This window comes from Marmota flaviventris, chromosome 3 (assembly GCF_047511675.1).
Source record: "Marmota flaviventris isolate mMarFla1 chromosome 3, mMarFla1.hap1, whole genome shotgun sequence".
Taxonomy (NCBI): domain Eukaryota; kingdom Metazoa; phylum Chordata; class Mammalia; order Rodentia; family Sciuridae; genus Marmota; species Marmota flaviventris.
In genome coordinates, this window is record NC_092500.1 from 13,022,865 (window position 1) to 14,017,624 (window position 994,760).

The window sequence follows — 994,760 nt, forward strand, 5'->3', positions numbered from 1 at the left end:
CGATGTATGCTATATCAAAGAGTGTAAATGTATTCTATTGTCATGTATAACTAATTAAAACAAATTTTAAAAATTAATTAAAAAAACACATGTGATATCACCTCACAACTCTTAGGATGGCCATTATCCAAAAAGGGGTGTGTGGGGGGGGGCTTGAAAGAAAGAACAGAAACAATATAACAAGCATTGAGAAAGATAGGGAGAAATTAGAACCCTCCTCTAGTGTTAGGAGAATATTACAGCTGCTATGGAAAACAACATGAAGTTTTCTCAAAAACTTAAAAATAGAACCATCATATGATCCAGCAATCCCACTTCTGAGTATTTATTCAGAAGGACTGGTAAATGCTGGATGTATTGATAAACTCAAAATGCTAGATTTTGAGGACATGAAGTCCTCAAAGAGATATCTGCACTGCCACATTCATTGCAGCCTTATTCCCCATAGCCAAGGTGTGGTAACAACCTAAATACCCACTGATGGATGAATGTATGAAAATGATGTGGCTTATACATCAAATGGAACATTGTTCAGCCAAATCTTGCAATGTGCAATAACATGGCTAAACCTTGAAGACATTATGCAAAAGGAAATAAACCAGTGTGGAAGGACAAGTGTTGTATGATTCCATTTATATGAGATCCCCAAAATAGCTAAACTCATAGAAGCAGAAAGAAGAATGGGGGAAAGCAGGGTCTGAGAACAGAAGGAAATAAAGAGTTGCTATCAACAGACATAAGGTTCCAGTTACATAAGATGAGTAAGTCCTAGAGATCCGCTATGTAACATCTTGTCCATAGTTAATAGAATTATATTATATACTTAAAAATTTGTTAAAAGAGTAAATGCTTATTAACTGTCACTACAGCAAAGAAAATGAAACAGAAGAGGTGCGTATCAGTACTTGGGTTCCCTTAAAACAAGAGAGGGAGAAAGAGTGATTGAATATTGGAGGAATACATGGTAAGTAATTAGATTCCTTCAATCCTAACTAGGAATAAATAGTATGATGAGAAGTCAAACTGCGTATTGATCTCCATTAACTTTTGTGACCTCAGGCCTTCAGACCAGGTTGTAGAGTGAGCTGGTGGAACATGCAGTAGGATTTCTCAGGCTGTCTGTATGTCTCTGCATTTGGTGAAGATGAGCATCCAGCCCCAGGGTGGGGGGTGCTCCTGTCCGTATAACCACTTGGCCACAGTGGGCTCCCCAATGAGGTACTTGATGCAGGTAAATTTGCTCCATGGAAGGGGTAAGCAGGGCATTGGATTTTTGAAAAACAGAGACCAGACATGTCATGGTCAAAGCACTTTTGATTGCAAGTGACAGAATCCAACTGAAGCCAGCTTGGGTGGGGGGTTGTGGCTCAGTGGTAGAGTACTTGCCTAGCATGCATGAGGCACTGGGTTCCATCCTCAGCACCACATAAAAATAAAGATGCTGTGTCCACCTAAAACTAAACAATAAATATATATAAAAAAGAGGTTGGGGGAGGTGCTGTGGCTCATTTGCAGGGACAGTTGTGCATTGAGACTTAAGAAGGGTCAATCCAGTTGATTGGATGGTGCTGGTACATAGCAGTCTTCCTCTGTCCCTCAACTCTGCTTCCCACTGTAATTGTCTCTGTCTTTGTCCAGGTCTGTGTCACACTATTGGACACAGCAGGGGTGGAGACAGCAGCTCCCACAAGTGCCAGGCTCACATGGTCCTAGCTTCAAGGCAAGTAGAACAGGGCTTCTCATTTCTAGAAGTCATAGCAATAGTGCTATCACTGCATCTAGTTGACTCCCCAAGTGGGTTCCATGCCCATTCTGAGCCAGTCACTATGGAGAAAGGAAGTTCCCACTATGTACAACCAAGCTTGGGCACTCTTGTGTACTCTTCCCCCTAGGGAGAACTCAGCTCTGCCTGAGCCACATTGACTGATGGGCTGGGAGTCTCCCAAGAGACGGCCAGACAGACAGATCCATGGCAGGAAACAAAGCAGGTGTCTTCTGCAGGTAAGGAGCTACCATCAACTAAGCATGTGCTATGAGGTCAAGGAAGCTATGTGCATTGTCTGTTAATCTACATCACGCACAAAGGTGGACAGCATTCTGCCTATTTTAAGAGAGAAGAAACAGACCTGGAGCATTAGGAACTTAGGCCAGCATCACAAAACCAGTAAGTAGAACTCTGGGAACTCTAACACACATATGTCCTATCCCGAAGTGTGTGCTCTCTATTGTTCTTCTCATAAACCTACCAGTGTAGCAAGCAAATTCCTTCTTGGTCCGTGGTGGAAGCAAACTTAGTACTCATCTTCTGTGTGCTTGGATGGGGCCAGCAGGTGATTTCAAAGCTAAGCCTAGAATTTAATCAGAGTTTGAAGTGGGGGCAGCGGTAATCAAGGGATCACTAAAGACAAAATTGTAAGTAATTAATTTTCTCAATCTGTCAAAAATTGTAACAAAGGAGAAAAAAGAGACTAGAATCATATCTAAAATGGTCGACAGTAAATGCTTCAGGGAGTTAAGATTTAAGGAATTGTTTTCTTCTTTATACTTTTCTGATTTTTCCAAATATTCTGCCATGAGAATGATTTATTTTTAATCAGGGAGAAAAAAATCTATGTAAAAGAATCCTGGAAGTATAGGGTGAGAAAAGGTAAAAATAACCTGTGAGATATTGAGTCAGCTTGAAAAGGTGGAAAACACTAAAAATCTTGTCAGGTTTCTGTGAATTTTTTTTTTTAAATAAAGCATTGGCGTCAATAGCAAATTCTCTGCATGAACAGAAGTTAATATTTCCGTGCCCTCTGGCACCGAGAGGCCAGCAGCACACAGCACATGTATATATATATTAACAACCTGGACACGGGTCTGAATACCAAGGTTGGAAATTTGCTGAGTCAGTCACACTCCCCGGACTGGTGGAGATAAACAGCACGAACTCTGAGAACTCTTCTTCGAAAGATCAGGAAGTTCCATGACCCTGGGCAGCAGGAAAGGTAACCAAGGGATTAGGGAAAGAAAATGAAATAGATTCTTCCCTAGGAGAGGGCCCTGGGCAGCTCTTGACAGTAGGTAAGGGCTCTCTCCTAGTTCCCTAGTCCTCACCTGTGTTAGGGTCCTCCAAGATACACACACACACACACACACACACATACCCCAAAAAGGTAGAAAAGGGAGGATTCTCTTTCTCTCTCTTTCTCTCTCCCTGTCTCTCTGTCTCTCACAGAGATTGCCAACGGTGATGATTCCTGAGCAAGTCTGTAGTCCTGAGAACCAGGAGTGCTGAGGGAAGAGAGAGAGAGAGAGAGAGAGAGAGAGAGAGAGAGAGAGCGCAATCCCTACCAATTTAAATTCTAATCTCTTCCAAAAACATCCTTATGGACATTGTCAGAAATCAAGTCCAGTGAGCTACTGGTTGTCCGTCAGAAGTCACGTTGACACATAAACCATCATACCACCTGAAATCCCTTTCTTCATCTGCTGAAATTCAAGAAAATGACTCATGTCACACTCCGAGCTCTTTGACTCTATCCCTCACTGGTCTGCAGACACTTTCTCATTAGCCATCTCATTTGAGTCTCACCACCCATCTCCTCTTTGGGTAAGCAGAGCTAGAAGAGAAAACACCATGAAATTTTGTCAGGATTATCTGACATCAGAAAAAAAAGAGAATAGCAAGCTTCAAGCTACGTTTTATTTAAGTTATGGACTAGAAGTAGCGTTTTAAGAAAGCCAACATGACCTTGGGATTATTAGCAACAGCTAGTTGCTAAAGTGTGTGCAATTCTGCTGTTGCTGTGAGTTGTAATAAGAAAAACGGTGGACTTGAGCCATTCAGGAAGGTCCCCCACTACTAATGGGACCTGACAAGTTCACATGCCTCCCAATGTGGCATTCTGGGGTAGAACCTCCCTTCTAGGGTGCTCCTGCCTCCAAATCACAGCTGAGTCCATGAGGAAGTATCTGAGCAACTCAACTTGAGGCCTGTGTTCTTCAATGATAACATCACTATGAACAACATAGAGAGGACATCTAGTCCAGATTCAAAGACACCGAAAAGACAGGCCCAGCTTAAAGCATCACATGATTCTAGATGGAATTCCAGGCCTGAAAAAAGTCTTGCCATCTTCTCCCCAGGTAAGCAGAGCTGGAGGAGCAAATACCCTAGGGCATGATGGAGCCTAATGACAGCTGGGAAACCATGTGCATAGAGTAGTCAAACACTTCTCTCTGCTCTTCCTGCCATTTGATGTAAGCTTTAAACTACTTCAGAATTAGAAGTTTAAAAAGAGGGAAAAATAAATAAACCCTCATTTCTTATAGGGCAAATTTGAGAAGGAAGAGAAGTGAAAGCAAGTTCTCATCTGGTTCTGATAGACAAGGCAAGAAGACAAGTGTTTGATTATGATCACAGGTGAGTCTGATGAGGTGTATATTTTGCTTATTTTCAAAATGAGCGGGGCCTGATTTGACTCTATTCATTTCCCTCCACAAACCACTGCCTCAATCACCATAGTCACAGGACCCTCCCATCTCTAGGGAGACACTAACCCATGAGAATATCATGCCCCAGAACTGTAGTGAGAATCATCTACTGATGATTCTCTAACAAGTAGACCTTAGTCTTAAGAATGTGAGTGTCAAAAATTCTCATTTCAACGGGTGCATGTGGGCGGGTTGTCATGGATTGTAATAAGCTGTTGTTAGATCTGAAACAATGTGTCTTGACCAGGATCCAGCCACCATGTTTAACACTTTGGCTGCAGCAAGATGGCCCAAGAGACCTAAGATGATGCTGTCTTCAGCTCAGACGAAACGGACAGACCACAGACACCCTACCTCCTGCAAAGATGACAGCGTGGTGCACCAGTGTAGGACACCCAGTGTAGGACAGCATCTCAGGAGACTGACAGGAAGGCTTCTTGAATAACTAGTGCAATTTGTTCAGCTTCTCAGTGGGCTGTCCATACCACCTGGCCCTGGATGGAGCTGCATATCCCCAACTCAGGGTGGGGCCTGCTGCTTATTATTCTAGCCAATCCAAGGTATATTTGGAACAATAGGTAACATTGCCACCTCGAGGATGAAGGGTACAGAGATGTTAAATGGCTTGACAGCAGACAAGCAGGACAGGAACATAGACCAGGAAATGAGCACATTTTGTATCCTTCTACTTACACATATTGACCTGAGTCACCTTAGAGTTTGTGACTTTCCACATTATATTTCCTCCTCTCATGTCTGAGTCTACTAGACAAAAACATTTTATGAACAAGATCTTTGTAGATTCGGTTTTGAATCCCACTCCCCAAGCCCCAGCCCACAGCAATGGAGTTAGTTTGTTTGGATGAGTTCATCTGATGGACAGGCAATGGAGGGTGATCCCTGAGCCCAGTGCTTCTCAATCTTGGCTCTAAGTTAGATTCATCTGGGGAGGTCTTTTAAAATCTTCAGTGCCCAGAATCTGCCTTAGACTGACTCAATCTAAAGACCCTGCTGGGCAGGGCAGGCTCTGTATTTCTTGAAGTTCTCCAAGTGATTCTAAAATGTAGCTCGGGTTGAAAACACACATGGAACCAGAGCCTCTTTCAGATGTGGAACCGAGGAATGTGAAAAGGGGACATGAATTACTCGGGGCTTTTACATAATTAAATGGCACCACAGCCCCCATCGTCCCATTCTGACTCTCTGTTCTAGAACCTCATGCTGCTTTGTGTTCAGTCATGTTGTTGGGAATGGAATGGATGGGATTGAATAAAAGAACAGAAAATGATAAAAGAGGAACAGGATGGGAGCGGAAGGAGTGGAAAGCCCAGGCAAGGACAAGATGGCAGGGAATGTAGAGCCATGGAGAAGAGTGGAATGGGTGGGATGGGGTTGCATGCGTGGGGTATGGTGGGGTGAGGTGGGGTGGAAGGGACAGGGTAGGATGAGGTAGGGTGGGATGGGTGGAATGGGGTGGATGGAGAGGGGTAGTATACAGGTGAAGGCATGGGCAAGCTGCCACACAACGTGATACAATTTACAACATGGTGCCACATACTGTGACAGAATTACATAGTGAGAGAGGCGCTGTGGAGCAGGAAACAGAATGTAGTTGACAGCATCTGATATCCATGTTTGGAAAAAAAAAAAAAAGCTTGCACCTGGACAGTACTCTCCATATACGAAATTCTGGGTGATTTAGTTCGATGCGCTTCTTCCATATTTTCTTCTCAGCTAAAGAAAGAAACCCATATTATAAGCATTAAACTTTCCCATCAGAAAGACCTAGGTTTTCTAAAACTCGGTTTTATAATTTGCCAGCTGGACAACTTTGAGAAATTCATTCACATCACTAAATTCCAAACCCTCAGATGAGGAAAACATTGTTGCCCCTCTAGACAATAAGCTGAGAGCATGCAGGAATTGTATCTTTCTCCTCTGTGTTTCCATAGTGGCTCAAATAGTGTCTGCAGCCATGGCAAATGGAACTTCATGTGTGTTGAATATATGAATGGATGAATGGATGGATGGATGGATGGATGGATGGATGGATGGGTGGGTGGATGGATGGATGGGTGGATGGATGGAACGAGCTTCTCAGAGGTTCCTTGGAATATTCTTCATCTTTTCTTTGGATTGCATCCATATAAATTCCACTTGTCTATTTACCTCAAAACATTATCCATGGAGACTTTCTAATCTTGCCCAACCTCAGTTCACTGAGACTCATCCTGGGGAGAATCTCCTCCACCTCTTGGATGTAGCCAACTTGGAAGACATTCCCATGTCCTGAATCTCAAAAGAGGAAGATGAGGCTTCACTGATTGGACCTGGGTATGTCCTGCAGTGGTGCTGGCTCTCCAGAGGCAAGGCCATCAGCCTTGCATGTCCAGGCTACACAGCAGGCAGTGGGAGACCAAGGTACTAAAGAAGACCTGGGCAGGAACAGTGTGTGCCAAAGCCCACCTGGACAAGAGTTAAGTAGGACATGTCTCTGTGTCCTGACTGAGACAGGTTCAGAAGGAAAAATTGTGCACTCTGGAGTTAGAGCACCTGAGTTTGGGACCCTAGATTTACCAGGTGAATGCTCTGTGACTGTGGGGAAGGTTCCCAGGTTATGTGTGTCTCAGTGTCGCCTTCTTCCAAATGGACTGGGAAGATAGAATATAGTTCACAGGGTTGCTGTGAGCCATGAGCAAGGAACAGGGAGGAAGTTAGAAAAGAACCAGGTCTGTAGCAAACATTCGATCCTTGCTCATTTTATGGCTACTGAGTAAAGGAATGAGCAGGTGCTAACAAGAGAAGTAAAAAGATCCTCCAGGAGACATCGGCGTTGTCTTCAGTGGACAGAGTGCTGCAGGGGCAGGATGCACTTCAAGGCCAGCACCACACCTGCTGGACCATGTTGGAGCCATCTTCAGGTAACAGAGGCTTGGGATGGAGACCACAGTAGATTGAACACCCAGAGTGCAGCTGATTAGGCAAAAGCACAGTGTTTGTTCTGCCTAAATTCAGGGTTGGCTCCATTCTGCCACATCACAGGCTTCCGAAAAGACCAACTCAAAACTCCTATCAACATCTAAATTTCAGGATGTGATTAAGCCTCAGAGAAGATTAATTACCGACTCTTAGATGTCAGGCCCCCTCCCCACTCATTCATGTTCCCTACCCCCCACGAAGCCTCTGAAAGAATCTAGCATCATAAACAAGGATCTAATTAGCAACTTGGATTCATGCTGAAGATCTTTTGTGAAGGTTTGGTCACAGATGCTGCTTTAATCTCTGAGGATTATTCTCTAGCATCCAGAGAGACTTCAGTTACTTTCCTGGGCCTTTGAGGAATTTTATCTCATTTGAATAACTGCTGCCAGTTCCAAGGGACTGCTGAGGAGTGGACCCAAGATTAGTCCTCTGAAAGGACTAAAAGGAACTCCTTTTTAGTGTTAGATTTCTTTCCTGTTCTCTTTACATTTTCAGAGGATGCTAACATTCCCCTCTTGAGTTTCTTGCAGTTGAGATGACAGGGGAGTTAAGGATCTTCAAATATTAGCTTCAAGTCGGGAGAGAGGGACAGCTGAGCTTTGGTTCCCTTGCCAATGAAAAGGGCTTTGTCAGTGCACCCCCCCACCCCATGTGGCCTCTGGTCTTGTGTTCCTCCTCACTCCAAGTCCCACTGCCCATACCTCTTGCATGGCTCACCATCTGTCCCCACTTGTCTGTCCTGTAGAGTGTCTTCACTCCTATACAGCGTTTGCACTGTAGACAGGTTAAGGCAGCTTTGACCCCACCACTGTGTTCAAAGAAAACCTTTAGTGGCACCTGACTGCCCAGTAAATGACCCCCAGAATCCTTCCTGGGACATTCAAGAGCCTCTCTGTCATGGCTAGAAACCCCCATATCCCTCCCCCATGCCCCTTCCCCACTTACATAGCTCTGTTCAAGATCTCGAAGCTGCAGCAACAGCTCATCAGGAGGTACTGAAATCAACTGAGTACCCGATGACCAGCACTTTAAATGAAATTCACAGCAAAAGAGCTGACACTCACATCCAAACACACCACCATGTTTTAGCCATCTTCACAGGCTTCTCGCTCTGTCTCCAGGATTTCCATCATCATCCCTGTTTTACAGGTGAGGACACTGGGACCCAGTGAGGTTAATCTGCTGGAGGTGGTTAAAGCCCAGGTATCCTGATGTCAGAGGTCACACTCTTGACCACTCTGCATACTGCCTCCCTGTAGTATAGAACCATGTGGAATAGAGAGGAAAACCCGTGGTGCACAGCATGCCTAGGAAATGTCTCATGAAGCTCTGTGGCCAATGAGTACAAATGTATGTGCACATGAGTATAGAAAATGTGTCTGACAGGGAGTCCCCAGGGTAAAATGCTTTATCTCACTGTGGTTTATGATCAAAATGTGATAAACTCACTTTTTAGGCAAAAACAAAGGTCCTACCCATGGCCTCTCATGTTGCTTGTCGTCCACATCTCCACTTTGACCTTAGATCTTGAACACACCTGTGAACACACCTTGGCCTCCTCAGTCCAAACCTCATCTCACCCACCAAGCCTTTGTTAATTCTCTCTGCTCTGCTTCTAATTCATATGCTTTTTGAGGTCTTGAGTGCATACATTTCCCAAGAGGGCTTTGCTCCTTACCAAGCTCCCAGGAGACTCTGACTCTGTCCTATGTTCATTCCCCATTGGTTCGATGGGTTTTTGTATGTAGCTTCCTTCTTTGTTACTTTGGGGTAGTGTGGTCTCAAGAACAACAACTTCAGCACCACCCAGGAGGATGAAGGTAATCTAGGAACTTGTTAGAGATGCAAACCATCAGGCCCCACCCCAGACCTAATGACTCCGAAATTCTGAGGGTGAACAATAGCAGTTTGAGCCATAACAAGCTCTCTGGGTCATTCTGATGCTTGCTCAAGTTTGAGAAACACTAAGTTAAGGAAAAGTCATTCTTATTCACTACTAAAGAGGGGCTTTTCACTTGAATCGGGGTCAGTTGGCTCTGCAACATCTTAAGGTCGAGGTCATGGGATCAACTTCATGTATTTGAGTCAGTGATACTGCACCCCGTATACTGGGTTCCCTAAACCCATCTTTTCTGTAGTTGCAGACTGTATAGTTCTAAGAGAATTACGGATGTCCCATGTAAATCTGTTCCCTGCTCAAGGCTCATTCACAGCCCTAAGTGACTGCTGAGCTGGTGCTCATTCATGGAGTCAGACTCAGAGCCACGAGCTATCCAGTACCCTGAATGGAGCAGCAGAACCAGGAATGGACAAGGAGACTGTTAGAGGCTCAGAGAACGTGGGCAGAAAACCAGTCTGTAAGGCAAAAACATTTGAGGAGAGCTAAGCACGGCAGATTGCAAATGATTACAAAAAGCAGTGGAAATCCGAGGGGATTTAGGCTGGGAATCAAAATTTCAAAGGAAATCCAAAGTCACAGAAATAGCAAACCAAGAAGTCCCAGGGGCCAGCTCTTAATGGATCCCCAAACATTTCCATAGACACTTTATATTTGAAGAAATTCAAGTGGATATTTCAAGAAGTTGAGAAAAAAGATCACACAATGAGGAGGCAGGAGAGCAGGAATGCAAATCCAGTTTTGCTGTGCCTGAGCCTCTTCTGAAGGGCTGCCTGCCCTCAAGGACCTGCCTGCCTTCTAAGGGCCCTCCTCTCACGTTGCCGTTGCTCTTCATGCTCCCACCACACTGGCCCCAAGGGCCAGCATGTCTGCCCCAGGGCTCAGGATTTGATATTTTTTTTTTCTTTCAGTATTCTTCCTCCGTGAGTTCTCACACCTGTCTCTTCCTCATCCTTGAGGTCTCAACTGAAATGCTGCTTCCTCCTGACCACCCCGCCTACCCCTATGCCCTGCATTTACTTCCCAGGGCTGAGAAAAACAAATGACCACAAACTGATGGCTTAAAACCACAGAAATCTGTTCTCTCACCAGCCTGAGATCCAGAATCAAGGTGTCTATGGGAGCAAGTCCCTCTGAAGGTACCGGTGAGCCATGCTTCTCTTGCTGATGTTGGGTGATGGCTGCAATTCTTGGTGTTCCTTGGCTTGTAGACACATGGCTCCAATCTCTGTCTCCATCACTATGGGCTCCTCTGTATGTGCCTTCACATAGTACTGTCCCCTCTGTGTCCTTGTCCAAATTCACCTCATAAGGGCACCACTGGTTGGATAGGATCCACCTTGATAGAAGATGACCTCATCGTAACATGATGCATCTGCCAAGAACTTCTTTCTAAATAAAGTCACATTCCTAGGTACCAAGGATTAGGGCTTAGACAGATCTTTTTGGGGGGAGGTTGAACAATTCCACCCTCACACAACACCACCATGCACTTCCTACTACAGTACCCTACTTAATCTTCTTTAGAGCACTTCTCAGTATTCAAGGTCATCCTACTTATTTACAAACGTACATGCCCATCCCCTGCCCAACTCCATCCTCAACTAGACGCTTTGCTCCTGACCCTTATCTGTCCCTCTGCTTGCCCACAGCTGGATCTCCAGCATCTGAAGTGGGTGCATGTTATGGTTTGGATGTGAGGCATCCTCTAAAAGCTCACATGGGAGACAGTGCAAGAAGGTTCAGAGGAGAAATGATTGGATTGTGAGACCCTTAACCCAGTCCGTGAATTAACCTCTTGATGGGATTAATTGAGTGGTGGCTGAAGGCAGGTGGGCTGTGGCTGGAGGGCATGGTCATTGGGGGTGTGGCTTTGAGGAATATGTTTTACATCCGGCCAGCGGAGTCTTCCTCTCTGCTTCCTGATCTTCACGTGAGCTGCTTCCCTCTGCCACACTCTTCCGCCATGATGTCCTGCCTCACCTTGAGCCCTGGGGAATGAAGCCTGCTGTCTATGGATGGAGACCTCTGAATCCATAAGCCTCAAAATAAACTTCTCTTCTACAGTTGTGGTGGTTGGGTGCTTTAGTCACAGCAGTGAAAAAGCTGACATAAACAGTGCACAAGCCAGTGTTTGGCACAGACTTACTGAATAACCAGTTGCCTCTCTGGTCTTTAATTACGTGAGCCTAAGTCCTTGACCACAGGGATGAAGGCATGAACACTGGGGCTCAGAACTGGAGTGTCCCCCAAGCTGTTAAAGGTTGCTGTGGTGCTATAAGGAGATGGTAGAATATTTCCAAGGTGGGGTACATTGGAAGGAACTTAAGTCATTGGATATGTGCCCTTGAAGGGGACATTTGGGACCCCAGCCCCTCCCTGCCCCTTTTTCTTTCTCTTGAGCTGAACAGGCCCAAAAGCAGCAGAGCCAACTCACCCTGGACTAAAACCTCTGATACCGAGAGACAAAATGAGCCTTTCTTCTTTAAGCGGTTTATCTCAGGCATTCTGTCACAGCGATAGAAAGCCGATGGATACCATAACTACGCTGACCCCTCAGAAAAATTTTAAGGGTAGACTCTATGAGAGAGGGAGGCTGATGTCACAGGGTTGCCAGAGACAACACAGAATGCCTGACACAATTTTTATAAGTAAATCCTATATGGTATTTGGGACATGCTACACGTATCATTTGGGACATACACTAAAAGAAGGTATTAGTTATTTATCTGAAATTCAATCAGACTTGGCCTCCTTTATTTTTATGTGCTAAATCTGACAACTCTGGGGTGTCAGTCTCCAACTGCCAGCAGTCTTGTCGTCATGGAGAAAGCCTTCCTAAGAATGAAGTGTTTGTACAGAAAATCAAGTCAAAAGACAAAGACTGATTTCTGGGGTTATTTCCCAAGTCTCTGGATCCACCCTAGCCTCAATGTTCCCTTCATCATGGGGATTATCCAGTCATTTGGGTCAATAAATTCCTCCCTCCCCCAACTTTGGAAATTGCAAATGAAGTAATGGTGAATTACTGGTGAATGCAAGCCACCTTCCTCTCAGGGCTGATTCTTGTTTTCATGATCACACGAAACCCCACAATCTCTTCCTCCCGCCTGCCTGGTTTTTCTACCATCCTCCCCAGAGGTCCCCATTTCATCCTGATATGTGTTCAGGCCATAAAGATCAGTCCCAACTACCACCCTCTAATCTGCACCATCATCCCACATTCAATCAAATGCAGCACACAGACCAACAAGGTGCAGAGCCCCTGTCCAGCTGATGTTGACCTTCCAGAGCATGATTTCAGGCCTGTAGCATGCTAAGCTGTCCTTTCTCAATCAAGAGTGAAGAATAAGAATAATAATAAAGAAGGTGAAGAAGAAGAAGAAGAAGGTGTAGAATCCCATTCCACCACAGCACCAGAGCAGAGCTTCACCTATTGGGCCCCATGACTAGGTCTGGGTGTAGCAGCAGGCCTTCCTTTCTCTCTTCCTTTTTCAGTCCCACTGCAGTGGCTTCCGGACAGATGCAGTTAACCACAAGAAGTGACAGTAAGAGAGAAGTTACACAGAGAACGGAGAGCACCCTAGATGGCATCAGCTGCAGGTGACTGGGGCAATGTCCCTGCTGCTAAATGCACCTTTTGATCCTACGTAATACATCTCCCCTTGTTGAAGCAAAGGCTGAGATTGCTACTTTTAGTTTGGGCAGGTCCTGATTTGATAAAGATCAACCCTTTCATTCTTAGGCAGATGAGAAAAAAACAGGCCAAATACTAAGGTGCTCATCCCTTAGCATCTGGGCAGGAGAGAAGATCATTTGCCAAAAGATCATTCAAATGGTAGGGACACTGACCTCATCCGGATTAAATACTCAGCCTTCTGAGCCCAGTGTTTGCCAAGCACACACTGCAGAAGTTAAGACAGCATTTATTCATACAGAAAATATTTATTAAGATTGGACAATATTCAAACACTGGACTAGGCACTTGGGAAAAAAATCGTAAGCAAATATAAACATGATCCGCTATGGTTTGAATGTTTCTGTCCCCTCCAAAATGTATGTTGAAACTTAATCCCCAGTTCTGTTAGTCTGCTTTCCATTGCTATGGCAACATACCTGAGAAAATCAACTTCGAAGAGCAAAGATTTATTTGGGCTCATTGTTTCAGAGGTTTCACTCCGTGGTTGGTTGACTCCTCAGCTTTGGGCCTGAGGTCAGGAAGAACATCATGGCAGAAGGTCTTGGCAGAGCAAAAGTATTCACCTCCTGGCAGCCAGGAAATAGAAAGGAAGGGGCTGGTGAGAAGATACTGTCCCCAAGGACACACCTCCAAGGACCCTTTGACTATGTCTAACCTATAGTTTCTATCACCTCCCAATGGTCCATTCAACTATGAATCCATCAATGCTTAATACATCAATGATCACCTCACCTCCCCAAAGCCCCACCTCTGAACATTGCTGAATTTGGGACCAAGTCTTCAACACATGAGCCATTTGGGATCATTCCAGAACTAAACTGTAATACCAACGCAGCCATATTAGGAGGTAGGCGCCATAGGAGGTGATTAGGCCATGACAGTTCCACCCTCATGAATGGGATTAGGGATCATCCAAAAGGACTGGAAAGAAGAGTAGGCCTTTTTACCCTTCTCTTTCTTCCATCATTGAGGACACCATTCATCCCCTCCAGAGGACACAGCATAAGGCACCAGTAGAGACTGGGTCCTCACCAAACACCAAATTGCCAGAGCAGTCTTCTTGGAATTCTCATTTCTTTTTACATTTACAAGTGACCCAGTCTCAGACATTTTGTTATAGCAGTGGCAATGGACTGAGATATTGCTCCTTTACCTTTGCAGCTTCTCTAGTTGGAAAGACAGGCATTGATCAAATAAATACTTCAGCAAATGAAATCATTACTGCATTAAGTGCCACCAAAGAGAGAAATGTGTATTATGGGAAGAAATAAGAGAGGTTCAACAGACCACATTCAAAATTCAACCAAGTATTTACTGCACACCAGTGCACGCCAGACACTGGTGTGGATACGGGGGATACTGTATTCATCCCAAGTTTGAATCTACTTGTTAATTGGAATTATTTTACCCACGGATGCAGAAGCTCATCTCAGTCTCAGCTTGTACAATGCATGCTCCTCCCATCCAGTGCTGGCATACTGTTTACCTCCAGCCCCAAAATATACACTTGCAATACCTATTAGTTTAAGCCTATGGAAATCTGGAGTCTGCAATCAGTCACCAGGGGCTCTTGGGAAAGCAGGGCACAGGCAAATGAGGACTGGAATTAGAACAGGGCAGGTTGTTATTTTATTTCGAACCCCATCTGTGAAACTGGTAGAATCCAGAGAACTACAGAGTAGAATGAATTAACGTAGTACCCGACTGGTTAGCATTAAGGAGCACTACACTTTGCTGATGATTCATGAGGTGGGAAGTTTGAGATTTTAACTTTGCATTTTTGAAAAATTATTCCTAGCTGTTCCTGGCTTCTCTCCAAGTCTGATGGTCCCTATGATAGTTTGGCTTCAGACTTGCCCACTACAGTCAGCCCAGCGGTTGTTTCCTGGTCATGAAAGTCTCCTTGCTCTCAACCCATAGAGCCTTCTGGCTGTTTGCCCAGACTCTAAATTCTCAGAAATTTGTAAACTTAGAAAGCGTTCTCCAGCTGCTGTAGACCTCAGCATCTCAAAGCTTAGTCGAGAATCTATTGAGTACAGGTAAAAATGACCCACTTTAAATGAGCGCAAGCTGCAAAACTTGAAAAGATAAATTTATTGGGAGGGTATCTGAGGGTCTCACAGAACCCAAGGGAGTAGAGCACCACAGAGCCACATCCAGGTCTGGAACTAGAAACTGGGAAGCCAACCAGAAACTGAGATGGTCACAATTCAGCCTCTTCTGGGTCCCTGAGTCTCCTTATCTCTGCCAAGCTCCCATTATCTAGGTCATTCTTTTCTTCCTGTTGGACAGCTGTTCCTACTCTTTGCATGAGACAGAAGATAGCTACAGAGTCCCTACGTTTCCATTCCCTCACTTAAAGCCACACCACCATTGAAGAGATGTCATTTTTCTCTGACATTCTAAAATTTCACACATATTCATTTAACTGCACTTACGAATTGCCTACTATGTGCCAGATCCTGTTCTAAAGCTGCCCAAATATTCACTCCCTGAATTGGGCCCCTCAAAAGATCCCACTCATCATTATGAGGGTCTCATGGTGAGGTCCAACAAATGAGGTACCTTTCCCACAGCTGAATACTAAATAATTTGAAACACGAGAGTGTCAGCCCCAAATATTACTTTTGTTAATAAAAAAAGACTAGGATGGAAGGAATGGATTCTAGGTTTGGACAAGTGAGTCCTGTAACGCAGAACCCAGAATTTTAGAGATGTACCCTCTCAGACACAGGCAACCCTGCCAGCCTATGTCTACTGTCTCTGTCCCCAGGATGCTTATAGTACATTCACCCCAAGGGCAGCTCACTCTTGAGGAGAGACAGGAAGAGCTAAGGTGAGTCTGATCCCTTTACTTCTCTTGGAGACAGATCACTTCCCCTTCCCAACGGCAAGTGCCCAAAGAGGCAGCGAGACCAGAAGTGGTACAGTAAGAGCTCCTTCCACATGGGAGGACTTATTAAGACTGGGAAAAGCAATACCCATCCCTAATCAAATTTAATATTATTCTCTTAATTCAGTGCCTTAGCACTGAGCTGCACTCTGTTTCTAATCACTGGATTTTTTTTTAATCTTTCATTTAGAAGTCTGATTTCCTTTTATTCTCTTTTTAATTGTGTGGGTCCATTTTCCTGCTGGTGTTTCAGAAGGGCTGATTTGTCGCTGTCCTGGGGATGGTCTTCGTAGCCAACCCTCCCTTTCATACTGACTCTTCTGTTCTCCAGACAGTGTCGACTCCCTACCAAGAACTGGGGTCGCCCTTCCTTCCACTTCCTCTTCCTTCCGTTACTACCCAACTTCAGTTGGTCATTATATTTTTTTAATATATCTGTTCCATGAGTTATCAGCCCTGCCTGAGACCTGTGACTGACTGAGCCTGACCAGAGAGACTAGGAGGGCAGCCCATTCCATGGGGTTTCCCACCTGGGGCTCCTCCTGGCTCTTCTTGACCGTGTCACTTCTGCACTGTGACAGTTTATAGGGTTTTTTTTTTCCTGCAATCATAATCCCCAGGTTTATTTTCATCTTAGTCTCACAGTTAGATGGATTCTAAACTCACTCTTCTCCATGCTTCCTCCTCCGTCCTCAATTCATTGCCCAGCGGCTTCTCCATGGCTCTTGGGAAAAACATCATGAGTTTCCGCAAATTTCAAGAACAGCAGTCCTTGGCCTTCACACACAACTCTGCCCTTCAACCACGCGAAAGTATTCTCTTGTCACATTTTTCTTCTTAGAGATTTTACAAGCAATGGAGAAAATTAAAACCTTTCAAAGGATGTTTTACTCTTTCCTGGAGGCTTAAAGAATTTGTTCTTACCGTTGAAGTTCAGTAAACCTAACCAATACATATCTCAGGGTCAATCACTCAAGGCCACAGTTTCCTGGGTGACTCCTTTTAAAACATGGATGGATGGATGGATGGATAGATGATAGATAGATAGATGGATATTTAATTTATGGAAACTTTTACTGAATTACATATTGTTAATTTTTCTGTTCTATTTTTAAAAAATATATTGCATCCCTATGTTTGAAAAAAGTAGAAGAATCTATAATGTGCATGTTTTCTCCTTGGTCCTCCTTCAATGGCTGCCACTTTATTTCTAATCCATTTCAATCCTCCATCCTTGGCCATTTTATTTAAGTGACTCTTCCTGGTTTTCTCCTCCATTCCACTGATTCTGCTCTCAGCCATGCCTGTCTGTCTGCGGTGCTGGGGAAGGAACCCAGGGCCTGGTGTAGGCTAGACAGCGCCCTACCACTGAGCTGCACCCCAGCCCCATGCCTTCTTCACTGGTGTGTCTCTTCCAATAGGAAACCTTCATTCCTCTGACGGTTTTATTTTCACTTCCCGCCCCCTGCGTACGTTCTACCAGCTGACATTTAAACTCCTTTTGTTATTTTCCCATATTGCCTAGGATCCATTATGTGTCAACTTTAAGCTCTCAATTTACAAAGGTGATTGTTTCATTAAGGTTTTTTTAAAATAAGTACTGATAAAAGATGGCTTTCAATTATATGTTTCATGGTAACACTTGGTGATAGAATGACAGAGCCAGGAGCCTTGCTTAATCTTGAAAAGATCAACCTGACAACCAGCAAATCCCTCTACACACATGTATTCACAAACTCCCTGGCAGACTCACAGGAAATGCCCCCAAGTTCACCACCACAAATGACCTCAGAAATCCACACCCTCTCATATTTCTATTTATGTCAGACAGAAGTTTAGACTCTGCATATCATCACCCATCATCTGGATTCTCGTTTCCACGTGGCAAAGGAGAGTCTTCAATCTCACCACCACCTATCTTTCTACATTTATGGAAAGCTCTCTTCTCTGTCCTCTGGAACTCAATAGTCCATTATCAGCAAAATCCCTTATATTCTCAACCTTTTCTCTAAATTTCCCCTTTACCCTCCTCCTCTAAGTGAAATTTGGCCCTGCCTCAGGACAGTTTCCTTTCAAAGGAGGCCGATCTTTTCTGCATTCTCCTGTATCATAGGACCTGGAGGTGGGATAGCTCTCCTTATTCATCACTGCTTTCTTCAAACTATTTTTATTCCTTTCTCCCCATAAAACCTTGGCTTTGAAGCTCCTACCATCAGTTTATATCACTCACTACCTCTCCTTGTTGCAGCCATCTACATAAATCTGGGCCAACACCCTTCCCTCCCTCAAAGATCTTAGCATCTGGGTCCTTGTAACTCCTTCCAGCATTATTAGGAAAGGTATCCATATCCACATGTCCATACCCTGGTTTCTATATTCCCTGTGTCTACTATGTCAAAATCCCATTCTGCCCCAATCTAGCCCCTCATTTTTAATAATCCTATGTGGAGCTTATCATTACTACTAATTCCATGCACCCCCGATCCAGTGTCAGGCATCTTCTGTTCTGCCTCCCTTGAACTTTCCAGCTCATTCTTTCTGTAATTCCAACACCAATAAATTATTTATTCCAAAAAGGGCTTTGGGTGCACACAGGAAACGGCTGTTTTCCTGTCTGTACTGCATGTACCTGCCTCCCTCTTACCCAGCTCAGATTCCAAGCACATTCATGCATGCATTCCTTTCTCTTTTGTCCCTTTATTTAAACTTGGTTAAATACAACTTTCTTCTTACCTGGACAAGCAGATGTGTTGAGAAAATACCATGTGCATACAGACACACAACAGCCCACGCACACACCAGCCCAAGCTGCTTGGGCTGGCCTTACACCCATGATCGCTGATTCCCATCAGCCTTTCAGGAACACTTCACTATCCCTAGCACTTCTATTCCCTCACCCCGCACTCAGACAGGGACTTTGCATTTTCTCCCTTCTCTGTTCTTCCATAACACCTTCCTATTTCATTCTCAGCTGATAATATTGCTTGTTTCTTTGAAAAAATGGAAGGAATAAGAAGAGAATTTCAGTATGCCCCATCCACCACATATGCACCTACCCCAGGTACTCTAAGACTTTCCTGCTGTTGCCAATAGGAACTCTACATGCTTCCATCAAAACTCAAATCCAAAGGGGGAGGAAAACAACCAAAAAGTAAAAACTAGCCAAACTAAAATAAATAAATAAATAAATAAACATGACTGGAAGTACAAATCATATTTAAATTGTAACCTTAAATGTTAATGGACTAAACTCACCAATCAAGAGACACAGGCTAGTAACCTGGATCAAAAAAACAAATCCAACAATATGCTGCCTTCAGGAGACTCATATGATAGGAAAAGACGTACACAGGCTGAAGGTGAAAGGTTGGGAAAAATCATACCACTCACATGGCCCTCGGAAGCAAGCAGGAGTGGCCATACTCATATCGAATAAAATCAACTTCAAACCTAAGTTAATCAAAAGGGATAAAGAAGGACACTATATCCTGTTAAAAGGAACTATCCACCAACAAGACATAACAATTATCAATTCATATGCACCAAATAATGGTGCAGCAATGTTCATAAAACAAACTCTCCTCAAGTTCAAGAGTCAAATTGACCACAACACAATAATTATGGGTGACTTCAACACACCGCTCTCGCCATTAGACAGATCCTCCAGACAAAAGCTGAATAAAGAAACTATAGAACTCAATGACACAATCAATAACCTAGACTTAACCGACATATATAGAATATATCAACCATCATCAAGTGGATACACATTCTTCTCAGCAGCACATGGATCTTACTCAAAGATAGATCATATATTATGCCATAGGGCAACTCTTAGTAAATATAAAGGAGTGGAGATAATACCATGCACCATATCATCAAAATGGCGATATTACCCAAAGTTCTCTACAGGTTCAACGCAATGCCAATCAAAATCCCAACGGCATTTCTGGTAGAAATAGATAAAGCTATCATGAAATTCATATGGAAAAACAAAAGACCCAGAATAGCAAAAGCAATTCTAAGCAGGAAGCGTGAATCGGGAGGTATAGCGATACCAGATTTCAAACTGTATTACAAAGCAATAGTAACAAAAACAGCATGGTACTGGTACCAAAACAGGCAGGTGGACCAATGGTACAGAATAGAGGACACAGAGACCAATCCACAAAATTACAACTTTCTTATATTTGATAAAGGCGCTAAAAGCATGGAATGGAGGAAGGATAGCATCTTCAACAAATGGTGCTGGGAAAACTGGAAATCCATATGCAACAAAATGAAACTGAACCCCTTTCTCTCACCATGCACAAAAGTTAATTCAAAATGGATCAAGGAGCTAGATATCAAATCAGAGACTCTGCACCTGATAGAAGAAAAAGTTGGCTCCGATCTACATATTGTGGGGTCGGGCTCCAAATTCCTTAATAGGACGCCCATAGCCCAAGAGTTAAATACAAGAATAAACAAATGGGACTTACTTAAACTAAAAAGTTTTTTCTCAACAAGAGAAACAATAAGAGAGGTAAATAGGGAACCTACATCCTGGGAACAAATTTTTACTCCTCACACTTCAGATAGAGCCCTAATATCCAGAATATACAAAGAACTCAAAAAATTAAACAATAAGATAACAAACAACCCTATCAACAAATGGGCCAAGGACCTGAACAGACACTTCTCAGAGGAGGACATACAATCAATCAATAAGTACATGAAAAAATGCTCACCATCTCTAGCAGTCAGAGAAATGCAAATCAAAACCACCCTAAGATACCATCTCACTCCAGTAAGATTGGCAGCCATTATGAAGTCAAGCAACAATAAGTGCTGGCGAGGATGTGGGGAAAAGGGTGCACTTGTACATTGCTGGTGGAACTGCAAATTGGTGCGGCCAATATGGAAAGCAGTATGGAGATTCCTGGGAAAGCTCGGAATGGAACCACCATTTGACCCAGCTATCGCCCTTCTCGGTCTATTCCCTGAGGACCTTAAAAGAGCATACTATAGGGATACTGCCACATCAATGATCATAGCAGCACAATTCACAATAGCTAGACTTTGGAATCAACCTAGATGCCCTTCAATAGATGAATGGATTAAAAAACTGTGGCATTTATACACAATGGAGTATTACGCAGCACTAAAAAACGACAAAATCATGGATTTTGCAGGGAAATGGATGGCATTAGAGCAGATTATGCTAAGTGAAGCTAGCCAATCCTTAAAAAATAAATGCCAAATGTCTTCTTTTATATAAAGAGAGCAACTAAGATCAGAACAGGGAAGAAGAGCATGAGGAAAAGATTAACATTAAACAGAGACGAGTTGGGGGAGAGAAAGGGAGAGAAAAGGGAAACTGTATGGAAATGGAAGGAGACCCTCATTGTTACACAAAATTACATATAAGAGTTTGTGAGGGGAAAGGGGAAAAAAAAACAAGGGAGAGAATTAAACAACAGCAGATGGGGTAGAGAGGGAAGATGAGAGGGAAGGGGAGGGGGGATAGTAGGGGATAGGAAAGGTAGCAGAATACAACAGTCATTAATATGGTATTATGTAAAAATGTGGATGTGTAACTGATGTGATTCTGCAACTTGTATTTGGGTAAAAAATGGGAGTTCATAACCCACTTGAATCAAATGTATGGAAGATGATATGTCATGAGCTTTGTAATGTTTTGAACAACCAATAAAAAAAAAGAAGCAAAAAAAAAAAACTCAAATCCTTCTCCCATGATCCTATGTGCCCTCACATCTGTCTCTCCCTTTTCTGATTGGCATCTACCAATTGGCACTATCTCCATCATAGCACCCACCCTGTAGGTAATTACCATGAGCATTCTGACACTCACACCCCCCAATCACGCTGTCCTATAGCCATCACCCTATGACTCTGCTCCCCTTTAGAGCAAAACCCATGGAGCACCCCCTCACCACCCATCCTCTCTTGGCCTCATACCACTGGTTTTCATGCCCACCAGTTTTGCATCTTCTAGTAAGTACCATTCCACCCTTCAGCAGGCACAGGCAAAATCCCTGGGCTATGTGCTAATAAGCTACCCCCCCGAAGCCTGTTTTCTGCATTTATGATTTGTTCGGGTGAATTTTTCATCTAGTCCTGCTTTCTCCCACCTCTCCTCCAGGCCAACCTGGGCCCAGAGAAGCTCCTGACATCCTCCCCATGCTAATTCCCATTGCACCAAATGAGGACTTTCGGGGTTTCCCTCCAGACGAGCCATCTACCTTGGAGAAACGTGCTCGGCCACGTCATTCCAAGTTCCGCGGCTGTGAGCATCCTGTGCCCGCATCTTTTCTTTTCCTGTTTGATCTTCACTGCACTTGGCAGCTCACCCCATACACAGCAGTTTAGATTACAGATGTCTCCTGGTTTCATCGCAGATGGAGCTTTTATTTCTTTCCACATAACTTTTGTTGCCTTGAGAGAGATCTCCAAGACAAGAAAGAAGAAATACTATCTCTCTGCCATTTTAAAACTGGAATTCACGAGAAATATATTTGTAACTTACTTTTAACAAGATAAATCTGACTACAGTATGGAGCAAGAGGCGGAGTGTATTTGGCTTCTCCAGAAAAACATAATTAATTGAATGTATGGATGTTCTCAGACCCGCCCCCTCCCCAGGCTTACCATGGGGAGATGTCCTGATAAACCATCATTAATGGAAAACATCATAAGTCAAAAAAGGCACTTAATACACCTAACTTACTGAACATCATAGCTTCTCCTAGCACACCTTGAGTGAGCATTCAACCACAGTTGAGCACAATCATACAATACAGCACTTACTTTATAATAAAGTGTCAGGTAATTTATTAAGTATTGCTGGCAACACAGTCGATGATATATTATCAGCTGTTTACCTCGAGAGCGTGGGGCTGGCTGGGAGCTTCACCTGCATGCATATCACTTTTTCAGTAGCAGAAAGTCAAAAAATCATAAGTTAGGAACCATCTGGAGAGAGAGAAAGAGGAGAGAGAGAGAGAGAAAGGGATTTAAGGCATTAGCTCATGTGATTCAGAGGTTAAATCCCATAATCTGCCATGGGAAAGCAAGAGATCCAGGGCGGCCTGTGGTGTGGTTCAGAGGTCTGGGAGCTTGAGGCCAGTGGTATACATTTCTGTCTAGGTGTGAAGGCCTGAGAACCAGTCGTCTGAAGAGCTTGGGAAGACAGATGATGGCCCGGCTCAGTGAGGTGAAGCCAACCTCACTCCACCACTCTGATCTACTCAGGCCCCCGTGGATTGGACCATGCCCAGCCACATAGAGGAGGGTGACCTCCTTTGCCCAGTCCACCAATTCAAATGCTAATATCCTCTATAAACACCCCCACCCCCCACCCCCAGAAGTCATGTTTACCAGTTACCTAGACATTCCTTGGCCCAGTCAAGTTGAGAACAAAAATGAACCATTATACAGGCAAACTGTTTGGTAATTAATGCCTGAAGGTGCAAAGCATCTAGAGAGCTGTTGGAAGTTAGAGCCTAAAAGAGGTCAGAGAAGGACTAAGCCGGTGGCGGTTGCAGTGTCCCTATGAACATGGCCCCTCAGGCGCTCTTCAGGGCTCCATGAATAGGAAAGCCTGCCTTAACTCTTTTGCTTTTGTAAAAGGGTGTGTGAGGCAAGGAGACAGGAGCTTACTAAGTCAGTAGAAGGACTAGAGAAGTCAGTTCTGGGTAGGGAGTGCCTAGTAATAACTGTGGACAAGCACCCCTTGCTCTCCAAGGAAGCTATGAAGCCACAGAACTGTTAAGGAATCAGGAAGCCAGAGCTCCATCTACTGCTTCCAGGGTCATATCACATGAGCCATCCAGGGGTCGGCAGCCCAAAGTTCCAACTGTTGGATTCAAGAACGATTCACCCCAAGGGCCATTTGAGGGTCAGCATACCTCCATGAGAATGTTGACCCCTAGGTCCAGAGTAAGTCCAGACCAAAGAAAGGAAGAAAGAAAGACAGACAGGCTTGGTGTGTGCTGCCCCTCCCACTCCCCTTGGTTCTGAATTCAAGTCTTACACATGTCAAGTTGTGAGAATCTTATGTCAGAAACTGCCCTTCAACTGAGAAAGCAGTTGTTAGATTCCTAAGCCGTGAAGTACAGAAAGGCCTCCAAGAAAACCAGAGCAGAGGGTGAGCAGACCAGCCAGTGTTCACCATCTTTCTTCCCTCCCGGCTGAGCCCACTTCAAGGATCCTTTAGCTGCTGAGGACGCGGGTTCCCTCAATCCCTTTTCTTCACCCATAGTTCTCTCCCACAAAGACCTTTGTTACTCTAGATCACATTTTCAAATTGGTCTGTTAAGTCAGCCACAGGTATTATTAACCCCCATTTTGTTGACAAGGACTCTGAGGTCCCAAAAGGTGAAATAATGTGTTCAAGGTCAACTAGTCAATACTCGATAGAATTGAGACTCAGCCTCATGATCCGGCTCTAAATACCATTGTCTTTCTTCTGCCTGCAAAATCGATGAGCTTCTTGGACTCTGTCTCCTTCGGAACTGAGAAGGGCACCAGTCTCTCCAGGGCGAATAATATAAATAGGTTCTTCATTATACGCTCTCGGAGGCCAGTTTATCCTGCCCCCCTCTCTGCTGCGTGTCCAGATGGTTAATGATGCTGCCAGCCTGGCTGAGGCCTGCGCAGAACATTTCCCTGATCTTCGGGGGCTGCCATCTTATTAGCTGCTACATTGTATTTTTCCCATATGAATCATCAGCCAAGTTTTCCCTCACTGGTAAAAGTTATGGATGGTTACGCTCCTGGATGTCTACCCTCTGGTCTCTCCAAGACACAGGCCTTATTCAGTCAGCAAACATTGACTGGGGCCTTCTCTGGTCCCAGCCCTTCCTGATAATCATAACTTTCTTCCATGAAATCTGCTCAAGTGAAACTTCTCATTATTCCAGGACATACCCCTGCTTTATGCCTTTGTTTTTAATATTCTCTCATCCTGGATTTTCCTTCTCTTTCCCAATGCTTGGGCATGCAATTCCTAATCCATATTTCAAGATTCATCCCAATCACTTCTTTTTTCCACAATATGCCCTTAAACTCTCAACCAGCTACAAGTGAGTTTTTGGTTTTTTTTTTAAATGATTTGGACACTTTTATCTATATCCCTTGGCTTGCTACTCAGCATTAAGTAAACATGGCACAGGTTGAGGTACCTGCCACGCATATTTACTCCACCATAGAGATGTTGTATATCCACACTCTTGGCATCGCCATGAGTGCTTGGCTTTGGTTTCAGACGTGTGGCTTGCTTTGGCCAATAGGATTGTCGGAGACTGGGATATAAGGAAAGGCTGGAAGTGTGACAAGTTGGGCCTTTTGCATTTCTGCCTTTCTCAAGAAGAATGTTCTAAGGGTAAATATTGGTCCAAGGAGGATGAGAAACACATGGAGAAAATTTGTGCCCAAACTGCATCTTGAAACCAAGCCCAGCCAAACCTACATCAGCCAAGGTTCAGCCAATTCGACATATGCCTGAGCAAAAAGTACAGGCTCGCTGTGCAGACCACGGTGATTTTGGTAGTATTTTTATGTAGTAGCAAGTGATTAAAGCACCCATTGATGCAATTCCATCTCCTGTATTAGAGTGTGCACACCTAGAAGGCAAACTTTCTGACTTGTTCCTTATAAGCTTGCTGTCAACAGTAACAACAGCATCAAAGGATGCTTACTACGTACCACGTGATAAAGCCAAGGCCCAGCAAGGTATCATAAGTTACCTAAACGTACACACCAGTGTAGAGGTGGAGATGGGATACAAATCCATGCAGTCTGGGTCCTAGAGGGTTCATGTAGTAGGTCAGTCACCATAATAGATATTCAAGAAGATATTTAAGTATGGGAAAGTGAAAGAAAGGGAGAGAAGAAATAGAGAAGAGCTATTTGATTTTTCTTGAAATGTTTAAAATACTTCTAAATTTTCTGCTGAGTTTTCAAAATCATAACTGTCATTTTTGAAGAGCTATTTATCATCTGGCTTCCTACAAGTCATTCCTTTCATAAAAGCACCTGAATACCTATTGGGGAGTACCTCTACCCATGCATCTTGGGGACACCCACGCCCTGGCTGGACTGTCCCACTGGAGAATCCTTTCTGCTATAGGATCTCCTTCATCCTGTCATGGGACAGCCAGGGAGTGGCCTTGTGACCCACCAAATGACCAATTGGCTGCTCTCTGCAGGACTCAGGAGAGTACTGGAAAGAGACAGTGTAGTCAGTCATCCCAGGGAGGGTGTGCGTTCCAGACCTCCTCCAGGGTCCAGCCAGGAGCGCCCCTGAGCCTCTCTACTGCTCCAATTCCTTGCGCAGTCCTCCATCCTGCCTTAGATCTGTGAGTTCCCACCGCCTTCCATAAACACCCCTGCACTTCAGCAGTCCAGTGTGGGTTTCTGTTGTTTACAACTCACGATCCTGATGGATTCGATTTTTCCCAAATAAATAGTTACCATGGTTATAGAACAGGAAGCTTTATTGGCCCGAGTTCAAGAAAAGACCACGAGAAAGATTGAACACATGAAAATAAACCATTTCCTAAGAGCAGGAGTGACTTGTTCAGGGTTGAACAACGGAGTAGCAGAACTGAGAGTGGGACGTGGGCCTCCCGGTTCCCAGGGCTTCTCCCCCCGCACACCTGCTGTCCATCCACCAGAACCTTTTGTTCTCAAATAAACATAGCAAGTAGTTTAGGGGTCTGAGAATCTTGTTTATGGAACAGACCATGAGCTCATATCTAAGCTCAACCACTGACTGACTCTCTGATCCTGGGAGAATTGGCCTGTCTGCACTTGAGTTTGTAAATCTGTAAAATGGGGATAATGACAGTATGTATCCCAAAAGATTGGTATGAGGAACAAATGTTACAAATATCTTAGCTTTGTACTGGGCATATACGACAATTGTTTACTATGAGAAATCATTATGACTATTCATAAAGGAAGTGATCCTGAATATCAATTATTACTTATTTTAGCAAGGAGGAAATAAGATACAGAGATAAAGAGACCCGTCCAAGGTCATGAACCTTGAAAGGGACCAAAGACACCCTGTTCCAAAAACCATGTGTTATAGGTCAGGTTTGCATCCTCCCCACTCCCCAATTCATATGTTGAAACCTAATCTGCAGGGTGATCATAATTAGGTCACAAGGATGGAGCCTCCATAAGTGAAGTTAGTGTCCTCATAAAAGAGACCCCAGGAGCTCCCTTACTGCCTCCACTGTGTGAGGACAGGGAGTAGGTCAGCTGGGTAAGGACCAGGGAGTGGACCCTCGCCAGACACCGATTGTGCGAGCACTGCTATCTTGGCCTCTGCCGTCTCTGGAATGTGAGGAATACAGTTCCGCTGCTTATGAACCACCCAGTCTATGGCATTTTGTTTAAGCAGCCTGAACACCGTGCAGTGCATGTTCCATCTGACAGGCCATTTTCAGTATCAATTGACAGGAAATCCCAATCTCATGAGAACTTATTGACTCATGTAACTGAAAAGGATACCTCCTGGCTTCTGTCCTGTGGGGGCCAGCTGCTTAAATAATGGCCTCTCTCTCTTCTTCCTTTCCCACCCCGATCTTATTTCTTGGTCTTGCTTCTCACTGAATTGACATCACCATTAAATAAACCTGCCCCACCCCGGAGACTTGCACCTCCAAGCTTAAATCACCTTTACAGGTAACCATCCCTGCAGAAGAGGAACTGCGGTTTCCTAATTCTTCCTGCAAACATTCTGGAATTCAGGCCCCACAGGCCAATCAGAGTCCAGGGTTCAAGCCTGAACCAATCGCTTTGGCCAGGAGTGCTTGAATGGTGGCCAGGCCTGGCTCACGTGCTCATTGCTGGCTCTAGGTAGCAGGGAGCCATTCCCACTTAGGTCACATCAGTGGGATGTGGGAAGGGCTGCTGACACCGGGAGAAGGTGGAGACGGGAACAGGCAAAGGTGACCAGCAGCAGGGGCCCTCCTGTCCACTCTGCTTCATTAGGTGAGGACCCCAGAGGGCACTTTCGCTTTTGCTTCTCTTCCCTCCAGCTCTCTCCATTCCACCCACCTCCTCCATTGGACCTGAATATTCTTAACTCCTCCGTAGTCTCCTCAGGGATTTCAGCCCCGCATCTGAGCTGCAGCCACCGAGTACAGCTACCTGCACCCAACACAGAAATGCAGCCACTCAGGCACAGTTACCTTTGAAGCACGTCTGGAGACTCTTGAATGAGAGGGTGACCTGCTTCTCTTCTTCAGCACCTCAGAGCCCCCCTGGGTCACTGGCCTCCTCCCTAAGCAGCTGGATCCTCTAAAGAGAAAACAGCAAGTGCTTGGATTTGTGAGGAGCCAGCAGGGCTTTGAACTCTGTGAGAGAAAGTCAGTCATTCTCTCCCACCGAGTGGAGCATTTCTGTTCCCCCTCCACCATTTTTTGTAGAATTCTTTATTTATATATTTTAAGTTCATATTAATTATACAGAATAGTGAGTTTTGCTGTTATAGTTGTTGATTTGTAAAACATAGTTTGATTATTTCCACGCCCTCATTACCCACCCTCCCCCTCCCCTGCCCCCATCCCCTTCTTCTTTACTAATAGCCTTCCTTCTGCCTCTATGTCAGCTGTTTTCTTTTCTTTTTCTAGATTCTACATATGAGAGAAAAGTTGGGATGTTCATCATTTTTAATCTGGCCTAGAGGTGCCTCAGAAAACTAAAAATGGAACTTCCATATGATCCAGCTATGGCACTCCCTGCCACACGGCTGAGAGGGTTAAAGCCAGCAGAGGACAGAGATACCTGCACACTCGGGTTTATCATGCCACAATTCACAATAGCCACGTTACGGAACCAGCCTAGGTGCCCATCAGCAGATGAAAAAATAAAGGAAATGTGGTAAATGTACTCAGCAGACTATTACTTAGAGTAAAGAAGAGTAGAATCATGTCAGTTTCAGGGAAATGCACAGAATGCGTTTTGAGATCATATATAATATGTATGTTGGTCTCTAGGGGGCGCTCCACTTGACTTGGTCTCTGTTCCCACTTTGCCTACATTTCTGTCCTTTGAAGGTTAGTTATGATCGAGGACAAATATCTCCACCCTCCCCAAAAGGAGAAGTGCCAAGTTGGGTGAATTGGATTCCAAGACATGAATTCGACTAGACATTCTAAGGTTCAGAGGCACCAGGTCCCCGCTCCTCTTCCTCTTCCTCTTCAGTGAGAGCTAGGTCTGCCTCTGAATTTGAAAAGGTCCAGTTGCTTCTCTCTCCCCTCCACTCTCCCACACCACCCACAATTCTCTCCCTGTTGTGGGGATTGGTCCATATTAAGAAAGCTTAGAGCAGGTAGCCCCAGGCTTCGGGGCCAGCAGTCTCATCTCTCTGGGTCCCTAATGGCATACCCTCTGGGGCTGGCGGGGAGTCTCATCGCATTGCAGTGGCCTCTTCTGAAGCTCTGGTCTGAGCCTAAGAGGCAACAGCGTGGTGCTGCTCCAGTTGGGTGCTAAGCTGTCTGCCCAGGAAAGAAACAGAAGTTTCTGATTCAAGGGTCGGTGTCTCAGTCTCAGCCAATTCAAGTCCAACACATTGTTTTGTAAATAAAGTTTTATTGGAACACTGCCACACCCACTCATCTCCATATCTTTCATGCCTGCTTTTGTCTTCCAGCTGCAGAGTTGAGTCTTGGCAAGAGAGATCACATGGGCTGCAAAGCATCAAGTATTTTCAGTAAAGTCTCTTGCTCTACTGAAAACGGTTGCTGAACCCTGACCTATAAGACCCAGCCCACCTTAGTAGACTTCAACTTCGAGGTTTAGTACCAAAGCCCCTTCAAATAATGGTCACTTCTTAAATTTCTTTGGTCATATCACACCCCCTTAGAAGATTACCTAATCATCTTGGACAAGATTTGGCCTCACCCAGGTCTCCAGGACATAAGGTCCAAAACTATAACCACTTTCAACAACATTATTACGCTGGTGACTTAAAGTATTTTCAGGTAAATTGACTATTAAGATGATCTTCATTCGTGAGTTTATGGAGCTGGGGCAGGAACGAGGGCTCTCCTGGCATTGATGCAGCCCCGTGGACAGTGTGCAGAGGATCTGGTGGCCGAGGTTGGTTTGTGGCAGCTCTTCCTCTTGTCAGCTCTGCCGCCTTGGGCAACACTATCCTTTCTTGGCCTCAGTGTCCCCTTCCATAAAACAGAGATGAATAAAACTGGGCTTCTGTCACTGTGATGACACCAAGATCCCAGAGGTGATGCCATCATCACAGTGCTTGGGACAATGTGAGTCCTAATTGTCAATCATTCGCCCTGTGCTCTCACCCCCCTTCTAAATAGGATGGCATCTACCTTTCGTGGTCTTGGATCTCCAGCCCTGTTCCATCAGGTGGCCACCAGCAGACAGACGTGCTGTCCCAACCGTGCCCAGCACCCTAGGCCTTCCTCTTGCTCCTCTGTCGCAATGCGCTTGCTAATGGCCTGTCTTTCAAGTGCTCTGCTCCTGTACATCAGCCAAAAAAATCCTCGGAGAGGCTTTTTACTGAGGAGAAAAGAAAGAGATGACTTCTCTCTTCTTTATTTTCTCAATTTTTCATCCAGAACATATTTGCTGGATAGCAACCAGACACAAGAGTCAAAAGTAAGTTTGAAAAATTCTCTACCAGAAGATTCTGCAAATAAAATAAATTAAAATGTGTTTCAGAACAGAAATCTCTCTCTTCACGTGGCTTCTGGCCCATATTAAGACAGATTAGAGCTGGTGGTCCCAGGTTTCGGACCTCGTGCTTCCTCATCTGTCTCCCCAACTCAATAGCCATGCATCTATTTTTGTTTTAATTATTTGACACGTTGGCTATTTTTTCTGTGCTAGAACTTGTGGGCCATCACATGATGATACATTGATACAGTGACATGCCACCTTTCAGGAGTTTTACCTCCTAATCAGAGATGGACATGTGTGTGTCCCAAATAATACCCCGTATTTACATGGGTTTATAACAGAAGAATCATTGAAAACTTCCAACATTCTGATAATAAGGAAATACTTTGGCTTCTCTTCAGATTGTATAAGTCTTTTACCTTTTACTATTAATAAGAAAAGCATTATTATTCCCAAATAACAAAAAGAAATAGGTTCACGGAAGAGCAGTAATGTGCTCCAAATCACGCTGCTGGTACTTAGCCAAATCAAGACTGTATGTCAAATATTCCAAGCAGTTGTTCTGATCACAGGCTCTGAACAAGCACTCCCTGGGTTTGGATTCCAGGACTGCCACTTATTAACTGTGACCTTGGGCTGGTTAATTAACACCTTAAAAATTTCAGTCTCTTCACATAACAAGCAAGAATAATTATAACTACTTCATAGAGTTTCTGTGAGAATTCTATCAGTAAAAGTATAGATAAGCCCCCAGAACAGTAGAGGCATACAGCATTATTAGTTCCCCCAAAAGATCTGTGAACCTCACTCACCCCTGGCATCTGCGAAGGCAATTTGATTTGGAACCAGGGTCTCTGCAGATGCAGTCAAGTTGAGAAATAATTAGCATGAAACCTAATCTAATATTCCTGATGTCCTCATAATAAGAGGAAGCGTGTTAGTCAGGGTTTTGTTGGTTGGTTGGTTCTTTTTTGCTGCTGTTACTAAAAAGACCTGACAAGAACAATTAGACGAGAAAAAGATTATTTGGGGGTTCATGGTTTCAGACTCTCTGTCCATAGATGTCAGACTCCATTCTTCGGGGCCCAAGATGAGGCAGAACATTGTGGCAGAAGAGTGTGGTAGAGGAAAGTGGCTGGGGACATCATACCAGGAAGCGTTGACACACATGCACTTTGTGGGGACACCTCATATCTAAACCGTAACAGGAAACTTGGACACAATGCCCACAGAGGTGAGCGCCTGGAGACTCCTCTAGGACTGGGCCCCAGAGTCCAACGATTGCCACGAGGCCAGGAGCTAGGAAGGGCAAGGATGGGCTTTTCTTTCTAGCCTCCATACAGAGCGTGGCCCAGCCAACACCTTGATTTGGAGGTCTAGCCCCCTGAACTGGAAGACAATAGATTTCTGCTGTTTTAAGCCACCCAATTTGTAGTACTTAGAAAACTAAGACAATTGGCTGTCATTATTACTTTTTAGTTAAAATGCTAATTGAATACAAGAATGCATTCACAGGCTTCTTATGGGGCATCATGGCAATGGTTAATTTGAATTGTCAGCTTGATTGGATGAAGAGATGCCAAGGATTCAGAGGATTATGGGTGTGTCAGTGAGGGTGTCTAGGAGTGATTGGCATGTGGGAGAGCCAACTGAAATGGGGACCCTCCCTAAGTGTAGGTAGCAACCAATAGGATGATAGCTTGGGTGAAATAAAAGTTGGAAGAACAAGGAAACAGCAGCAGATGCAAACTCCATTCTTCTTGAACAGGTTATTGATTGCTGCTGGGATCATGTGAGGGTGTCAGATTCTCGCTTCTTCAGTCTTCCAAAGTGGATTCTCCAGAAGTCTTTGGTTTCAGACTAAGGTAGACAAGATCCCTCTTGTTCTGGGGTTTCAGCCTCTTGGACGTGCAGCTACTGGTTCTTCCAGCTCTCCAGCTTGCAGATGGCCACTGTGGACTATCCAGCTTCTGGTCATGTAAGCCAACCTGATAAATCCCCTTTTTATAATGATACTTCCTGTTGATTCTGTTTCTCTAGAGAACCCTGGCCAATACCCACCGTCTTTAGGTTTCTGGGATCCTTGGAATACAAAGAATTCAGAAAGCCAACCGGTTTTCAGAATCTTAGATTTTATTTAACCCCTTCTTCCCATGGTGTCATCAAAACAAGGCTCTGGACATCCCCAGCCTGGTTCACCGGGTGGAATTTAACTGAAGCTTGTGTAAGTCATAAAGGTAAGTTCCTGCTGTACAGCCTCCTGCAGCTCCCCACCCCCACTCCCCCACCGCGACAGCCTCATCCCATGATAGGCAACCAGCATGTCCTATGGAGAGAAGGGAAGAGCCAGCCAGGCAGTGAGGCCTCTGACCCACTTCAGGAGCACCTGTCATCAAGGTCACAGCCCAGCTGGTTTACTGCCTGCACTTGTTGCCAGGATTCTGAAAGAGTTCCATGTGGAATCCAGCTCCTGTTAATCTTAGCACCCGGCATTTGGCCTACTGACCTCCTCCACGACTAAGGTCATTTCTCCATCAGACTTCATCAAACTCCATCAAACTCCTGGTGGTCATATCAGTTGGAAGCTGTGTGTCTTTGTGGGCTGATGAAGACCCAGGTGAACACCGTTGGTGGTCTGCCCAGTGTCCACTCTTCCGGGTTCCTCCCTAACTGAGCAGGAATTGTGTTAGGGGCTCAGCCCTCCTCTCCAAGCTCTGATGCATCTCAGGAAACCCAGCCTCTTGAGATCAGAAATGGATCTAATAGGTCTGGGTACAGTTCCACTTCCTTGGTCAGGCATCAATTCAGGAATGGGCCCTTCTCAATTCAGGTCTATGCCATACGAAGGGAATTCTGCAGGTGGGCCAGTCAGAAAAATCTCCTCACTCATTTGGCTAGGAGACGAGACAGAGGGAGGGAATAAGAGAGATGGGAGGGGGAGAAATTTAGGCGGGAGGCCAAGGTGGGGGTCTCTGTGGGCCACAGTGGTCTACACAGGATATTCATCACCTAAGGATGAGGGCAGCTCTGAGGGCAGAAGAAGAATTTAGAAGGAAACTGGATCCTTGATTTAAAAAAAAAAAATGTTGGCCTGCTTAATCAAATAATTTTGAAGTCTGACATGTTTTTAGATATTTTATCCTATAGGAGCCTATAAATTTTCTTTATTATCTGATCCAGTTTGAGTAGCATCTGTTCCTAGCAAAACAAAAGCATTCTAGTAAGATATCACAGTTTTAAAATAATATTGATAACATCGAAATATAAAGTTCGTTATTTTGCTTTTTCACTAACCACTTTTCATGTCACTAGATAATCTTTATGAATTTAATTTTGTATGTACATTACCATATTTTGAAAATGCATCCTAATTTACTTATCTGCTTACATATTTTTGGTAATTAGATTATTTCCATTCTTCGCTATTATAAATAACACTGAGGGCAACATCTATAAACAATCCTACTTAGTTCCTTCAGAAAAAGATGTTGGCTTTAAAAAAAAAACTTTTTGGAGGCTCTTGATGTTGCTAAATTGCTTTCTAGAAGGATTAAATCAATTTATATTCCCAATAGTGTGGTATGAGAGAACGCATCTCGCCACAGTGTAAATCATAGGCAATTTACTACAAAGAATGGTATTCCTGTCCTCGCTGAAATGCTTTGATTACCAGTGACGCTATTATTATGTTCCCTTCATTTACTAGTCACATATATTTTTCTTGAACAAATTACTCATGTTCTTACTAATTTTTTAATTGAAGCTTTTATATTTCCCTGCAGATTTGAAGATTCTAGGATTAATATTTGCCTAATTGGTACAATAAACCATAAGTTCATAATTTATTTAGTCCTCCAAAATATTTTTTTTAGGCAGGTTTGGTTAAACCCATCTTACAAGAGGGTGAAGGCTCGGAGGCTAGGTAACTCTGTAGTAGTCACTGAGGTGTCTCGAGTCCACATACAGGTGCCCACACAAACAGTAGTTTGGCCTTTCCATTGAGTGGCCCAAATGTCACCTGGGCTGTGCTCGTTTTCCTGTAGGTCGACCTTTATATCTGGGGAATCATCTTCATGCAAAAGAGATATTGCTACTTCAGTTTAGAAAAAGATGAGATGTATGTTTTCTGCTAGATATGTTTCTTAAGCTCTTGGTGACACACAGTGTCAGCTCCCTGAGAGAGTGCTCCATTCCCACCAACAGAGACTCCCACCCCATGTGGCAACTGCCACAGTAAAACCAGATGTACCTATGTAGGAAAGCAGGCCAATACCTGCACCACCTGCTTCTTGCTCATTAGCAATCACAGGGTTAATTACATCCAAAGTTGGGATTAATCACTGACAGAAGCAGTAACAGGACACTCTGAACTCTCATTTTCTAGAAATTCTGAAAGTAACCCAAAGGAGGAAAGTCGAGGCGTTCATCAGTGCTGCTAACTACAGATCAGTGGTTTGGGAGCTTCACGGAAGAACCACCCCCATGCAATTTTCAAAACCCCATCCTCAGCCCATCCCCAAAACCAACTGAACCAGGATCTCTGAGGGTGGCATCGGGTGTTAGCACTGTTTTAAACTCTCTAGGCAATTCCATGTGCAACCAAGTGTGAGCACTAGTGCTGTAGACTCCCACTGCCAGTTTCTTCCCTTGAAAAGGAAACCCTGTGCCCTGAGACTCAGGAGCTCGCCAGGAGAAAGAGAAAACAAGAAGAGCTGGGAAGCCTGGTGAGCTGGCAAGACCGGCAAGGCTGCGCCAGGACTGTATCTCCACCACCCGCCTCCATCGGAGGATGCTTTCCATAGAAGAGGTGCCTGTGTGCTCGCAGTCACTGCAGCAGTATTCACAGTAGCCAAGGTATAGAAGCCACCAGAATGTCCAGCCACAGACAAAAGGATCGTGCGTGTGTACACACACACACACACACACACACACAGTGAAATGTTATTCCACCTTTAAAAAGAAGGAAATCTTGCTATCTGTAACAACATGAATGAATCTGAAGGCTATTAAGTGAAATAAGCCAGGCCCAGAAAGACAAAGACTGCATGATCTCACTTATATGTGGAATATAAGAAGGAGGGGGGGCAGGGAAATGGAGTTGCTGAATTTGTGGGAGCATGGAATGGTGGTTACCTGAGTGGTAGGGAGCAGAAAGGTGAGATATTGATCCGAGGGCACAAACCTTCAGCTGAGAGGCATAACTTCCAGAGAACTGCATGTATTATATACTTGAAATTTGCTAACAGTAAATTTCAAGTGTTCTCAAAACAGATGCACACACACACACATATACACACACAGGCAACTGAGGTGATGGGCATGTTAACTAACTGGATTGTGGTAATCATTTCACAACATGGAGATATATATAAAAATTTATTTAATTACATATTTATATATATTCATATATATTTACATATATTTACATATATACATATGTATATGGGCATATACACACATCCTCTTCTAAATGCTAAATATGTGTGATTTTGGTCAATTATGCCTCGATACAACCGGGAAAAATAAAAACAAAAATAAAGACATAAGCATTTTTTTAAAATTAGACTTCCCCTATTGTTTGGATGGTAGATGTTGAGACTATCCCCTTGGCCTTTGAGCAATCATATGCACCAGAAAATCAGCTCATTATCTCCCAAAAGGCATGGGCCAAATATTGAGGAGGGTCCTTGGGTTAGGAACTGCATAGTAGTTGGGAGATGACTTACACGTGTTGTTGGCAATCTTTCTTGGGCCATGAATCAATAGAGGCTTGAACGTGAGTGTGTCCCAGGACCTTCTTCTCGGAGCATGAGGGAACTATAGGCATGTTTCAAAATGCAGTCTGGCCACGTCCTTCTGAGGCACCAGAGGCTGAGAAAAACCACAAGAGACCACTTGCTCTTCCCCAGCCAACAAGCCACAGAGAAAAGTGCAGAGAACTGAATTAACTGCATCCTCCTCTCGACACAGCCATCTCTCCCTGTGTGGTTCCTATTGTCCTCCACAGTGACCCTTCCCCTGCTGCTACTTAAATGGAGGCTGTTATACACAAATAAATTGACCATTTCTGTTATTGAAGAAAAATTTTTCTCCCCCATGACCACAAATCAAACAACTATTTTATCTTCCAATAAGCTCTTTCTCTATAGCCAGGCTTTCCTACCATCTTTCCCATGATGCTGAGCAACACCTCTAAAACAGCTCGGATGCAGAAGGGGAGCTATGCCTCCTGATGTGCATATGGAGCTGTCACGAAGTAGCCCTAGGGCCCCCAACGCTTCTCAGGGGATGAGCTGAGACACCTCAAGACACAGCTGTGGGCAGAGAGACAGACAGTAACTCAGAGACAATTAGAAAACAGAGAGTTGCTCCAAGATCCAAAGAAAGATGAGACATGGAGATTGGGGTGGGGGTGGGGGTGCAGGGCACAGAGACAGAGAGGCACAGCATAAAAAGATTTAGAACATGGGTTGAAAGAGAACTTCCTTGTGTTGATATCAGAGTAAAGAACCTGGAGGCAGGTGTGGGCATCAAAACCCACTGATGGGGTCATTTCCGCCTCTGTTTCCCCCGGTGCAATGGCAGGGTCTAGATCAGACATGACAAATGAGTTTCATTTTGGGTGCCAACTCTAATCAGTCAGTAGTCACTTAGGTACTGTATTGACAAAGATTTGAGGCTACACCTGGGCTCTTAGAAAAAGTCTACAGTGACAGATTGGCAATGTCTACCATGGATGTGGGCGAGGAGAATTATAGCCAGATGTTCTCCATCTCTAAAGTAGATTGCCTCTAAATTCAAATCTCAGCTCCAATACTCTATAATTCCATGCAACCATGACAAAAAAAAATGCAAGATCTTTTCACTAGATCACATTTGTCTCCAAAATTGTGGTTATTACCTGCCATCATTGGATATGAGGGGGGAAAATATGATAGGAGGAATATTTAAAGAGGGAACACTTGTAGTTTTTCTTCCATTCTCCCAAAGCTTCTAGACATATGAACATTTTAGAGAGCTAGAAGCTGCTATTTGCATCCCTTGGAGAGATGGAAGGAGGGAGACAGCTGGAAAAATTTAGGACAGTTGTAAATTATTTAGGACCCTTTGCTTTACTTGTACTTTACAAAAGAACACGGGCACTGAGATTTTCCACTGCATGCACCCTCCTCGCTCAATAAGAAATATGGAAGCTTAGCCTGTGAGATTGGAATCGCCGCAGGATGGGCTCAGAAGCATCTCAAAGCTGGAGTTCAGTGATTTGTGTTCTACAGTACAGCAATCTGTCTTTCAGGAACTGAAAGCTATGAGGGTCTAGGGAGAGTTGGCAAGGAGTGCGACCGAGGTGTTCAGAGGAAGGTAAACTTTGGCAACAGAATTCTCTAGCCTGGGGTTTGGTAGAAGCCCTTGGACTCAGCCCTCGTATGGCCAGACAGCAGAAGCAACTCTATTGTGAGGTGCTGCAGGCTGGACAGTTCTGAAATCTGTTTCTTTCTGCCTCTCTCATTGCTGTAAGAGAACTTCCAGACTAGACTTGTACTCAGGTCTGGTCTCACCTTACCTCTTATCCGATCATCTGGTCTACCTGCAACCCGGCCTAGACAGATCTGTTCAAAATGTCTCCCTGGTTTACTTCTAATTTAAACTACTCAAGAACTTTGTTTCACCTTTAGATAAAATCTAAAGTCCTTAAAACTTTCCCAGATATCTGACCCCTACCCAAGGCTTCACACCTCATTCTCATTGTCCTCATCTCCAATCTCTGTCATCTGCACACGTACCCTAAAAACCTTTGTTGAGGGAAATGAGTAAAGGAATGCGTGAATAAGTGCCTGCCTTCTGCAAGGTTCCTATTCGTCAACAAATTTACCCAGAGGAAGTAGCAGAGTTATCTTAGGGACTAAATCAAAGTCAACTAGAAAGTTGGAATGCACCACTCCGATAGCCTACCGGCTCCTTGCCTAGCTTACCTTCTTATTCTGAATTATTGGAAGGCTAATAACTCGAGCTCTCACTGATAATCATGTTTTTACTGGAAGGGAGGGGAAAAGCATAGCAGGAGAAACATGAACTGAGTCACCAAAAAATGATAGTCCCTTAGTCCCTGTGTCCTATCTGCAAATTTCTATTCTTATCCAGATTTCTTCATTCTTTTTATTTCTTGAATATCATTTAGCTTCTCTGTGTATATATAGGTTAGAGATGAGACTGAAATCCTCTTGTTTCCCTTTTGGCAAAGAAAATATTAATATTTCACTATGTAAAAGAAATCATATGCTTGTATTAAGTTGATAAATGGATTTATCTGGTTTCAAAGGCTTCTGGAAATTTTTTTTCCCCGTGATTCTTGACACGTCTCTGTTCCAGAAGGAATTCCCACTTAGTCTAATTAGGCTCTCTCTTCTTTCCTAGGTCTTCATCACTCATTAGTTTCCAACTGGGTGATGCCTTGCAAAGGGTTTTCTAATTACCTTTCCTTCCCAGGCATCCTTACCTGTAGGTGGCCAATAAATGCTTACCCAAGCCAGACTGGCCACTGACCTAGCATCTCCCATCTGCTGGCTCTCTCCCTTGCACTATTAGGAAAAAAGAACAGAGACCTGCAGCACACCATGCAACTGATATCACCAAGCGTCCGTTTCTTAGGGGAGCCGCATACTGGAAGTGAAGATGTTGAGATTCACTTTTGGATTGACTGTTGTCAAAGCCTAGGGTTATTTAGCACGAGAGCTCTCAACCAAATCATCCTGGCCTGCCGGCCGCCTTTTATCCTCTACCTTCTGAAACTTCCAGCTGGTTGCCACCAACTGCCACGCTCTTGAACACATCAGCAGCTTGTGGGCATTTTCAATAACTAGAGAGAGTGCAGAGTATCAACCCAAAGAGGATGCTTTTGGAATTCTGATTACACTGGGAAAATGACCATGAAGTGGAGCCGTCTTGATCAATAGCCCTAACGATAACTGACTCACTCATAGTTATATTCCTTCTCTTAACCCTCACCCATGGTGCTCGAGTCCCAGTCAGTAGGCTTTGTGACTAATCTCCCAGACCTTTGGGTTCTCACTGTTGCTCACGACAGCTCAAGTATCCCTTATCTGAAATGTTTGGGAGCACAGGTGTTTCAGATTTGGGTTTTTCCCCCCATATTTTGGAATATTTGTGTGTATAGATATATATCTTGGGAATGGGACCAAAGTCTAAACATGAAATTCATTTGTTTCATATACATCTTATACATATAAAACTCTGTACAGGAAACAAAGATTCCTGATGTGGAGATTTTCCACTGGTCGGGTCATGTTAGCACAGAAAGCGTTTTAGACTTAGGAACATTTCAGATTTCAGATTTTCAGATTGGAGATGTTCAGCCTCTATGGGCTTCCACTGTATTTCAAATTCCCAGAACCCAGAGGTTTATTTTATATCAGTCTTCATGTCCCCCCCCCCAAGACTGTGTGGTTAGATGGTGGGGAACTGGGTCTTATGTCCCTAGCACTTAGCACTGGTCTCAGTATACAGTCGGTAGCTAATCGATGCTGTGCTTGCACTTGAATGGAGAGAACCTACCAAGTAATACAGCTCAGCAGTGACCCAGTAAAGACCTTTGGGTCATGGTGATAAAGATGATGGAAATTTACGCTGGGCACGGTGGAGCATACCTGTACCCAGTAGCTCAGGAGGCTGAGGCAGGAGGACCGCAAGTTCAAAGCCAGCCTCAGCAACTTAGCAAGACCCTGTCTCTAAATAAAAAATAAAAGGATAAGGGATGTGGCTCAGTGGTAAAATGCTACTTACATTAAGGATTGCCCCTGGGTTCAAGCCCTGGTACCAAAGGAAAAAAAAAAAAGATAAAAATTCACTCATTCATCCATTCACTCAATTTTCCAGTAGTTTAAATAAGCTTTTACCAAACGCCTATCATAACCCACCCCGATGTATCAAACTAAGGGGCATCTTGGTGTCTGTAACCTTCTTTCACATTTATGTAAAATATGTACATTCTCTTCAAAAGTGCATCAGCTGGTACCTGGGGATCCTGTGCCTTTTCATTCTTAAATTTTCATCCTCCTTTTGCTGTTTATACTGCCAAAACAAAATGCCTATTTTCTAGCTGGGAAGGTCGAATTTTTTTTTTTAACCGGGTCAGTGAATTTTGATCCCAATACACCACAATGGGATAATATGATAGATTAAGCTTAGACAGTCACAATTAATTCCTAAACAGACTTAATTTAATTTCCCTTCTCCAATAAACTCAATTTACCTCCGTGGAGGTGCAACACGTTTGATTAGACACCGCGATGCTGAGAGCAGCCAGCCTTACCGAGAGGGCCGCGTGTGTGTAGGGCGATAAGGGATCAAAGCCGAGGAGAAGGCTCGCAGCCGGCCAGCTGTGATTCTGCAGAAACTCGGTTCAGTTGTCTCTGGTAGTTCTTTAATTGGAGAGATAATTCCTCCGGGAGGAGTGGGGACGGGGAACCAGGGTCAACCCACACTTAGCCTTGGAATTGCAAAGAGAAGAGACTCTTGCTGAAGGAAGTAATCTTTACCACTCCTGAACACTAACTGCAGTCCATCCGAGGGGTCAGAATCCAGCTCCTCCGAGTCCTCAGAGACCTGCAGCATCTCCAAGATGACCATGTTTCTCAAGAGCATTCAGAGATGCTGGTTTTTAAGTCACTATTTATGCAAATTACTTTTTAATTAAACTAGTGTTATTTAGGTGCCTTTATAACTCTTGGGGCACAGAGTGTTTAACCACGGTTTTGCCCTGCTCTGGATGTTGAAAATAGAGAAACTATAAAACATGCTAATTCTTTGATAAGTTCTCAAAAACTTTGGAGGTTGAGGGTCACAGGCTGAGGATCCCCCCCCCCATCATTAATCACTGGTTAATTTCTCTCAAAAGCCTTCCAATATTTGAACGTGCATCCTTCATGAGTGTGTTTTCATCCAGCTACCCTTCATTCCTTTAGTGTTTCCTCTGATGACATGATGAAGACAGCTGATGCTGTATTTTAATTATTTCTATCTACTCTGACAAGCTGGGTGACCTGAGGCAAACTACCTAACCTCTCTGAGCCTCTGTTCCATCTCAGAATGAACGAGGAGGATCATGAAACCTGGCAAAGGGACAGCCAATGAGGTCACTCACGAAAAGTGTCACTTGGTTTGGTCCTAATAGAACACAGTGCATTTTTCTTTTCTGGGCATAGCTATGGGGACCACTGCCAGATCTTCATACACTGCTCCTAGAATATGTCATTCAATGTCCAGACTTAAGCAAGGAAGCATCACCACCAAGAGGCCCTAAATGGACAGCAGGAGAAAGGAAGATGAAACCACCTCTTAACTGTGACTCTTTTCAAGAGAACTGAATTTTAATTAAGCAACATGATGGGAGACGCCATGTGTTTCCGGGCAATTATGGAGCACCATAGGGGTGCTGTAAAGCAGAAGGCTGCAGCTGAGCGCCTTCAGAAATTCAGGGGAGCCCAGGACGAAGCTTTGCTGCTGGGAGCAATATCTGTCAATGACAATAAGGGAGAGCTCTGCCGGCAAGAGCAAGAGGGTCATGGGAGGGAAAGGTTGGATTTCTTTTTTCTCTGGTTTGATCAGAAAGATCCAGAACCCTTCCATCAAGTGCCGAGCGCACGCTCAACAGTCCCAGGGCTGAGGACGGCTGTCAGCGCAGCTGCACTCGCTCTACCCGTGCCGGCCCCTGGCAGCCAGGAGCAAAGTGGGATGCCAGACCCGGGAGACCCGGGACACAGGATCCGCAGGGCAGCAGGAAGCAGCAGAGAAACAAGCTGATCCAGAACATGTCCAGAATCTGGTGGGCGGAGGCCAGTCAGGAATCCAGCCCTAAATCTCGAGTGGGAACGCGGATTGTGTTTCAGTGTCCGTCCACCTCCTCTGAGCGAGGTCTTTCAGGCCCTAGGAAGGTGCTTTACTGAAACACAGTGAAGGGTGGCTCATGGTACCCACGTCGTAGGAAGCCTAAGAAAGGGAGGGTCAGAGACAGCACAAGGTGAGAGTCCACGAACTGTCCCAAAGGTGAGCAGCTAGTAGGCAAGGATCTCAACCTGAGTGTCCGATTCGAGACCCATGCTCACGAGCTCTGTGAAGTTCTAACAGGTGTTAAGAGGCTGCCTTTGCTGAAAGCACGGGCTCTTCACCTGGGCCCGCAGATCCCTGACGGGTAACTAAAAGCAGGATGAGGCTGGGCATCTCTGCCTTTGTTACCTTCAACTTCGGATCAGATTCCAGCTCAGGTCTGCAGAGAGTCATGTTAATCACTCAAGGTATATCTTCTAAAATCTGTTGAATTTACCTAACCTGTCTTGTCCCCCTTCAGGGCTAAAGGCACTGAGAACTAAGAGTCACTAAGTTCTTTTCAAGATTTGCATGGGGCTGGGCGCAGTGACGCACACCTGTCATCCCAGCAGCTCAGGAGGCTGAGGCAGGAGGATCGTGAGTTCAAAGCCAGCCTCAGCAAAAGTGAGGCACTAAGCAACTCAGTGAGACCCTGTCTCTAAGTAAAATACAAAATAAGACTGGGGATGTGGCTCAGTGGTAGAGTGTCCCTGAGTTCAATCCCCAGTGCCCCCTTTCAAAAAAAAAACAAAGATTTGCATGGGTATCACAATCAACAGATTACCAACTGTCAGCTTTTACAGACGCCCAGAGTGGCACCTAGAAGTCTCCAGTCATTGCCCTAAACCTGCCAGGAACAAGGCGCCCTGCAGGCAGATTACCCCATGATGAGACTGCCCTCCTCAATGAGAGCAAAGACCCCGTAACAGGAACTGAGGCTGCCCCCTTAAGCAGAAGCAATCATTTCACCAGGGAACCAGGTTACAACCTCAAGCGATAATGACTTCTCTAGAGCTGACTCCTTGCAGAGCCAGTCCTGAAATGATGACCAACCAGACCGCAGTTCCAACTAGAGTACTTCTGCTGTGGTTTGGACACGAGTTGTCCCCAGAAGCTCCTGTGTGAATGCAGGAATATTCCGAGGTGAAATGATCACATTATGAGTGCTGTGACCTCACCCGTCCATGCTAGTTTGAATGGACCAACTGGGTGGTGACTGCAGGCAGGTGGCCTGTGGCTGCAGGAGGTAGGTCACTGGGGGTGTGACCTGGGAGGGTGCATCTTCTCTGCACCCCCTGCCCCCGGCTTCCCTGCCACCTTGGGCTGAGATGTTTTCCTCTGATGCTCTCCACCATGATGTTCTGCCTCACCTCAGGCCTAGAGCGAGGCCGTCAGCCAAGCACAGACTGAACCTTGAAACCATGAGCCCAATCTCATGGTTTTCCTCCTCTCAGGTGTTCTTATCAGATGTCTTGGCCACAGTGGTAAAAAGCTGACTGATTATGCACACCTCTCACCCCCTGCCCCAGCTCTCCCCGTGCTGACACTTGAAGCTCATGTCAGACCTGCTGAGGACAGGGTTGAGGACAGCAGTCCCCTTGTCTTCCTGGGACAGCCATAGTGAACACTAAAATTCCTTTCCTACTTCACCCTTACTTTTTTCATTTGATGTTTGGGGAGAGGGTCCAAACCTGTTGGGACTCCCAAAGTCAAATCCCTTCTCTGGCCCAGGGTGCCAGCTACAATATTAGGACATATGACTAATGCATTCCACTGAATTCAAAATTCAGAAGAAGACGGTTTCGAGAGGGAGACACGCTGAGGTCAGAGGACGTACAAAGAGTGAGAATCCAGCTGCAGCTTTGGCGGGAATCCAAAACTTCAGCAAGGATGTTGAAGAGTTGATTAAATGACAATGTAAGGTCAAGGCAGGCAGATGGTTCAGGATGAGGAAGCCGGCCTGAGTCACAGGAGTTCAGCTAGGAGACCAAACCGCCCGGGGGAACTGCTCACTGTGTCAGCCTGCGGTCGGTCGCTGCAGGGAGCTTTGCACACTTCAGGTTCCTAAGCATTCCCTCTCTGCCTGCAGCATCCCTGGGGCTCTCAAGGCAGGGGTGGAAACTAAAACCCACAGCATCCCGCCATGAGTTGCTTTAGCCAGCACAGTGTCCTGGGAAAGGTCACCTCCCAATGCCTTTGGAGAGGACAGGTGTTCTTCAGTTGTGTGGGGCTTTTCTCCTGCTGTCCTGTATTCGATTGCTTTAAATATTTATGTTGCCCGTTGGCCTGAGGCAGTCTGCCTGACCTTATCAGGTGCCCAGATGCCCAGGACCACATGCTCCCCCGTGGGAATCCCTGGCACATCTAGGTTTTCCTTCCCCTTGAGCCCAGCCACTTCCCGAGGACTCAGCCTAATCTGCAACAGGGAAGGGACTCAGTGAAGGCTTGGTCAGCGGATGAGACTGGGGTCTCACAGACCTCTGTGCCAAAGCGCGAGGTGTGAGGCCATCCGGGAACTTGCTGTCCTTAGCTTCCTCTCTCAGAGTGTGCATTAGTTGGTAGGCTGCAAAAACACACACAGACTGGTGGCAAAAACAACAGAAATTCATTTTCTTACAGTTCTGGGAGCTGTGAGTCCAAGACCCGGGCATCGTCACGGTGGGATTCTTCTGTCCTCTCCTGAGCTCGCAAGTAGCGCTGTCTTTCCCGGCCCCCCCTTCTGCATGTGGATGTCTGTGCCCAGACTTCCTCTCCTCACAGGGACACTAGTCAAATGCAGTAGAGCTCACCTTCAAGACTTCACCTTAACTTAATGACCTCCTTAAAGACCTTTTCTTCAAGTAGAGTTGCGTGGTGAAGTGACTGAGAGTTAGGGTACCAACTTATAAAGTTGAGGAGGACATAAGCCAGCCCATAACAAAATGTGTATGTTGGTGGCACTCAGCTTACAGGAACCCCGGGGGGCAGGTACCCAGCTGCACCTTGTGCACCTATGTGTGCGCACACCTCTACACACACACACACACACACACATACACACAGGACTCTGTAGACATCAAAAGGCCATCTAGCAACTGTCGACATACATGACCCAGTGGCACCCATAAGAAGATGGAGTGAACAAGAACCCTGGGCTGCTGACCAGGAAGCTGGGGTTGTGCCCAGCTGTGACTTTAATACCCTTGGGGACTTAGACACATTGATAAGCCTGCACGGGATACAGGGGAGGGCGATGGGGGATGGCTGCAGGGGACATAAAGTCCAATCACACTGGTATCAATAAAAAGAGAGTCCTCCTGGCCCACCTGCCAGAGGAAACAGGTCAGTTGGTGTGGCTGGACACAGGTCCCTGTGGGATGTCATCAGAAGTATTTCTTCATCTTCCGACTCTGCTTTCCTCTGTGGTGACTGTATTCTCAGAAGGATTCTGTTCAATGGGTGGACCCCCAGGACCCCAAAGCCCAGCCAATAAGAGAACATCGTACTCCCAGCAACCCGGGAAGTTGCGAGGTTACCTCTGGCAGAGGCTCATGCTACGTGACCAGCGGCAGCCAGAGGTGTAGCCGGCTCGTCTTGTACTCCACCGAGCGTCTCCAGGCCTGTCGTCTTCAGCCCCCAATTCTCCATCTATATTTCCTCCCTTGATGATTTCATCTGTCCCATATCTTCACACGTCCTCTGTATGCACCTGACTGCAAACACACACCTGTAGTCTGATCTCTCCTGAACTCGCCTCATGGCCCCAACAGCCTCCTTCACACGTTTATGCTTACCTGTCTATTATTCATCTCAAATTTAAAGACTGGAAGAGAATTGTTGATTTTCTACCCCCATCTTGCTCTTTCTTCCCATTTCATTGGATGGGACCACTGTCCACCAGATCGCTTGGGACAGAATCTGTATGGTTCTGCTCCTGCCATCACCTCTCTTTGTCTCATCCCACCCACCCTTGCACACTCTCCTTCAGCAACACAGATAATCCTGCTAATTCTTGAAAATGCCAAGCCAGTGGCCACCACAGGGCCTTTGCCCTTGCTTTTCCCTCTACCTAAAACATCCATTCCTCAACTACTGAGGGGCTTGCTTCTCCACTATGTTCAGTCTCTGTATCATTGAACTTCCTCAAAGAAAACTCCTCAACTCATTCTCCTCTTCTCCCACCTGCCCCAAAATCTATACTTTACCTATCTTAATTTTCTGGTTAACTTTTATGTCTTCCACAAATTATTTGTTTGTCCCCTGTCTTCTCCAGGAATCCTCTCTGTCTGGCTTACCACAGGATCTCCTGTAACTGTACCAAGTCCATGGCAAAGGATCTGTGAAGCCTTTTGTTAAAGGCAAGAATGAAGTGAGAGCCAGACCGATAGTGACTTTACTAGATAAGGGGCCGGCCACAATCTATCTGATCATCAGGTCAGCCTACTTTCTGAGACTTCCCAGGAACTAAGAGGTACCATACACAGTGACCCACGAGAGTCCAGCTGATTCCTAGCTCACTCAAAAATACTAGGCCTATTCAATAACCCAAGTTCAAGAACGATGGTTCAGGCTGATTGAGGCTAAGGCCCAGGACCCTCGAATCCTGGCTAAGAAATTTGGAAGTGAACTAGAAGTTTGCAGAGGAGGAAACAGGAGTTTCCAAAGCAAAAACTGGAGTGTGCTATGCTAGATGTGCTTCATTTTAGCATCAGAACACTTTGATTATTTTCTCTTTTTTTTTTCTCCTTTTTTACATAAGAGGAATTACTGTAGGGTGGTTTATTTATTTATTTTTTATTGGTTCTTCAAAACATTACAAAACTCTTGACATAAGACGGTAGAGAATCTACCATTACGGGGGGGGGGGGTGCGATTTGACTTCATACATAAAAGTTGAACTTCTTAGGCTACGTGAGCTAGATCATTCCCTTCCTATAAACACAGACATCAGCCGAGTCTACTTTCGGATCACGTGAAAGTGATCTTTTGCCTTCTCTGCCTCCTGAAGGCTGCATTACGAGTCTGATATCAGAGCAGGTGATCAGCAGTGTGGCCTTGCTCGCAATGACAGGCTGAATTTTTTTCTTTTTTTTTTTTTTTTTTTTTTGCCTGTTTTCTTTTGCTGTCTTTCAATCAATTGCCTTGAGATTTTAGAAATAGTTTCATTGATTCTTAAAATCTCTCTATTCACCCTCTGTCAATACCAAGTTCAAGGTAACCGGAGGTACCATTTGTCTTATTGATGTAAGTCCTTCTTTTTTTTTTTTTCCATTGGCCTGGGTTGGATCAATTTTATTAATAATACAACTGATATCTTTGTACGCCCTCCCCCTTCCCCAGCCCCCAACCATATTTCAACATTAGCCTCCCTCTTAAAATCTCTCTCTTTTTTTTTTGTGCTAGGGGTGGGGGTACTGGGGATTAAACTCAGTAGCACTCAACCACTGAGCCCCATCTCCATCCCTTTTTTGTGTTATTTAGAGACAGGGTCTCACTGAGTTGCTCAGTTCCTTGCCATTACTGAGTCTGGCTTCGAACACTCGATCCTCCTGCCTCAGCCTCCCGAGCTGCTGGGATGACAGGCGTGCACCACAGCGTCTGGCAAAATCTCTCACTCTTGCTCAGAACATTCTGAGAAAACTGCACTCTCAAGAACGCACCCTCCCTGTCTGAGGGCTTGTGCCCTTTAGTGAATATTTCTAAACTGGTCCAAGTTTAAGGAGCCTCTATTTCCAGCGCTCACGCATTCTTTTCGTCTTGTTGCACACAGGTCTGACGCCCTCTCTGCCTGTATTCACCTCTGTTCTGTGAGCCAGCATGATTTTTATGTATTTCAAATCCCTTTTGCTACTGCAAGCTGCTTGAAGGTAGATACTCTGCTTGGGCCTCTTTTGAATCTCACGGGGCTTAGCTAAGAGCTGGTACCAAGAAGGCTCTTGACTGTTGGGAGAATGAGAGAGTCCATGAATTGTTCAGGCCTCCACAGGGATGTATGTTGCTTTCCTACAGAATTCTAGAAGGAGAACTCCAGATGAGGGTGTTCGTCAGCTTTTCATCCCTGGGACCAAATGCCTGAGGTAATCAACTTATAAGGAAGGGAGACTCATTTTAGCTCACAGTTCCAGAGGTTTCTGACCGCGGTCATTTGGTCCTGTGGCTTTGGGGCCGGGGGGAGGCAGTGCACCTTGGGGGCTACCTGGAGAGGCAAAGCTGCTGCTTCAGGGCAGCTGGGAAACAGAGAAGAGGGAGGACCAGGGTCACAATTTCCCCTTCAGAGTCACACCCCCAGGGACCCCACCTCTTTCTCAGGGAGATGGGGACAGCGGCTTACTGTCCACCCTGGATGAGAGATGCCAGCACATTCCATTCCCGACAACCAGCCATGGGCCTCCAGTGGGAGACCATTCCTTCAAAACTCAGCCCGTCTCGCGCACAGCCCCAGGCCTCAGAGAGATCTGCCTCCCCTGACCTTCGCGGTGGAGCCCAGGACTGTTCCCTGGAGAGGCCAGGGCTTTGTAAAAGTCCACCCTGACTTCCCCTAGGGAGGCTAGACGTTTAAAATAGCTATGACATCTTCCCATGAGTCTCTTTTCCAAGCTGCATCTATCGTTTGTGTACCCCCTTACAGGTGATAAAATGATGAACAGTTTGACGTTGACCCCCCACCCCATCTCACAGGGTGGGAGTATTCTATTTTCTCATCTTGTAGAAGAAGGAACAGTTTTTGTGGACCGTAAGAGATCTTAGAAGACAGTTTGGGATTCAAACCCACGAATTCTGAATGCATCTTCCATGTTTGAAAGAGGCAGATGAAAAAATAAGAGGCAGAGATGCTTCACATTAGGAAACACTTGTCCAAAATATTCATTCTCCCCATCTTCTATAGCACCAAGGCTTTCAAACTTTAGCTAGGCTCCTGGTCACTCAAGAAAAAAAAATATTCCTACCTCCCTTAGATGTTAAATATAGCATAGGATTAAGTTCCAACAAGGAGAGCTAAGCAGAAAGTTGTGTCCTAGATCTAGAATAAATCCATTTCTTAAAAAAACTGTGCATCCTCCTCTCTGTCCTTGTCCTGGCTGGAATGCTGATGTGTTGGCAAGACCTGAGCAGCCATTAGGGATCATTCAGTAGATGCAGGGTTGAAATGATGGATTAACTAACTGGGAGGAACTGGGTCCCCAGTGATCATGGAACTGTAGAGTCTGCCTTGGCTCATCGATATTTACACGATGGAAAAGGAGCTTCTATCCATTTTGTTTGAATGATTTTCATCTCTCAAGGTTTTTGTTATTTTTGACCAATCCTAATTTCAATGAATATAGTTTCTAAACTTAACAAAAGACCAAATGGTTTGAATTCTTTAGTTTAAAAGTTACAGGTGGCTTACCAGAGTCTTATGAATCAACACAAAATGCTTTGCCTGTCCAAAAACTGTAAAATGAGGGAACTTAAAAATGATCAGAGTTGTACTAAGCTATGGCATGGTTATGAAGTCGGGATTTTCTTATGAAAGCATTAGTTGCATTGATACTGAGGCATTCCCTTTCCTTTGGGCTTTGCTATAAGCTTAATTATTACGTATCATAGAGAATGGTTACCTAATTGGGCTTTGAGTCGTCATGAGATTTTATCTCTTTTTTGCTAAAAATTTTATTGAGATATAAGTCACATACTGTTCGATTCACCCATTTAAAGTGTGTAAGCCAATGCTTTTCAGTACCATTTACAGAACTGTAGCAACCACCACCACAACTGAATTTATAAAATATTTATCCTCTCCAAAACACCCCATGCCCTCTAGCATTCTCTCCTCACTCCCCCAGCACCCCTCATCTCTAAACCATCACTGACCTGCTTTCTGTGGCCATGGGTCTGTGTAGTCTGGACATCCAACATAAACGGAGTCTTCCAATGTGAACATTGACTTCTTTCACTCAATGATTCGGAGGTTCATCCACGTTGTAGCTAATTTTAGTTCTTCTTTTTTATTGACCAATAATATTCCTTTGTCTATTGATCCAGTCACCAATTGGATACCATAGCCTATTGATCCAGTGGTCGATTGATGAACATTTGGGTGGATTCCAGTTTGGGAATGTGGTGGACAGTTTTGCCGTGAACATTCCTGTCTGAGTTCCATCTTTGTGGAGTTCAGGCTCTCCCCAAGCTCTCACTCATTGTAAACTAGCTTCTAGCATTGTCTAAGTTACGACTCTGGTCCTCCTTCCATTCCCTGATAATTATTTGGCTGGTCATTCATCCGCTGGGGTTCTCACGAGCAGAGTAGAATTGTGGTCACACGGCGTCATGGAGGAAAAGCACCCTGCGGTGTCAGAGGAGGACAGCAGCAACCCAGACACCAGTCAACAGGGATAAGAGCCACCGGGGGTTGAGAGCCCCCTCTGTGGGATTGCTCACCATGACTCAGTGGGTGCTCCTTAATTTATTTAAAAATTCTCTAATGCTGGTGAATATTCATAATTCTCATTTTGTAAACTGGCAATTAATACTCAACAACTATTTTCATGCAAAGTGTTTTTCCTCTAGAATTATTTTCTCAGGATAAATTCTCAATTGTGGTAAGAGAAGATAAACCCTTTAATGGGTCTTGAGGCTTAATTGCAATATTGATTGCTAAATTCATTGAGAAATATTAATCTTAGCACACTTCACCAGCAGTGGGTGCTAACTTTTAAAATGTTTACAAATTCTATCAGTGAAAAACACAAACTCCTCCATAATGCCTTCATTTGCATATCTTTGATTACTGGTGAGATCAAACCTTTTTTGTTGTTCTGTCAAAGACTAGAGCTGAGTTTCCTAATGGAGTCTTTGTGAAAAAATTGAATTTAAATGAACACAAACTTAAACCCCATATCCTCAGGAACAACTGACCAAAGGAGTGAGAACATGTTAGATTTAAAGATTGACGACTAGGAATCAGAGGGAGCCTGGGTGGAATTTCCCAGATATGTCTCCAAAGCTTGGCTCCATTGAACATTTTATCTTCATTAATGATTTGGGGGGAAAAAAAGCAAACAGCACAGAAATTAACTTCACAGATGGCTCTAAATTGAGAGGACCGTAAATAGCAATGAATAATGAGAATTACACAGAGACCAGAAAGGTGAGAACTAGCAATATATAAAAACCAATCCATCTTGGAAAACCAGGCTGTGGCTCAGGGAAACTGAAGCAGGCATCCTGTACAGAAGGAAGAGGTGGGACACTCTCAGCCAGACCTCAGCTGGCCCGGGGCAAGTACCAGAGACCATGCCCCACGCGCGTACACCACATCCCCACCCACCGACCACTCACCTGCTGGTCCCCTTGCCTGAACATCTCCCTGTCCTTTAGTTAACCAACGACTCCCTCTAGGCAACCTTCTGTTACCCTCAAATCACCCACTATCTCTGCTTCTTCTGAACTGGGGGGGGGGGGTGGCCTGGGGCTACAAAGCCATGGTAGTCCTTTTAAAACCACATTTGGTAGCCCCAGAAAGATGCTCCTGAGATGCAATTAATTAATCCCCTCCCAGAAAAAAACATGCAGAGCAGTTAAGCTGGCAGACCCAAGTTCCACCAAGAAAACACAGGACAAAAGCCGGTGACAAGACATCATGCAAAACCAAAACAGACCCAGGGGAGACCATCCATGGCCACTCTTGCTGTGTGGCAGGAGCTGTGTGCAAGGCAGGAGGGATCAGTGGGGTATCTGGCAGACTGTGATTCTAAGAACCCCCCAATAGCCTCACAGATTGATTAAGAAGTGCAAGAGATCAGCTCAGCAGCAGCAATGGATTCTGGAGGAGTTTGCCACCATCATTTGCAAGGGAACAGGAGGGAGTTCGCAGGGGCCCCAGAGGCCTGAGGAGTCTGTGCCCCAGGAACACCCAAAGCTAACCAGCCACGTACCACCCTCTTTCAAGCCAAGTCTCACACGGCGGAGGTTTCCTGGGAATGGCCAAGATCAAGAGCAGGGCAGAGGCAACTAGGGCAAAGAACACCCAAGTCCAAATAGGAATGAAGGAAGGAGAAGCAGGGGTGGGGTGGAGGGGTGGAGGGGTGGAGGGGTGGGGGAGGTCAGGGGTCTCTAAGTCACTGACATCTTGATGCTTTTCAAAAACAACAGAAAAGAGAACCCCAGACCTTTAAGGCAGGAAAATCTATCCTTACCCATCCTCCCTCCAAACAGTGCAGGAAAATTAATATCATCAGAAAGAGATTATGCTTAACTGTGTCATGATCAATACAAGATCAGTGAATTCAGAGCAGAATAATTTTCTAACATATAAAGCACAACAAAAAGCTTTTTAAAGAAATAGGTGAAAGAAACTTTATAACAATATTCCAAAATGAACGAAAGAAATTCAAAGGAATAATAGAAAGTATGAGAGAATCACATCGATCGGAATACAACATCCTCAAAAATGGGATAAAACTCCACAATAATAAGAAACGAAAGAATAAGTGCTTTTCAGAATTAAAGACTGAACTAGAAGGTACAGAAGAGAGTAAATAAAAAAACAGGTGATAGCATAAAAGAAAGAGAAGACAAAATGGGGAAAAAAACTTAAATCAAAAGAAATAAAGAGTTTAAGAAAGTGAGAAATGGAGAAGATGATAAAAGAGAATCCAATATAATTAGAATGGTAGAAGAAGACAGAGAAAAAGAACAAACAATTGAGGCAATCTAGCCTAAAATATGCTTTTAAAATTTGAAGCCGTATCTAAAAAGGTGGGAGGAAAGTATAAAGAATCTCATAGTTTCTTGACTTAAAAGAAATAAAATATCTTGGGATGTCCAAATACAAAGACCAATCACTTATAAGGGGAAGAATAGCAAACGGTCATCCAACTTTCTGATCGTATATTAGGACAAAAGACTACAGCTAACAGCTTCAAAATAATCAGAGGAAGAAAATGTGAGCACGGATTTTGTACCTTGCCCCGTGGGCTTCTGGGTGTGAAAGGGCACCTACCGTTCCCATCAGTAAAACACTAGGGGAATATTCTCTCCTGAGTGGGCTCACTTGTGTGCAGGCCCTGGCTGGCCAAAATCACTATAAAGAGAGCAACAGGAAGACCAGAGGAGAACACCACACACACACACACACACACACACACACACACACACGCTTGACTGTTAAGGGAGCGTGCACAGTACAGACTACTACATGCTCTGACATTGATACAGCTTAGCTCTCAAGAGCAGGTAGGAAAAGGGGAAAATGAAAATTAAATTAAGCTAGTGATTGTAATTATTAAGTGAGAGTAAAAGTATATTTATTTGGGGAGGTAGAGAGGAGAAAAAGAAATTATTTACTAATATCAATATTACTCAGAGCAAAGAACCAATAGCCAACAGATCATATCTAAAACTGAGGGGCCTGGGGGTACTCAATATGGCTATTATATATAACTGAAAAGGATAAGTGAAGAATATACTATTATGGAGAGAACCCTAAGATATATGTTTAAAGGGAAATAAGAAAGTTTAGAAAACTATATGTCATACGTTCCTTTCTTTTTTGATCCTAGGCACTTAACCACTGAGCCACAGCCCTTTTATTATTTTGGGATAGGGCCTCACTAAGTTGCTTAGGGCCTTGCTAAGTTGCTGAGGCTGGCCTCGAACTTGTGATCCTCCTGCCTCAGCCTCCTGAGCTTCTGGGATTACAAACGTGCACCACTACAATCAGTCTATAATATGTTCCTGTTTATTAAAAAAAAAAAGAAGCTGAGTATAAACACATGTTTTCTTCAATTTTTAAAACTGAAAGATAAACCATACATTTTATAAAACTCTACAAGGGAGGGAAGAGATGGGATGACAGGTACAGAGACAGAAGCTAGAGTCGTGTGAATGTATCTAGTTTTGTAGATTTGACCACTTACCTGCTGGTCTCCTCGCCTGAATATCTCTCTGTCCTTTAGTTAGTCAACGACTAACATGAACTACTTTATGTAATTATAAAATTATGAACTACTTTATGTAAATAAAATAAAACAAATGACTAAAAATTGAAAATACATTTAAATAATCAATTAAACCATAACAAAAAAAGCACTAAGAATGAATTGAAATGGTAGTGGACTCACCCCAGAGAGGAATTATTTTAAACAATTTTAAAATACAACAATATCAACTGTAAATTCCTAGTGGATTAGACACCAAGGATTCCCAAAATACAAAATAAAATGTAATTATTTTCAGTAATCACAAATTTGGCAGCAGCAGCGTTATTGTGATTCTGTGGTGTGTGGAATGATAAAGCAAACTTCTGCAGTACTCTATTTTTCTCAGTTTTCATGAGACCAAGCATCTCTGGGTAGAAGAAAGGAAATCAGATGTAATATAGAAAAGATTAAGGACAAACCCCTGCAAGACTGACACTGGATTAGAGATATCCGTAAAAAGTCATGGTGTTATTTTATCTCTTAAAAAAAAATGTCTTAGCACCATTGACTGAAGCAGGCCTAGGATAATGAAGACTCTGACAGCAGCGATCCTTCCCAGAGCACAGACTGTAGTCTTGAAATACCATTTCCCAGGAAAAGAAATCAGGGCTCCTGAGAAGAATGACTAATTCCAGGCCTGGGACAGTGTGAACCTAACACTGTTCTACCAGATTCCCAGAACACTAGGAGACGACCGGAGCCGTGTCAAAGAAATTTAGCACCAGAGACTCCCATTTACCAAAAATGGAACATCAGTGGAAAATCACTCCATTGGATTGAAATACGTCCATTCATTCACACCCACCAGGGCATAACGATGCCTGAAGTTTTCAAAGTAACTGGTCACTACTGGAAGTTATTAGGGAACTCAATTTACTGTTTTAAAATACCTGATTTCCCTTGCTCTAGCTGGACAAAAGTGAGAACTTGATTTTTCTAGAATCGAAAATTTTGTATTGAATCAATTACATAATAAATCAAGTAACAACAGGATTACAGGGTTGCCATTTCGTAAGCCCCGACTAATGAACAAATTTAGAAATTGACCATGGTGACCAATGGCCTAAAAATGACAGCCAGTTTTTGCATTCCTCTTTTGGAAAGGTCATGCAAAAAAAAAAAAAAAAAAAATTGAACCTGAATTTGACCACATCTTGAATCCAACTACCAATATATAGAAAATACATATATATAAAGAAAAATATTTTAAAGTGTAACACACGGACATAATCACTCAAATCCAAACTATAGGAAGCTTTAAAATATAAAAGATATAGTTGCAGGGGGTGAAAAAGAGGCAAGACAAAGGAGGAAAATATACATTAGATTTAGAGCCTTCATATACATGTCTACCAATCATAAGGTATGGATCTTATTCAAACAAATGATTTTAAAAAGTGACATTTATGGAAAAATGCAAATTTGAGTATGACCTTAACATTTGATGGCCTTGAAGAATTGCTAACTTTTTAAGGTATGGCAGTCATAGCACTATTTTTTAGATTCCTTGTTTTTTAAATATATCTATACATACATAATAAGTGTGTGTATACATATATGTGTGTGTGTGTGTGTGTATATATATATATATATACTGTAATAATTTGAAGGAGATTATATTATTTTTCATATTTGCTTCAAAATAAAATAGATACAATAAATACACACATACATACACATTCACAAGTTAGTATAAGAATACAGTTAAAATAGAATAAATCGGAACAAGACTGGTGAACTGAATTAACATTAATATTCTAGTTGTGATGTGAATATGGCTTTTCAAGAAACTAGCATTGGGAGAAACTAAGTGAAGGATACATAAATCTCTGTATCATACCTTACAACATCATGTAAATCTACAATCATATCAATAAAAATTCCATTTAAAGGCCAACAACACAGAAGATACTTGAGGAGGTGTAGACAAAGGTTGGTGCTTTGGAAATGAATCAATAATGGCTGAAGCTGGTGGATGGTTCGAGGGAGTTTGTTGTATTCTCTTATGTATAGTATGTGTTCGAATTTTCCTATAATATAGCTTTTAAAGCCCTTTTTTAAAACTTCTCTCTTTTTTATAAACTTTTCAAGGACAGGATTTGCATCTTATATGTCCCAGTTATTTGCACAGACATTGGATGAAAATATGTTGGTTGGATAAACTATGGAAAGTGGAGCTGTGAAGTGCAGCTACGGAAAGTGCAGCATAAATAAATGGAAAAGAACACACACTGGTGATTTTTATCTCAGACCTGAGGCAAAAGCCCTGTGGCCTGTAGATAATAGGAGAATAAAAGAACATCACCATCCAACTGCTGACGGACATCTGGCTTCCCTCCTTCATGCAGGATCTTGATTCTGAATCTCACTGACATCGGGTTTGGCAAAAGACTTGCTTCCGTTGATAAAGTATGATGAAAAGTTGTTTCTGTTTCTTCCAGGAAAATCTTTTCTAAAAAAGTTCACCACATTCCCTCTCTTTGTCTTGGACAGAAGGACCATCCTCTTCCCGAAAGGGCTGTCTCCATTGCAGGGCACAGGTCCAGAATAACCCGAGAAACGGCTGACCAGCAGTGTATATTGGTCCATTTGAGAAATAAATGTCATGTGATATGGCAAAACTCAACCAGTGGAGGGAGCCTCTTGGGGTTCCCTTTGCTTTATTTTAGCAGGAGTGAGACGAGGAGAGGCCAGTCTTGCAGCCACCTCAAGATCTGATGAGAACAGGAAAGAAGCCAGAGGCAGTGGAGGGCGATGGAGTTCAGAGATGTTGTGGAGGCAAAATCCTCAAAACTACAAGAGAGTGTGGGATCAGGGAGAGAAAGATTCAAGGAAACAGCCCTTTCTGGATGTCTATGTGATCAGAGCTGCTAGACTGAGAAATGGAGCCCAAGGCTGCTATGGAAGGGGAAGCTGATGGGTTAGAGCAAGTGGGACCGGAAATGCACTTTGTATGCACCTTCCAGATGCACAGTAAGCAAACTAGAATCTCCTTACGGACTGTGGGTATCAGAAGAGTGGAGAGGTGAGCAAAGATCCATCCCAAGGTCATGTATCTAGCCCTGGCCTCCCAACTGAGCTGGGCCTGCAAAATCCCTGACAGATGGGTACATTCTGGCTTATCAACCTTTGCCAGGAAACCTCTCCAGGCACCTAGCAATGTCTACCAAGCCAGTAGTCAGCAGGTTTTCCCCCTTAGTAAGCAGGCAGCATTAGCCCCTGGGGTGGGCAGAGCGTTAATCAATAATCGCTCTTACCAAGGCTTTCGAGAATTGACTTTGGAGGTAGGCACTCCTGGATTTCTGGAGTCTTTCTGAGCTTCAACCTTGAACAGGCCAAAAGTCTCTCTCTGGTCAAAAGCAAAACACGCCATGAAGATCTAAGGAATGCTAATTTGCTTGGGAGCTTCCTCTGGTCGTCATCGTTCACTGCTGGTAGAAATAATAAAGGACAAGAATAAAAGTCACTACACATTTAGCCGTTTGTCATGTGCCAGATATTATGCAGAGTGTCCTGCATACGTTGCCTCCTTCATTCATAAAGCTTTCACATCAATGGTTTAAAGTTATTAAAAAAAAGAATATCATAGAAAATACACATATTCCTGAGAAACACAGATTCTGGTGGCTACAGGGTTTTCCATCTGATGAGCAGGGTGATGTTTGCAGGGATGTAAGGTCGGAGAAATCAGAATTAAAATTATTCTGCAACATCAGTCCAGAGGGAATGAGGGAGAGTGATGGAAATGGGAGGAAGAAGATTAAGGAACTAGAAAGTGAGACCCAGAAGTCAGAGCCAGTCCTGAGTGGGGAAAGGGAAAGAGAAGACTCACACATGTACACACACATCCTCATTCCCTCTCTCTCTCTCTCTCTCTCTCTCTCTCTCTCTCTCTCTCTCTCAAACATATACACACACTCTCTCTCTCTTATTCTCTTTTTCTCCCTCTCTCTCTCTTACACACACACACACACACGAATTGGTGGAGTATCTGAAAATACCCAACAAATCAGTGTTTGATATACCATGTAAATCTCTTTTGAATTCTCTCTACAACATCCTTAACAAAATAGACATTGCTCACTAGTGGTTTGAGAAGAGGAGTATGCGTGTGTGTGTGTGTGTGTGTGTGTTTTGCAGGGACTTTACAAAGAGCTACTGAGTGCTGCTTCAAGGTTTGGGCATGACAAAAATAAGGATGCCGGTGAGGTCTTCACAATCATAGCAGCAACATTTTTATTGGGTAGGAAAAAAAAAAATCCAAAGTTCTAAATAGATAGATAAACCACAGCGCGTCCGCACACTAGAATGCTACGGGTAATAAAAAAATAACAAACTGTGGATTCAACAGCAATACTGATATGTCTTAAATGTATTTTGCTAAGTGCAAGAAGTGCACCCCTAACACGGTCATAGTGTATGATTCCATTTATGTGACATAATGAAGACAAAGCGACAGGAACAGGAAACAGATCAATAGTTGCCAGGGGCTGGCAGGAAGGGAGCTGATGGCAGAGGCCACATGGGGGTAGTTTTAGGGTGGTGGACTGTTCTTCGTGGCTCTGAGGTGGTGGATACATAACTCCAGGCGTTTTTTCAAAATTCTTAGAGAGTAAACTTTATTGTCCAAAAAAACACTAAAACCTGCTTTAAAAGGAGCTAGGATGTCCAGAGATCCCAGAATGGAACACAGAGCGTGAAAAATAAATCTAGCTGCATTACAAATACATCACCCAGCCTCCCTGCTGGGAGTAAGGGAAAAAAAGAATTGACCTAATTAGCTTTGCAAAAATGCCATTTTGATAGTATACCAAGGTTAAACAAGTAAGTAAATAAATCGTAGATAATGGGAATGAGATTTCTTACTGTCAGGGAAGGATGTTAAAAATAAGCAGAGGGAAAACTAGACTAAGCCCTTGAGCAGGGCCCGGGCTTCCTGACTCATTTCCAACAAATAAATTATAGAAAGGGGGAATTGCCGCCCCTCTGGTGGAGAACACTGGCAGGTTCCGCCTTCTCCAGGAGGTGAAGGTTAGCGTCAGCTGAGTCACGCGGATGTCATCTGCCCTGATCCAGAGCAATAGGAAAGACACTTGGGCTCCGTAGTTTTCTCCCTCAAATCCCACAATCCCAGTTTAATAATGAGGAAAGCACCAGAAAAACTGAAATTGAGGGACATCCTATAAACTCTCTGACCGATTCTCTTCAAAAGTGACAAAGTCATGAAAAACAAGGAAAGAATGAGCAAGTTATCCCAGAGGCAGGACACTGAGGAGACATGGGAACAACACGCCACGTGTGGCATCCTGGCTTGGATTCTGGCACATATGAAATGACATCAGTGGAAACCAGGCCCGGGGCTCAGTGAAGTCTGTGCCTATGGTATTAAATGTGTGGAGGTTCATGTCGTAGTTTTTTCCAGGCCCACCACTGCGCAAGCTGCTGACATCGGGAAGCCGGGTGAAGGGTGTGTGGGAACTGTCTAGGTGATCTTTGTAGCTTTTCTGTAAGTGAAAAATCATTCCAAAATATTGGCCAGGCCTGGGAATACATGACATCACTGCATACCATTGGCTGGAACTCAGACATGTGTCCTGGACCTACCTGTAGTGAGAGTGGATGCTTTAACCCGCCTGCACACACAGGAAGAGGGACAGAAAGCAAGATTTGGTGACTCTTGGTATTGCCCCTATTGATGCAAAGGTCCAACCCCACAAATTCAAGCAGAATTATTCCCAGCATGAACTGCCTTACACCCTAGCGTTTACCTACCCACCAAGCAGCCAGAAACATTTTGGGAATAGAGTCAGGACTTAGCCACAACTGGGTGCTGTGGGAGAACTTTGTGCCGTGGTGGTGGAAAGTAACTCTTGAGCACCTGAATTGCTTTATCCTTTTAAATGTGTTGTGCCGTAGTACTCTTACACCCGCTTGCCAGTTCTAGAGATGGGGAACCCAAGGATAGAGAGGGCTGGGGTCTTCCCCTTATGAACCTACTCAAAATTAATTATGGATGTTCAGGTTATGCTTGAAAAAGAAACTGAAAATCTACTAGCTCTCTGTCATGGGCTAAGTTGTATTTCTCTCCAACTCCATAATTTATATTTTGAAGTTCTAACCCACAACATCTCAGCTTGACTGTATTTGAAGACAGGAGTTTTAAAGAGGTCATTACAATAAATGAAGTTGTTAGGTTGGGGACCAATCCATCATGCTTTGTGTCTGTTGTGGTTGGATATGAGGTGTCAGCTCCTGTCAGAGGCACTGCAAGAACTTCAGAGGTGAAATGATTATGAAAGCTGAATCCTAATCAGTGGATTAAACTATCTTGTTGATTATCCATATTGGCCATTTCATAGATTAATAATTTAAATGGATTAGAGGGTCTTAACTTTAGGCAGGTAGGGTGTGGCTAGAGGAAGTAGGTCACTGGGAGGGTGATCTTGGGGATTGTTTTATCCCTGGCTCCTAGCATTCAAGTTCTCTGTGCTTCCTGGTTGTCATGAACTGACCTCCATTCCCGCCCGCCATGATGTTTTTCTTCACCTCGGGCCCAGAGCTCTGGAGTCGGCCAACCATGGACTAAACCTCTAAAACTGAATCCTTTCCTCCTCTCAGTTGTTCTTGTCAGGTGTATTGATCACAGTGATGCAAAGCTAACACTGTGTCTTTATAAGAAGATGCAATTTGGACGCAGTCATGAAGACATGAGGATTATGGAAGACACAGGAAGAAGGCAACCTTCTGCAAACCAAGCAGAGAGGCCTCAGAAGAAACCACCCTGCAGACACCTTGGTCTTAGTCACCTAGTTTCCAGAACTGTGAGAAACTTAATTTCTGTTGTCTGAGCCTTCTAGTCTGTGGGACTTAGTTATGGGAGTCTGGAAAAGTAATGCCCTTGCTCTGCAGGTAAGCCTCAGGCCGCTGAGTCCAGGAAGAAGGAGTGGAGAGTGTTTCTAGTCTCAGCTGACTTTCTCCAAGTGCAGAATCCAGCTTCACAGAGGCAAGGCGCTACCCACTGGCTCACCCCCTGAAGGAACGGGAGCTCCATCCTGTCAGCCCCACTACTGACCTCAGTGGTCTCCATAGAGAGGCAGTGTAGAGGGACAGGCCTGGGCTATTATACTTACGAGCAGACTCGCCAATACCAGAGAAATGTCAGTAGCTGTCCAGCAAGGCACATGTCCAGCTAAATGATTCCAATGTTTGAGAAAGCCCCAAATATCACACCTGGTACGCATCCAGTTAACACATGGGCATAGCATCCCCATTGCCACAACCTGGGGACTTGGGATTCTTGTGAGGTCTTGGCCAAGAGTCAAGGGTTATAAGTCAGATGCACGCTGAAGCACGTCCTTCGGTCATCATCAGGTGACCTTGGTGAGGTCAGTCCTCTGAACTCTGCTCATCTGTCCAATGGGAAGAGTAACAACGGCTCCCTCTCAGGACTCTTCTCAGGCCCCCATGAGATCATGTGGCTAATGACAGCAGAGGGTGGCCCATCAGACATGTTCCTGCAGAACTTATAATGGCTTTGGGGGAACAGCTACCACTTTACACACCTTTATTTTGAGTTCTCTCTTCCTTAAAAGAACAAAAAATATACAGGGAAGGAGGATTTTATTCTTGTTCCCAGACCTTGTTCTGGCAAAGGGACAGAAAGTTCTCCCAACAGGTTGGCATCAATACGACTCTATATTCCAGAGTGTGGTCTGCGTTTGTGAATTCTTTACTAGCTGGTCATTAGGAGCATAATCGCTGATTGGAATCAGTGCACCGGAAGGGATTTGCCTGCTGTTCGCTTTTGTATCTTAATTGTAAGGCAGATGGGAAAAGTTTGCTCACTGACCTGGGAACGGCCTGAAGACACTTTTCAATGGAGTCAAAAACAAACAAACCAGGCCACAGGCAGCTTGGCTTAGAAGAGCAACCTGGAAGGCGCTTCAGGCCAGGAGGCTGGACAGACCCCCTGGGGCATTCACAAGGGCACTCCATGTTTGTCTCCAGGAAGGACAGAGGCTGACTGTGCTGCTTAAATAGGTTCAACAAGTTTGTACAGACGCCCCCTAGTAAGCGACCCATGCTGATCACTCCAGCACATACCAATCACAGAAACCCGGGGAAGCGCCTTACGCTCCCTGCGTCTCTGTAGAATGAGAATAATAATGCTTGTTTAGTAGAATTGCTGTGAGATTTAATGAGCTAATGTTTAGCACATGGTAATTGTTCTTTATGAATGATAATTATAGGTCATATTTATTAAGCTATTACTATATGCCAAGTGCTTTATATGGGTTATCTTATTTAATACAGGTTTATCTATAGGTACTATTGTTGTTATGTTAAAGGAAAAAAAAATGACTTGGAAGAAGTTAAATAACTCTCCTTGGTCCCAGAGCCAGTACTTTTCGCCTAGAACCAGGCTTTAATCTCAAGTCATTTGATTCTTAAAGCTTCTGGTATGGTAATCAGCAGCAGAAGCAGAGCCCCTGGACTCGCCCGGGACTGAGCCACAGTTCTAGACCCAGATAGCTTGCAGACTCATGGAGGAGCCAGACATGTAAACACATAAGTGACCAGTGAGCCAAGTACCGAGATGCAGTCACAGACAAAATGCCCAGGACATACAGAGGAGCCGATGTTCCCGCCTGGGGAGTTAGGAAAGGACTGGGGAGAAGAGCAGGCGGCATTGAAAGGCACAGGTAGGCTGCAGAATAAGCTCTGGGAGGGCAGGGACAAAGTGACAAAGCATAAAAGGCCTGCTTTGTCCAGGCTGATGAAAAGCCCAGGGGCCTTGGAGGCCCAGAGCAGGAGTGGGGAGAACCGTGAGAATTCTCCCTGGAAGGGGTCACGGGGTCACGCCAGGTCTTATGCACGGCTCGGATGAGGTTTATCCTGCAGAAACCAAGGGGTTAACGGAAGTTTAAACAGGGCGAGCAACTTATCCAAACTCCGTCTTTTGGGAAAGTTCCTCTGGCTGCAGTTTGGTGGGTTGGAGGCAGTCCTTGAAAAGGTGGAAAGGACTTTGAAGATTGGAGAAGAGATGGTAAGCAGCTGACAACTTGGGGCGATGGTGTCAACCAACCGCAGCTTGCAAACCAGGCGGGATGAGCTCTCTGACCTGAGCATAACATGTATGTCCCAGACACAGGGAATTATGTCCACTTGGAGGTCAGAGTCAACTATGCAGGTCCCTTTCAATTGAGAAATGAAGGAGGAGAGAAAGCCCGGATAAAACCTCTTGCCTGAGAGAAACACACACGCATTTGGACACTCAACCGATTTTTACTAACCATTTATTAAACTGTAGGCACTGAGGGGTACAAAGATGGACAGATCACCATAGCTCCTGACCTCAAGGAGCACATGGCCTATGCATATGAAATTCAATGAGTGAAAGAGGTTTCCAGGGTCAAACGGGAGAACTTTGAACAACATGCCTGGGAATCTCTCCACCTCCCTACAGAACCACTCGGGTGATAAGCAGCGTGGCCAAAGGGTCGTCACCCAGGGAGGCAACGCATTCCCAGTGACTCTGGGAAATGGGATTTCGTGATGGACATTCAGGGCCTCACAAAGTATTCTTTTTCTTTTCAAAATACAAAAGGATGCAGATTCCACAGAACAAAACCGGGTGCTCTGAGTGACAGTGGAGACTAGCATTTTGTATTCAACGTTAGACAGACTGCTTTATCCAAAAAGCTTGGGACCAGAAAGGTTTCAGATTTCAGACATTTTTCCAGATTCTGGAATATTTGCATATACATAATGAGATAGCTTGGGGATGGGACCCAAGTTTGACCAAAAATTTGATTCATGTTGCATAGACCTTTTATTCATATAGCCCGAAGCTAATTTTATTCAATATTTTTAATAATTTTGTACCTAAAACAGAGTTCGGTGGTGTGCAACTTTCCATTTGTGGCACTGTATCATTACTCAAAAATTTTGAGTTTGAATTTTGGAGCATTTTGGATTTTCAGGTGGGGGGTGCTCATTAGCAGTAAGACGGAGCAGCCTGCCGCCTTCCTGGGGACACTTCAGATGTTCGCCACTTGAGGTTCCCTTGGCCTGAGTGGTCTGGAGTTATTTTCTTCATCTCTCTCCCACCTCTGCAGCCGCTTCACCTGACAAATGTGGACAATGATACCTTCCGCCTACAATTGCGGGGAGGTCCTTCCCCAGGGGGGCAAAAGGAAGCCACATTGCCCTTTAGGACCAAGCCTTGGGAGTTACATGGTCCCATTTCTGCTGTTTTCGTAGTCCTGCCCAAATGTAATGAGGAGGAACATAGACCCGCCATCTCCTGACCCAGAAGTGTCCACATCAGATCAGGAAGGGAGCCTGTGGAATCAGAGGTACGTTGGTGCAGGCAACTTTGGAAAAGATAATCTGCCCATGGAGAGAGGTGGACCGTCAGGCCAGGTTCTAGAGGACTGGACGGTGACCCTTGATGGGGGCGTGGGAGGGTTTAGGAAAAGCAAGCAGCCCTGGTCCAGTGGAAGCTGTCACCACCCTCAGGTGGTGAGAGCCACAGACTGTGAGAGCCACAGACTCCGTGAAGGGAGGTGGCCGACCAGTGGCCCCAGCTGGAGAGCACTGAGGGAAGGGTACCTCCCGTTACTCTTATCCTGCCTTCCAGCTCCTTCTAGATCACCCCAGTCTGAAACCAGAGGAGTTGGGTGGCCTGGTCATGCCCTTTAGCATGCAGCTGAGGACAGAGACGTGTAGAAAGAGGAGCCGGAGTGGCCACTGGACGTCATCAGGCACCAAGTTCACGTTGGCGTCTCTGGGGTTAGGAGGGATCGGGAAATGCTCACCCACCCTGCCTCCTGGGGAGGAGGGGCTCACTGGGAGGAGGAGGAGAGACCCCACCAGTCCCCTTTGCAACAAAGAGTGAACTGCCCAGAGAGAACAGTGGCTGGGTGACCCGCCCCACCACACTGAAGGCAGGAGGCGGGAAGGTGGGAAAGGGCCCTTGAGAGTCACCGTCAACAGGACTCAGTCACCTCTTCTTCCTGGCTGCCTGTCCCCTGTCTTCCGTGGAAGGGCTGAGCAAGTGGAGTGCCGAGAACAGACAGAGGTCTTTGCCTGTATTAAGCCAGCAGCCTGATCCATCACTTTCAGGCGCATCAAAGAGACCACTTTAAAACAAAAGACTTCTCATCGGATTTCTGCATTTGCCATGTACACAGATAATACAAGAGGAGCCAAGCCGAGCCTGGGCGTCTCAATCTCACTCCTTGCAGATCCTAACAGAACCTGACATTCTTCAGGGTAACTTTTCAAATAAACAGCCAGGAATGGACAGGAGGCGAATGCTCTGTGCAAACACCAATGATTCTCATTCCACCTCTTACACATTGACATGTGCTGGCTGTCATCTTTTTTTATTTTAATCCATTCTCCTTTGGGAGAAGATGATGAGGCTCACAAAGCAATTTCAAGGACAGAGGAAGGAGGGTAGCCCGAAGATGCCGGCCTGGTGGTGGCCTCTTCTGGAGCCCGCCCAGCCCTCCCCTGCACGGTGACCACCTCCCCTTTGTGCACTCCCCCAAACCATGGCCTCTACAACTCACGGATGGCATTTGTTTGTGTGCAAATATTCACTCCTCCACTATCCTTCCAGACAACACCTCATGCTCTCACTCTGAAGAGCTTAATCCTGGCTCATTAAACCTGAGATGAAATAGCATGGAGTGAACCTATCAGCTGTGGCCAGAGCTATGGAGATCCTTGTATTCCTCTTCCTTTCCCCACTTTTAAAGCTCAAATAAATGACATGTGTGAAATGACTCTACAAATTGTAATGCCTGCACCCAACTAGTCTAAGTACCAAGCGGATGTGGCAGTCAAGACTTGGGGTCTCCATGACCAGACTAGTACAGATTAGTTCAATCCAGCCAGATGGCACAGGGAGTAAGAGAAACACTGCCTCACTTCAAATCCCAGCTCCACCTATTAATAATTGTGTGATTTTGATTGAGTTGCTTACCCTCTCTGTACTGTAGTTTTATCATGTGTAAAATTGGAAGCATAATGGAATCTACCCCCAGAGAGTGGTTTGAGAATCAAAAGGGTCAAAAAATAAAGCTTTTTGAATAGCACCTAGCATTCAGCAGACACTGTTTTATAATTAGCTACTATTAATAAGCATTATTGTTTTCATTTTAACATTAATAATTTGTATCTGGCTCCTGCATAGTCTCCTACAACCTTAGAAGTAGAACAAATCTTGGACATCCTGCATTCCAGCTTCCTGCCTCTGCACCCCTAATAGGCAAGTAGCCGGCCACAAAGGGAACTGACATTTCTCAAAGACCTAATAGGTGCCAAGGCAAGTGCTAGGTGCTTAGTACACATCCCCAGACTTTTGTCTCAATAAAATTCAGTGAGGTGCATGTTATTATACCCCTGCTCTCCAGATGAGGGAAGTAAAATATAAAGAGCAACTTGCCTCAGGCCACAAAGCCAGGCAATGTTGGAGTGCACACTCAGGCTGAGGTCTGCAAAGTATCATCCCTTAACCAGCGCGTCACCTGCGCCTGTGAGCTAGCTTCTCCTTTCAGTCACCTCTGGCTGCCCAGTCCCCTTCACTCACCCTCACTTCCTAAGTCTAAAAATACTTCTCTGCTTCACTTATTCATAATTTTCTGAACACCCACCATGTACGCCAATCACTAGCTTGTGTGCTGTGGCTACCAAAATGAGTGTCACATCACCTCTGCCCACAGAGTCTGGGGAACTCTGTTTCTCTGGCCAGGTGAATGTCACTAAGCCACTTAATTGATTTAGATAGAGGAAAAGAGACCCACAGTAAATGTCTTGGACTGAGCTCCCCCAGGAAAGCAAAACCTGAGTCAAAGTCTTCTGTGCGGGTAGTTTGTTTTGCAAAGTGAACCCAGGAACAGGAGGGGAGGGTGTGGATAGGGACTCATGGAACAAGGGCATGAGGCAGGATATCGAGCTGGTGGCCACAGCGGACCGCTGGGCACAATTCCCCTGGACCTTCAGAGACCTTCAGGATGCATCTTAGAATTGTACACCAACATTGGATCACCAGCTCACATCCCTTGTGATTCTGATTGTCATGCCTGGGGTATGTCCACTCCCAGGTAGCACATCTTTGAGCGCCAAGCGGGTTCCCTACAAGTATCCTAAACTGCAAATCCAGAGATGCCCCAGGACAAATATATAAACATGGCTCAGCCCACTTCCCCGGGGAAGGAAATGCTGCACTAATGAGGACCAGCAGGACCAGTATCACCAGAGAACTTGCTAGAAACACAAATTCCCATGATTCACCCCAGACCTCTGGTCCAGACATCCCGGAGGTGGGCTCCGCGAACTGCTTTCATGAGTCCTCTGGGTGATTCTGACCCAGACTCAAATGTGACAGCCCTGACCTAAAGAGCTTTAGGATGGGACAAAGGCAGTGTCTGAAACACCTAGCTCCTCTTTATCCACAATTCAAATGACAGAAAATTCAAAGAGCTTCAGAGCCTAAGCTAGAAATCTGAGAGTCACCCTCAATTCTCCCTTTTTCTTTAAGTCCCAAAGCCAATGCAGCCTCTCCATTCCTATTCTTCTGTCTATGGAAACTGTCACACAACAGAGACCCCCACGGCCCACACACCTAAAATATTACTACACAGCACTTCAAGAAAAACTTGGCCAACCCCTGTAATAATCCAGAAATTGACCCACAAATATATGGCCAATTACTTTTGACAACATTGCAAAAACAATTCAAAATGATAACATTTCAGCACATGGTGTTAGAATAGACAGCCACGTGTAAGAGTAAACATGGACCTACATCTTGCACCTTGGGAAACATTAATTCAAAATAGAAGATACATATAAATGGAAAAAATAATCATATAAAACTTGGAAGAAGGGCTGGGGATATAGCTCAGTTGGTAAAGTGCTTGCCTTGCATGCACAAGGCCCTGGGTTCAATCCCCAGCACCACCAAAAAAAAAAAAAAAACTTGAAAGAAAACATGAGAGAAATCCATGTCTGTGTTCTTTGGTTAGGTAAAAAGGTCTTGTATTTGACAGCAAATGCAGCGTCCACAAAATAATAAGCTGAAAATTTTCATTAAAATTAAAAAAAAATTCGCTCTGTAAAAAAAGCAATGTGAAGAGAATGGACAGATTAGCTGGAAACCAGTAGAAAACATTTAGAAACCATTCATCTAACAGAACATGTATTTAAAATACATCACAAAGTGGACCAAAGATTCGAAATAGCTTCTTCACCAAAGGAAAGAGATGGATGGCAAATAAGCCCAGGAAAAGATGAGCGCCATTGTTAATCATCAAGAAAATGCAAATTAAAACCCCTGAGGTGTCCATGAACCCCTGTCAGAATGTCTAAGTGGATATCCTTTTGAATCTGACAGTAGTAAGTGTTGGCGAGGATGCACAACATCTGGGTCATTTCTGGTGGGGATGTAAAATGAGACCGCTACTCCAGAAACAGCTAGGAGCTTCTTATGACATTGTAAGCTACACAACAAAAGTAAAAAAATAAATAAAACTCCTTATATTTAAATGGAGGAATAAAAACATGTTTGCCCAAAATTCTGTACGTGGGTATTATTTAGTCAGCTTTTTCACTGCTGTGACTAAAGGACCCACTCAGAACAATTGTAGAGAAGGAAAAGTTTATTTGGGGGCTCAGGGTTTCAGAGGTCTTAGTCTATAGAGGACCAGCTCCATTCCTCGGGCTCGAGGTGAGGCTGAACATCACGGCGGGAGAGTGTGGGAGAGGGATGCAGCTCACGTGGTGATCAGAAAGCAGAGAAAGAGGTCTCCACTTGCCAGATACAAATATGTACTCCATAGCCACACCTCCACTGACCCACCTCCTCCAGCCACACCCCACCCACCTCCAGCCACCACCCAGTTAATCCCATCAGGGACTAATTCACCGATTAGGTTAAGGCTGTAACCCAATCACTTCTCCTCCAGACCCTCACACATTGTCTCCCATGTGAGATTTAGGGGGACACCACATCTAAACTATAACAGGTACTTGTAGATTTTATTAAAAATTCCCCCAGGTTGGAGACAACAAAAATGTTCTCCTTCAGCAGGTGAGTGAATACAGACCACGGTTCCATCCCAAGATAGAATACCAGTCGGCAGGGAAAAGGAGCCAACCCCTGAATGAACCTGGGAGGCCAATCTGGAAAGGTCACAGACAGTGTCACTGATCCCATTCACAAGGCATTATGGAAAAGACCAACTGATAGTGGGGGCCAAGAGCTGGGCATCAGAGAGCAGCGGTTACAAAGGAGAGCATGAGAGATGGGGTACCTCTGTATTATCATTGTGAAAAGATTCACACAAATCTGTGTGTGTGTATGTTGAAACCCATGGATCTGGACACCAAAACATTTTTACCCTATGTAAATTGAAGGAGGAAGAGGAAGAGAGAGGAAAGGGGAAGAAAAGTAGAATGTAGACTCTGGGTCTTTGCCTGTATTTGGTTCCCAGCTGAAACTCTTAACTGGCTGTGTGAATTGAGGATGTCACTTAGACATTTCCTTGCCTTAGTTTCCCAATTTATAAAATAGGAAGGCTTCCTACCTTGTAGACTTTTGTAAGGATTCATTGAGTATATCCAGTAAAACACCGAGATGGGGCTTGATATGCAACATAAATGTAATAATAATCACAAATGTTTATCCTCATTATTTAGTCCAGTTGTCAAATGGAATGGTTTTTATTTTGTTATTTAAAAACTCATCTCTTACTGGGAATGGAACTCTGTAGGAGAGTGCTTGCCAAGCATGCATAAGGCCCTAGGTTTTGTCATTTGCAAAAAACTCCTCCCTCAAAAAACCCTGTGGGTCCCTTTAGAAGGACCACGTGGCCATTTTCAATTAATTTAGAATAGCCCATTTCTCATAGTTCCTTTTTCATCTGAATTGGATTGAAAAGGACATCATGAATTTTGTAAATTGCCCTTGTATGACCATGAAATCACATGTGCATGTTGAGCTATCTCTCACATTTTAAAGATTTTTTTTAGATCTGAGAATTTAAAGGAGTTTATGGGATGATGTCAGAACCCCGAGTCAGAGCCTAGAAATGCAGTGGCGCTGTCTGTCCTAACGCTGCACGGCCTGAACTCCCCCCATCTCTTCTTGAATACCATCACTTTGATGGAATGAACTGTAATTCTTGACACATCACAACGGATACCTCATGGGCTGTCTTCGACCATGGAATTTACCCAGTTATTCATTTCTTTCCTGCCCTGTGATTCTTGAAAAAATCTCTCTTTTATATTATTTCCATCCCCAAAGCCCTCCACCCTTTCCCACCAACCCTATACTCTAAGAGACGATGGCCTTCCATGTGCCATTTTGGTCTTCAAAGGACCATGTCTCTGCTCCCCTCCACCAATCATCATTAGCTTTCTTTAGCACATTTTCCACTGGAGATAATTGTTGTGACATGTCCTCATTTCTTTCTATGGAAAGTGGAGCGTAACCCAAGGCTTTTCAGAATTCGAACAAAAGGATTTCATTCTCAGTCACACATAACAGAGCTCTCGCCAGCTGTCAGTTCAATGGCTTAACAGATGTAGATTGGACATCATTTGTGTCATGTATGATAGGTACAAACATGACTAAGACACGGCCCTGCAGAGCCACAGGGATCCTCACACGCTGCCGGAGAGTGTAAATTGAAACAACACTTGAGAAAACAGCCCGCCGTCATCATTAAAGCTGAAGGTACACCCAGGCCCCAGCCACGCCACTCGTTTCCTGGAGAAAGTGGGGCTCATGTGCTCCAACGGAAATGCATAGAAATGTTTCCCAAGCATTGCTCCTGACAGCCCCCAACTAGAACCAACCCCAAAGCCCATCAACATTTGAATGAATGAACACGCTGCTGGGTTTACCCAATGAAGGAGAAATGAAAACTGATGAGTGGCATCTGCACCCAAGGTTGATAAATGTCAGCTGGAAACCGAGAGGCCAGGCCTAAATGAATGCATCAAGTGCGATTCAACTTATATGAAGTGCAAAAGGTGTAGCTCAACCACATCAAACGGTGGTGTGGGTGGAAAGAAAAAGACAAGTCAGGAGACTGGTCACTTCCAACAGGGAGGAAGGGAGTTGTCACCGAGGCTGTGTGGAAGCCAGTCAGGTGGCCCTTCTAAGCCCGAGAGGTCGTTTCCCAGGTGTCCATTCATACGCTTCTACTACAGATTTACATCTTATGCACTTTTCTTATGTACACTTCATAATAAAAGTTTAAAAAATATCAGACAAAAAAAGAATGGAGATAACACACACCCCCTCCCTCCCCCACCTAATACAGACCTAATGCAGAATGTCGTCGGTGCAGCTAGTTAAGCATTTTTAAAAATTAAATCATGGCAAGTGGATTGGAGAAGAGTGGAATTCCAGCTACAAAACCAGCTAGTCGAGCATTGCCTTCTCCCCGTGTCCCCAGGCTGAAAGCAGTGTGCTTGAAAGTGAGAAGTGGGCATTGAAAAGAACAGAGAGCCATCCAGAACCCACCTGCTGGTCCTGCTCCAGGAGAGGAGAGGAAAGTGCTCGCCCCCATTTTTCCCTCTTCTTTCTGTCCTCTCACACCCAGTCCCCAAGCAGTCCCACCGTGGTGTTGACAGAGGTCCCTTTAGGAGGCCACCAGAGCCAAGCTTCTGAGAGAGGACACCTGGCTTTTGGATCCATGCACCTGTGACCCTAAGGAGAGGCAACAGCGTGTGTGTGTGTGTGTGTGTGTGTGTGTGTGTGTGTGTGTGTGTGTTTTAGAACAGTTTTACACTTACAGAAAAATTATGAAGATAGTGTAGAGTTCCCATATAGCCACCACCTGGTATTCTGCATCCCTTTCTCTGCCTCCCACCCCTGTAGTAGGGCCCAGGATACAGGCACAGCAAGGTCACTTAAGCCCCAGCTTTCCAGCCAAAGGAGGAAAATGGGGAACCCCTTGCACATATACAGTGCCAGGGGTGTAAGGGAGACAAGCTCCGGAAAGTGATTGCAGGCCAGGGAGGGGGACACTCCAGAATTACTGTGCTTACACCCACCCTGGTCCTGCATGGAACTGATCTGATCAGCATAACTAATATACTCAGCACTGAACTAACAGCCTGTGTCCTTACACTGACCACTGGGTGGAGCAAACATCTGATCTATCTTAATAGCACTGTGAAGCTTTTTAGAACTGACCACTGGAACTAGAGTCCTCAGAAGGAGGTTTGGAACTTGCCATCTGAACCTAATGAGATTGATTGCCTGCTAAAACAAAAATACTAACATTTCTCATAGAAATTAAATGAGGCCCAGAGTCACAGAGCATACTATTTAAAAGGTGCAGAATTGAATTCAAAATCACCCAGCCTACCAACAACCAGTAAACTCTTAATTCCCATGAGGAAACACAATCAGCAGATGTCAAAGTACAGGTGACACAGATCTTGTCATTATCTGACAAAGACTTCAAAGCAGTCATTATAGAAATGTTCCAACTAACAACCATAAACAACCTTGTAACAAAAGGAAAAACAGAAGTCTCATGAAAGAACCAGAAGATATATAAAAGAATGAAATAGAAATTAAAAATTGCAATAACTGAAATATTTTTTTAAAAAAAATCTCCCTGCATGGGCTTAATTGCATATTGAAGATGACAGAGGAAATATTCGGTGGAATTATGCTGTATTGACCAATCTAAAGAACAGAAAGAAAAAAAATAACCCTAATAAATAAACAAAATAAACAGACCCCAGACGCTGCAGAACTATAACAAAACATCTCATATTCATGTCATTAGAGTCCAAAAGGCAGAGGAGAAAGAGCACGAAGCTGAAAAAATATTTGAAGAAATAAAGGGTGAAAACTTCCTAAGTTTAACAAAAGCTATCAATCTAAAAATTAAAGATGCTCAGTAGACCTCAACAGGACCCACTTAAAGAAGTCCACATGCAAAGACAGATCATGCTCAAACTGCGAAACTCAAGACAAGGGGAAAAGAAATCTTGAAAGTAGACAGAGAAAAATATTACCAAAAGAGGAATAGATGAGAGTTCAAATGCCTGAGTTGCTCTTCAGAAATCATGAAGTCTAGAACTATATTGTCACAGTGTTAGTGCTATGATATTAAGCCCTGTGATTTTAGTAATAAACAAAAACATCAACATTATTATTATATTACTATAATGTTTTTAAATACAAAAGATAAATTTTATAATTTAATATTTTGTGATCTGTATCAGAAATGTACTTAAAATAAAAGCATTCTGGGATAAAGACAAAGAGATTCTTTACAGCACAGCATGAAAACAAACTATGTAAAGGAATTTCCAAAAGAAGTTTCTAATCTTAGAATATTAAGAATAAAGGTGACAACTTGTTGAGATGATAGATATTTTAGATTGATTTAGTCTTTCTATACTATCTATATAGATCAAAATCCCACTGTACCTCATAAAAATACATAATTTTTCTTTGTCAATTAAAAAACAAATAAAAAAACAATAAAATAAATAGAAAATGTTAGGGTAATACAAATGATGATTCTTTCCTCTTGAGTTTTTAAGACAAAATTTCATAGTTGAAAATTAAAAAAAATATCATTTTCTAGTGATATTTTTAATGAATTTGTTGTAATATCTCAGACAAAATAAAAGTTGGAAGGGTAAAGGGGGCTGTATGGCAGTAATAGTCCTGCAATCCACTCAAGAGGATGAAGAATTGATAATAAATAGGTTAAATGCATATAATATAATCCCCTCTTTGAATACTAAAATCACTATACATAGAGGTGTGGTCAAAATCTAAAGAGATAAAGTAAAATAGAATATTAAAAACATTCACATAATATAAAATAAGGCAGAAAAGATGAAGTAGAGGAACAAAATCTAAAGAAACAAAAAACTAAAAATAAAAAGATACATCTAAATTAAAACATACGAATGATTACATTCAATGTAAATGATCTAAATACACTAAATAAAAGATAGAGATTTTCAGTATTAATGAATAAGATCACCTGGCCCCACTATATGCTACATATAAGAAACTCATTTTAAATATAATGGTTATAAGTTTTTTAAAAAATAGAAAATTGATATATTATACAAACATTAATAAAGGGAGTCCTGGAGTGGCTATACTAAGTGGACTTCAGAGCAAAGACAGTTTTCAGGAGTAAAAGGGGACAATACATGAAAAAAAGGATCAATTTAACAAAAAGTAACAGTCCACACAAACTAGCAGTTTTCAAAATACATGAAGTAAAACTCAAAGAACTGAAAAGAGAAATAGACAAATCTACAACTGATGTTTGAGCTTTTAAACTCCTTTCCATAATAAATAGACATGATAGGCAAAAAAAAAAAATCAATAAAGACAGAACAACATCATCACTGACGGGTCTGATAGATATTTATAGAATATTTCACCTGAAAACACTAGAATGCACGTGCTTTCAAGTGCAAATGAAATACTCACCAAGTTAGACCATGTTCTAACCTAAGACAAACTTTTCACAAGCTAAAAAAAATAAATTGAAATTATACATAGGTTATTTCTTGACTACCATGAAGTTAAACGATAATGAAAAGTCTGGGAAATCCCAATTCTCTTGCATATGATTAGCATTTCCAAGTAATCAATGGAACAAAGAGAAAGTCTCAAGAGACATTGTAAGATGCATTGAACTGAATAAAAACTTAACATACTAATTGTTTTGGTCAGCTTTCTCATTTCGGTGACCAAAGACCCCACAAGAACAATGGTAGAGCAGGAAAAGTTTGATGCTTGTCGTTTCAGAGGTCTCCGTCCATTGGCAGCTGGCTCCTTTGCTCTGGGCTGAAGGTGAGGCAGAACACTCAAGGTGGAGGGTGTGGCAGAGGAAAGCAGCTTAGGAGGTGGCACCAGGAAGTAGAGAGAGACTCAGCCTGGCCCCCCCAGGAACAAGATATATACCCCAAAGCCACACCCCCAATGACCAACCTCCTCCAGCCACACCCTCTCAGGGGATTGATGCACTGATTAGGTTAATGCTCTTCTAACCAATCATCCCACCCCAGAATCTTCTAGTATTGTCTCACACATGAGTTTTTGGGAGACATCATATCAAAATCACAGCCCCAAATTGATGAGCTGCACCTAAAACAACACTTAGAGGAAAAATCATAGTGCCGAATGTTTGTATTGAAAAATTAGAAAAGTCTCAAATCAATAATCTACATTTCCCCTTTAAGAAACTAGAAAAAAAAAATATTTTTAGGCAAAATAAACCCAAAGCAGACAGAAGAAAGGAAGTTGAGAAGAGCAGAAATTGATAAGATTCAAAAGACAAAATCAATAAAACCAAAAAATATTTTATTAAAAGGTAAAAAAAAGATCTAGACACAAATTGCCAATATTATAAGTAAAAGAGAATGTCATTGTGTACTCTATAGATGAAAGGATAAAATAGGAATATTATGAACCACTCTACTTGCATTACTGACCAATGTCAAGAAATGGATCAATTCCTTGCAAAATTCACTCAAAAAGAAATAGATAAACAAAACAGCCCCAAAACTATGAAAGATATTGAATTCAGAATTTAAGTCTTCCAAAAAAAAGGAATCTTCACACCCACGTGGTTTTACTCTCAAATTCTCCCAGACACCGAAGGAATAAATACTGTCAGTTCAACACAATCTCTTACAGAAAACATAGCCAGGTGGACTCGTTACCAATTTGCCCTGTGAGGTCAGCATTACCCTGACTTGAAGGAGCATTCGGGCAGGCAGCAAGGGTTGGGAGTTAGTCGTGCATTAACAGTAATGCATGTGAAATGCATGCAATTAGCTAAGATTGTCCAAGGAGAGTATGCCTAATAAAAAGGACTGTGAGCTGTAAGAGAATTCTAGTGTCTTGGCTTATTTGTGCCCATAACAAAAAAACACAAATGAAGTAATTTACAATGAATGGAAATTTAATCTGGCTTATGATTCCGAGGCAGGGAAGTCTAAAATCAAGAGGTTGCATCTGGCAAGACCTTCTTGCTGTGCCCCAACGTGGCAGCATGTACCACAAGTCAAGAGAGCATGACAGAGAAGGCAAGAGGGGCTCAACTCACTTTTAGAGCCAATCCATTCCTGCGATGGCAGCTCTAATCCATCCTTGGGGGCAGAGTCCTAAACATTTCCCATTAGGCCTCCTCTCCCAGCACTGTTGCCTTGGGGGGAACGTTTCAATGCATGAATTTTGGGGGACATAATTAAATCACAGTGACTTGGAAGCCACTAGGGGCTGGCAGCAAGAAGGGGACCCTTGAAAGGGATTAAGAAGTGGTCAGAGTTGACACCCAAAGCATCGGTAGCTTCAAGAAGAAATAAGAGGTCACTTGTGTCACGTGAAGGGAGTGGTTCCCTTCCAGACATGAAGAAAGGTGCCTGAAATCATTGATCCTCTCTGAGTGTCAACTAAGTCCATCTCAGCGGGCACAAGGGCTGGCTTCACTACCTCAGTTCACCTCCTGGTGCCTCAGTTTCCGCCTCTGGGGCTGATGACGTTCCCTACTCCAGTGGCTACTCTGAAAGAGAAATGAGCTAATGGAAGGAAAGTACTTGGCACAGTGACCTGGCACACAGAAAGTTTTCCATAAATATTAGCTGCAAATATTACAGTGCCCTTTCTGCCAACTTCCCTGGCTGGAATCAGACCTAAGATATGAAGGAGCAAAAGAGAAGAAGTCAGCGACCGTCCCCTGACCTCGGCTCATCTCATTGCTAACACATGATTCTTGCCCTCACAATGAAGTCTGCCAGATACGATTTAATAGCAGCATGGTGTTTGTAGAGAATCGGTAATATAGACTTCCAAAGATGGTGCTTCTAGCCCTTGATTCTGCCACCAATGAGCTATGTGAACCCAGGCTCCTCATCTTGTCATCTCATAGAGTAGCTGTGACGGCTTCCTCAAGGAGGGTGTCACTGGACATTCCAAGAATCGCAATGATGTGGCTCTGTCCAAAGGTGTCAGCTGGAGTCCTACCTGGGAGATTCTGGAAATCAGCCAGGTGTCCCGTCCCCACCCAGCTGTGCGAGGGCAGAGGGACGGGTTGCTGGGAGACCAAAGAAGACAGGGAGATGTCCTATGAGACAGAGGTTTATTGAAAATTGCTTTTGGAGAAGACCCAGTAGCAACAGGCTGGACAGTGCACCTCCACGCCCCATGGTGCCATGTCCGGATGGATGAACACCTGTCCTCCCCACGTGCTCTGCTTCCTATAGTTACTGCAGGGAGAGGGGCTTTACGGGTTAAACTACAGAAGCAGTGACATCACGAGCTTCCTTTCTACCTTTGCATGCCCAGTGATCCAAGGAACAGTTGTCTTGGTCTATGAGCAAGAAGCCATTTCCACAGATGACACCCTTGCCCCAGGTCTCAGTGCATGAGAGAGGGAGAATCAGTGTCCATTAAGATCATATTCATCTGGACATTCTGGTCTGGCTCACTCTCATTGTGCTCCTGACTTGATTCAGTTCCTTGGGAAGGGAAATGGGTGTTTCAGGGACATGGTGGCGCACTCTCCTCCTTTCTTTCAAGGCTACTGTGGCAGGCCAGTTGTGGGTGACCAATAGGGTCATTGTTTTATTCCACAGAATTCCAAAAACATCTTTAAAATGTCTTCCCAGTGGCCCAGAGGCCATCCAGCCTCTGTCTCCACACTACTCACCAAGTCTAAAACCCCACCCCCACCCCACACTGGAACACCTCTCACCATCACAAAGTCCCATTCATTCTGTGCAAGCAGAAGAAGGGTCAGCCCCAGAGTCAGGGGACCTGGGGGCCAAGTCAGCTCTCCATACTCATCCACTGTGAGATCCTGAGCGAGATGCTCCCTGTGGGCCTCCGTTTTCCCATGTGTAAAAGGAGAGCATCAGCCTGGCTCATGGCAAGTTCACTTCAGTCTCCTGAGGTTTTCATCCTAAAATCAAAGGATGAAGTCGGTTGTCCTGAATGTCAGTGAGAGAAAGTTTTTGAATAGATCACCCAAGAATGAAAAGCACTACAATGCCAACCCACCAGTTTTCTAGAGTCTGTGGGAGTCACCCAGGACGCTAACTAAAAGCAAAAACATCTCCAACCAAAATTATTATTTCTTCTAAACAACAGATTTGTCTGTACCCTATCATGTCTCTTTGGTTGGATTTGAATGTGCGTGGGAACATAGATGTTCGGTTAACCATGGCACAGATGCCAGACGACAGAGATGCGATGACCTTCTCCTAGCTGCAACCTTCAGAGGCACAGAGCAAACCAACCCGCTGTCATAGCCCAATCATTTTTCTTCCAGAAATTCATGAAGACTTTCTCAATCATAATCGATACATTAAAATCCTTCTGTTTTATAAAACAATTCATCAATATTTTATGGGTTTAATAATTTATGTTTTATTACAGAAGCAGATGGAACCCAGCAGAGTCTCTGATCTCCAGAGCTGACAGTGAGTTGCAGATTCTGGACTTGAATAATAAGCCTGTCTGGGCTCCTGCCTCCCGTCTGGATTCTTGAAGGGGTGCTGGTGGACTTGGGGACAAGCCACCTAATTATAAACTTCATGAGGGGAAGGAGCAGTTCTGATTATTTCTTGATGGTCTACCACGTATTGGGCCCTTGGGTTCATCCACAGGCACCACCTAACTGAATTCCCCCAAGAACCACGGGAGAAGGGTTCGCTGTCCCCATAGCACAGACGAAGAAACGGACTCAGAGTTAAGGAGTCTGGTAGCCAAGGCCAGGAAATGGTGGCTCTGGGACTCAAGTTAGAGGACATCTCTCTCTAGCACCCCGACTATTAATAACTCTGCCCTCACCATGGGTGACATTCCTTCTTTTAGACATATTTATTTATCAAGCATCAGTTTTTCTAAGCACCATAAATGCAGAGGTGAACTACATGGGCAGGGACCCGACCTCGCGAGGCTGACATCCAAATGGGGTCAGTCATAGGCAGGTAGGGGTTTCCTCAGATCAAGAGAGCTCAGAACTCCCACCACATTCTCCAATTCCCCCTTGCAACAAGGCTCCTGCAGCCCAAAGTTCAGGACATGGCATGACTTGGCCATCTCGTTGGGTTTATGCAACCAAAACTGAAGACTTAGATAGGCAAGAGTCTTGGTGACTATTTCCCCTGGGACTGTGTTTTCCCAAAGCACGGAAGAATGTTATCCTGGGTGTTCAAGTGTGCCAGTGGCTCCTGGAGGAATTGTTTTATACTCTAGGCCCTGGGACAGAATCCCCTTTTATAAGCACTCGTAGGAACTTCAAGTAGCCTGTGTCTCAGCCTCCCTTGTGTTAAAGGAAGCATACAATAGCGTCCACCTCATAGAGCTCTTACAAGGAGTGAGCTAATGTGACACTTTTCACACGACACAGCACACACACAGAATAAACCTGGTTCCCTGGTTTTCACAGTAGGAATACAGTCAAAGGCCATTTTCCTGATGAATACGATTTTCCTGTGCATATTTTCCCAGTGGGTATTTATCCCACTTGGGATATTTTTCTGCAGAAGTTTTCATACTAGGTGTGATTTTTTCCCAGTAGGTGATTTTTCCCTGTGCATTATTTCCCATATTTATTGGTACATCATAATTATACAGAACAGTGGGATTCATTGATACACATCCCTGGGCATATGTTGTGAGTGGTAGTTTAATCTCTTAGTGAAAATTTTCCTGGAAGACATTTTTCTTTGAAAAGTTCTTCAAAGGATCACACTCCTCTACCCCTTTCTTTTTGTAATTATTTCCCCCCAATGGAAATTTCTGCTACATATTTTCATGGTGAGCATTTTATAATGGATATTTTTTTTTCCAGAGGATATTTTTCCTAGGGAGGATTTGTAGTGATAATTCTTCCTGATGTGCATTTTTTTCACAGTAAATTTTTGCTAAATATGTTTCTATGGGATATTTTCTAGAATGAAATTGGTTTCCAGTAGCCCTTTTCCCAAGGATTCTTCCTGTAAGTTCCATGTGTTTCCTCCAAGGAACACCATTCCTAAAGTGAGCCAAATTGGGTCTCCCCAAAATCAAAATTGAAGTTTTAACCTATTACAATGTAACTACATTTGGAAATGGAGGCTTTGTAGATAATTAAGGTTACATGAGGTCCTGGGGATGGAACTGGGATCCAATATGGCTGGTGCTTTATGAGGAAAGACGCCAGGAGGGCCTGAGCACAGAGAAAGGCTACATGTGGAGTCATTGAGAATGTGAAGGAGGCCTCAGGAGTACACAACCCTTGATCTTGGACTTCTAACCTCTAGAAAGTTGAGAAAATAAACAGCAGTTGCTTAAGCCAACCTGTCTGCCATTTTGTTACAGCAGCCTAAACAAACTAATACCTCGCCCCGTACTACCTGCTGCGGCTGGAGCTGAAGCAGGGCTGCTCTCCATTAGGCCTCTTTCTGTTGGAGGCCCACAGGTTTCCCCGGCTCTCCCACATTGGAGAACTCATGTCTAACTCAACAGAAGCAGAAACTCCATACTCACTTATGACTTCTTTTTTTTTTTGTGCTGATGAAAGAATACCTGTCCTTAATCCAATTTCATCTCCAGCCTGCAGCTCTCTATAACTCTAGCCTTGCAAAACCAGCTCAAATGTGTGTGCCATTTCCATTGATGCAGCCCTGAGGTTGTGCCCCAAAGGATGGCAGACACAACAAGATCCTGATGAGTCAGGAGACGTTGTCTGGGTCTCTTTGTTGGCTAATCATGTAATCATATGCAGGAGCGGGGCACCCTTAAGAGTCCTCTCCTGCCCATCCTTTCCAATCTGGAGATGGTTCCAGCGACACCATGTATGTTTGAAATTACTAGACCCTCTCCACTAGAGGGCTTCCAATGGGGACAGGCTTAGCAGTTGAGAAGAGACACTGTATGCATTCAGATGCTAGGCTCTGGATCAGTGTACATTTATTCTATGCAAGCACAGGGAGAAATGCTGGTGGAGACAGCCCAGAAAATCCAGGATTGACACCGGGCAGGTAGAGACCATATTTGAAGGAGATAATCATCTATAGGTCCCAGAACTACATTCTGAAAAGCTCCTTCTTCTAGCTACTGACCCCAACCAAACCCACCCCCACACTGATGGATTCTACTCCTTCCTGCACAGTAAAGCACCAAACATCTTTTTTTCCTACTTTCTTATCTTCATTAAATTTCTTCCTGATAACAAAAAATAAATAAAAATAAAAAACTTATTTATACCAAAGTCCAAATGAATATTAGTAACTAATAATGCAACTTCTTCCCCAGATCCCCATTTCTTTCTCACATTCTTTAAAATAAAAAAAAGACTTAAATTAAAGGAAATACAGATATTGCCATATAGAATTTCCAGGATTATCTAACTAGTAGAGGGATTATTGGCAGGTGGCCAGACATCAGCTGTGTACCTCTCTCTCCCTTCCTGCCCTAGGAAGCTAGAGGAACCAAGTTGTCTCTCATGGTGCTGAACTGATACCCAGTGGAGGTTCTGCAGATTCCAAACAAGGCACAAGATGTTCTTCCCCCTACCCAATTCACTGCAGGGCGTTTAACAGAGTCAGAGCTTCCTGATCAACAGATTCACCATGTGTAATAGAAAGAATAAAGGCCCCCAAGGTGGATGCACCCTAGTCCCCAGGTCTGTGAACATTACCCTACATGGCAAAAGGGACTTCACAGAGGTGAGATTGCCCTGGATGATGCAGGTGGGCCCATCGTGGGAGGAAGGCAGGAGGGCCAAGGTCAAAGGACTGCACTTCCATGCTGCTGGCTCTGAGGCTAGATCATGAACCAAGGGATCCAGGTGGTTCCCAGCAGCGGGACAGGGCAAAGGACAGGATTCCTCACTAGAGCGCCAAGGAAGGCAGCCTGCTGACGCTGAATGCCAGCCAGCGAAACCCAGTTCAGACTTCTGATCTCAGGAATTGAGTGTGTTGTTTAAGCCACTGTTTGCTACAACTGTGATAGCAGCCACAGCAAGCACCACAGCCAGGCCACTGCCCTGTAGTCCACAGAATGTTCAATTGGCCCATCATGACCCTCAGATCTTCCATTACAGTGAAGAGCCACCTCACCAGCAGCCTTCTCCGCCTCTCTGGCAGGAAGTCCTCTTTCTCTCCTCTGGGCATCTCTTGACCAAAGAGGACCAACGTGCGTGGGGTACCATCACATGCCATAGCAGCCTCTTCAGGAATACTTACACCCTCCCGCGCCATCCCTGGAGGATCTCACTGACCCACGTTAAGGTGGGAATGAGCTCAGAGAGGCCAACCAGGCCCCGTCACATGGCTGGTGCAGGACACGGCTGGAATCCAACCATTCTCTCCGCTGCTGGCTCCCTGCTGCTGCCCAGGGAGCACTCTGGCCACACGTGTGGCAGGTATCCGTCCTGCCCATGTTCTAAGTCCTTCTCTTCTGCCTGTTTCACTTTTAAACTGTACCAACGGGCCCTCGGGGTCCATGTTTCCTTCAACTTGAGTCTCCCCACAACCCTGTCATCTGTAGATGGTCACCACACTTCAGTGAAAGGAGAGAGGGGTGGACAGAAAGAGAGGTGAGGGGGAGAGCCCGGTCAGCATGGCAGCACACGCACAGAGGCCTGTGGCATTGCCCCTGCTCTGTGTTGCTGCCTGACCCCACATCTGCATGACTGATGTCCATCAATGTCCATGTTTTTTTCTTCCAGGGCACACAGCTAGACAGTGTTGTCTAGTTGTGACCATGACACTGAGTGCTGTCCAGGGGGAATGTGAGAAATGATATGCACCACCTCTAGGTCCACCTTGTCAAAACCTCCTGGGCACCATCCTCAGAGTCTTTAAAGCAGCCATCTCCAAGGACCTGTGGGATGGAGGCACCAAAAAAAAAAATAATAATGGAAAGCACTTGGGTTCCTGAAGGACCCTGTGGACCAGAGCCACACCTACCTACTCTGGTCTGTGACATGAGAGAAAAGCCTCTCGAATTGGGGGACGAGTGTCCCCAATTAGTAATTAGCTGGCCATGGGCAATTCACTGGTCCTCCGTGAGCATCAGGTTTTGAGTTAGTCAAAGGAGGTGACGGTGCAATATCTAAGACGACTTGTCATTTAAAGTTCTGCAGGTCTCTGATTTTCTCCAGAATTCAGTCCAGGTCTTAGCTGTTTTTTTTTCTTTAAATGCATTCATCCACCAAGTGGGCTGTTAAGGCTATATATGCTGCTCTCTGACAGATCCATTTCTTTTAATAATAGAACAGCAAACCCATCCCTAACCGGCTCATTCCTAAACAGGGAATTAATTGACTGGGTCTCAGACCATACAAGTCCCTTAGCATGAAACCAGTCAGCAATTGGCTAAATCAAACTAACGTCCACCTGGGGAAATCGTGAGATATTTCCTAATTTAAACACCCTTTCTTGCCCTCCCCACCAGTTGCACACCTCAGAAGGATGGATCTGCATCTTCCCCGTGAGCACACTCTCTGTGGGGAATCCACCTGCAAGGAGTAAGCACACATGGAGTGTCCTCTGGCTGCGAAGTTCAGGGCACACTAGAGGGCATGTGATCGTCTCCAGGGCCAACTCCATCCCAGTGACTGTAGGGGAGACCCACCAGGGCTAGAGAGGGTGATGACTAATGTCATTCTCCCTACACTTTATTCTCTCTAGGAGTCAGTGCGATCCTTTTGAAACACAAGTGGGATCATATCACTCCTCTGCTCATAGAATTCCAAAGAATTCTTTCTCCAAGTAAAAGCTAAAGTTCTTACAAAGGCCCAAGAGGTCATGCATTTTTTTTGGTTGGAACAATTTCCACCTCATCGTTCAGAGCTCCGTTACAGCCACAGCTACTTCCTATCCATGTCTTGCCGGCCTGCTGCCTCAGGGCCTTTGAACTTGCCATTGCTCCTCCTGAGATATTCTTTCCCAGATATCTTTACATCCTCCCTCATTTCCTTAAGCTCTTTATATCAGTGGGGAAGTCTTCCCTATAATTCCTTTTATAACCACAAACTCCCCATCTTCAAATGCTGCCTATTCTCTTTCTCCCTAACTTTACTTTTCTCTGTATCCTTGTTGCCTTACCATGAAGAGTTCAGCCAGCAGAACCAGTTTTATTGTATTGCCTGCCCAGCTTCTCGGCTCCTCCTAAATAGAAACTCCATGAAAACGTGCTCTTATTCTTAGCTGCCATAACCCCAGCTCCCAATAGGTTGGCTGGTATATCGTAAATGCTCAGTGAATACTTTGTGAGTTGAACAGAAGCTGTGTTCTGCCCTTGTGTTTATCGAGACATTATAGGCTCCTTGTATTTACCATAGACCTTATGTGCCTTCACAGGTGCAGAATCTCAAACCCTACCCCAGACCAACAGAAGCAGAACCAGCATCTATAAGATCTCCAGGGGGTGTCTGTGCATTCAGGCTGCAATAACAAAAATGCCTTAGATCTGGGGCCTAAATAACATTTATTTCTCAGTTCTAGACGCTGGGGAATCTAAGACCAAGGTGCCATCAGATTTGGTGTCTGGCAAGGACTTGTTTCCTAATTCATGACCATGCCCTCACACAGTGGTAGGAACAAGCAAGCTTTTCAGAGCCTCTTTTAGGAGGGCACTAATCCCACTCATGTGGGTTGTATGTCACCTACACCACCTCCTGAAGGACCCACCTCCTAATTCCATCCCATAAAGGGGTAAGAATGCAATGTAGGGAGCCAGGGCAAATATTCAGTCCGTTACACCTGGTGATTGTGTGCCTACTAAAGCTTCAGAAGAGCTGTTCTGACATTGACATGATCTAGGAAAAACCCTTATCAGAATAGGATTCAGGAAACCTGGATGCTTTATGTAGTTCGGCCACTAAATAGCTAGGCTAGATTGCCAGATATTTTCCCTTCTAATCTTCTGCTTTTAATTTTCTCACTTCTTGCAAAAATAAATAGAGAAGGAAAATTATGATCCAGTGTCTGTTCCCACCACGCTGCGTACCGATCCATATCCAAGCATGTGGCACAGAACATTGTAACCATTAAATGTTTATATCCCCCAGCATCCCGGAGGAGGGGACAGCTTTACTCACTCACAGAGAGATATCTGCTGAGTCCCTTCCGTGTGACAGTCACCATGCAATGTTCTGGGTTGATTACCTGTGTCTGCCCCAGCGCCGTACTAGTGTTTGGTAAATGTTTTCGAACAAATGATTTAATTCCAAGGTTCCTTCAGAGACTAATTAACACGTTGCATGTACACCGTAAGGTGATTTGAAATGATTATTATGAGGATTATCTCTTTAGAGATTCCTCTTTAGTTCTAACAGTCTATGAATCTGGGAGTGAGGCACTCATCTGAAGGGTTAGGACGGCCCGTGTCTTCTGAGACTCACAGGAGCTCACAGGATCTTCTCCCTGCAGAGAGGCCATGGCAGGTCATTCTGACCCTCTCCTAGAGACCTTCTTAGAGACAAGGGTCAGTAGATAATTCACCTGCCTGAAAAAAACAGGTACTAACTTCTACTTCATGGCTGGGGGGTGGGGGTGGGGGGGGCAGAAATAAAAGCATCTGTTTCCATAACAACAGAAATGCACAATTTAAAGAACATAGTGTCTTGCTTAAATCTATTTATAAAGAATGTGTAGGAAATACAATTAAGGAAACGAACAGCAGATGAAGTACTTGGGCTCCAGCTTAATTTTCTGTCTCCATCATTTAGCACTCAAGAAAAATTGGGTTGCGTGAGGGTCAAGGGTCAGCAGCAGAGGAGAATGTACAAAGAGGGACACGTCGTTTTCCCACCTCACTGCAGAAAGCTAAGTCCCCCAGAGTCCCTGCCTTCCCAGCCCCCCAGCCTAGCCCTGTGCAGACTTCAAGGCTGGCTGGCGATGTGACCATCACCTCGGAGACCTGATGGCAATGTCCCCTGGGGCTCCCTACTGAACTTTCCTTCCTGAAAGGCCAAAGCTGCATTTATAACCCCTGCTTCAGTATCGAAGCCCAACGTCATCCTGGTACCCCACGGGAACCCCGGCTCTACACATTGGCAGTCAGCTCCTCTTCCTGGCCAGATCCCTTCTGTCCCATCACCTTCTGGAGCCAAGATGGACACCTGTCACATCTCCAATCTTGTCCATTTGGTTTTTTTCTTTCCCTCCATTGTTTCTTGCAATTTTCAATCTTCAAGACCCAACGCAGCAGGGTTGGTCCAGAGGCGGTGCTCTGAGGGACAGTTCTGGGCTCCTTTCCTGGGCCACGTCACCTCTCCCACTACACACCCGGTCCTCACCTCGGGACCCTGGGGGCATCCAGCTGTCTAAGTCTGTTCTACTAAAGGCCAGACCTGGACCGCCTGCTTCCCAAACTGCTGGGCCACCTCTCGCCCCAGGTTTCCATGCTGGAGCAGCCACGTGTTGATGGAGTGACCTGGACAGCATCACCTGGTGGGTTCCAGTGTGTGCTGATGGATCCTGCAGGAGCCCAGGTTCTGCACCCACCTGAGCAACCACACCTGCATCCTGCACCAGGCCTGCCCACAAGGGGCTCTCGGCGGTCAGCGGTGGCATCGCACCTCTGCCCTTCACTCTCTCATGCTCCACCGCAACACGGACACTTGCTCAACCTGGAGTAAGGAAAAGGTCACCCCAGAATGTCCTTGCCTCTCTCTAATGAGGTATCCCTGTAGGACCACGGCAATCACGGAATGAAGCACGACTTCCCTGTCATGTGACATTGTGGTTTGAAAGTCACCTCCAAAACGCATGTTGGGATTCCATGGCTGTGGGGATGGCAGTCAGAGCTGGGACCTTCATCGGGTCATGAAGGCTCTGCCCCCAGGAACGGGTTATGCCTTTATCCCTGGAGTGTGTCAGCTCTCGTGGGAGTGGACTCCCGATGAAAGGAATTCTCTCTCTCTCTCTCTCTCACTAGGTGATGCTTTCCACTATGTTACAACGATGTAGCAAGAGGGTCCTCACCAGACATGGCCTCTGGATCTTAGATTCCCAGTCCCGAACCATGAACCAAACAAATGACTACTTTTTATAAATCAGCCAGTCTGGATCATTCTTTTATAGCCACAAAAAATAGACAAAGACCCATGGCCTGACCTTGACCCAACATTGAAAAATAAGTCCAGAATGAGCTTTCTTTCCTGCAATGTCAAACCTCGTGGCCACAGGTGGTCCTGGGGGAATGTCACCCTGAGGCCACCTTCCTCCACCTGTGCGAGCTCTCCCCCTGTTCTGGCCACAGCCCTCCTCTGCTTCCTCCTCAGACAAGCCAAGTACCTTCCCTCTGGACTCTTGCTGCTGCTCCCTGGGCCTCCTGGCCCCAAATCATTGCTTGCTTGGTTCTTCCCACTGACAGTGGCCCTCCTGGACCACTTGTCCGTCATCTTCTACTTGTTCTATTGCTCCCTGGCCTATCCTCTGCCTGCACTCCTTATTTTACTTACGTTACCACTGGCTTAATTTCCCCCACCAGCATATAAATTGGAACTCCTCACCTGTCTGTATTGCTGGGCTTCAAACAAGGCCTGGCAGAGAGTGGAAGGTTGGTAAGGACACACGGCATGATGAAGACCGGCAGGAATGGATGGTTTGGTAACGCAGTCTAAAGGTTAAATCCACCGGCTTCGGAGATGGACATCATCCTTGAATATGGACCCTGGATTGAACATTCCGTAGTTACCAGGCCACCAGCACGTTGGTGGTTAACGGTCCCAGTCTCCTTTTCTTCTTTTGCAGAAGAGGGTGAAATACAGCATTTGTCTTACATTGTAAGACGACTGTGAGAAGTCAGTGAGATTACATAGGCCAAGCCCTGAGTACAGTGTCTGGCACCTAACCTCAGCAAATGGAAATTATAATTATCTTTTTTATTTTCTCCTATTCCGTAATGCTCTTCCTGATACTGCCAATTAGTGGAATTTATGATTCTTTTTCTATCTTTCATACAGAAAGTTGGGAAGACCCTGGGCTAGTGTGATCCACCTTGAAGTCCCATCTCCTGACAAATTGCTGTAAAGAAAGAACAGAATGGGTACTTAATGAGCATCTACTATGCTCAGGCATTTGACATAAATCATCTCTTTCATCCTTATGGGTGCAAAGGTGGGGACATAAATGATTTTGTAGCAATATCCATTCTACTTTCTTTTTTTAGTGATGGAACTCTAATTATTAAGGGAAAGGGAGCAATTGGCAGTGAGTTCTGTTCATGAGACTAAGCTGTGACCAATCAGTTAAAAACAGAAATTCATCAGGGACACAGACCTGTCTTTACCCACCTTCGCTGCGCCCTCACATACACACACAATTCCTGAAGTCTTGAATGTTGAAATGACTTTGGGGGCTCCCTAAAGCTCGCTTGAGTGGAGGGAATTTCACAGGGACCGGGCCTCTTTATCACCTTGCTACATTTATAGAAGAAAATTTTAAAAAGTCTCCATTTCATTCAAGTCAGTGGTATCTGAACTTTTCTGTAATAATAGCAAAACCTAATCCTTACCTTTATAATAGGCATTATAAGCCCACACTATTAATAAAGAATATGAACCTCAGGGAGAGTGGGTAATATGTCCAGGATTATGGCTAGAAAGTCACCAATCCGGTATTTAAATGTCAATGGACTTAATTCCAATATACAAGCGTCCTCCATTAATCTGCAAGGTATTTCTCAGCTCAGGGCAGAAGAGGTCTCAGAAGGCTGACCCCAAGCCCTCAGTCAACAGGAAATCTTTCCTAGGGACACACCTGAAGGTGGGCCACCCACCCTCAATCCTGATCCAGCCAGGGGACAGCAAGCTCCTGACTCACTGTTCAAGCCTCTGTTTTTAAGAAGGTTCTTTGCTGCGATGGCTGAAATTCACCTTTTGTAACATCTGCATCTTACCCTCATGATCCCGCTTCCATACACGTCTCCCGCTTCAGATTTTCCCCTTCCCCCAACCCAAATCCCACACTCTGACCCCCAGTTTTAGCAAACAACTCACCTCCCAAGATTCCGCCTGCTTTGCCGACTCCACATCCTTCCTCTTCTTTCTGGTCCCTCTTGGGTGAAATAAAACCCCCCCAGTCACACGTTCAGTCCGTGGGTTTCCATAGCTCAGTGTGAACTGTTGCTAAAACCTTGTAGTGTGGCCCCAGGTCACTCTGTGTGTGTCTTGTGTCTGTCCACTCAGGGAGGGCAGTGATCACGTCTCACCTCTGTGGGTGCATGACCTACGTGCATCCTGCACACAATAAAGAGGCTAATCAGGGGTGATTAGGCATCAGTGAGCTCCCTAATGTGTCTGGTACAATCTGGGTGACTTCATATACTGTTCCCCTGACAACCATGAGAGACTCTTGAGGTCAGAGAGTGAGGCAAAATAACACGCTTAATGCATAGCACTTATTGAGCACTTACTATGTGACTGATGTCAAAGTAAAAACTTGCACTGAGTCACGTGAAGCAGCCGGGAAGCCTTCATTCAAGGTTATAACAATAGGAGAGAGAGGCTAGAACCCAGCCGGAGCTCCACTGCCCTGAAACGAAGGGTGAGGGAGCACTGGGGACTGACACAGCAAATTATGCTCCATGCATGTATGATTGTGTCACAAGGAACCCTGCTGTTATGTTAACTATAGCACGCCAATAAAGACATCTGGGGGGGGGGGGGCTGGGGGGGGGGGGAACTGGTGGGTCCTAGGCCACTGAGCCACATCCCCAGCCCTGATTTATTTAGAGACAGGGTCTCACTGGGTTGCTTAGCACCTTGCTGTTGCTGAGGCTGGCTTTGAATGTGCAATCCTCCTGCCTCAGCCTCCCGAGCTACTGGGATTACAGGCATGTGCCACTGCACCCAGCCTAATAAAAACATTTTTTGAAAAATAAATAAGACAAGGGGGTGGGGTGGTGGCTCAGTGGTAAAGTGCTTGCCTAGCATATGTGAGGCACTGGGTGCCATTCTCAGCACCACATAAAAATAAATAAATAAAAAGAGATATGTAAAAATATATATCTAAAAAATTTGGAAAAATAAAATAAATGCATAAGACGAAACATGGGAAAGCTTGTAAGACCTGGGAAGGGTGTTTTAGGCCACCTGTGCTTGCTAATTGGCCTTCCCCAAAGGGAACGCAAGGCTAACTGCATCTTCACCCGGGGCAACTTCCCACCGCAGAGCAAGACTCACCCACCCACCCCCGAACTCGGGCTCCCACCCTCCCACAGAGACTGAGAGACAACAGGGAGCCCTCTCCCATGACAGCTACACTTCCAAGGGCCAGCTCCCAGGCCCTCCGGAAAGACATTCTTGGGTTATAAACTGGCAGGAGGCTTTTTAAGAGATTTACATCTCAAAGGGGCAGGGAAAGAATTTGATATTACAAATTTTTTAAAGTAAATGGTTTTAAGAGGGAAGGGCAACCCAAGGTCAAGAAGAAGCCTGTGGAGTCTTCCGTCCAGCTTTGGGGGGAGCTCGGGCCATCTGGGTCACAGCATCGTGCCAAGCACTTTGTATGAACTTCTTATTTACTGATCCTCACCTGATCCCTCTGAGGAAGACATTTCAGCAAAACCCCGGGACTGATTCTCATTGGCCTAAACTGGATCATTAATCTGATCTGAAACTATCCGCTTGATTCTGATGGATGGGATGTGAGCCTGGGCTGAGGTCACCTACACAGCCTCATGGCTGGAGAGGAGGGGGATGAGTGGTTCCCCAAGGGAAATCAAGGAGCTGTTGCCAGTGGGAGGAGGAGCAGATGCAAAATTTGAGGGGTAAAAATTAGACTTCTGTATAAATCTGATGTCCCGTGCTGGTCCTGGTGGAGCCAATTTGAAATGGAATGGTTCTACGGTTTTGCAGTTCACTTCTAACATTTCCTAATATTTTATTATTTTCTAATATTCTAATATTTTCACAGTGGACTTTTCCTTTTCCTTTTTTTAATAATTTTTTAATAATTGTTGTTCAGAACATATGAGGTACTTCTGCTCATTATTTGAATTTTTTTACATTCTGATACTGTACTTTTGAATGTGACCTTTAAAAATCCTGAGCTCAATAGTGATCTTCCAAAGGGTTTTATATATTTATATTTCATGTATATATAATATAATTATATTATATATATATTATATTATATATATATATTTTTTTCATTGTTTTCCTTCCATTTTTTTTCCTATTGTAGAACTGAAAACATTCTAGGCAAGTCCTCCACAACCAAGTTACACTCTCGACCCTTTCTTCAATTTTTAAAAAGAATTTATAACACTTTCTTTCAGCCACTATCAACTGAGGATCTACTCATTAAACAACAGTGAGCAAAATACTATTCTAGACCGTGATACTACCCCAATTAACAGAAGAGATGCTATCACACCCCTCCCAGAATCTGTTTTTCCCTGGATTGGGGCTACATATTAGATATTTTTTAAATGCTGCCTTGACCCACTTTCAAAGCCCTGGCTAGGTTTGGAGAACATAATAGTCTACACTCCAACCAGCTCCTTCACCAGGCTCACTCTCTGAGCCACAGTCTATCTGTAAATCTATTGTCAGGTACCAGACAATCAAGGACAGCCTCTATAACAGGCCCCAGAACCCACTGGCCCTGTCTTGCCTGCTCCTCCCAGAAAAACACAACGGAGGCCCCTGCTCCATTGACCTTTCTCTCTCTGCCTATGACCACCCTGCGGCTTCTCCCAGGGACCCAGGGAACTGTGACTAATAAAACATTTTCCAGTTTTCTCTCCCAATCTGTTTTTGGTCTCATCACATCTCACCCCAATCCTATATGGTTAAATAGCAAGGCTGTTGAATCCCTAGTTCTTGATGTGTAGATATGATTCCCTGAAATTCCACCTGTCATGGCCTAGAGAAGTCCCCAAATACCATGAAATTTCTGCTAATTCCTTGTGGTTTGGATTCCTGCATCCTCTCACGGTATCATTATTTCAAACCCAAATCTCCTTGGTAAACAGCCCACCTTCCTCTATTTGCAAAAGAAATCCACTCACAACTAGAATTTGCATTGAGGACTTAGTGAGGTGTTGGGCAGACATGAGAAGGTAGTGAATTCACAGGAAACCTAGAATGGCACAGAGCTCTAACATTTCCAGACAGAGAAAGATAAGGCAGGAAAGAAGACCCAGGCAGAGCCTCCAGGGAGGTGGGAGACAGCGGAGGAGAGCGTGCCCAAAAGCCATCAGTGCTGAAAACTACTGTGAGATAAAGCAACAGGAATGTTGAAAGGGATTGTAGGAGGCAGCGACGTGCAGATCTTTGGAGACCTTCTTGAGATATTTCAGTGGAGGGGTGAAGACGGTTAAGAGTTAGATCAGGGCTATGTGGGAGGCGAGAAATCAAATGCACGTATCTCCTTTGAGAAGTTTGGCGAAGACTGAAAGAGAAATGTGGTAGGAGATGCTTCAGCTGCTACACATTCCAGCCTTCAGCTCAGTGTCCTGTTCAAGTGGCATAGAGACAAAGGTGCCAATGTGGCTATGGGAGTGGATGGATGAGGAGAGGGAGGGGAATGTGCTGGGCCCCCAAGGACTGCACCTGTGGCCAAGGGACCAGAAATACCCACATGCTCCAGTGAGGGGACACCAAGGTGCCAAGGGAACCCGCAGAGCAGCAGAAGTCCATGCATGGAGTAGAGCAACCACGGAAACCAACAGCCAATGATAACCCATAAGGAACAGAGGACCCCAAAACTAGAGCAGAAGCCCAGTCCACATTGATGGGCGCATACCCAAAAGGATACAGCAGTCAACTGAAAGAGCTCCTAATGCCAAGGCTGGGGAAATATGAGCAATATCTATAAAGTAATGTCAGACTGTAGGCCAATGTAGAAAATAAATATCCTGAGTCCATACTGATATAATAAATAAATGAATGGATAAATTAATGGGAGAGGCATAAATCCTCAGTGCATAGATATTCTACCTTCAAGGTGAAGGATCACTCCCCACTGTGAGTGTGAGTTATACAGAGTGCTTCCTTCCAAAGAGAACAATATGGAAAGAGGGAATAACTCTTCAGTGGAGAAATCTGACAAACACCACCTCAAGCCAGGTCACCGAGACCCACCAAGACCAAAATCGAGGGGCTGCTTTAGTCAACTTCTATGTCACTGTGACCAAAAGTGACCTCCTTAAGCTCACATAAGACTTACAAGAACAACTTAAGGAGAAAAAAATTTACTCTGGCTCACAATTTCAGAGGTTCAGTCTATGGTCAGCCAATTCCATAACTCTGAGCCCAAGATGGCAGACGGGCGTGGTGGAGGAAGCAGCTCAGGTTAGGACAGCCAGGAAACAGAGAGAGCTCTGCTCTTTAGGGACAAAAATATAGACCTTGGTGTCATGTCTCCAGTGATCCACCTCTTCCAGCCATACCCTACCTACCTAGTTACCACCCAGTTAATCCATATCAGTGGATTAACCCACTGATTAGGTAACAACTCTCATAATCTAATCATTTCACCTCTGAACATTTTGTACTTTCTCACACACACAAGCTTTGGTGGGATACCTCATATCTAAATCATAATAGGAACTTTCTCAAAAACAACTGCCCAGCACTCCAAACTGCTAAGTTCATCACAAACAGAAGAATTTGGGGAAAACGTCATAACCTAGAGGTATCTATGGATACCCGATGAATAAACATAGTAGGGCATGCTGGGTGGGATCCTGAAACAGGAACAGGAAATTTAGGGGAAAACTTAAGAAATCTAAATAAAGCATTGTTGTTGGTAATAATGTTATCAATATTGGTTCATTGATCGTGACAAATATACCATACTAGTAAGATATCAATAATGAAGGAAACTTGAGTGTTCTCTGTATGGGAACTTTGTGTATCATCTTTGCAATAATTCTGCAGAACAAAACTGTTCTAAAATGGAAAATGGAACATTCATTAAAAACACAAAGCAGATGGCATCTGATGAAGTCTGTTTCGGGTCTGCACATTTATGGAGATCCTTTGACCAGTCACTCTGTATCAGCTGACAGGAGCCCAAGGATTTGAGATGAGTTCAAAGACCCTGCCTCCGTCTTCCCTACCACCTCCTTAGCTCACATAAGACACCCTTCTCCCTTTCACTTAGATTCTAACTTGTAGGGAAACAGGAGAAAAGCCACTCTCTGAAAATTAATTAATGAGTTCTAAAAGCTAAAGGACAAACTGAAAGCCCTGGAAGGGTCCACCAATGGAAAATTGCAACAGTATTGGAGAAAGAAAGAAGTGCCATTTGTGGTGCCTAACGCAGTACAGTGCGACTGCATGTGCACGTCCTTTGTCCTTGAGGCCATGGGGTCCAGAATGCTTAAAATGCCCCCACAGCCCAGGTACAACTCCCAAACCTGTAAGAAAGTCACATCATCCCCAGGGTGCTGTCACAATGCCAGGACACAAGTGACATGCAGAAGCCTCATGCAAGGGAGTCCACAGAAGGAATAGAGGGCCCCCGGAGGAAAGTCCTTATTGGGTGGAGTCCCCTGCCATGCATGGTTGTCTCCCTGCTGAAAGTCACGCTGGTCCTCAGGTGGATGGTCATACATGCCTGAGGCAGACTGCACTTCAGCACCTGGAAGTCACTGTCTTTTCTCTTTATTTTTCTGTGTTTAGGTGAAAACTAGACCGCACATTGTTCTCTTCTTGGAAAAAGACAGGGGGTGGGGGGTAAGGAGGTACTGCAGGCTTGGAGCACATTACTTAACCTGTAGCTAATTTTAGAAAAAAAAAGATCTCCCAGATCAACTAACCAGTGCTGCATGGCAATAATTAATGCTTGAAGAAGGAAGCGTATAATAGCAGACCACTGCAGCCGGGCCAGCAAGAAGGGGGCTAGGGATTGCCAGGGAATGCTGGGTAACAAAATACAGCCAGAGGCAGGAAAGCCACTCCACTGCTCGTGAAGTTTGACACTCTGCCTTAAGTTCCAAGTGCAGAGGGAAAGTGGACCAGGAGCGTCTCACAAATTCACCCAGAGCTCAAAGTCCATCCTTCTCCACCACGTAGCCCCTGACTCTGAATCACCAGATCTGGGGCAGGACCCATGAATCTGTATGTCTAACAAATTTCTAAGTGATGCTCAGTGCTGGGCTGTGGACCATAGTTTTTGAGCACTGGCATTAGAAAAAAACGTAACTGCCATTCTGTATTCTCCTTCCCAAGAGATTGTTTCCCCTGGTCCGAGTCGGGGTCCAGGTATAATGGTTCTCTGTAGGAGATCCCAGGTGACCCTAAAATATAAGAATCACAGGGTTGAAATTCACTGCTGTGGTCATGGAGAACTTGGTGGACACACAGTTAGAGATGTAAAGCAGAAGGTCCAGGGCTCTGAAGGAGGCTGACCAAACAAGAGTGAGAAACCATCCAAGGAGAAGCTGAGTACCACCACTCCTAGTTCCCTAGTAGACCAGGAGGATGACAAAGGCTCTTGGGAGTTGTGGGTTAGTGATGGGGCTGTGCCTTACATTGAGGGGTTCCAGAAGTTCAGCCCTTAAATGGCCCCTTTGAACCCTGTGGTGCAGAGAAAGTGCAGAGAGCACACCTGGAAGAATCCAGAAGAAAAGTAGGACCATGGGCTCTAATGTAGAATTGGGGGAGCAAGTAGTTAGCCCCAAGAAAGGAGGTGGACGTTCACTGGGTGTTTAGGTTCACATACTAACCACACTTACTGAAGGCCATCCACAATTTCCAGGCTGAAGAAATAGGGTTCAGCAGCAACCTTCCTGAATTAAAAAAAGAAAGAAAGAAAGGATTCAGCACGTTGATTAAAATGTCAGGGTATTACTAACAGATGTAAGACTATTTTCCTGCTCCTGTCCTTCCTAGGAGGTCAGTGAGCTGGCAAGCCCTAAAATATTTTTTAAATAATTTAAAAATTAAAAAAAAATGACTTTCATGGGATCTGGAGTATAAAGTGACATTCATGATCTGTTCTGGTAACAATCATGTAAGGAGTAGATAATCACCTTCATCTATTATGCATTTCTTCTAAAAATAATTGCTTGTCACTTTCTTCTGTTAAGTCACTTGCTGAACTTTTACTATAGACTCTATATATTGGAGTTAGAGACAAAGGACAAGCTCCACCCTCAAGTGGCTCACAATCAAATAAGAAAGACAAATAAATCAGCGGCAGTGGCACCATTGACCTGGGCTACAACAGGAGGGATTTGCAGAGAGGAGGCTCACCCCATGATCAGGGAATTGGGAAAGGTAATGCAGTGGGCCAAATTGTGTGCTCCCCAAATTCATAGGTAGAGTCTCTAACTCCCAAAGTGACGGGAATCAGAGATGGGGCCTTGGGAGGTAATTAGAGTTAGAAGCAGCATAAGGGTGGGGCCCTTGCCAGGCAGGTTAGTAGTTTTGCATAAAGGAGAAAGAGAGGTCAGTCTCCAGAAGGATGAGAAATAATGCCAATCTCAGAGCAGAACAATAGTCTAATAACCAAGGGAGGGAGAGGAATTCTCTGCAGCAGAAGCAGCAGAGCTGATGAAGGAGCATTCAGGCAGCAGGCGCAGCAGCAGAGCCCCGAGAGATGAGAAGGGCACCCTGTTCTGGGGCTTGTGAGCACTGCTGCCGGTCTGAATAACAGGGTTCCCTTATCAAAGGTCCTACAAGGGAGATGACAATGACCATGAGAATGAGAAGTTACAGACAACAGATATTCATGAGCTAAATCATGCACCAGCTAAATTATTTAACCTGTGCATTCAAGGAAGGGCAAGTTCAGTGAGCACCCAGGACAAGGGCAGGGGACAGGGGGTTACCTCCAAGGAGGTGTGGCCACAGAGGAGGCCCCTGGCCCAAGACCCAGGACAGAATCCAGTCCATTCCCCCTGTGCCTTCCATTGTAAATTGAGCGTGGCCTGCTGCTCTCCTCTCACCGCCTCTGCAAAGTGTACTTTCCAGGAAGCTGTTTAGGGACAGGCATTGGCTGGAGGTGTCTTGGAGAGGTCGTGGCATGGTAAATGTGCACAGAGCTCATTCAAATAGGATGGGTCAAAGTCCGTTCTGGCAAGAGGACTTTCAAAAGCCTTTTCCAGGCGGGGTAGACAGAGGTGACTTAACCCATTAAGTGATGTGTGCCGGGCTGTACATCTACACTGACTTTTAGGGCACTCACCCAACATCAGAGGAAAAACCGTGCCCCGATGATGTGAACAGACAAGGTGTGGAGAAACAACGGCCCCTCCATTAAATGACTTTGAACCCCAGCTTCCCGGCTACTCTGGTTCAGAGAGATGGTCTTTTCAAAGGGTGGTGTTTAAAAAACTTGTTCTAAGCATCTACAGAAATAGTCTTTTCTAACAATTAAGAAAAAATTTCAGATACTTTGCTGTGGTGGAGTATTTTAGACACATTTGTGTCTTTTAGCACCAGATTCTCCAGCCTACTTACTGCAGAGGTATTCAAAGGGACATTCTACTTGGAAAAAAATGAATTACGTCTAGACCCCTTTCTGCAGTGCTGGTGTTATGGGCCAGGCTACATGGGCAATGACCAAACAGACTCCATTTCACCCCGAGATTCCATATCATGTAAGAAATGCTCCTCCCGTGGGAAAGCCCCGCCTATGTACCCATTAATAGTTACTTAGCATAACATACTTGGAAACTCAAAATAGCAATTGTTATACCATGTAAAACTGTTCTCTTTGGTTTCCATTTTTCTTGGGCAATCACCTTGTCAGAGATTGTCTAGACATTAGTGACATTCCCTGACTGGTACTGAACTAGGGTCATTTTGACCACTTCCCTTCTGCTTGCTCGCTGCTGTGCCAACCTGGAAAGTCCCTTGGGAAATACCAATGTGCCCATTGCGTTGTCTCGCTAACTGCCCAGTCCAGCTCCTGTCCCTGCTTGCTTGCAGCTACGTCAACCCAGATGTGGTTTTTGCCTTTAAATATCCTAAAAGGATCAGGGTGAGGGCTGTTCCTTGCAGAGACAGTTACGGGTCCTGTGGGGAGCAGTCTCCGGCTGGCCGGCTAAATAAAGACTCTTCAATTTGTATAAAACTGGGACTTGGTGGGTTTTCTGAGTGACCTGCCCCACAACAGTGGTTCAGCAGAGGGTTTTTTTTCAAATTTCTTCACATTTTTCTAAAATACCCATCCTGGAGGCCTTAGGGGCCCTTGAGGACCTAGAGGACTCGCTCCCCACCCACCTCTCTATTCTCTTCTCTTGAAGCTTGTTAGGTGACCTGCTGCTTTCAATAGCTGAAACTTTTTTTTTTTTTTTTTGGTACCAGGGATTGAGCCCAGGGGCACTTAATCACTGAGCAACATCATTCCCTCAGTCCTTTTTTATATTCTCTTTTACAGACAGGGTCTTGCTAAGTTGCTTAGGGCCTAAGTTGTTGAGTCTGGCTTTGAATTTGCAATCCTCCTGCCTCAGCCTCCTGAGCCACTGGAATTACAGGCTTGCTTTACTGCACCTGTTTGTTCAAATACTGTCAAAAGGTCAATAATTAACTGTGCATTCTGTGGTATTGGGCACCTTTGATTCTATGCTGTTCCCTCTGTCTAGAATGAATTTTCACTACTGCTCACCATGCAATCTGCTTTCTGCACCCCTGGAATAAACAGAGTTCCTCCAAGCACCACCCACTCCAAGGGGCTTTCATTCCTGCCTTCAGCCACACCACCTTGGGGTTTGGCCCCACCCTCGGCCATTTGGAAAGAATGATTGAGCTTCCACCCCTTTTCTCCGCGTCTTACAAAGACAGTGAGAAACAACCTCAGAACATGACCTTTTGCTCCCCTCCCACCCAGACACCCACCTTCCCTGGCTGCCCTGTGCTCAGACTCAGCAGGTAGGTTCCCTATGTGGGAAGCCTTGATCCTGGGCATGGCCTCCTGATGGACACATAGGTTCAGCAAAGCCCAATGACACCTGTCAGCTTCCAAGCGCTTTGTGCAAGGAGCCTGTCTAAGTGCGTCTGGTGTCTTAACCAGTGGACTTTTCTGGCTCTCAATCTTTATATTCCTGGGTCTCCAGGGACAGGGCAAACCAAGGGAGCAGCCTCACATTGGGCAACTGGTCAAGAGTAAGGCTGGATCTCTAGACCTGCTGACGAGCAGTAATCAGAGTTTGGAATAAAGTCCTATGTAAAATAGGATGGAGTTGCTGGTCCTGCCTGGGGACAAATGGCTTCACAAAGGAAGTACCCTGAGCAGTCTTTAGATCTATGGCAATGTAACCCATCAGTAGTGGGTTTATTTGCAATATTTGATAGTCCATGGATAAACATTTACATTTTTTTTAAAATGTGTCAGTTTAAAGATAATAGGTAGTATGGATGGACTGTGGACTTGGCAAACACTTAGAACGACTCAGGTTTATTACCTACCATTCTACTATGTTCTGGGTCTCACATCTACATAGCTTCAGATATTAATTCACCTGATCCTCAATAATGACTCTGTCAGGTAGGTAGGTGCTATACCACTTTTAGGCCCATAGGACAGAGAAATAAGGCAGAGAAATATTAAGTCACCTGCACAAATTATTGAGCTGCTAGCTAAGTAACTAGCAGTGGGAGGATTTGAACCCCTGCACTTAGACGCTATGACATGCTGCCTGGTAGGCAAGGGTGAGAGAAAACCATAAGCTTAAGGGAACTCGGCTCCCAGCTCAGCTCTCTCCTCCACTGTACCAGCCCTCGCCTTTCAGCATGGTGAATAATAAGCACTAAATATAAAACATTTTTGAATAAATGGATGACAGATAGCAAAAGAACATTTCTCTGGGCACATGGATCAAACTATCATATATAACTGTCCACTAATCTGTCTTGCCTTCAGACTATGAGCCTTTTTTATTGGTGGGTGCATTATAATGATTCACAATAGTGGGCTTCATCGTGGCATATTTGCACATGGACAGACATAATTTGATCAATCCTCACTTGATCTGCTTACTCTAGTCCACGGATCTCCCATCTATTGTTGCTACTTTAATTAGTGTGTTATAACCCTATGTATGATTTATTGTGGGATATGCATAGATGGATATAGCAAAATTTGGTAAATTTCACTCCCCAGTGCTTCCCCATGTTCTCCCCTTCCCCCTACCTCTCAATCTCCTTCCTTTATTGTTCTCTCTTGTATTTTTTGTGCGATCCTCCATTCCTTTCCCTCTCCCCCTGACGCCCCCCTTCCCCTTACTCTTTCATATGAGAGGAAACATTCAACTCTTGACTTTCTGAGTCTGACTTATCTGACTTAGAATGGTGTCCTCCAGTTCCGTCCATTTACCTGCAAGTGACATAACTTCATTCTTTATGGCCAAGCAAAACTCCCATTGGGTATATATACCACATTTTCTTTATCCATTCATCTGTTGACAGATGCCCTAAGATGGTTCCATAACCTGGCTATGGTGAATTGTGCTGCTATAAATATATCGCTACCGTATGCTGATTTCAGTTCTTCTGGATAAATATCAAGGAGTGGAATAGCTGGGTCACATAAACAAGATACATTCCCAATCTTTTGAGGGATTTCCACACTGCTTTCCAAAGTCATTGCTCTATTTTTCAGTCCCATCAAAAACCTAAGTGTACCTTTTCCCCTACATCCTCGTCAGCAATTACTGTTATTGGTATTATTGATGACTACCATTCTAACTGGAGTGAGATGAAATCTCACTATGGTTTTGATGGGCATCTCCCTGATTGCTAATGACGTTGAACATTTTGTCACATATTTATTGACCATTTGTATTTCTTTGGGGATATATCTGTTCAGATTTTTTGCCCACTTATTGATGGGGCTATTAGTATTTTGGGTGTTAACTTTTTTGAGTTCTTTATGTATTCTGGATATTAATCCCTTGTCAGAAGAGTAGCTGGTAAAGATTTTTTCCCATTCTGAAAGCCCTCTCTTCATACTCTTTTTTTAATATTTATTTTTTAGCTTTAGGTGGGTACAGTATCTTATTTTATTTTTACGTGTTGCTGAGGATTAAACCCAGTGCTTCATGCATGCTAGGTGAGCATTCTATCACTGAGCCACAACCCTTCTTAATTGCTTTCTTTATTGGGCAGAAGCTTTTTAATTTGATGCCATCCCACTTATTGATTCTTGGTTTTACTTCTTAAGCTTTTGGAGTCTTGTTTAAAAAGTTGGTACCTTCTCCCATATGCTGAAACGTTGCCTCTATATTTTCTTCAGGCAGTTTTAGCATTTCTGATCTAATTCCTGGGTCTTTGATCCACTTACAGATGATCTTTGTGCAGGGTGAGAGGGATCTAGTTTCTTTCTTCTACTACGTGTGGGTATCCAGTTTTCCCAGGACCATTAGTTAAAGAGGCTCTCTTTCTCCACTGTCTGTCTCTGGCACTTTTGTCAAGAATCCGCTGACTGTATCTATGTGGATTTGTCTCAGTGTCTTCAATTCCACTGCAGACCTTGAAACCCTTAAACCCAAGAACTGGATCTTATTTATCTCAGAATAATCTCACATCCAACTCAGTCCTGTCCCAGTATTTGCTCTTAAATTCATTCATTTATTTAGTGTCTTAAATGCCTCAAAACTTGGCATCACATAATAGACAATGACCCACGGATGGTGCTATGGTGATGCTGCTACAGATTGAAGAAGGATTTGCTTTTAAATCAAAGATGGTTCTGTTTGTACTGCAGATGGCCACACATCACCACAGCAGGGGAGTTTCCCTTTAAGAAAGCCAGATTTTTTTCCTTAAAGAGAAAGTTGACGGAGCAGCCATATTACATGTGTTACAAGGGCATACAATAAGTTTCCTCCTTTATATTGACTGAATACTTTAGGGTCCTGCCTTTACATGGATTCCCCAGAAAATTTACCTAAAGATATTCTGTTTTCCAAGCTAACTCACACCAGCTTTTTAAAGGCTCTCTCAGTGATGTCAAGTGAGTGTATCCATCCATCAATCAGTATGAATGATGACATATATCTCATACTGGTACCCATAAGAAAAGGCCCAGAGATTTCTCACGAGATAGTTCATATTCCTTTTGACAATATTACATGATGGCTACCCTCTCTGTTATAATTAGTGACATTATCCAATGTAGCACAGTGGAAAGGGGGGAAAAAGGAGTTCAAATTCCAATTGGCCACTTCTAATTTTGTGCCCTTGAATATGTAATTTTATCTTTCTTTTCTCACCTGAAAATAAATGATGTCCATCTGCACAGAAAATTTCATCATAATGGATGTTAAGCACCAGATGCATAGAGCTTTGAAAATAAAAGGATTTTTCTTTTATCTATTTCACACAATTCTCTTTGTTCATTTAAAAAAAATCACTTACATGTTCTCGTAGGAAACACCCACAATGACTTGCAATGCCTTGACCCCCTGAGTCAATCAAACATGAAGTCTGGCTGCCCAGGAGAAAGCCAAGAGGGAACAGCAGTTGACATCCACTGAGAGGAGCTACCCTGCTGCATGGCCTTTGTGGCTCATTTAGTGTCTTCTTTGAACACTTAACCAGGGGATTCCCATGACACAGTTTTTTGGAGGGGTTGGTGCATTCTCCAGCAAACTATATAGAATATGCATCTATGCAGATACTATCAAGGCATCATCCTCAAAGGTGCACGCTAGAGCCAGGCTGTTTAAACTTAATACCAAGACCTCAACATATATTAGTTATGCATCCTTAGGAAGTGGGTCAAATGTCTTTATCACTAAACTTTGTCATTTGTAAAGGATGATAATGCCTACTTTGTTGAAGAACTGAATGAAATAATGCACGTAGACCCCACAGAACGGTGCCTAACATTCAGGAAGTGACCCATAAACTCAATAAATTATATACATCCACAAGCATGAGCCCTGTCAGCCGGCTTCCTCTTACTTGCAGCCGTATGCATGCCTAGGACTGTATGTTTACATGAAGCAAAAAATTAGGAACAACCTGGAGAGAACCATCTACAGGCAATTGCCTCAATTTTTTTTTATTTGCTCACCATTCATTTTACAAGTATTAATTATGTAATCACACTGTGCCACACATGGACTAGACAAAGAAGGTCGTTCAAGGGTGAATTGGCCTCAGCCCATGGAGCTCAATATCCAGTGGGCACGGGCAGCTTGTCTTAGTCTACACAGGCGGATAGAGCAAAACTCCACAGACTGGGTGACCTAACCTATGGGGGTTTGTTCCTCATGGTTCTGAAACTGGGAAGTCCAGGAGCAAGGTAGCAGCCATTTCAGTGTCTGGCGCGGATCCTCTTCCTGGCCTGCACCTGGCTTTCTTCCTCCTGCACCCTCATGTGGCGGGAAGAGAGTAAGTCCTGGTCTCTTCCTCTTCTTCTTCTAAGGACAGTGGACCCCTCCTGGGGGTGCTCTATCCTCATGACCTCATCTAGTCCCAATTACTTCCCCAAGTCCCACCTCCCAAGCCATCTCTCTGGCTTCCACATATGAATTGGGTAGGATGGTGGGGGGAAGAGCGCAGACCTTCAACCTGTGACACCGTCCTTCTTAGACCAAGAGGGGAAAGAGAACTGGCTTAAAGGACCAGGTGTTGTGAAGGGGCTGCTTTCAGGCACAGCCCCAATGACAATCTCATGCCAGGCAGGGTAACAAAATAAACCTGTACACAGACCTCTGGCTGGTTGCTGAGAACCCAGAGCGGGTGCACAGATGTCAAGGACGGAGTGTCCCCAGGGTAGCCCCCAGGCTTTATTGAGAACCTATTTTCATCTGGCTGCTCTCTGGAGGGCCTGGCGCTCATGTCACCACTTCCTTGTACCATCCAATTTGACAGCATAATTGATGGTTCTCTCCTCTCAGATCCTCCCCCAGCCTGAGGAAATGGAGATAAGCAGAGTGGATGTCCAGGGAGAGAATTTAGGGAGACTGGGGAGTCTGGAGGAAGATGCTGGCTGCACATCACTCCGCCTTACGGAGATGAGCAGGAAGCTGGTCCCTCATCTCGGGCCATGTTTCCTCCCTCTAATCTCTCCCGCCATGCTCTTTCTGCCTGCTCTGGGAGAGACGGGAGTTTGCTCAGCAGACTCAGAGAGCTGAGCAAATTAGAAGAGAACCAGGTGTGTGCCAGGGACTTGTTTCCTCTTGGGATTTCTCAGAGTGGACAGTGGGCAGGTGCCACCAAGAGCACAAAGAGTTTCTTCCACAAAGAGCCCTCTTTTCCTCTCCCACGGCCCCCTCCACTTACTCAAAGAGAAAGCTCCTCTTCACCATCGTCCTTCACGCCACACTTGCCTGAGACGGCGGAGGCTGGGCATGTTTAACACAGGGAATACCCCGAAGGCCCCACATCAAGTTCAAAGACACAGACTGCAACCAGCAAAGCCATAGGGCTGGAGACATACAAGCCCTTTGAAGAGAACATCATGGTGCCCTGTGCTTCAGATGCCGAGAACCTGGAGCTATAGGACTTGTTTGTCCAGATGGATTTTGGTCTTGCTTTGGTCCCATCCATTATTTCTCTGCCCCTATTTCCTCTTTTTAGAATGGAAATGTTTTCTCTGTGCCTTTATATATTGGATATATGTAACTTGCTTTTGATATTTACAAGGGCTGGTGTTGAGAGTTTGCCTAGAGTCTCCGAGGAGACATTGGACTTGGACTTTCACGCAATGCTAAATCTGTTAGGACTATGGGAACTCTTAAAAATGGACTGTTTATTTTTGCATTGTGAAGTGGGCATGAGCTTTTGGGGGCCGGGTGGAATGTTATGGTTTAAGATATGAGGTGTCCCCAAGAAGCTCTGTGTGAGATGTGAGTTAGCTAGGACCAAAACCAGGTCCCCCTTGACTTAGAGCTAAGGCCTTCCTGCCTCGGAACCCCTAGAACACTGACCCATGCCATGCAAAATTTTTGGACAGGTGGTGCTCATTATGGTAGTTATTGATGTATTCACAGATAATCTACTTTTCCTCCTCCCAGACGCCTTCTTACTCCCTGATGGATCTATGGAGAGGAGACAGACTGATCTGAATGGTGGTAATATGAAATTAAGGGAATAATTCTGTATGATGGCCCACTGTGCTGACCCCAAATGCTTTCATTTCCAAGAAGCAACTTACTTGCAGCCCTGCCTGGCTTCAGCAGACATGTTATGTCACACTCCTTAGCAAACTTTCTGATATCTGCAGGAGAAAGCGGGCCCAAAATAATGTTGATAAGAGGAATCCAAGTTATCCTGAAGGGAGAGAATTTTGTGACCCTTGAGATCCTGAAACCCAAGGAAAAAAAGAATAACTCCTCCTAACCATAAAATCTATAAAAATTTATGGTGAAAATCCAATTAGAACCAGTCAGCATGGGTCAAAGTGACCTAGAGTTGTCATGGCAGTGGGGACTCGAAAGTCTTATGTCATCTGCTGTCAGTCTAAAGTCAGGAAGTGGATCTGAGTGGGACTCTCTGGAAACTTCTCTGGGATCCCCAATAAAAATAGAGTGCAAGAGAAACACATTGGCCTTCTCCTCTCTGAGAGCACCCCTTCTCTCCCTTGAGAGTGTCCCCTTTTCCCCTTTCCTGTCCTTTCTAATAAACTCATGTCTGTTACTCTGAGTAACATCTGAAATCTTTCTCATTTAATCAATCAGGGTTTGAAGGGCAGCCTTCACACTGCCTCGGTTTTTCAGGGCATCCCAACCCTGTACCAACATGTAATCTATTACTTGCATCAGCTAAAGACCTCTAAACAGATTTGTCATGTGTCACTCCCAGAAAGAAGTTTTTGAAGAAACATACAAATTGTCACATATTTCCCTGTGCCACCATTTGTCAAAAGGAGCCTCCTTCTAGCCCCGTCAGACCTACAATGTCACCAGAAGGAAGCATGTGTTCAGATATTACAATTTTGTGGTTATGATTGCAGCAAAACCTATGCCATCCTGGCTAATACAGAAATTAACACTTGAAAATTGAGGGCTGTCATTACAAAACTCTAAACTATGTCACCCTGACCTAACAGTTGGACCACAGGTGGCTTGGGATATCTGGGCTGAGTTTGGTAGAATGTGTAGGCCCTGGGAAGGCAGGGATTTGTCTGTCTTGTTCTCTGTGTGTCCCTAGAACTTCACTAGGGACCGGTGAACAGATGTCCTAGAGACACTTGTAGAATAAACAAATCGTGGCTTTCAGAAATATGGTGTAAAGGGTATTTTAGGCAGAGGCAAGAGCATATGCCAGGCAGAGTTTGAACTGACAGTCTAAGAATTTCCACCTACCTGGGTAATGTGTTCCTGGGGTACGAATGCTGAGGGGGGAGGGTAACAAAGGGAAGGGGTGGGTGACCCTGCAGAAGTAACCTGGGACTATGTTTTGCAGGACCTGGCCGGCCACACTGTGTGCAGCGATTGACTTGGAGAGCACCCTACTCAAAGACAAATGCTTCAAGGGAGGAGGCAGAAAGGTAGGTGGTGAAGTGATGGGTCACTAAGATATGAACTGGTGGACACTTGTGCAACTTGAGGATGACCTGGACGTCTGCTCCGAGGGCTTTCCATCTTGGATGTTTATGAACATTGTAACAGCCCCACATGATGTGTGTGTGGACCAGGGAACAGGGGCAAGGCACCCTTTCCCAAACTCTGCTGAAAGAGACCATCAGAAGCCAAAGGAAGTTTCAAGAAAGAAAGTACAAGCCCACAATCCATTATCCACACTCTTGGAATTCTAAAAACTGACAACGGGAGGTTTTTTCACGAGTTTGGCACAAAGTCATTTGGCAGCCAACACTGACTGAGCTGCTAGGAGGCTATTCACGGTCTTGATTCATCCCTCCTCGTGTGAATATTCATCCATTTTGCTTTTCTGTGTTTGAGAACGGGGTGCTTCTCCAGAGCTCGCTGCTAGACCTATGTAATATGCTGTGTCTGCCTTTTCTAAAACCCAAAAGATGCTGAATTTTTAAAACACTCCAAAGTTTTAGATAAAGGAACAGGAACCTCTAGGATTCAAAAGCTTTAAGGGGGAACATTCTGTCAGCAACATTAATGATAAACTGCAGGAAGGAGAAAAGAAAGGTAGAGAAGAAGGTAGAGAAGCACTGGGAAATGCTCAGAGTGGTGCCAAGATGGAGATGCTGGAGAGGAGGATTCTGGGAGACGTTTCCCAGACAGATCAACATGACTTGGTGCCTGATTGAAGGTGGGAGGCAAGAGAGGAAGCAATCCAGAATGAGTCTCATGCTCCTAGCTGGGAAGAGTGGACAGATGGTGAGCCATCCCCCATGACAGGAAATCAAGGATGATTATAATTAAGAAGATACATTTTAAATGCCAGTTCGGCCACGTGCATGTGAGGTTCTTCTATGTCCTGTGGCTGGAGACATGTGGTAGCAAGTTGAACATATGGGTCTAGATCCCAGGACAGAAGCTGGCGACATAGGTACAGATTTGGGAGGTATAGTGGATTGCGTAGTGTCTCCTGGAAGATACTCTCAAGTCCTAACCCTCCGTGTCTGAAAATGTGACCTCATTTAGATGTAAGGTCTTTGCAGATAATACTTTCAAAGGTCTTGAAATGAGATAGTCCTGGACTTAGGGTAGGTCATAAATCCAATGATTGTTGTTTTAATAAGAGAGATTTGAATTCATGCAATGAACTTTCCTCTTAGAACTGCTTTCATAATGTCCCAGAGATTTTGGTATGTTGTATCTGTGTTCTCATTCATCTCTAAAAATTTTAATCTCCTCCTTGATGTCTTCTGCAACCCATTGTTCATTCAGTATCATATTATTTAGTCTCCAGGTGTTGGAGTGGCTTTTATTTCTTATTTTATCATTGATTTCTAATTTCACTCCATTATGATCTGAGAGAATGCAGGGTAGTATCTCTACTTTTTTATATTTGCTAAGAGTTGCTTTGTATATGGCATAGTATATGGTCTATTTTAGAGAAGGATCCATGTGCTGCTGAGAAGAAAGTGTATTTTTTCGTTGAAGGATGAAATATTCTATATATGTCAGTTAAGTGTAAGTTAGATACCCTTCAATACATGAATGGATTAAAAAATGTGGCATATATACACAATGGAATATTACTCAGCAATAAAAGAGAATAAAATCATGGCATTTGCAGGTAAATGGATGGAATTAGAGAAGATAATACTAAATGAAGTTAGCCAATTCCAAAAAAACCAAATGCCAAATGTTTTCTCTGACATAAGGTGGCTGATTCATAGTGGGGTAGGGAGGGGGAGCATGGGAGGAATAGACAAACTCTAGATAGGGCAGAGGGGTGGGAGGGGAAGGGAGGGGGCATGGGGTTAGAAATGATAGTGGAATGGGATGGACATTATTATCCAAAGTACATTTATGAAGACACGAATTGGTGTGAATAACTTTGTATACAACCAGAGATATGAAAAATTGTGCTCTGTATGTGTAACAAGAATTGTAATACATTCTGCTGTCAACATATAAAGAGAGAGAGAGAGACTTGAGACACAGAGACAGAGGGAAAAGCATATGAAGACAGGCAGAGATTATAATGATCTCCAAGTCAAGGAACGCCAAGGATCCCTGGAGCCACCAGAACCAACCCAGGAGAGAGACATGGAACAGATTCTCCCTCACGTCCTCCGAGGATCCAACCCGACTTACATCTGGATTTGGGACCTCCGACCTCTAGAATGATGAAAGAATTAGTTGTAGTTATGTTAAGCCGTCCGGTCTGTGGCACTGGTCATGGTAGCCCTGGGAAACTAAGAGGGCTTCAGTCATAGAAGGCATTCGTCACCTCAGAGCATGACAGAGGAGGGAAGAGGCAGATCCAAGGACAGAAGCCAGTTGATGTCAACATTGGTAGAAAATAGAATAGAGACAGAGAAAAGGTAAGATGAGATCTGGAAAAGCAGCCCTCGGGAAGACCGGAGCTCCACGCGGGAGGAGGCACTCCTCAGTGTCAAATTTTTGCAGAAAAGACGTTAGAATTAGAGCCAAGGAGAGAATGTATTAATATCAGATTTAGTTAGAAGGTGATTGGTGACCTTTAAAGGGGGACAGTTTCAGTAAGCTAAGAAATAAATACTCTGTAGAAAAGTGAACTTCGTGGAGAATTCTTTGGAGAAGTTTTGCAATGGGGAGAGAAGAGTGGGATCACATCCGTGTAGTGCAAAGGCTTAGGGAAGACGAAAGGGTCTGTAGGTGGGAAAGCAAGAGGGTCCCTACGGGCCACTTGTAGGCACTGGTTCTGGGCTAAGTTGTTAACATAGAGATAAGGAGAGGAAAATGAGAGCTGGACAATCCAACATAGTCCGACATCCATCAACATCTGGAGCGTAGAGAGCAGAGTATTTCTTAGCGCAGGGCTCCTGTGGGGAGCAGTTAACCAGTGAGAACAGCATTTCCCAGCCTCTGCCGCTGTGTGAGGACATGCGATCCATTCTCACTAATGGGATGGAGTGCAGGTACTGATGATGTTCTTCTCTGAGCCAAGGTGGAGGAGAAGTGGGCATGCCTGTTCCACCCTTTTTCTCCCCATCTACTAACTGGCAGCAGCAGGAGTCATAGTCCTTAGGGATGGCAATGCCACAAAACTGAAGGAGCCCGAGTTCCTGAATCACCACTTGGAGGAAAATCTCCCATTAATAGGACAATCTGCAGTGAGCTGTTGTGAGTCAGAAGTAAAGATGGTCTTAGTCATCAAAATATGGGGGTTTATTTGTTTTAGCAGCTAGTGTTACTCTAATACAGTCTGCATAATGTATGTGCCTGGATCTCAAACTGCTGGTTTCCTGCCACCTGCCAGACAGCTCAACTCGTATCTGATTAACTAATGAGCAGCTGCCTGCGAGCACCAGGCGTCTCCCATCCTGAATGAAATTTCTCATTCCTTGGACACAAATGTATTAATACCTGCTGTGGGTAATGCACTGGGTAGGAGATGAGGGTACAGTCATGCACACAGTGGATCCCTGCTTTACGTAGCATATATTCTAATGGGACAGACAGTAAAAAGAAAAACACATAAACATAGAGCTTCATGCCAGGTAGGAATATGTGATACACCAGGAAGAGAAAACCCAGCAGAATCAATGGATAGAAAGTGATGGGAGGAATGTGCTTCCATCTTAAAGAGGTTGGTCCAGGCAGGCCACCTTGAGGAGGTGACATAGTGACAAATGAAGAGCCACTAGATAAGCAAAGAAAAAGGTAGGGAAAGGCAGGATGCAGGGAGCAGCATGTGCAAAGGCCCAGAAGGGAACAGGTGGCTGGCGTCTTTGGAGAGCAGTGTGGCGGGCAGGGATAAGAGGGGAGTCTGAGAGAGAGAAGGAGCCAGATCAGAGAAGGCTGTGGGAAATAGGAAGCCAGGCTCTGTTCAGCCTCCCAGCACTTCTCAAAAGCCTGCTCCTTCCTCCCAGCACCCAGCAGCACCTGTCTGTCTGTCTGTCTGAGCTGCCCATGGGCGCTTCCTGGGCCAGACTGCAGGGTGCAAGGTCAAGGACAAGCAAGGTGAAGGAGGTGGCTTTTTCACGGAGAGAGGCGACTTCTCTGCTAAGAACATAAAGCTCCTGGGCTTACGAGGGGAGCAGCAGCACCCAGGAGGTGGGGGAGCACGAAGTCTATATTTGAGCTGAAAAGTACGCAGCCAGTCGGGCGGGAGCCCAAACACAACTGCTTCTGCCTTATGTGATCGCGAGTGAGTGACTTTGCCTCCTGGAGTTTCAGGAAGTTCCTCCAGCTCTGAAACGGAGCCATCCTCCTACTAGAAGGCTGCGGAGATGCACCCAGGGCTTTGGGACCTCCACAGATGGAGCGCGTTTAGCAGTCACGATAACTCACATTTGCAAACTGCACTCCATCTGGGACACCGCAGCCTAGCATCCATCCAGGAGGGGGATTGGCCAGTTTTATTTTAAACATGAGGATATTCTGGCTCAGAGAGATGAAATGATATGCCTAAGGCCACAGAGCTGGTGTTTGGCTTATCTTTGTAAACAGGATCATTAATTCTCCTGCTTGAAACTGTCCATGGGTATTTAAAATGCAAACCCCTTCTCACAGCCACACCCACTCATTTGCATACCACCTATTCCATGATGAGGCCAAGCCCACCTTGCCTTTCTCTCTTCTGCTTTCTCTCCCTCCCAGTCACTCTTTTATAGGTCTTCCTTCTTTCCCCCAAACACAACAAGCATTTCCTGCCTCAGGACCTTTGAACTTGCCATTTCCTGTCCGAAACATTTTTCTTTGTAATTTTTGCTTGCTGGTTTCCACATTTCAGGTCACAGAGCAAATACTGACTTTCTGGAAGGTTTTCCATGACCTCCCTGGCTAATGGGACCTGAGTTCTCTCTCAAATTAGCTCTTTCACTTTTTTTGTTTTAGTTTTGGTGGCATAGATCACCTTATTGTAATTATCTTATTTACGTAGGTACTTATGGTCAGAGTATGCCAGTAGAATACCCTCTCCCTGGGAACAGATGCCCCCACTGTCTTAGTCACAGCTGAACTCCTAACATGTGCAGTAGTGCTTGATATATACTGAACCCCTCCTAGCCGAGTGCTAAATGAATGAGCACATCGAATAATGCATGAATGAATCATAACTAACTCTAATGTACACCAGGGTTCCCAACCTTGGCACTGTGGATGTCTGAGGCTGGGACATTCTGTCGCATGGGGCTCCCCTGTGCGTTATAGAACATTGGGCAGCATCCCCAGCACCACCTGCTAGATGCTAAGAGCAGCCCTGAAAGCCCACATTGAACTGTAACAACCAACAATGTCTCCAAATGTTACAGAGGGACCCCTTTCAGGAGGCCATGGGCCCCAGTGGAGAAACACTGGGCTCCGTGGTTGAAAATCACCTTTGGAGCCTACAACAATAGCAAGCTTTTACCCAGGCCACGATCATTCCGGATTTCAAATTAATTGTAATCGTATCTGTAGGCGACCTCTGTCTTGGGTTCGGTCCCTGATAAGTTGATGAAATTGCTCCTTGAAGGAAGCATCCTCAGGGTCTTAGAAACACAAGTCCCAAGTTAGAAACCGCTTTAGCGTCTTCACTGGGGAGTGATTCATCATGGAGGGGGGGATGGGCAAATGCAGAGAACTCCCAGTTATGGCTGCCCTGGGAACTGACCTCCACCTCCAGGGATGATGCTGTGCCAGGCTGCAGGTGGGGGAGGGGTAGGGCATGGGGACAGAGGGCCAAGGGGATCTCTGGGGGGACTGGGCCATTAGCAGGGATCAGGATTATTAACGTGAGTGTTTTGTTAAGTCTTTTTCCATGACAAGAAGAAGAAGGGACAGCAAGAGAGGACACATGAACTGGCATGGGCTGCCCGTGATCTCTGGGGGGACCAGATGAGGGCAGGATGTGGAAGTCACTTAGTGATCCTGTTTCCTAGGAGGAAAGTGCTGAGCGCTGGGAGCCTGCGTGGCTGCAGCCGGGCTCCTGCCGCCGCGGCTGAGGAGGGGCTGGCGGTGGACTCCACTCTGTTCCTGGGATGGATTCTATTTTCATAGCCCCGGCCCCAGGGGCATCGCTTAATGTGCCACCCAACGGAAGCAGCCACCTCCCGGAGAAGGATGGTTGTGCTCTGGCAGATGACCCAGGAGGAGGCACTCAGGTCAGGACAGGCTGCCCTGGGCCGCACATGGCGTGGCCTGAGGACGGGGAGAAGGGGGGGACAGACGAGGGGACAGTCGGTGGCCAGGAGCCGCACCTGTTGACGGGAGTGACTTCCTCCCAGGCCCGTGCCCCCTGCGGCCTCGTCCTCTCTGCAGCCTCTAGAGACCAATTCTGCCTCCTGCTCCTCGGCGCAGCTCTGGGCTCTCTCCATCTCTCAGACTTTGCCTCCCTCCAAAGACTGGTCCTGGTTGGGCCGAGACCTGGCTCGCGATTCCCACTGCAGAAAGCACAGTTTTCATTCCTCAGGTCTGCGGCCCGGAAGTTGATGGTGGACGAAGATGGCACAGGAAGGGAGGTGCCTGCCCGGGGACCTGCTGGTTTCCGTCCTGGCCATCCATCGGCCCTTCTGATCCCGCGGCTCACAGCCTGGGGAGATCCACCGCCCGTAACCCTCAGTCCTTGAGATCTGGGCCATGGTAGCTCGGCCCTGCCCCTCCCAGGGTAGATACCTGGCCCAGACCTGCTCCAGTCACCCTGTTCCCTCCGCTTGATGGCAGCAGGGTCAGAGAGGGGCGAATGGCCCTGCTCATCTCCTTCATCATTCATTTGAGGACCTTTGCTGAAGCGCTTAGGAAAGAGGGGCGCTCCTCCAACTCTACTGAGGAGAGAACAGGATGGCATGGGGTCACTGCAGCCCCTGACAGCAGATCCCACGGGGAACAGCAGGACTGTGACACTGCAGCATGGTGACCACTGCAGCCTCAGCGCTGTGTCTGGAGCCACGCCTCCTTCCAGACAGGTGGGTTACACGAGCCTTAAATACATATTAAAGGATCTTACTTTTTTTTCTCAAGCACGTTAGAGTTGGGTTTTGTATCTCTTGCAACAACAACAACAAAATGTTCATATCTTAACGGAGAAGGTGCCCAGAGTCAGATTCTCAGAGAGACGGTCTTTGGTGGACATGCGCTTCCTTCCCTCCCTGTGTCTCCGAAGCTCTCTTCCTGTAGACAGTGGTGGGCAATTGCCCCTGAGGGGGCTCCCTCTTCACCCCATCATCAGCAGGGAGCGGATGAGGACATATCTGCCAAGATCCAGATGTGTTCAAGGCACCATGCCTGGTTCTCTATCCAGGCTGTTTGCTTCATTTAACTTGAATTGTAAGAATACATCGTAGATGGTCTTTAATCAGGGGTGAGACTAACAAACTGAGATGCCGGCGGTAAGCACTGAAGCCCATACAGCTAATAGCAACGTAAGATGGAGACGCAGCTCCCCTCCCCTGGTCAGATGGGTTCCTCTCCCATCGAGGCTGGAGTCACACTCAGGACAGCAACAGTCACTACAGCTTGAATGTTCAGCCTCACCTACACCCAAGCCCTGGGCTGTGAACATTTCCTGCAAGATTTCTAATACTCACACAAAACTGCAAGATGGAGATTATTTTCTTATCATCGACTCTATTTTATGAATGAAAATACTAAAGCTGAAAACTGTTAACTTGCCCAGGGTTGTACAGTTAGGTCAAGAAGCGATGGAACACAAAACCACAGAGACTCCAAAATATTCTTTCAGGTAGGTGAAATTCCCCCCCGCCCCCAAGTCCCAAGTGGGAAATCAACATCTTGCGAGCTTTGCTTTCTCTCACCCTCCTGTCTCCCTGATCCATAAAGAAAACTCTTCTTAGGAAATTCTGTCAAATGCCATCCACCTTAATACTTTATGTAGGAAAAACTTGACTTCCCAGTTAAAATAAGAGTCTTCTAGGCTGGGTCCACAGTGAATGTGTCCTGCAAACCCAAACACTGCAGGTGGGTGACTGAAGAAATAAGGACGTGTGAGCTATTTCCATACAATGGAAGCCTCTTTCCAGACCTTGACCCCACATGCAGCCCATGGAGATTTCCCTGGGAATCCTGATAAAATGCAAATACCCAGAAATAAGCCCAGGTCCACTGAGTTAGAACATATGGAGATGAAGCATCAGAATCTACTTGTTACCAAGCACACAGGTGACAGTTGATGTGCATCAAAGTGTCTACCCTGCAAGATAGCAGGCACCCAGAGGGACAAGGCTACACTTCATGCTCCCTTTAACAAGTTTCCCAAGTGTCTCCTGTACAAATTGTGTCCTGCTAACTATGGAGAATAGCAATAGTAAGAGCAGTACCATGAATACACAAAACTTAAAATCAGGAGACAGAGCAAAGAGAGAATATAGAAGTCATGACAAAAACTGTCCGTTACCTACAGTTGTGCCAGGTTTTGTTGGAACATATAATGGGAGGGTTCAACCTTGTCTTCAATGTGTGTGTGTGTGTGTGTTGTGAGGGAGGGGTCATTGTAGACCTTGGGGACCAAGTGACATTCATGTTCGACTCGGAAGGTTGGGAAGGAATTTTGAAAACATAAGAAACAGCATGTGCAAAGGCCCTGAGATGGAAAGGTATAAAGGGGCCTAGAGACTGAAGGAAAGAGAGGACCACTGCATGGAAAGAGAGGGTAACACTTGGCATTACCACGCCCAGGTAGCAAATCATGGACAGGTTTGTGCACTGTGATCGGATCTGCACTTTAAAAATTATCTGCCTGGCTGCTTCAGTAAAGAAGAGCCAGGACAAGAGAGAAGGCAGGAAAATCAGTGGGGAGGCTGTTGTTCTCCAAGCCTGAAAAGAAGGTGATGACACTGTGGACGACAGACAGAAGCAATACATGCTGGAGGAATAAGAATGAGTGAAACAGGTGGTATTGCTTTACCAGACCTTAAATTATACTACAGAGCAATAGTAACAAAAACAGCATGGTACTGGCACCAAAACAGGCTGGTAGACCAATGGTACAGAATAAGGACACAGAGACTAACCCAGAAAATTACAACTACCTTATATTAGACAAAGGTGCTAAAAGTATGCAATGGAGAAAGGATGGCATCTTTAACAAATGCTGCTGGGAGAACTGGAAATCCATATGCAACAAAATGAAATTGAATCCCTTTCTCTCACCATGCACAAAAGTCAACTCAAAATGGATCAAGGATCTAGGAATCAAACCAGAGACTCTGCGTCTAATAGAAGAAAAAGTAGGCCCTAATCTCCATCACGAGGCTAGGCCACAACTTCCTTAATAAGATTCCTATAGCACAAGAATTAAAACCAAGAATCAACAAATGGGATGAATTCAAACTAAAAAGTTTTTTCTCAGCAAGAGAAATAATATGTGAGATGAATAGGGAGCCTACATCCTGGGAACAAATTTTCACCCCTCACACATCAGAGCTCTAATCTCTAGGATGAAAAAAAAAACAAAACAATCAATCAGTAAATGGGCCAAGGACCTGAACAGACACTTCTCAGAAGAGGACATACAATCAATCAACAAATACACGAAAAAATGCTCATCATCTCTAGCAATCAGAGAAATGTAAATTAAAGGTACTCTAATATACCATCTCACTCCAGTAACAATGGCAGCCATTATGAAGTCAAACAACAATAAGTGTTGGTGAGGATGTGGGGAAAATGACACACTCATACATTGCTGGTGGAACTGCAAATTGGTGCAGCCAATTTGGAAAGCAGTATGGAGATTCCTTGGAAAGCTGGGAATGGAACCACCATTTGACCCACTATCCCTCTTCTTGGTCTATACCCAAAGGACCTAAAAACAGCATACTACAGGGACACAGCCACATCAATGTTTATAGCAGCACAATTTACATAGCTAGACTGTGGAGCCAACCCAGATGCCCTTCAATGGACGAATGGATTAAAAAATGTGGCATTTATACACAATGGAATATTACTCAGCACTAAAAAATAACAAGATCATGGCATTTTCAGGGAAATGGATGGCATTAGAGCAGATTATGCTAAGTGAAGTTAGCCAATCCCTAAAAAACAAATGCCAAATGTCTTCTCTGATATAAGAGGGTGACTCAAAATGGGGTAGGGAGGAAGAGCATGGGAAGAAGATTACCTCTAGATAGGGAAGAGAGGTGGGAGGGAAAGGGAGGGGGAAGTGGAATTGCATGGATGGTGGAAGGAGACCCTCATTGTTATACAAAATACATGTATGAAGATGTGAGGGGGGAAAAAGTGTAGCATTACCTTAGGTCAGCTAGAGAGAAGTAATGGGAGGGGAGGGGAGGGCATGGGGGATAGGAAGGACAGTAGAATGAAACAGACATTATTACTGCTGTGAGTATATACGTGACTGCATGACCAATGTGATTCTGCAACCTGTACACTCAGAAAAATGAGAAATTATATCCCATCTCATTCAAATGTATGATACGTCAAGGTCATTGTAGTGTCATGTGTAACTAATTAAAACAAATAAAAAAATTTTTAAAAAAGAATGACAAATCTTGGTGAAGGATCAGATACAACAGTGAAGGGGGAAACACAGAATCGTAAAAAGTAGGTTGGAAACACCAGCAGGGCACCAGCTGAGTTCTGTGAGGGGCTACGGCCAGCCTGGTTTTGAAAAGGTGGACTTTAATCCCACATCCTCTCAGGCAAGGTTTAATTGCAAGCGATAGAAACCGCTCTACCTGTTTTAAGCAGTAATGGATTTAATTTCCAAAATTAAATGTTCTCTCGGTTATCTCTCAGTGCATACCAAACCACTGCAAAGCTCCGTGGCTTATGAAGAGAGCCCTGTACTCTGCACAGAGTTATATGGGCTGGTGACCTGGGCTGGGCTTAGCTGGGCACTTCTGGTCTCGGCTGGGTCCGCCCTTGTCTGTGGTCACTTGTGCATTGGCCAAGCAGCTCTGCTTCTGGCTGTTGGTTCAGGATGTTGGAGGCCCCTGGGCTCCATATTTTCCAATATTTAGCAGGCTGGCTTGGGCTATTGCATGGCTGCTGGGAGGGTACAAAAGAGAAAATTCATCCAAGGCCTCTGAGGGCATATACTCTGAGTGAGCATGATGCTCCCTTTCCCCATCCTGTTGGTTAGAACAAGTCTCAAACCCAGCCCAAGTTAGTGGAAAAACAGATTCCACTTTTTGATGAGGAGCTGCAGTCTCTTTGCCAAGAAATGTGGATGTAGGGATGACTGGGGCATGGTCGCCATTTCGGGAAACGATCTAGCCCGGCACTTACAAAAGCATTGCAAGGACCCGAGGACCTGCTCCCTGCTCGGCCTCTAGGACTGAGTCTGGAGCCTGCCCACCGGGGGGACTTCCTCCTCCGTCACCATCAGGAAACGGGCCAACCTGGACCACGACCAGCACCACTCGCCCATGATACAGCATCATCATTGTGCTCCCAGGACGAAGAGGCCGCTCTGCTGGGCCTCAGCAGCCCCTGCCCTGCCACATCCAGGAAGGCAGCCACTGGAGCCTGGAGCCCCGCAGAAGGGAACTCCACCCTCTCAGCTGCAGAAGTGAGGAAGGGACCAGGCCTTCAGCTGCCACATGCAGGTGCATAAAATTGGGGGAAACCTGATGTCGTTGCAGTTTCAGCTGCAAGGGAGTCGGGCACATGAGGAGGTACTGCAGAAGGAGTTTGGAGTGGAAGCTGAAGATGGACCCTGACACGTCGTTCCGGGGCAGAAATGGTACAGAAGCAACCGGAGGGCGGTGACTAACTCGGGGAGAGTCTGAGGTCTGGGCCATGATCTGAGAAGTCATGAGTTCATGTTGGCACCCACACCAGGGCCAGATGGCCCCATGGTTCTGTAATGTGGCCAGCGTCCTCCCCCACCCTCACTGCCCTGTGCTGCTTGCTTCTGTAGAGATCACACCAGAGCTTGAACTCATGACTCGGTGGCTCTGGGACTCCCACCCTCCTCCTCTCCCCATGGTCTTGTTTTTCCCCCAGGGCAGTATGGTGAGTAGGATGGTCACAGTCCCTTTGAGCCATAGAATCTACAAATGTTCCTGCATCCCTTGCATGGGTACCACTTACCCGCCTCCTCTGGAATCTCTATGGTACACACAGTTCTCAGCAGATGGAGGGGTTTATTCGCTGGACACCTGCACTTCCATCCAGGGAGCTGCCCCAGCTGCCCGACAGGTGTCCTGTTCCTCACTGCTGCTGAGAAGCTGCTGTGTCCATCCGGGGGACCCTCCTCCTCTTGCCCACACCCCACTCTTACATACCTGCCCCGTCCAGCCCCGGTCTGGACCTGACTGTCATAGCAAGGCCGTTTGATGGCTGAGATCTCAGTGAACCAACAAGCCCACCCATTAGAGAGACTCGGTGGACGCTCAGAGACCAGCAGGATGGTTGGTAACAATGTCTGGGGACCACAGAGCTTTGTCCCGTGAGTTTATCCAGTGGAACTGTAGGGTCCCCGAGAGCAGGAAATAAAGGTGGAAAAGAAACATCTAGCAGTTAGAAGTCTCACCCCTGTCTGACCACGAAGATGAGACTTCAGTCAGGCCGTGCCCGGATGGAAACAAGATCAGCCCCACCTACCTGCTTGGACCCAGCAGCAGGGCTGCCATCCAGGGGTCAGGGACAACCCCAGGCCCCAGATTGCTTCTTACTCCAGAAACCAACCGACACAAGGCTTCCCCTTCCCTCCTCCTGCTCCAGATCTCAGTGCTGATTGTCTCATGTCCTGCCCCCTCACCATCCCCGCAGGACCCTGACCCACAGCCATGGGAGGTTGTGCTGAAATGTCAGCAGGACACATCTTTGTCCTCCTCTGCCTTGACCATGAAGCTCTCTGGGCTCTGACCTCTGCTGCCCCTCCAGCCTGGTCTCCTGCTCTGGCCCCTTTGTTTTGTTTTTGTTGTTGTTGTTGTTGTTGTGTGTGTGTGTGTGTGTGTGTTTAATTTCTTTATGATTCTTAGCTTTATTTTTTTATTTGTTCTTTTTAGATATTTGTGACAGTAGCATGTGTTTTGACATGTCAAACATACATGGAGTCTAACTTCCCATTCTTGTGGTGGTACACGAGGTGGAGCTACACCGTTCGTGTGTTCATGTATGAACATGGGAACGTGACGACCCATTCATTCTTCTGTCTTTCCTATTCCCATCCCCGAGCCCTTCACTTCATTCTCTTTGTCTAATCCAGTGAACTTCCATTCTTCTCCCTGCCTTCCCTTGTTGTGGGTTAGCATCCACATATCAAAGAGAACATTCAGCCTTTAGATTTCTGGAGACTGGCTTATTTTACTTAGCATAATATTCTTTACTCCCATCCATTTACCCGCAAACATCATAATTTCATTCTTCTTTAAGGCCATTGTGTATATACACCACATTTTCTTTATCCATTCATCTGCTGAAGAGCACCTAGGTTGGGTCCAAAGTTTAACTCTTGTGAATTGTGCTGCTCTAAACATTGATGTGGCTGTGTCACTATAGTATGCTGATTTTAATTCCTTTAGGTATATGCTGAGGAATGGAATAGCTGGTCAAATGGTGGTCCCATTCCAAGTTTTCTGCGGAATCTCCATACTGCCTTCCAGGGTGGTTACACCAATCAGCAGTCTCACCAGCAATGTATGAGTGTACTTTTTCCTTTATTTCTACGAATAAACAACATTTATTGTTATTGTATTCTTGAAAATTGCCATTCTGACTGGGGCAAGATGGAATCTTGGTGTAGTTTTAACTTGCATTTCTCTAATTGCTAGAGATGTTGAGCATTTTTTTAAAATATGTTTGTTGACCATTCTAATTTTTCTTCAGTTCCTTTGCCCATTTATTGATTGGGTTATTTGTTCTTTTGGTGTTAAGTTTTTGAGTTCTTTATATATCCTGGAGGTTAATGGTGGCAAAGATTTTCTCCCATTCCGTGGGCTCCCTCTTCACGTTCTTGATTGTATTGTGACTCCTTTCTTAAGGCCACCCCAGGCCTGCTGGACACCTTGAAGTTTCCTAGAAAGGTCACACCCTGCCGTCTCCTGTTCCTCTGCACGTGCCGCTCCCTGGACCTGGAACACCCTGCGCCCACCTCTGTCCGGCTTTTTGCAGCTCCTGCCTTGGAGCTCATCCAACTTCCCCCACTGTTTCCCCAAAGCCCTCTCTAGAGCGGGTTCCCAGGTGACAACCAGGCTTCCCCTGTCCCCTTCCTGGAGTGGGCGCTCACAATCCTGGATACTGCCTCATTAGTTGGCAATATCTGGCCCCAAAGAGCTACCGAGTCAAGGTTCAGGTTTTAAAAAGAAAAGGTTATATTTAAAAGGAAAAAATGTAACAAAACAAGGAGTTTGAGAATAAACGATTTTTGAATGTATGAAATCTTTTACTGAGTACCTCAGTGGGTTGACTATGGCATAAATGAGCACAAGATTATAAGACAAGGCTTTGGATTCAGTTCACGGATGTTCCCAGTCACACTGCTGTGTGTCCTGGCCAGGGATGAGGTTCCGAACCTCCACACTAACTCCGTGTTCAGTCACCAGGGGTACCCAGAGACGAGAGTGCAAACAGAGCAGCCCAATCAATTCTCCAAAAGGGTCAATTAAAAAAAAAAAAGCATCCTGGCATCGAGCATCATTCTAGGTGGTAGAGATTCGAGGGTGAGTATGTTCCACAAAAGGTCTGCTTTGCCGGGTTTGCATTCTAGACAGGAGGCAATCAGTAGCAAATGAGCATGTCAACAAACAAGGGATCCGGAGCCAGTGTTAAGCACTGTGACGAAACTAAACCTGACCATGGTGTGTGGAGTGACTGAGAAGGTGACTCCAAGGTCAACATGTCATGAAGGAAGTGCTATCTGAGCAGAATCCTGAATGCTGAGGAGCATTGGAAAGGCAAAATGATGAGCACCTCAGGATCTAAGAAGACAGGACAGCAGGTGCAAAGGCCCTGAGAATGACATATGCAGAGCATTAAGGACGGGTAGGTGGCCCATGTAGTCGGAATTCGGTGAGTGAAAGCGGGGGGTCAGGAAGAACTGAAGTCAGAGAGGAATGGTGGATACGGAATTTTACAGGCTATCCAAGGTGGGAATTTTATTCTAAGAGCAATGAAAGGTGAAGATAAGTGTTTATGCACCGTAATGGCATAATCTAAGTGAAAGATCACTCTGGCTGCTATGTAAACAGTAAGTAATGGGGGCAATAGGAGGAAAAGAGGAGTCAGTTGGAGTCTATTGCAGCAAGTCAGGTAGCAGTGATAGGGAGGTGACAGAGTCTCAGCAGAGGAAGTGGCACTGGAGATGGTCAGCAGTGGTCAGAAGGAAGGGAGGTTATCTAACAGGACCCCATTGCGGGGGTTAAATTCCCTTAACCTGAGAATAAAGAAACCGAGAATGACTTCTAGTTGTTTCAGCTTGAGCTACTGAGTGGTTGAGACTGGGATATCTAGGGGCATGACAGACCTGGATAATCATAAATGTGATAATGGCCCACATTACACCTGGCATGTCCCTAAGATTGCTGATTTGGACATGTGAAATGGACAGGTTGGTATGGGAACCCAGAGCAGATGAAGGTCAGGATCGGAGACCATAATAATTCTGGCATTATCACCAAAAACATGTTTACAGAGGCCAGGACCGGGTGAGATCACTCAAGAAAAAAGTACAAATAAGAAGAGAAACTTGGACTGAGCCCAGGGGCACGCCATTATTTGGAAGCCCAGCAGAAGATAAGAACTCAGCAAAGGACGATGACAAAGCTAGGAAGGTAGAAGTAAAATCAGGAGAGTCTGGATCCTGCAGGACCTGAGTGGATGAAGGAAGGAGAACCCTGATCAATCAATCACCCCCTGGAGGACGTTCGATCAGTGATATCATCACTGCAGAGAAGGGGAAGTACTCACAGAGGAAATGGTGTTGGGCAAAGAATGATGTGGTGATCAATAACCGTATTGGGCAGAAGGAAACGTTGGTTCCAACAGTAATCACAAGCTAAACCCGCAGATGATGATTGAATTAATTTTGAGAGCTTCATCTGGAAATCTTCACGGACAAAAATACGCAGAGACCAGCTGGACTTCTGTCTTATCCTGGGGGGACTCAACTCCCCCCTTTGGATAATGTCCTCAAAGCACCCACTAATTTAAAAGAAAAAAGTCTTAATGAGTAACTAATAATTGCTTTGCAATGCTCTTGACTGTAGCTCATCAGTGGGAAATTCAAAGTGAAAGGGGACACTTCTGCAGAAGGCAGAAGAGCAGCAGAGAGGGAGATGATTGATCTGAACGTTCTAGAAGCAGGGCTTCTGCACCTGGACTTTTGGGGGCTCCGGGTTGAATTCAGGGGTGTATGAATTTGGATGGCAAATATATATATATATATTTTTATTTTCACTAACCTCTGATGCTTGGCATTTCTTTCAGTTCTTTTGACTCTACCATCAAGAGAAATCACAAGTATTTTTATGTCATAGTACAGTTGTTACAGGTCTCTGGAAATACTGTTTACAGACATCTACTTGAAAGGAGAGCTGCCTTGAGATCTTACTATTTCATGTATTGATGAAAGCACATACATTACTATATCACTCTTGGTTGGTTTGTTTTATAAGCATTTTTGATGACTAAATTTCAAATTGATTCTTTGATACCCTTTGGGGTTTTATTTTGTGCATGTAAGAGGCTTATTCTGAAAAGCAGTTCAGAGACTTCACCAGACTGTCAAAGGAATCCCTGACACAAAAACACAAAGAGACAGGGGTCCAGAGAGACATGTGACCTCAGCTGAAGAGAAAAGCTTCAGAAACAACAGAGGAGAGTGGGCTGGGGTTGGGGCTCAGGGGCAGAGCCCTTGCCAAGCACGTGGGAGGCACTGGGTTCGATCCTCAGCACTCCATAAAAATAAATAAATAAAGATATTGTGTCTATCTACAACTAATATATATATATATATATATATATATATATATATATTTTAAAAAGAAAAGAACAGAGGAGAGGGTGACATGAGAATCCAGCCTGGTCCAGAGAGGGGCTCAAGAAGAAAGATGGCTTAAATGAGGAGAACAGCTAATTAGAAACTGTACCTCGCTAAGTCCAGACAATCTCAAGCAGGAGAACTCTACACAGTACAGCTCTCAGTACCCACAGGGCAGCCAGAAACAAGTCCCACATTTCTTTGGGAATAGATGGAAGCAGAAAAGCCCCAAGCACTGATTTCACAGTAAAGATTTGAAAAGACGATCTTGGAAGTGAGAAATTATTAATGATCTCCAACAGGGATGGATGATTTAGCAAATAAATATATAGAATGACTAGTTATTTTGCTGTCCAGATAAACAAGAATAGCGTTTAGAATAAGAATGCCCCGAGTATTGTGTGGAATAGGCTTCTATTACAAAATTGACAAAAACAATTTTTAGTATAAGTGTGTCCCAAATATTCCAAGGGATATACTTATACTACAAATACATGTTCTGCATTTATCTGAAATTCAAATTTAATTGTTGTCCTGCACCTTACCAGGCAGCCCTACCAGTGAGTCACGTCTCCCAGTAGCTACACTTTTTCATGCCCCCCCCCCATATTGCCTCTGACCTGTGACTTGCTTTGGCAATGAGATATCAGTAAATGTAACTCGGGCAGGAACTTGATAAAAGCATGTGCAGAGAAGCAGAGGCCAACCCCCTTGGAATGCTGCTGTCACTGTGGAGGATGATTGGCTTAGCCTCTGAGAATGAAGGACACCATAAAGAGAGGATCTCAAGGGCCCAGATGACCCTCCAGCTGACTACAGCCACACAAGGGGTGCTAATGAGCCCAGCTAAACCACCCAGATTGCCAACTCATGGAACAAATAAAAACAAATTGAGGCTCTGTCACCTGTTACCTGGCTTGCCTTAATAGTCTCCTAATCAATTCTTATCCTCCTCTCATTCCCAATACCTACTCTTTATATAGCATCCAGACTGATCTTTCAATTAGATCATGCCATTTCTAAGCTTAAAACCCTCCAACTGAGTGGGGGGGGGGGTTGTTATCTGGCAATCGATAAATGGTACCGTACACCTTATGATTATTCACTTAAAGAAGGTTTCTGGGGCTGGGGATGTAGCTCAAGGGGTAGTGTGCTTGCCTAGCATGTGTGAGGCATGGGGTTCAATTCTCAGCACCACATAAAAATAAAAAGATATTGTGTCCACCTAAAACTAAAAAATAAATATTTAAAAAAATAAGGTTTCTGGGGGGTCTCTCATGTGCAGGCAATGAAAATAGGTAGATGAACTGTGACTCCCAGAGTCCTGGGATCCATCCACATTAGAATCACCCAGATTATTTATTAAAAATCCCTATTCATCATCAGTCCTACTCAATCAGAACTATGGAGGCAGGAATGAGTAATGCACATTCTTAACACACCTCTCTGGAGTTTGAGGATTCCTGAACGAGAGAGACACAAAAATCTGTAGACAATGCTGTGCCTACAAGCTCTGCAAGCCAGTAAAGGAGACGGAGGCATTCGCAGGTGCCTATAATACAGGACAGAAAAAATAATTGGGGAAAAAATAGCAAAAGAAAACTCTAGGAGCCAAGAAGAAAGGGGGGATTCGCTCTGAGGGAGGACTGTGGGAAGTAAACCTGCAAGAGCGACTGCTCATCAACTCAGGATGATGGAAAGCAGCCGCGGTCAGAGCTGGGCTTTCTGGGTTCAGGTCTCAGTTGATGACACCCACCGTTCATTGAGCGCCCCTGTCTTTAAGGGAAGGATCGAGGCTCTTTCTTTAGAATCTTCACAATCATCACCACAGGATAGGTTTTGTGATCTCATTTGTTAAGGAGAGAGGTTTGGATGGTAGCCATCGCCCCAGGACACAGAGCCAGGAGCTGGCAAAGTGGGGTGTAGCAGCTGTCAGTCAGACTCTATCACCAGGTAACTTTCAACATACTGCTCCATCAAAGAACCAGCGCACACTTCGAGGCCTCTATTTTCCTCCTTTCTGAGATGGGAGAGAGGGCACAACATGATTTCTGAGGCCTTGTTGTTCAGGCCAAATCAACTCTACTCTACAGATAATTATACGTGTTGGGGGTGGGGTGGGTCATTGGAGAAATGAACCTCAACTTTTCAAGATTGGTTTCTATGTACCAGGAAACATCAGTTCTGAGCCACCTACTGTAATCTTGGGTAACTGTAGGTCTAAAGACTTTCTCTCTTGCTGGAGCAAAAGGATGGAGGGAGGGAGAGGATGGAGGGAGGGGAAGGAGTAAATGCATAGTGAACACTCGAAGGCATCATTGAAAGGTTAGAGAAAGCAATGAGTGGATACCAGGGAAACAGATGGCTGAGGAATTGATAAAATGGCTTTCAATTGCTCAAATTAAGAGGAAAGGTCTCTGCTGGTGAGTGGGAAGAACGATTGGAAAGGTACACTTGAGCGACAAGAAGAACTAGTGAGCACTGACTAAGGGAACCAGTAAGACAGGTGTGCATGGGTGGCGAGACCCGCACAGGTGCAGAAAGAAGATTGGGAAAAGGTGGGAGGGCAGAGAAGACCCAGCAGAAGGTGGAAAGAGCACCTGAGCCCTGGAGCAGTAATGGCAGCTCCAGATCAGCAGCCGTGGAAAGAAGGCTGCTTGGAGAGCAGGTGCCACTCTCTGCACTAAGTTCTGCCCAAGTGGTGAGAAGCCACTAATTGATGATGACATAAACAGGGAGAGTTCCCTGCTGGGGAGGACATTAAGATGCCTGGGTAGGGAAGGGTTGGGATCATTAGATTCAGAGGCAGTGCAGGTTAATGTGAGGGTCAAGGGTATCAGCCCATGCTGAATGCCCTTAATTTTGTACCAAATTAAGTCAATTCAGATCATTAAGTTAACTATGTTCTGAGGTTTTTCTCACTTTTGAAGAGAGAGAGAGAGAGAGAGAAAGAGAGAGAGAGAGAGAGAAAACCCTTCCATTTCATTCTGATTTCTGAGAAAATTAGACTGTTCGTGTAAGCACTTTGAAAACTACAAAGTGTTTTTAAAATGCAAGAGATTTGCTGTTGTTCGCTAAGGAAATCTAGAAGAGGAGAAAAGAATCAACACTCATAAGCCAAGCACCAGGCACTTTACAAACATCACATCATGCAATCCGCACAACCACCCTTACAGACGTCTGGTCTTCACCTTACGAACAGGGAAACTGAGCCCAAAGGTCTTCAGCCAATAAGAAGCAGAGCCCCAGAACAAGCTTGCCTCTGGGCCTGTGAATCGGGTGCCACGGCTCGACTTTCCCTTTCAGGGTGAAATCCAGAGCGTTCATCTCTTCAAATATTTGCCACACTCAAGCTCCTTCTGCATGGCCCAAAGCCATCCTATTATTTGAATTCAATTAATAGGAGCCAATTAACAGGGATCCAATCTGGGATCTGACTTTTCCAGAATGTTTAATACTCTTGCTTCCTCTAGGTAAAATGTAAAAGTAAGAATTGGAAAGGCGTGCACCATCCGAATATGCCCCTCATTGAGGCCCTTTCTTCCACTGGTGGTAATGACATATTATGTCACATAGGACATGATCATGCATAAAATTCGAGGTATCACATGATGAATTTTGCATGTTCAAACATGAAGTTTTGATTTCCCTCTGAGCACTTCCCCACTCTTGGGTCCCCCTCATCCAGTGCAGACCCTGGCATCCATCCTATGGCTCAGGCCAGGTGTTTAGGAGCTGGGTTTCCCCTTTCCCTCCCTCTCCCCCTGTTTCCTACCCAATCTTGGGTCCCTAGAGCATTCATTTTCTCCACCCTCATTGCCAGCACGCCTCTCCACCCTCACTTAATTCCCATATTTCTAACTGGTCCCCATTTCCACTTTTACCTTGCTCTTTTGCATTCTACACTGTAGCCCAGGATATTTTCTTAATGCACAAAATAAAGCAAGTCATCCCCTGTTGAGGACCCTCGGATGACCTGAAGATGAGCTCACAGCTTTGTTCTCACGCTAATGTGTAGGTCCCGAGAAGTGCGCCGTGGTTAAGTAACATGTTAACACCCGAGGAAGCAGGGCAAATGGTGTAGGGGAAATTCTCTGCTCTGTTTCTACAACTCTTCTATAAGTCTAAAATTATTTCAAAATTGTTAAAAATCGTTTTTAAACCACCAAAGACTTCTCTTTGACTTGGACTGAGATTCCAGCCCCATCCCACAGCCTGCCCACCTCTTGCATATCCATTATGCCCTCTGAACTCTCTATCCAGTGGCTTCCTCTCCGTCCCCAAGAGATGCCAAGCTTCAAAACCCTTTCACACCTTGGGATCTTTTCACGTTGACTTTTCTTCTTGGTAACTTCTTCATCGACTTTTCTTGTTGCTCTCTTGCTTCTTGGGTCTCTGTTTAAAAATGGACCCTCCTGCTGAAAGTGGTTTTCCCGCATCCCTGCAGATGTAACTGTTTCATGTGGTCACCCCATTTCTGTGTCCTGCACCTGATGGTGGCCTCCACAAGAACGGAGCCTGCCTGTCGGCCTCATGGCCCCTCATCTCCATCCCCTGGAGCATTGTCTGGTATATGGAAGACACCCAGCGGGTCTCCTCTCTCCTCCCCATCTCACAGTCAGGCAATTCCAAGAGTCTGGTGTCTTGGATGTTTTCCATCTCCAACACCAGGATTGCCTTCACAGGAAGCCAGCCCTTAGGGACCAAGGGAAACTGGTCTTCAGCTATGGAAATAAATTGCACAATTGACATGTCCAGCCTAAATTTTAGAAAATAAATATTTTGAACGTTTAATTTTAGAAAACAAAGAAACTCTTCCTGTACATGGTCTGATTCTGGGATCATTTTAGCCCTTCTTCAATGCAGCCTATAAAAAGGATAAGGAAAACACAGTATTGACAGAGAGACAGAGAGAGAGAGAGAGAGAGAGAGAGAGAGAGAGAGATCAGCCTGCCACTGGAATCTCTATCCCTAATTCAGATAAGTGCATCTCAGGAGACATCTTCTGTCATCTCCTTGAAAGCTTTTGATTTCCATGACCCTTACAGATCATCATTTTGGAGTTTGGATTTCTCCCTTTGCCCCACATTCTAGTTCATTGGGTCAGGGAAATATTGGAATTAGAGATTCTACCTAGTACCCAAGGGAAAAGGACAGCTTGCGAAACAGAGTGCATGTCATGGTTCTGCTTAGTGAATAAGAAAATGTAATTCAAATAACTGTCACTTACTGCACATTCTGCAGCATGGCAGGCCCACAGTGAAGTTCTGCCTTAAAGCTCCACATTTGACTCTTGTCTGACTCAGTGATGTCACCCAAATGCTTCAGACAGGCACACTGCAGGTACTCAACACACTTCACTTATTAATGAGCGAAGAATCCTCTACAGCTATCGTTAACATCTCTAGATGAGGATCCTGAGCCTTAAAGGAACCAAGGAATTGTGCAACAGGACACAAGCCGAAGGATCTAGATTGAGCCCACACCTGGTCTGGGACCCCGTGCTTTCTAGTTGGAGTGGCCAATCATCCCGGCCCTCCCTTCCAATTTCGAAACTCATTTTGGATACAGGCTCCTAACATTCCCTAATCCTGAAGCACAAAGGCTTAATACTTGCCCAAATCTAAGAACTGTCATCCTCATACCCCAGACTTCCCTATTGACTTTCCAGATGATTGGAGAAGCATGCTGTTCTGAATGAAAGAATAACCTCATAAAGAGACCTTTATTCGAAATAGCACTTGCCCTTTAAAATTGAAAGTCATCTGACACTGTATTTGCTCCATTAGTTCAGGGCTGCTGAATTTCCACTTACTTTTTCAGCTGGGAGATGTACAGGGAATACTCACAGGTTACAAAGTCCAGATTAGTTTTTTCTGAGTAACCCAAGGGTGGAGATTGTGTTATGATTGGAGCTTTCACTAGGCTACTGGTCAGGACACATAAGAGTAGAGTCAAATAGCTCTACCAAGTGGGGAACAAGAAGCCATGAGGGGTTGGGAACCCTGGGCAAGATTGAAAATGGAAGTAGGAAATATTGCTTAGAAAATGGGAAGAACGATAAAGAGCACTATTTGTTGAATAAGGCAATTATGTATATACAATGGGAAGGGTCCCCTGGAGTTATACAATATGGCAGACCCACATGTGCCAGCAACGGTACCAAGTGACTTACAAGCATTCTCTCAATGAATTCGCACAACAAACCTGTGTATGAACAGTATTTATCATGTGCAATTTCCAATGAAGTAAGCGAGGCTCAGAGAGATTTAGTATATTACTCAAAGTCTCACAGCTACTACCTCAGAGAAGAATCTTAACAACTTCATGAAAGTGGTCAGAATATAGAGTGCTATGTACAGATGAAATGGACTAGGATTTAGTCCTGAATCTGCTACTCATTTGATGTGGGTTCATAGGCTAATCCAACCCCTGCTCCAGAGCCTCAGTTTCCTCATCTGTAAGAGATAAATTTGAACCATATTTGCCCAATTCTGTGGAGGTTTACTATACAGTTGGTGTTTAGAAAACTGTAACCAGTACAGATAGAAATGGAAGACAGACATGGAGGGGTCACAGGAGGGGACATTTGACTTGGGATTTGGAAAAAAGGTAGGAGTTTGTTGAACCCGAGGAACAAGAGTTGTGGGGAGATGAGGATTTCAGGTGCAAGGAAAATCATATTCAAAGGACAAAGCTAGCCAGCATAATGACAAAGAGCACTGGTGGCTAAGTCAAAATGGCTGAGCTGCAAACGCAGCTGGATAGTTACTTAGTTAACTAGTTCTCTGCATCCCTTCATTTGTAGGAGGGGGGGAAAGCATAGAACATACTTTATGATTATTGAGAAGATTAAATGAGATGATCCACCTGGTTCTTGGCCTCACATAGCACCCAACATTAGCGAGCTTCTTTTATTAGAACCGCGATTGTTATTAATAATATTATTATTGATACTTAAAATTAATAATTAGAACTTCTATTATTATTATTCCCTCGAGCAAATGATATGTTCAGAGAAGGGCAAAGTGGGTTGCGGTGGCTGTGCCTTCAGCAAATACTTATGATAGCACAGATGGATCAGGACGGGTGCTAAATTGATTGGAAGAGGTAGGAATGGGGTGAGTGCAAGGCAATGAACGAGTCAGGTGGGGAGATTGTGTAGAGCCTGCTGGGCTAAAAAGAGGAATGAGCCTCATCTTGGAATTGCAGTGAAGTCCAGAAGGATTCCCAGCAAGGTAATGCCACGATCACCCTTGGAGGACAGCCAGACTGGAGGCTTGGAGGTGCATTAGGATGTGGTAGATGGTCAGAGGAAAGGGGAGGCTGCCCCAACCTGGGGCAGGGTTGGGGACTGTGGGGCAGGCAATGGTGACAGAGTAAAGTAGATGTAAAAAGATACCAAAGAAGTGACAAGTGAAATTGGAACCTGGTAATTGGTTGGATGTGGAAGGGGGAGGGAAAGGAAGGAGATGGATGGATGGATGGATGGATGGATGGATGGATGGATGGATGATAGGTTTAGATATAAAGGAGCTCAGCTGCTTTAGACAGTTATAACTCGTGCTTTTTCCTCAGATCCTATGAAGAGGCATATGTCAACTCCTCGATACTCCCTCATGTGAGTGACCCCGGTTTTATAGCCAATAATGTTTGTCTATGCATATCCTAAAATATGTTGAGCTTTATAATTATGCTTACGTTGTTTGTCTGTTGATCTATGGAAACCCTGTGGGTTGCACTGTGAGTCAAAGAGGGTCTGCTGCCCTGGGAGACAGGTGGCCTCCACTTCTGCCTCTTATTAACTGGATTGGGGATCGGGGGACTCGGGTGGATCACTTCTCTTTTCTACCTCCCAGTTCTTTTTTTAATACATGAAATGAGGTAATTAAATTAGGTGCTCTCTGGGTTTCTAGCCAGCTCCAACATTTCTTATGGAGAATTAGTCTCTGTGTTGTTACCTGGAACACTAGAAAGCATGTTGTATTAAACTTTTTATAATAATGGATAAGTCGACCATTTATCTAATTAGGATAATAATCTAATTAGGATAATACCTGAATGCTAGAGTCCCTGGACTTGAACCCAGCCCTTCCCACTACCAGCTGTGGAAGCTTGGACCTGTAGCATAGCCTTACTCTGATTCTATCACTTTTCAGAAGATATTTGAGAGGATGAACAAATAGACCTCTATGAAAGATGATCAAATGGGAAAGTTACTAGATTGGGCTCCGGTTCCTTCCAATTCTTTCTACAGCCTGTTCTCCTGCTCCTAGAGCCTGGAAGATTTGGTCTTAGTTACATTAGTGAAACCAGATAAAAAGAAAGTCTTTATGTTCCTAACACTAACTTCCCATTGGGAAGCCAGGGTTGGGGAGATAATGGAGATCCAGCAGGCCCTAGTCATGTCCATCTCACCCCACACACACATCACACTTCAGTACCCTTGGAACTGTTACCTACCCAACCTAAACCAATTGCCACCACTTATTTTACCAACATAGCCATTACAGCACAAAGTTGATCTAGTAGAACAATTTTCAATCACCATAGATGGCAGAGTCCAATCTTGAACCTTTATTTTTTCTTTTCCCCATTTTTTATTACATCATTACAAAATTAGCGCATTTTAAATATAGATATTGGGCTGGGATTGTGGCTCAGCGGTAGAGCACTCGCCTAGCGCGGGTGGGAACCGGCTCAATTCTCAGCACCACATAAAAATAAAGGCATTGTGTTGTGTCCATCTGCAAAAAAGATTCATTCATTCTCTCTCTCTCTCTCTCTCTCTCTCTCTCTCTATCTATCTCTCTCTCTCTAAAAAAAATAATAAAAATACAGATAAAGGTGAAATTTACTGTGGTCTATGCATATATGTACATAGGAGAGTTTGTCGATTTCATTTCACCATTTCTCCCTTTTCCTTTCCCCCTTCCCTCTCCCTCAATCCATCTTCCTGTTTCACAGATCTCTCTTCTATTTTCATGGGATCCCCCCTTTTTTCCTCCTTATTTTGGCCCAGCTTCTGTATATGAAAGGAAAACATTTGACCCTTGATTTTCTAGGTCTGGTTTTTTTCACTTAGCATGATATTCTCTAGTTCTATCCATTTACCAATGCCATAATTTTATTCTTTTTATGGCTGAGGAAAACTCCATTGTATGTGTGTATGTATTTGTGTATATGTAGATACACACACACACACACACACACATATGCCCCATTTTATTTATCCATTCATCTGTCGATGGGCACCTGGGCTGGTTCCATAGCATGTTTATTGTGAATTATGCTGCTATAAATATTGATGAGGCTGCACTGACATATGCTGAGTTTAGATCTTTTGGATATATACCAAGGAGTGGGTTAGTTGAATCATATGGGTGGTTCCATTTCTAGTTTTTTGAGGAATCTCCATACTGCCTTTCACAGTGGTTGTACTAATTTGCAGTCCTACCAAAGTATGAGTGTACCTCTCTCCCACATCCTCACTGGAATTTATTATTTGTATTCTTGATCACTGCCATTCTGATTGGAATGAGATGAAATCTCAACGTAGTTTTGATTTGCATTTCCCATATTGCTAGAGATATTGAATGTTTTTTATCTATTTCTTGGCCACTTGTATTTCTTCTTTTGAGAAGTGTCTGTCAACCTTTTTTTAAACAAATGAAGTGACTATAATACCTTCTTCCTGACATGTTATAATCATCATTTTAAACAAGCTTTCCTATAAATCTGACCCTAAAATTTTTAACAGCTAATTCCTGATCATTTTCTGAATCCACAAGAATGACAGACAGACACAAGGATGAACCTTATAACAAATGGGTCAAGCACAGGAGAGAACCAATAAAAGATAATTCCTACTATGGTACAGTCTTCCCAGGGGTTCAGACCAGGTTGAGAAGTGCAGAGAATTGTGTACATGGACGTGAACTTCTAAGAGTTCTACTCTTCAGAACTTACATGACTGCAGAAATATAACATCAAATGGACACAATAGTTAAAGTATTCAAAGGCCTAAAGAATAAGAATGTGGAACTGACTGCAAATCGAGCTCATTTTTGGTTTGTTTTCTTATGGTTTCCAATTTCCAAGGAAATATAGTAGCCAAAATATGACATCAACAATATGTTAAGCATATCACCAAATGCATCGACATAGAGTAGCAAATAGAAGCTCTTCCTGATCACTTTCTACAAGCTTTGATTCAACAGACCACAAAAGAAACATGAGTTTTTTTGAGAAACCCACCTAGGCTGTGGCATTCACCCTCTGAGTTCTCGAAACTCCAGAAACACACAGGTAGGGTGCATTGGCTAGAAGCACTAGCTTGACTAGGAGCAATCCTCACATAGGAAATTCTATTTTTCTCCAGTGTGTGGCAAATTAAATTCAAGACAGCTTTGGAAGGCTCCAGAACACATACATATTTCCTACAGTAAGGAATAGGTTCTACCTCATAGGTTGAAGAACACTGAGATTCATCTGAATGGTTCATTATATGGATTTGGGAGGATGCGGAGAGTTTGAAGGATGCAAGATTCTGATTGATCAGGACTGGATTCTGTCAGTGAAGAATTCTGACTCCATTTCTGTGACTGCACCCTGTGAATCATCTGGTGGGTCTCTGCTCTGCCTCAGAGCCCTCTTCAGCTTTCACACTCTCCTCCCAAACCTGGCTCCATGGGAAATTCAACAGCAGAATGTACTGGAACGGCTGCTGAAGTTTCTGAAAACGTATTCCAACAGGCAGAAACTGGGACTTCAGAGGGAAGATCATGTTGGCCTTGACCGTCTGGGTCTGGGTTCATGGTTAGGAATTCTATCCAGTTGACCAAATTATTCGACCTTTCAGAGACTTGTTTTCCTCGAGTATAGAACTGAAGTCAGAGTTTGCTCACCCTGATGCAAATCAAAACTATGTTGAGACTTCCCTTGGAACCAGGTTTACAGGTGCCTGGAATGTTCTAGGTGAACCACAATGGGATAGTACTATTCCAAGTGAATGGTCAGGAACAGAAATAGAGGAAAGTAGTACCAGCCCTGTGGGTCCTCTGGACTGTGGACACCTACCCAGTGTGAAGGGGAGAGAGTGAGGGTGGGTTTCTACTTGAACTACTAGCATGGCACATGGAAAATGCTCAGTGGAAAATTCACAGTCAAGTGAAGTTAAAACCATGGCAATGAACATGTGTACACAAAATGCCAGCACATCCAGCAGCAAGCACTTTAAATAGATTAATTCATTTAATCCTCCCATGAGCTCTGTGAGGAATGTCCTGTGATTATGCTTATCTTAGAGAAGATGAAACTGAGACACAGAGGTGGATATTAATCTTCCCAAGGTCACACAGATAGCAAATAGCAAGCTGGCATGTAAATCTAAATGTATCACGTACTTTAAAAAGAGAAATTTGCTAATTTTTTTTAAAGTAACACATGAGCTGAGGGTGTAGCTTAGAGGTTGTGCATGTGAGGTCCTGGGCTCTAACTCCAGTGCTACAAAAATAGATAAGTAAATAAATAATAAAAATAATTTGTGCTGATTTGGGGAAAATGTTATAAGGTCCAGAATGTTCAACTCTGGGGTTACATCCTTCTAGGATTTTTCTTTTTTGGTACTGGAGATTGACACACAGGAGCACTTTATAGTCCTTTTTATTTTATTTTATTTTTGAGACAGGGTCTCACTAAGGTGCTAAGACTCTGGCTAAACACTGACTCTAGACTAAAACTTGTGATCCTCTTGCCTTAGCCTCCCAAGTTTCTGGGCTTACAGGAGTGTGCCCAGCTATTTTTCTATCTTTATTTAGGTAAAAAAAAAAAAAAAGATAGCTTCCAAACAAATCTATATCCTGCTTTAAAGGAACTGGTGACATAATGTAAGTCATTTTGTAAAGAATTTTCACAAAGTGAAGATAAAAACTACCTATATTACTTGCTGGTCAAGGTGTCCAACCCCAAAGGAGGAGTCCTTTTTGGCCCTTTGGTCATAGAGACCCGCAGCTTTTCTTCTAGGATTTGAATCTGGAATGTGGTGGCCGACATGTCTCCTTGTACCCACACCTGGATTTCATAGACGCAGGAATGTTCCAGCATCTCCAGTCTCTGCACAACTGAGCCATCCACAACCCACTCGGTCCTCCTTCCTCGTCTCCCTTCCCATTGCCCAGGCAGGGGTCCATTTGGACCACTACTGCTGAGCATCACAGGGGGAAAAGTATTTGCTTCTCCCTGAGAGTCCTTGTTAGTTTCTCCGTCTGGGGCCTGTGAGCTACAATCTACAGAGAACAGAGTCTGTTTTTCAAGAGCAGTTCATAAAGTGCTTCAGCTGAACCTTGTGCAGCTTCTGCCCATTGATGTTGTCCAAACATTACATTTATTAAGCCTAACTGCATGGTGAGAAGAAGACTAGGGCCCTAAGTTGTAGCCATAATATCCAAATAAGTCCCCTTATTCTCCACATTACTTCACCAAGGAATATATGGGCCAAGGCAGTGATTCCCAGTTGAGCTGATTGCTAGCGCCCCTGGATACTCTGATTTAAACACAGATTCCTAGTCTTTCTCCATCCCTAGTGAAGTGAACATTCCAAGGGGAGGGCCCAGAATGTTTGAAAATCTTCCCTAGGCATTCTCATATGTTGAAAATCTTCCCTTTTATAGCTGATGGCCAGTCATGTCGGGAGCCACTGACCTATGGCAAGAAAGAGTCAAAGACACTGGGCACGTTTGCATCAATTGAAATGTAAGCTTTTTACACCATAAATATAAATCAAGCCATAGCTCAATAAATAAAGACAAATAATTCCATTTGAAATGAGCAAAGAATCTAAATAGACATATCTCCAAAGAAGAGACAATAAACATGTGAAAAGGTCTCAACATCCTTAACAATCAAGGAATTACAAGTTAAACCACAATAAGATACCACTTCATACCCATTTGGATGGCTCTAACCAGGGCTAGATGATCACAGGGGTTGATGAGGATGTGGAGAAAGTAGAAGACACTGATGTAGGCATAAAAAAAAAAATGGTGCATCCATCATGGAAAATGGCCTGACAGTTCTTCAAAACGTTAAACATAGAGTTATTATATGACTGAACGATTCCATTCCTAGGTATATATACACAAAAGAAATGAAAACATGGGGACACACAAAAACTTGCACAGAAATGGTCACAGCAGCATTAGTCAGAAGAGCCAAAAAGTAGAAACAACCCAAACATCCACCAATCCGTGAATGGATAAATAGAACAATAATTACTCATATAGGCTACAACATGGATAAACCTTTAAAAAACATGTGAGGTGAAAGAAGCCAGTTACAAAAGACCATGTATCACATGATTCCCTTCATGTGCTGTTTCAGAACGGGCAGATAGAGAGAGAACAGAGATGAGTGGCTTCTCAGAGCTGCAGGGAGGTGCAACAGGACACAGGAAGTGGTGACTTCAGGATATGAGGTTTCTTTGGGGAGCTATAAAATGTTCTAAACTTGATGGTAGTGATGCCTGAAAACCCTGACTATGTTAAAAAAAACAGATAATTTGTAGGGTACATGAGTTATATTTCAATAAAACTATTTAAAAATAAAAATAGTCAAGACCATCAGCTGGCTCAGAAGCTTTCTTGGTTCTATTATGAAGATGATCAGATACTCTAATCAGACAATTTCAATCCAGCCAACCAGCCTTTTCACATTTTTTTTCAGTTTTCCAGAAATTTGTTTATTTTTTTCTTATTCAAAATTTCACTAAGTTTTACTGTTTGGGAAAATTTCATCAATGCAGGCTATGCTGCTCTTGATGATGGAATTATTATAACTATAAACTTATATCAGCCTATAGTTTAAGGTTTTAAGTTTTCACAACTGCTTTTTGTCTTTTTAAATTTTGTTCTTTCTAGATATACGTGACAGTAGAGTGTTTTTTGACATATTATACATGCATAGCATAACTTGTTCCAATTAGGATCACATTATCATGGTCATGTATTCATATATAAGGAGAGGAAAGATGTGTCTAATCCATTCTACTGTCTTTCCTACTCCCCTCTCCCTTCCCTTCCCTTCATTCCCCTTTGTCTAATCCAATGAGCTTCTAACAAGGGAGGAGGAGATTAGAAGTTCATTGGACCAGTCTTTTCCATTATCTAAATATGTTCTAAAATTCAACATCTCACAATGTCAAATATTTGTTGAGCTAATGAATCTGAGTCCACAAGCTGGTGTGTCTGGGCTGGGTTGCACTGAGGTTGTTGGATATTGGCTAGGCATTCTCGCATGTCTATGGTCAGCTGGCTAGTTTGCTGGGCATCCACTATTCCAGGATGGTCTCAGCTAGGGTGATTCATTTCTGCCTTGCATGATCTTTCTTTCAAAAGGGCTAGTCTGGCTTTGTTCACATGGAGACAGTAGGGTTCTCAGGGAACCAGTGGAAGCCTGCCAGACGGCTGAGCCCTAGGCTAAAATAGGAAATCAGTCCACAGTCACTTCCACCAGGCCAAAGCAGGTCCTAAAGCCCAGCCAAGATTCAAGGTCACGGGATGGGAGATTGCTGAGAGATTACATGGCAAAGGGCAAGGATATAGGAAGGCATAAAGAATTGAAGCAATTTTTATAACCAACCCATCACTAGCCTTTGGGGCAATAAGTCTAGCTTTTAATTTCATATTCGTCATCTTGTAGGTAGCTTTGGGCACATTTATTGCTTCTTCTTGCAGAAGAGATAAGGCACACTTGACCTTCAATCAGATTTCTCAGTTGAAATTAGATTGAAATCTTCTTTAGGCTACTTATTTTGAAAAAATAATTTGAGGTTAAATACAAAAAGAGTACTCCATATTTATCAGCAGCAAGCATTTTATGATCCATGGATATAAATAAGATGGAGTTTAAACTACCACATACTGAAGAGGTCAGAAATTTCTGAGATTTAAAAACCTATTTAGGGAATACCCGCCTTGCAATAAAAGCAGAGCACAGAAAATTCTCACAGATCCTGTGTGATCTACCCATTCAACTGATCGTAGCCCTGAGTAAGACCTGGGGGATACAAGGAGGAGTGAGACCTAATCGTTCCTTCTAGGACCAGGTTGAGATGAGAGTGGGCAAAGAAAGCTACTCGTAGAAATTTAGAATATGAGAGAATTTCAAGAAGCACAGGTAATTTTCCCAGAGCTAGTGCCTCTAAGAAGAGATGGTTCAATGGAAGGATCCACTGGATTTGGCAGAGCTCATTCATTCTACGAACGTTAGTCGAGAAGTCCCAACATGTGAGACCCCCCTGTTGGTTTCCGGAACACAGAATAAAGCTCCCTGACCTCAAAGAGCAAGTCGTCTAGTGGGAGAGAGCAGACATCAAAAAATAACCGCAGTTAGGGAGAGAGCCAACACTCTTATATTTTTCTTTCTTAAAAAAATAAAATGTAAAAAAAATATTTTGCTGGAAGCTATTGTTCTCCTCATGTCCTAGGCTTTCAGGGGAAAGAAGGCAAATGCAAGACTGCTGCAGATCGGGTGCTGGGAGAGAGATAAAGATGACCCACAGCTGTTGAGGGAAAAAAAAATCAGGAAGCAGCTTGAGGAAAGGTCACCCTCCAGAAAAGGTTTGATTTCTTTTGGTTTCTGTTTTCTTCGTTGTTTTTTTTTCTTGGTATGGAGATCACCAAAGTATGTTTGGAGGCTAATGGAAGAAGCCAGCAGACAAAAAGCTTGAAAATAGAGGAAAGCAAAGACTGATATTGTCTCCTGAGGGAAAGGGAATCCAGAACATGAGGCTGGTTTAATTTGGGAAGGAGTGGGGACTGGTTCTTCCTCCGAGGCAGGAGAGAAAACCATAAACCTGGGCAAACGCCCATATTTTAGAACCAAATATCAGAACACATAACAGTTTGTTCAACTTGGGGTCCAAAAGAGGCAACCTAGAGAGATTTATATATATGTGCATTCCCAGGGACATAGAAGGGGAATTCCAGGAATTTCTACTGGGGAAACAGACAGAATAATTAAGACCGGAAATTTCCAGAAAAGCTATGACATGTGCTTGCTTCACATATTTTTGGAGATAGACTTGGAAGAAATTGTATGAAATCATGCCTGTGGGTCTCCATTTTCTGGTAGAACTGGAGAAAGGTTATCTGCTGGGACTAATTAGGATAGGGTGAAGTGCAAGACCTCACGGAGAGTTTGAACAACTGACGTGAACACGGGAAAGGGCACCAACCAGGGGTCAGTCCCCCCATTATTCAGAGCGACTGCAGAGGGATTTATGTATTGTGGGAGAGATGCCTGAAGAGGTCATGCTGGTTTACGGGCAGCCTAATTAGGAAAGTTAATCAGATGCAAAATTATCCCGATGAATTCCAAGCGTTCCCAAGCTCGGCAGTCGTGATCTGAGGATTGCCTACTGTGTCGGATCTCGGTGCTGCCAACGCTCCTCTTATTACTGCAGATGACTGTGTCGGCTCCACAGAGTGTCTCTATATATAAATGTGCAGGGCGTGTCACACTTATCCAGAGTGCCACTTGTCTCTAGGCCAGCTCTTTGCTTTTAAAACAGTCATCGTACTTGAGATGGTGCCTGGAAGGAGGACAGCTCTGTCAGACATGAAGCTCACCAGAGCCTGTGACAGTACATGAGTGACAAATTGTGCCATCCTGAATCCTAAAAGTGTCTGCTCTCCCACCCCAAAACACCCACTCTGACACCTCTTATTAAAACTTGCTTTCTTATTTTGCAGGAGCACAAACAGGTTAGGGAGAGAGCCAACACTTTTATATTTTTCTTTCTTAAAACAGTGAAATTTTAAATGACTGTACCATAAAAGAATTAGGACTATATTTAATTATAATCTTGATGTAGTAAAAAAAAAATTCAGTTCAGGTTTTGGAGTCAGACGGTTCTAGACTGGAAAACCAGTTTTATTATTTGTGTTTCATTGAGTTCTCTGAACCTCAGGGGGTTTTCTCTGTATGATTGGGCTAGCTATGTCTAACGTGTGTGTGTGTGTGAATGGGCAATAGTGAGACAGATGATGGATAGAGAAAGATCGGCAGACAGACAGATGAATAATAGGGATGATGATGATGATGATAGAAAGATTTTAAAAGCTAGGAGTAAAGAAGGAGATAGGGAGAAATGCAGGCAAGAAGGACGAGCAGGAGGAGAGGAAGAAAAGTGCACTTGTGGTTCAAGGTGTGCTGGTTAAGAGCCCAGATTCTGGAGTTAGACAGCTTAAATGAAATCCAAGCTGCTCCGTCACTGGCTATGGGATAAAGTTCTGCCTCATAGGATGGTCGTGGGGATTAAGTTTCATAATCCTATAACACCCCGGCATGAACTATATTAATTACCCTAGTTGTTGCATATCCACTCTGCCTTAGCTACCCAGCTAAGCAATTTATGTGCACTGACCACTTTAACATGGCCGTGAGGAAGATACTGTCCCCATATTCAGCCAAAACAATGAGACTCCAGTTACCCAGGAGGCCCATGCATTGTCCAGCCCTGGGGTTGCATTTCCCAGAGGCTTTGTGAAAATTAAGTAACACGCCCATGGTTATATGGGAAGTAAAAAGTAAAACAATTGCTTAAATCCGGGTACACCTGTCACCAAAATAAGTATGTGCTTTGAATCCCTAAACAGCTTCTATTGAAAGTGCCTATTATAGTGTTACCCAAATAATGCTAGTTGAAAAATCAGGTTAGTGTGCAGAGGATAGAGAAGAAAAAAAAACATTAAGAAGAAGATCTCAACGCATCACTGTTTCTTCTCTGTCCTCTCCATCTCAGGCACTGCACAAATTCCATTAGCAACCCTGCAAAGCCAGCTTACACCAGATTTAAAACTCCTTTGCACTTAAGCTCTGGTATTCCCTACACTGAGTTTTCAGGGTACCTCTTCTCCTTTGCTAATCCACCCGCAAATGCCCCTTGTTTTTCAATCAGGGTGCCACTGGCCACACTCTTGCCTCTCTGTTCTTTAGTTTGCTGAGGAAACAAAAGCCAATTTAAATCTGAGCCCTAGAAAATCTTAATTAGGAAGCTGGTGTGCCATTCTTTGCTCTGACAAAGTCCACTTCTGAAGGCCTGGCCTCAACACAAAGCCAGGAGTGTGGACACACCTGTCAGCCGTCACATGACCTTGCCTGGAATCGACACTAAAGGTGCCATGTGAGGGTTCCAGCTCAGTCACGCATGGCCAGTCACCCACAAGTGACTCCAGCTCACTGTTTTCCCCTTCTTCCTGCCAGTCTCAGATTGGGCTGAAATCCAGCATGTAAGAAAACCAGGACTGTAATAATACTTTGCACATGCAGGGGTTGGGGTGGGGGCTCTGTCCATGGTTCTGAAAATTTACTGTGCCGCATCCTCCTCCCTTTCTTTAATTCCAGTGATGTGACGCCTGTCTGGCCAAGGTGAGGAATGCAAAACCAAGTGAAGGAACGATATCTCAGGGAGGCAGAGACAGAACTATAAAGAGGCAGAGAGACAGAGACAGGAGCTGCTAGGCAGGAGGAAAGAATCAGGCCACAGCCATTGAAGAGTATAAGTTGTCAGGGGAAAAAAAGACTGAAACACTTTAAAATAACTTCATTTCTAAGAAATATTCTCCATTGCCAGATGTTGGGGGATAATTTAGGGAATATGATTTGTAATCTCTCTCTCTCTCTCTCTCTCTCTCTCTCTCTCTCTCTCTCTCACACACACACAACAACAACAACAACAACGCCCTTCTCACTGCACTGAGGCCATGAATCCTTTGGAGTTGACTAGTACTGTCATATTCCTTCCCCATTCCAATAGCTGAAGTCTCAAAGCAGCCCTGAAAGGTCCGAAGCATACAGGTGAGGTCCATTCACGTGTGAGCAGAGGTCCTCCATATACCATTTCATAAGCCTTTTGAATGTCTGTTCTTTGTCTTTCTTCTCCCAAGACCTAATTGATTACTCAGCATACATTAGAAATTCAACACATTTTTGCCAGTAAAAAAAAATGAGAACAAGGTCAGTAAAATAAGTAACTATAAAACAATGAAAAAATGCTTTAATTGAACATACAAGACAAAGATAAAGGAAGAGACTACTTGGGACAGTAGGTCACTGATCCGATAGTGGTTAGGCTGATAGGTGATGGATGAGTTGGGCGGGTCCACTAATAATGGCAGGTCTTCAGAGAAGCATGCACAGGAGAGGTAGTGATGTAGGAAAGCATGATTCTCTCTCCTGAGAGAACTGCGAGTGGTGGGATTCTGGTGGAGGTTTACATACAAGGGGAAGAGTAGAGGAGGATATCAGGCAGAATGGCAGTGACCCATGGAGCATCTGAGTGGACTCTTAAACAATTTGACTACATGGATTCAGAGATCTGGTCTGAAGACATCAGTTTGAGAATTATCAGCAAATACAGAAAATGCATGAATTTATCAAAGGAAATTCTGTACCATGAAGAGTTGCCTATCATGGATGGAGTCCTGGGTCATGCCAGAATTTAAGGATAAGATGCCAGGTGAGGATGCCAGAAAGAACATAGCCCCACGCATTTTCAGAGAGATGTGGTCTTCAAAGTCGGGTGCATGTGGCTCTGATGATGAGGTCTTTGCAAGGACTATTTGGACATGCATAGTTTTCAAGGAATCCATGTCCTGATACTCAACTTCTAAATGTGTTCTTTCTTCAAACTGATATGTGTGTGAGAAGCTCCCTGCAGAGGAGCTTGGGGTGTATCTCAGTGGTAGAGCGTGTGGTTTGCATGCACAAGGTCCTGTGTTCAATCCCCAGTGGAAGAAAAGGAGGAATAAAAAAGGAAAGGGATTCTCTTTTTCTACCTTCTCTTTCAATAATGCCTTCTTTCACTTTAAAAGAAAGACATGCTCCTCACTCACCTTGAACCCTACCCATGCTGCCTTGCTCAGGAATAGAAAAACTTCCAGGCATCAAAGGGTGTAGGTGCAATGCAGGAGTCCAGCAAGCCACATTAAACCACAGGGTTCCTGAGGCCTGCCTGGTTTTGCCTGTCCTCTAAACATCCCTAATTAGGGCAAAGCTTAGCATTAGAAGTGCGATATTTTGACCCAAACCTGAAAATATTTATGTAAAATATATCTAGTTATTGAAAAATAAATTATTCTTATACATTTTTAATATGTGATGGTGAGTTTCTAATTATCAGATTTTAATGGATACATTTAATCACGATGTGACAGGTTTATTTTAAAAGGTCAATATTTATAATTCACTGCACATTACATCCTTGGCAATTATTTAAACATAAGATGATAATTTTAGATGTCAATTCAAATGCTGTCAAGGGGGCATGTTATTTTTTAAAACTATCCTCTGATGCAGTGAGTAAAAATTTGCAGAGTCTATCATTAAACCAGAGGAGAGAGAGACGATAGAGGAAAAGATATGACACAGGTGTGAAACTTTTGAAGTCTGCCTTGGTTGTGAGCACTTCTTTCGTGCTCACTGTGATGGAAAACTTGTTCCTTGCCTGGGGAATCACCCAGGAAAGCAGCAGAGGTGGAGGACGCGCTTCAGAAGTCCACCAAGAAGGACAGGGGCATAGGCGGGATGGTGTCCCGTGGACCTTCTTCCACTTGAAACTGCAGGCTTCACTTCCTCCCTCTGACTCATTCTTCCAAGTCTTCTCTTCCAGCCTCCAATGGATGCCGCCCTGTGAGGCAGGAAACTCAAGGAGGCAGTGGTTCCGAGAGTCTCAGTCACTCGATCACTAATTAAAACACCCTCATCAACAATCTCTATTCCACGCATGTCCTAAGTGGGGGAGATGAGCTGAGGCTAAATGACTCCAAGGAACTAGTGATGGGACCACCCAGAACAGGGCATTCTAGACAGTGTGGACAGAAAGAGCAAAGGAAACAGAGTTAGCTTTAACCACTTGGAGAGGAGAGAGAAGAGCAGCGTGCCCAAAGTGAATGAATGGAAAGAGGCACAAAAACTGGTTAGGAATGTAGGCAGGTGCCAGATCCTGCATCCTCGTTGCAGGGAATGTGCGTTAATTCTAAGTATTAAGAGAGGCCAGGCCCAGTGGCATGCTCCTGTAATCCCAGCAGCTTGGGAGGCTGGGGCAGGAGGATCATGAGTTCAAAACCAGCCTCAGCAATGGTGAGGTGCTAAGCAACTCAGGAGACCCTGTCTCTAAATTAAATACAAAATAGGGCTGGGGATGTGGCTCAGTGGTTCAGTGCTCCTGAGTTTAAACCCCAGTATGAGAGAGAGCGCCATTTGAGGGTGTTTATCAGGGGGTTCAGTCTTTGTGTTTTTAAAAGATCATTCCTCTCCCTATGTGAAGATTATGTTGTAAGGACCCTGAGTAAAGCCATGGGTTACATGCACCTACACACACACACACACACACACACACACACACACGCATACACAGCTATTTTCTCTGCCTTTTGGAGCTCCACTAAAATTATAGTTAAGATTTTTTTTTTTGTTTAAAGACATACACCCAAAACAACAGGAAGAGCAAGAGAATAACAAAAATTGTGAAAGTTGGAAGTCATATGGAACAGGTGATAAAGGACCTAGCAAATTCTTCTGCTGGAGATGGGAAATACCTGAAAATGATTTGACATAGATAATAGGATCCCCCAAAGACTCAGAAATTGGAGGTCTTTTCATTACAAATGAAAAAATCAAAGTAACAAAGACTGGAAAATCTGTTTAAGTTTTCCGATGTACAGATGTACCTTCCTCACACCACAAAACCCTCCACTTTTAAAAAAGACAAGAATTTTGTTTCTTTGCAAAAAATAAAGGGATTCTGATCTTAGAGAGACATCAGGTCCATTCAAGGGCAGGGTTACTAAACTAGCATCTGAAGATTATGTGAAGACATATGGTTAGATGCTGAACAGCACAGGCCTCTGCCTCCACTCAAATTCTAGAATGTTAGCATTCACATCCTCTGGAAGGAGCTTTTCAGAGGAAAGTAGGAATAAGGTATGAAAATCTGTAAAATATTGAAGTACCATCCCTGAAGTTCCCACATCCACATAATAGTAATTCCTGATTAAACAACATGTTCCTGAACAACCAACGAGCCTAAGAAGAAATCAAAAAGGAAATATGGAAGTATTTTGATGCAAACTGAAATGGAAATACAACATACCACAACCTTTAAGGTGAAAAGCAGCTCTAAGAGGGAAGTTTATAGCAATATACAGCCACATTAACAAAGAAAAAAGATCTCAAGTCAGCCACTTGCTGTTACACCTCAAAGAACTAGAAAAAGCAGAACAAAATAAATCCAAAGGTCATGGAAAGGAAAAATAAGAAAAGATTAAAGCTGAAATAAATCAACTATAGAATAGAAAAATGACTTTTAAAAAATCAACAAAATTAAGAGTTGGCTTTTGAAAAATTAAACAGAAAATTTCAACTAGACTAACAAAAAGAGACAGAAGATTTATGAAATAGAAATAAAAATGGAGACATTACAACAGAGGTATCAGAAATAAAAAAAGATCATAAGCGACTATCATGAATAACCATATGCTAATATACCAAATAATCTTGAGGAAATAAATAACTTCCTAAAAATATACAACTTATCCAGTTTGACTCAGGAAGAAATAGATAGCCTAATTAGACCAATAACTAATACATATTGAAGTAGGAATTATCCTTTAATGATAAGAGGAAAGTATTTTATGTATAATGAAAAATAATTTGTTATTCATCTTTTAAAGGAGTCTTGCCATTTCAGACTATATGGATGAACTTAGGGAAAATTATGGTAAATGAAGTGAGTCAAACAGAAAGACAAACACTTCATAGAAAAAGACCCTTAAATACATCCAACTAGAGAGTAGAGTGGTGATTATTAGAGGTGGGGGATGGAGGTATGAAATGACAGATGTAAGTCAAAGGGTAAAAATTTGCACGTATGGAGGATGAATAAATCTAGAGATATATTAAATTATGTGCCTATAGAAGTCATTTTACTATGTATTTGTATGTCAAAATATTATGTTTTACTCTTTAAATTTAGACATAGAAAATGAAGATTTTTAAAATCATGAATGTTATCAAAGTCATGATTATATCACAATCTGTACATATTGCATGGTGATACCATTTATTTGTTTTAAATTCTGGGGCAAAAAAAAAAAACAGAAAAAAAAAACAATTAAAGGGAGGCATCAAAAATAACTTAAGAAAAGTAACATCATTTTTCCAGATTTGAAAGTTTACCAAACTCCCAGGACACTGGATGAAAACAAGTACAAATTAAGTGAAATAATCATGTGATTTTAGAACATAAAGAGATTCTTTAAACTCTCAAAAAAAGGAGCAAAGAAAAAAAAGGACACAGGCAAAAGATAAACAATTAAAAAGACTTTTCTTAATAGCAATACCAGGCATGTCAGATACTAGCAGGCAGTGAGGCTGAGAACACCTTTAAAATCAAAAGGGTATTAATTTCCAAGCTAGAATTCCATACCTAGCTAAACTATCAATCAAAAATCAATGTAGTTAATCATTTTTCAAATATGCAAAATCTCTTTTCAAAAAATCCTATGACTCCTTTCCCAGAAAACTACTAGAGAAGATGAACCACAAGAAAGAAAGAGTAATCAAAAAAGAAAACATGGGATATTAGAAATCAGAAATTATTCCCAGGAGAGTGGTAAAAAGAATACCCAGAATGAGATCTGTGCTCCAAGAATTAAAAGTTTTGGAATACAAGATGAATCCAACCTTCAGATCAGAATATGAATCACAAATATTAGACAGATATAAAATATCTAAAACATGCATATTTGAGGCAGGAGGAAGAAAATTTAGACAAATGAAAAAGACTCTGGGTTGAATCACCCATAAGAACAGAGAAATATGAACAAAACGAAAACTCAGTAATAGTTCTAGGGAAAACAAAGTTGTACATAAAAGTAGATGTAATTAGTACATAAAGGAAGAAGTAAATAGTATCACATTGCTTAGCCATGAATATATTTACCTAGTTGTGATAATGTAAATTGACCTAACCAGAATTGAGATAGTTAAGAAACTTCAAAGGTTGAGAGGATGATAGGAATATACATGGGAGCCAATTCTTAGATAATGTGTAAAACTGAAAAAATCAAAACAGGTAGCAATATAGCTGGTTACATAAATATAGACAAATAAATATCAAAATTACCAATTAAAAATTAAAATCATTACTTTTGGAAAAGGAAAGCTGGATAAGAGGGACAGAAAACTTGTGTTATGTAACACAATAATGTGCATAATAATAATAAATGTAATGCACCTGTGTTGAGGCAGGCATTGTTCTAAGCAGTCTACGTGCATTATACTCATTGAATTTTCCTAGCAGCTCTAAAAGTTTTGCCCTATTATTGTTTTCATTTTGCAAGTGAGTCAAGTGAGGCTCAGAGAGGTTATATAGTTACTGTGTGATTTCAGGACATGTAAGCATCAGACTGGAATGCAATCCTGCAAAGTGGCTCTAGAGTGGCCATTTCTCAATACTTACAATATTATAATCTTGTTACACAAGGTTTCTTAAGCTTTTCTAAACCATTGACTCCTTTGGCATTCTAGTAGAGCATAGGAGCCCCTACTTTCAAAAGGCTTAACATAAGAAGCATGGAAGTTGAAAAAACAATCACATCTAAACAGTTATCAAAATATTTTAAAACGTGATATAACAACATCTGCGCTTCTTTGCTATTGCATTACTTAGCAAAAATCCCACAATGGGTCTAATGTCTACCATGATTCCGAAGCAACTGATAACACTAATGGAACATAAAAATATCAATTCCTATTGTTGGCAGCGTCTTTTGGGTACTGATAATACAACCATGGTTTCTTGCCCAGGTTCATGAGTGAAAAGGTAAATTTGGGGAAGAAATTCATGAAAAGAAATGTGTAGTACTTTCTCCTCCTAGTTTGTGGATCCTGTAAATTCCATACATGAACCCCCCAAGAGTATACATTCAGCTGTACTACTACCTCTCAACTTTGTTGAAGATATAACCTTAATTTAAAAAATTCAAACTCTCGGGGAAACAAAAAATAATACTTAATATATTGTAACATTTGCCTTATTATATTAATGCAAAAAGGGAAACAGGGAGACCCCTTAAGGAGAAATGCCACAGCAAAGGGGCATGAAAACTCTCTTTTCTAGACTCCACAACTACCCTTTTCCTACACTGAACACAGTTATTGGGTATACCAATTATTTACAGCCACAATGACATATTACACACAACTGCAAACTTTCAGCAGCACACCAAAATGGCACTTACTATTCATACATCTGGAGTGTTCAGCTAGGTAGTAGCTCTTCTAATTCTGGCTGGGCTCAGCTGTGTGGCTCTTCTGGCCTCAGCTAGACTTACCCCTGCCTGTGAGGTCTGCATACTTGTCACTCATCTTAGATGATCCTGGTTGGAACGCATGAGCAACCTATTTCTCTCATTCTCCCACAGGCTAACCCAAGAAGTCTCTCAGAGTGAAAGCCAAAGAGGTGCAAAAGCAATTCAATCACAACAACATTTTTTAAAATTTCATCCTGAGTTATGTTAATTAACATCCCATTGGCCAGAAAAAGCCCCACAGTTAACTCCAGCATCAGAGTTGGAGTGAGAGATACTACAAAGTGACACGGGTATCACGTGGGTACAGGGAGTTGCAGAGAATTGGGACCACTGATGCAATCATCTACCGCACGAGGTCTTCTCATATGTTTTGCTTCTTTGAATTCTCCCTCTGGGCTTCCACTGAGCTGCCCCATCGCTTACTGTTTTAGTTAGCTTTTTCGCTGGCTGCTGTGACTTAAAGAATCTGACCAGAACAACTATAAGAAGGAAAAGCTTATTTGAGGGCTTAAGGTTTCAGAGGTCTTAGTCCACAGAAGGCCAACTCCATTCCTTAGAGCTCGAGGTGAAACTGAACATCATGGTGGACTGTGTGGCCGAGGGAAACAGTTCACATCACAGAGAACACAAAGCAGAGAAAGAGACACCAGCTCCAGATACAAAATATATACCCCATAGCCACGCCCCCAATTAACCACTTCCTCCAGCCACACCCCACCTGCCTCTAGTCACCACTCAGTTAATCCCATTGGGGATTAATTCACTGATTGGGTTAAGACTCTCACAATCCACTCATTTCTCCTCTGAAGCTTCTTGCATTGTCTCACAGGTGAGCTTTTGGGGAACACCTCATATCCAAACCATAACACTTACCCAATAACATCAAAGAGCTTGTGTGGTCTTCAGAGCCCACCCCCCTCAATGCCTTCTTGAGGTCTTCTTGCAACAGTCGAAGAGGGGCTGGGTTGAACAAGGTTGAGGATATCCATTCCCAAGCCCTCTGAGCTGCTGCCAATCACCCCAGTGGTCAATTGAAGAAACTTTCCCATCTAGACTTCCCATTTGGTAGTTTGCAGTATCAACATGGAGAGTTCAAACCAACTTCTGTTTATTTTTCTCCACCAAGACTGGAGACTCTTCAGCACAAAATAGAAGATGGACATTGTACTCTCTTCCATAAGCAACCCACAGAGAAGCCAAAAATAATCTTTATTTTGAATTATAAGAATTTATTATGCATCTGTTTCTCTACTACTTCTTCCTACCGCTTTCTAACTGAAAATGATTCGAAAGAAATTATTAGCAAGCCAAGGTACTGTGCTGATATAAATTATATAAGGAAGTACCTTAACCTAATCTCAGTGGACTACAGTTCAATTGCAAAACTAGGTTCTCTCCACCCAAATGTCATGTCATATTGATTGTATTAACCTGCTCAAATTCTTTCATGGCTCTTGACTGCCTAGCAAAACACAACGTAGCCTCAACCAGCAGTTCTAACAAGACTTCCTAATACTTCTCCATCTCATCTATACCCTCTAGCTCCCAGGCTCACCTGCACAGATCCCACTTTCCCATTAAGGTCAAGATCAAATACCACTTCCGTTTGTTCAATAAGCAGTTATGGAAGGACTCCTCATTTTCAGACGCTCTCTAGAAAAAGTTCACATAAGATATCTCATGTAACTTCCATGAGTGTGTCTGTAGATCAGCTAGGAGGGAGTCAAACAACGGGGGATAACAAGGAGGGACAGAGAAGCGTGTCCCAGGAAGAAGGAGCAGGGTGTGCAGAGACAGAGGGATGAGAGCAGCAGGACCTGCTCAGAGGGCATGAGATGGTCAATGTTGTTACAGCAGCGCGTCTTCCCTTCTCCTAACATCTTTCTAATGGCCTTTCCTCACGCCTTTATCCACTGCATCCCAGGGGAGATGGAGTGATTTATCTGGAAAGCTTGGAAAGAATAAAATAGACTTCCCCTCATTTTCCCGGGATGCAAGAAGCAAGGGTTCTGTGAGTGTTCCTGTTGTGCATTCCATGCCTGCTGGTTTAAGACTCCCGGGCCTGCAGCACCTGGGCCTGTCTGGGCAGCTGGCCCAGTTCAAGGGATTCTAGGTACTAGGCCTGTGACATTCCTACAAGCTGTCATCAGCCTGAGAGGTGGCATTTCAGTTTTCTGACTCCTTTGGGTTGACTTCCTCAATTTATTCAAAACCCAGAAGAGGAAAGATAATACTGTTTGGGCTCCTCAGAGACTCTGAAAAACCACAGCAGGATCTTAGGTAACAAGTGGGAGGCACAGGCAGATATAAAACTGGGATGGGAGAAGGGGGAGCCATGGGGGAAGTGCTGTTTCCTGCCATGGAGTTCTGGCTTTCTTCTGGAGCAACGGAAAGCCACCAGAGGACCTTAGAGTAGGGGTGAAACTCAGCCAGGTTCACATCTCAGAAAAAGTGGTTCTGACAGAGAATGGGTTGGAGTCAGGCAAGATGGCATGAGGACTAGGAAAGGTAGATGAGCTAGAATACGCTATTGTGGCCTGTCTAGAAGTCAGGTGGAGGAAGAGTGTGTGTGTGTGTGTGTGTGTGTGAGAGAGAGAGAGAGAGAGAGAGAGAGAGAGAGAGAAATGGAAAGTGCCCAACCCAAAATTCATGCAGAAACCTGCCCCTCAGTGTGATAGGATTTGGGGGAGAGCCTTAGGGAAGTGTCAGGTCAAGAGAGCAGACCCCCCCTTAATACTACCACATTGGGGATCTCACTCCAATATATCAGTTTTGGAAAACACATTCAGGACACAGCAGTATCAATTTTAGAGATACTGGAGGAAGTTCTTTTTGTGATCCGACTACCCGCCCATCCCATCCCAACTCCAGGCTAGAAACAATCTAGTAAGAATGTCATTTTCTTTCATCCCTTACTGTGAACTTCATCATTGTCACCATTTGTTAGCTATCTGTCTTCCATGTTTTCCCTTCCCAACCAGAAGCTGCTTCTCAGTTGCTGGGACATTGAATCTCCCTGTCCCCCCTCCTCACTGACCCTGGAGTTAGACATAAATAAGTAAATTAATAGGCAGAGTTGATCTGTCTAAGAAAAAGGTGAATGTAATGAAACGTAAAACCTGAAAAGAGGGATGTAGCAGTTAGCTATTGCTGCATAACAAGCTACTCCCAAAACTTTGTGACTTAAAACAGCAACTATTTCTTATTGCTTAAAAAGGCACAGGTAAGAGGAGTGGTTCTGCTGACCTGGGCCAGGTACTGTCAGGATCAGCTGGCTTATTTCATGCATCAGTCCTCATTTGACCACAGTGACCTCCTGCTCAGCTCATTGTAGCTGATGACTCACCAACAAGGGTAAGGAGGACCCCTGACCCACATCTCTCATCATCCAGCAGGCTAGCCGGACTTGTTCTTCTGTGGCCAGACAAGTTGCCAAGAAGGCCAATAGAAGCATGAAAGCTACTTGAGATCTCAACTCAGAACGGGAACGAGGTCACTTCTGTCTTCTATTAGTCAAAGAAAGTTATGAAGCCAGTCCATGTTCAAGAGATAGGTAAACAGAACCCACTTAATGGGAGTGATGGTAAAGTAACACTGTTAAGGGTCCAGAAATAGGGAGGTGTGGAGAATTGGGGTCACCTCTCTACTCAATCATGGGGAAATTTTGGACACCAATTTGGCTTGGGTCCTAACTAGCAAGGACCAAGAGAGAATTGATTGACAATGACAGAATATGACAATGTTATAGATAACAATTATTGCAAGCCAACTGTATACTCTCCACAATGAATCTAATGTAGTTAATGCTGTAATCCCCTTTGTACAGACACAGAAATTTAATCTTCAAGTGGAGATGTGCCTTATTCAAGGTTATCCAGCTCCTAAGGTAAAAAAAGCTACATAACTAAAAACACACATTCACAGTCACCACTTGGAACGCTGGACAGCTGGCTTGGGCTCCATCTGCAGAGAAAATTTGCAAGAGGTTCCTCTACTTGGCTGAAGGAAAACCTCATCTTTTCTTTTTTTCCCCCCTATGCATCTTCTTTCTCTTTTCATCCCTCTTGATCATCCCTCTTCCTGTGAAGTCTATTTTTCAGATTTAGTCCACAGTGTTTTATAATAAAAGGCTTCTTTCCCTGCTTTAGAGAGACATGGGGAGGATTAACAGTTAATTTAATGTTTGCAAAAATGCCTTAAGCATCTTGGAATTAGACACGTCACGTGCAAATAAATAAAGAAAGGCTTTGGAGTATAGAGACATCACATGCTCAGAGGGTCTAAATGCATGCATGCACACAGCCAGCTGAAAATCTACTGATCCCACCAGACCGGCACCAAACGACCTTAGGATTCACATTTTCACATGTGGTATTAGAAGAAAGAGATGAAAGACAAAATTCCATCAGCCACCACGTTTGCTCTCTCCGTATGGAGATGAGATGTTTTACAAACACCTTCCTTACTGTTTCATAATCCAAGCCTGCCCTGCCCCTGGCACACCCACCCCTTTCCTGGCCTTTCCAATCCCTTCCCTTCCTGTTCCCACCATCTCCCCCTAAGCTACTCTACTTCTCTAGGGTACACCTCTCTGGTGACAGAGCAGTGAGAACAGGAGACAAGGTTCCGTTGTAAAAGAGGGTGAGCAAGATAGCAAGAAATCCATGAAGCTAGGTTCTAATTTCTTACCCCATTTTTAGGTTGGAAACTGGTTGATCAGGGTGATCATCTCTGGGTCCTGCTGATAGAGCCTCCACCCTCGCTACAGAGTCTTCACATCTGAATCGTCGGAGAAGTAACCCCTAAGAATTCAGCATTCGTGGAAGCCTGGGATTCAGGAAACCTCCAAAACTCATAATTTGGCTGAAATTTCATGTTGATTTAATGCGTCTTTGGGGGTTGCCAAAGACACATTAAAACATCCTTTCTCCCAGGGACCTGGTGACAGAAGCAAGAGGACCACAAGTCTGACGCCTACCTGGACAACTTAGTGATACCGTGCCTCAAAATGAGATAAAAACAGCTGGGGACACTTATTAGCATGCAGGTAAGTCCCCACCACCACCCCCAAATAAAATTCTTTCTTTAGGAAAAGTCACTGTAAGAACTAAACAACTGATATATGACTGCATTTCTAGGGTAAAACGTACAGTGGTCAAGGTAATGTGGGTTTATGATCAGAGAGGAAGAGTCTCCAATTTCCAGGCCTGTCTCCCTCCCCTTGTGGTATATTTTGTTTCCTCTGGAGGCCGTCTTGATTTTCATTTTAACCAGACTGGAGGAGCTGGCAGGAGACTACCTCACGTGAGTGTCCCCAGCTCCAACAGCTTTAGAAGAAACAGCAGATGGAAGATGGACAAGGAAACTAATGTGTCCTCAGTGGCTCTGGACACTGGTTGCACTTCGCTTCTCTGCATTATCTCATTTACCACCCGTCCCCTTTAAGGGTGTGAGAGCAGAATATAGAAATGCTGTTATCTGCAATTTGCTTTGCAAGTCAGAGGTTGGCTGACTCGTTCTGGATGGTTCACAGAGCCGAAGTGAGCTAGCTCCCTGAGGAGAAGGCAGTACCCCAGTCACCTTTGTACCTCGCCTAGGACCTGGCAGAAGACAGGAAGTTAGGACATACACTGAAGGCAAATTAAGAAAGTACAGAAGGAGAATTGACATCCTTTTTTGTCAGTCTCCAAAATGTGTGCATCTTTCTACAGAATCAAATTCTGCATGTGTGTGCGCACATATATGCACATACAGAATTTTTACCCTGGCTTGGGAAATGCACAAAACTCAACACGTATTGTTTGTTCACAGTCTCCTTCCTGAAAATGAAATATTGTTGGGAATGTGCATTCTTTGGCAGTACAGGTATTTTTTTACTTGTCCCATACACACGTATTCTCATTTTCTTTTTCTACTTTCAGAGAGGAGTTCTGAATCAGAGCTATGGCCAATAGACTCATTCAGGTCTCTACTGGAAAAAATTCTTGCAAAGTACCTAATTCGTTTTGAGAATTTCAAAAATTTGAGATGGAAAATTCTTATTTTATTGCTTTAGAGCTTTGGGCCCAACCTACACACTTCAATGTGATCTTGTCTTGAGGCATCACCCAACCCCAATTCCCCACCTGTCTTCCTTAGTCAGTGGGCTCCAGTCACCAGGGCTGGTACATAGACTCAGAAGGCTCCTCCCACAGGGCCTTTGCACTTGCTGTTACAGCTGCCTGGACCTCTCTTCCTGTATAAACTACATTTTATATCGTTATATCCTTATATCCTTCAAGTTACAGTTTAAATGTCGCCTTATCAAAATGTAGTTCCTGAGCTACAGTCTTCTCACCTTGGCTTCTGTAGGCTCTTAGCTTACTTGTTTTCCTTATGGCCTCAATACCTGGCATTTTAGATGGATGTGTTTATTGTCTCTCTTCCCCCCGGGGATATGAGCTCTTTATTTGTCTTACTGTTCTAGCTTCAGTCCCTAAAGCAGTCCCTGAAACGTAATGGAAACTCAGTGTTTTCTGATTGAATCAATGAATGGCAAACCAGGTGCCTCCACTCCTCCCTTCGACGTCCATTTCCAGCCTCCCTGACTGACCACAGTGACCTCCTGCTCAGCCCAGATGGAGGCTCAGAATCCTCTGCACACAGAAGCCCAGCAGCCACTGCTGGCACTTGCAGGAACCTATTTGTCTTGCTGTGGCCGATGCACCTTCTGCCCTGATGAACAGGGCTGGGCTGCACGTCAGGAAGGAGGACCTTCCTTTTCCCCTCTGGCTCAAGGCCAAGATAGACCTCAGCCAAGTGGCCTGTTCCTTTACGTCTTGTTCCCACTGGGATCACAGATGGATCCTCTCACTTGCTGAGATGCGTAAGACTGGCTTGATTGACAGCAGATTGCGTGTCTCTCTCCCCTAGTCTGCATTCAGCACCTCCATGTGGGTAGCTTGGAAGCCATCAGGGGTGGGAGTGTTTACACCATGGGAACTGGCAAGAAGTCAGCGCCCGCCCCACCCCAAGAGCTGGTTATTCAACCAGCATACCATGTCCTTGAGCCTCTAAATTCCAGTAACTAGAAGAAATACAGAAAAACACGCCCAAGGGGAATGTTTCTTTCCTCGCCAGAAACAAAATAGGCCCAGGAGACTTTTTCCCATCCCATTTGGCCTTGGAAGGATAAAGAAGAGACTCCTAAATAAGAAGCAGTGCAGGGTACAGAACAGAGACGTTTGTCACGTGCAAGGACAGGGTTTTAGCCTCTTGGTTCCTGCCAGGAAATCTCCAGTGTGCTTAGCAGCTGTGAGCATCAGGAGTCTTTATTTGCAAGCGAAGTGGAGATAGTGGGGACTGGCCTGGAGAGACGTTCTTTTGATACTTTCTGCAGCAGAATTCCCCAAGATGTTTCTTAAAATTTTCATTTTCCTGGCACCAACCAACCTGTGCTGATAAACTCAGAAAACAGGACTTAGAAAAACGCACTTCAATGAGCAGAACAGAGTGGCTCTCAGGAGCGCAGTGAGTCCTGGACTGGCTAAAAGAAACCCGCCAACTCTGAGGAACTCGCCCACAAAGCACGGGCTGGGTACCCTAGCAAGAGGTTCTGGGCGGAGGTCCAGGATGGAGCCTTGAACTCTATGGTGTAGTAGAGCATTTGAGGATATCTTGATGATAGTCCAAGGTAAACATCGTGCTCCACCCATATGTCCCCCACGACCCCTGGCACCCCCAAGACAAGTTCTTTTGACATTCCTGACTTCTTTGCAATGACAGGCCTCGCCTGTGGTCGAAAATCTGCTTACTTTCCTCGGATAAATACCGCTAGACACACTTTGAACGCTTAATATGAGTAGGCATTACGCTGAGCCCTTTGCTTGGATTATTTCATTTAACCCACAAAATAAGCCCCAGAGCAGAAGCTCTCAGTGGTGGGTGCGTGGCGATCCCTCCCAATGTACAAATGAGGAAGCCAAAGCTCGGAGAAGTCAAGTCATCTGTGCAAAGCCTAAAAGCTAGTGTGATTTAAAGCCAAAATTCATACCCGAGCATTTTGATACGAAAACTCACACTTCCATCATTAAGCTCATTGCTTCCCCAAGATTTTCAGAGATCAGAAGATAATAATTTAATTTAAATATCACACGGAGCCAAAGATACTTTTTTTTTTCAAACTAATTCAGAGCATTTCTCGAAAATGTCAAAATCTACTTTTCTGGGTTTTCCTCATATAGAAGTCTGGACTGGTTAGGACAGATTTATGTGGTTGGAATGCAATCAGAGTAATTGGTTTGGGTAGAGCAAAGTAACCAATAAATTAGCTTGAACATGACCTTTCAGAGGCAGCCCTTCTCTTCTGTTCCCATTCTCTGGCCTTGAATTGTCGCTCGTTAATTGGTAGTTTGTTCTCTGGTCCGGCTGCCTGTTTCTGACACTGGGCAATGCATTATGAGATAATCTACTTTCTGTGACTTCACGTGGTTCCCATGGCAACCGTCAATGCCACTTCCCTGCAGACGGGCTGCTGCGTTTGTTCCCAGTGCGTTGCAGAAATGTAAACATCTTCGATAAAAATGTCCAGTAAAATGACAGTCCCAGCAAAGGATGACATTTATATAATTACAAGAGGGAAACAGTCTATCATGACTCCAACTCCTCCTTTCCCAAGAATAAAAAAGGAAGGTGGAGGGTTTGGGGAGGTTTGGTTTTTTTCATTGTTTTTTTGTTTTTAGTGTTTTACCTTTTGGGATTTGGAGAAAGAAACTAAGGGAAACGGTTTGCTGAACAAGATGTAACTGAAGAGACACAGTGTTTCTGCGAGGATACCTTGTTCATTAAGGATCTGGTTCATTAGCATCAAGGTGGCCACTTTTCTGGAAGGAAGCAACCATTTTTATCCACCCAACCACCATAGTTACAAGGCAAGTGCTCACCTGGAACATCTCCTCAGGTGACTCAACCATCCTGACATTCAAAACTAATAATCCAAGATTCTCCTGGCCGATGGAAAGAGGGCTTTACTTTGAACACTTTTTTTTTTTGGAGGCACACCAGTGATTGAACTCGGGGGTACTCAGCCACTGAGCCACATCCCCAGCCCTATTTTGTATTTTATTTAGAGACAGGGTCTCCCTGAGTTGCTTAGCACCTCAATAAGTTGCTGAGGCTGGCTTTGAATTAGAGATCCTTCTGCTTCAGCCTCCCAAGCCGCTGGGACGACAGGTGTGCATCACCGTGGCTGGCTAACTTTGAATTCTTGAATCTGGATCTGGACAGCATCTATACCACATTCTCTCTCACTTCTCCTCCTATGCTGTTCCCTCTGCCTGGCATGCTCTTCCCATCTCCTGGGGCAGCTCTTGTCACTGGTCATTTACAGTGAAGTTCAACTATCACCTCCTTGAGCAGCTATGGAATTCTGAGTTGGATCCACCTTGCATGATCTCACCTCTCCAGCGTGGGTGGTACCTATGAATACAACGCAACATCTCTCCTGGGGGTACATTTATCCTAATGGAATTTCTTCGGAGTGGTCCGAACCTCATCAGATGAGCTCTTTTTTGATTTTCTTTCTTGTGCTAGGGAATGAACCAGAGCCTCATTCACGGAGGTTCTGAACTACATCCCCAGCCCCACATAAGCTTGTAAAAGAAGTTAAAACAGGGCTCCCAGTTTCAGCTTAGACACATTAAGAACTTGGAAACTATCACTCCCATTATTATATTAAGAAAAAAAACTAAAATATATCTAAATATTCATAAATTTATTGGACCATGGCAGAGGTAAAGAGGTAAGAGAAACTATTCCTCTGAAATCTGGCTAGACAGTCTTATCCAGAGAAACACAGCTGAGCTCTGCTGCTTACCTGGTAATATTGACATATGGTGGGAGACTGAGTGTGGACCACCATCAGAGTAAGGAACTCCTGGGGGCCAGTCTTAAGGGGACCTCCAACATTCTGTGGTCTTAAACTTCACGATCTCTACCAGATTTGCCTGGCGACATTCCAAGAAAGATCCCTATAACTCTAGTAGCAAGGAGGGAAGAGTAATCTTTTGGAAATATACCCAGAGTCTGTTCCATAGCAGACATCTACACTTCAGAACCTTCCAGATAGGGGGAAAAATTCTTCCCACTCCAAGCCTCTGTAACATTCCTATCTCACCTAAGGGGAAGAAGAACATTCCACATGAGTCAGGTCTCCAAGGGAACAGGAAACACTGAAGACAGGAGGAAAAAAAGGGTCAAATCACTGCAGAAATGCAGTCTTTTGGTACCTGCAGGAGATAGGTTCTAGGGCCCCAGAGATGCTAGGATCCACAGATGCTCTAGTCCCTCACACATAAAAGCAAGTACTTGCATATCGCCAATGCACGTCATCATGTCCAGATTATTTATGAGACCTAATGCAATGTAAGTTCCAAGTAAATAATTGTATTATTTGGGGAATATTGACAATATTGTCCACATGTTCAGTACAAATTCAGGTTTTTTTTTCAAAATTTTTTTTGACGTGATGTTGGTTGAATCCACAGATGTGGCACTTGCAAATGTTGAAGGTTTGTGAAAGTCACAGCCCCAGGACACAAGACCAGTAACAGACTGAGACTTCATTGGAAGGTTGTGAAATGTTCCATCTTCCTCATACCTTACCACCACACCTACCCAGCTCAGTAAAGTAACAGTAGCTCACAGCTGCGAGAGCCACCAGAGGAGGAGTCTCTGAGGAGAAATACTTAATCAAAAGTCAAAGAGGGAGACAAGCAAAGTCCCTAGAGACACCGGAGATATTTGAAGCCCTCATACCTGTAGGAGCAGCAAACACTAAACACAGCCCAAATGCCATCCAGATTGTGCACACCTTAGACTGCAGGCGTATTTACCCCAGCTTCTAATCACTCCGTTCAACACGTCTGGCCTCCAGGAAGAAAATGACAGGGCAGAGCCACAGGCAGGGAGGAGAAAGGTCTGGAGAAGACAGCAATCCTCAGGGACAGACTCAGATCCTAACTCAAGTGTCAGAATTATCTGCTGGAGAATTAAAGGAGGTATGTTTGATATACTAAGGGATATCTAACTGGAAAAAGGACAAAATATTCCAGGACAGTTGAGTGATGTCATCAGAGACTCTAAGAAACAACCAAATTAATGCAAAAAGAAGCAAGACAGTAACCAGGATGAAGAGTGCCTTCAAGGGCCCATTAGTAGGAACACAGCCACAGAATCAGTGAGCTAGGAGATCAGCCATAGAGACTGCCCCAAATGTAAAGAGAAAAAAAAATAATAAAAGCCAAGACAGAGCATCCCAGAACTGTGGGACGACATCCACAGGGGAAATATATGCATAACTGGAACACCATAGGAAGGAGGAGAGAGAGCAGAAGAAATGTTTGAAGTGATCATGACTGAGGACTTTCCAAAACTAATAATGGCACCAAACCACATATCCAGAGAATAAAAACAAGGCTAACCACATGGAAGATGAAAATATCTACATATCACACGTTCAGATTGGAGGAGACCAAAGGCAAACACATTGGTAGACATCAGAGGAAAACTGCACTTCACCTGTGGAAGAACAATCGTGGGGATTATAGAGAACTTTGCACCAGAAATCACACATGCAAGAAGAGAGTGGAGTGAAACATTGAAAAGGTAAAAAAGAAAAAAAAAAACCACTCTGTACTATTGTAGAAATTTATGTCCAGGAAATGAGTCCTTTAAAATTGGAGTTTAAACAAAGGCTTTCTCAGACCAAAATAATAATAATAATAATAACAACTGGGGAGAGAGCATGACCAAGAGGCCTTTCCTACAATAAAATTTAAAGGATATTTTTAGGCAGATGAAAAATTAGGTAGAGCAAACTCCTGGATGCACATAAAGGAAAGGAAAAGAAAGAATAGAGAAATAGTAGTCAGGACGTGCCGGGAGATGACATCCCATGAACAGGTGAAACAGATGACAGCAATGTGAGCTGGAGGGAGGGCGGGCTTGGGGACGCTTGGATGTGAGGTACACGCACCATCTGTGCAGTGGCCTGGTGCTACGTGAAAGTGGAATTCGGTCACCCTAAGGGTAGATTGCAAACTATGAAAGCAATGTGGTGTCCTGCCTGGATAGGAACTTGGAACAGGAAAGGATTTTAGGGGAAAACACACACACACACACACACACACACACAGCTCTGTATTGAGATGATTATGGAGATGGGCTTTGTCTAGGTGCCCAGAGCCCCAATCCTACCACCACCACAAGCCACTGAATTCTACCAAAACCCAACATGAGCTTGGAGGAGGACTCCAAGGTCTAGGAGAGAGCCAGTATGGCCAATGCCTTCATGGTAGCCATTCTTAACCCACAACAACTGAGACCAATGTACGCTGCTTCAAGTTTCTCTGGTTTTGGTGATCAGTTATGCTGGAATAGAACACTGACACACTAACCTTCCTGACTGTTCTAACCCAGATGCATGTATTTCCCATGGGACTGTCATGTCATCTATCCATTCATCCAACCTACACAGAGTAGGACCTATTTCGCCCATTTCTCCACTGATGGACGCTTAGGTTGCTGCCATCTCTTGACTATTATGAATAGTGCCACAATGGACACGGGAGGCAGAAGTCTTCAACACCCTGGTTTCATTCCCTTTGGGTATATATCCTTAGTGAAATTGCTAGACCCATGTTCAGCTTTTTGAGAAAGCTCCTCACAGCTTTCCAGAAGGGCTGTACTAAATCACATTTCCACCCACAGTGTATGAGTTCCCCTTTCACCGCATGCTCGCCAGCATTTCTTTTTTTTTTTTTTTTTGTCCTTTTGATGATAATCATTTTAACCGGAGTCAAGTGACATCTCACTGTGGCTTTGACAATAAATCGTTGCTCATCCTTAAAGGGAGGAAATCCTGTCATTTGCGAGAACATGGAGGAGCCTGGGAGTGTTAAGACAAACACCACACAATCTCGTGCATATGTGAACCCACAGAAGTTAAGAGTGGAAGAGTGGATACCGGAGGCTCAGGGGATATGCGTGAGGTGGGCATGGTAGAGCTTGGCCAAGGCTTACCATGTAATGGTCACACCGAGAGAATAAGTTCCAGTGTATATTTTACAGCAGCAGGTGACCCGCCCTTAACCCTAATGCATTTCAAAATAGCTAGAAGAGATTTTTGAATTTTCTCACCACAAAAGTGTGATACATTTTTAAAGTGTTAGATATGCTAATTATCCCAATTGGATCATTACCAAATGTATCCATGAATTAACACATCACACGCTTCAGGAACAATTATGTGTCCCTCAGAAGGAGAATTCATGTGGAAATTTGTTAAGAGTGAAGAAAAGGTCCCACACATTCCTTCCACTAGGAGAGACACCGAGTTTAGGGCAGGGGACAGAATACAGTCCTTGTCATCTTGAAGCTTAGAGTGTGGGAAATAAAATATAATATAGATGCTTAATTTGTAAACCATGGTAAGTTCTGTAAAGGGGAAAATAGGATGTGATAGGAGAAGACATTTTTCAATACAGAAGGATCAGGAAAGTCCTGGAGGAGGAAATCAGAATTAAGCTGAGACTTGAAATAAGCATGAACTGGCCGGACAGCAAAGGGGAGCAGAGTGGACACCATGTGCTAAAGTCCTGAGAAGCACCGAGCTGGAAGGTTTTGAAGACCGGAAGCTCCCTACTAGGAGTTGGTATATAGTATAATGGAAAACCAAAGACAAGGAGAAGATCTAGCAAGAGGCCAGAGAAGACGGACAGCACCGTTGCCATGAGTGAACGTGGAGAGAGAGCAGGAGGTGGATGGCAGGAGGAGCTTGTCCCAGCAGGGTCCCGGAGGCCATGGTACAGTGCACACTGAGGACTGTGGGGACCCGTCGTGGTCTGGGAAGTAGAGTTCCCACCATGCAGCGTGGGAAAGTTCACTCTGGATGACGGAGCTCAGACAGGAGGAGGCAGCCCAGAGCTGAGCAGAACAGTTAGGAGACTATTCCAGAAGCCCATGCAGGAGAGCCATCAGGCAAGAATCCAGCCATAGACGTGGGAAGGAGGGCAAGTCCTCGGGAGAGAGGAAGGCTGGATATTCAATGGGCTGAAGAGGATCATGAAGGTCGAGTGATGCCAAGGACCCCCAGGCATCCAGCATCCTGGATAAAAGCCCATCTGCCATGGTGAGGAGCACTGGGGAGGTGCAGGCTGCCCACTTCCAGGAGACCACCTCTGTACTGCTCTGCCCTCAGCCCCCCATCCTCTCCAGCCCTCTTGGCCCAGCCAACTCCTGCTCTACCTCCAGAATCCAGCTCAGCCGTCACTTCTTCTGGAGAGCATTCCCTGAACTGTGTGTTGTCCCCTTCTCCTCTTGTCCCCAAGCACCTGAATGTCCCTCTTCATACCACAGAGTGCTCTGTGGCATAAATACCCACGTGCTGCTTTGTCCCACAGAATCAGGAGCCCCTGGCACTGAACACCAAAGCTTTTCAACTAGAACATAGTCACAGGAAAGGTTTGTCACGTGAGCAGATAGAGTAACAATATAAGAAAGATCCAATATTGGAACCGCGACCCCCAGCCTCTGACCCTTGGCAGCAAATGCCTCTGAGCGTGGGCAGTAGAGCCCAGACCCTGCTCCCCAAGGACGACACGGCCAAAGGAGAGTTAGGGAACCTCAGACAAAATCTCAAGGCATTTGACTCACCTGCTTTCTCAATCTAAGAAGAGGTGAAATTTAAAGGAGTTGCCTCCTAACAGAACAGGAAAATAAAATGCACTCGAATGTTGAAATTGGGGCATCTCGCTGCAAGAAAAACAGTGAGTGGGCGCCGACTGCGGATTTCGACCCAAGGTCACTGCACCGGTGGCCAAGTGCACTGCGCTGTCTAGCACAAGGTCCTTCACACTTCCCAACAGGTGTCTGAGAAAAGGAGACGCTCGCTTGCAGGAAGGATAGATTTAAAATTCAAGGCGAAAAGAGGAGGACGGTACAGAGACCAGAGCAGAGGGATGAGGCAGAGGCGCACAGAGGTCTTCAGAGGTGCAGGCGGTGATGGTCCGGGGTCACGCCCAGCTTACTGTTTTAATATTACAACTATGTTCTAAATATTTATTTTCATGGGTGAATTTATACCATCAGAAAAACTTAAGCACAGCATTTGCCCAGGGTTACAGAATTAATCTGTAATTAATTTAGACTTTGCAATTCTAAATCTGGTGTCCCTACCATTACTTCTTATTGTCCTTGTTGCATAGCAAATGCCACCATGAGTCACATCCTGCACATCCAAACCAGCATCTGCATCCGACAGGGTATCCAGACAGGAAAGGAGCCTCATCCTTGGTTAATAATAGTAAGGATGCCCTTGTTGTTGTTATTAAGACTCTTTGTAATGCACCCTTGCACAATGCTGTGTGACCTTGAACATTTGAGATCACTCAGACACAACACCACTGTCCTGCGAGACGAGTTCCATTGTTCTCATTATACAGAAAAGGAGACTCAGATTGAGTGACCCACAGACCACATGGAATTGAACCTATTGCTGACGCCATTGTTCTTTGATGTATTAGCCTCTCCTTAGGAAGTAGGTCCCCACCTGCAGTCCTTTAATCGTGTTTGCCAGGGGTGAGCAGGACAGATTGCTCAGACCCTGAGTGGGCAGCTGCCCCCTCCCACTCACATGGAACAATTATAAATGGCTGTCAAGGTTGCATTTCATCCAGGTCTTCCCAGGAGTGACTGCATCATTGCAGAGCTCAGGGGACATGGGGCTCAGGAGGGAGACCTAAGTATCCTACTGTCTTCTAACTCTTGTGATGACTATTCAGGGGCAGGCATGCAGCAAGACAGACAGACAGACAGAAAGACAATCACCCCCTCAGGAGGGACCCTGAGCCCACCTGCCCACACAGCCACCTGGGTAGGGGTTGGGTCCTATGTTTTAGATGTGGTTAAGAAGCGTGGTCCTCAGGGTGGCAATGCTGAGGGATGGTGGAACCCTTAAGAGCCAGAGCAGAGCACAATGCAAGGTGGCAAGATCTTGGAAGCAGCAACCTGGGAAGGGATGGCTGCTGGTACCAAGGAGTGAGCTAGTTCCCACAAGATGGAGTTGTCAGAAAAAGCAAGCCTGGTGCCCGACTCTCTCTGGCTTCCTGTTTTGCCATATGCACTCACTCTTCCCACCTCCCCTCATGCTGCTTCCCGCATGCCATACATTAATTGTGATACAGCCAAAGGGTACCTCACTAGAGGCCAAACCAATGAAGCTGCCTGCCCCATTTTGGATTTTTTAGCCTTCACAACTATGCACTAAACAAACCTTTTTGCTCTGTGAAATACCTAGTTTTGGGTATTTTGTTATAGTAACAGAAAACAAACTAAGGCAGGGTAGATGTTGGGACTCATGCCCTCGTCCTCAAGTAAACTTGCTTTCATAGAAAAGCATAGCCTGGTGAATGCTCTGGAACTCAACCAATGGGACGAGTAACTCCATGTCGTTTTTCTATCTTTGTGACTATGCAGTTTCTGAAATGTGCTGCTGGAGAAGACAGGGTTCTTATGCAAGAGCCAAATGGTGCTTTCTGTCCCTCCCAACACCAGCCTCACTGGCTGCAGCACACACTGGCCTCCGTCAGCCCCACACCAAGCTCATGCAGCTATTCCCAGGGAATTTAGGTTCCAGCTTCTGTGTCACAAATGCAAGTGAAGAATCCTTTCCTCCCCCTCCTCCATGTCTGGGCGGCTGGCTCCCTCCTGGTGCGTTCCATCACCCTGGGCACAGTGACATGAGCACCACACTTAGGCCTCTCCCTAGGACCCTGTGACGTCCCTGCAGGTACTCCTTCGCCTCGCCACATCACTAACTAGAAGAGCTTGGCCCTTTGCATCCCTGGGAGTACAACTGCAAAGAGCAACGGGGGAAGTACTCAAGAGTTCAAGATCCTGTGAAAATCCTGCACATCGAGTGTCTCCCTCTAGCAAACGAGGGACTGTCATCAATTCTGAACATTAAACTTGTTCCCAGTCCATAAAATACCCCCGACCCACCCCATGCCACCAGTGATTTTTATAACACACGCTTCATGTGGAATACACCTCTGTACTGTCGACCGCCGCCGACTTCTTCCCTTCCCTCTCCTTCCGTCATGTCCTGTTGATTACCCACTCCTGCATCCAGGGTCTCCCTTCCCCACCCACCACTGAAGCCTGAGCGCACGAGGCCAGGGCTGCCTGCTTCATACATCAGCGCTGTGTCTCCCATGTTCCCAGCAGACTGGCACATAGCTGTGGCTCAGTAAAAATTTGTCAAATAATTGATGAATGAATGAATGAATATAAGAAGAAAATATTTTTGAAGTTTCAAATGGACCTGAACATTTGGAAGTCCCCCTCCCAAAAAAATATATATGCTCCAGAATACAGAGTCCTCTCATATTGTAGTCCTTACAAACTTTCTGAATGAAGCTGCTCACTGTTTTTCCCAGCATCATTATTTCACATCTGCTAAGGTTAGGGGCCATTCTAGGCAAAGCATACCCGAAGCTAGACTTACCCTTAAACTTCCCATTTGGCCTAAGCCAACCTGAGTTCAGTTTCTGCCCCTTGGAACCGAGATTGTTGAGCAACACAGTAGGGGGTGGGAACTGACCCTGTTCAACAAAGACTCCTGGCAACAAAATAATATAAACAATGTGAGCACTGCATTGCTGTGAGCCAGCAAAGCTCTCCATGTGCTTTGCATATAGCTACCCTCCGTGCCCACATGCTCTGCATTTGTGGATTCAACCAAGATTCAACTAAAAAAAAAAAAAAATCTTGCATCCATACCAACTTGTAAAGACATTTTTCTTGTCATTGTTCCCCAGATAATACAGTGTAACAGCTATTTACATAGCATTTGCATTATATTAATTATAAGAAATCTAGAGGTGATTTCATGTGGAAGACACCTCTGCCCTCTGATTTAGGAAGGTCGTACTCAAATACTACATCATTTTATATGAGAAACTTGAGCAGCCACAGATTTTGATATGCTCAATGGTCCGGGAACCAGTCTGTCTCTGACACCGGGGATGACTGGGTATTAACTCATTTAATTCTCACAACAGTTTTATAGGTAAGGACTATTATTTATGCCCTTTTCATGAAGGACCACCAGGTTCATGACCTGCCTGAACCACACAATTAGAAGAATCAGGGTCCAAACACCAACAGGCCTGGCTCCAAAGGCCACACTGGGCTTTACTGTGTTGAGCAAGTTTAAGTCCTTGAGTGGGAATCAGAGGAATTATTAGAAAAGCCAATTAGAGTTGTCTTTTTCCATGTCCTATGAGACATTTGGAGACATGAGGAGGTGCACAGGAGGAGAACCCCGAAAGGAAACAGCCTCTCACCTGCGGATATGTGGCCCAGGTGTGCACTCTAGCTCCCATTGGTGGACTTCAGGCAGCCCAGCAGGCTGGACCCTGACCTTGTGATGTCCCCTGCCAGCTAATCCCCAAGGATCATACCAGCTGGCTTTGGCTTCCATCACAAAATGTTTTTCCTAATTGAGATTATGGCCTTTTTGGCAGCTCCCAAAAGGAAAAGGATTAGAGCTTGAGAAAAGTTCTTGCTGAAATGGAGAGTAGACCCTTGGACTTGCACCAAGAGCAGGGTGGGCAATGCAAGGAAGGTAGGTTCCTGTAGGCGAGACCCAGAGCTGCAGGGGATAGAAACCAGGAAAGCCCGGTGAATTTTATAGAAAGGAAAAGCATAATTATGTTCGTTCCCTACCTTAGAGCAGTGGATTAGAGTCAAGGAGCAACGATCTACCCTGCAGTGTGCATGGCTTTTGAGATCCGTACAGAGCAAAATGCAAATCCAGGAGCTGTTGCCAGCTGCCCGATGTTGGGCAGGGTACTTAACCACACCACAGCTGCGGTGAAATGGATTTCCCCAGCACGGCAGGGACCAGGAGCTTCCTGATGGGCTTCCCCTTTCCTCTTGCCATCAGTGTCCTCTGGGGCATAGCGGTCACCTCGTCCACGCTGTGTCCTGCTCCTCCTGACCTGAGGCTTCTCAGCAGCTGCTTACACTACACCTGTTCTGCATCCTCCAGCATGCTGCTGAACCCCCGTCAAGGATAACCACTCAGGGCGAGGATGCCGCAGGGAATGAGGTGACGAAACAGTCACTAGACAGGTGACTCGGTGACACCATGCAAGCTCTAAAGAAAAAGGGTTAAAAGACAGAGTAAAGCTAAAGACATCAATCCAGAAGAGTCTAATCCTAATTTCCACCATTACTGATGGGTAGCCTTATCGAAATCACTCAGCGTGTCTATGCCCCCCGTTTTCTTGTAAAATGAGCACATAGGAACTAGTCAGTTTTATAAAATGTTTAAAGCCACAAGCTTTTTCCTCTGAGTATTGTTTTAGTGACATCTCACAAATTTAGAGATGCCGGGGTTTTTGTTTTGTTTTGTTTTTTTCCATTTAATTCAAAACATTCTCTGTTTTTTTCCATGATTTCCTTATGGCCCATCCATTATTTAGAAGTGAATTGAGTACCTTTCCAAGCATTTGGGTCAGATGTCTTTGTGCTATTGATTTCTCACTTAATTCTTTGTCGTCAGAGAGCATACTGAACTTAATTCCTGCCGATTTTGTTTAATGTTCCGTGTGCACTTGAAAAAATGCATTTTTTGTTATTGATGGAGAAACCGTTTTATAAATGCAATAAAGCCAGGTTGACCGAGAGCATTGTTCAGGTCTACTATATCCTTACTGAACTTTTGTATTCTCTCAGTTACTGATAGAGGAATGCTGAAGTCTCTGATTAAAATCATGGATTTGTGCATATTTCTCTTTTTTGGTTTCATTATGCTTTGCTTCATGCATTTTAAGCTGGAATAAGAATCTTAATGTCTTCTTGATGGATTTATTCTTTTGCCATTGTGCCATATGCCTCTATGTTCTTTATAATATACTCTTTCACTTTTAACCCATCTCTGAATTTATATTTAAAGTGAATTTCTTCTAGATAGCATAGATTTGGATCTTACTCTTTTCATTCATTCTGCAAACTCTGCGTTTTGATTGGCACATCTAGATCATTTATATTTAATATAATCATCAATACAGCTGGTTTTTCATCTATCACCTTACTATTTGTTTTGTGTTTTTCTCTTCTGCATTTTGTTCTTATTTTTTTTCTCTTTTTCTATCTTCTTTTGGATTGGGTATTTTGTAGTATTCTGTTTTATATTCACTGTTGATTATTATATATAATTTCTCAATTCTATTTCTAATTCTTTCTCGGGTTTTACAACATGAATTGTCAAAGTATTCTAATGAAACTTCAAATAATATTACACTGCTTCAGATATAACACAAAACTTAAAATAGTACACTTCCATTTATTCCTCCCATTTTGTATTAATTATCAAACATTTTATTTTATTTCTATATATATAAGTCCCAGAACATATTTCTTTTTTTCATGACTTCATAATGACTTTAATTTTTTAAATTTATATATGACAGCAGAATGCATTACAATTCTTATTACACATATAGAGCACACTTTTTCATCTCTCTGGTTGCAAAGTATTTTCACACCAATTCATGTACTTTGGATAATGATGTCCATCACATTCCACCATCATTTCTAACCCCCTGCCCCCTCCCTTCCCCTCCCACCCCTCTGCCCTATCTAGAGTTTGTCTATTCCTCCCATGCTCCCCCTCCCTACCCCACTATGAATCAGCCTCCTTATATCAGAGAAAAGATTTGGAATTTGCTTTTTTAGGATTGGCTAACTTCACTTAGCATTATCTTCTCCAATTCCATACATTTACCTGCAAATGCCATGTTTTATTCTCTTTTATTGCTGAGTAATGTTCCATTGTGTATATATGCCACAATTTATCTTCTATTTATCTAGGTTGGTTCCACAGTTTAGCAATTGTGAATTGTGCTGCTATAAACATTGATGTGGCTGTGACCCTGTAGTATGCTGTTTTTAAGTCCTTTGGGTAGACAGCGAGGAAAGGGATAGCTGGGTCAAATGGTGGTTCTATTCTCAGTTTTCCAAGGAATCTCCATACTGCTTTCCATATTGGCTGTACCAATTTGCAGTCCCACCAGCCGTGTATGAGAGTATCTTTTCTACCACATCCTCGCCAACACTTATTGTTGTTTATCTTCATAATAGCTGACATTCTGACTGGAGTGAATGAAATCTTAGAGTAGTTTTGATTTACATTTCTCTAATTGCTAACAATGGTGAACATTTTTTCATATATTTGTTGATTGATTGTATATCCTCTTCTGAGACGTGTCTGTGCATGTCCTTGGCCCATTTATTAATTGGGTTATTTGTTTTTTGGGTGCTTAGTTTTTTGAGTTCTTTATGTACCCTAGAGATTAGTGCTGTATCTGATGTGCGAGGAGTAAATATTTGCTCCCAAGATGTAGGCTCTCTATTCACGTCACAGATTGTTTCTTTTGCTGAGAAGAAACTTTTTAGTTTGAGACCATCCCATTTATTGATTCTTGATTCTAATTCTTGCACCAAAGGAGTCTTACTAAGGAAGTTGAGCCTATCTCTCACCATGCACAAAACTCAACTCAAAGTGGATCAAGGATCTAGGAATAAAATCAGAGACCCTGTGTCTAATAGAAGAAAAAGTAGGCCCTAATCCCCAGAACATACTTTGATTAATTTTGCTTGAAATTATTATTATTATTATTATTATTATTATTATTATTATTATTATTTTAGTTGGGGACCAAACCCATAGCCTTGAGCTGTGAGACAAGTTATCCCCAGCCCACTTTTTATTTTGAGACTTCACTTGGTTGACCAGGCTGGTTTTGAACTTGCCATCCTCCAGGGTCAGCCTCCTAGAGAGCTGGAATTTCAGGCATGCACCACCAGGCCAGTTCTGAAGATAGTTCATAAGAGGAGGGAGAAAGTCATTTCTATTCTCTGTCGTACTTTGCATTTCTGGAGTTAGTTATCACTTTGTGTAGCGTGCATCTGTCATTATTTCTCCTCAGCCTGAGTGACTTGGGGTAAACCACATAGTGCACGTTTACTGATGATACATTCTCTCAGTTCTCTTGTTCATCTGAAAATATCTTTGTTTTCCTATTTGAATAACATTTTCACTGGGTATGGAATTTGTTGACAAAGACTGAGTTCTGATAGGCATACTAGTCTTCTTGGGCTGCACAGCTTAGCCAACAGAGATTTATTTTCTCCAAGTTCTGGAAGCTAGAAGCCCAAGATCAAGGTGGACTATTATCAGTTTCTGGAGAAGTTTCCCTTCAGGCTTATAAATATTCATCTTGGTGTGTCCCCCAGTGGGTTGAGAGAAAGTGATTTCTCTTCCTATGAGGCCACTAATTCTATCAATTCAGAGCCCTACCCTGTGACCTCATAGAGCACTGATTACTTTCTTCCTCCCAATGTAGCCAAGGGGTTTAGAACTTCAGCATATGAATTTGAGGTAGAAGGTGGAAGGACCTTGCTTTGGTCTGGATCCTGCAGCCAATTCTTTCTTATCCTTAATCTCTGCTCATCACATGTCCTTTCTTGTGCCTGGTCTCCAGACTTGCTCTCGTCACTGGTTTTTCCGCAGTCTGATTAGGATATACCTTGTGTGGTTTTCTCTGTGTTTGTACTGCTTGGGGTTGGTTGAGCCTCTTGGACCTATGGGTTTGTCGTTTTTAAGAAATCTGAAAAAGTTTCAATCATTATTTCTTCAAGTCTTTTTCTTTCCCTGTTTCTGTCCTCTAGCCCTTTGCTGAAATCAGGCTCTTCCACTTCATGTTGCTTCACGGCATCAAGAGCTGTTGTTGGAGAATCCACATTATTTTTTAAATATTTTTTTTTAGCTGTAGATGCACTCAATACCTATTTTATTTATTGTTTTATGTGGTGCTGAGGATCAGACCCAGTGCCTCACACACCAGGCAAGGGCTCTACCACTGAGCCCCAGCCCCAGTCTGAGACTCTGCATTATTTTTTCAGTCTGTTTTTTCTTTCTTTCTTTTGATTCAGGTTGACTCCTTTACATTGCCGAGTCTTTAGGTGCGGCTGGTGTTTTCCAGAACCCAATCTGCCGTTAATCCCGCCCAGCCCATTTTTCACTCCAGATATTGCGTTTTTCATTCCCATAAGTTTCATTTGGTTCATTTTAATATCTTACTCTTCTTCCTATCTCCATAGTTGCTTTTAAATCCATGAGCATATTGAGAACAGCTCTTTCCATGTCCTTGTCTGATAATTCCTTCATCTCAGTCATTTGTAATTCTGTTCCTGTTGCCTGACTTTTCTCCCGGTCACATCTTTTCTGTTTCTTTGTCATTTTTCTAATTGAATTATATTTTATTTTCTGCCCTCAAAGACTGTCGTATCTTTTCTGCAGGTAGATACCTGACTTCTAGCTTAGGCTCCTGCTTTTGAGGCTCTATTCTAAACTGTTCAGCACAGATAGGGAGTAGCCACGTCCCCAGGGCGACTTGAGCCTCACTAGTAAGCCACGTCGCCTCTGGATCTCAGCAGAACATCCTGGGTATCACTGAGCTCTTGGAGTCTTTCATTCTTTGCCCAGCCGCATGGAATTCCATGCTTTGCATGCAGCTTAGCGGTTAGCCACCAACTTGCACGATCCCTAGGTACATGCCTGGAGTGCTCCACATTCCCTCCTCCTCCCAGGCTCTGCCTACCACACTGCCACCTGCAGGGCCTCCCAGAATTACAGTCCTTCTCCATCTCTGCAAGGCCACCAGGCAACACCCCCAGGTCAGCACCTCCAAGCAGACAGCGAGGTGCATGGTGAGGCTCATGCCTTTGTTTTATTCCTCTTGGGGTCACAGTCCTAAGCTGTCTGCTAGCCAGTGTCTGAGAACAGCTCAGGAATTTTTGTCCCATTTCCTAGTATTTTATAGTGAGAAGGTAAGTCCAGACCAGATTGTTCCATCTTCATCAGAAATAGGATTCTGGTGCATTTTGAAACTATTTTGAGGAACAAAATTCTCTTTTTGAATGAAACCAGTCCAATAAATACAATATAGCAGAGGCGCAAATATGAGACTGAATTTAAATCCATATTGTTGGAAATGATTCTTTCACCATTTTTTTTTTTTTAACATTAGGGATTGACCTGGGGTGCTTTACCATTGAGCCCGTTCTTTTAATTTTTTTAATTTACTTTTTAAAATTTATTATCATTATTATTATTATTTTAGTTATACATGGGCACAATCTTTGTTTATTTATTTTTTTGTGGTGCTGAGGATTGAACCCAGGGTCTCACACACGTGAGAGACAAATATTCTACTGCTGAGCCACAACCCCAGCCCCTAATTTTTTTTTTTTAATTTCTCACTAAGTTGCTGAGACTGGCCTTGAACTTGTAATCCTCCTGCCACCGCCTCCTAGTTCCTGGATTTACAGACATGAGCCACCAGGTCTGGTTTCTTTCACTGTTTGTGGCAACTTTATGATTGCCCCATAGACGTCAAGTTTAAAAATCATAACCTAGATTAGTCTCCATGTCTCCAGACCAGAGAAGGGGCAAATAGCCCTTAGGGGTGCTAGAAATAGATACCTAACCTCATATTCATTTTCAACTCATTTTTCAATTTCTCCTTCGGGTAGATGCTTTAAGATAAGAAAATAGAACAGTGTCATATATAAATGTTTCATAAATAGAACAAATATACATATGTAGGTTAAAGGATGCATGCTTTTTGGCTCCTAAAAAGGGTGCATATTCATAATGACATGAAGATCTCCAGACTAGGACAGAGGCAAGCAGACCTTTCCTGTAAAAAGCCACAGAGTAAAGATTTTAGGGTTTGTGGTCCTATGATCTCTGTTAAAACTACTCAACTTGGCTTTTGTAGCAGGAAAACAAGCGTCTTCCAGTAAAATTTTATGGGTAAAACTGCAAGTTGGAGGTGGCCCAGAAATCCAGAGCTTGTCAAACTCCGGGTGAGTTCTGAAGAGCCATTCAGTAAGGGGATCTTTCGTTCCACCTCTTCCTACAAACTGAAGAGGGGAAGCCGGAGTATCCTCCTTAGTGATAGCTTCCATCTGTTCTTAACAGGTCCATATAATGTAGACCACTTAATCTGAACCTTCCCCCCACATACACACACCCCGTATTAACAGAAATCAAATATATAATGAAATCTCAAAGAGCAAAGTGCTAAAACTCAGACACTGGAATCAAATGGAGGTTAAAATCCTAGCTCCGCTGCACAGAGCTGGGCTCTTTTATTACTTCTATGGTCCTCCCCATCTACCATGTAGCAAACAGGAACTCCAATAGCTACTAAGCACTGAATTTGATACATAGTATATGCTCAGTAAATGCTAAATTCTTCTTCTGGTCTCCACTCTGGACCAATTTTGCTTTCCAAAGCAAAAAATAACAACAAAACTAACCAGGAGAATGGAAGAACAGAGTTGGCATCCCTTCGTCCTTCTCCCCAAGTATTTTGATTCTAGTACTTAGAAAGAAGGAAAGAGACAAGCTGCTCTGTAACCTTTTATGCCTTTGCCACATGCCAAGATGGCCCTCTGAGGATGTGGGACAGAGCAGGAAGGTAGGTGATGGCCAGCAGAATCTCTAGTATCCTTCCAGTTTGCAGCCTTCAAAGCAGTGTCTGTACAAGAGGTTTTACTAAATGAGCCGTGGAGGCACAGGGAGAAACTCCTAAGACTTCTATTCACATTGATTTTTCACCTCATCCAGTGTAAAATATCCATTTTTGACATGCCTCCTCACATGAAATATATAATCTTACAATACATGCAGGTCATGTGTCGATATTTATACATATATTAAAGAATATGCTCAAAAAAATTGTTCCCGATCGTGGCTCATGATTAAGGAGATTAACAAGTCAGGCCACCTCTGCCCTAAGTCTGCACTTTTCCCCAAGGGTATACAAGCACATTGATGGCCAGGCAGATGGTTGCAGGCCTGTAATCCCAGCGGCTCAGGAGGCTGAGGCAGGAGGATCGAGGGTTCAAAGCCAGCCTCAGCAACTTAGTGAGGCTCCGTGGTTAAGTACCCCTGGGTTCAATCTCCAGTACCAAATCAAGGAAAAGACAAAAAAAAAAAAAAAAAAAGCACATTGATGTTTTGGGGGATTTCAGAAGCAACAGAATCAATTTGGTGTCTGCTTCGAGTATTGGAGTATCCATTTTGTTGGAAGATTTTTTCCAAGAGAGGAAAAATATTATCCCTAAAACAAACACATGTATTTTGGAGTTTAATGCTGAGTTCGCATGATTTATTTCAAGTTCGCGGTTCAGCATCCGATTTGGATGACATTTTTAAGCAGTGACAGGTCCCTCCAGATAGCCCATGGGCCTCTCTGCATCTTGTGTTTACACTCTTCTGTGTGGAAAACCAGAGGCCGGAGCCACAGTGTTACTGACAAAGACCCACCTGAGCCAAGTCTCTGCATCCAACTATAGACAGTCCCAGAATCAGGACGGTCTGGCTTCTGATTTTGCAGGCTTATGCCATTTGCAAAAGCCATGTACATTCAGCAGGAGCTGTGCTCCTAATTTTGAATGTTGGCCTTTCCCCTGCTCATGATAGATGCTATAATCATCTTTGAAGGGCTCCTAGCAGCCCCCTGACCACCAGTATAAAAACCGCGTCTCCCCCTTGTCCTGTTGCTGAGCACAAACCTGGCCTCCATGTCTTGCTCTGCCCCTCTCTACAGCAGATTTCCAGAGCGACACTAATGGTAGCAATAGCTAGGGTTTTATTGAGTGCCTACTATGTGCCAGGCACAATGCTCAGCCCCACATATAACAATTGCAATCACCAATTCTCACAAGCCTGAAAGATACAGTAAGATTTGTATTTTATCGCTGAGGACCTGGAGCTCGGAAGAGATAAGCAACTTGCCCAGTATCACCCAGATGAATAAGGGGGAGCTGAGATTTCACTCCAGGTCTGTTTAACTCCTTAAACTGAACACTGAGATTAAATTACAAAATTAGGTTAATAAGCACACTTCCCCCAGGGTTTCATGGAATAATAAAAGTGATAATGTCTATAATGTGTCTGGTCAGGAATAAGGCTCAGGATAGATCCATTTCTCTATGGAAGCCATCATTAGGCTGCAGCAATCTCGGCAGGCTTCCTGTCAGAGGTGTGGCCAGGAACCGTTGGAGCAGACTCAGGCCACTTTGAGTTTAAAGCCTTCTGGGCTGCCTCCAGCCTCACTCTGAATCCATGGCGCTGGGCACCATGCAGAAGTGAGAACCTCTGCCTGCTTGAATACGGCAGGAGGCAGTGCCCCCTCCTCCTTCCCCAGGCTACTCCAGGCAAAAAGAAACGTGTGGCTTCAGCTGTGGGTACCAATGCACAGTGCCTGGCATACCCCGGGGTACCCTGTCTCCTCTGCTTGGCAGAACTGCTTCATAAAGAGGCAACGGTGGTTTTCTGGAAAAGTTATAAGCTCTTTGAATTGACAGAGAAATATTTATCCAGGGTTGCAAAAATTCCTCCAGGAGGGCATTACATTTAAAAAAAGAGAGAAAATTCCTGCTGTATTGGAGAAGCGGTGCCCCCCTTTTGACATTTCATAAGGCATAAATTTGATAGCAACAGAAGCCCCAGAGACACACTGTTAGCTAAACTGCAGGCGAAGGCATATTGCAGAGGAGCCAGGGAGCCCTGTGTCCTTGTCCCCGGCTTTGTTATCCTGAGCACACTCTTGTCGAGGTAGCTCTGGATGCTCTTCTTTCCCAGGGTTCCCTCCCCAGGGACTGTGACACATTCTTAAAAATGCCTGTTTTAATCCCTGCCCCAGGCTCCCTGCAGAACCCGTCCTAACAGGGATCTGAACCCAAGAAATTGGGCAGGACTCTCCCTGGTATTTCTGGCTGGCTTTTCAAAGTCACCACCTTGCTCTTCCGGGAGAGGGAGAGAACCACCATCAGGGTGGTCAGACCCGGGGTGGGCGACGGGGACCCACTGTGGGTTCAGTGCTAAGTGCTCAGCTGATGGTGGGTTTCAGTGAGGCGTTTGCTGCTGCAGCTTATTACAGCAAAATTTTTTAATAATGATTGCACCGAGTTCAGAATGTGATAATCTCTAAGATGAATTTAAGGATCTCCATAGTTAGAGAGGAAGCTGGCATGAAATGGCTTTCAAATTTTTGTGGACCTCCCAGTTGACCTGCTTGCTCTTTGTATTAAAAATGTAGGTTCTTTGCTCCCAACCATGAAAGTCAGATTCTATCAAGGGACCCCTGACTCTGCATTTAACAAGGCCTAGGTGTGATCTGGATGTAAATGGCCAGGGAGTCCACTTCGGGAAACTGATGAAATGAAAAAAGAAAGGACCCAAGTCAGGCAGCAGCAGCTGGTTCTGTTTCAAACCCCCACTGGGTCCTCTCCTTGCTGTGTGACTTTGGCCATGTGACTTAACCTCTCTGGTCTTAGTTTCCTTATCTGGAAGCAAACCTCAGTCTCAGAAGTGCTCATCATTAGGAACCCTAATTTACTGGATGTTTGGAAGGGGAGAAGGAGGAGGCAGAAACCAACATTTCCTTGAGCCTCCTGCTGTCCAGCACATGACTGCAGATCCCTGGTATTTTCTTTGCTAATTATTCCTCCTTCTGAAGTTGAAGAGTAGATAGATAACCGTCTGTGCTGCTCAAAAATGTCCTCAGAGCCCTGGCTTCAGACCCATGTTCTGACACAAAGTAGAGGCAGTAGGTTAATATTAACAACGCATTAGTTGTTTGCGAAAGGAAGGTTGGTGTGTCAAAGTTATTTAATGCAATTCTATTCGTTTGTTCAGCAAGTTTTTATTGAATTTTATTGAATTTCTACTGTGTTCTGGGTCTTTTGGGAGATGCTGGATCCCACAGCGAGCAGGTCAAGCCAGGACACTGGCGTCCTTCACTGGCCCATGGGGTGAGTTAATCGGAAGGGACTGGGGCAGGCCCCACGAGGCTCAGCCAAGGTTGGTCAAGGAAGAGGGGAAGCTGGGAACCAGCCATCCTGGGAGCCAGGCTGAGCCGAGCCACAGCTTGACAGCTCTCAAATGAGAGAACTGGGCCAGGTGAATTCCAAACACCTGCCTCAGATAAATAGCAAAACAATGATAATGTGATATTTAAACACTGGCTCCCAGACTTCTTATCAGCTGTGCCGGCTTGTAGGGAGAAGGCCAAAACCACGGAAAGGCCTTTAGACGGGAATCTGGAGACTTGGACAGCCAGGTTTTCTCTACCTCTGGTCCCCAGGCTACTACTGGCCACATAGCCACCCGGGGAGCTTATTCAGGTTCCTGCTCCCCGCCATCCCAAATATACAGAGTGAGAACCCTATGAAGCATATAGAGGAGGTTTCTCTTCTACTCCCCCCCAGAGAGCCTGCTCCATCCGAGGATCACTGCAACTTGGTATTTGCACTCCATATAGCTTTTGTGATAGAAGTGGTAATAAAATTAATAAGGGATAATAAAAGCAATCACTCCAAGTGGGGTCCTGGACCAACAGTATCAACATCCACGGGGGCACTGTTAAAACCTGGGATTCTGAGCCCCCATCCAAGACCTACTACATATGTGAGACCCACCGGTGATTTAATTTTTTTATGAGAGCATTATAATCACATATATTAGTTGGGTTCATTTTGACAGAAGTCATGCAGGGGATTGCAGTCTGCATGCCCCCTGCTCCTCTACCCCCTCCCCCTCACCATTCCCCTGCCTCTACTCTACCTTCAGGTGACGCCCATGGGAGCACGGGCTATAGAAGCTGGCTCATGATGGAGGGATGTCACACAGGGAATGCAAACAGTGGACACGGGAACAAAATATCAGAACTTCCATTTATGTTTATTTTAAATCCCCTTTTCGAATGTCTGGCATTTGCTATGCTTTATTTACCGTGGATGTAGCTGACGTTGTACGGAGGACACACACATCTCTGCAGTTCGTAGGTGCACATCATTCTGAATGAGGAGGGGTCTCAGAGTCCCAGTCCTCTGGTGACCCTGCCCCTTTCTGGCCTGCAGTGCTCTGCACACTGGCTTCCAGCTCTGTTGTTTGGGAAGAGAACGTCCCCCTGGCCACTCCTGCGGTTCCAACCTGGGTCCTCCCTGGGTGGGGAGGGGGGATGTCCACACTTGGGGAATTGGTGACCCAACCTTTTCTCCTCCACCTCCTGGGGCTGCCGGGTGCCCGGATGGGGCTGGCAAAACCACCCAGCTGAATCCGTCTTCCTAGAATCCCGGGCCTGAGCCTCGGGGACCCTCCTGCCTCGGCCCCCCACTCCACTCCCACTGGGCCAGACCCCTTCTCCGGGGAGCCCCCTCCTCCGCCTCCCCACCCTCAGCCTGACACCTTTGTTGCATGCTTGAGTTTTTGAGAAGACGCTGTTTTTTCGCCAGGGCTCCTCTGGCCCGGATTTCTATTGGGATATTTCCGTCCCCTGGCATCACACCAGATCCTCTCTAATTTCGTGCTCTTTCCGGCACGCACGGCACCACTGACTGGCTCCTTATCAACGTTCAATCCAAACACCGCGTTTTTAGAAACTGCCCTTTTCCCAAGCACCTTATTAATCCTCAAAGCATCTGTGAGCTTTTTTTAAAAAAAATTTTTTTGTGTGAGCGACGGACGTGTGACACGTGAGACCAGCCGACGCGCTCGCTCCCCGTTTTCCAAACCGGGAAAATGGGACAGTCGGCCAAGTTCCCGATCTGGCATCACAGGACCCGGTCCAGTCCGAGTGAGACTGCATTGTTCCCGCCCTCAAACCCTCTGCCTCTTTGGGACAAAAGGGAATCAAAAGATGCAAAACACAAAGGCTTTTCCCCAGCCCCCCAGAATGATCTGAATAATGTAGCTGGGGAGGCCATCTGCAAATGGGGCTGTTTCAAGGCCCAGATGGATGGATGGATGGAGCAGGAGCACTGGAGAGAGGTCAGTGATTTTACCCATGGAGACCTTTCAAAATAACAAAAAATGACTCAGATCTGGGCTGGCTGCTAAAGGCTTTCAGTTCCTCTAGAGGTTCTCCAATGCCAGCCATGGTGAGCAGGAATCGCAGAAGCCTAGTGAAAATACACATATATCTAGGCCCTAAGCTAGACCTTCTGAATCGGCATCTTCACGGCTGGACCTGAAACTTTTTTTTTTTTTTTTTTTTTTGGACAATGCTTCTGATATCTGGTCAGGCTGAGGAACCCTGGATTCCTTGTCATTATGAATCTATTTAAATTCTAAAGTGGCCATGTGGGCAGGGGCTTAGGGATAATTGAGTCTAACCCCTCATTGCACAGAGAAGCAGAGTCTCAGAGAGCAGATGTGACCTGTCCAAGTTCCCAGACCCAGGAGTTGTTCACTGTGGTCCATTTAACTTTGAATTACAGTCCCAAATCAAATTTCAGGATCGAATTTGCACCACTGAAATTCACTTGAATATTAACTTTTTTTTTTAATGGCTAGAAAGTAGAGTCACGTTTCTCATTTAGATTCTTCTATCCCATAAGGCAAGTAATCTAAGTCAAAGAATAGGCATCCTTTACACCCGAGGCACTCAAATAAGGTGATTTCCATCTTGAACAGGAAAGGAGGGGGTGTGTGTCCTGTGGACCCCATTGTGTTTCTGCACTGATCTTTGGATACAGGGCAGAGTGGGTGCCGAAATTGAGTCTCAGCTCCCATCTCTCAGTGTCCCACTGTGTGGTGTTCCTGTATCTGACTTGAGTCTTCCAAACTCTGAATGGTCAGGTGACCTCCACTCACCTGCAACAAACAGAAGGTTCCTGCATTTTGCACTCGCCCCACTCTCTGTAGCAGGTTTACAAACAGACTGTGCATACTGGTGACAGCTTAATAAAAACCGCAAAATGCACACACTCCTGGGTCTGGAAGCAGGGTCACTGACAAGAGAATAAACATGCTACCTCAGTGGGTGTGAGCATTGGGAGGGCGGCCCCAGCCATTGCTACCTGGAAGTCACTGGCCAGGTCTCTACAGCCTTTGCTTGAGTTTCTGAGCCCTGGCTTGTTTCTACCACTGACAGTAAGTTGGACGCTTCCCCAGACTGACCCAGTCCCCTGGAGCCTTGGCACCTGGGCACCCACACAAATACTTGTTGAATCTTCGGACTGAACTAACCCTGATATCCGTGTTTCTTGGGCAACTTCCAACCCCATAGCTGATGTTGATATGGATTCGATTGACTTTTCCTTCAGCAAGCACTCAATGCCTGCGGTAGTTGTGTTAAGATCAGTGAAACAGAGGCCCTCCTCATTGAGCCCGCCACCCCGGGGGGAAATGCACAGTTGTCACCTTCTTGACATTAGGCAGCACACGTAGGTGTGCAGCGGCAGACTGCACCCTGGGAAGGTCCCCTCTGGACTTACTCCTTTACATTGTTTTTTTTTCCAAAGCATCTTCCAATCCACTGCACAGATGGTCAAGTTCCCCAGGGTAAGGACCTTTGTTTCTGCTCATGGATCTTCCTAAGTAACTAAAGACGTTCACAGCACAGAGTAGGCGATTCATTTCTGAATGATTTTGGATTTGCCTGGGATCTGAATTCCAGCCCTCTTTCTGCTGCCTATTAAGTATACGACTTAAGATGACTGTGTTTTGAGCTTCAATTTCCTCCTCAATGAATCCAGAATAATGATAGTTGTTATAAGAAATAAAGTTTATAAAACAAATGGTTCTCAACAGATGGTATTCATCTTATTGTGGTCAGCTTTTTATCTTTGTGTTAATATTTTTTAAAAAGGAAGAGTATCTTGAGAGAAAAAGGCTAGTAATTATAACTGGCACACCGATTCTATCTTTCTAGTATCCATGAGGTTGCTTTCAGCCACAAGTAACACAAAAACCAATTCTAAGGGGCTGAGATGAATTGAGATTTATTCTTTCCCACGTAAGTAGAAGTCAGGAAGTGGCCACCAGAGTCTAAGCTGGCATCTCTGCAGTTCTGTGGATCAGAGGATAGCAATCTATGACAGCTGTGGTTTGCACATGGTTTCATGTGTCCTCTAAAGGTTCATCTGTTGAAGGCTTTATCCTCAGTGTGGTGACGGGTGCTGGTGAACTTAAAGAGGTGGAGCCTGGTGAGAAGTCCTAGGTCCCCTGGGGGCATGCCTTAAGAAGAGACTATAGGACCTCAGTCTCCCTGGCTTCCTGTTTTGAGGTATGATCTTTTCTTCCAGTACTTTCTTCAGCTATTATGATGCCACTGCCCATCTGCTATGAGGTCCTCACTGGAGTCAAGCCAATGGTGATACCTTGCCCTTGACTCTCTGGAACTGTGAACTCAGTGAACCTCTTTTTCCTTAAAAATTGGGCTGCCTCAGGTCTTTTCTGATAGTAACGAAGAATGGACTAATACAATGGCCCACAGAGCAAATCTGACTCCCCCACTGTTTTTGCAAATAAGCATTTATCAGAACACAGCCAAGCACACTTGTTTTCTTATTGTCTTGGGCTGTTTTTACACTATGATAGCAAAGTCAAGTACTTGAAAATGAGACCATGTGACCTGCAAACCTAAAAATATCTACTATTTGCCCTTTATAGAAAGTTTTTCATCCCCTGCCCTTGAACATTGCCTAATGGCACATCTGCTTTTAAGGCAAGATGAAAGGGGTGGCACAAAGGGTGGCATTAAGTCCCTTTAATCAGGAAAGTGAAAGCTCCTACAGAAAGCCCCAGCCAAATTCCCTTTTTACCTTGTTGGTCAGAACTGGGTCCCTGTGGCCAGACCCTTGTTGAAAGGGAGTCTGGGAAAGTAGGAAATGGATCACTCACCCAGTTAGAACTAAACTGGCCAAAAAGGGAGCCACTAGCTATGGTTGGCTACTAAGATCTTGAAGCGTAGTTAGTCCAGAGAGAGATGCAAAGTATAAGATATACAGATTTCAAAGACTTAATACAAAAAAGAACATAAAATATCACATATTTTGGATATACTGAGTTAAGTATACTATACTATCCAATATTTTGGATTTATTAAGTAAAATATACTAAATAAAATATACTATCCATATATAATACTAACATTTTAGACGCATCAAGTTAAATAAGATATACTATCAAATAAATATAATATCACAATCAGTTTCAACTGTTCCTTTCTACTTTTTTTTAACTATTATTTATTTATTATTTTTATGTGGTGCTGAGGATGGAGCCCAGGGCCTTGCACGGGTGAGGTAAGCCCTCTACTGCTGAGCCATAATCCAGCCCCCCTTTCTAGTTTTTAAATGTAGCAACTAGAAAGTTTTCATTGACAACCATGTCTCACATCTGTGGCTCTTGTTATATTTCTGTTGGGCAGCATCATGATCTGTTGCCTGGAACTGATACATTGCTACCTTAAACTACAGGGCCATTCCTTTCGTAAGAAGAAAGGGGAGCAGGTATTAGATAGGAACAAAACCGTTTTAGCATATTTCATTTATTGAAGAATATGGAGTAAAATGAACAAAAGAATAAAAATGGCATGCACTAGGCCAGACACTTGGAATGTAACAGTGAGCAAACAGACTGGGTCCCCATCCCAGTGAATTTTTTTTTTTAAAGAGAGAGAGAGGAGAGAGAGGAGAGAGGAGAGAGGAGAGAGAGAGAGAGAGAAAATTTTTTAGTATTTATTTTTCGGTTTTTGGTGGATACATCTTTATTTTTATATGGTGCTGAGGATCGAACCCAGTGCCCCGCGCATGACAGGAGAGGTGCTACCGCTTGAGCCACATCCCCAGCCACCCCCCACCCCAGTGAAATTTTAAGTCTTTTTGGAAACAATGATGCTGGGACTTGTCGGATGGGCTTTGATGGGCAGGCCTGGGTGAGTGGGAATGGAGGGCAGCCCAGGCTGAGGGAGGAGACAGTAAAGATGTTGGGATGGGGGTGAAGAGGAAGGTCCCACCAGGCCCAATGCCACTTCTTCCCATTACACCCTGATCCAGCCAAAGTCATCTCTCCATCTCCCAAACATACCACCTACCATCGCCAACTCTCCTAGCTGGCGACCTCATGCTGGGCTCACAAAATCTGACTGTCCCAATAGCTTAAGAAAATGACCAAGAAAGCACACAAACACACAGAAGTAACTTCAAAATCCATGACGGCCCTCTGATCTTAAGGGTCTGTGGAAAGAGAGCACTGGAATTCTTTATTCTTATTATGGGACACATAAAGGAGGTTCCCTGGAACATTCTATCCCAAAAAGGGCAAAGGGGTGGGATTACCAAGGAACAGGTGAGGGTAACTCAACCCCAGTGGGTGACGCCTGCTCATGGAGCCACACCTTGTTATGGGAGCTGGGGTAATGCCCAAGTTACTGCGACGTGGCACTGCCATGCCAGACGGAAGGCAGTGATTGTTCAGAACCCAGTGCGCCAGGACTGAAAGGCGTCTGCACCCAGGGCAGCTCCCGACAATCTACATTCCCTCTTTGAGACTGCTGATGCCTCTCCCGTAACCAGGATTATCTTCCTCTAGCTCCTCTTTCTTGGCTTAGAGTAAGACCATGAGACTTGGAGACTCAGTGCAAGCATTTATCCAGGAAAACTTCCCGGACCCTCTATCTCATGCATAGAATTCAGACTAAAAAAAAAAAAAAAAAAAAGAGGGGTGGGGGTGGGGGGTAGGAAAGGTAACCCATGCTTTGAAAACACCTTGCTAATCTTTGAATAAATAGGTGAGCAATGACTCTGGATTTGCAAGTTTGTAAACATTTAGTAGAAAAAGGTTAAAACTAATATGTATATATATATATATATATATATATATATATATATATATTTAAAACGTATTTTATTTTATAATCTGAACAAAACCATGATAGTTTTAAAGTAGTAACAGTATGAACAGCGGCTGAGAACTTACAACATATCCGACACCAGGCTTATGTAGAGATTATCTGAGTTTATGATCATCTTATTAAGTAAAGTTTTTATCTTATTCCATATAGCCCAGGCTAAGATTGAACACTAAGAAAATACAGGAGACTGTGAGGCAGATTCAGAGTGGGGGGGAAAAAGACACCGTGAGATGAGGGACAGAGAAAGCCACCAGCTTCACCGAAGCAGATCAGTCTCCAGCAACAGAAGCAGATGGACAGGTGAGATCCAGGGAAAGAGGAGGAAGGAGAAGCAAGTCAAGTCAGGAAGGTCCCGATGTTACAGAGACACGTGGATTTCACTGTGCAGACATTTGGGAGCCATAGAAAGATTGGATACAGACAAGGTATCAGTAAATTCACATGTCGGAGACAGGAGAACATTTACTTAGAAGGTGACTCTATCCATCCAGGAAAAAGATGATGAGCTCCGGTCACAGATCGTGAGAGCCGAGGAGTAGTGTGAGGGGCTGGTGAGCAGTGAGACCTGGGGGTGAGACACTGCTTCCAAGGAAACTGCATCGCTCATCTCATTTAACCCCTCATTTAAACCCCGCTTTACCCTTCAAGTTTGGTGTGAGCATCCTTGTCCTTCATGAGGACGCCGAGTCCCAGACAGGTGCATAGTCTGATCGAGATCACAACAAGTATCTGATGCACCGAAGCAGACAGAACATCTGTCTGGCCTTTCTGAAGTCCAGGAACCCTACAACTTCCTCTCACCCTGAGCCGGGAGCGACTCACTGTCCTCAGCCCTCCTCGTCTGTCAGACATTAAACATGGGATGACTCACTGATATATAAAGAATTTAAATTCTTCACCAATCTGCAAAGCATTTTGCAGTCTGAGCTCCTCACTTGACTTTCATGTTATTCCCTTTTGGGTAAATACCAAGTTGCAGATGGCTAATAGTATCTACATTTTAAATGCACTCATGCCTTAAATGGTAAGCAAAAGTTCCTTGTCCCCGACCTTGAGCCCCATTTCCACTCCACCCAGCCTCCCTCTATTCATCTGCCAGAGCTTTGGTCAGCTCAGATGGAACCCCTCCAGAAGGCCACAGAAGATTCTGTAAAGCAGAAGGGATTGGGGAAAATGATGCTTGGACTCTACTTTGGGCCAGAGTAAAATTCGATTTTTAAAAATAAGAATAGATTAAAAGAATATTACCTCCTTCGTACCCCCTCCCCCACCAGAAAAAAAAAAAAACTGAAATCAATTCTAGCACTGATCACCTGCTAACTGGCTTTGGAGTCTGTTGAAAAATGTGGTCCCTCCCCAGACATTGTGAATGCTTTGTGTCCAGGGTCTGAGTCTCACATTGGTGACCCCAAAGCTGGCCTCACACAGTGCTCAAACACAGAGCCTTGGATAGGCATGTCATTTTGGGCAAGTTATTTCTGTCACCTGAGGTCCACTTTTCTCAAAATGGAATAGTAATGTTCACCCAGCCAGGTTGATGTCATCAAGTGCGATAAGCACGTGCCCAGCAGTTAGGGGCTTCTTGGTGAATTTTAATTTACTTGATTCTCAAAGGAAGGTTGGAAAAACTTACACGATAAAGATAGTTTGATATTTAAATAAGTTGTTTTTCCTGCGCTTTGTGCAAGACTAGATTTTTTTTTTCTTTTGTGAAGGCATTTCATACTTCTGCTTGATTTTGTTTATGAGAATCACTTCGCATCTATGACAATCTGATCACAGTGCTAATTATTACTGGGGGAAGGGAGGAATGAAGAGGAAGGAAAGAACATACTAGAAGGAAAAGAGGAGGCAGAACTTAGGTACTAACTGTCAGAGGTGGTTGGGAGCTGAATTGTGTCCCCACCTCTCTTTCTGTCCTCAAGTCCTGACCCCCAGAATCTTAGAATGTGACTAGAGTGGCCAGAGTGAACTTCAAAAGGCAATTAAGGTAAAAATGAGGTCGGATGTTGGGTCCCCATCCAACATGACTGGTGTCCTTATAAAAAGAGATTAGGACTCCGACGTGCAGAGAGGTAGAGAATGTAAAGACACAAGGAGAAGACGGCCATTGATAAGCCAAGGCAAGAAGCTACGAAGAGACCTCCCTGGAACACCTTAACCTTGAACTTCCAGCCTCCAGAATGGTGGGGCAGTCCCTTTTTGTTGCTTAAGCCCAGTCGGAGATACTTGGTTAAGGAAGCCAGAGCAAACTGGTACAGCCACCATCTCGATGCTTTATATATCCATTGGTTTCCACAGTGGCTCTACAGTATAGGCCTCATCCAAGTGTCAGGTGTGGTCTCTGCCTTCCCGGAACCCCCACCCAGTGCATGCACTTCCACCACACTTCACCTTGAATGGTAAACAACTACTGCAGTCATCTCCATGGTAAAAACGAAGAGGGCCTAAAAGACCAAGTGGGTGGTGTGATACATAATATCATAAGGTCCAGAGGCACTCGGAGGGATTCCAGCAGGCTCAGTATCGGAATGGGCCAGGTCCATTGAATGAATGTAGCAGTGGAATTTCCAAAGCAACAACAGGACAGGTCATAGAAGGGCCCCTACTAACTAGGAAGTAGAGGAGAGGACAAGATTCACCCTACCCGCCTCAGGAAAGGGACCCCAGCAAGGCACTGACAAGAGTTAGGCAGATGAGCCCACATCAAGACCATGTCTTCTGTGCCATTGCACAAAATCTGTGTCTGCATCCACTTGGTTTGTGAGTGGACAGGTGTGGGGTCTCTGGAGCCACCCAGGTCAGGATGCATCCTGGATAAGTCTGTGGGACATTTTTTAACTTGTCTAGTGGAGACATTACACACCCTTCACTATCTCCTTACCAAATTATGACGAAAATGGCAAAAGCCACAATACGATTGACTTCGGCATGGGAGTCGGTGAAGGATCCACCTTGGTAGAAAGATAAGCTCAAAGTCAGGGCAAAGCCAGGCCCTGCGGTTGAAGGCACAGCTGGTGTCTGAGTTAGAGATGAGGAGCTGCCGTTTCTTTCTATCAAACACCTCACGCAGGTGTGGGATCCTTGCACAGATTATCACATTTAACATTTGCAACACTCCACAAGGCAAGTACTATCACCCTCTGCGTTTTGCAGCCGAAGAAATTCAAAGCCAAAGAAGTTCATTCAGCTGCTCAAAATTCCACAGTCAGTAACAGGCGGGACTTGTTCTAAACTCATGTGTATCTAATTGCACGTTCTTGCCCTCCACAACCACCATCTTCAATTTCCCAGATGAAGGGATCCCCCATGCGCTATCAAGAGGAGATGCCAGGGAAGAACCAGCCCAACTTATAACCCCCGTTATTCTTCCTCCCAACTATCAGATACTCTTCTGTTGAGGTCATTTTTTTAGAAAATTGGAACAGGAGCCAAAAATCAACTATACAGCCCTATATAATGCTCTCAACACAAACCCCTACATCTGATAGATTTGAAAAAGTCTGTATCTGTAGCAGGGATTAAAAAACCAACAAAGGACAAGCGAAACAGGAAGAGCTGAAAGGAGCAAATAGGATTGGATGGATGGAGGAAAACTTGGCCTAACACACCTACAGGACTGACTCCAGGTTCTGGGGAGGGTCCAGGGTTTGAGGTGACACACCGAAGACACAGGAAACAGCCCCAGAGCAAATACGGAGGTGATTACGGAGGTAACCCATGTTTTCAGCACCAAAAATCTCTCCTTTCTTATCTTTTTATTCCAAGTAGGGGCAGTGGTGTTTCCTCCCCCAAGACCACATGAGTTAGAATTAATGTTGCTGTTTTGCCTGAAGAACCAATAACCTAGGTAACACCACAGGTTAAAGAAGTGTTTAAAGTCCTTCTCTGAATCACATCCCCTTCTTCTCTACAGCCATTAGAGACAGGTGGTAACAAACAGGAGGTAGGTAGGGAATTTTGAATACAAAAATAGGCATCTTGCCTAAAGTCACTGAGCAACAGAGAAAAGCAACACCTTCAGAGAAGCACTGGATTGTAAGGTGTCCACCAAAAGGCATATGGAAGTCCTCATCCCTGGCCTGTGTGAATGTGAGCTTAATTGGAAATAGAGTCTTAGCAGCTAAAGTCAAGATAGGATTAAGTCATGTGGGATTAGGGCAGACCCTAATCCAATGACTAGAGTCCTTACAAGAGAGGGAATTTGGATCCAGAGACACAAAGTAGAAAATGAGGGGGACAAATGCCACTGGGAGATTTAGGCATGATTGGAGAGATGTGACCAGAAGCCCAAGAACATCAAGGTGGTCCAGCAACCACCAGAAGCCGGAAAGAGGTGAGCAAGGATTCTTCCTACAATTGCACAATGGTAAAATGCTTGGTAACAAATTAAGCAAGAGGCTAAAGATGGTCCCTGAAAACTACAAAGCACTGTGGAAAGAAAATGAAACTAAGTATTAAGACAGATCATATTCATGTATTGGGATACATGAATAATGTTAAAACATCCATCCTCACAGAGATACAGACCAAATGCTATCCCTATAAAAATACCAGGCACTTTTTTTTTTTTCAAAATAGAAAAACAATTCTAAAATTCACACAAAATAGACAATTCTAAAATTCACAAAGCTACAAATGAGCTTGACTATCCTGAACAATCTTAAGAACAAAGCTGCAAGTCTCACGCTTCCTGTCCTCAAGACACATTGAGATGATATAGGCAGCCTACAAAACGGGGGAAATATTTGCCAACCATCCATCCTATAGGGAGTTTAATATCTGAAATACATGAAGAACTCCTTCAGTATCAAAATAAAGAATAAATAAATGATTACAAAAAAAAGGCAAAGGACTTACATAGACTTTTTTTTTTTTTTTTTTTTTTTTTTTTTGGTGGTCAACTTTTTTGCTTCTGTGACTAAAAGACCCAGCCAGAACAACTGCAGAGGAGGAAAAGTTCAAGGACTTATGGTTTTAGGGGTCTCAGTCCATAGAAAGTCAGTTCCATTCCTTGGGGCTCAAGGTGGGGCAAAACTTCATGGAGGGAGGGTGTGGCAGAGAGAATCAGCTCACATGATGATCAGAGAGCAGAGAGAGAGAGAGACTCCACTGGCCAGAAAGACTATATAACCCAAAGCCACGCCCCCAATGACCCGCCTCCTCCAGCCACACCCCTCCTGCCTCCTGTTACCACTCAGTCAATCCCATCAGGGATTAATTCACTGATTGGGCTAAGGGTCTCGTAACCCAATCATTTCTTCTCTGAACCTTCTTGCATTGTCTCACGAGTGAGCTTTTGGGGGACACCTCACATCCAAACCATAACACATTTCTCCAAAGAAAACATGCAGATAGCCAACAGGCATGTACAAGGATGCCCTCCATCATCAATCATCAAGGAAATGCAAATCAAAACCACAATGAGATGTCACCTTCTATAAAACAAAGAAGAGACTGAACCCTCATGCAGTGTCGGTGGGGATACAAACGGCATAACCACTGTGGAAAGAAAGCAGCATGAAGTTTTCTCCAAAAATTAAACATAGAAGTACAATATTTTCTATCAAACCCATTTCTGGGTATTTATCCAGAAAAATTGATTTCAGGATCTCAAAGAGATATTGGCTGTCCCAAGTCCATTGCAGCAATATTCAGTAAGAGAGAGAACAAAACCAAATGCCCATTGACAGGGAATGGATGAAAAAAGCGTGGTACCTACATGCCATGGAGCCCTGTTCAGTGCTAAGAAGGAAATCCTGTCGTATCCTGCAACGTGGGTGAAACTCAAAACCTTATGCTAATGACAGAAGCCAGTCAGAGAAGGGCATGTGATGCATGATGCCACGAACGTGAGGGATCTAAAGTATCAAACTCATAAAAGCAAAAAGGAGAACGGTGGTCACTAGGGTCAGAGAGGCAGGGAAATGAGGGGTTGTTCCACAGGTGCCGGTTTCAGTTGTGCAAGATGAAAACGTTCCAGAGATCTGATGAGCAACAACTTTGGCAGTAGGCACTTTAAATTTGGTAGATTTCTTGTTTGGCAGGATTTTTTTCCCTACTATATTAAATTTTAAAAAAAGGAAAGGATTTTTTCCTAGAGCCTTAAGTGGGGGCACTTGGCCTTGTCGACACCTTCATTGCAGACACTTAGGCTCCTGAACTGCAAAAGAATAAATTTCTGTGGTTTTAAGCATCCCAATTTGTGGTCATTTGTTACAAACCATCCCAGGAAGTGGATATAAAAAGAAACTCCACCTCAAACCCATGAAGGACCAATGCCAGGGGGGCACAAGAAGTCCAAAGACAACAATAACAAAAGTACAAAGTCTTTGAAAGAAAGAAAAATAAATATTTCACAGGGATGAAGGCAAATAGCCACAAAATAAAAACAGGTGCTTAAGGAATCGGGGCAATTAGCCCTGGTGGAGATGTGATCCTGGATCACAACACAACTGAGAGTTTACACATGAGGAGGGGGACGATGTGGGGAACTGACAGACGGACCCCAGGAACCCTCCCAGGAAGCTGCAAAGGGAGGAAGTAAGAAAAGGACCAGGATGCAGAAATAACTACAGAGCCCAAACCTCTCCAAGCGGGAACTCTAGAGGAAAGGGTGGAGAAAACCTAGGAGAAATGATAGTAAAGTGAATAAGAACACATTTACCGCAGCTTAGGGAAGATTCAAAGACACAAGAATGCAGAGCAGTCTGAATGAGAAAGATGGCATTTTAGCTTTATGAATTTGGGGGCCTCATACACAATGTCCTCAGAGGCACCACCATTCCCTTAACATCTACTGCTAGGCACCTCCCTCTCGGGGGTCGACCTCTCCCCTCTCATCTTCATTGATACTTCTCTTTTTTTTCTGATATGCAACCAAAGCGTCCTTTCAGAATTTATCTCTTATTCTGAGCCAGTATTTGTGGTGTATGGAATTGGAAGTGCCCATTTCAGAGGAGGCCTATGGTCTAATTAGAGTTTATTAGTCTCAGTAGTGTGTGTTCATCAGCAGTTCAACAGTTTGACATAGTTTTGGAGTATGTCAGGCTAAAGCTTTAATCCCTGCCAAGTTAGAGGGAAAATTAGATAAGGCACCATCTCGAGGTTTTTGATTATTGCACATAAAAACACACACAATACTAAAAAATTCTCATGTAGCAATCTGTTTGTATAAATATTATGGAGATGTTGACATTTAAGCAGAATATTACTGTTCAGAAAATGAAGCGGGATATGGATTGTTAAGAATCTCTGAACAGATAGCAAAAATAAAGAGCCACAGAAACCAGTCAATTTTTTAAAAAATTAAAACAACATTAATCTGCAATGAGAAATATCAGTTTCATAAGCACGATTCTGAGCTGATGTTTGGTGGAGTCCAGTGTCTCTTGAGGAATGAATGGCTTGTAGGATGATTTTGTTCACCAACTCTTAGCAGAAGGATTTGAACAAAAACGTTTCACTTAGTAAACGAAACATATTTAATTTGGTGTCTCATACCATGTCGGATTGCCCATTAAAGGAACTCATATCCAGACTTATAACAACAGCTTTCCATCAATAATCGTTTGACAGTTACTATGCTACTGAATGCACCTTTCAATTTTATAATTAGGAGGACTTGGCAGATGGGATGTAGAGATCAATAACATAGTCAATTTTGTATTATGGAAATAAATTGATATTTCCACTGTAAAAAACATTTCTTTCAGTAACTCAGAACAACACTGTTTATTTCTAGCAAGAAAGTAACTAAGAGGAGGTTCAAATGTTAGATAAATTATAGTAGCGCTTTCCAATTCTTTCAACTCTACTCCATTTTCAATATCCCTAGGAGATGTTAGTCTTGCTTAGCAGCTTTCTCACAGGAGATTTATTCCCAGAATTCTGCATTGGGTGAGCAGAACTGGCTCCGGTGATTCTCGTGTTTGACATCCAACCAGATCTGACATTACTTGAGATGATGTCAGCATGGGTGGGAGGTATACAGAGGTATAATATAATAGAAACAGCATCAACTTAGGAATCAGACAGATCTGGGTATACATTTTGGCCCTGAACTTGCAGACCTTGCTATCTATCTCTGAATCTTAGCTTCTTTGCCTATAAGTTGGAATTAGCTATGTCTAAATTTGAATCCTTGCCCTTCTACTTACTAGCTAAGTTCATTTAAAATAGGTTACTGAACCCCTTTTGGTTTTGCTTCCCCCAACGATCTGTTGTAAGAGTGGAATGAAATAATTTATAGAAATGTCCCAGCACCAAGGGCATGAGTAACCATTCCTTTCCTCTTCCCTCTCCCTTCCCCCATGACCTGTGGACAATGCACAAACATTGCACCAAGGTAGAGAAATTTAAGATGCACTTGTGCACAGAGCCCCATCATTTTAGATGTAATTTCCTCAAAGAAGGTAAAGTTACACCCTTATATGGGAAATCATATTAATGTACCAGCTTCCTCCATCAATTGTACGTGGCATCTGTATGATCAGATCAATCTCATATTCTTAATTGCCGACAAGCAATTATACACCAAGCATGAGAGTGGATGATAAGAAGACCGTGTCATGACCACCAACCTCAAGGAAATTAAATCTAGGTGGGAAGTCTCTGCTCATTCAGGAACAAGCAGATACATGACGATGATAGTGATGTCTCCTAGTGTCGGGGAGCCCAGACTGCCAGGCTCTCAGGAATTCTCTCTAGTTTTTAACTGCTGCTGAAATATATCAGAGAATATTGTGTCTTGTGAAGTCTCCTTTTCCTCCTGGGAGTCCAACCTTCTTGAAGAACGGAAAGTGGTCAGTACTGCTTTATTTACTGTTGGAAATGGTAGGATGAAGGAGAATCAAGGCTTCTGTTTTGAAAATATTAAACTTTACATCTCTAGCATCCACTTGATAATGTCTAGTAGATTTTTTTTTTTTTTTTGGCACCAGGGATTGAACTCGGGGGCATTCAACCACTGAGCTACATCCCCATCCCTATTTTGTATTTTATTTAGACACAGGATCTCACTGGGTTGCTCAGCACATCGCCGTTGCTGAGGCTGGCTTTGAACTGGCTTTGAACTTTGTCTCAGCCTCCCGAGCTGCTGGGGTTACCAGCGTGCACCACCATGCCCGGATAGTAAAATTTTTGATGGGCAAGAAAGACTCAAAGGAGATATCTGAAAGGATGAACCAATGTTCTAAGTTGGAGAATCACAATTACGCCAAGGCAAGTAGACACATGGAATTACCATTTCCCAAGAGTGTAGAGACAGAAAAGATACTAACCCAGGGGAAATCCTCCTAGAGAGATTGAATGAAAGAATCAATAAGATTTAGTGGGACCAAAAGAAAGGAATGCCCTCAGGGAAGCTCAGCACATGAGCAAAAATTCAGGGAAAATATTATTTCTTTTTTGGAGCTAGTGAAGATGTTAGTTAACTGGATTGTCCATCCGTGACCCAACCCCAGGATTCCCCAGACTCTTTAGGGGTTGCCCCTTGGTGTCCAAAGGAAGACCAGCCCCCTGTGACTCTCTAATCTCTCACCCCTGCTTTGACCACAACAATTCCTTTCTAGTATATTTTATCATGTAATATTTTTTTTGTAAAGAAGGAACTATAATGCTTTTTTTAAAAGTTGGCTTAGTGGCAAGATCACAGGACCTAGGCTTTGTCACTTTGTCATTTTTTTTTTGAGAGAATTAAATAAGAAAAAATCTCTAAAAGCAACGGAGTGTCCAGCACATAGTAGGTCCTTTCTTTTTTTGAAAGGGTGCTAATCTAGGAGAATTTATTCCAGGCACAGCACACTAGGATTTTCTAGCACTACTAGCCAGAAGCCAATGCCTTTTCATCTCCTTGGGGTTTGTCTTTGCCCACTCTCTGATCCTGCAACTTGCACAAGCACAAGCACACACACACGCATATGCACACACACACAATTTTAATTTCTTCCAGTTGCCAACAATGATGAGGTATTTCAGCTCACCTGTTCAGGCTTTCTGTGAGTTCCGTTAATTCTCCCATGTTAGCCTTGCTGGATTAAGGTCCCCCAAGGATCCAGTGGGCTCCCCAGGTCCCTTTGGGAACCTGATGCAGGGAAGAACATGTCTGATGGACCTGCTCTTCCTGAGGTTAGGCTTTGATGGGAGGTCGTGAGAGGTCATGAGCTCACTTCACCCCAATGAGGATGCCTTGAGAGGAAGTGAGGGAATTGAAAGAGAGACTTTAAAGGGTTGAAGGAAAAGCTATAGATGGCTTCTTTCTTCCCCATGCCAGTCAGTATTTTCCAAAGATGGCGGCACCAACAACTTCCATTTGACATGCTCCTCTCCAGGGTGACACTGATACTCCTCCATCTAGGGATAGGGCCTAATTATCCTCCTCCTGATGAGATGCATCAAGAGTAACTCTGACTTCCAAGTCTGGTTCAGAAAGGGCCAGGAAGCTCGCTCCCACCTGCTTCTATGGAATGTTTAGCCCAGGGACAATTCCTCTCATAAATGAGCCACCAGGCTGTGAGAAGTCCCTGCCTTAGGAGAGGCCACATATAGGGGCTGTGTGGACAGGCCCAGCTGGACACAGCTTTCGAGTCATCCCAACCCTGTGACCAGGTGGATAAAGAAGTCTCCAAGGGATTCCAGCTTCCAGGTGTCTGAGTTATCACTGATCATTCGAGGTCCCTCCAGATAATGTGGAGCAGAGTCAAGCCATCCCCTTTGATTCCCACCTAAACTCCTGACCCACCTTCTGTAATCCATGACTTAACAAAATAATCCTTGTTTTATACCACTCAGCATGGGGTGGTTTGTTTGCAGCATTAGTGACAGTGGCACTCTCCAACACATATAACAAGTAAGCGTGTGTGTGTGCGCGCACACACACATGCACACACATACTCACTCGTGATTGTAAAGGGGACAAATTTTAAACAAGAAAGATCAACTCACTGACTCTATACCCAGTTTGCCCCTCTATCAGGGCGTAGGAAGTGAGCGCCTGCTCCCAAAGACCCTTTCAGATCTACCATTCTGCCTCTGAGATCTTTCCTCCATTCCCTCCAGTTAGAGTCTGGTCTGAAACCTCTCGTTTTCTCTGAGATATACATCACTGACAACTTCCCAGGACTGGTTGCACTTTGGACAGCATCCAAGCCTAAAGGAAAAGGAATAAAGCTTTGATTGGGGGAATTTCAGAGCCACTGGGTTATGTCTTACCAGGGATGGGAGAGAAGTGGTTACCTTGGGTCTTGAAATTAATAATAATAATATTATCATATAAGTGAATTCTATTATGCACCATAATTATCATTATATGTTGATGCTCACTTTGAGCTAAGCATTCTTCTGGGCACTGTAACACATTATCCTATTAATTCTCATAGCAAAAATTGCCCTACCCCAACTCCATGTTAGGGAACATAAAGAAGACTGTCTCATGGGGATGAGAATATACCTAAAAACTCTACACTGTATGTTGATTGGAGGCCTCGGTGCAATGAAATGCAATTTATACTCTGAATGGAGATGCCTCCTAATAAAGTTGAATAATGTTAATTTCTAATTTTCTATACCAGAGGAAATCTGGTATTGCAGAGGATTTGCAATTTTCCTCCCATAATTTTTGTGCAAAACATTGATGTTCATTACCACCTGATGGCTAAGAGAATCGGTTCTAATTCAGAGGAGAGGCAGACATTGGAGCAATAATGAGAATGAGGCCTGCTGTGGGACCATGGGAAAGTCACCTGACTCTTCTAGGACTTCATCCTGTCCTCTGTGGGAAATTAGGGTTTGTCCTCACAGGGTTGTGTTAGGATTGAAGGAGATTATGCATTCAGTGCTGTGCCTAACACACACAAAATGTTAATAAAAGTTTGCTGCTTTTATTAATAATCCATTCCTATGTCATTTTCAGGCAAATTCAAGACAAAAGACAATCTTCAAGGTGATTTTAACCTGCAAGCAAAAGTCTAAGGGGAAAGGCAGCTGTGTATGTACGTGCATGAGCATCTAAGCTTTGCAAATGAGATCCCTTCTTACAATAATGTTTTCAGATTAGTTGTTTAACTTTCCACTTTTCTCTTCTGATATAAAAATACCCTAGAGAAAAGTAATACACTGATCAGGAAAAGTAGCGGAACAAAAATGGATCCTAATCCTGGATAAGTTACTTATCTTCTTTGAAACTTAGTGCAGATACACTAAGTGCTCAATAAATACTTGTGGAATAAAATTCTCAAAACTCTTATACTAATATTTACACTTTTCTTTGGGGGATTAAATGAGATATAAAGGGAAAGTGCCTAGCTCACAGTTGCTAGTTGTCAAATGTTAGTTTTCTTTATCTGAGCACTTTCTAAAATGCCTGGTATTTTTTTTTTCTATTAAGAAATTCCAAATTTGATCAGTTCTTTTCATTCTGATAAATTTTAATCCTTCTTCTTATCATGTGGATGACAGCGCTTTAGCTCCTGAGCTGGTTTTAGTAAACATTCTCCCTCTGCCTTAGGTTTTCTGACAATATCATGTTCTATGGATGCAGCAATGGTGCTTCTTGCAGAAGAACCATCAAGCTGCACAGAAATTACCCCTGTGCATAAAGTTGGATGCCCATTATTTTTCATTAACTTAAGAAGTAGCTGGGCTGAGTTTGGTTTGATCACACATATGTACATACACATTCCCATATGCACACCCTTTCAATATGGTGTCTCATAACCATGAATTCTGAGATAGTCAGGAAATCATTTGACTCCCTTTAACTGGAGATAAATTTAGATATATGTTAGCTCCCTGAAAGGAAATCATTTGTTTAATCTTTAAAATTAAGGAATGGAGGGGAAGTAGCGGTGGCTCTTTTTATAATGCTCAGCAATTTCTACTCTCCCACTTAGAAGCAACTAAATTCACATCACACTTACCTTCCTGACTTAAATCTGGCGATCAATCTAAAAGCCCCCATCTGCCAGCCATTTCCTAGGTAACCAACCCCAGGTGACTTTCACGGGCAGTTCACAACAGACAGAAACCAGCAAGAGAAAGGAAAAACCTATCGTTTTGTACTTTTCCCCCAATATGTTTAAATAATTAAAAACACCATCAAGAAACAAATCCATAGATCAAACGATATGTAAAATATGATTGCATAGTGCTTTCCTACCTTCATTGATTAATTCTGGAGGGAAAAGAACCGTTTACTCAAGGCTTGACTTGACCTAAAAGAAATTTCTTTCACATCAAGTTAGAGTCATTGGGCCAGCTCAACAGAGTGAGCTACAAACCGGCAGGAGCTAACTATTGACAACAGTGATGTCCTTCGAATTTCCTTTTAACCTGAAAATATCGTAAAAGTGGTTCTTCTTGAAATGCACAAAATTTGGGATCAAATTGAGTAATTCATGGAAGTCTAAAAGTTCAGGCATCTATTGAAGAGTCAGTCCTCAGTAAATCCTGGGCCCAACACATACCCACTGCATGACCTTTGGAAAGTATAGTCTTTCTGAGTCCCCATTTATTCATCTATCAAATGATAATAAAAATTAGTTGTATCTCATGGGCTTGTCACATAATAAACATGTCATAAAGTTTAGAAATAAATGAACAAAAGAATAATCACTTTCTCAAACCAGAAGTTTGAGGCTAATCTAGATTCTCAGCTTCTATGGGTGGTTGAGTCTGTGTAAACTGCAAGCCTCTAAAGTCCTGAAAGCCCAGAAGCTCATTTTAGTGTGAGCAGCTAATCACTGCAGGGGATGCCTACCAGGGTCAGCTCCAAGGTCACAGCCAGCCAAGCCAAAGTGTTCTCCACTACCTTTGAGTGGCATGTTGCAGTCTCAGGTTGTAGCTCTAAATGGTGGGCTGTGCCCTCATCTCCAACCTCCTTCCAGGTTCAAAGGCAAGAGTGAAAGGAGGAGGAGACCATATAGCAGGTTGCCACTCCAGTGTGCTTGTGTAGGAGTTTATATACCACTTGAGTCAAGGCTGTGGGTCCAAATCTATGCTAATCCGGGTTTGGAAAAGCACCAACAATATCCTTTAGCCCTGCAATCTCCATTTGGGTCTGCTTCACTTCCATTTTCTCATGATCCTTGGGAAGTAGGAGGTGGAGGTCATCTGATCCTGGACGTTGGACCTTATGTGGAGCAGATCTCCACACCCAGCCCTGGCAGGCTGCTGTGGTGTGACAGGTCCCTGACTTGCCTCTGCTTTAGCTTGTGGGGCCTCAGCCTTGCTCCAGCTGCTGGGGCTGCTCCTGTGCCACTCTGGGACAAGGACTTGGCTTCATGAGCACTTACTGAACTTCACCAGACCAAAGTATTTATACTTATTTAAAAAATGACCGAGGCAATAAGGAGTTCAGTGGCTCCTGAATTAAAAGAAAGAAAACCATTAACTCTGAAATATCAGCCATAGCATTAAATATCAGCCACAGCAAAGTTACCGAGCAGTCTCTATGTTCAAGAGAGGGTGGTGGGTGGAGAGAGCCCAGGCTTTACAATAAGACAGACTGCAATAAAGCCTCGTTTCTCTGTTGGGAGCTGTGTGCCCTTGAACAAGCAGCCCACCCTCTCATCTTCCAAATGGGGAAGTCCCTCAAGGCTCATGATTGCAATCAACATAAATGGAATCAGCAAACTCAGTCAAAATAGCAATTCATTAGAAGCACTTGGGACACTTAACAGTCAACAAAAAAACTGGAAGACCAGTTTAGAAAACTAGCAGAGGTTTGGGAAGATTCCAAAAGTCTAGGTGAAGGGAACCTCAAAAATATGGCGCAGTGGCAAAGCTCTGGTTAGAGGCCATCAATGCTGCTGGCATAGATGTGACATCTAACTGGTCACCTCAAAATCCCACAATCTTATGTCATTTGGTCACTGGTGCAAGATTCAAAGTCCACAATTGTGACTACCTCTGGGTCTGCCGGGATAAAAGAGGTCTCTTTGGCCTCCATCATTGGAGGTGGACACTGCCTTTGTCACAATCATGAATACTCAGCTCTTCTAGAAAAGGGTGGTTGGGTCCCCAACAGACAACACCCACTCTGGTAGAAATAAGGATGCAAAATTTACCGAGTTTGTTTTGAGAAGGGAGAAACTAAGATCTTCAAACTGTGTGTCACTATGTCCCACATATTAGCTGGTCCTCAGAGACTAGAAGCTATTAGCCTTTGTTGTTCAAAGCGTTGTCCCTGGAACAGAACAAATTTTAACTGACCACCTATTCTGTGCCTGGCCCCAGGCGAGGCTGCAGATGCACTATGATTACATAGGTTAATATGGTATTACATCTGTTCATAGTGAGATTACAGCGTAATGGGGAAGGCAGAGAAGTGAGGAGTGATTATAATAATTTGAAAGAGTGGTAATAAGGACCTTGCTCTGGATCAAAGTAAAGTGCTCTGACTGAGAGGGGAGGGAGCTGTCCGTTCTGTCTTTGATGGCTGGGGGAAGCAGGAAGAAGGAATTCCTCACTGAAATGGTGGCACTTGTTCCTGGAAAACATACTCCTCTCCACTGACCTGACTCTGCACATTACCCAGGTGCTGCATTTAAGAATCCACTTTGCTTCTTCATCTGAAATGCAGATGCCAGGATCTGAAGAGAAAAAATTACAAACAGAACACTTTGGATGGACCCGAGGTTACCCCTGAAAGGGATTCTGAAGCCCATTATTTCTTCATTATTTTCTATTGCCATCCCTACCCCACACCCAAGGGGACACTCTTTCTCAGTAATTAATGTTGGCGCTCAAAGGACACGTTGTTCTCTCCTTTACCTAGGTATTATTTCAATAGATGGCCAACGTCTATGGAAGAGGTGACTCAGGCAGTGCTACTCCTCAGGGGTACTCACCAGAATCCAGCAGAAGGTATCCAGACCTTTCCTTTGCTCTGACTCTCCAGGTAACCTTAGGCCTCTCGTGGACACTGCTTGGCCCTCTGAAGACCAGGGCTGAACGTAACAAGCACGATGCAGAGCCGCTGTGATGGCATATGTGTGTGCCTGTGCAGGGCTACGGCTGCCCAGCAAGTGGTCACTGTGCTAGCTCCCTAGGTGCCAGGTGGGAGAAAGTGCCCTCCGTCAGCAAGGAGAAGATGGGCTGCCATTTACGCAAACTTTTGTGAAGTGTGAGCAGAGGCAGAAAGGAAGTAAAGAAATTTCAAGTTGTGTTTTTATATATGTCACAATTCTGTATAATTGAGATGGACTAATTTAGAAGGAGGAGGAGGGGGGGAAGAAAGAAAGAAAGAAAGAAAGAAGGAAGGAAGGAAGGAAGGAAGGAAGGAAGGAAGGAAGGAAGGAAGGAAGGAAGGAAGGAAGGAAGGAAAGAAAGAAAGAGCTGGTCATGATAGCACTCACCTATAATTCCAGTGACTCAGGTGGCTGAGGCAGGAGGATCCTAAGTTCAAAGCCAACTTCAACAATTTAGTGAGGCCCTAAGCAACTTAGTAAGACCCTGTCACAAAATTTCAAAAAATACAAAAAGGGATGGAGGTGTAGCTCAGTGGTTAAGTGCCCTTGGGTTCAATCCCCAATACCAAAAAAAAGGAGGGGGGACTCCTGAGCAGAATCATCTAAATCTCCTAGATAAGCCACTTGCAGGTGTCTGAACCTCAGAAGTACTAGGAGCTAATAAACATAGTTTTCAGCTGCAAAGAAAGACACACTAGAGTCACAACATTTTGACATGATCCAGGGCAGTTTCTGAATTTTTATGACTAGCCTGTTCCATTTCATTATTTCTTCAGGACCTAAAAAAGTGACCTGCACCAGGAAGGGGAAGATTTAATTAATAGTACTCATTTAACCAGCCAGTGAGGGTATCCCAGGACCATCACCGTGGACGACTCCAGGAGATAACAGTGGTGGATATGTATATATGGAATTTTGTATTTCTATCACTGATATATGACATACACTGATGGCAACACTGGGCTCAGGGTGGGGGTTCTCGAACACAGTTGGACTTTAGAATCACCTGAAAACCATTCAAGAACTCCTGGATGACTGCGTCTCACCCCTAGAGATTCCCCTCCACCCAGAGATGTGGCCTGGGCATCACATTTTCTAAGCTCCTAGGTGGTCACCTCATATAGCAGTTTGAGAACCAATTCTTCATGGGGCCATTATATTCTGGGTGGGTTTTAAGCCTTGGATTGTGGAACAGAGTGGTCCACATAGCTCAAGTCCATGTCCCCTAAAATAGACAGAGAATGGGAGACATGGGTGTGCCTGCCAAAGGGGGAGGTTTGTTGTGGTGAAAGTGTGGAGAGCTGAGCTTGGGCAGACCTGGCTGGAAGTCGGTGCAAGTCTATTACTAAATCACGGAACCTTGGGAACTTACTTTGAGGGTTTCAGAATTCAGTGAGCGCCTGCTAGGAGTCAGCCCTGAAAGGAAAGAGTGGTTGCATATAAACCTGCCCTGACTGTTTGAGAATAATCACTCATTACCTTCTCTCACATGGAGTCTAAAGCAGGACATGGCCAAGTTCAGCCTGTGGATCAAAGCCAGCTGGTCACCTGCTTTTGTAAATAAAGCTTTATTGGAACATGGCCCTGCTCCTGTTATCCATGAACCCTGCTGTCATGGCTGTGGGCATTCTACAGCATTAGCACTGAGGGTCTACCACAGACAGGATAAGGCCTGTGAAACTTAAAATATTCAGATGGGTCTGTGCCCTCATCGACAACCGCAAACTACAATTCACAGAATGTGGTTTCCCAGTGTTGTGTCCTCCAAAATCTCACGTGTGAGACAATGCAAAAAGTGTTGATAAAGCCTTAACCCAATCAGTGAATTAATCACCGGAGGGCATCAACTGAGTGGTAGCTGAAGACTGGTGGGGTGAGGCTGGAGGAGGTGGGGCATTGGGGGCAGAGCTTTGGGGTATTTATTTGTATCTAGTAAATGGACTCTCTCTCTCTCTCTCTCTCTCTCTCTCTCTCTCTCTCTCTCTCTCCTTCCTGCTCATCATGTGAGCTGCTTCCCTCTGTCACACTTTTTCACCATGATGTTCTGCCTCACCTTGTGCCCCGAGGAATGAAGCCCGCTGTCTATGGACTGAGACCTCTGAAACTGTGAGCTCCCAAATAAGCTTTTCTTCCCTAAAATTGTTCTGCTCATGTCTTTTAGTTATAGCAGCAAAAAGAAAGTCTGACTTTTTTTTTCCCTGTGAGGCTTTAGGTGGAAAAGTGAGACTTAGACTCATGAGCAAAGGGAAGAACATGTTTCCAACTTGTCTCGAGACTAAAAAATTCTGCAACATGACTCCTTTGCAGAAAAAGTTGGTTGGCCTGGGTCTAAACACCAATTAACTGTGTTTTGTGCTGCCTATGATAATGGCAACCTATTATCATTGCAAATCTCCTTCCCCACATTAAGAGTTTAGGTTCTTTACATGAAGAGAAAGAGCCTACAGAATGGGAGAAAATGTTTGCCACCTGCACCTCAGAGAGAGCATTAATCTCCAGAATATATAAAGAACTCAAGAAACTGAACCTCCCCCAAAACCAAATAACCCAATCCATAAATGGGCAAAGGAACTGAACAGACACTTCACACAAGAAGACATATGAATGGTCAACAAATATATGAAAAAAATGTTCAATCACTAGCAATTAAGAGAAATGCAGATTAAAACTACATTGAGATTCCATCTCACTCCAGTCAGAATGGCCATTATCAAGAATACAAGTGACAATAAATATTGGCAAGGATGTGGGGGGAAATATACACTTATATATTGCTGGTGGGAGTGCAAATTGGTGCAACCACACTAGAGAGCAGTATGGAGATTCCTCAGAAAACTCGGAATGGAAACACCACTTGACCCAGTTACCCTACTCCTCAGCATATACACAAAGGACTTAAAATCAGCATACTACAGCGATGAAGTCACATAAATCACAATAGCTAAGCTATGAAACCAGTCTAGGTGTCCTTCAATAGATGAACAGATAAAGAAAATGTGGTACATATACATAATGGAATACTATTCAGCCATAAAGAAGAATGAAATTATGACATTTGCTGATAAATGGGTGAAACTAGAGACTATTATGGTAAGTAAAATAAGCCCATCCACAAAAAAAACAAAGACTGGATATTCTCTCTGATATGTGGATGCTGACTCACAATAGGTAGGGGGTGAGGAGGGAGGAAGGAGTGGAGGTTCACCAGATTGAACCCAGGAATGGGGGAAGGGAGGGGGAATAGAATGAATCGGATGTAACTTTGCCGTGTTCACATATAAATCCATGACCAGAGTAACTCCACATCATGTACCACCACATGGGAAGTTATGTATGTATGATATGTCAAAATACATTCTGCCGTCATGTATAACTAAAAAGAACAAATTATAAAAATGAAAAAAAGGGTTTATGTTTTTCAAAGCTGGACCACCTCGTGTAGTTTTTTTTTTCCTACTAATATGATTTCACATTCCCTTTCTGCTTTCCAAGGAACTTTGATGTGTGAGCTGCCATTTCCCACAGAGTGCAGGATGGTACTGAGCAAACAGAAGGCACTCAAAAAAAGTATTTGACTGGTTGATTGCAATTCTCTGATTTATTTCCAGCTCTATGCAATTGGGCAGATCGTTTTTTTGTGTGTGGCTGATGTGAAGGGTCACGAAGACCAGCGCTAATCCCCATATCAAATGGCGACAGACTATTTCAAACTATTGTGGGAAAATGGCTTTTTGTGACATTTCTGGTTGTCACTAGTTCCCATCCAAATCCTTTATAAGCATCATGTCATTCTTCCCACAAGGGACAATGCAGCCGCTGCTGCAGAAAAGAACAATGTTTAGAGTCAGACTAGAGTTAAAATCCCAGCCGGGCCACCTCCTAGCTTTGAGGTCTCAGCCATATGGCTCCTGTTTCAGGATCCTTTGGAATCTAGACAAGTCAGAAACGCGGTCTTCCCTTTGCGCGTGTCTAAATCTCACTTTCGTACCTACAGCTCCCCAGGTACTATGGTTTGGAATTTGCCAGTTCCTGAAAACTTGTATCTAATATATATAAATTGCCATTTTACAGAGTAAATGAGGGCATCTAAAGTCGACAAAACTGCTAAGAAAAAAAAATGGAAAGTGCACAATGGAGATTCACACGTGTGTCTGTGACGCCCGGGAGAGAAGGGGCATTTCTTCTGTATAATAAGTGGTGGAGCACTCCATATTGTTCAATACTCTATTTTGGAACAATCTATAGCTAATTTAAATGATTCTTTCTAGTTATTTCGTGGTTATTATCACGTGAACCAGGAGGACGTCTTTTCTTTGTTATTTAATAATTGGGTTTACCAGGGAGATTTTATTGCAAATTCAAGCCGAACATGAGCCCACTCTTCAATGTTGTTGAGAAAGGTAAAACAATGCTGAGATTTTTAAATAGGAGATTTACGAATGTAATTATTTTGAGTTAGTTCTATCTTTATTCCAGGCACTGGATTGCTTCTTTGTTGAACTCTTGTATTTATTTTGTACTCCATCTTGTTAAAAATGTAGATGATTCACAAAAGAGCCCCTGAAAGGGATTATGTAGCTGGAAAACAAGCCCGAGTGTGAAATTAAAGACAAGGAGTTGGAAAAGATGATTTTCAACTACGCAAGAAGGTGGTGTAGTTATCAACCGCTGTGCACGCTAGTGCAGGCAACCAAAGACAGGAATTCTCTTCCCTCATACATACATCTGGCAGCACAAGCGCATTTTTATATTTATATTTGAATACGGAAGGATCTCATATGAGAGGAATTGACTTCAAATTAGATAATGAACAGGAAGACTTAAACTTGGGTTCTCTTCAGAACCTTGGAAAAGAAAAGGCTGGCTAATGGATAACAACAACCTCTCCATGGCACCTACCTCATGTCATTTGACCCTCACAATAATTCTATAGGTAGGTGTGGGGCAGATGTTAGAATTTATATTTTATGGAGAAGTACATTGAACTTCAGAGAGAGCAAGGGCTTGCCCCATGCCTACAGCTGGTCTAAAGTCCATGTCTGACTCCAAGCCTTTGGAGTTTCCAACCCCTTCCTGTGTAAGCATCCCCTGCTCCCCAGAGGAGGTGCACTGCCCACCCTAGCAGTTTTCTCCTTCTGCCTTCCTGCGCCGTTCCAGAGCCTCCAGCTGCTGACCTGTCCCTTGGTCTGGTCTCCCAGCTCTAATGGGCACCCTTCCCTCAGGAATCATTGCATTTACTTTTCTCTTTGTGGCAGGATTCTTTGTTCCTTCCTCATCCTATCGGCCCCTGTTCCTCTCCACCGCAGCAGATACTCCCTGCTCTAACAGGGTATTTTATCTGGTAAAGAAACTGCATTTCATCTACTTTGGAGCTTCTTTTAGAGATCAGTGGTGGAGATGAGAGGTCTTGCTGGGGTTGGGGACAAGAGAGGAATTAATGACTACGAAGCAAGCGTTTTCCATCTGGCTGCTAAGGGAGTTGGTTGTGGTCCCAATGGCTAGAGGACTATAGGAAAAACACCATTTTTTTTTTCTCTCATGGAAGCTTTATGAGATGGAACAAAACCAAAATTGCTTTGGGGCTTCCTATCATCATTCTTTTAACAAATATTTAATGGGTAATGCCTGTGTGCCACTTTTAATAAGAGACACTGAAGATATATCAGGAAATGAAATAGGAAAAATCTATGGAGATATGCGGACAACAAACATACAAATAAAAATATGTAAGTTTGAAGGTTCCAGTTCTTGCATTTGATATGTTTGCTTCCTTGTATTTGCTTATTTTTATCCCTTAGCAATGTTTTACAATATCCAGTATATACATTTTGACTTTTGTTAACTCTATTTTTAAGTATTATATGTTTTTAAAGCTATTTTAAAGAATTTAATTTTTTTTAATTTAAAATATTCTCGGGTTGCTGCTAATATATAAAAGCAGTTGAATTTTCTATATTAACTGTATAGCATGCAACCTTGTTAAATTCACTTGTTAGTTCTAGGAGCTGTTTTGGGGGATTCCTTTGGCTTTTCTATATTAATAATTTTGGTATTCTCAAGTGCAAAAATAATGACTTTTTTCTTTCTGATCTTTATGCCCTTTATTTCTTTAGCTTGCCTTATTGCAAAGGCTGACATACAGTAGAATATTAAATAGAGTGGTGACTGTGAAGTCCTGATCTTAAGGAAAAAAAGCATTCAATATTTCACTGTTAACTAGGATGTTCAGGGTAAGTTCTTTACAGATAGATGCCTTTTAACAGATTGAGGAAGTTCCCTTCTATTGCTAGTTTACAATGTTGATCATTGATTTTTTTGCCAAATGTATTTTAACATCTTTTAGTCTGTATGTGCTGTTATAACAAAAAAAGTTACAGACTGGATAATTTATAAGCAATAGAAATCCATTGTTCATGGTTGTGGAGGTTGAGATGTAGATAGGATTGTGGTCTGGTGAGGGCTACTATCTGCTTTTCAGGTGATACCTGGCTGCTGCATCCTCAGAAGCGGAAGACACTATATCTCACATGACAGAAGAGACTGAAAGTCAACAGCATTCCCCTCAACATTGAGCCCTCTTACAAAAGTGCCAACTCCATTCATAAGGGCAAAGCCCTCAATGATTAATCACCTCTCCAAGGCCACACCCCTTAATACCGTTGCTTTGGGAATTAAGTCTCAACATAAATTTGGGGAAGGACGCCATCATTCAAACCATCACATAGAACTTTTCTTGTTCAGTCTGTCATATGAATTACACTGGATTTTTAATCATAGGCATATAAAAATTGCATAGCACAATGCTATAAGAAAAAAACAGACTAAAAGAAATAAGAATAATGAGATGTGCTATTTCAAACACAGTGGGCAAGAAAGGTCTTTCTGAAGAGATGACATTTGAGCACAGACCTAAATGAAGTGCAGGAGCAGGCTATGCAAAACCATAAAAGAAATGTCATTGGAAACACCAAATGGGAGGAGATGGGTCCCAAGAGATACCCAGGAGCTGATCACATAAGCCTCTGGGGCCATGGTAAGGAATTCGGTATTTTATTCTGAGTGCTATGGGAATTCATTGGAAAGTTTAAAGCAAAAGAGCACCATGAGCTGATTTGTGGTTTTAAAAATTTATCCAAGCTGTCGTGTTGAGAATTGAATGCAGGTGGCAAGAGTGGCAGGGGGGACATAAACCTGGGGACTATTTTGTTATGCCACACATTGCAGTTGCATGCTGGGTTAGAAAGGCAATGAGAATGACCCATGTGGTGCCAATTTTAAATGTAAGTCAGTAGGGCTTGCTGTGGATTGAACCTGGGGGTTAAGGAAAGGGAAGATGCAGGGAGAAATTTCTAGAATCCGGAGCCTGAGCCACCATGTACCTGAGGGTGCCATTGCAGATGAAGGAAAAGAGGATTGAAAGAGATAAACAAAAGATCTGCTTTTGAAGTTTAGATGAACCCCTTTAGGTGAACCTAAAATAGAAAGGCAATCTAAAATCGATGGTTGGATATATAATTCTGGGGCTCAGGGGAGAGCTGAGAATAGGGGGGAAAACTGAGGAGTCACAAATTCAATCCCATATGTCCAGATAAGTTCCCAGAAACACATCTAGAGTCAGGAGCAGCAGGACAAGCTGGTTAAGGACGGTTCAAAGTGGAGGTGGCTCAGAAGCCAAGGAGGAAAAGGTTTGGAGAAGACGGGAGTGACCCACTGTGTCCAGTGTTCTGGAGAGGTCCCGTGAGACGGAGATGAAAAGTTGGCTGTGGAACTTGAATGGAAGTCGCTGGTAACCTTGAAAAGAGCAATGTCCATACAGGTAAGGGAGGTGGGGAGGCAGATGGGGTCCACAGAAGAAGGGAGGAATGGAGTGGCTGGGTTGAAAGGATGGCAGCAAGTGTAGAAAATGATTTTTGCAAGTTTTAATTTAAAGGGAAGCAAAAAAATTAAATAAGTAAATACTTAAGCCTGAAATGGGACATGAAGCTTTAGGATCATTTGTTTGATTTTGTGTAAATATGTCAGTATTTCCCACGTGTACCTGTGCATGGAAATGAGTCCTTAAAGAGGGACGTTGATGATGGAAGAGAGAGAGGGGGGATAAAGGGAGCAACCACATCGGCAGCGGGTGGAGCAGGGTGAGGGTCAGTGCCCAGCCACACCTGGCCTGGGCAGGAGCTGGGCCAGCTGACCCTGTCTCAGCAGGAGAGGCAGAGGATGGGAAGATGTGAAGACTGGTGGGTAGGTGGGCAAGAGGCAAGGGGAGGTGGCTTTGCTGTCTTCACAATAATTGAAGGGAAAGACTGCCTGCTTTTTACGGTGGTAGCTTCAGAATGAAGGTTCTGAGCGTGCGTATCTGGCCATCTAGCCTGGTGATCCTTAGTGGGGAGAGAGTAGCAACTTGCTCTTGGGAGACCTGCCAGAGAGAAGGTGCTCCCGGGGGAGTCCACCAGTAAAGGGAAGAGGTGACAGCAGTGAAACTTGTGTATGTATACATCATATGGCAGACAGGGGACAGAAGAGAAGGGACTGGTGAAGGGGGAATGAAATGGGGCCAAGTGGGTGGGTACATGTGACAGTTCTGGGATGTGTCTAGGGGACCAGGGATGGCCGGGGGGCTTGGGAGTGAGGTGACTGAGGCAGCCAGAGGTGGAAGGTACAATGGATGGCATCAGTGCTGGGGCCTTGTAAGGAACAGGTGAGGTGTGACTTCACTGTGACTCCCTTTAGGGGTTGACCCGGTGGACAGTCAGTGGCAGGGAAGGAGTTGGTGATGGTCCTTCCAGGAGCTCGGGGATTTCTGGGGGCCTCTTAAATAGTGCAGTAGGTTACATCACAGAGTGAGTATGGAGATAAGGGGCGGAGAGCTTCTGATTGCACTGGATGTTGCAATATCTAGTCTCTTTGCAAAATCTCTCTCTCTGTAAATCATTTCCTGCTTCCCTAGAGTGGAGGGGTTCTTAAGCATTGAGATGTGAGAGGATACCCCCATTTTCAGAGCTGCCTAGAGTAGAGATGTCAAGGTAGGTTAGAGAGTGAAGACACCGGGCTTTCCCGTACAAGCGGTACTGGTGATTCTGCACATGGGCAACCCGACCGAGGATCACCCTTCACAGATTTGATCAAAGATGCTGTATGGGCCAATGGCAGCTTGGAGTCAAAACACTTGAAAGCAAAATCAGAGCAAATGTGGAAGAGGAGAGAGGGTGCCCTTCGTCCGCATAAACTGGTAGGATGTGGATCTCATTTACGGGAAGAGAGGTACAAGTTAAAAGCAGAGGAAACAGATCAGTTATTTGAATGGTTCTCAGGGGTCTTAGAGAACAGCCTTTTTAGTCTGTCTTTCAAAAGCAGTTTATGATATTTCATCTTCAGTCCTGTCTGGAATAGAGGGTCTCTTGAGGTCTTTTCTAGCCCTAGTAATGTATTTGCTTTGGCTTCTCCCTTCCTATTCTGAGGGTCAGGATCCTAGATTCATCTTTGCACTCCCAGGACTTGGCCAAGAGCAGACACTCAGAATATGTTTGTTGAAGTAAACTACAAAATGCTGTATGTAATGATGTGAAGTTTCAGCTTTAAGATGCTCTGAGCTCCAAATTTTAATACTGCAAAATCAGAATAGATCCTGAGCGTAACTGATTTTTATTGAAAATTCTGTATAAAAGTGTATTATTTAATCCTCACAGCACAGTTCCTAATGTATATACTGTCATTACCTCCCTTTCACAAATAATGGTGACAACACATAGTGCCAGTCACTGTTGTGAGTCCTATTCATGTTAACCAAGTTAATCCTCCTTACAGTCCTTTCAGGTTGTCCAAAGAATAATATTTTTCTAAACTCTGAACCCCAAAGACTGTGTTCCTAGGAGACAGGAGAATAAGAGGAAATGGAAAAGTGAGTCTACGAATGTGTTCAAGCCCTATGAAGCACGGATTGGAGGGGAAAAAAAAATCCAAGAGTTTAGAAATGTCATTTCAGAGTCTGAACACGCCCTGTCAGTGATCTGTCACACCACCCTCACAGTCAGTGGTTGGAGTATAGATTTCCTATTTGGTCATTAACACCCATTATCTCACTCCCCCTAGAGACTTGCCAAATTTACTTTCAACCACTCTCAGCACTGAGACAGGAGGGGGCAGGATAATGAGTCTCCACAATGTATAATTATTATAAATGAGCAGAGATAAACTACACCTGTCAAAATAAATGATCAGCATCCTAAATCGCTGGTTTCTCCATTTACTGTTTTGTAAACTCGAGTTATTCACCCTTGCTAATCTCTCCCACTGCTGTTCCCAAGATCCCCCCACCCCCACCCCATCTGAGCTCCTAGAGTTAGCTCAGAAGGTGCTTGTCACCTCCAAATTCTTCAGAGGATGAGAAAAAAGCTGAAAGCAAATTGTTCCTGCAGGAAATGAATTACTAAATAACTAGAGTTCCCTGAAGGGATGTCAGACATGGGCTGGCTCATTGTGGCTCAGTCGATCAACGCTCAGCCTTTCAGTAATAACCCCTTTTTGTTCTTTTCTTAAGGTTCTGCCAACTGACAAAGAGAAATGGCAACATAGCATAGAAATCAAGCTTATTTTAAGTGTAACTGTGCTTAAGAAGTGTTCCACCAACAGTGTTTTGGATGCAGGAATACTTATTTCCATAGTCTGTGAAGTTCAAGTCCAACAAACCCAATTATTGACTGGTTCCATGTCTCTGGGTCTCACAAGTAGGAAAGCAGGTGTGTGTGCATTTTTTAATGATAGCATACTTGGGCATTTCCCCAGCAGATTTGTTTTTCTTCCCATCTGGGCATATTGGTCAGAATTCTTGGGATGTGAGCAACAGAAATGAGGAAAGGACTTTAAGTCCAAGATGGAGCAGAACAATCAGTCAGGACTGAGTAACTCCACACACCACTCTCATAGAGGATTCAACCAGACAAATCTAAGCATCATCTACTCCTTTGAGAGAAAATCTGATTGAGTTCGATAAGAGTCTTATGTCCAACTACAGGGTGAGGGATCGGGATACTGGGAAAGCCAGCCTGTAGCCCCAGGAGAGGTAGTTCAGACATTACTGAGTCCACGGATCTGCTGCTGGCTGTGCTGGTCTGCACTCGGAATAAGACAAGCAAACTCTCTATATCTGGCCTTTGTTTACCAAATCCTCTCATATGTCTCTTACTTCAAAATCTCTCTCACATACTCTCTATTGGTGACCCTGTGGTTGGTTTTACCCCGGGGAGAATGAAATGCATCCACCTGCTCTGCACAGAATAGGTCAAGCCTTTGCAGCTGAGATACCAGAAACTACCTTTAATTGCTAGATCATGGAAAGTCCAAAGGTTCTAGGGGAGAGGCTGGGGTGGCCAGGTTATTGGCAGAAGCACTCAAGGTGCTCAACATAATAGCTGTTTACCAACGAGTACAGAAGATTTCAGTTTTTAAACCATCAGAATAGCTATAGTGGTGTGATTCTGAATAACAGCTCAGCATGTAGCCCCTGGAAGATTTAAGCCTGTTAATCTCTGAGTTTTCTCAGACGAATAAAATTCTGTTTAAGAGCAACCTTAGTTATTGGAAGTTTTGATGGAAGAGAAAGAAACAGGAGATTCAAAAATAAGAATGAGGAGAAGGAGAAGAGAAAAGAAGAAAAGGAGGAGGTGGAGGAGAAGGTGGCAGAGGAGGAGAAGGAGGTGGAAGAGAAAGAGAAAGAGAAGGAGGAGGAGGAGGAGGAGGAGGAGGAGGAGGAGGAGGAGGAAGACAGAGGAGGACAGGTAAATTCCAGCACAAACCAGAGGCTTTCTCTTCATCCCAGGTGAGGGTTTCCTTCAGTCTTGGGGACCCGTAGCTGCAACATCTTGATGGCCCACACAGCTCAGTTTTCTGGAACATTCTGGAGCTCTAGTCTAGGACTTGGCATCCAGTCCGTCTGCAGCACATGGGATCTGATGGGTTTCTCCAGCTGGGTAGCTGGGCTTCAGCCTTATTTTTGAGCTTTTGTCTATACTGAGTAAGCTGATATAGACACTGAGGCCATCCTTTGTCCCCTGTAACTGGCTTTTGTTCCAATAATCTGTCTAGTATTTTATTCTCATCCTGTGGCTAGGTCTGACTTACTCTGTTTCATTCTCCCCCAGTCACCCATGGGTCTATTCATAAACACCCCGTGGAGATTCCAAGATTCATAAAACACAATCTCTTACCCTGAGGAACCACAAATCCTATTCTTAAGTCTCACCTTATACTTGGGACTGACCACCTGCTTATGGACCTTTTTGAGAGCAACAGCCCACTTAGATATATGGGTATCACCAGCTTGGACACTCCTGAGGCTGTATTACACCCATCTGTTGGGAAACCCTAGTACTGACATGTTCAAAGAAAGCTGGAACATTTGGGTATTAGAACTCGGTATCCTTTTTAATACTGAGAGATGCTTTATTCCCCCCAGGTGGGATTATTTTAGCCCTCAAACCCCTCTCCTGCCTTCTTGGTCTTGCTAAGTATCCAGCTCATATGGCCATGTCCTCACACAGAGCAACTCAAGTTCCTCCTAAATACCTGTTCCATCTTCATCATGGGTCTTCCTGTGTGTTTCCTGTTCTGTGGGAACTTCAAAGTCAAGGGATGTATTGGTCTATGCTAAATGTGAGTGTCCAGCTTTCCCTAAATCCTCTACTTTTAAAGTATGATGCAAGCTTAGAAAGATCATATAAATAATCTCATCACCAAGAATAGTTTATCAGTTGAAAAGATGCCTAATTTGGAGATATCCTGTTTTGTTAATCTAAATTCCAGCCACTACAATGTCCAATTGTGGCTCCCATATGCTATCAGAGTGGTTAGAGGATACAGAGGATTGCAAGGATTAATGGAAACATTTTTGTGGGTTTATTTGTACTTGAGGAAGAAAATGACCTCCAAAAGGCAAAATGTCACCTGTTGGTATCAGACAAATTTCTGCTTTATTCTCAAGGCAACCGGGACTATGACCAGTAACAACTGATCGGGCACCATATTGCCTTCCTCTGCTGGTTTCATATTGACGTGAAACCTGCAAAGACAAGTGGGAAAGGTTGAGTTGGCTGCATGAAATCCTCTTGTTGATGTCTCTCGATGTGAAGAACAAACACTTGTAGCTACAAAAGGCCATTGACACCAAACCCTGCAAGAATCTGTCTCTCTGATGTATCCACCTGAAACTGAAACACCCATTGTCACGAGGCCTGAACCTCTTTCCCAGGCCCACTCAGCACATTGTATTGGAGCCTGGTCCTGATTCCCAGGCTTCCAGCCCCATTACCCCTTTTCTAGTTCATGATCATGATCTACCTTGAAGGCCTAATGTTCAGTTCCCCTTATTAAGCTATGACCTTGACTGATGTTCAGGAATTCTCTACCGAGACTCTGCCTCCGGATGCTCTTAGTAAATAGCTTTCCCAGTTTCATATGACCACTAAATACTAGCATGATGCCTTCATCAAATAAAAACTAAAAAATAAAGAGGATTAATAGCAAAGCATAGTTATACTCCAGAACAAGCTAACGTTGGTCTTTTCCACCAAGATTGGCAATGACATGAGCCCATTCCCTTCAAAAGAAGCTGTGAAATCTATTGCCTTTGTTTCTATTTTGGATTTTATGAGGTTTAGTGGAAAAAAAAAATCCTGATTTGCTGCCTAAGTGGTGAATTTGGAAGTTCTGTGGACTTGGTGGGTTGCCTTTGGTTTGAGCAGCAGGACCTCCCAGCTGGCTCTTCTTGGCCCAGCTCTTGACTATTGAAACCGTTTCTACAAAGGATCCTCATCACTTTTGGCTATTTGATACATTGCAATAATTAGTTGGCAGCTTATGTGATAGATAACAGAGCTTTTTAAAACAGAATTTTTTTCCAGCCCCCTTGTCAAAATTTCAGGGCTTAATTATTCTTTCAGAGTATTATGGGGAGAGTTGGAAAAATGTGGAAACCAAAACAAAACTGAAGCCTGTGAGAGATTTTCTGAAAATGTTCCATCAGGCACCTGCTTGATGGGCAATGAAATTCGTTTAGAAGAATGTCGAAAGGAGAAGTGACTCTGAGACTCAATGTTCTCCTGGATTTAGTTATTTTTAAAAGACATGAAGCAAAAGAATTTTGTTGTTGTTGTTCTGTTCTTTAGAAAATGCAAAAAAAAAAAATTATCACCTTAGTCTCTTTCTCAATCAAACTAAATTGTAGTAGAAAGAATTCTGGCCTCTGATTCTGCCTCCAACACATCACATGTCCTAGAACATATGTCCATTCATTTGTTCATTTGCAAATATTTGTTTAGTATCTATAATGTGCCAGAAACTAGGCTGGACACCAAGATTCCTTAAGTAAGTAGAGTCTAAGATGTCGTCTACATCCCTGCTGTTAAGAGATGGTGTAAAAGGAGATTTGGATCCAGCAGGATGGGGGTTGCTGTTGACCTTGGCAAGAGCTACTTTCCAGGAAGTAGTAGAATCAGATTTACTGAAGTAGGTAGAAGAGTGACTGGCAGGAGAAGAATTGGAGATAACAAGGGCCAACAAGTGTTTCTGAAGGTCTCAGGTAGGAAAACATACCCAAATTGCTCACTCTTAGAGAAGATGTGAGATTTGCTGCCTCCGTGGTGATTGGGTGTGTAGGTCAAGTCCTCCTCCCCAGGTATAGTCCACGGACAGTGCCCAAAGTGACCACTCCATGGGAGATTTCTTCCAATGGAATTTAATTTGAGAACCATTTGGATTCTATTGTGCTGATACAGAATGATTACCATCTTGGCAAGTCTGAATAAAGATTTCATCTTCCATGTCTGCTCTTTTGCCCTCAGATACCACTGATTCTTCATTATGGTTTTGCAACATTAACATGAATTCAGCCTAAGGACGGAGTTTTTTTTTTTATAGAACACAATCTTCCTTGGAGTAGACGAGTCAAGGGCTGGGGACTAATATATCCTTAAGTTTTGTAGATGTGGTGCTGGTTTGGGGACATCAAATTAATACTATTGAAGAAACCCTTCTCTGACCCTCAAACCATTGCTCTCCTTCTCTCTGAAGCAGCAAACCTTCTCAAAACACATGACCCAAAGAACTTGGAATAGTTCCTGGAACATTTGTATCTATTTGTCATTTTTTATGACTAAATCCCCCCCATCTCCAGTTAGGACTTTGGTCATGGGTATTCCGCATATCACTGGTGATTGTTGTGTGCAAGAGAGGTGAACACTTTTATACATAGAAGGTTTTGGAAACCGTGAATTTAATCATTACAGTTCCACACTGAGGGCTCTGGGTAAACGGCATTTAAGATTGGGATGCATTCAGTTGCAAGTAACAGAAAGCATTGACTCACCCAAGGTAACCATTAAGGAGATTTTATATCACAAATTGCAAACATCTTGAAATCAGGTGACTTCAGAGTTGATGAATTCAGGATTCACCGACATCATCATTTCTCCAAATTTACAACTGCTCCATGGTGTTGGCTTTATAGACTTTGTCCTCGGTGAACTTATGATCACAGAATGACTGCTGCCACAAAGCTTCGGCATATTTCTCCCATCTCACTGGCCAGAACTGTATTGTCCTTTTTCTAAAACAATTTCTAACATGAGGCATGTGCCTCAAAGGTAGATTTAGAGTGATGAGACTGGTCTCTGCAGCTGGAGACTTTGCTGACAAGGATGAAGGGTGAATGGTTTTGGCAGTAGGCAGTGGGCCCCAGGTATGGGGTGCAGTTACCTCCTGGCCAGCCTGTGAGCAGCTTGCAGACACAATGCTTGTTTTAGAGAGCAGAGAATAATCAGGCCTCCCAGAAGTAGAGTAGGAGTGTTTAATTTAAAAAAAGAAAATCATGGAGACTTGGTGGCCTGGGCTGGGGGTGATCAGGAAGAAGTTTTGGGAACACGGCCTGCGGCTATTTCTGGCTGGCTCTTTACATTTATGGCAATTGGCCAGAAATTTTCCATGGACGATGGACATGCCAAACTCCCCTTAAAACCCTCTGCTGGGCCTTCTGTGTCGCTCTGGGCCTGGGATTCTAGTAGTGGAAATGCTGTGTCTCTGTGAGTTATTAAAGGACCCCCAACAGCTGCTCCTGCACAGGAATCTCCGCCACAGGCCCAGGCGGGACCACTGGCATCAGTACCCGCGTAGCACCCCTGGCCACCACCCACACACAGAACCTCCAGCTGCCACTCCTGTGTGGACCCCATCTACCAATGTGGGGCTCCCCTGGTTTCCCCTACCCTGGAACACTGCAATGACTGCTATAGTACCCTACACCCAGTAACCTACACTTGGGGACAAAGGAGAGGGTCTGGAGACATCCACCAGCCACAACACTGCACACCACGGAATTGCATCTCTGAACACGCCGCCCAACGCCACCACCCGGCCCAACCCAACTGACACCCCATCTCTGAAAGCAGCTGCCTCTACCTTGGGACACCTTTGTCACCATTGAGGTTGGGGAAACGCCCAGCTTGGGACACCAGCTGGGGCCTAGAAGCAATATCAACATACCTGTAGTCCCCCAAATCCCCCCTCTTCCCCATAGCCACTAACCCAGCACAGTGCTTGCAGCTTCGTGGCTGGTCCATAGCTTACAAAGCCTGGCCCTGAACTGCCCAATACAAAACAGCTCTCTGAGGCAGGTGCACAGCCCCCAGAGCACAGCCCACAAGACCTCCAGAGAGGTTCCTGACTGGGAAGTAGAAAGGGAGGGGAGAGTAGATGCAGTTGAGAGACTAAATTAGAGACCAGGGATTGTGAGGTCCACAGGCGATAGAAGGAGATAAGACCAGGTGCCCACATCACATGAGCGGGCCCCAAAGGAGATCCTTGGGGTGCAGTCTCCCATCGGGACTGGGAAGTGCTATACCCCACTTCCAGGAGCTTCACCCCCAAGATCAACCTTCCCACCCTAATAACCTTCACCATCCAAGGAGGGTGAAGATACCAGCAAACAACAGACAACTCCACCTATTGGAGAAGCAGGAAAGATACTGAACTCCAACAGAAACAATCCTTGTATTTTCCTTCAATATTTTTTTTTCAATTTTTTTCCTTCTTTTCTCTCTCTCTTTTCTGCCACCCTCACATCTACAACATTAGTGAAACCAACTACTTTTAATGAATAAGGCTACTGAGGATTGGATGTCTGAATAGTATATCACAGTTGTATATTATCTCCTATTTTTACAATTTTTATTTTTCTTAATTTTTATTTGTTTGTTGTACCCTTTCTATTGTCTTCCCACTTACTTGTCTCCCCAAAATCACTTTCTCTCTTTTCTCCTACTAACCCAACTCCTTTTGATTCCTCTTACATGCTTCCTAAGATCTAATAACTCTATATCCTCACCTCCTACCTCCTTAACATCTCATCCTACAGCCCACCCCTGGTTCTCTGTCTACCATCAGAAACTTTTGCAAACCTACTATTTTTATTGTGGATAATAATTAAACTCACCATTTTTGTATATTAAAGGAGAGGTATTGGATCCCTTCAGGGACACTATAAGCATATAGGGTAAAAACTGTAACACCTCAGATCCACAGTGCTAGAAGCGAAGACACATGAACAACATGAAAAACAAGAGACGAAACTGTCCCAAACAATCCAAGAATTAAATTATTAGAAGCCATGACCAGCACAGCAAAAGAAATGACAGAGAAGGAGTTCGAGATGTACATAATTATAATGTTCTGTGAATTAAAGGATGATATAAGAAAGCAAATACAGACAGCAAAATATCATTTCAGTAAAGAGCTACATAAGCAAATACATGAAGCAAAAGATTAATAAAGAAATAGAGATTGTGAAAAAAACAGAAATCCTTGAAATGAAGGAAACAATAAACCAGATTAAAAATTCAATAGAAAGCATCACCAATAGATTAGATCACTTGGAAGACAGAATCTCTGACAATGAGGACAACATATACAATCTTGAAAATAAAGTTGACCACACAGTGAAGATGGTAAGAAACCATGAGCAGAACATTCAAGAATTATGGGATAACATTAAAAGACCAAATTTAAGAATTATTGGGATAGAGGAAGGCATAGAATTACAAGCCAAAAGAAAGCACAATCTATTTAATGAAATAATATCACAAAATTTTCTAAACATGAGGGATGAATTGGAAAAATCAAATACAAGAAACAGGACACCAAATATACAAAAATCACAACATATTTATACCAAGGCACATTATAATAAAAATGCCAACCAAACAGAACAAGGAGAGAATTTTAAAAGCCACAAGAGAAAGAAATCAGATCACATATAGTGGGAGACTTGTAAGGATCTCTGCAGATTTTTCAACTCAGACCCTGAAAGCTAGAAGATCCTGGAGCAACATATACCAAACTCTGAAAGAAAATGGATGCCAACCCAGAATCTTATATCCAGCAAAATTAAGCTTTAGATTTGATGATGAAATAAAAACCTTTCATGATAAATAAAAGTTAAAAGAATTTACAACTTAACTACAGAACATTCTCAGCAAAATATTCCATGAGGAGGAAATGAAAAACAACAATGAAAATCAAAAAAGGGAGGTAGTAAACTAAAGGAAAAACCAATCAAAGAAGAAACCAAGTCAAGTTAAATACCAAAAATGACCAGGAATACAAAGCATGTCTCACTAATAACCCTGAATGTTAATGGCCTGAACTCACCAATCAAAGAACATAGACAGGCAAATTGGATTTTTTTTTAAAAAGGCCCCAAAATATGCTGCCTTCAAGAGACTCATCTCATAGGAAAAGACATCCAAAGACTGAAGGTGAAAGATTGGGAAAAATATACCACTCACATAGAATGCAGAAACAAGCAGGAGTTTCAATCTTCATACCAAATAAAGTAGACTTCAAGACAAAGTTTATTAAAAGGGATAAAGAAGGGCATTTCATACTGCCTAAGGGAACCATACATCAACAAGACATAACAATTATAAATATATATGCCCCAAACAATGGAGCATCTACATTCATCAAACAAACTCTTCTCAAGTTCAAGAATCAAATAGACCAAAACACAATAATTCTGGGTCACTCTAACACCCCTCTTTCACCACTGGATAGATCTTCAAGACAAAAGCTGAACAAAGAAACTATAGAACTCAATAATACAATCAATAACTTAGGCTTATTAGACGTATATAGAATATTTCATTCATCAACAAGTGAACACACTTTCTTCTCAGCAGCACATAGGTCCTTCTCTAAAATAGACCATCTATTTTCCACAATGCAACTCTTAGCAAATACAAAAAACAGAGATTCTACCCTGCATTCTATCAGATCATAATGGAATGAAATTAGAAATCAATGATAAAATAAAAGATAAAAACTACTCCAACACCTGGAGACTAAATAATATACTATTGAATGAACAATGGATTACAGAAGACATTAAAAAAGAGATTAACACTGATACAACATCAAAATCTCTGGGACACTCTGAAGGCAGTACTAAGAGGGAAGTTCATTGTATGGAGTTCATTCTTTAAAAGAAAAAAAAGTCAACAAATAAATGACCTAGGCCCTAGAAAAAGAATAAATTAACACAAAAGCAGTAGAAGACAGGAAATAATTAAAATCAGAGCTGAAATCAATGAAATTTAAACAAATAAAATTGACAAAACAAAAAGTTGGTTCTTTGAAATAATAAATAAAACTGATAAACTTTTAACTATGCTAATTAAGAGAAGGAGAGAGAAAACTCAAATTACTAACATCTGTGATGAAAAAGGAAATATCACAATGGACACTAAAAAAAACAGAATATAATTAGAAATTATTTTGAAAATTAGTATTCTAATAAAACAGAAAATATCAAAGGCATTGGCAAATTTCTAGAGTCTTATGCTTTGCCCAAACTGAATCAGGATGATATACACAAGTTAAACAGATCGATTTCAAACAAGGAAACAGAAGACATCATCAGAAGCCTACCAACCAAGAAAAGCCAAGGACTGGATGGATACACAGCCAAGTTCTACAGGACCTTCAAAGAAGAACTATTACCAATACTCCTTCAATTATTCCATGAAATAGAAAAAGAAGGAACACTTCCAAACTCATTTGATGAGGCTGATATCACCCTGATCCCAAAACCAGACAAAGACACATTGAAGAAAGGAAACTTCAGACCAATATCTCTTATAAATCTAGATGCAAAAATTCTCAATAAATTTCTGGCAATTGAATACAAAAACATATGAAAAAGATAGTGCACCACAATCAAGTGGGGTTCATCCCAGGGATGAAGATCGATTCAACATACAGAAATCAATAAATACAATTCATCACATCAGTAGACTTAAAGATAACAATCATATGATCATATCAACAGATGCAGAAAAAACATTCACCAAAATACAGCACCCCTTCATGTTCAAAACACTAGAAAAATTAGGGATAACAGGAACATAAGGAGTATCGGTATTAGTTCAACGTTGTAAAAGCTGTCTATGCTAAGCCCAAGGCCAACATCATTCTAAATAGAGAAAAATTGAAAGGATTCCCTCTAAAAACTGAAACAAGACAGGGATGCCCTCTTTCACCACTTCTATTTAACATAGTTCTTGAAACTCTCACCAGAGCAATTAGACGAAAGAAATTAAAGGGATATGGAGAGGAAAAGAAAAGAAGAACTCGAACTATCGCTATTTGCCAATGACAAGATACTATACCTAGAGGATCCAAAAAATTCCACCAGACAACTTCTAGAATTAATAAATGAATTCAGCAAAGTAGAAGGATTTAAAATCAACACCCTTATAGCAAAAGCATTTCTGTACATTAGTGACAAATCCTCTGAAAGAGAAACTAGAAAAACCAACCCATTCACAATAGCCTCAAAAAAATACTTGAGAATCAATCCAACAAAAGAGGTGAAAGACCTCTACAGTGAAAACTACAGAACACTAAAGAAAGAAATCAAAGAAAACCTTAGAAGATGGAAAGATTGCCCTTGTTCTGGGAGAGGCAGAATTAATATTGTCAAAATGACCACACTACCAGTAGAATTACACAGATTTAATGCAATTCCAATCAAAATCCCAATGGCATTCCTCATAGAAATAGAAAAAGCAATCATGAAATTCATCTGGAAAAATAAGAGACACAGAAGAGCCAAAGCAATCCTCAGCAAGAAGAGTGAAGCAGGTGGCATCACAATACCAGACTTTAAACCATACTACAGAGCTATAGTAACAAAAATGACTTGGTATTGACACCAAAATAGACTTGTAGACAAATGTTGCAGAATAGAGGACCAGAGACAAAAATACATAAATACAGTTATCTCATACTAGTCAAAGGCACCAAAAACATATATTAGAGAAAAGATAGCCTCTTCAACAAATGGTGCTGGGAAAACTGGAAATCCAATTGCAGCAAAATGAAATTAAGCCCCTGTCTTTCATGAAGCACAAAACTCAACTCAAAGTGGTTCAAGGATCTAGGAATTATACCAGAGACCCTGTGCCTAATAGAAGAAAATGTGGGCCCAAATCTTCATGTTGTTAGATTAGGCCCTGGATTCCTTAATAAGACTCTGGTAGCACAATAAATAAAATCAAGAATCAATAAATGGGATGGATTTGAAATGAAAAGCTTCTTCTCAGCAAAAGAAACAGTCACTGAGGTGATTAGAAAGCCCAGAGAATAGGAGCAAATTTTTACCACACACACATCAGATAGAGCACTAATCTCTAGGATATAGAAAGAACTCAAAAATCTTAACACCCCAAAAACAAATAATCCAATCAGTAAATAGGCCAAGGAACTGAACAGACACTTCTCAGAAGAGGATATACAATCAATCAACAAATATATGAAAAAATGTTCAACATCTCTAGCAATTAGAGAAATGCAAGTCAAAACTACTCTAAGATTTCATCTCACTCCAGAATGGCAGCTACTAAGAATACAAACAACAATAAGTGTTGGTGAGGATGTGAGAAAAAAGGCATACTCATACATTGCTGGTGGGACTGCAAATTGGTGCAACCAATATGGAAAACAGTATGGAGATTTCTTGGAAAACTTGGAATGGAACCACCATTTGACTCAGCTATCCCACTCCTCAGTTTATACCCAAAGGACTTAAAAACAGCATACTACAGGGACACAGCCACATCAATGTTTATAGCAGCACAATTCACAATAGCTAAATTGTGGAACTAACCCAGATGCCCTTCAGTAGATGAATGAATAAAGAAGCTGTGGTATAGATACACAATAGAATGCTACTCAGCATTTAAAGAGAATAAAATCATGAATTTTGCAGGCAAAATGGATGGAGTTGGAGAATATTATGCAAAGTGAAGTAAGCCAATCCCAAAAAACCAAAGGCTGGATATTTTCTCTGACATGTGGATGCTGATACATAATGGAGGTGGGGGAGGGGGAGCATGGGAGGAATGGAGAAACTTTAGATAGGGCAAAGGGGAGGGAGGGGAAGGGAGGGGGCAGGGTGGTAGGAAATATGGTGGGATGAGATGGACATCATTACCTTAAGTACATGTATGAAGACATAAATGGTGTGACTCTACTTTGTGTACAACCAGAGACATAAAAAATTGTGCTCTATATGTGTACTATGAATTGAAATGCATTCTGCCGTCATGTATAACAAATTAGAATAAATGAATACATTACAAAAAATGAATCCTATTGTTATGTATAACTTTAAAAGCCCAATAAAATATTAAAAGTCAAAACAAAACAAAACAAAAGACCGTGTAGTTCATTGTTGAGAGCCACAGCCGAAGGGGCCCCAGCAAACTTTCAGCTGCCGGCTGATGATTGGCTCACAGCGGCCCCAGCAACATCTAGCTGATTGGCTCCTCGGCCCCAGCAACATCTAGCTGATTGGCTCCTCTGCGGTGATGCTCATTGGACTGTTTCCCTGCCCTTTCAGACCACGGAGCTGCTCATTGGGGGACTTTTTTGGCTCCGCCCACGTGACCCAGCCAATCGGCCTCAAGAGCAGGAGGATTGGGGGAGGTGAAAAGAAGCTTGTGTGGGGAGAGACAGGCTTGTGGAAAGCCGGTGGTGGCAGTTGAGGCTCTGAGGGTTTTTCCCGAGAGGCTGTTTTGTTTGGCGTGTTTGGTTCTAAAAATAAAGTTAGTTTCTTTTGACAAGTGGCTTCTGATTGTGCCCAGCCAGACTGCGGCATTTGGTGGCTCGCACGGGGAGCGACTGAGGGTAAGTGAACTGCTCGCCCCTGAGGGCAGGGCGAGAGGATGGGTAGCCATTTTAAGATTCTTCTTTTGTTATTTTGTTTCACTTTTGTTTTAAGTTGCCTGTCCCTGGAGATGTGTAAGATGGAAGAAAAACCGCTCATATCTGAGGAACAGATAGGGAGAAAGGACGGATGGACATTTCAGGAGGCTATTATAATGATTTTGTGTTGTTTCAATTTTGTTTCACTCTGTTTCAGTTTTGTTAGGCGTCATCTTGTTGGGTTGTATTATAGTAGAAATACAGGATCAGAAATTAGTAAAAAACAAACTGAAAGAGTGTTAAGTAAATTGTTAGAGGAAGGAGGCATCCCAGTAAAATCAATAGCAGTCAGGGCATACGTTGATACAATACAAAAATGTAGCCCATGGCTTTTTAAGGAGGAGTTGTTAAATATATCACAATGGAACCATCATGGTGAAGATTTTAAAAGAATAGAAAAGAAAAGCCCAGGGACTCTGCCAGTTGGCACATTGCCATTGTGGACGTTCATATCTTGTTTGCTTAGTCCAAAGCCTTCAATTCAGACAATGGTAGAGGAAGGAGAAGACATATTGATTCAAGTAAAAGAGAAGGTCTCTCAAGTTAGTCAGAAAGAGGAAAAGATTCAAGTAAAAGAGAAGGCCTCTCAAGCTAGTCAGACAGAGAAAGAAAGTGTAAAACAGAAAAAGCCATCAGGGGGAAAGTTACAACAGGAGACTGCTACTAACACCTTTCTATCACCAGAGGACGTAAGTGTCCAACTAACAAGGCCACCTCCATATGCTGGGAGGTCCCCAACCCCCGCAGTTGATAGTTGGGATCCTGAGACAAGATCTCAAATATTAACATGCCCTGTATTTGAGGCAGGAGGGCAGCGATTTTACCAAGTTTTAAATTTCAAAACAGTGAAGCAGCTAAAAGAGGCTGTAACAACCTATGGTCCTCAAGCACCCTTCACTGTAAGCATGGTCGAATCCATTAACAACTTGAACATGACGCCAGCAGATTGGGCTAATATGTGTAAAGCTGTGCTAAATGGAGGACAATACCTGTTATGGAAGGTTGCCAATGAGGAATTTTGCAAGGAGACGGCTAGGCGAAATGCAGCAGCTGGTTATCCTCAGAGAAATCTAGATATGTTGTTAGGAAAGGGACCTTATGAGGATCAGCAGCAACAAATTGCATATGATCCTGGCGTATACGCACAAATTGCTGCAGATGCAATTAAGGCATGGAAGACTTTACAAGGACATGGAGGTTTACAAGGTCAATTATCTAAGGTAATACAAGGAGCTAATGAACCTTATGCTGAATTTGTAGATAGGCTTATTCAAACAGCTACCAGAGTTTTTGGGAATACAGAACAAGCAATGCCATTACTAAAACACCTGGCTTATGAGCAAGCGAATCGTTGGTGCAGAGATATCATTAGACCATGGAAACATGAAGATTTAAACACATATATTAAATTATGTAGAGACATTAATGAACAAGAGCAAGTCGTGGCAGCTGCAGTAAAACAGGCTTTAGATGCCAGAGACATTAATGAACAAGGGCAAATTGTGGCAGCTGCAGTAAAACAGGCTTTAGATGCCAGGCCAAGAACATGCTACAATTGTGAACAAACAGGACATTTTAAAAGGAATTGCCCCATTGGAGGAGGGTTTAACAAAACTAGGTATCAAAGGAGTAGAATACCAGGTATTTGCCCACGATGCCGTAGAGGGAGACATTGGGCTAATGAATGCCGTTCTCAAACCACCATAGAGGGTACTCCATTATCAAAAAACGAACAAGGACCAGGTGTTTATCCACAATATCGTGGAGAAAGGCATTGGGCTCCATTGCCAAAAAATGGACAGGGGGGCCCAATGCTCCGGGGCCCAAAACCACAAATATACGGAGCACTGGAGGAACCCAGCAACCCCATCAGGGTAGTGCCCAGGACACATTGTCCATCAGATCCCTCATCAGACAAACCAGAGGGAGCGCAGGGTTGGACATCTGCGCCTCCGCCAGAGCAGTACTAACTCCAGAGATGGGAGTTCAAATCATTCCCACAGGGGTGAAAGGACCTCTTCCCAAAGGAACAGTAGGCTTATTATTGGGACGCAGCTCTTCTACTCTAAAAGGACTTATGATAAGTCCTGGGGTAATTGATCCCGATTATGAAGGTGAAATAAAAATTATAGCCAGTTCTCCAAAGGGTATATCAGTAATTTCACCAGGAGATAGAATAGCACAGTTACTAATAATACCCAGCCTACATGATAAATTTTCCAGTCGTACTGTAGAAAGAGGTTCCAAGGGATTAGGCTCCACAGGTGTAGACTGGGCTATGCTTTCTTTAAATTTAGATTCTCGCCCCATGCTAAAACTAAATATTCAAGGACATGAATTTAATGGGCTACTGGATACAGGTGCAGACCTTAGCATCATCTCTCGTCAAGAATGGCCAAAACATTGGCCATTACAACAAGCCACTCAAACGCTTCGAGGCCTAGGAGTGGCAACTAATCCCCATAGAAGTGCAATGGTATTAGATTGGAAGGATCCTGAAGGATGTGAAGGAACTATACAGCCATATGTATTGGATCATCTTCCCGTAAATTTATGGGGACGAGATGTCCTAGATCAATTAGGTTTGACATTAACAAATAACATCAACCAAAATGCACCCACTATTATGACTAGACAAGGTTATAGGAAAGGAAAAAGATTAGAAAAACAAGAACAAGGCATAGCAGCACCAATACAAATAGATCAAGGAACAGAAAGACATGGGTTGGATTTTCAGAAAGGGCCACTGAGACAATAAAAATTACTTGGAAATCAGAAAGACCAGTATGGGTTCCTCAGTGGCCCTTGACTAAAGAAAAGATACAAGCAGCCCATGACCTGGTCAAACAACAATTAGCAGAAGGACATATACAACCTTCTGTATCTCCCCATAATACTCCCATTTTTGTCATCAAAAAGAAATCTGGTAAATGGAGATTATTGCAAGATTTAAGAGCCATTAATAATGAGATGGTTATTATGGGACCTGCTCAATCAGGGATTCCTCAGTTGTCTGCTTTGCCAAAAACCTGGTATGTTTTAGTTATAGATATTAAAGATTGTTTTTTTTCAATTCCAATTCATCCTGAGGATAGTCCACGTTTTGCATTTACTATCCCTGCACTGAATCATGAAGGTCCTGATCAGAGATATGAATGGAAAGTACTCCCTCAAGGGATGGCTAACAGCCCAACTATGTGTCAAATTTATGTTAACAAAGTAATCCAGCCACTTAGAAATCAAAATCCTGAACTACAAATATTTCACTATATGGATGATGTATTATTAGCACACAAAGATAAAAACACATTGCTAGAATGTTATGCCACACTTACAAACTTATTAAAAAATTGTAATCTAGAGATAGCAATAGATAAAGTACAATTAAATTTTCCAATTAATTATTTAGGAGTTCTATTATCCTCAACCATGGTCCGTCCACCAAAAATTCAAATACGAGTAGATCAACTCAAATCACTTAATGACTTTCAAAAGTTATTAGGAGACATAAATTGGATAAGGCCTTATTTATGTATACCAACAGGAGAGTTGGGACCTTTATTTGATATCCTAAAAGGTCCATCAGATCCAAATTCACCCCGAATGTTAACGCCTGAAGCAAGAAAGGCATTAAAAATCATTGAAACATATATGGAAAACATGCATTTGGATAGAATTGATATAAGTTTGCCTTTATTATTTATTGTACTACCAACAAAAAATATTCCTACAGGCGTATTTTGGCAAGAAGGTCCATTATTATGGATACATTTATCTTATTCTCCTAACACTATTCTTACTAGGTATCCTGAGGCTGTAGGACAATTAATACTCAAAGGAATAAAAGCAGCAAAGGGAGTGTTTGGAATTTCTCCCAATAAAATTATTACTCCATATACTATGAATCAAATTGATGAGTTAGCTAATGTGTTAAATACTTGGGCAATAATCATGTGAAAATCTAATGTTTCATTTGATAACCACTTACCATCTAATCCTTTATTGTCTTTTTGGTCATTGCATCCTGTAATTTTTCCAAAAATGACAAGAAAAACACCTATCATGAATTCTCCAAATATATTCACTGATGGGTCAAATAATGGTACAGCAGCAGTAGTTACCCCTGATCAAACTTTTACATTTTTAGTACCCAAACAATCAGCTCAAAAGGTAGAGCTTAATGCAGTTTTACAAGCTTTTGTGATGTTTAAAGATTCCGTATTTAATTTATTTTCTGATAGTCAGTATGTAGTTAATGCTATAGTATCTCTTGAAGATGCTGGTAGGATTTCCCCTTCTTCTACTGTTTTCTCTTTGCTTTCCACTATACAAAGTCTAATCTGGGACAGAAAAGATCCATTCTTTATAGGACATATCAGGGCACATACAGGATTGCCTGGAGCCCTTAGTTTGGGCAATGATTTAGCAGATAAAACTACACATGACATACATATTTTCTCTACACTAGAAGAAGCTATAAATTTTCATAAAAAGTTCCATGTCAATGCTAATACTTTACAAAAGCATTTTAAAATAACTAAGGAACAAGCTAGACAAATAATAAAACAATGTCAAAATTGTGTGACCTTTTTACCACAAGTTAATCTTGGAGTCAATCCTAGAGGATTGATACCTAACCATATTTGGCAGATGGACGTCACACACTTGCCAGAATTTGGAAAATTAAAATATTTGCATGTTACAGTTGATACTTCTTCTGGATTTTTGATGGGCTCCCTTCATGCCGGAGAAAAAACTAAAGATGTTATAGCTCATTGCTTACAAAATTTTGCCACTGTGGGTGTTCCAAAACAGTTAAAAACAGATAATGCCCCTGGTTATACTTCTACCTCTTTTAAACAATTTTGCTCAACATTTGGCATTACTCATATAACAGGAATCCCATACAATCCACAGGGACAAGGCATAGTTGAAAGAGCTCATCAAACTATTAAAATGTACTTATTAAAGCAAAAAGAAGGAATTGGGAAGGGGTATATATTCCCCAAAGATAAACTTAAAATAACCCTTTTTACTCTAAACTTTTTAAATTTGGATTCATCAGGACTTAGTGCTGCGGAAAGGCATATGTGTCCAAAAAATGTACATAAGCCCAAGGTACTTTGGAAGGATATTCTAACAGGACAATGGAAAGGTCCTGACCCAGTAATTGTCTGGAGTCGGGGGTCTGTTTGTGTGTTTCCACAGGGAGAACAGCAGCCGATTTGGATTCCAGAGAGATTAACCAAGGTCCTGACCCAGTGATTGTCTGGAGTCGGGGGTCTGTTTATGTGTTTCCACAGGGAGAACAGCAGCCGATTTGGATTCCAGAGAGATTAACCAAGGTCCTGACCCAGCGATTTCTACAGACCAAAAAGAAGATGATTTGGCTCAAATCCATAACAACTGATATCCAAAACTCCAGTTTGGCTATTCTTACATCTGCAACAGAACCAGGATGCTTTTTTCAATATCTATTTTATTATTGCCCTTTGCCATATCATGAAGTTCTATTTTGTTTTTTGAGCTCATACAGACCTAGGTTAATGTTTTGCTGATCAGTTCTATTTTTTGACTATAGAGTTTTTAAACATTGCAATGGAGATTTCACCTGTAAAAAGTTATAAGGCCTTTACTATAATGTTATGTGTTGTATGTATTATGTTATGTGTGCACACTTGTGTTTTGTGTTATATGTTTGAATGTACGTATGTCCATATATCATATATGATGAGCACTCATGATAAAATGGATCCAAATATTTTTTTTCACGTGATTTATATGGTTTAATTTAAATTGGGTAAACAACTGTTGAGGATTGTTTTAATATGTAAACAAAAAAGAAGGTTAACAGATCTGTTTGTTTACTTTCACCTTTCCTTTTCATTATATTTAATAATTCTCTTAAAGATAATGTAAATTGTTAAGAAAATTGTTTTCTTTTAGTGCCTTCTGTAATGTTACATAATTTTTTCTTTAGCCATTATTGCCAGAATTCCTATCTTCATCCCAGTGCCAGTGAAGACAATGTAAATTGTTAAGAAAATTGTTACATAATTTTTTCTTTAGCCATTATTGCTAGAATTCCTATCTTCATCCCAGTGCTGGTGAAGTCAAAGATAAAACCAATCTACAGCTTCTACAATAGCCATCACTGAACTGCTTGCAGAACTTGCCTGGACACATTGTGAGCTCACCTGTATGCATTGTGAACTATCTGTTGGTGCAGCGACTTGTGGTAGTGTTGGGGTATTTTTGCTGATGATGTCACCGGTGGTACAATTTTTCAAAGGAGCCCTCAATTGGCTTAATGTCATGGCATTTTGCATCCTCCTCTACTAGTGATGGTCTAAAATTTGGGGGCCAACAGAGGTGAGGCAAAGAACCTCACCCCCCCACTGGTGCAAAGGCCTATCCACAAGTATAGCTGTATGCTGGACCGGTAGTCAGTGACGGGTATGATCCAATTGCAGTGGTACCAACCTAAGACAGGAGGCTGACGCCTAGAGGTCAGTTCATCCGATGACGGGTAAGGACCATATGTTGAATTGGACTGCCTAACAGGTCCCTAAGCCACATGTTTGTTGTTTAAACAGAGAGGGGGAGATGTTGAGAGCCACAGCCGAAGGGGCCCCAGCAAACTTTCAGCTGCCGGCTGATGATTGGCTCACAGCGGCCCCAGCAACATCTAGCTGATTGGCTCCTCGGCCCCAGCAACATCTAGCTGATTGGCTCCTCTGCGGTGATGCTCATTGGACTGTTTCCCTGCCCTTTCAGACCACGGAGCTGCTCATTGGGGGACTTTTTTGGCTCCGCCCACGTGACCCAGCCAATCGGCCTCAAGAGCAGGAGGATTGGGGGAGGTGAAAAGAAGCTTGTGTGGGGAGAGACAGGCTTGTGGAAAGCCGGTGGTGGCAGTTGAGGCTCTGAGGGTTTTTCCTGAGAGGCTGTTTTGTTTGGCGTGTTTGGTTCTAAAAATAAAGTTAGTTTCTTTTGACAAGTGGCTTCTGATTGTGCCCAGCCAGACTGCGGCAGTTCATTACAAATTTAATGAGGCTGGACTGTAAACATTTAAGTCCTTCAGAATAAAAACGTCAAACAAATAAAGAAATCCCAACAAAAAAGCCACACTGTACTCCTCTAATTCCCTGGAAAGTGCTGTAGGAAGAGGTTAAGTGAAAAGGAGGCCGGATAAATAATTAAGACCTTCCCAAGGTGCAGGAAGGGCTAGCAAAGAGAATTTCATAGATGCACACTCACCGCAGAAAATCTGCATCTTACCCTTTAAAACTCCAAGAGAGAATGCCTTCCCTAGCTGGGAAACCCTCTGTAATATGCAATAGCAGTATGTCTTCAGCAATTAGACTTTAGTTTTTTAGGGGGGGTTATCATTGTTTTAGGCACTTGGCTCAACAAAAGTGAAAATAATTTATCTTTTACTAATGAATTTTTTTTCTCTTTTTGTCCCTGTTAATTGACACGTGATAATTGTTTATATTTATGGGGTACAGTGGGATGATCCAATTCCTCTATACAACATGTAATAATCAAATCAAGGTAATTAGCATTTCCATCTCCTTAAACATTTATTGTTTCCTTGTGTTGGGAAACTTTGAAAGAATACTGGAACTTATTTCTTCTATCTTACTGTACTTTGGTACCCATTATCCAACCTTCCCCTACTCCTCCTCCCATACCCTTCTTGGCTCCTAATAATCACTATTCCTCTCACTCTTTCTATGGGATCTCACAAATAAGTAAGAACGTGCAGTATTTGTTTTCTTGTGCTTGGTTTAACATAATGTCCTCCGGTTCCATGCATGTTGCTACAAATAATGGGATTGCATTATTTTTTTATGGCTGAATAATACCCTGTTGTTTCTATGGACCACATTTTATTGATCCATTCATCTGTGGATAGACACCTAGGTTGAATCCATATCTTGGCTATTCTGCATAGTGATGCAGTAGACATGAAAGTACAGGTATCTCATGATTCCATGATGTCATTTCCTTTGCAAATTGACTAAGTCAGCTTTGTGTCACTGTGACAAACACCTGTCAAAAACAACTTAAGAAGAGAAGAGGTTTATTTTGGCTCATCGTTTCAGAAGTTTCAGTCCATGGTTGACTGGCTCCATTGCCTGAGGTGAGGCAGATCATTCTGGTGGAAGGGAACCAGAGAAGGGGAGAGAAAAGAGATAAGGAGAGAGGGGAGGGGATGGTTGGGAAGGGGCTGAGGACACCCAAGTGACACATAAGATTTTAGGAGAGGCATTCCAGATCCAACCATAACACCAATGATACTTTGAACTTTTAGACCCATCACGACTCTTCAGTTATCATAAATTAACTAAGTAACTAAGTAGATAGTCTTAACAGAGAAAATAAAGCATAATGTGAAACTAAAAATATATGATTCCCCTTCAAAGTCTTAATCAAAATGACTTTTAAAATCTGTAAGTAGAATTTCTGGATGTTAGAGCTAAAGGTTGATCAGATTACACCACCCAGCCAAAATCTGTAGCCCAAAATATCAAAGCTATCCATTGCTATTTCTGGTTAGTTTGGAAACCTCCAATTTTGTTAGTATCACAAATTGACAGAGAAAAGCGTGTACGCTTCTACGGAGAGTCAACCAGAATGACTAAGTAGATGGAAGCGATCATTCCAGAATGAATTAAAAATAATCATGCTCGGAGAAAGAGACTTTTTTGAACAGTTAATAGAATCATAAATGTAATAAGAAAAACAAGCCACTAGTGTTTGTTGGTTGTCTTTTGTGTGACAAGCTACAGTGAGTACTTCTATGGTCTACGGGACAAGGTTGAAGATCACAAGCAACAGCCACCATCTGGTGGAAGCTCAGAAGGAAAGGACCTTTGGGGAGGGAAATGCTGGTGAACCCCAAGCTAAAAACGGGGGACCATCGGGGACTTAGAGAGGTGAGACCATGGGCCAGAACTTCCATAGAGTCAATGTGATCGGGAGACCCCCACATCTGAGCAACTCTGCCTGTCTGCCATGGATTGTGCAGCTTTCAATCAGTCAACCTCCACCAAGTGGCCACGTCTGAGATGCCATCTGCCCCTGTCAGTTCCTCAGTGGAGGTGGACCTACCCCCTGCCAAGGTCCTTAGAGCAGGGAGTTCCATCATAATAGGAAGCAGATGCTGGATAGTCTAATTAACTAAGTAAATGGTCCTGGAAGTCTACCTCTTTAGACATTCAGTCATCTTATAACCCTTCTTCCTTCATTTGAAAAAAATAAAAGACTGCTCCCCACTAATAGAATATCCATTGAATTATTTCTTTTACCACGGAAAATGGGCTACAAAATGTTCTCAAAACACTTTCCCTGTGCAGTTGTCCTCCTACAATGTCCTATGACATGGCCCATGACTGCCACCACGCAGGAGAGTCTTGGCTTATGCACACCGTGTAACTCACTTACATCAAACCCAAGATGTTTCTTCTTGTGTCTCTGGAAATTTCCATGAAGTCATGGGAGTGGAATGAGAAGAGGGCAGCAAAGTAGAATTGAGTCTCCGAGTTTGAGCAAAGTAATGATACAATTTATTTGTGCCTTCAAGACCATTTGGGAACATCCCTTGTGTGTCTGTATATGTGTGTATATATTTTGGTGAGCCAATCATGCCATCAGTTAGAAATACAGTTTTTGAGCTAGATGCTTAATCCGACTCCAGTATTTGTACCCATATCAAAATTATCTTTTGACCAACCCTTTCCACTAAAGGTAGCATTTTTAACTGGACTCTAGCTCAGAGCATGCTAGCATAGACATCTATTTATAAGGAGCTGCCTTCAAACCAGAAAACAAAATGGCCTCATCAAACAGGAGGATGAGGGCTGCTAGACTTAATTCCTTATGGAAGAACTGCTGAGAGCTGGGAGTTCCCAGTGCTCCAAGTCTCACATATCCTCATTCAAAGCTTTGGGGGCTCCATATTTTAACAATAACCCTGTTAATACAAAGGACACTTGGTGATGCTCTGAATTTAACAGACATTGCTTTGGCAATCCACAGGATCAAACGTTGCCTTTGGTTCTCAGCTTCGATAGATAAAAGCAGATCATCTAACTGCAGTCATTCAAGGCCCATGATTTTTGAGTTTTGAGCCCAGCTGTTAGAGATTTAAAGATGTCATTCATTGTGTGTCTTTGCATCATCACCCACAGTCTGTGAATTCCTCGTGCTCTTGTAGATACGAAATATGGCATGTCCTTGTGACCAACAGATTTCTTGGTCCCTTCGAAGAAGAGAGACCTTAAAGGATTCCTCTTTTGTTTGCGTTTTCAGATCCAATAATGAAAGTGAATCTGCGTATCAAGGACATAAGCTTTATTCTGTGGCCTAAGCGTGGAAGCAGGACCTCAGCTCACAGACCAACTTCTCAGCTCAGGGTTGAGGTCTTAGATACTAAGAGTAACAAACGAGAGAGGGAATAAGCTAACAATGGGGAAGAATACTCATGCCTTTTCCTGGAAGGTTCAGAGACTTCTGAGAACTCAGATGCCAACTCTTAAGGTCTGGTGTTTCCTGATGGCTGGTGGGTGTCATTTAGACAACAAAAGCAGTTGCCTGTGGTCCCTCCAGCAGCCATCTTTGATTTAATGGTTTGGCTGGCCCACCATGAAGAGGAGCTTCTGGCCTTCAGACATGCTGTCCTCAGAGAAAAGCAAGATCAGGGACGGGTAGACAGACCAGGGACGGGTAGACAGACAGCACATGAGGCAACATTCTTACAATTGCCGGCGTTTTCTTTTGGCTTCTTTCCCCCGTGGTAAGTTTTAAGTTTCTCAGCTTGTTTTTCTCCCCTTTGCTGCAAACTGATGTGATCTCATGGCTTAAGGGTGAAGCTGTGGGACCTTCTAAGTTCTGATGAAAGAGAACTGTAAAAGAAATAAGGAGATAAATGTCCAGTCTTTTCCCGTAGCTGTAGAAAAGAAGACACAGTGTTGTGTGATGATGCTGTACATGTAAACATGTTCTTCCAACAAAGGGATCATGCAAAACTCAGCCGCCTAAGAAAATCACCTTTGACCTCTAAAATACCTGCCATTGTCTTACTGTTGATGGCTTTCTGCCTGAATATAATATGCTGAGTGACACTCTCAGTTAAGCTACAAATACTTGTGAAGTTTCTTTAGCAAACCAGAAAGGTTTCAGTAGCACTTCCCTCTTTATCTGACACGAGTGAAGGTGAAATAATCCAATAAAATTTTGGCTCTTATTTGGTGTTGGATTTCTTATTTAAACTGAGTCATCCCAGACTATTGCAATAATTCCTTCCAGAATTATGGACGGGAACCCTCATTGCACCTTTGATGAGCGCCGCATTTGAGGTAACCTGAGTCTACTAGGTACTCACAGCTCCGGTTGCAGATTATTCCAGAAACAATCACATATTATTATCTTCCCTATTTTTTAACTGTTCCCAAAAACCTACCTGCTAGCTCAAATGTCTGTACCAACAAGTGTTCTTGGTTGCAAATATGAGACAAAAAAATATGTTACTGGAAGGTTACTGCACAGTTCACAAGATATATGGAAAGGGTAGACGATTGGTCTTTAAAATATAGACTTTAGAGGAAGGTAAGGAGGTAAGACCACCATCAAGGTCATGGTTGTCAGAGATTCAGGTTAGGATGCTGTGGGTACTCTCATCCCTGAGGTCACTGCTGTTGCTCCAGATTTTAAACCGCACCACGGCCTTCAGGAAATAACCTCTCAATGATGCTCTACGTTTTCTTTGTTCTCTCACATGCCAAAATCTTGATGAAACATCTGATGAGCTCAGCCTAGATCAGACGCTCGTGCATGAACTCCCAGAGTGTGCAGAGAGGGAATATCTACCCTGTAATAGAAATCTGGGTGTTTGCTGCATCTGCGTCATCCACTCTGCAGAGGTCCACCATCCTGAGCTTGAGGTCTGAATTGTCCTTTCTCCAAGCTGCTCTTCAGCCTGGGCTCAGACAGGTGGCCTGAGCTTCACCCACTGAAGGGGACAGGGGACAACACCAGGAAGCAGGCTCTGTGTGATGCACCCAATCTGCTGGGGTCACTAGACGCAAGGTCGAGTTCCTCATGCAGACGTGTCATCTGAGTTACTGCAAAAAGTTGAAATCCATGCGGGGGTGTCAGCCCTAGAATCCGGTGCCCAGATGGCAGCACAGCAGCTTCCCTGTCAGGCCAGCCCCCAGCATGGTTTTGGCCATTGTTCCTAATCTCTGGAGCCCATGGCTTCAGCCCTCCCAGTGATTTAGTAAATGAGTCCTCTTCTGCTCAATCATCCAGAGTCAATTTGTCTTGGTCATAATCAAGAGCCTTTGCTGAATATATATCCTGCTATGCTTCCCACATTAGAAGCTGGGACCCTACCTCCCATAAAGAGTAAAATAATGGGGGATCTCCCCCAACAGATAGGATATTCAGACTTTGAATGGGGGGGTGAGGGAGAGAGAGAGAGAGGGAGAGACTAACACTACAATGATACTTTCTTTCTTATATATTATCTGCAATACTCACGGCAATTCCCAAATTTACTGTTCTCTCCATTTTAACAATTACACTAATCAAGGCTCAAAGAGTTAAAGCTACAAACTTGAAGTCACGTAAGCAAACACTCTACAGAGCTGGTATAAAACCCACCAATTCCTGACGCCCAGCCAGCACTCCGAGCCAAGCCTACTTCCTGATTTTCTCTATGGCACATATTTTCATTAACTGAATGTAAAGATGCAGCACAGAACAAAACAAAAACCCAATATTAACAATGACCAACCCTTCCTCCAAGAAAACATGTTATTGTCTTTGTCAATCAGCTTTTTCATCATCAAGATCAAAAGATCTGACAAAAATAAATTTGAGAGAAGGGGAAATTTATTTGGTGCTCATGTTCCAGAGTCTCAGTCCTTAGATGGTCAACTTCACTGCTGTGGGCCTGGGGTGAGGCAGAACAGCATGGCGGGAGAGCACGGAGGAGGAAAGCAGCTCAGGACATCCCAATCAGGAAGCAGAGAGAGACTCAGCCTGGCTCCCCAGGGACAAGACATAAACCCTAACGGCCTACCCCCAGTGACCCACCTCCTCCAGCAGCACCCTACCTGCCCACAGTTACCACCCAGTTAATCCACGTGGTGGATAATGCACTGATTAGGTTATAACTCTCAAAACCCAATCATTTCACCTCTAAACTTTCTTGCATGGTTTTACACACTGAGCTTTGGGGGGACACCTCAAATGTAAATCATAACATTGTCAGTAACAGATTTCGAAACTTTTCTAAAAAGGCCGTCGTTCGGGAACATTCCACAGTATGACAGGAAATGTCCTCATGACCCGAACACAGGAGGAACACAGGTGAGATCTATCCACACGGTTCTTGGGCAGCACAGAGGACTGGAGAGGAGGACAGCCCTGGCACTGGAACCCTGGCATCTGCAGCAAATCCCTTCACCTCTCAGTTTTGCTTTACTCATCCAAACAGCAAGGACAATAATAGAACCATCTTTTGTCACGAGGGTTGAAAGGTGAAATGCATATAAAAGCACTTAGGGAACCCAGTGTCTGAAAGATGTTAAATGTCCACGAAAGGTCGGCTATTCTTATCCTTGGATGACCTTTGGTAAAGGCTAAGACTTCCGGAGAAGTGAGCCAGCCAGGTGCTTGGGGGAGACTTAGTAAGGTGGGTGCAGCCTCATGATGGTCCAGCTGGATCCCAGAGGGAATCAAGGCTGAGTTTCATTTTATTTTATTTTTTCCCCAGAGAGGAAATAGCATCCATCCTCCTTAATTCACAGAGTCATTAAGTAGACAAAATAAGATAATGTATGTGCAAAGAAGGCACTGGGGAAAAAAAAAGTTCAGTGCCACAAAGTGGCAAGGTTATTGTTGTCCTTGAGACAGTTATTGTTTTTGGAAAGATTTTACCCTGGTAAATAATAAGACTCACCACTGTGAGCCCTTTAAGTATGTGGGGTTTAAATATGCGACCTAAAGAAGAAAAGGTTTCAGGGATTTAAATTAGTCTGGCAAAAAGAGGCCGAACAGGGTGATTTAATTATTTTCTGTAACTTGAATATTGCCTCCACAGGGAGGGTTGTGGCCAAATCATCTGTTTTCTACCAAGGGCTAAACAATAGGAAATTAGTTTCAAGTGCAACTATAAGAGATTAGGTGGCTCTAAGAAACACCTCCAGACGTTCTTTAGGAGGATTGAAGATGTCATATGCAGATGCTGTCAGCTTCCCGGTTGAGGCCTTCCAGAACGAGAAATCCGGGTGGATGCTTTGGACACAAAAAGGGCAAATGGTTTATCAACTAAGACCAGGGCTTTTATTCTAAAGGTGAGCTGGGATGGGCTGTGGGTTTCTCCAAATCGAGGCTCAGCAGATTGGAGGTGGTTCCAGAAAGTCCACAATTATTGAAAGGCTATCTCATCCCCACGGGGAGGGAGATGGAGGAGGACCAAGGCCTGAGAGAATATCCCAGACCAACTCCGTTGAGAGTAAAAATGTACGGGCAGCGTTCACATCACCCACCCGGTGCAGGACAGGGCAGCCTGGGACTGTGGTTTGAGATACCTGATGAGGTTAAGTAGGTCTCTCAGCAAGGATTACAGAAATGCAGAGTTGGGGGACCAGATGGACCATTTCAAAAGGTTAAGCTGGGTCTCCTGCACCTCCTTAACAGAGGCACAAATGAAAGACAAACAGAGTGATAGAATATTGTTGGAGAAAATCCCAGAACTGTGCTGACTCGGATCAGCATTAATTCATGCTAAGTTCAATGGGACCACGCTGCTAGTTGGCAATCCATTTATTCATCTCTTGTTGATTCCCCTAAATACCCCAAACAGCTGTTCATGTCCTATTCTTCTCTTCAAGACTCTCTGTCCCGCTCGGTAATCTCCAGCCATGCTGGCCTTCGTTTAGATGCTTGGTCACGCCGACTCCTCCTGCCTCGCAGCTTTGCACAGGCTGCTCCTTCCGGCTGCAGTAGCCCCTGTCCTCGCAAGTTGCCTGAACAGCTCCTGCTTTATACCTCAGTCCCCGTGGCTCTCCTTCACAGTCTGACCTGCGCTCTGGCATGGAGCCTCTCCCACGGGCCTCCATTTCTATTGTAGCATTTCCCCCCATTAACAGTCAAGCACGTATTTTGGGTTTGTTTGCTCAGTGTTTCTCTCTTCAACCAGTTGACCCTCCCCACCCCAGGAGAGAAAGCGCTTGTCTTTCTGTTCATTATTGACACCAGTCTGGAAGGGCAGGCCCTCAGTGAATCCTACTTGAATTAATTCATGTTAGACTAAATTCTAGTGTCTTCACTGGAGGCCCTTTGCACTAGCTTTCAGTGTGGACTTGTGTTGGGCAGAACAGAGTTAACTCATCGCCATATTCCTCTCTCTGGGGATAATGATTCTGCCAGGCTAATCTGCTGGCTTTGGTGGTCCCCTAAGGAAGTCGGCCTTCCTGTGCTCTGTTAAAGTGGACAACTGTCCCTGCAGCTGCTGAGTTCCCATACCCCGTCCAGCCCCAGCCTGCTTCTGTGCAGAAGTTGGAGTAGGACTTTTCACTATAATGATCCGATCAAGCACACCCTTCAGAAGCCATTGCCCATTGGTGACGGCCCTAGAACCACGGCATAAGAGAACAATAAGCTGAAACCTTTGGCCAACCACATGCTGCCTTTCACGGCTTCCTGCTACAATGTGCACCTGATCACATGAAGAGAAGCTGCACAGCATAGTGACATGCAGAGTGGGCTGTCACCTGAGTTATGATTTCCACCATCTGCACAGTGGCTAGTGGGGCTGGAGAGGCTCACGGCCACAGGCTACCTTTATTGGGTCAGGAGAAGCCTCAAGAACGTAAAATTCAAGGGTAAATTCGTGGACACCTGCCTTCTGTGGCAGAAGCTCGAGGTCCTGGCCCAGCAGAGGTGGGAAGGTATAGTTCCCACAGGGGGGAAGCTCAGGGAGAGGAAGACTGGGGGTACTGGGTTCTGCACACCTCAATGTTCAGAGCGTCAGAGAGCCAGGGGACGGGAAAGGAAGTCTCACGTTCAAGTGGGGGTGGGGGTGCTTTGGGCCAGGAGCTATTTGTGCAGATCAACCTTCTGTGCAGCTGTAGAAAAAAACAGTCCAAAAACACCACTCTAAGAACCAGGCTAAGGGAAGTTCATCAGCCTCATGAATTTGGATTTGATCTTATTTGAGGATAAAGGAGAGGAAATAAGCCAGTCAATAAGAAATACAGAAGAATAAGGGAAAGGGAAGAATATCCTCAAGACCCCAAGCAAGAAGAACACCCTGAAAATGATTTCCTAGAGGGAAAAAGTAATATTTTAAAATCTTCTGGATACAGATAAAACCGGAGCAGAAAGGCCAAGATTTCAAGACAAAAGAAAATGAAATTAAAAGGGAAATGAATGGTATAAATGAGGATTGGAAGGAAGAGAATTAAAAATTAAGTAGAAACAGAAAAATTAAACCCTATAATGAAGCGGTCAGCAGCAGAATTGAACACAGGGAAAGTTGGATCCGTGATACAGAAAGGAACGGGCAGCCCTCCTACGAGACATTCATCAATGACTAGGGTAAAAATAATGAGATGGTGACCGATATACACATCAGATGCATAGGGACAATAATACCAATTAGCCCTCATCTTTATCCACTCCCTCTCCAACCACCAGCCCAATCAAGGTTGTAAACCACCTTTACAAAGTCCTCACAGCTTTGCTCTAGGGACTCATGGGTGCATCTCCAAAGCCACCTCCTACGCTTCTCCTTCATTTGTTCTGGGATCACCCTTTACAGGGGCAACATGGCACGGTGACTAAGCACAGATTCTAGACTTCAGAGGCTCACGTTTGGACTCCAGTCCTGCCGTTCCCAACTGTGTAACCTTCGGTAAGATCTCTGACTGCTTTCAGTAAGTTTCTACAGAATGATTAAGTGAGCTACTGTGTCATGACAAGCCCACGGTAGGTCACGACTCAGGCATGCTGCGTTGTCCCCACTCTCTTCCTCTCTACCCCATCCCTACCCTTTGGGGTTGAAAACTCATTTGCTTTCTGGATTCTATGGAGAAATCCTATCCTGGATGCTTTGTCATGTGTCATCTTCTAGACACTCTGCAAACACTAGTCTGGGGCCAATGTCCCAGATTCCCCACATAGGACAGCCAAACTGGAATCATATATATATATATATATATATATATATATATATATATATATATATATATATGAAAAGAAGTAGAATAAATGAGAAAGAACTAAGCAGAAGTTAATAAGAAAAATGCTCGCATTTGCTTTGTGGAAACAATTTGGTTAGCACTTAAAAATGAGAAAAGGTGAGTGTCAGGAGGCTGCAGATGGGCAGACTGGTTGAAAACATCATGGGTGAGAGATAAGGGTCTGAGCTAAGCTAAAGCAGTAACAATCTGGACAGAGCAGAAGCAGTGGGTTTAAAAGATATTTTGAGGGTGGGATGGACAGGGATTGATAATTGAGAAATAACTGTGACTAAAGCCCATCAATCATGAAGATTTTTCTAGTCTATTTGAGTATGAGCCATTAAAGAATAAGGACTGTATTTTTATTAAACTCCTCAATGACTAGCATAGTAACTGACACACAGTAGGAATCTAGACACTGTTTGTCAAATAATTTTAGACTTCACTTAGCTTTCTAGTCTCAGATCTCTTAAACACTTCACCTTAGCCAGTAGCATCTCCTGCTTCACATCTTCCTGAGCCTGGAACTCCTCCCCTTCACCTATGGCCAAATCTTGATAAATCTTTGAAACACAAGCCCCCTCCCTTTTAAAGGCTTCCGGGAACAAGATGGGCTGTGGTAATCTCTCTCTTCCAGTTCCATAGCTGCATTGTTCAAGAATCCTCAACGACTAACGGTTCTTGTTAGTTAGTTACCTAATTTTGCAAAGCCATTCAACTCATCAAAGTCAATGCTTTGTTTCTAGAGTTGGATCTGCAGACCCTCCAGTGTTGGAACTCCCTTTGAATCTCTGTCCACCCTCTCTGCTAAGCCCACCCCACGCAATGCATAGCATTCTAACATGGGAATCGTAGTTACTCAAGAAACCATGGGCCACATGACTCTAAAAGCTGAGGTTATGTTTTTTAATCTTCTCAACTGGGCAAATCAAAAAATATATGTTGTTTAAGATGAGACTTCTCTGATTTTCTGGCCGGGCTGGGGAAAACACTGTGGCTACAGCCCCTCCCTGGTTTCTAGGCCTGCTCTTGCCTCCCAGGAGAGAGGAGACCAATTCAAGACTCTGGGTTTCAGATTTTAACTTGGACCCAGTGATCCACCTCCTCCACATAGACATCATCTGTCCAGATCCCAGTTCTGTGAGCACAGGGTACTCAGGTCCAAACATTCAGGAATCAAAGTCAAGGTGCACTGCCATGGTGGAGAGGGAACGGTTACGGGAACTCTGAGCCTTCAGCAGTTTCCAGGTCAGGTTCTTGTCAGAAAGTAGATCTACCAAGGCTGAAGCCAGGGTTCTGGAAGCAGGGTCCAGCTCCTCCACTGGGTAGTGGCGGGGGTGACTGAAGAAGCAGCCAAAGGAGCGGGGACTCGGATTCAGCAGGGAGCTGAGTAAACAGGCCCTTGGGCAGAGGAAAGGGGCAGCCTGGCAGAACAGCCTGGAGGAGTGCTGCAGAAGGGGGAGGGGTCGCCGAAGACCCCAGGTGGTCATGCCAGGCAAACGGTAGCCACTCTTGGAAGGACAGGGAGCCCCCGTGCCCTTTCAGGACTGGCCTTTGTTTCATCCAGGAATGTGGAGAACAAGCATCGCTGAGTCTGAAGTTTTGGGGCAGCAGGCTTTTGTTTCTATTGGTCAGGGTGTTTCTGAATGCAAACAAGAGGAAACCCGGCCCAAATGGATATGAGGATGCGTACACTGACAGGCTTTCTATCAATGAGGAGTTCACGGTCAGGGCAAGTTTCAGGGTTTGCTGTATTCAGTGACTCCATGATGTCATCAAGGGGTCTAGAGCAGGAACTGTTAGTACCCAAGAGCCACTTCTCCTCCTCTACTAGCAGAACCCCCAAATGCTCCATCTCTAGAAGACGACCCATGACTAGCTCGTCAATCATAAGGACAGTACGTTCATAAAACAGAAGCCTCTTTCTCCCTGTTTTTTTTTTTTTTTTTATCCTGTCTGCTTGGTTTTTTAAAAAAATCATTTCATAATAGTTATATGAAACATTAGGATTCATTTGGACATAATTATAAATGCATGGAATATAATGTGCTCCAATTCAGTCCCCAGGACTCACCCTTGCCCCCCTTCCTGCCTCACCCCTTCTCTTTCCTCTACTCTACTCATCTATTTATTTACATTTTCTTTTTTAAAAGTTAGTATCCTGTGGCTATACACAGCGGTGAGATTCTCTGTAGTGTTCATATGTGTACCTTGAAACGTTAGGTCAGATCCCGTGCTGCTTCCCTCCCCCTCCAGCCTCTCCTTCTACTCCCCTAATATCTTTCTCTTATTTCGACAGAATCTTCCCTCCCTGTTTCTTCTCTCTGTCTCTTCTTCCTGTCCCTTTCTCCCTTCCTCTTTTTTCTATCTCTCTCTTTCCCTCCTTATATTAGGCTAGTTTCCTCATATCAAAGAAAATATTCAACCTTTGACTTTCTGGGTCTGACTTATTTTACTTAACCTTACAGTTTCCAGTTCCATCTATTAACCAGCAAATGACATAATTTTGTTCTTTCTCATGGCTGAGTAATACTCCGTTGTGTATATATACCACATTTTATGTATCCATTCATCTTTTGAAGGGCAGCTAGGTTTGCTCCACAGTCTGGCTATTGTGAATTGTGCTGCTATAAATATTTTGGTGGCTATGTATAGTATACTGATTTTAGATCTTTAGGAAATATACCAAGAAATGGGATATGGTGGATCATACAGTGGTCCCAGTTCTTTTGAGGAATTGCCATTCTACCTTCCAGAGGGGTTGCACTAGTTTTCAGTCCCACTAACAACGTATGAGTGTACCTTTCCCCCCACATCCTCACCAACACTTATTATTTGTATTCTTGATAATTGCCATTCTGACTAAAGTGAGATGAAATACCAATGTGCTTTTGATTTGTATTTCCCTGATAGCTGGAGATGTTGAACAATTTTTTTTCCATATATTTGTTGAGCATCTGTATTTCTTCTTTGGAGAAGTTTCTGTTTCGTTCTTCGGCCCAATTATTAATTGGATCATTTAATTTTCTGGCGTTAAGCTTTTTGAGTTCTCTGTGTATTCTGGATATTAACTACTTACCTGAGGAGCAGGTGGCACACATCTTCTCCCATTCTGTAGGCTCTCTCTTCATGCTCTTTGTGGTCTCCTTTGCTGTGCAGAAGCTTTTTACTTTGATGGTGTCCTGACTGCTGCTTTTATTTCTTGCACTTTCAGGTCTTGTTAAGGAAGTTGTTTCCTGTGCTAATATGTTGGAGTGTTGGGCCTACATATTCTTCTAACAGTTGCAGAGTTTCTGGTCTAATTCCTAAGTCTTTTAATTTCCTTTGAATTGACTTTTGTGCAGAGTGAGAGATAAGGGTCCAGCTTCATTCTTCTACATATGGATTTCCAGTTTTCCCAGTGCATACTATCCGCTTTGATGCCAGTTTGAGAACATGATGTTTGGAGCCACAGCAGCCATCTTGTGGCCATGAGAAAACATGAAATGCAATACGCTGAGGGGAACACAGACTAAAAAGGTTTTGGGTCCTTGATGAAAATTCAGCTGTTCAGCTGCTGTATTGAACCTGGACTTCCTCCCTTGAGATTTCTTATCCTGTGAGATAATTATTACCTAAGGTTAGCCAGGAGTTCTGCTATTTGCAACTCAGCTCCAAGGATTCCTAAGTGATATAGATTGTGCTTTCTGTCTTTCTGTGTCCTTTTAGGTCTCAGTGCCAGCTTTATCTGTTTCCATCGCAAAATGGCTGCAGCAGTACTAGGCTTTGTATCTGTATTCCACATGGTCCTGAAGGTGAAGGGGCACTTCGAGTAGCATTTCTGAGATCTACCTTGACTGAACCAGCCTCAGTTATGTCCTGAGCCTTAAACCAATGCTAGCGGTCGGAGACATGGAACGCATTGACCAGTATTATGCTGTTCAGGATCGCTTCCGGTAACTGAAGATAGATTAGGTTCAAATGAGACCAGAATTCTTTTAGCAAATGGACTCAGTACCTCGTCCACTCTCCTAGGATTCCCCATGGTGATGACTTCCACCTTTGTGGACAGGTTCTAATCATGGAGAAGTCTTCCTGCCTTAAGAACCTGCAGCTCTCTGCTAAAACTATTCTCTGGCTACAGAAGCACAGCGTACAAGGTGTGTCAGCCAGTTCTCAGGAGCAACCGTCAACAAATGAAGGGAATTGGTGGATAAACACTCCTCTAGGTTTCCCGACACGGTGGGGATAGTTCTGACTCATCTTGTACGTCTTCAGTGCCCAACACAGTAGCCACTAGCTGTATGTGGCTATTTCGATTTAAATCAATTTTACAAAGATACAATTGAATACATTCAGCTACAATAGCTTCATTTCCAATACAGGACAGTCCCATGTGGGCGAGTGGCTACCGTATTGGACAGCACACGTACAGAACATGTCCACTGCATGGAAAGTTCTTTTGGAGAGTGCTATTCTGCATCTCCCAGAACTGGCTTGTATTGACGGCTGACTCACTGGCCCCTTAGCCCTTCAGCCTGCCTCCCTTCCCGACTTCATTTCCTTACTTTCTCTCCCTGTGTCTCAGTTCATCTATGACGCTGTTACAAAATATCTTAGGAGAGGTCATTTATAAAGACAGGAATTTATGTTTTACATTTCTGGAGGCTGGGAAGTCCAAGATCAAGGTGCTGCTGGATGATTCGGTGTCTGGTGAGGGCCTTCTTGCTGTTCTTTGCTGGGCAGAAGGGTGCACATTGCTTCCTCACACTGCAGAAGGCCAGAAAGGGGGCATACGCTGTGTCCTCACATAGCAGAAGAGCAGAAGAAAGTGAGCCCTGCCCATGAACCATTTGGAAGGACATGCATCCCATCCGCGTGGCTCCTTTCTCATGACTTGGTCACCTTCTCAAAGGTTCCACTTCTGAACTCTGTGGCATTGGGGATTTAGTGTGAACACGTGAAGGTTGGGGGGGACATTCAAATCATTACACTCTACTTTCTGCAATCACCTCCCAAATAAGCTTCCTGTTCCCAAATCCTTGTCTCTTAGGCATAGGGAAGTGGGGGAAAGGAAGCCAATACCAACAAACGTCTTCCACACCCTACTCAAGGTGTGGCCCACGGGCAGGAGCTTGTTAGAAAAGCAGAAACTCAGGTCCCACCTCAGACCTCCGCAGTCAGTAGGTCTGCATTTCAACAGGGTCCCCAGCTGATCTGTGGGCCCAGAAGGTTCCACATGTCCGACGCTCTAGTTCTCTTAAAGAGAAGACTTAAGAGCTCTAAAAGGAATACACTATCATTTTTGTTTCTTTCAAAATGCTGTCATCTTATATTTAAGGGGTTTTCATGTTTAAATTAGTTTTTTTTTTTCACTTTTGTAAACAATGGATCTTACCTAGCAGCTGGAGGTGCCACTATCCTCCATGAGGACCAGGACCTGAGGAGAAAAGCAGCTCCTTCTATGTTGACCTCTTCAGCACCGAGACTCCCTTTCTGTCCCCACAGGGGCTTTGCCTCCCCTGCTCAGCATTTTATCATAAGGAGATTTGGGAGATATATACCTGACAAGGCTGTCCTTGTCCTTTCATAGCAGTGAGTGGACAAACCTCCCTCCTAAAGACAATGGGATCCTCCACCTAGAGCCAAATCTGTTCTAATTAGCTGGATCTCAGCTTTGCAGTGGGCAAGTCTTCTGGAAGTTAATAACGGTATTTTGAGAGTACCTGTCTCTAGCCTGCTTAATGGACATGACGATGTGAACATAAAATATTTTTCATTCCACAAAGAAAGTCTTTATTCTCATCCCGTTTCATGTCTCAATCCTGGCTTTGCTTTGTTTTCAGTTAAATTATGTTCAAATCACACTTCCATTAGTGTTAATTTGGTGGCTTTTGCAATGTTCTTTAATTCCTCAGCTAGCAAGTGGCTTCTTCCCTGCTTAGCACTGATGGAGGCATTTTGTTTAGCTCAGGAATCTCTTTTGATTATTGGCTTGAATGACAGAGGACTATTTCATGCCCGGTGCTTAAATTTCCACTTGATATTCGAGAGAGAATATCCTTTGCAGATACTTCTCCAGGATCAGTTGAAGGGAAATTAGGCTTCTGCCTGTGTTACCTGAGTGCTGTTTGATTCTTGACCCTTATAAAGGACATCTTGACCTTACTTACTGGTAAGACATGGAAAAGGTATTATATTACTGCTAAGGATTGCGAAGCCCTGAAAAATTGATTGCTAGATATTGAAGCCTACAAAATCATTTTGAGCAGGTTTCTGAGGGATCCCATGTGTGATTTAGTTGTTCTGACAAACACAAGATTGCTGTAAAGTAATTGTAATCCTTCCACACTTGCTGGTGAGTGGCCCCTGAATAGCTCCCCACTCAGCTCTTCTCACTATACCCTATGTCACTAGCTGTCTCTGCTCTTCCTCCCAATACCACCACCATCTCACCAGAACTGACCATCAAGGAATGGACGCCTGGTCTAGCAGGGTCCCAGTGGACTCCGTTTTAATGCTTGTGCTGACTTGACTTCACTGAAGTTGGAAGATGGCTGTCCACCTATACTGGTTGTTAAACATCCCCCGTGAGGATTCAGTCATCTAATTATCTTGCTCTTGAAGAATGTGCAAGATGTTTATAAAAATACACCCAACTCTTAGAAAAGTAGGTCCTATAATTTGGGTGGGCTTTAAGATGGCAAGAGAATTAGATCATTTTCTTGTCCTTTCAATGGAGGCAATCTTCTTTTGTTGTTGTGTGTTTTGTTTTAATTTTCATCTTCTTGCTTTTTTTTGGAGGTGAAAAAATTAGGAAATGCAATTCTTCACTCATAAGTCATGCTTGACTTTTAATGTCTTTTAATACATAGAATCTGATTTGTCTCCATACCATGTTTCTAACTTGTTTTAAGATCCCAGTTCCATTAGGTACACAGAAAATGAAATGATGGGGGTGGGGGGTGGGGGGAGAGAGAGGTGAGAACATTTCTCTTGCTTCCTCTTAGAGATGACTTTAGGGCCCCCTAGTGGCTGTTTTTTAAGACCTCGGGTTTCTTAGGATTAGGTCTCCTTGACCCTAAGAAAAAGAGACCTTTCAGAATCTCTTCTGGGACTGGTAGAATAACTGTGTAGGCAGAAATAAATAATGATTGATTTAAAGGATGAAATATTTTTTAATTTCTCAATTCTTAGCAAAACCTTTAGAAACAACAGAGACATCACCTTACATCTTTTATTCTGCATTCCTCATACTATATTATGCCATAGCCAAAATTCTTTTAAGACATTTATACCTTGGTTTGTGTGAAAGGGCAGTAATTTCTAGGCAATCACATCCAACCTTAGTTGCTTGGACTGGGGAGTTTAGAAGCTTCACAATTTTCCAAAGGAATTTTTAATAGGGTTTGGGTGGGGCTTGACAGATATGAACTTACCAAAGGATTCCGATTGTGGAATATTTCACTCCGACAGAATTCTTACGATTTAGAGCATTAGTTATGCCACTGACTTCAACATTGCAACCTTGAATTGATAGAGAAAAGCATTTCCACATTCAAGGTGCTTATTGATGAATGAAACTAAGTTTTGTGAAATCCTCTGATAATGAATTATGTTCCTAGTGTACTTCACTGCATATGGCTCCCTCCCCCACGATGGTCATATATTTTTTTTTCTTTCCAAGATCTAGATTATGTACTACACTTGGGTAACTATAATGGAGATTTTTTTCCCCCACATGTTTATCTTTTAGTTTCTGATGCAATTCAATTATTTCTTTTTTCTTGTAAATTTCAAGTCTCTCTCTTCTTCCCCTTATTAATATGCTAATGTCTTGTAATAATGCATTTTATGACATTAATGAAGTGAAGCAAGACAATAAATAAAAAGAAAGCACAAATTCTTGCTTTAACTTTACCGGGTTCCGGGGCGGGGGTTGGGGTGGGGGAGGAGGAAAGGGGGAGGAAGGACATTCGGCCCCGCAAAAAATAAAAATGATCCCCTTGTTTTCTGCGCGTTCTAGAACAGAGCTGCACGTCAGAGGAAGAACCGAGCTGCCTTCGAGCTACAAGGCTTGGCATTAAACTTTGACACTTTAATGGTCTCTAGGATATTAGATGATATTTTATCATATAACGTTCTTCTCCGACACGGTAATGGCATCAAAAACATACGATCTCTGATGCCTGCAACGTGCACGGTGAGCTCCATCCCCGCAGAGATAAGACAGCAGGACCCCAGCTTCGCAGTTAACTTATCTCGAAGCTCCAAAGCAAAGGCTTTTTACTTCTTCGCCAGGGACGCTGCTGGGGAAACCGCTACCTTCTTTTCGCCTGCTCCTCGGCTGGGTCTGGCCGGGTCTGCCGCTGAGACTAGGTAAACAGCGCTCGCGAGCCGGGGAAGCGCCGGCGCCGGCGGTGGTGGGGGTCGTGGTTTAACGAGGCTGGAGAGAGGCGGGGATGGGGGAAGGGTCCCGGCTGGGTCGAGCTAAGGGCTCGTGTGTTTACCCAGGCGGGAGCCGGGTCTGAGCCGAGCGGTGGCCGGACCTCGGAGGACCTCGGCCCCCAGCCCGACCTCAGGGAGAGTGGTCAGCGCGGCAGCGCGGGCTCGGCGGCCTTTTCTCGCGCGCCCCTCTCCGCCCCGTTCTTCTCCTGCTCCTTCCAAGAACTCGGGTGGGCTTCCCGCTGCCTAGATCGAGGTGTGGAGCGAAGAGACAAGCGCCCAGGTCGGAGGCAGAGACCCGCGGCCCGCGGGGCTCAGGAAAGGTGGGGAACCTGGGGGAAGGGGACCCCAGAAGCCCTGGGACCGAGCTGAGGAAAAAACCGGGAGCTGGATCGCGCGCCCGGAGGAGCTCCGTCTCTGAGTCCGAGTTGTCCACCCCTGTGGCGTCCTCTTTCTCTCCCTGCCTCGGCTTTCGACTCCTTCGGATTTCTGGAGAGGGAGTCCCCCTCCTTCCATCCACTCTCACACCCTCTCCCCTTCACCCCAACCAATTCCACCCACCCCTTCCGTGGCTCCGTGAGACTCGGCACTCCATCCTCGTCCTTAGGACTCGGAGGCTAGAGTTCCATTCAGTGGGATGTTGCGTTCTTGTATCAGGAGGGAAAGATCAAGAATAAAATCAGAACGGGGAGGGCAGTGAGTGTGTGTCTGTGTGTGTGTGTGTGTGTGTGTGTGTGTGTGTCGGGGGAGCACAGATGTGCAGTTTTCCCTAAAGAATAGGGAGCCTCGGGCAGGATTCTTGGGTACAGGGCCCAAAAGGATGCTGTCAAAGCCCTTCAGCAGGGTCCCTCGCAGCGTCTCTCAGACTGCCCCATACCCTGCCCACCTCCGAGAGAACGCGGCCCCGGTAGAAGGTGGAGGGGGGAACTTCCTACTTTCCACGACGGCTGTTTCGTAAACCGGGGTGGGCAGGCTGCACGGCCCGGCCAGCCTGTGAGCGTCTCTAGAGCGGCAGCTGCGGACCCGCTGCGCTTCCCTTCCCCCTCTTTCCGTGAGGCACGCCAAGCCCGAGGCGGCCGGGAGCGGCCCGGGTGGGGGGAGAAGGGCGGGGAGCTCCCAGCCAGCACCCTTTCATCGCGATCCGGCCCGGGATCCCAGCTCCGGGTGTTGCTTCCGCCTGCTGGCCAGCCAGCAGAAGAAGTGGGAGGGAGGAGCCTCATCGGGGGGCGGAGCCTAGGTGAGGGCGGGCTCTGGGTCCCTAGGCAGCGGCGCTGTCCATTGGTCGGCCGCGAGGTCACGGGGTTGGGGGCGGGCACCGAGGCGGGCTCCGGCCCCGCCCCCACTCGGAACCCGGCCGGGCTCGCGGTCCCCCCCAGCTGCACAGACATGACACAGACACACAGTCACTGCAGCTGCTGAGCGAGCCCGGCGCTCAGGGCACGCGGCGGCGGCGGGGCCAGCCCGGAGCCCGGACCCCAGAGCCCGCCAGCGCGCCCCCCCGCCGGCCCCCGCGCGGTGACCCCAGCCTGCCGGGCGCAGGAGGGAGGCGGGGATCGCGGATCGCGGATCGCGCGCCGGCTCCGGCCAGCGGCGCCCGGCTGCCGCCGGCGGCTGCAGCGGCCGCTCAGCTCCGAGTGCCGGGCGCTCCGGGAAGCCGGCGTTCCTCGGAGGCAGCCGCGGCCGAGGCCGGCGAGCGCTCCTGGCGGCGGGGCCGCCCTCCCCGGCTCCCCGCACCCACCGTGCCGCGCTCCGCTCGCCGCGCCTCCGCTCCTGTGACCTTCCCGGAGCGCCACCCCCGGCCCCGCGCCCCCGGCCCCGCGCCCCAGGCCGGGGCGAGGCCCTCTCCAGCGCCTTCTCGTGAAGCCGCGGGCGGGCGGCGCAGGCCCGGGGGGAGGAGGCGCCGCGGTCGGCTGCAGCACCCCCCCCAACCCCCGCCGCCGCGCTCGGCGCCCGGCCCGGCCCGGCTGCGTCTGCCCCGCCGCTGCGCTGGAGCCGGGGCGGCCGAAGCTGGGGGCGCGGCTGCGCTCGCCTCACCCGGTCGGCTGCGGGCAGGCCCTGCCCTGAAGGGGCGAAGCGGGGCGAGCGAGAGGTGGAGCCCGCCCCGGCAGCGGACCCAGGCCCCAGCTCATGCGGGGCGCCCCTGGCTTGGAAGAGTCCTCCGGGCAGAAAGCAGCTCCAGGCAGCGGCCCGGGAGGAAGAGGAAGGGACAGTGCTCAGCCTGGGCAATCCGGACCTTTCCTGTCGCGTTTGGAGCCCAGGGCTGTCCCGAAGTCGGCTCTTGGCGCCGCTGCTGGGACTCGGGCAGCACCTGCCTGGACCCGGACTTGGACTCCCTGCTCCTCGTAGGCGGCAGCATCTCCACGCCACCCAGCTCTTCCGCGGTCTCCCTCTGCTTGGGGGCAGTCACGGCCAAGGTAAGAGCTCTGGGAGGCTAGTGAGCCGCCTCGGGGGCGCTCTGGTGAGCAACGCTGGACAAGTTCTCTGAACCTGTGGCTGGTACCCACTGTGCTTGGGATGCCAGCGGAGAGGAAGGCGGGCCGTCAAACCCTCTGTGGCTTGGGCTGGGAGCAATGGAGAGGCTGGAGGTGGAAGACCCTAGTCTCTGATGTCCTGGACTCCCTCAGGGCCTGCCAGGCTCCCAGGCAAACAGACTGCTGATGGGGAGCAAGCCAGGAAGTTTCCCTTTAACAGCGTGAGGTGATGTGGCCCTGTGGCCCCCTGCCTGGGCTTGTTGGTTGAGCACCTGTGCTTTGGGGAGCCTGTTGTGTTTGGACAGGTCCCACTTTGTGCTCCTCACCTATCTTTCCTGGTGTGATGCTATAAACTTTTGTTTGCTTCTTGTTGCAGAGAGGCCAATTTGGTGGTGAGCAGTCACAGCTTGCAAGTCCCTTTTTAGGATAGAGTGTGTGGTTGGCAACAGCATCTGTAGGCGAAAACTCAAGGAGCTTTGTCAGTTGTGCTAGACAAAGCTTCTTGTAAGGAGTGATCAATGTATACTGGCCCAGGCATTCTTGGAAATGTCACTGCTTGAAGGTTGGAGTGAGGATTCCAAAGTTTGTGCATCCTTCAGTTATTTTGTTCATTGCATTATTATCTTCTTTTAAATGTTCCTTTTAAAGGACCTGGTTTTACAAGCCTGTCCTTGCCTGTTTCAAATTTATTAAACCTATGCGCTTCCCAAGGAACCATCAGATTTTAAATGGGTCACTTCGGAAGGAACAGATTGTCTCTCACACACTCAATTCATCCCCCGGGTGACCCTGTTTAATGGGGATGGATTTTTTCCTGTCCCTGTGCTGATGTACTTCGGTTGAGCAGGTTTCTGCTGAATTCCGAATCCGTGAATTTTGTCACTCAGTCCATTAAAATGATCTCCTGAGGGAGCAAAATAGCGGCTTACATTTTCTGTGAATGTCACAGGAAGTTTTACAGGGTCTTACATAAGTGCCCCAAGAGAGAGAACCCGGGCTCCTGCTTCCTTCAAGGGGATTCATGGTGGGGGCAGGTGGGGGCGTCCTTCTGCATCACCTAAATGCAGATCCTCCTCTCTCTGATACAGGTGGAGACCCAAAGTGCTTATTCACTCGTGGAGGCAGTCACCCCAGGCTAATTTTCCTCCTCACCTCTCCTGTCTTCCCACCTCAGGATCAGCTTTGATAGACTGAAGATAAGGGCAGGTTCTAAATTAGGGAAAGAACAGTGGTGGTTTCTTTTTCATCTCTCACAAATGGGTGACATGAATGAATTACTCTCTGGCATGCCTGGGCCTCACTGGGTGTTGGGGGGGAGCTAAAGAAACCTGCTTTAGGTTTTCACACATCTCTTAAGTACCTCTAGTTTTCAAGAGTGCTCTACTTTAGTGAAAATTGCTTGAGGAGAACACGTATTTATCAAGCCTGGCCCTGTTAATTCCATTCCAGGAAGGAAGCAAACCATTTAGATCTTTGTGGCAACAAATCCCCCTAGTAGAATAGAGAGGTTTCTAAGGATCCTACGGATCTAGGGTGAGCAGTAGCTGCCAGTGAGTGTAGGTCCTCTTTGCTGAAAGAATGGGCTCCTTTTTGGACAAGGTTTTGATGCAAGCAAATGCAGATTCCTTTCACTTTCAACTACAACTGGAAGGGTCTTAGAAATGAAATGAAGGGTTTTTTTTGTTGTTGTTGTTTTGTTTTTTAATATCATCGTTTTGGAAGTGTTTCTGTCTCTTGGGAAGGTTGTCAAGGGTTCCCTTGGTTTTCGATTCCTGAAGTTGATATGGAAGGCAGGAGGGCGGGTCCTGTAGTGTCTCCATCCTTCAGCCACCTACAGGACACTAGAGGGGACTAGTTTTCTATTCCACGGCCAATGAAGAAAGCACAAGGCCTGGTGTTACAAAGCACTGTAGCTTATCTTTTAGAGCTCATGAACCCGACTTTTCGGTACCCAACAGGTGGTTGCACTAATGAATGGATTCCGAATGCTTCAACAATAGGCCTCTCACATCTAAAGTGTCATTTGTACAACTTAGAACTAGTTAACTGCAAAGTGTTTTGTGAAATTCTGAAAGACTCATTTATTGCTTCTAAGTATATAAGGGCTATGCGTTTTGGGAAGATGGATGCTCCTGCAAACTCTACCCTTTGGACATTTAACCATGCCAATTTTAAATTTCCTATTTGTAATCAGAAGTTCCCCTTACAGGTTTTTGACCGCATACCCCACACAGTCTTCATAAAATCACACTATTTCAAAACATCCCTAAAATTAACTCTATCACACTTAAAACTTTTTTGTTGTCCTGTTTTTATAAGTACGCATCTTATGCAGGTGTTAACATTTGATGGTGCGGTTGCACTTTTCTCTGAGATGTGTTCTGTACTTTTAACAGTATTAAATCATTAGTGTCTGATTCTTACAGCAGAATTAGAAGATAATTGGTTCCCTGAAGAACAAAGCCCTCTTGCCCCCGCCTACCCACAATAACTGCGTTTTATCAAAGCTGACCCCAGAGGTGGGAAGACATGAAAGGTAAGAGGTAGAATCTAGAAATAACTGCTCATTTCAGAATACTGACATAAAAAAGGCAAATGCCATCAAGACTTCGGTCTTACAGCATTCTAAAAGGTCCAACTCAACATGTATAAGTAGACTGTGTGGGGCCTGCAAACCTGCATGAGTTATTTCATTTCCTTGAACTCTGAAATCTGTTAGACTGTGTTTGTGACCCTTTGCTCATCTGTATAGCACATAGGTAGTTTAAGGGGAGCTATTATCGTGGTGTAGGAAAAATGGTCAGCATGAAGCTTTATTTCTACTATTAGGCTTTGTAGGTTGATTCTCGTAGGTGCAGTATAGCCAAGGGGTAAGAGATTGGAATGGGAAAATACCAATGCATTTGCCATTGAGCCCTGACTAGTGAAGATTGATCCTGGAGGCATATTTACTGTGGTCTAAGGCATGACTGAAGTCTTGTGAATTTGAGACAGGAGAGGCTGCAGAGGTACAGAAATGGCGAGACAACATGCTGGCTTTTCTTGGGGTCCATGATCAAGGTGAAGGTATCTTTGTGGCCAGAGATTCTCTGAGAAGAGGGAGCAATACAGGCTTTTGGGCATGTGACCCAAGGGACTGAAAGCTCAAGGCACCTGCCGTTGATGCACCTTGGGGATACAGCTACCTCACAGAATCTGCTAGTGTTGATGAGGTCTCCCTGCTCCACTCTGGAGTATTTGACATTGAGAGGTACTCAGCATCTCTTTGTGACATTGACATTTGATGAGTGAGTGATAGGCCGAAGCCAGTTTGTTACATATATTTTAGAAGACATTTCTCCTTTTAATTTAACATTAAGTGAACATTTACACTGTGGCAGGTGCCATGTGCTATACTGTGGTCATAGAGGTTCTGCATTTAGCTTCTAGTCTTTTAGGGGAGGCAGACAGTTAGCTATTGCTGTAAGCTAAGTACTAGCATGCAGGTTTGTTCAAAGGATGACTTTGAGCTTGCAGGGATAGTTGGAAGGAAGTGAGTCCCAGGTAGACAGGCAGCATAAGAACTTCAATGTGTCTGGTGTATATGGAGAGTACTCAGTAGTCAGTGTGACTAAAAGGTGAAATGTTCCAGAAAAGGCAAGCTTGGTGCTAGAAGGGCAATACTTTGATAGAATTCTCTGCTAAGCACTGTGTTACAGCTTCATGCTCTATGGATTCAAATGGTGGCAAAAATGGTTGCTGGATAAGATCCCAGAATACTAGTTGATTATCCCACATTGTTATTAAATACAGAAAAAGATTTTTCTATTTCTTTCCTTTTGGGAGGGGGGGTCCATTGTCCTTCTACATATAGCATTTTGCCTGTTCTTTCAAAAACTATTAGCAATGCAGACAAGGGGTCCCCATCAACCCTAAGTCTGCCCTCTTGTGTACATGAATTACATGTGGGATTTTCATTATGTGATTAAGCAGCAGTGGGAAAAATGACAATGTAACTTGACAAATGATATAGTATGAAAAGAACAAATTCCATTTTGTCAAATTTGTTTCTGGATGGAGTTGTGGTTGCATTTAACACTTGAACAGATTCTTGTGTTATAATCATTTCATTTCTGGCCTAAAGTTTCTTTGCTGTTGGAAAGGAAGAGATTTATAATATTGAGAATAGAAGTGTGTATGTGTGCGTGTTTTGTGGGATGGGGAACTATAGTCATCCATCCCTTAGCCTTAGCATCTGTAGGGTTTGCTTCTAGGATGCCCCTGCAGATGCTAAGATCCACATATGGCCAGGTTGCTTTTTTAATGTCATAGTATTTGCACCTAATCTTTGCAGTTCTCCCATATACTTTAAATCATCTCTAGATTTCTTAAAATACCTAATACAATGTAAATGCTATGTAAATAGTTGTTATAATGTGTTGTTTAGGCAACAATGACAAGAAAAAAAAAGTCAACATGTTCTGTATAGATAAAGTTCTTTTCCTGAATGATTTTCCATCTGAGGTAGTTGGATCCTGAGATGCAGAACCCCAGAACCCAGTAATCTAGAGGGCTGACCATATATGGTGAGGAATATAGGCAATGCTGTAATTTCCTGGAGTATATTAGAGGTAATGGAAAATCGTAGTTACAGTGGTGGTCTCCAGGATCAAGTATATTTTCAGAAACAAGAGCCAGAGGACAGAGGTGGTAAAAGTTGAAAGTGCTCTTGCTCTCATGCTTGCCTTTGCCCCTTTGCAGAGTAGAAGACAGGGTGGTTTAAGTAAAATCAGGAGATCTGGGGACTGGTCTTGCTTCATCCTATGCTAACTTGCTCTGTGGCCTTAGAATGCTTCTTGACATCTCTGGATTTTTCAGGCACTGTCTCAATAAGTAAAGCATTATTTATCTACTAACTAGGAATTTAGACGCCAAGTGAGGGAAAGGGCTCACCTGAGCCAGTTAGTGACCAAGCTCAGACTACTCCTTAGGGTTTTAGCTTACTGGCTGTGAAATGGGAAGAGGCCTGGCCAGTTCAAAGATGTACTTTATCTTGAAATATAAAACATGGCCAGAAGGCACCGCCAATGAACAGAACTGCAGTCTTTGCTGTGTTGGCCTTAGACTCTGCATAGTGCAGACTGCATTGCAACCCCTCCCATACAGGAGGCATTTCCACCTACACTGCTAGCCCTGCCTGCTTACCTCATACTGTGGAAACCTGTTGATCCTGGAATGTTGCACTGTTCCTAAGTTGCCACTTGAAAACCAAGTGCTTTAGAAGTTGACCCGTTTCTATTGTTTCAAAATTAAGTGGATACAAACTGAGTTGATCCTTCAAGATTTTGCTGAAGCCTGGACGGCAACTTGGAAAGGGAATCCCTTCCTTTTGACCTTGTAGGGGAGCTGTTGGGTAAATATGAAGGCAGAGATCTTATGAAGAAAAATAGAGCAGAAGAACAATTGTGACCAAGGACAGTCAGGAAAAGTGCAAATGGCTTGTTTCTGAGCCTCCAAATTTGTGAGTTGCTTCTAAGAGGCTCTTGACCACCACTGGTCTCCTGGGGGTGGAGGGCATTGTCCATTAGGAGGAGGAGATCTGGAATAAGTACAATGTAAATGTTAGGTGTGTTGCATTATTATTTCAATATTGAAGCTAAGTGAGCGAGTTCTCTATTTTAAGAGAATTGGCATATGAAATCTGATTTTAAAACCAAGTAATTTAAGAGAAGTAATTATTTGAGGACAAAAGGATTTTTGTTTTACAAAAGGGATTTATTGCAAGCCTCCTTTTAATAGCTAGTTCCTTTATTGTATTTGAAATTATTTGATTAACATAATCATGATGGACACTTTGGGGAGCCTCACCTGTTTGTTACAACCAAGGACTTTTTAGACATAAACTGAAATCTTTTTTTTTTTTTTTTTTAAGATATAACCCAATACATTCATCTACTGATGAGAACTTTTATAGGAAGAAGTACAGGAAATATAAACAGTCACAACTGCTAAACTGTCACATGGAGTCACTTATTCTTGGTGGATTGATTATTTAACTGTATTCTTCCTGGAGGGAAAAATCATAACTCCCTATGTACAGGAGTCCCTCACCCACTGTCACATTTATACTTCTAAGAATATTTCAAAAATAGAAACAGTTTAAAAGTAAATTAGGTAAGAATTTCCAGGATTCAGAGTCTTCATAACAATGAAGACATGGAAATCATTTTGTTTCAGCTAAAGTAGTGAGGGCGTGGATGAGACATGTAAAAATAAAATAGCATTCATGAGTGTCCACTGGTTCTTCTCTCACTTAATGGAACTGTCTAGGGCTTATAAAACTTTATTATTATTATTATTATTATTATTATTATTATTATTATTTTGGTTCCTTATCTCTTATGGAAATCCCCCCCCCCCCCCCAAAAAAAAAAAAAAAAAAAAAAAGAATTTGGTCTAGAAATGGAATAAGATGGAGGCGTTTAAGGCTCCAGAGGTAATTTTGGGCAATCTGGAGTTGTAGGTAATCACAGGCTGGTGCTGGAATTGAAAGTGCAATCTTACCTATAATTTGAGCCTCTCTTGTCACATTATGGACTGTGCTTAGGACAGGCAGTAGACACAGATGGAAATGGAGCCCTCACTACTAGGAGAGCTTTGCTCTTAACACAGTCCTTTTCTGAATTATGAAGGCCAATTGGGAAGAAGGGGCCCGGCTGATCTTCCCAGCTTTCCACCATAGCATTAGAATTTAGGAGGATTTATAGCAGAATATGGGCATGTGGAGATTTCTTTCTTCTTTTTTTGAAATTTATATTTAACAGGGAATCCTGGACTCCTGAGTGTTCATTCTGTGGTTAGGAATTGCTTCAGCTGCCTTGGATACACGAGACACATATTTATTATTATTGAGTAAGGTTGACATTATTGTAACTAACTGGAAACCATCCATTACCCCTTTTAGTTTCCAGAAAATTGTGCAGGTTGTAATAAACCAGCACTATTTGCATCCCAGCCTGGTTGACAGACATCAGTTTCATCTGAAAATGGCATTTTTTTTTAATTTTTTTTTTTTTTGAGAGAGAGAGAGAGAGAGAATGAATATTTTAATATTTATTTTTTAGCTTTTGGCGGACACAACATCTTTGTTTGTATGTGGTGCTGAGGATCGAACCCGGGCCGCACGCATGCCAGGCGAGCGTGCTACCGCTTGAGCCACATCCCCAGCCCTGAAAATGGCATTTAATGGTTGCTTCAGGAACCACAGGAGGAGCAGGCAGAGTGACAGGTGGGGTGCTGCCCGGTGCTTAGTAGGTCTGCATTAAATAGGTAATTGTGTCCGCTCTGAATGGTGTGTTGAAGGAGTGAATAGTGGCTTTTTCACAAAGACAGTAGGGTGAGGGAGAGGTGGGCGAATTACAGAATGACAGTAGATTTAAGTGGTGATATCAGCGTAGACTTGGACTCCTTGAGGCCACTCCAGGAAGCTTGCATTTTAAAAATAGGAAGGACATTTCATATCCACAAACTGAATTCTGTGAGTGACCATTGTTGCTGTTCTAACATGGACGGCTTTGTGGGAGAAAGCAAGCAAAGTACAATAGCAAAACAATCCCGAGTTTTCTCTCCTCCGGGTTGGGAGGGATCCTGGCTTGTCTGGAATGAGAAGAGTGGGCATGCTCTGGAGCCTGTACATGCCACGATGTCTTGGAAAGGCCTTGGGAAGCATTTGCAGAGCCACAGGCCTCAGGTGACTGCGGAAGGTGGTCTTTTCAGTGCTGGCAATGATGCATGTGGCGGGTGCGGTGGTCCCTTCCTGCTGGTCTCTGTGTGAGGAGGGTGGGGTGGGCCTGGGAATGGAGCGAGGGCAGAGCCCTTCTCTGCCACGTTGGTTTTTTCACCCCCTTCTCTGTTCTGCCCCCACCTGGGTTTCCGGTCCCCCACCTGGGTTTCCGGTCCCCCACCTGGGTTTCAGGTGTCGCCAGCTCTCGCGGATGGCTCTGCTGTGCTGAGATACCACCAAGCCCCGAGGAGAACTCTGAGCCCTTCAGACCAACCCCTGCATTTTACAGCGGTGGACACTAAGGCCAGGGCCGTAAAGAGAATTATCCCGAGGCCAGTGGCCCAGGCTCCCTACCGAGGCTTCCACAAGGCACCCTTACCTTCCAGGCGTGTCCTCAGCCCCTCCCCTCCTCTTCCACACATTCATCTGTTCTACAGGCAAAAGCGCCTTCTTGGGTGCTTGCTTTGTGTCGGGCAATGCCTCCATTTGATCACTTAAAGTCATCTCATCCTTACAGAATCCCTGTGAGCTGAGGATCTTACTTTCCTACTTCCCAGGTGTGGAAGCTGAGGCTTGCCCCAGGCTTGCGCCTGTGAGTATGAAGCAAGGAGAAGGACTCTGACTTCCCCTGTTCTGCACGTCTCAGAGCTGACCCCGCCCCTGACTTCTCCACTCCTAGCCTATTGGCTGTGGTCTAGTATCTCAGGGCTGACCACGCCCTTGATTTCTACACTTCTAGCCTATTGGCTGTGGTCTAGTATCTCAGGGATGACCCCGCCCCAGGCTTATTGGCTGTTGCCTAGCAAAGCCCCTTGCCTTCCCGCTTTAGTGACCTTGATGCTGTCCTGCCTTTGCTGGAGCAAGCCCACTATCCTCTCGCTCATCCCTGTCTGGTTGTAGTCTTTCCTTTCTGACCATAGGCTCTGTGACACTGTATCTTTATGGTGTTCTCTCACTGGCCAAGCCAATGTTTACCAAGCCCTTGCAATATGCAGGTTCCTACTGCAAAGCAGGAATAGAGGTGTGGAGCTCCCTCATTCATCCAGTAGTCCGGGTTTCTGTTAGCAGATGAACTTGGGAGTCTAGGTTAGGGCTGTGGGAATTGGAAAGGTAGAGTAACTTTTGATCAGGGTGAGGGTGTATTGAAAGCTGTCTTATAGGAAGATGAAGGACAGTGCTGGGGACAGATTGGAGTAGGGAGAGATGGAGGCTGAGATGCCACTGGACGGGACTTTGCACCAGTTCATTGATGTCTTAGTCTGTGTTCTGCTGCTATAAGGAAATACCCAAGATTGGATAACTTATAAGAAGAGGTTTATTTTGACTTAGAGTTCTGGAGTTTGGGAAATTCAAAAGCATATGCACCATCATCTGCTTGGCTTCTGGTGAGGGCCTTGTGCTGCTTCAGTGGATGGTGGAAGGCAGAGGTTTAGCAGGAGTTTGTAGAAAGAGAAGAGGGAGGTCAAACCCCAGTTCTGTGAAAGTCTGAACTCACTTGCATGAGAAAAGTATTAATCCACTCAGGAGCACACCCACCATGATCCAGACGCTGCCTGCCTCCTGACATTGGTACACTGAAGAATTAAGGTTCCAATGTATGAGCTTTTGGAGGGGCCCTACTCAGACCATAGCAATATATGACATTATCAGGGCTTCTGGGCTATAACTGTTGCATAGGACACAGTGGACAGAATCCCCTGAATTTTTTCCTCCATATAAATCATAGGCTCATGAGCATCTGAAGTCTGAGATGATTTTCATTGTGCACTGAAAAGTGACCTCATTGGAATAAAGTCCACTTGTGACCTAACCAGGAGTTCTTAAAATAGCACTTTCTCCTCTGGCTGGGCTGGGGATGGGGCTTTGGTGAAGTACACTCTCTTCCTGGGGAGGCGGGGGTTGTCGAAATGTGCCCAGAGTTTTGTACAACAACCGTTTCCCTAATCTTGGATGATACCCAATATGGGATGTAAGAGTGAAAATTTGCCTTTTCCTCATGAGTGGCTCCCAACACAACTGTGGAGAGCTTTGAGCAAAATGCTCAGAGCTCTCATATCTGGGCTCACCTTAGAAATGGGGTCTGTGCCTTGGCCCCGAGACTGCCAGTGCTTCTCTGCCGCTCGTTGCCAGATGATAGTACAGGCTTTGGAAATGGTAGTCAGTCATTCTGGATAACAAGAGCTTTCAAACAGGATGGTCCAATCACTTAGAGAGAGAGAGTCATCATTTCTCATCTTTAAGGAAAGAGTGTTTTTGAAGACAGTTCTGTGTACTTACCCTTATTCCCTCACAATCAGCCACTGGAACACATCCACCTTTCTCATCAGGATGCGCAAAGCTTGTTCTCAATCCGCCCCTGCCTTAGCCTCCTTGTCACCCCTCCACCACCCCCATCTCAGGCACCACCAATCCCTAAATCCTTAGTTTTCTCCCTTACTGGATTTCTTGCCCTTGAACCCTTCGAGCTATGCACATACCTCTCATCCTGCTCGCTCACCCTTTCCTTATTTCTCTGGCTGGGACATTCCTGTTTTCCCTTCAGAACCAGCTCAGGCCGTAGACAGTCCTTCCTCCGGGCATTTCCTGCTACTGGGTACTGGGTGGCTGGGTCCCTTACCCTGACTCCTGCTGCTGCCCTGGCTGTGCTGTCTGCCGACATCTTTGACTTGGCTACATCTTGCCTTTCAGGAAAGATGTCAGAACTCAGCATCTTCAGGTGCGCCCTGTACCTGGGATGTGCTCTTTCTTTTAAGAGCAGCAATGGTGGTTGCTTTGGATTTCGTAGTCGTTATGGGCCAGGTGTATTGTAACCTTTTCTGGCTTAGTGTCGGGGATGCTGTAGGTGAGGTGGCGGGAATTTGCTTCTCAAGGTATTCCTGAATCTAAAGAATGATTTCCTCCCTTGCCCCGCCACCAAGAACTGGAGTGGCTATTGCTTCTCCTGGCCTGCATTGATGCTCTCCGGAAACCTGGTGGTGGTGATGGAGCTGAGGTGGGGACACGGTCCTGCCATACCTGGGTGTGTCTTCACACAAACCCTTCAGGGCAGTGTGCTGACGTGAGGGGGAGGGTGACTAGAAGATCATTGGTACCTTTCCTTCCTCTTCCCTCCCTCAAGCATTTGACTCTGGCTTGATCCTTGGGTGCTGATGGATGCTTTGACCAGGGCTTCTGTTTAGTACATTTAATACCATTTGACATTTCTTAAAGAACCAGATACAGGATGCCAGTTATAATTGATTGAGAAATATCAGACGGTTCTGGGGAGTGGCTCTGAAGGATTGGGTGAATTTGTGTAGAAGCTTAGCAGCAGCGTCCAAACACTCCATGCACAAACACACACATACTTATGTCAGAATATTTAGTACTGCCTCTGATATTTCTGAGGTCCATTTGGGTTTTTATTGCACTGCCCTTGTAAGCCAGGCATGGGTACTGCATGAATAAGTTTGCTCAGCAAATCACAGAGCTGTGGCAGAGGAGTCCTGTGCCTGTTGGAGGGTTTGTGTGACCCAGGCACTGACAGAACTTTATCAGCTTGCCGTGGCATGAGGCGTTGCTTGTGTGGGTCATGACACCCCACTGCTTCTCCAGAGGTGGTCCAGGGGAAGCAGGAGATGCTTTCTCTGGTTATAGCTTTTGCCATTTTGTTTTCCCTTCTGCTTGAGTTTGTCCATGAATCCTGTGGAAACATAGCCCTTTTGATCTCATTAAATCTGTTAATGTGTGTGTACTGTTGAAGACACACTCAGTAGTGTTCGCTGTTGTAGTTGCTGTTATTTAGAGCTTTGTCACCATGTCTGACCCCTTATTGTATAAAATAAGGAGGCAAATGGCATGCTTGCCCATTAGTCACCTGAGACCATTTTCCAGGAGTCTTATGTCCACTTGCTCTTTTCTCTCATAGGAAGTTTGGGCTCTGACAGGTAAAGAGATGAGAAACTATGAAAGGTAGGAAATGGCTCTGCCTTAGCAAGCTGCTAGGAATACCGAGTGATCCTGGTAGTAATTACAGCTACCATTTGTAGAATGCTACTTATGTGCTTGTGGGACGTCCTTTACATGCATGATGCCTTCTGGTCCTCACTACAACCCCCTGAACTGAGCACTTTGATTTTAGAGGTAACGAAGGAAACTGAGGGTTGGAGAGATTGTTATTTGCTGAAATGATAAAGCTGGAGACCCTAACCCAATTCTGTCTCCAGGTTATTGGCTTTTCATCTTTGTCCTGTTATTTTCTAACCCAGGTATCTTGATTTTGAAATATGGTGATTCTTGACGTTGGACCAGGGAATACACAGGTATGAAAACTTTTAAGGAAATCAACTTCTAGATCTTCAGCCTCACATGCATGCCCATCCTGACATGGACCATCCTGAGACCACCCCCTATCTACTCCGTGGTTCTTCTCCTAGTTTCCTTTCCTAATTTATAAAGGTACATCACTTGCCTCAAACTAATCTTACATTGGTGTGTTGTTCTAGGTATAAAAATTATCAAGAAGGGTGCCAAAGAAAGGGACTATTGAAATTGCAATACGAGAACCTTCTCTTCCACAGGGCTGCTCCTTCCCCTGTTTCTTTTACCTGCTGAACTAGGTGCTACAAACAGGGAATTTGGGTCCCTTTCTCATGATAAGAAGTACTATAAATTTTTGAATACTTAAAAAATAACTTGCGTTTGAATTTTTAAAGTGAATGATGGATATCAGATTGCTAGATTCCATTTAAAAATATGATGTGGGAGTTTTATTTTAAAATGTTAATGTTTACCATGTGCTCAAAATTATATCCTTAGAAATTATTTAGTGTTTGATGAAAACTTTAGATGTTAGCCTAAGAACAGGCAAGATGGTACAAGTTTTTCAAATTTCAGAATAAAAAAAGCTTGAAGACCAATATCCTATATACTTTCCCCAACATACTGAAGTAAAATTACCAAGTAGTTTTAAGTTGTTTTTGTCCTAGACCTTTATTTGCCTAAAGATTTGTTTCCATAGAATTTCAGAGACATCAGTCTCTCCTACAGCTCACAGATTGCATTCCTGATTAAGGATCCTTCAAATTATATGGGGATTCAGGAAAATGAGAACACACTTTAAATTTTGGTGAAACTTTACACATATATTTAGACGTGTGATTGTGTATACCAGAGTATTTACAAACTCATTAAGAACTGTCTGAGGCATAAATGATAGGAACTTAATTCATACTCATGTTGAGTAACATCAATAACAAGTCATCTTTATCTGCTCAAGTAACTGAAAATAGAGGGAAGCATCAGGCAGGGTTGAATCCAGGTTCCCGGTACTGCTCCCTCCCTTGGCTCTGCCTTCTGTGTTAGGTTCAAGATCCTATGTCACATCCCTGGAGTGGGTTGGATAAGGGGGTGAGTCCTCCGTGCATTATGGGTAGAGTGGGACAGGGTATTTAGGCACAGAGTTCCAACATGTTCAACAGGAAGATTAAGATGTTGAAGTCCTGTCAATCAGACCCAGGCTCTCTTCTCTAGCCCTGTGTTCTGGCTCACCCACCACCGCCACACCAGCCTGTGTGCCGACTGCTGTTGTTCAGTTTGAATCAGAGCTTATTGTTTGGGAACACCTTTTCCTTTAATAGGAGTGTCAAGAAGTCAAGGTACGGTGACAGGAACTGGTTGTAGGTTTTGCCAAAAATGCTTGGGATCAGATAGTGAGAATCTGAACCTTCTTCTTTAGGCTCTGTGCTACCACGTTGGAATTGTGGCATTGCCACTGCAGGTCGCAGCCTCCTTGATAAACTGGGAGAGTGGACTTTGGTTTCAGAACGGGTTCCATGACTTTTGGGGGGAGTGCGGTGAAGGCTGCCCCATGATGGGACTTCGACATTGATTTGAACAGCACGTGTTAAGCTGGTCCCCTTTACTCTTTCCATGGAGCATGGAGAGAGGATTAGGTGGCCAGTGGTTCTCTAGGGCTTTCGTGGTGCCATATTGCTGAGTGTGAGACACCCCTGTCTTCCTGTTTATGTGTCTCAGGGAACAGATTTTGCAAGGGCAGGGTTTCGTGAGTGCGTGAACCCGGTCACGAAAGGCCACTGTTGTGTCGGAATGACTTCCCTTCTCACCCTGAGCACACCCCCTTCCAGGCTGTGCCGATGACAAACCTGTCCATTATTCTACCTCGTCAAGAAGTTGTCATCGTTCTCGCTCCTGCATTAATTATTGTTTTAACATGCCTTGTGTGCTCATTGTCTGGTCTGTGTTTGTAATGGAACATCACAGCTGAAAAGATGTGCGGAGTAGGTTGCTGCTTGTCAAATTGTAGTCTTTTCATGTCAAAAACCCATAATCACCCATTTAACTTTTGCTTACCTGCAATCCAAAAATTTCCAACGGTAAGGCTTTGGAAAAGCTAATTGCTACAAGATGTGATTAAAGTGTACATGTGTTAATATGGGATGAGGATGAAGGCCCGAGAGATCCATATGTGTGTTACCATCCATCCCCTCCTGTGCCAGTGCGGATCGGGTTGGTTGGGGATTGTGTTCTTGGAAAGCCATCGAGTCCTTGAGAGAATAGGATCCAGGGTCCGGAGGTTTTGACAGAAACTGGTTTTTTATTATTATCTCTGTGTTGAAGTTTGCTAACTCATCTTGGGTAAAGGACTCAACTTCTTTGTGTTAGTTTCCCATGACTGCCATTACCAAGTACCACCCTCTGGTTGGTTTAAATCAATAGGAAATTATTGTCTCACAGATCTGGAGTCCAGAAATTTAAAATCAAGGTGTCTCAGGGTTGTCAGTGCCTTCAGGTGAGAATCCTTCCTTGCTTCTTCTAGCTTCTGGTGTTGGCCAGCAGTTCTGGTCATGCCTTTGCTTGTGGACACCTCCCTCCTGTCCCCTGGCCATCTATCTGTACATCTCTGTGTTTACATTTCTCCTTTTTATACAAAGACCAGTAACATTGAATCAGGGCCCACCCTAATGACCTCATTTTGACTTGATTACATCCGTAAAGACCTATTTCCAGAAAATGTCACATTCTACAGAGGTGCTGGGAGTGGGGGGCACAGTTTAACTGGCTATAGTCTCAGAGCTGGTTTTCCTCTGTGAAGCACAGTTTGTCAGCTGTTCCCACCTTCAGTGTAAACATCAAACACAATCTAGAAAGTGTCCTGGAACACACCTGGTCTCCGACTCGCAAGGTCTCTGACTTATGATGGTTTAATAGGAGTTTTTGATTTGAGGATGCTGTGAAAGTTGTATGCATTCATTAGAAATCACACTTTGAATGTGGCATTTGGATCTTTGCCCAGTTGGTGTGGGGTCGCCCCTTCTCTTGAGATGCTGGACAGCAGCATAGAGCCGTGGCTTCCAATTATCGGGCTCCCTCAGAGGGGTCAACAGCTGTACTGTACAGCTGTGTTGCTGAGCTGCGGTGGTTGATTGGTTAGGAGTATTATTGTCCATGCATTTTTGACATATGATATTTTCACCCACATTGGGTTTATCATGAAGATAACCCTGTCATAGGTTGAAGGTCACCTGTCTAATTCCTCTCATGAAGGCTGGAGACCCCATGAGATGTTAGATGCTCTTCATTCCAGATATGTGATATGAAATAAGCATTTGGGTTTGACACATGATAAGTTCTGTGAGTTTTTTCGATTAAAAGTCCTCTGGGATGTCTGAATGTCTGATTTGAGCTGCCTGATCTGGGGCAACTAGGAGCCCATCGGTACCAGAAAGGAAGGGGAGCCCATCCAGAGGTGGAGCTCTGCCCCTTAGAGTCTGGGACTGCTGGGTCACCTGCCTCATCCTGGTTTGATGGCCACTCACTGCTGCCCTGTGGTGTCATTTGGGCATAAATCCTGAGAAGTCTGTCCCAACTCTTGAATCTTTCATGGAGAGCGTGGGAATGTATTTTGGTTTTATCGGTTTGTTTTCAGGAGCTGTGTTTTGATATTCAAAAGAGGTTCACTCAGGGGCAGAGGCTAAGAATGTTTTCTGATGGTGTTTCTCTTTTGCTTCTTCCTAATCACTTGCAATTGTAAGGGGAAAAAAAGGTACAAAACAAACACAACAACCCTCCAGACCCTCCCAGTGACATTGAAAGGACCTGGTTCTCTGCCTTCCTTTTACATGCAGCGTGGTAGAGTAGAGTAGATTGCTGTCTGAATTTGTTTGTTTTTTTTTTTTTGGAGATGCCTAAAGTGCTACAGAAAGCCCACTTCTCCATTAAACAGGTCTTAGCATATTCTCGTCACTGGATCAGGATTTCTGAGGGTTGCAGAGGCCAGGGTCAGTTTGCTCAGATTCTTTCCTCCGCTCCCTCATTCAGTGAACGCAGAGCACTGGCCATCGGTGATGTGCCAGGCGCTGTGCTGGGCACTGGGGTGAGGAGAAGAATGAGACCATGTCCCTGCTTGCGTGCCGTGTTCTTCTGGGAGGGTCAGTTCCCCGTGACCCGGCTGGGTTGTCCCGTAGCCCTCATGTTTCCAGGCAATAATACCTCTTTTGCCACTTGCCACCTGCAGTTCTGAGCTAAAAGCGACCATATATCTAACTCCACTTGGTATTTATTGGGTTGTTACACCAAATTTTGCAAAGCCAGAGGCACCGCTTGGTTGGAAGGAATCTTCTGTATTCCACCCCCAAGAGGCTGCTCAACGGGCTTTGATGATCCGTAAAACCCAGCTCCACTTCTAGCACGGGAGAGCTTGTAACTTTTTTTTGCCTTTTCTGAATTTGAGGCCTTTATAGAGGATTTTGAGAGTGGGGCGCTGTCAGGCGGGTTTTATGTCATTGCCTCTCACACGGGCGATGAAGTTCCGGGATCAATTTCGCTGCACGGCAGCCCCGCGCTCTGCTGCACTTGGAAGCGTTACATTGCGGGAAGTGCTCTTTTCGTGGCGAGATTCAGATGTGGTAATTGAAATGGGGATGCCTGAAAGGACTGTAGATGTCCCCACGCCTGCACTGCCTTCTTGCAGAAGAGCCGAGGGGATTTGTTCCCTTGTTCACTTCTGAGGGGGAGGAGCCTAACGGACAGTCCTGCCAGTGGCCCCCCACAGTCTGTCCTTCAGGACCTGTCCCCCATTCTCTTCCTGATGGATAACACTGGAGGAGGTCTTGACAGAATTTACAACGAGCTGTCTTGGAAGACAACATGTCAGGGGCTGAGGGGGCGGAAAGGAAGGTTTCTACATGGATCCCAGAAGGAACTGGTGGGACGTGTCTTGGACGGTTGCATAATTCTATCTTAAAATGAATGTAGCAGGAATCCATTTGGGAGAGGAGGAATACAAGTATTATTATTAAAGTGCTTCACACTCCTCTGCATCTTGTCTAAAGGTAGGATCCTTAGGGCTCTTAAAAGGCATGAGGCCTGATTGGCATATTTTGTGGATGAAAATCAGGGGACTTGTCCAAGGTTACCCCAGCATCATGGCAAAACCCAGACCTCCTGACTCCCAGCCCCTTGCCACCTCCCTCCAGCCTGCGCTGCCTCCCACATGAATCAGTGGCTCTTTGAAGCAAGACTAAAGCTGTCCTTGGGCACGTCACCCTCCAAAGAGACTCTGTGGCCCTCCTGGTGATGGTTGGGTGGCCGCCGCTGTGCTCATGTTGACTCAGGAGGAATGGCAGGACCCGGTCTTGTTTTTTAAGCAGGGTCTCATTGCCGCGATTATTGAATGTATCTTTTAAAGATGAATATAAAACAGCTACCCTCCCAAGGAAATCATAAAACAAATTACGCCCTTGCCACCCAGAACTACAGAGAAACAGCAGGCTGTTGGCGGCGTAGAGAGTAATGGTTGCAATATTAAAACAATGAGGGGGAAACCGGGATCCAATAGCTGAGCGCAGGCAGGAGAACAACCCTGTAATCCCCCAGGGATAATGGGTCTCGACGACAGGCCCCTGTGATTTATTGTGCTTAATGTACTTATTTTTATTTGTGCCCTTCAACATGGAGCTTTGTCACTGAAGAGATTTGATAATGGCCTGTTTGCAGTCACTTAGGCTCTGTAATAAAGCTCCACACTTGGGCTGTCTGTAGGGCTCATTGGCATTCCCCTCCCAACTCCCTTCATGGGCTGAGATGGGATGGGGGAGATGGGGACTTCTCCCCTTTCTGAGCTTCCCCACCAGGCTACCCATCCTGGCGTCTGTGCCCGCCCAGGCCCCGCCTGCCCCTCTGGTTTGCGCTGCCCCAGGACAGGGACAGCCAAGTGCAGCATCGCACAGCCCTGGGAGGTCAGGAAGTGCCGAGATGGATGTTGGTGCGGGTTGCACAATGATGCAAATGTACTCAGTTCCACCCAACTGCACCCCTCAAAACGGTTGAGGGAGGAACCCCCCCATCCTGCCTATCATAATAGATGCCTGGGACTTCGTCTTCATGCATCACCAGTGTGAGTTTACTGCTTACAGCTTTGGGGGTAAGTAAAAATAGCAGCGGAGGAGTGGCTATGTAAGGTTTCCCAAAAGAATGGGCTTGATTTAAACGCTGTCTTGCGCTCTGATGGTGGCAGCGGCAGCAGCTGGTTTGCAAAGACGGGTGTGTCTCATCGACAGTTGTGAGTCAACCTGAGGTTTTCATTTCAGCTTTTTCCTGGGCTTTTGGGAAAGGGAAGCGGAAATTCTTCCGAGACTCCTCAAAGCACCGACCTCCTTTGGGCAGCACCGTCCGTAACCTGCTGAGGTTCGGGCAGAGAACTCCAGGGTGGCAGCTGGGAAGTGCCTCGAAGTGCCTTTTCCCCCCTCCGGTCAGTCCAGTCAGTAGGGAAGGTGCTGTGCTCTGTTGGGTCTCCCACTTGACTTCCATGGCATGGCCGGGGAGAGTGTTGGCTTCATTCTGCTGGCCACGTAGCAGAGAAGGGCTCCTTTAAAGGGTAGAACCAGCAAAAAAAGTCAGGAGTGAGCCCAGGTGGGTGTTGCAGTTGAGGGGATCGGTGTCCTAGGCTGCAGCAGGGTGGCAGCCCCACTGGGAGAGAGCTGCGCTCAGGTGACGCTGCTCTCAGCCACTCCGGCACCCTTTACCCTCCTTGTGCCTCATCAAAAGTTTCTAATATGCTCCCAGGCCATTCTGCTCCAGTCCAGACATATTCTGGCCTCAGCTGAGTCCCTGGCACTCTGGTCCAGTGACCAGTTTTGGTTATATACCCCAAAGAACTAAAATCAGGGACTTGAGTGTACTTTATTTGTACACATGTGTTCGTAACAGCATCATTCACAAAAGCCCCAAAGTGGGATTGACCTAAGTGTCTATCAGAGGTCAGATGGATGAACAGGAGGAGATAAATACACACAATGGAATATTATTCAGCCCTAAGCAGGAAGGAAACCCTGTCACATGCCAAATTTGGGGACATTACACTGGGTGAAGTAAGCCAGTCACTGAAGGACACACAGTTATGATTCCATTTAAAGGAGGTTTCAAGAGTAGGTAAATTTATAGAGAGAGAAAGCAGAACTGTGGTGGCTAGGGCCTGGGGCAGGAGTTGGCAGCGTGCAGTGGACAACAGAGTTTCAGGTTGGGAAGATGAAAGTGTCCTGGCTGAGGGTCGTAGGGATGGTTGCAAATGACGTGAACTGACTTCTACTGAACCCTCCAGTGGTTAAAGTGGTCACTTTTACGTTGTGTGTATTTTGCCACCGTGAAAAGAAAGACTTGGCAAGCAGACTCTGAGGGTGCCTGGGATCCCCACCTCCTGGTGTTCACACCCTTGTGTCATCCCACTGTATGTGCCAGGGACCTGTGACCTTTTGTAACCACCAGACGGCAGCAGAGGTGGTGGGTGCCACTTCTGGGATCACATCCTGTTGGCGTTTGTAAGACCCACGTCTTGCAGGCAGGGTCCCTGAGGGCTCTTGTTGCTGCCTTGATGAGGTTATCATGTGGGGGGAGCCCACTCAGCAAAGAACTGGGGGTGGCTTCAGCAATCCAGCCATCGGCTAGCAAGAAGGCCCTGCATTCAGACACAGGGAACAGGATTCTTACGGCACCGTGAGCTTACAGGTGGACTCTCCCTCGAGCTTCCACCTGGTGACACTTTGTAGCCTTATGAGACTCTGACCCACTTAGCCGTGCCCAGACTTATGCCAGAGCTACAGAAACGGAGAGCACAGATGTCTGCTGTTGCAGGCTGCCAACTCGAGGGTAATTTGTTACACGGCAATAGATGACAGATACATGGCCTCCCAGGAGACTCGCCGGAATGGATTCCATCCTGGTTCTCTACCCTGATCACCGGAGGCCTATGTCGTCTTTTCTTGTCTTCTGGAAGGGAGCAGAAGAATGAATGGCCTCTTTTTTCTGTCTTCTAGTTACACTCAAATACATTCATGGTGAGAGCCCATTGACCTTCTTGGTTCCTTCCCGTGCTCTTCTGGCCTCAGGTTCGCCTGTCCCACCCGGAGGCTCGGGATACCAGTTCCCCCCACCTACCTGTGCAGGTGAGCTCTCTCCCCACCCCTGTCTGCATCTCTCCTGCTCCAGTGCTGTGACCCTGTGTCTTGCCTGTGCATGAACACAGAGGGTTGAGTGAGCAGATTTGGGGGGTGGACTTGATTTCAAATATTCTGTCCCATTTGTTGCCCCCATAAACTGCTAAACGGCCCTAGAAATTCCACTGTGGTATGTAAGCTGTCCTTGACCGACTCCCACATAATAAATTAAAAAGATCTGCTGCCACTTTTTGAGCACTGCCATATGTCATCCACTTGATTAATGATTCTCATTGTGTTTGCTCAACAGTCCTGAGGAGGTGGGTGCCGTGGGGCTCCATCTACATAAGACACAGTGAGGTGTCTTTTCTTGTGACCCAGAGTTCATATCTGGCCAAAGCAGGCTTAGAACGCCATGCTGTGCTCCTGCGTGCCTGAGCTCAATGCCTTGGAAGATCATGGAGAGATTTCTACAGGTCCTACCTTCTAGTTTTGCCTGGAAGATAGAGTGGCTGCAACAGAGGCCACCAGGGTTTCTGAACATTCACTCCTGTGAGCCATGTGGGGTGTGGTGGAGTGGAGGCCCACGGAAATAAGAAGGGGAGAAGAAGCGGTAAGAATGGGGTTTCCTGGGCTGGGGTTGTGGCTCAGTGGTAGAGGGCTTGCCTAGGATGTGTGAGGCCCTGGGTTGGATTCTCAGCACTGCATAGAAATAAATGAATAAAATAAAGGTCCATCAACATCTTAAAAAATAAACCAAAAAGAATGGGGTTTCTTACTGGAGCGGGCTGCCCTGGTGGGGAGAGTGAGGGGCCACCGTGGTCTCACCTTGGCTGAATTTTGGAATCCTTGGGGAAGCTTCAATGTATACCAACGTAGTGCCTGCACTCTACACCACAAATGTTGGTTTGTGTGCATCTTGTGCACAAAGATCAAAAACTCCAGGTGATGAGGGTTCGTGGCCAGATTCAGAACACTGGGGCATAGGGTCTCTGTATGGTGGACCTTGAACAGAGAAGGTGGAGCATCAGGGTGAGGGCATGGTCCCACCACCAACCCAGCTCCTCTCCACTGGGCAGCAGACCCTGTGAGCTTAGAGACTGGCACTGGCAGAGGGGGCTGTAGGATGGGCTTCCGGGAGCTCATGCTTTTGCTTTGGAACTGACAGGTCCCAGCATATCAGTATCTTCAGCTCACTCCCTACTCTGCACACAATACAGGGTGCAGGGGGTTCCCGGGGACGGGGCATATACATCCAACAGGCCTTAGTGAGGCGCTGTCTGTGCTGCGTGGATTACCTTTGGCCTTGCCTAGGGTTCGCGGTTACTCTGGGTGTCTGGTTTTGCAGGCTCCCCAGGTACCTCTTGGTGAGGAGGATTAGATCGCAGGGAGTAGGCAGGGACCCCGTGATTGTGTCTGCTGGGATGAATGGCGAGCTGATGAACCTGCTGTGGGTGTCCCGTGCAACTTAGTTTAGTGGTCAACTTCAGCACCGTTGAGAGGACGAGCACAGGGAACCTAAGGCAGCTTGAAGTAAGTAAAGGGTTGGGCAATTTTTCACCCTATTTTAGTATTTTCTGGTAAGTCCCCCCTCTCCTTCCCTTCTTTAGCCTGCTTGGTTTCTTCCTGTAAGAGAGGACGATGTTTTTTAATGTGCTGTGGAGTCCATTTGAACGTGAGCTGTTGATGGAAGAGTTTGTCTTCAGTGTGTATTTGTTGGGGGGGATGAGTAAACTGCAGGCCTTACTGGGGTCAGGGAATGCAGAGGGCTCCGGCTTGTGTTTGGTTTTCCTCCCCCATTGGAGCAGGTGTCTTCTTTCACAATTAGAATGCTTTTCTTTTTTCTTTTTTTTTTTTGCTCTACCTTGTCATGGGAGATGACACTTCTGCAGACTTTAGTCTTTTATGTGTTCTAAACCGGGCCCTTTCCCCTGCTGTGGCTTCAATAATGCATCATTTCATAAGTTCATGGAATTTAATGTGCCTCTGCTCAGCCTCCAGTCTCGGCTAGGTAGTTAAATGAAAATTAACCACTGTAGGTTGGGCTCAAAGTCACCTCTTCGCCTTCTCCTTTTGGATCCCCTCCCCTCTCTGCTGCCCCGTGTGTGCAAAACAACGTCCCTTTTTCTTTCCTTGGTGTGGCGTGTGCAGGACGCTCCCCTGGGTGAGTGGGAATATTGATTTATTTCATAATCCGAGATCCATGAAAAAAAATAACAGTGTGAACGTACAAGTTTTTGAACTGCCGCCTCTCCAGCTGAAGTACAGTGGAGTCTAGGGACCTGTAGCAAACTAATATTTAACGAGAGTGCTACTGTTGTGCCGCATTTTGGATTCGCGGTGGCTGCCGGTGAAATTGGCATGTGTCCTGACAGGGCTCTGAAGTGGGCTCCGTCTTCATTCCCTTCATTCACTTGTTCACTTATTCAGTGCCTAATGATCATTTTATATGTATGAGGCACCCGGGTGGTGGATGTGATAGGCTATTTGCATTAATGGCTTCCATTCTTCACAGTTTTCTGAATTCCTGCCTGCTCTCCTTGACTTGGCTTTGGACTCGACCACGTGACTTGCTTTGACCTGTAGGATGAAGTGGAGGTGATGGGGTGGGAGTTTGGAGCCTGTACCAGACAAGATCTGAAGCATTTCTGTTTTTTTTTTTTTTTTTTTTGATGTATCTTTGCATTTGCCGCAAAAAGAAAGCATGCCCTGGATGCTTGGAAAACAGCCTCCAGCCAACCTGAGAGCCTTCAGTGAGAAACCAAGCCTCCTGGAGATCCCCCGAGTCCCAGCCAACTTGCAGATGCTGAGCAGAAAGAAATGATTGTTGCCTTAAGACTCTGGTTCCTCAGGCAGCATTGTTATGCAACCGATGACGGACACAATGGATATTGATAGGATTCCGTCATGGGTCCCCTTGGAGAGAAGTCTTAGAGTTGGGTGATGTTGGTTGGCAGGTCAGGACGAGATCATGAAGGGCCAAACAAGATACAGTTCCAAGTGGCCTGTGAGAGGACTCAGTCAAGAGAGTCTGCAGGAAGATTGATCCGAGACCTCATGGGGGGGTGGCCTTTGAGACGGTGTTATTGAAGTCCTGAATAGGGGAATGTTGACCAGGATTCTGGATTAATATATGGTATTTCAAAGTTGATTCCCCATTGAAGCCAATGCATTGGTACATATTTCCCATTAAATATCGAATGACTTTGCTTTCATTAAACCAAAAATTATAGCTAAGTTGATGTCAGGGAGCCACATTCCCCTCTGGGAATAGCCAGAATTTGCACTGCTTATCACACAGGGTCACCCAGCATAGATCTGATGTACCTACTGTGTGCCAGGGGTGGGTTGCTAAGCATTTTATATTTGTAATCTTATGAAATCATCATCATTGTGTGGATGGTCATAAATGCTAATAATGTTATTTCCATTTTCCAGGTAAATTAGCTAAGGCTGAAGGGGAAGGTCACTTGCTGAAGTTATGCAGGCACATCAGAGTCTCATTCCACTCCCTGCCCCTGTCCCTGTCACGATTGACATCCTCACAATTCGTTTTTGAATCACATAGCACAGTGTCTTGCACACAGCAGGTGCTCAAAATATAACTGCTTTGCAGAATGGAATAGATCTAAGAAGAGGGAAAAGTGGCTTTCACCCATGTCTGTGTGGCTGTCGTAACCTAGGAAGGAGGTGAATTCCTGAAGCAAATCCACTGGCACAGATATGGAAAGCACTTCGGGTGTCAGGGAGACCCAGAGAAGGGACCCTTCATATAGTTCTGGAAAGATGACGTCTCTGGGAGGGGCCAGCTCTGAGGCAGTGTGAACAAGGAGTCTGAATTGGCCGTGGGAGGAGGAAGGGCTTGCTGTGTGCTTCCCTGGTGCCCCAGGTGTCTTCTGGGTCAGAGCAGATGCTCCGAGCTGTTGCTTGAGGGAGGTGGGGGCAGTGAGTCTTCAGAGCAGCTGCGATAATAAACTTCCCAACACGTGAGCCTCTGCAATCTCAAACCCTCTTTTTTCCAGCATTAGGGAAACTGAGGCAGCACCCCAAAAGGAATTACGGCCCATTTTGTCCTGAACAACCCGGAGAACCATTGCCTGAGAAGATGGGCTTATCACCAATATAAAGATGCCTTGAACGGACCTGGGAATGCTGCAGATATAAAATAAATATGAAATAGCCCATAATAGTCCAAACACCATAGAGTGATTCCCTGTGGCTTTTGGTTTTTGCAATGATTTACTGATGACTCTCAACTCGACCCAGGCCTGGATCTGCATTTCAACTCCAACATGCCCCTGTGAGATGCTGGTGACATTCTTTTATATTCTCTGAGCCTCGGTTTCTTCAAAGAAATACGAAAAAGAAAACATGGAATAGGCATAAAATCTGTATCACAGGGTTGTGCAGGCAGGTTAGTTTTTTAAAAAGCTAATAGTTTTTTTTTTTTTTAGGACCAACTGTGTAACTGTGTGCTACCCATTTTCTTTTTTGCTTCTGTGTGAATCAGTTCACTTGACACTTTTAATCCTCACATCACACTCTGAGATGGAATAAACATGGTGGTGGCCTCCACTTTGGCACCGCGGAGTTCGGTAGCTTCCCATGGCTACTGGGCCAGCTGTGGGGGAGACCCTGGGATCTGAACTGCAGAGTGACGCGCTCGGCCCTCAGCCTTGCTAACTCCGGGCCTGGAAATGGGCAGGTGCATGTGGATTGCTAGTTCCCCATCCACTTCTTTTTAGAGCTGGCCTCTGCTCTTCTCTCCCAGTCCTGAGAAACTGTCGGTCAGCTGGGCGGGGAGGGCTGGATAGCACGGTTCCCAGGGTAGGGGGCAGAGACCAGTGTCCTGCCTGCAGCACCGACATGCTGGTAATTCATTTGCCATCATGTTCTCATCTGCCCACCACGAGATCGCACAGTGCACAGGGCGGGGACGGTGTCCGCTTTCTTGGACCACGGTGCAGCCCCGACTCCCAACTGCATTCCGAGCACTCAGGAAACAGCAGATGAACGAAGACTCTTGCACACGCCTCTCCTGCCCCTCTGTGCTGGTCCTTCCAGACCACTCTTCATTCCAGCCCCAGTTCACATGGTCCCATCTCCATGTAGCAAAAGCCCCAGCTTGAGTCTGTCTCACTGTGAAGTGTATAGAGTGGACGTGGAGGCTGGGAATGGAGGCCCCTGTGAGTGCTGTGCAGTCTTCTTTCTTTCCTCCCTGCCCATGAGCCCTGTGGGACACCAAGCCCAGGGCTGGCCTCCCGGTGTCATGTCCCCTCAGAAAATGGCCTTGACATGAGTGGACCCAACAGAGGCCCTCTCTGGGAAGTGTGACTCAAACCTCTGCTGGAACCTCACAGGACCCAGAAAGAGAGGTTTATTGAAAGAAACCATTTCTCGGAATTTTCCAATACAAATTATTCCAGCTCCAAAATCTCAGACTTAGCGATGGGTGGACTTCAAGGGATATGCTTTCTTTTCTCCCCATGAAAAAGATGTCACAGTGGAACCGAGGAGAGCTGTCAGAGCACAAAAGTCCGTGGAGCCCAGGAGGGAGCTCGTTCCTGGACCTTTGCCAGGGAAATCGTCAGGACGGCTGCGCTTGCCAACCTGACAGCTCTACCAGGGGACGAGCCGGGAGTGCCCAGCTGCCTCATTCATGTTGAGTGGTGGGAGGGAGGCGGGGCTTGGGGGAAGGCCCAGAGTGCAAAGGAGAGCTGAGACGTTCTGAAGGGAGCTCTGGAAGCATTGGAGGGGCAGGTGGCACGTGGCACCTGTGGTTGATCAGGGTTGGACGCGTACGGTTTTCTTTTGGGAAAGTGAGGAGGGTCCTGGAGGAAGCTAGGCTATAGGACCGGGCTCCACCCTTATGACCTGGCTGGCCAGAATCCTCTGACGCCATACCACATTGGGGGTGTGTTTCATCTTATTCTGGGGGGACACAGATATTCAGGCCACAGCAGATCTCATTTGATATTTGCCGACGGTTGATTCCCTTCCTGTGGACTTCTGCCTCCTCCAAGCCTGGAGAACCCTGCTGTCTGTCACCCAGGTTCCGAATCCGCCTTCCCCACCACCTTGCCCAGATCAGCACTTGCCCTCTCTGGGCTGTGTGTACAGACCTGCCAGGAGGTGTTCTCAGTGGATTTTTAAGGCTTTTGGGAAACGGTTTGGTGAACTTCTTCCTCCCCTGCTGCACTGGAAGCCTCCTGTGGGCAGGAGGTGTCTGCACCTGTTCTATTCTGAAGCACCCAGCACAGTGCCTGACTTAGTGTTCAATACCTATTTGGTATTTAAGTTTTTATTTTTTTTTTTAATTTTAATATTTTTCCATATTACTGTTGAAATAAAAAGAAGTCAAAACTAGGGTTCCTTTTCTCTAAAAGTGACCCCTTCTCACTCAAGGTGGAGGAACTTTCTGTAGGAGGGATGGGCTGCCCTTGGGGCAGTGTCTGAGTCCTGAGGGCCAAGAGAGGGAAAGCAGGAAGTGGATCTGTTTGGCTCTTTGCTGAACACCAGGGCACAGGTCCATTCTGGGCCAGCTTCCATGGGATGCAGGAAAAGTGACACAGCCTGCACCTCGACCTGGCCACTCACCTGAGATGTTCAGCTGGAGGGACCTTGCACTTCAGGGCGGACCTCTGGATTTCATGTCTTTTTATGGTATCAAGAGACTCAGGCTCCAGGGGGAGGTGGCTAGGAGGTCGTGCTTAGGCATCGACCTGGAGGGAGCCTTTGGGTGGACTCAGCCATCTGTTCCGTCATAGTCACACCTTTTGTTGCATGGCCTTTGCAGGTTGCAGAGCACACCAGCCCTGTGTTGCCGTCTCCGTATCACAGGGCCCTCAGTGGGCACCTTGCGGAGTTGCTGTGCCGTAGCCATTCCTGGTTTGCAAGATAAACAGCCTGAAGAGTGCATGTGAACTTGGGACTTGGGAATTCACCAGGCCCTTGGCCACCCCAAAGTCAGTGTCTGCCACCCCGTGCTCCTGGGCTCAAGTCAGCCTGCGTTTGCAGGGTCCCCGCCACAGAGGGTCAGTTAGGATTCCAGCTTGACATAAGGTGCCTCGGATCTGTCTGTTGGTCCCGAGGAGCGCAGCGTCTCTGTGGAAGGCGGCCCTCACGCCATGCACACCGGGGTGGCGGGCAGGGGCCGCTTTAGACTTTCTGATCCGAGGGGACGACTTCTCACCTGAGCCTGGGTCTCTGCCTGGGTGAAATGGGGATCAATGAGTTTTATCAGATGATGAATATCATTCCAAACCCGCCCAGCTCAGCCTTCACACACATCCCAGTTAGCACCTGGGCCTCCAAAGGTCTTCCCTGCCTTTCTGTTGAAGCCCCCCCCACACACCTTTTTCTTTCCTGTGGAAGGCCTCTGTGTTGTCAGTGCCATCCCAGGCCTGGGTGACACTGTCCCTGTGCTTGGCCGCATCTCAGAAGCTGCAGTGATCCCAGCTTCAGGGCAGGGGGAGGAGGATTTGAGCAGTCGGGAAACTCAGGGTTGGGCTTGCCATTGTCCCTTGGAGAGGGAGGTTGTCTTTGGGAGCACGTGCACAGGTAGGGCAGGCCGGGTCACACAGGAGGTGGGAGGCCCTGCCCCGCCCCGCCCTGCCCTCCCCTCCCTGGGCAGGTGGATTCCGGTGGGTTGCCGCCCTCAGCACGTAAGCAGTGACCTCGAGCATCTGGCAGCTCTGCAGATCAAGGCATCTGGCCTCCCCGGGCCTCCCCAGTCTGGCCTCCCCGGGCCTCCCCAGTCTGGCCTCCCCGGGCCTCCCCAGTCTGGCCTCCCTGGGCCTCCCCAGTCTGGCCTCCCCGGGCCTCCCCAGTCTGGCCTTGCTCGGGCCTCCCCACTGTCCCCAGCATAGTTGTGACATTCCAGCCAAACTCTGGGTTCCTGGCGGTGGCACGAGTCTCCCCACGGCAGGCCCTTGCTTGGCAGGCACCGTGTGAGGCTGTGGAGGGGATGTGGAGCTTGACACGTGGGCAGCTTCTCCAGCTGCCTCATCCCCTCGAGAGCCATGTGAAGCGCACACTCAGAGGAAAGGGGTGTGACATAGGGCCACCCAGGTGACCTTTGCAAATGTAGAATGACTTTGCAGTCCTGTGTTCCCAGCAGCCTGGAGAGAGAGTTCAGGGGTGCCGGGGAGCCCGTGTTGGCTGGGGCTGACCCTGGCTCCCTCCCTGAGCCAGCAGCCTCCTCCTTGGGGTAGGGTGGCCAGCGGGGACCAACTCTGGTGGACTGGCCTCCACACCTTCGTTTGCTCAGTGAGCAGATTGAGAGGCTGTTGGTAAATGCAGTGATAGGAGTCTCTCCCTCCGGTAGCTTTTCAGCTACGTGAAGGGAGCAGATGAACAAGCTGCACAAAGAGAACATTTGTCCTCCTCTGATGACAAGTACCCTGGCCGGGGGGAGGGGTGTGGGGTAGGCTTGCTGTTTTTAGAAGGTTGGTCAACAGGGAGTTGTGCATGTGGTTTGAACTCATACCTGAAGAATAAGAAGGAATGAGTCATGGAGCTATCTGGGGAAAGAGCTGAGGCTGAGGTAAGCGCAAAGGCCCTGAGGTCACTTCTCAATTGCTCAGTCAGAGACCACAAGGGGGTCATATGCCTGGGAGAGAGAGAATCCCCAGAAAAGTAGTGGTAGATGATGTCAGAGAGGAGGTGAGGCCCATTTGTGCAGGGGCTCATGGGCATTGGAGGGGAGGCAGGAGCCGGCTCGTATTTATCAGGATTGCTTGGCTACTCCTGTGTTGCTGATTGTCTGTAGATAGCAAAATATAAGCAAAGAGACTACAGAGGAGGGGCTTGCTGTCATTGAGACAGAAGATGAGGGTGTTTTGGGCCAGGATGGGTTATTAAGGGATCGACAAAGAGTTGAGCCCGAGTCTCTGTTGCTTACCTTCTCTCTAATCCTGGGGTGAGTTGCTTCAGCTCATTGACTTTGATTTTCTCAGCTCTACAATGGAGATGATGATGCTGGAACGTCCCAGCACGGTTGCACGGTAGCCAAGTGTTGCACGGTAGCCAAGTGTTGCACGGTAGCCAAGTGTCGCCTAGGAGCAGAGGGCCACTTCCCTTACTTACCTCCTGGTGCTGGAGGTTGTTGCGCTGCCCCTGCCATCGCGTCATGCTGAAAGGTGCATTGCTGCTGAGGCTGAAGCAGATCCCAGCCGCTGCCTGCTGGACAGGCGCCTCCAGAGTTGGAGGCCGGGAGTTTGAAGGTTCTGGTCCAGCCTGCCCCTGTTTCTGATTTGGAATCCGGGCCCAGCGGGAGGGAGGAGTTTTCCCATTTCCAGCGTAATTCGCCCTGTGGATTTGAGGAGGGGCAGGAGGGATTTGGGATCCAGTGTGAGAAAAATTGGATTGCAGACTGATACATTAGGAGCGCTCCGCCTGCCTGTCAACCCCTGTAATTTGGGTGATTAGAACAGAGAAGGGGGAGGCGCAGCAGGAGTCATGGAAGTCCTGGTCCGGATGTGAGCAGGGCCCCACCTGCCCCCCCCATCCCATCTCACGGGCTCCTAGGGGGGTTCACGTGGGGTTATCAGGTGCGTTTTGCTACTCTGTGGAAAGCATGAAACTTTCACTTGCAAAGTACCTTATTTCCAGCCCCAGTCACCCTTTATATGTCGAGATCAGGATTGCGGGTCAGGCTTTATGAGTGACAGAGCCATTGCTGCCCTGCTGAATTTTATCTTTGCGTTTTTCCTGAGCTTTGACGACCCCTGCTGCCCAGAGTCTGCCCGCTGCCCTGGGCTTCCTCTCCCCAGCCCCCCGGAGGGCAGAGGTGGGAGCTGTGGGGCATGATTTGGATACAGCCAGACTGGCCTTCAACATAGGCCTCTCCTGGGTCCAAGGTCCCTGGCCTTTTTCACTGAGTAGAAGGACAGAGAGAATTGAAGGGGGCCCTTTCGTTGGGGAGGAAGGGGCGTGGATCGCTACCCACTCTACCGAGGTTCTGTCGGAGGAGGCTTTCAATCCACGGCGTTTGTCTGTACTGGGTGCAGGGTCACCTGAGGACATGTGTAGTGTCCACCTGCTACCAGGGATACAAGTCCTCTGTACCACTGTGTGTCCGTTCCTACCAGGAAGGTGGTCACCCCACTCTGGGGCGCCTGTTCCTTTAGCAGCCTCTTGAACCCTTGTTGTGATACCGTGAAGCCCGTTTCCTGAACACCCCAGGATTAAAAGGGTGGAACACTGTAGTGGGGTCTCTCCCCGAGTGCAATCCCTGGATCTCGATTCTGCGTGTCCTAGGAGAGAGCGCTGCTAATTCAACAGAACTAATTAAATTGGGCATTTATGTTTTGATGACATTAAAAAAAATTGCCCTGATTAATTTGCCATTGAAAACATATTTTCATAAAATAAGACTTGTGCTTTTCAGCCAGGCTCCCCTCCGTCTTTAAAAGGATCTGTTTATTCCCTGCGTTTGAGAAACGCCACTGTAGTGCTTAGTGCTGGTGCTTTTTTACCCCCGGCTTCTCAGAGTCCTCTTGGTGGGGAGGTGTAGACCCGCCCTCCCTCCAGATGCTCCAATTTCTTTTGAGTTTTCCACCTGCTCCTTTGGAGAGCTGGAAGTGACTTCACCTGGTGACCCCGTGCAGGGACCTCCCGGGCCCGGGCCTGCTGCGGGCTCTGAGCAGTTTGCTCATTAAGCCAGACAGTAAGCCGGGCCGCGTGTCTGTGTGTGATGCTCCTTTTCCGGCCCCAGGGGGCTCATAACTGTGCTTCTGGAAACCTGGTACACAGGAAGGCATCTGGAACATTCGAGCTTCCATATGGGAGCCTGTCAGGGAATGTCATCGTGCTTTGGCCTGGCAGCCTCCGTGGCATCTTTATTGAAAGTTGGAAAAAAAAGAAAAGCTACTTGGAAAGTGGAAGGGGACCGTTTGGAAGGATGACATTGATTCTTTGCAATAGATGACCCGAGCACATCACCTTAGAGATAAATACAAAAGTGCATTAAGCATGCAGCAGTCCTTCAAATAAAAAGTATCGTGACACATGGAATGCATCCTTCCTTTTCTTCTATCCCTCTGCTGCTGTGCTCCCAATGCATAGCGTGACACATAGTGGGGCAGGTGGGAGGTGGAGCGGTGCAGTCACACCAAGAGCGTCTGTGTCACAAGCAAGAGAAGCAGAGTGACCATGTCCACATGGACAATTTTTCTAGGATTTAAGGCAAGATCTGTATCAGCTGATGGTGGGCACTTCTGGTCCTTCATCGTGGGATGGGCTGTGACTTGTGCACTGATCAGGAACGGTCCTGATCTCCCGTGTCTTCCAACTTTGGGGTCTGTGGAAGTATCTAGTACATTTCTCAATCCAGCCTCAGTTTCCTTGTCTGAAAGCGGGACTGAGGACATCAGCTCATGGGACCATCACTGGCCGAGGAGACGTCACACCTTAGGTTATATCCCCTCTGCTCTTGACCCCATGGAACATGTAGATAGATTAGATTTTGATCAAGACCTTCTACCCGGCCTTTCCTGGGCTCAAATATTCTGGAAAATATGACAGTCGTACTGGGCCCTAAAGGCTGCAGGACTCTTTTTTTTTTTTTTTTTGCTTCAGCTTAAACCTGTTTTCTTGGCCACCGCAGAAATAAGAGCATGTTATCGTGGGTGGACACAATGTGAAGTGCTTGATTAACCCAGCAATTAATAAAAACGAAGAGGTGACAATTGGTGTTACCAGGCTACCATCAAAAGCAATGCACTTGGCCTCCCTCCAGGCAAACAGATGGGTGGAAACGCCACCCGTGGGGAGGAACATCGGAATTCGGAGGAGGGAAGCTGGTTGGGAAAGGGACTCGGCGAGGAGCAGGGTATCAGAGGGGTGGGTCGGCCGACCGTCTCATTCATCTAATCCACAGATGGCGCTGGGTGATTCCCAACACAGTGTGACACTGTGCCAGGGGTCCAGGAGGCCTGTGGGGTCAGGCGTAGCCTCCTGTGAAGAGGTGCACACTGTTGGGGGCTACGGAGGGGGAAGCAAGGGACTCTAGTGCATCATGGTCAGTGCAGGGTGGACGGTGTCTTAATTCGTGGGTGACTGAAGGAAGGGACAGCTGGATTCATGAGAAGGGAGAGAGCGACACGGAGTTTATGGAGAAGTCAGCTTGAGCTCCAAGATGCAGGTCTTGCCCTGTAAGACACAGCCACCATCAGTGAGCCTGGTGGCAAGTGATGACACACGGGCTCTTTGTCTTTTCCTGGGGCAGCGACCTGCAGAGGTGCTGGTTCAACAAGCGGATGCAAAGCATTAGGTGATTTAGTGCTGGGGAAGGAAATTAGGCCCTGCATCTGGTTACATCCAGGTGAGTGGTGGCTGCCCCTGCTTCAGCCACATGACCTCAGTCAAGCCCCGCCACCCCTCCCAGGACGAGTTTTGACTTCCACAAATTGAAATTTATGTATCTACCTACTGAGACATGACGTTTTCTCTTGTGAGCTACAAGGAAAGTTCTTTGAGGGAAGAAAGTGCCTTGAATAGAAAGCCATTTTGAGAAGGGACTGTAGCCACACGTGTGATGTGAAATTTACCAGTAGCAAAATTAAAAAAAAAAAAAAAGAAAAAAGATGAAATTAATTTTAAGACTATGTTGGATGTAATGCAGTATAACCACAATATCTCCAAACTCAAGACTTTGCATTCTTTTTTTTAATAACAGTTTGAAATCTGGTGTATATTTTAATTCGCAGCAAAGCTCCATTCAGACGAATTGTATTTCAGTCTTCCAGTAGCTGCAAGGGCTTCTGGCCGCCATGTTGGACAGGGTGGCTCCTGGTGGGCACCAGTGACACAGATAAGGTGACTCTGCAGGGCGGGTGACTTCTTTGCTCCGTTCTCCCCTATCCTTTCCAATCCCTTTCTCCATCCGTCGCTCTTCTGCAGCTCCTCCTGTGAGGAACAGAGAGATAAATGGCCAGTGGAGACCACAGTGAATGCTTTGTGTAACTGGATTTTTACCGGAAAAGGAGGCTGGGATGAGTTTCCTGGAAAGGCACAGAGGAGGAGGGGAATCCCTGGGAAGTCATAGAAGTCTTGAGAATAGTAGTAGCAGCTCAAGTGTATTAAGCATTTATTTTATGTCAGGCACTGTTTTCCACATCGTACTGGACCATTTTATTTAATCCTTCCAGAACCCTAGGAAGTAATCATCTCTCCCATTTTGAAAACGGGATCACTGAGGCAAGAGAGGTTAAGATACTTTCTCCGAGTCACACAGTAAGGTTGGGACTCACATTGAGAGTGCTGTGGTGCCATTACCTCAAGAAATCCTCAGGGAAAAAAAACATGGAGGAGGCTTTGGGCTTCCGTTTGGCCGGGACTTGGTAGCTTACTCCAGAGAGGCTGGAGCTCGAAGGTCCAAAGGAACCTCCGCCCTCAGCTGAACCTTGCAGTGTTGTTAAGAGTAAGTTTTATGGCAGTTGTACCACCTGGGCACTCGGTCCCTTCCCTTTAGGCCCACAAAATGAACTTTTTTAAAAGAAGTTAGCCTTGTTCGCGTCTAGATCAGTGGCTGGCACACAGGAGAGGCTCAGAGGGGTCGATGGAAGTCAGTGAGCAGCTCTGGAGGCCTTGGAGGGGAGGAGCTGAGTCGGCCAGGAACCCCCAGAGGCCTTCGTGACTTTGGGGTTGGCTTTATAGATGTGGCCCAGGGGAAGGGGCTCAGGAGGAGACATGACCTGCCTGTTTAGATGCAGAGTTCCTGCTGAGCTGAGGACAGTCATAAAGGCCAGCGGATATGTCCCCTGGCAAAGCCTTTTTCCTGTCGATTTTTTAAATTGAAAAGCAGCATGGTACCTAGGAGAGTGCAGAAAGAACAGGTCAGGGGTGGGGCATCCCCAGGGCCCCATAGATGGCTTCATGGGCCCACAGTGTCGATGGCTGGGACTGCCATGGGGACTGGGTGGGGTCCAGGTGTTCACTCCTGTGCTCCTGATGGTCTCCAGGGCTTCTGACCTGGTTCCAGGGGCGTGGAACACATGAGAAACTCAGGCTCCCGGAGGTTCTGTGACTTACCCAGGACTCGAGGCCGGAGGTGAGAGCTGTGTGCTCCAACAGCTGCCTTCTCGACCATCCCATACATTGTTTTCTATGACCTTTTATCTAAAATCCCAAGATTGGGACCTTCACGTTGAGCTGGGGGTACCTGGCTTGGGGCTGTGGAGGAACCAGCCCAGGTGCAGGGGCACGCCCAGGCCCAGGGGGACTGAAGCCCGCTTCTCACCTGCCAGAGTGACGTGGCTGGCAGGGTCCATCCTGGATGGGGCTGCAGGAGGTCTCAGGCCAGGGAGCATGTGGGTTCCTCTACTTCTGACCCCCACTTGCTGGGGACAAGGGCTCTCAGGCACTGGCCAGGGCAGCTCCCAATCAAACAAGTCAAACAGCTCATTCCCGCTAAAGTGCTCCGTGTCCGAGTGCCAGTAAACTCACTCCCCGCTGCAGGGCATGGCGGGGTCTGCTGCCTGGGGTTCAGCATGAGTCAGTCTCAGGGGATGCCGCAGGCGTGACCCGCTGAGGAGGGCAGCCCTGCCCGGCCTGGAGTCCCCCTGGAATGCTCCAGGATGGCATATGTGTTTTAGGCAGAGGAGCTTTGCTCTCTGGCGTGGCTCTCTGCCCCCACGGTTCCCTGATCAGGAGGGACAGGTGGTGGCTGTCATTCTGCAGTTGGCCTTGGCCTAAGAGAACTTGGCCCATGTTCTGGAATGGAGCTCCCTCCTGCCCCTCCTCCCCCCAGCTCCTTTGGCCTGGAGACTGCCGCTTGACCCGAATAGCCACGGGCAGCCAGTTCCCCCAGCCTGCCTCATCCCGCAGTCCTGGGGTGGGGAGCGGGCGGAAATGTACGCCACTGTGCTAGGTTCCATGTCCCGGGGACTGAAATTTAATTCAGAAAGACAATAAAATCACCCTTCTGGAGGCAGTGGGAATCCTCCTGAGTGAACCAAGAGTCCACGCTTACCCTCTGCTGGCCACTGGGCCAACATAACATCATAGATTGTGTGGTGTCACTCTGGAGCTGGGAGGCCTGGGGTGAAGTCCACATCCTTTGCTTAGCTGTGTGACCTTAGATGAGTTGCTTGACTTCTCTGACCCTCTATAAAATGGGGATCCCTACCTCCTGAAGTTGTAAAAATATAATTAGTCCATGTGAAGCACTTAGAGTACTGCCCAGCAGGTTGATGGGCCCATGATCATTCATAGACTGGGATGGATGGTTACAGTCTTCTGAGCATTTAGATGTAGTGGGTAGTGTGTCAGTCCCTGTTTCCAGACATGGAGACTGAGGCACAGACAGGCTAAGTTCCTGGCCCAGCATTTCACAGCAGCTGAGCAGCTGAGCTGGAATTCAAACCAGAGATGCTGGACCCTCTGGCTCCCCAGGGAATGAGGGCAGAGCCATCAGAGGCTTGGTTGAGTTTCCACCTGAGGGTGACATTTATTTCAAGATACCTGTGTCCCTAAAATACTTTCAGGAAAACAGGGCAAATACTCTTATTTCATGATCCATTTAAAATAATAAGCATAGCTGGTGCTTACTGAGCAAATTGTTCCATTTCTGCTGTCGCATTGACATGGTTTAATTGTTTGGGTCAGGCCCTGAGGCCTTGGTGGGAAAAGTTTTGAGAACAGGTCACCCTCGCACCCCATCTCCTCTGCGTGGCTGAAGACGGGTGCCCCTGACATGGGAGGACAGTCACCATGGCGCCTTCCAGAGGCCAACACCCAGGCTTTGATCTTTGCACCTGTGGCCGGGGCCAGATGCCTGGTCCCCCAAACCCTCAAGTTTGACAAAGCTAAGAAGACAAAGCACAGCCTGTTTCAAGAGTGTACCATTTCCTGGATCAGAGGACAGGAATGGAGGAGGAGGGAGAGAGAACTGTCAGGGAGGGCAGAGGAGGGAGCTGTCAGGGCTGGGAGGTGAGGAGGAGCAGCAGCCGGAGGAGGGAGGTGAAATGGGTGACTTGAACTTGGCTCTTCCTGCTTTCAGAGGGTGGGGCAGGACCAGAGGTGGGAGGCAGATCCTAGGCCTGATGCAGAGAGGAGCACCAGGAGGAGAGGGGAGTCGCAGGCAGGCAGGCTGGGGACGGTGAAGAAGGGCGCGTGAATGTGCGAACTAGAACAGCGGAGGCATCCTTTGGTGCCTGAGCTGAGTGTAGGCTACCCATGGAGCCCTGCTGGTGGGCTCGCTGAGGCCCCCTGTTGGCCGACAGTGGCTCCGCAGCAGCTTCCCGGTGCTGGTCCGGGGCTCCCAGGCGGGTGCAGGGGAGAGGCTCATCATTGGGCCTGCTGAGCGCCATCTGCGCAGGGATTCCGTGGGGGTCTGGAGGTCAGAACCCCAGCCCATGCCCAACTTTTGTTGTCCCCCAGCCTCCCAGCAGGGTCCCCATGAGGGATTCCGGCCTTCCGTGCCCAGCCTGGAGCGGGGTGCTCCCCTGGACACTGTTCAAAACAGGCTACACAAATAGCCTCCACGGTGCGTCTCATGAGTCCGGGAACAGCTCAAGCCAGCGGCGTGCCTGTCTCCAGCGCTGCTCATGCCAGGGGGGTTAAAAAAAGAACGAGGCACGCCCGATCCAAAGGCTTTTGTGGGTAGGGCAGAAATAATCAAGCCAAACACAAAAGTCAGACCGTCAGGAGCCAGGTTGTGCGCTCTCATGGGGACAGGGTCTCCCCACTGGAAATCATCTCTTCGCAGCTGGGACAGGCAGCCCAGTCCCTGCCCTCCTCAAGGACCCTCCTTTTGCTGGCGGCGGCCCGGGCAGAGGTGAGTGGCACATTGTCTGTTAAAAGGGTTCAGTTTTAATGTCAAAGGCTTTCCAGTCTGTTTTCCCAGCGAGGTCAGTTCCAGACTCTGCGCCCTGCCCGTCGTAGGACCAGCTACTGGCACAGCTGGGTCGGGCCTCCCGTTGGGTCCTTAAATTCCATGGGAACTTGTGACATAGATATGGAAACTCAGGTTCCAGGACATGAGGACTTGCCAGTGATTGTTGCCCAGCTGTGGCTGCCACTGACCGTGGTGGTGAGGGTGGTGGGGGTGGGGGAGGATGAGCTGCCGTGTTTGTTCCCAGGCAGGGCACTACATTCTTTGATGGAGAGGACTAGGTTAATAGTCATTGTGGGTGGCATTTATTGTGTGTCTTCCCTGTGCCAGGCAAGGTTCTGGGTGCTCTGTTCACTTGATCTGGTGATGCTAAGGCACCCACACTCCTGTGCCCACCTGATGTGGTAATTGATGGAGACAGAGGCAGGGTCCAGTCAAAGCCTGCGTTCTGCAAAGCCACGGGGTCCCATAAGGGTCAGTATTTCAGGGAAAAGTTGCAGAGAGAAGGAAAAGCAGGAGAGAGGGAGAAAGGAAGAGACAGGTGGGAGGGTGGTGGTGTTCAGCCTCAGAAGGAGAAACTTTCTGGGTGTGGAGTGGCCTCCCCTGTGGGTGGGCGAGTGGCTGGCTGATGGGGGACAGGATGCCTTCCATTCTAGATCCCTCTCCGTCAGCCCTCTGGAGCATCCCCCACCCCCATGCCCACCTCTGTCCCCCAGAACTTTCCCCTGTGCAGTTTTCTTTTGTTGATTTAGAAACAGACCCAATTTCCTGGAGCTGGGATAGTTGAGCTAAATTATCACATTACCACTAGCAACTGTTGTTAACTTTAGTTCTTTCAGGCTCTAACCTGAATTTTTGTTTTCTAAAGGCCATCAACCAACCACATTTCCTTCATTAGCAATGAGTAGTCATGAAGATTTGGTGTTGTTGATGGTAGGATTCATGCAGAGAGAAAAAAATCAGTATTTCAGGGAAAAGTTGCAGAGAGAAGGAAAAGCAGGAGAGAGGGAGAAAGGAAGAGACAGGTGGGAGGGTGGTGGTGTTCAGCCTCAGAAGGAGAAACTTTCTTGACAGCATTGGCATACAATAGGTGCTCATTAAATGTTTATGCAAATGACTTGGTATTATAGTAGGCAAGAGCACAGATTCTGGGTTTGGGTTTGAATTCAAATTCCACCACATACAAGCTGTATGAGTTTGGGTCATTTTCTTAACTTCCCTGTGCCTAAGCTTCCTCTCCTTTAAAATGGGCCAGCCTCAGGCACTGGCTGTGGGGGACAGCGGAGTTCTGTTTGTTGCTGATGAGGCTTCAGGGTCATCCTGTGAGCTCCCACCGGTGCCCAAGTCTATGTCACACAGCTGTGATGAGGACTGAGTTGTTTTCCCAGGGCGGCTGTGAGAGGGCCACAAATGGGCAGGCATTTATTCTCGTGGTCCTGGAGGCCAGAAGTCTGAGATCCGGTGTGTTGGCAGGGCCTGCTCCCTCTGAGCCTGTGGGGGACCCTCCCTTGCCTCTTCCTGGGGTCTGGTGTTTGCCCTTGCCACTGGGCTCCTTGGCCTGTGGGAGTGTCACACTTTGGCTTTGTGTGTGGCCTCCCCGTGGGTCTCTCTCCCATGGCTATCTCCTTATAGCTGGAGATATATGCTGGAGATTATATGCTGGGCTGAGGGCCACCCGATTCCAGGATGACCTCATCTCAGTCACATCCTGGCGTCTCTCAGGATGCTGTTCCAGATAGGGTCACACCCTCATTAAGGGGGTGGGGGCTAGGACCTCGACCTTTCAGCCCATAACTGGGATGGAGTGAGTGGACCCCCAGCACCGAGTGCAGGACCTAGGACAGAATGGTGCCCTTTGGCAGGAGCAGTGCCCGTGGCTGCGGTAGCCCACCCTCACCTGCCTGCCCTTTTGCTGGGCCCGTGGATGGCCCTCTGAAGCTCTCTGAAGCTCGGCCTCCCACCTGTTCACCTGACGTGGCCTGGCATCCTGGGCCAGTGAATTGTTGGGTCGTCCTTATTTGAGCGGCCTCTTCTGAAGTGGGGAGGAAGGACACCGCCTCCCTAAGGACACCTTCCCAGGGCAAAGCAAGAGCCACAGCCTGGACACACAGTGCCCTCCCAGGCTGCCGCCCCTCCTTTCCCGTCCTGCCCGGTGCTTTGTGGTCCAGGAGGGCAGATGGCCACTGCCTACGTAGATGGGAGGAGGCTCCTCTTTCCCTTCCCCAGGGGCCAGGAGGCGCCTGCAGACAGGAGCAGCCTTGGCTTTTCCAGACCCTTGGGTTACTTTGCAGCGAGAATGGAAACGTGTGTGTGTGTGTGTGTGTGTGTGTGTGTGTGTGTTGTTTCCAGTTGGAGCCAAACAGATTTGCTTCAGAGAAGTCTAGATATCTATGGAAACAGTACTAATTTTAGTCTTGCCACACTAATGCCAACTCCGATAGTGCTGTTTTGGGTCAGGGCTCAGGGAGCGGGGAAGGCGAACAGGCCGAAGGGTCATGTCAAGCCCCGAGTAGCCAGTGGCGGGGGAAATCGGGCGGGTGCAGCAGAAATCTTAGGTGGCTCCGCAGGGTTGGCTCCAGGGGGAGCCTGGTCCTGAGAGCGGGGCTGGAGTGGAGCCTCAGTCAGGGCTGTGTCTGAATGAAGGGAGCCCCCCCTTCACTCTCCCTGGCTAAACTCTGCTCGTTTTTCTCCAGCCCGGCTCACGACCCTGCTTTCTGCGTCCTCCTCTCTGGAGTCCTCACTGCTGCCCTGAATTCCTGGCGTCTCTCATGTTCCTGTTGAAGTCCTGCGTTAGCCTATTTAGCTCTGTGCTTCACTCCTCTGCCTTGAAGTCCTGCCATTTATTTTCAAGCCTCTCAAAGTCAGCCAGGGTCACTGTCATATCTGTATGACGAGCCTGCTGTGCAGGGGACGCGCGGGACCCACACAGTGAGTGGAATTTGACATGACTGGTGATTTCTGGTTGATTAAACCAGGGGCTGGGCAGCCACGAGAAAGGGACGGGAAATAAGAGAGTCTAAAATAAAGTCTGCAGAAACACTTTTCAGTGGGCAGCGTTCACTTGGGGGGAAGGCAGTGGCCCGCAGTTCTATTAAGGACATGCTGAGGGAGGACCACGGGCGAGAGGAGGCTCGTGGGGTGGGTGCTGGGGGCAGTGGGGAGGAGACGGATGGAGATCATTCTAGGGCGTGGGGGGCATCGTCCTTCCTGCCCTGTCCTCCCACCTCCCAGCTGGAATCCTTGCAGAGTATTAGGCACCGGAGGACCTTAGATGGGGTCTTGTGTGTTTTGAAGTCGGATATTCAGGACTGATGTTCCTGCATCAATGCTTGGTCATCTGTTTTGGTGTGTATTTCTGAATCCTGCATAACCCATCATGTCCCAGGTGCTCCTGCTCAGTTGTGGTTGGAACCAAGGCTTGTGCCCAGGGGAGGGGCCACTGGTGTGAATTACTGCAGAGAATTTCCACATGCTTCATATTCCATTCAGCAGACAAAGAGCAACGTAGTCATGGTGAAATTGGGGAGATGACGGACAGGAGAGCAGCACAGAGTGGGACTGATCCATATAACCTTGGGAGCTGGGCAGGGCACAGGTAGGATGCCCTGGTAGATGCCACCACACTCAGGATTTGACCCGGGTCCCCTCCTCCTGTCTCCCTGCTCAGCATGCATAGAATGCGTGTGAGCTCCAAATTCTTGGGCACTACTATGGCTTGGATATGGCGTGAGCCTGTCCCCAAGTGTTCATGTTAGAAGCTTGGTCCTCATGTGGTGATGTGAGTGGGCCCTAAGTGGAAGGTGACTATGTCCTTGGGGACATTATCCTCTGAAAGGATGGTCTTGTGCAGTAAGCTAGCCTCTTAAGAGTAGTTTGTTATATAAAAGCAAGACTGGCCCTTGAATCTCTCTGGCTTTCTGTCTTGCGATGTGATCTCTGCATCTCCTGGGTGATTCTGCCATGGTGCTGTCTGTCATATGTGATGTAACCAGAAGTCCCTCACGGAGCCAGCAGATGTGGTTGCCATGCTCTGGGACCTCTAAAACTAAGCTGAATCAACTTCTTTATAAAGTACTCAGCCTCAGGTGTTTTGGTATAGTGACGCAATCGAGACTAACAGAAACACTTTATCTTGTTTAACCCAACTACTAATGTGGTCGAGCAAAATGAAGTTTTCCTTCATAAACAAAAGGGGAAATTGAGGCTGGGGGGCTGGAAGTGACTTGTGGAGGCCCACCCCCCTGGTAAGAAGTAGATGCCGTGGTCCACTGTGGCCGCATTCTGATTTAGGGAGCCAAGACCCACTGACGAGAGCGTTTAGATTTTGGAAATAGAAGCGCACGCAGGGGTGTGGTGCCACTTGTCTGCCCCTGGCAAAGCTCCTCCTGGTGCGTAACAGCACCAGCACCAGCACGCAGCTGCTCAGGCCACAGGCAAGCCCAGGGGCTGGGCGGGAGCTTTCTGGGCAGTGGGACGCCTCGGTCTTGGGTGGCTCAGTTTGTCCAGAGCTGGTGAAAGGCAGTTTGGTCCTTGAGCTGAGGGAGCAGACCCAGCTGACAGGGTGAGTCAGAGCAGAGCCCAGAATAGAAGGCAGAGGGCATGTGTGCAAAGGCCACCTCCATCCCATCATCTGGGCTTTAGGATGCCTGTTCAGATGATTAGGCTTTTCTACATAACACTGTTTGCAGACTGCTTCATGATCATTTATTAGTGTCGCCTGGCAACGGCTCCCCAGATTAGCCGCATGCATTCAGCCGAGGGTGCTTAATGCTGGATCCACCCAGAGCCCCGTTCACTGCGAGGGCCTTATCAGGCCCCCTCCAGCACCCTGCTCATCCGCCTCCCTTGCCCTCCGTGCTCCATGCACCAGAGCCCTTCCCTGGCACCTCCCTGTGGGCAGCTTTGGTTTGGATGCTTTTTTTCATTGCTGGGACTGTTTAGTGGTGGTGAAGATGGTCACGTTGGCATTCCTGTTGGCACCAACAGTAATAGCACCTCATTTGAGACCCTGAGCTCCAGGAAGGCAAAGCTTTTGTTCTTCATTTATGAATCTCTGGTGCCTGAAAGAGTCCCTAGCACACAGTAGGTACTTTGTGAATGTTTGGTGATAAGACTGTCTGCTATGTGTTGGACTCTGCTTTTTCTTAAGTCTTTAATTTTCCCATGACCCTTCCTCCTCCCTAGTAGATTGACATTTAGTGTATTGACTGTCGCTGTATGGATAAGCACTTGCATACAGATAATTCTCATCATGATTGAATTATAGCAGAGAGGGTAAGAAACTTGCTCAAGGTCACACAGATGTATCCAATTCAAGCCCTTGGTTTACCTCCATACCAGTGTTATCAGTAGAACGTTCTGTGTGATGGAAATGCTCCCTGTTTCTACTGACCGGTATAGGAGCCACTAACCATAGACGGTTAAAGAAGACTTACAATGTAGCTAGTGCCCCTGAGTAACTGTATTTTTTTTTCATTTCAGTTATTTTAATTAACTTAAACAGCCGCATGTGGCTAGTCCTCCCACACTGGATGCCACAGCTCTCTACTATGCCACGTCTGAATAATAATGACAGCTCACCTTAATTGAGTGCTTACTACACGCTGAGCAGTTTCCAGATGCCTTCCAGAGTGAATGAGTTCAGTCCATCCTCTCAACCCCAGGTGGATGTACAGGGGTCAGGGCAGCTTCTCTACTTTAAAGATTTTACAGCAAGAACCTGGTGTAGCTAGATTCTCCCCCAGAGAGAAAGCTGCTTGACCCCAGAGTTTGAAACTACATATTTCTCTCTGTTTTCCATGTATACAGCAGTGGACATGGCCATGAAAAATAAGAGCCCAGTGTTCTACGGACTTGTCCCCAGAGATGGTGCTGCCCACTACACATCCTGAGGAAGGGGACAGCCCATTTGCCTTCACTGTTCCCGTCAAATGGCTCAGGTAGATGGAAAGCTTTTATTTACATGAGATGAAGCCATGTAAGTGTCACTTTGAAAAAAAAATGCCAATATTCCTTACCAGGATGCTCTGTCATGCCACACAACAAATGAAACAAAACCCACTTTGTGTAACGGTGAAAATATTTCAAGGTCAGGGTGGGAAGGAGAGAAGGCCAAACTGAAATGATCCCCAGTCTGGCTGGCTGGCACCAACGGTTGCAAGGTCGTGGGTCTGGTGACGTTTCCCTGTTCCCAGCCGTGCCTTCCTTCCTGAGGCTGGCTCAGTGAGAGGGTCTCTTTTAACTCTTGGGGTGATGGGAAGGGACAGCTGATGGAGGGTTGTGCAGCATGGGTGTGGAGCGGAGGTCACAGCTCTGTCCACCATGGAGGTCCGCCATGGAGGGCTGTGGTGGTCATTCTAATGTGCTCTGCGTGCTGAGTGGAGCTGACATCCATGCCGTGGCGTGTTCAGAAACTGTGAACCAACCTGGCAGAGGGGCCAGGAACCTGGGCTAGGAGCAGACCTGGGCTAGCGGTGTCCAGGAGAGATACGTGGAGAAACAGCTAGAGAGATGGTCCCAAAGGATGAGGCCTCATTGGGAGCACTGTATAAATCGAGGCAGCGACTGTGCCGCTCAGGGCCTGTGGATGAGGACTGCTTTGTGTTCTGAGGAAAGGAACAGGGAGACATGGCCACGGACTGCTGGGGAAAGCCTGTTCCGAGGTCTTCAGTCGACTAGTTAAGTCCACATTCCTCCCACTGCTGACTCAAGGTAGTCATGCAGCTTCCAAAGCGAGCCCTTGGTCTGTTCTTCCATCCAGTTTTCCATCCATCCATTCAGACTTCATTCATCCATCCACCCATCATCCATTCATCCATCCACCCATCTACCCATCCATTCATCCATCCATCTACCCATCCATTCATTCACCCATTGATCCATCTGTCCATCCATCTACCCACCCATCCATCCACCCACCCATCCATCCACCCACCCATCCATCTACCCATCTATCCCTCCATCCATCTACCCATTCATTCATCAATCCACCCATCCATCTATCCATCCATCCATCCACCCATCCATTTATCCAGTTTTCCATCCATCCATCCATCCATCTACCCATACGTCCATCCATTCACCCACCCATCCATCAACCCACCCACCCATCCATCTATCCATCCATCCATCATCCGGGTTTGAGTCTCTCTGTCTGGTCCCGGGGGTAGCGTGATGAACAGGGCAGCAAGGGAAGGCTTGGAGGCTCAATACAAGGCTGACTACCCCTCACCTATATAGCTTCCCCCAGCAAAGCTGTTTTCCCTACTTCCCCTCTTGTTTTTATCATACGTGGACTTTTTAATCTGCACTGTGCTTGGAGTACTTGATTGTATTGAGCACAGTTCTTTATTGTAACCCTCCTAAGAACAGGGGCCCCATATCCTCCCTGGGCTAATTGTGGGCACCGGTGGGGACTCCAGCATTATCGAGGTAAATAGGAGCTGCTGCCACCTGCAAGGGCCTGAACAGATATCAGTGATCTGAAGGGTCTCCTTGATGTTCTCTGCCTCCCATCTCCCTCCTCTGCCTCTTTCTCAGCAATGACCCTCAGAGAAGATTCCATCACAGGCCATCGCCAGGCAGTGGAAGAAAAATGGGGAGTGGCGTCCTCCGGAAGGCGGGGTTCCCGTTTGCCTGGAAATATGGGAGGCTTTCATCTTGCTGGATTGACAGATGTGAGATGTCACATATTTACTTGGTCTTCAAGCAAACCTGTCATCTAATTCGAGCCTGCTAGACAATGCATTTGGCTACCTCAGCTCCCCAGGTTGCTTTTGGTGTATTAAGCTCAGGAACTCTGACTTACAGTGTTTCAAAAATAAAAGTATTCCTATCACCCTTTTATTCCTAGTGAAGTTCCCCAGGGCTCAGAAGCCCTTCTGAAACGGGGATGCACTGTCTGGGCGTGACCAGCCTCCGTGGGGCGCAGGTGGGCAGGCTGGAGAGAGCAGGAAAGAAAGACACCAGCGTGACCGAGAGCCTTCTCTGTGACAGGTGCTTCCTCATCGTATTTTAATGGTCTCCGTGACCCAGTGAGGCTGAATTCATAAATGAGGAAGTGAGACTGAAGGAATGACTTGCCCATGGTCAAGCAGCCATGGGATGGCAGAGCTGGGACTTGGATCCTAATTAGTTGGATCCTGGGTTCCCTTTGGCCACAGTGCCACAGGTGAACTGGGCACAATGAGTTTCCTGCCCGTCTGAACGTGGGCAACTTAATAGATTTATGCCTTAGTTTTCACATCTGTAAAATAGGACAATAATAAGTAGGAGTAATGAGGGTTAAAGGAGGTTATTCTGGAAAAGCCTGTGTGTGGGAAGCACTCGGTGCATGTGATGTGGAATAGGTATTTGCTATAAGAGGAACTTTAATCATCAACCTTGTTTTGATTATCTTTTTATTTTTGGTAATATTGGCCACAGACTGCCCCCCTCTTTGTCAATAGAGTTGCTATTTTAATAGAAACACAACTGTCTCAAAAACAGCCTATATTTTGTAACATTGAGCCTAGGTGCAATGTCATGGTGGCCCCTGAAGACACACAACAGAGCTGGGGTCTAAACCCAGGCCTGTGTGGCCTCTGTGCCCACACTGCCTCGTCTGGGGTCCGGGTGTCCAGCTGGCACTCAGCCTTGTGGTCACGTGGTTCTGATGGCCCTGCTATGGCAGCCACTGCATCAGGAAGAACCACGATCTAGTTGGGGGGGAGCCCAGGCCTCAGCCCTGGAAAGGTGAGATGACGGCATGGGGTTGCCGTGTCGCTGGAGGCGGGGCACCTTGGGCAGCTGCGGTGACTGCTGTAAACGCCCTCCCCTGGCAAGGTGCTCCCTGTTGTTCCCGGGCAGTTTAGAGGCCATCTCCCTAGGGTGGCCTTCCCTGATGACTGTCCCCCTGCAGCGCAGGCTCCAGGCAGAGTGAGAGGCGTCTTCCTTTGCCCTGTGGCCTGTTGTCCAGCCCCTCCTGCATCCTTCTCCACGATGTCGTCTTCTTGAGCTGTGTGGCTTCTCTCTTCCGCTCGCTGCTGGGGACAGAGGCTGTGCCTGTGTGAGAAACACCCCCTCCTCCCCCACATCTCTCCTTCCAGCCACACAGGAGGTTGCCCTTGCCCCCTCTTCCCAATCAGGCAGGACCAGGTGTCTCATTCTGGCTGAGGGGTGGTGGGCAGGTGGGGCCCAACTCCAGCTGCAGCATTTATTTGCTGGTGCCAGAGCCAGGGGAGGGGACAGGACTTGGGAGTGGCAGGACCTTCTGGTCACTGATGCTCACAGCAGCACTGGGAGGCTGGGGTGTGGGTGATCCTGTTCTTCAGGTGAGACTCCTGAGGTGTGGTGAGGGTAGTTGCTTGTCTGAGGTTCCACATCTGGGATGCAGGTCCAGGTCTCACTTGTTCTATGACAACTTGCTGCCGTTTGCCCATCTTGATTTCTTGTGTCGTTGCGGTTAAATGTCCACTAGGGGTGTGTAGGTGGGTGTGGAGTGGGCATGGGGGAACAGCCGGCAGAGGGGCGGGGCTGGGTTTCCTTTGCAGAGTGAGTGATGGAAAAGGTTGGCATCCTGAGCCCGGCGGGTGGCTGCACTGGGCTACCAGGTTAACGGAGGGAGAAATGAGTTGGCAGTCATCTCTGTGCAGATGTCAGATTCCCTTTAATGTGCAGCTTGGCTGAGATTGCCAAGATGGGGCTGTGCTTACTGACCTTTTGCGCTCTGTGCATATGGGAATAGGCACGTAGAAGAAAAGGGGAGAGAGGAAAGGCATCCCAGATGGCAGCTGCCTGGGCCCTGCTGTTTCCTTACAGGCTCACAGATTTGGAGCCTTCGGAGCTTCACCCTGAGCTTCTGGGATGAAGGCTCAGAGGGAGCATCCAGAAGTGTGGGTCTCATGCCCCAGGGTCCTTGCTGAGGGCGTGAGGGTATGCAGGCGTGGGCAGCTGGCCTGCAGAGAGGCCTCGGGCTGGCAGGGCTCTGTAGTCCTCGCAGGTGGATGCACCAGTTGGTGGGAGCAGCTGGGGTGGTGGGCTGGCCTAGGAGGGTCAGGGCAGTGGCCTGGTGATCTGGATGTCCTGGTTTTGTCTCCACTTTGCCCTGGTAATGCCATTGAGTTCAGGCAAGTATGTGCCAGGCGTTCTCCTGTGCCCTTGACACACTTTCATCCTGAGAACGGTCCCCTCTGAGTCCTGGAGGATTCTGCTGCCTGCATCACAGGATGCTGAGTCTCAGAGAGGCCTGGTGACTTTCCTTAGCCTGCCCTAGCTGTCAAGTAGAGAGACCTGTGCTGGGTCAGGATGTGATTCCAGAGTTCCTGACTGTCAGGACCACTCCTCTAAATACTTCACTTCTCTGAGCCAAAGTTTCTTATTTTGAAGATAAAGATGGTAAGAGATACACACATTTATCTGAACCTCTGTTATGTGTGGGTGCTTTGTTTAGATCACCTTCATTATGTTCCTAAATCTTTTTTTTTCAAACCCTGGTGTTAGGCATCGTTGTGTTGATTTAAGACATGTTCTTAAAAAAAAAGAATTGTTAAAAGTTTACACGTCACCCAAAATGTACCATCTTATTAATTTTAAGTGTACAGTTTAAAAGTGTGAAGTACATTCATGTTGTACTTTTGATCTTGCATGATTGAAACTCTGTACCCATTCAACATTGTCCCTTCTCCCCAGACCTTGCAACTACCATCACCTAGATTTGACTGTTCCAGGTATCTCATATGAGTGACATCATGTGGCATTTTCCTTCTCTGATTGGCTTATACCCCTTAGCATAATGTCCTCAGGTTCATCTGTGTTGTAGCATGCGTCAGGATTTCCTTCCTTGGACAGTTCCAGTGTATACAAGCCACACTGTTTGTTTATCTTTTATCTGTTGCTGGCCCTTCTGGACGGTTCATCTGTGATGGATTGCTTCTGCCTTTTAGCTGCATCTGGTTGATTGTTTTAATCAGTGGAGACCAAGGCCACATGGCTGGATTTGGACCCCAGCTTCTATTTGATTTGACACTGAACTCTGACTCCCTTTTTGTTTTCATCTAACTGTAGGAGTTGAAAAGAATTTTGAGATACAAAGTAATGAGTGCTTTTGTAAAGGGTCCATTGGAAGAAGTTCTAGAAATGTTGGCCGAGGATCTTCAAGGTTCTTCCTGACACATGGCGCCAGGGTGCTGGGTTCTGAGTTTCTTCAGTGGCTTCACAGCTGGTTCTGAGCTGGACCTGGGGAGGTCTAAGTGTACTGGAAGAGACTTAGAACAGAATGAGCAGAGAAGGCATGTCACACGAGAAGTGTCCCCTTTGACACATATGTGTGTTAGTCAGCTTTCCATTCCCTATGACAAAATAGCTGAGCTAAGCAACTTAGAGGAGGAAAGGTTTATTTGGCCTCACAATTTCAGAGTTTCCAGTCCATGTATGGCTGGCCTGTTTTTGGGCCTGTAGTGAGGCAGCACATCATGAGGTGTGAGCCATGGGGTAGAGCAGAACTGTTCACTCCATGGCAGCCAGAGACAGGAAGAGGCCAGAATCCCAAAACCCACTTCAGGGGCACATTCTGGTGACCTAACTTCCTCTCACTAGGTCTCACCTCTTAAAAGGTTCCACCACTTCCTAATAGCATCACAGGCTGAAGACCAAGCCGATACCATGTTGGGCCTCAGGGGGACATTTAAGATTCCAGCCATAGCAGGTGTCTCTCTGTAAGCCTGTGCTGGGGTCGGGCCCACTTCTTCCACGTCCCTGCTTGGATAGCACTTTTCCCCGAGGTCTGGTGCGGACCTAGTCTTTCCACCAGAGGCTGTGAAGTGTGAGCTGATGGTCTTTGGTTTATATTTTCTTCCTGCCCAGTATTTCCCCAAAGTGTTTTTTTTCCTTCTGCTGAAGGTACTGCCAGTTTGTTGGTGTCTATAAGCTCTAGCCTTTGTTTACGCATTTTAAAGATGGCCATCTTGAGGGGCTATGCTGGAGTTAGCCAGCCCAGGAGCCCGGCAGTCCTGTCCTGGCTCTGACGTGGGTTTACACTGAGAGCTCCCTGGAGGCCCTGGTTCTCCTCAGGCCCAGGGCCCACAGTGAAGTGGTTTATGTGTCAAAGGGGACACTTCTCGTGTGACATGCCAGAGTTTCTGTCTGACCCAATCGATCATCATTTTCTATTTAAAACGAGGATTTTGTTTGTCTGGTAGAGCATTAATTCCTAGTTGGTCACATTACCCCTAACAAACCACCAGAGCTATTTGCATGAGTTTCCTTAGCTCTCTCCCAGGGAAATCACTGCAGGCGACGTTCATTTAGTTCTGTGTTTTTTACTGGCCTCATCACCTTGCAGGGCTGTGCGTCCATAGGGGATAGTTATTGCTCACATCTATTATTCCAGCCTTTTGGGGTTCCCTTGACAGTTTTGGGTATCAAAAGCTCATAATGGATTTTCTCCTGCCCTTGAGGTGCAGCCGCAACTTTGGACTGTCAGCTTTGAATAAAGGCAGCGTGTGAGCAGCGGGGTGAGCTCCCAGGGGCCTCCGAGTCTGTCTGCCCCCTGAACCTGACTTTAAGATATTCATCTTTGCTTTTTCTGCTCACTCTTGGTAAAACAAAAAATTGTGGGGGTGGAGGGAAAAAAGATGATAAGACAGGTTCCTCTGACACTAGATTTAAAGGAGCCTTGTCTATTTCCCAGAACCAACATTCAGAAATAAATTCCATGGTTTCAGCCATTTGTGGAGAACTTGGGTACCAGGTAAGGTGTGCAGCGTTTTCAAAGTTGTTTTATGAAGTCTGCACAGAAGCCCTTGCAAGTCACCCCTTGGAATCTTCTCCGTGGAGATCTGGCAGGGCATGCTCTTCCTCTGTGGGAAGAACGTGCCTGTTATCATAGGCCAGCATTGGGAGCAGCAGGCTGGGGAGTGTGCTGTCCTCCGGGCTTTGTCCTGGTCTCTCTCAAACAAGAGAATGGCTTCCTCACAGGGACTCAGAATCACATCCCGTTTGCTCTTCCAGTGGGATTTTCTCTGTGCCTTGTTCTCTTTGCTCATGATCTATTACCCACGTCTTGCAGCTAGAAATACCACTGGGCTGCATTTTAGCCTCTTAATTGGAACCTCCCTGAAGCCCGAAGAGTAAGGTGACTATTTGTTCCACTGGGAATGACTCTGCCCCTTTCCATGGAGGGGTGAGTGGCTGTCTGGGTGAGGACATATCCAGAAGAGCATGGCCACCCAGGGGCTCTTCCAGGTATAGCCAGGCCTACACTCTGGCTGGATTCTGCACACGGGGCATTCTGGAATCTTCTCTGTGGAAATCTGGCATGGCATGCTCTTCCTCTGCCAGTCACCCCTTTCTAAGGGAGGAGGGCATTCCTTATGCACTCTTCACACAGTTGCCAGTGCAGGGCTGGGTGCCCAGGAGGCCTCAGTAAGTCCTGCTGATGCGAAGGTGCCTCTTGGAATGCCAAGGCTCCGTCTCGCCACCATCCTGGGTTATTTGTATCCTCTTAACCTTTTGTACTTCAGCGTCCTCATCTCAAAAAGGCAGGGGCGGGGTGCAGGGAAGTGATGTTCAGTTATTACGAGGACTCAGTGAGCAAACCGTGCAATGATGGCATGGACTTTGTTTTATTCATTATTGTATCCTGAGGTCGGTGCTCAGTAAATATTCATTGAATGACTGAAGAGATAGGAAATCCTCTCTTCTGCCCCAGTTTGAAATATGAGATCATGGTGTGACCCTGTGGTTCTTAGGGGGCACTGCCTGCTGGAGACGCCTTGGAGGCTGAAGTAGTCGGGGTCCTCCAGAGAAATGGAAGCAATAGAGTGTGCATCTGTAAGGGAGGATTTATCAGAGGATTGGCTTGCACAGCCACAGAGACCATGATTTCCTGCCTACCCCAGCTGCCCCTGACCTGTTCAACACAGAAGGAGGTTACAGAAGAAGGTTCCGGGATGGCTGTCTGCAAGCCGGAGAGCCTGTGGCTGGCTCAGTTCAGGAAGCCAGAAGCTTCAGCTGCAACCCTCAGAACCAAGGGCCACAGAGGACAAACAGGGCAAGTCCCAGAGTCCCCAGGCAAGGAAGCTAGAGTCTGATACTCAGGGTAGCAAAAAACACACCTGCTCCACAGGAAGAGCCTGAGAATTTCCCCCTTTCCTCATTTCCTGGTCCATCCTGGCTCTCTGCTGATGGCTGGTGCAACCCACACTGAGGGTGATTCTTCCCCCTTCATTTCACTGACCTCCATGTTCATCTTTCTTGGAAACATCGTCCCAGAGATGTCCAGAAGTAAGTACCAGTTATCTAGATATCTCTCAATATGGCCAAGTTGATACCCCAAATTAACCATCATAGGGCCTTTCCCAAAAGCTCACAACCAAACCCTACTCCTGAGATTCCGATTCATTACTTCTTGGATGGAGCTTGGTGCATGCATTTGGAAAACAGGGTCTCAGCTGATCACTGGTACGCAGCCCTGGTGGATAATGGGCTCTCTGGCCTCCAAATTATATATATATATATATCTTGTCCACCACTGATTTTGTGTTAGGGCACTTGGGGTAGCCAGGAAATCATTAGGTTCCTCTGAATGTTGTACTCCACCCCTTCCTCCTTCAAGGTCAACTGAAGTAATTAATAGTCACTTCAGTAGCACCTTCTCCAGAAAGACTCCTGAGCCTCCTTGCCTGGAAGCACTCCCTCTCTGTGTAATGCCCCATGGTCCTGCTTCTCAGCTTCTGTACTACCAGGGTCAGCCATAAGCTTATTTCAGTATGTCACCACTCAATTTATGAATGACTTTGAAGGCTAAGTTTTTTGCTTTTATATGTATGAATAACACTGTGTCCCCCAAGATTCCTTCTGTTCCTTTTCAGGCCAGTAACACAGGGTGTTCTTATTAAATTTCTCTCTCTCTCTCTCTCTCTCTCTCTCTCTCTCTCTCTCTCTCTCTCTCTCTCTCTCTCTCTCAATAAACCAGAGATACTTGAGGGGGAAAAAAGCAATTCATTTTTCCTTTGTAATTAGCCTTGATGATTAGACGATCTTTTCCATTATGTTTTATTTTTACTTCCCTGGAATATATCAAGTGGCCTCTTTTCTGTGAAGGTTACCCTTCAAGTAAGCAAGGGAGCTTGATTAGAGCACTGGGGGATTTACTTTGTATTTTTTAAACAGTAAGACTCATGATGGAGCGGGCTGATGTGAGCAGACGGGGAAAGGTCAGCCCTGGAGCCATAACGTGGCTCTGCACCCAGACGCTGAGACCTATAAACCTATGCTCCAAGGACAAGATTTTCTTTTTCTTTTTCTTTTTTTTGTACTCAGCTGCTTAAGTAATTAATAGTCACTTTTACTTTAGAATTCATTTTATATTGAACAAAGCTTCCTGGCCAATCCCTGGTGACTTGTCTTCTGTGCCCAGGGTCTTTTTTTTTTTTTTTCAAAGAAGCTTTGAAACAGCTTTAATATTAATAATTGCATTCATCAGCTCTGACTGGGTGGCATGTTAGTTATTTGAATGTGACACACGGTTTATTATATTTTGCTACCTAGATGGATTTGGGGGTGATTTCTAGAATGGCCTGGTAGACTTCTTAATCCCAAAGAGTCAGTTTAGCCTTCTTGCTGAGCATGTGAACAAAGGGTCCCAGGAGGCTGCTCTGGGCATCTGGCTGGCTGCCTGCCCACGGGGAGGGAGTTAGCGGGGACCCGCGCTGGGAGCAGTTTCACTTTCACACTTGCTTCCTCTTGTCCACCACTGACCTGAGAGATGTTCCTGGGGATCCCTAGAGTGTTGAGGGCCAAGTGCAAAAGGAAGAGCTTGCATTTGCCCAGCCAGCCGCCAGCCAGCGGATATCCTGACTCGGGGCAGATTCGGAGGATACAGACCAAGTCAGTGTCCACATAGACTCGCTCCTGACACCTTGCTCTTTCCAACTCAGCATGTATGGGAATGGAACGGGTAGTTTTTCATGTCCTTGCTATCTGGGACATAAGTAGGCATACTTATTTAAGCCTTCTCACCATCTGTGATATAGGTATTATCGGGGTTTCAGTACACACCCCCATTTCTGTGAACATCATACTGGTGTGCGGTGTTTTGCATAACAGGGCTGTGGAATTTCGCAGCCTGGCTTTGAGAATTAATTCTGTCTCTTATTGTGATGTGGAACAAGGGATTTATAGGTCCATAGCCTCATGCTCCTGTCCACTTGGTCCAGTCAGGCTACAGGTTGGACCTCCTGAGGTCACTGAGTAGGTCACACTCATTAGGTTGGTTGGATTCACAAACGTCTTTGCAGACCTGCGTGGAGGGCGGGAGGCAGAGGCTCTTCCTGGTGCAGTGTCCCTGTGTCCCTATGGATGGCTCTGGAGTCGCCCTGCACAGGAACCACCTTGAGTGCTGTCCATTCCTGGAGAGGCCGCTCCTGCTAGGGAATGTGGAGACCCAGAGTGCTTCCTCCTGGTTCTACCTTGGCGTTGGGTGGTCATAGACGAGTTCCTTGACCTCTCTTGCTCTTAGTTTTCTCACTTCTGAACTGAGACAGCGGTGGCAGTTTTCTCTGGGTGGCTTTCTTTTGGCTTCTCTTCCTCAAGGACTGTTCAGATTTCCCATGACGGAGGCCTCCTAGGCTGCCCTATGCGTCACTGCCACCCTCCCCTGGGACCCTCTAGCCTGCTCTGCTTTTCCCCTGTCTCCGGGTAGCACTTATCACCTTCTCACATTCGCTGTGCTTTGCTGTTTATTTGTTTACTTTTTAGAAACATAAAACGAAGGTGACCTTCACTGGAGTGTAGCCTCATACGGTGGCCTTTCTGTTTATCCTGCACCTAGACCCTCTTGAAACTGCCTGACACAAGCAATTATTGTGAATGTTTGGACAGGTTATTGAGAAAAAGAAGAGCCCAGCCTCCTTGGACTGCCTGCCGTCAGCATGGTGCTGGCCTGGCTCCAGTACCTGGCCCCTGGTGTGTTGAGAGCCACAGCCCAAAGCGTCTGGCAATGAGCAGCTCCATGGTCTGAAAGGGCGGGGAAACAGCCCAATGAGCATCACCGCAGAGGAGCCAATCAGCTGGCATCTGGAAGTTGCTGGGGCCACGGTGAGCCAATCAGCTGGAAGTTTGCTGGGGCCCCTTCGGCTGTGGCTCTCAACACTGGTGGTCTCCTGTTGAATGCAGAGAGTTTCACAGAACACTGACAGGTGACAGGGTCAGCAGTGTTTATGATAGAACAAGACAACAGCAAGACCACTCCATAATCAACACCGACCACAGACAACAAGCATGAGTGTTGCAACCCACCAAAACGACCAAACATTCCCCTCTCTCAGCTCCCAGAAGTCACTGCGGCCTCTTTCCCAATTATAGCGTTAGCTCTACTCTGCCCGTCTTGCCTCTTATTTAAAAATTATTGAGCCAGGTGCAGTGATATACCTATAATCCCGGTGCCTCTGGAGGCTGAGGCAGGAGGATCGTGAGTTTCAATCCAGCAATTTTCAATCAGCAAAAGCAGGGTGCTAAGCAACTTAGGGAGACCCTGTCTTTAAAGAAAAAAAAAATCCAAAATAGGACTAGGGATGTGGCTTAGTGGTTGAGTGCCCCTAAGTACAATCCTTGTCATCCCCTTGTCCCCCCCCCCCCCAAATTACTGAGATCCCTGGCCGTGGATTCTTGTTTTATGACAGTACCTGATCCAGAACAAACCTGTGCTTCTTCAAACTCCTGCCTACATCATGGAGTACAGTCCAAACTGCAGATGCTTCTACTGAGACACTCACGATTCTCCATGGCTCCATGTCTTCCTGTTGCAATGGGCCAATAAGCCTGGTTTTATTTGGATGTAGGTGTACTCCTGGTGACATTTGGAGCCTGGAGTGCTATCTCATGGTGATGAAGCTTTGTAACAGGCAGTGCTAGAGAAATGTGTACGCCGTTAGTGCACACTGAGAAATCCTGCACAGGTGAGTTATCCTCTGGGTCTAAATTTCTGAAGTGTAAAATGAGGGGGCTCACCAGATGATTCACTAGGTTTCCTTCAGTTTTCACATTCCGTAGTTCCTGAGTGTTCCTAAGCACTTACTGTGTGTTATACACAGTGGGCGCTGAACAGAAGAGGCAAGTGGTGACACGCGAATCCCTTCTTAGGCTGTAGCACTTACTTCCAGTTTGACCCTGGGGAAGACACAGCCTTGATCTTCAGTTTTATTTAAGTCTTAATCTCAGTGTTGTAGTGAACCCAGATGGCGGTAGCGATGATGACTCGCTAAATAATATTATTGATAATAATAGCATAAAACTTCCAGGTGCTTACTGTGTGTTATATAAATCACACTCTCACAAATTCCCACAGTAACCCCTATGAAGTAAGTGAGGCTACTTCATTAAACAAGGGTAAATGAAAACACAGAGAGGGTAAGTGACTTTCCAAAGGTCACAAAGCTGAAGGGTGGTAGCACTAGGATCTAAGGTAGGCCTTTGCAACCTCCCAGCTCTAACTCTTAATCCTAGCACTTGAGTGAATAAAAATGGTTGCCATTTAGGAGACGCTTCAAAGAACTCAGTTGTAGAGCTAAGATGAGCGCTCACTCGGTGGAGGTTGAGACAGACCCGAGTGTGAAGAGGACAGGAAGGCAATGGGGTTGGGGTGTACATGCCTGCAGGCATGGAGGTTGAGAGGAGGAGGAAGCCTGGTGGGTCGGGGTGACGGAGAGAAGGCAGGGCTCCAAGAGGCAGTGAGGTCTTGCGAACAGCGTTGCTCTGCAGTCAAGAGACCAGCGTCCTCTCTGGATTTTTTACCTGTGAATCTTAACTCCTGTTGTTGGGTTTTGGGTTTGTAAAAACTGAGCTCAGTCACCTCCCTCCTTACCTCGGGTGGTAGTTAGCCTGTGAGGAAGCTCAGAACTGGTCATGTGTACAGAAGCGTAAGGCCTTGCTGTAATTAGAGGAAAAAAAATCTGCAGTTTCAAGGCATTGAACTACAAGGCAGGTGCTCAGTGGTCCCTGTCTGTTTCCTTCTACCCAAACTTCAGGACCCAGGGTTGCCATGGGAACCTCGTCGTTGTCATTCAGCAGTTGTGGTCTTGCTCAGGTGGAGTATTTTTAAAGACTCTTTAGGTTATCTATAGAGTCTCAGGGACAGAAGTCTCGGGGACATGGTGAGAGGGCATCCTGGAGGCTGGGGTGGAATTATGCTAAGGACGGGAGCCGGCAAGACAACTCTCTAAAGGTGGGGGACCCAGGCTCCAGCTGCTCCCTGACACCACCTCCTCGGGTCTCCTTCACAGAGTCATTCTTAGGTATTCCAGGATTTAAATGGGAAAATGTACTAGTCAGATTATCCTCCCAAATAAGGCTATGTAATTTATACCTGCACTTATGGGGGAAGATTTCCTTCTATGGACATTTCACATGGTGATGATGATAATAATAGTGATAAGAATAATAATACCACGACCATCTGTCATCTGTTGGGTATCTGGCGTGTGCCAAACACTGCGTTCAGCATTTGTGTGTGGTACTTGCAATAAGTTCATCATTATCACTTTGCAAATGAGAAAACCCAGGCCCAGAGAGGCTACATAACCCACCCACAGTCACTGCCAGCAGGTCTCACAGCCTGGATTTGCACTACCTTGAAATGCCAAAGTCTTGAGACCTTTTTCCAAGTTTCTGTGCAGATAATCTGAGGATATGAGAGCTATTACACGTGGCAGCCATCTGTTAGAAAAGGTGAAGCTCCTGCTAGAGGACCGTGCTGCCAGGGGCCTGGGCCTGGGTCTCCTTATCCGCAGTCCAGAGAGCCACCATGGAGATTCTTTTGGGGGGTTCAAATATGTGTGGCTAGTATGGGTTTCTCTGTTCCCTTTTTACCATCAGCTGGGAAGGACTTCAGGCTCCAGAGCCAGACAGCTGGGCTTCCATCCAGCCTCCACCCGCTACTAGTCACGTGACTCTGGACTTAGTATTTCATCTCTTTGTGGCTTTATGTTTCCTCGTGTGTAAAATTGGGATAACAATCATCTCTTCACCATAGGGCTCAATAAGAGCTAAAGAAGTGAATGTATTTAAAACTCCTATGCTGGTGCCTTGTCCATAGGAAGTCATCAGTAAGAGCTGTCCTTTAACAAGGTGATCTATCTCTTGTCTGAAGGGTGTAGTTTCAGACTGAGTCAGTTCTAGTCCTCGCCCCCAGGACCCATCTCCTCCAGGATTCCTGGATGTCATTGAGGATACAGCGGATGGGGTGTGGGAAGTTGGCACTGACTTAAGAGAAAATGGTGCTTACTTACCATGTAAGAAGTCAGTCCAGCCAGGTGGCTTGGGTGTTTGTGAAGGGGACCTGTGTGTGTCTGCTAGGCTTGGAGTTGCAGGGACAGATTTACCTGAAAGTAGCATCCAATCCTAGGGTGACTCAGGAAGGAAGTGACATCACCTAGCAGTGAGACTCCGTTGCCTCTAGTTCAGAAATGGCACAAGGACATAATGGCATCCTCTGCCTGTCTGTGTGCTGTCCCACGGGCAGCAGCCTGCTGAGTGGATGGGCCTGCGCCTGTCCTCGGTGACCTGTTGAGGGGAAGTAGGTGGGTAAGAGCTGGAAGCAGAGGGGGTGAAAGTGAATGAGGAGAACAGAATTCACATTCACTGGGGAGTTGGACTCTTTCATCCTTTCGGAAGCCTGAGGCTGTGCTCCTCCGGTTTTCAGACCAGAAGAGGTGCCTGGGAGAAGTTATCTGCCTGGCTGGGGGAGGATCAAGGACCTGGACCCAGATCCCTGGGCCACCACATTCTTCTGAGATAGATCAAAGGGCTGTGTCTTGAAGAAGTAACGGAATCCCAGTTTATTCAGAATGCAGGGTCTTTAATTGGGGGTAGGCCTGCTTTGGGTGAAACCGCTGAGACTTCTTAGGTTCTCCATACCTGGAATTGTGCAGAGAGCCTGGGGCATCTGTGTCTCATTTGGCTTCAGGACCAGCCCCCTCCTTCCTGGTTGGGTTCTCCTGGGCCTCCTCCTGCTCTTCATTGATGCTGGGGGGTGGGTTTGAGTGAGTCAGTGAGCCTGGGTGGGGAAGGCAGGTGCCCTCTCTCGCCCTGCTGCCTCCGTGGGCCTGTGAGCCTGCTTTCAAAACCACCGGGCCACTGTGCTTGTGTCAGGGGCACCTCAGATGTAAATATGTTGGTGATGAAAAATATTGGGGAGGCTGAGAAAGATAGGTAAGATATTTTCTGTTAGTCTTTCCTGATATCTTACCTATTTGATTATATTCTGAGCTTTTAGAATAGAAGACCTCATTGTTGTAATTAAAAAAACACTGATAGAGGACTTACAAAAAAACCCAAAAAACCTGAAGACTCTCTTATCTGATTTACCTCTGATTGCTCATGTCCCTGATTTGTTTTTCATGGAACTGTTAATGGGCTATGAGGAGTGACTGCTTTTCTCACAATCGGTTCCTCCACATGAAGCGAGACCGTGACATTGATTACTTTGGGGTCTTTAATCATCTGGCTGCATTGAAACAGGTTGTCAGTTTTGAAACCACTAGTTAGCATTAGTGTGGGAGGCAGGAATGATCACTTTGATTATTGATCGGGCTGGGGCTTATACTTAAGCTATTTGGAGGGAGGAAAGAAAACAGATGAATAAGGTACGAAAAGATGGAGTCACACTGGGTGTGTTTTTAGGCTAGTGTTTTATTAAAAAAACCAAATGTGAAATGATGCAAAACAGGAATTGGGTTTTCCTGTTTTATAATCTGAGAAGGATGGTTGGTGGTTTCCAGAAGTCTTGATTCTACCACATGCTATGTCCATCGGCGGAGTCCTCGAACACGTCTGTTCATGGTGTAGCTTACTTCCCAATTGAACAGCGTGGGCTCTTCCTTCAGCAATTATTAATCGTTTACCTCATCTGCATGAAGTCCTGCTTTGGACAAATGTCTTCTGTCATTATACAATTTAAATTGTATTCAGTATTGTCAACACTCGGAACGTATTTTATAGAATTCTGATTTTTAAAAAATTAGTAGTCCCAGGTTATTAAGAAGTTTCAGAACAATATTAGAATTTGATGCAATTTGAGTAGAACTAGGAAGCTATCCCTGTGTATATGCACAAAACATTTTGGAAGATGGGCAGGAAGCTGAGCAGTAATCAGTGTAATAAAGAAAATGGAAGTTGATGGCTGCCGGCTTCACAAAGAGAAACAGCCAGATGTTACCCTGTCTCTTGGTGGAACTTGGATTGATCAGGATTCTTGGTCTAGCTCTGAAATGTTAGGCAATATCAAGAGCAGAGGCACCTGAAAGTGACAGAGAACCGGTCAACGAAAATTCAGGCAGTGGAAGACTCTGGAAATGCACTAGCTCTTCATCAAGTAAATTGGAAGAGGGGGAAGTGAGGGGGCTGGTGGCCTGTGGGTGTCAGGTGATGAGAAATTAATGGTATTTTTATTTCTTACCGGGATCGTGGAATTGAAATTTCATTTTTGCCTGAAAGGTAAAGCTTTTGACCGTGGTGATGGTGTGTTAGAGATTTGCTCCAAAATAAGCTCCAGGGGGAGGAGAGAGTGAGGGAATGGGTAGAGCAGAGAAGAAGGAAGATTGGCCATTACTTGGTAATTGTGGATGCTGGGTCAGAGTATATATGTAACGACTCTCCCTCCTTTTTTAAAACTGTTTGACTTTTTTTTTATAATAAGAGTTCCAAATGAATAATAATCTAGCCTATTTCTGTCTGAGTTACCCATGAGTAGCATCTTGAACTGTTCCACCTGGTGTGATGGTAAAGGATGACCTAATTTCCTAAATTGTTCCTTGAGCTTCTAGGCTCCTGGGCTTCCTACGGCTGGGGGACGTGACAGTGTAGGTCAGCAGACTTCCAAGTGCACAGATGCAGTCCAATCACAGCTCTTTACCTGTATGCTTTGTACCTTATATTTCCCCATCAGATTTTGTTTGGAACAAAAAGAGGGTTTGCTGTTTTAAAAATTAAAAAAAAAAAAAAAAATTAAACCATCCTGTAACTAAACCGAGAAAATTGAAGCCCAGAGAGGGACGGTGATATACCCAGGTCACGTGGCAGGCAAAAGGCCCATCCCCAGGCCCGTGGAGGTCACTCTCCTATACACTTCCCAGTGTTGCTGTTGGCTTAACTCTTCCTTTTTAAACCTTTTGCACAGGGCCCCTGCTTTCTGGTCTCCAGTGCTGCCTTATCCCCCTAGTGAAAGCTGAGGCAAAGTCCTTCTGTGTGTGCAGAGCGCCAAGGGCAGGGCCTGCCTGAGATAGTTTGCTGTGTGTTGCAAGCTTCTGGCTTGCTCTTTCACTCAAGCCCTAGCGAGCGCCTGTGCCTGAGAGCTCTGCAGCAGGAGGAAGACACTGAATTTGGAAACAAACAACCTCAGTGGGACTCTGCATGGCTAGAGAGGCTGTATATTGAATACTTCATCATTTCTAATGCTAGTTTCACCTGTTGCTTATCTTTTTAATGTTTTTACCTTCAATAAAACCAAGGAGCCTCGGAGGACCTCAAGAAATCTCCTGTCCTTCAGCACAGGGGACACCTGTAGAGCAGGGCCATCATCCCAGGTCGCAGGGCTGTTCCTGTCAACTGGAAGGTTCTCCACCCAGCAGAGGAGGGGGAAGGGTAAAGTGGAGTGAGGGGAAGGGGCAGGAACAGATGGCTGAGTCTGAGTGCTCAGGCTTCCTCCTACGCTAATGTTAGACCGGTGGCCCTTAAACTTATTTTATTGCACCAAACCCTGCATGATAAGGCTTTTTTCTATCAGTCACATTTTGGTAGAAGGTATGTAGGTTTGGGGAAGATCTGGGGCTGCAGTGGGACAAACGGTGAGGGTGATGGTAGCGGTGAGTTTGGGTACAGTGGGAATAAGCCCCGTGGAAGCCTGTGACCTCAATGCCCTTCCCCTGCTCACCTCAGTTGAGATCCCTGTTTCATTTCGTAGCTTGACCTTTAGACCATTCAGCGTTATGGAGAATACTCAGACCTGAGCTTGGGCCTGGCCTGCATCCAGCGGAGGCATCATTAATCATTTTAATCTTTAATGAGTACCACATTCTGGTTTATAGGGATGGCTGAGATCTAGTCCATACTCAAAGGTACACTGTCTAATAACGTAATGAAAAATAGCACAAAAGAGATCAATTTTATTGAGTCTTTGCCCCTTGCCAGGCCTCTGGCTAATGCTTTGCCTGTGCTTGGTCATTTGTTAAGACCTTGCAACAACTAGAAAGGGGAGTGGCAACTAATAGCCCCATTGTACAGATGAGGCATCGTGTTAGCTTTTCGTCCTTGTGACAGATACCTGAGCTAAACAACTAGGAGGAGGGAAGCTTTCTTTGGACTCATGGTGGAGGTTCGCTCTGTGCTTGGTGGCTTCATTGCTTTAAGCCTGAGGTGAGGCAGAACATCATGGAGGAAGGGTGTGGTGGAGGAAATCTTCTCAGCTCACCGCAGCTGGGAAGTAAAGAGAGTGGAAGGGCCTGAGGACAAGCAGTCCCTTCCAGACATGCTCCCAGCATCTGATTCCTCCAACCATGCCCTCCCTGGAGCCCATTCAGCTACCAGCGGATTAACCCATCCATGAAGGAAGACCTCTCGGAAGCCAGTGACTTCCCCAAAGCCCCACCTCTGGACCTAATTGCATTGGGAACCAAGATTGCAACACATGAGATTTTGGGGGGTACATTTCAGATCCAAACCATAGCCAGTGCTGAGGCTTGGAGAGACCATGTAACTTGCACAGGGCGATAGACATAGCACTAAATGCTTAGAGACAGGATTTAAGGCCTGGCAGCTGTCTCCAGAAATCTCCTCCTTACCACAGCCCTCTTCCGCCTTCCACTGTGGAAGGGATACGTCCATGGGCCACTGCAGCAGTGAACACAGCCATAGAAATGCACACACTGCCCCGTGGAGATGGATAGTTGAGCCACCTGGACCTGGAGAGGTCGAGAGGAAAATCAGGTGAGGTGCCACGGAGTTGGTGAAGCCTTTGAGGATGAAAAGCATCTACCATGTAGACCAGGAGCATGGGTAGCAGGGACCAAAGGGGCAGCTTGTGCAGGAGCCCAGGGGCACAACCTCATGCCTCTTTGGAGAACTGCAGATGATATGTTCATGCTGGGACAGGAAATGAGAGCAATTAAGAGTCCAGACATGCTGGAGAGACTCAGTGGTCATTCAGAGCTCTTCTCCAATTCAGTAGCCACCAGACATATGTGGTTACTTCAAATGAATTGAAATTAAATAAAAATTTCCATTCCTCAGGCTCAGTAGTTACCCGCAGCGATTGGTCACCATATTGGAGGGCACAGGTGTGGACCACACAGCATCCAGAAGGTTCTGTGGGTCAGTGCTGCCAGAAGCGTTTCCTGATCTGGCACAGGTCTGCCAGCTCCACCTGTGTGCATGGTGCCTTTGGAGGGTGTCATGTGTCACGGTTGGTTTTTTTTGGGAGGAGGCTCATGTGCTGGCTGCCTGGCCCACAGTAGAGGGCTAGGCCTGCTGGTGTGTGGGGAGAGTGGTGCACAATTGTTGGAGAGATGAGTGCTAGAGACTTTTCTATTTTCAACTCTGCTCAGGTCAATATATAAAAATCTCAAGAAATATGTCATTTTCCCTCTAAGCCAGCAGAGATACTGGTTTCATTAAAAAGGCAATGGCAAATCTATTTTTAATTTTATTTTTTATTAAAAAATGCCTTACTGCTTGAGATTCTAATCTCTAACTGAATAATAGGTGTCATTTTCGAGTTGCAAATAGCCTGCACCGTGGTATGCAGTGAAGGTGCTTAATAAATAGGATTCGATGCTTTACATTATTGTGGGGACAAAAATAGGTCAAAAGCTTTTCCTTTTTCCTTTTGAGTACAATGTTCTGACTTTCCAGATGGTGAGGAACCATTTAGAACTATAAAGGGGTTTTGATTTAGATAATGCTAACCTTGTTTAATTTTACAAATTTTCTATTTTGTAAAAGGAACGTGGGTTTTCTTTGAAGCCCTGTAGGCAGTTGTTAAATATTTTAGACTTTGCGACCAAGAGAGTCCGTTGGGAAGACTTTTTGTGATTTCTCTCTATATTTTTAAAATAATGTGCCACTCTTGGTACTTGGTCTCAGAAGGGTTGTGCTTCAGTCCTGATTTTGTCTCTTAGTATTTGTGTGATTTGGGGCAAGTGACTTAGATAGACTGTCCTGGGTATCTCTTGGTCTTCTAACTTAGCATTTTGTCATTCTTCTCATTTTCCTCTATACCCACTCTTTAACCTATGCATTTTGGTGAAGATGATGTTTTGCAGGATTTCCAGGTGAGGCTTGTGACTCAGATTATCCCTGATCATTAAGATGTGGTGAGTCTTTTGTAGGAACTATTGAGAGGCACCTCTGTCCTTTTCCACTGGCCTTGAACCTCAGAGAATACAGCTGTTCACCTCCTGTCTAGATAGATCCTTTCTAGCGTCCACCTTGCCACCTGGGCATCTGAGAGTGAAATGAACAAGAGCAGACCTGGAGAGGGGGCCGGGGAGTGGCCAGGAAGTGCTGGACCCAGATCAAGTCTTGTCTGAAGGGACTTTACAGATTGTAAACCATTACATCCTTATTTTTCTTAGTTTAATTAGAATTTTTTTTCTGTCCCTTCAGTTGGAAATCCCCCTTAGAAATCCCATGAAACCTTTGAATATTCATAAGATGAAAAAAAAAATTGGGGTGTGGGAGAAAATAATAATGCTTGTCTATTACCTGGTCTGTTGTAAGGATAAAGGAAGGTAAATATCCAAAAGCATACTAAAAGTGGTAAAATATTAAATATTAGCAAGGGCAGAAATGCTAGAATCTTAATTTAGACCACATTTGGACTCTTCTTCTAAGAAAGGGCCCAACAATTTGGTTTCCTTGATCGAAGCTAATGGGGAAGATTCAACTATATTACATCATTCAGTATTTTGCCAAATAAGCTGATTTCCAAAAACAATTTTAAATGAACACATGTGTCAAGTTCTTAAAGACTGGACATAAAAGTGCAACAGGATTCTTCATTTTTAGGACCTTTTTTGTTGTTGTTGCGTTTTGTTTCTGGAACTAGAAGCTTCTTTTGTGTGGCTTCTATTAATGTTCCTAGATTTTGCAGGGTGGGGAATCCACATGGTGGGTTCAGATGCCCATTTCTGTCACTCTAGCCAATGTGGATGTGTGTTCCACATACTCATTTTTCTGGGTTTGGTTGGCATCATTTCTAACTGTCTTCAGTTCAGAGACTTTTTAGAGTTTCTCTAATGATCTGGTCCATAGACCATTCCATAGTTATTTTATAATCCTTATGTGATTTTACAGAATGAGCAGTGTTATATCTTTTTGTTGGTGGTGGTTGTTTGTTTTATTTTGTTTTGGTACTGGGGACTGAACCCAGGGGTGTTAAACCACTGAGCCACATCCTCAGTCCTTTTTATGTTTTATTTAGAGACAGAATCTCTTTGAGTTGCTTAGGGCCTTGCTAAGCTGCAGAGGCTGGCTTTGAACTTCCTTCTGCCTCAGCTTCCTAAGCTGCGGGAACTACAGGTGTGCACCTCTGTGCCCGGCCAGTGTTATGTCTTATGCAACAGAAAGGACCTGAACTCCCAAGTTTGAATGGGCTGGGTTTGAAAGCCTGAGTCCCCCACTGCCCCTGGGTCTGATGACCCACATGAGGACCTGGATCAGTGAGGGTCTTGGTGCACTGCAGTGGGTTAAGTGAGGCCGGGTGTGCAGGTACCTTCCACCTGCGAGGCATCAGTAAGCACTTTTCTTCTTCTTATTTTTTTTTTCATTCATGTAAATTTGTTATTTTAAGGCAGTCAGTCTGGCTCTAGGGAAATTAAGAATTTTATTGAAGGCTCTGTCGGCCCCCATAGCATTCAGACTTTAATTCTTGAGGCTACTAAATCTTGTTCTTACTGGATGCTCTGTTTTTGTGATCTCTGCAAGTTCTGGTAGATTAAGAACATTCTGTTGATATGCTAAAATATGGTCATTTATTCATTCATTTATTTATTTGTTCAACATATGTAATATGAGAACCCTTTCTGAAAGGTATGGAGGAGTTTTTTTTCCCCCCCAGTAATGGCATTGGAACCAAGGTATTCTACCACTGAACTCCAGCTCTTTAATTGTTTTATCTGAGATAGGGGCTTGCTACATTGCCTAGGTTGGCCTTGAACTTGGGATCATCCTGCCTCAGCCTCCAGAGTGTCTGGGATGGCAGGTGTGCACCACTGTGCCTGGTCAGGAGTTATCATTTTTCCCTTCTGAAGTTATTTATTGTCTCCGGGTGTTTTCCACCTGAGGTTTCAGTGACTGCCTCCCTTGTGTGGGTTTTTCCAACACGGGTGTAGGCCATTCCTTTCATTCTTTTTCGCTTCTGACGCAAGTAAAACAAAACAAAACAAAACCCGGGAGGATAGAAGGGATTGATTTCTGCACTTCCCATGGGGAGACCCAGGAGTCTTTGGGGGAGGGATGGGGGCACCTCAGAAGAGCTTGGAGCAGCTGGACAGGCTGTTCAGAGGGCGGCTGGGTTCTGCCGACAGAGGTGTTTCACAGGAGGCCCCAGGACCATTTTTCAAAAAAGCATTTTTTGAGATCCGAGTTCTATGACTCTGAAGATACAGGAAAAGAGATTCCAGCATCCAGCGTCCCAGGATAGAATGTCAGGTGAGCCTGGGCATTTGGACCAGGTGTTTCAGAGGGAGCAGTGGGTAATGGAGGAGAGAGCTCAGGGGTCTGCAAGTTTGTATCAGTGTGTCTTCACACAGCCCATGAGCTGAGAATGCCTTCTACATTTTTAAATGTTCCAAAAAAAAAAAAAATTAAAAGAAGAATACTATTTTATGGCATGTGGCAGTTACATGAAATTTAAGCTTCACTGCCGTCAATAAGCTTTGGTCTGCAGGATCCTATCCTCTGTGGTGGTGTCCCACTCCCAAGGCGCGTGGGAGTAGCTGCAGCCGAGACTTTGGCATGCAGATGGCGTGCAGAGCTTAAAAGATTCTCTCTCTGACCTTTTACATAGAAAGTTTGCAGACTCCTGTTCCAACATAGAGTTTCCTCAACCTTCCCACCCTGAAGCTTCGTGGGAAATGGCAGCATTTGTTGAGCCCACTGGGATCAATGGAAGAGCCTGCCGGCCGGGCCCAGCACTCTGGAACTCACTGTGCCCCAGCCTCTGTGAGTTTCCTCCCATCCCACCTTGGTGCGTTGGACACTTTCACCTGGGTTCACTCTTCTCTGGGGGATTCTTGAAGATACCTCATGGACTCAGGTGGTTTTAACAGTTTACAAATCCCAGTTGCTTAGCTGCTCTTTTTCTCTTTGTTCTTAGTCACTCTTTTTATCTTTCGTAGTTCATTTGGTCTTGGTCTCTCCGTCCGAGTTAGCCTTTCTTGAAAATACTATAGGCAGGTATGAAGATGGTGGCTGTTAAAAATTCAATAAACTTACATGTGGAATAGAAAGTATTACAAAGTGGCTCTGCCTTTGAAGTGACAGTCATGACATTGGCCACATCTCTAACACCTACTGATAGAAATGGCCTTCCTGGGAATCCCTGCTCCTGGGCTCCAGGGTGGGGGACTGACACACTGTGGCCATTGAAGGACTCAGGACGGCCTCCTTTGTATTGGGCGACCTCTAAACCTGACTGAGTCAGTGTGACAGCAGAGATCCCTTGCTTGTTGACAAGAAACAGAAACAGCTACTTAGTAGCTGGAAAAGAAGCAGATAGAGGAATGCGTTCATTTAGCAAATAGCTCTGGTGAGCCTTCTGTGCATGAGGCGCTCATTTAGGGAAATGGAGTTCTTCTAGAGTAATGGAGTTGGCTTCTCAGATATTCTATTCCATAATAAAAGAATATAGAAAGTTTTATGTTTTATTGTTTATATTTTTTTTGCGGGGGTGGGGGTTCTAGGGATTAAGTCCAGGCTTTTCTGCATATTAAGCACACTCTACCCCTGAACTTCATTGCCAGCACTAGAAAATGGTTGTTATAAAATAGATATAAGTGCTACGAAACAAATAATCCCGATTAATGGGATAGAGAGTAGATGGTAGAAGGTAAAGTCTGGGTAGTTAGGAAAGGCCTTCCAGGGCAGGGGGATACCTCAAGCTGTGCAAGGATTGTACATTACAGATTGTACATTATAGGCACGGAGCACAGCAAGTGTAAAGGTCCTGAGGGTCAGGGGACAGGGAGACACCATTGTGGCTGGGATATTGAGGTGGGATATGAGACTGAAGCAAAGCCAGGCACTGTAGACACATGGAGCTGCTCGGTCAGTGAGTGCAGAGCTCACAGTCCCCACCGAGGTTTCTTGTGCTGCCTGGGGTTAGTGTCAGGGTCTCTGTTGCTCAGTTTCATCACACTTGCCCTTCTGGGGTTTGTAGGAGGGAGTGCCCCTTCCTTTCTCACTGTCCTCCATGCATTCCAGTGAGCTGGCTCCCTGGAGTCTGTTTCGGGTGATCAGGCCACCATAGCCAGTACCTGCAATGTCCCAGGCCTTGTCCTCACTCTGTTTTATGGATTCACTGAGTTTTTGCTGATGAGGAGGGTGATGATGCTTATCCCCATTTGAACCCTCTGCCTCTCGGGTTCTGTACCACTTCTGCAGGAAGCAGGCTGAGCTGGACTCCACACGGGTCACTCTGAACCTTTCCTGCTCATGGATCCCTTCAGGAGGCTGTTGGAATGTGGCCACTCCCGCAAAGCACTCATTTGTACACAAGCACAAACACAGAATAGAGTTTTATGTGCGAAGTCAAGGGCTTCACTGAATCCCCTCTAAGGGTCCAGAGTCTTGTTTTTGACCTTGCAGGCTCTGGCTGGGCCTGGAACTGACCCAGTTGGGAGGAGAAAGAACTGAGTGATTGCTGACCACTGGTCTCATCTGGGATCTTTCTCCCCATTAAGCAGAGGTGATTCATCCAGAAGCCAGCCGCCTACCTGGCGTGCCTGATGTGCATCAGGTCTGGGCCAAGAGCTCACGTGCTTGCTTTCCTTTCCATGCCCCTAGAACCCCCTGCTGTGGGTACTGGAATTTTCCCCATTTAAGGATGGCGGAACAAAGCTTAGGGTTGGAGGGATGCCTGTGAGCCAGGTGAGCTGCAGACGTGGCATCTTGCTCATATCTAAGTTAACCACAGTGACTCTCAAAGTAGTCGGGCTGCCCAGTGCCAGCATGTTTGCAGTATGAGTACCTGAAGGCTTGCAGATATTGCTCGGCCTCGACTGTCATTTCCCACTCCCTTGGTTGGGCTTGCCTGGGGAGTGCCTGCGCATGTCTGGTTTTCTCTTGAAAGCCCACTGGTGCATTAGTTAACTGTGACTGTGAAAGCACCTGGCACTCCAGGAGGTTCCAGCTGAAGTTCTAGCAGCTTCTCATGCCTGCAACAGTGCAACCATCCCTGTTGAGAGAGCACCGCGCCGGCCGTCCAGGGGGTGGGAAGTCATAGGAGGTTTGCAGGGACTTTCTTGCCATTGCAACCCCAGGGTGCAGCATTGTAAAGGAAAAGATGCCGCGGGTCGCACAAATGCTTCTGTGCACTAAGATATTATGCCAACGCCAAGCCCTGGTAAACACCTGATAGTAACGCACGGCCCCAGCTCTAAGTGACTCAGCCTCATTCAGTTTTGTGGGAATTCTCCCTGATGGAGAGCGCTCACCATTGTGTGGATTCTCATCTGGGTGAAGACAAACGAAATCCATTTCCCTGAGCCTGGTGATTCTTTGAAATAGCTTTGGCCTCCAACTCGAGAAGGAGTGATTTCTATCATTTCTTTGTTGCAGTGGCAAATTAACGTGATGGAAACTTCCTCGGGGCTTCTGACTTGTCCCTGCCTGATATTTTCGTACACTTAACAGAGAGTGAAATGAGCGAGTGATTCCCCAGTACTTTTCCCCCAAATAGCCACTTTTATGGTTTGACTCATTCTTGAAAGAAAGCTTTGTTCGGCTTAAATATTTATAGTAAAAACTATAGGATGGAGTGAAAAAAGAGGAATCGCTCATATTCCCACCACTTTCCAGTTCTTTCTGAAGGCAAATATATTTATGGGATGAGATGGTTCTTTTGTCTTCCCCATTTATCTGAAAGCTCCATTAGGGAGGGGACTTTGTCTCTTTTGGTCACGGTTGTAACCTTAGCACCTTAAAAAGAGCTTAAAAAGAGTAGATGCTAAATAAGTACTTACACTCATGGCGGGTTTTTAGAAAGTGGTGGGTAGAACCAGGCCACCCCCTGGGATCCAGCTTTACTACTTAGTGGCCGAGAGCCTCCCCTCACAGGTCACTCACCTTCTTGGAATCCAGATGTTCTCCTGGTGAAATGATAATAATCATGTACCAAGACTGAGCTTGCCTGGCTTATTAGTTTTCTAGACTGGCCATAAAAAAGTGTCACAGACCAGGGGCTTAAACATATTTATTTTCTCATGATCCCAGAGGCTAGAAGAGTGAGAACGAGGTGTCAGCAAGCAGGGTTGGTTTCCTCCCTAGTCCCTCTCCTGGGCTTGGAGGACCCCATCAGGTGGGGTTAGGCCACCGTAATTCCCTCCTTTTCCCTTTACCTCTTTAATGGCCCTCTCCCTAAATGCAATCGTATTGTATTCTTACTTACCAAAGGTTAGGACTTCAAAGTCTGAATTTTAGGGAGACACTTCTCAGCCTGCAATTCACGGTTACTGATATGACACACCTTGTAATTGATAGGTGATACTGAGGGGTTTAAAATCTAATTGAGGAGATAGTATAATTAAAGGTTAACAGAAGAGTCAGCTGCCTCTCCAGGCTGATCACAATCTCCTTGATGAGCCTGGTGCTTTTGGGGTGTGGAGTTGACCTCACCCTACCCTGGCAGTGGGGAGTGTGGTGGTATTGTCCAGAACATGTTTTCCTGTTGAAGGTGATGGACACTCTGGGGACTTATGAAATCCCTGTGGCCTCTACTTACCACCTGAGGGCAGGTGTCCTCCCTCAGACATGTGGTGAGGCCCACCTGCTGGGAGGTCTGCCTCCGGGCTGGCTGGCTCAGTTCACCAGCAGTGATCTGATAACACTTGGCACCTGTGGAGCCATCGCTGTTTGCCCAGAGCATACCATGCCTCCTTCAGGACTTTCAGTGACTCCCCCAGGGTCACACAGGGATTCAGTCCAGGGGTCTGCTTCAGGGACCTCGCTGGGGCCCAGGGAAAGTGTCCTCCTGGTGGCCATTAGAAGCCTCTGCCAGTGGAAGGTCTGGAGCTGCAAATTACCTGCCTATTCCCAGTCCTCTAGGGTTGCACCATCTTGACTGGCCCTGGCTGACTTCCGTCCTGCTGAGTTCTACGACGGAGGAGCTGGGCCACAGCCCTGAGGCCAGGAGACTGGGTCCTGGCTTCCATGGTTACTGACCCCATGTGGCTAAGACCCATTCTTCCATTTGAGTTTCTAACCTCTGGACACCAGACCCTGGGTTATGTTCCTGGTTCTTCCTGTCCCTTAGGAGGGCTCACTTGAGGTGCATCAGGCTTGGACTTTGCTGTCTGGGGCTGTCCTCTGCCTCCATGTGTGAGAGTAGAAGCATGATGGGTGCCTTCTGTGATTCTGGGGCTCAGCTAAGCCAGCTCTGCATGCCCGGGAGGCCTGGAGCCTGGCCATGATGGTAGGTGCTGGGACTCAGGGTCCTACTGGGTGTAGGAAGCACCTCAGCAGGGAGCACACAGTATTATGGGAGCCCAGAAGTAGGGCCACTTCATAATGGCTTTGGAGGTGTTTGATTCCACAATGCTGAGGGCTGAGTTGGAGTCAGATGAAAGAAAAGAGGGAGAGCCTGGTGAACCGTAGGCTCTGCAGGATGGACAGGGAGGAATTTCCGAGGGGTGACCTGGTTCTCCCCTGCCCTGAAGCCTGAGGTTTGCAAAGGTGAAGGGGCTGCCTGAAGATTACACCTGGCCAGGTTAGGAGACGCTTCGTGTGCAAATCCAGACAGCTTGAATGTCACCCTCATTGAGATCCAGTCTCTGGGCACGTGCATGTGTGTGTGGGTGTGTTTGCTTGCTTGGTGCATGCACCTGTATATGGGGTTCATCTTCCAGCTCGCCAAGCCTGGGCTCGCTGTTTCCAGATGTGTGGAGGAATAGTGTGTTACTCAGCTTTTCAACACCATGACCAAAATATCCAAGAACATAGAGGAGGAAAAGTTTATTTTGGCTCATGGTTTGAGAGGTTTAGCCCTTGGTCAGCCGAGTCTGTTGCTCTGGGCCCAAGGTGCAGCAGAACCTCATGGTGGAAGGGTGTGGTGGTGGAGGAGACTTGCCCTTCTCATGCTGCTGGGAAGCAGAGACGGGGGGCAAGGACCACAGGGAAGATGCTCCCTTCCAAGGCATGCCCCCGGGGACTCCCTCCTCCAGCCATGCCACCTGCCACAGTTACCACCAAGCCAGTCCATTCAAGGTAGAGCTTGACTGGGTTACGGTTCTCACGACCCAGTCATTTCACCTTCGACCATTCCTGCATGAACACAGGAGCTTCTGGGGGACACGTCACACCCAAACCAGGAAATGAGAGGCAGAGGAAGGGTGCTCCTATGACCCCAACATTATATAACACAGCATCTGTGAGAAACTCTCCGTGAGTCGTGTGACCTTTTGCTCAGAGTCCTGGCCATCACATGAGCAATATCATCGCCACCACCATCCTTATCAGCAGAACTGTGGACTGAATGTTTACACCCCCCCCAAAAAATTCATCTGTTGAAAACTAGTCCCCAGTGTGATGGTATTAGGAGGTGAGGCCTTTGGGGTTTGATTGGTTTATAAGGGTGATGTTGTCGTAAATGGAATTAGTGCCTTTCTTATAAAGAGACCCCAGAGAGCTGCCTTGCTCTTCTGTTATTGAGGACAATGCTACAAAGTACCATCTGCGGAGCAGACGCTAAATCTGCTGGGCCGTGACCTTGGACTTCCCGACCCCCAGAACCACGAGGAGCAAGTTTCTGTTTCAGATAAGCCACCTAGCGTGTGTGTTCTGTGAAAGCAGCCTGAATGGACAGAGAACCATCGTCACCGCCACGGTCGGCGTCATCGTCATCTCCTGCTTCTGTAATGCTTTCGAAGACTGGCACTTGTTCCTTATGCTTAATTGTCACATTAACTGTGGGAGTTGATTTTTTTTTTTATTGCAGTCCTCATTCTACCTTTGGGTAAACTGAGGTATGGAGAGGCTGAATAAGTTATCCAAGGTCACGCGGCTGAGGAGTGGCAGAGCCGGAATTCAGAGCTGGGCCATCTGGGCCTGCTGTCTGCTTTGAACCATTTCCTGCTTCTCACAGCAGAAACGTGTCCCTGACAATTTCCACACCTGGGAGCTGGAAGGAGGGAAGCGTTGACAGAGCCGCTCCCCGTGTCTCGGCAGCTGTGCAGTGCTCTCTTCTCCCCGGACTCCCCCGTGCCTCATGTTGTAATCAGACGTGGTCAGTACTTGCTCCGGGAGATGGATGACGCTGGACAGCCTCTTTCTGTAAATGTCCAAAGTGGAGTGTCCCTTGAAGACGAGCCGGCCGTGGATCCAGGGCTGGAGTGTCAGGGTGGGGGCCCGCGGTGTCTCTTTAATAACTGAAATGAAAGCAGGTTGGCTCCTGGCCCGAAGGACCTTGCTGAATGCTGGACAAATGGTATGTTCCACCGTCATGGCCACAGAATTCCTCATCTCCTCACAGCCGTTATTTTGCCAAAGCACTTTTGCAAGGAGATTCTCCATGTCGTCTCCTTGGACAAGGTGTCTATGATCTCAAGCAGGGACCTTGCCCGCCTCAGGCCTTCCCCTTGCAGGGGAAGGTGGTTTCTCCTCAAGACATCTGGAGGCTCCTTGGCTGGGAATGGGTTAAGTCCACCCAGGCTGCCTGCTGAGAACCTGTCCCCCTGGATCACTGTTGACTTTTATCTTCATTATCTTGAATGACAATGCTGTCAGCACCCGGGAGGGGTCCTTGAACAGCCAGATGGTGGCTGGATTTTTTCTGCCACTCATCAGTTTCCATCTGATTGTGGCACAGGTGCAAGGGGGAGGAGTTCTTCTGTATTCCTTGAACCTTCCACTGTTCAAGCACGTTCCTCCAGGAACCTTTAACAGGACTATTAAGGCTGGGAGAATTCCAGAGAGGTAAGGTCGTGGATTCATCCACTTAATAAATACTTATTGAGCACCTACTATGTACCAAGAACAATATTAGGCACTGAAGTACATGAATGAGCAAAGTCCCTGTTCCAGGGGACCTGATTTTCTAGCAGACTAGTAGGTATGGAGTGTGTCAGTTGGCGCGAGTGCTGAGGAGGAAAACTAAAGCAGGTTAATGTTCCAAGGCACCAGAGACTGGCTGGCCCCTGTGATAGGTTAGATGATGATGTTCTAGGAAAAGATTATTTAAGGTCTTTCTGAGAAGATAGTTCTTGATCTCCCTCTGAATGCAGTGAGGGAGCAACCACTCAGATAAGTGGGAAAGAGCCTTCCAGAGAGAGGGGCCAGCCTTACAAGGGCGTTGAGTGATAAGCTTGATTAACAAGGAACTTAAGGGTGGCTAAGGGTGGGAAGGGTCACACAGTCATTCTACAGGCACAGAATGATTCTCCCTGTCTCTCTCTGTAGTAGGATTACATCTTCTCATCCATTCAGTAGTCCTTACTGAGGCTGCCTTCATATCAGGCACTACTACTCAGGGAGTGGAAACAGACAAAAGTGTGTTCTTAGGGGAAGCCCCCGGGACACCGGGTGCTGTCCTTGATGGTACCTCCGGAGTTGTCTTTCTTGACATCACTTTGTTCTCCTTTCTCCTCATTACCAAGCTTCAAAGAAGAGCCCACAGCTAAAGTTTCCACCTTCTTAGCTTGGCCATCAGAGCCTGGCTTCTGTCCCTCTGGCTGCCGTTTGTGCTGTTGGTGACCTCACTGTGGGAGCTGAGCCCTTTCCCTCCGTGCTCCTTTCTGAACTCTGTGGTGGACTCCTGTTCTTGACCATCTCCTTCCTCAGAGCCTCCCTCTGCACTTCCTGTGAGAGGTCTCCTGGGGACCTGCCTTCTCTGTGAGCACTTATCCCCAATCACCCGCGTCACCACCCTCCTTCCCTCCAGTGACAGGTCACCTCCAGGCTCTGTGGCTTCTTCCTGTGACTGAACTCATCCCTCTGTTGTGAATACTCTTGCCCACCTGCCGGCCGTCACCTTCAGACGTACCGTCTCACATGCAGAATGGTCCTCTTCCTCCTCGTAATGACCTGCCTTAACCCCCCACCTCATGTCCTCTTCTGCCATCTCCTGGATTCTCCAGGACTGTCTCTAGCACCCATCCTCTTTGTCCCCTTTCTGCACCCTTCCACCACCAGGTCCTCACTATGCTTTGTCTTTGGAATGTCCCCGAAGCTCATGTAGAGGCAGTGCAGCCGTGTTCAGAGGTGGAATGCTCGGCTCTTGAAGGCTCTGAATTCATCAGTGGATTAGTCCAGCAATAGCCAAGAGTACTCCTGGGAGATGGGACCTTTTCAGAAGAAGCAGATCTGCAGGGTGATGCCTTGGAAGGGTTTATCTTGTCCCTGGTCCATCCGTCCGCCCCTCCCTCCCTCCCTCCCTCCCTCTCTCTCTCTCTCTCTCTTTCTCTCTTTCCCATTTGCCATGAACTGAGCACCTTTCATTCACTATGCCCTCCTACCATGATGTTTCTGCTTTGGAGTAGGCCAGCCACAATTTGTAGGGATGGCCCCTACAAAATTGTGGACAAAAAGAGATGTTTTCTTCTCTAAGTTGTGCTTGTTAGATATTTGATCATAGTGATGCAAAGTTAGCACAAAAATGGATACTAACTGTGGGGTTATTGCTGTGCCTGTACCCAACAATGTGGTTAAAAGCCTTTGGGACTGACTTGTGGGATGAGTTTGGAAGTGTCTGGAGATACGGGCTAAAGAAGCCTTAGAATGTTGTAAGCTGAGCTTAATGGACAGTTCTGGTGGGCACTCCAAAGACCCAAATGCTGATAGGAAGTAGACAGTAAAGATTGTGCTCAGGAGGTTTCAGATAGGAATGAGGACTTTTTTGGGAATTGGTCTAGAGGTCACACTTGTTAAACTCTGGGCAAAAATTTTATCTACAGATTGCCTATGTCCTGAAACTTTGTGTGGGGCTGAATTTAAAGGTGAGTGATAAGTTAATCTGGCAGAGGAAATTTCAGGGTAGCACAATATTCACACAATGGTATAGATGGCATAGATTCCTGGCTGCTTTTAGAGAATTGGGGGCAAGAGGAAAACCGGAAACATTTGAAAAATCCACAGAAGCTTGTTTAAAATTGGGGCCAAGGAAGTTGTGGTTGCTGAAGAAAGAGATCACTGCCACTAAAGAGAGGCCAAGTACTTTGCACAGTAACGATAGAAAATATGCTTTGAAGGCATCTTAGGAACCAACAGGACCACAGCCATTGCAGGCTCCAGAGTATAAAAATGAAAACTTGTTTTAAAGACTTTGCTTTAAGAGGAGAGCTTGCATGTATGGAGTAGCCATCCCCTTTGGGGCTCATATTTCACCACCATGTGCCTTAGATACTGGACATGAAGCTACAGAACTTAGTATTTGCCCAACTGGGTTTCAGTCTTGCTTTTATACCACTCAGTTTATGCCTCTTTTTCTCCCTTTTGGAATGGGAATGTTCACTCGGCCATTGGTTGTGGCATGTATGTAAGTTGCTTCTATTTTCCCCCCTAGGGCTCAGAACTTAGAGTTTGCCTGAGTCTCAGGGGAGACTTTGAACTTGGTTTTTTGAGCAATGCTGGAATTGTTAAGACTATGGGGACATTTGGAGATAGACTGAATGTGTTTTGCACTGTGATATGGGCAAGAGCTTTTAAGGGCCATGGGTGATATGTTAGGTTTGGATCCGGGATGACCCCCACAAGGTCATGTGTTGGGCATACAGCAGTGTTCAGAGGTGAAATGATGTGTGCATTAGGGCTCTGACTTTATTAGTGGGTGAATCCATTTGGTCAGTGAATTAATTAATTTGATGCATTTGGTAGCTGAAGGCACTGCTGGGAGGTGGGATCTATTGGGAGAAAGAGGGTTCCTGGGGCTGTGTCCCCAGCCCTTTTCTCTTTCTCTCTCCTCCCTTGCTGCCGTGGGCTGAGCACCTTTCCCCCACAGCCCTCTGCTGTGGTGCTTCTTGCTCGGAGCCAGCTGACCATGAGCTGAACTCTCTGAAACTGTGAACCAACATAAGTCTCTTTCCTTCTTAGTTATTTTTGTCAGGTATTTTGGTCACAGTGATGCAAAGCTGAATATCACAGTCCTCCTTAGGACAGTGGCTTTTCAAGTATGTCCTCACACCAGCAGCCTTACCATGACCTGGGACCATGTGAGTGATTGCCATCCCTGACCCCCATCCAGACCTACAGAAGGTGCTGCTAGGGCAGGCTGGCGGTCTGTGTTTAGTGAGCCTTCCACCGGGTTGTGATGCACCTCATAAGGCAAGAACCACCGAGCTGGCTGCGGACCCCCTTTCTTCCCTGTCTCTGTCCTCATGCTCCCTGCTCCAATCCGCCACACACTGTGAGGTCCTCCTCCTTTGTCTAAAGAACAGCCCTGTGCACACTCTCACCCTCATTCCATTCCTTTGGGGATGCCTGCCCAGGCCCCAGTGAGACGCGTGTGAACTCACATTGTTCAGGAGAGAACCAGGCCAGAACCCTTGAACCTCTTATTTCCATCTACTCACTCAGAAGTGTCCCCCCCCCGCGCCCCCCGTAAACTACATCCCTTTGTAGAGATGTGGCTCATTTATGCAGTCACTGTGCCAAAAATTTAGACATGGTGGGTACCTTGGGGACAGGGAAAGATGTGGATAACAATATTCTTTTCAATGAACTCTTTTCAACGTCCTGAGAGGAGCCGTGGATTACAGTCGCTTTTCTTTGTTAGGCTGGGTCTTCTGGGTAATCCTGGGCAAATCACTTTCTTCCTAGGCATTTTTTTTTAGTTGGAGGCAGCTGGGATTAGCTGATTTCTAAGGCTACTTCCAGTGTGGGCATTCTAGGTTCGTGTCTCTCATTCATCTGTTTTGAAAGATTAAATTGTGTGCGTGCATGCATATGTGATTGTGTATCTCATATATAATATATACATATACATGTTATATATATAATTTTTTTTTCTTAAAACGAGGTAAGACGATAACTGTAGTAGGATAAACAGAACAGGTCCTAGTGCCATCCCCTGTACATGTTACCTTATTTGGAAATAGGGACAGATCCTTTTTGATGTGATTTAGTCAGTGGTCTTTAGATCAGGAGAGAACCATGGGTTGTGATCTACGTGGACCCTAGAGGCCCCCCCCCCCCCCAATACATCCTTGTAATAGGGATGTCAAGGGAACAGGGACACAGAGAAGGTGAAAGGGACATGTGACTCTGAGGCAGAGATTGCACCTGAAGTTGGAAGAGGCCAGAGGCCGGTTCTGTCTCCTGGGGAAGGAGCGCAGCCCTAGTTTGGGGCTTTGGGCGCCAGAGCCATGAGAGAATGTGTTTTCAGCCACTGCGTCTGTGATACGGAAGATACAGGGGATTTTATCACAATCAAAAAACACTGCTCAAAGAAGCAGAAGAGAGAGAGGAGGGGACGCTGCGGTTGACGTGTGTCCTGGGTGGCCGGATGCTCTGCCTGGGCATCAAGGTGCATGGTGGGACCATCCCTCCCTAGCCCTGCTGGGACGGCTCCCTCCACCTCAGCCTCTGCTTTCCTCCACCCAGGCCGCAGCCTCTGTCTCGAGTTCTGGCTCCTCCCATCATGCTGCTGGCCCACAGCCACACCTGCCGCTGGGCTCTCTGTCCTTGCAGCTGGGGAGGTCAGCAGCTTCAGTGTCGGTTGGAGTCGGGATTGATGGGTGGTGGGGAAACCACCCTGAGCTCTGTCTCCCTCTTTCTGTGACTGGTCCATACTTGGGGGTTTGATAGCCACATGTGTCCTGAAATGGACAAACTGGCACGTTTCAAAGTGGCATGCCACTTCCTTCACAGTGGCAGTCATTTGAGGTCCCTCCATAGTGACGCTACTCTCTGCAGAATAGACTTGGGGGCTGTTGGGAGTCTTCGTCTCTGTGTTGCTCATTTACTGATCAGTGGCTAAAACCACAGATGGCCTTTGAAGGGTGGTTCCTGGAGATGACTCAGTCCATTTTCCTCATCTGACATCCCTTATCTCTGGGACGTGCTACAGAAGAATGGGACATTAGACTTGGTCCTTGCTACCCACCCACCTCTCTCCCCTCTCTTCCAAAACTCTGCTAAAATGTGTCAGTGAACAATAGCTGTCAGTATATCCAATTTTATAAACAACTAACATTTATTGAGGCCATACTGTGTGCCAGATACTGCTAATAACACTTTTCCTATATTGAGTCATTTAATTCTCATTACAACACGATGAAGCAGAGGCTGCTATTAGAAGTGTTTAGACTTTATAATTGGACAGACCTTTAAATTCCGTAGCCATCATTAGCTAGTTAAATTTAAACCTGATGTGTGAAATGGGGATAATGTGGCCTCACAGAGGCCCTCGGTGGATGTTTATGGGTGAGAGGAATAAATAAGTGAATGGATAAGTCAGGGATTCAGGGAAATAGATGTAATTAAGAAATGTTGGTCAGTAAAATGATCGCTGAACCCGAGGGCCTAACTTGTGGTTAACTTGGGCATGTCGCACCAAACTTTTAGTTCTATCATTTTCTCATCTGCAAATCAAGGATGGAACTGTCTACTTAAAGGGTTGCTCTCAGGGTCAGGTGAGATAATAGAAAGTGCTGCTGGGGTTTGGGTGTATTTTGACTGTGTCCATGAAGCACCATGTTTTGGGAGCTTGGTCTCTAGTGGTATGATGCGGAGAGGTGAGGGGCCTTTAAGAGGTGGAGTTTAGAGGGAGGAGTTTGGGTCACTTAAATGCATGCCCTTGGAAGCTGTTAAGGCAGTTCTTGTGGGACCCCTGAGATCTTTGGCTTCTCATTCAGCAGTGTGATATTTCCTTGTACATTCTCCTGCCATCTGCCCTGAGGTCCCTGCCAGAGTCAAGTGGATGTTGGCACCTTGCCGTTCAATTTCTTGGACAGTGAACTAAATGAACCTGTTTTCTTTATACAGTTAATCTGCCTCGGGTATTTCATTATGGTAACGAAAAGCAGACTAATATAAGTACTTGACCCAGTGCTCCAAATGATGCCTGTAGGTTAGGGAACATTCACTATGTGCCAGCAATGATTTCTTAGCTGGTATTTATTTAACAGGCAGGGCACAGGAGGAATGGACTGTCAATAGGTGAGTGGGTGCTCATGGGTACCTCTGAAGATCTGTCCTTAAAACAGGACAGCACAGTGGCATGAAGTACAGATGACTCAATTTGAACAAGAATATCTTGCCCCCAGAGGGCAGCAGAAAGCTCTGCCCACAAACAAGTCAAGCTGGAAAATTCCTTACTACGGAGAAAGCACAGTGGGCAGAAGGAGCCATTGACTGCAGTCAGCCGTGTATGGCCCCTGTCCACAGTCAGCTGTGTATGGGGATGAGTCAGTGCTGTCCTCAGGTGTGGAGGTCAAGGCCAGAGAACACATCCTGGCACTGGGCCTCTGACGGGGTGGCTGAGGCTCCCTCTGGGAGGGTGGTTGCGCCTCCTTTCCCTTCCTAGTTGTAGGTTCCATGAGAACATGGCCAACTGTTGTAATCATTTTTTTCCTTACTATATACAGCAAATGGTTAACTGGAGGAATATTTATTGATCTGTACCCTGTACCAGGCTCAATGTTAGTTCTAGGAGACATTAGGAAAACACGTGGTGTCTGTCCTTGGGTAGTTTACAATTCCTAGTAGACGTGGGCAAGGAAGCCAGCAATGACAGGTGTCCCTGGGTGCTGTGAGGGTGTTACGCACACGCGTGTGCATGTGTAGCCTTTAGACTGTCGAGGTGTGAGTTGTGCTCTCAGGATAAGCTTATGAATTTTTCTTGACTTCTTGACTCCTGAGTCGAGAACTTGTTCTCTCTCCGTATACCACCTTTGTTTGTCAGGATGGATTAGGTCATGCTGACATATGATCAACCCCAGTATCACTGTGGTTTAAATAATAAAGAAGTATTTCTTAGCTGTGCAACACACTCATCTGAAGATGGATGGTAGGCATGTGTGTGGTGGGGGATATTCTGTTCCATGTCACTCAGGTTCTGGGACCCAGGAGGCTCCCACTCTGGAATGCCATGGGAGTCTCATTCTAGGTCCTTTAAACATTTTGCTCACTCCATTGCCCAAAGCAAGTGACAAGGGCCACTGTTTATATCCTGGAGTCTAGGAAGATCACTCTGACCTGTGACCGGAAAGATCTGGATCAGAGAGTTCTTGACAGCTTTAATGACTTCCAGGTCATTCTGACAAGCTCTGCCTGGGCCACATACCACCCCCCTCATTCTTCGCAGCCTGTGCATTCTGTGGAGTGCAGGATGAGCGTCTTGAATAATCGCGCACTCTGGGGTCTGTTCAGCCCGCTCTAACTGACGCGCCGTGCTTCCTGTCTAATGATGGTTGTGATGAGTAAATAATGAAAATTCGCAAAATACCCATTCTAGGACCTGGCAGAGGGCCTGCAGCATCATAGGCATTTAATTTTTTCTCCCTTTATTTTCTCCTGTAGCATTTTGTCCCACCTCTTTAAAATGATAATGTATCAGGGATCAGCTTCCCTACATATTTAACCATGCTTTATCCTCATTCATCCTTAATTGTGATTAGCAGTTGTCAGTGGGCAGCGTTCATATGTCAAACATAGAACGCTTTCTGGCAGGGTTTTCTGTCATCTTTACAGTAACCCTATGAGGTAGGTACCATTAGTCTTCCCATGTTATGGGTATATCTAAGGCTCCAAGGGGTTGGATGTTCTAGCCAAGGTCAAGACACCAATAAATGTCAACAGGGCTTGATCCAGGGTGGATACTCAAGCTGTTCCAACTAGGACCGTCTTTTCTCCCAAACCTGATCCTTCTCCTGGCCATCGCCACACCTTGTTGCCCAAGCCGGGGATGTGTGGATCCAGCCAGGTCCCTCCCTCTCCTTCACTGTCTGTCCTGCACCCCGACACCAAGCACACACGTCCACTGTGGAATCCAGCCTGCTCCCCTCACACTGGCCCTCAGGTCCTTCTCCACGCTGCTGCTTGAGATTCACGCTGTCCAGCAGTCCCCGAGGCTCCTCTGCACCCCACTGGGGCCCTCCGCTCAGGGCTCCTGACCCCCTGCATGGACAGGGCCGATTTCCTGGTCTGTTTCACAGCCCTAGACTGTACGTTCCCTGAGGGCAGGAGCCTGTCCTCATCGTCACTGTGTCCACACCAGGTCTTTATCATCACCAGGAATTCAGTTGTAAAAAAGACAAGTAATGTCTGTCTTCCTGGGATCCTGCTCTGGTTAGGAATCTCTTACTGATGGGGTTGCCTCACAGGTACTGTGGCCAAGGCTGAGACCGGAGTTCAGAGAACCTTGGTTTTGTACACAAATGCCCTCATTCACTGAGTAAGCATATTATTGTTCGCTATCTTCCAGTCTCAATGACTTTATCATAAATAAATAAATAAATACTTGCATGCATCCTGGCAGGGAGGGCTACTGTAGGCCTGGGTGAGCTGACAGATAAAGCCCAGATCAGTGCCTGGCACTAGGTGGACAGTTGTGATGGCTTCCTATCTGTGGCTTCAGCAGCCACAAGCCACAGGTTCAACCAACAGGGGATGAAAGCTCCTCTATAACAAAAAAGATGGCATCATCTGTACTAAGTATGTACAGTCTTGTCATTATCTCTAAACACCGCCGCATAGTGACAATCTACACAGCGCGTTGGCCCTGTGCTAGGTAGGACAGGAAGCTTAGAGAGGATGGTGCAAGTGTGAAATTCTAGACCATTCTGAGACTTATATCCATGGGGGTCCAGGACCAAGTCCTCAAAGACATTAAGGGACAACTGTATTCCTTCTCCATCCCAAATTTAGCTCTGGGGGTCCAGGGTCCATGCCCTACACGTCTCTTCCTTTCCCTACTGTGCCTTGGGACAAAAGCCAGATCTGATGAATGTTCCACTAGGAAGTGAAGACCCACGGGAAAGTGGACCAAAGGCATTTAAGAAGCTTTCTTTCCAAACACCTGCATGAAGACAGTCCAGGGGCGTGTGCAGAAGGGGCAGGGAGCAGGGGAGACAGGCAGGACTGCCGCGGAGGGTGCCGCGTGCCCCTCCAGTGTCCCATAGTTGGTGAAGCCTGTATTCCTCCTGGCAGGGAGGAGCAGGTGTTGATATATGTGCATATCAGAGCTCACTTTTCAATACACCTCTGGAAATTTTCAACACTCATGAGCATGATGGACAAGGAAAATAAATAAATAAGAGGAGAGGCATTGGACTGAAGTCTGCCCAAATGATCCGGCACTTTAAAAGGGTATGTGAGAGAGAAGGGAAGCGACAGACAGCAGTGCCCCAATGACCTGTGAGTTCCCTGTGAGTGAATTCTTTTTAGGGAACCAAAGCCCTCCTGTTCCTTTTACTAAAATGTTGAGTTTTAACTCAGTGCGAAGCCACTCCCCTGATCTCATGATTCATGTAATAAACAGTCCACATTTTTCCTAGTGATCCTGGTGAATTATGCAGCCCCGATGCTGGTGTGGTGTCTGCCACACACACTGTGTGGCTCCACCTTTTCCGAGGCTTCAACCGTGGTGTGCAGAGGCTCTAGTCTGAGATGGTCTGAGCTCTGACAGCTTTCTTGTTAGTTCCCCATTGGTCAGACTGTCATCTTCATCCGCCTTTCTGGCCACTTTCCACAGCCCCCTTTCAAATGCGCTAGTTGTTGATCTTTATAGTTCAGAAATTCATGCATGGTGTCCTCCACCTGTGACACCTGTGATTTCTCACCTGTATACACTGATATCTAGCTAGCCGTGGGCAAGAGCGGGCAGCAGGGGAGGACCCACATCATGGCTGCTGCCTCCCGCTGGCTAGAACAGTCACAGGGCTGTCCTCACTGCTTGGAGGCTGGGTGTCATTTTGCCCAGCACCCAGGGGTAGGGACCAGCTTGCCCTCTATAAGAACCTGGTGTCCAGGGGGAGAAAGTGAGTTTCCCAGCAACGAATACACTTCCTTAAGGCCACGGGGATCACACGTGGGGTAAACAAGATCCACATTCAGGCCGTTCTTTCCCCCATGGGTCCTGTGCTGGTGTGGGTGGGGAGGTGTGGACTTAAGGAAGTGGATTTAACACAATTAGGTAATTACTACAGGAAATTAAGTAGTTAAAAGGGGTGTTTGAGTGCAAGATAACTGACGTGGACTCTTAGTGATGGGAAGGGTTAGGGTTAGGGTTAGGGTTGGTACTGGAAGGCTTGGCCACAGGGCCCTGGCATCGGGAAGACCAGGGACTTGGCAAGCCGGAGGTGTGGGTGAGTAGTGCTGGACGGAGGTCAGGTGGAAGTGGGGGGTGCCTGAGATCTGCTGGAGGATGGCGAGGGTGCCGTTTGAGGTACAGTCTGCAGTTCACAGTTACTCAGGGCGTTCCTTCATGGACTTGGAAAGCCTCATCTTCGAGCCCTGCCTTTAATGTGGAATATCACGCTGATGGACAGCTTCGCCCTCACCTGGCCTGGGAGGTGAAGTGACAGGTGACCAAGGCAGGGGCAGAATTTGGCTGTCGTGGTCAGTGCTCTCAGATTACAGAGAGAGCAGGAGCTCAGTGAACTTGGAGGTGCTTGACAGCTGGGGTCATGCCGCAGGGGAGATTTCTGGCCCCGTTCTCTTCAGTTGGGTGGGTTTTCCGGTTGTTTTTGAGCATAGGGATGAACCAGAATCAGGCTCCCAGTGAGTATTTATTGAGCACATACCTTGTGCCCAAGTAATTAGGGCCCTGGTCCTGGGATGGTGGCGTGCAACAGGAGTGAGGTGTGACCTGCAGCCTGAGCCACAGCCTAGTTGCGGAGGCACTAAAGGGGCCTGTGCCACTCGGTGGGGGTGGGGCATAGTGCACTGAGTTCCCACAGGGAGGGAGACCTGGATTCTCCTCTTGCTGAGACCTGTGGTCCTTGGGCTGGTCCTTGAGCCCCTGATCCTTGGGTGTCTCATCTGTTCAAAACTCAACACAAGGCACAGGCGAGGATGCTTTGTTCTCATTATTTAGTACATATTTGCTGTGTCCCATCTGTTGGGGTCCATGGGGCACAAAGGGTAGGACACAGAGCCACTGCCCTGAGGAAGTGGGCGGAAGGAGAATGGCACCTGCAGGGGAGAGGTGGGCTTCCCAGGCTGCCAGCAGGTATGAGGCAGCACCTCCCGTGTGCCAGGGGTGTGCTGGTGCGCAGCCTGCCCGCACGTCAGGTCCCATCGGGGGCACTGCCTGAGTGGACCCTGTCCTCTCCTCTCCTTTATCAACTCAGAAGGTGTTTGTCACACAGCCCCGTTCATCAGGCTCTGGGGAGGCAACAGTGAGTTGGCAGGATCCTTGTCCCCGGGGACTGTGCTTCTCCTGGGAGCAACAGAGTATAAAAAGTAAGCGAAAACGATGATTCTGGTGGTGGAGAACTCCTGGGAGACCAGCTGCCTGGCAAGGTCGGAGTCCTGTGGAGGGTACAGGAGCCACCAAGTGCCTGGTAATACAAGGTGGAGATGAGAGCCATCTCCTTTTCCATTAGCTGAGAAGCTCAGGCCCAGAACTTGTGTCCAGAGCACTTGATTTTGGAGTTGGGGTCTCTGCTGGGGGGCTTTTCTGCAAAGACCCGTCTTCCTCTGAGCGGAGCGGCCTTCAGCGCCACGCTGCCCTGCTCCCCGCCTCCCTTGCTCTCTCCCTCCTTCAGCTTCTCCATCTGTCATAAGTGGATAATGATTTTGTCCTACCTCACTGCTGACCCCCTCGATAATATTGACCTAGCGAGGAAGTTGTAAGGCATAACTAATAAAAATGACAGTGAGGCATTTGCCAAGGGAAGGTGTGCTGCTGCATGCTAATACCCGGGGAGCCCATCTGGGATGCGAGGGCAGATTGATTAGGCAGCTGTTTAGCCAGCGTGATTCTTCTGCCCCCAGCTTGACAGGGCGGCCGGGCCCAGTTCCAGCAGGTCTGTCCTCTGGACTTCTGCTCTGTTCCCTTTCTGTGGTCCCTGCTTATGTGGATTTGGTGACCCTGTGACAATCCAAAAGCCCTTTTGCCTCGTGAATTGGGGTTGGCAGTCAGAGGATTGGTGGGGTGTGCACTAAAGTCCTTCTGGTCCAGAGAGACAGGTGAGTGACAGGTGCGGCCAGCAGCAGAATCACCTGAGACCGACACCCCGCATAAGCAGCTCCTTGGCTCCAGTGGAAGGAGAGGAGGGGGGTGCTCTGGGAGGGTCCATACCCAGTGACACCAGGCCCTCTTCCAGAGATGTCCAATGCAAGGTTCAAGGGTTTGAACTCTAGAGCCCAGCTGCTCTTTCCACCTCTTAGACCTTGGACAAGGTAATTCTTACCTGTCTGTGGTTATAAATTGGGGTGGAAACACTGTCTACCAGTTAGGACTGTTCAGAGCATTAAATGAATTTATATTTGCCAAGGGCTTGGGACAGTATCATCTCTAAGTGGAGGCGTCAGTACCCACATCGGCCTTTAGAGGGAGTGCACTTTCCATGGGGCCCAGGTGGGATAAGAGGCTGCAGCCAAGTGCCGGGCTGTGAAGAAACTGGGGTGGCCGGCAAAGGAGAAACTCCGGAGAGCCCCTGACCCTGCAGTGCATTTATTTGACTAGATACACGCACATGTATGCACACAATACATAAGCCCACATTTACATATGTGTGCACACATACTGTCACATGTGTGTGCACATCACTCACACAGTGTGGGGGCTCTTGGGACAGAGTGTGTTGGGTGAGGTCAGGTTGAAGTGAGTAACTTGAGTGATAGAGGCCCTTGGAGGAGGTTGGCTGTCCATCAATCTAGCCTTTCCTGGAGAGCATTCTGGAGCAAGAGAGGATCCAGTATGAGACAGTGCTGTGTCTTGGAAATGATACTAATTTTGGAGGCCTGGCTTAGACTCTTGGCCCTGACATTGGCCTATCTGCCTGCTGCGAATGTTTGTGTCCCCCAAAATTCATATGTTAAAATCCTAACCCCCACGTGGTGGTATTGGGGAAGGGTCTTTGGGAGATGCTCAGGTCATGAGGGCAGAGCCATCAGGAATGGGATTAGTACCCTTATAAAACAGACCCCAGGGAGCTCTCACACCCTGCCATCACGTGAAGACCGTGGCCATCTGTGAACCAGGAAACAGGTCCTCATCAGACATCGAATCTGTTCTTGCTCCTCCCAGCCTTCAGGACTGTGAGCAAGGAATTTCTGTGGTTTATAATTCCCTCCGTTGATGGTATTTTGTTATAGCATCTCAGATGGACTGAGATAGTATAGAAGTGTCTGTTACGAGGCCGCAGCAGCTCCTGGGCTTGAAACCAGGCCTGGACACCCAGACACTCAGAAGGTCCTTTCGCTCCTCATTTCTTCCTCAACAGACCACAGGGGCGCTTGCTTAGCCAGGCCTTGAGCTCCCATTACTTAGACCCATCCTGCTTATAGGAACATTGCATGCATCCAAACACCAGGCCAGCGTTTATGTGCTCATTTAATGAGAAAATTGATTGTAAAAGAGGAAAGTTTGGAGATAATTGGGCTCCTGAGGGTTGCCTGGTTTGGGCAGGTGATGAGCAGTCGATAATTTCATAAGAAGTGCTTATGAGGATCTGCGAATGGCCTCTCCACCGAGTCCCTGTCTTGCAGAGCACCCTCCCTCGGCATTCCTCCACCACTGACCTTCCCGGTGCTCTGCAAGGCCCAGCGTGGGCATCCGCCTGGGTGTGAACACGCACCCTCCTGTGCTGCCTGGTGCCCCATCTCCCAGGGAGACCAAGAGTCGGTCTCTTGCTCCAGCTCTGTTTTGAGCTTTTCCTTTCTCATGATCCTCCGGTCCTTTATGACTGCAGGCCTGGGTGTGAATCCCTGGGCCGGTGACAGAGTCCCTACACTGTGCGCGCTGAGGTTCCCAAGGATAGGTCTTGGATAAATCCCTGATTTCCAGGGTGGAAGCCACTGTCAAGGCCAGTCCCTCCCCGACTTGTGGTAGAGCAGGCGAAGGCATCACCGGGCATTTTCTCCTATGGCAGATTCTCCCGGCATGAGGAAAGGAACATAATTGGAAAATGGGCGATATCCACCGAGCAATTACTGAGCCTGTTAATGAGGTTTTACGTGGAGGCTTCCAGTGAATTAACGAGAACAATGATTTTGGCGGCCATGTGGAACAGCTGGATGGCGTGATAAGGGAGCAGCCTGCTAGAGCCCTTGGCTTAGACAAGGTGAGGAGGACCCATGGAAAATCTAGCCCCTGCTGACCCCTTCTTCTGCTCTCCCTGGTCTCCCTGCTGTCCTGGAGAAGTTGAATGTGCTCGACTCCGAGACTGACTCCCCCCACAGAGAGCAGGAGGAGCCAGTTTGGCTAAGACATGGACTTGTGTCTTCCTTGGACTGTGTCTCGGAATGTACCCAGTGGTCAATCATTAAGTCTCTTCTTTGGATAGTCTCATTAGGGACATGGTGTCTTGGGTGGGGGTGGGTAGCATGTTTTGGAGAAAGCAGCCTATCATTTTGAATCCAAAGGTCTGTGTGTAAATTATGGCCCTGTCATTTCGTACCTGTGTGCTCCTTGGAAATGTTATTCATCTGCGGGGTCTACAGTTTCTATCAGCAAACTGTTGAGGATCCAATGGAGTAGTTACATGGAATTACATCATGCATTTGTTGGATGTATTTTTATGGGTCTCCAGAAAACAGAGACAATAGGATCTCCCTCTGTCTCTCTGTCTCTCTGTCTCTCTGTCTCTCTCTGTCTCTCTCTCTCTCTCTCTCTCACACACACACACACACACACACACACACTCACAGAAGCTTTAAGGAATTGGCTCATGATTGCAGGGTCTGGCAGGTCTGCAAACTGTAGGACATTTGGCAGGGTGTAAACTCAGGCATGAGTGAAGGCAGGATTTCCTCTTCAGGAAACGTCTATCTTTGCTCTTAAGCCCTTCAACTGATTGCATGAGGCCTACTAGATTTAGGGTAATCTCCTTCACTTTAAAGTCACTGATTATAGATGTGAAAATCTACAAAATGATTCCGCAGCAACACCTGCACTAGTGTCTCATTCCCTAACCAGGGTCTCTAATGACTCAGGTTGGCAGGTTGAACCAGCCACCACAGTCATCACCGTTGCTGTTGCTGTGTCAGGAACCACATAATATATTTGGTCCTGTTGGGCACTGCTGGGAGCATGTCCTTTGCCGGCCTGACATGCACTCAGTGTCTTAGCTCTAGGAACAGATGGTTTTGGGAGAGTCCAGGGTGACAGCAGTGTCTTGAGTGATAGAGTCTTTTAGAAAAGCAGGTTGACAGACCATCGGACCAGTCTTCCTCAGAGAACGTTCTGGAAAGTGAAATGATGGATTGAGGTGTGCAAGGGATATTAATTGTGGCGGTCAGACCGACTTGACTTAGGATCTTGGCTCAGCTCGTCTGGCTCTTCTTACCCCCTTAACCTCAGTGATGCTCTTTCCTCACATTTTCCTTTACATCCAGAAGACAAATACTTATCTTAGGCTTGTGGAAGAATGGGCCAATTGAAACCTGCAGTCATTATTTCCCTCCCTCTGTGTTACAAGTGAGTTGTTGTAATGTGACGTTGGTTCTGATCTAGGGACTCTCCCGTAAGGGGTTTGAAGTGGAGGCTCAGAGTCTTGCAGATTGCAGGAGAGTTCTGTGTCGGGACAGGGAAGAGGATGGAGTTCAAGGGCACGTGGGATTTCTGTGTTCACCGTGAGCATGCATTTCACCTTGAGATCTCAGTGAGTAGGAAAGATGGAGTATCCTGAAGTGGTGCTTTGCTGTCACCATGAGTGCTGGAGTGGGACAGAGCGGTGTCCCATGTGGGTCACCGTGGGAATGTCAGGGTTCTACCTTTCCTTAAGACCAGTGGTCCATAGGATCAATCTCCTTTGATGTGTCCCATTGTCTGTTGGATGGGGAACGGGTTCCAAATGCCAGGGACATGTGTCTTCCCCCAGGATGTTTGCATGAGAAGTGTCTGGTACCCCTGTTCTGTTTCTGGTCCTGGGGTGCTTCCCAGTAGAGATGAGCAGAAGAAGCCTCTGATTCTGGCAGATTCCTGGAAACCTCTTTGGCCTGGGCTTGTCAGCCTTACCTGGAGAAAGTCATTGCTTCTTAGAATGGCCCTTCCTCATGCAGTAGCTATGGGTAATGACACCTCTAAGTCGGCGCTAGAGAAGAGTCGGCCTGGTGTGCCCACTTGGTACCACCTAACGGGGGAAAGCCAGAAAGCCAGCGCAGCCCCTTGCATTCAACAGGGATTATTTGTCTTTTTCGTCCATCATCTCCTTGAGGAGGCTGTGAGCTCCTTGAAGCACAGATGGTTTTCTTCTCATTGCTGTGCCTCACTGCCTAGCACAGGGCCTGGTACGCTGTCAGGCCGTGGTACGTGTTTGTTGGATGAATGAAGAAACTGTGAAGGAATGTCCTGATCCATGTCGCGCTCTGGCCTGGGCAGCTGGTGAGGCCTGGCCTTGCTTACTATATGAAATACTCCACACAAGGGAGACTCGGGCATGGGCCAGCACCTCTGGGGATCACCCCAGGAGGTCTGATGGATTGACAAGCTGGCCCGGAGAGCCCCACGCCATCTGTGCCTCCAACCTAGGGATCAGAGATGAATGTGTGATGGAGTGAGGTCTTACCAGTGACTATGCGCCCTGGCTGCAGGGCGCGTCCGGAGGCTCTGGTTTGAATCTGCTTTCCCTGGAGGCTTGAACAGGGAGAAGCAGCACCATGATGTGGAGATAGGCAGCGGCTAGGGCTTGTGCGCAGAAGATACTGCGGGCCAGAGAGCACCTCCACTAGAATAAGACCAAGAGACTGTCACACAGCGAACATGGGGGAGATGCTGCGTCAGAACCGCAAGTAGGCAGAGGAGACCGGGCCCATTCTCAGTGTGTTCCAGGGCTTGGGTGGAACTTGGCCCAGCCTTAACCTCGAGACCCAGCCTCCTGGGGTTTTGCTCCTGGAGCATTGGCTGTGAAGAGCAGGAAGAGGAAGGAATTTTTCAGTGTCCAGGTGCACATGCTGTTAATGGTTCTCTATGTTGGCTCTTCCAGTTCAACCTATGAAATTAGTTTCCAAAAGTCTCTTAATGACGTTCTTATGTCCCCAAGGTCAAAATCTCAGTCCTCTTTAGAAATGGGCGGCAGGGTCTCCCTTCTCCTCGCCCCTCTCTTCCTGAAGTCATCCGGCGGAGACCCAGTCCCAGTTAGTCCATTTCCTCCCCATGTCTCCCGCTGGGTTTCCCTTCTCCATCTGTCACAGTTCTGGGCTGGGCTCCTACCACCCCCGGCCTGGAGGATGGCACTGACTGTTGGCCTGGTCTCCTCCTTGGTGCCTCCTCATCCATCTTTCATGCTGCCAGAGTGGTTTTCCTCAAGCTCGGATCTGCGCCTGGCTTTGCTGTGTAAGCCTTCTGGATCACTTCTCATTGCCTCTGGAAAAAAACCCGAACCACCCACGTGACCTAATAGAGCTGGTCCTGGCTGAGCTCCAGCCTCCCTTCCCAGCCTCCGGCCCCACCTCTATATTCCCAAACACAATTTTTCCACCATCCCCCGAGTCCATCCAACATGTTCTTCCGTGTTGCCAAGGTGTGAGCATTCCTTTGTTCCCTGGGAAGCCTGTTACCTTTTTCCTCAAGAATGGTCTTGTGGGTGGAACTGACTCCTGTGGAACTATGAAGAAGAGGTGCGGAGCCCGGGCAGCCTTCTTGGGAGCGCAAGGCTTTAGGGTGGTGGGGATTCTCTTAGCTGGAGCCATGAGAACCCCACAAGGGAGCCTCGTTGGTTCCTGCCTCTTCTCGCTTTGCTAAATTGTGTTTTATTAATGTGTGTGATTGTCCTGATGCTCAGGCTACTGTGCTAATGACTGATAATTGCCTTAATGAGCTATTTGTAAGAAATACAGTAATACCAGTCAGAATGCAACCAGGCCCCGGCGCAGCTGGTGGTCTCATAGCCCTCTCACTGATTTCCGGGGAAGCAGCCTGCAGGATGCCTGCAGTTAACAGAAGGCAGAGCTCACAGTCGCCCACTTCCCGCCAAGGCCAAGTCTCCCCATCCCCGCTTGCGCGGTCGGCCTGCGGAGACCACCACTGCGGCTAGGGCTGCTGCAGTAACAAGTCGCAGGGACAGTCATAAACGCTCTTTCCCCCATCACAGGTCATCTGCGGCCCTTCTCCACCTGGGCTTCACTCAGGGACCTGGGATTGTGAGGCAGCCTCTCTCCAGGGCCATCGCTGGTCACTCTGAGAGAGAAAGGGGGACACAGGGGTTCTCCAAGGTCTCCTGCAGCTGCTCAGGCTCTTATTTCATTGGTCAGAATAGGTCACATGGCCACCACTGGGCAGAGGAGTCCTGTGTGACGCTCAGAGCTGGAGAACAGATGTGCGTGAGCAGCTGGACGTGGGTGGCCCCGAATCATTGGGTTCTAGGGAGTTAATAGGAAGATGCCGTTGCCTCCATTGCAGGCTCAGGATGTGCTAAGGTGAGGCCCTGGGAGTCCCCCAGCCCCCACCCAGTTCAACCCGGACACTGCTCGCTGGTCAACTCTGAGCTCTTCATCTGCTCCATGCAAACAGCAGTACCCATCCCCAGGACTGTGGAGCATTCCATGAGACGGTGGGTGGAAAGGGTCGTGATTTGTCACAGCGGCTGTTGCTCTGCTTTCCTCCTCCCTCTGTGCCGGGCCTCGCTTAGAGTGAGCCGTGTCCTGTCTGGTGTGTGCAGCCTGTCTCCTGGGTACCTGTGCCCTGTGGCGTAGCCACGCCCACACACCTGCCCAGTGCATGCGATGTGGCCAGGGGGGCTATTGATGGGCCGACCACCAGGCTTCACTTAGTCCTCAACATTTTTACTTCCTGTGACTTTTTAATTGGCAGATGACGCTGTGAGTTTTATGTCACGTACAGCAGGATGTTTTGAGGTATCTATTAAACATGGAACGCTTACATCCAGCTAATTAGCAAACACGGTGCTTCTCACACTTGTTTTCCTGGTGAGAGGGCATCACCTTCACTTTGTTCACACTTTTCAAGAATATCACGTATCATTAACTGCTGTCACCTTGCTGGACCACAGGGCGTTTGCAGGTTGTCCGTCCTGTTTAACTGTATTGTGTAAGCCTCTGACTCGCTGCCCACGCTCTGCCCCACCTAGTTGTGGAGCCTCTACTGTTCTACTCTGTCTTTGTGATGCCAACTTTTTAGATTCCACATAAGAGGGAAATCACACAATATCTGCTTTCTGGGCCAGGCTGATTCACTTCCTATGCCTTCTGGGTTCTTCCATGTTGTCACAAAAGGCAGGATTTCGTTTTTTATGGCTGAGCAGTATTCCATTGTGCTTACATACCACATTTTCTTAATTCATTCATCTGCTGGTGGGCCCTTAGGTTGATTCTGTATCTTGGCTTTGGGCATAGTGCTACAGTAAGTATGTGAATGCAGATGTCTTTTCAACATACCGATTTCATTTCCTTTGGATGCATATCCAGTAGTGGGATTATTATTTATTATTATTATTATTATTTTATATTTAAGACTGGAGCAATGTAAAATATTTTTTCTTTAAAAACAAGTTTATGGCTTTGAGTGATCTCCATTTTACTTTAATTTTTGAAAATTTAGCATATGAATGGAGATGTACTGTGAGTATGAAATATATCTGATCTTGTGTATTTAGAATGAAAAACAGAATGTAAAATATCCCATTAGTTATTTTTATACTAATGTCATGATGAAATGATAATAATTTGATATATTGGGCACTATAAGGCAATTGTACTTATTTAAAATGTGGGTACAAGAAAATGTAAAATCACACCTGGCTAGCACTGTGTTTCTGTGGGGCAGTGAGGGTTTAGAAATAGAGCAGGCTCGTGCTTCCCTGGGGTCTCAGCCTGGCTGCCAGGGGTCCAGCTGTCCTCTGATGTATGTTTATGGAGTGTGGGTTGGGGCTGGGCCAAGCTCCTGGGGACCAGTGCTGACCACAGTCTCTGAGCTCGCTGCTCGGTGGGGTGTGCAGGTTGACTGTGCCATCACACGAGTCTGCCGCTTCCGCTGTGGGCCACTTGCAGAGGGACCCGATCTTTTTAATACCCGGGGTGGGTGGGCAGGGTTGGGGAAGGATGCGCTGAGATCCAGAGGAGGAACGGACTGGGGGACGCTGTCTGGGATTCAGAGAGGACACCTGTGGGCAGAAGGAAGAGCCTGTGGAGTTTCTGAAGCTTTGGGGGAAACCACTGGGGAACCCCTCCATCTAGTCCTTTCAAAAGTCACAGTTTGTTTTTACCTGACCATGGTGGATGGTCTCTGGAAAAATAGGCAAAACACCGGATCTTTCTTCTAAAAAATGGAACCACAGGGTGCACTTCTGTCCCCCCATGGACCACCATCAACTTCCTCATGCTCGTCACCCCGAGGTGTGCAAAGTGCCTCAGGGTTTGTAAAGTGAAAATGCCGGAGTGATTGCATGGTCCTGGAGAAGACTCGTCACCTGGATGCTCCCACTCACTGTGCCAGGCTCCTCAGCAGTGGGGGGTCCCACACCTCCCAGCACCTTGGGAAAGATTCATCCCTCTTTTTCCAGATAAGGAGGTGGAGGAACTTCGTAAGGCCTGAACTCAAGAAGAAAACAGCCAGAGACCCTAACTGGCTCCGCATTAAAGAAGACATACAGGTGACAAATAAGTGCATTTGTCAAGATGCTCTGCATTGTGTGTCATCAGGAAAATGCAAATCAAAACATCCAGACACCACTGTACACCTGAGGGTAAGGCTGAGACCTGGAGCAATAATGCCAAACACTGGCTCCTGTCCTTGTGGGACAGCAGAACTGCACGGCCACTCTGAAGGCATCTTATCAGATGATCCAGAATCATGCAGTTCTGTGTTGACCCAGAGGAGCTGAAAATCTACATCCACACTAAAAGGTGCACATGGATGTTTGTAGCAGCTTTTTCCTGTAGTGGCCCAAATTTGAAGTGATGAAGATGCCTGTCAGTAGGTGAGTGCATACAGATGGTACCTGGAAAAAATGGACTGTTATTCAATGCTAAAGAGAAATGAGTAATCAGGCCATGAAATGGCACAGAAGGAACTTAAATGCACATTAGCAAGTGACAGAGCCAATCAGTCGGAAGATGGTACTTATAATATTCTAACTATGGTATTCTGGGAAAGGCAACACTTTGGACACAATGGTTGCCAGAATCAGGGGAGGGAGGGGTTAAGCAGAATATAGAGGGTTCTTAGGTCAGTGAAACTACTCTCTCTGATGCTACAGTGATGGACACATGTCACTGTACAATTGTCACAATCAATAGAATGTACATCAAAAATGTACCCTGACGGAAGTGGATTTTGTGTGACAATTATGTGTTAATATAGGTTCCCCAGTTATAATAAATGTACTACTCTGGTGGGGTACGTTGCTAACGGGTGAGACTATGCATGTATGGGGACAAGGAGTATATGGAAAATGTATGCACCTTCCCAACATTACTGTGAAGCTAAAATTGGTAAAAAGTAAAGTTCACTAAGAAAGAAAGACCTGATTACAAAAGCAAATGCTTGTTGAATACTTAATGAAAGTTGAGCCCAGACAAGTTAAGAAACGTACTCAGAGTCACACAGCTTGAAAGGTGCAGATCTGGGATTTGGACTCAGCATTCTGTCTCCAGGGCTATTAATGACTGGCTGCAGTTTTACCTCCTACAGCACCTGCTTATCAAGGTGAAGGAGTTGAAGTCAGCTCTGAGTCTCATTGAGCCCTGCGAGCAGCATAGCCTGCATCATTAAGAACCTTCTAAGGCATGGGCATGGCTCCGGGTGCTGGGCTTTAAAGATAAATAAGCCCTCATCTCGTTTCTGAAGGGCTTATGGCAGGGGAGATGTTACATTACAGGTAATTTTGATATAATGATACAGTCATGTTCCTGGAAAGTGTTCAAGGAGCTATTTGTCCTCTTCCCGTAGGTGATTATGTGAAGAAGTGTTTCTGCCGAAGGTCCTATAAGCACTGCATCTAGAAAATGTGCCAGGTTCGCTTGGAGGGCTCAGGCTGACCTGGACGTCAGCTCTCAGACTGAACATGCCTTTGTCTGTCTCCACCCCCTCACCGAGCTGCAGACACTCTGCTGATGTTTTCTGTGTCTGATCCCGCCTCCACCCCAGTGAAACTTGCATAAGTTGCCTTTTGTTTCCCTTCTCTTTCCTTCCTCTGTAAAATGTATTGCCCTTTTACTCATTCATCTATCCATGCACCCACCCACCCACGCAGTCATCCATCCATCCCTATAATTATCCAAGTATCCATGCATGCATCCATCCAACTATCCATCATCACACACCCACCCATCTATTCAGTCATCCATCTATCCATCCATCCATCTATTCATCTATCCTTCACCCATCTATTCATCCATCCATTCACCCCCTCAACCCACCTACCTAGTCATCCATCCATCCAACACATGTTTATTTTTATTTACATTTTTTTTTCAGGAGCTATTTCTAGGCACTAGAATTTTGATGGTGAACGAAACAAATATTTTTTCATCAGCTGAGATTGTAGCAAGGGGCAGTAAAAGCGGTTAGACTCAGAAGGCCAGATACTATTTGATCCAATTTATAAGATATCCAATGTGGGTAAACCTATAGAGTGAAGCACAGGTTGGTGAATCCCAGGGGCTGGGAGGAGGGGGGATGGGCTGAACCGCCGTGACGTCCCACGGGAATGCTGTGCAGGGCGCTGCACTGTTCAGAAGAGTTTATTCCTTGTGAATCTCACCCTAATACACTTCTTAAGTGTTCAGGCCCCTTGTGCAGGACACAGTGCACACCCGTCTGGTGACGCTGCCAAGAGCAGAGGGAGGGACATCCTGGATGGGGAACCCAACAGAGGAGGGAGACACTTTGGCTTGCTTTTCAGAAAGATCCCTTTGGCTACCAATTTGAGAGGGAATTAGGGACAAGGGCAGAAGCAGGGACACCCATTAGGAAACAAGGTCAACAGCTCAGCCAGGAGATGCCGGTGGCTTTGGACCCATTGATTTCAGTGGCAGAAGTGGGGGAGTCACAGAATCCCAGTGTGTTTTTGAGGTAAATCCAGGAGGATTTGCTGACACGTTGGATGTGGAGATTGACGGGAGGAGAAGGGTCGGAGGGGGTCTGGTTTCTCCTCGGAGCCACTAGACGCGTGTGTGTCTGCGTGGGTGTTCCATTTGCTCTAATGGGGAGGATTGAGAGAGGAACCCACTTGAGACAGGACATCAGGGGTTTGGTTTCAGTCTTATTGAATTAGCGGTGCTCCTTGGACATATCCAAGGGAACATATTGGGTTGGGAGGTTGGAGGTGAGCCAAGAGTTTTGGAGCAAGACTCGGGGGGAAGATATAGATTGAGGGTTGCCAGAATTTAAATGGCATTTAAGACCATGAGCCTGGATGAGATCAGCTCAGCATTTTGTGCAGGTGGGGAGACGGACCTCAACTGTGCTCTGGACTCCGGAGACGGGGGTCCTGGGCTGCACTGGGAACAGTGGGGGCTGGTTTATTCACTTTGAAAAGCAGATTTTAAAGAACTTCAGCATAGAGTTGCAGTTTTACTCCCAGGAGAAAATAAAAATAGGCTACTCAAAAGCATAGGTAGGGACCGCGCTTCGTGGGGAGGGGTGCCAGGGGTGTGCGTGGTGTTTGAGCAGTGGTGAGCTGGGCTGTGGCTTCCTGCAGCCCTCTCTTCCAGGGCTTAGATAAGTGTTTCCCAAAGGTCTGTGTGTGAAGGACTTGTTGCCCAGCCTGTGTCCAGGCTGGAAGGTGGTAGAGTCTTTGAAAGGTGGGGCCTTGTGGGAGGAAGTTAGGTCATTGAGGGTCATGGTTCTTGAAAGGGACTGTGAGGTTCTTTTCATCTTCCTCTCTCCACTTCCTGCCATCGTGAAATGAGGTGCATGTGGTACCTTGCCACAAGCCCCACAGCGTAGGGCTAATCAGGCGTTGACTAAAATCTCCAAAACTGTGAGCCAACATGACCCTTTCCCCCATTTAGGTTGATTATATCAGGTATTTTGTTATAGGAACAGAAAGCTGACTAACACACAAGCAAGGGACTACAAATTATCTGATATTCAGAAAGTGCCAAATTCATGTCTATGGAATGAATGGATGAATAGAAGCACCCTGTGGGCCTGAAGATCAAGGTAGGAAGAGGCAGTCGTATTACTCTGTTACTGATTCGTAGTTTGAATTCAAGAGGCTAATGTCTAGACCCTGTTAGTTCAGATACAGTCCACTCCCGGGGCTTGGAGATTTACCATATTTGTATGGATGGAGGGTTCTTCAGTCAGCTCCTAAAGAGAAATCTAGAACAAAGTCAGGTTTATTGGAATTTGACAGTGACGTCCCACTAGGCTGTTCTGGACTGATTCCCTTTCAGTGTCTCCCCTGTGCAAGAGAGTTAGCAGAGTAAGGCCCATGTGCAAGGTCAGCTGGCTGTCATCTGGGAGCCTGGACTTTAGGAGGGCTCCCACCATTCCCAGAGCTCATGAGACTGGCTCTAAACTTTGGGCAAATTGTAGGGTTAATGCCGAACACCTGCTTTCCGTATGGAAGTCTATAGCTTTGGTCTACATTGGGTTAGGACTGCCTACTGACCGGTCCCCCTCAAAACCTGGGCACTGAACTGCTCATGTGACATTTGTCACAGTTCATTGCTAGAGGAAGTAAGCCTGTGTGTGTGACTCGTGGGGAGAGGCCTCCTGAAGCTGAGCTGGTTTCCCGCCGACTTCACCCCATGCACCGGTTCCCTTTGCTGATTTTGCTTCCTGTCCCGTCACTGGGGTAAGTCATAGCCGTCAGCACGTCTATAGGCGAAGTCTGAGTCCCTAGTGAATCATCAAACCTGGAGCTGAGCACGGGGACTTCTGACACCCCCTTCCTTTTTTGGCTGTGTGCTTTGTTAAACCATCAGTCAGGTCCCCTGTAGACCTGTGAATCCCGTTAACATTTACTGGATCGTGAGTATACACAGCACACCTGTAAAATGACCAGAGCACCGAGAGTCTGCCTTAGGAACTGAGTGACACTACCAGCTGCTCCCAGGGATGACATTCTCAAAGCGGGCACCCTGGAAGCTACAGAGATGACCGAGACCCAGACCAGTATAGTCTTGGTTCTAGAGAGAAAATGGAAATTGTAAGGAAACAAAATCCCTAGAACTTTGGGTGAAATGGAGCACCTCACGGTATCCATGATATAATAGTAGCTGTTTGAAGGGGAGGGTTAGACATCTGTGTCAGAAGTTGAGAGTGACTTTGAGGCATCCATAGGCCCTGCTCTTCCCTGGCATTTTTGCTTTTCTTTAGATTTTATCCATCTGTGCATCCATCTACCCATCTTCCCATTTACCCCGTCATCCATGTGTCTACCCAGGCCTGCCTAACCCCACTCGGCATTGCCAGGAAGCTTCCTATATTAATGAGCTTTGATTGTGTGCTAGGAGATGTTCCAGGCTCTGGAGTACTGGGATTAATTGAGGGGGATCCCTTCCCTTCTGGGATTATGGCCGACAGAGAAGCAAAGATATTTAGTTGCAGGTGGAAAGCGATATGCATGTCCTCTGGGTCAAGCAGGTGTGCGAGCTCACTCATTACCATATGTCCAAGGAGAGTTACCCACATATGGGGACCAGGGCAGGGGATGTCCTCACAGCCTGTCTTAATTTCCACTTAAGTAGAGGAAAGGGAAGAAAGCCTCCTCCTGTGGGAGTTTCCCAAAGGTTAGCTTAAAATATTCTTCTCATTTAGCTTTGTGATGACTCAGCGCTACCTTTAGTGGACAGTTGGGGACATAACCACCCCCAAAGGCAAGTGACAATTACCCTCACTCACCTGCCTGTGGTAATCAAAGGAAGACAGCCACCCTGAGAGCTCCCGGACCTTCCACCAGGCCTGAGGACGGCACTGAAGCCCCTCCGGGCCTCCCTCCCTCCCAAGCCCTCGCAGCAGGGCCGGTGGCTGTGGAGTTGCCAGTTGACAGAGTCAGGTCATCACTCTTAGTTTTGATTTTACGTGGGGCCATGATTTTTATGGTTTCTGATTTAATTTTTTTTTTCATAAATTGGGCATGACTCCTGTGAGCCAAGGATTCTTCAGTCACCCCCCCACCCCCAACCAAATCATTCCTTCCCACATTATGCTCCCAAGCCCTCAGCATTTCCAAGGTTAATTGAATGCCAGGCACTTTCCTCTTAGGAATTTCATAAGGTAGTCTGAGCAAAATAAGATAAAATAATAACAGCACCAAACACTATGTATTAGGCACTGTTTAAGTGCTTTACCTGGTGTGACTCTCTTAATTCTTATAACAACAGGTGCTGTAATTATTTTCCCATTTTATATCTGACACTGAGACAAGGGCATTTCGTAATTTGCCCAAGTACCTCTACTAATCTTGGTGCTTTTTCTAAAGACTGGGACACCAGAAGCACAATTCATAAACAAAACAAAATAGATAAATTGGACTCAATCAAAGTCATTATGTGGCTTTGATTCTGCTAAAAGGATGAAAAGAGAAGCCAGTGGCTGAAGAGAATTATGTAAATCCCAAAATGGATGGAAAACTTGTATCTGGGTGTGTAAAAATCTCTCCAAACTCAACAGGAGGAAACCAGACAATGCAACTAAAAAACAGGCAAATGACACGTCACCAAAGCCAGCATGCCGGTGGCACAGGAGCAAGTGGAAAGCTCTCAGCCCCACCAGGGAAGTACAGCATCAACCTGTGAAGAGCTGTGATTGCACCCTTGCAGAACCACTGAAGTAAAATGCACTGGCAGGAAATACCGAATGCTGGTGAGGACCCAGAGAAAGCGCATCTCTCGGGGGAAGGTGAAAGGGTGAGGCCATTCTGGAAATCTCATGATAATTTCTTGAGAAACTAAATATATATTTACTATATGATCCCAGTGGTCACACTGCTCGGCACTTGTCCTAGAAAAATAAAACCTGTGTTGACAAAAAAAAAAGTCTTTAGGAGCATTATCCATAATAGCTCAAAACTGGAGGCAACCCAGATGTCCTTCAATGGGTGAATGATGAAACAAAATCACATCAAGTTCATTGCTTTTCCTCAACAAGTAGTATTCAGCTGTCAGGATGTGTGCAGGTGTGGAGATGGGTTTTGAATGGGAGAAACCAATCCCAAGGTTCCATAATGTATGATTTCAGTTATATAATGACAAAATCATGGAGCATAGAATAGATCTGTACATGTCAATAGAAATAGATCAGTAGATGTTAGTAGAAATAGATCAGTAGATGTTAGTAGAAATAGATCAGTTGATGTCAATAGAAGTAGATCTGTAGGTGTCAATAGAAGTAGATTAGTAGGTGTCATTAGAGATAAATCAGTAGGTGTCAACAGATCAGTAAGAGACAACAGAGATAGATGAGTAGATGTCAATAGAAGTAGATCATTAGGAGCCAATAGAGATAGATGAGTAGGTGTCATTGAAGTAGATAAGTAGATCATCAATATATATAGGTCAGCAAATGTCAGGGGCTCGAGCGGCTAGGGGTGCGTGGAATGGAGTATCATGGAAGTATTTCTTTTTCTACCACCGAGCTTCATCTCTCGCTCCTGCATGGCAGTATTTTTCTTCGGTGTGATGGTGTTTACACAGTTCTATAAAATGTGATAAAATTTCATAGCATTCTGCAAAGCAGAGGGGAAAAAAAAAACCTCAAGTTCATGCAAAAACCAGTAAAACGTGAGTAAAGTCTGTGGTCTGATTCTTGGTCATATGCTGATGTTAATTTAGGGTTCTGAGAATGACCGTCACTATATAAGATGTCACTGGGGAAAACCAGGTGAAGGTACACAGGGCCTCTCTGTATTATTTTTTCAACTTCTTGTGAATCTGTAATTATTCCAAGATAAAAATAAATATGAGGTTCATCACACACACACACACACTCACACACTCACACACACTCACACTCACACACGGAGATATCTAGCAGCTGGAGCATTTGATATAATCCTTGCCTGCAAAAGGCTTCTGATTGAACTGACGGGTGTGGCGTCCTCACCTGAAAAGAGCGTGTGGGTCAGCCCCGGCTCCAGGTGTCTTAAGAATGAGATCTGGCAGAGAGCAGCTGGGGAAGTGGGTGATTTTTCCTCCTTACTCCTGGCTAAGTGTCGTGGGGCCACACACACCTGGGAGCACAAACGCTCAGCGAACTCTCGTCCCTGCTTCACATCCCAGCTCCTGGGTGACCCGGAAAGCTCTCTGTTTTCCTTTTCCCTGAACTGAGCACTTCCCTGTTCCAGCACACAGGTCCCAGGCTCTGGGTCTCCAGGCCCCACTTTCACTCACTCCCTTCTGTGTTGCTAACCACTAATTGTCCCTTGTCTGTGTCCTACTAAAACCAGCATTCACTTTTTTGGTGGTCACTTGTCCAATCATCTGTCTCTGTGGTGTGAGTTAGGCGGCAGCACCTGACCACTGTGGTGCTGCAGAAATGTTCCTGGAGTGAACAGACGTAGGCAGTGGGCTGCTCTCCTCCTGGGTGCAGCCAGACTTCCTGTTGGTCGGCTTCCATTCCACCCGTGGGACTGCAGCTTCCTGTCTGGTGTGTCTTCTACCACCAAGGACGTTCTGCAAGGAACCAGGAGTGTCACTGGCTCCTCATCCTGGTGTGCATCAAGTTGCTCTCTGTGGTTTCCCTGGAGAAAAAGAAAATTCCAGGAACTTGGAGGAATAATACCAGATGAAGGTGTCCCACCACCCGTGCAGACCAGAAGCCACGATTCCCTGCTGTGGACGGCTGTGGGCCAGTGTTGCTGTTTTTAACTGAATGCAGTAGTGTTGGGTTGGAAGTCGAGATGCCCAACCTTGAGGTTCCTTCCTTACGCAGAGTGTTTACAAGCACGTGTCCCACTTTGGAGCAGTGTGGTGAACCCACGTGGCGAAGTCTGAGGATGGGTGCTATGGCTTTTGCATTTGTGGCTGCATCTTGGACCCAGTGAAGCGGGCCAGCTGCCAGTTTTTCTTGGTGCGTCTTCCTGTAGTGCACAAGCAGCTTGGGGTGGTAGGAGTCTGACTGTGACGTCATCCCCTCCAGGTCGGACCTTTGAGAGATATGTCAAGGTCCCGCGTCCGGTGTGTTGAGCAGCAGTGCCAGCGTGGACCATTCCTGATGCAACAAACCTGTGCGTGCTCCTTGGGAACAGAGAAGAGGAGGGAGATTGTCATGGACTGAGCATTTTTAGGGCTTGTTCCTTCCATAAGTTCTCGTTTCCAACTGTGGGATGGCTTCAGGATTTCACTGAATTCCTTTTCAAATATACTTTTTTATTATGGCATATGCATGTTCATTTTTAGACATACCTGCAGTGTGTGTGTACGTGTGTATATTGTAACAGTGTCCTCACATTTCAGACATTGCAAAGTCCTTTTAACATTTATTATATAATTCGTGCAACACTCCTAGGCATTAGGCTTTTGATCCCTCTTTTATAGGTTGACAGAATCAAATGGAATAGGGTGGGGAGGGGTGGGTAGGTCACTTTCCTAGGGTCACAGTTGTAAATGGCAAAGTGAGAATAAGATTCAAATAAGTTTAGCTTTGGAGCCATTTTACAAATAAAGGGAGGGGGATCCCAGAATTCAAGAGTCCTGGTATTAATTATAATAGCTTTGGTTGTGAGGTGTGGGATCCACAAACTGGCTTCAGCACTTGGGAACATACTGAGCATTTGCTGTCATCGACTATTGCAGAGGCAGAGCTGGCACCAGGTGAGGTTGGCCCCGTGCTCCCTTGTCTGCTGGGCTTCCTAAACTTACCCTCTTCCCTGTGCTTCCTGTCCTCCAGCCACCGTCAGCTGGATGGACATAACCCCATAATTGGAAGCCCTCATATACTGGGCTTTGATTACGCGGTGGTGTAGGTAAACTGGAACCATCCGTAGAATTTGGGGTGGTGGAACTCCTGAAACCCAGACTTCTGGGTACCTGGGGTCCTCTTGGAAGAGGAGAACGTTTCCATAGATAAGAACAGATGCAATGTCCCTTCACCCAATGCCACTGCAGCAGGGATAGGTGGAGCTGTCGGGGCTTGATCAGAAGGTGAAGGGGGCCCCAGAATGATGGAGGTACAGGCTGAGGACAATGGAGATAGCCTGGCTGGAGGGGACCCATTTGCTCATCTTTTCCTCTGCCTGCTTCTTCTGGGTTGGCATTCGACCCGGCCACGACTGGACCATCCACCCCACCTGATGTTCTGGTGTTCTCTGGAGATATCCGCTGTCATTCATCATCACCTTTTAGATGAGCCCAAGTCTTACCATATCACCATACAGTGCAAGTGTCCCCTCCTCTGCCACCTCTGTTTCTGCATTTTCCAGAGTCTTCCACAAGAGGGATTTTGCTATGTTCTTTCTCCAGTTTCCTTTATTGTGTCTTTTGGCATGATAATTTTACTTGAAAACATACTGATCCATTCTCCCAGTCTTTGTTCTTGCTTTGATTTACTATTTTACAGGTTTATTTTGCTCCTCACCCCACCCGAGACTTTGATTAAGAAGTGACTCAAAATCTCTCAGTTTCTTTAGTCTGTCTGTCTGGTGTCCTCCCAGTCAGAAGGGCTGCGGTTAGTGGGAGGTTCTGCCTTACTCTCAGTTCTGTCTTATTTTTTCGGTGTTCAGGATCCCTAGCTCTCCATGTTCCAGTCCTCTTTGAAACCAACTCTTAGAAAATGTTAAGCCCCCTGGGCTAGGGCTGGGGCTGGGGGTCAGTGGTAGAGCACTTGCCTTGCATGTGTGAGGCACTGGGTTCGATTCTCAGCACCACATATGAATAAATAAATAAAACAAACAATGGTCCATCAACTAAAAAAAAATATTTAAAAAAAGAAAACGTTAAGTTAAATTACCTAATTTGAGTGGAGATGTGTATGAATGTGCAGTGACTAATATTTGGACACAGTATGTTTTAATTGTTATACACAGACTAAATTAGTTAAACATCATAGGACCCCTAAGCAGTATGTATAATTATCATATTTTACAGAGTAAAAAACTGAGACCCAGAGATGTCAATTGATTGTACATTCACACAGCCTAGAAAGGGCAGAGGCGGGATTTGAACCTAGGTGGTCTCTGGCTCTGGACTCTGTAGTAGGAAACCTCATGTCTGCCATGTTCCCTCTCTTTCTCTCTCTCCTAAGACATATATTCATTAGTGCGCATGTTGTCATGGTTCTGCAAGGAGCAAATTGGTCACATCTATGTAAACACAAGCGTCAGTAAGTAGAGTGATAATTGCTGTGGCTGATGCTTAATGCAGTACTTACTGTGCGGCAGGCTTTGTGCTCAGTACTTCAATGAGCCCATGCGGAGCTTCCAACAGCCCCACGACTCTCTGTACAACTGTCACCCCTACTTTTTACATGAAAACTTTAAGGTTTAAGATTTAATCATTTCTACCAGATTACATGGGTTTGCCAAGATCGAGCCTGAACTCAAATCTCTTAAAAGACCAATCTTCTTTAAATAGGATCGGCAACAACTCTTGCTGTTCACTGGGCCCTGACATGCTAAAGCCTGAGGAAAACCCTGCTTCCCTTCAGCCATCCCCTGAGCCATCCCAACCTCATTTTATATGAGCAGCACTTCCTCTGCTCTGGGCTGTCCCCTGTTGGGCACTTGAGTCTGTGGTTGCTGCATAGATGAGGTGACTGAGGTTAGAGAATTGGTGCAGGTCACGCTGGGTCCCACTGCAGTAAGAGGGTGGCCTGGGCTTTCAACTCTGAGCCATTCATTCCCCAGGAGAGGCCTGGCTGTCAACTGTTACAGGTCCCAGTCTTCTCCAGGCTTTGCTGCTCCTTGTTTCTCCTAAGAGCAGCTCTGGATGGACAAAGATCAGTGGTCAGAGTGCTCCAGGCCCCATCCTTAGACCGGGGGCCCAGCCACACGGTAGTCTCAATTCCAGCCTCGGTCAACATTTTCATATTGCTCGCAGATGATGTGCACAGCCATGTGGACCCCTGCCACATGCTTTGGGACCTGAGTGTGAGTCCCAGGGAACTTCTGGATCAGCAGGTGTAGGGTGCCTCCCACCACCCATACACTTATTTTTTCAAACTCGCAGACTTAAAATATTCAAGCCTGTTTTTCATCAGCATTAATCAACTTGATTTTTTCCCTGGCGTGGTAGGAGAGAGACCCTATGGAAAACGTGGAAACTGAAATATCTTCCTTTGCAAAAGGAAAAGGGAAAAGCCACCTCTCTCCATCCCCTATTAGTTTTTTTTATTTAATTTTTAAATTTTTAGATCCATTTGCATGAAAGCCAGTGATTCTCACATCATTGCTCCTCTTTTGATCCTGACAGAGTGGCTATAAGAGGACAGATCATCAGGAAGGGGGGATCTCACCTGGTTTAGGGAAGCAGAGCCCTGCCCTGATGGGGAGTGAATACAAATGTGCCTCTAGATTAGGAGAAGTGCTGGGAAGGCTTCTATTCAGGGAGCAGGACTTTCCTCTGTGTGCTTGGGGGAGGCAGGAGACACGCTGAGAGTGACAGTGGCCATCCATAACCTGGAGTTAGAGTTGCTCCCTGGAAATAAGTAGTAACCCCCCATCCTGCGTGATTCAGGATTGCATGGGAATCAGGCAGTTGAGCCTTTTTATACCCTACAGTGTTATTGTAATAAAGAAAATGAAATTCAAGATGCAATGGGATAAATGGGGGAGCTGGCGGGAGTCTTTGCTCCCTGTTGGAGGCTTTCTGCCCTTCAGTCCTGGTGGGCATCCTATATGCCCGGCGTGGGCTCCGCTGCCCGCATCTTTCCTCATGGAAGCCTGGGAGAGTCTGGTTTCCTTGATCAGACTCAGGACATTTGTCTGTTTCCTCTCCTCCTCCAGCCCCGATGTTTTCACACTTGACAGCCCTGCAGTGCTCTTGCGTGATGAGAGCGAGCAGGCAGACTGACGTTTTAAAGTTTCAGCGCATGTTTTCCACCTCGGCCCCGATTGCTAGCATGAATGATAATGCCGCCCTGAGCCTTCTCTCCGAGGTGCCTTGGTAAACATCTCATAAATCTTTGCAGCTCCACTGGCGATAGCACAGCCAGGGTCTCGACCCCCCTGCCTCAGTCTCCTCCTCTGGGCACACAGCGCCGTGGGTCTTCAGGTGCAGAGCGGTCGGTGGATATCAAGAAGGTTGCATTTGACCCAGGCCAGGCGCTCGGTGTCCCTGTCTTCTCCTAGCCCTTCCCTGGTCCCACCACTTCCTTTCTCCTTTTTCTGGGTAGGGTTTTGGGGTAGTTGCTGAAACCAGAAGGTAAAGGAAGTGTGTATTCTCCTGGAAGTTGGAAAATGCTGGCTTGGGGAGGGAAAGAGAGGGTGGTGGGTGGTGGTGGCACAGGGGGTGGCAATGCTTCTGTGTCACATGAAGCAAGAGGCTTGGAACTTAGGCCTTGGCCAGCGGTTTTTGTTTTTCTCCTGGTTTGTCATGTTACCTTTAGGGAATGGAAGATGCTGTCTTAGCCCATTCTCTGCTGTTGTCACCGAGGGCCACAGATTAGGTAAATTAGAAATAATAGTAGTTTGTTTGGCTCAGGGTTCTGGAGGCAGAGGAGGCCGAGGTGGAGGGGCTCTGTCTGGGGGGACCTTCTGCTGTACCATAGCACAGTGGAAAGGCAGGCTTCCAGGTTTGGGGAGGGGGGAAGGGCAGACCCCGCCCCTCCTTTCCATCAGGCTCCCACTCCTGTGATTATGGCAAGAGTCCCTTCAAGAGGGCAGGGCCCCCACGTCCTAACCCCCAGGTCCCACCGTTTAGTGTTATGACAATGGCAATTATATGTCAGCAAGTGTTTTGGAGGGGACATTCAGAACCTAGCAGGTGTCTCTAGTCCTGCCCTCTCCGTGGGCTCCTTAATGCCAGATCTTCCTGTCGTGCCTCTTGGCCTCTCACATGGCTAATCCTGGGCTGTCTGCAGCCACAGTGTCTTGTCCTACAGAGTGACAAGAACCCTGGCTTAGCAGGAGATGCCTCTGCGTCTGCATTGCAGCCTGACAGGGACTAGCAGGGGACCCGGGACACTGCACATAGCCTTTCTAAGGTGAGACTGAAACACAATTTGTACCTATAGACACTGATCCACAATGCCCTCTGACCTGAGAAGGCATTGTTAGTAGTAAGATGTTCCTTACGGATCTAAATTTTCAGATCAAAAGACACTTTTCCCCTTAAGAAGCAACTGAAGACAAAATAAAACCAAAGATGTGTAATCATTTTTATGGAAGATTTAGAAACATATTTTTCCCTCCTTCAGCAGAAAAGACTGAGTAGTACTTACATTTTTCCTAATGTGACTCAGTTTCCCTCTACGCTGTACTGGACTTCATGGGAGTTACTGGGCCATGGAGAAAAGTTCACCCCTGGGGTCCTTGGCCCGAGCAGTTGTTTTGTGGCTCTCATCCTTTCTGGGGCCATGTTGGTGTCTCATGTCCCCCACACACCTAAATTGCTGGAGGATTTGACCGTGGCCACAACCTTTTTGATGCACATCACATGTAGAGTTTCACTACTGATCTCATCATTGAAGAGCTTTCCTCTTCTGAAAAAGTTTCGTTTCCTCATTGAAAGTCTTAACATTAGAACTAGTACAAGTTATGACACTGGGCTTCTCTCCCTTATGTTCTGTTAAGGGTGTGTGTGTGTGTGTGTGTGTGTGTGTGTATGTGTGCGTGTGTGTTATATAAAAAGAAAAAAAAGTTACTTCACTTATTTTTTGATAGAGTTTACCTTGTGTTCACCTTGAAGGGACATGTGCCTGTGAGCATTTTAAAGCTAAATAAATAAAGAAAGAAAGAAGCACACAAATGAAATATAGAGTGTTGAAAGTTCTGAAGTTATTTAAATAAGTATTCCGGGTATGTGTTGCTATGAAAACAAAATTCAAAACAGCTTTTGGAAAGAGCTGTCAGTTCTCTGTTACCCCTGGCTCAACTTGGGAAGGTGGCCTGTCACATCAGCAGGTGCTCTGCGGGTGGGGTTTCCGTCTTGGAGGCAGGCAGGATAAGCTCACCCTTTGGTCCACTTCCAGAGCGCCATACCCTGGTCTTTCATCATATTTTTGAAGGCAAAAAGATAGATGGAAATCTCTAGGTGGTAATGAATTCTAAGTATTTCGGTTGAGTTACAAATTCCTGAAGGAAAAGAACTTGGTTCTCTTTTTTATTCACTTAACAGATATCTATTGTCTTTTGAAGCCGTTCAGTGCAGGGCCTGGAGCTGGGACTGCCTTGGAGGTGGAGTGGAAAGACGCAGTTTAAATTCCTGTGGTGGCCTCGCAGGAGCCCGTGGCAGTCGGTTTCCCTTCAGGAACAGTTGCCCAGTGGCTGCTGGGTGCCAGGTGCTGTGGCAGGTGTGTTTCCAGGTGCTCTGGCAGGTGCAATGCACAGGGCCAAGGACCAGCTGGACACATAGTCCCCGGCCTCCTGGACAGCACAGCTTGGCAGAGCTTCGTCATCTCTGTCACCTCCATTTTCCCTTTCAGCGTTGGCCTCATCTTTTAAGACCTTATTATTTGCTTAAATATATTTCCTGTAATAAGAATTCTACCCTCCTCTCCACAAACGGCAGTTACCAAAGGGACTAAAACCCTGATGACCTCCAGCTAGAGGCTGCTGCTAGCGGAAAGCCCTCCTGGGACGCTCTGGTTTCCTCCGCAGGGTGGAGGGCTGCGGGGACCCACTACCCCACATGGAGGCTCTCCTGAAAACCATGTGGAGGGCTGAAAAGGGAGGAAGGAACCTTCCCATTATGTCCTTTGAACTGAGATATGAAGGTTTTTTAAAAACTGAATTAAATGAGATATGCATTTTTTTTTTTTTTAAACTGAATCAAGTGCTTGATTTTCTCATTCCAATGGAGCTGAGCTGGGGATCATGGGGAAGGCTTTGTGGAGCAAGCTTCATTGAGTAGCATCTGGAAGAACAATTAGGAGTTGAGCTGGAAGATAACTTGGAGGAGAGGCTTTTGAAAATTTGCTCTTACTTGGCTTTGAAATGCACATTATTTTATATCTGGTGTCAAAAGTGGAAATCGGACATTCTAGAAATTAAAAGCTATTTCAGTAATGGGTGAGATGTCCCCATGAGGATGGGTCTTTAGGAGAAGCATGAGGACAGCACTGGTCAGTGCCCTGGAAGAAAGCATCACCGCTGGGGTCAAGGTCACCTGTCTAGCCGTACGGTACCCCTTGTTCTCTGAGACCTGCCTCTGCAGGGCTTCTCTCAAGAGTGGGGTTAACCTGCAAAGCAGAGCTGTCGACGTTCTTTCTCGTTGCTGTTTAAAATTGGGCTGAAGACATCAGCAAGTGCAAGAAGGAAAGTGTCCTTCACTTCTTCGCTTAGACGGAAGCGAGGCCCTGTCCCCTGGCGCTCACCCTGTGGCAGGAGGGAAGGCCATGGTGAGGAGCCAGGAAGGATCTAGAAGGCGTAGAGAGCAGTGGTACCCTCAGCCTCCCCCAAGGGTGCCTCTTTATGAGGTCAGAATATTGCATTCCATTTCCTCCCTCCCCAAGAAGCATCCACCCTCTCCAGGGAACCTCTCCAGGGAACCTCTGCCAGCTCTGGAGAGTCCCCCTTGGAGTTCCAAGGGTGTGACTATGACCAGATGTAACTAATTTCTCAAGAAAGAGGTGCCCTTTGGCAATATATCAGCAATACTGAATCTCACCTTGATAGGGGCCTTGGTGCCATTTGGATGGAAATATATTGGGGGCTGCTTTATTATTCCAATTACTATACTTGAACCTCAGTATTCCTTTGCATTACGAACTCAATGTAATAGTGAAAAATTAGAGTGTCTCTCTCCCAGCAAGGGCCTGGCTAGGGCTTGGAAGTCACCTTCCCTAACTGGTGCCTTGCTGTTCCTGGGTGGGAGACTGGGGCTTCTTGAAGAATTCCTCCTTTCTTAATGATCCTGAGCTTTATAATTTAAAAACATGTTTTTTTGCTACCTACATAATTAAAAAATAAAAATTAAAAAGAATCTGTCAGACTTGGCCTCCAGGCGATTTATTGCTGCCGATGGCTTCCAGCTGGGTCCGTTTTTAAACAGCCCTGCCACTGCTCCATGTTTTCAGTTTCTTTCACCACCCTGCCCTGGTCCTGGCGACTTAATACAGCGTGTCTGTAAACATCCACTCCTTGTTTTCAGGGAAACAGTGCACAAATTGGATCAAATAGCATTTCCTTTCTCTCATGACAGCTTGGATTTTTTTCTTTTTAAGTGGCTTTGACAAGAGTCAGGGCCAAATTATTAAATCACCAGGTGACTCTCTCTGTTCATCAGCTGCTAATGAACTTGGAAAATTGAGATCTCATCTGGCAGACAAACTCATTTCGTTTGACAAAGGATCCAAAAGTATTTGTAAACAAGAACACATTGTTTTTGTTCTTTTTTCTTTTCCCCAATTGGCCCTGTAGTCAGTACACACGGCTTTAGAGTTTTTTTCCTTCGCCACTGCCCAGTGCTAGCCAGAGGTTTATGGCACTGGGTGTCCTGGTTACTTCCACAGTATGAGTTGAATTGATGGCTATGCAGCGGGCTGGCCTGGGTTTCAGGTACAGTGTGACCTGGTACAGGCTGAGTGTCTCTTATCTGAGATGCTTGGGGTGGGAATTTTAATGGCATGAATTGTCCACTGTGGCATCATGTTGGCACTTAAAAAGTCAGACTTTGGAGCATTTGGGATATGGATGCTCATTCTGTGCTCATCTAGTGTCTTTATAAGTTCTTTATCATCTGTGACTCTCCGCTTCCTAATTCATGAAATGGGTGGCTAACATATGAAATGATGTGTGGTTTTACACACATATACACATACACACACAAGTGTGTATGTGTGTGCATATATATATATATATATATATATGCACACACATTACTTATATTCATACATACACATCATGTGTATACACTCATGTATAGTATAGATACTGCATTTATATATATTGTATGAAAACATATAGTATATGGTTCATGTGTAATATGAGCAATGTGCATGTTTTTACCATAAAGATTCATTTTGTTTTGTTAGTACTTGAAAGCAGCTGGACTTCTTGGAGGACAGAATGGCACATTCCTTTGAACCTTTCAATATATTATTTAATGTTGCACTGGAATACCTAAATTCTGAAGTGATATAAAAGAAATAACTTAGGACTTTAAAGATCTTTATCTCTGATATCTGCTCCCTCAAATCAATGCAACAATTTAGCAATTCTTCAGTTAAAGGCCAGAGGTCCTCTCCCTTTCAGCAGACCATATGATGAAGTAGACATTCTGCAGTCAGACTGCTGGGTTTGAATTCTTCTTCTATCTCTTACTGGCTGTGTGAGTTGGCAAATTGCTCGATTTGTCTATACAGTGGGCACAGCACCACCTAATCTGCAGGATTGGGCTTCAGTGAGATAATGTACATAAAGCACTTACAATGCAGGCTTGGCCCAAAAGTACTGCCCAGCAAAGATCCAACATATGACTGCTAATAATGCCATTGTTTTACTCATCAGCAATGAAGCAATTGTTAAGCAAAACTAGTTGGAAGCTGTCTCCCTCCAGAGTCTGTGGGGTGGGGCATTCACCCAAAAGGTGGTCCCTGAGGCTGGGCTGGAGGTCATTTGACTCCAATTGACTCCCTCATGCATGGAAGGGGACATAAAGGAGGAGGAAAGTGAAAGATTGTCTCCGTGATTCGGTATCCATTGGTTTGACCAGTTTCAAAGTTCCTTTGGACTACATAGCCCTCTGTTTGATCCATAAGGACAGACTCTAATCCCTTCCACCACTCTGTTTCTGCCCACTTCCTCCAGCAGAGCCTGGTGACCAGTCACCTCCAGGGGAGCAGAAGCCACTTCTCAGGCAGGATCAGGCAGTGGCAGGAGCCCTTCACCAGGTCCTCTGACCCCAGCCAGGCAGCGAGCAGGGTTTCTCCTGGATTGGGACAAAATCCCTCCTGCCTGGAGTCAGCCTAGCACACACCTTTTTCCTTTCGTGGATACTCTCAGTTTTCCCATATCTCATCCTTCTTTCCCTTTCCCGTGATGAGCTGCTCCAAGAAGCTTCTGGTACATCTGCACTTCCAACATTGTTCTTTCTTGAGGAAACAGTCTCCACTTAAAGGGACCCGCTCTCTGCTGGAAGATCTGGATTTAGTGAATGAAAATGCACTTTGTGCAGTGCTGTGATAGACCTAGAGGACAGGCCTTGACCCCTTACACAATCCCTTGAGGGAATCTCCTGGCTTCTTGGAGAATTGGCATTTTCACCTACAAACTGGGGACCATAGCATTTATGTCACCTGATTATTGCGAACTTTACACCAGGCCGCAGCACCTTAGAAACAGCTTCAGAGAACATGAGGGTGACTAGTAGACTCCTTGAAAACTATTCCTTCATTCATTCTAATTTGTTATAAAGACAGCAAAATGCATTTCTATTCATAATACACATATAGAGCACTGCTTTTCATGTCTCTGGTTCACAAAGTAGAGTCACACTATTTGTGTCTTCATACATGTACTTAGGATAATGATGTCCATCTCATTCCACCATCTTTCCTGCCCCCATGCCCCTTCTTCCCTCCACCATCCCCATTATGGATCAGCATCCACACATCAGAGAAAACATTTGGCCTTTGTTTTTTTGGGGGGATTGGCTTACTTCACTTAGCATGATATTCTCCAACTCCATCCAATTATCTGCAAATGCATGATTTTATTCTCTTTTAATGCTGAGTAATATTTTATTGGGTATATATACCAGTTTCTTTATCCATTTATTTACTGAAGGGCGTCTACATTGGTTCCACAGTTTAGCTATTGTGAATTGTGCTGCTATAAACATTGATTTGGCTGTGTCCCTGTAGTATGCTGTTTTTAAGTCCTTTGGGTGTAAACTGGGGAGTGGGATAGCTGGGTCAAATGGTGGTTCCCTTCCAAGTTTTCCAAGAAATTTCCATACTGCTTTCCATATGGCTGCCCCAATTTGCAGTCCCACCAGCAATGTATGAGTGTGGCTTTTTCCCCACATCTTCGCCAACACTTATTGTTGTTTGTATTCTTAGTAGCTGCCATTCTGACTGGAGTGAGATGAAATCTTAGAGTAGTTTTGATTTCCATTTCTCTAATTGCTAGATATATTGAACATTTTTTCATATGTTTGTTGATATATCCTCTGATTGTATATCCTCTTCTGAGAAGTGTCTGTTCAGTTCCTTGGCCCATTTAAAGATTGGGTTTATTTGATTTTTTCGGTGTTAAGTTTCTTGAGTTCTTTCTAGTTTTTTTCGGCGGACACAACATCTTTGTATGTGGTGCTGAGGATTGAACCGGGCCACACGCATGCCAGGCGAGCGCGCTACCGCTTGAGCCACATCCCCAGCCCCTGAGTTCTTTCTATATCCTAGAGATTAGTGCTCTGTCTGATGTGCATGTGGTTAAAGTTTGCTCCCATTCTGTAGGCTCTCTATTCACCTCACCGATTATTTCTTTTGCTGAGAAGAAGATTTTCAGTTCAATTCCATCCCATTTATTGATTCTTATTTTATTTCTTATGCTATAGGAGTCTTATTAAGGAAGTCAGGGCCTAATCTGACATGATGAAGACTTGGGCCTACTTTTTCTTTTATTAGATGCAGGGCTTCTGGTCTAATTCCTAGGTCCTTGATCTACTTTGAGTTCAGTTTTGTGCATGGGGAGAGAGAGGAGCTTTATTTCATTTTGCTGCATATGGATTTCCAGTTTTCCCAGCACTATTTGTTGAAGAGGCTATCTTTTCCTCAATATATGTTTTTGATGCCTTTGACTAGTATGAGATAACTGTATTCATGTGGGTTTGTCTCTTTGTCCTTTGTTCTGCACCATTGGTCTACAAGTTTATTTTGGTGCCAACACCATGCTGTTTTTGTTACTGTTGCTCTGTAGTATAGTTTAAGGTCTAGTGTTGTTATGCCACCTGCTTTACTTTTCTTGATGAGGATTGCTTGGCTATTCTGGGTCTTAGTTTTCCAGATGAATTTCATGATTGCTTTTTCTATTTCTATGAGGAATTTCATTGGGATTTTGATTGGAATTGCATTAAATCTGTATAGTGCTTTTGGTAGTATGGTCATTTTGACAATATTAATTCTGCTTATCCAAGAGCAAGGTAGATCTTTCCATCTCCTAAGATCTACTTTAATTTTTTTCTTTGGCATTTTGTAGTTTTCATTGTAGAGGTCTTTTACTTCTTTCATTAAGATGATTCCCAAGTATTTTATTTTTTTAATGAGGCTATTATAGATGGGTTGGTTTTCCTAGTTTCTCTTTCAGAGGATTTGTCACTAATGTACAGAAATGCCTTTGACTTATGAGGGTTCATTTTCTATCCTGCTACTTTGCTGAATTCATTTATTAGTTCTAGAAGTTGTCTGGTGGAATTTTTTGTCACTTAGGTATAGAATCATGTCATTGGCAAATAGTGGTAATTTGAATTGTTCTTTTCCTATCTGTGTCCCTTTAATTTCTTTTGTCTGTCTAATTGTTCTGGCTAGAGTTTCAAGAATTATGTTAAATGGAAGTGGTGAAAGAGGGCATCACTGTCTTGTTCTAGTTTTTAGAGGGAATCCTTTCAATTTTTCTCTGTTTAGAATGATGCTGGTCTTGGGCTTAGCATAGACAGCTTTTACAATGTTGAGATATGTTCCTGTTATCCCTAGTTTTTCTAGTGTTTTGAACATGAAGGGGTGCTGTATTTTGTCAAATGCTTTCTCTGCATCTATTGAGATAATCATATGACTCTCATGTTTAAGTCTATTCATATGATGAATTACATTTATTGATTTCCATATGTTGAATCGATCTTCATCCCTGGGATGAACCCCACTTGATTGTGGAACTATCTTTTTGATATGTTTTTGTATTCGATTTGCCAGAATTTTATTGAGAATTTTTGCATCTATGTTTGTTTGAGATATTGGTCTGATGTTTTCTTTCTTTGATTTTTGTCTTTGTCTGGTTTTGGAATCGGAATGATATTGGCCTCATAGAATGAGTTTGGAAGTCTTCCCTCCTTTTCTATTTCATGGCATAATTAGAGGAGTGTTGGTATTAGTTCTTCTTGGAAGGTCTTGTAGAACTCAGCTGTGTATCCATCTGGTCCTGGACTTTTCTTGATTGGTATTCTTCTGGTGGCATCTTCTATTTCATGGCTTGAAAATGATCTGTTTAACTTGTGCATATCATCCTGATTTAGTATGGACAAATTTTACGACTCTAGGAATTTGTTGATGCCTTCGATATTTTCTATTTAATTGAAGTACAAATTTTCAAAATAATTTCTAATTATCTTCTGTATTTTTGTAGTGTCCGTTGTGATATTTCCTTTTTCATCTTAGATGTTAGTAATTTGAGTTTTGTCTCTCCTTCTCTTCATTAGCATGGTTAAGGGTTTATCAATTGATTTATTTTTTCAAAGAACCAACTTTTTGATTTGTCAGTTTTTAAATTGCTTTTTGTATTGTGTGTGTGTGTGTTGTGTGTGTGAATTTCATTGATTTCAGCTTTGATTTTAATTATTTCCTGTCTTCTACTGCTTTTGGTGTAGATTTGTTCTTCTTTTTCTAGGACTTTGAGATGTAATCTTATGTCATTTATTTGTTGACTTTTTCTTCTTTTAAGGAATTAATTCCATGCAATGAACTTCCCTCTTAGTACTGCCTTCAGAGTGTCCCAGAGAGTTTGATGTGTTGTATCAGCATTCTCATTTACCTTTAAGAATTTTTTAATCTTTTTTTTAATGTCTCTTGTAATCCATTATTCATTCAATAGCATTTATTTAGTCTCCAGATATTGGAATAGCTTCTATTTTTTTATTTTATCGTTAATTTCTAATTTTATTCCATTATGATCGACAGAATGCAGGGTAGTATCTGTGCTTTTCTGTGTTTGGTAAGAGTTGCTTTGTGGCAAATAGATGGTCTGTTTTAGAGAAGGATCCATGTGCTGCTGAGAAGAAACTGTATTCACTCATTATGGATGAAATATTCTATATATGTCAGTTAAGTCTAAGTTATTGATTGTATTATTGAGTTCTATAGTTTCTTTGTTTAGCTTTTGTTTTGAAGTTCTATCCTGTGGTGAAAGAGTTGTGTTAAAGTCACTGAGAATTATTGTGTTGTGGTCTATTTGACTCTTGAAGTTGAGAAGAGTTTGTTTGATGAATGTAGATGCTCCATTGTTTGGGGCATATATATTTATAATTGTTAAGTCTTGTTGATGTATGGTTCCCTTAAGCAGTATTAAATGCCTTTATTTATCCCTTTTGTTAAACTTTGGCTTGAAGTCTACTTTATTTCATATGAGGATGGTAAGTGGTATGTTTTTTCCAATCTTTCACCTTCAGTCTTTGGATGTCTTTTCCTATGAGATGAATCTCTTGAAGGCAGCATATTGTTGGGTCGGTCTCTCTCTCTCTCTCTCTCTCTCTCTTTTATTCAATCCAATCTGTCTGTCTATGTCTTTTGATTGGTGAGTTTAGGCCATTCACATTCAGGTTATTATTGAGACATGATTTGTATTCCTGGTAATTTTTGTTTATTTTTGGTATTTAACTTGACTTGGTTTCTCTTTGATTGGTTTTTCCTTTAGTGTAATACCTCCCTTTGCTGATTTTCATTTTCTCCTCATGGAATATTTTGCCAAGAATGATCTGTAGTGCAGGCTTTCTAGTTGTAAATTCTTTTAATTCTTGTTTATCATGGAAGTTTTTTTTTTATTTCCTCATCAAATCTAAAACTTAATTTTGCTGGATATTCTTGGTTGGCCTTCATTTCTTTCAGGGCTTGGTATATGTTGTTCCAGGATCTTCTATCTTTCAGGGTCTGGGTTGAAAAATGTGCAGAGGTCCTAATTGGGTTTCTCCTTATGTGCAGTCTGATTCCTTTCTCTTGTGGCTTTTAAAATTCTATCCTTATTCTGTATGTTATGCATTTTCATTATAATATATCTTGGTGTAGATCTGTTGTAACTTTGTACATTTGGCATCCTGTAAACCACTTGTATTTGATCTTACTCTTTTTGGGGTAATTTTTTGATATTATTTCATTGAAAAGATTGTGCATTCCTTTGGTTTGAATCTCTGTGTCTTCCTTTATTCCAATAAATCTTAAATTTGGTCTTTTGATGTTATCCCATAATTCTTGGATATTTTGTTCATGGTTTCCTACCCTCTTCATTATGTGGTCAACTTTATTTTCCAGATTGTATATTTTTGTTTTCATTATCTGACGTTCTGTCTTCCAATTGACCTAGTCACTTGGTGATGCTTTCTTGAAGTAGTCTTTTGATACCTGTATTTGTTCCCTTATCTCTTTGTTGGAGTGATCAATGGTTGCCTTTATTCGCTCTTATCTCTTTGTTGAAGTGGTCAATTTTTGACTGTATTTGCTCACTTAGGTCATTCTTTAATTTGCAGTTCATTTAATTATGTACATTCTGAAATCCTTCTCTTACATTTCATCAACTGCACTGTCCATGGATTCTATTATTATAGTATCTTGGTTTGTTTGGGGTCACTTTCCTCCCTTGTTTTTTTCATGTTGTCTATGTGTCTTCATTTCTTGCAGTGCAGATCTGAGGTATTACAGTTTCTACCTTATAATCTTATAGTGTCCCTGCAGATTACCTGTACCTCACCTTGGTGTTGGGCTTCTAGATCCCAACTGGTGTCCCACGATAAACGCTACTGAAACTAAAGGAGGTGGTGGCAGTAGTGGAGATAACTCAGGATAGCAGTGGGGGTGTCCCTTTCAGAGATGGGGGTCAAAGGGTGGAGTGCCTATTCGGAGATGCAGCTGCTTCCAGACCCTATCTGTTGTCCCAAGGTGGTGGCTCCTGTGTGGCGAGGGCTGTGGTGATGGTTGCAGTGTCCTAAGATGCAGATGGGGTAGGCCCGGGTTCCAGTGTAGGTCTGCCAATCAGTGGGGGCGGTCCTAGGCTGGGGCTTAGGTTCCAGCATGGGTGTGCTGGTCAGCTGGGTAGTCCTGAAACTTGCCTTGGCTCCGGTGTGGATAGGCAGAGAGGTCCTAGACCTGACACAGAGGCACCCAGAGAGAATGCCACATGAAGATAGAGGAGGTCCTAGGCCTGGGCCTGGGCTCCAGGGTCTGCTGGTCAACGGGGCAGGGGCCTGGGCCTCGGCTCCCCCACAGGGCGACATGGCAGGCCTTGGTTTATGAACAAATTAATAAAAAAACCCTGAATATTTTGGTGACACCTAATCCGTGTTATGGAGCATAGATGCTTTATTGTTCCAGCATCCTTGATTTTTTTTATAACTGAGGAACATTTCACCCCTTTAAAAGTCTGCAGTTCAGTGTGGTTAATCCATTCCCAGGGTTGTATTATGATTGTTACCCCTAATTCCAGGGCATTTTCCTCACCCTCAAAAGGAACCCCAAGCTCAATAGCAGTGGCCCCCTTCCTCCTCTACCCCTAGGTTCCAATAACTTCAGGACTGGAGATGCTTGGCAGGTTTATCCCTTCACGTCTTGAATGCTTTTGGACTGTGAATCTTCTCGTATTTTGGCCTTGAACACTTTTGTTTCTAAATGAGTTGATTTGATGGTGATATTGAAGATAAAAACTGAAGTAGCAAACAAAGAAGTCAAGAGCTGAGATCGTAGACTGCCTTCTGGTCCTTTGCTCCCTAGGTGACTGTGGACAGGCCATGGCTGTGTCGGAGCCTGTTCCCCCTCCAGGCCTTGTCTTGGAGCAGGGCCTCCCGCCCATGCTCTCTCTAGGTGTGAACGCAGGGACCTTGAGTCTGTGCGTGTACATCATCTGCATCCAGCATGTGCAGGTTCTTTAAGCCCCTGCTGCTTTCTCCTGTCCACAAAGCTTGTGTTTCAGTGCTCCGTGTGCGCATGGCAGTGGATATGTTGTGTGTATTTATGTGTGTGTGTGTGCTCGTGGGATACAGGGACACATTTCCAAGCAGCTATCCCAGAAAGACTGATGAGCAGTTCTTGTGAGTCATAGAGCACAGGGTCTGGCACATGGAAAGTGCTAGATAAATACTCTCTGCTGGGTGGATGACGGCTGGCCCTGGGTAGATCAGCGGATGTTGCTCCTGTGTGATCTGCTCAATGAGTTGTCCCAAATGCTCCCAGTTGGCTGTTCCCTGGGTCTTTGGATGGGGCCTCTGACGTCTATTTCGTTTCTTGGTTTATGGAATCCCATCAGTGTGAAAGGATAGATTTAGAAAACAAATGCTGTGTGAGCAACAGTTGACCTTATCCTGTCCTCTTCAAGTGGCCCAGGAAATGAAAAAAATGTCCAAATGAAGACAAATTTATTGGATAGCCAAATCACCAGGCTATTGATTCTTAAAGCCAGACAGCCAGGTTATGAATCGGGTGATAAAAATGGAAAGCATTTAGCTTGACTTCCAAGTCGGGGGCAGGTTTGTGTGTGATCACAGCTATTGGGTTCTGCTGAGACTCCCACAACTAATGAACTAGCACTTATTAACTCCACTGTTTACTTTATGTGCCGCATCTGTTTGATGTGTGATGTGAGTGAGATAAATCTGAACAATTTGATTTTTATGGAAGCCTGGGTGCCAGGACTTAATCTCTGACTTTGAAGGTGGCAAGGATGTGGCAGTTCAGAGTTCTGTCCCAGAGCGAGGAAAACGAGAGATTGTTCAGAGCCAGGAAAGGTTCTGCACTGTTGCACATGAGGGATGTGTATCACTGACAGACCCTGGAATGCACGAGCAGATCCTGCGATTCAGGTGCTGCAGATGAGTTTATTGAGCGCATGCTTACTTCACTTAGGATGCTGAACCCCGGAGAAGGTGAGTGTCCAGCCAGGGTAGAGAGTGTGTTTCTGGTGTAGAGTTTCTGAAGCCCAGCTTCATGTTCTTTCACATCCTTTAGAAAGTTAAAGGAGATCTAGAAAAATTTCTGGGCCATCCTGTCCAACCTGCAGCTGCCTAGAGTCAGTCCTGCCTGTCTTTTTCAGGCGATCTGTAGGGACTGCCTCTCTCTAACGCATGGAACTGAAATGCCTCTTCCTGACTCCAGTTTTCTTTGTTGCCTTTTGCATGATGGTGCAGGTAACTGTTACAGGTTGGATTGTGCCCCACCCTCTCCCCACTGCACCCTGCAAGGCCCCCACATTTATCTGTTGAAGTCCTACTTGAAGTCCTAACCCTCTGCTCTCAGAGTGTGACTTTATTCTGAAACGGTTTTTTTGCAGATGTTAATAGTTAACATGAGGTCATTGTGGATCTGGTCAGGCCCTTGGTCTAATCAGACCTGGTATCCTTACACTGGGACATAGATGCATACAGAGAGAATGCCATATGAAGATAGGTTTGTGCTGGCAGAAGCCCAGAAACTGCCAGAAGCTAGGAAGGAGGCCTGCCCCTCATACCTGCAGAGAAAGCACGCCTTAGTCACATGCCATGATCTTGAGCTTCTAGCATCCAGAACCATGAGACCAACTTCTGCTATTTAAGCCACCCAGTTTGTGGTCCTTTGTTAAAGCAGTGCTAGCAAACTAATACAGTCACCCAAGGAGCATTTATTACTATCGGGGATTATTAGTCGTGAGAGAGGGAAGAAGTAAACTACCACTGAGTACTTGACTAACTAATTAATACTGCATTCCAGATAACATGCTAGGCGATTTCTACCTTGTTTTAAAAAATCCTGGTTCCATCCCATATTATGTGTGTTACATGTGGGGTGCTGTTATTCACCCCCTAGTGATCCATGGTTTTCTGATCTCTCCTGTGGAATGATGATACACAAACACTCAAGTCCTGGGAAGATTAAATGAAATATAAATGTTGTTAAGCTCCCAGAGTCAGACCTATAACAGGTGCTAAATGGCCACGGTTCCTTGAGCTCCTTATATAACAGATTCTACAAGTTTAAAGTCATCATCCAGAGTGACAAAGATAAAGTCTGTGTGTGTAGCCCAAAGAATTTAGAGAACCTGGAGAAAACTTTTCTTCTCAATCAGGTAGTTGTGCAGTGTTCCTGGTGGCACTGAAGACCTCAACCAAAAGGTGGCAACATGCCAGGTATAGCCTCACCTGATGGATGATCAGACAAAAGGAACACTATGCTTATCCACACTAGAACATGGCACCCCCAAACATCAGCTGTGTGAAAGAAGCCAGGCACAAGAAATCACATATTGTATCCTTGCACTCATGAAATACCCAGAGTTAGTAAATCCAGAGACAGAGCAGGGTAGCTGGAGGTTTCCAGGGAGGAGAGCTAGGGAAGCCGGGAGTGGCTAAGGGGTTTTTCTTGGTGTGATAAAGTTTTTTTGGAACTAAAGATGTTGATTGCATAACATCGTGTGTAGCCTGCATGCTGCTGAATTGTACGTTGAAGTGATTAATTGTATGTTCTATGAATTTCACCAGAACTGTGAGACCAACTTCTATGATAAGAAGAGAGCCACTCTCAATCACAAGGCCACAAGGATGTGTAAGTGGCCCAAATCAGGGGAAGACTGACGTGGTTAAAGGGTGTGTCTGTTGGAGGCCACACCAGAATTAATTGAAGATCCTCGAAAGCAGGGCGCCCTTGGCCGTGATGTGTGCATTGCCCTTAGACTTTTTCTGTGACCTAAACAAAGAAGAGCTCTATTGGAACAGGAAACTGCTTTCCTGACTCTCTTTCCTGTGGGTTTAGAGACTGATGACTTTTCCTTTCACAGTTTGTGACCAGAACTGGGTCTCAGGTCAACCCCAAGCCAATGCCCAGCAAAAGTGGACAGTATTGCTTTAACACACCTAGATTCCTGCAGGTAGAGGTCCCGTCCCTCAGCACAGTGCTGCCTATAGATGGACCGGATCCTCTTTGACAGGGACTGTCCCCAAACTAGGGCACGGCTCTCGGGAGGGCCCCACCAGAAGCCTTCAGAGCGGCCTCTGGGCCTGTGTTTTCTCTTCTGCCTGATTCAGTGCTCACATCACTGTCAGTTTTCTTAAACACAGACACTTTCATTCCTGATCCAGAACATTCCAGAGCTGCCCAGGGACCCTGAACCAAGTTCAAGTTCTTAGCATTTAAGGCCCATCTGGTTTTCTTGCACCTGTCCTCCTTGCCGTCTGAAGGCAGGTTCTCTGCACCCTCTCTCTGGGCAGGAGTGGTCAGCTGCTGCCCGCCGTGTGGGCTCGTCCTTGGGCTTTCCCTCCACTTTCCTCTTCCAGTGACCACTTCTCTCTCAACCTTTTGAAGTTGTGTCACACACTTTGGCTCAGAAAACTCAGATGTTTTCTTCAGAGAGCCGTGTCTCCCCTGACCCTGACTTGTGTATGTGTCTGTCTGTCTGTCCCTTACATTCTGTTGAGGTTCCTGAGAGTCAGAGGCCCTGCCACATCGGTCTCTCGATCCCCAGGAATGGAGGATGCCCAGTGGATGTGGACCCTGTGGACTAAGATGAGTGGCAGGGGGTAGAGTCACTGGGCAGAAGCTGCTGCCTTCTCTGCACCCTTTGACACCCGAGATGTTTACGTCAAATCTGTGTAGGCCTTGGAGCCCGGAGGAGCAAAGGGCTCTGCAAGTCAGACACCTGGAGACCCTTTGACAGTCCCCGGTGCTGGTGCTGAAGTGCCTTCTCAGCAGTGGCCGTTGTGAGGCTTGAGTGTTTACAGAGGCAGAATGAGAACGTGAGCGCATATGTTTCACCATCCCCTCCTGGAATCAGAGTCGCGAACCTGGAGACTAAAACACCCCACAGGTGGCTCCATGGGGAGCTTTGCAGATACGACTGAGGACTGACGTAACATTCGGGAAAAAAACAAACATAAAAATAAGCTCTCCTGGAGCCATAGTCTGACCCCAGGAAGTATATGTCCTTAGGAAAGATCCCTTAGGCTTAGAGGTCAGTTTGCCAATGCACTGTTAAAGGAGGTGAATATCAGAAGGGGAGGTGTTGGATTTCCTCTCCATTCTTCCCCCTCCCTGTGCTCCTCCACCTGTGCACCTCTATACCTGGGCCACCCAGGGGGAGCTCTGGTCAGGAGAAACATTTACACCACCCGTCTCCCCACAGCACTATGAAATGGCCCCTGGGAAACAGAATCCAGGTTATGCGGAGAAGTGCAAAGGGCAGAAATTAAGGAAACTGGCTGGGGTGCAGATCAGTGTCCTTCACTTCCTCGGGGCAGAGAGGGGGAAAAGGTGACTGTCATTAATTTGCAGGTCTCCTGAGCACGTGCTCTGTTCACACATCCTTTGAGCCCTGCAGTGAGGGAGGGGCAGAAATGGTGCCCTGGACTGTGGATTCTCAACCTCAGTCCTTTTCACATTTCAGTCTGGATCACTTTCGTGTGCCTTGTAAGATGTTTCCTTGTCCCCCTGGGGGAGGGATGGAAATCTCCCGGGTTGAGAACCACCAGGTGGAGCAATAGACTTGGCAAAGTCAGACGCCCGGAGACCTTTTGACTGTCCCCAGTGCTGAAGTGCCTTCTGCAGTACCAGCCATTGTTGCAGAGTGGCGTTGGTGTGGAGGAAGCCGAGCAATTAGATGAGCCAGCAGGTGGAAAGGTGGGGTCATGTGGCATCCTTCATCCACGTGGTGCTCCTGGGTTGAGAGGTGTGATCTAGGCCACGCTGGGATGTGAGGCTGGAAAGAAGAGGTCAGCGGGGGCCAGGCCTTAGAGGCCTTTGTTACCATACGGAGGAAAGCACATGGATTGAAGTCAGAAGTCTTGGGGTTTTTCCCAGTTCCGTCCTTTTGAGCCGTGTGACTTGTCACTTAACCTCTTTGAGCCTCTGTGCCCTTTGGTGTCCAGTGGAGTCTCACGGATGAGTTGTACAAACTGAGTGAATCAAGCCACGGGAAAGTGTCAGAAGGCACGGGGTATCCTGAAAACCCAGTGTTTTCCTCTTTTCTGAGCACTCTCCCATCCAGTTAAATCCAGTGCTCTGGCCCTGCCCTTGCTGTTTATCCACCCTGCATTACTGCAGAGCCTCCTGGGTCCTCTGCCTCAACCAATTTGTCAACCCTAGAGTTGAACTTCCATCCCTGAACAGTACGATATGGAGTCTTGAAATATTTAAACCTGCACTGTCCAACAGTGAAGCCACCAGACATAGCAGTTGGACACTTGAAACAGGGCTAGTTACAAGATGTGCTGTCAGTTAAGGGACACTTGTATATCAATGACTAGGTGTGGGAAAAAGATTGTATTAATTATATGTTAAAATGCTAATATTTCGGACACACTAGGTGTAGTAAAATATATGATTGAAATTAATTTCTCTTTATTTTCACCCTTTTTAAAGATGACTATGGGGAACCAAATGGGTTTTATCAAATTAGCTATTGTCTTGTCTAAGAAATATTGGTTTTTCGTGAGAGAATCATTTCCTGGTATTCGTTGTTCCACCTAGTCTGCATGGAATACATGTGGAGACCTTCAGTGGATGCCTGAAACCATGGGTAATACCAAACCTTACATAATATTATTTTTTCCTACATACATGTAATAATGATGACATTTAATTTATAAATAAGACATAGTAATAGATTAATAATAATAACAAATAATAACAGAAACATTATAGCAATATACTATAACAAAAGTGAAGTGAATGGGGACTCTCTGGATCTCAAAATATTTTCTGGTGCTGGAATCACCCTTACTGTGATGATGTGAGATGATACAGTGACAACATTATGAGATGAAGAGAGGTGAATGACATAGGCATTGTGATTTGGCTACTACTTAAGGGTTTCTTGAACTTAAGTACTGTAATATTCTGACAGTCCATTTGGTAACTGAGATGGCTATTAAGTGACCAATAGATGGGTAGCATATACTACATGGATACTCTGGGAAAATGGGTGATTCACACATATCTTGGGCATGGTAGAATGAGACAGCATGAGATTTATCACCCCACTCAGAATGGTGTACAATTTAAATTTAGGAATTTTTTATTTGTGAAATTTTCCTCTTCATACTTTAGACCATGGTTTTAGTTACCTCTGGAAAGCAAAAGTGCGGGTAAGGGAACATTACTGTGTGTAAGTATTTTTTCATAGAATATCTTTTTTTTTTTAAAGGATAGAAATGGTCCATTCATAAAGAGCAGTACCATACTGAATGATGTGTTCAGAAGAGGTTCCACTCATGCTTCCCAGATGTAAGACCAAAGCTCTTTCCTTTTTAGTAGTTCTCCCTTTATCAAGATACATGGCCTTGAAGCAGGACCAGGGCACACCCCTATTTGTTAGTTCCCTTGCCTCTTCTTCCTGATTTGTGGATGTCAATGCAAGGAGCCAATCATGTCAGTCCTATCCCTAGAATTTGATTGGAGGAGCAGCTAAAATTCAATCCCTTCATTTTCATTTTTAATCCTACAGCCTCTCACATGGTTCTTATTTAATCACATTTTGGATTTTATTTGATCTCCCTTGATCCTTGGGACAGCACTTTAATGTCACAGTGGGCTGTCACACCAAGCTGATAAGGGGCTCCTGGGTACTGAACCACTTGCCGGGCTCCTGCAGCCATGGTGTGGAGAACTGATAACTGGAACCAGGTCTCCTGACTCCCTGTGCTTTGGAAATGCTGTGAGGCCCATGCTAAATGCAAAGCAGGCCTTGGAGTTGCTTTTCATGAGAGGAGACAGGCAGAACTCTAGGTGATAAGCAACCTGTGTCACCACGGATTTGAGTGAAAATGGGTGGAGGAAGATCGTGTTGGAGGCCCTGGTGAGCTTACTGCCCTTGATCTGTGACATCACAGTGACTTTGAGACCAAAAGGACACGTTTTCCTGAAGCTAGAGAATTGGACTTCACAGCAGGATAAAGATACACCGAGTTGGCAGCCGTGGACCTGATGGCTGTTACAACACAATGAACTCCCAAGTTTTCAATGTCCATCCCCGGGCATGTTGAATGTGGCTTTTACTCTTTGGGCCCACATGATCAATTTTTAAACAGTGCCTCCAAGGCCAAGTGCCATTCTCCAAATGAAAAAAGCAATCGGGTGTGCCAGGTTGACAGGCCAAGGACTGTCAGAGGAGGGAGAGGCATGTGGCCTAACGTGCTGAGACGCAGTGGCAGGCATCAGATGCTTCCAGCATGTTCTCCCCGATGGAGCAGGGCAAGGAGGGAAAGTTACCAAAAGTGAACCTTAGGGGTGACTTCAAACGCACCCGAGGGTGTCTGAAGGGAACACCATGCCTCAGGGGCCTCTTGATGCACTGAGCAGATTTCCTCTCTCCTGTTCCACATGGTAGACAGTCAGGCAGCTGGTTGGCACGCTTTCCTTTAAAAAAGGTTTATTGAAACAATACCAGAGTGACTGCAAGGGACCCGAAGGCACATTCATTTGTCTGTTTATTCAAAAGATATGCAGTGACTGCTGTCTGTGTGCCTGGGTATGCGATGAGTAAAACTGTCATGGTCTGTGCCCAAGTGGAGATTAAAATCTAGCGGGCGCGGCAGCCATCAAGCGCGTAATCAATCAAATAATTGTATAATTTTGGAATTTGAGGGAAACGTTCATAGCTTAGTGACAGGCACAAAGGGAGGTGGCTCCTCAGGCACACAGTTGCCTGAGAAGAGTTCTTTGAGCAGTTAGCATTCGAGATGCAGGCTTCAAGGATGAGAAGCATCCCATCAAGCAGAGATTAGGGGAAGAAGCATTCCAGAATCCAGAAAAACATTTGTGAAGACTCCGAGCGAGGCATGTTCCAGAAGCTAATGGGTCAGTGTGAATGGAGTAAGGCAGATTGAAAGGGACAGTGGCCAGAGGTGATGTTGGAGAGATCTCCGACATCAAGCCAGGCAGACCCTTGGAGACAAGGCAGGGTTTGGGATTTGTTTTAAGAGCTGATGAGAAATTCTGAATACTTTTAATTGGGACTTGAATGAGGTCACTGATGCAGTAGGCATACACATGAGATGATGGTGGCTTCAGTCCCTGCGGTGGCCACAGAAATGGAGAGAAGTAGATACATCAGAGGCATATTTCAGAGGTAAAAATGTTTGGGTTTGAGGGTGTGCAGATTGGAAAAGGTGGAAAGGGTGAGCAAGCAGTTGAGACTGACTCCCAAGTGTCTCGCCTAAGCAGCAGAGGAAGTGGTGTTGCCCTCTATGGGGTAGAAATATTAGGCAGAGCATGTTTGGAAGGGGAAATGAGAAGTTTAGGTCTGAGGTGCATGAGGATCTATCCAGTGGGCATTGGAAGGAGACCTCTGTGTATATGTATCTGGAACTCTATTAGAGCAGCCAGGCTAGAAAAATAAATATGGGAGTCCTCAGCAGGAAGGGTGATTTGCAAGACTTTGGCATGGGGAGTCTTCCCTAGGGACAAGGAAGGCGTGGCCCTCCTACCTGATCCTGGAACATTCTTGGAATTTACAAGATGTATGAAATAAACATCTCAGAGGTCAGAAACTCAGATACCACAGAAAGATAGTGCATGTCTGAGCAGTTGACTATTCCTTTGAAATCAGAAGTGGCTCAAAGGGACAGATCTGCCCGCCCTGTGGTGAGATGGCCCACCTGATTTGGCTTCCAAGGTAAAGCCATGGGGAACAAGCATGGTTGCATTCTTCTGAAGCTTTGGATTTTTCCAGGAAAGGAGGAGGGCTGAGCCTGAGAACCTACAGAGGGAGGCTGTGGCTCACTCATAATGAGCTGTGGCTTCTAAGCTGAAGGAGAGAGAGTAAAGAAAATCTAGACCTGGCTGGAGAGTGCTGAAGAAACCCAGTGGATTGGGGCTCCCAATGGCCATGAAACGTGTGTGCGATGGCAGCCTTGGGGTGAGAGGGGGCTGGGGGCATGGCATTTGAAAATTTTGATGTTCTGCTGCGTTTGTTGATCACACGTTCTCAAATGTGGGTTTGTTCATGGGAAGTGGTGAATCTTTTGAATAGGGCAGTTTTACAGTGGAATTGGGATGGGGGGAAGAAAGCTCTGAGAATGTGAGGTGGAAACTAAAGTCTTCACGAAGGAGAGAATGGCCAGGAGTGACCAAATGACCATGACAAGGACAGGGAAGGACCCTGAATCACTAAGGAGTGGGGACTTTGAAGTCCATCTGGCCAATAACTGTTCACTGATCGCTCCTGCAAGCCAGACTCTGTGCCAGTAACACACAAAACAGCAATGTGTGAAATGGAAGGGCCCTGCCCGATGGTGTTCAGGTCCCACTGGAGAGATGGGGTGGTACAACAGGTATCCTGTGCCAAAGAAGCCGTTTTGGGTTTGTACAGAAAACAGTACTAGAATCTGAGTCCCGGCATTCCAGGTATCTCGCTCAGTGCCCTGTGCTTGGAAGCCTCTGCGGGGGGTCTTGGTGCTCTTCTCTCATGGTTCAAACATCAGAGGAGATTTTGATGGGAAGCTGCCATGTGAGTCGTCAGAGTCACTGCTAGTCCAAGGGACGCTTTTGTTCGTTAAGAAAATGGTACTTTTTCTTTTAGGAACTCTGCTTCCACTTGCCGGAAAGCCATTGTGATAAATGTAGTGAACACAGTCTAGGACTAGAGAGCTCTAGCTTAGCTTCAGTCCCTGCACTGGGAGAAGGGGGCGCTCAGGAGCCCTGGAGGTAACCAGTTAGCTGCTAAGGGCTTTAGCACAGGGTTCTCCCACATCCGTGTGTACAGGAAGCACCTGGGCCTCTTAGCAGTGCAGATTCTGATTCAGCAGGGCGGGAGTGCGGCCTGAGGTTCTGCATTTCCTGCAAGATCCCAGCCATGCTGGTGCTGTTGGTTCAACAGGTGGGCAAGTGTGAACCTTCCTGGGAGTTAGAGGCTGGGCTTAGGGAGGGGCTTCAACACCAACACTGAAGACCTGCATCCTTTGCATTTAAGGGATTGTAGTCTAAGGAAGGGAGTTCAGCTACTGCACAGGAAAGGGGTGGATGGCAATAAAGTGATCTGGGATGTGCTACTGACTCCAGATAGAGTCTAGACTCCCAGGGAAGCAGAGCCTCCAGGACTGGCCTCCTCAGAGAGGAGGAGCAAGGACTTGAAAGTTGTCCCCAGCCCCAGGCGAGAAAGGAAGGTATTCAAGACAGGGCCAGGGTTGAGGGGATAGCCAGGGGAAAGGCATGATGTCATGATAGTTACAATGCAAACAACGATAATTAAGAAACTAATAGCTGTTGGGGGTTTGCTGCTGTAGGACCCATTTCCTTATAACCTCAGTGAGGTCCAGCTGGCTTTAGGCAATGTTACAGTACCTTCTAGAAGGAATGGGTGACATGGTGTGAGTGTCAATATTCATCAGATCTTCAGTAGGAATAAGTGGCCCTCATCCTTCAATTACTGTGTGCAGCTAGGATGGGTTTGGGATCCTAAGTGATTCTGAAGTGTTTGGGCCATTTCATTTCTTAGATTTATTTTTTTTCCACCGACATTTGCAACCTCTTCAGGTGCAGCATGTCTAGACAACGCACCCGTGAAAAAGTCATTTCTAACATCCATGATGCTAATTAAAAGACAGCCTCTGGTGTTGATGGGAAGTAGCTGGAGCAGACACTTGGAATGTGGGTTTCTGACTGGAGTCTTTCAAATGGTAAACTGCACCCCCAGAGGGTGTGTTCCGAATTAGGATACTACAGATGTTGACTCCCTGCACCTAGGTGGAAACTAAGGCTCATCCCAGATAGACCTCAGGGTCTGCACCGAGGTATTTTGAGTTGCAGGCCGTATAACAAGACATAGTGATTTAAGTTTTTATGTAGTTCTAAATTATAAAAGCAATGCATGCTTCTTGTATAAAACTTGGGAAATGTATATTCATATACTATGAAATTATTCAAAATCTATATCCAGTGATAACTTTCAATATGTAAATCCTTTTTTTTGGTATGTATAAATATGTAGCTATTAGCCCATCTGTATAGTATTACTTTGGACTGAGGGGTACATGTGATTGTCAGTCACTGAGCTTCAAATCCTGCTCTTGTGGCTTAACAGATCCGTGGTTCCTCCACTGTTCTTCATACATGTGTTTTCCATTGGTGAAGGCAGAGGGGAGAAGACAGATGGGGTAGATTTTTCTAACTGACCATGCTGGGCAGGGAGTTGGATGTTGGAGTTGAGGCAGGAATGCTTCGTGAGGCCTCTGGGACACCTGGGATAGCAGGTGGGGGATCTCCTGTCCACTTGGAAGCAATGGAGGTAGCTGGTTGGAGGCTGGCCTTCCTCCTATCCACCTTTGCACTTTTGGGGATGGAATTCAGCTGACCTCCTGGTCCTTCCTTCTTCTTGAGTGGATTCCCGTGTTGACTTCCTGGAATAGTGTCTGATATCAGTTGAGATTTTCCTTAAAACCTATTTTTAGTACACAGAGGTGTCACTGGAAAGTCAAATCCACGAAGGAAGATTTTTCGCCTGCTGGGTTTAATTGGAGATCCCAGTGTTATCGCAAAAGGCCAACCTCCGAAGACTCTGTTTCAAAACTCTGTACAAATCGTGCAATTTGAAATTAACTTCAGCAGATGGAGAAAGCGGGGAAACGAGTATCTTAGAGGGTTATTTTTTAAAAATGTTATTTAAGTATTAATAACATTCTGTGTTATGAACTCAGTGGAGTTCGGTTCCCATGCTGCATTCCCCCAAAGCCTAAATTCATCTATAGCTCTGCTTCAGTTGATAGAGGAATAAAATGAAGGCCACCGGAGCCAGCCAGTGGAGCCAGTAGCTGGACTTGAACTTCTCTGTCTGAGGGCACTGCCCTCTCCCCGCTGCCCCCCCCCACTTCCTCTGCCCACAGTCTTGGAGCTTGGTGGCCCTTATTCTCTGTGACTTGTGGAGTGTGTGGGCAAGGTCTGTTGTCGTCCCCAGCTCCAGTCCCCTGGGGGGACTTGTCTCCAGTCAACATTCTTGGTTCAAGAGGATTTTGCTTTTTGAGTTTCCCTTTCTAGTTCACCCCCTCCAGCCCTGGGGTCTTTCATCTGTTTCAAAAGAAGGACGTTTAGAAAATTCCGTTCCGTTGACTGCAGAAGAAAGCCCGGGGTGGACGGGCGAGATGGGCCCCGTTAGGTGTTTACCGCTTGCGACACGCTGAACGCAAGCTCCTGACGCTTCAGAGCGTCGCCCTGGTTAGAATCTGATTCCGTTTTCCCTTTAACAGACGAGTATCGGGCGTCTGCAGGCGACAGGCTGTCTGCTTGAGTCTTAAGGGGCAAGGAGGATCAGATGGGGTGGGGAAAATCCAGAGCTCTTTTGGAAACTCCGAGGCTGGTGGGGAAAGGAGGCAGTGCCTCTAGACCACCGCAGGGGAGCCCAGAGGTGGTGGCAGAGAGGAGGGTACCCGTAGGAATACAGGAGCAGACACCCAAAGCGGCGATTTCACACACAGCAGTTCTTTGGGAGTTGGGAGTATTCTGTAACTGTCCTCAGTGGGTGGTTCTCCTCTGTCAGGGAGTCCAAATGGGTGCATGCGCCAGCTGTAGACATGTGACACCTCTGTTAGGGATTGGTGGAGATGAGACCTTGTGGCCTGCGGGTTCCATTTCCATGTCATACACATGGTTTTATGATCAGATATTCAGGTGGAAGATCACGGCTCTCTGCTCCATGTGACTTGACTTCCTCTCTTGTTTTAAAACATCATGGCCAGATTTCTGCCCTGGTCTAAGGACAGGCTGGATAGAGATTATCTGTTTGTTCCTGTCTGTGCTCTGCACATTCTAGTCATTGCCATACTTCTATGGATATAGCTCTTCTTCCCTTATCAAAGGTAGAAGCTATGAAGGCCGTCCCCCCTGACTGGTGTTTAGATTTTCAGCGCTGATTGGGGTTCAGGTGCATGCAGGTGGATGCTGTGGCCCAGCTGATCTCCTTTTCTTTGCATGTGCTCCTGTGCTGCTTCAGGGGCCTTTGACAGTCCCTCTGACTGGCGACAGGGACCATCTGCCATCTTGATCACACAAGAATCCATCAGTACCTGCACCTGCTCTTCATAGTGGTCTGTGAAATTCTTGATTGTCACATTCTCGGAGCTCCCATGTCTTTTGTTGGTCTGTCTCCTTAGGTTACGCTCTTTGACGTTCACCTGTGTTCTAGTCTGTGAAAACATAGCACCTGGCTGGTATTTGGTAGGTAACAGGTGCCAACTAAATTCTCCTTTAACCTGTGTTAGAAGCACCTGTGCATATGCATGCTACCCTTATTTATGTATTTAACTGTCTCCGTTTGGATAGACTGCAGCCACCTCTGTCATCTCTTGTGACAGAGATGAGCAGGAAGTCATCCACCAGAGAACTCTTTAATCCAGGATCTGTGGGACGGTTCTCCTCTGCTGATTGCGTCCAGGTACCATGCCAAGGACTCAGCCTTCCCTCTCTGCTCTTCCTTTCAGAAAGTATTATGAGGGAGACCGAGGACTTCATGCTCCGGACAGAGACACGGCGCTGGGATTAGGGATTGCCACTTCTGAGAGGATGCTGGGGATCTGCAGAGGGAGACGGAAATTCCTGGCTGCCTCTTTGACTCTGCTCTGTATCCCGGCCATCACCTGGATTTACTTGTTTGCTGGGAGCTTCGAAGGTAAGAAGGGAAGACAAAGAGAGAGGGAAGGAGGGAAGGAAGGGAAGACTGGCTGTCAGAGGGTCCTAGAAAGGGCCTCAGGGCCATCTGATGGCAAGGTCGCGTTTGGTAGAAGGTCAGAATGGATGCCTGGTCCCAGGAAAGGACCTGGCTGAGGCTGCACAGGTGGCTGGGAGACAGTCACCAATGTGAGGTCAGATGGTGGGCACACCGAGTCCAGCACCCTTGGGTCGGACGGCTCACTGCTTGATGGTGGGGGAGGTTGAACCGTGGAGAATAACCAGGTCTTTGGGGAGACAGTGTCCCACTCTCCCATCCACCTGCTCATTCATTTCTTCACACATTCAGCCTTTTGGTGTTATCTGATGTCCGCATTCAACCTTGCGCTGAGATGGATGGGGAGATACCAGTGCTGGACACCCCGGGGCTGCTGGAGGAGAAGGGAGCTTAACAAATGGTTCCCACACACAGCGGTGCATGTTCTGCTAGAGGAAGCGGGGCTGCCGTGGGAGAGGTCTGTTGGAGTGTCAGGCCCGGACTGGGGAGGGAAGATGATCCATCATCCCCAGAAGCCCAGCACAGGATGCAAGAAAGAGTGGCCCTCCTCAAAGAGATAAATATAAATGACCATCCCTGGCACTCTCCAGAGGTCCACAGGAAAGACTGGACGCGCCGTTTGTCCAGATAGCTATCTCAAATGCAGGGCAGTGTTTTGGGTTTCCAAGATGGCGCCCCAGCATTGGGGAGAAGGAATGGCGATGTTGAGGTGCAGATTTTCTTTATATTTCTCTCCCCCATACTTGAATTATAAGGGAAAAAACACTCAAAGGAAAATATGTCTCAAGGAAGTCACTTCCATGTTTTAAAACATTTCTTTTATGCATATTTTTATTGACAGCTCAAGGCTACCTTTTAATTAGGAGCTCCTCTTCCCTTCCTGAGATGGGCCTTGAGTTCGCCAGAGTGAATGGGAGCAAGGTGGAGGGAGCTAGCTGTGTGCTAGCACAGCAGGGAGGGTCAGGATTCCCAGCCCAGTGCTGGGGCCCAGTGTCACACCCCTGTTACGGCTCCAGTCCCTTAGCTACATCCCTGGACTGGTCATCTGAGCTGCCAGATGGAGTAGGGTATGCCCAGGCATTGAATGGTGAACTTCTGCAAAGGGATCAGAGGAAGGGCACCTGGCTGTTGATCTACTTAGAAGAGACAGGAGGAAGCATGCTCCCCAAGAGGGCGAGGAGGAGGCCTTACAACAGAGCACTGAGGCCACTGGGCTCCTGTCGGTGTAATGAGAGGAGACACCGCCGCTCTGCAGGGTAACCAAACTGGTTTTCATTATAGTCACCGAACAATAATGGTGGCGGTGCCGATGCCACAGTGTGAACAGCGAGTATTGTGAGCTCTTCTTAGGGCCAGGCCTTGTGAGGACTGAATACCCCAGTCTTTCTTCACAATGACCCTACACAGATCCTAGTTAATATCCCTGTTTTACAGATGGCATCTAGGTTTTGGTGATCTGCCCAAGGCCTCCAAGCCAGTCACAAGGGAGCCCCCGTTAGACTCAAGAGTCTAAGATTTTTCTATAGATTGGGCTTCACTCAGGTGTTCGATTTGGGAAAGGGGTGTGACAAGAGTGTCACATGTTTTTCTGTAGGAAAGTTGTTGAATTTTGATTTGTGCTCCGATATCAGGTAGGGTTGGATCCAGGGGCTCAAAAGATGTTTTGGTAGCCAGGTCTTTCTGTATCCCTATTGGTTTCTCTCAGGGTGAATTTTCCTACATAGAGCCAGTTTGTGGTTTGCATATTATCTTCACCAATTCCAAGAGAAAAGGACACCTTCTTCCTCCTTGCCCAATATTGCTTCTCATTGGTTGGCCTGAGTTATAGTACTGAAACCAGCCCCTGTGGCTGGTGGAGACTGATGAGGGAACCCTGAGCCCTGTCACAATTTTCCAGGTTATAGGGTGACGGGGGGTTGCCTGAAACCTGAAGGGAGGCTGAGGGAGGGTGGCCACCTGTGGCCGATGGTGTGGGTTCCCAGAGAGCAGAGACGGGAGGTGGAGCCAGGAACTCATGGTTTGTGTTCATGGTTTGACATTAAAGACCCGGGGATGTCATGCTCCAGGCCCAGCCCTGGGTGCTGGAGTGACGGTGGTCACTGGCTTAGTGTGATTCGCCAGATTGGCAGATAATTAAGGGAAACTGGGAGCATTGAGGAAATACTGCAGGTGACACACACAGATTGGATTATACCTTCCACAGGACACTGAAGACTAAACCCATGCTAGGGGCGTCACAGACTGCATGATGCAGGCGTTGGGCGTGTGGGCACCTTAATAGAAGTGTCCAGCTACAGGCCTCTGAACCCGGCAGTTAGTCCACAGATGGGCTGCTGCGTTTCTTTCTGGGCTCCATGCTGTTAAAACGATCTAGACAAGTCGGCCCGCTCAGGTGCATGGCAGTGCCCTCCAAACCTGGTCACACACGGAACAGCAGAAAGAACCAGGGCTGCTGATGCCGGAGCGGCCGAGGCCCAGGGTGTACCTGGTCAGCCTCAGCCAATAGTCAGAGGCTGTCACCTGAAAGAGCTGAGGATCGCTCTGGTGGCCCCCAAGTCTGTGGAGGGATGTGCAGGGAGCCCGATGTCAAGGTCCTCATAATGAAGATCATCTGTCCAAAATTGGAACAAGTTGCCCAGGAGGGAGAGAAACGCTGTGAAAAATACACTAAAGGTGTCCTGCGTCGAGGGAGGGAGTCCAGCAAGGGGGCAAGTGCACAGGTTGGCCCTTGTGACCTGACTGGGGACCCCAGAAGAGGCTGAGGAGTTACCCAAAGGCTGTCCTCCACAGAGTACCTGCTGATGGCCAGGACACCTGGGCCTGCAGAGAGGCTCCTCTTGGGAACTGGGCATCACCGTGGCCTTGTGGTCTCTTTATTGACACCCTGGAGTTTTGACTTTGTGGCAGGTGAAACCACAAATAAGGGCCGAGCGGCTGCCTGGATTCATAACCATATGACTCTCACCGTGTGGGGGTTCACTTTTTTTTTTTCCAAGCCTGTTTAATTTCAAGGTCTCCTGAGAGCAGAGCCAGGCGTTCCCTCTGGGATGCAGCTGCTTCCAGCTCTGAGGTTAAGGGTTGGATTACCTGGAGCAGCACAGTAGGAGGGGAGGGAGCTGATGGGGTCAGGCCAGGCAGGCTGGGGGACAGGTCAGCTAGGTTAGCTGAGTGACTTGGGCACAGTGGTGCCACTTGTCTCCTTCAGTGTGGAATGAAGTTGTCCACATGAAGCCCGTGTGTGGGGCTGCCAACCTCTACAGACAGGGCTGGGATTCTGAGCGGCTGATGTAATTGGAATAACTAGACACTTTCTCCACTTGCGGGGGGGATGACAGGAGAGGAAGTGGGCGGAGATTTGTCCTAAGCGTGGTACCAAGGTCAATGCATAAGACTGATGGGGAAGCAGACATGGCCCTCAGGTGAGAAGGCCCTTCCTAATAGATCTCCGGCAAGTGGGGAGGAGGTGAGATCCTGGCTCCCGGGGCCATTTGTCAATGGCCAAGTGACTGAAGTGGCACTCCCTTTCTCCACAGAAAAGTCTTAACTGGGCTTCTCCAGAAATCTTCACCATGGCTGATTTTAGGACTGTCAGCAAAAGAGTCTTTGCAAGAGTCCAATGTAGATAAACTTCCTATTTTTATGTCACCCTGTTTACTTGGCCACTGGCCAAGAAGATACCAGCACTCCAGACTCCAGGTGCTGGACACCCCTTACAGGTTTATCACAAACATGTATCCAATATAGTACTTTGTAGAACTGTGCAAACAAGGTCTCTGGCCTTGAGCTGGGCTTCACAGAGATGTCTACATTTTTAAGATAAGTTAATAACTGTGTTCCATGGTAACAGCGGGCAGGGGGAGGAAAGAAAGGGGAGAAGAAGCTTTCCCCTTCTCAGGTGTTGTCCTTGAAGAGTTAACTTGCCCAGAACAGTGAAAGAAAAAGCTGCTTTTTTGTGAACTTCTGCAGACTGTGAACTTCTGAGCCCCTCCCCTTACACGCTGAATATAAAACTCCGAAACTCCCTGAACTCAGGGTTCAGGGGATTGATTGATTACAGCAAAACCTGTGCCCTCTGAACCTGGCTGCAGCCAAATAAAACTGTTTCCTGCTGTCTTGGGTGCCCTGCCTCGGCTGTCCCTACAACATGACTGCAGGTGAAGGATGCTAATCGGGTGGTGTTTTTGTTGGACCTTAACCCCAAGTTCCTAGACCCACCTTCCCCACTTCTCCCCACTACCCGCCGTCCCCCTCCTCTATCTCAGTGACCGCCCAGCCACGGAGACTTCCACTCTGCACTTTGAAGTGTTGTCCTCCTGCTTCTCCCTCCTCCCGCCATCCCTGGGATGCCCCTTCCTGCTGCCTCCGGTCCTGGTCTCTGGCAGCTGCTGTTGACTGGTGGCTCCTAGTGCTGCTGTGCTCTCCTGATGTCCCTCCATTGTCTGCCCTGCCACACTAACTCCTTCAGGGCCCACATTCCCTGTCATTACTCCCTAATATCAGCCTCATGTGGAAGCCAGCATTCATCATTGATGGGGTGTGATGTCCACTCGCCGGGGACTTTCTTGTGATAAGTGTCAGTTTTGGCCATTCCATCTCCAGCGCCCCCCGCCCTCACCGTTCACCCCGAGTGGGTCCTTGCTAAACGCTGGCTGGAAAGGATTCTTCCTTCCAAACACCACCTGGAGGGACACTTCCCTTGCTTAAGGGGAACAAGCACCACTGGGCTCCCAGAGCCATGAGCATCTGTGATTTTGAGACCTGGGGACGTGGCCCTCAGAACCTCTCCTTCCTTTGGGCTGTGATGTGAATTCTTGGACTTGAGTAATCCCACCCATGATCAGTTCCATTTGGATTCAGATCTGCCTGCTCCTTTCCACCAGAATCACCTTTCCTGGTGGGATGGTAGGTTTTATTTGTGGGGTAAGGTCCTTTCAAGGGGAGGAGTTCAGCTATCACTGAGGTAGCATGTGGGGGCTTCAAAGCCATTGGTAACATTGTTCACACCTGCTGCCCCCCCCCCCCCCCCCCCCCCCCCCGATAACTCAAACAGCTGGTGAGAAGCCTCCCATGGTAGGGGTAGCAGGTCAGGGAGGGTGGTGCATTATTTGAAAGCGGATGTCTTCAGAGCCTGCAGTGCTGAACATTTAAAGCCAGCTTCAGGAGCAAATGTAGAGTATTCATTTTGAACACTGTGTCTTTCCAACTCAAACTGCTCTTGGAATGAACGTGTTTGAGAGTCATCACAATAAATTTCAAAAGAAAGGAAGGGGGTCCTGCCGTCTGACTGTGTTGCAGAGTTGGATTGAGGACCAACGAGTTCTAAGCTAAAGCTTTTTATTTACATTATTATTCTGAGAGTCTCAGGGCACAGGTGCAGAGTAGGGGAGAAGGAATGCATTTCATCCAAGGTGGGCTTGTCCCAGGTTTGTGTGCACTGCCCCCATTCCTCAGCCCAGAGAATGTGCTGGAAGCTTTGTGAACTCAGACTATAGAGGCAAGAGTGAATAATTTGCTGGGGCTTCAGTATCCCCAGAGGCTAGGCCACGTGGCAGCTGTGATGGCAGCAGAGCCCATTTCTGCCTTCCTGCCAATGGTCTGGATGTATCACTTAATAAGGATATTATGGGGTATAAGAACCCAAGATGCTAAATGCAAAATGAAATGCAAAGTGTAATATAAAAGTTGTATTGATTTTTTTTAATGGATCAAAAATGAAGAGCTCTTCTAGCTAGTGCTTAATAGCTGTTAGTGCTGAACTTGAGCAAATTTTACAGAGAATGCAAATGTGAAGCTGAGAGTCAGTGGCATCATGGCTCCAGGGCCACAGCGCACAGTGGGGCAGCGATTACTATAGTGTTCCTGAAAGAACCAAGAAAGAGTCTCATGGAAGTCTTGGCATCCAAAAGGACAGTGGAGCGCCTCAGTTTTGTTGGTTGTGAGGGGGTTGCTGCGATGACCTCTGTTTTTCTTGTACCCAACCTTCAATCTTAAGATAATATTGGCCCTTCTGCAGAGTGGAGAAAATGACCAGTGGATCACTTGGCTGAATCTTCTAGAAGAGCTTATAACAAGATCTTGGACCAGGAATCAGGGAACCTGTTTTTTTGTTTTGTTTTAAATTCTAGTTCCTAGCTCAAATAGTAGTGCCCCCTTTTACCCAGTTAAGTTACTCATAGACAACTGTAGCCTGTCATGTAGCCTGGCAATATTAAATGGAAAATCGTAGAAATAAAGAATTTACAAATTTTTTTTTGGGTCTTGTTCTTTTGTTTTGTTTTGTTTTGTTTTTTGGTGCTGGGAATTTAACCCTGAGGAGATTTACCACTGAACCCCACATCGCCATCCTTTTTATTGTATTGTATTTTTTTTTTTTTGAGATAGGCCCTCACTAATTTGCTTAGGATCTTGCTAAGTTGCTTAGACTGGCGTTGAATTTCTGATCTATCCTCCCAAGCTGTTGACATTACAGCTGTGCAGCAGTACCCCCAGCTAACAATTTATAAGTTGCACACCCTTCTGAGTAGTATGGTGAAATCTCACTCAGTTTGCTGTTTTGTCCAGGACACAAATTATTCTTTTGTCCAGTGGATCCGCCTTGTATATGTTACCCACCCATTAGCCACTTTGTCTCTGTCTCAATTATCAGATTGACTGTTTCAGTGTCATATTACTTGCACTTAAGTGACTTTTATTTTATTTAATAACGGCCCCAAAGTACAAAATTAGTGGTGATTTCAGTTTGCACAGGCCAAAAAAATCCATGAAGTACTTTAAGTGAAAGGGTGAAAAGTCTCTACTAAGAAAAAAATAAAGTCGAATGCTGACATTGCTAATATCTGCAGTAAGAATGAATCTTCTCTCTGTAAAATTGTACAGAAATAAGAAGAAATGTATGCTCGTTTTGCTGTCACACCTCAGACTGCAAAAGTTATGACCACAGAGCCTGATACGTGCTTCATTCAAATAGAAAAGGCATTAAATTGGTGTCTGTGTGTGCAGGAAAATCATAGTATCCCCAGGGCTCTGCACTCCCTGCAGGTCTAGGCATCCCTTGGGGGTCTGGGAACATGTCCCCCTCAGATAAGGAGAAATTCTCTTTTAGTTTCCTATGGTTATTGTAATAAATCACCATAAGCTTAGTATCTTAAAAAATACCCACATTCCTTTCAGTGGTAAGAAGTCCAAAACTGTTCTCCCTGGGCTCAAGTCAGGATGTCCTGGGGCTGGTTTCTTCTGGAGTCTCAGGGAAAACTCCAGCTTCTGACCTGTATTAGCTTCTCAGGTTGCCCACAGCCCTTGCCCAGGGCTCCTTCCCATCTCCAGGGCCCAGAGTAGCATCTTGCCCTCACTTGGGTCTCTGCTTCTATCCACACTTCCCCCTCTTTGATTGTGACTCACCTGTCTGCTGCTTCTTCTTCTTCTTCTTCTTCTTCTTCTTCTTTTTTTTTTTTTCTTTTTTGGTACCAGGGATGGAATTCAGGGGCACTTGACCAGTGAGCCACATCCCCAGCCCTATTTTGTATTTTATTTAGAGACAGGGTCTCACTGAGTTGCTTAGGGCCTCGCCATTGCTAAGGCTGGCTTTGAACTCATGATCCTCCTGCCTCAGCCTCCCAAGCTGCCGGGATTACAGGTGTGCACATCCGTGCCTGGCTGCTCAGCCTTCTTCTTGTAAGGACCCTGTGGTTATGTGGGGCTCACCCAGATTATCCAGGATAATCATATTGTCGTGAAATCCTGGGTTGAAATGTACCTGCAGAGTCCCTTTGCCATATGAGGTGACATTCACAGGTTATAGTGATCAGGACACCTTCTCCTGCATCCTTTCCATTCTTTTGTCCTTTAGGGGACAAAGTGAAGGACATTGTACCAACCACTTCTTATGTGAATATCTTATCCTTCCTGGAGTTTACAGAGCTTTGATCTTAATTTGATATTTAAATATCCAACAAAGTTCCCATCCCCTGAAAAAAGCGTCATGTTCAGATGTATCATTGTGAATTGACTATAGAATTTGGCGTCATAATAATATGTGTGTCACAGGCATTTAATCAGTAACCAATGGTGGGTTAAGGATTTCTAAAAAGGAAGGTCTGGAAGTCCTGGTGGTGATTTCATTTATTTTGGTTTTGGGGGACCAATTTGACAAAAGAAGGATGCTTGATTCAGGGAGACCTTTTGATGATTAAGTAAGTGGGTTAATGTTAACTAAAAGATGGCCATTGGTATAGCTGCCTTGGGAAGCTCTGTGGCTTGATCAAGTAAAGCCAAGCATGCCCCTTGACACATCCGTTCTCTCCCCAGCAATGCAGCACACAGGAGTGAGTGTACTTGTGCACAAAGGACTCGTCCTGAAGGTTCACGTCGGCATTACTTATGGTAGTGCACAAACTGGAAACTAGAGAGTGTCCATGAGTAGTAAGGTACATGAATAGTTTCGTATTTATGTAGTGCAGTGGTGTGAAGCAGGAAAATGAAGATACAGTGTTGAGCAATGAAGAAGACACAAGCTAATAAAGATCGAGTGATTCCAACTCCATTAAGTTCATTATCTGCTCAGGTTCTGAGCCTGCTGGAGGTCCCTACCAGTCCACATGGTGGACCGCCCTGGGGCAGCAGGAAGACTTCAGGCTGCTGTTAATAACTTCCTTTTTAACCTGTGAGATGACTGTACAGGTGTGTCACTTTCTGGTAACTCACCAGGTAGTTCACTTATGATGGGCTGACTTTTCAGGGTACGTGATTCTGTTTTTTAAGCCTATGCAAATCCAGGTAGTTAAGTAAGTAGCTAAATCTGAAGTGATTTGGTAGGTTTTGCAGTCTTTTTAGATGAGAGGAATTTTACTCACCTTTGGGATTTATGAATTGATGTTGCTATTTAACTTTGAAATTCAAATGCTTCTTAAGCATGAAACTTTTCTTTGGGGATTGATGTTCAATGCTTCGGCATAACTGCACGCCCTCTTTTCCTTCCTGATATACTTCACTGTTTGGACAGATATTCACTGTAGGAGAGTTTGATCAGAACATTGACCTCAAGATCTGAAATTCGTTCATCAAATCCTTCTGAATGAGTGTTTTCATCCACAGCAGCATTCCTACCAGGACGGTGGCAATATCATAGCTCCAGTTAATATTAAGATGCTGTTATTATTGCTTAACATGCACCCTGAGCCACAGTAGATATGGCTGTTTCCAGCTGCATCAGTCAATAAACATGTATCTGCATAAGATCCTTGTGCTTGGAAAAAAGATAGAAAACTGTTTTGTGGAAGATTTGGGAACTGTAAAGAAAATGCACTGTTGAAGCTACAACCAGACTGGAAAAGGGAAGAGCTGTTTCCACTGATGGCCTGTGAAACAGATTTGGCTGCATCTCGCCAGCAGTTGTGTTGAACATGGCCTGCCCATGGTTTTTACCATTTATTAATTCCTTGCTAACAGTTAAATATTGGGAGATTGCCAATAAAAACCAGGATTTTTCCTTTCCTTAAAAAAAGGTGGGGGGGGGAGGTCTAGAAAAACCAGACATTTGTTTCATTGCAACAGCCATCAGCTGGAACTTGGTGACAGCCATTCCTTTGCTTGAAGGTGCCAGTTGCTCCATCCTTCCTTGCCTGTTCCTGGGTCACCCCCACATTGAGGTTGTACATCAAGAATGGAGAAGACAGGCCTTCTGGCGTCTGATTGTGTTGCTTGTTGACCTTGCCTGGCTCCATTTTGAGTTGACTCCTTTTGGCTTTCCCTGCCTGCTGCTGGGTTAGCGATTTGCACGTAGTCACTTATTTATTCTGCCAGACAACTTCACACTTGTCTCATTTCATCGGTGGGGACACTGAGTCTCTGGGATGTTAAGCAGTTTGACTAAAGCCCCCCGTCTGGTCAGTAGGGAGCTGGCCTTGTCTGAAAAGGTGCACTGCAGACTCCCAGGAACTTGCGGATGTAGAAACAGCTGGGGGATGTCACTTGAAAGTCAAGTCGCTCCAGTTTTAGACAAGGACAAGGCCAACCCTGAGATGAGAGACAGGGGGCTGCTGTCTTGGATGGAAAGGCTGACCGTGTTCTGTGGCTAGCCGGATTATTCTAAGCCAATCGGAACAGAAAATTTGATTAGTCCTTTAATGCAATTTGCATTTTGTTTCTGCCGTAGACTCATACAATTAAGAGCGGGGACGGACAGTCAGAATCAGCCAGCAGGCTCAGAACCTGAGCAGATAAAACCTTGAGCACCACACAAGGACTTTATATAGGGCAGAGTGATGGTGAGGTGACCATGTCCCCTAAGGACGAGCAGGCCCGAGTTTAAATTTTAGCCACACCATTTAAATCACAGGGTGACAATAGACAGGTTACTCATCCTTGTGGGTCGTTTTTTCTCCATTAGAAGGGCGCATCGCGTGTGGCCCATCCAGCCAACTAAACCACCTGCTGTACCGCGTGGTGGTCCAGTAATTCTGCATTTTCCTTCCTTCTTGTATTTTCCCAGAATCCAGGGACATCTCCTGGAAGGGTGCAAAAGGTCGCTCACTTGGTCCAAAAGCCCTTTGCTTTTTAGCCGAGGAGACTGAGACCCGGAGACGGCAAGGTCACTCTGCATGCACCCTTAGCAGTCCGGGTGGCAGAATTGGGCCATGAATTGGCCCATGGGGTGTGTTGGCACTCGGTTCCCTTCTCCTTTGTCACTGAGTAAGAACCAGAGCTGAAAGACAGGGACAGGCCACCCTCGTTCATTGGTATCCATGTGTATTTGCAGGCGTTTGTAGCCCTCCCTTGGCCTTAGAAAGGGACAGAGGAGATGCTGGGACACAGAAATGCTCCCCCAGAGAATGGTGAATGCATGGCCAGGTTTGGAGACAGGTAAATGACCAGTTGTGAGCACTTTGAAGAGTGACAGTGTAGAAAGGACCATCCCTGTTGTAAAGTTTAGTCACTTCCCTGACAGATTTGCCAGTGAGAGTCTTCACTGGATCGGCACATCTGGTTCTAGCGCCCAGACATTCCTTTACATGCTCTGTGTCCGCAGCGGAGTCACTTTTCCTCTCTCATCCCAAACTGCGTCCTCCAAAATCAAGGATGCTGCTACCTTTGTGGCAGGTTTTTATGAAGACAAAAAGGAACCCCTCGTGCCTCGCCGAGGGGAGGAGCAGGGTGGTCTTGTGCTTTGGATCTTCTGACTGCACTCTCAGAAGCAAAAGCCTGCTCAAGCAAAGGAGTGGAGGGTGTAGATTAGCACTGGGAGGAGGAGCCCTGGCCAGTGGTGGGACCTTTAGATAATGGCTATTTGGCTTTTTTGCTCCAGCAGAGGGCACTCTATGTCCCATTTCCCCTGAGTCTGGATTCCCTGGAGGGAGCCCAGCCAAGGTGGGGATTGAAGCTTGGGAGGAAGCCCCAGCCATGAAGCCTCTTCCCTGCACCCAACAGCATTTACAGTGGGGCGCCCTGGAACGTGAGCCTTTAACAGACAGCCAGGCACTGTCATGGGCCCCGGGGGTGAAGCACTGACCACATGAATGGACCCTACTATCAGTGGGTGCAGGGAGATGAGTAACAAATGCACGCTCTGCTGACTGGGGTGAGGGCTGCCAAGAGAAATGAACCAGGGTGACATGGCAACACAAGTGGCCGGGTGATGGGCTTGGGCGCGTGAGAGGGGGAAGCGCTCTTTCCCTGGGGTGGACTGGGCAGGCCTCTCTGATGGGTGGGAGGGAAAGCACTTCAGGCAGAGGGAATGGCAGGAGGCCGAGGGTGCCTGGTGCCTTTCCTGGCCTGCTGGTGGCTGGAGAGAGAAGGAGGAGTGTGGTGGGTGAAGGGGCGTGGCTCAGGATGGGTGGCAGAGCCCTCACAGGCACTGGGAGTAGGATGGGAGCCCTGGGCTCTGGCGTCTGCCTCCTTGTCTGCACCCCTCCTGGGAAGCTTATGCCTTCCCATCTGATCTTGCTTCATCTGCTGTTTAAAGTTAAGAGGAACTTGAGAGAGAGACCCTCCCCCTGCCTACAAGGAGTCTCCTAGAGCTGCGGTTCCCACATTCGCCAGCTGCTGAGAGTCACCCGGGGCATTGTTTAAAATGTAGAGTCCCCACCTGGGACACCTATGACGAATGGAGAGGCAGTGTCCTGCTCAGATCTGCTAAATGGGGTGCATTGCCACTAGGAGGGGCTTGGGGACCTGGGTTTTAAATGAGTGTCTCAAGGTGATGTTTATTTTCTTGCTAAATTAGAATGTTTGACCAAGATGGCATGAAGCCTCTAGGTAGCTGATTTTAGCTACTCTCTGGGGCTTCTGGACCTTTCTGCATAGAAATAATTGCACTAATGTGCTGGGCATGGTGGCTCATGCCTATAATCCCAGAGGCTGGGGAGGCTGAGGCAGGAGGATTGCAAGTTCAAAGCCAGCCTCAGCAAAAGCAAGGTGCTAAGCAACTCAGTGAGACCTTGTCTCTAAATCAAATACAAAATAGGGCTGGGGATGTGGCCCGGTGGTCAAGTGCCCTTGAGTTCAATCCCTGGAACAACAACAACAAAAAAAAAGCACTAATTGAGTGCCTACTGTTTATTCTGCTTCTGCGTTCTGCTAAGCTGTGCTGACTGACTGAAGAGGGATCTGGGGCAGTTTGTGCTACTGGACTCTTCAAATCCCCAGTCCAGAAACAAACATGGGCACATCTGGGTTTTGTCAGAGTGCACACAGGAGCTTGTTTCATGGCCATGGGGACTGGTTTGGGAGAGACAGCATCTCACCCGTGGCTTAATTTCATGTTTAGGGTAAACACTCAGAGGTGAGTGGCATGAAGGGGCAGATTAGGATCTCAGGGAGAGAGTATTTTCAGAACTTTTACATCTCTCTCTATTCAGAGGGCTCTGATGAACAGAGAGGAGACTGTTTTCCCTGTGGTCCACCTCTCTGCCCCAGTCTCCACATGGCTCTCCAGGTACTTCAACGGCAGGTAGTAATCAGAAAGAGACCCTTGAATTTTGTAGCTTCTTCGTTTTTTCTCCTGTTCCGTCCCAGGTGAGCGTGTTAGACTCCTTCGGGCTTTGAGGCAATTCCTTCCCTCTGTCCTTGGCACAGGGTAATAGGAGCTCACCCTCACCAGTCTTCACCACGAGGGCTGTTGTAAGCACTCGCCTCCTTTCTAAAACACATCTCTGGGGGAGGTGCCGGCATTAACCCCTTTTATAGATAAAGTACAGGGTGTCGGGGAGCTTGCTCCTCGGGGAGCCCGTTCTTACCCACCGTGTGCTCGGCCTCTTACTTCCCCTCCCTCCCACTCCTCTGTCCCTTCCTTCACGATCAAGAGCCAATGCAAGTCTCTGCCTATGCTGAGCCCTGGTCCCGTCAGCAGAGAATAGAGATGACTAAGATCTTTGTCCTGGGGCTGCGGATGGCATAGCTCTCCAAAAGTACGTCTGTGCCGCTGGTGCCAAGAGAACACAGTACACAAGGTACCGTGGGGGCCTAAATGGCCAGAGGGCAGAAGAGGGCATCATGGTGAAGGTGGTCATTGAGCCACTAAGAGCATGCTGAGGTTCTGCAGAGCATGATGTCACTTAGGAAGACAGGAGGGAGATTGGTAGGGGTCCTGTGAGCACCGAGCATCTCCTTCCCAGTGCCCATCACTGAGGAGTGTCTTCCTCATGGGAGAGAGGTCAGCAGGAGTGGAAGGGACACGGGCTTTGCAGTCAGGGGGCTCTTGCCGCTTGTGTGACCACAGGCTTATCTTGTCCCTGCTCTCAGCTTTCTCATGGGTGAGCGGAAGCAGCGATGCCCTCTGTGCAGATGAAGCATTCCAGAACGTGGCGAGGGAGACGACTGGCACACACTTGGCTTTCAGTAAATTGCTGCAACTTGTTTTATGACTTTCACTTCTGATGAGGTCACTTAGCAATAAACTTCAGTTCTGTAATTGCAAATAAAATACAGTGTTAGAAATCTGTTTTTGGCACATAGTTGTTGCTCAATAAATATGAAGCAAAGACTTCATTGGCATGCAGTTGGCGTGGACTGGTGGCTGGCAGGGCATGATGGAAAAACACCAAACGAGAAGACGTGGTTCCGCGCATGGCCCAGGGCTCCCCAGCCAGGCAGGGCTGGGACTCGTGTCGTCACTGGGTCTCGGCAGCCGCTCTGCGAGTCAAGCTGGGATAATGTCATCTTTCTCTCAGAGAGAAAATTAAGGCAGGGGATGCTGAATAGCTTGACTATTAAGTTGCTGGCTTCTCGAATGGACTTCATCACCAAATAGCCACTAGATAAGTCAAGGACATCGTTTCCTCACCTGCCGTGCCTGCCCTGAGCACCTCTGAGGGTTGTGTTGAGTAGAGAATGATCAACGGGGGCCAGGGGTTTAGGCCCAGCTGGCACCCAGGTAGCTACAGTCCAGGTGAGCTGAACTTAGATGGTGGCCGAGGCAGCAGGGAGAGAGGGCCGAGTGGCAGATTTGGAGCTGGAGGCTTCACGCTGGAGAGCTGTTTGGAGCTGGGAGGTGAGAGAAGAATAGCAACTGGGAGGACCCCAGGGGTCGGCCTCAGGGAATGTGGGCCTGGGGGACAGATGTTTGATAGGCAATGGATGGCCGCTTTAGGACACATCCAGAGCAGAACAGAGGCCTGACTGTGAGCACCCCAGCCTGCTGGGAGTTGGAGCCCTTGATTCCCAAAGCTGGGTGGAGCGAGAAGCCATCTTTGTGGGGTGCTGGGGGAGACATTATTCATGAGAAACATCAGGTGCCAGTGTCCATTTCTGGTGTGGAGTAGGCACTACTCCCCCAAAATCAAAAGAAAGAGGTGGTTGAAGTAGAGCTGATGTGGCCTTGTCATGTGATTCTCGCACCAGGTGCCCGGCAGGACATGCCTGGGTTCTTGCCTCAGAAGCCCTGGGTTCTGGGTCTGGTTCTACAGTGGCCTTCATGTGCCCCTCCTGTGCATGTTCTGAACCTCAGTTCATGGTCCATGCAAGGGGGCTCGGAGTCCTGGCCTGGGGTGGTTGTGATGAGTGAGCAGATACAGGACAGGGGCCTCACACACACAGTGCCCCATGTGAGGCACCTCCTCTAAGGGAACAAGGTGGGAAGGACAACAGGGTGAAGGCATGAGCTATTTAGACTCCTGCAGCTCGAGAAGTGAAATCATGAATCAACAAATGGGAGGGAATCAAACTAAAAAGCTTCTTCACAGCAAAGGAAACAGTCAAGAGTGTGAAGAGAGCCTCCAGAATGAGAGAGAATCTTTGCCACCTGCACCTCAGATGCAGCATTGGTCTCCAGGTTATGTAAAGAATCAAAATTAACAGCCTAAAAACAAATAACCCAACCCATCAATGGGCAAAGGAGCTGAACAGGCACTTCCCAGAAGAAGTATGATCAGTCCACAAATATATGAAAAAATGTTCAACATCTCTAGTGGTTAGAGAAGTGCAAATTAAAACTACACTGAGATTTCATCTCACTCAGTCAGAATTGCAGTTATCAAGAATACAAAGATCAATAAATGTTGGTGAGGATGCGGGAAAATTGATAGTGGGATGCAAACTGGTGCATCCACTCTGGAAAGCAGTATGGAGATTCCTTAGAAACTTAGAATGGAACCACCAGTTAACCTAGTTATCCCACTCCTTGGTATGTGTTCAAAGGACTTAAAATCAGCATACTATAGTAAAGATGCCATATCAATGTTTATAGCCACTCCCTTCATAATAGTTAAACTATGGAACCAGCCTTGGTGCCCTTCAACAAATGAATGGATAAAGAAACTGTGGTACATATACACAATGGAATATTACTCATCCATAAAGAGAAATGAAATTATGGCATGTGCTGGTAAATGGATGGAAATGTAGACTGTCATGCTAAGTGAAATAAGCTGGTCCCTAAAAACCAAAGGATGAAGGTTCTCACTTATATGTGGATGCTAAATCACAATAAGGGAGGGGGTAGGGAAAAATAAAAGTACTTTGGGTTAGTTAAAGGGGAATGAAAGTAAGGGAGGGGCATTGGGAGTAGGAAGGCTGGTAGAATGAACTGGACATGACTTTTCTATGTTCATATATGAAAACATGACCAATGCGCATCATGTACAACCAGAAGAATGGGAAGTCTACTCCATATAGGTATATGTGTCAAAATACGTTCTACTGTCATGTATTAAAAAGAAAAGAAGGAGCCTGCTGCAGGCCAGTGCTGTTCTCTGTGATTTACACAGATTGACTTACTCAGTCCTCTCAGCCACCTGTGGAGTTGGTCCTGTTGTTCCACTCACCTGCTTACAGGTGAGAAAGCTGAGGCTCAGAGAGCTTGAATACCCACCGAGGTCAACCAGCTAGGCACCAGAGGTGGTGGTACCGGGGTGCCTGCAGGGCCATGCCCGTGCTCATGGGCTGTTATCTCAGCATATAGAGATAGAAGGCATTGCCATCTTACAGATTGGGAAACTGAGGCACCAAGAGGTAAAATGCCCTGGAAACCCACGGCAAGCCAGTGGAAAACACACGTTTCTCATTTGTGGGTGGTTGGAAGTGGGGTCTCTGAAGAGCTGGGGCAGGTTCTGCTGGACTCTCAGCCAAGGAGGAGATCTTTGTCCCCAACAGGGTTTCTTCGGGAGGAAGGGCAGGCCAATGGCCTGGATTCCCTTTCTTCTCTTGCGCGCCCCTGCTGGCCGTGGTTTGGAAGGTGGGGTTCAGGTGGGGCTGTGGCAGGCCAGGCTACTCCAGCTCCCGGCCACCTGTAGTTCCAGGTGCTCTGTTGCCCTCCTGGGTGCCTCGGCTCCTCTGCGGCCCTCTCAGGGGATCTTTGCATCCTGTCTGTGGTTTAAGGAAACACTAGTCAAGGGTGTGTGCAGGGCACGCTGGTGCCTCGGCAGAAGCTCTCAGACTCCAGCCCAGCAGGGTTGGGTGCCGTTGCTGGTGTGGCGTCCTGCGTGTGCCTGAAGCACCCTTGGGTGTTGACAAGAGTCTCAGCTCCACTGGGTCGTTGACAGCCAATCCCGGTGACTAACAATTGATCTTTCTGTCGTGGGTGTTCCTGAAAGTGCCTTGACATTCAGACTGGCTCTTGGTCCTCCAAGCCCCCTCTGTGCGGGCTGTGGTGGGGATGAACTCAGGCGTGGAGCAGTGGTTCCATTTCGGACACTTTTGATTTGCCTTCCTCACCGACCTGCGGGGGCACATTATTCACAACCTGGGCGACTGTCCTCCAGTTAAAAGCAGGCCCAGCACCCCTTCTGCTCTTTTTTATGATGTGCCTTTGGGAGATCCAGAATGGATCTCAGGTGAGGAGGGGCTGCAGGGTCTCATGATCACCTACGTCTTGGCACTTTCTTCTTGGGTGCTGAGGTCTCCCTTGGGCATCCAGCTAATTTTTTGTGCCTCCATTCATTTCTACCCCCTTTTCCCCTCTTAGGCCATTGAGCACATATTAATAAAGCACTGGGGACCTGTTTGATCCTGGCCCAGAGCCTGAGGAAAACAGATCTGATTAAAACACGGTCCTCGCCCTCGAGAGAATTGGTCTTTTGCTGATCTAGGTGGCAATGACCTTTCTCCGCAGGGCCATTCCCTGAGGGTGATGGGTCTTTGTAGGAAACCTGGAGATGAGGGGATGGGACACTGGTTCATGGGTAAGGGGGGTCCCGGGATGATGGGAGACCACAGTGGAGGCTGAGAGCAGCCGACTCCTTTGCAGGGAGCGCTCACGATCACCACAGTCGAAGATACTTGCTGTCATAAAAGATAAATGTACATACGCTGGTGTTTGGGAACCAGGAGGGACACTTCATTGGCTGGGGACTTCAAAGAAAGGAGGACAGTGTCTCTTGGGAAACATGACAAGGTAGGATGAGACATGGGCCAGGGAGCGAGGAGTCCGAGGCCGTAGCTGAGCTCTGTCATTGGATGAGCTGCTGAGGATGACACTGGATGGTGACAGTCGAGATCCATGTCTGCTGAAATCGTGGCACAATAGCTAGTGTGGCCTTTGAGACCAGCATGTTTAACCAAGCCCGTCACGTGACTTCATTTATTTGTTTGTTTGTTTGTTGTGCAGGGGCGCTTTACCACTGAGCTACATCCTATGCCCGTTTTTTTTTTTTTTTTTTTTTCTTCCTTTCTTATTTTTTGTTTTGAGATGGGGCCTCACTTGGTTTCTTTGGGCCTCACTTGGTTGCTGAGGCTGCTTCCCCAGTGGCTGGAGTTACAGGCGTGTGCCCCTGTGCTCCGCAGTCACATGATTTTAGAATGACAAGCACAGAAGCCAGCCCAGAGCACTGTGTGGTACCCTGCCGTGTCTCAGCCAGCAGCCTCCGCAGTCACTTTGGAGCCTTCCAGAAATCCACTGTGTCTTCAAACGTTCGGGGTCTCCCTTTCAACTTCTGCACCCACACCCTGGAGACCCCTCACCACCTTCCATTCCCGGCAGGCCCCATCTTTGACTCTCATTGATTCTGTATTAATAGCAGTGATTAAGTCACCTCATCACATTGGGGAGGAGACATTAATCTTCATCAGGCCCAGCGAGGAGCTCCATTTTTTTCTGTCCTTCTCCCCTCCCTCTCAGCCCCCATCCAGCTCAGGGACGGTGCAGTGCACCCCTGTCTGGAGCACGCTGGGTCACCTGCTTCTGCAGATGCAGTTTGCTTCTCTAGCACCCTTCCTAGCCTCCCTGCACCCAGAGCTGAGCTGCTGCTGTTGTCATGAACACCACAGCCAGGAGCAGGAATGGGGGAGCGGGAGAGGGACTCCTCCCTCAAACAGGAACCCAGGGCCTCCTTGTCTTCTGTTGCCTCTTAGACGTGGCAGTGCCACAGCTCGGAGCTGTGGGCTTTGGGTTTCTACTCAGCCTTGGGAGAAGAACTCCAGGACCCGCAGGCCTTTCTGATCTGTGAGGAGTTGAGAACTGAGAATGTTGGATGCAAGTGGTAGAGGCAAGAGGCAGGGAGGCCCACGGTAGTCAGGATCGGGGCAGGAAGGAGATATTCTGGAAGCCTGGCATCCTGGACTCCTAATGTTTAAACCAACTGTCGATAATAACCTCCCTCAAGTTTCTACCTATGCCCAGCGTTGTGCAGTGGAGCAGATTCTACACCGGATCCTGTTTAGTCCTCACACATCACCTTGCCAGATACATTCTGTTGTCCCATTTTTCAGTTGTGGAAACTGAGATCTGGAGGTGAAGTGTGTCTACTGCGTGGCTTGCAGCAGGGACCCCATTATTCCCTGTATTCTTTGACTCTCTCACACTCTGCCCTTGCAGCTAGGGTGACTGTACCATTCGTTGTCCGAACTGGAGTCCTTTTAAGAATGCAAGATGTCCTAAATAAGTACACTGTGCAGCAGGTGTGAAGGAGTGGTCCAGAATGATAGACAAGTGTGGTCCCTTACTCCTGCCACAGCCGGGGACAGAAGGATGCTTCATGCTCCTTTGCAGTAGAGCTTGGTCCCCTCCTCCTCAGTGCCCTACCCACCTCTCCTCCCACCTGAGTGGTCCGAGGCCTGCCCTGCCCTTCTGGCTCTTCAGCTGCCTGGTGCTGGAGCATCTGATTAGCTCATTTTCACCAGGTAAAGTATCAAGGAACAGCGCCCCTCCGCTTAGGAAGCAGCCCTCACCCCCACCCCACCCAGGGCGGGTTTAACTCCCCAGGCTCCGCAGGGCTGGCCATGGCTCACCCTCTCGGCACACCTGGTTTGCTTCTTGAGCTCAGAATGTGCTCCATTTACATTCCAGCAGCAATCTTCTTACTCGGAGGGATTCCTGGGACATCAAATTAGCAGAAAATGACATTAGCGCTAAGAACCAAATTCGATTACCTGAAATACAAGTATGATGGTGAGGCATGAAGCAGCCTCCTCTCCACCTCCCACCCCCAGACCAGACCCTCCCACTGAATATGTTCATGCTGCTTGCCTTTGAGTTGGTGGCATTTTTTTAATTTCTTTTTTTGGCAGATGGTCTCAAAGGCACAGAGGATGTATTGCTCTTCCAAGGCAGGTGTCTGGGTGGTTCTCCCAGGTCCTGGCTGGCACTTCTGCCTGTGGGTGTGAATCTGACATCGGCCTGTGCCCCATCCCTGTCTCCTCGGAACCAGACGCCTCCTGCTCACTTATCCCCTCACTCGGCCGCTGCCTTTATGCTCTGATCTTTGCCTGCCTCTGCTTTTCCCAGGGGAAGAAATTCCATCATGAAAGCTCTACCACATTTCCCTGGTTCTTAACGTCTCTCCACTCCCGTGGCTTTGGCTCCTGCTGTCCTCCCTGCTTGGCCTCTGCAGGGTGGAGAGGGCTTTGCCCTGCAGTGTGTCTGACGTGTCCTGAACGGCGGGACAGGGCTGCTGCTACCTGCAAAGCTTAAGCAGGGTTAAGTCAGACACTTAATCCCAAAGCAGAGCCAGGCACGTGGGGATTAATATCAGCAGTTAGGCATATAGAGCAGGTGGTGAAATGCTGTATGGAGTGTGTGTCGCCTCTACTCCAACAATAGCTCCTCCAGGGTAGCAATGTGCCATTTTAGCCAATTTTGTATCTCTAGGACCAACCACAGGGCACGTAGTAAGTTCTCAATGAATTCACTTGAGTGAACTAGATGAAGTAAAAGCCCAAATAGGGAAGCGGAGTTAAGGAAGCCACTCAATTCCCCCAAACATCTGGGTAGGCTGAGGGGCAAGGTTTAAGACCTGAGATGAATTAGAAACAGTCTGGGACCAAATAGCAGATGAGGCAGGGTTGCTCTGAGCCACTGCCCCTCTGAACCCAGTGTTTACATGGGGGTACCACAGCTGCCCATGGGAGAGGGGAGCACCCCTTCTCATCTGCACGGCATCTGGACTGAGTGCATGTGGGGTGCTCTGGCCAAGCTTCTGCCGGCAGGAGGCAGAAAGCCTGCATCTGAGGCCAGCCATGTCTCAGACTCATGGGTGCCATGGGAATTTATTCCTCCTCACTACAGTCTGTAAAATAAGGCGGACTGGGCATGCTCAAAAACTTGTATGGATTTCTTCCCTCGGTCAAGGATCAAAATGAAAATCAAGTCAAAGTGGATCATAGATCTAAATGTCCAAGCTAAAACGCTAGGATCTTAGGAGGAGTAAATCCCTATGACTTTGTACTGGGCAATGGACACCAAAAGCACAAGCAAGAGAGAGGAAAGTACATACATTGGACTTCAGAACAAAAATCTTTTGTGTCTCAAAGGGTACCACCGAGAAAGTGAAAAAACACAAAACAGAGAAAATGTTTGCAGTTATATGTATCAAATTAGGGGCTTGTATCTAGAAGAGCTGAAGAACTCTCAAAACTCAATGGTGAAGAGACAAATAACCCAATTTAAAAATGAGCAAAGGATTGGATGAACATTTCTGCAGAGAAGAAATACAAATGGCCAAAGACACATGAAAAGATGCTTGATATCATTAGTCACGGAGGAAATGCAATCAAAACCGCAATGCGATACCAATTCACACCAACTGAGGCGGCTGTTATCAAGACTGGAAAAAAACAAGTCTCACGGGAGATGTGGAGCAATTGGAACCCTTCTGTCTTGCAGTAGGATGATAAAATGGAAAATATTTCGGCAGTGCCTCAAAAAAAAAATTGAATGGAGAGTTAGCATAGGACCCAGCAATTCTACTCCTAGGTGTGTGCCCAGAAGAACTTGAAAACAGGCACTCAAATAAAAATTGAGCAACAATTTCACTGTGGCAACATTTGTAATAACCAAAAAGAGGATACGGCACAAATGTCCATCCGTTGGGTGATCAATGGATAAACACAGCCTGCAGTGGCGTATTATTCAGATATTAAGATGCGTGTAGTCCTGACACATGCTATGACATGACTGAGGCCAGACACACAAGTCCATGTGACGTGTGATTCTGGTTCATATGAAATATCAGAATTGTCCAATCCAGAGAGCCATCAGTGGGGTCCAGGGGTTGGGGGAGAGGATCATGGAGATAGACTGCAAATGAGTACAAGGTTTCTTATTTGGGTGATGAAAGTGCTCTGGGACCAGATGGCAATGAGGGCTGTACAGTTCTGTGACTGCTCTAATCACCACTGAAATGACACATTACAAACAGTCCATTTTGTCACATGCCTGTGACAGTTCGCGCCCTTTCACTTACAGGGTGTGCAGACAGTTTCTGTTTTGATATATCCGAATTGACGTCATTACTACTTGTTCTGGTTTGGATGCACGGCTTCCCCCAGAAGGCAGGAGTGTTCCGAGGTGCAATGGTTGGGATACGGGAGCTGGCGCCTCATCCGTCCACCCTAGTTTGAATGGACCACCTCTGTGGTGGCCGTAGGCAGGTGGGGCATGGCTTTATTGACTGCGCTTCAGTAAAGGCATTTCTTTAAAAAAGACAAAAAATAGAGACCCTCACTCACGTTCAAACAGGACCAGGGGAGTCGGGTTGCGCACCTGTCCTTTCTGTTGGCAGCTCCCCACCCCATGGTGTTCCTTGAGACCTTTGTAGAGGAGAAAAAGCAATTTCCCCTCTACCCATAGTTCTGAGTGGGGACAGATCCCTGGAGCAAAAGACAGAGTAGGAAGAGACAAACACACCGAAGTCCAGTGACATGTTCTTCGTATATTCACAGGAGAAACCCAGGGGATGAGTAATGCTCGACAAGGGGGCTTACGTGATTGTCCCCACTCCCCACTCATAGTTTCTCTCTCTAGGGTTTCAGTCCCCTGAGGTCAACCTCAGTCTGAAAATATTTATGGAAAGTTCTGGAAATGAACTGTTCGCGTTTTAAGTCTCTGCTGTTCTGAGTAGCATTCTGAAGTCTCGCACTGCCCCACCCTGTCCAGCCCAGGGTGTGAGTCGTCCCCTTGTCCAGCCTTTCCACCCTCTGACCCTGCTTCCTGGGAGCCCTCAGCCATCCTGGTCAGGAGACCAGGTGAGGCCGTGCTGCAGAGCTGGTGTTCACGAAAGCCCCGTTCTACTTAATAACGACCCCAAAGCTCAAGCGCGGTGTGTTGTCAGCTCTGCATTGCTGTGACCCACAGGCACAGTGTAGGGGAGAGAATCCTTATTTTGGCTCCTGTTGACCCACTCCATTGCCTTGGACCCCAGGGGAGGCAAAACATGGAGCAGGGGTGTGGAGGAGGAAACCGCCCAACTCCTGACAGCTGGCAGCAGAGATCAAGGAGCCAGGACGAAACAGAGACCCCCAAAGGCACCCCCCACCACGGACCTAGTTCTTCCAGCCACGACCCACCTGCCTGGTGAGCACCCAGTCCCTCCACTTAAACAGATGCACTACTTAGGCTCCAGCTCTCATGGTCCGGTCATTTCCCCTCTGAGCACCCCTGCCTCAACACGGGAGCTCTCGGGGGACGCCTCACATCCAGACCATCACAAGTAGTGATGCCGTCAGTCTGGATGTATCAGAGAGGCGCTGTAAGCACACCCTGGAAGTGAAAGGCTGGGAGCCTATCACAGGTGTGTACGTGTAGGAGGAAAAGGGTTCAGTGCATGCAGGGTTCAGTGGTCTCCAGGGTTTCAGGAGCCCACAGAGCATCTTGCAGCATATCTTTCACGGATAAAGGGGATTACTATACAACATCTTTAACCAAGAGCAGTAAATATTTAGAGACTTAAGGGGACCAAGGGAAAAGACTGCGTCCCCAGGGACACCCACCTGTGGGCAGGCAGACACCAGGTGTGTGCTGTGGAGCTTCCTCTGGTGCCTTCTCCAAGCCAAGGAAGGTCTCAAGTGTCTTTGGTGAAGGACCTTTGTTCTTCCTAGTGGAGAGAGGAGGGGGAACACCTTTACCTTTGTGAATTTATTTCCTAACGTAGGCAAAGAGATTTTCTTTTATGAATTGCTTTCCAACTGCCTTCAGCTCAAAGTACTCTTTATGCCAAAATACCATAATTCAGGGTGTCATATTCTGTCTCCCACACCTTTGGGATTCCTGTGGACACTGCTAAGAGGACCTGTGTGGGTGGGCTTGGGTATCCCCAGTTGACCCACTCCATTCTAGGGACAGGAAGTGAGGCTTCACTGGCAGCATGAGGGCATGGATGGTGTCCCCTGGGCACGTGTCCTCCTCTCCCAGGTGGCTGATGGGCATGGCCGCCCCGTCTCTCAGACTGAACAGAAGTGTGAGAAGGACACTGTGATGACTTGTCATTTATTTTTCGGGCCAATCCAGGCCTAGGTTATTAGGAAAGAGAAACACGAACCACACACTCTCCTCCCTCATTGGAGTATGAAGGTTGAATGTGACACCCACAATCTCTCTAGGGTCAAAAGGAAAGAAATAAAAGAACAAAATAAAGAAGATATCTTGCAGATGTCAAGAGTCCTTCAAAGCCCAGTGCTCTTGCATGATTCCTGGAATCCAATTCCTTCAGTGGCTTCTTGTCACAAACAGGCTCAACTCGAGCACTGTGGCCTCTTCCAGCTGCACCGGCTGGCCCGCTAGCCCCGAGGACTCCGTTCTCCACTCCTTTGACGGCATCATTGCTATTTGCTGTCACCTGCTGACACATTCATATTTGTCTTTCAGATCTGGCTTTTGCCATGTTCAGGATGTAGGGCAGCAAGTCCTAATCCCTGGTGCCCAGGAACGTGCCCTTACTTGGAAATTGAGTCTTTGCAGATGATGGTCTTAAGGTGAGATCATCAGGGTGGCCCTAAATCCAGCTTCACCGTGTCGATATGAAGAGGGCCACGTGAACACAGGCGCTGACAGGTACAGATGCGGTATGATGGGAACAAGGCCATTCCCAGCAAGGAACACCGGAGGTCACAGGAAGCTAAGAGGCCAAGTCTCCCTCCCAGCCTTCCAAGGAACCCACCTTGCCAGCTGCGTGATCTGGGACTTCCAGCCTCCCAAACTGTGGGAGGACACAGTTCTGACTTCTAAGCCACCCAGTTTGTGGTACTTGGCTATGGCAGTCCTAGGAAACTAATATACACCCTCTCCAAGAATACGGTGGCCTTTCAACCTCGCCGCATCAAACCATTCACTTCTTCCTGTGTCTCCTGGACCCTTGTAATTTGATGATCATGTTGGATTTACTACATTGTTGCCAATTCTGTTTGTCTCTAAATAGACCGTGGTGGGTAAGGCTTATCCCTGTGCATTCCTTAGACCTAGTGATGTAACCATCATTTAGAAAGGGTGAAGGGGTGGATGGGTGGGTGGATGGATGGATGGATGAACAGATCCGTGTATAGATGGTAGATGGACGGATAAGCAGATGGTTGGATGGGTAGATGGATGAATGGGTCAAAAAAAAATCAGTCAATCCCTCTTGATTTCCTTGTTTCAAAAGAGAAAAGACAACTTGCATCAAAGCTCAAGGTTTAAAAAGCAAATTAACATTTGAAAGATATATGTGTCCTCTCTGTTTGAGTCCCTCTTTGGCAAGCAATCTCAGGCGTGCATTTCCCAGTGTAAATAACGTAGAACGTGTTAAAAAGTTCACCAGTGTTTAAGTTCATTAAATTAATGTTGTCATTCTGAGCCGCAGAGTGTGTTGCTGGTTGTAAGCTATTCATCACATTTCTGTAATTCTGGAGTAGTGTCATCTTCAGGAATGTGGTATGTATTAAAAATAGAATAGTTCCTTTATATCAAAGATTCCAGGACCAGGAACGAAATTTCCAGAGTCTGCCACTCACTGCTGTGTGACTTTTATTGATTTAACACTTCAGGCATTCAGTTAACATCTGAGTGCCAGCTTCGTGCCCTGACCTCTGTTGCGTGTGAGGGGTGCCTAGGTCAAAGCAATCAGCTCCTGCCCTGGCAGGTGTCCATAGTTTGGGAGGTGATATGAGGGATGAGTGAATCAAATTTAAATGCAGAATCATAAATGATATGATGGGAGTTAGCACAGGGTGCTCTGGGCCTTAGAACAGGACCCCCCATGCTCCAGAGCTGGTCATGAGGAAAGGCTTGGTACAGGAGGTGACATCCACACAGGCCATGATTTGTCTGGATGGCGGATGGTGTTCTAGACATAGAGAAAAGCATGTGCAAAGGCCCTTAGGCCCATGCAGGGCTTGACGGGCAGATCCCTGGGAAAGAGGCTGCAGTGAATGGCAGCTGTGGCATCCAAGGAGGGGCACTCAGTGGCCTCTGATGAGAACTTGAGGGTGGCCACAGCCTTTGACTAGAAAGACTGTAAAGCACATCTTACTAATGCAGCCACACCCATTATTTTGTTGAGCTTTGCAAAAGATCTGTACCCTCCATCTTCCTTTGCTCCCTGACCCCTGGGACACGTGCCTGTGCCATGCATTATGGACACCTGTCAATGACCAGCAAGCCTCCAGGAGCTCCTGGGGAGGCTGCCTCGTGTTCTGAGCTGATGCTCCAGGCCCCTTCTCTTTACTCCTGGACGTTGGTCAATTTGTCCTTAATCCTCGGGGACTTTACCCTGCATGCTGGAAGTGTCCTGTTCTTTCCAGATCTTTTCCCCTTCTCGGCCCTGTTCTGTGGTGTCAGCCTGACAGGTTTGGTGGGTATCCGCAGCCTTTCTGGCCCACTGTTGGGAAGATCCAGGCAGGAGATGAGCAGAAGGGAAAAGAGGGAGGCTGAGGGTCTCTCCAGGGGCCTCTCAGCTGCTGCAGCGGTCCGTCTGTGTGCACCACTTCTCGCACATTCCTAGCCTCCTTCTGGGGCTATTTCAGGCATGTGGCATGGTCCCTGCCATTACTAACTTTGGACTATGGAAACCTTTGATTTCCCCCAATCCTGCTTCTTTTCTTATTGCTTCTTTTCTTCCCTCTGTGATGAATTCAGTGATTTGTAGATAAGGTAATTTCAGAGGACACCATATAGCTGGACAGAAACAAAGCAGTTGACATGCATAAGCATTATTCACCCGTAGTCAAAGGTCAGCTGTGGTAAGGATGTTTAAGTAGATCGCTTAATGTTCCAATGACGACATCTAAAGCTGCCTTGTTGGTTTCTTTTTCAAACTACTTTATGGAAGTGTGATTGACATGCAAAAAAATGTCATATGTAATGATGTGAGTTGATGAGTTCAGACATGAGCGGACCTCCATGGAGCCACAGTCTCATCCATCGCCTTCCAAGTTTCCTTGTGCTTCTTTGTTGTTGTTGTTGTTGATGATGATGATGATGATGATTTTGTGATAAGAAGACTTAACACAAAATCTACCCTGCTGTATGCTTAGCTCTAGTTGGTGTGCCGTGCGGTAATCTCGAGGACTCACTGTGTTGCATAGCTTGCAACTCTGTACCTTAAATGAATCCCTCCCTGTTCTTCTCCCCTATCCCTGGCAGCTACCATTCTACTCTTTTGTGACATTGCCCTCAAATTCCTCATTGTACCATCTCTTTGCTGCCAAAATTCTGACGAATGCACCTGGCTATTTCCATTCCTGAAGTTTTTTTCTTAGATATCCAAGTTTTGCTCAAATTCTGTCATCTCAGCAAGTCCCCTCTGATCACTCCATCTAAACACACAAACCTCCTGCGTGGCTCATCACTCATGCCCACTTTATTTTTCCCCTTACTACCTGCTACTTTTTAGAATTTATTCTAGTGGAATATGATTTCTCATTCTTCTGGTTACACATGATATAGAATCTCACTGGTCATGTCGTCATATATGTATATAGGATAATAATGTAATATTATATGTAATCATATATTTATTTAGGGTAATAATGTCTGATTCACTCTCTTCTTCTTCCTCCCCCACATCCTCTCCCCTTCCTTCACTCCCCTCTGTCTAGTCCAAAGCACCTCTATTCTCCCCCTCCAACCCCTGCTTATTGTGAATTAGCACCTGCTTATCAGAGAAAACATTTAACCTTTGGTTTTTTGAGATTGGCTTATTTTCCTTTAGCATGGTATTCTCCAGCTCCATCCATTTACCAGCAAATGCCATAATTTCATTCTTCTTTAAGGCTGAGTAATACTCCATTGTGTATATATACCACATTTTCTTTATCCATTCATCTGTTGAAGGGGACCTAGGTTGGTTCCATAGTTTAGCTATTGAGTTGAGTTTCCATGAACGTTGATGTCACTGTAGTATGCTTATTTTAAGTCCTCTGGGTATAAACCAAGGAGTGGGTAGCTAGGTCAAATGGTGGTTCCATTCCAAGTTTTTTGATGAATACATCTCTGTCAACACAAAAACCCTTTCTCATACACACATGCACACCTGCTTGCACACAAACATACTTCATGAGGATAGGGATTTGTCAGCTGCTCATTATTAAATGCATCTATGAGAATTGTGCCTGGCATTGACTGGGTCCTCCGTGAATACTTGCTGGAGCAGTGAGAATACAGGCAGTGGGGTCTCCGCAGCCGTGTTGGCCTCCTGCACACCAGCTCCTGGTTAACAGCTCCCGCGAAAGCAGAGAGAATGATATTGAAACTGGGAATCAGTCCTAGGGAAGGGCCTGCCACGTCCATCCTGCTTTCCCTGTGGATCTTCACGGCTGTCCTCAACTTCCTTTGCAGCCTGGGGCTGGACCTGGAAGGCCAATCTAAACGGCACTCGGGGTATTGGCCTTTTTAGCGGTAGTAAATGGAAAGTTTCCTATCTGGACTACTGTGAAGCAGACAGATGTAGAAAACCTGAAGGGCCACGCTATAATTTATCATATCATTAGCACATTTTTCTCCCACGATGTTGAGCAGAGAAAGCATATTTGATCCATCGTCTGTTGGAATGCATTGGTGATGGTTTATGTCCCCTGAAGAGCTGGCACCTGACCTGTTTTTCATGGTGGTGTTCAATGGCCCTTCTGTCCCGGGCCTGCTGTGGCTGCAATCAGTATCATTTGCTGTGATGTCATCTAATTATTTTCTTCCTCACTTCTTACCTCATTATTGAGTCTCCTCTTCCTTAACCACACTTTGGAGTTTCATATACATATAATTTTAATTGCAAGTCAGTTCATTTGGGGGAGGGCAGAAATTAAGGTTTATATTATAAATGAAGTGAGAATTCTTATCAGTATACCTGGATTAGTTTATCTTCAGTATGCGTCATTTTATGGTGACACTAAATAAATTGGTTTCTATCCTGAAATATAGGTTTATTCCAAAAATTACTTGTTTCTATGACAGTTAATAACCTTGAACTCCTGTATTTTTTTAAAACAGGTATTACCAGACAAAGAAATATGGTTAATATTCCTTTGCAACATTGAAAACTGAGGCCAGCTGTCGACCAAGAATAACTCGCTTAACTCTGTATTGTGTCCTTCCTTCGTCCTTAATCTTCTATTAGTAGGATATTGTCTGTCCGTCTGTCTGTCTATCTATCTATTTATTTTTGGGTACCAGGGATTGAACTCAGGGGCTCTCAACCACTAAGCCACATCCTCGGCCCTATTTTGTATTTTATTTAGAGACAGGGTCTCACTGAGTTGCTTAGTGCCTCGCTATTGCTGAGGCTGGCTCTGAACTTATGATCCTCCTGCCTCAGCCTCCCAAGCCGCTGGGATTACAGGTATGCACCACTGTGCCTGGCTAGTAGGATATTTATTGAGTGTCTGTCTCGTGCCAGGATTTGCCCATGTAGACCCATGGGTTTTGCCTGGTCATGAAGCCAGGCAGCGCAGGCCAGTCCAAGCTGGCATCCTATCTGTTGGGTGGAGCGTGGCCACTTGGGAGTGGATCCATCCTGGAGCTCTAAGGACAACTTCTCACAGATGCTCTACCTGGAATAAGTCCCAGAGAAATGTGTTGCATTGCAGGATAGAGAGTATCCAGGCTGGAAGAGCAACCTGTGTGCCTACAGGAGTGCCAGCAGTGAGCTGGGAGATGATGAGAGGAGTTGGGGCTGCTCAGGTAGGCAGGGGCCTGAGCACAGAAGTGGGTGTTGAGCTGATGGAGAACCCTTTGAAGGACTTTGTGCTGGTCCCTTCTGGCTCAGACTTGGGTGTGAACGCGGTTTCCATGGACCCTGGGCACGTGTTGCCAGTGATGTCAGCCACGCCCATTGCCTGGCTCTCGAAGGCCCTTACAGTCCCTGGGCCTTTGCTCCTATCCCTCATCCCCAGCTGTTGCTTTGATGGCTCTGCTCTGGCTCAGATCTCCCCTCCCCTCCTCTAGAAAGCTTACCCTGACCTTGCCCAGCCTCAGGCATTCTCCTTTCCCTCTTCACTGACCTTGACCTTCATTTCCCAAGCTAGTACTTTAGGGAGTGGACCTGGTACCAGCCGCCTTAGGGTTTTGGGTGATCCTGGATATGTCTTGGGAATCTTCTGTGCCTTCCTTTCTTCATCTGTGCAACACACCTGATAGTAACACTTCCCAAAGAAGGTAAGCGCCATATGTTTGCATACTTCCTCAAACGCAAGGGAATATAGGCTTAATTTTGTTCCCATTAAATGTCACCCATCATGTACTTTGAAGGCACAGGGCTTTCTCTTCGTCTTCTGTTGCCCAGCTCCATACACATTCCTGCAGGGTAGTGGGGTGCACAGAGCCTAAGGCACAGTTGGATGTGAATGCCTGTTCTTTCTCTTGCTTTACTTGGTTTAGCAACAGAGTTGGCCCCTTTATTGCCTTGGGTCCCACTTGCAGTATGTGTGTGCTGGTGATATCTACTGCTTCATTTAATGGAGGATTGAGTCAATGGTGAATGGGTCACCCCAAGTTCAAGGTGCAGCACAGAGTGGGGTGCTAATTGAACAGCCTAATCAAACCAGGCCAAGTTCCATTATTTGATATAATCCCCTAAATGTCAGATTGACAGTTTTTGATTTTTATCGACAGCAGTGTCACAATATTGCTGTAAGAAGTAGAAAACACCATTCTTTTTGAGGACCAATTCAGGGCACCCCATAGCCATCTGCTGATACCCCATGGCCTCTCCTGTCACCTTGACCTTTGGGTGGCCTCTTTCCCCTGCCAGCATTTCCTGTCAATGCGGGCGCTGGCAAACTGATTCTCTCCACACTGCTTTTCTGAATCTACTCACATCTCCTCTCAAAAACTCTCTTCCCTTTGCCCATATTGCCTTAATTTTCCGTTCCTTTGCCATTAAGTAGGTATTGATTTCTATTAAGATGAACATCAGGATTTATTGACCAGAGAGGTAAATATTGACAGAGGCTGGGAGGCATGTCCCAAGTGAGAAGAGAATTCTTCCCACCTCCTGCCCCCATCTGCTGCTGCTCAGAGAATGAATCAAGCAGAGACCCTGCATGTTACCCCCATCGGCATGGGAGGGGACTCTCCGCCTTCTAACCTCTTGTGTTAGAAGATTTACATTCCTGATGCATGGCTGGGCATGGGGTAAATGTCTGTGGTCATTTTTGGAAAGAAGGGAGAAGTTTATGGTCAGGCACTGGGTTCCTCCCACCTTCGCTGAGGAAAAGGGACAGGATATGGGATGGTAAATATCACTGTGCATCTCCAAGTAATTATGCAAAGCTAATGTTTTAGGTGCAGGAGAAAAGTGGCCCTAAATGTGTTAAAGCTGGACATGGCCCATCTACCCTGCCTGTGGTTTTAGTCTGGAGCTTGGAGACTTAGAGTGGGGACGGGCAGGGCCACCTGTCGTCTCTGCAGAGCTCGTTAGTGCTGCCCTCATCGGTCCTGTCCCCTTCTGCCCTCCTCTGTTTTCCCCTTGTCGCCTCAGCCAGTCTATGTGTATTTGCCGATTGCCATCCTGCCTCGCTGTCGTCTTGCAGTTTAGAAGACCCTCGCTGTGTTCTCTTGGGCAAGTTAATATCCCAGGCCCCAGTCTCCTCATGTGGTAAAAATAGCAGATAGTGAGGATGAAATGATCAGGGTTTCTCAACCCTGGCACTGGACACTTTAGGCTGGTGGAACATTCCTTGCTGTGGGCGGCTGTCTTGTGCCTTGCCCGATGCTTTCCTGCTCTCCTGCCAACCAGCCGCACCTCTCCCCAACATGGTGACACCAGAAATGTCTCCAGACACTGGCAGATTGCCGCTGGCTGAGAACTCCTGGCGTCGGGTGGCCAGTCACTAAGTATTGTGAAAAACACTCTTACTGTAATTATTGTTTAGTGTTTGTTTACCCAACAAGTTTTTTTTTTTTTTAAGGGCTCCCTGTGTCCGTGGCATGGCACTGAGCCCTGAGGGACAACTGTCACCTGGTCCTGCAGTTCTTGCCTTCCTAGAGATTGTGACGAGGTTTGACAATCACACACCTGTGCCTGGCGTCCAGGGTGGCTTTGAGTGTTATGTTGTGACCTAAATATAACACAAGGGCAATGGCTCGGCCGACTGGGGAGGATCCGTATCCATGCTCAGGCCTGCTCCCTGGGTTGACACCCCCTCCCTGGGTACCAGTGAACGCAGCAGTGTGGAGACATAATGGCTTTACGTGCTGGGCTGGTCCTCTGGGTCCTCTGGGTCCTCTGGGTCCATAAGCACTGTCTGGGGGAGACTGTCCCTGAGTCAGAGCATGTGTCTGAGTGAAGCGGCAGGCCCCTCCCTTGGTGCTGCTGACCTGTGATGCGGTACTGTCAGAGTCCAGTGGCAGGTCACCACCCCCTCGCCCCCTGCTGCTGCCTTTAGAACTGCCTCCCTGCTTCTCCCACATGATGGCAGAAGGGTACTCACAACAATTGGTCCAGTCACAAAGTACCTCTGCCAGATGTCCTCCATCCCATGTCCTCCATCAGGCCTGACCTTGTTGGCCTCCCAGAGCTCCGGGACCCACCGCTCCTCTGCCCCGCCCCTCTGCTCACTCTACTCCTGCCGCAGCTGTTCTGTGTGCTGTGCCCACTGCTCCGCCCCTTCTGGGGACGCTCTCCCCACGGACCCCCGATGACTCACACCTTCACTTGCTGTGGGTCTTTGTTCACACTTCATCCTGCCAGAGAAGCCACCTCAGCGCCTGTGGGAAGTAGAGCCCATTCCCCCACCCACCGCCCCTCACTTTATTGATTTCCCAGCTCTGCTCACCGCCCAGCATGTGTTCTGTTTCTCCGGGTGTTGGTGGACCACGTTGTCCCCTAGAACCTGAGAGCAGTGAGTTGCTGGTCTGAGGAGGACCCGAGGAGAGCCTGACCTGCCAGTAATAGGCACATGAATGAAAGGGTGAATCAGTGAGCCAAGAAAGGAAGAGGAGTTTGGGGCTCTGTCACTATGCAGCTGCCGGTGTGTGCAGAAGCTCTGCCCCGTTTCCCGGAAGGGAGGGATGGTCCTCCAGGGCCTGACCCAGGTGCATGATCAGGCGATAGCTGTGTGACATCAACCCTTCCCTGCCTCTCTCGAGGTAGTTCTGTCTTGGCCTCTGAGCCCACCCTGGCATGTGGATGAGGACATGAAGGGTCACCCACGTAGAACTCTAGCTGAGAGCCATCAATTCACAGGAGTGCCTCAGACCCCATAGCATCCAGCGTCAGGAAAGACGGTGCCGAGATTCTTCCTGCTGCCTCTGCTCTGCGATTCTTCCCATGATCTCTCTCCTCACTCTTCCCCGGGGAGATGTTGAAACGTTGGGAAGAGAGGGAAAAAGGTTCACCGTTGGCAGACCTCTGATGGGTTGTCTTCCGCCCAGCCTCACATGCCCGGTCCACCTGTCACTCTGGCATGCTCCAGCGCCCACGTTCCCCACCCTGACACACAACTTGCTCTGCTGTTCTGACACTGTCCTTTGTCATCCCAGCTGTCCTGCCACCTGCTGTTCATCTCTAATGGCTCTTCCTGTCCTTCCTCAGCTCCAGGGCTTCCCACGGCTCCTCCTCTTTCATACCTGGCAGACCTTCCTTAGGGCTTCTTTCTGGATTTGAGGCGGGGAGCTGCTCTGGTCTGCTGTAGGTCCAGGCTGGTCCTTATGGTATTCCAACTCCCTCATTCTCTCCCCAGTTTGGGCTGTGACCAAAGGCTGGGCTCCGTGACCATTCCCATTTGGATTGGTAGCCTGCCTTGCTTCCCCCAAACGTGGGGTTAGGAGCTGTGCTCGTGACTGTGGTCCCCCAGGGAGACCTTCAGATAAGTGGCTCACAGTGTCCACCTAGATGCAGGCCAGCACAAACCCTGTGTTCCCAACACAGTCTTGGTCATTCTCTGAATTCCACGTCCCTTCCTCCTTCCCGTGACTCCTTGACTAGCCCTCCTGTGCCCCTTCCCAGATCCACCAGGCACTGAGCTATTTCTGTGGAAGGACTTGGGACCTCCGAGCCCCTTCGTTCTTGTTTCCACCTCAGCTCTTCACGGGGCCCCGCGGGGTGCAGTGAGATTTCCAAAAGCAGCTGTCGACAGGACCTGGCTGTGGAGCCTCTTTGCAGCTCACCCATATCCTCAAGTGACTCCTTGGAACATCTGGAGGGCGCATGCCTCCCTCTCTGCCTGGGCCTCGGAGGCTGTGCTTTCACCATGGACCCAACCCTTGCCTTGCTTTGCAGCCCACCTGGAAATTGGTCAGCGCATCTCCCCCTTGAAAGAACTTCATAAAGTTCTTTGGAATTCGAAAAATTTCTCTCCTGCTCCTAATGGCTGTCTTGATAGCTCTTATCTAATCCCCTGGACTTTTCCTTCTGCCTCAGTTCGCACTGAGAGTTGGTTCCCAGGTGCTGATAGCTTTTCAAGTCCCTTGGCATCGTCACCCATGTAGGGCCAGCTCCGTCCTCCTAGGCCCGCTCATCTTTTCTGTAGTATCCATCTTGATGGTTTGCTCTGTTCTGTTCTGTTCTCTCTGGTTTGACCACCACAGACCCCTGCGTGGTGGGCTTACTAAGGCCTGCCTTCTGCAATGGCTATACATTAACTGTCCGTGCAGTTTTGGGGGCAGGAATGGTGTCACCCCACAGTATCCACCTTGATGCCATGTGTGTTGGGAGCGCTCAGGACATTTTTATTCAGGAGAAGAGCTGTCTTTATTGTCACTCGTGGCTTTAATAGCATCATCGTGACTTAGAATTAACCAAGTAATGTCTTCTCTGGGATCATCCTGGATAGTGCTGACCACCTTTCAGAACACAGTGTGTGCAAACACAGAAGTAAAGGGTCCAAAACTCTAGGGATTGCACATAAGTCTTCCTTGTTCCTGATTAGGAACCGAGGAAAAGATAGTGCTCAGAACGAAGGGTCAGTCGCCTTCTCTGCACAGGAGACAGGAAGTCCAGAGCTTGTGGGAGAAGAGAAATCTGCCTTCATATGTCACTTATAGTCTTTCTGTTACACCTGGACGTGCACTGACCAATTAGCTTAAAAACATCACACACATTTCTTGTGTGGCTCCTCTGCTTCTTTATCTGACAAACATGTTTCTGCCCTTCAGTTGGGACCACGGATTTGGCGTGCCTGATGGTCTTCAGAGACACTTCCTGAAATGTTCCCAAATGTGCTTCCTCTTTGTGCTTACAGATGTGTGTACTTCTTTGTTCTTTATCCTTCTCATGACTTTTAAGGTAGGAGGGTGAATTTCTGAGATGCATGCATCTCTATCTATCCCCTGTTGCTATCAAGCATTTATGCCTATAAGCAACTTGCACACAGGGCTGGGTGGGTGACTCAGGGGTAGGGTGCTTGCCTAGCACTTGTGCAGCCTGGGTTCAGTTCCCCAAACCAAGAAAATAAAAGAAAAAGAAAAAGGACTTGCAGGTTCATGTTCTCCCTCAATCCTCATAATAAACCTGTGGAATTAGGAATTTTGCTGACCTTCCACAGGAGAGTCAATTGCAATTAAGAAGAAATGCATGTTTTGCTGTGGATAAGTGACATGTCTGAGGTCACACAGCTGGATGGCCAAGACATCCCTGAAGACCCAGCAATTCCAAGTCGAGTTTTCCTGAAGAACCCGCCCCCATCATACCGTGGTAATAAATCATGAAATCTGCTCCCTCGTCTGGTTGACACCAGATTGCTGAGTTCCACATTCTTTTGCCCCATATATGTTTTCCAAGAAGAAGCTTTGGTTTACTGTAATGCTCTGAGTTTCTGGTTTCCTTTCCCTCCCATAGGTACTAAGGAAATCCACAGAAACTAAGGACCCTGAATGTCCTCCCACCCTGGCCCTCTGACCCTGCCTGAGATGGTGTTCTGGGAACGGACTGCTGTCCAGGGGCCTCCACTCTTCTGAGCAGCCCCCCTCTGCTGTGCCATGCAGACCATCCATCTTTCCTCTCACTCGACACCTCCGGTGGCTTAGGATGGTCTGAACTTCTGGAGACCTGCAAGGGTCTGTGCAGTGTGGCCCCGTCCACCTTTCAGCCTGTTCCTTCCCTGACATTTTGTTAGCACAAATCATGTTCTTTAGCTCTGGTCTTGGGCCTGCAGGTGTGTATGGGATTAGTATCATGAGTCGCACAAAAGACAAAATCAAAACAAAACAAACAAACCAAAAACCTAAGAGAGAACGTACAGTACTTCTGTAGTGTTGCCTATTTCTGTGGCCATAGGTTCCCCGGCCCATACGAGGCAGTGCCAGCACAGCCCAGGACCCGGGCTGCTGGGACCCCCGTCTTTGCTGAGTTGGTACTTGGTTGTTGGGATGTGGATCAAGTGTTGCTTCTTCCAGGTGATTTATTGCCCAGTGCCCTTCCCAGATAGTGGAAGCTGAGTGCTGTCCCATGCCTTCCTGGCTAACGTGGGTCCTAAGTAGAACTAACTGGACCCTGTTAGGACAGCATGTGTGCTTGGACATCTCCCTTCCGCCTTCTGTGCCCTGTGGCTGTGCAGGAGCATGTTTTATTTGTCTCATTCACACTGTACTCGGTCAGAGATGGGGGTGTGCGCCACAAACGAGTGGTCAGCAAAGGCTTTTTTTTTTTTCATTAGTTGAAAATGACAGTGACCTTTGTACTTAGCTGAGGAAGAGGGGTGTCTATGCAAGGGCGTCCATTCAAAGAGTCACAAGGCATGGGAGTCGGGTCAAGTGTGAAAAGCGGGGTGTAGTGCTACTTATAAGAAGCAGGTGCTGCCTGAAAACACAAACGGGAAAAGCAGCCCAAAGCCATGTCCTCCAGGATGAGTGTCGGCCTGTCTGCGCCTCTGTCTCCTTGTGTCTCTCTCCCTCCTCTTTCTCGGTGTTCCTCTGCCTGTCTTCCCCTCTCTTGCTCCCCAGCCCTATCCACTCTCCCACCCTGTCTCTCTTTGGTTACCAGCTGTGTTCTCTTTCCTTGATTCTGTCCCCTGCCCTTCCTTCTCCTGCACCACTCGGTGTGATCTTCCCAGCCCAACTCTGTGACCTGCCAGCTTAGGCACTAACACCCACTAGAACTTGGCTTTACATGCACCTCTTTTAAAATTTCCACGAGAAGTGACATCGGCTCAGCACTGCTGGTCAAAACCCCCAGCCCCCACGCTGGATCGGGATGCCGGGTTGCTATGATCAGTGGTGAGGACGGAGGCTTCAGGGTGAGACAGGAGGCTTTGGTGGGCTGCTTGGAAATCCAGAGATGATTCCTTCTGCGGTGCCCTCCCGGGCAGATTCGAAGCTAAACATGATGGTGTTAAGACTGGGGCAGGGGAGCCTCTTTACTCTCAGTAAAATAATCGTGGGTCAGGATGGACCCAGCTGAGCCCACTGACCATGTGGCCAGCCAGCTCTTTGTTAGCTCTTGTTATTTTCTACCCAATGAGAACTTAAGTCTATTTAAAAATAATTGTGGCTTCAGCTTCTGTGACTACCTCTGGGAGTCCGTTCAACACATTAATTAATTATCCTCAGTGTGAACAGATTTCCTCTAAACAGCCTCCTGTCTGTTTGTTTTCTCAGCCTCATTCTGCGCCTTCCAGTTTGTCCAATGGCGTTCCTCTTGTAAATTGGTCACTGTCTTAGATTCTCCCCAGCATCTGGCTGGACTGTGCGCAGCATGGTCTGCGCTGAGCTAGCTGTGGTCGTGCTGGGCCACACTTACCAAGGCGTCCTCAGAGCAGGAGGCTGGGCCTCTGCTTTGCTCTGCCTGTTGGCGGGCATTTGCTGTCTGGACACAGTTAGCCAATGTGCTAACAAGGGACCTTGAGCTGAGGAGAAATGACAGCACATTTGGCATGGGGTGTAGGGAAAGAACAGACAATGGCCAGAATTTTCTGCAATCAAACGGCACAGATTGTCTTCCCTCTAGTATAATGATTGAGCCTCTGTTCCAGTGGCTTGTCTGGAAAAGTCTAGCAGGACCCCAAAGATTAGGAAGGGAAACCTTTATTGCTGAGATGGAAGGAATAAAAATAGAGTGATGTCCAGAAAGGGGAAAGTCATGGCGGCAGGGCTGGACAGGCCTGTCACAGGAGGGCTGGAATGGGGTGGGCACCTGCCTCCTAACAAAGGGTTGATGTTGGATATGCTTGAAATGAAATTTCAGGACCTGGTTGGGTAAGCAGCTCTGTGTATGTTTTCAGTAATCTTCATCTTTGATGGCGTTAAGGTTTTTTTTTTTTTTTTGCATCAGAAAAACAGGTGCAAGTAGACTCATTTGGACAGTTATGAGTGCTTGGTCTTGCACGCAAAAGAAGCATCTGTTAGGTCAGAAGCCTTCCCAGCCCTGCCGCTCAGAGCACTCTGGTCCCCTTATGGGGAGTAGAGTGTCCTGGAGTGGATTCACAGATCCTAAAAGGATCTTCTGTGGTTTTCTTGGATTTCTGCAGGTCTAACTCCAGGGACGTACTGAGTAGCTGAGGAGAAGAACTGGGTCAGGAGAGAGTCTGAATCTTATCAACAGTATAAACAAAACAGCTCTCAGTCTGTGGTCACAGCTGAGAGGAAGCTTTAGGAAACACTCTTGCAGAAGAGGCCCTGGATGGAAAACACTGGTGACTGACCAGGGACTGAGTCAGGGGTACTAACTGGGGTGTCTCTAGAACTTTGTGGCATTGGCTGTTACAACAGAGAGAGGATGGGATGTATGGATGGGTGGATGGGTGGGTGGATGGATGGGTGAGTGGATGGATGGATGGATGATGAGTGAGTGAGTAAATGAGTAAATAAATAAAGAAGCAAGAGAAGAAAGAAGAGACCCTCTAGCATGGCACCCAGACAGAAATAACTGGGAGAGACAAAATATAACATGCAAGGTTAGGAGGAATCTTCTTTGAGAATCACTTGAGAATCATCTGAGTACTAGTAACAGGAGACCCTCATAAGGGCTTAAATGAGCAAGAGCTGGTGTGTCCTATTTCAGTGATGGCTTGGAGGTAGGAGGGGGCTGGTACTGGTTGCTGGTGCACTCCCATTGTGGCTCTGCACAGGCATTTCTGCAGGTGTTCTGTCTTCTCCTCATATTTGCAAGGTAGCTGCAGGTACTCTTCCAAAGCCATTGTTAAACATTTGCCAACACATTGCTGCCCATATCTTCTATTTCCAGCCAGTAACACACAGTGGAGACTCCATACATAAATAAAGAAGCAAGAGAAGAGTGAACAGATGTAGTTGGGTTTTCAGATAAATTACAGGCCTCTCTCTTAAATTTGAATTTCAGATAAAGAACTGATCATTTTTTTAAAATGTAAGTCAATCTGAAGAATGTGAACATGATTATACTAGAATTATATTAGTTTTTTTTCATCTGAAATCCACATCTAACTGGACTTTCTATATTTTTATTTCCTAAATCTGGCAACCCTAGGATGTAGGGGCTCACTCTTTAGCAAAGTATTTGAAGATGTATCTCTATTTCATAAAGTGAGGGCTACTAACTTTAATCCTCTGTAAGTGTATGTGGTGAGGTGGGAATGTGAGTGTGAGTTGTGCAGAGCATTGGAACAATTTATCTTGAGTTAGTAATGGAGAATTAACTCAAAATTAGATGAACTTGTGATGGTTTGTAACTCCTTAGAGATTTCTTGGTGCCAGTTTCAGAACAATGAAGGGGAAGCCCATCATCAGCAGGGACCCACAGCGTGTCAGTGCAGGTCCAGTGCTCAGTGACATCTGCTCCTGTGACCACTCGAGAGACCTGAGCCTTGTCCTCAGAGTCTCAATTTTACCCCAGCATGTCAGATGCCACAGAATTGCAAAGAGGGGCCCCTCTGGTCTGTATCCTTGCCACATGTTGTTACATGGCGAGAGAAAATTTGTGTACTGAAAACTTGTTTGAAATACGGTAACTGTTTGGGTCCTCCTGTGGACCTACAGGAGCAGATGCTCTGGGACAGGGGACCCAGTCTTCCAGTTAAGCCAGTCTTCCAGGAGGCTGTGATGCCCTCTAAGTTTTGGGGGCCACTGTTGTAGACTGGAGAGCTGGAAGCATGTTTGCTTTGCAGGTAGAAGGGTGCCTGTATCCCTTACATGGGAACAAGAACCCAACCTGTGGGGAGACCCCTGGAGAAATCACCCTGGAGGCTTTTCCAGTGTCCAGTGACAAACCTTCCCTTAGGTGTCAAAGAATGTTACCTCAGAAGTGGGGTCTGATTTACCTCCAAGGAGCCTTGGGAGGGCTCGGTTGTTCAGAAGACCCTGCAGGTGGTTCCGTGGACTCAGGAGCACCCACTCTAAGACTGGGCAGAGTCCTGGCTGATGGGCAGGTACCCCAGGTTCCAGTCCAAGACTGCCCAGTAGCTTGCTGGGTGACCTCCTGCTGTGCCTGGTCTTCTCTGGGCTTCCTTGTCTGATGGTGTAAGTTGAGGATCTGGAAGGAACAGCCCAACATCGGATTCTCTCTAGTCCGCCTTTCCCCTGGGAAGGCTGAAGATGGCGGCCGTTCCTGTGAGTTGGGCGTGGGGTTCAGGTCTTCCTGCTTCCCCGCCACTCCCTACCTTCCCCTTCCCCATCTCTCTTCATCATCGCTGGCTGACAAGTCCTCGAGGTGGTGAGTCTCCAAGGGTGTGAAGAATATGGACTTCGAATCCCAGAGGACACCAGGCCTGAGGCCTGAGTTCAGTGCCCACGAGGCATTACCCTGTGTCTCCCCGTGGCCCAGGTGGGGATCCAGGTGTGGTGGAGCCCAGGGGAGGCTGAAGTCATCGGAGACCGCCTGTCGGTGTTCTTCCCTAGGGCATCCGTGGCCTGTGTGGAAACCAGCGGAACAGCAGTGGAGGACACTGTCCTGCTCACATTTTCCTGGACAGGACACATTACTCCACAGATTTCTTAGATTTTCCCTCTCTTTAATTGATTTGGTCCTAAAGTAAATTTATTTTCTTGAGTGTTTGTATAATTTCGTCATTTATTACTTCTTGTCTTCCCCAGTGGATTGGGGGTATCTTTTATCTCAATTCTGACTTTGCTCGGTTGGTGCTAGGAGGCGGGTCTCAAATTACAGATGCGGCTGGAGGCTGAGTGGAGTCAGGGCCGTGTAGTGCTTCACAGCCCAGGAGCCGGGATTGGAGCCTGCGCTGCCCGGCTCTGGAGCGGGGCTTGGGGTCCTATCCGCTTCACATGCAAGTCCACTCTGAACACTGGGGTGCTCCTGTTTCCAGGCAGACTGACTGTTGAATTTTTTTTTTTGGAGATGTGTGATCCTGTGTGGGATAGAAGGGGCACCGTTTCCGTCAGTCACTGCAGTGGGAGGATGGGGGGACTTCTAGGGTAGGTAGGAGGCGCCTTGGTAGAGGGGGAAGCAAGTCCCCATGGGCCAGTTTTCAATATCAGCTAATAGGGGCTCCTTTTCAAAAATATAACTGATGCACATGGATTGTAAATATCAAGTGGAGTGTGACATTTGACATAGATGTATACCACATAAATGATCAGATTAACGTTTATCATTACATTGTCCTGGGAACATACAAAATCCTCCCTTCTATTTTAAAATATTGGATTAACTCTTGCCAACCATAGTTACACAACTGGGCTGTAGAATGTAAGAAATCATGTCTTCCACCAAATTGCACCCCTGTGCTCATAAGCCAACCTCTCTCCATTGCCCATCCTCTTCCCAGGCTCTGGTAACCACTATTCCAGTTTCTGCATCTATGAGATAAACTTTTGAGTTTCTCCATAAAGGTGAAAACATGTGGCATTCATCTTTTGGTGCTTGACTTATTGCCACTTAACATAATGTTCATCAGTTTCATCCATCTTAATGCCTATGAGAAAGTTTGAGATTCTTTTTTATGGCTGAATAATGTTCCAGTGTGTGTGCGTGTGTACAGACATGTGTATATGTACGTTTTTATGTATTCGTTCATCAGGGGATACCTAGGTTGAGTCCATGTCTTGTGGAAGGCGCTGCGGTGAGCACAGGAGTGCAGATCTCTCTCGGAAATACTGATTTCATTTCCTTTCGATATGCACCTGGTAGTAGGATGGCTGGATCATACCGCAGATCTATTTCTAGTTTTTTGAGGAGCCTCTGTATTGTACTGTTTCCCGTAATGACTGTACTAATTTAGATCCCCCCCAACAGTGTAAGGAGACTGCTGAATGTCAAGGACAAAGAGTAAACAAATACGTGGATGGTCCATTTATGGATTAAGAACTTTTAACCTGAAAAAAACAAAAGGCTAACTAGAACCCTGGATAGATAACTAAGGGCTTCAACCTGGCTTGCTGTGTCCAGCTGTGTGCCGGCCTGTATGGCTGCACATAAACCACTGACAGCCGCGGGGTGAGCGACGCCCACTGTAACCCATGTGCTTCCCAGGCTTCCCAGGCGCCCTGCATCTGTATTCCAGAGGACGAGCAGGGGAGGGGGCTCTTCCAGCCAAAGACTGTCCAGAGCATGTTTCAACATGGTTCCAGAAGGGTCAGGAAATAGCCCCCTTGTTTTTCTTTATCCAATTTGGAGGAATCGGGGAGCTGGTGTTTTTTGAGCACCAGTTCCATCCATTTCCTTAATGAGCTTCTGAACAGCCAAACCTTCTGGGGCTCTTTTGTATCATCATTCCCTAAGCCATCACCATTTCCGCTGGTCTGTAGATATATCTATCCCCTTCCTCCTTTTAAAACAAAACTGATTAATTATAAGAAAACAGATAAGTAATGAAACTCGGGGCTTCCTAGCAAATCTCAGCCCTCAAGTGGTGTGCCTTCGCTCTCAAAGATGGAGAGTTCCATAAAAGGCTGATTTTGAGGACAAACACAAAACAAATTAGCCACAGGGATAGGCAATTTAGGTGCCTTTAAATGAGTAGCTGTCATTGTCACCATCAACAAATATTTATGATACCCCGCTCCTGCAAGTACAGCAGCAATGAAAGACACGTTTCTAAAGACAGTAGGGCCACTGCAGAGTGCTGGGCAGGCAACGGGCTCTTCTGCCCCTTGCTCTTATCTCTACTTCCCAAGTGGTCTGGAGGCCAGTGTGTAAGTAGCTCTTCTCCCTGGCCTCGGCAGGGTGCATGCTACCCCTGTGAAGACCTGCTCTCTGAATTGCTGTGACTCAGACCCCCTTCAGGTTCTCCCACCTCTCCACCTGTTCCTTCCTGGGTTTTGACCCCATTTGGAGCCACAGCAGGGCTTCCTGATGACCCTTCATTGATGATGGAGTGGAAAATCTTGCTCATGTCCTTGCTGCGCTGAACCTCACTACCACTGGCCTCCTGGCCTCAGTGAAGTCTCCCCAAGTGATTTTTTTTTTCCACGTGAAGGGGCTCCTGTGACCCATCTGTTCCTGACTGCCCTCACTGACGGGATCCTCAGGGAGGGGCCATTTGTCCAGCAGAGGCTGACATCCTCCCTGGTTCAAGGACATTCACAACTTCAGCTGCCCCATCAAGAAGCAGCCACCACTGAGCTCTCCACGCTGCAGGTTGCGCTGGATAGCACAGAGGTATCCCAACAACCTGGGGCCGGATCCTGGCATTGACCTCCGCTGGGTGGGTGATCTGGACTTGTCCCTCTGCTTCCCTGTCTTCAGTTTCCTCATCTATAAAATGGCCCACAGAGATCTGCAGCAGAACCTGGAGAAGCAACTTCTACCTAAAGGCCAGATTTCTCCTTTCTTTCCCTTACTCTGTGCTCTTCTCTGTCTGGTCTCAAGGTGTTGCTGCTCTTGTCACTTGACTGTGGGAAGCACAGTTTTCCTGAACACCATCATACGGGTAAATTCATTGTGGGCGGCTCACCTCTCTTCTCTTAGCCCCTTTCCTGGTTTCTATAGGGTCCTGCAGACCTTTTTCTATTCATTATATTAGGACATATTTAAATGAAAGCATGCAGAATTCAGGTTGAGAAGGAGCATAGAGCTTGGGAATGCAGAGGTTGGCACCTGTGGGAGAGATGGAGTCTAGTCTTGGGGTCTTGGTTCTGCCCTTTCTCCTCTCTGCTGTGTCCCCACATGAATCTTTGATTTCAGCAGTTTGTAAACTGAGAGCCGTTTGGACACCCCTTGCTCACCTGCAGAAACTGCCACATCTCCGTGGGATTAAGCCGAGTTGGATGTTTCCTGCCCCTGTGTATCTTCTCCCGTAAGGGCTGGTGTGCCCATGTGGGCTTGGCATCTATCACAGGGCATCCTAGAGAGTAGGCGCATGATGGGTGATGACCCACTGCAGTGCTAAAGATAAAGGTTTGGACAAATTTGCTATGAAAGGTCTTCTCCAACTCTGTTGCTTTGGAAATTTCTGACGATTTTTTTTTTTTTTTTTAAGAAGAACATCATGCCCCCTTGCACTCTCACTCCACTTGTCCCGACAGTGATCTCCTGCTGAAATGTGCCCCTTTTAAGGAACTTTTGCATCCTTCCCCAGTACATAGGAACCCCCTCTATGCCCAGGTTATCCTGGCCCACTATGCGAACCTTCCTCAGGCCTTTCTCCTCCGGTCAAAGCAGTGATGCTGGGGACAGAAACTTGTGCATATTTTATTCCCTGATGAGGAAATAGAGGGGTTTCTAGTGCCCACTGGGTCTAAGTACTTCAGCTTAGGGGATGCGCCCTGGTCCTGCAGGAACGCCCTGGGCCCTGCTCTTTGATGTCAGCTCGCGTCATTCTTCCTGCTCCAGTAGCTCAGTGTCTTGGTGTCCTTCTCCCCTTACATGATATGTATTCTGGGTCTTTGATTTATGTCACTGCCACTCCCAACTTGCTCTGCACCAGGGCCCAGTTCACATCCAAGGTCATCTGTGATGCAGACCTAGCCATTTTCTAGGGCCATGGATACCAGTTTTAGTTTTTGTTTGATTTCTTGATTCACCCAAATTTATAGTCTCTTCTGAGAAGCCTTTATTCTTTAAAATCCTTTCCCTAGACTGATTACTGGCTATTCTTCAAAGGCTTAACACTTATTAATACAATTTGTACTACATTATTCTGCATTCTTGAGTATTTTTTATCTCCTTGAATTGCTTGTAAATGCTTTGCTGTCAGGAACTATTGTATTCTGCTTCTGTGGAAACTGCCCAGAGTAGTTCTCTGCCTGTGCAGCTACTCAGTCAGACATTTGTTGAATGACAATGGCATTTCCCAAGTAGAAACAGAGACAACGGGGACAGTGGAGTTCGAGAGTGATGGAAAAGTTTTCCTTCTTATTTTCCTCCTAGCAAGGGGCTGGTGAGAGAGCGTAGTGCACTGAGGAAGTGGTGGCGTTACTCGGGGAGAGGTTAATTGGTTTCAGGGACTTTCCATCCTTCTGCAATGGGCAAAATCCCGTTATTCTCATGGGCAGACCTTATCATGGCATTGTTCAGTTGGTGAAGCTGCCTTTGTGTGCTGCCTGGAAGACCCACTGGAGAGAAGAAAGGTACTGGTTCAGGTCTGATGAGTCCTTGGCCTTGAAACAACAGTTTTACTGTGTCATCCTCAAGAGCAGAATCATGGAACTTCAAGCTGGGAAATGCGTTTTAAGGCTACAGTGATGCCTCTATTCACCCAAACACCCATCTATCCATCCATCCATCCATCCATCCATGTCTGCATTCAGCAAGCATTTATTAGGAAACAGCTCTGTGCAAGTTTTTATACTAAGTACTACCACAGGCCTTGAGCAAACATAAAATACAATCTGGAGAACAGGCGTCTGTCAATCAGGACTCGCTGAAAGATGTTGTGATCCCACAGTTGAATGGCCTTTTTAAATGAAAAAAAAATTAAATACCTCTCTTAAAATTGGTGAATACTAAGAAATGTATTTCAGAATCAAAATGAAGAATGCAAGTCTGCAGAACTGTAGTGTCCAGACCACTCTGGACAGAGGAGAATGTGGAGTGGAGCCGTTTACACTCAAGGGCAGCCCTGGAACATGCCACACAAATGACTGGTTGGGGCAAAGCTATGCAGACCCTGGATGTGAGTCCCAGCATCACTCTTCTTAGGTCTGTGACCCTCCAGCAAGTTACTTAACCTTCCTGATCCTGGACTCCCTCATCTGGAAAATAAGCTAGACATCAGCAACCTCATGGGTCCACGGCAGCTTCATGGAGCGGCAGGACCATGGTTTCAGGGTCTTGGAGGTCTCGGGATTTGAATCCTGTTACTGCCACAGAGTTGTGGTGTGTGTGGCTTTTGAGGATTTTTTTCATTTCTCTGTGTCTCACTTCCTCAGGAGCACAGAGATGTGGTGACTGGGGCTTAATCATGTCCTCCCTCCAGTAGTCTCATCCACATCCATGCGTGGAAGCTCTAATGACTAACAGCTCAGAATGTGACCATATTTGGAGGTAAGGCTGTTAAAGAGGCAACTCAGTTACACCAAGGTAACTAAGATGGGCTCTGACCCAATAGAACTGTATCCTCATGAGACAAGGAGATTACGGCATGGACAGATACTAGCAGAGGATGATTTGCAAACACCAGGAGAAGGTGGCCATCTCCAACCTCAGGACAGAGGTCTCTGCAGAAGCAGTCCTGCCCCATCCTTGACCTGAGACCTCCAGCCTCCAGAACTGTGAGATGCTGGATTTCTGTTGCCAAAGCCCCCAGCCTGTGGTATTGTGCATGATGGCCCTAGCTGACCAATGCAGTTGGGGTCACCTGAGAGATGAACTGGCATAAGAAGGCCCGCAGTCTCTGTCATGGTGTGGCATGTGGTGAGGTCCTGGGGAGGCCATGCAGAGCAGGTGCAGGCCAGAGTCTCCACCCATCTCTCCATTTGGGTCTCCATCTGGGTCTCCCTCGGGGTCTTTATCCAGGTGTCTGTACTTATCCACCATCAACGTCCGCGGTGCGCTTTGCTGCTTGCTGTCTCGCTGCCTGGTAGGCCCTCATGTTCACTAGAATTTCCATATTTTTAAGTGGCATCTCTGCTGGTTGTCAGCAATGCCTCTTCAGCCTGAAGAGGCCAGACATACCGCTGAGCTAGGCTCCATTGACAGCCTGCTTTTCTCCAGGACTTGGGTTGGTGTGGTCCTGAGCCTGCCATCCACACGATGGCCAAGGGAAAATTTTCTAAGGGTTCTCCTAGGTGCTCTCTAGGGCCACATCATTCTCTGTGCCTCAGACCTTCATCAGCCTGGTTAGTGTCACTGCCTCTTTAAGACCCTGGCTCCTTCCAGCCAGCTGGTGAGCACAAATGCCCACCTGATGAGTCTCCCCTGGTGACTCTGTGGACATTCCCCAAGCCAAGTGCACTGTGGTCCCCAGCTTTCTCAGAAGTGCTTACTGTTGCAGATTTTTATGGGGGCACTCGCCCCCAGGGCCCTCCCGGTACTACTAAAATCACAATAGTGACATCAGCCACTTGAGTGTGTGGGTCGCCAGTGGGAGGCGGCTCCATCTGGAAACTAAAAAGGGAATCAAAAATCCTCTTACTCCCCTGGGATTTAGCTGTATTTTTGCAGGTAGACAGGGCCAAGTAGGGAATTTACAAATTGCCACTTTTCTTTTCTATAGCAGCTTGATATTTTTATAAGTTCCTTTGATTCCAAAGAACTAGGAGCTGGGAGCAAGCTGGAAGAAGTCAGAGCAAGTAGAGACTGAGAGGGCATGAGGCCAGCATGCCTGGGAAGTCCTGGATGTGCCCCCCAGCCAGAGGAACCCCATGGCACCCCCAGCTGCTCACACCTGGGGATCTTCTCAGTTGCGGTGAAAGAGGCCTCTTAGCAAGCCAAAGTGGATTTTATGGATTTTTTTTTTTTTTTTTTTACATGTGGCTTGAGTGCTTTTGCTACCCACCTGGGCATTCCCTGGATTTTCCTGTTGTACACACAGTAAGATGATTATGAAGCTGTGTGTGCCAGAGGTCAGGTGTAGTCCCCAGAATTGTTCCATGAGCAGTTGGTAGACACAGCTGGTGCCAGGCAGTGAGGGAGGGGTGCCAGGGTGCTTCCCCCTTCTCCCTCCCATTCCTGTTGGCCATGGCGTTGTTCAGTTGGGACAGCTCTCCTGTGCCACTTTTGCATCCACCAGCCATGACAGGATTCCTGATGGTGGGGATAATGGTATCATTTTCAGGTGACTTTCATCGTGCAGCCCTGCCAGCCTGTGACCTGCCGCAGGACTAGGAAGAATCAGGGCTGCAAGCTTCCCTGGGGCAGAAAAGGGCTGGTCCTGGAATTAAAGTCTGTGCATTTTGAGAAAGAGAACTTCAAAGAGGGTGGGCTCCTTAAGCAGAGGATCCTGGGTACAGGTATCTTTGCTCCTCATTTGCTGAATCATTTCCTTTCTTGAAAGCTATGCAGTTTTTTTTTGCAGCAGGGAATCTGCCATGACATCAAGTCATTTAATAATGTTCCTCCTTCTCCTGGGGGAGATTGACTTGCCCCAGGTCATTATGGGCAGAGGTGGAACTTGGACCTGAGCCTGTGCTGAGGGCTCTTCCTTTCCTACCCTGAGGCTCTTCCCCTTCCACCAGCTACTTCTGCTGCTTTCTAGGAGCACTTGCACCACAGATGGTGCCCTCGGAGGGAGCTTTCCCTGCAGGCTCAAGCTGGTGAGAAGGCCCCTCCTAGCCACTGGAGGCGGTGGCATGCTGGAAGCCTGTGCTGTGATGTGGGCAGAGCCATGTTAGCTATAATGGGAAGCAGCCCTGAGAAGAGAAGGGAATGCATTTGCATGCATCCAGCCTGATGGGGTTGAAATAAGCGCTGCCCCATCAAACTCCACCCCACCAGCAGGTTGCCGAGAAGACAGACCAAAACAGAATGCTGATTCCCCCCCCCACCCCCGTGGACTTTGGAAACTTTCTTTCTTGCCACCCACATGGTGCTGTTAATGGCAGCCCTGGGTTCACATGTATTTATTGATGCATGTTTTTCTTCTTTTTTCAATGATCCATGGGGCCCCTGGGGAAGTCCCCGTGGATTGAGTTCCAGTTCTCTCTGTAAGTGGGGCAGGATGATGCAGGCGCGTGAATTTTTAGTGTTGAAATTGTGTATGGATGTAAAGCGCTTTGCAGGGCACCTCGCGCTCGTTACGTGCAGCAGCAGGTAGGTGCCCTTCACAGCACGGGCTGCCTCATGGGCCTGGGTGGATGCCACGGTGCGTGTAATGAATGCCAGGTCTAGAACCCAGCCTGCAGTCATCCGTCATGAATGAGAGATGCTGCAGGAGCAGGGATCACTCAAACAGCTGAAGGACGGAGCGGTCATGGTAGAACTGGACGTGTCCAGGACTTCCATTCTGCTCCCAGCACAGTGACCGTGTGGCCTCGGTGAGCCACTTTCCATTCCACGGCCTCCTTTTCCTCATCTGTCTGAGGGGGCTCGCTGAGCATGGCGGGAAGTTGAAGAAAGGCACCAGAAGGCCCTGCCCTTAGTGCTGGGATGCAGTCGGTCACAGTCAGAGGCTGCTGGGTGTGATTTGCTTGTGGCACCAACATTGGTCAACTTGGGGGGTGGATGGGTGGGTTCTTTGTCTCACAGATCCCAAGAATGAGATGTATGATCACACGGGTGAGAGCAAAGTAACAGGGTTTATTAGAGTAATAGAAAGCAGAGCTCCCAAGGAGGGCAGGCTCCCAAGAGAGGGACGCTGGCCTGTCTGTTGTCTAGGGTTTTTTCGGGGCTCCATCTGTCCCTGTAGGTGATGGGTGGGATATAGGATTTAGAAGGAGGACCAATCAACTCTATTTTTGCCTTCTTCAGCAAATTTGGGGGAAAGTGATTTCTAAGCCTTAATCAGCACTAGAGTGGGAATGAGGGTCTGTTGTTGCAAGAAGAAGTACCTTTTGGGGTTGGTTGCGTCTAGTTGCTGGTAAGGAACTTTCCTGTGGGTAGGAATAGTGGAGGTCAGAAGTTTATTTCCCAATCCTCTCTTCCTCCTTTTCTTCTCTGAGGCCCTTTCCCTGACTGTCCATGGGTGGTCTGTCTTTTTGTCTCAGTTCTTTCTGGGGAGTCACCTGCCAGTTTATCAAGAGCACTTTAAACTGTGCTCATCCTTTAACTCTGGGATACACCCATCAACTCAGTGATGCTTGTCTTTAGGAAAGTAATGTTTCCAAATATAGATTCTAAAAGAAAAGGTGGCAGGGGGTGGAGTAGCCCTGGAGGCGTGGCTCCTGACAGCTCTGTTTAAAATTATCACAGACTCAGAGCTCCACCCAGGGCCCATGCTGTCATGCTGTCATGGAGCTTGCAGGGGGTGGGGGGGTGCGGGGGTCCGGCTCCCTGGAAAGCGTCCACGGCTTCCAGTTGCTCCATTTGTCCCACCTGGGTGGAGTAGAACATCTGTGAAGGTGCCATCCCCCTGTTCTGATGGAAGCGAGGTTTTGCGCTATCACATGTCAGACCGAGGCTCCCAGCTCAGCTTTCCCCTCTGGTGGGCACTGCTCTCTGTTCTGTGGGTGCCCTGCTTTGGTGACAGCCAACACACTTCCTTGGAACATTTGTTATTCTCACCTCTGACCTCAGGGGTCTAGTGGCAGTGCCAAGAAGTCCCAGCTTGCTCAGATCCGGGCTGCTTAGGTGCCACTTAGCGATTCCTTTGGCATAAAGGACGTTTCAGCCAAGAGCTGAGCTGGTGGAGGCCCTGGAGTTGTGCTTGTTGGGCAGAAAGTGATGCAGATGGTGGGCAAGGAAAGAAAGGGGGCTGCTGCCATTTCACCCTGAGTGGCCTTTCTTTGTGTAGACTGACAGCAGGCAGAGGCCCGGGTGTCCACAGGTGGGTGAATTGTCCTCCGTAGGCTTCACCTGCAGGCCTTCCCGCAGAAGCATGGGAAGAATCCGGGTCCATCACAGATGGCTTGGGCCTCCCAGCAGCTGTGAGTACTGAGACAAAGGAGGGCTGGAGGTCTCCATGAGGAAGTGGAGACCATAGACAAAACTCTGATCCCCAGAGCACACTCAATAAGTCCTGGCTTTGCCTTCTCCTTCAGTCTGGTCAGGGTTTGGGGGGAATTCCCAGTTTCCTGCTGCACACACAGGCTCCTACCGTAGGATCCCAGCTCCGCAGATGCAGAGGTGTATCCCGAGGGTTAGAATCTGGAGGGATGAAGGAGAGTCACATATTCCACCAGCTGTTCCTTCTCTCCATGAAGTCGTGATAGTCTATGATCAAAGAAATGAGTCTGTAAAATGGAGAATTACACATGCGGTAATTACTAAGAATTTAAAGATGTAAAAATGTGACCCTTCAGAGCTTTAGTGTGGGCAGTCATATTACAGGATCATGCTGCTAATGCCATCCCCCGGCAGCTCCTTTCCTCAGTGAGGGTGAACGGGACCCAGCCCCGAGTACCTGTGCTCCCGTGATTTGGCCTGTGTCTGCCCCTTTGATTGATTTCATTTTTCTAACATTTTCCTTTAACATTCCTATGGCACCTGAAGCTGTGTCTATGTGTTCGTTTACTGTTGTTGCTATAGAAAATTAGTGGCTTAAAATGATACGCATTTGGGGCTGGGATTGTGGCTCAGTGGTAGAGCGCTCGCCTAGCATGTACGAGGCCCTGGGTTTGATCTTCAGCACCACATAAAAATAAATAAATAAAATAAATACATATTTTAAAAAATGAGATGCATTTGCTCTTTGATGTTCCTGGAGATCAGAAGTCCAGAATCACCATCAGGAAGGCAGCATGCCAGCTAGACTGGTTCTTTCTGGAAGCTCTAAATTGGACAGTCTGTTTCCTCATGGTGGGTAGCAGCCTCTCTGTCTGCCTGCCTCCCTTGGCTTGTGGCCCCTTCCTCTAGCCTCACAGTGTATCCCTCCTGTCCCTGCTCCTGCCGTCACACGGCCACAGTGTGTACTCTGACTCTTCCCGCATCTCTCTACATGGTCCTTTGTGATTCCATCAGGCTCTGCCAGATAACTCAGGGTATTCTCCCCATCTCAGGGTCTTCCATCAGGCCTGCAGAGTCCCTTTCACCATGTAATCCAGCGCCCACCCCTTCTAGAAGTTATCACGTGGACATCCTTGCAGGGGAGGAGGTTATTTAACCTGCCACACTATACTCAGCTCCTATCTTGGTGTTGGGTGTCCTCTTTGCTGGGACACTTTGCACTGCCTTTTTTGCACTAGGCTACCTCCTGTTCAATCTTCAGAACCCAGCCTCAGGGTCCGCTCTGTAAGACGGACTTTCCTTCTCCTGCCCACAGACTTGGTAGCATGCCTCTCTTCTGTGCTCACTTAACATCTGGAGCCTATAGCTTAGTAACATTTATCACCCACCGTATTGTAATGGCAGGCTCATTTGTCTGCCTGTCTGGACAGGGGCCTCAGGTGAACCCACCCTCTACTCCTACTACTCAGACCCGTGGCTGCACAGGGCAGTACCATTGGATGGATACCAAGGAAAACAGGAACCAAGGCAGGAGCCCTGCCTCTTGCCAGGGACCATCCCATGGAGAGCCCTTGGTCCTGATTTCCACATTGTCTGTTGGCCTGGGATTGCGTTTCCTCCTGGGAAGGACTGCAGTGTGTCAAGGTCCCCTATTTTCTCCTTCCTTCAGCTCTCTAATTCCCTCTTTGTTGGACTGCAGTAGATTAGCCTAAGTGAAAGCGAATAGACAATTCCCTATTAACATTTATATTGCTTTGCTTTTCTATTTCTTGGCGAGGCTCTGCAGACTGGGATGGCTTCGGAAAATGTTCTTTTATTTATATCATGTCCCTGTTGGGGGCTGGGTTTGGGCTTTTTGCTGGACTCTGGAGAAGACTGGGTGTGGTCGACTCATGAACCCAGGAAAATAAGGCTCAGAGGTGGGAACAGAAACTGCAAGTTGGATTCAGTCAGCACACACTGAGAGCCCATGGTGTCTTCTCCCGTGCTAGGTCTTGGTGTACAGAATTAATGTGTAGCACTTAAGGGGCCATTATACAGAGCATTGTTCCAAAGGCTTTAGTTTTATTACTTCTTTGACTTCTTCGCACAACCCTGTGAAGAGTAGGCATCAGAATTCTTTTGAGTTTTACTGATGAAGACATTGAGGCAGAGAGAAGGTGACATAACAGTTCAAAGTCTCATTCTCCTTCATGGAACAGGATGCACAGATGGCCTGGAGGGTGAGTTGGAGACCTACAGGTGGTCAGAGGTCTAGAGGGGATTTCAGGCAGAAGGGATAGTAAAAACCAAAACAAGAAGGTATAAAGGTAACTCACTGTTTTGTTCAGGGAAGGTAGAGTAGCAATATGGTCTGGTGTAGGTTCCTTTTAAGGTTGTAGGAAAAGTTGACAAGGAACCTAGAATCCTATTGAAGAAGCCAGATCAAGAGCCTGGGAGGACAGAAGAGTAGCTGGAGAATGGATTTCCATATCTGCAGCCAGAGATGAAGACGAGGAGGGCAGAGCTGTGTTGCTCAAACCAGAAGGGCACACACACTCCCTGGGATCTTGCTAAAACGCATGCTCTGATTCCTGGATGTGTTCACTGTTCTGACAGGTGATGCTGATGCTCTTGGTGCCTGGCTTACACTTGGCATCAAGAGGAAGGGACGGGTGCTTTGGTGGGGGTGCCTTTACATTACTGTCAGGCCCCACAGTTGAGTGGGCTCCTGATCGCTCTCCAGAAGAATGGTAGTATGTGGCAAAGGGAATGGGTAATTGGGATGAGCAGGGTGTAGGAAGGGCTGGAAGTGTGGCTCAGTGGTGCTTGCCTAGCGTGTGCAAATCAGTCCCCAGCACTTGTGGGGGAAAGTGTTTGAAGAAGTGGAGTTGTGCAGATTAGGATTGAATGGAGAATGGCATATCCATTACAGTTAGGCCCAATAGCTTGATGACAAGTCCCCCCAAATGGTGGCTTAAACCACAGTGACGTTTGTTTCTCTACCACAACCAAGAAGCCAGGAGATTGGTTACATAGGTGGAGTGGTGGTTTAATGGTGTCTGGTGTCTTCGGGGCCCTCCCCAGGGACCTCCTGTCTAGGCTGAGGTACCTCAATGTCCAGAATGGCATCAGAACATCAATACCTTGTCCCTTGTCGGGAGCCGAGGAGAAGCAGTCCCCACCCGTCTCCTGTAGGGTAGAGTGACTTGCGGTGGCTTTCCTTGAGGTCCCAGACATGCCCAGGTGCCCTGCAGGCTGGGAGAAACAGTCTTTCCCCTGGTTGCTTTGCTCTCCTGATTGTAGGCATCCTTCTTGTCCTAAGCAGAAAAGGGAGGATGGATGTAGAGTGAGTGGCACCATGCTGGCCCCTGCTGCCAGAGGAACTGCAGTGAGACATTACACTGGGACCCAGTGGGTGGGGTTAACCAGGTTCTCACAGGATGCAGACTCAGGGCCTGTGTGCTCATGAGCCTCTGAACCCGCTTGTGTCCTTTGCTTTTGCTCGTGTGTGTGTGTGTGTGTGTGTAAGTGTGTGTGGCCTCCTTTGTCTTAGAAAACCTGTCATTGTTCTATAACATCCACTTCCATTGCCACTTCTTCAGACTGGTCCGCCGGGATTCGTGAATCAGAATCAGTCCTGCGTCCCCTGAACAGAACATGGCATGGGCACTGGCATCAGCGCCCAGACATTCTGTTTTGTATTTGATCAGGCAGTTGCATGGGCACCTCTGCTCTGGACTGAGAGGAAGCATTTGGCCCCAGCACAGCCTGGTGCATGGTCTCTTCCCAGGGAGTCTCAGTGAAGCCCCAGGGCACGTTGCCACTTGAGTGCCACCATGGAGTGTGGCTCAGGTGTTTTTCCTAGAGCAGTGGCTCTTAGTGTCACCTGGAGGGCTTGCAGCTTCTGGCTCTGTGGCTCCTGGGTGGGCTTGAGAAGGTGCCTGTCTAACAGGTTCCTGTGCTGCTGGTGGTCCTGGGACCAACACTTTGAGACACCCTGTGATTGAGAAGTACAGAATTTTTATTGTCCCCCAGGGGACTCTGCAGTGTAGGTCAGGCTTGGAAATGGATCTGGAAATTAAACAGAGAGGAATTAAGTCGGTGGATGAAGCAGAAGAGAAATATTTGTAGTCAAGGGTGGTTGGAGTCTTGTTAATAATTTTTTTTTTTTTTTTGGAAACAAATTTCCAGTTCTGACTAATCTTCAATGCAGCTGATTCTAAAGCACACTGTTATTTTATGTAAAGACAAGGAATTAAAAAAGACTTTTAATTAAGGCAGAACACAATGCCTTCTCAGCTCTTTGAATCTTTCTTTTATACTTATTGAAGGAGCCTTTTTGACTTAATTAGATGAGTTTTTATCCTGTTTTACTGGAAACAAGGACAGAGATGTGGGTTCAGGGGTTCCCAAACTTCTTCACTCTTTGGCTTCTTTTCCACCCAGGGTCAGCCACTCCACACATCTCTGCCTTGTGCTGACCTCTGTGTCCTTAAGAGAGCCACACGACTTACAAGGAGGCTGCTGGGCCGCTCGGGGCTGGCTGTCTCCTGGCTCGTCTTTCAGGAACATAGCTAATCACCTGGTTCTTCATCTCCCTGCCCTTTCCCACATCTGTCTGGGTTATAGCAGTTAAAAATGGACCCTCCTCTCAGGGCTGTGGATGCCCCTCTATGAGTTCTATGCATGCCCCTCCCACCCCCCCCAGCTCCAACTGCATCTCGGCTGCTGTGAGGTCTGCAGTTCTCGGAAGACGATTCTCGACTTCAGACATTGAAGAGTGTGAAAAACTCTTTGTCTTAGAGTAAACTTTTAAAAATACCCACCGTGCATTAAAAGCACACGTTGTCACAGCCATGGTTGCATATAACTGGTTTCAGATAGTGTTTTCCACAGTTGTCCAGGGTCAGCATTGGGAGCCTGGTTAAATAGACGAGGTCTCTGAGTCTGCACGAGACCTGCAGGTGGCCATTGGTCACTTCTCAAATATTCAGGGACTGCCTACTATTCTAGCACTGGGAATACTGAGGAGAGATGGTCAGTGAACACATAGGAATAAAAGACTGAATCACACAAATGCCTTGGGAAAAGAGTAAGTGAGGGTGTGTGGAATAGATATAAGAGTGGCATTAGGATGCATATAGGAAGAATATCAAAAGCATGCAGATCCAATCGAGGGGGCATTGCAGGACGCACCTCATCTTGTTTGCAGAGCAGCAAGGAAAGCCAGTTGGGCCACATGAGTGGAAATTCAAGAAGGGCTTGATGAGTGGCCCTAGCTGGGATGCGGCTGAGCTGAAATTTCTAGATCTTTAAGTTCTAAGTTGAGGGTTTGTCTGTGAAATGCCAATGCAGATCCTGTCCTTCTGTTTACTAGAGTGAATTTAATCTTTTAAGAAACAAGTGTCATGAGTAATTCAGCTCCAGCCGCGAGCCTCAGCAGAAAAATATGCTCATCGCTGACAGCATTGTGCTGTCGAACAAGGACCCGCGGCGTCTGATTCCTGAGCAGCAGTTGAACCAACCTGGGAGAGGCAGCCGCACAGGTGGGGTGAGGAGGAGGCGACAACGGAATACAAACATTTCATTCCCTGTGCATGTTCTCAAAATAGAATGTGGGGCTTTCAACTGTTTCTTCTTTGAAGAACATCGTTAAGAGAGGGACTCTGGCAGCACACTGCAGAAGAAAGCGCCGAGATCTGGGTTTTGGTCCCCACTCTGCTAGTAATTAGCCGCAGGACTGTGTCCCCGAGAGTTCAGTCCAGATGACAGAATGTAGGAGTTTGCACAGAAAAGAATTTATCACCATTAGCAGGAGGCTTGCCTAATTCTGTGAGGGGCGGTGGAGGCCGAGCTGTGCTGCTAGGGACACCGTTGAGAGCCACACAGAACCCGGGAAAAGGGCCAGAAGCCATGGGGCTCCTCCTCATTTAAGGATCATGCATCCTCCACCAAGATCTGTGTCAGAGGGTGGATGCCTTTCTTTTTGGTCCCATAGAAGTTTGGGAGTAGATGTGTGGGGGGAAGGGTCTAACTGCATCTTCTCCAAAAGGAAAGCCCTCCCTTGCTCCAGCTAGCCAGGGGACAGCAGAGGGGAGCAAGGGGTGGTCTCCACCTCTCTCATCTCAGGCTGGTGTCTGCTGGGTGGCAATTAAGATTTACAGTAGAGTCCAAGATGTAGAGGAGTTTGGCAAGTGTGTAATACGGCTCTCAGTGCAGGCAGGGGATATTCAAGGTAGTCCTGCTGTGAGAGGGAATGGGGGAAGGATGTGATGGGAGCTACGTGCTGTGCACCTCACACAAGTGGGGTGATGGATGGCCCTGGCAGAGAATGAGCAAGTCTGCATCGGTAATGCAGCACAGGGAGCCAAGGCTCAAAAAGGTATCTTTGGAGATGCACGGAAAAGCACCAGAGGTAAATGGAATTCTAACATATGTTCGGGTGCCCCATACCCCACGAGAAGTCAGGAAAGAGCAAAGCAAGACCCACTATGAACCCACTATATGGTCTAAAATTTAAAATGACAGCAGCTACAACAAAAGTGGAAAGTGTCACCAGTTGGCAAGGAAACCGTGCATCTGGAACTGATGTGATCTTGGTGGGAGTACAAAGTGCTCCAACCCTTCTGCTGAGACATCTGGTGGTCTCTTACAGAACCTGATCTGCACCCACTCTCCAAGCCTTTGGGTTCACTTGCAGTTATCCCCAAACTATAAATAGCCCAGGTGTTCAATACTGAGAAAATGGATCAGTGACTTGTGTTATGACCACAGCGTACCACTCGCTGACCCATAAATACAAAACGGACAGCCAGCGTGTCCAACGTGGATAATTTGAAGAAAGCAAGCCAGCCGGCTCCGCAGAGCAAACCCTCCAGGATTCTTAATAGATGGAGCCGGGAACAGGAGAACCAGTCTAGAATGAAGCTCCATTAGGGAAGTGGTGGGAGCAGAGATGACTGGGAGGAGGCTTGAGGGAACCTCAGAGTCACCCCAAGTGACATGTGGCCCGAGAGGGGTGTTGGTGGTGCAGGTATGTGCATCTGTCCAAACTCACCCTTTGCTCTGCGTCTCACTGGTTGTTACCTTTTACCTGAAAAGAAGAAAATATCCTGTAAACAAGCTACAGAAGAACCTTAGGCCACGGCGTAAGTAATGCTGTACATACTGAAATGCCTGGGAAGAGGTGTGCAGATCACTAACGTACTGTTTGAAATGCATTGACTTCGAAAAAAAATAAAAGAAAGATGGTTTGGTGGAAGGAAAGAAGGGGAGACAGCTGTGATAAATCAGCTCTGTTAAGACGTTCGTGCTCTGGTGTAGGCATGTGTATATTTATGTTCATTATAAAATTCCTCCAGCTTTACTACATGCTTGAGATTTTTCATAATAAAATGTTAAGGGAAATAGTTCTCAAAGAATCATAGGCTGTATGGTCTCTTGCTCTTGTGCATCAACTGGCAATTGGTTGTTTACCCAGAATAAATAAATAAATAAAGTCTTCCCAGCTCTCTGCTAGTCACTTATAGAATGAGGGGATTCTTAATCAGCTGCACAGAGAACATGGATCTCAAAAGGGATATAGTCTAGATACAGGACCCTTCCACGGAAGAGGCCCCACAAGCACTTAATGTGCTTCTCTTACTTTGTAAAGATAGGTCCAAACTCTGATTTCTCTAATCTCCCTGTCCTTGAAATCAGCACCTACCATACAAAGGTAACTGTGAGCCATTTCTTAGATAAAATCTGATGTAAGCCTCTATAGCTGAAAGGGAGCTGGGAGCACCCCCACACTCACACACACACTACTGTTCATCCATCAATTTGGATCATGTTTCGCTCCACTTGTCTGTAATAGTTGTAACCAAAAAGTTTGAGGTAGAAGAGCCTTTCCACATATGTGGAAAATAAAATTTCTTCAACTAGATTCTGCTCCACGAAGAGGTGTTTATTAAACAGTCTTTCATTGGTAGGGCCAAAAGGATTCAGGCTGTTTTAAAAGCATCTGTGGGGTCTCTGTCCACTGCCCTCTCAGTTGCCCTGACACCATCTTGCAGAAGGCATCACCGGGAGCAGGCATAGCATTGTCTCCAGGACCACTGCAGTCACCTCAGTACTTAGCATCAGGCAAACAGAATTCCTCCCCAGGAGTGGCTGGGGACAGGGCAGCTTTGGCAACACCCCTGAGACACCATCCCTAAGGACACCAGTGTCAGCCTCTCTCAGCATCTGTTCCATGTTATGAAAAGCTTTTTCACCTGTCCACCTTCTTAAAACACCCTCTCACTGGTGAGGGCTCCTGTTTCTCACACCCAACATGCCATCCAACAATGCTGATGTCACCAAGAAAAAAACATTCCCCAGCTCCCAAGATCAAGACAATGGTGACCAAAGGAGTCCCCTTGGGAGTGTAACCTGTCTGAAATGCTTTGAATGGTGTGGACCCCTGAATAAAATGTCACTAGGGCAAGGGACTTGGCTCAGGGGTAGAGGTTTTGCCTGGCACGTGTGAGGCCCTGGTTTCCATCCCCAGCAGCAGAAACAAACAAATAAACGATGTGGGCTCTGCCTATCCCTGGCCTGGAGACAGGCACACAATTCTGCAGTGTGTGCCCATAGCACAAGGCCCTGGAGACGTGGACCTCTGGGTTGAGATTTCCTAGTGGAATGGCTCCTTTGTTTGTTTACATAAGGTGTACATGATGTAAACGTCTCTGTCGCACCCATTTCTAAGCATGTGCTGTGGTCACCATGAGGACATTCACAGCTTTGCAACCGATACCTCCGAGCACCGCCAGTGGTGTTCACCACCTGGGACCTAAGCTCTGTCAATCAAACAGTAACTGCCCTTGCCTCCACTCTTCCCTCCCTGGAACCCTTGTCTGTGGTCATGAACTTGACTACTCTGGATCCCTCACAGACCTGGAATCACAAATTTGTCCTTTTGTGTCTGGTTTGTGGTGTTCAGTGTTGTATCTTTCAGATTATCCAGGTTGTATGTGTCAGAATCTTCTTTTTTTAAGGCTGACTAATATTCCAGTGGTGTGTGTGTGTGTGTGTGTGTGTGTGTGTGTGTGAGAGAGAGAGAGAGAGAGAGAGAGAGAGAGAGAGAGAGAGAGAGACTTTTTTTTTTTATCCATCCATCTGTGGATGAATATTAGGGTTTTTCCACTGTTTGGCCATGGTTAGTAATGATGCCGCTGACTTTTTTTTAAATACTCAACTTTTCAAAATGTGCATACCTCAATACCACACTTTTGGGGTGATTTTAATAGGGAAATTTTACATTTCATTTGCAAAAATTAATATAGTACTTTCAGTGAGTTCCAAGTTCTAGGCAGTGGATACAGTTGCAGTTAGGAGAACAGCAGAATCGCATATGGACATTTTGAAAAACTCCAAGCATCCAGGAGAGCAGAGTGACAGGCCAATATGTGATTGGTGCTGAGAAAAACTCCCTACGCGCACGGCCTGCGGGCTGGCAGCCAAGTGAAGGGCTCTGTGATCCGGAAGCAGTGCCTTAACCATTTCACAACTAACAGGAGAAGTTGTGGTTTACATACAAGAGTTTTATGATGTCCTCTTTTTATCTTTGGATATTCCCAGGAAGGAGGGAGTTAGCTTAACGTGATACATTGTAATGTTTTCTCATAATTCATAATTATGATTTTTACTCCTTAAAATAGGAGGGGATTGGTTCTGTGTTGTTGCTTGGTGCATTTTCTTTTCAGAAACCAATGATTGCAACAAGAAGGACAGTGTTTATCTTCTGAAGTGTGTTACAGAAGCTGTAAAGCTCCTAACTTGGAAGGTGATCCCAGAGGGAGGGAGGGAGGGGCTGCTGCCCTGGGAAAGGACCGGGCTCCCCTTCTCGGCCATGACTCTTCCTCTTTCTTTGTGGGTCATTTTTGTCTTCATGTCAGAAGCTTTAGAGGACCTGCCTCAGACAGGAGGAGGAGGCAATTGTGAAGAGACCTCATGGCCTTTGCAAATGCTTACTAGAGACCCGAAGTGATGGGCTGGTCCTGCATGGAACCTAGGAGAGGTGTCTGGGGCTCCATGTAGTAGTATGTGGGAATCTGATTGGAGATGGGGGGACCTATGCAGATAGGCATGCGTCTTGCATGCTGCTGACCTGGGTCTTCCTGCCTTGGGATGATCCAGTGCCCGTCTTGGGTTCACAGGGTTTCCTATTACACAGCCCATGTTGCTGGTGATCAGTGAGCCCCTGGGGGCCACTGTGCCCAATACCCAGCCATGCTTGTTTCCCCTGGGATCGATGTCCTGTGCTTGGAGTGCAGTGTGAGGGTGACAACAAATCTATTTTTAATTCCTTCCTCCCTCCCATTTTTTAGAAAAGGGCGAAACCACTCTTCCTGACCAGCAAAGCTCTCTCCTCCTCCTCCCTCCAAATGTCAAGTGGATTAACCTTTAGCCGTTGTGGCTGCTCCACGTCTGCTCACAGGACATGGCTGGGCAGCTGCATGGCGCATGTTTGGGGCTCTGTATTTTCTTTCAGTGCTGTCCATAGTGGCTCTGCATTGCTTTGAAATTCCAGGATGACTGGGTACAGCGGCCAGGGCCACTTGTCCCTCAGGGGCCAGGGCTCTTGCTGCCTGTTTCCCCAGTTCTCCTGCAGGTTCTGCAACCAGGAAGGAGTTGTCGACTTGTCGAGGTTCCAAGATGGGGTCCACCTGAGTGCTTGCTCTGTGCAGTGGCCATGGCTCTGCAGCCCTGGAGGAGTCCAGAGAGTGTTGGGTGGGTGCAGACGGGTGGGCACTGGGTGGGAGGAAGAGCTGGGGAGACACTGGAGGGGACCCTGTGGGGTTTCCAGTGCTGGCCCATGATGCCAGGTGGAGGTGGCCCTAAGGACCGCCTTTCCCTTGGCTGCCTTTGTCAAGAAAGCTTCAGGGTCCTCTTTCCCTCCTATTCCTGTCTTCCTCTCTTCTCTGGTTTCTGTGCTTTCCCCTTGTCTCTGGATGGGGACTGTCCTCCTTCCTGTCTTCCCACTTTTCATGCTTTTTTACTTCCTTCCCTCCCTGGATCTTTGATGCAAGGAGCCTGCAGCTTCTTTGCCTCCTGCCTCCTGAGGGCTTGTGTGAACGCGGGGCACCTTCTTCAAGGGTTACCTGGGACTGCAGATGCCTACTTCTGGGCTTGGTGGTAGGTCTAAATAATCACAGGGCCACTTCATTCCAGAGCCCTCAAGTTTCCATAGCACTTATTAGTGTCCACCTGTATGCTCTGCGAGGCCTCAGTTCAGCCCAGAGGTGCAGACTGCTGTCCTCAGTGGGCAAGTGAGGAGACCCTCACACAGCTGTTCAGGGAGGAGCTGTGCGGAACCGGGGCTGCCTGGCTCCAGACCCCTGCTGTTGCCAGGGTTATCCCTGGGTGCCCCCAGCACAAGGGAAACGAGGAGCCACAGTTGATTGGACTCTGTGGCTGAGAGTTCTTGCCTGTGCTTTGTGATAGATGCACTTGTGGCAAGCACTAACAGGGGCCATCACCCATATTGTTTTTCTCTCCCTTTTTTCTCTTTCTTCTTTTACACTTCAAGCCGTCGTTGTTTTTGGAAGGGGGGATTTCACCCAATTCTTCTTTTCGTCTTTCCTACTTTTTGGTTCCCCCAATATGTTCCCTCTTCTCTGAACCATTTCCTCTTCATGCCTTCTGACCTCTCCTCCCTCACTCTGTTCACGCCTGTTATTTTTCCTCCCTTTGCTCATCTCGCTCCATTTTTCTCTCTCTCAATATGCAGTCCCAGAACTCCTGCAGGGAGGAAGTTGTCCCCTGACACAGGGTGGCAGGAGCACAGGGGACCTTGCTGGCCTGGCCTCCCTGGAGGAGGGAGAACTCTTGCACCCCTGGGGTGAGGTCTGGAGTAGGCCTGCAGGGGGCGTCACTGATGCAGACCTGCTGCTGGGAACCTGACCTCCCAAAGTCAGGGAAGTTCCAGGGTAGAATTTCTGTACTCGTCAACGGAGCAACTTAGCCAGCCTGACACACACATGCACACACACAGACTTGCATGCACATTAAGGCAGTAAATCTGTCAGCCCGTACAGTGACACACAGTTCCAAACATGGGCTCAGGAGGAAGAGAGATGGTTACTGTGAGAACCATAATTTTCAACTTAGTGGCTTGAAGCTCTGAACCAGGGCTCTGTGCTTAATGTCATGTTTTTACATTTGGATGTCTGCTCAGGAAAGGCATAAAATTGTGAAGTTAGGACCAGTGCTAAATTGGGGGAATCACCAAGGGGGGTTCAGGCGTGGTTGACCAATTAGGGAGTGGAAGGAGGCCTGTGGGTCCATCCATGTTCCCTAAGCCTTGAGTGGACAAGTGCTAGAGGACCCAGGTGGCCGGAATGGGAGTCTTTATGACCAGCAAGGCTACCCCTGCTCTTGCAGAGAAGGAGACCAAGATCCAGAGAGGGTGACATTGCTAGGAAGAAGGTTAAAGGTCACGGCTTTGTGGGTCCAAGTCTGGATTCAAATGACACAACGTAGGGGACTTGAGCTCTGAAAGCCTGGCTTGGAAGGATGCTAGGTGCCCCTACTATGTGCCAGCCGTTGTTCCCAGCTCTGGGTATACATGAATGACTGGGATGGATACACTACACTCTTTGCCTTTCTATACTTTAATTTTCAGTGAGGGAAATAGGTACAAACTGCATTCTATCAGCTGGTTATGAGTGTTATTTTTAAAAAAAGGTAGTTAAAGAGATGGAGACTAGGGCTGAGAGGAGAGGGGGGCTGTTAGCAGGTCAGGGAGGACTTCTTTGAAGAGACCTCAATGAAGCCCCGGGAGGATCCAAGCAAGCACCTGAGGGAAGAATCTTCAGTTGGAAGAACAGCAGGTCCTAGATCCCCAGGCCAGACAAGATTGGATGCTCAAAGGGCAGCAAAGAGGAAGAGATCGGGTATAAGGCTTCACAGATTCTCGTAAAGGGACTGAGTTTTGGTCCATGTGGCAGTAGAGAGCCCTAGTCAACAGGCAAAATAAGGACGGCCAGTTAAATTTGAATTTCAAATAAACTGTGGGTTATTTTGGATGGAACAGGGCATCCTGTGTTTTATTTGTTAAATCTGGCAACTTGCATTGCTGGGGTCAGATCAGGGACCCCCCCGTGTGTAGAGAGGGTTGGCCGGAAGGCAGAGTGCTTCCAGGCTGGGAAAGGAGGCCTCTCTGGTCCCCAGGACAGAGGCAGAGCTTCTCCAGCCCATGGGGGTTCAAGCAGAGGTGGGGAGAAGTGTCTGGCTCTGGATATATTGCAGTGCTTCTGGGACATGGTAAGGGACTGGGCATGCCAGGGAAGGACAGCAGTCAGGGCTGAGCCGAGGCTTTAGTGCACTGCGGGAAACTTGAGTCTCAGGACCTGTCGTGGCTTCACCAAGTTGCCAGCTGAACCCAATCCATATACCTCTTCGTGGGTTAGAGATTCAGGTTCCCACAAGGAAGGAGAGCTACTGACTTAATTTGTCAGGTTTTGCTGTATTTTATTTTTCCACTTACTGCGTGTGTGTGCACCCTAGGTAGAGAGATGATCGGTACCATTCTAGATGCATCTGTCATCTTTTGAACACTTGTCCTATGCCAGGTCCTCTGCTAATTGCTGTCTGTCTCTTGCTTGAGCCTGACACAGCAGGTGGCGTTGTGCTGTGATCTGTTACATTTTACAGCTGAGGACATCGAGGCATGAGTACTCTTTGCTTTATGGTATCGTTTTCCTCCTTGAAGATTTTTGGGCATAGGAGTCTACCAGACCCACAGGTACCTTTAACAGGTGCACTGTTTAGATGAGGGGATTTGTTTGTTGGTTTGTTTTGTGGCACTGGGGTTGGAACCACTGAGCTATATCCCCCAGCCCTTTTTATTTTTATTTTGCCCAGGCTGGTCTTGAAATTGCCATCCTCCTGCCTCAGCCTCCTGAGTCACTGGGATTACAGCTCAGCAAGGGCATCTCTCATAAAATTGCTCTGAGCCTAGATGCCAAAATAAGAACCCAGCCCTGTCTGATTCCAGAACTTTACACAGCAGTGTTTTTAGAGTGTAGTGGGAATGAGCCACTGAGAGACTTGGTTACCAATGCACAGTGCTGAGCCACATGCCTGGGACTCTGATTCACCTAGACCAAGGGCATAGGTCAGTGCTAGAAGCTTAGCACTAATGTAATGGTGCTGGAAGGTTGTGGGACCTTTAAGGGGTGGGGCCTAGTGAGGAGTGATTGGGTCAGCCCTACCCTCATGATGGGATTTATACTGGATTCACCTGAATGAGCTAGTTCCCCAAAGAGCAAATAGGTCTAAACACATAAACCTGCTCTCTGTGATCTCTCGCCTCCTATCTCTGTGAGCTCTCTCGCATAGGTTCTTGCCATGATGCCTTTGCCACATTGTGATACACAGAGGTCAAACAGATGGGGACAATGCTCTTGCTTTTTTCTTGTGTGTGTGTGTGTGTGTGTGTGTGTGTGTGTGTGTGTGTGTTGCTGGGGATTGAACCCAGGGCCTTGTGCATGTAAGGCAAGCACTCTACCAACTCAGCTATATCCGCAGCCCACTTCCTTGGGTTTTTAACCTCCAAAACTGTGAACTAAATAAACCTCTTTTCTATGTAAAGTAACTAGCCTCTGATATTCTGTTATAGCGATGCACAACAGACCAAGAAAAGCCAGAATCTTCATTTTCACAAAACCACAATTGATTCAGATGCCACCATTCCTGTACCTGCTTTGGAAATGCTGCACGACTTTGCCTTCATTATGCCAAACATGGAAAACCCCTGTCCTTCGAATGCCCCCACTGGGCCCTGCCTGGATTTTGTAATCCGGGTATCAGGAATGCAAGTTTGAATGCTGTTTGCCAGCAGGTGTTACTCATTCGTATTTTTAGGAATTTCTAGATGCTCTGATAGGTGTCTCCAGGAGGAGTTACTTCCAGCATTTCAGGCAGAACTGCCTTGGAGGTCTTCTGCATATTGATATCCCCTCACATTTGCCCAGCATATCACCAAGTATCCGGGGGTTCCCATCCCTGGAACCTGTGCCAGCTGTCTTACCCTCTCATGCTGTGTACATCTCAGGACAGGTTCTAACTGACTAGGTTTCAGTCCCTTGTTGCTCCAAGGGAAGTCTGGGGCGTTGGGAGTTTTGAGCAGTGGGAGGGGTCTGGCATTCCACCCCAGACACCTTAAAATGAAAGGTCTAGGAGTTCTGCCAGCATTGCCCAGCACCTTAAAGAAACAAAGCAAGAATGTCAGACTCTTGGCTGATAAAGTGGGGGAGAGGGATGAACATCACTTGGGAAAGCATGTGGGTTGGGTGGGGCCTATCTGCATACCCAAGGGTCCCTGGAGTAGAGGGGTTGAGATTCATGCCTGATGGGATTCTTAGCTGCAGCTAAGCTGGGTTGGCAACACTTTCCTTGCTCTTTGGATGTACTAATGAGGAAGTGTCACCTTGTGCTTGGTTGCCCTTAATGAGCTGGTTCCTGAAATTCCACAGTCCTTCACTGTCCCTAAGTGGGCCACCCCTCGGTCATCAGCAGTACTGCTCAGGAAGCACCAGAAGGGATCTCAGGGTGTCCACCGTGGGATTTTCTCCTCTGTCAGGTTTGTTAGCTGAGGGCAGACGGTGGGTACCAGGGGCATGGAGGTATAGAACACGTGGCAGCCCTGATCTAGGCCCCGTGCCCTCACTGGCCTTGATGACTGCATACTGGTTCTCTTAGGTTCCCTCTAAACTGGTTAATCGAGGTGTTGGAGGTGGGGAGCTTGTGCAGGGCAGGGAGAGGACACAGAGAGGCGGAAGTCTGGGGAGAGGTGGTCTCCAATGGCTCCTCTCCCCAGACACAGCCACTTCCTCTGGAGCACAACCCGCCGTGATTAGATGTTGCTGACTGAGGGCAACCCGCTCAGGCCTGCGGCTGGCTAACCTTGGTAAGGGCTGTTCCCTACAGCGAGGTCAGGCTAGCATCCTGGACGGACTGCCTGCAGCACCTCTGCCTGCGGGCTCCCATGTCTGAGGATGGCCTTCAGGCCTAGCGGCTTCCTGTCATCCTACCATACTGCCCTGCTAGTTGTGGTGAGAGTGACCGCCACTGGACTCTGTTGGTCCTCTGCCGGTGGTAAACCCCCAGGGCCATTCTAGGATTTCTGAACCCACGAGGGGGCTCCAGAGAGGGTCCCCTGTCACCAGGATGACATATGGTTAGCCTGTGGGTCAAGAAAGGAAAGGCCACAAGACAGGGTTCAGATACTGTGTCCCCCCATTTAGTAACCATGACTTTGGGCTCATTTTGTTCCACAATTTCCCTCACCTCTTAGAATAAAGGTGCACTAGTCAGGGTTCTCTGGAAAAAAAATCTATTTTACCTATCTATCTATCTATCTATCTATCATCTATCTATCTATCTATCTATCTATCTATCATCTATCTATCATCTATCTATCTACTGTCTATCTACTATCTATCTATCTATCGTCTATCTATCTGTCTATCTATATTCTTTCCACCCATCCATCCTCTTGATTCTATTATATATAACATATAAAGGGACATTTTATAAGGAATTGGCTCTTATGCTTTTGGAGACTAAGACTTAGGCTCAAGATCTCTAGTGGAGAGGATGGGCATGGAGTTCAGTAGTAGGGTGCTTGCCTGGCATGCATAAGGCCCTGGGTTCAATACCAGGCATAGCAAAACACACACACACACACATACGATCTGGATGGGGCCCAGGACCAGATCATGGTCATTTGGACTATATGTCTTCGATTTTGGTGTTATGCCATCCCTTTTCCCATGCACATAATGGGAAAATCGTTACTCCTGTGTTGACACAAATTATTTTCATTATAATGTTATTTAAATATGCAATTTGGTATAGCTTGAAGGAACTGTGAGAATATAATAGGTTTCTATCATAAGTTCTAATAAAACCCCCAAAATAGCAGAGTTTGAATTATTAGCATTTCAGTGTGTGGGGCTGCAATGTCAAGCCCCTAGCATGCCTTCCCACATGGTTCTTGGAAAGCCCATCTGCCATGCAGAGGCTTGGCTTCCTGGCCACTCTCCTCTACCCTAACCAAAGAGCACCTGGCCTCTCTGCACCAGGCCCTTGACCTTGGTGGGTGTGACCGCATCACAGATGTATCCAGTCTTGCTCTCTTGTCTTCTACTTATCCCAGGTTGGTTAAGGGACCTGACCATCAACAGAGGTGTGTAAAAGTGAGAGTGGCATTGGACTCCACCAAAAGATCTTGGTCCAGTTGACCCTGAATGGGCTTCTGCAAATGTCTTCAAGGATTATGATGGAAGATTATTATCAAAATCATTATTGATTTCAAATTAGCAAACAGTTTTAGAAAACAAAGCCCCATGCATTTACATTTGAGAAATAGCAATGATCAAGGAAAATTTAGGGGCGATCTGGTCAACCCTATTGTGCTAACAGAGAGTGAAGTATTGACAATTATTGGCATCGTACAAAGGATGGTAATTGTTAATGTTCTAGGAAATGCTCATTCTATCAATTGCTCAAATTGAATCTCTGTATGCTAGGCACTGCTCTGAGAGTTTTATACATGTTATCAGATTGAATCTTCAGGACACCCCTACGTGGTGGGTATTGTTATTCTTCCCATTTAACAAAAAAGCAACACGGGGCCAAAAATGTCTGTCAGGGGCCTAAGACCTGTGGTCTGAACTCTGGCAATCTGGCCCTGAGCCCTTGCTTCGATGTGCTGGGGGTGTGAATTTACATTTCAACTCGAGCTTTCATAACTTCCTACACAAATAACTAGTGACCCATTCACATTCGTCCTTGCCCGTGTTTTGGGGATGACAACTTATTAAAACTTAATATTCAGAGCAGCGCTGCCACAGCTCCGTGACAGTTTCAGATATAAATCTACCTTAAAGATGTACAAGTACAAATTATGCAATTTGATTTTTAAGTGCTTTTCCAGCAATATAAATAATGAAGTGTGTTGGAACTGGCAGGTATAGTATATTAAATTGAGTGCAATTAAAACACTGTGATATTTTTAAATTAACAAGAAAAAAAAATAGGTGACAACATCAAGAAATCTGAACCTGCAGCCTCCTCCAGCTGGTAGCTGGATGGGTGATTGCAAAGGGTATTAGGAACATTGACACTCTGGGTTTCAAGTGCCATGATAGTCACATTTAGCACAAAGAGCACTTTGATTTCACTTCTGCTTAACAGACAGATGACATTTCCAACAACATCATCTTTACAGTTATTTTTTTTTTCTTTTCTTTTTGGGAAAGCAGATGACAAGGGGGGTATATTCTGAGAAGACATCTGAGTTGAAATAATGATATGCCTTCTGGGTAATGTCTCAACGAGACATCTGAACGTTCAGGATTCTCTTTGCGAGACACAGGGACAATCTGCAGCTTTCACACTCATGCGCGGCTTCACCCTTTCCAAAAGCCAGCAGTCTGTCTGTTCATGGGAGACCAGGAGAATGGCAGGACTGTTGGGGTGGTTTTGATGACCTTTCTGAAAGTTTGATGTGGATGGAGTGAGATCTGCTCTTTGCCAGTAGTCATTGTACAAGTAGAGCCTTACGGATGTGTGCATCGAAGGTCTCCCGTGCCCTCCCATCTCAGTTCTGGAATTGGGAAGGTCCAGGAAAGACATCACAGATGGGCTGTGGTGTAAACACACCTGCACCTCTGCATTCATCTGAGCACGATCTCTGGAATTGTCCATCTCACTTACCTCTCCACTTACTACCAGCATTTGCTGCACTGTATCCATCTTCCGGGACTCCATGTGGACTCAACTTTTAAGACTGGGTGTTGGGCCTGCAGGTATATTGCTTTGGGTGACCCAAATCAGAATAAAGAACAGCTTTCGAATTTCCTCAATTTGAAGCCCCATATATTGGTTTTCTGCAACTCTCACAACAGAGTACCACAGACTGTTCTCAACAATAAAAATTCATTGTCTTCAGGAGGGTGGAAGTCCAAAATCTAGGTATTGGCAAAGCCATGCTCCCTCCAAGAAGACCTTGTTTCCAGGCTTCCCTCCTGACTTCTGACTGACCATTCCTCAGCACACAAGTGCCGTCTGCACATGGTCTTCTTTTATGACTGTGTCTGTCTCTCCATCCAAGTTTCCTCTTTGTGTAAGAACCTCAGTTACATTGGAGTAGGGCCCACCGTGCTCCTGTTTCTTAATTACATCTACCACAATGCTGTTTCCAAATCAGGCCACCACTTCCAAGGTACTGGGGGTTGGGACTTCATCATGTAACTTTTGGGGTACACGTTTGACCCATGCACCCTGTGTCTTATAGCGTGACTGTATATTTGAGTGCTTTGTCAGGTACTGTTGTGGATTCCAGAAATACGGCCGACATTGAGCAAAGTTGCCTTGTTCTCAGACTTCATTTGAAAGAGGGAGACCAATATGAAGTTAAAAAGTATAATACAGAGAAATGGGTCATGGTGTGTGGTAGGCTGCGTGGTAAGAGACGGTGTGGCAGAACAGGTGATATTGGGGCAAAAACCTTTGTGGAATTGATACTTAACGATGTGAGGCCTTAAGAAACAAGTGTTCTAGATAGAGGTGAATGCCCACTTGTATGCTAAGGAAATGCTTCCAGATTGTTTGAAAAGTTACTTTAGCAAAGGAGTTTATTTTTAAAACATCCTAGAAGTATTTGGAGAACAAAGAGAACAAATTCCTTTTTTTCTTTTTAATTTGTTGTTGTTTGTTCATTTCTATTTTTGAGGCTGGTTTCAGACTCCTGGGCTGATCCTCCTGCCTCAGCCTCCCAGGTGCTAGTACAACAGGTACCCAATGTGGCTTGTGAATTCTGATAACTAAGAGATAGGTAAGCACATCAGGCTACCACCTATAAGGGAAAGCACATAGTAGAACTCTCGGAATCTTGTGTCACATTTCCTATGAACATTGTCCTGAATTTTTTTTCCCCATAAGAGGGTTTAGGTGGGATTCACCATTCAAAGCCTCAGGGAATTCTATTTTTCAATTTTAGAATTTTTTTATGGACTCAAAGAAACTCGGAGTCCTTTTAGTTTTCCCTGCACCTAATACCAGAACAAAGCTCCACTTCCAACCTCCTAGTGGGCTCCGAATGCAGCCCCCTCCTCCTGATCTTGGGATATCATGCGTCACCTGCTCCTATGTAACATAGTCTACTTCTTGCAGTGCATAGGGTTCCAAACTTAGATCATTGGCCCATGGAGACCCCTGCCCCCCTGCTTCTTCTCCTTGCCAGGGGTGCCTGTCTATCCTTGCTGGGGGTTTCACCCTAAACCAGTGGTTCTTAACACGGACTATATGAAAGAACCAACTGAATAGTTCTGTATATGGCTGATTCTGGGGTCCCCACCCAAATGCACCGAGTTCACTTAGTTGGGGTTTTGAAATTAGGGACCTGGAAAGCTTTTTTTTTTTGTTATTGTTTGTTTGTTTTTTATTCCAAGTGCTGAGGATAATTCTGCTGTGTACTCAGGGTTCAGAATTGCTGCTCTGAAGTATTCGTGCTGTTCTTGTAGTGACACACTCTTGTTGGAAGAACATCGAGAAAAACATTTGGGAGGGGATGTCACCTCTGTTCCCTCAAGGATGTTTTGACCACTGGGAGGTAAAACCATCACACAGGTGCTTCTTTCTCACAGTAGCATGGGAGGGTCTATTTTCTAGTGCCCTGGGCTCAGATTTGTGGAGAATGTATCACAATAACCACCCTCTCCTCAGATCTCAGCATGCCATTAGGAGACGCAGAGAGATCTGGGTCAACTTGGAGACACAGCCAAGAGAATGAACTGGTTTTAGTGCTGGTGCTAAAAATAGAACTTGAACGCAGATTCATCTTCTCATCTCTTACGGATCTTTGGGACCAAGGAATCAAGACAATGATGAAGTCTCCTGCATCTCCATAGTGAAAATCGTATCTAAAGTGAAGATGTCTTTGTGATATCAGTCACCCCTCGATCTCCAGATGTCTTATGTACTTGTTGGGGTGATGACTTATATTGCATTACCCATGTTGATTCATGCATTTTATCGTACCCACTAGCAGCTCCCATTGGAACTTATGATCAACTTTAAGTCACACAGAAGGCCCCTGCTTCTCACACTTTGCCTCCAAGAGAAACAAAAAGTAGCTTTTGACAACCATTCAAGCAGTATCCTTTTTTTTATAAAATAAGAAGACCCCCCCACCATTGTATTTTTAAAATTTAGCACATTGCGATCCTCATCCATATGGTTATTTTTATCATCTGATTTGGTCTCACTCCCAGTCCTCCAGATTCTCCCTGAATTGTGTAAACACATCTCACTTCTTCAAAGTGGATTTTTGCAGTGCGTTCTGGATTCCGGCTGGCTGTGTGCTCCTCTGATCTGTCTATGGTAGCCCTCAGATGATAGAAGCCAAAACTGATTTCCCTGTTTTGATATTAGACATGGTGATGTGCATGCCTGCCTCTCTACACACTATTTTGTTTGTGGCATCTCAGTGTGCTTGGTGCCACAGGACCCTTCCCTCTTTTGTCATTGCTGTGTGGTGTGGGACTGCCCCTGTGACCCATGCTTAGAGGTTCCCTGTGCAGGCCTGTGACAAACTAGATTCTTCACTGCTACAATTTAGACAGAGACACAGAGCAAAGCTGTGGGTCCAGAGCAGGAGGGGCTCACTCAGGGTAGAGGTACAACTCTGCAGGTGTCCTTGTTCTCATGTGAACTAGAGACCTAATGCAGGTCCCTGGAGTGGAGAAGATGGCAGATGACAGGAAAGGGAGGATTCTGCAGACAAGGGGGGAGGATTCTGCAGACTAGCTGGAAGGGGGCGGCTAGGGGTGGACAGACACCTGCCTTGACTTCTCTGGGATTTCCATTTCCTACAAGAATCAAAGTGCTCTTTTACTGTAGTCTCTGGCATCTGCAGTGAACTGTGCTTTTGGGGGGGACCAGTTTGAGCCTCTGTTCTTTGCTTCCATAAGATACAGCCTGAGCTGCATTTGGACCTCTTACATCTTGAGAGTCACCCCATCATGTTCGCCCATCTTCTCACAGAGGGCTCTCTCTCTACCCTTATGCAGCTAGGCCCGTGGTATGGGGAGAGCACTTGATATGAAACGCTTAGCGCCCCAGGATTTGAATTCTGGCTTTGCCACTTGTAAGCTTTGGGGCCCTGACAAATGTTCATACTTCCTGAGCCTCAGTTTCTTCTTTTGTAAAAGTAGGATAAATAAGATTTGTTTTATAGAGTACAGGTTTGTGAAAATTAAATAAGACTGAACAAAACAGTTTTAAAATTTCCTCAATGTGTCCTCTGCAAGTTCTAGTTTAAGGCTTGAAGGATATGAGAAGACTTGTTCTTGACCTTTAAAGACAGGTTGGCAAATGCTGGCCTGTGGGTCCAATCTGGCTCTCCATGTAAAGTTTTATTAGCATACAGCTGTCCCCCTTGTTTATGTATCGTCTGAGGCTTCTGTCAAGGTACGGAGTCATTGCAACAGAGAATACGTGGCCCACAAAGTCTAAAATATTTAGTGTTTGGACATTTTTGAAAAAGTTTATAATCCCCTGTTCAAGGGGAATTACAGTCTTGATGGGAATTAATAAAATGGCCTTCCAGTATTCATGTCTCATAGTATTGCAGACTTTATCTTCTAATTTTGTGATCTTTGATAATGCATTTCGACTTGGTCTTTGATAACGTATTTTTGACTTTCCACATAACCTTGTGATGTAAGCCATTCTTAAATCTCTTTCATGGCTGTTATAAAACCTTTTTACCTTGCTATTTCTTTTCCTCACGTTGAATCAACAACGTAGGGATTATCAGTTTAACCTGCTGGACGCACCCCTCATGTGCAGAGGAATTTGGGTGGCTGTTGATGTCCTTCAGAGGGTTCTCTCACCTGTGACTGACTGGTGGCCTCCTGTTTTCCCAGGTCCATCTCCAGAACCTACCCTTCAGGGGAAGCTCTGGAGCAGGGATCCACATCTTGGCAGCAGCCCCCTTGGTGAGCCGTGAATCCGCATCAGCCACTTTGTGATGTTTTGTGCAAAAATATCCTTTGTTACCAAAATATCACCCTACAACTTGTACTGCTAGTATCTGTGCCGCATAAAAACATAGAACTGTCTTTTGGAACAAAAATCTAAATATACATTTAAAAAAAATCTTCAAGCTTAAACAAGAGTCACAGTTTGGTGAAAATACAGATTTGGGGGACAGGTCTTTGTCCAAACCCTTTGACTTATCTGCTGAATGGCTGTGGGTCAATTATTTAACTTAACTTTAATATGATGTTCACGACATTGGGAGGAATGTCCACTACAGAGAGTGACTGAGCAAATTGAGGTGGTGCAGATAAAGGAAGGGTCATTTGCTCCTTGCCTGAGGAAGTGGTCTTAGAATGCTGTGTAGAGGCAATTCTTCTGATAGGTCCCTCCAAGGTAAGATAGAACTTGCGTGGATGAGATGTTGGCCATGGCCAATAGGTCCAGTTCCCCTCCCTCTTCGCTCTGCTCCATGCGCATCGGCCTTTGTTTGGTTTTGTGTCATTGTTGTTCATTTGTTTTCCGGTTTTTTGAATCACATCAAAGCCTTCCTTTCCCCAGGGATTTTAGGTGCTAGCCCTCCTGTCTGAGGGAGATTGTGTCCCTCCCTTTTTACCCTCCACTAAGAGATTTGGCATTCTGTGTTTGCCCTTAACCAACAAAGGGGACGTGTCGGGGACATTGGGGAAGAGTTCCCTGAGTTTGAGGGCCATGGTCCCTTATCTGCTTATCTGAAGTCTGAATAGGACTGAATCAGGCAGAGATTATGGAAGCCCTGGGCCCTAAGTCTTGTCTCTGTGATAAATTCAAGCCACCGAGGTACTTCCCATGGAGGGCACCGTGGTGAGATGGGTATTTGGGACAGGGTCCACTGCGTCAAGAATGGCTTGGGGACAAGGGTGATGTAGGTTGAGACAGAATGTGGAATAGTGGTCACCAGGAGCTGGGGAAGAGGAGCTGGGGAGTGGCTTAATGGGTTCCTAGTTTTCTGGAGGTGGATGGTGGTGATGGCTGTACAACAGCATGAAGGTGCTTAATGTCACCAAGTGCACTTAACCAACGCTTACCATTTATGTGTATTTTGTCACAATTAAGGAAAAAAATTAAAAATCAGATGAAGGAGAGTTGGATCAGTAGAGGGGAAACCAGGTTGGAGCTGGGAGTGTGGGAATGCTGGTGGGGGTGGAGAGGATCCATCTGCTCTGGGAGGTGAGGAGGGGAGTGAAATATCTGGGACTTGGCAATGAACTAGCTGGGGTGCAGTTTTGGAGCACGGGAGGCTGTGTAGTAAGGGATGGTCCCCCTGTCTCGGGCTGACCCACCTGGTAGGGCCATTTACTAAGTCAGAAGATCTCAATACATCTCTCCCGGGACTCCATACTCGTCCCACTTGTAGCTAAACCCTTGACCTGACAATTGAGGGTCCTCCTGATGGACTATGAATGGCATGTAAGCAGAGGCTGACTGTTGTCTTCACCAGGTGTCCCCAGGTGTCACCTCTCATAGTACCTTGCACATGATGCCTGTCCCAGCGATACTCATGGACAGCCCGTGGTCTGTGATTTGTGGAAATTACTTCTCCACTAAGTGACTTGGTGCTTAAGCTTCTTTCTACCACTGAAATTTTTAGGATCAATATGTAATATCTCTCTCTTCCATGGCTGTAGGGGAAACGGGTTGAGAGACACATGCAGGGACAGAGCAGAAAGAGATCAAAATACACTTATGTTCAAAGCATTTGGAGAATGTGTCTCAAACAGGTAGCTGTATTTCCTCACCCAAATTAGACTTAGCAGCATATTGAATGAGACCATGTCCTCTCCCTGGGGCATGTGGGACATGCTGTCTCTAGGCAGGCAGACCTGAAAGAATAGGAAAGCAGGGCCTGCTGAGCCTTCCTGGGTCCTTGACACAGACCTGCCAATCAGATGTACCAGTCCTCTTCTTAGAGAAGACGGAGTGGCATAGAGAAGCTATCCTGTGTATTTCTCCAGGAAAACCCACTCCTCATGGACATGTGAGGAATGGAGTGAACCCTTCATGTAAGGCCTGACTTTACTTGCTGCAGTTTTTGGAGCTGTAGGTATTTTAGGGAGAAATCTTAGGACTGATCCCCTGATTGTTTTCTGTCCAATAAAAGAGAACAAGCCTGGAGATACAAGTGAGCACATTTCTCCTCCTTTTAGCTCTTCTTCTGAGATGTAATGATTTGCAGTGATCTAATACACAGCTGGTTTTTGTTTTGTTTTGTTTTCACTTTTTTGAAACTACCAGATAAATCAGGTGATGTCTTAGTTTGCTTTCAGTTGCTATAACAAAATACCTGAGTCTGGTTACTTTTGGCTCACTTCTTGGAGGCAGAGAAATTCAAGAGGATGGTGCCAGCCTCAGCTTAGTTTGTGGTGAGGGCTCATGGCTGTTCATCTGAAGGTGGAAAGGCAGTTCTCCAACAGGGTGAAGGCTGGCACATGACAAAGAACATGGATGAGAGGACACACACACACAGACAGAGACAGATGGAATGAGAGAGAGTCACAGGGTAAGAGAGGAAGCAAGACGGCAGCTGAGATAACCAAACCCACTTTATAGTGACCCTTTCTCATGGAAACCAGTCCAGACCAAGACACCAAATCAACTCCCGTAAGATGTGCATTGATTTTTTCCAGGGGTGGTGACCCCAATGGCCCCATCACCTCCCATCGGGCTCTACCTGGTAAGGCTCCACCGTCCTTCCAGACTGTTACATCGGGCCCACTAAACCACATTGAATGATGGAATCAGTGCAACTGTAGATGGATAAAAGCTTTTCTGTGCTGAGTAAGAAATTCCTCTTCAACATAGCGTATTTACAGGGAAAACACATTCATGTAAATAAAATACTTGAAGAACTATGTTTTCAGGTTTCTTTTTAATTTTTATTATTGTCGCATATACACAGAAAAGACCGGTCAGTATTCTCAGAAGTCTTAATGCCTGAATGGATTAGCTAAGTCATTCCTGCAGGCTGAGTGAATCCCCCATATCAGGAGGCGACATAGTTCAGATGTCGCGAGATACCACTCTCTCTTCATTTCCAAAAGTGGTTCTGAGGATTTAAGACTGAGCTTGCCCAGAAAGCGCTGCCTGGAAGGAGCTTTGGCGATGATGTGGAAAGGAGGCATGAGCAGCCTGCCGGGCCATGGTGAAGGTGGGGCCTATTCTGGCTGTAGGATGACAGGTGGGAACGTGACACGTATGTCCATGCTGGATCACGGTGACCGGAATTTATGAAGTAGAGCATTTTGCATTTTACACTTTACGGTGCTTTTCCATGGGTTTGTAGGATTGGGTGCAGTCGCAGGCCATTCCCCAGAGATCTTACAAGGCCTGCGTCTACCTCGGTGTGGTATCCATGGGGGGTTGGGAGACCCAGGGGCTCTGAGATGGCAGAAGGTGCAGTGGAAGTCAGGTGACGCTGCTCTTCCTGCAGCAGGGGACTTTAATCCCTCCATGGCTCCTGCTGGCCTCAGGGTGAAGCCCAGATCCTTGACTGTGCTCTGGCTCTCTCGATGTGATTCACCTCTTTCCAGCATTTTCTTTCCCTGGTCCCCCGCCTCTCGGTCACGCATATCAACGTGTTTTGTGTCACCCTAAACACTACATCCTCTGGTCTCCGGCCAAGGGTCCTGCATTTTCTCACTTCTTGGTACCCTTGACATCTTAGTAATATTTTTATGGACCCTGGAGGCCAGATGGAATTCCTGACCTTTCTACTTATAAAATCTTTATGTCCTGACGCCTTAGTGGTTGTGATGCCGGTGATGAGAATCAATCAGGGTCGAGTTCCATGTCCCCAGATGTGAAGATTGAACTCCAGAGAAATGTCGAGGCAGGTGTAGTAAACAAGTTTAGTTTGAAGGATAGAACAGAGATAGACTTCTCCACAGAGAAGGGGTCCCAGAACTGCATGTCTGAAAGAGTGGGGTGTCTTGCCCCTTTTACACATTTTAGATTTCCTATGTTCTTAGGCCTTCCTTTCTCCCCTTATCAGGGACCAACCAAAAGGTGGGAAAGAAGCCTTTCAGGGGTGTCTCTCAGTGTTTGCCCAAACTGGCAGGAAAGGAGCTGCCCAGAGGAACTTCATTAACAACTTATTGGAGGAAACAATTCCCTGTAGGTAGGTAACCTTGGCAACAGGTGGATGAGGAGGGGGAAGGGCTCTGGAGGTATTAGCATTTGATTTCCTCTCCTTTGGAACCAGCCTCCATCTCCCTGATGGGACCTGATTATTTATTATTTACACTGACTTTTTTTTTTTGTCCCCTGACCTCAGTTGTTTGAAAACACACACATACACACACACATACACACACACACACACTCACACATATTGAAAGAAAAATTTATTGTTATTTCACTTTTTTGGGGGGGGGAACTGGGGATTGAATCCAAGGGTGCTTTACCACTGACCACCCCAGTCCTGTTTCATTTTTTATTTTGAGACATTGTCTTAGACCCTACTCTTATCTCTTTGCACTGCAGTTTACTTATCTTTTTCTCCACTGGGTCTTAGGTTCTTTAAGGGAAAAGTAGAGTATAGTGACTGTCACATTGTGAATGCTTCACAAATAGATGGATGAATGACTATTACTGGACCTTGTTGAATGAGCCTCTCAACTGCTAAAAATCTGAACAGCTATACCAGTCAGGTTGGTGAGCACAGGGCTCCTTGTATTTGTAGGAGGATATCTTTTGTAAAAGAGTGACCCTAGAGACACACATGTATCTAGGGCCCTGTGACCTCATCTGTCCTTGGCTACATGTAGCAGCCCTCACTGGTTATAGGCCCCATGCCCCATGGATTGTAACACAAATAACCATGGAGGTCAATTCAATCCTTTTGCATTTATTCATGTTCTGAGACATTGACCCATATGCATATCTCTTTGGTTCAGAAATTGCAGGTATAACTTCCTTCAGATGTGTTTGTTCTTTCCTTTGGAGGAAATATATTAAGCTGCCTGATGGCTTAAACTGCCAGCATACTGTAGCATGAGAGAGGATATACAGTTGTGTGTCAGTGATTGAATCTAGAGGAGTTAGAGGGTTGGGGACTGTGGCGCAGCTCTGCTCAGAGGGAACAGAACCTGCGTTTTATACCACAGTCGGTGGGAAAGGTCTCTCCAGGTCTCAGCTAGTGGATGGTGGCCACTCAGGTCCTCTGAGTGGTCCTGGGTATTTCTGGTGTCTGTTCCTGGGACTAATGTCACCTCAGGAGCCTTCTGATATAATGGATGCCAAGGAAGAGGGGTGACCGTGTTCTCCACCAGGCTAAAATAACTCAAATGGCTTTTCTGAGCTCTGTAGAGATTGCTTTGCTCCAGTTTTGCTTTATCCTCATAACGAAGACGATAATGCCGTAATCTACCACAGATGGCTGTTTTTATTACTGAATTAAATAACGGGGTATGTGAACTTTGGCTAATAGTAACAGTAATAGTAGTTTAATCCCAATGAAGGCCTGCTAATCTTCACTTAGAACATCGTGTTCCACTCTTGTAAGGTTTCCTATTTTACCTAGGCCTTTCCCACAGCTCTTGTAAAACAGGCAGAAAAGTCTGTTCCCAATTCATTGAGGCCCAGAGGTGTGAAGTCACTTACTCAAGGTCCACACAGCTGAGAACCTTTTTGCAGCTGCTTCCCAACAGTTCAGGTGTTGCAAGGGGACTCTGTTCACCTGTGCTGTACCTGTATGCACCTGGAAGCCATCAGTAAGGTAGATTATGGCCCCAGGACTGCAGGTGGGCTGAAATGTCTCATTGGAGGGACAGAGGTCTGCTGAAGGATCTTGGCAGCTGCTTCAAACCTGTTCTCTCTTGACTACTCGTTCACAAGGGAAGATCTGTTCCTGTGGATCCCTTCACTCTGTTAACCACATATACTACTCCAGTTTGAAAGATGATTAGCAGCAATAGAACATCCTAGGAGCAGTTTCAGGAACAGGCAGTAGCATGGGGATGGGGGTTGATTCTTTGGGGTTCTGCTCCCAATATTCCCAAGACCTCAGGGAAGTGCCTGTGGGTCTCTGGGCCTCACTTGCCCTGTATAACGTGGGTACAACCCAGGCCCTTCTCTTTCTGCACCAACTGACTGAGAGATCAGTGCAATCACTCCTTAGCCCCACATGCTACAGAATGATCTCGTAGTGTTCTGCCAGGCAAAGGGTATTACTTTTGCACAGGGGCACATATTTCATAACCAGGACGCAGGGTTTACACAAAAAATGTCTTGAACAATCCAGAAAGATAAACACTCATAACAACTTTTGCCAAGTCCTTAATTCATCCCTAGTTTGGGAAGCTCAGTGCCTCCTGTGCATTATCTCATTTGTGCCAATAATACCAGGGGGGATGTGCTCAGTAGAAGATTCTTAACTCCCCTCCCCTTGAGAACACAATAATCCCAGCTACTCAGGAGGCTGAGGCAGGGGTATTTCAAGTTCAAGACTAACCTCTGCAACTTAGTGAGACCATCAGCAACTTAGCAAGACCCTGTCTCAAAACAAAAAATAAAAATGGCCAGGGATGTAGCTCAGTGTTAAAGTGACTGTGGGTTTAATCCCTGGTACCCCAAACAACCAACCAACCAACCACATGCAATAAGCAGGGACACTTCCGTACCTCTGTCAAAGTACTGTTCAGTCGGTGGGATATCCCAACTCATAGTCTGCTTTCTAGCGCCAGTTGGTATTGCCGATCCCACCAGTGAAATTGTGTGCTCAGCAAAAGACATTTTAGTATACTCTCCACGCCTGGTGTGCTATATCTTTACCATGTAATTAAGTAATATAATTTCATTATTACTTAGAGCAGTGAAATATGAGTACAGGAAGAAACATTTCTATAAAAAACCAAGTTGTATATTTTGGAACAACAGCCAAAAGGCAAATTGCCTTAAAAACAGCTGTCAAATGAAAATGTAAGCAAGACAACTGAAAAAAAAAATGGGGGAAGAGATAAAAATACGAAAGGGATTCTGTTCCCTGATTAGTTCAAAAATGTCTTTTGAGTTTATTCTCCACTTTAAAGAAACTGAAGCTGAATATGTTGGGCGATTTCTTTGTGGTTTATGCAAGGAAAGCGATTTCAAATTTTAGACCTTTGGCACATCCTTATAGAAGGGACCTGTGCCCACATCAAAAGACTGTCAAATGAATGCATGTTCAGATGCTATCAACTGGGATAAAGTGTGCAGAGCTTGCACATACCCTGGTGTAGTGTATAAGGGAGCTCTTTTTTGCCCCCTTTTACCTGTGAGCACCAGGAGGCACAGGGAGAATCAAATACTCGGCCAAGGATAAAGAGACCCAGCTTTCACAATTTAAATTATTATTTCATTTTATTGTCTGTTTCTGTCTTCAGCATGTCATGGGCTTAATTTTAGACACCGCTTTGAGGCTTTCTTATCACCCTTAGCCTGAAGGGCCTGCCTCTGATGTTGGTCTAGTCTGATTTTTCTAGCCATGTTGAGGACAGTATCCTCCGATCCTCCCGGAAATGAAGGTTTTTCTCTGCCATGGCATCCTTTCCCATGCAAGGAAGAGAGACAGGCTGTTCAGAGCCTTTGCTGTTCACTAGCCAAGATAAATGTCAAAACAGAGACAGGTCATCAGATACTTGGAACTGAATGCTCTTGGTGTGTCTTTCTCACTTGTTCTTTGGGACTGAAGCATCTTCATTGACAGGTGCAAAGATTAAAAAGGGTGAGGAATATGTGAGGGGTTAGCAGGCGTCTTTCTGGAGCAACCCATAGCTATTCCATCAGGCAGTGAAACACGCCAGGTGTGTGTGTAGGCAGGTGTGTGTGCGTGTTTGTGCCCAACATGGCGCCAGGCTAGGTAATCATAACCCTTATGGATGTTTATCAGATCTGGAGAGAGGTCTCTTATGTGAGCTCTGGATTTTGACAAATGGCATATTTTGGGATGTGGGGTTTATTTCAGCTGAATATCTGGCTTGATTAGCATGAAGAAGCACATGCAAATCAGGCTGGAGCCCCACCCCACCCAAACCTCCCCAGTTCTGTACAATCAGGAAGTGCATTCTCCCTCCCATTGTGGCTTTGGAGGGAAGTGGGCTTTACATATGCAAATGCAAGCCCCAAGTTTCACTTAATAATTATCAGCTGGAGATTCTATTGATGAGCAGCTGAAGCTACTCAGGGGGAGTAAAACTGAGTTAACCATTTGCAGGCCCCCCTGGAGACTGCAGTGATTGCAGATATGGATTTCTGGTTCCACCCCCCGCCCCCCCCAATTCTGTACTTCTTCTGTCTGGCCAGAATCTGGCAGCTGGGTCTCCCTGACCCCTCTGATTTTCTCCTGTGCCTCTCCCCCCTGCCCCGCCTCCTTTCTCTTTTGTGGACCACAGAAGGCACAAGTGATCCATCTCTCTTTGCAGGAGCAAGACTGCATACAGCTCCAGAAATGATGGTCTCTTTTACTCAGCTTCCTTCTGCAAAACCACTAAGGCCAGGATGGAGTCTTCTTAAAAGGACACAGTGGGACTCCCAGGCAGGGTGCCCAGGATAGCCCAATCAAGATGTCAGGCACTTGTATCCTTAAGTCTTCTCCTTTTCATCCTCTGCATCTATGCTCCCCTGTGGGACATCTCATAGAGTACCAGGTCCTGTTGTCAGCTCCCTGCTTCTGACTGAGCCTGGGTAGAGTTCAGTGGGCTATGGTATGTTTTGTGGAGGTTCTTTTGGTGTTCATCATTTTATAAGAAGCTCCTTACTGTCCTGATTCTGCTTGATGCTCTTCTGCTTCCTGTCTGTCTTGTGGTGCCCACTTGGTTATATGGGGCTGCAACCTTCTTTTCCTGGAAGGAGCTATTTAGAGGCCTAGGGTGGTACCTCATAAGCTACTCTGAGGTATTTGGATTTTGCTTTCAGTTTGATGGACAGCCCTAGGAGGGGAGGCCTAGGCAGGAAAGTGGTGTGGTGTGATATGATGTGATGTGATAACCACTGTTAGATATCATCAGGCTGTGCATGGCAAGTAGATCTGAAGCCCAGTGACACATCAGGTCACTGTTGAGTGATTCTGGGTAAGAAGTGGTCAAGCTAGAAGTGGGGTGGTAGTGGTGGAAAGTGTTTGTATTCAGGGTATACTTTGAAGGTTGGGCCACCATTCAATAAATTCCTAATGCACTGCATTTAAGACATGAGAAAAGGAATTCAAAAGCGAGCCCATGTCTTTGACCTGTACATGTTGGGAAAAGTATAAACGGCAGCCATACCCCAGAAAAAAAAACCCAACATGGCGCCTAAGCACCTCTTCTTCCTACCTTCTTCTTTTCTGCAGTGGCGCGAAAAGTTCCCGCCCATGTGAACTCTCCCGCCGGCGCCAATTTCAAATCTCGCTGGCGGGGAACCTTAGCCCCAATGAGAACTAATTCCTGGGCTCCGGAGCTGATATCTGAAAGAACTTGCCAATAAACGGGTTGCCTGCCATTTATCTAAGCCCTACCATCTCCCCCTTAGTTCTATATAAGCACACAGCTTTTTGCAATAAAATTGGAATTCTCCCGGCAAAGTGTCTTTGCGTGGGGAATTCTTTCAGTACACAGTGATACCATTTGCTGAACATGGTCATGGCCTTCACTGGTGCAGTGAACACCCAATGTTACCGCTGTTGACTGGTGATGAGTCCTTGCTTCCCCAATGTTGAAGAATAACACCAAAGGAGCACGCTGAGGCAAGGTCAGAGTAGAAATTAGAAGTTTATTAAAGGACAGCAGAAAAGACTTCTCCCGGAGGAAGAAGGGGACCCAAGAGGTGGAATCCCTGGAAGTGCGGTTGTTTCCCCTTTTTATAGTTTTGGTGATGGAATGTAGGTTGGAAGGCCCGAGGGGTGGGACACAGGTGGGCCAAAGAAGTAATCTGGTCCGGAAGGACTTCTGAGTCAGCACCTTTTTGCTGGGGGCTGTTCATTAACATTTCTTTGAGGTGGACTTTGGCCTAGGGCCTTTTTGGGACTTCATTAACATTCCATGAGTTGTCCTGTGTTTTCCCTGAGTCATTCTCCGCATGGCCTCCATTTTAGATTTCACTCGGTATTAGACCCGATTTACCTAACTACACTGACTACCTAACTTTAAATCTGGCTTCATCAACAGATGTCCAGTTAATATGTGTTGAGGAGATAGTCACCATGTGTGGCAAGCTCCAGAAATAGCCATTGCATATGTAGTAAGAGCCACCACCTTAACCTGGACTGTGGAAATCCAGGGACAGTGAGAGGAATGCAGGAGCCCCCTCACTCTGGGCAGGTTGGGAAAGAATTCCTAGGAGCAATTCTTGAGCTGGTATTGGCACTGGTAGTTCACCAAGTGGCCAAACTACAAAGGAAATAGCTCAGATACTCAATGCTCATTCCAGCTGGCAGGGAGTTAGTGTGGGGCTTGTATGGGCATAAGCTCCAGAAGACATTAATGGTGAAGGTCCTTGGTTCCCCCAGGTCTCTTCAGAGCCTGAAGACAGAATCATGAAGTGCCAGGGATTTCCCCAGCAATTCCAAGAAGTCCAGGGGGTTTTGAGCCAGGACTTCCTTTTGCAAATCTACCCATTCATTCACATCCCCACCCTGTCTCTGTGCTCAGGTGAGTCTCTGCCCTGCAAGGCCTCTTCTCTTTGGGACCAGAATTGAGATCCTGTACCGGAGGTTTCACCATCAAAGGCTTCTCTCTGGTGCCCTGTGTCTGGCAGAGCTTCCCCACCTAAGCCCAGGGCTCCTCTCACTTCCAGAGGAGACCCAGCTTCACCTCACAGCTGAGCTGAGTCAAGGCCCCTTAGTTGATTCTTGCTTTTGTAAGACTTTTGAAAGCAAAGTCATAAAAAAAAAAAAAATCCCCAAAGTAGGACTTGGAAGAAAATAACAATCTGTTGAAAGTGGAGATGGCAAGTTTTGAGCTTAATAGGTATTAGCACAGCATTTTACCCAAACATCTATCTTGCTCTGGGTAATGTGTTATCTTTGCCAAGTGCCCATCCTGATAAAGCATTATTTTTGTGGAACTGAACTCCTGATAAAATCTTCTATCCTCTTTCCCCTGAAGTCTATTCTAGTAAAACCACATTCTTCATTTCTTATTTCCTCCTAAGGGGTAGTTTGGATTTGTGGGGGAGGATTTTTTTTTAATTCCCCTTCTTTCTTTTTTTATTTCCAATGTAGATACTTGTGGGAATTGGAAAAGAGCTTAATGTAAGTCAGACTGATAAAGGGCTGGGGACTGTGAGGAGGGAATGAAGACTTGAAAAAGGAGGACAGTCATTTACAGAGGCAATGGCATGTCCCTGCAGGCTTTTGCTTGTTTTCCCTTGTTGTTAATTCACAATTGAGCTAGGCATGATGACATTGATTTAGGGGACAGGGTAGTCTGGAGCAGGAGGATGCTATGGAAGGAATGGGACACATTTACCAAAATGCTTGTTTCCGTTTCTTTTTGAAATGGGTATGAATACATGTGTTGCAGCTACACAGGCCTCTCCATTGCTAATGGCAAGAAATGCCCATAAAGAGCCCTCCTTGTCTTTGACAACTGGCTCTTTCTGTCAGTCTCCTGGCCAGCCCCTTTCTTTGAGTATCTCAGGGGCTAACCCCATAGTGAACACTGCAGGTCACAGTCGGACCCTCCTGGTGAAAGGTGTCCTGCAAACATGGCGTCCACAGAAGGCCAAGAAAGAAATGGGAGTTTGTGTGACCTTGTCTAAAAGCCATTTGACTGTAGAGGAGATACAACGTGGCAGAGGGCCCCAGGAAGATGGAACACATAAAATCAGCCCTCACAAAAACCTAAACTCCTAGAAGGACCACAGACTGTTTCAGGGGCACTTTGATTAATGGCAAATAAAATTGAAAACCATGGCCGGGTGTGGTGGTTCTCACCTATCATCCCAGCAACTCTGGAGGCTGAGACAGGAAGATCAGAAGTTTAAGACCAGCCTCAGCAACTTAGGGAGAACTTACCCAAAATTAAAATGAAGAAAAATAAAAAGATCTGGGGATACATACAGCTCAGTGGTAGAGTATCCCTGGATCCAATCCCTAGTACTGCAACAATAAATAAACAAATAAGTAAGTAAGTAAAACCTGCCTCAAGCATCAGCCCATGTGGCTATCTTAATTTGTGCAAGATTTTAGCTACAAAAAAAAAAAAAAGAAACAAAAAACCCCCAAACCCTATTATACATTTTTATTGTAAAATAGGACTCTCTGCAGCACATCTGATTTGCCTCTCTTGGAACATAGTATTGTGATTTTAAAATGAATATTTCATAGAAAATAACACATTTATTGCAGAGACTTAAAAATTAGTAGAAAAATGCTTATGAAATCTTTCCTATTCAATGCTGCTCCAAAGAAAATGTAGCAGAAAGTCTAAACTATGTCTGTGTCTATTTCTGTAGTCCTGCACCATGCTGACCACTCAGGTGAGGATGCCTAACATCACACTTGGACACTTTGCAAAGTCTTGTTTAGTATTTATTTTTTGATGACCTGTTCACTAAAGGAACTGTGTCCGATTTTTGCATATATATGAAACAGCGTTCAAAAAGGTATTGTGTCAAGGCTGGGGTGGTGGCTCAGTGGTAGAGCACTCTCCTAGTGTGTGTGAGGCACTGCATTCAATCCTCAGCACCGCATATAAATAAATGAATAAAATAAAGGCCCATCAATGTCTAAAAAAATATTTAAAACAAAAGGAAAAAAAGGTATAGTGTCCATCTACAACTAAAAATATTAAAGCAAACAAACAAAAACCCTGTGGCTGGAGAAAGCTGTTTCCTCACCCAAGCCTTGGTGACCACTGCTCATGCTGGAGGAGTCTGTGAGGCTGGGTCACAAGGGATGGACATAAATGGGCTCATTGGAGGCGGAGGGCAACCAGAGATGATGGGGATGTGAATTTATGGTCTACTCCCTAGTCGGTCTTTGGGATTGGGGATGAATGGCTGCTTCCTGCTTCCAGGCTGCCTGCCCCCTTCTCACTACCTCCCAATAACTGTTTCCCAAACCACCTGCTGCCTAAGGAAGTCCTGACACAGCTGTCCCAGGAGAACCAGAGCGCTGCATTCCCCCATCTTGGCCTTGTTTGGCAGTGATCTGAGTACTAATATAACTAACAGAAAGTCCGTTACTTCACACTCCTTAGACATCCATAAGAAAGATCATTTAGATTTAAAAACAGGTTCAGAAACTGAAAGACTTCTGCTTGCCTCACTGTGAGAAGAAGTTCAAAGAACAACTGTCTCGGACTTCCAGAACTTAGCGTATTGGATAAAAAATATTTAAAGCTTTGGACTCTTTGAACCAGAAGTTTCAGGGGCAAAACTGACATCATTGCTCATTAGGAAACACTTTAAGCATTTGTAACTGAAACCCAGCTATGAACACAGCAAATTTGTGCTAAAAATGTCTTCATTTTCCCCACTTAATGAAGCTCTTTATAAGAGAAAAGGTTCTTGAAAATAATTTCACAGAGGAAAAAAAAAATCCCAGCCATCACAGTGAAATGAATCCAGGCTTCAGTCTGGATTGCAAATTCTTTTTGGAACCTTGAGAGGAACTCTTTTTTTTTTTTTTTAGAGCCATTCTGTCCTTGCCAAAAGGTCTCCAAGGCCCTTGCTGGAACTGAAGTTCACTTTGGTTGCCAAAGATAACTTCCAGAAAATGGCTTCAGGGAATCTTTGGGTGAAACATTCCCTGTTCACCCCACAACAGTGTCTGTCTTCATCCTTGACATTTCCCTCCCACAGCAACTCTGAGGCCACATGACTGGAACTTGAGAGAATGGCTCAGTCTAGACCTGTGTCTTGTTCTGACTTATAAACTGTTGAGAACGTAATAGCTGGTGACATGCCGGAACATTCCTGTGGACAGCCATTGATCACATTAAAAAAAAAAAAAGAAAGAAAGAAAGACATTAAATGTGAAACTTTTTAAGATCAAAGTGAGTTTTCTAAACTTCTTTAAAATGACTTAGGCTGTGATACTTAATAGATTTTGAAGTGTCTAATGGCATTGGCAAAGGGTGCGAAATTTTTATGTTAATTAAAGGAGGGTATTGCACTGAAAATACAAAATAGTTCATGAACACAGCTTCAGGGGCAATTGGAAATTGGAAAATACAGTGGAATGTAGTGACCAATGGCTGGTCAAGGGAGGGAGCTTGGGACCAGGGGCCACTGGATGGTCAGACACCTGGAGGAGTAGAGCCTTTCTTTTGAAAGAGATGCTCATCCAGGAAAGAGGAAGATTGGGAGGTGCTGGAGTCGGAGCAAAAAGTCCCTAAGCCTGGAGGAACTAGGATACTGGGAAATCCGGAAGGTCCTGGGCCACACAGCTAGCTGGTAGCTGCTCTCAGAAGGTAACTGCTCTAAGAAGGGGTGGCAAAGGAACTGGGACCCAGGGTGAGCGCAGCACAGTAGTTTGGTATGTCAGTGTTCAGACCTCCTTTGCATCTAAGCTGGAAACTCTGCAGATTTGCCACACTTGAGTTTTTCAGGCTCGATCACACAGGAGAATCTTATGGCAGTAGCTGCTTTAAAAAATGTTGATAATTAGACCCCCTCCTCCGAGATTTTGGGATCACTTATCTGGGGTGGGACCTGTGCATGTCAGTATTTTTTAAGTTTCCCATGCAATTGCAAGGTAGTCAGGATTGAGAATCCCTGGCTGAAGGAATTAGCCATGTCCATCTGTTAGGTATTTTTGTGGTTGCTTTCAGGCTACTGGGGCTGGGTCGAGTCCTTGCAAACAAGGCACGAAGGACCACCACCATAAATTCAACTGGACTCTTTTGGAGAGGGGTGATGAATAGATTTTCTAGTTTGATACGGAAAGAGCCATTGATGTGGAGCCAAGGAGCCTGGGTCCGAGACTTTCTGGCTGCTGTTTGCTACTGGGATGACATAACCAAGTTAAATTGTGTTTCCATTTCTCTGTCTCTGTCTCCCCCACACCCCTTCTCTCTCTCTGTTTTTCATTAGACCAATAGGAGTACTTAAAACAACCACCTTGTTATAGTGCTGCATGAATTAAAATGAGGACTGGGCATGTACTCAATAGGAACAGACCAAGTGTCTGTTGACTTGAAGTAAATGGGGTCGCTTCTGTGTATTCTCAAGCTGCAAATGTGGTAAAACCAGGATTGCAGAACATTATCTCACCTGTGAGTGAGGCTGATTGGGACAGGGGAGATTGGAGCAGGGATGGCTAATCAAGGAGACCAGAGTCATGTTCTAAGACAAATGTGAAACTTTAGGTCCCACCAACTGGGACCACACACTCTGTCCAAATCTGGCCCACTACTTGTTTTTATAAATAAAGTTTTATTGCAAAACAGCCAAGCCTGTTTTTTAGGTATTTCTGTGGTTGCTTTCAGCCCACCGTGGTGGAGTTCTTGTGAGAAGGATGATGTAGCCTGCAGCACAAGAAGTAAAACATACTTTTTCACTGGGTATTTACAGGAAAAAGTTTGACAACCCCTGTGTGAGGCTTGGCATGGGAATGAAATGTTTGAAATAAAATGAGAAGAGCAAATGCTTTGAGCATCAGGAAGGGAGAATTGGCAGGACTCACTGACAGATTGTACGTAGGGAGATTTTGCCATATAAAGGTTAGGGATGTAGTGTCTTTATCACCCACAGAATGATGCAGGAGGACAGCTCTCTTGGAGTTTGCCCGTGAGTGTGGGATTCTGGCTTCCTCCACTAGAGAGGTCTGGTTGGCTCAGCACAAAGGACCCAAGACCCCTGGGTATTAAGTCTATCCAAGTCTAGCCGATGCCTCCTTGAATGAACCCCATAATACTATCCACTTGCAAATGGTGGATCCCACACAGTGCTGAACACTAACTAGCCCTCTAGAGAGATTCAGAGGGGGTCAACACACACAAATTGATTGAGATAATTACTTAGGACATTTCGGATGTCAACTCCCTAATCTCTGTCATGGTAGTGCATGGCTGTTGATTTTCAATTTACCTTCTCTGCCCCGAATCTTAGCTGTTTTGATTCTTAATTCAGAGCATTCATCTCAAGTGGCCTCAGAGATTGAAATTCTGCCATAAACTCGTGTTTGTCAGGAAGTTCTAGAAGGAGGAGAAAGATGTTGTCAACTGAGGTTTTGAATAATGTCTTGTTTGACATTTTCAACTCAAAGTGGGCTGGACTGCGGAACAACACATGATACATGTTATTGGATCGCAAGATGTGCCACGTGTATGCGTGTGTATATCTACCAAATAGAAGCCTGGGGAAGAGGGGACAGGGAAGCCAAGGCCAAGGGACCTGCCCTACTGTTGCCTGCACTCATCTGCTCCCGGGGTTATGTGGGTGAGGCTGGAGAAAGGGTAGAGAAAGAAACTTGAGCCTGATGCTGGGTAATGTGACCATACCTAAAGTCACACCCCAGGTACCTCATGTTACCTATGGAGACACCGAGTCCCTGGAAAGTGAAAGCTTAGGCCAAGGTTCTTCCTGAGTAGATGGAAGAACCACAACTGAGACTAGCCTTTCTTGTTCTGAATGCTGTCGGGGACTTGCCTGCTTTCCTGATTGTCTCTTCCTCTCCCCTGGCTCTTAATATTGCACCGAGATGTCCCTTTAAATAACTGAGAGGTAAAAAACGTGTCATACTTTTCATGCCATTTTTAAGGTCTAGGTTTCAGTTCTTCCCATGATTCCCTTCTTCAGACATTAAGTACAGGAATGGCACCAGGCCCTGGGATAAAGTGACTGGGTATCAGGCATTGCCACGGTGCAAGGTCTGCACCACAGACAGTTGTGTCTCTGAATCAGGTTCTCCAGAGAAGCAGGACCAATAGGTGTGTGTGTGTGTGTGTGTGTGTGTGTGCATGTGCGCGCGCGCATGTTTACACAAATGCTTGTTAAAAGCAATGAGTTTCCATGGCCATGCAGGCTGACCCCTGTGTGTTCTGAGCCTGAAGGCCTCAGAAGGAGGAGAGCAATGGTGTGAGTCCAGTCCACATTCCGGGAAGCTGGAGACCTAGGAAGAAGGACTGTTTCAGCCAGGCAGGAGGACTGTTCTCCTTGGGCACGATCAGCCTTTTTGTTCTAGTGAGGCCTTCAGCTGATTGGGTGAGGCCCAGCCACATGGGAGAAGGGTTTCTCAGTCTACTCAGATAAATTTTTATTTCATCCAAAAATACCTTCACTGAAGCACCCAAAGATCTGGGCACCCCACAGCCCTGTCAATTGGCACATAAAATTAACCATCACCATCCCCAAACTGTTCCTGGTTTGCAACAAGATACATATGGAGCTTGATAGTAGGCATTTAGAAACTTCTAGAGCAACTGGATTTTTTGGTATTATCAAGGATGTGATAAGTAGATTGTTCCTGATGGACAACTGTATGCCAGTTTGTTGAGTTCAAGAGGTGATTTCTACGTGGGGCAAGCTCTATACTAACCACATGCGTTAAGGCCAACCTTTGCCCAGTATAGATTGGGAGAGGAAATGGATTTTACACCACTAATAGTTTGAAAAACGTTGATGTGGACACAGTCCTGCCCAGTGTGATGAGTTTTCAAATGTGGTTCACACAGAAACCATAGGAAGGTGCCTGGGAGTGACCAAGCCCACCGGCCTGACAGAGAAGTGGAGACCACATCTCGGGGGACCCGCCTTTCACTGACTTAACTCTCCCCGTTCCCACACCCCAAGAGCCAGGAGATGCCACAAGAAAAGGACTCAGAAGCTAGAAGTGAGTGACCCAGGAGCAAAAGCAAGAGTCTGAATAAATAAAGCTAGAACGAGCTAGGAATGTGACAGGCAGCAGGGTCCGCTCATGATGTTGGGATGCCACAGCTGCGTTAGACAGGCAGGTCCACCTGGACCAGGAGGCCACAGAAAGTTAGAGCTGAGAGGGGCCCCTGGTCTACTTCCGCTTCCCTCAGAAGGAGATATGGGCCGAGCAAGAGGCAGGGGCCGGGGCAGGATGATCTATCCTGCAGGGAAGCAAAGGAAACAAGCTAGAATTGTGATTGTGCTGTTCACGGGGCACTGCCTCCATGGTGGCTCCTGGGCACAGAGTAAGGGCTGCCTGTGGCAACACTGGTCCCTCGAGTTGAGTCCTGTGAGTTATTACTTGGAGTGTCTTCAGGGCTGGCAAAGCATGGAGTTCTAAAAGTGGAAAACACCTGCCAGTCTTTGGGCACTGAGTCTGGCTAAAGCCATTTGGGATCTAAAGAGGGATAGGAAGGAAGTGGACCCAGGAGGTTAAAATCAATTCCCAGGAGCACATAGTCAAAGAATCACCATTTACGTAAAATTGTAAAATGTGGCCCTTGTGGGAGGGGCCCTGGGGTGCGAGCAGGCCCTTGGTGGAGCCTGCTTCTCCTCCATGGTGATTGTGAGTGGACACTGATGTGGCGCAGGCTGACAGCAGGAGACAGGGCTGCCCCATATCCAAGGATCTATCCAAGGAAGCCAAGGCTCGGGGCCCCCTGTTCCTAGACACGGCTTCTTCAATGGCCCTATGTTCCGAGAACACGCAGCTTTCAACCTTAAGTTACAACCTCAACTCATCTTACCCATATCTTCCATGCCCCCCACCCTCATTGGGAGGAGCTTGGAGGTGCTCATTCATTGAAGGAGTCCTTTTTGACAGGGCTTCTTGTATTTTGGCCTCTCTTTTTAAGCCTCCTATAACTCTTGTGAGACTCGTGTTTATGTTCTGATATCACAAAAGGGAAAACTGCAGCTCAGAGCATTGAGGTTGTCCTTCCAAAGAACAAGCCATCTAGATTACCTTTGTTGGCAATTTTCTAGGGTCTCCAGGACACTGAGTTTGCAGAACATCCTGGGTTTCTGACTCAATGCCCATGCGAAGGAAGCTCCTCTCAGGCCCCAGAGCCTCTGTGCCTTTAATTAAGCACAATAATGCAGAAGACTGGCCTGTTGCAAAGTGATAGAGAGCTTGCTTCCCAAGGGCGCTGCAGCATGATCAGCACACAGTTTAAACTTTTAGAGTCTCAGTTTCCTCGTCTGTAATGGGGACTACTCCTACCTGTGTTGTGACAACTTCTGACAACATGAATGCCCCCTGCAGATCTTAGCAGGCACTACACAGAGCCTCACTGTCTGCCTTCCCTTGGAAAAAGATGCTCTTCTTTCCCCACCCTACCTGATAGGTCCATGTGAGTTGGGAAAATACAACTGCTATTAGCAGCCTATTCTTTTTCATTCTCTTGATGGAACTAATTTGGCTTTAACCCAACAGGGAGACAGGTTTCAAAAGCTTGGGTAGGAGCTTGTAATCGGCCAGCTCTCTAACAATGCAGCCTAGTCAACCTGTGATTTCACAGCCCCCACGGATTCTTCCCCCACCTTTGATTTGTGGTTCCAGGCAGTGGAATTCAGTGAGTCATATTCGTTCCATTGACAGGAGAGAATCAGGAGCTTAGGTGTTTAACCCTGAGGTGATTAGGAGGGGGGAGGAAAGGAGCCCTATTTGTTAAGGCCCAAAGAAACATCAAACAGTCCTGGGCAGAGGCAGGCACAGCACAGGCTGTGCAGGTGAGACATGCCGGGTGTCATTCATCACAGTCTTTGATCTTCAAGTTTTGTGAGTCAAAGAGACTCTCTGGGACAGTTTGGAAGCTCAGTGGGTTCTGGACAGGAAAAGGAAAAATCACAAAGTATGGAAAATGAGGAGTGCTTTTTAGCAGGCAAGTGAATGAGGGTCATTTTGTAGAGATGTGACTCTTTTGCTGGGCAGCCTCCGAGGCAGCCACCAGTGTGGCTGGATACTGGGATTGCTTAAGAGTGGGAATAGAAAGAAGTGATGGCTTTGGGTATGTCTTCGGACATTGCGACTCCTCAACAGCATGCTTTAAGCAACTAGTATATACCAGGTGATATGCTAAGTAGCTTGGGGAAATGGTGGTTTATATTGTTCAAATAAAAAAAAAATCTTTGACTATCTGAATGGTCTTTGACAAAAATTCACTTAAATGGTTAGTGCATGGGCTCAGACATAAGAGAGACCTGGGTTTGAGTTTTGAAACCACCCTCTGGTTGTGAGACTCTGAGGGACCTACTTATCTGTGTGTCCTAGGTTTCTGTTGGAGGGTTGGATGATTGTCACATGCAGTGTTGCTGTGCTGGTGGTAATTTTTTTTTTCTGAGAAAACTGGGAGATCAGTCATGTTCCTACTTTCTTCTTCTTTGTTGCTCTTAATTATTTTGCTCTTGGCATTGATACATGCATCTTCCCTTCCAGCATGACAGATACATGTTTTCATAATGCTATGTACAAATTGCTTGTGCTGTGTACAAATTGCTGCTGGAATATACTGAAGGACATTTTGCCTGCATTGAATGTTATCCCTGAGAGGTGATGGTTTTAAAACCAGGTTTTGAAGGATGAATAGGAGTTCACATAAGAATACCTCAATACACTTAGTCCTATTATTATTTTCTTTTTCTTCCTTCTTTTCCTCTTTTGCTCTTTTCCACTTCCTCATACTATTCCCTTCCAGTCTCTTCCTTCCCTCTCTCCATATTCACCATGCTTTGGGGTTAAGATTGTCTACCTGGAAACATGTACATAGAGGAGGTCCTAATGATTGCATTATGATTGTGATCTTTAAACAGCATGTTAAGTTTTTATTACCATAATAAGTCATTCTGCTCTCAACTCTGTTCTTACTTTACTCTGGATGTATTTATACATAATTTTTGTTGCATTTGCTTTTCCCAAAACTGAGAAATTATATCCCATCTATGCACGATATATCAAAGTGCATAAATGTATTCTACTGTCATGTATAACTAATTAAAAAAAATTTAAAAAAATTAAAAAAACTAAGGAGTCTGAATAAAGCATGGACTTTAGTTAATAGTAATGTATCAATATTGCTTCATTGGCTGAAATGTAGTGCTGTAAGATATGTAAGATTATATATGGCTATATATTAGATAACAATTAATGCATGTAATGTATAATATAACAGTAGGATCCAGGCATAGAATATATAAGAACCCTATCTTCTTCACAGCATTTTGTAAATCTAACACTATTAAAAACTTAAAAGTTTATTTTAAATTTTCCTTTATCTTAATAAATATCTCCAAAAAGAAATGCAATGGGGAAGGAGCCTATATAGATAGCAGTGGGTGTCAGGGGAGCTGCGGTTACTTCTGATTCAAACTTTCCCTGGTGTCTCTGCAGATGGGAAGCCCGTGTCCCTGTCACCGCTGGAGTCCCAGGCTCACAGTCCCCGCTATGCAGCCTCCAGCCAGCGTGAGCGCGAGAGCCTGGAGGTGCGCATGCGCGAGGTCGAGGCCGAGAACCGCGCGCTGCGCAGGCAGCTCAGCCTGGCCCAGGGCCGCGGCCCCACGCACCGTCGAGGCAACCACTCCAGGACCTACTCCATGGAGGAGGGCACTGGGGACAGCGAGAACCTGCGGGCTGGCATCGTGGCAGGCAACAGCTCCGAATGTGGGCAGCAGCCGGTGGTGGAGAAGTGTGAGGTAAAGAGCACCTAGGGCCCCGGGATGGGGGTGGCACATACAGCCCCAGGTGCCCCATTTCTTACAGATGCCAGCTGGAAGCACATCCAGGTCCTGGAAAGAGTTGGCATTCTTGACTCAGACCTGGATGCGAAGTGACTTGAACCCTGGCTTGGGTGATAGGTCTGGCAAGTCATTGAAGCTCACTGAGACTCAGTTTCCTGCTGGGAAAATGGGAATACAAAGACCTAGTCCACAGAGATTTAAGGGGCGCTATCTGATGGGCGCTGCCACCTGGTTCCTTTGCACATGCTCAGGAATTCTATACCTAGTTATCATCTTGGGGGTCCGCTGTCACTTAGACTATAGTGTGAATGGTGGAGTTTGGAGCCTATTAGTTCTCTTAGCCTCATTCTCCATTGAGGGCATGAGGCCTCTGCTGTTCAGAATCAGACTTGTTGCTCAGCTACAGCGGTCATTTGAGATTTTCTAGTTTCATATCTTTTCCTCCCTTTTAGAGTACACCTTCTTTCCTAATAACACATTGGAAACTTGGAAGACTTTCCCATAAGTGCAGACTGCCCCTGCCACCCTGGAACTCCTGCATCCGTGCTGATTTCTACAATGAAGATACATACACACACACACACACACACACACACAGTCATTCACACACTTCCTATTGCTTCTTGCCTGTCAATCTCAAGGCCTTTTGAGACACAGACAAGATGGACAAGAGTGAGTTCAGAGCAGAGCTTTGATGGTTTTTGCTATGAGCCCTTGAGCAAGTTACCCAGCCTCTCTGAACCTGAGACATGTTGTCAGTACTCTTCAGAGAAAAATCTTGCTTCATGGCATCTGTGTGAGAATAAAATGGAATAGCCATTTAAAAGCCATGAACACTGCCTGCTATGTAGTACATTTTCAAATGTGCGTAATTTGTATTAGTTTCAGTTAAATGCAGATATCACCTGCTGTTACTTTATTCTGTTTTCTGGACTCAAGAATGTTAGACTCTGACCTCCCTGAAGAGGTAGCACATTGAGCCACAGCCTCTGACCATCAGAATGGGTCATTAGCAATATCTGTGGTCCTGTTCAGTATGTTGTAGGGAATGCAGGTTTTTTTTCAGTGATGAAGAGTGAGTTTTAAGGAAATTCAGCTGTGAGGGAAGAAGCTCTCGACTGAAGCAGACCACGAGAGTCTCTGAGGATAGTTGCAGCCTGGTTTAACTGTAGATTGGCAGAGAGGTGGAGAAAGGTGGTAGAAGATGTGTGAGGAGGACTGTCACGGAGTAGGAAAGATGAGGAATTCAGGACCTGGCACTGCTCATGCAGCCAAGCCCAGAGACCTGGGAGGGGATCCGTCAACATTCAGTCCTCCATTCAGCACCTCTAGGGCACCCGCTTGGGGATCTCACACCATCTCTTGTGCTGCGAATAGCAGTGAATAAAGAAGATGAAACTCCCTTTCTTCTGCTTCTTATATTCTGCACTGGGAGGCGGCAGGAAGTGGCAGGAAGCAGATGATAAACAAATAAAGAAGTATCAATGTCAGCAAGTGATGCATGTGGTACATTTTTCAGCCCCAACCACCCTGCAGGCCCATTCCTTCCATCCTGGAAAAGCATTGCTAGTCTCTTCTGTAGCTTAATGTCTACATTTTACACCTCTGCAAATGGGGGACAGAACAGTGGTAACACATCCCCTTGACCTAGGGGGCTCTTAACTTTGGCAGGACCCTAACTTCTTTGGGAACCTCTAACCTTGGAAGAGTGAAGACTCAAGTGATTTTTCACAGGTTCTCTGCTATCAGTCACAGCCATGGTGTTAGTTTTGAGTGGATGAGTTTAGATGGAAACCTGCTGACAAGGTTGGTTTGGCCTAGAATGTGAACCGTTAACGTTTTTATGATTCAGTCCTGCCAGAGAACTAAGAATCAAGGAGATAAGAAAATAGAAAAGGAAAAGTCTGGGGCATGGGAGGGGACACAGTGTAACAGAAGGCCACATGAGTGTAGCTTGCTGGGAGCATTCTCTTCCTGCTGTGTCTGCCTAGCCAGGGTGTCCCTCCCCAGCTCAGCTTGTGAGAACTATTTTGGAAGTGGGTCTCTGTCCTGAGTCCCCTGCAAAATAGTGTAGGCAAAACAGCACTGGCTTTGAAGGTAGGGTCACGAGTCTAAATCCTGGTCTCCTTCCTTGCTAACTAGCTTTATTGCTTTGAGCATGGAATATCTCTTTCCTGCATCTCATTTTCCTCATTTGCAAATTGTGGATTTATATCAAGTTCCTGCCTCACGTTATTTTAGTGGTGACTATGGATATTAGGATTGGAGAGGGACTTTAAGATAGCTAGTTGTGTTAGCAATACATTTCCCTGCAAATAACCAAAAAATTCCATCTAACAACGGCTTAAGCAAGATTTGCGCCTTATTTCTCTTTGTGGTTAAGATGACTGGAGGAGAGTGATGTGGGGATGTAAATATCCATATTCTGAATTATTTGATATTTTACCCCATGTTGCTGACTGGGCATTGCCATGGTTTATCTCATGGTGAGTAATGAGTATCAGAGCTTCAGTATGGTGTCCATATTCCAGAGGGCAGGAGAGAGGTGTTAAGATGGGACTTGTGCCTCCTTTAAGAATATACCCTACCGATTTTACACCTGTGTTCCTTTCAGACCCTGTGAGCAAAGCAGAAGGCTGCCCTTAACTGCCACCTAGATACAAGGCTGGAAAAGAGATTTTATTCGGGGAAGCCATACTTTTCACTACCATTTGAGAGTTCCACAACTATGGTCACAAGGAACATTCTCGGTCACTCATGTGGGTGACTCCCAAACTGGGTGTGCATTAAAATTGCTACGGATTAGATATGCTGATACCTGGGGCCCAGTGCATACCTACAGACTGACAAGCTGTGGGAGTAGGGCCCAGCAAAATTAGTATTAAAAAAACAAGTCTAACCAGGTGATTCTGAGATAGTGAAAAATATTTGGAACCCACTGCTTCAAGGAACAAGAAAAACGAAAGATGTAGTTCTCTATTTCTATGCTCTTTGAAGATAGAGTAGCAATGTAGGAATTTAGACTTTGAAATTCTTAGCTCTTACCTTCACTTACTCTCTGGACTTTTGATTTGCACCTGAGGGTTAGCTTGTATTTGCTCATTTTTCTTTTCTTTCTCAGTATTTCTTGATCAAGTTTCTGCTTATACCCTAAAACCATCCTTCTCTGGTAGAATTCTTGCATATGGAGCCTGGTCCTATTCAGAGCTTCGGTGCATGCGTTTGAAAACTCTCTAGAGGCAAAGCAGCTTTCAGCCATGTGCATTTACACAGAGGCACTGGCTTCATACCCATTACCAGTACACCCCTGTCCCTGTCACTCGACGGAACATTTTCGTGAAAAAGCCAAAGAGGCAAACGAGAAATGTCAGTCATTGTGCTCGAAGCAGAAGCTTCTCTTCCTCCTGGCACTTTCCCACTACGAGTGTTGCTGCTGTTCTTGACGTCTCATCAGAGTGCAGGGCCACGAGCCGAGGACGTCACAGTCATCTGTGACTGAGCTGAAACTTCTCCTGGCTCTGACAAGTATTTCTGAAAACTCTACTGTAATGACATCCAAGCTGTCAGCTGAGATGTCTGGTGATGGAAACCATGGGCCTCGCCAGACCTGTGCCCTCTCGTCATTTCCTAATTATGTGGCCTTCAAACACTGCCCATTTTATTCTTGCATATTCCGTTGCCCGCCAGTGCTGCTGTGGGGAAGGCCTGGTGTCTCTCTGCCTGGGAGCCTGGAGCATAATGCTGCCCTCTTGACCTTCACTCCAGCCTATATGCGTTTCCATGTGTGTATTTTTTTTTTTTGTCTTTGTGGTCTGTTCTACTCTGAGAGTTGACAGTGGTACAACAGAAAAAGTCACTGCAACTGGAGTCACAATTCCCAAACAGGAGACTTGCCAATTTCACTCACTTGTCATGTGACCTTTGGCAATCCACTTACCCCCTGGGGGTCTGCAGCATTATCAAGTGAGAATAATAGCATTTTCTTCCCAGTGCAATTATTAGGATGAAATGAGGGAGTTGGTGGGAACCTAACTCTGAGGGACTTCTGCACCCGTTATGGACATTATTTTTCCCTTATGCTGTGCAACAAGTCACCTAACACTTAATGACATAAAAGGGCACCACTCCTTGTATTTGCTCTCAGGGCTTCTGTGGGTCAGGGATTTGAGGAGAGACTGGCTGAGTGGTTCTGGTTTGGTTTTCCTTGTATTATTGGTGTTATTCTATGGCTAGAAACTAGAACTAGGCAGGGCTGGAGCAGTGGACACTGGCCCAGAATCTCGTGGATTTGGGGCCTCTTCATGTGGTGTTTCTGCCCAGGCCACTTTGGGCTTCCTCACAATATGGCGGCTCTAGGCAGTAGGTGCTTAACTGACACCCGAAGGTTTTACGTACAAGTGTCCTAGTGAGCAAAACACATCGTGTATCTTTTTCCAGTGGCTCTTACTGTTCGTTGAAATGATCACAGAAGCCCACTTGCTTTGAATGGTGAGTAGAACTCAACCCATCTCCCAGTGGGAGGAAGGTCGAAGAATTTATGAATAACTCTTTGAAACTGGGTAGAGTTTTTAATGGACACTCTGTGTACTCACAGTGGTGTCAGGCATCCCCCTGAGGAGTTATCTGTCCTCCCCTCTGCCTGTTGTACTGAGCTTCATTCCTCCATAGTAATATGATAGTAATAAAAGCTGACCTTGACCTCTCCCTTGAAGTGGACAAGACATCATGCTGAAAACATATACAAAATATCTCCTTTATCCCACACAACATACTTTCTTCATCTGTAGATCAGTTAACTACTGTAAGTAAAGATTACACAATTAGTCCAAGATCCCAGGAAGAGGAGAAGCTTGGATTTGAACCTCCCTAAGTGCCGGGCCCTGGAATGAGGGGATGCAATGGCTGGAAGATGGTGGTGGGTTGTCTGGGCTGGTGATTTCCAGGGAGCTTGGATTTTGAACCTGGCCTTTGCTTCCAGAATCTGTGTTGCTGGCCACTGTGCAGAACCTCTATGACCTCGGGCTTTAGGAACCCACACTTCAAGCTGCTGAGCCCCAGGCTTTAGGGTGCACTGACAGGGGCCTGCCTCAGAAGGCTTCAGGGTGACCAGTCATGATTTGGAAGTCACCTTCCACTTTGGGGTCTCTTCAGCCCCAGGAGGTGAGTCAGGGTTCCTAACCAAGGACTGACTGACTGTTCTTTTAAAAGGACTTGGATTATTCTCAATTTCCTCCAGATTGAGCTATATTTGTTAGCTCCTGAGGGTTTGGCATTTTGTTGAAGTCATTGCTTTTTATGAAACCTGACATCTCTCACATCTTCTGGCCCCCCAGTATTTTGATCTATTTTAATTTGTTTTTTAACTTCATCTTTAAGGATTTTATTTATTTATTTATTTATTTATTTATTTTAAAGGAAAAAAAACATTTTATTCTTAAATCATATACTGTAAATTGCTGCTGTTAACATTTGGCATATATATTCTTTCAGACTTTAAATATAATGAAGTTTTGTATAAAATGTTACACATAATTATCTATAAACAAGCATCACATATTTACAAAACTGGATTGTACTATGCACAACATTTTGTAGATCTTCAATATTCTTTTTAATGACCACAAGTTATTACAGTACATTAATATATTTATGTTTATTTAACAAATCCTTATCTTTGAACACTTATTGTAGGAATTACTGAGATAACACTTATCTGATTCTTTTCTTTTTTTTTTAATTGATTTTATTTTTTTTTAAAATACACCAGAGTGGAATGCATGACAATTCTTATTACACATATAGAGCACACTAACTCACCATGGAGGGGCCTGCCAGCCCTCTTCCCCGTCCCATGTTGCTGTTGGAAGTTATCATTATGGTGTTTGGACTCAAGTTTTATTAGCTCCATGTGTCTTCTTTGGGGCCTCTATAAGGACATAAATCTGTGGAAATATCCTCGCTAAATGCCAGGCCCTGGAATTAGGGGATGTTGTGTCCATAAGACTAGTGGGTTGTCTGGGACTGTGATTTCCAGGGAGTCTGGAAACCATGGTGGTGTCCTATGGCACTCCCTGTGTGTATTAGTGACCTATTGTACCATAGCAAGAAACCTGAAACCTTAGACCTTCAAACATTGAGCACCTGTTACCTCCTACATTTTCTGAAAGCAGCTTGGTAGCCACTGAGACTCTGCATCTTAATGAGATTGCAGATGAGATGTCCCCAGGGGCTGTGATCTGAGCTAGCTCAGTGGCATTGCTAGCGGCCTCCCTTCCTAGGACTGCTAGAGAGTGAGTTCTCCTGACCTAGAAGCTGACTTGCCCCAGGGTAAGTGATGTAAACAGATGTGCAAAACAGCATGATGACTTTTATAACCCAGCCCTGGAGGTGCCCACCATTCCTCTGCTGAACTTCCTTGGTCACACAGCCTAATGCTGAGGCACTCACTGCAGGAGCGGCGTGAACACCATGTGGAGAAGCTCTTTGGGGTTGGTCTTAGTGCCATATTTCTGGCAGCCTTCTATCTAGACTTAATCCCCAGGACCCGTGCCTTGATCTGCCTATTGATTGTGCTCTGTTTTAATTGTTTTTTTTTTTTTAAATATGTCATTCAGAACAATAGCAACAAATAAAGATACAACCCTCTCATTTTAAAGATGATGAAACTGAAGCATAGAAAAGTGAAGGGTCCTGCCTCAGGTTACAAAGTTGCTGCCTCAGCCCATATGAGGATTGTAGTGTCTCATCTCCTCATTCCTGTGTCCATTTTCCCTCTGATATGGGAAGAGAAGAACTGGGACATCAGCAGTTTACAAAGCAGAGGAAATGAGAAATCTCCCTCTGAAAACTCTCCCTTCAGGATGTGAGGAATACCATCCTAGCCTGACCCTGGGGTGGAGTGGGGAGTTAAATGTGATACTTTCCTGTGAGGACATTGAAGGGCCAACCTTGACAAGCCATGGTGCGTATGGTCAGCTCTCTTCATGGTGACAATCAATATGGTTATTAATAATGGCGATTGCTGATGTGTATACAGTAGTTACCAAATGCCAAGCTCTAAGCTCTTTTGAATCATTTTAGACAATCTGAATATGAGTGACACCTTCATTATCCGCTTAATACACAACGGGAGACTGAGGCCCAGGAGTAGAGTTATGTCTTGAAACACGAGGCAGAGTTGGGTCAGTGAGGGGAAGCCTCAGGTGTTCCAGATCAAGGGCACATCAGGGACACAGAAGGCTTGGGCCTCAGCCATTGTGATCATTAGAGGGCCACTTGAAAGCAGGGTCAGGGCTGCTGACCGTATATGCCGGTCACGTCTGCCCCCACAGTGTGGGCTTTACACTGACATACATGAGCCTATTTTTACAGACAGGGAAGCTCAGGCTCAGCCAGGCCATGTAGCTAGAAAGCGCTGATAACAAGGCTGAGTCTTAGGGCTGGGGACATGGCTCCCTAGTAGACATGTGCCTACCATGCCCATGGTCGGCCCTGGGTTCAACTCCCAGTACTACAAAAATAAAACAGCTACAGGCTTTAACTCTGTTTATGGTAATGTTCAGTTGTGGTTTACAGAAACCCACATGGCATGAAATTTGCCATCTTACCCATTTTTAAGTACACATTTGGTAGTGTTTAGTATATTCACGTGGCAATGTCCTGGATCTCCAGAACTTTTATATCTTGCAAAATTGTGATTCTGTACTCATCAAATGATGGGACGGGGACACTCATTTCCCACTCCCCCAGCCCCTAGCCACCAGCATTCTGCTTTCTGTCCTGATGTATCTGACTACTTTTGATGGCTGATGGAAGCATTTGTCTTCCCTGAGTGGCTCATTACACTTTGTGGTGTCCTCAAGGCTCATCTGCGTGTCTCACTCTTAGGATTTTCTTCCTTTTTGAGGCTGAGTAACGTCCCATTGTGTGCATATGCCACATTTTGTTTAGCCATCCGTCCCTGGGCGGACGCATGCCCTGTTCCCATAATGAATCACGCGACTGTGAACACAGGTGTGCCCCTGTTGTGATGGTCCATGCTCCTCTCTTTTGCAATTGTTCCTTCACGTGGTGGTTCCGTTTTTAATTTTTTAAGGAGTCACTGTCGGGCTTTCCATGGCAGCTGGACCAGCAGTGCGTCCTCTCCGCGGTCCAGGCCACATTCTGCTTCCTCATTGGGAGGAGCTTACTGTGCGAATGGCTCACTAAGGACTTTGAACCAGTAATCACCTGGCCATGTCTCCCAGGAAAAGCCATTTCTTTACAGATGCCCAGGACCCCCAGAGGGCCTGCCCTAGGTCCCCTGCTGGCCTCTCTCCCAGCTGTTGGCTAGATGCCTCTTTTCCAGACAACCTCCCTCTTCCTCCAGCTCCCCGATCCCGAGGCTTCTCTCCTCTCTCTAGAATGCTCTTGTCTGGACTTCAGAGGTTCAGAGGTGGCCAAGAGGCGTGTGGGTGTGTGGCCAAGAGGCTTTTAGGTGTGTGCTCCAGGGTCACCTCTTAGAAGACAGTTTACCAGACTATCTGGTATTAACACACTAACCTACCCCCTCACAGCAGTTTCCCTGCCTAATTGTCTTCCTGGACAGTATCTAGTGGTTCATATTTAGCCATATAGAGGCCTCCCTCCGCATCCACCAGGAACTGACCCCCTCAGGTGCCCACATCTGCAGCCGCTCTAGTCCTGTGTGTGAAGGTGCAGTTCTTGTGCATGGCCTGCACACATCGTCTCGACACTTTAGACATTGTCAAGGTCACATACAGTACTTACCACACTGGTTATATTGTCTTCCTTAGGGAATAATGATAAGGAAAAAACATCTCCCTGTTCAGTCCAGACACAGAGTCGGGTTGTGGAGTGAGGATGCAGGAGGTGGCGGCCTGCGTGCACATTTGCTTGTCTCATTATTTAAGCTGTGCCTACTGTGGGCTTGCATTGGCCGTGCTCATGGCGGTATCCTCAGCCCCACAATTGAGTCTGGCACATAGTAGGCACTCAGCATTTGTTGAGTGGATGAGGGTCTGGATAATGTGTGTGGACATTTGGGATCAGTCCTGTCATTTAGAAGCCACACTCACCAGGATGGATCAGTGTCAGGCTGTTCAGACAACCCGCCTGCCCTGCACGGGCTCCTGTTGAGCCACCTCTTGTCACTCATTGGGTTTCTGATTTCTGGGGTTGCTCTTTTCCTTATACCAGGAACATCAGTCCTAAGGCAGCCCAGGGCTGTGGCGAGGACAGGAATAAAGCAGACTATGTGGAAGGTGGATGCCTCCTTCTTCCTCCCCTCCCCCATTCACCGGGCCTTGGGACTTCCTGTTGTCCACTGTGCCCTATAAACCAGTGACTCCACTTGTCCCTCTCGCCAAGCCCCTGAAAACTTGGCTTCCAAAGTCAGAAGACGTCTACTTCTGCTTTCTCAGGCTTGAAATGATCTTGCTTTCGAATCTGTGGTTTAGTATTTAGAAAAATAAACAGATCAGTGGTTTCCCAGAGAGTAGAGGTGGCCAAGAGGCTTGTGGGGGATTTTAGATGGCACGTTAGCAGTAGGGGTTTTCTGTCTTGATAATCACTGTGTGTGTTTCATTATGGCAGGGTGCTGTGATTCACTGCAGTTTGTGAGTTCGGCCCCTGTCTCTGCCACTGACTAGTTGAGCCATGTCACCTCAGTCTTATTACTCACCTGTTCCCTGCACTTTATGCATCTTGAATTTCAGAGCATCTTGGGGGTTCTGGAAAACTGTTCCCCGGTGTCCAAAGGCCTAGGGGCACAGGGTGGTGGCTGAATGAACTGCCTTTCCTTGGCTGATAGGAGTCAAGGGAAATGGTTCTTCCTAGTTGAAAGGAATTGGGAATCGATCTCTTGGATCCCTTGACCACTCCTCACACTGTCAAAATAATCCCAGTGGCCTCTGGTGTTTTTACTGCAGATGCTCTTCAGAGGGCTTCAGATGGAGCATTGACTTCCCAGGTATGGTCACTGGGCCAGCAGTAGCAGTGGCCTGTGGGTACAGAATTGTTCTCAGCCTCCACCCAATCCTCCTGAATCAGAAGTGGGAAAGGGACCAGCTGCTCTCTTGACAAGCCCTCTTGTGCACGGGGGATGTGAGAGCCATTTATTGGGTAAATTAGTCCGCTTTCTGTCACTGTAACAAAATGCCTGAGATAATCAACTTCTAGGGAACAAAGTTTCATGTTGGCTCATGGTTGTAGAAGTTGCAGTCCATGGTCACTGGCCCCACTGCTTTGGGCCTGTGCTGAGGCAGAACATCATGGTGAGAGTGTGTGGCAGAGCACAGCTGCTCATCTCATGGAGGCTAGAAAGCAAAATAAAAGAGAGGGGAACTGGCCAGGGATAAAATATACCCTCCAAGGGCACATCCCCAGTGACCTAGTGCCTCCATCCTCCAGTCCTAACACACCCCCTGAGGTTCCACCACCGCCCGTTGCTCATTAAGTTTTGAATCCACAGGTGAGGTTGGAGCCCTCGGGATCCAGTCACTTTCCAAAGCCCCCACCTCTGGAAACTGCTGCATTGGAGACCAAGCCTTCAACTCATGAGCCTTTGCAGGACATTCCAGATTCAAATCATGTCCCTGGGTCCCCTCACCCCTCCACCTCAAGTATCATGCCCCCCCCCCGGTTTTCAGATGAGGAAGTTAAACAGGAGGATGCTGTGTGCTTCTTGTTGGGTTTATTCTTTCAGTCAAGGGCAGAGAGCCTGCTTTCTCTGGGCAGCCTTCTTCCATTCCCCCACCTAGTCCTCACCATAGCTGGGGGCGGCTCTTTGTCTTCATCTTGCAGATGAGTACGGGAGCACGTGGGGGGTCATGTCAGAGTGAGCGCTCATGGTTTACGGGACCAGTGCCTAGACTAGTCTACTCAAATAATTCAAAGAACATGATCCTAGCCATTATCTCTTATCCAAGCCTAGGGAGCTAAATGCCCCTGTGGGTTACCTCCTTCATCATCCCCTAGGAGTCGCCAGCTGTGGTTCACCATCTGCAGAGAGTCTCCTTCCATAGCCCCTCTGATGCCACATTCACGAAGGTTTCCCTGGCTTCCTGGCTTTGCTGTAGCCTCCCTGATCGGAGATGCTTAGGGGAAGTGTGCCTCTGGGCCCAGTGCCTGGAGGGGAGCCAGAGCCCTGGGGTGCTGCTAATGCTGGCGTTGGTCTGAATTTCCAGAGGATGGGGACGAGTTTACCTTTATATGCTCTGAGCCCAGCACTGTGCTGGCACATCAGAGACCCCGAAAACATTCATGCCCTGAATCCTTCCTGCAGATTCTAAAATGAAGGTCTTCACTTGACTCCAGGTGTCAGCAATGAAACCTGGTTCACAGCTCTGCCCGCACCTCACCTGTGTCTTCAGGTGCAGCTTGCAGAGGTTCAAGGTGTGCTGAGCAGCATGTGGTGAACTAAAGGAAGTGAGCGGAAACCTTCAGGGTTTCCTTGGAAAGAGGCTTTGTGTGTGTTAGTCTGAGAACTTCGTGAAACTCCTTAAAGTTATGAACAAAATTTATAAGTCTCGGCTTTACGCTAGTGCCCCGCCCTTTAGAGATCAGCAAATATCCCTGAACACCTTAAAGTCCTCTGCTTTCCTTCCAGCCTCAAGGGTAGATACTGTGCTGGCGAGGTCCTGCTATTGGTCAGGACTGGCAGGACACAGATTGCACACTCAGGGGCGAAAGGGTTCAGGGGCAAGATAAAAGTGTGGGTAAATTAAGGGCAACCTGCCAGGGAGGTTATGCTTTCTGGAAGGTGTTGCTACACCCCCAGGGGCTGAAGGAGAAGTGGGAGGGGTAATGGCACTGGGAATTCCCAAGGACCCTGAGGGGAACTGGGGAAGATCTGACTTTTCAGGCTCCCTGGGTGCCTCTCATTGATCAAACTCAACCAGAAACAGAGCAAAAAGAAGCCTGGTTAGTTTAGCCTATTAAGGCTGGGCTCCGAGGGTTCAGGATAAGCTGGGAGGTAGAGGAAGGAGAGGAAATGAAAACATCATCCCATCCTCCATCCACACTTTGTGGGAAGTAAAGATGAGTGTGGTGAGCCTGAGACCTACCATCACAAGGCCCGAGAGGAAGGCTGAGCCAGAGGAGACCCCATCACAGAATGTGACATTTAGACCCCACCCTTCTAGAGGAAGAATGGAAGGTCTTGGTCTTTAGGATCATCTGTCATCCACTGTACCAAGAAACTTACAACCTAGACTTCACAGCTGCAAAACCTGATGTTAACATGATGATGATTCTGCCTACAGGAAGCTTCATCCCTGTTCCCTGTTCTGTCCATTCCAGCCCCTACCCTGACCCTCTCTCATTGTTCACCTGGGCACCTGCAACATTTTAGGCCACCCCAAATCCTTCCAAGAGTATATTTGATGATGCTGTAATTTTCTCCTTTCCTAGGTAGCAGGGCCCTGCTGCTAGAGCTCCAGATGATGAATTTATTCATAGTGGCAGGTGTACTGGATGAAACTAAAGAGATTGGAAAATTATGTAAAATGTTTGAGAATGTGCACACTAGCGCTTACATTTAATGGGCCCATTTGAAATAGTCCCTGAACCCTGAAGCCAAGACAAAGTTTGATATCTGGGAGGCAATGTGTTTAAATATTTGTGATTCAGAAGAGCCTGATTCTGCATGTTTTCCTGATCCTCAACCCCTTCCTGGGTCTGTCTCCGGGGTGCAGGCTTCTTCCTATTCATTTCCTTCATGATTTACATGGGGGCAGTTGCATCTGCATTATAATCCTTCATCCTGAGTCTATTGGAGATATTATCCTGAGATAAGTAATGACGCCTTCATTGTACAGGTGGGGAAATTCAGATGTGCATGATTAGACTGAGCAAAGGCAGCAGTAGAATCCAGAAGGATCTGAACTCCTCCCCACCCCTTGTTTTCCTCCCCCTTTCTTCCTAAAAAAGGGGTAACTTGACGTTTTGGGGAGGAAAAATCTTTGTTGGGGGGCATTTTTGTGCACTGAAGAATGTTTAGTCGCATCTGAGGTCTCTACCCAATAAATTCTAGTTGGACATGGTGGTGCAGGCCTGTAATCCCAGAGGCTTGGGAGGCTGAGACCACGCCCTTCTCCAGCACTTGTTGACACCCTAGAAGGTCTCAAGGCATCCTGGAATGTCAAGACCTAGGACCAGGGAGGAGACAGCCTCCTGCCGAGAGGCACTGCCTTCCTGTCCACCATGTGAACATCCAGACTCTCAGGTGGTTGGATTAAGTAGCACTAAAGACACAGGATATATTTTAAAATCTTTTATATTATTTCTGATGTATCAGCAGGGTTAGGGATTCCATTCCAGAGTTCAAGTTCCAATTCTCTCAGCCTATTTCCTGAGAGCCTAAGGAATGTCCTTCTGCAGTCCTGCAGGAGGGGGCATGACTGGGGTGGCAGTCTGGACAGATTTCCACAGGGAAGGCTGCTTCCCAGCAGGACAGAATCTAGGCATGCACTGTCTGTTCTTCAGGAGGCCAGATGACATCCTGTGCAGCTTGCCGTAGAGCAGGGCTTTGTCAAGCCAAGCCACACATCAAAAAGGATGATTATCAGAAGCAGGAGGTGAACAGGAATGCTGCTGGCAGCAGGGCTAGCTGGCTGGAAGTCCCCAGTCCAGCCAGGAAGCTTTGAGCGTCTGCAGAGTCTTTGCCTTAATAATCCAATCACAGCACTCCCGGACACCCAGGTGCCCCACCTGGGCACTCAAGAAGGCATTTTTGGTATGATTGGAGCTCAGTGTGCTGAGCAAGGTGTTCTGCTCTTGACACCTGTTCTTCCCTCACTCCAAGCAGTCGCCTGTAAGACCTGGGTTATGCCCCTTCCTTGCGGTCAGTCAGCTGACTCTGGTGGCTTCCCTGGGTCCGAGGACAGGGCGGATGGTACATCCGAAGCCTGTGCTCCTATCATTTTAGAGTTGCTGAACTGTAGGTTTTTCTTCAATTCCTCCAGTCTTGATTTTCTTTGAATGATCATCCAGTGGGGACCTGGAGATTTTGGCCCCTTTGTCTCTGATGTCACTGTTTCGTTGACTCTAACCTAAGAGAGATTCAGAGACTCACAAACTGTGTGAGCCATGGCCTCTCCTCTGGACCCAGATGGTTGATTCATCCTTTCAGGGTGTATTTCTTCCTCCTCTGTTTTACCAGTCATCTTTGTCTTTGTGCTTGGGGGCAGGGGACACAGTGTTTGCCTATTTGAACCAATCACCATTTCTCTCGTCCCCAAAATGTAATTGAAAAGAGTCTTAATGGCTTCCAAATGATGATAGCTCCATAAACCGATTAAAAAGGCTTTAATAAAACTGTCTTGTGATCCTCTCGCAGAGGCAGATGGTGCCCTTTGTTGTCTAATGATCCCAACTTTAAAAGAAGGGCTTTTGCTTCCTTGCGGGGCTGCAACTCTGGAAAGGCCATCCCCCTCCTGTCTCAGTGTTCATCCTGTGTTCTTCTCCTCCTCCCAGACAATCCACGTCGCCATCGTCTGTGCCGGATACAATGCCAGCCGGGACGTCGTCACCTTGGTCAAGTCCGTCCTCTTTCACAGGTAGGAGCATCCTTTACATTCTGTGGGCTGGGGTATCTCCCTGGCTGCCTGGGGGAGGGTTAAATAAGAGTGACATTTCACCCTTCTTTCTTGCTGCCATGAAAACACAATTTTTCTCCCCAATCCTGGGAAGGTTATTGTGGTCATAATGTTTCCTGGCAACAGTTAGGTGCTACCTTGCCATGGTGAGAGTTGTAGCTCTCAGATGTCGAGGGACCTTCCAAGTCACCCCAGATTAGGTGCTTCAGTTGTACCTAAGCTGTAGGCAGCTTCCCCTGCTGCCATTCACCAGATCTCTCTTTTTATATACCCCCCTTGGAAGGTTATGTCTTGTGTCTCCCCAAAATTCATATCTCAAAGCCCTAAACCTGGTACCTCAAAATTCCACTGTTTGCTGATAAGAACTTAAAAGAAGTGTATAAATTAAATAGATCTATTTGGGTGGGCCCTAATATAATATGACAGGTCTTTTAGGAAAAAGGAGATCAAGACATAGACCCTTAGAGAGGGAGACCATGTGAACACACAGAAGACAGCCCTCTACACACCAGGAGGGGTGGCCTGAAGAGATCTCCGATTTCTAACCTGCAAAACTGCAGAAAAATAACCTTCTGTCATTTCAGCCAGCTATTTGGGGCATTTTGTTATGGCAGCCCTCCTAAACTAATACACATTACTTTCTCTGGCCCATCTGTGGGCATTTGTGACTGTTGAGAAGTCCTGCTTTATATTAAACTGAAATCTACACGTGCCCATAGCTGATATTTGTTGCCCCTGGTGGATTCAGTTATGGAACCAGTTTAAGAATTGGTTTCTCATCCACCTGGAAGCAGAGGTGCCTCTCGAGAGTCTTCCCGAAGTTAAACTTTCACCATTTACTTGCTCTCTCATGGGACGTTTCTTCTGTCCTCTCACCATTTTGGTTGACATCTAGACATACTCACGTCCAGAATCATGTCTGCATTTCCAGCTGGTGTCCTCGGCTCTGTGCTAACTTCTTACCAAGAGTTCAGAGGAAGCTCATCCACAATAAATAGTGCAGGGTATATCAGATGATCAAGGCCGGCTCCAGAAGGTTCTCGTCAGAAGCAGAGTCTTGAGAAGCTCTCAGAGTTCAGGGTAAAGCTTTACACCTGAATCCCAACATGTGGCCCAACATGTGGCCCAACTAGGGATGGGTGACACCAAGACATGCCAACCCTGCGAGACCCTGGGGTTCCACCTTCTCCCTCAGTCCCCCCACCAGGCTGTCTGTCATCATGCCTTGCGATTCTCCGTAGATGTCCCTCAGGTCCACCCCTTCCTCTGCATCCCACTGTGGCTGTCACAGCCTAGGTATACCTGTTCTCTGACTCTCAGATGTCTTCCTGCCCTTCAGACCCACCTCTTCTGACACCAGCATTGTATTTCAGACAGGTGGCTGTGATCTCTTACAATCTTTCAATGGCTTTTCCTTATCAAGGGGAAAGAATTGAACCTCTTTGCCGTGACACGATGACAGTGGGGGGCTCTGAGATCATTCTCCATATCCCTGTCCCTCCTCTCCTTGCTTTGGCTTCATGCCCTGCAGCTCTGAGCTGCTCGTAGCTCCCTGGCCTCTCCTGGGGTTCCACTGGCTGATCTTCCTGGCAGGCCATCTCAACACTTCATCCCTATTCTTCTTCTGCCACACCCACAGTGGCAGCTCCCCCCACTGTTGGTTTTGTGTTGCTGTGACAAAATACCTGAGATCAATGACTTAGAGAAAGAGAGACTGATTTTGGCTCACAGTTTCAGAGGTTTCGGTCCATTGTTGGCTGGCTTCATTTTGGGGGGGCTTTTGGTGAGGCAGAGCATCATGGTGGAAGGGCATGGTGAAGCGACATTGTTCCCGGCATCTGGGGCCAAGAAAGAAAGTGACAGAGACAGAGGGGACCGACTGAGAGAGAGGAAGGGGTAGGATATACCCTTCTCTTCTTATTATTTTTTATGTTTTAGTTGTAGATGGACACGACACCTTTATTTTGTTTATTTATTTTTATGTAGTGCTGATGATCAAACCCAGTACCTCAAATTGCAAGGCAAGAGCTCTCCTGCTGAGCCACAACCCCAGCCCCAGGATGTACCATTTAGGGGACATCCCCAGGGGTCTTCTTCCCCCAACTGGACCCCACCTCCTACAGTTTCTTCCACCTTCCATTAAAGGCATCAAATTACTAATGCATCAATGGATTAATCCACTGAGAAGATGAGAGCCCTTATGATTCAATCACTTCCTCACAGCCCCGCCTCTGCACATGGCTGCATTGGTGACCAAGCTTTCAACACATGAGCCTTTGGTGACATTCCAGATACAAATCATAATAACCTCTTACCATGGAAGACTTCACAGGTATCCCTTTAACGGAGAGCCCTTCTGTGCCCCTCACCTGGGGTGTTGGCCACTCTTCCACCAGATGGCAGTACCCTGTGCATCTTTCTGTTGTATTTCCTACGTTGTTCTCTATGTATCCATCCAAAGTATGTTTTCTGTGGCAGAATGTAGGCTTCACTATACCTTATTTTTCTGTATCCTCCGTTATCTTAGCAAATATCTGTCTTAGCGAATATCTTGATGCTTGGTGAATGTGACTCTGGGCCCTCGGGTAGTGAAGAACCTGGAGATACATTCATTCAATCAACCAGCTGACAGGCCCAGCCTAGACTTAGTTCAGTTTCCAATTTTATTCAGAATTGCCACCGCACAGCTGAGTGACTTTCAGCGGGTCACTTAAACTCTTTAGTTCCTATATCACTTAGCTTTTGCTCTGAAGCCGTTCACTTTAGCTTTCTTGGTTTACATCATGTACCTCTTCCTACGCTCACCTTGGTGTTTCTTTTGCACCGCCCCCCGCCACACACACAGGTGGCTGTATTTAGCTGCAGGTTAGCCAAACATCAACTTGGCTGTCCTATTGCAGTGGGGACCTGGTGGAAGAAGGGAGCAGGAAACCTACATAATAGTGTCAGTTAGAGAAGGGGTCTCCCACCTCTTCTTCCTCCTCTGTCCACTTGGGACTATGATTTCAGTTGCCCACTGGAGGAAGAAAGAGGACTATCAGGGAAGGAATGGCCAATGGGGCTCAACCCCGTGGTCTTCCGGTTCCAGGGGGGATGTGCGTCCCACACGGCCCAGGCTGCTGTGCTGTGTTTGAGCCTCCTGTGGTTCTGCAGCCTTCGCCGGCTGCTTGAAACCAGGGGCCGTGTTAGCTGAGCCCTGAGTCAGATGAGATGAGTGAGTCTCTGCTTGTGTTTGTTGCCTGTCTCCCTGATAGAAAGAGCCCACTGTTCTGAAAAAAGGTATTTGCATGATTATAGATATTCAATTATGCTATTTCTCAATTATGACTAATTTTAAGGTCACAGGATCTTCCTAGGTTATTGTCGAGTATAAATTTTATTCCTGTTGCTTTTGCTACAGATCACATCATCCAGTAGTTGTTGAAATTGTGAAAACCCTGTTGAGTATAAATTTTCACTCCTACAGTCACCATGCAGCACAAAGAGGTTAAAATTAAAAATAGCAGTTTTATTGTCAGCAGCTGCTGGCAGGACTCCCTTCCATGCGGGCCCAGGGCTTGGGGAATAAAGGCAGTTTAATGTTTGTAATGAATATTCTGCCACTCTGTGAATGGCTGCTTGATCTTCCTGGACCAAATACCACTGAAGCCCACCCCAGTCTCTGAAATCCTAGGAATAAGAAGGATTGTGTGAACTGAAGTGCTGGTGATAATGAGTTGGGACATCAAGACAAAAGGACATTGAACAGACTTTCAGCTCAGAAAGTCCAGCTATAAATAGCTTCATTGCCTCCCAAACATGTATGGAGATTTACTAAGACATGATTATGAAATATGTTGACAAATGAAGAGCCTTCCTAATGTTAATAATATAATAATAGTGACACACAGTGCTTCTTTTGGCTTTCACTGTTAATTACAGTCATTATATTTATTTTCCGTGCAGGATTTTCAGCAAATTTTCACTTAAGTGTGGCTTCGTTATGTCAGTTTTCCTTCTGCAGTGGTGACAGTGGGCATTCTACATTTTAAAAGGTGGTAAGAGAGTTTTGTGAGCACTCTTGTCCACCAATACTCGTGGAGAAAATTTGTTGCTGTAAAGTTTTGGAAACAAATTTCATTATATATGCCAAAGGCCTTGTCCTTGTCCTTGTAGGATGACCCAAGCTAGAGATAAACCTTTTCAAAAATATTGAATCTATTTTAAAACAATAAGAATAATTGAATATCTTCTTATAATAAACCGTGCACTCAGCTTTAGAAAATACGTCATCACACAGAGCAATGCAGATGATCTAAAATGAGCAAAAGTAAAATTCAAAATGGAATGCGTCACCTGAACTCCAGTGTCCAGACAGGCATGCACGCACGTACAGGGTCAAAATACAGGGATGAGAAAATAGCAGAAAATATATGAAAATGTCACTTTTGCAAATTGTGTTTGGGTGAACTTTGTTTATATTTTCTCCGTTTCATATATTTTTGGGTCCCATCATTATGCAGCCTCTATGTTGATAAAAAAAAAAAGGTGGATGAGAAAAAAAGATACAAGGTGTATGTGATGATGTTTTAGTATTAGTAGAAAATAGCATAATACACACCCATGTCACCTCCGCAGAAGAATATTCAGTGAAAAGTTTGGAGAATGCCAGGAACACCAATCCCGATGGTAAATCAACTGGGAAATATTGCTGCTCTTGAAGAAAACCCAGCACTTAGCAGGCAGAGAAAATAAATATTTATTTAGTAACTAAGCGTTTACCTCCTGGGCAAGAGGGTGGATGGCTTGTAAAATTTTAATGTTTTTTTGCCATGATGATCTACTGGCTCGCTCAGTCTGCATTCCTGTTGGCAGGGAGAAAATAGTTATTACCCTTACTTTGCATATCAAGCAGTTTTTCTTCTTACTGTTTTTAAAAACTTCCCTGATGCCCCTGGAGATCGGGGAGGGTAAAAGCGTGTCTGTGGCCAGCGTGTGCCTGTGGTTGTCTCATTGCTGATTCCAGGACACTCCTGCAGAAGCATCTTTCAGGTTGTCAAGGAGGGCTTGAGACTTGACTGTGAACAGGAAGCCCACCGAGGTGCTACTTTCCTCCTGGCAGGAGCTGGTGACCTAGGCAAGTCACTGCGCTTTGGCTCATTCCCCACCTGCCAGAGAGCTCCCTCTGCATCAGGTTCTGTTCTAAGTGCTGAATCCCCTATGCCTCCTTCATTACGTCATTTTCCAGACAGTGAAACTCAGGACCAAGAATGTGAGGTCATGACCTAAGGTGACTCCAAGAGGGTGGTCCAGGCCAGCTTAGAGCCCCCTCAATCTAGCTTCCGAGTCTGAGCTCTTTACCAGAGCAAAGATACTATCTTTAGTATCTTTATTTTTGTTTCTAGTTTTAGTCATCAATTTGGGTGGTAGTACAGACATCCTGCTCATTATTGTGATCTTCATAATTATCTTTCTCCTTCTCAGACTTGTGTTTTTGAGGTGCTGAGTGTAGATGCATAGAGCTTTTAAAGGCTGGGCTTCTGGCATCTGGACAGACTGAAGACGATAGCATGAGTGAGGAGCATCTGTGACCAAAGAGGAGCTCTGTGCTCTTTGGCCATGCTGCAAATGTGAGTCCAAAGAGAACTCACCTGACAGGTGAGCTGCCGAGCTCCACGTGGGCTATTGCATTTGAACTTCTCAGCCTGATACAGTAGATGCTGCTAGTCCAGCAAATGGGTGGGAAACCAAGGGCTTGAGATGGGAAGATGCTTGTTCCCTCCCAGGTGCTGATCCAAAGATCCCCCCGTAGCTGTGCTAAGTCCCACCTCCATGCTGTTGCTGCATCACTGGGCCTTTTGATTTTTCTAGAAAGCTCCTCTGTTCTTCTCCCGTGGAGAGCATTACTGACTTGTCCTTGAATCTTCCCTTATCATCAAGGCCACTTGACCTGCCTCAGACCAAGGACTCACGCTGAAAACCCTCACCCCAGCTGCGGTGATTTTCTGAAATGAGTTCTATTAAATCTCCTAAGTGTCACAGATTCACTGAGCATTCGCAGTGCTGTCACAGGCTCTTTCTTCTCCTAAAATTGCCATCGCATCGTAACTTAATAATTAGAGATGATCTCAGCTCCTAAGGCCTTCTTGTGTATGTTAATATCAACAGACCCCAGATGGCCTGGCGGGGGCTGCAGTTCATTCCCCACAGCATAAGAAAGGGAAAGCAGGAGAAAAACGTCACTTTGGCTCCTTTGTCACCCTGTGTCTGTTGCATCCAGACCTGGAACAGGGGAGCCTCTTAGGAAACAGAGGAAGCAGGAGCACTGCTCATTAGGAGAGAAGTTGCAGGCCCCCCTGAAGGCACTGTGCTTACTTCCCTCTGCACCTCGAGGACTGTTGGAGGAGAACGGCTGATGTCTGTAGCCGCCTCTGGGATGCTGTAAGCCAGGCCAGCAAGGTGGGGCCACCTGTCCCCAGACACCTCTTGTTATGGGTCTAAAGCAGTGCTCCCCCAAATGCATGTACAATTAGTGACTGGCGTAAGGGACTATTTAGGTGTTTCACAGGTATAAAGCTCCATAGCCTTGAATCATTTATTGAGAAAATCATTCCTTTGGAAGGAGCTTCTATTAACTTCAGTTGGTAAAATTCACTTTGGAGTAAATATGTCCTTAATACTTGTCTAACTGGTGCTAATCATTCTTTGAAGGAGAGAATAGGCTCTAGGTTCACAGCCTGTAGCTGATGTTGGAACGTGCAGGCCTCTGCCATCACAGGGTTGGGGAATCAACCCTCCTGAATTATGAAATGAACATGAAATAAGACTCAGAAATCACACAAACGGAGAATGAAGTAATCTTGACTGCTGTCAGTCAGAAGTTATGAGCTGCTCTGTCATATGTGAATCATCTGTCTCGCATGTCCCTGTGAATTGGACTTAGCCTCCCATACTTCCCAGCGAAGGGACCAGCCTGGACTCCTCCTGGGCCTCCCACCTGGCCACCTCACTTACTGCAGGAAAACATGGCTCAGCCTGGAACTGCACCATGGTCAGGCACTTTGTAAGCACTGGGGAGAGAGAGTGATCAAGAGAATAAATACTGCATCAAACGGAGAAGCTCCACGCTGGCAGCTCACAGTCTAGAGGAGGGGAGGAGGTAGACCTAAGCTGAGTTTGGAGGTCCACAGCATTGGCAAGTGCTAGGAAGAAACCAAACAGGGCCTTGGCAAGGATAGTGGTGAGGGATGCGGTACCTTGGGTGGGGTAGCTCTGGAAAGCCTCCCCGAGGAGGTGCCCTTGGGGTTTGTTCTGCAGGAGGAGCAGGAGCTGGTCACATGCAGAACTGGATACACACGTGGCTGGAGTGTGGGCTTGGAGGAAGAAGAGGGAAGACATGAACTTTGAGAGGCAGAGAGGGTGAGATCCTCGAAGGTCAGCTCCTTGCAGGAGGCCAGACCCTATGCCTTGAATGATGGCCAAAGGTTCTGTGATCATTTTGGAGACTGTACTGATGAGATGGAAGATGGGATGAAGGGAGAATAAGAGTGACTGTGTTCATGAGGTGGCGCCAGATGGGAGATGGGAGAAGGATGATGACGTTTACCAAGTCCTTACCACCTGCCGGTCTCTGTCCTAAGCACCTCAGATATTCAGCCAATCTGACTGATCTGGTGAGGCTGAGGGAATCAAGCACTTTGGATTGGCAGGAAATGCTGGAGGAAGAAATTGTAAGGGACCAAGGAAGGGCAAAGGGATTTCTGTTTGGGGAATCAACTGAGCTGTTCATTGATGCAGTCATTCAGAATACACTCGAGTCCCCACTCAATATGCCAGCTGGTTCTGGGGACTGCTATGGTACAGTATGAGTGACATACCACGTCTCTGTCCCCTGGAGTTTGAATTCTAGAGCAGAGGCAAGTTATACACAAACACTCCACAAATAATCAGAAGCTTGGTGTGTTTGCAGCATTGTAATTGGGGCCTTCTTGATTCCAAGGATCCCACGGGTCTGTGGGGCCATCTGGCTGGCAGTAGGATTTGCAAGTTCATGCTCAGGGGAGACATTCTGGCTTACCCAGGGGCTCTGCGAAATATAGTCTAGACAATGTTTTCAGATACTTTCACTGCGTGCGGCATGGTGCACCTTAGAAAGGCCACCGTGAAGTGCTGTTTACAGGGACCACAGTCTCATTTGGAGATGGGTTACAGTTCTCTTGATGTCCCCCAAAGTGGAACATGAGTAGACCCCTCTGAGTATTCCTCTTGACGGGCATGACACACAGCTGCTGCTGGTTGGCCAGCCTTTGATGCCAGGAAGCTGACAGGGCTAGTGTCACTGGGTGGGGGCCATATGTCCTCCAAATAAGCACTTTCTTATCCTTCTACTGAGGGAGGCTGGACAAGAACACAAGCCCCTTTCATGGTACAGACACCTAGGCCTGGCCTATAGGCGAGGAGCGTTTCTTTTCCCATTTACTCTTGCTCCTGAGAGAGACTTTACACAGTGCAGAGGAACACAGACGGGAAGCCCTGTGGATGGTTGGCAGCGTCCTCCTTGAGAGCCTGCTCCCTTCTCCTTGGCTCTGCAACCAGCTCATCACCTCCCAGGACCGCGGCTTTGATCAGCTGCCTGCTGAGCCTCTGGTTCTTTTGCTGTTGGATAATCTGAAGTTTGTAGTTCTTGGGAATTCACATCCTCAGGCCCTGTCGACCCTTAAGTCTTTGTCTCTCTTTCGTCTTTTGTCCTCCTTGTTCCTGGCATACAGGAGCTATCTAGGGTATGCTGTCTGATCCAGCCAGGCGGGACTGTCCCCTTTCCTCTGCAGGCTCTGTCCTTCCCACCTGCTCTTTCCCTTGTTCTGTTGTCTACTGCAGGATGCCCCCTCCAGCCTTCTCCTGCACCCTCCCAGAGCCCCTGTTTAATTGCCATATCGTCCATGAAAGCTTTCGACATTCTCCACCACCGAGAAGTGGTCTCTTGTCCTCTGCTTCCTGCAGAGGTCTGTATAGCTCAAGTTGTGGATCACCACTGTAGGAGCGCCTTCCCATTATTGTCCAAGTTGGCCTATGAGGATGTAGGCATTCTGTTCACAAGCTATGTGGCTCCGTGAGACAGCCCAGCCGAATGGCACATGTTCTAAAGATCTTGTAGTTCCCTCTACCAGATTGTTAGCTCCCGAAGAGAGAGAGAGCTCTTAGCTCGTTCCAGCTGTATCCCAAACGTACCTTGTGTGTGGTTAAGGCTTCATAGTGATTTGTTGAGCATTTATTCACACATCCCACCACATACACACACACCATTTTTTTTTGTCTATGTATAGGTGAACTAATTGAAAATATTTTATTAAAAATGGATCAATCAGCACTAGAAATGGTGATGCAAAAGTAGTAAAGTAATATTGTAAAGTAATATCTTGTAAAGTAATATTGGTGATAGTCAGCATTTATTAGAATCTTATTATGTACCAGGTACTTTACTGAGCACTTTATATACATATTATCTCACTTTATCCTCACAATTACCCACTGTGATATTACTCACCAATATCATTTCTGTTTTGAAGAGGAGATAGAGAGGTCTAGAGAGGTGAAGTAACTTGACAGTGCTGAAGCCAGTGTTCCAACCCTGGAATTCTGGATCAGGTTGCAGTTTGTTCTTAGTTAGTAATCATTTTCAGGCATAGACTCTGAACTGTCGTGTGGAGGGTATCGTGTACTGGTTTTAATTTTTAGCATGGTGTTTTCGCTGCCACAGGAGGGTCACTGTTGTTTCCTCCTGTTGAACATGTTTATTGCGGACTAATAATTTGCCAGGCTCTTTCCTGGTCACTGTGGATGGGAATGAAAAGATGGCCCTGTCTTCAGGAGCCTTGTGGTAGACTGGGAGTAGGTATCCCAAGGCCCCATGCAGATGGGCGATTGACTCTTCAAACAAGTTTGCAGGAGAAAGATATAAGGAAGGGTTTCAAGAAGGTGGCCCAGAGGAGAGTTCTTACAAGGAGAATTTTGAAGGATGGGCAGGGGTCATCAAGTAGGGAGAGGGTCTCCTCTGCAGAGGAAAGAACACCAGCAGATGAGCAGAGAGCATTGACGGTGGAGCAGCTGGACGTAGCTTGGCCCATTTAGTATTGCCACCTCATGGCTCAATTAGCTGACAATCGTGTGGGCTTACAGGTATTCACTCTCCGTGAGTGAGACACTGCTGTGGCTAGTACGACACTGGGAGGTGGTTGTGCCAACATTGAGGGATAAATGGACCATCCCTCATGGCTGTGGCTTTGTCTACCTGCCTTTGCCTTGGCCTTCGGGTAGCTCACTGGCCACTGAGCAAACTCATGTTCTCTTGGGCCACAATCACCACTAAGGCAGCTTCCGAAAGGGGAGCTTCTCATGGGGCTCCCCTTCCCTTAGAGGGTTTAATGGGAGAATTTGCAGGATTCTGCAGTGGTTCCCTTGGGGCAGTTTGCTGAGCCACTTGTCTCTTTAATTCATCTACTCAGTTTGTCACTCTTAGGCAGTTTATACAGGTGTGGCAGTTTGTTCTTGGTTAGTAATCATTTTCAGACATAGATTCATCTATACAGGAGCAGCAACTGGCCTTGCCAACCCCTTCTTAAACTTGTGCTCAGTCACCAACCCAGGAACTGCTCTCTTGCCTTTGGCTTCTTCTGTTCCATTTTTGTCCCATTTGTAAGATCTTTTCTCCTAAAATTCCTCTAGATTCAACTTCCTGTTGCTCTTCTTTAGACTTTGTGTCTGTATTTTGTGCTACTATAACATAATGCCAGAGAATAATGTTTAAAGGACAAAAATTTATTGAGTGAAGAATTTGGAGGCTGAGAGGTCCCATATCAAGATGCCAGCATTTGGCAAAGTTCTTCTTGCTGTGTCATCACATGGGAAAAGGCAGAAGGGCAAGAAAGAGCAAGGGTCTAATTCAGCCTTTAATAAGGAAACCACTCCCACAATAACAGTATTAATCTATTTGAGAGGGAGCACCCCATGACCCAAATACCTCTCTTCCATGAGGACAAGGCTCTAGATGACTCCATCATGAAAGCCTATTTTCTTTTGGAGAAGAACAAGCAGGAAACTCAACTTACCCTGTGCCTGGGGAGAGGTGTCTGGCCAGCTGTCCACAGCTGACCTGACGACGTGGCCCCTCTGTCAGTGTGTGTCCGCACTAATGCCCGTATGTCCAGCTGGTAGACATAATGTTTGGCCACATCCTTACCTACACCCTCCCTGAGACTTCTACAAACACACATCCTCTGGTAACAGAGGATTGTCTTGGGTGGCCCGTTGATACCTTCTGTGGTGTGTGCCAGTCACCTCTCTGAAACACCAAGGTTCGGAGAAATGACCTCCTTCCTTTCACTGCTGTGTCCTCACCACAAAGCACCCTTGGGTTACCAGCCGTAATTACTTTCCAAGTGCTGTTGGCAAGTGGGAGCTCGGGAGGGATGTGCCTGATGCTGGAACTCCCGGGCCTAACTCTCCCTGGCCTTCTCCTGTCCCCTGCAGACGGAACCCTCTGCACTTCCACCTCATCGCTGACTCCATCGCCGAGCAGATCCTGGCCACGCTCTTCCAGACCTGGATGGTGCCCGCTGTGCGCGTGGACTTCTACAATGCAGATGAGCTCAAGGTACGGGAGGGAGGAAGCCCGAGGCCTCCCTGGCCTGTCCCCATGGGGAGCTTTTCTCTGCCCCTTTAAATTGACTCACAGTGCCAGACGTCAGGGCTCCTCTGGATAATGTCCAGGATATGACAGAGGTTGGCATTATTACTGAGAGCACTAAGGCAACCAATCCATTAACACAGAATCCATGCCAGTCCCTCAGTGCGGGAGGCCATATCTGAAAGTGTTCCATGGTAGGATTGGAGAGGATTTTGTTCCCCAGTGAGGTAAATCCTGAACTCAGTCTGAGTGACCTGGGTTGGAATTTGTGTATTGTCATTGACTGGTCTTAAGATGCAAGGTGAGTCACCTTCCTCTGGCCCTGTTTTCTCAATGGTAGGAAGGTGGTTAAAATTTCAACTCACTGTGTAACTAAGAGGCTCAAATGAGCAAATATATGTGCAGATGTTTTAAAAACACTATGCTGAATAATTATGTGTCAGACCGGAGGGATTCAACCAAATGAGATCCTTGCTTAAAGTCCTTCCGTAGTGCCACCTGGCTTGCATGGAGACTGAGATCACATTCTGATTCGAAGCCCTGTCTTTCTGCCTCTTGCCTCTTCTAATAGCACCATCTCTTGTAATTTTTGCAGAATTTCCCCCATTCCCAGCTCTGATTAATAGAGGAGTCCTCCAGTTCTCTTTGCTGTCTTTTCTGTGTTTGAGTCTTTGTTTATACTTATCCTTCTGTCCCATGTGCCCTTCCCACCTACCTTGTCACAATTCCTATCCACTATTAGGACCCAGTTGCATTACCACCTCCTCTTGGCACCGTCCCCAACCTCCCCAGGGAATAGGAAGGCATTTTCTATTCTCGTTTATCTACTGCAACATTCTTAATGGGGTATGGGGAAAAGAAGCACACCTTATTCTTTTCAGTATTTCTGGTGCAAAATAGGCGCCCTGTAATGCTTGCGGATTTAGCAAATTGTTATTATTAGAGGAACACAGAACGTTGCAGAAACGCATTGATGCTTTGTCTCCAGTCACCTTGGGAAGGACTCAACACCTAGGCAAGAGGCTGATTCTGGTAAATTGCTTGTTTCAAACCTTATAAAGCCATTATCTTTTCATTTTAGAGCCATAACATTTTAAATAGATCACAGAGATGCCAGCCGGAGTTTCTGATTTTTCACGTGTTTCAGGCTCTGAGGTTGATCGAGATGTTCAGAATTTAGCATTTGGGGATTGTCGCGGTAATTTGTGTGCCATTCCAATCTATTCTGAGCTAAAATTGATTAACACTCTTAAAAGGGGAAAAACAAAATTTAGCAAATTGCCGCACTAATTAAGGTGAAAGCAAGCCACTCTGTCTCCCAGGGTCTTAGCGCCAACACCATGGGGAGAAGCAACGGGAGAGGAGGAGCAGCAGCTGTCGCGGGTGGAGGCCTCTGCCTCCTGCTCCCTGTTCACCCTTCTCTGTGCTGTGGCCCTTGCAAACCTGTACTCTGTGCTTATCAAGAAAACACAGCAGATTGAAAGAAAGCCCCAGTTCAAATCCCAGTTTCCCACTGAAGAACCATCTAAGTGGTTCTGATGGTTGGTTCTCTCGCTGTTGAGTGAGTAGGGACAGCCTCAATGGCCCAGGTGAAGGGCCACCAGTGCCCACAACCAGGCAGTTCTCAATGCTAACTCCTCAGTCAGGGTAGTGTGCACCTGTAGTAGTCCTAGCTACTTGGGAGGCGGAGGCAGGAGGATCGCTTGAGCCCAGGAGTTTGAGGAAGCCTGGGCCACTTAGCAAGGTGATGCTTGCTTAAAAAAAAAAAAAAAAATCCTCTGCTTCATGGCTATATGCTACTTAAAGTGCTTTCTTGTGCTCATGTGGCCTTTTATGAAGTCCTTTGGTAGTTGGGAGGCAGAAGTGTGAGGCAGCCTGGGCTGAGCTCTTCTCCTGGGAGCCCAGGGCTTCTCAGAGGTCTCAGATGCTCTAACTCCTGTGCCCATGTCCATACAGGTAGACCAGTTGTCCACTGTTTTACATATATAATTCTTATCCATTGGGAATTGAAGCTCCCCTGGCTTAAAAAATAATAATCTTAACAATATGAAGGGTTCAAAAGGACAGTCTCCAGAGTCTTGTTCTCCCCCCAGCCTCTACCACTGACAACCCAAGAGAAGAGTCCTAACACCTGCATAGTTCTCTACCAATTGGTCACCCCTCTGTTGCATTCCTGAGCCCCATGAGACTTGTCAGAACCCAGTAGGACACTGAGAATGAAAGATTTTTAGAGAACTTACTTTTTCCACCATAATAATGACAACGGTAGTAATAATTTACACAGAATCCAGCTCAACACAGCCACAGCCATCATCTGCCCATTCCCCCTGCCCAGCCCCCTCATCCCATGACACTGTCATCTACACAGCTGCTCATCCAGATCTGGGAATTCCTCTCTTTCTCTTGCCCTGCCTCCAACCATCACATGTGCTAGCTTGATCCTGCTATTCCTGTAATCCTCCTCCTTCTCTTCCCAACTCATGTGATCTTCCCCAGCACAATGGCAACTTTTTTTTTTTTTTTAATACAGGCTTGTCTCCACCCTTCTCTTCCACTCACCTTTTCCCTCCCAAATTGCTATTCATGGGCAAGAGTCAGCTTTCCATAAAGCAAGGCCACCTGACCTACCCCTTTCCTCTGGTAAAACCACCATGGCTTCCCAGTCCTCGTAAGACAGCAACCACTTTCGAGCGGACTGTTTCTACTGGCAGTTCAGCTGTTCCCCAGCCTCCTTTCTCCACCCCACTGGTAGTTAATCCAGGTTCTTTGGCTGAAGCAATGTTCACAGAGGAAAACCTACCCTGCCTTCCTCCTCTCACAGAGGTTCTTTTGTTACATGTTCTTGTAGGATCACATACATTTCTCCTGGACACTCATTAGAGTGGATTTTTTTCGTGCTGTTGTGTGATGAGCTGGTAAATGTCTCTGTCTCCCCTAGACCACAGACTGCAGAATGACCAGGTCCTGTCTGGTTTTTACCACCCTCGTATGCCTCATGCCTTGTGTGATAACTGTGTGAGTGATACACAGTGAGTTCAAAGCTGGGTCCTTGAGAATGACAAAGCCACAGATTCCTTTGTCCCCACCACAGGTCTTCATTCTTGAGGCCTCTTGTGCCTTGGGCTTAGGTGGGCAGCTAGGTGTTTGCCTACCTGTGACCACACAGTGGCATAAATCAGGCAGCTCCATCTGTACCAGCCCAAGTCCCCAGAGCAGCCCTGTGACAGCTGAGTGAGTGCTTTCCCATGACAGTTACAAGGAAGGGCACATGTGGAAACATCCTGTAGATGACATCAGAGAATGAGTTGGAACAGGAGAGAAGCAGGCTCAGGCTGTGTTCCGCAGTTGTGTTAGATAAGCGTGTCAGACGGCACCTTGCGGGCACAGAGGATGGCCTCCCTTGATACAGCTCCAAGAAATCACTTCGTGTAGCTGTTGGAAATGGCGTTTCTAAGAAATGCTCCTGTGGGCCCCTTATTATATCTGCTTGTGCTGGAGATTGAGTAATAGGGAATAGGATCTTTATGAAGGATCGGTGCATGATTAAAAATGAACTGTGGGAAATTCGCGATGGACCGGTACGCGTCTCCATAATGACCAATTAGTGTGGATTTGCAAATAGCGATCGCTCAGCCTGCCCATCTCTGTGGTGTGTGGAATGCTCATTGGTCTTCCTGATATTTACATGGCCCATTTATTTTCAGCCTCCAAGTCCCCATATCAACAGGCTACCAGGACTGGCCACATTTCTGTTCTCTGATCTCTGCTCAAAGCATGTAGCTCTGAACATCCGCAGAGGAGGAAGAAGAGGAGGACTCCTTTGGTGTAGAGCTTTGTAGATGGTGGCATGCTGACACTCGGGGAAGTTCTGTGCAGTGGAGAGAAAAGTTTGTTTACCTCCATTCACAGATAATTCGTAAACTGGAATACAGAGTTGAAAAATAGTTGCCTAAAATCAGGCAGCTAAGAAACGCCAAGGCTGATATTTGAGTTTTCCCTTTGAAAACGAAATGGTATCACATACAGGATTATGTAATCCACTGGACAGGAAGGAAAGGATAGAGCTACGTGAACTTGGGCTCAGGATTCCTTCTGTCGTGTGTCCATGGCTACACGGACTGTGTCTAACCTCCCGTACTGATGGACCATTTACTTCATTTCTGTATTTTTCGTGCTTCTCTCCTGGAACTCTTCACCCAACTCTATGGAATAGGTTCAATTGTCCCCATTCTACAGGTAAGGCAGCCCAGGCTTAGGGAGGCTAAATAACTCCAGAGCATGTGGCTGTTGTGCCAGATCCGGGATTAAAATCCAGAACTCAGTCCACAGCTGCCAATCTTTCTCCTGTGTTACATCTCCCTCTCTGTGGCTTGCCTAAGCTGAAATATCAACTTTAATTCTAGCTAGACAAGGGTCCTCTAAGCTCTCTCCTTTTCTGGCTGTTCCTGAAGAACAAATGAATAAAGCGTGAACCCTGGATTTAGAAACCCGCTAAGAATGGTGCTTCCTGCTGTGGATAAAAGGGACCCATTCCAAGGTGGTTTGGGATGGCTCTGTCTCTGCCATCCTGGGATCAGGTTCTAAACTAGGCGGCCATCATTCTAGAGGGTTTGCTTTAAATCAGCAAAACATCCCTTGCCAGTTTTCAGACAAGGCCCTGCAGGTCTCCCAGCCTTTCATCTTGCCCCATTTGGCCCAGAAAGTCACCCTCTTGCCCCCGCCCAGGGGCAGATGATCCTGAGCTCATGAAGGGAAGCAGCTGAGCCAGTGGCTGTTTCATGATCCGCCTGTCCAGCGGGGAGCCCTAATTTATCTCCTTTTCTCTTAGACCTGATGCCTGCTCGTTACCCACATCAGAAAGCTCATGAAGTGGGATTCAGGACTGTGGTTACAGAAAATATTGATGGTTGACTCTGAAAATTGGCTTCCTACTCCTCCTTAATTGCCTTTGTGGAGTGTGGAGGCTGTTCAGGTGGCTGTGATCGCTCAGCCCCCTGCAGTCTTCTGGGAGGCAGCTTCCATTGTTCTTCTCCCTGGAGGGGTGGTCAACTGCCCCTCGCCTGTCTAGGTCCTGGGAAGGCATACTTCCTGAAATTGGGCATTTTCAGCTGGGAGGCCATGAAGAGAACACAACCACGGTGTCTCTGAGTAGGAAGGGAGCCCAGTACCCATAGCTTTTTTTGAACAAATGGGTCCTCGAGGGGAAGATGAGCTGCCTGAGATCTCTTAAATGATTCTTCCTGGCATAGACCTTTTCCCAGAGCCGGGTCTGTGTTTGATGATGCCAGGCCTTGGAATACAGTTCAAAGGTTCCACATTCGGTGATGGTTGGGCTTCAAGTGCTGTGACCAGATATCCCCATGGGGCTGGAGCATTTCCAGGGAGACCTGGGCACATCTCAGGGATGTCCTGATCTGCTGCTCTAGGATGCCCTGCCCAGGAATGGTAGTGCAGTGGGTGTGAGGCCTTCTGATCAGATGGACACCCAGAATGACGTCCGGAGCTTAGTAGCCTGTGAACTCAGAAGCTCGGATCCCCTTTTATTGGTGATGATTAGGAGCAGTTAAAGCCTTATCATGCACTCAGTGAATTCTGTTTCCTTCCCCTTCCCTCAGTTGTCTGCCTTTTGTATAGAAAGTCCCCAACTCATGGTGGTTCGACTTCACAATTTCTCAGTTTTACAGTGGTAACAATGTGCTATGCATTCAGTGGAACCTGTTCTGTGGATTTTGAATTTGAGTCTTTCCTGGCTATAGGTACATGGTAGGTGCATCCACTCTTGTTATGCTGGGCAGTAGCAGCAGCAGCAGCAAGGAGCTGTAGCCCCAGCCAGCCCTGCAATCAAAGAGTAAATAATCAGTACTCTACAGCGTTCTGTGGTGCTCAGCTATGATTTTCGGGAGGTTAGGTGCATTAAGTGCATTTTTGAATTGTAATGATTGCAACTCAAAATAGGTTTATTGGAATATAGTCCCATTGTAAGCACCTGTATTTGAAGATAGCTGGAATTTACATTTTTGGTTTTTGGGTTTTTTTTTTTTTTGTACCAGAGATTGAACCCAGGGGTGCTTAACCCCTAAACCACATCCCCAGCCCTTTATTTTTTTTTAATTTATTTATTTTTATTTTGAGACAGGGTCTCACTGAGTTGCTTAGGGCCTTGCTGAGGCTGGTTTTGAACTCATGATCCTCCTGCACACTTTCTCCCAAGCCACTGGGATTACAGGCATGCACCACTATACCTGGTTCCTCTTTCATTTTTTAAATAATAATTACCATATCACAGAACAGTAGATACCATGTGGCATCTCCCTGCATGCATATCACATAATTTGGTCGGTTTTCCTCCCCAGAATTTTCCCTCGCCTCCTCTCTGCCCTCCCACTTCTCTCCTGCCTCCCAGTGGTCTCTCTTCTATTTTCATGATGTCTCTTTTACATTTTCCCTTCAACTTCTACATATGAGAGAAACCATATGACATTTGTCTTTCTGAATCTGGCTGGTTTCATTTAACATGATGTTCTCCAGATCCATCCATTTTCCTACAGATGATTTAATTTTGTTCTTTATGGCTGAACAAAACTCCTGTGTGTATATGTGACACTTTTTCTTAATCCATCTGTCTGGTGACAGACACCTAGGCTGGCTCCATAGAGTAATTATTGTCTTACACCTTCTTTTGTCCAGTCCCACATGTCATCACCTCCCCTTCTCCCACAGTGACTGCTGGCCTCTCACGAGGCCATACATTGTGGCTTTGCTTTTATAATAGTGGATGGGTTTATGCTGTTGTTCCTCCTGTTCTTCTTGGTCTCATGGTACAAAGAAGATCTGGCAGAGGATGAGTGTATGCAGGTGTGCAAAAATTTCCACGCATCCATTTTCTTTATTGCTTTTCGGTTCCCGGGGTATCCATGTGGTTTGCGAGTATGGAGCTGGTTCTCTGAAACCCACAGGGCACCTCTGGCCCTTTGCAGAAGCTGATCTCTCAGATAGTGAGGGCAAGGTCACAGAAAGGACATGGATGGGTAAGTGTAACTTGTTTGAATACACACTTTTATATATTTAGAAGACTGGTCTTTGGCTATTAAATTTGGAACCTTAAAAATGTAGACAACTGGCCGGGGTAGTGGCTCAGTGGTACGGTACTTGCCTAGCATGGGTGAGGCACTGGGTTCGATCCCTGGAACCATGTAAAATTAAAAAACAAAGGTTTTATGTCCATCTACAACAAAAAAATATTTTTTAAAATTTTTATTAAAAAATTTAGGCAACCATCTGAAATGTTAATCTGCGTTTAAGAAAAACCTTTTTATGTCTGTTAAATTCACTTGAGATGCCAGCAAATTTTTTCTTTCCATAAGTGAGAGTTCTCTTGACTGGTCCTTGTCACTTTTTGAGAACAGTAGAATCTTCCTTAGGAAGGAATATTTGGTGGTCATCTGGCATAACCTTCTACTTGTTTTTAATAACTTTCTATACAAACAGTCTTCTGTTTTTGAACACGTCCAGAGATAAGTGGTCATTACTTCCCACAGTACCTTGCTCCATATTTAGAAATTCTAGTAGAAATATTTACCTTGGGCTGTACTGAAACCTTCATCTTTTTGAACTTTCCCATTGGTCCTGAGCATTAATAAAAACCAAGGGCAATCATGTATGCCCTTCATCAGCCAGCGTAGCCTGTCTGCCTTCCCTACTAGGCTGTGAGAACCTGGAGGGCAAGGGATATAACTTTCATCTCTGGGCCCAGCTCTTAGTACAAAACCTGGCCAATGGTGGCCCCCAAACAAATGCGTGGGTTCTGTGCACTGGGGCTGGGCAGAGTTGGGTCAGTTGGTGGCTCGAAGACCTGGAGTATCCACTGAGTCCTCTCTCCTCCTTAATGGCCACTTCATTTCTACAGGCATGTCTCAAGTGACAGTGCTCAGAGCCTTGATGACACTTGGGTGTCTTCTGCCCTGCATGTTGGTAAATGGTCTCCAGGTGGCTGTCTTGCATGGACATCTTCCATTTTATCTCTACCTCATATCTTTATCATTTTCTGAGCTTTTAAAATCACTGCATTTTTTTTTTCAAGATTCACTTACATGATATTTCCCAACTGGACCTCTAATTGGTCTGAGCTCAAAGACTTATCAAACTTACTGAAAACAATTAAGTGCCCTGGACTAGCCCTGTTCCTATTGTGTGCATAATTTTTTCTCGTTTTGCTGATTTGCTGTGGTTTTCCTTCTATAGCTCATTGACCTTGAAGAAGGCGGTGCTTCTGCATACCTGATGTCATCAGGTCCCATCAAGAACTCCATGTGATACATGGGGCACATGTTTATTTTATTAGTAAGGAATTTGCCAAATGGATGATCAGAATGCTACTGACCAGAGGTGGAACTGATGGTAGCGTCTAATTCTTCTGACCTCCTCTGCTTGCTGTTCTCTTGTACCATAATCTTGCCAATCAGAAATTGGGTTAAAAACAACTTCTTCAAGAGTGTGGTTGTTACAATGGAATTTATAATTAAGCTGGATCAAACAAAAATGGGAAGCAAGGGAGGGCGGGAGGAAATTTTTGCAATCGGAACAGTCTTGGTCCACATGATAGAAATGTTAAACATCTAATTTGGGGGAGTGAAATGTTAAAGCTTTAGAATCTTACGTGAGCTCCTCCTTGTATTGTTTGGGGCCTGTTAGCCTGGGATGGAGTAGCTAAGACAGTATGGTGTAAAAACAGTGAAAATCAGGGGCTCTTGGTACTGCCAGGGCCAGAGTACTGGATGGTTTACCCTTGGGATCATGGCATTCAAGAAATCTTGTCAAGAGCTGAAAAGATTTGTATGCATGTCAGTCAAGAGGGGCCTCTGCAGCACAGGTAAATCAGTGACAAGCTGCCCTCATTATTTACACCCTGAAAAAAAACATTTGAATTGAAAGTATTGAAACAAAACCCTTCCTTTAAAAGTAATGGTTCTAGGGTGGGGAATATAGCTCAGCAGAGCACTTGCCTAGCACACGCACAGCTCTAGCACTATTTTGGACATGCCGCATTCCTGGTGCTTATAAGCCACATAGGGTCGATGGCTATGTACAAGGTACAGTACTTGACTTCTAACACCACACTGTGATGCAAGCATAAAGGGGGAAGAGAAACATTAGCTTGAAAGAATAAAGGCCCTGCTTCAGCTCTTCTATGGTGATAATTTGTCCAGAGAAAATGTTTGCAGAGTTTTGTGCAAAACAGGCAGAGATCCAAGAATACTAACCAAGTGCTGTTGTGTAAGGCAATAGAAACCAATATGCTATGTAGGAGCTCCAAAAATACACACAAGTGTTTTTTTTTTTTCTTTTTTTGTCTGTTTGCTTACCTGGGTTTAAACCCAGGGAGCACCCTGCCACTGAGCTGCCTCCCCAGCCCTTTGTTTTTATTTTTCAATTTTAGACAGGGTCTCCCTAAGTTGCTCAGGCTGGCCTCAAAATTGCAATCCTCCTGCCTCAGCCTCCTGAGTCACTGAGATTGCCATCGTATACTGTTTGAAGAAACTATCCTAGATCATTTGCTAGCAATGCAGAGAAAGTAATTGAATGAATACCCAAGAATGAAAAGGCCTTGTTCTCAAGGGGCAGGCAGTGGGTGCTCAGAGGAGTTACACGTGGAATGATCTATAGATAATTGTTTTAGGTCAAGTGCAAAGCCAAACACAAATGGCACATATTTGTTTTGAAAACATATACACATAACCAGCTGGTCACAGTCATTTTACAACACCCTGGGGAGTCCACCTCGGGTTTAGAAACATCTACATTTATTACATTTTGTGGGGTAACTCAGGGGAATCCTTTAACCCTTTGCCTTGATTATCCTAGGGATAAAAAAGTGTGTTTGCAAAGCTCAAATGTAACGACTGAAGTAATTATGAATACAACCAGAGCAAGTTATTGGAAAGATGGTGGCAAATGAAATGAAGTCTATGCAAAATAGATAGGAAACAAAGAAAGTAGGGAAGAAACAGTGACTCTGGAACATTAGGTATTCATATGAAGGAAATAAATAAGCCTTGACTCTCACTTTTTTTTAATTTCCTCTTTTATTTTTTATTTATTTTAAAAATTGCTTTTATTTTTTAAATACATGACAGCAGAATGCATCACAATTCTTATTGCACATATACAGCACAATTTTTCATATCTCTGTATATAAAGTATGTTGACACCAATTCGTGTCTTCATACATATACTTTGGATAATGATGTCCATCACATTCCACCATCCCATTATCTTCTCCAACTGCATCCATTTTTTCTGCAAATGCTAGATTTTATTCTTTTATTGTTGAGTAATATTCCATTGTGTATATATGCCACATTTTAAAAATCCATTCATCTACTAAAGGGCATCTAGGTTGGCTCCACAGTTTAGCTATTGTGAATTGTGCAGCTATAAACATTGATTTATTCCACATACCTTTCTGTCAAGAGGAGAGCTTCCAAATATACAAAAGCATAAGTGAAAGACATACAGACTTTGTTAGGAAAAATCTCAGTCCCTGAGAAGGATATAGTGTACTGTGCAAACAAAAACAAGTGTCATAATATAATTAGTATCAATAGGTATCAAACTTTACATCCATCAAATGGAATAAAAATTGATTTCTGAACGCTCTCAAAAAATTGCATGCTAGGCCACAACAAAACATCATTAAATTCTACACCAGAGACATGTCATAGGCCCCACTCTTGACCACAGCACAGTGAATCTTCCTATCAGAAAGCAGCTTTCAAATGGTAGGTTCAAAATACTTGGAAATTAGATGAAGACAAAGCATTTTGCTGAAATGTTTATTTAATCCAAAAGGAAATAAAAACTAAAATTGCAGCTTATTTTGCAACCAGCAAGGGGGGAATATTTCACACTAAAGTTTATGGAATGTGCCCAAAGCTGTCACTGGAGATATTTTAACAGCCTTCAATCCTTTTATTATTCAAAAACAAAGATGATGAAAAAAAATCTACATTTCATTCTGTAATTGAAATAGGAACAATCACGTGATCCTAAGTAATGCAGAAGGGAAATGGAGTTAATAGCAGAGACCAGGAAATAAGAAAATAAAAACCAGGAAACTAAAAATATTAACTCTGAAAGCTAGTTCCATTTATAAGAAAATGATAAATCTGATAAATATAGTAATAAAGAATATTAATATGCAAAACAGTAAATCAGGTGACACATAAGAATACGCATAGAAGAATTGTAATAAAATAACAATAATAATCAGCACTTATTTTGCTCGTATATGTAAACAATTAATGTGGCGTATCTTTGAGAGGGTGCTGTTAGGATTCTGTTTTGCAGATGAGGAACTTGGGAATAAAGACAGCTTGGCCAAGACTTCTTTCTTAGCTAGGAAGTGGAGGAAATTGCACCGGAGCCCTTCAGCCGGGGCTTTACCCCTTCCTGCAATGCTATGTAAAGCTCCATGCTGACTTACATAAGCTGTGAGTTGTAATGTTGTGTTTACCTGGAAGAATATTTGCATTTATTGCTGCCAGTTGCCTGAGGAAGTAACAGTCCTAATTGCTTAGAATTAAATTCTCCACTTGGGACAGCTGGTGACACTGTGCTGTGGTACACATGAGAGTTTGAGTTCCTAGGGAGGCTCCCCTAGCTGCCGCCCTTGTTGCCCTAAAGGGAAGGACTGGGGTCTTTCCTGCTGCGTATTGGGATTTGCTTCTAGATCACTTCTCTACCTGGAGTGCAGGATTTGGGGGCACAGTATTATTCAGTGTCCTCTCTTTGCCACCTTATTACTTAGCCAGGCCATGGGCCGTACCGCTCTGGGCTGCAACCCCATATCACTACAGCAGAAGTTCAAGAGAGGCCTGCCTCGGGGCTGTACTTGGTATCAGGAAACACAATCAAATTATCCTTCTTGGACCTCCTTTTAAATTTGCAATTTTGCTTTCAGGCTGAATCAAGTCATACACATGGAAATGCATACACACAGTGCAAAGTGTGCAACACATACACATATACACACATATACATTTATGTTTTTTTTTAACTTTTATAAAATTTTTCACTGAGAGGATTTTTCTGCTTATCTAGTTAATTAAGTCACCTAAAATAGAGGTCTTCCCTTCCTCCTTCCCACCTGGTCTCCTGTTTAGAGCTTGGTTTAAATCTTGAGGAGACTGTTTTGACCCACCATTTCATAAGCAGTGGGTCCCCCTGCTGTGGGTTATCGTGCCCCCTGGGCTTTCCTCTGTAGATGCTGTCATCAGGTACTGACTTGAATGACCTCTGGTATGTGAATATTGCTTATGTGCCTGATTTGCCTACTATAAGGTGAAGTCCACTGGAGGGACCCTGCTGCCCTTCTTACCTCTGCATTCTGTTCCTAGCCTGTGCTTGCTCAGAATGAACTCGAAGGAAACAGTCAAAGGAAGAAGCTTTGGGAGGGATTCAGAGACTTTTCTTGACTCAGCAGGAGAGAGTCCCTGTTACTTTTATCTGTGGTGAATATGAAAAGGGAAAAATTATGTTCTGGCTGTCAATCATCCCTTGCTCAGGGAAAAAATTCCAACCTTTAGATAATGAATGAATTACTCAGAAGAGGCATTTTGTAAAGGTGGAGCATTTGGGAACAGATGGGATAAGATATTACCAAACATAAAAATATATTTTTGGCTAGGGAAGTGGCTTAATGGTAGAGCATTTGCCTAGCATGTACAAGGCCCTGGGTTCAATCCATAGCACTACAAAGAGAAAAATAAATACAATTTGTATTAATTGAAGACTTATTAACATTATGATCTTTAAAAAAATCTGGAAAAAATATGAAAAGGTTTCTTGAAGGGCAATGGATTTTTGTGTATATGCTCAAGATAAATGAAAAAAATTCTAAAGGAAAACTAATAGGTTTGAAACAGATGTAGCATATAATATACAAAGAGCTATTACAAATAAAGAGAAAAAATTGACCAATGGAAAAATGGGTAAAGGAAAGGTACAAAGCAATTCACAAAGTAAATGCAATTAGTAAAAACATATGTATAGTAATATAACAGTGTAATAAATATTCATAGAAATAAAAAGTAAAATTTTTGTATCTAAATAGGAAAGACTAAAAATTTTTATTATCTATTATTAGCAACTAAGTAGGCACCAGGATTAATATTCATGAAAGTGTTTGTTGTAAGTGAACATCAGAATAACCTTTCTTTTAGTTGTCTAGCAACATCTGTCAAAATTCTTATAAAATATTCACTTTGTGTGATGTAGAAAATTTTGGCCCCAAGGGATTAAAGATGGAGTCAAGGAGTTGTTCATTTGCAGTGAACCTTAACTCTAATTACAGGGTGGATAGAGTATGGTGCATCCTCACAAGGGGATATTAGAAGCTTTGCAGAATTATTTTTAATAAGACTTTTATTGATTTAATAATAAAGTAGAATTTTGTTTGAATAAATGGGAAAATAAAAATACCTGGAACGTAATATTAAGTTTTTTTTAAAAAATCACAAAACCATCTTACTTCAAAATTTGAAGGTGTCTGTATAGTTTTCCAATCATTTAAGAGTCTGGCAGTATTTGATAAGGTACCCTAAGTAGAGGAATTTCAGTGTTTTTGTTTTTCTTTGATTATAGTTTATGAGGTTGTTGTTGTTTTGGGATTGATTTGTTTGTTTGTTTTTCAGTAGTATATTTTTTTAAATGTATTTTTCTTTAGACTTTGAAAAAAACAGAGGGAGGAAAGGAATAAGAAGAGACAGGTAACTGGAGGAGAAGCCTCACTGTTCTCTCTTCATGGGCGCAGCCCCGTGTGTTCAGGAGGCTCTGGGGTCACCCCTTAGCTGTCAAGACTGCCACCATTTCTGTAGGAGGGGCTCATCCAGTAAAGATGTGGCTGGAACTGTGCCCTTGAACTTCTTCACTCTGTGCACTAGAGAGCCACTTCTTTAGTTACATCATATTTGAGGTTTCTTAATGGGACACATTAAGGCTCATCATGGGAGAGGGCACTGGGGAGTCATTTCACAGCCTTCTCAACAGTTACCATGGCCCCTTTCTGGAAAAAATAAATAAATAACCAAAGTAAAAATGACTTGAGCAATTTCTTCATTTTCTCATTTAGCAGAAGCCCTGAGATTGTCAGTGCCAAGAAGGGTGGGTGCTGTCCTGAGAAATCTTTTGGTCTCCTCGTGATCACAGATGGCCACAGCAAATCAGCAGTCAGCTCAGCAACTTAGAGCACAGCAAGGAAGAAGAGAGACTTATTCTCATATTCTCTCTCTCTCTCCCCCCTTCCCCACCCCCCCCTTCTCTGTAAGGGAATTATCTCCTCTGCCTCTCAGGTGACTTCTCCTCAGGTGTGTGGGAATGGTCTTATCCTCATGCTTTGTCTGTGAAGACTCAGAAAGTAACTGTGTGTGTGTGTGTGTGTGATTTCAGGAGAGAATTGGAAGTGTAGGTCTGGGAAAGCAACCAAGAGTCTCACGTTTGCTTTGTAGGTTTGTTGTGAGAACAGAATGCCTACTTAGGAAGCAGAGATGATCAATAAATGCAAGTTTCACCCTCCTCTCGCTTCTTTGGAATCTGACTTTTCAGTACTCAGGTTGAAGTCTGGGTTGGGTAACTCTGTCAGGATTCTCTGTGTGCATGGGGAAGGTGGCAGCCCCTCCAAGATCAAGGTGGGCAGACTACCTGCAGTTTCCATTTTCTCAGTGGCGCAGGGAAACAGGCTGGCTTGGGAAACCTGATGCTTGCTCTAATTAATAGGTAGCTGAGTCCCCAGCTGATTGGGAGGAAGCAGCTCAGTTCTGTACTGTGCTGCAAATCGATGAGTAGATAGGGAATGCGCAGTCTGCTGAGCGCACACTCTGCCTGGAGAATCCAGATGCAGGGAGGCTAATGCCTTCTCTAAGAATTAGTGAAACTAATGAAATAGGGAACAGCATGATACCAATCAGTTACCAGCTGGTAGTTGGGGGGTTACTTACAAGAAGAAGCAAGGCCTGGAGCTGGGTTTGGGGGACTAGCGTGGCTTGCAGTCCCCTTGTTAGTGAAGCACATCCTCGCTGGGCACACTAGATTTGAGCAGGAGGTGGGGGGGAAGGCATAAGACAGTTAGCTGGCTCTGTGGACTGATGGCAGGCTTCTGCTCCCCAATCAGGGCTCATTATCTGCCAGGGTGAGCTATCAAATTACTATCCTTATGACTGCAGTTTTTCTATCAGAAATGAAATGCCATTTTTTTTTTTATCTCTTTGGCACTTTTTTTTTTTTCATTTATGAAGGGTACACCTTTTTGATAGTTGAGAAAACAAATAAAGGAGATCACTAAAATTATCACCAAAAGACTGTTCAGGGTGTCCAAGGAAACAAGGATTGACTCTTATCTTCCATGTTTATGTGTGCATAGTCATCATGTCTGCATTTGTGTGTGTATAGGTTTGGCACTGGGGGTGAACCTAGGGGTGCTTCACCACTCACTCACCTATATCCCATCCCCCTTTAAACTCTTCTTTTCTTTCCTTTTTTTTTTTTTTTTTAAGAAATAATATTGCCAAGTTGGCCAGACTTGTGAATCCTCCTACCTCAGCCTCCAAATTAGCTGGGTTTACAGGTGTGCGCCACCACGTCCAGCTAGTGTGTCCACATTTTAGTTAAGAACAGACAAGTCACAATAAGAGGGTGTACTCTGTGCAGAGCATCTTAGAAAACACTAGGGCACCCCCCCCCCACTGAAAGTGGTATATCTCTCCCACAAACGATGCTCATAGGAGGAGAGAGATGCATATCCCGGGAGCCACCCAAGGATTAAATCAGGCGAGGGGAGCACACTTAGTGGCTGACAAGCGTGATGCTAACTGGCCTCATTTCTTTATGAAATCCACACCCCAACCTGTTCAGCGAATGTGAGGGCAGAAGAGGGGGATACTGGATGAGACAGGCGTATGGTTCAGTTGCTTCCTGAGTTTTGATTTTCTCTTTTGTTGGATAGTTTGCAACAGAATACCAGTTGTATACCCTGTGGCTTGTTGTTAAGAATACACATAATTCTAAGACCTCCATCGTAAAGTTCTCAGGCTTAGTGACCAAGTGACAGCATGGATTGCAAAGGGCAGATGTCTCGGTGGAGAGAGAGAAAATCAAGATAGAATGAAATCAGTTCATCTTCCAGAGACAGTTCCCAAAGAGTAGGTTTAGAAGTATCTTGGAGAAGAGCTCCCTGCACAGATATCCATGCAGCTAGCACATCGTGGGGGCAGATGGCTTGAAAGCTGAGGTGACAGGGTGTGGAGCATGTTGGGTCTGGTGGGGATGTAGACCTGGATGTGGGAGAGAGGGATCAAGGCTGGTTTCTAGAATTCTGGAACCAGCTGGTGGGTACGTGGTTGTGAACAATTGGGGAGATTAAAGGAAGGAGCAGGCTTAGCAGGAAGAGCAAGTGTTGGTGTAGTCCTGAAGATGAGAGTGAGGACCGCAGCTGCCTCACAGGGAGCTGTGCTTTCTTTTCCTTTCCCCCAAGTGCATATGCAGGATCCTCTGGGCCCACGCCTCACTCTCTAGGCAGCTGGGGATAGGTGTGCCCAAGCAGGGTCACAGCCAGGTACATCCTGGAGCTGTGCACCAGCAGAAGGAATCCGCTGTCCCCTTCTTTTTGTGTTGGGCACACAGGAGACTGCTCTTGACCTTGAGATTTAATTTGTGGGGTTCAGATCTTGGAGAGTCTAAACATAGGCTGAAGTATATAGGGGAATGTTAAACAACCTCAGCAGTCCAGCACCCGAAGGTTGGAGACCTTGGTTTAGGTGAAGTTGTTTAGGGTGAGACTTATCTGCTGGTTGAACAAGACGCCTAGGTCTGCTGGACAGGTGTACTCTGCTTGCTCAGAGAGGGGCAGCCAAGGACTAGCTCACTGACTTCAAGCAAAGAGACCTCCCAGAATGCTTCACTGGACAATCTTGCTTTTCCAAAATTTGTATTCCTTCATGGGCAAGTTTCATTTAATCATCTTATTATTTGTAAGAATTATAAAGTTGTCACTGTGTTCCTTTAAGGAAGGAAGCTAAGGACTTCAGATCCTTGCCTCCTTCCTCCTTCAAGGTATTTTCTTACCCAAAGCAATATTTTCCGTCAGGTCAAAACAGAAGCCAGACTTTTAGTGTCACACTAGGTAATGACAAGACTGTGCTTGTTCATCCACCTGCACTTTTCTAAGTTTTCATAGGACTTTTGAGCAAGGTGCCTTCACCTTAGCACCATTGATTTTTTGGGCCTAATGATCTTGAGAGCTAAGAGTGTTGAGTAGCATTCCTGCCGCTACCCACTAAAATTCAGTAATACCCCACCCCAAGTTATGACAACTTAAAATGTCTCTTACTTGTCTTTTTTGTCACTGTGACCAAAAGACATGACAAAAACAACTAAAAGGAGTAAAATTTTATTTTTGGCCTACAGTTTCAGAGGTTCAGTTCTTGGTTGGCCAACTCCATAGCTCTGGGACCAAGGTGAGGTAGGACCTCATGGTAGAAGGGCATGGTGGGGGAAAGGTGGCCCAGGACTGGGAAGCAGAGAGGGAGTTCTATTCACCAGGGACAAAACATAAACCCCAAAGGCACTGGGGAGTGATCTACTTCTTCCAGTCATATTCTAACTGCCTACAGTTACCACCCAGTTAATCCATATTGGTGGATTAATCCATTGATCAGGTTATACCTCTTAATAATCTAATCATTTCTCTTTTGAACATTATGGCATTTTGTTGTAAATGAGTTTTGGGGGGACACCTCATATCTAAACTATAATAGTCTCCAAGAATTGACAAATGTCTCTTGGGGCAAAATCAGCCTCGTATTAGAATCTCACAAAACTGGGGGTGATGTCATTGTTGAGGTTAATGGTGATATAATGATGAAGGTGATAAGATATAAAACTCAAGCCGCTGAAGTCAGAGAACAGTTGAATGGATTTGTGTCTTTTTAGTCCCAACCTTGTGAGACATGGTGTTGCCTTCACTGGATACATCCCCTGGCCAGCCCCTGTTTGTCCTTTTGTTGCTATACATTCGTGACTCTCTTACCCCATTTGGGACACTGCAGGATCTAATTCTCTTGGTTCTCTAATCAACACGATGTGGAAAGCAGGCCAGAGTAATTTCCAAGATGACTTTGAATAAGAATCTTGGAAACATTCCAGGCTTTCATCCCTGGTTATGCCATGTCATCAACTTGGTTTGGGACAAAGATGTGTTTATGTATCAAAATGTGGGGAAGGCCCCCTCAAAGCCTGTTGTTTACTTGTTTCTCATGATGAAGCATGACTTTAGACTTGTGACCGTGGCTTTCCTGAAGGTCAGATGGGGAGTGAGTTTTAACTCTGCCAATTACTGGTTGTGCCATTTTGGACAATGACAACTTTTTAAAGCCTTACTTTCCTACATGTTAAAAGGAAAAATGAATCCGTTACTTGTCCAATTTATAGAATTATGTCAAGAACCAAATGAAATGCCAGACAGGAAATTGCATTGCAAGTGAGGCCATCCTGTACTTTTATTATTATTAATGTGATCATCATCATCCCTATTGTCAAAGATGGACATCTTCATAAACTGACCTGTTAAATTTCTTTTTATATACCCAACTCCCTTGGCTAAAAAAATCATCTAACTAGGATATTTTCATTGGATTTAACCACTCAGCCTGGCTGAATTCAAGAACCCTGGTGGGTTTTAAATCCGCTTGCTACTGCCTAAATAATACTTTGGAAGAGAAAATAGCAAGTGGTGATCAACATCTTATTCACAGGCATAATCGCTCCGTTACAACTCCCCCTTCTCATCCCCTGGTATTATTAATAGGGTGTTATTGCTTAACATACACCGTGTCCCACAGTGTGCTTCTTGCCTTTACATTATATATACATAATGTGTGAGCCCTACCCTCCCAAACCAGCCATTGTGAAGAACCAGAGGAGATCACTGTGTCGACAGACGTGGTCAGGGACCAGCGATTTGAGCTCCATCACTGCCACATAATGAAATATTCCTTCCCTCTAGACTCAGGATTAACTAGGAACATGTGATGGCCGATTCAGGTGGGCACTGTGCTGCGTACTTCCCTGCACAGCATGCCAGTTTCGGGCGTGCAGAGCAAGCAGGTGGCTTTGTCTCTGTTTTTCAGATGTTGAAGCTGAGAATCAGAGAAGGGAGTTGACTGCACCTGACTTGTGTTTTCAAATTCTCAGGACATTGCTCGTTTCATTACTATATGTTGATTCCAGATCCATGCGGCGTGAATATTTGCCAGGGATTTTTAAAAATATACTGTGTGAGATCTTTTCAATGTTTGTGCAGACAACAAAATAAGAACTGAAGTTACAGAGCTATACCATCAATTTGGATCTGGACTTCTCCCTAGTTTAATTTATCTTTATTTCTCCAACTGTTATGGACCTCAGGCTTGATTGCACAGAAGAATCACCTGGTAGGTGTTAGTAGTACAATAACACCCCCCAAAAGATGCTGAGGCTACCCTCAATTTCACATTAGCATCAATGTGGAATTTGGTGGTCTTTCTCATATGCAAATAAGCCACAATGCCAGCCCCACCCCCCGCCCCTTAGATGGTTGGTTTTTCTAGGGCAGGCCCAGTAGTGGGCCCATATGAGTGTGTGGTCATTGCTGGGCTGGGGCTGCAGCAGGTCTCCATCAGTGTGCTGGAGAAGAGAATGCAGACCTTCAGTGGACTGCTGCAGGCCAGCAGTGGCATTGTTCAGACACTAACCATTGTTTGTATAAAGCAAAGAATCTGAGACTACAATTCCCCCCACATGGTGGTTAGGTGGTGAACAACAGAAGTTTTTTAATCCACTGCAACAACCTTTTAGGATCTGAACATGTTTTTTAAAGCTTCCTTGTCTGCTTTTTGTTTTGATTTTAAGAGTTTTCCTAATACATTGTTACTGGTCAGATGAGGTCCTATGGAGATTGGGGGAGACATCTATAATGAGAAGGAATTATCTGTATTGAACATAACTATGTTGGAGGATCCACTTATGCTAAAGTGTAGGCTCCATAAAGTGGTCATCGTTGTCTTTTTTTATTTTACTTCCCGTATCCATCCTAAGAATTTTAGTAAGAATTTTGTGCATTATTTTTACTACTTAATCATTGTCAGAATATCTTACTTGAAGAATCAATTTCTGAGAGGAGGGATATTTTTGGAATGAGAGAGACTTGATTTCCAATCCCAACTCCTATAATTCTTTTTATTTCTGGGATTTTCTTGGCATCTACTTGTTAGCATTATTGTGTGGATTAAAAGATGGTATTTGTACATTGCTCTAGGGTAGTCACTGTTACATAATGAGTATTGAACAAGTATAAATTTACCATCAGTAAAATAATATTCTGTGCTCTTTACCTATGATCTCCAAAGAAATAAACATCTTCCAGTTTTCTATATCTAGTACAGAATTTGGCATACACCATAAATAGATAAATAGTGACTTTTAGAATTAGTTGATGGGCAGCCAGGTCTCCAAGTGGAAGCAAAGATGTAATGGAATTATCCTGATCCATGTGCCATTATCTTATAGTACTTTCCAAAGGTGACATTCTCTTCCCTTCTGCATTTTCATGTATGGTAAATTCTGCATCTAGACAGGTTAGACGGCTATCTTCAATCTGGTTTCCTTGACAACCATCATAAAAATGGCAAGGGTCTGTTGTGGAGGGAGAATGTCAACCTCACCACAGTCTATGCAGCCTCAAACAAGGCTTCAAGGTCAAGGTTAAAATATTTGAAATTACAATCAGACCTTTGGTTAATGTTTGTTAGATGTTTTACAAGAGCTGAATGAAGGCATCATCTTTTCAGGGTTGAACAGTGAAAAGGGTCATTTGGGCTGTTAGCTGGAAGAAATTCAGACTACTATGAACAAGGTTTCTCCTGAATCCTTTCACTAATCCTAAAGAGAGTTCCGCAGTTTTATTTATTTATCTTTTTAACCAACCAGAAATTAATTGATACCTCTTATTCATCCTCCCTAAACCTCCTTACCCACTTGGGAATCGCCCTTCCCATGTGTTTAAAGTTAAATTTACCTACAAGGTGGATTTCTGAAGCTGAGAACAGAGGTGGTCACAAGCAAGGGCTTCACCCACAAAGTGCTCCAGAGCCCTCTGCAGATAAAAAGCAAAGCGCCTCATTATGCACAGCGGCCAGATGCCTGTCTAATTGCAGCCTGTGTGGCTGCCCTTTAGATGGATCCCTGTGAAGCAGGTGGTAAGAGTGGAAAAGAAGGAAGAAGAACGGGGTGGGGGCGAGAGTGAGAGACAGAGCCCCCTGCTCTCTGATGATGAGCCAGAGGACAGAGAAATGTGCTTTCTGCTTAAGCTGCCTTCTAAATAAATTCAGGAAGGGAGGAAGAACTAGGAGACTCAGCAGATGGTACTGCTACCCCCTGGAATCAGGTTTCAATGTGTGTGTGTGTATGTGTGTGTGTTTGCACACTTCTCTGTTTTATGGCTACTTTGGTGTTATATCAGCTTATATAGCTGTTTCTCAGATTCTTCTTAAAAAACATCATCCCTATCCAAAAAAAACCTTTGGAAATTTGACTCCCTAATTTAGCCCCAGTTGCTCCTGTCCTGAAATTTTAATAACCAAACCACTGGAATAGCTATGATATTTTTTTTTTCTCATGAGAACCAGATTTTGCCCCTGTTAAGAGTGCATGCAATAGAGTAAATTCTCGACAGTGGGGAAACAAGGCTTATTTATTTTTTTCCTGATGTTTATTATCTCCATTCTCAGCACTTTGAGCAGCAGGTGAGTGTAACTGTAAAAATATGTATGCTTATATATGCACATGCACATATACAGACACACACACACACACACACACACACACACGAGACTGACTTAGAATTAGGGGATCCCTGACTTGAATAGCTTATCTCCTCTAGACCACACTCGTGTCCCCAGATCATGGCTGATACTTTAATCCACAGGCACACACACACACATGAAAATTGGAGATACGATGATCAGAACTGGTGCCCTCTAACTTGGAAATAGATGAGTGTCACCCAAGCCACCTGAATATCACCATCTTATCCCCAGCTCCCCTTCCAAACCCCCATCAAGAAAAACCATGTCTTCAATATATATAATTATCATATTATATTATTATATCCCTCCAAACCGTGTCATTACTTTCTCAAAGCAGTCAGAGGCTCAGAGCCTCAAAGTTAGAAGTCACTTAGGTGTTTACTGAATGAATAGATGAATGATGAATAAATGAATGAACCAGTTGGGTTCGCCAGTGTGTAGCAATCAGGAGGAAAGGTTTTCAGTGAACATTGTTTGTGTAACTGTATTGTTTTACTTTTTCAAAACTCCTCACTGAGTACCTTTGGTGTGTCTGACACTGTGCTAAGTACACATACATAAATACACACTGTGCACTGTAATAAGAAGAATTGCAGCTTCTAAAAATATTAAGTCCAGGCTACGCAGGAGCTAATGCAATTTTCTCCTCAGTGCATTGAAAAATCTATTAGTTGCGAAGGCAGCTATATTTCAGGAAATTAAACCACTGTAACAGTCCAGTTCACAAATCAGAACTCCCAGTGCTTTGAAATGCTCCATTTCATAACATAGAGCACTGAGGGATGTTCAGGCAATCCGTAAACGCTCCAGTGGCCAATCCCCTCCAGCTCCACAAGGCTAAATAGAGGGTGTTGCTTGCCAGGTGATGAGAAAGGGAGGGGTTTGACACCACCAGTGGGAGGAGATATGGAGCCATGATCACCTTCCCTGTGACTCACTGTGTCTTCATCCCTCCAGGATTACTTCTGTCTGTAGAAGATGGTTTCTGGGTGGATTTCTGAACAATGGGCATGTCAGGGGAAAGCCAGCAAATCATGTCAGGGGAGGGCATGTTGAATAAACACATATTCACTGACACCTGCAGGAGATTGCTGTCACCTTCAATGACCAGCTTTGAGGCTCTCAGGCAGTTTTCCTCCAATGGCTGATGTAGGAAGATATGAACTATGTACTTCAGCTCTCCTAGGGTTGCTAGGAGTGTTCTTGTCCGCTGATGGAGAGCTATTTCTATTGAAACAGGATATCTAGATTTAAAAAGAATTACAGCCAGGGAACGTTTTTGGCTCCATAGTCATAAATTTTCTGCAAGGCACAGAGATGCCTAAGGAATTCCTGATCTTATATCAACATTGTCTTTCCTTAATCTTTGAGAAAGGTCTTCTCTCCCTGTTCATCCAAGAAAGTGGCAATTTCAGGTGAGACACATGGACTGGGGGCTGTCTTATGACTTGGTCTGAGTGGTGCATTGATTGTTAATCCAGTGTCACCTGTTCAGCCCAGAAGACCTTGAGAAATACTGTTCTCTGTCTTCTCACTTAACATCTTATAGAGGATCATCTAGGACTTTAGAATCACTTTAATTTAGTCAATGGGCGCTGTTTAAAAATATAGATGTCTGGGCCCTACCCCAGACTTGCTGAATCATCTTCTGTGAGTCTAACCCCAGAAATCTACCTTTGCCATTCGCCTCAAGGTCCTGAAGCTCTCAGCGGTTACTTTTTTCTCCAAAAGTCACTGGAGTCTATTCCAACAACAAGATGAGGTCATATGTCTACTAGTGAAAACCTTTTTTTGTTTTTTCTACTTTTCTAGGATATTATCTAGTGCTCTTTAGCGTGGTGTGCAGGACTCTCCAAAATTCAGCTCTTCCCTGCCTTTCTGTATCTTTCTCCATCACATCCAGCTCCACATCCCCTCGAGGGCAACTGAGCATAGTTAGTTGGTTTGTGCTCACGAGTGCAGGCACACACCTGGTTGGTTGTACTTCCCTCTGTGCCTTTCTTAATGCTAGTACTTCACCAGTCATCCTTCCCTTCCAATATTTGAGAAATTGCACTTTTATCTCATTCTTCAAGACAAAATTTAAGGCTCCTGTCTCCCAGAAATCTCCACCTGCTTCATCCTTTCTCTGTTCCCGCCACTCCTCTTTAATTATCCTCCTGCTAGACTGCGGCTACACGGACTTGGAATTCGTCACAATCCCATTCATTCTGTTCTGTAATTACAGGTGTGATGACTGGTTTCTGAGATGGTCCCCAGCCATCTGCATTTCCTAATATTCGCACCCTGGTTGAGTCCCTTCCCATAGTCCATGGGCTGACCTGTGTGACCAAAAAAGAGTACAGAAATGACATGTGTCCTTTCTGAGGCCAGGGCATATTAGACATGCCAACTTCCACCTGGTTCTGTCCTGGGCCGCTCACTATAGGGAAGGCAGTTCATGGGCTGCACACTCCCATGGCCCTCTGGGGTAGACCAGGTGGTGAGGACCTGAGGCTTCCTGTTGACAGGCAGCATCAACCGCCCGCCATGTTGAGGGGGCAGATCCACCAGCTCAGAGTTCGTATTCAGATGCCTGCAGCTCTTGAGAAATCCACCCAACTCATGCGCCCCCAAGTGCCCCCAAATTTCAGACATGCAGAAATTATGCAAAATAAATACTGCTGCTGTTTGAAGTGGCTGCATTTTGAGATGACTCTTTATGCAGTGATGAGAAGTGAACATGCAGTGGGCCGCTACCCCTTGAGAGCACCGAGCATGTCTTCTCCATCATGGGGCCTGGCCCCTTGACCCTCCTGGCCCACATTAAATCTCCCATAAGCGCTTATCTAAATGCTCTCAATTGACTGAACATGTTTCTTTTGCTGGTCACAAATGCAGGTGGCTTTACCTAGTAGTTACGAATCTTGTCTTTTCTGCTGTTGTACCTTCTGTTAGTGGCAGTGTCCATAATTACCAGTTGCCAGTGCTCACACATAGCCCAGGCATGCCCCTAATCCTATAGGGTGTGTGCTGGTCTCATTTGACAGATGAAAAGACTGAGGTGCATAGAGCTTTAGCTGCTTGCCCAACGTATCCAGCATCCCAATGATGGAGCCAGGATTGAAGCCCAGGCAGAGTGTAGTGTGTGTGTTGGGTGACCATCCTGAAAGCTAATGCTGAGCCTTAATCGTGTCACAAAGCTTCCCGGGGACTCTGTGCTCCTACATCATTGCATGCTTCTCTGAAGCTCACACACAACATAGTTTTTGTTTTCTCTGTTTTAAGAGTGAGGAGACTGAGTCTGAAACAGACGAACCTGAATGTCTGTCTGTGGTGGTAGAGGTGGCCTTGGAGTCCAGCTGGCTGGTTTTATGTCATGATCCTCCTGAAGCCCCTGCCCCACCACCATAGGACACCCGGCCCTCAGGTCCTCCTCATTGCTGTTCTAAGCTTGCTTGGTTGTCAAGACGACCACCCACAACACAAAAGGCAAATGACTTCTCAAGCATTTTGCAGCCACTGTGACTGCATTTTTACATTTTTGAAAATGTGTCAAGGTGATTTGTAATTCACAGAAAATGTTGATATAGGTAAGGAATCTATTTTGAGCCATAAATATTTCTAGTAAGATAGGAGAAAGCTTCCATGACAAACACAGGAACTCCCTAGAGAGAAACAGGATATTATTCCTATTTTACAGATGAGAAAATTCAGGCCCTGAGAGGTTAAAAGCTGGGAATGTCCAACTCTAAGGTGCTAGTACCTAACTGCCTCAAAAAACTGCTGCTTGGTGAATCAGGACTTTTTTTTTTTTTTTTTTAAGAGACTCACTTCTGCCCTTGCAGGAACAGAGGAGTGAAAAGCCCACTTGAGTCGGTTAGGGCACCTGAAAGGAGGGGAAGAGAAAACCATTCACTTAAGTAGTATGTCTGAGGCTGGGGACTGAGATTACAGTATGGGAAGTGACTCGGGTACTTTGGGTACCTGGGTATCAGTAGGGCTCTGAGGCTTTCAACAAGACATCATATATAAAGCTCTTACTGCAATGCTGGAGTTTTGCCGGGCACATTGGCACATGCCTGTAATCCCAGCAGCTCGGGAGGTTGAGGCAGGAGGATTGCAGGTTCAAAGCCAGCCTCAGCAACTTATCAGGGCCCTAAGCAACTCTGTGAGACCCTGTTTCTAAATAAAATGCAAAAAGGCGGCGGGCAGATGGGGATGTGACTCAGTGATTGAATGCCCCTGAGTTCAACCCCTGGTACCAAAAAAATCCCAAAAAACTGGGAGTCTTATTTTCTATTATATTACCGAGGCAGCCCAGTGCCTCTTGAAAACCTGAGTCTTCAAGGAGAGTCAGGCATCGTTCCCTGAGCCCACCAGCCCCTTTGCCTCTCTTTCCCTTGGTATCAAAAGCTTGGCATCACCTTTGGGCCATTACTGTCCTTCATCCCCTATGTTTGTTTTTTTAATTTTCTTAGTTATAGATAGTCATTGTACCTTTATTTTCTTTATTTATATGTGATGGTGCTGAGAATTGAACCCAGGGCCTCACACATGCTAGGCAGGTGCTCTATCACAACCTCAGCGCTATCCCCTCCTTTGTAAGGAAGCTTTGGAGGTGTATCTTCCGCCCAACCCTTTGCCCCCATGCTATGTCCCTTCTCTGGTCAGGTCTTCTAAGTCACTTTTCTGGGGATCACCTAGCCTCATATCTACCCTGAAATCACTTGCAGTGCTTCGTAGGAACTCTACCTGAGGCACTCGGAATGACCGTTAGCTTCATTCAGGAAGGGGAGTTTCCCATTGAGAGCCCCCTGACCCCCACTTTACACAAAAGTCTACCAACCTGGGCTGCTCATGACGTTCACACCCTGGATGAGTACCTTCACGTAGGTGGAGTAGGCGGGGATCTTGAGCACAACTGCATTTTTCCTAATTAAAGCTTCAAGCATGCTGCTTAGAATTATTAAGAGCCATTGCAAAGATAATAGTCTATCCATTAAAATGACCCTAACTTTCATTTTTTTATCTTTTTAATTACACAAACCCTTGGGCATATTTATAATGATGGAGAACGTGACAGGAGGCTGTTCCACCATCCCCAAGGGATGCTCTTGGGTGGACTAGCATGGGGCTCGCCAGGTTTCCCACCTTTCCTCTGATCAGGATGCTCTTCTTTCCACCGACCTCTGGTTGAATTAGAACTTGTCACCAGGTAGGAGGAAAATCGAACACAATGTGATTGCACCAAGGTACTACTGCCCAGAAAGGTTACTTGGGTGACCATTCCCACCCACTTTCCTCCTGAAACCAAGGATGTGCTGTCTGACTTGAAGATCCACTTGAGGGGTTTTGTATTTTCCAGCAGATTTCGGTTTGTGACTTTGTTAACGTTTTATATAGAAACATAGGAAAGGGTGATGAGCCAGGTACTCCCCCTGACAGACCGTCTCTGTGCTGTTTCCCCTTTCCTGTCTTCCATAGTGTAGTTTTTTTGCTTTTATCAAGCTCATAACCTGGATCACTGAGCCCTAATTGCACCGACAGCCACACACTGGGGAATAGAAGTGGCTTTGTGGAGGCTGAGTGCCCGCATAAACTGGATGCTTTGCAGTCCCCCAGCTGTGTTGGAAAGTCAATATCAAAAGTCCCCATTTTGCCATGAGAAAATGTAAGGCTCTTAGAGGTCATGTGGCTTTCCTGAGGTCACACAACTTATTAGAAGTAGAACCACTTCCAAAGGCCAGGCTTTGGGGCTCAACAAATAAGCTGTTCCGCTGTGTGTACTGAACCTGGACTTCTGCATGTGTGGACACTTCCGCTCCTAGTTGAGGATAGTGCCAAAGGTAGGATTTGAACCCAGGCCTGGTGGACCCTGTGATTATGCATATTCATCAAACTGTTCTTGGGTAATTATTGTGTTGGATATTTGCCAGGGTCATGAATGAAATTCTCAAGGAGTTCCAGTCAAATGCAAGAGAGAGACATGGGAAATTAAACCCAGCGTGAGAGCAGGCTGTGTGCAGGGGAGGGAGAGGTCAGTGCAGCCTGAGACAGCAGGGACTTGGTGACTGGAAGATGGTGGCTGCCGCATTGAGACTTGAAGGAAGAGCAGCATGTGGAGGAGGTGGGGGAGGAGCATGGTAGAAGCCGTGCTACTTAAGAGGATGAGTAATCTATTATTGATGTGCTGCTTTCTATCAGAAGTTTTCCCTCACCCCAAAGATTCTTTACTTTTCTTGCCTTTCCTGGGGCTTTCTTTCTGAGTACAAACTCATTCAAATGCTTCCTTTACCTCTAATTGAACACTTGGACTTAATTGATTATGTATTAAGTTGGGGACTTGGGGCGACATTCGGGCCTGGGCTCATGTTGAGATTAATTTATTCCTGTAGTCTTACTGTTTGGTGATGCATCTGAGTGTCTCACATGTGTGTTAAAAATAAAGCTGAGAGTCAGGGCCATCTAATTAGATGGCTTAACCCAGCACGGTGGTGTTCAGTGTGCACCCAGCTCTCCTGCTTTGATGGCAACCAAAATAGATGAATAAGTTAATCAAAGGTCTGATTAAATAGCACAGCTCTGCAGCATAGACCACTGATTGCCAGGCTTCAGTTCAGGCAGATTCCCAGAGGAGGGAAGGAAACGAGCTGAGTTCCACAGGCCAGGGCTTTCATGAGGAAGAGTTTTATAAAGCACACTGGAGGGAATTGCTCACCAAGTTCTCAGATCTTAAGGTGATGGCTAGTCAGGAAGCCAACTCCCAAAGAAGGGTAATGTGGTTTTGGGGAAAGAGCACAACCACCTCCTGGCAGATACTAACTATAGCTTGTGGCTCGCCTGCTGCGGGAGGTGGACACATGGCTCAGCCTCCTATGCCATTGATTGATTTCAGGTGTGGATTTTGTGCCTGTTAGTATGTAAGGCCCTCCCTGTGCTTCGTTCTTGACCTTGCTGTTTAGTTTCTGTACCTGCATTAGCAGCAGGACTGCTGGTTATGACAGGTTTGTCCATCCAGGTCCTCCCTAGGCCTCCGCTGCCCTCTTTGGGCCCACTGAGACTGACACAGAAGGGCGGCACCCCTTCCCTTCTAGTCCCCATCTGGATTGGCAGAGAGGCTCCTACTAGGAGATGGGGGACCTGGGGAGAGTGAGGGTGAGACAGGTGTCCCAGTTCTTGTCCTGTGGGCTGCCACAGAGAGGCCTCTAGTGAAGGCTGCTGCACCTGCAGGTGGCCTTGCTCATGGGCTGCCCTTTCTGGATTCCACCAACTGCTGTCTTGGCCTTGTTTGCTGGGGTGGCACCTCTCTTCCCAAGTATCGGTTCTGTCTCTAATTCTGTATGCACTGCAGTAAAGAGTCCTTTATTATTATTATTATTATTATTATTATTTAGTTGTAGATGGACACAGTGCTTTTATTTTATTTATTTATTTTTCTATGGTGCTGAGGATCGAACCCAGTGCTTCACACATGGTAGGTGGGCGCTCTACAACTGAGCCACAATCCCAGCCCCAGATTCCGTCTATTATTAAATTGTCCTTAGACTTCCCAGTTTGGGTGTGCTATCTATTTACACCCTCACAGATGTGAAGAAGTACACTCTTACAGGATCTGCCTTTTACCAATGGCAGCCGAGACTAAGCAGACTTGTCCAAGGACACATGGTGATTGTTGGTACTGGAGTCCAAGTCCAGGTGCACCTGGCTCTAGAACCCAAGTGTTCTTCACACCAGGCACCACCTTCAATAGGCAGCCATTCAAGAGATGTCATTGTACTTGAATGAGGGGCCCAGTCAGCACTGGGGGAGCCTAGGCTTGCTGAGAGTCTTTCCCATGCCAGGAGCTTAAATCTCTTCACCCCCTTTTGTTTTTCATCAAGCATATAATGTAGGCATGTAGGTATATAGACACAGAAAAATGCCCCCAAATGATCCCTCTGAAGAATTTGATGTCTTGTTTCCATTTCTTCTTTCTCTGCATAAATTTCAGAGGATGTATTTCCATGCCATTTGAGAACTCATAGTGGGTTTTAAGCAAAAGTTGTTTTAAAGCTTGCTTTTTTTTTGTTTGTTCTTAACCATCAAAGCCAATTTCATTTCGTTACATCTTAATCTACATTGTTTCAAGCCGCTGGATAGTATGCTATCAATCAAAAGTGTATCATGTTTTAGTTAACTGCTCAATTTGGGGACATTTGGATGGTTGCTATTTCTTTACTTTATAGCATGGTAACAAACATCTTTGAGAATAGAATTTTGGTTTTTCATTTTAAAATTTGATTTTTTATTCTTTTTTCTTAAAGAACAGTGTCCTCTAAATGGAGTTAAAGGACAAAAGAGTATTTTGTAGGATACTAAAGATGATCCCATTTCCCAATAAAGGGGTTTTATCACAAGTTACCTCTTGAGAGTGCTCTCTAACTAACTCCAGTGGAAACTCCCCTTCACAGCTGGGATGGCACCCCTGTCCATAATGACCTTCACAACTGACCCTGCACATAGGAAAGCTGTAGTCACAAAGTGTAGCTTTGAATACCAAGTGGCACCAAGAGGTGTGTGTGCCTGGCTGATGACTCTGTTCACCTGTGGGGCACGGATGGTTCCCGTGTCCTATGAAGGCTGCAGTATCGCACCCCCTGGGCTGTTCATTGCTGTCCCTGTGTATGGAAGCTTTGTTGCTGTTAGGTGAGGACTGTCCATAGATGATGCCCCAGCCCTCCGTGGGCATTTATTTGAGAACATCAAGAAGGCACCAGTACTAACCTATTCAATTACAGCTTAAAAAATATAGTTAAGCATAAGCTTTAAAATGCCAGTAAGTAGTGATGTTTATAATGCAGGTTTGAAATATGACTTAAAACAAACACACACACACACACACACCTGCCTTGGAACAATTTGGTACTGGTTGCAGAAGTATGATTCGGTTTTTGTTCCTTTTTGTTTTCTTTTTGCCTGTCTTTCTTTTCTCCAATGAGCCTATATAATTTCTCGAATAGCCAAAATTATATTTTAAAAAACTTCAGCATGGGATTTTTATGTAATAATTATTTCATAACTATTGCTTTTCCTCTCACTAGATTCAGATTTCTTTCCTGAAACTGGTGCCGAATGTAAATTACATGAACAGAACTCTAAGTAGATATTCATGCACTTTTTCAACAAATTTGCATTGAATACCCCCCAACCCCACTTCTGGCCTGGTGTCACATACCTCGAATCCCAGCTGTTCTGGAGGCTGGCAGAAGGATAACTTTAAGACCAGCCTAGGCAGTTTAAAGAGATTCTGTCTCAAAATAAAAATTAAAAAGGGCTAAGGATGTGGCTCAATGGTAGAGCACCCCTGGGTTCCATCCTCAGTACTGGGGGGAAAATAAGTCAAGTTCCTTTCTTTTATCATGTTCTTATAATCAAAGATTTTGTTAGCACTGGTTGCATTGTTCTCTTAGCATAGTAAAGTGGTAGCAAAGTTGATTAGAAGAGAAACAAAGGAGAGCCCCCTCAAGGGAGCACGGGTCCTCTAGGAGAGGGGAGCTAAACTCAGTGCTTTATGTGTCTCAGGCACCATTTGTAATGTTTTAAGCAAAGAATTAATATAGTGACTTTTTTCCCCTTCTCCAACTCCCTTTGTGCCTTATCCTGTCCAGTCTGAAGTTTCTTGGATCCCCAACAAACATTACTCTGGGATTTATGGCCTGATGAAGCTCGTCCTGACCAAAACTCTTCCTGCCAACCTGGAGAGAGTCATTGTCCTCGACACAGATATCACCTTTGCAACTGACATCGCAGAGCTCTGGGCTGTGTTCCACAAGTTCAAAGGTAATTGTGGCTCATTTCTTTCTAGTATTTGTGGCTCATTTCTTTTTGGTATCCTTGTAGGTGTGGACATGTCAACCATGGTGATTATATTTTTTTAAGGAGATGAGTTTAACTCCGGTAAGGTTGTGCTATTCAAGTCAATAAGAAATTACAAATACAGTTATGTTACAATTCTACTTCAATTTGATACATGCTAGAGTAAAACTGGAATTTCCATTTCTTTCTTTATTTTATTTAATTACTTGTGGTGCAGAGAATTGAACCCAGTGCCTTACATGTTAGGCAAGTGCTCTACCCACTGAGCAACAAGATCTGTGTTCATAGGAAGAAACCAATTTGGGATACTTTGTAACCATTAAATATCAAATGTGTATATTTTGTATGCAGTAATTGAGTGTGGACATACTTGTGCAGAAACATGCATTTATTAGTTTTCTCTTTTTATCAAATAATTCTTTGATTGCCAAGAAAGCTTTTGAGGTAGTAGAAACAGGTATTGATTATAGAGTGTTTGAAATGTTCTTCTGGCTTTTGCTTTCCTTAGCATCATGGCTTATTATTTTGAGGTACATTTGTTTGGTTTTCGAAGTCCTCTCTTCTCGTCCAATAATTTCTTCTTAGCTCTTATTGTTGCCTTTGTCACTATCTCAAGGTATAGGACCCCTTCTGATGGACAATTTTAAACTCAGTAGTTATATTTGACTCTGGTGGGGCCTATGAGAGAAGTGACAGGTTAGCATGAGTTTAGGGCTGTTTTAATACCCCTCTCCTCCGTGTTGTGTTTTTGAGGTTCCTCTCTATATTGGGCAAATGCAATGAGAGAGCAGTTTGTTAGTGAGATCATTATATATTTCTTATCTTTTTCTTTGTCAAATTGCACACTACCCTCTGCCTAAAATCTCTCTGTGTCTTCTCTTACTTCTTTATTCTAAGAGGGTGAAATCCTCCTTACTGATTTTCAACAAATCATTTCCATAAACCCTGTTGGTTTCTGTTTCCATTCATGGGCAGGGTAAATTCCTTGCCTAGTGGTCACTGTCCGCTTCCTTCTGGGAGGATCATGGCTCTGGGCTAATTGAGGAAAGTGTTCAGCAAATCACAGGGTTGAGATGCCCCCCCCCCCCACACTCTATCCCTTATCAGGATCAAAATTAACATTTCTTATCTGGGTCAATAATGGCATTAGGGAGACATCCTTTAACAAAACTGGGAAGCCAGTGAGTCTCCCCTGTCTAATCTCTTCTGCACAGAATGCTGGGTGGGACCTACCCTTTTATTTCCTAAGTCAAGCCCCTGAAGTTTGGAGGGACACAGGGTTTTGCCCAGAATTGAGATCAGAAATATGTGTGCCTTGCCTTCTCTCTGTCGCTTCTGCTGTTTCTCTTTCTGATCACACAGAACTCATTGGGGACAGTTTTTCTTTAATTGCACTGTATTTTATCCATGTTTTTATGCTGATGTTCAGTGTTCAGTGATGCATATATTCAACAACGTTTATTGCAGTCCTGCTGGGTGTCAGGCCGTGTACCTAAATCATGAAATGAGGAGTGATGAAGGGACAGTGAGAGTTGTCACCTCTCCTGGAGAGGGGCAGAGCAGTCGGATGGGACACACCACAGGGTGTGGTAATTGTGCACTGTTTTGTTGGGAAAGAGCAATAAATGCCTAAGTTCCCCTTTGAAAAGAGAGGACTCACTTCTCCAGCACCTGGGATTTCTCTCTGGCATCAGCCCTCTTTGGGGATGGGCTCTGATGAAGAGAGTGACTATGCCTGGAACCATGCCCCCTGCCGGGATGCACCATGTCATGCATTGACTCAGGAGCCACAGGATCCTACCTGATCAGTTGCTGTATCCCTGGAGACTGCCTCACAGTCTGAAGTCTCCTCAGTCCAGTCCTGCTCATTCAGACCTGCTGTTCCCTAGAGTTCTCCCTGATTAAATGTTCATGTGCTGATTTCTGTCTCAATCTGCTTCCCTGGAAACTCAGCCCATAACCAACATCTACAGCACCGAGTATCCCTTGGATAAGTGCAACTCAGCAAAATCAGTAGGACAAGTGGTCAGAAGTTGCAGTGCTCTGGCCGGGAAATCTCTTTTATTCTGTTGCAGCCAGAACTGGCTGTCGTGCTAGCAGGATTGTGTGGGCAACAGCAACAGCAAGAATAATCATGGTTCTAATCACTCGGCATCACCTGCAGAAGGGAAGGAAACCATTCGGACTCTTGCTGCCCCTGGGGCTGCAGATTTGGAGGACTCTGAGGTTCCAGGCGGTTCCTGGGGCTCAACAGAGTACGTGGACCAAGGTCAGGACAGGACCAGGGGAACTTTGAATACCAGAGCTGAGTTATTGGACTGTCTTCTATCTGTTCATTCTTTGGTTTGTCCATTTCTAACATTTATCAGGCCCTCGAACTGTGTAAATGTGGCACCAGCCTTCAGGGAACTCCCAGATGGGGCAGATAGTGTTACATCATAAACACCTGCCGAGGAGTAGAGAACGTCTACTGTGGTCCTCCCGTGCCCATCCTAGTGATCGTAAGAAAATGCAGAGGTAAAGAGAAAATAGGAAAGCCCTTCCCCCTGCTCCACGTGTCAGGACTTCGGTATTTTCTTTTTAGTGGACTTATTTTTCCTTAATGATATCTATTAGAAGCCAGGTCATAGAACAGGGAGAAGCCTTTTAGGACAGACGCATAAATGTTCTGGCCCAAGAGAGAGAATGCCGCTCTCATGAAGGCACTACTACTTGACATCTTTTATTGTGAACATTTTGATTGACAGTGGTGCCATTTGCCATTGGTCATTTGTCTCTGGTACATTGTCTGGGGCTGTCGTGGCACTTGTGTACAGGTCATACACAGGCTTGGTCCCTCCCTAGTGCTGTGGAAACCCCAAAACCTAGCTGCACCACGTCAGCTTCTACTAAGAAGCCTGTTATTAAGGACACAGACTCGTCCTCACCACCTGCTGCAGGGAGCTCCCCAGTGGCTCTTGGAGGCATCCATGTGCACCATGGGCCTGAGTTCACCTCAGTGGCAAATGCCTACCTTCCACACCAGTGGTCTGTACCCCTCGCCAGCCTGTGCAGCCACTGGGGGTTCTTCATACCCAAAGTAACAGAACCAGAAATATCACTAGTGGCTAGAATCCAGAGTCACCCACTCAGTTGTATTTTCCGAGCTCCTCTAGTGGTTGGTTAGTTTTCTGAAAGTTGAGTTGGGAATGTTGCAAAAAAACAAACAAACAAACCAAAAAAACCAAAAACAAAAACCCAAGCCCTACTGCTGAGAATTTAAATTTGGGTGGAGGAAGACAGAAAATAAATAATATGCATAAATCTTAGATGGTAATAAATGAATGGATGCCTGTGTGTGTGTGTGTGTGTGTGTGTGTGTGTGTGTGTGGTTTATATTGTTTAAATATTCAAATAAGGTATTAATGCAAGATCCCAAAAGAAGGGTGACATTTAAGCAATGAAGTTTAGAGAAGCAGTAACCCTGCTGTGCCAGGGGACTGGGAGGAGTGTCTGAGGCCTTAGGACAGGAACATCAACTTTGCTGTGAGTTAGTGTGTTAGAGGGATGGGGCAGATGTCCAAACATAGCAGAAGGAGCCCAGGAGATAGCTGGGGTTGACAAAGTCACATCACAAGAACCTGGATCCAGAGGGGATGCTGACTCTCCTGTCAGGCACCTAGGGGGCCCAGCAAAGGCAAGACAATCAACTGTGTTTATAATGGGTGGTCCTGGCTGCCTTGTTAGGACAGAAGGACATGAGGACACCATTCAGGAGATAATTCCAGTACTCCAGGTGGGAGATGCCCTGGGCTCAGGCCTAGGTGGAGCAGTAGAGGAGGTAGAAGTCATCTCATTAGGGTAGATGTTGAAGGCCAAGTCACCAGGGGAGAGGAGGATGGAGGATGACCCCTAGGGTGGCTGGGTGGGTGCAGCGGCACTGGTGAGCCAGAGAGGACTTCAAGGGGAGGTCATGGCAAGCTCCGGAGCTTGTGAGGCTTGTTAAGTTTGAGGTCCTGCATTGGATATCTGCATAGAGAGGGAGGGAGGCAGGCCCGTAAGTTATATTTGCAAAGCAAAGGGAAGGTAACTATTCTTTATCAAGTGCTTCTTCTGTTCCGGCACTGACTAGAAGCTTTGTACATTTGAAAGTTAAATAAACTGAGCCTGAGGGAGATTAAATTGCTGTCCCTGCTCAAAGAGCTTTCACACATCAAAGCAAAGCTGACCGCAAGCCCTTTGACTCCAGAGTCCATGCTGTGTCCACTGCCTTGTGTCGCCTCTCCTGGATCCCTGCTGGGGTGGAGAAGGGGATGCCCACCACCCTGGGAGGCAGGGTCTGCACATAGATCAGGTGTGACTGGTGATCCTGAGCCACCAAAACCCTGGAGTGCCTTAGTTAACTGCACACAGAATCAGAAGCCATGTGTGATTGTAGCAGTCCAGGGAGGAAGTTGTGGAGGCTGTGATGAGAAGCTGTTGGAGGAGAGCCTTGCTGGGCATTAAAGATGGTGTTGTCATCCCTAAGGGCACACGCCTGACTTGAAGAAGGCATCTTGCCACGGCAAGTTCTGGCCTTGAAGCAGGTTGAGTCACTACTCAGCTTACCTTCATGTGCCACAGGAGTGCCAGCGGGCATCTTTCAAGGGCCTGCCAGGCGAACCATGGCTAATCACAGCTCCTGGGCTGAGCTCTTCCTCCACACCAGCCGCTTGGTTAAGCACCTTGTGAGTAAACTCAAATAACCCGCGCAGCCCAGCGTGGAGCCGGCATTGTTCACGTTCCCTCTTGAAAATTTTGGGAACAGATGCTTCAGCTTCTCTAGAGCCTCAAAGGTCTCAAGGAGTAAATAACCCAAATCCAGTTCTCTTCACCCAGTGCCCCACTCTCCTGAGAAGAGAGTAAGGAGAAGCATCATATGGCTGTGGCCAAGAGTGTCTTTGGAGAGACAAAAGGGGGAGCCCTGGGTGATTGTGTAACCAGTTTGTAGAGGTCAGGCCCAAGGTGATGCAGGCATTCAGAAGACGGAGGCAGAATCAGAGGCACAGAAATGTACAGGCTCCTGCATCCTGCCCTCCGTGTGACTTCCCAGAATTCTGCGTGTGAAATCACTATGGGCCCCAAGAGCTCTATCCGGGCCTCAACGTGGGTGGTAGATTAAGCCAACTGGAGCTCACTGGTAACTCTTGCATAGGCACTATATTCTGCATGTTTGTGTCCCCCAAATTCATTACTCCAAAGCTAATCCCCAATGCCATAATATGAAGAGGCCGGTCCTTTAGGAAGTGATTAGGTCATTAGAGCTCCCTTAATATGGTTAATGCCTTTATAAAAATGGCCTCAGGGAGGTTTTCTGCCCTTCTGCTGTGTGAGAACAGAGTTAGAAGGAACCATCCATGCAGCAGAGCGTGATCCCTCACCAGACACCAAATCTATTGTTGCTTTGATCCTGTGACTTTCTAGCCACCAGAACTATGAGAAATTAATTTCTGTTGTTTATACATCACCAGTTCTAAGGTATTTTGTTAGAGCCGCTCAGTCAGACTAAGACAGCAGGTTACTGGCTTCTCAGGGCCCAGATGAACTGAGAATGGTGCTAATAGGGTCAGTGTGAGACCCACACATCATGTCCGTTCTTCTTGCAGTGTTCCGTTTTCTCTGGGGACTCCTGCCAGCACATGTGGGGTCACAGTAGACATTGTTTCTGTGTGTCTGCCCCATTACCTCTCAGATCTGTCCATCAGGGCTGAGGGTGGCTATAAATGTAAAATATCATAGGAAAACGGAACATGAAAAACGTCAGAGGTGTTATTTCTGCAAAGACATCTGTAGAACTTTTATGCTTATACTTAGTTGCCTTGAAGAAGTTTTTAAAAACTCTTTCAAGTTCTTCAGGTCTCTTTTTTCTGGCCTTGCCCATCTCCCCCGATGGGATTGGTGAAGTGGCGCGAGCTTAGCAAAGAAAGAGAGGGAGTTCAAATCCCTGCTGGCCTACTTATCAGCAGGTGAGTTGGGAGGTCATTATTGCCGCCTCCTCCCCTGTATGAAAATACTGAGGTCTCTGCACAGCGGTCAGGTGTGGTATGGGAGGGCACTCGGCCCTGCTAGTACCCGGGAGACTCTCACACCACGTGGTACCTTTTCTCTTTCCTTCCTCTTCTCCCCCACATCCCAGGTCACTATTATTGGTCCCTTTTCCTTTGACTTTAAACCCTCCTTCTCTCTTCCTCCACCCACCTCCATATCAGGCTCTCTGTTCCCTACTTAGCCAGTGTGGAAGGAATCAAAGTGGACCTTTCAGGACAACCCCAGCCCCTTGTGTGGGCCAGGTTTCCCTGATTAAAGCCGTAGCTTCTCTGCCAGTGCGACGAGGTCTCTCCCAGTTTTTACGTACTTGTCTCGCATTCTCTCCTGACGGTTCCTAACTTGAGAGTTTGGCTGCAGGGAAGAAAAACAGACATTTTTAAAAGATAAAAATTCTCAAATAAAGTGCTTTAAAATGCCATCAACGGCTGGCGTCCATTCGGGTGACATGTGGTGAGTACAGCAGCCTGGAGCTCCTTGGGGCGAGAGTGAGCCTGGGCCTGCGTTCTTTGTCATCAGTCACGCAATTTAGCTAAAAGGCTGGGGCACTGTTTTGTTTTTTTTTGTTTGTTTGTTTGTTTTTTTAACAATTGAATGTTACTCAGCAATAAGAAAATAAAATCATGGCATTTGCAGGTAAATGGATGGAGTTGGAGAATATCATGCCAAGTAAACTAAGCCAATCCCAAAAAACAAACGCCAAATGTTCTCTCTGATATGTGGATGCTGATCCATAATGGGGATGGGTGGGGGCAGTATGAGAGGAATGGAGGAACTCTAGATAGGGCAAAGGGAAGGGAGGGGCATGGGGGTAGGGAAGACGGTGGGATGAGGTGGACATCATTACTCCAAGTGCAAGTATAAAGACATGAATGATGTGTCTCTACTTTGTGTACAACCAGAGACCTGAAGATTTGTGCTCTATTTGTGTACTATGAATTGAAATGCATTCTGCTGTCATGTATAACCAATTAGAATAATTAAATATTTTTTTTTAAAAAATCTGTACCATGTTTTAAAAATTATCTCTTGCTCTTCTAGTATTGATGGGTCTCCCTCCCTGTCACTAAATTGTACTGTGTGGCTTCAGTTTTTGCCTTGAAACTCCTAGCTGATTTTCCACTTGGAGAATTTCAGTGGCTTCTTGCAAACCTCTTCTCCTCTCTGTAAGTCCTACCTTCCTGCTCTCTTCTCATCTCTTTTCCATCCCTGCTGCCTTCGGTCCAGAATCAGAAACCTGCACGTTTCTTGTGAGATGCTCCTGGTCCTTCTGTGGGCTCAGCAGAGGCATGAATCACCGGGGGCGACATCAAGGCTGGCACTCCTGGACACAGGAATGAAAGGGTTTCATTATTTTCCCATCAGCTTGGATGTAAATCTGCATTTTCTTATAACATTAGAAGACCATTTAATTTCTCCGGGCCTCTTTGGTGGTGGTGGTAAGAGTGAGGGAAGAACCCATTCAGAGCTGCCCCATAGGCTTTATCTTGGTGGTGAGATCAGACAATGGTTGTGTATTGCATGTTACATAATAAATGACAGTTGGCTTCCTTTTCTTCTACCTATTTTTTCTTGTTCTTAAACCTGAAATACCTGAGATTTAAGAGAACAAGCAATGTGCTCCTCTCCTTCCCTCCCTCCCCTCCTCCTCCCTCCCTCTCCTTCCCTCCCTCCCTCCCTCTCCCTCCCTCTCCCCCTCCTCCCCCTCCCTCCCTTCTTCCCCTCCCTTCTCTTTCTCTGCTGCCTTTTCTTTTTCTCTCCTTTCTTCCCTCTCTCCATTCCCGCCTCCCACATTCACTCAGTCCTTCCTTCTTTCTTTCCTTCCTAACCTGCTCAGCCCCTGGGCCAGCTCTGATCCTGGAGATGAAACAGTAGACAAGCCCCCTGCCCTGACCCCTGTTTCTGTTTAGGTGTCAGGTTCTGGACCATCTCCTTCATCTCTCATGGTCATCTCCGAGTAGCTCACCTGAAGTCACTATAACAAGGAGGTAGTGACAGGACCGGGCTCAAAGCCGGGCTGACCTCCAGCGCCCACACTCCTAACATGAGATTCCAGATCCCTGTGAACGCATCAAAGTGTGGGACGTGCTTTGAAAGGGAAGATGTCCGCCGGCTGTGGTGGCAGCTCACCCGTGATCCCAGTGTATCTGCGGGCAGAAGCAGGAGGATCACAAGGTCAGCCTCAGCCACTTAATGAGGCACTAAACAACTTAGTTGAGACCCTGCCTCAAAATAATAAAAAGGACTGGGGCTGGGGCTTAGTGGATAAGTGCTCTGGTTCAATCCCCCTTAACCCTCCACAAAAAGAAAGAAAGAGAAGATGCAGGTGAGGGAGGACCACACAGGGGGAAGGCGACATTGGGGGTGGCTTGGAGGGCCTCTGAAGCAAAGATGGGGAGGTGGCGGCCTTCTGTTCCGCACTAGCAATGAATGGAAGAGGCCTAGGCCTGAGGCCCAGGTAGACAGCCGTACAGAGAAGGTACAGACGGGACTGAAGGAAACATTAAACGGGCTCCTCAGACAGAGGGCCGCTGCTGCCTTTGTTCCTCAGCTCTGATGTCCTCCCTTCCTGGAACGCTTGTCCTCCAGACCTCCCCAGTCTCGCGGCCATGAATCCCTTCAAGTCTCTGCTCCAATTGCAGCTTCCAGAGAGACTTTCCCAGATGGTCCCATTTCATCTGCACCTTGAGATGCCTCCCATCCCTGTCACCCTGCTCTTTAATTTTTTTTTCTTCAGTAGCAGTCTTGGCTGTCTGACCCACTGAGTCATTACTTATCATGTGCGTGGCTCTGCCCCACCCAGGAGGTGGCACAGAACAGGCCCAGGCACCCAGGGTGCAGACTGCTGTGCTAATCATTCTGTGTCCTACCTATTGGTAGATAAGTATCAGGAGGGCAGGGACCATTGTCGTCATGTTTCTGGTGTCTCAGCACCTGGAATTGTGCTGAGCATACAGTAGATGCTCAATAAGTGTTTGTTGAATAATGAACAGATAAAGCCAGTGATTCTGGGTGGAGTGAGTGGTGGAGAACGAGGCCAGGGAAGTACCAAGGCTCCTATAGGTCTTGGCTTGGGTTTATCCACTGGTCATTGGTACATGGTTCAGAGCTTCAGAGGCAAATGTTTATGCTAAGATTTTCAGAAGTTCCTTTTGGTTGAGTGGGGCATCATCTGAAAGGTGAGGTAGGAAATCAGTACAGCAATCCTCTCCTTATCTGTGGGGAGATTGTCCAAGCCCTACAGTTGAGCCTGAAACTACTGGTAATCCAGAACCTTATACGTACTTTTTTTTTTTAATACAGACATGCCTATGCCAAAATTTAATCTATAAACTAGATGCAGTAAGAGATTAACAATAATAAAATAGAACAACTTTAACAATAGACTGTAATAAAAGTGATGTGAATGAGGTCTCTTTCTCTCTCCAAATATCTTACTGTGCTTTTACCTTTAACCTAAAGAATGCCCTTAACATCTCCTCTTTGGGATAATCCAATGGCTATCATCACCATTCTTATATTTTGGGACTGTTATGAAGAAAAATAAAGGTTGCTTGACTGTAACCACAGGTAACACATACAATGACTACAATAGCTACCAAGTGACTAACGGGAGGGTAGGATATACCACGGAAGTGCTGAACCTCAACAATGATGTACATCCTGAACCAGATCGAGCAATATTTGATTATGCTACTCAGGATGGCGTGGATTTTAAACTTTTGTTTATTTTGGGGACTCTCCATTTAATATTTTCAGACCATGGTTGAGCGCAGGTAACTTAAACTACCAAAAGTGAAACCACAGGTAAGGGGGGACCGCTGGACTGTGAAAGAGAGATTTGGCAGCACATGGGAGCTACTGCTCCAGTCTCAGCAAGGTACAGCAGTGACTGAAGGGGGTAGAGCAAAGGCCATGAGGAGGAGAGTGGAGGGCACTAGTGGCAAGTCCTGTTTGGACTTGCAGATCTGGATCCTCCAGAGACCTCTGGAATGAGGTCATCTTCAGGTATTTCCTCTTAAATGTTGGTATGGAAATTGATGCTCTTACAAGATAATTCCAGTTTGCTTTTATGGACTCGCAATTGTGCTCCATAGTAGAGCCCCCTCCAGGGTTCCAATCCTGGGGATGGCACCAGGTCCTGCAGGGAACAAGGCTGGATTTGCTGTCTCTAATAGAGAGCTAAGTGGGTGGGGACAGAAGGGAGTCAACAAGGACAAAGGCTGGGCAAGGTGGGATTGATGAACTGAGATTCGAGTGGAAGAGGAGGAGCTGTTGGATGCCTAGCAGAGTCAGCAAGAACCCCTGCCCCTGGGCACATTCCAATTGTGTCTGGCGCTGCTGCTGGTGCAGGCCAGGCCATCAAGTTATGCTGGTTCCTGCCCCTGCATTGTAACGCCAGCATGCCCTGGGCATCCGTCAGTATGGATGGAGCCATATTGACCTGTCACTAGGATTCACTGACCTGATGGGCCTCTGACAATTTCTTGACTTTCTTAAATGTACAAGGGCCAGGCTATCAGGGAGGACAGCTTTTGCCTTATCATAAAGGAGACTAGCTTCTGGATATGGGCTTATCTTTCTTTCCTCACTTTCTTTCTGCCTCTACTTCTGTGTCTGCTTGCAGAATGGTAGGAAAGAAGCTGAGGCCATTATTTTGGGTTGTTCAGCATCTTCTTGCCATCTTTATAATTTTGGTGCATTACTGAGATCTCTGAACCTCTATTTCATATGGACAAAATGGGGATCACAAGACTCATAGGGTATTAGTATGAAAAGTTAGCTTTTTGTCACTCTAATGAAATACCAGAGACAAGCAACTTATGAAGAAAAGAGGTCTACTTAGCTCACAGTTTTGGAGACTTAGAGTTCACAGGGCATAGTGTTCTATGGCAAAGGCCACCCCTTGGCTGCATCACTCCCTGGCTCATCATGGCACAGGTAGCAATGGTAAGAGAAGGTGGGGGACCAAGTGTTTACATCATCTTAAACCAGGAGCAGAGAGTACTGGGGTGGGGGCCAGGCTCAGTCCTTTATAACCATCCTCCTGGAGCAATTCAAGGGATCACATCAGAACTAGCACTGATGAGCATGTCCCCTGGACCCTGAAAACCTGCCTCCCAGCCCTACCTCTTTAAGTGTCAGTCACCTCTCAGTAGCACCTTGCAGCACACCAAAGCTTGAATCATGGTGGACCCTTGGTGTACACTTAAACCACTTCCAGAATGTAGGAGGTGTAACATGAGGTGGCCATATGAAGGTCGTAGTGAAGCAGGGGACACAGTGTAGGCCCCCTTCCATGTTGGCTGCTACTGTCCTTAGTACTGGAGTCACCTTGTGGTCATCACAGTGGGCAGCCTCTACATACCTAAAAGGTTCAAGATGGCAGAGGTGGTTGATATCCATAAAGAAGAGGGGTACCAAGTGGCCTGGATCACGATGGGTGAAGGAGGCCTGGGGAAGGGGGGACAGAGGTATCGGGGGTCTTGTTCTAATTGGAAAGAAGTGGCCACGCATCTCAGCAGGGAGAAAGCAGGCTGTGGAGTGAGACTGCCCGAGAGCCGGTGAGTGGCCTCGCCCTTCCCTGCACTTCATGCCTCAGCTTCTCCTCCTCCAGGGGAACAGTATTTCAGGAGCAAAATATGGAATTCACCTAGTACTTTGCAGGTATTTTCTATTCTCTCAGTTACACAATGCAGAGTTTTTCATATTTTGCCATTTCTGAAATTGAGATGTAACTTGCAAAAGCAACTTGACAGATGGTCTTTTCTCCTGGAAAATGTTTCGATAGATCCTGCAATCAGTGGCCTCTTAGAATCCAGGAAAAAAAAAAAAAAAAAGATGGGTGTTATTATTTTTATTAGTATTATTTTTCTAGCTTTTGCTTTTATCTTTGAGAGGTAGAAGAGAGAAAGAGGGAGGGTAGAGCTCAGGACTGGAAAGAAAGAGAGCAGCCAGGGAGGGGGTAGGGCCACAGGCAGGCCACTCCCTGGTTACCTTGTATTGTTTGACAGGATTCTGGAACATCTAAACCATCAGTGTTTTTTGGTAAATATCAGGAAGCAGTGCGGCTAGGAAGTCTCTTCTTGCTCATTTGGATATTCACACAATATTTCTTGACTATCTCCTTGGAATGAGACACACCCATGATGCTCTGTCCATTAAAAATTCATGTCAGTAACTCCTCCTTTGAATAAATCTGATAGTTCTGGGAACACTGTAGGGTTATGTACCATCACGTGAAACACTGGGCTAGAGACTTGACCAGCATTAGCTGATATCTGCTGCCTTGGGTTTGGGAGACGTTGAGTATAGCCGTGTGGGTGCTAGAGGGGATCAGGCTACATAGATCATTCTGGGGAAAAGCAGGGTGAGGGAGCAGGTGGGACACAAGAAAAGCACCAAGAAAGAATAAAGAAAAGAATACAGGGAGACAAGAAGCATGCTTGTTGGATGAATTTAGGGTGACAAAGACCAAGCTGTCTAACTTTACAATCATGTGTCCAAGGAAAGAGGCCGATTTATTTTTCTTGTTGCTCTGCAATGGTCTTGACCCAAGGGACCGTACTTACATTCTACTCCTGCTCTACGTTAGCAACTCACCAAATTGGATTAGTAGGCACATGAAAGCCGCCCAGGGCCTAATGATCATTTACAGCTTTGTCCTTTGGGCACGCGTTCTGAGGTGCAGGGTGGAGGGGGACTTCTGTATTACAGCAAGCTGCAGAGTCTTCAAATTACACAGGTCAGCGCCCCCTCTCATGCCCCGCGGGGCCTGCACACCACCGCTGATGGAGAATCAGGTTTCCCTCCTTGGTGCTGTTGACATTTTGGGCTCCGTGACTCCTTGTTGTGGAAGGAGGGGTGCTGCCACACATGCTGTACGATGTTGAGCGGCATCGCTGTCTTCCACCCGCCAGATGCCAAGAGCATCCTCCCCGCCTCCAGCTTGATTATCAGCTGCTCACTGGGAGCCTCTTATCCACATGCCTTTGAGTGACATTCTGATTGGGTTCCATGCTTAAACTCCTGTTGCTTTAGACTTTCTTTCCTTTCCTGTTGATACTCCACACCAGCCACAAAAGAGGCTTGAACGGTGAATTTTCTCTTGGAGAACTACAGAACTGAACCACCTGTAGCAAAGATCCTCTTTCAGAAGATAAATGAACGCATCCAGCGCCCTCTCCCTGAAGGTACACACCACCAAGGGAAGTTATGATGGCATGAACCAGACCCCAAAGCCTCCGGGCCCGTGAAAGGCCACAGATTTGATTAGGACTCACGAGAATTTCTGATCTCCCCTTAAAATTACAAGAGCCACCAGTTTGCTCCTCATCTGCATATTTGTGAAAAGAGAACATCAGTACCTGCTGTTCCATGACTGTCAGAGGGACACAGCTTTCCTCTGCCCTCTTAAATGCATAGGGATAGGTTTTCAGCAGCATTGCATATTTGACAGGATGGAGATGGCCTGTCAGGAAGATGAATGCTGGGTGTCTTTTCCTCACAGTGCTCTGGGTTGTCCACCTGGAGGAAGGCAGAAGGCTGAGCTGGTGGTGTGTGCAAAGCCCTTATTGAGATGGATGGAGGGGCCTTCCATGGGAGCTTGGTCACCCAAAGTAGGTCACATTGCTTCCCTGGACCAGATAGAGGTGTGGAGATATATCAGACTATGGGGGAGGCTTCAGATTCATTGTATATGTGTGTGTATACGCGCACACACACATACGCACATGCACACACACACGCAATGCACACACACACGCATATGCACACCCACACATACACCTACACATATATATGTATGTTAGACTGTCCACATCCCTTTGAATGGGAGTCTCTGAATTAGCTCTAAGCTAAAGCTTCTACTGAATCTGCTTTAGACGTCATTTCATATCCCTGTTTCCCTCCTCTAACAACCACCTCCAGCAGAACAGGAAACACTGGGGTGTTTTGGTTTTGTTTTCTTATTTGCCTTTTGTTGGGCCTTAGGGACCAAGGTGGTTTAGAGATTTTAGGCTTCACTTCTTTAATGCTTAGCTGACAAAAAGACCAGAGTCATCTCCCAAGATGACAAAAATTCTTATGAGATAAAAGAGAAAATTCCTCAGATCCAGCCAATAATCCTCATTTTTAGAGATGAGGTTCTCTTGGGTATTAAATAAAGATGTAGCCCTCAAAGCACATGCTTTACATGGTGGAGGAGAGGAGAGATTGATAGTAAGTGATACAAATTGATTTTTAAAAAATATTTTTAGTTGTCGATGGACACAATACCTTTATTTATTCATTTATTTATTTTTAATATGGTGCTGAGGATCGAACTCAGTGCCTCACATGTGCTAGCAAGGGCTCTACCACTGAGCCACAACCCAAGCCCCCAATGTGATTTTTTTAATAAACTTTATTTTGAAGCAGTTTTAGTTTAGCAAAAAAAAAAAAATGAATTTAGTGTCTGCAGTTGTAACTCAGTAGTAGAGCACTTGCCTAGCATGTGTGAGCCACTGGATTCAATCCTCAGCACCACATAAAAATAAATAAAATAAAGATATTATGTCCATCTACAATAAATTTTTTTAAAAAAAATTAATAAAAGACTTAGGCTTAAAATTAGTATAGAATAGAGAGTTCCAATACACCCTGCACTCAGTTTTCTTTAATTAATATCCTGTATTAATCTGGTGCATTTTTTCAAGGAAACTCACCTCCTAAGCTTCTGGTGTGGTCTAGATGGCCCTTATTCCTTAGCTCCTGTCTTGGTCAGCTTGCCGTCACTGCAGCAGAATACCTGAGACAAAACAGCTTTAAAGAAAAATGGATTTATTTTGGCTCATGGCTTCAGGGTTTTCAGTCCATACCCACATGATCCCTTTGCTTTGTGCCTGTGGTGGCATTGCATACCATAGGGGTGACAATGCATGGCAGAGAAGGCTGCTCACCTCAGGGTGGCCGAGAAGCAAAGAAAGAGAGGAATGGGCCCATGCCCCTCTATCCCCTCCAAGGGCACATCCCCAGTAACCTGAGTTCCTGCACTAGGCCTTGTCTCCCCAAATCCCACCATCTCCCAATAGCACCGTGGGCTAGTGACTAAGCCTTTACCCCATGAGAGTATGGGGGATGCTCAGAGCCAAACCCTATCAGGCTCCTTTCTTCTCACACACATCCCAACACGTGAATGGTTTAGTCCTCACTTTACAAAGGAGAGAAGCCAAAGAATGAAGAGGTTGAATGACACGCTGCATTCACCCATCTAGTAAGGGGCAGAGCCAAGGTCAAGACTTCATCAAGTCTCTGCTCAGGTGTGTGAACAGTCCTCCGGGTCAGTCTCTCAGTGAGTGCTCAGTCTGTGAAGATGGAGGAGATGGTCCACCTGCCGTCATGGGGATACCAGGGTGTCTGAGAAGTCAGGAGAGCAAATGGTAATGAAAGACTGTGAAGAGATAAGGGGTCATAATCTAAGCTCAGGGGGCCACTATGGAGAGAGGAATTAACCTTGGGAGCGACAGAGTGGACCAAAGGCACAAAAACACGAAATGGCCTGGTTTTCCTGACTTCAGGAGGTTCTCTGTGGGCAGAATATCTAGTACTCAGAACCAGGGAGGGGTGGGGGTAGTTGGGCCAGTGATGAAAGACTGAGGAGAAGCCAGATCGTGGAGTATGGGTTTCCCTGGAAGATGGTGAGAATCCCCTGGCAGTAATCAAGTAAGAAATGATCATTGCCTGGACTCCGTCCAGGAGGCTGGGTACAGAATCCAGTGCTCTTAATATTAGACATCAGTATCCAGGTAAGAGAAGGTACAAAAAGGAAAAGGGGTATGGGTGACCATAATTTCCCAGACTAGTGATCAGGTGGAGAATAAAAAAGGACGTCCAGGTATAGGGTGAGATAATACCTTTGTCTCTTCTGTCTCTATGGCTCCTGTTTGTTTGTGGTCATTGGTGTTTCTGGATAGCAGACTCTTCCCTGTAAAGGGACACTGATGCTTTCTGGTGGCAGGAATAAGGCTATGGCTCATCCAGGCTAGCCACAACTCCTCAGACATCTTCCTGGCCATGGTTGCAATGTGACCCAAGGTGAGGCCACCAGAAGTAATGAGCATCAAGTCAAGGACTTTCAAGAACTACCAGCAAAAGTATTCTTTCCTCTGAGGACGCTGAACTCTGAGGACACTGAGCTAGAACTGCCTGCAGTCATATGGACACTCAGGATCCCCAAGATCAGCTTAGGCCCCATGGTTTGCTTAGAGTACCCCTAGGGCTCAGCATTCTGTCACCCTCGTGGATGTGATTTATGACAGGAAGCAGATATAAAACAAAATCCACAAAAGGCAAAGGCACATGTGGGAAGGCAGGGGAGACTGAGCTCCAGCTTCCAGAGCCCCTCCCTGCAGAGTCACCCAAACACTCTGCATTCTCCAGCCAGGAGTCCTGCTATCACATGTGAGGCCCTGTCCACCAGGGGAGCTCAGCAGAGACTCAGCACCCAAGGTTTTTATAGGCGACTGGTCACACAGGCCCTCTCCCTAGCACAGACCAAATCTCCAGATGCTCAGAAGGAAAGCAGGTGTCCAGCATAAACCGTGGTTTGCAAAACCTCATTAGACATGGTGAGCCATCATCAGGGAATGACAACTCTCCTTCAGAAACCCAAGTGCCCCGATGCGGGCCGAGGCCAACCTCACAAGCAGGCCTTTCTAGGACTGTGGTCTCAGGGCAGCTATGTACCCTCTTTCCTACACAGCCGCTTGGTCTGAGAGTTCAGGTGGGTGGGAGAGCTTGGAAAAGATACCTTCCAGATTCTATTGTGTTGTGGCCACCAGTTCTAGGCCTGCCTGAAGCAAGATTTTCCTTTTTTTCTTAACTTCCTAAATCAGTTCAAGTTTCTGTCCTCATGACCTTAAGAAGCTTGCTGGCTAGGAGAACCCATTCTCCCTGACAGAATGTTCTCTTGATGTCATTTCCACTCATCACTATCCCTGCTTCACTTCCTAAACAGAGCAGGACTCATTGGCAGTGCCTGCCCTCTCCTAGACATTTAGAACGTTTTGATGCCTGAGTCAGTTTTCTTTATCACTTTAGAGGATTGTTCTGTTTTGATGGAAATGGTCTATAGCCTTTTTATCCAATAATGTGAATGAATTTAAAATGTTGACCCCATTGATTATGTCCTGTATCCTCCCTTTTACAAGTCATCCTTCTCGGAGAATTTGAACCCTACTATTGGGGAACACGCCCTCTAGTTTGTCTCTCTGTCCTGAGCTTTCTTCCTTGTTGGCCTAATTAATCATTCAAGCAAATTAGGTGAATGCCTTATTGGGAGATCAATTAAAAATGAATCCATGTCTGTCAAAGTGGAGGAGACACTCCAAAAGATAAATTTTCTTTCAGACTTGTCTGGAATTAGTGGGGACCAAAGGGTACTTTATAATGGCTTTAGTGACATGCACACAAGTGGAAAATAAGAACTGGGAGGCATCTTAGGGATCATGAGTTAGTTCAGTGCTTTTTGTTGTAAAGGTGAAGCAAGGTCCAGAAGGTCTTCGACTCGTGTGATGCGGTTGCAAAACAACTTCACTGGGATGCAGGTCTGTGCTTTATCTTTAACAGCCTTCTGCAAATCTCTCTTGTTGATCCCAGGCTATCTGTTCAATAAGCATTTACTGGATGGCTGTTGAAGGAGTGAATGATGTGTAAAATTTGTAGGTGACCTTGGGGGTCCCTTTCAGTTGTGCAGATCTTATGCAGCTTTGCGCCATCAGGGGCAAAGCCCAAGCCACATACACAGACTAGTCTTGCCCTCCCACCTGCATTTGTCTTCAAGTACATCCTGCTAGCTCTATCTTCAAGGTTTATCGCAATGCAAACCTGGTAGATGCTAAAACATTAGTTAATGAATAAATACAATTAGTCCTTCAACCACTATGAATCTTTGATTCTACAACCATTTTTTTTCCTATTCTTTTCTTATAAAATAGCAAATCATAGGTTTCCTGGAACCACCAAGGAGACTTGAATCACTGGTATCAAATCTAGGCATGAAACATTATCCAAGGCAGAACAGAGATGCAAAGTAAAGAACAGAGATACAGAGTAAAGGACAGAGATGAGGTCAACTCCAAAACAGGGTTTCACGAGACTTTCAGATCTCCTAAGAATAACAGTGACCAGTGAGAATCTCAGATAACATTTGGCTTCCAAAGCTTTCCAGATCCTCGTCTGTATCTTCAGAGACAGACTTGAAGTTGTGCCAGCAGAAGGTGCTTTTCAGAGCAGCATAACATTAGGTACTCAACCAAAAGTGTTTGTTCCCTTAATATAGGAAAAACAAACCTGTTATTCCATGACATCAGGTCAACTTTTTTTAATTTTTGGGAAGAAAATATGTTTTCTTTGTAGAATAGTAAGAGGAGATCTCCAGACAGGATTGGGGTAGTAAATAGAGATTCCCGCAAGGCATTACTCTAATAGTGAAGGAACTTCATGTCCAGAGGCAAAACCAGATGCTTTCAAGAATAGATTTCTCTTACCATTGAGGTTCACCAGATGGATCACTGTACATCATGAATAAAATCAAGAGTGTTCATATCAGCTTTGTAAAAGAAATTCTCTTACATTTTAACTACCTAGTTAGGTGTTCTAATATTTCAGAGATTTTTCTGTACATAGGAGACCTCAAGGTTTTTTTAATCATGATCATATCATAATGCTGTTTGGCTATTTTTTCCTCCTAACTGTGCATTACTTTTGACCTTGTTATTCACCAGGTCATGGTCTATGCTTCCTGGAGTCCATGATACAGCTGTGTTAGAATGTGCCTGTTCAGGCCTTCTGTTTTGAATTCTTGGGCTGTTTCCACCTGTCTGGGGTATTCTAAAGAATAGTGAAATGCCCTTTCTTTGGAGCTCCATCAGGCTGTGTCTCACATACAGGCATCTGTGGGTACTGTGAGCTCAACAGTGCAATATAACATCATGACTACCAGACATCACACAGCCCTCTATCCACAGCCCAGCCTGGCCATGTGGTCTTTGGTAACCCAAAGCTCTCCTGCCATGTTTTCTTTGTAGGAAACCAGGCACCTGCCCTACGAGGTCAGGGGCTAGTGTGTGGTTAAAGGAGATCACCCACCTCTGTGTCTCCTTCCTTTCTCCCAAGTGCACAGTCGTCCTTAATATTGGCTTCAAGTTAGAATTATCTAGAAAGCTCCTGAGTGAGGATTCCCAGGCCAATACCATACTAACCAGGTCTTGGCCTCTGGTATGGACAGTGTCCCTCCAAATTTTTAAACACTGTAAACATAATGCTAAAGTGCAACCAATATTAAGACTCACTTTCTTAAGCTTATTGACTGGGGTCTGCTGGTCACTTTAAGAAAAGAGACATTGTTCCTTGGGTGTTTTGCCATGGAGCTGGCGGGGCAGGGTGGGATTAGGGAGAGGTGTTTGGAGACAGGATTGAAATCCTGGCATCATGCCTCCTGGGGAAAAGTGCCAACCTGTTTATTTTGTGTCAAGAGCTCAAACAGTGATCAAAATCCAATCCGACATCATAAATACCAGAAAAGGTCAGGCCTGGGCTGGTCATGGGATCGAGCACACAGAGCCAGGCCAGGGTTGGCAGTTAGTCGACTCCAAACTCTTAACTGGCAAATAGCACAGGGGGGAGCTTGGCAAGGCCGGGCGCTTGGCACCCCAGTCATGAACCGCAGGTTCTCATGGCTCTGCCACTTTTGCCGTGTTCTCCGCTGCCCTCCTCTCTGACTCATTAGTGTAGTTGGCATGTGGTTACTTCTTAACTTCTCTGCAGACATTCACAGAAAGAAAAGGGGAGTAGAAGGCAGGAGGTTCATGTTTCCTGAGCTCCTATTTTGTGGGGACCGCTGGCACCAGGCCTGCTGCCCACGGTGGATATGAGGCCTGAGCCCTGCCAGGCTTCAGAGGGCACAAGGTCTACAAGCGGCGGGGCCAAGAATTCTATCCCAGGTAACAGAATTACACATCTGAAGAATTTGGGGAAGTTAATCAGATCATTTCTGGAAAATCTGATCTTGATGGTGAGAATCCAGAGGAAATCCCACTGTTGGCCATTAAAAGGAACTTTCCACATAGGTTTGTCAGGACAGCCTAAGTAATAGTTATGCAGGTCATTTCCCCCGTGGAGACCACACAGAACCCATTGGCTCCTTTAACAAAAAAAAACATGCCAGTCCTTATGACCGGCCCTGGAACAAGTAAGATGTGCAGGGTTCATGAGCTTGGGAGTTTATCTACCAGGCCTTTTGTTAAAGGGCTTGGCAGGATTCCATCACCAGGTGCTGCCGTCTTCAATTTGCAAAGCATAGATATAGGGCTCTCTGCACTTTTTACAATTTTTAGACAGTATCCTACAGTAAGAAATACATTTTGCATCACAATCTAAAGACCTATGAGTATATAGGCATCTCTCTCCCTCTTTCCCTCCCTCTCTCCATATGTACACACACACACACACACACACACACACAGGTATGCAGATGGGCAACTAAAACAATATTTTTGTAAAACGATAGTTAACCTTACTGTGTACCATGTCATATTTCTTTTCTACTTTATTGGATGTATTTTAATTTTTAAAATGCTCACTGAGACCCACCAAATTATTTTCAAAACCCAAATGTGTTGCAAACCCTCATGTCTAAAACACTGCATGGAAAGTCTCTTAAGGTGCTTTTAAACTCTGCAGTAAGCTTCCTAAAGTTTCAGCAAGGCCGCTCACAATCAAAGAGGAGGTCATAAACAGATTTACCAGAATCTGCAGGCTGGCAGGGGCCTGGGATCTCATCTCAGCTGATTCTCTCTGCTCTGTTGCCTTCACTTGAATGAGCTATTGTGTGGCACATAGTAGGGGTGCCATGTGCTGCATTTTCTCACTTCCCAGGCAGGTGCCATGTGCCCTTCAGCTCTGTACTCCTAGCAACTAGTACCGTGCTCAACGTGGGCTCAGTAAATTGATGGGGGAGAAACAGGAAAAAATGTGGCTCAAATCTCTTGTTCTATTCACCTCCAGGGAAGGCTACACAATCTACCTTTATGGTGCTATTTAAACTGGCTTCAATTCAATTCAGGAAATGTATTTAATACCTACTGTGATCCCAGCAATGTTGGACATGGGAGACGCTAAATAATGCACAAGAAATGGAAGGGATTGCAGCTTTTAGAGATGAATGGAGAAGGGGGAGAAAGAGCAGAAATGAATGAAGAGTGATGGGATCTTTGCCTGTCAGAGAGTTTGCAGCGTGGAGGTGCAGAAGACAGAGAACCAGGGCTTTTCGGGGGGGGGGGAAGCACTCAAGCTGGGCTTCAGAGTCTAAGTAGGAGTTCATCAGGGTCCAAATAGCAGGGAATTCTAGGCAAAAAGAGCACATTGGAAAAGCATGGGAGAATGATCCTGCAGGATCTAGTTGAGGCACAGTGACCTCTGAGCATGACTAAACCCAGAGTTCACAGAAGAAAGGTGCAGAGGGTGGGGTTAAAATAGCCTTAAAGGCATAGGACAGAGACCTGAATCCCTGATCCTGCTCTCTGCCTGTGCTTGGCTGAGCCATGCCTCCAAAGATACCCTCATTCTAATCCATGTCCCCAGATTCTGTAAAAGCTACCCTGCATGGGAAGAGGACCTTGCACATGTGATTAAGTTGAGGATCCTGAGGTGGGGAGGGGACCCTGTTCTCTATAGGTAAGCCCTAAATATAACAAATGTCCTTAGAAGAGGGAGGTGGAGGGAACTTTCATGCACAGAGAAGCAATGGTGTCATGAGAAGCAGCAGCTGGAGCCACTTTGGAGATGGAGCTAAAGACCAGAGTCCAGCGGGAATGCAGGTGGCCCACAGAACCTGGAAGAGGCGAGGAAGCAGATTCTCCCCTCAGATGCTGCAGAAAGAACCCGCCCCACGGCCACCCTGACTTTAGCCCTGTGAGACTGATGTCACCCTTTAGACCTCCAGAACTGTAAGCCAGTAACCTTGTGTGTTTCCAAGCCTCCGAGTTCGTGGTAACTTGTGACAATAGCACAAGAAACGAACACACTCCTTTAAATGGCCTTGGGAATTTACCTAACCTCTTGAAGCTTCCATCTCCTCGGATAAAATTGAGGGTAGGGGCCAGTCATGGTGGCACATGCCTGTAATCCCAGTGGCTCGGGAGGCTGAGACAGGAGGATTGTGAGTTCAAAGCCAACCTCAGCAAAAAGCGAGGCACTAACAACTCAGTGTAGACTGTGTCTCTAAATAAAATACAAAAAAAAAAAAAAAATATATATATATCAGTGGTCAAGTGCCCCTGAGTTTAATCCCCAGTTTAATTCATCCCTGCCCCCCCAAAAAAAATGAGGATAGGTGAGAATAAGTTTGCCTGATGCAGCAAGCAACCTTAGAGGGAAACCTCCACTCAGTGACGATTCCATGTGTTCCTCAAAATGAGGGCCTTGCTGGCACCTGGCTTGTTTAAGAAGCCCAAATTAGTTATGGAGGCAGATCAAGCAGAGCAGAGATGTGGTCATGGATTAGATTTAGGTTTTATTAAGACCAGTTCTTGTCTGGCTGGTTCTCTCTCCCCAGTCCATGCACACTATCCAGCATGTTAAGCCTTCTAGAATTAATTGATAAACAATAAATGCTTGCTCTGGTACATGTGGAGAGTCTGAGTCCTAAGTAGCACAGAGGGCTGTTTGCAGGAGGGAGAGATCAGGTAGGGAGACTCCTGTCTCTGCAGTCGTCCTGGTGAGATGACTTTTCCTATCTGGTTAAAACCCCTCAAGTGCCCTTTCCTGCTCACACCCTTCATTTCTGGTCTCGGAGCAAGAGAACAGCTGCAAACTGTCCTCACATCATCCCTTCTCTACCATTAATCTGTTCTTCTGCCTTCCCTTTCTGAGCAAAAAGACCGAAACTATTATGGCTTTCCCCTGTTCGGAGGGCCATGTCATACTGCCTTGCAGATGTTGCAGGCAGGTGGCCCACAGGACATATTTGGCTTACAGGTTAATTCTAAGTAGCCCAGCACCCTTTTTTGCCTAAAGTGAATTATAAAACCTAGCAGCTTGAACACATAGGGTGATCCCCAATACACTAAAGTGGCCAAAAAGGAATAAAACAAGACAGAAGTTCACAAGGACGGAGATAAGGAGAAGGGTGAGTGCAGCAGACGAGGGATGGCAGCAGATTTGAGAGCTAGAAATCAGAGGGGGTTGGGGTGAGGCTGGCATCATAGAGCAGGGACCCCACTGGTCAACAAGGCAGGATGGGGGCCACTTGGCTTTACTGAATGTAGTCAGACTCAGCAGCAGGAGGCTCCAGGTGTCCCCAAATGCCATGTGAGATAGAAGCACAGCCCTCAGAGAAGCTCAGTTGATTGTTGAGAACCGACAGGATCCTTAACCTACCCCCAGCCCTGCAGCCAAGCAGAGGCTCCTCTCCCAGCCCAGCCCACCACTGGGGGTCTTCTCTTGGTCTCACTGCATAGGGGTGGCTTGGAACACAGACTAAGATAGGGCCACAGCAGGACACCGGAGTGAAATAGGAAGACTGACAGAACATCTGCACCCCAATGGGAAGGGAAACCCCTAAACAGCGTCTTCCTCTGCTCAGAGGCCAGAGGGTCCCAGCTAGTTCTCTATTTTCCAGAATAGAAATCTTATGATTCCTCTCTAGGCAAACAGCCACGCCGAGGTTCTGACGCTGACGTTTGTGGGTACCCACTGTGCCCGTCTCTCCTGGGGCTGCATCTCAACATTTTAGCATTCACAGCAGCTCTTGTGAGTTTCTGTCGAGGGTGCCCTGGGGGGGACACTGCAGCTGAAGGGGCAAAGGGACTCGCTCCCACTTGCCTGCTTCCTGCTTTCCTTAGAATCATCCAGCAGAGCTTCCTCACCTGGTTGTCTGGTTGGCTTTGGTGGCTTTGGTGGCAGTGCCCCCTGTGCTCAAGCCCAGAATGGCGTGGGCGCCCTCTCAGAGGTCTGAACCTCTGTGTTCTTATCACCCTGACTCCTTCCATTTGTCACCTGGCCCTGGAATGGAAGTTGGCACTTGCAGCTGCTTGTGTGGAGGACCTTTGCTCCCCCTGCCTGGGGGCAGCTCTCTTCCCGGTCCTTGGCTGAGCCCTGATGGATGGACCCAGTGAGAGGCCAGGACTTACCCCATCACCCTCCAGTGAAAGCTGTTGCTTTTGACGGTTCTGTAGACCCGTCAAAGCCGCTTGCCCACTTTTAGCATCTCACTCTCACAGTAGCGTGGGGAGTCTGTGGGCCCTGGAGGAAGAACTCTAATGTAAAAATCAGAGGTCAGTTTTGACAAGTTGAAAAATGGAGTGACTAAGAAAGAGGCAAGGCGGAGAAGAGCCAGAAACTTCAAAAAAGCTAAAATTAAGGAGCTCACAGAGATGAAAAAGCTAATACGGTCCTAAAACACAAGAAGACACTTACATTATAAGGTTAAAAAAAAAATAAGAATCTTCAAAAAATAAGGTGGAGCCTTAGGAAATGAAAAAAATGTGAGATTTGACATTTTCACCTAATGTTCAAAAGTTAGAAGCCAAAATTGGGTGGTTCACCATCTAGGTTTCCTGCAGATGGCTCAAGGCTCATGAGAATAAACTGAAGTCAGACATGAAATCCGGGCATTTTATACTCATGGTGAGACTCCAGGGCACAGAGCACACTGCCTGATTTCCCAGCTCCCGTCAGCCCCACAGCCTCTGAGAAAGGGAACCAGACACCAACCGAGGCAGCCACCCGAGAAGCTTCCGAGGGGCTGTACAGGGAGACAGACTCTTCCTCATCTAGCTAATTAAAAAAAGCAAGGTGTTCCACGTAAGGCAGGGCTGATATGAATAGTCCCAGGAGGGGACTCATTCTTTCAGGCATGAACAGGGCCACCCGGCAGCTGACAGCATTAATAAAATTGTCAGGCAGCTATTAGAATAACTTAGAATTATCCAAATTTTTATAGGTTCCTAAAAAGCCCGAACAGCTCTTGTCTTTGCTCATAAAATGAACATCTGTTAGCTCCTGAAAGATGGGAACCCGTCGTTAATGGCTGGCTGGCCCTTGTTCCATCACTCATGGGAGGATGCTGAGGAAGCCTGGTGGGCTTTGCCCCCTCCTCTAAAGTGGTCCCGACAGCAAATGTACATGTGTGGGGTTGTTCTCCCCTTTTCTGTTTCTCTCACTAACAGGCCTTGAAATCAATGTTTGGCACAACAAGCAGCTCTTGAACTCTCATCTATTGCATGTCTTGCTTCCTGTTGGCCACTTGGGGCACTGCTTCATGCTCTCAGTGGCCATTTGGAACTGGACATTATGTAGCAGCAGCTTCCAATCCCATTGTGCCTGACGCCATGCTTGGCACTCACAGGGCAGTGAACCCGTCCTTGGCACATGTCTGAGACTAAAGGATCTCAGGTCTGAATTCTTTCTGTCATGATGTCAAATCAGGGTAGTCCAAATTTTATGTCTGAGAAATGTCAGGTAGAGCGGGCATGGTGGCACATGCCTGGTATCCCAGTGACATAGGAGGCTGAAGCAGGTAGGTCTCAAGTTCAAAGTCAGCCTCAGCAACTTAGCAAGACCTTGTCTCAAAAAATAAAAAGACTGGGGATATAGCTCAGTGGTAGGTGCCCCTGCATTCCCTCCAGTGCTGCTAAATAATATATACACACATACAGAAATACGTAAATAAATAAGTAAATAAAAATGGAAATGAAAAGAAAAAATGTTAGGAGGCGTGGAGGAGCCTAGAACCTAAGCAGCTGCTACTGATGATTATCTTGGTCCATTTTCTCTTGCTATAACAAAATACCTGAATTGGGAGTTTATAAAGAAAAGAGATTTGTTTAGCTCATGGTCCAAGGTCGAGGTGTCACATCTGGTCAGAGCCTTCTTCGATACTCGGTACAGTCCCAAGGCAACACCACTTGGCAAGGCCAGCGTCCCAGCTTGGGCATCTCCTCCTCTTACACAGCCATGATCCTGTTGGATTAGGATCCCACCCTCACGGCCTCCTCTGTCCTTATATGCCTTGCAAAGTTCCCGCCTCTAAATTCCATTGTTGGGTTCAGTTCATACCTTCTTAATAAGAACTCACAGTGCTGCTCAAATTTCAGCATGAGTTTGGGTGGAGACATTTAGACCGCAGCAATGATGATGAGAATATTTTTCATATGGAACCTGTGCCAGCCTCTAGCTGGCTAACACCCACACCATGGCAGTCAAACTTTCTTAGCCCTGGTTTTTATATCAGCAAAATGGGGATGAAAATCAGTGCCTTAGAGTGTTGGTGCCTGGGTCATTCAAGATATTTATTAAATAGTTAGATGGTGCCTGACATGGAGTTGAGGTTTTGTGAATGGCTGGTCCCTAGCTCCCCTTTTCCGGGGCTTGCATGTCTCTACAATCTCCTGATATATGCACAGACCCACCCAAGGGCCTGTGGGGAGAGAAGCAAGTATAGATCAGCATCATTTCCCCTTCGCAGCCTAGGGTCTGGTGCTTTAGGGCCTCCTGAAGTTCCTCAAGGGTGAGTAGAGCAGGCGGTGTGGGTGGGGAAGGGATGGGAGATTAACAACGTACAGAACACAAAGTCTTACAGAAATGAACGCACTTGGCAAATGGTGGGGTAAAATCAGGGATGTGTCTGGTCCTCCTGTTCCCTCTGATGTTCCTCTATTAATTCAGCAAATATTAATTAGTTGCCTCCTACCTGCCAGACACATCAGAGTTCAGCATGATTGCTGCATTGAAATTCTTTGCAAAATTACACTAAAACGGCTCCCAGCCCCTCCACAAAAGTCCCCTCCTTGTGGGAAGTGACTTCTGTAACTTGCACCCATGGAAGGGAGCTCTCCTGGATGAGTGTGCTCTGCCTCCGGCAGCTGGAGCAAACCTCGGTTAAGCCTAAACCAGTCTCTCTCTAACTTCCTCTTCCTGGTTTGAGTTTGTCCTTAACACACTCCAGCCTTGGCTGATTGGTTCTCCTGTGACAGTCCTTCAGGTCATTGGAGGCCACTGTCACCGCCACAAGGAAGGCTTCTCTCCTCCAGACCAGTCCGCGTTTCTCCAGCTAAAGGATTCCGTGTTCACCGGGATCCCTGCCTAGAGGGAGCCACACAGTCACAGCAGCACAGGAAGAGCAGATTTCTGTTCCTCTGTGCCATTTTCTAGCTGTGTACCCATCTAGTGGTAACTTGAGGATTAACTCAAGAGAGCTGTATGCAGAGTGTGTTACCCCAGTTGTCTGCAGGGACAGTGCCAGGTCTCAGGTTATGGATTAGGAGGTGAAGTTCAATCAGGCAAGTGGTCTCCCGGGGGTCACCTCTGTGAGAAGATGAGGCGCTGAGATCAGGTACCAGGGCTCTGTCCTCACTAAAATCCGAATGGAAGGTCAGTCTCTGCAATGCCTGAGCCCCTGCTGTGTGACTGTAGAATATCAATGGCTGTCTCTAAGGTACTGTCCTTTCAATAGCAGAGAAAATGACCAGAAAAGCAAGTAATTGCATCAGAATTCTATGCCCTGAAAAATCCCCATAGTTGTAATGTGCATCAAAAACTAACCCACAGGAACATTTTAGATCCTATACCTCAGCCTTAGGGATTCAGATTCTGCAGGTTCTCGGGTGGGGATTGGATTCTTATTTTCATTTGAAGTTAACAAGAAAATATAAAAACTATGATTAGGATGCTTATGTGGTGGCTTAAAGACCTTAGCAAAAATGTCTTTCCCAATGGGCTGTGGTGTTTCCATTCAGTCGGCATAGGGTTGGTGTGTGTGTGTGTGTGTGTGTGTGTGTGTGTGTGTGGTGGGTATGGAACCCAGGGGCTCACACATGCTAGACAAGTGCTCTGCCACTGAGCTACATCCTCAGCCCTTTTTATTTTGTTTTGAGACGGGGTCTTGCTAAGTTGCTGAGGCTCCTCTCAAGCTTGCCGTCCTCCTGCCTCAGCCACCTGAGTAGCTTACATTACAAGCATGTGACACTGTGCTCAGCTCAATACACAACTTTAGTTTTCTAATTTCTGTGGTAGCTGCTATGCTGCTATTTATATCATTTTGGTTTTCTTTTAGCTGAAAGTAAATTTTTTAAGCAATAAAGAGTAAAGGAGTCCAGTGTTTGAACAGCAACTCAACAATGACTCCAAGGTCCCAAGTTGTTCTTCTCCTTTTCTCCATTCTCGACATAGGCTTTTTTTGTTTGTTTTGTCTTGTTTTTGATGTTTCTATTGCTGCATTACAATTTTACACATATTCCTACATGCACATGACTTGCTCCGTTGAATTCTTCAGTCATGCTTCTCATCTCATGGTTGCAAGACGATTGCCATAGCCCCAGACATCATGTTTTCACTTCCTTTCCAAGTAGGAAGGGAGAAGAAAAGCTGAATTCTTTCTTCTCAGATGGTCCTGCATTCTTACTCAGGATAGGAAACTCCAGAGCAGACTTTCCTTTATATGTCAAGGTTTAGAAATTAGTTTAAAACTGAGCCCTGTACCCTAGATCCTTTCAGTACTATTACCGTGAATGACTCATAGATTTCAAGACATCCTTTGGGGATAGGGAGAGACTCACCTGCTTAAGCAGGGGAAGGCATTTGTATAGGTGTGGTCAGTATCTCCCTTGAAGCTCAGAGAGGATAAGTGATTCTCCAGAGACACACAGCCAGGAGCCAGGGGTCCAGTTTAGGTTTACCTTTGAAGCCTGTGTTTCTCCTATTTTTTCCACCCTGCATCTGAGAACGCAGCGCCTTCCAATCAACCAGAGATATTCTGCTCTGGAAACCTTAGAGAAGATCCCACCCACAGCCCTCCTTTCACAGATGGGAAAACCATGGCCAGCGTCCTGAAGACAATCCACCTAAGCTCTCTCTGCTGCCTGGCGAGCTGTGAATCTGTCACCTTTCTTGGCACTCAGTGCCTTCTGCCCTGCCAGCTGCTATCACAGGGGCTGCCTTTTGACTTCTGTGTTTCATTGTCCACCATCTTTATTGGCAGCAGCTTCCCGACTGGTATTTCTTGCGTGGATTCTCAGGAGGTAATCGGGTGCCCACAGTAAATTAAGAAGGTGATTTTAGCTGTTGCCTTTTGATGCACCTCAGTACTGGAGTTGTGGCCACACCCCTGGTCTAACCCAAGGACCACGGGAAAGGTGGAGGGCAGAGGTGCTGAGCTGCCAAGCTGGGAGGTCATCGGGGTCCTCCATGGCATTGACCGAGGGTCTGGAGAGAGGCCACGTTTTCTCTCCCACACAAGCAAGACCACCTCTGCAATACCTCTCCCAACTCTTTCAGAAAGTTCCTTTGGGATGAGGCCTGTTTAGGGAGTGGGATAGGGAAGTGGAACAGTTTCATCCCAGGTAAGTGGCAGGTTGAGTTTCTCCACCCTTAAAGATGGGGGCACAACAGCACCTGCCTCAGGAGCATGCCGAAGGCTCAGCGAACCCTATACACACTCAGAACAGTGCCTGGCACGTCCTAGACACCAGTCACTGCCACCCACTGTTGTCATAGACATTGTAGCGTCTTTGTGAGACCTGACCCTCCTGAACTCATAGTTTCTAAAGGAGAAGGAAGCCGGGGTTGTGCACTTTGTGGCAGGGTCTGTTGCTAGAAGGTGTTATTCATATTGTTATTTGTCCTTGAATCTTGGTAACAGCCTGAGAGATCAATATGAATAGTCTGATTTTACAGAGTAGAGAATTCAGAGGATCCAGAAAGATTAAGCTATTCATTTAAAGCCAGAAACACATTGACACTGAGGTTGTCCTGCTGTTCTCTACAGGAGACCCACCTCTTCCTGTGCCTGGCTGAGGCCTGCCCCAGGAACTGGGTGGTTGCCATGGAAAAACAACTCTTCACTACCTCCAGGGCCTTCCCTGTCCCTCATCACCTCCTATTTTTTTTTTTTGGGGGGGGGGAGGCGGTACCAGGGATTGAACTCAGGGACACTCAGCCACTGAGCCACATCCCTAGCCCTATTTTGTATTTTATTTAGAGACAGGGTCTCACTACATTGCTTAGCGCCTCGCCATTGCTGAGGCTGACTTTGAACTTGTGATCCTCCTGTCTCAGCCTCCTGAGCCGCTGAGAATCCCCTTCTATTTGTTATTTCAGTTTGGCACTTTCTCTGTGTTCTCACCTTCCTTTAATGGGTCCGCATCTGGGAAGAAGATGAGATCTTCCTTAAGGAAGGCAAAAGGAGCCAGGGAGCCTCAGATTCTAGGTGCAGCGGTATCACACCTGATACTGGGCCTGTCCATCATCTGGATGCAGAAAGACAAGAGGGGTTCTACCTGGCCCTCGTCATTGAGAGGTTTTTGATCTGGTCCTCATCCTAGTACCACCCACTGGAGAAGGAATCATATCAGAATTTGCCTCTCCTGTGGCAGTAAGCCCGAATGTCCCAGTGCTTTCTCTGCATTGCATAAGGGACCCTCCAGAGCCTGGGAGTAAGCTGCTGCCACTGTCTTCCTATGGGTACTTCCCACGTATAGCCTGTCTTTCTCAAGGTGGGTTGTGAGGACCACCTGCCTCAGAATCATCTGGAACACCATGGGAAAGCAAATTTAGTTATCTTGCTCTGCAAAACTATGAGCATTTTATCCTTAAAATCTGTATCTTTAAGCTACTTCCTTGGTGACAGGGATGCCATCTTTGGGCCAACCTTTTAGAAACATGGCCTTCAGCTATGAGTTGCTCCGGAAGCGTGTCTGCAACTTTCTCTTTGCATACTCAACACCTCCCCTAGTATATTATTTTTAATCAAAATGTGGATTAATTGAATACAAGATTAATTCATGTACAAAGAGAACAGAAGAAAGTCCAGGAAATAGAAAGTTCTAGTTTCCTAGAGTGAAGAAAAATAGAAAAAATACAAGTTGCCCTGAGAGATCAGAATGGCCTTTGCAATTTAAGGACTTCTGCTGGGTGTTCTAGGGCCCCATCCAGGGCCAGGGCCTCCAAGTCAGTCAAGAGCATCTGCTCTCTGCTGTACACTGTGTGATTGTAACCTCCAGCCAAACCCTTAGGTGGGAAACCCAAGCGATATGGGAACAGCTGGCCTTCCTAGGTGTACCATCAGATACACTCCTCCCCAGGCCCCAGGTCTACCATGAGCATGGCTTCCTCTCTGAACTTCATTCTCCTTTCTCCCTGAAGCCAAGAAGGGTACATCTCTCCCTCCATCTATTATCATCCATTACTAAAATACTCCTTTTCATGGGGCCTGCACTGCAAATTACTTGTTCACATGTAAAACTCCCTCATTACACAAGAAACCCTCGAAGAAAAAGAATTCCAAGTGTTGTGCACATAGTAGACATAGTAAGAAAACTTTCTGGAATGAATTTATTAATGGAGCAACCAGATTCTGTTGCCAGCTCTGCCTCCTAGGAACTATCTGATTTATTCTCCCTGCATCTAATCTTGGATGTCAGAAATTCAGTGATTAAACAGTTGATCGTGCTGTGAATAGAGAAGATGCTAAGAGGTAGGGCAAAGGGTCTTTTATCACTTTTAATAAATGGCACTGAGGACAATTATTTTAGCTCATCCTCCAAAATGGTAAAGGTATTAATTAGTTAACTTTGCTTTGATTTCTACCCCTGCCCCCAGAACTAATTTTTCAGCAGGCATTCGCTCATTTACTCAGTCTTTCATCAAGTATTTTACGCCATATCTTTTTCTTTTTATTTATTTTTATAGCAACTTTACTGAAATGTAATCCACATACCATAAAATTCACCCTTTTAAAGTGTGCAATTCAGTGGGTTTTAGTATATTCAGATATTCAGAGGGTTGTGCAGCCAGCAACACTATTAAATTTTAAAGTGTTTTTAATCACCCCAAGATAGATGCCCCTACACCTCAGCAGTCTCACTCCCACCCCCGCTCCCACCCTGAGCTTATGGCAACTTACTAGTTTATGCTCTGTCTCTAGGATTTTTCTGCCCTGGATATTTTATATAAATAGAATTATATAGTATGTAATCTTTTGTGACTTGCTTATTTCACCTAGCATATTATTTTTAGTGTTCATTTATGTTATAGCATGTATCTGTACTTCATTTTTTTTATGGACAACTGATATTCCACTTTATGAATGCAGTACATATTTTAATGATTTTACCAGCTAACAGACATTTGGGTTGTTTCCACTTCTTGACTGCTGTGAATAATTTTGCTATGAATATTTACAGATATTGTTTTCGTGTGGGCATACATTATAAAATCTCTAGGAGTACAACTACCAGGTCCTGTGGTGACTCCATGTTTAATATTTTGAGGAATTTCCAGACTCTTTTCCAAACGACGACAAGCCTATATCTTAGACTCTGTGCTTCCCGTGCTGAGAATACCAATACCTTGTGTCTTCCTTTAATGCCAGCTACCTGGACAGGTGAATCACAGGTGAGGAATGGGAAGCAAAGAACTGTAGAATCTTCCCCTCCCTGTAACCACTCTGAGCGCTAATTCAGAAATAATGTATCCAGTGTGCTGGAGAAAAACACAGAGGATTCCAGGCTTAGGGTCACGTAGGAACAGATGAAGTTGTTTAGCCATGAAGCACAGCCAGGAAGATCTTTAATAGACTCATTTTCATGTCCAGGGCCTTTGTGTCAATCACAGATCAAGTTACTTGCATCTGCTTCTGACTTCCCTGTGGCATGCAGCAGGAGGATTTGAGAGGCTACTTCATACCACTTTCATCTTGCTCCCATCTCTTTTCCTACCTTGCCCAGTGGCCACAGGATTCCTGATACCCACAACTTCTTATTGGAGCTCACACTTTCCACGCTGCAAATCATGCTGAAGCCACGTCCCTGGGGTGGCAGTGGAAATAGCATAGGAAGCAATTTTGTTGAAGGTATATTTTGGGGACATCTCCATCTGGAAAGATGGTGTCGACTGTGTTCCTGACTCCTCTGCTCTTGGTGGCAGAACTGCATGATGTGGGTGGGATTGAACTTTCCTTCTCCCACTTCCCTTCCCTAACTAATAATCAAATATCTTACCTGAGATGGAATCCACCTTCATGATGTCAACACATTGCCTAATGGAAAGGTTCTAAACAAAAGATCCACACTGAAACCTCTGTAAACCAGAAGATCTGGGCCCGGAATTAAGAAATGCAAACACCTCTGCAGTTGTTCATGAAGAATTTCCTGGAGTCCCTCTTGCCTGGTTTCTTTTCTACAACAAACTTTCTGCCCATCAGAGGTAAATTCTGTAGATGATCAGGGTAGAGAACAAGTCCTTTGTGTGTGCCTCCTCCCTGTGGGCTGGATTTTGTTTATGGCTTCTGTTTGCCATACGTTTTTGTTTGTTTGTTTGCTTGCTTGTTTGAGCTGTGCCTAGCAAGTCCTGGTTGCCAGGGTCTCCAGCCAATCAAAACGAGGCAAGCAGCTTTCTCAGACCCATGGGGAGATTTGCAGGTTTGCTGCACTTCCTCACACCCAGATCAGGATGGGAAAGGAGAGACTGCCTGCAAGCCCTGTGGGATGGAAGACCACCGTTGGCAGGAAGTGGAACTGTTGGCGAGGAGCAGAAGATGGGGAGTGTGATGGGGAAGATGTCCCATGGCTGGGCTGAAGTTTCTCCTGCTCAAGTAAACAAATGTTGCATCCAACTCTACCCTTACGACATTAGAGAAGATTTCATAAGAATGACAAGAGAGTAAAGAAAGGAATACACAGATTAGAAGGGAGTTAGTATTGGTGACTAGAAGTTAGGGAGGGTGGGTGGCTGGGGTCTATGTGACTTTAGTGGGTGGAGTCAGGGAGATCTTTGCCATGATGGAGCAGCTGTGTATCTTGACCGCCTCAGTAGTCACATGATTCTGTGAATGTAGGAAAATGGCTTAGAACTACACACATGTTGTCCCAATGTCAGTTTGCTGGTTTGGACATTGTACTATAATTATCTAAGTTGTCAACACTGGGAAAACTGATTGAAGGTACCTGGAACCTCTTTGCTCTGTTTTTGTGACTTCCTGTGCATCTATAAAGCAACATGATTTTTTTAAAAAGCCTAAGGTAGGGGAAGGAAATAGTAATACAAATAGAAAAAAGAAATGAGATGATGACCAATGCAAAGAACAGCATGGAATCTAAACACGTGTGTCCTGCACTGGGCTTCTGCAAATGGTGGCATTTAAAACAGGGGGACATTCCCATTGTATCTAATGCCATGGCCTTCAAAGGATTTCCTAAGAGGAAGATATTTGCCATGCATTCAGTGAGCTCAAGATTTTATACAAAGAATTTGAAGAATTAAATACTTTAAAAGATCAATAATCACAGGCAAAGAATAACAACACATTGTTGACAGAGGAGGAACACGAAAGAGACCCAACTGCTCCCTAGCAAAAATTAAAAAGGATAACAAAAAAGAGAGAGAAAGGGGATTGCAAAGAAAATCAGTGCTAGGAGACCACTTCTTAATTCTGGGATTTAATTAAAAACCTGATAAATTGGGGAACATGTTCTATTGGGGATGCTTTGGAAAGAGGCTATCTCATTCTTGGCTGCTGGGAATGCAAATAGGTGTACCCCTGTGGACTGCAGCTCAACATATTGACAAAATGCCTGTGACAGAGACGGCTGACTGATCACCATGATCTGTTTCCATGTCCACAGTAATCCAGTCAGAGCCAGAGTTAGCTGGGAGCTCTCCTTGTAGATTTATTGCTAGTGTAGATGGAGGATCTCTTATCCACAATGGATAAGACCAAAAATGTTCCAAAAATAAAATACTTGGGAATCAACTTAATGAAAGAGGTGAAAGATCTATACAATGAAAACTACAGAACCCTAAAGAAAGAAATCAAAGAAGACCTTAGAAGATGGAAAGATCTACCTTGCTCTTGGATAGGCAGAATTAATATTATCAAAATGACCATACTACCAAAAGCACTATACAGATTGAATGCAATTCCAATCAAAATCCCAATGGCATTTTTCATAGAAATAGAAAAAGCAATCATGAAATTCATCTGGAAAAATAAGAGACCCAGAATAGCTAAAGCAATTCTTAGCAGGAAGAGTGAAGCAGGTGGCATCATTATACGAGACCTTAAACTATACTACAGAGCAATAGTAACAAAAACAGCATGCTGTTGGCACCAAAACAGACTGGTAGACCAATGGTACAGAATAGAGGACACAGAGACTAGCCCACAAAATTACAATTTTCTTATTCTAGACAAAGGTGCCAAAAACATGCATTGGAGAAAAGATAGCCTCTTCAACAAATGGTGCTGGGAAAACTGGAAATCCATATGCAACAAAATGAAATTAAACCCCTATCTCTCACCATGCACAAAACTCAAAGTGGATTAAGGACCTAGGAATTAAACCAGAGACTCTGTGTCTAATAGAAGAAAAAGTAGGCCCTAATCTTCATCATGTGGGATTAGGCCCCAACTCCCTTGATAAGACTCCTGTAGTGCAAGAATTAAAACCAATAATCAATAAATGGGATGGAATCAAACTAAAAAGTTTCTCTTTGGCAATAGAAACAAGGTGAGGTGGACAGAGAGCCTATATCCTGGGAGCAAATTTTTACCCCTCACACATCAGATAGAGCACTATCTCTAGGGTATATAAAGAACTCAGATTTTGGAACATTAGCATAAAGTTGACCTATGGAGCATTCTTCATCCCCAAATCAAATTTTCTCCCAAGTCCAAAACTTTTTCATCATAATGTTGGATTTTCACATTAGGGACCCTCTGGCTATACTCACATAGTGAAATGGGAATAGGAAAAAGGTGCACATGTGTGTGTTTGTAAAAATGGCCAAAAGTTCTTTCCCTGATGACGTCCAGGACATTACAGTCCCTCCTATCAAGAGAAAGAGGCTGGGGTGGACTTGTCCTTTATTTTGTCAATGGGATGGTCTCAGATGCCAGGGAGGCAGAGACCCTAACATTGCTTGAGCCTTGGTACTTCTCCTGCTCCACTGGGAATCCTTGTGCCAGGATGGGAACAAGCCCAGGCTAGCCTGGTGGAGGATAGGAGGCCACACGGAGAAAGGCCTCATCATCTGGCCTGTCCTCTAATGCCCGTCAAAACCAGACCACACTAGCCAGCGCTGCTGACCCACCACTGACTTCAGAGGCAGGAGCAGGCCCTACCCACACCAGCCCACCCCAGAACAGCTCAGCTGAGCCAGGCCAACTTATCACCTGCACTTTCAGCCACTGCATTTTGGGTGGCTTCTCACACAGCGGCACAGACTGATACCAGTGTGGGTTCTTCTGGGCCTGGGCTTCTAAGAACCACATGCCACCAGCATCTTCTCTTTTCACCATCCCATGGTGGCTCCTGTGACAACGCAGAGTTCAGACCTGCAGAGTGCCTCGTTTGCCAATGAGGAGGACAGGACCAGCAAACTCTCATCCAGGCTCTTCTTGGCTAAATGTGTGCTTGTGGGCCATCGGACATCACTGACACAACTCCTTCCTGTGATTGATGGGGAAAGGAGGGCCGCTGGGAGCAGGCCACAGAATCAACACCTGTGTTTTGCAGTCAGCTAGATCCCACAGAGCATGACTGAAACCAGGTCAGAAAGACAGGAAACTTTGGGAATCGGACAAATCAGCCTGACTAGCCTGGGGTTCAAGTTCAGGTGTAGATTGCATAAGCAGCCTGGGAGATAACTTCTGTCCAGCTGAACATCAAGGTGGGTCCATGGGCATGTGGGGCTGGGGGCGGGGTGTAAGTTAGATGTAGCCCTGCTTAGCTGCCGTTTCTGCAGAGAGCACCTATTATCTCTGCAGAGAGAGTTAAGTATTATTGCTGTGCTGTAGCTTAAAGTTGTGATTATCCTCTTGGCTGGTGAGGAGCACAGAAGCTCTGGGTCCACCCCATCAGGACTATGGCATCCAGGAACTGCAAACATGTTCATGAAATAGATGGACAAACAGTCTCTTAGCCCCTCTAAGGGAGGAAGCCAATGTCGGATTTAGAAATCCTGCCTTCCTCAGAACATGACTTAGGAATGGTCTCTTTTCTAGCCAGAATGGTAAACAGTGCGGGCTGGCAATGTAGCCATTCAGATCAGGCTCCTGAAAGAATGAATTGCTTTTGGTTTGGTTTGGTTTTCTTGTTCTTCACTGTTAAAATATGAAATGTTTTCCTTTGGGTAAAGAACAGTTATTGAGTAGAGCCAGGGAGGATGTACAAGTAGTGAGAACCAAGAGAGAATCAAGTTTTGTTTTTGTATTTTTGAATTGGGAAGTGAAATCCTTAGGGCTGGGAGATGGTGGAGTTTGGGGTCTGGGGGGAACCCAGATATCTGTCTGTGCGCAGCCAGGGAAGGGTCTGGCACTCATTCTATCAGCTCAGGTAATCTGATTCCTGTATCCCTAGATGCGTTTTAGAGGGAACAGTGCCCCCTTCTGGCTGAAGAGAATAAAGATTTGAGGATTTTGAAGCATAACTTGCAAAACCCCCCATAGAGTGGAGTTGTCCTTTTTCTGTGAAGCAGAAGCCAGGTCTCCTTTGAAGTGAGCCCTCTCCGGGGTGATTGTGACCTGCACACATGTGGACAGCCCAGGGGCCCGCAGGTGTTGAGACATCACATACTGAATTAGGATCTCTTGGTCTTGACTGAATCTTAATGCCCACCTTAAGCACATGCTTGAGATATTTTTTTTTTCTTTTTTAAAAGCTGGAGTGAGCCAGTGTTCTGTGGCATGATATCAAGACTCTGTGAAACTTTTATTTTCCTTTTGTCTAAAACAAGATCAAACTTGATGAAATTCTCTCTCTTTTCAATCTGGAGTTATGGTTAGGATGTGTTTCTTCCCAGGTACACCAGAATGTGATTAGAAGAGAAACTGCCCAACATCACTACTGCACCCCTCTCTCTCCCCCAGCCCCCCAGCTTTCCCAGATGTTGCAAATTCTGGCAAATGGCCCATACAATGTGTGTAGAATTCTCCTGCTTTGCCGCCTATCCATTTGAATTCCTCTTGTCTTGGTGGCCAAGGAGGGACCCTCTGGGGAGACTGAACACTGAAACAGTCATCAGTAATGGAGAGGACCAAGACTCCAGAGCTGGTCTTGCTGTGCTCAGTCCTAAGTCTGCCACTTGCAGGTGCCCTTGGGCAGCTAACCTTGAACAGGTGATGAAATGTATTTGGGCCCCAGTTTCTCATGTATAAAGTAACGGTGCCTGACTGATGGCATTTCTATGACTCAGAGGAATCAACATATGCTGTGTGTTGAGGACAGGGCTAAGTGTGTCCAGATGAATCTGCTGTGACCAGTCTTTGTTCCTTCTGGTGTGCTCTATCTGTTGAATGTGTACTTTGGGGTCTGAATCACTTCCTTCCCATGCACCCTCCTTTCTAAGTCAGGGGCTCTTACCTGGGCCTATAGGTTGATTTCAGGGGTTCTCAGCTCCTCTCAGGAGTTGTTTACAAAGTTTTTGTGCATTGTGTGTGTGTGTGTGTGTGGTTTTCAGATTTTTTTTTTCTTTTTGCAGATCTTCTCAGCATAGTTCATGTTTCCCTGGAGGTAACTCTGCTAGAGATCTAAATGTGTCCAGTGCTTGACGGGTGATGATGACAGGGTGGGGGACATAAGCTTGTAGCCATTACCCAATGTTTCCACCTACACGAGCTTTCCTAAGTAACCTAGAGTTACCTTTCCAGTGGCTCGGGATTTATGGCCTCAGGATTATCAGTTAATACTTATTCACAATTAAGGAGAATCTGCAGAAAAGCAGCCATGTGCTGCCTTCCAGAGCTGGGCATGCTCAGTGGCTCTTATTCACACTCCTCATTCCTCATTCCCTTTATTAATGTTGATAATTAGGAGTTGGTGGCATTTTGGAGGCTCAGGCCAAATTATAAGAGTGTTTGTTTTCTTTTCAAGATTCCAGCAAACATTTAGAAAGAAAATGATGGTGAGGCCAGAGACACCTCTGTGACATTCTTGTCAGTGCTCTCTAGTTAAACAGGGGACAGAGGTACTTAAACAGGAAGTGGGGGAGGCCTCCTCCTTGCTCTGAAGCTCAAAGCAGGACTAGCTGTCTTATGGGGGGCCCTGTGCACAGTTCTTTTTTAAAGAATTGTCACAAATTTCAAAATGTCAAGAGCAGATTATTAAACCAGCAGTCTTTCTCAGGGTGGGGGCCCTGTTGGTCCCATGATCCTGAGGCAGACCTGGCAGAGATGCCAGGGTGTGGGATCCTCCCCCATCCTCATACGACTTCAGCCCACGGGTCTCCCTGCACCCCAGTGATGCCAGCACATGTCTGCGGCACGACTTCCTGTTCTACTGCCTAGAAGTCTGTGTCCCCAGGTGACCCTACCACCCACTGCCGCCTTTCCTTCAGGATTCTGCTCAGCTGTCACCTTAGCAGAGGACCTCCCCCCAAAGTCCTTTCAAAGCTTCTCCCTCCCTCCCTCTCGCTCTTCCCCCCCCCCTCATCTTTCACTATGCATTGATTTGTCGCTTGCTGTCATTCTCACTGGTGATGTGTAAGCTCTTGGAGGGAGGGGACTCCATGGCATGTACTCACTGGCATCATCCTGGACACAGGCTTGCACAACGCCAGCCTTTGTGGGGACACAGGCTGAAGTGCCCTTTGTTGAGAAGGCCAGGCACAGGGTGGGAGACCAAGGAAAGCAGGGAGGTGGGCTCAGGACTCTTCCTGGCAGAGTGATTTCTTACGGGCAGCTTTTGCCATTCTATATCCGTGTGTAAGACCCAGAGCCTGACCACAGAAACACTGAGAAGAGACCTTGGTGCAAGAGGCTGAAATCATGCAGGGCCTTGAAGATTATGCTCAGATGCACTCCTTCAGGAGTGTGCTCACAGCTGTTGAGAAGGAGGGTCCTGAGCTCAAATGCACTGGAGGGAGCTGGGTTTTGTAAAAAGGTCAACAGGTTGCTCGAGTTCAGGATTCTTCGGAGCCCTTTCTGTGCACATCTGCATAGAGTTTCACCAACTCATAAGGCTACGGGAACCTCTGCTGCATGGGGCACCATTCATCTATTAGAATACCCCTGGGACACCCTGGAATTGGGACAAACGTGCAGCCTGTTACCAGGAGGCTACACCCCATCCTGGTCTCAGCACACCCTTCTGGGCAGATCACCTGGAGGATTTTCACCACCCTTTGCTAGCTTCTTCATCCACAAAGTGAGGATGTTCCTCACCTGGGTAACTTTTCTCATAGTTTTCTAATGAATGTGGCCTGGATGAGCCCTGAGCCCTTGTCTTGTCCAACATCGAGGAAAAGGAAATCCTGGCTTTCGGTTGTTCTGCTCCCTGCCAAAATTCATTCATTCATTCAACAAATATGTATGAAGTTCCCCTCATGTATGAGAACTCTTCTAGGCCTGGGGGCATAGCAGCCCTCTGCCCTCGCTCCCAGATCTCGCCCTTTCATAAGTGTCTGTGGTGAACAACCTGCGTGGATGGTTTGGCCATCTGTCCAGGTCTCTGTTTCAGTTGGCATGGAAAAGTCACTTGAAATGATGCAAAAGAAGGAGCACGTGGACCTTAGGCCTAGAGACCTGGGTTACCTTCCAGGCCGCAGCCTCAACACAGGAGGCTGTGGGGGCAAGAGCCTGTGGTCTAAAGCCACAGCACCCAGGGGCCCATCTCAGCTCTGCTGTTTGCTAAGACCTTGAGTGAAGAACTTCTCCATTATCAGTTTGTTTTTGGTTTTGTTTCCATCTGTAGAACAGGGATGGGAACACCACCTGCCTCTGAGGACACACTGCCCGGGAAGCTGTTAGGATGGCGCTGGTTCACACTACCCACACAGTGCTGGGTACATGTCCTCGTTATGGACGGTCTCAGTGAACTTGGGCAAGCCACTTTTTGGGGGTCCTGGCTATCCTTCTGTAAAATGAAATGCCTCTTCCAGCTCTAGATGGGTCTGTGGTTCCAATTCAATTTAAGTAGTGTTGGAGCGCAGCCAATTGTCTCCCCCATGTACGCTGGCCAAGTGAAATAAGGCAACGTATATTTACATGTGTGTGTTATGTATGATACATGTGTTATACATGTACATATGTGCATGCATGTAAATACATATGCAACACCATTCACACACACACACACACACACACACACACATACTTGAAATAGGAACATAAGCTCTTAGTTCTCTAGAACTTTCTGTATCTGTCTTTGCAATCTCTCCACCAGCACTCCAGCCCCTGAGATGTGCTGCTTTTTCACATATGTGGGTGTGTTCTAGGCTTGGAAAAATGAATTCATGTCCCTTCCAATGCCAGACTTCTGTCAGTCTTGTTGTAATCCAGGGAGATCTTACTTAATTTCCTCCTTTGAAAGTCTTTGTGTTATTCCTGTTTATTCAGGAGAATTGTATCTGCCTCCCTCCAGGATCACCTACCCACCTCTTTGTCACTGATTTTCTTGGATGGAAGAGTTTTTTTTGCTCAGTCTCCATCCTTGTGGATGCCATTTGTGGGATTCAGAAGCCGGGCCATAGAACAAAAGGGTTTGAGTTGCTCTGTGCTCAGTAAAGCACTGGTTTCACGAGGCTCAGCCCATTTAGCACACAGAGGAGTCTCAGCCAAAATTTAGACATGGGTAGGTTTTCTTATTACCTTGAAATTAGTCTCGATTACCCTTAAATTATTGAAGATTGACCACTATGCAAAGTGGTTTCCCCTTTCATTAATCTTACTAACTGGCTGCATTTGTTACAAATCTTCCTTCCTGGCCAGCACCGGGTTTCTTTCCAGCAACAGGCTCCTCCATCAGGGTTTTTCTTTTCCATTCCTTACTTCTATTTGACCCTTTAGTGGATGGTCACACCAGAGCCCCTGCTGGCGGCCAGCTTCCACCTGTGTCTCACCAGCAAAGCCATCTGGATGCCAGGTTTGTGTCCTCTGCAATCCTGGGGCATGAGGCAGCGCCTCCTTTTGCAGAAGCCTTGGTCAGGGTGACATGACAGCAATTGGCTCAGGCATTTTAAAATAACATAAAAACGCAACATTGAATATATTTGCTCTCTATAAAGTACATCGTGGGGTAAGCTGGGGACTAGAAAAAATTAGGGGAGAGAAGACAGAAATCATACATTTTCTGTTCCCTAGAGACCACCACCATTTGATTAGTTACTTCCAATCTACTTTGCTGTACATTTTTCAAGCAATGTTTTCCTTCTCTGCACAGTTCTGATGGCTGGTCTTTTATTTACACTTAGGATGATTGATCTTTGGGGAAGTGGGTGTAGCTTGGGGTAGAACACCTGCCTAGCACGCACGCGACTATGGGTTCAGTCCTCAGCGCCATGAAAAAACATAAGTAAAAAATAGTATTGATCTTCATAACTATCATTTTTCCTGGCTGGGTAAATTTTCATGTAGTGATAAATCATCTTTTGAAGACATTCTCCTATTTTTGGCCAGTGAAGATGTTTCTGATTTTTTGAAGATTTAATTAAGGCCTTGTTAAATTTCTTTGGCATACACTCTTCCCTATTTCAGATTCATTTTTTGTATAAATTAGCATAGTATGATTTCTGGGTCAAAGGATTTGAATTTTCTGAGGGTTCTTAATCTATACTGTCAGTTTTTCCCTAAGAGGGATGTACCACATTTTTAGTGCAACCAAAGATGTGAGAAAGAGCTCTGGCAGAGGTAAATATAATGTTTTAGCTCATAATGAAGTTCTGCCCATGACTTTAACTTTTTACAGTACTTTTTGATTTAAAAATAAATAAGTGCCTTTGAAGAAATAGTTATATGGCCAACTCACAAGTAAACAGTTCCTGTCCTGGGCCTCAGTTTTCCTATCTGTAAAAGAAAAGGATCAGCTGGGATAATTTTCTCCCATTCCATCTGCATCTGTGGGATCGTTATTACAGATGGACAGTTGGACAAGCATCTTCTTTTCTTGTGGGACTGAAGGAGGAAGGGCTGGCCACTAAATGGAAAAACAACCTTCTGTTTCATGGAAACCAGGAAACGTGGACATCACTCAGATTGGCCTTTCCAGGATGCAGTGAGCTGAAACTGCTCACAAGAGATGCAGGGGGCTGTTGAGGCCGTCGGAGGTAAGAAGGGTCTGGGGCCTTGCCCAGCTGGGACATGCCCTCCCCACACCAAGTACATTCCTTCTCCTGAGTCCTTCTCCAGGGTGGAGCATTTCCTCCCTACTGTAGCTTTTCGGGGGTTCCATTCTCTAGAGGAGATTCGTCCTGTCTTTATGGGATTAATCCCAGCAGTGGAACCACTTAGGTCACCTAAATCCTTAGAACATTGGGAACTATGATAACAGAGCTGGAAGTGCTCTGGGGTTTAGGATGCAAAGCTGAATCCTGCCTTGCTCTCTGCAGTAGCAACATGGATAACATGTAGAAAACCTCTTAAACCCTGCCCGTGCTTCTGTGTCAGAGACTTCTAGCCTGCTTAGCAGTATAAAAGGTGTTCGATAAATATTAGCACACGGGCTGAGCAGCTTCCAGATCACTCCACATCAAGGCATAAGGCAGCACAGGCACAGGTACTGCTCGTGGGGGTGGAATCGGCAACATAAAGAAGCAGCAGCAATAAAAGCTGCGTGTGGAGGTGCCTGAGTATAACTGCCACATGTGGGAACATCTGTCCAAATGGGAGCAAAATCTGGCTGCCCCAGATTGGTCTCTTAATCACTTAATAGCCCATCAGGAGAAGAGGAAGAAAGCCGCTGTGTGTGATGGATAGCCTGGCGGGATGGCATTGGACACTCATCACCTTGAATTATGCTTGTGGTTCATGCATCTTCCCCATCCCATGGTCAAGGATCATGTGCCAATCACTGGGAGCCTGGGGTGTGTAGCATAGGCTTCAGAATCAAAAGCAGAGTTGATTACTAACGTCTGAGGGCTTTGGTTTTCTTCTCTGCAAAACGTGAGTGATGCCACTAACCAGTGGAGGTATCAGCTACAGCAGCAGCAGCAGCACATCTGCCAGAGCTGGGTGGCCTGTGGGCAAATTTTACCTACACCTTCTATTAGCAGAACGACATCAGCCAAGTTATTCAATCTCGCCTTGGCTCAGTGTCCACATCTGTAAAGTTCCTAGCTGATAGCATTCTCATGGTGATTAAATAAGTAAATACATATAAAATGCTTAGAGGAGACTTGGGACCTGCTCAGCACCGTCTCCCTGTTTGCTATCCCCTTCACCACCCCTTGCAAGGCGGCAGCCGGGAATGGGATTAACAGCTGCACACTTTCTAGTGTGTGGTTTGAGCCCAATAAATGGTCATGACTCTTATTGTTTAATGTCTTTCACTCCCCACTCACTGCCTGGTTATGGTGTTTGCTGCATGAGGTCATTCCTCATGTTCGTGCTTGTTTTGTTTTGGCTATGAGGTGTCCCCCAAAGCTTCTGTGTTAATGCAGGCAGTGAAATGCTTAAGAGCAGTAAGCTAATCAGTGGATTAATCCATTTGGTGGATTAGTAATTTGAAGGGATTACCAAGTGGTAACTACAGACAGATGGAGCATGGCTGGAGGCAGTGGGCCACTGGGGGCATGCCTTGGGGATTATATATGTTGCCCCTGGTTCCTCGATCGTTCTCTCTGCTTCCCACTGCCATGAACTGAGCTGCTTCCCTCTGCCACACCCTTCCACCATGATGCTCTGCCTTACGTCAGACCCAGAGGGGTGGAACTGGCTGACCATGGACTGAAACCATGAACCAAAATAAACTCCTCTAAGTTGTTGTTGGATATTGTGGGCACAACTATGAAAAGTTGACTGACACAATTCTCTAACCTTTTAGAGAACTGTTTATTACTGCATTCACACATTCTCTATTTGGGTCTTAAATAGAGATGAAGTGCAAGTTAAGAGATGAGCACAGGGCTTTGTTCTGACTGCCAAATTTTCATAGATAGATGAAGCCCAGGTACATATGCCTCAGTGGCTGTTCCTTTAATCTTTCTAGGATTCATTGCTGCCCCAATGAAATGGAGAATAGAGCAATTCCAAAGCACTCACTTAGTCTTGGGGAAAACACTAACAAATCATTCATTTCTAAAGTCCCCATCTTTGTGTAATGTCTCTCTGTTAAACATAGCACCATTTCACCCTTGCATTGAGTGGTGTGTGCATGAGACCCAGGGTGAACTTGATACTCAAGGTGAACTTGATACTCAGGATGAACTTGAGATCCAGGATGAACTTATGTTGCACTGTCTCCATTTTGCCGATGAGACTGCTGAGATAGGGCGAAGAATCCTGCCTCAACTGAAAGTTATAGGGACAGTATTGATGAGGACAGTGGTTCCCAGGAGTTGGCCCTAGGGCTAACAACATGAGCATCATTTGGGAACTTGCGAGCTGGTCAAAGTCTTGGGTCCACCTGGACCTACTAAGCCAATAACGGGATCAGGGTTGCTGCTCCTCTGTGCTCTTTACCAACCCCTGGAGGGAAAGTTGGAGAACCTCTTCGTTAGGCTGAGCATTGCAGCCAGGGTTTGTCTTTTGTAAGGATAGGCTAAAGCCTGGTATACCTGTTCCTTTCCCCACTCCCCAAGCAAATATATACCTGTGACCACACAATCAGAGCGGTAAATTGAAGCCAATTAGCAGCTAAGTAACTGCCAGCGCTTGTCACCAGGGTAGTTGTTAGTAATTAGCACTAATGACTCTAGAGACGGAAAGCAGTTGTGGTTCAAAGACATCCCCACCATTTGAATTCACTCTGGGTTTTTTCGACATTTTTCCTGCCATATCTTTCTTTTACATGAAAACACCATAACAGTTGGGTGGATGCTTCTCCTGAGACGGCAACCGCAGGAAGTAATAATGTGCAATAGTATTTTCAGCACTGGCCAGGATGAGCTGCTCCGGTTGGAGCTTATGGGAAGGTTGTGGATTGTCTCTTAGATGCACCTTTACAGTTGCTATAGCACGTCAAGACCTACAGTGTGCCTTTCCCTGGATGTGATGTGTAGGCATGACAGAGATGGCTGGATGAGACCAACCAAAGACAGTTCTCCCTGCATTTAGTGAGACTGGAACCAGAGAAAAAGAAGAGAAGCCACACAAAGAGATTCTTGAGGGAGAGAGAAAATTAAATGTGCAAACTTTGGTGTCAAGTTACCAAAGAGAGAACTCTTCCAGTAAATTCCTGAACAGAGAATCATCCCTCTTCTCCCACCTGGTCCCCTGTGAATACGGTGTGTGTTGGAAGAAGGGAAAAGTGACTTTGGGACCCACAGGCGCCTGCAGGTTGGCAGGGATTGGATCTCAGTCCTCCCAGTTCCCTGTGGTGGCACCATGCCTTGCCCAGGGTGACACCTGCCCCTGATCTTCAGAGTGCTGGACTGAGATGAGTGAAGGTGGGTGGAACCCCGCCTGGTGTGGGCTGCGTGGCGTCCTTGCGTTCTGTCTAGACACTGTGCTCTGCCGTGATCAAAGCTGATCGCCGTGGCAGTGTTTGAAGCTGGCAGCTGTTTGGTTTTGTGGGGTCTTGTTAATTAGGAGAGGGAGGGAGGTATCAAAGGGAAGCGCGGCTGCTTCACTTCTGTCTCCTCTCCTCCCTCAACCCAGAGGCAAAAAAGTTAGGGACATTTGTCAGAAACTTTGTAAGGAGAGGTAGACACTGTGGGATTTAAAGGTTCACCTCTTTCAGGAGTTGACAGCTAGTGAAAACTGCTAAACTGAAGATCGAGTTGGCAGCCGTCCCCATGGGCAGGGGACTCAGGTTCACACAGTACAGACCATGGCGCCACCCCTCAGCCCTCTCCAGGATCCTGAGCATGGCTCTAGCAGAGCACACACTGTCTGGTGGATTCTGCCTTCTTTAAGGAAAACACACACACACACACACACACACACACACACACCTCACATATATATCATGGTAAAATACACATGAAAAAATTTACCACTTTGCCTATTTTTAAATGCATTGCTCAGTGACATTAATGACATTAACTCTGTTATGCAACCATCCCGACCATCCATTTCCAGAATGTTCTCATCTTCCCAAATTGAAACACCACATCCCTTAGCTAATAATCCCCCCAGCCTGCCCCACCCTGCTCACAGTCCCTGGAAACCTCCATTCTGCTTCAGCCTCTATACATTTGGCTATTCTGCGGAGCCCTTAGAAATGGAATCCCACAATGTGTGCACTTCTGTATCTGGTTTATCTCGCTTAGCGTAATGTCTTCACGTTTGATCCGTACTGTAGCAAGCATCAGAATCTCTTTCCCTGGGCATATCCATAAGGACTGTCAGCATCGTTCGCCACAATCTCAAAAGTCTCCTCTAGGATTCACTTTCAGCACCAGAGACCCACACAGGCATCTCTGCTTCATTTGTAACTTGCTAAGCCAAACAATCCGCCTGCCCTCAGGTCTCTGCCTTTGCAAAAGCTGATACGTGTGCAGTGGGTGCCATCTTATCAGCCTGCTGGATTGCAGCTCATTCCCTTGACTATCATCATGGCTAGGGGAGTGTGTGTGCCTAGATCATGCGATTCTCTAGTGACACCTGATTTTCATCCATTTGTGATTCCCCATTTCAATCCCTTCAGGCTTGAGAACCTTGAGAGAAAGCCATACCTTGCTCCTTCGAACATTTGGCCTCAGGAGCCAGTGCAGTCTTCGCTGCCCTAACAAGTCTCCTGGGGTTTCAGAGCTTGCTGAACAGGCCAGATGAGCCAGAATTCTACTGGAATCTTAACTAAAGAAGGAAATATGTTTGTGACCACTCGAATTCTTCATCTAGCCCCTGCACTTTCTCGGCTACTCCGCAAGGGGAATGTTGCAAGTCAGGTTCAGCCTAGGCAAAGAGGAAGTTCCCCCAGAACAGAGCAGGTGTACAGACCTGATGCTGCTCCATCTCTGGCACCAGGAAATGCCTGGTCTCTGTGCCTTGTGCAGGGTTGTCCTTTATTGCTGGGCCTACAAGCAGCAGCTGCATCCTCAGATCAGAATAAAAAAGCAAAAAGAAAAGAAAGAATAAGAAAAAAAAAGCATGTACTACTTATGAAGCATCCTTCATTAAGGGAGAGATTTTAATGAGACCCCATTCTTCCTTCCAGGGAAGAGCTCATCTTGAAGGGAAGCCAGGTATGGGCCAAAGAGACGGCCTGCTGTGAGTCCCATGGTCAGGTGGTGATTGGAAAGCAGGGACACTGCCCTGTGATTTGCACATCTCACACCTTCTGGGCTTCAGGGGTGTCTGGGACGACTGAACAGGTTCCTGTTAAGAAAGATGGCATGATACAGGGTAAAGGTTCCTTATCCAAACTGATGCTTGTGTCCAGAACTGGGGTTTTAAATTTTATTTATTTTTATTTTGCATTTTGGAATATTTGCATATACATAATGGGAAATACTTCAAAAATGGGACCTAGGTCTAAACACAGAATTCATGTCTGTTTCATGTATATCTTATTCACACAGACGGTGATTTGAAACTGTATTTTTAATAATTTTGTGCATGAAATAAAAAATGCATTATGTAAAATTTTCTGCCTGGCGATGCTATTCAAAAAGTTCTGGATTTGGAATTTTCAGATTAGGGGTGCTCCATGTGTAATCGCATCCAGTACAGACCAGCCAGTGCTTTGTAGAGGAGGGGAGGCCCCCGGGAGCCAGGTTGCTGTCAAATCCATCACTAACTAAGCATTGGTAGGTGAATAAAAAGAAATGGAATTGATTCCAAATGACAGGAACCAAGAACTGATTCCTGAAAGGACAAAAGAACACCATGACAAAGAATCCTGAAAGCCAGGGATGGCCACTTACCTTACCACACCCTCAGGGAGCCTGTGCATAGAACCCTCCCCCACACACCGTGACAGGGAACTCACCACCTATCATGACAGCTGGCTATGCCTCCAGAGAGCTCTGTCCTTTGAACAGTCCTTTGTATCCAACCCACCTCTCCCCTTGTCTTTCTCTTTTGTTCCGACTTTGACCCCTCACCATGCACAATAAGTCCCTCTTCCCAGAGTTCCCTCTCTCATGTCTGTGGCCTTCCTAATGAGTAAGGCTAGCCTTTTCTTCTTCCTGGGAAACCAGCCCCAGTTCTTGCAGCCCCTCAAAAGGTGGGGATGACCCTTGTGCTGCACAGGGGATGAGTAGAGCTCACCTGTTGGATCCTGTCATTTCTGCCACATTAATGGCATTAGCCACCACTCCAGCTAGCCGCCTGCATGCCTCTGCAAACCTACCAGTCCAGGGCCTCCGCTCAGCCCAGCACCCAGATGGGCCACAGGAAGCAGCTACTAACTGCAGGTAGGCCATTTTATTCCACTGATCTTGGCCCTGTCCTGAGCTAGGATCCATCTGTACCCTGAAGGCAGAGAACAGGAGAGGAAGCGGACAGACTGTGAATCTGCATACCTGCTCAGTCCTATGAACAGGGCTGTATAGGAATCGTGGCATCTTGAGCATTCTTTACTTTCAATATGGAGGCATTAAAGGTAGAGTTGCCTCCTCCTACCTAACAGCTTCAGCCACGGGTTCCCTTCTGCCTCAGGGCCACCACCTTTGCTCCGTCTTTGCCTCCCAACTGGGACATGTAGAAAAGATGAGGAACTCGTAACCTCACTTGCAAATGTAGCACATTGTGCTTTTAAATGCAGTTTGCTCTTCAGAAATCACTGCAGCTACTTACAGTGTGACATTGTATTGACTGCTATTTCTTTTTTTAGATGTGAGTATCTCTGCAAAGGTAATGCCAACACTTCAGGTGAAATATGGGTAGTGGCAGCATCCCCCTGAGTTGGTGGTGTGCCTCCCATGCTGTGCACGAGCCCCGAGGTGTGTGTGTCACCGTGTGCTGGGTCACGCGGCTTAGCAGTCAGTGGAGCTGGAGTCCAGAGGCTAGACTGTTGGTCTGTATTGGAATTTTTAGTTGCTATTTTCTTTTTTGAAGATTACTTTTCCTCTTGGTATATGATTTAATGGTGTATAATTCACTCACTTACAATATTCATTGGTTTGAGCAGATTCACAGAATTATGTGACCTTCACCACAGGCCAGGTTTAGAATTTTCAGTACCCCCAGAAGGAACCCTGTGCCCGGGAGCTGTCACTGCCCTCCAATTACCCCAGCCCCAGGCAACCACTAATCTAATGCTCTAACAGTCCGCCTCTGTCAAGTTGCCTCAACCCTTCACATAAGTGGAATCATACAACACATGGCCTCTTCTGTCTGGCTTCTCCAACTTGGCCTGATGCTTCCAAGTTTCACTCATATTCTTGCATGTGCTGATGTGACATGGCTGTCTTGGCAGAATAGCATCCAGATTTGTAGCTGTCCCACCTCTGTTCATTCGCTCATCGCTTAGTGAGCACTGAAGTTCCATTTTCAGCTATTGTGAACCTGGCTGGTGTGAACTTTCATGCACAACTCTTTGCATGGATACATGTTTTCATTTCTCCTGGGATATCACTGAGGGTGGAATGGCTGGGTGATGGGGTAACTTCGTATTTTGCATTTTGAGGAACTGCCAATTTTTGAAAGCCGCTGCATCGTTTCAACCAACCGTTCTTGACTGATTGCTTGGAATCAAGGACTCCTCTCTTGAGTGTTGTGGGGGAGCCCTCCCCCCCACACTGTTCTCATTGAGCAACTTACTTGGTAGAGTTGCACCAAGCAACTGGGCCTTACAGTTTCCAAAGCATGCCTGGTTGGAATCTCAGCTTGGGGACTTTGCACCTCTGTGACCCACCTTGGATTTATCAACTCTTCTTTCTCTATCAGCAGAAAGAATTGTTACAAGGATTTAGTGCAATGCTATGTGTTAAAGCCTGGCACGAAGCCCAGAGCACAGTAGGTTCTCGCATTTACTCAGCACTTAGACTTGAACTTCCTACTGTGTACTGTAAAAGCACATAGTAGGAGCTGAAGGGAGGGGATACACACAAAGCTTACATACCGAGGATGGAGAGAGATGGTGCTCGGTGTACTTGACTGTCCACCTTCACAGCCCCTGCCTGGCTCCCTCTCTCGAGAAACGCTGGTGCCCTGTGCTTCTGGACATCTCCCTCCCTCAGGGCCTTTACTCCTGCTCTTGCCTCCAGCTGGAACCTTCTTCCCTGTGAGCCACAGGCCATGCCAGCCCAACCTTTGCCTGGCTGACTCCTGCATGTTCTTTCAACCTCACCTCTGTCCTGGCTGCCTCAGGAAAGTCACTGTCCAGGTAGAGTCCTCCTGTTTTCTAACCCCCACAAGGACTGGGTTTCCCCTCCACAGTACTTCCTGCAGCTGTCGTTTTTTATTGAGTTGATGTGCATGATTCTGTCATTAGTGCCCATGTCCCCCACTCTGCCGTAAGCCATTGGAATGCTTGCTTGGGGCTAGAGGAAGAGCATCACCCACATCATGGCTGGGGAAGGAAGAGTCACGGAACAAGCCGCTGATTGCCCTGTCTGGGCCCCCAAGCTGGGTGATCGATGCTAATATATACTGATGGACGACCAGGTGTTAAGCAGGTTGACATGGAGGAGGATTTGGGCTACCTCCTGCCAGTTCCAGGAAAGAAACCCAGAGCATATCAGATCCGAACTGAGGGCTTCCAGCAGGGATTTCAGGGAAGGCATCCCATCTTCTACTCTGTATTGAAGTTAATCAATCTGCCCTCCCATTCATCCTCCTCCACCCTGTGACCACTGGCAGCTACTGATCATCACAGGTGTGGCCTCCAGAGCACTGGCCCCCTGGGACTCCTTTGGCAGCAGACAGGGGCAACCTCCCAGCTGCTCCCCCTCAGCATCTTCTGTTCCTGCTTCTGCTTTGGTGAGGCACAGTGCCTCTCCCCAGCCCCTCTGCTGCTCACTGCCTTTGAAGTATAGTAATAAACTTTTACAGATGGTGACAAGAAAAGGCTCATTAGCTTCATCCCTGACTCAGAGAGTGGCTCTAATCCACTCGCCTTCTGAGTCCCGCTCTTTAATGTATCATTTCCAATCCTGTACCTCTCAGATACAGCCCTGAAGCTGCTTTGAAGTGTCACCAGCTTCACCCCCTCCCTCCCCTGGCTCTTGTCTCATCTCTGTATTCTAGGCCCATCATTGGAGGGTCCTGTGCCGAGCCAGGAAGTCATCCACGAGCTCTCCTGAAGCTTCCAGAAGTCTTCTCCCAGATCTAGCCATCATGATGTGTCTCTCTTCCCTGAACTCATACCTGTGCAGGGAGCAGAGGACCCACCTCCATTCCTTCTGGGGAGGGCAGTTCTTCTTGTAGTTTAGCTGTGAATTTCCTTTAAGCCACGCTCTTGGGTTGACTGCTGTGTTAGCCAGCGGCAAAGTGATGATAATAATGATGACGATACAGCCCATTTGTTGACAGTGCCACTCATTAGACCAGTAGCTTTGTGTGTATTGCGTCACTGAATCTCCCAACAGTCAGGTAAGCAAAGGTGCCCCCACACCTGTGCTAAAGCCCCGGAGCGGTGAGGAGCTTGCCCAAAGCCATGTGGTCAGCGAGGAGGGGCCTGCACTTAGAACCAGGCAGTGAGCGGGGTGCCCTTCATTAGCACACTGGAGTTTTTATATTAAATAGTCTCCCCCAGGAGACCATGCACGTGATCATGGCTTGCCCTTGCCTCAGTTGTCAACATGGTCCTTAAAAAGTGTCTGTCTGTGATTGATAGATGACAGTGCAGATTTTGGAAGATTGAGATAAAGTAGGTGCTTTGCCAGTTCTGTTGCTGCCTAAAGCTGTTCTAAAGCTCCATTGTGATGGTCTTTTGAAAGGAGCACAGCACTTAGCACCTGGGGACTCAGGGTGATGAGACCCACCTCTCCTTGAGAAACTTATGTGTAGGAGACAGAAACACATGAGTGGACTCCTGTATCACTGTGTGTTTACATATGTACTTCAGTGTATATGCATTTAAATTATGATCATGCCCTTACCTAACATGTTATAACATGTGTCGCACAGGTGTTGGGGTACAGAGAGGAGTTTAGGGCTCCTCATGTGTGTAAGTGAATAAAATTCTTACCCAACTGTGTTAAATAATAAAAGGATGGATTTCTGGAGAAGCAGAGTGGGCATCAGGGGGCTCTACCCTGCAGGATTCTCTCATCTTTGTCCTCAGGGTGGCTCCCCTCGGGTAGCAGGTGATTTCCATGCTCCTCTTCGATTGTGGGTCCTCATTCAGCTCTGGGGGAGAAAGACTCCTTTACTCTGTTCCACCTGGCGGCTGTGCCATTTGGGCTCATTTGCCCACTGCTTGTCCAGTTGTTACTGCTAATTAAGGGTTAGGGTTAGGGTTAGGGTTAGGGTTAGGGTTAGCCAATGGTCTTCATCAGACAGGGTCTACACTTCCGAGCACGGGTGAGGTCTATTCCACCTAAAACTGACACCATATAGTAGAGAGGAGTAGAGATGAGGAAACCACAAGCACTAGTCTGCTGCAAGCACCTCCTTTCCATACCTAATCACATTCAAGGTAGAAAGCCCTGGGCTTGGGGTCCACTTAGATCCCAGAGTCCATCCTGTTACAAAGCACTGGTATCATCCTGTAGAACACAAGACAGGCAAAATGTGCTATCTGAGCAGCTTCTCTGGATGCCTCTCATCCCAAAAGTCATGTACAGAATTGACTTTAAAACCAAGTCGCCAGGTGCAGTGGTGCACACACGTAATCCCAGTGGCTTCCTGAAGCAGGAAGATCGCAAGTTCAAAGCCAGCCTCAGCAAAAGTGAAGCGCTAAGCAACTCAGGGAAACCCTGTCTCTAAATAAAATACTAAATAGGGCTAGGGATGTGGCTCAGTGGTCAAGTGCCCCTGAAGTTCAATCCCTAGTACCAAAAAGAAAACGAAGTACAAGCTGCTGTTTTATAGTCAATTTTTTTTTTTACAAGAATGAACCCTATTACCTTCCTTTACTACCATTTTATTTACAAGATTTAAAAGTGCATAGGATTCTTGGCTTTTTCTCAAAATCAAATTAATTCTCAAAGAGAAAGATCTGATGGCCCTTAGGTGTTCGGATGAACATGTTTTGGGAGGTGAGGGCAATTCCAATGACCGCCACAGCAGTAATTCTAACAGCAACATCATTAATATAAATCTGTTAGTTACATTGTTAATAGAAATCGATAATTTAAATCCACCTCCCTCTGACTGTTCTGAAGAAGGTGGCCCAATCACAGTTTGCTTTTTCCTACCAAGTCATTCAAAGGAGATTATTTTAAGAGAACAACCTTTTAAGAGTACTGTTACTCTTATTGAAGGGTGAAGGAAATGTAATTAGTGAAAAGATTAAATTCAGATCCCTGCACCATTAGGCCAGCAAAGTGCCATAATCCCATTTCTGACCCTCAGCTTTTCCATCTGTAAAATGTGTGCACTGTAAATCTTTCTTTGTGCAGTATAGACAAACTGAGATCAAGTCTACAAAAGCTCTTCTAAACCACTAAGGTGCAAATAGCAGATGATGGCGTATATATTAACTTCAGTTATTTAACAGAGCATTAGGAGGGTGTTGGAGGTCGCTATTAACACGTCTCATTGATATTCATGCCTTGCTGTAGAAGAGCTGCTCTTACTTATTGAACATGTCGTGGACATCTTGTACGTTTGGTCACATTGAAAAACTGACAAAATGCAGCCCTAAGCCCTGGCAGAGATCTTATATGAATTCACTCCGAGGCACCAGCCTCTTTTAGACGGTATGCAGAGTAGCTAAGAGAGCCGCCACTGCATTGGCCTGACTCTGACTCAGCCAACCGGAGGCAGGCACTACTGTTTTTGTTCTTAGTTTTACTGAACAGAGTGGTTCCTTCATTTATCTAAAAACATAGTAGGACTTGTTTCTGAACTTGTCAGCCTGCTCCTGTGTCTGGGTTTTGGGTCCCTGCTTGTGTTTTGGGTAGTGCAGAGTACTCAGAAAGAGCCTGGTTTTATTGACAAGGACAGGTCAAAAAATAGAGAGAGAGAGAAAACAAAGTTGAATTGATTATCTCTTCCTTACCAAGTGAGGCAGCACATGCCAATGGAGGGATTTACTGAATACAACCCAGAGAGGAAAGGAAGGAGATTTTAAGTGCAAAACAGGGAGGTGGAGTGGGAGACAGAGTTCGAAGACCATTTTCTGGGCAGGACAGAAGGACTTCATAGGTTTGTACAAATTGAGGAAAAACGACTAGCTCGGCAAATTGGCCAAGAGGCAAGAAAGAGTGCTCTTCAGGCCTGTCTCAGTCTGTCCAGGCTTTTGAGCGTGTGAAGGGTGGTCTGCAAACCACAGACCGTTATTTCTCTCAGGTCTGGAGTCTGGAGAAGGCAGAATCAAGGCACTGGCAGAGTTTTGTCTGGTGAGGGCCCATGTTCAGGTTCCCAGATGGTGCCTTCTTGCTGAGTCCTCATGTGGTGCAAGAATCCAGGTAGCTCTCTGGGGTTTCTTTCATAAGGACACTCTTGATCCCACTCATGAGGGTCCTACTCCCACAGCCTAATCACCTCCCAGGGCCCTGCCTCCTAATGCCATCACTCTGGGGATTAGGTTTCAACATAGGACTTCTGGGGACCCAAACATTCAGACCACTGCAGGCAAAGTTAGAGTCTATGGTGATCATGGCCCTTGAATGGCTTGGGCTATGGAAATCTGGTTATGCCCAAATCTGTCCTTCAGTTTTGACCTCTCCAATGAGTGCTCCCGGGAGTGGGAAGCTTGGTTTTTACACTCTACACAGGTTGCTTCTCCAAAATCCTGGGGACCAGAAGTGTCTTGGATTTGGGTTGTTTTTTTTTTTTTTTTTTTTCCCAGGTTTTGGAATATTTGCATATGCATAATGAGATAGACACCCTGCAGATGAGACTTAAGTCTAAACACACAATTCATTTGTTTTACATACACCTCAGGCACAGAACTTGAAGCTTATTTTGTACCATATCTTTAGTACACCGAGGTTTTGACTGCAGCCAGTCACATGACATCACTGATACTGGGGCAAAGGTCAGGGAGCTGATTATCAAAGGAAAGGAAATGGGCAGATGGCACTTCCTCCATCAGCCTGTTGCTTACAGCCTCCAGGGTTAAGAATCTTACTTTCCAACACAAGCAGTCACTTCCAGACCACTCTCTTCCTGCCTTTTGGTCACACAGGCATGAGAAGAAAGGAAACCTAAAATCTATAAAGGGGCAAGATACCCCCACTCCCTTAGATACCAGCTCTGGGTCCCCATTTCCCCACTGGAGAAGGCCGTTTCTGTTCTCTCCTTTAAATAAAATTTGCTTTCTGCTCTTGCCTTGGCATTATGGACACGGCAGTATTGACAGGGACCTGATCCTGATTTTCAAGACCAGTATCAGCAGGTGTGAAGTGTTCCTCTCCTGGATCAGCACTCAGAACATCTCAGATTTTAGAGCATTTCAGATTTCAGATTTTTTTTTTTTAAGTATTCTGGATTTCAGATTTTTAGAGTATGGACCTGTACCATGAACTGCATAAGGTGACCAAGGCCACCAAGGGGCTTGATAGACCATAGAAAAGCAAAATAACTCCAAGAATCCAGTGCTATGAAGGATGTGAGAAGGGCCAACCTGATAAAGACCAGTGGGGTGGGAGGGGTGCTGCGTTGGAGAGTTACCAAGGACGAGGAGGGTGGGCCCAGAGGAGAGGCAGAGGGAAGGGGAGAAAACACAAAGATAAAGGAGAGAGGTCGCTAGGTTGGAAAAGAGAGAAGGCCAGTGTCCCTGATGAGCAGCAGGTGGGGGTGAAGCTGGGTGCGGTCAGGGCTGGCTCAGGCAGGCCTTGCTAAGGCACCGCACACGTGGAGAACAGGGAGAAAGGAGGAAGTGAGAGCCTTTCTAGACTAGGCTTGGGTAGCATTTCTGAGGGTGGGCAATTGGCTCCTCTGAACCCGTGGTGCAGGTGTCTGCACAGAGTCAGCGCGGCGAGGGGTTAGAGACCGAAGGACAGCCACTACCCCTCCCTCCCACGGACTTTCTGTGTGATCCTGGAGAAGTGGGTTATCTTTCTTCACTGTGATTTTGCAGAATCTGCAGGTATTGTGGGAGCAGCCCTGCAGAGGGGAGGAGAAGTAGATTTCTCGTCAGCGTGCAACAGATACCAACTGACCTAGGGGTTAAGGAGTTCTTTCCCCTCGCTGAACTTCTGTTTTCTCACCTGCAAAATGAGGATGACAAGTTGAGTTGCTTCCCTGGCAGGAGAGTCAGGAAACTCCTTGAAAAGTTGGTAGGAAAGCAGTTTGAAACTGATTAGAAGATACACATTTATAAAGTCCAGATGTTATTGATCTAATGAATTAAAATACAGCAACACAATGTCTAATAATTTAATGGAATTATCACCATCATCTCTGGAACACCACGTCAGGCACTTAACATGCTTAAATCTGTGTCATATTTTAGTAGCAGTTCAGTCACTTTATTTATTGACTCGAGCCGTCAAGTAGCGTTAAGCCTGGGGAAACTTAATCTTCGCCGTGAGCTCCAACAGGCAGATATTGCGTCTACAGTTTACAGGTGGGGAGCTGAGGCCTGGCAGGTCGATTCAGTGCTCAGAACCAGAAACCTGTAAGTGGAGGAAATTCCAGGTCACACCCAAGCCTTTTGGGGTTGGACCTTGTCACATGACCACATACAGCAATGCTTTCTCTCAGCCAAGTGTAACACAGCTATTCGCAAGCTTTACGGAACCTATAAATTAATTTACAAACTTGGGTTCTGGGCCAAAAAAGCTTAAAAAGCAAATTGTACTTGGACGTTTATTCTTGTACCTGTCTCAGGAAAGGAGCAGCATGTCCTAGGTGACAGTCTTGATCAGGGACCGAGTAACTGCCCTACACTTTGCACATGATCATGTCTCACAACCCCTCCCCCATCAGAAGACAGTAGGCCCCAGACAGCAAGTGGGTGGGAGGGAGCCTTGATTATTTCAGGGGAGTAGGCACATCAGTTAGCTTTCTACTGTGCCATGGGGACCAGGGAGCCAGGCTTCCTGGGATCATTATTTAAAATAAAGACTCTTGAGTCCAACTTCAGGATAGGCCCAAGAAGTCCCTGCTGCGTCACCTTGCACAAATGCCCCCAGCTCTTGTGTCTTCAATTTCTTCATCTGCAAAATAAGTGCACTAGTACCACCTACCTCGTGTAGTTGTGGAGAGGAGTTATGGGGGTGACTCTTGTGAATAAAGTACCCTGACCAGTACCAGGCCCAGCAAGCAACCTAGCTCTCATCACCCCTGGGCTGAGTCATCTTGTCACCTCCATAAATGGCAGACATGAGCATATTAAAAACACCCTGCTCCCCTGCTCGAAGAGATACCCATTTGGACAGAGAAGGATTTTAGCAGGAAAGTCACATGGGTAGCCTGCTCTTTATTTGAGTGCATTCAAGTTATGTACCATGATGCTGATCCTCCCCCAACTCAGCCAGCCATTAAGCACAATTTCGGCTTTAATGGGATACTCTGATAATTTCCATCTTGCCCTGAAAATGGATTGTCAGAGAGGCGGCCGCATGGTGGGAAGTGTCACCCTTCACAATGGGTACATGCCGGCCCTGCCCTGCCCTCCTCTCCTTATCACATCAGGAACTGTTCTAAACCCTCAGGGTGGGATGTCCTTCCATATGGTAACTACGAATATTTTTTTTTCAGTTAAAACACAATTGTATAGCACAGTAAAATTGAAAATGTGCACAAATGATTAAAATAAAAATTAAGACTTCAAAGAAATCGGTCCCTAAGTGACAGGCTGATGTGGTCTGTGTATTCTCTCCTTGAAACTCCTAGGCGCTGTGTTGGTGGAAGAATTTGCAGAGCTCTCTTGAGTGTACAAGCTGGGTCTTCAGAAAGATTGCTCCAAACACCCCTCTGCTTTGAAGCTATTTGCTGTGTAACCGGAAAGTGTTACTTAGAGGTTCAGTCAGATTCCTCCTGCTGAAAATCAAGACAGCTTTTTCCACTGAAAGGGGTTTAGGGGATGATCAAAATGAGGCTGTGTATAAAGGAAAAAGAGTACATCGGGAAGGTGTTTGCGCCCGATATAATTCCTCACCCTCTTCTAGCATCGCTTGACATTAGTCAAGGTGGGCCAGCTCTGTCCCTTGGGCCTTGGTCCTCACAGATCCAGCCCCTGACCCTGTGTCTCTGTGCTCTAGGGACTTTATCTCAGAAACTGGAGCCTGCTGATGCCTTTCCCTGGGGTCTCCCTGAGTGATGCATGGGCTCATCTGTCATCTGCCAGTGGTGACCGGACCTCATCGGTCTTGCTGTCACCTGTGTACCCACCTGCTTCTTCTCTGTCATCAGCCCTTCTCAGCCATGGCCTATTTGCAGCTCACTGCCACGAGCACTTTTGCAACCTCGGAGTTTGAAGTATTCCGTGGTTTTCCCCTCTCTGCCTGATTCAGCCTCCCTCTCAGCAGAAATTTTGCCTTACAGCAGACTCTGGAATGGGTTTCTTTTGCCCCAGACCTTGACTACATTTCAGAGTAATTTAGCCACATCTCGAATTCCTGTCTTTTCTGTGGCAGCTTGGCGATTTTAGCACCTACCCTGTGCTGGGCACGAAAGTGGCACTGTAAAATTTATGATCGAGTTTCAGTTTCAAATTAAGTGGCTTATTGTATACACAGAGCCCCTGTGATTCCCCCCTCAAGACAAAGAGCTCAGCCTCGGGAGAAATGCAGCCAGCTCACACTTTAATTAAAAGAAAATTTCTAGAAGATTCTTTCATCTTCAGAATATTCTCTCACCTTGAAATGAGCATCCAGCATTGTCTTTTAAATTATTGAGTCCTGGCTGGCAGGGAGAGTCAGTTGAGAATATGCATTTGTCTTTTTAACTGCCTTTATCAAAGATTCTGTCTGGCCCTGCACCGATGTGGGTATAATGACCCCAACCCCTTCTTATCCTGTAAACTACAGCATCCTGCTGGTTCCTGAGTAAGAGTTCTTAAGCTGCATCTACCCGTCTGTAGAAACTGGCCAACTGCTCAGAAAGCAGCATGTCCTAGGGGGCTCCACCTCCCACAATGCCCCTGAACATGTGCACAGGCAGAGAACACCAGCACTAATAGCAGTTGTGTATACCAAGTCCCCTGCTCTGCCTTGGAAGCAGGCAAAGCCGTCCCTATTCTACAAGACAAGATCCTGAGTTTCAAAGATGTTTTGCCCAAGGAGGTCTCACAGCCGCTGGTCTGGGGCTTTGGGTTGCTGGCTCAGGGTTGTCTGGCTGGGCCGCTGAGGTTCTGTCCCGTTATAGGAAATATGCAGGCAACTTACAAGAGTGCAAAAGGGAAAGGAGAGACTCAAAGCCGGAAACGTGCCTAGGGAGGCAGCCTGTGCCGCAGAGGTGACCGGCAGAGAAATCTCATGATGTGGAGTGGTTCTGCAGCTCAGGAGGCCTTCGAGGGGCCAGGGACTCATTTTGGGAATAGAGAGCCAACAAAATGTCAGTGCTGTGGGCTCCAAAAAAAAAAGAGTGTGTCCCCCATATTTGATATTTTGAAAGTGTTGAGACAGTGAAAAGGACCGGTGACCTCATCTAAATCCAGTAGTGCCTTCGGATGCGAGCCATCCTCCAGCATCAGGGAGGCTGCCCAGGGTTCAGGTATCTCAGAACCCACCTGGACTCCACTGGAAGTCAGGTAGGGGTTCTTCTCACTCAAGCGGCTGAAATCAGAAGCATTTCAGTAATGCACTGGATGACAATGTCATTAGAAAGCAGACATTAAAATCTAATTTAGTAACAAGATCATGGCATTTGCAGGGAAATGGATGGCATTAGAGCAGATTATGCTAAGTGAAGTTAGCCAGTCCCTAAAAAACAAATGCCGAATATCTTCTCTGATATAAGGGGGCTGACTCAATATGGGGTAGGGAGGAAAAGCATGAGAAGAAGATCACCTCTAGATAGGGTAGAGAGGTGGGACGGAAAGGGAGGGAGAAGGGGAATTGCATGGAAGATGGAAGGAGACCCTCATCGTTATACAAAATACATGTATGACGAAGTGAGGAGAAAAAAAAAAGAAGTGGGTCACATTAGATTGGGTAGAGAGAAGTGATGGGAGGGGAGGAGAGGGGAAGGGGGGAATGGAAGGGCAGCAGAATAAAATAGACATTATTATTGCTGTGGGTATATACGTGACTGCATGACCAATGTGATTCTGCAACCTGTATACTCAGAAAAATGAGAAATTACATCCCACCTGATTCAAATGTATGATAAGTCAAGATAAAAATAAACTGATTTAGATTAGAGGTGGGTATAGCCACAATGACCACGGACTGAGCAGCCTTTATGGTTTTGGTGCTATTCTAAACCCTTGCTTTGTATCATTTTTATTTAAATGATACATCAGTCCTTTGGGATAAAAGAACAAGATGTAGAAAAAAAACACATCTTCAGGCTGGGGGTGCATCTACCTGGTAGATGCTCTTGCCTACCATGCGTGAGATCTTGGGTTCCACTCCCAGCACCTAAATAAATAGATAAATGGAAAAGAGAAAAGCACATCTTTTTGGAATAAGGACAAAATGGCAGGGACACTTCTTTTACTCTCCAGGTATGGAAGCTGGGCAGGGCTTGTGGTGGTGGTCTGTGAAGCGTCAAGTGAATAAATGAAGGTGGATAAGGTGCAGCCTTATCCAATGTGGACCTAATGCAAATCACATACCCACGTGCATAAATACGGTGCCCTCTTGAAGGGAACTGGATCCACTAGGTATTTGCCATGCACCGAGAGGACCCAGGTATGGAAGCAAGTAATTTCACCTGGGAGGATCAGCAAGTGCTCCATAAGAGGGTACCAATTTAGTCAGAGCTCAGAGGGGGAGGGGAAGAAGTAGGAGGAGGTATGAATCATGACTTCCAACAGTGAGCCACTATCTGCAGCTGGGTGGGAACCACAGCCCGGCCCAGCCAGGTATTCCTGCGCCGCCCCCTCCATTGCCAGCTTCAGCCCTCTCCTCCCTCTGAGCTCCTACAGTGCCTGGCTGGTTTATTGTCTCTCTCTGCCACTAGAATATAAGCTGTCTGTCTCATGCTGGGACTTTCTATTTTGTTTTGCTCATTGCTTTTGCCCCAGTGCTCAGAACACTGTATCTAGTAAATGTTCAATAAAAATGTATCAAATTGAAGGGCAAGTTCAAAGAATTTGCAAAGATAATTAATATAGTGTCTAGAAATAAGAAAAGCCTACCAGACCCTAATTTCTGCTCAAATTTTGGTCTGTGTGGCTCATCATCATTTGACATTCTGTGTGCCTTGAATATTGATTTATCTGTTGTCTATCTTCTGCCAATACAGTGTAAGCTCCAGGAGGGGATGGATTGGACCTTGTTCTCTGTTGTCTTCCTTGCTGTGTCCCATCCCCTAGTGTGGCACTGGACTCCTAACGATAGTCCAGAAGGATTTTTTGAGTGAAGGAAGGAGGGAAATTGATGCATGGGGACTGGGTGGTCAGGGCAGTTAGTGTGGTGAAGGGATCCTGCCCCAGCTAAGGGCTGAGAGCCAGTGGGTGTTTGTGAAGGTGGGAAGCTGAGTGTTGTGATGGCATTTGCAAATGGATCTCAGGGCATGGCCCAAGGGGAGTTGGGAACAAGTTGGAGAAAGACAGGTGAGACCTAGACTAATGACTGCTTGCATCCCAGAATATCAGAAAGTGTTTCCCCAGATCGTGATAACTAGAACACAGTTTATTTGGGGTAAAGTATTCCTTTAGTGCTGGTTATCAGAATTAACCTAGTCAGGGCAAAATGTAGGGGACTATTTGACTTGTAGGAGTAGATTCTATATGACTATTTTTTTCATGTCTTTATCTTTGCCAATTAGTAAAAGATGTGAAAATTTAATACCCTTTAATGGTATTGAGCTGTTAGTAACCATAGCTACTAAAGCTGTTCTATAAAACCACCCATATACCCTAGAAAGTACTTTATCAGCATAGCCCCAAAGTGAGAACAGCCTGAACCTATTAGCCCTGAAAAATGTGTTGAAATTTTATGATTGTTCATGGGATAAAGCCTCATGCCTTTCCGTTGACTTTTCTCTCATGTCCTATTTCCTGCTCCCAGGCTCCGTCTACAGGACTCTCTGCACAGATGGAAGTATTTTGTATCTGCATTGTTTGATATGGTAGCCACTAGCCCCATGGGGTCATTGAGTGCTTGGGAGTTGGCTGCTATGACTAAGGAAATGAAATTTTAATTTTGTCTAATTTTGATTTATATACATTTAAATGGCAGCAGGGGCCAGTAACTACCATATTAGACAGTGTGACCCTAAACATTTTAGATTAGTCCTCTCTGAAGTCTTCTGTGCACCAAGGAAAGGTGTGAGCCCTGAGCTTTTCAGTCACTCAGAAAACCCTCTTCCTGGGAAACAGACAAGGCATCAACCTTCACCAGCACCTTTACCCTGAGGCTAACATGAGTAGCACAACCGAATTAAACAAGATTCTGTGTTCTGTTCACGTGCTTCACACACTGCCTGGCTCATAGCAAAAGCTTAATAGGTGGTGTCTTTTCTGTAACCCTCATGGAAGGCCCAGGGGCAGATATCCATATCTCCATTATGCAGATAGAGAAACTGACACTCAGTATTTTAAATCAAGTGTCCTCGATGGTCCTGCAGCCCAGGCATAGCAGAACAGAGATTCTTACCCAGATGTGTCTGCTTCCCAGAACAGCTGGCCAAGAAGCACACTTGTTTTCTAGATTTCAGTGAGTTCTATACCCTTAAATGAAGTCATCTCTTGATAGCAGCAGCACCACACCATGTCCTTGGCCTGTTTTCCTACCCGCTGATATTCCAGAAGCACGCTGACCCTTTGGGATGGATAGACACTTTTCTCTGATTACCCAGCTTGGCAGCTGAAGGAAAAGCCCTTTAAAACCAAAGCACTCTCCAAGGTCCTGAACTGAGTGACTCATGAGGCAGCACAGCAGCTCAAGGGCTGTGTATAGGGAGAAGGACCCCAGGCTACAGTACAGAAGCCTATTGGGCAGACGCAAAGCTTGGCGAGAGCAATTAGTGGTCTCCATCACCAATGTGCAGTGGGGACTGGGGAATCCAGCAGACCACCGACAGGGGTGGGAGGCAGCTCTCTCACTTGGGGTCTGAGGAAATCGCATCTTTCTCTCCAGTTTGAATGAGATTCTTTCCTTCCATCCGTCAGTGTCTTGTTGATGGTACATGCTCAGTAATTATCCATCAGATGGTTGAACAGGTGAATGAATGAATAATTTGATGAGCCTAAGTTTACTGTTGCCCTGAACCACTCTTGCTAAAAAATATAAATAAACAAATAAATAAATAAATAAAAAGATGGTTTTCTCCTGCAGGCTTGAAGGATTAGAGAACAAACTCAGGCTGTGGTCACTCATCTGGAGAGAAAGTAGAAGGAATATTTGTTTCTGCAATTCAGATCTAGCCTTTTGATAAAAGTCACAGAATTACAATAAGAGCAGTTACATAACCCAAAAGATAACAGAGGAATCTTGATATCGTCTCCTAAATATGTAACAGAAGTTTCAGGATCAGCTTTCTGAGTATTCTGCAACCCTACCCCCTAACCCCAGCCAGGTCTGGGGGGTGAGAGCTGGAAACACCTATCTTGGTTTGGTTCTGTTTACATCGGAGCCGCGAGGAGGAAGCACGGGAGTAAATTAGGACGGCTAGATTGACACCTGTGTGTGCAGCCCCCTTTGGGTTGGTGGTCTGTGACAGTTGCTGGAGGAGTATTTAAATAAGATTAGATGGATTATGGAGAAATAAACTCCTGCCTCTTGGTGTTCTTGCACTCCCTGTCTCTGAAGTTGCGTTTAATCTCACTGATGGATTCCCGGCCTCTCTCTGGTGTCCCCTCTGTTAGCCCTGCTGGCTCTACCGGGGCCTCGATTGTAGGTGCACTCTGCTTCATTTTGATTCTCAGGCTGAGTAGTCAATAGAGAAAATTAGTGAGATAATATAAGAGAAAGCACTTTGTAAACTGTCAAATGCCCTGCTTATGGAAGGGAATAGAGGGCAAGTGATCAGATCCTCTGTCTTTGGCTTTATAGAACCCCCCAAACTTCAAGTTATTTTCTCTATAGTCTGAATGATGTCATAGAACAAGAAAATGGAAGCGCCCTTGGGCATTACCTTCACCCATCCCTGTCATTTCCATAAAGAAGGAAACTGAGGGTCAGAGTGGATGAGCCTCTTGCCCAGGATCAACAGTTTACAACAGAGCCTGTGCCAGCAGCCCGGTCTCATGTTCTCCTTCCTGCCCACACCCCTGCTGGCAGCAGGGCCAAGTGGCAGATCAGCAAGGCCATTGTCCTCAGCTGTGAGCTTCCCTTTTCTGAAATGTTGGGGAAGTGTTTCAGATTTGGGAGTTTCTCAAAGTCCACACTTTTAAATCAGAAATACTTAACCTCTAGTGTTTTCTATTGTCAAGAAAAGAGAAGGTTTTGTGCGTCCTGGGATAACCAGCACTTCTCCAGCGGTCCTTGGTCCTTGGACACTCGGGACAGCAGCAGACAGAGGCCCCGTGCTCATGGGACTCCTGTTCTCCCTGGGGAAACACAATGTGTGTGTTCGCTAGATGGCCACACAGGCCTTGGTAGGAAACAAGGCAGAGGACAGAAGGGTGGGTCCCAGGGGATAGCAGGTGCTGTGCTAAATTAGAAGGTGGAATAGAGAAGCCTCACCCATAATGTGGTGTTTGTGCCGATGGCTGAAATTTGGGTGGTGCTCTGACTTAAAACCCACAGTCTAAATTGAGTAGAAATCAGGATAAGATTTTAAAAACAAACTGAACGATCCAACCACAAAAAGTCATCAAATATCCACTAAAATCTTAACCCTGCCAATGTCTAGTTGATGGGTTTACAATTACTTTTAGCTTGTGGATTTTTACTTCCTTGATTTCCTGCGAGGAATATACATTATTTTTGTGCGAAAATCAAAGTCACGTCAGTGACTTAGGGTGAGGGGTTCTCAGTGTGGCGAAGTGACAGGAAGCCATGGCGGTTGAGCAGGAGATGTGGGGGGTGTGGGGCAGGAGCAAAATGAAACAAGAAGCAGATGGTGATGCTTTGGTCCTGATGCCACATCTATTGACAGATGGAACTAAAGGAATTTGGAGGAGAGAGAGTAAAAGCAACAGTTAGCTGAGTCTTAATTTAAATCGAGGAGAGTGGGCCGTGCCCACTCTGCTTGGACCCTTGAGCCTGGCCTGCCCCCTTAAGACGCAGAACCTCTGAGAAGATGGGAAAGAGGAAATTTATCACCCTGTAACATTTGTTTTCCAGAAACATTACCCTCTTCCCAAGTATGATTCACAGTAAGATTTATGGAACAAGTCCTGGGCCTGCATTTAAATCATGATGACATTGGTTTTGGTAAAAAGAAAGATTCTTATATAATCATTAAGTTGAAACTCCTCAAGGTGAGGGACCAGGGCTCATTTGTCTTTGCATCACCCATAGTATCTGGCCCCATAAATATTTATTGTTTTATTAGGAAAGATGATGTGATAAAGTGAGGAGAATATCAGAACTATAACTAATATTTTAAACACAGACATCAGAAGTTGCCCCTAAGGTTTTGGCTATTTCTTGGTGGGTGTGGCAAGGAGCCCCTTTGAAAGATGTCACAGCAGCAACTCAGGTAGATGAACGTATGTGCAGGAACAGGGCAAAGGGCGTGGGCCCAGGTCACTGCTTTCTGCAGCGTGCACCCCCATGTGCTCAGAGATTACCAGAAAATCTCAACCTCCATCCCCATTGGCTCTGGTGTTCACCTCTGAGCCTCCCACCGTGATGTCCCCTGCCCCACTGTGCTGAGCAGTGGAGGACTGAGGAGCACCGGTGGCCGCCTCTGACCCCTTCCAGATCTGCAAAGTTTTCATGTGTCATCCCTCTTCCTAAAAAAATAAAAGATTCTAAAAGCCAGTGGCCCACTGTCCTGCCCCCATCAGTTTAACAGAGTGAGGATAATTTAATCGTCCTTTAACGAGGCAGGATCTTGAGTGCCTCACGGTTATAATTAAGAGCGCCAGTGATCATTATCAGCATCCATAATCCTTGCCCGGCCCCTCCTCTTCAGTTCCCCTGGGCTACTTTTCTGGTCACTCTCACCTGTCCCCATCTTTCTTTAAGTGCCTCGAGCTGCTGACTACACAGTTCCTGATCTGCCCCTTCTCTACCCTCATTTGTTTACCTCTTTTCTGTCCCCATCGGCTCATAGCTTTTTGCACCCCTGGACCTGGGAACTCCGTGGCCAGGTTTGCCATTCAAAGCTCCCCACTCCTATCCATCGTATCCCCACGCTTTGCTGGATGGTTGGTTATGACGAAAGCATTTCCATTATGGTAATAAGACCTTAGGTCTCCAGGGTGGCTCTGGAAATAAAAATGCCTTCTCTAAGAAAAAGAGTTAGATGAAAGAGCATACCTCTGGCCCACTGCATGTGACCTTTGCCTGTGGGCCTTTCCATTCTGCTGCAGCCTGCTGGGTAACCCTTGGGATGATACCGTCTGGCTCCTGTGTGAACCACATAGAAAGCAGACCAGCCAAGATTTCTAAAAAGATTGAAAGTTTACAATCAGAAAGGAGGATGGAGAAAACCATATTGGTAAATAGAACACAGAGGGCCTGAGGCTGGCTGAAAGGAGCTACACAGAGGCAGTTTCTGGTCTGCATTGCCTGGTTTACTTGAAGGCCTCCTGCGTTGGTCTTGTCCCTCAGGTGGCCTGATTTCCCAGTACCCCAGAGCAGCTGCAGCACCCAGACCTTGGCGTAGGCTTTGCCAGGAGCAAATGTTCCATTTCCTTTCCCCTTCCCTTCTCTTAACCCTGGTTTATCCTCTAAAGGAAGAAGATTTCTTTAGGGGAAGTGAACAATCGCTCTACAGAATCCTCCCAGTAAGACCTGCCTCCCACAGGAAGGAGATGTTCTTACAGATCCAGAGACTGAGGGCCATCACTGAATTTTGTCCAACCTCAAACCCCCAGGAGTTGACACAGGGCTCAGCATAGAGCACCACAGAATGACACTCAGTGAATGTGTGAGACACCAATAAGAGAAGAGGGCAAGAGGAAGAATGGAGAAAAAAGCAAGAATAATGAAGAAAAAGGCTACAACAGTGTGTGGTCACCCACCACCAGGGCAGACCTACTGTTTGCAAAGGGGGTGGTCTCTCAAAAGTTTCTGTAAGTTATAACTCTTCCTGCTGCTCAGCCTCCAAGACTGCAGGCCAAATAAACCCACCTCATTCCTAATCCAAATTAGCAATAAAATGTCCCAGTCGCTGTGGGAACACTTAACGGTTTGGGAAGTACTTTCTGCTGGGTGAAGGAGCTCCCCCATGCAGGTGGTGAGAAACCGGAAATTAAAGTTGACCTGGCTGGCTGATAGGCAGAACCGAAGGTAGGCTTTCTGAATCCAGATTTCTGACCCTGTCTCTGACCCCCATGTCAGTGAAGAGTTTATGTCCCAACTGAGTGGCCTGGCTGTAGCTAAGAATCAATTTCTGTACTAACTGCTAGTTTCAACCTGGGCTGGCACTTGTTCTAGGGGCAAGGTTTACCAGGGGATATGTGCCTTGAAGAAAACCCCTTTGCTCATCCAACAGGCAAACTGGTGACATCCCTACAGCAAATGGGGGTGCTTGTTTCTTGGGCCTACACTGAGCAGCAGGCAGGGTTACAGCTTAGAGAAACCTCCGAGCCGCCGCTCCTCCTGCTAAGGGTTGGCTGATACCCATGGTGTTGGACAAATCCAAGCTGTTATTCTTGATTTTCTCCCCACCCTTCCTTCTTTTCCCTCTTCTTGTGTTTCTCAAATATTCATTGAGCATCCTTCTGTGGTGCCCATGCCAGCTCCTGGGGGTTCAAGGTTGAGCAGCATTCAGGAGCAATTCTCACACAGTGACCTTTCTCATGTCTTGCTGTGACAGTTACTGCTTGACATGTAAGGAGACAGGAAACTGCAAATAAAAACTTGGGAGGGTAGAGGAGGAGTGGAAAGAGCACCCTCTTTATTTATTTATTTATTTATTTATTTACTTACTTACTTACTTACTTACTTTGCAAGAAACTACTCTAGGGATAACACATATCCTGGATCAGTATTTCAATATGTAAAATGTTCCTATAAATCAATAAAAAAGTAAAGAAAGCAGTGAGCAAAGGACTTTGATAGTCTTCCCTGAAGACATAAACCCCTGGTAAGTCATTTTTCACATGAAAAGAATTTTTTACTTCGCACACACACACACACAAAGTGAAAACTGGAGCAGGAGTTAAACACTGGCAGAGATAATAAAGGTAAGAAAAAAATGTCAACACTTCTCGCTGGAGTGTAAGTCCCATGAGCATTTTTATAGAACGTCTGAGAAAATGTATCTAAACATGAAAGATATTTTTTATATTTGGCAGCAGTTTCATTTGTAGGAAATTAGATGAGAACAAGGAAGCTTTACTATTATGTATCATGAGAAGACTTTGAAGACAGGTCCAACTTCCCAAAACAGGGACTTGTTAAATTTTGGTATATCTGTACAATAGAATAATATGGAATGCATGCATAAAATGGAGAAGGTCGACATAGAAAATGCTGGTGATATATTTACAGATCAGCTACAAGTAAGCAAAGGGTTTGCAATGCCTTACCATTATTCTGTTGTTGTCAACATATATCAGAATATCTCGAAAACATGGAATAAGAGTCTAAGTTTACAATCGATCACCTCCACCTTCTTTGTGGTTTTTTTTTTTTATGGTTTGCACATTTTATGAAAGGAATGTGTTTTTTTTGTTGTTTTTTTTTTTGTCGTCAGAAATAAAGATAAAGTACATCCAAAGCTATTGAGAACATGAGATTTGACTTCCAGAACCTGTAGCCACGCAGCCTCTGGGGGGGGGTGTGCTGCTCACAGCCGGGCCTCCATCACAGGCAAAGGCTGCGCTCCCAGGCTGCTCCCTGGGAGGAAAGGAGCAGCAGCTCTTGGGCTTGGGAGCACCTCCCTGCTCGCCTCTCCTCCCTGGGCAGAGAACCAGAGAAATGAGCCGGAGATTTATACCCGCTTGACTTCTTGTTCTTATCCTTTTTGATTAAAAAATACATCAAGACATGAGACGGATGGAAAATCCCATAAAAATTGTTTTACTGCATCATAAAAGGCTTACATTTCTGACATTAGGATCATGAAGGGATTAATTGATAGTGTCACTGTGTGCTTCCAGCAGGCACACTCTGGCTAGGGTGGCGTGGCCCTGCTCCGTGGCTTGTATGAACCCACAGAGGGTACCAGCTCCTTCTCCACCTTGTCCTCGTTACCCTCCTGTGGGTGCCATTCCAGGTTATTTTGGCTCCTGGAGGCCAGGGACACTGTCAAACTTTGTCCTTTGCTTATCCGGTAGGGGACATCCATTTTTATTGGTATCCTTCACCATTCACTTTAATTTGTATAACTATTTAAACATGCTAAACATTGTTGGGAACAGGAAGTCATCTCAGAGCATTTGATTTGCCAGTGAATAGGAATAATTTTCAGCCAATTTTCAAGTTAATTGATTCCATCATCTGTCTGTTCATTCAACAAATGTAGTTTTAGTTTCTATTACAGTTTATACACTGTTTTAGTCCAGTTGGCTATAAAAGCGATGGACAAAGGACAGAGGCACTGTTTCTAAAGAGTTTATATGCCATTGGAATTGGGATCAGTTCCTTCTTTCCTTCTCTTCTTTCTTCTGTTGATCCATCCATCCTTCCATCCATCCACCCACCCACCCACCCATCCATCCATCTACCTATCATTTATCGAGTATTTACACCAAGCAGCAGGCTCTGTGCTAGGAACTAGAAGATACTAATAGACAAGACCCTGTTCCCATTCTGAAAGGGTGTAGGGTCTAGTGGGTGAGATGATGTCACATTTACTGTCTAGTTATGTCAGGCATACTCCCAGGGCAGCACTAATAGGGTGCCTTGGAACTCAGCCCAGCTATAGATTATATCTTTCTTGAAGAGGGCAGAGCCCATAATTATCTACCTCCTGTTTCTGCAGCTTACCTGCTTGCTGGGAGGAAAGTTGGTCTCCAAATTCAGGCATATAGAAGTCCAAAGCACTAAGCCACCTTGCTTACAGGAACATACTGGTGACATGGCTGCTGTGTGGTGGACACCTTAATGTAACTACATATATGACCACCGGCTTTATCCTGGGGTATAAACAGAAGATGTAGGTCCCACGACACCCTGCATCCATGTTCCGAGGAGAAGACTGTTCTGGAGATACTTCTTAAGGTGCCAGATCAAAAACCAGAAACATGGACTGTCCTAGCTGCTGGAGCACCATGAAAAAAGAAGGGCAAGAAAGAAACTGATTGAGCACCTGTTAGGTTTCTCCCAGGCCTTGTGCTGGATGCTTCCATGTGCTATCTCATTTAATTTTCACAGAAAAATCTCTGACAGTTCATTATGTTTTCACAGATGAAGAAATTGTGGTTCCAAGAGGTTAATTGACTAGGCCAAGGTCACGGGTAGCCAACTGCAAAACGGAGTTGCCAAACAGAATTCTTTGACCTCCCCTTCCTTCTGCAATTAGGAAAACAGCACGGAAGAGGTTCACCCTTTGGCACTGCATTTGAAGTTCTCCCCTGGGGATTCTTTCATCCCGCTCTCTAATGCAACACTATTTCCCAGTCGATTGTGCAGAATACAGGATGTTAGTACCTGTTCTAGCCAAAGGATCCTCCATGGTAAAATGCACCGTGGAGTTGCTGGAGTGAGCTGGTGTAAGGTGGGAGGAGGAAACTGCAGCAGGCCTAGACAAGCACACAGTGTCTCGTGTCGCATGGCACTAGTGTCCCTTGAACCCCAGGTGGGGTCGTATGGCTATTTAACCTGCTGCTCCCCCAAGAAGGGCACAATGGGGTTCACATTGTTGCTGCTTCTGGACAGTGAGCAGAGATGGTGTTTTATTTTCCATCTCCCCAGTGATGACCAAACTTATTAACAGAGCACCCACCAGTGTTATATGGGTGAGTGAAATGGAGCCCAACCTTGACCCTGAAGAAGGTGAGAGCCATAGATTTAGAGGAGGGCATTCAGGAGAAAGGAGTTGGACCTGTGGCTCAGGTATGAGTGGACTCGCTGCATGTTTGAAAAACATAAGAAGAGATTTGGTTGAGGCAGAGGGTGAGGGTTGTACATTTGTGATGGTCAGGGTAGGGTTCAAGTTTGTACCCCAAGTGTTCATGTTTTGAAATGTAACCATCACCGTCAGATACTAAGAGGATGAAACTGAAACTGAACCTAACTATGGTGTCCAGAGGTCGGGCCTTTGGGAAGTGATTAGGATTAGATAAGGTCATCTGAATGCAGCCCCCATGATTGAGTCCTGGTGGCTTTATAAGAAAGGGGAGACGGACACTCATGTACTCCCTATCTCTTGTCATGTGATGCCCTGTACCACCTTGGGTCTATGACAGCAAGAAGGCCATCCCCAGATATAGCTGCTGGAGCTTCCAGAACTGTGAACTTACTGAGGCTCTGTGCTAGGCCCTGGAAGATACTAATAGACAAGACCCTATTCCCATTCTGAAAGAGTGTAGGTCTAGTGGGTTAGTGAGATGATGTCACATCCACCTGTTTTCTATATAAAGTAACCCAGCCTCAGGCATGTCATTATAGTAATAGAAATGGGCTAATACATGGATTTTTTTAAGCAGTCGTACTATTTTTACAGCAATGATATGGACTTTTTAGGATATCAAAAGACTGATGGGTTTCAACGGTCTTAATTCTCCTTTTATTACCAATTATCTGCATTGCTCACCGCTCCTAAGTTGTAGCCACACTGCTTCTTGCCCATTCCTTGAAGGTGGAATTCAGCTGAGCCTAGGACTAGAGAAGCTCACTAAAGTTCTGGGGATGGCATGTGTGCAAGCTTCTGAGGGGTCTTTTGAACCCACTTACTATTTTTCTTGGACATGAAATTAAGGTCCTGTGAGGACAAACATCTTTTGTTTATCTTAGTGGGGACACTGATAGACGAATTTTCCCCTGATCTTTTGTTGAATCTAAAAGAACCAGCAAGCATGATTCTAAACAAAGAGGGACTTTTCACAAAGAATCTTTCAAGGGCATAATTATCAAATAGAAACTTTCAACAAAGAGCCCTTTCGAGATTGCAAAATCCCCCTCTCCTTACCATGGAAAGCAAGCCTCTCTGGAGGGGACCTATTGGCCTCGCCTTACTTTTGCTAAAGGGTCATAATTGCAGTTGGTTGATGTTCTCTTGACTCACCTCCGAAGGAAAAATCTTTTCATGCCAGCATCAGGCTCTCTCCAGCCCCAGGAGGGGCTTTTCTGAGAACATTTCCTTACAGAATCTACTTGTCACCAGCGGTGCTTTGTAGACTGTTAAGTGGCCATGCAGTTCTTGGCTCTTCTTTTCCATCTCTTTGAAAACTTTTCCCAAGAAAGTTATTTCAACATGACCCGAGTTAAAAAAGAACTTGCGACAGTCTCCTAAAGCAACCCCTATAAGAAATCATTTCTGTGTGCACTGGGAAGCCCTGAACCTCCTCAGTGCCTTCAATTCCAGGGTCTAGCTGGAGAGCACATCTCCATACATGTGAGTCCTGTCACTGAAACTCGATGTCACATTGATGAAGAAAACCCGGCACGCACCCTCTGCTGATGCCGGTTATCTGCCTTGACATGGTGCCTGCAGTATGGGCCTCTCTGATTTCTGCCCTCCTCAGTCATGACCTTACAAGAATGCAGACCTCCATGGGGCTCTGCTTAATTAAGCCCCAGTCTTTCCCTGGGGTGGCAGGAGGGAATAGAATTCAAATGAAATGTTCCTTTACCTAAATGACAGCATATTCTAATCACACCTGTTCAAACTCTAGGCTCTGGATGGTCTATAGCAACAGAAGTGTGTGTGATTAAAAAAGGATTGCCTAACTGTATAATATGTTCATTATATCTCGGTGAAGCTATGAAAAAATTAATGACGACTGATATTGAGGACCAGGATCTGGATGACACATTTGCTCTGCACGGAGCTCCCTCAATTTGTCTTCCTAACGGTCTCTACCATGTAAATCCTATTATTATCAGCCTTCCCTAATAAATGAGGTGACAGAATCAGAGATGCACATCTTGGCCCTATGCCCATTAGTACACCTCAAAACCCACCTTCAGTGTTGGATTTGGCAAGAGGCTTGCAAAAGCTTCTAAGCTCCCTATTCTAACCCCTAAACTCTGTTCCAGCAAATGCAATGTACCATTCCCTGTCCCCAAGTTCATCTCTTTCCCCCACCCACCTGGCTGCTCCATTATGTGTCCCCAAAATGAGTTGGGATAAAAAGAGCTGCTATTTGACAAGAGACCATGGGGCCTCAGTAAGTCCTGATGTTACTTTCAGAAGCAGATGCGCCTGGCTTCTCGCTTCCATTCCACTATCTTCTTTTTCAACCAGTTCTCCCTTGAACAAAATTGCTCCAAGATTGCAGATGAGCAGCTGTGTTTTGGGTACAGGAGTTTTACCATCTTGCTGACAGCTGAATTTTCTCTGGGGACATCAGCGAACCCAAAGCACCCTGCTGTTTTCTGCGCTCCTTATTTTCCTGTAAGCTTTGGTTGGTTTCCTCTTGTGACCATAAACGAATCAGAAAGAGAACTGTTTTCCAGTTATTCCTTATTATCTCAAAGCAGATGTTCAAGGTGATGCTCAGGATCACTTATCCAAAATACAGAAGGCATTCATGTCCTGCTGGAGAAGACTTTCAGAATTATATTTATGTAATGGAGGGCAGGTGACATCAGTATGCAAAGCTTCCTAGGTATTGGGTAGCAGGTACTATGTCTCTTTCATTGTCACTAAATGTGACACCTGTCTAGCTCTCTTGCCTTTCAAAAGACAGACTAAATACAACAGCTAACAGAGCATTCTGAGGCCCTTTAGGTAAAGATTATTCAGATTCAGTGGCCTTGCATTTCCATTGAAATCTGTGATATTAAGATTCCTTATCAGATGCTAGGCCAACCTACTCTCTACTCAAAAGTTGTGTTGGAGAAGTATTGCAGAAAACAATAATTAGAGATCTCTTCAAGTCATGGGATGATGGGGTATCAGCCAGCCATGCATTTCTAGTAAGGAGCATGAATATGGAATCATTTGTAACTCTCAGAAAATGGCCTGCGCCCCGCCCCCCCCCCCCCCCCCATGAGTGCGCACATGCTCTCGCTCTTGCTCTCTCTCTTCTTCCATTCATTTGGTAAATATTTTTTCAACACTTTCCATGTAGCTGACAACATGTGTGCATATATAAAAAAATAGGTGGTATGATAAGTACAATGTATTTCAATGTGCTAATGCTTAGTAGGGAGACTAACTCATCTCAGTTTGCCTGCAAATTTCCTGATTTTATCATTAAAACCTCGCGTCCAGGAACCTGCTCATTCCTGGGAATACAAGACAGTTGCTCACCCTGAATGCCCAGAAGTGGTTGCTCTAGAAGATGTGATGAAATAATGATGTCCTTGCATGATAGAATTCCCGTGCATGTGACAGCCAGCGATGCAGAAAGACACAGGCACGTTGGATTGGTGACTCACATCCTCCAAGTAGCTATTGGCATCATTATTTTACAAAATGATGAACCACTCTTGGTAAAATTCCAAGCAAAACAGAGTACAATCTTCCCTCGATTTATATGGTACTTGCTTTGCTAGAAAACTCAGCATATATTAAAATGTGCAGAAACACTTGAAGTTTAAATATAAAATATGATTTAGATTTTATACACAGATGCTTATTAACATCTTTGCACTTCGATGAATATATGGGGAGACATTTGAAAGCGATGGGAAGCAAGGGACAATTCTTTGTGGGGTGAAATTGCCTGGTACACAACAAAATATTGATCATCTCTTGACCTTACCTTCCAAATTTAACCAGTGATGTTCTCCAATCATGATAAAAAAAAAAAAAAAAAAAACACCTGCAAAGATTTCCAAACTCTTTCCTAGAAGTCAGTGCTGCCCTCATGGGAAACCACTTTACTCGATGTTTGAGCAGTAAGTATTTAAGAAGAGGTGAAGGACGGCTGCATTCTTCTTCTCTCTCTGTTTTCCTTCTTCATTTGCCCTCTCCCTCCTTTCCCTCCTTGATCAAGTAGAAATTGCTGAAATCCTCTCCGTGTGCAACATCCTGCAAAGCCCTTGGGAAAGTCTGCCATCTTTATCTGCAGAGAGCTTAAAAGAGTGGTAGAAAATACAGAACCAATCAACAGGATCAGCTCAAAAATGACCCATGGCAGTAAATTAGGATTATCTGCTCAGCTCCAAATGTGGCTGGATTGATTGGGTGTTCCTACCCTGGCTCTTAAATGAGATTCTGCTTCTTATCTTCTATCGATCATAAGGTCAGCCCAGTGCTTCCAAACTCTTCTTTGCACTCTGCTCTGGCAACAGAAGAGGGGGAAAGAGGTAAGACCCACACCTCCCCGAGTGGAAGAGTTCCCTGGGACACCTCAAATTTGGCTTTGCCTAGTCATACCCATCGGCAGGAATTTGGATGAGGCACGGTGATGGGAAACAAGAACCGAATAAGACAGAAACTAGTGACTGGAGAGACCAGTAAGAAATTAATTTTTAAAACACAGTGAGAACTTGATCAGATGCATAATAGTCATAAGCAATGTTATTACTTCTGCTTTTATACTTTGCTGAGTTGAGTGAGGGCCTCCTCAGAATCGATTTCGCATTGTTGGAAGAAGGACTCCTAATGTGATTATGTCCATCGCCTTTTACTCAGAGGGAGTTTCCAGAACTGAATCTGAGTGCAGCCTTTGATTGTGTTCGCAGGGCCAGAATAGGGGATGGCCCTCGGGGAACGAGTGCTTACTGTGGAGAGGCCCATAGAAGAAGCAGGACACACCCCAGCCCTAGAAACAGGAAAGGATTTACAGAGAGGCTTATGGGGCCCTTCCTGAGAAGTGATCCAGAGCACGGGCCCCCACACGGGCTGCAGGGGCTTCAATAATAAGTCGGCCTCATCAGCACCCAGGTACTTTCTGCAATGTGTGTTTGGCAGAGAAGGGACTTGAACAGAGGCCTGAAAAATGGTCTCTGATAAATGTCCACTCACAGGCCCTACGGGCCTGTTGAAGCCATGCCAAGGAGTTCGGGCTGGAAGCCATCACCAGGAGGGGGTCTGGCATCCTTTTTTGAGTTCATTAATAATAGTGTGACTTCTAATTAATGAAACTTGCAGTTCCTGGGACATGGCTTTACAGGAAGATTGACTTGGCCTTGGTACAAGAGGGAGAAAAGATGTGTGTCAGAGGCAAGGATGGGGAGACTGGAACCACACCAGCTAGAGAGGAGGAGGGGACAATGCCGAGGTGTTGGGGATGGAAGGACTCTGACTTGTGGTCAGAGGAGCCTGGGTTTGAATCCTGCTGTAGCCATTTGCAGCTGTGTGCCCCGGGGCAATAACTTTCTCAACTCGTTTCCTCATCTGTACAAATGTGGACTAAAGTCTGTGCCCTTAGAGATCTAGAGGCAAAAATTGCATAGGTCATATATGCAGAGCAGCTGTTCCCAGGAAATGTTCCAAAAATTTTTGTCCTTCATTCCCTCCCCCAAAAGAATTCTTAATCACATGTGTAATTGATGGAATTCAAGACTGTAGAATGTGCTTCCTAAAAATGGTGAATCTAAGAAGAAATCAGGTGTGTGGGCTTTTGACATGTCGACTCTGAGTGACAACCTGTTTGAAATGTCTGGTACAGGGTTAGGGATATCGGACTGTAACTCAGGCAGGGTTTGATGGGAGTGAGCGGCACAGGGAACATGGCTTCAGACAGTCCCCAACAAAGAAGTGAATACTCTGCTCAAGAAGTAACAAGATGGAGCAGAGGCTGGGTTCTCTGTGTTCAACGTACTAATTGGTCACCACATTTTAGCAAACAGTGTGTTTAATGCCACCCAGTGGGACACTTCTAGGTGTTCCTTCAAGATCTGGGCAACTCTCCAATTTCTCATCTGCAGGGTACCCCTCAAAGCCCCATGATGACAAGAGAGAAACTGAGATCAGACACGTCTCTGGTATCCAGAGTAGGCTCAGCTGTGCCAATGTGTGCAGGAAGGCGGAATTGAAGACTGAGGCTTTTGGTTCCTTGATTCTTAACCAAAGCAGTTCCCGATGTTAGACCCAGAGCTCCTTGTGCTTCTGTTGCTTCCCACCCAGATAGCATTAAAATTATCCAGGAAAAAAAAAAAATAAAAAAAAAAAAAACGCCTAGTAATGAAGTCTGGGTCACTCCCCATCTGTCTCACTAAATGCCACTTGGAACCAGCGCCTTTTCATTTGACAATAAAATCAATGAATGAAATATCACAGGGTTGAAAGCGATGCCGTACGGAATTCATTATGGTTAGCGCTGTGTTCCAGAGGACGGAGAGCCTTGGCCCTCTGCACTTTACTTTCCCGTAACATCAACACATCTACTTAATGAAACTTGAACCTTCTGTTAATCCTTCACCTGTTTGCTTTTAAACTTGAATCTTTTGAACAAAATTTGAGAGGCCTTCTCTTTGGATTCTGGCTCTTTGTGAATGAGCTGTCATTTTTAAAAAATGAAATTTGTAACAGGTTAAGGAAAAAGGAACTAGTTGACGGGAAAATGGTGCATGAGATTAGAGGACTTTTGCTGATGATCACTGGGTCCCTTTTGGCAACAGCCTTTCCTTTGGATAGTCCTTTTCCTTTGAGGAATACCTCAACACCAAGCTCACTGAGCTGAAGGTCACAGTTTTTGCAGATTCAGAGACAGCCACAGAGTTCATGACCAAAGAATGGGGCCTGGAGAAGAAAGGGAGTCCCCAATTTTTTCCATGGAGTTAATGCCTGCCCCTTAGATAATGGACCATTGAAACAACAGTGTTACTTCTTTAGAAATGTTGAAAAACAGCATCAAAATGAAAGAACCAACTCTTAAGCTATGGGTATGCAGAATGAGGAGAACAGAGAGAAACCAGGGGAGAGTAAAGCCAGGGCTGGCCATTCTGCTACCCTTTCTGCAAGAAAGTATTCATTGCATGGGAAGGTGAGCATTTGATTTGCATAAGGAGATCACAAGGACAAAGAGAAACATCTGAGATCACAGGTAAAATATAGTGCATTTAAAGAATAACCTTCCTTTTGTGTATAGGTATCCGTTCAACAAATATTTACTGAGCACTTATTATAAACCAGATATTGCTGGGTCCTAGAAATAGTCAACAAGTCTAGGCTTCCCCAAGAGCTTATGTTCAAGTGTGAGAGGCAAAAGGACAAGAATACACACACATGTGCATACATACATATATACATACATCTATACATACATATATAATATATATACATTAAATATGTGTGTATATATATATATATATATATATATATATATACATTATAAATGTATACACATCTCTCTCCCTCTCTCCCTCTCTCTCTCTCTCTCTCTCTCTCTCTCTCTCTCTCTCTCCCCCCCTCTCTCTCCCTCTCTCTCCCTCTCTCTCCCTCTCTCTCCCTCTCTCTCCCCCCTTCCCTTCATTGGTGATTACCAATAGTTTTCCAAAATGGTTATTCTAATTTTTACCCCACCTGATGATAAAGATTTCTCATTGCCACCCATCTTTAGCCCCATTTACTCATGATTGTTTTACTTTTTAAAATCATCACTTTACAGTAGGTGATAACTGATGCCTAACTGGAAAAATAATTTGCATTTTTCCATTACTAGTGAGATTACATCTTTTAATGTGTTTATTGCCTAGTTGGATTTTCTGTTCTAAGAAACACTCATTTATAACTTTTTCTCATTTTTCTATTGAGTTGCCCATCTTTGTGTTGATTCACAGCCACTCTTTGTATTACTCTGGACACTAAGCCTTTGCTAATTTTTTTTTTTATTGGTTGTTCAATACCAAATGTCTTCTTTGATATAATGAGAGCAACTAAGAACAAAGCAGGGAGGAAGAGCAGGAAGAAAAGCCTTTGCTAATTTTATATGTTGTAAATATTATCTCTCAGTTTACTGCATGTTTTTTCAGTACACTGAAGTTGTAAATTGTCATGTAGTTGAATTTATCCTTTATTTTCTTTATGGTTTACAAGCAGTTGTGTTTAGGAAAATAACCTACAACCTGGAGTCATAAAAATGCTCTCCATATGTTATCCTACATTTTTGAAAACTTTGCCTTTTATATTTAACTCCTTCATTCATAGGAAATTGATTCATATATAAAGTCTTGATAACATGTATTTATCTTTGTATGGTAATTACCATGGTAATTTTCAAATTACCTGTCTTTCACATATCTGTCACAAATCAAGTTCCCAGATGTGAATATATGCCATGGGTCAGTTTGTATATTCCTGTTTCAATACCACATTATTGCTGACTTTATAATAAGTGTTGGTAGCTGGGAATGCTATTTCCATCACTTGTTCTCTCCCTTCTTTACACTTAAAAATTGAGCTAGAAAAGAAATACAATAAAAACTCAAAAAAAAAAGAAATATAAGCTCAATGAATTGTCACAATTGTGGTTCTTATTAACAATTTAAAATAAGTTTTTTCAGTCAAGTTCCATGAATGTGTGTATACACATACATATTATAATCTTGATTTTATCTATCTTGATTTTATTTTATCTTTGACTATCTATAAACCAATTTGATGAGAATTTTGATATTTATAAAAATGAAGCTTCTTATATATAAGCGTGATTTGTTATTGTTTTATTTGTTCTTTATTAATATCATCCAATAATAGCTTACAATAATTTTCATAAAATATTGCATATCTTCTATATGTATCCCTGGATCTCTAATATATTTTTGCCATTGAAAATGTATTATTGTGTATTTTTTAACCAATTGATGGTACATGCAGAGGATTCGTTTTTGTATATTGATGTTGTTTCCAGCAACCATCTAAACTCTCAATGTAATTCTAATAATGTCTAAGTAGGCTTCTCTGTCTTATCATGCAAACTACCTCTTGTAAGCTGGGCACCCTGGTGCATATCATAATCCCAGAGACTCAGGGGCTGAGGCAGGAGGATCTCAAGTTCGAGGCCATCCTCAGCACTTACCGAGACCCTGTCTCAAACTAAAAAATAAAAAGGGATGGAGCTCAGTGTTAGAGCACCCCTGGGTTCAATCTGCAGTGCCAACAAAAGAAGACTACCTCTTATGACGTGTATTACTTTGAAGTTTCTTTTACTTGTTATTAATGCAGACACACCAAATTTCCTTTGATTTATATTTGCCTTTTATGTCTTTACTATCTTTTATTTTAAAATTATTAAAAGACATGTAGATGAATTTTTAAAATTTTTCATATGAAAATTAGAAGCAGCTTCTGTTTACTAATGACAGTTATTATGGGGTTGGTGTCCATTGATACCGTACTTTCTATGTGTCCTTTCCTGATCTCTTTATTTCTTCTTTCTTGCCATGTTTGGATTGAATATAGATTTTTATTTCTTTTTTTTATTAGTTGCTCAAAACAATGCAATAATCTTGACATATCATACATTTGATTCAAATGGGGTATGAATTCTCATTTTTTCACGTGTACAGATTGCAGGATCACATTGGTTATACAGCCACGTTTATACATACAGCAATACTAGGGTCTGTTGTTATTCTGCTGCTTGTATTTCTTATTCCAATTTTAGCCTATACTAGATTGAAAGTTATGTAATAGGAATCTTAACATGCACTTTTTTTTTTTTTTTTTTTTTATTATTTTTTTTTTATTGTTGGCTGTTCAAAACATTACATAGTTCTTGATATATCATATTTCACAATTTGATTCAAGTGGGTTAAGGATGGAAGATGCACTTTTTACTTAAAATCTGAAATTAGTATCTTCACTCTCTTACTATAGTAAGCATCTCCACCAAAATAATATACTTATTATTCAATGGATTTTTTTTCTATTTTGTTTTTCTTCTGGTTTTATTAATTAGGTAGCATTGTTGATTTTTAGTCGGTGCCTTTTAAAATTGTTACCTATGCATTTGCTGTTTTCTAGTCTCACTGTTCTTTCTCACCTTTTGGGCATTACTTCTGGGAAATTTTCCTCTTCCTGAAGTATATCTTTTAAAATGTCCCTTAGTAAGTGTCTGTTGCTAATAAGATCTGGTTTTGGTTCTCTGAAAAATGTCTTTATTTTGCCATCCTGATGCATGCTTTCCTTGGCTCTGTAATTCTAGATTGACAGTTATTTTCTCTCTTCCTGGGTGTAATTCCACTCTCTTAAGGCTTACATTGTTTCTGTGGAGAAATCAGCTGACAGTCATTTTTCATTTCTGCAACTTTCTTCTTGATGCCTTTTCAAATATACCTGGTCATTTTTTTACAGTGTTCTTTCTTTTATTGCACTTTTTTATATTCTCTATAGTTATCTATTCATGCATAATAAATTACAATAAAACTTAATGGCTTAAAACAAGTCATTTATTATGTCTCAGGGTTTCTGTTCCACAGAAATTCAGGAGGGACTCTGCTAGGCATTTCTAATTTGTGGTCTGTCCTGCAGCTGTAGTCGTATGTCAGCTGGGGCTGCATGATTGGTTTTATGGAGGGTGCACTCACACCACTGCAACTGGGTGGTCGCTGTAGGTGAAGGGCTTTCAGTCTGCCCTGCACAGTGTGTCTCCAGGTATCCTCACAGGATGGAGACTGGCTTCTCCCAAAGTGAGCAAATGGAGGGGGAGGGAGGGCAGGAGAAAGAGAGAGAATGCACCAGGCAGAGGTCAGTCACTTAACATCATTCCTTTCCCATTCAATTTATTAGAAATGAGTGACTGAAACAATTCAATCAATGGGAAGGGGACTCTACCTTTTAAAGTGGAAGGAGCAAAGGAATTTGGAGACATATTTTAGGGCCACATTCTGTGTCCTCTTATTTCTTTAAACATATTGAACACATTTTCCTTATGTTCCAATTAATCCTCTTCGAGAGTCTTAATTCTTCATGCTATTTCTGCAGTGCTGTTTCCTAGTCGGTTTTCTGCTGCTGCTGTGAACTCACCCTCCCTGGAAATTTATTTGTAGGAATTCTGTACATTCAGGTTTTAAAAAACAGTGCTCCAGAATGGATTTATACGTGCTTCTGCCAAGTGCTAGGGTTCACAGTGGTTTTCACATTGACAATCCACGATAAATTCTGGCCCCCGGACTACAGGAGGATGGGCCTTGAGCCAGGCAGTTCCAGTGCCTGCCTGTGCATTCCAGCAGATGCAAGGCCAAGGTACAGAGCTTCCTGTGCTCTTCTGCAGGACTCCCTCTTCTCCACCAAGGCCGTGACTTTGGGGATTCTGACTTTATCTTTGTTCGCCAAGGTGTTCTTGCACAGTCCTGGTCCTGTCTCCTTTTCCCGTTAAAACCAATGCTTCATACTTCTTGAGATAATAGGCAGGCTCCCACCTAGGCACTACCTTCAATCTGTCTACCTCTCAGAATTTGTACTGTCTTCCATTTCTTCTTTGATTCTGAGACTTAACCTCATGTTCTATACACTCACCTGTTCCTTTAACATGTATACATGTATACTTTTTAAAAAAATATACAGTTTTAAGTTTGTTTGTTTGTTTTGTTTTGTTTTGTTTTTCATGACAAGGTTCTGGTTTTCAAGTTTTATTATCTTCTATAGTGCCAGACACAGAGGTACTTAGGAAACTCTTTAAAAATAATTCCCTGGTCCAACTCAGAGTTAGGAAATTTGCATATTAGCATCTCCTGAGATGGGGGCCAGGTATATGTATTTTTTTTAAAGCCTCCTAGAGGATCCCAATGCCCACTACTGCTGAGAGCTAATTATTATAATGAAGACATGGTCCAGAAGCAGTGGAAACTCAGCAGGAGAGTTTAATTCAGCCCATGCAGGCGGGGAAGGCTGGATAGAAGAGGAAATTGCATTTTACTCTTTTTAGACATTCCCTCTCATCCTCTGGCTGCTATAGTTAACTTTATGTTGTGTACGCACCTCCACTTCAGCATCACACCCCATGTTTGAAGGCCCCTGGGAGCGGCCAGAATGGCCATCTCTTCACTGTGTGGGTAGCATGGGCCTGCTTTGCAGTATGGGGCTCCCAGCATTGCCGATGCCCATCTACGCATCTGCCCATCACTTGGGCTCACATGCATCATGGACCAGCTTCAAGAGTGAGAACCCACCTGCATTGTTCTCTGATGCTATTGTGGGGTATGGACATGGGCTATGTGGTTGGCACGTGCCTCCTAAGATATCAGGGGAATCTAGCCAGGAAGGTTCTATGACAGAGACAACTGTGAGAAGTCACATCCCATTCTTGCATGACCCTGAACTATATCGAACCCTGTGATGTGAAAAGAACTTTATTTGACTTCACTCTTTACTTGCTCGTAAAGGACTTTCACTGAGGATGACATCCATGAGCCTCATTGAAAGGAGATGAGCTGTGACATCTGGAGTCATGTGGACCTGGTTTGATCCGAGCTTTACGACATCTCAGCAGCTTCTCCACAAGCAGGGGACTTCAAGTTCTCTGCAGATGTTTTCCTTTTCTATTAAGTGGAAGGTTATATTTTCTATCTTCTCAAGTTTAGTTAGAAGATGAAAGTGAAACAATGTGTCTTAAATGCCCTGTTCACTACACTTGGTGTCTAGTAGACACTTCTGTTTATTATCTTTGCTATGTGGTGCTTTAAAACCCCAAGGAGTGAATAGGTATAGGGCCAGGGTTATTGTGATGTTTTGGTTTGGTTTTCTTGCCTTTAGCAAACTTGAGGTCCCCTCCGTATCTACATTCAAGTCAAGATTAGACTTCTATAGCCACAGGTTGAGCTTTGTCTTCCTTTTTGAATTCAGTTTCTTTTAATGATAGTGATAACTCGAAGCTCACTTTTTGGACAAGCTTGTAGATTCAGGCACTAAGTCCGACCCTTTACCAATGTGACCCATACTCCTTACAACAAACTGCAAGTCAGTTTTATCAGCCCCTTTTGAAACAGAGCAGCCCAAAACTCAGAAGGCAAAGTATTCTACAAGATTATTACTGTGGCCATGGCCAAGATGAGACACCGAACTAGGATCATGCTGTTTGGGGTAAGCGGCTGCCTTTCTGCACCATGCACTTCTTTCCCACAATTGCTTCTCAGCCTGGCCTGATCTTGCCTCAGCTTAAATGGCCTGCCACCTCCTACCTTACCTCTACATTCTTACCTGTCCTTGAAGAGCCAAGACAAACACCACCTTTTTGAGGTCTTCCTCTGGCCCCATCAGTTGCCAAAATTATCTTTTGCAAGATGATTCATAAGTGTCTCCTGTGCTTGCTTCTCTGCAGTGTATTCGAGGTCATTATGTCTTACTTACTTTTTATTTAGCAGGAATCATCCATTATGCTTAATAGATATCGATTAAGTATTTTTTGAGTTAATAACAATTACATGCAGAAAGGTTGTTATTAGGTTTATTTTTAAATACGTTTGTCCTTAAATCTTTAGCAATGCCATACAAGTGCCTGCCTTCCATTAGTGGAGGAAAAAGTTGACACACATTGGCCCTAGTGCCTAGCTCTGGTGACAGCTATAGAAGTTGTCAAATTGCAAGTGTCCAGGTCAGAGAGCTACTGCACAGCCTGGTTTTGTGAGCTGCAGAATCTTATTCTCCTTGAACAGATCTCCTGTTCCCAGTCCAGGTCTTTGTCTGTGCCCCCTACTGAACATCTTTATTCACACCTGGCACATTCTTCCAAAGCTGCAGAAGGTGACCGAGTGGCATGTTGAGTTCTATTAGCTCAGAGCTGCGGTTGCCTCCACGAACAAGCTCTTTAAAACGATTCATCATGAGGAGACTTACACCTAAGATACTGGGTCACCATCAGTCAAAACTTGCATAAGTGAAATGGAATTAGACTCTCTTGGGAGCTAAAAGGTTGCATTTCTAACAGGTTCTGCCATTTCTGTGATGTCTTTCATCCAGTGACACTTCAAGAGAAAGTTAATTGAAATGGAAAAGATCAAGCACAAAGGCAAAAAGCGAAAAGGGCTTTATAAGATGCTTAGGATTGTTCCACACTTTGACGAGGCATGGATGTGGAAGCCACAGGCATACCAAAAACTTTGTTTCAAAACTATTAAGATGATGTTATGTCCGAAGTCAGCCTGTCTCTACGAAAAATTCAGTGCACCCCAAATAGGCAGTATTGATTCAGCAAATAAGGTAGGACAGAGTCCTGTATCTGTGGGAAACTTGGGGTACCCAGGGGACTGGTGATCATGTTGAGGTCTTAAGCAGCTATGAAATAATTGACTGTGGGATCCTAGAGTCAGAATTCAAAAGTGCTTTTGGAATCATTTCATAGGAATGTCTTGTTTCCTTAAAGTGCAGATTCAGGACTCCAAACAACTGGGCCTGGCCCAGAGTACAGGTTTCTTATTACTTGTTTCTGTTTCTGTCCTGGAGATGGGCATCTCTCCTCCTTTTGAAGACTCTGAAATGCTATTCTGTCATTTTCCACCTCGTGTCCCCACTGGCTACCTCTTCACTCTCAAGTGGCCTTGAGCCCTGAATCAGGAAGAGCCGTCATCCCAGGCTGACATCCTCTACCACTCACTGCTAGACTGGTGACCATTTCCAGATCGGGTCTGTGGCAACAGCACTTGTGTGTGGCCATCTCACCTGGACAGGTGCACCAGGGCTGCCCTCGTCCTTTCCTGCAGGCCTCAGCACTGGGCCCCTCTGTTCATCTGCCATTCTCTTCTCAGCTGGCCCTCCTCGGAGCAAGAGGTACGTGCCCTTTCTCTTGAAGTGCCACCTCAGGTTTGCTTCCCGAAGCCCTGCTTGTGTGGGGACCACTGGCCGCTCACCTCGTGCTCTCTGCCCCTGTATCTGTTTGTGATCTCGCTCTCCACTAGAATGAAAGTGCCCATGAGACAGACACTTAGTTTTTTGAGTGTTTTTTGTCTTTTTTTTTTTTTTTTACAACTCAGAGCCCAGAACAGTGCTTGGCATCTAGTAAACACTCAACAAATACCTGCTGGATGGACAGGTGTGTGGATGGATGGGCACGTGCATGGACGGGCGCATGCATGAAGGGGCGTGTGGACGGATGGGTGGATGGGTAACAAGTGATGAACAAATGAATGGATGGATTTCTGTTGGAGCTCCAGCTCTGGCTCTTTGTTAAGGATATTTCTGCAGCTGAGCGGTCAGTCTTTGCTTAGTGGTTCCCATAAGCCATTGTGTTCCCGTTTCCGCTCCTCCTCACTGCTGCCCACCCCCATCTCTGCGACTTTGCCGGGCAGAATTGTTTTCTACCCTAAACTTGGACTCCCCATTTAGTCTCCATCAGAAAGGACATCAAACTATTAAAAGGCCAGGTGTTGTGCATTGTTATTGTTGGTTTGATGCCACTTGCACTGTGGGTGACCTAATGCCACACCAGGGGAGGACTCTTTGCTGCCACAGGTGTGTTGCCATTGGTTTACAAAGGGAGATTTCTCTCCAAGGAGGACAGCAGAGAGCAGGCTTGTAGAGAGTTGGTCAGCGGGCTCCCTCTGGACGGGCCTTGCAGCAGAACCCAGCTCTTAGCCTCGGTGGTTAGTGTATTGGAGTGTTTGCCTGTGGACCTTTGGGGTACAAGAAGTCTTATGGCAGCACCTGAAGGAAGCTAGGTCTAGATACACACCCATTCTAGCTCTTCATTTCTAGAAATTACGGATTCTTTTTCCAGGTGTGATATTTTAACCATATAAAGACCCTCTGTACATAGTGTCCTCAGTCAGCCTTGTTAGCACACCTGTGTTAGAACACACCATTCAACCCACCTGTGTAGTGGTGTGTACCGTGGCCCTTGGGAAGCAAGCTGTACCTGGGGAGAGGGAAAGCCTGTAGGCATGTCTCCCAGGGTCTCTCCTAGAGCCTAGTACTGGAGCTTTCCATGAACAGTGAGGCTCAGCTTTTCTCCACGCCTTGGCTAACCTCTTGAATGGGATTAATACATGTGCAGTAAAAGCGATTAAATATCTACTACTTAAAGACCCAGAAATGCTGGCTAATAATATTACTCCATCAGAATTCAACAATATTCGACAATTTACATCTCATTTTGCTCTCAAAATATTAGACATAGGGTGAATCTTATTATTAATCATTATAAAGAAATAAAAAACTAAGTTTAAACATCAAGCAGTTGGGTGCAGGTTGCAGTCAATAATTGGAAAAGCCAGAATTTAAAATACTGGCCTCATAATCCTGCAAATGAGGACCTTCTCTGCAACCCCAATAGGAAAAATGAGAAGTTTGTTCCCCTTGGCCATTGCTGGTAAGGCAGAGGAGTGTCTGCGAGTAGAGTTCTGGAAGATGCCAACACATTATGTTTTTAAAAAGAGAGACAGATCCAAAAAGCACAGATAGAGGTGTACTAGACAGAGGCCAGCTTCGCTTTCCTGACGGAGGCCGCACTCTGAGGTGAAGGCAGCCACGCGCTCTGGGACTCAGTGTGATAAAAGCAGCCTTGGAAGGAAGCCCAGCAGCTCTGCGTTCCTTTTTTAGTTTTTCCCATTTCCAAAGACCAACGATCACAGGAAAAAGAAGAGAAAAATCATTATTTGAGATTGAGCAGGCGTTATTAAGCCCCAAATTAAGTTTCAGGTCCACCCAGGGAAGTCTTGAGGGTGGGGTAGGAGCCTTGTTCTTGGATCTTGGCAGATGCTCATTATCTGGACCTATGTTGGATTGCAGACTCGTCTCTGAGTCTCAGGGCTTTCTTTGCTGTTCTCCTGAGGTGCCCTGGGGCAGGATGTGCTCTCCTCTCAGTGCCCAGGGATTACTGCTTCAGGAAATTAAGCTCTCTGCTCCCCAGTGTGTACCTAGAACTTTCCAGAGGGTCTTTTCTGCAACCCCAAGTGGGATCAAAGGGCGGAACAGGTGGGGTGGTCACATGTACCCTTCTCCTCATCGTGCCTAGATCTCTGGACCCTTCCCATGTTGGTGCCACTGTAGCCCTTTCCCAGGAGAGAGAAACATTTCCATTTCAGATTATTTCTAACCCTGAGAGTAGATATGAAGTCTTCAACAGCACAGAGCTGGGACTGCAAGACCAGGCCTTCTAGCCCCTTGGCCTTGACCAGAGATTTTACTTCTTTAGACCTCAGCTTCTTTTCTGGAGGTTAGAAATCAGTGCAGTGCCTGCCTCCTGGGGGCCCTCGAGGCATTTCTGAGATGGTTCATGGACAGCGCCTATTCCAAAGCCTGGGCCAGGGGCTCACAGAGAGCCAGCTGCCCTGGGAAGCATGGTCCACACATACAAGAACACCTGTGAGATTGTCCAGCAGGAGGGGACACTGAGAAACTCATCATGGGCATAGGATTAAGAAAACTCACAGTGAGGTTGGAAGGGAGCATTGAGGTCACCATGTTCCTGTCTGCTCTGTGGACCACCCCTGCCTCCTTTTGTAGTACCTGGCAGGTGATACCTACCCAGAAAGGTCCCCAAGCCTGAGTGCATCAGACTCCACAGAGCTATTGTTTAAAATGAAACTGCTACTCAGATAGTCTCTGCTTCAGTGAGATTTGAGGTGAGACCTGGAAGATAGCAGCCAGGCCCTGGGAGAAGCTCTCTGGAGAATCGGTCCAGAAGGACAGAGGCTGGGCCTGTCTTCATCACTACTGTGTCCCTGGTGGTTGGCACAGAGAAGGGACTCAGCATGTCCTGCTGGATGAGGGCAGAATCCTGCAGCCTTTTCTAGAATCATCCAGTGTTTGGAAGCTTCTCCCCAGAAAGGCAGCTCCTGTGTGTTCTGGTGACCTCTCCAGGCTCCGTCTGGCCTGCTCATAGTAAGCAAAATCTAATCTTCTTTTCATCTTCACTCACTCAGCCTCTTGGAGGGACACGGAATCTAATTCCTCTCAGAGGGATTAGGTCTCATTCACCGACATCAGCAAGGGGGGATGTTTTTTTCTCCATGGGAAATCAAGGCTGGCTGAGGTCTAAGGTGGGGTGGGGTTGCTTCCTTACCAATGGAAATCCAGGCTCCATCCCGGGCACATGCTTTATAAACCAGGGTACATGCACCTGGTTGAGAGTCCCACTGCAGCCTGTGACACAGTAACCATCAGCCTTTCACACATGAGGGAAATAGAGAACTCCAGCTGGCTCAGAAATACCTGTGCCGTGCATGACCGCTGGACTTTGAACCAGGCAAGAATTAGTGCTAATATTCAAAGAAAGAAACAGCTGCCACATTTGAGAAGCAGAGAAGAAAGGAAGCCTGAGCTCAAAGTCAGAGTCAGAGTCCTCGTAGTTCCATGGACCCCGGGTCCCTAAACCCCTCCCTGCCCTCATCAGCTGCATCTATGGAAGAGAAGTTTCCAGAGTCATGACTAAAACCTTCGCAACTCCTCTAGGTGTCTGTTACCCCAGAGTGCATTGAGCTGCAGCTGAATTGCCAAAGTAGGAGCTGTGAGACAGGCGAGTTCAGAAATGGTCCCTTTCAATCTATTCAGGGTTGTTTAAATGCCCTTTTGTGTGCATCTTCTCAGGAGATGTTTTATTATTCTGCACCGACTAGCCAGGGCACCTGGGGCTGTGTAGCAGTTCTTTCAGGATGTTTAGTAAATGGCAATATGATACTCTATGTTTTTCTTATTATAGACATCCCGCACTCAGACACGCACTGAATGGTGTGTTTAAAGGCTTTTCTAGTTGAAAATAGCTTATTAGAATAAATATGAGGTTGGGAGGGCATTGGTGGGTTTCTGTGAGACTCAGGACAGCTCCTGGTTTTAATATTTTATATTCGCTTGGTGGTATGAGCACAGTTGTTTTGATCGGCAGCAGCGACTGGCAGCTTTCTCTATACCCAGGAACTTTCCTGGAGGTGGATCAAAGGAGACAGCTCTTAAGGTGTCCTACAGATGAGGCAGGAGCTGCCTATCTGGGGTAGAACTGGAGAGGGCAGCTGACCTGCCACCACTTCCCTTCCACTGAGATAGAGTCCACTAGTTACTGATGGACTGGGCGGTGGGTTGGGCAAAAGATTCACCTTTCCTTCCTTCATTCATCCACGCTATACTGGACTCCAGGAGCATTTAAACATTTTTTGGTGCGGGCGGGCAGGGGCACTGGAGATTGAACTCGGGGGCACTTTACCACTGAGCCACATCCCCAAACCTGTTTTTTATTTTATTTAGAGACAGAGTCTCACTGAGTTGCTTAGAGCCTCATTTTTGCTGAGGCTGGCTTTGAACTCATGATCCTCCTGCCTTAGCCCCCTGAGCCGCTGGGATTACAGGCATATTTAAGCATTTTAATCAAGGAAGCAAACCATCCAGTGTATACTTTCAAAATATTTCTGTGACTCAGTGAGGAGAATGGAATGGTGAAGAGCTACCCAGAGGGGAAGGTGACTGGGGACATCCGCTAAGGGACCCCAGAAAGGGAGAGGAAAAGGGCATGGCTGAGCAGGGGAGGGGATGAATTCCAGAAATACTCAGAGGTAAAATCCGAGGATCTGGTTGTAGGTGGGTGTCAAGAATGGGGAGCGGGAGGTGTCAAGATGGATTCAAAGGGCTTTGGGCTCCACAGGGAAGTCAGACCTCGGTGCGCCATTCAGCAGGCCAGGCAGGGCTCAGAGAGCTGAAGAGGACATGATTCTGGATTTGGTCCTGTTTAGGTCGAATTGAAAATCACTGTGAAATGGCCAAAAGGAAACAGTGAGCCCACAGAAGCCTGTAAGAACAAGAGGGTAGGAAACGAAGCCTGGGCCGGGGGTGCAGATTGGCGATTACCTTCCAGTTGATGCTGTCTGAATGAAGCCACTGGAGCAGATTCTGCCGTCCATGGATGAAATGTAGAGCAAGAAGGAAGGGAACCAAGCTCTGGAGTCCGTGTTCACCGGGAGGAAGGGGACGTAGAGAGAGGAGCCCCATGAAGGAGGCCGGCAGGAATGTTCCCAGGGACATTGGCATCACAGAAGCTAAAGACTCAGAAAGGCAAAGTGGAGTATGGACAGGGGACAGCAGGGCAGGGAAGGGGACAGTGAGGCTGAAGTTTGCATAGTCCAGTTTACATGGCTAACCTTAGCTCCTGAATAGGAAAACGTAGACAGTGTGAACAGTGACAATCCAAAGAGGAAAAGAAGGTCTTGAGTTGAGCATCTACCATGAGCCGGGCGCTCTGCATGTGTTATCCTATTTGATCTGCATATTCATTTCGGAGGTGAGGAGAGGTTTGATTCTTAGCCTTTTGTAAAGAAACTCAGAGTTAGAATGGTTGTCTCCTAGTCACAGACCTGGGGCTACAGCCTGTCCTGCCTGAGTTTAAAACCCCGTCCTTCAGTTCCGCCTTCTCCCACCCAGTGAACCAGCTCCGCCTGACCTTCCCACACCAGTTGCTCCAGGTGAGAGCAGCATCCTCTGCCTCCTGAACAGCAGGAGCCCTGCCTTGGGCCAAAACCTGCAGAAGGAAGGAGAGAGGGGAGTTCCCGGCCTGCAGCCATCCGTCTGCCGGCTGGTGACACGGACACCAGGGCCCCGCAGAATACTGGGCTTGTTCTCCTGTCTGGCTGTTAGTGGTGATGTATGAATAAGCAGCGGAGACGGCTTCATTTTCATAAGTTAACTTGTGCCGAGAGTAAGGGAGACAGAGAGCAGCACACTCAATCATAACCACAGGGCCAGCGCGGGAAACAATGACAAAGCCTTTTCTGTTAGTCACGGTGTTTTATTGTAATGACTCCTAAGGAGTGGGAGGTGCACAATGCCGAGCCGGTCCTCGCAAGGTGGCACCCAGGGCATCTTCCCAGGAATCCCCGGAGGTTTCCTTCCTAACGGGATGGCAGGCTGAGGATGTGTGCGCAAGATCAAGGTTGAGCCTTTGGACTCAAAGCCTTTGGTCTCTGGAGATCAGGATTTGGATGCCACCGGGCCCATGAGCTTGGATGGCTGTCTCATCTGTACTGTGACAAGGGAGCAGAGGGGACCTCGTTCCTGGATGTCTGCTGCACGGCACCCTTACCAGAAAAGCTGTGGGGAAGTTGAGAGCTTGGAGGAATGCACGGGAGGGTGAGGGGTCACACATGGAACAGAGCGGAGGACTGAGGAATTCTGAGGGTCATGGTAAGTGCAAGTGAACACGACTCCAGCTTCCAGGCATTCATTCGTAGTGGTTTGAAAGAGCGAAGAACACAGCTTCATTTTCACAAATTAACTTGTGCCTGGAGAAGAAACAACAGCAACTAATTCTGGCCACATGTACCCTTATCAACTCCACTTTACAAATGAATGAAGAAACAGGCACAGACAGGTTAAGTAGCATACCCAGAGACACGCAGCTAGTAAGTGGAGGAGCCAGGATTCAAACCTGGTAGTCTGAACATGACATTCATTTTCTTCACTATTTTCTTGTACTCAAGAAGTATAGCACTGGAGATCACCCCCCTCCTGAATATTGCTGATTTATAGGCTGGATTTAGACACCACTTGAGTTTATCTTGTGCCAGTGACGCACAGGTGAATCTGACCTTTGAGGAAGGCGGACAGAGCTTCCAGACCTCTCCATCAATTATTCCCAAACTTTGATGCTCATCTAAATTACCTGTGGGCTTGGGTTTTTAGTGCCAATTACTAGTCTCAGGATCAGAATTCATGTTCAAAAGTGTTGGGGTCTATAGGAATTAATATAGGGCGCTAACCCCATGCTCACGTATACAGATACCGCCCAACTTAGAGGAGCAAGAGCAAAATGTCACCATATTTATTGACACGGGTGAAATTGGAGGACTGGGCCATACATCCACAGTGGATCCTCCTAAACCCAGAGCCCAGATTTGCACTTCCCCCAACCCCTCCTGGGACATGCCGAGCATGCTGAGGTCCTCACAGGAGGAAACCTGCCCTATAAACCCACATGATGGAAGAGCAGATTGATGGCAAGCTCTCTGCAGCTCTCCAGCTCCCAAAAGAAGGGATGGAAGAGGAAGCAAAGCTGTGTAACTTCTCTGAAGTTCACCAGTCAGGCAGCCCCATCCACACCAATGGGGAGAGAAGGGTTCAGCAGCAGAGGCCAGGAAATCCCCCCTCCAGAAGCTAGAGAAGCCAAGGAAGCAACCTCCTGATAACCACTAACCTCTAGGTTGTGGCCCTGACTGGTTCTGAACAGAGCCTCCATTCTTTCTGAAGCACGTGGCCTCCAAACCACACTTGGAGAAACAAAGCTTTGCCATGGCCTAATTGGGCTGGGTGACCGCCAAAGAAAGCTGCATGGCTAGGGGCTCACTGGCTTTCAGAAGCTGGCCGGTTAGCTTGGACGATGATATTTATAAATAGCGACCAGTTATGTCTGCTTAATGTGTTCCACCCAGTACTGTAAGCACTCAACACATTGGAACAGACATAAGTTATACAGCAGGCAGAGAGAGGTCAGGGGGTTTCCTTGAGGCTGCACAGCAAGCAAAATGTCAGAGCGAGAATGGGAAACAAAGTCTGACCCCAGACTCTGCACCCCTTGCCCCCAGCCGGGCTGCTTCTCGGGTCCTCTGTCCACAGATACCTCTGCCTGGGGGAGGCACTGAGCGGATCATTCAGGGAATCCATTAACCCACACACAGAACTCCGCACTGTTGAGACTAAGGGAAATTGCTTCTCCTCATTTCTGTTTTAATAATTGATATAGCGGCAAATGAATCCATTTAAAAGAGCAAAACGAAATCTTAGTGGCAGTTGATTGTTTTGTTTCTCCTCAACCGATGGATATTAAAATTATAACCATTGTGTTACTAAATAAGGATTTCTTTTAATGTGAGAAAATTATGGGCTGTCATCAAGGCAGCCCAGGTACAGATCGAGAGATTTGAATCTTCGTCTTGGCGATGCCGGGAATTCAGGGTGTCCCTGCAGATTCTTCCTTCTCTGGAGGGTGAGACCTGGAATTCAAGCCTCAGCCAAGCAGCCGATGGAAGTGCCGTGCTTCACACTGCTGCCTTGTCTTTGCAGTTTTCAACACGGGGGAGGCAGAGGCTTGAGCTCACAGAGTGGACAATGTGTTGAGGTTGGGGGCGCGGGGAAGCTGAACTGCTGAAGGCAACACCCCCCAACATTAGCCTCATCCTGGTTGACAGGGATTTTCCCACCCGAAAGAGTAACTACTTAGTGAGACTACTAATGTCTTAGTAGCAGACAGAGGCTAAACACCTACTGTGTCAGATACTCTGCAGTCCTTGCCTGTGGACCAGTGCAGGAGATGGATATTTAACAAATAGGGTGTCACTGGGCCTCAATACTGCCCACTTGGTCCTTTAAAGGGCCTAAGTCACCTGAAGATAAAAATACCAGCAGGAAGTACTGGGTAGAGATGTCTGTCACCTCATGTGGTCACGAAGATAAAGGAACTTGGTTATTCGTGGGGCATCCAAGCTAGAGACAAGCCACAGAAGAACTGTGGGCAGGGTTTGGCAGGGGCAAGGGCAGTTCCTTCCCACGGCCAGCTAAATAAGCAAGAGAGAGGTGACCACACAGGCTAGAAAAACATATTTCTGTTCGGCAGGAATGAAGTGTGGCTGATGGAGGATTTGAGGAAGAAGATTGAGACCCCATCAATGTGGGGGGTGCCATAATATGGAATTTGGATTCTGATATCTGAAGATATCCTTAGCTGGGATTCAGTTGGCCACCCTTAATTCAGTGAAAGCTCATTACCTTTCATCAGTTCTTCATGTATGACACATTTTATCATGCCAGAAGAACATGTGATACCAACCGGGGCCCCTAGAACCATTGTGATACCAACCTGGGCTCCTTAGCCATCGAGAGTCGTCTCTCCCAAGCACCCCTTTGTGATCCACAGTTACTAAGTGAAGTCTGCAGCTGGTCATATCAGACACTGCCCCTGAGCTAAGGACGCCAGGCTTCCCTTCTAGGTCTATCTAACCGTTTTGCACACACATCCCAAACCTAGTTAGTTCATGTGGAATTGATTGGTGCTTGCCCTCCCTGAATTGGGGATGCATTTTTCTGAGGGATTCTACAAGTTTTGGATATGATCAGGCACAATGACAAAGTGGGCGGTAGTATTTTTCCCATGCCTCTAGTTTATGTATTTGTGCTAAGGTGATGATTTAGATAGGAGCCCAATAAATTGATCAAATAAATTACACCAAACCCACACACCATCATCTCAGGGAGCTGTCATCCTACCAAGGAGGCCCTATATCACCCAGCATCGTATTCCACAAGGACCCCTGTGTTTTCTGAACATACGGCAGGCTTTCCTTGGGTCGGAGAGTTCTTTGTTATTTCTCGGATTGGCCAGCATCCTAAGAAATTGCCCTTCGGAAGACCTCAGCCAGTTGTGGAAGACAATGATGATTCAATGTGCAACTTTTAACAAGTTCCTTAAACTCTTTATGTTTCAGTTTCCCTTTCTATAAAATATCAATGTGTGATGCCTGCCTCAAACTTTTGTTCCAGAGATAAGCAATAATGCACTCAGTCAAGAAGACCTGCAGTCGGGTAATGTGTAATTATATCCAAGCTCCTGCAGGAATTGTGAAATCCACTCTCCCAGTCGGTCACATGATGCTGATGACAATTCTTAGAGAATGCCATCTGCAAGTGGCAGGCCAGACTCATCTAAAGGAGGCCTATGTGGAAGGCCCAGCAACTCGCTCCCACCCACACCCCAGGCATCAGCATCCTAAGAGATGCACTGCAAGCCCCACCCACCTGAGAAGCTGAGGTGCCACAGAGACAAGACCAATGTCACAGCCCAGCTCTGGGCACCCAGGTGCAATCATCCCTCTAGACTACACTCCTATATGGATGTGATGCTTGTTGACAGGTGACATGGATTTATTTATTTGTGTTTTGTTTGTTTGTTTATTTTTGATGGTGCTGGGGATCACTCCCAGGGCCTGTGCATGCTGAGCAGGAACTCTGCTAGGCAGCCACAATAAATCTATTTTGGAGGAAGCAACGAGTTTGAGCACAAAACCATCGTAAGCAGCTGATCACAAGGTGCCTCTTTTCCTTGGTCTCATCTCTCCAACCAAGGATCATTCCCTCCTCTCTGATAGGAGAAAACCACCTTGGTCCATGCTTAGAAAACAGATCAATTAATGCACAGTGGGAAATATTGGACTTGGAATGATTGAAGAGTAGATGTGTTCCATGATTTCTGGAATGAACACGCGCTTCCTTATGTGAGTGAATGAATAGCTGTGGATTCGGGCTAGGTCACAGATAACCTGGGTAACCTTGCACAGAGTCCTGGACTGCTCTGGGCTGCAGTCTCTCCTCCATGAAATGGGGATAATAAATCAGGTGCCTGGTGGCAAGGATGACATGTGTTAACTCAGACTGACCAGGTAGGTCAGGATGTGTCACTTAGGAGACCGCCCCGTGAACGGAAGCTATGGTAATGATGACCTACCACCATTGATCCCTGCAATCAGTCCTCACTGGTCCTGATGCTGTGGTCCTCCTAAGCCTTTGTATTCTCTGTCTACAGGTCAGCAGGTCCTGGGCTTGGTAGAGAACCAGAGTGACTGGTACCTTGGAAACCTGTGGAAAAATCACCGCCCGTGGCCAGCCCTTGGGAGGGGCTACAACACAGGTGAGTCTCCAGGGTGGTGTGGGCAGGGGTTCCAGAGGGTGACACAAGGGCCCCATGCTCCTTCCTCAGGGAGAGGACATGGCCAGCAGCATGGAGAAGGCCACCTGGTTGCCTGAGATCAGCAGTGGGCAGAACTGAGGTGCGTGACCTTCCAGATCTTTCTCAGTGCTGTAGCTACAGGGGCCATAGCAGTGTGGCACTCTTACCAGAAAGCCCCTACACTGACCCTCAGTCCTGGATCCTACTGGATTCTGTATCAGTTTGATGGTAGTTTCCTTGGCTGTTAATGTAGACTAGCAACCATTCTGCAGTAACATGTGGCCCCAGTGTTTCAGTGTTTCTTAACTCGATACATTTGTTTTTCTTGAGCACATTATATGTGCACTCAAGGTCCATGAGGATCTGTGCTGTAGGTATTCAGGATTTGTCTCATTGCTTGTGTTCACCTATGGGATGAGGAAGTAGCAGAGGTCATGTTATCTCTTAAATTTTCTTAATATTGCGTTGGCTAAAGCATGTCATGTGGCCATTCCATCCTGTAAAGGGGAGGGCAGGTACCACCTACCGTGCACCTGGCCAGAGAAAAGGCAGACCTTTGGAAATCAGTACTTCTGAGCACACAATATGTTATCTAACGTCAGATCCTTTATTCCACCTGCTACCACCCCAAACTTGCTTCTCCCGTTTCCCTTTCGGTTCATTCATTCCACTGTTCCATTTCCAAATCATTCTCTCTTTCCTCTGTGCTTTATCTATGTGACTGCTTGCTAGGGTCCTAGGCCCCAGGCTGGCGTTAGACACAGTGTGTGACCTCATGGAGTGAGTGAGCAATGGAAATCCACCAACCTGCCCCACCAGGCTCAGTGCCTGCCAGTGTCTGGCTGTGGAGTGCCTCTGGGTCCTCTGCCTCTCCCTCCCATTTCCCTGCCGTGGCTTCCTGTCCATCAAGCATGCCCATCTTTTTCATAATTAGAACTTGGAGCTCAGGGAGCAATGGGATAAGTCAGGCCAAGATAGGAGGGACTCAATATCTGAGTCCAGCAAGTATGCGGGTTAGGGACAGGTGTCTGGGGACAGGCACAGGGCACTTGAAGATGCTACACAAAGCCTGTTCTGGAAGCTAAAGCCAATCTGTAGTGAGAAAAGCCAGAAAGTCAACTCTGAACTCTGATGTGCGACTCCAGAAAAGTTGAATAAAAAACATGGGGGAAAAGGAAGCGAGACAGAGATCGAGTTGACAGTCCAGTAATATAGTCAGAATGGGTCAGAGCTAGAGGAGGACAAGGAGAGGCCAGGAGATGTCCTGAGCAGTTAGATGCGCACCCAGGGAGCCCTGTGTGGAGGCCGGGCAGCATTCCTCCTGGCATGATCACCTCAGTGTCACTTTTTGGGCATACGGAGGTCACCTTGGAAGAATTGTAACCACCCACCCTTGTCGGGAGGCTCCCCTGCTGTGTTGGGCATTAACCCTTTAGTTGCTGTATAGCTGGGAACTTTGAGGGTCCCTGAGAGGGGCCTGGATGGGGAAGGGGACTGAAAAGAATCAGCGGTGGTAGGGAAGTGCTTCAGCTTTTCAGTAGCAGGGGAGCCTGTGCCTCTAGGGCCTCTACCACCTGAGTGAGAGCCAGGCTCTCTGCCAGGTGCTGCATGGGTGATAATCTCATTTGATCCTCACCCTCACCCGTGAGGCAGGCTCTCTGCTTATCTCTGTTTTATCCTAGAGGAAACCGAAGCTTCGAGTTTAAGGAGCCTGGTGTTCACTACTGACCTTCCTAGCTTGAACTTTAAGGGCTTCAGCATCAAACACTTTCTGAAAATGGAGAATCCCAGACTCTGCCCTTGAAGAGCCTGGTTGGGTCTGTTGGAGGAGCCCAGGATCCTGCCCTGCAGGCGGCCTGGAGGCTGTTTCTGGAGCAGAGTGACCAAGGGCCTGCTCTGACAGGATAGGACACAGTTTGCCCTCCCAGCAAGCTCAGCCAGCAGCTGTCTTTCTGTGTGTTTAAGGCTAGACTCTTGAGAAGCTAACTGGGGAATAATGAGAGGGCTTCGCGTGCTCTCCACTGGGAAGGACATTGGCACCCAAGCTTGTTTGGGTGGGAGAAGGGACATCTCAGATAAACCCTGGTGTGTCCGTTTAGCTTCTGGGCCTCAAAACACATAATAATAGGAAATGGCCCAGGGAGGTTCACTGCAGGGCCTCGGGGAGGCAGGATGGGGTCTTGGTTGTCTGTTGAAAACAAAAGCCTGTGGTCATCTATCTGGGCTTTCAGGGGAAAGAAAAATGTAGCGCCCTGGAGAATTTATTATGAGAAACATGGCATCTCCTTTATTTGCTGCAGAGTGTGGAGATGGGAGGCACCTGAGCCACCCCCAGCTCTTACTTGACATGCCCAGGCGGTGAGTCGCTGCCCTCCTTGCTAGGACTAAAAGGGCAAAGCAGATGGAGGAAAGCCCTGCTAGGAGCCATGTGTCCATTTAAATCATACCAGTGACACCAAGTGATCCTTGTAAAAGGATTTATGCAACACTGAGATGCACTGGCTCTCCTGATGGAGATTTGTTATTTTAAGACCAAGAATTGTGGCACACATAAGCAGATGAGTCATCCAGACATTTAGGTTCTCATGGAAATTGAGGACTCTGCCAGAGGGAACCTGCCACCCTGAATCCCAGCCAGCTCAGCCATGCAAACAGGGTCTCTCCAGCAAAGGCACTGTGGTGCTTTCAGCATGATGTTAGGGGGCGATAGAACACCTGGGTTAGGACCATGTCAGGGCCACTTAGTCCCTGCATGAGCAAGGTCACTTGCTCCATCTGTTTGAACCTTTTTCCTTCATTGTAAAGCAGGATGATAACACTGAGCGTATGAAGATCGCCAAGTTAGGAAGTCAATCATCGAAGGAGCCTAACCTTGTGTTTGGCAGGTAATAAGTATTAGTCTTTGTTCCGTTACGTTTTCTACCACTTATTCAGTCAGGGCATGAGATCCACCCTCTCTGAAAACGATGGGATGGCTACGTAGCTAAGTGCACTTTGCTAAGGTCTCCCAAGCCCTCAGGTCAAAAGCAGCCAGTAAGTTTTTCTGTTTTGCTCAAAAATAAAGCAGCCACTTTTGACATTTCTCTCTCATCTCTTCACTCTCTGGAAAAGATTAGCTTTTCATATTATTTTAAGAAGAAAATGCCTATTTTAGTTCATTGATCAGCTTCCTGACCATTTTATGTAGCAAATTTCCAGAGAATGCTTGAGCGGTTTCAATTGGATGATCTGCCTTCAAGACCTGACTTGGTCACTTTTAGACTCTCTGCCTTTTGGAGAGCTTCCCCAAGCTCAGCAAGCTCGGACCTCCTCATCTGCTAGCCAGCTGAGAATCCTGCCTGGGAGCAGGCCCTGTGGCTCCGTGGTGGCAGAGCAGCCGCAAGTGCCAGTAATGAGAGCACTTCAGGAACTTGTAGTTTTTATTTCTCTTCCTGACCCTATCCTGAGTAACCGTTTGCAAATATTCAGATTCAGCCAGGCATCGCTATGCATGATCTTCCTTAAACCCTAGAATTATCTGGTAAAATAGCATTTCTCCTGAAATGATCCAACTTGGTTCCCACTTCCTCTATTTTTGTTTTTCCCTGTCTCAAAGGACCCCAAAAGTTTAGGGAGATGCACTCTTCCTCTCCCCTTTCATCTTAAGGAAGATGTTTTTCACTTATTTCTATATGAAGGAGGCTACTAAGCCATAGCAGCTGTGGATGACCAGGCAGATCCCAGCACCAGCTCTTGCCCATAACAGTTCAGGTGGACTTAAGGGCACCTCTCACATCCTTGCACAGAGAAGGTCCGTCCCCACTGTGCCCATGTGTCAGTCACCTCCTAGGAGCAAGAAGCTGTCATTCACAGAGCATGCAGCTGTCAGCAGGACTTTAAAAAAAAAAACAGGATTTTAACAGTCTTATCAAGATTCAACTCATTTCAGTTCATAAGCTGACGGGTGAATATCTTAAAAAGCGAACATCAGCAAAGGAGAGGATGGCTGAAGGGAGCAGGGAAGGCAGGGCGAGATGAGGGAGGCAGGTCGGGGAACAAGGTGGCAAGTTCACAGCTAAGCCGGTTGGCACAGGATCCCAGCGGTAACTGCAGGAGCAGGTGTGTCCTCCCAAGATGAAGGGCATCATGTTAGCCAGAGGGCTTTCAGACACAACTTAAGAATAAAATATATCACATTCCTTTCTGTCCCCAAATTAGGCCAGAGACAGGGAGATGGAGAACTGGCTCTCTAGAGAGGGAGGGAAATTTTCTCTGGAAATCCTTATCTGTACAGCAACAAAATTGGGACATTCAAGGACTGACTCACCTCTGGGACTGAAGCAAACACTGGGCCGTGAGGAAGTGGAACGCGATCGGTGATAAAGTCAGACACTATGGTGCATTCTGTGACAGGGGTTCAAAAAAAGAAAGCAGTTGACAATTTGAACTGGAACTGAGAACCACATGGCTGGAGTGGGGTATGCAAAAGTCAGGGGTAGGTAACCTGACACCTCTTGGCCTGTGGCATTGGCCTCTGGGATCCTGAGCACACCCCTTCATTTCTTTGAGCTTTAATTGTCTCTTTGGTCAAGTCCCTTAATGATTGAAAAATATTGCACTTGGATGATCTCTGTAATAATTGCACCCAGACAAATGAGACTTAAATGTAGTTCATTCATTCATTCTGTATTTACTATTAAATAACTATTATTCTGGCAAAGTTGAGGTAGAAAGATTCTTTCTTTCCTTTTTTTTTTTAATGAGTGTTTGACCACCTGTAGATACCTATGATTTCGCTCTTTGAAAGTGAAACTGGACCTGATTGATGTGCACCAGCTATGACCCAACTGTTGGAGGGCCACATTTGACTTGGATAATTCAGCCCACTGTCCTGAGTCACTGAGAACACCTGTGCACCTGGGATGTCCAGCCCTCACCCAGGGAGGGTGGATCTGTCTCCCGGGGTGGGGCTGGGCCTGTGATTCCAGAGCTTCCTCGTCCAGGCTCTTTCTGAATCCCTTTACTACTGCTTAGCACCTCAAGCTCCAGCTGAACTCAAGTCCAACTAAAAAGCTGCATGAACGACTGCTCAGCAGACGCTTTCTGTTCTGTGCTTCCGCAGTAGATTCACTGAGCCTAAAGTACAGATGTTATATTTATCGCTGGTGAGCTTTATCTGATTTGGGTCAATCTTTACATCATTTCATTAGGCTTGATTTTTGTTCTCATCCACAAATTTGTGAAAATGCCTTGTGTTCATTCAGCCTCGCCCCCATCTTACAACATCTTTTGAATGCCTCTTGTACCATCCTAAAATCAAATTCAAATGTATTATACAACCTCCAAATATAATTTTTTTTTTACAAAATCAATATAGTGGCCTGGCTATAATACAATGAAGTAATAAAGGGAAATTAATTTATTATAAAATACTATTTACTTCAACTGGGAATGAGTTTGGTGACTCTGGCTTGGCTGAGTCAGATGACACGAAGCATGGTCAGCTGCTGCTGTGCCTGTTTTCAGGATAGAACCATCTTCCTTGTAATGGGGACAAATGCAAAATGGCACTGATGTGGTACTGGCCATCAGATTCCAGGAGTGGCTTTGCCATCTGTGAGCAGTTCTTCCAACATTGTGAACAAGCTGGACACGGTGGCACAGGCAACTTGGGAGGCTGTTTTAGTAAGCTTTTTCTCTACAACTAAAACAACTCACCCAGAACAACTATAGAAGAGGAAAGGTTTAATTAAGGGCTCACGATGTCATAGGTCTCCATCCACAGACAACAGGCTCCATTCCTCGGTACTTAAGGTGAGGCAGGACATCATGGTGGAAGAGTGTGGCAGAGGGAAGCAGCTCACAGATGATCAGGAAGCAGAGAAAGGGGTCTCCACTCACCAGATACAAACAAATACCCCATAGCCATGCCCCAATGCCCGCCGCCTCCAGCCATACCCCACCACCCTCCAGTTACCACTCAATTGATCCCTATCAGGGGATTAACTCACTGATTGGGTTAAGACTCTCACAACCCCATCATTTCTCCTCTGAACCTTCTTGCATTGTCTCACATGAGAGCTTTTGGGGGACACCTCACACCCAAACCATAACAGAGGCCCTCGGAAACTTAGAAAGACCCTGTCTCAAAATAAAAAATAAAAAGGACTCTGAATGTGGCTCAGTAGTTAAGTGCCCTGGGTTCAATACCCAGTTAAAAAAATATACATAAATAAAAGCCAAAGTAGTGAACAACTGTTGGTGAGTTATGAGATAACAGCGAGTGCCAAGTTCTATCTTCCCATGTTTAATGTCTGTTAAGGTCATGCCAAAATAATAATAGTAACACTTTTAAAGTTTTTTCCATAAGTCATAACAGCTTCAGGCTCAGTTATAACAATTATGTACAATTATAATGTTCACCGGGCTGAACCAAAACCTTCTTTGGCCTCAGAACCGTTTTGTGCAGGTTCACACAGAACAAATTGATTCCTCCTTCTCCCTGGCAGTGCTTTAGATGTCTAAGTGAGAGAAGCCAGTGCTACACCCACCTCTCTCTCCTGGGGCCTTCCACCTCCTGGTTCCCTCAATGACTCCTGCACGTCACCTGGTCTCTGAGGCCCGGTTTGCTCCTGTGTGAGATGGGGCTGGCTTCAGGACCTGCCTCCCCAAGGACAGCCATGAGAAGCGCATGAGGTAATAAGTATGTTTAGGAGGAGTAAGTCACTTGACTGCTGTTTCCTATGAAGTGGACACAGGGACTGCAGGAGTTCCGGCCTCATGCAGTATTGGTGACATTACTCCTGGGCCCCTGGGGTTCACATTTCTTTTTCCTTTTGAAAGACAGTATTGCTTGTGTTCCAGAGTTGGTCCAAGTCTGGACTCCACCTGCTCTCAGGGCCATGTTCCTGGCCAGTGAACAACCTGTTCTTCCCGCGTCGTGTCAGGATCCTGAGAGCTCCCACCCCCCTGGGTTGCTTTCTTGAGAGCAGGTGACCGCCTCCTTAGTGTGCCTGGGACAGAGTCCAGGTCGGACATCAATACTAGCTCTTTCCCTTTATGCTTGAGGCCCACAAGAGGGGCAGGATCCCTGCAGCTCCTTGGCATCTCTTCCTAGTAGCCACCTCTGTCACTGAAGCCATCTGGGACTGAGTGCTCCTCCCAGGGCTGCCCTTCCTATGTCCTCTGGTTTGTTGATCAGGTATTCGTCACGCATCTCATGTGTGCAATGTGCGGGCACCTCTCTGGGCCCCGGGGGTGCCTCGTGAATAAGACACATGGGAGCCCTGTGTGCAGAGCCTCCATGTTACCGTGGGGGAGGAACTGTCTTCCCCCTGTCTGGTGTTGTCCCCCCTAGTGTCCCCAACTTACTCAGCTCCAGTCACCCGCTTCCTTGCTGTTTCTGGAACACACCTTTTTAAATCTGCAAGCCTCTTCGCCTCCATGTCTTACCTATCATTCCCCGTTTGTCTGTCTTGTTCTTTTCCACGGCCTTGTCTCCGTCTGACCTACTATGCTTTTGCTCATTTTTGCTCTTTCCTTCTGTCTCTTTCCATGCAGATGTAACCTCCTCGAGGGTAGTAATTTTTTCAACTAATTTCACTGCTCCATCTCCCTTACCTACAATCATGCCTGGCATACGTTAGGCAGTAAGTATTTATTGTTGAGGGAAACAAATAATTTTGGAAATACAGTGCCATAGCAGTGCTCAAGGGAATCGTTGGGAAACGTTGCTACTCCAGGAACATTATTAATCTCTGGAGACATTTTTGCTGGTCACAACCAGGTAGATTGTCCCGGCATTTCACGGTGGGATCCAGGGAAACCGCTAAACACCCTACAGTGCATAAGAGAGTTTCCAAACACAAAGATTTGTCCTGCCTAAAATGTCAGTAGTACCTTGGACAAGAAAGTCAGGCATAAAATATACTGAGGGGATTATGTTCATCTAGAAAGGGAAGATTAAGAGAAGGGTCTCTGAGAACGTGGCATCTGAACTAAAGATGTGAAGAAGAGGAAGGTGGCAGCCATGCTCAGAGCTGCAGTGAGAGCAGTCCACGCAGAGAACGTCGGGCACAAAGGTCGCAGGTGGGGTGTCCTGCAAGCCTCCCCAAACTGCAGACAGTCCTTGCCATATGTGGGCCATTCCTGCTCCTGCAAACCCTGCCCCTGCACCTATGTCTAGTAGCACTTGAGTGCGAGTCCCCAAGCACTCAGGGTCAGAGTGCCATCTTTTTCTTGCCTTTGTGCCCTTTGGGTTCTTTGGCCCATCAGACACAATCTAGGACCAGACACATGGTCTTGTCATCCTGACTTCACCCCAAGGTGACAGTGGCAGAATGCAGCCTCCAAGGAAAGGATCCACCCAAGCTGGCCTGACCAACTCCAGGTCCACAGCCCACTCTCTCCCCTGCTTGCTCTCCCACTGAGCTGTTCTGGCCTGCTGACTGGCCGTTCCCCAGGCCCATTCCACACCCCAGAACCAGAGCTCTCCACCTGGACTGCTCCTCCAGCAACTGCCCTCGGGCACCTCCCAGGACTCCCCCAGTCTCTGCTGAGGCTCATCTCACAGCAGATGTCCCTAACCATCAAGCCAAAGCAGCACTCGCCAGCTCACTTTCCTCCAGTGTCAGAAAGAACAAGTTTTTGATGGTCCGACTCTGCCTGTTGTGGTAGGCAGAATGCCCCCTCCACCCACACACAAAGTCCCTGACCTAAGCCCTGGAACCTGTGAAGATGTTGTCACATGGCCAAAGAGGCTTTGAAGCTGTAATTATAGGCCTTAAAATAGAAAGCTTATGCTGGATGATCCAGTGGGTTCAGTCTAATCACCCGAGTCCATAAAAGCAGAGGCCCTTCTGCACCTGGACCAGGAGAGAAGGGCAAGTCACAGGAACCAGACGAGGAGAAAGGCTCCGCCTGCCCTTGCTGGTGTGAACATGGAGAGAGCACTGGGCAAGGGATCTAGATTGCCTCTGAGAGGCTCCCAACTGAGCTGGACAGGAGATGTGCACCTGTGGCTCTGAATTCTGCAATCAATATGAAGGAGCTTACAGGTGGATTCTCCCCTAGAGCCTCCAGTGAAGCACACAAGATGGCCATCACGGTGATTCTGACCTCATGGGCACCAAGTAGATGACCTACCTAAGCCCCGAATATTCCAGACCCATATAGCTGTTAGATAATAAATGGATTCATTTTAAACTGCTCAAGGAATTTGTTGTGACAACAATAGGAATCTGAATCCTTATCTCTCCCCACAAGAGTGAAAGCCTGTGAGGACAAGGATCTTGTTCTACTCCTGTGTCCCTGTCTGGGACATGGAAATCTCTCAATGAATATCAGTTGAAAGAATAAAGGAATTCCAGTCACCCTCCCCCTGCCTTTCTCCCCAGAGGGGACCATCAGGCTGATGGTCAGGAAGACGGGAGGGCCTGAGAAGCTGGTGAGAGCCATTCCACATTCTCAGCATGCCCACATTAGGCAGGTGCTCAGCAGGCACGGGGTGCCTGGCATTACCTTCTGTGCTAGGAACACAGATTTTAAAAATAAGATGTAGTATTTATTTGAATCACCATTATCCCCACCCCTCAAAAATCCGGGTGGTTCACCTGGTTTTTTAAAAAGTACGAGGTGAAGAACAATTAAATGCAACATGGCCTGCACCTGCTGCGGGGGTGGGGTGGGAAAGGCTGTGGAGCCTGGAGGATCACAGGTAGGGAGGTGGGCGGACCCGCCCGCTCAGGTGGGGAGCTGAGCAAATACTTGACTTGGTGAGGGAAGAGCACGCGATTTGCTTTTTTAGTACAACCAAAGATGCATGTTCTAGAGGATATGCCGGGCACAAAGGGAGCAGGGAAGAGTTCACTCATGAACCCCAGCCACTTATGATTCTTTGGAAGGCCTTAGGAAATCCTCTCTTTTTTTTTTTTTTTTTTTTTTTGGAGGGGAGCTGACTCCTCACCTGTAAGGACGGAGTATTAGTACAGACTCGTGGGACTCCAGGAAGAATGATGTGAATAGAAAATGCCTGGTGCATTCATCACGGTGACAAAGTATCTTAGAAAATAGTCTTTAAGGTGAAAGATTTCTCTGGGCTCACAGTTTCAGAGACTTATTGATTCCAGGCCTGTGGTGAGGCAGAATGTCATGGCGGAAGGGGGCAGCAGAGCCAAGTGGCTCACCTCCTGATAGCCAGAAGCAGAGAGAGAGCTAGAGAGAGGGGGCCAGAGGCAAAATCAGCCCTTCAAAGACCTCCAATGACCTCCTTCTCTCAACGAGGCCCCACATCCCAAAGTTTGCACCACCTCCCACAGCACCGCTAGCTGGGGACCAAGCCTTCAACACTTGAGCTTGGGGCACATTTGACATCCAACTATATCACCTGGCAAGCAATAACAATAAATGGCAGCCAAGACTCCCGACGCAGCTGTGTGGAGTGCAGGATGAGAAGCTCACGCGCCATTGGAGATGAGCAGGAGGCTCATCTGTGGCTGGGTCGGGCTTAGGCCTGAATGCTAAAGAGGCAGGACGGCCTTATCCAGCAGGCTGGGGGTTTGAAACAATAGTTTCCCGCCTGGCCCTAGAGAGAAGCCACCTGCACCCAACATCCTCTTCTCTTTTTATTGTCTGTATTTATGTCTTGTCCCAGAGCCAAGTTTTCATCTCTCCAGGCTGTGGCTGTAGCATGTGCAAATTGATTCAAAAGCACCCACCCACAGCCCAGGGCACCCAGCCCACCCCGTCCCTGTAGCCCCGCTGGGTTCTCTGAGGCACCCCAGCAAGGCAGCCAAGCGAGAGCCCCCTCGTCAGACCTGACGGGGGCCTCTAATTAAACTGAGCACTGAAGAGTTTTCCCAGCTGCATCCTGAAAATATGGCAAGAGATCCCCTTGCCCTCCCCCCTGAGCCAAAGCCACTGTTCCAGAAGAATCACTCCCCATTGCTTCCTCCCTTCCTGAGGCATGGGCCTCAGAGATCTGTGTTTAATTCCAGGCTTCCAGAATCTCACTTAAGTGCAAGAGGTCTGCCCCCCACCCTCTCTCAGAGAGGCCCTTTCTCCTGAACTATTTTCCTTGTACAATCATCCTGTTTCCTTGGTGGGTCTGGCCATAAAGGCTCATGGTTTGGTTGTCTGTTGTTTTTTTAATATGTATTTTTTAGTTGGACACTGATCTTTATTTTCATGTGGTGCTGAGGACCGAACCCCAGGCCTCATGCATAGTGGGTGAGCACTCTACCACTGAGCCCCAGCCCCAGGCCCAGGCTCATGTTTTTCCTCTCTTTTGCTAAGTAAATCACAGGCTGCTGAGTGCTGAATGGAAAGAAGGGAAAAAAAAAAAAAAAAGCAAAACTTGCCCAGCTGAGCCGGGCTCCACCTGCAGTTGCCCCAGGTGAGCTGGAACGCTGCATCTGCAGGCCTGGAGTGCAGGGTGCTGGGCTTGTCACTTATTGCTTGTGCAGCGTGACCTTAAGGTAGTCAGGCCACTTCTTCAAGCCCCTTTGTCCTCTCCTGTGAATTGAGATTGATAATACTGGCTCAGACCATTTGGGCTCTATCCCTCAGCTGGATAGCTTATAAGCAGCAAAAATTTATTTGAAGCCAGAATTCTGGAGATGGGGAAGTCCAGGATCCAGGCAGATGCATTTTCTGGTGAGGGCCCGCTTTCTGGTTCATGGACAATACCCTTGTACCCATGTCCTCGCGTGGTGGGAAGGGATGAGCCAGCTCTCTGGGGCCCCTCTCACAGGAGCACTGTTCTTACTCATGAGTGTCTTGCCTCTATGACCTAGTCTCTCAAAGGCAAACACTACAAATCAAAGACTGTGTTTCTTTCTGGAAAGACAGTGGGCACTCACTGACCAGCCACCATGGCACTGACATATAGCAATGTATAAAGACACGTGCCCCTTATTCCCTGACAGGAAGTGCTATTAACAGTTTGCTGTTTATTCTTTGTGCTTTCTGCATGTGTAATTATCTTCTGCTCCTCTAAATCTGCATCTTCTTATGCATTGTTATATGCCTTGTTTACTTAAAAATGAAATATTGCATGTCTTTCTAAATTAGCGTATAAAGGTATTTTTTCTTTCTCTTTCAGAACTGCACAGTTTTCCCACTTCATGGGTACACCATAATTTATTCTTTTCATTTCCTACTGCATGGTATTTTAGTTGTTCCTAAGTTTTCTCCCAGTTATAAACAATACCCATACGTAGACATCCTTATTATTTCTTTTTGTTTGCTTACTCAAGTATTAATATACAATAGATTCTAAGGAATGGCTCCGCTATATCGAATGTTATGGAGATTTTAAATTTTGATAGATCAAAAATGCCAAAAGTATCATATAGTCAAAAATAGGTCATATTTTGAAGTAAACCATTTTAAAATTAAAGTGCATGTGCACCCCTATTTGTTTCTGTGCTGGGCATGTAGCCTCTGTATTGCAAAAGAATTAGTATTTTGCAGAGCATCTACTTACTAGAGAGCTAGCTTCAGCTTTTTTAGTTGAAGCAGATGGTCTCTGGCTAAAAGGCCCAGGCTTTGAAGCCATAAATCATGGACCAGCAGCCTTGTGGAGCAGAGCCTTTATCTCACCATGGATTGCTCTACCTGGCTCTGTTTTTGAGCACTCACTGGGCTGAGTTGACCTAACCCAGCATAACACAAGGAGTGGCCTCCCATGCAAATTCTTTTGCTTTGCTGTGCTGGCCCTGGGAAGGTTGGGGCTTCTCTGTCACTTACTCAGGTCATTAGCTCCCAAGAGCTTACAGAAGCTATGACCCAGAGCCCTGTGTGGCTCAGTGTGCAGTGAAAGACTGGAAGGAAGCTCATGATCCTGAACCTCTCCTCCATCAAGGGTCATCCAGCCTTCATTTTGTGCATGATTTTTCTTGAAGATATATTTAGGATGGGAAGAAACATCTAATTTCTTTGGGGCTTCTCAAGCTCACTGTAGTAATCTCCTTGATTTGACATGTGCTTTCATGTGCATTAGCTCACGTAATCCCCATTTTACAGAGTAGCTGATGGAGGCTCAGTAAGGTTAATCAATTTCCCAAGCTAGCAGAGCCAGGAACCACAGAGTCCAGTGCTTAAGCCTGCCTTCCAGGCTCCTGGGCCATGGGGCTTGGGAAAGTTTCTTAGTTCTGGGGATATGTCCAGCCCCCTCCCCAGTAAGCAAAGTTAGATGGCTGTGGACATTCCTACTAACATTATGACTTCCAGGACACTCAAAATGGCACTGGGCGTTCATGGCTATATATTAGAATCACCTGGAAAGATTTTTATAAAGTCCTGGCATCCAAGACTCACCTCACACCAAATCAGAACCTCTGGGCTGAGACCCCCAAATGCCAAGCTGGTGGTTCCTATCAATCCTCATGTCATTCCTGAGATTGTATTATTTCTACCTTCACTCCTTCTTTTGGCGGGGTGGATACCGGGGATTGAACTCAGGGAAACCCAACCACTGAGCCACATTCTCAGCCCTATTTTTGCATTTTATCTAGAGACAGGGTTTCACTGAGTTTCTTAGTACCTCAGTGACTGGCTTTGAACTCTCTATCCTCCTGCCTCAGCCTCCCAAGCCGTTAGGATTACAGGCGTGCACCACTGCACCTGGGTCTCCCTTCACCACTCTTTACCTGCACCCTGTTTTGTTAACTGTCACTGGACTCTTGGGCTCCTTAGCTGCTTGCATTTGGTTACATTCCTTCAGCAAAGATGAGTGGGGTATCAGCTGTGCATCGTGTCACACCCCACCACTAGGTTCTGGGGATACTTGGGTGGCAAAAAGAAGCCACACAGACTGCTCTCAGGAAAGACCTACTGACATTTTACAAACCAGTATAGTGCACATGATGCAGAAAGCCTGTGGGCCCAGAGAAGAGGGGACTAGCAGGAGGCAGCACCAGGAACCTATCTCCATTCCTGCCGCTGCCTGGATCCCAGCCCATAATCTCTTACTTTCCCTTATGGCTGACAAAACTCAGCTTAAAACACCAGGGATCACAGACGGGGAGACCAGCCTCCTACTCTTTCAGTCTCGTTGTGAGCTGCTCCCTGTCATCCACCATTATGCTTAAACAGCCCTCCTTGTCCCCCTGAGCCCTCAATTGCTGCATCTCGTTTTAGAACATATTTGACATTTCACCGCAGCAGGTCCGATGGATTTGAATCGGAATGGCGCCGAGGCTTCTGAATTGGTTAGCAGAGCCCCGTGGGACTGCTCCCAGTGAAGGGGAATCTCGGCTAAGGTAATTATCCAAGAGAAATAGCCCATCTCTCAGCCTGATCGCTGTTGCACCAGGCAGGCTTTGCTTACCAGGCCCGCATGCATTAAACACAGACGTCACGGCCAGCCCAGGGAAGCAGGTTCGTCTGTAGCCAGGCTCAGTGACAAAGGCAAAAGACATAGAGAACCTGGCCTTGTCTTCCAGACGCCCAGCATCAAGTGGGAGTGGCCAGGCAATAAAAGTGAAGACACATTTATTATGTTTTATTAATCTTTTCTAAGTCTATTTAATATCTTCCTAATGAATATTTAACTGTTTACAGCTGAATCCAACATGTGCCAAATCTGGCTGTTTCCTGTTTTTTAAGTCCTGAAGCTAAGAATGGTTTTTACACTTTTAGATAGTTGAGAAAAAAAAAATTTTAAAGCAAATCTATTTTGTGGCACATGAAAGTTACATGAAATTCAAATTTCAGTGTCCATTAATAAAGCCCCGTGGGCTCACTGTCACGCCATTTATTTTCATTTGTCTGTGGCTACCTGAGGGTTGCAATGTCAGAAGTTGAGAAGTTGCTACTACAGAGACCTGATGGTTTCCAAAGTTAAAAATATATACTTTCTGGCCCTTTAAGAAAGAACTTGTCCACCATGGTTTACAGCAGGCAGAAACAGTGGGTCTAGAGAAGGCTACCGCAGACTGGGGTTAGAATCCTGTCTGCACCACTCTTCTTTCCACAGCTGATGAATGGGAATAAGAACCCAGTGCTGGTAGGCTGCTCTGAGGAACAACAGAGCTGTTGGAAATGTAACATAAAACCCAATGGCCTAGAACTGGGATTGACACTCAGCAAACCTCCGTTACCTTCGCCCACCTGAATTATACACACACAGTCTCCTGTCCAGGAACTGAAAGAAGGACAGGCTTATAGGAGCCCTCGTCATGCTCACAGCTGCAGAGATGGCACCGAAGCTGAGGAGAGAGGGAATGGAGATATTATGTTTATCTAATTAGAGTTCGCTCTCTCCTACTCCACGCTTTGCAGGAGGTCGGGGTCAGCCCTGGCGTGTGAAAGGGGTTTAATAAACTTAATAAATTTAATATCATTGAATTATAGATGTGTTCTCACATTCTCGAATAATTGGTAAGGTTCCCAAATACCTGGCCTGCAGAGTCAATCAAAATGAGACCCCAGGTTCTGCTCCTCTGTGCCTCTTCACATCACCTCAAGCTTACCAATTTCTGTCCCCATGTCACCTAAAGATTCAAGTATTCAGAAAAATATTGCCTAGGATTGATGTCAAGACTGAATGAAACTTAATGCATGCCAGAGACATGTGCAACCCCAAAGAGGGGAAAGGCATAAAAACTGAGTGACAGCTTGAACATCCGAGTCAGAACACTGATATTTTGGAATGCAGACTTCTTTGGGAGCTGTCTTGACGATTTGAGAGCAGGGATCCTGGCATGGTCTGGAGGTGGAGAGAAAGAGAAGAAAAATTCCAAGATGTAAATCTGGTCTAGCAGCAAGCGTCAGCATTTAAGGGGCAGCTTTATGGAATGGGCACATAGGAAAAGGAACATGTGAACTGTTCAAAAGAGGGAGGGGAGTGGACAGAGGATAAGCCAGCCATGTGGAGCGGCTGGACAAGTGTGCGGTGGGGAAGAGCTGTGGTCATGAAGCCAGCCTGGGTGAGCTTGACAGTGAATGAGGAGCCACCAGTCACTTGCTTTAGGCCTGGAGACCTGTTGCAAATGAATCACCAGGTCCCTCCTAATGCACCCCACACCTCTTTCTCTTGAGCACATACTTCTTCAGCCTGGTTTCCAAGCTTGTTTCTGGTTTCACAATTCTTTGGATTTATTTTATAGTGATTGGTTGATGAGGCAGAGGAAATACCTAAGTGTAATGGCAGTTCATCCCCGTTGTGAAGATTAATCTTTGTAAGTGGGGGGCCAACATGATTCCTTACACTGATTGCTGACACTGATTTTTAATGGTCTTTGATATAATAGGTGAACATAACCACAGATTAGTAAACAGGGACCATGCATCTTTGCAGGGGATGAGGGATAGATTCTCATACATTAAGAGCACAGTACTGTGTAATGGCCCCAGCAGCTTCCAGAGCTTTAATTCACTCTGCACCAAGTCCAATGCTGGGGCTTTCCATGCTGTCCTCGCATCATCCCCACCACGTCCTTGGCCAGGAGGACTGCACACTGTATTCATTAGCTCACTCTTAGTAGCAAAGCCAAGATTGGAACATTGATCTTTCTGTCACTCCAGCCTGTTGTGCCTTATGTATATGATCTGCTGATATCTTCACTCCCTACCTGTGAAGGCAGCAAGGGCGGAAGGATAGAGAAAGGAATGGCTTTAGGTTGCTGTTGCTCCCAGGATTCTATGATGGACAGTAACAGGGACAGAACTCTCTGAGGAGGTGGCATTTTGGTCTAGACCTGAAGAGTGACCTCAAGCCAGCTGTGCACAGACCCAGAAGATAAGAACACAGCAGGCCAGATGTGGCACTAGCTTGTTCTGGAATTGGCAGGGGAAGGAAACAATCCAGATGAGACCAGGAGCTTTTACGAATCTGTGGTTATGTTTGCCTATTATATCAAAGACCATTAAAAGACCAAGGGCTTTCTGGGCCATGATAGGATGATACAGAGTCTGAATCTTGTTCTGTGACACAGTGGTAAGGATAGCACCTGGCTGAGATATCAACACTCCTTCGTACTTGATCAACTAGTAATAATAGATACTGTGAAATTTTATTTATGAGACCTTATTCAGCAGTGACTTCACAAGGCCTTTCCTTGCATATCGACAAGGTGGTATTGATTTGCACACTAACAGTCCTTGCCCCTCCCCAACATTCCTGGTCATCTCTCCAAGTGTTCATATGATTGTAGACTCCGAGCTACATGTTCCTAATTCTGTGTTTCAACTGTTGAGCATTCTCAGAGAAATGGTGGCATCTTCCCCTATGCTTCTTCCTGGCCCCTTGCAGCTTCTTCGGACTCTTAGGTGATGGTGCAGATGATGTGGAGCCTGGGGAAAAATGGGCCATCCAGCACCACCTGAGGCCTCTCCTCACTCCCTCTCCTCCTATTTCCTCCTCTTGGGATTTTCACCAACAGACGTGCTCAAAAATCTTTGTATGATTAGAGAAAGTTTTTTTTTTGAAATAAAATGGACTAATATTCTGCCCAGAGTGTAATATTCCCTGCAAGAAGCGTGCCTTTGGAGATAAAGACTGTGTTATTCCCCTGCAATGCACAGATTCAGATCCAGATTCAGAGACCAGATCCAGATCCAGATCTGTGTGGCTCTAATCCAAGCTCTTTCTAGTGCTCTCTACTTGGACCAAAAGGCAGATAATGGGCCGAGGAGGTCAGCCAGAGAGAGCTTCCTACTAGGCAGCATCTGTGACATCCTTCACCCTGGGTGGAAGATGGGTCCTCATTTAACAGAAGATCAGATTTTGACTGCATGGCCTCATTTGTCCTGGCAGAAGGCTAGAGAGACCCCTACCTCACCCCCATTTATCCAGAACCAGCTACCTACTTCCTCCAGAGTCCTGAGAGGACTTTATCCCAGTAGAGGAAGCACTGCTTATGATGACCACCTGCCCTTGGCAGCTGGCACGGGAGAGGACCTTTGGTTGTGACAGTCTCATTTGTGTGTATCCCAGCACTTTCCACAGTTAGTCACTCTGCAGATGATAATGAGGGCTCTGAAATACTGCTGGGCAGGCCTCTGGCCCATTTCAGATCTCATGCCTTCGTTTGTCCATTCATTCATAAACATTCTCTGCTGGGCCTGCCATGTCCCTGATGGACACTGGTGTGCAGCAATGCCACCATCTGTGCCCTGGGCAACTCCACATCTCACGGGGACACGATGGAAGACCGTCCAGCAGTGAGATGAATATTGCAACAGCATCTTAGTGAAGCTAGGAGGCGGGTGGGTGGTGGGCTGTGGTCCTGGGGGCTTCAGAAGAGAAGGCTGGGAGGAACGAGGAGCAGAGCGAGTGGATACTGAGTGGAGGATGGGGAGAAAGAGCACCGCAAGTCCTGGAAGAGCGTGCAACTACACTGAGCCCCGTTGGAACTCAGGACTCTGGCTTTAAAGAGATTCATAATGGGTTCTGAAGGGATCCAGGGGCAAGAGAGAAAAAGGTAAAGGAAGCACTGCTTACGATGACCACCTGCCCTTGGCAGCTGATGTGAGAGAGGAGAAGTCCTTCATTCTCTTACCCCCTACCCAGCAAGGAGCCCATCCATGGGGGAGCATCTGTGCTGGCCAAAGAGACTAAGCGGTCCCCAGATCATGCTGCAGTATGGCTTCCCCTCACTTCTCAGTCCCCCATGTAACAGAAGCAGAAATTCCTTTCTGGAAAAGAAGATTCCCCTGCATTAAACAGGTCCGTAAGAGGACAATGCAGTTTGGCCCCACCACTTTCCTTACTTTGGAAAAGTTATCATCAGAAGAAGGGCATTTGCCACTTTGAAAGCTGGAGCCAGGGTAATTCTGCACACTCTTTTTAAGGGATTGACAACACAACAAAGCTAGTTCAGATTCTCCCTTCTTTGTGTCCAACACTAAATGCATGTCCCACTAATCTAATTTCTAGAAAATCCTCTTCCATAGGCCCGTGGGTTTTCCCTCGGCAGGCTGGCAAAGAGCAGATAGGCCCATTCATTAGCACGGGTCAGACCTCAAAGTGCTGCCAAGGCCCTGTGGCTACCAGAGTTCCCTCCCAGTGGGTAGGAGCCGGTACTAACAGTCCCAGCTCTAGCATTTGTTGAACACTTGTTGGGAATGTGGTTTCTCAGCTGAATTATCATCATGATTAACCTCACAGCAGCCATGGGGGCAGACGCTCCTTGTCTTCTCCAGTGTTATCAGCTGGCTCAGGGCCTTTGCCCCTGAGCATCAGCATGGCGCACTACCTCGCATCCTGCAGGTCTTGGCTCAGATATCCCCACTTCAGAGAAGCCTGTGCTGACCACCCACTTAGCTCTCAACACACCCTGGCTATCCTTTCCTCTCTGCCCTGCTGTATTTTTATTATCCTTTATGCTATATGTTTAGCTTACTTTCCTCTTCTGGTAGCTTACAAGCCCCACCTGGGTGAGGATCTCTATTTTCTAGTAGTTCCAGTACATAGGAAACTCTCGAAAGACACTAGTGAAGGAGAACAATAAAACATGATATCCTCATACCTATTTTGCAAACTAGGAAAGAAAAGTTTGCAGAAATTAGCTTATGTGTCCCAGTGTGGAAAAGAGATACTGGATCTAGACTTAATCTGGGTCTCAGGCCTCTGAGTTTTTACAACACCATGTGCCAGCACTGGACCAAATACAAAGCCTTCTGTAGACCCATGGTTGAATCAAGACATGAGGAGATGCTCCTGCCTGCTGCTTCCATTCAAGTGTTCCCTCGAAGTCCGCTTATTAACACACAGGATGACAGGATTTGCCTTAATGAAGGCGTGTTTTCCAGCCCCTCCTCTGATGTAGGACTGAGATTGTGGAGATCCAGAAAAAAAATAAAAGCTGGTCTCAGTTTTTTTGAGATTCACTCCTGTTCAGCAGCAATGCAGGTCATTAACACTGGTATCAGGAAGACCTACTGTGTGCCATATGCTGTGTTGGAAGCTGTGGGTACAATGAGACACACTGGAGCTCATTCTTTGGTGATACAAGGCATCTACAATAGCTACAGCTCTGAAAAAGACAGACTGGGTTACATTGGTTTTTTTGCAGCCGCAGTCCTGTCCTAGTTATGTCCTGCTTCCTTCATGGACACCAGTATTGGGAAATGCATGGGCCTTGGAGCAGAGGAAACTGGGTTTGAATCCGGGTCCTCACTTCTTAGCTCATTAGTTACTTATTCAGCCTTTTGGGGACGTTTTGTGTAGGGAGCAGTTCATGGGCATGCCAGGTGCCATGCCTGAGACCTGGTGTGTTGCTGCCTTTGTTGTTAGTTATCAGCATCATCAGTAAGTGTTATCATCCAGCTTCTGAGTGGGTGGTAAGTGGTGAATTCCATGCCCACAGAAAGAACCTAGTTTGGGTTTAAAAACCTACCCCAGGTAATAACCACAGCTCCCTGTTAAATTGAGACTAATCATCAGGGGCACAACAAAAGGGACCGAGGGCAGGTTGAAGACCTCGCATCCATATTCTAATTCTGCCACCATGTTGGATTCCTGACCTTGGGCAGTGACCGACCGCACACCTCTGAGTCTCCCTTTGCTCCTCTAGAAGATGCAGAGCTTGCCCTGGTGATTCCAGCATCCTCCCCACTCCATGGGCCTCTGGCTCTGTGGTGTGGCTCTTCATTCAGCACACTACAGGTCTACCAAAGTCAGCACAGAGTGTCACTGGGGTCAGGAAGACCCAACTGTGCCACTCACAGCTACATGCCATCTTGGAGCTTCATTTTCCTTATTAAGTAAACTAAAACATCCCGATTTTGTGATGTAAAAACCTCATAGGATTAACAGAAATCACATACGGGCAACAGGATCCTGTGAAGAGGACTGTTGTAGGGGTGGAGGGGCAGGATTATAGGTCTCCATGGAAGAAGCAGAGAACTGTAACCAGGTCTGGCTAAGAAATCTGGGTTACTTTCTTATGAAGGACATAGCCAACTACCACAGAGTAGGTACTTTAAACAACAGAATGTGCATTCTCATACTTCTGGAAGCCCAAGAGGGAGGAGTGGCAGGGGATTCCTCCTTGGCTTGTAGGCAGCCATCTCTCCATGTGCCCCCCCGTGGTCTCCTTCCTTGTCTCTGTGTCCTGATCTCCTCTTGCCAGTCGGATTGGATCACAGCCTACCCTAAAATAAATAAATCACACCCCATTTTGACTTAATCACCCTTTAAAGATCCTGTCTCCACATACAGTCACGTTCTGAGGTGGTGGGGGTAAGGAATTCCACGTAAGAATTCGAGGGGACACCATTCAGTCTCCAAGAAGCAGGAGGAAGAGGCAACGCTGCCAGAACCCAGTGGGGACATGTCCTGGAGGAAGGCCACCCTGCAGAGGCTGCAGCGGGGGAGACACTGTGCTCTTGGAAACAGTCCTGTGAAGGGAAGTGCCCTCTCTTTCCTGCCCACCTCCAAGCCTGTTGCCAGTGCTTCCAACAAGCAGGAGCCGCGGGGATCCCAGATGATTCACTGCATGGGGGTGAGTCTGCAGGGCACAGGGAGCAGCAGGACGGACCCGCCAGTGGATTCATGGAGAATCTACAGTATACTACTTAGGAGTCCCTGGCACGTAGGAGGCATGCAAGAAGTGTGTGTTCCTTCTCCCTCATGAGCATCGATGCCAAGTAAAGAAGTGGGCTGTGAGCTTCACATACCTCACTTGATGTTCTTGCAGCGAGAACATCAAGCTGGTTTTCTTTGAGCCTGGGAACAAGTGCATAATAAAAGCATGCACAATGGTGCCCTTCCAGTCCTGCTCACTTTGCTCGAGTTTGGAACGGCAGAGAGCTCTGTGCCCTTTGGGCAGCCCATTCATTCATCCGTCGCTGCATCAGACGCCAGCACATGTTCAACTGGTCAGAACTGTTCAGCCACCCAAGCTCCCTCACCCCTGTTGGTAGGCAAATGAGACATTATCTTGTGCAGTGAAGCATCTACCAGACTGGTAGGGAGAGGCAGGCTCATTATGTGTAAAAAAAAAATAAAATCTCCATGCCAACAAGCAGGTCAGCAGATCTGACTTCCATTCAGAGAGTTGTAGTCATTTTTCAATAGCTGGTGTAAGGCTTGGGGAGCGTCAGACATTCACTATGCCGTGCCTCTGGGCTCTGCTGTGCCATCCTGGGCTTTTGTATCTGCCTCCAGCTTTTCTGAGCATCATTTTGTACTCCATTTTATTCAAGAGAGATGATAAGATCAATATCTTGGTACTCTATATATGGTTCCCTATAGCTCCAGAAACACCTTCCTGAAAGAGGCAGACAAGCAAGTCCTAATAACTACCTTGCCCTTAGTGGCCTGAGCACATTCAGGATGTCTTTCTTCAATGTCTGTATCTCCTACTTCTGGCTGGAGAACCATCTTGTCTCAGATTGGGTCCTGTAAGAAACTTGATCTCCTGGTGAATCTTCTGGAGGAAGATTGGTGGAGGAAAACAAGACCCATGGAGTAGTGAGTGTGATTTATGCCCTGGGTTTTGGTCATCTAAAATGGGCATAATTACTCAGCTTCTAAGAATTAACGATCACCCAAAAATCTGTTCAAATCTGAAAGATGACAGTAAGAAGATGACCAAAGTCCACAACTTAGCGTCCTTAAGAATTAAGTTATTCTTGTATGTTTCTCTGGAGCAAGGCAAAAGGTTTTTGGGTGCTGATGCTTAAGTTAATTCCCTGGAACTGCCATACCAAGGTACAGGTTGGGCATCCCTCATCCAAGGTCTGAAGTTGTAAATGCTTCAAAATCTGAAACTTTTTGAGCATCAGCATGATGCCCCAGTGGAAGATTCCACACCTACCCTCAGCAGACAGAATGCAATAAAAACACAGGTGCACTTCCTTGGGCTGTGCACAGAAGACATGTGAGAAATACAGGGAAAGACTATGTTAGACTGAGGTCTTATCCCTGAATCATCTCATTATCTATGTGCAAATATTCCAAAAGATAAAAAAAAATTCCAAAATCTAAAACACTTATGGTCACAAGCATTTCAGAAGGAATAGTAGATATGTGCCACAAACTAGGTAGCTTTAAAAAAAAAAAAAATAGAAACTTAAATCTTTCTGATTACGCAGGCTAAAAGTGCAAGTCAGGTGTTAGCCAGGCCATGCTTTCTCTGAAGCCTCTAGTCACAGCCCCTTTTCTTCTTCCAGCTCTGGGACCCAGGCTGGATCCTGACTTGCAGTATCAACTCCTACGTCTTCCTCTGGGTTCCTGTGGCCGTCTTCCCTCTGTGTCAGTCTCTCTTCTCATAAGGACATCAGCCATTGGGTTAGGGTTCAGCTTAATGCAGTACAACCTCATCCTACATTGATTACATCTGCAAAGACCCCATTTCCAACTTAAGATCACTTTTACAGGTGCTGGGGTTAGGACTTGAACATATTGTTTTGATGGCCACAGTTCAACCCATGAAAGTGCTTTTTTCATGACTTTTTTTTAAAACCACTCTCTAGTTAAGAGGGTTTTTTTTTTTTTTTTTTTTTGGTAGAATCTTCTCAGGTCTGAAGAGTTGACCAAATCTGTTGCCACATGTTATGTGTTGATAGAGGGACATGGAGACTCGTAGAAGAAGGAGAGATATCACAGAAAGAAGGGTAGAGGGCCTCTGGGAAATAAGTCTTTGGCCTTCTTTATTTTGTGTTAAATTGTTTTACTTTGAGCCAATCACCTTTCTGAGCTTCATTTTACTCAGGGAAATGGGGATGGGATAGGATCATTGAGCTGATAGCCTTCTTTGATGAGCAGTTTAGCTTAATTCTCCATGGTTTCCAAAAGACTGATAAAGTGGGCAGCAATCACCTCCTATGCAGGGGAGTCCAGCCAGCTTTGAGAAATGGGTCTCTACTGGTGCATCATTAGACATATAGTCAGCCAGAGACCACTTGTCTCCAATCAGCTTTAAAAACCACCTAGATTAAAAAAAAAAAATAAAAATTTAAAAAAAAAGAGAGAAACAAATGAAGAACTCCTACGAACCATTAAGAAAAAGGCAAACAACCCAATAGAAAAATGAGCAAAAGACTTGAACAGGCATTTCCCAAAAGAGGATACCCAAATGGGCAATTTGCATGTGAAAAGATGCTGAGTTTTATTCATCATTAAAAATGCAAACTAAAATCCATAATGCAATACCACACCACTGTGCCAAGTTTAAACCTTTGCCAGAAGGTCTAAAATGCAAAAAGCCAGAGAATGCCAGTTATCAGTGGGAACAGAGAACCATATTACCTTGCGTACACAACTGATAGGAGTAGAAATAGCAAGAACTACTTTGTGATGTCTACTTAAGCTAAACATGTGCAAACCCACTGACCCAAAAAGTGCACTCCTAGGTGCACATCCAGTATACCTATGGTTACTAGTGGTTGCTTTGTGTTCACTCTTGTGTCTTTGCAAGAGATGATTTTAAGCAAGACATGAGACAGAGTGAAAGTACAGCAACATTTATTAGAAGACAAAGAAGGAGGTAGGGAAATGGCACACTCAAAGGAGAGATTGGATCCTCAGATTGGAGTGCAACAACTCACTTCTTTGTGAGCTGGGTTTTTATTGGGTTTAAGGGGTAGTTTTTAGAGGATCTCACCTAAGCATCACCTCCTAACTCTTGATTGACAATTGGATGGTATCAGGTTTCTAAATCCCTATTGTGTAAGACTAACTCATGAGTGTCCAAGGAAAACCCACATAGGCCAAAATTCGTAATTATAGTAAGTTTAAATAACATGTCAAGACCTAAAGAGAACTTTGGTCATCCTGACTCGTGCTGGCCAATTTTACCTGAACTTGATTTTGTGGACCCTGAGCCCACTGAGCTCTCCAGTCTCTGTCAGGGCAGTCTTTTATTTTTTTTTCCTTATCAAAAGGAGCAGTCTTGGGCAAACACTCCTCAGCCCTGTGAATAAGTACCTTAAGTCAGAATAGGTCTAGGATGAATTTATGTAAGTTGTTTCTTTAAAATCATTTTGAGAGTTGGCTTGTAGGCTCCGTCTGTCGAATTAACCTCTTAATTTCTGTGTCCCCACCACTCATGTCTACCTGCCACCTATCACTATGACAACAAAAGATGCATTCAGAATGTTTTATAACAGCTTCCAAAACTGCAAGGAACCTAAATGCCCACAAGCAGGATCAATGGAATAAGATATCATGACATTATACATTATTAGGCAGCATTAACATGAACAAACTGTAACTGCAGGCTGTGTTACGGGCAGATTTCATAAACATCATATTGGATCAAAATGCCAGTCACAAAAAGGGTGTGTATTGTATGACTCGATTGATAGGAAGTTCAGAAATGAATAGATCTGAACTACCGTCTTCGCTGTGGGGAAAAGATAGCGCAAGGAGATTCTGTGCTGCCAGAGATATTTTGATTCTGGTCTAGGTTTTAGTTACGTAGTGAGTTCACTCAGTGACAATTCATCACACTGTATACTATGATTTCTGTACTTTTCTAAATGTATTGTGTTCATCATTATAATGTTTGCTGATAAAAGCAAAAAAGAAAAAAGAAGAAGAAATATTCTGCAAATATTGGTTAAAAGGTATTAGCCAGCCACCAAACCCCAAGTTCTCAGCCCTGTTACAGTCTTGGCCAAGCGTTGTCAATGAGATAAAGTGTGAAATGTTGTTCTCTTAAAGGACTTTGCCCGTGACCTGAGTTCCAACCACTTCCTCTGCCTAAAATATACTTCTTTGTATTTGAGTATCCATAGTACTTTTAAGCTCTCAGGAGCAGGGGGCCATTGTATTCTCTCTCTATCCCAAGTACCTGGCATGTACAAACTGCTCAATAAATATTTATCCAATGAGTGAATAAATGAATGACTACTAACCTTCTATAGCCTTTCTACTGTGTCTCATCCACACTTTGATAAAACCCAGCAACGTCAGCAGAATGTTTCTGGTGGAAGGATCCCATTTTCTCTCTCTCTTACTCTGGTAAAAGAGCTTTTAGGAAGGAAAAAGTTAAAAAGCAATTGTAGACCACAGAACCTTTTAATTTATTTGATCAAAAGTGAGTCCCAGGTAAAATCAGCAGGGGATTTTAAATTAAGTCATTTTTAATAAACTTGCCTTCTTATTGGGTCATGCATGAAAAGAGAACTCCAGGGCTTCAAAGCAGAGGGAGCAAGTGGTGATTTCGAGGGTTGTTTTCATAAACATCTCTGGGATAAGAGCCTCCTGCTCCCAGGAGCTTCCTATAGAGCCGTTGCTCAGTCCCCACTTAAGGTTTCTCTGCTCCAGACCAGTGAGAGAAGCCATAAGAACCGCTGGGGGACCAAGGAACAAATCTTCTGTTTGGCTGGCAGCCGGTGCAATACAGGTGGAGCTGAGACAATGCAGACAGAAGCCAGTGGGACCCAAAGTGAAGGGGGCCAGCATTTATGAGATTCCTGCAGCGGCCAGAGCTGGTGAAAAACCACCTTCGAAATTCTCTCTGCACCATGTTTTATGGAATTCTCTTTAACTCTACTTCTTGTAATGGACTCCTAGACTTATTTCCCTTCTTTAGCCATTCTTCCTCAACATCTGCTAGCATCCTGTGCAATGTCACTGTGGGAAACGCTGAGTTGAGTAATAAAAGGTGGAATTGGAAGCCTGCTGGGCACCCAGGCTGCAGGAGTCACATGGCCACTTTGGACCTCAGCTTCTCCACCAGGATGAAGGAAGCACGTGGCCTGAATTGGCTGAGCCAGGCCTCGCCTTATTCTTCAGCTTGGCTAAAGCCTGAAAGCGGGCTGCAAATAAAGAAAGGGAGGGAGGGATGAAGAGGAAGTAGCCGCAGATCTCTTAACCAGGGTCTTCCCCTTGCTGGCTAAGTTTGAAGGCTTCCCCTTGCCTGCAGGAGGAGTCTGCCCAAGTGGGCTCAGGTACAGAAAGACAGAATCCCCCAACACGCAGGAGGGAAGGGTGGCCTGAGTCAGCTCTGAAACCTGTCCTGATGAAACAGTCCTGGGCTCCAACCAGTTACCCAGTCACTTAGGGGAGATGCAGCCCTGTGCTGGGGGACTGTCCTCAGGGAAGCCCTTCCTGCCCTGACCTTCTTGATGCAATGTGTGGCCTCCTCCCAGGTTTCTAGGGGCAAGCTGGCTGTGATCTGTGATCTCTGACATATACTTTCAGGTCCTCTAGGAACTGCTGCTTTGATTAACTGTGTCTGATCACACTTAGTGTGAGCACATTCACAGACACACTTACATGCACACACACACATACAAACACACACACAGCATCACTGAAAGACCACAGTTAGAAAATGAGATTTACTTTGGCACTTATGAGATAGGAGGCTTAATTTCTTTTTCATTTTCATAAAAGTATACAAGCATAGATATATGTTATTCTAATTAGGACCCCATTCTTAATTTCTTCATTTGTGAAATGGGGATAATTCCATCACCCTTGCATTTATTTTTCTTTTCTTTCTTTTTTTTTCTTTTTTTGGTACCCAGGGGCACTTAATCTCTGAGCCACATCCCCAGTTATTTCTTTTTTTTTTTTTTAAATTTTGAGACAGGGTCTCAGCTAAATTGCTGAGGCTGGCTTTGAACTTATAATCCTTCTGCTTCAGCCTCCAGAGCCACTGGGATTATAGGCATGCATCTGTGTGCCCAGCCTCCCTTGCAAATTTGTTGCAAGAATCAGAGGTCTTGTAAGCAAACTACTTGCTCCAGTAGACAGCAGTTGCTTGAAGGATGATAGGTATCATCATCATTGTCACCACTTTTCGCCTCCTTTTTGCAATTGCACTGGTAAAAATCAATGTCTGCCTCATACAAAGAAATTTTTAAAAGCACGCTTGTCTCTTGTCTCTCTGCAGATACCTCCTTGTGTTGTCTGCTATAGAGCTATCAGTTTAGGGGGGAAAATTGCCCTCCAATGCCCAGATGAAACAGTGTACCAATGGACCAGCTGTTCAAGGGAGAAGCCTTTGATTTTGAATTTATTTTTTCATTCATTCATTTCGTGTTGGGTCTATGCTCCTGCACAGCAGCTGTAGGTGAAGCCCTGAGGCCCCGGCACCCCCTGACCTGCTCCTCTGAGAGGCCCTGTCAAATCTAAGGCACTGTGTCTCTGTGCAGAGCGCTCCAGGGCAAAGGGCCGGCTCCCTACTCCTAGACCCAAAGGCAAACATGGAAATGGGCAGACTACACAGCAGCAAATGCCAGACAAAGGCCAAAATCAAGCATTTTGCCACCACGGGCGTTATTCCTGAGAGCAGAAAAGCAGTGTCAACATCCGACTTAGGGCATGCATTTCAAAACCAGATCTGTGTCGTTTCAGCCTGAAAAGGTCCAATTGAAGGTGCAACCATTTTCATTATTTTAACCAGTGTGCACTTAAAAAGCTTGTCCCCGCTTTGCCTGCATGCACATAATTTACATTAATTCAAGTGGGAATTATGCAAGTTCCAGTGAGTGAGAATTAGGCACCTTAATGAGGAAATGCATAGTTTCTGTAACTGTTGTTTATTAAGCTTTTATGTACCACTTTATATTTCAAAAGCCCTTTCTAGTCATTAGTTACGATATCTCCCCAGCACCCTACGAGTGAGGTCAATAAATAGCTGGGGTTGTGTTCATCTTAGAAATATTGTTTTTCAGCTCTTTTTGGTTATTTAGAGTTCTTTTTCTCTTGAAAGGATTGTTTTTCTGGCCTTTTTACCACCTATGTGCATACTCCTAACCTTTGAAGAAACGGGCAGATTCTCTCCTAAGCTTCTATCAGTGTGATTAGATTTTACATTCTAAGCAAACTCCTAAGCTGCTTAAGAACATAATTTATGCACATAATTTTCCATGTGGTGGATTTTCTTGCCTTTGTTATTATTTTTTTTCCTTCCCTGTGGTTGTGTCTCTTAGCTGCCATTTGCAGGAACCCCAGGGGATGTCCTAATAATACTGGTGGTGACACCATAAACAGACTATAATCAGAGGACTGAGGGGCCCGGAAATATGTAAAAATGTTGTTGGTATTTCAAGTGTCCAGTACATTGCGCACACACACAACGGGACATTGAAGGTTTTTCGAATGATCTGTAAATTCAGGCTCCTTCATGAATTACTAGGTCAGGATATTAATGATCAATTACTGGTTCTCAATTCAGCATTAATGGATCCTGTTCCTACTGTATACTTCTTTGTGGTGCTGGGGATTGAACCCAGGGCCTTGTGCATGCAAGGCAAGCACTGTATACCAACTGAGCTATATCCCCTGAACTTTTGAAGATACAATCAATCCTCCAAAAATGTGGGATTGTCCCATATTACAAATAAGGGACCAAGGCTCAGAATCGTAGTGGCCTTTCCAGGAGTCACTTCTGCAGGGAGTAACATCAGGACTCATTTTTCCTATTCACTGTGGTTATTTCTCTGCATTCAGCCTCCCTTTCCAGGGTGGCTCCAACAGCACCCATGTCCCCAAGATTCTTTCTGTTGCATTAGTGTGAGGACATGAGGATATTTATTTTATGACTAACCTGTATCTAATTATAGATTCATGCGCAAACACAAATGTTTTTCCCTGTGCTACACAACTTTAGGTATCCTCTTTTTAATCATCTTTTTTTGGGAGAAGAGGTGGAAATGGACCATTACCTTTTTAGTTCTGCTGCTCGAGTGTGGTGGGGAAATCTGCTATCTGATCATCATTCAGAAGCCCATTCCAGTGAATCCCCTGCCCTGCAGGGAGAAGCCTGGCTGGCTTGACCTTCACTCTTGTTGTCTCTCGCCTAGATAATCCTCTGCATCCTGAAGGTGATGGTTTAGGCATCCTTTATTTCAGGAAGCTTTTCCTTGATGCTTCCCCTTGACTGCAACCTTGCTCCTTGTCCCCCCACGACCACAGCAGTTCCACCACCTGCCATTGGTCAGGAAGGTGCATCTTGCCTCTTGTTAGTTACCATCCTCTTCCCTGTTAGGCTTTGCTCCCTAAAAACAAGGATTGTGTTCCACTCAGTTCCCAGTTAACTCAGTGAAAAAATTCCTTGAATGAACTACAGAAAAAATAAGTTCTGAATTCAAGGCTTGTATTAAAGGCCAGACAGGGCCCCAGTGGTGGGCTTGTAAGGTCAAGGACAGCGCACTAGCAGGCCTGGAAGCTGCTATTCCCATGTGCCATTGTGCCAGTTCTGCTGGAAGGAGTGATCTGATGGAAAGGAAAAGAATTAACTCGTGGCAAAACTCAGATGGGGCTGCCCTAGCCAAGGGTCAGGGCTTCTTTAAACCAGTCTGAGATACCAGAGGCTTTGATTTTATGGAATGACTTGATAAAGCATTCAGGTTGGCTTTTCTAAAACAAATTTAGTCTCAGCCATTCCCTTGCTCAAAACCCTTCTCTAGCTCCCAGGTATCCTCAGCAGAATTTCCCAATCAGTGTGCCGTACACGGGTGACATTCCCTGAGCTTTGGGGCACTTGATTGGGGCCAGGGCAGCTGGAGCCCCTGGATCAGCCCTTCTGTCCATAAGCCACCCATGGGTTATTAGAACATCATTTTAATCTCGGAAATTGCATGGAGATGGTTGGAAAGCACCTATGCATAAATGGAAGACTTTCCAACCCATTCCCTGCTCACCTTCTAGCAGTTGCCCCATAGCATCCCATATTAACCAGCGCACTCTCTGGGTCATGCATAATCCAGTCTTGCCACCCTGTCTCCTCCCTCCATTCCTTGGTCCACATTGCTTCCCCAGACTCCCCACCTCCTTCCCCAGATTCCTGACCAGATCCCAGCCAGGCCCAGTGAGCGCCCCCACCCCAAGTCCCATTAATAAGCAGCACTCATCCTCAGTGACTGCAGTGATCACGTGGAATCCTAGTGGAGTGGGAGTCAGAAAAGGCCTGGCAAATGTTGCCCCTCCGGTAAATGTATGTTGACTAAGATCTTAAATGTACCCCATGAGACTGGGCAACAACAGGAAGAAAACCAAGTGCAAGTCAGCCTCCATTGGTCGGCACAGAGTAGACGCTCAATAAATAACTTGAATGAATGAAAGAAGAAAGGTAAAACCCATTTTAAGTGTGGAATCCGTGAGTCTCAGTGAAGACATGACTAGTAGAGAGAAGGAAGATGGAGTAGTTGGAGACATTTCAGAACAAGTCGTACCATCAACACTACAGTTCTCGTACAACTTTGGAGGCATTTCCTGGCTAAATCCTCATGCCTTTGCCCAAGGAGACATGAATTGGGATCAGGATGTTCATTGCAGCAGCATTTTTTGATGGGGGTGGTTTGGGGTTTTTTGGGGGGTACTGAGGATTAAACTCAGGGGCACTCGACCACTGAGACACATCCCCAGCCCTATTTTGCATTTTATTTAGAGACAGGGTCTCATTGACTTGCCTAGTGTCTCATCATTGCTGAGGCTGGCTTTGAACTCGCGATCCTCCTGATTCAGCCTACCAAGCTGCTGGGATTACAGGCGTGTACCACCACGCCCCGCTGCAGCATTGTTTATAACAGCAAAAACATAGGCCATAACCAAATATAGTTCAGGAGGGGAATACTAAAAAAAAAATTGTGGTATGTTTATAAAATGAATGAAGTAATTGCATATTTGAAATATTGACATGGTTAAATCTCTTTTTTTTTTAATACCAGTAAGTTTTTCCTTTATTTTTTTCCCTATAGTTAACACAGGTAAATATACAGTGATACTGGGGCTGGGGATGTGGCTCAAGTGGTAGCGTGCTCGCCTGGCATGCGTGCAGCCTGGGTTCAATCCTCAGCACCACATACAAATAAAAATGTTGTGTCGGCCGAAAACTAAAATAAATAAATAAATAAATATTAAAAATTCTCTCTCTCTCTCTCTCTCTTTAAAAAAATATTGCTCTGTCTTCTCTCTTAAAAAAATATATACACACAGTGATACACAACCCAACATGATTAAATCTTAAAGAGATAACAATGGGTGGAAAGTCAAGTCAAAATGGGAAATAGGTGATGCAGAACACCAAAACCAACGTATATTGGTTGTAGTCATATACATAGAGAATAAAAATATAAAACCAGGCATTGACATGAAGCACAACAACCACGGGAATCTGGTTGCCTCCGTGGAGGAGAGAAGGTAGGATAAGTTGGAAGATCTCTGAGTGGTGGGTATTTTTTACATTAGTTTCTGTGCGTTTTTTACATCAGTTTCTCTTAGTTTGAAATAACTTATCATTTTAAAAGTAAGTTAAAACCACATAATTAAAGTCTCGGTCACCGGGATAACAGACTTGTGTTTCTCCATTTAGTCCTCTGGACATTATTTATCAAAGGCAACCGCAGCCCCCAGCTCCAGCTTCAGCCTGATTTTGTGGCCTGAGATGTCCTCTGTTCTTGACCCCACCCCTTTTCCAATAGTCTAGCAAACAGTGCTGGGTCACATCTGGCACTTAGGCTCAACAAGTCTTAGCACCATTTAAAAATATCAGTTCTCAACTCAGCCCCCAGAGACAGGCAGATCTACCGTGGATCACTCTGGAGTCTTTAAAATGTTCATCTAGATCTTCTAAAATCCCCTCCCCCATTTTTTCTATATGTTGGAGTCTTGATCCAACCTAATTAGAATTAATTTTTGCAACAAGATATAATGAAATTCTCTTTCACACATTTGACTAGAGTCTATTTTTTGCATCAATCACCAGTGACTTACATCACAATGTTCTCTTTAACTTGTAAAGGTCTTTCCTTTTTCCCCGAAGAAGCAATCAAATAATACATCTGTGGCAAATTTTACTGTTTCTAAAAATATGTCCATATTTGGGGAACAGTTTCAGCGGTGTGCTAGATCTTGCTCATATGGCTCAGGAGGGCCAGTTGTCTTGCATTCCTTCCCAGCTCCGTGTTCAATGACATCACACAACTCTCTTGAAATGACCCTAACTGGGGGTATTTACACAATGGAAATTGGCATGCGCTTCTAATGAGGAGGTTTTGGTTTTCTCCAGTAGAGTTGTTGGGTAAAGGCTACCAGCCTATCACAAAGGGCATGCCAGTTCTCTGAGTAGTGTAGGGCAAGCAGCACTCTCCTCATTTGGCACATGTAGGAACTGAGAATCAGCCTTCCTTGGCTCTACAGGGTGTAGACTGGTAGGCGCTGCACTGGCCTTAAAGTCAGGCAGATCTGAATGAGTCTGATCTAGTGACTTTCAAACTGTGAGTTGGACAAGTGTCTGAGTCAGCCCCTCAGCCTCCCCACTGATAAACTAAGGATGATGATAATACCTTGTAAAGAGCTTGGGGGTTTTAAGGAAGTAGTATATGCAGAAGCCCTAATGAAGCCCAAAGGAGATAGATAAAATTGGCCTTCTGACTTGCGAATTCTTCCCATCACCATACATGTGTTTTAGTACAACTCTGTCAACCAAACACCCTTCACTCAATGGTGAATATACTTTTTCTCCAAATATGTGCCACTTGATTAAGTAAAAAGTCTTAGAGTCACCATTTATGTCTGACTTGGGGAAATCAGTCTTCCTACAGCCTTAGAAATGTATGTACCAGGTATCGACTGAGTTCATTTTTCAACCGCCTGGAGTTTGCTCCAGTGGCTGTTCTGCTGAGCTAAGCATCCTGAAGAGGATTGATTGGGGAGCCCCTGGGTGTAACCATTCCATCCGCCACACCGACTGCAGTGGCCTGCAGGGACATTCTCTTGGCTGTTCGTGTTCTCAGCTCTGGGCGTTCTCTGCACATTTGGACTGAACCTGTTGGTAGACAGCTGTTTCTAAGCCACTTGCCTAAGCCAAGATGTGCTTCCCAATTAGATTTTAATTAATTGTAGAATTAATTAATTGGCCTGAGCAGTATATTTAGTTGTGCAAGCATTCTTTAAAATACCAAAGGATAAACAGTGGAAATTTCCCTCCCTGTACCATTCCCAATTCACCCAGATCCCTCCCCACAAAAACCCTAAGAAGGTGGGAAGGAGGAAGAATCCAGCTCCTATTATTAGTTTCTTGTGAGGCCAAAGACTTTAGAGCTCATCTTAAAGACCCAACATCAGCATGGCCTTCACCTGAAGTTGAAACACATGCTGGCTCTGCATGAGCCGGAGAAGACCCTCTGGCCATTGGAAACACTGAGGCCAGACCCACACTTGTCAATAATTGTTAAGCAGATTTGCAAAGACAAATAAAGTCACAGAGGAGCTGTTTCTGTCTGTAAAGATAAGTCGTACCTAGGCCACAGGTATCGGCCATACTGACTAAGAGTGTCCTACCTCCAGGGAAAAAGGCAGGGGGAATCGAGCACTTGTATAAAGGTACTGCTTGTCAAGAGCAAGCTGGGATCGTCACTGTCACTGTTGGGATAAAGCGTGCATAAGTTTGCCATTTTAACTGCATTTATGGTGCAGTTCAGTGACGTGAAGTCCACGGCCTATTGTGCTGCGGCCATCACCACAGTCCAGCTCTAGAAGGGGCTAGGCACAGTCACCCACCCCACTGGTTCTCGCTGCAGCCCTGGGGGTCTTGGTGCTTCCTCGTGCAATGAGAATGCCTCAGAGGGATGATTTATTCTCAGAGCAAGCACCTGGCAGAGCCCGGGTTGAACACTGGTATGTTTGTCCCCCAAAATGTACCCCGGATGGTGAAGCCTCACTGGGTGAGCTTTTGGAGGGAAAAAGCTCACTTATCCGTAGCAGTAGTTAGGCCTCTTCTCTATGCCACACACTGTCCCCGAGAGACTGTGGCTGTGCCAAGCAGGTATGTCTGTCTCTCTGTCTTACTGTTACCTTACTCTCCTATCCTATGCCATTGCCCAGGGGTGATTCTGCTGCTTCTGGACAAGCTGCGGAAGATGAAATGGGAGCAGATGTGGAGACTGACGGCAGAGAGGGAGCTCATGGGCATGCTGTCTACATCCTTGGCTGACCAGGTGAGTGGCCAGGTTAGAAGGGCTGTTATTCTGAGTGCCTTTGGGTAGGTCAGCATACAGCGTGTTGTCACCATAACAAATACCTGCAACGATCAGCTTATAAACAGGAAAGGTTTGTCTTGGCTCAGAGTTTCTGAGGTGTCAGTCCTTGGTCTCTTGGCCACGTTGCCTAGGGCCTGTTGCATGGCAGCATGTCACAGCAGGAGCACGAGGAGGAACAGAGAAAGTCACTCACCTCCTGACCAAGATAAAAAAGAGAAGAGGAAGAGACCCAGGTCCCACAGTTTCCTTCAAGGGCACATCCTCAGGGGCCTAAAGACCTCCCCACTTGGCCCCACCCCTCAAAAGTTCCACCACCTCCAATGGAGTTCTGGGAGACTTGGGCTCAACCAGGCCTTTTAACACAGTCCAGATGCAAACTTGCTGCAGCCCACGTGCTTTTGCTCATGGAGACCTTAAAGCAGCTGGCTCTGGGTTATTTTGCCACCTGTTATGTGACTCCGAGGGAAAGAGCTGCCTTGGCCCTGCTCCCCTCACTAGTTCTTCTTTTGGTTCATTTGTTTGTTCATTTAGCATAGTACCCTGAGCACAGTAGATACCAGGGCCATGCTCAGGAGAGGGAGGACAGATGAATGAGGATGCAGCCCTTGGTCTCAGGGAGCTCATGGTTTTTTGAGGCAGGATCATAACTCGCTGTCAGTCCACTGTGCCTAGAGGAGGTCACTGTCTTCATCAGAGCCATGACAGGCCCCTGCTCCCCCTGGCCCCAGTGCACCACCACGTGTTTCCTAGTCAAGTTTTCATGCCTCCATGGCAAATAAGTCTAACCTGTCAGGCTGAGATCCTGTCCTGGTGACCCTGAACTTGAGGGAAGTACATTTAAGTGGGAAGAACAAACTTCCTGGCTCTAGAAACCTCCCTTTTATCCAGGCAACCTGAAAAGATCCTTGAACTCCGTCCATATCAACAGATATTCATAACAAAACCATTTCTCATTTTGACCAAGAAAGACAGGAGCCTCCAGTCTTTGACCTTGGTCACTATAGATTTTGACCTTGCTGGAGTGTTGGTGGCCGTCTTGGGAATGCAGAGATGATCCCTCTGCATTTTGTCATGTCACCTCCCCAAATCCATGGCGCTCATCTCCGTGCTTCTGTTCAAAGTTCAGTTGCCTGAATCCTCACGTAACTACGCAGTTTTCTAATACAGAGGAAACCAGATACTGTGCAGGGTAACTTTTCTATTTTTTAAGCATTGCTATTTGGGATTTCTCAGATAGCCAGAAACTGATTTCCTTTTTTCAACAATGAGATACAGTATAATGAATGAGTTAAAGAAAAAAAAAAATACTTGGGTGCTCTCTTAAGCCTGAGAGGACATCATCCATTATCCTCATGTTGTAAGTCAGGTCACCAAGACTGAGTGTGTCCCCCAGAGCTAGCAATTGTGTGACTGTGTCCAGTGAGGATAGTCAGGTCAGCCAAGTCCTGTAGCAAAGGCCCATAACTCACCTCCTGGTGCCACCATCCATGCTGGTTAATAAGTGTGGTCCCTGAGAGAGCTTGGAGAGGAGCCCAAAACAGGGGATTGGTCCAGAGACCAGGGAGACTTGGCCTTGAAAGGGGGGCTGCCTACTCTGGCCTTGTGGCCTGTAGGAGTAAGCAGCATCCATCACAAGCCCACCCAATGCCCCAGGAAAAAGCTGCTGGAAGGGAGGATCTATAATTTGTCTCAGCCCCTGGGTGAGTTGGGCAACTTGTCACCACATAGTTTCCTCCCTGGGAGGCTCAAATGGATAACTCTGGGCTCCTGGATAGGACAGTAGGGGGGGAGGAAAAGAGACTTCATTTATTATATGCCAGGGAGCTAGGAAAGATGCTCCCTTGTCCACCCCCACGTGAGCTCCCTGCCTGATGCTCAGGCGGCCAGTCGGCCTGCGGCATCCCTATCTCCATCCAAACATCATCGCTTGGTTTCTGGAGATAACAGGCAAGAGAAGCGTCCTGGGTGCAAACTGTCCTGTGCCCAGGCAGGATGCCCAGGGCGCCCTCCCACAGGGGACGTGCTGCCTCGGGAGCCAGAACCGTAGGCCGAACCCGCTGCCTGCCTTGACCCCGCTTTGGCTCTTATTCCCCAGGATATTTTCAATGCCGTCATCAAGCAGAACCCCTTCCTGGTGTATCAGCTGCCCTGCTTCTGGAATGTGCAGCTGTCAGACCACACCCGCTCCGAGCAGTGCTACAGAGACGTTTCTGATCTAAAGGTAAGGTCAAGACAGGCCTCGCGGGGCGTGGGCCCCACCCCCAGGGGAAGGGTGAGGTGCCCTGGGGAGCAGAGGGAAGCTGCTTTGGGGGTTGAGGGGGCACAGTTGGCTGTGAGGTTGGTGTGCAGCTTGGTGAAAGAGAGGGGGGCTCCAAAGTGTGTGCGTGTGTGTGTGTGTGTGTGTGTGCGTGCGTGCGTGCGTGCATGTGTGTGTTTGTGTGTGTGTTTGGGCTTTCTGGAAAGCATAAAGACCTCTGGAGTAAGAACCAGCTTGTATGATTATTTTTCTTGCCATCTGCTGCCAGCTGTTTTGGTTCAAGTCACCTCCCCAAATCCATTCATTTAAGTCAAGTGAAAAATAAGTGACAAAGTCCCACTCTGTGCCAGGCGCTGTAGATGCTGATGTGAATAACTTCCCTTTTCCAAGTCCCTTATGGCATAGAGGGAGTGAGAAATGTGTTAAGGACATAGATGTAAAAAAAAAAAAAAAGACAGCTACTGTGGTGCTTGTGGTAGGTGTGGGAGGATCAGACATGGGATGAAGCATACATCTCATTCCCCTTCCTTGAGAAGGGACCGTGACACAAGAATCTTCATCATGGCTCTCTTGGTACCGAGCACCGTGGTAGGATCTGTCTGTAGAGAAAAAGACAAGGTGCCTCAGTTATCTAGCACTATAGATAATGCTGCATAACGAGCCATTCTAATCGTGGCTCAAATGGACCACCATTTATTTAGTTGATGATTCTTCGCTTTGGATGGTTCTGATCTTCCCTGGCTTAACCAACTATCCATGGTCAACTTCAGTTCCAGAACCAGGAACTGAACACAGTCCTGACTAATTCTGATTTGCCTCTCTAGTAGTACCAGAGAAGGAGTAGATAACATACATCCCTAAAGAGTTTGCTTCCTTTAAAATTCACATTCATTGCCCATGCACACTGTAAGAACTACCGTTTAAGTTTTTAAAAAGAAAAAGTCTCTTTGTTAACAGTCAGGTTTCCAGTTGGCTCCTGGTCCTTGTGCGTGCCATGTCGTATCTGTGGTCATAATGTGTGTTGAATTCTCTTTCTGCCCTTACTTGTTTTGTATCATAAGCACTTTCTGGGTCAGCTGCACAGTACTAACACGTATGCCCACTAGTTCCATAATAACCCATGACTCAGCCACCTCCCTAACCCTTACTTGTTCTCACGTGTTCACAAATACAAATTGTGTTGTTATGAACAGCTTCCTTCTCTTTCCTTCTGTGTGTCTTCCTTCCCATGAGAGGAGTCACAGAGCCAAAAGAAAGAACTTTTGTTTTTTACTATATTTCACGTTTATTGCAAAAAATTAGAAAGTATTTAAAACAGAAATATCCACATCATTCATTCTTTCAACACATACGCAGTTCCTTGTATACCCTGTGTTCTTGTTAGACTTCCGGAAAACAGATGAAACAGGAATATTTTGATGAATACTGTGGACTAAGAAGTTTGGAGGGGAGGAAAATAAAACCATCCCCATAAAGGACACCTGAAAATGCTGGGTTAAAACTGGTTTTTTACACTGTTTTGAAAGCATAGATCTGTCTATGAAGTAAGGAAAACAGAGACCAGAAACCATGGTAGACTGCGAGTTCAAAAGGGTAAGATTTAAGCAAGGAGCCGCTGCCTAAAGCATTTGCCTCTGGGGTGATATGCTGCCCCCTGGTGGCTGGGAATATGGAATTAAAGGTAGTGTGGCATAAACCTGAAGTCGGCCTTTGTCCCTGGTTCCTGGAGCAGTCATTTTATAAAATCAGACACAAACAGGAATGCAAGAAAAGAAGGTGAAAATAAAAGCATAGGAAAAATTGGGCACAGAAAAGGTTAGAAATTGAGATGATAGAAGTAAGTCCAAATATATCAATAACCAAATAAATGTAAACTAATTGTGGTAATGAGAAGACCGATCTTCAGATTGAAGAGAAAATGTTATCTGGGATACACTGTTTACCAGCCACATACCCTTCTCATTGTAATCTGAAAAGGCTAACAGTAAAATTATGGGACAATATTATCAGGGGAAGTGTCTAAAAGGAAACAGGCTAGTTGTGTTGGTGTCAGAGAAACCATCAGTAGGGAGAGAGGTGGTCACACTTAAAAATAAAAAGTTAATAAGAAGGAAAAGACAAAAATTCAAATTTGGATGCACTTCATGCTGTAACACATGTGTCTTTAAATATATGTGTGTAGAGGCATGTAAATATATATACTTATGAATTTTCATATATTTTAACATAATTGTACCCACATACATGCAGATCACTAGAAAGAAGTGGACATATCTATTATTGTAGTAAAATATTTTAATGTGTCCTTTCCAAGTCCTGAAAGATCAAGCAAAAAGTTGATAAAAATATAGCAAAGGTGAAGTATACAGTTAACCACTTCACTTGGGCAAGTGAAGAACCTTGTATTTAAAAGTCAGACAATGTACATCCTTCTCAAACTCATATAGAACATTTGCAAAAATGTTACCATGTATAGGACTATAAAGCAAAATCCTAGTACATTTTACAGAATTATACTATATCATAGTTCTCTGAACAGAATATAATTAAATTAGAAGGCTATAACAATAAGATAAAAAATATGTATTTTATTAAAATTGAGAACCCATTTCTAAATTCCACATGGTTCTAAATGGAAATCATAATTGAAACTGAAAACTTCTTAGAGACTAAATGAAGATGAAATAATATGTGTCAAAATTAGTGGAATGAGTAAACATGTAGGGAAATAGAAAACCTTGAATGTTTGTATTAAGAGAAGAAAAAAATGAAAAAATAATATGCCTGGTTTACCACAGAGGATGATATACAAAGAACGTTGGAGCATATTCAAAGGAAACTAGAAGCAGGACATAAAGAAGGTAAGAGCAGAAATTGATTAACCAATTATTCAATAAAGTCAAAAGTTGGTTCTTTGACAGGGACCAATAATATAGACAAAGCTATGGCAGGACTTATCAAGAAAGAAAGAACTTACCAGGAAATGAATGGGGTGGCATGAATCCAGATTCATCGACGCTGTCTCTAACTGTGCCTGAGCCAGCAATTCTTCTGAGTTCTAGGAATACAGCAAAGATTAAATGCTCTGTCGGTTTGTGGAGCTTTCAACTCAATACATAAAGCAGAATAACAGAGACTATCAAATAATGTGAGCAACATTATGTCAATATACTTGAAAACTTACATGAAAGAGACAAATTCCTAGAAGTGTAGAATTTACCAAAACTGATTTAAATATATATATGTGTGTGTATGGGTGTGTATATGTTATAATGTTATATTACCACACTAAACCTCACCAAGAAAACAGTCCCTTTAGGTCTACAAAGAAATAATTCCTATCTTTTTTTTTTAATCAAAAGATATTTCCAACCTTAAACTCTTCCAGAGAGTAGGAATAGAGAGATACATTTTAACCTGTTCAGTGAAACCGGAATGTTCTCAATACTGAAATTACACAAGGAGAGTTACAAAAAAGGAAAACTAGAGTCTAGTTTTGCTCATAAATACAGATGTACAAGTTCTTAGGCCAAATATTAGCAAACCACATGCAGTCATGTAGAAAATAGATAATATATCATGGCCAATTTGGGTTTATTCCGGGAAAGACAAGGGTGATCTAACATTTAAAAAAATTTACAAATATCATTGAGCATGTTAATAGATTAAAGAGAAACTCCATACAAATATCAAAATAGATGTAGAAAATTTATTTGATGAAATTAAACACTCATTCATGTTAAAAACTCATAAATAGTAACCACTAAAAATCTATTTCTCCTGAGCATTTGCTCTGGGGTATGCCAGATGATTAATAGAACAGAGAAGAGAGTCCAGGAACACCTACACACTTATGGAAACTTGACATGGGAAGAGATGGCATTGCTGATCCTTGGAGAAAGGATTACATTTTTCATAAATGATGTTTAGACACCAGATTCTCCATATGGAAGAAAAAATTAAAATGGATCCCTGTCTCACACCATGCACAAAATATCCATGGATTATAGACTTTAAACCAAATTGAACTGTTATCTTAAAGGGGGTCTGGAGGATAGTCCTAAGACCTCAGAATAGGAAAGAAGTTATTTAACAAGACACCAGGACACCACCATTCCGTGCTGGGCTTTAATTGTCAGTTAAAACAAAAATCAGAACAAATTAATCTTTATTAACTCTCCTTTCATCTATAAGTCATATTTCTGGGTCTGCTGATTGAGTGCGTTATCTGGCATTAAACACCCCCATTATGCATTTTGTAGGGTTATCGGAGTCCTTTTCTTTAAAGTGGAGCAAGAACTATAAGACCTTGCAAAGCAATTAGAGGGCACCCTTGAGTTATTTTTTTTCCCTCCCATTCTTTTGGATCACCCACACCTAATGGAAGGGAAATGTTTTTAGGGATTTATATTCCTTGAGTCATTGCAAAGCACTTAGCTTGCCTCTCATGAAAACACAAACTGTTTTTGCACTTACACATCACTAATTCAAATAGTGTTTAATTGGATTTCCAATTACATGAGAAACACAGGAATAAAAACACCTTTAGTAGCCAACACACCTCACTCCTAATACGCATAGAGCTCAGCATACTGCAGCAGATCCTTTCAGATCCTGCTAGGGACAAGATCCTTTCAGATCCTGCTAGGGACAAGCTTCCTAGCCGTGAGCATCTCGCCTACCTGGGTGCCATTCGAGAACTTTGTACTGAGGTCAGTTAAGGAAACGCGTTTTCGTTGAAGAGGCGGAAGAAGTGCATAGTCTATTGGAGCCAAGCAATTCTGTAAATTCTAATGACAGTTCTACTTCGTACCAGCTGAGGGACTTGAATAAATCACTTAAGATCTTCCAGTAATGGAGACCATTATTCTTGGCCCCAATCTCAGCCAGGCCTCTTGAGGGCTCCTAGAAAGAGCACTCGACTTTACCACTGTCTTTTGTGTTTCAAAGACCTTCAATTTTATCTCTGCAGTTCTAAGCCTTAATGACTCAGCCTTCCCTGGCTGAGTCTTAACTTGAAAGAGATAGGGAGGGACCCAAGGAGTATCTTTGTGGAGGGTCCCTGTGCTGGTTTAGAGAAGGGAGACAGGGATGGGGTCTGTAAGACTTTGCCCTAGTCCTCAGGCTTCCATGGGCCATTAGAGAATGAAGTGCTGGCCAGACACAGTTGGGACTGGCCAGGAAACAGCAAGCAGAGCATCCATCCTGGTCTGTAGCTGTTACTGGGACCCTAGAGCCGAGTAAGCCATGGTTCCTGCCCTCAGGAGAATCACCAGGTAAGTGGAAAATTCCAGAACAGCCTGCTGAGCACTGTGACATAAGGAAGTGAAGGTGGCTGTGGAACAAGAGGAGGGCCCTGTCCCACTGGGGTGTGATGCAGCTCTGTATCCCCCAGGCTTTCTGTAGAAACCTGAGCTGAATCTTCACATCCAAACTCCCAGATGCCTGAACACTGCTCCTTCCTCATCTCCTGGCCCCGCCCTCTCCTCAGCCTACAGCATCTGTGCTGCCCCTCTCCCAGTCCTGCCTAACCACCGCTCCTCCCCTGCTATGCCCTGGAGCTAGGAGCAAGTCCAGGGCTATGTGTAAGTTAGGAGCAGTGACAAAGATGTGGGTGGGCAAGCCATGGGACCTGCGCCATCACTGCAAGAATGTGTATGGGATCAACAGGGAGCACATTTCAGAGGAAGTCAGCCCTACGAGTTTCATCCTCGCCCTCAAAAGATACAAAGGCATTTTCCAGATCTATTGGGTGGGAATAGTGTTCCAGACATGGCTCCACCGAATTGTCACAGAAGCTTAAACAAGGTGAATCTCAGTCTGTTTTGTAAGTCAGGAGACCAAGGACCCTACAGATTAACTCTGTACAGATGATTTGCCCAGAGTCATACAGCTAAATATGGCAGAGCTGAGACTCCAACCCACACCTCTGACTCTGGGTGCAGAGCCTTCTGTGGGGCAGGGGGTGAGTTTCTACCTGAGCATATTTTCCAAAGAAACACAATACGTGATGTATGGAGTTCCCAGGGCTGTTCTGTGTGAGCCATTTTTGAATTTAGTGGATTTCACAAGCTTGCTCCAGAACAAAAATCATGAATGCAACATTGTCTCCTTGAAAGAATGTTTGGATTTTAACCAACAGATTCAGAGGTTGAACTTTAGACCCCAACCCATTCATAAACTGGGAATCAAATACACCTCAAAGGAACACCCAAGAGAACCAGGCCATCTGTGCCTGGCGGGGGTGAGGGGGAAGATCTACTTTCCTAGAGGGCATTGGTAGCATTTGTATAAAAGAATAGCACATAACTCAAGTTTTAAAACACTTGACAGTTCCTAGAGATGTGTGGGTTTCCACGTCTTTTGAGGAAGATGAGGCACCCCTGGGCATCAGCATACTGGAGGTCATTCAGCAAAGCAGACTGCAGTGGACCGTGAAGGGAGAAACCAGAGAGAGAGTGAGAAGGAGGAGGAATGGGAAGATCAGGATGGTTGGAGGAAGAAGCAGCAGTGGTTTGGGGGGAGAAGATCTAAAATCTAAAAGGTCCACCTTCCAGGCAGATCTCTTCACTTGAGGCCAATGCCTGTTAGATTTCATGGCATGACCTTAGCACAGAGCCCTGGTGTTTCACTATCTCTGGGCTTACTCTTGCTACCAGTACCCTGAAGGAGTCCAAACAGGAGCCGTCTGTCCCCCTGTTTGGGCACTGGCACACGGCGGCTGTGCCTTGGAATTGCTTGTACAGCTTCAATGCACTCGCCCTAGGCCACTGTAGGGCTGCTGCATAGTTCTTCAGCCTGTCCCAGATAGGCAAGTGACCGCGACTTTACAGAGATGTGAAATTTCAAAGGGATGATGTGCCAAGCAGCTAGGACAGCCCCGTGAGACCTGCGTAAGTCTGGTATGATTAAAATAAGAAATCGGCGTCGCTCCTGAGCTCTCTGGGAATTTCGTTCAGCTGGTGGGCAGAAACACACCAGCCAACACGGGCTCTTCTCATTCATCTGTCCCAACACTCCACTTCACTGATGAGGAAACAGGGACCCAAAGGGAGGAAGTGGCCTGCCTGAGGTTAAGCCCTGGCTGTGGTACAGCTGGAATGGGCGCCTGCCCTGGGAGTCAGGGCCCTGCTCTCACAGGGCTTTGGATAACTGATGTAAGTTATCCATCCTCTGCTGTTACATGTAGCCAATGTGCCTCGGATGTTGCTATTCCTAGAAATATCAGCAGGATTCCTAGAAGAAAGGCCCCTGGAAAATTACCCTACTACAGCATTTCCCAGAGAATATATCAAAACACTGCTAAGAGTTGCTAATAGGATTTCTTCAGATGGGGGGGAGCTGAGTTCTAGTACTGTGTATGAAGTACTGTGTTCTGAAGACCCGAGTAGGAGATCCAGTTGGTTTTGTTGATCCCTTGGCTCCTCTCAGAGGCATACTTTGTTGAAACACAGAACAGACCCTTTGTAATTGTAGAATACCTTATGGGACAGGGTCCTCAGAAGCCCACTGAAAGAAATAATCCCCACCTAAATTCAAAGTCTCTGAATAAGACAAGGTTGTGAGAGAGGGAAGCACAATGCTTGGTGCCTGTGGACATGGGACCACTGACCAAGAGTCTCCTCTGGGGAAGGTATGGGTCCATAGCATTAGCACTGGGCCTCAAAAGCCAGTGGGCCTGGCCCAGATTCTGGAGAAGACCGTCAGTCTAGAGGCTCAGGGGTCCACAGCCAGGCAGTGAGCAGAGGAGAGTATCTGAGGCCAGCAGGAGTCCCTGATCTAGTTCTTCAGTTATCTTGAAGAGGAGCAGGCAGGTGGACATCCAGGCCAGCATCTGAAGACCAGGACCACTTTGGAGGGAAGGCCTGCTGAGCAAGTTTCTGTCGGGCAGGCTACCCAGGACTGAGTGTCCACGTGTGAGTGCAAGAATTTGAGGATGTGGAGTCCTGCTGAGGGTAGACAGGCAAGGTCATCACCATGATTCCTGCCCTCAAAGAGGCCCACAGTCAAACCAAGGGGCAGAAGTTTCAGCAGATAATTTCCACACACTACAGACAGTAGCATGCAGTATCCTGGTAAGACATGAGCGTGCTAGAGAAAGGGAACATCAATGAACCTAGAGGGCTAAAAGATCCCAGGGTCCCCAGAAATGACAAGTGGGTGGGTGTGAAATGTGGGGCATAGGGTCCAGGCTCTGGGCTCTGTTAAACAGCTTGATTTTGACTTATGGATCATAGCACTGAAATACTGCTGAGCTGACCTGTTTCAATATACATCTGTTCTATCACTGTACCTGAATATATCATAGACCATAGAACATCTATTTTATTACATGTTTGAGTAATTTTAAGTTAATTTATTAATAATAAGCCCTTTTACTTTTAGGGAAAACATTCTTAGTATTAATATTTTAATCTATGAAAGACATTATTGAATGCCCTTCATTATTTTCAAAATGTCAGTATAGTTCTTTGTGCCACAGTAATTCATAGTCGAATTTTTTAAGGCCTGTTATATAAAAGTACTTGTTTTTAATGATTACTATTGCAAAAGAAATATCTCCCTATAATATGCAGATCAAAACAGGGAGAAAGTACATTGTTGACTAAGCTGCTTAAATTTTATAGTCATTTTTTTTTCCAATTTAATCCAAAAATCACATGCATGTTTTGGTAGCATTCAAATTTAAGTCTTTCTTGATGACAATCATTTGGTTTTGCTAATTTATTGATTTTTAATATCTTTATTTTTGACAACCTGCTCAAAAACCTGTTGTAATTATTTATTTGGAAATTAATCTTGGAAGTTAAAAATCACTTGTTTTGAAGTTTTGGAAGTGTGTAGAAATGAGGGTTTTGATAGATAACATCATTTCTGGCATTATAATCCCACAACCATGGAAACAGTTTCAAACATTGATTTTTCTAAAAGCTGTATCTATATCAGAAATCTCTTTCTAAAAGTACTTATTTTTTCATTCATTACAGCTATATCAAAGACTCAGACTAAAAATGTGCATTTTTTTTAAAGTTTGAGATGCCAAACTACTAATAATCATTTTTTCATAAAAATAGGGAAGTGTGAATCACCTGTGTGCACACCATCCCCTTAGGAGTGATCCAGAGAAGCTTTGCATGATACAGAATTTTTTTTTTTTTTTTGTCGCTGCTCATGTTGGTGGAGAGTGTTGTAAAACTTTTATGAGATTTTCAACTGGAATTTTATAAAATTAGCCAAATCAATAGCATCAAATAATATTTGTGCACCTGGCTTTCAGTACTTTGTTGCAGACTTGCCTATCAGTGATGCGACCTGGGGAACCCGCTCTCTACGGGTACCCCGAATTCCTGTTACTCCAGCTAAAGCAAACCCATTCAGAGGTTAGCAAACTCCTCAGAATCCTCTGTTCTTCGGCTAAACTCCACGGCAAAGCTCCTATGAAATCTGGTCTAAAATGAGTTTCTTCAAGCCTTCGGCGTTATTCCCTATCACTTTTCATTCCTGTAATATCTGTTGACAAAGGAATTTACTTCATTTCATGGCTGTGTTCTCTTTTACACATTTTTTTTTTCCTATCCATTTTTGCCACGACAAGAAAAGCAAGTGTTTCTCCTACTGGACTTTACTAGCTTTCATTTTTACGAGAGAAATCTCCAAAGAGACTTCTAAACCCTTTTCATCCAGTGAAGTGAAACATTATGAAGTTTCTAGACTGACTGTCACAGGACTTTAAATAACCACCACAACAAAATAACATGACAGAGACTTGCCTTCGCCATTCTGGAAGGCTCAGTTTGAAATGTCTTGCTGGTCATGCATCTTTGAACCAACATGAAGAAAGATCCCAAGTCCCAGAACACACATAGAGGGAAGCTCTTTACTAACCGTGGTGGTTGTAAATCCATATTTCAAACACTCTTGAGAATTTTACGTTTTTGCCAGTTTCTTGTCCCATCTCATTGATGCTTATTTCTGCACTTTGTGAAGGACCAAAGAATGAGCTTGTGCAGGGAACAGAGGTGTCAGCTCAGCTGTTTGGCCATTCCCAAGAGCTCACCTTACTGTTGGTCTGTCATTTTTTTGCAGAATCTATTTTTTCTTTTTAAATATAAATCTTTATTTGGAGGAATTTGAGACTCATGGAAAGTTGTGGAAGTACTGGAGAGGATTCCTATGCACCACTCATCCAATTCCAGTGTCCCCTGGTGTGAACGTCTCAGCTGGTACTGGCACATTTGGGAAAACCAGCAAACCAGTGGTGGTGTATTACCATTAACTAACCTTGGGCTTCCGTTGCAGTTCACCTGTTTTTCCATTACTGTCACATGCCCTTAGTCTCCTATGTCCTGGTTTTCCATCACTGACCTTGGTAGTTTTATGGAGTGCTGGTGGGTAGCTTATAAAATATCTCTTAAACTTGACTTGTCTTGTTTCTCATGAGGAGGTTGAGGCTAAGGGTTTGGGGAAAGAATATCATGGAGGTTCAGTGGATGTCCCCTGCAGAGCCACCTGATTTCCAGAATTTCTCCATTAAGAGCATTTTTCTCTTTTCCTCCACTTATAATTATCTTTAAATCATTTATTTATATCCATATGGACTCATGTATATTTATTTTGTACTTTGGATTATAATGCAAGACTCTTTAAGTAATTCAGTTTCATTTTGTGAGGGTTATTTTACAATTTATACTGCTGTTATTGAATAATTTCATTGTCTTCTACAAACAAATAATAGTTTGACAGATGCATTTAGAGTCCAGTACACCCCAGTATGTACGAGGACCGTGTCACACCCCTCTGCATTGACACAGTCAGGAACATGTGCTCAAATGACACAGCCAATCTCCTGGCTCTCTGCCTTTGCTTGCCCTGTGGGCCCAGAGTGACTTCTAGGGGACCCGGCCAGTGTACAGGGCTCAGCTGTTCAACAGGTCTTTAGTGCACACTTGCTATGAGCATGGGTTGTTAGCAGTGCATGAGGCAATGCAGACCTTTCCAGGAGTTTATGTTCTACTGCAGAATACAGATGTCACACAGGAAAATGAGTGCTCTGACTGGCCACTGCAGGAAGTAAAATGAGCCATGAAGAAAGCCAAACAGGGTAAGGTGAGAATGGTTGGCATCTATGATGCCAGGTTGAAGAGTTCTCTCTCTCTCTCTCTCTCTCTCTCTCTCTCTCTCTCTCTCTCTCTCTCTCTCTCTCTCCATTGTAATTATATATAATAGTGGGATTCATTTTGCCATATTCACAGGTGCACCTAATGTAATTTGATCAGTCTCACTCCCTAATACCTTCCCTTTCCTGCCCCTGGTTCCTTCCCACTTCCCCAGGTCTGCTTCTCTACTCTTCTTCCTTTTATTAATGCCATTGTTATTTTAATAAGTGCGTTGTAATATATATGCAGGATTCAGTGTGGGATTTTCATACGTGGACATTGCATAACCTGGTAGAGTTCATTCCCCCGTCCTTCCCCACGCCCTCCCCTCCTCCTCCTCCTTCATCCCATCTACTCTTGTAGGTCTCCTGTGCATTTTCATGAGTTTCCTCCCTCCCTCCCTCCCTCTCTCCCTCTCTCTCCTCCAACTCTCTCTCTCTCCCTCATCTGAGAGATGCACTCAACCTTGACTTTTGGAGACAGGCTTGTTTTCCTTAGCATAACATCCTCCAGTTCCCTCTGTTCACTTTTTGAATATTTCATACTTATTTCGTCTTCCTACCTCATTTTCTCTTCTTAGGGCACCGTAACTGTATTGTCTTTTAGAACTCTGTAGTTTATGTAGTTCCTGTCCCTCTCTCTTGATGGCTCCACAGAAGGACCCCGTTGACCTTCTTGAGATGCGTGCCCATGCTGAACCCGTGCCTGTGTTTGTAGGAATGGTCAGGAGTGACTCCTTGGTCAGCCTGAGTGGCATGTGCTTCCAGCAGGTTGGGCAGGGCCGCTGGATCACAGGGAGAAGGAAGCACCCAGCTCTGCAGGGAAAGGGACGAAGACAGAAAAAAGCACCTCAGGTACCCCTGCAGAAGGTGCCCTCGCTGGGCTCCCAAGCAGTGACTCATGTGGCAGCCCTGACACTCAGCCAGCTGGCTGCAGCCCGTGCACTAGGAACCCAGGGGGTCTCAGCAGCCTTGCTGAGATTCTCACCTGAGACTCCAAACCTGTCTCCAAGGTGAGATCCACCTCCCTACATCCTCCCCAGCTCAGCACACGCCCCCCAGAGGACACCCTGGGGATTCTGCAAATGATTTTAGTTTTAGTAATGAATTCTACAGAGAGGGGACGAGGACAGGCTGGTCGTCATTTGCAGATCTCTATTGGTCGTCTGCAGAGAAGCTGCTCTGAGGACCACTCCTTTAGTTTCTTCATCTGGAAAACGAGTTGAGTTTGGTCTGCTTTCTTCTCCTTTCCTGGGTAATGATGCATTTTGTCTGGGAAGAATTTTCTTTTCTTCATTTTTACTGAGACTTGTAAAAACCAAGAGGCAACAAACAGAAACCTGAGTAACAGGAGGCAAAGCATCGTGAGTGCCAGGACCCCGAATGCACCACAGCAGAGCAAAGCCTCTAATAAAAGTCTTGGTATCAAGAGCATCATTTTTATATAATACCTGGTAGTTGTCAGGATTGAGAAAAGAAAAAGAAGTTTGGAAGAGAAGCTGCAGAAGTTAATGGGGAGAATAGAAAAGCTAGAGGAGATTCACTGGTAGCAGATCCACCTTGGCCAGGCCTCACCTCACATACAAGTCAGGCCCCACATTCTCAGGCCTCACTTTCTCAAAGGTGCAGGCCTTCAGACAGCACCTTTTGAGCTTGTGCAGAGCCTTCCTCAGGGAGAAACTCCCCATGGAGTACGTATTTCAGTTGATTCCACGTATGGAGCACAGATCTGTTTGGGGCTCTATGGTGGGCACACCACTGTTTTTCTTTCCATGGCTTCAACTACCTGTGATCCAAACATGCTAAGTGGAAAATTCCAAAAGTATATAATCCATCAATTTGAAATTGCACATCAAAATCTCACGCCATCCCACTTGGTCCCACCCAGGAAGTAAATCATTCCTTTGTCCAGCGTATCCACACCTTATACACTACCTACCCATTACTCATTTACTAGCCATCTCCGTCATCAGATCCACGGCACTGCAGTGGATCAGTGTGTTCAGGTGTTATTTCACTTAATATGGCCCCACAGTTCACAGCAGTGATACAAAGGAGATAAAACAGGGAAAGACAGATTAACTTTAGTTCCATGTGGCAAAGCTGCAGGGCACACAGGAAAAATCATAGTGCACATAGGAATCAGTGCTGTAGTTTTAGACTTCCCTTGGGGTCTTGAAATGTTTTCCTCCACAGACAAGGGGGGCACTGCCATATTAGGTTCTCCAGAAGAAAAGAACCAATAAGAGATACAACTATTCTTTCTTTATCTGAAGAGGTTTATTATTTTTAAAAAAAATCTGAATTTGTGACTGGGAAGGCTGAGAAGTCCCACCTAGGAGACTTGTGGGTCTCCCACAAGCTGGAGACCCAGGTAGACTGTGTCCTACCTCAAATGGACAGGAATAAAAAAGGTGGGGGAGCAAATTCTCCTTGCTCAGCCTTTTGTTTTATCCGGGCCCTCAGGTGAAGGCTACCTGCTGTCCAGGGTCCACTGAATCAGAAGCCAGTCTCATCTGGAAACACCAGAGTCAGATAGCTGGACACTCCATGATCCAGTTAAGTGGACACATGAAATTCACTGTCAGCATCGTCACTTCCTTTGTCCCATCGATCCTCAGCTCTGAGTATTATTTCCTCTTAACATTAGAGGGAATTATTGGGAAACGGAGGTTCCAATACATTAATTTGTTTGGACGACAGAGTTGGGGACAGCCAGGGGTAGGATTGGAACCCCGTGCTTCTGAACAAGGCCTTGCTGCCTGCCTGGTAGCACTCTCCAGGCTCTGCCCAGTGTCAATCCCACTCGGAAGTGTTTTCTTCCTGAACAGCCCCCTGCAGGTCTCCTTGAGATCTGGCCAGGGGGAGCCCTGGCCCTGGCTGGGTATCTCTGGGATATTGTCCGTATGCTCCCCAGCCTGGTCCCTCGGGCTCTGGGACTGTCTGCAGTCCCTTATTTAAAATCTTGTCTCTTATTCTTCCTTCTCCCCGTAGAGATTCAGTTCTCATCCAGTCTTCCTGGTTGGTAAGGCGACGGTTTCATGAGGTCTAAACCAGATTTCTTTGGTAATTGAACACACGTGATATGTCTTCATGTCTCTATTTGTCAGGGTCCTCCGGAGAGACAGAACAAATCAGATATATATAGATAGATGAGAGGGATGCATTAGGGGAGTTGGCTCGCACCATTATGCAGGCTGAGAAGTCCTACGACAGCACACTGTCTGCAAGCTGGAGCCCTGGGGGCGCCCCCGGCGGGGCGCAGTGCACCATAGAAGGCTTCAGACCAGGGGAGCGGGAGGTGTCACTCTCAGCCCCTGCCCCATGGGGTCTAAGAATACTGGGGGCCGCTGACGTAAGTCCTGGAGTCCCAAGGTCGGGGGTCTAGAGTTCTTGTGACCAAGGCAAGAGGAGAGGAGGGAATCCTAGCTCCTGGAGAGAGAGGAAGTGGCCTTGATGTTCTGTCGGGGCCCAGCTGATAGAGTGGTGCCTACATCCAGAGTGCACCTTCCGCACTCTGTCCACCCCCACATGCCCATCTCCTCCGCGACCCTCTCTCTGCCCTAATCCAATCAAGCTGACACCTAAAATCAGCCTCACCGTATCCATGCTCGCATCAGTCCTGTCTTGACCACACTCTGCAGGGCAGCTGCTGCCGCACCCCCTCCCCAGGCGAGGTCCAAGGTCCTGGGCAACCTGGCGCAGGTCACAGGGCCGACAGGAGCCATGGTGAGTCCGGCTGGGAGGTCTGTCTGCTCGCTCTTTCCTACCTGGAATCCGAATCCCCACAGTGGCAAGGGGGAGGACTTGTGAGAGCGCTGTCCTTCTCTTTCCAGGGCCAAACATGTGAGTAACAGGGTGTTGAAACTCCTTCTAGAAAAAAGTGACAAGCTGGTTGGCCCTTCAACAAAGGAAAGGTGGCTCTGTTTCTCTATTCTGCAGCCACTTTGATGGGGCTTTTATAACTGATTTACTGTCGACAGACTGAATGTGAGGATTATTGAGAATGTCGTCATCGTGATTTCTATTCTTGAACCAAAGGGCAGCTATTGAATACTAACTATCCGCCAGGCACCGTGGCACTCAAAAAGAATAATAAGTCAAGCTCTCTGCCAGCCTAGAAATTCTCTTTCCAATGCTTCCAGGTGCAGGCATGTAAATAAATAATTACAAGGGCATGTGGTGTGTTCTCCCAAAGAGTTAACTGCAAGAGTCTAGGGAGTACTGAAGAAGGAAACAGTATCTCCCTCAGATTATGTTAGAAATGCTTACAATAAGCATCAGAAACCCCAACTTTTAGAATTTCTCACCTAAAAATTCTGGAATAAGCAGTTGCAGACATTGGTTCATGAGTCAGAAACATGTTGCCCTTTGCCTCATGGGCACAGGATGGCTGTGATGGTTCCAGTCATTACATCTCTCCTCATGACAGAAAGGTGGGTGATGGGGGAGGAGGATGTCAGTGGCTACAGCTGAACCTTTGTATTAAGAATCAAATGCTTTTCTATGAAACTTTTTGGGAACCCTAGCTGCAAGGGAGGCTGGAAAATCAAAACCTAGGATCTTCATGGTTAACGTCAACCTTGAATGGATCGTGACCCATTCACAGGAGTTGGGGACATTGCATCTACCAACAAAACTGGTGTTTTGTTAGGAATGAAGAATGGAGTGGGGAAGAGAGAGGTGACCCAGGAGGTGACCTTCTGCCACAATGTTCAAGGAGGGCTTTCCAGAAAGGGTGCATTTGAGTGCATCCTTGAAGGTCACACAAAGAGTCACAGTAAGTAGAGAAGAAGGGAGGATATGCCAGGGAGGGACAAACGTTTGCAAAGGCAGAGTCGTAGAAGACAGGTCAAGAAACACCAGGATGCCTCCTACCTAGAGATCATGCTGGGATGGTTAGGCTGATGTGCCACGCTGAGGAGAAGGTGTTGCTCTGTGGACCCTGGAGAGTCCTGTCATCCAGTCCTCCTGTCCTAACCTGGAGGAGATGAGACCCCTGTTCTGATTCACCTGGTGTTTGCCCGTGGGCTCTGGTTTCTCAGCCTTTGCTTTATTTATGACCCCACGGGGTATGGGTATTTCAGAAGCCAGGGTTTGGGCCAGACTCCTTCCATGGCCTCGTCCTCGTGCCCAGGTCTTGTGTCTACCTTTGAACTGCTTTCCTCTGTGCCCTTGATGGATGATGGCATTTCTGGTCTCCGCTTTAATCACGTTGACTTCTGCTGTCTTCCCAGATGACGTTTGGGTTTCCTGGACAGTAATCAATTTCTGTCAGTTTTCTCCGGCTCACTAAAGGCCGACTCCAAGTCTGCAGAGAGACTCGGCCCTCACAGACATTTCACATCCAACTGGGTGCCACCCCCAGGGCCCCTGAGGCTTGGCAGCTCCTGCAGCTCACCTGGTCACCCACCCCCACCGTCCCTCCCTGTTTCCTGCTGGGCCACGGGCTCAGCTCAGACTTCTGGGAAGTCCCAAATTGCCTCCCAGCCTCACTGTCCCAGGGATACGGAGAGGTTTCATTTCTGATGCTGACCTCTTCTATAAATATGGTATTCATATCTGCAAACAGTTGTTTCATGATTACAGATACAGGAAAAATAAGATCCCTAATGTCCCTCTCTGCCTGGGTTCAAATGGTGCCCGTCTGTTTTCTGGCTGTGTGGCTTAGAGCAGTTTGCTAAACCTTCCTCGCCTGAAAAGTGGCATCATGAGCTTATCCACTTGCCCCACTGGGGTGTGTAAAGTGAGCTGGGACGAGCTGCGTGCTCAGAGCGGTGTTTGGCGCACAGTAGGTATCTAATGTATGTGAGCTGCTGTATTCTTGTGGTGTTCATGTGCAGAATGAGCGGTAATGGGCCCTCATTTCCGCCCTGCAGATCCAGCTGCACTCACCAGCCTCAATCCAGTCTATTTTGGGCGCGTTCTCTGGTGTCGTCAATCTCAGGTGTGACAGCTTGTCAGTGTCTGCCTTCTACACTGCCAGCTTGCTGCCCCCAAGCCAGCCATGATGGGTGATTGGTCCCCCAAGGAATCGGGAAGTGACATTTCTCACTAGTCAGACAGCCCTGATTTAAACCAGCAGCGGCAGCAGGAGTCCTGAGTCAGCAATCAGAGTTGGGAGTGTGGTTTAGGGGAAGGAGACGGAAGTGGCCTCTGCCTGCACCTCTGCCGTGTGACTCTGGGCACAACTCTGGGCCTCAGTTTCTTTGCACTTAACGTGCCCCGTACCAGCCCCCCCCCCCCAAAAAAAAAAAAAAATCACTGTCAACTCTGTGGAAGCACATATCGTGCTCAGAATGGCTGGTGACTCGATGTCTACCTGCTGCTCTAAGTTGTGAGTTCCAGAAAGAGAACACATTTGTTCATTGCTGCATTCACACCCCTGGCCAGTGCCTCACTCACCATCGGTGCTCACTTGGATATTTACTGAATGAAGGAATGCAGTGAAAGAAAAAAGACTTGAGAGCAAGTCAGACCGGTTTTGCTTTAGACCTGCCCAGCAACTAGCTTCATGATACTGTGCTCTATGACCCTTAGACTCATCATCTGTAAAATGAAATCATTGTAGGAAAAACACCCACCAGGTGGTTTTGAGAAATAAATGTCATGGTGTGTGTGTTTGTGACGTATATCCGTGTGTGTGTCTACATGTATGTATTTATGCCCACACATCTAGAAACCTGGGACCTAATGTCCAGCATGCAATGGGCATTAGAAAAATGGGAGCTATTATTCATTTCTCTGGAGCCCAGCTCAAGGTAGTGCTCTGTGTCCTGGTGATGGAAAACTGAAGGCCAAATGCAAATCAGCCCATACCTTCCCAGGCTGCAGGGGGCCCACCCACCCAGGGCAGCTGCCTTGCAAAAGGTCTTCTGCAGCCTCTCCCTTGCCGTTGAGCCCACTGTCCTCTCCGCCCACTTTTCCTTTACCCTTGCTCCTAATCCAGCCACACGGTCACCTGCCAGGCCACTAGACAAACAGAGGCTGGCACGATGGGCAGAGAGGGCTGATGTGGGTGGGGAGCCTGGGTCTTTGTCCCAACCCTGGCCTGGCACAAACCCACCACGGGATCCTGAATAGGCACCTCTCCTCTCTGACCTCACTGTCCCCTTCTGGAAAGTGCTGAGAACTAGACAGGACAGCGGTCAAGAACCCTTGATTCGGGGTTTCAAGTGGGCTTCAGGCTCAGCCCTGCCCCTTACCAGCTGTGAGATGTGGACAGGTCACACACAACCTCGGGGACACGAACAATAAGGGCAGGCGACCTGTTTGGAGTCTTTAGCGAGCATTGCCTCCAAAGCACCAGGGAGGTTTGTGCACGATGCATGGAGACGTGTCTGGGGGTCTGAGGGCTCTGTTCCCACTTAGGTCAGGTGTCTCCCCATTGAGGAAGCCCAGGTTTCCCAAGTCAGGTGGTACCCAGCATCTCTCCTCCTGGGACACTGTGACAAGACAGCAGCTGGAGAGCACCAAAGTCATTTGAAATGAAGACGTGGCCCCACTGGGCATAGGTGACACCGGCCCACATGCAATTGTTTCAACCTGTGGCCCAGGGTCTTCTCAAGCCCCGAGTGGGTGTCTTCTCAGGAAAATCTTCTTCTGACCCCTTCAAAAGTCACAGGAAGAAAACTGCATGTTTCCTCCTCAGCCTTCCCTGTAATACCAGCCTCCACAGCGGGCCTCCTGCAGGCCTCCAGCCCTCCCTGCACCCCCTTGAGCTGCAGGTGCTGTCTCCCTGTGGCTGCAGGTCGTCCTGCTGGGAACCACATTTATGGAGCCACCCTAACTTGCAGGCCCTGTTGAAGGCATCTGTTCAGCCTTGACGCTACTGATTCTCACCTTGAGGAAACTGAGGCTCCAAGAAGGGTAACGAGCTTCGAAGGGAATGGCCAGGATGCCTCCTCCAAAGGGAGGGCAGAGAGAGGTGTCCTTGCTGCAGACGCTGCAGACAGGATATGGCTAGAGCGGGGAACCAGGAGGTGACTGAGCTGGACATGCCCAGTTCCTTTCCTCAGCGTCTTTGGGACACTGTGACAAAACAGCATAACTGGGTGGCCTAGAACCCGCAGATGTTTGTTTCTCACAGTTCTGGATGCTCGGAAGTCCAAGGTCAAGGTGTGGAGGATCTGGGATCTGTCAAGGGCCACTTCCCTGTTCATAGGTGGCCTCTTTGGGTGTGTCCTTGGGTGGCTGCAGAGTGGATGGCTTCAGACTCTAACCCCTTCTATATAATCTTGTGTGAGGGCTCTTCTCTCATGAGCCAGTCACCTCCCAGGGACCTGTCCCCTAATACCACTGCTTTGTAAATTATGTGAACTGAATTCAGGGGTGGGGGGCTTACACACATTCAGTTCATCACGTTAGGTATGCTGGTCCAGCCCCCAAGGTGAGGCAGTGAGACCACGGCTACGTAGGGGGAAATGAGAGCTTATTCTGCTTTCTGTGTAGTCAGTCATGGCATGAAAACGGAAGTGGTCAAAACCTGGCTTCTCGTGCTCACCACAGTGCAGAGGAAACACTTGGGCTTTGGGGTCAGAAAGTTTCATATGTGAAGCCTGGCTCCCACATTTACCAGCTAGATGCCTTGGGCAAGGAATTTTTCCTTATCTTTAAAATTGCTTGCCTTCTTAGGATGATTATGAGGAGGACTCCAATTGTCTCAGCCTGTTTTGTGTTGCTATAACAATACATGTCAGGCTAGGTAATGGACAAAGCACAGAGGTTGATTTCTTATAGTTCTGGAGGCTGGGAAGTCCACCAGTCAAGGGGCCTGCCTCTGGCAAAGGCCTTTGTGCTACCTCATCCCATGGCAGAAGGCAGAAGGGCAAGAAAGTGAGTGTGAGAGGGAAAAGGAGTGAGTGAAAGAGGAAACAACCACTTGTGACCAGGGCCACCATCACAGGGTAACCCCTTGAGGTCCCTCCCTGGCTCTTCTGTTCCTCTGTGTGACCTCCCTCACCTGAACCCACCCTCCCCGTGCATGCACCCCCTACCCCACCCCATCCTTCAGGTCTGCCGCAATAGTCTTTCTACATGTCCTGCCTGCACAGGGCCCTGCATGTCCATCTCAGAGCCAGCAGAGTGCAGTGGTGAAGCCGGTGGAGTTGGGCTGTTGGGGTGCTGCGCCTAATTCTGTATGACCATGGGCAAAGGGCAGAATTGTCCTGTGCCTCCCTTTCCCCATCTGTAGGGTGGCACCGACCACTGTGCTGCCCCCGTGGGCTTACATCAAAACAGTTAAGACCAATTCTCCATTGCTCATAGTTCCTATAAGTAATGATAATTATTAATCCTAGTAATGAATTCTGCTATGTATTAATAATTAAAGGGCTCGGTGCAATTTTAATACATAGTAAATACTCTATAAATTTGCACTTGCCTTTTCCCAACTTTTTTTGTGTGTGTACATATCTTGTCTTTCCAATGAAATCAGAAAATGTGTCACCAAGGCCTCGTTTCTCAGCTGGAAATTACAACTGATTCATGAGCAGCCTGAATTCACCCCCTCTCACACACACTCCACACTGGTCTTCTCCCTTACAATCCGAGGGCTCTTCCCAAAACCCAAAGTTAGCAGTTTCCCCTTCACAGTCTCTACTGGCTACAGCCTGGATGGGAACGTGGGACTCCTGGGTGCAGGGCATCAGCCTGGCCCAGTGCTCGGCCACCTCGCTCACCCCTGCCCCTGCCCGGGTGCTCCAGCTTCAGCATGTGGACTCCCCCAACATGTGGCCTCCTCACAGGCCTCCCCAGAAACCACATGCCCACTCCAGAGCTGCCAGGACTTTTGCTCTTCCCTCCCTGTGTGGACACCTCTCCCCAGCAGACCATGAGCGTGTCATAGGCAGCCCCCAGGGTCCTCTGGACACCTCCAAGTCCAGCACACTGTGGGTGCAAAAATGGTCAGAGCCAGTGTCCATTGAGCACCTACCCTGTGCTGGGCTTAATATCTATTAACTCACTCAGAGCCCGAACTGAAGGCAGAGACCACCTGCTTTCATCATTAACATGGCAGCTAAACGTGAAGTGTTCACTTGAGACCTCAATAAAACAAAAATCGAACATTTCAGGGAAGTTACCACCCCTAGAGCTGAAGGAGCGGAGGGAACAGGTGGGATTATTAATGCCTGTGCCTCCAGGGTGGGGTCCCCAGCCAGGCTGGAGGCTCTGGGCAGAGAAGGGAGACGACCAGGCATGTCCTGAGTGTCACAGAAGCTGCCAGGTGGATTTCCCTGCTGTTTGAGGGAGGGCGTGTTGCTGCCAGGGAGAAGACAGGGCACCAGGGGAGGCACCCGGGAACAGGAAGCCAGGGGAGGAGCAGTGCTCCCCTCCCCCGGCCTCCGTCTCCCTCTGTGGCCCTGTGGGCAGCGCCACACAGATTTAGGGTTTGCAGAACCCCGACCTCTGCAGCACAAAGCAGGCATGGAGCCCAGAGAGGGTAATGTAAGAACTGGTCCAGGCTGGACCCAGGAGGATTCCCGTTTCACAGATGAGGAAACCGAGATACGGGGCAATTCAGTCATCTATGCAAGTGACACCTGGACTGTCCAGGATTTGAGCCAGGCGCCCTGCCCTTAGCCACTGATCTGTCGATGCTGGATGAATGGATGAATGGCAGTCCCGGGAGTCCTGCGAGGGCCAGCTCCGGGCCCCCGGCGGGTGCAAGGTCCCTCGCCTCCTGACTGCCCCCTTGTCGCCTGCCAGGTCATCCACTGGAACTCCCCCAAGAAGCTGCGGGTGAAGAACAAGCACGTGGAGTTCTTCCGAAACCTCTACCTGACCTTCCTGGAGTACGACGGCAACCTGCTGCGGCGGGAGCTGTTCGGCTGCCCCAGCGAGGCCGACGTCAACAGCAAGAACGTAAGTGGCTGTGCCTGCGCAGGGACGGGGGCGGCCCTGCTCCTCCAGGTACAGGTGCCGGGCTCCAGGTCTGCCTTGGACCTGACGCCTCCCCTGCCCTGGGAGTCCACTCTCGGGTGCAAGGACACGTCAGTGGATCCCTTTCATGCTGTTCCTTGCGGGTCCCAGAGGGGACAGTCATCCCAGATGGGTGGGTCAGAAGACCACCTGTGAAACGGCAGGTGAATTGTCTCTCGTGGCCAGGAAGCCCCCTTTGTCTTTGTGGACGTGGCATCTACCTGGGAGATCCAGAATCCAGGTCGGGGCAGTGCGTGGGGGGTGGGCACAGAAGGAGATTTCCACAGGTGTGACTTCATCAGGTAAGGACAGAGTTAGGTGAGTGGTCAGAGGCACAGCTGACATCTGTCTCCTTCTCCTGTCTCTTTGCTGTTTATAATTTTATCATATGCTCTATCTCATTGGGTGCTCGTAGAAACCGTGTTTTACATTTGAAGCAATAGTGATACAGAGAGGCTGAGCAGATTGTCCACAGGCACACAGCAAATTAGGAGCAAAGTTGAGGCTGACCCTCAGCTCTAAGGATATGGGGAAGCAGCATTTAGCAGACCTTGATTTATTTCTGGCCCCTTCCAATTAGTACCTGTGTGACCTCTCTGTGCCTCAGTTTCTCCAACTGTCAGAAATCCCAGCAGCTTGGGAGGCTGAGGCAGAAGGATCAGCACTTCGAAGTCAGCCTGCAGCTTAGTGAGGCGCTAAGCAACTCAGTGAGACCCTGTCACTAAATAAAATACAAAAAGGGCTGGGGATGTGGCTCAGTGGTTGAGGGCCCCTGAGTTCAATTCCCAGTGCAAAAAAACATCAAGAAACTGCTTGTAAACAGCTAGCTCAGTATCTGCCATGTTAGATGCTCAGTAAATACCTGCTTCCAGCTCTTCTTGATCTTAGCATCAGACCCAGAAGTGATTGGTTTACTCAGTCCACAGTCATGGTTGATCTAAGCACTGAGTGTCCACAGGTGGAGAGCAGAGGGACAGTGGTCCCTGCTCCCGTGTTACTCAAATACTAGTGGAAGAGAAGATTAATAACAAACCATCAGGAAAAACTGACGGCTAGTGGTGGGTGCTACCTAGCTATAGGCTAGTGAGGAGCTGGGGGCAGCTGTGTTGGTTGGTTGGGGGTCCAGGGAAGGTTTCTATGAGGAGGTGATGTTTCATCTGAAATCTGAATGACAAGAAAGAGCTAGCCATGGCAGAGCAAAGGAAGTGCTCTGCAGGTGGAAGAAGTAGTGATGCAAAGGCCCTGAGGCAGGGCAAGCATGAGGAGTAGAAGGATGGCCAGTGTGCCGGGGACTCGTGGGGAAGAAGAGGATCAGGCGGCAGGGCCATGCTGGAAGGATTTGTAAACTAGAGTAAAGAAGGAGAATTCTGATTTTTCACCATGATTGTCATTGTTTCTATGGTTATTTTGGATGCTCTGAGAGTTCTTTTAGCTTCCAGGGGTGGGGGAGGGTGACTAGAAGGTGTAGAGGCCTGTCTCACCTGGCTTTTTATCAGCACTGGTCACAGTGCTGCCCTTGCCCTTGGCCTCCAAGTCACAGTGAGGTCACAGCCAGCCCCGGCCCTTCTTCCCTTCACCCTAGAAGCCTCCTCCTGATGGCGGAGGGAAAGCCATTAAGTGCTTAAGCACTTAGAGGTTCAGAGAAGCACTCGGAGCTGTGACCCACGCTGGGTTCCTTGGGTTTTCTGCCAGTTCTCTGCTCACATTGGTCTCGGTCATCGTCATCAATATTTGAGTGTCCTCTTGACACTTTTCTCTGAACGCTGAATGAAAACACATCTCTTACCGTTTCCCCCCTCCATGGTAAAAGCCTTGCAGAAGGAAGCCCTCGTCCATCACCCATGTCGGTGGCTTCCTGGAGCGAGCTGCTGCGTCCTCGGAAGCAGAAGCCCCCTCTGCAAGTGACTCACCAGCTTTTCCTGCCGTCTCCTTCCCCTGGGTGGATCACCAGGGTGAAGGCATCCCTGGTTTTTCCTGGAATCTGTGACTGCCTTTATTTGGCCATAAGCCTGCGTGGATGCCGGTCACCCTCCCAGCACCATGCAGGGCACTGGGCTTGACCTTGGAAACGGACCCGCCCCTGTGTGTAAGGTGCCATTTAACACCTTAAATGGCACCTTACACACAGGGGCGGAGAGGAGAGTCTGTCCAGGCCTGAGGAGGGCCTTGGACAGCAGTGCAGCCTTCCCTAAGCGCTCACCATGGATGTCATCCTAGCCTGTCCCCCTTGACTCCCACACATGAGTGACGGCCAGCTGTCTGCAGCCAGGCTCAGGCTGGGCCACGTACTGCCAGTCCCACTGCCCCTGGTTGCTCTCGTATCCCAGTGTACATCTGCAGAAACTTCCTCTGACCCTCCTAAAGTCACCCTGTCAGTCACTTTGTGTCACCTACCTTATTTTCTTTCCATCAGAGCACACACTTCTCTCGGTAGTGTTCTGGTTCATGTATTTGTTTCCTGCATTTTTTCCCCCTAAATAAAACCAATATACCAGCCTCCTAGATGGGGAACTCTACTGTTCTCCTTTCAGGTCTCCTCCCCTAGGGTAGAACTAAGTGTATAATAAATATTTATTGAATGAACATAGTGAGGAAATTTTAAAAAGAAGTACTGGGTGAAGGAAAGAGCAGACAAAGGAGTAAAGAACCAGAGAAAGAACACGTCAGCTGTGTCCAGGAGCGCAGGCCTGTCGGGGAGCAGGGGGGCTCAGTGTGGCTGTCCTGTCGGCGGTGAGGTCGGTGACCAGGTTTCTCTACACTGGGGAAACATCAGTGCAGAGAACAGAATGAAAGGAACAAGACTGAGGCCTTCGCCCCAGCCCAGGGATTGAGATGACAGCGGGGTCTGCCCTTGGGCGGCAGAGGCGAGCGGAGGCAGCAGATGGGTTCTAAGCCCGGGGAGCAGGTGCTCATAAATCAAAGACAGCGGGGCCCCTGCGCCCAGGTGCAGGCAGATGTCTCCACTGGCTAAATCGGCTCTGGGCAAGGAGAGGTCTGCAGACACTGCGCTCCTGGAGCCCCAGGCCAGTCGGGGCTCCACCACCTGGTGCTCCACAGCATGTTGATCGCTGTCTGCAAACACAGAGGGAAGGAGGTCGATCTTGGATGGGGCTCAAAGCCGGATGCGCCCGACTCTGGGAAGAGGGCATTAGAGCGCAGATGGTGGTGAGGCTGGAAGAGACAAAGGCAGGGAGCTCTTCACCCGACTTCGGGTTCCAGATGGAAGCAGGACCCCATGGCAGAGTGTCCAGGTCTCTGGATTCATTCATCTGCTCCGCAGATGCTCATTCAAACCGGCCCCAGCCTCGGGCGGGAAGCCTTGCAGACTGAAGTCCAGCTGAGCAGTACACACAGGCAAGGGGTGGCCACGCGAGGGGACAAGGGCCAGCATGGTGGCTGTGCTCTGAGAGTGCGTGAGAAGGCATTTCACTGACAGGAGAGAGAGGTGCACCAGGGTGCACCTCCTCCTCTTCCTGGAGGAGGCCAGATTTGGAGGATGAGTGTGTGGCATGAGGCCTCTGGAGGGTGGGCTGTGGGAGGAGGGGCAGCATGTGCAGCGGAGACCAGAGGTGAACGTAAGCGTGGCACGTTTAAGGACACTCAAGGGGCTCAGATCCCAATGAAGATGATGTGAGGACCGTGAAGGGCGTCACGAGATCATTGTTGTTCCTTCGGTGGGGAGGTGATGGGGACCTGGGTCAGGCGTGAGTGTTCTGGTGACGTGCTCCCCTGTGCCATAGACAGATGACCTCAGAGAACTCACACATATGCTCTGAGCCTCAGGTTTACCACCTGACAAATGGGCACAGTGATGTCTTTGTCATGGTGTCTCATGGTTATCTCTGCGAAATCATCCACTAAGGAGGACGTAGTCCAGGGACTACCTCCTCAGTGAGAAGCTGAGATGTGAGGAGCAGAGCCCATCACGGAGCCTCTGATTGGGCGGTGTCTTCTAGAACAAGACAGTGTGGCTTGGAAGCACACTGCCTCCACCAGTGGTGGAGAATGACCAGGAGTGGCTGGTGGGACACCACCACTCCTGTCCATCGCTGGTCTGGGTGTCTCTCCCTGGAACCGGTGAGTTGGTTTATGTAAGGTGGTAGGCACTCGGGGTGCATCCGTGACTGTGAGTTGACTGAAGAGGGGAGGGAGGTGGGATTCCATGCCTTGGCATTTCTCTCCCTGACCCTCAGCAGTCCCATCCTTCAAGCAATCCAAGAAACCCTGGGACTCCACAGAGCACAGCTGGGTAGCCGTGGATCTTCTGCATCCCTTCCCCATTCAATATTCCATCCATAGCATCCTACCCAGCTCGTACCTGGGCTCTGCTGGAATCCTCCTGCACACGGGGAGCACCCTCCTCCCGAGCAAACTCTGCCTGCAGCTCACGAGACCGGACACTAAACCACCCTACCTGGTGTTGACTTGAAGTCTTCCCCTGAGTCTAAGAGACTCGTTAACCTGAGGCCTGTCTTCTGGAGCAGTAACAAATAGGGACACCCACTCTTGTCCCTGATGGCCCATCCTGGCACTGGTGGACAGAGTTCTGTAGGCTTGCGATTCTGAAACACGCAGATCCCCTAAGCCTCTATTTGCAGGGTGATGCTGTATCACCAAGGAGCCCTTGCACCACCCAAGGAAGTTTCCAGATGAGGGAAGCTGACCTTGCTAAGCGCACACCCATTAAGATGGACAGGTTTTAACACATCTGGGTGGGAGTCGTGTTCAAGTCTGGGCCCTTCCTTGAGTAATGACATGAAGCTTAGGTGGTCATTTTTGATGACCAGGGTTACAGTGGGTAAAGCCAGAGGAGCCAACGGTTGGCCAGAGGAGGGAGGCTGCCATTTATGCTGGCAGGAAATGGCCAGGGACCACTTGCTGCTTGTTCTGCAGATTCCTTTCTGACAGCTGTCACTTTCAGTTTATCGTCTCCAGGAACAGCCCTCTGCGGGCTCACTTCCTTGTTCATTCTCCCCATGGCATCCACAAAAAGGATCAAACCCACAGAGGGTTTTAATTCAGAAAGACTAATGGTAAAGGAATGATCCGTGATATGTTAAAAGTTAAATTATGAAACATATCTGACATCCAACAAGTGCAGAAACCAAAAGACTGGGTACCAGTTTGGAACATTCGGAATTTGCATAGAATTGTAGTCAAGTTGGCATGTGCAGATAACAGCGTTCTACTCCTCAGCCACAGCAGACATCACTAGTTGAGGACTGCACTCTGTGGCCCTGGCCCAGGCTGAAGCACCCCAAAAGCCGCACTCCAGGTCATCCGTGCTCATCGCCTCACCCTGTCTCAGTACAGAAGCCCGATGGGCATCCCTGTGCTGGGTATTAGTCACTCGAGTCTCCCTGGTGCTACGACAGCTCTGGGCTGTTCCAAGACCTTTTCCTGCTATCTTCTAGCCTTTGGGAATGGGAGATTTCCTGCAGAGGAAGAGGAAGGGACATACAATCAGCATCTTCACCACAGTGGGAGGGAGGCTTCGTGGGTCACACTGCACAGAGCCCCAGGAGGAGATGAGTTACTTGCTCAAAGTCACACAACCCCTAAAGGATGGGGCCAGCATATGAGACCAGTTCTGCCTAATCTAAAGCCACAAGACCAGGACTGTGCTTCACAGGTACAGGTAGCTGCATATTTGGAAGTCGCATAATAATAATGGCTGGTGATTCCTGGTTCGCCCAATAGTTTTACTTAGTTTTTCTTCCTCTTTAGGTAATCCTGCAGGCATTTGTTATTGTGTCCATATTATCGCAGTAACCACCCCTACAGCATGCCCTATCCCTCAGGGCTCCTTCCTTCTGTTTTCTTTATAGCCCTTACCACCAATCAAAATATTCATGACATTAATTTTGTTGATTATCCATCAGTTTATCTTTGTGCCTATTGAAGATCTCCTGGCACCTGGTTCCTGATCAAAAAAATAAAAATTTGTTGAATGAATAAACTGTAACAAGGTATTGTCTTGAAGCCTTTGTGGTATGCCAGGATGATCCCCATGTTTGGAATCAGGAAATCCAGCCCTGTGCGAGATCTCTAATTTGGGGCATATTCTAGCATTTTGTACATCTCAATTTTCTCACCTGTAAAATAGCCAGTAAGTAAGCCCTCCCAGGCTGTTTTAAGAGAGCTGAAGGGATCAGGGTGGCCAGTGTGCTCCGAGACCTAGGTGGTCATTGTCAGGGGAGTTGGAGGAAAGTTTGGGGGACCTCCCTGACCACCACTCTGAGGTCCTGCTGAGAAGGTGGCGGGCTGGCCCCCTATGCACCGTGTCCCCCATCCTGAGCCCACTAAGGGGAAAGACAACAGTATCACCAAGGCTCAATTAGAAGTTAAAAATAAGACACATAAGAACAGATTCTATAAACACTCCATGTCGTCATCCAGCGCCGCACCGCCAGGAACAGATGGCTGTGTGGAAACAGCTGTGTCCCCGAGGAGCCCTGGAGGAAAACCGGAATGCATTCCTGCTCTCACGTGCAGCCGTATGTCACTGGCTCCTCAATCAGCGGTGGGCAGCAGGGCCCAGGCTGGACAGTGCCCAGAGCCCTGCGACAGGCTGCCCAGGGCTGCTCGCCAGTGACCCTCAGAAGCTCCAGAGCCTGAAGGATGATAGTGTGGCCTCCGAGCCCAGGGAGGGAAGGGAAGAGGAGCCCCAGGGCCAAGAACCTCCCCGGGCAGAAACTGAAACCACAGGCTTTCCCCAGTGGCCCACTGCCTGGCTCCTGCCCAGCTCCAGCCTGCCCCTGGCCCTCTTGCCCGTCCCTTGTGGCCATCTCTGCACACTGGCCAGGTGCTCAACAGAGTTGCTCACACTCCCTTTTTCCTTTTGTCAGACTCCCCCTCCCCTGAGTGACACCCCCTTCCCCTTTTATTTATGCGTTAGGTCAGAGGCATCTCGGCATAAGATTGCCACACACAATATCTCAGGAGTGCCAGCTGGGGGACTGGAGGCCATCCACGTAAACTCCCTGTGCTCATCTGCAAATGCAAGTGGCAGTGATTCCCGCCTGGTTGACTTAAGAGGACTAAATCAGGAAAGACAGGAGCTTAGGACAACGTGGCACATAGCACATGGCCCCTCCCCAAACCAAGCTGTGTTCATGTTAAGATGACACTGTCACCATTACTGACCCCTCTGCCTCTCCTTCTAAACCATAGGATCAATGGAGGTACAGATACGGGGCTCGTTTCCCATTCCTAGCAGAGGCATAGCGTGAAGCCAGAGCCGATTAATTGTGTGTGATATATGAATACCTGGGACAGAGGACATCATGCCTCGGCCGATCCTGTCTGAGCCTTCACTGAAGAGCTCTGGGTGCAGCCTCCCTGTCCCATGAAAGAATGAAGGGGGTTCATGGTGTTTTCTTGATTAAAAAAAAATCCTTTGGGTTCCTGGAACTTGTTGATTAACACACAAAGCAGATGACCAGGGTCCTTCCCTCCCTCCCCATTGGTGTGATTCAATAAAACTGAACTGCTTTGTGGAGACCACAGGGAATGCCTGGTCAGGTTTCAGGAACCGAGGAGGGGATTCCTGTGCCCTGTTTCCTCATCTTTCTGCCATGGAGAGTGAGGCCAGCCCTGCCTGTCTCAAACAGGTGTGGGGAGGGACAAATCAAACAGTGGAGATGAAGGCCACCAAAAGGTGAAAGTATCATTGAAGGTAGAGGAACTCTCTTGAGTGTCAATTGATTCCCCAGTGTTTCTATCGATTTCTCTAAGACCCAGAGGGAAAAGAAGTCTCGAGAAGAAACCAAACAAGTGACCTCCTAGACTTCATTTGGTCCCTTGTACTCTGAGGCCATTGCTTCCCGATGAGAGTGCAGTGCCTGTCAAAGTCCACAAGCAGCTGTCAGAGGACTTAGCTTGCTAGAAGTCGTGCTCGCAGCAAGTCCAAATGGGTGCTCCTGTTCAACAAGGGACTCTTCTCCAGGCTCAGACTCAGACTCCTTCCACCTCGTGGCTGTGCCCTCCATGAAGTCCTAGATACTTCTTCTGGATTCTCTTTCTCTGGCTGTCAGCCCAGAAAAAAAAGTGAGCACTGTACCTCAGTGAGGCTCAGAAGTGGTGCCCATGCTAACCCAGGCCAGCCCAAGTTCCATGGACATCAGCCACAGGGTTACCCTAGACTGGAAGGAACTTGGAAGTGCAGCCCAGCTGGGTGCCCAGGAAGAGAGAAGGCGGATATTGGTGAGCAGCATGCCTCTGCTACCTTGAGGAGTGCAGGTACTGAGTCCTCTTCAGCCCTGCTTGAGGAGTCCTTGTAGTGGTTTGGTGACTGCAAGAACTCGGAACAGATTCACCCAGGTTTGAATCTCAGCTGCTCTGCTCACTCATCATGAAACCCGGAACAAGTGGCCCAGCCTGTCAGAGGATGGGTGTCTTCCTGTCACGACTGATAGGGACCCTAACCTGGGGAGCTGGTTGGATGAAATGAGAGTCCCTGCCAGGCTGGGTGCACATTCCCTGGTCTTTCAGAGTTATTTTTGAATCCCAAACTCTTTGTTTGCACTTTCTCAAGGTCTCAGAGAAAATGAGTGTCAGTGAGATCGGGTCTCAGTTTCCAGTTTTATGCCCATAATCTAAGTCTTTTGCTTTGCCCAGCTGTGAACAGAAGTTCGTTAGGCCAGGAACTGGGACGGACTTCCACCCCTCTACACCCTCTGGCATGTCTATCCATCATTTCCAGCAGCTCAAAGGTCAATCTAGGCCACTGTCCTTAGGGATGGAAAAAAATAAATGCAAACCGCTTAAAGGGCCGATTTCCCTTGAGTCTAAATCTCCCTGTGCCTCAGCTGGCTGCCCAGAGAAGCAATTTAGTAAATGCATTTGATCTCAGGAGAAATCTGTCTTTAGTTTCTGTGACTTGCTTGCCAGGAGCCCCGAGTTCCTCCTGTGGCTGAAGAGCAGAGTAGGGTAGCATTCAGACCCTCTGAAGGAAAGCTGTCCCTGCCACTCTGTCTCTCCAGAGACACTACTCCATCCCTGGGTGAAAGAGAGGCTGATTTTAAGCTGCTAGAGTCTTCCTCTTGAGATAACATCAGCAATAAAAAAGCCTGTATTAGAATCTGAAAAGGCACATAATGTAATCATAGAGCACATTGCTCAGGTTTGCATAGCACTTTACAGTTTACAAAGCACTTTCACATGCATTAACTCATTTGAGCAAATTGCAGGGAATCAGTTAACTACAGAAAAGTATAAAGGAGCAATAAAATTTATCTTTGAACCCATCACTCAGAGAAAAATCTTTGTTAACCTTATAATGTTCCCTTTGATCTATTTTCTAGCATTTTTTGCTAGTTTGCATTTGTCTGTTTGGGGACCGTAATGCATACACATTTTTATGGCCTGCCTTCTTTACAGAACACTGTACCTTCAGCCTCTCTGACCTTCACGTCTGTCCAGGGAAGAAGTAATTGTGCTGTGAAGTGTCCATGGTTTGAAATCCAAAGACTGAGTCTCCGTTTTCTCTTTTGTGTAAGAAATGTGTGCTGAAGGGTTAAACTAATGAAGCAATGCAGCAGAGGATTTTGGCACTGTACCTAGCACATAGTAGGTGTTCTGTCCATAACAGCTGAATATAGGTGACAGTCACAGTAGTGATAAATAATATACCAAAGCCCAGGATGACATCTGCTGGACCTACAGTCTTGCAGACAGGTGTGTCTGGCAGCTTCTCACAGTACCTGGCGTGGTTCCTAGACCCCACCTGTTAAGCACCAGGTGAGCTTGGGAGGTAGATTCTAGTGAATCACATTAGTGGTGCTGCAGAGTTCACAGACAGAGGCCACTTATCCCGCAGGACGCTGGTGACACTTCCTGCCATGGCAAGCTGGCTGTGGTAGTTCTGGAAGTTCTTTCCTTGACCACTGCTCCCTGTCTTACCATGCAGGGAGGGGCTGAGCACACCCACAGAGGCTTGCTGACCTCACCTGGTGCTCCAGAGGTTCCAGGCTCAGGGGATTCAGAGATGAGTCAGGTTCAGCCCTTACCTGAGCCCACCACTGCACAACTGCTCTCTAGAAAATGGCTCTGCAACCCACTGACCTTGGGGTGTCTTTTCCCCTGATGGAAGGAATGTGTGCACATGTGTGTGTGTGCGCGCGCGTGTGTGTGTGTGTGTGTGTGTAAAGCCCCGTAGACACATGCATTTTTCATCCCCTGGTCATTAGTGTTCTTTCCCTCACAGGATAATCCCCAGGTCAGGGAGAGCCCCTCTTTCCACAGACACCTGCCTGCCTGCCCTTCCAGGCACATGGCCCCACACTTTCCCTCTCTTCTGTTCATAGATCTGGAAGCCATGTGTATACCTTTGTGAACACATTCAAAATACAAAACAAAACCAAGGGAAGAAGACAATGAGCCCCTCTCTTGCAAAAAGAGTTTCGCAGATGTCTGTTTTCTGAATGGGAATGGTGGTCTTTTCTCTTTTGCAGCTTGGGTGAGGGAGAGGACATCAGTGGGTTAAGTTTCCTCCTGGGAGGTGACATAATGGTTTCTAGTCACAGTTGAGTTCCTCAAGGAGACAGGCTTGGCTACACTGCCTGCTCTTCATGAATCAGAGTGTCACCGACTCAGCCAGCCCTGCATCCCCCAGGCCCTTGACATACAGTCTACTTCAGGTGTCCTCAGGCCCAGGTGTCTCCCCTCCTACTAGTGTCCTAATAACTGTGATAGCAGGTGATGTCTGATGAGTCACTCCTTTTACCCAAACACTGGGCTTTTTGCACACAGCATCTCTCAGCATCCCGTGGTACCATCGCCATCCCCCTTTTACAGTTAAGGAAATCAAAGCTGGGTAAGGTTAATAACCCACCCACCTGCCTGCAGTGGTCAGGCAGGAGAGGCATCTCCATCCGAGGCCTGGGGAGCATCTTTCCTGGAAAGGAGCCAGGTGGTGGAGGGGCGAAGACCAGCTTTGACCTCCCCGAGTGACCTTGGGAATCTGAAACGGCCTTCCCCACCATCAAGGCATCTTTGGTGTGTCACTGGTGGGCACCAAAGGGAATGAGTAGGTACACACTCTCAGATTCCCCTAGCAGAGCTTGGTGCCTGTTTGTCTGCTCTCCAAAATCTTTTCAGCCATCACAGACCCTTGAACTGCAAATAGCAGGCAAAGAGTGGATTTAGGAACGGACTTATTTGTCACCTTCTGTGCACATAATTAGAGGACATGGGAGGAAACTGGAGGGATGGGTCTTCCCCATGATCCCAGTCTTCTTGTCTGCAGATACTTTTCATGCATGCAACACATGGGTATGGAGCACTTCCAAGAGTGAAGTGTCACTGTGTCACCAAGGTAGTTGCCCTCAAATAATTGCAGTTCAAGTTGACAAATGCTTTCATGGAGCCATGGTGCAGTTGTTCTTGGAGCACAGAAAAGAAGGATCATGGAACCGGGCACAGCCAGCAAAGGTCTCAGAGAGACGGTATATTACATTGTCTGTGCTGAATTTTGAAAGGTAAATAGAAGGTCCCTAGGTGTAGAAGAGTAGGGTGGGGTGAAGGAGGGCCAGCAGCGGGGAAAGAACATGACATGGAAGAAAGTCAGAGATGTGGAGGGAAACAGGTTTGGAATCACAGGGAAGATCCTTGATGGGAGTACTGAATATGTGGGGGTGACAGGCAGAGAAAGCTGTGTGTGAGTGTCCCCAAGGAAATCGGGATTTAGTCCTACATTAATATGTAGGACTTTGATAAGGGGTCAGCTGGCTCATAGGATCTTAGCTGCACTGAGACTTCCAGCTCCTGGTCTTATAGCTGGGCATGGTGTCACACGCCTGTAATCCCAGTGGCTCAGGAGGCTGAGACAGGAAGATTAGGAAAGCCAGTCCCAGCAACTTAGTGAGGTCCCCATCCACTCAGTGAGACCCTGTCTCTAAATAAAGTAGTTTTAAAAGGGCTCAGTTGTTCAGTGCCCCTGGGTTCAATCCCTCGAACCAAAAAAGAAAAAAAAAAAAAGTTGGCATAGGGGAATCTTCAAATGGCAAGGCCATCAAGTTGACTTGAAAAGTTGGATGATATCCCTGATTGCAGTCTTTTCATTGGTAAAAATTTTAAAGGTAGCCTATAACATCCCATAGACACTAGATCTCAACAGATTCCCCAAGGAGCATCTGGAAATATGGGACTACATTTGGGTTTACAGAGCCATCTGTAGAGGCTATGAGCATTTACCCTTGAAAGACTCAGGAGAGCAACTATCCTTAGATAGGTGGTGCAGACCCTGCAATGTAAAAGGGCCCCCCACACAATGCTAATTTACATTATTAGGTTTCTGTTCCTCAAACCCCATAAAACCTCAATGACCCAAGACATGTTTGTTGGAGCAGAATTGTTGATCTTGACAGGACCCATCACATGACTGGGGCAATTGAGGAGAATGTACCCTGCCCCAGCTGTCGGTCCTCTTGGGGCAGGCTAGTCTAGACCTTTTCTCTTGACTGTGGTAGAAGTGCAAGAATTGCATGCATTTTCTCTTGAAGGCTCACCTCAGAATGGGAATGACATTGATCCCTTGCATTCTTTTAGCAAAAGCCCATCACAGGTCCAGTTCACATTCAATGGATGGGGAGATAGACCCAGTCTCTGTCATAAGCCCCACTGCAAAGGGTAGGATACTGTGGGGAAAGGAATGAAGAATTAGAGCAATTAATAGAATCATCCACCCCAGCACGACTCTTAAGAAATGACGTCATAGCATGATTTAACAAGGCTGTGGCCTTAACTGATAGAAAGCCATACAGAAGCAAGTTAATGTATGGTGGGTTTGAAATTTAAAAAAATAAAAGCATCTCCTTGGAAAAACATTATTCCTTCTACTCCTTTCAGCCAGATTGGTAACTCTAGACATATAAACTTTAGTCTATATTCAACTGTATGTATCAAGTGATGGAGAAGGCGGATGTAATAGAAGAAACATAGGAACCAATTGTGTGAACGTTGGCAAATTATTGTTTTATAGAAGTCAACTATACTGAAATACAAACTGCATGCAACAGGCCCCACTGTTCTTAGTCTGCCACTAGGCAAGCATCCCCAAATGTGTGCAACCAGGTTACCATCATGCCAGTTGGGATGTGGGTCATTTCCATCAGCCTTAAAGCTCCCTTGCTCTTCCCAGGCCTTCTCTCCACACTCCACATCTGCAGATCCCGTTTCTATCATTGAGGATGAGCTTTGAACCCAGTTTTGTTGTGTTTTTGTTTTTGTTTTTGTTTTTAATTCCAGTTGTTCATCTGTAACCCAGGTGCCCTCATCCTGTGGTTATTGGTTGCTGTGGGGTGTAGTGAGAGGGTATGGCCTGGGCAGCCGCATCTGCATATCAGTGTTTGCATATCTCATGAGCATCCAGGCTCCTGGGTAGCGGGGCCAGCCTGCTGTCTCCACCAGTCCAGGTAGGAGGAAGTAGAGCTGAAGACTTCTGCAAACAGATTAATGAAGTGAGAATTTCTTAGAGTTAGGGAAAAAAGAGAGAAGAGAAAAAAAAAGTGGTTGTTTTGATGTTGATTAAACATAGGTAAAATTAAACAAAAATAAGAGTTTTGTTTATATATTTGTTTGGTTTGTTTTACAATATTTGGTCCAAAGATTGAAATCTGTAGCCCTAGGGGAAGAAAAGCATCAGGTCACATGGAGGTCCCTCCTGTGTGGGTTTTTCTCCTCTTTGAACTTTCTCCCTGTTATCGTTTTTGGTTGTTCTTCTGGGTCACCTAGTTTACAGGGAATAGTGGCAGGTTATACCTTTGTCAGTGAGCATGACCATTGCTCCTAGCTAAGTGGGGCTCAGCCCTCAGATGGTGAGGCTTTTGTCCTCGTGATCACCTTTTTGAAATTAGATTCAATCTCTGGGGAAAAGAAGATGGAGATTCTTCCTGCATCTGCCAAACCACCAACAAGGCCCCAATGTGTGATAAACTCTGAGAGGGCAGAGCGTGCTGGCAGCACGCGGGCCCCTTGGAGCATTTATTCTCGTCCCCAAGCCCTGTGCCCTCCTGCCTTGCAGCTCCAGAAGCAGCTGTCGGAGCTCGATGAGGACGACCTGTGCTATGAGTTCCGGCGAGAGCGCTTCACCGTGCACCGCACCCACCTGTACTTCCTGCACTACGAGTATGAGCCAGCTGCAGACGGCACCGACGTCACCCTGGTTGCCCAGCTCTCCATGGACAGGTATGGCCAAGCCGGAGATGGCCTCACAAGCTTAGGATAAGATAGGGCCAGGCTGGTATCTCAGCCCCTCCCCCACTGCTGCTGTTGGCTGTGCATCATAGGGAGGGCTGATTCTTTCTAAGTAAAGCCCTACTCAAATTCATTGCTGGTGGGACTGCAAATTGGTGTAGCCAATATGGGAAGCAGTATGGAGAACCCTTGGAAAGCTGGGAATGGAACCACCATTTGACCCAGCTATCCCACTCCTTGGTCTATACCCAAAGGACTTAAAATCAGCATACCTCAGGGACACAGTCACATCAATGTTTATAGCAGCACAATTCACAATAGCTAAACTGTGGAACCAACCTAGATGCCTTTCAGTAGATGAATGGATAAAAAAAATGTGGTGTATACACAATGGAATATTATTCAGCATTAAAAGAGAATTAAATCATGGCATTTGCAGGTAAATGGATGGAGTTGGAGAAGATAATGCTGAGTGAAGTTTGCCAATCCCAAAAAACCAAATGCCAAATGTTTACTCTGATTTAAGGCTGCTGATTCATAATGGGGGGAGGGGTGGGCATGGGAGGATTAGATAAACTCTAGATAGGGCAGAGGGAAAGAGGGAAGGGGGGAGGGGAGGGGCATGGGGTTGGAAAGACAGTGGAATGAGATGGACATCATTACCCTAAGTACATGCATGAAGACAGGAATGGTGTGACTCTACTTTGTATACAACCAGAGACGTAAAAATTGTGTTCTATATGTGTACTATGAATTGAAATGCATTCTGCTGTCATATATAACAAATTAAAATTTTAAAAAATGGAAAAAGTTGGGGAGGGGATGTGCAGACTGGAGCCCCAGGGAGGTATTTGCTATTCCTTTTCCATGTATGTGAATGGATGCAACAAACCTTCGTCCAGCGTTGCCAACAGTACTGAGCCTGGCCCTTATATAATGTGCAGTCTGATGCGACATTTCTCAATCTTGGCCTTGGACAAACTGAACCACGTGGGAGCTTTTATAGCAAATTCACATCCAGGGGCCATGGCAGACCCATTACTTAAGAATCTTTGTGGAGGTGGAGTCCTTGGCGTTGTTTGCTTTAATCTTGTGGATTACAGCCAAGGCAAGAGGCATAAGTAGCAATAACAATTAAATAAAATTATAATTTTAATAAGTGCTTTGCAGGAACAGGACAGATAACACCAATGGCATGTTGGGGGACCTTCTTTAGGCAATATGGTTAGGGGGCATCATCTCTGAGGAGAGGACATTGCTATAGAGACCTGGAGAGACTCAGCACATGCATTGCTGAGAGAAGAGCCTTCCAGGCAGACAACCAAACAAGTGCAAAGCCCCCGTGGAAGGAAGGGATTCTGCATATTCAAAAACCTGGCAGAGATCAAGGGAAGTTTCAGGAGATTGGGAGGAAGGTGTCATGGGATAAGATATGGAACACTGGGTGTTCGTAAAATATTTGGATTTTATTCAAAGTACAGTAAGAAGTTATTGAAGAAATTCATGCAATCAGTCATGTGATCTAATTCATATTTTTTAAGCCATCTCTTTGGATGCCAGGAGGTGGGTGGACGTGAAGCGTCACGGTCGGTCATTCAGCCCCACACAGCTCTAAGCAGGGCCAGTGCTTCCCCCGTCCTCAATGTTCTCATCTCCAAGTCCATGTGATCACACAGCCCATATAAGTGTCTTCATACTCATGTGCCAGGGCTCTGGGGCTGGGAATATCTGTATGAAGACCCCGTCCCTGCCACTTAGGACTCAGGCAGGGTATTTGTTTCTTATTGTCATGTAAGAAATTACCACCCACGTAGAAACTCAAGAAAACACACGTTTATTACCGTACAGTTTCTGTGGGTCAGGAGCCTGGAGGCACTTCCGCAGGGTCCTCTGCTCAGGGTCTTGAAGTCAAGATGTTGGCTGGGGCTGTGAGGTCATCTGGGAGGAGTCAGCCAGTTGGAAGCTCCTTCACACTTTGTTAGAGTCCGGTTCTAGGACTGAGGTTCCTGTTTCCTTGCTGGCTATTGACTGAGGTCCTTCTTAGATCTGGAAGCTTCTGTCAGGTCCTAGCCACGTGGCCCTCTCACAGCTGAGAATCTGTCCCTCATATTCCCAGGTCCTGCCCACACCCAAGGGGAAGGGATTCAACAGGGTGTGTACACCAGGAGGTGGAAATCTCAGAGGCCCTCTTAGAGTCCTGCCGGCTGTGGCTGTGGCAGATAAATAGGTCCTGTGACAGAGCTCCCTGAGTTCTGAGTGCCCGGCAGGAGGCAGGGGAGGCACTGGCAAGTGCCATGAAACCTACAGGAGGATCCCCGCCCCCCAGGGATGGAGAAAGGAAGACCCCGGGCGTGTGTCAGAGGGAAGGTGTCACCTGAGCCGAGCTGGGGTGGGTGGACTGAAAGGAAGTAGGGCTGGGGTAGGGCACATGAAAGGAAGGAAGGAAGGAAGGTTCTCCAAGGAGGCACACGCAGCACTGTGTGGTTGGGGCTCAGGGAAGAGGAGGGAGGAAGGGGGAGGAGCTCAGCCAGGTGGGCAGTGGGGAAACCAGAGCAGGTAGCCAGGCCTCGTGGCTCAAGTCTGTCAGGCACCCGCGATGCCCCACAGGCACCTGACTTAGACCAGTGTCCTGGAGTCACACCCCGACTTCCCGTGTCCCTTTGCCTTCTACCCACCTTTCAGTGCGGCTGTCTAAGCTCCCCCACCCTCCGCCCCTCAGTAAGTCACCTGGCCACACCAGCCCTGTCTTCCCCCATGTGCCTCCTCCCCCTCCTCCATGTCTCTCACAATGAGTGTAAGATTTGACCTCCTCATGTGAGTGTCCAGTGACGGTCGATAGCCTCCAGGTCCCCAGTACCTGAGGCTCAGATACCTCAGCCTGCACAATCCAGTGATCCCTGCCTAAGCCCAGGTTCCCATCTCTCCCAGCACTGGGGGTTCTCCCCTGCCCCACCCGCACCTCCCCATAATGCATTTGGATTAAGAGCAAAACATTCGAAGTCAAGATTAATGGCCTGTGGCCACCAAAGAAATTGGACATGCTTTCTAATCTGAGTAAACAGTGGCATTGCCATGAAGAAATTCATGCAATCAATCATGTGATCCCTTAGCATCAGACACTGAGGGTTCTTTCACGCCTCTGCCACCTTTTGAGTTTGACCTTTGGACAGTCACTTCATCTAAGCCTCAGTTTCCTCCTCGGTAATCTGGGAATGGTAATAATATCTTCATTGTCATCATCTCTAAGGTCCTTGTGAAGATCAAATGAGAACGCAAACCCAGCACTTAGCCCCAGCGTACATTCCGCAGTGACAACAGAACTTGTGACCAAACTCAGTGCTGGGTAGAAAGGCACTAGACCTTGGGACGAGGAGCTCTGGTTCACACTCCACCTGCTCCTTCTGTCCTCAGCTGACGATCCTGACTTAGTATCTTTGGGTCTCTGTCTTCTCCTATAAGACAGGGTTGAAAATACTCACCCCCGGTGTCCTGGTTAGGATTAAATGAGAGAGTCTGACAGCCCTTGGTGCGTATTTAGCATCAGGTAGAGATGGCATGCACGTGAGCCTCCTGTGGAAGCAGGTAGGAGAGGGAGGGAAAGTAAACAAAAAAGACCTGGACTTAGAGTCCAGCTGTGCCCCTTCCTAATTGTGTGTGCTTGCGCCAGGTACTTGCCTTTTTGAATCTCACTTTATCTGCAAAGTGATGGTGATACTGTCGAGCTCAGGGAATGTTATCTAGATGCTCTAAAATAAGAGGATGTAAAATGTCCAGTAAGTAGTTGACATTTCATCCTGTGTCTTTACCTCATTGTTGGCTATACACTTTGCTGTTTGGGATTCACACATCAGCAGAAGGAAAATGTGTTCAGTTAACAACCCAGACTCATTCTTTTTACACACTTACTATCAGTAGATGAATATCAGGAAACCAAGCCTCTCCTCCCAGTGCAAAGGGAAGCACCCCCCACCCCAGCCTGGGCCAGTGGTGATCCTGGCAGGACCTTTCTTGCATTCATTCAAAGAAATCCCTGGTCCCCTGTCTGTCTGCAGCAAGCGCTGGTCACAGGGCTTCCCTTCCCAAAGCACACACATGCCAAGCATAGCAGATGCCTGCTACCCCCAATGCACGGTAACAAGTACTGCCATCCAGGCAATACCTCAGAGAACCCAAGGAATTGTAGGTCCCTCTGACAGACACTGAGCAGGACATGCTCAGAAATTCTAAGAGCACACGGCGGTGCAGTGGGAGAAATTCCCCAGCCTTCTGTGCTGCACATCCAATTATGATACAGCATGCTGACTGGTGCCTGTTGGATTGATTTTTAATTTGGGAAACACTTCGGGTGTGTTTGTAAACCTTTGAGTCAGAAGTAGCCCTACGTGAATGCCACAATAAATTAGGGGAGTCAACAGGCCGCCCCCATGCCGTCTCCCTGCAGATTTCCACTCAGAGAGAATGAGTGTCACTGGCCACGCCATGGTGCCGGCATCTCTGTCAGTCACTCCGTGGGGAGGGCTTCTGTCCTCTGACACCTGGCCAGGGGGAGACACTCGTTCTCTGGTGTCCCGTTGTCAAAGTTCTTGAAGAACTAACCACCATTGAAGGTATCGTCTGACTGATGGATGTCCTCTCTGCTTTTTGCAAAAAAGAGAGACCAGAAATACAAGTTCTTGGGTTCGGCCCAGACCTCCTGAACCAGAACCTCCAGTGTGTGGGGGGAGGTCTTTTTAAATGAACCACTAATCAGACCAGTGTTGGGAAGCCCCAGCCCTTTTCTGAGAGTGAAAAGTACTTCTCCCTGTGATGGTCAGCGTGCTCTTTGAAGCATTTAAATCTGGTCCCAGCCCTGAAGTCCCCGGTGATCCCCACTGCATTTAGAACAGGGAGCCCACTGCCCACGTGGCCTTCAAGGCCCAGCCAGACACCTGCTCCTCTCCCACACACAGTCCGTCCCACTGGCCCAGCTTCTTGCTTGACTGAGCTGGACTCACTTTTGCTGCAAGTTGTTCTGGGCAGCTCACCCCGGACATTCACAATCTGGCTCCTGCTCTTTATGTAGGTGTCTTGGGCCATCCTGCCTACTATAAAAAAAAAAAAAAAAAAAAAAAAAATTCCAGAAGCACATTTCTCACAGCTCTGGAGGCTGGCAAGTCCAAGGACAAGGTGCTGGCAGACCCAGAGTCTGGGGAGAGCCCATGTTCTGGCTGATGGATGGCTGAGTCTCCAACTCTATTCTCAAGTGGTGTAAGGGGAAGGGTGCCCTGTGGGGCCTCTGTATGAGGGCATTAGGAACCTAGCCTTCCCAAAGGTCCCACCTCCTAATGCCATCACCGTGGGGTTAGGATTCCTACCTAGTAGAAGTTTGAGTTAGACACCAGTAGACACACAGAGCTCTAGATCTCAAATGTCACCTGGAGAGGGCCTTCCTAGGCCAGCCCACACAGCCACTGTCTGTCCTGTTGTCTCTCTACTCTCTCAGTTCCATCTGGATTGAACTGAGTTTGGTTTGCTTATTGTCTCCTCCCTGGAACACAAGACCCAGACGTCCAGGAACCTTGTCTGTCTAGCATCCAGACACATTGGAGATGATAAATATTTGTCGGGTGAATGCCTGTTTGAAAGGCAAAGATGGAACCCCAAGGGAAATTATGGCTGTCTTATGCTGAGCACCTGCTATATGTCTAGCTGCATCTCATTTAGGGGTCAACTCCACTTAGATATGGTATCAGTTACCCATTGCTGCTTAACAAGCTATCCTGCCCTAGGAGCTTAAGATGACCACCCTAGTGAACTCAGGATTCCGTGGCTGGGCAGCTTGGCCCGTGCTTAGCTGGACCCATCCAGGCATCTGCTGTCAACCTGGGTAACTCTTCTGCAGGTTGTCTGGCTATTAGCCAGGTCCCTGAGGATACCTGGATGTCATCTAGCAAGGTGATGGGGGCTTGTTCGCATAGTGGTAGTCACAAGGTTTCCAAAGGACCAAGCCCTGCTGTACCCGCACATTTAAAACCTCTGTTAATGTAATGTTTGCTAATGTCCCTCAGACTGAAGCAAGCGAGGTGGGGCCAGGCCAGGGTCAGTGTGGGAGAGTCTTCCCAAAGGATGTGAATAGAGAAGAATGATTTATAGCTATTTTGTAAGCTAGTCTGTCCCATGAACATTGGTAGAAACTGAAGCTCCAAGCTCAGAGCTCTTGCCCATGTGTACTGACCCAGCACAGGGGTCAAATCCAGGACTGTCTGACCCCAGAACCCAGAGTTGCAAGCTATGATCGTGTCCCAGGCAGCATCTCTTGCTGCAGTGTACCTGAGGGGCGTGGGCCAGCTGGTAGGGTGAGCGTGTCCCATTGCAACAGAAGCCAGGGAGGCCCACAGATGCTCTGGAGTCCCAGCCAACCCTGGCCATTAGGTTTCTCCCTGCCTGCTCCTTAGTAAGCTAAAGACTGTGTATGTTCAGCTTTCCATCTTAGTGGGGCTCCCCAGAGTAGACCCACCAGACACCGGAGACTTTGCCTTCTCCTCCCCAGCAGGAAGCAGCGGCAGGCTCTGTGGGAAGTGGAAAGGAGCTGGGTGAGTCCGCCCCTCTGGATTCTAGACTTGGCTAATCCATCGGCTCCTCCTGTTCTCTTGAGCAAGTCACACCCCCTCTGTGAAACTTACCTCTTTCCTCTTTCATCATGAAAATGGCCCAGGCAAAAAAAAGAAAAAAATCTCAAAGCTCCTTTCCAAATGGACAGTTCTGTGGTTTTAGAATTGATCTCTGTCTCCTGAAATCTGCACTGGCTCAGCCCTCGCTGTGCCGAGCACTCTGTCTTCCTGTCGAGGGGACCGGAGAAAGATGGGCACCGAGCTCCACACAGCAAGAGCTGCAGGGGTGCCCCTCCCAGAACAGATGTGGAGAGAAACAGCCCACGAGGAGCAGCCAGTGGTGGGTCTTGGAGGCCGCCCCCAAGAGGGACTGGGGAGGAGGAAGGAATGGATAGAAGTTGACATCAAGGGAGGAGGGCCCTCTTCTGAGGGGAAACAGGCAATGAAGGGAAGAGATTTGGGGGGCATTGTCCTTAACCTAACACCCATTCTTACCAGCTGATGACCTGGGCTTTGAGGTCAGGAAGACCTCCACCCATCTCCTGCACCTGACAGCTGCATGACTTGAAAGAATTGATTTACTTCCTCGCCTGCAAAACAGGGATCAGAGTCTCAATTCTGTAGAGTTCCTATGGCCATCAGATATGATAAGAGCCACAATGTGGGTGGCACCTGGCAAGTAGGAAGTAAGGGGGACGGATTGATCTGTGGTTGTCACAGTTTCCATGTTGTCCTTGTTGGGAACCTGAGGTTGTCTCTGTTGTCCCCATCCTGGCAAGTTTGATTCTTAGAAAATGTTGGAGAGGGCTGGCGGCTTGGAAGACATGTGGGTTGTGTCATGTGCACACACACTCCTGGCTGAGGTTCCACGGGACGCACCTGACACCATTTCCCATAAAGCTCAACTTAATCTTTCATGAATGGCACCGTTCTCCTGAGAACCTTCAGTAGCTTCCTGCATTCTCCTGTGCTCTCAGCAGAGCTTGGCAGATGGGCTGTGCCGGGTAGGCTTGCTGCCTGCTTAGAAAACAGAGTCAAAACCCCAGTGAGTAGAAGAATCCACAGCAAAGCCGCCCTCTCCCCTGCTCAGTCCAGTGACCTCCTTCCCCTGACACACACCAACAGTCTGCATGCGAGAAACGGTTCTTGCCCTTTTACTCTCCTGCTCACAAAAGATTTGTGCAAATAGATCTCCCTGGAAGTACGGAGTCCACCATTGTACACAGATGAAGCTGAGGCACGGGGGGATCATTCAAAATCCCAGACCCTCAAGCCCAGGAGAGAACAGGGCCCGACAGTGGAGGCTCAAGGCCAGGGTCAGCGAGCTGAGGCATCCTGCAGAATGCTACCTTCACAAGGTGACTCGGTTGGTTTGGTTAGTGGACGTGATCAAGGGTGAGAAATGGAGGGCATTTTACTCTGGTGAGTGTCTCAGTCTTCCGTACTGGAAAAGGGGGCAAATCTAGGCGATACCAGAGTTACTGAGAGAAAACTCTGGAAGTCCAGAGAGAAAGCCATCGACAGGAGATAGGTGTGCCCATTTTCTGTGGTTTGGAAGCGTGGAAATGCATGGAATCTCTTTCTTGGTAATCGTCTGAATAAAGTGGACAGACATCCGACCAGAAGACTTCTGGTCTTGTAACCTCTTTCTGGAAAGAGGGAAAAATTAAAATAGGCCTTTGCTGTCTCTTTAAACCATAGATTCTGTGTACCAGGCATTTCTGATGCCTTTGAGGGGATAAAGAAAAAAGAAAAAGAAAGCAGAAGAAAAATCCTCATAGGTTTCTTTTCAAACCTGTCCCCAGAACACTCCTGTGAGAAGCTCCTTTTGTTTCTTCCTCTGGCCTCTGTTCTCCCCACTTCCCTTGGCCCAGAGCCTTCTGGTAACCTTGTGAACTTGGCCTCCAGGCAGTAAGCACCCTGAACAGTGAAGACATTACCCCAGGTGCCCTTGGGTTCCCAACATTCACACGTCCTTCTGTTCCCTTTGCCAAACACCCAGGGTTATTACTTCTCAGTCACTTCAAGCCCCATCAAGGTCCCTGTCTACACATCTCTGGTGGATAGGTCCAGGAATCTGAGCTGGAGCCTTAGGTCCATTATTAGGAAACTGGGGAGAAGAGCTGTGCTGGGAGAATTCTGGAAGGCGCCTGGCGTGTAGGGACGCATCCATAACTCTAGCTGTTTCTCATGTTCTCCCTCTCATGTTGGTCTTGGTGCTCCTTGTCAGGCCGTGCCCTCCGTTAGTCTAAATCTTCTGTGGCCGTTCACTGCTTTAGATCAGTGGAGCCGTTTTCCATCTTGACTGAGAGAGGAGAGGTATGAGAGTTTGGGCTGGATGAGGATCTTTGGATAGTTTACTATAGTCACAGCCCACCCCTTGGCATTAGTCTGTTTTCTGTTGCTATAATAAAATAGCTGAGGCTGGGTAGTTCTAAAGAAGAGGATTACTTAACTCAGAGTTTTAGAGGCTACATGTCAAATCCAAGATGAGGAGGCCTCATCTTGTCAGCCTCTGGTGACAGTTCCTTTGACAATATCACAAGATGGCCAAGAAGCAGGAAGGAAATGGCTCTGTGCAGAAGAGTGAGCATTCCCATGGTGAGACTAAAGACAGAGGATCCAGGGCTCAGGATAACTGTTCTTCTAAAACACTTTCATGGGAACTTGCCAAGGAGCCATGAAAAGTACATTAATTCATTCCCAGGGCCCACCCCCATGACCTAGCCACCTCCCACTAGGCCCCCGCCTCTGGAAGATTCCACACCTGAACACTACCACATTGGAAACCCAGCTTCCAGGGCATGAAGGTTTGGGGGCAAGCACTTCCAAAACCATGGCACCATTGAAAAGAGGAGCCTGGGGCTTGTGTGCAAGGTGACTTTTGCTATCCTGTGTTCAGCGGGAGGCAGAAGACGAGAACCAGCGTGGCAGATGTTTTATGTCTATTTATGGGTAAGAGAACTGAGTGGGTAATATTCCGAGACCAGTTCAGATTTGCAGCTGATGGTCCGCCTGTGGGTGGATGGAGGTGGAGGCCCACAGGAGGCCTGCAGATGATTCAGGGATGGGCCAGGTCCTCACACCCGCCTCCCTTTCTCTTCCAGGCTCCAGATGCTGGAGGCCATCTGCAAGCACTGGGAGGGACCCATCAGTCTGGCCCTCTACCTGTCGGATGCTGAGGCCCAGCAGTTCCTCCGCTACGCCCAGGGCTCCGAGGTGCTCATGAGCCGCCACAACGTGGGCTACCACATTGTGTACAAGGAGGGCCAGTTCTACCCTGTGAACCTCCTGCGCAACGTGGCCATGAAGCACATCAGCACCCCCTACACGTTCCTGTCGGACATCGACTTCCTGCCCATGTACGGGCTCTATGAGTACCTCAGGTAAGGACCTGCTGGGCCGGCACTGCCCACTCTGCTCCTGGAGCTGGAAGGCTTGTAGGGTCGTGCGGGGCCGGAACAGAAGCCCCTTAGGATCCTGCTCTAGTCAAGTGCTTTCACAGATGGGGCAGCTGAGGTCAAGAACGGGGTACGGCCTGCCTGGTCACCCAGAGGTAGAACTCCTGCCTGCCAGGTGTGGGAGATCCAGGAGGCGGTTGTCCCAGGGAACAGCCTGGAGCCCGAGTTTGCATGATGAAGTGTCAGTTGGGTCTAGGAAGCATCCTGTCTCCCATCTAATGCTCTTTCTATAGCATCTCTGAAAAACACACTGTCCCTCTTCCAATTTTGGATCAGACAGCCTTCACGTAACCGTTCTAAAAAGATCACTGCCTATTCTTTAAAACAAATCTAAGTGATAATGATGCCTAACATCAATTGAAGTGCTTGCCGGGTGCCAGAAGCTGTTCTGAGTGCCTGACAAGTCGGATCTCACCCCCCACCCCCCACCCTGCCTCAAACCCTGCCTCAGGTAGAACAAGACTAAGCCACTGGCCCAAGGTGACACAGGAGCGAAGGGGCAGCTGGGCTCAGAACCTAGACCCTGACTGGACCCATGTGCCTAATCATCTCGAGGCCGTCTCTGGATCTCCAATGTCCTTTTCTAACTGTCCCCACCTAGAAGGACAAACGTCCAGCCACTGGAGAAAGCCGTGACGGAGAGCTGCTTGGCTGTGGTGACAAGTGGCATTTATTACATAATAACAAACAGCATGAACTGAAAGACACTACAATTCATATAGCCCAAGGTTCCATTCTCTAGGTACAGATGCACCAACCACAGTTTTAAAGAATCCGCCTCTCCCTACTGTCATTCTTCAGTGTGCGTAAGTTACCTCCACTACCAGGGCCGTGCTTGCCTGGCTCCTAGGTACCATGAGGTGGTTTGCATCTCTTATCCTGTTGGATCCAAAAGCATGCATACCTCCCCCATTTTCTAGGGGTAGCAGTGAGGCTCAGAGAGGCCAAATCCCCTGCTCAAGTCCAAGGGTTGTGTCAGGATTTGAACCAGGGTCTGACGGATTCCAGGTTTGAAGGCCGTGTTGCTGCTCTGGGGTTTCTGACTGTCCAAAACAATGTGATTTGGCAGGATGTGATTTCTTTCTCTCTTTTTCTCTGGCCTGCCCTCCTTCCATCCATCTCTGTCTCTCTTTCCCTGTCCCTCCCAACCCCTTCCTGTCTCTGTGCCTCTCTCTTAAAAGATCTCCAACATTCTTTAAACCTTTTGTGCTTCAGCCGAAGCACGGGTTTCACATCAGCAGCCTCCCTGCCCTGCTGTCTCCAGAGCAAGGAAGGCAGCCTGTGTCCAGCCACTGGACTGGGTTTATTTCCAGGGTCATGTTGGGGTTTCATAGCATCAGCCCCTCTTGTGAGCAGGGAGGAGCCCCTCTCGGGCTCTTTGATAATAGCAGAGTGGGCAGCACCGGGACATCTTGGAGGCAGGCAGGTGGAGCACAGAGCTCTGTGAACCAGGACCCCTGACTGTACCAGGCTCTTAAGAAATGGAGTTTTTCCCCAGCTCAGGCTCCTGCTGGGGCTCTGAATCCCAGTGTGTGGGTTGAGGGTGCCCCCATGTGGTCACCTCTGTTGCTGCAGCTTCTGAAACCTCCAGATTCCAGAGATGGAAGGAACAGATACGTGGGAGAAGAGTGTGGCCCAATACCACCAACACCCCCCACCCCTGACCTGGACCTATCAAAGAGAGGCTTTTAGGACTGGACCCTGCCCATCACCACTTTCTAGGCTCTTCTTAAGAAGCACCTGGAAGCCTTCACTCGGATGAGTTGAAAGGGAACAGGCCCCATTCCATCAACACTGTGGTCTTGACTCTCCAAGGGCTGTTTTATGACTTTGCCTCATGGGCATCATGTTTAAAAACAAGTATACAAGAGCAGACATGTATGTTTGCCCCTTGGGCTTTACTGATCCGAGACCCTAACTGATGATCAACATCTTATTCAATTTGAGGTAATTAATATTGCCTTTTAATTAACATTTTTGCTTAATGCAGAATCGCTGGAGGTTGCAGTTCGGCCACCTTATCCCAGGTGCCTGTGGTTCCCCTCAGGGGGTTTGAAATACTGCAAATTGCTCCTAGATTCAATTATTGTCTAAGCAGACCTCCCAAGAATACTGAGCACAACCTAGTAGGGAGACCATAGACTCTCCACTGCCATATGGAATTCCTGCTCCAGGGGACCAGGACTGAAGTTAGGCAGTCCTGCAGAGGACCTGGGAATCTGCATTTCCACATAAGACTTTTAATATCAGCAACTTACTAAAAATAAGTTTTTAATGCTGCTAAGCCAGACCATACATGTCCCCAGGCTGAAGTGAACCTGCCCCCCCCCCCCCCCCCCGCTCCTCCAGGCCACCAGTCTGTGACCTCTGACCTGGACATTCCCTAGGCACTGAATTTAAGGAAACAGTAAGGGACATGATTCTATCAGAAGCCCTAAATAAGCATCTACTGTCCATTTCCTTTGAAGGCCACTATATTGACTGGTAATTGGCTTGGGAAGAATTTTTTCTAGTATTTGGGAAGGATTTATTTCTGATCCATATATTATCAGTAGATATATCCCGACAACAGCAGAATTATATCACTGGTTGGGGATGAGGTTAGGGATGCTGTTAGCTATGGTGCTCAGGGGGGCCAGCAGATCCCCTAATTGACTGACTTCTTCAGCACTGATATCTGACAAAACGCTAGACCCAGATTTTGTGAAGATATGACTAACAAAAATGATGGTTACAATGAATTGAGCTTTGACCAAGTGCCGGAAGCTTGGTTTCCATCGCCTGTACTCTGATACTTCTCTATGCAGTGGTCACCAAACCAAGGCCCCAGAAAGCTTAGTCTTATTGTGAGAGGAAACTGTGGACTTCTGTCTACCCAGCCTGTGCAGAAGGAGCCAGATCACTCTCAAACCCCACAATACAGAGCAGGCTAACCAGCAGCCCTCTGGCTGCACCCCCAGACACTTGCTCATGTCACCCTTCTTGAGGTCCTCCCTGGTTTCCAAAAAAAGTTCAGTATCGTAGCTCTCTGAGCGGTTGCCTGGCAACCAGCTAATATTTCAGCAAAAACAAACAGTTCAATCGGAAAATAATGAAATCAGCTCTATTCAGGGACAGAGCTGCAGACTTTCACTAAAATCTCTCTTCCACGCCTTCTCCCGTTTCTGCTAACGAATGAGCTTGTAGACGTGCGGCTCGCACTTCTGTTTATAGAAATGTCCACTGGAGTTCAGCGGGTGTGGCCAAATCACACAGACCTGCATTTGAACCCAGATCCTCGATACTTTCCAAGAATGTGATGTGGGGCACTTCTGACCCGCCCTTTCTCAATTAATCCAGGAGCTGGTAATAGCCTCTTGCAGGGTCAGTGCTCAACAGCTAGTTTTCTGCCACACGGCTTCTTCACAGCACTTAGTATTGGACTCCTTTTCCAGGCCCCAGTACCTACCCTTGTAAACTGCCCGCCACCTTCCAAACAGCCGAGGTAACTGCATGGAACCACTTGACATTTTCACTCCCTGGAATGAGAACTATATACAAATGGCCCCTGACCTATGACAGCTCAGTGTACATTTTTTTTTAACTCTACAAGGTTGCAAAAACAGTATGCAGTCAGTAGAAACCTTGCTGCACGTTTTGAATTTCAGTCTTTTCCAGGAGGAGTGATGCACAGTCTGCTTCTCTCTCCTGATTCTGGGGGGACCACGAGCTGCAGCCCCCAGTTATAAGGGGAACCACCAGTCTCCTCAGTGTGCTGTGTGGCTACGCTATGACATCCAGGACGCTAGGTGTAGAGAATGTATTTTCCACTTTCCACATTTCAACTCATATTGGGGTCTGTCAGGTCGTAACGCCATCGTAAATGCTCCTTACTCAGCATTGACTTGGCCTTGGGAATGGTACTTGACATCCCTCACTTGACATCCCTCTGTGAGATGGGGATAATACTGTTTCTTCCCTAATAGAGACTTGGAAAGCACCTAGCAGTGCCCAGAACATTCTTCTTTCCATGAGCAGCCATTGCCTCCCTGCGATGGCCACGCACTGTTCTGGGCCATGGAACAGTGGACAGAACAGTGGACAGAAGGGCAACAATAATGCTATTGTTCTCATCACCATTAGAGATGCAGAGATAAAAGATACAGGACCCCAGTCTAACAGCAGATGGCCCAATGCAGCCAGGTGGGACAGGTCTCAGGAAGAGCTGCTAGTTGAGATCGAGCTTGAAGATCACTGGTTCAAATGTCATGAGACACATTTGAGGGTCACTGAAGCCACTGGTGTGGTTGAAGTTCCAGAATGACAGGGATATCAGGAATGGGACATCTCAGCCAAGAGTAACCTCAACCATGGACTGGAGCACATTTCTAGCCTCTTCCACCTGCAGAATCCTCATCTCTGATCAGTGCTTTAAAGCTTCAAGAGTCTCTGCTATCCACGCTGATTCTGTTTTTTAGGGGACACACGTGCCACACTGGCAGGGATGGTGTTGCACAGTGTTTCTGTAAGAACAACGAGTCAGTTTTATTCTGTGCTAGGCAGGAGGGCATCTGGCCAACCCCCATTCACATTTTCCCAGGCACACGATGGCTGCTTCGTCAATTCTTAAGTGAGTGCAAAAATGTGAACAAGGCCAGGTGGAAGTGGCGCCAAGTGAGATTTACTGGCTGCCTTCCAAGAGACGTTACCAGGTGGCCTTTCCTTGGGTTACTTTGTTATTTTAATTCTGCTATATCTGTGGCATTTAACGTTTATTGAGCACTTACTATGTGCCAAGCACTGTGATAAGCACTTTTGTGTGTATTTTATCATTTAACATTACCACGGTTCATTTTACACAAGAGGATGTTCATGCTAGGCCTCACGTTCAAGGGCGCAGCACCACTAAGTAGGCACCTGGCTTGCTCTGGGCTCATCCAGAGGTGTCTGTGCCTAGCCTCCTGGTGGGCCCATGTCCCACTTCACCCTGGTGGCCATCATCGTCATCACAGCTTGCCTTTACCAGGGATAGCCTGGGCATCTGGGAACTCTCTTAACCTTTATACGAGAGGTTCCATGTTATCCTTATGAAAATCCACAGCACGCAGACACTGATGTTTACCCCGACTCAGAGGAGAAAACTGTGGCTCAAAGTTGTAACTTGCTCAAGGGTTCAAGCTGGTAGGTGTCCAGATGGGATAGGAATCCAGGCAATCTGTCCCCGAGCTACCCTCCTGTCACCTCCCGTGACCTACAGGCTGCGTTGAACATTGCTGGTGCTTAGGGTGCTTCCTGGGATGTACTAGTTCCTCGTGTAAACACTGGACAGTGGGGGCATTTAGTAGGGTGTTGAGCATTGCGTGAGGTGAGGAGACAGAGTCTACAGCGCAGAGCTGGAAACTCGGGCAAGTGCTCAACAAATTGCAACTCGTACTGTTATTTCTGAAATTTGCCCCCAAAAGCTTATTCTTAGTTCCTCCTTCTCGCCTTCCCCTCTCTGACTCACAGGTTCTGCCTCTGGCTAAGTTCATGCCATCTGTTTAGAAACCAGATCTTACAGGGGCCAGGAAGCCCCTCCTGCTCACAGGGGACTGTGCCCCTGTCTGCCCTCATCTGCTGCGTGCCTATTTTGCAGTTACCCCCTCTGTGGGAAGCCTCCCTCACTTATGAGTCTTACCTGTTGTCCCCAAGTACCTCCCGAGTCCTGGCTGCCAGCTCATCTCCTAGGCAACTCTCCCAGTAGCTGAGCAAACTCTTACCTGGCCTCCACGTTTGAGGGTGTGAAGGAGGATGAGGAGGCTGTGCCGAGTCCTGCCTCCACAGTCCCCTGCACAGACAATAGGCACAACCCCGCTCTGCGCCTTCCTTCCTCTGCCTCTGGATTCCCGCCCTGAGGTGGGTTGCTGGGGCCTCAAAGGTGTGGTGCAGAAGGTTCCCACCATACTGGGGGGAGCCGTGCTTAGATCAAGCACCACTGAAGCTGGGCAGAGCGCCAGCTACAGGGGACAGCTAGAGACAAGGGGCCTCCCAGCATCCATCTCTCTCTCTCTGTCTCTCTTTCTCTCTCTCTCTCTCTCTCACACACACACACACACACACACACTGCACACGCCCTTCATGGGCCACCTGCTCCCTGGCTCGGTTTGCACCACACACAGGCCTTGTGCCAAGAGGGACCTGAAATCAAAATACTGTAGCTGCATCTCAGCCCCAGGTCTCAGGTTTCTCCTCAAACAAGGATGACCCAACCCTGTCCCTCTATGCCCCATGAAAATCATGGAGGACATGAAGCCACAGCCATCTAGAGAGGACCCAGGAAGGAAGAAGCAAATGTTTCCAAGTGCCCCCGTGGAGCAGCCTCTGTGTGAGGCTCTGGACCAGTGCTACCTCTATGTGACAACCTAGTCGAAGACGCATGCTTTTATTCTCGTTATACAAGTGAGAAGATTAAAACATAGATCCTTTCCCCAAGGTCATTTGGATTCAAGTGGCAGAATACACTCTCAACTCAGGTCTCTGTCATTCCCAAAGAGCCCTCTCCACAGTGCCGTCCCCCGCCCCCCGCGCAGTGTGTGGCGGTTGCGTTCAGTGCCTTCATCCCCTGTACTCTGACTGAGTCCTTCATGTGTGCCTGGCACCGTGCAAGAGCTAAAAAATTACCATGGCCGAGGCTGGTCCCCAGCTGCAAGCCCAGCAGGGCTGATAGATAATGAGTAGGTGGCCATCATCAGGGACACAGTGGTCCTAGCTGAGCGAGTCCCAGGAAGATGCAGACTTGTCATTAAGGGGGACATGTGGGGAGTCAGCAAAGCCAGCAGAGGTGAGGGGGCATGTGTAGGGGGACCAGCTCGTCCCGCTGGCTTTGCAAAACTTGAGACAGAGGGAGGCTGTCTTGGGGGAGAGCAGAAGCACGCTCCAGCTTGAATTTCTCCTCCCTCCTGTCCTCTTTTAATATCACTCGTGTAGGAGTCCCTGGGAACTTGTGCAAGAACCACTTGGCTCCTTTCCAGCTCGGGCTTGATCACACAGCGGGCTCTCGCGGGCTCTCAGGCATGTCACAGCAGGGAACTGGGCTGTTGAAGTGGGGGGCTCCTAACACTGACAAGCCAGGTTCTCTCCTGGCCTTCTGTGGCAGCCCAGCCTCCAGCCCCGTGGCTCTCAACAGTTTGTCACTTGTGTCAGCCTCCGTCATTCATTACCGCTACACAGAGAAGCAGCACAGCCCATCCTGCCATGGAAGTGGACCTTCACGGGGGCAGAGATGGAGCGGGGGCAACGGGAGGGTCCCAAGTGGTTGCAGTATCAAGAGGACAGATGCTCCAAGCAGTCACCTTGGTCAAAGCAAGATGCTCTGCAGAATTCTCCCCAACCAAGGACAGTGGTCTCTGGAGCCAAGGGCAGAATCAGGAAAAGTCAAAGTTAGATTTGACGGGGAGAGGACATTGCTGACCTTAGCCAGATCATGGAGTCAAAGACAGATGATAATGGTTTGAGAAGCTCATGGTGGTGAAGAAAGGAAACAAGGGGCCAGTGCCCCTGTGTCCTGTCCCCACCACCCCACCCTGTTAAAGCACTGCTTGTTTCCTGGCCTCAGCCCTAGTCAGTCCTAGGAGACGGGATCTGCCATGTGGTGGCATTGTCCTTTAAGAAACCTACCTGAGCAAGCAGGCCGTGGCTATTGCCTGCTCCCTGCATTCTTTGCTAACCACTCTCCCACCAGCTCCCTTGATCTTGAAGTTCAAGACATTGACTGCTTCTGTTGCAGGGTTGGAAAAACAGACAGGAGTCCCCACATTTGACAACCTTGGCCGAGTAGATGTGTGATTGTCAGTCTTTCCCAGTTCATTCTAAACTGGTGCTGTCCTTATTACTGTCATTGTTATTGTCATGTGATGGTGGTACCTGCCCACTGCTCAGTGGTTACCAATGTACTCAGCCCTCTGAGCTTTGCATCTTCATCAGTCAACTGAGAACACTAGTACCAGTGTCATAGGTTGCCCTGATGTTTAATCAGTGATGCAAATGCTGTGCTGAGCTTAGTGCTTCGTCCAAATACACTGAAGCACTTATTTTTGTTTACTGATCAGCTACAATATTCTTTAGCAGTTATTACCGTTTATCAATCACTTACATTATACCAGGCCTGCTTTTGGAGATTCAGTTCTGCTGAATGTCATATGCTTCCATATTGCCAGAGTTCTGCAAATACTGGAACACTTTCTCCTGACTGCCTAAGCCCTGCTTCTGGTCAGAGCACAGCTCTGGGTGCCCTAGGTCTCCGGCTCCCTCTCTCACCACACTTAGAGCTCCATTCTGAGGTTATATCTATTCTTTCCCCTCGGTACCTAATGTCTCTGTACCTAATGTCTCTTCTTTAATATTCATTAGTTAAGGAATATATTATCTTACTTAGTTCTCTTAATAGCCAAGTCCATAAAGTATTATTATCAAGATAAGGAAACAAAAGCCCAGAGAGTTAAGAAAATTGCCCCTGATTATGCAATTACCCAAGTGGTGAAGTCGAGATAGAATCTACATCACCTGATTTAAAGCATCACACTCTGGGTCTCATGGTTCAGCCCCCCTTCAAACCGGCCTCCCCTGGGGAGACATTCAGCCCTGGTGTGTTGAAAATCATGTCAGTCGGCTTCTCGTGAAACAGTGGACTCTATGGTCACACTTCCATGTGGCAGCCATGGAGCTGCAGTTGAAGAGCAGCCGCCTTGGTGCGGGGCAGGGTCTTGGCCATCCTGCCTGCTCCTCGCCTGCCAGCGCCCCCACTCACTCACAGTACTGGCCCCGCCCCCAGCTGCTTGAGATGGTCCCTGATATAGACAGAGCCAGGCAGGAGGTCCTTTCCAACCCTTTTGTTCCTGTTGAAACATGACTGTGCTTTCTCCTTTCTCTGGACCTGAGTAGCAGGCTCCTTTTCTAACTGCATTTTCCTGGAGATGGCATCCAGTTGAGTTTGTGACACTTAAGCCCACATCAGAGGAAGAATCTGTTTCCAGGAACAGGGAGCAGAGTAGAATGTGTGAGAGCAGAGAGGTGGGAATTGGGTTGTTCGTCCTTTGGTAGGAACTGGCGAGTGACTCAAATCCTATTTGCAGGTAAGTTGTGCTCATTCTTGAGACTCCTGGAGGGGTCTAATAGGCAGGCATGCGTCCTTCTAGCTTTATGAAAGGGCTAGGCATTGGTCATGGGGTGTTACTTATTTTCTCCTCTAGGAACCACAAAAGCTAATTTCCTCCACCCTGGGTCACTTAAAACGAAACTATTTTTTTTTTTTTTTTTAACAAAAGAGATACTTGTTACAACTTAGCTGCATGATTTTGCCATAGATGAGTCCCCAAGTCCTACTTCTGCCATGGTAGCCAGGCCTACATCTCGCCACCAGTGTGCATTCAGGATGGGGGATGAGACGATGGCTTAGGGTCCGGGTTCTGTTCCTAAGTAGCTCTCCAATCCTGCCCTTGTGTGACTTGCTGCATTTCTGCAGAGCTAGAGGGATGCCAGTCTGGACAGCATCGCCATCACACCCACCCTTTCCAGGTCTTGGTGGGTGTTCCCAGTGCTCCTCCGGGTGCCACTAATCAAAAGCAAAGCCACAGATGACTCCACACTGCCCAAGTCAACGTCAGTCACCACCTCTCGTTGTACTTGACCTCTCGGCAGCACCTCACTGCTGCCGATGCCTCATGGATACACATCTTTTCTTTTCCCTCTTGATGTGTGAGTGGCCATGAGCCATGGAGTGTGCGTGGTCTCCAGGAGGCAAGGAGGCAGATTTCTGGGGTTAGACCTTAGGCATCTTTGGAGGAAGGGGTGTTCTGCCTACCTTCGGGGAAAAGCCTGCGGCGCTCCCCCCTTCCTCTCTGCCCCCATGTCCAGTACCCTCCCTACTCCTCGTTCTGAGCTTGCCACTGTAGCCTCCGTGCTGTCCCTTGAGCACACTCCAGCTTCACAGTGAGGTCTGCTGCTCCTGGAAAACTCTGACCCCAGACAACACATGACCTGCTCCCCACCTGCTCCGCAGAGGAGCTCACATCTCTCCTTCGTGAGGCCAGCCCTGACCACTCGTCGCCCACTCCCCACCTCAGGCACTCCTAAGCCCCTTCCACAGCTCCGTTCTCCCCCTCACACACACACTGTCACTTTCCAACGTACTACAATACTCACCCACTGTGCTGGCTTCCTATGTGTCTCCCCTCACACACTACGAGGGCAGGAACAGGTACACAGACAGCCCTGGGCACTGTGGAAAGAGCAAGTAACTGAACAAGAACAAAGTGGCAGAATCGGCTCTTGGCGGGACCTCTTAGGCAGGGGGCAAGGCCAGGATTGGTGTCACCATTGTAACCCTGGGCCGCCGGTGTGAGAGGAGGAGAAGCAAGTATAACAAAGCCTGGTGTGTGCTGTGTATTATCATCTGCCAGGCTCTGTTAAGGCCCTTTCCACTAAGAATCCGTCTCCCCACAGACGCCCTCGAGGACTAACACTGTGATCACCGCCCGGTCTCCCGGAACCAGAGACCACGGAACCAAGAGGGCACGTTGGTAGCCAGGTGCCCATCACGCTCCAGGGCCCACGGTCTCTTCCTCACTGTGACTCAGAGAGGCGATGTTTCAGTCAGAGTTTTTGCCGCTGTGACTAAACGACCCGACCAGAGCAACTGTAGAGGAGGAAAGGTTTCTTTGAGGGCTCGCGGTTTCAGAGGTCTCAGTCCCTAGACAGCAGGCCCCATCCTCAGGCCTGGAGGTGAGGCAGGACCTCATGGCAGGAGAGTGTGGTGGAGGGGCACAGCTCACATCAGGGTGATCAGGAAACAGAGAGAGAGAGTCTCCACTTGCCAGATACAAATATATACCCCCCAGGCACGCCCCATTCCCCCTCCTCCAGCTCACCTGCCCACCTCCAGTGAGCACTCAGCGAGTCCCATCAGGGGGGTAACCACTGATTGGGTTAAGGCTCTCACAACCCAGTCACTTCTCCTCTGAACCGTCTTGCACTGTCTCGCACGTGAGCTCCTGGGGGACACCTCACATCCAAACCCTGACAGGCGAGGTCCCAGGAAGCGCACTGTGGCTGTTGCCTGTCTCCTCTTCATGCCAGGGCCCTGGGCTGTTTCCCTGGTTACAGACCCTGCCTGCAGGCAGAGGACAAAGTTAAAAAGACAGACAGAGGGAGGAGAGTGTGTGAGGCCAATTGCCAGGGTCTGTCTGGGGTCTGGTACCCGAGCGCTGGGGAAGCCCGTCCAGCGGGCAGTCTGCCCTTCCCTGCCATTTCCCGGGCTTATAGTGAGCCCCGCGGGAGGCTGCGACCTCACAGCCTCCACTCATTCACTGGGCTTAGGAAGCCTCTGGACTCACTCGTGGTGCCCTCTGCCCATCAGCTCTACGGGAGAGGGGCAGGAACCCCTGGCACACTCAAGTGAGTTGGGAGAAAGGGGCCGAGGGAATGTGAGACACCCCAGAGGAGCTTCAGGGCTCGGCAGATGAGCTCTCCCAGCACATGGTTTCCCTGCCGGCAGCCACCCCGCACTGGAAGAGGAAAATCTACTGTGATGAAAACCTGGGTTGTTTTGGACATGAAGAAAGATTCAGAAGGCTGGCGGGAGATGAAGGTCCAATCCTCTGTTTTCATAGATGAGCAGCCAGCAAGCCAAAAACTGTCCTGTTGCAAGGAGTGTGTTACCTTTCTGACTGTCCCCTGCCTGCGCCCATTCTCTCGCCCTGAGCCCACCAGCCCACTGAGCTGCAAAAGGGGAAGGGGACGCATTGCTAATCTAAGTCAGGCTCCGCATGAGGCTCTAGAACCCTGCCCGCCAGAGCTAGCGTCCCCATCTTCACTTGTGGGTGAGGCACCTGTGACTAGAAGGCTGTTCAGTGTGCCCAAGGTCAGAAGAAAGAGGGGCAGCTGGGCTCCCAGACACTTATGTGTGGGTGTTCCCCGTCTTCTCAGCAGGGTCCCCCGGTGCTCGGGTAGATGAGCCTGAGTTCCTCAGCCCAAAACTTGGCCATAGGTTTATGAATGATTTTGCAGGGATTTTTTTTTTAAATATTAGCAAGAATTCCTTAAGGCAGACACTCTATGTTACTACTATTAGTGTAAAGTGATTTATATTTTGGGATGAAGAAAATTTACATATATTTATCAAGAGTTAAAAATTATTAATCCATAGAGATTTCTTTCCTCTTGACTACTCCGCCCCTTCTCTCTCCACATTTGGCAAGGATCTTGAACAAGAAGCAAGGCAGTGTATCAGCCAGGGTCCTCCAGAGAAATAGAACCAATGGGAGAGATAGAGACACAGAGAGATCTAGAGATATGGATGGATGGATGGATTGAAAAAGATACAGAGGGTCTAAGGAATTGGTTCACATACTTGTGAATGTTGGCAGGTCTGGAATCCATAGAGCAGATCAGCAGGTGAGAAATGCAGGAAGAATTTCTGTGTTAAACTCCTGAGGCTGAGTTCCTTCTCTCTGTCTCTCTGTATTTTTATTCTGTATTTATTTTATATTTTTCCATATTTTAATCAATGCATTATAATTATGAATAATGGTGGGCTTCGTTGTTTCATACATGTGTGTGCAGATGATATAACATTATACTTTTTTCCATGAAAGCTCAGTATTTGTCTTATCCCTTTAGCTAACTGACAGCCTTATCAAGGGTAATCTTTCCTTAAAGTAGTTGTAGATGTTCTTTGCACCTACAAAGTATCTTCCCTGTGACATCTAGGCTAATGTTTGGCTAACACCAGACACAGTGCCCTAGTCCAGTGGACATATAAAACGAACCATCGTAAGCAGCAGTTGTGAGTTCTGTGCTCTGTTCGGGCTGGGCTTGGCCCCAGGCACTGCCACATACACTCTGCTATTCCTCATCAACATGCTCTACACGTGCACAAACTCTGGGACCCAGATTGGTTACAGTGACTTGCCCAGGAGGCCATCTCTGATAGAGTCAAACCTGGCTTCCAGGATTTTCTGATTACCACTCCACAAGACTGCCTTCCAAAAGCTTCAGTGTGAAGAATTTAGATTCAGCAATAGAAGATAGAAGTGTCACTCAGCTTATCAGGACTGGACCTGGAACGCAGGTCTCCTGGCTCCCAAGCCCGCCTTCTTGCACACCATAGCGCCCCCTGGCTTCCAGAAAGTTCACAGTCCCTGCAGACTAAGGCTGGCAGCACATTGTTCACCCCAGGCCAGCAGGTCCCAGCCGAGGCAGGATGTTCCAACTGTGCATGCTGCAGAGGGACCCCAGCTGTCGTTACCTCCTCAATAAACAGATGTGCTCAGAGTCTGGGCCCTGCAGCCACTTTATTGCTGAGACAGCCTCATAATGAGATACTTTCAGGGCGTCAATATCGAAACCTCCTTGAATGGAGCCTGAAATGGACCTATCTGGTGACAAATCCATCTTTGTGGCAGTTTGCATTTCAGGGAGATTAAAGGGAATTTGCAGAAAGTCCTCCAGAATCTGATGCTGTCCATGCAGAGGGAAATAAGGCTGGCGAGGGCTCCATCTGTAAGGCCTGCTGCTCTCCAGGTCTATTTACTCTGGATATTGCAGAATATCGATTAGGGTTGTTTCATTGCAAGGAACAGAAACCAATGCAAGGTAGTTTAATTAAAATAAAAAGAAGTTAAAGGAAAAGAAACAAAAAATTGGGTGGTACATCTTATGGAATCAAAGTAGGATTTGGAAAAACAATACAGAAGCATGAAATTAACCAGGGCAGTTCTAGGCCTCTGCAGAAGAAGTTCCAAAGCCCTCGGTGCCCTGACAGAGCGCAAGTCGGCTGTAAAGTTTCCCAGTTTCTATTTCTGTGTATATTTCCAAGGGTGAGAACTAGACTCATTCAGCTTGTGTCATGTGTCTACCCCTAAACAGCCTGCCCTGGCCAGGGGTGCAGGGATCCAGGCAGAGCTCTGTGAGTTGTTCCTAAGTGTACTGGCCACAATAAAAGGGTCAATTATTTTTTTTAATCAGGACACTCCCAAAAATGGCTGCTGGAATAACTGTGTTTGTAATATTAATTATTTGAGGCTTACATGGGTAGAAGACCTGGTATTTAGAGATCTCTGTACCTATGGTATGCATGTGTGCATATATTTTTCCCTAATGAACCCCTTTATAATTCAGCCCTCTCAGTCTCCAACTCAATTTCCGTTGCATCATATCTTAAAATCACCAGCTGCAGATGCAATCTTGTGCCCCAATTTAGAGATACTTATCCTCAGGCTTTTAACATATTAAGTCATTTAAACAAGATGCAAACACCACCCCAGCTGAGGACAGCTGTTTGTTACCCTGTATCTCTAAGGACCAAGCACATAGTAGGTGCTCAGTATTTGCTAAATGAGTAGCAACCATCCACCAATATAGGGACACTTTCTTCCATGCCCTTAGGTCCCAGGGGCTTTGCCATCTTGACCCAAGAATATAATTTTTTTTGACTCATGTCCCATCCTTACCACCTGGACTCAGTAGGTAAGGTCCGCATTTCCTAGGGAACAGGTAAAGGGCCACAGCTCTGCCATATGTAGTATAAGTTGGATATAAAAGAGATGCTGCCTTGACCCTAGATGCCCCATCGTGGAGGAGGGAATCGTGAGTGTTTGAAAACTGACATCATTGTTCAGACAGACAAAGCAAGCCAGGACAGGCTGACTCACAACTCTGGCCCTCGCACTGGCTAAGTATAGCTCACCCCCATTCTCTCTCACTGCCATCCTTACAGATCTCCTCTGAAATAGTAACACGAGGACTCTACATCACCTGGTGTAGAGTTGACTTCAGCATAAGAATAAAAAATGAACTAGAAATGACATTCCAAGGGTTCCAAATGAGCCTCCAGTTCATCTCTCCAGCTGCCTCTTCTCCAAAGGGAGCTGGTAAGAACCTTAACCCAGAGTGGCTTCAGAAGACATTCTGACCTGGTCCACATTCCCCCTCATTGTTCCTTGACACCAAGCCTGGCCAATGTCCTTCTTGGTCTGTGTTTCTGTTCTGTGCCACACTGAACTGGGGCAGCGTAATTACTGATAGTAGGACTAGTCTTTGCAGATCAGCCTTAGTCCCTGTTCATACAAAGGCTCAAAGTTTTGTTCAGTGGCGTGACCTTAGTAATACAGCAATAAGCTCTTATAGGCTACGGGGAGGGAGGGTGCTTCTTCCGGTATTTTTCAAAATGTCTTCGAGTACTTATTATTTCCCCAAGGGAGGCTGCTTGCTCTCTTCTGGTGATTAACACAGTGATAATGGCATTGAGACTCAGAAGTCAGTGGTCTGAGCAGGAAAGTGGAATGACGTACCACATTCGTAGCCAACAGAGATCATAAAGATCAAGGTAGGGAGTAATGACAGTCTCCATGCCTGCCCTGCACCTGGTGTGCCAAGCAGTGTCGTCACCTTGCTCACAGGACCTCCAGGGGGCAGACACTATTGCCACCATTCTGGAGGAACCCAAGGTAGGGAAAAGCTAAATGACTTGGCCAGGATGGCAAGACTCATTAAGTGGCATTACCAGGATTCAAATCCAGTCTGTGCTCACTCAAAGCATCATGCCGGGTGGCCCTCCCTGAGCTGCGGTTCCCTTTCCAAGGATGGCCACAGAGCTGGAGAAGAGCAGACAAATCCAGAGGTCAGGAGCATTTCCAGGGAGCAGAGCCGAAGGCTGGGTGTGAGACAGGAGCTAATGAGAGATTGCAGAACTCTTCCCTGGCACATGGCGGACCAGAGCTCTGACATGCCTGGCTGGGTGCTGGCTGTTTAGGGACAGTCAGGGTCAGTCTGGCTCCTTTCAAGACTCAGGGTCCAGACTGTTCTTCTGGTTGAGAAGTCACAGGCTGGTAAATCTCTTGCCAGGTTTGTGGCCACCTGCTCTTTGGTGGCCAGTGGGAGGAGGGGTAGAAAGTCCTGTGAGCCCTTCTGCTGCTCCTGACTCTGGAAGGAGCACCCCGCAAGTGTGCAGGAGGCTGCCCCAGGCCTTCCTCTTGGGTTCCCTGTGCAGCATTTGGGAAGCTGCCCAGCCTCTCGGGACCATTCACCACCAACCCTCACAAGGGAAGGACTTTGGCCTGGAATCACAGACACCCGCTCTTTCTCTGCCCACCCCCTCTTTCCAGGAAGTCTGTCATCCAGCTTGACCTCGCCAATACCAAGAAAGCGATGATTGTCCCCGCCTTTGAGACACTGCGCTACCGGCTGTCTTTCCCCAAGTCCAAAGCAGAGTTGCTGTCAATGCTGGACATGGGGACCCTCTTCACATTCAGGTAAGTGGCCCTCACTGCTATCCTCTGGGGTGCCTAAAGGACTTCTCTCCTGGGAAACCCAGACACCAAAGCTGTTAACCCAGAAGTTGGTGGGGGTAATATGCATTGGTCCATTGGAAGGCAAAAATAAAGCCAGTGTCCTTGCAACCCCCCACCCCGGCCAATGCACATAGTTTGCATTGTACATGGACGACAGGTGTGTGTCTAGGTGGACGGGCATGTTTAGGTCAGAAGGCTGGTCATGCTTCTTTTCATGTTTTTCTAAACTGATCTCAGACCCCTTCTCCATCTCTTGACCTGAATTCTCCTTGGGGCATTCCCTCTCTGGGTAAACGGTTTCATTCTGTGAGCAGCCTGGGTGTTCCCTTTTTCTTTTTGGTGTGAGTGGTCTGTTTTCTAAGCCCTTTGGGACTGCGATGAGCACCAGAGTTGCACAGACCCCCTTCAGGAGCTGACTTTCCTGCTGCCCAAGTGACAGCTGCAAACAAAACCCTCATTTCCTAGGACCTATGTCCTGCAGGGACCTGGCAGGGAGCTACCCTGCTTCACATCCAGAAGGCCCCAGGAGACTCGGCAACTGCACAGGTGCAAATGGGTTCTGGCTCTGGAGCACAGGCCTGGGCAGCATGATGTGTGACAGTGGGGGACAGGGGAGTAGGAGTCCCGCTGGGTCTCTTGATTGAGCAGTCAGAGGAGAGCTGTGCTTCAGCCTGCTTTCTGTTAAAGTGAATCCTCGAAACAATGTAGGAATGGTCAGCACTTCCTTGGAGTTCAAAAGCATACAGCTCTAGGCAGTCTGAATTGTCGTGCAAAGACTGTAGTCATAGCAACTTAGGTTTTCATCTCATACAGCTTCTAGAAGTTTCTAAAGGTTTCCTCCAACTATTTTGTGAAAATAACTCCATCAAGTAGGATGTCCATTCAGCAGTCTAGAAATTACCGGTTTTGTACGTTTTATGGAATGGAGAGGCCCTGGAGGTACCAGGACCGCACCCCATCCTTTGTCCTCCATCCAGAATTCTAGAAAACAACCTAGAAGGGCTAATTCCCCCCAAACCACTGCTTTCCAGAAATTATACCAACTGCCATTTGTCGAGTGCTTTGCATGAACCGGGCTCTGTGATCAGCCCATTTAATCCTCAGAACAAACCCGAGGTAGATACCGGAAAGAAATAAATAGACCCTGAGATTCTGAGAGGTCAAATAATTTGCCCATTGAAAAGCAGCCAGGAAATGTCAGAGCCAGGATTCAGCCCGGCCTGAGGGACCACTGAACCTGTGCTCTTCACTGACCCAGCACCGGGCTGCTGAGTCCTGACTGCTCACACGAAGCCACGTTTGAAGCTGCAGAGTAAAAACCTACTCCTGGAAATTCGAGACCAAGCCTTCATCTGAGGCCCCTGCAGTTGCCATAACCTGGTGGCTGAACACCTGGCAAGTTTCCAAGATGTTCTTCCTTCCATCTCCAACCCCAGGTGCTTTGAGAAATCATTTCAAAGCCATGTCCGTGGGCGTGAGAGCTGGGGTCCGGCCTGCTGTGTCCGTGATTACTGCTCCCGCTAACAGCTTGCAAGCCACCATGCCAAGTGCTAAATTACAGACCTTCCCTCCGAGAGATTACTTTTGTCACCTGCTCTCCAAGTAATGAACACTTAAGCCTCTGAGCAGCTGAAAGCAACTCCCGGCCACACCTGGACACCCCTCCACGTCCTCTTGGGGTGTGGCTCTCGGAGCAAGGACCCTGGGAAAGTAGCATCTCATCGCCTGGGTCCTTGTTAGAAATGCAGAGTCTCAAGCTCCAGCCAGAAGTCCAGAATCAGAAACCCTGGAACTGGAACTGACCTTCCCCGTGTCTCTGACGTGTACCTGAGCTTCAGAACCTCTGCTCAAAGTGTCCCAAATCGCTTTCAACAGCGTCCTGTGAGGTGTAGCCAGGAAACAGCCATCTGAGCCCTGTTCTGGAGGCTACCTGATGTGGCTGGTCTCCGTCCCAGCCATGCCCTGAAGTCCAGTGTCTGTTGGACTGACAGCAGGTTCCTGGGGGCAGTTTTCAAGCTGTGGCTTGCTTTAATGGCAGGTTAATTGTAACGTCCCTGCATCCTGTTCGGCCCAGCCTTTCAGCACGCTGTCAGCATTCCAGACTGAGCAGCTTCTCTCTGCTCAGCCAGACGAAGGGAACTGACCCATCCCTGCCCTTCCCTTCTCTCTTTTGTGTATTGTAATAAGCCCAGAATTTAGATTCGAAAGATGGAGAACAAACAAAACGTTCATCAGTACACTGATAACACAGACAGCGAGACCACTGTGGACTGACATCCTATTCAGGAGGCGAACGAGGAAAAATAATGAGAATGTTCTCAGTTTTCAAGGAATCACCACGCATCAGACACTGCCCTTTGTTCTTTATGTGAATTAATTCACTTAATCAGGGATTATGATTTCCTTGTTTACCAAGACAAGGCAACAAAGGTACAGGGGAGTTATCCTGTGGACACCTGCTGAATGACAGAATGCACACCCACGACCAGCATTCTAAACCATTTTGTTAAACTGCCTTTAGGGAGCTAGTATATTTTGAATGTCTCTGGCCAGCTCTCTGCCAAGTTCTTCCCATCATCTCAATTCAACAAGATAGGTGTTGTTTACCCCAGCTGACACAAGAAGAAACCAAAGCCTAGTTAAAGTATTTTGTTATGCAAGATCCTCAGCTCCTGAGTGGTAGAGGTGGGATTTGAACCTTGGCCCAAAGACTCGACTGTGCTGTGTTTGGAACCTATAGGCTCCTGGCGGTCACCCATGCTGGGCAGATTCTGTCCAAGGCACTAAGTGTCAAGAGTAGCTGTTCCAAAAAAATGACAAGTAGAAAATCAGCTATTTGTGGGCGTAGCTTTTGGCTGAGGCTCGTGATTGACAGCTGTCACAATATTCTTTTTCACACTCTACTAAAGTAGCATTACTCAGCCTTTTTCCAGTTAAGTGACTGGTTTTGGTGGACAACGCTGCAGTGATCGGGCTGGGGGTCAAGGTCCTGCCTTCCCCAGCCTGCCTGTCTCATCCAGCAGCACATCTTATGAAAACCCACCTATTGGTCAGTGCCCATTCAGCCACACTGAGGGTTGGATGACAGTACATTGTCGGTAAGGGACGAGCAAATGAAGGGAGCAGTCGCGTTCTGTCATTAGAGCACGCCCTGCCACCCTCAGCCTGTACAGAGCCTTCCCTAAGGAGATGACACCCAGCACTTCCTGTTCCTTTCTCCTGCAGCTCCTCTGTCGGGTTCCCACCCTCCATTCTGTCTCCCCTGCAACCGCCAGAGCTATGTGTGGAGTGTTCCTATCCCACTCCACACTCCTGTCTTGTGTACCCCACGAGTTTTAGGTTCCTCACTTGTTCACTCCATTATTCAATTTGAGTGCAACCATTGAGTGCTTGTTCCATTGTCCAGAGAGCGTAGGGAATGGTGACGTACAAAGACTGTTTTCCAAAAGTGGGTCAGAGTGCTAGTCTTGAGCTTGAATCCCAGCTCCACCACTGTACAATTTATAACCTGATGTTGGGTAAGTTGTAAGAATTAAAAATCTGTATGGGCCAGGTGCAGCAATACATGCCTGTAATCCCAGTGGCTCAGAGCTATAGAGGAGGATTACAAGTTCAAGGCCAGCCTCAGCAACTTAGTGAGGCTCTAAGCACTTATCAAGAACCTGTCTCAATTTTAAAAATGAAAAAAAAAGGGAGGGGTGCTAGGGATGTGTCTCAGTGGTTAAGCACCTCTGGGTTCGATTCCTGGTACAAAACAAAAATAAAAACAAAAAAATACACACACACACACATACACACACACACACGCTACATGCATGTTTTTAAAAATAGTTCTAATACATAGGGTTAATAAATACTAGCTTCTTGCCATTGTTATATGGTGATATTCATTTTCTATGCTGTAGAACAAAGCACCACAAATATAGCAGCTTAAAACAGTACAGATTTGTGGCCTCACTGTCTGTGGAGTCTGTGGTCCAGACCCAGAGAGTTGGCAAAGCCACAGTTCTCCAGCCCACATGCTGCCCTTCCCAGCTCTGGGGCTGCTGGTGCAATTCCTTCCCTTGTGTGCAGGCTGAGGTCCCTGTGCTTCTGCTAGCTGCTGGCCCGTCACCCCTCTCAGCTCCTGGAATCTAGTCCTCTGTCCTGTGGCCCCATAGAACCCTCTGCTCTCAGCAGGGCTCCTCCTTCTACATCAAGACCTGAAGGTTCATGTGATCTCGTCAGACCCACCTCCATAACCTCCTGTTTAATTAATCCAGGGCCACTCAATTAATAACCTTAACTATGTCTACAAAACTCCCTTTTGCTGTATAATATAACATAATCACAGGAGTGGTGTCCTACTCATAGGTTATGCCCCAAGGTTATGCCCCAGAGAGTCACCAGTAGGAATAATTGCAGTTGTCAACGAGATCAACCTGTAGTTGGTTCCACAGAAATGACAGAGCTCCCAGGAGCTCACTAACCTTTTCACAGGGAACATCTCATTATTGAAGGATGTGGACAACCAATGGTATCAGTCTCCTGGGGCTGCTATGACAAAATCCTTAAAACTAGGTGGCTTCACATGACAGAAATTTGTTTTCTCACAATTCTAGAAGCCAAAAGACCAAAGTCAAAGTATCTACAGGTTCATGCTTTTCCCGAAGGCTCTAGGGAAGACCCCTTCCTTGCTTCTCTCTGCTTCCTTCCGGTGGTTGTGGGCAGTCCTTGACACCCCTTCATCTGCAGACAGGTCCCTCAGTCTAATCTCTACCTCCATCTTCCCATAGTAGAGTTCCAGAGTGTGTTGCAGAGTGTGTCTGAGTCCAGATTTTCCTCTTCTTATAAGGACACCAGCCATTGGATTAGGGTGGGCCCTAATCTTGACCTCATCCTGACTTGACTATATCTGCAGAGAACCTGTTTCCAAGTAGGTCACATTTCCCAGCCCTGGGTCAGGATGTGAGCATGGTTCGGCAGGGATGCAGCAGCCCACCTATTAGTATCTCTTCTTCCCTCAAATCAGCCAGCTCTGGAAAGGCCTCTTCCTTCCCTTCACCCAGGGCTTTCCTCTGTGTGCCCAGGTACCACGTCTGGACAAAAGGCCACGCACCCACAAACTTTGCCAAGTGGCGGACCGCCACCACGCCTTACCGGGTTGAGTGGGAGGCTGACTTCGAGCCGTACGTGGTGGTGCGACAGGACTGCCCTGAGTATGACCGGAGGTTTGTGGGCTTCGGCTGGAACAAAGTGGCTCACATCATGGAACTGGATGCACAGGTGAGAACAGCGTCCGCAGGTGCTGGGGCTGGGGACAGAGGCTTGGATCTCACAGCTGAAGGGTGACCTGGGGAGAGAAAACAGGGTCTGAAGAGGGAGCAAGATGTGTTCAGGACCCAGAGTGAGAGCCTGGCAGTGCTGGTCCTCAGGCTGTGGTTCTCAAGCCATTGCTTTCTTCCACCCTTGTACGAGAGTCAGGTTCCTGATACTGCTCAGCACTCAGCCTCTGAGTCGCAGAAGGGACACAGAGAATCCTAAGGGTTCCATGTATTTGGCACTAAGCTCACCACAGGCACGGCTCACCTTTAACTAAAAGAGTGGTGATTTTTAGGCAACATTTAGTCTTTTTAAAAATATTTTTTAAAACTTTTTTAGTGGCAGCCACATCAGTGTATATAGCAGCTCAATTCACAGTAGCTAAACTATGTAACCACCCTAGGTGTCCTTCGATAGATGAATGGATAAAGAAAATGTGGTACATACATTCAATGGAATATTACTCAGTTTTAAAGAAGAATGAAATCATGGCATTCACTGGTAAATGGATGGCGCTGGAGAATATCATGCTAAGCAAAATAAGCCCATCCGCAAAAACCAAAGGCTGAATATTTTCTCTAATATATGGATGCTAATTCAGAGTAAGGAGGATGGCACTAATTACTTTAGATTAGGCACTAATTACTTTAGATTTACTAAGGAGGATGGCACTAGTTACTTTAGATTAGGTAGAAAGAAATGAAGGGAGGGGATGTGGGGATAGGAAGGACAGTAGAATGAAACAGACATCATTACTCTATGCATATATGTGACTGCATGACCAATGTGATTCTGCAACACGTCACTCAGAAAAATGAGAAATTATATCCCTTCTATGTATGATATATCAAAGTGCATACATGCCTTCTATTGACATGTATAACTAATTAAAACATTTTAAAATTTTAAAAATATTTAAAAAATGGAAAGCAAAAAAAAAAAATTCTTTAGTTGTAGTTGGACACAATACCTTTAATTAATCAATTAATTTATTTCTGTGTGTGCTGAGGATCAAACCCGGGGTCCCATACATGCCAGGCAAACGGTCTACCACTGAGCCCCAGCCCCAGCCCTAGTTTTGAAACCCTTCATTTATTCAGCTAATGCTCACTGAGCACCTGCTTCAAAAGAAGTCTTTTGCAAATTTTAATAAACAAGAAACAAGGGTTCTGCACAGGACCAGAGAGTAAATATTTCGGGGCTTGGTCCCCTTTGCTACTGCTCAGCTCTGCCACAGGAGTTCAGTTGTAGATGGTCTCTAGACAAAGGGGCGAGGCTGCGTTAGCACAACCTGTAAATGTGAGAAAAGCCAGCAACAACCAGGAGCTCTGGTCGAGTCAGGAGAGGATGCCTGAGTGTCCCAGCCCCCATCTTTGCTCTCTGTGCAGTTCCCCAGGGTAACTATTCCTTAGCAAGACCAGCCCAGATTTGGGAAAAGTACAGATCGGATGCTCCGTGTTGGCCCTCCATGAGCTTCACCCTGGGGACTTCGCAATGGTTCCACTGTGTTTAAGAGCAGTCCCAGGTGACTGAGAACCACTGGGCCTGAGAACCGCTGATGTCAGAAGAAAGTGCTAGAACAGCATCCGTATCGCACGACAGAAAGCTGTTTTCATAGCACCTGATGGGAGCCCAGAGCTGCCCGCGGGCTGCAACGTGGTGTCAGCCTCAACTGGTGCTTGAAAGAATGGTGGTCTAGCGTCCAGCCAGGTCGTGAGGTGAACCGGTTCAAAGAAAGCTCATCTTGCGGTACTTTGTTTCTGCAGCTTAGCAGAATAGTGTTAAACATTCTCCTTCCTTTGCCAGGAACACATCAGACATGATTTTTAAGTCACTTTCCGTGACTTAATGGGGGCACACCTGACAGGTCACAGAGCTGCGCCCAGGGGGCTATCGGTCCTCTCAGGGCGCTCCGTCCCTGTGCCCCAGACACAGCCGGGCTGGGCGAGTTCTCGCGTTTTCTCTTCGCGGTTTCTTCCACCCCTTCCTTGTTCGGCTGTCAGTGTTGCTGCCTCGGTGTTCCACCTGGGATGGGTGCCGTCCCCTGTCCCCAGTTGACCTCTCTGGGTTTATCCTCCTCTGCTCTGAGCTGGGGAAACAGATGACCAGGACCAGGAGTAAGAGGCGGAGGGAGGGCGTGCTGCGTTCCCTGGGAGTTACGTGTCCTAAATTTGTGTCACCAATTTTGGCTCTTTGGAGGCAGGCCTTTTATTTTTGGACTGAGTTTTTATCTGGGTTCTGCCAGGTCGAGGACACTCTGTAACGACAGGGCTCGTAGGAAGGAGGAGTCAGGGACAGCTTTGTCCTTGAAAAGCTTCAGTCCTGTGCCGTGTTTGTTTTTATTTCTTCTTTTTTTTTATGTCCCCTCTTTTGAGCTGAGCTGTGGATGTCAGTCGTTGGGACAAGAGACCGTCCCATTTTGCCTCATCCTAGAGCGACGACGTGGGTGTGCGCTCACGTCTGTCAGGGCCTTTGAGGGTCCTGGGGGCCAGCTCAGCGCTGTCCCTACAGTGGTGCATCCAGGCAGATGTTATTACTTCCACCTTGATGATGAGCAGCCCAAGGCTCAGATCGGCCAAGTACCTGTGGGGGTCAGGCTGTCCCCGTGCCGCCTCCTGTCCCCCAGGTGGTTGATGAACTCGGCGTCACCCTCTGCCCTTCTCTTTCTCTCCAGGAATATGAGTTCATCGTGCTGCCCAACGCCTACATGATCCACATGCCCCACGCCCCCAGCTTCGACATCACCAAGTTCCGTTCCAACAAGCAATACCGCATCTGTCTCAAAACCCTGAAGGAAGAGTTTCAGCAGGACATGTCCCGCCGCTATGGCTTTGCCGCCCTGAAATATCTCACGGCCGAGAACAACAGCTAGCACCGAGAGGCCACCGCTAGGGAGAGACATGCCACAGGGGACGAGCCACTGGCTGTTTGGGGCCCAGCCTTCAAAGTCAAAATTGAGCTTTTTGGGGTTTCATTTTTCTTTGTCCCTTTGGCCCTGCCGAGCTGCTCTCGCTGCAGAGATCTTGACAGGGACGCAGCCAGCTGCAGAGAGTTTGGCATTCCCAGGGCGTAGAATTCTCAGGCCTGGCAACACAAGTCTCCTCAAGAAGGGACCTAGAGGGGAGAGCGAGGAAGGGGTTATCTTATCACAAAGCCACAAACCAAGTCAGGGCTTCCAGATATTCTTATGGCTTTTTAATAGTCATGGGTCCTCTCGTAGCTGGAGGTGGGGAGTCAGAGTGCTGGGGATTACTCATCCCGGGAAATAAGAGCACGTCATCTCGTCCTTCAGAGGAGACCTTCCTTACCCTGCAGCGTAGTTCGGCACCCAAGGGGAGGGGTAACCACGGATTGGAGCTAGCCATTGGGAAGAACCCCATGGGGACACCAGATACGGAGGGGCCTGGAGTTGGGCTGGTCGATTCTTTATCCTCAAAGTCACTCTTGTTTTCTTTTGATTTGCTTTAGTTTGGGGGATTAAGTTTATTTTTGGTCCCGGAATCCAAACTAGAAAATCTGGTCCTCTCAGGCTCTAAAGGAAAGTCAACTGCCTCAACCAACGTCCCCTGTCAGCAGTGGCCCAATGAGGAGGACAGGAATCTCCAGCAACTATTCAGACCTGGGTAGCTGGCGCTCCTCACCCGAGGCCTCCCTCTCCAGGACCCAGGGCTGCAACGGGGACTGCAGAGACACAGCTCCTGGCGTGCAGTCACGTTTCTTTGGGCAGCGGCTGGGTCACGAGGAAAGGGCTTTGAAGGAACCGTTTCCATGCACACAGAAGGGACAACCCTTTCAGGCCTTCAGAAGAACTCGAGGCATTCCCGGGTGCCCGATTCTGAAGACTCGTGTGACCCTGGGGGAGGCCCCCGGGAAAAGGATGGAGCTGGGGTTCCTCTGTTCTTGCCCTCTTCCCTGTGGAGGGGAAGAGGTGGCGACCTGAGTCTCCCCTGGGGACCTGTCCAGGGGGGCAGGCACCTTCACCGTTCCACAGATCGAGGAGACACTGGACTTTTTACCCGTTTTCTTTACTCTTCAGTATTAATGTTGTGTTTACACTGATGAGAACACACGAGTGGACGCCCTGCCCTGCGCTGGGCTGTTTGTATGGCCTTGCCATGTGACCAGGGAAAGCAGCACTCAATAAAGGAAAGTACTGACTGTTTCTCCCCCGCTCCCTCCGCTCCTGTAGGAAGCTGCAGAGACACCCCCACAGGGTGAGCTCGAAAGGCAGCTTGAACTTCAGCCTTTCTTTTCTCTCCTTGCCTGAGGTTAGGTCTCACTTTACCCTCTAACCCTCAAGCCATTTCCAAACTCTCCATTTAGCTTCTGTTCTCACCACAGAAGTCTGGGGTTTTATTGCACCCCATGTGCAAATCGTGGGAATCACTAGAAAAACGAACTTCATGGGTCCCATGGTCCTGCCAGTCACACATCCCTGATTTTGAGACCACTGCCTGTGTTACCTGCTCAGGTGGAGGTGAACCTGAGCCTTCAAGCAGAAATGGGAAAACTTCAGTTAGGACTAATTCTCACACAGTTGTGGATAAATCTACATCTGTGTGTAGATACAGATAGAGAGCGAGAAACAGCATTCACGATTACAGAAGTAATCCATGCGCACTGTGAAGAGTCAGACAGTACCCAAAAGCATTCAAAACACATTCAAGTCCAAGTTCTTTGGTGATGTGCTGGGGCCAGCCCCTGAAGGCCACAAGGATGTCTGTGTGCTTCTCTCTCCACTTCACTTCTTGGTGATCTCCCCCACCAAGCACTGCTGGAGAAATATTCATAAGCAGCACCCACTGCCTCTTGCCTTCTCCTGTACGTGCACACACACACACACACTTCTCTTCCTTCCCTAGAGAGGCCCATGTGAGCAGATATACTTTGAATTAATCATTACCAGCTACTTGAGCCAAGTTGAAAATCAGTTGGTCATGCCAGTTCCTCGGTGTTAAAAATCAATTTTTAATTCCCTAAAGCTTTTTTTTAAAAAATTTGTCCTGGCACTTGAATCATGCTCGGCCACCTTGCTTTCACTTGCATTTTTATGGGCATAGCTAGTGACCATAAAATTTGTCCTCCAAACTGGGTCACTTCTAAGAACGAAAGAAGGTGCTAATTACTTTGAGATGATGGGTATAAATGGGGAGATGAGGAAGCCTCGTTTACACAGAATGTACTAGAAGCAGAAAATGACACTCCCCACCAACAGGAGAAAATCTCATTTCCTCCAAAGAAAGACAGGTGCCTGATGCTATAAACCAATCCCAGTGACTGGAGTTCAGACGTTGGCTGGTGTGTAGGTTCACGTGGAGGCCGACAGAGGTCTGCGGAGCCAACCACACGAATTCCCAGAACTTGCAGTGGGAGCAGTCACTCTGCCAGCTCCAGCTCATGTGTGGGGGACAGCCACCATTTGGGCAGAGGATGCTATTCCTTGGTATCAGTTCCCTGGGGTAAAACAAACAGGATCACAATCCTGTCTTGGCTTTCTGCTGAGAGGAAGAACAGGGCTCTCTCTTTAACCCTTATCATGGTCACTGTCCAGAATCAACCATTACGTGCACGATCTTGTATCCTTAGCTCATCGGGCCCTGGGAGCAGATGCAAAGTGGATATGATTGTTTATCGAGGAGGAAACTTGAGTGTGCTCTGTGAAACTGACCTCCCCAAACTCACATAGCCACTAGATGACGAGAATCGAAACCCATCCCTACTTGTTCGAAAGCCAAAGCCACATAACCTGCGATGCTCCTCCCTCCCCAGTGAGAAGGACGCAGATAGGAAACGGGCAGACTAGACTGTCTGAACTCTCGGAGGCAGATGGCTGGATTTCTAGGCTTCATCCGGTGCAGTTGACTAATAGTTTCTTTGTGCCGCACTGTGGAAGGACAATCCCAACCTTAACCCTGTTCCTTTCAAAGATCTACTGTCTTTGAGTTGAGGCCTCATTTGTGGTCACCAGGCCCTTAGGGAGCTCTGTGTCAGTGGAAGGAACGTGATTAAAATCCCGTCTCAGACACACACAGCCTGTGTGCACTCTTGGTATGCATAGTAGGATCTCATTTATTCAGCCAAGACTTGTATGGTGGCTACCACTGTGGGATCCTCGTGGCCATGTTATAAGAAAGGTTTGATTTTCCCTCTTATTTGTCTAGTAGAGCTGGCTATCAGAGAAATTATGTGACTTGCCCAAGGCCACACAGATTATTCATGGTGGTGTTGGGATTATAACCCAATTCTGAATGGCTTCAAATCTCATGTCTCTCCACTTCTTTATGCTCCTACCTTCCCATATGATACTGCAATGAACTCAGCTACTGGGCTTAGACAGTCCTACTTTCATGGAGTGTGCGCATTATCCTCTTTAGAAAACAACTACAGGTTATTTTTCAGCTTAATGCCATTAAAATTTGTGAAATGTCATTTATTTACCAATTACCCCACCCCTCATTTCAAACTCCAAGAATCGGAAGTTGGGCCTACTACAGTCTTCATTTTCATTCATTAAACAAAACATTGTTCTGAGAAAGTGGCCTGAAATTTCAAGGAACAGCTGGTGACATCTTAGAATAGGCATTGGGGACCCCACAAAAAAGGTTGGGTTTCTGATTTTGAACAGATAATGGATTTGGTAATTGCTTTTTTTCTGGCATATTCAAATAGTCTTGAGAGACAGTGATTTCTGGGATGAAAGAATGTCAGTCAGCTGTGGGACAGTGTCTCTCAAGGTGTAGTACCAAGCCATCTGACCAGCAAGGCTGGGGTGATGTCATGACATGATTGGCAGGGCTCCCTCAGAGCCAACTCTTCACCCGTTTCCTGGATAAGACTCCATCTATCATGATGACAAAGAAAGAAAATAAGGGCTGCAGGGAGATCAGTAATTTCATTTTATTCTTTATCGTTGCTCACTAAATTCTCCAAATTGTTTATTGAGCATCTACTCAGTGACACACACTAAGAATACAAGGATGAACTAGGTAGAGTGTCCTTTTCATGTGTTGCACAACTGACTAGATGGTAGCAAAGCAAACATAACACTAAGGCAGTTTTCGCTTTATTACATCCACATAAATGTTAGTTTAGTTTTATTTTCATTTATCTATTTATATAACTCTTCTGTGCATTTTCAAACTCATACAAGAATTGCAAGAACAATACAGATGGCATTTGTACATCTTCCATTTAGACTGATCAATCGCTAACACTTTACCACATGTATCTCATGGCTCTTTGTGTATAAATTATTTTCCCTGAAACACTTGAGAGTGAATCGTAGATGCTTGACACGTTCAAGTCTACAGGCTTTGGCACATATTTATTAAAGCCGCGGCCTTCTCTTATATACCCACAACAGAACCATTGAATTCGGGGACTTTAACATTGATACAGTACTGTCATCTCATGCTCAGTCGACCAACTTTGCCAACAGTCCTGAGAGTGTCTTGCTGGCAGCAACCTCCACCCAACCCAGCCACACGCTCCAGGGCCCGGATCCCATCCAAGATCACCTATCACCTTTAGTTGTGTCTAGTCTCTGATCAGGAACAATTACTTGTGTCATGTTTCATGCAAAGGTATTTTTGAAGGGGGAAGTCCAGTTGTTTTATTAGTTCATTGTTTTGAATGAAAAAATAGTGTTGCTCACAGTTATGTACACAGGGCAATGCATAAAACTTTCACTGTCTCTAAACTCCTTGAGTTATGTTATGTGACAAAGTACTATGGCGGATGGTGTTAAGCAGTTCCGGAGGTTCGCCTGGATGTGCGAGCATTGCTGAGACAGCCTGATAAGCCGTTGGGACCCTGAGGCAAAGCTCACTGCCCAGGCACCTCTCTAATTCACCTTATCAGCAGACAATGGAAGGGATCCTTTTCTACCCACTTAAAGATTTTATAGTGGCTTTTAAGTTCTGTTCATTAATTGAAATGCTCTTTGTGTTAAAGATGGGGGTTTATTACTTTGTGTGGATATAGATGTGGACCTTCATAGCTTTGTCTTTTTTCCCCATTTCTCAGATCTGCAAGGAAAAAAAGACAAAGCAGCATTGTGAGATTTCCTGACCTCTCCGACTTCACTCACAGGGCCTGGTGTATGAACATCAGGGCTTTGAATCTCCCATCTTTCCCCAGAGATGATTTAATATGTAGGTAGAAGGGAATGACTTGATTTATTTCTCATGACTATTGAGATCAACATTTAATATTTAAGCTGTTAGCAGATCACAAATATCTTTACCTAGGAGAGAAAAATTGCCTCCCTCCCCTCATTCCAACAGCCCTGCTGTAGGAGACCAAAGAGACCTCTTTGCGGTCACTGGCTTGTCAATCTGGCCTCAAGACAAAAAGCTCTGTCTCTGTTTTCGCGGTGGTCCACGAGGGCCATGCCAAGCTAAGCCAGCACTCTGGAATTCCACAATGCCGGGCCTGCCTACATCAGGGATGTGTCCCCCTGCCTGGTGTACCTTGAAGTCCACAAAAGCCAATTCTGAGCCTGAGTGTTTCATCAGCTGTGAGTTATCTGAACATGACCCATGTCTAATCCAGCAGGAAGAAACTGAGGGAGGGTTCGTCTTTAATCCTGTTCTCCAACCACAGATCTGCTCCAGACGCTCTGATACTGCGCAGAGCTGCCTACATCTGGAGAGCACCTGTTACAGGCCGGTGTGCTTGATTTGTGGCTTCTGTCACTCACCGGAATCCCAGGAGTGGAGGGATTATTATTTTAATAGATGTGAAAACAGAGACTGAGTGAACCTGGGTAATCCGTGGAGCCACGAATCAGGCTGTTTTACTTACTCCAACGCCATCGTGTGCAGCTTTGGCGGATAAGGGTGACCCGAGTGTGGAAAATGGAGACAATGATCATAGGAAAAATCAGACGGGAGTCTGTCTGCTGGTCTCCTCCCTCACCCATCCTAGACTAAGCCAGACCATCTGGTCCCTCCCTTGGAGACTCAGCCCTTCCACACCGCTGCTCCATGACAACAGGAGCTCTGCTGGTTAACACAGGCAGAGATCAGTGCAGGCCTAGGAGAGGAACAAACGTGAGCTGAAAAATAGGCGTTGTCTGTCTGCTCTGCCATAGAAAGAATGAGGCAGGTATTGTCTCCATGGTAAAGATAAGGATACAGAAGGTCAGAGAGCTTAGGTAAGAAGCCTGAAAATTAATTAACCTTTGTCCTTTGTGGCTCCAATGCTCTGTTTTCCAGGCATTCAGATTCAACACAAGTTCATAGAATCTTTGTTTTAGAAAGGACCTTATTAGTCAGAATAAGCCTACTCATGGGGAAGTTGGTCATTTCTTTGGTCTACACTGGCCCTTCTCAAATTGCATATGCATAAGAATCAGTTGTGAGGATGTCATTCAATCGGTGCAGCCTGGGATTCTGCATTTCTGACACCCACCCCTGGTGCAGAGGCTGTGGTCCATGGAGCACAAAGTATGGTCCCTGTGTTTAGTAATCAGCCTTCTTCCAAATATCTACGGAATCCTGACACCTCGGCTAGCATTCACCACTAGATACTGAGGAAAACCCCCATTTAAGCAAGTGATTGATTATTGTTGTTTTTTAATAGTCACCGGGATTCAGCAACTGTTCCAGCTGGTGACAATTCCTAAATTAATTAGACATAGTCTCTACCACCATGGACCCTCCCCCAGTGCTGGGAGAGGATGGACGGGTGCATGAATAGTGACATGGGTGATAAAGGGACAGCGAACCCAGGATGAGATGGAAGCTGAAGAAAGGAGAGTCACCTCCAGCTGGGGGTCAGAGAAGGCATCCAACACAAATGACACCTAATGAGGAAAACACTGTTCTGACACTTGGTAAAATCATAAGGAAGACTTTATTCAAGACCAGGGCACTAGAGGAGGGGACTCAACTCGGAACTGAAGCCAATAACTGGGGATTTGCTGCTAATGAACACAGTGAAGGTGTCAGCAGATGGGAAGTAATGAAGAGGAAATTTATTATTCAGCTTTGCATTGCTATGACAAAATACCTGAGGAAAGGAAACCTTTATTTTGGTTCATGGTTTCAGAGGCCTCTGTCCATGATCAGCCAACTCCATTGCTTTAGGCCTGAGGTGAGGCCGAGCGCTGTGGTAGAACAAAGCTGCTTACTTCATGGCAGCTGGGAAATGGAGATAGGGTGGCAGGGACAAGATACAGTCCCCAAGGGCAAGCCTTAGTGATCTACTTCCTCCAGTTGGGCCTTATCTCCTGGTCCCCATGACCTACCAATAGTGCCAAATTGTGACTCCATCGAGGGGTTAATCTCTTAATGAGGTCAGAGCCGTCATGATGCAATGACTTCTCACAAGCCCAGCCTCTGAACATCACTGCACTGGGGACCAAGTCTTCAACACACGAGGCTTTGGGGGACACTAGTGTAAGAAGAGATGTTTATTTATTTATTTACATTGAGGATTTAAGTGGCCCGTTCCGTGTGATGAAGCCTTATTCTCCTTGACCCTGACCTGGGCCGACTTTCCCATGGGTGGCTTAGAATTGGACATTTTTTTAGTGCATTATAGGTATACATCACAGTGAGGCTCATTTTGACGTAGTCATAAATGCAGGTAGCACAGTCTTCTCTATCTCAATCCTCAGGGCCTCCTCTTCCCCTCCCCTGCTCCCCTACCCCTCCTCTACTGGACTTCCTTCTGTTTATTCATTCTTCTTTGTTTTAAGCCCTTGCATCGTAGTTACATCCCCAGGTCCCACTCACCCACCAGAAGAGGGGATTACACAGGATGAGTCACCAGGGCCTGGACTCTTGGAGGTCCTCTTAGAGTGCTGCCTGCCACCGGGGAGACTTCAGAGAGAACTCTGATATCAAAGAAGTGGTTTCTGCAGAGTGTTCCCACTGCCCTGAGGGTGGGACGATGGGTTCAGCTCCCCGCAGACACAGGACACCGCAGAGTGTGGCGAGCAGGGAAGTCAGGCTGGGCGTCAGTTAAGCACCTGAGGAGGCGCCCTGGGGTTTACCGTCAATGGGATGAGCTAACAGCCCTCTCTCACAGGGGACAGTCCATGGGGAGGCAGATGGCAGGAGCCGGGCATGCTCAGAACAATGGTCTGGGGCCACTAATGGGCCTCTGGAGCCCTGTCCACCCACATCTCCAGACTGGGCAGTGACTGACCATAGGAAGTTTGCCAGAAAAGAATGTGACTCTCTTGGCTCCTCACCAGGATGGGTTTAAAAGAAATCAGAGGAAGAAGTGCTCTTGAAAGATGCTCAGAAGTAGTTTTAGGAAGTCCCGAGCCAGAGGCAGCGCAGCCTGGTCAGGACAGCGCCATATTGAAGTCGGATGCACCCAGCACCTGTCTCCACTTTACAACAGAGGGGCCAAGCCAGGTAGTGTCACGGCCCTGGGTTTGTTCACCTGCAAAAAGGGAATAAATCCTGCCAGTCTCTTGGGGATCGTGCGGAGGTTCGAGGCATCACAAGAGCTTACGGGACTGCACAAGCCTTAAGCAGCCATCAGCTACTGCCTGCTACAGAAGGCTCTGCTCATCCGTTTCCCCTCCTGCTCCACATTAGTGCTTCTCTGGGGGAAAAGAGAACCAACCGCTCAGTAATGAGCATTCCTAAAGCAGAGACACCTCTGGGGCATCCGCCCAGGAGCTGGGGACAAACCTCACAGCGGGGCGGCCATTGCTGGCTGCGATTTGCTTCTCTCTACCATGGTGAGGGGCTTGTCATTTCAGAGATGGAAACTGAGGCTACAGAGAGGGTGAGCTCCCAAAGCTCATGAGCAGAGCCGTCGATTGTTGCCTTCTGATTCCAAGACTTGTTCTCCACACTCTGCCACCCGACCCGGAGTCAGGTACCGGATTTGCCCCACTGAAATTCTAGAGTGAACTGCCATGTTGGTGTTGGGTTTGGGTTTTTTTAAAAAATTTTTTGTTTATCATCCATTTTTTGTTGTTGTTCTTTTTATAAAAGAAACAAGATTTCCACACACCCTCCTTCTTGAGAACTACTTTGAATCAGAATTCGAATTTGGGGTGCAGAAAAATGACCTGATGCCTTTGGCCAGAGGTATGCCAATCTAAAAACAACCTCGGAGAGGGAGTGCCTTGGACAGTAATGATAGCTACTTGGGAGCAGCAGAGCAAGGCCATGGGCTACACATGCCAGGGCAGACCGAGGGCACGTTCACGAAGGTTTGAGATGAGGGAAAGTTTTAAAGACAAAAATGAGGATGATTACATCAGATAATTGGGATGACAATCCTTGGTTACAATGATTAATAGCAAGGGGGTCATCATTCGGAGGCTGGACAGAGAGCTGCTGGGCAGATGTCCTTGTGGAAGTACTTCTTGGGTAAGGTTGAGGTGGCCTCCGTGCAGTCTATTGTGACAGTGGCCATCAGGCAGTCCTGGGTAAGAGCCCTTTCTTCATGACCTCCTGGCTTTCTGTTGATGATGTCCTTAGGGTTGGTGACACAGTGACTCCATTTTGTTCTGACAGCTTTCACAGGGCAGCAGATGATCCTCAGGGTCACAAGTGTAGACAAAGGAGAGAATTTGGGACAGATCCCCCAGCGCTCCTCAAAGTCCCAACTCTCATTGTTCTCCGGAAGTTTAATCATTGCAAAATTTCCATCAGGATAGAATTAAAACCAATGGAAAATGGTGAGAGTATCGATGGCAACACCGTGGGATGAACCTCAAGTTCACCAACCAAGTAACCTCCCTCACCCTCCTCTCTCCAGGCTGAACTGGGCACTCCTTAGAGCAATGGCCACATCTTGTTCAATGCCTGCACAAAGGGAGGCTCAGAATACATATGCTCAATGAGAGCTGATGAAATTCCAAGATGGCCCACATACTGGATGGCTCTTCCCTTAGATAATCCCAGGCTTACTTCCTCCTTTGGCAATACCAACACTCAGTGGGCACCCACATTTCATTTTGTAGACACTGACACTGAAAACACTGTAGAATGAAATGGCATCCCCAGCCCGTGTGTACCTGGCACACAGTAGATGCTCAATAAGTATTAATTTCCTGGGGAGAGCAAAATATCATATCAATTAAAAGCTCAGGGTCAAAAGAAGTCCTCGTTCTAAATCTGGGATGGGCCACTTTCCAGCTGGATATTGAACCGCTGATCCTCATCGGTGGAGCAGTGACATAAAGAGTCCCTACCTCCCAGGGCTAAGAGGTTTATGTGACATGGTTCTTGGTTCCTGTGACCAAAATATCTGACAAGAATAATTAGAGGAGAAAAAGCTGATTTGGGCTCATGGTTTCAGAGGTTCAGTCCATAGATGGCCGACTCCACAGCTCAGGCCCAAAGTGAGGCAAAGCATCATGGCAGAGGGCATGGCAATAAAAGCCCCTTACCAGGCACAACATAAATCTCAAAGGCATGTCCCCAGTGACACCCACCTCCTCCAGCCTCATCCTACCTAGTTAATCCACATCTGTGCATTAAAACACTATTAGGTTATAACTCTCGTAGTCTATTTCAACTCTGAAGTTCTTGCAGTGCCTCACACATGAGCTTTTGGGGGATACCTCATCTCTAACATAACAGTAAGTGTAGACACACACACACACACACACACACACACACTCGATTCTTTCTTTCCCATAGTTTTCTTGCCGGTTCCTTCATGTCTCCTTGAGAGAAGAGAGGATGGAGAGTCTTTCAGGCTGGGCTCTGAGGACCCCCTTGGGATAGGGCGGAGAACGAGACAGGAAGCACAAAGCAATGAGAAGCTGGGACTGTCGCATGTAGAGAATCGGGAACTGGGAAGGGGAGTATAGGACGTGCAGGAGAGGAGAGACAGAGGGCCGTCCCAGCAGCCCCTTGTTTCTAACCAGGCTCCTTCCCAGGTCCTAGCTCTTTACACTCAAGCTGCACTTACCATGAGTCTCAGCCCATCTGTTTCAGAACACTGTGCAGAGATACAGGCCTTCTGTGCATTTTTATGCTGATATTACAAATGGGGACCTAAAGCGGAGCGTGGCTTCCCCAAGAGCTCCAGGTCAGCTGAAGTGGGCGCTCTTGGGAGTACTTAAGAGCCCGGGCAAGAGGGAGGGAGCAGCTCAAGAGACTGTCAGGTCCAAAGGGCTCATCAGAACTGCACCCTCAGAGCAGGCAGAGGCTGCGAGAGGCTGTGAAGGGAAAATCAAAGGCCCTGGTTGGCTGGAGGTGGACCAACCAGGAAGCAGAGGTGGAAAACTTTCAGCAAATCACCCACAGATTTTCTTTGAGATTCCTGGATGGCTGAACAACGCAACGGGCAGCAGCAACAGTCAGTAAAGGCTCTCCTGGATCCCAAAGGGAGGAAGGAACCAGAGCCGTCAGGCAGCCCCAGGTCCTAGGTCCTGTGCTGGGTGCGTGACCTGCGTTATCACCTGGAGTCCTCAGCCAGCCCTGGGATCCTCGTGGCTACAGACGGGCAGGGAGGGCAAGAAGGTCAGCTCGAAGCTCAGCGCTTTCATAGCTCCTGAGAGGCAGAGCGGGGCTCGCGGCCCAGGCCAGCCAGGTCCCCGTCTTTCCATGACACATGCCAGTCAGACTGGAGAGCTTCTCAGGAAAGACTGGAAGAAGAGAGTCTGAGAAAGGTGTTGTAAAGCAGGTTTTATTGTTCAGGTATGGGGAGGCCAGTCGATCAGGAGATGGCTGCGGTCAGCAGAGAATCTGTCACTCTCAGCTCCTGGGAGAAGGGAGCACCCCTTACAGGGCTTCGGGCCTCCTGGGATGGACAATCTCCAGTTGTCTGATTCCTGGCCCTGGGATGATTAGATGGGGAATCATGGCCCAGAGTGTCAGGGGTGGATAAGGGGTCCCTGGGGAGGAGGAGCCTTGGACTGATTGATTTGCATATGGAAGGGGAGGGGGCCTCTCTCCAGGGTCAGCAAGGCCCCAGGCCAGAACATCAGAAGCATGGTTGGTAGGAAGAGGCAAACAGGTTGCCTCTCGAATCTTCCAGTGAGACTGATAATGATGCTCCTGGGTCTTCCCTATGTTCTGAAACCAGAGAGTGGCTCTCAATGGAAGCCCCTGCCTAACACCAGAGAGACCTCTCAATCAAATTGCCATCACTGGGAGAAGTCAGGGTGGGCATCATTTTCAGCATCCTGACAGCAAGTGATTGCAGATCAAATGACCCCAGTGGATAACTGATTGGAGTTTGATGAGATTAATCAGAATAAGCTCTGTTATTTCTGAATCAGGAATGGTGAAACATCATTTGCCAAGATGATGAAGTGCATGTGAAGGGTGCGGATGTGGGTCCCGCGCATCACAAACCACCTTCACTCCTTAGGGTTACAGGGGAGATACACAAAGCACCTGATTGACAAACTTTCTAGAAAAATGTGATATGCCAAGGAACTGAAGTTTCCACCCCCCCAAGATTTTTGTTTGTTTGGTTTTTACCTTTAGATGTCTCATAGATAAACATGGAAATTGAATTGTCCCTCCCTGTCCCTTGTCCTTAACGTTATTTGTTGGTGCAATTAAAGGCAAGGAAGTGGACTAAGAATCAGACAAACCCATGAGTCAGCTTTTCGTTGCTGTGACCACAATACCCAATGAGAACAACTCAGAGGAGGAAAAGCTTATTTTACACTCCAGGTTTCAGAGGTTCAGTCTGTGGTCACCCAGTTCCATCACTCGGGGCCCAAAGTGAGGCAGAAGATCATGGCAGAGGGGTGTGGTGGAGGAAAGTTACTCAGCTCATGGCAGCCAGGAAGCAGAGAGCAGGGAAGGGGCACCCTCCCAAGGATCAACCCCAGTGACCCACCTTCTCCAGCCCTGCCCCACCTGCCTACAGGGGGGCACAGTGACCACCCAGGGAGTCCATCCAAAGTGGGATGGGCTGGGTGGGGTATAGCTCTCATAATCTCAGCATTTCTCTTCTGAATATTTCTGCATTAACACGGGAGCTTTAGAGGATGTCCGTATTCAAACCATAGCCACCTGTCTGCATTTGGGGAAGATAAAGATAAAAGTTCTTGCCAAGGCCTCTGTGTGCTGCAGATTCTGGACTCTCCAGTCTAAGGTCCTCTCTCTCTCTCTCTCACACATACACACACACACACACACACACACACACACACACACACACACTACCACCTAAAATACTCTCTGCCCTTCCACCCAGCTACCTCCAGCCACCCCTGCCCTCTAGCATCTCTCTCTCAAGAGAGCGCTTGGCACAGCCTCAGGGCACCAGGGACTTCTGCTTCCTGATTCCAGTTATGATGAATTCCTTTCCTGCTTCCGGAAGGACTTGTTCAGTGAGGACCTCTCCACTAAGGCTGTAAGCTCCAGAGTGGGGTAAGAAGTGGAACTGGTTTTGTTGTTTGTTTTACGAGGCAGCTCATGACCCTAATGTGCAGCAAGAGCTAACTGGATACTTGGTCAATGAACACCCAAATAAACTCTCTGGGATCCCCTTCCCATGCCCATCTCTGTGTAGCTGCCTGTTCTGATTCATGGCCCTCTCTGAGCCTCCCCTCCCCCCTCCTTACGGTGGGAGTGTTGGTTTAGGTGATTTCTAAAGCCTTTTCTGGTTCTAGGCTGGTAAAGTCTGGTTAGTAGTCTCCTGTGTCCTGTGGGGAGAGGAGCTATCTCCTAGGAGCTGTTTGGTTCCTCAGGGCAAGGAGAAAATGGCCTCTAAGGTTGACGTGGAATCCAGCTCCCCAGCTCCCCTCCATAGGGGCACACATGAACCAGTTTGGGGGTAAACCCAGACTGTGGGTTTTGTCTCCAAAACTTACCAGCTGTGAGGCTTTGGGCAGGTAGTCACTGAAACCCGGAGCCTCATCTTCAAAGAGAATTCCTTACATGGCTAAAATGTGGATTGAAGGAAGGGCAGGCGTAACATCCTTAGGTACTTGGTGCAGCGTGCAGAATACAGGTTTGTAAGTTTGTTCCTCTCCCCGTCTGCCTTATATGCGGCTCAAAGAATCATTGATGTGAGAATGGGGGGGCTGGGATTTGGGGCCCATCGAGGTCATGACAATACTGAACATTTGAACAGAAGTAAAATTATATTTGCAAGCCCTTTACAAGACAGTTTTAGGAAGAAATTAGATTATTGCCATTTTACAGAAGGGAAGAGTGAAGTCCAGCAAGCTAGAGTGGCTTGCCCAGGTCCACAGGGTGGACGACTGGCCACACTCAGGTTCTGAGTTCCAAGCTCCTGGTGCCCCTGTTTTCTGTGAGTTTTTTCCAGAGGCTTCTTTCCAGCATTTGGCTTCTGTTTGTTTTAACAGTCAACCCATTTGAAAGGGTTTGGTCTGTGAATGGCTGAAATGACAAAGACTCCCCACAGGGGGTGCTCAGGAGATGCCTTAAGAATCTCTTCAGGGAGGACTGCCATTCCGGACTTGATTTAGATCAATAAAGAACAACTGTATGGTTGTCTGCAAATGACAGGGAAATGAAAGAAACGCAGCCAGGAGTCAGCAGGGGGAAAGGGAGGAAGCCCCAGGCTCTGTGCTCCAATAACGCAGATGTCAAACGTAAAGCAAAGCATGGAAGTGATCCGGGAACTAACTGGCTCTTCAAAAGAGCCAATTCAAGGGCAATATCAGGATCCTAAAAATTACATCTGACAATATAATTTAAAATATTCCCAGGCAGAGATCAAAGAAAGAGATGCCTCAATAAGGTAATGTGGCTGCACAGGTGGTGTCCGTGCATGAAGTAGGATTCTTTGGGGGTAAAAATACCAAATTCACTTTGAATGAGCTCAAACAAATCAAGTGAAGAGGAATGTATTAAAAGGATTCCCGGGTAAACCACAAAACCCAGAGGGAGCTAAGTCTCCAGAGTGGTTCCTTATCTCAGACAGACAGAGAAATAGTACAATGGCTTTGTCTCCTTCTATCCAGGGTGCACATGGATTTTGCCAGGCTGGGGGGGGGGGAACATAACATCTTGGTTATTTGGGGACATCCTCACCCACATCATCCAAGGGGGACATGGAGAGCAGAGGAGGCCTCTTCAGACCTTGCTCAGCCGTCCAGAGAGTTTCCACCGGCTGTGGTTCCATTCCCCACCATCCCTCTCTGCATTTCATAGTTAGATGCTCTGCTCATGCCCTGCTGGATAAGGAAGGATGGAATTTGCTTGCATACAAAGATGATGAGCCATGGCTTGAAAGAGAAGTCTATTTGCCTCTCAGAAAAAAAAAAAATCTAGAGGTAGATGATCCAAGGCTGGAACAATGGCTGTGTGACATTAGACACCAGATCTTTCTATGTCACTGCCCCTGACCATGCTTTCCTCACCCCTCCCAGTCCTAGAAGGCCATCTCCAGGTGCCAGATAGTTCAAGGTTCTCAAACTGTGAACATAAATAGAGGGAAAACAAGAGTGTTAGCAGACCTAACAAGAACTGTGGACTAAGCCTGTCCTGGACACGTCTTATTTCACCAGCCTCCAAACGGCCCAGCAAGGCAGCCACTGATATTGACGCTGGTGATGAGATGCAGAGCCCAGTCCTGTTTCCCTGATGTCAAGATGGAACACCTGAGAAACGCCCAGGCAAGGGTCGAAAGCAAGTTTTATTTAAAGGGTAGAACAGAGACAGAGCTCTCCACAGAGAGGGGACCCCAGAGCTGGGTGTCCAAAAAAGTGGGGATGTCCAGCCCCTGTACACATTTTAGATTTCCCTGGTCCTCGTGTTCTGTCCTCCCCCATCCTGCCTATGTGACTAGTGACATGTGACTATGTGACTAGTGACATGTGACTATGTGACTAGTGACAAAAAGTGGAGGGATCCAAGGGCTGCCCAGGAGCACAGGAGTATGCTGAAGGGAGAGGCCCAGGGGACCTCATTCACTACCTCTCTGCTGGGAGGAACAATGCCTTGGAGGCAGGTAAGCTTGACCACAGGTGGAGGAGGGGCAAGGGCTCGGCCCTACCTGCCTGACCCAATCATGCATTACCTGTGCTGACTCTCCTTTGCCATCCCCCTCCCCAACATCATCCCACTCTGAATTGGAAACTGAAGTGAAGCAGACCAGAGACATCCCCCTCCACCCAGAAGACCCTTACCATAATCAAGCAGAGACCCCCACCATATTTGTAACCCACAAGTCCCTCTTGTTGTCCAAAAGCTTTTTACACAGGATATCAGCTATCAGCAAAATATTCTGCAGAGGGCACTGTGGTTTATAGCTTCCTCTGTGTTTGTAAACGCCAAGTTTGCAGGAAAGAAATTACTTGTATGTAGACTTCAGCAAAAATGTAAAACACCAAGCCCCCCCTCCCCTCCCCTCCCCCTGGTTATAAAGCTCAAAGTATTTCTAGACTCATGGTCCAGAGAATCTCTCAGGCACAAGCCACACTCTGGACGGGCTGGCTGCAGCCAATAAACCTCTTCCTGAAAATTCCTCGGGTGTCCAGCTTCATCTGTCCTACTTCAGAAGCTCAGTGAAGTTAGGAAGGCTGCTGAAGGTCACACAGCTTGTGCGTGGAAGAGCTGGGATTTAAGCCGAGTCCTTGTGGCTCTGGAGTTTATAGTCATAATTATCTTCTCTCTAAAGGAGACATCTCTAAAGCGATGGATAGCACATTTGCTTACCTCTGAGAAATTGGAATGGATGGATGGACAATGGCCAGACCTCATTTGATATTAAAACTGAGACCCACAACTTGTGCAGCAACCAGGCCAGGCAGCTGAACCACACCCCCTCAGCAACAGTCCTAGAATTGCCATTGGGCAGGGGTCAATGACTTTATGTCCCCCACAGCCAATTCAGAATCAGGCAGAGGAAGCAAGCATGCTCCCCCACCCAAACGCATGACGATATGTCCCATTTCTACTTGGCCTAACTCCAGCATCCTGGGGCCAACAACCTAGGCACAGACCATCCCGAAACTTCTGTCAGTACCATGAGCTCTCCCACTCCTCTGCCTGTCTTTAAGTCCCTGTAAATGCAAGCAATGGTGGCTGACCTCTAGCAAGCTTTGAGTCTGTAGCCCCTGTGAGTCCCCCTTGGGTGGCCTCCATTTATTTGAATACACTCTCCTTGGCTGGGGCTTAGTCAATGACCAAACCTTGCAAAAAGGAGGCTGGGGAATGCAGTCTTTCCATGGGGGCCACTGGAAATGTGACGTTCTCCTACCAAAAAAGAAGGAGAGTATGAAAACTTGGAGACAGCCAGCAATGTCCTCATATCTGCCACCCCTGGGCTTGGGACCCTCTGGCAAAGATTGGTGACAGTTTCTCAGGGTCATGGGGTTGTTCAGTGCACCCTCAGGTGTTGCTCCACAGTATTTGGGAGTTGGCGCTCTTCCCAGCCATTCTGATCTCTACCCTTTACCTGGTCGGCTTCCTCCTGACAAGCTGTGTGTCCTCAGAAGGACTCCTCCCTCTTTTCTCACCCTCCGAAATAACTGGAACTCCTCTTCATTTCATTGGGGTTTGGGAGAAAAAGGAGATAATAAAAATAACTTGTGTGTATTAGTTCCTGTATGTTATGATAATTGTTCTAAGAACTTTACACTTTTAATTGATTTGTCACAACAATCCTAGAAAGTAGTCAGCTTATCCCTATGTTATAGTTGAGTGAACAGAGTGCTTAAGTAACTTGCCCAGGGTCCCACCAGCCAAGAAGTAGTACCCTGAGGATTTTTCTAAACAGCTGGCCTGGCTCAAGAATATTTGCTCTTAATCATGGCCCAATATTGCTTCTCTGTGCTGTCTTCAGAGAGCTTTTGCTTTATACCCTATAATGCTTTAAGATAACGAAACACCAAGGACCTAGCTCTCTCCCCATAATGGGAGCAGGGGGAATAGAGAATTTCTAAGGGCCGTCCTGCAGGACTTGCTAGGACCTGGGAAGCCATCAGGAGCTTGTCTCCTGGGTTTGCTGTCTGCAGTAGACACAAGGGACTTCTGTGTCCTTTCTCCTCTCACCAATTAATTGTGTACAGTCCTATTATGTCCCATATCACAGGCTTTGAGCTCATAATGAGTTCATTCAAATGGCTGACCCAGACTGAAACACCAACTCAGTCTCAGCTCTGAACTAGTAGGAGGGAGTCTGATTTTCCACGTGTCTAAGAACTGGAGTGGTCTTCAAAAGGTCTCCTAGGCTCTGATCTTTTTTTGGTACTGAGGATTGAACCCAGGGGTGCTTAACCACTGAGCAACATTCCCAGACATATATATATATATATATATATATATATATATATATATATATATATATATATATATATACACATACACACACACATACACACACACACACACACACACACACACACATATATATATATAATTTTTTTTAATTGGAGGCAGAGTCTCACTGAGTTGCTAAGTGCTTGCTTCGCTAAACTGCTGAGGCTGACTTTGAACTCACGATCCCTCTACCTCCACCTCCCGAGCTGCTGAGATTACAGGCGTGCACCACCACGCTGGGCTTAGGCTTCGTTCTTTAAATGTTAGTATATATGCAGAATCCAGATGGGAATCATCACTGACAATGATAATAAAACAAAAAATTATATGAACCCCAAAGAAACCTTCCAGGAAGAGTAGATGCTGTCCAAGTTGTAAATAATACCACAAAGCAAACAGAGAGAAGTGTACCTGTTAGGGCAGACATGAGAATGTTAACACTCGGAAGAGGAAAGTAAATGACTTGATTTCTATTTTTCTCCACTGCCCGGGGGAATAATTGTATCTATAAATGATGGAAAAGCTACCTTTCAGAGGACACTTTTCCAAAGATGAAAGATAATAATATGAGAGCATTTAATCTGCTTTAAAAGAACCCACATTCCCAGGACCAGAATAATTACCTCTCAGGGCGCAGATGTATTAATAAAATGCATAAATGTTGATGGAGTCAACACCTCGACTCATTAAGGAATGATGGCGTACTGGGGGGAGGTAAATGTTGATCTGTTTTACCAACAAGATAAAAAGGAGGGATTCTGGAAATATATACTAATGAGCTTGAAATTAGAGCAAGAAAAAAAATTAAAGGAATTATCATTTAAAAGATGGTTTGTAAATATTTATAACTTAAAAACATGATTATTAGTTAGCAAAAGTTTATTTGATTAATTAATTTATTCATGCATGAAAACACTTTATTGAGAATGCAGAGCAGGCCAGACACAGGGGTTATAAACAGTATAAGTAAGATTGAGCTGTACCATCCATCTAGTAGCATTTACAAACAAAAAAATCAGAGCGAACTTGCTTTGCTTTATTTTCTACTAATTTTGCCAGTTACGCAGACCATAAGGATGAATTTAGATTTCCAAAAGTCCTTTGAAGTGGACTCTCATGGCCTGTGGAGAAGATGGAGCTACCTTTTCCCACTTGACTTACAAGAGAGCGCTAGATATGAAAAGAATTGGTGGAGGGAAAACCAAAACTCCACCTTTATTACCGAGAGTAATTGATGTGGGTAAGTGTCACACATCTGCTGGCTAGAGCATCCCCAAAATTAGAATCACTGGCTCACCTGTCACAGGGAACACTGGACCAGGCCCAGATTGCCCATGCAAAACAACCCCTGATCCATGTGGGCACAATCCCAAGAGGAAACAGGAAACAGGCACTGGGTTATGAACGTCCAATTTCTTCTTCAAAGATCACAAATCAGATCCATGAAAAGAGTTAAAGCTAGGTGTATTTCACTAGGAAGAAGCATGTCTTTCTTAACAAGGTGTGACAGAAAGAGCTCATGGGTGGTACACGCTCAAAGGAACACAGTGGTTTATATTACCACTAACGCTGGAAGCATTGAGTTCTAAGGTATCCACTACGATGGGTGAGGTTGGGCGGCGAGGTCTCAGGTGTTGAGAAGCAGTAAGTAAAAGATAGACTATACTTAAAGGAAGAAGATATACCACTTCTTCACAACAGAGAAACCTAGGTGTGTGAGTGTAGGGATGGCTTTTAAGACACAACACAAAAGACATGATCCACAGGGAAATAATTGATATGCTAGACTTCATTAAAATTAAATCTTTTTGCATTGTAAAAACATTGTCAAGAAAATGAGCAGATGATGCACCGGCTGTGGGAAAATATTTGCCAAGAGAGCGTCTAATAAAGGACTGCTAGGCTAAGTACACAAGGGCTCTTAAAACTGAACAAGAAAACACACCACCTGATTAGTAAGTGGATCAAAGACCTTAACAGACACCTCGCCAAAGGAGAGATCTAGATGGCAAATAAATAAATGAAAAAGATGTTCAATATCAAACGTAGTCCAGGAGGTGCCATTTTAAACCATAATAAAATACCACAGCTGTTAGAATGTCCCCAAATCAGGAGCATTGTCAATGCCAGATGCTGGTGAGGCTGTAGAGCAACAAGAATGCTCCTTTGTTGGCTGGTGGGGATGCAAAATGGTGCAGCCACTTTGGAAGCTACTTTGGTGGTTTCTTAGAAACGGAACATACTCTTACAGTACAACCCAGCAATTGTGCTTCTGGTACTTATGCAAAGGAGTTGAAATCTTATATGCATACCAAAAACTGTTGCCCGATATCTAAAGTGATTTTATTCATGATTGCCCAAACTTAGAAGCAACCAAGATGTCCTTCATAGGTAAATGAAAAATAAATTGTGGTACATAAAAACATGGAATGTTATTTACCACTGAAAAGAAAGGTACTATCAAGCCATAACCCTTGAATGTATATTACTAAGTGAAAGAAACCAATCTGAAGGGCTGATCTATGATTCCAAGTGTATTACATTCTGGTAACTATGGAGACAGCTAAAAGATGGGTGGTTGCTAGAGGTTGAGTTGGGGCTAAATAGGTAGAGCACTGAACTTTTTTTTTTATTTGTTTGAAAAAAAATTTTTGTGTGGTTTTATTTGTAACCAAAATGATTTTTAACTGAAAAATAATGCAAATATACACACATATATTGTTTAAATAGTTAAATTCTATAGAAATATAAAATATGAAATATAAAATGAAAGTAGTCCTTCATTCCCATTGTCACAATTTTAATTTTACTGCTTGTAGTCAGCTCTCTGGAACCTAGAGTTGTCTTTTTTTAAAATTTTTTAAAAATTTACATATGATAGTGGAATGGATTACAATTCTTATTACACATAAAGAGCACAAATTTTCATATCTCTAGTTGTACACAAAGTATATTCACACTAATTCATGTCTTCATACAGGTACTTTGAATAATAATGTCCATCACATTCCACCATCATTGCTAACCCCCTGCCCCCTCCCTTCACCTCCCACCCCTCTGCCCTATCTAGAGTTTGTTTATTCCTCCCATGTTCCCCCTCCTTACCCCACTATGAATCAGCCACCTTATATCAGAGAAAACATTTGGCATTTGGTTTTTTGGGATTGGCTAACTTCACTTAGCATTATCTTCTCTAATTCCATCCATTTACCTGCAAATGCCATGATTTTATTCTCTTTTATTGCTGAGTAATATTCCATTGTGTATATATGCCATGTTTTTTTATCCATCTATTGAAGGGCATCTAGATTGGCTCCACAGTTTAGCTATTGTAAATTGTGCTGCTATAAACATTGATGTGGCTGTGTCCCTATAGTAGAACACTCAATATTTTATGGCATTAAAAATACTCCATATGATACTGTAATGATGAATGATGAATAACTAAGTTAAGCATTAGTTCCACACCATAGAATATGCACCTACACACCATAGAATATGCACCTAAAGTGCACCCTAATGTGAACTATGTCCTGGGGGTCATTGTGGTATGTTAATGGCTGTTCATTAACATACACTTTGATAGGGGATGTTGACAATGAAGAGGCCTTGTGTGTGTCAGGGTCAGGCAGTATATGGGACATCCCTGAACTCCCAATTTTGCCGTCAATTGAAAACTGCTCTAAAAATTAAAATCTTAAATCAAGAGTAAACAATTGATGATGAAATTTCAAGTTTGGAACAAAGAAATGGCAAGACTGAGCACTGTTGTTAACTTAGTCAATCGTCTATGATTCAGGGTAATTCCCTGGTTCAAGGGTGGGAAATTTCTCGAGATAGGAAAATGCAGTCAGAATTTCCAACAGTGTTTTTTTGTATGTTTGTTTGTCTGTTTGTTTTCTTTTTCTCAGAATTTTCAGACCCCTTCATGGGCACTGGTTGAGTGTGAAGCACCAATGACATTATTATTACCCAGCTAGATGACAGCTTAAGATACGTGACCAGCTTCTGCAGTCAGTCCATTACCTTACCCTTTATTCCTTATGTTTTAGTCAGCTTTTTGTCCGCTGTGAGCAAAAGGAGGAAGAAAAGTTTATTCGGGCTCATGGGTTCAGAGATTTCAGTCTATGGTCAACTGACTCCATTACTCAACATCATGGCGGAAGAGCATGACAGAGGAAAGCTGCACAGTTCATGACAGCCGGGAAGGAGAGAGAGAGAGAGAGAGAGAGAGAGAGAGAGAGAGAGAGAGAGAGAGAGAGATGCCAGGGACAAAACATAAACCCCAAAGGATCTACTTCCTCCAGCCACACCCTACCTTCCTATGTTATCATCCAGTGGATCCATTCAAGTGGATTAATCCACTGATGAAGTTACAGCTCTCATAATCTCATCTTTTCACCTCTGAAGGTTCTTGCATTGTCTCACTCATGAGCTTTCAGGAGATAAACTCATATACAAATCATAACACCTTCTAAATTGGAAAATTACAGCTCATGATTGTGAGGTTATTTAGATAATTCTGGGTATTTAAATATAACATTAATTGAGAAGAAATCAATTTGTATGCAAAGATTACTTTCCATATTTCATTAGATATAAATTCATCATAAGCACAGTTTTATCTTTCAACTTGAAAAGTGAATATTAGTCCATTCTTTGGTTGAATGTGCCCCTGCAAAATATTTGTACATGATTTGTAGCAGCCATTGAATGTAATTTTTCAAACTTCATCAATAATATATCATCAATTTCTTTCTCTGACAGTGAAAGAAAATGATCAGCCATAACGATCAAATAATTTACTCACAGTTTGATCTTTTTAATAAACCTAAGTGTTTTGTCCTGAACATTATATATGATAATCCTTTGGGATGAAATGAAAGATTTAGTTTATTCAAGATACTGACTATAATTTTAAAATGTATCAATTCATTTTAAGTAACAGAAGTAATCAAGTCACAAAGAAATTTTTTTTTATCCCTAACTTCAAAGAGAGAGAACATTTTGGTGTGGGAATCATGGTGTATTAGCATGAAATAAGTAGAGTTTGTATTTAAAAACCATGTTTTTTACACACATCACTGAAAATATGTACTTATACTGCCTGTAATTTAATCATAGCAAAATTTTTCACAGTACTTTTCAAACTTGGATCAAGATTCTGAGGCATATTGTTGGCTACTGATTATTCTCTGTGAATAGAACACACAAAAAAATTTGTGGGCACCATTGGTTTGGGTCCCAGTACATTGTGTTTTGTCTTCCTCTTGGCTCACAAAATCGTTATAATTTAAATTTTAAAAAAGACTTTTCTTACGGTGCAGGCTTCCTTTCAGTGATAAAAAGTTGTTGAACCCTTCTCTGTCATATACATACTACACATAGAAAAAGAGTTGATTCACACTCTTCATATTGGTGGTTTGATCCAAATGTAAAGCAAAGTATATGCTAGGCATGTATGCTTAGTAAATCTTGTCACATATTTTATCATTGGTAATAAATAATATCCCAATGTGTTACTTGGTTATAGAATTTTGCAAACTTTTCATCAATTCTTTGATGCCCTCTCAGTAACAGTGGGATTTTTACAAGTTTTGAATGATGCCTAAATAGTTTTGGCCTCTTTTCTACACTGGGGTGTAAAATTCACATATTACACTAAAAAGCTTTATTTGGTGTAAGGAGTAGGGGGAGAGATTTGGCTGGATTTCCAAAGAGGTGTTTGCTATTTAATTTGAAAGGCACATTTCTAGGGCTCTGCCAGTGTTGCTAAAGTTTCAAGATTGACAGTTCCCTGGGCAGCAGAAACAAATGGATTGCAAGTTTAATAAAATACATTTTCAGATGCTAGTTATCTTTTTTTATTTATACTTCTCAGTTTTTTTGACTGAAGATATACTTTTCATTCTATTTCATTTCTACAATTTATATTTATAATGCCATTAACATTTTCATCACTTTTGCATTGCAAAGAAACGACTTTGAGCCAGTGGTACATTTTTAAAAGAACATTTTGCATCATAATATGACATAACATAGTAACATTAAAAAATAAAATTTAATAAGTGAAAATGATCACACTAATTATGCAAATGATAAAATACTATATGATAGCTTTGTGGTATGCGTAAAACTTTCAAGAAGGTACGAGCTTTAAGAAATGAGATTTGTACAAAAAATGTAAATAATACCAATTAATTTCAAGTATAGGAACAAAATTGTCTCTTTGCTTTTGTTTCTGACACTGCCAAACTGCCTGCTAGCCATTGACTAGTTTAGGAAGTGTACTCTTGGTGCACAGGCAAGGGTGGGAGACGAGGAGAGGGAAGCTGGGACATGGAATGGGATGAGCGGTGACAGAGTGGGCCAGCACCTCTTCTCAGCAGGACTTGTAATCAGGGGCAGAACAAATCCAAAAGTCAAGATTGGGCCCTCAAATCCCAGAGTGTGGGACCAAGATTTAATTACAAGTCCCACCAATCAATATGGGCAAATGAACTAAGGAGACATTTCTCAAAAGATGATATACAAATGATCCACAAATATATAAAAGAATGTTCAACATGCCTAGCAACCGTGGAAATGCAAACCAAAACCACACTGAGATTTCATCTCGGCCTCATTAGAACGGCAAGCACCAAGAATATAAATAATAATAAATGCTGGTGAGGATGTGGGGAGAAAAGAACTCTTACGCATTGTGGGTGGTACAACCACTTGGAGAGCAGTAAGGAGATTCCTCAAAAGACTAGGAATAGAATCACCATAGCACCCAGGTATCAGCCTACTATAGTGATGTAGCCTCTATGACATTTATAGAAGCACAACTAGCAATAGCCAAGTTATGAAAGCAGCCCAGGTGCCCACTGATGGATGAATGGATAAAGAAAGTGGGGTCTATATATACAATGCCATCTACTCAGCCATAAAAAAAATGAAATTATGGTATTTTCTGGTCAATGGATGGAACTGGAGATATCATGTTAAGTGAAATAAGCCAGACTCAGAAAATCAAGGGTCAAAACATTTTTTTTTCCTCCCGTGGAAGCTAGAGAAAAATAGGAAAAAAAAAAAAAAAAAAAAACGGGGAAGGGAATCTTGTGAAAACAGAAGGAAGAACAGTAAAGTAGAGGAATGGAATTGAAGGGGAAGGAGAAGAGGGAGATAAAGGGGAAGGACTGTGAATGGAATGATGCTACGTGCATATATAAATATATCACAATTAATTCTACTTGTATAATTATAATTCACCAACTAAAAAAGTTTAATAAATAGAAGAAAGACCAGTAGAATAGAGCAAGGAGGTCCGGGGAGGGAAAGGGGAAGTACAGGGGAACGAGATGGAGGAAATTATGTTATATGCATTTATGAATAAGTCACAATGATCCCCACTATTATGTATGATAATAATGCACTAATAAAGGCATTAAAAAAGAAATTTGGCATATTCATGAAGTGAGATACCACACAGCAATAAAAGGAACAGACAGACTGACATAAACAACCTGGATAAGTCTCCCGGGTGTTATGTTTCAGAAAAAAAAGCCCAACACCAAAAACTATATAGTACATGTCTCCAGTGAATTTATGAAGTTCTAGAATTGGCAAAACTAATCATTGGAGACAGAAATCAAATAACAGGTTGCCAGAGCTGTGGTTGGAGACAGAATATTGATTAAAAGAGGAATCAGGGGATTTTCTGAGGTGATTAAAATGTTTTATATCTTGGTAGTGGTGGAAGTCAAATAGATATATACATTTGTCAAAATCCATGGAACTCTCATGTGAATTATACCTAAATAGAGTTTACTTACAGGGCATATTTTGATAAAGCTTCTTTTGACATTTTAATGGTTGGTGTTAATTCTGTCTTTTATGAGTTGGATTGTGCTGCCCACGCCCCCAAATTCATATATTGAGGTCCTCACCCTGGAATCTTGGAAATAGACCAATGCAGATGTAAACAGGTAAGTTCAGATGAGTTCGTCCTGGAGGAGGATGGGTTAGTCAGCTTTTCATTGCTGTGACCAAAATATCTGTTAAGAACAACTTCGAGGAGAAAAAGTTTCATGATTTCAGAGGTTTAATCTGTGGTCGGCCAAGACCATTGCTCTGGACCCAAGGTGAGACAGAACATCACGAAGGAAGTGGGCGGCGGATGAGCAAGACTCACCTCGTGGTGGTCAGGAAGCAGAGAGAGAGAGGGAAAAGGGCTAAGTGGCCTCAGGACAGATGTCCCCTTCCAGAGCATGTCTCCAGTGACCCAGCCATGCCCTGCCTGCCTATAGTTACCGCCCAGTTATTCCATTCAAACTAGAATGAACCAGTTAGGTTACAGATCTCACAACCTCACCATCTCATCTCTGGACATTCCTGTATTAACACAGGAGCTTTTGGGGGGACACCTCATGTCCCAACCATAACAGAGGGGGAGCACCTCATCCAATTTGACTGGTATCCTTACAAAAAGGGGCACCGAGCCATGCCCACCCATAGAATGCCATACAAAGATGAAAGCAGAGAGAGGAGATGCCAGAGATTGCCAGGGAGCACCAGCAGCTGGCAAGGGCACAGGAAGAACCAGCTCTGCTGGGACCTCAGTCTTCCAGCCTCAAGAACTGCCAGACGATGCATTTCCATTGATAAACTGCCCAGCTGTGGTGCTTGTTATGGCAGCCCTCGCACACTAATACACAGCCCTCTAGTTCCCAGCCTTGCTAATTGCTGAATTCAATGCAGGTTTATTGAACACTATCCAGGCCCTGGGGGGAAAACATCAGAAATAAGAATTACCCTCCTGGGGGAAAATATATGTGAACAGGGACAGGAGGGGAAAAAAACCAAAACTAAGTTCTTTCATTCCCGCAGGAGTTCTGAGATTGTATCCATGTCAACCCAAATTATAGAAAATAGTTCTGAAAAGGAGAGAGCCAGAATACCCATTTACAGCATGGAATTTATCTACCTGGAGACCAAGAGTGTTCAGCCAGCCAACACAGCTCTGTGGCAGGTTAGGAAATCTACTCCGGGAAAGGCATTAAAACTGGAAGATTGATAGGTGCATATAAATTGAATTTGGAAAAGGGATATTTTTAACAAGTGCTGGGAGCCGAATGAGTCATCTGTCTCTGCCTCAGGCACATAACTACCATGAAGTCTTTAGTGAGTCAAGAGGACCGCTCTCCACCATTAGACCCTAGGTAGACTGGGAGTCTACTTGGTGTTTTTTTTTTTTTTCCTAAAATAATTTCTATTTTTTATTGACAGGTAATTGTGGTATATATTTATGGGGTACAACGTGATTTCCCCCTTGTATTTTCTTCTTCAGGCCATGAATTATAGAGTATATTCTTAGTTATCAAGTGAGGGTAGCTTTAGAACATTGTGTTTTTGTTATCTCTTCCCAATTTTATGGTACAAAAAGTGTGTATTTTTGGTGTCTCCTAAGATTTTATTTAAGGGCTGTTCAGTGGTCAACTTTTGCAATGGCTTGATATGAATTAGAAACAACATGGTCTCTGTGAATGTCTCTGTCCACTAGCACAGGTGTAATTGTTGGACTGTTTAAATGTCGCAAATTCTACTAATATTTGGTGAGCTGGATCTATCCATTTCTAAGAGAGATATCTTCAAATTTCTCCCTATAATTAGGGATTTGTCAATTTTTTTTTTTGTAATTATGTCTGGTTTTTTTTCTCCACATGATTTGAGTTCTTGGGCTAAGCCCTGGCAGGATCAAGACATATTTTGGATCACCTGATTCTATCCTCCAGTCTGACTTCTACTTCACCTTCTCTCCACTATCTTTTTGGTGACTTTCTCATTTCACTTCTTCTCTAATTGTATCCAATTTAATTTTAACTTAACTGCTGAGGTTTTCTTTTTTTTTTAATCTTCATGGCTAATTTTTATTTCTTGAAGTTCTATTTGCTGCTGGTTTTTAAAACTCTAAACAGCTGTTTCCTGTTTATTAGCACTTTTATTCACTATTATTTTATTCATTTTAAATATATTTACAGATCTTTTAGGTGTATTTTATCAGCCCTAATTTTGGGGGAAGGGTAACTCTCCTGTTATAACACCTTCTCAGTCTCATTCATTTCCTTGAGTATTCTGTAATTTTTTCTGAGTAAATTTATCAGGATTCACCTTTCTCCCTCCCTCCCTTTTTTCTTTCTTTCTTTTTCCTATGTGTGTCTTGGGGAGAGAGACCCATGACCTCTCTATCATGAAACACTTCTTCAAGGTGGTGTTGCTTTTGTTTCTCCAACCCTGGGGATCCAATCATCTTGGAATAATTTTATTTTTGAATTCTCAACTTGGGCTCCTCATCAAGCTGATAGTATATTTAATTCTTATATTCATATGACAAAGGTAGGGAACCTTAATATCTTATGGACAACTTTCTCCCCATTTCCTCTCCCTGACACTAAATTATCTGGATCATAGTGAAGCCCCCATCCCCCACCCCACTCACCAATGGCGGAGTCCTGAACCGCTGATGGCCGAGTCCAAACCTGTTCATATGTTAGTGGATTCCCTGATGAGGAAGAAGTCAGGCAGGCTCCACAGGGACGTGCTGGGAAGATCTGCTGAACGTGGACTTGAAGACTATTATTGTTCAACTCTAACCGCCCACAGTGACCTCTGTTGTCTGACAGTTGTTGCATTTTTCCAAGCTTGTCCTCATCCACTGTCCCACTGAAGGTGTCAGCGATTCAATGGTCTCGAAGCTTCAAGCGTTAAATCGCAGGTGAGCAGCTGGAGAATGGCTTCCTGGGACATCTCAGGAGGCACAGGAGACTCCTCTCAGCCTCCCCTCCCCATGCCTGGGACCAAAGGCATCTTTTCAGGCTCTCGAGTAGCTGTCACCTCTGCTCAGTTCTGCGGTGTCCTGTCTTTGGGTTGGACCAGACCTGGCGCTCTGTGAGGAGGAGCATCAGCAACACCCGCCGACACACTGGTGATTAATTACGGTTCCTTGACCCAGCCACAGTGGGAACCCGGGAACCGTCAACACTTGAGCTCAGTGTTTGCAACCTGCTCAGGGAAAGTTTGAGGTTGAGTCTGGCAGAAAGAACAATGAAACTTAAATGTGGAGGCACAAGCGGTAGGACTAACCCTGGGGAAAATGTTGCTTTGTTCACACCCCAGCGCTATCCAGGGAAGGTATTGGGAGACTCACAGCAGGAATCACACACACACACACACACACACACACACACACACACACACAAGCTGGTTCATACATAGAAATAGCATGTATGAATGACTAAAGAGAGAGGAAAGCAAGCTGCCACCTCCTAAGGATGTCACAGCTTTGGGATACGAACAGTTGTAGCACATGGCCTTTTCCAAACACAGCCACAGCCATATAACGCATCACTCCCTGCTCTTCTGTATGCGACCTGAACACTCTGGGCAGGAAGTGTGGTCGATTTCCCCACCTCTGGGCTTGTTTTCTAGGGTTGTCATAACCAAATCTACAAATGGGCTTTCAGACATCAGAAGTGTACCCTTCGCCATTCTGGTGACCAGACACATCCAAGTTGTCCACAGGGTTCGTCCCGAGGGAGGGTCTGCCCCAGGCTTCCTTCCTGGTCCTGTGGGTGCTGGCAGCCCTTGGCTTTCTTTGACTGACAGCTGCTTCCCTGATGTCTGCCTCCGTCTTCCCATAGCTTTCTTCCCTGTCTGTGCGTCTCCTTTTATCCGAATGCCACCCCAATCCAGTATACCTTCATCTTCACGAGTCACACCCGCAAAGACACTAGAAAATAAGGTCCTATCCTGAAATTCTTGGGGGACATGAATTTTGTGGGATGCTCTTCAACTTGGTGCGACCCATTTGGATCTGGGCAGGAGACAGATCCCATTGGTCCCAGGCCTGGGGAGGGGAGGCTGAGAGGAGTCTCCTGTGCCCTTAAGAGATGGTTTCAACTGGTAGATCCTGAAGAAGTGAGTCCGTGCTGATGTCAAATTCTGTCTTCTGCTTTTTAGAAAGTGTCCTCTTAAACTTCTTTTCTTGGAACCCAGTCACCACTCCTGAGAAGTCCATGTCACCCAGAGAGGCCACAGGTAATGTGGAGAGGCTGAGTGTGTCCTCAGTGAGGCTCCTAGCTAACAGCCAGCATCGGCCACCAGCCGTGAGAGTGACCTTCCTGGACATTCGCACCAGTGCAGTTTAGATGGTTACAGCCTCAGGCAGCATCTGACTGAAATGGCATGAGAAGCCCCTTTATTTCCTAAGTACACAGTTTGCCCCAAACTTGAGACCTTGGAACCAACTCTTCCTTTTGCCAAACGACTTCTTCCTCAAGCACGCACATGGACGGCTCCTTCCTGTGGTACAGATCTGACTGCAAATGTCGCCTCCTCCAAATAGCCACTCGGTCCTTCTAGACTGTAACCCCACTTTCTCTTCCTCATACTTGTTGATACCTGACATTCCTTATTACCTATGGGTCTTCTTGGCTTTTATTCTGGGTCTTTTCCCCTTCTCCCTGAAGTTCACGGTCCTAGTCCCATCTCCCTCAGAGTGACACATGGATGACTCTCAAAAGGTTAATGTTAAATGAATGAAAAATGAGAGCCTGCGTTTTAAACTTAGAAGGGGCTCCAGCAGACAGGGGTTCGATTCTCGGTTTACCATGAATGGGCTCAGTTTCGTCAGCAGATCATTGTTGGAGAGCATGGTGGGGCAAAGCTGCTCCCCTCCTGGCCAGGGAGCAAGAGAGAGCAAGGAAGAGACCAGGCTCCCACACTTGCCCTTGGGGCATGGCCCCGATTAGCTGAAGTCTTCCCACTAGCCCAGCTCTTAAAGATTCTACCTCCTTTGCACAGTGCAACCCTGGGGACCATGCCTCTACCACACGAACATCTGGGGGAGACCGTGAGAGCCACCCTACAGCAGAGGGTGACAGTGAGAGCTCTTCTGTAGGGTTGATAAGATGATTAGACAGTTTAATTCAAGCTGAAGCATTTATAACTAGACCTGGCATGCAGGAAGGGCTCCATCAAGGTTTGGTGATTCCGGCTGCACACATCTACACACAAGGATTTTCCTTGCAATGTCCTTGCTCGTGTCTGATCTTGGGTAATGTGTCCCTGTTTCATTTTCCTTGTTCCCAATGACACACTCCTTTAGCATTTCAGCCTGTCTGTCTGCATTATGTCTCACCTGCCTTGGGTGCAAAGGGCTTGGTCGCTCTGGGTTTGAAAAGCCTTGTGAGGTGAGCTCACCCTCACCTGCATGGTCACAACCCACAGCCATTTCTTCTCCGAGGTCTTGTTGCGTCACTGTATTATTTGGCAAAGAACCATGATGCCCAAGTACTCCTGTGCTTTCCCTTCTGCTGTGGTTTTACCGTGGTCTATGTTAGGGCCTGAGTTGGGTACCCTCAAGAATGTGTCTGTTGAAATCCTAACTCCTGGTATCTCAGAATATAACTGTATTTGCAGATGGAGTCATTAAAGAGACAGTTGAGATACAATGAGGTCGTTAGGGCGAGCCCAATATTCCTTAGAGGAAGAGAATATTGGGACATAGGCACATAGGGGCCTGGCCCAGCTGATGGTGCACAGCAACACCACGTGAGGGGCCTGAGCACAGGCTCCTGCTTAGGGCAAGGTGGCTTCCCCGGGTGCATAGCCGCCTTCTCCTCTTTTTCCAGCACTGTGAAGCGTGATGGCCAAGTTCTCAAAGACTTACAGTCTGTAAGTCAAGCACCTCACAAAACGGCTGCCCTTTCTCCCTCAGTTTTCCTCTCTGCCTGGCGAATAGGCCCTATTTATCTGTGGCTCCCACCTGCAAGCCTTTCTTCTCCCCTTTATGGCTTCTCATTCTGTCAGTGACACTACAGTGAAGCCATCATGTAGGGAAGGCCACAAGCCAGCACAGAGGACCCAAAGAGAGAGAGTTGAAGGGTCCAGGCTTTCCAAATGGACTTGTCCCTTGAACTGATCTTCCAGGAGTCCTCGGCCAGATTCCCAGCCCGTGGTGAGTTCATCTGGGTCATCTCTTGTTTCCCTTTGTCCCAGTGCATAAGCATGATGGAGCCCATCATTGCCCCTGGTGTCCATGTGACGTCCACGGTCTTGGCATGCGTGGGCAGGGCTGCGCGTCCCTTTGATGCTGTTACAGTTCTTGGATCAGAGGCATCTGCTGGGTGCAGCGAAAGCGATCGGCCTGTGCTCTTCTAAATCATTAAACCGCCACCGCGTTTTGACAAATTGGCGCCCACCTTCAGGCTCTGTCCCCCGGGAGCAATCTGTTGGGCAGGGTGTGGGAAACAGCTGTAAGACTCCTGTAAGAGTCTTTTCCCTTGTGTTCAGATCCGTTTTAGGTAAAGAGGCAGATTGGCGAAGCAAGGCACAGTCATGGGGACCAGGGGCATCCAGGCTGGAATCCCCACGCTTCCGCCTGCTGGCCTGTGGCTGGCGAGCAAGTCAGTGACCAGTTTCTTCCTCTGTGAAATGGGGACATCAGCTCAGTTCTCCTGGGACTGTCATGACTAGACATTATACTTCTTTTGTGTCTGACCCAAGGTTGGCACGTTATTCAATTGCTTCTGGTGGTGAGGGTGGCACAGTGGCCCCATTGGTGATGGCGGGAGTTGTCATTTCAGTATTAATAGTAACAGTTGCTGGAAGAGCAAAATATAAAGTGATAAAAAAAATGTAAGAGGAGAAGCCAGGAGACTTGGATGGTAGGAGAGAAGGAATTGGTCCAGACGCCGGGTGTCAGGTCTTGATAGTTCCTTAGTTGGTGCAGATCAGTGTAGAATGAAGTGGGGTCTTCACATCCTCACATAGATGCCCCTCTTTTCCTCCAGTAAGTTAAATAGCAAGTGTTTCTTCCTTTTTCTGTGCCATTTAAATGCTAATAAAAATAGCAATCCGTGCTAACACACTGAGTATATTCTGTATGTCGAATTCATTTCAATTTTATACGGATTGCTTCTTTAAATTCTTACAAGTACCCTATAGGATATGTTTTTAATTTTATTCCTATAGTTAGGTATTGAGGCACAAAGAAATTCAGCATCTTATCCAAGGTTGGAGAATAATTGTAGAATCAGAATTAGAACTCGGGGAAGCAGGATCTGGATCCAGATTTTATTTTCTCACCCATAGTTTGACACAAACATCCCTGGGCTTGGAGAATGAAGTTTTTTTCTGTTTTTTTTTTTTTTAATTTTATTTTTCTTTCTCCTTTTCACATTTGGAGGAGCACCCCAAGGTTTCCAGTCTTGTGCACGAGACCCTGTTAAATACATTCCCCCTCCTTCTCTCCCCATGCCCAAGACCAAGTCTCCGTCGATGGCAGTCTTCCCAGTGGGTAGTGCAGAGACCTGCCCCTGAGACCAGCATGCTGAGGACATGGCCACATCCCCTCCTGGGGCCTTCGCCTTCGTTTCCCATGTGTTTCCAGCGTAGGGGTATTTATTTTGATTCCCTTTGAGATTAACCTAAAGACTTAGGATAGGGCTTAGTTCAGGGAAAGCATATCATGACATGGCTACCTATTGCACTTTTTCTGACTTTAACCAGTATTTACTTAAGGAAGTCCTGCCAGTGACCTCCGTCTGCCGTGTCCTCAGAACGTGCCTCACCCGGCATCCACGGGTGCTTAGCTTCCCACACAGCCAGTGCCGACAGGAGATTTTTCTGGGTTAACTTCAGGGCAGCTTCCAGAGCATCCCTCTGACTTGATGCACTTGTCAAGAAATAGGTTAATTATACTAGGTGAAGGTTAACTCCCCTAACACGTCGCCTAACAACACAGCGGTCATGTGAAGGATGCATTTCCGCTGTTTGCGTTATAATAATTTCATTTAAATTGCAACCACTGCCACATCTTTTATCTCTGTAGCTGCGACCCGTGGTTGGGATTGGCCAGTGTAACTAATAACTAATAGTAACTAATAACTAATAACCATAACTAATATGTACAGAGCTCTTGCCTGTGTGTCAGGCGCTGCTCTGAATAGTCCCCATACATAATTCCAGCTTGTCCCTGCAATGAAGACCTGAGGCACCTGACCTGACTTAACTTGCCGATGGACACCCCGTGGTGAGGCCAGGATTCAGATCCAGGCACCCAGATGTGGGAGCCCATGCTCAAGGGAGCAGTCAAATAAATACTTGTTGAATTGAAGAATAGAAAAAAGTCAAAATTACTATTCGACCACCATCATCTTTGGAGGAGAATGCATCTGAAAGAGGTCCTCACGGACTCCAAGCAAATGGGTGATTGGCAGGCAGGAGAATCTGGAGGCAGGAATCATGTTTGGAAAGCTGCAGAGGAATGTGGCCAGCCCAGAGGTTTGTGGCAAAGGGTTCTGTTCTTTCAGACGTGGCGCCAACACACCCATCGTAAAGCTGAGCATGGATTCTGGCAAGATTTTCCTTTAAATTCAGCTTTAATCCTAAAATCATCCATTCTTAGCACTGCAGAGAAGAGATTTAAAGTAAAGCCTAAAGGTATCTTAAAAGTATCCATCTATAGATGGAGTGTTCTGAATGGTGGAAAGAGCATATTTTTTTTTAAAATCGTATGGGTTCTGAGTCAAATATTAGCGCCACTGCCTGTCGTGCCTCAGTTTCCCCATTTGTAGAGAGATCAATGGTGAGGACAACTAGCAGGGTTGTTTTGGAGACTGATTTATATGCTGTAGTTGGGGAAGGAGTCCCATGCCCGACCACAGCATTACCAAGCCCTCAATGATGGGGAGAGGGGATGTCCTGTATTTGAAATTTCATCCCTAAGCCCATATAAGCTTGGGCTTGGCCTTGGGACTGACCAGCTCTCTCTCTGTGCAGGAGGGAATCTCAGGAAAGCAGCATGGTCTAGTGGTTAAGAGCACCAACTACATAGTTAAAGGACTTGGGTTAAAATCTCACTTTGCTACCTGCAGGCTGTGTGACTTTGAGCCAATTACACCAGCTCTCTGTGCTTCAGTGTCCTTGTATGTCAAATGGGATAAAAGTCAATATTACCTCATAAGGTCGTTGCAAGGATTAAATCTGCTATTATTTGTATGACAGCTGGCATTTTATCTTTTTATTTGTTCTTGTTTGTTATACATGACAGTGTGAACTATTTTGATATATTTATAAAAGCATGGAATAGATCTTATTCTAATTAGGATCCCAGTCTTATAAATATATGCAATGTTGAGATTTAGTAGTAGGTATACACAATGGAATATTACTCAGCCATAAAGAAGAATGGTGTTGTGGCTGGCATTTTAATAGGGGTTATGTCAAGGATTTGTTAAATAAATAATGTGGCCATCAGAGGTAAAGATAATGTCATTTAAAAGGTGTTTGCCTTAAGACCAATGTTCAAATCTCCTATTTAATAATGTAGAGTCTGTCTTTGCTATGGATAGGTGCCTCTCCAATGTTACTACCTTAAAAACATTTTTGCTTCCTCTTGTGAGGCACAGAGAATGAGAAGGGGGCTAGAATTGCAATGATAAGACATTATAAAGACGGTTCGATTCTTGTCTGGCAAATGAATGAGTCCCACATTATGGCCTGAGGTTAGCAGCTTGGGGTGCATGCAGGAGGAGCAAAAGACGTGGGTCACCCGTCAGTCCTGTGTGGGCAAGTAGTTGGGAGACCTCCTCTGACGCTGAGGCCTGGAGCCCTGCACGGCACGATGGCTGTGATTCCTGTGTGGAGGCAGGAATAACGCTCGCAGAGAAGCAGTATTCTCACTTCCTGGGTCCCAAGCCTCTGGCCCGCCATCTTGGATCCCTGTACCCGCTCACTTTGGAAAAACACACCCAGCACAAAGATCTTGTCCTTGTGTGCACTGGGGCCTTGAGGGGATTCTGTGTGGCAGAGGGCTCCACATGGCAGAGTGCAAAGGGGCCTCAAGGGACTGGCAGCAGTGTGGAGACATGGCTTTGAGGCTCAGAGCAGAGCCAGAGGGAGATCTGTCAAGCAGCAGATAGGTTTGGGGAACCTAGAGCAGCCTGGGATTCTTGGGGATGCCTGGAAAGCCGTATCAGGATGAGTGTCTGTGATGATTTTAAAATACTCTGCAATTTCCTAAGAGGTGGACACACAGTGTCTGTTAATAAGGTCGTGGGCACGTTTCAGAGGCTAATCCTGGATCATTTTCTGCCCTTTTTCTTTATCTTTGGCCAACTAAGTTACTTTCAAGGTATCCCAGAATTAGGACCAAGGGGACTAAGGGGACGTAGCTTCCTTCGGCACTGCACCCCAGCCCAAGGCAGCCCCAGGGCTCTGCCAAGCAGGCCCTGCTCAGGTGCCTCCCCTGGCTGGTGTCTGTCCAGCCCAGAGCTGTGCCACCCAGGGACACCTGTTCCCTGCAGGTCAGCAGGTGTGGGAGAGCAGTGTATTCTATGAGGATGCCGAGTCGAGGCCTTCTCAATGCCCCTTTGACAGTCCACCGCCCCTGCCAGAGGGAGCTGCATGTGCAGGGTGGGCTGCCAGGTGCCTTGGCAGGGGCCTGTCCAACCCGCACATCCATGCTCCCTACGCATTTCTTACAATAAAGAATGTTTCTTGTGACTTTTTCCAAAATACACATTACTGTTATCTATAGTCGCCACAAAACATGATAAACAGGTGAGAAGAAAGATAAGTTTACCCTGTTTGCAACATCGCCCCACGTGTACATGTATTGAAACATCACATCTTACCCATGAATACGCGCAATTGTTATGTGTCAATTAAAAATAAATAAATAAATAAATAAATAAATAAAAGAAGAAGAAGAAAATCTCTTCTTCATTCTTCTCCAGACCAAATGCTTTCAATAATTTTTCCAGTTCATTTCCTCTGGCGGCTGTCCTGGCTGTGTCTTCTCTGGGCAGGGGCCAACAGTGTGGACAAGGTCTCCTGATTCTTCTGGACCCCAGCTCCCCTTGTCCTGTTGCTGACAGGTGCCAGGTTCCCGATACCCTCTGGCAAAGCTTCAGGTCAGCATCACATGCATCATTTGCCTACCACCGGGAGCTTGTTGGATCTTGCGGTTCGGGTCATGGCCCAGACCTAGAAGGATGCTTCCAGATATGCCCAATAATACTTCACAGCATGGTCTTCAGGGGTGTTTGGGTCAGAATTTTTGCTGCTGTAAGCAAAAGACCTGACCAGAATAATTTTAGAAGAGGAAAGGTTTATTTGGCACTTACAGTGTGAGAGGCCTTGGTCTATAGATGGCCGACTCCATTCCTCGGGGCCTGGGGTGCGGCTGAAGAGTGTGGTGGAGAACAGCTCAGGACACGGCACCAGGAAGCTTAGAGAGAAAGGTCTCCTCTCCATGACAAAAACACAAACCCCAGAGGCACACACCCCAGGGACCCACCTCCTCCAGCCACAACCCTACCTGCCTATAGTCACCACCCAGTTCTTCTCTATCAGGGGGCGAATGCGCGGGCCAGGTTGTTGTTGTTCTCCACTCAACCAGCTCCTCTCTAAATCCTCTCTCCTTGTCTCACCCGTGGGCTTTTGGGGACACCGCAGAGCTAAACCACAACAAGTGGTACGTGGACTGAATGTTTTGCTGCTGTAGGAAGATACTGATTCTTATTTAGGCTATAAAATTTCCCTTTAAACTAGTTTTTCTACTGGGAACATTTAAGGGAAAAAAGTGCGTGGACTTAAGGAATACCCAGAAGACAATAGTACAGGCAGAACGCGGCTATGGGAAAGGTCACAGAGGTGACCTATGAGCAAATACATCTTAGGCACATTTGACCCAGGGAGGAAGTGTCTGGTTGTACCCACGGGGCATTTGTTCACTCCTGCAGTCATTCAGCCACTTCCTGAGCCACCACCCACCTTCCTTATGACTCTGCAAAGCACAGTTACAAACACCACGACCCTGAATGTTGAAATCCTGAAAAGTGCAATTCCATGAGGGGAGAAGCTGTAGAAGAGGTACAGAAAATGGAAATTTGAGGAGCAGATTGGCCACAAGATTAGGCAATGTCCAAAACTTAGCTAAAAGAGAAACGCATCCTTGTCTGCGCTGGCTTTCCTTCCAGCTGATGAAATTAATGAATAATTAATAATTAATAGTAATTAATAATTAATGAATTAGAGCTGCATTTGTTCCAAGAAGCTGGTGAAGTTACTGATTGGTTTAACAATAGTCATGTTCCCCGGGGCTGGGGTTGTGGCTGAGCTGTAGAGTTCGCCTAGCACATGCGAGGCCCTGGGTTCAGTCCTGAGCACCACATAAAAATAAATAAAAACAAAAATAAAGGTATTGTGTCCAACTACAACTAAAAAATAATATAAAAAAAGAGTCATGTGCCCAGTGGAATAAGAAGACATCTATGCAGCGCTCTTGATGTACCATCACTGGGATCTGTTTGCAAGTGACGTGGAGCACGCTCCAGACCCCAAACCACACGGAAGCTTGGCCTAGAAGACAGGGAATCTAATAAGGAATGCTCATGTCAGAGGGTATCGGATCATAGGAGAATTTCAAAAGTGTAGTACCATGTGGAAAATGAACATTGTATCTTCAAGGAGAGCCATGCCCTAAAAGGAAGAAGCTATTCATCCGAACAAAAGACTTCAAAAGAGTTAATGTGTGAAAAAGTCAGCCAGGCCTCCTGGACTACCTCTGTGCCATCTCCCAGATCCTGTTCCTTTAATCCATTTTTTCCATATGTCAAATTTTCTTGTTAGTTTTTTCCCTTTTTCTAAATCTCCCACACACACTGTTTAAAACTGTCAGATAATAGCCTATGCCTTGAGTTCCCTCTGTGCATCACTTCTAAAAGTGGAGGTATACATGGTACAAAGATTTTTAGAGAGTTTTGATTTGTTTTCTGTAATTTCTGCAGATTGCGATCCGAGAAAGGGCACGATCATGATGCTGACTTTGTGTGGAAGCCCATACATAAGAATGTTGAAACTTCCTCAGTGCACGAAGAGATGCTCTTCTATGTATATCTGGTTTTGTGAAAGATAAAATTTTTTGAGATCTCAGCGTTTGAGGCCACTAGACGTGCAGAATGGAGGCCCACCCTGGGTTTTGATCAATTGCTTCATAACACTTAGGTTGTCCATTGCAATGTTTTGGATTATTAACGTTTCCGTTATAAAGCTGAGTGCACGCAATGATCACCTATAGTGAAATTAGTTTTTAAATTTTGAATTTTTAAATTTGTTTTAAATAGTTATACCTGAAAGTAGAATGCATTTATGTACTTTGATAGATCATACATAGATGGGATATAATTTCTCATTTTTCTGAGTGTACATGTTGCAGAATCAGACTAGTCATGCAGTCACATATATACAGTAATAATGTCTGTTTCATTCTACTGTCTTTCCTATCCCAAATCCTCTCCCCTCCCCTCCCATCACTTCCCTCTGCCTAATCTAAGGTAATGCTATTCTTCCCTAGTGCCCCCTGCCTTATTGTGAATTATATATAAGAGAAAACATTCGGCCTTTGGTTTTTTGGGATTGGCTTATTTTGCTTAGCATGATATTCTCCAACTCCAACCATTTACTGTCAAATGCCATAATTTCACTATTTTTTAAAGCTGAGTAATATTCCTCTGAGTATATAGACCACATTGTCTTTACTCATTCATCTATTGAAGGACACCTCGGTTGGTTCCATAGTCTAGCTTTGTGAATTGAGCTGCTATAAACATTTTGATTTTGATATTTTTTCTTTATGAGTACAGTTCATCTGCTCATAACTACTATATCTGTGAGACTGTCATGAGTATACCTGAGTATCTGTGTGCAAAAATCAGTTATTTTTATTGTGTCACATGACCTGTGAAGCACTCTGCTGTGTTATATGTCTCTCAAATAAATTCCCCTTTAAAGACTTTTAAAATTACTTCTTCCAGATTATGTTTCAGGAATTTAAACTTCACAGAGTTTAGACTTTAGGAAGTTCAGACTCTAGGGATTTCAACATTCAGGGTTATGGCATTTGGGATTCTCTTTCAGAATTATGCCCCTCTCCCTCCCCTGGCATAGACTAGACTGTTGAGAAATGCAGGCTCCCTGGTGGGGGTGAGCACCGAGTGCGAGTGCGGGGCTGTGCCAGCGTCTGTGAACTGCATCGCGACCTGAGGCTTACATTCAGCAACAGCAAGGTGCTTGATGGCTCTGAGAAGGGTCTGTTCCCAGAGGCCTAAAGTGAGACAATGTCAGGGGCTGTTCTGTGTGAAATGTGGGCATTTTTAGCTACCTGTAACAACAGTGGGTCCTTGATTCCAAACTGCACCACAGACAGGGAAAGGCTAACTCAGCTGGTGGCCTTTAAAGGATTGAATTAAGTGAGTGCAACTTCCATATGAATGAAGGGGGTGGGGGGAGAGAAGCCTGGCCTTTCCCTACTGTATTGGGGAGTCAGCATGGCTGACTGCCTGTGGACAAAGAGAGGACCTCACTCCCTGGAGGGCATCCTGAGGGGCTGTTTGCACTAGAATTGTGGATTTCCAGGCGGATGACAGGTAACTGTCTGGTTCTACCAAGTCAACACATTAGGACCATTTTCCAGAAGATGGAAGTAAAGCATTTTGGGGGCAGGAACACCTCTGGCAAACGCGCAGCTCAGTCCCTGAAATGGGCCAGCAGAGCCACCCTGGGCCTCCTGTTCCCTCCTATCTGGATTTCTGCCTGCCATCAAATTCTTAGCTCACTTTCTACTCACAGCTCTGCCTTGCTCCTTTCATTTATTTCAAGATTTTAGGAATAAAATAAAAAAATAAAATACTCTTTTTCTATCTGAGATAGAACACACAACATGTGCAAAAGAGTCCGGCACATGGAGGTCCAGGTATCACGGCCACAGTGAAACTGGGGGAGCGGGAACCAGCCACCGGGACACACTCCCCTCTCCCCCTTGTTCACACTCAACACCCTGTACACTGGCAGACAGCAGGTGAGGAAGGGGTACAGGTGGGCAGGTCCCATATGCAGGAGGCAGGGAGAGTCCGAGACCTCCTCAGGGACATGGCCAGGAATGCAGGTTCCTCTTCTTGCCAACTAGGTTCCTGGGGCTGCTGTAACAAACGATCATAAACCAGGTGGCTGGAAACAATGGCCATTTGTTCCATCACACATCTAGAGGCAAAAGTCCCAAGTCAAAGTGTGAGCAGTCACGCTCCCCTCGCAAGCTCTACTCCTGGCTTCTGGTGGCTGGGACACCACTACTGTCTGTGCCTCCATCTCCTCCTCTCTCTGTGTCTCCTCTTACAGGAACCATCACTATTGGGTTTAAGGCCACCTTGATAATCTGGGATGATGTCATAGAGAGATCCTCGATTCAAGAACATCACAAAAACCTGTTGTCCTCAAAGTTTACATCTGCACATTTGGGGGCTCTGACATATCGTTTAGAGGAACACCATTTGACACACTGCACATGAAAACATGAAAAGTAGAGAATAAATGTTCTTCCCTGGCTGCTTAACCACTGAGCCACATCCTCAGCCCTTTTTTTATATTTTATTTAGAGACCGGGTCTCACTGAGTTGCTTAGGGCCTCACTAAGTTGCAGAGGCTGGCTTTGAACTTGCGATCCTCCTGCCTCAGCCTCCTGAGGGGCTGGAATTACAAGTGAGTGCCACTGCACCTGACTCCCAGGGTTCCTCTTTCTCAACAGTGCAGACTCCAGGCTCATGCTGGTTAAGCCCCTGTTGCCTGTGGACAGCTGGCAGGTGAAGCGCCCGGGGTCACAGAAAGGTCCCCACAGTCTGCCTGCTTCATCCGTGTGGTCACCAGATGCTTGTGGTCACCTTTTTCTTTTTTCTTGGATGTATTTTTAGGCTCATGTTTGAAATGATTCCTTGGTGAGTCCTTCCCCTGCCACCCATCCCATGTGCTGGCAGGAACCAAGCTTTTTGTGGAAATGGAGAAAGTTTATTTTAATGCTCTCGAAAGGGGTGGAAAGGAAAAGAGAGAGGAGAAAAAGTGACCAAAAAAAAAAAAAAAAAGAAGAAGAAGAAGAAGAAGAGTCATCAGAATTGGGTGAAACAAGCTGAGCGACCAATGAACATTTTTAGTTGACAGGAGTCCAGAGGTGTTTAAGAAGGGCGAGGGCTGGGGTGTTCTTGGTGTCAATGTGGATTTCCTCTTTTGTTCTGAGATCTTTAGTAAAGCCTTAATGTTCATGAATGATTGAGGGGGCTGTTTAAGCTGGGAAAGGGGAGGAACGGGACCGCCGGAAGTGTTGCCTTTCATATCCGGGTCAACGCCTTGCCCCGGAAGGGGCAGCCTGACCAGAGTCAGGATCCCGGAAGTAGAGGAGGGTGTGGAGAGGAAGATCCCAAGAGTTGGCAGAAAAACAGGAAAAGGGTTTCAGGCTCCCACGGGTCCTGAGGTGGAGAGAGACCTAACCCCGTTGTGCCCCAATCTTTCAGAGGTAAGGAGACACCATCTAATGTCTGGGTGACATTTTTTCCAGTCTTTTTTCCCCTCGATTACGGAAGCAACACAGACTTCCTTTGGTAAATCGACATCGGCTTGGTGGTATCTTTTTTTTTTTTTTTAATTCTAGAATAGCGACATTGAAGATTTATATCCTTTTTAAAAATAATTTCTGTCTTTTTAATACAAAGAGTAAGCTCGACGTCGACTTCAAAACTATGTCCTGATCTTCACTTGGCAGGTTGTGGACCCTGATGGGAGCGGGACGGGAGGACCTGGGAAGAGATGGTCGCCACCTCCCTTGAATGTTCAGAATCGCCCTCGCTAGTGGCGCAGGTGGCAGCACAGTATTTGTAACTCGAGTTGCTTGTGAGAACACCCTCTCATTTAATTCCTCATGCCCTTCACTCTCCCTGTTTAATCGCGGCAAGGTGGTGGGTGACACAGAGCAGGAGGCTGATGACACAATGTCAGTACTTTTCTTGAAGGTTGGACGGAGGATGCCTAGACTTCTGCTCCATTCGTGTGCCCTGGGTGAGGGTGGGAGTGGGAACCCAGGGGTCCTTGAATCCTCCAGGACCTCCCAGTTTCTCAGGGCTCTTCCTGTGGGAGTGAGGGGAACAGGGATGATGTACGCCTGGCATCCTGGCTCCAACTATGCATAGCTGAGTATCTGTCCCCCGAATAGCAAGGGGTGGCATGCAGCTGCACATCTAGGGATTCAGCTGAACGCCTTCCAGGAGGTGGTGGGAGGGGAGGCGGCAGCCAGCATGGGCCGAGAAAAGGCTCAAGATCCAGAGACGGGCTCTGCTCCTGTGGCCGCATCCTCTCCTGAACACACCAACTCAAGGTCCTCTAAGGACAGCCACAGGCTGTGCTCAGGCCATTTAAGACCTTCTAGATTATCCCTCAATACCTGTTTTAGGCCTGGAAAAAAAGAAGACAGATTGCAGATAATTTTTATGGGTCAGGAAAGTAAAAAGCTTATGGTCAAATAAAAATGGAATGGAGGCATCGGGACCTACCTGCTTACCCTTCTCTGCCATTCTTTTATCCATTTCTGTATTTTCTCTGTGCTTTTTGTTTATTCAGACTCTCCACTTCCCTCCCTTTTCTGAGTCTTTTTACTTGGTGTTATTTTTTCTTCCTTGATTTTTTTTTTTTGCACATTTAAAAGAACTGTTAAAACAAAAAGCCGAGTTGATAATAGAGCCATTGGGTTTAATTTTATGAGCTCACCTCTGAGCTTCTCACAATATTTGCACATTGTCTCTCCCTAGGGAGATGGTCATTTTGAGAAAATGGCTCGAGCTGGCCGCATATGCTGGATTTCTTGCTGCCTGAGTTGTGCATGGCCTCACACCTCCAAAGATAGCCTTCCTTTGTCCTCTTCCATCAAGACAGGTATTAGGGTTTGGATGTGAGGTATCCCCCAAAAGCTCACATGTGAGACATGCAAGAAGGTTCAGAGGAGAAATGATTGGTTGTGAGAGTCTTAACCCAATCTGCAATAATCCCCTGATGGGATTAATTGAGCAGTAACTGAAGATGGTTGGGGTGTGGCTGGAGGAGGTGGGCATTGAGGGTGTGGCTTTGGTATATTTTGTACTTGGCAAGTGGAGACCCCTCTCTCTGCTTCCTGACCATGATGTGAGCCGCTTCCCTCTGCCACACTCTTCCACCATGATGCTCTGCCTCACCTTGAACCCTGAGCAATGGAACCTGCTGTCTATAGACTGAGACCTCTGAACGTGAGCCCTCAAATAAACTTTTCCTCCTCTACAGTTGTTCTGGTTGGATCTTTTGGTCACAGCAGTGAAAAGCCCGACTTAAATAACAGACCAGCCGTTCTCTCCAGAGCCCACTGCAGCGGGGTCCCCGATTGAATCACATTCACCATCAGCTGTATGATCCCAGCAGTTACCAGCCTTTGTAGAATATTGCCATAAAAGCTATAGTGGGCTTTTATCAGAAAGTAACCTTAACATTTTTCCTCTTCTTGAGATTAAGGCTATATACGGAGTAGGATTCCAGGTCTTTTATAAGAGAGATTGCTAGGAACAAGCTGTCCCTTATGACAGAGGACAGTCTGACCCCAACTGCTGCTTGAAGCTTCAGACTCATTACCTGCTCCGTTGGCAGGCTGCAGGCTGGACAATACACATGCACCAGGTGGGGACCCGAGTTCTGGCAGCTTGAAAGACAGCCTCCAGCCACGGACAACAGAGGGTCATTCCTGACAGTGGCTCACTGCCTTCCTTACTCGAGAGAAAATTCAAAAAGTGCTGCCAGTGAGACTCGAGGGAACAGCCCTGGACTTAAATCCAGAAGACAGGAAGGCTCAGGATACCTTTCCAAATAAAGACCTCGTTGGCATATGCTCTTGTCCATCGACTCACACATCGATGTCAGATCTCCAACACCGTGTAAGCACTGTGATACATACAAGGTAGGAGACAGTGTTGTTAGAGAAGAGCTTCCCAATAGTCACCACACACCAGGTTCTCCTGGGGACATTTGAAACAGTGCAGACGTTTTTGGTCACAAAAACTGAAGACTTTCATTTTTAAAGTCTGGAGTGAGGAGAAAGGAGAGGAGAATAGGAGAAAATATTTTCAAAGTATGTATCTGAGAAGGGGATAAGATTAAGATATATGAAGAACTCCTGGAATTTAAAAGCATTCTGCAACAATGGCAAACCCCATAACCTGATTAAAAATAGGCAAAGGATTTGAATAAAATTTGTCTAAGATGATTTACAAATGGCCAAAAACATAGGAAAAGATGCTCGACATCACAAGTCATGAGGAAAATGGAAATCCAAACCACAATGAGATAGAAACTCATATCTGTTATAATGGTTATTATTAAAAAAACAGGAAATAACAGGTGTTGGGGAAATTTAAAAACGATGTAACCACTATGGAAAACAGTATGGAGCTTCCTTTAAAAATTAAAAATAGAACTACCATATTATTTAACAATCCCACTTCTGATTATACAGACACAAGAATGGAAAACAGCATCTTGAAAAGATTTGCTCTCCCAGGTTTATGGTAGCATCACTGCAATAACCAAAAGGTTGAAGTCACTTGAATGGCCATCAACAGGTAAATGTGGCCTATGCCTACAGTGGAATACTAATCAGCCTTGAAAAGGAGGAAAGCCCTGTCACAGGCTGCAACTTGGAGGAAACTTGAGGACATTATGCTAAGTGCAATTAGGCATGAAGAGAGAAATGCTGCGTGATTCCACTTCAGTTACCTGTTGAGAGTAGTCAGTCACAGAAACAGAAGGTAAGATCGGCAGTTAACAAGAGCTGCTGGGGTGGGAATAAAAATTTGATGTTTCAAGGACAGAAAGTTTTGATTTTTCAAAATGAACAAGTTCTGGAGCTCTGTACCACAAGAATGTGAATATATTTAATGCTACTGAATTGTAGAACTAAAATGATAAAAGATGTTTAATTTTGTCCTATGTATTTTAATCACTATTTAAAAAATGTGTATGTAGTTTTAAGGAATAATGCAATGAAGTACTCAAAGAGAAGCATCTCATCAATGCATTGGTCTGCTGTTTGTCCCTGCAGGTTGCATGTGGCCTGCTCATTCCCCTTCCAGAAGGAGCTATTCTGAATTGGGTATTTTAACTCCTATATAGATCTCTTTATCTTTCTGCTTCAGGTGCCAGTGTCTGTGGGCAGTATAATATATGCTGCACAGTTAAACACTATATGTAATGGTATCAAACACTATATGTAATGGTATCAGACGAGTGTGCTGTTGCATACCTGACTTTTTGCCCCATGTTAGTTTGGGGACACTGATGTGCACTGTTGTAGCCCAAGTCCAGCTGTTCTCCAGTGTCCCTGTGCACTGAAGTTACCCGGAGGACTGTGTATGCTCAGATTGCACAGTTGCCAGAGTTTCTGATTCCGAGGGTCTGGGGTCGGACTCGAGAGGTGACAGTTCTAACTTCAAAGTGTAGTTTATCTGCTTTCAGCTCAACCCTCTCCCTATCCCCCGCCTGCTTTGAACTTGACTTCATCACTGTCACCACGGAACTGACTGCAGTTCCCTCCAGCAATTCGAGCTGTATCAAGTCCCCAGCCCTTGCTTGCCCTGTGCCTCCTCCAGGGACTCTCTTGCCCTCTCTGGACTCGTGAGGGGTTTAGCCCTATCTTCCCCAGGCATTACTTGGGAAATTTGTCCCCCAGGGGTCCAGCTCTGGGCACTTGGACTGCAGTGGGGCAGTGTTGAGGAAGTGGTCGTGGTGAGCAATGGGGCTGGTGGAAGATGATCAGGTTATCCCCACGGAAGCTGCCTAAGATGACCACATCCAAATCTTCAACCCGAGGAGGAAGGGAGAGGAATGTCATGGAAGTTAAAGCAACAAACTCAATGCCCTTGGACACCAGCCCTCCCACATTTGGGGGGCACAGCAGCAGTTATCTGTGGTGTGAAGCACAGAGCCCAAGGGACCCTCTGAACAGGTAAGAACATCCAAGAACAGGCCCATGTGGCTGCAGCTCTGGGCTGGGCCAGGAGTAGGTGTGAGCAACTGGTGTTTCTCGGTGGCAACAGGGAGTGGAGCATGCATGGTGTGGGCCACCATACTTGATGCCAGGTGTGAACAGGCCACAGCTGTCAGTGACATAAGGACTGGGAACAGCTGGCACAGCAGGGTAAACACTGTGAAAGCCAAGAGTGAGGTTAGCGTAGTCTGTGGGAATTCAGGTCAGCTTGCAATCTTCCTGGAGTATTGTCATCTTCAGTGGACAGTCCTAGGAGGCACACACTGCAGGTTACCTGTTGACTTCTTTTGTCATTTTCACTCTGTACCACTAGGTGTCACCCTTGTGTGACCCTGGCTTCCTCCTTTACCAGAGCTGTATTCTGCAAAGGGCTAAGAGGGCCAGGGCCCTGCTACCACCCAAAGGCCAGTGGAGGGTAGAAGAAGGGACTGTCATGTGGGAGCTCTCCGTGGGCCAAGGTGAAGAAGGGTGGGAAAGGAACAAGAACTATTCCTGGATCATACTGCTCCAGATTAATTTACAACGGCATTTCTCAGTTTTGGCTGCCTTCCAGCAACTTCTGGAAAGCTTGAATTAGCTGCTGCCTGGATTTTACTCTGGAGAACTTCAGTGTGAGTTGGTTGTGTGTGCAGTACGGGCATCAGGAATTGGGAAAAACTCCCCGGTAGTTTAATGTAGAGCCAGGGCTGGAGCTCCACGCCTGTAGGCTATGGTTGTGATCTAGATATCGCACAAGAAGCGCATGTTTACCCCATTGCAGTAGAGTCGAAATGTCCTCTGGAAATTTGCTTTTGTGGGACAAACAGAATAAAGGAAAGTTGGCAGAGTTTAGGAAGAATTAACCCTGCCATATTAACATTGCCCTATATTTGAATCCCATTGGGAAGTCATCTATTAGTGCCTATTTTATATAGCATCCCTTGGGAGTCCCATCCTATCCCCCTAAAGAGCTCAGTGGGTGGCATCTTATTCTGTATCCCATTAGATACTTATGCAGGTGTCAGTCTGGAGGGTCAGAGTGGCAGAAAAGAACCACAGGGGAAAAAAAAATCTAAGCTGTAAAGGAAAGAGGTGATTCAGGTATATGGTGGCCATTTTTTTCAGCCACCGAGTCTCTCTTTTTTTTTTTTTAAAGAGAGAGAGAGAATTTTAATATTTATTTTTCAGTTTTCAGCGGACACAACATCTTTGTTTGTATGTGGTGCTGAGGATCGAACCCGGGCCGCACGCTTGCCAGGCGAGCGGGCTACCGCTTGAGCCACATCCCCAGCCCCTCGGCCACTGAGTCTCTTGCTGTTACTTCTCCAGCAAGAAGAATATTCACTCCAGGGAGAAGGATATTCACAGATTCCAACAGCCATTGCACCAGAGAAGGTTGGGACAAAGTGGCTACAGTGAGTAATAGTGACCCAGCATCCTGTGGATGAGGACTTGGTGCTTAAGGAAGCCACGTAGCTTCAAATGCTTGGGCGACTTGAAACCTGAATCCTGAACCATGTGAAGCCAAGGGGACAGAAATAAATGCCTTTATTTTCCTGGGAGAGAAAAGAGAGGAAGATCTTTCAACCTATTCTACTTGGTTTGTAAGATTTTCATGGATCATTTCTTTGTCTTCCATTTTTAACATCTCCGACCTTGATGACTGTCCTTGCTAGAGCACCCGAGTCTACACAGCACAACAGGACAGGGGGTGAACTTCAGCAGAGGCCACACGCTGATGCCCTCAAGCCAAGCTTGGGAGCACCGAGCCGCCATTGTAAAGGTGCCGCTTGCCTCAGCTCATCAGGATGAGGCGGTCCAGTCCCATGACCAGTGTCTTCAGTCTCCTCTCTATAAAGAAGAGACTGGAAATTCAGAAACAATTGGGCCAACTACACAGAATGTCTAAAATGGGGTGGCATCCAATTAGACAGCTGCCAAGGAAAGGGAACAACTAAGACTGTGAAGAGAGAACCCACAGAATGGGAGAGACATCTGGGCTAGCTGCTCTTCTGACAGAGGATTAATATCTAGAACCTGTAAAGAGCTCAAAAAACTTCACACACACACACACACAAAATCAAATGGTCCAATTAATGAAAGGGCAAATGAATTAAACAGACACTTCTCAAAAGAAGAAATACAAATGGCCATCAAATACTTGAAAAAAATGTTCAACATCTTCAGCAATTAGGGAAATGCAAATCAGACCTACACTGAGATTTCATCCCACACATGGCAGTTATCAAGAGTACAAATAAGAATAAATACTGGAAAGCAGGCAAAGGAAAAGGAACACTTTCGCCCTGTTGGTTGGGTGGTAAATTAGTACAACCACCAAGAAAATCAATAGGGATGGTCCCCAAAGGACTAGGCTGGAACCACCCTCTGGCCCAGCTGTCCTGCTTCTTGGTATTTATTCTGAAGAATGAAAGACACCTCACTGCAGGGAGACGTGCACACCATGTTTATAGCAGCACAATTCACAATAGCCAAACTATGGAACCATCCTAAGTATCCATCAGGGGATGAATGGATAAAGGAAACCTGGTATCTATACACAGTGGAGTTTGATTCAGCCATCAGGGAAAATGGATGGAACTAGAGACCATCATGTTAAACAAAATCAGGCGACTCAGAAGGTTAAGGGTGGTATGTTTCCTGTCGTATGGGGAAGCTAGAGAGGAAAAAGGAAAACCAAGGTGGGGGTGGGTCTCCTAAAAATCAGAGGGAGATCAGTAGAGGAGAGGGACCAAGGGTGGAAGATGGAGAGGGAAGGAGGGAGGAAATGCTAGGGGGTGGGGATATTGGCCAAATTATATTGTTATATTGGTTCCAGGTACAAATAGGTAACAACAAATCCCATCGGTATATGCAAATATAATGTGCCAATAAAAAATGTGAGAAAAAGATACAAGTCATTGCCTTTCAGGGAGAAAAACTGCATTTCCCCTTTTCCCTTCCTCTCTCAGTGGTGCCCACCCACTACTCAAATCAATCTGGGGGGTGCTCTGAAAGACCCTCTAGTGGAGACTGTGCCTACAGGAGGGCGCGGGACAGCCATCCTGCCTGGTGTACCTCTGCTGGAGTCGAGCATCTGCCCATCGTCCCCTGTGTCTGTTTGGAAAGAGAAAGAGGAAGAAGCAGAGGGCTGGCGGGGTGGACAGAGGTGGGTGGTGGGCAGCTCGCTCCTCACTCTTGGGTGAGTTTTCAAGGTCCCTGTGGAAACCACCAGTTACCCAGCGTCAAGCTGGTCTTTCCAGGGCTCCTCGCTCTCCCCAGCAAGAAAGTGGCCAACAGGTGAGGGCAAGGAGTGGTAATAAGTAGCAGGGTACCCTGGAGAGTATTTCCTGGGCAGGAGGGAGAGATGGTCAGGCCGAGGTCAAACCAAAGTGCTCTCCTGTGTCAGAGGCCCAGGGGGCTCCTGGAAGCACTGAGATGTGCTCTGGATTTGAAAGTCCACCGTACCCAGGGAAGACCCCTCGACTAAGTGCTAAGATGCTTTCCCACTGTCCTCTAGACCCCCCTCTTCCTGAAGGAAAGGAAAGGACAGGAAAGGAGGAGCCCACAGCATTTGTTTGAAGACTGTCAGGCGAGAATAAACTCACTCTGTCTTATAATCAACCAAGAATGTGATCATTCAATAAGCTATTTACAAGTTTCACAGGCAAAAAAATTCAACTTTACAGAAAGGGAATTATTATGGAGCAGAAGGGACCCTTTTGACTATCCCACGCTTTCTGTGGGGTTTATTTTGGGCCCCAAGCATGTGAACTACATGTGTGTCTTGGGCCTGGTCACAGTTCTAGACCTTTAGTAAGTGGCCTGTCTTAAGGGACTGGAACCAAAAGCTTTAGTCCCGCTGTAAGGTCACTGAAAGCATAAACTCCATTTAACACATCTGGATCTTTTGCTATTTAAGGCAGTAGGAAAGGAGAACTTGCATAAGAAAACGGAAATTAAAAGTCCTAACAGTTAAACAGAGTTCAGTGACTGCCTTCTCCTTTCTTGGGGCCAGTAACTTGAGTATTTCGGGTTGCTCTGTGTGAATATCAGGCTAGAGGGAAGCTTCCTGTGTTCTTGACAGTGAGCCCTTGTTCTGAGGTTGGATGAAGGGAAATCAACTTTGATGAGACCATGTTGACAATGTGATTCTGGAATGAAGAGCAATGGATCACTTATTAGGCAATTCTTCGTGCGGCTCTGGGAAACACCCATGGACCTTTGACTGGAGCCTATTTCTGTAGCCTTTCTGGTCAATTTTCGTTTGCATTACTATTTTGCTCATTGTGAATCCTCCTTTTGTGAAACTGAATTCTGCTCACTACAAACCACATGCAAAAAGTTATGCAATCACTTTGCCCAGTTTTATTGTCCTTTAAGCAGTGAACTCTTTTTGTTTGTATCCTTAGTATCTGTCTCCATCCACTGAAGTATAAGGATCAAAGAAACAGAGAACTTTTCTACTTTACTCAACTTTGTGTGTCCAGTGTCTAGCACAGTGCCTGGCCCACAGGAGTCCTGCAATTTCTTTCCTTTTTTTTTTTTTAATGAATGACTTCTGATAAGAGGCAGTGAGGAACTGGTGGCACAGAACATTGTCACAAGGCAAACAAAAAAAAATCTGCAGGTAAATTAATTTTGGACAGATGCTTTGTGGGGGAGTGATATGTGACATTTGAGCTAGATCTTGAAGAATGAGCATTGTCTTAGTTGGAACTAATGGGCAAAGGTGGAGAGTCCTGTTGGGGAAGTGACCCATGGATACCTGAGCTACAGAGTCTGACAAAGCTGTGTTTTCTTCACGAGTGTTCCTCCATTCACTTTTAATTATTTATTTGTTCATTTCATAAATTTGTTCTGAACATTTGCTATAGTCCTTTCCACGCTAGAAATGAAGACCCCAGATACCAAAGCTAGGCACTCCCTTGGATCACTTTCAGCCAGTGGGGGCAGACTAAGGCACTCAGCAAAACCCCTTTATAGCAGAGGCTTGAAAAACCCCTGGGGGTGCAGCCATGTGCAGGGAGAGCATGGGGTGGGGGTGGGGAGCAACGACCACCTCTGTTCTTCCCAAAGCTGGGTCTCAATGTAAGGCCCCCCGCTGCACCCCAGCCTTCTTTAAAAAGGGGTCCAGGTGCAGGGGTATCGCCAGCAGAGGAAAAAGCAGGTTCAAAGGTGTGGAGAAGTGAAAGTGCTTGGAGTGGGAAAGGGCATGATTTGTTCTGGGGACATTGGTGGTGTCCAGCTTTGCGACATGGAGGGGGATGAAGCTAATATCATGGAAGCCCTTCATGCCACACCATGGAATTTGGGCTTCATCTTGTGCATGATGGAGAATAGTCCCCTGGAGAGTTTTGCAATGACATTTGTGTTTTAGGAAGGTCATTCTGACAGAAGTGTAGATATAGGCTGATTGGAAAAAGGTCAAGCTGAGTAGGGAACTTAGAAAAGCAGCACAGGCTGAGGGTCCAGGCCATGCCCCACAGTGTGCATGGGTCAGAGCCGCTAGATTTAAGAGCTGGTTCTTGTATAACAGAACCCCACTTTGATGATTAATTGGATGTTGAAATTAGGGGAAGCGGAAAATGGAAGACATTTTGGACACTTGTAGTTTGGGAAGCCAGAAGTTCATTAAATGAGAAGTTTCCAGGCAAGAAATCTTACATTTCAGAGAAATGCATAGTTGGAACCCACTCTAATGGCTTTAGTGACCTGAATTGCAGTGCTTTAATCCCAGTCTAAGCCATTCTGTGACTCTCCTGTGCTTCTAAAGTCATGAGCATGATGATCCTTATTATATTAATTTTAGTATTACACAAATAGCTCTTTCTCTGATGGTGAAATGAAGGCACTCTCTTGCCCTTTCCTTTCTCCTAATGACATGGCTTCTATCATTTTAGATTTCCTAAAATTTTAGATTTCCTAAAATCTTTGTAATCTTCTGCTCCCATTGTTACTGTGCACACTTTTCCATTCTTGGGTTTTGCATTCACTTATTCGTGCACACTCCTATCAATATGAATTGCAAGATCCTCTTGCTGAACCTTGAGGGATACACAGAATACTGAGGCAAGTTTGGCCACACTCCAGGACCCATAGGGTACATAGGAGACAAATATGTGAACATCGAGGCACACACTTATGTACTATGGGAGCAGAAGGAGATGCTTGATTCTACCAGGGCAGGGGTTGGGGAGTGGCTACCAGTCAGGGCTTCACAAGAAGGTGATGCTTCAGCCAGGTCTCCCAAGAGGTGCAGGCACTAAGAACAGTGTGGGGAATGCACCCTGGGAAGAAGAAGCAGGTTGGACAGTCACAGAGAGCCAGATGCTTGAGGTGCTGGGGAAACCATGAGGCGTTCCTATGGCTTCCTGAGCACACTGGTCACCCCCTGTGCCTGCCTGTCTGGCTCTAGGACATCCCCCTTCCTCTCTATCCTCCAGCTGAAAACACTGGTAGCTGCAGAAACCCTCACAGCACCTGGGAATCCATCCAGCAACAAGAGACTGGAGGAGCTAAAGCCAAGGATCGTGTCTGTAGTCCCCTCATCCGAACACTGGGTGGCACTGTCCACCCACCAAGGAGATTCTGAATTCGGCTTCTCAGGGATTGTTCTGGTAGGTAAGACACTTAATTATCCCACCTGAAGAACATGTCTGACTGTTAAGCCATTAGCTCAGAATTTGAAATGAAGCCATAGGCAAGCAAGGGATCTTGAACTAGGACACATTTTTTTTTAAATAGCATTAAGAAAAAAGAGGTCCGTCTTTCTGAATTAGGATCTTGAATCAGGACCTCTCCCCCATCTCTCTTTCTCCCTCTGTCTCTCTCTTTCACACACACACACACACACACACACACACACACACACACAGTTTTAGGAACTAGGTTCTATCATGTCTGCTAAACTCTTCACGGATCTCTTTTTTTGAAGCCACGTTATCTTGCTATCATGGACAAATGACTCATCACCAGCAGAGGGATGACAAGGACTTGGCCAGATCCTGCCAATGCCTTGCTTTCCAGGACCCTCCACCCTTCTGCCCTTCCTGTTGCCATCTGTCCTTCCCACTACACCCCTGGGACCTTCCTTAGGGCAGCTGTTTCCGGCGAGGGCAGCAGGCCCTGGCTCTCGGTGTCAGGGCAGCGCACGTTGAGAAACAGTGTGAGCCCCGGGGAACTTCTGGGCTTCCAGCCATCAGTCCCTGTCTGTGAAGGTGAAGCCCTAAAGGAAAATGAGACAAGGGAGGAAGGGGTGGAGAAGGGCCCTGCTCTTTATAGGCCCTTCTCTGAGTCTCTGTCTGGTTCGTGTATTTCAGGCCACTTATCCTCAGAGAAGTTTCCAAAGGCAGGGGCTATAAGTCTCAGGGGTGGGCATGTTCTCCTTTATTGGTCTGGGGGGGAACACGACCTAATGTCTCTCCTGGAGGTGAATTGAATGACTTCAAGTCCATTTCCCATGACGGGAAGGCTGAGCTGGTGTGTGGTTTTGGTACCTGACCTTGTATGAGAGGATGAGGATGAGGGGTCTGTCCAACCCTGGAAGCACCAAGTCAAGGGGCCATGCCAGGCTCCTTGAACCTGGTGCAGACACTGCCCAGCATGAGAGGCGGTGTGGAAATGGGCTCCATGTGTTAGGGGATGGCTAGCCAGCCCAGTAATTAGTTGAATCGATCAAAGCAAATTAGTAAAAGCCATTTCGTATCCACTCATTCTGTGTTACCATCTCACCATAGCAATGCTCATTCTGCCCTGCAATCTTATGGGGCAAACTGAGTCTCACAGAGCAGACTCAGGAAAGCGTAGGTAAGTGGGGACTGCGATTCTCACCTGCTGATAGTAGGCCCGCCCTGGCCCCTGGGGACTCAACCCCCAGTTCTTTGTTATGCATGTCAATGTGGCCAGCTCACAAGGCCATGACGCAGGCTTGTGGTTCCCTGTTTATCCGCCTCGCACATATGTGTCTCAGGAACATCTTGACCTGTTCGAGCCTCCTGATAGGGGACGGTGACGTGACGGTAACCCAAGGACGCAGTTATTACTCTCCCCTCCTCACTTTTGAGTAATTTCCTGCAGCTGTTAAAAAGATATATAAGGGGAACAAATCTGGCAATAAAGCGCGCGCGCACACGCTCCCTCCTGGATGAAGAACCTTGGTGTCCTGTGTATTTTTTAACCCCGACGTCCCTCGCCGGACTCGGCTCCGTTAGCCGGACGCGGCATCTGGAGGCTCCCATCGAGATCCGGAAAGTAGGGGTAAGCGGACGGGGCTCACCTTCTAAAGGTAGAAGGGGGAGGATTGGTTTAAAGGTAATTTAAAGAGACAGGGTACGTACCATGGGTAACTCAACAGCGAAGGTTCGTCTGGCCAACGAACTAAAAGAGCTGTTAAATACACAAGGAACAGGAATAAAAACTAAGACTGCAACCGAATTCGTTGAAGTTATAGCCCAGGCTTGTCCTTGGTTTCTGACAGGAGGTTTTCTCAATAACAATGATTGGGATTTGGTTTGGCAACAGCTTCGCAGGGCTGTGTTGTCCGGAGGGGATTTTTTGTTGTGGAAAAGTGAAAATCAAGAGAGGTGTTGCGAGCTAGCCCAAGTCAATCAGGATGCCGGCTTTCAACAGCGAAACCTTGAAATGTTAACAGGCTCAGGACAATATGCTGTCATAAATCAGCAAATTAATTATGATCCTGGGGGTCTATGCTCAGATAGCCTCAGCTGCGGTCCATGCCTGGAAAGCCCTGCCCTTAAGACTGGAATGCAAAAATCTGATAACAGGGGAACCCGCTCTAAGGGGTGTTTTAAGTGTGGGAAAGAGGGACATATAAGGAGAAACTGCCCGGAAAGGAGCGAGGGTGCTGGCAGAGGGATGGTTGGAATTTGTCCTCGATGTCATAAAGGAAATCATTGGAGTAGTGAGTGCAGGTCAAAATTTGACATCCAAGGTAACCCAATACCGTCGGGAAACGGGAGCAGGGGCCCGCCCCGGGCCCCGGAAGCCAAAGTGTACGGGGCAGTGCAGGGACGAAACAGTGCCGCGGGGAGTGGGCGTCTCCGCCGCCTCCCCCTGACCAACCCCTTTCTATCTGGGAACTCCCCAGGGGAACACCAGGAAGTGCAGGATTGGATCTCAGTTCCACCTCCCGAGCAGTACTGACTCCGCAGATGGGTCCCCAGACCCTGCCAACTGGAGTCTTTGGCCCTTTGCCGGAGGGAATTGTGGGACTGATACTGGGAAGAGGCAGCACTCTGCATAAAGGGCTCAGAATTCTTACAGGTGTGGTTGATGGTGATTACCACGGGGAGTTAAAAATTGTTGCAGAGGCTACCCAAGGGATTGTTATTATTCCTCCCGGAGAACGCATAGCACAATTATTGCTGCTGCCGGCGGCGTCTCTACCCAGCCGTGCCCTACAGGCAGCCCGGGGTAATGGCAGTTTTGGTTCCACCGGCTCCCCTCAAACCTTTTGGGTAGCACACTTGGACTCCCGACCACAGTTAACCATTAAAATACAGGATAAAATCTTCAAGGGGATATTAGATTCAGGAGCTGATGTCTCTGTTATCTCTAAGAAACAATGGCCATCTGCTTGGCCTCTCCAAGATCCCTCAGCTGTATTACAGGGGATTGGGCAGATGAGACCAGAAAAAAGTGCCTCCTTTCTAAAATGGAGAGATGAGGAAGGACACAGTGGTTATTTTCAGCCTTACGTAGTGGCTGGACTCCCCACAAACCTTTGGGGAAGGGACCTACTTCAACAAATGGGAGCTATCCTCACCACTCAGACCCTAAAAGGGAGTAATAAATTTGTTAATGACATGATGTTAGATATGGGATGGCTTCCCGGAAAAGGACTGGGGAAAAGACATGAGGGAAGGGCAACGCCTGTGGACCCTACAGAAGAAATTACCAGAAGTGGAGGAGATCGGAGGGGGCTAGGAAATTTATCCTAGGGGCCACTGAAATGCGGCCACGTCCTCTATCTATTACTTGGTTATCAGATGACCCTGTGTGGATAGAACAGTGGCCCCTAACTAAGGACAAATTGCAGGCCGCGACCCTTCTGGTTCAGGAATAGCTTAGGGTGGGGCATGTAGTGCCTTCCACTTCCCCCTGGAACACTCCTATTTTTGTCATAAGAAAGGGGTCTGGAAAATGGAGGCTTCTCCAAGACCTGCGGGCTATTAATAATACCATGCAGCCCATGGGAACTTTACAGCCAGGACTACCCTTCCCCACGGCTATCCCTAAAGATTGGCATCTTATTATTTTGGACCTAAAAGATTGCTTCTTTTCTATTCCCCTGGCCCCCCAGGATTGTAAACGTTTTGCTTTCTCTTTACCTTCAATAAATTTTAGGGAACCCTATCAGCGGTTTGAATGGACTGTCTTACCTCAAGGAATGGCCAATAGCCCTACTATGTGTCAGTACTTTATAGCAAAAATTCTGCAACCCTTTAGGCAACAATTCCCAAACTGTTACCTCGTCCATTATATGGATGATATATTATTGGCAGGCCCTGATAGGAAAGCACTTTTCCGGTCTTATGAAGTCCTCCAGTCCCTGTTAAAGGGGGCCGGACTGATTATAGCCCCAGAGAAGGTGCAGATTCAGTATCCTTATAACTACCTAGGATATACTATTAACAAGGTAGGGATCACTCCCCAGAGGCCTCAATTTCAGGTGAACCAGCTCAAAACCCTGCACCAATGGCAGACATTTCTGGGGGAAATCCAATGGCTGCGGCCTTCCCTCCATGTCCCTACTGGTGAACTTAAACCCCTGTATGACCTTTTGAGAGGAGACCCCTCACCCACCTCCCCGCGAAAACCTACTCCAGAAGCCTTGAAGGCGCTTAGATTGATAGAGACAGCCTTACAAGAGATGCAGGTGATGCAGGTGGACTACTCCCAGTCCTTGTTATTCATTGTTCTGCCGTCAAAACTCACCCCGACTGGAGTCTTTTGGCAGACTGGTCCTATTTATTGGGTTCACTTACCTGCATCCCCCTCCCGGGTCTTGATACCTTTCCATGATCTGGTAATACAATTAGTTTGGAAAGCAAAATATCTAGGAGATGCCTTGTTTGGGAAAACCTTTGATGTTCTCATATTACCATATAATCAAGACATTCTTTCTAAATTAAGACAGGAACATGATCTCTGGTGTCTTTTCTTCTGTAGTTTCATGGGACAGGTTGACAATCACTACCCTAAAAGCAGGCTCCTTGAAAGTCTAAAGACATGTCCAATAATTTTCCCAAAGATCCTAAAAAAGGATCCTCTCCCGGGGGCACAAACCGTCTTCACTGACGGGGCCAAAAATGGGTTTGCTGTCGTTTCAGATGGGACCCAAGTCATCCGCAAGAGAGTGGCCGATTGTTCGGCCCAAAAAGCGGAGGTTGCAGCCTTAATATTGGCCTTACAGACCTATAGCTCGGTGCCCCTTAATGTTTTCACAGACAGTCTCTATATCGCCAGGCTCGCCTCCGCGATTGAGACGGCACCTTATATTGGAAAACAATCCACTATCATGGATCAACTACAAACAGTGCAGCTTCTTATATGGGCTAGGGCAGACCCCCTCTTCATAGGTCACATTAGAAGTCATTCCGGACTTCCAGGTCCTCTGGCAGCGGGCAACGCCATGGCAGACGCTGCCACACATGCCACTAATTTTATATATACAATAACTAAGTATGATAAGGCCCTACAACTTCATAATAAATTTCACCTAAACGCACAAACTTTGCGCTTCCGCTCAGGATGTTCCCGGGATCAAGCTTTAAAAATTGTCTCCCTATGTCCTACTTGTGCACCTTTTATCCATTCCCCTTCTCTGGGAGTCAACCCAAGGGGCCTTCAGCCAAACGACATCTGGCAAACTGATGTAACTCATATTCCTAGTTTTGGAAAGCTGTCTTTTGTGCATGTCAGTATAGACACGTTCTCTGGTTTTATCTCCACTACTTTACATTCAGGAGAAAAGGCTAAGGACGTGATACAGCACTATGTTAAAACCTTTTCCTTTATGGGAACCCCTCAATGTATAAAAACAGATAATGGCCCAGCTTATATTAGTCAAACCTTCCAAAAATTTTGCTCACAGTGGGATATTATACACAAAACAGGAATCCCATATAACCCCCAAGGACAGGCCATTGTTGAACGGGCCCATCAACATCTTAAAACCTATTTGCAAAAAACAAAAGAGGGGGAGATATACCAGAATTGTCAGGGACCACAAGCACTCCTAAGCATAACTCTATTCACTTTAAATTTTTTGCTCACTGACGCCGAAGGCCGTACAGCGGCGCAGCGTCACTTTTCCCCTCCCACCATACAAAAAGCACAGATAAGATGGAAGGATCTGGCTACAGGGAAGTGGCAACCCCCTGCTCCACTCTTGGCTAGAGTGAGAGGAGCTGTATGTGTCTTCCCTCCAGGGACGGAAAAACCCATTTGGATCCCGGAGCGCTGCACCAGACCGGTGAATGAAAATTCAAGACAAAATGAAGTTCCCAAGATGGCTGATCCTGCTGCTGTTGTTCTCACCCCTTCAAGTGAGTGCCGAGACACACCTAATGAGCTGGACACCGCTTGTGGCATTCCTTCTGGACAGGTTTGTTGAAGGAGGGCTTGACCCCCCACCTGGGAATATTCATGAATATCTTTTTGGAGCCCCTTGTGAGTGTAAGGGAGGGCCCCGGCACTCGGCCCCCTCTGGTTATATCCAGAGCATTGATTGTGGGACTAAAGTAGCCTACATGGCAGCTGAACTCAATCAAAACATCGGAGGATTTGAGCAACCAAAATGGGTATGTGTCAATAAGCCCGGACTTAATGTCCCCAGTTCGACCGAGACTCTTGGAAGCTGTTCCGCCACTTGTCATTACACCCCGGCAATGCACATCTCCTGTTATACATCAGCCTCAATTTGTGTTAATAATCAAGGAAAACAGTATTTTGAGGCCATCGTAACTAACACCCATGGAGAAGGGGGGACTACTTATAATTTTATTCCTTTTCTTGGTGACCGGGGAGGAGAAGGCATCACGACTCGGTTAACGGAGGCAGGATGTGAGGGCGTCATGGGTAAACCCTCCTGCTGGCCCATGCAGGCCCCCATCGGAGTCTCTGATGGAGGGGGACCCACTGATGCTATCAAACACCTTCAGGTGATTAAGCTTTTAAAGCCGGAGATCCCTAAGCCTACATACCACCCCTTGATATTGCCCAAATCCCAGCTTCCTGATTTAGATGCCAATACATTAGATATCCTAGAAACTACCTTTTCTTTACTTAACAGTTCCAATCCTACCCTTGCTGGTGATTGCTGGCTCTGCATGACGGCAGGTGCAGTCATGCCATTGGCAGTCCCCATTAATTATACCATTGATGATGACAACACATGTCAATCTGGGCTACCCTTTAAGGTGCAGCCTCTAGGTGGTTTTATGTCTTGCCTTCTGGGCATGATGCAAAATAATACCTATGATGTTGATGTTGGAGTCTCTTCCTTTGGGAACTGCTCATTAGTAAAGAATTACTCTTCACCTACTCCGCCCATTTGTCCCCCTAATGGTACAGTTTTTATGTGTGGTGGAAATTTAGCTTTTCCCAGGCTCCCAGCAAATTGGACTGGCGGTTGCGTTCTGGCATTACTGCTTCCTGATATCACGATTATTTCAGGAGATGAACCCCTACCCATTCCTAGCCTAGACACCCTAGTTAGAAGACACAAGAGAGCTGTTCAGGCCTTACCACTCCTTGTTGGCCTTGGAATAACCGCTGCTGTGGGCACAGGCACAGCTGGACTGGGTACGGCTATACATTCTTATCGCCGTCTATCTCAGCAGCTTATAGATGATGTGCAGACCCTATCTGGCACTATTAGGGACCTACAAGACCAAATTGACTCTTTGGCAGAAGTGGTCCTCCAAAATAGGCGAGGCCTAGACTTACTGACTGCCAATCAGGGGGGAATCTGTTTAGCCTTAGGAGAAAGGTGCTGCTTCTATGCCAATAAATCGGGCATAGTTCGCACTAAAATCAAGGAACTTCAAGAAGACCTAGAGAAAAGGAGAAAAGAATTATTCGAGAACCCTCTTTGGACTGGGATGAATGGGTTCCTGCCCTACCTTCTTCCCCTCCTGGGGCCCTTACTGGGTCTTCTTTTGATTGCAACCTTGGGACCTTGTGTTGCAAATAGGATAACTCAATTCATTAAGGACCAGATTAACATTTTAACCTCCAAGCCAATACAGGTTCACTACCAACGCCTGGAGATGGACGACTCCGCCCACGAGGTGTACTTACGACCCATCCGGAGATGAGATGTAACTGGACAGGAGCCAATACCCAAGCCCTCCTATGTATGCCTGCTTTTGCCCAGGTCCCTAATTACCCTGCCGACTTGGTGCCTTCATCCCAGACCCTTACGTTCAGAAAGCTCCCTGGTCATAGCTATCCCACTGGCAAAGATGATGACTGGGATCCGCAGTTGTGTCCTGCTGGCCATGACATCCTTACTGAAAAGTGTCCGTTTACGTAGGACAAGAGCTGATCTTGTAGTACCCAGTGACGGGCAACTTCCACGCTTGCACTGCAACCTAAGCCAGGGGAATGGGGCCTCCCCAGAGACGGGTAAGCAGTGCAGGGGCAGTGGACGACCTAAGACAGGGGCTACTTGATTCCCATTGACATGCAAAAAACAAAAAAGGGGGACTTGCTGATAGTAGGCCCGCCCTGGCCCCTGGGGACTCAACCCCCAGTTCTTTGTTATGCATGTCAATGTGGCCAGCTCACAAGGCCATGACGCAGGCTTGCGGTTCCCTGTTTATCCGCCTCGCACATATGTGTCTCGGGAACATCTTGACCTGTTCGAGCCTCCTGATAGGGGACGGTGACGTGACGGTAACCCAAGGACGCAGTTATTACTCTCCCCTCCTCACTTTTGAGTAATTTCCTGCAGCTGTTAAAAAGATATATAAGGGGAACAAATCTGGCAATAAAGCGCGCGCGCACACGCTCCCTCCTGGATGAAGAACCTTGGTGTCCTGTGTATTTTTTAACCCCGACGTCCCTCGCCGGACTCGGCTCCGTTAGCCGGACGCGGCACTCACCCAGGCCCGTGGCCTCCTGTGTTGGTGGTCTTAAGCCTGTTCTTCCAGGCCACCTAGACATACAGATAATCACGTCCACACATAAAACGCGTCTACACCCAGCTGGCTGGAGAAGCACCCCTCATGATGCCAGAGTGCCTAGTTTACCAGGAACATTGGCGTCGACCTCGGGATGTGCCTGGATCCAGCTCTGCAGCAAACACAAGGCCAGCGTTAAGCTCCAGAAGCAGCATCAGTTCCTGCTTCTACAGTAGGTTCCCTGACAGGCGCACTGGGCCATCCGCCTTGACAGCAGTCCAACCAGGTCTTCTCCGGTCTACCAGAGCCATCCTGATAACAGGAGAACCCACGCAGCAAAGGCTACAATCCTGAATGTTTTCCTTAAAGAAGACTCTGTGTTTCTATGTAGAGGGGTCCACTCTTCCCAAAAGCCGTCCAGGTGTTTTTCTCAACCAATCTGGGATGTGAGATAGGAGAACTCTCCTTCTGCTGCTGTTACCAAATGCCATTGTTATGGTTTAGATGTGAGGTGTCCCCCAAAAGCTCATGTGTGAGACACTCCAAGGAAGTTTCGAGGTGAAATGATTGGGTTGTGAGAGTCTTTACCCAATCAGTTAATTAATCCCCTGATAGGGATTAACCCAGTGATAACTGAAGGTGGGCAGGGTGTGGCTGGAGGAGGTGGGCATTGGGGATGTAGCTTTGAGTATATATTTTGTATCTGGCAAGTGGAGTCTCTTTCCACTTCCTGATCACCATGTGAGCTGCTTCCCTCTGTCACACTCTTCCACCTTGATGTCCGGCCTCACCTCAAACCCTGAGGAATGGAGCCGGCTCTCTATGGACCGAGACCTCTGAAACCGTGAGCCCTCAAATAAACTTTTCCTCCCCTAAAATTTTTCTGTTCAGATCTTTTTGTCACATCAGCAAAAAGCAGTTGACTAAAATAACCATAGACCGAGTAGCATATAAACAACAGATGTTTATTGCTTACAATTCTAGGGCTGGGAAGTCCAAGATGAAAATATCAAGAGATTCAAGGTCTGGCAAAGGCTTTTTTCCTACTTTGTAGATGACACCTTCTTCCTGTGTCCTCCATAGGTGGCAAATGAGTTGTTCAGGCTTCTTCTGTGGAAGAAGGGCCCTAATCAACTCACGAGCCCTCCACCCTCCTGATATAATCACGCCCAGAGCCCCACCTCATCTTGGGGGTTGGGATTTCAAAATATGAATTTTCAGGGAAAGCCAAAATCCAGACTACTGCATCCCAGTAGTTAGAATGCCCAGCTAAGTGCCCCATCCCTGCCCCCACAAAGTCCTCACATTGCCTTCCTTAAAAAATAAATAAACAAAAAGATTGTTTTATATTTATATGAACACAATGGGCCATTTAATTTGATTTTTCTCCAACACATCCTTCTTCACCTCTGTAAATAAAAATACCTGGATGCTAAGTGGTATTTTTTTTTGTCAACTGTAATAATAACCACAATTGCATTTGGCATTCCTTAGCACCTGGGACACTCAGTTTAAGTAGTGAGAATGAAGGTCAGAGAGGTGAACTAAATTAATTAAGAGAGATGAGTTAATTTGTTCTAAATCACACTTTGGTAGAGCCAAGAATTAAGATTTAAACACCTGTACTCTTGAGATTAAAAATAATGAAAAGGTACATTTTTCAAACCATTCTATAATTTGCTGTTTTCATAAATAACATGCTTTTAAAAAATTTCAGGCATTTTTTTAAAAGTAGGTGGAACAGGCATAGGGTAGTGTCCAGCTGCCGTGCATTGACTGTCACTCTGATGGGCACACTCTGCTTAATGACTTCCAGCAACGATCCCTCCATCCCCAGAGGCTCACTTACCAATGGGCAACTAGGGATCATATGTGATATGATAGTGTTTCCTACGTAGCCTGGCTTACAGTGTTACTCAATGACAAATTATTTATGTGCTACCTATTTTAAAAATGAACAAAAGTTAAAATGATACATGAGTATCTCAGTCCATTTTCTTTTGCTCTGAGTACTACACCCTGAGCAATTTATGAAGAAAAGAAATATTCACCTTTTGGAGGCTGGGGAGTTTGTCCTATTTTAAATTTCTTTATGAACCTCCATATGGTCTTCCATATGGCTGTACCAGTCTACCTTCCCATTGTCAGTGTAAACAGTTTTGCTCCTCAGTATACATCCAAAGAATTTGAAATCAGCATACTACAAAGGACACAGCCACGTCAATGTTTATAACAGCTCAATTCATAACAGCTAAGTTATGGAGCCAATTCAGGTGCCCTTCAACAGATGAATGGATAAAGAAAATGTGGTGTGAATACAGAATGGAGTATTACTCAGCCACGAAGAAGAATGACTTTATGACATTTGCCAGCAAATGGATGGATCTGGAGTCTGTCATGCTGAGTGAAATAAGCCAGTCCCCAAAAGCCAAAGGTTGAATGTTTTCTCTGATGTGGAAGCTAACCCACAATGGGGAAGGGTGAGGAGAAGAATAGAAGTTTAGTAGATTAGACAATGGGGAATGGAGGGAAGGGAGCAGGGACAGGAAAAGGAAAGACAGTCGAATGAATTGGACGAAATTTTCCCATAAACATGTAGGAAAACAGCACAGCGAATCCCACCACCATGTACATCCAGAGGGATGAGATCCTAACTGAGTAAGATATATTCCAGGCTTGAATAATTATGTAAGAATGGATTCTGCTGTCATATATAACTAAAAAGAACTAATTAAAAACTTCCTGTTTTCTCCAGAAACACTTATTTATTTTCCTCTTGTAGATAATAGCCATACAAATAGGGGTGAGTTAATATCTCCTAGTGGTTTTGATTTGCATTTCCTTGGTAATTAGTGATGCTGAGTGTGTGTGTGTGTGTGTATGTGTGTGTGTGTGTATATATTTGCCATTTTTGTGTCTTTGGAGAAATAAATATTACATTCCTTTGTGTAATTTTTAATCAGAATGCTTTTCTGTCATTAAGTTGTATGAGTTCATAAATTTTGGATATTAACCCCTTTTCAGATATATGGCTTGCTAATATTTTTCCCACTCTGTAGGTTGCTTTATCATATTGTTTATTGTTTTTTATTGCTTTAGTGGTAGTCCCACTTATTTATTTTTGCTTTTGTAATCTGTGCTATTGATATCCAATGTCCACTACCAAGTCCAATATCAAGGACTTTGCCCCTATCTTTTCTTTTAAGAGTTTTATGTTCAGGCCTTTTGTTTTTGTCTGTTACCATTTCATTTGATTTTTGCTCATAGTGTAAGATAACTGTCCAGTTTCATCCTTTTGCATCTGAAAATCCAATTTTCCCAACAGTATTTATTGAAGAGACGATCCTCTCCCTCTTGTGTTCTGTGGCTGCCATTGTTGAAATGACTATGTATAGAATTCACCCAAGCAGTGATTAAAAATAACAAATAGACTAATTTCAGAAATGTCAGAAAACAATTTAATGGGACATTGATGGTCGGGTGATATTTCATTGGCAAAAGGAAAATTGAACCCTGTTTGGAGATAGAAACTTTTTATCTACAAAGCCTTATATGCAATTACAAGTTATAGTGTCTTCAAAAAAAAAAAAGCAAAACAGAAGAAAAATTGCCTCTCCAATCCAAGAGAAATGATATATAATATAAATGTACCTGCCAGTAATTCAGTTATTAGTTATTAGAAAGGAATTTTAAAGTAGCCATAATTAATTTTATATGCTAAAATAATGCAAGAATGGGTTAAAGATTTCAGCCATGATTTTAGAATCCATGGCAAAAATACTCATGAGGCACATCTTGAATGGAGTATAACAATGAGTGAACTTAAGATCAGTAGATGGATTTAATGACACATTCCACACAAATACAAAGGAATAGTGAACCTAAAGTGGGAACTCTTGGTACTTCACAGCCTTCAGAAATGTAAAAAATAAATTTCATTTGTTTATAATTTTCTTAATTTACAGTATTTTGTTGTATCAGCCCACACAGACTAAGACAGATTCCAATTTGACACACCTGAGGAGGTTTATATATGTAGGGAATGGTGCCTGGGTAGTTCATGGTTAAATTATGGAAAGCCAAAGTGGAAAAAGTCCTAAAAAGAGTCAAGTAAAGACTGATGTCTATTAAGGGCAAACAATAAGAGCTCCATTGATATTTCAAGGAAAATAATGAAAGATGCAAAACAGTGGAATGAGATAAATAAAAGTTAGCCTGGAATTTTATAGCCTGCAAGAATATGGTTGTGAATGAATGGGAAGGAAAGTGCTCGTGGCTAACATGGGCTGAAATGATGGGTCAGCAGTAGCCTCCCAACACAAAGAATATGGGCGTCATTCTTCAGAGGGAAGGAAAGTGGACCATGTTGCAAAATAGTACTGCTAAAATGAACAAAAAACTTTGCAAAGGGTAAATGAGTGACAGATACACAGGACTACTGATTGTTTCAAAGAGCAACATAATGATACCCCACAGAACTTAATATATATGTGAGACAGAGGATATGGGCGTATGTCACAAGTAAAGAGAGTGGTAAATGGATGACTTCTAATATGATTTTCACTTTGTATGCAAGTGGGAAATGTTCTTATTTTAGGGAGATCCTGTAATCAGTCAAGGCTTTTTTAAATTATAATGTCCAGTATAGCCATGAAAAGAAAAGGAAAGCCAAAATGTAAACAAGGAAAAAGTAAAATAAAAATAATTAGTCTAAATATATTTATAGAGAGAAAATAAAGAAATAATAGATGATGAAAATTTTAAAAGAAATATAATATCACTAATTATGATGCCTAATGTTTTTTTACCTTGACCTGGCCACTGAGTGGCCAGATATTTGGTTAAACATTATTCTGTTTTGTTTTTTTCTTTGAGATGCGACTGTATGAGATTAACATCTGGATTGATAGATTAAGTGGACAGATGACCTTCTGCAATGTGTGTGTACTGGACTTATCCAGTCTGTGGGAGGCCTGAAGACAACAAAAGACTGGACAAGAAAGCATTCATTCTCTGTCTGAAAGTCTTTGAGTTGAAGCCTTGGTCTTCCCCCACTTCAGATTCAGACATGGCCAGAGCTTACACCATGGGCTCTTCAGGTTCTCAGGTCCTTAGACTTGGGCTTGAACTATACTGTCAGCTCTCCCAAGTTTATAGATTGCGGCTCTTAAGGCTTCTCAGCCTCCATAATCATGTGAGCTAACTCTTAATAATACCTCTCTCTCTTTCTCTCATTAACTCCTAATGGTTCCATTTCCAAGAATCTTCTTCTTGGGGCCTAAAGTATAAAAATCTGGGTGTCTGCCTGAGGGCCATGAACACATGTGGCTTAAGCAAAACAAAGCAGTGCACATCCAACCCTAACCAGGGAAAGATATTCTGAACCCCAGCACAGATGGGCTCTGATCGCCTGGTAAGGAAATGTGCACACCTAAGGTGCATTTGTATGCCACCCAGCAAGGGTTCAACAGACTGTATGTGACCGCCTTTCCAGACAACTCTGAAGGCTCAATGCACTGGGAAAATATAACAATTCAGTATTTGTATGCAGCTGAAAAGATCTATTAGAAATGGAATAGAGTAGTAATAGAATAACAAGAAGACATGGTCAAATTCATAAATATTACCTGAGTTTCAAACACTCTGCTCTCAGTAACAGAAGAAACAGAAAAAAGCCAGTAATAATACAGAAGTACTGATAAGCAAAATTAGCCAATACATCCTAATTGATTTTTGTAGAGTCCTCTAGCCAACAACTTCAAAGTGCACCTTCTTTTCAGAATGGAAGAATTTCGAAAATATTTCATATGCCATGCTACAAAGCATTGTAGCATGAATATTGAAGTGTCAAAAATCATGTTAAGAGGAGAGGGAAGATGGCGGCGAGGGGAGTGCATTGCCCCTGTGTGCTGCTTCACTGTGTGGGAGTATGACAAGTCAGGACGGCTAAAGGCTATCTTGTTAGGAATTTCCAGCAATAGTGGGGTGCTCCGGAACCTGGAGGAAGGATTTCCATCGCACAAGGATCGGCTACGGGGACTCAAACGCGAGAGGTTTGTCGCACGGAGGGTAACACTGCTTATTCAGCAAATCGCCCCGCGGCTAGAGTCTGCAGCGCGCACTGGGAAACGAGGAGATAGCCACGCAGGGATACAGCGCTGCAGTTTCTGCCAGCCATGCAAGCACCGTACTCAGGGCTGAATTCTGGGTTTGAGACGGGGGAAGGAAGCAGTCCATCTCGGTTCTCCACACTGGTCAGACCACAGAGGAGGCCAGCAGCCACCATGTTGGAAAGCTGACGTCACCATCCCTGTTTTCGACTGACTGCAGCTCATTCAGCCATAGAACAGGTAATTTCAGGCTGCCATTCGCCTGCGGCTTGCAGACAGATTGCTAGGGTTCAGTGCCTGGGGGCTTCTTAGAACCTGATCTTATCGGAGCGAACACCGAGCACGGGGCGGCCGAGTTCCAGCTCCCGGAACCGCCCTGGCCCAGGGCTGGGGAGCCTGCGGAGGCTGCTTCTTGGACCCTGCTCCTATCAGAGCATACACCAAGCACTAAGCGGCCGAATTCCGGCTCCCGGAACTGAGCCCGCGGGGACTGCTTCTTGGAGCCTACTCTTATCGGAGCTTACACCGAGCACGGAGCGGCCGAATTCCGGCTCCCGGAACTGCCCTGGCCCAGGGCTAGGAGCCCACGGAAACTGCTTCTCGGTCTGGGTCCTGCTGAGGGCCGGTCAGGACTCACCCGTTGCTTTGGTTGCCCAGCAAGGGGAACGAAATGCTGCCATTCACATAGGATACCAACATGGCAGAGATCTGATGTCATCAGAAAGCGGTGGAGGAGAGAACTTCATCAATACCAGCGGCAACAGAAACAGTTGGTCTCCTGGTAGGGGGGGTGAGGCACAGTCACCCGAGTCTCCTCAATTTGTCGTCGAGCCAGAGGGGAGGAGCCGGGCCGCCGCCAGCGCCCGGAGCAGGCCAGCGGCTCGCCAGCGTGGTGACCGCGTGACCCCAATTGGAGAGGGGGCGGAGCGGAGCAGCCACCCGCACCCGCAAGGTGGGCAGACCCGCGACCCAGTGGTACATGGGCGTGGTAGGAGGGGCAGGGCAGAGCCGCCGCCCGCGCTTGCAAGGTAAACAGACCTGTCACAGACTGGCGGGTCAGACCCAGTGGCCTGCTAGTATGGTACACACGTCACCCCAACTGGAGTAGGGGCAGAGCAGATCCTTCTCCCACGCCCGGATCAGGCCCTGCCGGTGTGGTGGCCACGTGACCCCAATTGGAGTGGGGGCGGAGCGGAACCGCCACCCGTGCCTGCAGGGTGAGCAGACCTGTGACCAACCTGCAGATCAGGCCCAGGGGTCCGCAGGCGTGGTAGGAGGGGCAGGGCAGATCCGCCGCCTGCGCCTCCAAGGTAGGCAGACCTGCGACAGACCGGCGGATCAGGCCCAGGAGCCTGCCGGTGTGGTACACACACCACCCTAATTGGAGTAGGGGCACAGCAGAGACGCCGCCCGTGCCAGGAACAGGCCCAGCGACCTGCAGGCGGGGTAGTCACGACACCCCAATTGGAGTAGGGGCAGAGCAGAGACGCCACCCGTGCCCGAAAGGTGGGCAGATCTGCGACCGACCAGCGGGACAGGCCCAGTGGCCTGCCGGTACGACAGACACATCACCCCATTTGGAGTAGGGGCAGAGTAGAGCCGCCGCCTGCACCTGCAGGGTAGGCAAACCTACAACCGACTGGCGGATCAGGCCCAGTGGCCTGCCGGCGTGGTATACTCGTCACCCCAATTGGAGTAGGGGCAGAACAGAACCGCCGCCAGCGCCCAGAACAGGCCCAGTGACCTGCCGGCGTGGTAGCCACGACACCCCAATTGGAATAAGGAGAGAGCAGAGCCGCCGCCCGCGCCTGCAGGAAAGATACGCAAGCAGTATGAAAAGACAAGGAAAGAAAGGACCACAAGCAATGCAGGTCATCGCAACTTTAGAAGAGGTAACAGCTGCAGCAGATGGAATGTCAGATAAAGAATTCAGGATATACATGCTTCAGACGATCTGGAGTATCAAGGAAGACATTAAACAGCAAAATCAGACAATGAAAGATCACTTATACAACGAATTATGCAAACAAATCCAGGAAGAAAAGGATCAACTATACAGGGAGATAGAGGTTATAAAAAACAAACAAACAGAAATCCTAGAAATGCAGGAAGCAATAAACCAACTTAAAAACTCAATGGAGAATACTACCAGCAGAGTAGAACACTTAGAAGATAGAACATCAGACAATGGAGACAAAGTATTTCAACTGGAAAAGAACATAGACAGCTCAGCAAGACTGTTAAGAAACCATGAGCAGAACATCCAAGAAATATGGGATAACATTAAGAGACCAAACTTAAGAGTCATTGGGATACAGGAAGGTACAGAGCTCCAAACCAAAGGAATGAGCAGTCTATTCAATGAAATAATACGAGAAAACTTCCCAGAATTGAAGAATGAGACAGAATCCCAAATCCTAGAAGCCTACAGGACGCCGAATGTGCAAAATCATAAGAGATCCACACCTAGACACATTATAATGAAGATGCCCAACATACAGAATAAGGAGAGAATTTTAAAAGCTACAAGAGAAAGGAAGCAGATTACATTTAGGGGTAAGCCAATCAGGATAACAGCTGATCTTTCAACACAGACTCTGAAAGCTAGAAGACCCAGGAATAACATATTTCAAACACTGAAAGAAAATGGGTTCCAACCAAGAATTGTGTATCCAGTGAAATTAAGCTTCAGGATGGAAGATGAAATTAAAACCTTCCACGATAAACAAAAGTTTAAAGAATTCGCAGCTAGAAAACCATCTCTTCAAAACATCCTCGGCAAAACATTACAGGAAGAGGAAATGGAAAATAACAATGAAAACCAACAGTGGGAGGTAGGACAGTAAAGGGGGGGGGGAAATAATCAAAGAGGAAAACAAACCATGTTTAGTAACATAAATAAACAAATATGGATGGAACAACAACCCACATCTCAATAATAACCCTAAATGTTAATGGCTTAAACTCACCAATTAAGAGACACAGGCTAGTAGAATGGATCACAAAACAAGACCCAACAATATGCTGCCTACAGGAGACGCATTTGATAGGAAAAGACATACATAGGCTGAAGGTGAAAGGTTGGGAAAAATCATATCACTCATATGGACTTCGGAAACAAGCAGGAGTGTCCATACTCATATCAAATAAAATAGATTTCAAGCCAAAGTTAATCAAAAGGGATAAAGAGGGACACTACATACTGCTTAAGGAAACCATACACCAACAAGACATAACAATCATAAATATTTATGCCCCAAACAATGGTGCAGCTATGTTCCTCAAACAAACTCTTCTCAAGTTCAAGAGTCTAATAGACCACCATACCATAATCATGGGAGACTTCAACACACCTCTCTCGCCACTGGACAGATCTTCCAAACAAAAGTTGAATAAGGAAACTATAGAACTCAATAACACAATTAATAACCTAGACCTAATTGACATATATAGAGTATACCACCCAACATCAATCAGTTACACTTTTTTCTCAGCAGTACATGGATCCTTCTCAAAAATAGATCATATATTATGTCACAGGGAAACTCTTAGACAATATAAAAGAGTAGAGATAATACCATGCATCTTATATGATCATAATGGAATGAAACTGAAAATCAACGATAAAAGAAGGAAGGAAAAAGCATACATCACTTGGAGAATGAACAATAGGTTACTGAATGATCAATGGGTTATAGAAGACATCAAGGAGGAAATTAAAAAATTCTTAGAGATTAATGAAAACACAGACACAACATATCGGAATCTATGGGACACATTGAAAGCAGTTCTAAGAGGAAAATTCATTGCTTGGAGTTCATTCCTTAAAAAAAGAAAAAACCAACAAATAAATGATCTCATACTTCATCTCAAAATCCTTGAAAAAGAAGAGCAAAACAACAGCAAAAGAAGTAGAAGGCAAGAAATAATTAAAATCAGAGCTGAAATTAATGAAATCGAAACAAAAGAAACAATTGAAAAAATTGACAAAACTAAAAGTTGGTTCTTTGAAAAAATAAACAAAATCGACAGACCCTTAGCCATGCTAGCGAAGAGAAGAAGAGAGAGAACTCAAATTACTAGCATACGGGATGAAAAAGGCAATATCACAACAGACACTTCAGAAATACAGAAGATAATCAAAAACTATTTTGAATCCTTATACTCCAATAAATTAGAAGATAGTGAAGGCATAGATAAATTTCTTAAGTCATATGATCTGCCCAGATTGAGTCAGGAGGATATAGACAACCTAAACAGACCAATATCAATCGAGGAAATAGAAGAAACCATCAAAAGACTACCAACTAAGAAAAGCCCAGGACCGGATGGGTATACAGCAGAATTTTACAAAACCTTTAAAGAGGAACTAATACCAATACTTTTCAAGCTACTTCAGGAAATAGAAAAAGAGGGAGAACTTCCAAATTCATTCTACGAGGCCAACATCACCCTGATACCTAAACCAGACAAAGACACTTCAAAGGAAGAAAACTTCAGACCAATATCTCTAATGAACCTAGATGCAAAAATCCTCAATAAAATTCTGGCAAATCGGATACAAAAACATATAAAAAAAATTGCACCATGATCAAGTAGGATTCATCCCTGGGATGCAAGGCTGGTTCAATATACGGAAATCAATAAATGTTATTCACCACATCAATAGACTTAAAGATAAGAACCATATGATCATCTCGATAGATGCGGAAAAAGCATTCGACAAAGTACAGCATCCCTTTATGTTCAAAACTCTAGAAAAACTAGGGATAACAGGAACATACCTCAATATTGTAAAAGCAATCTATGCTAAGCCTCAGGCTAGCATCATTCTGAATGGAGAAAAAGTGAAGGCATTCCCTCTAAAATCTGGAACAAGACAGGGATGCCCTCTTTCACCACTTCTGTTCAACATAGTTCTCGAAACGCTGGCCAGAGCAATTAGACAGACGAAAGAAATTAAAGGCATAAAAATAGGAAAAGAAGAACTTAAATTATCACTATTTGCAGATGATATGATTCTATACCTAGCAGACCCAAAAGGCTCTACAAAGAAACTATTAGAGCTAATAAATGAATTCAGCAAAGTGGCAGGATATAAAATCAACACGCATAAATCAAAAGCATTCCTGTATATCAGCGACAAATCCTCTGAAATGGAAATGAGGACAACCACTCCATTCACAATATCTTCAAAAAAAATAAAATACTTGGGAATCAACCTAACAAAAGAGGTGAAAGACTTATACAATGAAAACTACAGAACCCTAAAGAGAGAAATAGAAGAAGATCTTAGAAGATGGAAAAATATACCCTGTTCATGGATAGGCAGAACTAACATCATCAAAATGGCGATATCACCAAAAGTTCTCTATAGGTTTAATGCAATGCCAATCAAAATCCCAACGGCATTTCTTGTAGAAATAGAGAAAGCAATCATGAAATTCATATGGAAAAATAAAAGACCCAGAATAGCAAAAACAATGCTAAGCAGGAAGTGTGAATCAGGCGGTATAGCGATACCAGACTTCAAACTATACTACAGAGCAATAGTAACAAAAACAGCATGGTACTGGTACCAAAACAGGCAGTTGGACCAATGGTACAGAATAGAGGACACAGAAACCAATCCACAAAACTACAACTATCTTATATTTGATAAAGGGGCTAAAAGCATGCAATGGAGGAAGGATAGCATCTTCAACAAATGGTGCTGGGAAAACTGGAAATCCATATGCAACAAAATGAAACTGAATCCCTTTCTCTCGCCATGCACTAAAGTGAATTCAAAATGGATCAAGGAGCTTGATATCAAATCAGAGACACGCCGTCTGATAGAAGAAAAAGTTGGCTACGATCTACATTCGGTGGGGTCGGGCTCCAAATTCCTCAATAGGACACCCATAGCACAAAAGTTAATAACTAGAATCAACAAATGGGACTTACTCAAACTAAAAAGTTTTTTCTCAGCTAAAGAAACAATAAGAGAGGTAAATAGGGAGCCTACACCCTGGGAACAAATCTTTACTCCTCACACTTCAGATAGAGCCCTAATATCCAGAGTATACAAAGAAGTCCAAAAATTAGACAATAAGATAACAAACAACCCAATCAACAAATGGGCCAAGGACCTGAACAGACACTTCTCAGAGGAGGACATACAGTCAATCAACAAGTACATGAAAAAATGCTCAACATCTCTAGCTGTCAGAGAAATGCAAATCAAAACCACCCTAAGATACCATCTCACTCCAGTAAGATTGGCAGCCATTATGAATTCAAACAACAACAAGTGCTGGCGAGGATGTGGGGAAAAGGGTACACTTGTACATTGCTGGTGGGACTGCAGATTGGTGCAGCCAATTTGGAAAGCAGTATGGAGATTTCTTGGAAAGCTGGGAATGGAGCCACCATTTGACCCAGCTATTCCCCTTCTTGGTCTATTCCCTAAAGACCTAAAAAGAGCATGCTACAGGGACACTGCTACATCGATGTTCATAGCAGCACAGTTCACAATAGCAAGATTGTGGAACCAACCTAGATGCCCTTCAATAGACGAATGGATAAAAAAAAAATGTGGCATTTATACACAATGGAGTATTACTCTGCATTAAAAAATGACAAAATCATAGAATTTACAGGGAAATGGATGGCATTAGAGCAGATTATGCTAAGTGAAGCTAGCCAATTCCTAAAAAACAAATGCCAAATGTCTTCTTTGATATAAGGAGAGTAACTAAGATCAGAGTAGGGACGAAGAGCAGGAGAAGAAGATTAACATTTCACAGGGATGAGAGGTGGGAGGGAAAGGGAGAGAGAAGGGAAATTGCATGGTAATGGAAGGAGACCCTCAGGGTTATACAGTGGAGGGGGTAGAGAGAGAGGAGGGGAGGGGAGGGGAGAGGTGGGGAGGGGGGAGGGGGGAGGATGGGAAAGGCAGCGGAGCACAACAGACACTAGTATGGCAATATGTAAATCAATGGATGTGTACCTGATGTGATTCTGGAATCTGTGTATGGGGTGAAGGTGGGAGTTCATAACCCACTTAAATCAAAGTGTGGAATATGATATGTCAAGAAATTTGTAATGTTTTGAACAACCCACAATAAAAAATAAAAAAAAAATCATGTTAAGTGTGTTCTAAAATTTAGTGGCATAAATAAACAACATGTCAGATGTGTGACACTGACTTTGAGATCCAGCAACATGTAGAAGCCAGAAGAGTCTAACAATGAGTAGTGGAAACTTGGTTGTCCTCAGGGAGAGTTTCAGAAAAAATTAAAGAGGGATGTTGATGAGGAATGAATAGGAGGAAAATAAAACTGGAAGAAGGAGGATGCTTACTCTGTAGTAGTAGAAATTTGGCAAAGCTGAACTGAAATAGGTCATTAAATGAGAGTTCATTCAATACATCACAGGTCTGTTTAAGGGAACGCATCACCCAAGGATCTTAAATGTGTGAATTACACATCCTCAAAGATAAGTCTTTTTAAGATGTAAGAATCCAAAGGTTATTGTCTTATTATAATCATGAAGTGAACTCAAGCTTTCTCCCAAATATTTGTGGTGGTTGTAATTTGTTAAAGGGAATGCATCCCCATAGGATTCAGAAAAATCTTACAAGTAGTTCAAGATAATTGTTCTGAAGAATATTATTAGCTTGAACTATAGGAGGAGAAATGAAAAGTGTCCTTTGGACTCTATAGATTTTGTCCAGGAAGCATCCTGAGAAAGTTACTTGGTTGCAAAGTTGTTTTTCCTTTGGAAAAGACTCAGAGAGCAGAGTCATGAGTTCAGAGGCCATGGTGATGATGGTGGTGGTGTATGTGGGGGAGGTGGGGTGGACAAAGCCACAGGGAACAATTCTGAGACAGTAGAACTGAGTCCAAATCAAGGAACTGGCAACATGTGTCTGGATATCAAAATGGCTGTGGAACACTAAGTCTGGGTGTCTCTAGTTTTCCCTCTTGTGAACACAAGTGTCTACTGTATGTATCCTATTCCATCACTGTATGTTGGGTGTGTAAGAACCAGTTAACTTGTCTCCCTGTCTTACAGGTCTTCAGATGGAAAGAAAAGGAGCTCTAAGAAAGTGTCCTTGAGATGCCTTACTTGGACTTGGTCCTCATGTAAATGAGCTACTGAAATTTGAGCTGATGACATAATGCTCTCTTATCATGAAACTTGATGTCTCTAGGAAGAGATGAGTGTTTTGCATGTGGATGGGTGGATTGAATAGGAGCTGCACATGCTAGAGAATTCTCTCTTGCTCGGTGCTGATGTTTAGATCTGGAATGTCCCTCAAAGGCTCATGTGTTGAAGACTTTGTCCCCAGTGCAACAATGTTCAATGGTGGGACCTTTGGGGAGGTGAATGGATCATGGAATCTAACCTCACCTCATCAGTGGCTCAGTTCGTTAATGGATTCATGATTGGGTGGCATTATTGGGAGGTGGAAACCGTAGGAGGATGTAGGACCAAGCTGGAGAAAGCAGGTTAGTAAGGCTGAACCCTGGATGGGTATATCTTGTCACTGGACCCTTCCCGCCCTTTTCTCTCTGCTTCCCAGCAAGCATGAGGTAAACAGATATCCTCCACCATGCCCTTCCGCCATGATGTTCTTTTCACCAAGGCCCAAAGTAACGGAGCTAACCACCACAGACTGAAACCTCCAAAAGTTGAGCAAAAATAAATCTTTCCTCCCTTAGATTGATTTTCTTAGATGATTATCACAGTGATGAAAAGTTGACTAACACATTCAAAGGAGGCTGCCATTTTTGTTCTAGTCAAGTCATCCACGTGGAAGAGGAAAATCCACATTTTGGACTGCAATCTGCTCTGCTCAAAGTTCACCAGTTTAAAATTTTGATCTCATCCAAACACCCTCCAAACTGACAGATCAAAGGAACCGTTGCAGTCACCATGCCATGAGGAAACCCAGGTAGCCCATGAAGAGGAATGGAATGGGAACCCCTGGCCCACAGTGCAGCTGAGCTCTTGGCTGAAAGTCAGGAACCACTTCACAGGCCTGTGAGGAAGCCGTCTTCAAGGTGGACTTTTTAATCCACGAGGCTAACAGACCTAATTGAAGCCACGTGGGACAGAAGTAAGACTTCATACCTGAATTGCAGATACAAAATTAAGGAAAATTAGTGTTATTTTTAGTTGCTCCGTTTTTGGGTGCTTTGTTATGTAGCAATGGATAGATAATGGGTGCAGTGTAGTTCTAGGCACATGGTGGCTTACCAATAAAGTAGCAGTGATTGATTGATTTCCTGGTTGAAATAATCTTTATTGATCTTGGTAATATGTAAGGAGAACTTACTGTTGCATTAGAAGCTCATTAAATCTAAGTTGTAATCATTATTGAAATCTACTGATGGGGTGTGATAGGGAATAGAGGAAAGGAGGAGAAAGTCCTAGAAGTCAGGTCCTTTTCTCTGAGGAGGAAATTGCTCACATTCACTGAGGAAAAAAATATTGATGGGAAAGTTGGAGAGGTCCTGCCACCTCCAAACTAGGAAAGAGTGTTTTACTTAGTCGCTTCCCATCCAGCAGGTTGCGGCTAATTCAGTGTGAAATAGGAGAAACTCAGGACGCATTTCTTCAATCCTACTCTCCTTCCCATTCATTCCCTCCTCAGAAGTAGAGAAAATTCATCAGCATTTTTATTGTAATTTAAGCCAATATTCACTTATCACAGAGATAGTTACATCACCACCTTCCTCTTTGATTGTGAAGGGGAAAGTGAGGGCCCTGGAGGAAAGATGCCAGGGCTGGAGGTCAGAGGGGAGGGGGGAGCAGCATCATGCTCCAGGATCATCGTCACCCAGCAGCTCTGTAGCCTGGAGGAGGCTGGCTCTGCCTCCCCCCAGGACTTCATCCTTCTCCATTCACTGTGCGTGTGTGCACACATGCACACAAGCACGCATGCACGCACACATGCACACACGCACGCACGCGTGCACACATGCACACATGCACACACATGCATGTGCACACTCACACAAAGGCTAGCACACTTCTGGGCATGAACTAGAGGCTGCCGTTAGAGTCTAAGGACTTCCCAGTTATGCTTTTATTCCTTTGAGAGCAATGCTTTGATCAATTCTCTGCTTAACCCAAGATGTGAGCATGGTCTCCTAGGAATCCTAGTGAAAAGATTTATTACTGTATTATCATTCATGTTGTCTCCTTTCCAGTTTTTTTTTTTTGCTAACTATTTGAGTAAGATGCAAGATTTCTTTTAATGCACCATAAATTGAAAGATCTCCATGCTTCATATTTACATAATTTTTCCCATATAGGTAAAAAAATCCAAAATACTTTAAAATAATATGAATTAGTGGACAACCTAATGGAGGTTCATTGCCTAGTTTCAGTGATCTGCTTTAAAAATCACCTTATTAGTCATGTATTTTATTCACATCCAAATGATAATTTTAAAGTACACGATCATAAAGGAACATTCTGTTTTTAAATTATTTACTTGTATTTTGACTAACATCATATTTGTACTTATTTATGAAATACAGTATTATAATCCAATATAATCCAATAAATGTGTACAATGTGTACTGATCAAACCAGGGGTAGCACTTTATCTCATCACATAGGATCAGGTTTTTATGTGCTGGGATTGTAATTTTGAAAGGAAATGAGGACCTTAGAAGAAAGAGGAATATTCTCTCTCTGAAGTTGGGCCCTCTTAGGGAAGGAGTTGTAGTACTGATATAAACCAGGGCTCTTAATTTTCATGAATCAAAACCCCAGAGAACACAGTTTGAATGGTCCCCCTTTCAAGTTCTGTTTGGTTCAGCTTGTTCTCCAGCCAGACCTTGTCTCCCTTTCCCAGCTGTAAGACGGCCGTTCCTGAAATGTGCTCATAGCCATCCCGGGCCTCTGCTTCTCTCTCCATGACCTGGGTGCCATCTCTCATGAGGCTCACCTTCACAGCCCTCTGGACGGCTTCCATGTGAAATCCAAAATGGTAGAGTCCTGGGACCGTGCAGGTGAACACGCCAGTGGCCAGATCAAAGATTCCCTGAGAGTCATGCAGGGCTTCCTTGAAGATCACGGGCTGGGAGGGAGCTGGGAGCAGCTCATCTACCTTCACTGCAAAGGCCGATGTAAGTCTGCTGTTGCAATCCCTCAACATTCCTGGTGGCCCTTGTGGCCCTGGTATCCCTGGAATCCCTGGTAGTCCTGGCATACCGGGAGGTCCTAGACATCAAGATAAACAGAAGACAGAGTGAGGCGCTGTGAGCAGTGGTTTTCTGCCTTGTGCTCCTTCCCCACCTCCACCTGCTGCCTTCCACGTCATCTCCATCAATTCTCTTAGGGACAGCTCAGTCATTACCTTCTCATCTACACCCTCCTGGGAATCTCTCTCTCTTCAACATTTGTACTGACAGTTGTACAGAACTTATTACTCTACGATATCAAACCTGCTTAACGTGTTCACATTCCCTCTTTGTGGGTCTCTTGAGGGCTGTAATACAAAATTTGCATCTAATTGTTAGGAAATTATTTTTTTTTCCTTTCTTTTTTTTTATTGTTGGTTGTTCAAAACATTACATAGTTCTTGATATATCATCTTTCACACTTTGGTTCAAGTGGGTTATGAACTCCCATTTTTAGCCCATATACAGATTGCAGAATCACATCAATTACACATCCATTGATTTACATATAGCCATACTAGTGACTGCCGTGTTCTGCTACCTTTCCTATCCTCTACTATCCCCCCTCCCCTCCCCTCCCCTCCCCTCTTCTCTCTCTACCCCTTCTACTGACCTTAATTTCTCCCCCTTGTATTATTTTTCCCTTTCCCCTCATTTCCTCTTGTATGTTCTTTTGTATAACCCTGAGGGTCTCCTTCCATTTCCATGCAATTTCCCTTTTCTCTCCTTTTCCCTCCCACCTCTCATCTCTGTTTAATGTTAATCTTCTTCTCATGCTCTTCATCCCTACTCTGTTCTTAGTTACTCTCCTTATATCAAAGAAGACATTTGGCATTTGTTTTTTAGGGATTGGCTAGCTTCACTTAGCATAATCTGCTCTAGTGCCATCCATTTCCCTGCAAATTCTATGATTTTGTCATTTTTTAATGCAGAGTAATACTCCATTGTGTATAAATGCCACATTTTTTTAATCCATTCGTCTATTGAAGGGCATCAGGGTTGGTTCCACAGTCTTGCTATTGTGAATTGAGCTGCTATGAACATCGATGTAGCAGTGTCCCTGTAGCATGCTCTTTTTAGGTCTTTAGGGAATAGACCAAGAAGGGGAATAGCTGGGTCAAATGGTGGCTCCATTCCCAGCTTTCCAAGAAATCTCCATACTGCTTTCCAAATTGGCTGCACCAATTTGCAGTCCCACCAGCAATGTACAAGTGTACCCTTTTCCCCACATCCTCACCAGCACTTGTTGTTGTTTGAATTCATAATGGCTGCCAATCTTACTGGAGTGAGATGGTATCTTAGGGTGGTTTTGATTTGCATTTCTCTGACTGCTAGAGATGTTGAGCATTTTTTCATGTACTTGTTGATTGATTGTATGTCCTCCTCTGAGAAGTGTCTGTTCAGGTCCTTGGCCCATTTGTTGATTGGGTTGTTTGTTATCTTATTGTCTAATTTTTGGAGTTCTTTGTATACTCTGGATATTAGGGCTCTATCTGAAGTGTGAGGAGTAAAGATTTGTTCCCAGGATGTAGGCTCTCTATTTACCTCTCTTATTGTTTCTTTAGCTGAGAAAAAATTTTTTAGTTTGAGTAAGTCCCATTTGTTGATTCTAGTTATTAACTTTTGTGCTATGGGTGTGCTATTGAGGAATTTGGAGCCCGACCCCAAAGTATGTAGATCGTAGCCAACTTTTTCTTCTATCAGACGCCGTGTCTCTGATTTGATATCAAGCTCCTTGATCCATTTTGAATTAACTTTTGTGCATGGCGAGAGAAAGGGATTCAGTTTCATTTTGTTGCATATGGATTTCCAGTTTTCCCAGCACCATTTGTTGAAGATGCTATCCTTCCTCCATTGCATGCTTTTAGCCCCTTTATCAAATATAAGATAGTTGTAGTTTTGTGGGTTGGTTTCTGTGTCCTCTATTCTGTACCATTGGTCCACCCGCCTGTTTTGGTACCAGTACCATGCTGTTTTTGTTACTATTGCTCTGTAGTATAGTTTGAAGTCTGGTATCGCTATACCGCCTGATTCACACTTCCTGCTTAGCATTGTTTTTGCTATTCTGGGTCTTTTATTTTTCCATATGAATTTCATGATTGCTTTCTCTATTTCTACAAGAAATGCCGTTGGGATTTTGATTGGCATTGCATTAAACCTATAGAGAACTTTTGGTGATATCGCCATTTTGATGATGTTAGTTCTGCCTATCCATGAACAGGGTATATTTTTCCATCTTCTAAGATCTTCTTCTATTTCTCTCTTTAGGGTTCTGTAGTTTTCATTGTATAAGTCTTTCACCTCTTTTGTTAGGTTGATTCCCAAGTATTTTATTTTTTTTGAAGATATTGTGAATGGAGTGGTTGTCCTCATTTCCATTTCAGAGGATTTGTCGCTGATATACAGGAATGCTTTTGATTTATGCGTGTTGATTTTATATCCTGCCACTTTGCTGAATTCATTTATTAGCTCTAATAGTTTCTTTGTAGAGCCTTTTGGGTCTGCTAGGTATAGAATCATATCATCTGCAAATAGTGATAATTTAAGTTCTTCTTTTCCTATTTTTATGCCTTTAATTTCTTTCGTCTATCTAATTGCTCTGGCCAGCGTTTTGAGAACTATGTTGAACAGAAGTGGTGAAAGAGGGCATCCCTGTCTTGTTCCAGATTTTAGAGGGAATGCCTTCAATTTTTCTCCATTCAGAATGATGCTAGCCTGAGGCTTAGCATAGATTGCTTTTACAATATTGAGGTATGTTCCTGTTATCCCTAGTTTTTCTAGAGTTTTGAACATAAAGGGATGCTGTACTTTGTCGAATGCTTTTTCCGCATCTATCGAGATGATCATATGGTTCTTATCTTTAAGTCTATTGATGTGGTGAATAACATTTATTGATTTCCGTATATTGAACCAGCCTTGCATCCCAGGGATGAATCCTACTTGATCATGGTGCACAATTTTTTTTATATGTTTTTGTATCCGATTTGCCAGAATTTTATTGAGGATTTTTGCATCTAGGTTCATTAGAGATATTGGTCTGAAGTTTTCTTTCTTTGAAGTGTCTTTGTCTGGTTTAGGTATCAGGGTGATGTTGGCCTCGTAGAATGAATTTGGAAGTTCTCCCTCTTTTTCTATTTCCTGAAGTAGCTTGAAAAGTATTGGTATTAGTTCCTCTTTAAAGGTTTTGTAAAATTCTGCTGTATACCCATCTGGTCCTGGGCTTTTCTTAGTTGGTAGTCTTTTGATGGTTTCTTCTATTTCCTCGATTGATATTGGTCTGTTTAGGTTGTCTATATCCTCCTGACTCAATCTGGGCAGATCATATGACTTAAGAAATTTATCTATGCCTTCACTATCTTCTAATTTATTGGAGTATAAGGATTCAAAATAATTTTTGATTATCTTCTGTATTTCTGAAGTGTCTGTTGTGATATTGCCTTTTTCATCCTGTATGCTAGTAATTTGAGTTCTCTCTCTTCTTCTCTTCGCTAGCATGGCTAAGGGTCTGTCGATTTTGTTTATTTTTTCAAAGAACCAACTTTTAGTTTTGTCAATTTTTTCAATTGTTTCTTTTGTTTCGATTTCATTAATTTCAGCTCTGATTTTAATTATTTCTTGCCTTCTACTTCTTTTGCTGTTGTTTTGCTCTTCTTTTTCAAGGATTTTGAGATGAAGTATGAGATCATTTATTTGTTGGTTTTTTCTTTTTTTAAGGAATGAACTCCAAGCAATGAATTTTCCTCTTAGAACTGCTTTCAATGTGTCCCATAGATTCCGATATGTTGTGTCTGTGTTTTCATTAATCTCTAAGAATTTTTTAATTTCCTCCTTGATGTCTTCTATAACCCATTGATCATTCAGTAACCTATTGTTCATTCTCCAAGTGATGTATGCTTTTTCCTTCCTTCTTTTATCGTTGATTTTCAGTTTCATTCCATTATGATCAGAAAGGATGCATGGTATTATCTCTACTCCTTTATATTGTCTAAGAGTTTCCCTGTGACATAATATATGATCTATTTTTGAGAAGGATCCATGTGCTGCTGAGAAAAAAGTGTAACTGCTTGATGTTGGGTGGTATATTCTATATATGTCAATTAAGTCTAGGTTATTAATTGTGTTATTGAGTTCTATAGTTTCCTTATTCAACTTTTGTTTGGAAGATCTGTCCAGTGGTGAGAGAGGTGTGTTGAAGTCTGCCATGATTATTGTATGATGGTCTATTAGACTCTTGAACTTGAGAAGAGTTTGTTTGATGAACATAGCTGCACCATTGTTTGGGGCATATATATTTATGATTGTTATGTCTTGTTGGTGTATGGTTCCCTTAAGCAGTATGTAGTGTCCCTCTTTATCCCTTTTGATTAACTTTGGCTTGAAATCTATTTTATTTGATATGAGTATGGACACTCCTGCTTGTTTCCGAAGTCCATATGAGTGATATGATTTTTCCCAACCTTTCACCTTCAGCCTATGTATGTCTTTTCCTATCAAATGCGTCTCCTGTAGGCAGCATATTGTTGGGTCTTGTTTTGTGATCCATTCTACTAGCCTGTGTCTCTTGATTGGTGAGTTTAAGCCATTAACATTTAGGGTTATTTTTGAGATATGGGTTGTTGTTCCAGCCATATTTGTTTATTTATGTTACTAAACATGGTTTGTTTTCCTCTTTGATTATTCCCCCCCCTTTACTGTCCTACCTCCCACTGTTGGTTTTCATTGTTATTTTCCATTTCCTCTTCCTGTAATGTTTTGCCGAGGATGTTTTGAAGAGATGGTTTTCTAGCTGCATATTCTTTTAACTTTTGTTTGTCGTGGAAGGTTTTAATTTCATCTTCCATCCTGAAGCTTAATTTCGCTGGATACACAATTCTTGGTTGGAACCCATTTTCTTTCAGTGTTTGAAATATGTTATTCCAGGATCTTCTAGCTTTCAGAGTCTGTGTTGAAAGATCAGCTGTTATTCCTGATTGGCTTACCCCTAAATGTAATCTGCTTCCTTTCTCTTGTAGCTTTTAAATTTCTCTCCTTATTCTGTATGTTGGGCATCTTCATTATAATGTGTCTAGGTGTGGATCTCTTATGATTTTGCACATTCGGCGTCCTGTAGGCTTCTAGGATTTGGGATTCTGTCTCATTCTTCAAGTCTGGGAAGTTTTCTCGTATTATTTCATTGAATAAATTGCTCATTCCTTTGGTATGGAGTTCTATACCTTCCTGTATCCCAATGACTCTTAAGTTTGGTCTCTTAATGTTATCCCATATTTCTTGGATGTTCTGCTCATGGTTTCTTAACAGTCTTGCTGAGCTGTCTATGTTCTTTTCCAGTTGAAATACTTTGTCTTCATTGTCTGATGTTCTATCTTCTAAGTGTTCTACTCTGCTGGTAGTATTCTCCATTGAGTTTTTAAGTTGGTTTATTGCTTCCTGCATTTCTAGGATTTCTGTTTGTTTGTTTTTTATAACCTCTATCTCCCTGTATAGTTGATCCTTTGCTTCCTGGATTTGTTTGTGTAATTCCTTGTCGAAGTGATCTTTCATTGTCTGATTTTGCTGTCTAATGTCTTCCTTGATACTCCAGATCATCTGAAGCATATATATCCTGAATTCTTTATCTGACATTCCATCTGCTGCAGCTGTTACCTCTTCTAAAGTTGAGTTGACCTGCATTGCTTGTAGTCCTTTCTTTCCTTGTCTTTTCATACTGCTTGCATTTCTTTCTTCTTGGTGAAACTGTTGTGTTTTTGAAACTTTTCCCCCCCTATATATTTATATTGCTCTTGTATAGTTGAAAAGTCTCCCTTGCAGGTGTGGGCGGGGGCTCTGCTCTGCCCCTCCTCCAATTGGTGTGAGGTGTCTACCACGCCTGCGGACCCCTGGGCCTGATCCGCCGTTTTGTCTCAGGTCTGCCTACCTTGCAGGTGGGGGCGAGGGCTCTGCCCTGCCCCTCCTACCACACCAGGGGACCGCTAGGCCTGATCTGCAGGTTGGTCGCCGGTCTGCCCACCTTGCGGGCATGGGTGGCAGTTCCGCTCCACCCCCACTCCAATTGGGGTCACTTGACCACCACACAGGCGGGCCGCTGGGCCTGATCTGGGCGCGGGCGAAGGCTCTGCTCTGTCCCTACTCCAGTTGGGGTTAAGTGTGTATCACGCTGGCAGTCCGCTGTGCCTGATCCGCCGGTCTGTCGCAGGTCTGCTTACCTTGCTGGCGCAGGCAGCGGCTCTGCCCTGCCCCTCCTACCATGCCCGCAGACCGCTGGGCCTGATCTGCAGGTTGGTCGCAGGTCTGCCTACCTTGCGGGTGCAGGCAGCGGCCCCGCTCCTCCCCTCTGGCTCGACGACAAAGCGAGAGAGACTCGGGTATCTGTGACTCACCCTCCCTACCAGGAGACCAACTGTTTCCGTCGCCGCTGGCACCGATGAAGTTCTCTCCTCGGCCGCTCTCCGATGACATCAGATCTCTGCCGTGCTGGCATCCCCTGTTCTATGGCTGAATCCCATTTTCTTCTCTTCCAATAGGCGGAGCTGTGCCCTCTGAGCCGAACTTCTGCCCTGTATGTGCTGACAGAAATCCCTGTAAGGTGGCTCGTGGGAGTCTCTCAATCCTGTTAGTCCAGAGCCCTTTCACTTATCCGGCCCCTCCCCCTGTTCCTCCTCCCAGCCAGCCAGCCAGGTCCTGTTCACCGGTGGCGGTTCCCCAAGGATCTGATTACACTTGCAGCCCCACCGCGTGTCCTATATCCCGAACAATGAACACCCTCTCTGTCATTCATCTAAGCCCCAGTGCTGTGGTGGGGTGATCTGGGAACCAACAGTTTAATTTTTCCGGACCCCTTTGGTGGGCACACCCCCAGAAACTGGCGGCTAAGATCTTGGGTGTTGCCGCTGGTGTTAAGGGGAGGTGGGGATCTGGAATCCCCTCTGCTTCCCTACAGACACGCCCCCGGAGAGATTCCCGAGGTTTCCTGGCTGCTTGTATCTGGGGGGGGTGGGAGTCACACACCTGCTAACGTGGATTCCGCTGGGAAGGAATTCTGTCGGCGGAACTCTGGTGATGTCACCTCTCTGCTATGGCGGGCCCCAGGCTCCTTGCCAGAGTGTCCGAAGAGAGGGGTGGGACTGGTCTGTCTCTGGTTGGTTTCAGCTCCCGGTTCGCTATTTCATGAAGGCTTGGCAAGAGACCTCTTCCTAGAGTCCCTGCACCGCTCCTGCTGCGCTGCGCCTCGGAGGCTATCCACCCTTACGCGCGGGCTGCGTGCAGGCAGCCGACAGTCACCAAGTCGCGCGGGCAGCGGCTGGCGGGTCTGGACCTCTGCGCTGCGTGGCGGAGATTCACTCGTCTAGCGCAAACTGTCACCTCCAAAATCCTACCAATTCCCGACCGGTCTCTCTTTAGTGGAATTTTGCTAGGAGTTTCTCAGCAGGTCGAATCTAAGCGTATCCATGCGTCTCTCTGACCCTGTTGTTGCGGAGGTACTGAAAGCGCTGCCTCCCCACTCACCGCCATGTTGGATCCCCCTATTTTTTTCTTCTCTTTGCTAGATCAAGTGGTCCTCCAAACAAGGTGGCCAATGTGTGACTTTCATTTCACCCTCACTCCCTGGGCTCACTCAGGGTGTGAACCAGGAAATTATTTTTGACATGGAGTTGTCTCTTGTCCCTTGCTCATTAAATATACTAAGGAAAGAATAAAGGTCACAAAGAAGAAATGAAAGAAGGTGAGAGGAATGTAGAAGGGAGGGAGATAGAGAAGATAAGAAAAAAGCATCCCCCGATGCTCTTCCCAAACTAGTTTACAACTATTCAGTTAAATATCTATTTAAAGTAGGAATTCTCAAGAGTCAAGATATCAGAGCAGGGAGAATCTATAGTGAATGCTGCAAAACTCTTAGAAATACTGGTCTATGTCATGGCATCTTATGCAGTAAGAATCAGCTTAATATTGAAAATCAAATTATGGAATATTAAAATAATGGAAATTATTATTGACCCACAGGTCTGAAATTAGGCAGTATAAAACTTGAATAATGAATACATATGTCACAGAATAAGAAGAAAGAAACCTTAGAATATTAACCATATCAGACCTTCTTGAAAAATTTAACATTACTGCTTGAATGTGTATTTCCACAGCTTTCTATATCCATAACATGTTTCTTAGGGTGACAGTGAACTAAAAGAGTAAACTGCAGTGCTTGAGGGCATTTCATCGATGGATAACCTTGTTCTATAATTTGATAAAATTATTGTTTTTGGATTTAAAAATTCAAATACTTTTTTTTGGTACTGAGGATTTAACCCAGGGGCATTTTACCACTGAGCTACTATTTTTTTGAGATAGGGTCTTGATAAGATGCTTAGGGCCTCACTATGTTGCTGAGGCTGGTTCTGAACTTGAGGTCCTCCTGCCTCAACCTCCTGAGTCACTGGGGTTACAGGCTCAAGTACCCATTTTTGCAACATAGTTGATTTGTTTGGCCTAACTCCAAATTTCTCTTTTCTTTTTATAACCTGGTGAAATGACTTCTGTGGAATCACACAGCTAGTTTATGGCAGGATTTCTGGCTTACTGTACTTTCCACGACATCACTCAGACTGATAGATAAAGGAATTATAAATATTTGGATGTAGCCCATATACCCTAGTATAAGTATCATAGATATGGTATCTGATGGGATAAAATATTCATATGCAGCCCAACTTTGATCCTTCCTTAATCACCAATACCAGACCCAGTGGAGGAGCTGATGTCTAACCTAGATTTGCTGTTTATTAATCATTTTAATTTTGCTTATTCAAGGTCATGTAATCTTTATCGGTTGAAATGGGAAATGTATTGTGTTGGGAAATGTGTCCTATCTTCAAGAAAATGAGACTGAAGCACAGGGAGGTTTGGTGTTTTTGCTACCATCACACACAGGCCTTTCTTCAAAACCTCATTGTAGGGAACATGCCAATGGTAAGATTGTACTTCTGGGTGTGTCCTAAAGGCCCATGTAGCTGTGCCAATGTAGGAAAATTCATTCAACAAGTTCTAGGAAGAATCACTGTCATTTCTTTTACATTTTTGTATGCTGTGAAAATCAATGTTGCATATTTTTCTTCTATAACATCACACTGATGTGTAACATTCAGTTAAATGATCTATATAAACAGCTTGGCAAAGTTCCCAGCAATATTAGTTTTTAAGTTATTATCTTAATTGTTTAAAAACCCTGGATACCAAATACACTAACTTGCTCTCCAAACATAGAGAAATTACTTAACTCTGTAAGCCACAAGAGTCACCAGTTCTAAAGACACCCTACCTGCATGACAGAATAATCCTGGGTCTTCCAAGAAATACAAATGCCCTAATGCACTTTCCGAGAGTCTGATTTATGAGACCTGCAGCATGGATCTTGCTCTTAGCCTTTTACTCCCTCTCTGCCATGTGACCTTGAAGTACCCGAGGGTGAGTAGAGTCTACTTCAAGGCCATTGAATCTGGCTTGTTCATGTGAGTGTTTTGATCATGGAAATAGGATAGAGTGATGGTGTGTAAGTTCTCACCTTAGTGTTAAGGGACCTCACGTGATCAACCTCTTAGGCTCCTAGGATTGCCCAAAGAAACATATGGTCCTGGTGGCCATCACTGTTTCACTCTGGACTCCAAAGAAACAGAGAGTCCCTCCACTTAGGCCTCGGGACCAGGCTGAGCCTCTTCATGTGACCTGCATGCTTGGTTGGAATATGAAGTTGTGTGGATTTTTCTTTGGATCACTTGGTTTGGGTTGGTGTATGTTGAAATATTTGCATGACTGTAGTTGGTGTTCAGAAAATAATTTTTAAACATATGTTGAGCATTTTTATATGCAGCTATGGTTAAGAAGTGGTGAAGAAGGAGCTAGAACTCCCCAGCTCCACAGCCTTCTAACCAAGAGGTTTGCTGTGAGCATCATGTCCATCTTGGTCATCTTGGACCTTTAATGACGTAGAGTCATTTTGTCAAATGATAGAAAAGCTAGTACAAAGCAGAAGGAGGCTGTTTCTTACCTTGTGGGCCTCTAAATCCTGGTAAACCTGGGATGCCTCGAGGTCCTTGAACATTACAAGATTCAGGATTTGGGGGATATTCAGAACCCATCACTGACATTAGTACGGACAGGGCCAAAATCCAGATGCCTGCATCAGAAAAAAAAAAAAAAAAAAAAGAGAGAGATGTGGAAACATGGCCAGGTGTTACCTTCATTAATGGTTCCTGTCTCCTCTGTGTGGAGGCAGCACCTCCCAAAGATGCCCAGTGACTCACAAAACCTGGTACAGAGCCCAAACAATGAAACTGGGTCCCAGCCTGCCTCGGCCTTAAAGCAACAGCATTTTCAGAAGTGGCAGAAATACTTTCAGGTTATAGGGTCCGTGTAAAAAATTGCTCTTCTATATTAAACTGTAATGGTTCATAAGGAACTCTCACTTGGCAATATCCCTTCCAAATATGTTAATTATATGAAAATTTGCCAAAAAATAAAAAAAACCCCTACATTAAATAGACAAGCAATCAGAACCCATTAAAAGCCCACAATTGCATTTCTTGTCGGGAAATTCTTGTGATTGCTATTCAGAGCATCCTTAGTTTTCCCCTAAAAATCTATTTCTTAATTAAGTATAAGAATGATTTATAGGATCCTCTGAAGCCTTTGTGATTTTGTTTTGTTTTGTTCAAGGCCATGGGGCTACATGCAGGAAGATACCAGCAGAGGGGAGAGCTCTCCTTCTGTGCAATTTGAAGCTGATGAATTACCCATTAAATGCACCCACCACTTCTTATCTCTGGGAAGAGGTTCAGCACACACTTGTAAAATGTAGCTTTGTTCTGGAAGAACATTTGAGCTGTCCCCAAGTTTTAGATACGGCAATTATCAGCATTCAATACTGAGAGGAAAACATTACAGAGTATGTTTGGGCTTGGTGGGGGCTTTGGTACAGAGAGTGTTGGTAAAAATGTTGCATTTGGCCTAATATCCTTTTTCTGAATCTCTGAATTTCTATGAAAGGCAGCAGAAAATGTGGTAGTTTTAAATACTGAGTGCGTCAAATAATGATTGCAGTTTACTAGTGACCCTGCTATTTAATGCTCAAACAACTCTAGGAACCATCCTGTACCGCTGTCTCCATTTTATTGGTCAGGAAACTGAGACACAGAAAGCTATAATAAGTTGGTCCAGAAGTAGACCCTAGTAATAGCTAGGGCCAGTATTCTAATTCAGGATTTCTTAAACAGGGGCTCATATTGCCTTGTAGTAAGTCTGCTTAAATAGACTCTCCTGTTTCTCAATGATGAAGACACATTAGGGGCAGATGGTTGCCGGTGGGAGAGAGCGGCTCCTGATGAATAAAGGATGAATTTCTTGAGCGACAGCAATTATATTATGCTTCTGTAATGCTGGCCGCAAAAAGAGGTAACGCGTTTATTTTTTGATGTTTCATGTTTTAATTGAGGAAAAAGAGGTCATACTCATTCAAGAAAACGAGTTTGATAAATATCAACTCACAACAAGACTTCTCCTTTATGCCTCTCCCTTCCACCTGCCTCTTGGGGCTATTATGAGCCAATTCCAGATTCCTTTGTTACACTTATAAATATATTTCTAAAAGTTACTCTCACAATTAGCTTCCAAAAGGTGGTGACATCCACCTGGCCTGCACCATCACCGTTGTCTTCTTGGCCTGTGTACTTTGATGAATCACTTGGCCATGTAGGAGAGACCTGAGTAGCAAGGAACTGAATGTCACCTCCAGCAAATGGCCAAGAAGGAACTGCAGACCTCAGTCCTGCAAACTTCAGAGAGCTCAGTCTTTCTGGTAACCACGTGAGCTTGACATCAGTGTTTCCCCAGGTAGGTGGTAGATGACCACAGCCTAGGCCTCTCTGTGATTGCAGCTTGTGAGAGGTCCTGGAGAGAAGGACTCAGATACACCAGGCCCAAATTCTTGACTAAAGCCACTGGGGGGCAATAAAATTGTTGCCTGAAGCCATTAAGTTTTGTGTGATTTACTACTCAAGAAGGAATTTTTATTTTAATTAAGTTATCATTGTAGTTTTGCTTCCTATGCCTTGTGCTAAATATCTTTGCTTATGCCCACGTCATAAAGATATTCTCTCTTTTTTTTGGGGGGGGTAAGAGTTTTACATAGAGCTATAATCTAAAAATCAGGTCTATGATCTGTCTTAAATTAATTTTTGCATAAGGTATAAGCATAGTCAATGCTAATTTTTATCTTTAAAAAAAATCAGTTGTCCCAGTACTATTTGTTAAGGAAGGCTTTATTTCCCTTTGAATGATCGGTGACTTTTCAAAAGTCATTTGATTATTTCATTGTGCGTCTCTTTCTGGGTGCATTTTCTTATTGGAACACTAATTATACACAGTAGCAGGATTCATATGTCATACTTGTATACATAACATACTTAGATCAATCTCATTCCCAAGACCTTCTTTTCCCTCCCCTCCTCCCTCCAGATCTGCTTACACTACTCTACTGATCTCCCTTCTGTTGTAATTTATTAGTACGTTATATAGTATAATTAATTAGTATTTATAATAATGAATTAATACTACTAATAATTATTTAGTATGTTACATATATATTCATACTTAGACATAAGATAGTTTTCATTCCCCTATACTTCCACCTGCTCTCCCCTCCTCTGTTTTGATTCTTTTTCTCTATTCTGTTGTCTCCCTTCTATTTACTTTTATTATTATTTTTTAAAATTTCTTCTCTCTCTCCAGCTTCCACTTAGGAAAGAAAATATTTGACCCTTGAATTTCAATGTCTGGTTTATTTCACTTACCTTGATATTCTCAAGCCCTATTTACTTTTCCACAAATGAATCAATTCCATTCTTCTTTATGGCTGAGTAAAACTCCATTGTGTTTATAAACTAAATTTTCTTTATCCATTTATCTGTTGATGGCATCTGGGCTGGTTTCAAACTTGGCTATTGTGAATTGTGCTGCTATAAATATTGGTATGAATGTATCACTCAAGCATACTGATTTTACATCTTTTGGACAATTACCAAACTGTGCAATAGCTGGGTTATATGGTGGCTTCCTTCCTAATCATTTGAGAAATCTCCATACTGCCTCCATAGTGTCATACTAATTTATAATCCCACCAACAATGTATAAGTGCACATTTTCCCCCATATCTTTACCAGTAATTATTGTTGTATTATTTATGATTGCCATTCACTGGCATGAGATGAAATTTCAGTGTAGTTTTGATTTACATCTCCCTCATTGATGAGCATATTGAACATTTTTCATATATTCATAGACTATTTGTATTATTATTTCTCTTGGGAGGAATCTATATGTTGCTTTTGGTAATATGCCCATTTTAACAATATTAATTCTACCTATGCAAGAATGTGGGGTTTTTTTTCCTTTCATTCATTTTCTCTTGAGAGGTGCCTGTTTAGATGTTTTTCCCACTTATTGATTGGTTATTCATCTCTATGTATGGTTTGATGCCAGTATCAGGCTGGTTTTGTTAGTATAGCTCTGTAGAATAATTTGAGATCAGGTATTGTGATGAGCATTGCTCTTCTTGCTCAGAACTGCTTTGGCTATTCTGGGTCTCTTATTCTTCTAGTTGAAGTTTAGGAATATTTTTTTTTCTGATCCTGGAATGCCATTGATACTTTGATGGGGAAAGCATCGAATCTATATGTTGCTTTTGGAAATATGCCCATTTTAACAATATTAATTCTACATATGCAAGAACATGGGAGTTTTTTTTTTTTTCCTTTTTGAAGTCCTCTTAAATTTCTTTCTTCAGTCTTCTATTCTTTTCATAGTAGAGGTCTTTCATCTCCATAGTTATATCTATTTCTGTTTTAGACAGCTTTTCTGTCACTGTGACCAAAATACCTGACAAGGACAACCTAAAGGAGAAAGAGTATATTTGGGGGCTATGGTTTCAGAAGTCTGAGTCCATAGATGGTAACTCCATTGCTCTGGGTCCAAGTTGAGACAGCACATCAAGTGGGGAGGGCCCAGTGGAAGAAAGCTTCTCAGCTTATGGTAGGGTCAGGAGGAGAGGAAGAGGGAGAGGGGGAGGGAGACGGAGAGGGGGAGAGAGAGGGGGAGGGAGAGGGACAGGGATCCTAAATATAGGATCATGTCATCAGCAAACAAATAATTTGAATTCTTATTTTCCTATTTGTATCTTTTAATTTTCTTTTCTTGCCTGATTGCTCTGGCTAGAGTTTCAAGAACAATATTAAATAGGAGTGGTGAGATTGAATATCCTTGTTTTTTCCTGATTTTAGAAGAAATTATTTAAGATTTTTCCATTCAGTATGATGTTGGCTTTGGGTTTGTCATATTTAGCCTTTATGATTTGAGGTAATTTGCTTCTATATCTAATTTTACGAGTGTTTTTAATATGAATGGATGCTTGATTTTGTAGAAGGCTTTTTCATCTATTGAGATGATCATGTGATTTTTGTCCTTGATCCTATGTAAATTACATTTATTGATTTATGTATATTGGAGCAAACTTGAATCTCTGGAATGAAGCCAAGTTGATTCTGGTATACAATCTTCCTAATGTGTTTTTAAATATTATTTGCTAATATTTTATTAAGGATTTTGCATTTTATTAATTTGGGCTCTGAGTTTAATTATTTCCTGTGTTAATTTGGTTTCAGAATAGCTTTATTCTGCTATAGCATTCGATTATTTATTTAGAATACTTCCTTTTTTGATGTAGGCACTTAAAGCTATACTCTTTCCTCTTAAAACTGCTTTTATACTGTCCCAGGGATTTTGGTATGTTTTATCACTGTTATCAATTGAGTCTAGAAATTTTAAAATTTCTCCTTTCATTTCTTCTGTGATCCACTCCTTGTTTAAAAGAATATTGTTCAATTTACATGTGTTTATGTATTTTCTATAATTTTTCTTGCTGTCGATTTCTAATTTAATTTCATTATGATCTCCTAAAATGCACACTGAGTATTCAAGTTAATTATATCTCCTCTTCGAGGTTGAAAATTCTGTTTTCTATGTAATCTAATTTTTTGGCCATAACAGGTCATAACAGGAAGGCAAAAAATGTTTAAAATATTCAAAACATGAACCTAGGGTAAGTAGGGTCATATTTTCAAGTGAACTTTTGGTCATATTTTCAAGTGAACTTTTCATTTGATTCATTGTGTATTCATTATCAGGAGTTTTGATTGGTTTCTTTTCAGAATTTCTACCTCTTTATTGATATGGTCATTCAACTCCTGTTTTTGCTGTCTTAATTCATTCCTTAGATCTTCTTTTCGTTCATTACACATTGTAATATATTTGGGGGGTGTACCTGGGATCAAACTCAGGCACACTCAACCACTGAGCCGTATCTCCAGCCCTATTTTGTATTTTATTTACAGACAGGGTTTCACTGAGTTGCTTTGTGCCTCCATGTTGCTGAGGCTGGCTTTGAACTCATGCTCCTCCTGTCTCAGCCTCCTGAGCTGCTGGGATTAAAGGCATGCACCACTGCACCTGGCAAACATTTTAATACTTTCTATAATCTTTCTCTGGAATTTCACCCCCATCCATGTCTGAGTATTCCTCTGCTGGGGGATTGTGGATTGGGGGTAGGGATTTGTTTGCCTATTTCCTTGTGTTTTCAAAGGTCTTGGTATCTGTTGAAATGGAGTCCTCTTCCTTTTTTATGAGAGCCTCCTCTGGTGTGTAGAGATTTTTTTTTAATCCCTTTATTTTATTTTTATGTGGTGCTGAGGATCGAACACAGGGCCTCCTCATGTGAGGCGAGCGCTGTACCACTGAGCTACAACCCCAGCCCAGGGAAATCTTTTTTTTTTTATTATTATCTACACATGACATTACAATGATCTTGGCAATTCATACATTTGTATCATTGTAGTTATTTCTTTTATAGTAAGTCCTGTGTTGTTAGTATCTTTTTGCTTCACCATACAGGCTCAGCATAATCCAAATATTAATTTCAATTGCCAATGACTCTCAGTTTGCCACTGCAGAACTGATGATTTGTTTCAGTCTTGGAGAGCTGTTGTAACACCGTGGGTTCCTTTGAGTCATTGTGTCGGGACCTCTCTCAATTTCTGTCATATGTCAAGTGCAAACTGAGGACCCTGCTAGCCACTCCTACTTGTGTCATGGTCATTGGTTTTTGGTTCTTCTCTCCCTTATTCTAGGTGTTAAAGTATTATTGACACTTGAGTGTGCAGTAAGGTGGGCTGTCACTTGGCAGGGTTGTGGGTGTGACCCAGCAACAAAGTGTCTGTCATATGAATTCATAGTGTCCCATTAGTTCCAAACATCTCTCAGAAAAAGAGGAATCAAGCAACAGCAACAATAGTAGCAACCAACATACAGCACTACAATAAATGTCCCATGCCTACTATGACATCTATAACACTAACTACCACAAGAAGAGGAATGGCATGGTCAACAATTAAAGACAGCAACAACAATAAACTAGACAAAGTAAACAGCAGGTGTCAACTATACCACCCACAGTACTAGTAACTGCAAGAATATTCTTAATATTAACGGTGAGGATAGGAATTATATCAACTAAATACTTCTAAAAGATAGCAAAATTATAGTTCATCAAGAGGAAGTGGAACAGGAAGGAAAAACAAATGTTTAAAATATCCAAAACGTGAAGAGAGGGTGAGTAGGGAAGAGATAACAAGGGACAGCAATAAAGAAGGAGGAGTCAAAAAAACTGAAACAAAGGAAGAGAGAACAAGAGAATTCGTCTACTCTAAGGGGGGAAAAGGGGAGAAAGAGTAATAAGAGAAATAAAAACAAGCAAAAGCTCAAATCTGAACAAACACAAAACTCTTAACCCTCCAAAGTCAAAACAAGGCAACAAATGGGTGGGGAAATGATAAAAATGAAAGAAAAAATATATCCATGTAACACTCAGTACAGAAAGAAACCACACACACTGGAAAAAGAATACAAATAAATGAATTTTCTCTCTTGAGATGATCAAGACTATTGAGGAGGATGGGTGTTCGCTGCCTTGTCTTACTGCCCCTCTTTCCAATTTTGAATTCCCTTTAAAGAGAGCAAGGGCTGGTTGTTGTTAAGCCTATCCACTTTGTGTTGCTCACCAAGTTGCTGGTGGAAGTGACCTAGTTGTAATAGCTCTCAGTTCCATTCTCACTAGTAGAAGTTAAGACAGTAAAAAAGAAAAAGAAAAAAAGGTTCCACAATTGGATTTTTGTCTGGACAGACTAAATAGATCCGTCACACAGCATGATTAATGCAGAGTGGTAATTGGGAAGTTCTGGTGGCTGGTATTTAGCTCTGATCATCCTTTAAAACTTTGTTGGGTGGTATCTGCCCCAGAAAGTTTAGATCCACACCTCTTATTGCTGGGCAGGTGCTGACCTGTGCTGGACATTTGGATCTCAGGAGCCTCCTACAAACTGAACTCACATGGTTGGGTAACTGTCTCTCTGCAGATTTCACACACCACTGCCTGCAAATGTGGTCTTCCCAGGATCAGACTCCTAGTGCAAATGTACCTGCCTGTCCAGCTTTTGGACTCTCCCCAGCTGGTCCCTGATCTGCCAGACGCCAAGAGAAAGTGAGCCCTCCATATCTCCCTGTATGAATACCCCTGGGAATAATCCTTTCTGAGCCTGTTTCAGTCATGCCCCACTGGTCACACTCTAGATCGCATGCTAGGCACTTGCTGGGAATCTTTTTATACTCTACTGGGCTCTGGCAGCAGAGAGCTTCCTCAGGGCCACTCCACCATGACTTCCCATCTCAGCTGTCCCTCATCAGCCAAGGAACACAGCACTTTCCAAACACCAGCTTGCTGTGCTGCCTCCGGTTCAGGTACCATCAGATTGCCTTTCATCCCACACATTGTCCCCTACCAAATGATTTTTTGCAGGGGTTCTTGGCTTTGCCTGTGACACCCCTCCCCTCTACAATGAGCTGGCACCACCTGTATGGCTATTGAGGCTCCGGTGTGTCTTGTCTTGTATTTAGAGTTCCCAAATGTCCTTGCCTTTATTCTCTTACTGACTGATACTGAATTTTAGCAAATTTTAGCAAATTCCCTCTGTCATCCACCTCCTGAGAAGCAATCAATACTCAGCAATACTCAGGAGGTGGATGACACCTCTTTGGACCCTGAGTCACAGAGCAACTGGAAAACACACCTTTGCTCTAATCTGCCATCTTTCCTTCCTGGACACAATTTTTAATTTATTAATTTACTTATGTATGCCTATATCAATTATATTCTTCTTTATTTCTATAACTTGAATTTAAGTGGTGTAAAATTTCTTGTGTTTTTTCTTTTCTTTCTTTCTTTTTTTTTTGAAATATTTTGGCAATCTGAGACATTTTTATTTCTTAATAATTTAACAGGCAAATCAAATAAGCCTGTCAATTTTAAAAACTGTTACCAATATGATTGGAATCTAATTGGATATAATCACAATTTGAAGAGAATCACCATCTTAACAATATTTTTGTAACAATTTTTTTTTGGCACAAACATTTGTTTTCACCTATTTGGTTTAAATGCCTCAGACTAAAATGTTTTTATTTTGGCATTAGTATATATTACATTATTAAAGAAATATTTTCAAAGTGTTCAAACCATTTTACATTTCACCAAAAATTTATAAGGACTTGAAGTGCTACAATTATTTTTATCAATACTTGGAACAAACAACCATCCCAATTGTAGAATTCTATGAGTTTACAATGTTACATAATACAGTTATGAGGCTTTTAAAATTTTTATTTTATATTGGTATTTTGTGTTCTCCAAAAATTAGTGCATCTCAATTAATTTACCTAATGAATTTAAACAAATATCTTAACATTCCCTCAACATTTCTGTACTTCAGTTGGTAATTTGTGTCTCTGTTAGTCACCTTCCAATTACTGTAAAAAAAAAAAAAAAAAACAGTGCTTGAGAGAATCAACTTAATATGAGGGAAGGTTTTTCTTGGTTCATAGTTTTGCAGTTTTAGTCCCTAATTGGTTGACCTCATTGCCTTGGCACTGTCGCAGGACATCATGGCAGAAACTTGTGGCAAAGGAAAACTGCTCACCTCTTGGCAAGTGAGGGAGCAAAAGAGAGTGAGAGCAAGGGCCAGACAGTCCCAGTGTCCCCTCTAAGGGAACATCCCAATGATCTGAAGGCCTCCCAGTCTTCAGAAATATGATTTGCAAATATTTTCTCCCATTGGTCGGGTTGTACATGTGTCTTTGCACTCCCATGATGGGGATTTCTCTCTTTTATTTTCAGTGCTGGGGTAGAGCCCAGGGTCTTGCAAGTGCTCCACCACTAAGACTCACCACCAGCCCACGTAATGACCTTCAAAGAACAACAGCTGTTATTTTTTATGTCTATTGAATCCATATTTTTCTTTTTTTCTGCTTTTGGTGCTGTATCTAAGGAATCTTTGCCTAACCCAAGCTGTGAAGACTTTCTCCTGTTTTATTTGAAGAGTTTTTAAATTTTATCCTTTACATTTAGGTCAATGACCCATACTGTGTTACTTTTGTATATGGTTCAAGGATAGGAACCTAATGGTACTCTCTTGTATGTGGGTTATCTAGTAGTCCCAATAACATTTTAAATTGTTAAAAATATTTAATTGACAACTAAAAATTATATATATATATATCCAAAGTGTGCAATGTGAATATTTGATACACATATACATTGTATACTGATAACCCCAGTTAATCTAGTCCATCCATCACCACCCATAGTGAACATTGTGTGTGTTGGGGGTGGGGGGTGGTGAGGACACTGACAACCTGCTCTCTCATCACATTTGAAGCAACAACATGGTCTGATTAACTGTGGTTGCCATGCTATATATGAGATCCCTAGAACTTTTTAATTTTGTAACCGAAAGTCTGTATCCTTTGACCAACATCCCTCATTCCTCCACTCCTTAGCCTCCTGTCAACCACCATTCTTCTCTCTGCCTTTAAGTGTCTGAATTTTAGATTTCATGCATAAATGAGATTATACAGTGCTTGTCTTTCTGTGCTAGCTTATTTCACTTAACATTATAGGCTCCAGGTTCATCAAAGCTGTCAAAAATGGCAGGATTTTCTAATTTTTATGGCCATACAATATTATTTTTTTCAGTGATCAACAAATGTTTGCATTTTCATTTATTTTTATTTTTATTCACTCTTTTTAGACGTACATGACTATAGAGGGTATTTTGACATATTACACATACCTGGAATATAACTTAATTTAATTGGACCCCATTCTTGTGGCTGTACGTGATGTGGAGTTTATTGGTGTTATTTTGCAAACATCATATTGTTTTGATTTCTATAACTTCATAATGTAGTATAGCTTTTTAATAGAGTTTGAAATCAGGGAATATGATATCTCTAGCATAGTTCTTCTTTCTCAAATTGCTTTGGCCATTTGGCATCTGACATGTTTTTTTTAAATTTATTTTTTAGTTGTTGATGCACCTTTATTTTATTTATTTGAATGTGGTGATGAGAATTGAACCCAGTGCCTTATGCACGCTAGGCAAGCACTCTACCACTGAGCCACAACCCCAGCCCTGTTTTCTTTTTTAAGAGAATATTCTTTGTGTATTGATTTTCTTGTCATCTTTGTTGAAAATCAATCACAAACAGATAACTGGGAAAGATTAAAAACCCATACACATAGGAACACACACACACACACACAAACAAACAATGTAAAAGGTAGAAAGCAAAGAGACAGAGACAAGGAAGAGTAAGAGCAAAATAATGTGAGTACTAATTGATTTTTGCAGCTGATTTCTTAGAATGTGGGACTCCAATATATATAACAAAAGTTCTATACAAAAATATTAAATATTTCAAGTTTACCGAATTTTCTATTTATACTTTAATCATGTTAGTTTCTGGAAATGATTATTGACTACAAAATAGTCAAGAATAATATAGGCCAATATCATGCCCATGCACAGAATATCTGGATTCAAATACAGTCTTCCAAACAGATGTCTTCAGACTAATTAGCTAAGCTTCATTAACCTCAATTTAAAAAAATCTTTAAAATGGAGATCATATCTTCATTAATAGACTAGAGTAAAAGGCATAAAAAGAGTTAGAATATTATCATGGACACAGTAGACACTCTATTAAGTAGTGTACCTTTAAAGAGTGTTACAAGTAAACTATTAAAGAGGACCTTTCATAATGACCATAATGGCCACCTAGAACTGATTGCTGCCCCCTGGATCATTAGGCAGTATGATCTTTTAAAGGGATAAAGAGAGTATGGTTTACAAAGGCCAAAAGTTCTCGCTGTTATGTGGATGCTAACTCACCCAGTTAATCCCCATCAGCAGATCCATGCACTGACAGGGTCAAGACTCCCACAGCCCAACCATTTTACCTTTAAACCTTCCTGCACTGTTTCACACATGAGCTTTGCGGGACACCTTACATCCAAACCATAGCACATGAGATAGGAATCTCATGGGAGGCTTCAAGTGTGTAGGAGAATATGTGATCAGTGCTGTAGGCTGGCTGAGGCCACGTGGCATTGAGCAGAGCAGGACACTCATCTGAGAGGTGGTGGGTGACCTGAGCATTGCAATCAACCAGAACTCAAAGTAAAATCTCCCAGGAGACCAACAACCCTGCCCAAGCATCACCTTGGGCTCTACCCACCCACACCGAGTCTAACAAAGGCAAACTGCTTCAGCACTTAAGAGCAAACCAGGGCAGCTGCCTAATGTTAGGGACCCACCTTTTTCTCTCTGTCTTCCTCATGACACATACACCAGAGGAGCAGGTCCAGGACAAAGGAAATCAGATGCAAAATAAGAGGAATACCCCCCACTGGACACCAGATCCACAGACCAGCCTGGCATGTGTGACGGGGAGGTACTTTGAATCATACATGAGACCAAGTGACTAGAAAATATTAAAGTTGGACACTATTGATAGCTACCCACGCGTAGCAGTAAGAGTTCCAAAGAGCACAGCTGGAGGTGGGCATGGACTAGTGAAAACTTATCATCATAGACTCCAGACGTCAAATGGCACCTTTCAAGCTTAATAGGTAACTGTTCCTATATTTCTTGAGAAGGAAAGGGAACACAAAACCAGTAACCTACTTCATCTGGCTGTTATGAGGACTAGACACGGAGAATGAAAAAAAAGGGGGTAGGGGGAGGGGGGACAGGGAGAGGAAATACAGTGGAATGAATCTGAAATAACTTTCCTATGTATATATATGAATACACCACGGTGACTCTCCACATCATGTACGACCACAAATCTGGAATCCTAACCAGAATAAGGTACTCTCTGTGTTTGTATAAATATGTCAAAATATACTTTACTGTCATATCACTAACAACAATAAAGAAAAATAGTAAAGTCTCAGAAGAGTGAGCTAGCATAGGGAAATGGTTCAATAATACTTATTTGTCAAATTATTGTTTCATCTTTATACCTTAATGAATTGAGGTTATTCAATAGCCTATTCCATCTGCCTGCCATCTATCATCAATTATTTATCTGTCCTCCATTCCCTCTCCCACAGATATTGTCTTTTTCTGCTTTGTTTCTATTCTTATTCCTCCTTTTCTGAATTAACAAACACAAAGATGATGTCTGTCCCTTTTTGTAGTGTTACAAAATCTGTCACAAGCTCTAAAAACAAAACTGAATGAAACAGGGAAAACTCACTGGAAAAGTTAGCACCATATACTAATGGAAAGCATTGTTCGGCATTCTTGTGTTTAATTCAGATCCTTACCTGTACCTCCCATGAAGGAAGCTCTTTTTCCTGCTTTGCCCATTCTAATGTTCAAAAGGAAGACTGAGATTTTGAGATGTCGTTCTTGTTTCTCCAGTTCCTCTGTCAAAATCCTTAGACCTTATTGATTTCTTCAAGTGTTGGATTCACGAGCTCTCCTAAGATCAATAGGTTGGCTAATTTTTAACCATGAAGAAAGTGGTGCAGTTGATGTTCTCACTGGAACATTTCCCCCCACCCACCTCTGGCCATGGGCCCTTGCGTAACCATAACCCTGCATAACTCAATTACATTGAAAATATAATATCTAGCTCCAATCTATTCCTGTCCCAGATTCTACTTCATATTCTAATACCCAGCAGAGGATATTGCATCCCATTCTAATGCCTCCAGTGTCAGCTCACCCAATGTACAAAGTCTTAGGTGGACAGCAGAAAGCCAGTTTATACAATGAAAATAACATTCAGTAGCTAGAATGTTTAAAGTGGCCTTTTTACCCTGTATGCAGAGCTTCACAAGAAGCCAAATCTTCATGTGACGGATACTTGAGTGTACATCAAAGTGACAGAATGGCAATAAGCTAAGACTGACTGAAGGGTACATTTCCAGAAGAGCTGGTGGGACTGGGAGTCTGGGACTGTCTTGATTGACAAATCGGCTTTCCTCTTTTCACTGCGGATCAGCACTGCACCCCACCTGCTGTGACCCTCTATGACATGTGAAGCCACACAGAATTCACATTTCTTTACACTTTCAAATGAGAAGTACAGGAGTGAGCCATGGTACTAGCCATGCTGATCACCTTTCAGTCATCTCAGAGATATTTTAGTCTAGCTGGGTCTTAATGTGTCTTCTCTTGCTGAAAGCAGGTGTCTTCCAGGAGTCACATTAGATCCAGGGAGCTTGGTGGGCACTGAGGGTGCAGGAAGGCCCAGTCCAGAGGTGCCCGAGTCATTCTATGTTAGTCTGGCCTGTTGCGCTTCTTGCAGGCCGAGGTGCCATGGTCTGGCTGGAGGTGCCTATAGCTCAACAGATTTTCTCCCTGAACACTGTGGCCACAGGTGCCCTTCCATGTGTAGATGCTCCTAGAGCCGGTGCAGTGCCTAGAGCTGCTTCTCAGACTCAGTGAAGTTCACTGATTCTCCCTTCTCACTGATGGCTCCAGGAGTTCCACTCCTCTCTTCTCTTTGCTTTGCATTATCACCAACTACTCCATCCTTTGGTGGATTGAGAAAGTGGCATTTACTTTTGCCTGCTAGACCAGGTGTGACTCTGGGCCCTGAAAGTTCTGGCGGACCTTGAGGTTTACATGGCTGAGGATGTCCTAAAGATCCAACCTCAGCCACAAGTACAGGGACAAGTAATGACCAAGTCTGGAAACGAGGAGCAGAAGATTAGGAGATGATCGGCCACTCTTGTGGGAACCGCATCACCAACTGTATCAAGTAGCAGTATATTTTCTAAATTCTCAAAAACCAGTTATTTTGGAGTTTAGTTCCATGAAATGCCACATGATTCAAGGCTGGGGCTCACCCAGAAAAGATCATGAGGCACTTTGAGTTGTTATTCTATTGGACACAACAAAATCCAAGCAAACCAGCAAATACATATTGTTGGAAAACAATGCTGCTTTCTCAAACTCATGCCGACTCTAGTGTGTTTCTTATGGACTCAGAGCCTGTTGTCATCTGTTTAGCAGTCATATTTAAATAATAATTGGAGTAATCTTATTCTTACGACAATTAAGCACCTCCTTTTCCCAAGTGTTACTCTTATGTAAGTTTTATTGCTAATGCTGGCTCTCTATCTCAGTGGGCTTGCAGCAGAGCAGATGGGTGATGAATAGTTCTTTGATGGTAAATGAATCAAAACTACCAAACATTGAATTAGCCATGATTGTTTGCCACTGATCTAAAAATTTTTATTTAGTACAGTGTCCATTTCACTCTGAAGTATTAAGCCAGTAAGACCAATATACCAGAATTACACTTGCTCACTTTAATACATTTATTATATTGCCTCCTTTGTGGGACTACCAGACCCTTAAGGGCAACTTTCAATCTCTTATCTGTCCTCAATAATCTACCTAAAACATCACAAATTTTGTAACAATTTGTAACAATTATTGGAATTTATCTGAGGAAACATAATCAACTTTTGCATGATCTATTACATTCTTGCTACTAAGTGTTAACCTTTTTGTCAGTAATCATAATTTTAGAATATACCTTCAAATTCAAACAAGCCGTCAATCAAATTTTGGGGTCACAAAATCTGGTCCTAATTTGTGATTCAAGTGATCTTACAAAACTGAAGGGAAGTCATGAATGGAGAAATATCACAATGATTGATGAGTCTGTGTTTAAAATTAGAGGATGTTGGATTCAAATCCCTGCTTTGCTACCTCCAAACTGAGAGACCTTGTCAGTTCACCTCACTTCTCTCTTGATCACATATGTACAAGAGTTTTGGGTTAATTATTTAATAATTTTAAGGTTGAAAGATGATACGTGTAACTTTTTAATAAAGATAAATGATATATATTTTAATTTCTTAAAAAGTTATTTCTTATTACTCTCATTCTTTGCTGCCATCTGTGGAAAGTGCTATTCTAATTTTAAAACTGGGGAGAATATTATTTCCAAGAATTTTGACAACCTATCACAGAAAAATCAAGGACACATCTCAAAATAACTTTAAAATGACTCTGAGAATATTATGAATGCTTAGACACATTCCATGATGTCATACTTTCCAAACTCTTCCAGAAAATAGTGAGGCACTTGGCATTAATGAAACAACAGGAAAAAAAAGGGGGGGGACGCAGAGGCCTAGAAGAGAGATGACTATACTTTCTCTAAACTTAATTTTCAAGGGTAGAACCAGGGCTGAAATGCACTTCTCCAGGCTTTTATTTGCTTTGTAATTTCATACCAATATGGTGCTGGGTTGCCTATGACTCGGTGGATATAAATGGGCAACGAATTTTGTTCTCAGTCTGACACTCTAATCCCATTTGAACTGTTCCCAACACATATATGCACACACACACGCACACATATGCAAATACATAATCAAACTTGAATCATAAAGACCCCTCAGTTGCGGAGGAAATATTTATTTTCCTGAACTAATAACAGCATTAGTCTCAAAACATACGATGTTAGGACAGTACACTGACTATAACTTGAAGTCCCTCATTGATTTTATTGTAGGAAAGATGATTAGGACTTCAAAGTTTACCTTACTCATGGTCCATAAATGAAAATTTATCAGGTTTTCCTTTTGACTTAAGTTCAAAATCTTCAGAGAAAAGGCAGACATGACCTTCACAGAAAATATAAATTGCCTTCTAATGACCGTGTTTCTTTCCACGTTGTTTCATTACCAATCTTGGATCCAAATGTTCATGTAAATTTCTAAAGCTATCTTTAAAACTATACTTAACATACATGTTTTAGGCTTTTCTGTAATGGATGGGTGTGTGTGTGTGTGTGTGTGTGTGTGTGTGTGTGTGAATGTGTGCTCTATTAATGCTTAAACTGTCAAATGATAATATGTGAATCCATGTAACTTTCTAAAATACTCCTAGAATCAGAGAGATTGAACATAGTAGATTGAGGGAAAAGTAAATAACTGCGTTGTTTTAAAAATATTAATTTGGAATGTCAAACAATAATCATCAATAATAGATACAGCGGTTAATAGGCTTTGGCTTCCTATCAGTTGATATGGTTGAGTAGCACTGGAAGTCAGGTGAGTTGGAAGATGGTGTACGGAGAAATAGCAGGACAAAGGATGAGGGAGAGGCAAAGAAGAGAGGAAACAGAATCAATAAGCTATAAACAGAGAGGTAATCACAGTGTGACATACGTAGAGATGAAATTAAGACAAAAGGCAGAGGCAGACACACAAGAGGGATTAAGATTCTAAGAAAAATTTGGGGCTGGGGTTGTGGCTCAGTGGTAGAGCACTTGCCTCACATGTGTGAGGCACTGGGTTCAGTTCTCAGCACCGCATATACATAAATGAATAAAATAAAGGTCTGTCAACACTAAAAAATATTTTTAAAAAATTCTAAGAAAAATTTAACCTGGAGCAATGCAATATTCTATCAGTTCACTTTGATTATGAGCATCCTGGTTTTAAATATTAATATTGAGTTGGAAATAAAATATAATGGGGCTGGGGTTATGGCTCAGCGGCAGAGCGCTCGTCTAGCACATACGAGGCCCTGGGCTCAATCCTCAGCACCACATAAAAATAAATAAATATAATAAAGATATTGTGTCCAACTAAAAGCTAAATTAAAAAAGTATAAAGGACATCATTCATCTTTTTATTTATATCTTAAAGACACTGATTTTATTAGAATGATTTGACATTAATTCCATATTCCAAGAGTCTTCGTCTTCCCAATTGGGCTTCTACTTCTTCTAATCCTTTCTACAGGTCAGATCAAATTATAAATTTAAACAGGTCTCTCTTTTTAGTCCAGCATTATGAGATGAATAATTACCCTTTAAGGATGTTCTAATTAAAAAATAGAAATCACACACAAGAGGAAAAAAGTACTTGGGAAACTGCTCTGTGTTGATACCATGGGTCAATTTCCTCAAGACAGACATTAATAAGAAAAACATTCCCTTCCCAGGGAGAGAGCTCTTCCTCTTCCACTGTGGACACTCGTTCAATGATCACCTCCTGGCTGTCTTATTCCTGACTTCTCTGCTCAACCTTTGAAACTTTGCAGAGATGGCAATTTTTTATCTCAACTTTTGATTTTCTGTTCTCCTGGACCCTGAAGTCAGGGTAAATTTTCTAACCAAGCAGTGAAATACTCAAATACATAAAGGAACACAAACATATGGACAGTCCAACTAAAACACTTACACCCACTCTCTGGCAGCTCCTTTGATTATCATGGCCTAGCCTGGACCTCATAGCTGATGAACTTTGCTTGATTGTTCCCTCTCTACTGGTCACTCAATCAACATCACCCTGTGAGCTCATCTCTGACTACTCCAGACCCACGAAGTAGAGAGATGGAACAGCCCTGATTTCCCCTAATCTAAATCTGTAATTTTATAGACTTAGAAAATGAGACGCAGGAAGAAGGGAAAACTCAGTGAGTGAAATGAGTGAAATCAGCATCAATCAAATTAGGACAATGGAGAGATTTTCCTCCTAACCTAGAACTCCATATGTCTTTTCCTGATTTTCTTTCTTGCTATCCATATTTTCATACCTTAACAGTTCTTCCACTGACAACCTTGCATGTGCCAGGCAGGCTCTCTGTGCTTGCTGAGGTGAAATAAGTTAATTAAAATTCAATTAATTGAGGATGAGATATTAAAATGGCTGAGTGAAGAGTTTAACAATCCTTTTCTCTAAAAATAAAATAAGACTGGACAAAAATAGTTAAAACAAACCTTTTAAACTTTGGAAAATGGCCAATCGTATACAAAAATGAGTATTTACTCAAAAATTCCACTTAATCTCAGTAAGAACAGAGGAAATATGTACTTTCTTCACCTGGAATTATACTCGCCTAGCCCAAAGCTCTGTAGTGCAGATATCCTACTAGGGTGTGATGGGGTGGGAGAACTAGTAGAGGGTAGGGACAGGCGGAATTTTAACCAGTAAGTAGAATGAATAATTCATCCCAAGGGCACTGTCAAAAATAATGTTTTTTAAGTATCAAACAACCAGGGAAGGCTGAACTTTTTGTTATCCTGAGATCCTGATACTAACTAGGTCAAGCAATAGACCAGCCATAAATTTAGCAGGGAGATTTGGGAGAGGGGGGATACTCAAAAATGGCTTTGAGAAGACCCCATCTATCTAGAAGGCAGTCTAGAGAACTATGGATAAACAGGCTTCTTTCCAGCTCAGCAAGACCTGAAAGTGAAGTACCAAGCCAATCGTTCCTGGCTAAATATGAAAGTCTAGGGACGAGCAGGTAAAATCAAGGTCAGACCTGAAACTTGTCTGAACTTGATTTAAGTACAACTTCTAAAGAATCATTGACTGACTAGTCACCAGTTCTGACCCAGGGACAATCCCTAGAAACCCAGGCTTAGGAAATAAAAAGAGTTGAGAAAAATTGAGTAGATATCAGTGGCAGTACAGAGTGAGATACACTGTAATGACAATCAATCCCCAGAGGAGCTAGATCAGAATCCAGAATTATTGCAATCTCTTAGTGATAACATCCATATACTAAAAAATCTAAAATGAACAAAGAAACAGGAAAGTGTGATCCTTACACAGGGAAAAGAAAGAAAGAAAAAGAAAAAAAAAGAAGTCAATAGAAGCAGTCTCAAAAGGATCCCAGGTATTTTAGACCTAGAAGATAAAAGTTAGAGAAGTAATTATGTTCAAATTATTAAAGTAACTTGAGTTTTAAGAATTACAGGAAAGTATGATGACAATGACCCATCAAATACACTATATGAATTGGTTGAGAAGTTATTTTAAAAAATAACCAAATGGAAATTCTGAACCTGCAAGATACCACAACTGAAATAAAATATTCACCAGATGGGTTTACCAACAAATTGGAATTGTAAGAAAAATCCATCAGCTTGAATACAAATCGAGAGACCTCATCTTATCTGAGAAACATAAAGAAAAAAAAAGAAGGAAAGAACAAAGAGCCCCAGAAACTAAAGAGACACTACCAAGCACACCAACATACATGAGACAGGAGTCCCAGAAGGAAAGGACACGTAGGAAGGGGGGAAGATATTTGAAGCAGTAATGGCTGAAAGCACCCAGATTTGCTGGAAAACATTGATCTGCATCTCCAAGGAGGTCCATGGGCTCCAATGAGGGTAAAACTAAAGAGATTATCAACAAAACCAACTGTGGCAAGTTAAAAACTTTTAGAGTTCTTGAAAACACGAAAAGATTATTAAATCATCATGAAAAAGCAAACCACTATAATATGATCAGCTGTCTTGTCAGAAGAATCTTGGAAACCAGAAGACAGTAGAATGGCATGCAGAATTCTGAAGGAAAACTACCATTTCTAAGCTTTTGATTTGAAGTGAGAATGTGCAACTCTTCCTTAGAGACCATTATAGGATTCTTACTTGGTCTAATTTCAATATTATTGTATCTCAGGGATGAGAGGAGCTGGGGGAGGAGGAGGAAAGTGGGGAAACAGCTCATCAGTGTAACATCAACACACACACACACACACAATGTTTATCAGTTATAGGTTCTCCATTTTACATGGGTGACAATTTATGTTTTCCCCAAACAATTACAATATCAAAATCAAAGATATCCTGAGCACATGTCCCACGACAGTTACAATAACAATGAAGAAGCTTGAAATATTGTGAGAGTTACTGAAATCTGGTAGACGTGAAGCGAGCACAAGATGAAACAATGGCTCTGAAAGAACTGTTAGATGCAGGTTGCACAAACCTTAAATTTAATTTTAAAAGCCCCACAAACCCTGCTAAGTACAATAAAGTGAAACACAATAAAATGAGATATTTATTTATTTCTATTTTATTATACTATGGTCTGAGTTAATCAATACAAGTTGTAGGTTATAGATTAGAAATATAGATTAATAAAATAGTATAGTCACTATACTACACTCTATCTTTATGGTTCCTATGTAAAACTGTTATATGAGCTATTTTTAAGATGATAAAAAATTGTCTTTCTGCACTTTGTGCACCCACAAATGTAAAGTCCCCAGGATGCAGTGGTCTGTATTTGCTCTGCTCACTGCGTTCTCAGCCCCTGGACTCTGCTTGCTTACAATCTGCAGATGCAATCTGCAGATGTTTGCAGGATGTGGTTTTAATATTTAAATATTTGGACCACAAACAGCTAGAGGTGCTTCTTTCAGAGAGACACTCAGACTCAGTCAGAAGCATTGCTGGCCAGGAAAAAAATAGATAAAATAAAATTCTTTGATTTGTTTCAAATTCAAACTTAGTGTGTTTTCTGAGCGGTTGCCTCATAACAATTACTTTTATTGTTTTCAGAGTTTGGGATTCATCGTATAAATCTCATACATATTTTGTTACATTCATACATAAGTACTTCAGTTTTGGGAGTGCTAATGTAAAAAGAATCATTCTGGTCTAAACGTGTCCCCATATTCATGTTGAAACTTAATCACCAATGTGATGGCATTCACCTCCTTCAGGAGGTGATTCTTCATGAGGGCTGTCCTCATGGATGGGACCAGTGCCTCATAACAGGTCTTGGAGGTAGGGTCTGTTCCTTCTTCTGACAGGTGAGGACACACATTCCCCGTCCCTTGCCCTGCCACACTTCTGCTAGGTGAGGATGCAGTAAATGTTTTGTCACCAGACAAAACATTCCAGGCCCTTGACCTTGGATTTCCAGGCCTCCAGGACTGTGAGAAATAGATTTCTGCTTTTTATGAACTACCCAGCCCAAGGTATTTTATTAGAGAACCCTGAACGGACTAAGGCAGCTGATATCCAGGATACATTCCCTTCAACAATGGAGAGGAAACAGACACCTTCAGACCAACCCAACCAGGAACACTGGGAATGTTTCTTGCCTATACAATTGCACTCAAAGAAATGCTTTCTTTAGGGTGGAAGAAAAATTATTTCAGAAACATGAAAATATAGCAAGTAATAGTGAACAGCCTGATGGGGTAACTCAGTACATGAATACAACAAACACTGCACAAATTAATGTTTATTCATTTATTAAAATGCGTGTTCTAATATTCTACCCTCATGTAATAGGAACTTGTATTAAACTGAAGCGGCAACTCCTTCCTGAGATGTGTCTTTTTATCTCTGTTTTAATAGCTGCAAACTGCTGGTTTCTGCTTCTGTGATCGTGTTTGCTCAGTCCTTGTGGCAGGAACCAGAGCCACCTGGAGAAAGGGGGAGGAATCAAGGCTAATTTCTAAAGAAAGTCTTGAAACCTATAAGTCTGTACTGTATAAAAAAAGATCCTGAGGATAAAGCGTGGTAGAAGACTTGGCTGAGCCCACACCAGTGCTGAATAAACCTTGCTCTTTGCATCTCCAGGCCTGTTTATCTCTTTCCATTGCCATAATTTTCTATATTTTTTGTAACAAAAGTGTAATAAATAAAGCATGTTTGCAGTCTCAAAGAATATACTACATAAATACTAACAGAATATACATCAACAAAGAGAAAACAGATAATCAGGTGTATGTGATGGATTCAAAGAAAGGAAAAAAAAATACAAAAGAATATAGAAGTAAAATACATAGAAACTGATGTGGATAATACAAAATAAAAATAATACCATGGATTTAGACAAAATTTTATGAGTATGTTGAATATAAATGGACACAATACTCCGATTTTAATAAAATGCTACTATAGAAAGAAACATTAATGATCAGAAGACACAGTCTCTATAAAAAAGATGAAGATTTATTGATATTTAAGGATAGAAATTACATACAATATAAATGTAACATTGGTAAGGCTGTGGTGACGGACAAAAGGCACTAAACTGATAAAGAAGGACATTCCATGTTTTAGGGACTCCAGCTGAACCTACATTAGGCCTTTCAGTGTCCACAGACCACTGATGGACCACTGCTAGTTTTATTTCTTATTTTCCTATTTGTTCCAAATCCAGCAGTCTTTTCTTCTGCAATATTTAATTTACTGCTAAACCCCTATTTTTTATTTCATCTCTAAAAGACAAATTTGGGGCTTTTATAATTTCTTCTTTCACTAACTATGAACCTATGGGGTTTAGTCCTAAAAAACTGTCTTTTTCTGTACTGATATCTTTAACTCCAGTAAACACTGTTTCTAGTTTAAATAATAAACTCTTGTTTAAATTTTCAGTTGACTTTTGTTCTTTGTTTCATCCTGACATGAAGATCCTTCAACTTGGATTACTTCCTTCCTGCTTGAAGGACAGCAATTTGTCTGGGTGACAAACGCTATGTTAACTGTATATTTGCTTGCTTAGGAATGTGCTTCCTTGCTTATTTGAGAGATAGTTTTCATTTTTTTAATTTAATATCCAATTCACTAACTCTTTTCTCTAATCAATTTACTGTAAAATGAGTTCTCTGAGTTCGTTGATGTTTGTTTTATTTATTTTAATTTTTAAAAGTTCTATTTGGATAGCTTACTATTTTTTTTTATTTCAACTTTTATAATTGCACATTCCCACACTATTTTCCAACTCATTAACCTGTCTTTAACCATAATAAATTTAGATTTTTAAAAAACTGAGCTTAGGCTTTTAATGTTTCATTTTACTTTAAAAGCTCTATAGCATGCCCATAGTATTTATAAAATTATATTGTTTTAGAAGCACTTTCAAGTTTTTAGTTTTATGCTACTGATCTCATAAATTTTCATTCTGTACTGACATTTGATATTCATTTTGTTTTTTTATTTTTTGACTGACACATAATATGTGCACATATTTATGAGGTACAATGTGATGCTTTGATTATGTAAAGTTTTCTTCTGAAAATGTCCACATCTATTTAAATGCACAGATTGATTTCTGCTTTTTTTTTTTCCCTTCAGTCACCTCCAACTCCTCAGCTCTTCTTTGCTCTTTATGTCCATCAACCTTGAAATTCTACTGACAAATCATTGGTTCAATGTCCTCAAGTTCTAGGAGGCAGGTGACTTCCTCCAAAGAGGATCATATTTTGCTTCAGCCAAATGCCTGGAGGACTTCAAGATCAAGTTCTTAATTTGGTGTCTGTGGTACCCGTTTAAGTGAGGCCAATCCACGGCTGGAGCTGTGCAGGGGTCTTCCTCCTCCATCCTGTTCTCTCCCATCCCCATTTGCATTTGCTTTTACTTAAACCAAGGTAATATCCTCTTCTCACTTTGCTGGGGTTTAAAGAAGTCAGAAGAAAACTTAATTCTGCTTCTTTCTTATCTTACCTGGTGTTCAAAGTGTTGTGGACGTTTCCTTCACATTTTGAGTAGTTTCTAGGTCTTGACTGTCTTGCTGCCCTATGAAGCCAACGGTGGTTGCTCATATGCAGATATATTGGAAATGTCCCCCGGGAAGAAAAGCAGCCTCTAGAGTAGTTTTGTTTTTTTCCTTTCCTTTTCACTTCTCTAAGATCAGGTTTTCATTCACACCACAAACAAATATCAACTCAAATTGATATTAAAGACGTAAACAAAAATCCTGGATATTTAAAACTCCTAGTGGGGGGAAACTTAGAGGGAAGGTTGAACTATGTTGGTGTGGGCAATCATCTCTTGGATACAACCCCCAAAAGCATGAGCAACAAAAGCGAAAATACACAAAAGGGGTTGCATTGAACTAAAAAGCGGCCGCACGGCAAAGGAAACAATCGACAGAGTGAAAACCCCACAGATTGGGAGAAAATGTTCGCAAATCATGCATCTGATAATAAGCTCATATCAAAAATATCTAAGGAAGTCAAACAACTTAATAGTAAGAAAAAACAAATAATTTTTAAAATGTCCCTGGATACACATTTCATAAAAGAAGACATAAATGTCCAATAGATATATGAAAAAATGTCCAACATCACAATCCTCAGAGAAATGGACATTAAAAGCACAATGAGATATCCCCTCAGACCTATTAGAAGGACTGTTGTCAAAAAGATGAGCGATAAGTGTTGGCAAAGATATATAGGAAAGGGAACACTGGTAGACTGTTGATGGTAATTAGTACAGCCACTGTGGGTAACATGATGGCGGTTCCTCAATTAAGAATAGGGGCTGGGGTTGTGGCTCAGTGGTAGAGGGCTTGCCTTGCACATGTGAGGCACTGGGTTTGATCCTCAGCACCACATACAAATAAATAAATAAAGATATTATACCCATCTACAACTTAAAAAATATTTTTAAAACATTTTTTTAAAAAATTAAGAATAGCACTACCATCTGATCTAGCAATTCCACTTCTGAGTATATATACAAAGTATTTGAAAGCATCAGTACATGACCTATACTTCCCTGTTCCTTGTAGCATGATCCACAACGGCCGACCTAGGTATCCATGATGGGTGAATGGGTATAAAAAATGTGGATACACACAAAATGGAACACTTGTCTGCCTTCAAAAAGAAGGAAATCTGTCATTTGTGTCAATGCAGATGAAGTTGGAGGACATTCGCCAAGTAAACCAGCCAGGCACAGAAAGACAAACACTCCACCATCTCACTTGTAAATGAAATCTAAAATGTTCAACTCACGGCAGTAAAGAACAGAAAGGTGGTTCCAGGAGGCTGGAGGTGGGGAAAGAGAAGATGTGGGTCAAAGGATAAAAGCTTTAGTCAGACATCAGGAATAAGTTTCAGGGGCCTGTTGTTATGTTAGACAACCTGCCATTGCTGTAGGGACATACCTGAGACAGTCAACTTGTAGAAGGGAAAATGTATTTTAACTCACAATTTCAGAGATTTCAGTCCTTAGTCTCTGTTGCTTTGGGCCTGAGATGAGGCAGAATATCATGGCGAAAGGGTGTGGTGGAGGAAATATACTCACCTTAAGGCAGCCAGGGAGCAGAGAGAGAAAGAGGAAAAATGTATCCTTTAAAGGCATCCCCTGTGATCCACCTCTCTCCAGTTTCCACCACCTCCCAATAGCACCACCAGCTGGGACCAAGCCTTCAACATTGAGCCTTGGGTTCACTCAAGAACCAAACTATAACAATTGACTAGCATAGTTACTATAGTTAATAATAACATACGTTTCAAAAATGCTCAAGAGTTGATTTTTACATGTTCTCATCACAAAAAATTATGTGAGATGATGATGATGGTTAATTTACTCGATTTAGTAATTCCACAGTGTATAAATATATGGAAAAGTTACATTGTATCGCATAAATATATGCAATTAGGATTTGTCATTTAACAAAAGCCTCTTGAACTTAACCCAGGGACAATATGTCAGGAAATAAAAGACTCCAACATTACATATGTTAGAAATGTTTCAACTCAGTGATTCATTTCCCTCGTAACTGAAAAATACAAAAACGAAACACAAGTAGTTTTTATTTTATATTTGCTCTACAGTTGAATGTGTCTTATGAACCGAATAAGTCCCACCAAAATGAGTAAGTGGAATCTCTTTGTAAAGAGCATAAGTAAAATTCAACCAGAAATGCAGAAAATGAAAAATAAACCCGGCATTTATCTATGTATCATAGAGTTAGCTTTGAATTGCTAATAAGGTGGAGATATCTATTTGTATTCATCTACCTAATCCATCAACATCTGATTATTTGATATAGATTGAGATTAAGTATCCATCTATACCTCCACCTTAACAGCAGTGTGACACCAATCAGGAAGGTCTGATTCCAGAGAAGTAAGAAAGAGATTAAGCCAGAGAGTCTGCCTGTTTCTCCCCAAGGACATTTTCCAATATAGACCCAAATGAGCAATCTTCACTCTGTTTCTGTCTCTGTTTCTACCTCTACCTCTGCCTCTGCTTCTGCCTCTGTTTCTACCTCTATCTGAGGCTCCCTGGCTGTTCACTGAAACTCTTTCCTCTTTATCTTAGTTCCATATGCAAACTCCACTTTGGAGTTAGGAGGGACCATGCCCCTAATTGACCTCTGGCCCATATGACACAGGCCATAGAATGTGAGCCACTCCCAAAACCTTGCTCACAGATTTCTCCTGGGTATTGCTATCTCTTTTCTCTTTTGCTCCTTTGAACTTGGAGACCTTCAAAGCATGTGTGGAAGAAGACTCCCTTTCACACGAAGTCAGGATCTTGGTTCTCCCACCTCTTGGAAGAGCTTTACCCTTTGTTGAGAAATACCTGTGGGTTTCAGGTGCACATGGCATTCAGCCACTGAAATCTGGGTGCATCCCTTGTGTTTGCTGCTGTCCCCTTTTCTAATACAGTGTTTCAGATTATCCCCATGTTTCTAGAAAAGGAATGGTCAAAATTAGCCCTGTCTTTGGAAAGATAAAGTTACAGCAGGGCCAACAGGTTTAACAGAGCCTACGTATAAATAATTTAAAGGAGGAAGGTGTAAAAAGTAAGGTCTCCAGGCACATAAAAACTCTTTAAAAGGGTGAAATGCAACGAGATCGCATGGGTTGTGTGCACTGAGTATATTTTCCTAAGACATTTGTATTGGGGTCCATGGGCCCTAGTCTGGGTAGTCTAAGAAGGACCTTGATTGTGAAAACGGTGTTTCTTGAATAATTTTCTGATTTTGACGGTACAAGGCCCAGCTCTAATGAGGGTAAAGATGCCTTATCTTATACAATTATATTTCTCAGATGCTGGAAGAAATAAATACAAAATTTCAAAATCTGGAAACTAGGTTTATTCTTTTCAGGTGGAAGAATCACACAAGGCTCAGAATTTTAGGAGGTAATCAGAAAACCTGAGAAATAGATAATGACTTCTGCTTGATTTGGTTCCTCTGTTTCAACATCTGCTTCTAGCCACACCTTGTCCCCCTGTCTCAGCGGCATAATCATGGCACCAGAAACATTTTCGTATTCTTCTTTGGAGAGCTGACGCTTTTCCATGACTTGGGCTTGGTTCTTCATCAATCCAACCTTCACCTTGCAGTGGTGAAGCTCAACATCAAAGCTGAAATGGTAATTTCCAGGCTTCCTGCAGTTAAAGATTCCCGACGTCTCATTCAAGTCCATTTGAGCACTGTACAGGACCTCTGTGAAGACGACAGGCTTGGAAGGTGGAGGGAGCCTTCCACTGAGCTTCACAGTGAAGGCTGACCTCTCTCTGCAGCGGCATTTTACATTGTACCCTTTTGGTCCTGGGTGTCCTGGTATACCCATAGTGCCTAGGAAGAACACAGAACCATCTATGAGAAGCTGATGCCTTCGTGGGAGCATGTACCCTCCCAGAAATGCACTCGGGGTGTCAGGAGTTCACTTGCTGAATTTGAGAGACACTTCTCTCCAGATTCTGTGCATATCCCAATATCTCAGAGTTGCAACCCCTGTTGTAGTTTCCACCAATGCTAACAGAGCTCTCAGGGCAAGGTTATAGAGAAAGCAATACTTGCTCCATTTTCCCTAATATTCCTGGATCTCTATGTTTTCCCCTCCCTGGAGCAGACATTACAAGGGTGCTATGCCATACTGGATGGTACTGAGCACCCCAGCACGATTTTGACTTTGCACAACGTGGCCTGTCCAAAGCTCAGAAACTCAGTTTACTACCCATTAGATCTTCTTTGACTTTCATCTGAGCAAGTCATACATCCATCAAAATTATTGTACTAGTTTACACCAACCTCCTACGGGGATTAAGTTACTGCCTTGGCTAAGAGAGTGAACTTCAGGCTTATACAAGAAATAAGTAGAGAGGGCTGGGGTTGTAGCTCAGTGGTAGAGCGCTTGCCTTGCACGCGTGAGGCACTGGGTTTGATCCTCAGCACCCATAAAAATAAATAAAGAAAACAAAGACATTGTGTCCATCCACAAGTTAATATATATATATATATATATATGTAGAGGTAATATTTTATCACTTATTAACAGTATTTTTCTACTCAAGTTCCTTAACAATTTTAAAGATCTCTTTCCTCAACTATGCAGCAACCCTTAATAGTACTCTTTTAATTGTTCCTGAATTAATTAGCATTCCATGTTATATTCGATGTTGTTATTACTACTATTGGTCTCTAAGTTGGGACTATGATCTTTGTCCCCTAAAAAATCTTAGGAAAATGTGATAATAAAAGAATGGTGACATTTTTCTATGATTTCTACTCCTGTGGGTCTGCATTTACTTGATGACACTAACCTTGAATTTAAGACGTTGAATCTTTCTCTCTGAGGACAAGTGAACCATGGGATCACAAAACCTGAGTCCCTTTGATCCTAGAATATGGACACATGGATGCTCAGTGATGATGAGAGCTGTATAAGAAACTTTTCAAAATGCATGGGATTGTCTCCAAGGGACCCTTTTGGCAATCTCATTTAGATGCCAGCAGCAATGCATGAAGCCTCCTCGCTGTGCACAGTTCTAGAGCCTCAGCGTGCATCAGAATCACGTGGGGGCTTGCTCCAACACAGGTTGCTCACCAGGGACTTTCTCAGAGGAGACCTGGGGTGGAGACTAAAATTTGATTTTATAAGAGAATTTCAGGTGCTGATGCTGCTGGTCGGAAGACAACCCTTGGAGAACTGTGTCCCTACCTGGCAAAGGCAAGAAGCACACTAGGAATCTGGTGCAGCCCGTGAGTAGGATCTAGGGTGCATCTAGAACCCAAGGGTATACAGGGCTTACTGGGCACCAGCTCCCCCAATAATGCATGGACTTGGCTCAGACATTACTATAATCAAATGCACATCTTCTCACAAGCATGCTGTGCTACTCAGCCCTTGGGAGCCCTTTTTCTCCCCTTAACTAGAAAAGCTATCCTGATCTATGCTTCCACCTCTGCAAATATGAATCTTCTTGGTAGCTCCCCTACCTTGACTTACCCTTCTGGAGCAGCATGGCCTTCAATCACCACCTGAGCCTGGAACTGGGCCAGATTCCTTAGTCTTCATAAGATCTGTGATTTGGGCTAATGAGCATTGTGCCAAAGAAGCCCTATCTGAAGCTAATGCTGGACCTCAATTTCTTTCTCTCCATTCTTTCTATTTTTTTACTTGCTACGAATAATCCTATGAAAACCATGACATTTCACCCAAAGGTTGAGAGGGAAGGGAAATTAAGGAACAGAAGAAAAGACTTTCTTACCTGGGGGACCTTGGAAACCAGGGGGCCCCATCAATCCAGGAACCCCTGGATATCCTGGAGGTCCTGGAGGTCCATAGCAGTCGACTTGATCATTGAAGACATTCACCAGGAGAACAGATATGGCCAATCTCCACACATCTAGAACAAGAAGCAAAGAAGAATTATTTACTAACAATCTGTGTGGGTAGAATTAAAGCTGTGTCAATCAAAATAACTTCATACATGTTTGGGTTCAAATGACAGCTGTACCTCTTATCAGTTTATGTTAAACCCTACATTGTAGCTGGCCCTTTTTGTTAACTTCTTTATCATGAACCACCACCCTGGAATTCAGTTATGACTATATTCAAGTTTGTTAATCTCTGTTCTTATGCATATCTTTGTCAGATAATAAATACTTAAGAAATAGTGTTGAACTATCGAGTGAATAATCATTAATACAGGTTACTAGTTATTGCTTATCATGCTCAGAATACAATGCTAGGAACATTATTTCATCGAATTTTTATTCAAGTTTGGTAAGAGATGAGCTCTTAAACTATAGTTAAAGATAAGGAAGCTGAGATCCCCAAATTTATAGTTATCAATGCCAAACAAGAAAATCAGAAAGAACAAGAGGTAGGATTTGAATCCTAGTCTCAGTCCAGCCATTATTCCAGTGAATTTTAAGTGAATTAATGGGTATACGTGATCCTGCTTCTTGACATCTCAAGATGCTGAGTTAGAGGTTTTTAAAATTTGCTTGTCTTTGTTTTGTTCTTTACTTTTCTCAAACAAACCTTGTGTTTAAACAGGGAATATAAAGCAGAGTGGACTATCATTTACTCCCATGTTTTCCTGTTCCCCAGATCAGCAGCCCCCAAAATAATGTGTAGAGAATAATAGGGTTATCAACATTATCCACATTGGAGTTTTCGGTCCCTATTAAGACTGGCCATTTCCAATCCACCTCCTTCCAAGGACTGGAAGATTGGATCACACCCTCCCACCACTTGCATCACAACCCTACTGTCCCTACCGGTCATTCTCAGGTAGAAAGGCCGAGTTCTCTTGGTGGGCTTCTTCCAGTACAAAAGGTTCCTGTGTTGCTTAGCTCAGGAACCTGAGGCTTGGGTCCCTGTGAGGGCTTCCCTGTAGCAAGGACTCTTAAAATGTTCTGCAATCATTTCTTCAATATTGAAATATTTTCAGAAGGTCCAACCTGGGTCCACAGCAAGGTTAATGATTAACCCAAAGCAGGACCTTCCCAGACTTTGGACAGGAAGATGGTAACATCTTGATCAACCCCAGACTTTCCATCTGGAATGTCTGTAATGAAAAATAGCTGTGATCGGTAAAACCCAGCCTCCAAGCATAGATGATAGTAGTTAGAACCCATTCAAGAGACCCACTGACAATATATGGTATTCTTGACAGCTGTGGAGAGTGGAAGTTATAGTTCTCACCACAAAAATAGCCACGAGTGGTAACATAGTTTTTTTTGTTATTGTTCTGTTTATTTGATGTTATTTTGGTGCTCAAGATGGAACCCAGAGTCTCATACAATGCTACGCTCTGCCACTGAGCCATGTTTTCAGCCTCAATGCATTTGTTCACTAGTTATATTTAACCCTCACTCAGTGTATATTTACTTCAAAACACATTATACACAATAAATACATACAATGTGGACTGTCAATTTTTTTAAATTAAAATGCTAGAATGTGCCTTTCCTTGCTTTCCTACTATTTTTTGAGTACTTATTCACTACATCTAAGCTCAGTCCCAGGGCTGTGAAACCATTTCCCTGGATAAGAAATCTTTATAGACAGAAGAACTTCTCTGGGCTCATTGGTAAATCATTGTTGGACAAGCCACCACCATTATTTGAAGGCCAATGTGTGATACATATAAATTGTGTTGTTAAAATAAGAACATCACACAAGAAGAATGTCTTCCCAGCTGTTATTATTCCTCATATGTCGTCTCTTTAAGTCCTTATTACATTATTATAAGAAAAACACTACTATGACTTGGTGACCTAAAGCTAGCTGTCCTTGGTTGCAAATCCATTGTGCAGTACAAAACATGACCCTGTTCTCAAGGTCATGATCCACTCATTAGCAGACAAATCCAGAGGCTTAGATCAGTCTCAGGTTCAACCTCGTTGACAACACGACCCATGGTATTATTATGTCCCTCTCTGTGACGTTAGCAGGTGCTGATGCTAGATGCCTACCATCATTAAACTGCTGTTTTAAAATAGTGATATTCTAATTCTATAAATTCTTTTCCATGAGTTAGTTGTAACATTTTGATAAAGAGACTTTATGTCTCATCTACTATTATTTCTACCCAGGGGTAAAATTCATACAAGAAACTTAGAACAAATGGTTGTTTTTTCCCTCTCTTGTTTGCCAATTTCATTGATTTCCTTTCATCCTCCAAAGCTCAGATTAATTCAATAAATTCCTAGAAGCATAATTGTTGAATTGCGTAGTTAAGATTATGTTTTGTTTTATAAATGCCAAACTGCTCCCAAATTAGGTGTCATTGCATTTCCACCAGCAATGAATGAAAATTATTTTGCTCTGCATCCTTGGTAGAAATTGAACTATTTTTTAAAATTTTATCTATTCTTTTTTTAAAAAAATATATCTTTATTTATTATTATGTGATGCTGAGGTTTGAACCCAGTGCCTCACATGTGGTAGACAAGTGCTCTACCACTGAGCTACAATTCCAGCCCTGATTTTAGCTCTTCTGATAAGTATATAGTCACTGGTAATTTAATTTACAATCCCTTCTGGCCAATGCTGTTGGACATCTCAATATATGATTAGGTACCATCTCCACAACTTCTTTGGTGGGATGTGTATTCAGGTATGTTGCTCATGTTTTCAGGGGGTTGTTTATTTTCTTGTGGCATTATTATTTCCTTGTATAATTTGTCAGATGTGGTTTTGCAATATTTTCTTTCCATCTTTCAAGGGTCAAGGTTCAGTGGACTTTTGATTCTTTAAACAGCATCATTTATGATTTTGGTATTATATTTTAAATTTTGCTACCAAACCAAAGTCACTTAGATTGTCTCCTATATTTTCTTCTAGAATTTTCTAATTGTGTGTTTCTTGTAATGCATTGAAGTAATTTTTTTGTGAAAAGTGTAGGGTCCGTGTTAGGTTTGTGTTCTACATAAAACACCCAATTATTCTAGCAGTTTGTTGAATTGCCGTAGCTTTGTCAAGGTAAGTTGGCTGTTTTATGTGGATCCATTTCTGCACTCTCTATTCTGTTTTGCAGTATGCGTTTCCTTCTGTAGGTATTTTACTATGCTCTTTACTGTAGCTTTATATTAAGTCCTAAAATCTGGGAACCTGTGTCCTCCTACTTTTCTCTTCTTCTTAGTGTTGTGTTGACCACTCTAGCTCATTCAAGTTCCCATGTACATTTTAGTTCCATTTGTTAATATCCATAAAATAGTTGCTGATTCATTAGTTATATTTTAAGTTGGTATTGCATTGAATTTATGTATCCATTTAGAAAAAATTATCTTCACCACATTGAGTCTACCAACCTACAAGCTTAAAATATATCTTCTTAGATTGTTTTATTGGAATTTCATTTTATAGTTTTCCTTGTATACACCACATACAAATTTTGTTAGATTTGTACTTGAATATTTCATTTTTGGTGCCATCGTTAAATTTAAAAAAAAAATTCACTTCCAATTGTTCTTTGCTGGTACAAAGGAGAGCCATTGACTTTGCATGTTACTCTGTATCATGCAATCCTTCTGTACTCACTGGTTCCAGAAATTTTGTGGGGGTATTTTTATTTATTTTGGGGGAAACTCCTACATCACTATCATCGTGTCTGTGAACAAAGGCAATTTTCTTTCTTCCTTCCCAATCTCTATTCCTTTTCTTGTCTTATTGAACCAGGTAAGCCTTTCTGCACAATGTTGAATAGGACTGGTGAAAAGCAACCTTCTTACCTGATTGCCAATCCAAGGAAGAGAGCATACTCAGGTTTTCACCAGTGAGTCTAAATATTAGCTGTAGCTTTTACCTGCGTAGTTTTTATTATAAAGTTGGATCAGCTCTCTACTATTCCTGGTTTTGCTCAGATGCTTTGTTGACCCAGAACGTTGGGAGCAAGGTCCACTGGATGAGCTGGAACAGTGACCACGAAAGGGTCAAGGTTCATGTATTAGGAGGCAGAGCCTTGACCACCCACATAAAGGGTGGTCCTTGTGAATGCCAACTGCTGCAACTTTCCTCTAGTTAAAATTCAACTAGGACACCTCAGGAAAGACCAGAAGACCAAGTATTCAGAGAATTCATTTCAGCAAATCATCCTTCAGCAAATCAAGCTTCAAAATCAAACCAAGTGAGAGAAAGGGACTAAAGAGGTGAGCAGCCCACTTTCAGTAGGCTTCTTCCCACGCTGTCTGAATGCCTCAGCAAAGAGGAGGAGCTCTCTCCAGGAGAGCTGCCGGTAAGTGCACTCACCACTCCTAATTATGATAATGAGATATTACAATTCATTACTGCTTTGCATTGCCCAATCTCTTGCTTTCCATGCAAAAATATTTTTTCACTGAATTAAATCTGGGAGATCAAATGCCCATAACTCTGTCAAAGGTGCAGGTTTTCTTTCTGCCTTAGCCCTGGTGAAAATGGGTAAGAATGAAACTCATTATTTAATTAACTCTCAAATTAATATGGAGGAATTATGTCAGGCCCATGATGAAACCATCCTATATGCATGGTTTTGGAATATATGTTCAACTTTCATACTTGATGCTCATACTCAAAACCAGGAGCATAATGCTCAGGCAGCACTTGGAAAACTGTTTACCTTTCTCTATTTTCATCAATTCTGCCCAGATTTCTCATCTCTGTCCAGCTGAGTGTTCCTGTGCCTCATCCTGCGTGGGATGGTTTGTTTGTTTATTTCTCCATTAAATAATTGCCACATCTCCCTCACACACATCTTATCACCACCTTGCACCTGTTCTCTCTTTTACTACCCTCATTATTTTACTGACTGTGATAAGATATTACAGTTCATTATTCATTACATTTATTTACCTCACAATGATCCCTTCCACCCCATGATTTGGACCAAAGCAAGTCACATAAGTAACCTCCAAGTTGAGGGACAGAGAAGGACTCTGATCAAGATGAGGCTATGGAATGGGTGTGGATGGAAGGAAGGGTGGAGAACTGCAGTCAAGAATTCCCTCTGCCACAGAGAATTAGCAGGCTCTGGCAGGACAGCACCCAAATGAAAATGCCCTCTACTGTTTAATTAATCAGTAGAAACAATACAGAAGTAAATAAATGCATATTCTTTCAAAGATGTCGGGGAAGTTTTCTTAGAATGAGTGACATTGAAACAGGATTCGACAAAATAAAAACTTTTTTTTTTTTTTTGATCAGGGAGCTGTGAAGTCAAGGTGTAGGGGAGGTATACAGATAATTCTCTTCAGTAGTGTTTCCAGAAACCCTAAAGCCTAAGTAAGAGAACCCTATATATCTTATCATTATGGTCAATATCAATTATTAAAACGTGACAGCCAGAAATGATTTCCTGACTAACAGAAGCACGAATTGGAACAATCAACATTGGATTTCTATAGGAAAGATCAGGCTTGTCTGTGCGCCATCTAGAGGGCATCTGGAGAGGGTGCGGCAGCCTAGGATGATGCCCAGCGTTGATGTCATAGGAAGGAGCACATGGGATTGGGAGAGCTTGCGTCTCTGACAGTATCAGGAACACAGTCTCTCAAGAACAATGGCATTTTCCTCCAATCTGTGTGAACTTTTCCCTGTAATCCTCTGCTCTAGGCGTCTGGATTTTGGTCATGGCCCTCACATCAGCCCTGGCTGATTTGAACAATAAAGGAAACTCTGAACCCTGTGAACCTCAAGGTCCCCCAGGCCCTCCAGGCATCCCAGGCTTTCCAGGCCCTGTAGGACCACCTGGTCTAAGAGGTGAGCTTATTTCCCTGTGACTCCCTTCCCCTTTGGTTGTAGTGTTTGTAGACCCATATGAGTTCCCCAGTGAGGCTGGCAATCAATACTGTTGAAGCAGGTGTTTCTTTTCAATGACTCTGGGCTGTTCCTCAACTCTTGATTGTCCATCAGAATGTCAAAACCTCAGCCTGTAGTTACGGAATCAGAAGTTCGGGAATAGATGCAAATAGTCTAAGTGCTTCAGAGGTTCCTCCCAGGATATTTGATGTACCACTGGGTCAGAGACCCCGACCATAGCTCCGGTTGGTCTCCACACATGACATGGTAGGGTATTTTGGTTTGCTTTTTCTTTGCCATGACCAAAGACCCCCACAAGAACAATTTAGATGAAAAAAAATTTATTTCAGCTCATAGTTTCAAAGGTCTCAGTCCTTAGATGTCCATCTCCTTAGCTCTGAACCTGAAGGAAGGCAGAATATCATGATGAAGGATGCGGCAGAGGATAGCAGCATAGGACATGGCAACAGGAAGGAGAGAGAGAGAGAGAGAGAGAGAGCGCTCTGCTCTCCAGGGACAAAATATAAATTCCAAAGTCATACCCGCAGTGTGACTACCACCTCCAGCCACCTACCTGCCTACTGTTACAGCCCAGTGATCCATGTCACTGGATTAATGCACTGATTGGGTTAAGCCTCTCATAACCCAATCATTTAATCTCTAAACTTCCTTGCATTGTCTCACACATGAGCTCTGGGGAGGCCACCTCATATCTTAAGCATAACAAAGGATCAAGAACAAAAGCATGCATTAGCTGGATGCAGTGGTGCACACCTGTAATCCCAGCAGCTTGGGAGGATGAGGCAGGAGGATCACAAGTTCAAAGCCAGCCTCAGCAATTTAGCAAGACCCTATCTCAAAATAAAATATAAAAAGGGCTGGGGGTATTGCTCAGTGGTTAAATGCCCTGGGTTCATTCCTGGTAACCCACCAAAATGCATTAAGTTCGCTCGGTATATAAAAACTTGGAAGAAGTGCAGGAGCCTGCATTCACCCTAAGCCTCGCCGTTCTGCTGAAAAGCAAATCGGGCAGGAAGAGGTTGCTTGCACTTTAAAAAGTCCAAGATAGGGACTCTACTTGCAGATTGCCGTTTATAGTAGGTTAAAATTTCTGCTTTGTAAGGGAAAAATCAGGCAAATATAGACATTGTGAAGATTTCAATCAGCTACACAGTCGACTCCATAACAAGAGGTGCTTGCCAGCTAGAGAACTGTGATGGTGAAGCTGGAGCTTAGTGAGAATTCACAAACCCACGTTGTAGCGCTGAGCTGAGAACCAGTGTGTATCACTAGTTAGCTTTTAAGCTGGAATTGACAAAATGAAATAAATTCCAAATTAAGATCAAATTGATTCCCGTGGTAGAAAAAAAAATCTTACAATTGCACACATGTGCGCGCGTGCACACACACACACACACACACACACACACACACACACACATGGGTGCATGCAGCCACAACACCTGCATGCAATCATGACATGAAAAATAACTCACTGTAAGCATTTAAAGGCAAAATCTACATTGCTAACTATCGGATTGGGCCCAATAAATTTACAGAGTGTATCATAGAAAACATGCATGTATGCACTTTGTTTATCAATTTTAAGTTCAATCATGTGTTGAGGGAAATAACTTTACATTCTTTTTTTAAACCGGGACTGAAAGGGGCACTTCACCACTGAGCTACATCTCCAGTCCTTTTTATTTTTTTATTTTGAGACAGGTCTCACTAAATTGCTGAGGGTCTTGATAAGTTGCCAAGTCTGTCCTTGAACTTGTGATCCTCCTGCCTCAGCTTCCTGAATTACTAGAATTGCAGGCATGTACCACAGCACCCAGTCATAACTATATACTCTTACAAAATACTATTGATTGCTTAATTGATTGCAATCACATAATTAACTTGATAAACCAAGATAACTTGGAAAAATTAGCTTTAAAAAACCCTTTGAATAACACTCTTATGGACAAACTCTTACAAATATTGTTATTGTAATGCTCATTGTGGCTGCACATATTTTACATTAGAGTCATAATGATTCCTAAAACATCAGAGGCAGGATGGGGCATGGAAAGACCAATTGTTTGGGATTCAGGAGATTTCCATTTGACTCTGAGCACTATCTCTGAAAACTGAACAACTTGAGGGACAAGTTGACCCTTGGGGCAGCAGTTTGTGTCGGACTGGCTCATGTACATCACTAACCGTGCAGGTATCCACAGATAGAGATGTACAAGAAACCGTATATTCATCAGTGAGGTTTGGGAGTCACCCAGGACTATGGCATTCCTGAGTTTCTGTGCCATTGACCTGTGGCTTTTAACCATGGCACAATATAATTTCTTCTCTGCATCAATTCCCAAAGAAAGTGATTTTTAGTTATAAGGTTTGTAGTAAAGAAAATATGTGCTTCTGCCTGAAAGATATGTTAGATATAATTCAAATATTTATTCCTTCAGAAAACATATCTTGAGTGTTACCTACAAGCTGGATATTTTAATAAGGTACAGCCCTAGTGCAGGCACAGGCATTGAGGAGGGATTGCAATTCAGTGTGGTAAGGCCATGATCAACATAAACACAGGGTGTCACTGCTCTAGAGCGCGGAGGACAGGACGTTTCTAAATCTGTGGTAGGAGAGAAAACTTCCAGTTAAGGGTTTAAGTTCAATCTTAAGGATAAGTAGGATGGAACGAAAATTGGTGGATGGGAGACAGAGAAATATATTGATCATCAAGGGCACAAGTTCAAAACTGCTTTTTCCCCTCTATCTGCATGTCTTGGACTACAGGACTTCCAGGTTTACCAGGAATGCATGGATTACAAGGTCCTCCTGGAGACGTTGAGAAGTGTCCATCGCCACCAAAATCTGCCTTTGCTGTGAAGCTGAGTGAGCATCCCCCAGAGCTCTTCCAGCCCATTGTATTCAAAGAGTCTCTGTACAATCAGGAAGGCCACTATAACATGACCACAGGACAGTTCAGCTGCACCAACCCTGGTGTGTACAATTTTGGCTTTGACATCGGACTGTTTCAGAGTTCTGTGAAAATAAGTCTCATGAGGAATGGTATCCAGATCAGAGAGAAACAAGCCCAAGCCAGTGATGGCTACAGATATGCAACGGGGACTGTCATTGTGGCCCTGGAGAAGGGGGACAAAGTCTGGCTGGAATCCAAGCTGAGTGGAACAGAATCTGAAAAAGGAATCACTCAGATGGTGTTCTTTGGGTATTTGCTTTATGGAAATTAAGTTGGCTTGAGCTCCTCCATCCCTCTCGTCACCCCATTTCACACACTGCTCATCATGGAATGAGGGAAAGTCTATAAAAACTCAAAAGTTCTCAGTTGAAAAAATAAAATTTAACACACATCCAAGAAATGTGGAAATGATAAATATAGTTTGCAAATAGCATGATCCCCACCACTGTAGCAGACCCTGATGGGGTGGGGGGGTCTTTCAAGAAGTCAGAGAAAAGGATGTAGGAGCCCAGTGAATGGATTATGGGGAAGAAGTTCCCACTGAATCTTCCAGAAACAAGAGCCTTGCTCTGTCCCAGCTCCTGGCTCGCCCCAGGTTTACTAAGGATTGGCCAGTGAAATGAGTTTCCTTGCAGACCTGGGAAAGTCCTTTGAACTCTAATGAAAATGTGAATGCTTAACATCAGTTCCTTCCCTGGGAGGATATTTTGATGGATGGATGGGAAGAGGACTGCGAGTATGGTTAGAGGAGGGTGTGTGCCATTGCTTACTGTCAAGGACTGGATTGTGCACCCCCCCTCCAAATCCCTGTGCAGAAGCCCCAGCCCCTAAGGCTAACTCTATCTGGATGTAAGGTCTCGGGAAGATTAAGGTTAAATGAGGTCATAAGAAGGAGGCCCTGTGTTAGTCAGCTTTTCATTATCGTGATCTAAACACCCAACAAGAACAACTCGGAGGAGGGATGATTTATCTTGGCTGGTGGTTTCAGAGAATTTAGTCCGTGGTTACTGACTCTGAGGCAGACACATCATGGAAGAACATAGAGCAGAGAAAGCTGTCAGCTCATGGCAGCTGGAAACAGAGAGAGAAAGAAAGGGACTGGGAAGAAGATAAACCCTGCAAGGGGACCCCTACCCCCACCACCCCAGTGATCTACTTCCTCAACTAGACCCCACTTCCCCGTAGTCCATTCAGCTGTCCGTGTTGGCCGATGACATCAGTTCTCACAACCCCGTCATTGTCTAAAGGCCCCAGCTCTGGACCTTGCTGTGTTCAAGGCCAGGCTTCCAATGCATGAGCTTATGGGGACATGCCAGATTCAAAGTGACAGTGGCCTTATAAAAAGAAGACTTGGGCGGACACAACAAGAAGGAAGCCATCATCAAGCCAGGAGGAAAGACTTCCCCAAGAACCAAATTGATCAGCACCTGAATCTTGGGCTTCCCAGCCTCCAAAATGATGATAAATTTCTGTTGTGTCAACCACCCAGTTGATACGATATTTTGTGATGGCCATAGCCAACCATCACAGCCTTCAAACCTTGCCAATGACGTAGCTGGTTTCCATTTTACCATTGTTCCTTGCTTTTTTACTGAGACCACTTCAACTTAGTCTGGGGTAGCATTGAACCCAATTAAAATACCCAGCCCCCCCACCTCAGCCCCATTCTCCCTGGGGACAGGGGCAGCCATGTGGCACCCTGCTGACAACAAAGGCTATTGGGAAGTCTCATCCATGGGGACTCAGTTGGGCTGATTCTTTGACTCTCAGCTTTGTCCTTTGTCCTTCCCTGGTGCCACAGGAGTGGCACCAATCATGTCTTGATCATGAGAACTAAAGCCCAATGCTAAAGAGCTTTATTTTTAAACCATGAGACATGAAAGCCGCACATAAATATCAGTACAATATAAAGAATAAAATTAACATCTGTTTATCTAACATTCAGATCAATTAGCTGAAATTTCATTATATACCCAAAGTATCTTATGTCCCCCGCCTGAAAGATGATTGGGCATGAACACAGAGACAACCTGGCTTTTTAATGACCTCTTTGAACAGCTGTTCCAGCCCTGGATTTCCACCTTCAGACATGATTTTGGTTAGTTTCCCACTATTATGGAAAAATGCTGGAGCTAATTGCCTTAAAAGGAACAAAAGGATTTTTTTTTTTTTTTTTTTGGCTCATGGTTTCAGAGGTTCAGTCCACAGTTGGGTGGCTCTGGGCCTGAGGCAGAACATAATGGTGGGCAACACAAGGTGGACCAAAGCCGCTTCCTTTTTGGTGGCCAGGAAACAAAGAGACAGGGAGGGACCAGAGTTCCATATCCCCTTCTAAGGCACAACCCCATGGCCTCACCCTTTCCACTAGGCCCCATATTCTGAAGGCTTCACACCTCCCAATAGCACCGCAGGCTGGCAACCAAACATTTAGTACGTTGGCTTGTTCTCCCCTGCTCTCCAAGGCTCATGTCCATCTCATAATGAAAAATGTATTTAATCCATCTCCAAGAGACCCCCAAACCTTAACTATTCCAGCAATGCTCCCAGGTCCATATCTGAATTCTTCTCTGAGTCTCAAAGCAAACTCTTAGCTGTGAGCCTCTGTGAAAATCACATTTATCTAATATTCAAACAGCAGGTTATATACTTCCAGATACAATGGTACATTCCCACTTCAAGTGGGAATAATAGGAAAATAACGAGGAACTGGATCAAAGCAAGATTGTAAGCCAGCAGGTCAAACATTAAATTCTGTAGTCCCCTATCCAGCATGGGGTGGGGGGTGGGTACCTGATGGCAGGATGTGGGCCCAGGGAATGAACAGCTCCCTATGGTTTTGATGTAACTCTTCCCATATTTTACTTATTTATTGCTTTTATGCAGTGCTGAGGATCGAACCCAGCGCCTCATACGTGCTGGATGAGTGCTCTACCACTGAGCCACGGCCCCAGCCCCAACCTCACAACTCTTACGTTCAGCGTATCTGCAAATCCAGCACCACACACATGACCCCAGGCCCCCACCCGTGAGAGCTGAGCCGCAGCCTGTGCGGACCATGGCTGTAGCTGACTGTGAGTGCCTTTCTGCCTGTAGCTGGGACATGAATCTCAGGGAAACAACTCTCCAGGTGGCCCTGGGGCAGCACAGTTCTTTGGGGCTCTCTTCCCCAAAGAAACTCTGTGAAACAAGTTGACACCTTTCTACTTTTGAAGCTGGGATGGGTGAGGTCCTGTTGATTCCTGAGGGCCTTCGAGGCGTCTTTCTTACTGTCCTGGTGTAAAGTACTTGGCTTCTTCTAATGGTGCCAATCCCTTTAGCAACTGCACCCTCCTTGGCAGCACCTTTAATTGTGCTCCTTTTTCAGCCAACTGCAGATTTTCCAAAATTTTTCACTCTGTTTCTTTTTGCTCCTGATTTTCATAATAAATTTGGCTGAAATCATCCAGTCATACCCATGCTGCTGCTAAATGCTCTGCTGCCTTGAAATTTCCTCTGCCAGACAGACAGTCCTCCCACATAGTAACAGGGCATGGGTGTAATGCAGCCAAATTCTTTTAAACAGTATAAAAATGACAGCATGGTGTCCGATTCCCAGTGGCATCCTTATTACCATCTGAAACCTCATGAACAGAATTTTTACTGTCTGCATTTCTATCAGCATCTGGTCTTCTGATCTCTCACCAGAATTTCCCATTAAGTCCTATTTATAACATTCTAGGTTTTCTCTAGTCTGCTCTTCCAGATTTTTCAAAACTCCTCCCACATAACTAGTTCCAAAGGCTCCTCCACACACTTCAGGCATCATCACAGCAACAACCCACTTCTTGGTGCCAATTTTCTGTGTTAGTCAGCTTTCCATTACTGTAACAAAATACCTGAGATAATCAACTTAAAAGAGAAAAGTTTTGGGGGGCTTACAGTTTTGGAGGCTTTAATCCATAGTTAGTTAGTTGACCTATTGTTTTGGGACTATGTTGAGGCAGTGCATCATGGTAGGAGTACATGGTGGAGCAGAGCTGCTTACCTCACGGCGGCTGAGAAGTAAGGAGGGAGACAGAGGAGAAGCCAGGGTCCCAATACCTTCTTCAAGGGCACACTTGAAATTGCCTAAGTATTCCACTAGGACACACCCCCTAAGTGTTTCACCACCTACCTCAGCACCTTGAATTGGGACTAAGCCTCCCACACATGGACTTTTGGGGGACATTGAAAATCCAAACTATACCAGTCTCCCTGAGAAATAACCTTGCAACACTGCCAAAAGTTTATACAGTTAATATCTCTCCCATCATTTCAAAGGAATCTGTGGCCTTTTAACAATATGATTATGCTCTCCAAAAGGGAAGTAATCAGACTGTTTTAGTGGATTACTTAACACTCTCTCTAAACCGGCACTAATTCCAGGATGCCCAGAATATCACTGTGGTCCCCCCAGTCAAAGTCAGAACTTATGGAGACCAGATAATCAAGTTTAAGCCCAGGTCCTATTTAAAGTGGGTCCAATGGAGTCCCAATCCAATCATGCAATTATTTCCTAAGTTCTGGAAAGCACAATTGGAATAAACATATGAGAAAATTATAGGATCCCTATATTGGTTCCCTGACCTATGAATAATGGGCCTCTATTGTAGGAAAGGTCAAAAGGAAGCCATTACAACTGCTTGTACCTAGGAAAATAGTAAACCAAAGGCAATACAACACTCCTGGGAAGAATTTAAGGGCATAGTGCCACCTTCAAGAACTTGAAAGATGCAGAAGGGTTACTTCCCACCACATCCCATTCAAATATCTATTTGACCTGTGCAGAAGAAAGATGGATCTTAGAGAGTGACAATGGATTATTGCAAGTTACCCAGGTGGCGACTCCCATCGCAGCTATTATATTAGATGTGGCTTCATTCTTGGGCACATGAACCCATCTTCTGGTATTGATCTGGACGATGACTTGTTCTTCATCCCTGCTGGGCCTACTAGAAGCAGTTTGCCTTCAGCTGGTGAGGACAGCTCACTCCCTCTCCTACCTCAGGGGTACGTGAACTCTCAGGCCCTACGTCATAGTTCAGTTCACAGGTATTTTAATCATCTTTTCCCATAAGCTATGGCCCTGGCCCATTATACTGATGGCTGTACTTATTCACTTTGGCTGCCATAACAAAAATAGCACAGACTTGTTAACTTGTTAATGCCACAGAAATTTGTTTTCTCACTGTCCTGGAGGCTAAAAGTCCATGATCAAGGTGCAAATAAATTTGTTTCTGATGAGGGTTCTCTTCCTGTTTCCAGATGGCTGCCTTCTCTGTCCTCACATGACTTTTCTTCAGTGTGTTCATACAAAGACAGGGAGTAATAGCTTGTTTTTTTTCTTATAAATACATTAATTCCATGAGATAGAGCCCCATAATATGACATCATTTAATCTGAATTACTTCTATAAAGTCCTTATCTCCAAATAAAGTCACACTGGGACTTAGGGCTTTAACATAGGAATTATAGGTAGGAGAGAGGAACATAACCTTCATCCCAAACAAGGACATTATGCCAATTGGGTCTAGTGAGCAAGAAGTGGGAATAACCCTATTTATTGATAAGATATTTGTGCTCCAAAGGGTGGGAAATAAATACAACAGAAATCCTGGGCCTTCTACCTCAATGGGATTTCCAAGAGTCCATTGGAATGGGACCTCATGAGATATTCACACATGTGTCCCTCCTATAACCAACAAGAAGGTACAACATCTAGGAGGCCTCTCTAGATTTTGGAGGCAACACGTTCCTTATTTGGACCATTTATTGTGTGACTGGATAAGTGGTTATGAGCTGAGCCCTCAACAAGAGAAGGCTCCCATTTTACTCAGCTTCATGCTGCTGTGACTAAATGATGTGACCCGCACAACTACAGAGGAGAAAAGTTTATTGAGGGCTTCTGGTTTCAGAGGTCTCATCCATAGAAGGCTGGCTCTAATCCTCAGGGCTCAAGGTGAGAGAACATTATGACAGAAGAGTTGAACCAGCTCACATGTTGATCAGGAAGTAGACAGAGAGAGAGGCTCCACTCACCAGATAAAAATATATACCCCAAAGCCATGCCCCAATTCCCACCTCCTCCAGCCACACCCTACTACTTCAGTACCACTCAGTTAATCCCTATCAGGGGATGAATTCACTGATTGGGTTAAGACTCTCACAACCCAATAATTTCTCCTCTGAACCTTCTTGCATTGTCTCACTTGTGAGCTTTTGGGGGACATCTCACATCTAAACCATAACAGCTTCACAACAGGTTCAGGGTGCCCTGCAAGCTTCTCTGTCACTTGGGCCATATGACTTATCTGATACAGTAGTTCCTGGGGTTACAGGGACAGACACAGCAGGTAAAGGATCACAACTAGATGAGGTCTTGCCAAGGACAAAGAAAATATGGAATAGGTAGTGAAAAGAGACAGTTACAAAAACCAGCAATTACCACAAGACCAGTTGCAAAAATGACGCCTATAATACTTTTGAGTATTTCTTCCTTATTTCTAGTAAATGGTTTGCATGTTTATATAAATATAATGTGGATGGGCCTCACAGATAAATGGGCAAAATAAGACTACTCTCTACAACATACAAAAGTGTTGAAGGTTGACATACGCACTGGATGAATCACAAGTATTATGAATTTTACAGAAACAGAAGTCCAAAATATATCAGAAACTAAATAAACATACCCATACATAAATAAACCATGAACCTTTCTCACATGTATTTTCAGAAGCACAGAAGTAAATTATATGATGTCTTTCCGGTAACAGCACAGTCCACTGAGAAGAATGAGATGAGACACATTTATGGTGGTGTGGTGGAGAAAAACCAAGGGCACTTTGGCATGTCATCTTATATTAAAAGTTTGCGTATATTATTTGCATTTTTGGAACTTTCATACTTTTCCAAGATCTAAGAAAATTCTCTGAAATCTAGTGAAACAAATGGCCAGCTCATCAAATGTGCCACCCCCTGAACTGGCTTTCATCAAATTGACTTATTATATTAGCGTGACTCCCTTCTCCTACCTGCTCACCTTCTCTAAACTTACGTTCCTCGTTGGTTTGATTATATGGTGAGTTGGGTGTTATAACTACAAGGATAACTGCATCAAAAAGACATTTCCTTGCCCTTGGATAATATCCCCAAAGATGACCTGGGTTCTTGATGATTCCCCAGAACACACCTGAGCTTCAAATATGGCTTAAATATTCACTTTCCTGAAGGTAAGGAGATAACACATTCAAAGTTCACAGTAACTTCAAAGTTGTTGGCCCTAAAGTTTACAGCCCTCAATGTAATATTAATCACCTTTCCCGGGTTACCTGAGGTAAAGATGACACCATCATCATCGTCATCATCATCATCATCATCACTTCTTTCTAGACTGGAAATTATATCTCTGATCTCTGGATCACTTTGGGTTACCATTTGATACACTATTTAATAGAATGGGCTTATGATTGTGTTTCGCTGATCTGCCACCTGCAATGTCAAGACCTGATTCCTGAGTCTTGACAATTCCTGTACTAAACGCTGTATCCCTGTGGAACCCTCACAGCCCAGGCCTGAGGCCTGATGGAAAGACTTCCTTGAATCAGCCGGTTGCTGGGTTCCCAGCTCATTTCACACCAAGGAGTGCTCCCATCTCCCTTCACTCAGCCCAAGTCCAGCTGGTTCTTGTCCAGTAAAGGGCATGGAACTGAGAAAACACTCAGAGAAATGATTCCTGAAATTTCCCCAAATTTGGCAGAAGATATAAACTTCCTGATTCAGGAAACAGCAAATCCCAGACATAAATACAAGCATAAGAAAATCTACACCGGGACCTCTCATAATCAAATTTATGAAAATTGGAAACAAGAGAATTATGAAAGCAGCTGGAATGGAACAGTGCTGTAGGGAGTGTCAACTTGACCAATGGAAGACGGGTCTTCAGAAGCCAAAGTCTAGGCCAGCAGCACAGGGTTTGTACAAGTGTTAAACAAGTAAGAACTCTCAACGCAGAATTCTTTACTCAACAAAAATGTTCAGGAATGAAGGTGATGTCAAGATATTCTCAAATGAAATAAATATAAGTGTATTTGTCACCAACTGAGTTACATTTAAAAAATTGAGGAAGTTCTTCAAAAAGAATAAAAATGATTGAGAAGGAAGCTTGAAACATTAAAAAGAAGGAGAAACAGAATAGATACACATTTAATATAATAGACTATCCTTCTCTTAAGTTTCCTTAAATTATGTTACATAGTTGAAAGCAAAATTATAATACTATATAACATAGTTCTCATTGCATGAAAAGAAAATATTCCAGACAACCAAATTATAAATTGAGCATAATAAAGGAACCCAAATGGTGGTAATGTTCCTTCAGTTCACTTGAAGTTATAAAATGTCCGTGCCATTAGACTGTGATAAATGACACTGTAATTGCTGGAGCAACCACTAAAAATATCCAAAAAAATTATCAAAAGTACTACAAATAAAGCTAGATGGAATATTGAAAATGTTTGAGTCACTCACAGGAAGGCATAAAATGGAAACAGAGAACAAACAATAAAATGAGTAATGAAATCCCAACAAATCAATAATTACATTACATGCAAGTAATCTAAATACTACAATTAAAATGCAGAGTCAATTTAAAAATAACCTAGCTTCCTGCTGTCTATAAGCATTAGAAGCATTAATAACATTATATTTAAACATAGTACCAGAGATAGGTTAAAAATAAGTGACTAAGCCAGGTGCGGTGGTGCACACCTATAATCCCAGCAGCTCAGGAGGCTGAGGTAGGAGGATCGTGAGTTCAAAGCCAGCTTCAACAATTTAGCAAGGCCCTAAGCAACTTATCGAGCCCCTGCCTCTGAATAAAATATATAGAAGGGCTGGGATGTGGCTCAGTGGTTAAGCACCTCTGGGTTCAATGCCTAGTACAAGAAAAAAAAGAAAAGAAAAAGAAAAAGAAAATAAAACAGAAAGAAAGAAAAAAATGACCAGAAAAAGATTTACCATGTAAACACTCACCAAAAGAGAGCTGAACTGGTCACCCTAACATCAGAAATGAAATTCAGAGCAAAGAAGCTTATGCAGAGGCAGACAGGGACATATGACATGATAAAATAGGGACTCCACTAAGAAGGTGCAGCAACCATAAATGTGTGTGCACCATATGACAAAGGTTCAAAATACATGAAACAACAAGTAACAGAAATGAATTCAAAAATATCCAAATCATAATTATAATTGAGACTTCAATAGCCCTCTTATGGTTATCGACAGAATTCCTAAATATAAAACAGAAAAGAAGATGGAAAAATTGAGTAACACCATCAGTCCATAGGATCTAAGTGACGTCAGCAGAACACTCCATCCAGCAGCAGTCCGGTGCCCGTCCTCTCCTAGTGCACATGGAGTCACCAAGTCCGACTGTTCCGGATCATAAAGTGGATCCACGAGGCAATAATCTTTTTTTGTCAGCAAAAAATACAGTTTCTATACTCCAAGTTCTTGCTTGGTATTTTTATGCAGATTTTCTACAGAATTTGACCTCAGTTTCCCATTGTATTATCCAATCTCTTCCCATTGTTATGGCAAATCTGTGAAAATATTCTATCTTGACATAAGCAATCTCCTTATTAACGATTATTATCCCTATTAACTCATTATCTTCTTTCTAATCACATATGTAAAGCATCTTTTTCATCTTCCCCTACCGTATAATATGGCCATATAGCTGAGTTCTAACCCATGGACTTGAGTGGAAGTAATGAGTACTAATTCCAGGACTTGCCCTGGAAAAAAATCTCCCTGTATTCTGTACAGGTCTCTTATATATTCTTCTGGCTTGACACTGAACCCCATTAATTGGTACAATTAATACATGTTAATCAGACACTAAAAAATTAAAACATAAATATGGGAATATTAGGAGCCACATATTGAAGATAACAGAGTCGAAAGGTTAAGGAGCCCTGAACTGTGGGTCATCCCTCAGAAGAGAGTCACCTTCCAATCAGGAACATGCATTTGGAATTCACATGAGTTAAGAAATTATAATGTATTTAGCTCTTGAGGCTTGGGAGTTTATCTATTTCAGTGGATATGAATGCAGTAAACAGTGTGTTTTTCTGACTTTTTTTGTTGTTTCTAAGGGATGGTTGGTTCAATTAAGCTAGCTTACTAGTACTAAAATAGAGACATGGTGGCATGCTTTATTCTGGCCTTCTTAAAACATATAGACAAGCTTTATAAAACCTCAAGTACAAGTGACAGAAGATAATTACTTGGAACACAATGCTGTTCAGAGAAATGAGGTAGAAATCGAACCAGTGGAGAGATGGAAATTGAGAATGTTTCACACTGATACATGTAGCTCCAGACTAGTGTCCTCCAAGGCCATCAAGACAAGGGTCTTTAAGTAACTCCATTTCTTGAATTCAAAGGTCATCTTTCAGCGCTAGGTTTTAGTGTGACCAGTGATGCCAGTAGCCTTGGATTGATGTCATCAAAATGTGGAGGGAAAATAAAACCCAAGATGGCCTGGAACAAGGCAAGACCATCAACTGAATCACTCTTGGAGTTACAAGATTTCTGTCAGGAACTGTGAGAAATAGATTATGAGAGAAAACAGTTGATATTTGATCTTTTATGAGTCTGGATTACTTCACTTAGCATGATGTTCTCTGGTTTCATCCATTTGCCAGAAAATGCCATAATTTCAATCTTCTTCATGGCTGAGCAAAACTCCATTTTGTATATGTACCGTAATTTCTTTATCCATGCATCCAACCACAGACACTTGGATTAGCTCCATAACATGGCTATATGCAGAAGCTACAGAAAAATAAAAAAAAATAATAAAAAAAAGAGGGGAGGATTCCATGAAGATAAAGGGAGGTCACGTAGCACAGGCCTGCTGTATTGTGAACAACGCATAAATGTTAGCTGAATGATGGGGCTGGGGATGTGGCTCAAGCAGGAGCGCGCCTGCCTGGCATGCGTGCGGCCCGGGTTCGATCCTCAGCACCACATACAAACAAAGATGTTGTGTCCGCCGAGAACTAAAAAATATTTAAAAATTCTCTCTCTCTCTCTTTAAAAAAATTATAAAAAAAAAATGTTAGATGAGTGATGGACACGCGGTCTCTGAGTTCATGACTAGACCCACTATGAGCCCTGGGAATTTCTTCAAAAATACTACAACAGAACTTCAAGCTACCATTTTGCTGAACGATATTCATTTTCTCCCAACTTGAGTGGGTATAAACTTTAGGCAGTAAGATTGGACTTCTGTGAGAATAATTAAGTCAATAAGCTGATTTTTTTTTTAACCATGTGGACTAGTGAGCTTTGAAATCACTAAACCTAGGGACACTTGATCAAAGGATAGGGGACCAAATAGCTCTTGGGCCATGATTATGGCCTCAGGAGACATTTTGCAGAGAAGCCCTTCTGCAAAGCTGCTCTTGGCCTGGTGTCAGACACCTGTGAGCAGCGAGGCATGGAGCCTACCCAAATAGGCTCCCACATCTCTACACTTGCCTGGCAAAGACAGGCGGCACACCTTGAGCAATGACTCAGAATGCTTTGGGAGGGACTTAGCAGGCACCCCCAGATGCTAACCAAGAGCTACCTTTCCCATGATACATGATCTTGGTTCAATACTTTTAATCCAATGTATTTTTTCCTCACAAGGATCTAAGTTCTGCTAAGGCTAGGGCCCCTAGTCCTCCTCTGAATTATGGTCATATATGCCGCAGTCCGGCTGCAGCAAAATAACCGGGGGGTGACGAGGAACTTGTGTACATTGATACAGCAGGAGTGGGAGCCGTTTATTGTAGGACAGGAGGGGTATATATACATTACCCATATTATATATACAGCTTATCTTAATTAACATAAACTAGATACAGCAGTCAACCAATAAGGAATCTCCATACTTAATGGCTCGCTGGCGTTACTTCACAAACCACTCCCTCTGCAAAATGCCAGGCGCCATCTTGACTTGTTTACAGACCCTAACACATATAGCGGAGTTCTAACCCATGGAATTGAGTGGAAGTTATGAGTACTAACATCAGATCCATGAGAGTGACACTCTGTGTTTAATTAGCATCTTTTGTTGCCATAATGTACCTATGGCTGAGTGTCCCCTGGACAACAACCAGCCCTAGGCTAGGCTGGATTCCCTAGCCTGCGCTGGAGCGTCAATTGAGGTAACTTGTTTGTCTGCTGAAAGAGCCCCTCCTGGGGCTTATCACTGGCTCATCTCAGCAAGAAAGGATTAAATAGCACAAAATCAAATATTTACCTTTATGTCAAGTGGAGACATAAAGGAGATTACTACTCAATATCTGCTCAAGTTAATTCATTCACTCTGGCTGGTTCTAACCATAGGAGTAGGAAGATGGCAGCCTCTAGGGTTGGCCATCAGGAAACTCTGTTACAGCTGCAGTTTATACAACAGAGAAAACCAAATTTGAAGGAAGCAGCTTCCACTGCTCTGTAAATCTAACCCAAGATCATAAAAAATGTTTTCCCAGACTGCAATTTCAGCATAGATCAAATAGTCCTGAACTGGGGACTTCTTCTTATGATGACACATTGTCAGTTGGAAGCTACTATGAATTGAATATCTGTATGCGGTACTCTTTATTCAATGTGTTAATACTTACAAATGAAATTTTCAAAAGTAACTAGAACAGATTATTTTCCCATTGTGGTTAGCAATTGTTAAATATACATCTTCTTTTTTAAAGCCCATAAAAATGCTATGAGAAAGTTTTACTGTCACTATTTTCAGATGGGAAATAAGTCTCAAAGGGTGAGTTAAAAAGCATAACTCAGCTATTTGGAGGCAGAGCTCCTCAACCAGTGCATTTTCCACTATAATCTGGATTTATTTTAAATGTTTATAAATGAATGCCTGCTAAATAGAGAAATATAAGCCAGGAAAAAGGCTGTCCCATATGTTGTTTGAGAATAGATCTATAGACGGAAGCCAATGGGAACATAAATTACTCAAGAATCCAGGAAAATGTAGTGTGTTTTGTTCAAGATATAAAGGGATGCTCTCATTTTCTTGACCCGAGGAAAATTCTTTATTTCACATCATGATTATTTACATTTAGAGATTATAGGTATAGGCCCACAACAATTATTTCATAACCAGAAAAAAACAATCAAACCAAAGTACCTTCTTTGAAGACAAGTTTGGACATTGGAACATGAAACTTGAGCAATAATATTCCTGTCAAATTCTGTGCTGTAGATGTGCTGGGCAGACTTTGGAAACATCTTCAAAGAGACAAAAGTGTACTGTAGAGTAAAAAAAAAATTGAATTATTTTCACCACACTAAAAAAATTATATTGGACTTCTGTGACATTTATTAAGATAAGGCATTACTTTTTTAACCTTCTTATTATGAAATAAAACACAGATACAAAAACACACCTGCATCACCAAATTATTATTAAAGGGCAATCACTGTTTGGATTCTCACCAAGTCAAGAATTAGAAAATTTCTGGCTACGTCAACAGTCCCTCCCCTTGTTCCTCTCAATTCTACCCATCACCTACCTCCAGGAAGGTGACTTTTTAGTAGTGACTGTCTTACGTTATTTATAGTCTAATCAACCAAGTGTGCATTCGTGGATACTGTAGTTTTATTTTGCTGCTATTTAATTTGGCTAAGTCATTTGCATCTCCTGTACTCAGCAGGTATTCGGTCCATCCTTTCTTTCACTTATACCAACTCAGCTGAAGAACTCAGGCTACTTGATCTGTAGCATTTCCCACAGTCTGGTTTTTGTTGAGTAAAGTATTTACTAGACACCAACAGCTAGATCCACAAATTATCCCGTGGCGTTTCAATCCCTTTGTCAAGATTATAGGTGCTAGGGGGTTTATTCACTAGGGGCACGTAATATATCATTTTCTCCCCGTGTAATGTAAAAATGATAGGTCAATTTTATATCAATTAATTTGTTGGAGAATTTAAAATAATAAGATTATAACACGATTATTTCTTCTATATTTATTATTGGGCCTAGTTCTATAAATACATTCCTCTTCTCATCTCCTATTTGGATCGGTCATGATAAGGTTCATATAAAAAAATAGAATAAATTCTTAATTACTTTCCTTTACTCAACAATTTCCCAAGTTGTTAATTCATATCATCCTCAGAATGTGATCAATTATGTTGGTTTGGTTAACATTATTAATTATGGTTTAAATGCATCTGATGAGGGGCTGGGGTTACAGCTCAGCGGTAGAGTGCTTGCCTAGCACTTGTGAGGTACTGGGTTTGATCCTCAGCACCACATAAAAAATAAATAAATAAAATAAATAAAGATATTGTGTCCATTTTTTAAAAAAAAAATGCATCTGGGAGCTGGGGTTGTGGCTCGGTGGTAGAGTGCCCGCCTAGCACCAGGAGGCACTGGGTTCAATCCTCAGCACCATATAAATGTAAAATAAAGATATTGTGTCCACCTAAAAAATAAATATTTTTTTTAAAAATGCATCTGATGATTTCCAATTCACTGAAGTAATCATCTTGCTAAAACCCCTGTGAACTCATCTTTTTTTTAATATTTTAGTTGTCAATGTACCTTTATTTTATTTATATACATACAATGATGAGAATTGAACCCAGTGCCTCACACATGCTAGGCAAGCACTCTACCACTGAGCCTCAGTCCCATCCCTTCAATTCATCTTTGACCACTGTAAGTCATTTTCTTACATTTATATTCTGAAAATTTTTGACATGACTCTATTAGATATGACAAGATATTCCATACAATCTATGGATTTCCTGCTCAAATACTGGGATCAGTCACTAATCTACCAAGGCTTGGTTTCTTTTAGGAAAATGATGTTTCAAGAACACATTCTGGCACTAGAGACGCCCACTGCGAGTGTAATTACCTGTATCAGTGCTCCTGATTTCTTCATGCAAATTGTGTTAACATCTAGAGTCATTTCCTTTTTGCGTAAAAATTTTCTTTGGTATTTCCTATGTCCTTTCTATGACCAAGGAATTCATCAGATATTGTTTACCTGAGAATGTATTTTCAACTTAATTTTCGAAGGATAATTTTATTGGCTAAATATAAAATTCCTGGCTTACAGCTTTTATTCTTACAATACTTTGAATACATAAGCCCCGAGTCTCTGACCTTCGGGGTTTCTGAAGAGAGGCTGGTCCTTAATCTTACTGCGGTTCCTTTAAATATTAGGAGTAGTCGTTCCTTTGTTGCTTTCAAGATTTTTGCCTGTCTTTGGTAGTGAACATTTTGACTCTGATGAGTCTGGACGTGGATCTCTTTGAACATATTCTACTTGGAATTCATTGAGTTTTTGGATTTGTAAATTAGTGTTTTTCAGCAAATATGGAATATTTGGGCCATTATTTCCTCAAATGTATTTTTTTCTCTCACCTCTCTTTCTAGGATCCCCCTCACACATGTTCTATAATATGCTTGATAGTGTCTCCTAGGTCTCTGAGGCTCTGTTAATTTCCTTTTCGTTATTTTTCTTTATTGAGTTTCATTTTAAATAACTAGGAGCTTTTAATTTCATAGTTTTCTATTTGGTGAATCATTTTTTATACTTTCCTTGAATTATTTGAACATGACTTCCTTTAGATCTTTGAATGTATTTCTTTTGGATGTGGGGTGTTCCATCCTAGGTGGAATGGATCCACAGGCTGGTAACTGCAGGCAGGTGGGGCGTGTTGGAGGTGGGTCGTTGGGGGCACTGAAGGGTTTCATCTTTCCTGTGACCCCTGCCCTCTCCCCTTTCTTCTGCTTCCTGGCTTCCAGGAGATGAGCAGCTTTCCTCTCAGGCTCTTTGGCCATGATGCTCTCTCTGCCCCACCGTTTTAGTGAGATTTTGTTGCCATGACCAAAAGACCTGACAAGAACAACTTTTGGCTCATTGTTTCTGAGGTTCAGTCCATGGTGGTTGAACCCATAGCTCTGGACACAAGGAGAAGTAGAACATCATGGTGGAAGGACTTGGTGGAGGAAAACTGCTTAGTTCATGACAGCCAGGAACCAGAGAGAGAGAGAGAGGGAGAGAGAGAGAGAGAGAGAGAGAGAGAGAGAGAGAGAGAGAGAGAACACATCAGTGCTCTGTTCACCAGAGACAAAATATAAACCTTAAAGTCACTCCCCTAGTGATCTATTTCCTCTAGCCATACCCTATCTGCCTACTGTTACCACTCAGTTAATCTATTCAAGTAGATTAATCCACTAAGTTATGGCTGTCACAATCAAATTATTTTACCTCTGAACCTTCTTGTGTCATCTCACACATGAGCTTTTGGGGGACACTGCATATCAAAACCATAACACTCACCTTGGGCCCAGAGCAGTGGATTCCACTATCTATGGACTGGGACCTCTGAAACTGTGCATCTCAGATAAACTTTTCCTTTTCTGGTCAGATAGTTCGGTCACAGTGACACAGAGCTGATTTAAACACTTACAATAGATGCTTTCAAGTCACTGTCTACGAAGTCCAACATCTAGGCCCCCCAGAGATAGCATCTATTGACTGTTTGTTCCCTGTAAACAAGCTATACCTTTCTGAGTTTTGCAATTTTTATTTTGAAAAGTGGGCATTTTGGAAATTCATTGCAGCAACTCTGGGTTCTGATTCTCCCTCAGGATTATTATATGTTTTGGATTTGCTTGTTAATTCATTCAGTGACTTTTCTAGACATATTCTATGGAGTCTGTCTTCCAAGAACCATGCACCAGCTAATTTTGAGAATTTTTTTTTAATTTTTTTGTTTTATTTTTAAACCCAGATTCCTAGAGATTGTCACTTGCTTTGCATATTTTAGTAGTCTACTATAGATTGAGTTATGTCACCCTCAAGTATATATTAAAGCCCTAGCCTCTTAGTACCTCAAAATGTGATATTATTTGGAAATAGAGCCCTTGAAGATTTTATATGGCTGGTATCCTTTCAAGAAAAGGGAAATTTGAATCCAAATACAGACATAGAAGGAAAATGGCATGTGAAGACAGGAAGAGATTGGAGTTATGAGGCCACAAGCCAAGGAATGTCTGAAGGTACCAGTAGCTGTAAGAGGCAAAGTTTCCCCCCGGAGACTTTGGAGGAAGCACAGCTTTAAACCACCTACTTTGTGGTACTTTATTATGTCAACCCTACAAAACTAATCCACAGTCAGTGGATGGTGGGTCACAGATTGCATTTTAACATTTGGAGCCAATAGGTCTGCTCTTTGCCGAGGGGATATGAGTGTGGGTTCAGGCATACCTTCTGCATTCACGGTCACTGACATTTGGTAACAGCTTCCCTATTATTTGTTCCCAACCTTCCAACAGTATTACAAACTCCTAACTGACTTACCAAACTATGCATATCTTGAACAATGGAATGGCATCTATTTCACATTTCTATATCGTGTTTCATGACTAAACATTTATGTGTTAAGGTTTACATCCTAGATGTCTTGTGGCCTTTTTGTGTTTCGCTCTTTCTATCTCTCTGTGCTTCACTGTATATATTTTCCTCTGATATATCTTTGGTTCAACAATCTCTTTTTCACTGCTATTATACTCTTCTGTTGAGGTATTAATTTCAGTTATTGCCTCTCAAAATCTCAAGTTTACATTTTATTTTTTATATTTGTTCTTTTTAGTTAGATGTGACAGTGGAATGTATTTCAGCATACTATACATACCTGCAGTATAACTTATTCTAATTAGGATCCTACTCTTGTGGTTGTACAGGATGTGGAGTTGCTCTGGTCATGTGTTCAGATACAAGGCAAGGAAAGTTATGCCCGATTAATTCTACTGTCCTTACTATTCGCCACCCCCTCCCTTCATTTCATTTCCCTTTGTCTAATCCAATGGATTTCTATTCTTCCCCTCACCACTCTTCCTTCTTGTTGTGGGTTACCATCCACATATCAGACAGAACATTTGGCCTTTGGTTTGGGGGTATTGGCTTATTTTGCTTAGCATGATATTCTCCATTTCCATCCATTTATTAGCAAATGCCATAATTTCATTCTTCTTTGTAGCCAAGTAATATTCCATTGTGTATATGTACCACATTTTCTTTATCCATTCGTCCATTGAAGGACACCTAAGTTGGTTCCATAGCTTGGTTTATTTGTTTTTAGTTCCCTGCTGACATTTTCCATTGTGTCTTTTAATTTCTTAACGACATTATTGAGTGATTTTTCCATGCTTGTATATTATGCAAAGTGAATTCTACTGTCATGTATAACTAAAGCACAAATAAAATCAAAAAATAGTGATTTAACATATATGTCTAATAATTCCAATAACTAAATTCCTTGTATAGGTGAATTGATCATGTTTTTCTCACAGTTTTAAATCAATTCTTAGAAGAAGAGCAGCGGCCTGCTGAGAGGCAGAGCCGCCCCCTCCCCTTTCGCCGGCAAGGTAGACAGAACTGTGACCCCCCACAGAGCAGGCCCAGCGGCCTGCTGAGGGGCAGAGCCGCCCCCCACCCCCCGCGCCTGCCAGGTAGGCGGAACTGTGACCACCGACAGAAAAGGCCCAGTGGCCCGCGGCAGGACAGAGCTTCCAATCACTCCTGCAAGGTAGGCGGGCCTGCGACCCACCTGCAGAAGAGGAGCAGCGGCCTGCTGAGAGGCAGAGCCGCCCCCCACCCCCCGCGCCTGCCAGGTAGGCAGAACTGTGACCACCAACAGAAAAGGCCCAGTGGCCCGCGGAGGGGCACAGCTTCCAATCACTCCTGCAAGATAGGCGGGCCTGCGACCCACCGGCAGAAGAGGAGCAGCGGCCTGCTGAGAGGCAGAGCCGCCCCCTCCCCCTGCGCCGGCAAGGTAGAGGGAACTGTGACCACCCACAGAGCAGGCCCAGCGGCCTGCTGAGGGGCAGAGCCGCCCCCCACCCCCCGCGCCTGCCAGGTAGGCGGAACTGTGACCACCGACAGAAAAGGCCCAGTGGCCCGCGGCGGGGCAGAGCTTCCAATCACTCCTGCAAGGTAGGCGGGCCTGCGACCCACCGGCAGAAGAGGAGCAGCGGCCTGCTGAGAGGCAGAGCCGTCCCCTCCCCCCGCGCCTGCAAGGTAGACGGAACTGTGACCACCATCAGAACAGGCCAGACCTGCAACCGACAGACAGAACAGGCCCAGTGGCCTGAGGAAGGGTAGAGCTGCCCCCCCCCCCGGTGCCTGCAAGGTAGGCGGACCTGCGACCCACTGGCAGAACAGCCCCAGAGGCCTGCAGAGGGGCAGTGCCGCTGCCTGCGCCTGCAAAGTAGGCAGAACTGCGACCACCGACAGAACAAGCCTAGCGGCCCGCAGAGGGACAGAGCCGCCGCCCGCGCATGCAAGGTAGGCTGACCTGCTACCGACCAGCAGAGCAGGCCCAGCGGCCTGCCGGCGTGGTAGGCACATTGCCCCAATTGGAGGAGGGGCAGAGCCGCCGCCCGCGCCTGCGAGGGAGACTTTGCAACTATACAAGACCAATATAAATATATAGGGGGAAAATTCAATAGCACAAAGTTTCACCAAGCAGAAAGAAACGCGAACAGTATGAAGAGACAAGGAAAGAAAGGACCACAAGCAATGCAGGTCAACTCAACATTGGAAGAGGTAATAGCTGCAGCAGATGGAATGTCAGATAAAGAATTCAGGATATACATGCTTCAGATGATCTGGAGTCTCAAGGAAGACATCAGACAGTAAAATCAGACAATGAAAGATCACTTCAACAATGAATTACATAAACAAATCCAAGAAGCAAAAGATCAACTATACAGGGAGATAGAGGTTATAAAAAACAAACAAACAGAAATCCTAGAAATGCAGGAAGCAATAAACCAACTTAAAAACTCAATGGAGAATACTACCAGCAGAGTAGAACACTTAGAAGATAGAACATCAGACAATGAAGATAAAGTATTTCAACTTGAAAAGAACATAGACAGCTCAGCAAGACTGTTAAGAAACCATGAGCAGAACATCCAAGAAATATGGGATAACATCAAGAGACCAAATTTAAGAGTCATTGGGATACAGGAAGGTATAGAACTCCATACCAAAGGAATGAGCAATCTATTCAATGAAATAATACGAGAAAACTTCCCAGACTTGAAGAATGAGACAGAATCCCAAATCCTAGAAGCCTACAGGACGCCGAATGTGCAAAATCATAAGAGACCCACACCTAGACACATTATAATGAAGATGCCCAACATACAGAATAAGGAGAGAATTTTAAAAGCTACAAGAGAAAGGAAGCAGATCACATTTAGGGGTAAGCCAATCAGGATAACAGCTGATCTTTCAACACAGACTCTGAAAGCTAGAAGATCCTGGAATAACATATTTCAAACACTGAAAGAAAATGGGTTCCAACCAAGAATTGTGTTTCCAGCGAAATTAAGCTTCAGGATGGAAGATGAAATTAAAACCTTCCACGATAAACAAAAGTTAAAAGAATTTGCAGCTAGAAAACCATCTCTTCAAAACATCCTTGGCAAAACATTACAGGAAGAGGAAATGGAAAATAACAATGAAAACCAACAGTGGGAGGTAGGACAGTAAAGGGGGGAAAATAATCAAAGAGGAAAACAAACCATGTTTAGTAACATAAATAAACAAATATGGCTGGAAGAACAACCCATATCTCAATAATAACCCTAAATGTTAATGGCTTAAACTCACCAATCAAGAGACACAGGCTAGTAGAATGGATCACAAAACAAGACCCAACAATATGCTGCCTACAGGAGACGCATTTGATAGGAAAAGACATACATAGGCTGAAGGTGAAAGGTTGGGAAAAATCATATCACTCATATGGACTTCGGAAACAAGCAGGAGTGTCCATACTCATATCAAATAAAATAGATTTCAAGCCAAAGTTAATCAAAAGGGATAAAGAGGGACACTACATACTGCTTAAGGGAACCATACACCAACAAGACATAACAATCATAAATATATATGCCCCAAACAATGGTGCAGCTATGTTCATCAAACAAACTCTTCTCAAGTTCAAGAGTCTAATAGACCATCATACAATAATCATGGCAGACTTCAACACACCTCTCTCGCCACTGGACAGATCTTCCAAACAAAAGTTGAATAAGGAAACTATAGAACTCAATAACACAATTAATAACCTAGACTTAATTGACATATATAGAATATACCACCCAACATCAAGCAGTTACACTTTTTTCTCAGCAGCACATGGATCCTTCTCAAAAATAGATCATATATTATGTCACAGGGAAACTCTTAGACAATATAAAGGAGTAGAGATAATACCATGCATCCTATCTGATCATAATGGAATGGAACTGAAAATCAACGATAAAAGAAGGAAGGAAAAAGCATACATCACTTGGAGAATGAACAATAGGTTACTGAATGATCAATGGGTTATAGAAGACATCAAGGAGGAAATTAAAAAATTCTTAGAGATTAATGAAAACACAGACACAACATATTGGAATCTATGGGACACATTGAAAGCAGTTCTAAGAGGAAAATTCATTGCTTGGAGTTCATTCCTTAAAAAAAGAAAAAACCAACAAATAAATGATCTCATACTTCATCTCAAAATCCTAGAAAAAGAAGAGCAAAACAACAGCAAAAGAAGTAGAAGGCAAGAAATAATTAAAATCAGAGCTGAAATTAATGAAATCGAAACAAAAGAAACAATTGAAAAAATTGACAAAAATAAGTTGGTTCTTTGAAAAAATAAACAAAATCGACAGACCCTTAGCCATGCTAGCGAAGAGAAGAAGAGAGAGAACTCAAATTACTAGCATATGAGATGAAAAAGGCAATATCACAACAGACACTTCAGAAATACAGAAGATAATCAAAAATTATTTTGAATCCTTATACTCCAATAAATTAGAAGATAGTGAAGGCATAGATAAATTTCTTAAGTCATATGATCTGCCCAGATTGAGTCAGGAGGATATAGACAACCTAAACAGACCAATATCAATTGAGGAAATAGAAGAAACCATCAAAAGACTACCAACTAAGAAAAGCCCAGGACCGGATGGGTATGCAGCAGAATTTTACAAAACCTTTAAAGAGGAACTAATACCAATACTTTTCAAGCTACTTCAGGAAATAGAAAAAGAGGGAGAACTTCCAAATTCATTCTACGAGGCCAACATCACCCTGATACCTAAACCAGACAAAGACACTTCAAAGAAAGAAAACTACAGACCAATATCTCTAATGAACCTAGATGCAAAAATCCTCAATAAAATTCTGGCGAATCGGATACAAAAACATATCAAAAAAATTGTGCACCATGATCAAGTAGGATTCATCCCTGGGATGCAAGGCTGGTTCAATATACGGAAATCAATAAATGTTATTCACCACATCAATAGACTTAAAAATAAGAACCATATGATCATCTCGATAGATGCGGAAAAAGCATTCGACAAAGTACAGCATCCCTTTATGTTCAAAACTCTAGAAAAACTAGGGATAACAGGAACATACCTCAATATTGTAAAAGCAATCTATGCTAAGCCTCAGGCTAGCATCATTCTGAATGGAGAAAAATTGAAGGCATTCCTTCTAAAATCTGGAACAAGACAGGGATGCCCTCTCTCACCACTTCTGTTCAACATAGTTCTCGAAACGCTGGCCAGAGCAATTAGACAGAAGAAGGAAATTAAAGGCATCAAAATAGGAAAAGAAGAACTTAAATTATCACTATTTGCAGATGACATGATTCTATACCTAGCAGACCCAAAAGGCTCTACAAAGAAACTATTAGAGCTAATAAATGAATTCAGCAAAGTGGCAGGATATAAAATCAACACGCATAAATCAAAGGCATTCCTGTATATCAGCGACAAATCCTCTGAAATGGAAATGAGGACAACCACTCCATTCACAATATCTTCAAAAAAAATAAAATACTTGGGAATCAACCTAACAAAAGAGGTGAAAGACTTATACAATGAAAACTACAGAACCCTAAAGAGAGAAATAGAAGAAGATCTTAGAAGATGGAAAAATATACCCTGTTTATGGATAGGCAGAACTAACATCATCAAAATGGCGATATTACCAAAAGTTCTCTATAGGTTTAATGCAATGCCAATCAAAATCCCAACGGCCTTTCTTGTAGAAATAGAGAAAGCAATCATGAAATTCATATGGAAAAATAAAAGACCCAGAATAGCAAAAACAATGCTAAGCAGGAAGTGTGAATCAGGCGGTATAGCGATACCAGACTTCAAACTATACTACAGAGCAATAGTAACAAAATCAGCATGGTACTGGTACCAAAACAGGCGGGTGGACCAATGGTACAGAATAGAGGACACAGAAACCAATCCACAAAACTACAACTACCTTATATTTGATAAAGGGGCTAAAAGCTTGCAATGGAGGAAGGATAGCATCTTCAACAAATGGTGCTGGGAAAACTGGAAATCCATATGCAACAAAATGAAACTGAATCCCTTTCTCTCACTATGCACAAAAGTTAATTCAAAATGGATCAAGGAGCTTGATATCAAATCAGAGACACGCCGTCTGATAGAAGAAAAAGTTGGCTACGATCTACATACTGTGGGGTCGGGCTCCAAATTCCTCAATAGGACACCCATAGCACAAAAGTTAATAACTAGAATCAACAAATGGGACTTACTCAAACTAAAAAGTTTTTTCTCAGCAAAAGAAACAATAAGAGAGGTAAATAGAGAGCCTACATCCTGGGAACAAATCTTTACTCCTCACACTTCAGATAGAGCCCTAATATCCAGAGTATACAAAGAACTCAAAAAATTAGACAATAAGAGAACAAACAACCCAATCAACAAATGGGCCAAGGACCTGAACAGACACTTCTCAGAGGAGGACATACAATCAATCAACAAGTACATGAAAAAATGCTCACCATCTCTAGCAGTCAGAGACATGCAAATCAAAACCACCCTAAGATACCATCTCACTCCAGTTAGATTGGCAGCCATTATGAAGTCAAACAACAACAAGTGCTGGCGAGGATGTGGGGAAAAGGGTACACTTGTACATTGCTGGTGGGACTGCAAATTGGTGCAGCCAATTTGGAAAGCAGTATTCTTGGAAAGCTGGGAATGGAGCCACCATTTGACCCAGCTATTCCCCTTCTCGGTCTATTCCCTAAAGACCTAAAAAGAGCATGCTACAGGGACACTGCTACATCGATGTTCATAGCAGCACAATTCATAATAGCAAGACTGTGGAACCAACCTAGATGCCCTTCAATAGATGAATGGATAAAAAAAAATGTGGCATTTATACACAATGGAGTATTACTCTGCATTAAAAAATGACAAAATCATAGAATTTACAGGGAAATGGATGGCATTAGAGCAGATTATGCTAAGTGAAGCTAGCCAATCCCTAAAAAACAAATGCCAAATGTCTTCTTTGATATAAGGAGAGTAACTAAGAACAGAGTAGGGTCGAAGAGCATGAGAAGAAGATTAACATTAAACAGGGATGAGAGGTGGGAGGGAAAGGGAGAGAGAAGGGAAATTGCATGGAAATGGAAGGAGACCCTCAGAGTTATACAAAAGTACATACAAGAGGAAGTGAGGGGAAAGGGAAAATAATACAAGGGGGACAAATGAATGTCAGTAGAGGGGGCAGAGAGAGAAGAGGGGAGGGGAGGGGAGGGGAGGGGGGATAGTAGAGGATAGGAAAGGCAGCAGAGCACAACAGACACTAGTATGGCAATATGTAAATCAATGGATGTGTAACTGATGTGATTCTGCAATCTGTATATGGGGTAAAAATGGGAGCTCATAACCCACTTGAATCAAAGTGTGAAATATGATATATCAAGAACTATGTAATGTTTTGAACAGCCAACAATAAAAAATTTAAAAAAAAAGAAAAAAAAAATCAATTCTTATCATTTTTGATGCATGCCTAAAATGAATTATGTTGTGATCCTTAAAATAATAAGTTGGAGGATCTAAGCCAATAGTTCTCATTTACAGGTGATTTCCCCCCTTATCCATTTGGTGGTGTCTGAGGACAGTTAGGTTGTCACATCTGAGGGTGACCAGTGGCATCTTATGCATGGAGCCCAGCAATTGCACCAAACAACCTACCAGATCCAGGGCAGTCCCTGTGACAAAGAATCATCTGTTCCAAAATATCAGCACCTTTAGTGCCAAGACTGAGAAATCCTGCTCTAGATAATATTTTCTCCCTCCAGAATGGATTTGGTTTTTCTTGGGCAAAGAATTTAATTTGAAGAAGATCATCTTAATAATTTACTAATCGTTTTCAAAGTAAGAGAGTTGGTATCTTTTTTTGTTGACGTTTAGCCCTGGAGTATAAACATTTAGAGGTTCTAATTAAAAGTATGGCATATTTACCAGGAATGTCCACCTTTGTGGGCACCAAATTCCAATATTTGTCTCTTTATTCCTAAATGCTGGAAAGATCCACTCAGCTACTCAACCCTCCAGTCACACTTACTCTGACTGTCCTCTGCCTGCCCCGTCCCTATTCTCACCAGACTCTGGAAAGTACTATTATACTTGCAGATCCTAAGAGATTCCCCCATGAGTGAGACCATGCAGTATCTCCCTTTTCATGTTTTGCTTATTTCACTTTGGGCTCAGTCACATTGTACCCCATAACTACGTGGCACTGTTATGTGTCAATGAAATGTTTAAGGACCTGAAAACAAAATTTTATCCAATATTTATCTCAATTCTCTGGAATTCTATTCTTATTTATGTTTTTTTTTATTAGTGTATTGGGTCCATTCTTCCTATGATATTGACTTCTTAGGCCTCACTACCTTGGAATCTCTCTGATGTCTTGAAGCCAATTGTGTGTGGGGAGGGGGAGAAGGAATGAGATAGAAATCATATTTCTAAAACATGAAAACATATATAGAGAAATCTCAGATTTTCTAGCTGCACTGAGAAGGCTAGTTTGAAAAAATCAAGCCCACCTCCCATGCTCACAGTTATGTTTTCTTTGGTATCATCTCTTGCTCTTTCAGTAATTATTTATCTACAGAAACTGTCTACACAGATTGTTCAAACAGAGTTCCCCTCCTCAAGATGATGGGTTCCTCCGTGTGGGTCTTCGGCCCCTTGAGAGCATAGACCACCCTCCACTTCTCTTTACCACCTGGTGTGCCTGATACCCTTCGTGGTCTGTGCATGAGGGTAATTAAGTGAGGTGTTGTGAATTAGAAATCTGAGTTCACCTCCTGGACACGTCTCTTTCCCAATTGTGACTCTTGGGGGCATGTGTTTTCTCTTCTGTAAGGTGAAGATGATAAAACAGACATCTCAAAATTATTTGGCAACTCTTATGAAAATTGTGAAAAGCACATTTATCATAGACCCCAGAAAATTCTAAATGCTCAGTAAGTCAAGGTAAATTATAGATAGGGCTGTCTGAATTCAGGCTAAGGGTCCCGACTACAGAAACAGTGGTCCTAAGTTCAGATGCTCTACGATTTCTACTTCCTAGTATCTCATATGATGGCTTTAGGAAATTTATTTCATCTCTTTCTTCCAGAGAAAGGTGAGTATTCTGACTTTCTTAGTTAGTCAATAACTTTTGCTAATTATCTAGGCATAACAATCCTGTGGAAGTGGGTTTTATCACTGTTCTCATGATGATCTGTCCTTGTCCTTCACGGTCTTCTCCTTTATAATGGTAACAGAAGAACTAACTTTCCTTAGGTTTGTTAGAGGCAGGAAGGATGTAGAACTTTCAAAGAGTCAGGTAGGAGAAAGAACTGGAGATGAAAGGTTTAAAGAAAAATGATATTTTTTTCTGTGATTCACTGTGCTTGAGTAAGTTCTTCCCCGCTTCCGATAATGGAGTGGGACACATCCCTGGATGGCCAGAGGAGTGAATCGAACCCTGGACCCGAGTCATTGGCCCGTTCATCATTCAGCAGTGATGCAGTTAGGATCCCTGCACTGCAGCTCTTGGCCGACCACCTGTGCTCAGGCATAGAAGGGAGTCCTTTCTCTGAACCCTGGGCCGCTCACTGTCTGCGTTTGGGGATTAGATTTTCAAGAAGGCAGCAGGAGCAGAGGTAGGGACAGCCGGGTTCAGGGGAGCTGGATTTCTCCCCCCTGCTGGTCCCCTCCCTCCACATCCCACTTGCTTCTGGGGCACTTCACTGGTGCCAGCAACTGCTTGATGAAAAGTCTGTCCTCTCAAGAGAGACACATCCCTCTGTTGTCTCTAGAGGGTGCTCAGAATCCACAGATCCAAGGACAAGCAGCACTGGGACCCAAAAGCTAGGGAAGGGATACTGCAAAGAACCAGCAGCAAGAGCCAGAAATCAGAGCAAAATCCTTTCCCCTCGGGCAAAGGAGCTGCTGACTCTGATGCTGTCTCTGGTTGGGCCACAGTATTCGCAGTCAGCATTTGGCCTTAACCCAAATGCTGGGGACAGAACTGATCTATGCATTCCACAAGGCCAGGTGCCAAAGGGGGGCAGGATATAAGAACAGAACAAATAATTAGTCTTAAATGTACTTTCATTTTTTTATGAGTTATCCTGTTCAAGATGATGTATCCCACATATTACATCCGATTCCCACAGTGAGGCAACAGGATAAGTTAAATTCTATTACTTTCATTTTATAGATGTGGAAATTCAGCTGCAGAGAAGGGGAGTAGCTTGTCCCCAAAGGAACCCTGCTCTTTGGTTTTAGAACAAATTTCAAATTCATGATTTTTCCAGTCTGTGACCTAGCTCCTTCCTTGGGCTCTCAGAAAACCAATGTGTCAGGTTTTTGTTGTTGTTGTTGTTTTTGTTTTATCACTGTGACCAAAATGCCCAACAAGAACAACTTAGAAGGTAGAAAGGTTTTTTTGAAAAATTTTTAAATTTGTTCTTTTTAGTTTTGCATAACAGTAGAATGTATATAGCGATTGAACCGAGGGGCACTTAACCACTGAACCACATCACCAGCCTTTTTTTAAAAAATATATTTTATTTAGAGACAGAGTCTCAATGAGCTGCTTAGGGACTCACTAAGTTGCTGAGGCTGGCTCTGAACTACCAATCCTCCTGCCTCAGCCTCCTGAGCCACTGGGATTATAGGCACGTGCCACTGCACCTGGTAGTAGAATGCATTTTGTCATATGATATGTACATGCATGGAGTATAACTTCCTTTTCCTGTGGTTGTACATAATGTGGAGTTACACTGGTCGTGAATTCATGAACATAGGACAGTTGTGTCCAATTCATTCTACTGTCTTTCCCATTCCCATCCCCCACTTCCTTCCCCCATTCTCCCCTGTGAACCTCCACCACCTCCACTGCCCCATCTATTGTGAGTCATTTTGGCTCAGTTTAGAGGTCTCAATCAATGGTGGGATGAGTCCATTACTGTGGACCCCAGGTGAGGTGGAGCATCATGGGGGAAGGGCATGGCAGAGGGAAGCAGCTCAGGACATGGTGACCTGTAGTCAGACAGGGAAGGGGAAGGGGCCCCAGGCAGGTGAACCCTTCCAGGGCACTTCCCTGAGACTCACCTTCTCTAGTCAGGCCCCACCTGCCTTCAGTTACCACTCAGTCCACTTAAACTAGGATGGACTGATTAGGTTATGGTCCTCCCCATCCAGTCATTTCACCTCTGAACATTCCTGCATTGACACAGGAGCTTTGGGGTGACACCATAACAGTCCACACTGAATTAGGTCAGTTATGCAAATAATGCAAAATATCAATGCATAATGACCGTTTTAAAACACAACATTTGAAAGTTCATAAAATAGGAGAAATCCAGAGCTAGCTATGACCTCAGTGCATTCAATCCAAAACACAAAGGTCTGGGTGACCCTTTCTCACAAGTTGAAAGGTGCCCCTCTAGCTTCTGCTTGAATGCCCCCAATGGCAGGGGCATCTCCTGCTTCACGACTGTATCTTTCCACCATAAACCACTTGGACTGCTTGAAGATGTTCCTGTGTAAACCCATGGTTGTTGCCCTGAAAATTCCAGCTGTACCCTAACACCACCCTGTCCATGACCATTCTTCATAACAACTTTTCACATATTGCGTACCCAGTAAGTATGGGGATTTCTCATCTTCAGGTTAAAAAAAATAGACATTCCTTACTATTACCTTGTATGATACAGGTTTTAGGTTTGCTCACAATTCTAGTTGCCTTACTCTGGACAATTCAGAGGTGGATACCAATGAAGAGCAAATATCTGACCATTGCGTGCATAAAAAACAGAAAACCACCTACCTTTGTTCCATTTATCAACCAACCAGCAAGGTAATTTTGGTTGGATTTGCAATGATTTCCTCTTTTGGGAGCTAATTTTACTCCTCTCAGAATCACTGTGCTTTCTGGAGCATTAATGGCATGTAGCATTTCTGCATGGAGGTGATGTATTTATATCTTCTTCTTTAACAAGAATTCGAAGGCAGGAGCTGTTTTCATCATCACAGCCTGATACATATTGAATGCTCCATAAATGTTTCTGTTCCCCATGGCGGAGATTTTGTCTATTTTGTTTGCTTATGTGCACCTAACCAAAGCCCAACTCTAGTTCTCAAAAAATATTTGTTGAATGAATGCATGAGCAAGCAACTCAGCATAGCATTCCAGGAAAAACACGAATTCATACACCACTTTAAATAGTTCCTGTTAAGCATATACGATGTGCCTGACACCGTTCTATTCAAAACAATTCTATGTATGCAACCCAAAGTGTTGTTTGATTATTTTGAGAATTCAGTGTCATCCAGCAGTCGAAGGTTGTTGGCAATAAAGAAAAGACCTTAGCCTTTTCTCAGAGACTCTGCTACTAAGCCATCTCTCTCAATTCCCCTCCCCTCTGGAGGTCTAGAGGTGATACTCTAGGTTTCTGTCTGGTACCGTTCTACTTGTTTCTTTCTGTCCTTTATGCCCAGCTCTTGGTGGTGTGGTGAATCCTGATTCAATTATACAATCCATTTCTTTTCCTCTCAGCCTTGGTGCATCCTCAGATTTGATTTGAGAGCTACTAATGCTCTTAAGTGAAAAATTGATAAAAATATTGAACCAGACAAGAACAAAGCCAGAACTCCTTTACAGAGACTGTGCTTCCAAGTTGATACAGGTCCATTAGTCAGCTTTCTCAGGACACAGTCACTCAGCTCTGATGTCCCTAGCAGGAACGCCATAAATATTTTTCCATTTGTTCACAAAGACATAAAAAGATTTTTGCAAATGCCACATTATAATCCAATGTCCTTGCCTCCAGCAACCCCCTCCTTCATTTATAAATAAACACATAAGGTGATTTGGGTTTGATTTGCTCTTAGTAAGTCTCTGTTGCCTATTTTCTCCCACGTTCTTATGTTCCATCTTCCTGATTCTTCTAGAAACTCTGCCAAGTTTCCATCGAGCTCACCAACTTCAACAACCTTTTAACTTCCATTTTCCTCCTCTATTTGAAAATGGAAATGTTGTCATGTACCCTGACCATCTCTCATCTCCTCCATGCCTCCAAGACCCCTAAAACTGTCTGAAGAAATTAATCTTTCTTCAATCCCTCCCATTTTAAAAAATAGTAGTAATCTGGGGTTGGGGCTGGGGCTGTAGCTCAGTGGTAGAGCGCTTGCCTTCCATGTGTGAGGCACTGGGTTCGATCCTCAGCACCATATAAAAATAAATAAAGATATTGTGTCTATCTACAACTAAAAAATAATAAAAATTTAAAAAAATAGTAATAATCTGAGAAAAGCATTGACAATATCTACAACCAGAGGCAGTGTATGTGTGTTTCTCTAACACCTCTTGCCTGACGATCTGAAGCAGATTATGTTTGCAACTCAATGTCAAACCTCTCTTCTATGTTTTACCCTTTAGCCTGGGCCCAGAACCTATGAGTGGAAGTTAAATAAATATTCTAGACTCTCTGACAGTTACAATCTGATAATGTGATGAATTTACACAAGTTTGGAAGACCAAAAGTAAAGAGGTAGGTTGTTGTAGTCAGCTTTTTCCCTGCTGTGACTAAAGGACCCGACCAGCACAATTGTACAGGAGGAAAAGTTTATATGGAGGCTCAGTTTCAGAGGTCTTAGTCCATAGAAGGTTGGCTCCATTCCTCGGGGCTCGAGGTGGGGCAGATCATCATGGTGGAAGAGTGTGGAGACAGAAGCAGCTCTCATGATGGTCAGGAAGCAGATGTAAATGTCAGATATAAACGTTTATCAAACGTTTATATCTCTTCCAGATCCAACCTCAGGTGGAGAAAGGAAATGAGAATTTTCGGGTTACCAAAAACCTTCACATAAACCAAGGAAAGGCACATTGATTTAATTCCAAAAGCTGTGGGAGAGTTTCAGGGAGCAGAGCAATCAGATTGAGTAGGGTCACTGCTGTCGTGTGGAGTGTCTATTTTAAACCACCAGGTCCACTTTAAACCTATGTGACAAGGTTCTGTTACAAGTGCCTTAAAATCCTCACCACTGTGCTATGAGATGGATACAATGACCCCCGTTCTGCAGATGAGGAAACCGAGGTCCCAAAGGCAGAATTCACACCCACTGGGTTTAACCCACAGGTAAAGGTGAATATTGCACAGAAACAAGTTTGTATCGTTGTTTCCAAAGTACAGAAGCATATGCACAGAACCACTGACAAGCGCTACCTGTGGACGAAGAGGTTTATTTCAAGCACAATAATATAGTGGAGTGGAGCAAAGCAGTGGAGTGCTCTTGCCGTGGAGGAGATCACAGTCACCCTGCGGCAGGGGACCCAGTGGCTATTCTCCAGGTCCAGTTCTGAGTGTTCTGGTGAACCTTAGCTCCTTTCACCCTCAGAATGGATCTGCCTGCCCTGGAAAACCCGTTTTCCCCACTCTAATGAACTTGGTCAAGATAAGTTGTGCTGTCCTAGCAAAAGAGGCTACAAATAATGCCAACCCCAATATCAGCCGGCAGTGTTGTCAGCCCTGAGTCTCTATTAGGTAATTTAATTCTCCCAGAAACTATAGGTACTGCTCAGATCCCCACAGAACCTGAGGCACACACCTCTGTGACTTCAAGAACGAGCTTCCTAAGCAGAGTGTGGCTCCAGGGTCTGATACTCCTCAGTTTGTGAGGAGACTTCAGAGCCAGGGGCACCAGAACAGCAGGCTAAGGCCTCCTTAAACAACTGAAAAAAACCACCGAGTCTTAGGGAGATTAAAGGACTTGCCCAAACTAGAAAGTCACAGAGCTAGCTAGACAACTCTGGGGGAGCCACTTATTCTCCCTTGGCCTCAGTTTTGCCAGATATATAATAGGTTAATAATATCACCTATGCAAAAAGCTTGGATGATACATAAATACTGTGCCAAGCTCCTACCACGGGGTGCTCAAAATTGTCCCTGTTGGTGGTTTGAGCATTTTATAATGAGGATGCATTTCTTTAAAACCAGCAAAAAACAATGAAAACATTCCCATTTTGAGAGGAATCTTTGATACCACCTGTCTGAGGAATGAGTCTTAAGTGCATTTAGCAGAGAAAGACCTTCTCTCCTTCCCTCCTGTAATTTTGTTTCCTCCGACCAATTTCAACATCCGTCCTCCTGACATGATGATTAATTTTCCTGGCAGGGAAGACAGAGCAAAGAATGCGGGTGGGTGGGGGGCGTGCTGGTCTTCTGTAGGCTCCTTGTAACAAACTAAAAATAGCCTTTCACAGACCTGGGCAGTTTGCGGGCTTTTGTTTCCTAACCCTCTCCAAAGGGTTCCAACCTGCCTGCTGCCCCTGTCCACCTTCTGGACACATTGCTATGTCCTCACTCTCGGGAGAGCACACCAAGGAGATACGTGGGGCTGCCGGGACACACCCTCTGCCTTTTTCTTTCTTCTTCCCCTGGTTTATTGGTCCCTTTAACCCAGGGGCTGCTCCTTGCCCTCACTGCTCATTTGCAGCATCCCCTGAATGAACCCTGTGATGTTTACAAGACTCCAACTTCCACCACGAACTGTAACAATGCTTCCATCCAGTGGATAGTATGTGACAGGTGCCACGCACCCCACATTCATCTTCTCATTTAAGCCCAACACTTTAGGATGCAGCCACTAATATGGTCCTCCATAAATCATAAAAAAAGGAGGTTGAACCCAGTTAATGTACATGGCTTCACTGAGGTTCAGTAACTTCTCTGAAACCAAGGGACTGGCCGGTGGCACAGGAGTCCACTTTCCTGTATGCCCACCCCCACCTCCCTGGTCCAGGGTGCCACGCCATCACCTGATCTAGATCCCCAGCCTCCCTCCCGAATTCTCTGCAATACGTTCTCTATGTGACAAAGTGAAGTCTTAAAAACACGAATAAGTTACTCCCTTGCTTCCGTGGCTCTATAGGATGATGCGCTGAGTCCTGTGGCTTTGAACTCGCTGCATTATCCTGACTCCCAGACCCCTCCCAGGTTCCAGGTTCCAGCTCACTTGGACAATCCTCTGTCACTGGGCTTTGCACTCTGCCTCCTTGGCCGGATCCCTGGAGAGCAAATAAAGGCCTCTCTCTCGCTTCTCTGCCTCGTGCTTCCTCCAAAAGCACAGGAATCCCAGGTAATTTAATGCATTTGCAATGTTTCTGCATCCTTTAGTGTATCCCAGCCCAGGATGGATGAGGAAGCTGACCTCAAGTGACCTGCTGGAAACCAGAGCCGGAGGAAGCGCAAACGCAGGGGGTGCAAGTGCAGACAGACGCCCGCCCGCTGACTCCAGGCGCTAAGCTTTCTCTGAGCTTTGTGGCCCTGAGGGTTTTCCCAGGTTAAAAACAACAGCAGGTGAAGGCGCTGGAGGGAGGCATTGTCTAGGAGACTGAAATTAATCTGGGGGAGGGGGGGTGGTTTGAGAGAGGAAGGAATCTCAACCCTTGCCTCTGGGGGTGGGAGGGGCAGGAGTGGGGCGCCAGCTGGAGTGTGGTGAGTGGCTCTTCTCCTTGCCTACCTGTGTGGCTATAATCGCAGGAACTGTTTTATTAATGTCCCTGGCAAAGCCCTGCAAGATGATCTCTCCTTAGCACTGGAGCGGTCACTGGGGTCAGCTCTAGGGAGTCAGAGACTCAGAAGGGACCCTTGCAGGACCATAGGGAGGAAACTCACCAAGGCGGCCGAGATCCAGTGTGCCCGAAATGGATTCAGAAGCGTCTCCTCCCTCTCCCCATCCTTCCTGAACCAGCCTGCACCCACTCACTTGCAGAAACTAGGGAGCTTTGATACCAACCACGACCAGCTCTTCCTAATTAATTATTAGGTCTCAAAAGTCACCGGCACTTTTGCAGCGAGATTAAAGCCTTAGAGCCTCGCTCTGTCTTTGAACCCGGCTTTGCATCCTTGAAAGCGTGTTAAACACCCTCCATCCGGTTTGATCTTTATATAATCCTCCCTTTTCAGCAGAGCCTTTTTGTTTACTTCTGCCTCACGTGGAATTTTCCCTTTGTTGCTTTTATTATCTAAGCAATACATATTTATTATGGGAGAATTAGACCAACAGAAAAACAATGACTCAAACCACCGTGAGGTTGGCATTGTGAGCGATGACCAAATCTGCCACCAGCGCAGCGTGCCAAAAACCTCCCGCCAGATGGTAAACTACTTGAGCAGAGGTCCCACATCTGCAGCTGGGCGTGGTGGGAAGTCAGGGAGGAGGGTAGTGCCAGTTTGGGCTTGGGCTTGGACCTGAGTTCCTTAGATTTCTGGTTTTGCAGAAATCCTTACTCGGGCTGGTTGGAGCAGTCGGGACACCTGTTGGCTCATGTAACTAGAAGCTTCAGCATTGGCGGGTGGTCTCTGTGATTCTCCCTGCACCAGTGTCATCCCAGGCCAGGGCCTGTAGCATTCCCAGTCCTCAACTCCATGCACCAATGTCAAAGGATGAGACTGCCTCCTGCTGGGGCTTTCTCTGAAGAGAAAGAACAATATTTCCTGAAGTCTCAGGAAACTTTCACTTGACCTTTTTGATTGAAATGCATGCCTTCTGAATGTACCCCTGTGGCCAGAAGGACTAATTAATGCTCTGCGTTAATTTGCTTAGGCTTGGGTCCTCCCATGGGAAACAGAGCTATGAAATCTGGGATTAGCTCAGAAAAATCAGGCCCCGTCTCTGAAGATCATGTGCAATTTGGGAAGTCAGCAGCAATTGTGTGGTCTTGGGCCAGTTATTCAATTCCTCTGACCGTGAGTGTCCCCACATATAAAATGGGAATAGCTACACACATTTTGTGGTGGAGCGTACCTGAGATAATTTATGTGAAACAACAAAATACCATGCTTGACATTTAGTGGGAGCTCAGAAATGAATTAATGTTTGATGAATCCATTAATTAATTAAACAGAATCCTGAAGGTAACCTCGGTGGACTGGCTGCATTCCCTTCTGGCTGGATGTTTTGGGGAAGATGATTTTAAAAAGTTGTTGAGACAGAGTTAAGCACATCAAAAGTTTACCCCCCACCCCCCAAAAAAAAGCCACGCTGAAGTAGCCAAACCTGACTCCGTTCATGGTGAAGAGGCCTAGCTGTATGTTAGATTTCCTGGGTTTGAATCCAGGAGTCTCAGTTTATTTGCTGTGTGACCTTGGAAATGTGACTTCCTGTCCCCAAGCCTCAGGCTAGTCCTCAGTGAAACGGGTCAATAAGAGGAAACACCTTTAAACATTAAACTCCATGTTTGGGGCAGATGTTATTTTAAATACTGCACAGGAAGATCTCACTTAATCCTCTCCACAACCTCATCATTATGGAACTTTTGACCCCACTATAAAGACAAGGAAACAGAGGCCTGGGAATGTCAAGCTGGTTCCTCTGTTCCCACAGAAAAATGTCCAACTCTGTCCTGATTCCTGCCCCTCAACTGCCCTCCCCACTGAGCACTTGGACAAATCTGGCCCCTGAGGCCCCCTGGTCTCAGTTCCCGAGCCAGCACGGGTGCAACCAGCTCTCTTCCTACCCTGCTCCTTGGCAAACTCCATAAGACACATCAGTCCCTCCTTTCTGCTCCATAGCCACTCCCTGAGCTCTCCACTAACACGAATGACAACCAATTTCAGTCGCATGTGTCTCTGTGTCTGTCTCTCTCCTGGTTCTGGGATGGCCACACACCTGGTCCATCTTCCTTTTTCCAGTGTGTAATGCAGAACTGGGACATACTATGAACTCAGTGGAGATTGGTTCAATGACTCAGAGGCGCATAAGTAGAATGAGTACAGATTGAGCTCCAACTGTATACAGGTACCACTCCAGGGTTCCATGGACTGTATTATAGTTGTGATTACAAATGACAGATGAGCTTAGATAAAAGAGGAGGGAGTCTATAGGACCATACAACATGGTTGGAGTTAATATAGCGTTTGATGTATGTGTGTGTGTGTGTGTATGTGTGTATACACACACACACATATATATATATGTGTGTGTATACGCATATATATATGTAAAACATTTTTTATACATCTTCTGTGCATCCCCAAATTTGCATGTTTACTTTATTTTGAAGTATAAAAAAAGGATTAGAGGCAAAATAACGTTCTCAATGAGAAATTATAAAATTAAAAGAAGCTTTTTAAATATTTAATTATTTGAAATAATTAAAACATATACTTAAATCTCAACTTTTGTTTTAAATGTAGCTTAAAATGCAAATGTCATCAACTAATAATTTTTAGTATTCAAAAGACATTTTGAAAGCACTGGCTGGGATCAATCTATGAGTGGAAGAATGTAACTGGAATACAACATGTACTCTTTTCTTTTTCCTTCTTTAAGTTTTTTTATTTGTTCTAAGCAGTGTACATGATAGTAGAATGTATTTTTTTTTATTGTGGGTTGTTCAAAACATTACAAATTTCTTGACATCATATTCCACACTTTGATTCAAGTGGGTTATGAACTCCCACCTTCACCCCATACACAGATTGCAGAATCACATCAGTTACACATCCATTGATTTACATATTGCCATACTAGTGTCTGTTGTGCTCCGCTGCCTTTCCCATCCTCCACCCTCCCCCCTCCCCACCTCTCCCCTCCCCTCCCCTCCTCTCTCTCTACCCCCTCCACTGTATAACCCTGAGGGTCTCCTTCCATTACCATGCAATTTCCCTTCTCTCTCCCTTTCCCTCCCACCTCTCATCCCTGTTAAATGTTAATCTTCTTCTCCTGCTCTTCGTCCCTACACTGTTCTTAGTTACTCTCCTTATATCAAAGAAGACATTTGGCATTTGTTTTTTAGGGATTGGCTAGCTTCACTTAGCATAATCTGCTCTAATGCCATCCATTTCCCTGTAAATTCTATGATTTTGTCATTTTTTAATGCAGAGTAATACTCCATTGTGTATAAATGCCACATTTTTTTTATCCATTCGTCTATTGAAGGGCATCTAGGTTGGTTCCACAGTCTTGCTATTGTGAACTGTGCTGCTATGAACATCGATGTAGCAGTGTCCCTGTAGCATGCTCTTTTTAGGTCTTTAGGGAATAGACCGAGAAGGGGAATAGCTGGGTCAAATGGTGGCTCCATTCCCAGCTTTCCAAGAAATCTCCATACTGCTTTCCAAATTGGCTGCACCAATCTGCAGTCCCACCAGCAATGTACAAGTGTACCCTTTTCCCCACATCCTCGCCAGCACTTGTTGTTGTTTGACTTCATAATGGCTGCCAATCTTAGTGGAGTGAGATGGTATCTTAGGGTGGTTTTGATTTGCATTTCTCTGACAGCTAGAGATGTTGAGCATTTTTTCATGTACTTGTTGATTGACTGTATGTCCTCCTCTGAGAAGTGTCTGTTCAGGTCCTTGGCCCATTTGTTGATTGGGTTGTTTGTTCTCTTATTGTCTAATTTTTTGAGTTCTTTGTATACTCTGGATATTAGGGCTCTATCTGAAGTGTGAGGAGTAAAGATTTGTTCCCAGGGTGTAGGCTCCCTATTTACCTCTCTTATTGTTTCTTTTGCTGAGAAAAAACTTTTTAGTTTGAGTAAGTCCCATTTGTTGATTCTAGTTATTAACTTTTGTGCTATGGGTGTCCTATTGAGGAATTTGGAGCCCGACCCCACCGAATGTAGATTGTAGCCAACTTTTTCTTCTATCAGACGGCGTGTCTCTGATTTGATATCAAGCTCCTTGATCCATTTTGAATTAACTTTTGTGCATGGCGAGAGAAAGGGATTCAGTTTCATTTTGTTGCATATGGATTTCCAGTTTTCCCAGCACCATTTGTTGAAGATGCTATCCTTCCTCCATTGCATGCTTTTAGCCCCTTTATCAAATATAAGATAGTTGTAGTTTTGTGGATTGGTTTCTGTGTCCTCTATTCTGTACCATTGGTCCACCCGCCTGTTTTGGTACCAGTACCATGCTGATTTTGTTACTATTGCTCTGTAGTATAGTTTGAAGTCTGGTATCGCTATACCGCCTGATTCACACTTCCTGCTTAGCATTGTTTTTGCTATTCTGGGTCTTTTATTTTTCCATATGAATTTCATGATTGCTTTCTCTATTTCTACAAGAAAGGCCGTTGGGATTTTGATTGGCATTGCATTAAACCTATAGAGAACTTTTGGTAATATCGCCATTTTGATGATGTTAGTTCTGCCTATCCATAAACAGTGTTATTGAGTTCTATAGTTTCCTTATTCAACTTTTGTTTGGAAGATCTGTCCAGTGGCGAGAGAGGTGTGTTGAAGTCTCCCATGATTATGGTATGGTGGTCTATTAGACTCTTGAACTTGAGAAGAGTTTGTTTGATGAACATAGCTGCACCATTGTTTGGGGCATATATATTTATGATTGTTATGTCTTGTTGGTGTATGGTTCCCTTAAGCAGTATGTAGTGTCCCTCTTTATCCCTTTTGATTAACTTTGGCTTGAAATCTATTTTATTTGATATGAGTATGGACACTCCTGCTTGTTTCCGAAGTCCATATGAGTGATATGATTTTTCCCAACCTTTCACCTTCAGCCTATGTATGTCTTTTCCTATCAAATGCGTCTCCTGTAGGCAGCATATTGTTGGGTCTTGTTTTGTGATCCATTCTACTAGCCTGTGTCTCTTGATTGGTGAGTTTAAGCCATTAACATTTAGGGTTATTATTGAGATATGGGTTGTTCTTCCAGCCATATTTGTTTATTTATGTTACTAAACATGGTTTGTTTTCCTCTTTGATTATTTTCCCCCCTTTACTGTCCTACCTCCCACTGTTGGTTTTCATTGTTATTTTCCATTTCCTCTTCCTGTAATGCTTTGGCGAGGATGTTTTGAAGAGATGGTTTTCTAGCTGCAAATTCTTTTAACTTTTGTTTATCGTGGAAGGTTTTAATTTCATCTTCCATCCTGAAGCTTAATTTCGCTGGATACACAATTCTTGGTTGGAACCCATTTTCTTTCAGTGTTTGAAATATGTTATTCCAGGATCTTCTAGCTTTCAGAGTCTGTGTTGAAAGATCAGCTGTTATCCTGATTGGCTTACCCCTAAATGTGATCTGCTTCCTTTCTCTTGTAGCTTTTAAAATTCTCTCCTTATTCTGTATGTTGGGCATCTTCATTATAATGTGTCTAGGTGTGGATCTCTTATGATTTTGCACATTCGGCGTCCTGTAGGCTTCTAGGATTTGGGATTCTGTCTCATTCTTCAAGTCTGGGAAGTTTTCTCATATTATTTCATTGAATAGACTGCTCATTCCTTTGGTTTGGAGCTCTGTACCTTCCTGTATCCCAATGACTCTTAAGTTTGGTCTCTTAATGTTATCCCATATTTCTTGGATGTTCTGCTCATGGTTTCTTAACAGTCTTGCTGAGCTGTCTATGTTCTTTTCCAGTTGAAATACTTTGTCTTCATTGTCTGATGTTCTATCTTCTAAGTGTTCTACTCTGCTGGTAGTATTCTCCATTGAGTTTTTAAGTTGGTTTATTGCTTCCTGCATTTCTAGGATTTCTGTTTGTTTGTTTTTTATAACCTCTATCTCTGTATCCCTGTGTCGCTATCTCCTCGTTTCCCAGCGCACGCTGCAGACTCTAGCCGCGGGGCGATTTGCTGAATAAGCAGTGTTACCCTCCATGCGACAAACCTCTCGCGTTTGAGTCCCCGTAGCCGATCCTCGTGCGATGGAAATCCTTCCTCCAGGTTCCGGAGCACCCCACTATTGCTGGAAATTCCTAACAAGATAGCCTTTAGCCGTCCTGACTTGTCATACTCCCACACAGTGAAGCAGCACACGGGGGCAATGCACTCCCCTCGCCGCCATCCCTCTCCAGTAGAATGTATTTTGACACACTGTAACTTCTCACTCTTTCGGTTGTACGTGATGTGGAATTACATTGGTCGTGTATGTATATATGCACACAGGATAGTAAAGTCCAGTTCATTCTACTGTCTTTCCTATCCCCATTCCCTCTCCCTTCTCTTCATTCTCCTTTCCTACTTCTGTTCTTCCCTACCCCCCTCCCGTATTGTGCAACCTGGACTCTTTAGGAGTTATTCTCTCTCCTGCTCTTGGTATTGTCTTCAACTGAGCGGTCCCCATCGCTGTGTGCGAGTGATTCTTCTCTGAACTGCAGAGAGACTGAGTGATAACCAACCCTGACCTGCTCTTGCTGTCTGGAGGCTGTCTGGATATTAACATGTTTGACCATCTAAAGAAAATAAGTTGTGACCTCTCTGGTCATTTTGTTCTAACCCCTTTCTCAGTAAAACATCTGTTTTACTGAGAAGGAGGGGAAAGTCTTGAAAAGAAGTGAATTCCCAGCTAAAGTCACCTCCACTAGGCTACTGTCTTCCTTCTGAGCTACTGGCCCAGATCATTCATTTAGGGCTTAGCAAAGGAGGCTGTGTCATTGGTCATCTTGCTGCTGTCCTATCTGCACTGCTCTCTGTTCTCTGGATGCCTGGCACACAGGAGGTGCCCAACCAGTGGGCACTGACTGAACCTGGCTCAACAGAACAAAGGCCCCACAAACTCCACTGGAATTCCTTTCTCCACCTTCACATCCCACCTTCTTGTGTGGTCCTGGGAGTGAGCTTGGAGACCAGGCACTCTGTGAGCTGCTCAGATACATCAAAAGAATGCCAGCTCCCGGGAGAAACCAGGAAACCATCTAGGATTCCCTCTTCATTTTGCAACTGAGGAAAGGGAGACTCTGGGGGCTTGAGGGGCCACCTCATTGGATATGCCTGGTCAGCAGCAGAGCTGAAGGAAGCTGCTTGCAGCCAGCTCCTCCTTCTTTGTCACCAGGCTTCCCCTGCTCAGAGGGATGCATGTCACTTCTTGCCTACTGGCACAGAAAGTTTCTACTGAGCGCATCTGGGAAGGGGATCCTGCCCCAGCCAGTCTTAGAAGAGCCCGTTTTGCATTTTCAGCTCTTGGCATAAATAACTCGGGCTCCTGGGGAAGCTTCTACAAGGAGCAGCCCTGCAGCGATTGTTCCACCCCGAGGGCTCTGACTCACCCCTTCCCCAGCTTCTGGGCTTATTTTAGCCCACATTTCTGAAGGAGGAAACAAGAACACGAGCAAGGATCCCGTGGGAGGAGCCTGAACCCTCCAGCTCTCTGGGGAGGGGGGGGCGCTCAGGAAGCTCCTCGCAGCCTCAGAGGCTTTAGGAATCCAGAGCCAAGGGCTCCTGCAGAATTGGAGCTGCCTGTTGGGCCCCGTTATGGTGGGCTAAGAAAGTCCCATGTGGAAATGATGATTAGGGCAAAAAGTTAAATTGAGGTGCTGCAGTTTCTTTCCTGTCCGTACTGAATGTGGACGCGTCGAAAGAGCAGAGCTATGGGAGTCCCAGCTGGGAACCCCTGGCTTTGGGACTCACCAGCCTTTCTGAGACTGGGAAGTGGGGGGCTTGTAGGGGTGAGCCTTGGGCTGGGTCGTAAGGGACAAGTGGGGAAGGAGAACAGGGAGTTAGGGGCAAAGAAAGGGTGTGTGTAAACTCCTAGAGGTGTGAAAGTTTGCGACATGTTCAGGGAACTTTCTGGAACGGCTACAGCACAGAGGAGGGAGACATGCGGGGTCCACAGCCCCCTCCTGGCTCTTCCAGGAACACACAAAGTTCTGCTCACACACTTGCTTAAATCGCTCCCTGAAGACTGGCCCCGAGCTCTCCAGCTACGGGTTGCACCATCAGTTCTCAGCATTGAGCATCCCTCCCATGAGCCTTTCCTGCTGCCCTCGGCCACAGGGTCACCTCCAGGACCCCGACAGTCCTTCCCATCAGCGCCTCCTTTTCAGCCTGAGGCTTTGCTCTCTCTGTGTGGCTAGTCATATTTTTATCAAGAACAGAAACTCTTCAAGTGTGAGTTTTCCCTGTCCATCGGCTCTCGCCTTCTCCCTGTGTTCATTTCATTCTCCTGCTGGATTAACAAATGGAGAACTGAGGAGGTTTAAACAGCACTCAGGTGCTATCTCACAGCTCTCAGGCCAGACGTCCAGCCACGACGCAGCTCAGCTCCCTTCTCAGGGTCCCACCAGGCTGAGATCAAGGTGCCAGTCAGGCTGTGTTCTTTTAAGGATGCTCTAAGAAATAATCCACTTCTAACCTACTGAAGTTGTTGGCCAAAATCAGCTCCTTGAGCTTATAGGACTGAGGTCCCCTTTTCCCTACCAGGGCTTCCCTTACCTCCTAAAGGGTCCCCATGTTCTGCCACGTGGCACCTATAGGCAGTTCACAATGTGACTGTTCCTTCTTCCCCCAGGGCAGCAACAGCACGTCTCTTGTGAACTGGAGAAAGTCTGCTTTTAAAGAGCTTGTCTGATTAGGTCAAGCTCACCTTGGATGATCTCCCCTTTCTTCGAGTGAATGTGTCATAGAAAATAACCTAATCACGGGAGTCATCCATCCCATTCAGTCCCGGGGATTAGGCAAGCCACAAGCCTGAGCCACAGGGATACTAGGGAACAGCTTAGAGTTCTGCCTACTTCATCCTCCAAAAGCTCCTTTTCATAGAGGAAGAATTTTTGCTTTCAGGGTCAGTTTGTGAGTCTTCTTTGTTATCTTGGAGAGGAGTAGATTTCTCCCCAGGAGCCATGAAATGGGGAGCCACGCTTCTCCTAGGAGATCGCAAGCTGTGGAAAGAGAGGGGAGTCTGGGAACATTGGGAGTGGAGAAGAGGAAGGAATAGGAAACCGCTGGCCAGTGGGGGATGGGAGAGCAAACTTTGGGGCTCTTGCATGTGTGTGTGAAACTGGAGAAAGAAGAAGGAAAGAATAACACAGGCTTTATTTCTGGAAAAGATTTGGTAGGAAAAAAGAACAATGGCAAAAAATAATCGAGAATGGGAGGGAGGAAGAGTTTAAGAAATACTGCTTTGAATTATAAATGGCACCCTCTGGGATACTTTTTGAAAGAAGTCAGTAGAGACAGATTTGCTTTTAATAATGTCAGTTCCTGGACTCTCTCTCTTTGAATGTGACACTGGGCAAAGACAGGACCAGTGACACGTCTTCCAGGTACATACGTAGATACCTTATCTTACTATAAGTTACACTACAAGCAGGATTGCTCTGTAACGTCAACAGAAAAACCAAGTAGCAAGTTAAAAGAGAAAAACAGATTTTCACAGACATGTGCCATCTAACACCATGAGGCATCCTTCCTAGTTATTAAGCAAAATACTGCATCTCAATTCCAAAGACCTGTGCCAATGCCAGGAATCTGGAATTCTCCTTGGGAGCCCTTCAAGGTCAGGAACTGGGTCTTGATGATCTCTATATTTCCTAGTCCCCAGTGCAGAGCACATACATGAATGAAAATGAGGCTCTTTACTGATTAGTAAAAATAACAGCTAACATTTACGGAATTTTAGAAAACATTTTAAAATGTTATTTTTCCTTTTTTGATGATGGAAACTAAGGCACAGAGAGGATATGCGACTGCTCAATGTCACCTAGCAAATTCGAAAGCCAAATATTTCATACAAGCATCCTGGATCGTTAGTCCATGCTCTTGTTTGTAGCTACTGCTAATAAGGGTCAGTGGAGTTGATCTTCCACCGTGAAGGGAGAAATAAGACCCTGGAAAGGCATGGAAGGAATTAATGTAGAAGCTCCCCATCTATTTTTTTTTTTACAACACTGAAACACTTGGTACAACCTCTAACCCTTCATGGTGGCTGAGGAAGCGGCAGAATCTGATCAACAAGGAGCTCCTTAGAAATGCAGACCCTCAGATACCACCCCCAGTCCAATAAATCGATTAATAGATTAATCACCAGGTAACTCATATGCACATGAAAGCCATAGCATTTAGCCCCGTGCAGCCAATAAAACTTTCCACAGTGACGGAAAGGCTCTGTATCTGCATTGCCCCATGCAGTAACCAGTAGCCACAGGTGGCTTGTAAGCATTTTAGTCACATGGTGTGGTCATCAAGCACAGGTGGTTAGTATAAATGAGGAAGTAAATTTTTCATTGGATGCTATTTTGATCAAGTTCGATTTCAGTTCCTCAGAGGGCTAGTGGCTAGCCTTTTGTCCAGCAGACTCTAGACCGTTTGTTCCTTGTGTTTATTTCCCTATGACCCAAGAACCCCTTTGTAACGTTGGTGTTGTAGGAATACAGTGGAGAACTGTGTGTCACCTCCTGACTTGGACCAGAGCACTGGGGAGAAGGGAATCAGCACCCCCTGATCTGGCCTATCTCTTTGCTCGCTTGATACACCCATTTGCTTCCACAGAAGTCTGAGGGTTTCCCAGGCTCACATACAGAGTATCATCCTCTGATGACTCAACCAAATTACCGCCAACTGCACACTCTCCAAGACCACACAAAGCTGTATTAGGAAGTTCCATATGACCTTTGGATGCCCTCGGTTATAAGTAATGGGAAAAGTGTTCAATTGAAATTACCTGGCCAATCTTGCTATTTTAACTCAGCATCCTCCTCCTCCGCATGTCTCGTCTATCCTCCATGCCTCATTTGTGTCCCATTTGACACATGTTGGGAAGGAAAATAAACTTTCTTCCCCTACCCTCTGATGCTCCATGACTTGGGCCCTGCAAATTGGACTGACAGAAGACTGAGGAGTGACAATAGAAAAATAGTTTCTGAGTGTGTGGGGGACACCTGGGATGAGTAAATCAAAGGTGTGGTTAGAGCTTGGGCTTCAGTAGCATCCTAACAGAGAACCATACATTTGTGGAGAAGTGATAAGACAAAGGAAAAAGCTTTCGGCTCCTAAAAGTGGTGTCCACAGGAAGGTAAATGTCGAGAGGAGACTAATGGAGGAAGGCTTGTGTGTGCCAGTCCACCTTAGAGCTGACTTTCTGTCTTCTTCAAGGCCATAAAACTTGCCTGGAGAGGGGATTCATAGCAATCCTGATTTTCAGAAATCTGCTTGCAGTTCCTAGAGAAGGCAGATTCCAGAGTCTGCTTGCAGGTCCTCAGAAGGCTTCTTCCTGCATCTGTTGAATCTCAAATGCCTTCAGCTCAAAATAGTCCTTGTACCAAAGTGGCCACATTTGGGGGTGGTGTATTTTGATCCCCGCCACATGCCATAGATCTCATTACATTGTTTGTATAAGTTCTCACCTCAGCAAAAGCTTTAGGGAGGCAAATGCTAAGCACTTGAGATAGAAAAATGAAAAATACACTCCAAGGGGTTCACATATTTAATTATACAGTAATAGCTGCCACATAATTGATATATTCCAGGACTATTCAAACATTTGACAAACATTGTGTCATTTAAGTTTTAATTTTCTCAACAATCCCAAGAAAGTCATGATATTGCACTCATTACTTTATCTGAAAAGACCAAAAATAAGCAAAAGTACAGCTGTTCCTCAGTAGACATGGGATATTATTCCAGGACCAAAATCCACAGAAGCCCAAGTCCCTTATATAAAATGGCGTAGTATTTGCATAGAACCTATACAATCTCCCTGTATGCTTTAAATCATGTCTAGACTACTTACAGTACCTAGTAATGTGAGTGAGGTATAACTGTTGTATTTTTATACTCTATTATTAGGGAAAAGAGTTTGCATAGTCAGGTATAGGTACCATTTTCTTTTTTAAATATTTTCAATCGTGGATGCAGAACTGACAGATACCGAGGCACTGATGTACATCCACTTTATGTCCTCGTACTTGACCGAAACTCTTTATTCTTGCTTGTTTGTAACTCTTAGCTATAAACATATTAAAAATAATTGGGATAATAAAGGAACTGCTAATGCTAAGATCCAGAAGAAAATGAGATAGTGCTCTTGGAAAGAGGTGTCTTCAGAGGCTAAGATACAGCACTTTGCACTGACTTATGCTTTTCTTGGGGGAAAAAATCAAATTAAACTTGATTGTCTCTTTGGTGCTTCCTTCCTCCATATTAATAGTTGAATGTGCATGATAGGTGTTGGATGTGAGCCGTGGGGCTGTTTACTGCACTTGGTGAAGTACTTAACTTTCTAAAGAAATTAACTGTCTGGTGAAGAGCACTCCAGAGGACTGGAGACAAGGTGAACACAGGATGCCCGATGATTCTGGTGCTGTTCTGGAAGGACAAATGGAGTAGTTTTCTCTTGGTTCTCCTCCTAACTTCTTGCTCTCTCGTTTTCTTTTAGTGCTCTTGCTTTCTGTGCTGACCCCTTGAAGGTAGCTCTTCCAAAGGTTTATCCTTGGCCATTCCTGCCTCTGGGGCTATTTTACCTCCATAGACTCTCTCAAGCCTCTGGTATCTCAGGAGGGAGGTAAGAGGGCTCAGGTGAGGGACACAAAGATCCAAGATGCTCAAGGGTGTCAAGGGTGGATTCTAAACACACCCCTCTCCCTTCCTCTCCTCTTCTGTCTTCTCCTCTCCTTCCTTTCCTCTCCTCCCTTCTCTTCTCTTTTCTTCTCATTCTCTCCTCCTCCTCCTCCTCTTCCTCCTCTTTTATGAAAATTCCTAGAATTCAGCACCAGAAATCTCTAGAAGCTTCTTTGGGGGCACCCAGCTTTGCCGGGAATAACAGCCAATTGGCTGAAGAATATGGCCAGTTATCCATTGAATGGGCCCAGGTATTTTGAAACCTCTCCAGATCTACCAGAAGACTCCAAGACCAATGAGTCTGGAAGCCTCAGGAGAGTCTCTGGGGAGGCCTTGGTCTTGCTCAGCTCAAGTTCTGTAGCTATGTCCTCTGCGTTTAGACAGACTGACAAAATATCACAAGTGAGGGCATGCTTCCACCATCTGACAGAAGGGGGAAGGAAAACAGGCCAGGAATAAAACCAGCCTGGGGGGGTCAGAGCAAAGAGTAGGAAAGGGAGACAAAATCTTGATTATATCTTCAGTGACTGAAAAATCCATCTGTGCTTGTGGCAAGTCTAGTCTAGGACTTTCCAGCAACATTGTTAAAGTAATTCAAATCTCCTTCTTTTTTATCGTTTTGTTCTGAGCTAACTTGAGTTGGACTTTCTATCAATTACCATCAGATTCTTACACATTTTCCACCTGTGCATGGATTACCTCCAGCTTGATGTGTGCAATCCATATCTCTTTCTGGGACTTCAGATGTGGATATCCAAACGCCAGCTAATATGATTCCTTTCTGGAGTTCCTCAGTGGCCCCTCAATTTAACATGGCACAATCTGAGACTGTTCTCCATTATTCCCAACCCTTTCTCCTGTTCTGTCCCTTGCTTCCAAGGACCTGCTTCTTTCCAGACTTTACTGGTCCAGTTCCAGCTGAATTGATTGTCCAAACTAGGAAACATGGACTCTTTGTTCTTTCTCATCCCCATATCCAGTCATTCCTTAAGTCCTCTTGTGTTATGGTTTGGACTTGAAATGTTTCCCCCCCCCAAACTCCTGTTAATGCAGGAATATTCAGAGATGAAATAATTAGATTATGATAAACTGTGACTTAATTGTGTTCCATCCTAGTTTGAATGGACTGGGTGGTAACTGCAGGCAGGTAAAGCATGGCTGGAGGAGGAAGGTCAGTGGGATTGTCTCCCCCACCCCCATCTCTTTCTCTCTCTGTTTATCCTGCCACGAGCCCAGCAGCTTTCCTGAACTAATTGCTGCCTCACCTTGGTCCCAGAGCAATGGAGCTGGCTATCTAAGGACTGAGCCCGTGATCCCCAAATAGACTTCACCTCCTCCAAGTTGTTCTTGTATATTTTATAGTGATGGAAAAGTCTGACTGAAACAGAAGTAGGTACTGAGAAGTAGGGTCATTGTTGTGACTAACCTGATCACAGGGTTCAGAAGCCTTTGGAGTTGGTTTGTGGAAGGAAGCTTGAAAAGTTTAGAGATGCATTTTAGAAAAGCTTTAGAATATTGTAAGCAGAGCTTAATGGGAAATTAACTAGAGCATCCTACATTTCTTCAGGGAACTCAGAAGACCAGAATGAGACCATGTTCATGAGGTTTTAGAGGGAAATCAGGACTCTAATAGGAATTGGACTAGAGGCTGTACATGCTATATCCTGGCAAAGAACTTGACTACATTTTGCCCATTACCTGAGACTCTGTGTAAGACTGAATTTAAAAGTGATGGACAGATTAATCTGGCAGAGGAAATTTTAAGGCAGCTCAGCATTCAAACAGTTGGAATCTTTTAGCCAGGTTTACTCTGAGAATTAGACTTTAAAACTTGCAGTTAGGCCCCAAAAGTGCACATAAAACTGGGGCCAAGGAAGGTGCCCTTGTTGAAGAGATTATAGCTCCTAAAGAGATGCTCAGTATATTGCATGGAGACAGTAGAAAGTTGTCTTGAGGGCATCTTAGGAGTTGGAAAAGAGTGTATGGGAGGGCCCTGCTTCCAAAGGGGGGGACTAGGAAGTTGTTTCATTAGGATGAGCCATAAAGGTACTCAGAGGCCACAAAATTTGTGATTCTAAAGGGTCAAAATATTGTGTGAGCTGAAGCAGAACCTGGCATTATCCACGTGGTGATGGATCTGCAGAAATGTAGGATGCTTGAGGTAAGGGGACAAAGACACTGCCATTAAGATTTCAGAGGCCTGGGAGGCCAGCCAAAATGTAGCAGGGTTAGAGTCACTGCAAGCTGCCCCTGGGAGGGTGGTTCATGAAGCTGTGAAGGTGATGCAGATGTTGGAATGGGGACCCCAGGAATTAAGAGATGCCAGTATTCAGGGCAGTTTTTCAGGAAAACTGCTGGCTGTGAAGATAGCCAAGCTAAAAGGGAGCCCATGTGTGGCCACAACAGACAAGGTCAAAGGGATAGGGCTACCCAAACCCTTTGGAAGTTGTTAGGTGCAGGACAGGCTGAATTAAGTTGTCTGCAGGGCATGCCAAACAAAGTTAGCTGCAGGGTGACTTGGCCACTCAAACGCTCTGTTTGGTCCTTTATCACCTGTTTGTGTCAAGTCTGAATACTCAACCCCACTCAAGGCTGAACACTCGACCCCCACCTGTCTGGTGCAACAGAAACCCACATCTAGCCCCTGCCCCATCTGCCTGAAAGCAGAAGATGACACCCTTAGAAACTACTGTGTGATCCAATCGCTGTACTCCAACAAGGCAGCTTGCAGATCCAGAGACCCCATTAGATTTGGGCTATAAAAACTCCCTCCTGCCGGGCCCCTCTTTTTTGCTCTCTCTGTCTCTCGCTCTTTCTGTCTCCCTCTCTTGCTTTCACTCTCCCTTGCTCTTTCTTCTCTCTCTCTCTCTCTCTCTTTCTCCTCTTTTGCACTGCCGCAATAAAGCTCTCTTGGTCACTCCGAGTGTTGTGGTCACTTTCCTTTCAGAAGTAACATCTCAAAGTCACGCACCTAGATGTTGTTTGAGGAGTTAGGGGCAGAGTTCCAGGACCCTGTTTGTGTTTTTGTCTTACTTGATGCCATCCCTTCTTTCTGTGACCCTATTCCTCTCTTTTGGAAAGGGAATGTTTACTCTGTGACATGGTATATTACATATATTAATTTGCTTTTGGCTTTTTTTTTTTTCTTTCTTTTTTTTTTATTTATTTTATTTTTTTTTTTTTTAATTTTTTATTGTGGGTTGTTCAAAACATTACAAATTTCTTGACATATCATATTCCACACTTTGATTCAAGTGGGTTATGAACTCCCACCTTCACCCCATACACAGATTGCAGAATCACATCAGTTACACATCCATTGATTTACAAATTGCCATACTAGTGTCTGTTGTGCTCCACTGCCTTTCCCATCCTCCACCCTCCCCCCTCCCCACCTCTCCCCTCCCCTCCCCTCCTCTCTCTCTACCTCCTCCACTGTATAACCCTGAGGGTCTCCTTCCATTACCATGCAATTTCCCTTCTCTCTCCCTTTCCCTCCCACCTCTCATCCCTGTTAAATGTTAATCTTCTTCTCCTGTTCTTCGTCCCTACACTGTTCTTAGTTACTCTCCTTATATCAAAGAAGACATTTGGCATTTGTTTTTTAGGGATTGGCTAGCTTCACTTAGCATAATCTGCTCTAATGCCATCCATTTCCCTGTAAATTCTATGATTTTGTCATTTTTTAATGCAGAGTAATACTCCATTGTGTATAAATGCCACATTTTTTTTATCCATTCGTCTATTGAAGGGCATCTAGGTTGGTTCCACAGTCTTGCTATTGTGAACTGTGCTGCTATGAACATCGATGTAGCAGTGTCCCTGTAGCATGCTCTTTTTAGGTCTTTAGGGAATAGACCAAGAAGGGGAATAGCTGGGTCAAATGGTGGCTCCATTCCCAGCTTTCCAAGAAATCTCCATACTGCTTTCCAAATTGGCTGCACCAATCTGCAGTCCCACCAGCAATGTACAAGTGTACCCTTTTCCCCACATCCTCGCCAGCACTTGTTGTTGTTTGACTTCCTAATGGCTGACAATCTTACTGGAGTGAGATGGTATCTTAGGGTGGTTTTGATTTGCATTTCTCTGACAGCTAGAGATGTTGAGCATTTTTTCATGTACTTGTTGATTGACTGTATGTCCTCCTCTGAGAAGTGTCTGTTCAGGTCCTTGGCCCATTTGTTGATTGGGTTGTTTGTTTTCTTATTGTCTAATTTTTTGAGTTCTTTGTATACTCTGGATATTAGGGCTCTATCTGAAGTGTGAGGAGTAAAGATTTGTTCCCAGGGTGTAGGCTCCCTATTTACCTCTCTTATTGTTTCTTTTGCTGAGAAAAAACTTTTTAGTTTGAGTAAGTCCCATTTGTTGATTCTAGTTATTAACTTTTGTGCTATGGGTGTCCTATTGAGGAATTTGGAGCCCGACCCCACCGACTGTAGATCGTAGCCAACTTTTTCTTCTATCAGACGGCGCGTCTCTGATTTGATATCAAGCTCCTTGATCCATTTTGAATTCACTTTTGTGCATGGCGAGAGAAAGGGATTCAGTTTCATTTTGTTGCATATGGATTTCCAGTTTTCCCAGCACCATTTGTTGAAGATGCTATCCTTCCTCCATTGCATGCTTTTAGCCCCTTTATCAAATATAAGATAGTTGTAGTTTTGTGGATTGGTTTCTGTGTCCTCTATTCTGTACCATTGGTCCACCCGCCTGTTTTGGTACCAGTACCATGCTGATTTTGTTACTATTGCTCTGTAGTATAGTTTGAAGTCTGGTATCGCTATACCGCCTGATTCACACTTCCTGCTTAGCATTGTTTTTGCTATTCTGGGTCTTTTATTTTTCCATATGAATTTCATGATTGCTTTCTCTATTTCTACAAGAAATGCCGATGGGATTTTGATTGGCATTGCATTAAACCTATAGAGAACTTTTGGTAATATCGCCATTTTGATGATGTTAGTTCTGCCTATCCATGAACAGGGTATATTTTTCCATCTTCTAAGATCTTCTTCTATTTCTCTCTTTAGGGTTCTGTAGTTTTCATTGTATAAGTCTTTCACCTCTTTTGTTAGGTTGATTCCCAAGTATTTTATTTTTTTTGAAGATATTTTGAATGGAGTGGTTGTCCTCATTTCCAATTCAGAGGATTTGTCGCTGATATACAGGAATGCCTTTGATTTATGTGTGTTGATTTTATATCCTGCCACTTTGCTGAATTCATTTATTAGCTCTAATAGTTTCTTTGTAGAGCCTTTTGGGTCTGCTAGGTATAGAATCATATCATCTGCAAATAGTGATAATTTAAGTTCTTCTTTTCCTATTTTTATGCCTTTAATTTCTTTCGTCTGTCTAATTGCTCTGGCCAGTGTTTCGAGAACTATGTTGAACAGAAGTGGAGAGAGAGGGCATCCCTGTCTAGTTCCAGATTTTAGAGGGAATGCCTTCAGTTTTTCTCCATTCAGAATGATGCTAGCCTGAGGCTTAGCATAGATTGCTTTTACAATATTGAGGTATGTTCCTGTTATCCCTAGTTTTTCTAGAGTTTTGAACATAAAGGGATGCTGTACTTTGTCAAATGCTTTTTCCACATCTATCGAGATGATCATATGGTTCTTATTTTTAAGTCTATTGATGTGGTGAATAACATTTATTGATTTCCGTATATTGAACCAGCCTTGCATCCCAGGGATGAATCCTACTTGATCATGGTGTACAATTTTTTTGATATGTTTTTGTATCCGATTCGCCAGAATTTTATTGAGGATTTTTGCATCTAGGTTCATTAGAGATATTGGTCTGTAGTTTTCTTTCTTTGAAGTGTCTTTGTCTGGTTTAGGTATCAGGGTGATGTTGGCCTCATAGAATGAATTTGGAAGTTCTCCCTCCTTTTCTATTTCCTGAAGTAGCTTGAAAAGTATTGGTATTAGTTCTTCTTTAAAGGTTTTGTAAAATTCTGCTGTATACCCATCTGGACCTGGGCTTTTCTTAGTTGGTAGTCTTTTTATGGTTTCTTCTATTTCCTCAATTGATATTGGTCTGTTTAGGTTTTCTATATCCTCCTGACTCAATCTGGGCAGATCATATGACTTAAGAAATTTATCTATGCCTTCACTATCTTCTAATTTATGGGAGTATAAGGATTCAAAATAGTTTTTGATTATCTTCTGTATTTCTGAAGTGTCTGTTGTGATATTGCCTTTTTCATCCGGTATGCTAGTAATTTGAGTTCTCTCTCTTCTTCTCTTCGCTAGCATCGCTAAGGGTCTGTCGATTTTGTTTATTTTTTCAAAGAACCAACTTTTAGTTTTGTCAATTTTTTCAATTGTTTCTTTTGTTTCGATTTCATTAATTTCAGCTCTGATTTTAATTATTTCTTGCCTTCTACTTCTTTTGCTGTTGTTTTGCTCTTCATTTTCCAGGATTTTGAGATGAAGTATGAGATCATTTATTTGTTGGTTTTTTCTTTTTTTAAGGAATGAACTCCAAGCAATGAATTTTCCTCTTAGAACTGCTTTCAATGTGTCCCATAGATTCCGATATGTTGTGTCTGTGTTTTCATTTATCTCTAAGAATTTTTTGATTTCCTTCTTGATGTCTTCTATAACCCATTGATCGTTCAGTAACCTATTGTTCATTCTCCAAGTGATGTATGCTTTTTCCTTCCTTCTTTTATCGTTGATTTTCAGTTTCATTCCATTATGATCAGATAAGATGCATGGTATTATCTCTACTCCTTTATATTGTCTAAGAGTTGCCCTGTGACATAATATATGATCTATTTTTGAGAAGGATCCATGTGCTGCTGAGAAAAAAGTGTAACTGCTTGATGTTGGGTGGTATATTCTATATATGTCAATTAGGTCTAGGTTATTAATTGTGTTATTGAGTTCTATAGTTTCCTTATTCAACTTTTGTTTGGAAGATCTGTCCAGTGGCGAGAGAGGTGTGTTGAAGTCTCCCATGATTATGGTATGGTGGTCTATTAGACTCTTGAACTTGAGAAGAGTTTGTTTGACGAATATAGCTGCACCGTTGTTTGGGGCATAAATATTTATGATTGTTATGTCTTGTTGGTGTATGGTTCCCTTAAGCAGTATGTAGTGTCCCTCTTTATCTCTTTTGATTAACTTTGGCTTGAAATCTATTTTATTTGATATGAGTATGGACACTCCTGCTTGTTTCCGAAGTCCATATGAGTGATATGATTTTTCCCAACCTTTCACCTTCAGCCTATGTATGTCCTTTCCTATCAAATGCGTCTCCTGTAGGCAGCATATTGTTGGGTCTTGTTTTGTGATCCATTCTACTAGCCTGTGTCTCTTAATTGGTGAGTTTAAGCCATTAACATTTAGGGTTATTATTGAGATATGGGTTGTTCTTCCAGCCATATTTGTTTATTTCTGTTACTAAACATGGTTTGTTTTCCTCTTTGATTATCCCCCCCCTTTACTGTCCTACCTCCCACTGTTGGTTTTCATTGTTATTTTCCATTTCCTCTTCCTGTAATGCTTTGGCGAGGATGTTTTGAAGAGATGGTTTTCTAGCTGCGAATTCTTTAAACTTTTGTTTATCGTGGAAGGTTTTAATTTCATCTTCCATCCTGAAGCTTAATTTCGCTGGATACACAATTCTTGGTTGGAACCCATTTTCTTTCAGTGTTTGAAATATGTTATTCCAGGATCTTCTAGCTTTCAGAGTCTGTGTTGACAGATCAGCTGTTATCCTGATTGGCTTACCCCTAAATGTAATCTGCTTCCTTTCTCTTGTAGCTTTTAAAATTCTCTCCTTATTCTGTATGTTGGGCATCTTCATTATAATGTGTCTAGGTGTGGATCTCTTATGATTTTGCACATTCGGCGTCCTGTAGGCTTCTAGGATTTGGGATTCTGTCTCATTCTTCAAGTCTGGGAAGTTTTCTTGTATTATTTCATTGAATAGACTTCTCATTCCTTTGGTTTGGAGCTCTGTACCTTCCTGTATCCCAATGACTCTTAAATTTGGTCTCTTAATGTTATCCCATATTTCTTGGATGTTCTGCTCATGGTTTCTTAACAGTCTTGCTGAGCTGTCTATGTTCTTTTCCAGTTGAAATACTTTGTCTTCATTGTCTGATGTTCTATCTTCTAAGTGTTCTACTCTGCTGGTAGTATTCTCCATTGAGTTTTTAAGTTGGTTTATTGCTTCCTGCATTTCTAGGATTTCTGTTTGTTTGTTTTTTATAACCTCTATCTCCCTGTATAGTTGATCCTTTGCTTCCTGGATTTGTTTGCGTAATTCGTTGTCGAAGTGATCTTTCATTGTCTGATTTTGCTGTTTAATGTCTTCCTTGATACTCCAGATCATCTGAAGCATGTATATCCTGAATTCTTTATCTGACATTCCATCTGCTGCAGCTGTTACCTCTTCTAAAGTTGCGTTGACCTGCATTGCTTGTGGTCCTTTCTTTCCTTGTCTTTTCATACTGCTTGCGTATCTTTCCTGCAGGTGCGGGCGGCGGCTCTGCTCTCTTCTTATTCCAATTGGGGTGTCGTGGCTACCACGCCGGCAGGTCACTGGGCCTGTTCTGGGAGCTGGCGGCGGCTCTGTTCTGCCCCTACTCCAATTGGGGTGACGAGTGTACCACGCCGGCAGGCCACTGGGCCTGATCCGCCGGTCGGTTGCAGGTTTGCCTACCCTGCAGGCGCGGGCGGTGGCTCTACTCTGCCCCTACTGCAAATGGGGTGACGTGTCTGTCGTACCGGCAGGCCACTGGGCCTGTCCCGCTGGTCGGTCGCAGATCTGCCCACCTTTCGGCCACGGGTGGAGGCTCTGCTCTGCCCCTACTCCAATTGGGGTGTCGTGACTACCCCGCCTGCAGGACACTGGGCCTGTTCCTGGCACGGGCGGCGACTCTGCTCTGCCACTACTCCAATTAGGGTGGTGTTTGTACCATGCCGGCAGGCTCCTGGGCCTGATCCGCAGGTCTGTTGTAGGTCTGCCTACCTTGGAGGCGCGGGCGGCGGATCTGCCCTGCCCCTCCTAGCACGCCTGCGGACCCCTGGGCCTGATCTACAGGTTGATCACTGGTCTGCTCACCCTGCGGGCACGGGTGGCGGTTCTGCTCCGCCCCCGATTGGGGTCACGTGACCACCACACCGGCAGGGCCTGATCCGGGCGTGGGAGAAGGATCTGCTCTGCCCCTACTCCAGTTGGGGTGACGTGTGTACCACACTGGCAGGCCACTGGGCCTGACCCGCCAGGCTGTCACAGGTCTGTTTACCTTGCACGCTCATTCGTCACAGCGCGAACCGCGGCTCTGCCCTGCCCCTCCTACCACGCCCATGTACCACTGGGTCTCGGGTCTGCCCACCTTGCGGTTGCGGGTGGCGGCTCCGCTCCGCCCCCTCTCCAATTGGGGTCACGCGGTCACCACGCTGGCAAGCCGCTGGGCCTGCTCCGGGCGCTGGCGGCGGCCCGGCTCCTTCCCTCTGGCTCGACGACAAATTGAGGAGACTCGGGTGACTGTGCCTCACCCCCCCTACCAGGAGACCAACTGCTTATGTCACCACTGGTATTGATGAAGTTCCCTCCTCCGCCGCTTTCTGCAGACATCAGATCTCTGCCATGTTGGTATCCTATGCGAATGGCAGCATTTCGTTCCCCTTGCCGGGCAACCAAAGCACCGGGTGAGTCCTGACCGGCCCTCAGCAGGACCCGGACCGAGAAGCAGTTTCCGCGGGCTCCTAGCCCCGGGCCAGGGAAGTTCCGGGAGCTGGAACTCGGCCACTCCGTGCTCGGTGTAAGCTCCTATAAATGTAAGCTCCAAGAAGCAGTCCCCGCGGGCTCAGTTCCGGGAGCCGTAATTCGGCTGCTTAGTGCTTGTTGTATGCTCTGGTAGGCGCAGGGTCCAAGAAGCAGCCTCCGCGGGCTCAGCAGCCGCTCCGCGCTGGGTATTCACTCCGATAAGGTCAGGTTCTAAGAAGCACCCAGGCGCTGAGCCCTAGCAATCTGTCTGCAAGCCGCAGGCGAATTGCAGCCTGAAATTACCTGTTCTATGGCTGAATGAGCTGCGGTCAGTCGAAAACAGCGGTGGTGACGTCAGTTTACCAACATGGTGGCTGCTGGCCTCCTCTGTGGTCTGACCGGTGTGGAGAACCGAGATGGACCGCTTCCTTCCCCCGTCTCGAACCCAGAATTCAGCCCTGAGTACGGTGCTTGCGCGGCTGGCAGAAACTGCAGCGCTGTAACCCTGCGTCTCTATCCCAGCGCACGCTGCAGATTCTAGCCTCGGGCCGATTTGCTGAATAAGCAGTGCGACAAACCTCTCGCGTTTGAGTCCCCGTAGCTGATCCTCGTGCGATGGAAATCCTTCCTCCAGGTTCCGGAGCACCCCACTATTGCTGGAAATTCCTAACAAGATATCCTTTAGCCGTCCTGACTTGTCATACTCCCACACAGTGAAGCAGCACACGGGGGCAATGCACTCCCCTCGCCGCCATCTTTAGTATCTGCTTTTGGCTTTTTATAGGGGCTCATACTGAGAGCTTGCCTTGAGTTTCAGAGGAGACTTTGAACTCGTATTTTGGGGCAATGCTGAAACTGATTAGACTATGGGACTCTTGGAGATGGACTAAATATATTTTTCATTGTGAGATGGACATGATATTTTAGGGTACAGGGGTATGATGCTATGGTTTGGATATGAGGTATCTCCCCAAAGCTCCTGTGTTAATACAAGAAAATGATTAGAGTATGAGAGCGATAACCTAATTGGGCCATCCTTGTCTGAAAGGCCTGGATGGGTGATGACTGCAGGCAGGTGGGGTATGGCTGGAGGAAGTGGGTCCCTGGGGGTGTGCCCTGGAGGTATGCATCTGCTCACTGACCCTTTACCCATCCCCTCTCTCTGTCTCCTGATCCCACCATGAGCTGAGCATCTCTCCTTCTCTGTGAATTTCCCCCATGATCTGTGGCCTCACTCTGGGCCCAGAGCCATGGAGTTGGCGGTCTGTCGACTGAGAGCTCTGAAACTGTGAACCCCAAATAAACTTTCCCTCCTCTGAGTTGTTCTTGTTGGGTATTTTGGTCATGGTGATGGAAAAGCTGACTAAAACGTCCCGTAAAATGGTTTCAGAATTTATCCCCTCTTTTCCAGTCCTGACTGTAATTCCTTGAATCATCATCTCTTCCTTGGCAATAGCCACCTGATTTTTCACCCATCTCTGTTTTTCCCATTCTAATCCTGGTCTGCAATATTTCTGCTTTATAGATACAAAATCCATCTCTCTGTCCTCCTCCCTGCCACGTTAAAATCTTCCATATCATCCCATAAAATTTCAGTTTTAATTCGCTTTTTCACTGCTACTAAAAGACATGACAAGAACAATTATAGGAGCAAAAGTTTATTTGGGGAGCTTACAATTTTAGAGGTCTCAGTCTTTGGATGATGGACTCCCTTCCTCGGGGCTGGAGGTAAGGCAGAGGAGGGTGACAGAGGAAAGCAGCTTTGGACACGAAACCAGGAATCAGAGAAAGAGACAGCTCCACTCACCAAGAACAAGATACAAGGGCATGAAAAATTTCAGGTTGGATTTTAGATTCTTTATCATGATATTCAAAGTCACTTATAACTTTCCAGTCTCCATCTCTGACACTGGTCCTCATCCCCACCCTTCATTCTCCTATTCTCCTGTTATTCCCAGAATATCCCATGCAGGTTGATGCCTCAATGCCTTTGTGTAGGTAAAATATCATCTGCCACCAGCACCTTCTCTCTGTAGCTGTTTCTCAATGCTCCTTAGAAGATAGAGTTAATTATTCCTGTGTGCTTCCCAAAACACTTTACAGGAAACCTCTCTAGAACTTTTCCCACTGCATTATAATTAGGTTTTGTTGCATATTTATCTCTTTCACTAGACTTCTGAGACTCCTTGAGCAATTAGATCAGGACCTAGTCACCTTGGTATTCATGTGCTTTATGAACACTTTGAACCTAGCACTGAGGAGATGCTCAATAAAAGCTTACTAGCTTAAATTGAGATAGATGAACCCCTGAAGCCACCTCTCAGCTTGTATTTCTCCTGTTCCCTATTCCTTATCAGTCCTTATTGACATTTCTGTCAGCAAATTAGGACACCAACGTGTTTGTCAACATGTAATGTGTCACACACATAATGCAGAATTGTGATTATAATACAATGAGTGATTTTTAAAAAGACATTGACCATTATTTGAATCATTCTTAGATCTCTCACTAAACAACAGGAGACTGAATAATCTCCAGCTCCTCTCCCATAGTTCTACTCAGTAGTGTCCCTGATTGTAAAATGAGACACAATTTTTGTTACACTGTATTCTTGCTCCTTTGGAAAGTGATCTTGCAGAGGTGGAGGTTACTTCTTTGCTCTTTGACTATAACCTTGACCAGTGCTTTGCAGGATCCAAGATTGAGTAACCATTGAACGTGATTTCTCACTCTGGAGGTTCTTGGAAACTCTGCCACACTTACCTGTGTGAATAAGCCCAGGTTCATCTCCTGGAGACACAGGGCTCAGAGACCTCCAGTCCCCCAGCTCACAGCCAGCACTAACAGAAAGATAAGGGAATGACCAGCCCTCCCTGATCCATCAGCTGATTGCAGCTGTAGGAAGGTGCCACTTGTGACCCTCTTAAGAACTGCCCCCGAGGATCTCATGTTAAATTGCCAATCCACAGAAGCATGAACTAGTAAATGTTCATTATTTTAAGCTACCAAGTGTTGGGACAGTTGCTGCACTAGACACGTGACCTTGAACAAGTCATGTTACCTCTCCAGCCTCCTATCTTTATAAGTGAGAGGACAGAATCTAGGACCTGGCTCACAGGACTGTTGTGACGGTGAGCCAAAGTCTGAGTCTTAAACCATTAGGAAACTATAGATTTATTCTCTCTAAATATGAGAGTAAACCCTCACGGTGTCAAGTGGTAGCAGGATCCAGCTACCATAGTGGACCATGTCCCAGCTGGACCCCCATGTTCCTAAACTCTCTGCCAGGAAGGTCCTGAATTAGTCAGGAGCACTCTTATCAGATACACTGGACTTTCTATTTAAAGCCCAGGACTCAGGGTGAGCTGAGGACTGCAGAGGCACATCAGGGGAAATAAAGAAATTGATTTGAACTTGTACAGGGTGCCAAGCAACGGCAAACACATCAGACCACTCAACTCTCCCAGGCTGATATTATCATTGTCATTTCAGACAATGAAAGACAAGTTCAGAAAGACTAAATCATTCTTCCTACAATGTTAAAGGGGCAGAGCTGGAATCTGAGCCCTTGACTATCTGATTCCAAAGCCTTTCTCCTCTACCACACTCCTGCCTGGAATCTGGCCCAGAGCAGGGCTGGGATGGCTCTGGCCTGGTCTTTCCTAGCCAGGCTCATCTGGGCTCCCTTCTGGTCTCCAAATAAACAGACCTGGAGCACAGACAGCAGAGAGGGATCTGAGGCTGGGTATAATTGTCGTAGGAGAAATGATAGAAGGAACCGGAACTGATACACTGGGGAAGAGAAAGCTCCAGGGATGTGGCTGCTATCTTCAAACATTTGAAAGGTTGTCATCAGGAAGAGAGATGATGCTTCTGAAAGCCTCCAGGGTAGCAGTAAAGGTGATGGATGGTAATGACAAGCAGACAGACGTCAGCTCAATAAATGGAGCCTCTTGTACCAGGAAGAGCCATAGAAAGGGACTTCTTTGGGAAGATGAGAGTTCCTCATCCTCACCAGGGTGACCGAGAACATGGAAGTGACTGTATAGTAGCAATGCTGCCAATGGAGCTCAAGGGTTGATGGCAAGATAACTCAATTCCCTTACAGCCTGACAGCTCAGAAACTCTAACTTGGTGGTCTGCCTGTATTCTTAATGCCCAAATCTGTCTTGAAACAATGATGCAGTCAGGACCCCTACCTCCCAGTGATATCTGTTTCTCCATGTAGTTTCACTGGAAGAGTTGTTTAGTCAGCTTTTGTGCAGCTGTGATTAAAAGACCTGATCAGAACAATTGTAGAGAAGAAAAAGGTTATTCGAGGGCTCACGGTTTTAGAGGTCTCAGTCCATTGGCAGCTGGCTCCGTTCCTTGGGGTCCAAGGTGAGGCAGAACATCATGGCGGAAGAGTGCCGTGGAAGGTGGCAGGGGAAACGGCTCACATGATGATCAGAAAGCGGAAAGAGACTCCACACATCAGATATAAAATATATACACCAAAGGCCGCCTCCATGACCCCCTCCTCCAGCCACACCCCCACCTGCCTCCGGTCACCACTCAGTTAATCCCATCAGGGGGGTTTGATTCACTGATTGGGTTAAGGCTCTCATAACCCAATCATCTCTCCTCTAAATCTTCTTGCATGTGTCACACAAGGGCTTTGGGGGACACCTAATATCTAAACCATAACAAGAGTCATTATCATTGCTGTGCCCTACAAAGCCCTACCTGCTGTGGCCCTGTCTCTCTCCGGCCTCTCCAGGCACCTTGTTCTCCTTGCGGTGATTTGAGTGGGACAGACACCTTCCTACCTCAGGCCTTCCCCAGTGGCTTTCCCTCTGCTGGCTGCCTTCCTCACCCAGACGGCCCCCTAGTTGTCTCCCTGAGCTCTTGCCGTGGACCCTCCATCCTAATCCCAGTGAGAACACCCTGAGAATTCTCTTATGTAGCCACCCCTACATCTCCCACTTCCAATCCCCCTTTTACCCTGGGGCTTATAAGTTCATAACATACTAAAAAAAATGTGTTGATTATGCTGAGATTTTCTGTTTACCTTCCTTCACTAAGAGGAAGGACGGGGAATATTTTTTTGCCATTTTGGTCCCAGTTGACTCCCCAGCACATAAACAGTCATGAAATGAGTATGCAAGAAAGATTTGTGAGTAAAGAAATGCAGTTTCCTTTCATTCTCACTCCCCCTGGGAGGAGCCTTTCTGGTAAGTCTAAGTAAACAGGCTGGAGCTGTGTCTCAGGATAGCACATCCAAAGCCATCTGGGAGAGGAATCTGATGGCTAGAGCCAACCAAGGTTTTCCACCCCGAGGAGACAGGAAGACGAATTGGCTCCTCCAGGGACAAGCTGGAGCTCAGCAGCTGTGATTTCCTAGGTGACAATGGACAGACGGATTCGTGAGGAGGTAGAAACAGAGGAATGATAAAAAGAAGGAAGTTCCCGGAAGCCTGGATGATAGAAATCACTAACCTTCTATTGAGAACTTATCAACACCAGGCACTCTTTAAACACTTTAACAGAATTATATCTCACTGTCTAATCAACCCTAGGAGATAGGACCCATGGTTAGCCCCATTTTACAGATGAGAAAAATAAGGTGTGACAAGTTCAATACTGTGCACATTTATATGACTGCTAAATCCTAAATATAGAGCTCCTAACAGCTGGGGCTTCAAAGCAGGTAATGTGAATCTCAAGCCCACAGTCTTACCTATTAAATTCTGCTGCCTGAAAAAACAAAAACAAAAACAAAAGACAACGTTTAAGTGCTAGACTCTGAATTGCATGTGTAACTGTGATCAACCCCTAGTCAGACATCTTTCTGGTATTGACTGTGCTCACACCTGTTCTTCCAGTGACGTGGTCTATCCTGACTCTATACAAAGGCATCTGCTTCCTGTGACATGGGTACTTTCTGAATGGTGTGGCATTCAGCCCGAGACAACTTTGCTACTGGCACAGACTAGATAAAAACACGAGCATTTGGACTGTGTTTTAAAACTTACAAATAGAAATATTTTTATTTGATCTTCATAGCAAATGTGTGAAGTCTCATAAGCAGTCTCTTTTAAACAAGGGAATTCTAGCACACACAGCTAATGAGCTCTGACTGGAGACTCCAAACCCAGTCCCTTGGCCCAAGGTCCAAGGCTTTTCCCCAGGACACCATGCCGCTTCGACTAGCATTCCAACCTCTGGTAGCCCCCTGTCTATCAGAAATTGACTATTGTCTCTGAGTCACTGATAGGAGATCAGAGAGGAGTTGAGCCTCATGCAACTCTGTCTAGGTTTTCACTTCCAGGGTGCAGATGCAAAGTTAGGAAAAAGTACACATCAGGCTTCATTTGTTGACTGTATACAATGTGTTAGGCCAGTGCTGTCCAGAATGGCAGCCACTGGCCACGTGTGGCACTGGAGCAACTGACACGAGACTATTGTCACACTTCAGTGAATTTATTAATTTAAATTTAAATGAATTTATTAATTTAAATTTAAATTTTAAAGCAGAAACTGTGCAAACTATTTTTCCATTAAACAACTCTTTTATTTTGGTAGAACTCAGTTTCACTTTGGCCTTTGAATTGTGTGAGATAATGCAGTTGTATAGTAATATGACTGCTCAGTACACGTATGATTCCCATCATCCTGTCTTAACACATCACTGATCTAGTCATTGCCCACAGATTGATTCAGTTTAAAGAATTTCTTTTCTGCATAACAATATAACAATGTAATGTGTATCTTTGAATAGTTATGCTGACAATCCCAATTACTGTGATAACCATGTAAATTGTAATTGGTAATTAAATTGAAGTATGTAGTCTTCTTTTGATTACAATACAATTAAACTATTTTTAGTGTAAAAAATATTTATGGTCAAATTTTTTTTTCCACTTCAAATGAAGACAGTCTACACATGCATAACTGAGTGGAGATGCAGAAACTAATATTATGATCAAAATGATGGACAGACTGGGGGGAAAAAGCATATTGTAAACTTTACAACCAGTAGCAATTGCAATTTTCTTCCACAAAAGAAGATTGTAAAAAAAATGATAACAGATATTTAAAGCCAATATTTAGTGAATTTGATAAGTTCTTTATTAACAGTTAAAAATAATTGACTAAATTAGTCACCTGACATTGGCATTGAACATCAACCAAAACTTTTAAATAACTTCACAGAATCTGAGCTTGCAATTTGGGGTAGCTACTAAAGATATTAGATTCTCATAGATACACACAGAGAGACAGAGAATATTTTTTGATATAGTGATAGTAAAATTAATTATTGTTTGTACTAAGGAAATCTCATTAGGAATTGAAAACTAAAAATAATATTTAAAAAACTAGAAATTAAGACACCAAAAAAACTGCCAACATAATATGAGACCTTTTTAACAATAACCTTTGTTATTGTTACAAAATATGAAAAATTGAAAGCACTTTATTTCAATTTAAAATAGGTTTAAAAATAACAGAGATGTTGCACAATTAATACTTAAGGATATATGTTGTTTCAAAATGCTTTACAAATTTATAAGCACGTTGTCAGTTCCTGGTCTAAAATATAAACATATTCTACATATATCAAAGAAGAGTTTTACTTAGATGTTAAGTTTAAAAGTCTCTATTAGGGTATATCTCTGACGACCCTAGAAGTTTAGATGTTTTAAAAATCCAGATTTATTGGAATTTTAAACAACAGACCAATACTATGATTATTACTGTATGATATCTATTGGCATTATTTGTTTTCTTATTCTTATTTTATGAAAGGTGTCATTTGAACATTTGTCAACACTCTTTAGTACATAGGTGTAAATCCATGAATTATTGCCTATTTATTGATCTATGGAACACAGTAAAAGACAATTCAGTGAATTATTTTATGGGTTTTACCCAGTTTTCATCAGTTGACAGTTTGATTAAAAAATTATTGTAATGTTAATTCCAACTCAAGATATTCTTGAAAGAAAATTCACTAAATTAAAGAAGGCCAAAAAAAAAAAAAAAGGCAGTTGATTTACATTTCCTAGCCAATATCACACTACATATAAACAAGCTAAATTTGAAGTTTTGTGGAAAGGAAAAATTTATGACCCAGCAAGACCACTATGAGAATTTTCTGAAATTAAAAATTCCATTATAAAAATCAATAACAATGATGGTACATATTCATTCAATGTGAATCAACATGCAGAAGATTGTAATTGAAATCATTATGGATGTTTGACTACAAAAACCATGAGAAGATGTTACGGTTTAGATGTGGTGTCCTCCCAAAGCTCATATGTGAGAAAATGCAAGAAGCTTTAGAGGAGAAATGACTGGGTTATAGTCTTCACCTAATCAGTGAATTAATCCCTGGTGGGATTAACCGAGTGGTAACTGGAGGCAGGTGGGGTGTGGCTGGAGGAAGTGGGTCATTGAGGCATGCCTTTGGTGTCTATATTTTGTATCTGGAGAGTGGAGTCTCTCTCTTTCTGATCCACATGTGAGCTGCTTCCCTCTGCCGCACTCTTCCACCATGATGTCCTGCCTCATCTCAAGCCCCAAAGAATGGAGTCTCTTATGGACTGAGACCTCTGAAACCATGAGCCCCTAAATAAACCTTTCCTCCTCTACAGTTGTTCCGGTTGGGTCTTTCAGTTGCAGTAGCAAAAAAGCGACAAAAACAGAAGAATTTGAATACTATCTTATTGATATTAGTAAACTTAAAGTTCTTTTCAATGGATGCACTGCCATTTTGAACCCAGTATTACTCCTGAATTGACCCTATAGTCAGTGAATTTTCTATGGACACACATAGTTTCCAAATGCATAGGCTTTGGCTTTAAAACCAAATTAATTGCTTTAAAATTGATGAGCCAGTTTTGTCAACATGGAGTTGAATATTAAATAAAAATGATGTCAGTGTTTAACTCCGTTTTTAGAAGGAGTTTGGGCATGTAATTCTACTTTTCTTGAGAACACATTTTATGAAATGTAAATATGAGTGAAATATTTCCAATAAAAATTTAGCTTCCAAATTAACATGTGCTAAAAAGTGTAAAATATCCACCAGATTTGGAGGAGTTTGTATAGTAAAACAAGTAAGATCTCATTCATAATTATCTATATTAGTTACATGCTGAAATGGTAATATTTAGATATATTGAGTTATATAAAATACATTATGAAAATTATCTATTTCTTTTTGCTTTTTAATTTGGCTACTAGAAAATTTAAAATTCTGAATGTGGTTCACACCATGCTTTTATTAGTCAGCACCATGTTAGGTGATGAGGATATAAAGATGAATGAGACCTCGATCATTCCCTCCAGCAGAAAACTAAACCCTGGAACAGCGCGTTGTAAAATGATGTGGAAGTCAAGAGATAGACTCCAAAAAATGTGGAAGTAATGTCAGAGAGAGCATCTGACTCAGATTGGGGATAATAAGGACAAGTTCTTGGAGATGGTGGTGATTGGTTTTGGCCTTAAAAGGGAAGTAGGGGTTAAATAAATGAGAAAATAAATAAAAATGACTCTCTAATGGAGTGGTCACTATTACTGAGTCTGTTGGGGTGAAATAGTATACTGTACCATGTGGAATAAAAACCAGTTCTGGTGTGGTAGGGTTTAAAGTTTGGGAACTTAGTTGGACCAGGAAGGACCCAGATCCTGTTGAGATTGGCTGTTATTCTCTGGTGGTGGTGTAGAAGGACACCTAGGAGACCCACAGACACTGGTGCTGCCAGGTGTCCCTTTCCCAGTCTAATTCATTAGGGGAGGGGCGGCCTGCTCATTTTCAGTGGTTGGTTGAACAGAGTCAGTGGTAGGGACTTTTTTGAGAGATGACTTCTTAAATTCCTTGACAGTGGGTTTCATACGACTGCATTCAGGCCTTCCTCATATACGATGCTTGAAATTCACGCTATAGATGAATTTCACAGGGTCTGCAGTCTTCAATTTCAGAACTTATTTCTCTAGTTGCAATGTGATACATGTTATATATTTATGTGATTAAGGGTTCAGACCTTCCCAGTGATATGTAAGCTAATGAAATAAAGACTCTTGTCTTTCTCCTAACTGCATTCCTACTACCCATGATAGAATCTTTCATGTAGCAGGTGCTCAGTTAAGACTTTGGGGGTGGGGAGTAATCACACTAGATAAGATGGCGACACCTGCTGACATCATATAGTATTGTAGTCTGGCTCTGCTGCATTGTGTAACTACCTGGATATGACACCTGAGGACAGCAAATTCCACCTGTAGGCAATCTTTGTCTCTGAATGATGCCGATTTAACTGGCTTAAAAATTATAGCAAGTAGAAAGTCAAAGGAGATAGATAAACGCATATCTAAAAAAAAAAAAATGAGTCAACCTAGTATAATAGAAGAATAAGAAACTTTAGATCCAGGTCAACATGGGTTTGAATTCTCAGCTCATATATTTACTTGCTGTGCTTAATTCCTTCATTCATAAAAGGAAGTAATCAGTATTAGCTTCTGCATAAGGCTATCAGGGCAGAGAAATGGAGAGCAAGTGGTTTTTGAACTTATTTTTGCCATCTATTTCTCCTTCATTTTGGTGTAGGAAGCTCCCTCTAGTCATTCTCATGCATGTGGATTTTAGAGAAGGTGGTTCTTTGCTCATCGCATTATGGGCCATTTCCTGGCCTCGAGCTTTGAGCGAATAAGTAAATGCATAGATTGCTCAGGCTGCGGAGATCAGAAGCCTCCCTCAAGAGGTTTTCCAGGCACAAGGAAATCAATCTCAGTTGACAAGCAGCTTCAAAGCTGATTACCTTGAAATGAATGACCACATCTTCTTTCCAGGTCTCCATCTTCCGCTCATTCAGAGATCAGCTGCAATACATTAGATCCCTAATTAAGAAAGATGATTATTAGCAAATGACTCCTTTGAGCAGAATAGGAAACCGCTGTGCAAGCCTTGGAGCAGATCCACTGGCAGCCACACAGAGGAAGCACATGTGGGCAGGGCTGATGCTGCCTTAATAGCTAGTGGCATCCGGATTGCGTTTCACCACTCTACGGGGAGCAATGAAGCCTGGCGCTGTGATCAGTGCGGCAGTGGAGAAAGGGAAACTTGGAGTCTGAGCTGTTTGCTGTTCAACTAGAACTAGTAAAAAGGAAATGGATGCTTCCTGGGCAGATTGAAAACACAGACCCTTCCAGTAATAATAACAAAGCACTCGGAGAGTGAAACTAGCTCCTTACCTAAAAATAATGATATCTATGGAGTGAAGCCCATCTTGATTCAAATTCTCTGTTACTTCTTACCCATGTAGCCTAAAGTGTGTTGATCAGCCTCCCTGGATCTGGGTTTCATCATTTGTAAAACAAGATTATTAAGTACATGAAATAAATAATCACTGGTGGTTTCCAGCACACAGAGAGCTTACAAGTCATGGCAGTTTCTTTCTCCTTCCCTTTCTCTGTGTAGTGTTCAGTGTCTTTATAGATCCTGATCCAGGGTTTGGAGAGTTGGTAGCCACAAAGCTTCTGATATTACCCATGTAGCCAGACATGCAAAATATTGCCAGACATGGCTTTTTTTAGTGAGTGCATGCAAGGTTTCAGGCAGATTCTTAAAGGGCTCTTTAAAATCCCTGGGATGTATTGTCCTTTTATGATCTGATCCCAGCCCTCCACACACCCCCATTGCCTACCCTCTTCTCCCCATCCACTGTATTCTAGTCACCTCAGTCCTCTCTGCTCATCAAACCTGCCAAGAATCTCCTCTGCCCTCGCCCCATCTTCACAGAGCTCTCCTCTGGCTTGGAGAGAGACACTTCTCACTGTGCCTTCACATACCAGATACAGGTTGACCTCTCTCTTCCTTTTCTTGTGAAGTCACTGACCCCATCATAAGTGCCCTACCCTTATGGCCTGATCTAACCCAAACTATCTCCCCAAAGCCCCACCTCCTCATACCACATCTTGGGGGTTAGGACTTTAATGTATGAATTCTAGGGATGGTGAACAAAAGTCAGTATTTAGCAAAATCTCTGTTTTATTGCACTCAGAGTATTTATGCTAATTGTCTTCCTGGATTCATTCCCTTATTTATGGGCCATGGAAGACTGGACCCTCAAAGAGTGTAGAAATTTAGTCTTATTCACCACTGATTCACAATTAGAATAATAATTGGTATATAGGAGGTGTACCAATTACTGCAATAATGGATGGATGAATAGATGGATAGGTGGATGGGTGTATGGATGGATGGATGGATGACTTATAAATGCATCTCTGTGGGCTGTAGAAGAAAGGTTGATTTTCTCATTTTATAGTTGGGGAAACTGAAACCTGGAAAAATTCAGGTTTCTGAACAGGTTTAGGAGCAATCTCCAGAGCTGAACATCTAAGTTCAAATTCCAGCTTTGCCATTTATAAACCATTAATTTTGGTCAACTTACTTAGCCTCTTTTTCATTTTTCCCTCATCTGTGAAATGCTAATCATAAGTGTAACATCCATATACATGTGATAGGTAATTGACAGTCATTAGCACTGTTCATCAATATTCTGGTTCTTCTTCCATGCCCCTCCTGAAGTCAGGTATGGCTATGAAACGTGAGCTCAAGTGGTGGGGTCATTTCCATGTGGAAGCTTTTAAGAGTCAAAGTGCAATCTTTTTCTCTTTCCTGACATACAATCTGAAATATTGCAAATGGTGTTCATTCTATTGCCCTGGATCCTGGGGTAAAGAAAACATGCATCAGAATTCCTATGGACCAATAATAAATATAGAAAATGAGTGAGAAACAAGCCTGGATAGGTGTCATAGGCAGAGTGCAGTAGAGTTAGATTATGATACTACATGTGACCAGAAGGTGCTATCATCTTATCTAATGTGATCACTTTCTTTTCTGAAATTTAGTAGTTTTTTTTTGTTGTTGTTGTTGTTGTTGTTATCACAGCATAACTTAGCTGAGCCTGACTAATTCACTGAATTGAATTCTCTCATGAGAATTCAATGGGTTTATGAAAATAACATGTTTAGAAAGTATCTGGTGTTATTAAGTTGATTAAGTGTCTATTTTAGTAAATTGATTAGTAAGGATTCAAGAGATGTGAGTACACAAATGTAGTGACAGAGTACATTGGCTCTGGAGTCCGATTTCCTTGTTTCAAATCCCAGTAATTTTCATACTAACAGTTATGACTAGTCATGTGAATTCATTTTTTCATGCCTCAGTTCATTCATCTAAAAATGGGGACAATAGAATACAATGTAATGTGATCATTAAACAATATAACAATGTAATGAAATGTGAAAATGAAACAATGTAACAAAGAACCTAGCCTGAGTCTTGACACATGGAGTAAATGCTCAATAAATATTAGCTCCTATTGTCTGAGTATCCTGGCATATTTTTCAGAGAAAATGTATTATAGCTATGCCTACCACTGACATAATATCACTGAATAATGTGAAAAGAGCCTCATATGAATATGGCTAAATTATGACAACTTGGCAGACAGAGAGGAGTAGACTAATTTGTCTGTATAGCTGCAATAATCCAGATAATTTAGTCCATGCCCAACAGCTCTCAGCATGTGATTAACATTTCTCCTATTCAAGTGGATGGAGGTAAAGCAATCAAAACTAGGGGGAAAGAAATAACCCTGAGAAAACACCATTATCGGCTATTTTCTGGGACAATAATAATAGCCTTTATTATTTCTTCTTTATTCTAGCCTTCTACTGAAAATTGCAAATAGCACATGCAATTCTGATTTCTTTGAAAAGAAATCTAGTTTTGAAAGGAAAGGGAAACCCAACAATGGTGAGTAAATTTATTCATCTTCATGGGACATGAACTATGGATTATTATATTCAGTGCATGAGTGGAATACCAAGTGAAGAATGTTTGATATTCAAACTCAGTGACTCAATGAACTTAAATGGATTAGCAAAGTTATTTTAATAATCAGATTATGGGTGAGGACAGGAAATCAAAAAAACACAAAATGCTTTAATCTCTGGGTCAAGATAAACAGGTAAAATATAAACAATGTACATTTAGGATCTGCATGCTAACTGTACTAACTGGGGAAAGGAATATTTATTCCTTACCTTTCTATCCCTCAAGAGAAAAAGAGAAAAATGTTGGAAATTCATCTTGTTTTATGTGAGGATTTTATGATTCAATATTGAAGAAAGATTTTTAATGTAACTATTCTTTGGGTTTGCAAATTCTCTTTAAGCCACCACCTTATTACCTACTGAAAAGGGTCCCTCCATATCCAGGCTGCTCCCTATGTTACCAACACTGGGGAACATAAAATACCAAAGAGCAGCAAAGTATTGTCTAATTTTTTTATCAGTCTTTTTTAGACCTTAATAAATCAAAATGAAGGCCCAGAATAGACAAAATAGGTTTAAATCTGAATTCTCAAATTACTGTGTTACCCTGGGGAGTTCCTTTGTGCCTTGTGTCTATGAATTTCATCACTTTATAATGAACATAATAGTATGTAGATCATGACTTCTGTAGGGAATTAGTAAATTAATATATCTGATACATAATAAGTATGCAACAAATTTTAATGATTATTATATAACTTGTGTGTATTTTTCAAAAATCTTAACAAAACAGATGGAAGGGAGGAATAATACTAATAACAATAACACATAATACTTTCAACATTGTGGGTTTGATTTTAAGAATTTTTTATATTACCTCCTGGATCCTTGAAGCAATTCTCTGAGAGTCTCGTGGGTAGAAGTGAAATGACTTCCAGGGTCACACAGGTAGTGAATGGTACAACCAGACTAGCAACTCTGGTGATCTGACTCCACAGACTGCCTCTTGAATATTAAATATGTTACCTTCTTTGAGAATGATGTCTGAATTCCTCTCCACTCAAAATAGAATATACTCTGGGCCAAGTCACATTCCAGCTCTTGAGACACAATGCTAAAGTAGAGAAGCAGGGTCTCTCTCTCATAAAGTTTATGATTTCCATAGGAAAACCATTTTCTAAGCATGTCTATAGTCATTTTACTCTGAGCCACATAGTTCAACAATATTTTTTAGGTCTCGGGATCTTTGCTATATTTTTTTTACCTCTTCCCCAGCTGGAAGCAGCTACATTTAACCCCTATGATTCAGCACCATGGACAGCTGACGAATCCCAAGGACCCTAGACCATATCTGAAGTTTTCCTTTCAGAATTCATGAAGATCTGGTGCTTCAGAACACACACATATACACACACCAACTCAGTGTGCAAAAAAAAAAAAAAAAATCCTAAGAAGAACCCTAGAAACTACCAAATATGAGTCCAAAATATCCACAAAGCCACATAGATGAAGTCAACAACTAAATTCCTACAATTTGGTCTATTTATAGTGAATCCCATTTCAAGTATGTAGTCACCATGCTTTGTATGAACCTTCAGGGACATAAGTGTAGTCTATTCTGGCAATTCCTTAGATTGGAAGGAAGGAATATTTTAAGTAGTTTGATTTAAGTTCCAGAGAAATCCCTCATCTAGTCAGGGAGATATATTTCCTAGTGTTTTTATTTATTATTTCTCACTTCCTGCCTGTCTTCTATAGGTTAAAGATAAGCTCCAAGGTTAGTTAGAGGAGACACAGGTCTAACTCATCAGCTCTCTGCCTTAGACACTGAATTTCTTTGACCTCATTGAATACATTAGAATTCTTTCCGGCCTATCAGTGTTTATTAGATTTGATACTGCCTCGTCCTGATATCCAGAAGAAGGTGACTCATGCTCAGTAACGTGTTATCATCCTCTAAGGACATGTCTAATCTGGATGATATCATCTTGTCTGGAAGATGTTTGCTAGGTGGAGAGTCCCCAGGGCTTGAGGAAGGAAAACTTTCCACTTGCCAGGCTCCTCAAGTCCTCCCCAACTGAAGCAGCTAGGAGGGGTATCTTTGAAAGTGAAAGACTGTGACATTGTGAGGGGCTACAGACTTACAGGCTTGACCACCAATGTCCATATTTATTATATGATACAAAGCTTTTCAAGGAAGTCTCTATCGATGTAAATAAGGTTCACCATAAGTCCCTCTCCTCTAAGATCCTTCCAACACTCAGTTTCTACCACTGACTAGCTATGTGATCATGGGAAATCGGTAGTTCCTGAGCCTCAGCCACCTCATCTGAATGATGAGGATGCTCACTGAGACATTGCGGAGGGTAATGAAGTTTGTCTCCCCACAGTGTGGAATAGAGGCAGGCAGGAAACAAAGCAAGGGGGGCTGAGTCACCTACGGGAGCTGAAATTCATGTTTTATAAGGAAGAATTAATGAAATCTCCCTACAGATAGACAGAAGGGCTTTCCTTGTCTTTGAAAAAGAAATACTTCAACTATTCTAATGTTAGGAGACCATAGTATTGGGAATAAGAATGTCTGATCTCAGTCCCTTCTCTGTCACGACTGACCTACTGCTGGGAGCCATTAGCCAAGTAGGTATGACAATTTCCTTGCCAGCGTACCCCATGTTGCTGACATGTTGCAGCGACATTGAATGTAGGTGACCTTGCTCAAGGACCAAGGCAGATTAGGGTGTTCCCGGTTTTAAGATAATCGTGTTTAGGGCGTTCCCAGTTTAGGTTCCAGGTTTAAGGTTTAAGATTATTCCTGCTGGGAATAGGGCGTATCCTGCTGCCTGAGTTCCCCTTGAGTTCTCACGGGATTCAGACAGTATATTTTGGGAGACAGAAGCCCAGTGGAGGTGAATTTGGGCAGAGAACGTGAATTTGGGCAGAGAACGTGGATTTGGGCAGAGAACGTGGACTTCCCCAGAACGTGATTGTAGACGGCTGGTGTGAGTTCGGGAATAAAGAGTTGCTGTTTGAATCTACAAGCTGTGTGGTGGCTCGTGATTGTGTGCCCAGCCAGACTGCGGCACTCAAACAAAATAAATCAAAACGATAACACATTGTTTTTTGAAATGTTCACCCATTCTTTCTCTCTTCCTCAAGGGTGAGAAATTTCACTTACCTCTAAGCTTCAGAAGTTCCCCGCACGGGACACCAAATGTCTCAATCTGCCATGTACAAATACCTTTTTCTTCTTTCTTCCTTTCTCAAGCTTTTAAAGTAAGTATAGTTTCCTCAAAATCTTTTTAAATGGCATTTTACAACTTTTTACTTTACCACACAGAGATTATCTCATCTAGAAACATTTCTTTTTCCTTTAACCTTTTATACTAAAATATATTTCCACATCTTGAATCTTTTTCTATCTCTTTTTTAACCGTTAACCCTTTTTATAAATTCACATTCTGAAACAACTCTTATAAAATTTCTGATTTAGACAAATTACTCCACTTTAATAAGATGGAAGACTTTCATGTTTTTTATGATACTATGATACTATAATTGAAACCCAACTGAAAATTTTTCTACTCTTTGTATATAAATTACACATGATAGAATCTTAACACTTAGTAACCTTGTTTTAGCAAAGACACAGACACAAAGCAATATTAAACATTTTTCCATTTACCAATTTATGAAAACACACATAATGTTTAAATATATTACCTTATGGAACTTAATAAGTAAAGAGTACTTGATTTCATATTTAGTGGTTGATATTTTAACACTTTAGCTTTGTAAATTAATCAGATGTCTGTAAAAACCAAATCTTAGACAAATGTAGTAAACAGAACTAGCCATCTCTTTCTTGAAGAAAACTCCTTCTACAGGATACCATGATGGTCCCATTGATATACTTAATAACTCGTTTTTAAAAAGCCATGGGCTACATTTTTGTATTGTATCAACATATGTCCTAACTGCTCTTGGTCTTACTGGGGTGCCTCTTTCCTCTAACAATTTTTCTTCCTCGGAGGCGAACAACTTCAAACCTTGAGTCAACCATTTCCCCCAGTTTGCCTGAGAAAGTTCTAGGAACAGGCAACTTGAAATAAAAACAAAATAAATCAAAACGATAACACATTGTTTTTTGAAATGTTCACCCATTCTTTCTCTCTTCCTCAAGGGTGAGAAATTTCACTTACCTCTAAGCTTCAGAAGTTCCCCGCACGGGACACCAAATGCCGCAGTCTGGCTGGGCACACAATCACGAGCCACCACACAGCTTGTAGATTCAAACAGCAACTCTTTATTCCCGAACTCACACCAGCCGTCTACAATCACGTTCTGGGGAAGTCCACGTTCTCTGCCCAAATCCACGTTCTCTGCCCAAATTCACGTTCTCTGCCCAAATTCACCTCCACTGGGCTTCTGTCTCCCAAAATATACTGTCTGAATCCCGTGAGAACTCAAGGGGAACTCAGGCAGCAGGATACGCCCTATTCCCAGCAGGAATAATCTTAAACCTTAAACCTGGAACCTAAACTGGGAACGCCCTAAACACGATTATCTTAAAACCGGGAACACCCTAATCTGCCTTGGTCCTTGAGCAAGGTCACCTACATTCAATGTCGCTGCAACATGTCAGCAACATGGGGTACGCTGGCAAGGAAATTGTCATACCTACTTGGCTAATGGCTCCCAGCAACCTACCATATCTCCCTCCCTCCCCAAGATTTCAATTTTTAGGTTGCAGCGAGATGGACAATGGTGATCACTCTGTCTGGGTGAGGAATCGAATTAGCTACTTGGATTAGAAGATGGAGAAGCAGGTGCTTCATGGTGGTTCTGACTGCAGGGGCTAACGATGACCTGTCTAAATCCTGGTTCCACCATTCACCATCTGAGAGACGGGGCAAGTCCCTTCAGTGCTCTGAGCCCGAAATTCCACATGAGTGAAACTAGAAGACTACAAATAACTATTTTGTGAGTATATTATGATAATTAAAAGTATTAATTGGGGTAAAGCACTGAGAACAGTATCCGAGAGCTCAATAAATGTCAGATAGATCAGTAACATGCTGAACCACACACAAATTAGCCCAGGCTCTTGGGATAAGTGGACCCTTTTCTTAATTCTCAGGTACAAGCCCCAGAGGGAACGCTTTCTCCTTTGTGGGCCTGTTTACCATGGAACCGGGTCTCTTTCTCTCTCTCTTTTTTTAAAACTCATGGCCCTTTCTTGCTGGGTGATGACTCATACTTTGGTCATAATTGTAGGAGAGAGAATTCACATCAAAAGTATTTTGCTCTATGCTACACCAATGTATGGAGGTAGAATTTCATGGAAGAGACAAATGTGGGCAGAGTCCAGGTGAAGGAGGCGGAGCCCTGAGACCCAGGTGGGTTCTCCCCACTCACACTGCTAAGCCAGACCTCCCCTGATGCAGCAAGTCACACGGCTTGCCCACTTGCCAGTTGACATCAGTCCAGAGCCTGGAAACACAATGTGAGTCACCATAATGAGGAGATAATGGGTCTGGAAAAGCTTAAAAATGGAAGGGGAGAGAGACCCAGGAAGGAAGCTTCTAATCAGGAGAGGCAGCCGTTCTAGACAGCTTGTGCCACTGTGAGAGGGTTACAGGAACACTATTAAAATCTCTGCGTGCAGGACTGTGATCTGTAGTACTGATGGTGATTCTCATAAAGGAGAATGGATTGACTAGCGTGTTTATGGTCTTGGCTTCCATGTCCTTTACCCATCCCCATTACAAGAACTTTTTTTTTTTTTTTTTACATTTTCAGTAATTAGTGACATTTTGTCTCTTTCAGTTCTTCAGGTTTTAGGATACAAATCCAAAATACTGCCAAGAATGTGACAAGAAGAAATTAATCTAAAAATTGCAAGCGTGGTGCTGGGGATTTAGCTCAGTAGCAGAGCGCTTGCCTAGCAAGTGCAAGGCCCTGAGTTTGGTCCTCAACCCTGAAAAAAAAGTTTTCAAGGGTTTTAAGTTAATAATGGTGTGGAGGATTTCATGAGGAGTGGGCTACAGACCATTCATGAGGTGAGAGAATGGCGGGGAAGCTGAACAGGAATTCTAGAAAGCTCTTGTAGGTTATAAAGTGAATCCCTGTTGTTGGTCTTCAGGAAAGCCAGGCATTGTTTGAAATTCCCTTAAAATTCTTTTTGTTTGCTAGATTGGATTTAAAAAAAATATGACTATGAAATATACAGAGACTGGCCCCAGGGTTGTGCACTTGCACATTGACCATTAGAACCCCAGCCCCATGCAATGCAGGATTGAGACTTGTAAGCTCCTTTATTAAAGGTAAACCCCTGGACTCTACTTAAAGGTTGCTACAGATAGCAAATGAGATAATGTCAGTGAAGCTTATTCAAATTTTGAGTACCAAGCTTAAAGAGATTAAAACAAAACCTTCAATCTCTTCCTGCACAGAAATAGGAGTCCTTTAATCACACCCCTTTTCCACTGTGGGGAGACAGGTCAGTCAATAGATGACCTGTTTAAATTGGATGAGAGTTGACATGATGTTCCCATCATCAGGGAAATTACAAAATGTAATGATAGGAAATGTATATCCCTTGAGACAGCTGCAGGAAAAAAAAAATTGGTTTTCTCCTTTGCCCAGAAATATCTGTGCCGAAAATTCTTGGGGGTGCAGATGCAACGGAGGCCAGCCCCAGGGCTTCTGAGGCCAGTACTGGACAGCCGCTCTGTGAACACACATCACTGCTGTGTGCTAGACCGAAGAATTGATGAGAGTGTCTTGACATATAGACGGCAGCCTGGCATATAATCCAAGCCTGAGCTTGGATTTGGAGTAGAGACAGTCAGGAGATCAGGCCAAGCTGAGAAGTGATCTACCACCCACCCACCCACCCACAATATCCCACCCCCCATCAAGCCAAACTTCATATCAGCATCTCCAGGGAATGTTTTCAAAATACACATTCTTACATTTCACTTCCAAGACCTTAATTCAAAAGATCTCAAGTGTGACCCGAGTGTGACGTTTTCTCATAAGCTTTTCCTGTGAAGTATGAGTGTATGAGTGTACCTTTCCCCCCCATATCTTCACCAACATTTATTGTTGCTTGTATTCTTGACAATTACCATTCTGTCCACTAGCCGAACTTCAGAGTGACACCTCAAGTATCACTGAGAACCACCAGTTCTGTCCATCACAACTATCTATTCTCTCTATCGCCAGCCGACTGAGAAATTGATTCCACTTGCCACAGAGTAGTCAATCAAGGAAAATTTTTTTTTCAAATCCACAGAAAAATCTGTCTGGGACAAAATGAAGAAAAATCTCCAGGCCTCTTTTTAAATATTCTGCAGTCTTCTTTATTTTAATTTGCATATAAAAAACAAAGAAGAGCTTTATTGTGTATACAGCCTACATTAAAACAGCAATGTGTTTTCTCTCATAGGGGTCTTCAAGCAGATCTTGAGAGGCACTCTTGTAGCCCCAGAAATATGGTGTCATGCCCTGAGCAGGTGACAGGTGTGGAACGGTAATGGAGAGAGGCAGAAACCAGAAGCAAGCAACCCCATCAGCGTAAAGAGATGGTCCCCTTCCAAGTTTGGGCTATAAAGATTCTTCAAGGTCAATCTAGAAAACCAAAGCAAGACCAGAAGAGGCAGAGTGATGACTCAAAGACAGTGAGTGCAGTGATTTAAAAGCCCCAAGTGATAAGAGCCAGGAACAACAGGTATAGAAAAGTTGGGGTTTTGACCTTCATTGGCCAATCAAAGAGATGCCATCTCTGATCAGCAGCTCAGTGAACCCTAAATGCAGGCCCCTGGACATCAGAAGGAACTAGCTCAAAGAACAGGTTCCAGGCCCTGCCCCTTCTCCAGTCCTTGCCCTCTTCTGTCTTATTTATGCTGGTCAAACAGTCAGTACATAAACACATTATAAAGGGCCCCCTAAATGCCTGCTGGTTTATTAACTGCATGAAAACAGGGACTGCATCTGCCTTGCATGGCCTCAGTGTCTAGTATAAGACCTAGAAACAATATCTATGCATTGACCTTTGAGGTGGGCCCTCTGAAGACAAGGATTAAGAAATGTGCTCCCTGCAATGCAGGGTTCGGCGTCTAGCAGGTAGACAGACAAGATGGCCAAAACCACAACATCATAGAAAATGCTCTGACCTCTACAAACATGTTTTAGTGTCAAATTCCCCCACCCAGAGGCAGACCCACTGTCCTAAAACACCAATCTAACCATTTTACTTCTAAAAGACAGTCAATTAATAGTCCTCCATATCCTGTGGCTCCTCTTTCCAAAGATGGGTCTGTAGAATCTACATAGATAGATGTCTGGGAAAGAACCTTTCATGGTAAAATGACTTTAGAAGTCTCTAGGATAAACTACATGAAATAAATCAAGTTTATTTAATGCAAAATTTGTCCGAGACTCTATCATACCAATGTATGTTGCCAATCTCTATAAGGCAAAGGGTGGCACTGGACACTTTTCTTGTTTTTATTTGTGGACTCTTGTTCTTGTATGGCGTGTCTTCAAAGATAGTGTTTAGATGGCCAAATGAAGATTCCTGAATATTTCACATCCATCCAACCAGGATTCCATTCAATCATCCAAATGAGAGTCCCTAGTTTCTTGAGTTCCCTCCATCTCTGATACTGATTAGACCCACAGAGCCCTCTTTCAATATCAGAGATCAGGTACGCTAAATGTGGTATGGCTGTAGGATAAACACAGAGTGCCTTCTTTTTAATCTCATAGGACAACCAGGTAAAGCTTCTCCTCTGAGTGTCTTGATTGGTTTATTAACCTCCTGATGCAGGTGTTGCTTTGGTTGCCTGGCAACATGATGATGGAGACTGCTGATTCCCAGAGGAGCCATAAATGAATGAAGATATTCCTCCTGGGAGCAGAGACCCCAGCCAGAGAGGCACACTGCAGAATCCTTCACTTCTCCTGCCCTGAATGTGCTTTTCCCATCCTGCTGAAAGAGTAGCCTAAGGGGATAATTGAAGAAAAGGAAAAAAAATGTTTCTACTTTGAAAGCAGCAAAAATTCTTATGCACCATGTTGGAGAATTATGAACAATTTCACCTGCCCATAATGAGGTGATCCTATCACAAAAATCACAACACAGGTGTGTTTTGGTATTGCTGATACAAGATCTCCTTCCACATTAACAAAACAAAACAAAATGCTGTTTCTTCTGTTCCATCTGACATTAAATACATATTCCAGTTCTACATTATAATACATGTCATACAATTTGGCCCAAATGAGCCTCATGATCACACACACACACACACACACACACACACACACACACAAAGCAAGCAGAACTGAAGTTCAGCAGAGAAGGAAAACTTTAGAATGGTGGAGAGCAGTGCTTTTGAAGTCATGGGGATCAAATTCAGTTCCTGGCTCTGCCACTTACAGAGTGACACTAAGTTTCTTAGCATCTCTGATCCTCGATTTCTCCATCTATGAAATGGGAACATCAACACTCATCTCAAAGTGTCACTGAGAAAATGAAGATAACGAAAGCCAAACACTTACATAGAGGCTACTATGTAAGCTGTTGTTGTTGTGATTATTGTGATTATTGCTTAGGGTAACACACAGCACCCCAGTGGTTAAGCTAGGATAGGAACTGCAATCTCTAGTAATGCCCAGGCAGACTTTTGTCCTTGATTTATCCCTCCTTTGAAAGTAAAAGCAGTAAGAATGGGGGAAGCTATACCTAAATTTATATTGCATTCTATAGACGAAGCTGCCCTTCACCGTGCACCCTCTGGCTGGATACCATGTCTACTCCTCTGCTGCCTGGTGGAGATGGTTTGAAGGGAAGCAATTGCTTGCCTCTGCTTTTCTCCAGGGGCCTGAAACTCAGGAGAGGAGCCCCTCCCTCCTTGCAATGAAACCAACTCAAGGCAGAGATGACCAGGACAGCTTCTGACTCAGCCTCGGGGCTCACAGAGTCTTAAGAAGAGTTTATCAGCTGGCCCTCCAGTCCCATCTGTCTGCCCCACTTAAGGAAACACCTGTGTCTGGAGTTCAGCAAGGAGGTCCCAGTGTGTGGCCCACGAACGGAGCTCAGGCTGACTGTCCCTGCTGGTGGCCAGTAAGGGCTATCCCAGCCAGGTGCCCTCCACCACTCCCCCCGCCCAGCACACACACTATGATTTCTATCCAATCATTTAGCTGCTTAGAATAGCTGAGCTGAATGGGATCCCAGAAATACTCTCTTTGGTGTGTCAGTCATACTTCAATAAAGAGGTTTAAAAAAAGAAGTCCCCTGCACTGCCACTTCTCCTTCTCCCTCTTTATCCCTTCTTTATCTCTATTTCTCCATCTCTCTCTGTCTCTGCAAATCTCTCTCTCTCTCTCTCTCTCTCTCTCTCTCTCTCCACACCCCCCCCCACACACACACATACACACCCCACACACACACACACACACACACATGCCCCTGTGGGAAATCCAGGGCACTGGAAAGTACAGCTAGAAAACCACTGACCAAGTCCAGCCCCTTCTCTAGAGTAGCAACAGTGATCCAGAGAGGGAGAATGACTTTCCCAAGGTCACACAAACACCCTAACTCCCAGTCTAGTGTTCTTCCTTCTGCATAGCACTGAATATAGAACCTTTCTCAAGTTTCTATTTTCAAATATCTCACTGTATTATTCAAATAAGAAAAAAAGTCAGAGTTTGGATTTTAATTACATTAATCAAATTTTAACTGTTTCAGTGGTAATGTTAATACAGTCTCATAATAATTTAAATATGATGGATGAAACTAAACCCACCCACATAAACATACATGCAATAAGTTTCCTATTTGCTGTCCTTAATCATTGGTAGCACTTTTTGAGTTTTTGTAGTGCTTCTGTGTGTGCATAGATACACAAATTATATATATTTTTCGATTTGCAGTGTACATTCAGCAATGTAGTCTATGATTAATACATAGGAATTTACCACATTCTTTTTATTGTTTCATAATATTCCACATATATGGGTAGGTCATAGTACCTTCAACAATTCCCAAATGATGGGATGGTTTCAAACAAAGCTACAATGCACACCTTTATCCTGGGTACACCTACATCAGCACATCATTAGAAAGGGATCCTGGAGTTGAGATGGATGGATCATGACACAGAAGCATTTTCAATTTTCATATGCACCCAAATCCTTTCTTTTGATGCACACTGGTCTCTTGAGGGAAGGATTTCTTCCACACCAAAGAGAGAATGAGATAAAATATTTTCTTGATTAAATAATGCCACGGGCACAGGAACAGATGGATTTGGAAAATCGATCATGCACAGAGGGATACACTTATGTGTAAAGGGAAGGATTTGAGAGATGCCCAGGGTTCCATCCCAAAGCACAAGCCCTATCAATGTGCACCAATAGCTGTGAATTTCTTCACAAATGGCCTTTCTTGGGGAAAACCATTGTCCCCAGAAGACTCTTATGAAAACATAGGTATGCTGTCTTAAAAGAGTGACACAGAAAGCAAGAGGTCATTTTCAGAGATATTAAGAAAAGGTGGAGAGACTGAGCCCTTCCCCCCAGTCATAACCAGACAGGAAGGAATCAAGGAAACAACGGGTGTACCATGAAAGAGGAAGTGCTGAAGCCCAAGAAGAAAGAGAAGAGTTTCCAAGCACAGGGAAGTGATCTGGAATTTACCTGACAGAGGGCAAGGTGCTCAGAGGAGCGGAGTCACATGCTTAAGTCTTAAGTCACGTGAACAGCTGTGTGATCTTAGTAAGCCCATTTCTCTTTGGACATCAATTTTCACAATCCGTGAAATGGGAATAAAGTATCTGGATGAATTCAATGAGTAAATGACTATAGACTGCTTAGCATGGTGCCTGGCATATGGGAACACCTCGTGGCAGCTGCCACCATGATGACAGTGATGGTCACTATTATTCTTATTCTCCAAGGGACCCTCCTAAAGTCTGTGCAGCTGCCAGGAAAGATCCGCTGGGGTGTGACGCCATAGTCGGTTCACAACCTCCATAGGCCCAAGGAAAGAGAAGGAAGGTGAGGGGGAAGGAGGAAGGAGCGTACAAGCTGCTGCACTCCTAGCTGGCCCCAGGAGGCAGGGGTGGAGCCAGCAAATGTCACAGTCTTCGGGAGCTATTGAACACCCATGCCCCCTACTCTAGTAAATGTTGTGGCGTGGGACAAATAAGGAAAAAATGCGAACATGACACTGGGCCTTATAAATTGGACCCAAATCCCAAATCCAGATGAAGAGGACCCCCCAGTGTGTGAGCTTTGAATGATGAGATATATGCATTGTTTTTCCAGTAAATCAAGGAGTAGATCATTCAGATGCATCTTAAATAGATAACACTTAAAGAGGAAGGCTCAAATTTACCAACTTCTTATGTTTTAACAGATCTCATGCTGGTAGCAAGCCTAGAAGTAGGTATTATTACCATCCCCATATTACAGACATAGAGCTTGAGGCAAAGAGCCTACCCAAAGTCACCTGATGGCAAGTAGCAGAGGAAGGATTAAGCACAGACAGCATAGCCCCAGATTTCATGCTCTTGACCATGATAGCTTTTGCCTCTGGTGTAGATAAGGGGAAAACGTCCATTTCTCCCACCCATTTCCCTCTGCCTCTGGTCACCAAGCTTGGATGAAATGACAGAGATCTCTTCAGAGATCAACCTATGCAGAGCCACATATGTGGGAGGCAAAAAGACCTGGGAGGCTCAAAATAGAAGTGGAAGCAAGAAAGATTTTAATTCAAAGGACAGTTCCTCCGGATTTCCAGTTCCATGCTGCTTCTAACTCAAATGCAGTTGAGGACATCGTCATTGCCAGGCACTGCCATGTTTGAACTTCATGCAATTCTGAAAAGCTAATTATATTGATTTATTTCACAGATGAAGAACCTCAAAGCTTGGAGAAGGGACGAGGATGGCTCAATACCACACAGTGAGACAGAAAGCTTAGGACCCTGGACCTTGGCGCTACACAAGGAAAGATGACAAGCCATGCACAGGCCTCCTGGCCCCGCCCCCTGTCCACCGATTGGCTGGGACATCAGGAGGCAGGGCATCCACGCATTTTAAGCTCCAGAGACGGTTCAAATGGGCAGCGAGCATTGAGAACTGTAGCTGAGGTGTTTTCATCGCCCATTCTGGGATTTGGTCCTCTTTCTACCTCCCTGCAGCTGTGTCCTGGAGAGTCGTGGAAGCAGATGTTTTAAAACTCCTTGAGAGTGACATGATCAGTGGAAACCTTCAGGGACCCTTAATTACAAAGGAACACCCACTGACATCTGCCTCCCTCTAAGGGTGGCTGAAAGGACTTGGAAACTTATTTTGCTGGTTGCCATGACAATCCTTTGCATTGTCAGCAAAAAATACTCTGCTACAAACAAGGAAGCACAAAAGCTCCCAAAGTCCTCAGCTCAGAATCCACCTCAGCCCGAGGCTGAGCCAGATCATGCCTAAGCCTTTACTTGGGAAAGCTCGGAAAGAATCATAGTATGAAATTCTCGACACTCCCCTCATTATACTGGGACTTAGAGATAAAATGAAGCGCCTCATGGTGAAGAGTAAATTAATATTTTCAAAGTTGCTTTTATTCTATCTTCAATATCTTCCCCCAAAGATGCTTTTATTTCTTAATCCAAATAGGAAGCAGTTAATTGAAAAGTTCTCCTACTTTTATCTGTTTTCATCTGATAAAATTTAGCATGTTATCCCTAGAGGCAAGTTTGTATTTGTACTTAATCCCCATCAATGGGGGCGGGTGGTTACCAGGAATTAAACTCAGAGGCACTCAAACACTGAGCCACATCCCAGCCCTATTTTTTATTTTATTTAGAGGCAGCGTCTCACTTAGTTGCTTAGTGCCTCTCTTTTGCTGATGCTGGCTTTGAACTTGCGATCCTTCTGCCTCAGCCTCCTGAGCTGCTGGGATTGCAGGCGTGCACCACTGCGGCGGGCAACCCCCATCAATTTTTAAACTTAGCAATTCATCTTTGATCAAGTGGCTTTTAGGCACCTGATAAGTAGGTAGTGGACAATATTTAAAAGCCTTTTCTATCACCTTAAAAACCTTGGTATGAATAGACAACAAAACAACTTTGCTCTTGTTGGCAAGTGTAGAGAAGCCATAGCGGGACTGAAGTAGAAACTGTCTTGAATTAGGCTCAAGCCTCCAGTTATAGCTCTGCCACTCACTAGCTATGCATATGAAATGAGAAAATTCATATGAAAGTACTTTGCAAAATACCAAGTTTACATACAAGAGGGCTTATTTATACCAAGGTGGTGGTTTTGGTAAAGGTAATATAAGAGCTTGCTCTTTTTTTTAGATCTGTTAAGACTAGCTGAGTTCTTTTTTTTTCCCAGAAATAAACATTCTTTAAAAATATTACTACTATCACCCCATGGAGTTGGATTTCTGAGTAGTGAGAGAATGTGTACATTTGTGTGCAAATCCCTGTGCTCAATTGGGGAAAGGTCATATGATCTATTTCTTTCCTTCTTGAATCCATCAGGATTTTCGTTAAAAGCAAGGGAAGTAGTCTGTGTGACTAACACAAGAAGGGAGTTAAGCAGAAAGACAAGTCACAAAATAAATGACAACAAAAATAGTAGGATGGGGAGGCAGGGACGACTGGAGAGATCAGACTTGACAAACTGGCAGAAATACAGGGAATTCTGAAGTCTGGCCAATAAGATTCATGACCATGTGGCCCAGTCTCTAAAGGACACTGCTGCTTCTGCCACTCTCATTGTAAGCAGTCTCCTGTCCAAACTCGTTCTTTATTTTGTCACCTTCTGGGGAGGCAAAGTCCCAGGAATGAGTGTCTGATAGGCTCCACGTGGGTGACATCCTGCCTCAAGGATTTGGAGGGCAATTGGGAGGTGGAGTGGGGGTGGCAAATGATGGGAGCATCTGACCTAGGCATTGCCAGGTCTCCACACAATGAAAAAAAAAAATCTCCCCAAGAAAATATGGTGGTAGAAGAAGAAATACACATATTTTCTAGAAAGCCACCTTTGTCCAACTCATTTAGTAAAATGAGATGGTTCAAAGATGTGATCTAATGTTGCAGTGTCATTAAATAGGTTTTCTGACTCCCCATCCTGTGTTCACCATCCTAGAAAAAAACCCAGTGATTTATAAAAGCTATTTCTCTAGATTTAAACAGTATCCCTGGTGAGGTAGGTATGGGCAAGAGAGACTGGCCCCCACTAAGCATGATTATGTTTCAGGCCCTTTTCATTACTCGAGCTCAGTACATAAAAATAAATAATGCTAGAATGCAGCTGACCTCCAATGCATGACAGAAGAATCTCATTACTGAAAATCCCTTGGTGCTATATATATTAATACCTGGCTGCAAGACATCGAATTTTCAATAGAAGCCATTAAGCTCTCCTGTATCTAATTGCCATTTTTTTTCTTATTTATAGTGCAATAAAAATAATTTCCATGCTATAATTTGACTGGTTTCTCATTTAAACCTCTATCCCACTTTCTGTTTCCTCTTCTTTCCTTAAAACTGAGAATTGTGAGGTTTTCAAATTTAAGACCCAGGTTAGAACGCCCTTTCCATATTTCCCAAGCAACTTTCCTGTGCATATCTAAAAATCACTAGTTTAAAAAAGACGCTATCATTATAACTCCAAATGTTGGAGTTTGGAGAAGGTTTGGAGGATTTCTGCTCTGAATTTCTTAAGGAAATAGAGGCTTAGAAAGATTGTGCCAGGTAAGGTGGAGAGAGGATCTGGCCAAATACCACCGAAGACTCTGCCTTTGAATTTCTGAGCTGAGATTTCCTTGGTCCTCTTATTTCCCACTATCATCCTCATCCAATCTGGATAGAAACTGTGGAGGAAATTTCTCAGAAAATAGCCGAAGGGGTAAATCCAGCCCATACATTGGTTCGATTTTGTCCAACAGCCTTGGACCATCCATTCTTTTTTTTTTTCCCTAAGTAATTGTCAGCATTAAAAAAAAAAAAAAAAAAAAAAAACCTTAGAAATTTAACATAAACTGAACTTCTGGCTCTTTAATTAAAATCAGAACATCTGGTGACTCTGGGTCCATATTCCCATATGGCAAAATCGGCTGGAGCAGAGTAATGCTTGTCTCCTTAGGCAGGTTAGCACACACCTTCCCACACACCTTCCATTCCCCTGTACCCTTCCAGCTTCACATAACTACCACCCACCCTATCAGTATTAGAGTTTGTGACCCCTGAGCCAGTGTATGCCCTTTCAGTTACTGAGATCAGAGTCACTTACTCAGGATCACGCAGTAGGGAGAGGATGCAGAGCCAGAACCTTCTTCATCTTGGCAAGAGCATTATTCAAAGTACGGCTCAAAACTAGGACCATCTCTTTGCTCATCCTCCAAATCCAACCCAAAGCGTATTGTGATTGGTCCTTCTTTCTGTGACTTGCTGTCACCACCATGGTCTAAATAACCATTTCTTGTCTGGGCTTCTGCATGAGCCTCTGGCTATGTACTGGGTCTCGGTCCTCCCAAATTCCTATATGGAAGCTCTCCTTCTGTCCTAGGTTCTGGGTCATTTCTCTCTGGTCCTCTCTCTGGCCGGGCTCACTTTCTGCTTGCTCACCATTCCCAGTCACCCTGGTCTCAGAATCGGATGTACTCGCTCCCCCTCTCAGCAATGCTATTTATGAAGGTCTGGAATCACTTTTACCTTTCTAGTCTTAATTCAAACATCCCTGATGGCCTTGGTAGACCATCCTGTGTAGAGCAGTGATGGCCCTTTGGTATTTGTAGTCACCTACCTCTTCCTCGGCTCCGGTGTTTACAACAGCTGACATTATGTATTATGTATTATTATTATTATTTTGTTTACTTACATGTAACCTACCCCACCGCACCCCAGGCTAACTCCGTGAGGGCGGCGGGCTGTCTGGTTCCCTGATGCACCTGGCGCAGGTGCCTAGCATGCAGCCTGGGACATTTGCTGACAAGTGGCTGCTGGGTCTCTCTCGAGTGCCTCCTGAGGCCCAGGGAGGTCAGGTGACTGTCTCCAAGCCGGCTTCCAAGCACGCTGCACTCTTCGCACTCCCAGAGGGGCACCAGGCAGCTCCTGGGATGCAGAAATACTGCCTCGCTCGGCGGCCAAGTCCAGGCGCCTCCAGGGTCTGGAAGCCGCTCTCCCTGCCGGGCGGGCGGCGGGGCGGGGCCTCGCTGTCCGAGCCAATGGGCGACGCGGCGCGGGGAGGCCGGGCGGCCGGGCGGAGGCGCTCGAGCGCGAACGGGGACCGCCTCGGAGTTCCCGGGACCCGCAGCGGATCGCAGACCCCCGCCTGGTGTGGCCGCCGAGGACTCCCGAGTCCTGTCCCTGCGGCTCGCACGGTAAGCCGCGCACCTGAGAAAAGTCGATCCGGTGGGATCTCTGGCACCGAGAGCCCGAGCCCGGAGCCCGAAATGCCGGTGCCTCCTGGCGGCGGGTGCCTCCCCGGGAGGGAGCTCGGCTCCGTGCCCGCGGGTGCGGGCGAGCCGAGGGCCTGGGAGTGACGCGAGGAGCCGCGAGCCGAGCCCCTTCCCCAGCTGCTGCTGACGGGCCCGGCGCTGGACCCTCGGACCGACTGGTCTGCGTGCGGGAACTGCCTGCGGGGCACAGAGCCGGGGCGCCAGATCGTGACTCCTAGAGTCTGCGCGGGGGCCCGGGGCAGAGCTTGCTGGGAGCCGGGAGCCGCAGTAGCAGGATCGGGGCTCTGCACCCAGCAGCTGCCCTAAGTCTTTAGAGTCCTCGCGACCTGTTGCCTTGGGGCTAGGGTCCGATTTGTCTTGCCTTTTCCTATTTCCAGTTACCCCGAGACGCAGGAAGAAATCTCAGAGCGGTTGCGTGGCCAAGTTAAGAGCAGAGACCGGCCCCGGTGTATCGCCTGCTGTATTTATTCGGTACTTGTTTGGCTCCTGCGGGCTGAGCGCCAGACACCGTGCTAAGCCCGAGCCGCACGAAGAAAGGCCTTGGGGGAGCTCCTGGGGCTGAGGGATAGTCACAAGAACGATTCAGTGCAGTAGGCGGCGAGGGAGCCAGGGAGGTATCAGAGTGGAGGTGGCCAATGAGTGGGGACTTGGAAGACTGGGAGGGGAGGGGTTGCCAGACTGAAAACTACGTGAGTGAAGGATGGGGTGGGCTCTGCTGGCATAGCAGGAATTCCAGGTTGATTTTCTCTCGTGAGGGAAGCAGGAACTAAGAAGTCAAGCCTCCTGATTAGATCATCCTACATCAGACAATAACTTAGGACCAGATGTTGTGCATAGGAAATGTCCATGTGACAGGGGGCTAAACCGTGCAGACCTGAAAATGCAGCCTTAAGAATATTTAGAACTTTGGCCTGGGTGCAGAAGGGCTGTGGAAGAATTCTAACCAGTGCTCAGATCACTCTGGCAGCTCTGTGGACAATCCACGGAGGCTGGCATCGGCAAGCTGGTAAGTAGTAGCAGCTGGTGTTTGGGGGACTTGGCTGCAAAAACCCTGGCCCCTTAAGGCTGCTGTCTGACATGGAGCGCTGTTCCCCAGCTTCTGGGCATGGATTCAGGTGGGAGCCGTTGCCCACGTGATGCTTGCTTCTGCAACCTGCACATCATTCTTGTGTTGTTTCTGGAGCCTGTGCCTGGATCTAGTCATCCAGGATGACCTCTGGAGGATTTTGAAGGGTGTTTTGCTCTCCTTTTCTCACCTTCTGGAACTCTGTGTGCCTTTTTCCTTTCATCAGGCTCCCCTTTCTGTTTTGTACACATCCATTCTCTACTGTCAGAGACAGGGCTGTGTGTAGATTGGTATGGAAGAAAGAACATGGGTTTGCTTGGAAATCAGACCATAAAGTCACTTTAGCTAAGTGCCTTGCAGACATTTCCGATCTCCCAAACTTCTGGTTGTTTTTTGTTTGTTTGTTTTACATAAAGAGAAATCACTATAACCACTGTTCATAGGTTGCATTCCATGGAAAAAGACTCAGAAATTCTGAGATTTGTAGACAAGCAGATTCTTGAAAAGTGTCCTTACACCTCAAGAGGATAAACAGTGAGGGAAGCAGGATGGGGCAGAGGGAGAAGTTGGACAGTGATGCAGTGTGAGAGGGGCCTCGATCCACCCCCTGAGGCAAGGGGCCAGGCCTTTGAAGCCCCATACTGACCAGCCAGTGGGTGCAGGCTGCTCCCAGGAAGGGGGCATGACTTTAGGTGACCCTTCAGCAGAACAGTTCCTGCATAGGGACTCCCTAGGGGCAGCTGGACCTGGGGAGGTAATGAGTGTCTCGGTTGTGGAGAGCCTGGAGAGCCGTCCCACAGCACGGACTACACTCTCCAGGACAACTTTTGGGAAGTAAATGAGATAGTGTTTGTGCTGTGCCTGGCACTTGGCAGATACTTAGAGAGTATTCATTTCTCTCTCCTTTAAGTTTCTTGACTGTATCTGAAAATGAATTTTGGAGTTTTAATTAAATAAATCAGTTTTCATGAGGAGACTCCAATAATGACACCACAGTGGCCACTGGATCCCATTATTGAGTGCCCATTATGTTTACAGATTCTCTCATACTTGCCCAGGATTACTCAAAGTTAGGGACTTTTATTCTCACCTTGCAGGCAACTCAGTCTTATCCAAAACCCAATAGGGTCTATGTCCTTTGGCCACAAAACAATAGTAATATTACCAGGCCCAAATATATGATTTGTTACATTCTACAAAGTGCTTTCGTTGGTGGATTGGTTGATTCATTGTTCATTCATTTAGACACATGTTAATTCAAGCAATGGGTAAGGAGTACCTCCCAAGCAGTGGGAGCTGTCCTAGGTGCTGGGGATACAGTTTAGTCTACTAAGGAGACAGAGAAGGACATTAAGTACTTTGACTCTTGAAAGGCAAACATTGAAAGATGGAGCATCACACTGCAGAGCCAGGATGTGACAGGGAATGATGGGCTCTTTCCAGTGGACACTCATGATTCAATTTCAACATAACCTCCTGGAAAGGCCTTTGGTCCCTCCGGTGTAAAGCAGATCCCCCTTCAGAGGACTCGTTTATCTATCCACTTCCCGGCTGCTGGTTCTCCCCACTAGACTGCAGGTTCCAGGGGATCATATATCACTTTATCCCAAGAGCCCAGCAGTGCTTAGCACATATTTCTTGAATGAATGAAATGAATGAAGGGTGGATCTGCTTCACAGGGCAGTCAGGGAAGGTCACTCAGAGAAGGGATATTCACACTGAGGCATGGGGGATAAGAAAGACTCAGCAATGCCAAAATCAAGAGGCAGATAGAACAGCTTGTCCAGGGACCACAAGATGAATGAACGGAGCCCACCATGATTGGAGCATGATGGATAAGTTTCATGGAGCCATTGGAGGGGAGTGTGAAGTTGAGGGGCCTTGAAGATCATGGGGAGCTTGGATTTTATTCAGTGCACAATGAAGTCATTGAAAGATGTGAAGCCTAGTAATGACCTTACCTAGCAGCATATACCTGTTCTTTTTTTTTTCTTTTGTCATGTGTCTAGGAGGCAAACTCCATGACGAAAGGTGCTCAGTAAATGCTGCTTAAATGAATGGGTGACCTAGTCATGTTTTAAAAGGATCCCAAAAGCCACAAAGTGAAAAGTGGATTAGAGAGAAGAAAAAACGGGACCTTGTAACCAACCAGAAGCTAGTGGGAGAGATCTGAGTGTCTGGCCCAGAGGATGGCCAGGGTGTTGGAGGAAGGCAGAAAGAGCTGAACTCTATTTTGGATGTAAAATGGACAGGACTTGCTGATATGATAGAATGGGGAAAGACAAAAAAGAAAGGGATGAAGGATGACTGCCAGGCATGTGGTTTAAGACTGTGTAAATGCCAGATGTCCATCAGTGGGTGAATGGGTAAACTAAAGGTGGTCTATACATGCAATAAAATAATACTCAGCCATAAAAATAAATGAAGTACTACTACATGCTACCACATGAATGAGCTTGCAAATGTAAAAATATACATCAAAGAAGCTAGGCACAAAATTTATAGATTGCATGGTTAGCTTTTTATGAAATAATCAGAAGATGTGAATTCATAGAGTCAGCAGATTGATGTCTCAGATTGAGGCTGAGAGAGAAGGGTGTCTGGGACATGGCTTTGTAATTGTTGAATGGTTTCCTTTTGGTATGATGAAAATGGTTTGGAACTAGGTAGAGGTGGTAGCTACATACATTGTGAAGGTACTAAATGCCACTCAACTGTATCCTTTAAAATGGTTAATGTAAAATGGTTAATGTTGTGTAAATTTCACCTCAATTGAAAAAAAAAAAAAAAGATTGGGTAGATGCAAACACTATTCACATAATGGAAGAAACAGGTCAGGAGCAGGTTGTATGTGTGGGACTAAATTCAAGTACCCTTTTGGAGATGCCCATAAACTATCCGTGTGGAGATAGGCATGGGACATAAGTGTAGGGTCTTGAAGTTGAGTCTGGATTGCAGATATAAATATGGCCGTTGGTAGCACTTAGATCTGCCAGTCGATAAGACAGAAGAGTTCTGGGGACAGAGTGTAGAGGAGAAAATTGAAGTCCTCAATCATTTTTTTACTCTGATTCTCATTACTACTTTAAGAAGAAGGTGCTATTATTCTCATTTTCATATGTCAAAATTAAAGATTCCCCCCAAAATGAACTTGCTCAGGGTCAGATAATATATTCACGGGCTCTCCAGACTGCTTGTCCCTTGCCTTTCCATACTAGCATGATGTCATTTAGAAACTAAGCAAATACCTCCCTCCCTTCCTCCCTTCTTTCCTAGAGCCATGACTAGGTATTCACATAGGGCCGTTCTATGCTGGCCTACATCGGTGGAGAAAGTAGATATGGCTCTTATCGCCTGGTATTACCCATCACACAAGCAACTGACCACAGATATGGGGACCTTAGAAGCAAGATCAGGGATACCTATCTCAGGTTTGGAGGTGGGAGGAGGCTTAGGTTTGCAGTAGGAGCAGAAGGAATGAACTTGAGAAAGAGCAGACTCCCTGGAGGTCGGTGACCTTAGAACACCTGCTCTGAGAATTCCCCTTCCCTCCATTCCCCAGGATTCCCAGGTCACTGGCACTTTCCATCTCATCAAGAGCATCTCTGCGTCCTGTGATCCTGGAGGCAGCATGTAAACCGATGTCTTGGCTTCACTGTAGGTGGGAGCTTCGAGGAGGTATCAAACAGGCTGGCTTTATCCCTTGAGCAAGTGACTTGTCTCCTCTGGACCTTCCTTTGTGTATTTGTGAAACAGAACCATTAATGTTCACTGCTCCGTGTAGGAAATAAATGAAATGATGTCGCAAGGTGTTGGGCACATTGTCAATGCTCAGAATAATGTTATCTCATTTGAAGATACAGAGTCCCTCATGTTCTGTTCATTGTTTAAAAAAAAAAAAAAATATATATATATATATATATATATATATATATATATATATATATATATATAATCCATCCATGCTCCCTTGGAAGGTTCTGATTTAGATGTTCCGAGATGGACTGTAACAATCTGTACCTTTAGGAAGCACCCCAGATGGTTCTGCTAGAAGCAAGTTTAGGAACCATGGGTTTAGACCAAATACTCTTTGCTGTGGTGACGGTGAAAGGGTTAAGCACCTAGAAGCAGAATTTTGCCTTCTAGGAATTATTAGCCAATGACTGTGCTGTCTGGTGATGTAATGTCTTGGGCTGGCACTCCATTGGTTAAGTGTATTGTTTCTCCTGCTTTGCTGGGTGAGGAGCAGAGCTGGAGCCCAAGGGTTAATAATTTTGTGGCAGCAGAATCCATCCCCCCACCGCCCCCCTGCTTCTGCTAGGTGTGAGTATGTGGCAGGGCCCAGCAGACTGTTACCCTTCTCTTTCCAATAACAGCCAGCCTCTCCTCCTCACCTCCTCCCAAGCAGAGCACATGTCCCCCGTAGTACTACAGGGGAGGAGGACTGAGGAGGGGCAGGAGGAGGAGACGGAGGAGGATTCTTTAGCGAAAAGGGAGCCCTTTCAAAGTTCCCTGCTGCAGTCTCTCCTAGCCACCTGGGATGGGCACAGCCCCATGTCCCCCTGATGAATTGCTAAACTGCCACCTGCTTCTGAGCGTTTGTTCAACCTGGTGGAATCCTCAGAACCAGGAGGTGAGCCCAAGGTTTTGGAAGAGGGAGTGGGTCTGGTGGGGAGAAGCCCTGGGGCAGTGGGAGGAAGCAGCCCTAAGCTGAAGGTCAGGTACAGGCTGCCGGTGGCCTGCGGTGTGAGCTTGGGCAGGACAGTCTCCCTCTCTGGATCTGTTTGCTAATGTGCACGATGTGGGGCTTGGATTAGGACCCTCAGAGACTGACAGGCACCACTGGAAATATGCTCTCTTGGACCTAGAAACGAACATGTCCTGGGTGCAGCTTTCTGTAAATGCTCCCTGAAGATAAGGCTTTCCTTTGGGAACAGAGGCAGGAAGGGGGCCGCTCAGCCTCTATCTCTAAAGCCAGCTCTAGACCAGGCCCCTCCTTACATTGTCTGGGCTCCTTCTCCAGTGCTCTACCTCAGCGGAGTGGAACGGGCAGACTCTGGGCTGGGATTTCTCCAGACATTCCTGAAGGCTTGATCATATTGTTTGAGGGGAACCTTTGGGTTCCTGACCCTTGAGATATCAGTGTGCCTTAATGAATTGGGACACTTTCATAAGTGTTCCAGGTTGGGGCTCTCAGGGTGGGGAGAGGAATCCTGCTTGTGTTGTAGATGGCATGGTTATGATGGTTTTCTTATTTGTGTTTAATGGAGTATAGATATTACCCCAGCTTGCAACTTCTCACCTTGTCCAGGAAGGATCCCAGTGTGTGCATGCCTGCCCAAGGGGCAGATCAGAAAGAGTAGAAGTGGGGATAGGAGTGGGGAGCAGAGGACCTGGGAAGGGCTGCCTGCAGGAAACTGGCTTCCTGTCACAGGCAATTCAAGGTACCCTTGCCTTCCTTAGGCCTACTACAATGCTACCTGTCTCTTGCAGTCTTCCAAAAAGATACAGAAATAGAAAGTTCTGCTATTTTTTTCTTTTTAGAATTCGGTTATACGTGGGAGTTCCCAATTTCTTTAGGGAGAATGGAGGCTGCAGAGGGTTTTCTTTGTGTCTTGTGTGACCCTTGACGTCTGCCACTCAGTGTGGAGGCTTTGCTGCTGAAGAACACGTGGGTCGTTGAGCATGTCACCAGCCCCTCTGAGCCTCACCTCCCTCATTTGTAAGCCACAGAGGTAGGAAAGAGTCAGACCAGCTGGTTTTACCTGGTCATCTGTGCTCTGGATTGCACTAAGCCTTTGGAATCGGAGCCTGTTGATTAAGTGGGGTTGACGGGTAAAGAATGTTGGAGTAAAGGGACCCAGGCAGCTTGTGTCCTCTGGGTGCTAGGCACTTTACATGTACTTCAGTCATTACCCTCTCTCACCATCCCCGGGAGTAGGTGGAATTGACTCCATCCTACAGATGTGAAAATCAAGGCGTGTGGAGGTTGAAGGACTTGCCCAAGATCATCCACCGGGGCAATGTTAAGGCTGGTATTTAAACAGGTGAATACACCAGGGGGCAGCACATGGCAGGGTGAGGGTGGGTCTGGATCTGGAATTCTTGTCCTACCACCGCTTCCTTGCATGCTCTTCTTTTCACTAGCAATTGTGCACTGACTTTGAGAGAGACTTGCTTGCCCAGATTATTGGGGATGGTCCAATTTACTGTCTGACTACCGAAAAGCAGAGCAACTGTGTCTCAAAGGAACCTTGCCACGTTGTTTGGAACAGGTCTGTCAGTTCATAGCTGAGAGAGTGCAGGTCCAGCAAAGTTAGGTGATCTGTTCCATGTCACTCTGTGAAAGCAAGAGATGAAGACCCAGCCCCTGTCCTAGGTGTCTGAAGCTGTATTTACCATTAGTGAGGTTTTTAAAGCCTTCATTGGGGAACTTTGAGATGAGGTGAACTGAGTTATTCTCACCTCCAGGCCCCTTTGAAGGGCCAGCAGACTAGACCCATGGAACACAGGTCCGGCACTTGGCATTGTGGCGGGCGTCTGGGACATGAAGGGCAGTAAGCAAGCTGGCGTTAGACCTGGCCGTTTTCCTGGAACAGGTTTAATATGTGAGCAGTGTTTATGAGTGGTCTCACTCCCAAGTCAGTCATGTTTCCCAGTGGAGGGGCTGAGACCCTGACCCTGTCCCTCATGTGAGGCTGGCCTTTAAGAGCTCTTGCCACATGGTTTCTGTTCTTTGTCTTTCCCACTCTGCTGCATGTTTCTAAGGTGCGGCTCCCAGAATGTTAATCTTAACTAATTAGTGGATCTGTCTTGTGTGTGTGTGTGTCAGGGCGGGGTGGGGGGGGGGTGCCAATATCATAGATGAATGGTGATATACACCCAGAAACAAAAACCATCCAGTAATTATTAAAAAGTGCTGGGTGAGTACTTGATTCACTTCATGATCACTATCACATTTAAAAAAAGTATTATTCTAACACCAGGCTTCAAATATTCAAAAGATTATCCTAGGAAAGAGGAGGGCTTATTATTATTGTACAGGTCTGGAGGAAAAAGCTATATCAGCTGGTGGCAGTTAGGAAGAGTATGCTGACCAGGAGCTGGTCGGGGGGCACAGTCCACCATACTTGCCCTTTTTATTGGAAGCGGGCAGGAGTCAAGGAGTCAGACTTCACAGCCTTTAATGTCCCTTCTAAATCTAAGATTTCTTGATCATTTCTCAAGCCAAGAGTAACTGAGGGGAAGTCAGAGTACATAAGGGCTGTGTCTTACTCATTCTTTGGGTTCCAAAGCCATACTACAGGCAGGAAATTATGCATAGCCAAAAATACCCTTGAAAATATTTTAACCATCAAAAATATGCATTATACATAGTGTTTGTGTATGCAACCCTGAACAGCAATTCCTGTAACCAGTGTGCAAAACACTGGCCTAGACTAAAGGGTAGAAAAAGAAAATCGGTCTGTGTTTTCCTCCTGTTCTGTCTTTACGGTAACTGTCAAGCCATAAGCTGGTACAGGTGACACAGAGGATTCTCAGGTGCTTTTGCTTGCTTGCCAGTTTGCATAATCTGTTTGCATCATCTGTTTGCATAAACAGCTCTAATACTTCCATACATGCTCAGTGTTTTTAATGATAATGAAAATTCAATGATCCATATGGAAACACCCAGCCCAGGAACTGTGGCAGAACAGATAGGTGGGTGGAGGGTGACTGGCATCCTGGCCTACCAGACTTGTCTGGGCCAGTCTTTGAAAAGTTTTAAAGAAGAATGTGGCTCCTCACATCCGGGTTGGCCTTTCTGGATTCTCTGGTTCCTGTTCACTTTTGCTTCTAAAATCCAAAGTTTCTAAAAGAATGGGCTCGGAGGGGCCACAGACCTGAGTTCAAACGCCAGATGTTACCTATCGTCGTGTGACATTTGGTTTGTCACTTAACCTTTCTCTGTTCAGTGTTCTCACTTGTCTCACTTGTGAAAATGGGACTCCTGGGACCTACCCTAGAGGGTGTATGGCAGGAATAACGGAGGATGTGGAGAGAGAGCCTGGAACCTACAGAGTAGGATCAATAAATGTGAATTTATTCATTCTCCTTGGAAAGTGTTACAGGGAGATGTTGTTTGGGTTTCTTTCTTTCTTTCTTTCTTTCTTCAATCTCATCTCAAACTACTTTGCTCACATTAGTAGCATCTCGAGGAAGCTTTCTACAAGCTCTTGGGATCCCTCACGTGGCGTTTCTCTAAGAATGCATGTGCTTACAGCCGAGCCCCTCCTGGCTCATCCTCATGCCCATTACCTAAGTAAGCACCAGAAGGTTGCACTGGAAGGGAGATGTTGAATTGAATACCGTTTTGAAGCAGGAATGACTGACGTGAATATTCTGGGCTGGGGCTGCTTTACTCAGGGGCCAAGTGAGCTGGTGATTTGAGGGATGAGACAAAGAAGTTTTCGCGCCAGTGTATAGCTTCAAATTCAAATCCCTGGGAATTGCATTATTGAATGCCCATTTCCGGGGAGCTCAACAAATATTTATGGAGCTCTTACCCTTTGGGAGGAAGCCTTCTAAGGGCTGGGGATCTGTTGGGGACAGTACAGACAAGGTTCCAGCTCACCTGGATCTCATATTCTGGTGGAGAAGGTAGAAAATAACCATAAAACAAATACGCTGTATGATGTCACTTAGTAATTAGTGCCATGAAGAAAAACAAAGTGGGATAAAGGCCTAGGAAGATGTCACTGTAGGAAGTCAGTCAGAGCAGCGCCCTGAGGGGTTCATGTTCTGCAGAGCCAGGAAGTTTGGGAGTCGGCTTTGGAAATATCTATGGAAAAGAGTTGCAAGAGGAGGGAACAGGAAGCAAGTCCCTGGGCAGGTGGAGAGGAGGGGGAAGCAAAAATTGGGGAAGATGTGATCAGAGGGGTACCCAAAGCCAGGTCTGCTGGGGACACATGGCCCATGCAGGAGACTTTGGAGTCTATCCTAAGTTGGAGGTTTTGAGCAAGGTAATTACCAGCATTCGCTTGCTATTTTAATTGATTTTTGTTTTTAAATTATCACATGGTAAAATTATGTTTGTTCGGGTGTGTTGTTCAATGACGTTTAGCTCATGTACGGATTCACGCAGCTACCAGCACCATGGTGAGGAACCCGCACATCAACGCACCATCCTCCACATAGCAAGGTCCCTCCTGCCGTCCTTCGAAGGTTACCAATGCCCCGCCTTTAGCCTTTGGTAACCATGGAGCTGCTCTCCATCCTTATAGTTGTGTCTTTCCAAGAATGTCACAAATGTCACTTTTTTTTTTTTTTTGTACTAGGGATTGAAGTCAGGGGCACTGGATCACTGAGCCACATCCCCAGCTCTATTTTGTATTTTATTTAGAGACAGGGTCTCACTGACTTGCTTAGTGCTTCACGTTTGCTGAGGCTGGCTTTGAACTCAATCCTCCTGCCTCAGCCTTTTGAGCCGCTGGGATTACAGGTATGCGCCACCGCGCTCGACACATATGTCACTTTTAAAGAATGTCACATACATGGAATCCCCTGGTATGTAACCCTCCGAGGCTGGCTTCTTTCCCCCGGCACAGTGTCTTTGGAGGTCGTCCATGCTGTGTGACTCAGGAGTTGTTCCTGTTTATTGCCGGCTGGTGTTTCACGGTGGAGATAAATCATGACTGTCTGTTCACTCCTTAAAGGACATTGGGGTTGTTTGCAGCTTTGTGGGATTAGGAATAAAGGTGCTTTAAGTATTTGTGTTCAGGTTTTATGTGAACATAAGCTTTTAGTTCTCTAGGGTGAATACCCAGGAAGGAGTTGTCTTCCTGGGATATACGCCACAGGATGCAGATTAAGTTGACATTTAACTTTATAAAAAACTGCAAAATTATCTTCCACACTGGCTGTGCTATTTTTCATTTCCGTCAGCAAGGTGTGAAAGTTCCAGTGGCTCTGTGTCCTTGTCAGCATTTGGTATTGTCAGTATTGACTTTAATTCAAACATCCTGTGACCTTAGTGGAATGTCACTATGGTTTTAATTTCAATTTCCCTAATTTGCTAATGATGTTGACTATCTTTTCATGTGTATAGTTGCCATCCTTATAACCTCTCTGGCAAAGTGTCTATCCAGATCTGTACTCCCCTGGACCCTCCAAATTGCTTTAGTTTTTTCATATTGTTAAGTTTTTAATACTTTTTATCCAGAAGATTCTGAATACAAACACTTTCTTGAATAGGGGATTTGCAAATGTTCACCATATTTTTAAAGGGTCATTCTGAATGTGTGTGGGAGGGAAACTGTCAGGGCAAGGGTGGACACGGAAGGATCAGTGAGTGGACTATTGCAGTAGTTCATGGGGGACAGAGGACAATAACTTGGATGAGGATCATGAGAGAGGCGAGAAGTGGTCAAAAAAAAACTTGAAAATAGAGGCACTTGAACTTGTGATGGATGAGATGTGAAATGTGACGGAAAAGAGGAAGCAAGAAGGGCAGTAAGGCTTGTGGTATTGAGACTTTATAATTCTGGGATAGCCTTTGCTCTTAAGGGGTTTAACATCCAGTGGGGGGAGGTTTACTATAAGCAGCTCACCTGGAGTGTGAGAAGGTGTGCTCTCACCTGGAGTGTGAGAAGGTGTGTCTCACCTGGAGTGTGAGAAGGTGGGCTCTCCCCTGGAGTGTGAGAAGGTGTGCTCTCACCTGGAGTGTGAGAAGGTGTGTCTCACCTGGAGTGTGAGAATGTGTGCTCTCACCTGGAGTGTGAGAAGGTGTGTCTCACCTGGAGTGTGAGAAGGTGTGCTCTCACCTGGAGTGTGAGAAGGTGTGTCTCACCTGGAGGGTGAGAAGGTGTGCTCTCACCTGGAGTGTGAGAAGGTGTGTCTCACCTGGAGTGTGAGAAGGTGTGCTCTCACCTGGAGGGTGAGAAGGTGTGTCTCACCTGGAGGGTGAGAAGGTGTGCTCTCCCCTGGAGTGTGAGAAGCTGTGCTCTCAGAGGTCCTGTGGGGAGCACTGGGGCGCATGCGAGGGAGAGATCCCTAAGTATGGGGTCTGCAAGGCCAGCTCTCTGGGCAGCTGCTCTCGACCTTTAGTGTGTCTAAGAATCATCTGGGAAGGTCGTTAAATGCCAGAGGCAGAAGTTCTGTGGGTACGAGCTCCCCGTTCTAGGTGGTGACTGGTGAAGCACCCCATGGGAACCCCTGTGGGGAGCTGAGGAGACTTCAAAGAGGAGATGTTGAGACGGGATCCAGCAGGAATGCTGCCGTGGAGAGGGTTGGGGAAGGGCAGCCAGGCAGAGGGAGATGCCCAGGCAAAGGCCTGGAGAAAGGGAGATGGCAGAACTAGAAGAAGCACTGGCTGGGGGTGCTGACTGTTGACCAAAACCACATGTCGCTTAGGGACCCTGGGGGAGTCACATGGCTTCCCGTCAGTGGGTCTCCCATGATGGAAGACGTTCATCTGCCCTTTAGCTACTGACAATAGACCCACTGTGCGGTGGAGTGTCCCAGCAGTCCACCAGCAGCACATGCAGGCTGTCTGGGCCACCTCAACGCCTCCTAAGGTGAGGGCCTTGGAAGGCAAGCTGCATTACAATGGAGCCAGCCCAGGGAGGTGTGTGCCAGGGATCCCCTGCACCTACCTGGTCCCCTGCAGGCCTTCCTTGAATCACGTCGCAGACTCCGCAGCCCCTGCCTGTTACCTGAGGGTTCCAGAGTCACATCTTGCTGTAGTGTGACTTCTAGTTTATTGTCCATTCGCTGTGTGCTGAGCGGGGAGAGCAGGGATGCACTCGCTTAGTGGTCACCACAAGCCTGAGGATGAGCTAGGATTAGTGCCCCTGTCATGACATGCGCTAACTGAGGTGTGGAAAGATGGGCCACTGGCCCAAGGTCACCAAGCTAAGAAATGGCAGTGGGTGTGAACCCGGGGAGCTAAGAGGGCAGAGCCCCAGCTTTGAATTGGATGCTGTCCTGGCCTGAGAGTGTCCCTTCAGGAGCAGGAGCAGCCACGTACATGGACAGTTCTTCAAACCCATCACTAGTTTATCATTCTTTTTTGTTGTTGTTGTTCCCCACTTGAATCTTTTTGTTTTGAGACTTTTTTAAAAAAAATTTGTTCTTTTGAGTTATACATGTCAGTAGAGTGTATTTTGACATATACATATGTGGAGTATAACTTCCCATTCTTGTGGTTGTACAGATGTGGAGTTACACTGGTTGTGTGTTATATATGAACAAAGGAAAGTGAGGTCCAATTCATTCTATTGTCACTCTTGGTTTTTCCATGTGGGCACAATTTCAATAATAAGGTTTTAAGTCATAAAGATCTTTCTTTTTTTGATTTTAGACTTTAGGTTGAAAGTTTCTATTTTTATTCTTTCTTGTCTGATTAATAATAGCATTGTCTCTTCTGTGAGATGTAAAAGAACAACATCAGGTGTGGTCATAATGCCCCTGAAGGTTGTTATCTGTGCAGCTCTTTGCCCTTGTTTCAATAGCCCTGGATTATTGTTTTTAGAATTCTTCTAAGTAGTCTCCCTTTACCACCACCACCTGTTCCCACTTTCATAAGCAGTATACAGTGTACTTTCCTCCAGCAAAATCCTTCTGATTTACCATAACTTTTTTGGTCAAAGCCAGAAACAATCAAATACCTGTGCATTGTCTCCTTAGAATTAACTGACTCAAGACTTTCTTTTTAAAAAAAATTTTAGTAAATTTGTTTTAATTAGTTATACATGACAGTAGAATGCATTTCTGCACTTTGATATATCATGCATAGATGGGATATGATTTCTCATATTTCTGAGTGTACATGTTGCAGAATCACATTGGCCATGCAGTCACATATATACATACAGTAACAATGTCTGCTTCATGCTACTGTCTTTACTATCCCCACATCCCCTCCCCTCCCATCACTTCCCTCTACCTAAGACTTTGCTTCTTTTTGTAGGTTACAAAGAGTCCCTGTAGATGTGTGGGCCTAAAGCCTTTTCTGCCTATTGGTATCTTAGTTCAGGCTACTCTCACAAGTTCCTACTGAGTGCACAACTTAAAGAACACATGTTTCTTTCTGATGGTTCTGGAGGCTTGCAGGTGTGATATCAGGGTGCCAGCATGGTTCGGTTTGGGTGGGGATCCTCCTCCTGGTTTGCAGATGGCTGCTTTTTTGCTGTGTCCTTGCATGGTAGAGAATGGGGAGAGAGAGAGAGAGAGAGAGAGCTGTTGCATCTCTTCTTATAAGGCCACTACGCTCAGCTCATCATAAGGTTCCGCCTTCATGACCTGATCACCCCCGGCAAAGCCCCATCTCTAAATACCACAGCACTGGGATTAGAACCTCCACTCAGGCGTTTGTGGAGACAGACCATAGAACCTGGTAGTTGGGTCGGCTGTGCACAGGGGCTGCCGGTGCTGCAGAAGGGGAGCAAGGGGATCTGGGAGGAGTTTGGACTTTCCTTTGGCAGAGGGAAGGGTCTGGTTCTCAGGAGGCTTTTACTGTGTTAATCAGCTTTTTGTCACTGTGACAAATACCTGAGAAAAACAACTTGGAGGAGGAAAGATCCATTTTGGCTCATGGTTTCCGAGGTTTCGGTCCAAGGCAGAAACATCGTGAGAGAGGGCCCGTGTGGTGCAGGAAAGCTGCTCTGCTCATGGCAGCCAGAAAGCAGAGAGAGGCAGGGCCAGTGCAAGATCTGGCCCCCGAGGTCATGCCCCCAGTGACATACTTCTTCCAGCCACGCCCAAACTTCCTCCAGTTTTTACCACCTCCCAATAGTCCATTCAAGTCATTGATCCCTCATGTGGATTAGTCCACTGATGAGGCTACGGCCACCATGATCCCATCATTTCCTAAAAGCCCACCCTCCTCTGAACATTGCTGCCCTCAGAACAAAGCCTTCAACGCACAGGAGCTGGGGAAGATGGGCGCCTTCCAGATCTAAATCCCAGCACTTCCTGGGTGAGCTAATACCTGAGCTGAGTTCTGCAAGATGTGTGGGGTTTGCTAATGCCATGGCCAAGGATGAGACTTAGAAGGCAACGGAAAAGGATGGCATTCCAGGAGGCAAGGACAGCACGTGCCAAGGACGGCGTGTGTGGCAGTAAGTGGATTAGGGTCGGCAAACTAACGTGCAAGGGCACTGTGGTGCAAGAGGAAGCCAGAGATGAAGCAGACACAGGTCAGAGAGGGTCTGCAGGGCTCTGTGGACCCACTTGACCTGTATTAAGAAGTGACAGTGGTGTTTCAGCAGGAAAATGACACAGTCAGATTTGTGTTTCTTAAAAATGTCTCCAAGAGCCTGTGGTTTGAAAGAGAGCCACCTGGGTGCAAGGAGACTGGTTAGGAGGTGTCTCAGTCCATGGAAGACATGTCACATGTCTGAGCAGCGGTTGAGGGACAGTAAGGGAGGGTCAAAGCATCCCTTCATTCATCCACACTCCCAAGTAAATTCCTTTTCTCTCTTATGGGCTGCAGGGAGATGAATTGGATATAATCCCTGTTCTCAAAAAGATTGTAGCCTAGGGACATCTAAAGACCCATTGACAACACGAAAGGTGGATTCACTCAGTTCTTGGATCCACAAGTATCTTTTGAACATCTACCGTGTCCCAGTCCTTTGGAGTCTGTCCCAGAGATGTGACAGCAAGAAAATAAACACCAAGCTTTGTCTTCCCGAGGGGTCCCATTCAAATGAAGGGGGTTGTGATAGACAGCTTTACATTGCTGTGGCCAAAATACCTGACAAAAACAACTGAGAAGAGGAGAGATTTGTTTGGGATCACCGTTTCAGAGGATCCGGCTCATGATTGGTTGGTTCCAAGGCAAAAAAATCATGGCGGATGGACATGGCAGGGGAAAGATTCTCAAATCATGGCAGCCAGGAGGCAGAAGAGGACAGAGCCAAGGGAAGGAGGAGGAGGAGGAGGAGGAAGAGGACAGGAGGAACTGGGAGAAGATCAACTCTTCCAGGGCATGTCCTCAGAGATCTACTTCCTCCGTCTAGGTCCTAACTCCCAGCTTCCATTCAGCCATAAATGAATTAATCCACCGATGAGGTCAGAGCCCTTGGGATCCAACCTCTCCTCCAAAGCCCAACCCCTGGACATTGCTGTATGGGGACACAGGAGCTTTAGGGGGACATTCCAGTCCCAAACCAAAACAGGGATACAGAAATAACACACCACAAAAGTGAAGTCTGCAGTATGGTAGATGATAGTGGATATTCCAGAGAAAGTTAATGGAGGGAAGGAGATCAAGGATGGTGAGTGCAGGGCTACTGAGAGATGATCCCCTAGAACCTAAAGCATCTATTGATTCGGCAGGCTTGGCACGGGGGTCTGATAGGTTGGGCAGACCTAATTGGGAATCCTGGCCCCTGCCACTCTGCCTGGGAGGCCTAGACGTGATCACCTCCTTGAGTACCAGTGTCTCCATCCACAAAATGCGGCTGGCACTGTCCCTCTCGCAGAACTGGCTGCACATCCCTGCTCTTGAGATGGATCTGTGGAGGCTCACAGGCTTTCAGGGAAGGAGCCTGGGAGGTGAACCTTGGAGGCTCTGGAGCTGGTCTCCTGACCCTTGTTCCCTGTTCCACCACAGCAGACTGCAGAACCGGCGTCCCAGGGACATGAGACAGAGAGTCAGAACCAGCCCGGGTTCCATTTGCAGCCCATGGTCTCCTGGAACACGACCTCAGCAAAGGGTGGCTCAGTTTAGGGAGGGGACAGCTGCTGAGTTCCAGGCTGACTCCTGTCCAGGTTCCTAGGTGGACCTTTCTGTCAAGCGAGCACCTGGGACGAGGGCCAGGCCACAGGTGCTGCAGGACCCTCCGACTCCTCCCTCTACTCCGAGCCGTGGGCCGGGGGTAGTCATGGGGCCCGTGTGGTGCCTGGTGTCTGGCTGAATTGATATGGTGTTCTGCCTCCCCGGAAGGTCTCAAAGGTCGCTTGCTTGGTTTCCTCCTATCCTGAGAAGGATTCTGTCCCTAAGCAGGTGGGGACATGGGTGTGGGAAGGACTTTTTGTAAAGAAGACAAAGTGAGTGGAGGTGGGAGGGAGCGCGTGGGCAGAGGCTGAGTGGGTCTCCTCCAGCCGCGTGGCCAGTAGCTGCACCGGGCTGTGTCCTGCAGGGGCTGCAGAGGGAGCTGTCACAGCAGAGCTCCACCGGCTGTGACAAAGCCCTGCCTTGCCAGGGACAGTGGCTGGGGACCTTCTGAGGAAATCTGGTGCCAGTTTGGAAGCTCAGCCTCCCTCCGTCTGTCACATGTCATCACCCTTTAGGGATCCCGGTGCCTGGGCTAAGGGCCACTGCTGCTGTCTGGCTGGAGCACAGCTGCTCCCCTGGCACAGGACGTGGCTTTGGGCGGGAAGCCTGGAGGGGGCCCTTCCCTGATGAGGAGGGACAGAGCCATCAGGGCAGAGAGTTACCCCATATTCTTTTTTTTTTTTCCTTTCATCTTCTTGGTCTTTTGATTTTATTCTTCTTTCTTTTTTCGGTTTTATTATTTTGTCCCATCACTGAATTCTCTTTCTTTGTCCTTCCCTAACTTTCTTCTCCCCTCCTCCCTCCCCCTCCCCCTTTCTGGCCTTCCCTTCCTTTCTCTCCCTCCTCCCTCCTCCTGTCAACTGTGTTCCTGTCTTAATTCAGCCTCATCTGCGCTGGAGTGGGACATGCAGGTGACAATGCCTTCCCTGGGCTGCAGAGGGAGCTGGTCGGGGTGGGAAGGAGAGACAAGCAATTGGGAAGAACTTGTGGACCAAGTTAGTGACATCCCCCTGTGCCTCTGGGGACTGACAAAGGGTTTCAGGTCGTCTCTAGAGATTAACTTCTGTCTCTCCTGGTGCAGAGGGTGGACACCTCCTCAATTTATGTCCTGCCTTTTAGGGAAATTGAAGGAGGTGGAGGGTTTTCATTGTTTCTTCTCAATGGCCTTCAGTTCAAAATGGTCCCTGTGCCAAAGTGGCATATTCTGGTCACTGTCAGGACTCCTGGGTTAAATATTTGAACCAGGCTTACAACAGTATCTTGCATCCCTCGGAAGCACGGTATAATATTAGCTGGTGTCATTGCGAGGGTCACCCGGTGAGCCCCGGGCTGTGGCTGCCAGCTTCCCTTCCTGAAAACACACTCACAAGCCTCACCTACCCTTTTCCTTGGCAGCTGTAGAAAGGCTGCCAGCTTCCCAGCCTGCAAGAGGGGAAGATGTCCCCATCATTGCAGCTGGGCCTGCTGGGCCTGGGATTTTCTGAGCCAGTGCACAGCCTCAGGCTCTCCAAGGTGAAGGGCACTGCAGAGGCTGCCAAGGTGCTGCACCGTAGGTGCCCGATACCCAGGGGTACTCCATCAATGCGTGACCCCAGGGGAGGCTGAGGCAGCAGCCCAGGATATCACAGTGGTTGAAAGGCTGTATTCTGAGATAGATGAGAATGACCCAGAGGCTGAACTTGGCTTTACCGCTCACCTGGTACACAATGTTCTGCAAACTGCTGAAGTCCCCTTAGCCTCAGTTTCTTTACCTTTAAAATGGGGTTAATGTTAATACTTGCTTCCCAGGCTGGGTGAGGATTAAGGGGAGGTGCTCGCCATCAGTTCAGTACCTGAGAGTGCAGTCAGCCACAGGGTAGGTATTATTCTTTAGTTATTTGGAAGAAAAATCTTCCTGTTGGAAGAGGGGGATGTGAATGACCAGTAAGTATGCCCCGATACTTTAAGAATGTTATATTTTAATAATGGTAACTTTGGAGACAGAAAAGAAGCACCTGCTGAGGCCTCAGGACCTGTGTTCTGACATTACCTCTGATGGATGGGGAGACTATGGACAGGTCAATTCCCTTGTCTGTGCCCACCCAGTCTCTAACTTTAGTCTGTTTTCTGTTGCTACAACAGAATGCCTGAGACTAGGAGATTTGTAAAGAAAAGAGATTTATTTAGCTTTTGGTTCTGGGGCCAGAGGAAGCCAAGATCCTGCAGCTGCATCTGGCGAGGGCCTCATGCAGTTGGCACAACATGGCTGCCGGCATCTCACAGCAGGAGTGCATGGAAGAGTGGCAAGCAAGCTCCTGCAGAAGAGACAAAGCACAAGGGCAGCTTGCTTTATAGTGATTGTTCTTGCAGGAACTAACCCAGTCCTGGTGAGAGCTAGAATTCACTTGCTCCTGAGAGACAGCATTAACCCATTCAGGAGGCTCCGCCCCCATGACCTAAACACCTCCCAACAGTCCCCGCCTCCCAACACTGCTGCATGGAGAAGTTAATCCTCCGTGTGAGTTTTGGTGGGGACAGCACTCCCGGCAGACACACAGTCATGGAGTTAGAGCACCACAGTGGAGGGTTTCTGAATTCATACGCACCTCCCTCCCATGTCCCTCCCTACTGGGAAGCTGTTTCTACCAGGGCAGAGCCCATGACTTCCTGGAGACCCAGGGTGCTCCAAAAGACTCTACTTCGTGATCACCATGTGTACACCCTATGTGTCCCCAAAAAGGCACTGGGAATAGAGGTCCTGGCTGTTTCCTGGGGGAGTCTAACAGGAAATAAAACCCTTGCAGGGAAATGCCGCAGGACAGTGGAAGGAGAGCAGGTTTGTAGGGGACGTTGGGGACAATAAGTGGAGTGGTCAAGGAAGAACACTGAGGAGGTGACACTGGGGGGTGGGGCCTGAGGGATAAGGGGGCAGAAAGGGGAGAACACTATGGGCCTGGAACAGCAAGTACAAAGGGCGGGGTGTGGAAGATGAGCGGGGGAGGCCCACGTCACATTGGGTCGAAGGCCATGACAGAAGCTGAATTTGACCCAAAACAGCTTGGGGACGACTGAAGTGTCAGAGCAGGGAAGCTGCCCTGGGAAGAGTTAACAGAGGGGCCAGGTGCAGGGTCAAGGAGCCAGAGGACAGCTGCATGTGTCCAGGTGAGAGATGGTGGCCGGGAATCTGGTGGCAACCATGGAGTTGAGAGAAATAGGTGCATCCAGAGCTCAGAGTTGATGGTGGCTGCATGGGGAAGTGAGGGGAGGGAGGAACCATAAACGACTCCCACTCGTCCAGCCTACATGACGCAGCAGGGTTATGACCAGGGGAGGGAGGTCAGAAAAGGAGCGGCCTGCAGTGGGCGTGGCCGGACCCCGGGGTTCTGATTGGCACGTGATGAACTTGACACCTTTTGGCTGTGCCTTCTCTGCTTTCCAGAATGAATGTGCTAAATTCCTCATTAGGGCAGCACCTGGCCACCAGAAGCACTGCCAGGCGGCCACCTGCCCGGTCTTAGGGGACGGGGCTGTTGGTACCTCTGTGCAATGAACAAGCTCAGCTGAGCCTCCCAAGGGAGAAACGTTGCCTGGGAAACCCACAGACCCCCGCCTCGGGCAGACCCAGGCTGGAACCCCAACACCAGGGGGTGGGGGGCAGTGCCACTCAGTTGTCAGGGTTCTGGCCACCAGATCCGGGTCACCTGAGCTTAAATCGCAGCTCTGTCACTTACTAGTGGTGTGACTTTGGGCTTTGATGTCCACACCTGTGAGTAATGATCGAACCCCTACCTGGACAAGGGGAGGGATGAGTCCCTGTGTCCCGGCAGAGCCTGGCGGGGCCGTGAGTGCTGTGTGTGCGCTGAGTGACCACAGGCCAGGCACCTACCATCACTGGACCTCGACCTCCGCATCTGTGGAGTGGGGGGATGGCGTTTCTTGGCCTGGGCTGTTGGGAGAGTCGGGATCCTCTGTGGACAGCCCGAGCACTATCTCGTTCTTGACAGAGGTCCGTGGCCAGGAGCCGGCCCACCACCCCCACAGCCTCCTCACCCTCACCTTCACCTGCATGTCACCACGTCCCCAGGGAACTTATGGCACAGATGGTCTCTCACTCATGATGCTGTGATTCCATGGTTTTTTGGCTTGACAGTGACACAAAGTGACACCCATTCAGCAGACACTGTGCTACCCACTGAGAATTTCCGTCTTTTCTGGGGCTAGTGATGTATTGTGCCGTCCTTCCGCTCCATGCAGGCAGTGGCCACGAGGCACGTGAGCACAGGGGAGGTGACTGGTAGTCCCAGGCACCGTGCTGTCCGCAGCGATGCTCCGGAGGTCAAGTGGGTTGAGCAGGTTTTCTCCCTACAGATGTTCACTCGCGATGGGACCCACCCCATCCTGACTCAGGAGCGCCTGTACCTCCGGGTGGGCATCTGGCCCCAGCGGCTGCCTGCTCCCACTCAGCTCAGCAGTCTGGTGGGTGGTGCGACCTGGAGAGATGAAGTGGTGTGCTACAACCTGGGGTCACCGTCGCCCTGAAGACTGCCTGCCTTCTGCTGGGCAGCAGGGACTCGGGTGCTCTTCAGGCTCCATGCACAGCTGCACCCTGGGCCTGTCCCTCTGTCACTTGGAAGGCCAGCAGCAAGTCCCCTCTGAGTCTGAGACATAGCAGCACCCCACAGACAGCCTCTGGCTGGCACTGAGAGGAAGGATCTGTGCTAAGCCAGGGAAGCTGTGAGGCCATCCCCTGCTCGGCTTCCCCAGCTGATAATGTCCACTGCCCGAGCCTGGACAGGAGAGGACTGGATCCTGGGCTGGGTTCCCTCGTGCTGTGGCCTTGTCTGGTCTGAGCTGGAAGACAGCATTGCACAGAGGGTGCAGGCCTCCTGGGTTGGAGTCGTACCAGACCCACTGCCCTGGGCAAAGCACTTGGTCACCCTGCGCCTCTGTTCCCACATTGGCTCCCCAGAAATGGCATTGACAATGGTTTATATCTCGTGAGGTTGCTACAAGGATTCCGTGAACCAGTGTTGAGTAGAACTCACTTCTCTTTGGTGGGCTCCGCTCTTTTTGTTCACAGGATGAGGTTGGTTGACTAGATCCCCCGAAGATGCTTCTTTAGAATTGTAAGCACTGCGGTGTGTGCATAGGAGTTCTGCTTTTGCCACCAACCTGCTGTGTGATCTTAGATAAGTGACTTAACCCTCTGAGATTTTTATTTTGTTTGTTTAAAAGAAATGATAATGCCTACTTGATGGATTCTAATTAACATCTGAATTAAAAAAGATCTATCAAGATAGATAGATAGATAGATAGAGATATATATATATATATACCATGCTGTTTTTGTTACTATTGCTCTGTAGTATAGTTATTGCTCTGTAGTATAGTATAGTGATGCAACCTGCTTCATTCTTCCTGCTAAGGATTGCTTTGGATATTTTGGGTCTCTTATTTTCCCCGATAAATTTCATGACTTCTTTTTCTATTTCTATGAGGAATGTCATTGGGATTTTGATTGGAATTACATTAAGTCTATATAGTACTTTTGGTAGTATGGTCATTTTGTCATTAATTCTGCCTATCCAAGAACAAGGGAGATCTTTCCATCTTCTAAGGTCCTCTTTAATTTCTTTCTTTTTGTTGTATAGTTTTTGTTTGTCCTTCAGTAGAAGAATGGACAAAGAAAATGTGGCATATATGCACAATGGAATACTATTCAGCACTGAAAGAGAATAAAGTCATGGCATTTGCAGGTAAATAAATGGAGCTGGAGAATATAATACTAAGTGAAGTTAGCCAGTCCCCCCAAAAAACAAAATGCCAAATGTTTTCTCTGATATAAAGAGGCTGATTCATAATGGGGTTGGCCAGGGAGCATGGGAGGATTAGATGAACTCTAGATAGAGCAGGGGGTAGGTAGGGGACAGGAAGGGACATGGAGTAGGAAAGGTGGTGGAACAAGATGGACATCATTACCCTAAGTACGTGCATGAAGACATGAATGGTGTGACTCTACAACCAGAGACATGAAAAATTGTGCTCTATATGTGTACTATGAATAGAAATGCATTCTGCTGCCATATATAACAAATTAGAATAAAAAGATATATACACACACATATATATATATAAATCAGAATGTTTAGCATTTCATTGGTCCTCAATAAATGCTGTAAATTAATTTGAAATTAGAAAAACTATAAAAGGGAGTCTTATCTGCAGAAGGAGTAGAGTCAACTCCTAGGTCCATTTCAGCTTCAAGATTACTTTCTGAGAAAGCAGCTCTGATTTGATGGGGAAATGAAAGATGCAGAAACAAGAAAGAAGAAAGAAGAGGGGAAAGAAAGAAAGGAGAGAGGAAGGGAGGAAAGGAAGAAAGGGAGGATTCATTTCCCAAGAGGAAACCTCCTTTGAAGGTCCCTTTGCAGTTGGAATAATAATTAAAAAAACAAAAAAAGATGGAGTCGGTGCTGCCCGTCTTGGATTCGCTGAGCACATACAGGAAGAGGGAACGGAAACTCTTCCCCAGGCCCTTGTTGCCCACCAGAAAGGGTCCTGCTGCGGCCCCCTGTCCCGCCACACTCTGCACCCGGAGGCACACCCAGACCTAGAAGGTCCTCTTCATTCAGGGGGTCCAGATGCCCTGTTTCCCAGCCGGTTGCTCCAGAGTGGGACCGGCAGCCCTGAGGCCCACGCTGCTGCAGGGTGCGTCACTCCCTCATGCTTCAGGGGCACAGCACATCACCTCGTCCGTGTGTCCAGACACTCAGATGTTGCCTCAGATGCCCGTTTTCCCAAAGGCACGCGCTGGCCACGTTTATTCAGCGTCAGGATGCGTGATCTCTGGGGTTCCTCCAGTGAGGATTTGGGGAGCAGGGTGCTGTCAGCCCTGGTTCTGGAAGTGGGTACAGATGGCTCTCAGCCAGGTAGATGGGCAGCCATGGCTCTGGATTCTCACCACTCTCCCAGGAGTTGGGCAGCGGATCTTCCCAGAGGCAAGAGGACCCCAGACAAAGACTAAGATTCAAGGCAGAGACCGGACATGAGGGCCTTGCTGGATTACTGGGAGCCGTTGAAATGGAGAGCCCAACTGGTTAAAGAAGAGAGAGGAAACTGAGCCCAGTTTCAAATTTTTATTTTGGGGGTAACAAGGAGAGCACAAGAATCTGGGGCGCCCTTGGACACCAAACTCTGAGTCTGACGAGCAGGAAGGGTGACGAGTTGACCATCTATCCATATCAGACAGAGCCACAGAGAATATGGAGTAGAATGTTCTCAGAAAAGAGAGGAAACCCTGCCTTTATTCACTTATTCTATTGTTTTCCAACAGCCTACCGTGTTCTATGGATGCAAAGTTGAAATACTGATGTCACCCTCCCTGAGCATGATATTCAAGCCAGTGACCACTGTCAGGAGCCAGTACTCTGACAAACAGCACAGGCTCACGATGGCATGAACGACAAGTGTCTGTTCTGCTCAGGTGACTTAAGGTTGCCTGGGAGTTGGCTGATCTCGGCTGGGCACATCTGGGTGGATCTAACTGCAGCCTGAGTCCGGGTCTCCTCTGCGTGTCTCTCTTCCTTCTTGGATCTGAGGGCCAGCCCAGACGTGTTCTCATGGCAATGGCAGAGGTGCAGGAGGGCAAGGAGAAAGAATGACATGATGTCTCTTTAGCTCATGGTTCGAGACGTTAACTCACATGTGTTCCCTGATTCATCAAAACCAGTCATGTGACGGGGCCTGAAGTCGGAGGGCCAGGGTCTCTACTGGGGGGAACTGAGAAGTCACTTGGCTACCCGGCAGCTGCTGAGAGGGGCGAAGAACTGTGGCTAATAATTCAAATGTGAATCACCCACCTCGATCAAGCATATTTGTGTGATTAGATCTTGTTTTAGTCAGCATTTTTGCTATTGTGACTAAAAGACCTAACAAAAAAATTTTAGGGAAGTAAAAGTTTATCTGGGAGCTCATCCTTTCAGAGGTCTCAGTCCACAGATGGCCAACCCAATTGCTCTGGGCCAGAGGAGGGAAAGACCGTCATGGAGGAAGGGCATGGCAGAGGAAAGCAATGGGAAATATGGCACCAGTAAGCAGAGAGTGTCTACTGCACTCACACGACAAAATGTACACCCCAAAGGCATTCCCCCAGTGACCCACCTCCTCCAGCCACACCCTACCTGCCCTCAGTTACCACCAGTTAATCTCTATCAGGGGATTAATGCACCCACTAGGTTAAGGCTGTCAGGACCCAACCATTCATCCCCACAGCTTCTTGGATTGTCTCACACATGAGTTTTGGGGGGACACCTAATATCAAAACCATAGCATAGATCACTAAATGCTGGTAAAATGGACCTTCCGAGAAGAAATTTGGGGTGTGATAAAAATTGGAAAAGTTCTAACCATCTTTTCCCATACCCTAGCGTATCATTTCGAAAATCCTGAGGGGATGAGCTTCCCATTTTGGAGAATTGGAGAATCTGGTCTGGGGAAATGGTTCCCCAAATCTGGTGCTTAGGGAATGGCAGTGAATCACTGGGATCGTTTGGAGAGCATGGGAACATGTGGAGTCCAGGCTCCCCGTCCCGTCCAGGCCACAGGATCAGAGCCTGAGATGAAGGCTGGCCATCCACATTGCTTAGAAAGTTCCCCAGGTGAAATGCGTGCATGTTAGGGTTTGATACTTGAAAATTGACAAAGCAATAAGTCTAGGAGGGAAGGAAACCCAGGAGCTGTCTCTCAGGAAAATGCTCCCATGTATCCACCTGCAGGTTGCAGGGGTGGCCCTCAAGGCCACACTGAACGGACAATGCAGCAATGGAGTCCTGAGAAACAACAAGACTTCACCATGCCTCAGAGAAGAAGACTGCATCAGGCAGGGCTTGCTCCAGGTGTGAAGGTCGCTCTGCAGATAGAAGCTGCCATCAGGGAGCAGGTGAGGGCATTCACCCTCAGGAGAGGACCTTGCCAGTGTCCTAGATGACCATCCTAGAGGTGCCCACCTCTCTGGCCCCAGTTTGGAATGATAACATTCAGAAGTAGGGTTGGGAAATACACCAGAACAAACATAACTTATCTTAGGGTAAGCTGGCCTTGCTAGAGAGCACCTTAATCAATTTTGAAGGGCCTATCATGAGCAGCGGTCACAGAGGGACACAGGACCATGACTGAGCTGCAGACCTCAGTGTGTCAGGTTTGGGACACAACCATGATGCAAAGTCTGGATAAGTCAGAGGCAGGTGGCATAGTGACAAGTGGGTGCTGCCTGGTGAGCCTTGTGCATCCTGTGCCTAAATAAATCCTGGGATTATCTTGGGGATAATTCAGTTATAATTGCCTTATAAACTTAGGATTTAAAGACTTAATTTGTCAAATGTCAATGCTTATATTCATGACTTTGTTTTTTGAACCGTTTTGGCGTTTCTCTATTTGAATATATTTTGGGTGGGGAGGTGACTGCAGATAAATGGAAGAATATGGAAGAATGTCACCTCTCCTGACTTCAAGCAGACCCTCCCACAAATGTCCCAAAAGCGCTGGTGCAGAAAGCTCCCGCACCTGTGAATTCTAGCTCCAAAGTCTGAATCCTTCTTGTCTGGCATCCGCGGTGTCCTACGAGCAGATACCACTTACAGGAGGTCAAGGCCTGCGTGGGTGGGTTTGAACTCTAAGAGCCCATGCCTGCCCGTCGGTGTGGCTGGACAAGATTCTGCGCACAGAAGGCCCAGCAGGTGTGTAGGTGTGAACAGAGTAGCTCACTTGGCAGCAGAGTGGTTGACCTTTCCTTAAAGAACTTAAACGTGACAGCCATGCACTTTGAGTGACAGCTCACAGGTTCTCGGCCTCACCTGAGGCTCCCTCACTTCCCATGATCATCAATACACTGAGGAAACTCAGGCCATGCTGTCCCCATGAATTTTCCAGCTTTTTACCCAAACACTGGTTCCTGACGGGGGAGACAAAAAAATTACCTTAGCACACATTGGGTGGATGGTAGAGTGAGGCGTTTGTAGGGTGTTTGAGTGGAGGCAGGGCCACTAAAATAAAAGGAGCCAGAGTCTCCTACGTTTTATCAGTTTTGGTTCACCTGAGGTTTATCTGTCAGGCACTGAGAGGTGCTTCCTTCAGTACAATAGCACTTCTACTTTTTGCAAAGACAGGTGAAGATAGTTGAATTTTCTTCCTGTTATTTTAAAGCATGCTCATTTAATAAATAGTTATCAATGCCCAACTATGTCCTGGGCACTCTTCTTGGTTTTTGGGACATATCAGGGAACACATCAGACAGTGGCCCTTGCTCTTGGGGAGGCAGCCCTCTATCAGAAGGAGCAGGAAATGAACAACAAGCAGAATAAATAATTTCTATGGTTTATTGATGACGGTGGAGGCTATGGAAAATAATGAACATGTGGAGCAGAGGGGTGGGGGTCCAAAGTACCAGATGGTGGCTCCCAGAAGGGAGGCCTCAGGAGAGGGTGGCATTCAGACAAAGACCTGAAGGAGGTGAAGCGTGAGCAGGCAGGTGTCTGGAGAGGCCGAGTTCCTGCTGAGGAACAGCCAGTGTGCAGGCAGCCGATGACGGGAAGCTCCACGCTAGAATTCACCTTCTCTGCTTGTTTTGGGAGAAATGCGCCAGGCTTTGAATCTTCCCTATCTAGTGCACCATGGTAGGCCCTCCAGGTGTCCGCCTGCAGAACACTAGGACTTTGACCTTTGCAGAGCATTTTAAAAATCAAAAAAACAATTTCGTGGGGAGTGGGGAGACGGTCCTTATCTTGGTGGTGGGTACATGAATGTATGACAATTCATAAAGCTATATGGACCCCCGAGGTCTATCTTATTCCATGTTTGCTTAAAACATAAGTATTTTGAAAAGCACTTCAGTACATTTTACTTTGGTTCTTTCAAAGACCTATGGCAACGTATTGATATTCACGGTTTTCAGATGAAGAGCCTGTGGTCGAGAGGTTGCTCAGCTGCTAGTGGCAGAGCGAGGTCTCGAAGTCAGATCCATTCCATAAGCTCATTCCTCTATCAATACTGTAGTCCCTACCACAAAGCCTTCCAAACTAGAGTAACCACACTGCCTCTGGCACTGCCTGAAAACCAGCAGGATAATGACCACACCTGACACCGGTCGCTCACCATGCGCCAGGCTCTGGGTACCTTGCCAATACCAAGTCCCTTAATTCTCACAAGAGCCTCTGAGACATGGACTGTTCTGTTACCTCCATGTACACATGAGGACCCTGAGGCACAGGGAGGCCGAAGAGCTTTTTTGAGGCCTTGTGTGTAGTCAGTGGCAGATCTGAAACCCACAGGAGCTGTTCCTAGGGCTATAAGCTCAGCCTCCAGGGGTGCTGCTTCTGTTGCCAAGTGCCGAGGCTGTGGTGGCCCTCACCCAGGGCTCGGGGAAGAGCTTTGAAGGCTCCCTTTTAGGTAGGACTTGGCTTTATGGTAAGTGTAGAATGGGATTTTTATGACCAAGTCTTACCAAAAAGTACCCTCCTTTCTTTTTTCATGGTGCCTAATATTCCACCACTGGAGTCAGTTCACTGGGCCTCGAAGACCAAGTGGGAGGGTTGCTTGACCTTCTTATGCCTCGTACTCATACCTTTGGAAGAGTCCTGCTAACTGGTGTGATGGCACTGAGGTGGGCAGAGCATCTGGCCTCACTCTTCTTCACCCTCTCTTGCCCCGGAGTTCCCATCTGTGTCCAAGGCTCCTCTGAGTTAGCACTTCCAATGGTGAGATCCTGCCCAGAGGTCTGATCTTTGGGGGTGAGGTGCTGAGAGAGGCCAGGAGGGAGGAAGATACATCTGGCAAGACGTACAGGATTCAGAAACAAACCTCACAACATTCTCAAATAACCAAGGAGCGTGTCTATGAGAACGGATCCCAAGGGAGCCGTTCAGTGGAAACATCCTAAGGTTCTGTGTGTGATGCAGCTAACGCCTGAGGTCACTGGGGTTGAGGGCACCCGGGCCTAGAAGCCTTTTTGGTGCTCACAGAATATGTGGGCATTAATGACAATCTAGCAAGAGAGGCCAGGGCGAAAGCCTGTACCCTGGTCGGACTGAAAAATGCCACCAGGGACCATGATGTGTGTCATCAGCATTTGCATAACTGCTCATGGCTCAAAAGCACTTGGGGGCATTCTTTCATTTGATCTTCCCAGCAGCCTCATAGAGTTCAATAATAATAAGCCATAGTAATGAATAATAAGAGCAATTAGTAGGCAGAGTGCATGTCATTCCAGGCTCTGCACTGTGACATCTGTCACCTCACTCCGTGTTCACATTCATTGGCAAAGAAACCATTCTTTTTATCCCTATTGGAAACTGAGGCACAGAGGTCAATAAGTCTCCTAGCTTTGCATTAGGAAGCGGCAGAGCCAGGACGGGAACCCAGGCCTGCCTGTCCCCGGAGCCCGCCCTCTCATTAACTCTCTCCTGGCCTCCCTGGGCATCATGAGCCAGGCAGTGAGGAAGAGGGGATCTGGTGGGATCCGGGAAGCAGGCAGAGGGAAAAGCCCCATACATGAAAGACACGGATTTGGGGAAGGGCAGGACTCATTGGAAGAGGTCGATATGGAGAGTAAAAGGGAAACACTAAAGAAAATGGCAGTGACCGAACCATGAAGTCCTTCTGTGTTCGGGGCTTCCGTGTAAGGGCTGCAGTTTAGAAAGCTCTCTTCAGCTCTTCTGTGGAAAGGTGATTGAATGGCTGAGGCTGGAAGGAGGGAGGGAGGCTGTGGCAACAGGCAATGGGGAGAGCTTTTAGCAGCATGAAATGATGGAGAGGAGGGGCCAGTGTCAGAGATGTCTGGGGAGATTGAATTCGTGGGACCTGGTGTCTCAGTGGCTGAAACCCATGAGGGCTAAGGAGGAGCCACATAGGAGACTCGGGTTTCTGGCCTGAGTTGATGGGTGCTGCTACTGTTCCCGCAAGTGGGAAGACCAGGCACATAAACGCACCTGAGAGTGAGCAAGTAAATGAACCTGGGGGGTCGAGGAGACACAGGAGAAGAGATGTCCACTTTCCTGTCTGGGAGATCCGTTGCTCATCTCTTACCAAAGTAGCTAAAGCACCCCGGGATGGCTTGTCTTCTTACTAAGCTCTTGTCACCTTGACACAAACTGTAACCCGGTGGTTTTATTTCTGACTCCTGGATTCACCACCAAGTCTGAGGTGTCTTTCAACCTTCTTTTACCCTGTGTATATACACTACCCTATGTAGTCTCTCTTCACACCTCCAAGAAGCTAGTTTGCAAACGTTGTCTGATAAATTGTTGGGATTTATTTTTCTTATCTGGTATGGCCACTCCTGCCCTCTAGTGGCCAAAGGAGGGACAGCATGAGCTGGGTATCCAGGGACCTCCCTGGGTCTATCCCCCAGTGTTTCTGTCCTGCTTTTCCCATGGTCTTCCTCACCAGAATCCCTCTCATTCACTCCTTGTCCCAGAATCAGATTACGCTTGGTATGAAAAAGACAACTAGTGTCCTAATTGTCACTCACAAAAAGTGAGAGACTTACAGAAGAGGAAAAGACTTTGGAGATTACATTATTCAGCTTCTTTCTCTTACACTTAAAAACCAAATGACTGCTGCAACCCCATAACTTGCCTGGCCTCCTCCAATTACAGTCCTTCCTGACCTTTTGTGGATACATCCCAAGACCCCCAGTGGATGCCTGAAACCACAGATAATACTGAATCCTATACTATGTTTTCCCAATGCATACCTATGATGAACTTTAATTTATAAATTAGGCACAGTAAGAGATTAACAACAGTTAACTAATATTAAAATAGGACAATTATAACAATATACTACAATAAGTCATGTTAATATGATCTCTCAAAATTTGTACTGTGTTTTCATCTTTTCAGTTAAAGGACGCACTTTATAGCTTGTCACGGGCACATCTGAATTGCCAGCTTCAATGTTCTTCCACTTTGCAGCTACTGTTAAGTACAATACTGGTCCCTTGAATACAAGCACTGAGATACTGTGATAGTCAATCTGATAACCAAAAGGACTACTAAGTGACTAACAGGAAGGTAGCATATACAATGTGGATACACTGAGTGGGATGGAGCAGCAAAGTGTAAGATGTCGTCACATTACTCAGAATGGCATGCAGTGAACCCAGACTGTGGCAGAGATGTTTGGGGAGATTGAATTCATGGGACCTGGTGTCTCAGTGGCTGAAACCCATGAGGGTTTATTTCTGAATTTTAAGAATTGTTTATTTCTGAAATTTTTCATTTAGTAATAACTTTGGACTGCAACTGAAAGGGATTGATTGAAACCACAAAAAATGAACCTGCATACGGTGGGGGTGACGATGAACATATTACCCTCAGTTTCTTTCCCACACTGTGGCCAGCTAGACGAGATCAGGGATTGTTCTTATTTGTAATCCTTTCCCAACTGGATTAAAACCAGATTCTTCCCACTATGGTCTTTTGTGATCTGATCCCTCTCTACTTCTGTAAACACTTTCTTCTAAGAAATCTTATTTTTACTCCCCAGTAAAGCTCATCTTCCTTCTCTTATTCAAATGTGCCTGACCCTTTCCTACCTGGAATCTTTGCATATGGGCTTCAATATTTCCATTCTTTATATCTCAGCTTACAGTTTACTTCCTGGAAGAAATGGATTGTTTCTTGTTACTTTTAACATGATGTTATATAGTGAAAACACTAAAGACTCCGTAAAAATGTTAGTACTGATTTTCAAACTTAGTAAAGTTGTAATTCACTAAAAAAAAAAAAGCAAAAATCTGCAGAATTTTTTCACACTAACAGTGGATTATCTGAAAATGAAAGTAAGAAACTAACTCTATTTCAGAAGAGCATAGAAAAATAAAGTGCTTTTTAAAAAAATATTCTTTAGTTGTTAATGGATCTTTTATTTATTTATATGCAGTGCTGAGGATTGAACCCAGGGCCTCACACGTGCCAGGCAAGCGCTCTACCACTGATCCACAACTCCTGCCCCCAACATACTTTTAAATAAATTTAATCAGTGAGGTGAGAATATCTGTGTACTGAAGACTATAAAATATTAATGAAAACGTTGTAGATGACTCAAATAAATGAAAAGATATCCTATGTTCATGTATTATACGAATTAACATTGTTAGAGTGTCCATACCACCCAAAGAGCTCTACAAATTCAATACATTCCAAAGTCATTTTTCATCAAAATAGGAAAAGAAATTCTAAAATTTGCATCATACCATAAGAGACTGTGAATAAGCAGTGAAATCTTGAACAACAACAACAAAAACCTGAATGCATCATATTATCTGAATTCAAAATAGATTACAAAACAATGGTAATCAAAATAGCATGTTGCTGACAGAAAAAGAGGTATGTTGACCAACGATCAGAGCTCAGTTCAGAGCCCAGAAATAAACTAATGCACTTATGGTTATTTTTTAAAAAACAAACTTGCCAAGAACATATGCAATGGAGAAAAAAAAATAATCTCTTCAATGAAATATATTAGAGAAATCAGATATCCATAAACAGAAGGATGAAATTGGATCCATATATCATACCATATATAAAAATCAAATGGAAATGAACTAATACTGGTGTAATACCTGAAATTGTAAGACTACCAGGAGAAAACCATGACTTTGGTTTAAGCAATGACTTCTTGGATATGTTCCCCTAAGCACAGGCAACAAAAGCAAAAATAAACAAACGGGATTGCATCTGACTAAAAATCTTCTGCACATCTAAGGAAGGAATTAATAGGGTGAAATGACAACCTATGGATTGAGAGAAAATATTTGCAAATTATACATCTTATAAGAAGCTAATATCCAAATATATATGAGGAGCTCAAACAATTCGACAGCAAGAAAACAAGAATCTCAACCGAAATATAGGCAAAGCACCTGAACAGACAGTTCTCAAAAGAAGACATATAAATGGTCAAAAGGTACATGAAAAAAATGATCATCAGTCGTCATCAGAGAAATACAAGTGAAAACAGTGAGATATCATGTCCTACCTGCTAGGATGTGTAATTGTTTTTAAAAATTTAAGATAGGTGTGGCAAGGGTGTGGAGAATGGGGAACTTTGGGATAGGGTAGGTGGGGATCTAAAATAATACAGCCATTGTGGACCACAGTGTGGAGGTGCAGAAAACTAAAAATAGTACTATGGCTTGGATGATACCTGTTCTCCACAGGCCCGTTGAGTTGAAGGCTTGGTCCCTGGTGCAGTTTTGGTTAAAGGTGGGGCTTTGGGGAGGTGATTGGATCATGAGGGCTCTGACCTCCTGTAGGCATTGATCCATTGAAGGATTTTTTTGGTGGGGGGGATTACTAGGGATTGAACTCAGGGGCACTCAACCACTGAGCCACGTCCCCAGCCCTAGTTTGCATTTTATTTAGAGACAGGGTGTCACTGAGTTGCTTAGTGCCTCGCTTTTGCGGAAGCTGACTTTGAACTCATGATCCTCCTGTCTCAGCCTCCCAAGCTGCTGGGCTTACAGGGGTGGGTCACTGCACCCGGCCATTGATGGATTTCTTTTTATTCCTTTTAAATTCTAATTTGTTATATATGACAGCAGAATGCAATTCAATTCATATTACTCAAATAGAGCACAGTTTTTCACGTCTCTAGTTGTAGCATTGATGGATTTTTAAATTATTGGTGAAGCAAGATTTAGGATGTGGGGCCTAGTTGGAGGAATTAGGCCATTGGGGTGTGCCCTTGAAGGGGACATCTTATCCCCATAGCCTCCCTCTCTCTTCTTGCTTTCCTTGTTTCCTGGCTGCCATAAAGTGAGCAGCTTCCCTCTGTCACACGTTTCTGACATGAGGTATGGCCCTACCACAGGCCTAAAAGCTTCCAGTCCAAGAAGCTATGCTCTAAAACTCTGAAACTGTGAACCAGAATAAACCTTTTTTCCTATAAGTCTTCTCAAGTATTTTGTCATAGCAGTGGAAAGCTGACTAACGCACATTGAATTATCACATGATGCAGCATTCTCACTTCTGGGTATACATCCAAAGGAATTGAAATTGAAAAGATATCTTCACTCCTGCTTATTTCAGCATTATTCACAGTGGCCAAGATGTAAAATCAACATCAGCATCTATCATTGCATGAATGGATGAAGAAAATGTGATATAAATGTGCAACCGAATACTAGTCAACCATCAAAATACGGAAATTTTGCCATTTGCAGCCACACAGTTGAACATGTTAAGGGAAGTGAGCCAGGCACAGAAATAAAAATACTTGTGTGTGGAATCAAAAAAGTCAAACTCATGGAAAAGCAGAATGACATTTACCCAGACAGTGAGAGGGAGTGGGTGGGGAAAGGGATACCTCTGATGAAAGGT

The 994,760-nt window shown here is 45.4% G+C and overlaps 1 protein-coding gene and 1 long non-coding RNA gene across 4 annotated transcripts; both read left to right on the forward strand.

Moving 5' to 3' along the window:
- Positions 1–252,035: 252,035 nt before the first annotated feature.
- Positions 252,036–745,882, forward strand: Large1 (LARGE xylosyl- and glucuronyltransferase 1). Of its 3 annotated transcripts, XM_071609558.1 has the most exons (16): positions 252,036–252,416; positions 295,312–295,442; positions 385,141–385,328; positions 480,585–480,886; positions 495,407–495,489; positions 507,034–507,157; positions 538,713–538,884; positions 636,501–636,605; positions 671,359–671,471; positions 673,609–673,734; positions 695,633–695,788; positions 709,869–710,032; positions 719,739–720,017; positions 736,211–736,357; positions 741,466–741,661; positions 744,372–745,882. In XM_071609558.1, exons 2-16 carry the CDS (start codon positions 295,369–295,371, stop codon positions 744,567–744,569), a joined length of 2,427 nt encoding a protein of 808 aa, XP_071465659.1. In that variant the 5' UTR covers positions 252,036–252,416; positions 295,312–295,368; the 3' UTR covers positions 744,570–745,882. The 3 variants fall into 3 exon arrangements, with proteins under 3 accessions (XP_071465659.1, XP_027796216.2, XP_071465660.1); XM_027940415.2 differs by lacking the exon at positions 295,312–295,442; XM_071609559.1 differs by lacking the exons at positions 252,036–252,416; positions 295,312–295,442 and adding an exon at positions 380,329–380,345.
- LOC139704979 (uncharacterized) lies at positions 274,006–275,903 on the forward strand. Its single transcript, XR_011706906.1, has 2 exons — positions 274,006–274,199; positions 275,366–275,903. It is a non-coding gene; the product is annotated as an uncharacterized lncRNA (long non-coding RNA).
- Positions 745,883–994,760: the final 248,878 nt, after the last annotated feature.

Coding starts and splice junctions, on each gene's coding strand:
- Large1 (XM_071609558.1), top strand. CDS start 295,369: ATGGTGCTGCCCACTACACATCCTGAGGAAGGGGACAGCCCATTTGCC. Junction 671,472..673,608: donor CTACATCCTTGGCTGACCAG/GTGAGTGGCCAG, acceptor CTTATTCCCCAG/GATATTTTCAATGCCGTCAT. Junction 710,033..719,738: donor GCCCAGCTCTCCATGGACAG/GTATGGCCAAGC, acceptor TTTCTCTTCCAG/GCTCCAGATGCTGGAGGCCA.